We start from the raw sequence: 1,153,433 nt of genomic DNA, 5'->3' as shown, positions 1-1,153,433 counted from the left end.
TTTACTTGATGCGCTAAATAAAATTATGGGATAGTTATTATACTCATGTATATAAGAAAACTGAAATTCAAAGGAGAAGGTGGCTGTAATGACCCAGCCCCTGTGCATAGTTCCAGATTTCCTCAACTACCCGCTTCATTGTATTGGTCAAAGCCACTCCCACTTAATTGCCCCTTCACTTCCAGACTTGGATGAAATACCACACAGTGGGCTGTGATGTGGCTTTGAGCCATCAGCCAGAAGTTAAATGATGCAAAATCAAAGCCTAGGGACATTATCAGCTCCCTGTGGACCAATGAGGTGGGAGATGGGAGGAAATAGGTGGGTAACTTTTCCATTCTTTCTCCCCTTTGTGGATGGATTTAGGGTGCAGATTTTGTAGCAAACTGTATTAGCTTGCTTGGGCTGCCATAACAAAATAGTACAGACTTGGGGGCTTAAACAACAGAAATTTATTTTTCCATAGTTCTAGAGGTTGGAAGTACAAGATCAATGTGCTATGGTCTCTCCTCTGCATGGGAGGTTTCTCCTCTACATCCCCGATGTCCCTTTTTGTGTCCAAATTTTCTCTTCTTAAAAGGACACCCGTCAGATTGCCTTAGGGCCCACTATAGTGACCTCTCTGAAGACCCCATCTCCAAATACTAAGTCACACTCTGAGGAACTGGGGGCTAAGGCTTCAGCATGAATTTGGGGAAGCACAATTCAGCCCATACCACAAACCTTTCAGAGAAGCCCTGCATGGCAGCCTGGCGTAACTTCCGAGTGAGCTGCTATGTGCTAACAGCTCATGGGGAGGCCTGGCTAGCCGCGGGAGGTAAAGACTCTCATCACCTCTCATCACATTACCCTACACCTTCCTGACTCTACGTCCACCTTTGTTCTCATTCTCACTGTGCCGGCCTTGCAATTCCAAATAAAGTATCAGCACTTTCATCCTTGCCTTAGGCTCTGCTTTCTAGAGAAACTGGGCTACCACAGTGGTTCATCCAGGGTGACAGCTGAGATTGGACTCCAGCCCTTTCACTCCTCCTGATCTTTTCATTACCTCCAATCTGTCATTCATTCATCAGTGTTTTATGGAACCTACGACATGTGAGGCATTGCCAGGCACTAAGGAGATCCTGCGAGGAGTAAAAGCAGCCTGAAATCAGGGTCCCACCATCGCGTGGGAAGGCATAACCACGCACAACGTAAGGACACAGGAACATGAAAGCACTCATATGTACTTACTGAGCAAAAGCGGCCTCTTGTCTCTTAGAAAAATTTTATATTACTATTCCTAGATGCCAAGTTCTAGCATATTCCATGTGGTGGATAGAAAAGGAATCATATGTAAATAAAATTCGAATAACTAGAAACTATACACTAACGGGGCTGATATTATATCTAAGAAGTATAGTCAGGTTAAAGACCAAGGACTTATGATTTCTGCTCATCATACAAACCTTCCAGACAGGCCCCACATGATGGCTGAGCACAGTTCCTGAGCGAGCGTCTATGTTCGCTAACAACACATAGTGAAGGCTGGCCAGCAGGGCGGTAAAGTAAACAAGACAAAAGATTAATAAAGTTTTTTTATACGAAGAACTGGTACCTAGTTAGGAAAATCAGCAAAGAGTATGAGCAAAAAAATAATGTAAAAAATAAGACAAATGACCAAAAGATACATAAAAATATATTGAAATATTTTCCATAAATATGAGAAAATACATGAGAAATTCTGTCTTGGATATAATCAAAGCAACATTAATATTTTTCACACCATAATTTGGTAAAGATGAAAAATAGTGAGACCTCTTAAATTGGTAAGGGTGCCATGAGATGACTGTTTACACATGTTCACTACCATTAAGAATTAAAATTGGCCACACTTTCTGGAAAGCAATTAGAAAGTAAGTTTCAAATGTTCAATTAGTTTAAATTCATTGAGCCAGTATTATTTCACTTACATATTTAGAGAATTAAATAGTTTTGGACCAGAAATCTCAATACAGAATTTTTCTTTGTATTTTTAATCAATATTTCTTAAATGTAGAGAAACACAAAGAATAAAATGAGAAGTAATAATGTACTTATCACTAAAAATTTAAAGAAAATGTTTTTATTTTCTCGCATTTGTGTCATTTAAAAAATTAAATTTTCTTCATTTATTTAACAGAGAGAGAGAGAGAGAGAAAGAGAAAGAGTGAGCGTAAGCAGGGGGAGCAGCAGAGGGAGAGAAAGAAGCTCTCTGATGACCAGGGACTCCGATGCGGAACTCGATCCCAGAACTCTGGGATCATGACCTGAGCCAGAGGCAGATGCCTAACTGACTGAGCCACCCACGCACCCCTTGTGTCATGTTTTTATAAATAGAAAATTTCACGTAAAACTTATGTCCTCTTTTTTCCCATCCTAAGACCCATTCTCTTCTGTCCCCAGAAGCAACCATTAAAATGCCTTTAAAAATTTGATATATATCCTTCTTTTATACTTCTAGATACCTATGTTTACTTCTATGCCTCCGCATCTGCTATATATAATTTTTTAATTTAAAGAACTACATAATTTCACCAATTGTTGTATTTTCCCAATTGCTTTCAAGTTTTGTTTTTTACAATAGGTCTTTAATTCATTTATTTAACAAATTCTTATTGAGCACCTACTATGCGCAGATACTATTCTAGATACTTAGCCTACATCAACTAACAAAACCAAGATCCATGACTTCAAGGAACTTACCCTCTAATGGAGGAAGATAGAACATATACAAAAGAAATTTTCAATAAGAACATTATATATTACTTAGAAAGTGATCACGCCATGGAAAGGTAACATACAGCTGAATCAAGAGAGATGGGATTTCAGGGTAAGCAGGTTTTCACTTTAAATGGGATGATCTGGGTGGGCCTCCTGGAGAAGGTGATTCTTGAGAAAAGACTTGAAGGAGGTGAATGAACGTTTCAAGTGGTGACCTGTCGAATGGCTTTCCAGGCAGAGGGAACAGCATGTGCAAAGGCCCTGAATGAGGGAGTGTGCCTGGTGGTTGGTATGTTTAAGGAACAGTGAGGAGGCCAGTGGGGTTAGCGCTGAGGGGGTCAGAGACCTTACAGGAGCCGGGTGGTGGAGCGCCTTGGTAAGCTTATACAAGGGCTTGTCCTTTTATTCAGTCCAATGGACAGTCATTGGAAGTTCTGAGCCAATGAGTAACTCTTACAGAGTTCGAAAGCTCTCTCTACAGTGAGAACAGAATGTGGGGAGTGTTTGTGAAGGCACAGACACTACTGTATTTATTCAGGCAAGAGATGATGGTGGTGTGGGCCAGGGCAGTATCAGTAGGAATGGTGAGAAGAAGTTAGACTTTAGGCATATTTTTGAGATCGAGCCAACAGGATTTTCTGATGGATTGAATGTATTAAGTAAGAGAAAGAATGAAGAAGAATTCCAAGGATTTTAGCCTAAGTACTTGAACTGGATGCATAAGCTGCCATCACTTGAATTGGGAAAGGGTGTGGGTAGTTCAGAAGTGTCAATCTTGTTAAGTTTGAGATGTCATTAGTCACTCAAATGGAGATGAATCTCTCCAGAATTAATTTTTGTGTTTGATTTGATGTAAGAATCTATTTTTTCCTCTGTAAAGGAATCAACGATCCTCAAATCATATATAGAAATCTACCTTTTTACCACTGATTTACAATTTACAATGCAGCTAAGATTTCCTCAGATCTCATTTATGCTTGGATCTTTTGTGGGACACCTTTTTATTATTTTTATTCCTGCATTGGTCTCTATGTCTTAATTAACTATGCTGTCTCTACCTTCTAAGTAATTACCTTCTATTACTTTAAGTCTTGACGTCAGATAGGGTGAATCTTTCTCTTATCTTCATTTTCTTCTTTGTCTTGACCAGAACTTCCCAATATTTCTTGGAGCATGACACATTTAGGGTCTTGCTTGTTTTTTTCATAGGTCCTTAGGCCAAAAGAAATACCTACCAGTTGTGTCTATTACATGGTAAGTTCCAAACAACTTGAGTTTTTATGTTCTAACAACTTAGTAGCCATTTGAAAAAATAATGCACATAAATTGAGAGAAAAATCAGTATTTTTATAATCATCTTTAGATACCACGATTACTTACTAATGGAATGCGTGTGCCTGTTGAGCATTGCACACCTTCTTAAGCCTTGGAATGAAGCTGGATACCCACACCCTCATTTCCGGTTATACATGTGTCTTTGTGAGGTAGTTGCTTTTTCTTGCACAACCAGTGAACATCCAAGTTGGCAAGTATCTTAGCATTGATGATAATGCAGCATGATCTAACGCTGACGCTGAGAGTGGTCCCCAGCTAGGAGTTCATAGGATATCCAACAGACGTTGCTGGGCTCCCCTTGACATTTTTAAACATCCCACAGCACCTTGGTGAGCTTTTCTCCCAGTGCCCTAACTGCCTCAGTGTACAGTTTGGAAACTACACGTCTTAGTTGTTTTTGGACATATTCCGAACATAAGAATTTGTCAGGTTTCACAAAAATATCTGATAAAATTTGTTTGGAATTACATTGAATTTGTAGAGTAAATCAGACATAATTGAGATTTTTGTGATAATATATTTTTCCATACATGCAATTGATCTATTTTTATTCTTATTTTGGTCCTTCTCCATTATGGCTTTGCATCTTTTTTTTTTTTTATTCCTTAGAATTTTTTGTTACTATTGAAAGTGGGGTGTTTTTCCTTTTCTTGTATAAATTTCCAAACGACAGCTTCTATTTATTTTATGTCTTGATTTTGTATTCAACAGTATTGGAAAACTTCCTGATCGGTTTTATTCCTTTGTGGATTCTTTTATTTTTTTTCTTTCTTTTTTTTTTTTTAAAGATTTTATTTATTTATTCGACAGAGATAGAGACAGCCAGAGAGAGAGGGAACACAAGCAGGGGGAGTGGGAGAGGAAGAAGCAGGCTCACAGCAGAAGAGCCTGATGCGGCGCTTGATCCCATAATGCTGGGATCACGCTCTGAGCCGAAGGCAGACGCCCAACCGCTGTGCCACCCAGGCGCCCCTCTTTTATTTATTTATTTTTTCTATGCAGACTACTGTATTATTTAAAAAGAAAGAAAGTTTGGCTCCTTTCTCACTGCATATCTTTTCGTTCTTTGTCCCTGCTTTTTCCTTGGTTTCTTACTCTCCGCTGCTTAGGACCTCCAATATAATGGGGAATAGGAGATAAGGGAAGGTAAAAGCTAACATCCTTGTTTTGTTACTGATTTTTCGGGAAATGGTACCACAGCTCCATCATGCAATATAATGTCCTCCAGTTTTTCACAAGTACTCGGGTTAAAGAAGGTTAAAGAAGTTCCATTTCATTGCTTGTCTGCTTGGAGATAGTTTTATTCATTTTAACATTAATAATTATGGAATTTTGTCAAATGTTTTATTCCTGCAAGTTCTGAATGGTCATATATCTTTGAATCCATTTTGAGATAATTTAACTAGTAGCTTTTCTGATTGTAACCATCTTTATATTCCCAAGAGAAACTTGATTTAATCTGATATATTTTTTAAAAATATATTACTGGATTCAGTTTGCTAGCACCTGGATTTTTCATCTATATGTACTAATGAGTTTATCATAGAATCTCATTTTCTTACAACACACTTGTTCTGTCTTTAGAAAAAGTAAGCTAATTCCATAAAATGGGAAGTGAGGCTTTCCCTAATGGATGTTGTATTTCATTAAATATATATATTTGTTCATTATATATTCATAATATATATAATATATATAATATATATAATATATATTATATATATAGTTCATTATATATTCATTAAATATTTATTGAGATGACTGCATTGTTTTTCTAGTTTGTTAGTATGGCAAATTACATTGATTAGTTATAAATGTTGAACTAGCCTTGCGTTCCCAAGATCAGCTCCATTTGGTGATGATGTATTATCTTTTTTTATATATTATTGGATGCAATTTGTTAAAACTTTTAAAAAAATTTCTGCATATATGTTTATGATTCAAGATGAACGTGCATTTTTTAATTAATTTATTTATTTGGGGGAGTAGGGGGGGAGCAGAGGGAAAGGGAGAGAGAATCCTAAGCAGAGTGTAGAGCCAGACACAAGGCTCGATCCCACAACCCTGAGATGATGACCTGAGCCAAAATCAAGAGTTGGATGCTTAACTGACTGACCCACCCAGGCATCCCATATTTTTCTTTTTTTTATAATATCTTTGAGTCGAAAATTTTTTCCTCTACAATTGGAAGAATTTTATAAAAGTTTTATTATTTTTAAATATTCGGTAGAATTCACCAGTAAAGCCATCTGGGGATGAAATTATCTGTGTGGAAGGTTTTAAACTATAAATTAAGTTTATTTAATTGATATACAGCTATTCTGATCATCAGCTTCTTCTTGAGCGAGTTTTGATAGTTTGTGTCTTTCAAGGAATCTTCTTTTTCTCTGAGTTGTCAGATTTTTTGGCATAAATTTCTTCATAATTTTCCTTGTTATTCTTTTAACATGTGTAGAGTCTGTAGCAACATCACCTTTCTCCTTTCTGATATTTGTGTCTACTCTCCTTTTTTCCTGATATATCTGGTTGGAGCTTTATTAATTAAATTGACTTTCTCAAGAAACAGCTTTGTTTTCAGTAGGTTTCTCTGATCTTAAAGTCACTACCTGATTGCTCTAGTATTAAAAAAGATTAAGTACATGTGAAACATAACAGTGTCTGCCATATTGTGTGCATTCAATGAATGGTAGTTATTAATGTTATTCCTTTATAATTATAATCATCTTTCATGATGTTAATTTTCTCACATACTTTAGTAATTTTGGTTGCAAACTCATCTTGTGTGTGAATTTTATTTCTTCTTTTCTTTATAGTTTCTGACAGTTTTATAGTGTCCTCTCCCTGGTGCACTTAGTGTTTCTTGTTCAGAATTAGGTCATATACTAGTAACTTGAGTTTTCATTCCACAAAGATGCTATAAATAGGTTTTCATAACAATAGGCACCTAGGGCAAGCAGATACCTCTGCTCCCTTTCAATCCCTTAACAGTGGTTTATTATCTGCCACAGTTTTAGGTAGGATTTGTAGCTCTTTGCACCTCCTATTCACAGGTAATGGACCCCCCTTCTTTTTTCCCATAAGGAAACTTTCTTAGCACAACTTCTTGGATGGGGTAATGGATATGGGAACCACTTACTTATACTATGCTGTGAATGGCATCTCTAGGAATTGTACACAGTGCACTACCTGCCCAACCACACATGGCAGTCATGCTTATTCTGGTCTTCCACATTTACACTGTGGTTCTGGAGTTCAGTAAGATTATATTTTAGCTTTCTGGTGATCTATTTCCACAATTTATGGCTTATGGAGTTAATAGTACTATTTTTTTAAAAAGATTTTATTTATTTATTTGACAGAGATAGAGACAGCCAGCGAGAGAGGGAACACAAGCAGGGGGAGTGGGAGAGGAAGAAGCAGGCTTACAGCGGAAGAGCCTGATGTGGGGCTCGATCCCAGAACGCCGGGATCACGCCCTGAGCCGAAGGCAGACGCTTAACCGCTGTGCCACCCAGGCACCCCAATAGTACTATTTTTAAGCACTACTGTTGCTTGATATATTTGTAATCATTTATCCACTATTAAATATGTGGAGTGCAAGGGTGGGATGAAGTGGTTTATTTGGAAACTCAAAGCCCAGTCTTGACTGGAAGCCAGCATTAATTTGAATAGTAATAGTTTTGAAATAACCTAAATATCCAAATAGTTAACACGGTTAACCAAATTACGTTACTTTCATAGTACGGAATTTATGCAGCTTTTCAAAGTTGTTTTTGAAATGATTTTCATAACATTTGAAAATATTAATGTAATAATGTTAACTGGAAAAAAAGGTTTTTAAACTGTATGTGTATTATAATGTCAACTAAGTGAAAATAAGCATATAAAGAACTTGGAAATGAACCATGAGAGACTGTGGACTCTGGGAAACAAACTGAGGGCTTCAGAGGGGAGGGGGTGGGGAAATGGGATAGGCCGGTGATGGGTGGTAAGGAGGGCATGTATTGCATGGTGCACTGGGTGTTACATGCAAACAAGGAATCATGGAACTTTACATTAAAAACTAGGGATGTACTGTATGGTGACTAACATAACATAATAAAAAATTTAAAAAAAATAAAAGAAGAAGAAGAACCTGGAAAGAACTATTGTGAAATCATACCTACTGTTCTCTGGATGTTTAGCTATGCATGGTTAAATTGATAAATAAATATTTTAATAAACTTTAGGTTGTTTTATAATAAATATACATCACATCGATTAGCAGAAAAGCATGACTAATATAATAAAAGCAACAGTCCACTCATCACATTGGGTTTTCTTGAGAAAGCACTGAGTCAATTCTGTAACCAAATCAAGGGATTTTCAGACTCAAATGATGCTTCCAGCTGGGTAGGATGGCACTCAGGCTCCTAGGACATCCAAGGTTATGGTTATGTTCTATGTTGGTCCGCCTCTTCTTTTTTTTTTTTTTTTTAAAGATTTTATTTATTTATTCGACAGACATAGAGACAGCCAGCGAGAGAGGGAACACAAGCAGGGGGAGTGGGAGAGGAAGAAGCAGGCTCACAGCGGAAGAGCCTGATGTGGGGCTCGATCCCAGAACGCTGGGATCACGCCCTGAGCCGAAGGCAGACGCTTAACCACTGTGCCACCCGGGCGCCCCTGGTCCGCCTCTTCTTGAACAATGTTTGTGCAGGCACGTGCTACACACTCAGCAGATCATTTCTGCCTTGTTAAGGAACTCCGATGGCTGTTTATGTCATCTCCACCACTACATGACCAAGTACGTGTGGCATACACCAAATGGAGACCAGGAGTTACTGCATACAGCAGGGGCTTAATACATCTTTGCTGAAATCATCCTCACCGGCACAAGTCTAACTTTCTGCCTCTGCCCAGGATGAAATGAAAGGAGGAGAACAAATAAAAAGAAGTGGTTAAGAAGGTAGTTGAATTCTGTTTCTTTTTAAATTTTAAAATGTCTACTTTTGCTGTTGTAATGTTTTGTGCAAAAAAATAAGATGTAGCTTGAGTTTTTAATTCTTTTGATTGCTCTACAGTGGGGCTGTGGTTGAGTCCTTGTTCCTAGAGGCCTAGGTTCAAATGCTGGCCACTTTGTTCCCAGTGTGGCCGTAGCAAGACACTTTATTCTTCAAGTCCCACATCCTTTGCTGAAAAATAGCAGTAATAATACTCGCTTTGAAGGGTTGGTGTGAAGATTCATCAAAGTCACCTATGTAAAGCCTTTTGTGCACAGCAATTAATACATGAGAAAGTTCTCCCCCCCCCCCCCCCCCCCCCGTATAAAGGCAGGTGGGTTTATGGAGTAAGTCCACTTTGGGTTGCCTCAGAGGGGTCTTGGCTACAGCTGAAGGGTTTCCAGGCTGAATTCCAGAATAGCTCTATCTAGATGAGCAGACACTCTTCTTGTTAACGTGGCCTCCACTGAGGATACACACTTCAGAGAACTCAAGAGCTTGCACTGTGGACGGCTCCATTCCGAGGGAATTTCTCTGGGACTATGCAGGGCACCTTTTTTATTTCTCGAACACCTCCGCCACTGCCTTTCATCTCAGAGCCCAGTAGAAGAGAGTTTGATTGGAACTGTCAGCATCTCTAAGGAGGCCACTTAAGAGTCATTTGAAGAATTCCCACACCCAAGAGCATCTCAGAGTGGCTGGGAAGACCCAGGCAACCTTGAACCTAAAGTCCTTGTCTTGCCCCAGACTACTAGCTTTTTAACTAGAAAGGGGCTGGTCTGTGTGGGGATCGTCAAAGGGGTTCTCCACGTCTGAGTTAGTGGTTTTGCAACTCATCGCGGTAGCAAGAAATTCCATACAGACTCCTCAGACAGTTTTTTTTCCTGCATAAAACATTATCCTCATGAATTTTATTGATGTATATGTAATATGTAGAAAATACCACCAAGTAACGAAGTCCCACGCTGCTCCAGCCATTCTGCTGGAAGCATTACCTACCTCCTAGCTAACCTTCTACAAGACACAAAGCACCAGCCTTGAAGGTAGGAATTAGGGTCTCCATTTATAAATGAGAAAACTGAGGTTCACTGAGTTAAATGACATTTCAAAGGTCACTTGAAAAATTTAGTTCTATTTTATTTCAAAGCCCGTGCTTTTGAAAAATGAATCTAACTGCGTCTCAATAAACACAAAGATAGTTTGGAGGAGGGGAAATATGGGCAGTTGCTAATATTGAGAGCCAAGATAGAAGGAAAAAAGCCAGTTTCCCTGGGCTGATGTTTGAGTTAAAAGGTTCTTGCTGGTATGAGCCACAGTTAAACCAGCACCAATTAGAGTCAAGTGTAATGAAAAATAAATACAGCTGAGCTGTTAGACTAGCTGCTATGGTCCAGCATCTGTCAGCACTTCTATTATACATTGAGTTTTTTCAAGGAATTATAAGGGCTGTAAAAATGTATGCTATGGTGGAACTTGGCAGAAAAAAAAAGTTTCCATTTAAAGAGCTTTTCAAATATATTTTCTAAAGTTTCAAAAAATTAGGTTTGACACTTTAGTCATGAAGTTAGCAACCATTTAAATAGCCCAACACCTTTTAATCAGCTGCTGGAGTGAAAAGGTACTCAGCACCAGGACATATGCCTCCGTGGGGGTTCCTTCAGCCTCTGTCAGGGGCTTCTGCCTCTGCGCTTTCTCCCTGGCAGTGCTCTTGTTGGTCTCTACAGCTGCCGGAAATAGCAGCAACAGGCGCCATGTTCCAGGGACTGAAAGGAAGGCCGTGAGCGCCCAGCAGAGACCCTGGTTGCTAATGCTGGGGAGGCATTACATTTCGTGCACCACGATGCTCCTCAGAAACCCAATTCAGAGCAGCGCTCGGCTTTCTTGCAATGATCTCCAGGCTGGAGGCTAACAGTCATCATGGTGAGGGCAAGGGCAAGGGGCTGAGGCTGAGGAGGTGAGGGCCAGGGAAGCTTGAGAGAGTGAACTAGGGCTACCTCATTTGGTTGCAGAAGAAGGAGAGTCAGAACATCTTGTTCTGGTTTTTTAGTCTCTTAGAACTCTAAACTTGAAAGTAGAAGATCAAGGTGCGACGGTTGGAGTACATGCCCGTGAAATTCGTATTGAAATCCTAACCCCCAAAGATAATGATATTAGCAAGGGCGGGGCACTTTGGGAGGCAACTAGGTCATGAGGGTGGAGTCCTCCTGCATAGGATTAGTGCTGATTCTTTTAAAAGAGATTTTATTTATTTATTTATTTATTTGAGAGAGAGAGCAGGGGGAGGAGCAGAGAGAGAGGGACAAGCAGACTCCACACTGAGCATGGAGCCAGACACGGGGCTCGATCCCATGACTCTGAGATCATGACCTGAGCTGAAATCAAGAGTCAGATGCTCAACCAACTGAGCCACCCAGGCGCCCCGGGGATTAGTGCTTTCATGAGAGATTCCACAAAGGTCCCTAGCCCTTTGCGCCCTATACAGAGGCAATCACAAGTCTGTGACCCAGAAGGGGGCCCTCAGCTGGCTGGGCTGACCTCGGACTTCCTGTCTCCAGAACTGTGAGAATTAAGTATCTGTTGTTTGTAAGCCACCCAGGCTGTGGTCTTTTGTGACAGCAGCCCCAACGGACTAAGACGCGTGGCGTGGTTGGCCCCCAGCTCTGCCACAAGCCTGTCTTTTGACAATGTGTATGCTGCCTCATCATTTGGGACCTTAGTCAATATAATTCTGAATGGAAATGGCAATTTTTATACAAATGACAGATTTGTGGGACAAGAAGGTAATGTGTGTGGAAGTACTCTGTAAACTTTAAAGAGCTTTGCAGAGATAATGAATGATAATCATACCATAGAGTTCGTTGCTCTCCTCCTAAAGGTCCTCTCCCAATAGCCAGGAACTGTGAAGGACAGAAACATGAGTGGGACACAATTGTCTGCACACAAAACCCTAAATAGCAGTTGGACCGAAGGGTATATTAACAAATGCCCACATCCAAGACTGATGGGACAGAGCCAGGACTCAGTGGGCTGCACGTAAGCAGCCTGTCCTCAAATTTCACCAGAAAATTTCTGGCAAGAAGAGAGAATGTTAAATCTCATCTGGGAGCCTCACATATCCAGAATCGGAGCCTTGCCCATACATCTAGTCATGCAGGGTCTCAGTCTTTCTTGTTGTAAATTCACAACTAAGGCCACGGTCAACACTCAAATAAGGTTTCTACGGAAGCCAGACCCGGGCAGGGTGGATACCCGTGGACGTAGTGTGCTCAAACTTGACTCAGTTTGGGTTCCCTGTGGAGTTTCTTAAAATGCAGAGGCTCTGAATCCTCCCATAAAGATCCCCCCTCTGTAAGCAACACCCGTGGAATCTGCATTTCTAAGAGACTCTCCAGAACGTTCTGTCAGAAATGGGCCACATGGTCACACTTTGAAAAACACTGACATAGACTTCTCCGAAGCAGCCACATGAATCCCAAGGGTCAGAGCTAGAGATCACTAATGGAACTTCCTCATTTTATGGCTGAGAAAAACTGTAAAGGGGAGCAGATCCATGTTCACTGGGCACGGAATCTGTGTTAATGCTGTGCCCCATTCAACATAGGCTCTCTCATTCCATCTTCGCGCTGTGTCTGAATCCTTCCACTGAAGGCTTTTGATGCATTCCAGCTTGGGATCCGTGCATTCACCTGCTTCTCTACCCTAACACCTGGTAGCTGTAGCACTAAAAAGTAAAAATAAGGAGTCTGGATCCACTGAATGATTGTGTGTTTCATTATCAATGGGACCCTAAAAGCCACCTGCCAATCATTTAATTTGGGGGATTACTTCCTTTCTCGTCCCTCAGGGAATGCTTTAACATCTACTTCTCTCTTCAAGCTCCTTATCTGATGTCAGTTCTTCTCTCTCTTTATCAAAAAAAAAAAAAAAAATCCTGCTCTATTCCTATCTTCATTCCATTTCTTTACGAAGAAATTATCACCATAAGTCAGTCTCCCTCAAATTTCCAATCATCACCACAGATTTATCTAAAACCATTCCCTCTCCATATCCTTTTCTCTAGGCTCTAAAAGAAGGACTCTTTTCTCCTGCTTAAGGACATCTTCCTCTAAGCCTTGAACTTGAGTTTTCCCACCATATTGGGTTTGTTCATTTCCCACCATGCCCACCTGTGTCTTGTCATCTTTCTGTTGTTCTGTCCTCAGAAACATTTTCAAGAGTCTGCTCTACTGAAACATAACCCCTTCTGATAAATGCCTTATAGCCACTGTATAATCTCTCGTATTTTCTCTCATCGGAACTTCTTGACAGAGTATTCTATTCTTTCTCCATTTCTACCTCCCCGTTCACCATTCAACCTGTTACATTCTGGCTTCTAGTCACTTTCCTTTAGTCAAATTCATTTTGCTAAGGTACTTTTGGCCAAATCCAGTGGATATTTTCCAGTCCTTCTTCATTTGTAATGCAGAGAGATAAATATTTATCTCGTAAGGTTGCTCTAAGGATGCATGTATGTGCTTGGTACAAGACCTGGTATAGAACAAACATTTAATGAATGGTTCCCTTTCCCTTTCTCTTCCTCCTCCTCCTCATTACCGTTGTTGTTGTGATCATTGTTTCTGGGTCTTCCATTTGTATTTGACACCATCAACCATTTCTGTCATTTGGAAAACTCTTGAATTTCATGACATCATGAATCGTGTCAGGCGTCCCTGTCTTCTCCCTTCCTCAAAGATTGGTGTTTCCCTGGGCTCTACTTTTTTTTTTTTTTCAAAGATTTTATTTATTTATTTGAGGAAGCCAGCGAGAGAGGGAACACAAGCAGGGGGAGTGGGAGAGGAAGAAGCAGGCTCCCAGTGGAGGAGCCTGATGTGGGGCTCGATCCCAGAACGCCAGGATCACGCCCTGAGCCAAAGGCAGCCGCTTAATGACTGAGCCACCCAGGCGCCCCTGGGCTCTACCTTTTGCCCTTTTCTCAGCCTGTTCATGCTTTCCCTGGGTGAACTTCTACATTTCATCCTTTCAGCTGTCATCCCTATGCCGATAAATCCCACATTTTCCTGCCAACTCAGACCTGCCCTGTGTCATACATCTCGTCTTCTTATACTTCAGGGCCTGGCACACTGGAGATGCTCAAAACTTTGCTGATGCTCAAAACTAAAGCCTCAGCCCATTCCCTTACAGTAGTAAAGCCTGTGGCCAGCAGCCTTGACTTCAATAGGACAGTGTGTGTGTGGGTGTGTGTGGGGTGTGTGTGTGTGTGTGTTGTGCGTGTGTGCGTGCACTCGCATGCATGTGTGTAGGGGAAGCTCTAGGATTTGCTGCCTTCTGTGGGAGATGGAGCACATTTGGCAAAGAGGCTCCTTGAGCACAGCTGCCAGGTGGCACATAGCCACCTGGAGAGAAAGAAAAGAATGAAGGAGAGGGAGCTGGGGAGGAGCCTGAGCCAGCATCAGGCAGAGGCGATTAAGAAAGCTTTCCCAATTAGATATGGAGGGCCTTGGACCCTGTGTGTCAGAAATCATCACAGAGACAAAACGGAATTTAAAAGCCTGGAACACTAAAGTGAAGTCTGTTTCCAAGCTCAATTCACAATGCAAATTTCTTATATGCTTAGCTTTCGACTTCCCATAAATGTGGGCAGAATATTGGCCCCTCAAAAATACCACACCCCTAAATCTGACATAGGACACATGCAAGCGTCTGGATTCTGGATTTAGACAGATCTAGGTCCACATGTTGGCTTCTCTTGCTAACTACATGACGTTGGTTACATGATTTAGCTTTTCTGAGCCTCGGTCATCTGCAGCGCAATGACAACACTCATCTCAAAGAATCCATCAGTCATTAATATAACATTTATTGGCAGCCTAGGAAGTCTCTGGCATCACGCTAGGTGCTACCATGCTCAGATGACTCAGACATGTCCTCGCCCTCAAGGACTTCAGAGAGGAGAAGAGCACGCTGTCACACACAGGAAAGAGGTGCACGTTCGTTCCTGTGATTCGGGGGAAAGAAGAGGTCAAGGATCATGTCCAGGTTCTTGGCTTTGGAACTGAGAAAGATGAGATCATTTGGGGAGAGAACCGGGCTTCGGGTGGGGAGTATAAGCCCCCTGCGGCATATCCGCATAAAGATGCCTGGATGCCACATAAAGAATGCACCTGGACACCGGAAGAAACTCTGGAGTTAGAAAAAATACTTGGGGCCTTCAGCACCAACATGGTCACTGGAGCTCCGGAATGGACGATAATGCTCAGAGAGAGTGTCTTCAGCAAGATAATGCGAATCCCCCAAAACACTGCCATCTATACAAGTGCAGAAGGCTGGGGAGTCATGGGAGAGCCATCACCCATGTTGGAGTGTGGGAATACAGAAACCAAAAGACACGAGCGGGTCAGGAGTTTGGAACACAGTCAAGGAAAAGATGGAGATAAACCACCTCTAGTGGCCCTGCAACGGAGAAGTTCTCGGTGACTCTGGCAGGCGCAGATTCAAGGGAGCAATCAGACTGGAAGGGCTAGCCTTACGGAAGAGAGCTCACCTGTCTTCCAACAGCACCCAAGGGAAAGGGAAGGACTAGAGATGCAGGCAAGCAGGCAGGTTATTTGGCAAGACATTGTAGGATTTTCTTTCCAGTGCTTTCCACTTTGTGTGTGATACCACGAGTGATCGTTGCTACTAGCTAGGGAAACCTCATGAGGTTGGAGTCCAGAAGAGTGGGGGGGGGGGCATTTAATATGGGCTCTAGAGGATGGGCATAAACCAGGCACCAGAAGCGTGGAAGGATTCCAGGCAGCATTGCCGATGGACAGTCTGTAGTGATGGTAATCCGGGTGCCTGGGATTTTCTACAATAGCACACCGTATTCTGGGTGTGGGTGCAGAGCCTGTGGCTGGCTGGCTGGATCCAGGGTTTTAATGTTTCTAGATGAGTTTGAAGAAAGAACAACTGAGGTCAGGACAAGCCGATGGAGAGGGAGCATTTAAAGAGGTCCCAGTGAAGTCACATGAATGGACTGATGACATAGAGGGAAGAACAAGAAAGAGCTGGAAGGTGGAGGAGACTGTGACCAGAGGTCTGCGTGCACAACTTCAGAGCTGGCTCAGTTCCAGGAAATGGTGAGCTGCAAAGTGAAGTCATGAGAATGGGTGGATGAACGGGGGGAGAAGGAAACGTGGCAGGAGCTGAGCAGATCCAGGAACTGGGAGATCACACGTAGCTGAGGTCATTTCTGATGAGAGCTGCACTTGGGCTGGAGAGCAGCCCCGGGATCCAGGAGTCAAGGTCTTCAGGAGGCCGTCGTTGTTCAGGGAGCTGAACAACTGGTTCAGGAGAGTTGATACTTATTATTCAAGATGGGGAGAAGGGGAATGCGAGCCCCTGTGGTAGGGACTTGGCCCCAGCCCTTTGGCTCCATAGCCACGAGAGACAATTTTCAGAATGTGTTCGCAGTGCCGTGTGAATCAGATTCTTTCCAGAGCTGCTGAAGGCGCTGGTGCTGGGCTCATCACATGGCCTGCTGTCCAGGTACAGCCCGTCAAGGATACGATCCACCCACCAGTGGAGCCCTCAGCAGCATCCTGGCCGCTGGGCTGGGAACTGCGATCCGGTGTCAGCCGGGGCAGAGCTGCGCCAAGGCTCGCTGAAGGCTACTTCCTGGCGTTCAAGGGCAGGGGTTGTTCAGACCCAGAAAGAGCATGGCCATTGAAAACTGTCTCCGGACTTGTACCTGGAGACACTGGGGCCACAGAAAATCAGGTCGAGGATTCCAAAGCCTTCAAAAGGAATGTCAGGGCCTGGCCCCACCCTGAGCAGTGCCCTGGGTGCACGCAGCTACCGCGTTCCCGTGTGTGCAGGCCCGTGTCTGCGCCTGATAAATGGGTGAATGCTGACAGCAGCCTCAGTCACTCACAAATGGGGCTTGGTTTAAAGTTCAAGTAATAACTGGATGGTGACCATTTGTCTGTGACCAACACTCCGCACAAAAAAGGTGGCACTTTTTTCTAAAAGGCAGCAAATGTGGACAAATATTAGCTCTTGGAAATAAAAGGGGAAGTTATTCATTCACTCAGCAGCGTTTTCCAAGCCATCAATCTTCTTGGGATTTCTATTGCTTTAATCATCAAGGTTGTTTATTTGGAGCAATTTCTGAGAGAATAAAGGTACCTTTGGCCTTTATCTGCTGTCATCAAAGCATCCATTAGGGGGCTGGAGCCCTGTGGGGAGGCTCAAGGGATTACTCACAGAGGTTTTCTGAAACGCGCAGGAATTCCGTGTTTTCTCCTCCCTGGTGCGGCCGTGGAGTTTACACTGCCACCTGAAAGGTTGGTTTATCGTCAGGTTTAGACCATTTGAACAGGATTTTTGTTTAAGGCAAACCTGCAGATGAAAGCATTCTAAGTGGCTTGGAACAAAGGCCTGCCAGCCCGAGTAGTTGTGTGGCTGCTGATGGTCCCTGGGCCTGGCGCGGGGACGTCCCAGCCGCTGCAATGTCACGGGCGGCCGGGTCTGGGTGGAGGGGCCCTGGGAGCGGCTGGTGAGGCCTGACTGCCCCCACCCCGTGGCAAGGTGAATGTTTGCTGCACTCCGTAAGCTCAAGTGGGCTGAGAGAGAATGGAAGGTATGTGGACCCCGTGGGTGAGTGTGCGTGCACAACTCCCTCATGTGCGTTCACGCGCACTCACACAGCATGGGAACACGCTCACACACACGTGTGTGCATACACCACACACACCTGCACCATACTCACACACGCACACGTTGCACACCCTCTGGGGGGGCTCTGCTCCACTGCCTCCCAGCTCCAGCTCTGCGTGGAACACCCACGTCCCTCCCGCTGCTCGTCCAGAATACCCCGCGGTCCTCCTTGTTCCCTACCTCACTTTTTCAGACCTCTTAGACCAGCCCTGCCTTCAGTATGCACAACTCAGAATGCAACAGGACCTCTTGCCGTGAGTGCCCTGGGCTCTCCCCTGGCCCTGCTCGCCCAGAGGGCTCTCCTGGTGAGCGAGGCTGGGAAATCTCACTGACTAGAACGTGTGTGAGCAGCTGGTGTTTCTCCGCCTGTGTGTGAGCAAAGCTCACGGCGGCTTCCTCCCCAGGCTTCTCTGTCAGGGTTTTGCTCTGTCAGCTGAGTTCTCGATGCTCATGGAAAAGCCAGGTCAGCAGTAATCGGCATGGATGCGCGCACATACACCCCCCCCTCAAATCACAGGGACATTTATACACACATACGTGCTTGCCATAGTGACATCTACACACACAGCAGGGAGCTCTCACACAGTCACACACCCAGAGAATAACACACTCACAGACCTCAAGAGCACACGCACACATTCATACCCCACGCGTGCACAGCAAAGAAATCACAGAGAAATCTCCACATGCTAAATGCAGAACAGAATGTGCACACACACGCACACACACACACACACACACACGCACCTGACTGTGCGCATAGCCACGGTCGCACAGAAGCACACCGCCATTTGCACGCTCCCTCTGGGGACCCTCACGAATAGATCACATGCACACACTTGCACACACTCAAATACGTGAACTCCCACGGATCCCCCAAGCCAGCTTGTGTCAGGAGTATTTCTGGAATGGCCCAGACCTGGAAGAGAGAAGGCGGGTCTGTATGTTCCAGCGCAGCAGAAGAGGCAGATGGTGTAGAAGGAGGAGCTCTTCAGATGCTGGAGATCAGAGGACACCCGATCATGGGACATCAGGCTCTATCCAGGCTGGCCCCGATGCCTAGACCAGAGGGGGAGGAGGGCCAGGCACTTCACAGTGTGGACTTTCACTCAGGCCCCATGGCTGACTTCCCTTGTGGCCTCGAGCAAGAATCTCCCTGCTGTGAGCGTCAGCGGTCCCATCTGTAAAATGGGGCTAATGGGAGAAGTAAATGAACGAAACCAAGGTGGAGGTGTGCGATGCCGTCACAGCTGCGAGGTTCTTGGTGTCTTTGTTCCTTTCATGGCTGTGTGTGGGTGCGGCTGGGGTGAGCTCTGAATCCAATGCCCAGTGCCCCCTCTTTTCTCCGTGGGGCCCTGACGTTTTTCCAGCAGTGTTTCCAGAACGCATGAATATAACTTGCTTTCTGTCTTCTGCCCTGGGACGCCGTCGCTACTCTGTTTCTGGACCTTTGGACTTCATCACGTGTAGTGTCCCAAAGACTGGTGCCAGCTCAAAGTGGACGGGATGCTTCTCTTTCTGGATGTTTGATACCTTGGTGGGCAGCTTTTGGGAAGCCCACACTCTGCTTTGCACATAGCACCGTGACAAGCCCTCATTACACCGCAGCAGTGACCATTCTCTTACTTGTCTGTTCCCCGCTCTGGGCTGTGAGCTCCCGGGTCACCTTCATGTCTCTTCATGCCTGGCCCTCAGTAGACAGTAGGTCTCCAGGGAGGACTTCCTAAGGGTTGGAGGAGGGAACAACGCACAGTAGGCCAGCTGGAAGCTGGTGGCTCAGGGCTCCCTGGATGGATGGTGACTGTTGTCAGAGCCCCCGTTCTCCCTCACAGACGCATCCAGGGCAGTGCGAGATGAGATCTCTGGGTTGAAGCTGTCGGGAAAGGAGAACCATGGAAAACAGGCTTTTGTATCCAAATGAAATGTGCACACTGTCAAGAGCAAAGAGGGTTTGCTTTTCTTATTTTGGGGAGAGTCGGAAACAGATATTGAAAAATAGAGCTCCGTCTCACAAAATCTTGACCACGTGGAAAATGTGTTCTAATGGATTTTTTAAATTATTATTTAAATGAAAGAGCATTTTCCTAAACAAAATGTATTACTGTGACAAGAAGAATTAATTATGACATTTCATTTTCTTCCCACCTCATTCTTACACTTTTCTGGAAGGAAGGGGGGTCACTCAGAAAATGAGTGAAGTCAGCACTTTCTTGAGCTCAGTGTGTGCATTTGCCTCGCACTCCTAACAAATCAAGCGTGATTCAGCCAGGGAAAGTGCTAGAGCGCTGCTCCCGGCATTGCTGCTGTCCTCCGCACTGACGGACAGCCTCGGAGACGTCGAGCAGGTAGTGACAGGCACTGAGGGAGCAGTGGCCTGGCTGCTGGGTGGCTTTGTACTGGAGGAAGGACAAGGGCCCTCAGACTGGACCTTGGCTGCCCGTTGGACCGGCTGTGTTCTTCTCCGAACTTCCCTGAGACTATTTTGTAATCTGTAAAATGGAAATTCTAGGAGCTGAAAGAGCATAATTGCAGTGAGGTTTAAACCCATAATATCTGCAGTGTACCTAGTATTGTACCGGCATGTAATAGACTTTGAATAGTAGCTATTATTATTATTATTATTATTATTACTACTACTACTAATCATAAATTTTATTTGGGTGAACAGTAAGTTTTAGAAATTAATGCCATCTGGTTCCCAGGACTTGTAAAAAATGAAAATATCATTTTTTAAAAGATTTATTTGAGAGAGAGAGAGAGAGAGAGAGAGAGAGCAGGTGTGCACACACGAGCCGGGGGCAGGGGAGGGGCCGAAGGAGAGGGAGAGAGTCTTTTAAGCAGACTCCTCATCGAGTGTGGAGACCGACACAGGGCTCAATCTCATGACCCTGAGACCATAATCCTGAGATCATGACCGGAGCCCAAACCAAGAGTTGGACACTCAACCGACTGTGCCGCCCAGGAGCCCCTGAAAATATCATTTTAAGAAGGCAGGAGCTATTTTGTCTCCATCAAAGTCATCACAGACTTTTAGCATTTCTTAAAAAGATTGAGAACTTACAATAGTCTATGATATCAATTTTTTTACAAATACATTGATTAGATCAATTTCAAATTTAAACCAATGGAACTTACAGATTCTAATTAGATAGAAGGTTATTGGTCCGTGTTTATGTACAGCGGTGTGGACAGTTGTATACAGTATATAATATACATGTATTTATAAATACATATATATATATTGCGACTATTTATGACCCCGTAATCATGCTAGCAGCTATAGATACGGAAATAGATTTAGCTAATGGCTGTACCCATTTACTTTGTACCACAACCTACTGTCTGATGCCAATAGATTTACCATAAAATAAAATCTTATATAAAGACAGTAGGAAATACACACATACTTTACAGATATATGTGATTGTAAAAATAGTAATAAGTGTTTGTATCAGATGTCAAATTATTTTCAGAGGCCCGTGTTCTAGGAGAGCCCACAGCGGGAAACACACTTAAATACTTGCCCTGGTCCCTGGTTGCTGGTGGCCAAGACTGTCTGAAGGACACCCAGGGACAGTGGCATAAAGCCCAGGAGAGACACCCAGCTGTGGATTCCAGAAGGCCAGAGGCCTAAATGGTGGCACATATATTTGATCCACAGTGGGGCCGTGGTTTGTCAGAACATGATTATAGGTCCCATAACCCTGAGGACCAGGAGCCCTTGACCCGCTGGACAACTCTGTACGAGATCCGGGCTGGCCACTCCAGAGCGGCTGGGAGGTTGCTTCATTTATTGACTTCAAATCTCTCTCTGTAATTCCTGGCCGTTTCCTTTCCTTCTGTCCTCCAGGAGACTGGAAGAGCAGGTCACGACCTTTCTTATACTTAGGCTCAGCCCCGCAGAAGCCATAAAGATAACCGCCAGCTCTTCAAAGCCAGTCAGATCCCTGATAATTCCTCCGAGGATTTTCCCAGCACTTACGGGGAGCAGAGTTCGGGGAAGCTCCCGCTTATCCAGCTGGGGGGCTGGTGCAAGGACTGGACACTGTGAGGATTGAGTGCCTGGCTTCGGGGGATGAAAAGGCACTTCGGAGTGACACCTTTGCTGGGGAAGCCTCAAGGCGCCGCGGGGAGCAGCTGCGAGGAGAGATTGTGAACACACATCTATGGAACTCGTCCCTGGGAAGCAAATGGCACTAATGAGAAAGCCTGTTTCCGGTGGCTTTTAGGAAGTTTTCCAAAGTTCACTTTTGGTTTGGAATGATGGGGGTTGGAGAGGGGAGCGAAATGCGGGTTAGACCCTAATACATACCCGAGAACTTGCTTGGAGGAAATCAGTCCATAGACATTTAAGATAGTATAGTGCACATTACATATGTCCGCCTAGGCGTCCGTGTCTCACGTACAGATACAAATAGCAGAGTCTGCTATCTTAAGCACCGACTGGGTACTAAGCATTTCCATATTCATCATCTAATTGAATCCTCCAAAAACCACGCTCTACATCATACCCATTTTATGGATGCGGGAACCGAGAACCTGAGAGTTTAACTTGCCAAATCCAAGGCTGGGTTTCAGTCCCAGGCCTTCTGATTCCAGCGCCCACTGTTTTTTGTTGTTGCTGCTTGTGGTTTTTTTTTTTTATTTGTTTGTTTGTTTTACCACTGTGATCAGTAAATATATCCCATCAGTTGTGGCGAGATTGAGTTTAAAATTATGGGCCGCTGCTCCATGCCTGCAAATGCTGTTCTGAATTATTTGTTGTTTAAATGACGCCATGTCAAAATACGAAAATGTATGCACTTTGTGTGGAAATAGGAAGACTTCGAGAAGGATATTGCCATTCTCTAAAAGCCGCCAGATTCTGCTTGCTAATAATTAGAGCTGTTTATATACCAGGGCTTATTATCAATAGAATAATATAACGCTGTATTCAACAAGTGTTCAGAGTGTGCCTCGCTCTGTGAGTCCCAGGGAACACAGCAGCGACGTAATTGATAAATGTCCCTCTCTACCTGCCGCTTACAATGAAGGGATAAGTGATGAGTTATCAATGACCCCGTTTCCCTGTGGATGTTTTGTCTGTGGGCTGAGAGAACTCAGCTTGACTTCACTTGAACCGGGACACAGGGTGCCTCTCACCTATCCAGGTGAAGAAAAGTGGAGTGGTTTGGCCTTAGGGACATCGGGAGCCAGGGACTAGGGCACTGCAGGACCAGGCTGCACTTCCTTGCCCTCCCATCCTGGCCACTCTTGATAAATGTGCTCCACTGGCTTAAGCTAGTCTCCTTTTTGCCAAAAGTGTGCCTACAGGTCCTCCTAGGCCTCGCATTGCTCAATGTCATTGTCAGAGCGGGAATGAGTCTCTCTTTCCCTCTTTCTTTCCTGGGTTTACAAAACCTGAGCAAAGGCACCGATTGGTCCAGCTTGGGTCACAAGTCCATCCTTGTACCTGCTGACTGCGGACTCTGAATCTGTACGAAGATGACGCTCTCCAGGGGGCAGTTGGACTGAACAGGGTGGGACAGCCGCATTCCTCAGGAGGGGACCGTGATGGGCAGACAATACATCTCCACACAAATGACCATTCCTTTAATACTGTATCACATACAAGGAGCTTTTACAGCTGTCACCCTACTCGAACTAACCTCACCAGCTTTGCAGGACAGAGATGATTATCCTCGTTTGACAGATGAGGAAACCAATGTCAAAGAGGTAAAGCTGGGCCAGAGGTCACGCGGCTGAGTAGCTGAGTCAGAATTCACATGCCGATTTGCTGGATTCAAATTTCAAATCACGAAAGACACTGAGAGCCCTTCTGAGTTTCTGGAGACACAGTCACTTGTGCTTTGTATAATTTTAGCATGTTTTCTGGTGTGTAGATGCCTGCAACACTGGGAATTGTAATACGGCTAACAGCTCTCAGTTAACAGATTTGTTGGGTCCATTCGAAACATGGCTTCCTGGCCACGGTGGACCGCTGATATTTTGTAACTGGGTGGTTATTTTAGGTGGTATGTCGGCAAAAGCATTGACTGGATTTTTCTGAACCAGCCACTTGTTGCTGTGGGAAATGCTACAACATCCATCATGGCTGCATGTTATTTGTTTGTTTTCTAACCGAATCTCCTTCTAAAGCAAGGAAAGAATCAGGACTCCAGTGGCATTTATTCCCTCATCCATCTATCCATCTACCCACGTGTCCATCCAAACATCCTCCGCTGACATATCCAGCCATTATACCATCTATTCATCCAAAAGTTGATTTACCACGTGCTTTATGCCAGGCACTGAGCTGACTAATGAATGGAATAGACATACTGGAACACAAACCTTTTCATCATGGAGCTCTCAGTCAAGGTTGGGCGACGTCATCTGTTAACAAATAACTCTAATACCAAAGGTAACTCTCCTGAGGCCACCCGAAACTCTGAAAAGCAATTAAATACATACTCAGTGCATAGTAGGAAGCAGAATGTTTTCAGGCCAATAAGACCTGGTACTTGATTACAATTTCAGAAGGCAGGCATCTATGAAAGAAAAAGGTACCGTTAGAAGGGCCACGGACATAGAAAAGCAAGGGTAAGAGAGATGAGTGTCAGAATCCATGTAACACTGTCCAAGTGATCTATGTGTGTCTGGGCCCTCAACCACTAATTCTCCATGGAAACCACAGCTCAGAGCGTTAGCACATTTACCTCCCGAAATTCAGAAGCAATATCCTTCCCACGTCATTCTATTTCTCTTCTGTGTCTAGGCTACCAAAACAGCGTGTGTGCAAATAATTTTAATTCTAAGGTACCAGGATTTGAGGATGAGGCAGGGGATATGACATCACAAATAGGGTTTTTAAGTACTTCACCCATGTGTGTGGGTAATTCTCATACTATCAACGAATGGGTTAACATTCTGATTTATTTATCAACTGTTGTACTTTTAATTAATTTGACTTGGTCACTGAGATTCTGCTAAGATTAAGTACCCAACAGATCAGGGTCAAAACGCTGGAAGAAAACATTAAATTGAGGCGTTGTCCTTAAAGAGTCCTGCACGGAACCCGATAGCCCACGTGGAACCCATTTCTATCTGCATCACGTGCTCATCTTTGTCTCCCCCCCCCGTGTACCTTCTCCCCGCACCCCATCAAAGCATGGCTGATGCCAGGGTGAATGGAATAATTCAGACAAGAGAAGGACACACACACAAGCTCTTGATGAGATTGGAATGGACTGTGAATGGGAAGTGGAATTTAAGCTGAGCCATCAACGTGATTAGGATTTTGACAGGCAGGGAAGGTAGGTGACTGCACTCCAGGCTGAAGGAAGCATATGAACAGCGGCGTCGAGGTCAAGGGCGAGGCACGCTCAGAGACACGTGCGTGGGGAGGCGATGAGAGCCTGGAGAGTTAGCGGACGAGGATGGGAACATCGGTTGGCTCAATATTGAGGAAATCTGCGATGCCTCGTTAAGAAGTTTGGTTTTTCTCTGAGGGAAACAGGGGTGTTAAGCAGGGAGAATGATGTGATCAGATGTACGTTTTTGCCTGAGCACCCCAGAAATAGGGAGAGGGACAGACTGGAGCAGGCAGAGAGCTCAGTTGGGGGATTGTGGCCATGGGCCAGGATGATCAATTTCTTTTTTTTTTTTTTTTAAGATTTTATTTTATTTTATTCGACAGAGATAGAGACAGCCAGTGAGAGAGGGAACACAAGCAGGGGGAGTGGGAGAGGAAGAAGCAGGCTCATAGCAGAGGAGCCTGATGTGGGGCTCAATCCCATAATGCCGGGATCACGCCCTGAGCCGAAGGCAGACGCTTAACCGCTGTGCCACCCAGGCGCCCCAGGATAATCAATTTCTAATCTTTGAGGCAGAACTAAAATTTCCAGGGACCTTGTGATGCTCTTTATATATGAGATCAGATTTACTTCTGAATCATCATGAGTGTGTCCCTACTTTTAAACTGCTTAGTGTATTTTGATTTATTTAGCCGGGTCTGCCAATCAAACTGAAAATGTCAGGAAGCTGTTGCACATGTGCATGCAAACTTATGAGAAATTAAGCTCAACTTTATTTACTGCGAGCTGATTGGCCACGCAGCAAACCACCAGACTCTTGTGGATGATAAAGAAAAGGCATTGGATATGGGTTTGTTCCCATTTAATTGTCATTTGATGGGTGGGGGGGAGCCAGCCTGGTGGCTCCAGATCACAGGGGACTTGCCTCCCCGCCCGGCTTCGGACAGACTGACAGGGTCAGTCTGCAAAGGGCCAGACATACTGCAGCCGAGTCCCAAGTGGAGAAAAGTCGAGCAAAGGGGCTTTTGGGAATGGGAACCATGGGATGAGATTCTTTGGGAACCCTGAGATCCATTCCTGAGTGAGACCTTCAGTGAAAGCAGCATCTGGGTTCTGACATTCAGCCACATCTCAGTGGTACATTCCAGAATGGACGGTCTATTTATGACGAATTGGATCACAGCCACACGGAGATGATGTTGTCATCGGTGCCAGACTGTATTCCTCTCTTGGGGGTAGAAGGGGTCACCCTTGGGGCTCAGCGGGCTGCCAGGCCAGCTAGCGTAGGGTGGGGCCTGTCAGGGCCTTGCTCAGGAGCAATAATTGATAATCAGGGTCACAGATGCTTTGCAATTCTCCTGGGCTTTTTCCCTTTCCTGAAACCTGAGCAGACAGCAGGTCTAGGGGGCTTACGTGGAGCCTTAAGGGTTGAAGCTTCTCTCAGGCAGTGACAAGCTTTGCACCCTGAGCGCCTGTGACATGAGTGGAGAAGAGAAGCCACAGCCCGGGGGAGGGGAGGCTGGGTGAACTGGTGGTGTCACCCCCTGTCACCTGGGGATCTCCTGGGAGTAATGGCAACTGTGTGAGCGTCCTTTCTCTGTGATAAGATACTTTCCATAAGCCTCCCGATTTTCTAGATGAGAGAAGCGAGACCCGGAGAGGGCATTGCAATGGCTGCAAAGCCTACAGGACAGTGCCGAGGTCCTGTCTGCCATCCTCACGTCCCTTCTGCCACAAGAGAGAAGTCCCTCAAGCCTAAAAAACCTCTCAGGGTTAGGATTTGTAAACCGAAGATAAGAACCTAGTAGATGCTTGTATGGCTTTGCTAGGCCTGCAGTGACAAAGCACTACAGACCAGGCGGCTTCAACAACAGAAATTTATTTCTCGCAGTTTCGAGATCGAGGTGTGCTCAGGGTTGGTTTCTCCTGAGGCCTCTCTCCTTGGCTCATAGATGGCCGCCTTCTGCTTGTGTCCTCACATGGTCTTCCCTGTGTGTGTGTGTCTGTGTCCTAATCTCCTCTTCCTATTTTATTGGGGTTCATCCTAATGCCGTCCCTGTAACTTGGTTACCTCTGGAAATGCTCGACCTGCAAATACATTCATATCTGAGCTACCGAGGTGAGGCCTTCAACACATGAACAAGGGGGGCGGGGATGCAATCCAGCCCACAACGATGCTTCACAAATGCTTATGCTATTAAAAATATCTGCTCAAGGGAGTTTGGTGAAGCTCAGTGGAGACAACCCATTCATTTGCTCAGCCACAGAATGCTCGCTGAGTTCCTCTACTTTAGATATTTTGAATACTTCAGATAGAGCATAGCACCGAGCATCATTAACCGTATGACACGGGAGCTATTATTTCTAGCTCCCCGAGGAAGAAGAGGAAGGTCCACGAGGACATCGGGCTCATCCCCGAGACACACACGCAGAGCACAGCGCGGTAAGGATTCGAACTTCCATCTTTGCGGCCCAACCTCATTCTCAGCCAAAAAAGCAAGCGAAAGTGGTTCGGGTTTCACAGCAGACGTGTTCTGTCCCCTTCCCACTTGCCCGGCTTTTGCTTGCACTGAAATTATTAAACTGACAAGTGGGGGTGGTGGGTGGAATGCAGATATTATGGCTTTCAGAAAATGAGGCTCCACTGGGCCGCTCTTTCTCACTGTCTCCGTCGGGGGAAGGAGCCCCTAGCCAGAGGGAATCAAATACTTTTCAAATGTCTCATTAAAATAAAAAGGTGATTCTTGCATTGGTACCGTGATAAAGACTACAAAGCAGCAACATGAAAACTCCCTGGTTTACCCTTCTGAATAGGCCTCAGCTCCAGCCGCAGAATGAATTAGCGGCCACCCCATTATCTGTAAGCCTCAGAGAGTGCAACCCAGGCTTTGATCTGCCAGTGTCAAGGAAACTGATAAAAACTCGTTCTGTTTCTAAGCTTTCCCGGCCTGAAATTCTCTTTTCCCTTCAGCACGCTATAAATGACCCTCTGAAGTGGCTGGGCATTCTTTTACAGCCTTGCGTCCAATCTATTCATAACCACGGTTATCAATTATTATACCAGCTGGGATTTCTGAGGGCCAGGAGGCTGTCAGGAGCTCTAATTGTGGTTCAGGGATAAAAGCAAAAACACACAAATTTTAACCAATCATAATTAACTTATTCTCCAAGTGCAAGGAAAAAAAGAAACCCCCCAAAACAAAACAACACAAAACCAAGGCTTATGAATCCCTCCCAGCTAATCACTCTTGAAAGCGGCCATGGAGGGGGAGAGGGGTGCTTTTATTACCACCGTGGCTCCCGATTGGCCTGTGGCGCCAGGTTCCCCAGGAAGGAGCCGGGCCAACTGGCAGCCAGAGAAGTTCTCAAATCACTGGGCTTTTTTTTTTTTTTTAAATCTTAAAAAACCCTCATTTTTCAAAGTAGCGTGATGTTTTCCAAGCTTCTGACAGAGCTTTGAATAAAGAGGCATCAATTTCTCATTGAACCCAAACAACTCATGGAGTGGTCCAAAATATTTCATTAAAAGGGAGTTCAGTGGCAGCTATCCCATTAATAAAGGAGGCGCGTGTGACCTGGAAAGGGGCCTGAGGGATCCGGTCCCCAGAAGCAAGGTCAGGCAGCAGGGTGAGCTGGGAGAAGCCTCAGCCCCGGGCCTGGCGCTTAGTAGGTGCTCAAGAGGCTAGCTCCTGTCCCTGCCCCGCTCCCTTCTTAGACTGGCCAACGGCCAAATGTCTTGAAGGCATCTGGCTAGTGGCAACGACATCTGAAAGGGCCCATGATGTCATGGAAAAAGCATGGCTTTGGAGTGTGACAGGTCTCAGTTTTTAAGCCTCTCTGAGACTCGGTGTCCTTTAATTTACATTGGTGATAGCACGGCCAATTTGTGGAGTTGTGGTGGAGGTTGGGGCGGGGCGGGGGGAGCTCCTCGAGGCATGCCTGACATAAGGTAGGTGCTAATACATTGCTATGCTTCTGGATGGTGCTTGGCGGATGTGGCCTCAGTGATCGTGTTTGTGGCAAGGGGCTGCTGCGAAGATCACGTCCTCTTTTTATCTTTTTATTTAGCGTTGGCGCGGAATTCTTGGAGATCCTTGTTAGGCCAGCAGATCCGAGGAAGGGCTAGAGTCTTCGTGTAGTGCAGACGCTGGGGAAGCACATCAGAACAAAAGACATCACCGAACACTTTCCAGAACAAAGGCAATAAGGCACCGATGAAACAATTAAACAGTATCATTATCGCCTCCTAGACTATCTGACTAGAGAGAACGAGATTTGTATTTTGGTCTTCGGGGTTTAGCATTACAGAAGACACTTAACCAGATCTCAGCCGTGGGTGGGTATGTTGTGCTCTGCGATCAAGAATCCAACTTTCTTTGTGACATTTGTTATTCTAGTTGTAACCTGGGAGTTTGGAACTTCGCTTTCTAAAAGATGGGAAAGTCTTCTCTTGGTAGTTCTTGTTCACAGAAGCAGGCATAATTGTCCTAAATTTTTTGCAGAAGAGGATTTTCTGAACACATTTACAGGTGTGATAAGAGACAGCATTTGAAGACACACTGCTCACTGAGTCTAAGTTGGAGGATGGATCGGCCAGGATAATTATTATTAGCTGTCCCAAGAGTCACACTCAGAAGTTAAAATGGTTTAACACAGTAAGCACTGTTTCCCATTCAGATGACATTGGATGGGGGTGGGCATCCTCCTTGCAAGCTCGTGGCCCTGTTGAGGGGACTGTTGGCTCCAAGGGTCTCACGATCTGGAAAGAGAGGAACAGAAGAGGCACATGAACGTGAAACCACTTCATTCCGGAGGTCATACAAATTACTACTTCTGCTCACTCTGAGCTGAGCTGTTAGAATGGCCCACGTTCACTGCAAGGGGATCTGGAAAGTGGAGGGAAGTACATGAAATATTCGTGGAGTAGAAGTTGTCTCTGCTGTAGGGATGGGATTGGAGATGATACTTTGGCCACACCCACAACATCAAGAATGCTCCCAGGAGGGAAGAGAAATGAGGTGGGGCTCTCGAGCTGTAGTTTCCCGAATAGAAAAGCCTGAGGCATGAGATTAGTTCCTTTCAGGAAGAGCATATAGTCTCCAAAGATCATTGGAAACTTAGCCTGGGGCAGTACCAATGGGCTGATATTTGGGGCTGGGCAATGCATGGGGCTTTTAGCATCAGGTGGGGATTTCTGTGTTAAGCATAAATTAGGAAGGTCCATGAGTGCTTGTGAAAGGGACTCTAGAGGAGGGGCTGTCAGGACTTTGACTGGGGTAAGGCCCCCCCGCTGACCAGCCTGATACTAAGAGCTGGGATTCAGCTGCAGGTGGAACCTGGTGAGAAGTGACCGGCTAGAGGACTGGGCAAGCTCATAGGGTAGTGATGTACAAGAGAGGTACGATAGGGAGGCTGTAGCCTTCTCCCAGTGCAGATGCCCCAGTGATCACGTTCACCCCAGTGGACATCAGCTAGACCACTAGCAGAATATTTCCAGATTCTGCTCCAGAGGGGTTGAGGAGAATACCAAAAAGCCATCAAGGCCAGGTGGGCTGACTGTGCAGATAGTTTTACTGATTGCTTCAAAGGGCCCAGGGCAGGCTGGAACAGATAGCATATATCATTTGCCCCTCTACAGTGGTAACCGAACTGAGAATAATTCCTACCACTGTATTTTAATCAAGTAATTTTTGGTCAGCCTCTCTTTGTCAAAGACAAAAGTCTTGAGGGGGAATGAGAGCCTACAGAAGACACAATGAGGAATGTCTGGGAGGGCAGAGATTAACTGATCGTGATACTGGCACACACTGTTTTCCATTGTCACCCATGAGCTCCCTAAGACACTGTTGGGTATGCAAGGATTCTATATTTTTCCTATTATATTAATGAGGAAGCTGAGATCTTTTGGAAAAACTGAAGTGATTTGTTCACAGGTGGGCAGCTCATTCGTTGGGGGCCTGGAATTCAAACCCAAACCTGATTCTTGTTCTCTCATGTAAGGCTGCTTCTTGGCGGGAGGGAAGCAGTGCTTTGGGAGCTCCTTTTTCTCCATCATCATCACCACTGTCATCATCTTCCCCATCCTAAAGAGAATCCATGACCAACCTTTCTCCATTCTGTCTCCAGGGGCACTGAGTTTGTACAACTTCCTTCACAGACCTTCACCGCTTCCTAACCAATCAACAGCGATGGTGGAGTGTGAAAAAGAGTCCCCGTTACTCCATTTCGTTTCAGATCTTCTCTTTGGGCCCCCTCAAGGGGTAGCAGGGAGGGTCTAGTTTAGTTGAGAAATGAGGGGGAGAGGAGGGAGGGAGGGAGAGGAGCATTTGGTGACTTGTTCTACCAATCAACAGTCCAGAGTCGCATGCGCCCGGGGCTAGATGGTAGCGTGACAGGGGTGAGTAAGTTCACTCCCTGCCATCAAGGTCTACAGTCGAGTTGTTGTTACACTTCACTGGATCTCTGTAGAAGTAAGTTCTTCATTCTTATTTCAACTCCAAAGTGTATGAGGCCTGCTGTTTCAAGGTGAACCCCATTTTCCATCTGGCTGCCAGTTTGAATTCAGAAGTAGAGAACAGATAGGAGGATAGCCTTGACCAGGGGTCAGCCGACTGTGGCCCATCCAAACCATCTGTGTTTAGAAAGAAAGTTGTATTGGAACATGGCCATGCCCACTTGTTTACATATAGTCTATGGCCACTTTAGAGCTGTATCAGCAGAGGGGAGTAGTTGTAACAGAAAACATATGGCCCGCAAGGCCTAAAATAGTTGCTGTCTGGCCCGATGGAGGAAAACTTATTTACTCCAGCCCTACGTTCTTAGAGCCTCTTATTACAGATGAGCTGTGGGCACTAGAGCCCATCCAACCTTGTCCCCTCAAGGCCATGGCTCCAATTATTTCCCTGCCATCAATACTGTACTCTTTACTGGATCATTCCACCAGGATCCAGACATGCTGTTCTTCCTCCCATCTTAGAAAAGAAAACCCAACAAAACCTCCTCCCTACTCCTCCTACTCCACTAGTTACTGTCCATTTTGTAACACTTCTTGGTAGGGCAACTTTTCAAAAGTGTTGCCGACATTACTTTTGCTTCTGCCATTCTTTTTTTTTTAATTAAATTAAATTAAATTAAGTTAAATTAAATTAAATTTTTTTGAAGGGGTGGGAGAGGCAGAGAGAGAGGGAGAGAGAATCTTAAGCAGGCTCCCCATCCAGCACAGAGCCCAATGTGGGACTCGATCTCATGACCCTGAGATCATGACCTGGGCCAAAATCAAGAGTCAGATGCTTAACTGACTGAGTCACCCAGGTGCCCTCCTTAAACTTATCCTGACACCAGAACTGCTCTTGTTAAGTCATTGATGGTCTCAAGTTTGGCGAATCTGGTCAATTCCCCATTCTCATCTTGCTCAATCTCCCAGCAGCAGCTGAGGCTTTCAGTCACCTCCACCTCTTCCCTCATTTTCTTCACTTGACCTCCGACTCGGTGCCTTTACAGCTTGTCTCCCACGTGACCTGCTGCTCCCCAAGTCTTCTGCTTCTCCTGAAGTCCTCTGTTGGCAAGTCCAGGCTTCCATCCTTGACCCCCCTCCTGTCCTCTCTTCACTCACTCCTCTGATACTTTCAACGATCTCATGGCTTTTAACAAAGCCTCTATCCTGAAGACTCACTGATTTTAATCTTTACCCCAGATCTTTCTCAACAGAATGCACACCCATCAATTAGACAGCTCACACTCAACATAACCAAAGCGGATGTCTTAACAACACTCCCTCTGTCCCACAGGAGATAGGGCAATACTACCAGTAGCCTAAGCCTCAGACTTTAGAGTCACCCGTAACTCTTCTTCCACAGTTTATATCCAGATCTCTAGGAGGGCATGCCCACCCCGTTGTCCTCTCCGCTGCCACCAGCTGGACTCCAGGCATTGCTTCTCATCTGGGTTACTACACCCCTAACTCATTACTCTGCTTCTGCTTTGGCCTCTCCTCATGTCTTCAGTCTATTCTTGACAGAGTGGTCGGTGACTCCTTCTAAAATAGGTCAGTTTATATTCTTCCTTTCCATTGTCCTCTCCGATAGCTCTCCACTTCCCTCAGAGTAAAAGCTGAAGTCTTCAAAAGGTTCAGTAGAGCTACCTGTGACCCAAGCCTACACCACCTGGTCCTGCCTCTCTGACCCCAACTCCTGCTCCTCTGCACCCCTCAAACTCTGCTCCAGCCACTCCAGCCTTCTTCAATGCCTTGAACATGCCGGGCATCTGATACCACAGGACTCTTGCATGGGTTGTCTCCTCTGCCTAGAGCTCTCTTTGCCTAGGTATCTTCACTCCTGCAGCACCTGCTCGACCACCTTATTTAAAATTACAAACTGCCCGCTTCACCATTCTTTTTCTTCTGTCCTCTTTTTTTTTCCCATAGCACTGCCCCCTTCTAATATACTATAGTCTTCATTTATTCCTTATGTCTGTTGTCGACTGTCCATTTCCCTCTGATGGAATGGAAGTTTGGCTAGGACGGGGATTACTGTCTCTTCTGTTCACTGATTTATCCCGTATGCCATGAACAAAGACTGGCTCAGGGCAGGCACTCAACAAATATTTGTCCAAGGAATGAATCATTAACTATGAGACAGTGATCAATTCAGATGATTAATAATGTTCTCGACTCTTAAAAAGAAAACACTGGTAGCAAGAGATAGACTTGGGAGAACGTCAGGAAGAGGCAGCCCCAGAACAACCCAGGATGTTTTGGCTTGTGTGCCGCTGACCAGCGGTCAGAGGTTCACAGGGCATGTGGCTGAGTGGGGCTCCCTGCATGTCCCAGATAAGGGGTATCATGTGCGGTGCTGCTGGCTGTAATGAGTGCAAGGACTATTTTTACAGAACAGTGGGGAAGATAATCCTACAGACGTGATGTAAAGGTCTGAAACATGTTGTACCATCGCAGGGAGGCTGGCAAGTAATGTTGTTTATCCCAGGGATAGCTCATTCCCAGACAAGGTTTGAAAGCCTTAGGAAGGAATTTGTAGGTTGTTTCCGACCAGGGAAGATTTCCTGTACTCTCATGGTGTTCCATGACCTATGCGAGGGTTTGGGAGCTCTCCTAGAGCAGGGAAAGCATGGATTTGGAGTCAGGAGAAAGGATTTGGGGTTATGTCTCTATCATTATAAAGTCTATACCTTGGGCAAGTAATTTAACCCCTTGGTACCTTGATTTCCTTGTCTGTTTAGTGGGGACAAAGGTGTCTACTCTCTCAAGACTGAGCTTAGGAGCAAATGAAACCACACACATGCATGCTTTTATTAATCGATGGACCAGTGTAAGGTTGTTCCTAGGATCATGCACAAAAAACCAGGGAATGAGTGAAGAACTCATGCAAATCTCTGAAATATCATTTAATTAGTAAGCTCCAAAACAACGAAAAACTATTTATGAGCCACTTTTATGTTAAAGCCAACATGTGCTCAGCACTGTGAAGGTTAGAAGGTCTGGAGCAACGTCATTACCCTCGATGGGCCACCAGCCTTGTTGTGCAAAGGTGCAGGCACTGGACGAGGCCAGACAGCAGGTACTGAGATTTCCAAGTGCATCCAAATCATGGCCAGCTCCTCCTCAGTTCAATGGTATCTATTGACTCATTCTTATGTTCCAGACCTTCTCAGATAAATTACTTCATGAGCTCCAGCAACCGAGGAAGTATTATCTAATTAGCTGGTATTATCTAATTAGCAAGTGGCAGAACCAAGAAATAGGCCACGAAAAAAGCATGCATAGCCTGTAAAAACAAACAAACAAACAAACAAACGCAGGTACTGACAAGGTCAACAAGAAGAAAAAAATTAAATAAACCATGTTTCTCAGCATTTTCAAATAATTAAGTGTGAGTAAAGCAAGACGTATAAATAAATAGAGTCCTTAATTCATGTACTACATTAAAAATTGATAGATGTTACTGTGTTTATCAGTAGTTCCCTTTTTTAAATTGGTGTGTAGTACTATACTGCACGGATATAACAATTTTTTTAATCCATTCCCCTATCAATGGCCATTTGGATTGTCTCCCATTTTGGGGGGAGCGGGTTACCGTGAATAAAGCTGCTATAAACATAAAAAAAAAAAAAAGATGTCAGAGGGGGTGGAGTCTCTAGCCTTCTGATTCTGTGAATATAATCCGTACCCAAGCTGAAACTGTCTTTGAGGCCGCTCTGCTGTGTGGACATCTCATCCCGGCTTGATGAACGATGTGCCTCTTCCCACAACAGCGCAGAGTGTGCACCGTCAGACGTTCAGAATTAAGTGAGGTACCTTTCACTGAGCTCACATGTGTCTTCCTTTAACTTCCACCCTTTGGAACTAGTTTTTTGTTTTTGTTTTTTTGTGACCAGTGATTGATGGAATCTTGATTCTCTTCCTGTTGGACCGTCGCTGGACTCCATTTCCCAGTGCCCTCTGAAGTTAGATGGGGACTTGTACCTGAGTTATGACTGGGGAAACAGGGACAAGTGGATGGGTGTTACTGCTGGCCTGGCCCAGGCACTCTGCTGATGTGAAGGTCCTCATACATATTTCCCCTCTGCCAGGTGAACGTGGATGATGAAGCCCTGGGACAGTAGAGTCACAATTTGGAAGGAGTTCGGCGTCCCAGGATGACCAAGTGAATGAGAGAAACCCCATAGACATATGGACTTTTCCAAGACTGCCAACATGAGCTAGAAATAGGCTTTGACTTTGTTGAGCCACTACCTGTTAGTGCTTAATTTCATAGCTGTGTTGAGCTAACCTGTGTTTGTGTGTAATTTCATAACCGAGAGTCTAGTTACTATAATTAATATACCTCGGGGCATGCCTGTGGCTTTCAACACCTTTACACCAGGCTGCATAGATTGTATTTCCAAATATGTCCTAATATGTACAATTAATTTATATAAAACCTGTAGGGTCCCAAGATAAAAAATGAAGAAAAACACAAATACATATACAATCTTTTCTAAATCTTTATTTACAACGTAGAGTACATAAGCCAGCACATAGTAGGTAGTCAACTATACTCTGATGGGCTTTATCTCCCTAATGGGTAGAGAGTGGTGTTCTTTGATAGGTTTCTCACTTCTGAATGCATTATGGGTCTGTGGATGGCTGCACTCACTACAGAGAGACCTTGAACGTTATATGATACCAAAAGAAGACACTATCTTATTTCCGGCTAAACAAAGACAGGAGAATAAAAACTAAAAATGGCTTTCCCCACCTGTTTTATTTTCATTATAAATTTTGAATTCTGTAGCTTCAGAAAAAGATTTTGTAGATAAAACTGTCAAAGCTTTTCTGGACCTAGAGTCCTAGCATGGCCCTTCGTTCAGCCTTTAGTATCAGGTGTTGTCTTCCTTCTAAAGGGACTAGCTGCACAGACCTGAGATCTGATGTGGAGAGCACTCTTTTGCTTTCAAAATTTAGGTCTTTATTCCTATGTGGCAGACATAGGGCTACGCTCTTTAAGCACACACAACAAGCAAATAAACGACAGTCTAATCTCTGAGCTGGTCATCTAGACGTGGTGAGCATGATGCCGTTGGGGGTGTCTAGCCAGAACTGGACAGCCATGAGTCTGTGCTTTTGGATGTTCTCTCTCCTTTTTACAAGTTGTTTCTGGGCATTGACTAAGTTCTAGGTATAGTGGAGGTTTTAATGTGGAGCTCTCCAAATGTAACAATCCTTAACTTATTATTTATATTTAGCCCTCTCCAAAAGATCAGTGGTAGTTTACAAAGATGAAATAATCGAACAAGTTTAAAAAAGAAGACACCATTCAAGGCACAAGATTGTTAACACAGTAAACCTTGCAAAATTAAAAGAGTAATACTCATCTCCAGTCGCATATTTTAATGTCCTGCATGGTGACTTAAGCTGACCAGCAGTTTAGAGTCTGAATTGCCTAGTAACAAGTAGAGGGAAAAGTGTGATCAGTTACACAATTCCATCACACCTGATGAACATACATCGGTTGCTCAGAAAAGTGCTAGAAATGAGACAAGGATAAAGTTCTCCGGAGGATGCCATAAGACAACTCACTGTTGTTCCAAACCAAGTCCTCCACAGTTTTTGCAATAAATATAATGGAAAGAGCGTAAAATCCCTTGGTGTTGGGCATTGTTAAATGTCAAAACATTCTTCGTAGGACTGATGAGAATGAGGGCCAACATGCTATTACCTAGGAACATAGCTTTATAATGGTCTGATGTAGCAAGAGTTTTAATGGAATAGACATTCTACCTCATGACCAAGTCTGTATATTTACTTTCCATAAATGAGCTACTGGTAAATCTCAGAGAAGAGAAAGTTTGAGGTTATATGCTAGTCCCTGATTTAGAAGAATCCCAGAGCCCGAGGTGGCTGGGTGGCTCAGTTGGTTAAGCCTCCAACTCTTGATTTTGGCTCAGGTCATGATCTCAGGTCGTGAGTTCAAGCTCCGCACTGGGATCCATGATCAGCACAGAGTCTGCTTAAGATTCTCTGCCCTTCTGTGTCTCCCCTCCCCTGACCACACACATGCTGTATCTAAGAAAGAAAGAAAGAAAGAAAGAAAGAAAGGAAGAAAGGAAGGAAGGAAGGAAGGAAGGAAGGAAGGAAGGAAGGAAGGAAGAAAGAAAGAAAGAAAGAAAGAAAGAAAGAAAGAAAGAAAGAAAGAAAGAAAGAAAAGAAAGAAAAAGAAAGAAAGAATCCCAGAGCTTAATAGTTGTTTAGCCTACCAGTCTTCTCCTTGTCATTTCTTCCCAGGCTCAAGCTCCAGGTTTCCAGAGATTTCACTCTTTCTCTTTTTCCTTCATCAATACCTGCTCTTTGGAGAGCATCTACTGGTGACTTGAGAGCCAGTCTCTGTGTTGCTCCCCTTACACCAGCCCCTTAAGGGGGCCAGTCATGGTTCTAGAAATCATTTTAAAACTTCTGCTTCAAAAGGCCATCTAACAGCACCTCACGTAGCCTCTCATAATCTCACACTAAAAAGGCTATAGAACTCCCATGAGACTCTGGGGAGAAATTTCACCAGCTACAACACCAGCAGATACGCGGAGGATCCTGATTTGTAATTGGCAGATATTGCCCCTGAAAGAAATCAGTGCAACCATCCTGGGGAGAAGGGGGGAAACTGCCATGTTTCTCCCCATTGGTTGTGCCATGAGGGTCTGAACCCTCAATGGCTGCACCCTACAATTCTACACACCTGTTTTTCTGGTGCTCTGTTTTGAAATAACCCACTTCAAAAAAAGCAACTTTTTTTTGCAGCATTTCTGCTCTCTACTCTCTTCATCAGAAGCTTCCATTTATTATCCGGGGACAGAGTCTGATTCTTAGAAAATGAAAGATGAATGGCAGAAGGGACTTGACAGCAGAAGGCTGCCTCCTGATTGGTGTACGTGTCCAAAGCAAAACATTGTATATGGCGGCAGAAAAGACCTGGATTAGTGGCCCAAGCTGGAGCCTCCCCCAGCACCCATGTGGAGAGACAATGATTGAGGAACTGAAGAAAATTTTCTTCACATGAAAAAAAGTATGTTAAAATCAGCAGCCAACTGCAAACGTACCAAATGGTGAAATGCAATGGACGTTCTTTCTAAAATCAGAAAGAATGAGAATGCTGTCTATCATAATTTTTACATAACTTTTTGGCACGCATTGTGCATTAGGTTTAATCGGTCTGGTTTATGATGTGCCAGATATTGTGCTAAATAGCAGGGACAAAATGGTGATATGGTGCCTGGCCTCATGGAGCTTGTATTCTGTAAGAGGGATCGCTAGCTATGCATTAGTCATATACAATATGTGAAATGCCACAAAGGAGAGCTCCATAGATGCTTTGAGTATACGTAATTTGTGCATTTGACACAGAGAAAAGGCTTCCCTGAGGAAGTGAATACAGAGCACAGGAAGAAAGACTTTGGGTTTGCTAAGTGAAGAGGTGTCCCTGGAACAGTGAGTAGGAAGGACATGTTCCAGGAGAAGCCAAAGCTGGTGGGGGTAGTGTGGTCTGAAGCTGGTGGGGTAACTAAGGACCAGTTGCTACAGATGGGGAGCAGTGTCTTTCTCAGGAAAGAAACAGAAAGATACTGTTTTTAGGGATCCAGGTAGCATGGTCATTTCATGTTGAAAAGATTGTCTAGGCCAGGGCTGAGGGTTGATCAGAAGGCTGCGGGAGAAGGTGGGTCAATGTGTCAGGAAGCTGTGGTCTCAGTGAGGTAAGAGTTGACACGAGCTTGGGCAAGGGTGGTGGTACTGATGGAGAGAGAGAAAAGCGGACCGGTCTGAGTCCCAGGAAGGCACATGGAGCAGGATCAAGGGGAAGAATATTGAGGGGCCCAGTGCTCTCATTGACTGGCGGTACAATATTTACCTAGAAAATCGAAGATAATCAATGCGACTTCTTTCAAATTATTAAGAGTTTAATAAAAGGCAAATGATCCAATTTTACATGAAAATCCTGTCTTTCAGCACTACGTGATGTTATAATAAGAAATTAATCTATTCATAAACAAAATAATATAAAATACTTAAATAAGACATGCAAAACAAAAAGAAAGAAACTGAAAATTTGGCTGACTGATATAAAAAAAGACCCAAATAAACGGGGAAAAAAATGTATATATGCTATCCCTTAAAAGGAAGACTACAAATTGTGAATATATCAACTTTTTGAAAACTGATTTATAGATTGAATGTAATACCGATGTCAAATATACCGTAAAGATTTCAAAAATCTTGATAAAACAATTTGGCAGTTCATCTGGAAGATAAACAGATAAGTAATTTAATATTTGTTGTTTGTTTTAAATTGTCTTTAAGTAAAAGAATGTGGAGGAATTTTTCTTTCAGATATTAAACCTCCGAAAGCTACAATCATTAAAAAGTATTAAACGTGTGATAGTGGTCCAAGACTCAACTAACATTTTAATGGGAAGAAGCTCTCACCTCGAAGCAGATGGCAGCATATAATAAAAGTACCATCACAACCCCATGGAGAAGGAGCGGTGTATGTAACAAATGGGGTTGGATTTAACATTATGGCTTTAGGAAAGACTCCCATAGGAGTCTTGTTTTGAGCCGTGGCGGTTGATCGAAATTATCACAGTAAGAACAAAATATTCGTGAATTTTCTAAGTTTTGAATTGTGCACTAGAGACTGAAACTCATCAAACTCCTTCATGAACCGTTATCAGTAATAAAATTTAAGCCTTACCCCAACACTTTTCTTTGTGAATAGAAGGTAAGAAACACCATAATAGAAGGGTTTGGTAATATTCCTTCTCAGCTGTCGGTATTACCCAATTTGGTTATAAAGTGTGACGAGTCTATAAATTGAATACATACTTTATCTCCACGGGGCCCCCAAATATTTTTGTCCAGTATGTTCTTAATAGTTTTTTATTCTTTAGATTTTTTTAAGTGGTCCCTTGCACAACTGATTCAGAAGTATGCTGGCATACACACATATTTAAGGATCTTCTGTGTATTTAAATATTACTCAATGGGAAGAAACACTAACATATTTTCTCTCTTCTCTCTCAGCCTGCAGTGACTAATTCACTGCCGTAAAACATTCAGAGTAATATAGCTAAAGAGAAACATCTAAAGTTTATGAATATTTCAGAATGTTTCTAATTTTGTTTCCATTTCTTATGAGACCTACCATTTCTAAATTCATTAAACTTGGTGATTAAACAATAAATGTCACACTGGCCGTGTGAAGGGAAAATGTAGATCAGAGCAACAACAGTTTAATTCACAAGGCTTCCCTGAGAATGTGTGGTCGGGAACCCTGAGACATGTTGTGTAGAGTCTGTGAAGAACCACGGTCAAGGGTTATGCGAGCCTCTACACTCTTTTCCAAGTCTTCTTTTTTTTTTTTTTTTAAAGATTTTATTTATTTATTCGACAGAGATAGAGACAGCCAGTGAGAGAGGGAACACAAGCAGGGGGAATGGGAGAGGAAGAAGCAGGCTCCTAGCGGAGGAGCCTGATGTGGGGCTCGATCCCATAACGCTGGGATCACGCCCTGAGCCGAAGGCAGACGCCCAACCGCTGTGCCACCCAGGCGCCCCTTGTCCAAGTCTTCTTGACCAATGTGACCCATGGTCGCCTTTGCCCATGGAGTTTTTTCAACCTGAAACTAAAGCGTTCGTTCTGTGAGAGATGACAAGATCTTGTGGGAATCAAACCTAAACTCCAGTCTTGGTCTCTGGCACGCCATTCTCAACCAAATCCATAGAAACAATTCTTTCTAGTGTAAAATTGGGTCATCATAACTTGCTTTTGGTGGAGGAGCGGGAAGGAAGTTGGGAACACTGGTCATAGGACCGACTTCAATACTAACACTGATTTCTAATTTTAATTTAGACAGAAAAAGGGAAGTTTCCGAGGCTTCTCACTCTTTTGGAACTTTAAAGATTGGGCAAATGTTAACTTAAGATTAACAGTGATGAGTTTCATCTGACTCAGGCTATTCCCTCGACTTCCCTTGCTCAAGGAAAATTTCTATTTGGGAGAATGAAGAGTACAAACCAGCCATGGGAAAGTCATTGCTTTCAGCCATAGGAAAACAATGAAATATTTCCATTCTGGCCCCAATGTGGAAGAGAGAATTTGCTTTCCAAGTTACAGGCATTTTATTGTATTACCTGATCATAACAGGATAAAACCTCCACTTAGAGCTGTAAAGAATCAGGACAATGATCCATGTCAGCCTTTCATGTCTCCTATTAAGGCTTTGGTCACTCTGCACAATTACTCTCTGTTCTTCGCAAAGGCCTGGATAGCTCATTGCTTAGTAGTAATCCCTTTGAACCGGTTCTCCTTTTCAATTGATTTGGCTAGATTTGGTCTAGCGTGTATTATTCAGGTGCCTTCCATTCTACAGAACCCCTGCTATTCATTGATCTCTGACTATATGCCATGCACGGAGCTAGGGTTTTGCATACATTATTGTGTTCAATTCTCACCACGTTGAAGTAGGTTTTATAATTTCCAATTCACATATTTAAGAAAAAATAACCAATGGTGGCTTTGAAAAGAAAGCAAATGGCTTTGTCTACTGGACTCACCCATTTATAATGAGGTGATTGATCTGTGGTAGAAGATTTTAAACTGCTGGCTACTAACAACTTCTCTAGCTACTGCTAGCTACTTCTCTGAACAGGTGCAGATGGCAACGTCTTGGAACAAATATTACTTATCGTGTGAGGAATCACCGATATGCCTTCCTAAGTTACAGAACTGTAAGGCCAGGAGGTACCCATTTACCCATTGGCTTAGGGGATAGTTTAATAGAAACTTCTGGGCTTGATTGAACCCATTCACTTGCAGGATGGGTGCTGGTATAAGGAACACAGACAGTAACCTGCACACTCTCTTTAAGACTCTCAGTGTGGCCAGTGGAGATGGTGGGTGGGGCATAACGCTCTAAAAGTGGGATAATGGCGCAGAGCTGTGAGTCCAGTGATGACCAATGCTGCACCCGCCCAGGCAGTGGCACGAGAACTCTAAGGTGAGAGAAGCCTTGAAGAGTATTTGGGAAGAGGTGGGGCAAACCTTCATCTGGAGCAGGACGTCCTGACTCTAATTCCTCTGAGAGCAAAGCAACTATTCTGTATAATAAAGATACCCTAAGAGCAAGTTCATTGCCCTTTGGCACCAGCGCTCCCTCCAGCTCTCCCTCTCTGCAGTGTCTCTCAGCTGGGTCTTCCTCTGAGCTGATGGCAGCATGATGATACAGCAGTTCCAGGAGTCAAATCCAGGGGGGACCAAAAAACCCAAAGGAAAAACAAGACCTTCTCTTTTTCTGCCCCCTTCTTAGGAACAAGGAGAAGAATGTTCCCAGAATTCCACCAGCAGATTTTTCCTTATAGGTCATTGGCCAGAATGGCACCACATGCCCAATACTAAGCCTCCCTCTGGCGATGGGAGGGAAATTACCCTCATTGGCTTGTACCGATTAGGATTTATTCTTAGACCTGGGGTGAGATGGACTTGGGAGGGGGTGACTTTTTAAAATAATTTAGGTTCCTTTAGAAAGAAGGACCAGAATGACATGGTGCTGTAGGCAACTAACTGAGTATACTATGTGCATAGATTTGTTTTGCATAATTAGCGTAAGAGAAGACATTCTAAGGAGGAGCAAAAGTGAGGATGCCTCCTTGGAGAAGGAATGATTAATTTGGCTGGAGCTTGAAGGCATGGGGGGAGCTCGATCCACAGAAGAGGGTGGAAACTGGGCTGATAGTACCCTCAGCCTGGGGCACTCCTTGGAACCTTTGCTATGCATGCCTTGTGTGCCTCTTGAGTGCATAGATTGGGTGCTAATGTGTCTCCAGTTAACTGACTTTCTGGCTGAAGGTGGGATGGGTTTTCACTTTAGATGATGCAGAGTTGACAAAATGAAAACAGCTCATCTCCAACAAGCTAAAGAAACCATCAGAGTTAAGAGATCAGTCAGCTTTTGCCTTCATTTCAATGATCACTGCCAACTTGCCGGAAATCCACGTGATGTTTCTGCCTCTTCTCCCTCTTCAAGGGAACTGTGTGGTTCTCTCTTCTCTGACAGTCTGGTGACAGCAGTTTTCCCAGTTGGAGCCAATGTGGTACATTCCCAGGTATCTTTGCTTTGAACACGGCACTGATTGGTGCTCCCGGGCATGAAGAAGACAAGACATCCAGTGAAGGAAAGGGGACGCCGTCACGGCCTCATGTGTACGTGGTGTGTGGTTTGGGGAGAAGAGATGGGTAGACTGCTTTGAGCTGCTAAAATTCTGGATGACAAAAAGATAGTTACGATATCAGAAAACTTTTGATTTCCCAAAACATTTCATCTGACTCTCAGACCCACTGTGAAAGAGAAAGTGGGCAAGTTTTCCCGGGGGAATCTGACGTCCAGAGCAGACAGGTACATTTTCCAAGGTCACGCAACCTGTAAATGGTGAAGCAGATAGTAGAATGCATGTCCTCTGACTCTCTGCTCTGGGATCTTTTTAGCCATTTATCAGCACGAGCTGAGGCAGGTATATTAGTTATCTATGGCTGCATGGCTAATTATCTCAAATAGTGGCTTAAACATTATGTATTATCTCACGGTTTCTGTAGATCTGGAATCTGGGAGCAGATCAGCTGAGGGGTTCTGGATCAGATGAGGTCATAGTCCAGCCACTGACTGGGACAAGTCAAGCCCAAGGCTTAGCTGGGGCTATAGGGTCTGTGTCTAAACTCAGTCACAGGGCTTTCGACAGAAGGCCTCTGTTCTTCACTGGCCTTTGACAGGAAGCCTCAGTTTCTCACCATGTGGATTTCTTCACAAGGCTTCTTGTCTCCTCGTGACATGGCAGGGGGCTTCTACTTGGGCAAGCGATATAAGGGAAAGAGCAAGAAGGTAGCTACCATGACTATTATTATTACCTACCCTGGGAAGCCACGCTCCATCAGCGTGGGAATTAATCCCCACCTCTTGATGGGAGGAGTGTCAAAGAATTTGTGGGTTTTTTAAAAACTACCATAGCAGTGAAAGTGCAACGTGTATCCTGACATCTGAGATGAGTGTCAGGAAATCACCAAGTTTGAGGGTGTTAGAATACAGAAGTGACAACTCACCATAGTGGTAGACTTAGAGGACTCAGTAGGAAATGTGGTGGTACTGGAATTTGGCTAAGGCTCATCAATAAAACATTCCAATCATGTTGATTTCATAGCTGTGGATGAGTGAGGAGAGAGAACATCTATGCAGGATGGTAGGCAGTGGGTGCAATTCCTGGCAGCCCTGGTGACACCCCATAAATGCTCACTGTTAGAAGCAGAATAGCACTTCGTTCCTATTTCTGCTGGCCTTGGGGCCACAGAGTGCCTAGGTTTCTATCTCAAGGAAAGGTACTTTCCCCATGATCAGAAAATACAAGATCTTTTCCTTCTCTTTTCTTTTTTTTAATTTGAGTTTTTCTTTTTCTTTTTTTTTTTTTTGAGTGTTCATTTTAATTTAACATACAGTGTTATATTAGTTTCAGGTGTTCAGTATAGTAATTCAACAGTTCCAAGATCTTTTTCTAGTACAGTTGAGCTTTGAACAACAGGGCGGGGGTGTGGGGTTCAGTGAGGGGCGCTGACCTCCTGCACAGTCAAAAATTCATGGATAACTTTGACTCCCCAAAAGCTTAACAACTAATAGCCTATTGTTGACAGGAAGCCTTACTGATAACATGAATAGTTGATTAACAAGTATTTTGTATGTTATATGTGTTAGAGACTTACCATAAAGTAAACCAGAGAAAAGAAAATGTCATTAAGCAAATCCTAAGAGAAAATACATTTACAGCGCTGGACTGTATTTATCAAAAAAAAAAAAAGAAAAAGAAAAAGAAGCATTCACGTATAAGTGGACCCGTGTAGATCGAACTTGCGTGTTCAAGGGTCAACTGGACTCTCTTAGCAGTTTCCGAAGTTCTGGAGAGAGCCCGGCATTCTTGGACCAGAAAGGCAAGCACAGAGTGGTAACTCACCTTCCCCCACCGCAGCCCCAGTGAGGGCTTTCAATCCAAGGGCTTCATCCTGGGGAACCTTGAGAGAGCTGGCAAATACTCTAAACAGATAAAAGATAATTGAACAAGGAGTGAGTCGTAACCGGTGACAAAGTGCTATTTCCATAATAAGCTTATCTGAGTAAACTTTCTCAGAGCCCCTGAGTTCCCGAGCAGGGTGTGGATTTGGCAATAGTCAAGAGACAGGCCACGCCAGGAATGTCTGGGGAGCTAATGAATGCCCCTGAAGTGGTTGACGTTCCTATCTCTGCTTTGGATCCCTGCCACCTTGACGCTCATGTCAGCCGGTGTTTAATTGGCAAACAGGGCTTCAAAGGGTTGCAGGGCCCTGCTCCCAGGGCCCTGGGGCCTGTTAATGTTTAATTGTCATGTGCTAGGGCCCACTAGCTCTTGGTAGATTTGGGCGTTTTATTGCACTTTGAAAAAGCAGTCTTATGAGTCTCCTTCTTGCTCCGTGGGCATTTTTACAGACGTGCCTTGGGGTCACATATTGTCTCACCTAAGCTACGAGGAGCAAAGCATCATGTTATGCAGCAGGGGCAGCGAGCGAGTCACCTTCAAGCTGGAAATACTCCAGATTTACTACGTTTGCCCTAAAATCAAGAAGTATCCAGGGAACATCTGGAATGTCAACAGAAAAAAATTATATGGGTTAGGGATTTGGGATGGGGAGGGGGGGAGAAGGAAAAGTCACAGATGTGAAATCACTGAATATGGCAAAAATGATACAATTCTGCCATTGAGTGGTGGTGGGGCCTGCTCTCCCCGCAGCTGGCTCTGGGACTCCTGGCCCTGCTGGCAATGCAAAGTTTCTGTGTGTTGCTTTTTGGTTTTGCTGTTGTTGCTGTTGTTGTCATTTTGTTTTGTTTTGTTTTGTTTTGTTTTGTTTTAATTTCTGCTCTTGAAATAGGCCTATCTGCTTTATATTGCTCATGTAATTTAAAAAAAATCAAAAGAGACTGTCTTAAGGAGATTATATAACCTTCATCTAACTACAGAGGGGAGAAGAAGAAATCACAGAAGACAAACACATTTTCCCCGAAACTACATGGGAATTGTGAATAAAAGAGTAGCTTCCAACTTCCTGACCTTTGAAAAGCGCTACTTTGAATTGAATATGAGTGATTTCTTTGAATTTTCAACTCCATTCCACTTAATTGAACACATCTTCATTGAACGCTTATTAAGTGTTCATATCAAATAATTTCTTTCATTTTGAATTAGTGGCTTTTATGGAAATTGTTTCTTTTGTTGTATTCTGGAAATGTATCAGTTTGTTGTTGTTGTTGTTGTTGTTTTTTTTTCAAAGATTTTATTTATTTATTCGACAGAGATAGAGACAGCCAGTGAGAGAGGGAACACAAGCAGGGGGAGTGGGAGAGGAAGAAGCAGGCTCATAGTGGAGGAGCCTGATGTGGGGCTCGATCCCACAACGCCGGGATCACGCCCGGAGCCGAAGGCAGACGCTTAACCGCTGTGCCACCCAGACGCCCCTCAGTTTGTTGTTTTAATTATCTTTTTTTTTTTTTCTGATTGTGACTATCTCTCTAAGGAAGGGATGTAAGGAAAAATACTTAACTACGCCATTTATATTAGAATGGTAAAGCGTATATTTATCTTGTTTGTTAATTACATATGTCACAGCTAAGGACCACACATCAGCTAATGTCGACATTAGCCAGAAGGCTTTGGTAAACATCAACAACTAGGTGAATAATAAATAAAAAATGATATAGCTTGTGGAATGTATATTCTTTAGATGTTTAGCTTAAATCAAAATCTCTTTGTTCTCCCTTTTTGCTCCTTTCTGCTTCCTAAACATACTCAGACTTTTATACCAAGGATCTCTGAGAAGCATGCTAGACTGCAGAGTCACCTCTCTGAGCATGTTTCAGGGTTGCCCCGCGTGCGGCCAGGTTTTTAAGGCAATGAGATAGACACTTAAAGTCTTTCAAAGGATTTAATCTCTTTTCTCTAGCTCTTGTTTGCCTTAGTCCTCAGCCCTTCCGTCCTCCAGCTGACTTAGCCACTCCTCTCCCTTGCCAAGAGGAAAGCAGACAGCGCCCTCCAATCAGAGCCAGCACCTTGAAGTTCAGTCATGGTCAGAGTTCCAAGCCCCTGAGCTTCCAGCCTCTTCTGAATGTAGATTCAGGAATCACCTATTACGCACAAAGCATATGCCCTCAAAATCCATATACACAGTTAATTTGTTTAGAGCCCTAAAATGTTATGTGATTCCTTCCTTAATAGAAATGAGAAGTGGTAAAGACGAGAGGCCTTTATTCACACTTTATCAGCTATTTTAAATTAAGGGCTATATTATCCTCTGGATAGGTTTACAGGAACACCCATTATGCACCTCACTCGTATTATCATTAATGGCGGTAAATGCATGCACGCACAAGCACAGGGCTCCGGGGTTTACACAAGAGGCCACTCTCTTCCTTCTATTATTAACAATTCCTGCTGCACAGTTCTTAAATATCTGCAGAATGAAACAAAACATTGTTCAGGATTTAAAGACTATCTGGGTATATGTTTTTCAAAGGAAGTTGGAATGGTACATTACAAAGGTTTGCAAATTTACTTTATGATAGCAGATGATTATGACTGATGCTCACCCCCCAGGAACCACTCCAGTGGGGAAAGCACAGGGCAAGGGGTGGGGGACCCATCTGAGGTTTCCCGTGTTAGCACCGTATAAGGGGTTAGGTAAGGCTCTGCTCGCGGGGAATTAGCATCATTCACCTGTTGACTATTTTCTTTCAGTGCTGGCAAAGCCAGGATTAATGGGTGACGGAGACAGAAAAGTGGAAGAATAGACCATTTTTCCAGTTATAGGAAAGAAGCTGTTATAAATCTGTCCATCAGTCCATCTGTCTGTCCAGCCAGCCAGCCAGCCAGCCAGCCAGCCAGCCATTTATTTAATCACCCATTCCTCTGCTGTGTGTTGAAAACCTACTGTGTACTGTGTGTTGAAAACCTACTGTGTACTGTGCTAGGCGATGAGGACATAAGAGTGAAGAGTGTAGGTTAGGTCTTTGCCCCTGGGAATCTCAAAAATTTAGGAAAGATGGAAATTAAACAACTAATTGAACAGTTAGCTCTGTTATCATTGCTATGCAGGAGAAGCACAGGGAGCAATAAAGAACTTGAATGCGTGGAGGGGGAGAAGCAGGAGAGGCACCTGGAGGAATACACGAGCTTCACTTAAAAGAAGTACAAACGTCATTGCACTGACAGGAGATAGTTGAGGAAGGCTTGCCTTCAGGGGTGACGTGTGTAAAGACCCACAGACAGGAAGGATTCAAATTCTGGCCCTGCCACTCAATAAATAGTAGTAACAATGACTGGTCCCTCCTTCCCACTCTACGGAAGGGTGCATTTACCTTCTCCTCCCTGCTAGGGGAAAAAAAAAAAAAGGCTCGTAGTGAGCAGTGAAGGCTACCATTTGCCATGAATCCAAAGCCGGACTTCAACCAAGTGAACTGTAGGGTTTGGATTATAAAGCTAGCAGAATCCTTGCTTGACTCTTCCTACCCCTCCCCATCCTTGGACACAGAGGACAAATGACTTTTGTGTTCCCTCTGACACAGAAGGGACTTCCAAGACAGAAAACTGAGGGGTGGACCTTGTAGCTCTCTTGACCTGTGCTTCTCAAACCATCCGTGAGGAAGGACCAGATTTTTCAAACCTCTGTTGTGAACTGATACTTGGATAAAATGCAGTAAGAATGCATTATTGGGAAAATGATCATGTACTTTGATATCATGACCATAGCAATTATTGTACAATCTTCTAGAAGCTTACTCTCAGTTTCTGTACTGATCTCCTTGCCCATGGATGAACAAGCAGTTTGCTTACCAGGCTTCCTCTTAAAGATGAGGACTATCCCTAATCTGCAAATATTGCCTCATGGATCCTCAGCAGCCTATCATCTGGGGAGGTATCTACAACTCTTGAAATTATTGACATTTTCTGACGGGGGTCACCTCTTGGGCAAGAGGTTTCCCAGCATTACTCCCCACAGTGAGAAGCAGGATTTTCTTTGATAAACTTGCATCTCTAAAACCCTAAGAGGCCCTTACTTTAAATTCTGGTATTTCCAGGGCTGACAGGGTAGTCCCAGGTGTCCCCAGGTTCATGACTGTTTTTCTAAAGACTTCAGTGTTAATGTGAGACCTAGGATTCTAAAACCAGTAGAAAATCTGGAAAATCTCAGCTGGAGCAGCTCAGCACTCACGCAGGGGCTGAAGAACCTAGGGGTTCAGAACAGGAGGTATGTTTAAGCTTGTTGTCCTATGGCTGGGCCTGGCAGTCTAGACAGAAGTCTAGACTAGGGAGAAAGACAAGCTAAGGCAGGAGATGGGCTGGGAAGTCTAGACTGGGGAGAAAGACAAGCCAGGCAGAATTGCGGTGGGGTCCCTGGCAGAGCTCTCTTTCAGCAGTAGGAGGAGCCAGGAGCTTGGCCACGGGGACGTCAGGGCCATGAGTAGAAAGCAGCCCCTGAGAAGTCTGAGAACTAGAAACCCAGCTCAACGACCCTGCCCACCTGGCTGGCCCCTCTTCCTTTATGTGCTTCTGTGGCTTTAGAGGACCACAGTGCTTAGTGGGCATTTCTTTCACTTCCTTACTCTACATTCTCCTTCTAGAATGTCTTGCTTACCCACATGGCTTCTGTTGTTTTGTCAAAATCCACAACTTCCAGAGCATATCTCTGACCTATATTCTCTTCTGAGCTCCGGATTATGTATCACATTGACCTCTGACCCTTCGTGATGGGCTGAATAATCTTTTCCCCAAAGATGACCATGTCCTGATCTCCAAAACCTGTGAATATGTTATCTTTACGTGGCAGAAGGGACTCGGTAGAAGGAATACACCTTGACTTTAGTCAATGAGTGTCATGCCACACTTCCGGTCTCCAGGGCTGTGGTGTAAATCACTCATAATGTGTTCAGCTTAGTGTGGCAAAAAAGGAGAGTGTGGGATGGTGGTGGAGAGCTGAGGCAGCTGGGGCATAAAGACCGGGAACACCATGTTGAGGACCCCAGTCAGGCCACATCCTTCCCACTGGCCTAGGAAGGCAGAGCCCTTCCTCCTCCTGCCTGGGTCTCCACTTGCTTCCCCAGCCTGAAGAGATGGATGCAATCCCTTAGCCCTGAGTACCCAGGGTGTGAACTATGACCAGTCAGGTCAGATGCCAGCCATGAACAGCTGCAGATCCTGGCTGCATTGGGTTCAGCTCCTAGCCCCAGCCCATGGTGACCCTGACTCCAAGGCCGCTGGGACAGCAGAAAGGAACTGTATTTTGTCATGTTGTAAGAGAAGAAGCATGGGAACATTCACCTTCCAGAGTTACTTTCATCCAGAAGGGATTTCCACATAAAGAAAGGAGGGAGCCTGGCACAGAAAAGGAGTCAGGGTCCAGGGTTCAAAATCTGGTGCTACTTCTAACAGACCCTGGGAAGCTGAGGAATTAGTTTAGTGCCTTGGAAGTCCCTTTCCTTACCTGTAAATAGAGTTAATCACACATATGCTACAAGATTGTTGTGAGGTTCAAATGAAATATAGGAAATGAGGTATAGGAAAGTGATTTCTTTATATATTGCTGTTTAGAAAAATGCAAATAAAACAAAGCAAAAACAGCAAAAGACCACAAATCTACGCCTGAAAGGTCTTAGTTGTAAAGGCCTCAGGCTTTTCTGGGGCCCACTTTAGAGACCAGTCATTTCCAATCAATAATGATTGAAGCCCTACTCTGTACAGGCTTTGGTGCATTCCAAGCATTGTTCTCATTTACGTACTTACGGAGGATCGGTTCTTGTACTTTGTGCTAAAGGACATCAGGAGCACATCCTCTCCCGCTGGGACCCATGGCTGAGTCTGGCACCCTCTCTATCTTCTTCCCCAGAGTCCTACCTGAGCCATTCTTAAGTTCTCCCTCCAATATCTTTTTCCTAGGTCCCCTTCACTGGCAGTAACAGCCCTAGCCTCTGCTTTTAAGATGAGCTCAGCTTGTCTCGAGTGTGCAGAGAAATGAACACAGACCTGTCTGTTTGAGGGAGCAGAGTGCACTTGTGCTTCTGCCAGTTGGGTAAGATGCTTGCACTTTCTCAGAGGCCTCGCAGAGTCACCCCATCTTCACCTCAATGAGCAGCCGTCATGTGAGACACCCTGGTACTGGGCTAAGCCAACGGTGAAGCCACTTGCAGGTGGAGCGGGGATAAAGGAGGACCTTCGAGCATTGTTCAATCACTATCATCTTCTAGAAGAGGTCCGCTTTGACCATCAGAATCTGCATTGATCTTTCAAGCTTAGCCATCTCATTGATAAAATTGGGATTAGAACCATGATGATATCCTTCTTTCAGGTCTGTTGTAAGGAACAGATGGAAATGCTGTACAGGAATCAACTTTGTAATTAATGAGCTCCCATGTATTAGTGAGCTAGGGCTGCCACAACAACCTACCACAGTCCTGGAGGCTGGACATCCAAGATCAAGGTGTCAACAGGGTTGGTTTCCAGTGATGTCTGTCTCCTTCTTGCTGTGTCCTCACATGGCCTTTCCTTGGTGTGCACTCAACCTCTTCTTCTAGGGACACCAATCCTATTGGATTAGGGCCCCACTTTTATGACCTTGTTTAGTCTTAATTACCTCCTAAAAGCCCTATTTCCAAATACAGTCACAATGTGTGTTAGGGATTCAACATATGAATTTGGAGGGAGACACAAGTCAGTCCATAACACCAAGCATGCAAGCAGAACGATGTTATTATAATGCCTCATGCTCACCTTGGAGACAAACAGGAATAGACCACAAAACTTTACCACAACGCAATCTTTGGAAAATGAATCAATGGTAGGAACATTTCCAAAGCAAAATTAGAATGTGTCCATTCATCTCTTTATCCACCCATGTTCCAGCTATATGTCCAGCCCATATCAGACTGGATTTCTTCATAACAAATGCTCCTTGGAGAGCTGTGCAGTCACTGAACAGTGAATCATTTCTTCAGGGAGACAGCTGGCCCTCATCTGAACTCAGAGCTTTCTCGGCTTCTGGGCTATGAGCTCCGATGTGAGCCCTGGACTTCCTAGGACTTCCTCCCACCGACTTCTCACTTGAAGCCCTGCCCTGGAATAATTCGGTTTCTACCTCCAGGTCAGCATAACGGACAGACTGAGAACAATCCTGTCCTTTTACCTGAAAGTTTGCCCAGTATTGAAAAGTCCAAATAAAAAGTCACTCTTTTGAATAGAAATGCCATTTCGAGTGACTTCTGTCAGGGGCCAGGTGTTCACATAGCCAAGGTCTAGAGAAGAGAGACTCAGGTGGCAGCCCACTGAGGTTGGGAAGAGCCTCGTTCAGGACAGGAAAATAAGATCCCTCTTCTTGCTCAGCCTGGGCATGAAGAAGAAATGAGTTGAAGTCTCCCATAGGGCAAACAGCAGCAGGAATCGAACAAAAATGCCTATTATGAAGGATAACTCTTGATTGGACTAAGCTTTTTATTTCAATGTTTCTTTTGGTCCTAAACTATTTCCGGTAAAAAATAGAGTTTATAGACGAGAAAAGGGACAAGTGACTTCTGATATTCACTTGGGGCTGCTCAGCCTGTGTCATGGGGTAAGGTGGGTTTGGGGACTAAAGGAGAGAGGTCAAGTCTTCCAACCTGGAGCTGGGGATTGGTAGAGACAACAGGTGGAAACAGCTGTGTAGAGAGTCAGCCCTCCAATGTGTCCTCTGGTGAGGGTGGAGGGGTGGTGCTCTGGCTTAAATTGGCACCCCTCTGTTCTTCTGAATTCTTGTTACCATTTCTCCATTTTGTTCCTGTAGGTATAGTCATGCATTTACTTAACAATGCAACAGAACAGGATTCTCTGCTAGGAATGCAGAGGTCACTTACGGTCAAGACCTCAAGGCACTTGAAGTCTGGAGGAGGTTACATAAGAGCTGGGTAGGGACCAAGTTTGGTTTATTCAGCTGCTTCGATATGTCACCAAAGACTCAGCTCTCTCTTCTACCAACCATAGCCTCTCTTCCAATGTGAAGCCCTTGTTGGCTCACAATGGTTGCCAGTGGCAAAGGGGGCTACTCACTGTCTTGTCTATACCCGTAGGAGAGTGAGAAAGCCTCTCCTCAAACCATAAAACTTCCATGGAGCCAGCTAAGATGCACAACAGTGGCCCTGTATCTACTGTCAGGACAAGGCCATCCTGTGATCCAATGCCATCCTGATCTCGGCTCTTGAAGGAGTCAGAGGTACCAGTATTGGTTGAGACAAACCAGAATTCTCAGATGAGCATGAAACCACGTTGCTGGTCCACACTGGGAAGATGGGATGGGGCTCTAGAGGCAACCATTGCACAAACCAGACCAGAACCAATTCTTCCTGTTACTTTAATTAGTTTTACTTGAAATTGGTGCGCACACAGTTTAATAAAAATCAACGGGTGCTAACATATTTATGATCATGAAATAAATAAAGCAACCCTCTCTTCCCTCACCCTGGTCTCAAGCCTCAGAGACAACCCTGACAAGTCTTCTCATTGCTTTCTCTTTGGATATGGCAACTTGTCTTGTCTTAAATAATACACTTATACTGATTTTTCCTGAGGAACACATTTAAACATTATCGATTAACATGTCCCCACTAGCAGGTGAGGACTTGTCACCTATACCTTCCCTTCCCACTGTCACCACTCCACATACATCCCCTTCCCTCCCTCTATTCCAGGGGACGGTGGTCTGCATGCTACCCCTTATGGGCCAAATCCAGCCAGCAGCTTGTCTCTGAGACAACAATGGTTTTTACCTTTTTAAAGAGTTATAAACAGAAATATGCTAAAGAGTTAGTATGTAGCCCGCAAAACCCATAGTGTTTACTATCTTACCCTTTATGGAAAAAGTTTGCCAAACCCTCTCTACCCTGCTGTTAGAGTAGTATTAACATTTTAGCAAAATCAGAAATGATTTTTTACACTGTTATGATTAACTAAATATCACTTATTATAGGCCCAAGTAATGCACTGTGATAATACTCCCTTGTACATTTTTTAAAAATCTGGTCTTAATAATTGTACTGGGTTTTCACCAGTCCAGTTTTTCAATTCTCTTCGGTCATTGCCAGGCAATAGCAAATGTATTAAATGTCTATTAACATTACTTTTAATATCCCAAGAATGTCATGTGTGGTGGGCCAATGTTTGTGTCCCCCAAATCCATAGGGCAAAGCCCTGATCCCTGATGTGACAGTATTTGGATGTGGGGACTTTGGGAAGTAATTAGGTCACAAGGTGGAACCCTGGTAAATGGGATTAGCGCCCCTAAAAGAACAGACAGGGAGATGCTCCTCCTGTTCTGTGTACCTTTTCTTTCTGTTTTTATCTAAAAACCTTGATGAAATCTAGTATCTGCTTAATATTTCCTTTCTTGTTCTCTTTGTCATTGTGGGTGTATACTAGTTTTTTTCCTTTGTTAGTATTTTAGTTGAAGGAGAATAAATCAAAGCATATGGTCAATATATTCTGCAACTATAGGTCCAAGTAACTCTAATATATCTAGAATGTTAAGTAAAAGAACGAGGCACAGAATATGCTATGAGAGATCCAAGGATATCCCTTCGGTGACAGTCATGGACAATTTCATGGGAAAAAGGGATACTTGAGCTCAACCTGATGGATTGATGTTAATCAGGCAGGTGGATGTGGGGTCTTGGGAAGCAGTTCAGGCAGGGGAAAGAGCAAGAGTGAAGACCATTGGGCGGAAAAGGATGGGGCACTCTGGGAATAACACACCCAAACCATTGTCTGATTTGCCTAGAGTCTTAGTTGTTTATTCCACAAAGGGGAAGGGCAGAAATGACAGGTGGGAATTAAAAATAAAATGCCTTTTGAATGTCAGGAAGGAAAGAGGTGGCTCATTCTTCAAGGAAGACTAATCTATAGGTCTAAGGAGTGAATTGTTAGGAAATAGTTCATAGTGGAGGTGTTCAGAAATGATGATGTCTGCAATATTGTGATTTATAAGAAATAAATATTTGGTCTTTGTCCACCATTCCAGGCTCACAGTTCCCAAGACTTTTGGAATTTCTGGAGCAATGGGAGCCTCTTTGTTATAATAAAAATTTGGTCTCTTGTCCTCAGTTCCTGAGAGCCTCAGAGGCACAAAGGTGAAATGGGTGTCTCATTATTTATAACAAGTTCCTTTCCAGAACAACAGGGCTTATGTTAATGAGGTGACTTTTGGAAAGCAGTAAGGATGGGAGCCAGTTGCCAGGGAAACCAACCTTGAATAGAGGGTTGGAAATTTCAGCCCCACCCCCTGACCTCTGGGGAGAAGGGAGGGAGTGGAGATTGAGTTAAATCAATGATGGCCAAGGATTTAATCAATCATGTCTATGTAATGAAGCTTTCACAAAACCTTGAAAGGACGGGCTTCAGAGAGCTTCTGGTTTGGTGAACACGTGGAGATATAGAGAGAGTGAGGTGCTCAGAGAAGGCATGGAACTCTGAACCCTTCCACATAACTGGCCCTGTGCCTTTCTTCCATCTGGCTGTTTCTGAGTTATATCCTTTTATAATAAACTGGTAATCTGGCAGGTAAAACTTTTCTCTGAGTTTTGTGAGCCACTCTACCAAATTAATCAAACTCAAAAAGAAGGTCATGGGAACCTCTAATCTATAGCCAGTTGGTTAGAAGCACAGGTGGTAATCCATGCTTGGGACTGGTATCTGAAGTGGGGGGGGGGGTGGCATGGGGAAGCAGTCTTATAGGGCTGAGCCCTTAACCCGTGGGATCAGACACTATCTCCAGGTAGATAGTGTCAAAACTGTGTTGAATATGTGGGACACTCAGCTGGTGTCCTGAGCATTGCTTGGTGATGTCGTGGGGAAAAACTCTTCCACATGGTATAATTGGTGATGAGAACTTCAGTGTCTCAACATTTGCTCCAACAATGGAGCTCTTATTTTCTGGTTCTGTGCTGAGGGGATAAGTCTGGATAACCTTTGGTCCCTGCACGCATGAGCTCAGAGCCCGGGAAGAGTGGGCTGGTCGATAGTCAAACATTGCAAACATAAAGATGTGATTGTGACAAAGAAAGTTCTCTGAAGGAGAGAAGTTCAGGGACTATGAGTCCCAGCTGAGAGACGCTGGGCTCAGGAAGTTGGAGAATACTTTCTGAGGAAAGGATGGAATACTTGAATAAACTCTTCAGTTCATTGGATAAAATGGTGGTCATTGGGTTTCCTAGAGTCTTACATAGGCTGGACAAAACCCGTATTTCTTCATCGACAAACCTGGCTTGGGGTGTCCTCCAAGTTTGGATTCTGTCCTATGGACACAATTCAGTTTATCAGCAGGTGTAAGGCTGAGCTTTGCTCCCAGGTGTGGGGCTCAAGGTTCACATCAAACCAATACTTCTTGAGTCTCATGTGCCAAAAATTGTGTTGTTTCTCAAGAATTTATTTCATGAAATGCTCATTATAATTTTATAAGCTAGCTAGATCCTAATATTACTTCTACTTTATAAAAAAAGAAATCTGGAGGCAGAGAAGTGAGTATCTTGTCAAAATATCTTCCATACATGATGGGACCAGAAACTGAATCTTGGTCTGTTTGAATCATAAGATTATACTCTCAACCACTAAGATAAATTGTGTCCCATTTTTTGGGGACCAGTGATGTGCTAGATGCCCTAAACACACTTTTACCCTCAGAGCTTCAAACCAGCAGTCTCTGCCTTGGGTCAGCCCTATACGGTAGAAGGTATCCACGTTCATACAGAACAACATTTAGACCACAGGCCTTGGGAAAATGTCATCAAAATGGAACAAGGATTTTTCTCTAAGTGCACAGAGCATGAGAAGGCATTAGAAAGATGAAGACTTTCACCCTACTGCCCGACGCTCTGAGTTGGTTAATGAAATTGGTGGGTCAGGGCCCACTGGTCCCTGAGGTTTATTAGTCTGGTCTTTGAGCTGATCCAAACTGTAGATACTCCCAACAGAGGCCACAAACCACAGGCTGAGGCCCCACTGATCGCTCTGCTTCTGAATGGTCCCACGGGACAGCAGACCCCATGGCCTCAGAAAGAGTTATGAGCTTTGGCATCCTGTAGGGAAAGGAACAGACATCTTCCCTCAGCCAACTGCCCTTCACACGCTGAAAACATGATTCATGATTCATGAGAACTATTTCTTTCTTCAGAGGGACCCTCTGGCTTTGCTTTGGGCCCAGGAATAAGTTGGCCACAATCAACTCCCCTGAAGAAGTGGTTTCCCCACCACATAACTCTTCCTTCTGAGGACAATGGCTTCGCTCCATGTGGTAAAGGGGAAGTTTAACCAAAGGAAAAACTGAGCCCACACTGATAAAACATCACTGTTATCAACAGACTACCAGGCGTGAGAGCTGAAAAGACGTCGCCCTGCGGTGACTCCGGGACAACCCTCTCTACGTGTTTCCCAACTGCCCCTCAGCATGGATGTGTTCCCCTCAAACTCCTGGCCATGCCAGACTTCAAGCAATGTGGGCTTTTTAACTCAGGCTCCTTCTCCAACCCTTCTGCATGAGACACATCATTACGTTCACCAAGGTTCATAGTTACACATTTACTGAAGGATGCAACGCTCACTTTTCTGGAGGCGGCCTGTGTGGCACAGGGAAGCCACTTAGGGCTTGGGGTGGCTCCTGGTGTTGTTTCCTGCATGCCTACTGTATGTCAGAGAGCTGCATTAGACACTGTGTTTGTTCTCGCATCTAATCCCCACCAAACTCTATTAAGAGTGCAGTAATTATCTATTTTTAGAAATGCGTCAAAGAATTAAGCTATTTTCTGAAGGTAACCTAGATAGTCCCAGAGCAGGATTTAAACCGGGGCTGTCTTGACGCACAGGAATGTACTCCGGCTGTGGCACAAATGTCTCCATTTTAATACGTGAACTGGGACTCAGAGAAGAGAGAATGGAAATCACACATGTTCTGGTTTCCCCTAAATCCAAGAGTATAAAGTTTTCCTGATGAAGAAACAGAGATGCTTGCATTTTTAACTTCCAAGTGGGAAACTGCCGATTTAGCTGATACCTTCACTTGCAAGGAGATCTTTTTCTTTTTTAACAGAATTTATTTGTTTGTTTGTTTGTTTGTTTAAGGGGGGAGAGAGAGAAAGCTCATGTGTTGGGGGAGGGGCAGAGGGAGAGAGAGAGAGAGAGACTCTCAAGCGGACTCCACGCTGAGCACGGAGCCCAAGCAGGGCTCAAATCTCACAACCCTGAGATCATGACTGAGGCTGAAATCAAGAGTCTGAGGCTTAACCCACTGAGCCACCCGGGAGCATCACAGGGCGGCCTTTTAGGTGTGAAGGTGGAATAATGTGGGGTAGGAAGTCTATCCTTTCTTCTCAAAGGGACAGAGTAAGCTGGGGCTGGCTCTCTCGGCCCCACTCCCTGGGTACCAAGGAGGCCTCTGAATTCCAGAAGGCCATGCCCCCCTCACAGGTCCATGTTTCCCTGTCCTTCCAGAGTGAAACAGTCCCTCACTCTGAGAGCAGCAGGAGCAGGACAGCCTCTAGACAATATGTCCCCCATGTCCTCACCCCTGCTTCAATCTTCTCCTGTTTTAATCACTTCACGGTAAGAAAGGAATATCCACCTCTCGTAAATATAATTTCCGAATTGAATTCTGTTAGGCAAATTAACTAGATGAAGATTTATTTTTGGTCCGGTGCAGTATGGACACACACAGATTGCACAAAATAGTCTTTAGGAATACGGGAAAATACTAGAACATCTCCCCCCCCCCATCTTTTGGGGTTTTTTTGATACATAACTTATAATACATACAACTAATTATACAGCAAGTTAACAAGATAGGCATGAATATTACTTATTTAAAAAATGAATATACAACAGGGCGCCTGGGTGATTCAGTCGGTTAAGTATCTGACTCTTAATCTCAACTCAGGTCTTGATCTCAGGGTCGTGAGTTCAAGCCCTGTGTTGGTCTCCACACTGGGTGCGGAACCTGCTTATACAAACAAACAAACAAACAAAGAGGAATATACACATATTTGGGGAAGCACATGATTATAGAGGTTTTTTTATATTTTGAGAAACATATATATATATGTTTTAGATTTTATTAAAAAATTTTAAAAGATTTTATTTATTTGAGATAAAGAGAGAGAGCATGAGCAGGGGGGAGGGGCAGAGGGAGAAGGAGAAATAGGCTCTCCACTGAGCAAGGAGCCCGATGAGGTACTCGATCCCAGGATGCTGGGATCATGACCTGAACCAAAGGCAGACGCTTAACCAACTGAGCCACCCAGGCGCCCCGACAAATGTATATTTTCATAAAAGTTTCGCGACAACCATAATCTAAAGGGGAGACCTATGAGACCGGAAAGCAGTGGGAAGAACCATTGGAATGATCCCAACACTCCATTTGTACCTGGTCCTGGGGAAGGAGCAAAAAGGTGCAGAAGGAAAAACTATTATTAGATATTATGATTATTATTAGTGGTGGTAGTGGCACTAGATAAACAAATGAACTGTTTAGACATTTAAGCTATCACTAGATATTATTTTCCTTTATTTAAATACTGTTGTTAGTAGCACTGTTTAGATACATTTATTTGAATTTTCAGAGTTCTCCCCTCTTCTTTTTACAGAGTTTTGGAACGTCTTAAAAGCCATATCTGGAACATTGTTTCCAAGGATGGAAGTCTCCTCCTGCCACGGTCAGGAGCTTCTTGCTTCCCCCAGCAGAGCCTCTCCAGAGCCCCCACCTTAGGGTCTGAGGAGGGGGTGCTGGGGAGGGGTGGGGACCAAGCTCATGCTCCCCTCTCCACAGTTGCACCTCCTTCCCCTTTGCCTCGTTTGGAGGACCAGGACGTTGTTCAGCCTCTTCCTGGGGTCCCTCATCATCCATCTCCGTACACCTGCAAGATCATCAAAATATCCTCAGGAGTTGATTTCCGAATATTCTGTCTGTCACCTCCTCCCTGCCTCTACCAGTAGGACCCTACTAGTAGGGTCCACCATCGTTTATTACCTGGAATTCCACGACAGCTTCCTAAGCTTCCCCCCTGCTTCCAGACACACCTCTTCTAGTCAATCTTCATTCTACAGAGTAAACTTTCCAAAGCACACATGCGGTCCAAGCACTGCCGTGGAAACATTCTTCCTTCGTTCCTCATTCCCTGACTTGGTCAGCCATGCCCTCCACAGCCTGGCCGCAAGCCCGAGTTCCCACCCTTCTCTGCCATGCTACCTACATACATTTGACTTGTTTCTCGACTTTTCTTCAAAATGTCCCATGCACGCCTTTCCCTTTCCTTCCCTAATCTTTCCTGTCCTAAAAGCCTTGTTCTCAGGCTTTGTTAACTTAGTTCCTAGACCACAAGAACAACTGACCTGTGTGTCTATTATCACCCTGCTGTCACTCTTATCACCCTGCTGTCACTGTATATTCACATACCTTTCTACCCTGTCAGATGAAGAGCTCCTTGAGTTCCTGTGTCCTTTAGTTACACTCTCTGCCCCAGAGGCTCTAGGCCGTTTTGAGTACCACAGTCACTCTGCTGAGTTCCTTCCTCCACGACAAGTCTTGCCTGTCTCAACTCCTCAAGACTCATGTGTTTCCTCACTGGGAAGTGTAAGGTCACCCAGACAGATAAATGGCCATTCGTGGATCCACACACGATTGGCTGACTACCAGCATGGCTCCAGTAAGGGTTAAGAAAGGCAAGTTGCTTTGAAGTCTAGAAACAAACTATCTTAGAGGAAGCAGGAGAATTCTGGGAAGAGTAGTTGGTATTCCAGGGAGCCTCGACCACTCATTCATAATTGGACTACAGGATAAAAAGGTCTTTTCTGTGCTTAACCTCCACCCTCTCTTGGTGGTTCAGGGAGCCCCAGACATAGGCGGGAATGGCAAGCACAGTTAGAGTCAGCTGGTACATATGTAAAAGGGAGATGGAAGCCAGAAATATTGAGATGCATTTCAGAGATCAACATATTCTGGGGACTCCAAGAATGAAGGCATTCAGAGGGAAACCCACACCCGGTGAAGGCAGCTAGGGAAGGGCTGTCTGGGATTTAGATGCCTTTCAGTCAGTACCAGGATAAGATGATTCAGGTTTTTCTCCTACACCAGCCCTTTTCTCTCTATTCCTCTTTAGATTCTCTTGTGTACTCTTTCTTCTTCAGCCCTCAGAGTCATGCCAGCTCCTCTATATCTTTTCTAGAGACTGAGTGAAGGGGAGTGATTACCATTGCCTATAGGCAGTGGGAGAGAGAGAGAACTAGAAGAGGAAAAGCTAACAACATGAAGGGGAGCCACTTGGCTGGCTAATTCTCATGCCCAGACTCAATTGTAAGGCTTTAAGATGCTTTACTAGCAAGGGCAAGGGATTGACCAATCCCTCTGAGAAATATCAGCCTTGGCTGCTGCAAGAAGACAGATCTCCTTACCTCTAGCTAAAATTCAGTGGGTGGAAGAACCTCAGCTAATTTCTTCCCTCCGACAGATCTTATCCATGGAATGGAGAAATGATGTTTGTCTTCCGAAAGTAAGAAGCTACCTGTACCTAGTAGAATGCCGACTGAGCCCCAGTATCTGATTGGCTTTACTGAAAGCAAGAAAAGGATCTTGCGTTGGGTTTAAAACTTCTGCATACAGTTGCATAGACTGTGCTCTGTTCAACGTTAGGAGATGCCATTCGCTTCATCTCTATAAGGTGATAATCGCATACACTGTAATGTAAATAACCCCCGCTAGAGCTGAGCAGGACAAAGGCTACCTAAAGGGACAGCCTCTGACAGGCCAGAGAAATCCTGGTCCTCCTGTAACTTAACCCCCATGGTGTAGTTGGATGAGCTTGATTTCTGTTTGGAAGGATGCACACAAACTCTGGGGAACTTCTCGAAAATGAAAATCAGGACCCATGGTTAACAAGACTTTTCTTGGGAGACTCTGATGTCAGAACTGATGCCATTTGCTTGCCTAACAAAATCCAAACAAATAAGACAATTTAAGAGATTTGTTGTTGCACTGGAATTTTGGGGGGTGACGGGCGGTGCGGGGGTAGGAATAGTTCTTATTCGGGATTTTGGCTGTGCTGGGGCTGATAGCAAAGCTCCACCACAGCATGAGATGTGCAGGGATACCCCAAACCACACCTCCACTCTACTAAGCTGGGCAGTTACTGATCTCGCCCCTGGGTCTAAAGAAAGCCTCAGCAGGCCGAACAGGGGAAGTGGGTTTGCTTTTGACTGGCATCTCCCAACCCAAACTTGTCCATAAGGCAGTGTGTCCTTTTGGCCTGGCTGTGACTCAGGCCCCTGCCCATGTCCTTCTGCTCTGTCAATCTGAATCTCTGCATTTTCTTTTTTCAGGCCGGGCAACCTCTGTGTGATCTCTCCTCTCATTATTTTGATTACAAGACTAAGTCAATGCTTTCCACGATGGGTCTCATCTCCAGCCCAGATTCTCCTCTGAGCTCCAGACCCACACTTGGAATCATCCAGTGGACAGCTCTAGCTGGGGATGCCATACTGAGCCTCTTTCTCCAAACCCACTTCATCAAGATAGATTGATATGTTGTTCTCTGCCTCTCTGTGCTCAGTTGGTTCCAAACTTAGAGGTGAATTGATGAAAGAGAATGATTCACATCGGTCCTTAAAACACCAATAATTCCCATTTTACAGATGGGAAAAAATGAGACGTGAGATTGACATACACTGAGCCTGGAGAGTCAAAGTCTCGTACAAGGTCATTTATAGTAAATAATAGACTTGCAATCTCAACGTACATTTTTATGAAGTCCAAAATTCTGGTTCTTAGTATAGGATCCCTGGAGAAGATTGACTTAGGTTAGAACAATTTGTTAAACTATATTGGCATTTAACATAAAGGCTATTTATTGGGAGCTTTGAAATCAGGTTTAAGTATCCGTTGAAATGATCATTGCTATGCCCTTTGGGTTTGGAATAATAGCAGTTACTGCCTCCAACCACCAACTCCAGCTAAGCAGCCTCCAGAATTTTGGGTTTCAGGTGTGTAAAGATAGGCTTCAGCAGCAACAACAGAAGTGTTCTCTCACCAATACTTACAATTTATGTCCAATACTTAAAATAGAAATGGTAAAGAATGCGTTGCCTTAGGTAAACTGTATCTGTTTATGATAAACCAAGGTTTGCAAGAGGATATTTAGAAAAGACTCAAGACATATCTCTTTCGTACTTCAAAAGCCATTTGGTCGTGGGTCCAACAGGCAAAGTGGTTATTATGGTCCCATGTGGGAAAAGGCGGGTGAGGCTGGAATGTGCCCAGTAAACATGAAACCCCATCCACAGAGCTCCACTTGCTCCCGCTGCTCTGGTGAGGCTAATTGGAGGAGAGCAACCTTTTTTGAGAAAGGAAAGAAATTTCTGGATTTGAAGCAGATGTCTGGACCTTGCCGAATCTACACTGCAGGCTTTTAAAGGAAATATTGCAATAATTAGGAGTCCGGTTTGAAGTCAATGTGTTGCTGTAAAAATTAAGGATGTTTATAACTGTGGGAAGGTTCTCTTTAAAAACCCAATTCTGATTCCAATTTGCTAGCAAATTGCATCCTGGCCCCATGGAAGGAGTGATCAGGGGACCTGTTTAATAGATCAGAATCCTCAGTGTCCGATGAAGAGGGGGGTATTCATTGATGTTGATGAAAAGTAAATATGAATTCTCGTGGAGTGTCCAGAATTTAAACAGAATGTTTTCTCAGTTGATTTAAAAAAAAGGGGGGGGGGAGATGAAAAAAACCAAAAAGGCCAAACAGAAAAGACGGCTTGGCTTTCGTTGTGTGGTCCCTGGAATGGGAAATCTAGTATTTGCTAAAATCACTGCAGTTTCTCAGATATTGCTTGGTCAACAAACACCATATTATACTCAATTTCAGGACAGTCAAGGACGAGAAATTAGACAATATGTGGATTGGGTTTCCCGGCAGGCATGGATAATTATTAAGTATGAGGGAAAAAAGTTTGACTCCCATAGACAGAAAGGGGAAAAAGTCCTAAGTGTATCCATCAGTCCAGAATCAGACCTTAAGCAGAAAACACTGTAGTGAAGGGGGATTGGAGGTACATCCCCCTGAGGGCAAAGCCAGTTTCTATTACGTAGTTTTGCGACCATAACATTTTTGAAACTTGATCCTCAACTGTATTGGGGATAATGCTATCTACGCTTCACTGTTGTTTGGAAAACTGATTCCAGTAGTCTATGTAAAGCAATTATCCTGGTGTGGGCATGTCATAGCTACATAAGGAAAAGTGACCCTCCGCCGTGCCCATATGTGCTCCCAGCACATGCATACACACTCCCAACACACACATACATACTCCCAACACATGCATACACACTCCCAACACACACATACATACTCCCAACACATGCATACACACTGCCAACACACACTGCCTCATTTGTCAGGCTCTGGTCCTCTATTCATGTATCAGGAGGTCAGTGTCATTGTTGGGACAATACAGCTTATAGCAGCACAGAGAGGAAGGGAAGGAAACTATACTAGAGTCAACCAAGTGTTGAACTAGAGCCCAAGTTCTAGTCAGGTACAGGGTTTCTCAGCTGAAGACTACATTTCCGAGTGTGAGTAGATTCTCCCTGGGGAAGTGATGGCGGGCACAATTTCTGCACCACGCCACTTGCCCTCCACCTCTTCTTCCTCTTCCCGCATGGGTAAGAACATGAATGCAATGATAGTAAGTCAATTTTACCCTAGAGATGAAGGCAATATCTCAATAGGTAGAAAGACACAAGAATAGAAGGAGCTTGGGGGCCTGGATGACTTTGTGGAACAGAGCTTCGCAGGCCTCTGGGGCCATCGAACACTTCAGACTCTTAGGTCAGAGAAAACAATAAAACTATTTTGCTTCAGTCTTTTTTATTTTGCTCATTATTTTTTTTAAGATTTTTTTAATTTATTTGAAACAGAGAGATAGGAGGGGAAACAGCGATAGAGAGAGAGAGAGAATCTCAAGCAGACTCCCTGCTGAGCACGGAGCCCAACTTGAGGCTCAATCTCATGACCCTGAGATCAGGACCTGAGCCAAAATCAAGAGTCAGCCGCTTAAACAACTGAGCCACCCAGGCGTCCCCTGTTTTGCTCATCGTTGAAGCACCTAAACATATATCCCAACTGCTACAGGAACTTATCTGTACTGTGTGCTAAAAAAGAAATTAGATCACACCAGTCATCTGATCCAGACACTGCTATAGCTCCCCGTTGTTTATCAGTGAATTGCGTTTACGGCATTACGGGCATTGCTGGTGGCAGGATTAAGAATGGCCAGATCTAGGGCTGAGAGGAGACCAGCCTAGCTGCAGGGTGGCTAGGGGCTTTTGAATAAAGGGAGATAACTCTGGGGAGATGGGCTGAGACCACCTCCGAGGGGAGATGGGCTGAGACCACCTCCGAGGGGCTCTATTTGATTAGGGAGCCAGTTTCGGACTGTTAAACTTAGGAAGTAATTTTGGGGACCTCTATCTAGCCTGGCTGAATTCCACATGACTGAGATTGAGATCTCTCTCTAGGCCTTCATTGTTTAGAGGGCCCTTTTGAATATGCACACACACATTGAGTTGGCACTGAGTGTATTCTTTAAGGCCCACCGCCAGTGCATCTAGTTCTAATCACTCCCCGCATTGCCCTTAATTATCCCAGTCGGTTTGAATTGTGAGTCCCCCTGTGCTCCCCAACATTTGGTTGCTCATTCCTTAATTCAGAGCTCAATAACTTAACAGAGTTTATCGACCATTTACTATGTGCCTTGTCTGTGTCAGATCCCGAGAATACAGATATGCATAAAAATTGCTCCTTATTTTCATGGAGTATGCAGTCTAAAATCTATCAGTACTCATTGTCAATGACTGGGCTTCCCCTTCATGACAGGTCTTTCGAAAGTGTTGTCAATGGAAAGAAACCTTTGTCTTCAGGAAACCCACAATTTACAATTATTATTAGACACAGTCTTCACTTAGTTCTGCCTTGTAATTATGGACAGGTGTGTTGTATGCTTGGACCTATCACTGGATGATTTCTTTGCTAGCGGAAACTGTGTTGAATTCATCTCTGGTCCTCACCCTCTCCGCAGAAAATATTTCTGGCCTAGTGGATAGGAAATATTCTGCAAATGTTTGTTGAAATTAAATCCATGCAGCAAAAGACATCCCTTCAGAATTAGGCATCTCATTCTACCAAACCAAAGGCACATGTAGAACCATTTTTAATTTCTCAATCATCATTAAGCACCATCAAATTAATTATTACCAAGGGAATAATTGTAAAACACAAAACAACCATATCTGCTTCAATGCTCTCCCTCACTTTTCCTTTGCTAATGAGAAAAGATGGTGATAATTCATTTCTTCTCAATGTTTTCCAGAAACACTTTCTTTTGTAACTGGTAAAATTCAAGTGGTTTTTCAACTTCATTTATGAGGCAGTAACTATGTGAGTGGTTTTTACACTTCATTTATAAGGTAGCAACTAAGGTACATGTGTAAACGTTATTTTGAACGAATTTTTCAAGACTATTTCAATTTTCAGTACCAAAATCCACATTTGCAGGAAGGAGAAAAAATTCATGTCTCAAGACAATACTTTACTCTTAACTCATATTGTTTAGATGAGATAAAATTAGTTTAGAAAAATGCATTCCCATGTTCTAATAAAATACCAACGATAATAACATTAATTTTGTCAATGTTAATTAAATACAAGTCTAACATATAGTGACACATACAGGCCAGAGCTAGCTTTCTCCCAACTAATAAAGAGAAAGTTGAAGAACTAATCTTAAAGAGTTGAATGTAAAGAAACCCTTAAATATTATTCAGAGGCTCAAAGAAATGTCCTGAAGAATTCATCAAATAGAAGCACTTGCCTAATACTGGCCTCAGTTAAGCATGGTGTCTCTAGCAATTACCCAAAATATGAAAACCAATGACCTAACGTAGTTTTTTATTGGCGATTTAAAAAGAAAATGTAGGGTTTGTTTTAGTTGGAAGGGGGATAAAAGTCAAAATAACTGTCTCATTAGGGAAATACTCAATGGTCTTCTTTAACTCAGGGCCTTAAAGCCTTTCGCTTAGACAATTAAAGGAACCTCTTAACTGGCCTCCCTGCCTCCCACTCACCTACATAATCCCTCCTGAATATTGAGGCCTGAATGAGCTGTCTAAATTGTATATTTGACACTATTACTCCTCTACTTAAAGTCTTAAAAGTCTCCATTACTTTCAGATATCATAAAATGATATACAACAGTGCTTTCCAAGCATGGACCCAGGGACCAGGGCGGGCCCATACTGCTCAGCTTTCATTGGTCCATGGCTAAATGAGACAAAAGAAGGGCAATGTGGCAGATTGTTCATAAAGTTACATTGATGAGAATTTATTCAACTTTTTAAAAGCTCTGTTCTTTATTCCGAGGTAAAATCAGTCTGACTTTTGGAAACGTCTTAACTTATCAAATAATGGTTTTTGGTAGGTTTTTTTTTTTTAAATACTCTTAATTGGCAAATTTAAAATTTGAGGTTGGGGGTGTCTGGATGACTCAGTCAGTTAAGCGTCTACCTTCGGCTCAGGTCATGATTCAGGGTCCAGGGATCGAGCCCTGAGTGGGGTTTCCTGCTCATCAGGGAGTCCGCTTCTTCCTCTTCCTGTCCCCCGCTTGTGCTCTCTCTCATGCTATCTCTCTCGCTCTCTCTCAAATAAACAAATAAAATCTTAAAAATTTTTTTTCTTGAGGTTGGCCAGAGCTCTGTGACCCTTCTTGCTGCCTGAGCCCCCAGTCTCCTCTCCCTGACCTCGAAGATCTCTGCCATGTCCTCCATCAGACTCACAGTCTGGGATGTCCACCATTAACCTCCACTCCAAAGTCACCCATGCAGGTCTACTGGCTCTCATCTCAACTTCCGGGTTGCACAGGAACTAAGACAGCCTCAGGAACACTGAGACCTTTCTCTCCTGACTGTGCCTATTTGTCTCCAGGACTGGGCTAGGGCCACTCCTGTCTCCACAGAGGCAAAGGGGTGATCAGAGTAAGAGCCCCTCCACCCATTATCTCACTTAGTTATCATGGTGATTGAGTTAGGTATATACTGTTATTATACCCACTTGTGCCCGTTAGGAAATGGGGGACAGTCAGCTCTGTACTTACAATGCCATGCCCAAGAAGAGGGAATCCCATGCCTACTCATTTATCTTTCTATTCCCAGCATCTAGCAAAGTTCTGGCACATAGATAATATTTGATAAATGCCTTGAGTAAGTGAATGAATGATTTTCATTTTTTAATCATTAAAAATATAGTTTATTATTTTTTTCTGATAATAAATATACTTGAATGTTGTACAAAATTCACACATGTTAAAATGTAAAGAAAGAAAAAGTCATCTGAAATCTTTCCAGGAAGAAGTAACTTCGCTAACATTTTTATGATCATCATGTCATACATTAATGGCAAATATACGGTCTCTTTCCAAAAATGTCATATAAATAAGATATTATACATGCTTTCCATAACGTATTTTTCAGTCAACAATATCTCATAGACAATTTTTACAACCAGAAATTGTAGATCTGTATATTGTAATAGTAAAGAATTCAGATTATTGAGTCATTTGGGTCTCTCATGTTTGAACTAATCATTTTTTCTTTTTAACCATTTCTCTAACTACATCCTACAAACAGCAGTATCTTGTCTTTTATTTTTAAAGTTCAAAATATTTTCTAACTTCCATTATAATTTCTTTTTTAAACAGAAGTAATTTAGAATTTTTTCAGTTTTAAATTTATAAATATTTGAGTGATTTTTCAGATACATTTTTGTTATTGATTTTTAGCCTGATTCTGCCATGATTAGAAAGTATGTTATGTGATCTCAATTTATTTAACTATTTTGAGATTATTTTATGGCCCAGAACATGATTTACCTTGGTGGCTGTTTTATGTACACTTGCAATTAATTTGCATTCTGCTCCTTTTAAGTTACATGTTCCATAAATGTCAATTTGATCAAATTGGTTTATAGTGTGGCTCAATTCTGCTCTGTCCTTCATGATTTTTCTGTTTTATCAATTACAGAGAAAAGCGTGTTGAAATGTCCACGTATAATTGTGGATTTGTTTACCTCGTGCTGTTCTGTAAGTTACAGCTTAAGATTTTTGAAGCTCTGTTATTTGGTTTATACCAATCTAGGATTGTTATAGCCTCCTCATTAATTTGCCATATAACATTTGTAAAAGTCTCTCTTTATCTCTGGTAGTATGTTTCTTTTTGAAATCACTTTGACATCAGTGTAGACACTCCATCTTCCAATGGTTTAGTATTTGCATGGTGTATCTCTTACCGTTCTTTAATGTGCTGTATCTTTGTATTGCCAGTGGGTTTTTCGTAGAAAGCATATTCTTGGATCAGTTGGGTCTTGCTCTTTTTTTTTTTTTAACCAATCTATTAATCTCTGTATCTTATTGGGATTAAGTAATTTCATTTAATGTAGTTGTCAATATGGTTAAGTTTAAAGACACTAGCTTGGAATCAGTTTTCTTCTTACCTGCTTTTGGCCTTTTCCCCTCTATACAAGTTTTTGTATATTTTTAATTTTGTGTACTTTAGGATTCCATTTTAACTCTAATTTGTTTCGTTTTTAATTACTTCCATTTTCCCCTTTAGTCCTTTGTACTCTTGTCGTACAGTCTATGTGTTATAAACCCACAAGATAGTTACTACTTTTTACCTTAAACAACTCTGTAACTTCAGAGAGCTAAACAAAACAAAAAAAAGAAAGAAAATATCTTTAAAATTTACCCATGTATTTGCCATTTCGGGGACTCTTCAATCCTTCATATAGACCCAGATTTCTCTCTGATATCATTTTCCTTCTGCCTCAAGAATTTAACATTTTTTAGCAGCACATACCTGAGGTAGGTGAATTCTTTCAGGTTTTCTTAGGCAAGTCTTTATTCCATTTTTATTTTTCAAGTTCACTTGGTAATAAATTTGAGATTTACACTTTTTTCTTTCACTACTTTAAAAATATTGCTCATTAACTTCAATTTTGCAAAGCTTCCGTTAGAAGTCCGCTCTGATATTTTGTTGTTGTCCTCTGTCTGTTCCTACTGTGGATTTTTTTTTTTCTGTCTGCTTTAAAAAGTTTTCTTTATTACTGGCTTTGAGAAACTTCATTATGATGCGCTTTGGTGTGGTTTACTTTGTTTCTTCTGTTTAGATCCATTGCGCTTTTGGGATCTGTGTGTTTATCGTTTTCATCAAATTTGGAAAAACTTCCAGGCATCACTTCTCGCCCCCAACCCCATATATTTCTCTTCTCCTTCTGGATCTTCACTTATATGCTTGATCTTGTCTTACAGGTCATGGATGCCCTGTTTATTTATTTGTTTATTTTCACTAGTTTTCTTTCTGTGTTTCATTTTGGTTCATTTTCATTGCTATATTTTCGTGTTCACTGATGATTTCTTCTGCATGTCTAATGTGCTGCGAATTCCTTGTCATGTGTTTTTCTTGTCAGCTAAATGCGTTTTTCATCTCTTAAAAGTTCCATTTGGGTCTTTTTATATTTTCCACTAAACTTCTCATCACGTTCATGGTTTCCTTTACATTCTCGCGTTGCCGGAGTGTATTTATCATCGCTGTTTTAATGTTCTATCTGCTGATATCATCATATCTGTCATTTTAGTGTCTGTTTCTACTGATTGATTTTTCTGCTGGTCATGGATCATATTTTCCTGCTCCTTTGTATGCCCCTTAATTTTTACCGGATGATCTACATTGCGCACTTTACAGCATTGGGGTTTTGGGAGTTTGTTACAATCCTTTAATTAGCATGGATTTTTTATTTTTTATTTTATTTTTATTTATTTATTTAATTTTGTGCATGCAGTTAAGTTACTCAGCATCAGCCTGAGCCTCCTTAGGATTGCTCTTAAGCTTTGTTGGAAACCACTGAGAGCAACTTCTAGTCTAGGACTGATTTAGACCCATTACTAAGTGGAAACCTTATGGTTGACTATACCCGCTGTGAACAGTCCCTCGTGAGCTCCCAGCATTGCTCAGCCTCCTTCTCTTTGCTGTTCCTCCCCCTCCTTCCCACCCATTTCATAAAGTTTTCCCCATGCATGCCGTCCTCACTAGTCAAAGATCGGAGGGAACCCCTCTGCCAATCCCTGGACATGTCTCTGCAGTTTCTTCCTTTTCGACATTCACGCTGCAAACTCTGTTCCTGCAAATTGGCTTCTGGAACTCTGTTCTCTGTCCTCAACTCAGTGAAACCGTGGGGTTTTTTGGGTTCTCTGTTCTGCTCTGTGTTTTGAGGGCTGCCGCCAGGCAGCAATGTAGACAATGCTCAGGTTCCTCTCGTTGGTTTCTCTTCCCTCAGGGATAGCAGCCCTGCTTAGCCTGTTGCCCAGTATCTGAAAAGAGTTGTTTCATGTGTTTGCCTGGTTTTCTAGCTGTTTGTGGTGGGAGAGCAACTCCCAGAGCAGCTAATCCTTCATGGTCAGAAGCAGATGTTGGCATCAATATTTTATAAAGTCCATTGGGTTATTCCATTGAGCTGCCAGGGTTGAGAACCAGTGCTTTCGACACTCATCGATATCAGTTTTGTTTGTCTTTTGAATCCTTGTCAATTCTTGAGATGAAAAATGTTACATCCATATTTTGTACTTCAATTATTTGTGAGGTTGAGTGACTTTTCATATTTCCTGGCCATTTACATTTTTTTCTGTATAGACAAACCTGTTTATGCTTTTTTTAACCCATTTTTTCAAATTGAGGGATTTGCTTTTTCCTTATAGATTTTCAAGAGCTCTTCATGTGTTACTGATACTGTTTTTGTTTGCCTTTTAAATTGCAAATGGTTTTCCCATTGATCATTTATGTTTTTATCTTGTTAATGGTGGTTGTGTTGTACAGGGAGGTGAAGGGAAGGCCCTAGCTGTGCCCTGTGCTTCTAACTCTGTATGTAGCCCAAAATACTGGCTGTTTCCTTTATGGTTTCTGTGTTTCATCTCAGCTTATGAAAGATGCTGTTCTCTGGCTCGGTAGATGGCTTTATTTTATTTTCAACAGCTTTAGAAATAAGCACCCCCGACCCCTCAAGGCACACTCCAAAAAGGGGGCTTCATTTTAGTAGTACTTTGCCTTTTTTATTTTTTTGTGAACAGACTCAGGAATCTGATAGCTAGAACATAATGGATTGTATGACCTCAGAAAGCTGTACACATACACACATGCTCCAAATTGGCATGTGGTCATGGGCTTTGGGCTTCTGGTGAGTGACCCTGAGTGTCGGCTGACTGAAAAAGAAGACTCCATCCCTGACGCCTGATTGTGAGAGCCAGGAAGGTAGAGTGGACTTCCAGTGGTCACCTGGGAAGGTTGTTGCTGTGGGAGGGGGCTATCCCTGGGGCCTTTCTCCTCATAGGATTCCCTGCACAACCTCAGGTAATGCTGCTTCATCCTTCGGTGAAGTGCACAGTAGAACAGAAGAAGGTCTGAGTTAAGAATTAACAAAGGGTTGAGGTCACCTGGAGGTCAATGGGATTCTGACTCCTGCAGAGCAGCTAAGGTTTGGCTCTGCAGATGAGCTCAAGTCCCTACAAGGTCCTCCTCTGAAGATTTAAGACTCTCAGGATGCTTGGAATTCATACAAGTTTCCTAGCTGACTTTAATTTTTTTTTTTTTTTACCTTCTTTTCCCCCCTTAGGTGATACAGGAAGACCGAGGGGCTGGAGTGGGAAAATGGCTCCCCCAGATGGGATAAGGCTCTGGTAAAGCCTTGCCTCTAGAGAGTAGGCCTTTGTCATGGAGAATGCTCTGGACTATTTTAAAATGGCTGTTTTTCCTCTCCCTTTGCCAGAGTTAGATGGGATCTTTCTTGGCTTTCCGTGATGAGAAACTAGTAGAGGTCCCAGAGGCAAATCCCATCTCTGTCCCACAGTGCAACCTTGCCTGACAATTGCTTAAGCAGCAGCAGCTGACAGAAAACCAGCAGTCCTCCTGCCTAAGAGATTGAACTTCATGGTTCCTTGACCCCTGGCAGGGATTAGCCTTTTCTGGAGTTTAAGGAGAAAGGTGGCAGTAGAGAGAAATGAGATTTGACAAGTGGGTGGGGCCCAGGCCAGGAAAAAGCCTTTGGACTTTCCTCAATGTCCATTCAATGGGCAGTGGGGAACCCTAAGAAAAGGTTGAAAGAGTGAAAGAGGTTTTCAGATTTGGTCGCTCCAGGCAAGCGGGTTGAGGGGGATGAGCTCTTGTCATTGGGGCTAGAGACCAAGAGAATGAAGAGTGGTAGCCTTGCAGATGGGGAGGAGTTTAAGGACCCAAGAAAAGTGAAGGAGCAGCATATTTGGTGAAGGATGGTGTGTAGTGGCAGAAAAAGTCACGAAATCCAGGTAGGCCCAGCATGTGGCAGCTCCAGAGCCCCCCAGACTCCTCCCAGAGGTGCTTGGTAGAGCCTCCATCACAGCGCAGTTGGCCCCCCTCTTCCTCCAAGGAGGCGATGAGGGATGGCATGGGGGTGCCTTTAGAACTCTTTATCCATCATCAGACACAAGCATCAGCGTGCTTACAGGTAATTGCTGAGCACAGTCTGGTCAGATTCTAATCACACCAAGAAACACTTATTTGAAATTCTTAACACGGGAATAGTCCTGTTATGCTACGAAAGACTGGCAAAATATAAAAAGAACCAAGTTTATATGACTAACCTGAAATATGCCAATTAAGCTAACTAGCAGAGGCTTATACAATTGTTTTGTATCTGGGAAGTCTCTGCACAGAAATGGGCTCAGCGGAGTAAAGAGCGTTTATAGAGCACAGGCTCGGATAACATTAGGCCAGCTGGCTACCCATGCCAGGTGTCCTACTGTCACAGATCTCAGGATCACAAGGGCCTGTCAACCACGGTCTGGACCAGCTCCCTGCCTTTAGGAAGGGACCACTGCCATTCAACTGATGAATCCCTGGATCACTGTGACATCAGACAAACACACCCAAGTCCCCTAGAGACAAGGATCTCAGACCTCAGGAAATTCTCTTTTTTAACATTAAAGGATAAAACTATCAATCTTACTTAAAGTAAACCTTATTCTTTTCATTTGGCTGCTCTGAATTGCTATTTAGGAAAAAAATGAATGTTAAAATGCTTGTGGCAATTGGATAAAGATTTGAAGGTTTGGGGGGTAGAAAAGAAGGTCAAAAGGCTAAGAAGTCCCTTTCTCTTTGGGCTCCTCTCACCAAGCACAGGGCCTGATACATAGCAGGCACCAGATAAAGAGTTTTAAAAATTAATTATTTGTTATGTCAGATCTGTACTTCATTTTTTTAAAAGACTTTATTCTTTAGTAATCTCTACATCCAACATAGGGCTTGAACTCACAATCCTGAGATCCAGAGTCATACGCTCTACCGACTAAGCCAACCAGGCCCCCCATCAGATTTGCTTCAGATAGGCTTTGGCTGCCATTTTCCATGTTCTCAGTCATAATCAGCTCTCTATGCAAATATATTTGTATCAGTAGTCATAATAACATTTTTATTTCTCACAACACTCCACCCCCAAAATAAGCTTGGTAGATTATGCTTACCGATTCTAGGCAGTGCAGACCAGAAGCTTGTCCTTTCTTCAGAGGACAGACCATGCATGTCCTCTTGACTCCAAATCATTTGCAAATGCTCATTATAACCATTTTTAGAACTGCTTTAGAACTTGGAATTTCCATTAGGCTCAGCGTTGATTTCCTCAAAAATTCTTGTCATTCATTACATGGGTGCTCTCACCTGCCTAGGCCTTCCCATCCTGAAAAGGCATAGATTATTAGTTTGGCTTTGTTGAACTGCTGGCCACGAGGGAAAGCAGCCCAGACTTGGGTCAGCCGGACTTGGGATCAAGTCCCACCTCCACGACTACCATCTCTTTGCAAGTATTTGAACAAACCACTTCTCTCTCTGTCCCTCAGTATTCTCATCTGGCAAACGGAGGTGTAGTCAAGGCTCCTTGTGAGAATCAAAAGAGGAAACAAGGAAAAAATGTGAACCCCTTTTGTAAACTTTGAAGCAGTACTTAAATGTAAAAGATTACTTTATTTCTACATAATATAGAGAATTTTATCTGATGCCAATCTGTCCCCAATTGTATTACGTAACTGCAGAGTCTGAAAGGAAATGCCTAAAGAGAGTCAAAGGACAGACAGACAGCACTCAAGGTTGACAGCATGTTAGTGGAATGCTCATGTGATACGACGACCTATATGCTATTTATTTATAGTAATAAATGATTCTATTTATTACTTGTAGCATGCTTATTGGTGAAATATTACTGAGCCCCAAGTCTTTTTAGAGCCTCCAATCTATGACTGACAGAGTTCCAGTGTCACATGGTGAAGGAGAGAGAGCCAGACCTAGGCCTCATGGTTCCCAGTCTCTGTTCTCCTATCTCTGCCTGTCCAAGTACATCCTTTAAAATCTGTAGCCAGACAAGATGGCGCTGCTTCTGAAGATAATGAATTTCCCACATTCAGAGGTTTGATAGCCATCAATGAATGATGCAGCATAAGTAATATCAGTCTTATATTTGGGAGTCGGTGGGGGATGGATGGTGGTAGAACCAATGACTTTTAAGGATCTCCCGATCTTGAGCTTCTGGGAGGTCCTGGCCAATTCTGAGCTTATAGATTCAGTTCTTGGCTCCTGATGGTCACAAGGACAGGAGGCTGATGGAGAGGGATAAGGGGGTGACTGAAATGGTTCCTGAGCTGGGCTCACGTTCACCCAGCCTCAGCATCCAAACAATGCATTTTAGGAAATTCCCTGGCTCTTGCAGACCTTTCACTGCTGTGCACAGGGAACCCAAACAGACATGCAGGAAGGCAAAGCCACGTCTCTTCCCTTCTGCACCCTAACTCAGTCCCTGCATTCTACTTTGGCTAGAGAGCAAGGCAGAACTTATCCCTAGATTCATAATCCATCAGTCCAAATTGGTGAGAGGTGGTGGGGAGGTAGCCACACTTCTGTCACCCTGGACAGTCACAGGGTGACCTGATGGGCAATCAATGTATCCGGAGGCTCTTCAGAAACACAGAGCCATAAGCAGGAAACTTCAGGAGAGAATCAGTTTGTCCTAATCAGGAGAGGGCTGCAATCCACCTTCATTTCTCCCCAAAAGAGCCTCTTCCTGGAGTCTTTGGTCCCTAAAATAAGCCTCTGTTATGTTAAAACACTGGGACCTTGAGGGGAATCCTAGGGAATACACTCCTCCAGGAAGAGAAGCCACGGTGAAGACTCACAATCACATATGCTCTGAGGAGTAGCTGAGGGACCTGGGCTTGATCAACACAGAGAAGAGACATTTTGGAGAACATGTCACTGCCTGCAAACGTCCACTGAAGGAAGTTACTTGTTCTGAGTGTCCCTGTAAGGCAGAGCGGACGCCAATGGCACGGAAGTTACACTGATATGGATTTAGATCCAATTTAAGGAAGAAATTTCTGATGGCAAAAGCCATTCAAATGTGCAAAGGTCTATCTGATGAGAAAGAGTGCTCCCAGCTACTGGGTGTCCCTGAGGCCAGGCTGGCAACCCCCTTAAGCATTTGTTCAACAAAGAATGCATTAATAATTACTAACACTTACTGATCAACTATTCTGCGCTTACACTGTGCTTGGCAATGGAACACAGAGACAAATAAATTGCATTCCCTGCCTTTTAGAAATGTGTGGCTCACAAAGCTCTGGTGACAGTAGTGGGATGCTGTGGAGGATGTGCGGTTTGGCCGGGGAAAACAGGTTGTCCTCAATGACCAGTATAGATACTCCCTGTATTTAAAATCCTATGAGATTCCCTTGTCCACTCTTTTTCTCCCCAATTCAAAGCCCATTTCATCTGTGCCTCCTTCAAGCCCTCAGAAGACCACATAGAGACAGACAAGAAGTGTAGGCCCAGATGGCCTGTGCCCCTTGTTCCATATCACAGCTGTTGTCTTAGTAGATGGCAGTGGAACACAGAATTTCAATCTCGCTCCTCAAACTCAGAGGGCATTCGTGGTGCAAAGGACCGTGTGAGCCAAGACAGGTCCATGGAGAAATGAGGAAAGAAGCCTGCCTCAGGGGAGAGCTTGTGTGGAAGGTCAAGTCCTCGGGGGCAGGGTCTACGCAGGGAGAATCTGCATTTCTACCATCCAAATCACTAGCTTAGCTGGAGATTTAGAAGACAACACACTTCCCCGTGCCCCTGTGCGTACATTCTTCTTCTACGATGACTTGTTTTTTAACACAACCCAAAGTCACTGTGAGAAGAGTTAATACAATACAGATCATAGTAATTATCAAATAGGCCAACCAATAATCACACACGATAAGATAACCCCCAAATTAGTAACTAGACAGTGATGAACAGTATGATTTGGGGGTACGGAAGGTTGATATATAAAGAGCATTACTCACTAAAAGGACATGGGCACACATATACAGTTCACCTAACGAAGTCTGTTTCTACTCCTGTGCTGGGAGAATTCTTGTGGAAGCCTGTCCCCCGACTTGTCACCCAGGGGCAGGTGCAGGCAAGGTGCTCTCAGCCTGGTGCCCCGACGGAGAGAAGAATTGCCAACGAACCAAAGGAACCTGTCCGGTTGACTCATTTGGCACAACCTGGGCTCAGCTAAAATATAAGCCTGGTGTCGCATATCAGCTCCACAGACATGAAGCCAGAACACCTACTCATCCATGGAAGCTGCATTTTTTTTCTCTCCAGGCTAGCAAAAGGGAGAAGGAGCTTAGTTCTCACTTCAGAGGCAGAAGGATAGTCTGAAACTAGGAGTGTGAACGAACCTCCAGGGAAATTCAAGCCCATGATGAGAAAGAGCCGGAAGACCACCCAAATGAAAAAAACAACAGGCAGAGACCACCTCCCTGGCCACAGAAGATAGAGCAAGTGGCTCTGTGGGGAACAGATGGAGGGACACTGGCCCAGTTTCAAGGGCTCTTCAGGGATTAGAGAGCTGGTTCTCGCTAACGGCTGGGACAGAAAGCATGATCTCAACGTCCTACTGACTTTCCTAGGGGGAGACTGTATTGATTTGTACAGAAGGTCTGTCGTTGTATGTTACGTTTCAGTTCTACTTCCGTAAATTGACCGACAACTTCGTCACATCAAAAATTCGCAATATAGGGAACTTTAAATTTTACAACGTGGATGACTGTCTATTAAGATGCGATTGTATCTATCATGCGAATCATTTGTTCAAGTGAGGCCTGTCCTCAGCAGCACTGGAGGCTGTAACTTCTCTTTTTCCTCACGCCAGGAATGTGAAACTGCTTAATGGCAGCCAGGTGATCACGGCGAACGTGAAGTAAAGAAAAAATTCAATGAAAAGGAATATCGCTTATCGAGGTGTTTCAAATCCCTGGAGGGATTTCCCCAAAGCACGTGCTTCCAAGGCATTTTTTTTCCTATGTTTCCTTAGACCACTCTCCTGTTCTACAAAACCGTTTCTAGCTCTCTTCACACCTGAGCCTTACAGCAGGTTGAGGAGATAAACAGACCAAGGAGAATGATCCCATTTTATAGATGTGAACATCGAGCCCCAGAATGCTTAGCTGACTGGGTAAGTGTCACAGAACCAGGGGGCAGAGTTCACCTCTAGCTCGTCTGGTGCTCTGTTTCTGAGAACCTTCCTTTTTTTCTGGGGCCTGTGTCATTACCAGAGCACGTTGGCTTATCGAGCAAGAGGGTTGCATTCTCCACTCCGCTCTGTCACAAACCCACCATGTAGCTTCAGAGAAGCCATTTCTCCGTGTTGGTCTCCGCACTCAGTTAAGGGCTCGCGTCCTCCCGGTGGGTTACAACTCGGATTCTTCACTAGGATCTCTGCCTCTAGAGCCATGGTGTGTGCAGAGCTGCTGGAACAGTCCTTCCAAAACGGATCTCTGCATTACACCTGCTCACCTAAAACACTGCCATGGCTCCCCAATCCCCCAGAAGATGAAGGCCATGCTTATTTCACCTGGTTTTAAGGTCCTCAGTGGGCTAGCCCTTACTTCTCTTTCAGCCTCATCTCTTGTTCATCTTTTCTCCATGCTCTGTGCTGCAGACCCGTCAACGACTTTTTCTCCTCCCCTTTCATCCCTCTAGCTCCTACTCGAAGGCCTGTGCTGTGAATCTCTTCCCCTAAGAAACCCCCTAGGACCCCTGCACAGCCCACCCTTCCTAAGCAGAAGTTTCGGTTGGCATTTCCGCTCTGGGGTCCTGCAGTCCTCTGTGAATATCATTGCTGGATTTGACTTCTATTATAGAGAAATAGCTTATTTTCATGATTGCTCTTCAATTTACTAGAATGTTTCATTTTATTTTGTTTTGTTTTTCTTAAATTAAGATCATGTCTGAGTCATCTTTCAATCCCTACCGTCTAGCATTGTAGCCAGCACATAGATGTTAAAGAAATGTCTGTTGGATACGTGAATGAATAAATGAATGAAAATGGGTTAGAGTATCTCTCTGGGGCTTTCTACTTATAAATTTTCAGAAGTCTGAGCCACATACATGCCCGGGACATGTTGCCAGAACAGATTTTCTTCCCCCCGATGGAGATTTTATTGCTTTTCCTAGGGAGCTCTATACCAGCGAGCAGCCGGAAGACCTCAGAGATGAATGACTTGCACCAGAACCCCCAGGAACAAGGCGCTGGGCAAGAGCCATTGCGGCTGGTCCAGATAATCCTGGTGGACAGCTCTGCCTGCAGTGACAGAGAGGCCACCCAGGCTGCTGTCTGATGTGGCCAGGGCAGGCTCGAGCCTGGGTGGTCAGTTTCTCTGGTTGGCCGAGGTGTGGGTGTGCGGGAATCCGCTCCTCGCCCACGTAGCCCAGGATGCCGGGTCTTGCCCAGAGGCACACTAGGGAGAAGGCGAGAGCCCACTCCTCCTGGGAGCCCAGGCTGTTGGGGGCCCTTCTAGGTTTTCCAGGACCTCGGAGGCACAGCCAAAAGTTGACTCAAGATCTGAAGAGAAATATCTTCATCTTGGAGAACAGACAGGCGAGCTGGAGGCACACTTCCCCCATCCTCGCTTACAGGTTAGGAAACGGATTTTTGAGAGGGGGGACTTTTATGGTCACTTAGCAAGGGAGCTGCAGGGCATTTAACTTTGCAGCGCAAAGAGACACGGGGAAGTGTGCCAGGACTTGGGAATCCACCACCCCTGATCCTAGGGAGTTCACACTGTCACGTGCTCTCAGCCCTCCTCTTCCCCCTCCACTTCCACCCCTCCCCCAACTACTGCCCATCACGCTGCCTCTTCGATGATGAGGCACCTAGCTCACATGCAGATAGACTCACCTTACTCAGTTCGCGTAACACTGACAGATAAGCCAATGTGGAAGGTATGAAGCCACACTGGCCAGGGCAGGGGGCGGGGGGTGGGGGCTATGTCTCAGCTGTACCACTTACTAGCTCTGTGGTCTCAGACCACTTAGCCACTTTGTGTCCCATTTCCTGAACTTTTTATCGGATAATAGCCGTACCCATCTCTTAGGGTTGCTGTGTTAGCTACTGCTGCCTTTAGTTGAAAACCCACCATGTGCCACATCTTTTACCAGCTAATCCTGAACAACATGGTGCAGAACGTGCCCTATTATCTCTCTTCCACAGCAGAGTGCCAATGCTGAGTCTGTAAGAGGCGGGGTGCTGACTCCATGTCACGTTTGTCTGATCTCAGATCCAAGGCTCTTTCCCTATGGCTAGGGTGATGACATGTCCCAGTCTCCCTGGGAAGTTCTAATGAATATCTATTGCCTAGAAAGAATAATTTTTTAAAAGATGCATTTGTTTGTTTATTTGAGAGAGATCATGAGGAAGGGGGAGGGGAAGAGGAAGAGGGAGAAGCAGACTCCCTGCTGAGCAGGGAGCCCGATGCGGGGCTCTATCCCAGGACCCTGAGATCACGACCTCAGCCGAAGGCAGACGCTCACCTGATTGAGCCCCCCAGGCACCCCCTAGAAGTAATTATTAATAGTGCCTCTTCCACGTTCAAAAGTATCCTGGTTTGGGTAATAAATCACTTGGTTGCCCCCTACATGCTCCATATTGCCTCTCTGTTAAGGGGATCCTATGTTTCTATAAAAGGCACATTAACCTTAGAAACTCTGGAGAGCCAAGGGTGGCCAGGCAGGCTGACCTGGTTTGGAAAATAGACTAGGCATTTTGTTTACTGACAGATTTGGGGGTCGGTTGGAAGAAAATACAGGAAGAAACACAGGCTCCCTTTCTTTATCTTTGCAAGTTTTACCAAGATACACCTGTAATCTCCTGGCTTTTTCACAGACTGTTGTGGAATTCAGAGACCCTGTTTTTTGGTGGTTACTGAGGCACCTACCTTTAATGGGGTGTTCTCTTTCTGCAATATTTCATAGGTCAGACCACACGGTCCAGGTAGGAATGCAGGGTGGTGGGTTCAGAAAACTTTCCTATGGACATTTACCTATTTTTATTTCTGGGTTCAGAGTTCTAATCCTTTCATAATGTTTCTTTGTAGAAATGTTGATATTGGATAAAGAAACAAAGAGCAACAACAACAACAAAAGAATCACAATAAAAACTAAAAATAAAACATAACCAAAAAAACAACAAACCTGTGAAAACAGAGTGACTCCTATTTTGAAGGCAACAATGGAAAATTATTCTTTTTTTTTCCTTAAAGATTTTATTTATTTATTTGAGAGAGAGAGAAAAAAATAAAAAACAGTGGGGGCAGAGGCAGAGGGAGAGGGAGAAGCAGGCTCCCTTTTGAGCACAGAGCCCGATGTCGGGCTTAATCCCGGGACCCTGAGATCATGACCTGAGCTGAAGTCATATATGTAACCAACGGAGCCTCCCAGGCACCCCATGAAAAATCATTCTTGAAAGAGGAAGCGTGTCCATTTAGAAAAGGCTCAAGGGAAAACAGCTGGCATCTCATGAAAGGTGATACCTCGATGGCACCATATTCTCTCCTGCCTAGAGTTGTACTTGCTCAGAATTCCAAAGAAAGGAAGTCTCACTCATCCCTCATCCACACTCACACACAACAGGTGCCCAACAATCTCTGCTTCTTGATCTATGACCTTGACCAAGTCATTCACCGTCTCTGCCTTCGTAGCTCCTCTGCAAATTGGAGGACTGAAGGATGATTTCCAAGGCCCTTGATTCTCTAAGTCACCATGACTGAACCCTATGCTACCTCCCACCTTTTGTTTGGCCAAGTCACTATTCAGTGCAATTATGCTGGGGAATCTGTCAAGATAAATGGCTAATAACTGACTAGGTATTCTGCTCATTGTAGCTATAGGCTTGAAATCCTGGATCTTTCATTCTCATATTCTTTGAGCCCACTGAGAAATCGTGTTACTTTTTATATATATATATTTTTAAGATTTTATTTATTTATTTGTCAGAGAGAGAGAGCACAAGCAGGGAGAGCAGCAGGCAGAGGGAGAAGCAGGCTCCCCACTGAGAAAGGAGCCCGATGCAGGACTCAATCCCAGGACCCTGGGATCATGAACTAAACCAGAAGCTTAACTGACTGAGCCACCCAGGAACCCCTATTTTTTTTAATACTTCTTAAAGATTTTATTTATTTATTTGTTGGAGAGAGAGAAAGGGAGAGGAAGAAGGAATTGCGTGACTTTCACCATAGTCTCCCCAATGCCTGGCCTAAGGACATATTTTATACTTATGTGTTGAATCAGTGAATGAATGATTAAATTTTTATCACCAGATGGATTTCTGAAATCTTGCTTCAAGTTGTTACATCTCTTAATGATGCGTATGAAATAATAACCATCACTTCAAGTCCTTTTGTAGAATTAGGTGGGAAAAAATAAAAACTAGTAACAGGTACATCTCCACTGCCGTGCTTTGGTTTGGTAGGTATTATTTTCAGGAATAAAAATCTGACTTCCTTAGGCAGCACGTTCTACGGCTCCAATATGGCCGACCTAATCAGTTGGTTCATTTGACCTAATCTGCACTAAACTAAATGCAAGCCCGGAGCTAAAAAGGAAATACATGCAGTAATCCCTAATCCCCCGGCAACTGTGAGCACCGTCGTCTGAAAAACACCAAGGCTGAAAATCCTGAGTTGGCAAGAAGAATAAAGGTCTTACTGCAAATAACGTGTTGGGGAAAATACTTGAAATAGCACTAAAAATAGATTTTAAAATGCAGTAAATAAGACTTCTAGGAAAATCGCTTTTAAAACAAAGGAGTTCTGTTCAAGGTAAACATTGCATCTTAGAGGCCGTCCTTCTCTGGCTGTTCGGAGCAGTCGCTACAGCTTGGTGACTCAGTCAGGTGAACAGTCAGACTCATTTTACAGTGTTCGAACCCACCATTACCAACTCAAAGTGCACTTTTAGTCCCCCCCCCTTTTAAATTTTTGCATGTCTTGGCAAAAATGCATCGGTGATCACCTGGACTTTCCACAAATTATTGTGGAATTTACAAACCTGTTTTTTTGGTGGTGATCCAGCCACCTGCCTTTAAAATGGGATATTTTCTCTCGGCACATGACCTGGGCAAAGAGCAAGAGTGGTAAGACCTAAATTCTATCGTGTTCTCTTGCTTAACAAGACTACGTAAAATCTGAAGCATTAAAAAAAGAGCTGGGAGTTTGAACATTTTGACACACAGTTATAAACCAGTATCAGCACTAATCCTTAAATTGGCAAGAGGCGATGAGAGCTTCTGACTGGAGGGGTCCCCTTCCTCCCAGGCCTTTCTCTCCACCTGCCCCTGACAACTCCCCAGCATTTTCATGGGGGCTGAACAAACACCATGGTCTTATGGGGTGAGGCAGGTAACGAGGTGACCTCCTAGCACGTTGCAGAAGGGAGGTATTTGGGGGCGTGCAAGTTGAGATCTGTGAATAATTAAACTGGAGAAAAGGTCCAAATAGGTTGTCAAGACAAGGAGGGCCTGAGGCTTATTTGAGGAATCAGATAACAGATGTGGGAGAGACAGTGAGATTGAGCAAAGGCAACGGTGGGAAGGAGACTATGGAGGAGGTTCTCTGGGTGACTTTCAGAGTCAGGGCACGATGGATCATGGCTGGCTCTGCCATGCTCCCTGTGCTGGGTTATGGGATGGGTTGAACCCATTTGAAGGGTGTGGGATGAAGCCAACCCGCCATCATCTTCCCTTAGCATCTCTAAGCCCCTCACGCTTACATCTTTACTTCTCCTGAAACTTCCCCTCCCACACCATGTCCTCTCCCTCTAGAACTTGTGATCCAATTTAGGTTTTCTGGTAGAACATACATGATGGTCTCACTGTGCAAGGGCTCAGTATCGGTGCATCATGTGCTTGGGGGGGTGTGAGAGGGTAGGGGGTGGGGACCTCTATGCCCTGAGGGTGCTAAACAGCACTGATGGTGACGTTCTTCCAAAGGCATAGTGGGATGTGGAAGAAAGAACATTGGACTTCAAGCCCAGCTCTTCGGTCCTCAAATCCAAAGTTCTATCCACAGCACTGTACTTGAAATCTTGACTGGGTACAAGACACTGGGTACTGACACTCCTAGGCACTCTAGGAGAAACAGAAAATGGAGAATTCTTTTCTTTAAGTAGAATACTATTTAATAAAGGACATGGCACTAACACCCAAGGCAATGAGGCAACAACAGAAAAGTGATACAAAACTCACAAGGTGCCTCAAGTGTGGTCTGGCCCACATGGGCTGGGGAATCCAAAGGATCATAGCGGGAGGATACCGGAGGAGCTCATGTTGAGAGATAGGACCCAGACTCCAGGAGACAGTTCCGTGTGATGATGGTAATGATAAGACAATTATTGGAATGATAATAACATAACTATCATTTTGAGTGCCTATTGTGTGTTAGGGTATTGTCCCACCTTCCTTAGTTTGGATTCTTTTCTATGAAACTTCACACAAATCCATAAGGTAGAAGCTGCTGGCTATATTTTATAGATGAGGACATTGAAGATCAGATTAAGATTCTGAGCAATGTCACATAGCTAGTATAAGACAGGGCAGGGGGATAGGTCCCAGATCGGCCTGTTCGTACTTTCTTGTGCACCCCAGTGTCTTAAATCAACAATGGAATCTTAGTCCAAACCCTTTCATTGAATAAAGTGAAAGCAAGCCATTCCTTCAAGGCGTCCAGCCCTCTGAATCTGAGTTTATTCACCTGGCTCCTTTGGGTCATTCATAGAAAGACAGGGCTGCAAAGCATCCCACAAATAGGCTCCTTAACCAAAAAGTAAAGTGGAGACAGAAGACTCTGGAATTTCTTTGTGCGTCTGATTTCCAGCTGCTTTACTGGGCTCAAAATAACCTGTTGAACTATGTGGTCAAAATAAATTGACAGAAATATTTCTTATTTTAATTTCCATTCTAACTCTTTCATCATTCCTATTAACTTGTTTATTTAAGGATCTAATTTTAATTACTAAGTGACATACTCCTTATTAATTCCGTTTGCTTTTTGTAAAAGAAAGCATCAGTGAGTGGCTGGCTGCCTTGGCTTCTGCTGCGTATGGTTGGTCTGCCACAGAGAGAGCATCTTCCCCTGGCAGCAGGGACACCTGTGCTCTGAGCCAGCCGTGGGGCGCCACCACAGCTGACCTTGTTCAGATGGCTGGGATAACGGAGGGCTTTGGGTGACCCTGCTATCGAAGGTGATATCATCCAGACACGAAGGCCGTGAGAACCGTGTGGATAGTGCGTGCATCCAGGAGGAATGGAGGGAATGGTGTGCAGTGCAAAGACAGAGAGGGAGAGAGAAAGGTGTTGGGTGGGGGGAGGAGAGTGAGAGGATGAGAGAGACAGAAAGCCATTATTTAGGTCCAACTCTCTGCCAGGCTCCGAGCTGGGTGCTTTGCCTAAATCACACGTCATCCTGACAGGGTTGGAAGGTAAGGTATGTGACAGCATCACCATTTGGTAGAGGAGGAAACTGAAACTGAAAACAGACTGAAGAGACCAAGGCCACAGAGAAATCCAGCTGACTCCCCAGTTTGCCCACATTCCCCTACAGCTCGATCAGGTATCCCCTGAAAGCCTCGCCCTGTGCCCGTGGAGCCAGAGTGGGGTAAGGGTGGGAAGTGTGAGATGAAAGAGCGTGACTTGGCTTACATTCATGAAGCATGGGAATCGAGGAGAAGGGCCCCAAGGCCCTGTAACAGTCAAAAGTAAAAGCCAAAGTCTTCACAGAAGTAGTTTCTGCGAAAAGAACATGTTTTAAACGGCTTAACAATAACCCACAACCCTCGGACCAACTAAGAACATGTTTTATATACTCCTAAGAGTCGAAGTGTGAATGCGCAAAATGGAAGGTGATAGCACTCCTTCTTTTATTCAGCATGGAATTCTAAGAAATTTGGCCATTTAGAAATCTTACTCACAATGATACAGAATAAAGCAGGAAGAGAGGACACCATTATTACTGTAGAATAGATGATCTGACTTTGAAAACAAAACAAACAAAAAGCAATCTAAACTCTGTGTAGAAGTAAGCTATCTCACACCATGCTAACATATATTCCAATAATAAACACACAGGGCATCAAAAAAAGATTGGTTTATGTTAAGACATATATCGTTAAGAAGATCGGGAATTGTATTTATATGATGAAAATGCTTTCAACCAAAATGGAAATATATGGTTACATATAGTGAGCTATGGACACAGATATAATATTCCTGAGGTCCTGAGCTTCAGGTCAGAGACAACAGGTTGAGTGGGAACACCTGTCTCCTGGGATTCAGGAGAAATGGGTTGGAGTCCTGCCTTTCCCACTTGGTAGCCATAAATCCTTGGACTTTTCCTATCTGTGCTGTAGTTTCTCCCTCTATACAATGGGAAAAAACACCCCAACACACCTTCTTTCCAAGGACTACAGTGAGGCTCACATGAGTGACTGGCTACCAACGTGTTCTATCAATTTGAAGAATCATGGTGACGGTTACCATCAGGAAAAATCTTATTTCCTGGCAGTTCGGGCTCTACGAAGTAACTTTGCACCTGGAATAGCTGTATGATAGGACTGTAGTCCCATTAGAGATTTCTTTTTCTCACGACTTCCAGAATCCCCTCAACCTCAGGTAAGGAAAACTTTGCATTTTGACTTTTATAAGCAATGTGGCTATGAACACTTCATGCATATGTTTTGGTGCATGTGTTTTTGCATTTCTTTCATGTCTATGCCTAACGAGGAAATTGCTGATAGATGGGGTTTAGACATCTTTGGGTCTGATATAGGGAAACAGTTCTTTGACCAGAGATGTAGGTTCTTTCAGATGACTAGTGGGGTCACTACCATAATCTAATGAGTTTGTCATGTTATGTTACAGTGTGCGGAAATCCACTGCGTATAATTAAAAAAATATATCACACCTTAATGGCAGGATGGTGGAGCAATCAATGAAGTTAATTTATAATAGAAAGATATGTCCACGTGAATATGTAAATGCTGGCTTATAATCGCACTAGTACACATGAAGAAGTTGTCAGAAGTTTGGACCATGAGATAGAGTCACTGTGAAAGCGTAAGCAATAAATGCTGAGTAATAAAGGAGTATTGTGTTGACAACTCAAGCCCCATAAGTGCCATTTTCATTGGTGACAAGGCATGATTTTCTGAAAAGGTGAACAAATGTTGGAAGAGTTTCAAACAAAAGTACAATCTTCCCTTGATTCAAACAACAGAAAATTCAGTGTGCATTGAAACCATACACAAAGTAAGATACTTTGTGTGTATGTAAAACCGAATTAGGCTCTCGGCTCAGATAATAATAAATAGGTTTGTCACCTACCTAGAAGCCCGATGGGTCATTAGAAGATTGTGCAGAATGAGGGAATATTTGTCATGCAAGATTATCTCATAAACTCCATCTAGCTTCCTTGGTCTTCCTGCATTAATGCCAGGCTCACCTCCCAACTACTGTGACAACAAAAACATCCTTAACATTTACCAAAACGATACCCATTGAGAAACAGCTCTAGGTCAACTCAGACTGACTTAAAATATGGAAGGGGTTGCTAGAATTTTCTTTCGGTTCTTCTCTCTGCAACAGTTACCACCTCATTGTAGCAGCAAGATGGCTGTGGTAGTTCTGGGACATCATCTGTACAAAACTTCAGCCAGAGGAAGAGAAACACCATATGTTCTGGCGGCTCTTTATCGTGAACTACTTTTGCAGAAGCACCAGGACATATCCCTTAGATCTCATTGGACCACGTTGTAGCCTTACAATTTCTGATCCAATCAGAATTACTCTAGCTAATCCCTCCCACTCCTGGAACTGAGAGTGTGGTTGGCTTTCTTTAAAGTACAGAGGCACACGGAGAATGTGTGGACGTCTGAGTAAAAGTCAGGGATGAAAGGGGAAATGGATTCTGGGTAGACAACGAAAATGTCCCCACCATATTTGTAGGGTTGGGGATTGATTTTATTCAAGGAGATTCCAGGCTTGTTTGTGCCTTAAAAGTCCACCTGGCCCAGAGGTTACATATATGTGAAATGTGATGAATTCCAAAGGGATAGTCAGAGTAGCTGAGAAAGGGAGTGGGAGCCCGGGAAAGGAGGAGGCGGGCGCTACAAGTCTGGACGAGCCGCCTCATAAAAGGATCAAAGTTCTGTGAGATCCCTCTGCCAAAGCTCTTGCAGTGTGTGACAGGAACCCAGGTGAAAGACGGGTGTGAGTGGAAACTGAAAGAGACCCCTTGATGATTTCCTGAGGAAACTCACCTGTTTGGCAATGACTTCGTTCTGCAAGTTTTCCTCTTGCATCCACATGTCCTCCTCAACTCCAAATTCACGGGAAAGCATGATGGTTGTGAAATTGAAAAGCAACTTCTGGCAGATCCAGGTAACTCAAGTTCAAAAGTAGAGGTTATGCAGTACTGTTTAGTGCCCATATCGCCATTTTGGACTCCTGCCTCTCCTTCGCCCAACTCTCAGGCACATCTCCAGTTCTGCGATTCCATTCGCACGGTCTCTCTCAACCCTTCTAATAATTACTTCTGCTGCTACCTCAGCATCATTCCCCACCCCCATGCCCAATATCTGCCTTCAACCTTGTCCCTGCAATTCCTCCTGCTTGTCACCACCATCTAGATTCTCTTTAAACAAAGCTCTTACCTTCCACTCCCTCTGCTTAAACACTTTTGGGGGGGTGCCCATTGTCTACAGAATGCACTACAAATTCTCATCCTGAATGCCCACAGTCTGGCCAAACCAAATAGCTCTAAGTAGTGGTCAGCTGGGCAAACATGTGTTGCTCTGCACCAGGCATTGGGCAAGGTGTAAGAACTACTGAACATGATTTTTCATCACTCTCCTTCTTATAATCTATACATCAAGTCTATATATTTTCTACCCACCAGAACTTGTGGCCCATGGACTCCTCTTGAAGTCCTTTAATTATGTTTCTCCCATGGACCTACATTGTGGTCGTGTGTATCCCTGACTGATATCTGAACAATCTAGACCATGAATCAGTCATCGCTGAATTCCTTCATCTCCTTCTGATGATTCTAGTATGTGTCTCAGTTTGTGGTAAGAGATATATATTCACTGAATCTCTCTTATAGTTCTGGGATTATCACAAAGTGTTCTACTTCTCTGGTCTCCACTCCCTTGAAAGCAGAAGAAACTGACAATACTCAAAATACACACATTTTATTTTTAACAAATTACTTTTTAACCTTGAGCTCGATTCCCCAATGTTGAACAATTTGGGGGAAAACAAAAAGAAAAGCTCTTATACTATTTTTTCCCATTACCTATTTGGAACCCATAATACCACCAGCCTGAAACAACAACTGTTAACATTTTGGTATGTGTCTTTCAAGTCTTTTATCATAAATAATATTTGGAGCTCAGAAATTACATAGAAAATAAACTTTTTAAAATCTTGCTTTCTTTATTTCACATTACACTATAATTTTTCTCCCAGAAATATTTGCCTGGAATATTTTACCCATTGCCTTTTTTTTTTTTTTTTTTTTTTGCTACTGTAAACAACAATGGGATGAACATCTTTGTGTACAAAGCCTTTCTCACATTTGTAGTAGTTCCCGTAGGTATAATTCCAGAATTGCAATTGCTGAGGCAAAAGGGTCTAAGCCCTTTAAGATTCTAAATTCCTACCTTGGCTTTGTTTCTAGACACACACTTGAAAAGAATGGGGTCTGAGCAGGGGGCAAGGGTCTCCAAATTCCACCATCCTGGCCTAATTTATTTCATGAGTATGTTAAAGTTTGCCTTTGCCTTCTTCTCAATTTCAAGAAAAAACACAGAACACTGAAATCGGATTCAGAACGAACCTCTCCCTCTCACTTATAAAAGGTGCTTTCTTGATGTGAGAGGGTGAGAACTTTAAATCTCTCTCTGGGAAAACATGCAGTGAAATTGGAGATGGCGGGACCCAAGACTCAGAGTCATCTTTAAATGGATGTGTTTTTCCAGTGCTTTGGGTGGATTGAAAACCCCAACAAAATAAAATCAAGGCCAGTCCCACATAATTCAGTTTCTTAACAAAGAACCTTATTTCTCTATTACTAAGGTAGATATGTGCAGATGCAAAACACAGACAGGCTGTCCTTGCCTTGAGTTATAAAACAGTGATTTCCGCTGAAGGTCATTTTGCCTAAGAGGAAAAGAGAAAGCCTGGTACTTGGCAGGGAGGCTGTTGAGGCTGGTGCATCACTGTCAAGGACCTTTGATATGGGCGCCCTGGGAGAGCTCCCACCTTACCCCGGAACAGGTCATGGCCTGGTTTACTGAGGGAGGAAGAAAGAGGAGGAGAAGTGTTGGAATAAAATGAAAGAGAGAAGGTTATTCTCTGAGTCCTCTGAATTCTAAAATTAGAATCCTCTTAAACAAATTTTAAAAACATTATAAAAAGCAACTGGACCCTCAAGATAGCATATCTTAATCTATCTATACAATCCTCTTCACAAGAATCACTTTATTCTAAAAGTGGGCTGTTTGAAGGGGAGAGTCAGCTCTGTTCTAGTTTTGTGGAAGTTGCTCGACACACTGGTAGCTTCTTTTAGGCTAAGCACCTTCCATCTAACTAAAGAGAAGTTAGAGGAGGAAAGATACCCTCTCCCACCTACCACTGAGCAGAGAATTTTCTGGGATGTGAGGGTCCCAAGGCAATGATGATCCTTTCAACCCATCAGAAGGCTCAAGGAAGGCCGTGCAGGAATCCCCTCATTGTGGTCTAGTGTCAGACTGACACATCTTTGTCTACCCTACATCTCTTGCCCATGACCCCACACACATGGCAAATCCTACATGTCCAAAGCTATACTTTCCCTCTAGGACAGCTTCTCCCTTAGTTCTCTATTTCAGTAAATAGCTTTATGAAGGGCTTCTTCACTCAACCCAGAAAGCTGGGTGCCTCCCTCCCCCCTTGTACCAAGCTGCTTGTCAGTTCTCTCTCCCCGACACCTTTTTCTCCTCCTCTCCTTCCAATCACCCAGCTCTAGTCTGGTTGATTTCTTACTCAGACTTTTGCAGAAGTCCCCACGTTGGTTCCCCTTCTGCGCTCTTTCCCACCCCACCTGCCCATTCTCTGTGTGACTCTCACCCTCCCAACCATTACCCACGTTAGTGCCAGAATGATATTCCTAAAACAATCACATCAAGTTACTTTGCTGCTGAAAACATTTCAGAGGCTTCTCAAGGTTTTTAGAAGGAAGATCACCTTCTTAGCCTGTATACACCAAGCCCTTCCTGGGTTTCTCAAGGCTTCCCCATGCTATCTCAAATTCTACACTCTGCACATGCCATATTCTCCACGTGCTCCAGGCTCTTTCAAACCGTGACCCTCTGAAAGAGGTACAGTGTCTGCCTGAAATGCCCTTCTTACATACTCTCTCACTTCTCTAGGTTCACTGCCAGACTCCTCTAAAATGTCAGCAAAGGGCTCTTTCTGATCCCAAAGCTGCCTGTCTTCTCACAGCATCCGTCAATTTGCGTCACAATGGCAGTCTTTCAGCCTGTCTTTCTCACTAAGTGTGAACTCCTTGAGGGCAGGGATCATCTCTTCCTCAGCCACATATCCTAAGAGCATTAGAGGATCCTAGGTATGTAATACTTACTTAGTAAATTGAATGAAAGAGAAACAATGAAAAATCATTCTGTGCTCTGAGCTGGCTCTTTGGCTAAACCATACTGCTTGTGCTCAAGTCCCCTGTGTGAGGATAGGCAAGTTTCCCGTTTTATAGACATTTGAAAGCTGAGACCAGTGTGCGTAGGTAGGTACGCGTACAAGTCTGTGTATGTGTAGGTATGCTTAATGTGTGTATGAGTGTGTATGCACGTGCACACACACACACACATGCACCTGTGTAATTGTATGTCTTAGTCTGGGTTGATTATGGGCATTATCTTTTGGGGATATTCTTATCATAGGGTGGCTAAGAGCTAGAAGTGAATGTTCCGTGACAAGTGCATATTCAATGGAAGCGTGACACTTCCCTAGAATAAGATCAGACTGCAAAACGGTAGATTCAGAATGAAGAATTTTGGTTTGTAACTCGAGTCGATTGAGGAGCAGGATCTTGTTGTACGGAGTGGTACTGATCTGAAGCTGCTTTAGCACAGGGTCTGGCCTAGTCTACGAAATAATATTTAGGCTCCCAGGGTGACTTCCCCAATACCATAGATTTAACAATTCAATTAGTCATTCCCAAGCGAAGCATTCTAATTGATTATTTTTCAGTCTCTGTTGATGATAAAGATAATGGATGTTTTCGTGGAGTAAATTGGCTTCCTTGCCTAATATCTGTTTCTTGATGTCATTGCCCAGCAAATAAATGGTGAAGCCTACTGCTAAAAATAGCATGATGGCTGGCAGAGGGGAAAAAAATAGCTGTGTTTCCTGACAGTGCAAATTTCACACTGTTTTAATTACCACAAACGTTCACTCCTATCTCAGAGAGCTGGGCAGGAAACTGGGAATAACGACATTTGTAGATGCGGCAGCGATGACAAGCCTGGGATGCGGCCCCACGCCAGGGTGGCCTTGTCCCTGTAACAACCTCTGAGAACTCAGAGTCTGGGAGGTGAATGGGGACCCTCTGGGAACCAACCAGATGAAATGTGGAAATTTGTCCAGCTGTCTTGCTTTGCAAAAAGAGAGAGACACCTGTCTCCCTCAAATAGTTTGAATTTCAAAAAAAAAGAAAGAAAAGAAAGAAAAGAAAAAGAAAAAAACAAAATAAAAGCACAGAGTGTGGAAATTTTATCCAGGCGAACACCTACACAATGTTCTCAGCTCACAATTTAGTCAGTGGTAGAGAGGAAACGGGAATAAGGTGAAGATACTCTCTGGATGCTAGACTTTCTGGCTCCCTCCACTGAGTGTGGAGGGCTTTCTCTCAGAGGGCTGGCTGTCTTCCCATTCCTATTTCCTTAGCTATTGTCCCTCTGACCTTTCCTACTCTGCCCCATTCCCTGGAACCGCCTCTCTTCTTTCCTGAATTCTGGCCATCTCCAGGCTCTCCTGAAATCCCACTTAACAGAGAATGGTATGAAAATGTTATTTGTTCCAGCACTAGAGATCCTACTCTTGGGCCTTTTGTTGGTTTTGAATTTGGGATGAGAAATCTCTGGCTCGTGCCCAGAAACCTCTACAATACCTTGTGGTAATGGAAAAAGCATGCCTTGGCACAGGCATTTATAATTTATGCCAACCTTTCTCATACCTTTTCCCATGTGAGGGTAAATCTCATTGGATTTAGATCCAATGAAATTGGAAACAACAGTATCTTATAATTACTCAGAGGAGTTTCAAGGCTTAAGCAGGTGGTAAAGAGGGAAAAATCTTCACTTCCCATAGTGATGAAGATGTCATTTCTTACAAAGGATAGAAGGTAGGTTTGCAAGCTTTAGAAAAGGCCCAGGAGGGGCTGACAAAGACCCGAGGACCCAGCCAGTGCTCCAGCTCTATAGACTAGAGGGAGGTGGCCCTTCTCACCTATCACAGAATAGGCATTCAATGAATATTAATTGATTGAACAAATGAACATCCAAACTAAATACATGGCACAAAAGGTTGCAACATGGATTAAAAAACATTACTCAAAGTTTTCATTGGAAGTCAGTCTAATAAAAGCCTCCAATGTGGCCAGGCAGCCAAAATTCATACCATGATGCCATGTCTTGGTACCAGAGGGCTATCCATGCTAAAAAAAAAAAAAAAAAAATGCTCAAGAAATAAATGCAAGTATCATGGTTAGCATGTCATAAGAGACATGTTTTAAGTGGCCCAAGAGGTAAATCCTAAGACCACGTTGGTGGAAGTTGAGGTCAACTAGACATTAATTTCCTGTCAAGAATTGCATATGGAAGCTGGATGGTCAAAGGGTGGATTGTGCTAGTTACCAAGTTGCCTCTAACTTCCAAATTCCCTCTTTCAGCCTGTTCTTCGAAAGTGGAGCTGAGTTCTTTAAATAGTTTTCCTTTGCTAACCAACAAAGGAAATGGATGTTAAGCATTGTCATTAGAGAACAGTGGAGAGAATTGCAGGAGGAAAGTCTTCTCTTCCTGGTTCCAGTATGCTTGCTCAGCAGCCTTCTGCAGTGCACCTGACTTCTCCAGTGCGAGTCTGCTCCAATGTATGCAGCTGTCCCAGCTAACCTCCGGCAGTGTGGGGCTTCCATAGCCTCAGGCTCTTCCAACATGAACAGATACCGGAGTGCGTAGAAGCCAGCAGCCCCTGGGGGCTAGCATCTCATGGTTCTCCCAGCCTCGGCTGGTTTTATAGCAAAGCGCCGCTGCTAGGGAAGCACCTGCCCATGAACAGATGTCCCTGGCACCCTAGAGGTTTCATTGGTGCGGCATCACAGCCCTGGCCCCCATCCTGTGAGCCCTGGACTCTCCAGTAAGGTCTGGAGCTCGGCCCAAGGGAACATTTTCCTTAGTTCTGCTATCTTCAGTCCTAGTGTCTGCTCCTTAGATCTGCTATTCCTATAGCCTTTGGTGTTCTCTTTATTTCTTACTGGCCAGTCTCATTACTACAATCCCGTTATCATTAATAATTCCTTATGTCAGATTTCCCTTGTTAAAATTACCATATAGTTGTGCTTCACTGATTGGATCTTGACTGATAACATCCTGGCATGCAGTCCTGAGAAATGGGTAGAATTTAGGTAAGCATGGAGGAAGAAGAATGAATATTCAAAGCAGAATGAAGGAATTAAGGTCCATAGTTTATATTACTTAATAAGAATGACATAAATGCACCCAATCCGATTATAAATTTTTGGAGGCAAAGAGTATGTCTGGTTCTTCCATATTGATAATAATATTCTAATGCTTGATGAAGGAACGCAATCTTCTGGACATTGACTGGTCAATCCATTTAATCATAATTGAGACCTAGGAGGACAAACTAGTCCTCACTGCAATGCCTTGCAAAAAAGTTAAGTAATATTAGTAATGAAAAAATAATGTTAGAAAAAGAATATTGATGTAATACTAGGTACCAGGCTTTCTACAAATGAGCTCATAAGCAAAGACCCTCAAAATCTTTATAAGATAAATATTATTTTTATGTCTGAAGCACAGAGAGGTTATGCAACTCATTTAAATTCACACAACTAAGAAGTGGCCAAGCCAGGATTTAAACCAAGGCTGTCTGGCTCCAGAGGCCCTGCCCTTGATCACCACACACTGCTACCTCCCCACTATGCTTAGAGCTGTGATTATACACCACAACAGTAGAGATCTTTCCCTTCAGTTCTCTAGGGGAACAAAAGACAAGTGTCTCTTGAAAACATATTAAAGAAGGGAACTTTTTCTTTGTAAATCGAGATGCCTTCCTTTGAGGGTAAGGAAAAGGTTATTTAAATGTGACTGTTTAAAATATTGCATATCACGACACTCCATATATTAATTGGTACATTTTCTATGAAGAGTTGTATGTCCTGGGCTTCTACCCTCCAGAGCATTTACCTTTTAATCTCCATCCTTAAGGAGTTGTGGTTTTGAATATTGGGTCGTCTTTTTGAGATTCGGAATACAGTAGGCAGAACTCTTCTTTGGAGCAAAGGTTCTTTCTGGATCCCCTACAATGACCTCTTCTCATTACATTCAAGAGCTGCTCTGATTTCCTTGCCCCAAGATGAAGTAGTTGGAAATCCACACTGGCCCAGGTCCAAGTTTTCCACCTCTACATGATGTGTTGTTATTCTGTAGAATTTAGAGCCCGGATGCTTCTTCTAGACTCTTTGGATATTGATGTCTCATGAGACTGAACTTGAGCTAATAACACTTGAATTGTCTTGACCTATAAAATCTTGCACATATTGTTTCTTCCACCTGAAATATTTCTTCCCCTCTTCTTTTCTTCCTACAAGTCTATACTCAAATAGAATGACCTTTGTGAAGCCTTTCCCAGCCCTTCACAAGAATTAGAGGTCCAGACTTCATGGCTACCATCTCTCTGTTAGGTCCTCTTTTGTTACCCCGGGACTGACACATGCCTGCCTCCCTTCCAGATAGGAGGCTGTTGGAAGGCAGAAGCCATCACATATCCATATTTGTTTTCCCATAGCCTGGTCTAATCACCAGGACTGAGTGGGTGCTCAGTAGACATTCACTGCTTAAATAAATACAAGGATAAGTGAGTGGGTTGGGGCCATTTTCAATCCATACAGGATCTGTGGACTTGGATAGATCATATCACCTCTTTTAGCCTTAGTTTAATCATTTTTAAAATGAATCAGTGTGATTAGATGGATGTTAAAGTTCCTCTCAAATTCTGGCATCTGATGGGTATGAAATTCAGTAGCCACTTTCATATGTTGCCTTGAGGTTGGCTAAGAAATTTCTATAAATCCAAAGCTTTTTATTATTATTTTTATTATTATTATTATTCCAAACATTTTAAACAAGCTCAACCCCAAAGATCTCAGATAGAGGCATTCTGTTTATATCTACTTCAGAAGACCCGTGGGCTCAAATGCTTGCCCAGAGGCAAAAGAATCCACTGCAGAGTGAAAGAGAAAAAGTCACATTAACTATCTAAGCATCTTTTGGGAGTGTCAACCTCATCAGCCACAGCTCTGAAAGTTCTGATACCAGCCTGTCAATACAAAACTAGGGATGAAACTGGCTCATTTGATACCTTTATAAACACCTACAGCATACCTGCTTACCATTTCATGGAGAAGCTTGGAGAGACCAGTTGCTTCTCATGCTGCCTCTATTGGAGTAGTTGGTGTGGGAAGCTTTAATCTATAAAATCCATTTAAAGCCCCCCCCTTCTCTCTCTTTGTCAGATCGTGAGTTTAGGAGAACAGAGAATTGTCCCTCTTAAGGGCTGTAGGTTTGAGATATTTGCACCTAAGGTCAAATTACAATTGCATGGGGATACACAATGGGAAGGGAGGTTGTATTCGCCGGGAGACTTCTCTATGGCATCATCCCTAGAGCAGCCCAGATCACACTACAAATCCTGGGACTTTGGGCACAATTGGAATAACACCCCTGAAGATTTCCTATCTATGAGAGAAGATCACCATTTTGGTTCCTTCCTCTATTTGTGCCCTGTATTACATTATTTTTATTTTAACCTCATTGAGCTATGAAATCATCCATTTCTGGGAAGCACAGTCTTCTTTTGTGCTTGATCAAGAAGTTAAGTGTACAGTTCATATTACAATCCCATGATCCAGGAGGGGACTCTCTGCTCTTGAATTAGAGCCTGTGGTAATAGCCTCTTCTCTCCCTTCCAGATGCCAGGCATTACACAACTTCAAATTATTGGCTGACCAATGCCAAGGGAGGCAACGCCCCCATCTGGCCAGACCGAAGAAGTAAGATGAAAATAATGATAAATTATTTGTTTTTATTGACTTTCTTTTATAAATGAATAAATTGTCTCAGAGAGGTTAAGTAGCCAGCCTAAGGTTACAGAGCTAATAGAATTAGCTAATTCTGAAGTCTGTACTTCTCTGTGAGTATGTGGGGGTGGGAGTGGATATGAAGGGGTCTGAATGAAACACAGACTATATTTAAAGATACGAAGTCCTAGATATTTCTCTGTTCAAGTCCATTCATTTCAAAGAAGACAATTAAGATGAAACAGGTGCTCTAAGCCATGAACCAAGCTGGCCATAATGACCGGATTAGAACCTGTGTCTTTAGTCTCAACACATGGCTCTGTGTAGAGCGCCCTCCTGAGGCATAGCTGAGGGGAGAGTACCCGGCAAAGCTGCAGTCACACTTAGTTAACATCACACAACTGGTCAACTGTTTGACCAACTTATCATCAGTATTTTACCAATGAAGAAAATCACATTTAGAGAAGATAATGACCACATCGTACTTGTTTTATGGTGAGTAAGCAGAGATGATGGTATGTGATGCCTTTATATGAGGGTCTCAATAAATGTTACCCTCTTGGAACAGGGCCATTTAATTTTTAAATGTTATTATCATTTACAAAACCAATTCATGAACATATTAAAAATTTAAAAAGGTGCAGAAAATTTATGGAAGGAAAAGGTAGTTCTCTTCTCAAGCCCATTTCCCGGGGGATATTTATTTTTAGCCTTTCCTGACTTCTGTCGGTCTTCAAGTTTGTGCCATAGTTCTAAATATCCTAGTGAGAGCTCTGTTCATTTATCTACTTGCCTATTTTAAATGACATACTTAAACTTCTATTTCTTATTTCACCAATCATCTTCTCTTGTATGATAGGATGAGAACATTGTCCCTCTCTGTCCCTCATCCATTTAACACTTTCCAAGATCCAATATGGCAGCTCTGTAGTAACTTACATTGTTGAGGTTTGCAGAATAGTTACATTCTATCTGTACTATTAATTCTTTTATTTTTTAATCTATATGCAAACTGTATACATAGAAACCAATAAGCAGAATTTTAAATATTTGATCATATTAATATAGACCCACTACTGTATCTGGACCAATAAAGAAAGAAAATAGAATCCTTTGTCACTAATACTGTGTGATTAAGAGCGATCCAAACAATATATTCAAAGTGATTCTTTTTTCTTTTGCTTCATTAAATACTCCAAGTCATCTCTTATTTTAGTTTGCTTTGTTTGATTCTTAACTTTGTAGTTTAGTTTTATATTTCTCTTGGTGTTCCCAACTGCTTTTTTTCTTTTTTCTTTTTTTTTTTAAAGATTTTATTTATTTATTTGACAGAGATAGAGACAGCCAGCGAGAGAGGGAACACAAGCAGGGGGAGTGGGAGAGGAAGAAGCAGGCTCCTAGCGAAGGAGCCTGATGTGTGGGGCTCGATCCCATAACGCCAGGATCACGCCCTGAGCCAAAGGCAGACGCTTAACCGCTGTGCCACCCAGGCGCCCCCCAACTGCTTTTTTTCTTGATTATGAAACAAACATATGCCTTCTTTACAATATGTAATAATAGCCATATTTTCAATCAATCATATTAATTGTCTAATGATTTCATTCAGACCAATTACTTTCCCAACCTGCTGTTATACAGTGTGAATAAGATTTTTTTTTTTCATTTACTTTTGGATTAGTTTCTCTGTTTCTTAAATCTAATGTTTTCCTTTTTAGTGTCTTTGTTCATTTTCCTTTCTAGTGTCTTTGTGTTTATTATTTCACGGCAATGTACCCTCAATTATTTTACCTCCAGAAATAGTGGATGAAAAATAACTTTCTGAGTTATTGTGTAAATGAAAATGCCTTCATTCCGTAATGTTTAAGGGCTTCTCTGTTTGTTTCTGATCCTGTTGATGAGAGTTAATAATCTGATGAGCTTTTTTTTTTTTTGGTTTAATGAAAACAATTTTATTTTGTTTCATTTTCTTTCCCTTTCTCTAAACATTTAAGTTTGTCTTCTTATTCTTGACATGTTAAATTTTCACAAGATTATATGCATTGAAATGGAGATCATGTTTCATTCATTCTGCTTCTTGACCTTTAGTGATCTTTGCAACTTGAGGATTGGTGGTCTTCCATTCTGGAAATTTTAATTCTGTTATTTATTTGATAATTTTCCTTTTTGTTTTTCTCTGTTCTTTTTCCCTAGAACTCTTCTATCAGATTATGAACATCCTGACTTATTCTTCCTTATGATTTCATTTTCCTCTTTCATCTTTTTTTTTAAATTTTATTCTCCATTCTGGGAGATATCCCTGATTTTATCTTTCATAATGTCTATAGATTGTTTTGACCATGATGATTTTATTATAAATTTCAAATGATTTTTTCCTTTTTTTCCCCCGTACTTCTTTTAGCTATTCTTATTTAAAGATAGTGTTAATATTACCTAACTCTAACAATAACCACTATACTTTTACATGCTTGTGTGCTTGTTCCCTGGATTAACTCTATTTCTTCTTCAGGAAATGAGTTATTCTTACGTATCTCACTTTTTGAATGTAGGGCAAGTCTAGGCATCCGTTCATATTTATGAATGGGGAATGGCTTGACTAGTGCAGTAGCCCTCATGAGTTTCTTCCAATACTACGTGGGCTTGTTTGCCCACCTGCCCTTCATTGGGATGGGAGGACTGATGGTAAACCGTGTGTGAGTCTATGTGTTTGTGCTGGCTGGCAGGGTTTAGGTTGGATTTTGTGAGCAGACTGCCTTGCCTTTACCTTCCACCAGCCTGCCAGATAAGAAGGTTATTCCAAGACCAGCCCTTATACTTGGCAACCAAGACTTCCCTCAGCAACTATTAATTTCTACAGTATGGAGTGTTCTCTGCCTACCATGTCACACTGTAGGTTGCTCTGTATAGGAAGAGAAGATTGAACGGTCAGATACACCATGAAGAGTTTTTTCTTTATTAAACAGCATAGATACTCTTCCTTAGATCTTGGCTTTCCATACCCACAGACTTCAAATTTGCAATCTGTTTAGACTTTTATTAAAACAGCTCCACCTCTGTTGGAACCTTCTCTTCTATGCTGGTCATCCACCTTCTCCACTCGGGGTTAGCCGTTCCCGACAAGCCATCTACTGGTCACCTTTCAGAAATCCTTGAAGTGTCCTAGGATGCTGATATCCCCAGTTCTCTTCTCTGCCCTTCCATGACTTGACGCTCTGCCTTTTATTTTTCTGTTTTCCTTTCAATTGGAAGGAAGAGGAGGTAAACGTGTGTGTTCAGGTTTTTGTCACGAACCAGAAACCCCTAAACATTTTTTAAAAATTCTCTAACCTTTTAAAAGGGTGATATGAAGTTTTTGGCATTTTCTCATAGGTCTCTAAATGGTGTATCATGAGAAAAAAAATGTTAAATATGAATTATATCAGTTAACCCTAAAGTATGCTAAGCTAAAACGTAATACCCAAACCATTTCTGAGTATGAACCACTAAGACTAATTTAAGCCTGTGATTTTCAAAAATAGAAAATTAAATGCAGAAGACAAAGAGCCCAGCACAGCTAAGTAGTACAGATGGAGTCACGTACGCACGCGGACGCATGCATGGGCACACACACACACACACACACGCACACAAAAGCATGCACTCTCTTCTCTCCCCACGCGTGTTAGGACCGTTGAGACCACTGCACACGACTTCAAACCCATTTCTTCGGTTGAACCTATTTGTAGTCAGACCTTGCTGGTTTTATCTTCTTGGCAAAGGCGCAAGGCGATGAGAATGGCATTGAAGATCCCCCACCCTGCTCTTGTGTCATAGGAATTCAGGTTAAGGGAAGATTATGCTAATGGGGGGATCTCGGAGCGGGAAGGGCTTTTTGAAGGCAGCCTGTTCAGCTCTCCGACTGACACAGCCCTCTGTCTGTAATATCCTGCTTAATGGTCTTTTCTTGATCATCGCCAGTAACGAGAAACTTGTAACCTCCAGAGGCAGCATTGTCATCTTTAGACGTGCTGTTAAAGGGCCTTTAAATGTAACCCTGATGTGGCTCTAGGTACCTCCCAGGGTGTGCACCAGCTGTGCGCCCTACGTTCTGCACAACGTGTAGCACGAATCCTAACCCCTGTCATAGGGAAGAGCAGTTTGATATCCCGCATCTTAACAGGACAGGTAAGAAAGAGATCTATTTAATGTCAGAGACAGTTGTCACTTCCCTAGCCAAAGATGCTTGCATTGCTCAAGCGGGTCTTTACAAAGAGCAAGGCTGTTAAGTGAAAGCTTTAAAAATAATTCCATTACCCACTTTACAAAGACAGAGTGACAGCCGATCATTAGAAGAAGAAAGTCTTCACGGATGATGCACAACTTGCAAAAGATGTGATTTCACCCATTGTACAAGGAGACGTACAATAACTTCCCACCAAGCGCAGTCGTGTCTGCTTGTGGCCGGTATCATTGCTGTGGCTTCAGTTTACAGAGGAGCTTTCTTGCAAGTCCCCTCACACTGGTAAAGGAATTTGGTTTTCTTGAAATGCCTGAAATTTCAGCCGCCTCTGGCTGCCTGTAAAGAGACAACCGGAAAGTTCGGGAACGTGGACAGGCCACGCTGCAGCTCTTGGCCGGATGCGCATTCTACTCTCCGCCCCATGGGTTGGATCGGAGAGGCATAAGCGAGGTCCGCAGACTGCAGAGCAGGGAGGTCCTTAGTCACCACCTTCAGTCCCTTCATCATATAGATAGGAAGCCTGAGTCCCAGCAGGGGAAACAGGACACTCAGAGTCATTCAGGAAGTCAGGTGAAGAGAAAATTCTAGAAGCAGAGGCTTTGGTTCCCTGGTACAGAGATTTTTTTTTCCTCTATCCTTTACTCTTCTTCTTCTTTTTTTTTTTAAAGATTTTATTTATTTATTTGACAGAGACAGACAGCCAGTGAGAGGGAACACAAGCAGGGGGGGTGGGAGAGGAAGAAGCAGGCTCCCAGAGCGGGAGCCTGATGCGGGGCTTGATCCCGGAACGTGGGATCACGCCCTGAGCCAAAGGCAGACGCTTAACGACTGCACCACCCAGGCGCCCCTATCCTTTACTCTTCTGTTATGAGCTGTGTTTCTTTATACTCTGGCCCCTGACCCAGTCTTGGGGACCTCTCCCCCTTGTGTTCGGTTCCAGCCACAGGGCATATTACTGTTCTTGAAACACACAAGAAGACTCTCTTCTCAGGACCTGTGCACTTTCCCTGAGTCCACCAAGCATGCTCTTCTTCCTCGTCACTGCATGGTCCGCCCTCTCACTTCATTTAGGTGGCTGTGCATACGTCTCCTCCTCAGGGAGGCCCTCCTTGATCATTTTGTATACAGGAGCACTCTCCACCACTCTCTAGCTCCTTCTCCTGATTTATTGCTCTTCTTAGCACTTACCAGTATGCTGACATATTAGGTATCAAAATATGTGTGTTATGTTATGTGTATATGCATCTCTCCCTGATAAACGTAAGTTCTATGAAGACGAAGACTTTATATGAGTTTGTCCACTCCTGTGTCCCCAGCATCTCATGGGTGCAAACAAATATTTCTGAAGGTCTAATTCAATGACACCTTTGAAAGGGTTCGATGCTGTTTAAGAGGTGAATCCGTTGAGAGTTACGATGGCACAACACACCCCTCGACTAGTGGGACCTCAGAACCTCGTGTTACCAAAGATGAAATGGTTTCCTTGCTCCGCTCTCCACTTCCAGCGCCTCGCTCCGCTCAGTCACTGACCCCACACGCACAGCAGATGTTTGGTAAATGAAGTAGCGGATACAATCACGGATTCAAAAGGCACATTTTATAGCAGAACAGCACAGCGGACTGGGCGCCAGGAGACCCGGAATGCTAATCCTCGCTCTACTACCAGCTGAATCCCTGTGGGCGAGGGTCAGCCATGATCTCCGTCGTCGATTAATCACCAAATAATCAATCAAAGGGTAAAGCAGATTAATTCAAAGAGACCTTCCGACTCTGACATCCTAGAATATCACAAAATATTCTCTTAGGTTCTGTTCTTCTTGCAACTGGCTAGTGGTAATTGATTTTAGAAATGCCATCGCATTTGCAGACCTGTAGGAAATTTGCTCTTTACCACAGCCATGGCCAAGGTCCTTTCAACTAGCCAACAGCCAGGCCACAATTAGACCCCATTTATCCATGGGTCCATTTCCCAGCAATCTGACTCACTCAGGACCTTTTGATCCTCAGCTCATCAAAAGAGTCCCCTGGGTACCCACATGAGCGGTCAGAAAGCCCCAGCATTAAAGATTACGTGCATAGCTTCCCATACCCTCTTTCAAAGCCTTATAGAGTCTAGATTCTTGTTTTCCATCAATTACTCAGGGGTGCTGCTTCCTCTGCTGGGAATCGTCTTCGCTGTCTATCCTTGCTAATGCGCCCCTGTATAGTTTTCAAGCTCATCTCAAATTTTTGCTGCTCTGAACAGCTGCTATTCCCTCGTCCTGCCGCCCACGGGGTTTGTTGTCACTCGATCACGTGCCCACCTTCATAGTAGGGTTTGCCTCTCTGTGTTACTCTCTTGCGAGTTGAGACTTTCAGCTTGTTGAGGTTGGTGTTATGTTTCATTTACCCTGCTCCCTAAGAGGGAGACTGGTGTTGAGTAGGTGTGCGGGCAGTGTTTTCTGGAGACTTCTAGTGACCCGATGTCCTAGACCTTAGTAAAAGAACCGTAGTATCCCAGAAGGGAAAGGTTAGCAAAGGTGTTCAGGAGAGACAGACGCATGAGCCCTGAGCTAAATCCGGGTGACATTGCATGACAATGGGGGAGGAGACAGAAAGACTTAAAACCGGATGCAGAACCGTGATACTGCTCAGGATGCTAATGGGTCTTTAGAATGACATGTCTGAGTGATTCTGAAATTACATAGTTCTGGATGGCAGATGGGAATTCAGAATTTCTGGAAATGTCAAATACATTTCAGAAAGATGTCTATTAAAAAGAGCTAAATATATTTGTTTGGTGTTCAACGGGCTCGACTTCAGTTATCTGGAAAAGGCCAAGATGCCAGACGAATTGGACATTACCTCAAGTCATAAACTGACTTGATTTGATTTAGTGAAACGCTGTGGTGTGCCCAGCAGCGTATGCGTGCACTATAGAGAACCAAAGACTGCAGTCTCAGGGAAGTGAAGAGACCAAGCTGAAACAGCTGAAGTGGGCAGCATGCTGGTTCACACCCAACTGACTGACCCAGATCGTGAGGACTGTAGTCCTTAGCGGATGGAGGGGACCCCAGACGTCATGCTAGCCTGGAAGATATGGGGAAGAGAGGTGGGACTTGGGCCAACCCTTACAGACTGGAGAGAATCGAGCTTAGTAAAGAAGAAGACAGCTGATGGAGACCACTCAAGGAAAGACCCGGGGGTGGGACTGGCCAGAGGAAGTGAGATGATAGACTTCGGTAGAGTAGCAGGTAGGATAGTGTATTACATGGGATGCCAGATAATGGGGACTGCTGACAGGTGGGCAGAAGTACTTGCCTCTAGACATTGTGGCCAAGACAAGGAAATAAATAGACTGTTGCACGAATGGGGCGATTAGCTAGCCTATTTGCTATTACATAGTCAGGTCACAAGTAGCTTGGTGGCATTGGTAGGGAGAAAGGTCTTCTGTGTCTAAGATCCCTCCAGTGGCCTTCTGTGCTCCTCACAGTAAAACGCACTGCCTTTATAAAGGCCTGCAAGGCTCTGAATTATCCGCTCTGTCTCCTACTACTCTCCCCCATGCTTTGACTCCAGCCTCTCTGCACCTCAGGGCCTTTGTACTTGCATTTCCTTCTGCCTGAGATTCTTTTTTCCGAGATACCTACATAATTTGGTTCTTCCTTCCTTTCTTTTTTCTCCTTTAAAGATTTTATTTGTGTATTTGAGAGACAGAGAAAGAGAGAGCACACGAGATGAGGGGAGGGGCAGAGGAAGAGAGAGAAGCAGACTCCCTGCTGAGCAGGGAGCCCAATGCAGGGCTCCACCCCAGGACCCCAAGATCATGACCTGAGCCGAAGGCAGACGCTGAACCAACTGAGCCACCCAGGCGCCCTTCTTTTCTTTCTAATGTTGCTCAAATGTTACTTCATCGGAGCACTTTTCTGACCACCCTATGCAAAATGGCACCTCTGTGGAATGCTCTATCGTTCTTATGCTGATTCATTTTTTCTTCCCAGTGGTTATCATCAGCTGATACTTTGTATATGTATTTCTTTATCTGTTTACTGTCTTTCTCTACCCCCAACCTCCAGAGTGTTAGTTCTTTCAAGGGCTGAAATTCTGCCTTTCACCACTATATTCCTAGTGCACGAACGAACGGCGCCTGGCACAAGAAAGTGCTCAGTCAGTGTTTCCTGAATGAACGACTGGCCAGCCTACAGGAGGCCTTACAAAGCCCGTGGAATTATATCCACGGTTGTGTCGTATTTTTCCAAATGATTTCCAAAGTCAGCAGCAGCAGCAAATCTAAAGGACTCATGACAAATAATTTTAAAGAACGATAGAGAACACAAGTAGATATCAGAAAACCCGTGATCTCATCCCAGCTATAGGCTTTCACCTACCTGAGGCTGTTTATTTCATCTATAAAATGGGAATAATAATACCTGTGTCATTTCTGTTACATTTGCAAAAGCCAGCGTTGTTGGGGCCTCTGGGTGCACATTGCTGTGGTCAAATAAAGACCAAGATATCCATCTCTCCAGGCTCAAGGAACTTGCAGTTCAGTAAAACATCGGATGGGAGAGAGGTGGGAAAATCTTTCAACTGTGAGTTGCTAATGAAATCTAGTATGGACAGTCTTGCTCAAGGGCACTCAACTACAAAGAGGGTCTCCGTGAAGGTGTCTTCTTGGCCATCCCCGCCCCACCCCTCCATATTTTAGTAGATGTTTCCAGGGCACCAAATAAGATTAAGCATGCCTTTGCCACTATTATCCAACATTTAACCGAACCTTTGCAAAGAGTGTCTACCTGCCTAAAATACATGTGACAACTTGTCCTTTTATCCCACCGTATCGGATTGTTATAGTCACTAAATGAGATAATACCCATATAGGGCTTAGTACGGTACCAGAAACATAATTATTTTTGTTAGCATAAACCTGCCAAACTTCTGGTAATGCTGGAGATGGTACACAAGTGGTAATAGAAAAAATAATTTGGAGGGATAAAAGGAAAAAGAGAGGTAAACACACACATATATATGTTTATATATATATATATATATGAGAGGTAAACATATATATATATATATATATATATATATATATATATGTTTGTTTCATCTACAAAGCTAGATGCACTTGGCATATTTAACTGGTCAGCTGTTTACTGCACATGTTTAGAAACCATGGAGATGCTGTGTAAGACACAGACCCTGACCTTAAGCTAGTCTGTTAAAAGACTGACCCAGATGTGTGTATAAGATGGATTCGAACAGGGATAGGCTGAAGGCATGGACATGAAGCAGGAGTTGGCTGTAGTAGTCGAGGTGAGAAATTGTAGGGAACTGAAAGAAGACGGTCACAGTAGGGATGGTAAAGAAGGAAAAAACACAAGGCGCATTTGGAAGGAAAATGTGATCGAGGCGTGTGGCACGTTCATTATGTAATCACTTCATTCAGTTTTTATTACACTCTTTCTGCCAGGCTCTGCGGTGTGCACAGGAAATACAGGGACAGGAGCATCGCAGTCACTGCTTTGTCTTCCCAGGAGCCAGACTTAGTACCAGGAAGCCCATACACCTCCTGGCATTTCTCGTTCAGGAGGTCCCTGGAAATAGGTACTGTCATTCGCACTCCACAGTTGGGGAAATTAGAGCTAAGAGACAGAAGGTAAGACTTGTTCAAGCCACACAGCTGGGCTGAGCTGGGGTTAAAATCCAGCTGTGTGGAGTCGAAGCGTGGCTCTTTCTACTGTAGCAGAGATGACTGGGGCAAGGCTCATGTGACCAAAGGGCTCGGAGTCTAGAACGCTGGAGATGGGAGACAGAGATGGTGGAAGATTACAACAGAGACACACCCAGAGCCTCTGGAAACCGAACGGAGTCAAAGGAGAAGGAAAATCCCAAGCTGCTTAAGCGGTTGACTCTGAGGAATTGTGCTTGGCTCCAACGCCACAAGAAAGCGTGGAGACCATTTGGTAAGTGCACTGGGCTGTGCCTCCAAGGGTTGGGGGTGAATCCGGGCTGCTCCATACCTCATATGTGACCATGGGCAGTTGACTTTCCCTCAATGGGTTTTCTCCTCTTCCAGGAATCCCTTCCCATCTCCAAGCTGGTGGTGGCACACGGCCAAAGTGAATTCCAGTGGACTGACCAATAACGAGACGTGAATAGGAGGGAGACTCAACTGGCCTTTTTGGGTACTTACTCTTTCCCCCATGAGATACCTTTTCTTTTGCTTTCCAGTTCATCCCTCACGTGTGACACTCAGAGTCACAAGGCTGGAGTCCTGGAAGAATGACTTTGAGGAAGCTCAAAGGGAGACCAGATGGGGAGCCTGGACCAGGCCTCCTTCCCTGGGGCCCATGACATCACTCATATTTCCATGGAGTGTGGGGAACAGAGTGCCCTATTCACTTTATCTGAATAGAGAAAGGCCCAGTGGCAGACTACATACAGGAAGCCTGGGGATGGAGCAGGGCCCTCCACTCTCAGCCCTGGGGATGGGGCATGAAGAGCTGGGAGACGGGGTTGCAGTGGAAATGGATGTGGGGAAATCACGCACTTCTCCCACTCACACTCTGGGTCTTTCAGCCAGCGCTCCATGTGGGTGAATGGGAAAGCTGAACACCCGGCTATCGCCAGAGGCGGAGCTATTATACACGTCTGGGCAAAAGCAAAATTGGGACAGAGAATGGACTTCTGTTCGGGCAAGACTTTCAAAGGTTTGGTGCCCACATGGATGGTTTCTGTTGGCACAAACAGTGTCTGTTCAGTTGAAACTGAACTTCTCCATAAACTGTTTCCTCCTACCCACTTTCCCCGTCTGTTTCCTCACCCTTTACTGAACCAGATTAAGAAATAGTACAGTTTTTACCCAATTTCCAGTGAAAATACATTAGACCCTTGACAGTGGTGTTCTTAAGCCAGCTCGTAAGCCAATTGTTAAATTGTCAGAAAATTTGTGAGCTGATGGTTAAGCATAGCCACTGTTTAAAAATTAAATGACAAAAGTTAATTAAATATATTACAGTAAAAACATCAATAATAAATATTGAAAGTCATCGCTTCCTAATTATTGTATTGTATCTTACCATTTTCTGCGCTCTTGAGGTTACTTCTATCCTTCACTTCTATGTAATGAAAATACTATTCAATGGTATACACATATCTTTGTAACCCTGTGTTCAGCAAAATTATCTTGGTAGCTCTAAATTGGTCATGGGTGGGAGCATTTATACCATGGAAATCCGCAAACATCACAAATGAAGTCTTGATTTATTAATTTGTTGATTGTCTAGACATAAGAGAGTGTTGGGTAGATGTCAATAATGCAAATTAAACTTGAAAACGTGCCATGTCTGTAGCTGTTACATTGTGAACAACCCACAAAAACATTCAGGAATATTACTTTAGTATTCAGAAACAATGATCTGAGTCGACAAAGAAGCTGTTCATATCATTGATAAACAAGCGAGATTCCAACACACATCTTCATTATTTCACTTCCACGTTACTTGTTAACGAAAATGAAAAGATCAACTAGCATTCATATCTAGACTGCATGCATTGTTCATCAGTAGCGATCATAGGTTGGCAATAGATATGTGAGTTTGGCAAAAATCAAGATGAGAATGAGATGGCTACATGAAATTTACAAAAGGAACGTTGCATGTTTTCTTATTATTTGTAAATTGAGTACTACAATATTTTACATTAGCGAAATTTACAATCAACTTATGGATGAATGCATACACACACACACACACACACACACATTTTTCCTCCCCAGAGAGCTGATTGGCAAATATTGACCAGCGTACCACTGACTCTTGGGATCATCGTTTGACTGATAGGACTCAGTATCACTGTTTACAACACTGGGCCGGGACAGCACTGGGCCTGGAATAGATACTCTAGTTAAATGACTTGGAGACTATCAAGATTCCATAATGTTACTAGATTATATTAAAATACTCTACCATTTTTGTCTCCACTGCTTTCTATTCACTTCCTAACATAGCCTTGCATTCCTCATCTCCAGACAAAAATTTCTGACAGCAGTCTTAGGCACGGAGGACTTCTAGCAGGGTAGAAACACGCCAGGCAGGAGAAGCCAGAGAGTACAGCCCAGGAAGGAGAGAGCAGGCTGGGAGCTTTATCCCTTGAAAACTTGGGTGTCCAGGGAGTAGAGGTCCATGCCAGCACAAGCCAGGGGCTAGTTTAAAAGGCTAGATCCCTGGGAGGTCACTCGCACCCACCTGTTTACCTCTAGCTGGGTACACACTAAGCACTCCATAAATGCAGAGTTCACAAGAGGTCAACACAAAGTCATTCAATTGAAAAGAGCTGCTATTTATTAAGGGCATGCCTGCCCTATGTTTTCCTCAGTGCTTGGTGTTTCCTGTCCATTAGCTTTCACCTTTCCTAGCTCTCTGCAGCCATGAGTGTTAACTGACTCCATTTTATGGATAAGTAAACTGAGGAGCAAAGATGTCAAGTCATTTCTAACAGCTAACATTTGGCAGATCTGATTGCCTTCCTTGAGGGGCCTCTCCAAACCCAATGCCTAGCTTCTCACCCCTGCATCACGGTGAGGAACGTAGGGATGTGGGACGGTAGGACGTGAGAGCAGGTGCACTGGGAGCTAAAGAACGTGTGCGTTCACTTAGCCCGTGGTCTGTACTTGCTTGTACAAGTGAAGTGCCGAGTCAGCAGCAGCAGAGGCTCTGCTCAATTCACCAGAATGACTTAAACAGCTTCTGGAAGGACTGCTTTCCAGGAAGCTTCCCTGTCAGTAAAGAAACAAAAGCGATTCGGGAATCATATGTGGCCACAACGTGTCAGAATGTGCTGGGCTGTGAAAGGGGACGGTGTCCAGAGGCCACTGCAGTGTTGGCTGGAGAGTCTAGGCGGGCTGCCCACTTTGTCTCTTTAATGAATTCTTTGAGGGACATGAATAACAGGAAACATAACACCAGCACATATTTATGTCATATCAACCAGGTGCCTGGCCCTGAGTATTCACATATACTAAACCAATTTCATCCTCAAGACCCCCAACAGCACACGTCATTGTGACGAGACAGCCGGCTGCTTGCTGGGATCCATTCTCTTCTTCTTGCGCACTCGGCTAAGACTGTTTGAGCTTGTTACCACTGCCTGGTCTACCGTAACCCGGCTTTATACTATCGTCATCATCATCATCCCCATTTTACAGATGAAGAAACTGAGGCACAGGTAACTGGCCCAAGGTCACCCTTCTAGACTGTTGTACCTGGAATTTAAACCCAGGCAGTCTGGCCCCAGAGTTCACGGCCTTGAACATCACACTACTACGCTGCCTCCTTATGGACTGGAAGAAAGTGGTCGGTGCGAAATAGCCTGAGGTGTGGGGTAGGGGGACACTGGCCACCAAGTGGGCTCATGCCCCTTCTGTCCAGCGTGCCTGGATGGGTAAATTGAATTGTTAGACGAAGGGGCTTCCCCCGAACCCCTCAACACGGTAGTCAGATAGGTAGGATTAGGGTTCGGGTCTGCAGATCCGCGAGTCTGTCTGCTCATGGTTTAGCGCGGCTGTGAAACCGAGCGTAACAAGATGCATGCAGCCCATACGCGAGCCACAGAGCTTTTTATTTATTTATTTATTTATTTATTTATTTTAAGATTTTATTTATTTATTCGACAGAGATGGAGACAGCCAGCGAGAGAGGGAACACAAGCAGGGGGAGTGGGAGAGGAAGAAGCAGGCTCCTAGCGGAGAAGCCTGATGTGGGGCTCGATCCCATAACGCCGGGATCACGCCCTGAGCCGAAGGCAGACGCTTAACCGCTGTGCCACCCAGGCGCCCCCCACAGAGCTTTTTAAAACCCCCACTTTTAGAGATGGGGAATGGAGTCTTGGGGAGGTGAAAGGACCAAGTATTAAGGGGGTAGGGCTGGGGTTCAAATCCAGTTTGAATTGGGGCTGTTCTTTTAAGGAGTAGCCAATGGGCCTCACCTGCACCAGGTGGGAGAGAGTGAGGAGCTGAGAATCCCAAATCTATCACTCAAAGTAAAGTATAGGGAGTGGTGAAAGGGGCTTTCAAAGCAAGCACACTCACCTTCATTCATTGGTAATAACCGGGATCACAGCCCCCCCCCCCCCCCCCCCCCCCCCGCCCCACTCCGGGGTTTTCAGGCGTGTCCATCAGCGTTATCTGCCCTGCAGTCCCTCCTCTCACCGACTCCTCCCTGGACTCCTGTTCGGAGGTCTGTGGGTTTGGCCCATCCAGGGCAGGGCTGTGTCATGGGCATCAGGGAGCTCCCCCCAGCCCAGTGCTGCCTGAGGGCATGAGGGGGAGCCCTGGGAAAGGTTTGCTGGATGTGGAAGTGAACAAGGTGGGGCAGACATCTGCACCCCCACTGGCAGGTGCACAGGGTGAAGGTCACAGTGATGACATGCCTAGGCCCCAAGGCTGGCGTGACCTCTTGGGAGTTAGTGCTCATGTCCCCTGCCGCCCGGAATCTTAGGGGCCATGATCTCTGAGTACTCGAGTGACAGAGGAGCCTGAGGTGGCGGGTGCCACGAACTGCCTTTTCAGGACGCCAGGACCGACAGGGCCTTGAGTGAAGGAAGGGCTCGCGCCCCAGCTCCCCAGAGAGCCCCCCCCCCCAGCTCAGCCCACCTGCTCCCTTGCAGGGGTGGGTGGCTGGGCAGGTGGGCAGGCGCAGCCCCGACTCCCTGACCCTCCAGGCTCGCCCAGTCCCGCTGGACGCGGGCGCAGGGAGCGGCTCCCCCTGCGGGAACGCGAGAACTCCGCATTGCAGGGGTCCCTGCGGGCCGGCCGCTCGCTGCGCCCCCGCCGGTCCTTCCTTTGTCCCGGCCCACCATCTGCGGCAGCGGCCGAGCGGGGCTGCAGGCGGGGCGCGCCGCGGCGCTGCCCGGTGCACCAGCACCATCTAGGGGCGGTCCAGGTCGCCGGGGTGGCGGCCAGAAATGGGGAAGAGTGCTGCGCCAGCATCCCGGGATCACTTGGGAGGGGGAGGGGGAGGCTTGGGCAAGTCACCTCTCCAGCCCCGTCCTGGGTTTACCGTGTAGAGGTGACACGCATACCCAACCCTATCGGCTCTCCTAACATGTAATGCCACCGTACCCCGATCATGTTTGATCAATTCAACAGCCACTGGCAGGCATGGAGGAAAACTGAGGCTCAGAGAGATTAAGTAACTTCTCCCAAAGGGCACAGCAGGGTGAGGGAGAACCGAGAATCAAAGCCAGGTGCTTTCGAGCCCCATAGCTGTGCGTTGAGCCCCTTTGCTGCACAGCCTGGGTGACGGCAGTTTCCCTAGATACAAGCCCATGGGAAACCTTAACTTGCTTGTTCCTTGTCCTCTGCCAGGTACCTCCTGTGTGATCTTGGCCAAGCTATGTAACCCCTCTGAGACTCAACCGTGTCCTTCACCCTTAGGGGATCACCCCCAGACCTGCTTTTGTCCCCGCTCCCAGGGAGGCATCTGTCTACCATGGGAAGGTTTCTAAGTCAAAATTCACTCCAAGCAGGGAAATCAGATGTTGTGAGTCATGTGAGGATCAAGAAGAAAGGCCCTCAGAAAAGAAGAGGTAGCTTCATAAATACATATCTAATTACCATTCCCACACACGCCGAGCTCCATAGCCTTCCAGCCGGAGGCAAACCTCCTTTAGACCCTGGCTTTGAGGCGGGCAGCCTGTCATTATCTCCATTTTACAGCTGAGAAAATCGAGGCACAAAGAGCCAGAGATGTTTTCTCAGAGTTGCAGTCACAGGTGAGCCAGCACTGAGGTCACTGCCTGCCGCTGCCCAGGTCCCCCCTCGCGGGAGGGCGATTAGGATTCTCAGACCATCTGAAAGCACAAGGCCGGCTGAGGCCCAGATGGAGGGTGGCACCCTGAGGATACTCTGCCTCAGGAAGAAGGATGTGGGAGGGTCTGGTGTGGAACAGAGAAGACCCAAGAGAACATGAAGGCTGTCTCTAAATAGCAGAAGGATTGACACATGGATGAGTAAGTGGAGGAATGAGGCAGAGAAGGGATATACGGGAGGGGGGGGGGGGGACCTGATCAGCTTTTAGCAAAAGAAGGAGCAGGAGCAGAGACAGACGAAGCCCTGCCACCAAGAGGCATGTGTGGTGACCTTTCCAGAGCCGTCTGGAGCCCACGCCCTCTCCCCGAGGCCACATCCGGGCTGTTCTTGAGCTCCTCTGGCGTCCCCACCTTATTCTCAAAGGTACCCTGACATCTTGTGGTTGCCAAGAGCAGAGGAACCACCTGAGAGAGCGTCTTGTCCCCTCCCCCGAGGGGGCGGGTTTGTTGTGATGCCCAGTGTAGCCCAGGCCTCTTCAGGAATGGCCGGGCCCTCCATTTGTGCAGACTGCCCTTTCTGTCTCTCTCTCTCTCTCTCATCAGCTCTGCGTCAACTCCATCCCTTCAGGCAAGCAGTGAGTTTACTTCTTACAACCCAAGGGCCTAACTGAGGTAGCCGCCATCATCTGTCCTTTCTTGGAGCCATGGCCTTGGTGTGAGTCTCGGTCCCTAGGGACCTCCCAGCCTTCTTTCTTTCGTTCGCTGCCCCACATACCCGACTCCTACCCCAACACACTGCTAGTAAGAGTCTTGTAGAAACACTGTTGAGGTGATAGCACTTTAACCCCTTCCTGACATCTGTAGTCACTCCAGGGGCTTACAGATGTGGATTTGCCACATGCCAGGCGCTCTGCCGGACCTCGGCCGTGCCCTTGTACCGGCGTGCTGGCCTAACCCCCTCCCACCTGGGACTGATAGGAGCCATCTCACCAGCTTGGGAACGGATACAGTCAAATATTCCTAATTTTCCTAGTCAATCTTCCAAGCCCCATTTGCCCAGCTTAGCAGGGAGTTTTCCATCCCCTTTCAAGGCCAACCTCTACCCCCCACACACTTGTTCCCCAGCGTATGAAGGATCTTTAGGTCTTAGACTAAAGGGATCGGTCCTGCTAACAAATGCCAGATGAAGGGAGAACCGGGGTATGATGGGTATCAGGGTGGACTACAGTCCATACTGGTCCTGGACACACTGATGAGTCTCTGGCCACTGCTCCTGTGGTGTCCTTCCTGGCCCCTGTCCTGCCCTGGACCCCATGCTCCACAGGTTACAGCTCACGTAGCTTCTACTCACACACTCAGTCATTGCAGATAAATGCCATCTCCCGGGCTGCCAGAGCTGGGTCTGTGAGGACTTCTATCCATCCTTAGCCAAGATGTCGCCTTTCTCTCACAAGGCACCTAGCTTTGAGCCTGACTTGCTCAGATCCCTCCACCTGTCAGTGGACTGCATAGGTGCTTTCTCATTCTTCCAGAGACGATCCAATAACAGAAAATCTCAAAAGAGGAGTTAAGATCCCAGCATCTTTCCAGAAGGTTCCTTGCCTTCTGCATTCCTGTGAATTAACTCTACTAACCAAGGGTACCGGAAGGCACTGGCTTGGTTGCACAAGTCTAGAAAAAGTCTCATAACTCCTTTTTCCTCCCAGAGCAGTGGGCAGCAACTTACCTAATTTTTACCTAATCAAAGGCAGCTGCTTGGCTGACTGAGCCGAGAATATGTCCTGGGCCATCCAGAGCTTTCCTGCTGTTCCTCTCACCAGCATAAACAAACAAATAAACAAATAATGAGCTCCACTCCCCAGACACCTTGTCACAGCAGATGGGGAAGTTGCAAGGCAGCCGGGCTGAGAGTTTCACACAAGGTCACACAGCTAGTGTGTGGGAGATCTGGCGCTCAAATCCAGGTCTGCTTATCCCTAAAATTGGTGTGTTTTTTTCCCCAGTATTATTCTCTCTGGGGGGGATATTTGGCTATCTCAAGGATGACCCATGCTTGCAACCAGTTGGACATCTCGTATTTCTACTGCCAATACTAATTAAAGGACACCCGTCCTCCCCAAACTCTGGTGATGGTATGTTGGAGTCAACTGTTCTGTTTCTTTTCTCTGATCCCCAAAGTCTGTGGTCTTTGGTGGGCTTACATGACACTGGCTGGTCAGGTGGACCAACATGGTGCCCTTAATCGCACCCGAGTCAGCACAATGGGGTATCGCAATGAACCTGACCTGACCCTGCACTTTCCTTCTCTGCGCACTGACAGGAGGAAGGCTGCTTTCTGACTCTTTCTGTGGAGGCAAGAGTGACATTTTAGTATGACTTCAAAGAAGCTGAGACCTCTGGGCACTGACTCAGCAAGGATTCAACTCGCCTCACACCCAACATCTCCTTGCCTTTTGACCATAGATTATGGCAAGGCGAAAAGGACTCAGGTTTGGTGTCAGAACTACTGAAGTTAAACCCTGACTTTGTATCTTACCACTCACGTGATCTTAGTCACCATTCTTCAAACCAGAGTGTCATTTTCCGTTTCCAGAAGGTAATAAATGCCTTTGCTCCCTGGCCCTTGTTGCTGGGTGCCAGCTGCATAGACCTCTGGGATTTTAAGATCTGTTCTTAGGCCTGGGGTTTGGATCGAACACTCCAGGTGCCTTCCTCTAGGTATGAAACCCAGGTCGGCATTGTTCCTGTCTGATTTTCATTGGGCACAGGGGTCTCTTAGTCCTGGCTGCCAATACATGGACCAGGCCTTCATTAATTTCCAGATCTACAAGAGGCATATTGGAGGTTTCCTGTGGGATAACCCCTTTGGTCCAAAGTTAAGACAATTGCTCAGCCAAAAATGAATGTCCGTAGCAGTCACTGCCACCAATCTTTGGGGTCTTCTAGACTGTGAGTTACCTGGAGACTAGCCCAGGTGGGGTTGAGGGCAGCTTCAGGGTGCTCAGCCAGTGCTAGGTCATGCATCACTCACAAAAATCCTTTTTTTTAATACAACAGCAACAACAGCAACATTGTTTTGCGCACTTGCATCAGGACAGGGGTTGAGCCTGTGCACAAGGCAGGTAAGAAAGAGATCTAAGGTCAATGAGAAAACCAAGCTGCACTTGAACTTGAGGAAGGAAAGTAGAATGAAGGAAAGAAGTGAGTGAGAACTAGTGATTATTCATAAATGAACCACATTATACTTATTTTTTGCAACTTTGCACTGAAAAGTATCTGCATGAAAGAGAGGCTTTTAAAAACGTTATATTTAGCTAATTAAAAATATTCCGCTTTCTAAAAGGAAAGACAAGTATAAATTCTTTTGTTCTGATCTCAATCTCGAATTAAAGCATGAGCCTTGACGTTTATAAAGCACATCAGCCAATTAAGGTTGGTGGACACTTCTCTATTTTGCACTGGCGAAGATAAGCACCTAAGTTAATTGCGTAAATGTCTCCAGTTTGTTTATTAAACATCTTTAAATATGATTGTTTAATGGGGATGGAAAATCAGATGGCACCATATATGTGATATAATAGATAGGGCCTAAGGGGACCAGGAATCAAAGAATAATTAGCAAAATCATTTATCGAGCCTATATTCATGCTCCTTCGGGGAAGGGTCATCTTTCCTTGATTCAAGCAGAGCACTTGTTGTCTTGGTGTCAGTATCAGAAAGTCTTGGCTGAGCCTTGGTCCCTCTTGAGCAAGGCAGGATGTGTGAACTTCAAATACACATGTGCCCTGTCATCTTAGTCCTTCTACTGATTGTCCAGAAATGAGTTTAATGAAGACAGAATGTCTCCTGTAAACAAATCATTATCCCTGATCAAGGAAGTGTAAACAGAACCGGCCTGGGAAGCAGGCTCTTTGTCTCTCCCTACCACAGTTATGTGAAAGGCCTGAGCTCTGGGGATTTACTGGAGTCTGGAGTCAATAATGCAACTTCCTGGAGCATAGGGGGCAAACCCCAAAACCAGACACACTGGGAGCTCCAACAGTGTCTTCAACATCCGATCTTATTCTAGAAACGGAAAAGTTGGAATGAAAGCAGGACAAGGTGGGCCTTATTTTAAAAAAAAAATTCAAGGCATCTTAAATGTTTAAAATGTTGATATAAAGGGGATGGAAATATATCACCAAGCATTTTCTACGAGACTACTTTGACTTATAGGACCTAGAGTGGGATTCAATTTAGTTAATATCACTAAAATCAACATTTACTTTCTCTATGCTCTTAGATAAATCATTAGACCATCTTGATGCTTCATTTATAATACATACTTCATCTACTTTGTATCTATAATATGTACTCTAGGAACTTTGTTTTGTTTATTTTGTTTTTTTGGTGAAGATAAAGCTGCTTGGATAATTACAAAGGGCCAGGTAAACAAGAGGGTTTTATTTATACAATGTTCAGCAACCTGTCCTTAACAGGCGATTGTTTTATCACCATTATTATAATTATCATGATCACTATCCTTCTACCATTTAATGAGCTCAGCGCAAAGTGAAGGATAGAAGGATGCTTGAATTAATAATGTAATAATGGATACCTCTTATTGATTGTAAGCTATATGCCAAGTCCCATACTAGGTGCTTTGCATTCTAATTAACATTTTAGTTATTTCAAGAACCCGGGGAGAAAGGCATTGTAATCATCATTTTACTGAGGCTCAGAAAAGCCTGGCATCTTTTTTTTCAGATTGCCCGAGTGATTCTCATTCGATAGCCAAGGTTAAGAGCCATTGTTCAGAAGTCTTATAGTCATCAAAATGGCTTGTTAAAATGAATCTAGCTCATATACTTCAGAAAGGGACACAAGAGAAAGGGCCCACCACCTGCTTTCTACAGGGCTGTTGTGGCAAGGGATAACTCCTCGGCAGTGGTACCCCGGTGGCTGAGGGGTTTGGCCCTTGAATCTTTCCAGTACATTATATACCCAACGACCAAAGTCCCCCAATTAGTCCCTCCTCCAGATGAGTCTGCTGGCCCTGTTCAGAGGTCCAAATACTTTCAAGGCTCTGGTGTGACAGACAGGCTGTGTCTCTTTAACTTGCTGCAGGGTCCTATCTGTGTCACTTCCAAACTCAGGACTTGTGTGTCTTTTATGAAATGAAGATAGCAACTCCTGCCTTACTGGGGTGCTGTGAGGTTCAAAGCAGACAGTGTGGACAGAGCCCCTCTGCGCTCTGTACTGGATGAAATACCCATACCCACGTAGTGGGCTGAGCGAGGAAGGAGAGAGCCTGCTTTACACTGCTCCAGAGGGAGGCAGGCAGAGGGGACAGACTGAGGAGCCCAGGAGATGCCGGGCTAACCCGGGTTGGGCTTTCCTGAGATTCGCACCTAATCTCCCTACCTGTGAGAGCCCCATGCCTGCCCAGGTCCTCCAGATGGCGACTGACCACATCGGAGCCTGCCTCTGGTGGTTTCTGTGCCCATCCTTCAGACTTCCTGATCCTGCCCTCCTACCCCGTTCCTTACAGATAGGAACTTAATTCTCTCTTAATCCCACCCAGGGGTCAGGATTCCCACTTTGGTCCCCTCTGTTAATTCCTTTTGCATGAACTGGAAAAAGCACCAAAATATGAAACCTACCAGCTCTCTCTTTTCTTCTTCTTCTCCTCCTTCTTCTTTTTCTCCTCCTCCTCTTCCTCCTTTTTCTCCTTCTTCTTCAAAAACAGGTCTTCTTGTCTCAGCCCGCAGCTAGGGGCATAACTCGTGGTTTCTGTTCTTTTAGCTTCTATGTCCCTCAAAATGGCAAGTTAAGGTCAAAGTGCGATGTCTGGGAGTATGTCTTTTGGAACCAGCATCTAGTTCCTCCAGATCATTCATTCATTCATTCATTCATTGAATGAACATGCAGTTTCAGGCATCTGGCTGTGTTCTTGAATGGGCACGTGCTTGGAGTCAAAGGACAGACAATCCAGAAGCAGAAGGCAAAGTACATTCGGGGATCTAACCGTTTTTCAGCACTCCCACCAAGCCTACCCTGATCGCCATCACCACCTCTTCCCTGGATAACTGCGGTAGCCTCCTAAATCCTCTTAAATTCCTTCTTTTCTCCTGCTCACTTCACAGGCTAGTCTCAACAAAGAAGTCACAGGATTCTTTTTAAAATGCCATTTCTAATAAGTCGCTCCTTGCTCAAAACTCAACAATGACTCCCCATTCCACTCAAAGTGGAAACTCGAATCCTTACTATGACCTCTAAAGCTGACGGAGCTTCCTCTGCCCGACCCACTCCTACTTAGTTTTCTGGCTGCTGTTTTCATGCTCACCTCCTCTGGCCCCATGGCTCCTTGCTCCCCCTCTAACACAACAGGCACTCCTGCGCAGGGGCTGTGCGCCGTCTCCGCTCTCCCTCCCCCGCCCTCATTGCTTGCATCCTCATCCAGGGCACTTGATTGTGCAGCCCATTTAGAACGCTGACTTCCCAGCCGCCCCAGCATAGGAGACAGCAGGGCGGTCTGGACGTTCCACATGGTAAGAAACACTAGTCTGTTCATTAAGGATTTCCTAGGCTGCTTCTACCTGAAGCCAAACATCTGGATGGAATATGCACAAGCCAGACCACATAGTTGGGTGTTCTTCACATGTGAGTGTTTGCCAGCAGAACACAGACCATCTGGTGACGGCTGCAGTTTCATTCTGTGTCCTTAAGTTAAGGTTCAGTTCCTTTAAAGTCAACAAACATTTGTTTACACCAACTCTTTGCTAGACCCTGTGCTGGTGGCAGGGGATCTAGAGAGGAATGATTCCCACCGTGGAGGAACTGGCAGGCCAGAGGAATGGGTGACAAGGTCACAGTTGATTCTACTCAAGGTCAAAGTGCCATGCGAAGTTTCCAGAAGCTACGTCGGGTGCGGGGGGAGCTCATAGACCATCAGTGAAGTGGAACGTTGGAAGCTCCAGTCTGTCAAGGCCATGAGAAAGCCTCTGAAAGCTCAGTTGTTAAATCTATAGAATGGGGAGACCTCCTTGGGTTGTCCAAGGCTAGAGTGGGTAGTGAGGCAAAGACGCTGAGGTCCGCGGTATAGGGGCACTGCCGTCTTTATCTGCAAATGGGGGTGTGAGCATGGCATTAAAAAGAAAAACCTTCTCCATGTTTGAAAGTGTAGGTTAACCCGGAGGCTAATCAAATATAGGAGTTTTACCTCTTTTGAAAGGATATCCTCGTCCCTCTCTCTTGACTGCGTAAACATTTGCTCACCACTTAAGACACCGCATAACTGCCCCGCCCCCCAAAGAAGTCTTCTCTGACTGCGAGTACCTTAGCCACTCTTCACTGTCTGTGGTCACCTCTCGCTGGGCTAAGCTCTGCCATAGCTCCCGTCCGCCATGTTCTCATTGTCCATGTCCGGGACCCCATACAGACCAGCTGGAAGCGAATCCATGCCCTCCTCCCTGGACACTTCAGAGCTCACTGTCCTTCACACTCTGGTTGTGGTGCCTTCCCCAGACACTCTCTAGGGAGCAAGCCTTGCACGGACCATGAGGAAGGGACAGAAGGACGCCAGACAGCTGGGGGGGGGGGGGGCAGTGGAGAAAAGGGACATCGCCGGGGGCAAATAGTGTCCAGCCCTTTGACTTTCTTTCAGCTGGAGACGCAGGGGACATCTCCCGGCATGCACCATTCCTCCATGAGTAGCTGTGTCGTGAAGCTGGGCGTCCGTGAGCTTGGGAGGACCCTCTCTCTCCTCTCGCGCCCCTTCTATTAACTCCACATTGTTCTCTGCTTTTCCTTTCTCTTGCTTCCTTTTTCCTTATTCCTCATGTACCTTTACCTGGCCTTTCCCTTTCTACCTGCGCAGTTGATTCCCGTGACTTGGGCCGGCCGGGCTCCTGCAGCTGAGGAGGGACTGAGTAGGCAGAGGGAACAGCCCTACTGAGCTAACCGCGGGCTTCGCATACATTGCCTGCTTCCATGCTCATCATCACTCTGTCGGCAGATTTCTCTCGTTCCTGGTTTGCAGATGAGAAATACGAGGCTGGAGAGATCAAAGGAGGTTTTCAAAATCTTACACATCTAGGAAGAGGTCACCAGGTCATTGTTGGAGCGCCAACCACACACTAGGTCCTGTGCAAGCCCTGGAGAGCAAAGATAAATACGCCATTTGCCGTCGAGCTTTCATAATCCAGCAGCAGCCGAGCCCCTGTGATTCCGCGGCGATTTTGCTGTAGCGCGCTGCTTGGCCCAATCCAATCACAGTCTGCGCAGAAACAAAGTAAAGGTGGACAGGAGTCCCAGAGGAAGCAAGAACGGGAAAATGTTGGTAGCTGTTGGACTTGAGTGATGGGTACTTTGAGGTTTATTGTACTACGTCGTTATACCTGGCTAATGTTTGAAAATGCCATGTCAGGTGGCTTGTAATTATGTCTTCTCAAAAACAGAGACCCTACCTGGAGCATCCCTTCAAGGGCAGAGACCCCACCAGAACAGGTTTTTCCCTATAAGCTTTTGGTTTTTTATAGGGTCATAGGGGTAAAAATGGCCCTAGAGAAAAGAGTAACCAAACGACATGAACAACACATACAGGACACGTTCAGGCAGGCAAATTACATGGAATGAGAAGCCTCTGCCAGCTGGGATATTATGGGGTACATTAGCTTCCATTTTACAGGCCTTCCGTGATACATGCACTATTTATGATGACTGTTTAGAAGACACTAGAAAAAAAATTATGGTACTCCCAGACATCTAGACCATTGTTCTTTTGTCTTACAGGAAACCATTCTCTTCAATATCAGAGTCTCTGTTTCTGAGAAGGCAACAGAATAATCAATTTCCTACAAGGTTGCTTTGCACAGGAAAGAGCTTGACTGAAAACCAAAGCCACTGATTCTATCTCCCATCTCACTGAGGAGGCTTTTCTTTCTAGTTCTTTGCAATCTTGGCCATAATGGCTTGTTGGTACATGGATCCATCTCTACACCGAGTGTGGCAAAAGGCAGGGTCCTGAGCTGGTGTCAGATCTCGTCCTGCCGAAAGGCGGCCATGCGACAACCTCAGAAAGCCGCTCCTCTGGTTCCTTCTGGATTTAGAAACTGCGGACGTGGCGCTTCTCCTGCATGCATAATCTGGATCCTGAGTGTGGCCAAAGGCAGCTCTGTTGGTGGGTGAAATCTGTTAGGCTGTGGGGAATGTGAAGTGGGGAACCAAGGGTGGGGAACGAGGGGAACATGGGGTGATTGTACCAACCTGTCAGTTCAATGTTTTTCACTGAGTACATTCTACAGGCTGAGGCTTGTGCTAGGAGCCTGGGAGAAACAGACAGGAACGTGATTGGGGTCCTTTCATGTGGGAGCCGGGGAGACAAACAACATAATTTAAGCTGAACATGTTCCAAAGCAAGACTCTCTCATTTTACCCACAAACTCACACCCATTTCTGTGAATGATCCCATTCACGCTCCACCCCCATCCCCATCACTCTCACCAGGGATTCATCCTGGATTGCCCCCCCCCATATAACATCCTAAATCATCTAGATTACTCTCCCATTCCTCCTTTCCCATCTCTTGAGCTCTGCCCCTTCGACTGTCTTGCGTGACCTCCCTCCCCAGTTTCTTGTGTTACCCCTTCTCAGATGACAGTTCATGTCAATGGCTTTCCATCTCCTTCCAGGTCAAGCCTCCCTAGACATCTGAAAACCAGGTGCTCCCCCTGATGAAGACTCACGAGACATTTCCCATAGAAGTTCCCACTGTTTTCTTGTGGGAGTCGTCCAGCAAGTTCTTTTCCTCCTTCTGGGATTCAGTTCCATTTCCCTGATGTTCCCCCTTCTTGACTTTCATTCTGTCTGGCGTGTATCTCCCCCCATTTAAATGCTACCTGTGCTTCCCACTTACTCAAATGCCACCTCCTCCATGAAGTCTTGCCTGATCTTCCCATCCAAAGGCATCTTTCATTTCCAAATCTCTTGTAGAAGCATGGTGGCTAGACCCAAAGCTTAAGATAAAACAGGCTTGCACTTGAAATTTGATTAAGTCACTAAATAACCAGGTACTGTGAGGGAGTTGACCTCTCCAAGCCTCATTTTTTTTTTTTATCCATGAAATGGGGACTAATTATACCCCATACATTTGTTGTGAGGATGAGAGATAATACATGCCAAGTGCTTAGCACAATGCCCATAGTAGATGTTTGATAAAGAGTGGGCATCCTTATCATTCACGGCCATCATAAGGTATGGGCATCGGCCAAGGCGCCTACACTCGGAGACCAGAGTCTAGCTCACAGGGTAGGTGCCCAGGGCCTGCCCCCATGGGTGGCGGGTGAGGGCTGCGTTTCTGTGGTGGTGGGGAGTCCGCTCCGTATGCTGAGGGCACCGAGCGGTCATGGGGAGCAGCAGGCTCGGGGCCGACGCTATCAAAGCCCCCAGGCCCTGCAAGGACCAGCCTGTTTCATTAAAACAAAGGGAAGGGTTTCCTTGAAAATCCTATTTTTTCCCCAGATTTCCCTCTTGGCTGCTTCTGTGGCCACACATGTTTCCGATGAGTCCACATTCAAATGAATTTCAGCCGACAAATAACTCGATACAGCTCTTTGGTGGGAGAGAATTCCTTCAGGATGAGGTCATGGTTTGGCTACAGTAAAATTAAAAATAACCCGGAGCCCCCCCGCCGCCCAGCCTGGCATCAAACCAGGACAGTGCATTTGGGAACTATTATCGGGTTTATCAGGGTAACGTATCGCAGAAAACCTGCTTCTGTTTATAGACCATTTTATTATTCCGTTTTGACATTTCCCTTTTTTCTTCAACCTTTTTCCCCCTTAAGCAAATATCTATTAGACTGAGTTGAAATGTGATCCAACCAAATATACTCTTTTTCAACTTCAGGCTAAAGCAGGTCTGACTAGAAGCAGAAATGCTTAAGTGAAAAGTTATGATTTACTTTCTTTCTAAAGGGAAACAGTGTCAGAAGGAAAATTTTATGTGACAAGGGAACTCTCAGAGCGTGGAGCAGGGGTAGCAGCTGATGGGGGCCTGGGAAAGCCTCGGTGCTTCGAAAGCCCGGCACAACCCTGCCTGGCACCCCCGGGAGCAAACCACCCACAGCCCGCGAGCAGAACCTGCCAGTTCCGAGTCGGCTAAATCCCCCGATGGGATTATAGGTGTGGGGATGGTCAGATCAGGAAGAAAATTTAGAGATAATTGGCCCCCCTCTACTCCTATGATCTTATTACTGAATAAACCAAGGCCCACAAGGATGCAATGACTTGCCCAAGGTAACTATGCTGACTTATGGTGCTCAGAAGGCGTGAGCTTGAGAACCAGCTCTACCACATGACTCTAAGCAAGAGACTCTACTTTCCTAGGTTTCACGTCCATTGTCTATGACATGGGATAATGATGATTTCTGTCCTGCCCATATTACACGGTGATGGAAGGATCCAATGAAGCAGCTAATAATGCGAGTATTTCCTGAATGTGCTATGCACTATTGTAAGCCTTCACACACCCACCTACTACTCACGGCCATCCTACCAGGTGGGTAAGCAGAATGATCCCCCTCCTGAAGATGAGGGAGCTGAACGAGGCTCAGACAGGTTCAGAACCATGACCACAGTTAGGTCGTTGGAGGATTCAGAGGCTTGATTTGAACCTCGAGCATCTGATACCAGAGTCTGTGCTCCTAACCGTGATGTGATCGGCTCTCTGTTACCACTTAGATCTGAAACCTGATACAGACGTGAAATGTGACATCCGGGCTGAGCTGGGACAGAGACCCAGGTCTCCTGACTCCTCACCTCTGCTCCTGTGTCCTGACTGCCCAGCTTCGGGGTTGGGGGTGGGGGTGGCAGATGGCCAGGCTGCTTTCCTGCCCTTTGGGTCAGGCCTGGAGCAACAGACTGAATTATGAAATGGAAAGATGGTTTGAATTCTCTGTGAATGCACCAAAGTACAGACCTGAAAGGAAAGTGCGCTGCTGAGGGTTGGGGGTTCGAGAGGCGGGCCTTCCCTAAAGGCTGACACGCATAACAGCATTTCACGGGCAAGGCTGTGAGGTTGTGAGGTCCCCGTGGTCACTGAATCGAGCTCTGCCCTTGCATCTGCTCTCCTCCCTCTTCTTCCTTCCCTTTGACTTCGGATTGTTCCCAGGCATGACTGCCTCCTGGCTCCCATCTTCACAAGTCCCTGACAATCTGATGACCTGGCCCCAAGTTGCTCTTTCATCTCCAAATTCCCGTCCTTTTTCCTCTTGGAGTTCCAGTTTCACTGCTGTGTGTGTGGGGTGTGTGTGTGTGTGTGGGTGTGTGTGTGTGTGTGTGTGTGTGTGGGTGCGTGGGTGTGGGTGGGTGGGTGTGCATTGTGGTTTGCCTACTTCTTGAATGCACCAGACTCTCCCCTCCCTTCAAGGGCTATTGCTTCTGCCCAGAATGTTCTGCCCTCCACTCTGCCCAGTTAACAACTCACCCTTTGGGCCTTAGTCCCAGCGTCCTTCCTTAGACGCCACCTCCTGATTCTCTGTCTTAATTAATTTCTCCCTACGTCTCCGTTCTTCTCTCACAGAGCCATTTCTTTTCCTTTGTGCCCCTCTTACACTTCACACTCACACATGCATTTATTCTTTTTATCTATCCCTTTATGAAGACCAGAGATCAACAAACTATCACTGTAATAAGCAGATTGTTACAGCCTGAGTAAAAATGATCTTTACATTGTAAATGGCTATATAAGCCCCTATATAATATCCTTGATTTTGCTTCTTGGCCCCGCAAAACCTAAAATAGTATTATTTATATTTATCTTTTAAAATAAAGTTTGCTCTCCCTGCTGTAGACTGTAAGCTCCTATGAGAGGGTAGGCACTGACTCAGTGTCTGGCATGTGGCGGGTGTTCAATAAATACTGGTTCCCAATCAATGAATTTTCTCTTCTTTCTAGTTCCCCTGGGGGAAGGCAGTGGTTTGGTAGGAAGAATTCAAGTGGCCATCCAAAACTCTCATTTGAACTCCAATTTTACTGTGTACTGGCTGTGGGACTCCGGATGGGTCAACATCTTTGAACCTCAATTTCATCATCCTTCAAATGAAGTTAATAATGGGAGGGGTGAAATAAGGTAATAAATAGAAAGGTGATTTGAAAAAATGTAGACTATCTAAAACGTTAATTATTATCATAATAATTAATACTACTGTTTCAAATATTGCCTCTTAGCTCCAAATTCACCTTTCATTGCTTGCTCTGTGATAATGAAGGACCCTGTAAATATTTTCCTTGTCACCTCATGCAATGTTTAGCTTTTCCAGTAGAGGGCGCTGAAGGGACAGGTCAAGAAGAAGGGAGCCTCTCTCCATCCTGGTGAGCTGCTTCCTCCTCCTACCATTCTGCTGCCGGAGTCATATTTAGGGACATCTGCTGGTGCTTCCCCTTTCAGGTTGTGGTGACACCCCTGTGGACAATTTCCCTTGGACTTTCAGTACCACTTCTAAGGGCAGATTCCCAGTGGGTGTCACAGACTTTCCAGAGGTCAACTTCCTAGCCTTGCCAACATCACGGTAGGCTTCCAGCCTACCAGTCATGCCTGTGGCTCCTTGCCTTCCATCTTGGGTCCCCGAGCACCCCAGAGGGGCCTTTCCTTCTTGCCAGTTCTGGCTGTGGGGCCCTGCCCATCCGTCTCAGCCTCCCTGAACCTAGGAGGGCTATTTCCTGTTTGCTACATTCAGCTGCAGTTCCTTGCCCACCACCCTCAGCCTCGTGTCTCTGCTTCAGCTTGGACCGGTGACAACCCCCCGGACCTCCTGCTGTCCACAAAGTGCATCTTCTCCAACGATGTGAATCCTACCCTTGGAGAAAGCCCTCTGACTTCCCGGGTTATTTCCCCCATAGAAGCTCTCCTTCAACCTTAGGGAATTCTTTAGGATTACTCATTACTCCTTTAAAGATTAACTGTAACTGTTGTTTTAGTTAGTTATTCCTTGTGTTAAACTTTTCTCTGTTTAAATATAATGCATTCTGTCTCCTGATTGTACCCTGACTGATACAGAATTGTGGGAGGGAGTTTCAGGAGACAGACCACAAAGATGGGATCTAAGGGTTGGTTTGGCTGGGTCTTCAAACTTGAGTGTAGTGCTGGGTTTTTGTTTGTGTCTGTGTTTTTGTTTTGTTTTGTTTTGCTTTGTTTTTTTGCTAATGGGAAATGAGATGCTAGTGGTCCATGGCATGCAGTGGCATCCTGGTTGGTCAAGCTATCACCTGTGGTTGGACATGGTCAAGTGGCAACTGAAGACACATCTTGGGGACCCAAGTGGCTCCTGCACATCATCATTTTGGTAGTGATGATGACCATAGGTACTGTGGTGTGGGAGGGTTCTTCGGAGCACAACTGAGCAATTACACAAAGAAAATGACAAACTTTAGTCCTTTCACCATCTGCTCAAGTATATTGAAGATCAAGAAGGCCCTAAAATGTGCTGTTATTTCTTATAGAGGCTGATAGGATGAAAAAAAATTTATTGTGCGAGTTGCTGAATTACAATGACAGTTGAATTCTTCAGAGTCTTATGAAGTTTCTTACGTGAAAGTTAGGACATTTTGTGGGAAATATTAGGCTACTAAAAATTGGAGTGAGAATATCTGGTTGAACCCCGATGAAACTGGCAATCTTGAGCCTCCAAGTGACTCTGGGGTCCCTTTGCCACTGAATTACCATCTTCTAGACTAGCCTTCCTTTACCTGAACACCTTATCATAACCCTACCGGGGGTAGGTTATTCCTATCCCATGCCTCAATAATGGGCGATCATTTTCCTCAAAATCCACCACAATCACCCCTGTTGCTACTGGCCCCATAGCCGGGGGACACATCCCCCATGCTCCAGTAATACAGATATATTCTGAAGCCCAGGTGGAGATTGTTCAAACCAAAAAGGACTTAAATTGTGCTTCTATATAAGCAGAAACCCAGGAGCATGAGTGGGAGTGGATTTTACGGATGTTAGACCAAGGAGTGTGGAATATAACAAAGGATTGGGCCAAATTCATTGATATTACTAAATATTCCAGATCAGATGCTAACTCCTGCATCTAGCCAGAGCTCACTGGGCAACGGTGGGTCAGCAGGAGTGGTGGACTTTGTACAGTGAGGAAATGCAGAGAACTTCAAGTCTCTCCTCTACCCTCCAAAAGACTATCACTCCCTAGGGAGAAAACCACATAGATCCATGTGAAAAGTGAATCAAAAGCAATGTCTTGGGAAGGCAACCACCTTGGAAGAGTAGGAAAACAAGCAGCATAAATGGCCAGAAGTGCAGTCCTCAGAGGACCGGGCTGGAGGAGTCAGAAACTATTCCTTGGAGTGGAAGGGCTTTCGTTGGAGCTGGACAGATGCCTCGGTGTGAGGAGGCCATGACAGTGGAGCGGGGTAGGTGAAAGAGAGAGGCAGGCTGTTACATCAGGAGGAAAGCATGGCCCCACATCAGGGTCTTGAGATGTGTGGAGGCTGACAAATGTCCCACAGATGCTTAGGAAAACTCAAGGTCCCAACAGGGCACTGACTCCCATGTGTAAAGTATAACCTACGGCCTCAGCATCTTCGGCCTGTGCCCAGGGCTGCGGTGCCTCCTTTCCAGATTCAAATGGCTTATAATCACAGTAATAGCACTTTGACAAGGTAAGACAATATCTTGACCAGGGAGTCTGGTTAAAAAAAAAAAAAAAAAGGCTCAGCCCTTGGGCAAGTAACTTCCCCTGGGTAAACTTGCCTTCCTGCCTGAATGATGAGGAACTTGCAGTGGGCAACCCTTCAAGCTCTGAAAATTTAGAGTTCTAGTCCCTATGTCCTTTAATTCGGTCCTCGCAAAGTGTCCTGTGTGAAGGTCTGGAACTCAGTAAGCTAGGAATGGGGTGCCAGGTTGTCTCAGAAGAGAATATCCACATACGGATCAGCAGGGGAAGAAAAGTCAATGAGCTCTTCTTGTTTTGTCTCCCAGACTCTGATGTTCGTAGCCCTGTGTCACTTTAGGCTTCTGAGCATTAGTAGGGGTTGGTGAGTCAAAGGTGCCATTATAAGAACTACAATCCTCTTTTTTAGCTGAAGATAAAGAACACATTAAAAATCCACGTTAAGTAGTTCATTGGCCAGTGTCCCTTCAGAAGTATAAGCTCCCTAGGCCTGGTGTGTGTAGACACTGGCAGAATGACTCTCTTCTAAGAATGTCATAAGAGGGCATTTCAGAATGGCTTAGAACCCAGGGAACACATGCCAACCTGCCACTTTCTGGATTTATGCTGATTAAGCCATGAGATAAATATGTGTACTGATCACATGGGGCTGCCTTCCTCCACATATCACAGCAGAGAAAGAGACACTTCCTTTGTTCATGGGCCCATCTTTGAATTGCACAGACCTTACAACCCTGATATTATCAGGACCTGATGCTTTTTTCTTAAGTAAAACAGACACTTGTGAAAAGAAATAAGAGAAGACACCAGAAGCTGGGTGACTGCCACACAGCTAAATTGGATATGTCATGAATAATAAAATAAAGATGAAATATGCCTTATTATTTGCAAATTTAACTAAATCTATTAGAATTATTTAATTATAGTTATAAAAGTTGTCATCAAAATGACCTACCCTAATATGAACATAAAAGAGTAGACAATGAAATCTTCATTAGTTAATTAAAATTTCTTAATTTAATGAAGTAAGTGTCATTCTGATAGATTAAGTTAAATAAATATGGTATGCCCTGTAGTTTACAAATGAAACCCTGAAAATAAAAAGAGTCCAAAAAGCAACATTCTGTCTTTGTTTTGTTCATCTGTTCATTCAGTGCCCTCACTAGTGTCTGATAGGACGTGCGTAGTATCAAATGTCAGAGCTGGAAGGACCCGGGACAATGGAGGGGACTCAGCAAACATTTCTGCATGCACAGATCATCATCTCCTCCAACACACACTGGACACTCAGAGAAAGAACCAACCGGGGCCAGAAGCACTTGCCTTTTACTAAGGATAAAATGTATCTTCTACAAGGGTATTGCTGTAATGGGGGCTTTATAGACATGATCTGACATGTTTGGATGAATTGCCCAGGGTAGATGCCAAAGACTGTGCTAGGTTGAGCCAGGGGTGAAAGAATGAGGACGATTGGATATCTGTCTCTCCCACTACCGCATGGCAGTCACCCTTCACAGATCACAAAGTGAGTTTAGAAACTTCATTAACCGATTCAATGCCCAGCCCAAGGCTTGCTGAGAAGAATGCATTAAGCCTGGTTTCTATAGGAGAGTGGGCCAGCCTCAGGACCCCAACAGGAGGCAGGATGCCAGCCCTGGAATGTGTGCTCTATGAACCAGCCAGTGTGGTCAGATCCACTTGGTAAAGGATTCCCTTATCCCTCTATGCAAATCTGTCCTTTGAGGTGATAGTTGTACATCCCCCTGAACTATCCTATATCCAGTCTCTGAATGATCAGAGATTGACTGAAGTCTCCATTCCCGGACCCTCTGTTCATATCTCATTACCACCTCCCAAAGCTGTCATTTCTCTTACTCTGTGGCAGGTCTTAGGCTGTGGAATCCCCAAGCCCTGAGATTCAACTTTGAGGTTTCTTAGGGCCATAACAGCTGCCCCAAACCAGCATGTTGAGGAGAACCCCAGGAGACGTATGATAGGAGCCATGGAGAACTGGTGGCTTGGAGAGCACTGGTGAGACCTAATCCCTCACTTCCCATTGACGCCAGGTGATTTGTCACGGAGCCTGGCTTACTGGGGGACACTGTGACCTTTAAACCTTTGTACGTATTAACTGCGCAGACATTCCTATTCAAAATATGTCCTATGTTTCCAGCCTCAGTTTACACATCATGGGCCCTACGGAGATGGCACTCATAATTCCATCTTCACATCATCTATCTTCTTGTTCTGTAGGGAGTTAGAACCTCAGAGCTTCTGGAAAGCTCCCATAACTTCTGGGTCAGTAGGTTCCAAAATGGGGAGTTCAGTATCTTTGGTCTTCAGTGTTCCGTGGGTATTGGGCCATGAGCAGGTAGGTATCCAGACCCATTACGCCTACCACTTCAGCCAACTCTGCTTGTCTGTGTTTCACCTGCTAGTCTTCTAGGCAAGCTTTTGTTTAAGCAAAAGAATTTTTTAGGCAAACATGTTTAAAATTGTTACTTACCAGCAGCCATTGTTGTGAAGAGTAACTGGAGGAAGCTACATGAAGTGCTTAACACACGCCCTACTTGTGTCAAGTGCCCATGAAAACTCGCCTTGCTAAATAAAGCACAGTGATTGAGAGCCTGAGTTCTGGAGCTCAGCTGCCTGGTTTAGAATTCTGGGCCTGCCAGTTACAGCTCTGAGAGTTCAGAGCATTTACTTAATATCTTTGTGTCTCAGTTTTCTTCTTTGTAAAAATGGGGGTTAATATGTATAATTCACCTTCTGGGCTTGCCTCCTGGTCAGTGCTCTCTGTAAGCATTGACACTTATTTGTATCCTCATTACTAATTGTTGGTCCCTTTCTAGGTCCCTCTCTTCAGTCCCTACTTTCCAAGTCATCCTCCCATAGAGCCATCAAAATAATCTGGAAGGCAGAAATTCAACCATGTCCCTCCTCAGTTTAAAATCTTTGCATATCTTCCCATCATCCTCATATATTTCTGCCTTCTTGTCCTCACCACCCATTGGACTCTCAACTTTTATACCCCCAGAAGAAAAAACCTGTATGCTCCAGCCATAGGAAGTCCCTGATGGTGTCATGCTCTCCTGACACATGCTGTTACTTCTGTCTGATATAGTCACCCTCTTGTCCTTGTCGCTTTGGAGGTCTCCCTCCAGTCCTCAAAGCTCAGCCATCTGCCATCACCAGGATGACCTCCTTGACGTTCCTCCAAGCTGACCAGGCTAGGTTAGATTTCTCATGTTCTTCTTATGACATGATTTTGTATTTATTTCTACTATAGTAATTACGGAATAGAATCATATTTTTTATGCTTCCCCTCATTAGAATGTGAATTCTCTGACTTTCATAATTATATTTTTGGCAATTAGCACATGGTCTTATACTCAGTCTAAGTAATTTGGTAACCAAAAAATGAAAGAAAAAAAACCATTAGTTCAGAGAAGTGCTGAAAAATGTTTTCACGTAGAATTTCCTCCCTTTACCCCTGGGTCAGTGACCTTCCCTTATCACCTCAGGAATTCAGAGATGCTAATTTGGCAGCCCTCTGGAAAAAAATGGGTAAGGGAAACTATAATTCTATAGGTAGAGTCTAGCTATCTTGAGGCTACAAAATGAGTTAATACGAGGTAGTTTAAGTCAACATGCCATGCATGGCTGCTTCTCAAACAACCCAACTCAGTCTAAGGCTAGAATGGGACATTTATTAAAAACACTGGCAAAGTCTGCCAGAGTGAGACCTTTCATATCCGTAATTCCTACCATCTGTAACATCTTATGTTACATAAGATCCCCAATTACCAGTAGCAGTGTTAATCCATCATCTGTCCTAAATATTTTTAGCTGTTCTTTATATACCCTACTTAGCTCTTCTTTCTGTTTTTGTAAGTATATGTTCTTTACTTGCCACAATTAATTTTATGCTGACTTTATCATATTATGGGACTATCCAAAATCCTTTGGGAATGATTTTTCAGAAGCACTATAGGGTGCAATAACAACATATATTGAAACCAAAGAAAAAATTACAAGTCTCTTAATTAAGGAGAGGCAACCAAGTTTTCCTCTCCTTTTATATAATAGTACAAATGTGATTTCTTACAGGTTTGTTGTTTTTACCTAATAAGAAGTCACTCTATAAAGTCTGTGTTACTATTTGTAATAAAAAGAAAAAATACATTTTCAGGAAATTACTAATGCTAATAATTTTAGAATGTATCTATTCTATCTATTCTTAATGAGTACTGGAGAGTTATTTACCCTTCAAGTTCCAGTTTAACATAAAGAAAATCTTCATCACATACATATGAGCAATTATTCACCACTTGTTAAGTCAGAAGATGACATAGAGCTGTATCTCTATTTTTTTCGGAATGGTAATACTCTCATGTATCCTTAAATAGTATTGTCTGCCTTGTGAAGGATTGAGCTTCTTCTTTATGCAAATTTAGAAGCCAAGACTGGAAATCATACCTCAAAATATACCCTTATTGTTAGCACGCTTTGAAAAATGGAGATGATTTTGTAATATACAATATGGGTCCCCACACCTGACCCCGTAGGTCTTCCCCGTGATGTCCGAGGCGGCTGGCTGTGATAGGTGGGCAGTTCTCATGCATGTTGCTGGTGGTCTGCTCAGGGGCTGAACTCTCTCACTCTCCCCATGTTTTTGTTTCTCACTTTCTCTGAAGTCAAGGAAGTTCGCTCAGCTCACATACAGGTAGAGCCCCGGGATAAATCTCAACTCACAGAGGCAGGGAGCTGGACGAATGCTCCAGCATCCAGCCCTTCAGTGGGAGAATACGAGTTTCTTGTGCAGTTTCTTAGAGGGTTTTGAGAGGACTGGACCCCAGTTGCCACATATGTAACTTGTTCAACAAGGCATCAGTTGTTAGGTACTCCTCTTTTCCTGTTTCCTTCTCTCTGTTCTTTGCTCCTCCTGCATCTCCTCAATAAACTACCTATGCCTAAGTCCTGGTATCGGGCTGTGTTTGGGGGGGGGTTGAACCAAGATTAGGGTACAAAGAAAACGTTGATGAATTCCAAAATGGTAGCAGTAGATAGATTACACATTCAGATCATGAAACAATAATACTAATATTAATGACAAAATTAGAGTACAAAACCCAAAAAATCCTCAACTACTTTGCTATTTAAGATCACTCCTAAATAATACTTATGAGGATTAAAAATTATACCCAGAGTATAAAACAGCTTAAAAAAAATGGTAGCGAGGTGCAGCTAAAGGTGTTGCCATGGAAAAACGCATTTCCCAAGTTTTTCCATGCATAAAGAAAAAAACACTAAGTATTCCACATGAAACATTATAAAATGTAGATTAAAAATTTAGTGTATGAAAATAAAAAATTTCACCGAGAAAGTAGGAAATAATGAAGATAAAATTACTGTCATAGACATTAATAGTTGTAACTAACAATTAGTGATCGGTTACCATATGCAAGGCCCTTTGTTATTTTTTAATAATTAGCATCATTTCACAGATGGTAAAGCTGAGGCACAAAGTTGTCCAAGAATACATGTTTAGTTAAGTAATGGACCTGAATGGAAACCAGGGCTGCCATCTGAATTTGAGCTCACCTCCCTCTTTGAAGCCATGCACTGCTACCCAACAGCTAGTTCTTACAGCACACACACACACATGCACGCACACACACACATACAGACCAATAATCATGTGTTTGTCTAATCAAGGTAAAAAAGGAAGAAACACAAACTCAAAAATATTAGTTCCAAGGAAGTGTATGTAACTACAGATAAAGAGAAAATAGTGAAACAATGAATAATTTATAAAAGTTTTTGTTAAATACTTTTAAATATGGATAAAATATATCATTTTCTGTGAAAATATAAACTATTAAAATCAAAAGAAATGTACATGTACATGAACAAGGCTCCCAAACATGGAAGAAATCAGTAAGATTTCTATAAATATTAGTTGAAATAGTCTCTTTAGTAATTTGTTTCAGGCCTTCAAACAACACATAAGTCTTTACATGTTTTTTAATTCTAGAGTTGATAGAAAAAATAAGTAAATCTGATTCTTTTAAAGAAGCTAGCATAAATTCTATAACCTGCGCATTTGTACACGTACACACACAACAGACTAATATCACTATTAATATTGAGAAAAATACTCAATAAAACTATATTTGAGAAGCCAGCTATATATGATACTACATTATAAAAAAGTATACAGTGTGACTATATAGAATTTATCCAAAGGTTTAAGGATGGTACAATATTAAGAAATTTGTCAATATTTTTCTTGACAACACTTTATCTCACAGGAAAAAAAATAATCTTCTTATTAGTTACTTAAATGGGCATTTGGTTAAAAAATTAATTTACTTAACAAGGAAGTTGTCTAAGTCTACTATGGGCTATGTATTACTAGGCAATCGTGATAGAATGGTGAGCAAGATGGAGAAGGACTTTGACTTGATGAAGCTTATAGCTAGCCAAAAAATTAATGGTAGTAAAGAAATTGTAAGTATGTGTTATGAAAGAGGAAATATAGTGGGTTATGGCAACATATACCTAGGAAAGATGCAAAAATCTAAGGATTGGAGATGGGGCTTCAAAAAAAGTGATCTTTAAGCTAACACAAGAAGATTGGGGAAAGAATTAGGTAGGTCAAGGAATGTAATGAAGGGTGAATTCTGTCCAAATTCTTCCAAAAATTTAAAAGGAGGGAAGACTTTCCTGATACATTCTACGAGGCTAGAATTATTCTGATACTGAAGACAGGTGAAATCGTTACAAGAAAAGTAAACTAAAAGCTAATACCCCTCATGAACATAGGTGCAAAAATTCTCAACAAATTTTTAAAAAGTCAAATACAAAAATGTGTAAAAAGGACAAAAAATTCCTGAGTAAGTAGAGTTTACCTCAGCAATGCAAAGTTGGTTTAACATTCAAAAACATTCAAAAATATAATTCCATATTAATAGACTACAAAGAAGAAAGATCTGTGATTATCTTAATAGATTCAGAGAAAGCATTTGCCAAAATCCAATATGTATTCTTTTTTAACTCCTTATACATATTAATAATAGCTTTTTAAAAAAGTTTTTTCTGCTAATTTTATCATCTCTGATATTTATGGATGTGTCTCTATTGTACTGATAAATATTCCCTGATTCTCTGCATGTCAACTAAATTTACCATATGTTGTATGTGGTAGATGCTAAATTTTTGAGAATCTAGTGCTTTCATTGTGTGATTGATTGATTGATTGATTGATTTAAATTCCAGTATAGTTAACATACAGTGTTGTATCAGTTTCTGGTGTACAATATAGTGATTCAACAATTCCACACATCACCCAGGGCTCATCGCTAAAGGTGCACTCCTTAAACCCCATCTATTTCACTCATCCCCCTACCCACCTCCTCTCTGGTAACAACCAGTTTGTTCTGTATAGTTAAGAGTCTGTTTCTTGGTTTCTCTCTCTTCCCCTTTGCTTGTTTTGTTTCTAAAATTGCACATTAGACTGAAATCAAATGGTGTTTGTCTTTCTCTGACTGACTTATTTTGCATAGCATTATATTTTCTAGCTCCATCCACGTCATTGAAAATGGCAAGATTTAATCATTTTTATGGCTGAATAATATTCCATTGTATATATATACACCAAATCTTCTTTATTCATTCATCAGTCAATGGACATGAGCTGCTTCCATTATTTGGCTATTATAAATAATGCTTCTATAAGCATAGGGTGCACATATCCCTTCAGATTAGTGTTTTTGTCCAACATATATGCTTGATAAAAGTTCCAAACAAAAAAAAGATTCTCAATCTGATAAAGAACATCTACATATAGCCTACAACTAACAACACTCATAATGATGAAAGACTATATACTTCCCCTTAAGATCAGGAACTAGGTAGGAATGTCCATTCTTACCAATTTTGTTCAACATTGTGCCAGAAGTTAATTGGTGTCATAGGGCAAGGAGAAGAAATAAAAGGGGTTCATATCAAGAAAGAAAAAATAAAGCTATCTTTACTCACAGTTTATGTAAAACATATTATGAAATCAAAGATGTCCTAAACAAATGGGGGAGGCTTATTATATTCATAGACCAGAGACTCAATATTGTTAAGATGTCCATTCTTCTCAAATTGATATGTAGATTCAAAGAAATCTTAATAAAATTCCAACAAGCTACTGTGTGTGTGTGTGTGTGTGTGTGTGTGTGTGTGTGTGTGTTTAGAAATCAAGAAGCTGATTCCCATGCAGAATATGGTCTACCTTCCCATGAAGATTTACAATCAATAAAAAAATCTAGTAGTAAAACAAAATAAGTAAAAAAAATATTGTGTTAACCTTGTTTCACAAGTACTTGAAAACTGAAAAAACTTTAAAAAAAATTTTTTGAAACATCAATTAACATCTCTGGGAATATTTTTCAGGAAACTTGCTAAAGGCAATCCTATGACACAGACATGGTCAGATATATGTCACAGGAAAATGAGTGTTGGCTATATAAAGAATGGGCAGGAGGGAGAGTAAGAGCTGGAAGATCTTCTAAGGAAGAGATGGTGAAGCATAGAGGAAATAAAGCAAAATGAACTGGGAGAAGTTGATTTTGAGACCTTTTTAGAAAGAATATTTGTTAGGACTAAACGATCAGCTGAAGGAGTTAGGGCAAGGAAAAAAGAAGAGCCATTCCTATGCGTTTGGCTTGAATCTAAAACTATGAATATGAAAACCCAAGATGATAACTGCGCCTTTCTGAACTATTTTCTGCCCATCTTATGTGATATTCAGAACTCTCAGGACAAAGAAAAATGCTTTTCCAGCTACCTAGCCACTTAACTTTTCTAATGAACATATTGTCTTTGATAATCAGAGTTTTAGAGACAAAGTGGAACGAAGTAATAGGACTTACAGATTCCAGGATAAATGACTATGGAGTGTTAGGACAACATGCCCAGATTGCTATCCAAGGTGCTGAATTGATTTGTCTAGTTATTGAAAACCCTCTGCTTCCGTTGCCCTTTTGCCTTTGCCTCAAGCTCAGTTCTCTGATGGAATAGCAGCCTTGTCCCAGACCAAGCTAGACTTCATCTGATACCATGCCTGCCCTTGTCAGGACTAACTGACTCTGACTTTTGATCAAGACAACAGCCTGATTTCTCAGCTGGACTCCTAGCATATCAGCAGCAAGCTGCAAGCTGTGTCCACAGAGGTTAAAAATATTCTGGCAGGGGCACCTGGGTAGCGCAATCGTTAAGCGTCTGCCTTCGGCTCAGGGCATGATCCCAGCATTCCGGGATCGAGTCCCACATCAGGCTCCTCCGCTGGGAGCCTGCTTCTTCCTCTCCCACTCCCCCTGCTGTGTTCCCTCTCTCGCTGGCTGTCTCTCTGTCAAATAAATAAATAAAATCTTAAAAAAAAAATTCTGGCAGGTAGGTAAATATTTCCTTAGGAATAAAGTTGACCAGACAAGGGAGCAGATACTTTGTTACTGTCGATAATTGTGAGCTATAGAAATTAATTCTCTGGGTTTCATTTAGGCACATTCAGGTGTCAGAACCCTGAAGTTTTCCCTTCGCAGGCAGCTTCTATTGGCTGCCAGCTTACACTGAGCTTGACCCTGTAAGGGGCATATTCTCTTCCCTTAGGAACTTAACATCTAGTGTAAGAAACAAACATATAAAGTGCTGTTCAGTGTCCTATATTTAGTATCAAATAAATTAAATGCATTAGAGACCAAGAACAGAGAGGATTAGCAGGAATTGGGGTGGTTAAGGAAAGCTTCTGGAAGAGGTAGAGTATGACCCAGGCCTTGATGTCTAGGTAAAGTTCAGATAGGCAAGGAAGAAGAGGGGGTGCATTAATGACACTATCATAGGAGTGGATACGCCTATGGCACACCAAGGTAGTAAATACTCACCTGGTTCAGCCTAGAGTTCCCTTTTACCTTCCCCACCCACATTCACATATAACACTATCACATTTATATCCCTCCCTGCAGGGTTTGCATTATTTCTCCTATACAAAAGTAAGAAAAAATCATATATTATTGACATTTGGAAGAAAATAATTTTACAATTTCCTTCAAGTTCTTTTGATATTTTTTGGAGATCGGCTTTTTCAATGTGGAAGGAGCCTTTTAAAACCACTGGTCCTCAAGTCACAACATTGGAGACTTGACCTCTTAGAGTAAGAATGTCTAATAAAATATAGCTCTTGACTCGGGCAAACAAAGACAATTTAAAAATGGACAGTAAGTGCAGGCATAGAGAAGAATCTAGAAATACGCAATTTATGAGAAAAACTGGAAGATTTCATAGGGAAAAGACTTTCTTAAAATGAGTGTACAAGATCTCTCAGCCTAAATAACTCTATACGAAATTCTGGGATTTATCTAAAATCCTACTTACCACAATTTCAAATGATATTTTTATAGAACTTGTAACTTGATATGACCAGGGCAGAAAAACTCCCTTCTTTGTAGTCTGACTTGGAGCTGAAGAGACAGAACAGTCAAGACCTCTCTTTATTACTGTATAAAGGGTGTGTGGGGTGTGATCAGCAAGGTTTTGTTTCTTTCTTTGTTTCTTTCTTAGAGACCAAGATTTTGGCATTGGATGAAATAATGTACTTAATGACTATGAATAGTATAAGTAAATTGTATAAATAGTAGACATACATATTATTTAGTATTACTTTATCACTTAAGTTGTGATGATTAAATATAGTACAGACCTTTCAAGCAGCAAATGCCTGCCTAGAAATTCTATCTTCTCAATGATACCCCAGAATTTAAAGTCAGTGTGAATACAGATTGCATATACTCACTATTCACCAGGTTTCATTAATGTGTTCAGCTAAACTCCTCATCTCCATCCTTCCAAGAGAGCCCTGATTAGCAACCAACTTTTTGGCTGGTAGGTTATCTATTCATCGCTAGCTATATTCTTCTTCATAATCACACATACACTCATTTTTTTTTCATGTCTCTTGACTTTCAACACTCCTTTAATTAGGGTCTTTCTCTTTCTTTCTTGGCCCTTTTTCTCTGTCCTTCCAGCTTGTGTCCATTTATAATTTGTCAATGTACCAATTTACAGAAAACTCCCCATTTTTACTCATTTTCCTTTGAGTCCCAAATAGTCCTAATTATTGTACCTTTGTTTTTTTGTATAGGGCATCTTTTGGGGACTCTGATCCATTGATAGCACACACAATTAGGTCTCAGGTGAAAAGCTTAAAAGGTGCGGGAATGTCCTAAAACAGTTTTCTATTCAATTTTTAGAAGATTGTTTTAGAGCTTAAGTTGCCAGAAGAATGTACATATATAGAATAAGTTAGTGGCTAACTTTGCTGAATCCATAAAGGGCTACTACTCTTAAAAGATGGAATGCCTGGGTATTTATTGGGGTTCCTTAGCATCCTTGGACAAGTAGGTCTTGTGTATCCCTAGATATCAATCATGCCTCTTATTATTCTATACCTTTTTAAGCAATGAAAGATCTTTGCTGAAATGAATAAAATGTAGCTGGTACCAAGAGCAGAACATTTTGCGTATTTTATGTTGTATATAAAGAGAGGTGAAAGGCAGATGGTGTGATTTGCTGGTCCCCAGAGCAGGTGTTTAGCAAATATTGATGTTTAGCAAATACCTATGATCATGTGCTCATCACCCACTCAACGTTGAACATCATATGAAATAGAGGTATATTTTTAAATATATGTACCAAACTTTAATTTTCATTTCACACTCAAATCTTCTGTACAAAAAGAGGCAAAGCAGGCAAAAAAAAAAAAAAATTACAATGACTTCAGCAAACAACATCTGACAATTTTAAAACAGCTCTGTGTATGCAACAGCCTTTATAGATATAATGGGGAAGTTAGGTTCCAAAATGTCTTCAAGATAAAATTCCACTATTTATTATTAATATCTAGAAAAATTTGTAGCTGTTTGGCTACAAGATTGAATGAGAATTCTCTGAATTCTACTTGCACAATTGGATTCCAAGATTGGGGAGGCTTCATTTTTCTTTTGAGGAAGCATGATTATTATTTTTTTTTTTATTTACGAGTGATGATGTATCAAAAACCTCAGTTTACCATTAATGTCTTGATATAATGATGATGACTAGAGGCAAATGATGAAGCATGAGATTAACTAACAATTAAGAGATTACTATCAAGAGATTCTTTCTGGTTGTTAATAAATACTCCAGCCCTAATGGGCTATCACAATTCAAAACACTCATTGCCACTTGCTTTCCATTAGCAGGTCTTAGTGATGCATGAAAAACTTCTGAGAACAAAGTCATGATGCCAAAGGAGCAGTGCATCTGAGAAATGTAATTTTCACCTGTTGTCTGCCCCAAATAAATATCTGAGTAATGAAAAATGCTGTTTATTTGAAAACTATGAAACATCAAATAAGAAATAGAGTTAACATTGACACGGATACTGTGGCTAGCACTTTCCCCTAAACCACCCACGGCGCTTAAACACATGTGCATGCAGCACACACAGAAAAAAAAAACATGATTGTTCATGGACTCCTGATGCCTAGAGGACAGTCTGTTAAAAGAATTTGTCTCCCACGGTAGCTCAGGAGTGGACCCAAGATCCATTACCTGTTAGTGATCACAGACATTCAATTAACTTGTCCTCCGGATCATCAGAGGCAACAGTTCCGGCCCTGGGCTTTTAAAAATCCATGTACAGGTGAATCTTAGCTTTGAAACAAGGTGGCCTGGCTAAATTGGGGCAGGCCAGCAGCCCCTCCTATATGTTTGGTCCCATTTGATAAAAGTCTAATTAAAAATTATAAATGTGCTCAACTATTTTCTCTGCAAGTCCTTTCCTCTCTCCAAGACCTAAGCTCCTCACCTGATAAAGGGAACAAATGGACTCAATGATGATAAAAACTGAGCGCCTCTATAATTCCTGTCTTGACAGTTGCTGCCCAAAGAACACGCAGCTGCCAAATTGAACATTTCTTAAGCTGAATAGTCAATGAGTTTGTTCACCCATTGTTACCCCCATTTCCTGGCTTCCTCCAAGGTGTTAAAATCCCTAGGTTTGAAAAGGTCATGAAGGCCATCTAAGTGCATTTCTGTCCTGTTGAGAGACCCTCCCCCCGCCCCCATCCAAGGAACTGTACTGATTCAGCTTGAAAAGTTCTAAGGAAAAGGGTCTTTCTTCTCTCTCTGTTGACTGACATTTAGATATAAATCAGAGAATCTGTTCTGCCACTTGACTGGATTTTTTGTTGCTGTTGTTGTTAAAAATAAAACAAAACAAAAGTATGTTTCCCCTTTTTTGGAGGACTTGAGAGAATGCCAGCTGGATACTAAAGTCTGGAAATCAATTGTGTCTGACAGCTCGTTCCTTGGGATACGGTGAATGAAACCCTGATGTACCCAGGCCCAATTTCAGGGATCATCAATCACTGGGCAGCTCTTTCCTTCTATCAGAAATAGGCAAGTAATAATATAAACCAGACTGGAGACTGACTTAAAAGTGTCTACTCTCATCCCATAGTATGTATGCATAGGCCACATGGTGAAGAAGGAAAGAATCAGGAGTGAGGGATCCTGGGCTCGAGTCCTACATGGGGTTGACCCTGTTTGACTTCACCCTCAACTCATTTCTCCACTGCAGGTTGGAATAGATTTCCAAGGTTCCATTATAAGCTCTGATTGGCAGACAAAATGACTCTAGGTCTTGTCCTATCTTCAATCATCAAGACAAGGTGGAGTGATGTTTCCTGGACTCTATTTCCTAAGGAAGCACGTAAGAGTCAGCCATTGTGTTGGCTCGTTGCCTCGTAGGGCTCTTGGAGATCATCTGTTCTAATTGCCCATTTGACAGATGAAGAAAGCGAGACACAGAGAGCTTAAGTGACTTTCCAAAGATCACACAGTGGATCCACACAGCTAGGACTGAATCCAGGAACTCAGACCAAAGTTTTACACACTGCAACAAGCTAGTGGTGCGGTCAGGAAGGAGCTACCTTTTAAATATTAGCGAACTGGAAAATGTAGGGTTTCCCCCCTCTGAATTCCCTGGTTTTCTGGAAATGAGTGAAGAACCCTAGACTTCTGTCACCACATGAACAGCCCACAAAGGGCAGGGCCCATTTTAGAAGGGGGGCTGTGCATCCAGAACCCCACTGACACCTGGAATGTCAGTAAAATTACCCGAAGCCAGAGGGTTGATGCGGACAGATGACTGTCCTGTTGCCTGTGTGTCCTTCCTCCCAGCCTGTCCCCCAGTTCCAAGACAACCACCTTCACAGCTCAGCGATGACAGCACATCTATCTATTCTCACTTCTTTCTTACAAATGGATTCAAGCATAGGTGATTTTCCTCTTGCAGAATCAAAAGGGAACGTTAGAGGAATATAAATCCAGAGAGAAGGGAAATATGTTGATAAATAAAATACGTGCAAACAAAAAAGCTGCCCATGTGGTTTGCAGTCTGAGGCAAGAGAGGGGGGCGTGCTGAATTCCAAACACTTGAGTTTGTGTCTTCACATGCATTTTTTCTTTTCTTGGATTCCTCTCTCCCTCTGTCAGGATAACGGCTGTGTTTCTTGTGGCCAAGCCGACACAGGAAATCAAACACTTCGTGTTTCTAAAAGTAAACTTCCCAGAGAGATTACACAGCTAGAATTAAAACACTACCACACACTATTGGGAATTTCAGATTGTTACAGGTGTAGTTGAAGGGCTCCAGTAGTAAAGGTCCACATCTCCAAACTTTGGCTTTGGAGAAAAGGGTTTTGTTTTAGACAGCAATGGTAAGGCTCTCAAGTCAATTTATGCTCTGCTGGGTCGAGTCAGTCAAGATACAAATTAAAGTCCATATATTTCAGTGACAAGAAGGAAACGGTTATGTAGATACACAAGTATTAACATCAATCTGTATTAAATTATGTAAACATATACATCTTCTGAGGTCAGTACATAGATCCTCTTCTTCGAGCAGAGCTCTACTGAAGCATTGCTCGAATCTGTTTGGAAGTTGATTCATCATTCAAGTGCTTGGTAGTGAACCTGGATGGAGAGAAAGCGACGGGGGTCAGTGTGTGAACAGTGCTCTGCCAAAGCTTCACGATGACTCTCAGCCCGTCTTTGCCTCGAGAGACACAATGGCTGTTTAGAAATCAAACTTGGGCTCGTTCTTACACAAATGACTACACTTCGATACCCAGCGTATTCTCAGATGGATTTAAGATTTGATTCTTTTTCCTAAAGGAATTTTGTATTGTGGTTCTTCAACAAGTAGACCTTTTATCTAGTTAAATAAATACGCGGAGGGGATAGAAGCCATCTCACTTTCCGGGGAAGGAGACCTGGTGTGAAGGAGTGAAGCATCTCAACCATTTAGGCTCCCCCTCCTGAGTTACTCATTTCAGAATGCGGATCTGCACCGCAACATTCCCGAAACTTCAATGTGGATGGTTTTCTACTTTCCTGGGAACGCTTACGCTCATTGCCACCACAAGGGGGCGCAAATGCAGGTAAACAAACCGGAAAAAAAGAGGAGCGAAGTCTGCATCGTCACATTAACCTGGCACAGGAATGGTGTGTGGAAAGGAAGGAAAGGCGAACTAACATGTCATCAAGCCTTGCCAAGTCCTACGCACTTCGTGTAAGTTCTCATTTCACCCACACTAACTCTTTGGGGAAGAGGTTCCTGCCGCCATTTCACAGGTGAGAAAACTCAGAATCAGAGAGGTGAAATGACCCATTTCAGGCAAAAATCTGCCAATGGGTGATTTGTGAGCGACCTGTGGCTTCTGATTTGGACCCAAGTCTGTCTGCCTCAAAAGCCATTCATCACAGTACCTACAAGAAACCCCAGATGCCAACACTCAGCCCTGTGCCCTGCTCTTCATGAAGCCTTGCTTGATTGAATGAAGCTGCAAAGTTAAAAAAAAAAAAAAATTCAGGCACTAGAGTCTTACTATGTATGGGAAGCCAGCCTGCCGTGAAATAGGCACCAATGGAGAAAAGCTTGGTTCACGCAGGGAACCTGGAAGGCTCCTCTGTTAATGCTGCATCTGTTCTGAAGAACGATGACCTGCACAAAACAGCATCAACCTCGGTCTTTGTCATTAAATGTGTGGCTGTCTCTTCATTTATTAAATGGGGATAATAGATCACCTTCCCTCTTGGAGTTGTGATAATTAAATGAGACAACGGACGCGGGAGTGGAGTATAAGACATGAGTGTTGAACACAGGTAGAAGATTATTGATCCGTTCCACTCCTACTTACTGAACGCTTACTGCATGCACAAGAGTAAGTGGGACTCGGAAATATCAAAGATGAATAAGACAGCGAGGACCATAAACCTTCCAGATTGCAATCCAGCATCGGAATGATTTACGTGGTAGTGTGATTCAACACATTTCTGTAGGTGTGTCACGGCTGAAAAATAAGAATCCCTTCTCTGGAGTGTATGAAGCACGTGTATCCTTGGGAGAGGCTGCTTGGGCATCAGCTGTCAGCAGTGAGAAGCTGAAGTGAGCCACAGCTGCCAAACGCTTGGGCATCCAGACAGGGCAGAGCAGGTCACCCAGGGAGCTTTAGAACCCAGAGTGGATGCCTGGGTCCCCCCCGCCCCCCGGAGACTCATCATTCGGTCCTGTTGGAGCCTGAGCATCAGGGTTTTCAAAAGCCACCCACAGTACTCATGTAAAGCCAGGTGAAGGGGAAAGTGAGCCTCGGGAAGGTTCTTCTGACGAGTCTTCACTAACCACAAGGAAGCACAGCCTGGAGTTAGGCTCACGGCCTGTGGGGTCACACAGGCCTAGGGTTAGGTTCTAGCTCTGTCGTCTGCTGTGTGACGGTGGGCAAATTAGTTAATGTCCCTACATCTCAGTTTCTTCCATCTGATAAAAATGGTGCTGTGCTGACTTCAACTGGTTGTTGGCAAGATTAAATGTGTGAAGACAGGCACGGGGGTAAGCCTGGTGCTCTGGGGCCTGGTCCCCAACAGCAGCTAAATTTGAAGTCTCTCTGAAGGGTTGCAGGGCTGAGGCTTACCTGAGGGCATTCAGCAGCCCCTCCACACTGTCCGGGGCCTGTTCCTTCAAAACCTTTATGCAGCCTTTCATCTGGGAGGAGAAAGCACAACATTTTATTAATAGCCTAGCAACTGTGTCCATGATAGTATCCGTTCATACTACCATCGGTCCCTAATCAGATCGTGTTATTTCTGCCCAGAGAAATCAAATACAGAAATGACCAAGAGACCTTCCTACTCCCTCACGTTAGTGAGCTGCTCCTTGGGGAGCTTCTAGAAGTTGTGTATCGCTTTTCATACTCTCCTGCCATTGCACAGTTCATGTGTCTGCCATTTGTGGACAAAGACTTGAGACTGTGATCTAATCTTGAGCTCAAGAGCCAAGCACAGGGCTCCCCCCACCCCCACCCCCATAGCTGCTCAGTGGACACAGACTGCGTGAATTACAAACCCAGTGATTTTCTGCCACTCCTCTTTCCAGGATGCTATTCCTCCTTTAGCTGTTTGGCAAACCCTTAACACTTTTTTCTTTCTTTCTTTCTTTCTTTTTTTTTTTTTAGGACACAGCTAAACATCACCAAAACCAGGAAGCCTCTGGGCATCTCATTACCCTCATCAGGTAGAAGTAACCACCACCTCTTTGTGCTCCCAACAGCATGCTGGCACTTATCAGAGGCTCTTGGAGATTTTAGTGCCTGGGTAATTTTGGCTCCCTCACTAGGAGGGGACTGGTGAAGGACAGAGGTTGAGAATACGAACCACGTATTCTTGAACCACATGGGGGCAGATGGCTTGAGTTTCCTCCATCCTTGCTTATTTAGTACCTGCCTGAACCTGGGCAAGTTTCTTGGTTTTTTGTGCCCTTGGAATATAATTTATTCATAATTTGGGAAGTGTATGGAAACTAAGTTTACATAGATCACATTATATTATGCATATCCTAGATTTTTTTTTTTTTTGACAAAGGAAGTATCTTCCCACACAAAAAAAATACAATTGCTCATTTTAAACTCAGATGTTCATCCTCTGTATTGAATTTGGGTAGACCAAGGGCCTCTTTTATAATGGTCTCTTTCAAACATTTTCTGTGGGTATACTTCTGGTATGTAGGACGTTTTATCTTATGGCCTGATAAGACCCTGGTAGACTGATGGAGGTAGCCAGAAGCACAAGGTTGAGAGTCATTTGCGGGTCACATAAAGGCTCATCAAGAAAGAATGTCATGGTCCATCAGAGATGTCTGTCATGGGTGCAGGTCGGGCAGAAGCTACAAACATGCCAGGTGTGTCCCATCCTGAGCCTACTCACTTCCAACAATGGGCTTTAGCCCAGAGATGTAGAGATTTGGTCCTTTTCCCAATGGAGCCCATGGTCTAGTGGTAAGAGACACCCCCAGGGTTCTCTGATAAGTGCCCGTATTCTCTCAGGAACACAAAGAGCCTGGCTTTCTGGCACCCAAGAATAGCACCTCTTCTCTCAATGACCCAGCCCTTCTGGGCCTCAGTGACTTGGCTCTGATGATTCACTGCTCCAGGAGCCCTCCTCCTCCACTCTGTCTACCTGGGAAAATTCTAGCCCTTCTCCAAGATCCACTTCCAACATCACCCTCTGTCTCTTCTCAAAGTAGAATAAGCTTCTCCCTCATCTGGGTTTCCAGGGGGTGTTCTTTGTAAGTGCATATAATGAATGACACGCATCTCAGGGCTTCACAAATATTTGTTTTTTCACAGTTGATACTCGAAGGTTGTATAAACCGGCTGCCTGTAACCGCTGGCTTAGAAGCAGACTGGTGTCTGAAGGAGCCCATCTTGAATACGTACTATATTTGCTAAGCCTGAAACTTTCTTACAGCAACATGCACACCTCAGGATGAACCAGCTTTTCCTAGTGAGACCGAGGAACAAATAGATTTCATAAAGACTATGGGTGGTTAGATTTAACATTATGTAATGATTACGACCTCAACAGAAAGACTCAGTAAATGACCCAGTGTATTTTTAATTGTTGACTCTGTGACAAGTTAACAAGTCGCTCTGGTCAATGAGAAATATCCTATGGGTACCAAGTAATAAACTCAATCCACATTCAAATGATGTTCATCGGGTTATGAATAGAATTATTTATATTTGATCCATAGTATAAAAATGTTAAAGCCTCACAAAGAATATAGTAAAAATGTTCATTGGTATGAAAAAAATTCCATAATATACGGTGATGCAAATAAAAGATAATTGCTATTTTAGAATTAATAATGGTCTGTGAAGTACACGCACACACACGCACGCACACGCACACGCACACGCACACACACGCATATACACAAACATCCGTATGAAGGGAGGTAGATATGCTGCCATATTGACGATGGTCGTCGCCTATGGTGAAGTTGCTACAGAAAGATACATATAATTTTCTGTATTTTGATTCCTTATGTTTTCCTAATTCTTTTATATTTAATACTTTTTTCTTGGAAAGCGGAAAATAACAAAATACTATTCAAAAATAAAAAAAAAAAATAAAGACTGCATGAAGAACCATGACTAGCTGTGCTAGGAAGCCAGACCTTCAAAATAAGTAATCTAAGTTCCATTTTAATTGGTAAATTTCCTTACGTTCGCTAGGCTCATGGTCCCTCTGGGCATGAAGACTTTCCGTCTGCACGGTGCTAAAGGATCAGAGACGCTGCTCCGTGCAGATAAGCGAGAACCGAGTGTGCCCCCAAACCGAGCGCAGTCAGAATGAGTTAATCCCAAAGGGGCCTATTCTACCCTTAAAAGGCTTTATATTAACGTGTGGGATACACTACTGGAGCGATGCTGCAGGTGAGGGTTAAGAGGAGATGTGTTTTATGCTACAATCAACACAAGTCGCTTGTACACCAAAACCATGTGTTTTCCAGTTATTTGCATTCGTTCCACAAAAACGCTATGGGGTAGCTATGGAGCGTCACGCTCCACGTCAGGTAGGTGTTAGGCAATAGAGCAGATGTTGGGTATACAGATCGTGGTCTCTGCCCTTACAAACAAACTTGGAGTCTATTAGGGAATCCGAAAATCCAAAATGGTAAGTGCTCTGGGGGCCAAAGGAGAAGGGAGGTCCTGACCATGCAGGGTACGGGAGAGGTGTTCCTGAATGAGGTGACATTTGTGGAGTGGCTTAAAGGAATCCACCCATCAGAAAGAAGGGAGGGTAGAGCCACCGGTGGGGGGGTGGTAGGAGAGGAAGTTGGGATGTTTGAAATATGACCACGGTGTCTTGTAATCCAGTACCTCCCAATGCCGCTTACTTTAAGACACATATAAAATATTAATATCTATATATTCATATGGCACATTGGGTACCCTGAAGGGGCAGTTTGCAACTAAGTAACTATTCACATCTGCTCAGCTTCTCTGCAGGCTGAGATGATTAATGTGTCTGAGCTCCTGCTATGATTTTTGATTGGCTGTTTTGCTGTAAGCACATGAAAAAGGTTGGACTCCTTGATGTGGGGATAGCTGCCATGAGGGGGCTTGCATCTTGGAGAGATCCCCACCTCCAAGCGGTAGATGGAGGAGAGAGAGAGAGAGAGAGAGAGAAAAGCAAGGTCTGTCTGGCACCGTTCACGAGCGCTCTTAATCGAAAGCAGAGTTCATCACTCTTACATCGATCTTGGATGTCTTGCAGAAAGCTCCCACGGGGTGAACGTGGTCGTAGAGGATGATGACCCCCACCATCACCCTCATGCAGAACATCAGCGTTTCTTCGCTTGTGAACCTACTCCTGTACTCCCTGGAAGAGAGAAGAAACGGCAGCCGCGTGACTTCCGTGCTGGGGCACGTTCATTTCTGGCTACTTTAGACTCCTCCAATCATCTCTCGAGAACAATCCCGGACCTGCAACAACCAGGTTAATATGCTCTTAAAGAAGCCCATGATGATAATTCTCCTTGAATCTATCCAACCAGCAATTCAGTGTGAAAATAAGGTAAATTAGAGGGCAGTAAATTCTCTTCTCTTCTGCCCTTCAGCGGGCCGGCTCATCACGTACCTCACTCCCCCCACCCATCAATCTTGAATATTTTATAGCAGGTCCCTCTGGCTGTCCAAGATTATAGAGAATAATGGCTTCATTACGGAGAAAAAGAATCAGGCTCATTTCTACAGAGCGGCTATCGTGTCTCCAGTCAGAGTAACTTCCTTTGTTAAGACACAGGCTGCAGACGGAATTGGATTGGCAAAGATACGTAAAAGAAATTATGTACCATTCACTGGGGCTGGGAGTATTTGTGGAGTTTGAATTTTGTTCACTTACCTTGACAGGGTCCCTGATAATTCAAGATAATTCTAGAGGCTTTCTTAACATCTATTTCATTATGAATTGGGCCCACAATGAAGATGATTACTATTTCTGTCTTGGAATAAATCTTAACTTTGGTATAAGTGAAATATTTAAAATTAACACCATCTTACATTTGAACAGAGCATCACATTTCACATGGCACTTCTGAGGTCTCTGGCCCTCCCAAGCTCTCTGCCGCATAGATGACATTAAGGGAACTTCATCAGAGAAGGAAACCAAGGCCCAGGCGGGCCATACCACCTGTCTACAGGCACAGAAGTAGCTAAAGAGATAACTGGAACCCTGGCTTGTGGGTGTGGACTTCCTCTCTGCCTCGCCATTAACAACCTCTGCCACTTCTAAAATCCAGCAACTAGTTTAAGCACAAAGAAACTGCTGAGAGAGGGAGACAGAGAGAGAGAGGTAGAGTTGGAAGGGAAGGGAGGGAAGAAAAGAGAAGGAAAGAGGGACAGAAGTCTCTATTATCATTCTTGCAACAGTCTTACCCCTTCTGCTCTTGGTTCTAAATCTTCTGCCAAATCCCTTCTCCAATATACTTATAATAATAGTAATAACACCCAGTCATTGAAGCCAGCCCTCCATTTGGCCCTTCCTCATCTTATAGAACATCTTTGGTTTGAGTCCTGATTCTGCCATCTAACAAGCTACACGACCTTTGGGAAATCAGTTAACCAGTTTGGACCTTAGTTTCTTCAACTGTATAAGGGGGCTGATTACATTTATCACCCAGAGTTCTTTATGAAATTAATTCAGATAATACACCTGGAAATGTTAATGTGCTGACCCAAATGTTACCACCACCACCACCATCATCGTTGATATCATCAACATCACCATCATCATCATCAACGTCATCAACATCATCATCATCATCATCACCATCATCATCATCATCATCATCACCATCATCATCATCATCATCACCATCATCATCATCACCATCAACATCATCATCATCAATGTCATCACCACCATCATCATCACCATCATCATCACCATCATCATCAACATCATCATCATCATCAATGTCATCAACATCATCATCATCACCATCATCATCATCATCACCATCATCATCATCAACATCATCATCATCATCACCATCATCATCATCACCATCAACATCAACATCATCATCATCAATGTCATCACCACCATCATCATCACCATCATCATCACCATCATCATCACCATCATCATCATCATCAATGTCATCACCATCATCACCATCATCATCACCATCACCATCATCATCAACATCACCATCATCATCAGCATCATCAACATCATATTAACGAGCTCTCCCAGGTGACTTCTAGGCCACGAATCCACCTCTGATCTCACTTACGGCGTTTCCAGCATGACTTTACAAACACTTGTCATCGTACTGAGGCAGTCTGTCGTGTTCTCTATTGGCAGGGTTTTGTTCTAAATGGAGACACAAAATTATGTTAGCCCTGCTCGCAGCTTTTCTGTGCGATCAAGAAAAAAGCCTCTCAGTGCTTGGCCTCACTTACTTCGGAGACAAAGTGCATGGTGGCATTGCTAAGGGTTTTCAGCATAGGCGTGGCTTCTGCATAGAAGAGGGACATTCGATTGGCCATCTCATTATTGACTTCATTCTCAATGTCTAGCTGATAAAAAGAAGAAGAGAAGACGCAATTGATAAAGACAGGGTCACAAATCCCCAAACCGTGTCTGCTGGAAATGGAATTACAGATGAGGGCGGTCTTTTCCCTGGGCCCTGCCTGATGTGGCAAGGGACGGCGTGGAGAAAGGGTGTACAGACCAGGAGACCCAGGGGCTCACATGCATGTTGTTGATGCGGTTGCGACTTATCGTCCTTCTGTAGTAGCTGAAGTCGTTCTGGATAGCTGGGTTCCTCATCTGAAATCCAGAGACAGGAAGGAAGGTCATCTCTCCGCATCACAGGGAGGATATGCATTAGGAGCCCAGGCACTAGGCTCGGTAAATATACCAGGACATCTCTTCGTTATACAACAAACAAAGCAACTCCTGGTTAAAAATAAACACTTGGAGCCTCATTGTTTTAATATAGGCCCTGCTTTTCCTATCAGCTAGATTTCAGGGAAAGAATACTTGCTCTCAATCAGGACAGATACCGTGAAAAGGTTTCCTCTTCTCACATTTGGCAGATTTTGAATTTCCACGCACAAACTGCCATCTTACATCACGTTTGCTACAAGGAATGCAAATTCTCAGTACATTCTAGGTCCCTGCAGGGAAGGAGCTGCATCTTACTCGTCTATTCCCCGCCCCACGGCATTAGCAGGGTGCCGGCACAGAGGAGGTCCTCAGGACAAGTCTGTTACACTGTCTTAGCCTGTATGGTCTAACCTTCAGCTCATCGAATCGGAGGGTAAAATGAAGAATTTCCGCAAACTCCTTCGCCAGGGCCTGCTCCCGTTCCAGGTGCTGGGTTGGCGTGTAGGGTGGACAGGTCAGGGACTCTAATAAACTCTGAAGAGCTTTCTCTGAAAATCAAAGTGATAAATATGTATCTGAGGTGGCCCACGGAGATCCTTCAAGAGGCACAGTTCTTAAGCCCTGTTGACAGTGTGACATGTGCAGAAAGGAGAAGGAGCCTGTCAGGCCCGAGCAGGCTGCCCCCAACCTGCGGAAGACCCCCAGGGCCACACAGTCTCATCTCTGTCCCTCAAAGCTCAGCTCAACCCTCAGCATTCTGCAGTGCCGACTCCTACCACTGTTTGGAAACCACAGACACATGGTTTGGGATCCTGTGCATGAGACTGTGCAGTACTTTCCTGCCAACCCACTGCCATATCGACCCCCACTACTGTCCTTGAAACAGTCTCCTGACTCCCTCTTGTCTATCTCTAAACATTCCCTCCAGTTTTCCCTTCAACATATTTCTAATAATACCGACTCATTTAACCAATCCTCTATAGCAGGGCTTGGCAAACGATGGCGCACAGGCCACACCTGGCCCACGATCTATTTTTGCAAATAAAGTTTTATTAACACATAGCCCCACTTTATTTCCATTCCTTCACGTATCAACTCTGGCTACAATGTGCTACAATGGCAGAGCTGAGTAGCTGCAACAAAGACAGGGTGGCCCGTAAGCCTAAAATATTTATTATCTGCTCTTTACAGACAAGTTTGCTGGTACCTGATCTACACTCCTTAATTGTCTTTTCTAGCATCTTTCCAAGGACATCTCTTGCCTTTTCCATTTATGGGGATGCACTGGCTTCTGAGGTAGCCCGTTCTACCATGGCCAGCTCTGACAGGTGGATCTTTGTCCTTCTAATAAAAATCTGGCTCATTAAGGGGGTACCTGGGTGGCTCAGTTGATTAAGTGTCTGCCTTCAGCTCAGGTCATGATCCCAGGGTCCTGGGATCGAGCCCTGCATCGGGCTCCTTGCTCAGCAGGAAGCCTGCTTCTCCCTCTCCCTCTGCCTGCTGCTCCCCCTTCTTGTGCTCTCTCTCTGTCTCTGTCAAATAAATAAATAAAACCTTTTAAAAAATTCTGGTTCACAAGGATTTCAGTTCATTGGGTCTAGATACACACTTTGAAGAAACAGAGGAGGAGGAAACAGAGAAGAAACTAACTGAAGAGTCAACAGAAGCTCTCTTTTCTTGAAAGACTGTTTTAGTTCATTCGACCATTCCCTTTGGGTCTTAGCTTCAAGTTCTCTTAACACTATGACTATGATTCCCCCAAAGTATTTCAATTTCTGTTTAACTCTTAAAATGTGACATTTGTGTACAGCAAAAGTGAACACGACTATCCCTGTCCTCATTCTAGCTGTATTAACTAATGAAACCTCAGACAGCTTTACTCTTGGGGGAGTGGTTAGACCACACAGGTAGTCACATCGGGCCTATTGTTAATGAGACTTGACTTTACTCTTGCTTCTGCAAAGCCATCCTGTACCCATACAGGTTGTATTTAAAGTTCAAGGGTAGAACGTTGTTTGTTTTTCCCCCGGTGTTTTACTCTATTTAGTCACATGACTCCAGCAAATCAAGTTCTTTTGGGGTTAGCAGGTTTGTTTCAACCTCTCTGTTTGTTTCAACTTCTCTGTCATTTAGAAATGTGATCAGCCCACAACAAAACTGTTACAAGTGAGACTTAGCTGAGAACAAGTCCAGAGGGACACCCGCCAGTAGAGACACGCTCAACGTGCAGGTAACTGTAGGAAAGGAACTCTCAGATGAATTTAAGGAAATGAAAATGACAGGTGTTTCTGTCCATAAATGGCCTTTCCTAAGACATTGTGGATGGATGTGGGCTATTCCCCAGCCCACTGAGCTGGCTCTTCCCACTCCTTCCTCAAACTCCGTAACACAGCCTCACATGCGGGATGAAACTAGGAACACAGACTCACCTAGCCTTATGGAAAATTCATAAAATCTCTTTAGCCTCACGACCAGAGGACACACTGCATTCCAAGCCTTTTCTTGAAGCTGAATGTCGTTGGGATTCTGAATCGCCTACAAAAACATGATAGAATCGTCTGTTTAAAAAGAAACAATAAGCTCCACATCAAAATGCCTTAAGATTGAGGAAGGATTTTAATTTAAGAAAACATAACGCCTGATGTACTTTGCTAATGTGCTCGTAAACTGACATCAGTTCACCGGACTGTCCTCCATGATGCTCAATTAGAATGGAGATTTTAGTCCTTGAACTTAATGCAAATGACCCTACAATTAGATCCCGTGTCATCTTGCTTGTTTCTCTTATTTTAAATGCAAAAAAACTGCAAATCTAATTGGAAGCCATTCAGCTTTCCTCCATCACATTTTGATTCTACTGAAGTAGAGCCAGTGCTCGTTAGGAAATGCAGATCCCGCAGACCTCTTCCTTTCTCTGTAAGATGTACTGTGTGCCTTCCCTTCTGTGATGTTACCTGAATTATCTAAATTAATGGCGACGTCTAAGTAGAAAGACCACCTGTTAAGAGGCTGTCACGTTCTTAGAAATGATGTTTTGTCTAGGTTTCAGCGGCTTACAGAGTAAGTTAGTGGGTTTTTCTTCCAGAAAGATGGCGACAACGACAGTAGTGTGTGCGTGTAAGCGCGTGTAGGTGCGCGCATGTGCGCGCATGCGGTATGCGGTGATACTGCCGCAAAACTATTTCAGATAAAAGGAGTGTGCGGTTTCTTGCCTTTAAGGCATTATGAATCTTAAAAGCCACTCTGACAATCTTCTTTTTTGTTTTGGTTGTTGTTGTGTTTTCAGGAATTTCTTTTTTTTAAGCTCAAAGTCATTTCAAGATGACAGACCTGCAGGCTACTTAAAACGACCTAGTTTACAGCTAGTATTTGTGGTACTGTGGGACCTGCCAAAATTATGACAAAATGCGGAGAAATTCGTGCAAACCCAGACCTCATGACTTATAGTTCTTTTTTTTTTATTTTCTTGTGACTTATATTTCAACTGTTGTCCAGAGACTTTACATGTATGTTTCCCTTACATGAAGTAATATGCTGACAAATCATTGTTTAAACGTCAATCCTGTGCTACCAAATGTATGACTGAGAAGAGAATGGCTAATATTTTACACGGTCTACAGCGCCGTGTGTGCACGTTAATGTACTAAAATAAAAGGGGCCATTCATACTTTGTGAAAACCACATTACCCTCCTTGTTCTTCCTAGTACGCTAGGAAATACTAGGGCTATTACTTAATCTTGCTAGGTGTGTGTGTGTGTGTGTGGGTTTCCCTTCTTGTCCGAGGGTGTTGTCAGCCCAGTGTTATCATTGGCATACATCTCGGATCTCTGGCCCCGCGCCCTTGTAAGCCTGCAGGTCTGCGAGGATGCTCTCAGAATCCTGGAGGACGGCGCTGATCTGGTTCCATATTTCCCTCTCTCCTTCCGTGGGCTGGGCATCTGAGCAGAAGGGAAACCAAAAGACACAGAGGGCTGGTGTTTACAAACGGCTTGGGAAGAAAATCAGCATTCAGTGCTACCTGCTAGACAGTCCTGTTTAATTCCCGCAGGTTCAGTCTTTACTCTTTAACGTAATAAGCTGCTAGGAAAGGAAACGAACACAACTTCTGCCCGTGACTCAGTTCCAGACAGTCATCCGTCTCTGCACACGTTCCACCAAGCACACTGGAACCACTGTGGGTACTTTATCCATTTGGGTAGAACATATTTTTGCACATCTATTATGTGCCAAGTGCTTAACTGGGTGATAGGAGGATAAATATTGTCTTTGGGGGCCACATTTAATAGGAAAAGCTACTGAATAGTTCTGTTATGACTAAAAATCTGTGAATCAGAGTATAGGTGGGGAAAAGTCCCTCTTATATTACCATAGAAACAAATAAGCTTAAAATCTTAGATAATCCTTCAGAGTCGTGACAGGGATGTATCTTTCTGGAACACAACGGTCGGAGAAAGCATTGAGATTCATCATAGAACGTGAACTCGAGAAGTGCAGGGGGTTCATTTTATTTATTTGTTTGTTTCTTTATTTATTTTTAGTAAGCTCTACATCCAATATGGGGGCTTGAACTGATGACCCCAAGATCAAGGCTTACATGCTCTACTGACAGAGCCAGTCAGGCACCCCGAACAGGAGGTTCCTTTTATTTATTTATTTATTTATTTATTTATTTATTTATTTATTTATTATGTTGTTAGTCACCATACAGTACATCCTTAGTTTTTGATGTAAAGTTCCATGATTCCTTGTTTGCGTGTAACACCCGGTGCTCCATGCAATACGGGAGGTTCATTTTAAAGACACTTGCACTATTCAACTTTGATCTTGACTCTAAACACTACCCACAAAAATAAGTGACACATTCAGGTTTACGAAGAACATATTCTAACAGCCATGGAAGCATCCCTTTAGCTCAGAATTCCCACTTTACACTGCATTCCTGTAGCCAATAAATATTCTTGTCCCCATGAGTATTTTGTGAAACTTGGTGGGTGGAAGTCAAATGGTGGTAAAGACTGGGTTTTGTCTCTTAATACCTATAAAATAGGTTACTTGCCTGGGCTAATAAGGAAAATTATCTCCATCCCAAACAAAGGCACTGCTAATGGAGAAGGGGGCTAGATGGCACCTCCTAAAAACTCATTTTCAAATATCCAAGTCCTAAGGCAGTGAATTCTCTCAGCAGACCCCACTCATGAAAAGATAGGATAGAGTTTTGTCAGGTATAACACTCGTGAGTGTATCGTGAAGAACATGACGGAGACCCACCAGGTTACGGTACGGAACCTAGCTGGGAGGCTAGATTACTCCTTTATCCTTTTCTACCCTCCCACTGTTTCTGGAAAATTCTCAGGTACAGTGTTAATGCACATGATATGAATCACTTTATAGCCTATCCTTTCCTGTTTCCCAAACTTTTCTCAAAGTGATATGGGTGTCTTAATCAGAAACCTTTAAAACCTCATGAGTTAGGAAGCCTGTAACTGAGAAGAGCATTTCAGTGAACAGGATTCCAGGGAAATTTCTGAGTAAGAAGAAAGTCCGGAAACAGAACATATGACAAAAATGCAACACGAAGGTCCTAGAAAACAAAGAAAAAGAAAAAGCTCATTCCCTCAAATCCTTTCCCCCTTTGATGAATGCACTGAAAAATGGCAAGTTAAAAAGGGCCATTTCCTAGAGAGAGAGATATTTGAAGAGAAGGAAGAGAAACATAGGCGTGACCAAGATTCCTGGGGGTAAGCCTCTTTGAGTGTAATTATAAAGTAGTATGTAAAGAAGAAGACACTTGGAGACCAGGAAAGGGAGCCTTCTGATCTCGGCTGTCACAACGGCTCCATCTGAGCGAGTCGCCACTTGGTAAGTTTTAGACAAGACAGAATTAAAGAGAAGTGGCTGGAAGAAGAGGGCTAGACAAACACAAAAACCCATTCTTCTAGTGATTAACACAAAAGGAGAAAACTTTCAGTCAGTTTTTAAAAATGGAAGCCCTTTCTTAAGTGCTTCAAAAGAAGACCATCTCCAATAGAGCGGCCAAAAAGTGATAGTGGCCGCAGACGGACAAGCTTCGCTCTCTATTCCAGGTGAGATGACACTTTCTGATACGACTCATCCCCGACACTGATGTGACCACAAAGAGCTGGATGAGTGACATGGGGTGGTGTCCCTTCTGTCTCAGGGGTGGCAGAATTGGGGCTGTGGGGAAGCCTTTCCGTCCCACAGAAACCCTCTCGCAGCACTACAGTGATCTGTGAAACAGGACCCCCCAGTCCCAGCCTTCCTCTCTGGGAAAATGTTTCTTTTGGCAGATGTCCTGGTGTCTTATTAAAAACATTTTTCATATGGCCCCATTTAACAGGGGTGGGGTGGGACTGAAGAAATCCAATCCATCATTCCCTCTTCATCCTGACTTAGAAATGTGTTGGCTCATTTTCTTCCATAATTTGTTAGTCTTATTGGATGCCCTATTTTTTTTCTTCTTCCCCTGTCATGGAACTGAAGTCACTTCATCCAGCTAACGACTAGGCCCTTGGTGCCGGCAGCATGTTCCCTGCCTTCTGGGGACTCAAGTCACAAGTGGGGTCAACTGCCAAGGTAGAGAGTGCTGATTGGGAGAAGCTCCAATCTGTCTGTTTTGTTGCTTTTGTTGTTGTCGCTGTTTTTCAAATAGAGAAAGGGCTCTGTAATCCTGATTTGGCATTGGCTCATATCCCTCTGGAGGTTCATGATTCATTCTACTTTGATCCCCCAGCCATGTGATCAGACAGCCAAGACTAATTAATGAGAATTTGACCCATTAGGCGCAGGTCTCTGGCTTTATTTGTTTCATGTGACCTTAAATCTCCAGGGCCTTGCGTGATGGCTGGCACATAGTATATGCTCAAGAAAGATCTGCTGAATAAAATACCTGAATGAATGATTTACTGCTCACACTATGTCTTATGATGATTTTTCTGCTTGTCTTCGAATTGGGAGATTTTTGGATACAGAGTTTATATCCTTATTCTCCATGCTTCCGTATGTCCTACCCACTGGAGACACTCAATAAATATGTTAGGACTTCAATGGACATATGAGGACATTGACCAGGTGGTAGAGGATATGGGTGTTGGGAAGCAGTGAAAGAAGTGAAGATCCTATTACTTCTGGATCCTCTTCTCTGTCTCTTCTTCCAAATGGGTTCTATACTGTTAACCTCTCTCACTGTTATTGTTTATATATATGTATATTTATCTACAATCAAATTGGCTACTCACCCTTTCATTAACACTTGTGTTTTTAAATCATCCATCATTCATCAACAACCTCAATGTCTCCTCAGTATGGTTAACACACTAGTAGGATATTTGTTGAGTGAAAAACTACACCTATGTTGTCTATCCCAATCCTGAGGCTGTTATCATTTGCTTTCTGGAATATCCCTTTGAGAGGCTTTGGGGTCTTGACTTCTGGTTTTCTCTGTATTCAGATTCAGTTGGTAGCCATGTTTTAAAAATACATTGTGTCTCCAGATGTCAAAGAGAAACATCTTGAAAAATCAGTGATTGAAAAGGTACGCTGATATTTAACCTATCAGCAACCTTTTAAAGCACCTGCTGAGTGAATAAGAACTCAGAATTATGGGTTTTGTTTTTCTACTTTTAACACAAAGATTCACCCTAAGTCAAAGGTGCACACACATACATATGCCCACCAGTAATATTACTGATGGACACACGTCCTTATTTTCAGCTGTGGCGAGTGAATCCCTTGGTGATATTTCTTCTAAGAATCACCTTCTAAAATTCTAATCGTTGTTAATGATTTCATCTCCATTGAGAAGAATGGTTACATCAAGCTGGGCTGCTCTCGTCTAACAATGAAGCTGTTAAAAAAAAGAAAAAAAAAAAAAACCCCACCCTGTGATTTACACAGGCAATTTCAGAAACCAATCCTCCGAGGAGCCCCGGAACAAGCCGATCCAGGCCATTCCCCAGGCGATGATTTAAACCCCTGTTCTGGACTTGCTATTGTGCAAAGTATGAAAATGTATCATGTGCACTGTGACCTTGAATACATCGTCAAGAACTCACTGAATTCCAAGTGCTTAGAATTTTTAACGGAAAATAACCCTCTTATCAATGAAGATAGTGAGGCGGTATTCATTTTGTTTTCAGGGGGATCTATTTACCCTCCTTTGGCTCAATTTGCTGGTGACTGTGGATATTAACTGTCAGGATTCTGGAGTCACTGGGGTCAGGTGGAGGCTTTGCTGTGGAGGCCTGTGATGTTTACTGAAAGCAGAATGCCTCGCATTCCACCCGGGGGATGGAGAGGAAGGTGGCTGAGGGCTTTGTTTGTCAGGAAGGAACATCTTTGGTGAACATACCCCAGGGCAAGGCAGCGGGGCTCAAACCAGAGTAGGGCTGTCAAATCCAAGGGTTCTTATCTTTGTAAATCAGCCAAGGACACACTCTGTCTTCACAAGCGCTGGGAACACACATACCTTCTCCTCACAACCTATTCAGAACTGTATGGAAAATCTGACAGAGAATCAAACAAATTAACGGAAGATAATGTGAGCAGAAGACACCATTTATTTGGAGATGTCTTTGGCTTTAAAGGCGGCCCTGGCATTTCGGTACACTGCTCTCTCTGCACCCCAGCCGCTGTTGTATAAACACTGAAGAGAGGGGCAGCAAAGGGGTTTGCCACAGCTGTAAATTAAATCCCAAGCTCTTCTGTCCCACCACTTCCTTACCTCTCCACCCCTCTCCCCTTCAGGATAGACTAAGAAACATAACTAATTATCGATGATTAACATGTGGGGCTATGAAGTTGGCAATGATTTACAGCCGAATACTAGCCGCTTGCAGCAACCACATAAAATTGCAAAGGTCCGTTGGAAAATATAAGTGTGACTGGGCTGACATATTTATTCGCACAGGAACATTAGTCATCCTGCACCAGAGCCCTTTCCTACGGAAGAGCGAACGAGGGCCTGCAAAAAGCAGGGAGGGCTGAGGTGGCTGGAAGGCTCATCTGTTTCAGCCCCATGCAGTGGGATCCCTGTGATGTCACGGGAGAAGGAGGGAACTTCAAGGACAGAGAGTTTTGAGACTCGGGTCCTACTGCCACTTCTGCTACTCACTGAATAGGAGACTTCAAGGCCAATGCGTTCATCTCTCTGGCTCTCAGATTACTTCTTGGTAAAGGGAGGGACACTGACAAGAGCCCTGTCCCCTCCCTGTACAGTCTTGTAGGGACAATAGCTTGGAGAGTCATAATGGGATATTGACATCAATCAAAAACATTTAAAAAGAGAAAGTGTTGGAAATGTAATGAATCCCTGTGACTGAATCTCCGTGTTGGCATAAATTAATTGCTTTCTAGGTCCGTTCTGTTCCGTTGTATTTTGCTGGTTTGTTTCATTTGTGAAGTGACCAGAAAACATCTCTTATTTTCCCCCTTTACTCTCCCAGAATTATCTAGCCTCGTCTGAACAACCTTAGGAGAAGTGAGGGTAACAGAGAAGGGAGGGATGAAAGAAAAGTTCAGCAGTGTCACTATATTGTATACCTAAAACTAACATAACACTGTATGTTAACTATACTGGGATTAAAATAAAAAACTTAACTAAAAAAAGGGAAAGAAAGAAAAGCTCAGTAGTGGTAGCAGGCAGCCTGCATCATCAAAATCACCCTAAGTGAGGGGCTAATCTGACACCCCTTGTTTCAAGAAGTAGGAGACTGTAGTCCTAATAGGTCACCATATTCAGAGCCTTTCTGCGAGTATAATGAATGGTTTGGAGGCTTTAGAATTTTCTTCCTAACTAGTCCCCACCCTCGCCCCATGACCACTATTATTGTTCTTGGTATTCCTATCGTGCTCATAAAGGTGGATTTGTCTTATAAGAAGATCATTTCTCAGTTACTATCTGCCAAGAAACATTTCTTCGACCCAGCCCTCCAAGCTGTACTTCCTCTTCCGCCTAGCCCGCCACCTGCTCCCCATTCTCTTGTAGGCTTCTGCCCTACCTGTACTATTGTCTGCTCCACGTGCCTGCGGCTCTCCCCAATACAGTCAGACACTCCTTGAAGAAGAGGACATGTTCTCCTAATGTCCCCTCTCTATTGATGTGCCCTGTGTCATCCATCCGTGCCTCTCTGCCCCCTAGGACCCCATTCCTGCTGTTCCTGTCTGATGCTACAATACAGGAGATGCACTGTGCATAATTACTGAATTAGCAACAGTACAAAAAAAAAAATCAAAGTTCCTAATCTGATACTTCATGTCCAGCTCTATGCTGGACACTGGAGATGCAGTGATAGAAGCGTAAGATGACATCCAAGTCCTCTCTGCAGGGAAGTTCTTCATGCAGAAATGAAGGGATACCAAAGACACCTAGTTGTGTAAGAAGGAACAGGGGACACCAGAGCCAGCAATTATGTCCGTAAATAGAAAAGATCTATTTAAATTGCGCGCACACACACACACACACACAGACACATTGAGAGTTTAAAGGAAAAGGCCACCACACGTTGCAGTGGGGAGTTCGTACTGTGTAGAAGCAAAACAGACAAGAGCACAAGGGTGGAAGGATCTGTGACAAGATTCTTTAATTCTTCATGAAGTGAAGAAAACGTGTTGAAGACTGATTATAATAAGTTGAAGATGTATCCTGTAATCTCTACAATCAGCATGAAGAGGCAGAACTAAAAAGCCAACAGAAAAGATCAAAGAGAACACCAACATTATTCTATTTAATCAAAAGGCATGAAGACATTAAGAGAGAAACAAAGAGCAAATACAACAAATAGAAATCAACATCAAGATAGGCTCAGATACAAACATTAATTAAATGTAAATGGGGTAACGGCTCCAATTAAAAGGTAGATATTATCAGCTCGGATGGAAAAGCTGGGGCCAACTTCATGTTGTTTACAAGAAATACACTGTAAAGATAAAGGCACAGACAGGATGTGGAAACATACGCCATACAAACAAGAAGCATAAAAAAGATGTTATGGTCAAAATATAAAATGCTTAATGATATACTTAACAAAAGATGTGCAAGACCTCTAAAAACTATAGAGCTTTGCTGAGTGAAATCAAAGAATATCTAAACAAATGGAAAGATATACCATATTCATAGGTAAGAAGAATCAATACTGTTTACATGTCAATTCTCCTCAAACTGATCTTCAGATTTGGTATCAATATAATCAATATCCCAGCAAGGCAATTTTGTAGCAATTGAAAGCTGATTATAATATTTATTTAGGGGCGCCTGGGTGGCTCAGTCAGTTAAGCATCTGCCTTTGGCTCAGGTCATGATCCCAGGGTCCTGGGATAGAGCCCCACATTGGGTTCTCTGCTCAGCGGGGAGTCTGTTTCTCACTCTCCCTCTGCCTGCCGCTCCCCCTGCTTGTGCTCTCTTTCTCTGTCAAATAAATAAAATCTTTAAAATAAAATAAAATAAAATTTATTTAGAAAAGTAAAGGAGCTGGAGTAGTCAACATAATCTTGAAAAAGAACAACAAATTTGAAGGACTTACTCTTCTTAACTTTAAGATTTATTATTTGTTATAGTTTGGTATTACTTGGTGAAAAGGATCAATAAATCAATGGGGGAAAATAGAAGGCCCAAACATATTACAGTGAACTTATCTCTGATAATTCCATTCAAGCAATTTACCTGTGCTAGAACAAGTTGATAACACATGAAAAAAATAAACCCAACACCTTACTCATAAAATAAACAAAAATTAGTTCAGGATTGGTCACGAAACTTAAATTCCTAGAACTTCCAGAAGGAAAGAGTAGAATGTCTGTAGGACGTTGGGGTGGGCCATGATTTCTTAAAGAGGAGGTAGCATACACTTAGTACTAAAGAAAAACAATGACAAATCGCACTTCATCAAAATTTAAAACTTCTGTTCATGCAAAAACAAGAAATAAAGAGGCAAGGCACTGAGTGAGTAAAAACATTTGCAAGCTATTATCTCACGAATGACAGGTATCCAGAACACAGTAAGGAACTCCTACAATTTAGTGATACAATGAAAAACAACCAAATTAAAAATGGGTAAAAGACTTGAGTGGACAAAATATTCTAAAAATGCTAAGCAAATATTTAATAAGCATATGCAAAAGTGTCCAACATTATCAGTTATCATGGAAATGCAAATTAAAGCCACAAGGAGAAAATATCCCACAGTCACTAGAACAGCTAAAACAAAAAAGATTGACGATGCTAAGTTTTGGAGAAGACATGGAATACCTGAGAATTCTAGACTGCTGGTAGAAATGGAAAATAGTACATCCCATTTGGAAAAGTATTTGACAGTTTCTTGAAAAGCTGCATATAACTGACCCAGCAAGTCTACTCTTCAGTATTTATACAAGAGAAATGATGCACGTGAAGATTCCACAAGAATGTTCATAGCATGTTTACTCATAGTAGCCAAAAATTGGAAGTAATCTAGGTGTTTATCAACAGGAGAATGGATACAAAAACTGTCCCACTATGAGTATTCACCAAAAAGAGAACAAACTATGATACATGTAATACCATGGCTGGATCCAAAAAACATGTTGAATGAGAAAAAGATACCAAAAATATATACTGTATAATTCCATTTATATGAAGTTCAAGATGTTATAGATTACCTAAATTAATCTTTGAGATACAAATCAGATCTGATCAGTGGCCATTTCTGGGTGTTGGTCAGGGGCAGGGGATTGACAGAAAAGAGGCAAGCTGGAACTCTCTGGAGTGAAATATCCTGTCTTGACTGAGAGTGTGGCATTCATCAAAATTGATTGAAATATACACCTAAGCCCTGTCCATTTCAGCAGATGTAAATTACGTCTCAATAAAAATAAATCTTAAAAAGTGGACTAGTCAGGCAAAGAAGAAAAATTATCTATTTTGAGTAGATGGAATGGTTTCAGAATTAACCAGCAGCAACAAATCAGATTTTCTAAAAGAAATCTAAAAGATATAATTCACATGCCACACAATTCACCCAACCGAAGTACCCAGTGATATGTACTATATCGTCATTGTTGTACAATCATCACCATCATTAATTTTAAAACATCTTCTTTATCCCTCAAAAAAATTTTTACCCGTTAACAGTTGCTCCCCATTTCTTCCCAACACCCCCAGACCCAGACAACCACTAATGAACTTTCTTTTTTTTAATTTTAATGTTTTTTTATTATATTATGTTAGTCACCATATAGTACATCCCTGGTTTCTGATGTAAAGTTTGATGATTCATTAGTTGCGTATAACACCCAGTGCACCCTGCAATATGTGCCCTCCTTACTACCCATCACCAGCCTATCCCATCCCCCCACCCCCTCCCCTCTGAAGCCCTCAGTTTGTTTCTCAGAGTCCATAGTCTCTCATGCTTCATTCCCCCTTCTGATTACCCCCCCCTTTATCCCTTTCTTCTCTTACCGACCTTCCTAGTTCTTATTTTCCATAGATGAGAGAAATCATATGATAATTGTCTTTCTCTGCTTGACTTATTTCACTTAGCATTATCTCCTCCAGTGCTGTCCATGTTGCAGCAAATGTTGAGAATTCGTTCTTTCTGATAGCTGAGTAATATTCCATTGTATATATGGGCCACAACTTCTTAATCCAGTCATCTGTTGAAGGGCATCTTGGTTCCGTCCACGATTTAGCTATTGTGGACAATGCTGCTATGAACATTGGGGTGCATATGGCCCTTCTCTTCACTACGTCTGTATCTTTGGGGTAAATACCCAGTAGTGCAATGGCTGGGTCATAGGGTAGCTCCATTTTTAACTTTTTAAGGGACCTCCACACTGTTTTCCAGAGTTGGCTGTACCAACTTGCATTCCCACCAACAATGTAGGAGGGATCCCCTTTCTCCACATCCTCTCCAGCAATTGTTGTTTCTTGCCTTGTCAATTTTTGCCATTCTAACTGGCGTAAGGTGGTATCTTAGTATGGTTTTGATTTGAATTTCCCTGATGGCTAATGATTTTGAACATTTTTTCATGTGTCTGTTAGCCATTTGTATGTCTTCATTGGAAAAGTGTCTGTTCATATCTTCTGCCCATTTTTTGATTTATTTGTTTCTCGCCTATTGAGTTTGAGAAGTTCTTTGTAGATCTTGGATACCAGTCTTTTATCTGTAGCCTCATTTGCAAATATATTCTCCCATTCCGTGGGCTGCCTCTTAGGTTTTTTGACTGTTTCCTTGGCTGTGAAGAAGCTTTTTATCTTGATGAAGTCCCACAAGTTCATTCTATCTTTTGTTTCTCTTGCCTTTGAAGATGTGTCATGAAAAAGGTTGCTTTGGCCAATGTCGTAGAGGTTGCTGCCTATGTTCTCCTCTAGGATTTTGATGGATTCCTGTCTCACATCGGGGTCTTTCATCCATTTGGAGTTTATCTTTGTGTATGGTGTGAGAGAGTGGTCAAGTTTCATTCTTTTGCATGTAGCTGTCCAATTTTCCCAGCACCATTTATTGAAGAGACTGTCTTTTTTCCACTGGATGTTTTTTCCTGCTTTATCAAAGATTAGTTGCCCAAAGAGCCGAGGGTCCATTTCTGGGCTCTCGATTCTGTTCCATTGGTTTATGTGTCTGTTTTTGTGCCAGTACCATGCTGTCTTTGTGATCACAGCTTTGTAGCACAGCTCGAAATCCGGCATTGTGATGCCCCCAGCTTTGTTTTTCATTTTCAACAGTTCCTTGGCGATTCAGGGCCTTTTCTGGTTCCATACAAATTTAAGGACTATTTGTTCCAGTTCTTTGAAAAATGTCATTGGTATTTTGATCGGGATAGCATTGAAAGTGTAGATTGCTCTGGGTAGCATGAACATTTTAACTATGTTAATTCTTCCGATTCATGAGCATGGAATATTTTTCCATCCTTTTGTGTCTTCTTCAATGTCTTTCAAGAGCGATTTATAGTTTCTAGAATATAGATCCTTTACGTCTCTGGTTAAGTTAATTCCAAGGTAACGTATAGTTTTTGGTGCTATTGTAAATGGGATGGATTCCCTAATTTCTCTTTCTTCAGTCTCATTATTTGTGTATAGAAATGCAACTGATTTCTGAGCATTGATTTTGTATCCCGCCACATTACTGAATTGCTCTATAACTTCTAATACTTTGGGAGTGGATTCTTTTGGGTTTTCCATATAGAGTATCACGTCATCTGCGAAGAGAGACATTTTGACTTCTTCTTTGCCGATTTGGATACCTTTTATCCCTTTTTGTTGTCTGATTGCTGTTGCAAGGACTTCTAGTACTATGTTGAATAATAGTGGCAAGAGTGGGCATCCTTGTCGTGTTCCTGATCTTTAGGGAAAGGCTTCCAGCTTTTCCCCATTGAGAATTATATTTGCTGTAGGCTTTTCATAGATGGTTTTTATGAGATTGAGGAATGTACCCTCTATCCCTACACTGTGAAGGGTTTTAATCAGGAAAGGATGCTGTATTTTGTCAAATGCTTTTTCTGCATCTATTGAGAGAATCATATGATTTTTGAATTTTTATTTCTGGATAAAATCTAAGACACTGATAGATTTGCGAATGTTGAACCACCCTTGCATCCCAGGGATGAATCCCACTTGGTCATGATGGATAATAGAATCTGGACTCAAAAAAATCCACGCTCAGGAATGTAGGTTACGGGAGATTACTGACTCAATGAAACGTTCCAATGTCAGAATCATCGGCATCCCCGAGGGGGTGGAGAAAAACAGAGGTCTAGAAGAGATATTTGAACAAATTGTAGCTGAAAACTTCCTTAATCTAGCAAGGGAAACAAACATTCGTGTCCAAGAGGCAGAGAGGACCCCCTCCCAAGCTCAACCATGACAAACCTACACCACATCACGTCATAGTGCAATTTGCAAATATTAGATCCAAGGATACAGTACTGAAAGCAGCCAGGCCAAAGAAATTTCTCACGTACCAAGGCAAAGGAATCAGAATTACGTCAGACCTGTTTACACAGACCTGGAATGAGAGAAAGGGTTGGGGGGGCATTTTTAAAGCTCTTTCAGAGAAAAACATGCAGCCAAGGATCCTTTATCCAGCAAGGCTGTCATTCAGAACTGATGGAGAAATAAAGACCTTCCAGAATCGCCAGTCATTGACCAATTTCGTAACCACGAAACCAGCCCTACAGGAGATATTAAGGGGGGTTCTATAAAAGTAAAAAGGCCCTAAGAGTGATACAGAACAGAAAGTCACAATCTATAGAAACAAAGACTTTACTGGCAACGTGACATCATTAAAATCATATCTCTCAATAATCAGTCTCAATGTAAATGGCCTAAATGCTCCCATAAAAGGCCACAGGGTTGCAGATTGGATAAAAAGACATGACCCATCCATTTCCTGTCTACAAGAGACTCATTTTGAACCTAAAGATACATTCAGACTGAAAGTAAAGGGATGGAATACCATCTTTCACGCCAATGGACCTCAAAAGAAAGCTGGGGTAGCAATTCTCATATCAGACAGATTGGAGTTTAAACTAAAGACTATAGTTAGAGACACAGAAGGGCACTATATTATTCTTAAAGGATGTATCCAACAAGTGGATATGACAATTATAAATAATATGCCCCCACCAGGGGAGCAGCAAGATACACAAGCCAACTCTTAACCAGAATAAAGAGACAGATAGATAAAAATATGTTAATAGTAGGGGACCTCAACACTCCACTATCAGCAATAGACAGATCACCTAAGCAAGAAATCATCAAAGAAACAAGAGCTTTGAATGCCATACTCGACGAGTTGGACCTCACAGATATATATAGAACACTACACCCCAGAACCAAAGAATACTCATTCTATTCTAATGCCCATGGAACATTCTCAAGAATAGACCATGTTCTGGGACACAAAACAGGTCTCAACCAATACCAAAAGACTGAAATTATTCCCTGCATATTCTCAGACCACAACGCTCTGAAATCGGAACTCAACCACAAGGAAAAATTTGGAAGAACTCAAACACTTGGAGACTAAGAACCATCTTGCTCAGGAATGACTTGATAAACCAGGAAATCAAAAATCAATTTAAATAATTTATGGAGACCAACAAGAATGAAAACACAATGGTCCAAAACCTATGGGATACTGCAAAGGCAGTCCTAAGGGGGAAATACATAGCCATCCAAGCCTCACTCAAAAGAATAGAAAAATCTAAAATGCAGTTTTTATATTCTCACATCAAGAAGCTGGAACAGCAACAGAGGGATAGGCCTAATCCACGCATGAGGAAGCAGTTGACCAAGATTAGAGCAGAAATCAATGAATTAGAAACCAGGAGTACAGTAGAGCAGATCAACAGAACTAGAAGCTGGTTCTTTGAGAGAATTAATAAAATTGACAGACCACTGGCAAGACTTATCCAAAAGAATAGAGAAAGGACCCAAATTAATAAAATTTTCAATGAAAAAGGAGAGGTCACAACCAACACCAATGAAATTGGAATGATTATTAGAAACTTTTATCAACAGCTTTATGCCAATAAATTAAGCAATCTGGAAGAGATGGAGGCCTTCCTGGAAACCTATAATCTACCAAGACTGAAACAGGAAGAAATTGATTTTTTAAACAGGCCAAGTAATTATGAAGAAATTGAGTCAGTGATAAACAACCATCCAAAAAACAAAACTCCAGGCCCGGACAGTTTTTCTGGGGAATTCTACCAAACATTCAAAGAAGAAATAATACCTATTCTCCTAAAGCTATTTCAAAAAATAGAAACATAAGGAAAGCTACCAAACTCATTCTATGAGGCCAATATTACCTTGATCCCCAAACCAGGCAAAGACCCCATCAAAAAGGAGAATTACAGACCGATTTCCCTAATGAATATGGACGCCAAAATCCTCAACAAGATCCTGGCTAATAGAATCATCCATCATGACTAATGAACTTTCTATCTCTGTAGATTTGCCTAATCTGAACATTCCCCATAAATGGAATTATACAATATGTGTTCTTTTGTGACTGGCTTTTTTTCACTTAGCAGAACGATTTCAAGGTATGCCTCCATCAATACTTAACTTCTTACTGCCCATTCGAGTGAATGGATATACCACACTTTATGTGTCCATTCATGACTTGATGGGCATTTGGGTTGTTCCCACTTCTTGGCTGTTATGAAGAACGCTACCGTGAATATTTATGTACCAGTTTATGTGTGGACCTGTGCTTTCATTTCTCCTGGGATGTTCTTAGGAGTGGGATCATTGGGTCATAGGGCAACTTTCTGTTTAACATTTGAGGAATTGCCAAACTGTTTTCCAAAGCACCTGCCCCATTTTACCTTCCCATTGGCAGTGTGGGAGGGGTCTGATTTCTTCACATCCTCACCAACACCTTTACTATTTTTTCTTATGAAGTGCTATCTCATGGTAGTTTTGATTTGCATTTCCCTCTTGGCTAATGACAGTGAACGTTTTTTCCTGTGTTTATTGGTCATTTGTTTATCTTTGGAGAAATATCTACTCAGATCCCAAAGGAACATTTTGATAGACAGAGTTGTTTTCTGAGATAGAGTTTCTTTGAAGCAAGGTGCCGTTGCATAGATTTTAACCTACTGGAACTTGTACCTGTCTTGGAGACCTTCTACTCCAAAGTGGATAGTGTGTGAAGGACTGAAGAACTGTATCACTCAACAGAGTCCTGATTTGTGGCTAACTCTGTACCATCTGCGTGGCAAGGGAAAAATAGGGAACTGAGAACTGAAAGGAGTCTTCTGTGACCAGTTCCAGAGACCTCAGCTCTGGATCGGAACTCAAAAGGTTGCTTGGTCAGCTCCGCTGTCCCAAACCCTAGAGTGGGTTAATGCTTCACTGGGGTGCATTAGTTAAATGTGGTACCCAAACCAGCTGATCATCAGAACCACCTGGGACATGTGGGCCAAAGCAGATTCCTGGAACGAGGCCACTGAATCAGAATTTTGGGAGAGACTAAGACAACTATATAAAAACTATACCCACCAGATGTTTCTAATGATCATTTCAGTCTGGGAATCACTGGAACTATTTCGCTGGAGGGCTAATGCCTGCTGCCCACTTTGGGTGCCATGACGAGTAGACTCAATTGAACAATTGTCAACAGACCTTCAGGCATACATCTTCCTGTACCCTGTCCCCAAAACTATCACTCAGGCAAGATTAGGTTGCATTTTATTCCCCCTCTGTCTCCCAGCCTTCAAAAAGGAAATGGAAATATGACAAGGAGGTAGAGACAGAAAAAGAAAAAAAAAAGTAGGGGGATAAAAAAACCAACAACAATAAAAAAGATGTTAAATGGTTGCATAGAAATGTGAGCACAGAGTGTAGAACTCACTGCAAAGGTCAGACAAGAATTTAAATTAAATCTATACAACTGGAAACCCTTAGGACAGATGTGTCTAATTTGGTCTTATATTTTGACCCAGCTTAATTATATCTATTTGACCCACCAGTTCAATTATATTCCATCACTGACTTCAAAAAGAATATTCAACACTCAAAGTAGAGGTGCCAAATTCATTTAAGCTGTTGCTACATGCTGTTTGGCCTTCCTTCCTCCCTCCGTTGCTTTCTCCTTAACTCTTTGCAGTCCAGCCTCTATATGCAAAGCAATACGTCTTGAATCTGTTCTTCCAGCGGCAACAGTAGCTGGGCAGCTCACAGCCCACCCCGCCATTCCCTTCCCAAGACTTATCCGTCTGCAGTCCTCTGCAGCACGTGAATCCATTTACAGGCCCTCCTTCTTTCGTGTCTGTGCTCTCCTAACTGCCGCGATCTAGCCTGTTCTATTCCATTCCTTCACATGGCCAGCATCTGTTACTAAGGCTCGGTTTGGTGATCCGTGCTCCATGCTCAACATGGGGCGAAGTGCTGGGCTGCAAACCTGAGTGGGGCCCGGACCCTGCCATCAGGAGTCTCGGCTTCGTAAGATGTTCTCTTTCCTCTACAATGTAGTCTCTTTTCCTGATCCTCTGACTCATCAACCACACGTTAAGCGTGAGCATAGCTGAAGTTCCCACGTGCCGAGCTCTTATCTGCTCTCGAGTTTTCCTCAGGGAGTTCAGCTATTCCTTTTGTAGGCAAACCCCAATTATGGACCGCTAGCCCTGAGCTTCTGCCATCGCCATGGTCTAACCTGAGCCAGACTTCCATTTCCGCCCGCATTTCCTTTCAGTAAGCACGTGCTGCTCTAAATTGGGCCTCTTGGCTATTCTTCAAACACACCCTTCCCATTCGTATCCTTATCTCCACTGTTGGAAAACTCCCCTCCCTAACGCTTATAGAAAAATCACCCATTCTTTAAAGCCCACTCCAAAGGCCACCTTTCGCTAGAACACTTCTCCAATTCCTTCTGTTGTCTTCCATTTCCTGCAACGAAATGCATGCTCTTTCTTCATCTTTACTCCCAGTCCACAGTGTGGTCTTAAGCCCCTTATTTTTATCTTGTCTTGAAAAATGTGCCTATATCACCCTGCACACTGGTCTGCGACCCCAGTGACTATCCTTGTTTAGCTCTGTCTTCCCAGTGTTGCCTGGCTTACGGGGGTGTTCATAACCATATTACACCTACCACTATTGTGCTGAGCTGAAATCTACAGACTCACAGAGAAATCATGGCCACAGCCTACCTCTGCTACCCTCTGGTCCATCACCATTCTTTCTTGAAGACCACCTTTAGGAAAGAGGATTTTCAGGATCAAGAAAAAAGTATTTTTTCCATGAGATGTCTTATTTCATAGATAACTAAGACGTCCCTCTCTAATCAAGAATAGGATGATGGCTGTTGCACTTCTAAGAGGCTGCTTGCGATGGGCTCTCGGGAAGGAGAGCCAGAGACCTGTGTTCTGTCTCAGGTCCTTACTCATTCCCTCTGTGACATCAGCCCAGTTATTTATCTTTTCAGAGTCTCAGTGAAATAATGTTAACCTTCTCCTTGGGGTTGATGGGAAATAAACAGGTCACATATTTTTTTTGTAAATTTATAGTTTTATAAATTTGTAAGTTTTCCTTACATACTACTGCTCTAGTCCTAATGAGCCCCAAGGCATGAGAACCCAGTCCCCAAGGAACCTTGTTGAAGATACTCTAGCATATCTACAAATGGAGTTTTTGGTACCATAAATCATCATCAAAATTCAAGATATTTAAATGTTCTTTTTAGCCACCATGACCTTTTTAAAAATTAAAAAAATACTAAGAAACTATCCAAAGCACAAGACTGAGCAGACTAGAGTGTTGGGTCACAGGAGGGAGGAAGAGCGACAGTCCCTCTGCAACAGCAGTGGGCCAGGAACCCCCTGAGCCATAACCCCAGAAGGCTGGTACTCCAGAGAACACCCAATGAAAACTATTGCTTTAAATCCCTACAGCTTGTAATTTTCTCACTTGGAAGACTTTTCAGATTAGACTTGACAAAGAACTCAATACTACTCTTTGTAAAAGCATGGAAAAGCAAGAACACAAGAACAGCTAAATGAACAACTGGGGGCCACTGAACCCGGTAGGCCTGTATGACAGGATGTGCAGGTGCATGTGGAATTTAGAGCTTCAAAAAAAGTGCAGGCACTTAACTCCCCTAGGTGTTTATATGCCGCCCACCCCCTCCCCCCAAGTTTTGACTGAATAGAGTATTTTATCCTTCACCACTGTTTTGGACTTTGTACATGCTGGATGCCACAGTGTAACATTTAAGCGACAAGAAATGGATGGAATCAACCCTACATGCAAGTAGTAAGATTAGGGGGATGGGATAATAGGTCATTAATCTTGTAAATTTTTTTAAAGTTATTAATAAATCTTCATTTTAACAACAAGAGCAACAACAACAAAGACAGGTGTATTGGAGCTGCAAAAGTTACACCAGGGACAAAAACCATTCCTTTGACGTATCACATCAATCTGGTATTGATCCCGCCCATGTCACTTGCCAAATCCCACCAATTCTAACCCAACCCAACCCAACCCAACCCAATCCATCCAAACAGCAGCAGCAGCAAAAAGAGTTAAGCCAGAAGTGAAATATCCTTCGTTGACTATAATCTAGAATCTTCGATATTTTCTTAGAACACATGAGCTTTGGGATTACTTTTCCTTTTCATGCAGCTTTCTCAGAATTACCAAAGACGCTGAAAAGACGTATCTAGGGCACCTTTGCTTTACTGCACCTTTGAAGGGCCTTCTAGCATTTACCTAGAAAATCTCTGTTAGCAAGTTTAATCTGTATCTAAGGAAATTCTAACTTAATTTTAATATACATAAATACTTGAAAAATTAAAGTTTAAGGCAGGTTAAAGTTTGCAACAAATGGTGAATGCTGGGAAAAAGGACATTTAATGTGCTTGCTATTGTGGAATTGTAATTTAGAAAAAGGGGAACATAAAAGTTAAGGTGGAAACATGAGCTTTAGCTAATAAAACATGAATGTGTCACTCATCTGCAAATATATTCAATCAAGAAAATAAACAAGATAAGAAAAATACCCTCCATATTTCTTCAGTCATAATTCACAATCCATTTTACTTTAGAAAAAAAATTAAATTTTTGATAAAAGAATCACAACCTTCAGATAAAAGGGGTATATCTCAAAAGTTTGATATAGTTTTATATAATCAAATAACATAAACAACAGACCCAGATGACTCAAAAATAAATATTCTAAGACTATTTTCTACTTTTGATAATTTTTTTCCTGTCTAATGATATCTGTTTTATATTAATCTATGTAAGTTACTACATGTGCTATTTTTCCTTAGAATATGATACAGCATTTCATAAAATTCATTAAGAAAAATACATGATGATGATTGATGCTAGCTGATGAAAGTGATTGGCTCTAAAATCAAAGAAATATTATTAGATTTTTAAAGGAAATAATAGGAAAAGAAAGAAATGAAGTAATCTTAGAAGACTCAGAAAGAAATGCATAGTGACATTTGAATTTAAGCATCATATAAAATCTTTATAACTTCTCTAACAACAAGCTATAAAGAAAGCAAAAAAGTTCCCATCATTGTCTTTTCATTTTTGAAACTTACTTTCAAAATCCAGGAAAAAATGTGGATAGTTTTCAATTTCCCTGGTAAGGACTTTGAGCAGGTTTCCCATCCCAGCAAACCTAGGAGAGGCAACACAAAACCAAACACCATTAGCAGGATGAAAAACAGACTTCTTTTTTTTTTTCTTCTTCTTTTCTTCTTGTTCTTCTTCTAGGGAAAAAAAAGATAGACTTCTTAAAGGGTTGGACTTATTTTATTTACTTGCATAAATCACACTGGACCCCCAATAGTTGCATCTGAAGACCAGATATAAAGCATCTCCATATCAGATGGTGACTAATAACTTAGCAACTTCTTCCTGAATCAGGGACAGATAAATATCTCTGAGGTTCTGGATCTCTAAAAGTTAGGGGTATGTGGTCTAAGCCATATAAAGTAGGGCAGTGAGAAGAATGTCACAAGCTGTCTCTGGAGAACACACTTGTGTTTTGTGTCTCATTCACTGTGATGACAATTAACCAAAGAACATACTATTCTAAGAATCAGGTATTTTAGTTATAGGAGGCAGAGGTTAAGTATATTCTACATTGGTTCCTTCTCCCCTTCACCAGTTCCCTGAATCTTTATAGTTAATACTTTAGTATTGCTTTGTGTCCTTTCCACAGATGTGGGAACATACCATGTTAATGGACAAGCACAAAGAGGGCATTATTATAGTATCTGTCCAGAAAGGAAGTTTCTTAAAATTTCTGAGGAAAAGAGGTTAGAAAACATAGATTTAGAGCCCCAGGGACCCCTCATGGCCTGTACAGGAAGCCAGATTTCCCAGAAGTGCAACTTCCTGGCAAGTCAGAAACTCATAATTTGACATTTCAGTAGTAACAAGATTGGCTACTTCATGAAGTGCAAATGTGAAAAGGTCTTGATATTAATCCAAAAAGTTATTTTCAATGAAATTACAGTGTAATTGCATGCGGGGATCAAACCACCAGAGAAATAGAGATTTGATATATATTTGCAATCCCAACTTAAAAAAAAAAGAATAGGGAAAGCATAGTTATATTTAGGTATATTTCCATTGCTCTCAGCTCTAGACATTAAACTATCTTCTTCAGGAAGCCACTGGTCCATTCATTCATTCGGCACATAGTCATGGAGCCGCAGTTTGATGCTGGGTGCTGTACTCTTTGGAAGGCATTTCTCTAACTCGTGACTCAGACACCTCAGTTTGTAAAGGATCAACTTGAAAAATCATTGGACCAGGAAAAGAAAACCGCAGGGCTGCAGTTTTCTGTGCACGGGGCTTCAGACAGTGTTTGTGCTGATACAGGAATTCCTAAAAATACACCACTATAAGAAAGATGTAAGGAGCGGAGAGTGCTTTGTGTGAGACAGTATGTAGCCAGCAGTTCCCTTGGATGCAGAAGGTGATATTCTAGTCCTCATAATCCTCCCCTGAGAAAACACTTCCCACATCATCCACGGAATAGGCCACTAATGCGAAGCTAGAAAACAGCCTGGGGAAGCCCGATTTCAATCCTAGTTCTGTGTCCTGCTACCTCTGTTAGCCAGGACAAGCTGCTTAATCTCTCCAAACCTCAGTCTTCTCATCTGGAAAATGAATTTTTGAAATGTATCTATTTCATTGAGTCCTGAGGATTAATGAGATCAAAACAAAAAATGCTTTGCACACCACTTACAGGAAGTACTCAAGAAATGTTATGTACTACTAGTATGGATAATGATGACGATAATTACCACCATCATCATTATCATGATTATAACAGCCTTCAAATACTTATTTAGGATTATCCTAAAGAAGATGGGTTAATAGGTCATATGCCGCTTTAGGGAAGAGAGCTGGGGTCACTGAAGAAATAACAGAAGATGATCTTCATTCAATGTCATGAAAAAAAAATTTAACCATTCCAGTTGTCTGACTATTGAGGGATTTGCCTTGTGAAAAAGTGAGCTTCCTATAACTGGTGGTGTTTAAGCAGAAATGTGCTCTATCAGCCTGTAAAAACATCATAGAAATGAATTACGTGTTGGGCAGAAGGCTGGACAAGATACATCTTAGACTTCTGCCATCTTGAGGCATATGAGTATCTGGGCATGCACATACACGTGCGTGTGCACACACATACACACCCACACACATGCACTGGGAAGCAAACACCATGCTTCTCTTTTCCAAAAGAATCTTCCCTATTCTTTCTGTCATTTTTCTCTTCCTCCCATGCCTTTATGCATATTTCTATTTAAGATGTTTTTGAGCAAAGCTCTGCATAAGGTAGATTCTGCCAAATTAAAGCTCAGAACTGGCGTAGCCCATCCCTGCCACTGGGCAACATACACAAACCCTCCTGAGTCTCTTGGAAAGATCCGTATCCAGCTTAATGAACAATTCTAATTCAGACCCAGAGACGTTTCTGGTAGGAAGATGATTCTACTGTTTAGTAGCGGTCCCAATTTTCACATAAAATGCCTTAATGGAAGTCAAATATTCTTGATTTTCCTGGCTTTGCGCTATCAATGTGTCACAAGAGACCTGAATGGATTTAGCTTCCTCCTAAAACTCTGTCTTGTGCGTGATTTTACTGTCAGACTACCTGGTGGGAAATATGTCAAGCCTTTAAAATTAGTAACAGACTGAAAGGAACACACTCAAATATCAGCCGGCTACAGAATTCTATCTGTTCAAAAGGTCATTTCAGCTGGCTGGCTGAGATGGTCAAACATTTTGCAACATGATTCTAGCATCAACTGTGGTCAATTAAGGAATTCCCAGTATTCTAGATGTTTCATATCCCCAAAATGAACTGACTGGAACGATGACTGTGGGACATTATGTAGTATTAGGGGTCAAGTCTAGTCCCATGGAACCTACATTTCGAAACACACTCTTTAAATAAGTACAGAAAGATTTGATGCTTCTTGCTCCTCTTCAAGGTCACCAAGAATTCATGAAAGTGTCTTCTGGTTTCAGGTCTGCAAAGTGAGTTACTATCACACAGATGGTCACTGAGAAGAGATTCCAGGGTCCACTTGGAAGGGACCCTCTTCCGTGGGGTTTCTACCACAGCCCCAGCTATATCTTCCTGCCAGTGACTCTGCAATCTTTGCAAATAGCTCCTCACTGTGCAGAAAATACATTTCTATGCAGCACGTTACTAGTGAGATGGTTTAATTCATTCATAGGAAGATTTCTAAAATATTTTATCTTGTTCAATAAAAGAACGTTAGATACGTTATTATACGTTATCAGAGAATGCAAATACTCACTTGCATAGCAAGAGTGGGGAGAAGAGAAAAATAAAAGTGGAATAGGAAGATGAAGGGAGAGAGGCAAGGACTATATGAACTACAGGACATCTGGGCCTTAAGGTCTTCGTGTGTACTGGAGATAAGGGTTCAATTTCAACCTGAGCTACTGCCGACCAAAGCAAAGGAGAAAAAATGGTCTCTTTCAAGATTTGGTGTCTAGAAAATAAAAACAAATGAGTTATGCTGAAGAAGTAGAGGTGGGGGTTTGGGGGTTTTTTTGTTTTGTTTTGTTTTGGATTAAATAGAAAAAAGGAAAAATTGATCAGAGCTAAGAGGCAGCAGAAATGAAGAGAAATCTCCCCTGGCTAACAAGAGACAGAGGAAGTCATCCATAGCTGGGGAGGAGCCAAGGCTGAGAACTCCCGTGGGCACAGGAGTGGTTTCCAGCCGAATGGGTGGCAGAGCGGCTTGACAGGCAGTCCGGGGCTGTGCTTGAGAAAGCGGGAACCCCACTTTCCACATTGTCTTTGGTAACTCCATGGCTACAGACCGGCTGCTGGGTCTGTCCCAAGGGACGCCAGCTACTTGCCATTCTCCCCTGTGGTGTGGGAACTTCTATCGAACAAATACAGATACCCAGCAGGTGTCCTGCATCTCCTAGGATGACCTTAACCTGAGTCCCTTAAAATGATGATGATGATAATGATTCTGATGATGATGATGATGATTCTGATGATGATGATGATGATGATTCTGATAATGATGATGATTCTGATGATGACTCGTGGCAGTTTCTGTAGGTAAAGAAGCTGTTTATGAAAGTTCCAAGGATAGGAAAGGTCTCCTCAGTAATGCAAGAGGGAGAGGAGAACCAATTTGAAGGAGAGACGTATAGCCAAAAATGTACATGCTCGGGGTGCCTGGGTGGCACAGTGGTTAAGCGTCTGCCTTCAGCTCAGGGCGTGATCCCGGCATTATGGGATCGAGCCCCGCATCAGGCTCCTCCGCTGGGATCCTGCTTCTTCCTCTCCCACTCCCCCTGCTTGTGTTCCCTCTCTCGCTGGCTGTCTCTGTCTCTGTCAAATAAATAAATAAAATATTTTTTTAAAAATGTAGATGCGAATGTACTAAAATACTGGAAATAGAGTCACAAAGGGGGATGGTAAGAGGGATTCTGGGCAGAAAAGAGATCAAGTAATAATGTATAGAGCGTGCTTATTACTCAAAAAAGTATGTTGTCTATATTGTGAGGTGTAGGCTTACTTTAAACACACATACACACAACTCCTTTGCCATCTTCAGAGATCGTCTTAAAGCGAAGCCTTCCTGGGACTTGTTATAGCTACGGTGTGCACCTGAGTGCTGTGAGATCTGAATTCATTTCTGTGAGGAGAGTCTGGCAGGGGTAAAACAAGGGAAGAGGACAAGGTGTTGACTATCAGATGAAGAGAAAGGAAAGGTATATCAGTTGGATAAGGTCTTATTAAGGGTTGGGCCCTGCAAATACACTCTCTGACTCTTTTACTTGGGAAGTCTCTTGCTTTTGGAGAATAGCATTAGAAGGTGGTTCTCCTTTCATCAGTTACCACTCTGGAAGGTCCTTTGCTCTTAGAGGCATCAGTCTCCTTCCACTGCTGCATTTTCCAGGGCTACCCCTTCTCTACCAAAGCAAAGGTCCACTGGGTTCTTGGCATCTTGGCTTTAGCTACCAGCTGGGCCTGTTTGCCCATGGCATTGTAAGCTAGGATTCACTGATAAAGATTAAGACATAGTCTTGAGAATTTGAAGCACAGAGTAGGTCAAAATAACAATATGGACAAATGGTGTTCTCAAAAGACGTACCTCTAAGTAGTAGATGAAGGAGATCACCCAGAAAAATCTGAAAGAGCTGTACAAAGATAAAGTACCACCATGGGGCGCCTGGGTGGCACAGCGGTTAAGCGTCTGCCTTCGGCTCAGGGCGTGATCCTGGCGTTCTGGGATCGAGCCCCACATCAGGCTCTTCCGCTATGAGCCTGCTTCTTCCTCTCCCACTCCCCCTGCTTGTGTTCCCTCTCTCGCTGGCTGTCTCTATCTCTGTCGAATAAATAAATAAAATCTTAAAAAAAAAAAAAGTACCACCCAATTCTCCCATTATTCTGGAGCAATTCATTTCATCTCTGAGTCTTGGGTTCCTCATCTTACATAATAGTCATATAATAACATCTTCTGCATGACGTTCTCGCCAGGACTAAATGAAATGGGTGTGAAAAGATTGTGTATACTACAAAATGCCATGCAAATATCAGCTCCAATTATTCAGCATTACAACTCATTTTATAGTTTAAGATATTCAGAGAATCAAAGAAGTAGAATACCCCCTGACTCACATAAGTTCCATTTCTCTTCATCTTTCATCTTTGGTCTTGTAAGATCCATGTATCTTTATGCAAATCACTTTTGCTATTGTCAGGTCGATATTTAAAGGCAGTAATAGTTAACACTGTAAGATATTTTTCTATGTGCCAAATACTGTATTTTAGATATATTTTTCTTATTTTATCTTCAAAGTAAATCTAGGAGGAAGGTATCTTTTCTAGGGATTAGAAAATTTACGATTATTAAAATTAAATGCAGAAGCTGCTTGAAAAAAATATAAATTCTTATAAAAACACCAAATTTTCAGAAGAAAATATTTATGCAAGTTTGTAATAAGTAGAAGCTGAGGTCTTCAGATAACTCTGTATACATTATTAGCCATTTCCAACACAAAAATTCCAAGCATACACAAATGCTTCTGAAAACAGGAACAACTAGGTCACTCTTTTAGTACATGCTAGAAAAATCACTGAAAACTGCAGATTTTAACCAATTGATTGTGTCTATGATTGTGTCCCATTTCAGAGATAGAGCATAAAGTCCAAGGAAAGCATAAATATCTCATGAAGAAAATCCTACCAAAGCGACTCATGAAACATCTCCATTGAAAAGGAATGAAGTGTCAAAGGACAAAGGGGTAATGTATAGATCTGCCCGCAATCTAAAGAAGAAGAGATTAGGATTACTGCCCACTTGGTCCCAGGAGACTTGGTTCCTTCCAGTGTTGACCTTCCTCAACACTGATTCTCTTGATGACAGTGACCTATCTAAACAAAAGGAAAAAGCAAACTCCTATCCCAAGACAAGGGAATCTGAGAGCAGTCTGGTGGAACGTTCACCACCCCTCTTTGTTTTTTAAAATAAAAGAGACACCTGTAATAATTACGAGAGGGAGTTAGTCAATTACTTGTTGAACAGCCTGGCTACACAGGGCACACGGGGGTGGGGTGTGCAATGACAGAAGGCCCCTCAGGTGTCCGGGGACACACCTCCCGTCCTGGGAGCTAGCAACAGGCTGAAGAATGTGAGCCACCCAGGAAGCATATAGCACCTTCCTGATAAATGAAGTGCTCAGAAATGGTGACTGAACGTCCAGGTAACAGTATGTACTTGGTACATACTAAGAACCGATCAGAGGGATTATAGCTTATTATTCTATTACTATACACGAGAGGGACAAGAACACCCACATTTTATTGAGTGCCTACTGTGTGCCTGGGGCTGTGCTTGAGCCTTCCCACATTTTAGTTCACTCAAAACTCACAGCAACCCTCGAGCTCGCTATCATTATCTTCATGTTTATTGGACGAAAAAAAGGTTCAGGTGGTGAAATCATCGTTCTGAGCACTGCAGGAGAATAAAAGATAGAGTCACGTTTGACTTTGAGAGTCTGGGACCCCGAAGTCTATGCTCTTTTCCCCACAGGAGGAGACCTGGAGCTCCAGACCCCTAAGTGGTCTCTATCTGGGGACTTTGGGAGTCCATGAGCTGTGGAAACCACACCCGGGCTAGCCTGTTATCACGCGCATGCGCTCTCTTGTCTTGGAAGAGGATCCAGTTTCTGTTCCCTTCCAAAGTGACCTGTTTCGCGTGAGCACTGCTCAGTGCCATAGATAGGGAGGGATGGGAAAACTGCAGCAGGTGGAGTCTTCCAGAAAAGCTGGCTTAATTGAAGTGAGCTGCCCTGAGGGCACGCAAAGCATGCTGAGGGTCTGAACTGGCCAAGAGAAGCCCCCCACCTGGGGGGAGGGCGGGGAGGGATTCAGGGATGAGAGGAGAGCAAAAGGCAGAAGCTGGGTCACACTTGTCAAGTCTCCCAAATGCAGAGGGCTTATTCCTCAAGGTTCTTTTACTGCTATATAATTTTGAAATGGGTCCTTTCGCATTTTTTTTCCAAGTAGTCTAGAAGGAGGGCGTTTCTCTAGTCACTGTAGGAGTGTTAACAGTGCCTGTAGAGACAGCCCTGCATGTCCCTGCCAAGGGAGGCCCTCATCTCCCAGGGGCGACAATTTGGGATGTACACGTGGTACTTTTGATGACTACTTTCTTGGCTCTGGGCGCAAAGCGACTTCCACAGTAGTTCGCTCTAAGCCTGCTCAGTAGAAAACAGACTCTTAAAAAATAGTTCTCTGCTAACATTTCCAGTTCCAAAAGAAAAGAGAAAATTAAAGGACACACACACACACACACAGAGAGGCATATATACATATATTTAATTTGGAACTCTGTTTTTGTTTGGAAGGAAAAATTGAATAACAGCATTAGCTGTATTCCCAGAGTGTAAAACCAAATAAAACCAAACTGAGCTTACTTTTAAAAAAATGTGGTCATAGTTTGTGGGGAAACTAATCTGTTTACTATAAGTGACACATAACAAAGGACTCAGGCCAGGGTGCAGGCATTATTGTGAATGCTGACCTTTTCCTGCATCCACCAGAATTTCAAGACCAATTTTCTTACTTAGAGAATAGGTCACTCAGAAGATTTCTTTAGTAGCTATGACTATTTGAAAGGAGAATTACAAAGCCAAGGTCACCTTTACCAATGAAGAACAGAGGATGAGGAAAAAAATAGATAAAACAGTAGCCCTGCAAGTTTTTACCTTCTAATATTTTTCCTTAAGATTTAAGATGGCAAATACCTCGTGCCTCTATCGGAAGGGATGGGTTTTGTTAGCACTTGGAATGAGCCAATACCTTCTAGAATCTACAATTCTTAACATCCCTGCCCCTGGTGAAAACATTTTAAGAACTCAAAGAATTGGGGGTGCCTGGTGGCTCAGTCGGTTAAAGCATCTGCCTTGGGCTTGGGTCCTGATCTCAGGGTCCTGGGATCGAGCCCCGCAGAAGGCTCCCTGCTCAGCGAGGAGCCTGCTTCTCTCTCTCCCTCTACTGCTCCCCCTGCTTGTGCTCTCTTGCTCTCTCTGTCAAATAAATAAATAAAATCTTAAAAAAAAAAAAAAGAAAGAAAAGAAAAGAAATCAGTATTTTGAGGCATAAGAAGTTCTGGTAGATGCTAACATTTTTCTGCAACACAGCATATAAGCCACAGATCAATCATGAATATAACAATGACGTATATTTATATCATGTCACATCTTTGTCAAAGAGCTGTCTGACCACATTCAACCAGCATGTGCCAAATGTAGAAAAGGTATTATTGGATCCATTTTACAGACCAGAACTCACAGGGCAGGCACAGTAAGTGTGCTTCCCTAAGTCTTCCAGATGGATTCCGGACTTCCTGATCCACAGTCCCAAATGTCATCACAATACATTCTATATTCGAACTAGGATCATTCTTTTATAGCTCTTATTTGTACAAGAAAGCACTTGCTCAAGGACCCAAAATACATTAGGGCCAAAGAAGAGACCAGAGTGGACATATCCTGCCTCTCAATCTCATGCTCTGTCTGCCAATACAAAAGGGAAATGGAACATCCAATCCATTCTTTAAGATATAAAAGGTACAGTGCAGTGTATTGTTGCCACTGGAGGGTTTCTGCTCCACGTTCAGAAAGGTCTCACCAGAAGTGCTACTGACGACCCAGCAAGGACATGCCCATGGATGGTTCATACCATTGTGCACACTTCTCTCTGCCCCCACCTTGATTATCCTAATTCCGACCCTCAGCAGAACTTGCCTGCATCTAGCAAATAGCCCCCAAACTGATCTACCTGACTCCAGTCTTGTTACCCTGTCATTCATCGTCATATGACTGGCAGCGCCCTCTCTCTAAGCACAAATCTAATTATGTTACTTCCCTGCTTAATAGGCTTCCACTGCTCCCCAGTGCCCACAGGATATAAAGCATCCACATACATGCACTGGGCACAGAAGAACCTGGCCTCTGGCCTCTGCTCATCTCCTCTGTCCCCTGTCTTCTTCCCCATCCAGGGACCCTACATTCCCCCCACACCCTGTGCTTCTCTAAAAGAGCCCTGCTCTTTATTGCCTCAGGGCCCTTGCACATGCTTCTCCTTCTGCTCCCAATTACAATGACAACTAACATTTTTTAATGCTTTGCAGGCCATAGTGATGAGAGCTTCTCATGTATTAGCATATTTAAATTTTTACAACAACCATAGGAGGTAGGAACAATTATTATCTCAATTTTAGAGATAAAGGAAGAATCTTCAAGATTTAGAAACTTGCTCAAGCCCACAAGTGGCAGAGCAGGGTCTGGAATCCAATTCCACGTGACCTTTAAGCACTGGTTTTGGCAAGTGTCTCCCCGGAATTCCCTTTGAAGTATGAGTTTGGAAACCAGGGCCTTCAGAAGGAGCCCCCTGCCTCCTCCCTACTCTTTGACCCCACCTCAGGTAAAACAAAATCCCCTCCTCGAGTGAGCTCTGCCTCTCTCTGCTCACCCAGCGTGCTGTGTTGACTATCAGGCTGGACCCTGATTACACGCTTTCTCCCTCACCTCTCTCAAGGTCAGGTCTTATTGGGCAGGGCTCTTTCTATACCTTATTGTCTCCCCAGCACCTAGCACAGGGCCTGGCACACAGTTAACACTAAAAAATAGTAAGTAATCCTTAACTGCTCTGCCCTGTGGTTCCAAAGCATCAATTTGTCTAAGGCAAAATAAGAAAAATAAAGGCTATGTCATCAGCCTTGCAAAAAGCTAAAGCTATTCAAACATTTCTACACAGCCGTGTTCTTATTTATTTTACAAAGCAAAGGTGAGAGTTGCATCCTAAATCCCCAAAGTTTATTTTGAAATTTTACTGGTTTATGAAATTCAAAAATCTCGGGACTGCTAACGTGGTCAGTTACTTGCCCGGTCTTGGGAGCAGAGCTCCAAGGGGAACCTGGTCTCGGCTCTCAGGCCAGTGCCCCCAGCCGGATCCTGCTATCGGCCTTACATCGTCTTATCCTAAGTCTGACCTCCCAACTACAACAGCACCCTGAGAAAAGCAGGCCAGCTGTGGCTTCAGGAATGTTTCTGGGGACTGTCTGTGAATTTAGGAGGGCTATCTACCGTTCAACCGGATCAACACGGTTCAGAGCTGGAGAAATCATGACAAGGACCAGGATGGCAGCCGCCGTCGGTAACACCAGAGGTTTGTAGACTCCCTACCCTGACCTGCAAAGCAAATAACCCCTCTGGCTCGCCTCCCATGAATCATCAGCAGCATCCAGGCAGCGGTCCCAGGAGGCAAAAGTACAGCCCTGATAGCCTGCGATTCATAGGGCTCCCAGATACATTCTCCAGTAACCACAGAACCCCCTGGTACAACATTTACACAACTTGACTGCTTTGAATTATACATAAAACCAATTAACCATCAGCCTATAATACATCAGATACAAAATAGGGCGCTTTAAAAAAATACCTCTCGACTAAAATAAAGGCACATTGCCTAAAGGACATAAGCACCTGTTTTGCTGGGGGGAAAGAATGCACCAGTGGAATGGAGCAGCTCAGCTTATAAATTCCGGGAGCTGGAATTTGCTAAGCCGGGTGAGCGATTATAGATAGCGGGGCTGGGCTGGAATGCCCTCCCCCATCCGCCGCTTCTGTAACGAAGTCGTAAGGTTCTCTGTGGTGTTGCCGAACGGGTTGCCAAGAATCCAAGAGATGATTTCATTCTGAGATGAAGGAGGAAAACTGAAGTAGAGTGAGTCTATCAAAGCACTTTCATCTGACAATAAAAATGAGTTAATGGCTAAAATGTGTTTTCAAAACGTTTTAACACTACAAGTAATGGCACTCAAACGGGAAAATGCCTTGAATATTCTCATCGATCATTAATACCATGGTGTCCCTCAAAAGGGCCTGGCGTTCCCCGTGGAATACAGATTGCTAGAGTCCAGTTGTAAGGCAATCCGTGGGAATTCTCCAAAAAAAAAAAAAAAACAAACAAAAAAAAAAACACCAAGAGACCATTACGGAACGGCACGATTAAGTGCAGGTTTAAAATAGCCCTTTCAATATCTGAGTTCAGTTTTCTAAAATAGACTATTACCTCATCATAGCTAATTTCCCCATAAACATCAATATTAAAGCAGCAAAAAGCCTCCAAGAAATGAGGGCAAAACCCGATTCTTTTTTAGGGAATGAAAGTCAACACGCCCCCCAATTTCAAATGTTCGTGAATATGGAAACAGTCAAACGGGGACTTTGCTCTGCACCAGCCCACCGCTGGGAAGTCATTAGTGAATTTGTTCCCTTTTCACTTGTGAAATCAAGAACACGGTTATGAGCAAACGGGTTGATCAGCCTGCCCCTTACCCTGAAGGAGGGCTGACAGTCTCAGCCCACCCAGGCCAGTTCTGCCTAATTTCAAAGGGAAAGTGACCCCTTGCAGAGCCAGCAGCCTGGGGACCTAAGCCCTAGTCCCAGAAATGCCTTTCCTTGGGTAGTTATTTATTTGACTTCTCTGGGATGGCCTCAGCTCAGTCTAAAAACCCGAAAGGAAACACCAAGAAGTTACTTAAAATTTGGGCTGTCCAGACCATCAGTGATTTAGATTAAACACTGTCCATTCTCTTGGATTATTAATCTTCTTTTTCCTGAATTCCTGCTCAGGTAAGCAGCTCTACAAGCCCCCGGCGCCCCTTCCTCTGAGGGAGGAGCTGACAAGGAGTCCTGGCGCATGCCCTCTGGGCCAAACCCGCCCCCCCTGACATGCTGGAGGATCTCTGCTCTCCCTCCTCCCCCTGAGTGCTCCTTCTCAAGTTTCCACTTCCTCTGTCTAACCTTTAAATATCGGTCTTCAGTTGTCTCTCTTCACACCTTTCCCACCCTCCCAAGTGAGACCCTCTGGACTCCCAGTTCTTGCCCATATGCTGAGGACTTCTCAACCCCTAGCCCCAAACTGGACCTTCGTCCTCCACTCCAGGCCCGCAAATCTACGTGAATTTCCTGAAAGCACAGCGATTTGGGGGAGGATTTTAATATCCTCCGTAAATATCCCCCCCACCTTGTTCAATGAAAGGCATCGTCATTCAACTAATTGTATGAGCCGGAAACTCGAGTGTCATTTGAGATTTCTGCACCTAGGACCCTCCATAGATCCATTCTCTGTCCAAACGATCCACTTAACTTTCCCATCTCCCCGAGATCCACCCCTCTCCATGCCTTCTCTTTGCAGCAATACCTCCTTATCGCCTCCAGTCACTATCCCCAACCCCTCTCACCCCCACTAATGCGACACCAGATACTCTAAGCACCTCAGCTCATGTACTAGTCTCCGAGTATGTCACCGGAAATGCCACGTGCAAAATGAATGCTGGTGGATTAAATCTCTTCCATTTCTGTTATCTTACAATATAACATTAACAACAACGACAAAAGGATATCCCCTCGTCTCTGCCTGGTTTTCATTCCATGGGCAGCTGCCTCCCACATCTGTGCTTGAAGTTCCTTTGCCTCCAGAGTTCACCGTCAGGTGGTAAAATATGACCTTGCAGGTTGATGCACAGGGAGGTATGATCAGAAGAAATCCTTCTGGGAAGTGAAAGCCCCCTGGAGAATCTCACCACCACCACCCGCCCCCCACCCCCAGTGCTGTGGGTTGACTTGATTTGTAAGGCTAGATTCTCAGATGCTGAGTTTTCTTAAACTGGGGTCCACCTGTATAACAAAGGAGACTTGAATTGACGTGTCAAAGTGTTAAGAGTATTACTTCCCAGGTCAAATTTATTATGAGGGGTGCGGGATGTCAAAAATTATATAAGTACCAAAAAGACCAACAAAAGCCATTTCACATTCTAAAAACTTGAAGAATTTGAAGCCAGGGGAGGTTGGTATGCTCCATTACATCTCAAGCATGAAGGGCCTGAAAACCTCCCTTGAAATCTCAGAGGCAGGAGTGGTTCTGCTTTTGTTTCCTGTTTCTGAAGGCAGCCATCAGCTTGATTTCAAAGTATTGGTCACGGCAGACCAAACGAACGTTTTCAAACAAAATCCCTGGCTTGAACCCCAAGCAAGTGATGGGGACCATCAACCTGGGCTGGGACGGGAGAGGAGGGTGGGGTGGGTTTGCTGAGCACTGGGAGCCGTGGCTCTTGTGCAAGGAGCTGCTTCCCTAGGCAACTCCATGGCGAAGTGGGACGTGGGGTTAGCTGGACAGAAGGCAGGCGTGTGTTAGCATAAATGTTTTCCAAGCTGGCTGTTATATTAAGATGAGTACAATTTTTTTTTTTTTTTAACATGGTAGTCAGGGCCATAAAATCTGACCCAGGCCTCCCTTTCAAGTTTCAGCTCCTTTGAAGGCTATGTACTTTGGTCACACCAGAATATGGACAGTGCCAACAGCTCTGGCCTCCTTCTTGCTCCCCCCCCCCCTTTGCTTATGTTGTTCCCTTTGCCTGGAATGCCCTTCCCCTCTCCTCTGCCTGCAGATGTTCTGTCTATCTTTCAAGACCCAAATCAAATAGCATTTCCTCCCAGAAACCTCCTACCTGACTCCCAGGCTGAATAAACAACCCTCCTTGCTGTGAATTCTTTCAAAGGCTATGTCTTCTTCATTTTCAAAATCTGATCCACTTCACTTCATCCTCCCTCCTCCTCCCCACCGAGCACCAAACACGGGTCCAGCACAGCACACAGCCCTCTTCACTTGTCTGCTGCCACGGATCGGAAGTGTGAGGGGGCAGTCACGGCATAGCAACAACAGTGGGATGTCAGCTATGAATACACTCTACAGAAAATAGTCATTGGTAAGAGGAAGAGGTCATAGAAGCATTTCCCAAAATAGAAATATTTTTGGGTGCTTGACTCTGTTGTTTTATGATCGCAGATGACTTTGAGAATCTGATGAAAATCAGCCTTCTCAGAAAAATGCACACATCCACAGAGCCACATTTTTTTTTTTGCATATAATTCCAGGACATACTATAAACACACCGAAGCCCGGGAATGGAAATTCCTCATCTGTTTTAAAATCACCCATTTCAGCGTACGGGCAGCCAGACAGGACGAGGAAGGCATCTTCAAGTGTGTGGACCATGGACCACACTGAAAAGGAAAGAGAATCCTTCGGTGGGAATACCATGCAGTCTGGACACCTTGGGCAAGTCCTTCTACTCTTCTGAACCTGACTTTTCCTCATCTGTAAAATGCAGATTATACTACTTGCTTTGCAATGTTGCTGTTGGGGAAATAAAGATAACGCAGATTAAGTAGCTGGTGTAGTATCTGGCGTGCAGTCAGCCCCTGACAGCAAATACTAGTTTTCTGCACCTCCTGTCGTGCATAGCAAAACCTGCAGCCACAACGCAAACAAGTCATTTCCCTTTCAGCAATAAATACTGCACTGCTGCTTTGGAGCAAGGGAAGAAGGCCGACTTAGACCACCGCCTCAGTGAAGACGTGAAGCCGGGTGCTGAACGGCTGCTGCGCGCTCATTCGCCTGGCTATTAATCATACAAGAGCCCATTTATGACAAATGCAGGTCCCTCCCCTTGCATGACAAGGCATATGGGTCCACAGAGCCCCATTATCCAAAAAAAAACAGAGCATTGTGGGCGACGCAGGCGAAGCCGAGTGCACACACACAAGCGGACATTGTAAGGCTGTTTGCACAACCCCGCAGTGCTCCTCAAGGATTTCCTGCCAAGGAGACATTTAGATCTCGCAGTCTGCTGCAGACATTTGCTCATTCAACATGGCTTCAGGCAGCGGGCTGGAGAAACCCGGGTGCGTGGTCCCCTCTGCTGGCCATCCCCGGAACTGCATGCCGGGGATCCTGGGATGATCTGGCACCCCAGGTGCTCTCAAGACCCCAGCCTCTTCTCTCCTTGCCCTTCTTAAGCAGTGCAGTGCAAAGGCAGGAGGTTTGGGGGGATCTGGAAAGCCTCGTTCAGATCTCTCCAGGATTAGCTTTATTAGCTGCAGACCTTGGGCAAGTCCGATCTTACTCTCCTACATGGAGCCCACAGCGCTCATTTGCCTGTGGCCCGGCCTCACATAGGTGACCGCAGAGTGGAGCGCTTACAGATGGCCAGTGTGCAATGCACGCCTGCCTCTGGGCGGGTGGGTGTTGTCCTCTGACCCCTGGAGCTAGGAAAAGAAATCAACAAGTGCCTTCTGGTAATGTCTTTGCTTTAAACTGTAGTCGACATTTAGAGCGGAAGTGTGACTCTGTCTTGTGTCTTATCTCTAATGCTTTCTTCAAATTGTCCCCCCTTGTTTCCATCATGTGCCGTGTTGGCCTGGGCAGCGCTGTGTGTCCCCTCAGGCTTTATTTCATCCGGCACCTGAAGTGCCCGATCTTCAAGCCATGCTTCACTTGAAGGGGGGGGGGGGGTGCGCTGGCAGAAATTCTCGGCCGGAAGCTGTGTCGGAAGGATGAGCAAAAGACCACGCCCTTGAACTCCTTCAACTGAGCTGAGTCTGCTTCCTGACTGATGCTCAGCGCAGCAACAGCAGCACGGACTTGGGTTGAATCCCAGCTCAGCCAGCTCGTGAGCTGGGTGGTCTTAATCAATGTATTTAACAACATTTACTTAACCTCCCTGAGTCAGTTTCAATATGAGTAAAACAGAGATTATTTCAACCTCTTCAAGGGTGGATTTTGGAAATAATGAGACAACACAGGTACGCAGCCAGATGCATAAAAGGTCGTTGCCATAACTATTACTCTTGTTATTTTTATTGTTCCAACCACTGGTCTTAGTTCTGTCCCCCTGGCCATGACGAAGAGCTCCTCCTTCCTACACAGTTATTGATATCTGCGAGGCCTTTCACTACCATCTTGGAGATGGATGCTGATGATTTCCAAATTCATACCTGTTGCCTTGATCCCCTCGCTGGAACTCCCCACTCATATATCCAATTGACTCCTTGACTGTAATAAACAGCTGAAACGTAACACACCCAACACTAAAACTGCCCTGCTCCAGTCTTCCCCAACTCAGCCAATGGCAATTCCATGTTTCCAGATGCTCAGTCCGAAAAAGCTGGTGTTATCTTAGACTTCTCTCTTTCTCTCACCCCATAACCAAGCTAACAAATCCTACCTGCTATACTTTAAAGATGTATCTTGAATCCAATTGCTTCTCACACCCTTCATCGCCAATGCCCTAGTTCAAGCCACAAGCCATCACCTCCTGCCCAGAGTATCATAGTCGCCCCTTAAACAGATCTCCCAGCTCTGGTCTTGCCCACTCCCAATCACTTGGTTAACTGCCTATGTGGCAGCTGTAATGATGTTTTAAAAGTTGCATCATGTCACTCCTCTGCTTAAATCCTTTTAGTGGTGTCCTGTTTTACTTAGAGTAAGGTACAAGATCCCTATCACAGTCAACAAGACCCTATGTGATGGTACCCCAAGTGGTTCATCCCCTGCAACTTCCCCTCCTTCACTCTGCTTCAGCCACCTCTGCCTCCTCACCTTTTCTTTTTTGAACTTACCACATATCTTTCTGCCACAGGACCTTTGCACTTGCTAGTCCTTCTACCTAGAATGCTTTCCCCCAATATATCTGCATGTTTTTTCTTTAGGCCTCTGTTCAGGGTTTATTTTTCAGTGGAGCCCAACCTAACCACCCAGTCCAAAATAGGATTTCTCCCCACCTCACCTCACCCCACCCCCAGTCACTATCTATTTTTCTTTTAAATCTCTATTACCATTGACATATGTACCTTCAACTCCTAGACTAGGGCCTGACACGTAGTTGGAACGCCACGCGTACGTACATTTGGAATGAATGTAGCCATTCATTCATGAACAAAACTCCCATGACCCCGTGGAGCTTCTCTGTCAACAAAACCTAAGTTCTTTCCTCCACATCCCATGGGAGGAGAGGCTCTCAGGTCATCTGCTATTTTGGTCAGACAAGGTCATTTGCATAAGAATGAGGGAGAAGTAGTCACTGCAGGGGATGGGGAAATGCTGGCCAGTGAGAATGGTCCTAATGAGGGACAGTATGAAACTGTAAAAGAGAAAGTGCATATTGGAGGGGAGAGGAGAGGAGGGAGAGAAGGTCAGAAGAATCAGTTGAAGACTGATTATGCAGGAACTTTGTAACCAGAGAGTAGGACCAGGGATATTCCTGAGCAGAAATGCACCTTGGCGCCTTGGGTGGGTCAGATGGTTATTGTGTCACCCAAGGCCTGAAGGACACTGGACATATCATTGACCGTAATGCCTCTGTAATGCCACCAAGTGCACAGAGAATCATGGGCTCTGCGTCCTCATCTCATTTTAGCCACTCATTTGCTGCAGAACCTTGGAGAAGGTCATTTCCTTGCTCTGAGTCTCATCTTTATCATCTGTTGCCCACCAGGACTGGTTCAATGAGCTGGGAACTCCTCCCTATCCCAATGTCTGAGGGTTTTATACAGTGAAATTGTGCGACAATTTCCAAATACACATCCAGGCAACCTAATGCCATGAGCTGAGTTAATTAGAACGGGGAGACACCTCCTATGTAAGTCATAGCATTCCACACGAACAGCACTTCTGCAAAAGTCGCCCTGGTCTTGCTCCTTGAAGTCATTTGGATTTCAAGCCGTTTCCTTGCCAGTTAGCAAGGACAGTGATGATGGAACCCCAGCACTTTCAAATGTCCCATGCTGTATCAGAATTGGCCACTGCTGACATCAGGGAGGCTACAGAGCTAGTCTGTGATAAACAGTAGTAATTGTGAACTCTGGTGGAATGTTGGTAAGACTACAGAGAAACTGTTCTCAAGCCTTGTGTATGTTTTGAGGCTGCAAATGTCATGAAACGCACAGGCGTGCAAACTACAAAGTGGCCCCAAAGTAGCTCTAGCTAGGAAGCAATGCTCGGACGGCCTGGATTCATCTCTCCTGTGCCTCCAAAGGTCTAATGTGACATTCTCTCATTCAGACCCTTTTCTTTTGGAATCTTAGAAGCAACTGAGGACCTGCCATGCCCTAGCCCTAGAAGCCCAAATCAGCTCCCATTGCAATTATAATAATAGTACAACTGTAACATCAAGGCACTAGGTTGGGGATACTTTGCAAACACCAAAGCTCTGTCCTTTGGCTTTCAAATTTCAAATTAAAAAAAAAATCCATGAGATGATGAAACAATGATGTTAATACAGATCCCCAGGCTTTGGAAGTCTAGTTACATTATGTAGGAAATGGCAGCATTTCGTTGGAATAAGTAATAAGGCTTTTTCAAAATTTCTAGAAAGTACCACCCTAACCAAAGATTTTGTTTAGTTGGCAAAACTCTACTGGCTCTACCAGGCTATCTATCAATTTGTATTCAATATAATTTAGCTGATCCCCCACCACCAATGATTTCCAACACTTCTCCTCACCCCGGCACTTGCTCCCAGGTTCAAACGACCTCTTCCTTGTGATGACCCTAATATCCTCAATACCTAGCAGAGTCTTTAATAGAATATAGAAAGTTGGTGAATGGTCTAAAGAATAAGTACATGAACATTTGCTCATATTAGAGACCCATGCTCAGTAAGACTCGGTCCCTGCAGTGGTCTGAGAGCACAATACACTGAGGGCAAGAAGCCATATTCAAAGCCCACTGTAGGAAGGTTCTAGGGAGGTGAAGACGAAGTGTTCTGGAAAAGCCGTGCAAGAGAAGAAACAACTCATCTGGTCTGGAATAAACTGGAAAGATCTCATGCAGAAGGAGGCTGCGGAGTCGGGACGGAGAAGCTCTCAGCGGACATCCGGCTACTGGTGAGACCCAGGAGCTGGATGGAAGCCAACCCCAGGTCCCTCACCACTGAGATCATGCACTCTTGGTGAGGGTGAACATGAGGGGTCTTGGGAGTGACAGCTGTCACACCCCCAGCTTTGTGATCTCTGGGCAGACCCCAATCTTCTGGTTATGATGAAGTGGTGGGACTGGTTCTCCTATGTGTGTTTACACCTGCTCTCAAGGTAGTTCTCTGCCAGGTAGACTTCCATCCTCCACTGGCCTGGGGCCTGCCCCGATGCCTGTCCCAGTCCCAGGGTGGGGGCTCTGCTCTCTGCCTCTCGCCAGAGCCCCTGGAGCACTCACACACCACCCTTCCACATTCCAGTCACTCCTGCTTACCTGTCTGCCTCTCTCCCTAGAAGGTGAAAACCTCCAGGACAGGATCTAGGACTTAGGCTTGAATCCACAGCCGGCCACTCAGGGAATACGTGTTTGCTAATAAATGAAAAAAAAAAAAAAAAAAAACGAGTGGAGAAATGACAGCATGAATGCCAAAATCCGTATCCAAGATCTCCTGAGTCCCAGCCATTTACTTAGAAAGAGAAAGAGGAAAGGAAGATGGGCAGGCAAGAGAGGGAGAAAGAGTGAGAGGGAGGGATAAAGGAAGGAGGGAAGGGAGATGGAAAGGAAGGAAGGAGGGAGGGAGGGAGGAAATGTTTTTCCCGCTTTCATCTAGTTTAATAAAGATATAACTAGTTTCTGGCATATGAAGAAGCAGATAGGGATCTCATGCTATGCTTGAAAATTGAAAGAAAGAAAATTTGAGGCATCTGAAAGGGAAGGTACACCCTCAGGGATGTACAAGTGAACTGAAGACAGGCGGCAGGCTTTGAGAACAGCTGCCTCACCCACTTGGAGGAGATGGCCGGTACTGGGTCTCACAAAGAGAAGCCTGTGACTGGCCCCGCCTTTGGCCCCGCCAATCAGCTGCGGAGGCCAAGCTGGGAGAAGCCCAAGGTCAGGGACAGGAATGACAAAATAACATGTCTCAGGGCTGTGGATTCCCATTTGTGGATGCCTCTTTGTTTGCTTTTTAAACATTTTACTTATTAATTTGAAAGAGAGTGCTGGGGGAGGGGCAGAGAGGGAGGGAGAGAGAGGATTGTAAGCAGAATCCCCGCTGAGTGTGGGGCTAGACCTGGGGCTGGATCTCAGGACCCTGATCATGACTTGAGCCGAAATCAACAGTCAGACACCAACCAACTGAGCCACCCAGGCGCCCGCGTGGACGCTTCTTTGAATCCAAATTCCTGCACAGTGAGAATGTGTAAGGGGGGTGGGCTTTCAGAAGTGGGGCCTGCTGCCTCCGGTCTCCAGGCAGGTGAACCAGCCGGAAGAGTCCTGTCTCAGGTGAGGACGTGAGGCTTCGGTCACCTTTCCTACCATGCATCACAGCAGCACTGAGGGCCCTGAAGCTAAAATCCTGGGGACTCCAAAGACGACTCCAGTCATGCCCTGCTTCCCCAAATCCTCATGCATTGTCAGATAACCAAGGTCGCGGCCACTGGCAGTCCTGCGCTCCGTGCTGTTTTAAGCACTGCCCAAAATTCTCTCATGTGATTCTCACGATGACCTTCAAAAGCAGTCACCTTGTGTAGTTTTAAGAACTGTGAAAGTGATGTCTTCTGCCAAAACCCAGTTTTTCTTGGGTGAATACAAGAGCTTGCAGTTAAATAGGCTGTCCACTAAGAGGCATTATCGCCCCACGTTAAAATTGCCAGACCAGGTCAGGGTAGGGCCTTAGTACAAATGCAGAAGTTTTAAGAAGGACAAAGCAGAGGGATCGATTTCAAAGTCCTGGATATTTTCTAAACGTTATTCCTCTTCGTAGTAAAAAGTGTTCAGATTCACAGCTATAGTACCCAAATGCTTAACACCATAACTCACTGAATTCCTGTTCAAGGTCATTTCAAAAGCACTGGTCTTAACCAGGCTGCCAGCCGTGGAGCCATGGCAATTGGGGGGAAAATCAATAGATTCAACCATTTGGGTCAGTCATCATCCTCCGCAGCTGCTCTCGCTAATTTCTTAAGTCATATTTTCCACCAAAGGAAACATGGCTTGTGCCTGAATCACCTTGACTCCAGTTGGAGTGGAAGAGAAAGAAAAAGTGGGGGGTGGGGAGGCTGAAATTCTATCCCAAGTATCAAAATGAGTTTCTCTAGTTTACTCTGGCACAACTGGAAAATACTCTGGAAGTGTAAATTAGGATAGTGGGAGATCCTCCATTAATGACTGCAGCCCCAGCCCTGTGCTTATAGCCAGGCTGTTTCTACACAGACGTACAACGTCGCTCTCACGGAGAGAGGACGTTCCTGCAGGACACATCCAGAACGCACAGAGAACCCAGCGAAGTCACCGCGGGACTTCCCTGTTTGGATTGATCCACCGAGACCACAATTAAACCAAACAAACAAACTCACCGTGTTTATCTCCAAATTTATGTTAAAGGCCAGCCCTGCTCTTGATGACTCAACCATGTACTATCCTGATTTCAACTTTACCCTGCAGCTGGGCTTCCCAGGCTGGCGTCTGTGGCCACAGATGACTAAATTTGAAAGCTCTGCTCTCTATCTGCTCTGGGGCTCACAGCCTCACAGAGGGCTTAAGCAGTGTTTAGGCTGGATCTTAGTCCCACTTGAAGATGGCAAACTTTTATTCCAATACGAGGTCTGAGGCTGCTCTGTGGTATGCACCTGCTGAGAACCCCGCTAAATGAAATAACCTCAGGTCCTGGGGTGCCCCGCGGAGTGTGGGAAGCCCCGAGGAGAGACCATGGAGACACCAGCTTACCTTCCCAGACTAGCCTGTCGCCTTGGCCATAGGTTTGAGAAGCCCCGCCCTAGATTAAGGATTGGAAGTTCCAGTGTCAAATCCCTTTTTCATCCTGTATCTCAAAAGTAAGCTGTTGTTTTAGGAAGAAGGGAATCAGGAGTTTCTGCTGTACTGGTTTAACATGTGTTTTGTTTCATGAGTGTTTTATTTTTGATCCCACTTGGCACACATGGAAGTTCAAAAATAATCAGAGAGAGCATCTTCTGAGCCCTGCTGTGGACCAGGTCTTGGGCTAAGTGCTTTATACACAGGATCCTGGTCTGGGAACCCGGGGCCAGAAGGCTGGGAAGGCTTTACTCTTCCCATTGTTCACACTGCCTCCTACTCCCCAGACGCAGTTTACTTACCTGAAAAAAAAAGATCAGACACAACCTAGATCAGACGATCTCACAGATTCCTCTAAAGAGTAAGCCTTTTTTTTAATTTTTAAAAAAGTATTTATTTATTTATTTGAGAGAGAGAGAGCGCACAAGCGGGGGAGGGGCAGAGGGAGAGAGAGAGAATCTCAAGCAGATTCCCCGTCGAGCGTGAAGCCTGATGCAGGGTTTGATCCCACGATCCTGAGATCATAACCTGAGCTGAAATCAAGAGTCAGATGCTTAAACAACTGAGCCACCCAGGAGCCCCCAAACAGTAAGTTTTTATGAAATTTCTAAGGCAAAACTCTCTCTATAACTCTCCATATAAATCTTTTCTTTTTGTTAAAATAGAAAATCCAGGTGTTTAACTGCAACACTTGCTTACTTAAGAAAAAAAAAAAAACAGAAAACAATCCACTCATTGTATACAGCGATAATTAATTTGGCCCTCTCATATTTTGTCCATTCCTGACCAGGCAGCTGGCATCTCTCCGAACCAATACCAGCAGCTCCCGTTCGGCTGGGACTGGGCACCCCGCAGCTCGGCACTGTCCCTGGCAGGACCTGCAAGGTGCACAGGCACGTGTGGCAGGCGCCGTCTTCCTGCGTTCAGCTGGGGAGTGGGTTGGCATGGTGACACCCGAGCCAGTCTTCCCTTGCTCCCTCCCTTCCCTTTCGGGCTATTATCACTGTGTGAGATCTTGCCCCAGAAGAACAGAGAAGTCCTGAGGGCGAGGTCTCATGTCAGGGGAGAACAAGCGAGTCTTTGTCGGGCCCTTCAAGGAGAGGAGGCCCGGCCAGGGCTCTTGGGCACACAGAGGGCCTGTGCGTTCTCAGTGTGGGGCAGCGGGCCTGCCCCCGTCCTGCCTGTGCGGCGGGGCCTCCACTGGCACATCCAGAACCTTCTCCCTCCCCCGACACGGCGCTGGACAAAGTCGGGGGATCCCCACTGGGTGCCCTCAGGCTCGCCCATACCAAAACCAATAAGCGCTCTCAAGCAATCCCTCTCTCCCAAGCCCTTCTCCCACTTCCCGTTCAGAGCCGCTCCCCCATCCCTCCACCATCCTTGTGGGACTCCTCTTCCTTCTCACAACGCACCATCTGCCTCCAGGCTCCTGCCTCCATCCCGTCCTGGCCACCACCCCCACTCTGAACCACCCTGTTGCCCTGAGAAGCCTCCTGGTGCAGGGACCTCTCCTGCTGCCTCCGGTCTCCTCAAATGCTCGGGTTGTAGGACTAGTTCTGCACTCCGAAGGTGATTAAAAAATAGCTCCTCAATGCCTGAAGCCACAGCACATCCCCAAACCTTACTTTTAATAAAATATTCCATGCAGGCTTCAGATCAAAATAAAATAGCTACCATGAATTGGGTCCTTACTATGTGCCAGGCGCCCCTCGGAGCAGACACCTAGACCAGCTCATGGAAGGAGCAGAGCCGCCCTAAATGGTAGGTGCCATCGACGTTCTCACTTTGCAGACAAGAAAACTGTGGAATGAGAGATGTGGTAACCGTCCATGCTCACCGGCTAGCGGCACAGGAGGATTCGGACCCAGGTGGTGTGGCTCCAGTCTGCGCTCCGAACCATAACGCGATACCGCGTTTCATGATGACCGCTGCTGAACCAGACCTCACCTACGGTCCACTCTGATGCATGCTATCATGTCCTCCCCTAAAACTAGGGACACGTGCCTTTGCAAACATCATCATGTTTCCAGGCTCCAAGTAGCCTAGGTGATGGCTGAAGACAGAACATTAAATTTCCCTGTTCCCCTTCTTCCAGCATGAGCGGCAAGGTCAGGAGAAGAGCAGGTGGCGGGCTGGGAAGCGAGGTCTCTGGAGGACACCCGTTCCGAGCCTGCTTTCCGCAGTAACAATCTCTCCCCAGAAGACCTCTGTCCATTTGCAGCCTGGGCCTAACTTTGCCTTGCAGGTCTGATGAAGTCTCCAACCTGGGCCCCTGGGCCTGCAGCTTCCAAGTCCTAGAGAAAGGCAGGCTCGCCCTAAGGGCTAAGCCAAGCACCCCAAGCTGATTCTCCTCTCTTCCAGCGCAGAGAAGGATCACAGAGCTGCAGGAAGCTGGAAGCTGGAACGAAGGGGCCAAGCATGGGAGGCAGCTGCACAGGGCTCACAGCATCAGGTAGGGGGGGAGGCCGGCCAAGCCCTTTCACTCTGACAACCGCATCAGCTGTTCTGAACCCCAGGGCTGATGGAGGCCCGGCGAGCCATGAAAAGGGGAGGGGTCCAGTTTCTCACTGGACCAGAGGTGCTTCCTGGTGGGGTGATGCCAGTGTGAACCCCACACCCCTACACCCCCACACTGGGGTCCTGCAGGGCCACCTGTGGATTCAGCAGCATTCAAGGACTCTCTCTGGGGTCAAGTTCAGAAATGGAAAGCCCTGGACCATCAAGCCCGACTGCCTTGTAGTGACGATGGAGGAGGAAAGGGGTGTCCAAGGTCACATGGTCAGTCAGTGCCACAGCCTGGGCTCGAATCCGGGTTAACTCTGACACCACAGCCATCCTTTCCATCCTTCCTTTTCTTTCTCTTCTCCTTCTTTTCAAACTTCACCTTCTGTTTTTTAAAGGCATCCAAAGGAAATGCTTACTCACTCTGGGACAGCCAGGGTTGTGGGGTGAAGAGGGTGGGAGAAAGCTTATGGTGAGGTCTTTCCTTAGAGGGAGAAGAGAAGAAATCCAGCTGTTCTGTCTTCCACTCAGCCTAGCCCGTCAGGAAGAACACAGATCCCCCAAAAGCAAGAGATGAGGAAGCCCTGGCTGATTCTCCTGGTTCTTCAAGAGGAGAAATGGAGAGGGAGGGTGCGTGTTGGGGCTGCCTGTGTGTCCCGGAGACTCTGAACTGAGCAAAGCACTCACTCCTTAGGCTGCTTGCTGTTGTAAGCCTACTAGGAATGAGGGGGCGCCTTGCTGGCTCAGTCGGTAGAGTACGCTACTCTTGATCTCAGGGTCACAGGGATTACTTAAAAAAAAACTGGAAGTAACCCTACTAGAAATGGGACAAGTTTAGGTTCAGAGATGGCTCTGTAAGGAGGGAAGGGTCCCTAGTGTCCACAACTAGAACCAGTTGTTTTATCAAGTAGTGAGCTCCCCGTCCCTGGAAGCAAGTAAACAGACACCTACAGGGCAAGATGTAGAGTGTTTGCTGGCACCACAGGGATCTGGAGACGACTCCAAGGCGGGATGCCACTGCTCTGCCCAGTGCTGCATTTCAGAGCTCTAGGTGAGGGCCACGTCCAAGGATGATTCTCTGTGGCTCCTCACTGGGTTATCAGAAGGGTGGGGTAGCATGCAGAGCAGATGAGGGGACGATCACGAGAGAGCCTGACTCCTGACCATTGGTAGCTGCGGGACTTGGACAAGCCGCTCCGGGGCTCTGAGTCTCAGTGTCCTCTTCTGTAACTGGCATCCTGGGGCGCTTGTGAACCCCCAGTGCCGGGAAGCATGCAGCCCACAGCTCACCCAGGGAAGCGTGCAGGTCTGCGAGGCCACATCTTTTTTTTTTTCTTTTTTTTTTTTCTAAAGATTTTCCAGTGAGAGAGAGAACACAGCAGGGGAGTGGGAGGGGAAGAAGCAGGCTCCCAGCGGAGGACGGCAGGGCCACTTCTAACCTATCCATTCATTGTCCAGCAGGCATGTGTGGTTGGAGGGCTTCGGCACCGGGCTCTGTTAGACTGGCACGGATTCTAAATAACATGCGTGTATGTGTGTGTGTGTGTGTGTGTGTGTGTATGTGTACACACATACCTCTATATACACACACAGAAGGTACACATATACACGTGTGTCTGGGTATTACACACACACACATATATATATTCCCTCCCGCCGCCCCCCTCGGTCTCTAAGAGGAAGGTAGAGGGACAGACACAGTTCTAAACCTCTCTTACAGTTTTCACTGGGAAGCAGCCGACCTAGTTTTCTGGAAAGTTGAATTTTGCTACCAGAGAGCCCCAGTGCAAGCTATGCCATTACATCAGTGTTTCTGGATGACGGGGATGGATTCCTCCTCCTCCTCTTTCCACTTATTTCTGTGGTCCCTCTCATCCTAGTCCTCTCACCGACACCTCCGTGGGGTCAGAGGAGAGAGCAACTGAAATTAGTCAATCTGCCTATTTTTAGGCCCTGCTGGGAACAAGGTGGGTGGCTGAGGAGGCGTCTACTACTGGGCTCTGAAAAGCAGAGCTGAGGCATATATGTGCATATATGTGCGGCTATTTCCTCTCCATCACCACCAGCAGCACGGACGTTTAGTGTTGGCCCGTATTTATAGAGTGGCATTCTGTACTAGGGATGTCTCTCGCTCAGCTCCCAACTCCTACTCAAGCTTTAATGCCCAGCTCATTTGGCCCCCTCCAGGAAGCCTTCCTGGACTTCCCTGGGCAGAGAACATGCTCCCTTTCTGCACTTAAAAAAACAAATTTATTTATTTATTTTAACAGGGGAAGGGCAGAGGGAGAGAGACAATCTCAAACAGACTCCCTGCTGACTGCAGAGACCGATACAGGACTCGATCCCATGACCTCGAGATCAGGACCTGAACTAAAATCAAGAGTCAGACAGGCTTAAGGGGCGCCTGGGTGGCGCAGTCGTTAAGCCTCTGCCTTCGGCTCAGGGCGTGATCCCGGTGTTCCAGGACTGAGTCCCACATCAGGCTCCTCCGCTGGGAGCCTGCTTCTTCCTCTCTCACTCCCCTGCTGTGTTCCCTCTCTCACTGGCTGTCTCTCTGTCACATAAATAAATAAAATCTTCAAAAAAAAAAAAAAAAAGAGTCAGACAGGCTTAACCGACTGAGCCACCCTGGCACCCCTCCCTTTCTGCACTTTGTTCTTGCAAAGGCTCCTGTCCACTCTCTGTGTCCGTGACTGCTGGCTCCCCTGTCATTGCCACAAACCTGACCTCCTTGGAGGGGTGAGCACGCTTGATCTGTCTTGATGGTTTCCAGGCCTCACACAGTGTCTGGCCCATGGTAGGGACTCGGGTATTGCCTGCCCAGTGAATGTGTACTTTCTAAAGAGAACATTCTTATTGTCCCCTTCAACTAGGAGAGGGTTAAGAGATGGATCTTACCCATTTGCTTTCTGACTAGAAGAAAATGCATCAAGACCTGAATTCCATCACTCCTACTAGAACAGCACAGGCCTTCGCCAGCCACTCTCTCTATGAGAAATAAGGCTTATGTTCTAAGGCACATTCCAGCAATTTGTGCCCCCAGGCCACGCACGAACACGTCAACATTTACCATTCGCTAGGGCGCTGGACGACAGAAAGGGCCACGCATTCCTCTGCACCAGACGACTATCTCATTCTTTCTATTTATATGAACCTACTTTAAACCTGAGGAAACTCTGATCTTACAATTCTACAAAAAGTAGGTATAAAATAAGCACTTTAAAAACCAACCACTGTTGATAAATCAGAATAAATTTAGGGTCAATAAAATTAGACCCTTTGCTTCATAGAACTCCAGTCTCATCAGTCTATTCATCTTTGCTTTAAAAAGACTCCTCACATCTCTGAGCTGTCCTCACGTGGACTTGACACCCTTGGTGGGCATGTGAGGCCCCTGGTGAGCCGTCCGTCCTCCCCGCTCTGACTGGGCCCCTCAGACCCGCCTCACCCCACACTCCACGGCCACAACTAACCGGCACAGTGCCTCTGATGGGCAGCCCTGGCTTATCCCTTTCCTCTGCCTGGAAACTTCCCTGACGTTGCCCACCCTCCCTGCTATTCACCTGCCTGACTGCTCCTCACCTTGCAGACTGAGTGGAGACAACGTAGCCCAGCAGCTGCCCCATTCTGCCCCCTCCGTCTGGGTCAGGAGCCTCTCCTTGGACTCCTCCCCCCACACACTCTTACTACAACACAGATCAGTGTGTGTCGTCGGGTCACTAGCAGGGCTCCCGGGAAAACCATCCACCCCTCGAGGGCAGGGAGCGAATCTAGTCATCATCTGTAGCCACTGTCTACACTGGCACTGACACAGAATAGGCACTCAGATGTTTGCTGAATGACTCGATCCCCTCGCTATGTGAAGGCCAAGACTTAGAAATACGCTGTGCAAGCACATTCCAAGAAAACGGGTCGAAGTGACCTGTGGGAGGGTCCAGTGGAGAATGACCACTCTAGCAAACTGGTCGCACACGGACCCACTGAGAACAACAACTTCTTACTTTGACCTAACTGATCAATGCAACTTTCTTAAGCGGCCTGAACTCGCACTGGGCCACGGGCTGCTAGGGCAGGGCCACATCTCATCCATTCATCTCCAGAGCCTTGGTACCTAATACCCAACGCGGGTTTTGAACGGGGGGCTCGGACTCTAGTGGGCAAGAGCATCCATCCCTTTTTCTACTTCGGGGTGCTTAGGGATGGGGCCTTCACGATGTTCTGGGGAAGACGGAGGAAAGGGAGAAGAATCTCTGGAAAGGCCAGCTAGAGCGTAAAAACCCAAGTCCTTACAGCGGCGTATGGGGTCATACGTGATCGGCCTGCTTCTCTCTACCCTCGCCTCCTTCCCCGGGCCCCTCGCTCCTTCTGCTCCAATCCTCCTGGCTGCTCGCAGTCCCTTAAAGCCCAAACACATCCCCACTCAGGTCTTTGTTCCTTCGAGCCCCACCCCCTCACTTTGTTTAGGTCCTACTCCAATAACGCCTAAGCAGGGAGGCCTTTCCTGAGATCCCGTTGCTGCTTTCTCCACTTCCCAGCTCTCTGGCTTGGCTTTACTTATGTATGTTTTCCTGCTTTATTATTTTTTTCCGTAACACTTAACACTGCCTGATATAACGTACAGATGTTGGCGATCCCGCGATCCCACCAGAAGGCAAGCCCCATTAGAATAGGAACTTTGTTTTGCTCTGTGCCGCATCCCTAACACCAAGAATGGCACTTGCCATGCAGTACACGCCCCATAGACATCTGCAGGAAGGAATGGATGGCTGGGTGAATGAGTGCCTAATGCTTCTAGACACACAGGCACAAGGTTCTAGCAGAACTTGATGGGGATCAAAGCTATATTTAAGTAGCTCTAAATAAGACTGGGGAGGAAAAGGAGCTAACATTTGTTTGAGGAAGAAACTATGTTGATGCATTTAAATGATCTTGGATCCTGATCACAAGGGTACAACATAGGGCATACTGTCCCCATCTTACCAGTGGGGAAACAGAACCTCAGCAATCTAAAATGATTTCAGCAAAATCACGGAACTAATAAACAGCAGAACTGGGATTTGAAATCAGGTCTGATTCCGAAAGCTCTTCTCCTTCCTCTGAATTAAGCTGTAGCCTGGTGGCCACCCTAGGAAAAGAAACCATGAGAGGAAGAAAGGAAGGGAGCACAAGATAATCCTATCCTGCCACCGAATGAGAATGTGGTATCAGGAACAAGTCTAGGATAAAATGATCCTGGGCACGTGAACTGGAAACCACCTGAGAAATCTCCCGGTCTTATCTTGTGTGCTGTGCTCAGCTGTATGAAATGCTTCTGCTTTTAGTTTTCAAGGGAACTCAAGATACCTAGATGCAGAAGAAGAGCTTTAGGACAGAGGACAGCAGAAGGGAACGCCAGCAACTGGAGAAAGATGAACAGGTGCAGGGCCATCTCAGGGTACCGGCACGCCTTCGTGACTCCTGATCTTGTCGGGGTGGGTGCCCCAGGGCCAGCTTAAGGAGATGAGCTAGATACCAGCACTGAGGACACCGAGCCCCTCTGTAGATCTTTAGTCATCTGGAAGGGGTGTCAGCTCATGTCAGGTCCAAGTTTAATGAAGAAGTTCAGGGAGGTGTGGCCCAGTCCTTACAGATAAGAAGGAAAGTGTCCATAATGGATTGGGAGGAGGTGACAGAGGAGGGAGGTAGGAACAACAAAGAACCCGTGTGTTGGCGGTAAGGCTTGGCAGCCTGTGGCTGGAGCAGTACGGTGGTCTTGGAGGATGACTGCACAATCTGAAAATGCCTCAAAAAATGTTATAGTGAGTGCAACGCAAGCCAGACCTCTGGCACGAGACCTAAATTCCATCCCGGGTTTGCTACTGAAGGACGTCTCCAGCTGCCCTAAGTGTGCATGACCAGGATGGACAGAATGGAACCTGGAGTATTCTTCATCTCCAGTGAATTCTGCACAGAACAGTAACTCAGAGCTACAGCTCAAATCTGCTCTCCCCTGCCTGTCATTCTAAGCTACTCCGGTTCATGCCTAAACACTCACAGACCCAGGATAACAACAGGTCCCACTCAGAACGCAGCTGTAGAACCCAGGGACGTTTCAGATCTATATCCTGGGGTTTTCTCCCCCTTTTATGGGTGTGTGGTGTTAGGAGGCATGACTCTGGTGAAATGACCACCCTTCATACTTGCAAGTATTCTAGAAGCATGCATATCCCACATTCTCTCCACCAACCATGCTGATTACCATGGTGCTGTCTGCTAGAACCAAAGTCAGCTGTTCCTTACCTAGAGCTCTCTCTTGTGGTTCAGGTTCACCAGTCCAGGCTGACGGGACAAAACCGCTGAACAAGCTGGCCGAGGCAAGTCTGGCTCCCAAATCAGGCCCGTGGCCCCCGGAGTCCTGTTGTTTCTCTGTCGTCAAGTGAGTGATAATCTGCTAGAAGGGAATGCAAGTCATGTTACTTTGAGAGGCCATTTCCTGTTCTCTTCTAGCAATAATACGTTTGTTAAGGAGAACAGAGAGAATTCCAGAATTACAGGTTACCAGGGCTACAAGACATTGATGCCATCACCACTTGTGTGGTGCCTTCGTTTTGTAGTCGGGGAAACTGAGGCTTGGAAGCAAACAGCCTCATTCAAGGATTCAGCAACTTGGAGAATTCCATTTGGAATATGTCTCTGACTCTCTGGCCTTTGGAATTTTTTAAAAAGGAGCTTCACGGTCAGGCTGACTTCTCAAACAAGTGGTCATTGACCCTGGTTGGGAAGTCTTTTTTTTTTTTTTTTTTTTTAAGATTTTATTTATTTATTTATTTGACAGAGATAGAGACAGTCAGCGAGAGAGGGAACACAAGCAGGGGCTCTGGAGCAGGCTCATAGCGGAGGAGCCTGATGTGGGGCTCGATCCCATAACACTGGGATCACGCCCTGAGCCAAAGGCAGACGCTTAACCGCTGTGCCACCCAGGCGCCCCCCCCCCCCCTTTTTTTTTAACAGATTTTCAAAAAGGGAGGCAGGACTTTTTCCAGATTGCTGTTTTTGTAATTTTGCCCCTGGGAGCTAAATGAGTGAAACAGTCCACCTCAGGCATGTGGTTGGGACTGTTCTATTTCCCATCAGAAAAATATTGTTATGGAATAGCAGGCCCCAGGAGCACAGTGGTGGGTGGGCTTTGTGTTTCAATGATTTGTGCTCAGCCAGCAGATCTCTCTATCTCTTTGTCTTTCTCACTCTCTCTCTCCATGTTTCAGGAAAGCACAGTAACAGATCTGGATCCTCCTCCCAGGGGTATCATTTATTATGGGATTTTTCTGGCTACTATATATTTGAACAGCCACTCCTCTGTGCAGAAAACCAAAACCCAAGAGGGGATCTCACATTTATTAAGCAAATAAGATCTGCCAGGCCTACCGTATGAATCTTACAGATACATTTCCCTGATCTGTCCTCAAATCTTACAGATACATTTCCCTGATCTGTCCTCAAAAATTCTCCGAGATAACCGTAACTCCATTTTTTCCAAAAAATGAACTTGAATCACAAGGGAGAGCTCTAGGTAAGGAACAACTGGCTTTGGTCCTCGCTAGGGAACCGAGTTTCAGAGAACCAGAATGATCTGTATAGTCATAAGGAGAATAAAGTGCAGAACCAGAAATAAACTCCTATCTAACTCCCACATCAGTGTTTTGTCCATCTAAACTAGACTTTAGTTATTCGGCCAAAACACTAGCAGTTGTCTTATTTTTCCAGTGTTTTAGCTTGAATGCAGGAGAAGGTTCTTTGGAAACTATGAATTGTTGCAAGGACATGAAGGATTATTCCTGTTAGATTCTGTTTCAGGCAGGGGACTCTAAAGGCCAGGCTTCCTGCTGGGCTCCCAGCAGAAGCTCCAGTGCCCCAGAGAAGCTGAGCCTGTCCCTGGCTCCCAGCAATGAGAGAGGGCCCATCAGGAAATCATGATTATCTACGCTCTGAGCATTGTTCCTGTTCTCAGACAACATGGGACAGGGCTGGAGAGCCAGGCTAGGGGGTGGAGAAAGAGGAAGAAAAAACAGGAAGTGAAGGGGGGGGGGAGGAAGGAAATGATATGGAAAACACAGCAACTCTGAAAAGTCCTTGGCCTGATGAGAAAGTGAATCCTGAGCCGGCATCTGTGGGGCTGGCCCTGCATTTTGGGAAACCAGGTCATGGAGGAAAAGGGGGAGAGAGGTTTGTCTCCTCTGGATTTGGGGTTGTGTTTGTAAAGTCCCATCACAGAGCACAGCCCAAGGAAAAGGGAGCCCAGACACAGGGGCTGTTTTCTGTGCGCTTGGGTGTAGACAGTGAACAAGGTGAATTTCTGAAGAAGGACCAGGGGGCAAGACCGCATCCCTCACCTCTTGCCGATGTGCCACAGAAGGACCTGGAAACAAGAGAGAAGAAGTTGAAGTGATCGGGTATCAGGGGCACTGTCCCGTCCCTACTGCTTTGTCTCTCAAACATTCCCAAAATTAAAATCCACTTTCAATAATCCAATTTCAGTAGGGACTTGATTCTCCCACTGAGGCCCAGACAGAATCCCACTTTCTTCCACCACAAAACTAAGAGGGTCAGGGGCACTCAGTTGGTTAAGTGACTGCCTTCGGCTCAGGTCATGATCCTGGAGTCCCAGGATCGAGTCCCACATCGGGCTCCCTGCTCGGCAGGAACCTGCTTCTCCTTCTGACCCTCCCCCTCTCGTGCTCTCTCTCTCTCTCAGATAAATAAAATAAAACCCTTAAAAAAAAAAAAACTAAGAGGGTCAGGCCAATAGAATGCTAGGTCTTTGCCAGACTAGGACTCTCTGGTACTTCCAGAATGTTCTCCTACCCATGTTGTCCCCTCTACTTATTTACAGATGCTCCCCAAAGTCCCCCAACTCCCACTGTGCATCATGCAGCACACAGTCACCTGGTTAAGCTGAACAACCACACAAATAGCTAACCCTGATCATGACCTAATCGTACCGCAGCGCTAATACTGTCAGCACTTTCCAGCGTCCTGATGGGGACCAGGAAGGGGCAGGTAATGAGGAGCCGTCTGACAGGCAAGCCCAGTCCCAGCCACACTAGCAGTTCCCAAACTGATCGTGCATCTGGAGAAGCTAACAGAAAGTACAATTCCATCCTGGAGTGGCGGTCAAAGCTTCTGGAGAGTTTTGATGTCACCATCTTGGCTCTGGTCCACGGACTAGCATTTGGGTAACTTATGATCCTATCCAGCCCTCAGCACACCCCACCTCCTTCCATGCTACGGATTTGGTCACAGAGGTCCTCCCAGGGAGGGGCTCGCTCTGAGGATCTGCCCTCGGTTCTGTAAATTACTCCCCCGCCATCCAAACAAACAAAGTAAGCCGATCTTTGAGAGGAGTCCAAGCTTTTTGAAGTGATGGCTGGTAGTTTCCTGTTTGAGTCACCCCCTGGGCCAGATGTCCCTCAGAGAGAACAGAGGTCAAGCAGGGAAGGACACTTACAACTCCCGTCTCGGGTCCCCACAAGCGGCACAACCTCACACAACCCCAACGCCGAGCGGCTTCTGTTGCCAGCAGCGTGGACCGTGGCCGGAGCTGTGGTCACAGTCCCTCTGCTTCATCTGACACCGTCAGGAGCCCTCGCTTCTGTCGCATCCGGCTGCGAGCAGAACACATCGCACTACCTCATTCTGGGTCATGTTTCAGAGGGGTAATTGCCCCCATTTTGAAACTGGAGAAGCTGAAATCCAGAGACATGAAATGACTTATCCAGGGTCACACCACAGAACCAGGATGACGACAGGCATCTCCTGACCTCCAGTCTATGACCTGTGACATTTCCTCCATGTCATGTGTCCCTGCCCTGTTCAGGGGAGGCACTGAGAGCTCAGAATGGCTGTGTGTCTTCCACTTTGGAAAGGCTCTGGAAGTGAAAGGGCAGGGCAGGGGCAAACCAAAGAGAAGGCAGACGGACGGTGGAAAGGCCAAGCCTGGGTGGGACCCATTGCCACCCTCCAGGCTGAGCAGGTAAGGACTCAAAAGCCCCCCCCTTGCGGGGGGGAGCGTGTTGCCTAGAGTCCCAGCTAACCAGCAGCAGAGCCTAGACTCGGATCAGACCTCCCTGCAGCCTCCTTCCCACAGCACCAAGAGCACCTGCCGACCGGAAGAAATAGGCAGGATTTTACGTAATAAAAATAACTCCCATTCAGCAGGTACCTAAAGTGCCTCAGGTGTGGTTAAGCTGAGAGACCCGTGACACCTCCCAGCAACCACATGAGGGAGGCACCACTCTTGCCCCCTTTTCCAGATAAGGACACTGCAAAGAGCCAGGGGATAAGCAAGGACCCGGGGAACAGAGGACACCTTCCTTCAAGAGGCACAGGAAGGGAGGGAACTCCCCAGGCAGAGAACACGGAGAGGTGCCTCGCAGGCCCACCCAGGAATCTGGACCCTGCCCCCTCTCAGGTGGCAACCCCCCCAAGTCAGTTAGCACCGGTAAATGACCTTCTGGCCTTGGTGTTTTATACAGTGCTGTTCACGGGTGGAGGAAGTAGGCTGGGCCGAGGACGGCCAGCGAGGGGAGAGTCATCAGGGCAGGCAGAAGCGAGGATGACGTCCTGGGAACCCGTCTCCCATATCACAGAGGGATGAATCCACTGAGCAGAGGCGCGAGGGAGACTCTGCTGAAAGTCCTCACCTCGAACAGTGCGCACACTCCCAGGGACACTAGGTTCTGGGGATGCTGCTTGCTTTCAGTCTCACAAAGACCCTGGGAGCAGGGCAGGACGGGGATCATCCCTCACCATGTCACAGACGGAGAGACTAAAGCCAAAATAACAACGGTCATGAAATAACATCAATAACAATAATAATAACAATAATAATAATGGCAATGCCATATGTTGGTAGCTTATTATGTGTCAAGAAATAAGCACTTGCTTGACATAGGTTATTTCCTAATGACACCAACTGTTGAGTCTGTATGATTACTCCCACTTTATAGTTGAGATAAGCTACATAATTTCCTCAAGGTCAAAAAGCCAGCAAGCTATGAGAAAAGATCTAAACCGCTATCTATTTGACATTTGGGCCCATGATTTCACCTCGAAGCCGCATGTGCTCTGAGACAGTGACAAGCCTTGGTCACAGCGGTACAACAGCGCTCACCCACAGCCACCTTTGGAATCACACAGGTACAGAGTTGGTTTTTTTTTTAAAGATTTTATTTTTTATTTATTTGAAGAGATAGAGACAGCCAGCGAGAGAGGGAACAGCAGCAGGGGGAGTGGGAGAGGAAGAAGCAGGCTCATAGCAGAGGAGCCTGATGTGGGGCTCGATCCCAGAACGCCGGGATCACGCCCTGAGCCGAAGGCAGATGCCTAACCGCTGTGCCACACAGGCGCCCCTGGGTACAGGGTTTTATTCAAATATATCAACCACACCGTGTCTCTACTAAGTGCACACACAAGGTGACACACAATTAGGGTGACCACGTGATTTATCGGCCAAACCTAGATCCTTCTGAGAGTGGAAAGGGGGATATTAATAATGCCTCCGGGACAACAGACAGAAAGCAGGATTGTCCCAGGCACACAAGACATCTGGTCAACCCTAATATAATCTACAGCCCCATGGGGCTGGTTATTTTTACGCCTAGTTGGGTTGAACTCTCCTGGATAATCCCCTGTTTTCCAACCCACACACATGCCCTTTTGCAACCATTCACTCTCCTTTGCTCAGCAGAACGCCTTCTAAATCCGCTGGACTCATAGGCCTTCCATATAAAACAGGCTGATGTAACTTGATTACAGGGCAGTCATGCTATGATTCAAGAAGCAAGGCGTGACGAGTTTTGGCAATATATTTTAAAAGGACCATCGGGTCCTTGTGCCCTCACACCCAGAGCCTGCATGTGCAGCCTCTCTGATAACCAGCCAGTCCCCCAAATGTGAGGGCTCAGTGGCTCTCCTCTCCAGGGCAGCCAAAGGCAGCCGGACAGGCAACCAGTGTGGGAGCAGCCAGCTAGCCTCACTGGAGAAACTGAGGTCCACTGACAGGGTGCAGGACCCGCTTCCTCAGGGTCAGCATTGCTAGAACAAGCCAGCCTTTCTCCACGACCAGCAGGCACTGACCCTGCCTCGGGGTTGGGGGGGGGGGTAGTGCTGACCTGGAGCCTTTGGCCAGGGATCTGGCCCGGGGAGCAAGGCCTGTTTAAGAATCAGGCCATAGCGGGTTCTCTGAAGAGACTGTTTCCGGCATTCATTTAATCAAGGAACATCACAGCATTTGTAGTCCAGCAATTTCTGAGGGCTCTAGAGAAGCTCACGGGGCTGAGGAAGCCTACCCACGCCTGAAGGGACTGCTCTCGGAGGCCCCAGCCCCAGGCTTCATCCTGCAGTAACACAGAGAGCAAGGACTGTTATCTGCTTCCTGTAGGAGCTTCTGCAAGTGATGATATTTAAATAATAGGTGAGACCCTTCTTTCTAAATTAGGTCACTTTCACGAATTGTGGGGGTTAGGGAGTGACTTTTTGCGGGGGGCCACCAATAAACCCGCTACCGCCATTGGTATCATCATTATTACTATTAATATGATTGTCAATGCCATTCAGGGGATCCCTGAGTTCCAGTGAAGGGGAGGGACTTGTCCAATGCCACCCAGCAGGTAGGCGGAAAAGCCAGGACTGGACACAGTTCTCCCGACTGATTCTGGTTTCTTGCATCTTGGCATGTAGCCTCTTGTGCTGGGAACACAACCTGGGAGCAGGCCGGAGTCCAGATGGTGACAGTACAGAGTGCCTGGGCTCAGGCAATCCTAGACCGTCAGAGGTCAATGAGTGGATGATGGTGAGGGGAACAATGCATGACCCTCATCTGCACTGTGCACTGACTATGCGCCAGGCCCTGTGCTGCAGATCATGTGGTCTTCCTGGAAACAGCGGTGCTCCCCTTAGCCTCATCATGCAGATAAGGACCTAGAGAGCAACTGAGAGAGGCCAAGTGAGCAGCCAAGTTGGCAGTGAGCTGGCGGCAGGGGTACACAACTGAGCTCAAGTTCAATCTCTAGTGCCACGTGCTACAGCCCACAGCTGGCATATCTGACATAGGGTAAGAGGGTCATCACCAGCGGCAGGCAGTAGCAGAAGCAGGACATGAGCCCAGGTCTCTACTCCCAAGCTCGCATCTGTTCCATTTCCCAGGGTCATGGCTTAACATCTGTCTGTCATCTCTGTCACACCTCAACAACCATAAGGTAAGTACCCGCCACGTGGATGGCAGGAGGACACCAGCTTAATTGGCTGGACCCGTCAGAAAACTCTGCCCAGTTTTTCAAGAAGTTCACATCTCGCTCTCTGCACACCACCACAGTGGCTCCCTCGTCTTCCAGAAGAAGGTATTTTACAGTGCTGATCACATCAACCAGAGGTCCACCTCTGGGGTGGGTGGGGGGAGACACGTCTGAAACTGAACGGCCATCCGAGTGTCCTCTCCCTGATAACCCTGAATGTCAGTATCATTAAATCCCAGACAACAGGAGAATGTCAGTATCATTAAATCCCAGACAACAGGGGAATGTTCACCTTCCCTCCTCCCTTCCTGGGCTGCAACCTTTCTGGAGGGAAAGGGGCACAACCCGACAGGTTCGAGGCTGACAGCTGCCTTGTCTCCACAGGCAGGAGGCAATAAGACAGAGACAAACAGTCCAGCCTGCAGAGGCCATGCCCGACCATCTCCAGTGACACAAGCCGGGAGGACGCCTTGATGTGGCAGGAACATTTTATAGGCAGTCAAGGAAACCTGGGTCTACTCCCAACTTGGCCTTGGCTGGGCAGTGTGACCTGTTCTTCGTCACTGCTTCTCTCTGATCTTCACATGGAAAGTCTATTAAATGCAGATCTTTCAGCAATATACACCAGCAGCCTCTCTGGGCCACTTTGAAGATCAAATGAGCTTTGTCTTCTAAAGTATCAAAGCTACTTATGTTCGTGTTTTCTTTCTGCCATTGGACAGGGAGCTGGTTAAGAGGAGGGGCATGTCTTACTCATCTTTATAGGGTAGTTACAGCTATTGTAAGTAGCCCAGGGTCCCGCACAAAAGGTAAGTATCGATGGTGGAATTTGTAAAATTTGGCTTCCTCGAAGGCTCAGCATGGCTGGGGAAGAAGGAAAGAGGTAGCAGAGACAGCAGGAAAAGAGGCTGGTGTCACGCTGTGAAGGACTTTACCCACGCTGGCACTTCTGTGATGTTGACCGTGAGTTAGGGCATCAAATACTTTTCTAAGTGGTAGTGGGAGGATGGGGCCGTGGTAAGAGCCTGGGGTCTCGAGCCCATCAGCTGTGAACTATACTTCTTTGCACCTTGGCCTCTCTGTCTGTCCATTTCACGCGAACTTTAGCAAATATAACTGCTGCAGTAAGTGGGCAACGCTGACCTGGACGATGAGAGTAAATGATTGCTCCGAAGTTCAAGGCCAGGGCTGCCCAGAAGTAAAAAACTAAGAAACGGTGCTAGGGCCAGATCGCACTGAGCATAATCTGAAAGCCGATGTGGCTGGGGGCATTTGCTGCCCAAGTTCCTGACGACTGTGGTTGTTCCAGCACACTGTGCGAACACCTGCGGCTCTCACGCTCCCAACGCCACCTGTGTCTCCCACGGCCAACGCCATCCGAGTGCCACAAACCATCAGCGAACTCCCCACCAGCCCCTGGCCTACAACAACAGAGGGTATTTTTAGGCGGCTTCTGTTGGGTGTTCTATAGGGACAGCACTAATGCCTTGAGACCGAGGGAAGGAAAGCACTGTAGGTTGAGAACTGGGCTAGTGAACTGGGCTCCCGTCTCTGCTTTGACCCCAAATCTCTAAGACATGGGGCAAGTCCATCACTGCCTTCTGTATAATGAAGAAGTCCTTTGAACTCGGGACTCTTGATGTCTAGAACAGCCCATCAATGGAGCCCATCAATGGAGTAAGAGCCTAACCCAGGATATATACAGCCATTTGAGAAAGTGATTTTCTTACAAGGCAGGCCTCTGCTAAACTACTGTGCAAATGGACCCCTCCAGCAGCATGGCCCAATCCAAATACAAAGGGATACGCTGACGTCCAGAGGGTGCCTGGTTTCTGTCCTCGCGCTACCAATTCCCGACGGTTCCTCCCGGGTGAGGCATGTTCCCTTCTGAGCCTGTTTACTCACGTGAGCCTCAGAGGTTATGCTACCTCACTCATGCCGTTTCCCAGCAAACTCTTGTTTCCTGACACTTCACAGGAAGGCCCAATCTCAGGTACCTCGGATGCTGTGAGATTGGCCATCCTTCGCCTCGTGGACAGGGACAGACGTACTTTCACGAAACTGGCAGGTGAGACAAAGGGGCATTTCCATCCTTCTTAGTAAGGGCAGAGGGTCAGCGTCACCACGGGGAGGAATGACTGAGAACGTACCTGCGACAGCTGGGAGACGGCTTATCGCGGGGGACCACGGTCACCCTGGCCCAGGCAGACAAACACTGGGGACTGCGCTCGCACAACAGCGCAGCTGCTCCCTTCCTGGGCCCCCCACCGCGAGGCGAATCAGGAGTCATCCATCAGCAGTCAGCGCGGCCTTCATCCTCAAGGCTCAGAGGGACGGCGCCTTCCTCAACAGCACAGGGCTGTGGGGTGGGGGGTGAGTGTATGCACCCCTCGTCAGGGTCCCAGGCACCCCACACCTCGCCAAAGGCAAAAAAGCAAGTGGGAGCTACAGACAGGAAAATGCCTGAGATCCAGGCCCCGTGGAAACTGACCACAAGAAAATGAGCTTTTCCTGTGAGGCCCACCACCTTCTAACAGAACCCACCTCCCTAAGCCTCACACTCAAGTCCCTTCCTCACCGGGTCCTTTACATCGCCATCCTTCCCACAAGTTCTCAGTTTAAGCCCAATGGGATCGACCGCAGTTTCGTGTTTTCTTGCCCATAGACTTATACCTCCATACATCTCCATCCTTCCAAGTCTGATGCAGCCTCGCCTCCTCCAGGAAGTCTTCTCTGATCCTCTTCTGACCTCTCCCTTCTCTGAACTCTCATAGCCTTTTCTCTCTGCGCCACTCCGCATCAGTGCCTGTGGGTGGCGTTCTCCCTTTATGACTGGCCTTTTGTACCACCCCTAACTGGTGTCATCCTGCCTGGACTCTGGCCCTGTGCTCCGCAGGAAGAACTTTCTAAAGCACACTTCTGATGATGTGCCTTCTCTTTAAGCACTTCTCACCGCCTTCAGGATAAAATCCAAATGCCACGGCACGCTCCCACCCTTCCCGTGGGGCTACCCACATTCCAGTTACACTGAACTGCTTCCCAAGGTGATGTAATGAGGTGGTACCAAAGTTGGGATGAGAACCCAGGTCTTCCGATAACCCAACTGAGGGTTCTTCCCACACTCCTCGCTCCCCCAGGTCTAAGGCTAGACCAGAGAGAAGGAGCGTATGGCACCGAACCATGGCCAAGGTGAAAAAGCCAAGACCAGCTAAGCCCTCAAGGCTGATGAGCTTATACTGTTAGGACAACCAGCCAACCCTTCAAGCGACCGAGGAGGGGCATATGCACCCAAGGCTCCAGACATAAGCTAGTTCTCCTTTCCCAGGTGTAGAAACTGAGGCTTACAGAAGGCGAAGTTTCTATCTGGACTAAAACTCTAGCCTCCCTACTCCCACCCCCCAGAATGACGTGTCCAACAGCCCTGTGGCCATCACTCCCTTGTACCCCCAGGTACCTCGCACTCGATATGATGGATGCCGACCAACAGCCTGAGCTCCTTCCCGGGAGTTGGCGCTATCCAGGAGACCCGACTGACGAGCTCCCCAAGGTTTCTGCTCTAAGAAAAGAGCTGTCCTGCTTCTGCAGTTCCTTATGTGGACAGACTATGAAACCAAGTGCTGATTTAACAGGAGAGGGAGAAAATTCCACTCTAACTGTTCTGTACTTATCCGAAGAGGTGATCAAAGCCTTCACCAGGCTAATACTTCCCCACAGCACCTCCCAGTATAAGTGTATCTGCCGATGGCAAAGAGGGAAAGGGATAGAGGAGATCCGGGAGAGAGCAAAGCTACCCAAACAGAAGCACACGGGGCCTAGTGGCATCCTGGAGACAGCTGGCACCAGCCAGCCACAGCCAATTTATGCGTGTCTCCTCGCAACTTCTGGTCAGGGATGTGCGTTGAGAAGAAACCAGCCAGGGTGGGGGTACTTGCCCCATGACATTGCAACCACTCCTCATCATGTTGGCTTTGTTTTTGTTTTTTCCCAGAGAACCAGTTACTAAACATTGGCCAGCACACCACTGAGCGGATCCACAGGAAGGACGCTGGGTTGGGAAGAAGGGAGACTTAAATGATGACCTTAGCTCTTTCCCTGACTCGCTGTTGGACGGGCAAGTCCTCCCTTCCTGGCCCTCAATTACTTTAGCTATAAAAGGGGAGCAAAAAATCCTTACGCATAACCATATAAACCAGGGCAACGGACAGAGGGTGCTTCAGTAAATGTGAAGTCTGAGGATGTATTTGGCAATGTCTGTGGACGTTTTCGGCTGTCCCAACTGGAGGCGTGCGGGGGGTTCCTGGCAGCCAGTGTAAGAAGCCAGGGATGCTGCTGAACATCGGCTAAAGCCCCAGAGAGTCTCCCACAGTACAGACTTATTTTGCCCAAAATGTCAGTAGTGCTGAAGCTGGAAAACCCTGACGGAAGATATTCGAACACAGTGGCCCATTCAAGTTCCCTAAACACATCGGCATCCAGGAGAAACATTCAGGGGACTTGGATCAGCTTGCAGGCATCCTACCTAAGACAGCCGATGGGTGCGGAACATTGAGATGCAGGTGGTGGGGAGAGAGGACCAAGATATGGTGCTGGGCACACAGTACGTGCTCAATAATGGGTTGTGGGAAAAGCAAATGGGTTTGAAACCATGCTGTGCTCCTTCCAGAATGCCCACACTCCAGTGCGCACGCGGACCAGCCCCCCCGCCCCAGGTGACACCAGGTGGAAGAATGTAACTAACACAATTTCACCTCCTCTGGGAGGGAAATGGTGTCCAGTTCCACCCCGGAGACTCCGGTTAGACAAATAATCACCAGTCTGGCCATCACAACAGCCGTGGTCAGAAGAGCAACTTTATTAAAGTCACTTTCTAATAGGAGTTAAAACATCTTGAAAGGTGAGGTTTTCCACCTCCTCTGGGGAGACAATTGTTAAAAACACACAGCAGGCAGCCTTGCTTTCGACACATTCAGAAACCACTTTTTTAAAAGACAATCCTTTTATCCCTTCCACCACATGGGATTGCAAATGCATTTAGCACAAGCCACCCGAAGCGGAAACCGTGTTGGGTAAGATCGACTCCAGGCGTTGTGGCCACCGTGGGGAGCCGCAACGGAATCAGCCCGGGGCGGGTACAGCTCAGACGCTCACAGGGAAAAAAAGCCATGGCAGGCCACACATCAGCTGTCCCTGAGCCTCTGGGGCCTTGAGTCCCTGGGGCCTTGGGGCCAGGCTTAGCCACAAGCCCTTTCTGGAAGGCCCCCGAGAATCTCCCAACTCCCTGTCCCTGCGCTGGGAGGAGCGGCTCATTTCTCAAGGAGTACATGACAGGACAGACGACCTCCCTCCGTGTCTCCCCAAAGATCTGAATCTGACCCTACACCATCTAACTCACAAAACCCTTTAATTAAAAGCCCAAGGGTTCAGAGCTAATTCTAGATGTGGCAGGACCCAGCGGCTTCTCAGGCACCAGAGCTGCGAGCAGAATAATGAGGGCAATTTGGCCCTTGCTGGTCTGTGAATGACAACTCACTCAACTATAAATTAGACTCACAGGATGTCAGAGCTGGAAGGCACCTGGGCGACTGTCTGCCCCGCCCCCTGCACCTTGTGCACGAGGAGCTGGCAGCCCAGGGGAGGGGGCGGACTGCCCCAGGCCCGCTGCACCGTTTCTTACTGACTCAGGCTGATGCAGTTTTCTTGAGTGCCCAGAAGATGCTCTTGTTCAGGTCTCTCTGCTAAACTCCAAAGCTACTTGGAGCTCGGGAACGAGCTGGTTATAATCCAGGCAGAATTCACAGATGGGAGTAGAACCGCTTCGGGGAAAGAAATTTCAAAACCGCTTACTGAAACCAGCTCTGTCCTTGGCTGCGTGTGGCCTTTTCCAACCCTCATCTCTCATTTCATTTCTCACATCCACACCCTGGCAACACGGGTCTCATTATGCCTGTAACAGAGATAAGGCAACCGAGGCTAAGAGAAATAAGGAAATGTGTGGAAGGCCAAACAGCTAGTGATTTTTCTTTTTTATTCTGATGCTTGTGCCGTGAACCAATTCTTTTCTTTCTTTCTTTTTTTTAATTTAAAGTTATAATATCTAAAGCAACACAAGGATGACTTTCTTCTTCAGTAATGGTAAAATCACTTTGCTATATTTTTAATAATCTGATTTATTGGATTGGAAACTGGACTTTTTTCATACTATTAATGCTCAATAGTTTTGAATATCCTTTAGGAACCAAGTACTTTACAAAATAATCTTTTGTTATTAAAAAATAGCTTCATACAACGTCTCTCCCTCATTTTACTGAGACAGATACAAAGGCTCAGATCATTTAGGTCAATTTCCTGAGATCGCACAGATCACCCACTCACAGCAGAAGTGGGATTCTCACGCAGGTCTGTCTGTCTGAATTCCGCATTCCTTCTATCCTAATGGCCTGCTTCTCCCCCAGCGACTTTGGTGACTCGGTGCTAGATCAGACACCACAGATCCTGGTCACCAACCTTCTCAAATGCGTCAGCTGGGCACGGTACCAAAGGCCTGGGTCAGGGGAGGTGACCAATGGGGCGGCAATGGTGACCTCATCTAAGGGTCGGAAAGCAGCCACACACCTGAATGGTACACAGGACCGTCACCAAGCCCGGCCTGGTGGGCTGACTCCTCGTCTGGACTGCATCCAGAGGGAGACTGACAGGGAGGAAGAATCCCACCAAGGCCCACCCTGCAGCTTACTGCTATCTTCCCGAATTTCTCTGGGGATGAAGATTCTGAGAGCAAAGTGGGGTGCCTCATTTATGTTTGCCAGTAACTCCTGAGCTACCATAAAAGATAAATACATGAAATGACAATGAAGATACAGTGTGGCAGTTGCTGTGAAGGGAAGGGTGGGCTGATGTGACAGTGCCAGTCATGGATGCCTAAGCCACATGGGGGGACTCTGGGGGATGAAGGATTCATAGAAGGGCCTGCACTGAGTCTGGAATCCACGCAGGATGTAGCCATGGCAATGAGGAACATGCGAGGGAGAGTGCGAAGGGTGGCTGCTCGGGCCCAAGTCACAACGAGGCAACACATACGGACAGAAGTGAGGCTCGTAAAGTAAAAAACTCCATGCACGGAGGTATGGCTGGGACGTAAGAACGTGATGGGGTGCAACGGGAGGGAAGGCTGGACGGAAACTCGAGCAGGGGCTGAGCTAGAAGACAGAGTGCTGGCGAAGCCTTGGAAAGGAATCTCCCCTCCAAACGGGAGCTGGATCGTAGGTAGGGTTCACCTTCTATTATTTGGCGGTGGCAGGGTGATACCATCAGGTTCGTATTCGAGACCACATGTATGTGTGTGTGGAGATGTATGTATATTTCACGGCTCTAGTAAAGGTGACCGTAGTCAATTACGTCTCCACTCCAGCTTCCAGCTATTTCATCTCTAAAATGCTAAAAACATGGTGTGCCCACCATATCCCAAAGCATAATAAGAATAAAGGGAGAGAGTTAATAAGAGGATTATTAAAGATTAAAAAAAGATGAGAAGCCTACATAAAGAATTGTAGCCGGCTTCTCTCAGGCTGTCTAAAGGAGAGCTCAGCACTGTGAAATACCCACCCCAGAAGGGTGAATTGGGAGGGAGATTATGGGGCAGAGAACATCCCTTCCTGCAGCCACATGAGTTCTTGTCTGGACGCCCTACCCAGTCTGTCCCCGGGGGGGTGCATCGTGTCCTTAGCACCTGTGTTCTGGGCTAACGTTCTGACACCTTCAAGAGCTCTGAGGAGGCAAAAAAGAAAACACCAGACACCTGCCTTTCCTATTTACCCAGTGGATGGCTCCAATTTCAGATGAAAGAATTATTTTCATAAAGCCTTTCTTGAATCTGAGAGACTACACAGGTGGGGAAAGCATAGCTGATATTCCGATTATGGTAAGGTCTTTGTCATAAAGCATGGGTGTACAAATGTCCAGTTCACGTGTTGCCCTTCTCACTCAGCCCTGGCTCTGTGGGTGTCTGACTCTTGCTGAAATCAGACAAGACAAAGCTGGAGCAGGCTGCCCGCCTGAGTACCTGGAGCTCAGGGCCAGTGTGTGGGGGACAAAAGCTCCCTTTCGAAGGGAACAGAGCAGTTTCCAATCATTGCACAATTACCTTTATTAGCATAACGTCTCCTCCTGCATTTTATAGAACACTTTCCTTTTCCATCTAAGGAAGAAGGCAGAGACCGAAATTGCTGCCACCGAGGGGAAAAAAAATGTCTGTAAAATTTAAACCATGGGGCATTTGTTCAAGACTCTTGGGTAATGATGTCTCTTGATATATAATTCATGAAAGCCTTAAAGCTTGGCCTACTTCTGACACAGAGATCATATATTTTGGGGAAGTCAGGGAGGGGGAGGGAGAAAATCACTTTTAAATGGTCTTGCTGTACTTTGCCTTTTGAGTAAAGCCAGACAATATTTTGGACCATTCTTCTCTACCATAAGGGCTTCCCTTAAAAAGCTTTTTATTTTTTTTTCCTCTTGTAAATTGAAGAGGCAGCATATCATCCAGTTTCAGTTTTATCTTCTGTAACACTAGATAAAAGATGAGTCTGAATCCATCTGTCAGCACATACAGGCTGGAAACTGTGTGAAAGCAATCTCTTTCCCTCTCTCTCTCTCTTTCTCTCCACCCCCCCTCCCCCGCTTTGCAAAACGGGGGGAAAAATCCACACTTTTAAAAAATTTATCATCAGCAATCCTACCCAATGCCGACCAGATAGCAGCACTTTTATCCTTTTATGGGCAGATTCGGGAGGAAGCCAGCCTTGCCACAAAGGCTCTTCTCCCTAGGCTGCCACATGAATTGGGATGCTGGCGCTGGCGGCAGGCCAGCCCCCTCCCCCACAGGCTGGGGTTCCAACGTCACCGAAATCAGGGATGATCCCCCGGGGTGCCGTTACCTGCTCTGTCTGAGCCCACTGGAGCTGATGCTGGGAGAACAGGAGAGCAGCTCTGGGAGGGTTTTTGTCCTCCGCTACAAAGGCCATGCTCCTGGCGTGGGTTTACCAGGAAAAACGAGCAGGCAGGCCGCCCGGGGCCCCATCTGGGTCACTTGGCATTTCCTATGGCACTGCTAGTCAGGGTGGCACCGTGCATGGCCCTCCCTGGGCTCTGACAACTGCTCTGCCCAACAACTCGGGAAATGCAGTGCGCAGCTGATCAGCCCAGCCGCCACAGAAAAATCAGAGACCGAAGGTTGGAGGTGGCCTGGATGGGCCCTTGCCAGCACTCAGCTCTCCCATCTCCAAAATTACCTCCTCGAAGTGCAGTCTCCGAGTCCAGGAATGCAGAGCTGCTTTGTTTTTTAAATGCAGAAACTGTGTTAATCACAGAGTTCCAAAAATAAGCAAGCTGCGTGTCATTAATGAGGCGAAGCTCAAGCACTCCTGGTTCGGATGAGGATGGGGGCGGAGGGGGAGGTGACAAGTACCAGTGACCAGTGACTGCCTAGGCCACTGCATTCAAAAGGCTCCTGTGGTTTTTTGGGAGGGCCCAGAGCCCCAGTGACACGCCAGGCACCCCGCACTCTTGAGTGCTACATCCTGCGGGTTCTGCCTCTGCTGTGTCTCACATCACCCCTCCTCCCACCCCTCCTCCTCCCGCCTCCCACTGCCACTGCCCTAATTTAGGTCCTTCTTCTCTTTCTTTCTTCTGGACGGTTCTGCACACGCAGCCAGATGACTCTTCCCGAAGCAGCACAGCTATTCCCACGTCACTCCATGGCTCAAAAGCCTTTAATGATTTCCCCGTTGACCAAGATATAAAGCCCAGCCTCTAATTTCTAAGACTCTCTTCATCAGGTCCTGGCCAAAATTCCAGGCCTCGTTTCCCACTTGTCTCTCTCCTTCCCACACCCTATCCTCCAGCTCAGTGCCCCCTTTCCAGCTGTCTCCCTTGCTGTAGGGTTCCCTCGGTCTGAAATAGTTCTCTCTCCTCCTCCTTCTCATTCCCAAATCCTGTTCAGCCTTCAAGACCACATTTAAAGCCCACTTCAGCCATGGACTCAACTTTGACCCCCAGCGGAAATTTCTCTGTCCTCTGAACTTCCACAATTTTATCCGACTTTGTTCGCTTCCCGCTGCTATAACAGAGCCCAGACGCCTTGTTTTTCTCCCTGGACGGTAAGCTATCTGAAGCAGAGGAGTGCGCGGTTGACTTGAACACGTGTGTGCCATCTAGACAGGTCCTGATAGACAAGCGGTGCTCGCCAACGTTACCTAAGTAAGTTAGTGAGGACGGCTCCAGGATTGCAGACGTAAGCTATTCTGTGGGGGCCTGGCTATTTGAACAGACCACGTCGCTGGCTGGGGTGCAGAGGAACACCATGAAAAGAGCACACAGCATTTGGAGGATGAAGGCCGGGTGGGCGGAGCCATAGTGGACCACACCCATGACTTCCAGGAGCCTAAATCCAACGGTAACCTTCACCATCACTAGACCATCATCAATTGTGACACAGTTGAGTCCTTGTCTGTTCCAGAAGTCTTATTTTCTTGGCTCCTAGATCACAGTCTCTTCATTGCTCCTCCTGGTTAATGTCTGTTCCTTCTCAGTCTGTTTGGCTGGTTCCTTGACTTTCTTCCCAAACTCTTCACCTTGGCATTTCCTGGGACTCAGGCCTTGAGGCTCTTTCTTCTCTATCAAGACTCATGCCTTTGGTGACCTTATCCAGTTTCATGGTTTTAAGTATCGCCTCTATTTCATGAATCTCAAATTCATAATTCCAGCTTTTGACCTCTTCCTTACTTGCAATAACCACAGCCAACTCAAAATCTACACTTGGACGCCTACCTCAAATTTATCATGGCCCCGAACTGAACTCCCCGTCTCCTCTCCCGGTGCCGCTCCCCACCCCCCAGTCTTTCTCATCTCAGCTAATGACAATTCCATCCATCCAGTCTCTTAGGACAAAATATTGAGTCATCCCAGCCTGCTCTCTTATTTCACGCTCCACATGCAATCCTTCCAAAAATCCTTCTGGCCTTACCTTTAAAATATAACCAGCATAGATCGTATTCCCTTTAAATTCTGCTTCATTTTTTTTCCATTGCTTTTTTGACCTTCTAATATACTCAAAGGTAATAAATATCACTTTATTACCTTCCCCTGATTTATTATTATTATTCCTTTGTTATCCACTTTTTCCCTCACCGATATAAACCAATCCCCAGAGCCTAGAATTATGCATGCACACAGTAGGCATTCAATAAATACTGTCCAATGCTTGAATGAATGACTTTAGCTCATGATCTCTGAACTGTAGCTTAAAAAATAAACAGCATTTAGCCATAGATAGAGGCATTTGTAGGAGGGAAATGTAAGAAGCAAAGGCCTAGAGATACACACTCCTCGACCATCTTAAGACACAGCAGTGTCCCAAAAGTCTGCCTGAATTATATAAAACCACTGAAGGAGCAGACCTGAACAGTTCCCAACTTGCCAGACCAGCCAAGGAAAGGTTCAAGGGACTTCAATGAATAATGACGCTTTTTTGTAAAAAATAGATACAGTCAAAATGAAACAGAACAGACCAAAGTTGGTAAATAATTGTGTAAAACAACCCCTCTGCAATTTTATTTACCTTACCCATTTTTCACCCTAGGATATTACGAAGAGAGTATCCCCGATTCTGTCTATATTCACCTACAATTCAATATCCTGTGTATGTTGTCAGGACGAGGCCCATGTCAATCTTGCTCCCTGGCATTCCCTTGGTGCCCGCCCAGACATAGTGTTTCAAAGTATTTATCTGATCAGTGAAGGAATGAGTAAATGCCTTCTGGATGTCTTCTGCCAGGACCAGTTCCACAATATAAGAAAAGAGTCCAAGAAACAACTCTCCACCAGACTTGTCCTTGAGGCAGAAAATGCATTAGCTCTCGCTTGCCCCCAGCACCTAGCACCATGGCCGGCTTCCAGCAGACATTTGATGGATTTGATGCCTAAAATCAAGTTCACCTACCTGCAGACTGAAGTGGTAAAGGGCGCCGACATACATCCCTCTTGTTGACTCTATGCCAGCATCTCAGCCCTCTCTGCTCTGTTGCTGTGATCTGACCCCACGTAGAGCACAGGCCTCGGGGGAAGCGGAACGCTCCACTCAGCTACAGTGTCCACCTGCCCCACAAGGAAGGTATGACGGGAACCAGAAAGGCTCTGCTCTAGGACCAGCCCCTTTAGTGGACGAGCTGAGTCACAGGGGCCTCAGTGTTTGCATCCAGCAAAAGGACATCTTCATAGGCTGTGGTGAAGATCTGCAAGGCCCTTTCAAGGCTGATCTCATTGATCTGAGCCTCGGATGACCATTTCTTCTATGGATACTCCCTGCCACGTCCCCAGGGAGCTGGAGCTGGTCGTGCCATTCGAGAGGCATCTGTCATCCGGGTGCTGTGGCTTAACTACTCTTCTCTATCCAAAGATTCCTCGAAGCATGTTTCCTTCGCAGATGTTTGTGAAGACACTTGCCATTACCAAACTCAGAAGCATGATTAGGGGTTTTGGGCTCTGATTAGAGTCAGGAATTAATGGGGCTGGAGAAGCAACTTCCTGGGAGGCCATACTTAGATAACCACATGTAAAATGAATCCCGCATCGCTGGGCATGCTTTCTTCTACTTTGGGAGTGTCTTTACCATGGAAAGGGTCAATTATTGCTACGGGAAATAAGAAAGTAGAGCAGAAAACTAAAGCAGGATGTTCACTGCCCAGCCACCTGCACACACACACACACACACACACGGAGAGCAGAGAGTGGTGGCCACCAGGACTCCCAGAGTCCAGAAGCTGATTGGATTTACCTCCTAACTGGCAAGACTTATCAAGGAAACTGATCAACATCAAAATGAAAAGGTCTAAATTCCCGTTTTCATAGTGGTAGAAACCAGGGGAGCAAGACATTCTTGCCTCTGAAAGTCGTATTTCTATAGAACTTGCCGACATTCCAGGGGACAGGGAAGGTAAACAGAACACACCCACGACAGCAAACGTTCTTTTCACTTTTCTCCAGCACGAGGATACTTGTATGACCAGTAACAAAGATCACCCATGACTTAGGTCCGGCATTTATGTGCCTCCAAGTTAATCAGCTCACTTCTTGGCTTGTATATTAATTCCGCCAATGGCTGAGGTCAGAGGGACCCATCCACGGCAGGCGCAAAGGGTGGGGGACTTGGGGACAGAGGTTTTGGCCTCAACTAAAACATCTTGAATAGGTACTTTCACTCTTCAAAACTCAGTTTCCTTGGCCTGTAAGATGAACCTAACCCGCCACTGAGCCGCTGAGGCCGACACGAGCACCCGTGACAACAGACTGTGTGCGGTGTCCCACACGCAATCGCCCTCCTCAAAAGCTGCGGAATCTGACTCGAACATCGGCTAAGTCCGTGCCGCTCTGTTCCAGGAACCACACGTAGCCCTCCTTTCCAGGTGGCTGTATTATTGGAAAGCATGATGGAAGACGTTCACCTGTGACCCCAATATAAGGGAGAAAGTCATAACAGCGCTCAGGTGTCACGAAAAGAACGCTCTGGAGGGTCAGACAAAGCAGAGATTATTCACAGCCAGGGACATCAGGGGACACTTTCTGGCAGAAGGAACACTTGATATGAGTATGCCACAGTTTACTTTCAAGGTCACGGATGGACGGTTATTCATTTATACTTTAATACAGAGAAAAGTCCAAGCCATTATGCTTGCTGATTTAGAGGGTATAAGGAAAGAAAGAGAACATGACAAAGACTCTGTTCCTAGACCACAGGTAACCTAGTGGGGAAGAGGTCATATGTGTATATATGTACACACGTGTGCGCGCACACACACACACACACACACACACACAAGGCATCCATCTCTGGCAATTTGTGACAAATGATTAATGAATAATTCAGAAATTTGGAGCCATGCAGGGCAACCAATAGTGTGCTCTGCTCCTGCTTTTCCCTCTCTAGGCCTCAGTATTCCCATCTGTAAAATAGACGGCTTGGGCTAAATCAGACTTTTTTCAATCATGTGGCAAAGATCGGCTAATGTATGCCCATAGTTGGGGGAGTCAGCTGGTGGGCTCAAGGTGGCACTGCCCCCCCCCACGGCCACTCCCCTGTGGCCACAAGCAGCTTCAGCATGTCCTCTGTGTGCTGTACACATTGTACCATTTTCCATGTGACCATGACATAGACCATGTTAGGAAATCCCTAGTCCAGATGATCTCAGAGAATCCTATCCAGTGGAGCTTAAATGTTGCCCTGAAAATAAGGGCATTTGAACTGGCTAAAAGCAGTCAGGAATCTAGAGAAGCTGGCCTGTGCAAGGGGAGAGGGCTCTGGCTGTGGTCCCAGCAAGTGAGCTCAGGCCTCCCTGCAAGGCACATCTACCGTTGAAGCTTCCTATTGCAATCTTCAATTTTCTTTAATTGCATTTATACTTATAAAAATGGTCTCTGTGAGGGTGAGTACCCCTGTCACCTGGCTGGGACCCGGCATGCCCAAATACCTGGTTAAACATTATTCTGAGTCTATCTTTGAGGATGTCTCTGCATGAGAAACACAATTTTTAAAAATTTTCTTCTTTTATTTAAATTCAATTAATTAACATATAGTGTATTTGAAGCAGTAGGTTGAGTGAAGCAGATGTCCCGCCAAGTGTGGGTGGGCCTCAGCCAACCCCTTAAAGGCCTGACTAGAACAGAGGGCAGAGTAAGGGAGAACTGGCGCTCTCTGTCTGTCTCTGAGCTAGCCCATTGGTCTCCTGCCTTCGTTCCAGAAGAGCCATCGGCTCTCCTGGTTCTCAGGCCTTTGGATTTGGACAGAACCACACCAGCAGCTCTGCTGGGTCTCCACCTTGCCAACTACAGAGTCTGGACTTCTTGGATATGCATGTGTATCTCCTATTGGTTCTGTTTCTCTGGAAACACACTAACCCACACCAGGTAACGGGATGTGTTAATTTGCTCAAGCTACGAAACCACATCTGACATAATCCCCCTTCTGAAAAGATGTGTTATGGCCATGAGCTGTGTTAAGGCAAATCAGACAGTAGAAACTGATCTTTCCCACATCATCATAGTTGATACGAAGCAGAGAAATGAACAACTATATTCAAACCCTAAATACAGCTGACCCTTGAACAACATGGGTTTGAACTGTGCAAATCTACTTATACGTGGATTTTTTACAGAACAGTACTATATGTGTATTTCCTCTTCCTTATGATTTTCTCAATAATCTTTTCTTTTCTCTCGCTCACTTTATTGTAAGAATACAGTATATAATGCGTAGGATACAAAATGTGTGTGGACTGTTTATGTTATCAGTAAGGTCAACAGTAAGCTATTTATAGTTAAGTTTGGGGGGAGTCCAAAGGGATACAGGGATTTCTGACTACTCACAGGGTGGGAGCTTTGAACCCCCACGTCGTTCAAGGGTTTTAATGAACAAAAGTCTAAATTTCAAGCAGGTCTGGGATGTGTTCTGAAATTCAGAAGATCTTGTCTAAATGCTGGTTTTGTCATTTCTGAGCTACCTGATTACAGACAAGCCCTCAGCTTTCTCCCCTGTTCCAGCTATTCTGGAGCTAAAATAATGTTTTTAATCAGGAGACCCAGCTCAGAGCTTAGCGGACAATGGGTGCTCGGTAAACATTAGTTTCAGGTCGCCCTGTTAGAGACCCATTCCGCAAGGCCCTTCAGGTCCTGCCCGACTTCCAGCTCTCCCCTCGTCACTCTGGCCTCATTTACTCCCCCACACATCCCGCCGGTCCTCTTCATCTGTCTTGGAATTAGCGGAAACACACTCTCACTTTCTTCTCCTTCTGCCTCGTACAGTCCACCTCTCTCTGCAGACACTGACGAGGCTCACCCCCCACTTCTTTCAGGCTCATCAGACCACCTCCTCTGAACCACCCGTGTAGACACGAATCTCCTTCACTCTCTCCCCCCACTACCAGCTCCATTTCTTCCCATAGTGTTCCCCACTGCCTAGCATAGTGTGTGTATGTGTGTGAGTGAGAGAGAGAGAGAGAGAGAGAGAGAGTGTGTGTGTGCATGAAAGATAAAACTTGGAGCTTCGTTTTGTTAACAAGTGCTCAATAAATATTTGTCGACAGACTTAGGGAATAAAGTCATGAATGGACCGGGCTCAGTCATCACAGTCCTGTTGCCAATGCACGTGAGCCGAAGAGAAACCAGTCTTGGGTAGAAGCTGATGACAAGGCATGGCTGGGAGGAACTCACCCACCAGGGAGCCCAGGCTGGATTATCCTGAGCTCCCCTCCCACGCACACCCCTGCATGGTTGCAGAGGGGGCCCTCTGTGCAGGCAACTGTTTCTCCTAACCACTAAAACCACTCCCACATTCACACTTTGAGCCAAAGTAGAAAGGTTTTCATAAACACAGATCCTAACTCACTTTGGCCCAAGCAGCAAGGGTCAAAGTACCCTCAAAAAGTACCCCATGCGGGGCCAAGACCACAAACTCTGGGTCACATCTGCTTCCGGGTGCAAGTCGTGGCCCCTCCATTGATCAGCTATCATAACCTGAGCCAAGTGCTCACAGGAGCCCGAGCTTTAGTTCCCTCTTTGATAAAATGGGCATAAATGATAAGGTGTCATTTCCAGAGCTACTGTGCAGAGTAAGGGAGATAAGGGAGGTGGGAATCAATCTGGAAAGCAGTGTCCATGCACCCTTGAATGACACATTTCAGAGCAGAACATCTTACCCCCCCTAATGCTAGCAGAAGAGGAAAATGATAAAAATGTGAATAAGTAAATAAGGCCTATATTTGCCATTTTTACAAAAACACAGTATTCTAAATGAGCTGTTTCCTTTTGCTAAGAATACCTGTTAATCCTGGTGACAGAAGGGTTAGATCTTGAGATGGATTTTGAAATTACTGAAATTCAATGCTGTTAGAGGAAGGGTAAATCTCAATTATAGACAATAAAGCAGAATGACGTGTTATGTTTTTCAAGTTCATAGTACAGTACTCACTGGCCTCTCGGAACATTGCCTACTCAAGGTCTTAGAAGGAAAGAGCCGGTGAGGGCTTGCAAGGACCCCCAGAGGATCTTATACGCATGCAAGGTGCCTCGCACTGTGTGGGGCATCCGGGTGGAGGGACGTCTGCCTGCCTTTCATACGGGACCCTCTCACCTGAATCCAGCCCTGAGCATGCTTCTGGAGCGCACGTCACATGCAGAAGCCCCTCCCCTTTGACGGACAGTTGGGCCCTGCTCGACTCAGGCCATCAGGAGAGGCCCGAGACAAAGACCAACAACACCCCTGTGGACATCCCTTGCGTCTCAACCGAGCATTGCTTTGGAAAGCTCTTGCCCGAGTCACCATCACAGGAATGGGAGGCCCACAGCCGGAACTGACTAGAAGTCGGGCCTGAACAGGAAGCCTCGCAGGCCGCCCTGCCTGCCCGGGCTCAGGGACAGCCGTGATGAAGGCCCTGCACCTGAGGAGTTTTCCGGTCTCTGCACCCTGTCATGAGATTGTTCCAGATAGCAGCATGGCCACGTCTGCTGCAGGGCCCTCCCTTCCTTACCACCCATCTCAGTCCCTCCCTCCGTCCACGGGGTCCCACATCCCAGCCGCAATCGAAGACCTCATTTCTGCTTTGGTTCTCCCTTCGGTGCTGAGGCTGGACAGAGCTACTCGTTAAAATGAATCATGGGTGTCCTGAGCACTTGCTACTGCGAAGCAGGGCTCCAAACCCTTCACACGCATCACCCCATTAGCTCCTCGCAACACCCTAGGAGGAAGATGCTATTATGATCCATACTTTGCAGAGGGGAACAATGAGACACAGAGAGGCTGAGTAACGATTCCAAGACCACACAGCTGGGGAGCCGAGTAGGGGCCCATGCCCACTGCACAGCCTTTGGCCCTGCCCTCACATCTTGGCATCTTGGTTTTCTTTTCTCTAAATGCAAGAGACTACCAACGAGACAGGTAGGAACAACAAAAGATAGGAAGAATAATACAGGCTCTGGAAAGCCCCAGAGCAAGACGCAACCATGGCGGATAGCACTGTTATTATTGCCCCTGACGAGGACAGAGGTCATCAGCACTGCTGGGGACCCTGAGTTCTGTTTGCACGAGAGTCCTCTGATGTATGAGTTCCAACATAAAAGCAAAAAAGGCTTCGGAGATGTGATTATGTTTGAATTTAAGAAATACACTGATAAACCTGTTCATCTACTGTGCAGTTAAAACCCGGGCTTTGCCAAATTTTCTCATCTTAAATAGACTGTGGAAACCTTAATTATTTTTGGCTTTTGAGTTCTCAGAGAATTAGAGCAGCTGTGACCTCGTGCGGATATTCAGAATACCTAGTATGTACTGTTACTTCCTATTTTCCAGGCTCGGTGCTAGGTTTTCCCCCCAGCATAATGGGGGTAAATAACATAAAATTTCCTCCATCCTGGAGCACCTATCTTTAGTGTAATCAAATGTTGGCTAGGCCAGCATATTTCAGTTAACTAAAATATCAACATAAAATAGCAGCTCGATATGATTTTACTAAGAACCTAACCTGCCCATCTTGTTTCATAGGTTTATAAGGTATGGGTTCGGCCACATTGTCTTCTCAACTGTAAAAAGATTCTACTGCCTGTCTGGCTACCACGTGACTGGCATGTCTGACCTCCCTTCCCATGGGAAGGCAACACAAATGATAGAGGACTTGTCCATTTGTCCTGTTTAGCAAACGGAATGTAAGTAGAATAAAGCAGAAGCTTCCAGAAGCATCTCATGCTTCTGCCACCTTGCTCACTCTCTTCCTTCTGTCATGAGCAGGACACACTCCTAGAAGCACCTGTCCCTTCAGCCCAGGTGCCAGAATAAGAAATGTGGAGCAATGGCATAGAAGCCAATCTGCAGCCCCCGACATGTGACACAAGAGAGATTCTTGTTGCTACGACCACTGAAACTTGGCAACTATTTCTTACTACAGCAAAGCTGACGAATACATCACATTATCACATATAAAATCATTTCATATTCACAGGTAGTATGTTGAGGACAGCAAAAAGGAATTATGTCCATTTTATGGAAGAAGTCCCCAAGAGCCATGAGTCATTAAGCGATGGCCCAGAATCAAACAGCAAAGAGAGGAAGACACTAGAAACAAAATCATAGGTGTTATCATAGCCCAGTGTGATTAAAAACAGGCCTGACAGGGGTGCCTGGGTGTTAATCATCTGCCTTCAGCTCGGGTCATGATCCCAGGGTCCTGGGATCGAGCCCCACATCGGGCTTCCTGTTCGGCGGGAAGCCTGCTTCTCCCTCTCCCACTCCCCCTGCTGGTGTTCCCTCTCTTGCTGTGTCTCTCTCTGTCCAATAAATGAATAAAATCTTAAAAAAACAAACAAACGAACAAACAAAAAAACAGGACTGACACATCTTCAGTGTAAAAATTTCTTTTGCAAACTGCAGACTGATTAAAACACTAGCAAACCACCCAGGTGTCCCTGGTCTCTGGGCCATTTCCCAAGATCATGGATGATACAGCCAAAGAACAAGAGATCTACAGTAACAGAAATGCAGAACCAAAGGACTGAGCTTCCATCTGCATTGAACTGAGCGGGCAGGGGGTCAGGGGGCTAGCCTCAGCTCTCCTGCCCCATGGCTGAGGGACTCCACTTGGTCTTGCTGAAACTTCTCAGGGACAATGGCTGTCCTCCGGCCATAGCAAGGCTTCCTGAGTTTCCAGAGCAGCCCGCAGCAGCTCCATGTCACGGGTCTCCAGGATGCCCAGCACAGGCCTGAAGCCAGCACTGGGAACAGTGTGTCATTTTATCAGGAAATAAGACCATAAGGAAACCCTGACCTTAAACCCTGCCAGGGAGGGTAGTAATTCAGCACAGAGGCTCACAGGATCTGTTTGGAGTGACTAATTCCATTTTCTTATTCCTATTGTTTTTAATCCAAACTGATTGTTCTCAGTCTCTGCTTTATTCTCTTCTTTCCCTCTTATTTTCACTTTTCAAAAAAAAGCTCCTTCCAGCAGGAGTGGGTGAGTCACCTTCGTTATTGATTTAGACACATTTCAGGCAGGCTTTACGCTCTCCGTCCCAGCTCACTGACATATATGGAAGGCTTTCGGCAACAGCGATCTTTTCACCAGAAAGCTCAGTTTTCAAAAGCTATATTTGGGGGTCTGAGAGAGCTGGCACCCCGCGATGCTGCTTTTCATTCACACTATTGGTTTCCTACCCTGACCCAAGCGAGGCTGCCTTCTGACACCTTCCTCCCCGCCCTCTACCCACAGATGCTATTTTCATACAGCACCCCAGGCTTTTCAGATCCTGAGCGACCATCCTGACCTTTTTCTTTCTTTAATGTAATATCCACCTAAAACACCATCAGCCCCATAGCACTCAGGTACACACATACACACAGATGTTTTTAAAGTTTTACACCGAATTGCAGAAACCAGACACTAACATAAAGTCAGGAAAAGCCATTCTGAAAGCTGGAAGAAAGCCCATACGGCCAGTCGGAGACCTACCAGGAGAAGCAAAGTTTCTAAGGACTGAGTTGCAAACTAACCTTAGGTGAGTAACGCCTTGTAATCTGTAGAGAGCTTTCAACTTGTTTTCCAAGTTTGTTACGTGCATCAGATCCCCGAGAGGGAGGGCTGCAAGGAAAGACTGACTCCACCGACAGGGGGGAGAGGAGGGCCTGGCAAGGCTGTGACTTGCTTTAAAAAGGTCATTGGCCGGTACAGAACTCGCTCTCTAGTCTTCAAATGTAGGTACTGTGAGCGTGTATTCCCCACTTTTAAAGATTTGCCACATGCCTCTGAAACCAGAGCATTCCAGTGACCTTATCGCAAGTGCCCTGAAGTACAGTTCTTCTAGAAGTCTCCGTAGAATGGAGACTCCCTGAAGGCATGGGGATCTAGCTACAAAAGCAGCTAGCGCAGTGCCTGCACACGGTCCCTTCTCAACAAATATGTACTGTTGAATAATTACAAGGCAAACTTTTCTTGTTCCTTCTTTATTACTTTTAAACAAACCCACCACCTGACATGCCAGCTATAAAGGAGTTACTGTCCTCGCCAACTGTCATCGACGAACACTCTGCAGAGTTGTGAGTATGTCATACACACTGTGACGCACAAGTCCCTCTGGTTGAAAGTCCAATTTCATCACTGCCTTGTTGAGATTCCTTAATGGCTTCCCACAGACATCAGGATGTCCGGTTTCAGCTCCCACTCCCTCAGACCCCCTGGCTTCGACCCTACTGAGCTACTTGTGCCAAGGGCTATGAGTTGGGCCAAGTTGCCATAAGTCCCCTTTGTCCTGAGGATGTAGGATTCCGACTGGGAGCAGATAGGAAGGTGGGAGCTGACAGCCATGGGCCTTCTCCAATGCTGGCATGTCACCGGAGGCCACATTATTCTGCCCGGCCCTCTTCTCTTAGCCCATCCGCATTTCACACGTTCCTGCCCCACCTCAGAAGCAGCCCAAGCCTCTGGCAGGGGAAACTCCCTAACAAGGAAAATGCTCTTTTCTTTCCAGAAAGGTCTCCAGAGACAAGGCCTTCCAGGTCCCTGGGGGCCCCCCCTCCCAGCTATCCCCTGAGAAGCAGTGAGTGGAAAGTCCTGGCTGGTCTCCTGACACGCTTTGAGGGTTTCTGGAGAGCCTCCTTGTTCCAGCCTTTGGTCACTTTCTGTAAACACCAGTCCCCAGCAGGGAACTGGGCCGTCCTGCTAAATCCTTGGGGATTTCTGGTGAGGCCCTCTTCCTCCGGACTCCAGTGAACACCCTCCTCTCTGCAACTTTCGCTTCCAGTTTTTCCTGGCACCTTGTTCTCTCCCTAGCGCGTCCATCCGTTTGATGGCTGTCCAAAAAGGAACTGGCTAATTGGAGTTTAGAAGTGGCATTCCTTCAAAATAACCATTTTCTATCAAAAGACTCACAAATAGTCTTTAATGAGAACACTTGGCCTTAAAAAAAGAAGAAGAAAAAAGGAGTAGAGTTATAAAAGCTGCACTCTTCCTCTCCCCAAGGCCTGAGCTGGGGGCTGGGGATGTGAAAACCAAGGATATAAGAGGCCTTCCCTCCAGGGTGCACAGACCATTACGCGGACGGAGCAGCGGAAAAGGTGACCGCAAAATACAGTGAAAGCTCTCTGTCAGCAGGAATAGCAGGAGAGCCCTGAAATCACAGGCCAGCCCTAGGCTGTCGCCTGACATCTCTGCCTGCCGCTGCCCGCCTGGCCCCTCGGTTACAAGCCCTGGTCTCCTGCTTGGTCCTTCAACGGGCTGGGAACACCTGTTCTGCTGACTCTCTTCCTGGAGCATGCCTTCCCTAGCAAGCTACAGGGTGCATTCTCTCACTGCCTGCAGACCTTCCCTCACCCTCACCTTTTACAAGGACTTCTCTGACCACCCAACTCCAAGCAGCAACTCTTCCCCCCACACACCCCTCGCTCTGTACGCCATCTCTGCGTCATCCTTCTTCATGGAACCTAGGACGTCTAACATAATATACATTTTACTTGTTTACATGCTTATGGCCCATCTTTCCCCAATGAAATAAAGTTTCATGGGGGCAAGGAGTTTTGCCTGTTTGCTTCACTGCTCAATCTCCAGAAATTGATACAGGGGAGAAATGTCCAACTCACCGTGAGTGCTCCATAAATATCTGTTGAATAAGTGGATGGATGGATGGATGGATGGATGGATGGATGGATGATGAATGAGTAAATTACAAGCACATTCAAAGTGTAAGATACAGCACAGAGGATCATAGGGTGAGGGAGGGAAAACTGAATGGGAAGAAACTAGAGAGGGAGAGAAACCATGAGAGACTCTTGACTATGGGAAACAAACTGAGGGTTGCTGGAGAGGAGGTGGGCGGGGGGATGGAGTAACTGGGGGATGGGTATGAAGGAGGGCATGTGATGTGATGAGCACTGGGTATTATATGCAACTGATAAATTACGGAACACTACATCTGAAACTAATGATGTACTGTAGGTCAGTTAATTGAATTTAAATAAAAAATTTTAAAAAATCATTTCAGAAAGAGAATGCCTAGCCCACGTGTGATCTTGGGTCACTCATATTACTGCTTTCTCCTCTGTAATATGAAGCTAATGCATAATATTGGCAAGTCTCCGACGAGCAATGAAACTAAAACAGGAGTTCAGACTAACTAAAATGAGCTGATGGTACAGGCTAATGCAAGATGGGAAAAGACAAGAGGAACCATGCCTCTCTCCACCACCACCAAGTCAAGTTCCAACCGCAGCAGACAGAGACTGAGGAAGCCAGGCACAACGAGGGTGTGAGCTGGGTGGGTCTGCTGAACTTGATCTTGTGGTTTAACAAGGGATGCTTCGGTCCCAGGCCAAAAGCAAAATCCCAAGCACGCTATAGAACTGTAGTCTAAATTGTTAATTCACAAAGCAAACCACCACTTTTCATATGCTATTTGCCTTTCTGTAAATAATTGCTTCTGAGGCTGAGTTTTGCCCTCTGTAAAATAAAGTCCACGTCTTCTCCTACTAAATGACACATAAAAGCTTCTAGAACAGTGTCGGCCACTTTGGAAGCGCACGGAAGTACGTGCTCTATGGAAATACGGTGACTGCATGAAGTTTACATTACATTAGGGAGAGCCATGGGACTCCGGTCTGGAAAAAGGCAACAAACTCCAACTCAGATTGTATTTTCTGAGGCTTAAGGAAAAGAAAAAGGGGGGGGGGGGAGGGAGAGATCGTATTTTCCTAAAAAAATAAAATTGTGGCCTGGAAGCAGTGAACTATGTGGTATGGGAAAGTGTAGGATTTTGAGAGTCAGGCAGAACTGAGTCAAAATCCTGGGCCCCCATTTTCAATCCTATGTCTCAAAGCCAGTGTGTAAAATTCTCTTGACTTCCTTGGCTTTATCTTCAAAAGAGAAATCCACAGATCTACCTTGCAAGGTTGCCTTGGGGTGAGAAAGGTGCACAAACAGCAGCAAAATGAATTAGCAGGCGCTCAATACATGCTGCAGACCACAGCTCACTGCTGCTACTGTAACTGAACATTCGAGTGTGCTTTGAGAAACGAGGGGCCCTGTTGGTCCTGGGTCATAAAAATAAATCATGTGCATATACCATGAAATATCAAAAACACTGTCGCTATTTTTGTTTATACGAGCTACTCAAAGTATTTCCTGAAGTTGAGGTTGAACAGATAAATTTATACAACCCACAACCTCACTAGCAGGTTACCGAGCAGACAGTATAAAAAAGGGAGGAGGGGGGATGGCGTCTTGACGCAGTGGCTTAAAAGGAGGATAAAATAGGAGATAGGCATATCGCATTTCATTCATGCAGGCACACGCGTACACGCTTGCCCCCAGGCACGAGGAAGGAAAGCCCCCGTGTGGACCCCATGGGGAAGGAGGCCACCACTGCAGCCCAGACCCGGGCAACCCTCTCTCTCTCCCAGAGAGCCTTGGTCCCGGAGTCTGGGGCCAGGCTTCCCTCACCGACCCCGGGCATTGCTTTACATTTCATCTAGTGAAACCCACTCATTACACAGGGACTGGGATCCAGAGACGGAGGATGAGACAGAGGATGATGACAGAAGGTTAATGAGTCCGTGGCAGACCTCAGTTCCCCAAGGACTCCCCTCTGCTGCTCCCTCCATATCCCGCTAGGTCTTCCTGCTCCTTGGAAGCTTAGGAAGCAAACTGAGCCAGGATCCCTAGCTCCCTACTTCTGTTCCTTCTGCCCCCTCCCCTCCAGGTTCCCGACTCCGCTTAGCTTGTACAGGAGGACCCGAATACCCACGTTTCCTGGGGCAGAGGCAGCTGCCACAGTTTCCCTTCTGGGTTTCTCTTTCTTCCTTCTGTTTCCTTTCTCTTTCATCACTTTTTCCTATGTCCCCCAATTGGCTATTAAATAAAACTGGATATTTTCCAAGTCCTTTATTTTTTAAAACTTACGTTAGGTTTTTCTTTCATTTATTTTTATTTTTAAAGTAATAAGCTCAAAGGATTTGAGTGTTTTCAAGTATGTCTAGAATAAGATTTGACAGGGTTCTGTGTTTCCAAAGCAAAAGGATTAGATATTTCTCCCTAAGAAACATCATTTAGTTGCTTCCTGCTAGTGGAGCTCAGAATTGCCGATCTCAGGGGTCACTGGTCCTTGAAACACAAAAGGTCCCTTAGCCCTGGGGGAGAACCTCAGTGGTCAGTTCCCCAGTGGGCCACACGAAAACCAGGGCTCAGGGTGAAGTGGAGCCTTGTTCAGAGAGCACCTGGCGGGGGCTCAGGCCTTGGCAGCACCTCCCAGAATTTGAAAGGACTCCCTAACACGTGTATGCATGCATACGCTCGCACACGCACCCACGCGCGCACACACACACATACAGGAGTCCAGGCCTCTCTCACTTACAAGCACCAGCCATTCCCAGAAGTACCCCCATCTCAGTGTGTGCCCTGGCATCAACCATCTCTCCCGCTCCCCAGTGGCTCCCAGTCTCTGCAAACAGAAGGGCCTCAGGATCCTAAAATTCAAGGTCCCGTCTCCATTGCGGAACCCCCTGTCCGCAGTCAGGCCCCTGGTTCCTAAACTGAGTTACTGCCAGGTGAGGCAATCAAGGTGGGCGCTCAGGGAAAGGTGGAGCTACTGACTTGTTCAATGTTGTTAGATCCGGGAGGACATGGGAAATGTCGAACCTGGCAAAAGCCAGAATGCATTAAATGTAAACTTAAAAGGCAAAGAAATAAAGGAGGGAGAGAGAGAGAGAATGAGGTTGGTCCCCAAAGCCCTTTCCCTACATGTTCTATCATCAATGCTTGGCCCACAAAGTTGCAGGCTATCCCATTTCCTTGGGCAGACCTTCCTTGGTCCCACGCTCTACCACAGGGAATTTGCACACTCCTTTCTGACATCGCCTCAGTAATGCTGAACCACGGCCTCAACGACAATCCTAGTCAGGAGAGCAACCGCAGGGATGGCACGTCCAGCAGGGGCCCAGTCACCTGCAGCGCTTGCCGGAGTATCACGGAGCCCTCGCTGGGCCTCCGGGCAGGTGCCGGCACTACAGGGGATCCCACACAAACCAGCCCCAGGAATCAGAGGATCAGTGTTATGAGAAGGAACAGCCAGAGGAAACCGCTGCAGAGTGCAGAGGAAGTCTCTTCGCCTCCCTCGTCAGTCCGTGTGGAGGCCAGATGGAAGCTACCAGAACATGGCCAGCAAGCAGCTTAGTGCTTCTCACTCTCTTGGGGGCCCCCACCTCCATTCCCAGCCTCTCAGAGAGGGAGAAAGAAAGACTTAATTGATTTAGAAACCGAGTTCCTAGGGCCGGGAGAAGGGAAGCAATGTGCCCAAGCTGACTTGACAAGTCAAGAGCAGACCCAAGATAAGAAGCAAGACCTTCTCACGCTCTGCCGGCCTCTTTCACTTCCCCTTGCTCCCTGTTCAGGCCCTGGTTCCTCCTCACACGCCTACAATGATGAGTGAGGTTGAAAAATTCCCTTCTACCTTCCTCCAAAGGCCAGTGATGAAATTGGACTATAAGCCACACTAGACCCAAAATTCCCAGCTTATTTTTAGTTCTATGGAATTTTTTAAAAATTATATTGTCCCAGTGAAACTTTGGAACCTATGCTTTAAAACGTTTTGTTGTTGTTGTTGCTATTGTTGTTTTGGGTCCGTGCCAAGGACGGTCATTTAATTTTTTTTCCTATTACAGTGGATCCTTGAATAACACAGGTTTGAATGGTGCAGGCCCACTTATACGTAGTTTTTTGGGGTTTTTTTTTTTGGACAAATGCAATACAGTACTGTAAATACATTTTCTCTTCCTTATGACTTTCTCAACATTTTCTTTTCTCTAGCTTACTTCATTGTAGGAATACAGTATAGAATACATGCCACATACAAAACATGCATTAAGGTGTGTGATGAGCACAGGATGAGCCATCTCACCATACCACTGGGGACCAAGGGCAGGATGCTCGAGGGCCCCACCCATGCCTCCCCAACCCCCCAGCCCCAGGGAGGCTGTGTGTTCTTATGGGCTTTGGAAGAAGAGGTCCACAAGCCCTTCTTTGAAATTTCTCCTCCACATGTACTTCCAAATTCAGAATCTTTCAGATTTTTAAACAATAATATAGTGCATGTACTATGTTATGTATCCCCTGGGCAGGGTCGGGGACACTTATCCATCTGATGAAAAACTTACTCACCTAGAATGGTATTTAAAAAAAAAAAAAAAAAACTATGAATAGTCTCATGTTCAATCAGGCCAGCTTTGGCCTCCAAATGAGCTAGGAAAGACAAAACTTTACAGAGGATTTTGGATTTTGGACTTGCGAAGAAGGGATGTCAGAAAACAGCTTACGACCTCATTCATTCTATCTGAAGGCCCTCAAGGCCCCAGATTTGAAACCTCAACACTCCAGCAAGAAAACACACACACACACAAAGTAAGAAAAAGACTGCAGGTAGGGAGACCGATTACTTACAGAGTAAGTACAACCTTTGTATTATGCCCCACCAAACAATACAGTCACCTTCCATTCAAGTATAAAATAAAGACTCACAGCTAGAAATACCAACCCGGAGGAGTGGATTCGGGGGCCTGGTCAGGGGCAATTCAGGAATGTGTCTGTCAGGGCGAGGAAAAGCCCCGTGTCATTTTCCACCCCAAACAACAAATAAGGAGGAGCCTGAAGAAAGTAGCAAATATTTTTCAAATTTTCTTCAAAGAGCAGGCAAAAAAGGGAGACTGACATATGTCTAATTAATTTGTCCCTTACAATATTCCTGAGACACCAATATTATTAACTTCGGTTCATAAGTTACAAACCTTAGGAAGCCTAAGAATTTGCCGAGGGGAAGAGCCAGGATTTCAACCCAGGTCTGTTTGCTTCCAGGTGCACACTCGCCCCGTGGCCCCGGGATATTCTCCCAGAACTTCTGGATGCATACCCCTAGATATCTCAAAGAGTCACAGCCCAGTTGCAGCTTTGGCGAAGGTGAATTCTTGCCCCCACCTTGGAAAAGCTTCTGATATTGGCTCCCGATCTAGCTGCCTCTTTCTCTTGACCTCAGGTTTTGTACAATAGAGAACATAGACCAAAGGTGCCGTTCCAGTTTCGAGGACAAGCAAGTCCGTCGTTCTGTAAGCTGAGACCCCAGGTCTCTCCAGCTGCCTCAGGGAGAGGGCTGAAAAATAAGTTCTGCACAACCTGGCTCAATTGGGTGGGCGCCACAGCTCAGCAAGGCCATATGCCGCACACACCAGAGGCTCAGCTCATTACTGCTGGATGGCATTCTCTGATGCAGTGGGCTAAGCAAAGGACACCCTCCAAGGACGTCAGTCCAATGCAGAGATGCCGGTCACAGGGAAGCACTGAAAACACAGCTATATTTTCTCCTCTTCTTCTTCTCCTTCTTCTTGTTCTTCTTTTCAGTTTCAAGGTATGGAAGCACGTCTAGCTCTTTGAGATGAGGATTTTACCCAAGACACATGCTTATTAATTCCACGCTCCTCCCATATGCCCGGCTCTCATTTCTCGTGGGGGTGGTAGAGAGAGAGCACGCTTTGCAGGCACACAGATGTCGCTTCAGGCACCAGCCCGCGACCTTCCTTAATGAAGTGACTTTATGCAAGTTCCTTAACACCTCTGTGTTTCTGTTTCCCCCTACAGAATGGGGATATCTGTTCCAAAAGTTCATCAGAGGATGGCTAAACGTGATCCTAACTGCTCATGATTTCTGCCAACAATCATTTACACGGCTCAGGAGGTGCTGCGGCCCATGTGGGACTGAGAGGACCACGAGACACAGATGAGCATTTGCTCGTCCCCCAGCCACAGCCGAGTGTCACCCTACTCTAGGCTCCTGGGACCCAGTCCCATGGTTGCTCCTGGAAGGGCCTGTGTTTGGTCGTCAATGGGAAAGACGGGACTTGATGGAATGTTGAGGAAGTTGTGTGTTTGTCATTGTTCCTTGCGATCCTAAGATGATTGTGCATTTTCATTTATTCTAAAGCCTGGGAATCATCAAACCAAATTATTTTTTTTAAAGGACATTAACTTGAAACGATTGCAGTGACCAAGGCATCTGTGAAGCCAAGCCCTCCATCTCTGTGTCAACAGAGACCCTGGAAAGTGGGGGTAAGCCGGTGACGCTCCTCCCCGCCTCTGCTGAGCTCCTGTATCCCTTTGTCTCTCGCTGTTGTCATTGGCCTTGACTTCCACTCATTTAGCTGATGTTCGATCAGAACACAGTTCCCTTTCTGGGAAGGAGAGCAAGGTTTCTCTGCTCTTTGAGATGATTATCTGAAAACACCCTTGGCTCTCCCCATCCCCAGCTCCGCCTCCGCAGCCCCACTGACTAAGGCTGCCAGGTTTGCTTCTTTCCCTATCACTCAGGAAAAGGAGCCCCCGGGCATATTAGAATCATCAGGCTGGATGCAGAAGGACTCTTAAAGTCATCAAATCCAACCTTCCCGTTTCACCAACAGAGAAACGGACCAGGCAGCGAGGAGCAGAGCTGATAGCCACGCCCGGGTCATCAGCTGTCCAAGCCACGTGCTTTCCCCCTCTCCCTGCAGCATGTCACGGGGAATTCAGGTGCTCCACGAATAACACAGTAATACATTTCCCTCTTTCTCTGGCACAGGGCACTCTGTACGATAAATGCCAAGCTCCACTTCGGCATGTGTCTTCACCTCTGCTTCCCATGGAATGACAGCCAGCTGCGGGCAGGGGTGATGCCCTACTGATCACTGGACCCGACCTCGTGCAGCACAGGGCCCCATTACATATTTGTTAAATGAATGAATGAATGATCTCATTTTAATGCTTGATCCATCATAAAACTGCAATCCAATTCTTTGGGGGCATACCATTTCCCCAGTTCATTTTAAAGATCTAATTATCTACACCATACAGAATTTTTATTAGAAAGTGAAGTCATTAAATAAGCAGACACCAGACTCAGGCCCTGAGATAATTGCAAATAGAAGCACATCTGTCTGCAGCGCTAAGCTGGACCCAGTAAGCACGTTGCTGGCGAGTGTGGCACCCATTTTCAGCACTTGGATACACTGGGACAACGGGTTTCCAAACCAGGGAGGTTAGGCTTCTTAATTACCTGAGAAAGGCTAGGAGTGAGCGGTTCTGCAATCGCTTTCAATACTTCCATCTTCCTAGACGTGGGTTATAAGGAGACCCTGAATCCAAAAGATTTTCACATTTAAAAACCCTCCACCCACATTTTCTGACCTTGTTGCTTTGGTCCGTATATATCCGTGGGATGCACCTGTCATGCTTTCCATTCATACATTCAGTTATAAAATCAGTTCAATTTATTTCAGTGACAAACCAGCAATCCATTCTTGTGCAAAGGAAGTTACTTCTAGCATCATCAAACATCGTCTCTTAACTCAGACATATCGGACTCCTTTTCCATTCATCACTTCTAGGAATGAGGCCTCAGCCAACTGCACAAAGCTTCGTCAATGCCACGCTGACAGCAAAACCCTAATAAAGTCTCTAAATATTTACTATGAGTCTAAGTTACTGACCAGTTCCACTCCCGTTGAAATCTGCTCTCCTTCTCCAAACACAATTATTTTAGGTCACTGACACACCAGCCAAGGAAATGACAAGACTGTATACTATGGCTGAAAGTGCAAGCAGGACCCAGTTTTAAATTCTGGCCCTGTCCCTTACTAGCTGATGGACTCTCTGCAAGTTACCTTGTCTTTCCCAGTTTCCCTAACTATAAAAAGGGGACAAGAATACTAACGTCCCAGAGTTCTGGTGATGACTTGAAAAAAATGTATGTACATATATATGGTAACTTTTAAAAAAGGAAGTTAAACATGCGCAGAATAAAGCGTATGAAGCATTCATTTTCAAGTGCTCTCTGACAAAGGAGCCAAGAATATATAACAGAGGAAGGACAGTCTCTTCAATAAATGGAGTTGGGAAAACTGGGCACCACATGCGAAAGAACGAAACTGGACCACTACCTTACATCATACACGAAAATGAACTCAAAATGGATTAAAACCTTGCAAGTAAAGCCTGAAACCATAAATTGCCTAGAACATACAGGCAATAAGCTCCCTGACATGGGTCTTGGCAATGAATTTCTGGATTTGATGCCAAAAGCAAAGGCAACGAAGCAAAAATAAACACGTGGGGCTATATCAAATGAAAGGATTCTCACAGATAGTAACAGATTCTTGAAACTCAGAGTGTGTTTTGGCCATTTCAAATCCGTTCCCCTTTGAGAAAACAGAAGTGTTGGTGATTTGCACAGAGTCACCGTGTTGCAGAGTATAGTTTATCTGGTGAGAGATAACTCGAAGACTAACCAGCAGTTGAGGAACCGAAGCACGGGCAATTTTTAACCTTCCCAGATAACAAATAGATCTCTGAAGGCCAGAATTAGTCCAAAGAGCTCCCCACCACAGTTCTAAGAGGACCCAGAGGCCCAGTAACTGAGAACCCTTTTCTAATCAATGAAAGTAAATAAGGGCAAGTCTACTGTGAGGTGGGCACCATGCCAGACGCCATAAAGACGTAAGATTGTTTACTTCCTAGAAGGCGAGCATCGGTATTGCCATTTTACAGGTACAAAAACTGAGGCTCGGAGCAGTTAGCCAGTCCTTCAGGATCCCTCAGCTGGGAAACAGCAACAGCAGAGTTTGGATTCATAGCTGACTCCAAAATCCACTTCTTTCCAGTCCCCATGCTGCCCTGTCAGGTAATTCCTGCAGCCTCTGAGAAAGGATTTTAACCAGGATGAACTAGGAACCAGAGGATACCATGGGTCGAAGAGTCGAAACTCAGCGAGGAAGGCAGGACTGGCTCCCTGCCATAGGCCCCTGCTCTTCCTGCTTACCAGCTGAGGGAGGGGCTTTGCAGTAATCACCCCATCGCTGTGAGGGCTGGACTTAGGCTCCCCAGGTGGGCAGTGGTAAGACAAATATTGTAGCCACCAAGCACAGGCTGCCTGACTCAACCTCAGTGGGTGACCTCGTCAAGTTGTCTGGGGCCCCACATCACCCCAGCATTCCCCTCATCACACCACCTCTCTGACGTACCATAAGAATCTCTAAGTCTGACTACCTTCTTTGAAAAAAGGAATAATGGGCAGTGTTTTAAATCCCCAGCTCCCAAAACTGTATTTGGTACAGAGTAGATGTTCAATGAATGTCAAGTGCATGAGAGGAAGTGAATTCAACATCAAGGCTGGACAAGAGGACTTTAGACAATGCCTCCCAACCCTGAGATATCACGGCTTAATGATTCCTCTGGGTGGTCGTTCGGGGGTCTCTTCAACACTGAGCTTTCCCAACATTATAAGTGCTTCAGGCTTTCAACCCTTCAAAGCACCCCCTTCAGGCTACTCCTTGCCATCCTTCAGGAGCAAGCAAACATGGCTATTGGAACAGAGGCTGTCAACCCCATTTTAAAGACTGTAAACTGAGGCTCATAGGAGTGAACTGACTTCCCCGGGGCCAACATTCGACAATGAGGCTGCTGATTCCCTGGTCTTTTCATGTTACCAAGCTTGGAGCATAGATAGGCCAAGTGAAGGGAGAAGGCAGGGGGAGGGGAGGGAAGAAGAGAGTGTGTGAGAAAGGGAAAATAAAAGGGAAGAGGGGGGCAGCTTCTCTGGAGAATGTCACTGACAGCTGACAGTCGGTGACCTATGGCCCTGGCAAACTCTGAACTCCTCACTCAGGACTGGCTGGGTTGGGTGCGGGGGGGGGGGGGTGGTTAACTTGGCTCTCAGTGTCCCTGACTTACCCAGTTGCATCTAGGCCCTGGGAGCAAAAGCAAACTGAATGCTTCTTGGTGCTGAGTAAAAAACAGGAAGTCACAAGTGGCTTCACTCGCCTCTCAACTTGGGTCTCCAACAGTTGGGGTCAAGGGTGCACCAAAGACCTGACAGGCAGCTCCCTGGCAGCTTGCCACTGTGACAGTGAGTGGCACCCCCAGAACACAGGGTTTAGGGGGCTCTGCTGTCCCGGGAGGAGCAAGACCAGGAAGCCCCCGGGGTGGGAAGTCAGGGAGACGGGAGTTCGGTGCCGGCTCCATCATGGTTCCATTCATTGAACAGAACCTGAGCGCTGACTAGGTGCTAAATCCCGTGTGACCTGAGGGAAACAGCTCACTCTGAGCTTAGTTTTGTCATCTGCAAAGTGGGGACAGCCCCTACCACACAGCACTGTCATGAACATCAGTGAGTTCCTCCACTACACATGGAGTCTATTATTAGCATCGAGGCAGGATGCGGGGCGCTGTGTGCCTGAGACCGAGGCGCTGCCCGCTTCCCAGAGCTGGAGGCAGGAGGGAGTGTGGGCAGGTCTGTCCCCACCTCTCGCCCCTCGCAGGAGCCCAGGGCCAGAAGGAGGTGAAGTTCTGCCAGCCCCCAGCCTGGGCCCAGTGCCCATGTTTATGACTGTTTATTTCAGAGCAAGTAGAAAGGAGAAATTAGAGCCATAAAAGACAGGACAACAGACCAATAAAAACCAGCTCCCAGAAGAGTCAGAAGGAGGAAGAGAGGCAAAACTGTCACCATAGCAACACAAGACAGTCAGAAGCACGCAGGAAAAACAGCCCCTACTCTGCCTCCTCTCTTCACAGCAAAGCAAGCCCGGGACCCCATTCGGAGCTCAGTGAAAGCCAATGACCCACCCTACAGCCCTCGTCCCCAGACCCAGATGTCCAGCCTGACCTGGCGAGCAGCCACCCTCCTCCTGCTGGCCCTCATGCACCACGGGTCCCAGCCCTTCATGGTCCCAGCCCAGCTTGCTGTGCGCTGGGACTCACGCTATGCAGACGGCCCAGGCCCTATCCAGAGGGTTGGGGATGGTGAAAGATGGGAAAAGTTTCCAAAAGAGTAAGGCAGGAGGGCCACAGAGCTGTGGGGGCAACCGAAGCCCAAAACACCTGCCCCATTACTCTGCCCTGGAGTCCCTGGGGAGCAAGCAGGGGAAACAAGGACATGGGCCAGTAGACCAGGCCCAGAACGGCCGCCCATCAGTGCCGGACTCTACACGCCCAACACAGTGGCTGGGGGAATTCTGGGAGCCTGGGGGTGGGGTCAGCAAATACCCCTGGAGGTCTTAAATGACAAAGGTCTTGGTTCTGGCCCCTGGGGACACTGGCCAGCAAATCAGGAGAGTTTGGAGAAGGATCCAGGAACCCACTGGCCCATTCTGACAGAGGCTTCTTAGTCCTTCAGCTGGCAGGCAAGACAGGTGTCTCCACTAAATAGCGTGGCTGGCCTGGCACCAGCCTTTTGGGAAGTGGGTCAAATTGTTCCCAAAGCCGAGATCTGTAAAGTCCCTTTTGCCAGACTGGGATTCTCAGGAGGAGGAAGGTGATATAGGGCCAGGAGGCCTGGGTCCTAGGCACAGCAGTGCGCTGACTGGCTAAGAACATCTGGGGCAGGCGGCAGCACAAGGGTCCAGGTGTGCAGGAACTGGGGAGGGGCGTCACCCTTGCCTCTGGCGCTGTAGAGAGAGGTGAGGAGCCTGGGCCTCTGGGGGTGGGAAGGGGGCAGCAGAAGACTGGGAGAATGGCTTTGGAGCTGAAGATACCTGGCTGCGGGCTGGGGGACCAGGGGACCGAGTGGCTGAGGGGTGACGGGGGTGATCTGGAACACAATCAGGAGGCAGTCCTGGGGAGCAGGGCAACGGGCGCACAGACGGACATCTGGAAGGCGATCGCAGGAGAAGGGCTGAAGGACTGGGTCCTCCGCTCTCCCTCCCGTCCTCCCTCCCCTAAGGGCTGCAGGGGTGTCGGGAGCTGGGGAAGGATGGCAGGGTTCGCCCCGGCGCCTCCCGAGCCCCCTTCCCTGCCGACCCCCACCCGCGCTCCCCGCCGTGCCCCCGCCGCGTCCGCGCTGCGCTCACCCGGGGTCGCCGCCGCCCTGATCGGCCGCGCGTCCGCCGCTGCCCCAGCCGCCGCCGCTGTGGACGCCTCTCCCGCGGCCGCCGCAGCCTGCGAGACGGCCCCGGAGCCCCGCCCCGGCCCGCCCCGCCCCGGCCCGCCCCCAGCCCGGCCCGCTGCGGCCGCCCCGCCCCGCCCCGGCCCCCGGGGCTCCCCACCCCCGCCGGCACCCGCCTCGCCCCACGCGCGCGCGGAGACCCCTCCTGCGCCCGGGAGCTGGTGCTGGCCACCTCCGCACACGGGAGCCCCTGCCCTTCTTTCGGCCTTGGCCACTTGGCTTTGCCTTCCAAGAAGAAGCCGGGACCAGCCTTTGCTGCTCCTACACGCTGAATTCCTTCATACCCATTATTCCCTCCAAGAAAACCAGAGAAAGGCCGGCAATCAATACCTAGACGCGCACGCCCACCCTCAATTTCATGCCCGCGCCTCCAGCCAGACCACCCTAACCTCTGTCCACACTGCCATCTTACTTTGGGTTCTGAAGCCGGCCTTCCTCCCCGGCCTTCCGTGTTCATACTATGAACAGATTCCCAGCCCTGGGGGCTGCTGTGATCTGATGGGACCGCCAAAAGAGTCTTGCAAATGCTCGGTCCAGATAATGTAACTACCCTAAAGAGTGAGCCTGCAAAACCACTTTAAAAAATTCTATGATGCAAGGGGAGTGAAGGGGATTATGGTGTCACTGTCATGATCATTGTTTTAAAACATCCGCCATGGAGGCTTTCTGCATTAGAGAGAGATTCAGGAAACCAGAGAGGTGCACACAGCCAAACAGGTTGTGAGTCAGAGCTCTTCCCTGGGGGAGCGGGGTCCACCTTCTCCTGCTTCCTTTCCAGGTCAGTCAGCTGGAGCATCGTGAAACATTTATTAAACCCCTGCAATGGGCCTAGCCCTGTGCGGGGAGCTGGCTCAGTTTAAGGGGGTGTGTGGACTGGGAGCATAAGGTGCCCAGGTCCCAGAGCGTGGAGAGCTTCGGGAGACTTTGGTCAACGCCATCTCCTTTCTGAGTTCCGGTGTCCCCGTGCATAAGGCGATGCCACCCCAGACTCCTTCTGGCTCTGAAAAGCTTCTGTGAGTTGCCTAGCATGGCTCCTGCTCTGGATTTTGGTAAGAATTCAGGTAAGGCCCAGGAGGGCACCGCCTAGTTAGAATTTTCATTCTAAATTGTCTCCCAACTGGCAGTGTCCTTAGAACACTTTCCCCTTCTTCATTTGGGGGTCAAGGCCCCTCATGTGTGGCCCAGCCCCCATTGTCAGTCCCTGCAAAGACAATCCATTTTATCTTTGGGGGCCTCTATTAGAAGAGCCTTCTTGCTGCACCCCCGTACATACACACACCAAAACTTCTGGCTTCTTCTCTCCACCTTGGACCTGGCCAGGCTCTGGAAAGGAGAAGGATGAACCAGCCACAGATACCACTGACCCCATAAAGCACTATCATTGCAGACCACAGGAATACTCCTTACTCTACACAGGTCTGTCTCTAATAATAATACAGCTTAGGTTGGTGAGACGAGACTATTTGATCCATGAGATTTCACTTCCACACACTTAAAAGATGGCTTCTGTTTCAGTAATTGAGGGATACCTGTAGAGCATTGCCCAGCCCATTATGAAATAATAGGGTTTCTAATTATCAGTGTGGAATTTAATAATTAAATGTTTCCTAAGACACAATAATCAGGCGAAATGGTCTTTCAACTTCATTAGTAATACTAATAACAGGTTTAGAGGTTACTATAATAAAGATTATAGCAAAATTAAACTGTCATTGAAGGGGCAGGTAGGTTGAGATTAAATTTCAGATGGTTTTCATTCACAATATAAGTTTGCTAAAATGAACCTTTAATGTCTTAATTAAATTAATTTTGAACTGTTCGAGTTTCAAGGGCATCCGCTTCACGTATTTATTTTTTTTAAAGAGATTTCTCGAGCTCTGACACGGGGCCAGGCACTGTGCTAAATGATAGCATCAAGACACAGGTCCCTGGCCTTGAGAAGGATTCAGACAGATTGTCAGTCCTGGTTTATGACAAGGCAGAATGGAAAGTAGGCAAAAATAGGGGTATTTGCTGTAGGGGCCCAGGCCAAGAAGGAAGTCATTGAGATTGGAGGAAATGGAAAGCAGATTCTTTTCAGCTGAACCCTGCGGGATGAGTTAGTCTTCAATAGGCAATTAATGGGGTCAAGGACACTCCAGGTAGAGGGACAAAAGGGAGGCCCTGCTGGAAAGGGGTTCGGTGTGGCTACAGTGCCTGAGGGGCTGCAGAAAGTGGCTGAGAGTGAAGAAGAACCAGAATACTAGCCCAAGAAGGCCCTTGGCCCTGGGAGCTTCAGGGAGCTGGGTGGCCTTGACCGGAGTGTCAAATACAGCCTGACAACAGGTGAAGTGTGCTTGGGGATTGGGTGGAGAAAGAAAAGGCAGCAGTGAGAATGGTCAGGTGAAAAATACCATCATTACCTGGGCTGCCCCCCCAGGAACCAGGTTCTACTCTCTCACGTTTGAAAACACCCTCTAAAGCATCCCCAGTGCGGAGAACAGTACTTGGCACAAACTTGGTGCCCACCAATATTTGCTGAGTGGAATGGCAGGGTCATGACAGATGAGCATCCTCTCTGGAGACAAAGCCACTAGGGCTGGTCTCACTTGGGGTTCCTCACCATCCACTGAGATCCATTCTAGGGCTGGGAGAACATTCCCTCTCCATTCCTGGACAAATTAGGTTTTCTTTCTCAGAGTAAGTCCCTTCCTCCAAAAGATCATTTCTGCTTCCGAGCCTTTGCTTCTCTGTACATCTAGGGTGATGCCCTCTCCCATCTCCAGCTATCAAAGACCGCTTGTTCCGATGCTCATGGTGTCTGGGGGCACTGGTGGCTCTCTGGGCTCGTGCTTCTTTACTCGGAATTCCTATGAAACTAACAATCTGAGCCCCTTACCCCTCTGAGTCATCACGTACACAAGTCTCTTGAGGACAAGGGCCTTTTCTGAGACACGGGTAAAACTTCCACTTGATGGGAGGGCGAAGCTGAGTATAAATCCTGACTCTGCTACTCACTGGCTGTGTGAACTTAAGTTACTGTGGAGTCTGGGTTTTCCCTCCTGTAAAATGCAAGTGATAAAACCTACCTCAGAAGGCTGATGTGAAGGCTAATGTAAATGGCTTTGTAGCTGTGAAGAAAAGAGTCAGTGTGTGTGTGTGTGTGTGTGTGTGTGTGTGTGTGTGTTGCCTCCTAGTGCCTTGAATAATACTGGCCATACAGTTAGTGTTGATTGCAGACAAGCTGGTTAGTGGGTTGATTCGTAGACAAGGACAAGAAACGGACGTGGAACGATCCCGTGTCCCGAAGCCCTACAGTGCTCTCTGCTTGCCGCTCTCTAGGAAGGAATCTGTATTTTATTTTAAAGATTTTATTTATTTATTTGCTTGTTTGTTTGCTTGATTAGAGAGCCTGAACAGGGGGAGGGGCAGAGGCAGAGAGAGAATCCGAAGCAGACCTCGCACTTGAGCGCAGGGTCCCACGCCCTATCCCACGACCCCACGATCATGACCTGAGCTGCAATCAAGAGTTGGATGCTCAACTGACTGAGCCGCCCAGGCGCCCCAGGAATCTTTATTTCTGGCCTCCCAGTTTACTCTCCTGCAGCAGGAATTACAGAGCACTTGCTTTCCCTCCGGCGTTACTCTAATGGCTTCCAAAGGTGGTGGGTGTTCTTGCCAATTACAGGCCAGGGTTCCTTTATGTAACGAGGGGTTTCTACGGAAACATGGCCCAGGCTTCAGAGGGAGCATAATGGATTTGATTATGAATATTGAGCCAATTTTCACAGCTGACATACCGCACACTTCCTTGTTGCGAAAAATCACAGTCCAAACCGTGTAGAGAAACTTGGTAATGCCTGCAAATTCTGCATGTGGATGTTTTGGAGCCTGTGACTGAAAATATCTGACTTGAGTCACTTTTTCAATCATTGAACATGTCAGGCTTTTTCAGATTTCCCTTGCTTTGCACATGGTTCCAATCTGCCTTGAATGACCTTCCATCCTGGTTCATTCACTGAGTTTCTTTCTTTTTTTTTTTTTTTTTAAATCCCAGCTCATAAGCCACCCCTCTACAATGCCTCCTTCAGCTCTCCGGGTGGAGTCCATTCTTCTTTCTTGTGTGCTTCCGGAGTGTTGCATTCACACCTTCCCCGTTGCCTTCACCAGGCTGTGTCTTGCATGTGTTTCTGTTGAAAACACCTTATTTAATGTGCACCTTATATGGTTTGATTCATTAACATTGAACTCACAGCCAGTAGCACTACAACTCATGCTTAAATGAAGTTGTCTAACGTGTGTTTTCTCCATAAAACACACCACCCCTTTGCACGCTTTGGAGCGCTATGTGCGAGGGCCATTTTAAACATGCAATCATTGACAGAAAGCCCAAAAATATGAAAAGCCTGGCCCTATGTAGACCTTGGAAAGGGCAAGTGTTCACAGTATGAGAGCTGAAATAAGAAGGCAAATTCGCCTCAGCCGACCTCCACTAGGAACATGTATGTTGGCGGCTTGAGTTTCTCACTGCTTGGTGCACATTGGGAAAGCACCCAGAGTATTGATTTTGAGGTTACAAATACATTTCAGTGAGTGGGCGAAGTCACAAACACGAAATCTGCAAATAATGAACATAGACTATATGCGCTTCCTGCCTAGACTATGAACTCTTTGAAGCCAGCATCTGTGTTTGATTGCTCTTTGTATCTTTCCGGCACCTTGAAGAGCACCTGATACATAAAAACCTGGCACTCAGTTAATGCCGATTGAATGAGGGAGCCATTCCATCCCATCTTGTCTTTCTTTAGCAATTTCCCCAACAATTTATAAACATCTTAATAAAGCAGCAAAATGTCTCTGGTTCTTCTCCCGTATGAATGTCATGGGCCTAATTTGATTCTTTGCAGTTATTTGAGAAAAGCCCTGCCTTTGAAAGTAAGGAGGATTATATATGGGATAGATCCCTCACATGTGGCAAATCCTTGTAGAACAGATACTGGCTTCCAAGATGGGTTAAAACATGATACACGACAGCATCCACCCAACTCCTCCCAAAGAGAAGAGGGAGCAGTACATTCCGAGGATCTGGAAAAATAGTGGCAAATGATGGCCAACAATGGAGAAAGATGACATAGCCCAGGATCTGAAAAGGGGCCACCGATGATGAAGTTCACAGTGGTGAGAGGGAAGGAAAGGGGACGACTGCAGGCAGGGGAGTCACGGGAACTGTGCAGAAACTTTGCAGGGAGGTCAAGATTTAAATCTGGGCTCCTCTCTCCCACTTAGAGAAGTATGACTTTGGGCAGGTTTCTTGACTTCCTGCTTCCTTGGTCATCACGCATATAAAACAGGGATAATAGGAGGTACCATACAATGTTGTTTATGCGACTGACATTTATTGCTGCCACTGTGCTCCAGATGGAAACATAAATGAGATAACATATACACAGATAATTAATTAGTACTTAACACAGTGCTTGATGTAACTTAGCTACCAAATTTAAAAAACAATCTTTGCTATTCCCTTCCTCTCTTCTCTCTCCTTCCGTCTCTAATTTGCAAGTCTTCGAGGTAAGACTTCTAGTCTCTTCCAAGTCCAAACCCTCTGATACTTTTTCATGGTCAGTTGATCTCAATATTTGGCTAGCCAGGTAAATCCAGAAATTGCTGATTGCATCAATTTTTGGCAGCTTAGACAAAATGAGTCAGTCCCTCTGGGGGACTCTGCCTCACCACCCACAAAGCCCACACCAACTCCAAAATCACCATCAACAAAGCAATGACACATATATGGGGACCTTTGAGCAAAGGCTGAGAACATTTTATAGGCATTGCCTAGTCATTTATGCAGCATCACAAACAGGTAAGTGGGGCTCACTTCTGACTATACCCATTTTATAGCCAGGTAAATTAAGGCTTGATGTAACACGTTCAAGTCATCAGTTGAGTCCTAGCCACAGCCAAGAAAATAAAACATAGGTGTCATGAATCACAATTGAGAACCAAGCATTGAATTCCTTGGACAAAACCCGATCTTCTTCCTTTTCTTTGCAAATGGTGTCTTTGCTTTTCAAGAAGTTTATCAATGAGCAAGCCCACAAGTTAATTTGGACACAAGCCAGGGTTCTCTCTCCTGCTATCAGACTTTGTGTCCAATGCGGGGAGCTGAAAACAGAACTGGGTGTTAAGATGATGTAAAAATTCTCACCAAACGGAATGATTGACTGTATCGAACTTCTTTACAAGCCCTGCTATTCATGCACGAAGGTTTTGTGTCTACATGCACAGAGATACTGTATGTGACATTCACGTAGACGGCCATGTTAGTGGTTTCCAACTATTGTGTTTGCCTTTTGACTCTTTAATCACCTGAAAAATACCTTATAATAGTGACGCTTGATATATTTAGAACTCCTACTGCTTTGTTGTTGTTGTTTTAAATTTTTTTCATTTCCCTTTAACCACTGCCCAGATCAACCCCTTATCAGCTCTCACTTGAGTTACCTGGACAGCTTTCGGATTGGTCCTCTGCCTTCACATTCAGTCCACCCCCACTATGTCCCTCTGAAGCCCCAGCGACCCCTCGAAGAGACATATGTGATGGTGGCAGCGCCAGGACAGACTCCTACATCTTTGTAGAACTCACATGGCTGTTTATAGTCTGCCCTTGCTTTTTCCTCCTGCTGCATTTCTTTCTCCTCCTTAACTCAAAATATTATTTCACTCCTCTCTCTGTGCCTGCTGTTTCCTCTCCCTGAATGCCCACTCTCTCTTATCAAATGGACAAACTCCAAGTTACCCTTCCAGGTTTGAGAACATCATCTTGTAACAAAATCTTTTCTGAATCCTAATCCTCAGCCTGACCAGGCCCACTGACTCACACGAACTCAGTGTTTTAATTCTGTACCTCACTTCTTGAGCTCCTGAAATTTAGAAATTGTATATTTATATATACATGTACATATGTATATGTATATATATATAACTCATATGTATGCATACATATAATTATTTTCTACATATATACATATATAAACATATATATGCATATAAAATACAAATATACCCTATAGGTACACATACATACATATTTTACACATATATACATATATATATAATGTCTGTGTTTTCAGTGCCTGACATCTAAGGTCCACTTGATAAATAACCACTGAGTTGATCTGAGTTAAACTGAATCCCTCAAGATCCAGAAATTAGAAAAACTGTCCTTTAAAGTTAGTTCTGGAAAAGTAAAATATAACCAAGCGTGAAAGAACCAACATAGGATCTTTTTAACAGAAGAGTGTTCTTTTAGAGTGCTTTTTTTTGGATGAATTAAAAAAAAAAAAAAAAAACCTTCTACAATGTGCTTTTCTAGCTGTGTGATCTTAAAATAAAATCCACATTAGTGATTATTAAGCAAATCCAACAAATAGTTCTCAGCTTCTGATGTTGAAATGATCCCTTTCCTTACACGCCAACACCTCTACATTTTCTTTGTTTTAATTACACTAAGCGTCTTTTTGTTCTTCCCGGGACATTTGCCTGGGAGGCTGGGGCAAGCTATAAATAATAATCATCATCATTATAAGAAATAGTATTTACAGAGTCTATTCTTGGAGCTGAAGACTAATTCATGAGCATGCCCAACAAGGCCCTGGTAGAGCTGCTGTGATTTCTTGGGGAGAGTCTTGGGCTCTTGAATATTTCACCTGTCTCATTAGCGTCACTCAGGTGGCGTGACTGCTCCGATGGCAGCTGCTTCATCCAATAAACTCCATCAAACTGCTTCCCGTCTGTTAATGCGGAGGAAATGGGAGATTTTAGAAAATACGATGATTTTTATGTTGCTGTACATAAATGTAATTGGTTTTCTGATTTCTACATTTTCTCTGTACCCAAGGCTTCCATGAATCTATTTAGTATGGGTTTGGGTTTTGTTTTGTTTGTTTTTTTAGAAATAAAAGGAACATTATCTTTTATTACACACATTTAGGCACTTAAAGGTCTTAAAAGAATCTCAGAGCAGAAGGGGCCCTGGAAATAATCTAATTCAGTTTGTTCATTAGACAGATAGAAAAACTGAGGCCCAGAAAGGAAAGGTGATATCCCAAGGTCATACGGTAAATAAATGGCAGAAGCTGGGATTTTTTTTGGGGGGGGGAGTGGATTTAAAACATGGTGTGCTGATTCCAGGCTAGTGTTTTTTTCTTTCCTTGATGCTGAACAAATCTTCACACCCCCCTCTTCTGATTTGAGCCCTAAAATTCTCAGCTTGTTACATATTTAGAATACTAATCTTTTGCACAGAAATTATCCAGTTACCTCCATAATTTCTTATAAATCTTAAAACTGTTTTATTGGACTGCATTGGGTGCTGTCCTCAAGATGGATGAGTCTATCGAATGAGAGACCCAGGCCATTCTAGAGACAAGAACTGGAAACTGCCAATCTAAACAGGCATCGTGATCTGGTGGGAAGAGCTTGCTGTCCTTAATCCTGGGTTCTAGGAACAGATCTGATAGATTTGTTCCACTTTGGGGGCAGGTCAGTAAACTCATCTTGTTTCAATGTTTCCATTTGTTCACCATGGATAATAAATGTCTTCCCTGCCTTCCCTAGAGAAATGTTGAGAGAATCAAATAAAATGACAGATGTGAAAAGATAAACAACAACAACAACAACAACAACAAAAAATCATTATTTCATTCAGCAGCAGAAACAGCAGACTATTTTGCCTTTGTGTCATGCACGGTAATTTCATGCTAATTTCCTGCAGGTGGTCAGGTTTGCCTTGGCCCTTATTTGTCTCCTACCAAGCATCCCTGAAGTTCAGAACACATTTTATATTTTCACATATTTAAGAATTTACTTAGCATTTACTATATGTCCGTTACTCTGATAGGTGCTAGGGGTACAAGGAAGGATGTTCTTGTGAATTCACTGCCCGGGTGGGAAACAGACATGAAAGGATATGAGAAGCATTTAAGGAACTTAGGGACAGGCATTCAACCCAGGCTGTGAGAAGGGCTTCCAGGAAAAGTTGTGAAAGACTGAGAAGGACTGATTCAGGGAAAGAAAACGGAAGAGTGAGAAATAACGACAAATGCGATGCTGATCTATGACATTATGAATACTCTGGTTACACAGACATGACGGGATGAGAAATTTAAATAGCGGTCATTACAGAGACTTTCTCATACTCTCAAAAGCTGATACTCGTTGAAAGTGAATGGGAAAGTTTGATTTCAGCATGCACCCATTCTTTCTCCTATCTTCTGTTCTATTCTAAGCAGAGACACTTAAATCACACAACCAAGTAATGACTGAGGAATGCTTAGCCCTTTCTGGGGAATATGTATACAAAGGATAATATAACAAATACCTGTGTTCCCATAACCTAGAATAACATCTTGTTATTTGTGCTTCATTTTTTTCTATTAAATAATAGGATATTAATGATTTATAATAGGACATGAATGATTAATAATAGGATATTAATGATTAAATGTTCCCATGGGTAGTAGAAACTTCTAATGCTAAGAAAATTCTGGCTCTTCTCTCCTGGATGCTAGGGGGACCACACTTCCCTGCCTTCTTTCAGGATCTTGTTACCCATTCTGTCCAATGCTTTGTGGGCAGATAAAAGTCCCTTCTGGGTTGGAACACTCAACTGACAAGGTGAGATTCTCCAAAAACTTTTATCTCCCCTGTTGCAAAATGCAATGTTCATCAACCTAGGTCCCGGAGAAAGGGTGACATTGAGAAGTCACCCACCTCTACCACCAATGCCTGATGCACATATAGTGTGAGACATAGATACATCCTATAGTTTAAGCCACTGAGACTGAGAATTTGGAGTTTGTTTTGACAGCATAACCTTATCTAACCAACTGACATCTTCTAGCCCCAATCCCAATCTTACCCATCCAGAGACAACCACTATTATCAAGTCATAGGGAATATTTCCATTCATATTTTCTAAACAATTTCCTAAATAAGTATGTACACTTACTATATGGTGTTATAGTTTTAAAATTTTCGTAAAGGCCATCTTATGGTATTCTGGTTGTCGCTTCTCCTTATTCAACAGTATGGATTTTTAGAACTACCCCTCATGATGCCTATATAACTGTGTAGATTACATACGTGTTCAGTTTCACCAGATACTGACAAACTCCTCTTCAAAGTGGTTCTATTTTAATACTCAAAGTATAAATGTAGAAGTGCACTTACATCTTTCCATATTTCCCAACATTTCTCTTGTCAGTTTCTATCTTTTTTATTTGTAAAATGTAACTTTATTGTTTTCATTGACATCTTCTCGCTTACTAATGAGATTGAGCGTTTTTCATGTTTATTGATTTTTCTGGTTTTCACTTCTATAAAACGTCTGCTCATATCCTTCGCAATTTTATCTATTGTGCCATTTGGAACGTATAGGTTTATAGTTTGTTATTTTATTATTGATTTGTAAGAGTTAAAAATTATATTGTGAATACCATTCCATTGCCTATTATGTGTTACTAATTCCTTCATTTAATCTGTTGTTTGCCTTAACTTCGTTTGTGGTATCTTTTATATATACAAGGGTTTGATTTTGATAAAGTCAATTTATATTTTTTGTTTCTTCTTTAAGAAAGCTTTTTCCAACCAAACACCAAAAAGATATTTTCTAATATTTTTGTCTAAATCTGTAAGGTGTATTTTTCAATTTTGTTTACATCTTTGATACCTATGAATTATACTTGGGAAAATGGTGTAAGAAAGGTATCTTTTTTTTTCTTTTTTTTGTAGGAAAAGGCATTTGTCCAAAGATGATGCTTTGTGCTTTGTCTTCTAAGACGTCTAACAAAAATCAAGTTGACATCTGTCCCTCATCACATACTACACTGTTGTGATTAATCTATGTTTTATGGAGTATCTTGGTATCTGGTAAGTAATGTACCTTTTTCCTAATTTTTAAAGAAATGTTTTGGCTACCTTTGGATTTTTCTCTTTGATATGGACTTTAGAATATATATACTGATGAAATTTTTTATTAATTTTAAGTATTTGTCTTTTTTTTTTTTTTTTTTACATATACTAGGAGTTGGCAAACTACAACATATGGATCAAATCTGGTCCACCCCCAGTTTTTGTAGAAAAAGTGTTATTGGCACACAGTCACATTCATTTGTTTATGTATTATCATGTAGCTGTTTCTATGCTTCAATGGCAGAGTGGTTGCAACAAAGACCATACGGCCTGAAATGTCCAAAATATTTACCATCTGGTCCTTTACAGATAAAAGTTGTCAACCCTTGATACGGACAATGATATCAATTACAGCCAAGGGTAGCTGAGACTAAGTCTTTCAAAACTTAATTCATTAATTTCTTTTTCTTATCTTATTGCATGGACTAAGACTTTCAGCACAATGTTAAATAATGATGCATATATGGGTCGTTCTTGTCTCATTTCTGAGTTTATTGGGAATACTTTGAGAATTTCATAATTAGTTATAATAATTCAGAAAGTCTTGGTAGCTGCTTTTATGAAATAAGAACATTTTCTTCTATTCATAATTTGTTAAGGGTCTTTATCATAGATGATGCTAAATTCTACCTAATTATTTTTCTATATCTCATATACGTTTTCTTTTAAAATTTCTTTAATGTGATAAACTATCATTGATGGATCTTCTGTTGTTGAACTGTTTTTTTAAAAAATATTTTATTTACTTATTTGAGATCAAGAGACAGAGACAGACAGAGAGCAGAGAGGGTGAGGGACAAGCAGACTCTGTGCTGATCCTGATGGGGGGCTGGATCCCACAACCCCAAGATCATGACCTGAGCCAAAAATCAAGAGTTGGTGGCTCAACCGACTGAGCCACCCAGGTGCCCCTGTTGTTGGACTTCTGAGAATTCTATGAGAATTTCTAAGATAAGCTTCTGAGTTGAAACAACTGTATTTTATTTAGGTTTTTGCATTTTTTTTACAAATGAAATTGGTCTATTTGTTAACTTATTTATTTTTACTATCCTTTTTTGTCTGGCTATCAAAATTACAATAGCCTTAGAAAATTATTCAGGTAGCTCTCTGTCTGTTCTCAGAAATAGTTGTGTGTGCTTTAAAATAAACAATAATTATCTGTTTCTTGAAACTATAACTCACTGTAATGTTCCCTGAAGAAGGGGCACTTTTTGATTATCTATTCAATTTCCTGAATGAGATTGATTTGCTCAGGATTTCAATTTTCCTTGAGTCAATTTTGGTAATTTATATTTCTCAAGAAAATGGTTAAATCTAAATTTCAAATTTACTAACATAAAATTTTGCAATGCACTATTATGCATTTTTAAGTTTTTATTCTATTAGTAATTATATAACTTGACATGTGATCTTTTTATTTTTAATATGTTTTATATTATTCATTTTCTCTCATTTTAAAAATCATGCTAGGGGTTTGTATATTTTGTTAGACTTTTAGTATGTAAGCTTTTGATTTTAATGATTATCATGAATGAATTCTGTATTTGTTTCTTTTCTTTATTTCTATCTCAGATATTAAGAATTGAGTTAATCATATCATACTCTATAATTCCTATATTCCATTTTCAGTGACTTTAACTCTCGTCTTTGTTACTTATTTTTGATTTTTTGAGGTGTATTGTTTTTTTTTTTAAGTTTCTTAAATAGGAAACTGAATTCACTTTTATTCTATGTCTTTTTATTTGTGAGTAAATGGATTCAACAATACAAATTTTCATCTAATTGCTGCTTTAGCTATATCCCAGAAATCGTGATTGTGAGTAACCTAAATGTTAAACTATGTGAACCTTTCTTTGTTATGAAGCACTAAATATTTATAACTCCCACTTGGCCTTCTTTTGCAGTCAGTAGAAGTTTACTTTTTAGGGTTAAAAATTTTCAGTTTGGAAAGTTTCTATCAACATATCTTCAAGCTCACTGATTCTTTCCTCAGCCCTGTGCAATCTACTGGTGAACCCATCAAAGTCATTCTTTGTTTCTGTTACAATGCTTTTGATTTCTAGCCCTTGCTTTTGATTCTTTCTTAGAGTTTCCAATCTGTTCTTCCGTGTTGTCCACTTTTTCCATTTAGCATATTAATCATAGTTATTTTAAATTCCCTGTCTGATAATTCCAAAATCTCTACCATATGTGAGTTTGGCTCTGATGCTTGCCTTGTCTCTTCAGGTAGTGGTTTTTCCTTCCTTCCTTCCTTCCTTCCTTCCTTCCTTCCTTCCTTCCTTCCTTCCTTTTCTTCTTCTTCTTCTTCTTCTTCTCCTTCCTCTTCTTCTTCTTCTTCTTCTTCTCCTTCTTCTCCTTCTTCTCCTTCTTCTCCTCCTTCTCCTCCTTCTTCTTCCTCTTCCTCCTCTTCCTCCTCTTCCTCCTCTTCCTCTTCCTCTTCTTCCTCTTCTTCTTCCTTTTCTCCTCCTCTTCCTTCTTCCTCCTTTTGGTATTTTGCCTTTTATCATCTTTTGTAATTTGTTACTAAAAGCCTACATGATGTATCTATCAGGCAAAAGAAACTGAGCTATGAGGTTTTATATTTATCTGGCTAGGAGTTAAGCTGTGTTGTTTCCAGTAGCTTTTGTGCCGGAGGTGGAGATTTCCTCTAGTGTCCTTGTTTTATTTCTCCTGTTATCTTTGGGTTTCTCTAGAGATTTCTTCTTTTTTTTTTTTTTAAGATTTTATTTATTTATTCGACAGAGATAGAGACAGCCAGCGAGAGAGGGAACACAAGCAGGGGGAGTGGGAGAGGAAGAAGCAGGCTCACAGCGGAGGAGCCTGACGTGGGGCTCGATCCCACAACGCCGGGATCACGCCCCGAGCCGAAGGCAGACTCTTAACCGCTGTGCCACCCAGGCGCCCCTAGAGATTTCTTCTTAAATGGGGACTGAAGCTTGCATTTTCTTTTGGTTTTAATCACCTCTTATTAAAGAAAAGCTTTGTTGATGTTTTGATGTTAGGAAAGGGGAAAAATTCTATAATCTTATGTCTTATTCCTGTAAGTGAGGGGGCCCTCCTAAGGCTAGGCCCCTAGGAGTTTTTAATCTCTCAAACTAGTCCTCACTTCATCTCCAGATATTAGTCAATTAAACTTTAAGTGTTCCTACCAGGCTCCACTTGAGGCTTCAGCTTCTGCGACTTCAGGTCTCTGATACAAAAAAGGTTGTTGATTTTCATTTCAGTTTTTTAGATTTTTCTTGTTGTGAGCATGAGAGTGAAAATTTCCAAGTTCTTTACACATTGAAGTGAAAACTGAAAGTCTCCACCTATGGATTTAAAAATTTTTTTAACTTTCTTGCTTTTTTTTTTTTTTTTAAGATTTTTTATTTATTTATGTGACAGAGAGACAGCCAGAGAGAGAGGAAACACAGCAGGGGAGTGGGAGAGGAAGAAGCAGGCTCCCAGCAGAGGAGCCCGATGTGGGACTTGATGCCGGAACGCCGGGATCACGCCCTGAGCTGAAGGCAGACGCTTAACGACTGTGCTACCCAGGCGCCCCAACTTTCTTGCTTTTTGATCAAAGAACACATTTTTATTTGTGTCCCAATACATATTTAGGTTTTAGAAATGGTTCTCACGGACTTGAAAAGAGTGTCATAGGTTTTTTGTTTGTTTTTAATTGACTTACATTTCTAGAATTTATTTTCCTTATCTTATATTGTCCTTTTCTTATACATTGTGATTTCTAAATACTCTTCTATTTCTTCTAAAAGTACCTATTTTCAGTCTTTTAAATATTATTCTCTTATTTCTGGGAATATTTGTTTTTTCTCTTGCCCCTTTTTCCTGCTCATTCATTTTCTGATATGGCTTATAATTTTGGCTATGATCTAGTTGTCAGTGAGGATATTTTCCATGAGAAACACATGTGACTTGCTTTAGGTGACAATCTCTTATTTGCATCTGCTGGGGCTTTATGGATTTAAGTGTACTGGACTGATGTTTATGTTAGTTTATTTATTTGGGGTCCTGAACCATTCAGGTCCTTGGATTTGGATCCCTCATTGTGTTCTGATTACCAGGTGTGTCTATTTTCGTCCGAGGGCCGGGGTGAATAGACACCTTCATTACGGCTTTCTCAGGTTAGGTGGGCAGTGATTTCCTTACCAATTACAATGCTAGTGGCTAGAATCAATTCAGGCCACTCAGTTCCAGCTGCCCACCCACATGAGGCTGCTGGCTAAATTTCTCTCGCTGTGTGGGCATTAATCCCTAGTCCCAGCTGTTGAGGCTTAAAACAGGTTCCAATTCTCCTGTAACACTTCACAGTTTTAACTCTCACCATTTTTGAGATTCCCTCTCATTTTTTTTTTTTTCAATTTAGGGTTTTCCCTTCTTGGTCTCAAGTTAGAGCTATGAATTTACAATTGTTAGCTGCTTTGCTTTTTCCATTTTAAGCCAGTGATTCTATCCTGTTTTGAGTAAAAGGAGCAGTGTGCCTTCCTTTTCAGAGGACTGGGGACACATATATTCTGAGAGGAAGAGACAAAACCTGAGCAGAAAGGAAGGCTCTCCTGTGGGCAGCCAGACACTTAGGAAACACTGGGCTGAAGCTGGCTTGTCCTTTTTTTTTTTTTTTTTTTTTAAATGTATTTATTTGACAGAGGGAGAGAGAGAACACAAGCAGGCAGAGCGGCAGGCAGGGGGAGAGGGAGAAGCAGGCTCCCCACTGAGCAGAGAGCCAGAAGCTGGGCTTGATCCTAGGACTCCGGGATCATGACCCAAGCTGAAGACAGATGCTCAACCGACTGAGTCCCCCAGGCGCCCCTGAAGCTGGCTTCTTCTTGACTTCCAATCATGTCACCTAGTTAGCAAAGAGGCAGCCCTGCCCAGTTACACAACGCACCCTTGCACCACGCCTTTCTTTGGCTTCTGAAGTCCCGAAGTCTGTGCCTGACTCTCCGGGGCCTGTCCTGCTCTGAGTGGTGCCCAGCTTGATTCCCAGGAGACACCTCAGCCTGGAGCGTGTGCTTAGCCCCGGGTGAGGTCCTCTGTCCATCCCTACAGGAAAACAGGACACCTGCTCCTTGAGCTGTGGCTGCAGTTGTTACATTGACATTCATGCTTCCAGAACGGATGTCCCCTTTGTCTCGATCTGGGTCAATCCCTAGGCTAAAGGACTTTAGCTAGAATATGTGATTGCAGTTAAAGATACCTGAAGATATAAAAGACCTTTTTCTTCTGTCTCAAAATTCACGAACTTGAAAAAAAAAAGTTATCAATATTGTTTGATGACTGCAGACTTCTAAGGCGATGCATCCCTTAGTCCACATTTAAAAAATTTATTTAAAGAAAATTTATTTAAAGAAAATTATCCATACCCCAAGGTTACTAAGTAATGAAAATAACGCTATGTGAGTTCATTAGTCTCTAATATGATTTTTCTCCTCATTTTATTTCCCAATAAGGAAAGCTTTTCCTTCAGAGGCTGAGGAGAAAGAATTATGATTGGTTTCTGCATGGCTATTATCAACCGTAAGAGAAAAATTCAGCTAGTTTGCAATTTTCAAAGAAGTGGAGAGATTACTTTGTTAATGTCTATTCAGTTCATTTTCTATTTGGGGAATTGACAATTCGAGTGTGGTTGCGGAGAAATGACGAGGGAGCGCTTACACTGCTCCGTCTGCAGAGCTTCCTTGCAGTGGCTTATGGTGAAGGTGGGCATGTGAGCAGAACTCTAGCCTTGTGCCCTAGACTCACACACTTAGCCTGAATGAAGGCTTTTGGTAAAAAAGCGTTTATCATGTGACCCTCTGTGCCTAGTTCTTTCTGAAGGCCGAAAATCTACAAAGGTTCAGTTAGAGATGGTGTGTGAGCTTGTTGACGTGATTAAAGCGGGGACTATCTTACTCAGAGGACATACCAATTTCCCTAAACCAGTAAATCAATTACATAAAAAACTGGTGTCTTGAAACTCTCTATAGGCCAAGGGGATGTGTTGGAAAAAAACACTGGGATGGACGATGAGAGGCCTGGTGTTAGGTCAGGCTTTGAGAGTACTCAGCTAGAGGGATCCCCCAACCTCCCTGGGCCCCACTTTCCTCGTGCAAAGGTGAACAAAATTGGAAACTTAGCTAACAGTTATTGATGAGAAAGTCATGCATGGGTTTTCTACCTATGGTCCATAAAACATGAGTCTCTGCCTCCAAGAAGCTCAGCCTGATCAAGAAAAACAAAGAGCCCAAGTGACACGGCCAAGGCCACGGCAGGAGCAGGGGAATCTCTGGACAGTGCTACGGAACCGCTGCAGAAAGAGGCCAGCATTGGAAAAGGTCGGTTATCAGCTACGGCTTCCAGAGGGATGTCCCGGGAAACGTATATCTGGAAAGAAGGCTGTATAAGAATTAGGAAGAAAGGAAATCCAGGTTGGATCAAGGCATGACTAAAATCCTTGGTAGAACTGTTGTCAACTTAACAGATCCAGCCCTGGGCACTGAGCCTGAGGAAGAGAAGGTTCCAGGAACCCATGAAAATAATTTCCATAAAGAACAGTGGTGCAAGTTCTGCTGGTGTGGGGGACAGAAAGGAAACGGGGTCCCCTGCGACCCTAGAGGACAGCAGTGTGGCTAGAGGTGACATCACAGGGAGGCAGAGAGACCCGAGAGACCGTGCCGCGGGGCTCACTCAAAGGTAGGAAGGCAGTGCTGCTGTTCCAGCCCACACATCGCGCTGACTTCCCCAGTGACGGGGCAGTTCTTGGAGCTTTCGGGCCCCGTTTCCCACAGTACCACAATAGAGCTGTGTTCTGGGAACCTGACAAGGCCCCTTTTCCTTCTCTATGGTTTTGAGGAAGAACTTTCTGTTAGAGTTGCACAAACTGGAGAGGGATATGGTGTGGCACGGCCTCCCTTGTCATTGGCTACGTTCAGGCAGAGCTGGTCGGCCATCTGGCAAGGCTGCTAGAGGGGGTAACTTGGACCCCGGGCAGAGAGAGGGCTCGGGTCACCTCGAACGCAGGTCTGGAAATGCACTGATGGCAGCAGCATGCCGACCCGCAGAGGCCAAAGGCATCGGAGGGAAGGCTGCAGGGGCCTGAGCGTGCAAGGCTGAGGGCGGAGGAGGGCAGCCAGCCTGAGCGTGCAAGGATGAGGGCGGAGGAGGGCAGCGTCTCGGCCGCTGTGACAGAAGGGCAGAGCCAGCTGGCCCAGAACTCACACATGGAGGGAAGGGGAGGAGATGACACGGCTGTTCCGGGAATGGGAGGAAAGGCTCTGTGGGCGAGCACAAGCCGGGGAAGACGAACGAAGGAGTCTGCCTCTGCCAAGTTCGCTGCTGGGCGGTGGGACGGAAGCTCCAGGTCGTAATCCAATTCCAGGCGTCCTTGCCGAGGCTGTCGAGGCTGTTCAGGGCGTCACCGCGAGGGCAGAGGCAGCCGACCCAGTCGGGGCACGGAGAGCTCAGCCCTGTAGGGACAGAGGGCCTGGATGCCCAGAGCCAGAAGCCAGGCCCAAACCGAAGAGTCAAGCCGGAGAAGGTGGATGTGGCCAATCCGGTTGGTCCCTTAGACCTGGAGGCCTAAAACCGTGCCTGTGGATCCTGAAGCCAACCCTCAGACTTTCCCTGGAGGCTCAGGGACGGGCACTCATCAGGGGCAGCTGAAGCTGAAGGATGAGGTGACAGTGTTTGTTCTGTCGTGACTTGCTAACGAAAACTACTTAAACGGGGATGGTTTTCAAGATAGCTGCGGTAAAGCAAGCACGTTACTATTCTCGACAATCTCAAGAACCACCTGGGAATCATCTGGACAAAACAGCACAGAGCCAGTAGCAGGAGGAACAGTTCTGTGGGGACAGAGGAAAGAGACAGGGCTGAGAGCAGAAGAGGGGGGATGGAGTGGAGCACTAGCCCAGGTAGGCTTATTGGAATCATCATTCACTAGAGGGTTTGTGGGAACTCATCGCTGGGGCAGGAATTTTCCTTGCTAACAGTGGCACCCATTCCACCGGCAGTAGATTCTGATCTACGTATAAAGGCACTCTGTGCCACTGGCATGGGTGCCCTCCGCTGATACCGCCTCAACGCTGACCCACTAGCACAGTGCTAGACACACAGCAGCCAACACTCGGTGGAGGATTCTCGAGCTGTTGTCACAACCAGACTTGCCTTATAACCAGATTTCTTCTCCTCTGCATAGGCACCGTCACTGAGACCCCGGCCCACGCTAGCCTGGAGCCGGATACCTGCGGATGTAGAAAGCTAAAAAAGCAAACAAGGCCAGAAGCCACTTGATAGAATGTTCTGGAATTCCTGACAACAGCCTGAGCAGGTTCCTCCCTCAATTCCCAGCAGTGACAGGTCTACACAAAGGCCATTTTGGGCCACTTGTATAGAGTGCCTTCTTTTTGTTTCTGCTCCCTGGTTCTTATCTGACCCCGTGTCTGCCAGGCTGGTGTTTCAGTTTCTACTCAGCTCCACTTTCAATTCCCATTCTTTGTGCCCACCGAGACTCAGCATTTGATACTCAGACACTCAGAACTCAGAACAGAAGGGAAGCCAACAGGCTTGGGAGAGGCATTGGGACAGATGGAAGGAGGAGGCCCCAGCTTCAAATAAAAGAGCAATTTTCTCATTATGAAGCCGTAGTACGTTTTCTGAGAGACTCTAATCTTGGAAAGGGTTTGGGGAGATGAAAGGAAGAAATTAGCAAAAAATATTTGAAGGTGGGTTGGGACAGATCATAGAGTCAGTTAAATGTCCAGTTAAGCGATTTCCTAGGATTTAACTCATTTGCTTTTCTTCCTACTCACCTTTCTTCTGAACACAATTTATTGAAAGGCTGCTATTGGAAGAAATCACAAGGTACCACTCAAAACAACTTGGATTTTCAGAGAAAATGACAATTATTAGGTTTTCATTTGCATGTAATTAAATGGACTTGCCCCCATATCTCTGCTGGTTAGCCAGAAGAGAACAAAACACACCCACACGCATGCCAAACACACGTGAACAAAACAAACACTGGCCAGACTTAAATTTCAATCTGGTAGAAAGCTTATTCTGATCTTGAAATTTAAACCACCTCTTGAGACATTATTCAATCTCTCTTTGGATAAAAATTGCTCCAGGACGCCTGGGTGGCTCAGTCGGTTAAGCGTCTGCCTTCAACTCAGGTCATGATCTTAGGGTCCTGGGATCGAGTCCTGCATCAGGCTCCCTGCTCAGTGGGGAATCCGCTTCTCCCTCTGCCTGCCGCTCTCCCTCTGCTTGTGTTCTCTCTCTCTGGCAAATAAATAAATAAAATCTTTATTAAAAATATAAAAAATATATAATACTTAAAAAAAAAAAACCCTGCTCCATCATTTGGGGATCCTGCCCCTCCATGCTCCAGTGACTGGGACAGAGTCTGGGTATGTGGGGGAAAGTTAACATGTCCTCTGGCGGTGGGAGAACCGACACCCTAGGCATTATTCTGGTCTGCAGACTCACACCTTGTGCTACCTGAGAAATTGTCCCTCTTCAGGTGATCGACGGCAAGAACGTCCCTCCTTTGAGAAGAGACAGGTCACATCTTACACTCCAGAAGCTAAAGAAAGAATAGAATCTTCCCATCTAATGACCCAGAAAGCACTGCGTGCGATGAATTAAAATAAGCAAAGAAAGAAAGAGACACCCAAACAAACAAAGGATGGGACATCCCTAGCGCTGTTGGTAAAGGCTCAGAATAAAACAGAAGAGACATCCTCTCAAACTTCCAGAAATAGGAAAACAGTTAACCAGGGTACCTTCAGGGGCTTGGTGATTAGATCATCACTTAACTTCTCTGTGGCAGTGTGGGAAGCGAAAAACAACAGAACATGATTTTTCAAAGTTATGAAATAAAATCATTCTGAAACCAGAACCCTAGAACAAACTCCCAACTAAATTTCGAATGAGAGGACAAAGTAAAGATATTTGAGCAACTCAAGGACTCATATGACTTACCACTCAGAGAGCCTGTGAGTAAGCTTGTTTAAGCACAGATTCTGGCAAATACCTAATAAACTCAAGAAAGAGGAAAGATACAGGTTTAAAAAAATGACCTTGCCAAATAAATAAATAAAACCTACAACAAACAAAACCACACCACACGAACACCAGCAGCCAATACAACGTAATGGTGCAAGTGATTATTTTTGCACACGTTCAACATATTTTAGCTCCAATCTGCATGTAAAGGAGGGTGAAGTTAGAGGAAGAAGGTGAAACTTTACTAAGGTTTTGCTCTGCTGAAGTAAAGGATGTGGACACCAGCTGGGTCAGCAGTCTGTAAGTCACGCCGCAATATACAGGCTTTCGCCAGCACAAGTGAAGTAGGATGCGTAACTATTAAAATGCCAGAGGAGCAAAAGGAACAAAGAAAACTCAGCTGATTAACACAAACCCAGGACAGAGAAATAAAAAGAAGCACGAAGAAAGTGGACTCAACAGAAAATACGGGTCCCAAACTAAGTCCAACAGACATCATTACAATGAATACAAACGAAAGAGAAACTCAGATGGGGTGCAAGGTAGCTCTGAACCATCTACAAGCAGCACAGCTAAACAGAAGGCACAATTTATTTTTTGTTTTATTTTTTTTTAAATATTTTATTTATTTGAGAGAGAGAGAGAGAAAGCAAGCATGAGTAGGGGGCAGAGGGAGAGGGAGAGGCAGGCTGCCCGCTGATCAGGGAGCCCGATTCGGGGCTCCATCCCAGGACCCTGAGATCATGACCTGAGCTGAAGGCAGATGCTTCACCAACTGACCCACCCAGGCACCCCCAGAAGAACAATTTTAAGCAACTATCTACACCAGGCACATGGCTATAGAGCAAATGCTTGAATAACAATATTAAGTTTAGGCAAGAAAGAACTGAAAGTGAGGATTTCTAAGCAAGACAACAGAGAGATAATATATTTGATACAACTGATAAATCTTAAGAAGGTAAGAATGAAGCACGGATTTTTTTAGACCCCTAACAAACTAGTTTCAGAATCCGCGAGGAAAAACTGACGCATTCTAAGGGAACCAGACAAATCCACATTCATGTGTGACATGTTAATACACATTTTCCTGAAATCGGCAGATTAAGTAAACAATAAAAAAAGATGGGGAGCTGAGCTTCCTGATTCTTTCCCACAGCGGTGGGCCGCAGATGGGTTACTCAAGTGCCGAGATATTGATCCACGCGGCCATGGTGTGGCCTGGTGGGATCTGTGGCAGCCACAGCCTTGAATCAATGACTTCATGCTTCACGCGGCTCTTCATTTTCTCAAGGTGCCATCCAAATACATTTCTATGTGAGCTGTACTCCGACCTCAGCAAATTTGGGAATGACTGAGGATAATTAAAGAACATCTGAAGCATGGCATGATAGGACATGCATGATATAGTGTATGTATTTGAAGCACATGTATTTGCATACGATTTCTATGAAACTTTGTACCGATAAGGAGGAAGGAGACTTTTTTTTTTCAAAAGAATAAATAATACAAAAAATTGACAATGTGTTACATCTCAAAGAACATCTTGATAGAATATATACAAAAGGTGGGGCGCCTGGGTGGCACAGTGGTTGGGCGTCTGCCTTTGGCTCAGGGCGTGATCCTGGCGTTATGGGATCGAGCCCCACATCAGGCTCCTCTGCTATGAGCCTGCTTCTTCCTCTCCCACTTCCCTTGCTTGTGTTCCCTCTCTCGCTGGCTGTCTCTATCTCTGTCGAGTAAATAAAATCTTTAAAAAAAAAAAAAGAATATATAAAAAAGGAAGCATTCATATAGATCTTATTCTCTGGCTATATTGTGATAAAATTAGAAAATATATCACAAGGATGGCTTACACTAAAAACTACTAATTTCAATTTAAAAAAAAAGTTTTACACATCATCCTGATACTTTTTGTGCACTTTTCTGTATGTATGTTATGCTTCAATAAAAAGGCTAGAATGAAAAGATCTTACATAAGCTTTGAATTAAAGAGGGAAAATATCTATTTAGAAGTAAGTTACAATGTGTGTACTTGTTGTAAAAGCTATAACATGTCAGTTTGGTAGTCTTCATAGGAAAACGTATAGTCTTACTTCATATAGGAGAAAAAAAAGATTAAGAATAAAAGAAGTAAGCATACAATTTAAAAAGGTAGGAAAAACCTTCAAAATAAATTAAAATAAGAGAATTTTTGGCAAAGAGAAAAACAAAAATATGGAAATTTTTAAAAAGTGACCAAAAACTTGAACAGTTAAACGAAGTGATGATTCTCTGAAAACATCAATAAAGTGGAAGATCTCTGACAAATTAACACAAAACACAAACAATAGCAAAAAAAAAAAAAAGGAAAAGAACAAACATGGAGATTAACAAATGACGATGATTAAACATAATAAAAATAATACATTCTGTTTCCTAATGAAAATTGGGAAACTAAAAATATGGGTGATTTTTCTGGTGACATAAAATTTAGCAAAATTAAACCAACAAAAGTTAACATACCTATCTACTAACATGAGAGAGATGGGGAAAAGAAGCAGCCAAGATCCAGCCCTATAAAAGATTCTTTTCCAGGTAGCTTTTATAAGTGAGGTAATTCTTGTGTTATATTAACTGTCCTGGAAGCATAGAAAAAGATGGACACTCACAGCCAATATAAAATCCTGGTAATGAAACCTGCACAAAACTAACACACACACACGCACACGCACACGCATCTTCGCCAATCTCACAAGCATATATCCAAAACTCAGAAGTTGCACACTTATAATATTGAGTTTTGCAGTGGAATTAAAAGAATAGTGCACTATTCTATCTAAGGTGTCTCCCAACACTTGCCACGTAATAATGGTTCTCCATCAGGACAACAATGAAATTCCCTATTTAGCACATAGAAGGACAAGCGTATGGGATCATCTAACCAGATACCAGAGACATTCTTGGTAACACGCGCACGTGCACACACTCTCCTCAGTAAGTGAACAATAAAGGAATCATCCTCACTCCCATAAAGTGAGTCCACACAGTTACATAATTCCCGCAATGAAATCAAAGAGTAAGAGGCATAAATACTAGAAAACAAAAACAATATTTGCAGACCACTCAATTATTTCAGTGATAACATGAACATACAAGAATAATAAATTGTGTTAGGAGGTTAGACTCAAGACCGACATGAAATCGGAATCGATTCCAATATATAATAACTGTTACTTGGAAATTATAAGGGAAAAAACATGTACTTCCTATGGCTACAAAATGAATTAAAAATACCTAAGGAAAATGCTAACAAAAATATGTCCAGCCTGTGGGAAGAAAATTAGAAAACCACTGAAGGATATAAAAAGAATAACCTGAATAGAAACGACCTAGTATTATAAAAATATCACTTGCCCACAAGTCAAGGTATAGATTCAATACAGCCCTACCTGGATCCCTAAAAGATTTTTTTTTTAAGATTTATTTATTTATTTTAGAGAGAGAGAGAGTGGGCCCAAGCAGGAGGGGCAAAGGGAGAGAATCTGAAGCAGGAGCCCGGCTTGGGGCTCAATCTTATGACCCTGAGATCACACTTGAGCGGAAACCAAGAGTCTGATGCTTAACCTACAGGCAGCCCCCCCACAACAAGATTTTTTAAAATCTTTAATAGGTTCTAATGTTTACATGGAATTGAAGATAGATGGAACTAATGTAATTGACTAATCACAAACTGATGATGTAATTAAAACCCGAAGCCCTATAAAAGGTGTCCGGAGGAGGTAATTTCCCTCTGTGCTCTGATGAGAACTCCAGCAGACATGATTTGCCTCCTCGTTCTTAGATAACAGATAGTTCTGTGGTTTCTTAATCTCAATCCAGAAAGTAGAATTTGAAGTCCAAGCTACCAAGTGAAAGTCCAAACTTTAAGTTAGAGTGCAATCTTCTCCCCTCCCCCAGCATGAATGTGTTTTTGCAAAAAGCCTTCCACTCTTTATTTCTCTTTCTTTCTCCACCTTCTCTTACCATCCCCCACACCCGTCAACCTGCCCCTGCAGACACCTGCTTGGTGCCTCTGAGGATGGGCTTCCTGCTCCCTGGGTCTGGGAGATGCTCAGTGTGCACTCTTTTGGGTTCAGTAGTGCGCGTGCTGGGGAGCCCCTCTGCCCAAAGACCTCTTACCTGTGCTTCCCAAGTACATGGCATTTAGAAGCATCCTTCCGACTCCAATTTGAAAAATTACTTTCTTTTAATCAGGAGGGGTATTAATTTTCTCAAAGGTCCGCTTGCTCTCTACAGAAACGATCATAGGGTTTTTCCTTTTTTATCTTCTTAATGTTCTAAATTCCCTTAATAGATTTCCTAAAGCTGAATTACTTTGACATAAAGAAAACGATCCTACTCATTCCATTTGCTAAAATTGCTACAGTGGCATCCACTGTGCCCTGAGTAACCTTACAAAACAGCCTTGTTTTTATATCGTGAAATATACAGTTGGATTTATTAAAATGTAATTTATTTATACACTTACATTAACATGAGAATTATTGAATCCTTCTTTTTTTTTAAGATTTTATTTATTTAGGAGCACAATGCAGGACTCGATTCCAGGACCCTGGGTTCATGACCTGAGCCGATGCAGTGGCTTAACTGACTGAACCACCCAGGTGCCCCAGAATTATTGAATCCGTAAATGTCCACTTTTAAAAATATTTTGTACTGCTGCCATTCTAGGGGCTGCTTCTAAGTGACTGAGTTTTAAGTGTCTTTCGAAGTTACGGAATCCATTCAGATTTTGGTTTTGTTCAAAAGCCAGTTTTGGAAATTTGTGTTTTCATTAAGGGTTTTCAAATTCATAGCATTCTGTTATACATAGAATTGTTTTGTAATTTAAAATTTTCCTGTAAAGTTCTGCTTTTTGTTGCTTTTACATTCTGCTTTATCTCTTCTTTTCTGTGATATTTACTAGACAATTATAATTTTATTTGTTTCTTCCTTCAATTCTGTTTTTTAATTTTTTTTAATTTAAATTTTGTTGTTTTCTGATTCACAATAAATTATGGTTTTATCTTTAGGAATTTATTCCCGGTCTGTTTTGTTTGTCTTCGTTTAACTTTTGAGCTTGATGCTTATTTCATTTATTCTCCATCTTTTTTTATTTAATAATGAAAAATAGGCTAAACTCATGGATTTCTTTTATCTATGTAAATAGATAGGTTTTGCTATGCTGTGTTTTTACTGTATTGATTATTAATTAATTAATAATTGACAACATCAAATTTTATTCTTTTAAAACAAAAGCTGTTTAAAAGAGTGGCTTTATTTTTTTAAGCTTTTTTTTTTTTTGAAACTACTTATTTCCTCTTTTGTTGCAATGTGGTCATTGAATATGGCCCGTCAATCTTTATTTTGGGACTTTTTTCTATTCTGAGTTTTCTATGACCACTATCCTGTGTACATTTGGAAAAATGATAATGTATGTTAGCCTGTTTGGTGTATGCTTCAGCCTACCGTGTTATTGTTTATTATCTATTTGTTATAGGAAATCTGAGGAAACCTTGGGAAAAAGCTTTCTAAGCGTACATAAGTATTCCATGTCCATTGTGAAGTATCTGTTTCAGCAATCTGTAATGTCCCATTTATTGCTTTTTTCTTGAATTCCACTTTGTTATTATAATGCAGTCACTACAAGTTATATTCTGTTTGAATTCTCCTGGTGTAGTTGAATCTATTATTTTCTTTCAAACTTTTGATATATTTTATTTTCATAACTCATGTATATTTAGTATGGATAATGGATACACTGACCTCATTCCTGCTGTTATTTTATACTTTCTGTTAGTTTTGCTTTCTTATTATTTCCCCTCTGCTGTTTACTGTATTGCTTTAGAAGTCGTTAATCCTGATCCGTGTCTTCTGGTGGTTACTTTATATGAAAAAATGCACCTGTGTTTCTCCATCAGTGTCGAGAACGAAGCAGTATGTACCTATTTACCATCTTCAACTCAAGCAAGATGACAACTTGAGCCTGCAGAGCACAGGAGTTTTTTGCTTGTTCTGTTCTGTGGTTAAGTGTGTTCTCCTGTTTTCTCTGGAGATGGGCTCCCTGTGTCCCATTTGGTCTGAGTGCTGAGCTCAGCTTGCTTTTTGAGACTCCTGAAAATTTTCCCATACCTAATGATATTGGTCCATCTAATCATCTCCATAGGAAGCCAAGCTTGTAACTGAGATGAGCCTCCCCCGAGATTGTAGAATCTTGCAATTCCTTCTATGAATGGAGTCTTCCTCATGTCCTTCCTGTCAATCCAAGGTCATCCCATGTCCCTGGCTGTCTGCGCATGGGTGTTTAAAGCAATGTGAGAGGACTCTTGTTCTGGCAAGTTCTGACGCATGACTCTCTACTTGTTCTCCATCCTGGACAATTATCCAGGAGATGTTGTGATATTGGCGGGAAGCTAGGAGGGATGGCAGGGGGACTGGCTTCATTCACTTACTGCCTGGGAGGGTGTCACCTTGCGTATACTGAGCAGCTGCTCTCTCCACCCTCTGAGGTCGGGCACTAGTGTGAAGCTGCCCTATTGTGCAGTGTTGTTACACAGTTGCCATCTTGTTTCCTGGCTGATGTACTTCAGTGGAGAGTTGGAAAGGGGAATGGGGATGTGGAAGGAGTCAAATATATGGGCCATCAAGACCCCGGAAATCTTACTTGATGCTTTATGGTATAATTATTTGTGTTCCTATCTTGTGCTCTTTACTCGCCTAAAAGTTCCTTGAGGGAATGATTCAGCATTATATTTCGATAACACACGGCACAGGCTTGACTGAATATTGAGGGAACACCATTGTATTCCTATCCATTTTTATATGGTTGTAAGCTTCTTTGGGAGTTAGAAAGTTTCTTAGGCTGAGTTTCCCAGAAGCAGACTGTGAGGCGAAATTCATGTGCAAATGATTTATGTAGAATGTGCTGCCAGGATAACCCAGTAAGGGAGTGACGGAAGCAGAACAGGAAAGGGGAAGGAGGAAGAAAGCAAGCAAGGATGAGGTTACAAGCAAGGCTCCAGCCTCAACCTGCTTCCAAGGGAGGCTCTGGAGTGTGAATTATGCATCAGAGTTAGTCTCTCCTTGAGCTTCATGGAGTCTCCTACTCTACACTTGGCTGAGAGCCTTGGGGGGTTGGGGGTAATGGGGTGGATGAGGAAGAATGTGACCCCCCAGCCCTCTGGCTCCCTGTGCTTTCAGTCAAGGCATCTCCAGAAGCCAAGGGAAGTGTCTCAGGTTGAGGTTTTACAAAGCAAAGACAGAGGGAGGAATAGGTACCCCAAAATAGTATAAAGATCGGAGGGGATCCTGGTGGAGCCCCAGTAGTGTTTGCCACAGAAACCTTGTTTTCTTTTCTTTCTTTCTTTCTTTTTCTTTTTCTTTTTTTTTTTTTTTTAAGATTTACTTACTTGTTTATTTATTTATTTTAGAGAGAGAGAGAGCATGAGCCGGGGGCGGGGGGGGGGGGCGGGTAGAGGGAGTGAGAGAAGCAGACTCCCTGCTGGGCAGGGAGCCCCATACAGGGCTCGATCCCCGAACCCCGGGATCACGACCTGAGCCAAAGGCAGACGCTTAACCGACTGAGCCACCCTGCCCCTGGTTTTATTTCCTTAAGCCATTGCTTCCGGATTGTCATTCATTCTCTCAAGGTGTATACTCGGCCACGATGAGGCATCTCCTGTGCTGTGAACAGAGGCAAATGTGGTCATTTCAGCAAAGGGCCAGAGCTCATGTTTCTGTTACTGGTGGGTGCTGGATCAAGTACAGAAAATGCTCACACTAGGTCTTTCCTTCTGGAAGATTCTTTGGGGACTTCTGACGGCCACCTGCTACTGTCATGTTCAAATGGAGACTTCCCATTGTTCCAGAAAGTGAAAGCTTTCCTGAGCAAACATTCAATGCACAGACATATTGGTCTAGACTTTGCATGGACTTGACAAACACACTTTTGAAGATGGCTGGCATTTTTTTCATTAGAAAAATTTAAATTTTTTAATATTTTGAGGAAACTCCATAGGATTTTCCATAGTGGCTGCCCTGATTTACATTCCCACCAATGGCGTCCAGGGGTTCCCTCTCCTTCATATCCTCACCAACACTTCTCTCTTATCTTTTAATAGTAGCCGTTCTGTGCCTTGTGCTTCTGATGCCGTAGGCAAAGAAATTCTTGCCAAGATTAATGTCAAGACAGTTTCTCCCTATGTCTTCCTCTGGGAGTTTTATGGTTTCAGATCTTACATTTAAGTCTTTAATGCATTTTGAGTCAAATTTTGTAAGGGGTATAAGATCTGGGTCTAGTTTCATTCTTTGCAAGTGAAATATCAAGTTTTCCAACACCATTTATTGAGGAAAATATCTTTTCTGCATTGAGAATTCTTGTCTCCATTGTCAAAAATTAGTTGACTGGATATGCATGGGTTTATTTCTGGGCTCTCAGTTCTATTCTATTGGTCTGTGTGTCTGTTTTTATTCCAGTACCATACAGTTTTGATCACTACAGCTTTGTAACATAGTTTGAAATTAGGAAGTGTGATGCCTCCATCTCCAACCCCCCACCCCCATCCCTTAGGATTGTTTTGCCTACTTGGTGTCTTTCATGATTCCATATAAATTTTAGGATCCAGCAATCCCACTTCTGGGTATTTATCCAAAGGAAATGAAATAACTATCTTGAAAAGATATCTGCATTCCTATGTTCAACACAGATTAGTCACAATAGTCAAGATGTGGAAACAACCTAAGTGCCCACTGATGAGTGACTGGTTAAAGATAATCCAGTGTAGGGACGCCTGGGTGGCTCAGTCAGTTAAGTGTCTGACTCTTGATTTCGGCTCAGGTCATGATCTCAGGGTGGTGAAATTTAGCCCCATGTCAGCTCCTCGCTGAGAGTGGAGGCTGCTTAAGATTTTCTCTCTCCCTCTGACCCTCCCCCCACTTTCACTTGTTCTCTCGCTCACTCTCTCTCCAAAAAAAGAAAAAAGAAAGAAAAGAAAAGAAAAAAGAAAATGCAGTGTATGTATGTACAATGGAATATTATTTAGCTACGAAAAAAGAGGAATCTTGCCATTTGCAACAATATGGACTGGCCTTTAGCGAATTATGCTAAGTGAAGGAAATCAGACAAAGAAAGACAAATACTACGTGGTCTCACTTATGTGTGGAACCTGAAAAGCAAACTCATAGAAATAGAGTAGAATGGTGGCTGCCAGTGCTGGGGGGTGGGGAAAAGGAGGAGATGTTGGTCAAAGAGTACAAACGTCCAGTTATAAACTGAGTAAGTTTTGGGGATCTAATATACAGCATGATGACCGTGGTTAGCTGTATTGTATTGTATCCTTGAAAGTTGCTAAGAGAGTAGACTGTAAATGTTCTCACCACACACACAAAAGTAGTGATTAGTATGTTGTGAATTATATTATGAATGTGTTAATTAACCTTATGTGGTAATCATTTTGCAATATTCGTATGTGTATCGAATCATCACATTATACACTTTAAAATTTCCCAATGGTATATCTCAGTTATATCTCAATAAACCTGGATAAAATAAAAATAAATTAAAATTCACATAGCAAATGTTATGGGAAGAAGAGGCGAGAGAACAGATGAAGGGAGATTAGCTATGAACTGATTATTGTTGCTGCAGGATAATGCGTTCATAAGAGTTAAATATACTATTTTATCTACTTTTATAACTGCTCAGAAGTTTCTATAATAAAAAAGCTTTTAAAAAGGACAAGAAAATGCCTGGGACTTAGTGGGATTCAATATCCACACAACCTGGTAATCAGATTTGTCTATGAGTAACCCCAGGCCTGGAGCTTGATTTGATCAGCATCTTCCTGTTTCTTCTGTTAGAAAAAAGCAAAATGTGTAGAACATGAAATAGACCGTATAATGTGATTAATAAGAAAAAGATAATAATTATTCAATTTTACTCAATTCCACAGACTGTCATAGAATCCCTAGGATGGGGGCACCTGGGTGGCTCAGTCGATTAAGCGTCTGCCTTCAGCTCAGGTCATGATCCCAGGACCCTGGGATCGAGCCCTGAATTGGGCTCCCTGCTCAGCGGGGAGTCTGCTTCTCCCTCTCCCTCTGCCCCTCCTCCTGTTCATGTGCTCTCTCTGTCTCTCTCTCTCAACTAAATAAATAAAATCTTTTTTTAAAAAAAGAATTCCTATTATGTGTCAGGCACAGTGTTAGGGGAGATTTAACCTGTGAGATTTCTAATTGAGTGGGGGCAAGGCGGGGGGAGACTTGCATAGGAGGGACTAGAAAATATCCCTCTAGAGCTGGCAGCCTCCTCCAACCAGCTACACATCCACTGACCTTGGGTGATTAAAATTAACCAACCAGTGAGAGAAGGATGGAAGAACAGAGTGTGCAAGGTTTTGTTTTGTTTTGTTTTATGAGCAAGGTCCTCATAAATTTTAACTACGGAAGGTCATTATTTTATGACAAGTACATTTCAGAATGATCTTTCCTATAATGCCCTGTGAGACAAATTCATGGGATTAACTACTGAAAGGAATAAATGAAATAAAGGTCTAATCTTCTGTTAGAAAAAGAAGAAAACAAACACACACATAAAGAAACTGGATCCTTTTCCCTTCTAAGGCAGAGGTGTAAAATTCCCAAATACAACACCAGCAAGCCGAAGTCAGTAGTGCATTTAAACATGTACAAAGCTCTTTTAATAATATTCTTACTGAATCTATTTTTATCACTTTCCAAAAAGTTTTCCATTTTTTTAGAGTTCAAATTCATTGGCACATAGTTATTCCTATTCTCCTTTAATTAAAAATCTCTACAAAATCCAGAGTGGGTCTCTAGTTGTTTGTAATATTATTTCTACTGAGTCTTGGTTTCCGAGAGTGCGATTTCTCCGATTTCACTTTGTCCTTGATGATCTTCATAATTTGCTTTGGTCCTTTGCATTTCTTTTTAATCTTATTATCAGTTTATTAATTTTCCCAGAAAAAAAAATCAATCCAAATGAAAGAAAAAACACCAATCTGGGGCGCCTGGGTGGCACAGCGGTTAAGCGTCTGCCTTCGGCTCAGGGCGTGATCCCGGCGTTATGGGATCGAGCCCCGCATCAGGCTCCTCCGCTATGAGTCTGCTTCTTCCTCTCCCACTCCCCCTGCTTGTGTTCCCTCTCTCGCTGGCTGTCTCTATCCTGTCAAATAAATAAATAAAATCTTAAAAAAAAAAAAACACCAATCTGCTGGTATAATGATTTTGTTTGCAAGGAATTCTGAAATAAAATTGGAGAGAATTGATAGCTTCATAATACGGACTTTCCATTCTATGATATCTTACATTCCTGCATTCATGTCTTCTTTTAGTTATCTCAGTAATGTTTTGCACGTTTTGTATAGAGTGTTTATATATCCTTTGTCAGAGATAGCCTTAGGCGTTTGATATTTTCTTAGGTTCTTATGACAGAATTCATTTTTAAATTCATTTGCAAATGTTTTGTTGTTGGTATATGAAAATATAATTTTTATTTATTGATCCACCCAGAGACCTACCTAGCTAAAATCATTTACTAATTCTACTAGTTTGTAAGTAGATTCTTTTGATGATTTTTTCATCTGCAAAATCACATAAGCTACAATAATAATAAAATAATAATATAATAATAGGAAATAAAATAATAATAAAAGCTTTATGTATTTAAAAACTTTTATCATTTATTTATTTTTCTTGCTTAAAGGCATTGGTAAGGAATTCTAATACAATGTTAAATAAATTAAATGTGAAGCTTGTTGGTGTATTTTAGTAGAATCTATCAGATTAAAGTAGCCTCTCACATTTAAAAAATATCACTAAGGAGTATTGGATTTTGTCAAATTCACATTTAGAAGAATTAAATTTCTGGGGCGCCTGGGTAGCGCAGTCGTTAAAGCGTCTGCCTTCGGCTCAGGGCGTGATCCCGGCTTACCGGGATCGAGCCCCACATCGGGCTCCTCCGCTGGGAGCCTGCTTCTTCCTCTCCCACTCCCCCTGCTGTGTTCCCTCTCTCGCTGGCTGTCTCTCTGTCACATAAATAAATAAAATCTTTAAAAAAAAAAAACAAAACAAGAAGAATTAAATTTCTGCCAATAACCAAAACATAAAATTTTTAAGGCAAAATGCAAATATGAAAATTGATGCAAGAAGAAGTAAAGGGGGTCAAATGGTAAAAACGTCCAGTTATGAGATAATAAGTCATGGGGATAAAATGTACAGCCTGGTGACTATAGCTAATGATGCTGCACTATATTGGAAAGTGGCTGAGAGCAAACCTTAAAAGTTTTTATCACAAGAAAAAAAAATTGACTAGGCTTACTGTGGTGCTCATTTTGCAATAATATGGCAAAGCATTATGTGTTGAAACATAGAATGTTATATATCGATTATATCTCAAAGAAGAAAACCTCACAAGAAAAAGAAACGAAAACCTTAAAAGATCACTATTAAGTAACTTTCACTTAGAGTTGAAATGCCCAACGCCCAACCACCAACCACTCTGCATGTTGCCGTGTTCATCTGATAAAAGGCAGATATTTTATCAACTGTCAAGGAAGGAACAGATAAGCCCTGACTCACAGAAAATAATCCAGAGAATAGGGAAAGGAGCAAAACTGACCAACACATTTTATGAGATCATTAGAGCCTTTAGATCAAAATTGGGTCACAGCTTGCTTAAGACGGCCAATATAGGGCAATTCTTTTGAACACCTGTTTGATGCATTTTAGCATTTCATATTCTAGCTTCCATTTCTCTTAGATTCTGTTGCTTCTGCATTCTAGATGAATCTCTTTCTTGGATTTGTTTAATCAATTAGTAAGTTATTGAGTTTGTCTCCTACTCTGATTTTAGTACGTCTCTTGTTCTTCTCAAGTATTTACATTTTCTTTTTGAAATTTATCCATTATGTTTTCATTCCATACTCTCTGCTTATATTTCCCCTTCCTTAATTTGTCTCTTTGGACGTTTTAAACAATGCTGACTAAAGTCACTTCTTTAATAAATTCCTTTCTCCTTGCAGCTGCTAATGACGTCCCATGGCAGTTCTTCACGTGGTTTCCCATACTCAGTAAAATTCCTTTTTGTTGGAGTTCCTTTGTGGATTGACTTGTAGAGCCAGTCATATGGAGACCTATGAGATTAACTGGAACCAGTCCATGTTTTACTTTCCCAATTCAGGAGTTTTACAAGGTCTAAAAAGTGCTCATCAGGACCACACGATGGTGCCCTCTGTAGAGCCTTAACCTCTCTGTGGTAACTTTACTGCCTCTATCGCCACCCTGGTTAGGCCATCCTGCTTCTTATCCACTGGTTAGGATGTTTCTAGGTTCAGTCCCCAGCTCTGAGCTTCATGCAGTGAATGCCCTTCTAGACCCTTCCAATTACATGGCTGCATCTCTTCATTTTTGCTACAGTTATTAACTCTTGGCTCTTGATACAATACCAATACTCATAGAAGTTTACTTTGACTTAGACTCTTACTCATCTGTGAACCTTTGAATTCTCTCTTTTTTCTTTCTTGCCGTGGGAGAAGCAGAGGAGGGTGACGGGGCTCATTATCAGCCTACCGTCTTGCCTGTCTGTCAGGAGCAGGAATTAATACACGTTATTTAAAAAAAACATACATCTCTCCCATTCGTAAACTATGTCTATTGTTTATTTTGAAATGGGTGAATTAACTAATGGCTGGATGGCTCACCCCCTGAACAAGATAATGAAGTTGTTCTCAATTCAATTTATAGCTTATTAGGTACTTAGTGCATTTAGCACATCAGATGCACGGCGTTAAAAGGAATAAAAGCAAATTCATGACCATCAGTGCCCCCCTAAGTCCCATTAGAGCTCCTAGAAAAGGCCTTTGAAGTGAATTTAATGGTGACTTTGTTTAGTTCTGGATGTCTGAAATCAAATGTGCCAAGAAAGTTCCTTAAAGTGAAGAAATAAAAGGAGTTTTTCTTCTCTTAGCTCCTCCTCTGAATGCGTTTTGCACCTGCATTTGTTAAAATATCCTGGGCCCAAGGTCTTTGTTCAGTAGAATATTCCTGGGCTTCCTGCACTACTTAGGGTTAGATGTATGCCTTCCATCCTTAGTGGGTCAGATCAGGATTTGGGGAGCCGTCTAGATGGCCTACAACCCAGGTTTTCACACGAAGGTCTCCATATTCTCTCCCAGAAGAGTTTTCACATTCCTAGAACAGCCCAGCAAGATCAGAGAGCCATAAGTGACCGACAGAGATGCATCTCAGAAAGGCAGTTTTGATCAAGGGGAGGGAGGGAGGGTTCTAGAGCTCTGGCTGACAAAGGGCACCGCTTCCTGGCAGGGCAGAGCGATCACTGGCCAGTCCTCACAGCCCCGGGTGGCTTGTATTAATCAGTATCTTAAGCACCTTAATACTTCATTTCTGTCCTGACAAACTATTTCATAACATCCCCCAGTGTTGGGTTTTTTTGTTTGTTTATTTTTATTTTTGTTTTTATTATTTTTTTAAACTTTTACTTAAAATTTAGTCAGTGAACATACGGTGCAATAGTGGTTTCTAGAGTAGAATTCACTGATTCCTCGCGTATGTATCACTAGTGTCATTGCTGGATCACACCCTGGATTTGTTTTTAATCAGATAGGGGAAGACACAGAGACGCAGAAGTGATTGTCACACAGGAAGACGTTTTTACACACAGTTCCCTGGAAACAGGAGAAGTATCGTGCTCAGTTAGGAGGCAGAAGGAACAAGATTTATATCATGGCTTCTGAAGGAAAGGCAAGGTAAGGCAGGATAAACAGATACAGCCTCGACTTGTCTGAGTAATTTCAGCAGGCTCTTGAGCATAGGGGCTGTCCCCAGTTGGCTTTGGGATGAGTAGAGCAGAGGAATATTACCTCCAGGAGTATAGGAGCCAGACAGAGGAGGTGGTTGGGAATGTGGGCTCTGGATGCGTGAGACATGCACAGGAAAGATGCACTCCCAGGTAAGTCCTTTGCTATCTCAGAGAATTACCTAGGCCTGTACGGGTTCTCTTCTCCTTGGTCAGGGAGTCTCCAGGTGCATCAAGAATACAGAAAACAAGGAATATAGTTAATGTACCAACATTCCTCCTCCTCGTCTTTCTTCCTCTTCTTCCCCTTCCTCCTCCTCCTCCTCCTTTTCCTCCTCCTCCCCTTCTTCCCCTTCTTCTTCTTCTTCTTCTTCTTCTTCTTCTTCTTCTTCTTCAGAGAGAGAGAGCATGAGCAGGGGAAGAGGCAGGGGCAGAGAGAGAGGGAGAGAGAGAATCTCAAGCAGACTCCATGCTGAGCACAGAGCCGGATGCAGGCCTTGATCCTACAACCCTGATATCATGACCCAAGCCAAAATCAAGAGCGGGACGTTCAGCCAACTGAGCCATCCAGGTGCCCCCTCAACATTCCCTACTTCTGCTCCCCCATAGCTCCCCACTACCCCAGACCTCATACCTTATTCCTCCTTTCTTGGTCTGAAGCAAACTGCTGCTTTCGACACCTGTTCCAGCGGATAATCTCTGGCAGGTGAGAGCCCTGGGTTTCCCTCTTGACTGCCTCTGGGTGCCTCCTTCTGCATCAGCATCAAGAGAATGAGGCCAGGGAGTGGCGAGAGGGAGGGATGCCTCGGGAAACTTCCCCTGGAAGAAAGAACCAGCTCTGCTTCCAAGCCCTGCCTCACCACCACCCAGGCAAGAGACAAAAGGCATACCATAGAAGGTACTAATTAATATCTGGGAAGATGGCGGGGGTAGTGTATATGTTCCTTTCTTCTGTCTCCTGAGAGAATACAGCGCTTCGTTAAGGGATCTCAGAATCATTCCACTTAAGCAAACTCTCCTAGCTCTGGTTCTTCTTTTGTAAGATGGGAACCATAATACTGTTTTGTTTTGTGTTTTGTTTTTGCATGGTTAGAGCTTGGATGGGCTTGCATGTGCAGATTTTCCAGCGTAGGATCCAGCACATAGTAGGCACTTGGTAAATAATTTTCTTCAAATTCAAGTAATTTACTTTTCATGACTATCTTTTTTCCTTGGCTTTAGAGGCGTCCAAACTGGAAACAACTGTTCAAGCCACCGCAGGAACCTCACACCCCATGTTCCCAGGCAGAAGCGTGGACGTTTCCAAACCTAACAGTCCTGGTCCTGGTAATGCAGTTCACTAATGAAATTTCCATCATGTTTCTGCTGTCCCAGCATTTTTACTCATACTTAGACTTACAAGGCTTGAGCCGTGCTTCCCACACAGCTAAGGGGTATTAGAGGTTGCATCAGAGCGTACTGTGGGGCTGGGCCGAACAGGCTGGGCCAGAAGGGACAGGAAATTAGCATTATGGGTTAATTAAGATATAGTGAGTTACTTAAGGAATCATTTTTCTGCATTATTAGTACCGGAATGCATAGCCAGTGTAGACATTGCCACAACATAGAAATATACAGAGTTAGAAGGAAAAGGTCAGCACACACTCATAAATATACACAACCTATGTTATTTCCCAGAGGTAACCACAGTTAACTGTTTGTGGTATCCTTCCAGAACTTCTGCTATGCGTTTGCATACAAATACTTATATCATACACAGACGTGTTCGTATCAAAAAACACGTGAATGTGGCTATTTTACATGTAATGTATTGTAACTTGCTTTTTATTTTTTTTATTTTTTTATTTTTTTTTAAGATTTTATTTATTTATTTGACAGATAGAGACAGCCAGCAAGAGAGGGAACACAAGCAGGGGGAGTGGGAGAGGAAGAAGCAGGCTCATAGCGGAGGAGCCTGATGTGGGGCTCGATCCCGGAACGCCGGGATCACGCCCTGAGCCGAAGGCAGACGCTTAACCGCTGTGCCACCCAGGCGCCCCCTTTTTTTTTTTATTTTTTTTTATTTTTTTATTTTATTTTTATTTATTTTTTAATTTTTTAATTTTTTAATTTTTTTATTTATTTTATTTTTATTTTTTTATTTTATTTTTTTATTTTTTATTTTTTATTTTTTTATTATTTTTTTTATTTTATGTAACTTGCTTTTTAAATTTAACACGTTGATTTTTTTAATGTTAGCACAGATATTCTATATATTTTTAAATGTTACTTTTATTCCCTGAAATAGACATATCACCCACAGTTTACTTAAATTTACTTAAATAATTCTCTTTTGAGTAAAAATTAAGTCTATTTCCAAATGTCCCCTCCCATAAAAACAATGCTTCACAGGACATATACATTGCTTTGTGCAATTATGTTTTTCATTTTATGTTTTAATATTATTTGTATTCCTTTGCTATAACTGCCATAACAAATACCACAGACTGGGTGCCTTAAACAATAGAAATTCATGCTCTCAAGGTCTGACGACCAGATGAACAAAAGCAAGGTGCCGACAGATTTGGTGTCTGGGGAGGGTCTGTTGCTTGGCTCCTAGACGGCTACTTTCTTTCTGTGTGCTCCCCTGGCCTGTCCTCGGTGCAAGCTCCTGGAGAGAGAAAGAGCTCTGGAGTCTCTTCCTCTTATAAGGGCACTAATCCCATCACGAGATCCCCACCCTCATGACCTCATCTAGACCTAACCACTTCCCAAAGGCCCCATCTCCAGATGACCTCACCTTGGGGATGAGAAATTCAACATAGGGACTTTGGAGGGAGACACAAACATTCAGTCCATGGAAATAATGAAGAGTAAACAAATAAAAATACAGTTTTAGATATTGATAAATATTATGAAAGTAGTAAAATAGGGTAATCTGATAGAATGTTATAGAAAGCATTCCTTTAGGTTAGGTGATACAGACAGGCTTATCTGAGGAGAGGACATTCAACTTTTGAGACTTAAGAGATAAGAAATAACCATCTATGTGAAGGGAAGGGGGGAAGGCTTTGCTGACAGAATGAACAAGAACTGAAATCACTTTTGGAGTACTCCAGGAAGAAACAGAAGTCAGTGTCACTGAAGAATGGCACATGACACGAAAAGTGGTACAAAATTAGGTTACAGAGAAAGGCAAGGGAGAAATCCTAAGATCAGTTTAGATTTTATTTGAAATTCAGTTGGAAGGGACTGGATTTTTTTTTTTTAAGGGAGAGATGTTATTTGACTTTCATTTAGAAAAATCATTCCACTTGCTCTGAAAGACAAGAGCAGGGAGTGGGAGAACAATGATGGGATTAGGAGTTATCTGGGTAACTCGTGGTCATGGTCTGGGCCAGGATGATGGTAGGATAAACAGAGAGGAGGGGAGTCAAGACGTATTTCAAGAGTGGAACCCTTCGAACTTTCTAGTAGTTTAGATGTGGGGACCAAGGGAAAGAATGAAATTCAGGGGCATGCGTAGGTTTTGGCTTTGGACAACTGGGTGGATTATAGTGCCACTGACGCAGCCAGAAAGAGTGCTGTTTGGGGAGGAATGGGATGGAAGGAGGGCTGTTTTTAGGGAAGATGAGATTCAGAGGACTTTTTATTTTTATATTTCAAGTGACATTTACTTTGCAGGATTGTGGTTAGGAACAGTGTACATCACACATCTGACCTCTAACCTATGCTCAATACATTGACGTGATTACTAGGTTGGTCCCCTTTCCCATCGCATAGCCCTAGAAAGAATTGACCATTGGCCCCATATTCTTTTTGAATCCAAGATTTTCTATGCTGTCACTCACTCTCTCATTCTTTTCTTTTTTCTCTCCTTCGGCTTCCTTCCCCTGTGTCTGGCCAGTTTTCCAGCTCTCACAGAATTCTAAAGCAAACAAGAGATATCATCCGTGTAGACAATACCTTTCTAAGAACACACTTGCACGGGCTGTTTTGCGAACTAGGAGGTACTTTGAAGAAGTAAAGGGCAATGGTGAAGAACCCAGTATTTTAAGTCATATTACATGGGATTGAATTCCATTTCCACCACTCAGAGGCTATGTGAAGTTGGACAAGTTACTTAAACTTTCTATGTGTCACTTTCCTCATTTGTAAAATGGCGGTAATGGCACCTAGCTCATAAGGTTGCTATAGGGAATTAAACTGCCTAGAGTGCTTGGAAGAAAGCCACCTGTTCAATACTGAGTAAGTGTTCAATAAATGTGAGCTAACATCTATATTCGGGATTTCAAGCAGATGGGTGAATGGCCCCCCTTCCAGGAATCTCCCCCTACCAAAACTTCATGCTTCAAGAAGGAGATGTGGGATGACTTCTGAGGCCCTTTCTGGCTCTGGCATTTTTGGAGCTGATGACTAGTGAGACAATGATTTGGGGGGTGGGCTATGTCCAGGGGCGGAGGGGAAACAGAAGCATTTGTCCCTACACACAGAGAGCTGAGACACATTCAGGCAAAACTATGAATTTAGGTTAAAAAGTCAAAACCACTTTGATGTTCAGTAATGCTTTTTTTTTTTTTCAAATGTCAAAACTTTAACTGCTTTTCTGGGCTCATATGTCCTATTTTCGTTTTCTTTGATAATTTATCTTCAGTTATAAAGGCAGAACAATATAGAAAAAAGACCATGAATTCAGAGTTAATTCTAAATCCAAGTCTCGGCCCCTCCACTTACTACCGAATAGAGGAACGTCCCCAAGCCTCAGTTTCCCCGACTTAAAAAGAAATAATAACACTTCATTTGCAGGGTGATTGTGAGAATTAAGCAAAAGGACGTACATAAAAGACTCAGGAAGATGGAAATGAATCTTTTCTTCTCTGCCTGTCCCACTAGACTGCAACCCCTATGCTGGCTTGTTCCCAATTTCCTCTCAGATTAAAAAAATATCAATGTGGTTAACTCTTCCAGAACCTGGAGAAGTATGTCCACATTTTTGCAGTAGGTCCTGCTATTAGGTGAAGTTTATATTTTAAAAAACCCTACTGAAACCAGACTTATGACTCGAATTAAGAAAAAAAGAAAGAAAGAAAGAAGAAAGAAAGAAAGAAAGAAAGAAAGAAGAAAACAGTTCCTGCAAGTTCCAGAAATATCATTCAGAAATATGCTCTTTCCAGACCCCTCATGCTGACTAAGGTAAACTTAACCTCTCAGTTTCATAGGCTCCTGATAAATCCCTTTATGCCAATGGGAAAATAAGCTAGTGCCAAGATATTTTTAACTGGTCTGCACAAACACATCTTCATTTGCATCCAGCAAGATGTAACCTTAGCAACAGTGTGTATTTTTGGATTCCTTTTCATTTAATGCAAATGAGGCACCACTGATATACCCGGAATCTGATGACAGAATTCAACGTGACCGATTCATGTGTCTGAGGCCTCCAAGTCCTTTGCCCGCCCGGCAGGATTCTGATCTTCTCTCCCCGGCATGAATCACTATGACCTAAACTGGAATTATTTTAAAGCACTAATTTCTCTGGTTCACTTTTTTTTTTTAAGTCACGTTTAACTGTCACCCCTGTTGTAAATGCTCTAAAACGCGGAGGAAGCTGTCTATTGTGTGAAGAGTTTAGGTTTCACAGTGCAACAGATAATTAAAAATGTGTCTACCCTTCTTCGGACCTTTGACCTGAGCGCCGTTACCCACTGTCTCCACCCCCGGTGTCTTCTATGACATAGAGGCAATCATTGATTTGGCAATTCTCCTCCTTTGTAAAGCTGTGAGTATTAAATAACATTTAATATGTGAAAGGGATTTACAAGGAGGTAAGACAGACGTCAGTTTGAAGACACGCTTTTAGAGTTCGCTACCTTCCATCATGGCGGCCATGACACCTGGCACATAAAATTGCTGGTGTTGAATCAAGCCATCATTTCTTTTATAGTGGGAATGAGTTGGAGGAGACTACTGGTCTCTCAGAAGACCGGCCCCCTCCACCTCCCGTAGGTAGCATTTGGTTCGTGTTGCTGTGCTGGAGCAATTTAAAGATGGACACACATGGAATTGTTTGTATACATGGAAGAACAAGAAATTATCATTTTTCATCAAAAGTAGAGCAACAAAAAAACCTGAGTGACAGAGGGCCTTGCCAGTCCTATTTGAAGCGCTGAAGCTAGCTTAGCTCCAGTTTCTTCATTTTTCACCTACTTTGCTAGGGCCTTCAGTGGTCTTCGATAGTCACACTGGTTTTCCACCTTGTTTATCCATTGTGTCCTGGAATAAGCGATCACGTGACTAATGATTACATTGTCAAATTGTCATCACAACTCACCAGGTCCTATGTTCACAGATAGGGCCATAAATCCATGGATAAGCCATGGATTAGGACAAAGGAATTTGAGTGTAAGTATCTCTGTGTGGATGTGTACGTACATCTTAGTATGGACCTGGGTCGCAGGGTGTGCGTTTATGTCGAAGTTCATCTATTTGTGCATGTGACTTTCTGGGCTAGGGTTTGTGGGCATGTATGGAAGTCTGTGAGTTCATATGACACATCTGTATACATATGTGTTAGTAAATTTACGCTTGCATACGTACTTTCTATATGTTTGTTGTTGTGTTGGAGGAAGGGAGCGACTGAGGAGGAGACCTCATTTATTTGTTCATTCAAAAAATATTCGCTTAGGAGATGAACAAGCCAGACTTTGAGTCTGTGAGGTCACTGGTTCAGTTGATGGCAGAATCATGCCAAACAGAGATGGAGAAATGCTGGCTTCGCTTATGTGCTTTGAGCAGTGCTGTGGCTGAGTCCTCTGTCCTTGGATGTTGTTGAGGTGGCGCCCCTAGGTCACAGAGAAACCCCTTAATGATCTCCAAGGTCATACACATTACATTGTAGAGGGTTCTGTCTTTCCCTTCCTGCCTTCTGCCCTGTTCCTGTTCGTTACATGTCCATGTCCCTTTCTGTAGGTCCTACTCTTTCCTAATTAGAAGGGGCACTGACCTGGTGTGCTCCTTCTAGTGTAGTTCAAGATGGCGCATCCCTGGCCAATTGGTTCAATTTTCATTCCCCACAATATAGGTCCTACGATGTCCACAGGGGCTTAAGAGTCTAACTCATTTCACATTGAGTGTTTATAATTAAGGGACTTGGTTAGGAAGATTGGCAGTATCCCAATCGTTGTCAAAATAGTATATTTGAGTGTTGTAAGGGAACAGAAAGAAAGCTCATCATTTCTATTTGCATTAGTTAGAACATTAGGAAGAGATGAAACCTTCATAGTTCTTTCTGGACAGAAGAAAAGAGAACAGCACATTCTAGAAGGAAGACATACCCTGCCCAAGGCCCTCAGGGGTGACCATGCTGGGGACTCAGGTCTCGCATTTCAGGATCTTTAAAAATCCTACTCCCTGTGATGATTAGTTTTATGTGTCAACTTGACTGGGCCACGGGGTGCCCAGATTAAATATTATTTCTGGGTGCATGTGCACGTGAGGATATTTTTGGACAAGATTAGCATTTCAATTGGTGGACTCAGTAAAGTAGATCACCCTCCCCATTATGGGTGGGAATGATCCAATCCTTTAAGGGACTAAACAAAACAAAAGGTAGAGGAAGGAAGAATTCACCCCTTTTGCATCCTGTCTGCCAGCTGGAGCTGGGATATCCGTCTCCCCCTGCCTTGGACTGTGATTTATACCCTCGGCTCCCTGGTTCTCAGGCCTTGGAACCACAGGGTTCTGGGTCTCCATCTTGCAGATGACAGCTTGTGGGACTTCTTAGGCTCCAGGATCCCATGAACTAATCTCTCATAATAAATACCCATACCTGTATCTGTTCTATTGATTCTGTTTCTCTGGAGAACCCTGACTAATGCATTCCTTGATCTTTCTTTACCCAGAAGACTCTGGGCTAATTGAATGGCTCCTGGTCTGCCCTGTGAACCCCTAGAACACATCGGGCTAGCTGCACGACATGTCATGCAGCCCCTTACAGCTCACGAGGCACTTGGACCAGTTCTTACTCTCGTGGGATCTTCACGTGCCCACGTGAGATGGGTCATTAGAACTATTCTAAAGATAGAGAATGTGAGGCACCAGGAGCAGGATAGTACAAAGCAAAACCAGAGTGGAAGGCTTGAATCCAGGTCTTCTGACTTGAGCATGCTCGCCTGTCCCAGAGACTAGGAGTTACTCAGGGCGGGGGACTCCATCTTCTCTGGGTACATCCTCACCAGTGAGCTTGGGGCCTCGCCTGGTGTCTAGGGTGGATTCTCCAGGAACCAGCCTGGGAAATTGAGATTAGTGTGAGGAAGCTCATTGGGGAGGGGCGCATCGGTGGACCAGTCAGTTGAATATCCCACTCTTGGTTTCGGTTCAGGTTGTGATCTTGGAGTCCTGGGATCGAGCCCCACTTCGGGCTCCATGCCCAGCGTGGAGTCTGCTTAAGATTCTCTCTCCCTCTACTCCTTCCCCCACCCTTCAAATAAATAAATAAATAAATAAATAAATAAATAAATAAATCTTTTTTAAAAAAAGAAAGAAAGCTCATTGGGGAGGCTCCTCGGTGTTGATACCACGGGGAACAAAGGCGGCAGAATTAGGCAGAGGGAGAAGTCACTGCGGTGTAGTTGCAAGAAAGGCCTCAGCTGTTGCTCCAGGCAGCTCTGGAGCGGGGATGTCCCCTGAGTTATTTTAAATAGAAGAAGGGAGTCTGGGCCTTTGTACCCTGTTAATGACCAGTCATTGGACGTCGTTGGCTGCCTCTAGGAAGGGTGTGACCTTGGGCAAAGTGTTTCACTTTACGGAAGTGCAATTCAGGGATTCAAAGAGAGGAACTCAACTGAGAACCATCTGCTACCAACACTCCCAGCAGCTGGGGGAATGAGTGACTCAGCCCTTTGGGACAATCTGGGTGACACACCACAGAACAGTCAGGAAGGGGTTGTGAAATGGGCTTTTCTCTGCAACACGCTTCCCTGTTCTCTTACCAGAGAGATCTCCTGGCACATGTTCGCACGCCCTAGATCTTTAAGCACTGCTGCTTCTCTGCAGCTCCTCCTCCCGGGGTCCCTCACATTCAGGGTGTTGCCTCGGTGTGCGTGTGCGTGTGCAGTGCGTGCATGCGTGTGCTTCTCACCAATATCTACGAAGGCTCGTGCCTGTGTTGGTTTCTCAGGCAGGGGACTCAGGATTTCCTGGCTGCCATGTACCATCGAATTGTAATGACGGCATCTGAGCCCTGGCTTTGCTCTGTTTCTGTGCCCAGGGCATCTCTGGGCCCCAAATGTGTGACCTTAGGAACCTGTTTTGACACTTGCAAGAGCAGAGACTCCACCGGGTGGGAGAATGTGTCCAGGTTGGGTGGTTCTGGGGCCTCCTGGGCCCCTCTGGGACCTCTCACAGGGGAGGACCCCAGCTGGGAGGGTGGACCACTGTTTTGGCAGCGAGGGACTTGGAGGACGGACGCCGAGAGGCGGAGGCCTGTTCCGGAACAGTGGCTCCATTCTCCACAGAGGGTCAGCGGTCACACTGCGGCGAGTTCACTAGGACTGCTTCTGAGCCCCTGAATTCAGACTCTGTGGAACGTGATTAACTAGGCCATGGGGCCTGACCCCTCCCCAGACAGTTGGACCACTGCTCAGATTTCTCCCGTGTTCCAGAGGTCATGCAGAGGGCCTGGTGTGAAAGGTCCCTCCTCCCCCAGGAGTTCATCCTTGCCCCCAGCTCGCGCTTCACATTTTTCAGTTGGGGGTCAGGCTTGACGATCCGTCTAGACTGCAAGTCTGGAATCTGGCCACTCTGAGGCTGCCTTCCAGGCTGTTGGGGCATAGGAGGGAGGCAATTGCTTCGTCGTTGGGCAATGTCAGGGTCTCCAGGAAGACCCTCTGGCTTTGACATGAGACCCCTGTTGGATGATACCAGAATTCCCCTTGAGTAGAGGACAGCATTTTTCTAAGCGCTCAGACATAGAAAACATGGTAAGAAGACAGATGGGGGGCATGCAGTGTCTGACCTTGGATTTGGGGGCCCAGATCAGAGGTGGGGCCCTTCCTGGGAGCTGGACATGCCATTTGGGGGAGGAAGGGAGTGAGGGAGGCTTGGGAGCCCGGAATGAAGAAGGCTATGGAAGCTGGGAATGGTACCAAACCAGCGCTAGGAGTTTGCCGGCCCTCACTACTGTCTCATCTAGCTGATGTGTGACCTTGAGAAGGTCACATAGAGAATATATGAACAGGATTTCATAGACGGACTGCAGTGTGGACCTCTGGGCCCCTGCGTGTCACCTCATGCTCATGGCAACGCTGTGTGTCCCCAGGTTCCTCAGGAGGAAGCTGGCTCAGAAACACAATTTGGATGCTCATTTGTAAAATAGATCACCTCTCTTGCAGTCAAATGAAGCTTTCCAGAACACCTGATGTCTGAGATGGGGCTTCCTAAAGAGTGAGGACTTTGACAAACAGCCTTTGTCCCAGTCTTGCTCTGTGCTGGGAGTTCTCAGTGGGAGGGAGCAACACCCAAAATTGTTGGGGTCACTCCACCCCCCACCCCCGGGACTGAGCCATAGCCATAATCCTCATCACTGGATAGATCAATAAGCAGGAGCTTCCGGAAGCAAGAACAGAGAAACAACGGTGCTTTGGAAGTTACAAGGAGAAAGTGGAAGACCACAGCAAAGATAATTGATAAAAAGACAAGCATGAAGATATCACATTCTCTGAAAATACAAGATGATTTTATTGATTAGAGTTCTTTGTTTTCCTGTCTGCAGCAGAAACCTCCTAGGAAGGGATCAAGGGAGGACATGGCCTTCAGTGGTTGTGATGCCTGGACAGAGACACTTGTCTTTCACAAAGAAAACTGAGAGGTGGCTATAGCTTGAGGAAAGGGCCCTGGCTACACGGCCAGCGCTTGGCTTGGCTCCCCAGCTGCTTGGTGCCCTTGCCATGCGTCCCTGGGCAGGTGCCTTGTCCTCTCCTCTCTGGGTCCCCCTGTGCAAAATCATCAACTGAAAGGTGACTTTCAGTTCTGACCCTCTGTGGATCTGTTTTTAACAGAAGTCACCCTTCACTCCCACCCTTGGAGCTGGCCTTAATAATATCTGTAGCTACACAAATGTCCCAGAATCAGAAAGAAATAGCATTTGTGAAGTGTCAGCTCCTCAGAAATGACTGGCAACTGGGGGGTTCCAAGCCCATCCCCAAAACCTGCTCCGGAGTTTGAACACAGGCTAGGCTGAGCTGGCCGCCTTCTTGGGGCTGCTGTCTCTCTGCGTGTTCTTGCTGACTACGCCACGTGTTCTTCGGACAGAAATAGAATCCGTCTGTCACACAGTAAGTGCATTCCTGGGAGGATGGGGTGTGTGTGTGTATTTTTATTTAATTTTTTTAAAGATAATTCTTTGGCGTGGAGGGTGGGGGCCCTGAGAAGCCGTTGGCTCCCTGTTAGACAAGTCACTTAGCACAGCGTCCCAGTGTCCCCAACTACAGACAGTGCCACAAATGCCCAGCCCGCATCCTGCAGGCGTGTCTTGGGCTACGGAGAGGGGCCTCCTAGACTTTTAGGGGATAAAACTCCACTGCAGTGGGAAGTGTCACCGGGTTGTGGGGAACATCTTACACTCAGGATTCCCATGAGCTTGACTAAGCTGGTAGCTCTGAGCCAATGCAACCCATAGACCAGACACCATGAGGCTCTGAGGTCACGGTTCCATCCGCCCACTTAGAAAGAGCTGTCCTCCTCAGCTTCCCTGACAAGGGGCATCCAGCGGCCTCATTCACCACCTGAAGTCTGCATAGTGGCCACTGCCCTTGTTCGGGTCCTAATCTGATCTCGTGCTGAAACTAGCAACAGCTTGAACACTCCTTGATTGGAAGTAGAATCGGTAGTTAAAGTCCAAACTCCCCCACATAGAAGCTGTGCGACCTTGGGTGGGCTTTTTTGACCTCGCTGTGCATAATGTTACCCATAAATTGGAGCTTGCAAGAACATTTGTCTTACCAATCTTGGGGGGTACTGTAAACATCACAGGGAACGTTGGGTGTCCAACTATTGTAAGCACGCCCTGGGCTGAGCAAAGGCTTATAGATGCTCTGGTCATGGCGGGGGACACTCACAGCTTGCAAGGAAGGATAAGAATATGACCCAGATGACAACTACCAAGATGGGAGCCAGAACCTGGAGCACAGGACACGGGGAACATGGGAGAGCAGGAGAGGCAGAGACATCTGCAAGCGTTTCATGAAGAAGCCCCTTATCCAGGCAGCCCCACCTCCCTCCCAGAACTTCCCCCTTGGACACCCCTTCGCCCAAGGGATCATTGGTTTTCTCATATATGTAAGTCCTGTCCCCCAGCCTGGTGACAAGTCCCTGAGTGGCCAGAGATGCTTCTTTCCATGTCCTGTCCTCAGAACTGTCCAGCTTAGCACAAGTCAGGCTCATAGCAGAGGCTCAGCACCCCTTTCAGAGATGTCCCCAGCCTCTCACAGCCCCCATCCCTGGGAGGACACCTGCGCTTCCTTCCTGAGCTGCCCAGCAGAGCCAGGTTCTGCCACATGGACACCTCACTTCTCTGTTCTCCCCTCCCCAGAACCCCACAATGGGGCCACGGCCTCAGCATCAGGCCCCTTCAACCATTATTCAGGCCCTTTTCTCCCTTGGAGGGGGATGGGCACACGTTAGACCCCAAGTGGAGGCGGTGGGGAATTCAGAGATAAGCAGGCTTGGTCCCAGCTCCCCCTCGGACCTTCTAACGACAAGACCCTACCAGGTCTGACTAGCTTGTTCCAGAGTTAAAGGTGTGGATAGCCACATTTTAATCAAGGCCATGCCGACAGTGAGCACCTGGAACAACTAGCTACTTCCTTTCATCTACGAGGCAGCTCCGTGAGGATTTTCATACCTATTTTTCTGATGGGGAGACTGAGGCGCAGACAAGGGCAGTTAGAGGCAGAGCCAGGATTAGAGAGAAACTGTTCTACCGCCAGGTAATCTATCTCCCTAACAAATGAAGATGTTTCCCATGGCGTGCTCGATGAGAGGCCCAAGATAAATTCTGGGATGAGCATAGTGGAAAAAATGCTCAAATAGGTCTGTTCTGCCCGGGATTAGAAGTTATTCAATAAATGAACATGAGTCAGTGGGGAGGTGGCATTTTCTCCCTGGAAAACATGGGTGTAATCTGCAGTTAGAGCTTCCAGTAAAGTGGGTGGGCACCTCCTTGGAAATATAAATCGCTTCCAATAGGCAAAGTTGACCAGCTGTAGCTACAGACGCTGGTGCCAGCGGAGGTCAGGAACTTCGTGTTTTGTGTCATGACCACCTTGAACCTGCCCTGACTTCGGCCAAAAACTCTTAATTGGGATTCCTTCTTCTTCTCATTTGCTCCTACCATCCCTCCGCCTCCCGGCCATCTCAGTGATAAGAATTTTTTAAAAATGAATGTATCTCTCTCTATATAATTTGTATATGCATGTAAGTGTGTGTGTGTGTGTGTGTGTGAGCGAGAGAGAGAGAGAGAGAGAACCATGTTACTTCCCTAATTAAAATACTTCATTGGTTTCCTCGTTCCATAGGTGGAATCTAAAATCTCTACTATGACTTTTGGAGTTGTCTTAGCTTGGATTGTCCCCAGAGCAGACCCTGAGACAAGGATTGGATTCCAACATTCACAATAATGAGCTTTAAAGCTTGTTATTTTTTAATCTGTTATAATTTCTGACTATTATTAAAAAAATAATAATAATTTCTAACTATTATTTTAATTGTAGAATCACCTAATTCATAGGATAATATGCACACTTTTTTCTTTTGTTTCATTTTGTTTTGGTTTGAATCTATTTCAGGTTGGTTGTCATACAAATTCCTTGATTCAAAAGCATTTGCTAAATGTCTTTTATGTACCAGGCCTAGTGGGACACACCTAGAATTTATTACTCCTGTCCTTGAGAAATTTATTATCCTGTTAAGAAGCTGACATATAAGCCCAGGAAATAACTAAGAAATTATTCCAGTGACTTGGCAAACCACCAGGAGCTCGTGCCATGGGGGAGTTCGCCATGAGTTAGGGCAAAGCATCAAGGACATGAAGCTCGAGCTGAGCCTTGAAGGAGGAGTAAGATATGGTATTTCTAATGTGAGGAAGACATCCTCAGTGAGGACAGTATCAGTTGCACAGAGCCACAAGGAGATGAGGACTCTGATGAGTGTTGCTGGATGTGCTAGAGTAGAGCGAGAGATATGGTTAGAAGGGTGCACGCTGGGGGGGACTTGGATGCCAGCCAATGAGGGCAGACATTAGACCAGATGAAACCAGCCACTTCTTAAGAAACAGGGAGGCATGAGATGTTTGTGTTTGAGGAAGGGCCATGTGGCAGTTGTGTGGAAGGTGGATTGGGTGAGGATGGGAGGATGCTGTCCCACTATGATCTTCAGGGCACAAGGCTTGAGGTGGGGACAGGAAAAGGAAATGCTTGTTTGATGGGACATTGATCTGGATAGCAAGAAAGAAGAAGGATGTGATAGTGAGGACTTCAAGGTTTAGCTCTTGGCAAGAAGGGTGGTGGTGGTGGCAGGGGTTAAGAGAAATTGACCCAAAGAGGTAAGACTTGTGAAGGCCATATGAATGGGGAGTGTGTCTAGGGGGCACAGAGTTGTGGTTTGGGAACAGGTCTGAAGCAGGGAAGGAGACAGAAGGAGTCAGGGGTAGGATCTGAAGCCCCTGTCTTTGAACACAGCTTGGTTTCAGACATACTACTTGAACCACTCTTCGCCCTGACTTCTCAGAGCATCAATAACGCAACATGGAAACTGCAGGTCTATCCCTGAATAAAAACGCTGGAGTTAGGGAACTAAGTCACTTGAGAAGCCTCTGTTCAGAACCTGCTATGAAGTCTGATGCTTGGCTTTTTGACATATCGCCACAGAGTTTCCATGCTCTTTCTTTCTGGCTGATGGCGCTACTTAGTTTTGTATGTCGATAAAAATGCAGCCATTCAGAGCATGTGCAGAAACACATTCACAGGAGTTTTGCTCGAGAGTCACTTAAGCTCTGTGACTTAATATTTCTTCCCCCCAATATTTCTGCCATCCTGATCCCCTGAGGGGCATGGTACATTTGGATCAAAGACAGAAAATCAATTCCTAGGTTCCCAGTTTCAGTGGGAGAATGGAAAGCCATACACCCTTCAGTGCTTGAGTCAGAATCTGGGGTAGAGAGAGCAGAGAGCCCTCCAGGTGGTTCTGGCAGAACCCCAGGAGGCAGGTTCCCCAGAGTGGAAAGAAGAGGCCTCATTGTCTCCTAGTTCAAGCACAGCCTGGGCTCATCCTTCGGCTGAAACTGAATTCCACCCTGCCCCCTCCCCCAAATCCTAAACCTGAAACCTATACACCCTACAAGACCCAGGTATAATCCTGCTTCATCTGAGCCATCACCCCTGCCTCACACTTCTGAGGGAATCTCTTCAGTGTACTTTCCTCGCCTTTCATTCAGTATCTGATTATCTGGGGGTCGGTCTTTCCCTTGAGAGCAGGCGCCATGTTTCCTTCGTCTTTGAAGTCCTTATCTGGCGTAGCGCTTGGCACAGGGTCACCCACCGTGAAAGCTTACAGACCGAACGACAGGGCAGATGAACGAGCAAATGAATGAAAGCTGTGCTTACGCAAAACACTCTTCCCAGCTCTCTGGGTTCAGCTTCTGTGACACATGAATTGTTGCGTGCTATGGTGGGTTTTCAAGAACTTCTCACTTGTGCGGAGCATTTCAAAATCCCCCAGGCATCACGTCCTCTATCTTATCCTTACCTCCCTGCCGTCCCGGAGGTTAACAGGGAAGGCATCATTATTCTGCTGTCAGGCACAAGAAAACTGAGGCACTTGGAAGTCAAGGGACATGACTGAGGTTGCACATTAGCAGGTGGAGGAGTTAAGACTCTGACTTGAATTTTTTTTTTTTCCACTTCATCACAGTCGATCTTTTTCAATCAATTCTCATTCCCTTGTGCCTTTTAGGATTTGTGTGATATTTCTCTGCCAGAGCCAAGTGGGGTACTCTGAATGCCTGTTCCCTGCTTCCTCTGATTCTTATGGAAAGACAGCACTTTCCCTGACTGGAAATTCCAACAGGAGCTGCTATTTCTGAGATGCCCCATGTCTGACCTCTCCCTGCTCACTATTCCCAGTTCTCTTCCAGAAGTCATGTCGACCCAGAGGGCTTTTGAGCCACCCTTAGAGGCTTGGAGCAAGATGGATTGGTAAACACTATTTGGTTTCCATCCTCTTAAAATAGAATGCTAGAAAATACATTGTTCTATTTTTTTTATAGTTTTTTTCCTTCCTCCTCCCCCAACCCTCCAATTCTTCCTTTCATGTCTATTTCTTGAGGCATTTTAAAGCTCCTCACAAACATGGGTAATTAAATGTTTTCACTAAGTCATTGTTTGCTTTGTCATAATGAAAACTAAGGCATATCTTTTTTCTGGTAAAGTCTCTGGCTAGCACACAAGAAACCTGAATTCTAGTCATCTTCCCTTAGTCATTGGCTTTGTGACTTCAGAGAGGTCATATGATATTTCAGTTCTCTTGTTGATCATGTTGCATTCTCAATTATTTACACAATTGCCTCCTTTATCAGACAGCGGGCAACCAGAAGGCAGGGGCAATATCTTGTTCAAATCTGTATTCTCCACACTCAGTATGGGTTCCAGAAAATATTGGTTGAATTCAGTAGAACACCTGAATGGCAGAGAGGGTGGAAAGCAATTAACTGCAGGAAAGGGTCACCGAGAAGCCTTGATCGTCTGTCTGATGCTTTCCTTGATTCTTGAGAAGGAAAACAACAGGATCAAAGGTGGTGGTGGTGGTGATGGTGGTAGTGCGTGTGTGTGTGTGTGTGCGTGTGTGTGTGCGTGTGTGTGTTTGCACACTTGAGTGCCCAGATGGCATTTGTTATTAATAGAAAACAACGAGTTGTTGGCAGCAAAAGAGGGGAGGGAATGATGAGTAATAAAAACCCAGACCAGAGGGTGGGTCATTTAATACCAAGGTCTGACATGACCAGAGGACACTGAGTCTAAATGCTCTAGTCAAATACCCAACAGATACCTCGTCAAATACCCATGATCTTAGCACCACTGTGTGGCAATAGCTGGGAGTCAAGAGTTCTTCAAACTCATTGAATGACGCAAGGAAAGTTATCTCTAATTCAGGGTGACCTTCAGATTTCCAAGAGGGCAGAAGGCAATGAACATCGTTAGCTGGACTTGGGGAAACGCAGAACTTCACACAGGTTATTGAATGTATCATGCTGTTCTCTGGGGAAATAGAAACATACTAGGATTTGCTTGTTGCAGAGTAGTTTCACAGCAACATTGCCAAGGAGAGGCTACAAACTACCAGAAAACCAAGATATTAGTACAAAGGATTGCTGGACTGGGGACAAGGAACACCCAGAGAGTAGAGCTTTTGTCCAAGAGAAAGGCTGAGGGATATGTATGAAGGCAGGGAATGGAACGGAGTAACCACGTGTGATTAGTATAATTGGGACAAGGATAGTAGGGAGGAGGCAATCCTGCTCAATAATTTAAAAGCACAAGAGATATAACAAATGAATCCTAGGAGAGCACTCAACGCAGGAGACTGGCAGGGTACTGGCAAGATAGGAAAGTATTTTTACCAATGGGGAGAGGAGAGCAGATTGCACTTTAGAGGAGTAAAAATGCTTTGCCTATCATATTCTTCTTGGGGAATAATTTCAACACTGAACTGATTTTCAAGATAATGCAAATAGTTACATTTAGAAAACAAAACAGTGTGAAAAGGCCCAGATTCTCAGCCATCTCTGAAATCCTTATGAATTTTGAGGCTCCCCAGTCACAACATTCCCGGGATGAAGCAGCTGGAGTGTTCAGCGACTCTCAAATGCTCTGCCCATTACAATGGCCAGTGTAAGACTCCAAGGTGCGCTATTCTGTTTTGATCATTCTCCCTTAGGGAACAGGGAAAACAAAACAACAAAAACAAAAGCCACACAGTTCCTGTGAGTTTCACGCCTTGTAAGTAAGAAAGCTGCAAATGTTGTCTTCGAGCATCAAGGTAACTTTTCCCTGAAAACTCAGGTTTTGTTCATTTTCCTGAACTTCAGAAGCAGGCTCTTTCCCGTCATGATCCTGCAATATTAGAGGCAATAGAGAGGCCTGTTTCCTGCATGCTTGCTTCTCGTGGGGCAGCTGTCTCTGCAGACAGCTCTACTGGTTGTTTGGGGTTCCTTCCAGCCTTCATGTCTCCCCAGGATTTTACTGTGAGTTGAGGCTGTATCTTAAGGGTCATTAATCTGAGGACCCATAGCAGAATGACCCAACAATCAACATTGTTCTAAAACATCACCGGGAGTATCTGCTTTACACAGGTAGCCACCTTTCTCATCACATAAATAAACTATAAATATCACAGACAGAGTAGTTCTGAGACCAACTATGGCCCACACAGGGGAGAGAGATTCAGCTCAGGACATCCTTCATTTGAACAAAAGTGAATGTCATTCCTGGACAAAATGCCTAAAAGAAAACTAGAGGAATTTGCTTTCCTAGGCGCTGGCATCCATGGTCCCTACAGTGATCTCAGATCTGTTGATTCCCAACCCCTTACGAGCTTGGCATTCAGACATTTTCCACTCAGAGAGACTCTGAACTATGCCATACCTCTCCCAATTCTCCATTCTCATCAGACCTGGTTCTCTTCCATCCTCTAAAGTTATCCTATACGGCGGACTTCACATCTCACAAGCACCAGTCAGCCCAGAATTGAACCTCAACCCGAGACCCCAGTGGGGAAGGGATTGGCCCTAATGTTCACACTCCACATCTCTTGACGTTAGTTATCTGGGTTCATAGAGCTTCTGAGAGTCCTGAGTTCTAATCCCTGCCCTGGCATTCACTCACTGTGAGTGATTCTTGGCAACTGCCTTCTCTCTTAGCCATGATTTCTCCCTCTGAATTTTCAGGCATCCTTTTTGATGCTGTCCTTGAAGGCAGAAAGCAAAGCTCAAGTGAAAGAATTTAATATGATCATAATGATTTTCCCACCACAGGGAAAAAAAGTTTCACATTTCTTTTCGCTGAAATGTTGACAAACTGTGTCTATTGAGTAATCAGTCTCCCTCCTACTCAAGAGACCCTCTCCCTTCCCGTCTGAGCTGAGGTTCACATCCTATCTTCCAACAAGAGAGTGCTGCAAGGCTACTGAGAATAAAGATATATTTGTGCCTCACTTAGAATGAATCTCATCCCTGTCACGCACATAAAATACGACATCTCAGGCCATCACGGAGAGGAAATTCCAAGTCTGCTAAATGCCTTCCTGCTCATGACACAGGAGCCTGAACGAGGCTCCAAACAGGCTCTGGAGCCCTTCCTCATTTTCCAGACTTACCTCTTCCCGCTCCACCAACACGGTCCCCAAGCTTCAGACACACAGTGACTTGTATTTTTCCATTGTCCATCTTCCAAACGGCCTCTGGGCTTGTATACACTGATGTCCACTTCATCTGGAGATCTTGCATTCATCCTTCAAAAAAAGACATCCCACTCTCTGAGACATCTATATGCAACTTTGCTTCTTGAAGGGGGAGTTTCCCTCTCAACCCTGTCACTGAATATTTGCATGATTTCTTCTCTTATCCTCCAGGGACGGCTGCTGGGCATGTCCCTGGGAGACCTGGGGCCACCCACTCCCTGCCTGGGAAGGGCATGGAATGCTCTCTAGGGGGCTTCCCAGCTTTCCGAGTGAGAATCCTGTGATGGAAAACATTTTACTTGCTGACTTTATTATAGGCCACCGTTCATCTCTGACTTCAGAGCCTGACAAAGAAGCGTTTCTGGTAAGGCGCTCAGAATCCCCAACCCCCCACGAAAAAATAATGTAGGCGCATCTTTTGAGTCTGTTATTTAGTAGTTTGCCTATGGACATGAGGTGAACTTTCATTATCTGTGATTATTATTCCAGGAGCCAGATCTTTGAAAAAATCACATCAGAATGAAAATACATTACCCACAGCGCATTCTTCCGGAAGGTTTATGAAGCCTGTCTAGGTCCTCTGGTTTGAGGATTGCCTCAGGAATCCTCCATTCTCACATGATGGCTTTCCGAGAACCAGCCAGAGCGAATTCTTCCACCCAACCACAATATAGAACCATTTCATTGATTCTCAGCCCCTGTGACCGACTAGGCTTGCAGGTCTGTTGTAGTTCAATTCCCCCCAATATTTCAGATTGTTCTCAGGTCCCTTCCCTCAGCTCTTAAGAATAGAGTTGTAGGGTCACACGGACTGATTTCCTAGGACTCAGTGGCCCCATTCTGTCCCAGACCCGTGACAGCAGTCTTCCGTTCATCGCCTGGCCCAGGTGGCCCAGTTTCTTCACCGCACCTGCACCTGGACAACAGCGTCTCAAGGACCCATAGCCTTGGGAGGGGTGGGGCAGGGGTGAGGCGGGGGAGACGAGGGGCTATGTTAGGACTTCCAAGGCCTTTGGCACTTTTGCTTTTGTGGGGCCTTCCCCTGCGGGACTTATTTTTTTTTTAATTATAGTTTATGGCTGCATTGGTATGAATATGAATACAATATGGACTGGGTTCATTATGACATGTTCATCACATTACGTTCGTTTTTCTTCTTCTTCTTTTTTTTTTTTTTTTAAGATTTTACTTATTTATTTGACAGAGAGAGAGAGACAGCCAGTGAGAGAGGGAACACAAGCAGGGGGAGTGGGAGAGGAAGAAGCAGGCTCCCAGCGGAGGAGACTGACGTGGGGCTCGATCCCAGGACTCCGGGATCACGCCCTGAGCCGAAGGCAGACGCTTAACGACTGAGCCACCCAGGCACCCCTCGTTTTTCTTCTGATTTTCAAAGAAGTTAAAACATTTTTTCTGCCCTTAACAATATCATGGGCCTCGGGCCGCAAGCCTAAAGGGAGAGTCAGCCGTGGGTGATAAGTAGAAGGCCGCAGGGATGAAGGCTGAGCGACGCTGTGCGGAGCCCAGGGTCCCCGAACTCGGGGCAGGACAGTGAGTGAGTAACGAGGTTGAGTAGGACCTGGAAAAGAGAGAGAGCGAGGTCTTTGGGGAAGAGCAGACGACAGGAGAGACGAAGACGTAAGAAATGGGAGCATGTGTCTAGACAACCAGAACCTGCTTGATGCTGGAGCAGAAAGTGCCAGACGGGGCTGGTCAGAGATGGGGCTGCAGAGGTAGAGGGGTCCTGGGGGTGACAGATCCCACAGGTCAGTTTAGTAGCACCAACTCTGTCCTGAATGAACGGTCTAGAGCTCTCAAGGGATTTCAAAATGAGAACGGCGTGATCAGACTTCCAAGTGCAAACATGGAGAAACATGTACATAAATGGAACTAAGGAGGAAGCAAGGTGTGTGAATCTGTGTGTGTGCGTATATGTGTGCATGTGTGTATGTGTGTATATCTGCGTGTGTCTGTGTGCATGTGTGTTATGTGCGTGGGTGTCTGTGTGTATATGTGCATCTGTGTGTGTATATCTGTGTGTTCATGTGTGTCTGTGTGTGTGCATGTGTGTCTGTGCATGTGCGTCTGTGTGTGTATCTGTGTGTTCATGTGTGTCTGTGTGTGTATGTGTACATGTGTGTGCATGTTTGTATGTGTGTCTCTGTGTGTGCATGTGTGTCTGTGTGTGCATGTGCGTCTGTGTGTGTATCTGTGTGTTCACGCATATCTGTGTGTGTGCATGTTTGTATGTGTGTCTGTGCATGTGTGTCTGTGTGTGTCTGTGTGATCATGTGTGTCTGTGTGTATATGTGTACATGTGTGTCTGTGTGTTCATGTGTGTCTGTGTGTGCACGTGCATCTGTGTATCTGTGTGTTCATGTGTGTCTGTGCGTATACGTGTACATGTGTGTGCATGTTTGTGTGTGTCTGTGTGTTCATGTGTCTGTGTGTGCACGTTCATCTGTGTGTATCTGTGTTCATGTGTGTCTGTGTGTATATGTGTACATGTGTGTGCATGTTTGTATGTGTGTCTGTGTGTGCATGTGTGTCTGTGTGTGCATGTGCGTCTCTGTGTGTATCTGTGTGTTCACGCATATCTGTGTGTGTGCATGTGTGTATATGCACGTGTGTCTGTAAGCGCATCTGAGTGTGTCTGTGTGTATGTGCGCATCTCACCCCGGAGAAGCTGGAGGGGTATTCTGCTCCACTGGGCCTCTGAAGGCCTGTGTACTTTCTTTCATTCAAGTTCCACTGGGCTGAACGGCACGTCCTCTGACAAAGTTAGTTTTAGAAACAGAAGCGACACAATACAGTCTCTCAAAACTCTTGAGAAAAAAATATAAAGTTAAAAATGTTTTTCCTGCGACATCACATGTGATAATATTTGGTGCGTTCCTCCACAGAGACAGAAAGAGACCAGTCTCACAGGGAAGCCCGCATCTTTCCCCCGCTACCATGCTTCACGGGAAGGTCAGCCCTGGACCCAAGCTTCCCTGCTCCCCTCGGCCCCCACGTGCTTTTGTGCACGCTGGGTCCTTCGCCAGCATACCTCTCCCTTCCGGCTTGCTTGCTAAACACCTGCTTTCTCGAAGATGTGCAGCCCCAGAGCCCTCCATGAAGGTTCTCCTGCTCCTCCCTCCTCCCCCTTCCCCGCATCCCTGGCCCACCATACTTCCTCCCGCCCTTGGGCTCTGGCAAGGCACTGGGTGCCCTCACATATGAACGCGGCTGGGGGCTATCGGCAGGACGCATCCTTGAAGGCAGGGACTCTGGTTCAGCGTCTCTTCAGGATCCAGGCCACTGCCGAGCATGCAGGAGCGGGGCTAACCTTGAATCAATAGACTTTTTAATCATGAAACGTTGAGGCTCACTTTCTTGATTTTAGGCAAAGTACTCCAAATATGAAAAATATCCATGAAGCAGGTTTTTAAATTTTAAGCTGTACTGAAGTTTCATTTACAGAATTGCCCATGCTTTCCTCCTTCATTTTTACAGAATTAGCTTACTTCCTCAGAGCTTGTAAGTTTCATACTACAGGGTCCAGAATCACCACTAAGGGATTTTTTTCTTTTTGGTATAAAATACTTTCAGGCTTGCAATTCACGTCAATGCATTCTACTATAGTGGCTTTTCTAATTGAACAAAACGGAATCACGCATATATTTAGTGAGAGTTCGGTTTTCCGGCTTGATTTTTCTGCTTGACACAGAGGAAAGCATTTAGGAACGAGCTGAATGCATGTAATTCACATGGCAAATCTGGAGGATGATGTGTCCAGGGCCCTCAGAGGAAATAAAGATGATGGAGTATATTCTGGGCCCCCTCAAGATCAAGGCTCTTCTGTTTGCTAAGGATGGAGGAAGAGAGCTAAGTGCTTGAAAATTCCTAAGTTTGTGCCCAAGTCTGCGGCAGGCTGCTGTCCCAGAGGCTCAGCGCTCTCCTCTGGCTCGATGCATCCTCTGGACCCAGAGCAGAAAGACCGGTGCTGGGCTCTGAGCTGGAACAGACTAGAAGAGTGCATTGCTACCATCAATTGAGTGAGCATAGTGTGCCGTGTAAGGATCTGAACAGACATGATCTCATTCAATCCTTCTAGTTCATTCATTCCAGAAAAGTTTCATAAACAGCTTCCAGGCATCATAATGGGCAATGGAAATAACAGAGATTATTGAAATGGTTAAAACAACAACAGCCCAATTTTCTCCTGAGTCTACCTCCTGTTCGGGAAGGTACACAGACAATAATTAAGCACAGAAACAAGCAAACAAACAAAGGAGTATTGTGTTAGTGAGTACAGCAGGAAAGCAGACAGGGCAAGGAGATAGTGTGTCCCAGCAGGCTGTGTGCTATTTCACAGAGATTTACGAAAGAAGGTCTCTGACGAGGTGGCGTTTTGGCAGAGACCTGGCTGAAGTGAGGAAGTGAATCATGCCTAAACAGGGACAACAGCTTAGGGAGAGAGGACAGCAAGTGCGAAGGCCTTGGGTCAAGGCTATATGTGGTGTGTTTGAAAAACAACAATCATCCTGCAAAGTAATTACTATTATTCCCATTTTACAGATAAGGCATCGTGAGGCAAAGCAACTTGTCCAAGGTCACAGAACAGTTGGGTGGTAGAGCTATAATTTGAACCTGATTGTCTCTGACTCCAAGGCCTTGGTTCTTCTCATCGCATTGCCAGGTTTCAAGGCAGCTCTCGGTGGTTGACAAAGCGAGTGGGACGACCCCTGAACTTATTTACCATCCTGCATCACCCTCCCAGAGAAGTTTCCTGGATCCTTCCTGCATCTGTATAGCAAGCGGCATATATTGCCTGGGCAATGATGTGCCCATCTGTGCGGGGCAGCAAGGGAAACCCGGTGTATGAACCCCCTGCAATCTAACTCAGAAGACAGCTAACAGAGGGACGAAAGCCAAGGGTAGGGATGGTCAGAGAAGCAGAGGTCCCTTTCAATCGGGGTGGCCCAGGGAAGCCGGCTGGAGGAGAGAGAATATGGGCTTGGAGCACGACAAGAGTTGATAAGCTTCTGGGTTGGTGCCTGCTCAGCTTTCCCACCAACCTCACCTATGGTAGTGATTGTTCGCTGACCGTTTTTCTTTTCCCTCCTTCTCTTGCCAAGGCTTCCCTGTGGGCAGAATGTTGTCTGTCCTGCTGACCTTGACCTTGGCCATATGGCGAGCACTGGTGAATGGTTGTGGGTGGAAGTGACAGGTGCCTGTTTTGATTTGAAGCTTTAAGAGTCATGGCCAGGCTACACCAGTCTTCTTTTATCCCTCTACTTCACCATGGGAAGCAAAACACCCAGGTAGGAGCTGGCCCCAGCATTTACAGACATGTGGAGCAGGTCTAAACCCAGCCCACGGTCAGGGAAAAGCTCGGCCAATACCAACCGACTTGAGCCAAACCTGGCAGACGCCAACAACGTCTCAGTGGGTGTGTCCACCTGTGCATGGGACATTACTATTTGTTTTCATAAGCCCATGAGATTGTTGAGGTTGTGTGTTACCCGGTGCTACTATAACAGTATTTGAACAATACTCCTTTGCCCTCAATCATTAGCAAACTCAGGTAAGCCTCTTAACTTCTGCAACGGGATAGGGCACATGATGAAAATCAGCCTGAAAATATATGAATCACTCAGGTTCAAAGACTCCACAGTTCAAGATCTTGTGTCTTTCGAGGGTATCGAGGATTGGTGGCCACACACGGCACATAGCACAGTGCGGGGGCGATTAAAACCACAAAGTTGGTCGCTGTATCCCAGCACCTCTGTTCCTTCCAGGGGTGTCTCTTAACCGTGTGCCACAGCATCCTGGAGCACCAGAAGGGTAGCTAGGGTCCAGCCATGGTACGAGGAGGCCAAGGAGAGCAGGGACTCGAGATCCCATCCTAGAATTCGAGCTGCAACTCAAGGACCGCGACTTTTATGGGTTGTATACAATCAGATTCCTTATAAGATTTTGTCTGAAGTTGAAATCCGCCAGTGAGAAATGTTTGGGATCATTAGGGTACGTGAAAAGCTCAAGCCCTGCGCCCTGGTATTTAAGGGCCCGCCTTCGTGAATTCTCCTTATTCTCTTGTCTGATGGTAAATCCATATCTCTTTTAGCTCCAGCCCCTGCTCCCAAAAGGCTGTGCGTTCCATTTACTATCCCGCATGTGAAGGCTCCTCTCCTCTCTCTCTGTGACTCCCACTCCCTCACTGTCTGCCACTGGCACACTCTGTTCCTCAGGGCCCTGCCTCAGTGACCGAGAACGGCCCTCGGGGAGCACCTGGCCCTCGGGGAGCACCTGGCCCTCGGGGAGCACCTAGCCCATCGTCTCTGATGCGCAAGGCTGCAGTGTTGATTTGGCAATTCCAACATCTCCTGTGAATTTACTAAAGATAGGCACTGCCCAGCATTTTACCTGGATGAGCTCAGGGAAGCCCTCAATATTTTGAGCTGCAAACTATTATTCTTTCCATTTGACGGGTAAGGAAATGGCAGCCCAGGGAGGTTCAGTAACTCGATCAAGGTCACACAGCTGTTTAGTTACATAGGCTCCAGAGTCTGCATTTTAACACTTTCAAATATCACCTCCCTCATTTTAGATACAAAGGAATTGTAGTACTGATGGAAAAGGATCTGCTTACGATCATACAGCTGGTTTAGGGCCCTGCAAGCCGGCTACAGAGCTGTGCCCCTGGGCTCGCTCGGCCCTGGCCGTGCCTGGGTGTGGAGCTGCCGGCAAATCAGGACGCCTCACCTGTGGGCAGTCACCCTGGGCCTTTTCCCTTGCCAGCACTTCCAGGCCATTTCCTCATCCAGTTACAGCTCATTCCCAGAAGGCACCTTGAAGCGCCTCTGAGCTACTGGCTTTAAGCTGACCGCCTGCTGATATCCTCTGGGAAGTTTTGAAAACTCCATTGAGCTCCACTCTCAGGGATTCTGATCCAATGTCTGGGGCCGGGGCTGGGACACGTGTCCTTGACATACTCGCAGGTGGCGCCACATGCACCCAGACTGAGATGCTCTGCTCTCACCCAACCCCCTGCAGCCCCACGCGTTTCCCAGAAAGAGAGAGGACCATGCGAGCCCCAAAGAGCAAAAGCCCAGCCTGCAAGCGGAGACCCTCTGATTCTAAAGCTCATTCTCTTTGCCACCAGATGGAAAGTCCTCCCAAACCACTTCAGGCGTCTGCATTCTTTCTCTTCCTATGGCACACGAGCCCAGAGCTCAGTGAAGAAAATCCCACCTGGCTGGAAATAAACAAAGACAGCTGGGCACAGAACCTGAAAGTCATTGAGGCTATTCTGGGGGGACCCCAGCAGATCACCGGAGGGTCAGGAATTACAAGCATCACCAGGTTTTCCCATTGTCCTTTGCATTGGGTTTACATTTAGGAACTCACCCACCACTCCCTGCTCCCTGCCCCCACCTGCACCCTGGACCATGTGTGGGGTGTGTGCTGAGGAGGGCTGAGAGGCGGCCAATGCCCTCCCGCCGCCCACACAGCTCCCCCCTGTATTCAGGCATAGCAGTGCCTGAAGAGTGAATGTTTAATATAGATATAGGGAATTACCAAACATATGATATTTTATCTTTTGTCCTGGATCAAAGGCCTTTAAAATCTGACATGGCCCTTCAAAAAACAAAACTGCACGAATATGGGCATGCCGGTTGAACTGGGGGTTAAAAACTGATGCTCACTTTGTAGCCTTTTGCTGTGGAGTTGCCCCTGGTTACTGTTCTGCCTCTGTCTCCACAGAGACCACTCTGGGCCCAGTAACCATGGTGATAGGAGAAGACGTGAGCAGATGGGAGCTCCACTTCCAGAATTTAAACATCCTCCTGTTGGGGGAGGTGTGGAGAATGAGGGAGGGAGGAGAGAGAGCTAAGGGGGAGGGAGAAGTCACACTATTCTCAACCCAAGAGCGGCCTGCAATGCTGGGGACAAACCAGAAGGCATGCATTTTTGTGGTCAGGCCAAGCTCTTCTCCTTGACCTCAATAATGATTTATTCCCCTCTCTTCCCTTTGCAATCAGACCCTTCTAGACAATAGCATTCCTAGGGAAATGGAGACAAAAGGTTTCTATAACACGCAGAGTTGGAGGCATTTTCAAAACATTTCCAATATATTTTTAATGGTGCACTATTTAATTTAGAAAACACGGGTCTGAAACCGTGTTGATTCTGGTCCAATGTAATGGTGGTGTGTTGGGAAGACCGCAACCCAGGGACGTGGGCCATTGGGGCTGTGGGCCTGGTTCTGGGACTCACCCCCCGGGCACTCTTGGGCCAGTCCCTTTTTCCAGGGCCTTGGTTTCTAGCTCTAAGATTCCCTAACACAGCTGCTGACTTTGAAAATTATGTGGGAACAAATCTCATAGGGTATTACACTGAGACTTTCTGCTGAGACCCCAAAGGCTGACACCAAAAGGCATATGCCCAACAACGGTCCGGGGCGAGGGAATAAATGGCAAAATGGGTTTTTCGGTCCTTGGCCAAAAACGAGGTGGAAGAATGTGCAGGGGAGATTTCTTTGAAGTGCTTCAGGTTGCTGAGTATCCCTCCCAGCTCATGGGAGAGAGAAGTGGGGTGCCCTCCCCACCGACCACCTAGCAACCTGGCAGGAGTGGTGATAAAGCCCCTCAGAGAGCTTGGTGGAAACACAGGAACGTGGACCTGACTCGGAAAGCCACAGCCTGGGGGCAGGGTGAGAAAGATGGTGAGTTCTGGAAACGCCCAGAGGAGAAGGTAGAGTTTTTGTCTCAGACTGAAATAGACACCATTGTTTTATTTACTGAGGGCGAGAGGAAGAGCAGAGTGGGAGAGGGTGGTAGGGGTGTCCATGGAGAGCATTTAATGAGGATTGGTGAGAAAGAACGAAGTGGCTTCCTGTTTGCTCCCAACCGTGCCAGCTCGCTCACTGAACGAGTTATAGGCTGTTACGGGCCGAGTTGTGTCCCTCCAACGTGCATGTGCTGAAGGCCTGACCCTCGGAGCCTCAGGATGTGACTGATTAGGCGACGGTATTAGGTCTTTAAGGTGGTAATTGGGGTGAAATGAGATCATACGGGTGGCCCTAATCCACTAAGACAGGCGTCCTTACAAGAGAGGCGATCCGGACATAGAGACACACAGAGGAAAGGCCGAGGGAAGACGCGGGAAGGCGGCTGTGGACAAGCCACGGAGAAAGGCCTCGGGAGAAGCCAACCCCACGGAGGGCTTCACCTCAGACTTCCGGGCTTCAGAACGGTGAGCAATCTTCTGGTTTTGAAGCCACTCAGCCCGGGCCACTTCGTTAGGGAAGTCCTCGCAAACTAAGACCCTGGCTGGGAGGATCTGGGGACTTCAGCGGCCCAAATCACTGGCCTAAAGAGAAGAGAGCCCCCTCCAACGGTCTCTGCAAATGGATTTTCTTGCCGAGTCTGAGATAGAACGTGAGGTTTTGCTGTTTTCTACGTCCTCCCCAGCTCACTCTCGAATCGGTGCTAGAACGGTTGCCTCCGATTCACCTGCCTCGTGGGTCTGAGAGCCTGGCTCTTCTGCCACCTCGGGGTTCAGATACATAGGAGTTCACGACCCCTCTCTGGGCCCTCAGAACTAGAAGTCGGTGTCGAGGTGGGTCCACTTGTCGGGGAGTTAGGCAGCTGCCTGTGCCGTGGTAGTTCAGGGCCGACGGGCCACCACACCTGCTCCAGACCAGGGGAACCCAGAGCCTTTCCCTACTTGCTCCCGATTCTGACAGTCCTCTTCCTGGGGTTCTCTTCCTGCGTCTCCACAGTGTGCAGAGCTGGGGGAGCTGCAGAGCCCTTCTGGCACCATGATGTCTAGTATGGGATTCCCATTCATGCATCTACTCAGTTATCTGCTGGCCTCAAATAAACCAAAGGGCAAGATACGCAAATAAGAGGATTTCTATATTTCCATGACCTCTCTCTAATGGTTCCTTTCTAGGCCCAAAGATTGCTTCTAAAGGGAAAGAAGTTTCCAGGAAAGATCCTGCGCCTTCCCAGGTGGCCGCTCATGAGGCGAGCTCTGGCTAATTGCAGTGGTGTCCCCTGAACCTGTTCTGCTTGGACACCAGGCCCGCCCGGACCCAGCACTGAAAAGTCCAGGGAATGCCAAGTCCACAGTCATGCCTGTGGAAGGAGAACAGAATTCTCCTTTTCTACCACAGGCTACACTGCCTCTGGCCATCGGGTTAGGGATACAAAGATGTCCAGGTGTTTGGGACAGTCCTCTAGGGGTCACGGCCCCGAGCAGGAACAGCACCTGACCGTGTGCATTGCCAGCACCTGTGCTAGGAAGGCTCCCTTGTTGTCCCTGGTTTAATGCCAAAGCCTGGGAAGGTTGGCAGTGGCATCCCCCACCATGTAGATGAGGCAAATGGTATTTACAGAGGACAAGGAATTTGTCCAAAGCCACCTAGCGAGTTTCAAATAGCACGATACATGCTGGAGCGCCCGAGTGCTCTGATGCCAAGGTCACGGCCAGGCCTTTAGCTCAACACTTAGGAAACCTGGAGCTTTACAACGGTCTAGAAAGTTGCTCACTCACAGATCCTAGAGACAGGTTCACACACTAAAAAAAGAAAAAAAAATTATAACAGCCTTCGGACACCTGCAGTGGACCCAAATCTCTTCCTCCCCACGTTCCTGGCTAGGCTCCAGGAATGTAAAGCTCACCGGATGGGCAGACCCGATGGCACTCTTGTCGTTGGCTGCACCGTGGGACGGATCCTCAAGCCAACTTCTTGCTTCATCTGATGGCTGAGACTAGAACATATATTTTTCAGCTGCCTACACTGACCTGGGAAGGACAGGCCCTGCCTGAGCTCAGCCTTAGCGATGGGCTGGAAAGTCAGCCAGCTGGAGATGGAGTGCTCCTGTTCTTTCTGGGGTCCAAACCATTGATGCGTCCCTCCAAAGGATCTGTCTTCTGGCAGGAAAATGGGTGCAGGGCCAGGTGGGAGTGTTAGGCTCCCGAGTGGGTCTTAGGAAGGAGAAATCATGGACTGCAGTCCCCGAGCCAGTTCATTGACTTGCTGCCTTGCTCATGAGGAGAGCATGACCAAACTGAGATGGGGCTGGTATGTTCCCAGAGGCCCAGTTCTCTTCTCCCACCAGGCTAGAGACCTTGCGCCAGCTGACCCCATAGGCCCTTCTATCTGTATGTGCTTTATCTAAGTTCAGAGCCTCTGGGTTACCTGTCCTTTCTCAGACGCATCACCTACTCTGTTTCTCAACCTTCTACCCTCCTTCTCTCCTACAAGACTTTGTCCCTTTGCCCTCTGGATCTGTGGGAAACAATCTCTCCTGCCCCTTCAGACTTGTCATCAAATATCTCATATCCTGAAGTGTCGAATTGGGTAATGTTACCCCTGAGGACACAACTTCCCCAGCTGCTTCCCTCCATGGCGGCTGCCGATTCTCCCCGAACCCTTGCATGTAGAGTTGAGAGGTGGATGCCTTTAGTGCCTTTCCTAGACTTGTATTCACGCTGAGGTGGCAGACTCGTGTGTGCTGTCCATGTGGGCCACCAACTGCTCACAGCTGCTCCTTTCTCTGCAAGATTGCCCTTGACCAGATGGGGCCACCTCGTGCCAGTGCCCAACAGCTGACTGGCACTGGGGTATGAAATGCTGGTCCCCTGCCTCAAGTTGGGGCCAATTTGTTGGTACAGTCTGTGCCCCAGAGCTCCCTTGGCTGAAACTAGCCTCCAGTCAAGACCACATCCCTGCTTAGCTTTCTTCCTCAGCTTTATCCTGCTTCCCTCACTCCTCTTCCCTAAGAGCATCCCCTGAATGAATCACTTTCATGAGAATCCCTGCCTCAGGCTCTGCTTCTAAGGAACCTAACATAAGATGACACTTTCCTTGTTCCTTGGGGCCTCAGCTTGTCACTCTTAGATACCACCATCTTCTGGAGCTTCTGTCCTGTCCCTCCGATTGTTAAGTTTAAACATACAATTCTTTGCTCATAGCCTCCTATGTTCTGGCTGCTCATTTCTGTCCCTTACCCCTAATCCTTGTGTACTTCAAAAATGCCAGTGCCCTAACCTCCCTTGTCAGATCTATTCTGTCCTTCCTCCTCCCTCCCTCCCTCCCTCCCTCCCTCCCTCCCTCCCTCCCTCCCTCCCTCCGTCCATCCGTCCCTCCCTTCCTTCCTTCCATCTTTCCTTCTTCAAGGTGGGTTTTAGGGCCCATCCCTTCAACCTTCTCTGCAGACATCTCTTAGTCTTTGCCCTGCTATCTTTCTGTTGGATTTTCCCAGATATCCCTAATTCTGCTCCGATGAAACCATCTCTGAGCCTCACTAGGACCTCTGGGGAAATTCACACAACTGTGCAGAATGCTGCCAGAGAACATTCATGGTCTCCAACCCTGATGCTGCCAAGAAATCCTTCTGTTCCCAAGTCAACTTTGTTTCCCATAGTAGCTATTTAAAATCTTCTTGATTCTCAGACTTCCCACCCTCCACTTCCCACTCCTTCCCCGCAGATAACCTTATCTTCCACTTCACAGAGAAAATAGGTGGTGCAGGGTACCATCTCCTTCTCCTTCCTGACTTCACACCTACAGACTACTTGCAGTCATTCCCATCCTTGAAAAACCTCCTCTCTATAGCAAAAAAAAAAAAGCCCTGTTCTTGCTGTGCTGTCTCAGATCTGATTCCCCCACTCTTCACTTGCCCCATGGATTATCCTGTCCATCACTCGCCTTTCCATCCTTCCCCTCCCCGGATCGTTCCCTTTCACTCCAGGGCCTTCTGTCTTGCATCCATCTCTGAACACAGCCCCATCTCTCCCTTCATTCCAATCAAACTTGATGGAAGCGTTGTCTGTGCCGTCTGGAGTTTACCCCCTCCCTGAAGCCGTGCTCACTAGGGCGCTAAAACAGTCCTGCGAAGCTGAGCCCTACACCCACTTCTGGGGACCTCCCACAGGCTGCCCCGTGGCTTTTATCACCATGCCCACTCCCTCCTACCTCCACCCCTCTCTTCCTTTCTGTGACTCCTCAGGCCAGTCTCAAGCCCGTGGGCCATTTCTTCCGGGGCTCTTATATGAGCTCTTACCTGTCTTTTCTATCTCAATATGTATTCCCTGCTGCATTTCCTCTGTCCACTTACTGAAGATCTTTGAGTCCCAGCATTGATGGGGACACAGAACTTTAGACTTATTTTTCTAACCACCTTTTAGATATCACAATTCAGAAATCTCAAAACCCTCCAATCCCAGCATATGAAAATGGAGCTTGTGATAGTTTACCCGTGACATCTTTCTACTGCTGTATTCCCAACCTTGGCGGGTATTGTTCTCAACCTTGGTGGGCGGAATGGTGTTCTCCCAAAAGATGTGTCTGCCTGGACCTGTGAATGGGACCTTATTTGGCAGAATCATTAAGGAACACAAGATAAGATCATCCTGGATTAGGTGGGCCCTAAATCCCAAGACAAGTGTCCTTAGACGAGAAGAGACGGGGATAAGGCCACGCGAAGAGGGAGGCAAAGATGGGAAGGATTTAAGTACAAGGCAAGGAGCACCCAGGCTTTCTGGCAGGCCCTAAAAGCTAGGAGAGTGGCATGGGGCAGGGTCTCCTTCAGAGCGTCCAGAAGAAAACAACCCTGATGTCACCTTGATTTTGGACTTCTGGTCTTCAGAACTGCAAGAGAATACAGCTTTGTTGTCTGAAGTCCCCAGTTTTGTAATAGTTTGTTACAACAACCCTAGGAAACGAATACAGCAGGGCTACCACCGCCGACGAGCTTCAGTGGCCGAGAGGCTGTGTGTGGTTCTGACTTCCCTGTCAAGGCGCCATCAAGTCCGTCATGGCTCTTAGCCCTCGTATGGATCAGTGATCATTGCTCGCATGCCTGGGTGTGGGTTCTGGACTTGAAGATCTGGCCTGTGTTACCTTTGACAATTTATTTAACATGGTAGCATTTTCGTTTCCTCGCCTTTAAGTTGGGGATGGTCCTTGTGCTGACACGGGTTGTTGAGAGGTTAAAATGGGTAATACACGTGAACTGCTGACATAATGTCTTTAGCCCAGTGAGTGGTCAAAAGCCGGAGCTATTATCACTACCAGCATCTTCTGTGTATTAGGACAGGAGCCAGCATCCGATCTCCCTGCCTCCCAGCGGACTGTGGTCCACACTTTGTCTGGGATAATGCGTTGACAGAGCCAATACGGGGGTGCCTGGGTGGCTCAGTTGGTTGAGTGTCCGACTCTTGGTTTTGGCTCCGTGTTGTGAGATGGAGCTCCACATCGGGGTCCCTATTCAGCGGGGAGTCTGCTTCTCCCTCTGCCCCTCTCCATGCTTGCTCTCTCTCTCTCAAGTAAATACATAAATCTTTAAAAAAATTAAAAAATAAAGAGCACATATTTCCCTGTCTCTCCCCCACCTCCATCTCTTCAGCGTCACGCCGTTATTTCGGCTACACCCGCCCTCCTTCCTGAGCCAGGCAGGTTCTTCTCAATCTGATGGCGGCTTTTCTCTCCAGCTCCACTTCTCCCCACTCATAGTTTGTGCTCCAACCACCATCAGCCCCCAGCTGCCTGCACCAGACTCTCTCACCCATCCCGTCTCCCCCACCCTCTCTCCTGGTCACGTGGGTCGCTTCTGACCTACACTTGAGAGGCCAGAGCGGGCTCCTCAAAGAAAGCCAGAGCGAAGGTGAAACACGATGCTCGCTGATGTTCCAGCACCTGGCGAGGTGCCCCATGCGTGGTGCCTGCCGTCCTGAGCCCACCCCTGCCGGAGCCCGGCCCACACTCCGCCCTCACCGCCAATTACTCATCCGGGTTTCCCACCAACTGTATGCTCCTGGAAGACGGGAGTACCTCGGACTCATACATCCTTCTAATGATTAGTTCCTGCCTGGCATGTGCTTAGACACCTGGGGACTCTCCGTTAAAGGAATTCAGTTATTGAACACTTTCTGTAGTCAGGCACAGCATTTCCTTGAATGTGGGATTACTAGGGTAACGCTACCTCACAGAACACACAGAACACGTCGATCTGAAATTTCTGTGACAGTGCAGGAGATGCTTACACCTGCTGCCATGTAGGTCAGCTGATGGGGGAGTTAGGACAGGACCTCGGGCCCATGAACTTCTCAGCAGCCAGGCCGATGGGGATGTTCCGCCATCCTGAAGACTTGGCTTCTGAGGCCCCTGTGGCCACCAGCCTCTGATTGGCAGATGAAAGAGAGAAGACAGAGTTCATGCGAGAGTGTTTTACAGGTCAGGTTTCAACATGTGACCTTGCTCCCACCCTCATTCCGAGGCGGGAACTCGGTCTCCTGGCCCCGCTACAATGTAAAGGGGGCTGGAACATGGTCCCCTGCTGGGGCCCCCCTTCTCAGCACCATGCATCTCTGCCCTACTTCTATGGTCTCATTTAACCCTCGTGTAACCCTGCAAGGAAGGTAGTGTTGGCCCCATTTCACAGAGGAGGGAACTGAGGCTGACTCATTGATGTCACCCTGCTACGTGGCAGAGCCTGCCACGGTGTGCATAACTCACCAAGCCTTAGTGTGTCCACTGGGAGCAGTTCACCAAGGCTGCATGGCATTTCCTCCTGCTCTGGGCTCCTGGTCCCATCCTCTGGACCACCTGTGGCTACTGTCCCGGGTATCTCAGCCCCTGGTCGCCTTTGGCTATGGTGAGCATCCAAGGACTCCGGCTCCTTCTAGAACTTTCTCCAGAGTTCTGGAACCCAGCCACATAACCATTGGTCAGCTCACTCCTGGCACAGACTCAGGACTGCTCTGCCCCTCAGTTTCCCTGGAAGCGAAAGGAATTGACTGTTGGGATGAGGCCCTGGAAGCTCATGGATGGCCTGAGTCAGTACCCAAGGGGGGTATATGGCTGCCTATCTTATAAAAATGAATTTCTGAGCTGAAATAAAGCCTTAGCTCAGTTACCCTCTGAGTTTTCTACTACACGCAGAAGTGTGCTCTCACGTATAGGGCCTGGGGTTCCTGTCCTCTGCTCGTTTCTGGCAGAACGGGTGCTGAAGCTGAACTTGGAATATGGCACTCAAGGCCCTTTATGATCTGGACTCTGGCTAAAATGTCAGGCTCGATTTCCACCTCACCTGCCCTGTCATCCTCTGGGCCTGAGTGAATCACTCATCAGTTTGCCAGCATGAGGCTCCTTCACGTGTCCGGGCCCTGCCTACGCTGCTTCCTCTCCCTGCCCAGCCATGTCCACCCCGGTGTCCATCAGGACCTTCCCCACCCTCATGACAGTGCCTGCAGCCCGTCGCTTCTCAGGAGACTTCCTGACCCTCCGCCGAAGAGCGACTCACTGCCTATTCTGTAAATTCCCTGTCCCTTGTCCCCCTGCATGACAGTCTTCTTCAACTTAGAGCCTCATCGTTCTATCCCTGGCAGAGTCTGAGCGCCTGGGCAGGCGCTGATGGTTTCCCGGTTTGAACCTTCTCTGCTCAGTGAGTCAGTGAGAGTACTGTGAAGGAATCTGAGCCTCCGACAGCCCGAAGGAACTTAGAGACCATCCGTTCAACGCTCTCATCTCTTTTTTTTTTTTTAATTTCATTTATTTATTTGACTGAGAGAGAGAGCAAGAGTGAGAGCATAAGCAGGAGGAGTGGGAGAGGGACGGAGAAGCAGGCTCCTGGCTGAGAAGGGAGCCCGATGTGGGACTCGATCCCAGGACTCCGGGATCATGACCTGAGCTGAAGGCAGGCACCCAACTGACTGAGCCACCCAGGTGCCCTGCAACACTCTTGTTTTTTATCTGGGGAAAAAACATGCCTTAGGCTCAAGAATTTAAGCAGCTGGTTGAAGTCTGCATAGCTGGTTGGTAGTAAATTCGGGGAACTGTCGTGACGCATAGCACATGGCAGGGACAACCCCTGGATCTCAAAGGAGCTCCTGAATTCGGCCTTTCAGAGATTCTATTTTCCTTTTCTAGTCCCCCAGTGTTTGAGGGACTTTTGTCAGTGGCAGGTTGCCCATGGACACCAGGGGGATCCTACCAAGGACAGAGCCCCGTGTTAGGGGCCAGGCTCCGGGCTTGCCCCTCCCCCACCCCAAGCTGCGGACGTGGCCATGGAGGCTGGAGCTGCCGAGCGAGGGCAGCACCGTGAACCTGGCCTTCAGGACGGACACTGCGGGCCCTCCCTGGAGGACTCACTGCCGGAAAAGCAGCCGTGAGCCACGCAGCGGTTTTGTAGAGAGTTCAGGGAGCCGATGAATCCAGCAGACGAGAGCAACGGGCCTTGGAAGGAGTCCTCCTCGGTGTCCAGGGGTTGGCTGGGCTCCCCGAGTCTGAGCTGCCTCTGGCCGCGGGCGAGCGTGGGCGGGGAGAGGGGGTGCTGGGCGCTGCTTGGAGAACCCGGCGGACAGTAAGTAAAAACAACTGTGAGGAAGCGCTCGTCCGCGATCCTGGCCATGGCGTGCTCACATCCCTTCTGCCTTTTGATCCTGGCTTCATTGCATCTGTTTGCTTTCGATGCTTCATTGAGACCAGCGACTCCGGAGAAATTGAAAATGACACTGTGTATACAGCTGAGGCTTGGACACTCCCGAGTCCTATCAAACTTGGGATTTCCAAACGATTTCATCAGAGAAAATCAGCGAACAAAGAGAGAAGCTGACAAGATCTTCAAATAGCCGCTGCTGTGAGCCAGTGAAAACGCAGGCTGATTTACACATAAATTACATCTCGAGGATTTCTCTCTGGGGCCTTAACGGAAAGGAGGATATTTGGCCAACCGAGGGGGCTTCTTTTCTCTGGCTGACATTGCCTCAGGCAGAGGGCCTCATCTTCCTGGGGGGGGGGGGGGTGCTTCTCTGCCTCCTCTCTGTCCTCGTGGCCTCAGCCCTACGCTAGGCTTCAGCATCTCGCTGCGAAGCTCCGATCTGTCAGTCTGGCTCCAGCCTTCGCCACGTGGCCCTCTGGTGAATCTCAGCACCACGACTCGGCCACAGTCATTCTTCTGCACTGTCGCCAGGCTGCTCTCCTTCGTGCAGCCCTTTGGGGACCATCTCTTGCTCTCATAATGCCGGGCCCCTCACCATGGCACACACAGGCCTCCAGGTTTTATATGCTACCTAGCTTGGCAGACACCTCCCTGCCACCGTTTCTCTTCGCTGAAAATCTAAGTCCAGCAACATGAAAACAGCCCCCAGACTCCGGGCTCTCTTTCATGACCCCCGGCCTCTGCCTCGGTAGCTCCGTCTGCTTGGACCCCTGTCCGGTCTCCTCCTTTACTTCTCAGCTCATGTGTCACCTCCTCTATGAACCTTTGCTCACCAGCCGGGTCCCCACCAGAGTTGGAGGGAGCCCTCTCCCCTCTGTGGACCAGCTGTCCCGCTACCTGCTCAGCTCCGTCACCCTGTCTGTGTACTTGTCTGTCTGTCTGTCTGCTGGTTCAGGAGTTCCTGAAGGCACTGGAGCCTGGCACGGATGAAGGGTTCAGCGGATGTTTGTTGAATTGGTCAGAGAATGAGAACAGATCTCAGACAAGATGGCCCGTTTGGTCCTCTCCGTAGCCCCTGCCTGCCTTCGCCTCCTGTGAAGACAGCTGCAGGGCCCATGGGCCAAAGCCCCTGGGTCAGAGAAACAACTGTCTTGTGTTCCCTGCAAAAATGAAGATTGCAACATCCTCATGGCCTTGAGTTCAGGGCTGTGGGAGGAGGCCACATGGGGTGATGGTGGGGGCGGGGGGCTCTGGGTGGAGATGTGGGGACCACTGGGCCAGAGCCAGGCACCCAGCTCCCCGCTGAGATTGGCCGCAGAACTCAGAGAGGAATGGCTGTTCTCAGCCCGCTTCCCAAGTTGCACTTTTCCCCGTATCCAGTTATGTGTCAATCCCTTCTCATCCCCTGGGAGCCAGCACCAGCACCCGGACATATTTACTAAATATCAGCCTTGGCTATTTTTTGCATGTCATCCAGCTCCAAGGGCATGCAAACGACCTTCTAGCTGGGAAGTGCAGTGCCTTGGAGAGCGGCGCCACCTGCTGGCCACAGGGCATTACTATCCACACTCCCAGGCTGCAGGCGGCTGACTTCTCGGCCCCTGGGACAGCACACAGGCTGTGTGACAACAGGGTCTGTGACGTCCTCCTGGAGGCTCAGAATAGACCCTGCTATCATTGAGACATCTGTTCAATGGTGGCAGGCCCGAGTGTGTGCGGCCACGTCTAGAAACAGCAGTCCCACTTCTTACGGGAGCAGTGGCGGGGCAAGGGTGTTGACTAAGTGTTCATCTGGAGCGGAAGGGTGGTGCAGGAATCCACCGAGCTCCACCCCCTCCCTTCTCAGACAGCCAAACTGCAGTCTGTCCAGAGAGGGTAAGCTGGGGGATCCATCACTAGAAGAGGCAGGACAAGAAGCCAGGTTTCTGGGCCCCTCATCTGACATTCATCCATTCTAGTGCTTTAGAACAGCTCATTGGGCTGTCCTACTCTTCATTTGCATTGCTGTTTTAGAGGAAAAAGAGGGCTAACCTGCCCTCCAGTATTAATCTCCTTCTTTCTTCCAAATGTCTATCACCTGGCTCCAATTCTGGTCCTACTTCCTCCAGAAGGTTCTCCTAGAGCAGTTGGAAATCTCCCTTCAGATGCCCCACTGGCAGCTTGCCGTTCATCTGACGTTTACAGGGGGCCTGACCTAGACATCAGGGTGCGGAACACAGAAGACAAAGTCCATTCCTGTGGTGGGGGGAGGGGAGGGATGGATGGATGGATGGATTGGCAGATGGACAGATGGATAGAGAAAGGCAAACAGACAGGTCGATGGATAGATCATTACAAGTAATAATAAGCACTTTGAAGATGATAAATAGGGAAATGTGATAAAGAATAACTTTGGGGACAATGAGCTAGAGTGATCAGGAAGGGTTGTTCTGGAGAGGGCCCCACTACAAAGGAGGAAGAGAAGGAGGGAAGAGAATTCCAAGCAAGAGGAAGAGTGAGTGCAAAGGCCCTGAGTCTGGGATAAGATTGGCAAGTCCAGTGCACAAGAAGGCCCGGGAAGGGGTGGAATTGTGGACAAGGGAAAGAGTGAAGGATGATGGTATCAGGGAAGTTAAGTGGAGACCAGATCTGGGAGGTGAGCTGGGTTTGTGTGCTGCGTGCGGTGGGAAGTTACTGGAAGGTCCAAGCAAGGAAGTATCGCAATTGTATTGACATCTCAGAAGATCCCCACATGTGTTCTGCTTGAAGACTCCTGCTTCAACGCCTCCTTTTCCTCCTCCTGGCCTGCAGAACATCTTCCCTCACCCACCAGGCTGAAGGAGGCATCCCTCCTCTGGCCCTGGTGCTAATAACATATTCATGCCATTATCAGTGAACAATTTTTGTCTTTCTACTTGACCAGAAAGCAAATTCCACCGGCAAGGAGCCAGTGGTAAGGAGGCCAGATCAGGAACACACTGCCGAGGTGCAAAGACTCTATTCCTCAGCGGCAGACGGGCTTCAGGAGGTGTGGTCAGTGTCTCTGGGCCTCTGCTTCCCTGTCTGCAAAGTGGGGATAGTAGCACATACTGCCTGGAAATACGATTGTAATTAAACAGTATGTGTAAAAGGTAACAGATGGAGATGGATGGTCAAGGATCTCTCTCTGACCTGGACTCATATCTACTTCTCGGACTCTCTCCCTTTCACACCTGATGCTCCAGTGCCCCTGAGTAGCTCCCAAGTCTGTGAACACACCCCTCATTTCACTGTGGAAGGGGTGGAGAGAAGGTAACTACCTTCTGCTGGGTCCCTACTACCTGCCAGGTCTGTGCAAGGTGTTTGATGCGTATGTTCTCGAAATCACAAATTACGTCTTATCATTTCAACCGTACTAATTAGAAAGGCATAGACGAGTTAATGAGGCTCTAAGAGGTTTAGCAATTCAGTGAAAACCACACAGCAAGAATGATCTGGAGCCAGACCTCAAACCCACTCGCATCCAGATCCTTACTACCTTTGGACTCTAATAAGCAGGTTGAATCTTCTGACATCCAAGGAAGAAGAGAATCACTGGTACAATTCACTGCCTCAAATGTCCTCTTCACGACGACTCTGAGATACCAAAGGACTTGGTCCTACCCATTTCTCGAAGGCAACTTTCTGTGTCTATTTCATTTGAGGCTCGTGTCTCAGCCTGAATTCAGTCAGGACAAGAGAAGCACTGTGAGCTTGACAGGAATCAGGGCTTCTGAGAACATCAGAGGAGCTGGGAGAGAGAGGTCTACAAGGCTGCAGGCAGAGGATGGCAGAAACAGTCACAGACGACGTCAGCCCGAGGCAGTGAGACAGGTGGGGAAACCAGGGCTCACTGGGGAGTCCAAGGAGCCGTCATGTCTAGGGACCAACATGGGAGCTCATGGAGACATTTATGAAGCTGCTAGTCTCACCTTCAAGAGCACCCCAGCTGGTGACTTCCGCCTCACCTCCAAGCTCCAAATCCCACGGGAGTTCCTGTCAAGGCAATTCTCATGTGGAACTGTGTGGGGAAGGTGATCCTGGATCCACAACTCCTAGCCTTAGAAGGAAGGGGCAGTGGCGTTGAGTTGACAAAAGAGTTTCTAGCACACTTCTCCACAAACCTAGGAGGTGGGATTGCTATCTGTATGGTAGAGGTGGGCGGAAGAGGTAATCTGCACGGTGATCTAGGGAGCAAATGTTGAATCCAGAATTCACATACAAGTCTCCTTGACTCTAAAATCCAGGGCTGTTCTTTCTAGTTTGTTTATTTCATTCTCATTTTAACTCCACGGCACCAAGGGTGAGTAGCCGCCGGCATTGCTCATAAGCAGATTTATCGCCCTAAATGATCATGCTGGTGTCTGAATTCCTACCATCAGCCCTGTCCCCTGTTCATGGGAGGCTTAGCTTCCTCTTGTGGGGTTGGACTCTGGGTGTGAGTTTTCTACTCTAGGTGACGACACTGTAAAGACAGAACCATCCTGTCTTTCTTCGGGTCCTGACTCCAAAATGGACAGAACATTCAGAAACAGATTGGACACTGACACTGAAATTCACATTAGAGTTGTGTCTATCAAATTCTCCCATACCGTTTTATCTCTCTCTCTCTCTCTCTCTCTCTCTCTATATATATATATATACACATACACACACACACACATATATTTCAATGTATAATTTGCTCCCTTTCAAGGTTACAAGTGCACAAGTACAGGGCAGGCTGTGGTGGGAGGTAACAGGCATGGCAGTCCAGAGCTTGGATCCCCAGCCCTGCAGGAGAGGGTCTGTGGCCTCACAGAAGCTGACTGTGTGCCAGCTTCCTCGGGTGAGAAGAGTCTAACAGTCCAAGAATAGCACCCACCTCCTGGGTGCCGCACTGCTTGGAGGAGCACTGGGTCCACCGTTAGGTGGTGGTGGTTGCTGTTGTTCTTATTATCACTCCAAAGACAGATTTGAAACCTTATTAAGAACAGGCTGAACATTATACCAGGGAACTAGGGACAGAGAGGTTACTGAAATAGAGCGCCATGTTTAATTTTTAAGTGCAAACACAATGAACAAAACCTAAGCAAAGCCAAGGGTAAGCACAGTATTCCACAACATTCTTATGGTAAAGCTATGCCCACTACACCCAGCTAGTTGGTTGGAGAGTTGATTGTTACCCTGGCAATGAAGTGAACTTGAAACTCTAGAACAGCTCTGGCCTTGTTCTCAGCAGCACATGCCCGCGCAGCCACTAGTTTTAAATAACCTGGGCTGGTATCTCTACCATCACAATACAATGCAGGGAAGCCACTTCTCGGTGCCTCCAGGGCTGTCCCTCCACTCTGGCCACCACCACCACTTATCTGGTTGTTTACATCAACCTCAGCCTCCTAATCGGCCTCCCTGCCTCCCACCTTGCACCTTCACATTCTCTCCTCCACCGGGTCCCAGTAAAAGCCCAGGTCCTCACCACGGCCCATGCAGCCCACTGTGATCTGATGCAGGAACTTCTCTGATTCCTTACTCCTTTCTTCTTGGCTCACTCCATTCTCACCATTCTCCACCTGCAGAAAGGGTGATGAGTCTGTGTGAGAAAGTTGTTTCAGGCTTTCCCGTGGGCAGGAACAATTTTCTTCTCCCCTTTCCTTTTCCAAACCTTTCTCTTCTCTTTCCCTCCTCTTCCCTCTCTGTTACTTTTATTCCCTAAATTCTAAATAACTGACAATATTTCCTAAACAAAATGGAGGTCGGTTCCCTTGGTGTCAAAAATGGCACCCGTTGTGCTCTGAGTTCCAAGCAAATGGCATCAACAGGATTTGGAGAGCCGTAGGAAAAGGTTATAGCTTGTTAGCCATAGTTTCTGGACACTTTGATTATGAGCTTCATGTTTTTATCTCAAGGAACTGGCTTCAAGGCTAGAGATCTCTAACAGCTCTATTGAAAGATTCCTCTTTGGTGGGCAAACTTTTTGGAAAATCAAAATGGTCAGCTATTATTAAACTAGATTTAAGAAAAATAAAATCCTGGTTAAAGATCATTAGCCTCTCACTCCAGAAAATTACTTAAATTTTGATTTTTTTTGAGAAAGAGTTGGTAAATAACCTCATATAAAAACATTCCTTCCCAGAAGAGATTAAGTATAATTTTTCCTGCTCACTGCTTTGGAGAGAATAGCTCAGAGCAAATCTGGCTGAAACTCTGATCTTCATCTTGTGACACATGTCCCCCAGTTGAAAGAGTCAGCACGGAATCCGAATCGGATGTTAATTTGTTCATGATTTGGACACAAGGCAGCTAGACAGGACCCAAGGGTGTTCAGTGAGGTGCTCCACAGAAAGTACACCAAAGCTCTGTCATGGCAGAGCGGAGTAGCCATCTGCCTCAGGCCCAGTGGGAGAGGCCACCATCTTGTCATGCATAATCGTTTCGGAAGGAAGTCAATCTTGGGTGACTGACTCTGCTCTAAATATTCTGATGAGTCCCTTGGGTGGTGGTAGTAGCCTGAGACCTCCCTCAGGCCATGGACATCTTTTAACTTAGATTTTCTAGTTGTAAAAGAAAAGAAAATTGTATCGAATAGCATTTAGAAATGCCTAATAATGAGAAAAATGAGAAAATACCTATCTACATCGTGAAATTTACAAAATGAAACTATTTTATCATCCCAAAATATTGTTTTAAAAATTCATGCCTGGAAAAGAACATCCTGGATCCTTCCTTTCTAGTAATTTTTTAGTGTTTTTACGTAGTAAATACAAGTTTACCTGTATTTTAAAAATATTTTATGTTAACCTTTACCAAAAGGTAGTTTTAATTTACTTAAACATTTTTAAAATTATAGTTACATCCAAAGTCTTTTCTCTTGTAAAACAAAGCTTATTCTTCATAAAGCTTATTTTTCTTTGTTTTATCAAAAGATAAATGGTTCATTGATTGTTTCTTTAAGGAAATATAATGGGACAACAAGGAATACAGCATAGAGCTCCAGTCCTCCTTGCAAGCTGTGGTGAAGATGGTGAGCGTGAGGCCAAAATGGTGTCTTTGTCCGTTTTAGCAGAGCCCAAGCTGAGAGCAGCAGAAAGAGGTGCAGAGAACCACCCCATGTAAAGCCAGGTGTGAGATCACCTGCCCGGGACACGCTCAGAGACTGTGCCCAGATTCTGCTGGGATGAGCACCCACCTCTGTCTGTCACCTCCAACTGTGAGAGCCGGGCATGCACACAGGTGGTTGTTAGAATGCCACCAATGCCTCCCTGCCTGTTTGTCCCAGTAAGACGAGGAGGAGCACCTTCGCCATCTTAGTGAGAGAAGCTTCTTCGGCGTCAAAGTCTACTCAGAGAGATTTATTTGTGTCCCCTGGAGGCTGAGGGGCACATGGCACTGGGGTGTGAAGCGTGCCTGAGAGATTTAAGAGCCAAGGTTAAGGCTGAGCCTGTAGCAGTAGGTTGAGGAAGCCGGGACTGTCCTGGGAGCAAGCTGCTTTCCCGCCGCTGCTGGGCCCCAGGGGTGAATTTCCCCCAAGGACCACTGGACCAGAGGAGCCTCTGGAAGAACTATGTCGGGGAGAATGCCTAGAGGTGGCGGTGGGGGCAACATGACCCAGCAGAAGGGACCACACCATGGCCAGGAAGAGCGGTGTCTCCCATTTCAAGAGAACAGCAGGCAGAAGTCCTCAGTAGCGGAATCACTAAGAAACCCACAAAAACGCTCTCCAAAAAGGTCACGACAGTGCCAGCCTGGTAGGACCTTTCCTGCCTCCTTTTTCCTTCCATCACTTCCAACTGCAGTGGGGAGAAGAGCTGGGAGAGTTTATATATGCACACGCAGACACACATACACATGCATATACTCGTACATACACACACAGACATGCGCACATAGACATGGACACACGTGTGTATTTACACACCAGCTCCTGTGACGAACGGGTGGAAACCGGAGGGGCTTTCTTACCCCTTGAGCAAGACAAAGCATATGTATGCCTATTGTGGCCCTTCTTCACCCAAACAAATCTTCTAAGCTTGGGTCAGACCTGCACAGGGACACTAGGATATATCAAACTTGAATAAGAATTTGAGGCTTCCATTAATATTCTAGACACGTCTTTAATTATCAGAATGAGCCTGCTCTCACGTGTGAAAGTGACCTGAGGACACGTCCTTCCAGGAGTGTGACCAAGAAGAGCTTTGTGACCTGCCTGATTCTTCATGCAGGGGACAGGGGACACCTAACCCGCAGGGCAGACGGAAGGGACAATGGGGAGAAAAAAAGAATCACCCATTTATACTACTGAGTCTTGCCTATTTAATACTAGGACTATACCAGTCCTTTTTTTTTTTTTTAATTTTCCCAGAAGCACTGATTGCAAGCACGAGTATGTGAGAGCATAGAAGAGGGACAGGTCCACCCACTCTGTCCCTCTCCCTGTCTCTCTCTGTACCATATGCTTTGTCCTGCTAGTGGGGGCTGAGGAGGCATCTCCAGTCTTCCGTTTGCCATAGGAGCGGATGTCACCAGCTGGTAAATGTGGAATTGTGTGTGTCGGGGGGCGGGGGCAGAGCGTTTGTTTCCGGCCTGGCTTATGTGGGACCTGGGGGTACCGTGTAGGGGTTGGTGTGAATTCTCAATCCGATTCCCACCTGGCCGCACAGGGCCCACCTTCCTCTGGGCAGGCAGGGTACAGACCTCCGCCCTCACCTACTCCCCATTTCCTCTGCGCAGGCAGAAAAATCCTAGAGCATCCAAGCCCCCTATCCCTTGGGAGCTGTGGGGAAGCTGATGCTCCATCATGGCCCCTTTCTGTCCCAAGGGCTACATCCTTCTGTGGGTCTGGCCTTTGCCCAAGCCTGGTGGCACTGGTGTGTGTCAGCAGACGCTGCGGCTTAAGAAAGATCCAGGCACCAACAAGATGTCCCCCTGCACTTCATGCAGACACCCACATGTCATGAGGGATTCTTGTTTGCTCAGCTGCCTCTGGAGCCCTCTGGCCCAGTCTCCCATCAGTCTACTTACTGGTGGGAGTCTGGGTGGGGAGGGTAGCCGGGAAAGACACGACTGTCTCAAGCTGCCATCATGAGTAGATGCTTGCTGTCACTCTACATGACTTCAGTGTGTGTGAGTATTGCTACCACATACTTCATTTAGTTACACTGAAGACATATAAACTCTTTGCCTGAGTAATTCCACCTTTAGGGATTTTTTTCTCCCATAAACTGTAATCTGTGAGCAAGCTTATTTACAAGAACATTTGTAAAAGCAGGATGGGAACTCCCAAACTATCTACTTCCATAAGCATTGGGTTAAAATAATTATGTAATATCCATATAATGGAATATGATGTGGCCGTGAGGTTGAGGGAAGATTATATTTTCTGCCATGTGGTTGTCTCTAAGATATGTGTTTAAGTGAATAAAGCTCATTTTCGATTACTGCTGAACATCCCCAAATTTACACACATCACAGTGCTACCTTAATGGGACTCATTTATGTGACTTCCTATGTTTCATTTGCCCACATAGGATCAGAACGAAGATCTTCGTCCTCAGATTTTTGCTGTGTGTTTTTAGCCATTTCTTTATGATAGTCCTGGCATTAGAATATTTGGATCAGGGGCACCTGGCTGGCTCAGTCGGCTAAGCGTCTGCCTTTGGCTCAGGTCACAATCCCGGGGTCCTGGGTTTGAGTCCTGCATCGGGCTCCCTGCTCAGTGGGGAACTTGCTTCTCCCTCTCCCTCTGCTGCTCTCTTCATCAAATAAATAAAATTTAAAAAAAATATTTGGATCATACAGCATACACATTTGCTGTTTGGACACATACTGCTAACTAGCTCTCCAAAAGAGTCGTGCACATTTACAATTTTATCAGCAGAATATGAGGGGGTCCACCTCACAAGAGTCTTTTTTGTGGTAGGCAGACTTGGAAGAAGGCCCCCAAGTTTCCCCATCTCCTGGCATCTGCTTTTGTGTAATCCCCGCCCTTAGGCATAGGCTGGACCTGGTGATTTGCTTCTGAGCAACTGAATAAGGCAAGTGATGGACTACCATTTCTATGATTTATGCTACACACAACTGTGGCTTTGTCTTGCTAACTGCTCTTTTGCTGGCATTTGTCCCACATTGTCATCTTGCATGCCATGATGAAACCAGTGGCCTTGGTGCAGCAAGTTCCCACCTGCCAAGGAACTGAGGGCAGCCTCCAACCATCAGCTAGCAAGGAACTGAGGGCTTTGCCCCAACACCCACAAGGAGCCCAATCCTGCCAACCACCACACAAGGGATCTTGGACGTGGATCCTCCATGGTTGAACTTTCAGATGAGACTGCAGCCCCAGTGAACACCATGATCGCAGCCTCAAGGAAGGCCCTGAAGCAGAGGACTCGGCTAAGCTATGTCTGGACTCATGGCCCACAGACTCTGTGAGAGGATACATGCGGGTTGTTTTAAGCTCTAAGTTTTGGGGTAATTTGTGACGCAGCAGTAGATAACAAATACACTTTACAACTTCTTATTTTAGGTAGGTTCTTCCATCTTGTGGCTTCTTTAATAAACCTAATGAATCCTTCCGTATGCACGAAATAATCCAGAAATAAAAAATCTTCCCATTTCCTCAAATGAGAAACTAAGATGCTGACATATGCCATGATCTTCTGTCGCATGGCCCCTCCTGCAATCCACTCAGTTGAGCAAAGTGTTGCTTATGAGGAGCTTGGGTTCTGTGACTCCTCCCACCTGGGTCTGGCCTTCTCTCTGTGTTTCCCTCAAAGCACTCATCCAACACTGATTTGAGATCCTAGCATGAGCTGGAAACCACGGAGGAAGGAGGAATACAGGGAGTCAGTGGGTGCATCTCACATCCTCAGAAGATCCTTCCGATTCTGTGTCTCCTCTCAGATATGCCTCCTCTTGGGAAACCCCTTCCCTCTTCATTCTGACTTCCCCCATTTTACACATGTTTCAAAACCCCAGCTCAGCCCTCTGTGCCCATCCTTCTCCTCTAAATGTCACAGACCTCAGAAGCACACATATAAAGCCCTGATTTTATCCATTTGCTATGTGTTAACCTCTGACTTTGTAAGAGGTTGCAGTCAGTTCTGACCAGCGAACGAGTCAAAGGAAGTTGTGTTCCTAATACAGAAAACTGACTCTCAGGCAGGCTTGTTAAACAATTCTCCAAGATGACATTAAAAGGTCACACGATGACCATTTCACCTTATTACCACGACTTGGAAACACATTTAATACATTTTAGCTCTTAATTATATTTGGTTTTATAGTCCTTAAAGTCTTTCCTTGAATAATAACTTGGAACTGGACATTAATAATTCACTGATGGGCTAAATGTAAACTCCCTGACCCTAGCCAAACAGAGAATTGAATTTTTAAAAAGTGTGGGGATCTAATTAGCTATCATACTTAGGTCCCACGAGGCCACATGTGGTGTATCACTGGCACTACCAGGGATCCTGTCAGTGGCTGACATCAAATGGTGATCTTTATTAAAGCCGAATATAATGAATTAGACAATTTTGAACAATTCCAGTCAAATTTCACTAAAATTACATCATGGAACTGGATATTTGCAGGATTTTTGGCAGAAGGGAAACAAGCATGAATAATTATTCAATGTTAAAATCATGGCATCGAACTAAATTGGACACCTTCGGCTCACTGTTGTCAGTGAGGCAAGTGCCCCGAGGTTGCTCACATATGGGCTGTTGAACATGTGGTCACTGTTTTTGTTTTGTTTTGTTTTTTAAAGATTTTATTTATTTATTTGACAGAGAGAGACAGTGAGAGAGGGAACACAAGCAGGGGGAGTGGGAGAGGGAGAAGCAGGCTTTCCACCGAGCAGGGAGCCCAATGCGGAACTCCATCCCAGGACCCTGGGATCCTAACCTGAGCCGAAGGCAGATTTTTTATGGCTGAGCCACCCAGGCGCCCCACATGTGGTCACTGTTGAGGAAGCACGTGTGTTATTGGTCTAAACGGTAAGCCTGCTATGGGACTATGTGTGCAAATATTATCCGCTCAAAACAAGTAAGCCAGGTGTCCATTTATTAGGATGAAACCAGCATGATCCACCTCTGTTACGTGGTGGGTTATCTGGGATCTTAGCTACAATAGAAGTCAGAGCTTGCGAGATGATTCCAGAAGGCCAGATCCGACAAGTAAGAAAACTCGGTTCCCATAAAGTACTCGGGAACTGTGGCTGACTCTTGTCTCAGATCCTCCGGTCTCCCTGTGCTGTCATCTTAAGTTACATCACAGACAAAACACCAAGCAAAGCCAATAGCGTCTCTCAGCATCTACATCAGTAATCTATTGCCATAGCAGTGCTGTGGAACAAACCATCTCAAGGTCAAAGTCGTAAAATAACACCGACTTATTATTATTGCTCACTAATCTGGAGATTGGTGGAGTGTTTAGGTTCTGGGGATCTCGGTGCGCTTACTCTGGCTGTTCCTCTCTCCCACGTCCAGCAGGTGGCAGGCTAGTGGCTAATCTCGGGAGGCCATAGCTCAGACAACTCCCTCTGTTCCACTGACAGGTTCTTATGATGACCTCAGGGGTATGTGTGGGAAAGAGAACACAAGCTGTTCACCCTCTTGAGGTCTGGGCTCAGAAGGGGAGCTGCATCGCTTTTCCAACATTCTGTTGACCAGAGCAAGACAAAGACCAGGGCAGATTCCAAGGGAGGAAAATAGACTCTCCCTTTAGAAGGAAGGATGTGGAGAGACGTGAGGCAAAGGAAAGGAGAAATCAGGGCCATTCACCAATCGGTACGTCACAGCACCCAAAAATGGGTGACCATATTCATGTTTGCCTTCAGAAAATATACGGTCAGTTATTTCCAGAACAGTTATGTTCTATGAAGTCACTGCCAATACCAGTTAGTGAATGTTGAATTATTGCTCCAAGGGGAACTATAGGGTTAGGTCACAACAGTGTCATCACCTTAAATGCCTTCTTTGTTGTAGACGTTTGTTTGTCAATTTCCCTGTGAGACAAGCCAGTCTCATCAGCACAAAAAGCATGCTCTTCCGTGAAACCCTTTTCTGGTATAACACTTAGTACGGATTTGTAAAAATTCATCTGCAGCCTTCTGATCTTCAGAACTTACCTTGCCTAAGTGTGTGCTCTCCAATGCAACCCACTGTCATGGTACGGAAAGAAAATACTAGGGCTTCTAATTCCATAGTTTTACCTTACCTGTTCATTAAAAAATATATTGGCATGCCCTCACCACAACAATCCCTTTGCACTGAGCTACTCTAATTTCTCACTTGGAAACACAGAATGGCCCCTTAAGTAGGTTCTGCTGCTGTCCACGTTCCTGACCCACAATACTAGTCTCCTCTCCATGGCTGGAAGTGTACTTTTAAAATGTCAGTCAGAATCTTCCCTTAAGACCCAATGCTCTCTATCCTTGAGTTTCCTTCTGATTTCCTCCCTTCCCACCCCCTGTGTCTTACTCCGTTCCAACCTCAGAGGCTTCCTCTGTTCCACAAACGTGCCAGGCGCTCCTGCCCCAGGGCCTTTGTACTGGCTGATCCCTCTGACCCAAGTGTCAGAAACTCAGACACCAACATGCTCACCTCTCTCATCTCTGAGCCTTATTTAACATCTTCTCAACCTGCCTCCATACCCCCTCCACTCAGTCCCCCTCACACAATTTGCTCATTTTCTTCTCCCGTAGCACTTACTACTTTCTAACATACTGTGTAATTTTTTTTTTTTTACTAATTAAGCGTATTGATTATTAACTGATTACATGAGGGCAGGTATTTTTGTCTCTTTTTATTTTTGGAAATATTGCAAATGCCCAGGACAGTGTCTGGCCCATAACAGGGACACAATATATTCAATATATATTGGCTGAAGGGTGATCGATTGAATGGCTCTATTTTTTTATGTAGCACATAATACACTACTGATATTATAATGTATATAACTTAATAATAAATAACATGTATTGGGGTAGATACTCACTTTTTTTTTCCTTATAAGAGTTTTGGAGAAAGACCTTTAAGGAACACTGGCTTAGACCTGTATGGTAGGATTTGGGAGTAATCATTAAAGCATTTCTAATTATGGCCAGGAGATGGCGCTCATTCCCAACAAGTCACCAATAGTAGACAAAAGTGCTGAGCACCTTATATTCCTGGTGCTTTTTAGAATCCTGCTACTGTCATGTAACTATTAATGGTCCTGGTACCATCGTGTGACATATCCATACTGGGTACCTGAATAGCTATGTTCCCGAAATTCCTAGCCAGTGGGGAAGGACCTGAGAGTATCGCTTTACAGACCAACTGCTCCAAGCCAAGGTCAAGGGGAGCTGACCCCTTGTGCAGGAGGTGTGGCAGGCCTGGGTGCTTGTGGGGGACTCTCAGGGCCCACCTGCTCCTCAGCCCTTCTGTTAGAGGCCTCTTCCCAGTATAATGCCACAGACCTTCGCAGGACTCTGCCTGAGGGCAAGACCCATCACTCCTACAGGAGCTGCCGCTTGCAAGGTACCATTTATGCCCTGGGCACTGGGAGGACCCTCTCTGTACGGAACAGAGTTGAAGACTTCGAACCGCCCTGGAAGGAAGGGATTCAGGATCCCATTCTACAAAGCAGGAAACTAAGATTTAGAAAGATTCACAGCAAGTGGTAGGGAGGAATTCCTTGCTCAGTAAGGCAAAGGGAAGGAACACTTCTGCCCTGTTCTTTCTCTACACAGGGAAACCCAAGGAACAAAGAACTCAGACGTGAGCAAGTTCTGGTTTCCTGTCCTCCAGGAATTCACCCTGTAGTTAGAGGGACACACACACTGTTACAAGGCCCATTGTAATGCATGCTGAAACAACAGTACAGTACGGGCGAACTTGCCAGACGGGCATTTCACCCACAATTAGAGGTTTCTATAGGTTTTGCTATTAGAGAGAAACACTTGTTCTCAACTCCTCCTGGGGGATTTTTCCAGAGTTTTACTTAGGATCTTGTTCAGAATGCAGATCCTGTTTCAGCAGGTCTGCGGAGGGGCCCAGAGCTCTGCATTTGAAAGAGCCCCTGCTGCCGGTTCAAAGGTCACCCTGAATAACAAAAGAGGGGAGGTTGGCCCGAGGCCCGTTTAGGTGTGGCCCAGGAGCTCAGGATGGTTTTTACATCTTCAAAGGGTTGTGGGGGGGAAAGAGGAGATTATTTAACTGACCCTATTATGCGGCCCTCGAGGACTAAGACGCTGACGCTGACTCTGACCCTTCCCAGCACAAGCCTGCAGCCGCCTGCACCGAAATCAGCCTGCTGCCCCCTTTCGGAGCTGCACTGAACAGCAAGTTCTCTTCATGGGGGAGTGGGGTGTGGATGAAACAACCAGGCCCGCTTGTATGCTCAGATCCACCCCTCCCCAGATTGCAGCTAGAGGGCCCGGGTTGAGCCCCCAAAGCCAACCCTTCCGTGTTTCCTCCGTACATTTCCTCAGTGTGTCTCTCTCCTTGCTGGACTCCAGGCAAAGGCCTCGACGCTAACCAGGCCTGGCCTTCTGGACCCGCCTGAGGGACTCACGGATGACCTAGAGGGACACCCTGTGCTGCTAAATGCCTCCGTGAGCGTCCAAACCAACGGATTCTCATATCAGAGGGCTCCTTACAAGTCAGAGTCAGCCTCTGTGCTGGGAAGCTTGTCTGCATCGCAGGCCCAGGCGCAGCCTTCCAGCAGAAGGGCTTTCGGGTCCTTCCCAACACTGCCTCAGGGAGCTCCCCCCAAGAGCAGCGTTCAGCAACTCGGCAGCACTGGGCCTGCATCACAGAAAAGTAGGCCTGATCTGACAACAGCAGCAGCCATATATTTCTCGCTCCGAGGTGTAACCATGGCAATGAGATCAGAGGAAGAACTGTTCCTTAATGCAGGCAACAGTCAAATGCACATGGCAGTTTGGGGTAGTGGAGAGGAGTTTAATTTTAGAATCCGAGCTTCGCTCATGGAACAGAGCACATGGGAACGGGGCCTGCCACAGACCTTCCTCACTTCCTCCCCTTCGAAGGCCGCGTGTCCAGTTGCAGGCAGAGCTGTGTTCATCTGCTGTGGCATCTACTTTGCCCGTGACATTCTTCTGCTGCCGCGATCATGGCAGGGGTGTGCTGCGAGAAAGTTCTGCCACTGTAGCAATTTCCAGGAGTATTAGCAGAGCACTGAAAGGACCAAACTCAAAAGATGCAGGTGTTCTCCTCATTCCGTATTCAAACTGGCTCTCAAAATCCTCACCTCAACCCTTCCATGAGGGCTGCTGTTACTATCCCCATTTTACAGATGGGGAGGTTGAGGTGCAGGGAGGATGTTCGATCCTCTGATTCCATCCAAGAGACCCGGCAGAGAGCCTGCACTCTACCATCTCCTCATGGGAGACAAAGGTTCCCTGGCAGGTGTGTCTGTTACCGGACTCACATCCTTGGACCCAAGCACGGTAGAAACCAGGCTGGACCCCAAATTTAAAAGCACAAGCAAGGCTTTCCTGGGACTCATGCTCGAGCACAGTGGGGGCGCAGCAGAAAGGGAAGAATTCTTAGGCTGACTCCCCCAGGAGAAATCGGGGAGAAGTTTTTAAAGCAACTTGGGTGGGAAAAGAGCAGCCTCTGAGCATGGAAAGGCGGGCACTTATTTGCACCTGTGAACTTCAAGGTCATGCTTCATCACAAGTCATATGTCTAATTTACATGTTAAGTCTCCACCCTGGGCGTGATTTTTAGTATTGTAATGGGGAAAGTGGGTGAAAGGCCAGTGCTGTAGTCCACCTTGGCGCAGGCTGGTGTGGTCTGCTCTTCGCCAGGCTTTGTAGGAAGCACCTCGCCTCAGAGCTTGGGCTTTTCTTTTCTTCTCATGGAGGTAGCCAAAGAATGCTGGATTTTGCGGTCAGGGTTGAGGGCACCAGAGTCCAGTCCCCGCTCTGTCTCATGTGGGGAGACCTCAGGAATATTTAAGTCCATGCTATTATCATCCAGGAATCCAGAAAGGCCCATCTGCTCCCTGGAAACCCCACAGCTGTTGGTTACCGTCTCCCAGGGCTGACGCACGCGGTCCCAGAGGGACAGGGCTGGAAGAAACTGAAGCCCACCAAGGCTAGGTGGTGGGCCTATAATCAGTCTCCGTCTCCAAAAGTAATTTTTTTCAATATGTGTAAAGAGCTTTCAAATGTTCATATGTGTTAATCCGCTAATTCAATTTCTATAGATCACCGTAAGGGAATAATCCAAATTCAGAGATTTTTTTTTCTAACAATGTGTACATCACAGCTTTACTTCTAAAAGGATATTTTCAAAAAGTGCCTGCATAGCTAAGAATCGGGGATGATCGAGTAAAGAAATCCATGAAGTAGAATAATACATAGCTAAAAAATGTATTTTAAGAAATTTTGGGGAATGTAAGGGAATATTTGTGATATGAAGCTGTGTGGAAAAATCAGGGAACACAGTTACATGTGGCCTGAACTCATACATTTGTAAATACACAATCCAGGAAATGAACAGAATGTTTCACAAAGATGGAATGAAGGGCATTTTAATTTCTTTATATTTGCATAATCCTTGTAATACATAAAAACTTAAAAATAACAACAGTTTTGCGAACAGAAGAAATGATAATAATAATAAAACTGTTTCTGCTCATTAAGTGCTTATCGTGTGCTTGGCAGTGAGAGAAAGTGAATTACCAGTATTTAAAGTATTTTTTCTTACAAATCTGGCAGGATAGGTTTCATCAAAAAGGAAACTCAGACTGAGAAATGAGTTGATTTGCTCCCGATCTATTACAAGAACCAATTATTAAAGGTAAAAGTTACAAGCATTTGCAGCATGCTCAAAAAAAGGAGGAGCAGTCTATTTAGCTGCAGGATAGAGTTGAGGGAATCATGGGAAATGAGGAAGCAGAGGAGGGTGGGGCCAGATGGTGGAAAGCCTTGAATGTCATCCTTAGGAGGGGGGAGCCTGTCCTACAGGTAATATGAAACCAGTGCACAAATTAAAAAAAAAAAGACAAGAGAGAATGGGAGCGGAGAGAAGGGAAAGGGGAGAGAAGGGAAGGGGAAGGGAGGGGAGCGGTGGGGAGGGGAGGGGAGGATATCTGTGTGTGTGTGTGTGTGTGTGTGTGTGTGTGTGTGCGCACCTGTGAATACAGAAGGGTGATGGAGTCCTAGGGAGCAGTGCTCAGAAAGTTTCACCGACATTGCCTATCAATTCTTGCCCTCATTAGGCATTCCGTTTCCATATACTCCCCTAGAATACACATTATTAAATTCTGGAATGTGTTCTCAGGCTTTCCCAGGATAGAAAAGTAGAGGTAACCCAGTGCTCAGGCAGCTGGAGGCAGAGGAACACAAGTGAATGTAGAATTATCTTTAAAATCCTCTTTCGGTGCTTTCTTTTATAGCATCACCAAGTCACGGAGCGTCTCCGGCCACCGGGTCTCCAACTGTCCCCCGTGACTAGTTTCACCCCCACCGCAGGCTCTAGGGCTAGGTTGATGCAACAAGCCCACTTTCCTGGGCCTGTGCTTTCAGCCCAAGGGCTGCTGTGGGTCATGATTCCCTGGCCAGCTGTTCACACCTCCTGAGGGGACAAGCCGTCCTGTACTCAACAGTTTGGTCCATTTTCTCCCAAACTGCATCGGATGGCACAACATTTCAGCTTTTTCTTTCCACCTGGCTTGTGGGCATCTATACATATTTAAAGCCATAGATACTTGCATAATGCTTACTTTGTGTCAGTCCCAGGACTCCCTGGGATAGCCCGTCAAGGTAGGAGTGTCTCCACTTTACACCCCAGGAACCCACGCTGGCGTCAGTGACTTGTCTGAGATGCGGCCACTGATTAGGTGTGGCCAGGATTTGAAGGGCACAGTTTGGGTTTCAAAGTCAGTGTTCTTAATCATTGCGCCTTGCTGCCGCTCAGGATGAGAATGGGATGGATTCTGAAAATGGTGGCATGGGGAATCATGATTGTCACGCAGTCACCACGGGCCTCCAGTGCTCCACCCGTGGGGCCTCGGCCCTCAAGCTTCGAGGTAAAAAGCTGAGTGATTCTAGGCAGGTGTGTGGATGGCGACGCCATTCCATTAGCTACTAGAGTTCGTGCTCTTTCTCTCCCTTCCCTTCGTCTCTGCTACAGAAAAGATCCCTTATCCCCCCTCTTCTTTTTTGGGTAAATTCTTTCCCGGTGATCTCACCAGATCCAGGATTTTACTACCCATCCCCTCGTTGATGATTTCCCTTCCCAGCCTCCATCTTTCGCCCACAGTCCAATCTAAACGTCCAGCGCTGCGCTGCACCCACCCTCCTGTGTGTCGCACGTACACCCCGAACGCAACAAATCCCAGACCGGGCCCCTGCTTCGCTTTCCTGTCTTGTCAATGGCATCGCTGTCATACTATGACCGACTCAGAAATCTCAGAGTTAGTGGTGGCTCTTGCTTTGCCTGCCTCCAGCATCTCTTAAGCCTCCCCTTTCTGTTGATTTCTTACCTCCTCCTTCCTAGAAGCAACACTTTCCCACTCACACCCCTTACTCTGGTCTATCCTTCTCTTGGGATGGTCTCTGGATCTGGGATAGGGTTAGAGACTCAGGGGTCATGGGCTTCCTGAAACATTGTACTCCTTCCCATTTCCCCATTCCCACCCATTTCTTCTCTGGATAATACTCCTATGCCAAGATAATGGAGCTGGAGAGTGGAACGAGAGGATGAGCGATTTCTATCAAGGAGGGAGCCCCATGTACGTGCAGCACATGAACAGGGCAATGCAAGCGCGGGAAGCCGTTGAGCCTGGAGAAGTAAGGGCTCAGGGGTCACTTTCTGCCAAGTTGCAGCTCAGCCCCCTACTAATACCGTACCTTCTCGCTGATATCTGAGCACATACAACTCCTAGCCGTCCCTCAAGGTCCAGAGTAAATGCCATCTCCTTCATGAAGCTTTTCCTGCTATAACCTCCCAGCTCTCTAGACTCCCTGAGTGATTTATTCCTCCCCTTCACACGACACTGAGTGCTGACTGCATTATCCATCTTTTTGTGTACTTATCCCTCCTTCTCGATTGGAAGCTCTACATCAAAGTCCGTTTCCGCTTTCTTTTTGGTCCAGACTCAGCCTTGCTACAAGGTCCTCACCGAGGTCCACTGAGTAGATGAATACACCGTCTGCCCCCAACAGTGTTAGGCTGGGCGGGAAAACTGGCCACAGGAATTTCCTTCCCTTCCGTGCTCTGGAGTAGTCTTCCCTTCCTGACACTGGGCTTGTCCTTGTGACTTGGTGTGGCCAGTGGGACACTTGACAGGGCCTGGTCTTTGAGGCTCCCCTCTCTTGCCGCACAGGGGACTCTGAGGCCACGTGATTGATACATGTTGCCTATTTGGCCTTTGACTTGAGAATGAAGCTCTGATTCTCCCCTCACAGGAAAACGCCTCTTTCCCTCTCTCTGTCCCTCTCTCTTTTTCTCTCCTCACCCCTCTTACTCTCACACACATCTCTCTCTCCCCCTCTTCCTCTCTCTGTCTCTCTGTCTCTCTGTCTCCCGGCCCCGTCTTTCTCTCTCCTTCCCAGTGCAGGTGACTCTTTGCGATTTACAGTTTTACCAAACTGGCCAAACCAGGTAGTACAAAATTCCCCCAAATTAAGTCCCACATTGGTTTCCGGGGAGTTAATTACTAACACAAGTGCATAAGTATGCCCTGAAATTTCTAAGCTAATAGGTGTTCCCGCTCTGTAAATACTTCTCATCCCCAAGACCAGCCAGTAAATAAAACAGCAACCAGATTAAGAAGACAATTTAATTGTTCTCCATGTGGGGTCCCTTCCTGCTGCAATTTCGGAGTGTCCATGAAAAATCTTAGATGAAAAGATTTGGGCCATCTATTCCTGTCTCATCTTTTCTCAGGCAATCTGGGGCCCCAGAGTTAGAATATTTCTTGGCTGCTGGCTGCAACACTTCCCCAACTATTTACTATTTATTGGCTTATTAGCCTTGGTCTGTGTCCTCATCGTGCTTTTACTCTCTGAAGAGACAAGTCTAGGAAGGATGCTGTGTCAGCAGGGCTGCGGTGATGGTTACACATTGGAATAGCGAATCATGGGTTCCGGGCACTAGGCTAGACACGTAATGCATTTCAATGACCCAGGACATTTAAAAACAGTGACAACCTCATGTAAAATAGACCCCCTCTCCCTCTCCACTCTGCTCCAGTCCCCTTGGCCTCATCTCCTCCTTTTTCTTTTTTCTGATCATATATGGTCCTCTAAATTTATATTATTTACCTATTTGTTTCTTTCTTTATTGTCATCCTCCCTGTGGGACTGTAGGTCCCATGAGGAAAGGAGCTCAGTCTACCTTGACTGCTGCTGCCTGGAGTGCTATCTGGCACACAGTGGGCTCCCGTTTGCTGAACAGTGTGGAATAGACATTAGAGCAGCTCCTGGCGTCTCTCACTGAAAGGAAGGAGAAGCTCTCCCGGATGGGCGCTGTGTCGACTATATAACACCAACTCCCAGCCCCGTGCCAGGGACATCAAGGGACCTCTATCAATGTTCGATAACAGAGGAATCTTCAGAATCCCCTGGAGAACAGCCATATGCACAGCAAACAAGGAATTCCTGATCTCTGAGTTTTCCCAGACTATGGAAGAAACTCAACAATTAAGTTCCCTTGGATGGACATATTTTAAGTAGCAATTGCAAGGAAAATTACATAGATGCATAATTGGTCTTTTTATTCATTCCTTTGCATTCCTGAAATAATTTGGGTTGGTACAACCTAGTTTTGCTGACCCAAGGTTATCATTGAAAAGATAATTTGTAGGTAGTATGCTGTATTTAAGGACTGCCATGTCCTTCTCCTCCAGGGACTCAGAGCCCTTGGGGATCAATCTTGTCTGATTGATCTTTATATCTTTAATGACTGGCTCGGTGTCTGTTTACCGTACATGCTCAGTAAATGTTAAGTTGGATAAATGAATAGACGGATGGACATTCCTAGCGTCCTGTGCTGTGAGTAGGGATGCCCTCAAGGACCAACCGGCCATTTGGCTAGCTGACCTTACACTTGCTAGCTCCAAGCTGCTAGCTCTTTTTCATTGCTATGGCCCCATCTGATGCATTCTCTCTCTTTCCCCTCATGACTCCAGTGATGTCTCATTTCTGTTCAGTTTGCTTATCCACCAAGGATAATGACAAATATTTAACGGCTTTGCCTGCAACAATCTCTTTTCTCTTTCTGACTATTTGCTTTTTATCTCTTATGGGCAGAGGACAAAAGCACACATTTGTTGGTGTTTATGGCAGGTTAAAGAAAGCTGAAAGGTCTCTGACACTACTCTCATCAAGAAGTGGGTCTGCATCCTCTCCTTTTAAATCTGGATGGCCTTGATGACTGCTTTGGCTAAAGAATATGGTGGAATGGGCTATGTCAGGTTCCCAGCACAGGCTTAAGAGACTGGTGGCTCAGGCATGTCTCTTGGACCCTGAGTCATCAGGTGAGAAGTCCACCTACCCTAGTGGAGGGACACTAGGAGAGTATCTAAGCTGGCATGGGAGAGGAGAGGGCCCCATGTGAGCCCAGCCTCTCAGCCAGCCCACCAAGGCCCCAGGCCAGAGAAAGAAGCCATCTTGGTTCTGCAGAGCAGGCCAGCTACCAGCTTCCCATCGCCAGTGGGTTCAGTGGATGCCACACGGGGCAGAAGCAGTCAGTCGCAGCCTGCCAGGATGCCTAACCCATAAAACCATGCAATATCATGAAACAACTGTCATTTTCAGTGACTACGTTTTGGGATAGTTAGTGATACAGCAATAGAAAAGCAAAACAGCATTAATTATGAGAGGATTAAATGAGTCTCCAATAGTCACGTAAATAAAATGAGTATGTTGCCTTTTATGGTAAAAGGGGCTTTGCAGATGTAATTGCCTTAGGACTGTGATAGGAGGAGATCCTCCTGGGGGATGCGGATGGTCCAGTGCAATCCTGAGTCTTCACAAGGAAGGGGCAGCAGGGTCAGAGTGGGAAAGGGGATGTAGTCACAGAAGCCGTGATAAGGTGATGTGCTCTGAAGAGGGAAAAAGATACTGAAAAAGGCAAGGAAACAGACTCTACCCTAGAGCCCCCAAAGGGAATGCAGGCCTGCTGACACCTTGACTTTCGCCCATGTTACTGGAATTCCTGTGTTGAAGTCCTAACCCTAGCACTTCAGAATGGGACTCTATTTGGAGACAGGGTCTTATAAGAAGAGGGAGAAAGGCACCAGGAGAGAACGTGCGGAGAGGGAAGACCATGAGAGAACACCAGGGGAAGAGGGCCTCTCCAAGCCCAGGACAGACGCCTCAAGGAAACAATCCTGCTGACACCTTCATCTTGCACTTCCAGCATCCAGAGCTGGCAGACAATACATTTCTGTCGGTTAAGCTGCCTGCTCTGTGGGGCTTTGCTGTGGCAGCTGGAGAGACTGACACAGAGGCCTGGCACCAGTTACAGCAGGGTGTTAGCGACAGAGCTGAGACTCGGCCCCAGGAGTTCTGACTCCCTGTGCTCTCCCTGCTGCCCTGTCCCTCCTGCTAGACTGTGGCGCGGCGATTATGAATTTCCTGGATCCTCATCTCAGCCTCCTTCCATCACGAGCTCCGTTACTCTTGGACGAGTTGCTTACATTTATACAAGGTACCTGTGTCTACAGCCTATCTCTGTGCTGCAGTCAGGATCAATGATAACCGTAGGTCAGCAAAACCAGGTTGTACCAACCCAAATTATTTCAGGAATGCAAATGATCACACGAGTTACCACCCATGGGGCTCTCGGCATGCAGTAATCGTGCAGTAAACCTCAGGTATTGTTTCTGAGCTCTGGATCCCAGATTACGAGAGGACAGGTGGAGTTTTCTAGCAAAATCCCTGAGATTGGGGGAAGAGGAAAATCAGGCACAAGATCACCAATGAGAAAACTGTGCATAAGGAAGAATGACTCCCTCCTGGTGCAAAGTGTTAAATTTTGCAGCAAAATTTCTTCTAGATCCGCTATAGAATCAGTAATCATTTGCAGGGGTGGAAACTACTATTCATCAATGTCACTGTCATCAAATAAAATGTAAGTGCCTACGGAGATGCGCTGTGGTCTAAGGAGGCTTGTGAAGAACCTGTTAATTACTACCCTGCTGTTCAAAGCAGCAAGACAGTGGGCGCTTGGGGCAGGAGCTTCCGGCTGCAGATTCCAATCACGACTCTCAGGAACTGCGCCATGTCTGCCCCAGGCAGTCCCCCTCGTCTCTCTCTCTCGTCCAGCAACTTCCTGAGGGGGTGCTCCTCCTCTGACATGGACACTCAGGGCTGCGTGAGGATGTTCTCAGCCCCTAGAGAGCCTGAGGAAGTTCCTTACTGCCACTGCGAACCTGTGATCTCAGCCCCAGAACCCAGAGAGGCAAGCCCAAGGAGGCAGGAAAGGTCCAGATGCCTGTCTGTGCAGCTCGGGAAGCGAAACCCAGTCGTCTCCTATCTTGACGTCTTATCCTCTCTGCAGTAAGTCCCTGTGCTCGCTGCACTGAGACATAATCAAAAGAATGAGCACACCGGCCTGTGGCCACACTCAGCGGCTCCAGAAAACCCATCAAAACCAGCCACGTGTGACTACGGCAAGCCAGGGCATATTAATGTTAAAATCTGGGACACTCTGCCTCAGAAAACATGTATTTTAGAATAAGAGAGCACAAAATACTCTTTAGCTCTCTCCTCTGGTGATTTTCAATTTTTGTTTTAAGTATAATCAGGATTATCACATCTAATCTTTTTATCAAAAAAATTTTTAAAAATCCTCAGGATAGCTTTATAAGCCCTGCTCACACATGCATGGTGGTGTTAGTCGTAAGAGGCCTTGAGTGCCAGACTAAGGGTTTAGGTTACATTAAATCGTATGATTACTTATGACTCATGCTAGTGGTTAACTCTTCATGCTGTCATTCATTCATTCATTCATTCATTCAACGTGTGTTTTAAGGATTTATTCTGAGCCAGATGCTGTGCTGAGTCATAAGGATTCAAAGACTAATAAGCTGAAGTCCCCACCCAGGAAGGGATTTACAATATGGTGGACAAATAGTAACAACTATTACGTTTGAGTAGAAGTCTACAATGTGCCTCCATAAGCATCTCATTTGTGGAAAGCTTTCTTAAACATGCTAGAGCTTCTGGGCTTTGGAGACCTCTTCTTGCTTGGCCCATCTCTCCCTCGGCAGTGATGGTAAGATGAAACATGAGAGACATGGACTCTGAGAAACAAACTGAGGGCCTCAGAGGGGAAGGGGGTGGGGGAATGGGATAGACCAGTGATGGGTAGTAAGGAGGGCACGTATTGCATGGTGCACTGGGTGTTATACGCAACTAATGAATCATCGAACTTTACATCGGAAACCGGGGATGTACTGTATGGTGACTAACATAATATAATAAAAAAACATTAAAAAGAAAAAAAGATTACAGCACAAATAGCAAAGTACCTTCGAGGAAGAGACAGCAGACAGCGTGGGTGTCTGTTCTTTGAGGGTTCAGTCCAGGGTTGAGAAGCCCCCAGTGGAAGCAGAACTTCTCAAGGTACAGCTCCTCCCAGGACATTGGCTGCTGCTGCAGGCCTGGCTTCCAGGCTGGGAGAGGGGAGAGATGGGAAGCAGAGAGCCTGCATGAAGGAGAGGGAGAGAGGGAAGCTGTCATGGTGAGCAGGCCCAGCATGGACTTGTAGAATCTTCTAGTAGAGTTACAGTTGCTACACTCGAGACTCCTGTTTCACTACACGAGAAACCTCCTGTGGCAGGTTTCTAATAACAATCTCTGCAGTATATAAATATTATTTACTCATCACTTATAAATATTGTTTTACCTAATAGAATAATCTGGGTAGAGATACACTCTAGGGATAGGACTTCATAATGCAATGAGCATTGCATTATGGATGAAGGATTTATGAAGATACCTACAAGGCTTTAGCAAGAACATTGCAGAAATAAATATTCCTTCATGCTTGACATGGACTCACTCAGTCATTTAAATAAGTAAAAAAAAAAAAAAATTTAAATGACATGCACTGGGGAAATCAAGATGGTAAGAGACATCCCCTGTGCTCCAGGGGCTCACAGTCTAGTGGTAAGATGAGCAAACAGACCATTATGCTTTGGTATGAAAAGTGCCAAGGCTGAGAGCCCAGGGTCTGTGGGATGCCTGAGCTGGGAAATGAAACTCCATTTGTCATATTCCAGGCAAACACTGCAAGGCATCAGTATGTGCAAAGGCCAGGAGGCAAGGTCTGATCTAGGATTTGCTGATGCAGTAGAGGCTGGTTGGGGTGCTTGCAGGAGATGAAATCAGAGAGAGCAGGGCCAGAGGACAAGCAGCTTTAAGGGCTTCCAACCTTCTGGAAGTTCCCATGCCAAAAGCCTGCTGAAAAAATCCTTAGATTTGGCAAATTTGCCTTAGATGTACCTGATTTCCTTCCTTCCTTCCTTCCTTCCTTCCTTCCTTCCTTCCTTCCTTCCTTCCTTCCTTCCTTCCTCCCTTTCCCCTCCCCTCCCCTCCCCTCCCCTCCCCTCCCCTCCCTTCCCTTCTCTTCCCTTCCCTTCCCTTCCCTTCCTTCATCTAATTTTTTTCATCCCATCTGTTCTAGAAAAAAACTAATTCTTAAAGTGTCCTCTGCAGTAATTGGGATAAAGTTAGGAGCTCTAATTCCACCCAACTATTTTGTGATGTTAGTGATCATTTCACCTTTCCAGGCCTCAGTTTCCCTATATGTAATACATGGGAGGGGGTAAGTTTGTTGTAATGGCCCTTTTAGACCTAAGTATTCTTTATTTCTCTCTTCAGAGCTTAAGTCTGCTAAAGAAGGATTTTGAGAAGGGCAGGATTTTGTTGGGAAAGGTGTGTTGAGTAGCTATTTGGTTTGAAAAGGTGAATTTTGGTTGCAGAGTCTCATCAAAATAGACTGATGGAGGAGGGAGATGGGGTCAGTGTTTTCCTTTTGGCCAGTGGCTCACAGGGCTGTTGTGCACCCAGGACTCCATATCTGCGTCAGAACGTCTCCGAACAGGCCTCAGTGCTGGAAACCAGCCTCTGAAGCTGGTGCAATCAGGTTTCTCCTACAGTTTAGCTCTTTTAAGTCTCCTATCTCCACACATTGTCTCCTTGTTTCTTTCAGAAACATGAATTTCAGCCATTTCTTCATTGCCTACTATGTGCCATGTACTTGTTAACTTTAACTATGTTATCTTGTTTATTATACACCAAAGTATGTATTCTTACCCTCGTTGTGCACACATAGAATAGTGTTCCTCAAGGACATGTGGCCACGGAACTGTAAGGAGAGATCTGGGGACTTGACATCAAATGGGTCCAGTTCTCCACTCTGCAGCACATCCTCCCCGGACACTAGTGTGCACCCCCGCCTCGTGCGCTGGGCTGTCTCATGCTGGCCTCCAAGGATCAATAGCTCAGGGGTAAGTGGGACAATTTTAGGTCTTTTTCTGGACTCCGTGAAAGCGGAGCTCCCAGGATACCACCGCATGTCCCCTGGGTTCAAGTGTCCACGTGCCACTCGCCTGTCACACCGGCCTGAGCGCGCGCGCACACACACACACACACACACACACGCCTTGATTTCCCACTGAAGATGCCACTTCCTCCAGGAAGGGCCACCTTTGCCCACGTGGTGCTTTCTGCTCTTTATTATTTCCAGAGTCAGAGCTGCAGAAAAGAGCACGGCCTTTCCCTCTGACGGCTCCCTGGGTCTTCATCTCTCACTCCCAACTGATCTTTGACCTCTTCAAAGGCAGGCTCCAGAGGCTCTACAATGAAGCTGGAAAAACTGAACAGAGGGTTCTGAGTCCGGCTCTGATTCCATTCTGCTAGAACTGAGCGGCTCAGGGGTGCCTCTGGGTGGACCCAAATTCTTTTTCATGGGACAGGTCATTTCCTGCCCTGCCCTTCACTGGCTCATACCATGAACCATCTTCTTGAAAAGAATCAATGATGAGGAACACCTTTTCATCCTCCATGTCCGGTAACAGGTAGCTAATAATTGAATCAATAAGTATGTTTCAGACTTTGAAAAAAAAAAACACAACTATTTAACACTTAATTTGAACGGGACATTATCCTGGACACGCTTACGTTCATCACTTTATTTACCATCATGACTATCTTCTGTTCTTTCCCTCCATCCAACTCCATTTATAGCCAAGGAATCAGGCTCCAGAAAGGCAGGCTGTCTGGCTAGACTTCACAGAATTGAGCAGCCATCACTCTGTGAATTCAAACTCAGATTGTTTTATTTCAAAACTCATGCTCTTGGCAGGTAGTTGGCTCCCAGTGCAAATTAATTTGATGGAATTGATTTTTCTATTTAAAAGAAGATGATGTTTCAGCTATATCCTGGCCTGGCCACTCAATGAACATGTGGCTTTAGACAAACGATTTAGCCTCTCTGTGCCTCAGTTTCCCCATCTGTAAAATATTGTCAATAATAACACCCAGTGAGAATGTCCATGGTTCTGCCACAAGGCAGTAAGGCGAGTGGTCTGAGTGGACCAATTGTCTCCTCTCCTGTACCTTGTGTGATTTGTCACCTAACAAATGGCTTATTTTCAACACATGCCCTGCATGTGTGATGCATTTTTTTCAGGAGGGTCATTCTTGCATTACATCTCTCCCGGAACTGGAAGATCTTAGAGAAACCCTTTCCTTTTACTGACGGGGACTGAAGATCTCTGAAGGTAAAAAGAGCACTGAGTTCATAGAAAGTGCTGGTGACGTCTCCAGGATGAGTTTCAGTGTAGCTCCTACCCAGGAAGTGGCAGACAGCTGGTGTTCAGTCTTGTGAGAATTACACAGGCCTCTGAAGCTTCTTAGTCATGGAATAGCTAGCAACTTCTTCACTGGAACTTACTCGAGGGCAGAGACTGAATTTCGTGAGGCTTCTTGTGTGACACAAAGGACTGAATAAAAACGGGAACTGACAGCCTCCTCTGGAGGATTAGGTGTGCTTTATGGTGCAAAGCCCGTTTTCTATGAAGTACTCAAAAAAAAGGCCATCAAATAAAAAAGCATCCGCCTGTCCTGTCTTGTTGCAACCTCTTAAGCTGAGGTAATGTTACACGGTAAAAATAGTCTAATCTTGGGCAACCAAAATATTTTGTTTTGGATTCTAGCTCCACCCCTTGTTTGCTCTATAATCTAGTGCTTGTGTGCAGCGTGAACCGTCCGACCTCAGTTTCTCAAGCTGTCAAATGGAGCCACGATTGCTACCTCCCTCGGAGAACTGTTGTGTTCAAATTAAAAAAAAAAATGGATATAAAATATATTGGAGGAAATTGTTATTTATGTATTATATAAGACATTCTAACAAAATTTTGGGAAGCATTTCTTCTCTTGGAGCTTTATTCCCTCTGCTGGATCCTATCCTTCCAGACCTCTACACACTTCTCAGATCTGTCTTGTGCCATGAGCCTTCTATTCCTTATTCCTTAATAATACATCATTTTAAAAGGAAGGAAAACTTGGGCTTACTTGCTCTGCTCCCACAGCCACGGACTTACTGGCACCTAAAGCTCTGGTGATGAGGGGCGGCTGAGAGGTTCACCGGGCTTTAAACACGAAGTTCAATAAATCCATATTTAGGATTCAGCTAAAAACTCCATTTAAAGAGGAAAGCCATTACTAATGGCTCCAGTGTATCCAGGTTTCTTTTATTAAAGTAGTTTAAAAGTCAAGGGCTGTACACTGAGAGGAAACGGACTCACTAAAATAGCCCCTCGATGTGTCCCCGGGTCAGAAAACGTTGTGATAAAAATTGCTACTGTCAAGTGAAAAGTTCTTAATGAAAGAACGCTGTCTCTCAGCTCTTGTGATCAAAATCTTTCCAGCCTGATAGATTCTCATTGCCAGCATGTCTGCTGCTCGAGTCTAATAAATAGGTTTTTCTCCCATCACCTTAGCAATCAGCTTCCCTTGTGCCAGGAGGCAGACCTTAACCGGGACTGTCTCAAAGCTCTTCTTTCTTTAAAATGTTTTCAGTTCTATAATCTCCTGATCCCTCACGCAACCACTCACTCTTCTGCTAATTAAAACACTCATTAACTTTTCCCGTAATTAAGAATATAGGAAATATCTACTGTATCCCAGATACTACCCAATATGAATACAAAGAGGAATAAGAATGTCCTCTCAAATAACTGACATAATTGTGGGGAAAGCAGACAGACCAATCCCTAGGTACAACACAAGTGCCATAAGTGCTTTGCTGAGGATGAAGTGCAAAATAGGGGGTGTCCAAGGATGTCAACGGGTGTCAGGAAATCATCGCAACTTAGAGTCTTCAAGGATAAGGAGTTCTAAGGACTGAGAATGGCATTGGAAGCAAAGAAAAACGCATGTGCAAGGAGCGCCTGGGTGGCTCAGTCTGTTAAGCATCTGTCTTTGGCTCAGGTCATGATCCTGGGGTCCTGGGATCGAGCCCTGTGTCGGGCTCCCTGCTCAGCGGGAAGTCTGCTTCTCCCTCTCCCTCTGACTCTCTCCCCTGTTCATGCTCTCTCTCTGTCTCTCTTTCTCAAATAAATAAATAAATACTTAAAAATAAAAGAGCACAAGTCTGGGAGGGTGCGTGACAAGGTCCAGGAGGGATAGAAAGTTGGATGCCACAGCAGATAAGACATGGAGAGTGCATCACCAGAAAGGCTATCATGAAAAGACTGGCAGTACTAAGCCTCGGCAAGGACACAGTAAAACTCGAACCCTTTTACACTGTTGGCTGAAATGTAACATGGTAGAGCTACTTTGAAAAGCAGTTTCATAGTTTCTTCCAAAACTCAAATTCCACATGCAATCTTAGCTCTCTACCAGCAATTCCCCTCTTAGGTACCTCCCAAGAGAAATGGAAACACACCCGCCCACAGATTTATATACAAATGTTCAGAGCATGTGTCATACTAGTGATTAATTGGAAGGATTCCACAAGTCCACCAACTGGTGAAGAGATGAACAGAATGTGCCATAACCATACAATGAACTACTACTCAGAAAGAAAAAGGAACGAAGTGCTGGGTGCATGCAGCAACATGGGTGAACCTGGAAAACATTATGGAAAGTGAAAGACGCCAGACACAAATGGATTAAAGTGCACAACTCGTGTGAAGGTTGCAGAAAAGGCAAATGTGCAGAGGCAGAAGTCAGGGCAGTGGTGACCTGAACAGTCGGTGGGACTGGGGGCTGACTGCAACCGCGCAAGAGGGGGCTCTTGGGGGTGATGGAAATGTTCTAGAACTGGACTGCGACGAAGGTTGTAGGACTTGAAAAGTTTACTAAACATCATCACCAACACACACTTACAACAGGTGTATTCCGTGGTATGTAAATTGTACATCAGTGAAGCTGGATTTTTTTTTAAGCCCATAAAATGAAAAAAAAATCATTTTATCTGTGTACTTGGTGGGCCTTTTCAGTGCAACCACATTACTGATACGCATTCAGAAGGTAATAGCTTGCTTGCTCCTGATCTTGAAGTCAAGATGAGCCCCGTCTTTCTCATCCATTATTCCATCTTCCCTATTGTCACAAGTCTAGTCACACGGATGGTAAAAGGTTGAAAGAAATGGAAGTTACCTCTTCTGTTTAATCATGGAATATCCTTCTTGTTTTTGACTTAAAGAGCTTTCCCTGCAGGAGCATTCAATCAAGAGTTAGGAAGGAAGGAAGGAAGGAAGGAAGGAAGGAAGGAAGGCAGGCAGACGGGCAGGCACTACTCATCCCAGAGGCTTGAAGGTTCCAACTGCAGCAGTCATCGATTTTGCCAAAGTCTCAGCTTTCCTAATATGAAACTTGGGGTCCTGAAACCACATTGCTTGAGATGACTTTGTAGCCCAAGATTGGCTTAGAAACACAGGAGAAATGGCTTCCTGACCACTGATAGAGTCTTTCAGCAATGGACTCCTCCCTGGACCTCCAAGAATAACCATCTGGGCTGAAGGAACTTGAGGAGCAGAAGGATTTATGATGGGGGGGGGGGGGCTGTTCCTTCAGGCACCAGGGAAATGCAGCCCCATCTAATGTGAATTAGAACTGCCAGCTACTTGTTTGCCTTTCAGTTTTTGACCCTCAGAAATTTCTTATCATTTTCATTAAAATTAAAGTTCGTAATTGTGAAATTTTTCAAAACATTAATATAGAACAAATCTGCAGCTCTCATTTATATACTCACAACCAAGATCAACTAAAAGTTAACTCCTGGATGCTTTTGTACCAGATGTGCCATAGACTGAATGTTTGTGTCCCCCCAGAATCTATCTGTTGAAACTAATCCACCAATGTGATGGTATTTGGGGCATGGGAGGACATAGCAAGACAACGGCCATCTAGGAACCAGAAAGTGGTCTCTCTCCAGACTCGGAATCTGCTGGCACTTTGATCTCGGACTTCCCAGTCTCCAAACAGTGAGAAATAAATTTCTGCTGTTTATAAGTTATCCAGTCAATGGTGTTCTGTTACAGCAGCCTCACTGGACTGAGACAAGGTGTTCTCTTGAACATAAAGACAATTCAAGTCCACTCCTCTGGACCAAATCTTTCACCCTCTCTCCCCAGAAATAACCATTTTTCCGGAGTTGGTATTAATGGTTAACAGGTACGTTTTGTATTTTACAACATGTCTGTATCTATAGACAGCACATTTAGTGTTCTTTTCAAGTTTCAAAATTCTTATAAATGGTATCTTATTCTGTCCATTTTTACGATCCTCCATAAGTTGTAACATTCATACATTAAAGTGCCCAAAGCTTAACTTTTCTGTGCATTATCCATGCGTGAACCGCTAGAGCAGAAAGTTCCGTCATTGCCCTTCACAGACTGTCCCTGTTTCCCAAGGCTACAGCTACTCTGACATTTATCACAATATAGGAATTGCTCCTTTTATTGTGCTTTGCTTTGTTGCACTTCACCGATACTGTATTTCTTACAAATGGAAGGTCTGTGTCGAGCACATCTATTGGTGCCATATTCCCATTGGTACTTGCTCACTCTGTGTCTCTGTGTCACGTTTGGTTCATTCTCACAATATTTCAAAGTTTCCCTTAGTATTATATTTGTGATGGTGATCTGTGATCAGTGGTCTTTGATGTTACTGTTGTCATTGTTTTGGGGTGCCACGGACTGTACCCATATAAGATGGTGAACTTCACTGATAAATGTTGTGTGTGTTCTGACTGCTCCACTGACTGGCTGTTACCCCATCTCTCTCCCTCTCCTTGGCCTCCCCATTCCCTGAGATGCCACAATATTGAAATTAGCCCAATTAATAACCCTACAATGGTCTCTCAGTGTTCAAGTGAGAGGAACAACAGCACATCTCTCATTTCAATCCAAAGCTAGAAATGATTAAGCTTAGTGAGGAAGACATATCGAAAGCCGAGATAGGCTGAAAGTTAAGCCTCTTGTGCCAACAGTTATGTAAGTTGTGAAGGCAAAGGAAAAGTTCTTGAAGGAAATTAAAAGTGCTATTCCAGTGAACACACAAATGATAGGAAAGCAGAACAGCCGTATTGCTAATATCGAGAAAGCTTTAGTGGTTTGGATAGAAGATCAAACCAGCCACAACATTCCCTTTAGCCAGAGCCTAATATAGAGCAAGACCTTAACTCTCTTCAGTTCTATGAAGGCTGAGAGGTAAGGCAGCTGCAGAAGTTTGAGCTGGTGGAGGCTGGTTCCTGAGGTCTAAGGAAAGAAGTCCTCTCTATAACACAGAAGTGCAAGGTAAGGAAGCAGCAAGGGCTGGTGTAGAAGTTGCAGCCACGTTCTCCAGACGATCGTAATTCACGAAGGTGACTACGTTAAACTACAGACATTCAGTGTAGATTAAATAGCCTTCCATTGGAAGAAGATGCCATCTAGGACTTTCCTAGCTAGAGAAAGTCAATGCCTGGCTTCAAAGCTTCAAAGGACAGGCTGGCTGTCTTGTTGGGGCTAATGAACCTGCTGACTTTAAGTTGAAGCCAATGTTCATGAACCATGGTGAAAATCCTAGGACTCTTAAGAATTATGCTAAAGCATTCTTCTTGTGATCGAAAATGGAACAACAAAGCCTAGATGACAGCCCATCAGTTTCGAACCTACCTGACTGGATATTTTAAGGCCACTGGTGAGACATACTGCTCAGAAAAAAAGATTCCTTTCAAACCATTATTGCTTGTTGACAATGCACCCGGTCACCCAAGAGTTCTGATGACAGTGCATCTGCTCACGTAAGAGCTCTGTCGGAGATGTACAGTAAGGTCAATGTTGCTTTCATGCCTATTACACAACATCCATTCTGCAGCCCACGGGTTAAGAAGTAATTTCAACTTCCAAGTCTCACTATTGAAGAAATACATTTTGTAAGACTATCACTGCCATAGATAGGGATTCATCTAATGGACCTCAGCACAGTAAAGTGAAAACTTTCTGGAAAGGCTTCCCTACTCTAGATACCATTAAGAACTTCTGTGATTTGTGGGAGGAAGTAAAATATCAACATGAACAGGAGTTTGGAAGAAGCGGATTCCAACCCTCATGGATGACTTTGAGGGGTTCACGACTTCAGTGGGGGAAGTACCTGCAGAAGTGGTGAAACAGCAAGAGAACTAGAATGAGAAGTAGAGCCTGACGATGGGACTAAATTGCCATCATGATCAAACATCAATAGATGAGGAATTACTGCTTATGGATGAGCACAGAAAGTGGTTTCTTGAGAGGAAACTACTCCTGGTGAAAATGTCAAAATGACAACAAAAGATTTAGAGTATTAAATACGTGTAGCTGTGTAAGCAGCAACAGGGTTTGAGAGGATTGACTCCAATTTTGAGGGAAGTCCTACTATGGGTGAAGTGCTATCAAGCAGCATCGAATGCTACAGAGAAATTATTCATGACAGAAAGAGTCCATCGATGCGGCAAACTTCACCGTTGCCTTATTTTAAGGACTTGCTGCAGCCACCCCAGCCTTTGACCACCACCACCCTGATCAGTCAACAGCCATGAACCTGAAGGCAAGACCTTCCACCAACAAAAAGATTACAATTTGCTGAAAGCTCAGATGATGTTAGCAATTTTTAGCAATATTTTTTAATTAAGTTGTAAGCCATCCATCTTGTTGCTATCAATAAACAATGCTCACAAGATGATTAAAAAATCTTCTCAAGACTCACCTTGGTCCATGCTTACGAGCAATACTGTTAATCAGTACATGTGACATCCTGACCAAAAGTCAGTCCCATGAAGGTAACAATGAACATCTCAGGCTAATTTCAGGCCCATTAGAAGTAATTCCCAAATCACAACCACCTATTGCCTCGCTCAGGACACCGTCAACGGACCTACAGACCAATCCCAAGATGAATACTCGTGTTAAAATGGGTTATGTATCTTCCCCTATAACACCATCAGAAGTAACACAGCATGGCTACCCAGCCAGCTGGGAAGTGTAAGACCCCCAGGTCATCATCCACTATTCCCAGGACTCTGACCCCACATGGCTGTGCATTCTGTCATCTCATTGCATTTCCCACCCTTCCTCAAACTTCCTACAGCTTTTCTCTGCCCTCCTGGCACTAGCTATCTGTCACCAGTAAATTCACTACTTTTGAAATATCTTCTGGGACTATTCACTGTCTTATTGTACCCCAAACTGGATATATCCAAAGTGCTTTGCCCTACCCAGAGGTCCTCTCAAGTGGGTGCTGTTTTTCTCTGTCCATAAATTGAAGGATGTAGAGGTGGGGTAAGTGTGTTTGTAACTTTTGATTGTTGCTTTTGAAACATTCTAGCTTCTTTCAAGTGCTTTCCATCTCCACTCCAATTGCAGTTTTCTTCCCATATCCCGATTCCTCCCTCTTCACTTGCTTCTATTTTCCACCTTCCCTTCTCTTCTCACCATCACAGACTCCCTATGTGATCTCATTCTGTCCCACATTCTTCCAAGACCTCATATCCTCAATTTCCTATTTGGCATTTCTCCTTAGATTTCTCTTGAGCATCTCAAACATAACTTGCCCAAACAGAATTCTTGAAAGCCCTTCTTCTGAAATAAATCACCCTCCTCTCCCATCCCCCACCCCATGATCTCCCCATCTCAGAGTGCTATTATCATTTAACAAATTCCTTGGGCTCAAGCTCCTTGATTCCTTGTTCCTCATCTCCCACATCCATTAGGAAGCACTGGTGGATATATCCCATATATATCCCATATATCCCAAATATGTCCCATAAACACTGACTTTTCTTTATCTCCAGTGTTACCACTGAAGTCATATCTGTCGTCATCTCTTGCCTATGATTCTACAGTGGCACCCTAGAAATCAGATTGTGCATCCCCTGCCCAAAAGCCTCCAATGGATTCACATTACACTCAGAATAAAATCTAGATGCCCCTCCAAGGCCTATGGGTCCCAATATGACCCAACACCTGTCTCAGTTTACTAGGGTCATCTCCTGCCAACTTCCCAGCACTAATGCCATTGGTCTCCTCACTATACTTGACTATATCATGAATGTTCCTGCCCTAGGACCTTTGCATTTGCTTTCTCTCTTCCTAAGATGTTCTTCCTCCAGAGATTTGCAAGACTGGATCTCTCATTTCATTCAGATTTTTATTCGCATATCATCTGCTTAGAGAAGACTTCTCCAATCTTCCCATTGAAAAGAGACTGCTCTTGACATATTTACTGTGTTATAGCTTTCTTCATAGCACCTACGAAGATTTTACCCATTATAGATGCATTTGCGTACTTAGTTTTTTGCATGTGTATTTCCTTCTCTAGAATTGAAGTTCTACTTCAGTATCCAGAAAACGTCCTAGCACATAGTAGATGCCAAATCACCCTTTGTCAAGATAATACAAGAATCTGAGGGTTCTTCATATTCTGAATAAGAATTCTGTGTGAGTTCTCATCTAGTATGAAATATATTTTCCTGGAATGAGGCTTGTATTTTCACACCCATCTTGGCATATTTTGAAATATAGAAATTCTTAATTTTATTGCGGTCATATTATCCATTTTTTGCCACCATGGATTTTGTTCTTCTGGTGCCATTAACAATCCTTTCCTTTAGCAACACTTTCCAGTTTGGGTTTCTGTTTTGGAACAGTCACCCTGGGTGCTGTACCTGCTTCTGCTCACATTGTCAGTGTGTCAGAGTCGGACTGGTGCTGGGTCACACACATATTGCTTCCAGTATGTCAGAGACAACTGCCGGTATGTGGTCCTCACACATGCAGCATAAATACACAAGTGTCAGAGACGGTGGAATATACTAGAAGTAGCTAAAATTTATTGGGTGCTACCATGTTCTGGTCAGTACTTAGATTTCATTATATAATCTTTGCAACAACCGTGTTTGATAGATATTTTTATTAACCTTATTCTAAGAATGAAAGAAGTAGGGGCCAGAGAAATTAAGTGACTTGGCCAATGTGGCTAAGAAGAGAAAGGGCTGGGAAGTAAACCCAATCACTGGAAGACAGAGTCCAAGCTTTTAAACACCAAACCAAGATAGTGTCTTCTCAGGGTTCAGGTGTTTAGGTCTCGCCTAGACATTTATTATGAGTAAGGTACTTATTTTCTTTCAGTTTTCTTACTTGGGAAGTGGAGCTACTGATCTCTGTTACACATCATAAAGTTTTTATGGGGATCAGATGAAAATGATATGATATATACAATTGGACTTTAAAACTTATCACGTACTAGATAAATGTCAGGTGATCCTTATTATTACAAAAGCACCAAGTATAACTACAAAGGAAGGTGACTAAATTATTATTTTTTAAAGCGCTAAAATGTATTGTCTGAATCAAATTTGTTACCTTGGGGGATCATGTACTCATCGGATGATCCTACTTGTCTTTCGTAGATATACCCTTTTGGGTATTATCAGTAGGGTAGATTGAGGGCTGTACCTTGATTTACATTAAAATTTAACAAACTGCTAAATGTTATTTAGAGTCAAGTCTGGTGATCGCGTAAGGGAAAGGAGCCAAGAGAAACAAGTATAATAAGTAATAAAGTTTCTTTTCTTGTTTGGCTTTGAAATAGGCTCTGAAACTTTCTCCAAATGTAACCCAACATTGAGTCACAAAGTACTGTTGAAATGAGCACATCGCTTACACTCCTCCCCCAGAGACTGACTTCGCTGACTCTGCAGGATTCCATGTCATGGACCATTTAGCTCAACTTCCTTTCCCTGCAGAAGTCTCTTTGACGTGGTCAGCCATCCAAGCATCTCCACGCATGTCTCCAGCCTTGGTGAGAAGTCATCTTGGGAAATAGTCTGCTCCACTGTGGGACAGCTCTGCTATTTAGAATAGGTGCCTTTACATCAGCCAAAATTTGTATGCTCACAAGGTGCACAATCATTCTGAGGAACCAGCAATATCTCTGGGGAGCTCACACACTATAGGAATTAAGCTCCTGGGTTTTTGACTCAGACCTGGATTCCAAATCCCAGCTCTCTCATTTCCTTCTACACTTGACCTTAGGCCACATGCCGCTCTTCTATAAGCCTCAGCATGACGGAGGTGATAATGACCTAACCCATCCACTGGGTGGTTATAAGTCTTTAATGAGAGATTGTGTACCCAGCCATAGCCCAAGGGCAATTTTGTGCAGTTTAATGAGGTTCCCCTTCTTTAGGACCATTTGCTGCCCTCTGCTGGAAAGTTGCTCTAATAACTATCTAAATCTGTAAGTCAAGGAGCAACATGCCTGCTCCAAAGGACGGCCCTTATTATAAAGTACTTAAGGCACATTGTCCAGCCTGTGGCATGTGAACAACATTGACTGCTCTATTTCTGGGACTCCCCAGTCACTGGCCCTGGACAAGAAGAACTGTAGTCCATCTCTCTGTGGTCAATGGCTCTAGCAGTATTCTTGTTGTGGATGGCCAAAGAGCATCTCTGTCTTCTTGTAAAGGTGAGAATTGGGAAGAATGGATTGCAAAAATCCCTCTAGTGTGCAGTATTTATTTAAAATGAAAAGCGATGGGAATTTGGTCTTCGTAACCCCCGTGAGGTTTTAAGATAAGGAGTATATCGACCTTAAACATTTAGTTACTGAAAAGTGAACATAAAGCAGGGAAACATGAAACTGAAAATGCTTCTGGAAGATTTTATTTAAATGGTAATAGGTTGTCAAGGGAAACTAATGGACCCGAATTATCAGATAATAGAAGCATTTTCTTTTAGTACCACCCATGGAAAGCACATTACATGTCAGGAACTGCGTTAAGTGCTTTCCATACTAGGTATGCATTATCTTATTTGTGACCCATAACCTGTTCCTCCTCGGGCCTTTTCCTTAGTAAACTGCCGGACTGTTCCCTGAAGCAGAACACGGGGGTCATCTAGAATCATCCCTTTCTCATTTTCCCATTATCCAACCTTTCATCAAGTCCTATCCGTCCTCTACCAAAAATATGTGAAAAATGCACACATATTTCTCCTTCTCCAGTGACACCTTCTTTGTTCCAGTCCCCATCTTCTCTTTCTCATCTATTGTGATTTGCCTCTTCACTTGTATTCCGACTTCTGCTTCTGCCCCTCTACAGTCCATGCTCCAGACAGAGGCCAGATTGTTAAAAAAAATGTAGATCAGACAAAGTCATCCCCCACTTGATACTTTCAATAGCTTCACTATGCCATTAGAATAAAATCTAAACTCTTCCAGGTCTACAAAGCCTGGTGCCTGACCTGACTGTGACCCTGCTTTCAGCTCACCTCAACTTTCTCCTTAACCACTGCTCTTCAGCCCTCTGTCCCTCCCAAGAACTTGCCAACCCCAGGGCCTTGGTGTTCACCATTCTCCCTGCCCGAGCCTCTTTCCTTACTGGTTCCTTCTCAATTCTAGGGATTCCGATTCAGTGTCTTCAGAGAGGCTTTTCATGATTGGACTATCTAATGTAGGTCTTCCTATCATTGTCTATCAAAACACCTTGTTTATTTTGTTCAGAGCTTTAATCATAATCTGTAATTGTCATTTATTTCCTGCCTTTTTATTCTGTGTCTTCCCCTCTAGAATGTAAACTCCAAGAAGTCAGGAAACGTGTGTGTGCATGTAAAGTCCTAGCATGAGACCGCGTGTAGGGCGCATCTGTATATATACTGGTAGAGTGATAAATGAGTTATTTCTTTAAAGCTTTCTTGTAAAATAAATATCATGTTTCCAATTTTGCAAATGAGGCATTTAGTTGTAGCCAGGCTAGTAAGTGAAGGGCCAGGAAGCAAACACAAATTAATGTGACTTTTCAAACTGAGTTTTTGTTTACCATTCTGTCCTACATAAATAATTGGTGATGTGTATGCGTGTGTGTGTGTGTGTGTGTGTGTGTGTGTGTGTAGGTTAGCAGTATGTGTTCCAAAGAGGGTTACCAGGTACCATAACCCTAGTTTGCCACAATTGTCAACCACAAATCCACTTGGCATTTATCCAAAATAAATGGAATTAAATAGAATTAAACATAAATCACACAAAAATAGAATTATAGAGGGGCTAAGATGGAACTTCATGTATTGACAATTCAGAGGGAATCAGACTGTGATATTTTTTCATCCTGGAGTCTAATTTTCATGAACATTAAATTTTTGACCTTTTTGTTTTATTTTCCTCTTTGTCAGCACACTCGTTTATAACATTTTGTTGTTGTCTGGTTGGTTGGTTGATTTGCTTTCATAAGTAAGCTTTCATTTCATTGATGTGCTATTTTACTTTAAAACACAGACTTTCCTCGCTACGTTCTTTCATTCACTCATTCATTCAGGAATCATGAATGGAGCATGTGCTCTGTACCGGCCTGTGAGGTGCAGGACACCCAGATCTGCCCAAAAAACATCCTGGTAACTGGTGTCCTTTGTGCTGTCTTGGCTGCTCCTCTTCTCTAGTACAAAAGAGGTCGCAGGATATGAGCAAGGTTTATTCCTGGCATATAAATTCTATAAATTTGTCAATACAAAAATCAATATTATATCTCTGTTCCTAAGGACTCTGGGAAGGAGATGAATAATAATGCTTGACTCATCTCCTTTGGTTTGCCAGTGCTAATTTGCAAAGATACAAAACACCATCGATTCTACAAGCAGTAAGGAGTTCTTATTAATTCAATTCAGAGCAGTTCTTATTAATTCAAATGGAGTTATATCCCTGTTAAATTAAAGCTCCAAATATGTAGTTTCACCTCTTCATTCATGAGCACACAACTTCTGAATCATCAGAGGGGGCCACGGATGGAAAATTTGGATAGAAGTTAACCTTTGCAGGAAGAGGAGTGTCAGAATCCACTCTTATGAGTAATGTGTGCCTTTTAGTTAACATTTAGGAGAGTATATACAACTCTGGGTGGGGAATTTGTTGAAATCAGAAATAGGAAGGAGCATATTTTGGGCAGATCTCTCTAGAATGGCCCTGGTTGCTCACTACAGCCCAAGGGTAAGATGACCTAACCCCACTGGGTATAATGTGGAACAGTAGACAGACCACTGATCAGGAAGGAGGAGACAGGATCTATGAACCCAGACCTGCTTTAATATTTCTCAGTGACCTCACATCTTCCCTGGGTATCTGCAAATGGGGACAGCCATCTCTTCATCTCTGATTTGTTCTGAATATGGCAACAGACATTAAGTGAGAAAGTGCTCTTCTTGCTGTGTAAGAAGTGTATTAACTTCTTTGGATCTCAGCTTCCTGTTTTACAAAAATGGGAACTCTATAGCACTTTGTAAGATATTGGAGTGTGAAGCATTTAAAAAGTCCTTGTCTCTTAGGAAGAGCTCCCTACATAGCAACTGGTATTTACTTCTTACACTGGCTGGCCCACCTCTCTGCTCTCTCCCCACAAAAATAGCTGAACTGGTAGCTGTTTACCATGTCCCAGCTTGAAGGACCTGGGCGATCAAAGCTAACTTCATGGCTGATGTGCAGGAGTGCACTTCTGGATAATGATGCATAGAGGTATGATTCGGATGTAATGTCCAGGACTCCAGTTTATAGGGAATGAGAATTACCTCACCTACCCTAAAGGATAGCTATATAACCTCTTTTTACCAATAAAATGTGCAAGAATCATTGCCCTGACTGGGGATGACAGTGAGATTTGTTTCAAGGGCTATGACTTTGCCTTTTCAAACAGTTTCTTACTGCTTCTACTGTGTGCATGAAAATCCCTTCAGAGAGTAGTGGCTCATCTCACCTGCCCCAGTGCCTAATAACTACAGGGAAACGTGTTTAGAATTTTGAATCAGCCTCTGATGCAGTTTTCCTTGGGCACACCACAGCCTATTTCAGGACTCAGTTTCTCCAGCTGTATAATAGGAGGGTTGGGGTTGTGCAATCACCTCTCCACTTGCAAGAACCTTCCCCAAAGACCTTAGCTCGGGACAGGGTCCAGGACAGGGACTGGGGCAGGAGGGGATTGAAGGTGGAGGGGACCAGAAAAGGAGAAAAAGCAATGAAGGATTGGATCACTATTTACTTCTTTCTCAGCCTGAGCATCTGATTTTTTGTTTCAGTGAAGAAAGTAGTTAATTCTCAGAGCTAAATGAGATGTCTTATGCTTTTTTTGAGCCTGGGTCCAAGGAGTGCTGCTTCAGGACCCACGTTACACTGTAGGATACAGAGTTGCATAACAGCCCCTCCCAACCTCCCAACCCTATCTTCCAGCTTCCAGCATGCACCTTTGACACCTGGAGAGCTCAGGAAGTCACCAGGAAAGTGGCTGTGCTTGGTCAGTGGTGTTAGCAGCCGAGACAGGTATTTGCTGCCTTGACAAGAGGCTACCGGAACCATCTTAAGTACATGTGAAACAGCCCCAGAGAAGCTAACACAAATAGGGAAGATTCTAACATAATTCACTGGAAGCTAAAAATGTGGGCATTGATGTTACTGTGACTTGTTTGTATGCAGGTGCTGATAGACCTCAACATATTCAGACTACATTTCCTTGAACTTTTCATTTTGAAAAATTCAAAACAGACACACAAGTAGAATGATATAATGAGCCTGCCTCATCCCATGTCCATCTCTAAGATTTAACAGTTAACAACGAAAGGTTAATCTTATTCTATCTATACCGTCATACATTGCATTGTCTCCACAGTATTTTGAAGAAAATTCAGAGATCATTTTTTTCCATCCTTAAATATTTCTGTATGTATATGCATAAGCAATAAGGACTGTTGTTTTCAATATAGCCATAATACTAGAATTGCCAGGTTTATCAAATAAAAAACACAGGGCATATTGCATTAAACATAGTTATACAAGGTGCCCGGGTGGCTCAGTTGGTTAAGCGTCAGACTCTTGGATTCAGCTCAGGTCATGATCTCAGTCAGGGTCATGAGAACAAACCCTGTGTTGGACTTACGCTCAGTGGGGACTCTGCGGGAGAGTCTCTCTCCCCCTCCCCCTCAGCCCCTCCCCCCCCTTCTTTAAAACAAACAAAACAAAACAACCCTCCCCAACCATAGTTACACAAGCAATTTATATTTTGTTTATTAGAAATTCAAGTTTCACTGGATATTTTGTATTGTATCTGGCAGTTCTACAAAATACCATTTTTACAACTTAAATTAACAATGGTTCTATAATATCAAATATTCAGCCAACATTCAAATTTTTCTTTCCTTCCTTCCTTCCTTCCTTCCTTCCTTCCTTCCTTCCTTCCTTCCTTCCCCTCTCTCTCTCCTTCCCTTCCTCCCTCTCTCTCTTATTGCTACCATGCTATACATTATATCCCTATGACATTCATTTTATAACTGGAACCTTGTACGTTTTGACCCCCTTCACCCATTTTGCCCACCCCCACACCCCCAAATTTCTAATTGTCTCATAATTGTCATAAATATCATATTGTATTTATAGATTGCTTTATTCAAGATAAAAAAATCCAAAGAAAGTCCACATATTGCAATTGGTTGATATAATTTCTGATCCCATTTATATCTACAAATTCACTCTCCATTACTGTTTTTCCCCTTGCAGCGTATTTGTTGATGAAAAAAGGCCATTTGTCCTACAAAGTTTCCCTCTGACTGGATTCTGTTGATGGCACCCTCTGGTGTGTTAAGCATAGGTCTATCTCCTGACTTCTGTGTAAATCTAAGCTGAGTCTAGGGGTTTGATATTCAGATTTGAGCTTTTATTTTTTCTAAGACTCTCAGGAGGTATTATGTTTTTACATCACGAGGTAGATAATGTCTGGTGACTGTTTTGTTATGTTAGTGACTTTAATGAAGAATGCCTAGATTAATTAATTAGGGGTTGTAAGATAGTGATATGTCAATTCTTTTTTTTTTTTTTCAAAGATTTTATTTATTTATTTGACAGAGAGAGAGACAGCCAGCGAGAGAGGGAACACAAGCAGGGGGAGTGGGAGAGGAAGAAGCAGGCTCATAGCCGAGGAGCCTGACGTGGGGCTCGATCCCATAACGCCGGGATCACGCCCTGAGCCGAAGGCAGACGCTTAACCACTGTGCCACCCAGGCGCCCCAAATGTCAATTCTTTTTTAAAAAAGATTTTATTTATTTATTTGTCAGAGAGAGAGCACAAGCAGGGGGAGCATTAGGCAGAGGGAGAAGCAGGCTCCCCTCTGAGCAAGGAACCTGATTCAGGACTCCATCCCAGGGTCCTGGGATCATGAACTGAGCTGAAGGCAGATGCTTAACCGAGTGAGCCACCAAGCCATCCCTTAATTCTTAATTCTATTATTTGTTTTCATTATTAACTGAAACACTTCTATAAAGAGAAATGAGAATGATACTACCGTTAACAATATGGTTGCAAAAAAAATTTAAATTTTTGCATTCTTTTTCCTCTAAAAGTATATCCTACAGGAAATGTACAAATTCTTATGTTTTAAAGTTGCATACCATACTTTCTTATTTAACATTTTTTTTCCTACCAATTGGTAAATTTAGTTCATTTATTCATTTTTTTAAATTTAGGTATAGTATTTTATGACTTTAATATTTTATTATCATATAAAATAGTTTTATTGCTTCAAAATCAAATCTACAGAACCAGATCTATTCAAGGAAGTCTGGTTTCTCTCCCTGTCTACTACTGTCCATCCTTTTCCTCTTCCTTCCTCTTTCCATAATTTTTAAAAAATTTTATAGTTTATTTGTCCATATTTTAAACATTTAAACGGATATATTTATGTGAATATCTTCACATCCTTAAATTAAGATTAGAATGTTACTCACATGCGTTTTCATTTCTTTTCATTCTTAGTTTTCTTAAAAATAACTTCTGGAGATCAGTCTGTAGCAAAAAATAAAGATACTTCTTATTTTTTCCTAGAAAAAAAAATTCTGGTTTATTCGATTAGTCCTGCACTGACAGCCATGGATGGGCACTTTTTTCTCTGCCTTCACTACCCCAGATAGCCCTGGAGTGACGGTGGGCTGCAGAGCTCAGCGGGACTCAGGTTGTTCAGGTGAGCTGTTCGCACTAAATGATCCTACGTCATTCTCGTGTTCTGTCACTTATTCTAATGTGGGTTCAGGCACATTATATAATAATAGTATAACAATATAGTACTAACAGTATAATAATGTAATAATAGTAAATAGAGGCTTATGAGTTCTCTCAGTGAACAGCAAGATATCACAGTTTGTTTTTTCATGGCAAAAATGAGAGAATAGAATAAAATGAAACAAGAGGGATGGATTAGAGAACAAAACGTTTTCATAATTTTACCATGTTCTGCACGTTAATTCTTCATAATGAATCATGGGCGGTTCCCCAGCATTAGGAAACAAACCACATTAAAAATCACTTCTAAGTATTCTAATTGATTCTAATTTAACAGATATTGATAAATTAAAACACACTTTTCATGACATAAACTAAATTTTTTAAAAAAATAATGATTTGGGGGTCCAGTGCACTCAGTGGAGTAGAAAAGAAGTATTGTAATTAATGCTATTAGGAGCAAAACTTAGCACAATATTCCCAGAAGGCAGATAATATTTATTAAGATGCTTAAAAATATTAATTTAATGTGACTCAAAGATGATGATGCATTTAAAATGTATCTTGAGGCTTCAGCTTCTGGTTCTGATAGAAAATCTCTGGCCAGATCAATCCATTTGCTGAGAAAAATTATGAAAATATAACCCCAAAATAGCAGGGTTTTCAATTTTAGAAGTGAGAAAATTCCAGGCAAAGAGGGGAGAGTTGGTCACCTTATATCTAGTTATGGCTGTGGACTTGGTGATTTCCCCTGATGCAACTTGGTCTGTCCAATCAGGGGACCAGCATGCCTGTCCCCCCCACCTGCAAGTTTCTGGTGGGAGCTTGGGGTAAAGTGGGGCAGGGATATCTGCAGAGCATGCTAGGGTTAAGAGAACATAGAAATGGACCCACATCAAGAGGGCCCAGATCGAGAGGTCCCAACATCGGGACTACCTCAGCAAATCCATTCTCTCTATTATCTGAAGCGTTGATAGAATCAAGTATCCAGACCTACTGAAACTGAAACATTATCACCAGGACAAGACCTCATCCAACCCAGTCTTTTGTAAACAATCCATAAAGGATTTTAACTCCATTGCACAAATTAATCCATTCAGAAAGGAGGCAAACAGTCTTGACCAGAGCCATACTGGGAATTAGAGATAAAACCAAGATTAGTTTTCTAGGCCCTGACTCCCAGACTCATCACTCCACATCCCGAATTTCTCACCCCACTCCCTCCTGTAGTGCTGGAGTGAATTGAGGTGATGATACAGTGTGATGCCAGAATGCTGAAGGTATATCTGCTCTCAGAACTGGTTTAGGGTCCTTGAGCGAAGAAGGACCTGCCATGCAAATACCATCTGGTCTCTGTATGTCCTTCAGTGGAGGGAAGTTAGTCTTTTTCCTCCAAAGATTAATTAACACTTACAGATCTTCTCTTCTTATGCACTGCCATTGAGGTTATATGAGGGCCATAGCTGCACCCAAGAAGAGAGTCCTATTGGCCAGAAACTTGGGGTACATTTTAACACAGTCCAAAATTATAAGCGTGCAGGATATAATCTGGGTAAGAATAAAATTAAGAATAAAAGAGAGTTCTGGATCCCTACGTTCAGGGACCTCTGTTCTGTTTCTGGCTTCCCGGCTGCCAGGCTGCTGCCTTGCCCTTGATCCCCCTCCACTGGATCCAGTCTTCCCATCTGAACATAAAGTGATGGTACCACAGACCTTCCATGATCTTGCCACTTTCTGATAGGCTCTGAGTCTATGGTTCTGCTGATTAGCAGCCTGCAGAAATCCTTTTCCCACGGGCTTGCTGATGCCTGAGATGCCACTGTTGGGACATCACCTACTGTCTCCTATTCTGTCCTTTGTGAGCATTCTCCTAACTTGGTGGGACCAGGGAGTGTTGCTGAGATTAATTCTGTTAGATGCCAACACTTCTTTGTGAATGAGTGACCCACTTCATTTTCTTGGCTTCTGGTGTTCTGGAAAGTTTCATGAATTCCCTGCGATGAAGAGGATGAATGAAAATCAGTCCCTGAAAATCAGGCTGAACCACAGGCAAGAAATCCATGAACACTGGGGAAGAGAAGCAAAGTAGGAGCCCTCATGAGAGTAAAGGAGTAGAAAACATCTAGACAAACATGTAGCGCAGCCTGGAGACAAGGACGGAAGCACATCAGGGCCTGGGAAGCTTAGTGTATGGAGAACCCCAGATATCCAAGTCAGGAGGAGGAAGAAAACCTCACTCAGAAGTCAGTTGTAATTATCGACACAAAACTATAGACACAAATATATTGGAAGGAGTTCTACAGGGAGAGTAGAGTCTTGTTTTCTGCAGTTCTGTTAAATATTTAAGTAACCTTGGGGGACTTTCTTACCTTCACTAAATCCTGGTCTCTCCACTGTAAAAGGTACTGGGAAAGTGGCCTATTGGTAGACACTTGAAGGAATGGGAGGATGTGTTTCTGCTGAAGATGTTGTAGAGAAAGCAAATGGCTTGAGAACAGTCATGGACTTGGGAGAGCGTGGGACATTTGCTGGGAACAAGGAGTGCCTATTCTTCGCATGAGGAGTTGAATGCATGAGGGGGAAGAGGAAATTAGGACGGGGGGCATATTACTTATGACCCTGGGTGATGGGCTAAAGAGCATAGGCTGTTTCCTACTGGGAAATGGAAAGATTCAAGCATGGCTGGCTTTGGTTGTCACTGACATACTTGTGTGCTCACATGGAAGTGTTTACCCTTTCATAGAGGGAAGATTCAACCTAAAACCAGTGGGCTCCAGATTCTTGTGACATTCTGAAATCAGAGCAGCCTGTGTCTCTATTCACTCTTCATTTGAGACTCATATTCTCACCCCAAGCTTGACTGGAGACCCAAGGGTCTCTGTTTCTTGCTCTTGGGAAGTTAGTCTTAAAGGCCCCATTGGGGGGGGGGGGGACAAAACAAAGTTCGCCTATGAGATACCCACATACTTTAAACACCATACTTTAAATGCCAACTGGGTTTTGAAACAACAGCAATCATAAGAAGATTGGGGGGGGGCTGGCAAAGAAGCAAATTTCTCACTTATGTATAAAAATGACAAAATAAATGTTGTCATTACATCAGAGCAAGAGAGATACATGTTCCCCAGGTCCCAGCATCAGGCATCTGGCAGGAAGTGGAAGAGAGCCCCACTCTTTCCAGCTCCCCCTGAGAAGAGACAGCTCCATAGAGTAAAGACCCCTGCCCAGGTTTGGGACTTAGGCACAAAGGGAGGAAGCAAACCCAGAGTCATAGAGGCAAGCCTTCTCAGGAAATGAGAAAAACCACCCTCCTTCCCCAGGAACTAGAAAGGGGAGCAGAGGGGCCCAGCTCACTTGCAGAAAGCAAACAGGAAAGAAACCGAGTACAATGACTGTCAGTCTTGCCATTGGCCAAACCCAACTGGAAGCCAAAGGGGAAGTGGGCCCATTGATATGGTTCATAAAACTCAGCATCCTGAGACACAGAGCAAGGCAGAGAAATTTAGAAGGTGGATCTGGAGGGAGCAAGTAAAACATTCAGATGGCCTTTGAAAAATCTTTTCTTTATACTTGGTATTCTGGCTCTTTGTTCACTGGCATCCATTGCCCCAGAACAGACTTGTACAGCAGGTTTGCAAAGAGAAGTAAGTAGTTGATATTCAATTTTGATTGACAAAAATAGGCTTTGAATTCTACCGCTGGTTCAAGTCTTTAAAATCAAAGCTGATAAATATGAGGCTTTTTTTTTTTTTGAAAAAGGAAAGTGGACTCTTTTTTTTTTTTTAATTTAAATTCAATTAGCCAAGCTATAGTACATAATTAGTTTTTGGATTCTGTTTTTGTTTTGAATGGCAAAGGTTAAGTGCTTTAGGATGCAGAACATGTTTATCCCATAAGTTTAGAGAAAAGAACAAAATACCAAATATTGCAAAACAAGTTTTCTACTCTAAAGCAATATAGTTGGTGAGAAAAGGCAAATTTGAAGAACACAACTAGAAGTTAAAGGTTGCGAACCTGGAAGTGTTCTCTGATATAAATCCAAGCACAAAGAGACATTGCCTAGTTTCTATTTTTGGTGATTTTTAATTTCCCATGAGGTGTTGTTGTAAGACTGCAAGCCTTATAATTTAAGAGCCAGTTTCAACTTGGTGCTTGAGGAGAAACTGCTGAGTGAAAAGTCTAGACTGCTGCTGTTGTTGCTGCTAAGACAGATAATATTTATATAAGGCTCACTCTGTGCTGGCTTCTAAGCACATTGGATATATCATGATAGTTCATTCTCAAAACAATTCTAGGAAGTAAAGAATACTATAATAATCACTTCGTCAATGAGGGAAAATGAAGCATGGAGAGGTTAGGTGACTGAGGTTAGACTATTGGTCCTTGGTGGGCTGGGATCAAACTCAGGAAGAACATCTCCAATGTCTGTACGTTTAATCCCTCTACTTCACTACTTCAGAATGGGCCCAACGGCAGCCATATGCCATATAATCTGTCTGGGGAAGGCAAATGTCCACTTTCCGTTATGCCTGTGCTCTGGGAAGGGTACAGAAATTTTGCAGTGTAAGCCAGCTGACCAGGATAGGCATTGGAGGAGGGTTAAGGAAGATAAGAGAATGACCTGCATGAACACAGTGATTAACAACGAACAAATGGAAATGTAGAATTTTCTGTCAACAATGCAGTGATGACAAAGAATGATCTTCATCATAGAAGATGCCAACACAGATACATGCTGATAACTATGGGCTACTTGTCCTCCCCACAATTCTTGGATAATGCAAGTAAACCCCCTACTCAAACCCTAACAAATAGATAAAAAGCAGTTCCTAAGAATGACATCATCCTGAGGCATACTTTCAGGAAAGGAGAAGGAGAGAAAGAAAATACCGAATTGGCTTAGTGGTTTCTCAAGAGACTCAATACTAAACCAGAAATGACTGAATGCTCCTTGAACTGGTAAGATTAAGTTGTCTTCTACCAAAATGGAATGGTGCTTTCTCCGATAAAGTAAATTTATAGAGAAATAAAGCAAGTGGTGTCTTTACTAGTGAGAAATTTTGACTGTGAAATTTGTACCTATTGCATTTATACCTACTTAAATATTACTTTATCTCTTTGCTTTCTCTTTCATAAGGCAGTGGGGGCTTTTCTCCAAGCTTCCTCAGCACCCCACTTATGCATCACCAAAATCGATCACATCATCTGGCATCATAATTTAGGTCTTTTGAAATTATCCAACAGTAATATCTTTCAGAACAGGGACCTGTTTTTCTTTCTTTTTTCTTTTCTTTTTCCTTCCTTCCTCCCTCCCTTCTTTTTAAAAAAATTTGTTCCTGAATATTTCCTCCTACCTAGTACTTGGCACCTCAAGTAGAAACTCCACTGATATTTTTTTCCAACTAGATGAGAGTATAACAGCTGATTGAGACCCATTTTAACCTTAACTTTCTCATCCCCAAGTTTCAAGAAAGATACATACAACCTGATTTACAGGAGAATAAACGCAGTGAAATTAAATAGGTCATGCCTCCATCAAGACTGAGCCTGTCCTAGTTGTTGGAGGGAAGTGGAGATGGTGATAAGGAACTGACAGCAGGCTAGGCTCCAGAGATCCTTGGTAATGACCTCAGGACCAAGCAGTTATTAATTTTTTTCCCCATCACTAGCTTATGATCATGCTGAAAAAAAATCTCCAATAAATAACGAACTTAAATATCATTCCTGTGTGAAAGATTTAGTATTTAAACATTAATCCATTAAAACAAAATATTAATTGGTGTAGAACTTTTTTAGGATTTCAGCTAATAATATCTGTATGTTTTGTATGTGTACATTTCTAGAAAGCAAAAACCTAAAATTAAGTGATATATCCATAGGCTATAATCATACAAGCAATTGCGTTAGACTTATGCTTCTGACTGTGATGGAGTAGCCAGTCCTGGGGTAGCCCTCCTAATATAAGCAACTATAACATTGAACAAAATAGACAAAGTAATTCTTTTCGGCATTGGTCACCAAGCAGTGCAAGACTCCAATCCATGAGAAGAGGGGAACTCATGAGGTGAGCCCCGCCAGGCTTTCTGCCAGTGAGAGATATGCAAGCAGAGCATGGCGGTCCCACTGATCCAAGGAGGTAGAGATCTGAGTTCAAGACAACTGAAAAGGCTATCATTCTGGGGCAGAGCACTGGAGAAGTTGGGGTCATGGTATGCAGGGCTGATCCAGAAGCCTGTGTGTGGGGGCAATTCTTCACAAGTCCTTAGCTGAGGGTGGGGCTGCACATGCATGTGGAATTTTATGATATTTACTTGAGTGGCAGCCATGGATTTGAGAGTAAAACAAATAGCCTAGTGGTCTGGAAGTGCTGGGAGACAGTGACATTTTTGTCTATTCAAAATGGATAAAATCATTAATATCTCATGAACACAGCATGCATCTAGCTAAGGCACCATAAAAGCTGTATGTTAAGAGCAAGGGACATGTTCAAGAGGAAAGTCTATTTTAGACCTACCTTCAACAAAACTAAAATGAGGCCCTGATGAGATTTATGGGAGATGCAGAGTTTGAACGTTAAATCCTGCCAAGTGAGAAGAAGTCAGGCAACAGCTTGAGTGCTCCACAGATCTGGCCTACCAAGGCACAAAACCAAGTCTATTCAAGTTCAGTCTAATCAACCAGTGCCAACAAAATCCAATAGATAATCAAGAATCACCAGACATGCAAAGAAACAGGAAATTTTTTTTTTAAGATTTTATTTATTTATTTGACACAGAGAGAGAGAGAGACAGCCAGCAAGAGAGGGAACACAAGCAGGGACAGTGGGAGAGGAAGAAGCAGGCTCCCAGCAGAGCAGGGAGCCCGAGCGGGGCTCGATCCCAGGACGCTGGGATCACGCCCTGAGCTGAAGGCAGACGCTTAACGACTGAGCCACCCAGGCACCCCAGAAATAGGAAATTTTGACATACAATCAAGAAAAAAAGACAGTCACTAAAATTCAACTTTGGAATGCTCTAGATGTTGGATTTAGTATATTTATTTATTTATTTTAAGATTTATTTATTTATTTGAGAGAGAGAGAATGGGGAGAGGGGCAGAGGGAGATTGAGAGAGAAACTCAAGCAGACCCCACGCTGACTCAGTGCAGAGCCCAACACAGAGCTTGACGCAGGGCTCCATCCTGTGACCCTGAAATCATGATCTGAGCCTAAACCAAGAGTAGGACTCTCAACAGACTGAGCCACCCAGACACCACTAGTATATTGTATTTAAAACAGCTATTATAAAGTTTGAAGAGTCAATGGGGAAAAAGTTAAAATAATTAGAGTATATCTTTAATGCATTAAAAATTGTTAATAAATTACAAAAAAAGATAGAAAATTTCAGCAGAAAAATAAAAACTTTAGAAGGAACCAAATGAATTTTCTGAATTTAGAAATATAAGAGAATTTAAAAAAGAAAATTCTTGGATTGGCTTCACAAATGAGAAGGCCAATGAGTTTGAAGACAGATCAGTAGAAATTCCTTAATTTGGAAGAAAAAATAAATTTCCTTTAAAGATTTATTTATTTGAGAGAGAGAGTGCATAAGCCGGGGGGAAGGGCAGAGGGAGAAGGAGGAAGCTGACCCCCACTGAGCACAGAGCCCAGAGACACTGGGACGTTGGATCTCACCACCCTGAGACCATGATCTGAGCCAAAATCAAGAGTCGGATACTCAACCAACTGAGCCACCCAGGTACCCCAATTAAAAATAGATTTTAAAAACGAATAGAACCTCAAGAAACTATGGGACAACACAAACTCTCCTTATGAATGTAATAGGACATAGGAAAGGAGGATAGTATGAATAAGGCAGAAAAAATATTGGAAGAAACAATGGCCGAAAATTTCCCCCATTTGATGAAAAAGTTGGCATACAAATCCATGAATCACAGTAAATTCAAGGCAGAAAAAATACAGATCAAATCAGATGTAAGTAGGTCGGTTAAACTGATAATAGATAAAGGAAAAATCTTCAAAGCACTTAGAGAAAACAAGACACATTACATACAAAAGAACAAGGTATAATTGATAGCTTAGCTAACTTCTCATCAGAAACAAAGAATGGAATCCAGAAGACTCTGGAATGACAGCTTTAAATTGCTGTAAAATCAAAATCTGTTAATACAGAATCCAAGAACCTGCAAAAATATCCTTTAAAAATCAGAGTGAAAAGACATTTTCAGAAAACTGGAAGCTGAATGTTTTCACCAGCAGAATCACACTACAAGTGTTCAAGTGTGTTCTTCAGTCGATGTTGCACATCTGAAAGTAATGTAACATTCTGTGTCAAATGGACTTCAATAATTAAAAAAAAATTTTTTTTGGAAATCAAAATAAAGCATGATTTTAAAAAAAATTCTTGAGGCTAAAGAAAAATGATCCCAGATGCAAACTGGGACTGAAATCTACAGGAAGGAAGAGAACAGCCCATGGTAATTAAATGGAAACACACACACACACGTATATGTATATGTAATGCTATGTTTTATTATTATGTTATATTATTCCCATAATTTCCATAAAAGACACCTGCTGGTTTAATGCACTATAAGAAAAAAGATGGGGGGGGGATGGTAAATGGAATTATATTTTTTTCTAAAGCTATTATATTTGTGAATTAAATAGTAGGAACGGAGAATGGGAAGCATCAGACATGAAGTTAGAAGTGGGAATTGGGAAACTGAATGTTTGAAATGCCAGGTGTAAGGTGTGAAGTATGAAGTAGTACAATGTGGACTCAAAACAGACGGATATGTTAATGATGAATACTGTTAGCTCTGGGGACTAGGATAGGTGGGAAGCCGACAGAGAAAATAAAATGGAATAGTAAAAGAAAGAAAATAAATACTAAGAAAGAAAGAAAAGAAAGACAAGAAATACTAAAAAGAAAAAAAAAGAATCTTGCAAAGAGAAGGAAAACCAGTAGACAAACAAATGAAAAACAAAGCAAAATGTGGATATGAAACAGCCATACCAATAACTGCATAAGGGTAAAAGACTGAAGATTCTTATAAAAAAGAGAGAGGACAATGTCAGAATGGATTTTTAAAAAGCATTACTCAATGGTATTGGTCTATAAGAAATGTATTTTCAATCTGAAGAAAAAACAAATAGAGGATGCAAAAGATAAGCCCATAAAAATGAGCATAAGAAAAATTGTTATGTTTTTAGGAAACTAAATAGACTTCAAGACAGTATTAAAAATAAAGAGGGCATTTCATAATAATACAAACAACAATTCATTTGGAGGACACAGCAATCATAAATATGTATGAATCTAAAAACAGCTTCAAAAGTCCCAAATGCAAAAATTATAAAATTAAGATAAGAAACACACAAATTTACAGTTATTGTTTTACACTTCAACATTCCTCTCTCCCTGACAGAACATAGATGATCACTACGTATATAGAAACTCTGAAAAATCCTTTCAACTAAATTAACCTAATTGAACTTTTTCCCTTGTCATTTGTATTGAGAAATAACTTATGTAAAACAAACTGCATCCATTTAAAGTGCGCAGTTTGAGGAGTATTGGTAATTGCGCATGCGTGAAAGATGGGGCCTGCTTCCATCCCCACACCACGAGGAGATTCGTTGTGCCCTTCTGCAGTCCCATCCTCTGTCTCATCCCCAAATAACCCTGGATATGCTTTTTTGTAACTGTATGATAGATTGCTTTTTATAAAAATGGACTTGCTCTGTGTGTGTGTGCGTGCATGTTTATTTTTGCATGATTATAAGCATATGGATTTTTTCATGCATTTTCAAATCAAAACCACATTGAGATACCACCTTACGCCAGTTAGAATGGCAAAAATTGACAAGGCAGGAAACAACAAATGTTGGAGAGGATGTGGAGAAAGGGGATCCCTCCTACATTGTTGGTGGGAATGCAAGTTGGTACAGCCACTCTGGAAAACAGTGTGGAGGTCCCTTAAAAAGTTAAAAATTGAGCTACCCTATGATCCAGCAATTGCACTACTGGGTATTTACCCCAAAGATACAGACGTAGTGAAGAGAAGGGCCATATGCACCCCAATGTTCATAGCAGCATTGTCCACAACAGCTAAATTGTGGAAGGAGCCAAGATGCCCTTCAACAGATGACTGGATTAAGAAGATGTGGTCCATATATACAATGGAATATTACTCAGCCATCAAAAGAATGATTTCTCAACATTTGCTGCAACATGGACGGCACTGAAGGAGATAATGCTAAGTGAAATAAGTCAAGCAGAGAAAGACAATTATCATATGGTTTCACCCATTTATGGAACACAAGAAGTAGGAAGATCGGTAGGAGAAGAAAGGGAAGAAGAAAGAGGGGGTAAACAGAAGGGGGAATGAACCATGGAGACTATGGACTCTGGGAAACAAACTGAGGGCTTTAGAGGGGAGGGGGTGGGGGAATGGGATAGGCTGGTGATGGGTATTAAGGAGGGCACATATTGCATGGTGCACTGGGTGTTATATGCAAGTAATGAATCATGGAACTTTATTTTTTTTATTTTTATTTTTTTAAAGATTTTATTTATTTATTCGACAGAGATAGAGACAGCCAGCGAGAGAGGGAACACAAGCAGGGGGAGTGGGAGAGGAAGAAGCAGGCTCATAGCGGAAGAGCCTGATGTGGGGCTCGATCCCATAACACCGGGATCACGCCCTGAGCCGAAGGCAGATGCTTAACCGCTGTGCCACCCAAGCGCCCCTGAATCATGGAACTTTACATCAAAAACTAGGGATGTACTGTTTGGTGACTAACATAATATAATAAAAAATAATTATTAAAAATAATAAGCATATGGATTTTTTCATGAATTTTGATGTATTAAATCTGTTACATCTATTATTAATTTAGTGTACCAGTGGGAGCCTGTTGAAATTGGCTAATCTGTCATTTCGCCACAACTCCAATAGTCTTCCATAGCTTATCTACTTTCTGGCATGATAAGTATCCCAGACTATGTGTACTTTCTTCCAGATTCGTTCTGGTTTCTTTTGGTGTGAAATGGTTTTTAGATATCAATGAGTTGTGGTGTTCACTTCTACAAAGTTAGTTACTGTTTTTAAACCCTACCGATGGCCAGAGCTAGGAAATACAGATTATTTTGTAAAAAAGAAAACATAGCATGAGTTCACACATCATTTTACAATTTAAAAGCTCCAAAAAGATATGGTCAATTGATTTTCAGCAGAGTTCTGATTCAACGGAGGAAAGAAACATTTTTTTTTTCTTCGAGACAAATGGTCGCAAACCAACCGGATATTCATGTGGGGAAAAAAATGAACCTTTACCTCTACCTCTCAGGATGCCCCCACAAAATAGTAATCATTAAAAATGGATCATAGACCTAGGTATAAAAGATAAAAGTATAAAATTCACAGAAAAAAAGCAGGAAAACATTCTTAGTAAGTTTGAGGTAGGCAAAGATTTCTTAAAACACAAAAAAGCACTAATCATAAAAGAATAAAAATCCCTAAATTGGATTTCACCAAAATTGAAACCTCTAGCTCTTTTGAAAATTTTTAAATAAAATATAAAGTCAAATCAGAGACTTGGAGAAAATATCTTTCACACATATATCTGACAAAGGAATCATATAAATAAGTAACTTTTTTAATGGATGCTAAAATTTGAATATCCTGTAATTTTCAAGTATCACAAAATATGATTTTTTTTCATTTTTTACCTATTTAAAAATATAAAAATCATTTGTAGGTCATTAGCCATACTAAAATAGCCCATACTATGGGCTGGATCTGGGCCATGGGCAAGGCCAGGTTTAAGGTCACGTGCTCTCTGCAGTCCACAGGTTCTTGCACTTAGAAGGGCTACATGCTTTCTTTAATGTTCTGCTGCTGCCTTCTTGACATTTTTATTAACTTTTATGCAAGTGTCTCTGTGTTTTTATTCCATGTATTCTATGTAGCTGGTCCTGCCCATAGCCATAGCTTGCAGATCCCTGCTCTATAAATCATTCATTAGTCACAAAGCAAATGCAGATTCAAATCACAATGGGAATATTACTTCACGCACACCAGAATGGCTAAATCGTGAAAAGAATGACAGTGCTAAGTGTGGGTGAAGATGCAAGAAATTAGAACTTCTGCATATTGCTGGTAGGAGTGTAAGATGGTATTATCACTTTGGAAACTGGTGGTTTCTTAAAAGTTAAATATACATCAACCATATAAAACCCAGTAGTCGCAATCCTAGATATTTACCAAGAGGAATAAAAACATATGTCCGTGAAAAGACTTCCATGGATATGGTCATCAATACGTAAATGGATAAACAAATGGTGGCAAATTCACACGAACTCTCAAGGGCAATAAAAGAGTGGATACATGGGGCACCTGGGTGATACAGGTGGTTAGGCGTCTGACTCTTGGTTTCAGCTTAGATTACAATCTTAGGGTAGTGAGACTGAGCCCCACCTTGGGCTCCATGCTCAGCGCGGAGTCTGCTTGAGATTCTCTCTGCCCCCCCCACCCCTGCTCATGCTCTCTCTCTCTCTCAAATAAATAAATCTTAAAAAAAAAAAAGAATGGATACATGATACCCACAACATGAGTGGATCTGAAAAACATGACGTGGCATGAAAGGAGCCAGACACAGAGGAACACATTCTGTATGATTCCATCTACTTGAAACTCTGAAACCAACAAAAGCAATCTATCAAGGCAGAAATCAGGAGAAGAGGAATGAGGGAACTTCCTGGATGATGGAAATATTCTAGTCTTAATAAGGTAGTGCTTGGATTACGTGTACATTTATCTCTTCTCCATGTTTGCATTGAACACCCCTCACTGTGACGAGCGGCATCAGAGTGGTGACCTTGGCGCATGGCCTACCCCTCAGCACCAAATGTTCATTAGCCGCTGTGGCTTTGCATTTCCTATGTTTGTCATATTTAGCTTTCACATCCGCTTTTAAATACTAGCTGACATTTCTTTTTGATATACTGTCGGCCCATAATTTCTCATTCTACTTCCATTGTTTTTTAAACTTATAATCTACCATGTGTTTGCGTATCAGTAAACATTATTTCAGACCTGAGTATAGACTAAGGGCCTAGACCTCCCATCAAGGAATGGAAAGGTCCTTCTGAATGTAATGAAGAGACTTTAATGTACATTTTCGCTTGCCAGAGACCAGTTTAGTTCCCCTTCTCTAAAATTTTTGGATAAAAGAATCCAAATTCTCTCCTCTGAAAATTGAATAGCTGTGACTCTCCAAATTGCAGTTTACACCTTGATGCCAAGAAAATACCAGATAGCTGGAATATCAAAAGGAGACACTTCCCATCCTGCCAAGCCTGCAGATGGGGGTCATTTGCACTGGGAAATGGTGTTTACAGTTTGCCTGGTGATATTCAATCCAATTTCAGAGACTGGAGTGAGAAGAGGTTGTTTTCTTGGGAAAGAGCTGTTCTTTCTTTAAAGGTTTATGAGAAATAAGCTTTTTGTTAATGAGATGGAAAACTGTGCATATGGTTCTCAGGAACTGAGTCATTTTGAAGCTTGGAAGAGCTTTGTTGTTGAAATCAAGTCCTGGTAAGGGTCAATCTGCTTAGGAGAATTCCAAGGCCTTTGAAGGCCTTCCTGCCTCTGGGGGCACTTTCAAGTTCACACCTATTATTTGCAGGATATGGTCTTGATGTAAATAATATAAATTTCTGGGAAGGTGGCAGCTAGATTCCTGAGAGGTCCTTTACCTGAAGCAGTAGATATTCACTGGGGAGAAAGGGAAGGAAGGGAGAAGGGAAGGGAGGGAGGGAGACAGGAGGAAGGGAGGGGGGCAGAGAAAGAAAAGAAAAAAAAATAGAATAAAAAAAATTTCTCAGGGCACCTGGGTGGTTCAGTTGGTTAAGCTTCTGCCTTCAGCTCAGGTCATGATTCCAGGGTCCTGGGATCCAGCCCTGAGTTAGGCTCCCTGCTCAGCAGGGAGTCTGCTTCTCTCTCTCCCTCTGCCCCTCCCAGCGCCCCCCCCCACTTCTGCATGCACAGGTGCATGCTCTCTTGCTCTCTCTCTCTAATAAATAAAATCTTTTTAAAAAAGAAATCTCTCATTGTATAATATCGTAAGCCTTTTATAGACTTGTTTGAATATTTTAAAGGGCAGTTTAATTGTCTCAATAATCTTTTGATAAAGTGTTGCTAACTCCTTTACACAAATGAAAAATACAAACAAAAAGCCATGAAGCTCACAGAGTTAGGTAACTTGCAAATGGTGTGGAACTCATAAATGTTGGGTCCACTCAAAGCCCGTGTTCTTGCCCTGCCTCAGGGAGGAAAGCTCTGGACCCTCTTCTTCCCACCATGCAACATCTGATCAACACATCAGACTCAGAAGACAGTGGGGTAACAGATGCTACAGTCTGAGCTGGAGCTAAAAACCTAATTACCTGAGTCTGCATTTTTCTCCTGCTCATTTTGAATAGAACTCAGCAGCAGTGACATTTCCTATTTTCCTCCAGACACACTTCTATGAAATCTTTTTCTGGGGCTTACACATGAAAGAAAGAAAGAAAGAAAGAAAGAAAGAAAGAAAGAAAGAGAGAGAGAGAGAGAGAGAGAGAGAGAGAGAGAAAGAAAGAAAGAAAGAAAGAAAGAAAGAAAGAAAGAAAGAAAGAAAGAAAAGAGAAAAAGCGAAGAAAAAAAAAGAGGATGATGTGGGCTTGGTGGAACCATGCATTATTACAGCTTGTGTGTACTGACATAGGATGTGCCGTTGGCTGACCCAGCTGGAGACTGTTAGACCATCTCCTTTTTCTGCTTTAATACAATTTGACAAACTCTGCACCACGAGCCGACCAACCTTTCACCCCCATTACCGGAAGACGTCTTACTGCCAGTTCTGCTATATTCTCAAAGTATGGCCTCCCACTGAATGTGTGCATGCTTGCCAAGCAAACATGAAACGCGAATGAATTCCACATCTCCTGCTTTCCCTTTAGTAAGATCAGAGGCCCCGGGAAGCCTCAGCATAAAGAATTTCCCTTTAATTCTTAGAAAGAATTGACACTTTATAATGAAATTTTTCTAATGGCTGAATGACATACTTAACACATGCCCAATTACGACATTGACAGCTCACTACTACAACTAGCTTCTGGGCTCACCTTTCCATGGAGTGACTCTCCTCTAGGTCCTCCATGATCTTATTCTCCCTCTATCCAATACACATCTTCATTCTCTTCTTAACTAAACGCTTTGCTGATTACTCCTTCCGTCTGGCACTCTGCCGCAGGTTCTATGGCAGAACTTCCTCCTTCCCCATTCGTCCCCACCCCCATTGCCACCCCCAGAAGGCTTTACACTGCTCTTCTCCAGGGCTCTTTCCTGCGACCTTTCTATAATTATATTTTCTATAGAAATTCTCATCCAGTCTTCAGATTTTAGTTATAACCTATATGCTGATAACTTCCAAATTAACCTTTTCAGCACGTTTTCCCCCTACCACCTCAGATCCTTAACTTTGATGTTTGCTAGACGTCCCAGTGTATGTGTGCACTTAACATGCTCCTCTGAACTTGCCAATACCCTTCAAAACCAGTCCTAAGCTTTCCTATCTCAGGGAACGTCACTGCCCTCCATACTGTTCCCCAAGCCAGAAACCTGGGAGTCACACTTGACTCTTCCTTCTCTCCTGTTTCCTTCTCTTAAAGGTTCTCTCAACTTTATCTCCTACACTTGATCTTAGCCAAAAGGCCGAGAAGCGATTCAATTTTACCTCCTGAACGTGTTTCAAGTCTACCCTCTTCAAGCCTCAGTGTTTACTAAATGCAATATTAAAATGTCAATAGAACTCAGTCTCTCTCTAGAATTAGCATCCTCTCTAAGCTGTTATCCCTTTGGCCACCCCAGAGAATGAGTCCGCGTGCACATCAGTTGTGTAAAGTCTCCCGTTAACCTCTTTGATCGTTTTTTGGCACTAGTAGAATAAATTGGAAGCAGAACGAAGCATACAGAATCCTTTCTCATCTGCCTCTAGCCTACAGCTCCAGTCAGCTTCAGCCACATTCTGCTTCTCACTGAATGAGGTTAATTCTTCAAGCTGACCTCATCTTGCTGTTTGGGGTCCTATTCATAGTAATCTTAAATAAATATAGTACGAGACGAACTGAATGGAGTCGACTCCAGTGCCTGCCGGTCAGATGAATCAAAGTGGCTGACGTAGTGATGAACTCATGGGAAAATTGACCAGAAACCAAGACGGTATAAAAATGAAGCAGGGTGGCTCTTGTTGAGACACAAATATCAATGGGTTTCTCGCATTTCTGCATGTTTTGTGAGCAAAGATACGCTGATGACTTTTGATGTGGGTGACTTTCTCTAGCTTGTTCCCATAGCAGTAAGACACCTCTCCAGGGCAAAGGTCAGGCAGGACTACGGAGACCATCATAAAAGATTGGGGTTTCCTAAGTGCAGGGCTTCTTTCCGGTAAACAACCATTTGCACATGCAGGCACCACCTGGCCCTTTTCATATCACCCTGTGGGAAATGGGGTCTGGAAACGGGTCAAGAAAATGATAACACTCTGGCTACTGCTGTTGCTATGAGTAATGTCAGCCTTTGCATCTGACTCAGGAGTCTCATCTTCCAAAGCATTCATGAAACTATAATTGGGTACTTGTTCATTTGTAGAAGGGGGAGATCTCAGATCCTTCGCAGTTCTTGACAGTTTAAAAAAGTATCATACCATCCATGATTTTTTTGAGAGAGAGAGAGAGTGTGAGCGGTGGGGTGGGGGGCAAAGGGAGAGGGAGAGAGAGAGATTGAGAATCTTAAGCAGGTCCATGCTTAGCTCAGAGCCAGACACAGGTCTCCATCTTACAACCCTAAGATCATGACCTGAACCAAAATCAAGACTCAAATGCTTAACCAACTGAGCCACCCAGGCACCTCCCATCCATGGTTTTTGACAAAATTATTTTAAGGAAACATTTGTTTGAAGCCTTTGGAGCACTACTAAGACTGACGATTTTTGGGTCTAAGATCTGCGTGAGGAAGGACACACAGAAAGTGAGGCCACTGTAGCACTTTTTCCTTTGGAATGGTTTTTGATCCATTTGCCTTAGGTCAACACATTGGGGCAAAATAGAATAAGATTAATTTTTCTTCAGTGTGGTCATGCATTCAGCTTTGAAAATATCCTCCATGTATGTCTTGAAGCTTCTCTTATCTTGATTAATCATTCCATTTCCTTCCATGGACCTTCATGAGACATGATTTGAGTACATTTTCTGTCCTGGTTTGCCCTTCCCAGAGTAAGTTTCAGTTTGTCATTATCCCATACAGAATGTGGCACTCAGAAACAAGGGCAGTTCTTCTAGTGAAATAACGGATGCTTTGGTAAATATAACAATGTGTTTCTGGCAAAAAGAATAAATGATTCTACTATAAACATATAACAAAATATTATACAATGAAAACTGTATTGTCAAATACTGTCTGTCTGTCTGTCTATCTGTCTATGTACACTTGCCTACCCACCTACCTATTGATCTACAGAGGATTGACTAGTATCCTCCCCAAAATCATCCCCTAGAATCTCAGAATGTGATCTTATTTGGAAATAGGGTCTTTGCAGATGGAATTAGTTAAATTCAGATCACACTGGTTTAGTGTGGACCCCAAGTCCAGTGATTGGTGTCCTTATAAGAAGGCCATGTGAAGACACATACACACGGGGGGCTGCCATGTGATGGGAACAGCAGACATCACAGCGATGCATCTACATGCTAAGGAATGCCAAGGGCTGCCAGTTAGCGAGAGGCAAGGAAGGCTTTCTTCTCTAAAGCTCTTGGGGAGAGCATGGTCCTGCCAACATTTCATTTTGGACTTCTAGCCTTCAGAACTGTGAGAGGACAAATTTCATTGTTTTAAGCCCCCTAGTTTATAGTAATTTGTTGTGGCATACCCAAGAAACTAACATACTTTCTATCTGTTAGTTTCATAGGCCGCCCTAACAAATTACCACCAACTTGGGTTAAAACAATACAGATTGATTATATTACAGTTCTGGAGATTAGATATCCAAATAGGTCAGCAGGGCTGCATTTCTCCTGGAAGTCTAGGGGAGAATCTGTTCCTTACTTTTCCAGCTTCTAGAGGCTTCGCTCATTTCTTAACTCACACTTGGGAGCCCTCCAGCCTCTGCGTCTGTCCTTTCATCCCCTCCCATGAATCCAGCCCTCCTGCCTTCTTCTTCTAAGGAGGCTTGAGATCACATGGGGCCCACCCGGTATAATTCAGGACAATCTTCCCATATCAGGTTCTTAATCACATCTGAAAAGTCCCTTCTGCCATGCAAGGTAATGTACTGAGAGTCTGGTGATGAAAATGTTCGCATCTTTTGGGACTCTCTTTATCTAGCTATCTAGCTATTTACAAACATTTATGTGAGAAAGAAATGTTCCCAAATGTCACAGTCATTATTCCCGTATGATAATAAGGTTTGTTTTTATTTTGTATATGTAATAAATACGTAAGGTGTATGCTGTGCCATTTTATGGGACATACATACAAAAATGTGGTGCCAGTATTTTGAATACTAATTAAAATGTTGACCTGAATGTCACAAAGAAAATCCACATTCTCCTTGTGCTTCAAATTGCACTTAAATAAATAATATGTTCATTCGGGGGATTCCACTTTGGGAAAAATCCCTGGCCTTGGGCTAGAAACCAGCTTTTCCATCAGAAAGCTCAGCAGTTCTTTTTGGTTCAGTTCCACTGGATAGATTTTTATTTTCACTGGACTGCTGATTTCTCCTTTACTTGTGTCATAAGTGCACTGATGTCTGCTTGGTGTCAAACACTAGTTTTCTAGGTGCCGCTGACGCAGACGAGTAACACATTCTTCCCCCGCTCTAGAAGCACGCAGTCTGGCTGGGGAGACAGCTGGAGAACAAAGATGGCGCCATAATACAGTCAGTGCTGCGTCTCAGCCTATTCCGGGAGCAGAAAGGAGGCAGGGATAGCATAGCAGAACACTGAGGGAGATTCAGTGATAAATGAGTGATGTCAGGTTTATTTTAAATGAAAATGAACTAGAAATTCTGGAAGACACAAACACACTTACGCAGTCATAACGATGACTCTCCTAGATCTGCAGAGGCTTTGGGAGACTTCAAGTGGCGTAATTCACCAGTTGGACACACTCAAGTAAGAGTAAACCTCCCTTTTGGGCTAGCTCCTCAAAGCTGGGACTTGCCCCTGGCTCTCTCTTCTTCTCTGACTCCTTCCTGCACCTAGTGAGTTGGAAGCACTCACTTCCTAAACTGTCTGAAGAGGAAGGCCATATCTTGTGCCTGTTGAGTTGAGTCCCATGTGGGCCTGGCTCGCAGAGGAGCTGTTACGTAAGAGTGGTGCCTGGGATTGCACGCCCTCCTCCAATTGTAGGTGACCTGCTTCACTGAGCATCTCTCTACCCCTGGGGGTTCCTCTCCACCTGCTGAAAGGGTGAGAAGCTCCCAGGTGCCGGTGCAGCTGGGCATGCTGAAGGAAGTGACTCATGTATTTTTAAGCTTTGAATACATGCTACAAATCAGCTGAATTCAGAAAAATACATGCTACTCTTTTGTTTCTGCCATACAGAAAAGGAAGTCAGGAGCCAGATTACCTGGGTTCAAATCCCAGTTCAGGCATGTTTATTAATCTCTTTATGCTTTGGTACAAGCATAAAATAGAAATAGGCTCGCTAAACAGATTAAATTATGCAAAGCGTGTGAAGCCATTAGCAGCATTTTTGGCACACAGTAAAACCCCAATATATGCAAACTAACATTTAATCCTCTATTCATTCAATTATAGCTGAATACAGAGCCCTTCCTATGAGCCAGAGATAGCGTTTCACGCTCTGCAGGAAAGAGAAGATTTTCAAGACCATGGTACAAGTTTCCCATGAACACAGAGTTTAGTAGGAAAATAAGACACATACCCTAGAAATGGTGAAGGAGCAAAGTAAGGCATTTTACAAGGGAGGACATTAAAGCAGACAGGTGAAGGGATTTTTCCCAGGCCTGAAGATCCTTCCCAATTAAATCTGCTCTCTGATTCCAGAATTGGATCAAAGACTGGTATCTCAGATAAGAGAGGCTACGGGACTTTAGAAAATGGAAAGGCCAGGGTAGTGCAGGGGGTGGGGGATAGCGGTGCAGTTGGGACATCTTAGAAAGAAGTGGTGCAGGTAACAGTCGGCATGGCTCTGAGGAGATCCTGATCTCCTCCAATATAGCGTGGATTCTGCAAGTACCTACTTTGCAAAGTATGTTGTTGTAGCATAAAAAACGTATAAAGATAAGAAAGATAAAAATACACTCATATATTTATATGTGGAGCTAGGGAGAAAAAAAGAGATTTGCCATGATTTCCATTTTCTTTGTAGTCCCCCCACCCATGGTGTGTGTGCGCGTGTGCGGGCGTGTGTGCATTTCCTTCAGAAAATCTGCAGAGTTTATAATATATTCTTAGTTCTTATTGTGGTTACTACAAGAATCATAAATAATGTACCTAATTCTGTATTTCTTGAGGTACTTTTATCAGTATGCTGAATTTTTTTCTGAAAAACGGGGTAATCAATACAATTGCATTTTTTTCTTAATTTCCTAATTGAGCACATTAATGTCCTAATTTCTACTAATTATATTGTCTCATGTTGTGTTAGTTTATAACGTTTATGCCTTTCTCTGCAACAATAATTTTCATATTGTTTTTAGCTCTGGTTCTCAATTTAAATAGATGTGATGTGAATTTAGTTCATCCACAGAAATGACATCAAATTTCTGACTTCTTTTGTTTGATTAGTCTTTCAAATTCAGTGACTTTACCAGGATATTTCTTGGCTTTAAAATTATGTATCTGTTTTCTGGAAAACAACAACAACAACAACAAACCCCCCAAACTGTGGCCTTTCAAACTTCACTTGCAGATCTTCTATATTTTGGGGAAGTATTTTTACATTATGTATTTGAATACATTTTGTTTCATTTATACTATTCTTTATTTTTAAGAAAAACAATCATATGAAAGTTCAGTGTCCTTTGTTTTTTTTTTTAGCATAGATACCATTTTTTTTCCAATGATGCTGATCTCTTAGTAATTTTCCAATTACTTTTGCATGATTTTTTCTTAAGCTTATGTTCTTCCATTTTGACTCTATTTTAAGCTGTTCTATTCTTGCTGCTTTTGAGTTGTTTTTATTTCTGTACTGGCTTTTATTATTATCTTCCCCCCACCCCCCGAGGTATGGAGTTAAATGTTACCACCTTCTGTGATCCTGAAATCTCTTATTCAATCTGTTTTTTCTCCTATCTTGGGTAAGTACCTAAGAGTAAAATGTCTGGAACACAGTATGAGAACATCTAACATTCAAGATAATGACACAACATTTTCCCCCAAGTGGTTCTATCCAATTGCACATTCCAGAGCAATATAAGAGATCAAGTCGGTCCATATCCTAACACTTGGATTATATGACCTTCCCCCCCCCAAATTGAATAGCACTTATATTCTCTACTTAGATCTTTCATTTTGATACTGAAGTCCTCAATTCATAGGGAGTTGATTTTTGTATGACAGGAGAGAATCCATTTCTCCTGCACCTGTATAAACATGTTTGCTTAGTCCCATGTCCATTTATTGGATAGACCTTCCCCATGCACATGTGGCATACCATCTCTGTCATTTATCAGGGCTCAACATCATGTCCCACTGGTCCAGTTATCTATTCCTACACCAACACCAGACTTTCTTGATTACTTTAGCTTCTCAAAAAGACCTAATATCCATTGGGGCATATCCTCCATTCTTCTCTCTCTCCTCCTCCTCTTCTTCCTTTTCTTTCTTAATGTCTTGACTATTCTTATTTCTTTACTGTTTAAAAGGTATTTTCGAATGTCCAGCTTGAAAATTACTACTCAAAACAAAAGAGAAACCTCACGAATCCAGGCCAGGAACTCAGAGAAGAAATTCAATGAAGTATTTTCTAACAGGCAGATTTGGGAGACGCTTGATGATCTGGGTTAGCACAGGCCACAAAGGATGGTTGTGCGGAAGGCTTGAGAAAGCAGGTACAGGTGATTATATTATAAAGAGAAGCTGAGGTTTAATGATGGAGGGCCTCAAGCAACAAAGGTTTAAATTTCATTCTGCGAACCACAGAGGAGGGATCCCCTGAAGCTATCTGTGTAGGGTAGTTGACTTCCGGTGTTCTGGCAAAAAATACTTGAGAAGACTTTCAGATATGTATTGGGGGTAAACAAGATACCATTTAAAAACTTGAGAGCTTCTTCCAAGCCCCATTTTATTTCCCTTCTTGCTCCGTATCCCAGGATCTGTCTCCAGTGGCAGTCTGGCTCTGTTGTGGCAGTTCCACGTCTGATGGCGGCATCTGTTCTTCCGGTCCGGGATTCTAATCTGCCCGCCGCTGAGATTAATATGTTTGGTCACGTTTCACAGATGAGGAAGCCAAAATTCTGTGAGCTAGTGTGGATCCCTGCTGTCTCCCAGCCCATGTGGGTAGAGTGGAAATTGGATTTTGCTACCAAAAAAACAGGGCAGACAGCTGCTGAGCCCTGAGGGACCATACAACCTGCCAGGATCCTTGCTACCCTCCATCTCCGCACAGCCAAACCCATTTTTTGTTGTGTGTGAGCTCAGCTATGCATGAAATTTAATAGTTTCCATAGATAAATCTGGTCAGCAGTCTAAATACACCCAAGACTCTGAGAGAACAAAATAAGAATAAATCTTTTTTATCAATACTCCCAAGCAAATTTAAAAAAGATAACAAGTCCCTTCCACAGTTACTTCATTTAAACAACCTGACGTCACTGCCTTTCTCAGAGCAATGATTCATCACAAGACGCGTCAGTGGAGTTTGTTGACCAGTGAGGAAGAAATAACAGATACAGTGTGAGATTGCAAAATCCATTTCTTCCTGATAAACCCACTGAGTTTCAACTTATCCAGCTTATGTAACGACAGGCAAAACAGGACAAACGCTTTGGCTTCTAAAGAAAAGGAAACACAAGCGTTTTACTCTATGTGGCAAGCCCACAGGAACACACGGACACACATAAATACATGCATATTCACATACACACTCCATGTGGGTACACAACCTTCACACATTCACATAGTATTGGGAAATACACTGTAAACAAAATATATGTGTATGTGTGCATATGTATGTGTGTATACACACACACATATAAACACATGTAGACATGCACAGTAACACATGTATGCAAACAGGTACATGTAGAAGAAAACATAGACCACAAGTAAAGCACAAATACATAATATATTCCTTTAAAGTTCTAAAAGAAGATAGAAGAGAAGTTGTAATGTTACAAAAGGCATAGTGCAATCACTTTGTGATTCATTGCAAATGCATTAGTGAACTGTTTGATATAAAACTTGCTAAACTCATGAAGAATTCAAGGTGATTTTTTGATCTGATATTGCTAAAGAAGGTATTTCCTTGAGAATACATTTCATAATAAAGGGTTCACTCATTTTGCCAACAGAAGTTGAGGGACTGATGAAAATAATGGGAGGGAGGAAGGCACAGGCTGGTGGCCATCATCTATGAGACCTGGCATGGTGGACTGGACCTTAGGAAAATCAAGCTTGCCCAACACTTTAGGAAGTATTAAAGCTGTCAGCAGTAAAAAGAAGAATACTCAAACAGCAATGCATTTGATTGGCATATTCCAACTCCCAAATGAAGAGTAAATGTGAGAGTGGTGGGCTCTGGAGAATATGATCATTTCCCCCATGTTAAGAATAAGTTGTCATTTCCTCTGCTTTATAGTAGAGTTATAAAAATAGTTCAAGTTTCCCATAACATGCAGAAGAGAAGGACTTCAGATGAGTGGGAGCATGTCTCTCGACCCTACTGTACATCTGAGACTGTTTGAGGAACTTTTATATATTATCTCATGATATTGTTGAGATCAAATTTCCATACCCACACAGAGCTCTGACTTAAAATAGAATTCAGTGTAAACTCAGAAAATTTCAAACTTGCTACTCTCCTCCCAATCTCTATCTAGACTCCTCAAAACAAAATGGATGAGATTTTTTTTTTGATAGCCATCTGATTAATGATTTTTCTTGTTCTCTTTTTTAAACAAACATGCCTTCACTTAGAGAACCCTTTACAGTAAGCTAGAGGTAAGAAATACAGGGAATGTATATTCATCTGTCTTATAGATCTTTAGGAATGTTGAGTTTCAGCTCGAGGTATTATGAAACCTGGTTTTGGTCTATTGGGAAATCTCCAGGTTCTCAGAATAAGGGCAAAGACCATTATAGTAACATGTGTGTATAGTAACATGTATAACTAACAAGATGCTCACTCCCCTCTTCTCTACTCTCCATCTAGTTCTGGATGGTTACAGTCTTCTGCTGGAGGAAGGATGAAATTAATGGTAAGGGTTTTGGGAACTTATTGGCATTTAGAGGTTTATAACATATTTATGAAAACCTGTTTGGGTGAGAATTGGTCTGGAATGTTGCCTAATTCTAAAGGACTGAAAAATATGATAAATTGCTAATCAAATTTAGCATGTTTTAGGGTTCAGCAGGACAAAGATTTCTGTTTTAATTCATCCTACTCACAGGACCTCCGGAGCCATGATGACTGAATGGGCTGGGGGGGGGGGGTGTGTCCAATTTAGTCTAATAATTATTCTACAGGAGGCAAAGACTGAGACTAAAATAGTCCCAAAGTACTCCAGAGGAGAAATGTTGAGGAGAACCATGAGAGAGATGATGTATCAGAAACCAACCAGTCCACAGAGAGGCTGTGCTAGGCACCAAGACGGAGACAACAAGGGAGACAGAAAACTCTGTCCAGCCTATTAAGAAACTTGTGATATAGGTACAGCAGGGCAGCAAGAAGGATCCTAGGCAATATATGCTCCCGAAGTTCTAGAACCAAAGGAAAACTCCTAGGTAGGCTGGAAAGGTTTGCTGGAGGATGTAAATACTGGGAATTGATCAGAAAAAGGTAAGTAGATGCTAGCATGTTCCTAAGATAGTGAGGGTCCCTTTTTGGCTGGCCCCAATACCAGTTTGGGAGTATTTGGAAATACAAAAATAATAATACGTATCATACAGGGATACCAGTTGGAAGAGCATGGGACTCAATCTCGGTGTAGTGAGTTCGAGCCCCACGTTGGGTGTAGAGTGTACCAATAAATAAATAAATAGATAGATAAACAAATAAACAATAGGTATCAGACATAAATTATGCATCAGTTGTATGTCAGGTGCTGCTATGTTTATTTTCATATGTTATATAATCCTCATAACAACTTCATGAGAACATATATTATTAGTCCCATGACACATTAAGAAGACTATACTTAGATTTTTTTTTTTTTTAACAAGCAGAGCTATTGAATAGTGGAATGTATGAACCAAAACCTTTGGTCATTGGGAATATCCAAACAATCAGGTGGTGAGCTTGAGTTGTGAGCCTCCCTGTACAGGTCAGAATTTGAAATGGATTAAGAGTTAAGGTTACTGATAAGTTTAAGGTTCTCTGGCACTGGCAATTAACATTTAATAAATAAATAAATAAATAAATAAATAAATAAATGCAAACTGAATTTTTATCTCAGCCTTGGCATAAACATCGCCTGGAAGATACCTCCTCTGTTCACTGGTGTTTCAAAGGCCATTTCTCTGGAAGCCTCTGGGGCAGTGCAAATTCCATTTATAAGTTCTACCTCTTTATAATTTGTGGTTAATTTGTCTGCAGACCTTAAATCTGGCAGAATTTTATGAGCTGAGACTCTATGCAAGTATAATTAAGAGACATTCTACAATTTTAGGTTCTAAATGATGGCTTAAGTGCAGAGAGGTTTTTTTAAAAGGTGAAGAACAGAAAGTGCAAATTAAAAAAATTTACCCTTCATCAGATGTAAAAGAAATACGTACTAAAGTGGAAAATTTTGGAATCACAGAGAAGTAAAGCTGTTAAAATAACAATGACCCTTAAGCCTGACATCCATAGATAATCACTCTTAACAATTCAGGATAGTCCCAATAATTCAACAAATTCCTTCCAGCTCTTCCTTACATAGTTGAAATAATATTTTCTAGAACAAGAGTTCTCAAACTCTTTGGTTTTAGAGCCAGTTTCCATCTTAAAAATTATGGAAAATTCCCAAGAGTGTTGTTCATGTCTTTTGTTGGTATTTACTGTTCGGTATCAAACCTGACAAATAACTTAAATATTTATTTGTTTAAAATCGCAGTAACAAATTCATTACATGTCAACACAAATGACATACTTTAGTGAAAATGACTATATTTTTCAAAAACAAACATTTAGTGAAAAGAATGGTATCGTTTTAGAAATCTTTTTATGTCTGACTTACTAGAAAACAGCTGGATTCTCACATATGCTTCTGTATTCAACCTTGTGTGATATATTGCTTCGCCTAAATATACGAAGAAAATACAGCCTCACAAATATGGAATTGGAAAAGGAAAGAATATTTTAATAGCTTTTTTCAGATACTCATGATGCATCCTAGACTCTGGAAAGCTCCACCGTACACTCATGACAGAAGAGAGTGAAAATATAAGTAACGTCTTAGTATTATTGGGAACTTAATTTTACCTTCACATACTTCTAAAAAGAGTCTTGGGGACACCCAGCAGCTTCTCTACTAGACTTTGAGAATCCCTGCTTCATATATATTCTGTCACCCAACAGTATATTTTATTTTTTTTATTTTTTATTTTTTAAAGATTTTATTTATTTGACAGAGAGACAGCCAGAGAGAGAGGGAACACAAGCAGGCAGAGTGGGAGAGGAAGAAGCAGGGTCATAGTGGAGGAGCCTGATGCGGGGCTCGATCCCATAACGCCGGGATCACGCCCTGAGCTGAAGGCAGATGCCCAACAACTGAGCCACCCAGGCGCCCCCTAACAGTATATTTTAAACATTAAAAGTAATTTAAATCAAATTTTGTTATAATTGCTTTAACTATTCCCACGTTGTTTGGGCATTCTGGATGATTCCTGTCTATATTAACAAAGATAACACTGGAATAAATATCTTTTCTCCATAATTCTCCATCTGAATTCCATACTAAGTTCCTTTCAGGCAGATTACAAGAGGTTGAAGATTGTATTTTATGGCACTTAATAAGTTTTACCAACTTGATTTCAAGAAGGATTTTACCAACTATTCATCAAATAAGATAGAAGAGCAAGTCGTCAGCAGCACTGAATATATTACATCAAATAATTTTTGCTCTGCCCTTAGGAAAACAATAATTTATATTTCAAATTCTTTGCACATTGATGTGTGAAGTTGACTATATGCTTATTAGTTACCAATGAAAATACTGTACATGTAAATCTTATAAGTGGGCTTCCTGAAATTAGTGTTGATAATCCATTCTATCACCGTGAAAGCTATTTGTAAATCTGACCAAATACTGCAACAGTTTCCCCTAATAATATATTTTAAGTGCGCGTGTGTGTGCTGGGGGGATATTAGTTTATAAGGCTGCTGTAACAAAGTTCCATAAACCAAGTGTCTTAAACAAGTGAAATTCATTTTCCCACAGTTCTGGGGGTCAGAAGTCCAAAATCAACATGTGGGTAGAGTCTGTTCCTTTTGAAAGCTGTGAGTGAGAATTTGATCCTTGCCTCCTTCCTACTTTCCGGTTGTTCCTGGACATCTTTTCCACTCCATGGCTTACAGAAGCATCATTCCAAACCTCTGCCTATATCTTCACATGGCATTTCCCCTGTGTGTGTTTGTCTGTGTCCAAATTATCCCTTTGGACTTAGGGACCCACTCTAGTCCAGCATGACCCCATACTAACTTAACTAATTACATCTGCAATGACCTTATTTCCAAATAAAGTCACATTCTGAGGTTGTGGAAGTTAGGATTTCAACATGAAATTTTTGGAGAGAGCAAATTCAATCCCTAAGAGTATGACTCATAGACAGACACTTTTAGTGAAGCATAAAATTCAAAGATACCGAGTGAACCCTAATATTTACCCCCATTTCTAATAAGAAACTTTGTCTTCTGTGGCCTATGTATTTGAGCATATTAGTAACATTAATTTCTACCACCATTGCCTTCCAGTACACGTGTCCAAAATTTTACTGATTACAAAGAGCTTCTGTATGCTTGACATCACTCGGCCATCTTGGTGACTTAACCGAGGCAGGGTTGCGATGATAAAACCCGATTCAAAGGAATCTGAGGCTCAGATTGATTGCCTTGCCAAAGATGACTGGGAAAGACAAAAGCCTCACCTTGTGTTTGGATCAGAGCCAGGAAGGGCAGTTTTAATGACCATAGCTGTAGGTGGGAGCCAGTCAAAATGCTCTTTCACCAAAACACACTTACCGTACGGAGTGGTGAATTACTTATAGCTTAAGAAAGAAAATGCAGTTTCCTAGAACAATTGTCTAAACTTTTAAGAAAATAGTTGCAGCTTTGTATGATTTTCAATCTTTGTTGTCATCGTAAGTTGTGTGGTCAAAAGTTACTTTTACAAGAATTATATTTAATCTTTGAGGGTCTTGTTTCTTCCCATTAATTATCAGTAACTATAAGGTAAATATATGTAGGCAAAATAATCAGAGACAATATTTAATCTTACATAAGAACTTTGCTCCGTCAAGCTAATTTCTAACAGAACTATTGGTTTATTACATTCCTGTGGTCACAGAAATGTAAATACTCTGTAAGTTCCACTTACTTTTTTGATCATGTGGGAAAAGGCAATATCAACAGTCTTCCTATGTTCCATTCATGTCAAAAACTTCTCATCTCTATAATCATTTACATTTGCAATATCAAGATTGTTGAAATTGAAAGTTAACAGTTTTTTATTCCAATCACGGAATCAGCTAGTGGTAAATCTATTGGGAAATATACGAAGGGAGGTTATAACAGCAATGTTACAATGGCCAAAAAGAGCCCAGCTGTCCGCTGTTAGAGCGATGGATAAACACATTGTGATATTCTCACTTAATTAGTGATATAGGGCAGTGAAAATGAGTATGGCTGACTCTCAGAGACAAATGAATCACTGAAATAAAGGCAAGTTATAGAAGAAGGTATGCGATATGAATCTGTTCCTATGAAGTTTAAATACATGTAAAACTCAAGAATACACTGATCAAGAACACACCCTGATGTGTTCACACTACAAAGAAAAGCCAAATGATGATAAAAAACAGAATTCAGGGTTGGGTTTTCTGTGTGGCAGGAGCAGGGGATGATGAGACAGGGAAATTCACTCAGGAGCATCCAATATACTCATAAGGACCATTTCATAAGCAAGATGGTGACTATGGGTATTGCCATTGCAATTTTTCTTTTGTGTGTATTTAATATTTATTAAAAATGTATTTCAATCGATAGATCTGACATATAAACTCTATCTGTTCTGGAAAAGTAAGAGTGAAGATACAGGGTGGCTTTTTGAATTAAACATCCCTGACAGAGAGCATCACTGCTTGCCTACCACGTGTCTCCCCTTTGTTGAGCACATTCAGAGTGGGTTGAGAGAAGGTAGCTGTAAATCGGGCCCAGTTCCTGCTTTTGTAGAACTCAGCCATTCAGGAGGTAATATTCGCCTCAAGAAATAAGCAAGGGCTTGAGGCCATCTCTGCTTTCTTCATTATGTGTCTGATTTCTTTTCTAATGATCTGATTGGCAAAGAAAAACCAGTTCTGTCCACCTATGATTCATCTAATCCACTACTTTGAAAGAGCTCTTTCTAGAATCTCTGATCATGACAACTGTCACCTAAAACTCTTCTTCCGTCATGCCCCCAGGGCTTGCAGCATATACCTTGTGCTGTGCCTTAACCTGCAGGGCCATTTTGAGTCTTAAGTCACCAAGCTCACCCTCCCAGCCACCATTGCCCCACTCTGGCACTGCACCCCAGACTACTTGCTTCTGCTCGCAGATCTCCTGGGCGGAATGGTGTGTGCCAAAATCCAAGAGAATGAGAAGGCCTGCACGTGCCATTCTGTCCAGGTGGAGTGCACTACTGCTTTTAGGTATCTAATAAACACCACCTAGAACCTCAATCCAGGAAGCCTTTCCTTACCCTTAGCCTGGGGTCAGTACCCCTCACCTGTACCCTCCACACACCCCTCCATTTACCCTTATCAATAATACGTATTTCCCGCAATGCTAGGTGATCTACCACAATGCGAGCTCTCCGAGGTGTATGAATCTCAGGGTTTCATACAACAGAGAATATTAGCAACCAATAAAACCAGATAAGCCAGAAGGCAGTATTTGCAAATTAAAAAAATGAGTTACTCATCTATTTCATTAATTTTCTTAATCTTACAATGCAGGATGTACGTCTGCTTGGAAGCAGGAGGAGCTGAACTGGCCTCTGAAGGGCAGGCTTGGATTAGCAGAAGAGCAATGATATACCCAGGGGAACCACATCAGAGAAAGTAGAGATGGAAGAATTGGGGAGTTCTTTTGGCAACAGTGAACGCACAAGACTGATGAAGTAGGAAGTTCATATTACTGTGCGTGTGTGTGTGTGGGGGGGGTACTATGAGAAAGAAAATTGGGCTAAAGTAGGACAAGAGTTGAGAATCAATCCTGTGTGACATAAAAAGGACTGAGACTGTCAGAGTGACCTGATGAAACTAAGTCTCTTCTGAGTTAACAAGAGCAAAATGACTCAAAATTGAAAATGGAAATGTCAAATCTAAGCTTTCCTTTCTGGCCCTGATTACAAATACATAAAAAGTCCTAAAGAGTACCTGCCTTTGTCTCTCTCAAAGAGGATGCTTGGCAATTGGGAGGCAGCAGGAGAGACTGACTCATTCCAATTACTCTGGAAAATGAAAGAGGTAAATGAAGTAAGCTGACTGAAGTCCTCGAGGACATTGTGAAGTGCCTTTCAGACGGTGGCAATTGTGTGGCAGTCTTGTGAACTGTGATGGAGGGCGGTCTAGGTAGGGAGAGAACCTCAGCAAAGTAACGTGCTTTGCTTAACAGTTTTAGAAACGGACTGTGTGACGATGATGTTTCTGTGCTCTGGACAAGCTTCCATGAAGGAAGAAATGTCTTGGGGAGGGGGCCCCTTTTACTACATGGGCAGCTGAGAAAAACCATTCCTCTTCCAAAGGATGAGTGATCCAAGGAAAGTAGACTGACTGGGAGGGCCAGACTGGTGCAGCTCCCTCCGAAGAGAAGAAGTACGACGGGGAAGGTATGAGCCCACTTGAAAAATGCGAAATGTCAGTGCTCCCTGTCTGGCTGGAGGAAGAAGGCATTGTAATAGCTGGACGAGTAACTCTGGAGCCCTTATGGGTTTCACCGAATTTGATTTACAGGTAGGGAGATGGGTGGGGGAAGAGGGGTGAGAGTGCCAATTGCCTTAAGGGAAGCCATGAAAAGTTTCACGAAGGAGATGCCATTTGATTTTTAGCCCTCAAAGTCAAGTGAACGTTTCAGACAGAATGTGCAAAGGCATGGTTTTGAAATGGCATGCCATGTCTGGAAAATCTGTGTAAACCTGGGGTCATGAGTGAAAAAGAACTGAGATCATAGAGGTGCACGGTGGCCCCATGGTGGGAGGCCTTGTTGTCATGAGATGAGCCTGTCCTGTTGGAAACAGAAGAACCACTGAATGGGTTAAAAATTATTTGCTCCCTGATACTCTCTGACATTTCAGGGATCCTTGAACCCTGATCTTTTGTTTGTTCCCGACCTCAGCTCAGCTCCTACTCTGTTTGTCACTGTAATAGCGGTTTATTTCAGTTGAACTCTCCAGGTCTTATTTGATGGTGTACAATAAATTCTTTTATAATTCAATTGAGTTGTCTGACCTTTTGCTAATAACTGAGTGAGGATGGGAGAAGCATGAAGATGATAAAAACATGACCCTTGTTTGAAGGAGCACCTTTAACAGTGCAGGAAGACATGTGTCTGCAACACTAAATCCAGAACAAATCTAAAACAAATTAAGTACTCTTGGAGCACAGACAAGGAACCACTAAATACGCTGCATGAGATTTCTAGTCCAAGGGACTACACATAAAGATAACCGCAGGTATAGGAGGGGGCAGGTTTATATGCCAAACATGGCTGTCCTATCGATCTCTGTATTTATTTATGTCCGACATTGTTCCACACGTGCTTGTAATCAACTGGAACTCATACATAGTTAACGGTGTAAGTTAACGAGTGTCTGGAGGTCTGTGGGGAGGTGGGGCACGAGGACACAGACACAAATGATTTATTTCTGAGGTCGCATTGAGAGAAGAGCTGCAGCCTGAAAGTGAGGGAGTGGGAGGAGCAAGGATATGTTGCTGGTGACTCTGGTGAGGAGGCAGAGATGATCCCGGTCATGAGGGCAGTGACCTACAGCTGGCTCGAGGTGTCTGGCAGTAATCCCTGGGGGTGGGGGGGGGGCAGTAATCTGTGAAAGAATTTGGAATGAACCAACAAAATCACTGAGTGAACTTAATGGAAAGTGGAGATTGTGTAGGACGCCTTCTGGCTTCCCTGATTTTACTGAGTCCTCATGGCTTTCTTTGTCTTAGAGCTGTAACTTAGAGATAAAAACTGGTAGCAATGTAGATGATTCTCTCTCATAGATATGCAAACACAGTTTGTCCAGCGGAGAGGACAACTGATATCCCAACACCTCCTTGGGGGGTTGAGATACATATCAATTTAGCTTTGAATTCTCCTTTGAACTGGTTATAACACCCTATTGGTTCCCTCCTGAATTAAGGGAAATTTTTGACATAAATCTATATTTATATGAGAGTCATGATTTTCTTTTTTAAAAATATATTTCATTATTCCTCATTAACTTGAACTTTATCTGAATGTGTGTTTAAGAATCTGATCACCTTTCTCCTTTACCTCACATTTCTAATGGCAGGAAAAGGGCTCCCTAATCCTCCTAGTTCATAACCCAAGTTCATGTTGGCTAACCCGGACATCTGGCAGGTGAGTGGGTGGTCATTTCTTCCTTCCAGGATGCCTGAATAAATGCCCCTGCCATTCCTTTCAGGGAAGAACATGTGTGTGAGCTTAAAGCCTGAGACAAGGATTGCTTGACAAGGATTGAAATGCGAGTAGCTCATTTTAAACAAATAATGTGTTCTAGCTGCCTCCTAATGTACTCACATCTCATATTCTCCCCATGCATTTATGAGTTGTGTCTAGAGAAAATTTCCAAACTAACAGAATACAATGGCCTATTGGGGAAAGAGTCTTAAGTACAAGCATTACTTCTATAAAAATAAAATCTAAAAATGTAGTTCACTGGGTGGAAAGAAATCTTATTTGGGGACATTCAAACAATGGTACCATCTGATGCTTGTATCCCGCTGGTAGATTTGATGGCCCTCTCCTTTGTGGCTCCAGTGCATCCAGCATACACTCTCATCCTAATGGCTGTAATCCTTGATCGCATTTTTTAAAAAGATTTTATTATTTATTTTAGAGAGGGAGTTTGCACGAGTGCAAGTGGGATGGGGGGTAGAGAGAGACAAGAGCAGACTGGAAACCGAGCACAGAGTCTGAGGTGGGGCTCCATGGGAGGCTCCACATGGGGCTTGACTGGGGGGGCTCACCTGGAGGGGGGTTGATGGAGGGGAGGCTTGACTGGGGGTGGGGCTTGATGGGGGTGCTCAATCCCACAACCTTGAGATCATGACCTGAGCCAAAATCAAGAGTCCGAAGCTCAACCAACAGAGCCACCCAGACACCCCTCTTTGGTTGCATTTATTCCTCGATGTGCATCTGTCTCTCTCACTACGTTGTGAGGCCCTTGAGAACAAGAGATTTCTTTGATCTTTCAACATTGAGCACAAGTTTGGACAATAGTAATTTTCTAAGATGCATCCCCACACCTCTGGACAGCTCTCTCACAATTGCAATTGTTCAGAGCCAGAATCGACTGCTCTGTAATTTCAATGCTCAGGGTGCAAGTGTATCCCTCCAGGGCATCCTCAGGGGTGTTATGTTCTCTCACAAATTAAGTTAGTCTGTTTGCTCAGCATCTGGACCAGTGCCCATGTTGCTACTAGAACTTGTCTACTCCTTCCCACCCCATCAAACCATTGCCTTCAATGCTGTGAGGTCCCCATAGTCGCCTCTGAGCTGCTGCTTCTCCCTCTTGACTACTCACATCCCACTGCTGCTGCTAGACTTGGCTGATTTCCCTCTATCCATCTTCATTTGCCAGTACCTTCCCACTCCGGACCACCAGCCTGCCCCTGTCTTGGACTAGTCTCATCTCTGGCTGACTGTCCTATGCAGCATCTTTACCCAGTTGTTTCCTCGCCAGTCAGCACTGGAGGGGCAGTGGCCACCAACGCAGCTACTGTCACTACCAGGGCAATGGCCCTCATTTAGGTTCTGATGATCTCCTAGACAAGTTCCATGGCCACACATGTTGGTTCAAGCAGCTGGAATGTCTCAGGCAGCACCCACCATGCTGGACTATGTCTCCCCTCTGATCCTCAGGCTCTGTTCCTAAGCCTGGTTCAGCACGGCAGATTTCTCCTTCCCTCCAGGCAGATTCTCTCCATAAGGATCCACATTCTTTCTTGAAATTTCATTGCACTGGGCTATTCCTGCCCGATTTACCAGATGTGCTTGAAGATGTGCTGGCGCCCTCATCGTAGCACTACTAGAGTAATTTTCCCGGGAGGCGATCCAGCATCCATGTTCACATGGGATAACAGCAGTGAGGAAGTCACAGAATTCACATGCATTTTTCTCCTTATTTCAAAAGCATGTCATGTTGGTTGTAGAGATTATAGAAAACGCAGTAAAACGATAGGAAGGAAATGAATATCACTGGTAAGTTACCACCCTGAGGTAAAGGCAGTTACTGTTCGGTGAATGTCATTTATATTTATTATGTGGCGACTACGTGCCTGGCATTGCGCTAAGCACTGGCCTAAATAAATAAATAAATAAATAAATAAATAAATAAATAAATAAAACAAGAGCCCTACCTGTCCGTATAGTGGCTTATAACCTGTTCTTTCTTTCATAGTATTATTTTATAAGGCCTTTTATTTCTTTTTCTTCATTATTCTTTTTCCAGTTTTCTGAATTTCTTTTGCAATTAGAATTAAATCGCATTCAGACATATGCCCTTCTCAGAATTTTCCAGATGTCTTTCCTTCTCCCGCATTGCAGTATTTTTGTCCTCGACTTCTCCTCCCCCCCTTCAATTTGTTCCTAGCCAGTGATTCAGAGAACTGTCATCTGCGGTATTTGTCAACAAATGGGAGGAGTGGCTGGACTCTGGCCTGCTTCCGCCCACTTGTATGCCGTTTGAGTCTTTCCCTCATGTCTGCTCTTGGTGCCTGTGGTCGCTCGGTCTCCAGTGCTCAGCTCCTGTCAGCATTTGCTTGGTGTGCCGTATTCTGTGGAGCTGATAGCCCTCCCCATCCCCAGTGCCTGGTGCCCTGTCCTCTGAGTTACTGGATCATGCTGGGTGGGATGGGGGGGATTATTATTCTTAGTGAGCTCTTTCCAGTGTTTTCCTTGTGGAGGCTAGAATGGGCTGTGTGGGAATGAGCCCCTTTCTAGGTGAGGCTGTGTAGAGGTGTATGAATGACAGCAGATGGTGTTCTCCCGCGGACCAGCACCCAAGCAGTAGATGGAAAGCTGCCCAGCTTCTGGATTGGTTCAAACACTGGAGAGTCTTTGAGTTTGGGGTGGATAATGGGAGAAGTAAAAGTGCCTTTCTGTAGGTAATCTCCATTTTACAAAATGGAGCCCAGGTACATGTTTCTCTGTTTAGTTCTAAACCCATTAGAGTTTGTAGAAATTTCTTTCATTTCTGACATTAGGTGGTCAGTCCATCCTAAGTGTCTCTGTCATTTCCTTTAGTTTCTTTTCTCTGTCCTTGTTCTTATTTTAGTTGGAAGTTGGGAGGGATGTCCTTACTCCACTGTAGGTGCATGTCTCGCCTTCTCAATAATCAGAGTTGCTTTATTGAGCACCTATGTGCCTGATGTTTTCTGACTGCTCGATTTAAGTTGTCACTGTGATTCTAATCCTATGAGGTAAGTACTGTTAGCCCCATTTTACAGATAATGAAACCAAGCCTGGGAGGTTAATAAAGGGTTTGTCCAAAGGCACTGAATTTGTAAGATGCACAGCCTGGATTCAAACCTAGGACTCTTTCACACCAAAGCTCTTGACCTTTCTCAAGTCTCTTGACATCGTTAAGGTTAATGATATCATGCTGAATTATTTTGGAAATCTTGCTCCACTTATTCCTCTGGAAAGGAACCAGGACTGAGTTCATGCAAAATTTCTACTGATGCCTGGTGTTGCTGTATTGCAAGTGAAGACTGAGAACAGTTGGGAACATGAATGCCATTTTCCCTCCCTCTCTCTCTCCATCCCTTCCTCCCTCTCTTCCTTCTTTTACCTCTCCCCAACTTCATCCCTTTGACTCTAGGTTCTCACACTACATTGAGTCCATGAACCAGTATTACCTACCTTTTGCATGCATGAAATTCCTAGCACAGTGGAGTTGGTTGGAAATAAGTGAGTTCAAAAGCACTGAAGTAAAAAAGGGCTTCTCTGCCATCTGATGTTGGAGTATAGCCAGAAACAGAAGTAATTCCCAACCAGAAGTAATTAATTGGTGGTGTTTTCATGTATTCATGGGAATAGGGAGGCAGGGAATCTCTGAGAAGCAGCAGAACAGCTGCCAGGCTTTCGCTCACGGTAGCTCAACTCTCTGGGGAGGCTGGTGGGTGCTCTGCAATCTCAACAGGAAGGTGAGTCTCACACTCAGGATGCACTGTTAGGCCACTCCTGTCTCGAGGCACAATGAAGTACACTCTCCCTAGCAATGGCCCTGACAGGTGGATTGAGAAAGCATGGGCTTACTCAGATTCCGGTCCTTCCTTCCGTATTCAGCATGTGTAGCTGGTGAAAGCCATACACTTAAATCACCAATAAAAAGAAACTACCCATTTTCTGCACAAACTCGATAATATCATGCATTTTATTTGCAGCTCCACTGATTTTAAAAAGCCCATAGCAATGCCTGTCCTGGACTAAAGTCTGCCTGTAAATTAACTATTTTAGATTCAATAACAAAGTCTATTCCTGCACTTGAGAAAGTTATGGTTATGTCTGATAAAAAAAAAAAAGTTGTTGGCTGATTTGTAAGTGATTTCCTTTCTTCCCAAATGGGCCTTAAAATTTATTCATATTCTCAATATTTACACATTTGCAGCAAGACCAGCTACCCACAGGTCATCTCATTCCTGCATAAATGTAGCCTCGTGCTTTACCTCACTTATATTGCCAATGTGCACAAATATATGCATACATAAATTGTCATATAAATTTCAACAAATTGGATCCATAACCCACCACTATATGATGAGTGCCCATTACTGGTCTTGGCTGAGCACTCTGGCTTCTGTCTACACATTAATTCATAGTGACAACTCACAAGAGTTCCCTTAGTGAATCTGTCATTTATCTATCCCATAAGGAAATCAGATTGTCAGACCTGATAGTGGAAATGTGTAGCAGTATCTGTCAGAAATCCGAAGCTACCACTCTCAAATAGACCTTCCAGAAAAACAAAGGCATTCAGTCCTAGTGGCCACTAGGAAACCAAGACATGCTTTAGGTAGTTTGTCAGGGAGAAGCAGCACTGTACCTCCCTGATGAGCTTCACGACAACTGTCGCCTATGAGACATAAAAGACACCAATACCCTAAAGAAACCCCTTTTTTTTTTTAAGATTAATTTATTTATTCGAGGGGGGGCAGGGGCAGAGGGAGAGAATCTCAAGCAGACTCCCCACTGAGTGTGGAGCCCGAGGCGGGGGCTCAGTCTCAGGACCCTGAGATCATGACCTGAGCCGAAACCAAGAGTCAGATGCTTAACCGACTGATCCACCCAGGTACCCCAAGAAATTCTGTTTTTAAATAGCTCATTATTGATATATAATCCACATTTCACAAAAGTCACTCATTTAAAGTATATAGTTCAGTGTTTTTTTAGTGTTTTCACAGAGTTATGCATCCATCACCCTGATCTCATTTCAATCAGCCTTAAAAGAAACTCACACCCATTAGTAACAATTTCTCATTCCTGATACCCCTCCAACAGCCCCAGACAGCCACAATTCTGCTTTCCATCTCTATGACTTGTCCATTCTGAATATCGTATGTAAGTAGAATTATACAACGTGTGGTCTTTTATAACTGCCTTCTTCCACTCAATATTATGTTTTCCAGATTCATCCACATTGTAGCATGTATCAGTACTTCATTTTTTACTACCAAATTGTATTCCGTTGTACTGATACTATACATTTAATTTATCAGTTCATAAATGAATGGTCATTTGGGTTGTTTCCACTTTTTGGCTATTATAAATAATACTGCTGTGAAAATTCATGAACAAGTTTTTGTGTGGATATATGTTTTCCATTCTCTGGGGTATATATTTAGGAGTGGAAATGCCAGGTCATATGTTCCTTCTATGTTTAACATTTTGAGGAACAACCTTATGCTTTTCCAAAGAATCCTCTCACATTCCCATTAGCAATGGAAAAGGGTTCCAATTTTTCCACATCATAGCTCTTACATGTATATTTTTATTATAGCCAATCTAGTGAGTGTGAAGTAATATTTTATTGTGGGTTTGATTTCCCTTTACATGACAGGTAATGAATAATGAAGAATAATAATGTTGAACATGTTTTCATGTACATATTGGCCATTTGTATACCTTCCTTGGAGAAATGTCTATTCAAATGATTTGCCCATATTTGAATTGGGTTACCTTTTTATTATTAATTTATAATAGTTTTTAAATGTTTGTTTATAAGCTCCTTGTCAAACATACGACTTGCAAATATTTTCTCTCATTCTGTGAGCTATCTTTTCATTTTCTTATGTCTTTGAAAGACAAAACTTTTCAATTTTGGTAACATCCAATTTATGTATTTTTCTTGTCTCTCTAATGATTTGAGTGTCCTTATCTAAAGAACTATTGCCTAACCATAGGTCATCAAGACTTACTCCTTCATTTTCTTTTAGGATATCTACTGTCTTAGCCCTTAAATTTAAGTCTATGGTCCATTTCGAGTTAATTTTTGTGTGTGGATGAAGTAGGGGAAAACATTCATTCTTTTGCATGTGGGTCACTGGTTTGTGAGCACCATTTGTTGCTTGTACAATAGAGGTGGGTAACCTAAGTTCCTTATACTACTGGGGATGAAGTAGAACTATTAATTAATTGTGGACTCCTTAAAGCTGACGTTGAAATCTTAAAGCATATAAACCGCATGATGGAAATACATCAACAAACGAATAATTTCTAAGTCAATAGTTGCAAAAAAAGATCATTCTTAAAGAATACAGAAATGAGGTGAAATAAAAACAAAAGCAGCAAGATAAATAGGAAATAGAAGAGAGACATTAATACAGATAAAAGCAGAAAGTCAGCAGAAAATATAGAAGTGATTTACGAAACAGAAAATGCTGGATCTTAAAAAGGAAACAAAGGTGTGTCAAAATTGATTTAGAAAAAAGGGAAAGTAGCAATAATTAATAAGAAGAATATTGTTATAAATTTGAGATTTAAAATTATAAAATAATAAATGATAAAATGAACAATTCTGTTGAACATTTTAAGTTCTCAGAGATGACCTAAAAAGAAGTAGACAATACAGATTGGCCTGTAAACACTGAATAAACTGAAACAATAGAAAAATATCTCTCACTTAAAAGCAATGAGGCCTGTTTTATGAGGCAATGTTACTGAATCCTCACAGAATACTCTGTCACTTATATACTTTTTCTCACCCTGAGACTAGATAAGTGTTTTATATAAGCTTTCTATCAACACCTGGTAAGGCAATAGGAAGAACGAAAATTATCAGCCAATCATTTGTAAGTATATAAATATAAAATGTGTGTAAGTTGACAGAAAGATCAAATGTATCACAGAAATACAAAGATTATCCAGTATCAGAATATTTAAAAAAAAAAGAACAAAAGAATTGCTTATTTCAATATGTGGGAAAATTATTTCAGAAATAATTTATATTTTGGGGGGTGCCTGGATGGCTCAGTTGGTTAGGTGTCCAACTCTTGATTTCAGCTCAGGTTGTGATCTCAGGGTCGTGAGATCAAGCTCTGTTTCAGGTTCCGTGCTGGGCATGTAACCTGCTTAGGATTCTCTCTCTCTCTCTCTCCCTCTGCTCCCCCCTGCCTCACCACTCACTCTCTCTCTCAAAAAAAAAAAAAAAAAAAAAAAAAGAAAGAAAGAAAAAGAAAGGTTTTGTATTTTAAAAATTCTCTCATTTGAACAAAAATAGATATTTCTATTCCAGATAAAGGCTCTGTAGCAAAAATGCTCACAAAAATTATACTTGATGAAAAAACTTTAGAAGCATTTCGATTAAAGCTATGGAAACTCTATGTCCACCTTCACTGAAGCTATTCAACACAGTTTGAGAGGTTATAACCACCTACTGTGCAAAAGAAAGAAAGGAAAGGGACTAAAGGTTGGGAAGAGACAAGAATGCTGTTATTTGCCAGATACAGGGAAATTCAAAATTCTTCAATGTACTATATTTAAGAATCTTCAGCTAGTTTTTCAGATTAAAAAAAAATATATATATATATGCACATATATATATATCAGCAAAACCAATGTAAAATACCGAAAATTTTAAAGACATCAGGACATCAGTAAATTTATTTTATTTTTCGTATCTTCCTCCCTCCCTCCTTCTTCTTTCCTTCCTTCCTTCCTTCCTTCCTTCCTTTCTCTCTCTTTCTTTCTGTTTTGTTTGCTTGTTCTCTCCTCAGTCATTACCAGGAAAGTCTTCCCTGGAAAGAGCGTTAACTGTGTGCTTGCCTTAGAGGAAAACACAAATGCCCAGGCTCGGGAGGGGCAGCCCTCACAGGACAGTGGGCCGGTAGCGGCCACAGAAAAGGAGTCTGTGCTGAAAGCCAAGCTCTCTAACTCTCCAGTGTCTTATCCTGCTCCCCCTGCCTTTCCTCAGCCCCTGCGATGCTGGGCAGGGAGTGGATGTGAGGGGAACGTGAGCTGAGTGAAGACCAAGCAGCTTCCCCTGTGACAATCCTCTGCATAATTCTGACACTACTAATGAGGAGAAGCAGATGGAGGCGGGGAACACATTTCCTTAGGTGTTTAATTCATTCCTAATAACCATATTGCAGAGATCTGGGCGAAAATCAATTTCCTTTCTGTTTACGTCAAAATTCTGTTCTCTATCCAGTGTCTTAAAATCATCGGAGCAAAAAGTTTATATCGATATCTCACTTTGTTTAGAGAAACCAAACTGCATAAAATCATTTCTGCCTGTGACATACGTTTTTGGGAATTTCCTGTGAAGTAAAAGTTAAAGGTATCTCAGGAGTGTCTAACGTAACTAAGAGAAAAATTTAGGCCAAGGACACAGTCTCTCTCATAATGCCAAAATGATATTCAGTAAATATCTACCTGAAAATAAGGATATTTTACATGTATTTTTCAAAATCAAAATCTCATTATGACCAAAGTAGATATCACTTAGGTAAAAAATTTAATCAATTATTGGCTTGACATCAATAAAAATCATCAATAAAAATTAACAGAAGTAAGACTCATTTAAACCCTATGAAATCGGGCTAGGGATATCTATGCTGAGTTTTTATCCAGGGATCACTAACCAGTTAATTGCAGTGGCAGAGAGAAGAGAGGCTGAGGATCTGGGATTTTATTGAGAATTGCCCCCTGATTTTGGTGGTGGAGGGGATACCAGTACGGTCCTAGGTAGAGTAATAACTGCTAAACCCCATCTGGACTCAATGTCTCCAGATGCTGCCAGTGGATTGAGGGTAACAGTCAAACTCAGAGGTCACCTGGAGAAATGAGAGACACCCACTCACAGTGAAATCTGGACACATGGTGAGAGCTACATCTGTTCACAGGCAGTTTGATCCCAGCCTTTGAATTAGCGTTTCAATTCCAAGCCAATTCAAATAGCGTTCAATTCCTGGTTTGGAGAAGAGCTGACAAGGATTTGGGGGCTACAGTATAAGCTATTCTCTGAGGTAAGTTAATCAAGAACCTGTGGGCCCAGGAAAGCAAGAGTGGGGCCACTCACCATACCTGCTATAAGGTGGGTGTTGAATAAGGTAGCACTCAGCTTCCAGGTTTATGATCAAGGTCAAGGACAGAGTAGAAGATATGGATTTGGTCTTATGTATTAGATTGGGGGGGGCTCAACTGATACATGATTTTGGTTGAATATGTGGGGATTAGGGAAAGCTGGGGAGAGAGAGCCTTGTGGCCAGGACCCCGTAGAGCCTGCAGTCCTCTAGAGTCGGTTATGAGGATTTGACCTTGGCATACCCTAGTACTAAATGCATCACCCTGACTTTTTCTACAGTTTCTAAGAAATTCTAAGATTATTTCCTTATTGACCTCTACATTTGGAAGCTAGAAGGTCGATTCTGTATGAGGAAGAAAATACATTTCTGGGGAGATAAAGATATTGGATTACTGGTTGTTTCTGGTTTTTCCACCCACTGAAGGGCGGGGGTCAATTCTGGCCTGAGGAAGAAGTGTGCAGAAAAAGGTGTCTCACTTGAGGTATCTGTGATGAGGTTAAGTTACTCTCCAAATCTTAAAAGGCCAGGCCCACCTCCTCATCTGTGATTTTGTGGTAACGAACATTTATCTCCAGAAACAGAAATGAAATGTCAGAAGCAGCAGACTTCAGCTATTTCTATTTCATGGATGAGTACCTTTCTATTTTATCACCTAGTAGAGAGTAGTTTCATCACTTTAAAAAAAAATTAGAATTCTCGTTTTCCACATGCAGTTTAAACCTTTTTAGCACACCTGAGACACCCCCCTCTTTCCCTGCCCCATATATGGCCCACAGACCACGTGATCACTCACAGAGGACTCACTTTCGAATTCACCAATAGACATGGAACAACTGATAAACTAGAAGCACATTTTGAAAGCCACGGAAACACTCTCCTGTTAATGGATTCTGTTCTGAGTTGGATTCCAGGCGGGTCTGAGTTTAGATAGTTGAAAAAAATTAAAGGCTCCCTTGGGGCATTTTATGAAGTCTGGCCATTCGGGAGGGGTGCAAAGAGTGAGCTGTGTGAGACCAGGGTGGTGGAAATTGCTTTCAGTGAGCTCAGAAGGCCGGCTGCGTGCACATCTCTGCAAAAGGAAGCTCCTTGAGGATTTCTTCCCTTCTCCATTTTCTTCACTGTAGCTTATTCCAACAGTGGATTCCCCCGCATTGAGCCAGTTTCCTCCAAGTGAACTAAAGGGAGCCCAGGTTAGTAGCATGCCCACAGAAGAATCCGCTGTGTGTCTCTTAAAACAGTGTATACCTACACTGGTTTCTGTTTTAAATCTATCCCAGTAATTTAACTTGCCAGTTTAACCCATTTGAATTTATGGGGATTGGTATTATTTAGACTTACTTCAACATCTTGCTCTGCCATTTTTGTCCCCTTGCTGATTCTCTCTCATTTGTCTCCTTTGTATGCATTTTAAAAATTATTTTTATTTATTTGTTATTTTTTCATCCTACCCCCTCCAATTTAGAATTTATGTAGTTACATGATTTTATCATGCATATTCTTAAAAGCCTGAAGTTAATGAAGATCTTAACTCTCCCCCGATGCTGAACAATATAAAAATATCAGGACTTTTCATTGCACTCGAACAAGAATTTAAATTCTACTATTTTATCTCTATGGTGTGGTTAGTATTATTATTATTTAAAGATTTATTTGTTTATTTGAGAGCGAGTGCATGGTGGGGAAGGGCAGAGCTGGATGCAGGGCTTGATCTCATGACCCTGAGAGCACGGCGTGAGCTGAAATCAAGCACTGGATGCTTCACTGACTGCACCACCCAGGTGCTCCAGTGTATCTATCATTATTATATACTGATGTTCATGTTGTTATCATTATTAAAAGTGACAACATTCAGTAAGTTAACTTACCTATTTACCAATTTCTTTTTTCAGACTTCTGTACCTCAGAAGTTCCTTCTGGGATATTTTTCTACTTCCAAGATACATCCTTTAGAAATTCCTTTCATGAAATTCTCTGATGAGGCACTCTCTTGCCTTTCCTTATCTAATGATGTCTTGATTTTACCTCTGTTTTCAAAAGATTATTTATTGGATATAGAATCCTAGGCTGGCAATTGTTTTCTCTCAGTTCTTTGATAGTGTTATTCCTCCATTTTCTGGCTTCCACTGTTATTATTAGTCATGTGTCAGCTTAATTGGTATTCTGCAGGTGATCTATCTTTATGTTCTGGCTTTTTAAAATATGTGTTCTCTTCGGTTTTGACATTTTAAAGTCTTACCACAGTATGTCATTGAAATTTATTATTTTTGAGGGGCACCCAGGTGGCTCAGTCAGTTAAGCGTCATGATCTCAAGGTCCTGGGATGGAGGCCTACATCGAGATCTCTGCTCAGCAGGGAATCTGCTTCTCCCTCTGCCCCCCTCCTCCACTCATGCTCTCTTTCTCTCATAAATAAATAAATAAACTTTTCTAAAAAAAATTTATTTTTATTTTCAGACTATTTTTTCTTCTAGTTCTGTCAAATTTAATTTTGCTCATATTTTAGACCACGTTATTATTTGCACACACATTTTTAAGTTTTATATTTTCTGATAGATTGGTCCTTTTATTACTATGAAACATCCTTCTTTATCTTCAATGCTTCTTGCATGGAAGTGTAATTTGTCGGGTAATAGTGTAGCAATATTAGATTTTGGTTACTATTTGAATGATTTTTCCCTTTCTTTCTTCCTTTCCTTTCCTTCCCTTCCCTTCCCTTTTCTTTCATTTCATTTCATTTCATTTCATTTCATTTCATTTCATTTCAACTGTGTTTCATGTAAGCAGCAATAGCAGGTTCTGGTCTTTGAAACTCAATCTTACAGCATTGAATTTTTAACTGAAATATTTAGTACATTTACATTTATAATACAGGCATACTGGATTTATATCTATGATCTAACTTTTCCTTTCTATTCCTTATATATTATAATGTGCTTTATATATAATATTCCATATTTTTATGAATTCTTTATACCCCCTTTTCCTCCTTTATATCTTCTTTTGAAGGGATTGACTATTTTTATTATTCCATTTCCATCTCTGTTGGTTTGACAGTTGAATGCTTTTTACTCTTTTTTCTTAGTGATAACTCTAAAAACTATAACATACATCTTTAGTTATTAAGATTTCATTTAAACTAGAACTTTGACTATTTCCTAGAAAATGCAGAGCTTAGTGCTTTGAATCTCTTTCACCTATTTTTTTTAAACTGGTCTATTTTAATACTTTCTATTTTAAGTTTCATAAGATATTAGAGTCAATATTTATTTAGATTTGCCACGTAGTCACCTTTTTCATTGTTCATTTCTTCCTTCCACTTAAGAGCATTTTTCTTGTGCCAGAAAGACACCCGTTAATACTTCAGTGTGTGCCTGCTGGTGATGACTCCCCTGTGTGCCTATGTCTAAAAAGTTTTTATTTCTCTTCCTTTCTGAAGGCCATACAATTCTAGATTAGCAACTATTTTCTTTCAGCACCTTGAAGATTCCTTACATTGACTTCTGGTTTTCATTATTTCTACGGTGAAGTTAGTCATAAACCTTAATGTTGTTCCTTTGAGGGTGACACCCCCCCACACCCACTTTTGGTTGCTTTTAAGCTTTTCTGTGTTTAGTTTTCAAGAGTTTTTACTGTATTCAGCTTGATGCTGATTGCTTTGACTGCTTCTTCAGTTTACCTACTGTGCTGTTATTTTTTTTTCTAATGAACACTTCAAATATTGTACTTTACATTTAATTTTTTATATTTTCTAGTGAGCTGTTGAAATTTTCCATTTATCATTAGTTTTTGAACATATTTTTTTAAAGATTTTATTTGTTTATTTGACAGAGAAAGAGAGAGAGTACAAGCAGAGGAAGCTGCAATCAGAGGGGGAAGGAGAAGCAGACGCCCTGCTGAACAAGGAGCCTAATACAGTCAGGACCCTGGGATCATGACCTGAGCTGAAGGCAGATGCTTAACCAACTGAGCCACCCAGGCACCCCAGTTTTTGAACATATTAACATATATTTAAGTATTATTAAATGTATAAAATATATGGAATATCTGTTGTCTGTTGACCATTATCTGATTTCTCCTTAATTTTTGATAAATTCTTATCCTTCTGCATGCCCAGTTAATGTTTTTATTATATGCTGGTCATTGTGTATGAAACATATAGAACTAATTTAAAGGTCTGAATGATATTATTGTTCTCTAGAAAGGATTCACTCTTGCTTCTCACAGGCTATTTGGGCAGGAGTAGTTCACCTTAATCTAATCAGCAAATGAGCTTTAAAGTTGGGGTTTAATTTTTGAGGGGGCTGGTTTACTTTGGCTCGTTCTCACTCCTAAATTCCTAACTCCTAGCATCTTAACTCCATCAAGAGTCCCATCTGAAAGCCTACAGTACTTAAGCAACATCTTCCTTTTGGTGGGCCAGACTTCATTTTTTTCTCCTTTAGCTCCATGAAATGGCCCAAAGTTGTGACTGGATTTTTAGCAACCTCTGTAGGTGAAGGAAGGAAGAAGGAAGGGAAGGAGGGAGGGTAGGAGGGAGGGAGAGAGGAAGGAGAGGAAAGAATAAGGGAGGTAGGGAGGGAAGCAGAGAGGGAGGACGGAAGAAAGAGAGGAAAGAAGGAGGGAAGGAAGTTGTTCCCCCTTCCACAGTATTATTATTTCTGCATTTCACTTGTTAATTATCTAATATTTGTAGAACTGCCTTCAAGGTGGAAGAAATGATCTGAGCTAGAGTCATGTAGGGGAGATTCAAAGGAACTGCTGAGAGAGTGTACCCTTTTATTAAGAACATTAGATCAAATTTGCACCATTAATATGCGGTCTGGCTGATCTGTTCGTGTGGTGTTGAAATTCAACAAAGAGACACAAACAGTATGGTCCAACCTGTTGACATGTGCCCACAAGAATCAAGAAAGAAGCCTTAGTTTTACACGCATGCATGAAAAGCTTCTGGGAGCTGAGGGAAAATAACCAGCTCTTGACTGTGACTGTTTCATACCAGGGTTGGAGAATTCATTGTCAACACTTCAACAAGGTGTGAAGCAGAAAAGGTCACAAAAAGCATCCTGTGAAAGGGAACTCCATCTCTGGGTAGATATAGGGGGAGGGGCAGTGCCTACTAGTTTTGGAAGTTAACTTCAAACACTCATTCCTTCCCTATTTGTCTACTAACTATCCAATTCACTGTCCGTTGTTTTATGCTCACAAAATCCCTGGCAATTATTACTTCCTCACATTTAAAGATTAAAAAAATTGAGGCTCACAGAAATTAACTATCTCAATCAAAGTGAAAGAGCTAATAAATGTTTTAGCTGGGACTGAGCCCACACAGTGTTCACCAAAACTTTCACTTTCATTGTTATTAGAGACACCATCCCTCCCAATGTCCTGCTGGGGGGAGTCTCAGCAGCGAGTACATAATTTTAATCTCTGGCAAGTGTTGACGTACTGGTTTTCTGCTTCAGTACCTCGCTATGTAGGACTGAAGACAAATGGCTTCAGGAGATATGGAGAGATTGGAGGCCCCAGGGAATGATGGGAAAGCTGAATGAATTTGGACATGTCTCAACATGAACATATTTGTATCTAACTATTAAGAGGAAGGAAGGGAGAAAAGGATGCAACGAGGGAGGGAAGAAGACATATTGAGACAAAGACAGACATACAGAGAGAGAGAGAGACAGACAGAGCGAGCCTGATTCTTGATTCTCACTGAGGCCAGACTTCTTGGTGGACAGAAATCCTTCTGTTCCTTCTCAAGGTGGTTTATAGCCTTATAGCTCCACGAATCCACTGTGCAAGCACATGAATCACAGAACTCTTTCTCACTAAGGTTCTGTCCCTACAGAGAAATTCCACAGTAACTGTAGTTTTGAAAATAGAGCATTTAAATCATCTTTCCAAAAGTGCGAATGGAAATAGTCCCAGAGCACCCAGAACCCTCCACAAATGTTGAGACAAAGCTAACCGAAAAGATTACCAGGGAGAGTAAATGTGAGAGACGTGATTCCCCTTCCAGTAAATGCTTCTCTGGGAGAGGCACTTGTTAACTCCCACTGAAAAATAGGCCTGCTGTCCAAGTCAGCAGTGAATTACAGAAGAAATGGTGCAAAACTTCACAGCCTGGAGAGAAAACCCCAGTTGCACTGAAGTGGAGCTGTGAAATGATTCCTATATTTCAAGGAGAATTATTTTATTTTTGCTAAGTCACTGAACTAAACAATCACAGTTCTAAACTGTGAAAAACAGGAAGAAACACTTGGAAGACTTATAATACACATTAGTACTCCCTATAGCATCATTAAGACGTAAACATACGTGCATTTCTGAAACACCCGAAGTTAATAAAATAACTTCACATGTATTGTCTTTAAGTTTTACAACAGCCTCTGTGAGAGAGATATTATTATTTTATGTTGTAGATGAGAACCGAATGTTCAAGTAATTTTAGGTGACATCTCTGTGGTCGCAGAGATGAGATGGAAAACAGTGATGCTGGCACTGGCATCCCCCGTCTTCCCAATTCTCATCCGGGCTTTTAAATTCCCATGATAGCTCCTGGAGAAATGTCTCAGAAGCCACAACTGTGTTACCATAACCTTGAACACGTTTATTCTTTTTTTTTTTTTTTAAAGATTTTATTTTATTAATTTGACAGAGACAGCCAGCGAGAGAGGGAACACAAGCAGGGGGAGTGGGAGAGGAAGAAGCAGGCTCCCAGCGGAGGAGCCTGATGTGGGGCTCGATCCTAGAACGCTGGGATCACGCCCTGAGCCGAAGGCAGACGCTTAACGACTGCGCCACTCAGGCGCCCCGAACACGTTTATTCTTTACCTGGATCCTTTACTGGCATTCTTTTGGGATTGTCCTATTTCTGTAGTAAGTGTCAGAAAATATTTACTATGTATTTACATATCTATTATTTTATAACATGTGGTTCTCCCTCTTAAGAATTTGGTTTTTTGGATTCCTATGAAAATGTTAGAATCCAGCCTTTGACAGTCACTAGCACTGGACAAGTCACTCGACATCCTAAGTCTTTTCTCATACGTAAGTTCTGAATAAGGACATGGGCCTGGGCATTCTACCGCATCTCCAGGCCTGGTGAGTAGTGCGTGTGCAATCGACGCAAGCTTTTATTTTTGTTTCTACCCTAATACATGAGAATCGGCATTGCATGCGCACAGATGAAGTGAGAAAGTCGAAAGAGATGAGGGCAGTAGAGGGAAGCAGCAGGAACGCACAGCTGACACAGGGTTTCCCCTTCAGCCTCTTACAAGCCAGGATGGAAGATACACAACGTGGTTCTCACTGACAGTGTTAGGACCCCTACTCCTGCACCCAGGACTTCTCCCATTTCATTTGCGACCTTTTCCCCTCAAACTTTTTATTTGTTTGTAATTACTACAGGACTGTAAGCTCTGAGACAAGGAATGTTTTCTTTTTTCTCTTGCCAGCAAGTAGAAGATAGCACTTGTCATATTTTGACAGCTCAATACCTACTTCTCCTTCTCAATAGTTCCCCAGAGTCACCCCTCCCTTCTCACGTGGTATCTCAGTGGAAGGTGAATCTATGTGCCAACATTTCATTATTAAGCCCGAGGGCCAGATGCTTCTTCTTCCTGCTCTGGACACTGGGGACAGGTCGAGGGCTTAAAGTCAGCGAACGAAACATTCTTTCCAGGAAGTCTGAATTCTGCATGCATGTCCCAAATCCAAAACAAATGTTGGAATGTATTTCTCCCACAGTCAGTGACCTGATCAGACTTGTTGTCTGCTGTTTTTGTATTTTTTTTGCTTCCAACCCTCCCAATAGGCACTGGTTTCTGCCTCTGATACAGTCTGGGCATATGCTCTCCATAACCTGTCAGTCTGTGTCATTTGCATAGGGAGTCAGATTTGGTTTCTCGTGCTCGAAACCAGAGACTCCCAAACGAGAAGATATAAATATTATTTGAATTGTATTTAGTTTCAAAACATCACCTATCAGTTTACCAGAGAAGTATATATATCCCCCTGCCCCCCGGCTCAAGTTCTACAAGGTACTTCCTGTGAACTTCTAGATACCAAGACAGGCAAGGCCACAGCCGTTTGGTAGTAGATGGTGGAAGACTCTTTTGTACACCCATTTCTGATACCAAAGCCTCAAGAAAACTAGAGGATAAAATGTTGAGTTATAACTCATTGGGGTGGGTTTTTTCCCCAGAAGTTAAATTAATAAAGTGCGGATATATTGCTTCATTAACATCGGATATGCTCAGAAGAGCTCAGACTTGTTTAGAAGTACCGTTTTCTCAGATGGGTTTTCAAAAACCTTTCAGTAGTGCTTTTCACTATAGTTATATAACAGTCAAGTCAAAGCTGAAATTCCACACTTACCATGCTCAGTATAAAGAAAACTTTATTTATTTGTTTATTTTCTTAGGATTCTGTTTTCTCTGACTAGGTACCCTCAACCCTAACTCCTGACCTAGATCAACCCATGATGATAGTTGATTTCTCAAAAAAGATAAACGGAAACACTCCTGTTGAAACTCAGTGTCTTTCCTGGAAAAACAGCATAAATATGTTGTCTGGCAAACAGTCTCTTCAATACTTGTGAGAGGTGCAGGATACAGAAGCCATCCCACTTCGCCAAACAGTACATTATCTTAAGAAAAGCCAACACCTTATTGGATTGGCCAAAGATCAAGGCAATACTTTCAGGACAAAATCATAATTTGGAGTTTAAAAATATAGAATAAAATAGAATGTTACAAATACCAGAGAATGCAATTTAAAGAATGCACAGATCAAATCCGATGATCACTTTGACGTTTACTGTGAGGGCAAAATATTTTAAAGTAAATAATGCAGCAGGAAAATATTTTTTATAATTTCCTATCATACCCAGAATGATATTTCTAGAAATATTATCAGACTAAGAACCAGGATATTCTGGTTCCAGTCCGGGATTTATTATATGCCTCAAATTCCCCATTTGTAAAAAAAGACAGTTATACTTAGCGATCCTTAGTTTTCTTACATTTCTAATGTTCCTAGACATATCTATGAACATAGACATTGTTCATACACATTGTTCAGAACCACTACTGAGAACACAGCATGGACCTGACACTGTAATAAGCTTTACATTTGCAAAGTAGCTCTTGGCAAGATTACACAATCCAGAAGAAAATACTGCCAAGTAACAATTAGTAGAGAAGAGAATGCGCTGATTCTAGACATAGAGGGAATCATAGGGTGTGGTGGTAGCACTGAGGAAGATCACTTATGGGCTGGGTGTCCAGAGAATGGATCATGTCTGTGCTAAACTGTAAAGTATGTTGGCCAGGTAAAGAGGAGGGCCTGGGGCGCACCGGGCAGAAGAAACAGCTTGAGAAATACACAAAGTGTGAAAAAGCATGCTGTGCACAGGAAATGAGAAGGAGCCCCAGCACCTCCCAGTATAAAATGCAAGGCTGAAAGTGCTAAGAGGTAGGAGACGCTGAGAGGTAGGAGGCTCTTTAGCATTTAACATATTCCATTATTAGGGCAATAAGGAGCACTTGAAGGATTTTTATAGAGAACAGTAAAATGGTTAGATTTGTATTTTATTTTATTTTATTTTATTTTTTTACAGATTTTACTTATTTATTTAACAGAGAGAGAAAGAGCACAGAGGGGGAGGGAGAAGGAGAGGCAAACTCCCTGTTGAGCAGAGAGCCCAACCTGGAGCTCAATCCCAGGACCCTGAGATCATGACCTGAGCTGAAGGCAGATGCTTAACTGACCGAGCCACCCAGGCGCCCCTGTGTTTGCATTCTAGATCAATTACTCATGTGGAGAATTAATTTAAGGATACCTAGACTAGAAGTGGAAAGACCACTTACAAGGCCTGATAAAGTCTGCAACAGGAAATCGGTGTGAGGATGACATAGACGCGTCCATTTCTAGAAGTCTGGAGGAGTGCTCTTACAGGAAAATACAGTCGATGGGTCTGTGCAGAATTCATAACTACCTGGCACCTGGAGAAGAATCCCAAGCAGATAAGACCAGTTATGCTGAGCTGAGTAACCAAAGAATCAGATTTCAGTGAAGACTGAGGTATGGATGTGATTTTCAGGGCAGAGTATGAGAGAGGAGAGAACATGCAGGAAAAAAGCTCCAGAAACTACCATAGGGATTCCCTGGAGGCCCTGGCTGACTACTCAGCTTACTTTGTTTAGGGTTAGACTCAGGAGACCAGTGAACCGAGCAAAACTGAAGCTAACACAGGGCTGGGAGAGGTTCAACTTTCAAGCTACCAGACTAGAAAGCAATGCTGAATGCCAGTGTCATTTATTATGGACCCTGAGAAAAATCACATCTTATTACACCTTAGAAGTTAAAATAAACTAGCTCCATGATGGACCACCTTAGCAAAGCTTAAACTCAAGCTGGCAAAGTTCTATTTCTTGACCTGGTTGATGAAAACAAGAGTATTTTTCTTATGATAATTTACTAAAATATTCATTTATTTGTGTGGTTTTATATATCTGCATTTTCTTTTAGAATAAAAATGTAAAAAAAAAATGTGAAGCCAAATAGAACAAAAATGTGTTTGTATTTTATCGATACGTGATCTTTTAAAAAGCAGAAGAAATATCAGTTCCGTTATAGTTGCCAAATATGGGGTATTTTGTATCTTGAACCAAAGCTATTTTATCTATTGTCTCTAAATGATAATATGTTATGGCTTGAGTACATTTATTCAACATTCACTTGACAAATAAATTTTGAGCATCTGAGGTGCAGATAGAATGATGAATGAATATATTAAATATGCTTGTCTTTCTTCACTATAGAAAACAAACTGAGAGTTGCTGGAGGGGAGTTGTGTGGGGGCATGGGCTAACTGGGTGATGGGGATGAGATTAAGGAGGGCACTTGTTGGGATGAGCACTGTGTGTTGTATGAAAGTGAGGAATCACTAAATTCACTCCTGAAACCAGTATTACACTATATGTTAACTAACTGGAATTTAGATAAAAATTTGAACAAGGAATATGCTTGTCTTGCTCATAATTAAAGACATGCAAATTAAAATAACACAACATATTACGTGCAATAGGGCAGTACATATGAAGTGTTGTATGAGCTCGGAGCAAATAGCAACTACATGGGGGCATCTCAGAAAACTTACACTGATGAAATGATAGTTGAGGTGTGTATTGAAAGGTGAAGAGGAACTTTCCAGGCAGATAAGGGAAGAATATTCTACACGAACGTGGTTTGAAATATCATGGTGCTTTTGGAAAACACAAGATCATCTGTGTAGTTGGAACACAGAGTGTATAGGGCTGCCGGGGGAAGAGGTGTAGCTAGTGAGAAAAGCTGTAGTGGAAAGGAATCTTGGGTACCATGCTAAGCAGTTCTGGAGCTACCTAGAAGACAGAGAATTTCCAAAGGATTTGAGAGTCAGATAATCATTACTATACAGATAACACCAGTATGAAAAATGGCCTGGGTGGCCATTTAGAAAATTCTTACAATTATTCAGATGAGTGGTAACAGACGTCTGTACCCAGCAGCATCAGGGAGGATGGAGAGGAAGACAGTTTTGTGACCTAGGGCTTAGCCATAAGTGGACTGTGGACTGAGAAGAGATGATGAAGTTTTTCATTAGAGCTAACAGGAGCATAATTTGAGTTTTTAGTTTCCATAGCAGTGATGAAAATGGGAAGACATGGTATGTTTGGATGAAATCCTTATATTACTGTACTGAGGGACTTGCAAAAGCATGACAAAGATAATGAATACTCTTTTTAAGAAAATATATGTGAAAATATATCATTTTTCAGAAAGATAGACAAAAATGCGGGTCTCTTCCATGTGTGTTCACATTTTAGTAGAACATGTATAACAGAAATAACTAAAATACTCTGATTTTCATCTATAACAAAAGAATGATCTGGTGAATTTAGCAGGTGCCTGATGTCTACAATAACAGAGTCCCCAGGGGCGCCTGGGTGGCACAGTAGTAAGCGTCTGCCTTCGGCTCAAGGCGTGATCCCGGCATTGTGGGATCGAACCCCACATCAGGCTCTTCCGCTATGAGCCTGCTTCTTCCTCTCCCACTCCCCCTGCTTGTGTTCCCTCTCTCGCTGGCCGTCTCTATCTCTGTCGAATAAATAAATAAAAAATCTTTAAAAAAAAATAGAGTCCCCAAATAATGTCATGTGGTTTGAAAAATTTGACAATCCAAGGGAAAAATGCTATAGGACAGCATGATATCAGAAATAAGGAGTCCTCAGAACTTTTAAATTAATGGGACTGGAACATAAATCTACCCAACAGTTATTCAAATACACCTTTTGTAAACTCTTCTCTGATTTCCTTCCATCAAACTATCTTAATTCTCACATTACTTCATTTAGTTAATATATGCATTAACATTCGCTATATTCTACCTTTCATTCGAGTTATAGGTGTTCATGACCAGTTCGTCTAGAAGATGGCACATATTATAGAACTATATGTATATGTGGCTACATATATCATATATATGTAAATATATAATTATAGAATAATAATGATAAACATTATTTGAAAATATATGTGCCTAAAGTGTATAAAGCTTTTATTCTATGACCAATAATGTTCTGAGCTATTTACTTATATCTTAATTTATTTAATAGTCATGAGAACCTATGGAAAGGTATCAATCTTATCAACTTCATTTTACAGATGAGAAAACTGAGATAGAGCAAGGTTGGGGGTCCTTCCCAAAATCACACAGGGAGTTACCATTTAAAGGAGTCCTGATCCCGAGCATCTGGTTTCAGCCACTATTGTGCACTCTCCCATGGTCTATGATCTCCCACAACACTTCAGAGAGGGCCAGATACACAGGGGAAGTAAACAAACATGTAATTCATAACTGAGCCATTAGCAAAAGCCAGAAATTATGGAGTCTATCCTAACCAGACAGAAAATTACAGCGGCCTGGAAGTCCTAGGTTTCTAGCTCTCTGCCATCTTCTGGGTTACCCTGTGACACCTGATACTTGAAGTGGGGACCATGTAGACCAGAGCTTCAGACCTCACCTGTGCTGGGGGGACGCAATGAGAATAGGAACAGGAGACTGGTAAGGAAAGTTTGGAAAAAGATGCTGTTCCCTATTAGCCGGACCATCTGCCCCCAATCATGAAAATGGGAAGCCCTCTTCAATCTCCTAGGCAAGTCATCGAAAGAGAGAGGAGCACATAGAAGGCATGTCTTTCAGGTGGTGCATATACAAATGGAACCGTCATTCATGGGACATCTCAGGATGGATGGTTTCCTTGCAGAAACACAGATCTGCCTCATCCTTTCTTCCTCCAGTGCAACTCAGTGGGCTCTAAGCAGTTATTCTGCAGCTGGAAGCCAAGTGGATGAATTCATTTTGCCTTCCTAAAAGCCAACCCAGGTTATGGAAATATAGAATAGAACCTTGGAATTGGAGGGACTAATGGAGACTCCCTGGTCCACATCTTGGAAAGGGAATCTATCCAGAATGGGAAGTAATGGCTAGGTACTTGGCAAAGCGAGTGTGCACTTGCTGCTGCGACTCTGTGTACAAATGCACACTGCTGTCAGAGGGGCTGCGTCCAAGCACATTCACATGGTCACCCTTAGTTACCCGCCACAACTGGCACCTGTGTTTGCTGGCTCTCTTCTCCTGAGACAGAGGAAAAAAAATGTTAACTTGAAAACCGCTTGTGTTAGTGATATTTCTGGACAAATCCGAAGTTTTTGTTGTTTCCACAATGAAGTTAAATCCTTCACGCGGAGCCCAATTGTGTGTCTCAACCATTCTTTCTCTCCTACTTTACAATCTTATCAACTGTGTTGACTTACTTTTCCCCAACACACTCTTTCTTACCCTATCCCTTTACTAAATGTTGTCTCCATTGCCTTCCCCTTTTTGGGATTGTCAGAATTGGTTTACCTGTCAAAAGCCAACTGAAATATTTCCTCCTCTTTGAAGATTTTTCCTTGCTACGTGCCCTTTTCCTTCTCGACTCTTCGGGATCTTGTATCCGTAATACAACGCATCAGAGTCAAACATAGAGCACATAGGAGGTTAGAGCTGTCTGCCTCTACCAGGATTTTTTTTTTTTCATTCTCTTTTAGTCCATAGCTTGGTTGATGGAACACAGTATTGGCCCAGTCAGTGTTTGGTGAACTACATGCAACTGAGTCATAGCTGCTGGGAGATTGTGTAATATAATGGAAAGAGGACAAAATTAGACATTGCAATGTCTGTGTTCAAACACTATCTTCATCACACTGGCTGTGTGCTTTGACAAAAGTCACCGAATCTTGCTAAGGATCAGACTTTTCATATCAAAATCTTGTTAAAATGGTTCACACACAGATGTATGGTTCAGACCAACCAAAATGACACCTGTAAAAAACCATGTTGTAAACTGTAAAGCTCTACACAAACCATTGTTGTGCAAAGCTCCCAGCTGATTTGGCATCGTGTTTCATCAAGAACGGTTGCTTCACAGGCAAATATGGAACTTTATGCTGTTATTTCAAACCAAACAAGCGGGTTGGCTTTGCTTCCTCAGACCCCCCACTCACCATATCACAGCTGGATAGAGCTTGCTTTCTGATTCAACGCCTTTTTACATCCACTTTTCTCACAAGCCAACAAAACAGAACACGCTCTTCCTACTGCTAATCAATGCCACATGTAGTACAATGAGCAATTAAGCCCAGAAAAAGGAAGAGGACATTAATAATAGAATGCTTGATTACTGAGAGATTAGAACCTGAAATTGTGTTTGCGTTCTCTGTTGGAAGGTATAATTTAATTAGCCAACTTGGAAAGGTTTTAGATGTGACAGAAAACTAATATCCCACTCCTGTGATTTCATAGCCTTTTTCTTTCCCAAAGAAAAATAATCCATAGTTTCTGACTGAAGTCTCTAAACATCCAGATGTTGACCCCACCAGTTGTCTACACCTTGGACTATAAGAGCTCTCACTATCTTTGGTTCCCATTCAGCCATCTGGCCATAGCAAAATAACCCCCGGAAGCGTGACAGGTAGGATGCCCACCTTTCTGCCAATTGCTCCACAAAGAACATATTTGGGAATGATCTTTCCCTAATTGCTATCACTCGGCTACACAGTCCGGCATCAGTCTAGCTCTTCTACACAATAAGGACCTTGTGATTCTTCCCTTCCTCTTCCTAAATCATTCCTGGGTGCTGAATACATGCCTGTTGTAGGAACCTCGGGTGGCCATTGATTAAAAGTGCACAGTAAAAGCCAGTTTCACTAAACTGAATTCCTACTCACGTGGTAGAAATGGCCTAAGTCTGTGTCCACACCCAACACGTTAGGACTCTGGGCGGGAAAGGCCATGGTTAATTTACCTTTCGGGGAGTGGAATGCAAAACCCATCAACTTCTTTGGAGGGTAAGAACATGAAGTGGCTCACTTCCTGGAAAATTTCACAAATCGCAGCAAATTGGCTTTGAAGAGGTTAGTCCGAATTGGTTGTTTGCAGAAAGGACAGGACCAAGAATTCTCAGATTCTTAACCAGATGCCAAGAATCTCATATTCTAGCAGTTCACAGCAATTTCTAGAGGGAAGGGAGAGAGAACTGGGCTTCAGTTGGGTTCTGAACACCGCTACCTGATGAACAGGAAAAGAGTCTCAATACATTGACGTTTTCTTGCTTAGGATTAATCCCATTTTAGGGAAAATAGCATAGAGGAAAAGAATCTGAGAGAACTTTATCCAAACCACTACCCTTAGGGTATTTTCTTATCTGAGGGTAAACACCAGATAAGCCATCTCTCAGGGAGCTGACTTGGGGGAAGGTATTGGGAAATCCCAAGCTTTCATTATGAAGGCTTATGAAGAAATCCCAGAGGGCTTAATTTAGTTGGCCTTGCCCATCTTGATTGGCAAAGATCCCACAGAAATTATTTGACTATAGCAAGAATAGTCAGAACTTTCCAGCTATAAGAGCATCTAAATAAGGAGAGCATGATTCATGAAGCAGGGGGGCAGTAGTAGGCTGGGAGTAGGGTGGCCCAAATAAATAAATAAGTAGATAAAATACAGAATACTCAATTAAATATGAATTTCAGATAAACAGTGTTATTTTTAGGATCAGTATGTCCTAAGTATGCAGAGGACATACTGGTCCTAAAAAAAATATTTATTGTTTACCTAAAATTCAAATTTAATAGGGAATCTTATATTTTCAATTAGGAAATCTGGCTGCCCTACTTGGGGAAGTTCTTCTGTCCCAGAAGGTTGGAGACTCTTGTACTTGTTCTCTACTAACACCTGAGGATGGATTTATATGTTCTATTATTAACAACAACCTTGAAGTCACTCAGGGATCAGACTTTCTGGTTTTGGAATCCTGTAACCCCAACACTAGCTTATAACCTTGGACAAGTTAATTTTTCCGGGCTTCAGGTTCTCCATCTATAAAATGGGAATCTTATTAACTAAACTTCTGTTGTTGCACAGATTAAATGAATAAATATATGTGATGTCATCTGAACAGTGTGAGGAACATAGTAAATACTCAGTAAGTATTTGTTTAAAAATTTAGCTATTTATTATTATTATAGCTAAGAGCAGTAAGTAAAAGAACTTCAGTATAGTAGACCATTGGTGTTCTTGCGCAAGGATACTGACCTCTGCACCCTCAATGACCTTGGCCTACCGACACAGGAACTTACAGTAACAAAGTCATGGCAGGATGAACAGATAACGGCGCTCACATTCAGAAGGAAGCTGGTGCACCTGTTAAGACAGAAGCTACTTCTAGTGCAGAAGAAGCCTCACATCTGAACAAGAAAACAGAAACTAAAAACACAGCTGAGAGGACACGGCATGGACCGAGGAGAGGGCAGATCTAGACGTTTCTTTAATGGTCCCATTCATTCACCAACCTTCCAGAAAATCTGAAACACCAAGGCTCTTATTTCTGTCTTGTAATTAAACCTGTGCAGATGACGACTTTCTCAGCTCAGGCTGACCCCAGCTTTCTGCTCCCCCCCCAGCTCAGGTGAGGGCTTCTGCTTCCCTTCTGTCTTTAGAGCTGCTTCCTCTGCAACCATTCCTAGCAGCTCGCTGTGTAGTAGGACACACTTTCCCCAGTCTCTTGGTTTAATATTATTTCTAAATATAAGCACATATGGTGTTAGGGCTTTTAAGAATTTTAAATTTACTCTCTAGGGACGACGGAGCAACAGAGCCCTGTCACGGCGCCGCTGCAGAGTGACTGGAGCATCGGGGCTGCCAGCTGCAGTATGGGTCTGTCATCTGGCTCTGTCACCGACCGTGAAGCGCTGTTGGCCTGGCTCGTTAACCAATCTAGGTCTTAGTTTCTGCACTGTAAGGGAGTAGAATGCCATTCCCTGCGCTGCGTGCCTCAAAGCGTTGGTGTGAGCGTCTAATAGAATAATACATGAGGAAGCGTCGTGCCACCATGCAAACACCAAAACACTGTTACTTTTATTGTTATGAACTCTCTCAGCCCGTGAGAGGCTGAAAGCTTGAGTGTGAGACGTTGCCATGTGCTTTCACACGTTAGATTTGGGGCACTTACTCATTGCGAGAGCAACATTCAAATTAAAATGTTAAATTCACGAGGGAACTGTGCTGTTTCTGAATCAAATATTTTTTATGTCTGTGGCCTGAGTGCCATCCAGGATGTTGCCCTTGGGAGAATGCTGCTTCCTCTAAATGAATTTGTCTAGCTCATACAGTGACATCGGAGTAAAAGAGGGGCTATATGCTATAAAAGTATAGAATCTTATTTGGTACAATTTCCAATACGTCTTAAGATGATACTCTAATTTCCTGTGGCCAGGGTGCCCCTTCAAATACCTTCTTTGCCAGAACTCCCTGCTAGAAAGACAAGAAGAGCTAAAGCAAAATTTTAATTGAAAGACAAAGCTTGACTTTGACTTTGACTCGGTTCACAAAGGCTGTCAAAACTTGCTCTGTTTCTTCCCTGAGGTGCTGGCTTAACTGGCACCACGAGAGTTTATATTTCATACTCAGCTCCTGCCCACTAGCCCCATGTCCCAGGGGACAGCACAGCGGGCTCCTGCTTCTCTTTGGGTCCCTTCAACCAAAGTAGCTCAGCTGTGCTCAGTCTTTTGCGTCTCTTGGCAAAACACACAGATAATTTACAGAGCTCTTCTCACGTCTATGAGGTGGGAGAGACTGTAATTTCTGTTGCCAATGCTTTCTTCTTTCAAGAGTCTTATTGGTCTCTTTTGGAACATTTCCTTTACTTCTATTTCCTGAAATCTTCTGTCACTTTTTTATACTGTAGCCATGGGAAGAAAGAAGGAAGGAAGGAAGGAAGGAAGGAAGGAAGGAAGGAAGGAAGGAAGGAAGGAAGGAAAGGGGGGAAAGGAAGAGAAAGTAGAAAAGGAAGGAGTGAGCAACGGATGGAGGGAGAGAAAAGGGAAAGGAAGGAAGACTTGTTGGATGTTTTTTGACGTTCTTCTGGGCCCACATTTTGAAAAATATTTTATTTTATTACTAAAAATTGTATATTTTTAAGATGTACCACATGACGCTTATACACACACACACACAGGGTGAACAGATTAGTACAGTAAGCTAGTTAACATACCATTTCCTCACATTGTTAGCATTTTGTGTGTGTGATGAGAGCACCTGAGATCTACTTTCCTGGCACATTTCTAATATTCAACACAGCGCTATTATGTATAGTCCTCACACTTTGCATTAAGTACCTAGACTTATGCATTTTACATAATTGAGACTTTAACTAACATTTTCCTATTTCCCCCACATCCTGCCCCTCAGAACTACCTGTCTACTGTCTACTTCCAAGTATTTGGCTTTTTTTAGAATCTGCATATAATATTACGCAGTTTGTGGTTTTCTGTGCCTGGCTTATTTCACTTAGCATAATGTCCTTTAAACCTCCATGGATCACCAGTGGCAGATATTATATGAGAAATTCATGACCATAGTATTTTGTTTGTATTTATTTATTTATTTATTTATTTATTTATTTATTTATTTATTTCAAAGCCTTGAAGCTAATAAAGCAGAAGAGAAGCCCAACTCTTGTAACCAAACTAACACCTATTTCCACTTAGAAGTCATGATCTTGTAAGTATCACAACGCTTATCTCATGTTCGCAGCCACTGAACTAGAGTGGAGGAAACAATGCATTAATTGAATCAAATGCATAATACTGATAGCTTCTTCTACTTGGTCTGCCCCATTTCTTCGTGCCCTGTTGTTAATTGTTTTTCGAGAATGAACACAATTGGCACCTTCTTTTGGAAGCTGACCCTGCATGTGGGGAGAGCTCTCAGAGCCCAGCTATCACGCTGAATGTCACAAGGTACTGACAGATCTCCACAAGATTGGAAAATATTGCTCACAAGAAATAGTCTTAGAAGATGAGGTCGCGGGGCGCCTGGGTGGCACAGCGGTTGAGTGTCTGCCTTCGGCTCAGGGCGTGATCCCGGCGTTATGGGATTGAGCCCCACATCAGGCTCCTCCGCTGTGAGCCTGCTTCTTCCTCTCCCACTCCCCCTGCTTGTGTTCCCTCTCTCGCTGGCTGTCTCTATCTCTGTCAAATAAATAAATAAAATCTTTAAAAAAAAAAAAAAGAAGATGAGGTCGCAGTGGGAGGCCAATTTCTCTACTGATCATGTCTGTGGTTGACGTGACGGTGGAGAGTGGCTGCTATTGGGGAGAATTATGGCAGGAGGCAGTGCGATAAAGCCTGCACCTGGCTTTCACGAGCTTTGTCTGAGATGTTCTCTAGTGCCCTGCCATCATTCTGTGTGCTAGAATTACCTGTGTCTCATCTCTGTATTGATCCAGAGGGAACTGGAATGTGCAATAGCTACCCGATAAGGTAGTCCCTCTACAGATCAATGAAACCTTCCCTTTCTATTTATATCATTCCACTATGCTTGAACTTATTCTTTACAAGGTCCTACACAAAGAATGACTAGCAAAGAAGTTGCCTCTGGACAGGGCACCCTCGCTGTCACAGTTCACCGCCTGCTCTAGGAGAAAGGCATACAAGTGCTTCCGTGGGGCAGAATATACCTGAGCTGCTTTCTCAAGAAGAAACAGCTCGTCCTGTTAATGCTCAGAGATAAATAAAACCTCCTTAAAATAGATTAACAAGACTGGAACAAGGAACTGGAGAAACAGTGCTAGGTATTTTCATTTAGGTTTATTAAGTTTCTTGTTTTTTCAGAAGAAGCTAAGTTCTAGACAGAGGGCTTGTTATGAATGTCTTTATTATTATTATTATTTTTTAATGAGCTGTTCAGCCATGCAGTCAGAGTAGATGCTTTCAAATGCCTTAGTCGACTGGGTCATTGGTTCGGAACGGAAACAAGAGTTCACACCAACCCGTACAGCTCGCACAGCAGGATCCCTTCCCCGCCATAGGGGACCTTCTTCCTGTGGCTCCCCGGTACTCCCATAACAGCACTCCAGAGTCCTATGACTGCTTTCTCAACTCTCCCCTCTCTGTCTTATTTCTCAGCGGTGAGGTAAAGAGTGAAAATCCATCTGTTTGTGTTTAAAATCTGCTATTTAGGAGCCCATGGAAGGGGCAGATGAAAGGGTCTTGTTGCTTTTCTGGAGCAGTGTCACTCTTCAAAATTCGAATAGGACTCATTTCTTTGTGCAAAGAGACCCAAACATTCTCAAGGGGCTTGTGCCATGGTTGGCAAATGAAGTTAAGAACAGACATATGGACAGTGTCTGAATTCCCAATTAGGCAAAGAATACCGAGGGAGATCAAACTTTCTGAGGCCTGACTCCAGATCTGGAATTCATACACTGTGTGATCAGGAGTGAGAGACTCCCCATTTCTCCAGAAGGAAGAGGCTGAATAGATTATTTTTAAGGGTTATTCCAGCTTTGATATTTGTTTCTAATTCTAAGCTTCTTGGGCCAAGTCAATAATGTATTAACTCTTCTTCAAATGACAGGTCCTAACAAATGGAACGCTTTTAATAAATATTTATCAAAAGAATAATAAATGTTTATCAAAAGAATGAATGAGGGGCACCTGGGTGGCTTGGCTCAGCCAGTTAAGCATCTGCTTTTGGCTCAGGTCATGATCTCAGGGTCCTGGGATTGAGCCCCACATCGGGCTCCCTGCTCAATGGGGAGCCTGCTTCTCCCTCTCCCTCTGCTGGTCCCCCTGCTTGTGCTCTCTCTTTCTCTCCCTGTGTGTGTCAAGTAAATAAATAAAATCATTTAAAAAAAAAAAAGAATGAATGAAAAATGGAATTTCAGGGGAGCCTGAGTGGCTGACTCGGTTGAGTGTCCAACTCTTGGTTTCAGCTCAGGTCATGATCTCATGGGTGGTGAGACTGAGCCCCGTCTAGGGCTCTGTGGTCAGCTGGGAGTCTCCTTGAAGATTCTCTCTCTCTCTCTCTCTCAAAATAAATAAATAAATCTTTTTAAAAATGGAATTTCAGCAAGTGCTGATGGTTAGCACTCTCTGCCTCATTAGCACCTGTGGCCTATTGGCTGAAAATACAGCTGCAGTTTAGAGAACTGTTTTCACCTTTAACTTTTCATAAGCTCTTCCCGGGGCTATAGCTGTATAAAGATCTGTGATGGTTAATTTTATGTGCCAAGTGGCAAGACTATGGTGCCCAGTAGTTTGGTTAAACAGCAGCCCAGATGTTGCTGTAAAGGTATTTTTTTACATGTGATAAACATTTAAACCAGTAGACTTTGGGTAAACACATGACCCTCCATAATGTGGACAGGCCTCATCCAGTCAGCTGAAGGCCTTAAGAGCAAAGACTGAGGTTCTCCAAAGAGAAAAGAGGTCTGCCTCCAAACTTCCTTCAGACTTGAGCTGCAAAATCAACTCTTCCCTAGACCTCCAGATGGCTGGCCTGTCCTGCAAATTTCAAACATGTCCCCCAAATCACACCAGCCAATTTCTTAAACCCCTCTCTCCACACCCCACTCTATTATCTTATTAGTTCTGTTTCTTTGGGGAATCCCGACTATTACAAACCTCTGTATATTTCTTTTTTTTTTTTTAAGATTTTATTTATTTATTTGACAGAGATAGAAACAGCCAGCGAGAGAGGGAACACAGCAGGGGAGTGGGAGAAGAAGAAGCAGGCTCATAGTGGGGGAGCCTGATGTGGGGCTCGACCCCAGAACACTGGGATCACGCCCTGAGCCGAAGGCAGACGCTTAACCGCTGTGCCACCCAGGCACCCCTCTGTACATTTCTGATAAGAGAGGAATAGCTGGTATATGTTCTTATTTGGATGTCCAGAGCATCCCTCCAGCTTTAAAGCTCATCTTCAGCTCCTGTAGCACCTTGCTGCTATATCCACTTTCTGGTTTACGGCTACATTTTAGAACCATTGATCCCAACATTTTTACCTCATATATTCTTCTTTGCGAAAAATTAACAGGTAAATGTTTATTCTAGGTTAGAAAGGTCTGGCAAGATTCCCCCTTGCACACCAGTGATGGTGTGTTCAAGGAAGATAAAGTAGGGGGTCAGTGACCTACATCTCTGGGGTCATACAACATTCAGCTCCACATCTGTGCCATTAGCTGTATATGTGGTATTGTCAGTTCTCCTTCAACGTTCCTCTCTTCTTGCCTCTTTCTTCACGTTAACTCCACAGACCCTTCTAGGGTAATCTCATCTACCTAGCACATATCCTTGTAATTCCAGAAACTATTTCCATTCACACCTCTCTTAAGAGCTTCAGACTCCCGAGGGACCCCCAACACTTTGAATAGAGTTAGTCACCCCTTAGAGCTTCCGTGGTGAGGGGGGCTATCTCTGTATCCATGATTATTATATTATTTTGTTAATTGCTTACGTCTCCCACCCTAACACCAGAGTGTAATTTCCTGGCAAGTAAGATCAGATTTGATTTTATATGTCCAGGATCTAGCATAAAGCAAGGTTTATTTAATGCGTGTGAGATAGCTCTCTGATTGGCTATATGAATTTATTATACCCACATGTTCTGAGCTTTTTTTGGCCAACAAAAGATTTAGAGATTATGCATTCTAGGCGGACATGGATTGATACGTTTCATGAACACAATTCACAGAGGGACATGACAACAACTCTTATTTAAAATGTAAAAATGGATAAAGTACAGGCGTGATTATAGCTGTAAATAAAGTCTGTAAGTCATGCTGATATCCATTCCGTTTGTACGGTTCCCATAAATCTAGGCATTTGGATGGCTGCTAAACGGAGGTGCTGTTTTGGATGAATTGTCTGAGGGAAAGGGCATTTTGAAGGTGACACGTAGCTTCCTCGGAATGCCCTCCCCACCTGGGAGGGAAACATTTAGCACAGCTCTAGCTGCTTTATACACATTATTGAATTTATCCTGACAGCAAGCCTAGGAGGTGGGTACAACGCCCCTACCGAGAGCCAGAGTTTCTGCAGTGTCACAAGGCTCACAGATGGGCTGACAGGGTCTAGGTGGTAGATTGGGCTCTGGCCTATGCCCCTCAGATGCACCATGAAGATACGGTTGGGACTCCTGTTCTTTAATAGCCGCTGGCTCCACGGGGACACGGATTAAGCATCTGTTCTGCTTTTAACTCCGTCCCAGCACTGGGCATAATGCCCTGTGTTTGGGAAGCACTCCGAAATCCTATCACACAATTCCAGCTCCGGCAGACCCAGGGCCATCTTATTGAAGTTGCTTCCTGCACGCTATCCCGTCTATTATTTATTTCCTATGCTTGCTTAATTTGGATACTGAACAATCCCTTTTGAGGAAGCTTCTCATATGCGCATGTGTTATCTTTATATTTTTCGTTAACACTTCATGCGAGCCACGTGAATCCAGAAAGGGGAGTGGAAAGTAAAGGGTGGGGAATGCATTGTCAGCCGGCAGAACATGAGACCCTTTGTGTGTCGCGGTTCGAGAAGATGGAGTCAGTTCTAACTCCCTCAGAAGGCTGCCAGTTCTTAGCAGAGAGCAGGCTTTCCTGAACCAACTTACTTTGAATCTGACAGATTAATAACAACCCACCCACAAGTGCTTCCTTACATCCTTTTACACTTACTATTCTCTCGGCCTGGAAACATCTTCCTTGAGATGTTCACGTGGTGGTTCTCACAGTTCATTCAGGTCTCTTCGGGAGGCACTAAATCAGAGGGGCCTCTGTGGGCCCCACTTATTAAATCGGGTCCCATCATTTTCTTGTCCCTTCCCAGCTGTATCTTCCCCAGCACTGCCTGCGATCTGACATATTACATATTCATGTGCTGACTTGTCTATTATCTGGACGCTTCCACTAGAAGGCAAGCTTCCTAAGAGCAGAGTGTGTTAGTGTCTATCATCACCGTAGACTTGATGCTTAAAAGAGACTAGCGCTTAGTAGGTATTCAATAAATATTTTTAAAAAAGAGTGAAATAGTGGTCAATTATGGTAACCCTAAAATCAAGTATTTGATGCTTAGAATCCTCTTCCACCACACGCGTGTGCGCGCATGTGCGCGCGCGCGCGCGCGCGCACACACACACACACACACACACACACAGAGTCTTATTATCACCACTATGGATCTCCAGGATGACATATAATAGCCTCTTTTTAGCCTTAGATGGGTCATTTGTAACCATGGAAAGGATCTTACGTGATGTATTTTTGGAAGAGAGAAATGAGCTCTATTGTTTTCCATTTTCTTCGACTAACGCAGGACATATATTTTAAATTCCTTACAGCGCTCCTGGTGCTCATCGGTACAGGTCTAAACAGCTTGTACTGGCAGCAACAAACATCCTGAGCTCTCTGCTGCTGGAAGGCCACCTTAATTCATCATCCCTTCCTTGCTCGCTAATGGTCAGAGGAGAAAATTGCATCTCGTGTTTAGACTTACCAATGGTTAGGCGGTCAGGGGCTACTTTGAGTGGCGGGCTTCCAGTGGTGGAGAAACGGTAACACTCACGCAAACAAAGGAACAAAGAGAGTGGAGGTGCCCAGTCAGAACTGCCGATGTTCATCTTCTCACTAGCAGAGCGCCGTTTGGTGATGCCCTTTTCCACCTGTTCTCTGGAAGCTGAAAGCCGGCTCCAACATCGGTGTGATGAACACACAAAAAGGAGCCACCAGGGAGACCTCCTAAGTGAACTAACCTGCAGCTGAGTCTTTCATTCACCCATCCTGATATAGGATTCCTATTGCAACCTTTTGTCCTTTTGGTTTTTAAAAAGCGGGTGGTCCGGAAAAGAGGCGCCCAGATTTGATCAAGTACCAAGACTGGGCCATCCTCGCCTAGGTCCAGGGCTGACCTTTGGGGAGGGGACCTGGGCTTTAGGCTCTCAAGATGATGTGGTATCAGAAGAGACGGACTCTGTCCGGAACGAACGCAGACACAGTGATCTATTCTGGGTATTAATATATGTTTGTTTCCATAGATACCAGATTAAAAAGACCAATTATACAAATATCTTTTCCAAATGTATTCAAATTCTATCACTGATTTGGTAAACCTCCTTACATCTTATTCAGTTTCTTTCTCATTTCTCCTTTAATAACATGCAAATGCTTTATTAAGCCTGTAATAGAGATTATAAGAACAGAAATAGAATTTTGCCTTATTGTGGAGATATTCATCTGCTTTTCTTCTGTGTAGTGAGCAGTTTTGAACATAAGGGTTAAAATTCCCTCCTCATTCTAACAATGTGTTTGTCTCAGAAAACGAGTTTGTTCTAGTAACAAACACATACCTATATATTCAGGTACATTTCGGTATCGACTCGCAGAATTATCTATTCAGCGACCATAATGTATAAATAGGAACCAAGGAATTTTGAAAAAGCATAACTATTCCCCCGCTTTTATCCCAGTACATGCTTTCTGAAGGATGATAAACATGGACTTCGAGTAATCTACACTGACACTTTTCTTTCTCTTCCCCGAATACTCTGAGTGTGATGCTAAACCCCACAAATACCCCAACCTCTCCCCGACTGGCCAGAGCCCCCCAGAGCCCGCTCACGTCTCACAGCTTCCTTGCTAGGGCTAACTAGGATACTTCCTTGCTAGGGCTAACTAGGATATTTCAAAGTCGAGCTGGTTCATCAGTGCGAAGACCAAGTGCACTCATGCATCTGGGTTCACGTGGCGAAGAGCGTGTCATCCTCTGATTTTAATCCATTCTCATTATGCACAGGAATAGTCCCTTGAAGGTAAGGAAGGCATTTTCCTTTCCAGAATGCAACCTCACATATTTTATTTTGATCTTCAAAGGTACAAACCATCATTATCTGGCTTCTACTGAAAGGAATTCTGAAGTATAGAAATTTTTTTAAAAGAAACTGTTGGATCCCACAGAGCCACTGGTGCATGGCAACTTTGCAGGTCTAGAACCCAGGCCTCCAGAGTCCTAAATCTATCCCGTGTTCGTAAGTATCCCTTTATCTGTGTCTCATAAATGACCAAGTCTTGAGGTTAAAATATAATAGTCTGTATTTTTTACAGTAAGTCACACATTCATATACTTGTCAAATGTCTCAAAATTTAAATGGGTAAATACACTGTAAACAAACTAAAGTGTGTGTGTGTGTGTGTGTGTGTGGAGAGATACATCACACACACACACACACACACACACACACACACACGCCCTATCTTTACCTTCTTTAATCCTTTTTTTCCTCTTCTTACTTCATCTAATTTTGAAGCCAAATTATCTGAATCATTTGGAAATCCAATGAGTGCTACCTCGAAAGTGCTCTTTTTGTGGGGCAATAATAAAATATTCAAATTTCTATAACATAAAGTCTGGACTTTCAGTCATTTTGCCACCATTAAAGTTAACACAACGCAATTCTTGATATTTAGAGAAGAAACACGTACCAAATTAATAAAAGGTCAGAACATTTTAACAACTGTGATATCAGTCAAACACTTGAATTATGTATCTGTCAGTAATTCTGGTCAGGTATCTACAGCAGGCAGCTTCATGCCAATTCTCAAAATACACAATCGGCTCATAAACTGGCTTTATGTGGGCAATACATTAAAAAATGTACCAAAAAAAAAAACAAACAAAACAAAAAACCAAACCAACAGAACAAAAAGGTCCTTCTTCAGATAATTATTACCTAAGAGGACCTGTAAAGGAATTCCTTAAGGTCAATATTTCCTCCATGAACCATCACTTCTGGATGCTCGTTAAATCCTTTGCAGGATTAAATATTCTGGGCATGACTGGCATTTATTGGAATCATGGCTATACCGGTATTCAGAACACTGGAGTCTATGTTACTTTCCTTATTGACCAGACATCTCTTTGTTTCGTAAGTTTCCCATACGTAAAACCGTATCCAGTGATAATAAGTGATTTTTAATCACCTGGAATACATGAAATATTTGTTTCCAGCACAGCAAAAAACCTTATTGTTGATAGTACTATTTATGTTGTATTACTGTTCATATATTCCTTATACTTCCCTGATACATACTTTTCCACTTTAACCAGAATGATCTTGATTTTAGTCCTGGCTTACTAATTCCACACTTTACATGAAGGCTATGGGGGTGCGGTACAAACTGGGCCCAGAATGGTAAAAAATATATATTTTATATATTTTACATATATATGTATATATATAATATTTATAAATAGACACAAAAATATAAAGATATGTAGATATATATAGTGTTAAAGGGACCGAGAGGGACTGTTAATTATCAAAATGAGGACATGCCTAATGGCCCTTCAAGGGGGGAGCCAAACTCCCTTGGCTCTTATTCAGTAAGGACATGCAATAGGTCCGTTACCATCAGAGCATGTGGGGAAGCTCAGGACCCACGAGCTAGCTGCTCTAACTCAGCCCGAGGGGCAGTGCTGTATAATGGTTAAGGCTACAAACTGAAGCCCCAGACGGTAGGTTTGAATCCCAACTTTGCCTGTTGCCAGCTGTGAGACTTTGGTGAATGGATTTAAACTACGTGTCTTAGTTTCTTTATCTGTGAAATGGGAATAATGCTAATACCTACTTCAAAGAGTTATTGGATAGATGAGCAAGTTAAGACACGGGAAGATCCATCTGTCTGAACCATGGGCAATTGTGAAGGAAGTTAATTTTTATCCAAGAGATAAACCGTCTTTTCTTTTTCGTTTTGAAAGAAATGGAAAAATGTTAAGAAAATAAACTCATACTGGGAACACATCACAAAGCACGGTCTCTATGGGCTGTCCTGGAAATGTGTCCACGTTCAACATGATCTCCCTCTCCGAAACCGTAAAGGAGCTCTGTTTACAGGTGAAGCTGAGCTTCTGAGCAATGCCAGCTGCTTTATGAGTCAAAATAAAAGTAATTCAGATAAATTAGGTGTTGAAGATACTTTCTGGTACTTCAATGCCATAGGCAGTGGAACTCTAATTATGGCAGATGTTAGAACCCTATCATACCCCTGCTCAGCCAGGAACAAACACACATCCCACACACACATCATCATGACCCACACTATTTCACTAGCTTTCTCTCTTCTTGTCACTTGACACCTAGATGTTTTCACATAAATATATTTCTTAGATAGCCCTCCATCTAGAACATCTGATTTTTCTAAGCAGCTTAATTCTTCATACCGATATCCTATGCACATACCCTCATCATCTCCGAAAACTCTGTATTTTTTTTTTTTTATCATGTTTCCTTTGGGGCTACAGAGTCTAAGCACATGCACGACCTCAACTGATCACATAGCAACCTCATGGACAAACAATGTAAATGGTTCCCCCATGCTACAGGCAAGGGGTCCAAGGCTCACAGAGCTGTGACTTGGCCTATGTCATTGGAGTGTTGAATGCCAGGAGTCTCACGCCAGAGTCCACACATTCCAGATCCAGTGTTCTTGACCTTCACCCTATAGTCTCCAAGGTGAAAACGATTAAGCTTACAATGACTTGTTATAATGACTCGCCCTCCCTTGTCTCTAACCCAGGAGCTTCCTCAAGTCTCCAGAAGGGACTCAGGAAAGCATGAATTCTGGCAAGAAGCTACTCTAGCAATGCTGAATTGCCATCAAGCAGTGAGATTCCAGGGCAATGGTAAGGCTCTATTGGAATGCCTCCACTCCAGGAAAACAAGCAAGCAAACAAACAAATAGGCGATCCTTGTTTCTTTTCTGAAAGAGAGAGAGAACAAAACGAGAAAGAGAAGCTCGGATTTATAAGCCACTGCTTGTTGTTCAACTTCCTGAGGCTCAGTTGACTGTCAAGACTGCTTTTTTAACAAAACCTTGTTTTGCACTCCCAGAATCAAAATAATCTTCTCTTTCGTTGCAGAAAAACAGGACACTTTGTTCCAACAAAGTCTTTCCTTCTGATGCATCACAGCGTCCTCTTAGTAACAGAGGACCAAACCCCTCGTTTCCAATCCCTTATTCTGTGCTTCCTCCCTTCCACAACCTGGTGACAAGTCTCTATAGTTAGCTGGGTTCTACAGGGTACCAGGCCTGGGGGACAAATGTACATAAGGCTTTTTTTTTTTTTTTTTTTTGGCACTATGTCTTTATTCATTCTCCCTTCTTCTCTATCTCTAACCCTGCCTTCAAATCTCCACTGATAAGTTTCTTTTGATTCTTCAAAGGCCTTTCCTAATGTTATCTCCCTGGGAAAACAGAAGCTCAGAAACTTGGCAAGAGAGGTTGGCCTTATTGAGATCTTCGAGGAACAGAAAGGTAAGGAAAAGAAAGGTGAGACAAGCAGGCAACAAGCAGGCAGATAACAGGCCGTATCTGGAGTATGGTCGGCATATTCTCTCAATCAATTCGCTGACGGACTAAGAAGAGGCACGAGAGATCATTAACGTCATAGCATGGATTTGAATCCCAGCTCTGTAATTTACCTATACGGTGACTTCCGACAAGTCATGTTACCTCTCCAACCCTCAGTCTCTAATATGTCTACTACTTTCCTCTCTAGAAGTCATGGTTATCTAAAGATCACGTGATTACTTAGAAAAGACAAAGATTTAAGTAGGACACTATTCAAGGAACATTTCATTATCCTTGTGAATTTAAGAGGTTCTATGGGAGGGAAGAATCTCACTGCTCGTGTTCAAGACAGAGTAAATTTTGACCCAGATTTGTGCAGCCATCAGAAGGATATCCTTTCTTGAGTGTACAGCAGGAAAGGCATAAGTGATTATCTTTTCCAAAAGTTTTTTTTAAGATTTTTTATTTACTTCAGAGAGAGAGAGAATGTGTGAGCGAGTGGGGGGAGGGGAAGAGGGAGAGGGAAAGAGAATCTCAGACTCTGCACTGAACATGGAGCCCAAGGCAGGACTCATAACCCCTGAGATCATGACCTGAGCTGAAACCAAGAGTCAGACACTTAACGGACTGCACCACCCAGGTGCCCCAACAATTATCTTTTTAATTGCCATGTATTATTTTACGGTACTATTATTATCCATGCCTCTGACAATCACAGAAATTCGGAGGTGGAGAATGATATTGTCCTTACTTTTGAAAGCTTAAGCTATCCAAATTGCATTTGTAAAATGAAAAACTAATTCCCTGACACGTAATAAGAACCCAGGGCCCTCTTATTAGTAGAATGACTAACATGACAATACACAGATGTGGGGACATTTAAATCTTCTGTCTCAGAGCAACTGTCAAACTCTCAGGAATCAATGGGGAGGAGAAGAGAATTCTCAAGTGCTGTGATCTGCACTTACTGTTGGAATAGGGACAATGGGCATCCTTTTTCCTGCTTCAGGTACACCTGGAGAGACTTCAGTTAGTAAAACCTTCCTTGCATCTCTGCATTTCTCGCCTTAACCTCCCCAAAGGAGGAGGAATCAACTCTCTGGCAAATTTGGAAGCAGGAATAGCCCCCAAAGCTAAACTCATCTCATTCTTTTGGGGATCTGCCTGCCTGGTCCCCTCTCCAACATAGGTTACAGGACTTTCCCCTTGAGAAGGAGACCTGCTATTTCATTCATAGAGCCAACTTTACTAGACAGGTAATTTTGTCTCATTTTAGGGTTCAGTGGTAGCAAACTATCACTGCTAAATTCGTAAGCCACTTTCCCACCACTGTCAGTTTTAAAGCTAACATTTTGACATCCGTTTGTCTGACTTCTTTGTCTTTCTCTCAATAGATATAGAACTTGGGTGGGAAAAGAGGGCACTATTTTTTTTAATTCCCATAAAACCCAGAAAATATTACTTCACTCTAATTTCATATTCAAACTTTATAAAGTTAATATCTGTCAACAACCTCTTCATCTATTGGAGGGGGATAGTAAAATGACCTTACATACTGTTATGAGGATAAACTGTAAAAATCCATACCATGCATTCTCAACAGGAGGAATATTACCTGCCTTTAGCATACATCACTCAAGAATTTCACTGGTCAGTTTGGCTGGCAGAGGGGAACTAGTCATTGTGGCTTTGCTCTAGCTGGGAGGCAAAGCCCAAGGAAGGACATTATAGAGTTCTGAGCAACAGTTCTTCCAGAAGTGATTCAGAGAATGCCCACTAATCACAAACCAAGTCCAAACCCTTCTCAAGAGGCAGGAGCTGGTCTAATCTGAGGAAGTGGGAGTTTCAGCAGTGTGGTAAAAACATAAGAGGCAGGGCAAGTCAGAAGACCAAGGTTAAGTCCAAGAAAGCTTTCCAAATGTCGAAGGGGAAACTTGAACTGTTAATGAAACTGCCATTTATGGGGAACATATAATAAGTGCATACCTCATCGAACCCAGTCTTAGGAGCTCTTGAATCTTTGCTATACCCACGAGAAGGACATGCCCAGTCTGGCAGGGGGTCCCTGATCAGTTGAGCTTCTGCTGAGCTGTGAGCTCCTAAGAAATAATCAGTAATAATGACTCCACGTGGTGCTAAGCCATTGAGTTGTGGGGTGGTTTCTTGTGCAGCCATAGCTAATTGATGGAGAAGTTTGTAAGTAATGAGAATAACTAGCTTAAAGTAATGGAACTTGTGAATAGCAGAGCTGAAATTCACACTCAGATGTTATCACTTCAAAGCCAGTTCAAATAAGTTCTATACCGGGACACTGGACTAGTATTTTGTCCTTGAAATTCAGTGGGGGTACAAGACAGAGGTCTCACAGGGACTCCAGAAACCTAGAGAAAGCGAAACTTAGGATTCCTGAGGGACTAATACTGTAATGTTAACACTAACACTGTAAGCTCAGTAAGGACAGAAGCTTATCTACCTTGTTCGTTGTTTTATCCTCAGCACCTAGTATAGTGTCTGCATAGTGTCCAGTAACTATTTGTTGAATGGATGAATTAATGAATGACATCATTCACTATATAATTTCAAGTTGTTTTCATTCAAAGAAAGTTGTAAGACCGTGAAAGATAAGTATAATTTAATACTTACTGAGAATTACAAATACCAGATTATTAAATGCTAAGAAATTTCTCAAGAACCCTCCAGAAAATTTGATGGCATCTAAAGTCAGGTCCTCACTTGGTGAAGTCCTTGGAAATGAAATTGCTCTTTCTCAGCAGACTGCTCTATAAATGCCAAGCTTACTGCCTGAATTAATTCTAGGTTATGCTGCACGAAGATGGTGGGATTGCTATGTTGGACTTCTATGGAACAGATGGAAGGGTTGCTTCAAATAGTGTTTTCTTTTCCAATCTTTCATCAAACATTCCCTTATCCCTATTTTTATACTGAGTTCTAATTAGCATTTTATCTTTGATTTCAATTTTCATAAAAGACACAAGAAAGGCCTTAACAAAGATTAAGTGAAATTGTGATTGTTTTTATGTTTCGTACTTCTTTTTTATGTGCTCCGGTCCCTATTGACCCTGACAAGTTCTAAAAGTCGAAACAACTCTACTGTATAATGGGTTTTGATGCTAAGTAGCTGTTTAATCTTAGGCCGATCATTCAACATACCTGGGCCTCAACTTGCTAAATTCCTAATTTGGGTAGTAAAAATATGGTGCGGAATTAAATTCAAGGTCCTTTTCTTCTCTGAAAGATTTATGATTCCATGTGTGAGGGGCCACTAGGTAGAAGGTACTACTGTGCTGCGAATCAACCTTGCCTTGAGGATGAAGGATCGCCATTAAATTATCTTTGAGAATGCCAGGAATCAGGCACTGTGCTGGGAGGGCTGCAAGATAAGACACAGAAAGAATTCACATGGATTTGAGAAGTACCCAAGAACGAACAAGCAGCCCAAATATTGCTGTTTCTCTTGAGTCAGAAAGTAGCTAGATGGCATTCCCAGATGGGAATGTTCTAAGGGGTCCCAGGGAGCTAAGCTCTTTCAGGTTGCTTAGAACAAAGGAAAACTCAGCTTACTTCCATAAATGGGGATTCTTTGTAAGGACATGAGGACAAAGAAAAAAGAGACGTTCTTTCACCCGTGATATAGCCCTGCTCCAAAGGGAACCAGAATGTCATGACATATTAGTACCTCTGGCATCACGATCTCCAGTGATCTGCAAGTTTAGACAGAATGCAAGGAGAAACTATATTAGAGCATCTATTCACATTTTTTATCTTATCATTTATCTTGTTAAACTTTGAATGGTTTTCTGATAGCATATATCCAAATTAGGATGGACATTAAGTCACATACACATAAAAATGCAGTATGACTTGTGTGCGGCAGAGAGAGTCATGCTTACCAGATATTGTTTCCTTGTGTTTCCCGGCCTTATGCAATTAAGTGGATTCATTTGGCAAGACTTGGAAAACAAAATGTGAGCAGAAGTGATATGGGTCATTTGCCTGTTGAGACCATGAAAAGCCTACACATAATTCTCCAGTCTCCCTTGCCTCTGGCTGTGACTGAGGAGTCTGTGTGTTCTAGATGCCTGTAGCTCTAGATGGTGGAGCCATCTATCAGCCTGGGTCTCTGAGTAACCATGTAGAGCTGAGCCCCCACTGGCACTAGATAAAAAATGTGTGTAAGAAATAAAACTTTGTTAGGTTAAGCCGCTAAAATATTGGAGTTATTCGTTACTGCCAAAGAGCATTAACTTTCCTGACTAATAAACCATGCCTACTCCCATTTTGGGGGGGTAGAGTGAACGATTTATATAACGTTTCTGCCTACTCTTGTTTTTGCTGACTAACACGCTCTTTACGTTTCCCAAGAGCTGCAATTTGATGACTGCTTCAGTTTGTAGAGTCACTCATTTTTAGTCCAATTAACTGTGGCCAAGTTCTCGAGCTCATGAAAGGAGAAAAGTACTTTGTGTGATCACTTCTGCCATTAAGGGGAGGAACTTTCCAACGGGGACCAGTTACTTGAGGAATTTTCAGTAAGAACACAAATCAACAATTTCGCATGGAGACATCAAGTCCAGGAATAGAAGCCAACAAATAATCTTGTGCTTTGTCAACCCTGCATCCCAATCTCCCATAGATCTGGATCAATAGATGGCCTTTAATAAGTGACTCGTGAATGAATGGAAAGACCAGACGGAGAAATATGTGCTGGAATTGGTGGTTTTTACAAAAGGAGAGTGGCAGTGTATTAAGGAGGGAACTGTCTTTGGCAGAAGGCCACTCCTCTGGGAATGAGATCTTCTTAATGTAAAATTCTGCTGGCATTTTTCAATTCACACGTCCATTCAACAAATAGTTACTAAGTGCCCTTTAATGTTCTGAGGTCACTTTCCCAAAATAACCGCAAAGAAAATGGTTTCCACTTTTTCTTCTTCATCTAGAAAGATCTATTTTAAAGGCTGGGATTATGGATTTGAGCACTGCTTTTTGAATGCAGTCACGAATCCAGGCATTTGGTCCAGGCAGCGCTGGGAGGAGAATAGGTAATGATTTTAACAGAGCCTGCTGCAAACGCCTACTCGTTCTTCCACAAGCAACTAATCTTAGGTCTCAGCAATGCAATATCCCCATGCATAGCGGGATGAAGTGGACTAAAAGGTGAAATGCTGCCAACAAAGAAGTCAAAGGACCTCACTCTCCAAGGCACACTCGCTGGTGTCAGCTCGGGTCAGGACGGTGTTGCGGTGGGCTGCCTATTGATGGGTGCTATTCTGACCTCTTTGCCAGGAGGGAGGGTGAGAGCTGGTGCTGTTAGCTGTCCACGTAATGCCTGGGCAATTTTCTTGTGAATAGAAAAGGAAATTGATGAGAATTCTCTTATATTTGCCTTTAGTAATGATGTGTGGAGAATTTTAAACAAGATTGTAAGGGTTTGATTTCAATAACTCATCAATCAAACATTTCCAAGATACTGACTACATGCTTGGCAGGAGGTAAAGGCCCGAGGGAAATCAACGCAGGATCCTGTCTTTAAAGGGCTCACGTTTTTACTGAGGGTTACCAAAGAAAATGATCAATGGATAAAAAGAAGCCAGAACAGAAAAATGATACCAGTATTGATGAGCAGAAGAGTTTAGCAGTCAGGCAGGCAGACTCTGTGGGCAAGTAGCCAAGTAGTCTGGGTTCAAATCCCACTCTACCACTTAATGACAACATTACTTTAGGCAGTTGATTTAACCTTTGTGCACTTTTCTCATTTAAATGATGAGGATAATAAGAGTACTTCAAATTAGACCATGTGAAGCATTTAGAAAAGTAAGTAGAATGTGGTAAGGGATGACTGCCAGCTGTTATTAGGGGCAATTGAGATTTACAGGGATATTGTTTTGGTTGATTATTTTCTCTCATCAAATACTCTTGTTGTATCATTATCTTCCTGTTAGGATTTCGTGGACCAGAGGAACTTGACTGAGTGAACACGATCTGCTGCAGTATACCAAGACCACTGTTCTAGAATCCAGGGAGGCAGAATTCGCCACTACCTCTGTGGCCTCCAAATAGGTGAAGGATTGTCCCAATGCTTAGCTCTCTCCTGGGGTCACAAATTGTTCTTCTAATAAAAAAGAAAGGCAGGCAGGCAGGCAGGAAGGAAGGAAAGAAGAAAACCTTCATTATGTACTGCTTTCTATCCTCTTCAACCAAAATGGTTTCTCTTCTCCTCTCCACTGATCTAAATTCTATATGTCTCAGGATCCAGGGCTCCGCGCAGGATTTATATTAGGGATGAGGTGGAAAAAAGGAATGAATTTTTTGAGTTATGAATTATCTCAGTGAATCTCTATATGCCCCAACTTTTCTTAAAGTTTTAGTTATAAGTGAAAATCTGGTCCATTCTCAGCCCCTTTATGTCCAGAAGATTTTTTCTGATGATATACAGTGATCACTAGTTCAATTTCTTCATTGGCTAGATCAGTCTCAAGTGGATTTGTTGATCAAGGCTGTCTATATCCCTAAGCTAGCCCTGCCTATCACCTGCTGCTTCTTTGTCTTAGGACTTTTTGATCATTTGCCAACTTACATGACCAAAGTTTGCCCACACCACACTGATGATGGCCACCATATCCCAGGTTCCACTGCCTTATTAGCATAACTGTTAGGACTACTCCATCCTTCATCTAAGCCCTTCATAGTATACCCAAGCACTATCTCATCTATCTGGACTGCTCTTTGAAAGTCAGTAGGATAGGGGCGCCTGGGTGGCACAGCGGTTAAGCGTCTGCCTTCGGCTCAGGGCGTGATCCCAGAGTCCTGAGATCGAGCCCCACATCAGGCTCCTCCACTGGGAGCCTGCTTCTTCCTCTCCCACTCCCCCTGCCTGTGTTCCCTCTCTCGCTGGCTGTCTCTCTCTCTCTGTCAAATAAATAAATAAAATCTTAAAAAAAAAAAAAGTCAGTAGGATAATCTCCCTTTAGATTCTTCTGACTTCTTCTAACAATTCATCTGATAAGGGTGGGACAATCTCCCTTTGAATGACTCAAAGCCAATTGATTACAGACCTTAATTCCATCTTCAAGATCATTTGAACTTCGGCATGGAAGGAAAGCTACTCAGGGAAGTGATAAACCATCTTACTCACACATCCTGCCCACATTCAAAGGGAATGGGTTATACAGGGCAGGAATCTTGGGGGCCATCTGAGAACTCTGCTTACAACAATTTGGGAAAATCTTTTTTTTTTTTTTTTTTTAAAGATTTTATTTATCTATTTGACAGAGATAGAGACAGCCAGCGAGAGAGGGAACACAAGCAGGGGGAGTGGGAGAGGAAGAAGCAGGCTCATAGCGGAAGAGCCTGATGTGGGGCTCGATCCCATAACGCCGGGACCACGCCCTGAGCCGAAGGCAGACGCTTAGCCGCTGTGCCACCCAGGCGCCCCTTGGGAAAATCTTTTAACAAGTAGGAAGATCCAGCATGTTTTTCCATTTCATGCTCATGAGCACATTTTTTCAGCTTTTCAGTTTACCATGCAAATCATAACAGGTCTGGTATACTGACTATAGTAAGGCCTAGTTCTCACTTTTGTAAACCACAGCCATAATATCAAATCTAGGCCTGGGACTCAGGAGATTCCGTTTTTAATTACATCCCTGCCATGTGCTGAGATGTTGAGTCTCCTCAGGGGACAGGCTGTATCTCACTGAGTTTTTATTTCTTTTCACTATGTTGAACATATTATCACCAGTTACCCTTCCAGCCCTTAGGTTCTTTGATTCAATAATCTCTATGTCCCAAGGTGGAATTATTTGCTGGCAAATCCATAGTGAAAAGCAGACTAAGTGGAGGAGGCAAAGACCACTAAAGAGAGAAAAGGGTAGAAGACAGGAGGCTGGAGATAATTCCCAGCATTGTCCGGACAAGGCAAGCTCTGCTTGGGCTTTAGGAACCTGGGTCTCCCCTTGGGAGGTCTCCTGAACATCTCAGGGAGCCAGGGGAAATGTGTTTACTCCCAGGCCACGGACCCACCCTTCAAGCCTGAAGTTGAAACATTTTTCCTGCTAGTATCTGAACTGAGTGTGAATGAGCTTTGCCATTTTCATGGTTAAGTGATTTTATGCTGGGAGGTTTGAAGCTAGAAGTTTCCATAAATCAAATTTAAAGACAAATTAGACAGCCCTAGCTCCCATATGTACTAACCTCATCTTAAGGGCAGTACAATTTCTTAATCAGCCTACATATCTCCATGGTTAGAACAGTTCCCACAAATATGGCAGCAAGGGTTTTCTATCCAAAGCTGAGTCTGTCTGGTAGATGACCAGTTTGTAGGCTTTCTATCAAGTGTGGCCAAGCTTCAGTAAAGACAAATGGCAGGGGCTGGCCCTGGGATGGGTGGCTGTGTGATACAAAGGTCATCAAATATGGCTGCTCCAAGCCTGATGTGGGTTTAACAGACTAAGAGCTCTGAAGACAGCCAACCTCACTCAGAAGTTGACTCTGACTTTCTAAGCCCTGGGACTTACAAACTGAGCAGTTTCTTCCCCTATAAATAGGGGATAATTATAGCTACAAATTGCATGGCCTTATAGTCATGGGGTCGCTGTTGCCCAAGGCTGACCCTCAGCCCTGCATGTTCCAATTGCTCATTAAGGTTGCCAAGTTCCTGAATAATCATTGAAGTCAATAAAATAAAAGTCAATAATCAATGAAGGTCAGCCTGTGATGTGTTAGGCACTGCTTTAGGCACTACACAGATGTTTTCTTTTATACATAACCACATATTATGGACTGGGTTGTGTCTTGCCAAAATTCATATGCTGAAGCTTTCATTCCCCATGTGGGCATTTAGAGACAGAGTCTTTAAGGACGTAAATAGGGTTAAATAAGGTCACAAGGTGGGGCCCTGATCTAGGAGTACTGGTGTCCTTATAAGAAGAGGCCAGAAACATGCACACATAGAGGAAAGGCCATATGAAAACATGGCAAAAGGCAACCATCTACAGGCCAGAAAGAGAGTTCTCTCACCAGAAACGAGCCAATACCTTGATCTTGGACTTCTCCAGAATTATGAGAAAATCATTTCTGTTGTTTAAGCTCCTCAGTGTGTAGTGCTTTGCTGTGGCAGCCCTTGTCAACTAACACAACTCTCTGAGAGAGGTGACATTTATATTTTACAGAATTGATTGGGGCTTAGATGGGGGGAGTCAATGGTTTGCCATAACACAACTCATGGCCCATTGCCACTTTATGAATGGATGGAGGTAGAGGCAAGACATACGTCTCTTTTTATACATGGAAACCACATGCTGAATGCCTCCTTCACCTTTTAACCCCAGGGCCTGGAACACGGAAATATTTCATCAATAAGAAATAAAACATTCCTGATTCAACTTTTTGATCAAACCCATCTACACTTAGGTGTATATGGTTGGCAGCCAGCTGCTGGTAACTTCACAGAGAACATGTGTGAGAAAATTCTCATTAATGTTGTCTAGATTTTGTTCAGAGAAGTTCTCTCTGTATATTGTGTTTAAATCAACACTTGGCTTAACAGCTTTCCTAAGCCATTCTTTGCATAGACAAAACAAGGAGGACGTTGACTTTCTAAGGAAAAACTTCTGGACTCAGGATCTGCTTTTCTCCTCTTTACAAAGGACAGAACTAGGAAGGGGAAGGAATGGAAGGAGGTGGGTCTTTTTTTTTTCTCCCTCCATTAGAGGGGCAATCAGTTCTTGGCCATAGGCGGGTATTAAGGCCTAAAACAATTGATACAATTTGGGCACTAATCACTTCACATCTTCATGTCTCTCTGCGGTACCAGAGTCAGTTTTATCCATTCTTAGGTTTCAGGCAAAAGTTACAGAGGCCTAGGAATGCTCAACTGCTCCCTATTGGTCTCTCCTTCCTTCGTTTTCCAGCATTTCATACAAAAGAGGATTCTGCTTATTGAAAGGGTTCTTCACATTTAAAAAAAGTATTTAAAGAAGTTCTGGTTTGGGGTTTCTAACATCTTCCTGTTTTTGCTGCAAACAATTTTCAGAAAAATCCTTTAGACTTAATATCAAGTTGCCCTTCACTGACTTGTATGTTTATTGGTTTTTGTTTTGTTTTGTTTTGTTTTTGGGTGGGGGGAGGTTAGCATCAAAACATGGATCTCTGATGAAACTTTGTGCAAGCATAGCCAGGACACGGCCTCTTATGCTTGACTGGGGAGAGACAATGCGAGCTGACAATTAGAAGGATATGTGTTCCAAACACTTTGAGATGACTTAAGAGTTCTCCCTTCAAAAGTTCCTCTTTAAATCTTGGTGGGAAAACCATTTATCAGAAATCGCAATATGCTATATGCTCAGGCTTGAGTTCCTAGAAAAATTAGACCAATAAATCATCTTTTTTTTTTCTATAGAGTCTATCAAAACCTCCTTATAAATCATACCATTTTTAAAAACTATACATGTCCTGAAGTATTCCTAAAATGACAGTTTAAACTCAGATCTCTTGGTTATAAAGCTACAACACAACCAATATGACTAAGTAATATATCTATTAACCTTATTTTCTTTAAAATGCCACAATCTGATACATACAAAATAATAGTATTGTTTTTAAAGGATTCCTCACATAAAATTAATAATCAAAAATATGTTAAATAAGGATATAATTGAGTACTCTTCTCATCCTATACCTTTTTCATACATGAGAAATCCATGTTTCCGAAAATTTAAGTAAAATACTGAAGGTCATACAACTGATCAGTGCTGGAGCGTGTCTTAGCCCAGTTCCCTGTCACGTTGGGTATCAGAGATTTGGAGGGTCATATATTCTCACTCCATGTGAGACCAAGTGCTCTGATGTATAACTTTCTGATCTTCTCTGAACAGACCTTGGCCAAGCAAACGTAACCAATATGCTACATTTGACAAAAACACAAAAAGTATAAGAAATAAACCTATTTTTTCTAAGCAATGCCTATTATACTGAAGATAGTTACACCATAATAACAAGAGAGGCAGAAATATTGTATATGGTTTGCTTTGATCGTCTCCATGGTCTATGTTGTAACATTTTAAGACAGCTCAAATACAATAATAGCTGAACTAAAAATACATAAACATTAAACTGTTAACAATAACACTGAAATTTTGGGTTGTAAATATTTACTATAATTTTATTATGTTCAAGTTTTTCCCAAGGAAATGTAGGGGTTTAAAGATGAATAAGAATCAGTTCTTCCCATTGAAGAACGTCTGACAGAGGACATAAAAGAAATCTACAGAGAACTAAAATCACACAAGAGGGGATACGGGCCATAGACTAGACACAAGTTCAAGGTGATGGAAGCATCTTAGAAGAATATTATCAACACTGATTTACCTTATTCATGGCAAAACTACTCAATTTTTCAAAGAGCTTTTCAACTGACTGATTTTGAATCTTTTTATTCTCCAGGCAAGATAACCGCAGCTTGAGCAACACAATAAAAATAATTGATAACAGCTTTTCAGCACTGTGGTAATAGTCTTGTATCATAAACTTACTTAATCCTCACTACAACTCTACAAGGCATTTGCTGTTAGTATCCCCATTTTTAAAGAGGAGGAAATTGTGGCTTAGATTTAGTAAATTGCTCAAGTTTGCCCAGTTATTAAGTAGTGAACAAAGATTTTAACTTAGATAATATGAATCCTACACCCCCAGTCTAAGCCCACCCACTGTACATACCAGTAGTAACAGTTGCAAAAGATTTGGAATAATAACTCAGTTGGTTGACTTTCTATATGTTGTTATTAAAAACACAATAGTTAAAAATTATTGGCAGCTCTCATGAATAATAGCCTTTGTTTTGGGCAAGCTGATTCACAGACCCCTTCTCTAGCTGAACTATGGTAGCAATTTTTGACTATTTGATGTCCTGTGAATTTGTAATATTAAAGTAAAAAATATGTATATAAAAATATGATTTTGTTTCAATTATCTAGTCTAAAATAGGAGAACATACATCTAGATCATTCAAAAGTCATATCCTATCATTAAGAAATGTATTTAGCATTTTCTGATACTGTTACCTGGTAAGAGAAATTTCTATTGACCCTGCGCTCTTTTGTGGTCTGAAGACATAGGTTCTGAATAAGTAACATCAGCTGAGGGTCTTTGTTGAGCTCCTGAAGTTCAGTCATAATTGATTGCAGTTCATAGACAAAAGTCAAAGGAAAATCCATAAAACTGAGTAAATAATCTCATGTTGTTGCTGACAGATTTCTCCCCATGAGCTATATAGGTATTAAGTGTAATAAAGGAGAACCATAGAAATAGAGATCGTGTGTCTTTGGTTACATCGTGACCTATAGACATATATACCGTACACACACACACACACACACACACACACAACTTTATTAGCCAAGAATTGACTTGCAAGAATACTACTGCAGTCTCCACTTTACAGATGAGATTACTGAGGCAAAAAGAGGTGAAGTGACTTGCCCAAGACCACTTAAGTATGGGTGTGTGTGTGTGCGTGTACGCGCATGTGTGAGCACGCATATTGCACAGTGAGGAGAACGGAGGAGAAGGCAGAACACAATGTCTAGATATCGATGAATTTTTTCATTTATTTCCTTGGAGACACACATATTAATGGTCCACAATGTTGCAACTGGAAAACATGGCCTAGTCTGTTCTGCTCATCTAGAGACAAGTTAATAAAATGGGAGATTCAAAATCTGAATCAATCATCCCATGACAAGGTCACTGTGATATACGCAAGCTAATTACAGCTGAGCCATCAGATAAATGCTAATAACGCCTACATTTCTGTAAGATTCCCCCCAAAGAACTAGATTTCTCTTTAGCAGGACTGCCTTTGCCTCCCCAATGATGATTTGACCTTGAACTACTCTGACACAGAGAGGTGTACCCATATTGCAATGTTTCTCAACAGCAGGGCTATGGACATTTTGGACTGGAAAACTATTTGTTGTGGGGGACTCTACTGTGCATTGGAGGAGATTTAACTGTATCTGGCCTGTTTTCAACAGATGCCAGTTGTGACGATCAAACGTGTCTCCAAGTATTGCCAAATATTCCCAGGCATGACGGGGTAGGGGGAAACGACCCAGGTTGAAAACCTGCTTTACTACAATGAAATTTTAAAAGCTGAGCTAGAGCTTCCATTAATAGTCAGAGCTATGTAACTTCATGCTGGACTACCATTGGCTGAATCGTTTTTTCAATCAAATATGTATAGAGCATTTAACAGGTTGTAGATATTGTTTACATCCAGATGCCCTGTCTTGCCCTTCAAGAACATTTTACATAAGTATATAAACTTTATCACCAATAATGAATCTAGTTTTTACAAGTTTGTAATCCCCATAAAGGTATGTAATTTTTTACCACAGTAAGTCTTGATTTTTACTCTACAAGACAAAGGATTTTTTTCATGTTTTGATGTGGCTTACATAACCTTTAAGAACTATCTCATGATTTTTCATTAGACAACTATTAATGCTTGCTCTATTTTAAAATATTGATCATGGTTCCAATTATTTACTATTGTAAGTAATACTTCCATGAACACATTCATATTCATGTCTCTTTGAGAATAGTCCTAGAACTAATTAGTAGGTCAAAGTGTGAAAATATCTTAAGATATATGATGCAAATTACCGTAAGATTTCTAAGGAATTTAAAAGCTCTGAGTCCAACATCAGCATCATATGAAAACACTGGTTTTCCTGAACCTTCTAAAGCACTGTTAATAACTGCGTTGAGTCCTTTACCCTACAATGCCCCGTTCAACCACTTTTCATGTGTTAGTCATTGATACTGACGTTAATCCATTATAATGGGTACTGTCATTAGCCCCACTTTACAGAAAAGAAAATTTAGCAATCAGCAGGTTAGCTATCTTGCTCAAGGTCACACAGCTAGCTCATGGCAGAGCTGAGATTTAAAAAGTCTGATTCTAAAAACTTTCGTCTTAAATGTTCTGCTTTGGAGAGATCCCCACACCACTCTCTACATTTTACATACAGGAAGACTATGCAGACAGGATGGCAAGATCCTTAAAAACTATGGCTTCAATCTACAAAATTAACATGTAGTCCATGAAATCAAATGCCACTGTGAAGGTAATATCAGTAGACATTAATGTATGATTTAAGGTATGTAAGATCACAGAAATGAAGCCCAGATTCCTAATTCCAAATTTAGTTCAGTAGTACAGAACAGAAACAAAGTCTCCCTATGATCACTGTTGGGTGTTGCGCTGAAATAGATCTGTACATTAAAAGTTATTCTTTCACTTTAAAATGTTTCTAAAGTTTCATTTTCTTAATATTTTATACGAAGATGAGTTAATAACAGTCTAAAAATTACAGCCAATATCAAGTCATATATACTTCATTGCCCAACTTAGCTCATACGTAATATTAGAACTTGTTTATTCACAGATTTTATTACATTTACATAAAATATAAGTCTCCTGAGTGTGGAAACTTTCTCATGTTTATTGTTCTTTCTCTAGTACTTTACACCATCCCTGATACATAGTGGCCACTAAGCAAATGTTCTTTGAGTGAGTCAGTGAGTCCTTATCATATGCCTACATGATGTGCTTACTGGGGGACACAGCAATGGATAATGTCCCATCTTCACTCTCAAAAGTCTTACAGTTTAGAAGGAATAAGTATGCAAAAAATAAGTACAAAGTATTGTGAAATATATTAAAATAAAGTATGATAACAGCCAAGTTCCAAAGTAGTACAGAAGGTAAGACGATACACACACTGGGAAGAAATGGTTATCCATGTCACAGAGCTCGGGCCTGGACAGGCGCTGAAAAGATGAAAAAGTTTCCCAAGTTGTCAAGAAAACACATGGAGGACATGGCCTAGAGATGGAAGACAAGGGACAAATGCATGAAAGCATCAGATAGAATGGTCTGTTCAGAGAATTGTAAGTAGTCTGTTCTTACAACCAAATACATTGTAAAAAACAAGATGGAGTACTATGAAGATTAAAACATGAACTGCTCAAATGAACGGCATCAGGAAGAAAGCAGACTGTGAAATTTCATACATCAGTGAGTAATCTATTTCATTCTTTCCTTTGTAAATATTGAGCATCTACTGTGGAAGGCACAGGGCTGGGCCATGGGAAACACGGGGAACAAGACAAACAGCATGCTGTTCGCATGGAGGTTAACTTCTAGAAGATGGAGACAGACAAGACAGTGAACAGGCAAATCAGCAAAATAATTTCCGATAGTCAAAAGTATGGTGAAAATAAAATGGTACTATATGAGAAGACTGAGGGTTCTTCTTTAAATTGGGTTACCTGAGGCCTTCTGAAGAGGTAACATTTGAACTGACCTGGATGATTTGAAAGAAGCAGGTACACGAAGACGTAGGGACACAATTCTAGGTAAAGAAAACAAAAAGGGCAAAGCCGAAATTAAAGGTAAGATTGAGCATGCCATATTCCAGAACACAAAGAAGACAGGGTACCTGAATTTTAGTGAGCAGAGAGAGGGAAGAAACATAGTAAAGGAATTCAGGAAGGCAATCAGGAATGAGTTCAGTTTTACGCCTTGGTGTGGTGGTTGGATTTTTTTTTTCAAACATCATTAAAAGTCATTGAAAGGTTTTACATAGGAGACTGCACCGAATAGAATCGATTTAATGGGGTGATAATAAAATCAGGGAGACCAGTTAGGAAGTGATTTCCAGTAGCCCATTAAAGATGATGGGGGCTTGGTGGGATGGAGATAATAGATTTGAGGCCACTTGGTGCGCGGTGGCACCATTTCATGGGACTGATCAATACTACTTCTGATTCTGGGCCAGCGATGATTTGCAAGGGTGTCCCAGCCAATGAGTTATAGGTAGTTTCTTCAGAGAAGGCCAATTTACACACTGGCCGAACTTTTCCTCTCTCCAGCACTGGCACACCAGGCAGTTAAGCTCTCTGAAAGAAGCATCTTCTCTGTGACCTGTTTATGCCTTAGGAAAGAAAAGCTGACTCTTCGAATCTTACAGAAACAATGACACTCCCAAAGGCTCTGGTTTTTGCATTTCTACAGGACATGGTTTCCCTTAGGGCCCAGGGTACAGATTAGCTCCTGGTCCTGGTGGGAGCCCCTGGCATACCAATGAGGAGCATTTCACAATGATTCAGCAGCTCCTTCGGCCTCTTCAGGCTTTTGAATACCTTCAGTCTTTTGAATACCTGCTGGCTTGGGCTTGAATACCTTCAGTCTTTTGAATACCTGCTGGCTTGGGTTTAGAAAAGCACAGTGATTATCCCCCAGTGTCCTTTTCTGGCAGAGCTTTACTTAAGCTCATAATGTCTGTCTACAAGATATTGGCCTAATTCTCACACCTCCTGACCCAAAGGAGACAGGAAATGAAGACACACTTGTGCTTTGAGCCCTCCCTGTATCCATGTCTTCACACAGGCCCACATGGCTCCCCCTAATGTTCACAATTCTGAAGAATCCAATTGTCATGACCTATCGGTGAAGATCCCTTTGTAGCGCCCAAGTAGTTTGCTATTTCTCAGAAAAATCTAAAACACCGATTACTCTATTTTTAAAGATTTTTACTATAATGTATAATACGGATGCACACGCACACACAGCTCATAAAATCTATTGACCAATCAGTTATAGTTATTTTAAGGTGTACATAACCCACCAACCACAACCCAGGTCAAGGAAGAGCATATGTCAGCTAACACGGAAGTCCCTGACCCAAACATTACCACGAATCCAATTTTTATAATCACTTCCTTACAGTTCTATCACCCAAGTGTGCATCCTTACACTGCACAGATTAATCTTCCGGTTTAAAAATGCGTTATGTCTTTTAAGTCTGTTTTAATCTGTAGGTTCCCCCTATATCCACTTCATTTCCTTATATCTGGTTAAAAAAACAAACAACAACAAAAACCCCCAAAACCTGGGTCCTTTTGCTCGCAGTTTCCCACAGTCTAGATTTTGCTGATTACATACTCCTGGTACAGTTCAACCCTTTTGTCCTCTGCAGTTCTTGCAGGTTAGCAGCTGAATCCAGAAGCTTGATATGTCTCATGTTCAATCCCTTTGGCAAGACTAGAGGTGGAGTAAGGCTCTTTCATCATGAGGCACAAAATGTGGCATCGTCACTCTTTGCGGTACCAGCAAATGTTGGTACTCATGCCTGCGTCCATTAATTCACTGGGGATTGCAAAATGTTGATATTCTAATTCTGGCATTTCCTTTTCATTTATTAGTAGGAATATTTTTTATAAAGAGAAGGTGTTTTATATTTCTTTTGCATACTTAGTGGCACAGTTCACATAGATCGTGGAGAAGAAATATTTGATTCTTTCCTTCAACTTTTAGAAAGAGGTATCCTGAGCTCCCTTCCTGTCTTGTTTCGTGTAGTTCAAAGATACAGCAGTCTCCTCTCTGAAACGACTTGGTTTTATTCCCCTGCACTTTATTTAGAATTCTTCCACTTTCCCCTCTCCTATTTCTAACCTGCTCAACCCTGAAACTTCTCTTAGCAGTTTCTACTCAGTGTGGGGCCCTGTCCTGGAAGGAGGCATTGGTGACTTCATTTAAAATTTTTATAGCAGCTGGACTGGCAACAGCCCCTTCAGGCATCACTATAGACTCTGCGAGAGAGAATCCTAGACTCAGCTTCAGCGGCTGAGTTCTCGCATTGGTTCACAGCATTTTAAAGCAAATACCTATTGGCTAGTTTGACATTCTCGTCTCAGGGTCCCTCTGAGACCTTGTGGCTTCTGTCTGCTGACGTCAGCACAGGTGCTGATGCTACTCATTAGCCGTTGCCGGGCTGTCCTCAGATGCTCGTATTTGGTATTCACGGAGGTACCTGTCACTTAGTTTTGTTGTAAATGTCCAGGGTTTTGGGTTTTGCTATCGGATTTTTTGGTTGACTTCATGTGGGAACTGAGAGGGATAAAAAAGGAACAAGAAAAGCTGTGTCTCTGCTACAGCCGTCTTCCCAGAACTCCCTCCTATTAGTCCAATTTTTAGTTCACACACAGGCATCGTTGCTGAAGTTCTGGCTATGTTAGGTCAGTGAATACCAAATCTGTAATCCTGATAGTTCACATGTCTCAAAAGCTATGATTCTATTCTCTTTAAAAATTCCTCCTGCAGGGGCACGTGGGGGGGCTCTGGCAGTTAAACGTCTGCTTCGGCTCTGGTCATGATCTCAGGGTCCTGGGATGGAGCCCCGCGTCAGGCTTCCTGCTCAGCAGGGAGTCTGCTTCTCCCTCTCCCTCTGCACTCTCTCTTTCTCTCTCTCTCAAATAAATAAATAAAATCTTAAAAAATTCCTCCAATAATAATTCAGTTAGTCAATCAATTGAACAAGTATTCCTGCTCTGCATGATGCAGAACCCTGAGTATTGCAGATGGAAGGAAAACCTGTATTGGTTTATCAGTTCATGTACTGATGCAGTCTTCCATCAGACTTATGTGACGAGTTACAGACATTGTACTCCGACCGAGGATAAGAAGACATTGCTCAACCTTCTCGCTACGGTAGAATTACTCCATTCAGCACATATGTCCGAAGTGCATCCAATGTGTCATCTTTTATACTGAGTGCTGCTCTAGATTAATACCGAATGTAGAAACCATGGCCGCCTCCCTCACATCAGGAATTGTTACCTTGGGAACATCCTGAAGCTTCTCTGAGCTTCAGCCTCAAGATATACATAGTAGTACTGCTTACTTACAAGGTTTTTTAAAAAAAATTAAATGATGTAATCATTTAGAAAGCTTTTTAAAAAAATTGTTAAGTGCCTTCCACATGCAAGACTCATTAATTTACTCATTTAATAAATAAATAAATATTTATTTATTTATTTATTTTTAAATGTTTTTTTATTATATTATGTTAGTCACCATACAGTACATCCCTGGTTTCCGATGTAAAGTTCGATGATTCATTACTTGCGTTTAACACCCAGTGCACCATGCAATACGTGCCCTCCTTACTAGCCATCACTGGTCTATCCCATTCCCCCGCCCCCCTCCCCTCTGAGGCCCTCAGTTTGTTTCTCAGAGTCCATTTAATAAACATTTAGAACCCACTGTGTGTCTGACACCGTATTAGTCTTTGAGGATACAGCCAGTGACCGAGACAAGATTCTTGCTCTCACTTAGCTTCCATTCTTATGGAAGAAGGAAGACATTAAACAAATAGATGATCAAAATATCTTAGATGATGAGCACCATGATACACTTAAAACAGAATGAGGAGTTCAAGAGAAACCAAGGTCCTCCTTAGGCTCGGTGGTCATGGATGCCCACGCCAAGGACTTCGCTTTTCTTCTAAGACTTCCATAATACAAAAGGAACCCTCCGCGCTGAGATGACGAGGGTCTACAGTGTTGTAGGCAGAAGAACAACTGGTTTAAGGCTTATGGTCAGGAACACCTTCAGTATGACCAGGAACAGAAAGAAGGAGGGTGTGGCTAGAGAGACGGTAATCTGCCAGAGATGAGGTAGGAGAGAGGCAGCTGGTAACTGGATTCTGCAGGGCTTCATGCTCCAGAGAAAGAAGCTGGGTTTTTTTAAGAGAGAGACAGAGACGATGGAACAGTTGAGCACTTAGGAAATTATTTCAGTAGTCCAGGAAAGAAATAGTAAAATGAAAAGAGAAATGGTAGTGGCTTAGATTGGGACCATAGCAGTGGGAAATGAAGAGAAGAGGTTTAATTAGCAAAATGTTTTGGATATAGAGTCAAGAGGACTTGCTGATGCATTGCTTATGGAAGATTGTATAAGGTGAGTAATCAAGGATAACTCTAGGGTTTTGGATTAAGAAATTGGAAGGATGGGAAACCCTTTACCAAGATAGGGAAGAACAGAATGGATGAAATTTTAGAATGGGTAGGAGTTGTACTTGGGGAAGAATGAAGAGCTCTGTTTCAAATATGTTTATTTTTAGATGCATATTCGACATTTAAATGGGTATTGCAAGGAGGGCTTAGGTATATGAGCCTGAGCCTGTGCTTCTTAGAAGAGGTCAGAGCTGGGGATATAAGTATTAGATTGATGATGTGTAGTTATTATTTAATGCTAGGTCACCTAATGAGAGAGTATTGAAGAAAAGGCCTCTAGATTACAACTAAAAAAAAAAAAAAAAAAAAAAAATTGGAGAAGACCAAAAACGAGGGGTCAGGGAAAGATTCAGTACAGTATAGTACCCCAAAATCTAATGGAATGATGGATCTCAATAAGAATGGAATCATCATTGTAGAATGTTGTAGAGTGTTCGAGTAAGTTAAAGGTAGGAAGTGATCATAGGATTTGGCAATATCAAGGTCATTGTCTTCAGAGAGAGCATTACAAGTAGCAAAACTAGTAACAGTGCAGAGTTCAAAATCAGTATGCGTCCTCAGATCCTTTTCAGGTGTAGGACACCAATGAACTACTTCCAAAAGTAAAGGTAAACTTGGCTTAGAATTAATATTACTTTCTAAACAGCTTCTAAACAGGGCAGAAAAAATCAACACTCTGAATCCCTTACAGCTGTATTGCCCAATATGGTAGTCACTCGCCATGTGTGGCTGTTTAAATTTGAAGTTAATTAAAATTAAATATTATTAAAAATTACTCATCACATTTCAAGTATTCAATAGCCACATGTGGCTAGTGACTACTATGCAAGACAGTACAGATATAAAAGATACTTCTACCATCACGGAGAGTTCTATTGGACAGTCCTCTGGAGGATTAGGACAGATCCCTCTTCACTGGCTTTAGCTGCTAAGGGAAACATAAGGGTTTCAGTGGTTTAATTAAGGAATTACAGAAAAGAGAATCTGACTACATCTCAATCTTCTCTGCCTGCCTACAGAGCTGTGAGACACACTGACCACAACAAAGTTCTGGATGATTTCCAAGGATGGATGAGATGAATTCAGAAATGCCTCAGTGAAACAGACCAACAGCCATGAGATGCCATTCTCCATGACACCAATGAGAATTATATCAAGAAATTCATCTTGACCAGCCAGGTGTGCCAAGGCACTGAGACAGCTGCTGTCAAGCCACTAGCCTCATGTGCCAAGCAGAGTCCCAAGAGGGAAAAGAGAACAAATTGCTTCCTTTGGTCACATTAAATTGAAAAGTCACTCATTAAGTGGCTCTCTGTATGCCCTTGTCTTCTCCTGAGATGTCCTCTCCCATCTCTCCCTTCTTATTGCCACCACAACCAAATGCTTTCTTGTGCACGAAGCCTCCAGCGATGCCCCCTTCATTGTGCTTGCGTGACACTTGTATAAGTCACAGAGTTTGACACATTCTGTCTTTTCACGTAGCTTTTTGCAATGGCAGGAGTATAGACTTTGGCAGAAAACCCTGGATTTGAATCCTGATTTTACCTATCAACCAGCAGTATGATTCAGATAAATTGCTTTTCTAATCTCCGGTTTTCCTCTCTGTAAAACTGGAACACTGATCCCTCTTTTTTTTTTTTTTTTTTTTGAGATGACTTTTTTTTATTGAGGTATAGCTGATATACATTATATTGTATATATTTTTTAAATTTTCTATTTAAATTCAATTTAATTAACATATATTGTATTATTAGTTTCAGAGGTAGAATTCAGTGATTCATCAGTTGTATATAACACCCAGTGCTCATTACTTCAAGTCCCCTTTTAATGCCCATCACCTAGTTACCCCATCCCCCCACCCACCTTCCCCTCCAGCAACCCTCAGTTTGTTCCCTATATTTAAGAGTCTTTTATGGTTTGCCTCCCTCTCTGTTTTCCTCTTAATTTATTTGGTGCTCAGTCATTCACACACATTATCTCATCTAAAACTTAACCATCTGGCTCTTCTGAAGGACAGTTAAGTTTTCGATGAGATGCTGTATGTGAATGACCAAGCAGCAGGCCTGACAGAGGGAGGAGGCTGCAGGATGAGAACTCAACCGTTCTGGTGCATTTCTCCCTACAGCGAGGCATGGCTTGTAAGCTCTTTGGAATTCTGCATCACAAGATTCTTTCCAGGCTTTTCATTTGAGAAAAGCTTGAGTTAATTCAGAGATTCTCAGATACGCATGAGATAGAGATTAGCCTTGGCTCTAAACATGAGTATATAATAGATGATCCACTGGGAGCTTCAACTCAGTTGGGACTGAGGTATGTGTTTTTTCTTCTAACTTATATCTGACACAATGACTTGAAGGTAAGTTCTAAAGAACGAGCCCCAATGTAAGGTCTCAAACTCAGCCAATGCTGCCCAACAGAACTTTCTGCAATGATGAAAATATTCTGTATGTTCTCTGTCTGACACAAGAGCTACCAGCCATGTGTGGCTTTTGAACACACGAAATGTAGTTAGTGCAACTGAGAAAGTAAATTTTTCATTTTATTTCATTTTGATTATTTGAAATTGAGATTGAATCACCACCACATGTAGCCAGTGGCAAAAATCTTGGAATTCATAGCTTTAGTGTATTAGGATGGAGAGGACTTCTGAGATCCATGAGTCCAACTTCTTCACTTACAAATGCTTCCTGAGCACGTTTCATATGCCAAGACCTGCACTAAAGACTTGCATGGTGTTGCCTTTTGGGACTCCTAGTGGCCTCATGAAGTATATATCACCAACATTTTCCATTTATGAAAACTCTCTTAGAGGCACATGGTTATGCTTATTTCAGTTAGTCTCGGCTAGTGAGGATAGAGAGGTGTGTGTGTAACTGATGGGGGTCAGGCTATGTAAATTTCAACCTCATGCACCAGTCGGTCCTGCCACGCAGGAGCCCACAAAGAATTGCTGAAATGAAAAGCCATTATCAACATTGCTACAACAGAACAACTGAAGATTCCTCTCAAACACCTTCACTTTTCTGTCTCTTAACTTTCAGCACCAGAAAGTTTGTCTTTATATCTCACCCAATTTCCTGGCGGCCATGCCTGCCTTAATTATGCAACATAAATTTTACTGCGAGCCTAAGCAGGACATAATCAGGTGGTAGGACTGCTTCAGAAATATGCTGATTGTGCATGGAAAATTAACACCCCAATTCCTTTGGCGTCAGTCAATCCCATTAGTTGGACCACAGCTCCCATACGCAAGGAAAATTGAATGCTGACAATTCTATCCAACAAATTAGAAAGCTTCTTTCCGTTTATTCTTGTGTCGACTCTTGGGAACTCAAACGGAGGTGATTGGTTTGTGCAGTATACTGTTTGTGCCACAGCACTCTTCTTTCAGACAGGTATTCCCATATCCACGGTTTGATGATATTCTCCCCATCCTCATTACCCTTCTCAGCTTTCTGGGGCAGAATGTGGGACTTTGGGGCCTCCATAATCATGTGAGCCAATTCCTATAATTAATCTCCTCCTCTATATCCTATTGGTTCTGTTCCTCTGGAGCACCCCAGCTAACACAATGTGGTTGGATTAGAAGATGAGGAAGCTTCACTCTACAGTTGAGAAACCACCTCTGGTCCATCCCATGTGGACTGAGGGGCAGAAAGGAGTCCAGATGGAAGACCAAGAGGATGAGTTCCAGGGTCATGTCTTCCTTCCAGAAGACAGCTTTGGGTTCCCCCTGAAGAAGAAAAAGAAGGGGCTTTGCCCAACAGGGTAGAATTAAGAAGTCTTAACAACACAAACACATACTCAGAATTGAAGGACACATTCCAAGACTGAAAATGATAGTTCATTCACACCAGGCAGATCAAGAAGCTCCAGGAGTGGGAAAGTGTTCGTGGTGCTGAAACACAAAATATGAATACTGTTCCTGGAAAGAAAACACTCCAGACTATCATGGGCATGGCAAGAAATGTGTTGTAAACTTAGGGAGGCAGAGATGTTGCAGCTGCTTTGAGAAACAAGTGACCATCTCTGGAACGGGAAATAAGGAGCAGGAGAGCGGGGAGTGAGGAATAAGTCTGGAAGTTAGAGTTGCGAGAGAGAAGAGAAAGGTTTCCTTCTTACAACCACTGCTGACACACGAAAGATGGTCCCATAAATGTCAACACATCACGAGTGTGGAACAGCAGAGACATAGCATTTGCAACATTTTCACTCAATGCACAAAATGCCCAGGATGTATGGCCTTTCTGGAACCCCCGGGGCCTGCACGGTGAACAGCCCTGATGCAGCCTCCCTGTTCTGTTCATGAAGGTCACCAAGGCCTAAAAGTGCCCACAAAGCTATGGCCCATCCTTCCAGATGCTTCTACATGAGGGAGCTGGCAACATATTAACATCATTCTATTCACATGTTGCCCTCCCCACAGTATATTAGGTGGCCCAAATTATCATGTTAAGCGTTAAGAGGACCGAACTCTCATAAAGAAGAGATTTATGTAAGATCCAAGATAATTCTTACCAGAGCAAGGTGAAATCTGTCTGCATGAATGCACAGTCAGGCATTTCTCAACAGGCTTTAATATAAAACAGTGAGAAGGGCCAGATGAAGGAACACCTTATCCACATGCTTATGAGATTAGAGCTTGTTATTCACACCAATACTCTTTCATAAATTGGTTTCCAGAGTCTGATATCTTAAAATCAAATCAGATCTCTGAAATCCATTTTAGGTTGATCGTCTCAACAGCTGACTTGAATTGTTTTCTGATCTAGAAATGGAAATCTCAAAGACCTAGCTGTGCTCTGCATAGCCTGCCTGGGAACTTCACCTGAAGTAAGATTTCCATGCCTCTCCTTTCGACAAAGTACTGCAGAAGGCCTTCTACACAGGATGAATGTCTCCTTTTCTTTGAATCCTTAAGGTTTACCTTTGCACACCAAGAGAGCAGATTCATGGACACGAGGAATCCAAAGATCTACTTTGGAACATTCTTGATTACGTTCGGTTGGTAGAGAAGTTATTTCCAATTTGCCAGAGGAATAAGCCAGATGAAGGGAACAAGAGTTTTTGTGAAATAAGTCAAGTGGCAACAGCTACTTTAAACAGCCCTTTCTGGGAAATGGGGCCATGAGAACTGGAACTATCAATTACATCGATGAGGGCAGTTTCTATATTAATTACACGGGAAAGTCTAAATGTAGTAGACACAGAGATGTCATGAACATGGGCTCTCAAACAGACCTTGATTGGCAGTGGGCTAATTATATAATCCCTGTGCACCTCTATTTCCTCATGGGTACTTAGGTAAAGGTAGCTTTAAGCATTCTTATGGAGATAAAATGCATGTAAAATATTTATTTTTTTAATAACCGGCAGGTCTTTTTTTTTAAAGATTTTATTTATTTATTTGAGATAGAGAGAGAGAACATGAGTAGGGGAGAAGGGGCAGAGGCAGAGGGAGAAGCGGACTCCGATGTGCGGCTCGATCCCAGGACTCTAGGATCATGACCTGAGCCAAAGGCAGACACTTAACTGACTGAGCCACCCAGGCATCCCACATGTAAAATATTTAAAAAAGACTTTGCAAGAGCAAAATAAATATTAAGTATTTGATTTATTATCATTTTTATCACTCTTGTTCTTCTATGGAACTTCCTAAAAATACCTGCTTAAATAGTTTAGAGCCGTACGGAAGTCTGTCATTAGCCAACATCTTTATTCCATGGCTGCAAATTTTTCCTTTTAAGTTCTTTGCTCTGCCTGTCGTTAGCCACCACTGGCATGGCTGCCTCGGCTGCCCACAGTGTAAAATCCCCACTGATGGTTTCCAACAAAGGGCCAAAGGAAAACAACTGTTTGCATGGAACAAATAAAGACATACCCTGAGAGTGGGCATGAGATGTCAACTATTGATAGCTCCCTAGGGATGGGATTTTGGGGTGAGCTTCAGATCTGTTCTGTTCCCTGCAGAGGCTGGCATGCTGCTAGTTTTCACAGCTGTGATAGTTGTGAGGTCGTCAGCCTTTAAGGCCATCACAGAGCTGGTACAGCATTTATCCTACGGCATTGTAACAACTGGGATGCATGTTGACAGCTCACCTAGACTTTGAGGTCTTTGAGAACAGAGATATTTTCTGATTTATTCTTTATTCTCAGTCCTTAAGAGTATTAACTTCCTGCGCTCTGTCATCTTCTTATTCTAAAACTACTTCCCAGAATTCCAGCCTTATCTTTTAAGAATTTACTTGATATGTATATTCTGGACATTGTATCTTTAAACCAATGCATTATCCAAGAGTGATTTAAACTGACAAGAAAGTCAGGTAATGCAGGAATGTTCTATGTAGACCTCCAGAACTCACTTAGCTTATCCCTAGCCTATACCAGTTTGATTTGGCTTGGTCTCAGTCCCTGATCCCAGGATTTTACACTTTCATACTTCCATTTGAACATGGGACCTGAGGTGTTTACTGTCCTGTACCATGATCTGGTCTCCATATCAGCACCCAATCCCATTCCTGCTCTGTCTGCCACCCTCTGCCTGCTCTCTGCACTGGCTGCCTACAGGGGACAGGAACATTCTACAGCATCAATTACATGGCATGCCGGGAAGAGGCAGAATTTCACCGGATGTTGGCAAATCACAGACACAGAATTTCAGCCCCTAGGGAAGGACATCAGATCTAACCATATGGTATGTCAGATCTTTTCCAGATCTGGACAATGTATGGAGAATCAAAGATCCCCAGGTAACAGACCAGTGACAATTTTAGAAGTACAGGGTGGTGGGGGGTGTCAGAGAGCCAGCATGTCCTAGAAATTTTGTCTAAAATAGGGCATGGAAAAATAAGAGAATTCAGTCCCCAGATGGGACATGGTGGCATCAAGGACACAGCAAGTTTCTGATAGGCTATTCCTCTGGTCCCTGCACAATGACATCTACCTTCCTGAGGCCCAGGTAGGTCTCCCCACCAGGCTGCAGTGCCCTGTAAGATAAAACTTCCAAGCACAAGGACTTGGGAGTTCTTTCACAGGTGTGTTCAGGGGGCTCTTGCCACCTGGGACCAGTGAAGAATCACTGGGACCTTCTGCAAACAATGACTGTACTTTGAAAATCCTTTGGATTTGAGCGATAAGCGCTCGCATACCGTGATCACGTGACTTTCCCTTAAATCCCGCCTAGCCGGCGGGTAGCTGTCTGTCCTGTAGATACATGGCATTCATTGACTCGTTCATCTGCCTTTCATACAAAAAATGCTGCTTGGCAGACCAAATGTAGAAAAAGAGAATATATTCTGTTGATTTGCTGTAGAGAGAGGAAAAAAAAAAAAAAGGAAAAGATTCCAGTATTCTCTGTGTTGTCACTTGGCAGTTTCAAATGCTTCACTGCCTCTATTCATACCAGAAAGAGTGACTGCATCTCACCAAGGCGCCTGTCCTTTGATAGCTGGCTTGGGGATGGTCTAGTAGATTTCCTGATGTGGGCACTCGCTTAAAATGCAGTGCCCATCTATTTTCCTCTTGATATTCACTGCCATTTGGACATAATGTTCTTTCTTTCTTTTTCTTACTTTTTTTTTTTTAGTGTGATAATCACCACATCAGGCTAGTCAGCCCTTTATGTCTGATGGGCAGGTCTGAGCACTGAGGCTAAACATAAATATTTTGAAAATGAGAGGAACAGACATACTTCTAGAATAAAGATGGTCCCTGTAACTGTTTTATTTGGGAAATAATGAGAAAATATAAGGTCCCTGAAGTGCTGACCACTATGGTTTATTGGATTTTTCCCCTTTGTCTACTTTCCTCCTGACATAGATGGTGAGATGGCATGACAAGTGTTAGTTGTAGGTCTTATTTTAAACTGCCCTTGGATGAAAAGCACTTTTTCTGTTATTGACTCACCTAAAAAAAAAAAGATTCGAAGGGAAAACTATCTCCTCTGAGGAAGCAGATTTTCAATAACCTGAGGTCAATTTTATGAGGCTCAAGGTCAATTACTAGAAAATCAATGGGATCTTAGTCGTTGATCAGATTTGGTTATTATAATAAGCAAGGCTCTAGAATTTTCTGAGATCTTTTACTTGGGGAGAGGATTACTGGAAAATAAATCCATTCAACTAAGAGACCCGAAACAACCATTTTATCCAAAAAACGTTTGAATTTCTCTGAGAATACTGTAGCATGATAGAGTAAAGCTCCATTTATTCAGTGAATGAGGTGGTCCATCTAGGGAATGCTCCAGTACCTGGAGTTAACCCTATGAGTACCAGAACTTTTCTCTTTTTTTTTTTTTTTAAAGATTTTATTTATTTATTCGACAGAGATAGAGACAGCCAGCGAGAGAGGGAACACAAGCAGGGCGAGTGGGAGAGGAAGAAGCAGGCTCATAGCGGAGGAGCCTGATGTGGGGCTCGATCCCATAACGCCGTCGGGATCATGCCCTGAGCCGAAGGCAGACGCTTAACCGCTGTGCCACCCAGGCGCCCCAGAACTTTTCTTTTTGAAAGACGTAAAAAAAAAAGAAAACTTTAACATTCTGAGGTTAATATTTCCAAAATTTATAATACCGGTTTTTCATAGGGAATTCTCTTGAAATCCAGTTCCATGGCTTGTATTATGAATGTGATAAAAGGGTTTTTAAGGTCAAATAAGTTTGGGCAATGCTGAGCTAAACAGGACAAAAAAGTAAAAAGGCTTATTTATGATTGTATTTATTATTTTGCATGTTAATATGCAGTGTGAATCATCCAAAGGCTTACATAAAATGCAGTAGTTTAAACTCTTATCTGCCCATAAATCCCTCTGCTTTTTAGCAATTCATTGCTGAGGGACTGGAATGTCATGAAGTACGCTTATAGAATCTCTTCATTATAATCTTCCCTGCCTTTTAAAATAAACTACACTGAGTATTTCTCTTAGGGACCAATATATTGTTGGCGATCAATATAATTTTGAGTTGTAAGGAGGATGAATGACCTTTCATGCTGTTGAGGAATTTCTCCCTAACTTAAATGCAAAATAGTGATGTGTAGGTGTGGGTGTGTGGGCGGGTGTATGGGCATGTGTGGAGGGGGCAGCAGACAGTGTAGTTCTTGTACATGTTCATAAAAAATTTAATTCCTTGGTAGCTGTAAGTCATTCACACGACTCTGGTGTGACATTTCTGTCCTTTTGGGCACTTGTCTGTGTGCATGTCTGTAGCAAGGCCTTTACTACCTGTTATTTTTCCGTCTTCAATTGCTGTACATTAGGAAGACAAATAGAGGGTAATTTGGGGAAATAGCACAGGGCAGGGGAAAAGGGCAAGCAGGGCCATTGTGAGTCACTTAGAGTCATGCAGGCTTGACTTCGGAATCTGGCTCTGGCTCTTTCAAGCTGTGAAACTCAGAAATAACATATGACCACTGTGAGCCTCTACTTTCTCATCTACACAGTGAAAGTGGCGTCATCTATAGAACAGTGAAAACTGCTTCCTTTCTTCCTGTCTTCCCCAGGTTCTTCCACCCTCCCCCCACAAAAGGAGGAGTTTGTCATCAAAGGGCTCAAAGGCTGGAGTATGACTTATGCAGGGTTTACCAGTAGACCGACTCAGACACATTAACTGGCCACACATACAAGTTTGAGGGTCCCTCCTGGAGCATTGCCAGCTCCTTCTCTCTCCTCTTTCCTTATTCCATTAGGTGGTGAGAAGATAATAGAATTTGTATACGAGCCCTGGGGGAAGGTGGAGGCCAGGGCCTTTTCCTCTGAGAGCCCATGTGGGCACAGACACACCTAATAATGAGTTCGTATTTTTTCATTTTCTTTTTGCTATTATTCACTGTGTTTTCCCAGAGTTCAATTTGGAACCTCTAAGAGAAGGGGAGGCGCTCTGTAGGGCTGTGCTTGCTCTAAATTTTGGTCACATTTCCACCAAACGCCACAAATACAGGGCATCTAAACACACGTCCCTCACAGCATCACGGGAGAGTCAAATGAACAGATTCTAAAGCTGCTGCTGGTGCTTATCCACTAGGAAGAACTCTTCTTCTTATTATAACACATTCTAAAGTATGAATTTACGAACTCCGAATAAGCTTCTGATGATCTCTCGCATAAACAAAGTCCATGTGCTTTCGTGTGAACTTCACTGATTACAACTACATTTCAGATCAAAAACCTGAATAGGGGCACCTGGGTGGCACAGCGGTTAAGCGTCTGCCTTCGGCTCAGGGCATGATCCCGACGGCGTTATGGGATCGAGCCCCACATCAGGCTCCTCCGCTATGAGCCTGCTTCTTCCTCTCCCACTCCCCCTGCTTGTGTTCCCTCTCTTGCTGGCTGTCTCTATCTCTGTCGAATAAATAAATAAAATCTTAAAAAAAAAAACTGAATAAATAAGTATCGGCATATTCTGTACTTGCCATTTGGTATCCAAGAAATAATTTACCTAAATTTTAATAAATATAATATGTAAAACAGGAAAAATTTTCTTCTTAAGCATGTCATTTAATATGCTCTATAACAATGATGGCCTCCTAGAAAGGCTGCCTACCTGTAAACCACGCCGATTAAGATATTTGGAACCACATTAGGGCCTGTTCTAAAATAGTTCTAATTGATTCACTTATTAGCTACACATGGGATATAATTTTCTCCCTCCTTCACCTATATTGTTGAAGACTTAAATGTCAATCTATTTGATCAAGAAGAATATAGGTAAAAATAAATATGCCGGGGCGCCTGGGTGGCACAGCGGTTAAGCATCTGCCTTCGGCTCAGGGCGTGATCCCGGCGTTCTGGGATCGAGCCCCACATCAGGCTCCTCCGCTAGGAGCCTGCTTCTTCCTCTCCCACTCCCCCTGCTTGTGTTCCCTCTCTCGCTGGCTGTCTCTGTCTCTGTCGAATAAATAAATAAAATCTTTTAAAAAAATAAAATAAAATAGACATGCCATTGGCATTGTGTGGGTTAGTCTGGTCTGTGTATATTAGTAAATAAATGTAGATGTTAAGACAAATGCTCTGTTCTCCCTGCCCCATCATCTTGATGAAGACTGGATTTGAATTTTTAAAAATAGAAAACATAGTAAAGAGCTTGAAATAGGATATTTAAAAAAAAAAAAAAAGACGACTGTTGTCCAGTGGAATAAGAATGACAGCAGCTTTGCTTTTTTTTTCTTCCCCCCTTTTTTCTTTGATCTAGTACTGCCTTTGGCAATGATTTTTTTGTTGTTGTTGTTGTTAGGAATTTAAAATTTCTTACAGAATACTCTGGGAGAAAAAGCTCTTTACAGTGTCCAGAAAAGTGAGAAAATCTAAATCTAATACTCCAGAAAAGGAAACCTTACAGTGCTATGCTGGTATAGCATTTCTAATTCGTGTCAATTACCTATTTGGTAAGTTAAAGTTCAATGTTTTTCTTGAGAATTATTCTTTTATGGCCTTAAACAATAATAACACCAAGTAATTTCAGATAAAAATCATGCGTTATTCATAAAGGAAAAGTAATCCTCTCTCACATTTGTGCCTTGCTGGTCCATGTATAAAGCTCTCACGTGTGACCTTTCAACCAAACCTCAATTCAGCCTTGTGTGGACAGGTTTTAATAACCGCAAGGTATGGAGTACTGAGAGGGTAAGAAACTTACCCAGCGTCACCCAGCTGTTGAGCAACATGGACATGTATGGAAAGAGGCCTAGACTTCTGATTCTTCCTTCCTTCCTTTCACTTCCTTTTTGAAATTTAACAACATGCATTCATACATGTACCAGGTATTATCCTAGGCCTAGGATCTCAGGCATCTCAGGGATGTCTGAGGCAGGCTCATCTCTGTTTTTGGGGAGTTTCATTTCAATAAGCAGAAGACTAAACCATTTATAAACCATTTAATAAACACACATAATAATAACAACAGATAATTGTAAATAAGGAAGAAAAATAAAATAACTGGGGGGTAGGGGTAGGTGCTTGGCCAATATAGCCAAGGTGGTCACGGAACGGTATCAGCTAAGTATCATACAAAGTGAAAGTCCCAATTAAAGTAGGTTAAAGTATAGGAACACTATCCTACATAATAAAACATGGAGGTAGGCAGCTCCAGGATTAGTTGACTCAGTAATACAACAGTGTCAGGCTCTGCAATGTTTCTGGCTTTCCTCCCCTGGATACATGATAGCTGCTACAGTTTCAAGCATCAGATCCTCACTTAATGCCAAAATAAGCCATGGGCTTTCTTGTTTCCTTTGTGAAGACAAAGGAAATGTCTCTCTCTCTTAAAAAAAAAATTACTTAAAAAATGGGGGAGGGGTGCCTAAGTGGCTCAGTTGGCTAAACATCTGACTCTTGATTTCAACTCAGGTCACGAGCTAAGGGTCATGAGATTGAGCCCTGGGCTCCATGATGGGCTTGGAAACTGCTTGGGATTCTCTCTCTCCCTCTGCCTCTACCTTTCTGCACACCCTCCCACACATGCACACTCTCTCTCTCAATAAGTAAGTAAATAAATAAATAGTAAAATAAATAAAAAAAAAAAGAAGAAGAAATGTCCTAAACAATCTAGCTTTCATGAGGCTGGATGGCATCACATGACCATGCCTAAACCCATCCCTGGTAAGGGAACTGAGATGATCAAAACTGGCTTGGATTAATCACCGGTCCTCACGCAGAACTGCAGAGGGTTTATGGAACCCTTGGGCAACTGGTACCTGCACAAAAATAGTCGAGAGGGCTTTCTGAGGCAGTGGTATTTGAGCTTAAGTCTGAATGAATTAAAGGAAGTCACTGGTAAAAGGTAAAGAAGGCACATGTCAAGCAGCCTCATGATACCCTAAATGTATTGATGCCTTGTATGGTCCAAGCCCTGAGTTAAGTCCTATTTGTATTAATTCATTTAATGCAGCAGCTCTACTATGAGGTAGTTCCTACCATTATTTCCTCTTTACAGATTAGAAAACTGCGGTACAGAGTAGTTAGGTGACCTGTCATGGTCATGGAGCTAATAAGCAATGGAGCTCTGATTTGAACTCAAGCAGTCTGACTCCAGAACCCACATGCGTAACCACACACTACACTGAAAAACAAGCACAAAGATTCTAAGGCAGAAAATGTCTGTTGTGCTCGAGGAACAGGAAAAAGGGCACCATGATGAGAATATAGCAAGAGAAAAGGTGACATGAAATAAATCCCCCTTTTGAGGCAAGGGATACATCATATATGGCCTTCTAGACCACAAGCAGGATATCAAATTTTATTCTCGGTGCCTTGAAGAGCAACTGGAGAGTTTTAAGCAGGGAATAGCCAGTTATGATTCACATTCAGAATTAAAGATGGTTGCACTACTCAGGGTATTCCAAAGAAACACAACCCATCAGAGATCTCTCTGTATCTATCATCTATCTATCTATCTATCTATCTACCATCTATCTAGATTATTTTAAGGAACTGGCTTATTCAATTGTGAAGGCTGCAAGTCTGAAAGTCTGAAATCTGTAGGGGAGGCAGGCAGGCTGGAAATTCAACTAAGAGTTGACTTGAGAGTAACCTGCCTTACTCAAAGTCTACTGATTTATATGTTAATCCCATCTAAAAATGAGCTTCATAGCTGTAACTACACTAGTATTTCACCAAACAGCTAGGCACCGTAACCTAGTCAACATATAAAATTATCAATCACAATGGTGTATGATAAAGTGACCTATAAAACATAAATCCCACTCTTGAAACCCATTATCTCCGTCCTTCCGACTTACAGTTCCTTCACCAGCACTCCCTCAGCTACTGATCTTATAGAACTTTGTACTTTCCATAATCTAACTTAGATTCCATGTCTCAGCACTATAAATGTTCTATCACAAACTCTCACTTCCTCTGCCCCTCCCTCTGCTGTGCTTGTCTGTCAAGGATTGAGTCCTGGTGAAATCTGACTACCAACTCATTTCACTTCTGTACTTGAATTATTGAATGTTATTGGATTGAAATCATATAGCTCAGGAATCACCTCTTACCTATGACCATACATTTCAAATGGTCACTCAGTACTGCTAGATGATGTCAATGTGTTTCTCTAGTTAATTCATTCTCCCACTCTGCAAGATGGCTATTTCACTCTTTTTTTCTACTCATAGCTCTAAGAACTAATCACCCCATCAGCTGATCATCTCCATAAGAAAAGAATTGCACTCAGATGAAAACTACATCATTTTCATGGGACCAGCCTATTAAACCGGCAGCATCCGAACCATTTTTTTTTTTTTTTGGACATTTTAGTAAATGGAAGAAATAAGCTCTGATTTCAGTCCAAACCCTCCACTTACCCCTAACTCCATCCCATCTTACTCTCTATGGATCTGCACTTCTACAATATATATTTCTCTAAAGGACCGCTCCAATCAGCACACTGATGTGCTTCAAAACTCCAAGTCACCCTCCAGATACAATTACATTTCTCTGCTGTTCTCAACATCAAAACCCTTCAAAATAATATTTAATACTCATCCTCAATTTTGTCTCCTAACATTACCTTTTCAAGCCACTTCTAGGCTTTTCTATCCTCCATTCCACTGAAATAGTTCAATCATTTCACCAAAAACTACATCTTGCCAAAGACAATGATCAATTTTCAGTCACCTTCATTTGACTTCTCAGTAGCATATGACTGAGTTGATCTGAAACATTCTCTTTTTGAAACAGTTCTCTTACAGAGGTCTCAGTAAAATTGTCCACAGCTCGTTTTCCTTCTATCCTAGTGTACCTTTCTTCTCAACCACCTTTCATGCATCTTCATCCATTTAAGCATTGGGATGACTCAAGAATATTTTCTGCACCCCCCTCTTTTCTCTTCTTTATTTACACCCTGTCCTAGGTAATCTTACTCAATCCCAGGCATTAAATTCCCCCAGACCAAACCTCTTCTTAATTCCACGCTCTCATATGCTACCGCCTACTCAACACCTACGCTTTGGTGTGTCATAATCATCTCTGTCCCACTATAGCTGAAACAGTTCGCCAAACTATTCGCCAAATCTGCTTCACCTGCTCCATCAAACCCCACCTCCAATTCCATTTCAGCATTCTCCATCTCTCCCATCCAGATGCTCAGGCCCAAAAGTTCATTTTTATCTTTCTCTTCCTTGCGCACCCCAAATTCAATCCAGCACTAAGCTTTGTTGCCACGACCTCCAAAATATACCCTAAACCTGACCATTTCACACCATCTGCCATTCTATAAGACTAACACGAATAGCTGCCATGTCTCCCTGGCCTATTTAATCTCCTGTTCTTCCCCTGAGAGTCATTTCTCTCATAGCAACCACACTGATCTTTCAAAGAACAAGTCAAGTCTGTTTCCCCCTCCTTAAAACTCCACAGTAGCTGCTCATAGCACTTAGAATGTAATCCAAACTCTGTCCTGGCAAGTTGCTTCTTGATCTTTCTGTCCCCTACCTCCCTGTCTGATATCACGCCCTCCACTTTTCCCCTTTTAGTCACTCTGCATTATTCCATTTTATCTCTGTTATAACACTCTTTGGGGGTGCCTGGGTGGCTCAGTTGCTTAAGCATCTGACTCTTGATTTTTGGCTCAGGTCATGATTTCAGGGTCTTGAGATAGAGCCTCGAGTTGGGCTCTGCGCTGGGTGGGGAGTCTGCTTCTCTCTCTTCCTCTGCCCCTCCCCCTGCTTATGCTCTCTCTCTAAAATAAATGAATAAATCTTTAAAAGATAATACTCTGTTCCCTCAAATTATCTTATTTATTGTTCATTGTCTATAAAATAGTTTATTGTCTATAAATCCCCACTTGAGCATAAATTCCATATGTATATTTCTTCCATATTCTCTGCTGTCCCCCATGTACTTGGATTAATCACTGACACCTTGGAAGCACTAGTTAAATATATATTGGCCGTGTATCTTCTGTTTTGTCATTTGGTAGAAGTGTAGATAAAAGAACTATTTTTCTTTCCTCTGAATTTTACTATAAGAAGACAACAGAAGACCACAACTCAACATTACAAATGAAAATCAACACCCAACCTTGCATGGGGACACTGGGGATTGGAAGGATCTGTGACAATGAGGAAAGTATGCATCTCACGCACAGGGGATGACTGCTATTCAGCATCTGCCATCAGCCACCTTGAAGGAAGGTGAGCCCAGAGTCATGATAGCTTTATTTTATTTTATTTTATTTTATTTTATTTTATTTTATTTTATTTTATTTTAAGGAAGACTTCCATCCTGATTTTAAATGATATCCTTAATTTATAAATATTCAAAATTAACTCAATTATTTTAAGATCCTGTATGAGGACCAAACACAACCCATCTGCAGAATGGTTTTGGGTTGTAGACTTTCATTTTGCAGCTTTTGCTGTAAGTAATTTTGTGGGCAAGGAAGAAAAGCCTAAAGAAACTTCATTGAGTGTCATGGCTGATGCTGAGGAAGACAGTGGAATCTGTAGGCAACTCAAAGAAGCTTCACCAGTTTCAGAGATTTACCCCTAAATAGGGCCTAACTAAGCCTTTCGGAGTTGGTCCAGTCTAAGGCCTAAAGCCACAACCTTCACAAACAACTTTCAAAATGACAGAGACATTTTTTCTTCCTCCAGGACATTGGTTTCTGTGGTTCATGAAAGCAAAAATCACATGGAAAAAGAGGAGAGTAAAAACAGCCAGAGGCCTACAGGGGTGGAGGCAGGGGCAGCCTGCTCAAAAATCAGAAATCTTCACCTATGGTTTGAGGGGACTGGAAAACTCATGAAATTTAGCTCATGTTTGCATTCAGCTCCTCCATTCTATGAGCAGAATGATGCTGAAAATTTATCTTGAGAAATATTTAAAATCGCATTTATAAAGATCAAAGAGTATATATTTCCTCATCCATTTAGATAACCTACATTTGTATAATTGTTGTTACTCAGTTCCAATCAATTGAAATAAGCAAATATTCTCTGGCACCTTCTTAGGGCCTACACACAGTGTTCGTTGCTATAAAAACTGCTTAATTAAATACTATACAGACAGTCCCTGACTTACAATAGCTCAAATGACAAGTTTTTTACTTTATGATGGTGCAGAAGCAATATGCATTCAGTAGAAGTCATACTTTGAATTTTTAGTTCACATATTTTCTTGGGCTAGCAGTACATGGTACCATCCTTCTCATGATGCTGGGCAGTGGTAGTGAATGCACCTTCCAGTCAGCCACGTGATCACGACAGCAAACCACGGATACACTGACAACACTTTCACACGTATACAAATATTATTTTTCACTCTTGGTACAGTATTCAAGAAATGACATGAAATATACAACCCCTTACTATAAAATAGGCTTTGTGTTAGATGATTTTGCCCAACTGCAGGCTAATGTAAATGTCCTGAGAGCGCTTAAGGTCCACTCGACTAAGCCATGATGCTGGGGAGGTTAGGTGTATTAAATGCATTCTTGACATAATATTTTCAACCTATGATGGATTTATCTGGATGTAACCCCATTGTAAGCCAAACATAATCTAAAGAGATTTTGCCCTTAATGAGAAAAGTATATTCTCTACCCCTTTCTTCCATATCAGTTGGGATCACTCCCTCATATCTTCAAGCCCCTTCAGAGGAAAGTCAGAGAGGGTTAATGGCAGTTGGCACAGACTTCCACATAGAGTTAATTGATTTATTATGTCCATTTTATGTTTCTATTACCTTGATTGTAAGCTTCTGGAAGGGAAGAACTGAGTTTCAAACTTCTTTCTTTCACTTCAAGGACCTACCATGTGTTGGGCCTCCAGGATTTTCTCAAATACCCCACGTTAAACTTGGGACAGCTTGAAATTTTTGTGATAATCAAGGACACTTGTTCCTGGTTTTCCCAGGAAAGGGAATACCTGCACAACTGGTCAAGCTTCATTTTTTGTTATTATCCCTCCCAAGTTAGGAAGAGGAAAGTTCGCACTCCTCCATGGAAACCATGATCCATTTTTTTTAGCCTGGTCAGTTGTTTTCAGACTTTCAGCAGAAACTCCACCAGAAGTTATGCCTTCTGGAGTATAAGCTCCACAGAAAATGACAGTTGATTCCACAGTTGAGAAGTTTGGGAGAGGCATGGCTTTTCTTCAGGTTATGAAATTCAAGATAGCCTTAGTGGTATGTGTTCTACCCCATTCCAACGTTGAACACTGATAGCGAATTCCACCATTGGAGAAAACTAAGCTGCTTTCAAAATTTATTGAGATCGAGTTTCTCACTAGGTAAAAATGATAGGATGAGCTTCCAAGATATTGAGACTTGTTTCTCTATTCAGAGCAGGCAGAAAGAAAGCAGTATGGAACAGCATACCTGGAACTCTGTGTGGGCCCCCCATCAATGAAACACTGTTAATTACCAAAGCTATTAGTTAATGTATTTAACACCTCTGTTAGGCAAATTAGTCTGTTTAATCCCATTTATACCAGGGGCAGAGAGAAATTAAATGACTCAGAGTCATAGAAGCTGAGGGAAAGAGACTCAGCCAGAAGTCAGTCTTACTTGGACCATTTGCAGGAAACCCCCTGGGTCTCCCCCCCCAACCTCTGAATCTATTTCAAGCAACTCCCCTCTGATGTGCTGATCAGTGTCCCTTCTGCTGCTACACATGAGGAATGAATGGGAGCCTGTAGAATGGACCTAGAATCAAAGAGAAAGGAGGCTTTTTAACTCTTCGAGGTTCAACAGAAAAGAAAGGCCCAGAACTCTGCGGTGACCTCAGCAGAACTGCTTTATTTTTACACCTGCAAAGGAAAGAAAGAAGACCTAGGCCCCCAGATTGTCTCACTAGGCAGCTTCATACATTATCTCATCTGATTCTATTCTCTCAACAACACTCGGACATAGATCTATGAACCATATTTTACAGATGAGTAAGACATAGCTCAGAGAGGTTAAAAAAATAGCAGAAGCTATTAAGTAACATTATGTGGCCTGAAATGATTCCAGAGTCTATCCTCTACAGAACACTGTCCTGCTTCCACACAGCAAGTAATAAGCCGTGCAACCTTAGAAAAATTACTTAGCCTCTCTGGATCTCTGTAAAAATGAAGGAGCTGGAATAATAGACTGGCAGCTGTAAAATGTCTGTGGCTCTGGAGGGGAGTTACTTTTCTATTTGGGACCTTAGGGGCCAACCACGTAAAGAAATGTGGAGCATCTGAGATTTCACCCCACTCGAAAGCCAACAAATGAGGCTATGATCGTCTCACAGGGACAGGCAGAAAAGGACAAATTTCTGGGTCGGAGACAAAGAACTTTATTATTCACATCACAGCCAGTGCCATGAGCTTCACGTTTTCATCAGTTCCCCTTGCTCCCCATCTCCCATAGGGGTGATGCAAAAGGACCTAAGTGGATGTTTCATACACAGTGGGCTTGTGTCACTGCTAGGAACCCGAGCTTGGGAAACCCTGATCTTAGAAGTGTCTGCCAGCAATCTCCCCAGCGTTTATCCCAGAGCACATGCTGATAAGGAAACAAATTTGCCCCCTGTCTGGAAAGGAGACACTACCGCTATCTTCTCAGATTGTTTGCTGCACAGGCATCCTTGCAGGGATAGAGAATCATCTCTCTCCGTGGAAAATCATCTTTCAACAAACTGTGTACAGAAACTGCAAAGTGCTGTGGCCATGTTTGAGATGAGTGCCTTCTCAGTTCAGTTCAATGCCATTTCAAACCTAAGAGTCTACTCTGTGCCAGGTACTGAGTTATACCCAATGTGGATAAAGAGATGAATGGGGCAACTTACAACTGGAGAGACACATGAGCAAAAGCATCATGGCGCAACTAGTATTAATGCTTGGGATAATGTATAGCACAGGCCAATAAGAGAAAGAAGAGGTACATTTAATATAGCCTAAAGGTTAAAGAAAGCTGACCCCTGAGCTGAGCCTGTAGAATTTGTAAGACTTTGGGGGTATGGTGAGAGGGATTTCTAGGTAGAGGGAATAGTTTGAGACAAAGGTGCTGAAAGATGCTTGGCTAAGCATGTCAAGTGTAAGGCAGGGAGGGAGGTGGATGCTCTTGGCTAAGGCAGTGGGAGAATGAAGGTTCTTCTATCAAGAATACTTAGACGTTTTGCCCTGAAAAGAAAAGGAGCCAACGGAGGGTTTTATGCTGGAGATAATTCTGGATGCTGTATGAAGAGTGGACTGCGGAATTTGAGACTCCAGGCAAGGAGACCAGTTAGACGGGTGTTGCTTTTCTCCAAGAAAGAAATGAACCAGAACACCAGCAACTGGGCTAGGAAAAGAAAGAAAGAAAAAGACATGATGATCCGCTTAGTAAATGTACTCTGTGGGGTAGACAGAATTGGAGAATTATAGAGCAATGGTAGAATGACTGATATCAATAGAACTTGAAAAGACTTCTTAATACTTTGAGATAGTAACTGGCAGGAAAGCATAGGGGATCAAGGTTCTGGTGTTAGGGAGACTTGAGTTTAAATTCAGCTACTGCTACTTATCAGCTTTGTGATTATTAAAATGTTACTTAACTTCTCTGAGCCTAAATCTCCTCATACGGAAAGTGGAGAAAGGTAGTAACACCTATCACATGAAGTTGTTGTAAAGATTAAATAAGAGACAGAATAAAAACATGTAAAGTGCTTGGCACAGTGCCTGGCACATGGTAAATGCTCAAAAAAATAATAGTTTCATTATTATGAGCCAGAAAACTCCCATGAACTCTACACACCCAAATCTAAACAGCAGCAGAATGACATTTATATATACACTGTCCATGATCATTGCTCATTAAATTGATCAAGTAAACGGTTCTTTTGAAACTTCTGGAAACAGCTTTTATAATGAATTGCCAGCACCAGCGTCCACAGGCATACATTCCAGTTTTATTACATCTTTGCTCATATTGAACATTGTAATTTCAGTTCCTTTTCTTCTTTCTTACTCATCGCAGTAGGTCTTTAAACACAAAACACTTTACTATGCCTGTTAACTGACTGTACATACAAATAAGAGGACAGAAGAGGAAGGTGCTGGTGAAAACCAAAGTCAAGTGATCACTCTAGAGATTGATCTGAGTCAGCCGTTAAAAATAAAGAAGAGGGAACAATCTCATAAAGAGTGTCTGATTTTCCAATTCTCTCCACCAAGACAGCTCTGTACAAACTGTGCACGGCTTCAAACTTAGTTACTCCGGCTCTGAAGCTCCAAGTAGGGAACTGACGAAATGTTATCAAGCATTATTCTCCATTGCATGGAGGGAGTTTCAGCCTTTATCTAGAATGAAGGAGGCAGAATTGGAAGGAAGTAAAAGCCTGAATGGAATTTGAAGATGGGCACAACTTGGTCTGAGAGGGCCAGGCCATTCTGCGGAGAAGCCCCGAGCCACCTGATAATTAGCTTATAACGGAACTGTTCGGATTCGTGATGAAATTTACCAGGTCCCCTTCTCTCCAAGCTCTATTAAAGATGACTGATTATGGTTATAAAGTTTGAACCACTAAGATTCTCTCCGATTCTGATATGTAATTCATAAGAAATGTCACTTGAAAATAAAATATAAAAGTACAGGTACCTCCAAAGATAGATGACTAAAGTTAACTTATTCTATGATTTTTTTCAAATAAGTGATGCCTAAAATATGCTAGATGTTTAATCGGCATCTGAAAATATTCTTCTCCCTGTATCCTTACCTAAAACCTTGATGTAAGCTTCCATCATCATCTCCTGGCTTATTAACAGTATTCTCACTGGAATATCTGCCTCCACACTGCTTTCAATAACTAGGGATGATGATGATGATGATGATGATGATGATGATGATGATGATGATGAAGGGTTTGCTTTTTTTTTAAGAGAAATTTTAGGTTTACAGCAAAATTGAGAGGAAGATGAAGAGATTTCCCATATACTCATTGCCCCCCATGTGCAGAGTCATCCCCATTATCAACATCCCTCATCAGAGTGGCACATTTGTTACAATGGATAAACCCACACTGAGTGACATAATCACTCCAAGTCCATAGTTTACATTAGCGTTCACTGGTGGTATCGTACATTCTATGGGTTTGGACAAATCTATGACATGAATGCATCAGGCAGGCTCTTCAAGAACAAATATGAAGCAATGTTATAGTTTTATAAATAATTCAAGGACGTCAGGCCAAATGATCGTTCAGCTAATAAAGCTATAGAAAGCTAGTTTTGAACATGTAGGAACACAAGAAATACCATATTCTCCAGTTTTTTCTCGTATATGTTAAAGGATGGGCTCCAGCCAAATAAAGGCTGACTGGAGGAAATTTTAATTTATCCCAATAAAAAGAAACTTTTTTTACTATAGCTAGGTAAGTTGATACTAAAGTCCATATGGAAACATTTAACATACAATGATATATTAAAAGAAGGCCAATGAGGGAGGGAGAATTAGCTTTAACAGATATTAAAACATACACCCACACTTACTAAAGCATACTAATGCACAAATAGATAGAAGAACAATGGAATGAAACAGAAAGGCCAGAAACACAATGAGCTACATATGAAAATTTAGTGTATTAAAAAGGTAGTGTCTCCTATCATTGAGGAAAGGGGCTTTTAATGGATGGTATTAGGATAACTGGATAGCCATTTGAAAATTTTAAATTAGAACACTTTCTCACATCTTATGTAAGAATAAACTAATATATCAAAAATGTAAAAATACTGAACTATTCGAATAGGAGAAGAAAATTCTTATATAACCTGAGTATAAAAAAAGATGATCCATGACACAAAATCCAGCCTCAATTTAAAAAAAGGATAAATTTTTCAACAAAAAAAATTTTAAATCATGGTAAAAGAAATAAAATCACAAGAAAAATGGACAAACTGGAAGAAAAATATGTCATATATCACAGATGAGTGACTAATATCACTAAAAAATGAAGACTTTATTTTTAGTTGGTAGTGAGCAGACCAAAAATGAGCAAAGGATATTTAAAATATTGCAAGAGAATATGTTTTTTTAAATATATGAAAAGATGTTCAATCCTATTCATGACAGAAAAGCAAACTTAAAACTACACTAAAATATCATTTCTCACCAGTTAGGTTAGCAAGAAATCCAATAGCTTAATAAAACACACTGCAGGCAAAACTGTAAGGAAAACAGTCCTTCATATATTATTGATGGAAATAAAAACAGCATAACAATAGAGAGAAATTTAGCAATATTTAATAAAAATGAATGTTCATTTAGCCAGAAATTCACAAAGAATTTACTTCCTAACCCTGAAATCTTCTTCTTCTTCTTTTTTTTTTTTTTTTAAAGATTTTATTTATTTATTTGACAGAGATAGAGACAGCCAGCGAGAGAGGGAACACAAGCAGGGGGAGTGGGAGAGGAAGAAGCAGGCTCATAGCAGAGGAGCCTGATGTGGGGCTTGATCCCATAACACCGGGATCACGCCCTGAGCCACAGACACTTAACTGCTGTGCCACCCAGGCACCCCAACCCTGAAATCTTCTAAGAGTGTATCTGTTGATACAGGTCCAACAACAGGAAAATAATTTTGCATAAGGTTATTATTTGCAACATTATTTGTAATTGCAAGATGTTGGAATCAACCTAAATGCCCAGGTATAGAAGACTCGCTGAAGACATTGTGTTGCCTCCACCCCAAATAATGCTACACAGCTGGAAAAATGAATAAGGAAGTTCTCCATGAACTGATACGGAGGGAATTACAGGATATATTGCTAAGTGAAAAAGCCACGAGGTGTATACAGCGTGCTAACATTTGGGTAAGAAAGAGAAGATAAAATAAGATGCATATATCCTCTTACTGTTGCAAAACAGAACACAGGAAGGATAAACCAAAAACAATGAAGTTGGTTATCTGCAGGGGATGAAAGGAAAAGTGGATGGTGTATGGTAAGGAAGACATTTCTCTATCTTTTTTGCATAGTTTTCACTGTTTAAAAGCACGCTAATGCTCTACACTGTAGCAAAATGCAATGAAATCAACAAGGCTGGGATAAAAGAAAAATCTCCAAATGTAAACAAACAAATGAACCCTGGTATATTTCAAAATTGATAACATAACATGCAGAAATGAGATCTCTGGTATGAAACTGGCAAGAGTGAACAAGGTTGTTTTCCTCATCGGTAAATGAGAGCCCAGCCATTTTCACAAAGAATTTGTGCCCCCTCCGGATCCCCACTGCTCATGTGTAAAAGGGCATCCAGAGGGACAGGGTGCATTAGCACAGGGATAAGTGTGTGCCTTGCACATGTGAGGCCCACACATGGAAGAATGAGTAAAGGAAACTGGAGAAGTCTAAATTCAAATTGCAGATGTGGGATTTGGGGAGAGTGACGTAACCTCTGGTTTCCTCAGATTTCAAATGCAGTGATGAGCGCAATCACAAGGGAAGACTGCGCTGAGAATTCAATGAGACAATGTGGTTTGGAGCACAGGTCGTGAATTCCTATTCCTGGGTGCGAATCCCAGCTTAATGGCACTCTGATTTTGTAAAGCTGGACACAATATTTCACTTTTTTGAGGCTTAAGTTTTCTCTTCTGTAAAATTAAAAGAACTAGTCATACCTACATCCTCAGTTGAGGGCAGGGACTGAGTGCATTCATGCAAACAGATGAGGTAATTTATGGAAAGGATTTCACTGGCATATCAGTGCCACAAAAAGGGAGAACTTTTGCATTTTGTTCATTGCTGTACCTTCAATCCTAGACCCTTCCCGGCACACATCCAAGGGCTCATTACACATCTGTGGAACGAATGAATAAAAGCCTTTTCCTGGCCCCTGACATATAAGAACTATGCAAATGTTAGCTGTGTTGCCATTGTCTTCATAATTATGAACATCCTCATTATTGTTAATGTATGTACAGGTGTTTTGTCTCCAAAAATAGGTGGGAAAAATGTACAGCCCCTTTTACTTTCAACATGTAATATTGCATGTCATTGCATAACATGAAGATTGACAACTGAGGAGTAATCTGGAAAAAAAAAACACATAATTGATGGCAGAAGAGACTATATGTAGCTTGCTCACCCTTCCTTCCTTCCCTCCCCCTCAATTCCTTCCTTCCTTCCTTCCTTCCTTCCTTCCTTCCTTCCTTCCTTCCTTCCTTCCTTCCTTCTTCCTATTTTTCTTTCTTTCCTTATTTTGCAGTTCTTTCTTGATGTTTCCACATCTGTTATTGTGGTGCCTCTCCTTCCCTGCCCTAGCTGGAAGAGGGGGAAACAGAAAGAAAAAAGGCGTCCAGAAGCTGAAATACTCCATCTGAAACTACAAAAATGAGGTGTCAGTTCTCAGCAGCAGTAATTGATCCCTTTGATGTTTTATGTGAAGAGAAAGTCACGCCCCAACGGAAGCTCCTGATCTCATTAGGGGGAAAGTAAATCCTTTCGAAATAAGTCTTCTTACAGCTTAATAACTTAGGTTTCAGTTCTCCTTGAGAAAAATTCTTGGCTAGATTATACCCCAGAGTCAGATTTCTTGCAAACTCTAACATCTGAACCTCTGGACCGAACAATGAAATAGTTCAGGGAAGAGAAGGGAGTTTAGAGTTGGAAAAGGAAATGTCTTTGATGGAAACCCAAACCTACACTGTGCATTGTCGTGCCAGCATGATTCATATCAGGGAGAGTTTTGTTTGGGCCCTGCTCAGGTAAGGAATGCTTTGCTTTGGAAAATGAGACCTTTCAGGATAAAAATAGCATGGTTCAAAACAACAGGTGGAGGTCTGTGCCACAGAGACCACTGTGGACTCAGGGTTCCTATAATGAAAAGACTTCGTTGGGCTCTTGAGAATTTTATCCAGAAAGAATCCAGGTCTACGTCCTGCTCTGATGTTAAAGACCTGGTTACACTGGGCAGGTCACTTCTTCTAGACTAGTTTCCTCATTTTTAAAATACCGAGTGAACAAAGGAGGCAAGATGGACTAATTGTTTCTATAGTTCCTTTCCAGCTTTTCAATAACTACAAAGGTGAGTTCAAAGTAGACAACCAGGTTTGACCCACACCACAAAGCACCTGCTCTGGGGACACGCCGGGCCGTGGCCACCCTTGCCAGCATTTTCATGCCAGTTAGATCCATTTCACCTGGAGAATTCTGATTTCCCAAGCTTAAATCTCCATTCCTCCCACTAATGCCAGAAAGCCTTCCTAGTTCTTCTAGACCAAAGTCTTCCTACGCCACCATACTTGTGCCCTCATTCCATACTTAATGCTGGACTATCCCCTTCCTGCTTGATGATCCCAGAAGAGGAGGGTCCAGGACTGTGAACGGAGTGTTTGCTACTGTGCCCACAGCTCTGCTCAGGTAAGCAGCTTCAACCTGTCTCCTTCATTAGTAAATCCATGCAATGCAGCCGTTCCTGCTGGTCCCTTTCCCAACACTCTAAAATGGCTCTATGATCCATTCGCAATGCAACATGCTTTCTAAAGACAGTAAAAGGGTTTTGTATACCTATCCTTCTCGTAGCATAAGCTCTTTACTTTGAGCCGAAACAAAATTTTCTTTAAAAAAAATGCATCTGTTCAGTCGGAAGTTGCTCGCCTGGGTGGGCCTCAAAATTTTCAAATGGCAAAATTCAAAATTTCTCTTACTGAAAAGTGAGCATTTTGTTTTTGTTTTTTGTTTCCTGAAGGATAATTCCTCAGACCAACAATCACTTCAGAGACCAAACAGTGCTGTGGGGAGAGTTAGTGATTCCCTCCCTGTGTTTGCTCTTACTACACTCAGGTATGCCTCCCTTTCACAGTCTAATTTCAGGTTGGTGGGGCATTGAACTTGATGACTTTGTGCCCACAGTGAAGGCTGTGGCTCATTTTGGGGTGAGATTATCCCTCGTTCTCCCTGCCTTGACAACTGATTGGCATGAAGCTAGCATCAGCCCTTGACCATGCAGCAACATGGGAACTAAGTTTGGGTTCTGGGCCATGGACCTCTCACTATCCTTGTGTGATTTACAGCAAATTCCATTGTACAGTTGTGGGGTATGAGTCGGGGAGAACCAACATCAGTCCCGGGAAAAGCCCTATTCTTCACTCCAGCTTTTTTCAGAGACCTACATTTACGGTGATAGGAGTAACTGATAGTCTGGGCTACCATGCGCTTCTCAGCCATTAAAGAAGCTGGTTTGCCTTTGTTGTATCTTCCCTCTGCTAGCACTGTTGAGGGGACAAGAGATGGGCTATGGGCTGACTCTCCGAGGACTGATCATGAGAAAACCCAAAGCTTCCTCTATGCCCTCTGCACTCTATCTCTAGCTTTTGTTATCTTAACATGCTTGGTCAGGTTGCAACAAGTAGAACCCTGACCAGGAAGCCAGGAGACAAGGCTCCAACTCTTGACCCTCAGACTTACTTTCATTTAGAGTAAGTGAGAAGATGGAGAAGAAAGAATGCTAAAGGGTGTTTGTGTGTGTGTGTGTGTGTGTGTGTGTGTGTGTGTGTGTGTTTAGTTTCCAGTTTCATGAATGACTAAGTCTGGATACAACAATCTGAATTTCCTATTACTCTATTGAGTATTTTTATGAGTTTGTTTTGGGGAGACTAGGAAGACAGAAGGCATTTATTTCCAAAGATAAAATTATACTTGTACAAAGAGCTGACTGTTTTAATGGTTAAACTACTTTTATTACTAGAAACAAGCTTTCCCTTGAACCTAGAGTTAAAAATAAAGGGAAAATGCATAGTAAACCTTAAATCATTAAATTATTGGAGGGAATCAGAGTAGTTCTACACCCCCTTAATTAATAGGGAATGAACAAGCAATTCAGCTGTGGGTGGATTTTTACTTTAACTCAATTTAAAACCAAAAAAAAACCAAAAACATATTTCTCTGTTAATTCTAAAATAAATGCACTTATCTCCCTAAATCCTAGGAGTATGCACCACAATCACAGGACAACAGTTGGTAGATACCACTGTACATAATTATAGATGTAGGGGACTGAAATCTCTCTCTCCTCTTCATGTCCATGAATTCTTAAGTGACAGGTTGTTAAGGTATCTGACGAAAGGATGCAGACTTATGGAAACATGTATGCTGTCTTATCTAGGACAATGTCCAAAAGATGTGTGAATTCCTGCATCATGTTCCCCCAAAATGTTAATCCCATTTATGACTGTTTAAGCAGTGCTGCCATTACCATGGCAGGATGTTATGTATTCCAACAGCTGTAATTATTATGTTGTTCTCAAAAGTAAGCCAAACATTGACTCCCTGCACCTTGGCAACCCACGATCTGAAATCTGCTCTTTGGGTTTGCCAAACTCTACTTTTTCCAAACGATGACTCTTGAGATATTTGTTAACGTTTCTTACTTCTTTTGCAAGATGAATCTTCTCCCATCTTTCAACTGCTTCTTAAAGCTCTTAATTCAAGTAAATGGTCCTATATGATCACTTTTGAATGTGTTTGAATGGATGTCCTCTTCTTCTGGTTTGAAAATGAGTTTATTGTTTAATTTAAATTCTAGATTCTTACTACCTGATATGTTAATTATTTAACTGTTGATTGTCTGTTTCTCCCACTAGGATATAAGTACTATGAAAACAAATATTTGCTGTGTCCCTTGCTGCTTAGAATAATGCCATCACAAAGCAGGTGCTCAAAAAATATTTACTGTATAAAATTAAATAAAACAAGAGAATGTACCATTTCTCATCAACATGTTAAATCAACATATTCAAGTAAAAATAATAAAACTATAAATCATCCACAACTCCATAACCCAGAAAAAAACTGACAATCAGTAACAACTTTCCCAAACTTTCTCTGCACCGTAGGGACGAAAATAGAAATAACGATAGATTTTTTTAAAGGCATGATAGATAGAACCGTAGAAATATTTAGTAATGAAAACATTTTTAAGTTTATAAAAGTCAGATTATAGCCTACATGTTGTCATATAAGTATTGAGCTTAACTGTAATAAATTAAACAAGTGTAAAAGAAAGTGAAGTAATTTCCAAAGTAGAGAAACATTTGGCAAAACAGATAAATGTCTCTTCATCTCAAGACATGTTATTTTTTTTAAAGGTTCCCCTGAAGTTAAGAAAAATGGCCATCAACTGACTCTGGTAGCAATTAAAAATCAACAAAACAAAAAACAAAACAAAAATCTTTCTGAGTTAACTCTAGGCTAGATCACTGAACTTCCTGATATGAAAAAGAATAATGGTCACCTTATACATGGAACAATTCTGCTCCAATTTCACAATTTCATTGTTCATGGAGTTTTGAGTTTTTGAGAATGTATATTCTGTTCACAATTCACAATTCATCCTGTGTTTTTGGTCTTTGTTCTATACTTCATGGGTTCTGGGGCTTTTACCTGGTTTCTCCCCTTTCTTAGATCTCTATTTTGAGTTATCCTCTTGGTGGCTTTGACTGTTGAGTCATTAATTACATTCTGTAATTGTCAGCAAATCCTTGCCTTTGCCCTCACACAGCAACATGACTGGATATGATATTCAGAGATTGTCTTCTTTTCCTCAAAATGTTGACATTGAGCCATTATCTACTTGTATTAAATGTTGTGGAGAATTTTAAGGTCATCCAGCTTCTCCCCTCTCTTAGGTGGCTGCTTGGTTTTCTCTACATACAGGAAGAAATGTTCTTTGCTCCTTAAATTCAGTAACTTCTCTAGGGTATCACTTACTCTCAATTAAAGCTCATCATTTCTTGCTGTTACATGGAGGATCTTTTTCATCTGAAAATTAAGTACTTCTTTAATTTCTGAGTTCTTTACTTCAACATAACTCTTTTCTTCATGATATAGATCTTTTTCTATTTTTCATGCTTAGCGTTTTTCCTATAATTAATTAATATTAATTATTAATATTGTCTTTTTTTACATTCCCTTAGACTTTTCAAATGCTTTCTTTATGCTATTAGTTTGATTAATTTAATTCCTCTATGTTCTTTTCTTAAATGTATACATTAGTCCAGTCATAAGGCTGTTTCCTCAAGTAGTAATAATCCTGTCTTTGAACTCATGTCTTATTGAATTCATTTTCCTAAGTTCTTATACACTACAAGCATCTGACAACATCTAGTTTCTCTTTCTCAGCTTTGTTTTCCTCCAAATTCTGTCCTTTCATTTTTTATATGCTACTGTTAGTTTTAAAACATGTTTCTCTTGCATGTTGGCCACACCATTCCTTCTGATTTCTGCTATCTCTGCTCCGCCTTCCTATTTGTTCACTTGACACAGGTTCTGTTTTCTTTGACACATTTCCCACTTCATCTGGGACTCCTTGCCTACCTTTTGATCGAGAGTTTGAGGATTTGCTGTTATTTTCTACTTACCTTAATGACATCTGAAGAAGAGTAGTCAGCATAAATTGTAACTCTCGCCTCATCTGGTAGCTGCCAAAGGAGTTTTGGCTCTGCTTTATCTCATTATTCCATGTTTATAGTTTCTCATTCATTCACTGCCCACTGGGACTTGGAGTCTGGGATTTGGCTTCATTCTGACCCCTCTACTCAGAGACCTGGTTTCTCTACCCAAGTCTCTCTAAACCTGGCACTGAAAAATGAACATAAACCTCAACTGTGCTCTGGCCACAGTATGCACATCGATGTGTTCACCTTCTTTGCCCTAGACAATATGCTAATGATTCTGTGTTTTCTTTCTAGGTGATCTCATCTGCTCATATATCATGTGTCTGTGTGCGGATATAGATACACACATTCATACACACACACACACACACACACACACACACGGGTATACACACACACACATTTATGTCCATAAATATATATACATATTTATTTTTCTATGTTATAGTAAATGATTACTAGTGCCTTATCTTCAGCCAAGACATATATTTTGGATTTTAAACTTGAAAATCTGATTGTCTCTGGGTATCTTCACCTGGATGTTTCCCAAGGCAATCCATACTCAATATCTGTTAATTTCAATGCTTTCTCTCTTGAGCCCCCCAAAACTGCTCTTGCTCTTTACTGCCTTTATCAGCGAACACCTTCCACCCAGTCACCTAATTCATCTCTGCTCCTCCCTCTTCCATATGCTCTTTACGTTAAATCAATCATGAAATACTATGTTTTATCTGTAAAATGCTCACTGAATTTATATTAATTAAACTTACTTGAACTGTGTACAAAAATAAGTTTATACAAGTGTATAGCAAAGCATTTCTATGATAGAGGACACTGGGAGAAATGCCAAATTATCATGGGGAAAGCACAGAAACTATGATATATTCACACAATGGAGAATTGTGGAGCCATTAAAATAACTTTATGAAAATATTCAATGGCACAAGTATCTCTGATAAAAATTGCATTTAAAATCTGGGAATAAAGTAGCCTACAAATTGTAATCTCAACCATATTGATTGTAATTATTCATGAACATATTAGAAAAAAGTACATCAAGTTTTTTCACAGGTTGCTTTATTTTCTCTCTGATGGTTATCTCCCATTTTACTCTTTTCTGCATGTTTCTTATTAAAAAGGCAATGATTTATAGGGTGCATACAAAGTGTTATACTAAAGTGATTTACTTATAGGTTCGTAGTAAATTCTCAACTGTCATGCATTAGTATGTAAAGGGAAAACACTATTATAAAGATGTTTCTTAAATCAATTCCTTTTCCTCCTTCTCTTAAAGCAGTTACCGCTTTAAGTTAGAACCTAAATATCAAGGGCAGTGATTCCCAAATTTTCTTGGTTTTCATGCCTTTACGTCTGGGTAAAGCCCACTTAAGCCAGAAGAAACACCTAACGGTTACATTTAGTCAACAGTTAGGTGCAAATAATTTAGTAAATGCTTATGTTCTGATAACTAAATGATCATTTAGAAATAATAGGAATGAATTGAAAGAAAAATATTTTCATTTCGTTCTTAAACAAGCAGTTAGTTACTAACGGGATGTGTGCACCTGTGGGGCTCTGCCCATCTTTTTAAGCCTTCCTACCCTTGCTTCCTCTTCCATGTTGATTTTCGCATGGTGCTTGCTTTTTATCCTAGCAGCCTCCCAAGCCTAGCTTCACATACATATAACATGACGGCAAGAAATATAGATCCATCTCACGTTGAAACTGTGAATGAGGCTGTAGCTCTGCTTCCCTCACACACCCTGCAGCGTTCCTGCGAGTTCGCGGAAGCACGCGGGGCGGCCATGCACACAGCCCGGAGTCCAAGAGCACAGGAGTTGTTCATATGTATTTCCTAATCATCCTGACTATCCTCCACCTGGAGAATTCTTATTTATCTCTTTGCCTTAGCCCGAAATAATGACCTTTATTTTTATCAAGGCTCAGTGTCAATTTGTTTAGATTTGCTTCAGTATTCTAACTATCAATAATGTTGTGATCTTGATTTTTCTATCAATTCTATCCAACTTTGGCAGCATACCTAACCTTTATCCAAATTATTGTTATGCTGTGGATTTAAGATCCAGCTACTATCATCCTCTCTCCAATCAACCCCAAAGGAAAATTTAAGGAATTCACCTTGATGTATTAGGCATGAATCTATTTGTACTATACCTGAGAGCGGATTTCCCCACTTGTTCCCTATAGGAGATCACAAAGTCCTCACTAAATCCCTGCTACACTTTCTAATGTGTCAGACTAGTCACACCATTGGAAAACGAGTTACATTTTTTCATTCATTAAAAAATATTTGTTTTTAGCACCTGTCATGTCCAGACACTATTTTTGGTTGTAAAGACCAGGGATGGAATTTGTCCCTACTCTCCCATTGCTTAGGGGAGAGAGAGAAGAATAGATAATCATACAACTGCATGGAAAACTCCATGTCACACACGCTACCAAGAAGGGTTATGTGGTACCACAAGGCATTAAATAAGAGATGTGAGCTACTAAAGAGTTCGGGGTAGGAATGAGAGGAAGTGCCAAAGAAATTATTCACCTGGGATCGGAAGGTTATGTGGGAATGAAGTAAGGAAGGAGGTGGGGAGGAGCAGCACATTTCAAGGGAAAAAGCGTGTGCGAGATGCTGTGGCCAAGGAAGTGATGAATGGCAGGGGGTGAGGGAAGCCAGGTGCCAGATGAAGCGGGAGGGACAGGCAGGGCCTTGATCAGCCATGAGAAGTCAGTCATGTCCTCCTTGTTAAAGAGCTTTGGCTTCATTCTTTGAACCACTGTGTCCCACTGAAGTGTTCTGTTGAGGAGGTCCTTGGACAAATCTGCATAAAAGCATCGCTCTACATCTTAGAGCACTAGAGACCCCACTACTGTCTACAGACCTTCAAGGATTCACCCCAGGAATTCAGTGACTCCATCACACAGGCCTCGGTGTCCTTCATCAAGGTTAAGTGGCTTGAGCTACTTTAAAACAGCTGAGAGATCCCTTATAACCCACCTGTGTCTGTGAGGCCCTCTCCCTGCCTAACAGAGCTGTCCTCACCTTGTGCTTTGAAGGTCACTGCCAAACTGGGGGCTGTGCTGGGTGACTGTGGATCCCCCTGTGCCCAGCAGCACCCACATGGCCACTCTTCTGAGTTACTCCATGCCCACTGAGTGTGGGGGGATACCCTCATTTCACCAAATCTGACTCTGTCATGGAACATTAGAGTTTCGTCCTCATGACCAACTTGTAGAAGAGATATCATATGTTATGTCTGTTTTTAGATGAAACGAAGATCAGAGCACTGAGGGAATTTGTTCAATGTCATAAGTTGAGAATAGAGCCGAAAAAGGATTCATACTTGGGTCTTCTGGCTCCAAACTATATGGTTTCTCCATGAGCCAGTGATGTAGCAGAAGGTTCTGCTAAGAAAAATGTCCTATGTCCTTGGCTACACTTAGGAGTTCCTGGGGTCATAAAACCCCTCTGAAGCTCAATCACCTCATCTGTAAACTTGAGGTAATATCCAATATTTATTGAGTATGTCCTTTCCCAAGTGCCGTTCTAGTGCTTTCCACATACTACCCATTACTTCTCACAACCTCATGCCATATGTGTTATCATTATTTCCGTTTTTCAGGTGGGAAAAGTGCACAGAGGGGGAAAGTGACAGAAAACTGTCACCAGAGTCAATGCCCATGTATCTCTGTTCCCCGATGTCTCGTGATGTCTCATGGGGAGAATCAAATACATGTCAGTCATTTAAACTTATTTTTTTGTTTATTATAAATTTCTATTTATTATTTGATGCAAAACTCCAAGTGTTTTTGTATTTATAAAAACACCTCTGGTCTGAGGATCTTCCATCACAGGCTACTGCATTTCAACAATCCCGTTTTTTTATTTACATGACTATTAAGTGATCATTCCACAAGGGCCTTATGTGAGGAGAGATGTTGCGCTGGGAATAAGGATACCTGGGTCCTTGTCCTTGCTCTGCCACCAAGTCACTGCATAATCTTGAACAGGTCACAGAAGAGCAGATTTCTACTCTAATAAATCATGAGTTTATTGATCAGGTCTTTATTTTAATTCAGCAGTGCTGAAGTAGATGTTTCATAGTCAGTGATAAAGCTACAAAATCCCGCTGAGATGACCTAAACCCATCAGTCATTTTATTGATTCAGAAACTGAGGCCGAGGATGGGGAAATGACTTGTTCAAAGTCATCAAACCAGGGCCAGAGTCAGAACAAGAATCTTTGTCTCCTGACTCCTAGCTAAGTATTCTTTCTTATACTTCACACTGGCTTATGTTCCCTTAAAAAAAAATCACAGATATTACCAAGAGCTTCCAGAAACTCTTATCAAGGATTTAAGATTTATCATTATCAACACTGAAACTGCACATTATTCACTAGTAGGTATGATTCTAGAATCCTTATGAGCAACATCAGCTGTTACTCATTCAATGGCATATCTGACAGACCCAGACTTGATGCAAAGATACTTTTGTAATCTGGGTCATATTGGCAGAAAAATGGTAGCATGGACTTTGTATTATCCAGGCGTTGAAACTGGGCTCTATCCCTTATGCACCTTTGAACATGTGTTTAACTCTCATTATTTTTAAAAACAGAATAAAGGTTTGCATATAATAAATTGTTTAACGTTTATAAGTAAATGCATCTAAATCCCATGACACCGTGTCTGGCACAAAGCGTGCACTGCACAAATGCAACAATTATGATTTGGGAAAAAAATTCACCATGTTTTCCTTAAACAGCTTCTAGTTACTTGCAGGGTGATTTGGTGTAAGAAAGAGGAATGAATCACACAGTGGCTGTGAATGAATATACCCAGGGCGCCTGCCACTGCTTTTACTTCTCTGTCTTGATGCACAACTACAGGTAATATCATGTCTCTGCAACAGAACTGAAGAAAAATCTTACTCTGCACTGAATATCTAACATATCACCTGACATAGTAAAATTCTGAAAAGCAAAATGGACATCTTCCTTTGGATAGGAAATGCCACCAAACCTATCAGAGATCAGTTACTCATCCTAGGATCATCCCACCTTACTGCTGGGCATAACCCTCTGTTTAGACTCTGCACCAATCACAGTGCGCTCCATGGACCAAGGGCACCCACCCCACCTGACAGCCTGTTAGAAATCCAGAATCTCAGCCCCCTTGTAGATCTACTGAACCAGATCCCCGGGTGATTCATAGAAACACGGAAGTGTGAGGAGTTCTGCTTTCGAGCACTGCTTCTCAAATGTTGACATGCACCACGATGAATGTGGGATAGAGCCTCTGCCCCCGTATTTTTACCATGTTCTTCAAACAATTCTGATAGGGACCAAAGTTGGGAAAACATGGCTTTAGAAGACACAGGGGTGTAGGAGAGAAGGTGCTGAAGTGGCAACAACTTTTTGTTCGTTTTGCTTTTAAAGAAGATGTGGAGTTTGATGAAGTCGCAGGAGGAAATATGATTTGTGGGAAGAGCACATTGTTGGGCACCGGAAGTCTCGGTGAACTGTAGGAAGGGGCGGGATAGGGCAGCGGCCATTCTTATTACGTGGTGTTGGTGGCTGCTGTTGGTAGTCTGGCTCCCAGGCTCTGAGCTGTGGTGGATGTACCCAGAATTCTGGCACCCAAATGGTCATGTCCCCATAGAGATCCAGCTCCTGTTCTTTTCTCTCCACTAATTTGCTCTCTGAGTTCTAATAACTTCCTTAAACCTCTAAGCCTCACTTGTTCTTTAATGAACATGAAAATGAAAAATCTCTGATCAGCCTACTTCACAAAGTAGATGAATAAATACTATAAAAGAAGCGGACATGGTCCCTCACGGGCCCCGTATATTTGTTCTTCCCACTGTCTGGAATGCCCCTCCCATCAATCAGCTGAAAGGTCAACTTTTCGGAGAGACTTCTCTGAAGACCCAGTTGATATTAGATTCCCTCCTATCATTCTGATTCTCTACCATTGCATTAAAAAAATCACAGACCTTATCTCTTAAGATGATAGAAAAGTAGAGCAGGAACTAAGGAGCTCTTATACATTCCACCTTCTCCCCACTGTACAGCCTATTCTGAACATCTGACATTAGTGTGCACAGTTGTTCCAAATGACAAAACAATATTGATTTATTATTATTCACTGAAGTCCATAGTTTACATTAGGGTTCACTCTATGTGTTGACAAATGCATAACACCATTATAGACCCATGCAGATGGTTTCACTGCCCTTAAAATCCTCTGTGCTCCATCTATTCATCTCTCCCTCCACCTGAACCCCTAGTAGCCCCTGACCTTTTTACTGCCTCTGTAGTGTTGCCTTTCCATAATGTCATATAGTTGGAATCATGCCATATGTAGCCTTTTCAGATTGACATATATATAATATCTAAATATTCCATTATATGAATGCACAAGAGTTTAACCTATTGAAGGACATCTTGATTGCTTCCAATTTTCCCAACTTATGAATAAAGTTGCTATAAATATTTGCATGCAAGTTTTTGTACGGACATATGTTTTCAACTCATTTGAGTAAATAAATACCTACTAGTGTGATTGCTGGATCATATGGTAAAACTATGTTTAGCTTTCTAAGAATCTGCCAAACTGTCTTCCAACGTGGCTGTACCATTTTGCATTCCTATCAGCAATGAATGAGAGTTCCTGCTGCTCCCCTTCCTCACCAGCATTTGGTGTTGTCAATGTTTTTTATTTTAGTCGTATCACTGAGTTTTGCCCTCATCAGAAATTATCTTGTTGATTTCTTTGGTTATGGATTTAATAACTGTCTTCAACCCACCACTTGGTCAGCAGTGAAGATTTTGTTAACTGGTCCATTTGTACATAGAGTTGGAAAAAGAAAGCCTGGCTCACCAGAGGTGTGCAATAAATACAGAACTGAAGAATGACTACATGGATAAATTTTCCCTAGGAATTGTGCAGGAGTTGAATGTTATCTTCACTGATTCCCACACCTACTTCATTTACTTCCAACTTCCATCAGCTCTTTCATCTTGGTCTTTCCCCATGCATGCCCCTCTCTTCACTATTATTGCCAACTCTTTGTTCTCTACTTTGGACGTGCTGTTTGAGTTGGGGGGTGAGTACCGCGCTATTTTTATCAAACACAAATGCAGCTCCAGAACTTTGCAACTAACTTAGTGCTTTTTTTAAAACTAAGGTTTCTATTTATTCTGTGTTATTCTTTGATAGGAGGACATAGCCTGGTTTTCCCTTGTTCTTGCTGATCTGCTATTTTTGAAGGAAAAATAGAATTTGCAACATGAATAACTTATTGTCCAGATCCCCAAGAGTTCATAACTACTACAAACTGATGAGATGAGTTTCTGTTCCTCATCCATCAGAGATAACACACATTTTCACCAATAGCTTCCAGGGATCTGGCTGTGTAAGACTCAGAAAGCAAGTATTTGAAATGGTCACTGGAGCTCGGGATAGTCGTATCAATGGGTCATCGTTGTTTCTACAGTCCTGCTATAGCTGAGTCTAGATTGCAGCTGGGTGTAAGTTGAAACCATTGAGATCAACCAAAGATACAGACAAAATACTAAAAGAAGAAAAAGTTAAGAGCCAAAGAAACTGGGCAAATTTATTTGTCCATTTACCTGCTTTGTGCAAACTGTTCCTCATCTATTGTGGCTTTCATTGGATCCATTTAACCACCTTCACATCTTTGGGGAGGCCACATGGTAGATGAACAAGCAGTGAAATAGGATTTCCGCTCTGGCAACAACTTGCAGTGTGACTTCAGAGAGGTCATGAAAATCTCCATGATCAAGAACATCAACTTCAGGGATACAAGTGAATTATTCTATATTGCTTCCTCATGGACTAGCCAAATACATTTACTATTAAGAATTTAACAGCAGGGGCGCCTGGGTGGCACAGCGGTTAAGCGTCTGCCTTTGGCTCAGGGCGTGATCCTGGAGTCCTGGGATCGAGCCCCACATCAGGCTCCTCCGCTGGGAGCCTGCTTCTTCCTCTCCCACTCCCCCTGCTTGTGTTCCCTCTCTTGCTGGCTGTCTCTATCTCTGTCTAATAAATAAATAAAATCTTAAAAAAAAAAAAAAGAATTTAACAGCAAGAATGAATCCAATGCAAAATGCATGATGGTGGGGCAAGGGTATTCAAAGCAAAATGCCAACATTGCCCCATCATAAACAAGACTCATCAATAGTTCCTTAAGGATGGTCAGCCATGTGTGCAGCTAATTCAGAGTGTGTTTAAGGTAGCCTAGGTCCTGTCTCCATTTTGAGACGGGAGCATTGCCCTCAAGAATACTTCCTTCTTCACAAGACACCAAGTCTACCAGTTGTTCTGTACTCTGATTTTTTAAAAAGATTTCATTTATTTGAGAGAGAGAGAGAGACAGAGAGCACGAGAGAGAGCAAGCATGAGCAGGGGGGAAGGGCAGAGAGAGAGAGGAAGGCTCCCCACTGAGCAGGAAGCCAGATGCAAGGCTTGATCCCAGGACCCTGGGATCATACACTTCACTGACTGAGCCCCCCAGGCGCCCCTGAGTGAGACTTGCTAACAGTGCCAATGGCTATCCAACAATAGCCTGTAGATTGAAAAACCATAATATTTAGGAAAAGGACCTAAGTTTTGGACCTTTTAAAAATGGAGTTACCTTAGCCAATGAATGCTTTTCTTGTTGTTGTTGTTGTTGTTGTTGTTAGAGATTTAATTCATTTGAAGAATTTGACATATTTCAAATTCAGAAAACTTGTCAATGTACAAATAACTGAATTTCAAAATCAGGCTTATTCTATCGATGAAAGCCTTTGCTTGCATTTTAGCCTCCTTGGAAGTTCCTTGGAATACTTGAAAGCAATAAAACTTCATTGAAAGTGTTATTCCCAGAGTTTTCACTATTTCAAACTGGTCTCTCTTCAATTAGTCCAATTTTGTGAAGCTCTCCCATGATAACACACCTTCCACATGTAATCATATGGCATCTTGGACTTGGAAACATCTTGGTAATCATCTTATTTTACTTAGTTTCTCTTGTGAGACTGGAAGACTAGAGAAGACAAATGAGTTGTTCAAGGGCACTCAGTGAGTTTCTTGGCAGAATTGTTGACATTTATCAGCCTTTGTATACCATCCTTTTAGAAAGGCCACTTTGTTTTCACTTTTTGTTTGTTTCAAGTTTTTATTTAAGTTCAAGTTAGTTAACATATAGTGTAATGTTGGTTTCAAGAGTTCATCACTTACATACAACACCCAGTGCTCGTCACAAGTGCCCTACCTAAAGCTCATCATCTACTTAACACATGCCCCGCACCCACCTCCCTCCATCAACCCTCAGGTTGCTCTTGATCATTAAGAGTCTATTTTATGGGTTCCTTCTCCCTCTCTTTTTTTTCTTTCCCCTATGTTCATCTGTTTAGTGTCTTAAATTTTACATATGAGCGAGATCATATGGTATTTGCCTTAGAAAGGCCATTTTAAAGAGCTCATGAGACAGCAGAATCTCCATTTCTTTTCAAAGATCTGAAGGCTTCCTAAGGAAATAAGAGGATCCAGACAGCTAAATGCATGTACAGAGTTTGGCCCCTGTTGTGTCTGAGTAGCACATTTGTAATGACTGTAGAATCTTGTTTGGTGAATTCCCATTATTTAAGACAAAACAGCAACAAAACCCCCAACCTCTCTCTTCCTTTTACCTCTCCTTATTCCCTAAACACTCTCAAATGAGAGGAAACGTTTGTGCCCTTGTCCATACTATTTCCTTGCCTCTTTTTGACAAATTCTTCTTTTTGTTGCTGGGTTTATCTCAAAGGAGATGTCTTCTGTGAAGAGCTGTACCCCTTACCTTGCCCCAGGCGGTTATTAGTCTCTTCTCTCTGCTGTCCCTGAACTTTGTATGTATCTCTGTCACAGTACATTGCACATTATTTTTGTTATTTATTTCATATCTGTCACTGTCTCACTGCAAACTGTGAGTTTCAGGAGACGAGTCTTATTTATCTTGTATCCCCAATGCCTAGAACATTACAAGCAACATAATAATATGTGCTCCACAGATATTGTTGAATTTCTATCAGCATCCATTCATTCATCTCTGAAATATGAAACAAGCCCAGTCACTGCTATGAGGTCTCACTGACAGGTTCCTTCCAAGCCTTTGAAATTGTGAGGGTGAGAACAGGTACTGAATCACCCAGCTCACGCTCCAAAGATAAAATGAGGCAAAGGGGTACACAGCCTCTTAGATGTTGCTTTCTAGCCAAGATTGAAACTGACCTCAAGCCAAACAAAATATGTGGGTAGGGAACAATTAAAAGTATTTTTCAGAAGCTGTGAGCTTGGAGTCTCAAATTAGTTCTTTTTATAGTCCTATCCCCCGCCCTAATTCCGTTGTTCATCACTCAACCAATATTTACTATACATCTACTTTCTCACAAGACAGTGTGAGAACAGAGAAAAGGGATTAAGTTCTCAACAGGTTTTCTCTGCTGTGGATTTGCTGCTATGAACCAAGAGCTTAAAATAAATTGTTTCATTTGTTAGCCATAATTTTTCTATTTTTACAGAAGATAGAATTGGGACTTAGAGGGACAACTTAATTTGTCAAATATTGTACAGCTCTTGATTGCTGGAGTTGGGATCTGAACTCATTCCTGTCTGAGTTCAAAGTCTGTGCTCATTTCACTGCAACTTAACATTAAGAAAAAAGACACAGCTGTTGTTCTGAAGGACTTTGTGAACTAAGAGTGGGCATCCTGCAAATAGCCATCAGGTAAAAGCTTGCCCTCAGTTATGGGACTATGTGGACCTCAGTTTGGAGAAACTAGAAGAGCCTTGGAAAGTTGCCAGGTAACCTTTCTGAGGGGGCAGTCTGGCCAAGCTCTCATTCTACAATTAGTAGACAAGACATTAATTATCACAACCCTGAGGCAGAATCAGCTCTTTCTCTACATCTGAGACTTTCTCTTGGCAGCATGAGGCAAGTCAAAATACAACCTATGGGTTCAAACTGGTGTCTGTCTATAAAGTCCCTCTGCAAGGCCCTGACTTCTTGGCTTCTGTGTACCTGCCGTGCTCCCTGGCCTCAGCTAGTTCACATTCCTGTCTTTGCTGTGCATAGTGAAGTAACTGCTCTCAGAGAGATGGGCGGGCTTGACAAAGAATGAACACGAAGAAGCACAGAGGAGGGTGGAGAGGAATGGTGTTGTTAGCCTGTATGTCTAGTGTTATGGACTGAATGTCTGTCCCCTCCAAATATATGTTGAAGCCCTCAATATGATGGTATTTGGAGATGGGCCTTTGGGAGGTAATTAGGGTTAAATGAGGTCATGGCAGGGGCTCAAGATGGGATTAATGTCCTTATGAGAAGGGACACCACAACACACGCTCTCTCTTTCTCTCTCTGTCTCTCTCTCTCACACACACACACACCCATACACACACATATACACACATACCCAAAGAAGGGATCATGTGAGCAAACAGCAAGATGGCAGCTACCTACAAAGGAAGAGAAGAAGTCCCCTAATGATACTTATGTTGTTGGTAACCTGATCTTGGAATTCCTGGTCTCTAGAACTGTGAGAAAAATCAATTTTTGTTGTTTAAGCCACCTAACCAGTGGTATTTTGTTATGGTAACCTGAACTAATTCGGACATCTGGACAGGCAGATTGGGGAAGGGTTGTGTGTGGCTTGCTGGTTAAGTCCAGAAGCCTGGAAGGTACAAAAAAGAGGAGACGTTTAATGAAAAGAATGGACAAGATAAGATCTGGGATTTCTGAGGACCCAGAATAGAATGGCCATATCTGATAGTTTATAAATCTAAGATCCTCCCTGCTTCTTTTTATTTTGTTTCGCACAGCCTTTATAGAGAACATCTCCTCTGGGCATGGCAGTGTTAGGAGTTGGAAGACTGAGAGCTGGATGAAACACTGACCCTGACCACCAAGGTGACATTCATAGAAGAGCAGGTGAAAATGGGCGGGGTGAACCTGGAGGGTGGCTGAGTGTGTAAGGGCCTCCCTGGGGTTTTATGTTACAGTGCTACTTTTCAAAGACCTACTCTAACTTCTTTTCAGCTACAACATCTACATGCAAGGTTCTGGGGCTCAGAAGGGAAATAAGTCACCGTTGTCACTTAACTTTGGGCATGCTGAAAGGTGCAGGCAGTGACCAGTCCTTGGCACTCTTCATAATAGGTATTCCTCCATGTCAGCAGCAAATTACTTGCAAATGATAAAAGTTAAAACCAGGACTTGGTGGTGTCCTGAATACCAAGGCCCAAGGACTAGGTGGCCTCCCTGGATTTGCTCCTTGGCATTGCTGATTTGATCCCAGGCAGTGTCTGGGGCTTGGTGCCCAGTCACCCCTGCTTCTTCAGCAAAGACATTCATTGGGAGATTGTCTGTTCATGTCTTCTGGATTCATTTCTCAACTGGATTATTTATTTTTTTGGGTGCTGTGTTTGGTAAGTTTTTTATAGATTTGGATACTAACCCTTTATCTGATATGTCATTTGCAAATATCTTCTCCCATTCTGTAGGTTGTCTTTTAGTTTTGTTGATTGTTTCCTTCACTGTGCAGAAACTTTTTATCTTGATGAAGTCCCAATAGTTTATTTTTGCTTCTGTTTCCCTTGCCTCCAGAGACATGTCTAGTAAGAAGTTGCTATGGCCAAGGTCCAAGAAGTTGTTGCCTGTGTTCTCCTCTAGAATTTTGATGGTTTCTTGTCTCAAATTTAGGTCTTTCATCAATTTTGAATTTATTTTTGCATATGGTGTAAGAAAGTGGTCCAGTTTCATTCTTCTGCATGTGGCTGTCCAGTTTTCCCAACACCATATGTTGAAGAGATTTTTTCTGCTTTGTTGAAGATTAGTCGACCCTATAGTTGTGAGTCCATTTCTGGGTTTTCTACTCTGTTCCAGTGATCTATGTGCCTGTTTTTGTGCCAGTATCATTGTGTCTTGATGACTACAGCTTTGTAATATAGCTTGAAGTCCAGAATTGTGATGCCACCAGCTTTGCTTTATTATTTCAAAATTTCTTTAGCTATTTGGGGTGTTTTGTGGTTCCAGACAAATTTTAGGATTGTTTATTCTAGCTCTGGGATAAATGCTGGTGGTATTTTGATAGGGATTGCATTAAATGTGTAGATTGCTTTGGGTAATACAGACATTTAAACAATATTTGTTCTTCTAAACCAAGAGCATGGAGTGTTTTTTCCATTTCTTTACGTTCTCTTCGATTTCTTTCATAAGTATTCTACAGATCTTTTCCTTCTCTGGTTAGATTTATTCCTGGGTATCTTATGGGTTTTGGTACAATTGTAAATGGGATAAATTCCTTGATTTCTCTTTCTGCTGCTTCATTACTGGTGTATAGAAACGCAATAGATTTCTGTATGTTGATATTTATATCCCACAACTTTGCTGAATCTGTGTATCAGTTCTAGTAATTTTTTGGTGGAATCTTTTGGGTTTTCTACATAAAGTATCATGTCATCTGTGAATAGAGAAAGTTTGACTTCTTCCTTGCCAATTTGGATGCCTTTTATTTCGTTTGTTGTCTGATTTCTGAGGCTAGGAGTTCCAGTACTATGTTATATAACAATGGGGAAAGTGGACATCCCTGTCTTGCTCCTGACCGTAGAGGAAAATCTCTCAGTTTTTCCCCATTGAGGATATTAGCTGTGGGTCTTTTGTATATGGCCTTTATGATGTTGAGTTATATTCCATCTACTCTTTCTTTTTAAGGGTTTTTATTAAGAATGGATGCTGCTATGAGTACTGGGTGTTATATGCAACTGATAAATTATTGAACACTACATCTGAAACTAATGATGTACTATATTGGCTAATTGAATTTAAATAAAAAAGAATGGATCTGCATTTTGTCAAATGCTTTTTCTACATCTATTGAGAGGATCATATGCAGATAGCTAAAAGATACATGGAAAGATACTAAATATCACTCATCATCAGGGAAATACAAACCAAAACCACAATGCGATACCACCTCACATCTGTCAGAATGGCTAAAATTAACAACACAGGAAACAACAGATATTGGTAAAGATGCAGAGAAAGGGGAATCTTGCACTGTTAGTGGGAACGCAAACTGGTGCAGCCACTCTGGAAAACAGCATGGAGGTTCATCAAAAAGTTAAAAATAGAACTACCCTAAGACCAGCAATTGCACTACTAGGTATTTATCCAGAGGATACAAAAATACTGATTTGCAGGGGCACAAGTACCGCAATATTTATAGCAGCGTTATCAAAAATACCCAAACTATGGAAAGAGCCCAAATGTCTACTGACTGATGAATGGATAAGGATGTTGTGTGTGTGTATGTATGTCTATATATATATATATATATATTTGGAATTTAAGAAACAAACAGATGCACAAAGGGGAAGAGGGGAGAAAGAGAAAGAGAGGGAAACAAACCATAAGAGACTCTTAATTACAGAGAACAAACTGAGGGTTGATGGAGGGAGGTTGGTGGGGGATGGGCTAGATGGGTGATGGGGATCAAGGAGGGCACTTGTTGGGATGAGCACTGGGTGTTATATGTAAGTGATGAATCACTAAATTCTACACTTGAAACCAATTTTACCATATATGTTAACTACCTAGAATTTAAATAAAAACTTGAAATAAAAAAAGGCAACACATTCGCTGTCAATTAGAGATGAGGCTAGAACTTAAATGGGAAGGAGGAGCCTCCAGGTGGGGTAATTGGTTAAGCGTCTAGCTCTTGGTTTTGGCTCAGGTGGTGATGTCACGGTCGTGAGATCAAGCCCCACATCCAGTTCTACACTCAGCACAGAGTCTGCTGAAGTTTCTCCCTCTCTCCCTCTGCCCTGCTCCATGCTCATGCTCTCTCTCTCCCTAAAATAACTAAATAACTCTAAAAAAGAGAAGGAAACATGGAACAGAGATTTCATTTTTAACAAGAAATAACAAAGAAAAGAAATTATAAAATATCTAGGAATGAACTCAAGGAGAGAGATCTGGAAACTTTAGGTAGGAAATACTATAGTCCCATATTATACTATTCACAAGACAATTTGAACAAATGGATAGAAAATCCTGTTACTGAATGGAGAAATTGAATATAATAAATATTTATTTTAATGCAAAGTACTTTATCAGTACACCAATTTTACATTAATATTACAGTATTTTAAATATTCAATAAAAAATATAAAAATGCAGTCAGGAAATTAATGTTAAAGAATTAAAAACTCAGATAAAAGGACAACAAATCAGGATTTGATGATGGCAAAAATAGAAATATAAGTAGATGCAACAGAAGAGAGAATCTATAAATAGAACCAATTCTCTATACTAACTTTATATAAACTGAATATTCTCTCTAAAAAAGACAGGAAAGGGTAATTCAATAAGTGGTAATTAAAGAACAAACTGAGAAAACGGTTCTGATTCCAAACGTAGTTTGCACAACCTAATAAATTCTAGCTAAATTTGGGTTTAAATGTCTATATATATATAATCACATTGTGGAAATTAAAATAATAAAATGGAATATTTATTAAATTGGTGGGTAAATCACAATTTCTAATCTCTAAAGCAATAGATAAAATCTCAAATAAAAGCAACAGTAAAAACTACAGGGATAAGTTTTTAGAAATCAAGATCTTTAGTCTTGGTAAGATTAAGAAGGGCAGGTGTTTATGTTTGTTCTATGGTGGACTTTAGGTATGATAAAGAGTTCCCCTAGGCTGAGCAAGGAGCAATATAGTGGACCAACAGGGCTTGGGACCTGGCCAGCAGACAGCTGAGGGAGGCCACATTCCTGTGGGATTCAGAGCAAAGTGAGAAGATGGTCAAGCAAGATGGTGGGTAGGTGGCATTTGGACTAAGTAAGGAGGCAGCCATTGGGGCAGAAGCCCAGTGGGTTGAGGAGATTGATTACATGTAGGGAAAGGGAGCAAATAAGTAGACATATTGGGGATAATAGGGAAGGATGGGAAAAAATCAAAGTTGGAATGAAGCTCACAGTGTTGGGTTGCAATATGAAGTATTGATGTGTAGTCATTGTTCCCATGGGCTCAGAATGTCATGTTAACTGGTGAATTCTCTCTTATATCTCTAAGGTCTGTTTTCTTAAGGGATATCTGTTGCCTAATTTGACAGACTGGGCCTGGCTTTGGGGAGGACACAGAGGATGTGAGGAAGAGAGAAAGAATGAGGAAAGGGAAGGGGACTCACACATAACTTGCAAAGCAGACACCATATATCTTGAGGGGTAAAAGTCCTTCAGATTTGTCTGGATGCTTGAAGACTTCTCCCTCACTTCTGAGCAAGAAAATATTCCTAGGGGTATAAGCCAGGACTGACGCCCTATGGATCATTCTTTTTTCCCCATTTCCAGAGGAAGTTGTGTGTGAGGAAAGGTGAGCCTTACTCCTGCCATCTTCCCTCTTATATGAACAGAGTATGATAACTCAATTTGGGGGTGCTGGAAATGGGAATGTGACCCTGAGGTGGGGCAGTGCAATATCTGAGATAATATCCCCTGCCACAACAGCACAGAGATGCTAGGCTTTGCAATTCCTTAAAATAATGAAGGCAATAACTCCAGAGTCTCCTCTTCTGAGAAGGAACTCTGATGATAACCATCTCAGACTTATTTATTCCATGTCATTGTTGATGAATTTATAATCTCCAGATCTTGACACAATTCGAGGAGGATGGTAAAGAGAAAATTAATTTTTTAGGACACCAGTCAGCATTGACAGGGTCTGCTACATACACTCTCCAGAGCTAACAAAAGACAATGAATGATGATCTCTGTCTTTCTCCAGGAAGACAGATGGATTCCACCAAAATGGTGTCTCTCCAGCTTCCTCTTTAATGGAGAGAATGGAAGATGTAGCCTAGACTGGAAAATCTCATCGGGAATCTCAGTGCACCAAGTCTCTAGAGATGGAATATTCTGCCTCCACTCGCACACTGAGACCTCAATCTCTTTTGCGGGCAAGATCACAGCTTTTTTTTTTTTTTTTTTTTTTTTTAACTTGGTGAGTGAGAGCCTGAGTTTGATGGGTAGATTGAGAAAGCAGGAAGTTGCTGGCTTTCATCACGGGTGGGAAGGAGAAGTAGAGATGAGTCCCATTTATTTGATTTTGGATAATAATGCCCAAATAAAGTCTTTCTGACATGTCTGCTGAAGCCTAAAAGCTTTTTTATCAAGGGATAAAGTCTTAGAGAGAAACTAAGCTTAAATGCAAATTCCAAGGAATAGATCTATATGAGAATATCATGAAGAACTGAAAATGACTGACCGGAGACTATTTGCCAAGTGCAGGTTATAGAGCTATAATAGGAAATATTAAGGATGATGAAATTTGGAATTTAGAAGCAACAGACATAGCATGTCCTTCCACCAAGAATTATACGGGAAAAGCAAATAAAAAACTAAAGAATAGAAATGAAATGAGAAAGGATAATATAAAACCGTAAGTTTCAGAGTTGATCTTTATTGAAACTTTAAAGAACAGTTAATTTCAATGTTATTCTATCCTGAACCGTAGGGGGGAAAATGATATAAAAAAAAAAAAACCCTCCCCAAATCATTTTGTGTTGATAGTATGACTCTATAATCAAGAGCTAATAAAAGTAACATAAAGGAAAAAAAGAACTAGTTCAGTTTAACTTACTAAAATAAGTGCAATAATTCTAAACAAAATATTTTTAAATTAAATCCAACAGCATATTAAAGAATAACATATCAAAATAAGAGGATTTATTTCAGGAATGCAATCATGGCTTACCATCAGAAAAATCTATAAACATAATACCTTACACTAAAAAAGAGAGAGAGTAACTACAAAATTATGTCAGTAGATACTGAAAAGTCACTTGAATCTAGCAGCCTTTTCTAATAAAAATGCTAAGTAAATTAGCTCAGAGGCCAACAATTTGCAAACATTAACAGTGAACATTGGCATAAATAGTAAAATAATAAAACTGCTTCCATTAAAATCAGAAATAAGACAAGGATCTCCTGCGTCCACCATGTGTAATCCATAGTTTTGATGTTTCTAGCTAATAGAGTCAGAGATGAAAATTAAACCAACTGATCAGTATAAAATACTATGAAATAAAAATATATTTTCAGATATTATCATTATATACCTAGGAAAAAATTTAAAATGCCAGTCAAAATAAAATTTTAAAAAATTCCTATATGAATGTTAATATAATAATATAAAAATGATAATATATCCAAACATAAATTCATTTATTTTTCATTCAACTAATGTTTTTATTTGAATAGTTATTTTATGCCAGGCATTGTTTTGAGTACTAGAAATACAGAGGCAAATAGAAGCTTCCATGGAGCTTATGTTCCAATGGGAGGGAAATAAGTAATAAAAAGCTTTTTAAAATCAATGAAATATCATGTAGTGAACACTGGGATGGAAATAAAGCAGGTTTGTAAAGTGGGCATAAAGAGACAAAGACAGATTAGGTTAAGAGTGGGCTTCTCTAAGTGAGATGATCACGGAAGGCTCAGCAAGGAGATACCATTTAGGTTAGATATGAATGGCAAAATTCTATCATTTGATTCTCAAGAATAACATTTTAGAAGTCAAAAAGGAAAACGGCCCTTGACATTGGCAACAAATCTCTGAAATGTATCTCGGTCAAATGTTAAGAAAATGCTTTCTACTTTGGTATAGTCCACTTGTTTATTTTTGTTTTTGTGGTCTGCATTTTTAGTGTTATACCCACGAAATCATCACCAAGACAAACATCATGATGTTTTTTTCCCATGTTTTTTTTAGGAGTTTTTTGGTTTGGGGTCTTAAGTTAAAGTCTTTAATCCATTTTGAGTTGATCTTTGTGTATAGAGTAAGCTAAGGGTCAATTTCCTTCTTTTCCATGTGGACATGCAGTTTTCCCAGCTCCATTTGTTGAAGAGACTGTCCTTTCCCCATTGTCTGTTCTTGGCACTCTTGTTGAATATTCATTGACCATATACATGTGGGTTTATTTCTGGGCTCTATTCTTTTTCCATTGATCTATACATCTGTCTTTATTGCCAGTACAATAATATTTCAATTATGGTATCTTTGGAAGATATTTTGAAAATTGAAAATATTATGCCTCCAGCTTTGTTCTTCTTTATCAAGATGAATACAACTATCAGAGGTCTTTTGCGGTTCCATATGAATTATAGAATTGTTTTCCCATTTCTGTAAACAAATACCATTAGTGGTAGGTGGCTCAGTCTGTTAAGTGTCTGCCTTCAGCTCTGGTCATGATCCCAGGATCCTGGGATAGAGTCTGCGTGGCGGTGTCTGCTCCTCTCTCTCCCTCGGCCCTCCCCTGGCTCATGCTCTCTCTTGCCCACATTCTCTCTCTTTCAAATAAAAAATAAAACCATAAAACAATTTTTAAAATACCACTGACATTTTGATAGAGAGTACTTTGAATCTGTAAACTGCTTTGGGTAGTATGCACATTTTAACAATAGTAAGTCTTCCAATACATGAACATGGGAAATCTTTCCATTGTTTGTGTCTTGTTTAATTTCTTTCATCAACATTAATAGGTTTCAGTATAATTCCTTAGTGAAGTTTATTTCTAAGTATTTTATCCTTTTAGTTGCTGTTATAAATGGGATGTTTTCCTAAGTTCTGTTTCAGATAGTTATTAGCATTAGAGACACAATGATTTGTATTTGTTGAGTTTGTATTCTGCAACCTTACTGAATTCATTTATTAGTTCTAACATTTTTTGGGGGGGTCTTTATGGCTTTCTATATATAGGATCATATCACCTGCAAGTAAGGACAATTCTTCTTCCTGTCTGATTTGGATACCTTTTGTATCTTTCTCTAAACTAACTGCTCTGGCTAGGACTTCCAGTGTTATGTTAAATAGAAGTGGGGGTGAGAGGTGGTATCCTTGCCTTGTTCCTACTTTCCGAGGAAAAGCTTTTAGTTTTCACCTTTGAGTATTATGCTAGCTGTGAGCTTTTAATAGATGGCCTTTATTTTGTTGAGGAAATTTCCTTCCATTCCTACTTTGATGAGAGGTTTTTTTTTTTCCTTGTCATGAAAGATTGCTGAATTTTGTCAAATGCTTTTTCCATTGAGAAGAAAAAGAAGACTCAAATAAATGAGATCAGAAATGAAAGAAGAGATATTACAACGGATCCTGCAGAAATAAAAAGGATAACAGACTACCATGAACAATTATATATCAACAAACTGAATAACGTAAAAGAAATGGATTAATTCCTAGAAACATACAAGCCACCAAGATTAAGTCAAGAAGAAGTATAAAGTCTGAACATACTTATGACTAATATGGAAATTGAATTAGTAATCAAAAACCTCTCAATAAAGAAAAGCCCGGGACCAGATGGCTTCACTGGTGAATTCTATCGAACATTTATGGAATAATTAATGTCAATCCTTCTGAAACTCTTCCAAAAAGTGAAGGGTAGAGAATGCTTCTGAACATGTTTTTGAGGCTAGGATTACCCTTATACCAAAGCCAGAAAATGACACCACAAGAAAAGAAACCGCAGGCCAATATCCTTGATAAACATGGATTCAAAAATCCTCAATAGAATACTAGCAAACCAAATTGACAGTACATTAGAAAAAAAATCATACACCATGACCAAGTCTGATTTATGTCTGGGATGGAAGGGTAGTTCAACATTTGAAAATCAATTAATGTGATATACCACATTAACAGAATAAAGAATAAAATAACAGATGTCTCTTTTTTACGGCATATGTTCTCATCTGCTTTCTGATAACAAATGGATCTCCAGCAGTCACAAATAGAAGTAAGAATCCAAGTTTCTTTGAAGAAACCAAGGAAGACATTTTGCATATTAAAATCGGAATAGATTTACAGAAAATCACTCAATGTACCTGCTAGAATTTTCAGCAGACCTAAGAAATATTGAGGAGTCCATTTCTTGGCTAGAAATCTTGTGTGTGATTTTTTTCAAGCCTGACTATTAGTAATTACAAAAGTTTCATGGGGGAATCTTCTTGCCTCCTACCAGGCTTGGTGAAGTGCCTAAGGCGAGTTGCAAAGACTCAGGCTTCTTTGTCCTGTCACACTCTTCCTACTCAAGGTTGTATTCTTAGTCCAGGTGCCTTTATTTAGAATTCATTTTAGCTGGGCCCTTCAAGCTGAGGTCTATCTCAGGTGTCTCTGCAAAGGCCTTCTTATAGCAGTACGGCAACACTGAAGACATTTGTCTCTACTCTGATTCAGTACTCAGTACTTTCCCACTCTCAGTCCTCTCCTATCACTTTCCACCAGCTACTGAGTCCATAAAGCCACAGGAACTTTTGGTTGGGGTGCCTTGGCAGTGAGTTGACCTCCACATCTGTGCTGACCCACCTGGTGATACTGGGCCACAGGTTAAACTGGAACAGCGGGGAGTCAGCACTTTCTCCTATTCAGCCTCTTGCTTATCCTATGACAGTAAGCGATCAAAGCCTTAATTTTACTTTCATTTTTTGCTCGTTTTAATCAACTACTCTGACACTTGGCAGGTTCAGCTGAGCTGCCAGAAGTCAAACCTATAACCTGCTTAGAAAAATGTGCTTAATTAGGAGGTTGGAAAGTTCGTGGGGCTTGGGACTTCTATGAGGGTTTGGGAGAACAGTTGGGTTTTTTTTGTTTGTTTTTGTTTTTGTTTTTGTTTTTTTCTCTTAATTCGGGAGCCTCTATGGGACTTTTCACTTTTAGAACATGAATGAGTAGCACCATCAAAACTGGATGAGATGTGGAAAACATATCCTCCAAATATTCTTATTTAATAAGAGGAAAACGGATACCCAGAGTGGTGATGAGTTAATAGCAGAAAAAGGACAAATCGTACATGTAGCACCATGCTTATGATTTGCTTTGGGGAAGTAGCTGAAGTAGCCTAGCCTTTATAGAGAAATGGGATGAACAACAGCTTGGACTCTGACTTGACATTTTTCTTGACCACCATCATGATTTCTCACTCTCTCTCTTTTGAGTCCTGCCTGTTGTCTATTTCCTGATGAAAATCTGCTTGAGAAGTTCAGAAATGTTCTAATCCCGCACCAAATATAGAGGGCCTACACAGACTCTTTACTCAAAGACAGGCACAGCATCAGCCAATTTTAGACCAGTGGTTCTCCACTAGGGGTGATGTGCCCCTATAGGGTTTTGATGATGTTTGGAGATATTTTTGGTTGCTGTGTCTTTAGAGGGGTTGCTAATAGGCATTCAAAGGGTAGAGGTCAGGAATTCTGCTAAACAGCCTACAGTACATAGGAGAGCCTTCCAAGACTCAGTGCAACTGTGATAATGTTGAAGATGAAAAGCTGTGTACTGCGCCCTCCCAGATTAAGGATCCCATCCATAAAATGCATACCTTGGGAGGACCTTCTTCTCTCTTTGCCTCAGTGCATCTATCTGTTAAATGCCTGGACAGGTTGACTTCTGAAATTGCTTCCTGTTCTATTGCACTATAATTATACTATATTTTCAGAAACCAGGAGTGGCTTGGTGTTCCAGAAAGCATTTTCTTAAAACTGTACTTCCTACTTTTTTCTTTTATGTCTCACAGTCTGATTCTTTGCTGATTAGCCCAGCCCCTGAGCAGGCCAAAGGAACTAATCAGTACTTCACACACTCATCTGTTTATCCAGCCCCAACTCTAACACAGAGCCATCCACGGTGTAGAGCAACCGCCAGCCCCCCCCCCCGCAATTAACAAAAAAATCCTACCACCTGTTCCAGTCTAGCTGCCCAGCTCCTTCATTTACATGTCCTGATTCAGCAGAGAAAGAACTGTGTTTCATGGGCATGTGTCTAACTGCCAAAGTGTAAGGAAGCTAGTTGCTCATAGGAAGTGTTGACATGCCCTCACCCTGGGAGCTGGCTTGCTCAGCGGGACTCTGCTAAGTGCTGGGAGTAACAAAAGGCATTTTCCAACTCTCTTTAAAGATAAGTATGAAGGACTGTAAAAAGAGGTAGTGAGGACGGGGCCGTTACTTTAGACCAGGCTGAGTGCAGACCCTGGGGAAGGATAGGAGGGAAGAAAGGAAAGCAGAAGAAGATAATTAAATTTTATGCCTTTTTGTTTTTCTACGTCTCCACCTTACTATTTTATGTCTATGTCTGCAGGGTAAAGTTAAATCTGAAAGAGCCTATTCAGATTTCCATTCCTGCCCTTCATACAGCCCTACCCAGGGTCACTGAATGAGAAAAATCATTTAAACATCTGGTCTAAGATATAAAAGCTTATAGAGACACATAACTTTTTCACTAGTCACAACTGAGTGTCCCTTACAGGTGCTGGGTTCATGCACCACAGCACTGAGATGACTCTGAGTATTTGTCAACTATATGTCCTTTCTAACCAAGATGACTCACCCACTGAAGCTGGCTATATTTTAAATTGTGGTGTCGATGTATCATCATCTATATGCCATTTTCAAGTATCTGAACGCCATGATGTGTGCAAAGAAGAGGAAGGGACAAAGATAGGCAGGCAAGCAGGCAGAAGGAAGGGAGGACGGCAGGAGGGAAGGAAGGAAGGTAGGAAGGAGGGAGGGAGGGAAGGAAGGAAGGAAAGAAGGGAGGAACGTTCAGAATCACCACGCTGTGTGGTCAAGCATCCCTGAGTCCTCAAACAAGACAGTAATGTAAAATATTTTGGAAAAAACAAAATTATTTTTGATATTGAATTTGATTTCTTAAGGCAGCAAAATATACGAAGCAACTGTGGACTTCCTGTCTATAACAGCGCCAGCCTGACGTTTAACAGAAGCAAGTGGAAGATGGCTCCAACTGGGCAGAGCCAGCCCCTGCAGTCAGAGGGTCATCTGAACTAGAGCTGAGAATGAGGATGAGGTAATATCAGGACACCGAGAGGCAAGCTTTGGCCCGACCACTGAGAAGGTCGAAGACAGAAACAACAGATTTTCACTCAACCCTTCAGGCACATTCACACTAGTTTTCCCATTTTACCAAGTGGTACAGGAGGGGTAGACATTTCTACGCCTGGCAGCTACGATAGTGCTTTGTGAATAGGCAGAAAAAAAACAAGTTTTATTAAACACTGAGTTTTAACAAATAATCAGAAGCAGAAGTGGGAATAAAACTGGTTTCCAGACTGATGATGTCCTAGACCAAAACCACCAGTGACTCCACCTCCAGCTCCATGGTTGAGGTCGCAATTGTCATACACTCTGCTTCCTAAGGATGAAGAGCTTCAGAGACCATCATCAAAACAATCTATTCTAATGGAACACCAAGAAAAGTAGTCTTGTAAATGAATTCAGATTTTCATATTCTTTAAAGTTATGTGTTTATTTTTTACCACCGTAACTAGATATAAAAAGCTAGAATCCAGGATACAGTCTGATGTTGAGGAAAATGAGAGGAGAAAGACTGCATTGTTAATGGCCCTGTGGTGCCAGCCTTGGTCGGCTAAAGAGCAGTAAGGGATTAAAGGCATCACTTAGAGACATCCTGGATCATAAAGAGATGTCTCCCCCGAATAGACTCTGCTTCCTCCTCCATATGTATTCCTAAAACCAGCTATCCAGAAAAAAACACCTTTGGTCAACAAGGAAAAGAAATAACAATTGCTATTTACATTAGTAAAATGGATGCAATGATAAGGTGAGATAAAAGGAAAAAGAGAATTGGAAAAAAATACGAGATGAAGAACATCCAACAGAAAATCTATTGTGATATAAGTAGGTGAAAATTATAGCCGAATCTATCCCCATAGCTTAAAGAATATTATGAAGCAGTCATGACCATAATATGAGAACACAATCAGAGGTATATGAACCCAGGGAAAGTATGACATGACAACAGAAAGTGACAAATCACGAGCTGACTGGGCCCAGGGCAAATAATCATGTAAGTAACTGGGAGCAACCCAAAATGGAGATGACAAGGCCAAACATATTATAAGGAATGAGACATGAGAACAGAAATGATGAATGGAAACACCATGAGATTTTTAAAAACAGAAAAAAATGATAGATGTACTAAAAGGAAAGAAACATTCAACCCATGTCTATTAATAGCCTTCAACGATATTAATATACCCAAAGAAGAGAAAGAAACAGTGGCATAAAAAACCCCAATGTATAAATCTAAATATGTTTTTAGAAATAAAAGACATATACAGATTGAAGGCAATGAAAGACAGTGATCAATGGGAGATGGGAAATAAATATGGTGAACCTACAACTATCCAGCTTATTGCCTAGAGTGTCAGACCATGGATCATGGAGCAGGAACCCAGGAAAAGCCCTCTGAGACTTTGCCAGAATCTCCTCTTGAGTTGAGGCAATAGAGCCAACACTTTGGGGAGACCACGGTGGCTAGAGCTGACATAATAGAGTACCAGAGAGGAGAGAGCAGCAGAGACAAAGGCCTCTGTAGATCTGCAAAACACCCTCCCAGTATCCTGCAAAATACTGATCAGTGCAGGCATGTGAGAAACTTCCTGAAGCTGGAGTTGAGGTCATCTGAAAGGATCACAGGGAATAGCGCCTGATGCTCAAATGCTCACAGGGTCAAGAGAGGTAACTGTTCCTACCACCTAGACTTGGATCACAAAGAAAAGAAAAAAAAAAAAAAAGAGAAGAATCTAAAAACTAGAACTTTTTAAATGAAATATGAAATATGAAAACTGGCTCCAGAAGAGATAGGAAATCCAAACCAATCCATTATCACAAGAAATAGAGAAAGTTTTCAAAGCTATATCCACCAAAAATACTAGATCCGGATGATTTCACAAGGAAAATGTGTCCAAACTTTAAAAGTAAATATTTCTGGCTAAAATTAATAACATGAGAAATAACAGGTGTTGGCAAGGATACAGAGAAAAGGGAACCCTTTTACACTGTTGGTGGGACTGCAAACTGGTGTGGCCATTCTGGAAAACAGTATGGAGGTTCCTCAAAAAGTTAAAAATAAAACTACACTATGATCCAGCAATTGCACTACTAGGTATTCATCTAAAGGATACAAAGGTACAGATTCAAAGGGGTACATGCACCCTGATGTTTATAGCAGCTTCAACAATATCCAAACTACGGAAAGAGTCCAAATGTCCATTGACTGATGAATGGATAAAGATGTGGTCTATATACAGCAGAACATTACTCACCCATCAAACAAGAATAAAATCTTCCCATTTGCAATGACATGGATGGAACTGGAGGGTATTATGCTAAGTGAAATAAGTCAGTCAGAGAAAGACAATTATCATATGATCTCAATCATATGTGGAATTTAAGAAAGAGAACAGATGAGAGGTTCCTGGTTGGCTCAGTGGGTTAAGTGTCCACTTTTTTTTTTTTTTTTTTTAAGATTTTATTTATTTGACAGAGATAGAGACAGCCAGCGAGAGAGGGAACACAAGCAGGGGGAGCGGGAGAGGAAGAAGCAGGCTCATAGCAGAAGAGCCTGATGTGGGGCTCGATCCCAGATCGCCGGGATCACACCCTGAGCCGAAGGCAGACGCTTAACCGCTGTGCCACCCAGGTGCCCCTAAGTGTCCACTTCTTGATTTTGGCTTGGGTTGTGATCTCAGGGTCATCAGATCAAGTCCCACAGCAGGCTCTGTGCTCAGCACAGAGTCTGCTTGAGGTTTTCTCCCACTGCCTCTCCCCTCAAGTCCTCCACCCCCGCTCAAGCTCCCTCTCTCTCTAAAATGGATAAATAAAATCTAAAAAAAAAGAAGGAAGGAAGGAAGGAAAGAAAGAAAGAGAAAGAAAGAAAGAAAGAAAGAAAGAGAAAAAGAGAAAGAAGGAAGGAAGGAAGGAAGGAAGGAAGGAAGAAAGAAAAGAAAGAAAAGAAAAGAAAAGAAAGAAAGAAAGAAAGAAAGAAAGAAAGAAAGAAAGAAAGAAAGAAAGAAAGAAAGAAAGAGATGAGCATATGGGAAGGGGTAAAAAGAGAGAGGGAAACAGACCCTAAGAGACTCCTAATGATAGATAACAAACTGAGGGCCGATGAGGGGAGGTGGGTGGGGATGGGCTAGCTGGGTGATGGGGATTAAGGAGGGCCCTTGTCCTGCTGAGCACTGTGTGCTGTATGTAAATGATGAATCACTGACTTCTACTCAATTCTACAATATTGTACTGCATGGTAACTAAGTAAAATTTAAATTAAAAAAATAATAAAATAAAAGTGAACATCTCCAATACTATTTAAACTCTTTCACAGCAATAAAAAGAGGAAAATCTTTCAAATCCATTTTACAAATTTAGCACAATATTAATACCAAATTCTGTCAGATGATGTAAAAAGAGAACTAAAGAAAAAATCGCTTATGAATATTGATGAAAAAGCATTTAAAAATGCAATTTAAATTGTATATTAGCAGATCAGTAGGCTATATCAGAATACACATAAAAAAATTCCTATCACCAATGGGCATTTACTATAGAATCAATTTGACATTTCAAATCACTATTGAAAAGATGAGTTATTTAAGAAATGCTTGTTTAAATAAATTTAAACTGGAACAATTAAAAAGCAATCTGGAAAAAATAAGTAGGACACATTAGACCACAATAAATCCCACAAATAATTTGTACAATTATTTAAATTTGAAAAATAAAGTAATAGAAAGAAACATAGATCACTATTTTTTAATAACTTTGGCCTCTCTAAGCATAACACAGGTCTGAGAAAAGCCTGGCTAAGCATAATACAAGTCTGAGAACCCACAACATAAAGGAGTGAGCAGCTGACCCAGTGACGAAGCAGTGGGTGGTAGGGCAGGCTGGAAGGAAAGATGGAACAGAGTGGCCGTGAATTGTTGGTTGTTGTAGATGGAGGGTGAGTTCGTAGAAGCTTATCATGTTATTTCTTTCTGTTTGGGCATAAGTTTAAATAACAAAAAGCTTTTTAGAAAGATAAGAGTGTTATACCACATAAATAATTAACCTAAGGTACATATTATTCTATATTGTCCAGCTGATTTAATACATAGGCTTCTTCCCATTAGAAAGAGAATTTATCAGCCCATACTTGAGTAATAAAAAGAAAATTACATGTGTCTACGGAATAGTACTACAAGCTAAGTTGCATAACAGGATGTCAGTGGACTAAATTGTATAGCTGGAGACCTGGGACTGAAATGATAATCATATATCATGTACGGAAAAATGAAAGAAGCTATTTTAAGTTTAGAAGAAAACTACTTTATTACATGTCAACATAATCACATAGATTTTAATAAATCATTCTTGAAACCAAATGAGCGTGAAAAATCCAGGACAGTCTTCGAGGCAAAAGACAAAGTGAAAGGACAAATGGTAAACTGGGAGAGAAAGCAAGTGCAAGCCACATCACAGGTTCTTGTGCAAAAGGCTCAGGGCAAGCACTTTGTGCATCTTTGGTGATCCATAGGCAGGAGGGTCAGCAAGTTGCATGAATCCTATGCTCTCGAGAACTGGAAAGATGTAGGATTGGGTCTGGTGCAAACAGATTCTCTTTGGGACTGTGCTGAAGGAGAGGCGCTTTGCTTCCTTGTTGCTTCCTGTTCCATAAGGAAAGCATCAAGGGCAGTCCTGCAAGCTCAAGGAAGGAGAGTCTGAGCTCAGGTGCAGCTGTTGAGCAGAGCTGCAAACTGCTGCTGAGTCTGCCAGCGAGTTCTACCTCACAACCTTCTGGACAGTTAAGACTGAACCAAGCCCATGCTACTAGGGAAAGGAGGAACTGCTAACTCATGATCAGGCTACCAAGAGAGAACTGCCAGGGTTACCCACAAGCATTCTCCTTTGTCTTTCCACACGAAGAGTTCATTTCACTAATACATCAAGAGTTCCTATACATCAATAAGATACTGACAATACAATATAAAATGGGCAAAGGTTATGAACAGAAAGTCCATTGAAAAGGAAAAGTGTAAATGGCTCTGAAATACAGGTAGAATGATTCAGGCCTAGTCCTAATCATACCAACGCTCGTTGAAGAGAGGAGCAGGTATGAAATGGAGGGGGCTAGACAAAGCGTTAAACTATATGGTTAATATCATATCTCTCTGGCTGCTGGCGGGTACAAAGATTCTTGCTGAATTATTTTTTATACTTCTTCTTATATTTAAATGATTCATAATATTTTATGAAGAAAAACAATATACTAGATCCATCCTGTGTACCACCTATGTTTTTAAACTAGGGAGTTATTGAAAACTTCTATCTTGAGAGTGTTATTTAAATAAGTTATGCTTCCTTCATTCAAATAATAGGCAGTAGTTTAAAAAGAAAGAGGCATTTCTGTATGTCCTGATGAGAAATCATCACTGATATAGAAATATAAAATATGTACCCTGAAGAATCTTGCATGTGGATGTGTTCATTTGTATAAAAAGTAGAAATTATGTATATAAAAGTAGACATTCACAGGCATAGACACACACAGTCTCTTGATGTTTCTACAAGAAAGGAGTAACGACGATTGCTTCTTGGAGGGGAACTAAATGGTGCAGAGACAGAGATGTTGGAGTCCAGAGGAGAAACTTATTTTTCAATATATTTTTTTCTAAACATTTTGGATTTCCTGAAATTTGCGTGTACCACGTATTCAAAACAAACATATAAAACGAATAGAGGTGTCAGGAATGCGTTATATGGTACTCTTTAAGAACATTCGATATAATATTCTAAAAATATATATCAAATGCCTACTCTAAACTTACTGTGGAAGGTGCTAGGGATACAGCAGATCCTGCCTCTGTGCAATTTACATTCTAATGGTGGTAACATTTCTAACCAGTCTCCCTCTCTCCTCAGTCCAAAGTCTTCGGTGGCTCCCCAGTCCTCAGGTCTAGTCTTCTCCATTGAGTTTACACACTCCACTACCACATTCTCCTTCCTTTCCTGCTTATTACTCCCTCTGTTACAGCCTGTGCACCAGGCAACCTTGATGACTTGCTGCTCCTAATATACACCACACTTCCCTACCCCAGTACATTTGCTCATTTTGTTTCTAATTGAGATCTACTTCATTTCAACGCCTTTGTCTTTTTTTTTTTTCCTTTTTATGGTCCAGTTCAAAGACCATGACTTCTGAAAATCCTTGCTTAACCTCTCTGAAAGCAAGCCTTTCTTTCTCTCCATTACCAGTCTTTTACTTTATCTTACTATTCTACCTTACGTTACTTTTTTATATTTATGAAATTGGTATTAGTATCCATTCTCTTTGAAGGCAAGGACTGTTTCTTATCTCTTTATCTCCCATAGCCCCCAATACATTGTAATTAGTCAACATGCAATCACTGAGTAAACTATTAAGTAACCAAAATATGAACAAATAACTGAATTAATGAATGAAATGTATTATAAAAGTCAGTGGCATTAATACATATCCAAGAAAAAATAATGTGCAGCTAATATGTGGCATTATCTCATGGGAAAGGGATATCTAACAAAAGAGTGTATTAAATCTGATTGACCAAGGGAAGTACTCCAAAGAACATGAGGTGAAAGCAGAAATCTTCAAATACACTGCCTCCACCCACCTCCTAATTCAGAGCAAAGCAAGTTCTCATCATCTGTAATTTATTAAGCGGCAGGACTCTGTCCATCAGCCTTGCCCATCCATTGACTTGTTTTTTTAGGACTCTAAAAGTCTGTATTTTTAGATATAATGAAGTATAATCCCAGTACCTATTCTAAACTAAATTAACATGTTTATTACTTTCAGGTAACAGCATTAGACTGCACATTACCCATTTATTTCAGCTGGAAAACTGAGTATAATATTCGTTTTAAATCAGACCAAAAATAACTCCTGTTTCAGAGTATTTGGCTTCCCATGTGGTGCCTCGGTTTGGGCTATCAATGATCCTGTTAGCTTCTGCCACGCCTGCTTCTAATACACCCTCCTCAGTGGTACCTCCGTGTTTCCTTAGCCTGAGACACAGTGTATTTTCTTGGATGAAAAAGATTCAAGCTGGGAATTCTAGAGTTACTGAACCATTTTATGTTCCATATATTTGACAGTTAGTCCCTGCTGTTTTTCTTCTGTATTACTAGCTATATGTACCGGATTTATATTTGAAAATATAGTTGGTACACTGGAGAATCTAACATTTTAAACCTCTCTTTTTAAAGGGAACATGACCCCGGGCACCTGGGTGGCTCAGTCGGCTAAGCATCTGACTCCTGATTTTGGCTCAGGTCATGATCTCAGGGCCGTGAGATGGAGCCCCATATTGGGCTCCACACTGAGCTGGCAGTCTGCTTCAGATTCTCTCTCTCCCTCTCCCTCTGCCCCTCCCCCCGCTGCTCATGCACTCTCTCTCTGTCTCCGTCTCAATAATAATAATAATTAATAATTAATAATAATATACACTCTGTCTCAATAATAATATGCACTCTTTCGTGTCTTAATAATAATAATAATAATAATAATAATAATAATAATAATAAATAATTAAATAAAAGGAACACGACCCTTACAGCACTTTCATGAACTCAGAGTGCTAACACAACTTGAGGGGAACTTCAGAATTGGAAATTTGACTTGACTTCTTATCTTTTTCCTCAAGTTGCTCTAACTCTTCATTTGAAACCTCCCTCCCTCCCTCCCTTCTTCTCTCTCTCTTTCTCTGTGTGTTCGTGTTTATGTAGTTTGATCAATTGTCTGACATAAAATACAGAGAGACAAAAGAGCATAGATCAGTGAACATTCTCAAACTGAACTCATGTAACCACATCTAGAAACACAGCTCCCAGCACCCTAGGAGTTTTCCTCAAACTCCAATTCCAGCATTACATTTTCTTAAAAATAACCACTGTGTAGGCTTTAGACAGTAGAGATTACTAGTGCCTGTTTTTGTTGAAATAAATGGAAGAACACATAAGTGTTCATTTGTGTATGGTTCAGTTAATTCAGAACTGTGTGTGTGAGATCCTTCTAGTTGACTGGGTGTGGTTGTAGATGAGTCGTCTTCACTGCTGCATAATATTCCCCTGTGTAAATATGCCATTGTTTATTTTTGGCTCTACTCTTGATGGGCACTGGGTGATTTCCAATGTGGGGCTAATGTAGCTATAAGCCTTCTAGTATATGTCTTCTAGTAGAATATGTAAAATTCCTTGTTTATGTGGTATGTGTAGGTTTAGCTTATAATTTGTCCAATAATTTGTTAGCATCACAGCTCTCACCAGTGATATATGAAAGTTCAGTTACTCCAAATACTTGCCAACACTTGCCATTTTACAATTTAAATTTGCATTTTCATGCTGACTAATGAAGTTAAGCACTTTTTAATTTGTTTGTTGGCCATTTAAATATCCTCCTTCATGGAATATCCATTTTAGTTATTTGCCCATTTTTCAATTAGACGGATTTTCTTATTGATTTCTAGATTATATTTATTCAGGATATGGGTCCACTGTTGAATATACATACGGTAAATGCCTCTAATTCTGCTGTCTCCCATTGCTTTTGCTTTCTCTTAATGGTTTGTTGTGAAGAAAAAAGCCCTTAATTTCAAGATAGAAAACTTTATTTTTTCTTTTGTTTGTGTCCTATTTAGGAAATATTTGTTTATCTCAAGGTTATACAAATGTTTGCCTGTGTTTTCATCTGAAGCTTTATTGTTTTGACTTTTACATTTAGATCCGCAATTGATCTAGAATCCATTTTTGTGTGTGTGGTTTGAAGTTAGAACCCAGGTAATTTTCTTTCCCCTTGAAATCAATTGACTCAGCACTATTAATTGTAAAGACTGTCCTTTCCCCACTGCATTGCAGCAGCACCTTTGTCGTAGTCAGGTGACCATGAGGGTACAGGATCTGTTTCTGGACTACTTAGCCTGTCCCATTGCTAGATTTTCTTTCTTGCCTTATTACCACTCTGCATTAGCCATCGTATCTTTACGCGAGGCATTGGTAGCTGGTACTTTTAAGTCTCCAAGCTTTATCTTTCTTCTTTTATATTGCTTTGGTTATTTTTTAGCCCATATCAATTAAGATTCAGTTTGTCATTTTCTCTCCCTCCCCACTCACACACACACACACACACACACACACACACACAAATAATAATAATAATAATGTGCCAAGACCTCACCTGGATTATACTGACTTTATACATTAATCTGAGGGAAAACAGACATCTTCAAAATACTGAGTCTTCCAGTCCATGAACATAGTTTATCACTGCTCTTATTTAGGTCCTCTTAATTTGTTCAATAAAGTTCTGTAGTGTTTATATCTATGATGCAGAACCAGTTTTGTTTTCTACCTAATATAAGTCCATATATGTATGACTACTATGCATTACTAAGCCATAGCTTGTACCACATGTGGGTTACCAAGTAAGCTCAACAATACGCAAACTGGTTTATATACTTTTTGATGAATCAAATCTATGGATCGTAGGCTTGGATACTGCAGAAATGTGAAACGACTACAAAAGTTTCTAAATACTTACTCTTAACTTTCTGCACATATCTCATTGTTGACAAGTAAGAAACAAAGCCATGGACTGGCTCTCCTCCATGAACCATACTTTGAGTAGCAATGGTATAGAGGTCCTGTGCATCTTTCATTAGGTTTTTTTCTATTTAATATTTTATGGTTTTGTAAATGGTGTCATTTTTAAATTTCCAGATATAACTTTTGAATTAGTTGTTTCCTTCAGCATTTTGCTTCCCTCAAAGAAATAAACCTTCAGATGCCATTGTTTCTGAGAACATCTGTTTCTAACAGATTCTCTACTCTTTTTGATCTGCCATGTTTGGAAAAATAAGCTAGGTTATCAAGGCATCAAACCTTTTCAGAAAAAGGAAAAGTGTTTTTCTATTCTCTATTCCCTACTCAATTTCGGTGACATTGGGTTGATATTCACTCACATTAAATATATGGATGATATTTGCTTTTTAAATGAGCTTAATAAATTGATAACTTTTCTACATATGTAAATTATAGATTAAAAATTCATGCATCCTGTGGGAACTTAATAATGATCTATTAAAAAAAAAACGAAATAACAACATTAAACCATGCATTATTTCTCTATTCTACCTTGAGAGCTGATTATAATATTTCTTTTAAATCAAGACCAATAATAACTCATATTTTTAGAGGATATTTGCTAGGACAAAACCTATGATGCAGGAAATTTAAATGGTTTACCTAAACCCCTTAAGATTGTGAAAAGCAGAATAAATCCAGAACTCCTGACAGCCACTCCTGCACTTTCCCTCCTCAATTACAAAGCTCACAGTCTATGACAAATGCTCTCTCCTCACCCTCTCTATAGACTATCTGTAGGTGTTGTCTGGAAGGATAGAGCAGTGGAATGAGTATTGTTTTCTGGTTTTAAACACCCTACTTCCCTCCATTGACACAAATTACTACTTCTCTTCCTAATCAGCCTTTCTCCCTAGACTCTCACATATAGCTCTTCCAAAAAGTCAGGTACATATGTAATCTGTCTCCAACACAGTCTTATCTCTGTGTTCTTTATCTGTGATGGACAAAACAACTTTAAGTTTGCAAATAAAATCTTGATTTGCCATTAAATGCATGATCACTCTCAAAAATAAATACCCAAAACAAAAAAATCAATATCCAGAAAACTTTAAAAGCAAACATCTCATTAATCATAAAATATGACCTTGAGAAGCACCCTAGAGGTCATTCATCAGAAAAAAAATCACCTGTAAATGTATCATAATAAACGTGCAAATTACTAGAAATCATAACAAATTAAAACAAGAATTTATTTCTGTTAATCTCTTTCAATACAGGTGAGTTACATAATCTCTCACAATTTTAGTATCTTCCTATGTTAAATCAAGAAAAATAGTCATACCTACTTGGAGTTTTTATAAACAATAAGTAAGATAATGTCTGTGAGCTACGGCACAATGGCAGGCTTATAACGTGTACACAGTAGATATTAGCTCTTACTTACAAGATATTACAATGCACTGGAGATCAAAATAATGAGTTATTCTTTATCTCACCGTACCCCCTCTAGCACACACCACTGTAACTCAGCCACCCCGTTCCCTTTCAGATAGCTTCTACTTATACACTGTCTCTCCATGGGCACGGTAAGTTTGGTCTCTGGGACAGAGATTTAGGGCCTCAAGGAGCTATGAGCAGAAACTACCTGAAGTCTAAGATGAAATACAGGTACTCAGCCACTGCATTTGCTCACATAAAACACCAGCAGCTCTATCACCATACCCAGCCATAAATACCTACGACGGAGATTTCTGAACTTCAACTATTTAGTAAGTTTTCACTGAGCTCCTGTGTATTCAGGTCTGGACTGTACATCTTTTGGACAATAAGAGGAAAAAAAAAAAGCTACACACCTGCCCACAAAGAGTATAATCCAGAAAAGAATCAGGAAAGAGGATGAAGACGTAAGCAGTTTAGTTGTAAGAGATCTGGTTTATTCCTGACCCCCTTTGACTCTTTCCTGTTTTATCTACAGCACAAATGAAGGACAGAATACTGAGGACTAATCAGCTGTTCTTGGAACTTCTTTCTCAATAAATTCAGTTCCAACGGCGACACGGCAAAGCCCTCACTTCACCCTGGAGGATCCACATAATATATGCTTAGCATATCTGCAAACTCATCGGCGTGCTCGTAGACTGCTCTTCTGACCAATGGCCTGAAGACAGTGGGAAATGTACTGAAGCACCAAGTTGACATAAATCTGCAATAGTCACCAATGAGTGAGGCCAGCTGACCACACACCGTCGGCATCAGTCCAACCCTGCTATTTATTTACCACTAATCGACTAGTTTGCAGCAACTGGAATTCAGGACCTAAAATGGTCATTTGAATTGCTCATAGTCCACTGTAATTTTGTAGAGGAAATTATAGACTTTCAGGGTATTTGCAAATTAGAAAATGACACCTGTGAGAAGGAAGAATTAAAAACAAAAAACTTTGAAACAATCCATAAGTGACCATGTATACTTAAGAGCAGTTTGCTCCTCTTCAAGATCTGGCAGAAAACCAAACAGTAGCATCCATCAGTGAAATGAATCTCTGCTTGGCTGGTGCGTACCAGCTCAGACCTCGCCACATCTCCCCCCTCCAGCCATTCTCTTTTGGAAAGCTCACCTGAGTCCCAGTGGGCACAAATTAGCCTCATTCTCCACAGAGCTACTTAGGAAGCAGATGTAATTCATAAGCTTGTCTTTTTCTTTTTTCTTTTCTTTTTTTAAGATTTTATTTATTTATTTGAGAGAGCAACAGAGAGTGAGCAGGAGCAGTGGGGAGGGGCAGAAGGGGAGGGAGGAGTGGGCTCCTCACTGAGCAGGGAACCTGACGAGGGGCTCTATCCCAGGACCCTGAGGACAGACACTTAACCAACTGAGCCAGCCAAGCACCCCTTTCTGTTTTTTAAAGACACGTTAAGCATGTTACTTTCCAACTCAAAAATGGTCAAAAGTTGCCTATTCTCAAACTGCTTAGCTTGGCACTCAGGGTCTTCAGTATGTGAGTGTACAACTATGTTTTCTATTACAGTTCTGCAAAATACAATCTGTTCCCGAACCACATATCAATTCTTGCACCCCCATTTTTAAGTTTCACCCACACCATTACCTACACCCAGAATTTTCACCATTTCTTTCTCTTAAACTCTTGAACAGCTATGCTGATCAGAGAACAGCTTAAATCTCACCCTCACTATGGAAATTTCTTAGGATCCTTGAGCCTTCCTAATAGAAGGAAGAAGTCTTCCTTCTTCGCATCATCTACTTGGTACTGTCTCCAGACGAATGGAGAAAGAAGATTTGGTGTACACACACACACACACACACACACACACACACACACACATGATGGAATATTACAGAGCCATCAAAAAAGAAATTTTGCCATATGCAAGAACATGGATGGAACTAGAGGGTATTATGTTAAGTGAGGTAAGTCAAGCAGAGAAAGACAATTACCATATGATCTCACTGACATGTGGCATTTAAGAAACAAGGCAGAGGATCATAGGAGAAGAGAGGAAAAAATGAAACCAGAAGAAACCAGAGAGGGAGACAAACCACAAGAGACTCTTAATCTCAGGAAACAAACTGAGGGTTGCTGGAGGGGAGGGGAGTAGGGGATGGAGTGGCTGGGTGATGGACACTGGGGAGGGTATGTGTTGTGGTGAGCACTGTGTATTGTGTAAGACTGATGAATCACAGAGCTGTACCCCTGAAACAAATAATACATTATATGTGAATAATAAAAAAAAGAAAAAGAAATAAAATAAAAAATAAAACGTAATTTTTAAAAAACGGTGGGAAAAAAAAGATGATGTAGGCAGACATCAGTATGATCAAAATCAAGACAGTATGGAAATATTCAACCAATTTGAACTACCACAGTAGTTTGTTTTATTTTCTTGTTGTTTTGTTTGTTTGTTTTTTTCAATTTAAATTCAATTAGCCAACATATAGCACATCATTAGTTCTTGTTGTAGTGTTCAGTGATTCATCAGTTGCATATAACACCCAGTGCTATAACACCCAGCACATCACATGCCCTCCTCAATGCCCATCACCTAGTCACGCCATCCCCCCACCACCTCCCTTTCCACAACCCTCAGTTTGTTTTCTGGAGTCAAAATCAAAACCACAATGAGATACCACCTTACACGAGTCAGAATGGCTAAAATTAACAGGACAGGGAACAACAAATGTTGGCGAGGATGTGGAGAAAGGGGATCCCTCATACACTGTTGGTGGGAATGCAAGCTGGGGCAGCCACTCTGAAAAACAGTATGGAGGCTCCTCAAGAAGTTAAACATAGAGCTACCCTAAGACCCAGTAATTGCATCACTGCGTATTTACCCCAAAGATACAGATGTAGAGAAAAGAAGGAGCACATGCACCCCAATGTTCATAGCAGCAATGTCCACAATAGCCAAAATGTGGAAGGAGCCGAGATGTCCTTCAACAGATGAATGGATAAAGAAGATGTGGTTCATATATACCATGAAATAGTACTCAGCCATCAGAAAGGATGAAAGCTACCATTTACATCAACATGGATGGAACTGGAGGGTATTATGCTAAGTGAAATAAGTCAATCGGAGAAAGACAATTATATGGTTTCACTCATATGCAGAATATAAGAAATAGTGCAGAGGCACATGGGGAAGGGAGGAAGTACTATAATAGTTTAGTTAGGCTAGAGGATAGAGTAAAAGGAGGAAGATGTGCATATATGATGAGCACTGGGCAAACAGGGATGGACAATCCTCAGACCCTTTCTCTTAAGGGCCTCACCATCCCCTACCTCCTGAAGCTGTGCTCTTCCAGCTTCTCCTGAGAACATCAGCATCTTCCCCTTTCCAGGAGACTATGTCCTGGGAAAATTTGAAAGGGAGGCCCATGAAGTGGATGCATTTAAAGATCCGGTTCCCCTTTCTCCCTTCTAGGGACAGAAAATTCAGAAACAGAAGGCTGTATTCTGTCACATGTCACATTCTGACATACCATCATCAGTGGGCAGTTGTTCACTGGCGCATGAATTAGGGCTTCCTCAGAGTGAAGGGAAAATGGGAGCCACTGTGTGGGATTCCTCAGAATGGTCAGCTATTCAACATCAAACTAGATGGCACACTGAGGATATTGCTCTAAGAGTGGCCATGACGTCAGGAGTGACAGCCCCTTCCTTTCCTCATCAAATCAAAAACATCATAATAATAGCAGCTACTGCTCACCGAACACCCCAGTGTGTCAGGCTCTTGGGTGCACAGTTTATATACAATATATCTTTCCCTCCAATCAATTCTGCAAATCAGGGCTACTGTCCCTATTTTGCTCATGCTAAAACTGGAGGTAAGAGCAAGTCAATTCATAGTCTCAGGTCACAGAATCCATAAGGATCAGAACAGAAATACAAATCACCTCTGCCTGGCTCCAAAACCCCTATTCTTATCACCATTTCTTGCTACTTCTATTGCTCAATCTGTCCATAATAACCTTAGATAGCTCAGAAGCAGCCCTTCACCTTGATGCCCTTAGCATATGGATACATACGGAAAGACAGATTTCTTCTCCATTGCCTCCGTCTCACTTTGCTGCGCTGGGAATGCTGACATTTGGGGGAAGAAATCACCAATATCTCACCAAGTGCAGGTACTCGTGCTTGAACTTGCCTTAGTGGAGCCAATTCTAGGCTTTATTATCACATATGAATGGAAACAAATTAGGGGTGAGTAATGTCTGGTGGAAAAGAATATATAACCTGTTTTGACGAGCTTTCCTCAGAAGCAGAGGTCTGGAGGGCACCCCATTCCCAGCATGGGGTCCCTGCAGAGTCTGCAGGGAGGAGGAACATAATATCATCTGAGCTGTGAGTAAAGTTACTCCAGCTTTATCTGCAAGTTGAGACATTGAGGGTCATTGGAAGCCTGCCAGGACAACCTGATAAGGAGTTTTCATTATATTAAAAAGTTATTTTCTTTGGGGAAAACTTTGTGTTGTCATTTTCTCTGGTCCAGGACACTCAGAAAGAAACAGGTGAGAAGGGAAGTATTTAGGGGAGGTTATGAGAGGTCAGAAACAAACATCTCTGGTTTCTATTTAAACTATAGTTTAGCTGTTACTAAAAAATTGCTTCCTGAGTTAACAGATGTTTCAAGAAGTATTTTAGGTACCTTGTTTCATTTCATCATCAAAAGAACTTGATGAAGCATATATTAGCCTCCTTTATAAAAGAATGGGCTCTAGTATCTTATTTGAGATCACACCAAAAGAACAGATTTCAAATCTAACCAAGGTCAGCCCATTTCATGGATCTGAAGCCTGGTCCACTGCTCCCAAATTGCCTCCCACGTAATGTCTAGAAGAGATCAGGTTATAACCTGCTCACTGCGAAGACTCAAAAACCATATCCCTTCTAAAAGGAAATATTCAAAATTAAAGAAACATAAAAATAAATACCTAACACAATTAAATTTGTCATTTTTACAGACCGAAGAGCTCATGAGGACAAGACACCCTTTTCTATAGAGCTTTCGTAACCATCATTTGGTCAGCGATTGACTTTTTGAAACTTAATAGCCAGTAAAAACTTTAAAAATACCCTCCATTTTAAAGGGGAACCTTCTTACACTGCTGGTGGGAATGCAAACTGGTGCAGCCACTCTGGAAAACAGTATGGAGGTTCCTCAAAAAGTTGAAAATAGAGCTACCCTATGATCCAGCAATTGCACTACTAGGTATTTACGGCAAAGATACAAGCATAGTGATTCAAAGCAGCACATGTACCCCAGTGTTTATAGCAGCAATGTCCACAATAGCCAAAATATGGGAAAAGCCCAGATGTCCGTGGACAGATGAATAGATAAAGAAGATGCGGTGTGTATATACACAATGTAATATTACTCAGCCATCAAAAAGAATGAAATCTTGCCATTTGCAACAACATCGATGGAAATAGAGGGTATTATGCTAAGTGAAATAAGTCAGTAAGAGAACGATAAATACCATATGATTTCACTCATATGTGGAATGCAAGAAACAAAATAGATGAACATAGGGGAAGGGAAGTAAAAATAAAATAAGATGAAAATTGAGAGGGAGGTAAACCATAAGAGACACTGAACTCTAGGAGACAAACTGAGGGTTGCTGGAGGGGATGTGGGTGGGGGGAAGGGATAACTGGGTGATGGCCATTAAGAAGGGCACTTGATGTAATGAGCACCTGGTGTTATATGCAACTGATGAATCAATAAATTTTACGTCTGAAACTAATTTAAAAAAATACAAAGCACACGCAGTTGCATTGCAAGCAGTAAAAAACCCATTAAGATTGTTTAAGTGAAAACCAAAAGGTCTGCTATGCTGTTATTAAATAAAATAGAAACATTTAGAAATAAAAAAAAATACCCTCAATTTCAAAGAAAATACAGGTCTCTGAATCACATTGGCATAGCTGTCTAACTGTATGTTTCCTTTCAGTAACACATCAGTGCCCGTGGCAGCCCCGCCATAGCAGAGCCCGTTCAATCCAATATTGTCAAAAGGGAGACCAAGTGCCTCAGAAAGGGCGGCAGTCTTAATCAGAGAAAATCTCTTTGTTGAATAATCACAAGTCATTTGATTAAGTGCTCTCTCCCCATGACACTAACATTTTCAAGTTGAGGTTCAGGGCTGAGTTGTCCCAACACTAATTAGTTGGAAAACAGACTGTGATTAGAGAGCTAAAAAGCCATAGGAGGATAAGACAGAAGTGGCTAGTGGCTAAATTGGTTTCCTACAGAAAGGAATCTTTCTTCAGGAGCCAGCTGTGATGCCCAGAGAGTTATACTATCTGATCCCTTCACACAGGAAACTTGAAAGAGTGGCAGATGGGAAAATCAATTATAGAGTCTCCAATAGACGTGGCCATGGCGAAGCCACTGTGACTCTCTGTGCCAAGGTTGTCTAACCACAATAGAGGACATTCCCTCCAAGCAGGACTTGTTTTTCTCCTATGCAAAGCTTAAGTCTAAGAGCTGCCAGATGGGCAGTTTTGCATACTAATCACTTGAGATTGCAGTCATTAATCAAATGAATTATTAAAGGTCTTTCAAAAATTTAGACTTTATTTATTTAAGACTACATTTTTAAAGCAGTCTTATATTCAGAACATAATTGATAGGATGGTACAGAGATTTCTCAGAAACCCATGTCCCCCCCCCCCCACAAATAGCATTTTGCATTATTGGTATTCCCCACAAGAGTGCTACATTTGTTAAAATTAGTAAACCTACATTGACATAATCACCCAAAGTCCATAGTTGACGTTACAGTTTACTTCTGTTGTTATAAAATCTATGCATTTGGATACAAGTGTAATGATGTATATCCATAATTATGGCAACATAACAGATTATTTTCACTGCCCTACAAATCCTCTATGTTTCACCTATTTCTCCCTCCACTGCGGAACTCCTGGCAGGCCCTGAACCTTTTACTGTCTCCATAGGATTGCTTTCTCCAAAATGTCTTATAGTGGGAATAATACAGAATGTACACTTTTCAGTTTGTACTGCCAGTCCTCCAACTTTTTTCTTCTACTGCAATATTGTTGGTTATTCTGGGACTTCTGCCTCTCTGTAGAAACCTAAGGATAAGTTTGTCCATATACACGAAAGAACTTGCTGGGATTTTGATTGGAATTATATTATAACTACTGATCAAGCTAAGAAAAACTGACATCTTGACAATATTGAGATTTCCTATCCACAAACAGAGACATCCTTTCATTTATTTAGTTCTCTGATTTTGTTCATGAAAGTTTTTGTAGCTTTCCTCATACAGATTTTGTTAGATTTATACCTAAGTATTTCATATTTTTGTCTGCTAATATAAATGGTATTGTGTTTTAAATGTCAAATCCCACTTGTGCATTGCTGGTATACAGGCAATTAATTGACCTTTGTGCTTCAACCTTGTATCCTACAACATTGGTGTAATCACTTATTAGTTCCAGTAGATTTTTTTGGTCAGTTCTTTAAGATTTGCTACATAGACAATCATGTCATCTGTGAACAAAGACAGTTTTATTTCTTCTCCGCAATTTGTATTCCTTTTATTTCCTCTCTTGTGTTATTGCATTAGATAGAACTTCTAGTTCGATGTTGAAAGGGAGTGGAAAGAGGAGACACGCTTGTCACGCTCCTGATCTTAGGGGATAACTCTGAGTTTCTCACTATTAGACATGTTGTTAGCTGGAGGTTTTGTTGTAGATATTCTTTATGAAGTTGAGAAAGTTTCCCTCTATTTCTAGTTTACTGGGATTTTTTTTTTTTAATCACGGATGGCACGCTGGATTTTGTCAAATGCTTTTTCTGCATCTATTGATGTGATTGTGAGATTTTTTTTCTCTTTTAGCCTATAGATATGATCGATTATTAATGGTCTTTAAAATACATCTTCCAAAAAAATAAAAATAAAACAAATCTTCCAACTCATCCTCTACATCACTCTTATGGTAATAATTTGAATATGCAAACGTCATCATGTTACTTACCTTGTATTATTCATGAATGATGCCTTATTTTCCACATAATAAAATCTAAAACTACTGGCTTGTCAAAGAAGACCCTTCATAATCTGACTTTTGCTGGCATCCAGACTTATATCCTGTCTTTTCTAATATCCTTATGGTTTATATTTCAGGTGAACTCAACTCCATATAGTTCACTGAATTCCTAAGCTTACAAGGTCTTCCCCAGGCTTGTCCACCTAAAAAAAAATTCTATATAACCTTCAGATCTCAGCTCGAATACTTCTCTTCTGTAAAACCTTCCCTGAGCTCTCAGCAGATCCAGGCTCTTATCTCCCAGTGTTTATAGAACTCCTAACATCTGTCATATTGCACTGTAAATATATGTTTACTTTCTATTTCCCCCAGTATATAGAAAATTATTTTATAGCAGAGATCTATCTTTCCTATTTTGGTGCAAAAATACTAGACAACTTATGCCTGGAGTGGAACCTAGAACAGAAGAGGTATCTGATCAAAACATAAATAGATATAAAGGGAAAATAAAATAAATGCATATCTTTACTTCTCCATTAGACCATGTGGTTTATTTGATGTATGACTTTTCTCATTAAATTTGGGTTTCTGTTCTTTTTTTTTTTTTTTTTTTTTAAAGATTTTATTTATTTATTCAACAGAGATAGAGACAGTCAGCGAGAGAGGGAACACAAGCAGGGGGAGTGGGAGAGGAAGAAGCAGGCTCATAGCGGAGGAGCCTGATGTGGGGCTCGATCCCATAACGCCGGGATCACGCCCTGAGCCGAAGGCAAACGCTTAACCGCTGTGCCACCCAGGCGCCCCTGGGTTTCTGTTCTATTTGGGTAGCTGTAGCAAGAAGAGGATAGGTAAGATTCTAAATGGATCCTTCATTATAATTGAAAATATTAGCCTTCACCCCACTCTCTTCAGCCATCAACCACAGACCATCAAAGGTACACATAAGCTCATGTTTGGAGTGACTTGAGTAATTAATGCTATTTGTCCACCTCATGTTGGAGCAGAAGAAGAATTTTCTGGATGTTATGGCTACTCCACATTTTTTTTTTTTTTTTGATCTTCTTTCAACCTTCTATTGTTCCTTTTTCCCGTATCTCTTCCCTCACATCCAACCTGCTAGAGGGGACAAAGATATTCTTTTCCTCTTGCCCAAACTTCCTCTCCCTGAGCCCCTTTCACCTCAGGCAGCCCTTGGCCAGAGCAGAGTTGGAAAAGGCCCTCCGACTGTAGCCAGAGTGGAAAAAGTCAACGCATTAGATGTAAGTGACCATTGTTATATTAATCACAATTCTGTTAGTCTAGAAATCCATAAACTAAATCCATTTAATCATGAATTAATTTGTCACTCATCGGCTCGGCGACTACTAAGTGTCCCACGCAAAGTACAAACTGACAACCCAGTGCTGAGCCTGGGACTTAGTGGGTGCTGGGAGCTGCAGAGCAGCTGGTACGAGCCAGACCGGAGGCAAGGGGCTGAAATAAAATGAACTCACAGATCAACGTACGTCAGAGGACTGTCAAGAGAGTAATGGGCTTTATAAAATTATATCTCTAAAACCGGTCAGATCTTGCAGTGATTAGATAAATTATTTCAAAAGGTGTTCGGTGTTTATTGGTCCATCTACATCCCTTCGTTGCCTCACCCCAGCAGCGGCATCGGTCACAGAGTTTTATCTACATAAAAAAGATTTTCTGCCCGCTGATTGCCACTCTGTCAGTAGGCAAACATAAAATAGAATAAAGTCAAATAAAACAAGAGGGAAAAGTGAAACGCAGGCCACATGGGCAATTCAATGATCTCAAATTCAAGTATGAGCTTTGTTCTCCCCAAGGAGAGAAGAAAGGCAAGGAGCTTGGGAAGAATTGTCAATAAAGTGACTTCATTGATTTTTTTCATGCATTACGTGCATTTTGTGATTCAAAATAGCATTTAGTACTACAACACCTTAAGTTTTCAAAGCACTTAAATATTGGTTTTATGCTCAATTTCCTAAAATCTCTACCCGTTTACTTGGCCCAGCCCTTCCCTCGGGAAGCTCACGGTTCCACGTTGGAAGGATCCTGGTATACAAGTTCCTCTATAAAGGCGGCCTCAGTGATAGTGCGAAGTACAAAGCAAACAGTGTGGACGTTTATAGGAAGGAGTGATGATTAGCACGTTGTTATGGGTTGAATTGTGTCTCCCCAAAATCCACAGTGAAGTCCTCACCCCCTAGGACCTCAAACTGTGACCTTATTGGGAAATAAGGTTGTTAACAGATGCAATTAGTTAGGGTGAGGTCATCACTGTGGAGCCTAATCCAGTTATCACTAGTGCCCTTGTGAAAAGGGGAAGTTCAGACACAGTCACATGCAGAAGGAGAACACGTGGTGAAGAGGCAGAGAGCGCGGTAATGCCTCTCTGCCTAAGATCGCTGGTGCACCAGCAGCAGCTAGGAGACAGGCATGGTACACGTTCTCCCCCATAGTCTCGGAAGGAACCAACCTGCCGACACCTGGATCTCAGACTCTGTTGGGGTTAACGTAGCGCATGAACTCATCCAGAATACCTGGCTTGCTAACAGGTAACACGGAGGCCACTGGGGGCAGTGAAAGGTTTCGGAGAAGGGTGTAGGCCTTTGGAATGCTGAGGCCTGCGGGATGCTCTGCCATTGGAATGCCTTCCAATGCAGGGAGTTGCCTTCCCCGAAGCTTTCTTAGCCCAAACAGCCGCGCTGTGATCTAAGAGATGTGAGCATTGTCTGTTGGGCTTTCTTTAGCAGAACTCGTAGAACATGCAGATTAGCGTATCCTATCTTTCCCAAAAATAGATCCTCCTGGTTCCAGTAAGACCCCTTGGCATGCCCCACGTGCTTGAGAAACAGTGATAAGGATTTGTGATTATCCTAAAGGACCAATAAAAGCAGGAGCAAAGGGCAAAGCATCTTCGTCTCTGAGCGTGGACCCCCTTGCCTTCTCCTCTCTTTCACAGCAAAGTTTGGCGTAATCTTTCATCCATTGGGCAGGGATTGCTGGCCATTCCCAGCAAGACTCCACCCTTCACAACCGTGAGACTCTACATTTCAGTTGTTTAAGCCCCTCAATTTATGGTACTTGTTACAGTAGCCTCAGGAAACTAACACACATTCTTTCTGTCTATATTCTGATCGCCCTTTTCCTCCTTAACCTCTTGGAAAGTGTTTCCATTTCTGTCACCCAACACTTTTTCAAAGAACCCCAATAAGGCTCTAATCTTCAAAAAAATGGCATGGCCTCTTTCCTCCTCCTTGAGGCTTGGCCCTCCGTGGCATGTGACTCCGCTGTCTTCCTCTGCCCTTGTTAGGTGGGCAGGGGGACAGTCTCTCTGGGAGGGGGATCCTCAGAGCTGGGGCCTTAAGTGCTCAGGTCCCAGGATAAATGTCACAACCATGTCCAAAGGTGGCTGCCAAGCTTGAAGAAAATTCCCACGGAAGCATCTTTTTCAGTGAGGGTAGGAAGACAAGGTTAAATAGAATAACCCAGGGTTTCTCAATCTCAATCTCAGCACTATTAAAAAATTTTTAAAAAGATTTATTTATTTATTAGAGAGAGAGAGAGCATGCACAGGGTGAGAGATAGAAGGAAAGAGGGAGAGAGAGAGAGAGAACCCTCAAGCAGACTCCTCACTGACCCCGGAGCTCAATGTAGGGCTCAATCCCAGGACCCTGAGATCATGACTTGAGCCAAAATCAAGAGTGAGCCATTTAACCAGCTGAGCCACCCAGGTGCCCTGGCACTATTAACATTTGGAACCGGATAACTCTCCGCACTTTTTTGCAAAAAAAAAAAAAAAAAAAAAAATTACAGTTCTTTGCATTGCAAGATGCCCTCAACCCTCTAGATTCCAGTAGCATTTCTTCCTAGTTGTGACAATCAAAAATGTCCGCTGACAAGAATGGGAGGTTGGGGGCAAAATCACCCCAAATTGAGAATGGCGTGAACAACATATTGAGACAAGCAGCCAAGCAGAAGGCAAAGGCCTCCAGCCTAGTTGAACCAGGAGAGCAAGGTGAAGGGGGCAGACAAGAGGAGGCCTAACCAATTCTGGAGAGCTGCCAATGGATGGACAGTGGCTCCGTCAGTGCTTCTAGGCCTCTGCTCATGTCCTTTCTCCTACTTAAAGACAGTCTTACCAATTGATTCAGTCACTAGCTGTCCTTTGAAGTCCAGATGAAGACCACCAGCCTTGACCACAACATAGCTCAGAGCTCTTTCCCTTTTGTTCTGAGTTCTACCTATCCGGACCATCCCTGTCCCTCTTTGGACACCCAGCCACTCAGTCCTCTCAAGTTGTTGTTGGCCTAAGTGGAAAGCTTCCTCTCCAATGACAAGGTAGCTCCAGGAAGGTGGGGTATGGTCCTTGTCTACAGGGCCTTGCACATCAGGGATGTTGCAGACACCCTTGAGGAAGGAAGAAATGAAATGATTATGAATAGTTGATATACAGAGGACCCTTTTCAGAGCCACCTCCTTCTGGATTTGCATTGCCTTTCCAAAGAGAAGGTAAAACCTGCCTGGGCTGGAACTCCCCAGCAGTAGTCATCTGAGAATCAGTAATAAGCTGTTCAGACTCAAGAGGCCACAATGCCCCTTTTATCCCATCTTCAATAGAAATAACCCCATCATGGCAGTTTTTGTACTCCTGGTGTAGTTGAAGACTAGAATATTCTTACAAAGTTCTGTTTCTGAGAGGCCTAGTAAACAGGACTACGAGAATCCTGGATCCTCCTCCATCCGGCAGCCATTGTTGCTCTGCTCACACAGCTTCTATGTACGGTCATGGGCCCATTTGCAATAATCTGTCCCAAGCAGCTACACGAGTCTCCACACAAGAAGCTCTATCAGCTATTTGGCATAGAGATTTTCCCTGCATCCACAGCGCTTCCCAAAGATAACCAAACTTTTGACCTATAGCAACGACTGACGGATGCCAAGCTAGTTAGTGAACCAGGCACCTGCACAATTAGTAGCATATTATTGTTATATATTGTATGAAGGGCCGTTTCTGTGTGGTCCTTGGGCTTGAGTCCTACCTCCCCTGCTCTGCACTTCAGTCCCACGGTATACTTAATCACTAACTGTCCCTCAAACAGACTTGCCCTCTGCCCTCCATTTCTTTCTCCTATTGTTTACTGGCAAAACATCCGTCTACTCACCCTCTGACACTCAGCCCAAAAGTTATTTCCTCACGGAAACTTTTCTTGAGCCCCATATGCAGACTACATTCCCACTGTCGTAGTCCACCTCTTTTCCCACACATCTAACTCCATTATGTATTCATTTTGTCCTATTTTAATTACTTATTTCCTTGTGTCTCTTTCTCACCATTTCCTAAGTCTTGGCCAGTAACATTGTTTCACTCATCCCGGAAAATTTAGAGACACAGGTCAGGCTGTACTAGGTTTTTTTCTATAATATCTGGTGTTTCCTACCTTAAACAATGATCAATCACTTGAGAAAACATTCAACATCTAGGTCAAATAATTGGTTAAAACTACTGACATTAACTTAAGGATTTTATTGTCCCTCATTTCTCTATCTTTCATGGCATCAGTAAAACTACCCATGCAAGTTTTAGAAACATAATGTTTACTTGGAAATGGTGTTCATTCATTTGACTAAAGTGCAAACTGTCTGGTGTATGGCATATCAATCTTTCTTCAGAAATAGAATTCCTTATTATATAATAAGGGGAAAATTCTCATTTAGAAGGAATGCATTTAAGCTTTAAAATCTACTTCTAAAGGTTCAAGGATTTGGCACTTCCAGCTGAAGTGTCTGTACTTGTCAGGAATTTAATAATTCCCTTTAAAATGCTTTTTTTTCCTGACAATTTGTCGAAATAATAATTGCTTACTTTTATTGAGCAACCCTCAATATTATTATAAATTGCTTTAATTCTCATAGTGGTCTTTGAGATGGATTGGCCTTAATCTTGCAGCTAAGAAATTTGCAGCTCAGAGCCAGAGGTGACTTGTCCGAAATCACACAGCTGGGAGGGCTGAAGCTGGGATGTGAATCCATCCGCCTTACTCCAGGAGGCCACTGCTACCCTCTGCTGTGTGCGGCATTTACTCAGATCAATTTGCAATCCAAGACTTCTGCCATCCAGCTACTAATGATACCTTAATGTGCATGACCCCATACAATTTGCACTTTTGGCACCCACGCTAGACAAGGGTGGTAATTCATGTGCTTGTTCTTCGTGTTAAGTCCTCTGTGGCCCAGCTATGTAAGATGACTTGACATAATTCAAAGGGCTAGACAGTAGCAAAGCTGTGGCACCGAGGCCAGCCAGGTATTATTCAGGTATTGTTACTCTCAGTTCAATGCCTAATCCACACCAGCACACCCTGTCCACATTATTTGGACATTTATAAGAATTAAGGAATTATTCATAAGCATATACACATACACATGCCAGTTTGACCTAACTCTGAGGCCTTTAAAAGTAACATGAAAAAGAGACGTTAAATGGTAAAAATTTGCCACTCTTGTTTAACTCCCAGGCTGGATTAAAACATATGTTAAAAAATTGGCATGAATTCTCATAACTGGTCCATCCTTCCTAGGGATAGGGAGGGCTTGTACTTGCTGGGTTGATTAACGCTGTTAAAAGGATTTTTACCAGGTAATATCAACATATGATTCCTTATGTCTGATGAAAATGAATCAATACATTTTAACTTAAAATTTTTAAAAAGACGCAATTTTCTCTGCGGGTTAGATGTGCTCATTGTCAAGGTCATTCAAGCCTCAAATTGCTCACAGTACAACCAGAATGCTCGCTCAGATTTACTCGTAGACTTACAGTCTGTGTTTGCTGGTGAAGAACACGGGCTGCATACAAATGACTTCACCGCTGCAGCACAGAATTTAAATCAGCCGAGCAAGAAGCCCACGAGTCCCTCCGTCACATGTTAACCTGCCTCTAGAATCAGGCCACTAGCTGACTAAATATTTTGGTTGTATCTGAACTTTACCATATCAAACATAACTTTAAATGAGGGGACTGTTAAAAAGCAATTGATTTTTATACAACTACTCAGCATTTACGACAAGGAGCTCAGCTCTGTTCATCTCTTGTTTACACCTTATTGAAGAACAATTGACACACACCAAAATGCATGTATTGAAAGTGCTCAATCTGATGTGTCACATAAATACACAGGCATGAAACCATCACCACAATGACGATAATGAACATATATGTCACCCCCATAAGATCCTTTGTAATCACTTGCTCCTGCCCGTCTCTGTCCCGCTCCTGTCAACCACTGATCCGATTTCTGTCACTCTAAGTTAGTTCGCATTTCCTAAAGTTTTTCAAGAATGGAATCAAATAGCATGGACTCCTTTTGTGACTTCTTCACGTAGCATAACTGTGCTGTCACACATGCTTACAGTATACACGTTGTCATATACATTAGTACTTCATTGGTTTTCATTTCTGAGTGGTGTCTCATTGAATGGGATACCGCAATGCATTCAGACATCCGTGTGTTGATGGACATTTGACGTATTTCCAGTTTTTGGTCTTTTTTGGTTGGTTGTTTGTGGTTTGGTTTTTTTTTTTTAAGATTTTATTTATTTATTCATTTATTTATTTGAGAGAGAGCCAAAGATAGAGAGAGCACAATCGGGCAGGAGAGGGAGAAGCAGACTCCCCGCTGAGCAGGGAGCCCAAAGTGTGACTCCATTCCAGGACCCTGGGATCATGACCTGAGCCGAAGGCAGACACGCTATTAACCGAATGAGCCACCCATCATCCCTCCAGTTTGTGTTTTTTTGTTTGTTCGTTTGTTTTGTTTTTATAAACAAAGCTACAATGAACATTTTCTTATCAGTCCTTCAATGCACATAGGTTTTCTTTTCTCTTAGGTCAATATGGAGAAGAAGAGTGGCTGGATAACATTTTGGGCATATGCTTAACATTTTTTAAAGAAACTGCCAAAACATTTACTAAAGGATTTGTACCATTTAGAGTCCCACCAGCAGCAGATAGGATTCTTGTTCTCCACATTCTCGTCAACACTTGGTATGATCTGTCTTAACATTTAGCTGTCCTATTAGAAGTACAGTGGCATTTTGTACTTTTAATTTACATCCAATCAGTGACTGATGATGTTGGACAGTTTACAAATGCTTATTTTCTATTGATATTTCTTCTTTAGCAAAGTGTCTGTCCAAATCTTATGAACAATTTTAACTGGGTTGTTTGTTTTCTTATTGAGTTCTGAAAGATCTTTATCTAGGTACAAGTCCTTTAGCACATGTATGCTTCTCAAATATGTTTTCTCTCCAACTGTCTATTGTCTTTTCATTCTCTTAGGAATCCCTAATGAGAAGCAGCTGTGTTAATTCTGGTGAAGTCCAGTTTGTCAATTTTCTCTCTCATGGGTTCTGATTTTAGGAGAAATCTTTGCCTAACCCAAGCTCAAACAATATTCTGCAAACTTTTTTAGGAAGTTTTGTAGTTTTAGGCTTTACATTTAGATGTATGATCCATTTTGAGTTAATTTGTGTGTGTGTGTATTCAGCACCATTTATTGAAAAGATGATCGCCTGCCAAAACGGCTAAAATCAAGAAGACAAGAAACAACACGTGTTGGAGAGGATGCGGAGAAAAAGAACCCTCGTGCACTGCTGGTGGGAATGCAAATTGGTGCAGCTACTGTGGAAAACAGTATGGAGGTTCCTTAAGAAACTAAAAATAGAAATACCACATGCTCCAACAGCTCTACTACTGGGTATTTATCCAGGAAAAACAAAACCAGTAATTCAAAAAGATATAAGGACCCCTATGTTTATTGCCAGATTATTTACAATATCCAATGCATCAAAGTAATCCAAGTGTCCATCAACAGACAAATGAATAAGGAAAATGTGGTATATAAACAATGGACTATTACACAGCCATAAAAAGGGCAAGACTGTGCCATTTGAGATAACGTGGATGGAGCTAGAGGGTATTATACTAAGTGAAATAAGTCAGACCGAAAAGACAAATACCATGTCATTCCACTCATAAATAGAATCTAAAAAATGAATAAACAAATGAAAAGCAGAATCAGAACTATAAATACAGAGACAAATTGATGATTGCCACAGGGGCAGGAGGTGGGAGGTTCAGCAAAATGGGTGAAGGGGAGAGGGAGATACAGGCTTCCATTTTGGAATGAATAAGTCATGGGAATAAAAAGCAGAGCATAAGGAATACAGTCAATGATATTGTAATAGTGATGTATTGGGACAGATGGTAGTTGTACTTGGGGAGAACATAGAATAATGTATAAAATAGTAAAATGACTAAGTTGTACACATGAAACTAAGATAACACTGTGTGTCAACTATATGCAAATTCTAAAAAGATGATCAATTCTCTAACTAATTGTCTTTGCAACTTTGTCAAAAATTAGTCATCCCTACATGTGTGAGACTGCCTCTGGACTCTATTCTGTTCTATTCATCAATTTACTTATTTGTTTTAATTTTAATTCTATTTACATTTGACATAGTCTTACATTAGTTACAGGTGTACAATATAGTGATTTGACAATTCTATACATACTCCGTGCTTATCACAAGTGTACTCTTAATCCCCGTCATGTATTTCACCCATTTCCCCATCCATCTCCCCTCCAGTAACCATCAGTTTGTTCTCTATATTTAAGAGTCTGTGTTTTGATTTGTCTCTTTTTTTCTTTGTTTGTTTTGTTCTTTAAATTCCACATATGAGTGAAATTCAATGGCTTTTGAATATTGATTTTATATCCTGAGAACTTACTGAATTCGTGTATCCGTTCCATCAGTTTTTTGGTGGAGTCTTTACGGTTTTCTATAGGTAGGTATCATGTCACCTGCAAATAGTGCAAGTTTTGCTTCTTCCTTACCGATTTTGATGCCCTTTATTGCTTTTTCTTGTCTGATTGCTGGGTCTACGACTTCCAGCACTATGTTGAATAAAAGTGGTGAGAGTGGACATCCTTGTGTTATTCCGTATCTTAGGGGAAAAGCTCTCAGTTTTTTACCATTAGGTATGAGAGTAACTATGAGTTTTTCATGTATGGCTTTTGGCATGTTGAGGTATGTTCCTTCTAGCCCTATTTGTGGAGAGTTTTTATTATGAAATGTTGTACCTTATAAAATGCTTCTTCCACATTTATGGAAATGATCATATGGTTTTTATACTTTCTTTTCTTGAGGTGATACATGAGATTGATTGGTTTGTGAATATTGAACCACTTTTGCATCCCAGGAATAAATCCCACTCAGTCATGGTGAATCATTTTTTTTAATATATTGTTGGATTTGGTTTGCTAATATATTGTGGATTTTTGTATCCCTGCTCATCAGAAATATTGGCATGTACTTCTCTCTCTCTCTCTCTCTCCCCCCCCCCCTTTTTTGGTGTATCTTTGTCTAGTTTTGTTATCAGGGGTTCATAGAATGAATTTGGAAGCTTTCATCCTTCTTTTATTTTTTTTAATAGCTTGAGAAGAATAGGCATTAATTCTTTAAATGTTTGGTAGAATTCACTTGTGAAGCCATCTGGTCCTGGACTTGTTATTTGTTGGGAGGTCTTTGATTACTGATTCAATTTCATTGCTGGTAATTGGTTTTTCAAATTTTCTATTCTTTCCTGATTCAGTTTTGGTAGATTATATGTTTCTAGGAATTTATCCATTTCTTCTAGGTTGTTCAGTGTTTTGGCATATAATTTTTCACAGTGTTCTCTTATAATCATTTGTATTTCTGTGGTTTTGGTTGCTTTTTCTCCTCTTTCATTTCTGCATTTCTGATTTTGTTTAGTTGGGCCCTTTTTTTTTTTTATGAATCTGGCAAAAGGTTTATCAATGTTCTTGATATTTTCAGGAAACCAATTCCTGGTTTTATTGATCTGTTCTGTTGTTTTTTTTTAGTTTCTATATCATTTATTTCTGCTCTAATCTTTATTATTTCCTTCCTTCTGTTGGTTTCGGGGTTTTGTTTGTTCTTTTCCAAGTTCCGTTATGTGTAAGGTTAGGTTGTTTGAGATATTTCTTGCTTGAGCTAGGCCTGTATTGCTATAATCCCCTCTTAGGAGAGCTTCTGTTGCATCCCAGTTGGACTGTTGTGTTTCATTTTCATTTCTCTTCATGTATTTTTTTAAATTTCTTTGATTTCTTTGTTGACCCATTTATTGTTTAGTAGGATGTTATTTAACCTCCATGCATTTGCGTTCTCTCCAGATTTTTTCTTGTGGTTGATTTCTAGTTTCATAGTGCTATGGTTGGAAAAGATACATGTTATGACTTCTATCTTTTTGAATTTGTTGAGACTTGTTTTATAGCCTACTATGTTATCTCTTCATGTTCCCTGTGCACTTTAAAACAATGTGTCTTCTGCTCATTTAGGTTGGAATGTTCTGAATGTATCTGTTAGAGGCATCAGGTCCAATATATTATTCAAAGTCACTGTTTTCCTTGTTGTTTTTCTGTTTGGATGATTTATTCATTGATGTAAGTGTGGTGTTAAAGTCTCCTACTATTATGTATTACTATGAATTACTTCCTTTATGTTTGTTACTAGCCGCTTTATGTATTTTGGTGTTCCCATGTTGGGTGCATAAATATTTACAATTGTTATGTCTTCTTGATGGATCGTTCCCTTTATGATTATGTAGTATACTTCTTTGTCTCTTGTTACAGTCTTTGTTTTAAAGTCCATTTTCTCTGATATAATCATTGCTACCCCAGCTTTTCTTTTTTCTACTTTCATTTGTTTGATAAATGCTTTCCCTCCCATCACTTTCAATCCATGTGTCTTTAGGTCTGAAATGAATCTCCTGTAGGCAGTGTATAGATGTATCTTGCTTTTTTATCCATTCTATCACCCTACGTCTTCCACTTGGCACATTTAGTCCATTTACATTCAAAGTAATTATTGATAGGTATGTACTTATTGCCATTGTGTTACTTGTTCTACGGTTGTTTTTGTAGTTCTCCTCTGTTCCTTTCTTCTTTTGCTCTCTTCTCTCATACTTGCTGGCTCTCTTTAATCATATAGTTGGATTCTTTTCTCTTTATTTTTTTGCATATCTATTACTGGTTTTTGATTTGTGGTTATCCTTAGGTTTATAACATCTTACACTTATAGCAGTCTATATTAAGTTGATGGTTGCTTAAGTTTGACCCCTTTTAGAAGCACTACATTTTTACTCCTTTCCCATTCACATTTCAGGTATATGGTGTTATACTTTACATCCTTTTATTTTGTGAAACCCTTGACTGGTTTTTACTGATATCCTTTATTTTACTGCTTTTGTGCTTCCTACTTTTCTTACTCCTGCTTATGGTCTTTCCTTTCCACTCAAAGAGTCCCCTTGTTAAAGGAATGTTAATTTCTTGTAAGGGTGGTTTAGTGGTGATAAATTTCTTTAACTTTTGTCTGTGTGGAAAACTCTGTCTCTCCTTCTATTCTGAATGATAGGCTTGCTGTATACAGTATGCTTTATTGCACATTTTTTTTTCTTTCAGCACTTTGAATGTATCATGCCACTGTCTTCTGGCTGGCAGTTTCTGCAGAAAAATCAGCTGATAGCTTTATGGGGTTTCCCTTGAATGTAAATCTTTTCTTTTCTGTTGCTACTTTTAAAATTATCTCTTTATCACTACTTTTTGCCATTTTAATTACTATGTGTCATGGTGTGGATTTCCTTGGGTTGATTTTGATGGGGGCTCTTTGTGCCTCCTGGATCCAGATTTCTGCTTCGTTCCCCGTATTCAGGAAGATTTCAGATATTATTTCTTCAAATAGATTTTCTGTCCCCTTTTCTCTTTCTTCTTCTTCTGGGATCCCTACAATGTGAATGTCATTACACCTGATGGTGTTGTTTTGTTTGCTTAATCGACTTTCATTTTTTACTTATTCTTCTTTTCTCTCTCCTGTTCAGCTTGATTGCCTCTCATCACCCTGTCCTCCAGGTTGTTGATCCATTCTCCTCTGGCTTACTATTTATTCCCTCTAGTGAATTTTTAAATTTCAGTCATTGAGTTCTTAATCTCTGATTGGTTCTTTTTTATATTTTCTATCCCTTTGTTGAGGGTCTCACTAATGTCCTCCACTCTTTTCTCAAGTCTAGTCAGTATCTTCATGACTATTACTTTAAATTCTCTATCAGGCATATTACTTATCTCCATTTCATTTAGTTCTCTTGTTGTGATTTTGTCCTATTCTATATTAAGGACAGAATCCTCTGTCTCTTCAATTTGTCTAATTCTGTGTCTGTTTCTATGTGTTAGGAAAGTCAGTTATGTCTCCTGCTCTTGAATGCAGTGGCCTTATGAAGTAGAGGTCCTGCAGTGCCCTGGGTGCAACATCCCCTGTTCATCAGAACCTGGCAGTTCAGAAATGTGCCCTACTGTTGTGCTGAGCCATGTTTGCCTTCAGTCCAGTCATCTGCAATGCTCTCTTTGCCTGTTGTGGGCAGGGTTTGGTCCTTGTGCTGTTAGTGGGTCAGTCTGGGGCTGTCTTGGACTTGAGGTAGGTGAGACCAGAGGTGCAGCAGCACTGAACTGCTGGGTACTTTCCCTGTGGTATCCCCTGAGAAGCTTTCATTGGGGGGCAGCACCTGCAGTCAGACCACATGTCCACCCCCAGCCCACTGCTGGGGCCACAGTCACACTGGTGTGTGTGGTTATGTTCCTGTCTCCTTGGGGCAGGAGTCTCTTTGGAGTGGTGCTGGCACCTGTCGAGGCTGCTTGCATACTGTCAGGCTTGTGGCACTGCTTTGGATGGGCTCAGGTCGAGACTGTATTGGAGGGAGCATGTCTGCAGGGAGACGTGGGGGCAGGGTGCACGCTATTAGCAAGGTTTGCACAGGTCTGTTCTGGGAGGGGACTGGAGCTGGTTTAGAAAATTCTTGTGGCAGGGTTGGGAGGGGATGGATATGCAGAAGAACATGAGAGTGGGGCATACAGTGTTCACAAGGTTTGCGGGAATCTGCTGTGGGAGACCTGGAGTGGAGGCCTAGATGGAAAGGCTGTGTCCACAGGAGAATGTCGGGGTGGGGCGTACTGTTAGCTAATTAGGTGGAGAGTGTTGATGCTGAGCTGGTTCCCACAGATGTCCCTGGGTCTAGGTGGAGGTGTGGGAGTGGGAAATGGCACCTCCCAGCTCCTTTGTTCTGAAAAAGTCTCCTAAAGATCCTGGCCCACCAGCACATGCTCCAAGATTAGTAAATAAATCTTCCTGTATACTCTGGGCGTTTCTCAAACTGCTGCTCCTATGTTGTACCTCCATGGGGCCGTTTGTTGCACTACCTCTGTGAGGGCTGGGACTCAGTTTGCTATCGCCTTCCAGCTCTCCCAGGGCCAAGCCCACTGACTGTTAAAGTTCCAGGTTTGAAGCCACACTGATTGTAAGAACTTGCAAAGTTAGGCCCCTCTGGTTTTTAAAGCCAAATGTTATGGGGATTCATCTTCCCAGTGTGGGTCATCAGTGCTGGGGTGCTTGACATGAGCGTCTATTTCTCTTCTCTGTATGCGCCCCTGATGTCCTTCCCTCCCACGGACAGTCTCACAGGTCATTTTGGTTCCTAACCAGGTCTCCACCCTACCTACCCTCTTTGATGTGGCCTTTTTACATTTAGCTGGGGAGAGTCTGGCCTGCCAGTCTTCAGGTCATTTTCTGGGTTATTTACATTGATGTAGGCATTATCTGGGTATATGCATGGGTCAAGTGAGGCTGGGATCTTCCTACTCTGCTATTTCCCCCAGAAGCTGAGCTTCAACTTACCTATCTTGATGTCAGTATCACACTATCTTGGTGATGGTTGCTTTAACAAGATTTGAAGTCAAGGAGTCTCCAAACTTGTTTCACATTTTCAAAGGTGTCTTGGCTATTCTGATTTCTTTGCATTTCAATATAAATTTTACAGTCAACTTGTCAGCTTCTACAAAAAGCTTACTAGAATTTTATGGTGGTTACTTTGAATCTATAGATAATTTGGAAATAATTGACATCCTAACAATAATGAATCTTCTGCCCTTTGAAAACTGTATTTAGGTCTGTTTTCTCTCAATCTTTTGTATTTTTCAGTGCACATGTCACTCACAACTTTTGTCAGATTTATCTGTAATTATTTCACATAGTTTGACACCATGGTAAATTACATTTTAAAATTTCAACTAAATAATCTTCTAGTCTTTTGATAGATTAAATCAGGTTTTCCAGATAGATAATAAAGTAGTTTAGAAAGAAAGGCAGTTTAGGGGCACCTGGATGGCTCAGGTGGTTAAGCATCTGACTCTTGATTTTGGCTCAGGTCATGATCTCAGGGTCGTGAGATTAAGCTCCATGTCAGGCTCCAAGCGCAGCATGGAGCCTGCTTAAGATTCTCTCTCTCCCTCTCTCTCTGCTCCTCTCCGCTCACATGCTCTCTTTCTTTCTCCAAGAAGGAAGGAAGGAAGGAAGGAAGGAAGGAAGGAAGGAAGGAAGGAAAGGAAGGAGGGAGGGAGGGAGGGAGGGAGGGAGGGAGGAAGGAAGGAAGGAAGGAAGGAAGGAAGGAAGGAAGGAAGGAAGGAAGGAAGGAAGAGGGAGGGAGGAAGAAAAACAGAAAAAAAGTCAGTTTTATGTTTTTTTCTATCTACATGCCTTTTATTCATTTTATTCATTTTTCTTGCCAAATTGTATTTAGCGCCTCCAGAGTAAAGTTGAATAGAATTGATAAAAAGTGGACATCCTTGCCTTATTCCTGACCTTAGGAAAAGGTATTTGACTTTTCACCATTAAGTATGATGTTAACTGTAGGTTTTTCATAGATGCCCTTTATTAGAGTGAGGAAGTTTCCTGATATCCTTAATTCACTGAGAATAGATGTTAGATACTGTCAATTTTTTTTCTGCATTTATTAATATGGTAAATCACATTGCTTGATTTTTGAAGGTTAAATCAACTCTGCGTTCTTGAGATAGACAACACTTGATCACGATGTATTATGTTTTGTATACATTTTTGAAATCTTGTTTGGGACACTTTCCTCTATGTTCATGACAGCTATTGTACTTTATTGGAAAATTTCCTGAAATATATATGCCTGGTTTTTGTGTCAGATAATGTCAGTCTCGTAGAATGAATTAGGAAGTATTTCCTCTTTTTTGAATATTCCGGGATGCTATGTGCAGAATTTTATAGTTGGTGGAACTTACCAGTGAAACCACCTAGACCTGGAGTTTCCTTTCTGGAAAGGTTTGTAACCACAAACTCAATTTCCTCAATACATACAGGTTATCTATTTCTCCTTGAACAAGCTTTTGTAGTTTGTGTTTTTCAAGGAACTTGTCCATTTCATCTGAGCTTTTAAATGTATAGACGTATTAACTTTAATAACATTCCCTTTTAATATCTGCAGAGTCTATAGTGATTTCAGCTCTCTGACTCATAATTCTGGTAAATGTGTCTTCCATCTTCTCTAATCAAATGCTAGAGGCTTATTAATTTTACCGATTTTCTCGAAGATCTCATTTGAAATCTTGATGTATGGGAAGAAATATTGAAGTATGTGAGGGAGATAAAAGGATAAGTAGAATATTGATAGAGTCTTACAGCCTTAATTTATCTAAAATCAAAATATTTTTAATATCAAAAACTAAAAACACCTTTTCAAGGAGCCTTGAACTTACTAATAGGAGGTGGCTGTAATGGTTACAGGCAATCGATTCTGGAACCAGACTGTCTGCATTTGTGTCCTGGCTCTGCCTCTTATTAGCGGTGTGAGCTTGGACAAGTCACTTACCCTCTTCATGCCTCAATTTTCTTATCTATAAAACACTGGTAATACTAGAACCCATTGCATAAGGTCATTGTGTGTGAGTCAGTATATTAGTATATGGGAACTGACCTGAAACCTTATGGCATATGATGAATACTACAGGAGTGATAGCTGTTATGATAAGACAAAAATCCAGAAACGCTTTGCCATACCTCAGAATTGCAAAATGAAAGTATTTCATATTGCAGATAAAAACTTTGTATTTTTCTCCCAAAGAAGCAAACTAAAAGTCCAAAGAGATAAACTGGCCCCAAAGGAAGAATTAATATTTGGGGAGAATAAATTCAGATCCTACAATATGCCCATCTTTATCTTGGATACATCTCTAGAATGCTTACAGATGTTGTTTAAAGTTAGAAATTCTTATATATAGTGGAGTCTGAACGTTGTTCTAACTATCCCTCCTAGGCTTGCAAAACCAGACATAATTTCAAATACTATGTCACTATGTTCTCTGTACTTATAAACCACCAACACGTCTCTCATCTGTGACCATTTCAAAACCACAGTGCATTTCAAAGATCGTCACACCATCCAGGATAGGCACCAAAGGCCATGCTCTATTTCTTGGCTTAAAATGTGTGGTTCTCTGGTTCAAAAATCTCATTATATAGATGAGAAAAATGAGTCTTCCAGAATTGACATACTGACAGGTGGACTCTTTCATTTTCACAAAGTAGAACTTAATGAATTTGAGTTTTCCATGGAACAAATATCCTTTCATAAATAATTAATAGAAATTTGAAAATGGGAGTGTTGAGCAATTTCACAAAGTTCAGAGCATCAATAAGAAAGCAGTGAGTATCATCAATGTTTTGGCATTTTTCACAGCTATCTAGGCAACCTTTGCCAGGAAGGAAGGAATAAGAGATCTTCGTATCTATAATCCCAAAAAGCATACCATTTAGATTCTCCAAGGCCCGAGTTTATGTTTGAGAATATCGTTTACCTTGGACTCTGGCCTTATTCAGCAGGAGAAAAGTTGTACAACATACCAGCCATCACAAGAGCTCTTCTTCATGAGGTATTTTTACCACTTGAAGTTTAAAGCTATTCAGTAGGAGTGCAAGTCAAATACCTAAGTGTTAGAGGCCTTTCCTGACAGTACTTTCCATGTTTAGTGATCCTTTGTATTAAAGTGGACCATTCAATCTGTCCAGGAATTTGGTAATCTGAAGAGGAATACGGAAGCTGGATAGAAGCACATTAAGTTTAAATAGAATTATCCTTGCTGTCACTGAACTGCTGACACTTAAATCCATTAATTCTGTAAGCACAGGTGAGGTCTACGGTGCAAATTTCCCCAAGGAAGAAAACAGATAGGCTAGTTCACACTAAAGTGTGAGTGACTACACTGATTATACTATTCCTTTATGATCTTGGAAAAGGGAAGCAGACTCCATGAGCTTCAATAAACTTTTCAATCACCTCTCAAAATGTAGTCATCATTTATTCCCTGTTCCTGAGAAAAAGGAAGTATTTTTTTTTTAATGGCTAAAAGAATATACCTCTTCCATGAACAAAATGGCTGTCTCTTGAAACTCAAGTCTGACACTTAGTTGTCTTAAGCCAAATACTTTGAGGATATAGTTCTCTCTCTAGCGAATGAGAATTTTTACTTCTACAGGTTACTTTTTGAGAGAGTAGAGAAAGAGAAGAGATTGATGACTGACAGGCTCCTCAAAATTGGAGAGAAACATTCAGCCCGGGTGATTTGCTCAAACTCCCACCAAACAGACTTCCTTCAAACCTGTTCCCACCTCACCTGGAGACAACCTTCCTTCTCTCTCTCTTGCCAAGGGCCAGAATTCAAAACACACCTGTTCTACCCCAAACTTTAATTGTCTCTTCTTTCCCAGAGCTACATATGTTATTATTTGTCCCTCCCACCTAGGTAAATATTTTTATTTTTCAGCTGTCTCATCTTCATAACAAGATAATAAAAACTCAGAGGTCTGGTGGTATACCTTCATCATTTGGATGGACCAAGACATTCATTTATTAGTGAATATGCATAATCATTGCTCTTTAATAGGCACTGGGATAAGCCTAGATAATGAAAAATGTTATTGGGCATCTTCTCTCCTGATCAGAGGCTCACAGTCAAATAACAGAGCTCATAACATGGAGGTTAAGTACCTATTATGTGTCAAGTTCTGGTCCAGGTGTTAGGGAGTTGGCAGTGAACAGAAGAGATAAAATTCCTACTCCTGCACAATTTATATTATAGTAAAGAGCTTTAAAAAATAAATTATACAGTATTTTAGAAAGTATTAAGTTCTATGGAGAATAAAAAGGAGAGAGGATAGGGGAAGCCAGAGGAGTGCAAACTTAAATAAGACCTGGAGAGGGTGGAGGGAAGTTTTATTGGTGTGGTCACACTGAAGCAAATATCTAAAGGGAGAGCAAGCTAAGGGGATCTACAGGTGAAGAGTGTTTGGGGAAGAGAAAACATTGAGTGCAAAGGCCCAGAGGCAGGAGCATGATTAGTGCATCTGATGAATAAGAAGGAAGCCATTGAGGTTGAGTCAGAGTGAGCCAAGGAAGAAAGCAGATCACGTGATGTGATGAACACTGGGTGTTATTCGCAACTGATGAATTACTGAACTCTACATCTGAAACTAATGATGTTCTGTATGTTGGCTAATTGAATTTAAATTAAAAAAAAGAGGGGCGCCTGGGTGGCACAGCAGTTAAACGTCTGCCTTCGGCTCAGGGCGTGATCCTGGCCTTATGGGATCGAGCCCCACATCAGGCTCCTCTGCTATGAGCCTGCTTCTTCCTCTCCCACTTCCCCTGCCTGTGTTCCCTCTCTCGCTGGCTGTCTCTATCTCTGTCGAATAAATAAATAAAATCTTTAAAAAAAAAAAAAAGAAAGTAGATCACGTATGGTTTCTAGTCATTACAAGTGACTTTGAGACTAAGCTGGGGCTTCACCGGAATGATTTGAGCAGAGGCGTAGCAAGGTCTGTCCTTAGCTTTGGAAGGCTCACTTTAGTTGCTCTGCTGATTAGAAACGATGAGGCAGAGGTGAAAGCAGGAAGTGTTTAGGAGACTACTGCAACGACCCAGGCAAGTGGAGATAAAGGCTAGGATTTGGATCCAATAGAGGTAGGGAGAAATCAATTCTGGGTGTATTATGCAGATGGAACCAACATAATTTCAAATTTCAATATAGATTGGATGTGGAGGGAGACAAAAAGGAAGAGTCAAGGATGACCAAGCATTTGGCCTGAGCCAGTAGAAAGATGATATTTCCATTTATTGAGATGACAGAACGTCTAAGCAAAGCATCTTGGGTGGGGATGGGGGAAGATCAGGAGTTCCATTTTGGATCTGGTACTCATCCTGGTGGAAATGTCAAGTAGGCAATTGGACAGGCTGAGTTGAGTGGAGAGGTCTGGGCTGAAGAGATACATTTAGAAGTTGTTGGCATTTTGGTGGAATTTAAGGACGTCAGTCTTGATGATATCATGGGAGTGAGCATACATAGAGAAGAGAAGGACTTGTCCAACTCCAGGAGCTGCACTGCCTCTGAGGTATATTTATGTATCTATGTTTCTAACATGTATCTTATGTCCTAATCCATTGCAAACTGATATTTTGATAAAAACAAATAAAAGTAAATTACTAGAAAAGGGAAAAGAAGCAAAAATAAAGGCACACAAATACAAGCTCACGTTTTTATTATTAGGTTCAAAAAACCTAAGAGCGCATTTCAATAATGTAATCAGGAAAAACCACAATCAAGAAAAAATAACCAAAACTACACACTGCTCATTGAAATTATGTATATAGGTGATTAATAGGAGCAATACACTTGTAACTTCTTATTCTTTTGCAATTATAATTAAGCAAACCATTATGAATTAATTAGTGATTCCCCATTTTCAAAATGTGAACATACACTGCAGATATCAATACCTAAATTTTAAAGTGCTAAATGAGCTTGCTCCTCGATTGCTGATTTCTCTACTCTAGGTTGGATTGATGACAAGAGTACTGATTCAGGGTAATTAATGTATACCTAAATTGTTCCTATGTTTTGTTTAAATATTACTCATGGTAGAAGAGGCAGGTTGATGGGTATGGAAAAAGAAATTTTAAAGTAATTTCTGAGGTTCAGAATATTCTTTTTTTAATTTTTATACAAAATGAAACAAAGGAAGTCATATTTTCAACATTCATCTTCAATCCTTCATCAGTAGTCACTTTCAACAATTTACCTGATAACATTTCAGTAATTTAAATTATCTTTCAATAAAAGAGATAGATTCAGATTCTCTGAAGTTTTCAATTGAGCAATTAAACTTAAAATGCCACATGTTGCCACATTATCCTATTGTTCATACCTACTGTCCAGCCTGCATCAGCTGTGACTCACCACTTGAGTCCAAGAATGCTCGAACTGTCCCCTAGTAGACTGTGAACAATGAGAAGACTCTACTGACTGCACATGTAGATGTAACAACAATGTCACACTGTTCTGAATGTTTCTAGATGTTTCTGTCAATATCTGTCCTTCTCTCATCATGAACTGGTAGCAGGCAGCGTGCAGACCAGCATCGTCCGCTCTGTTATCATTCTAGTCTATGTGAATAGCAGGGCACTGAACAATTCCAAGGAGTAGCAAGGATACAGAGATCTCTGTGAAAGTGCTCTCTGGTGTTAATCAGTGCCTAACAAAACTCTGAGCCAAATGCTGCTGGAGGGTATTGTTTAGAGCTCAGGTTGAGAACTCCATGAAGCAGAGCAACATATGTAGGATGGGTCAAGCCAGGAGACTACCGTGTTCCTGAAGGCAAGTAATCTATTAGGTCAAATGCTACTGATAGGTCAAGTAGGACAAGCCCAAGAAATGATGTATAGAATTTGCCTCATGGTCATCGATGACCTAATAAAAGACGCACAGCATGATTAAGAAGCTCAGAGAAGGGCACCACCAACCAGGGCAGTTCCACACTATATTCTCCAACAGAAGCTATTTCTATGGACTTTATGAACCTTCACTATTTTGACAACAGAGGGATGAAAACCCTCCCAAAAGGAGGTAACATCATGTACAAGGCTATTAGGACACAGAACATAGACAGCCTATTCAATCCCTAGATTGCACTGATCACCAGGCTCAGATCTCACGCTCTCTGACTGCCCCAAGCACTGAAGGTTTCCACTGCCAACATACCACTGGCTGGCAAGTACCCTGCTTCGCTGATCTTCTTAGACTGAGCCAACAAGACGGCTGTTCTCCCACTGCACCCAGCATGGAGCCTGGCACCTAGCATCTATATAATTTATATTAACTTCCATGGTGATACAATCATATGCGTTTTGGGGGGGTTTCTTTTTGTCTTTAATTATCAGGATCAGGACAACTATTTGAAATGAAATTAATTGAGAGAATACCTCTCTGAAATAGAAATGGCTCCGGGGAATCAAACTCTCTCAATTCCAGTGCTCCTTCCACCTATTAATCCTGCTGGAACATTCCCCCAGTCTGTGTGTAAGTATCCATCACCTCGCCCTGCTGCTTCTCTACCCTCTCAAAACTTCTACCTGCTGCTGCTGCCACTGCCACATGAAAAAATAAATCCAGAAAACATCCTGCTGATTGAGTCATGTCCCCCGGTTCATTAGAAGCACAGTGAAGGTCTTCCTAGAAGAGCGTGCCTGCCTGAAGGCTGCTGTTCTCCAGGACCCACTTCCAAGATGGGCTTTAAACAGCTGTGTGTTATCCTGCTACCTCCCACCAGCAAGAGGTGAATTTGGGTGTCTGGTCTGGCAGGAGCCAAGAGCATCAGTGTTTCCTCAAGACTCAACATCCTTGTGTCTTAGCAGAAGGAAGATGTAAGATAGCTTTGAAAATAAAACACATTGAGATTGAGGGTTTCATGAAGGTGAGATGTCTGGTATGAGTGCTTCCTGGCGCTCAATGTTACCTCACGAGAGGTCCCTGGGAGCTGCCATGTGGAGCCATGTGACCCAGCACTGCCCCCTCTCTGCTCTTCACCTGTGAAAGATGTGGGCTGGACTCCACGGCCCTGAAGGTCCCTTGCAGTATGGGCAGTGGTGATGCTTCATTTCTGTCCTTTACATAATTATTTATGGGGGTGTGGGCTCGATTATCCTGACATTTAAATGCTGAGTAATTTTCTCAAAATACGCACAGTCTCTGAGGGATGCAGACAGTTTGCGTTGTGTTCTAGACAGCAGTGTAAATGAGGTGACAACAGCATGTGGCAGCTGGGACCGGGTGGGGTCTGGGAGGCTTCTGAGGCCTCAGAAGACAAAAGGCAAAAGCTCCTTTGATAAATTCAAATATTTTGTGAGCCCTAAGGTGATGGAGAAAACTTGAGATCATTCTTTGGTTGAACCTAAAAAAAGAGTAAGCCGAAGGCTTCTGAGAGGGAACAGGGCTGACAAGAGAGCCCCCCCTGGGAAAGCCTGCTATTGCCTTGAATGAAGGAGGAGGGGGAAAAAAACCTCTCTCTGTTCTGGATCCTGAGGTTAAACAGAAGCCCACCTGTTTGGAGAAGGGTATCTAGTCTTCAGGAGAAAGTAGAACACAGCTGTCTCACTGGCAAGGACTTCTCCATAGTCCTAACACTGGCACCAGCCCAAACCTGCTGAAACTAGTGCAAGAACATGCCAGCCCTAAGGCTGACTGCTAGAGACACAATCCTGAAAGGGCACAGTGTTGGAGGGATGGATGTGTCCTTGCGGCAGCAAGAGAGTCTGGGTGCAGCTATACTTGGAATAGTCAGCCATCACATCATCATGCTGGGGCCTGGAAGTGAAGGGGCCTCCAGTGACACGGAGAAGATGGTGGTGGGGTGCCCTAAGACCACTCTGCATCTGAATCAGGGCGAGGGATTTCAACAGAAGCAGATACTGTCAATCAGCTGGGAGCATGGAGAGAAAACAGGGGCACCAGCAAATGTCCCACATTGTTGTGGCCTGAAGAAATTCTTATCGCCCAAGTCTGAGAGCTCACCTTGAAGAGCCCAAGGAACCCTAGTGGGAGTGGCTTCAAGAAAGGACAAGTCTGTTATGCTCAGGGATCATGATCAGGTTTGTGTTTGAATTACAGGGACCAGCCAACTCTGGGGAACCAAAATGGCATCTAGTGGAATCTTCCAGAGGTTCCTCTAATTTATCCACATATATCTGCCTAGGGGTCTTCACAGGAAAATAGTTACCAGCACCCTCTAGTGATTTCAAATGTTCTGATCTGTTGTGATACCTCATGATTCTATTTCCAATGCCTTTGTAAGTAAAACTAGACAACAGGATAAATTAATTCCATTATTTTCTTCTATGTAGGTAAACACTTTATCTCACAGACATTTTCTGAGCAATGACTCCATACCAGGCACCGGGTCAGACACTGATGACATCAGTGACTGAGACTTAGGGATGCCTGTGGAGACTTCAGTCAAGTGCAGGAGACAGAGAAACAGATATGAGGACAGTCTTCAGTATGCATCATGTTAACAGCAGTGCTAGAGGGATCTGCATGGTACTCCTCCGTGAGCTTCAAGGAAGTAATGAACTGTCCTTGGGAAGGACAAATGTGAGGGAAGGATGCACAGAGGAGGAAGTGTGTGAGCTGCATCTGGAGGCAAGAGGAAGATTTCACCAGGTGCCAAATTGGGAAAACAGGGCATGGAGCTGGGAGAAAATTCTATGCATAGGGAGTGGCATATGCAAAGTAATGTTGACCTGACATCTTAATATTCACCTGTGCTAATTAACAAGAAGTAACCACCATAAGCTCGGACTGACTAACTGCCAATCGGCCAGGAACCAGTCTTCTAATTCCTCAGAAATGACAAAACAAAAGAAGGAGTGAATGGGAACAGCTGGGCTCCAGGCCCAGAATCTACTTGTGTCTTCACTGTCAATCCTCCAGTCCACGAATCCCCCTTCTGGGCAGTAGGGGCCAGAATAGAGAAGTATAAATAACCAAGGACATCAAAAACAGAAACATTTTCATACTGAAGTAAATTATAGACTGATTACATTGCAGAGGATCAGAGCTGCTACTTTGCTTTTGGCAAATCTATAAGAGGAAATGAAACTCCTATGGATTGGGAAGATGAGAATAAGGAAAAAAAAAAAAAAGACTTGGCTTTTCTCAAGCCACAGAGCACACAGCTGAGAGTGAGGGGCTTGGCAGGAAATGAAGTTGGAGGCATAAGCTAAAGCCAGATTAAAGCTGAATGTACTGTGCTAAGGAGCACAGACTTCACTCTGCACGACTGAGAGCTTTTGAAGAATTTTAAGCATGGAATTGGCATTACCACATTTGTGTTTCAGAAAGATTACCTTGGCTTCAGTGCAGTTGGATGGATATGAGGGCAAAGACTGAAATCAATAAAATGAAACTGCTCAGTGTTGTTTCTATAATCCAGGCAAGGCACAACTGATAGCTGAAAAAAGGAATGGGGACTTTGAAAGGCAAAATTTTGTGGCTGACCTGATGTCTGGGAGTGAGCGTGAAGAAATCATGGGTGACTCTGAGGTTTCTGGACTGAGCGACTGGACACCAGCTGGTGTCATCCACTGAGCTAGAGAACACAAGAGGAGGAGCAGGTGAGGTGAGGTGATGTGTCGTGGACAAGAGCAGGTCAGCCATATTGATTTGAGAGACCCATCCACATTGGAAGTCCAGATGTCCAGAGTTGGACACATGTGGCTGGTGCTCAGAAGAAATATGTAGACTGAACAGACAGATTTGGGAGACTTCAGAAGATGGGGTAGTGAGAACACCAGGTGAGGAGGAAATCATGGAAGATGTCAGCATAAGGAGAACAGCAGAGAAGAACCCAAAGTGGTGCCTGGAAGTCAAGGAGGAGTGAGGTTCGGGATTGTGGGAGTGGCTGAAAGGATCAAGGGCAGCAGCGAGGAACAGGAAGGTTAGAGGTGAAAAGCGCTTTTGACAAAGCTATGGTTATCGCTGACCTTGGTGTGGGAAGTCTGAACCCGGCCATGAGGACAGGAGAGCTGGACTAAGGTGAACCGAAGAGTGACCAGGAGGGGAGGAGGGGACTCTGAGGGAGGGAAGAGGTGGAGCTGTGGCTAGTGCCGGCTGCTGAGCTACAGGAGACATTGATAACTGTCGCTTCTCTTTTTTAAGTGGGAGATATTTGTGCATATTAACAGATGTATATATGGTCATGTTTGTGTACTTTCTTGGGTGGAGCTTTGGACAGAGCCAAGTCCTGCAGGAGCACATTCCAGAGTGCAGGCAGGGAGACTTCTCTTCATGGAGGAAAGAAGGAAGAGAACAATGGCCATGTGCACTTGGAGATGAGTTTAGCAAGGTGGGAGACAGAAGGCTGGGGGATGCCCAGCCTGATTGCCTTGAGTTTTTAAATTAGTCACAAATTTGCTGTCGAATGGAAGTGTTTCACGCCCCACTAACTTTTATCCTGATCTACAAAGTACCACAAAATGTCACAAAACCCCTTGCAATCTACTTTTTATCTGATTGTATCTGAGGAGGCCTTGTCACGAGTGGCAGTTTGGTGCGAGTAAGGAAAAGAAATATTTTAGGTATTTGGAGAAAACAAAACTCTGTATCCTAATATCAACCCAAAGCAAACACATGCACACACATATACACAGACACACACAGACACACACACAGCTCTAAGACACTGGGAAAAACTACAGGAACCATAATTAAGTGATAAGAACTACCAAACAATATCAAAAATGAATTTGATCACACCAATGCCGTTCCCAATCAGGCTGAGCCTTAGCCTACGGCTCTCTCAAAAACTCTTCCCTTAGCAGGGAATGAGCAATAATCAAAATGATAAAACCCGGTACAAGTACAATGAGAAAAGAGTCCAGCAGAGCCTTTCCTAGGCCAGAAGTGTGTCTTTTCCATTCCCTGATTCTGGGGGTGACCCAATATGAATGTGCTTTTTGATGTTCATTCACTAAAGAACAAATAATTTATAAAACTGGTTTTCCAGCAGAGCAGCCAAGAAAGGATAAGGTCTACTTCAGTGAAGAAGTGGCCACAAATTTCAGAAATACTGGAGAGAAGATAGAGCAAATGGGGAGAGGCGGGCCAGGGATGAGTTAACAGTGACCTCAGAGCTCAGGGCACTGGGACAGGTGGAGTGAGATTATTTCCCTCATCTAATTTCCAATGACTAAGAGGCAACTTTGTTCAATACTGGTTTGGCAGGCACTTACATATCTGGATCCTTGTTCTTTGGGAGCTGGGGCTCTGAGTGTATCCCAGATATCAGAGGTCATCCTTCAGGGAACCGAGTTAGCCACCTCTGTCTCCAAGTTTTCCCAAGGGATCATTCCTGCCCCACAGTCCTATCTGTGGCAAAGTACAACTCAGGTTTATTTTGTACTCAATCATGAGAATTCTTGAAGGCACGCAAAGGCAAGCGTTTGATAAAGACTAAGCTAATCATTAATTTGAGGAGTAGTTTAATTATATTTTATTTCAGGCAAAACAAAAATAGTTTTTATTATCTTTTGCTTTGGTTACCTATGTTTCTACACAATTTTGTTTATAATGAATATGTTTTTTTCTTAGAATATAAATCCCCTGTCTCAATTATTCTTTAAAAAAAAAACAAACTTAAAATGAACAGAAGAGTGGACATCTTTTAAGGAGCTCTCCTAGGCTGAGTCAAAGACACCCTAATTCCCTGGGAACTGTCTACCCTGACATTCATACAGATGGGCTGCTGACAGTCAAGTCACATGAAAGATCTTGTCCCCATGGTCATGTCTAACACAACCTGGACGGACTCCCAGGCCCTTTTGTAGTAATCTGGAACTGTGGCTAGAGATTTCAATCCCAGTGCGGTCAGGGTTCTAGAACAGAGAAGCTATAAACCTCAAAGCTGGGGGGCAGGCATTTCCTGCCACCTCCACTGAGTCACAGAGAAAGCCAGGAAGGAAGAGAGGGAAGAAGTGCAGAGAGAAGAGACAAGGAGGAGGAGGAGAGGACTCCTCAGCTTTCATTTACTCTCTTCTTAGCTGCACAGGATCACAGCTCCTTATTTAGCAAGCTTTTACCTGCAAGTGTGGCACCCTAAAAACACAGAAGAAGTTCCTCCAACTCTACTCAGCTGCCCACATATGGTTTCCCAATCCCTGGCACACATTTGCCTTAGAATCAGTAGAAAGTCCTTTAAACCCATTCCCTCACGAGAGATACAATATTAACCAAAATGAACCTAATTATCCAGGCTCATTCTGAGGAGGCTTAAAGGGTTTGAATATATATATATATATATATATATATAGAGAGAGAGAGAGAGAGAGAGAGAGAGAGAGAGAGCGCGCCTTATATAATATATATATTGACAAAATATATTTTGACAATGAAATTACTTCAGACTTTTTGATAGAATTCAATTTGCACATGAATGCCTTTTGCAGAATTTCAGTGGTGTGTGTGTGTGTGTGTGTGCGCACACAAAGGCACTAGCAGGTTCCTATTAAATGTAATAAGACCTTTGCCTACCTGAAGTGCATATCTGCAAAGTGAGCCAGGAAAATCAATGGATTCAACTGTCAAAATCAAGTCTGTCAACGTATCATCACAGTCTAGCATATCAACCAAATGCATATATTTCCTTAGGTGGGAAAATCAATATACATATATTTTTTTATGTAGGCTCCATGGTGGGGCTTGAACTCATATCCCTGAGATCAAGACCTGAGCTGAGATCAAGAGTCAGATGCTTAACTGACTAAGCCACCCAGGCACCCCAGGAGAACTGATATTCTGGAGACATTTTCCAGCTTAGGATCCTTGTGCTCCAAATGCGTTCTGTATGGTTACAAAATCTAAGGACGTAGTACTATTCCACAAGGCCAGCATGAACCCTGCCAGCAATGGCAAGCTCATTACCTCATAAAGCAGTTCATTTCCTTAAGTGAGACAACACATTGCCTTCCAATAACATCCTCTATTTCATAAATCTAGGAACATGAAGCAAAAAGGACCATAGATTTTTAAGAATTAGAGTTAAATGTTACATCAAAAAATTATTTCTGCAGTACCATCCAGAAACAGTAAGTCCAACAGCACTGATTTAAAGATTACATGTGTCATTATTTATTCCATATGTCTCCTTCATAAGACCGCAGAAGCTCTGTCTAAATTGGTAGATCTCATGCCTCTCTCTTTTTTTTTAATAATCAATCAAAAATTAAATGTTAGTCGCAACCAGAATTCAAAGAGCGACATTATAGGGGCGCCTGGGTGGCTCAGTCGTTAAGCGTCTGCCTTCGGCTCAGGGAGAGATCCCAGCGTTCTGGGATCGAGCCCCACATCAGGCTCCTCTGCTTGGAGCCTGCTTCTTCCTCTCCCACTCCGCCTGCTTGTGTTCCCTTTCTCGCTGGCTGTCTCTGTCAAATAAATAAATAAAATCTTAAAAAAAAAAAAAAAGAGCGACATTATAGAAATCTTTTTTAAGATATTTCATAGCAAGAGTATCATATTAAATATGGATATGAATTCATTTTAATATGTTTGATATGATGAGGGAGTGGAGCCTCCAAAAATAAGAAAGCCCAGCACTTAAGGGAGTCCTAAAATGCTCTGGGTAGAGGGAGGTTCTATTCTTTGTTCGTCAACATTGTCCACACACATTGGTGTGACCTTCAGAAGCCAATGCTGAATGAGAAGAACAGAGCAATCAGAAGATTTTAGCTTGAATTTTTCCTGGCTAAGGGAAAAGTTCACAATGTCCAGAAGCAGGAAGCAAAGGGACCCCAGTTATGTAAGGCTAGTGAGGACTCGGGCGGGTAGGAGAAGCCCAACAAAGTTCCTGGCAATTTGCCCCAAACCTTATGGCTGCAGCATGAGTTAAGTCTGACTATCATTACGGCGGTTGGTATTTTCCTCAGTCATTCATTTTTTCATGGACATTTAAGAAAAACGCATACGTGCAACTACTATTTATTTATTGAACCCACTGTGTGCCAGTTAACATGTTGGATACTGCGTATTACTTGTTCCCTCATAGAGTTTACAGTCTGGGAGGGTACAGAGTATAAGCAAGTCAACAAATTATCCTACAATTACAGATTGTGGTGAGGGTTCTGAAGGTAATAAACGCAGTACAGTAATAGAAAATAGGCAGTGTCCGGTATTTCCAAAGAGGAGATACCTAAGCTTCAAAGATGAGAAGCAATTGTGGCATGGGGAGTGGCCTGGACAAGAGGGGCCATCTGGCGTGAGAACTTCCGTTCTAAACCACAAAGGCAGTCTGAATTGGCAAGGCAGGCAGGGGTCAGATCATTGAGACCTTGGCAAGAAATCTGAATTTTATTCTAAGTAGAAAAGGAGCCCATGTCTCTCTCCCACAGTGCCTGGCATGTAGTTGCCACTCAGTAAGTATTTGTTGAATGGTGATTGCATTAATGAAATCGGTTTCTTGACCTTGACTAGCCACCCCCCAAGATGGGACTTGGTCCATGTCTTAGAAGCCCACAAGGAAGGGAGAAGACAAAACAGAACATTTGAATGTGGAATAATCATGTTGGGCACCAATACAAAGCCCTGTTGGTCCAGGAGCAACAAGGCAGATTATAAGGCCCTCATGAAGGGGAGGCTATTCATATTTACTGAAGCCTACTCTCCATGACCCTTCTAAACATGACTTTCATGAACTGATTCAATTCTCACGACAACTATGATAGGTAGGTATCATTGTATCCATATGTTACAGGTATGGTACTAAGGCTTAAAGAAGTCATGTAATACCACTGTCAGATTTGAAGCCAGGATCATCAGTTTCTAACCACTTGATCTTTCCATTGCACCAGAGAAAAGTAATGGATATGAAACAAAGTAATCAAGAGGCAAAGGATAGCTCAGAGCAGGTTTGGCAAGACCAGGCATTAATAATGACTAACACCGACTCAGTGTGTATTATGTACTAGGCCCTGTTCTAAGGGCTTCATATGTATTCCCTCAAGTAATTTTCATAACAGCCCAATAGAGCCCTGGGGAATAAGCACTGTTATTACTCGCTTTTTACAGGTGAGGAAATTGAGGCACAGGCGGGATAAGTAACTTTAAGGCTACAGAGCTGGAAAATGGTGGATTGGGATTTGAGCACTGATGGTGTATGCCAGAGCATGTGCTCTCTGCCATGATGCAACACTCCTTTAGTAAGTACCTACCAACAGCTAGTTTGTAGACGCATCTGTTATACCAGGAGAGCTTGCTAATGTATTATTTCAGTCAACTCCAACCATTCATACAAGTGTGAACCTAAGAGGATACTCCCTGAAATATGTCAAGAGTTTGATAAAAGTATGCCATGTCTTATGCCTGATCCATCTGCCCAGAAACTCCAGCCAAGAAATAAATCATGGCCATGGCATTAATCTACTCTAAGAAAAACTTTTGTTCCAAATGCTATGCCATTTGTTAGTCAGAGATTCACAAGAAAATGGCCCATTCCTCAGCGATGGGAACATCAACATTCTCTGGTTTCTCTTTAGGGTTGAGGTTTTCACAAAAATGATTCACAATCGCCCTGTGAAAATTAATAATTCAACCATACTTATTAATGAATATTGGCACTTCAACTTTTCTGAGAAACATAAAAATTTAACTCAGTTAATAAAAAGAGATTGTCAAGGGCAGAGGATTCAGAGCGCCCACATCAACCATCTAAGCAAGGGAGATGATGAGTGGATACACCCAGGGAAAAGGACAAGCCCCTCCGCTTTCTCCTAGAAATCATCACATTCATATCCTGAAGCACAGATTTTATAGGACATTAAACATAATCAGCAGGACTCCAGAACAAGTTTGTATTTACCGTAAAATACAGGAGCAAAATACATTTTTTCACCATTCCTATCCATTTTCAATCCCCACCCCTGCTCCCATAATCAGTTTCATAAAATTACTGCCTGGATGTAGACCGAATTTTGCCCATTTCCTAGGATTCCAGAACAGCTGAGATTTGTTATAAACATTCTTAGCACGAAAATATATTTAGAAGATTCATTAATAAAAAATAAGGAAGTATAAAGATCATAAGTTGCATATAAATTGTAACATCCCTGGGCAGCCTCGACTTTCAAAACTCATTCCCCTGACTCGTTCTCATTAAAATTTACTTACTTTTCCTAGAAGTGGAGATTCTAGAGAGCAGCTTCCCAGATTTTCTCCTCCAGTGAAATGCTAAGCCTTAGAAGTCTGAATATTTTTCTCAGTACCACTGCAGTCCAACTATTACCTTTTCTCCGGCAACTTCATTATATTTCATAATATTTTATCCTGGAAAACTTTACACATCCCAAAAAGCAGACAGTATGCCTTGCTGTCCTGCATAACCACTTCACATGGACCCATCACCCGCCTTATCATTATCGTCTAAGTTAGTTCAAATTTCTACAACAAATTCCCATGGACTGAGTGGCTTAAACAATAAACATTTATTTCTCTAAGCTCCCTCATGTCTCTTTCTCTAAGGCACTGATCCTGTTCATAGCACTCCAGCTTCATGACTTAATTACTTTCCAAAAGCCCCATTTCCTAATACCCTCACTCTAGGGGTTAAGATTTCAGCATATCAATTTGGGGGTGCACGAACATTCAGCCCATAACAATTACAAATTTAATTTTTTACTCTCATCACCCCCTCCTGCCCCTTCTGTATTAGTGTGAAGCAAATTGCAGATATCCTATTATTTCAGTCCTAAATATTTTTTTTTTTAAAGATTTTATTTATTTATTTGACAGAGAGACAAGCAGTGAGAGAGGGAACACAAGCAAGGGAGTGGGAGAGGAAGAAGCAGGCTCATAGCGGAGGAGCCTGATGTGGAGCTCGATCCCAGGACTCCAGGATCACGCCCTGAGCTGAAGGCAGATGCCTAACGACTGTGCCACCCAGGCGCCCCTCAGTCCTAAATATTTCTATTTCCAATTGTTTTAACAAAAGAATTATGAGACAGCTACAACACCAGTACATCCTATAAAACATTAACAGTTCCTTAATATCATCAAATATTCTCAGTGTTCAAATTCCCAATTGCCTCATAAATGTCATAAATTTATTTTAAAGTTTGTTTGCAAAAGGATCTAAATTTGGATCCACATATTCTGATTGGATGATACAAACTCTGAATCTCTTTTACTCTGTAAGTTTCTCTTCCATCTCTTTCTTTCTCTTCTTTTTCCCTTATAATGATTTTCTGGAATAAATCAAGTCATTTATCTTGCAAATCACCTGTTCAGATTTTGTTGATTGTAACCCCCGTTAGTTTAACACATTTCTTCCTTCTCTGATTTTCTTGTAAGTTAGTATTAGGATCTAAAGACTTATTCGTAATCAGTATCCATTTGATGGTAAAACAGAGAGCAGTATGTTCTTCCACCAGGAGGAACAGAATTGTTGGCTCTTTTCCAGTGATATTAGCAGCCATTGATGTGCAATGTCTAGCTCCATTAATTATGGCAATAGTTCTTCCAGCATTAGCCGGAGAAAGGATAAAGAGAAATTTCCCTTTCCCTACTATTTGGTTGCCCAGTAGTATAATTTATATAGGAAAAGCAGGACAAATGTTTTACTCTTTTCCTTTCTTTATTCAAGGTGCTGATGCTACCAAAAATCCTTTTTAAGGAGAACTTAATGACTTCTCCTTGTGGTTGCCATCTTGTTTCTTTCTTTTGTCATTTTGCTTTTCCTGCTTAGACTAGAGAGTCATTTTCTATCCTCATAAGGTCATGCAATGCACCTTTGCTAAATCATTCCCACATCCCTTCCCTTTTCTATTGAATCCCTGCATTATTATTGCATGCCTTTATCACAGTATTATTTTACCATGCTGGTTCTTATTCTTTCAATTCTAAGACATTATAACATCATAAATATCACTAAAAGAGACAGACTATGAAAGAACGCAGTCCCCAAGATACTTGAAATAAACAAGTCTAATCTCTCTATTTTGTTTGTCTAAAACAAACTGTAAACTCTTTGTCTTTAAAAGAAATAGAATTTATTGTATTTAATAGAATAGAATAGAATAGAATAGAATAGAATAGAATAGAATAGAATAGAATAGAATAGAAAACAATGGGACTGCTATTTGCATTGTCTGTGACAAGCAATGGCCCTATTTTTTGGTTGGCATTGCTAACGTCCCTGGATGCTTCCTCTGTCACTAGGCAGCTACCCCCAGTTTGTTGTCCCATCGTCTAAGATGGAGCCAGTTCTGGTAGCAGAGTTAACCCAAGGGAAATGTTTTACATAAACCCAATTTATAATTTCAGCTTTATCCTGTGCTTTGAAATTGTCACTACTGTTTAAAATCCCAGTATTCTCATCTGTAAAATGAGAAATAAGACATGCTTTCAAAGATATTATCAAGATTAAATGAGATAATATTGATAGAATGCCATTATGTATTAACCAAGAGCTTTGCCTTTTAAGTAGGAGTTGTAAATACTATTGTATTCCTAGCTTGTAAAAAAGTAAAAGTTTCAGAAAGCAGATAAAATATTCACTTCCCTTAGGTCCTTAAAATGCAATGAGTATAATAATCACTCCTTTTACTAAAACAAATTCTAAAATCTCTCCTAAGGAGAACACTACCTAGGCTGCAGGGCACCCTACCCCCGCAGGGTAAACTTCCTGAATAGGGGCATTTTTTGTGTCTTTGAGTCCTAAACGTATGGCCCCTGACACATGCCATATGTTCCATAAATACCTTTGAACTGAAGTGATCCAGCCGTAATGACAACACCACAATGCCTCACTAAATTACAGCATTAGATAATTCCAAGGAAAATTGCTTTCCTTGAAAGGTTATGAGAATTTTAGAAGATGTTTTGCGGGACCACGCTCTATTTCACACGGCTAACACATGGTGGCTATTCAAACAATGCCGGCAGTCACTCTGAGAGTTTCATGAATTCTAGCTCCTCCTCTCACCCCGTCTCCAGCCCATAGGAATCTGGCACGTTTCTGACTGTCCTCAATCGGATAGAATGCTTCATCTGTCCTACCTCTAACTACAAGGCCATAAAAATCTGGTCAATTAGGTGACTTATCTCCCCAGTCTTATCACCAAATCTGGAACCAATTCATCTTGGTTTGCCTGGGACAGTCTTGGTTATGCCTGTTATCCACTGCATTTACTCATGATGCTTCTTTTATTCTCGAAAATGCCCTCATTCGATCATCCTAATGACAACCGGTGAGGCATGCCCTGGGTCTCGTTGGGAAGCCCAAGTGCATGATTTACTCTCAACAGATGTTTTTTGGTTGAAACAAGGCTAGTGCTTTGCTAACCAGTCTAAGAAGAGGCAGGTGTTCCTGTTTCTGTGTGCATTTCCCTTAGCTCGTCTCTGAATGGAGTATCTTCTCCAAAAGACTTTATTTTTGACATATTAATAATGCTTCCCTTGCCCTTAAATAATTGATGAGCTTAAAAGTATCAGTCAATAGAAATGGAGTGATCTGGAGTGGAGGAAAACCGAATATTCTGGCAGGAAAGTAAAAGCTGCATTAATGAGTATACGAAGTAAACTTCACGAATGGGGACTTAATGGCCTTGTCACAGAGTTTTCATTTCCTTTGTTACCAGAACCAATAAATCCCTGTCACATGACTGGACCAACTGCATAGTCAAGACTGACTCTAAGATTTGTATGAAAATTGGTGCCTTTTCAACTGGTGCTGGCAGAAATGCGGTGGGTGACAGACTGCCTCAGAAGAGAAAGCAGAGCATGGCAAGACTCAGCCGGCACTGGGCAGGAAAGCTATCTAAACCAATTGGCCTCAATTATAGCCATACAGAGAAAAGTGTATTTTCTAATGCTCACTGGACTGTTTTTATCACTTGGAAGGGATTCAGCTACTTGCATAGCTACTCCTTAAGGAGGGGTCAAGGAGAAAATCAAGTCAAGAACTAATTGCAGGCAATTTCATTTTACCACAAACAACAACCATGTTGACTAAAACACTAATATTCAAAAGTATGAGAATGTTGCTATGATTGACATAACAAAATGCTGTCTTACATAGTCCAATATTAGTGGATCTCTTCTGGGAGTGATTTCTCCCCTGAAGGACATTTGACGACATCTGGAGACAGTTTTGAATGCCGTGACTGGGACTCTGGCGTGCAGGAGACAGAGGCCAGACAGATACGTTCCTAACCATTCTATAACACAAAAGACAGCCCCCTATAACAAAGAATTACTCTATTCAAAATGTCAATAGCATCACTATTGAGAAACCCTGGTCTTTATCGTTGAAAATACATAGTATTAGAGAATGGGCCAAGCATATTCAATTTCCATGTACTAAGGAACTAAATTTGTTTTAGATTCTGATAGAGATAAATAGGACACAGTCTTGAGAGATCCTATTTTGGCAATTTGACAGTTCAGGGATCTGGAAAGCCTCCCACAATACAATTATGAAAATTCTCCATGCACTATGAAGAATACTCTTGTAAAAAAAAAATGGAATGGGGCTATAAGGAAAAAAAAAAAAAAAGAATTCTATTCATGTCAAGAAGTCCAGATACTGAGACCAGGAAGGTAGGCACACACTGAATCACCTCTCATCCTGGGAGTTAATGGATTTCTTGTGCTGGAGCTTCCACATACTTGGGAAAAGGGGGAAACAGTTTTGCCTTTCAAACCATATCAATGTTTTACATAGTCAGAAAATAAAATCTGCTTTAAAAGAAGAACATGCAAACCCTAAAAATGAAAACAAATAGAAACAAAAGTATATCAAATATATAATCGCATATCAACCTAGTAACGAAACTCACAAATCAACATTTCAGGTGATTTTGAAAATGAAACTACATTCTTGGGATATATTTTAAAAGCAAAATAACTTAAAAATCTTAAACAATGATCAGTGATTTTATTTCTGTTGGTAGAAATGTCAGCCTTTTCTGTATTATAACTATTTTATGTGTTGCAGATAGAGGTTGCCCAGGAAACAAAAAAGGATGTTGTAGGATACAGAAAATTAGACAATGTTCATGCTATTGGGAATCAAATTTGCAGTATTAGAGAATAGAAAATATAATCCAAAAAGTTGATAAAGGGTGTATAAGGTGAACTTGAATTGAGAATATCAATATGAACATATGATCTTTAAATATATCTTTATTACTTTCCACCAAAAGAGGCTAGAAGCCATGATACCCCAACAGCATTAAGTGCAAAGATGTTATTTTAACAGAGCCCAGCAGTGGAGCCATGAACAGGAGAGAGAATGAAATTGAAGTCCCTAGTGTGAGCTGGGACGACAGAGGGATGTCTGGAGAGAGCTGGAGTCGAGGAGGAGAAGCCATCACCATTGGAAAAGGCAGGGCAAGAGGGAGGCCGGCCCTGGTTCCTTGCTGCCTTTGCCCTCCAGCCTTCCAATAGGTCCCTCCTACTGGATGACCTTTCCCGGAGGCCACTTGGCAAGGAAGCCTGGGAAATTGAGTTCACTATGCACTGAGCGGATCAGAGCAAAAGAAGGGCTGGAGAAGACACATGATGAGCACAGTAATACTTGTCAAGAAAAAATCTGCCTCCAACGGAGGTAGCTCTTACACTGACTCCTTACTCCAAAAATCCGTAGATATAGGGAAAGAATTATCCTGTCTTTATAAGAGAATCTGTAGTTGATCCCCAGTTATAAAGCTCTTCTTTACAAAAGAACGCCATGTAAATAATGAAAGAAACCAATAAAACCATCAATTACCATTTTTGCCACATTCAATGAATACTTGATTCTGACAAGACTCATGAGTAAATGTTAAAATCATTAGCTACAATGTTGGGAAACAGTATTTTTACACAGTGCCAAAACATCACACCGCAGAACACTTACTATTTGTAAAAGGGAAAATGTTCTTTGACAATGGAGTGATCCTCATGTTATAGTAATAACGGTACAGTAATCACCACCTTAATCAAGTGATCACACTCAGTGCCACCCATAGCACAGCCTGACAAGCTCCTTGAAATAACATAAGACGGAATACAAAACACTGTCTTTGAAATAGGATTGCCCAAAATTACCCATATCTTAAAACCTTTAGGCATAATGTCCAACTTACACGAAACAGAGGAAGAGAACAAGTTAACCACCATAAGTAATAATCAGGTAAATTCAGAAAATGAGACATTCTACTAGACAACTACATTCAATAAGAAAAACTGGAACCACGATAAATTTTAAAAAGACAAAAGAGATATATTTCAATAAAAAGCATGAACGTTGATCGGATCCTGGCTTTCAAAAAGTTATGGAATAATGTCATGTAATTACTGTTAATTCTCATGTGTGGGATGATAGTGTTGTAGTTTATATAAAATAATATCTTTATTCTTGGGAGATTATGTCAAAATATATAGGGTGAATCATGAGACCTGCAACTTGCTTTCAGATACACGAACACACACACATATATATAAATACGTATGTGCACACGAATATACGTGTGTAAGCGTATTTGTGTATATGTGTGAGGTAAGTAGTAAATAATTATTGAATATAAGCAGTGGGTATATGACTATTGTAAATTTTTTTAGATTCTCTTTGAAGTTATCATAGTAAAAATGTGCAAAACCCACAACACATTAACATTTATAAAGGACAGTGTAATCACGAGCATGTATTTAGGCTTTTATAATCATCATAATTTTTTTTAAAAACTTACTAATGAGTAAACTAACCCTCAGAATGTGAACTTACTTGCCTAAATTACAGGGTAAACCGCTCCCCTGGCAGAGAAATCATCAATGGCAAAGCTGTTCTTTCTGTTACCTACATATTAACATGTTAAAATACTGCTCTACAACTGAAAGCCTCCCCTCTTAGGGACTTATTAGCTAACATCAGTAAGATCATTCTGCACAAAAGCATAACTGCTTCTGCCTTCCTTTGTTGTGGAATCTTAAACTGTTAGGACTTTATTTTTTTTTTTTTAAGATTTTATTTATTTATTTGAGAGAGAGAGAGACAGTGAGAGATAGAGCACGAGCAGGGGAGAGCAGGAGAAGCACGCTTCCTGGGGAGCTGGGTGCCCAATGCGGGGCTTGATCCCAGAACCCTGGGATCATGACCTGAGCCAAAGGCAGACGCTTAACCAACTGAGCCACCCAGGCGCCCCAAGTTATGACTTTAGATATCATTTTTTCTAGGAACTAGTTTTAGGATTATTTCTAGAAATCACATCAGAAAAAATAAAATTCATTTTAGTATTCACATGATTCACAAGTCATCATTCTGGAGTTCTTGCCTAACCAAGGGCATATTCTAGAACATATTTTTGTATTTTCAGCTATCTTATAGATTCTCACTCCTGCTAGATTCTCAGGAAATAGTGAATAAGTGTCTGAACCAGTATGAACTGAGGAATGAATTTGCTAAGCTTATTTATTTATTGACTTATGTATTTGCCACCTTACAAGATAGGCTTTTATTTTATAATAATCGACCATTTTCATGTGCAAGTGAAATCAATGTTTTCTTTGCTGCTTGTCTCTTTAAAACTGAAATAATTATATTTGGTAGCTTTTCTTTTTCCAAATCATGCCATCTTAAATAAAACTTTGATTTTATTAAGTGAATTTTGTGTTACTTCATGGATACACATGAGATGTGAGAAAGCACTTTTACATGTATCAAAATGCTTAAATAGTAACTATCAAACTAGATATTTTTATTCCTCAGAATCTTTTTTTATCAAAGTATAATTGACATACAATATTCTATTTGTTCCCTGAATACAACATAGTGACTCAACATTTGTATACATTGCAGACCCATCACCACAATAGTCTAGTTACCATGTGTCACCATATAAAGTTAATATAATATTGATTGTATTCCCTATACTATACATTAAAAAACTAGAATTTTTGTACTAAGCAAAAATATCTTTCAAAATTAGAATAAAACAAAAACAGTTTCAATTAAAAAAAAAACTAAGATATTACTACCAAATAGTGTCAACTAAGGGAATTCCTAAAAGATGAGTGAAAATAACCACAGAAGGAATATCTGACATTCAAGAAAAAAATGGTTGGTTAAAAAATGGTAAATATGTGTGTAGTCTAAACAAACACTGTCCATATAAAACCATTAAAATAATTCCACCTGAGGTATTAAAAATTCAAAATAAAGCTAGAATACTAAAGAAGAATCAGATATCAATTTGGAGGATGTGATTGGAGGTAACATTTTAAATGTATGTTATTTAAAAGGATTACAAATCACACACAAAATGTAGACTTGGTTAAGTTAATAATGCATACTAAAAATAAGGAATAGTAATCCAAAAAAAGAAATAGTAGAGAAAAAAATGAAATGAGAAAAGAATCCATTTAAATAAAAATCATTCACCAAACACCTAAAGTTGAAAAAAATGATTAGATGAAGTAGAAAATAAATCCTTAGAAATATAGTGTTGTATACACCCATAAGAAGAATAAAATGAATTTAAACATACTGAATCTAGTTAAAAGTCATAAATTACCAGACCACAAAACATACAGACATGGAAATGTTGAAAGTAGCCAGATTTCAAAGAATGAAATGTGAAAGTTGATGTAGCTATGTTAATATCATACAAAATACACAATATGGTAAAAAGTTCTTAATAGAATTCAACAGGTTTACTTCTGAATGATAAAATTTCAGTTTACCAGGAGGATATAACAGCTCTAGATTTTTACGCTTAAAATATAGTCCTAAAACATAAAAAGCAAAAATCAACAGGACTATATGAGGAAATCATTTGAGAAGTATATGATAAAACCCCAATTCTGGAATAATTAGCAGGAAAAAAACTAAGATGATAATGGATTTTAATATTTTAACAACATTGGCCTGATGGATAAACATTGAATATTTCAAAATACTATCCACCAACATTCAAATAACCATAAAGCCTGAAAGAAATAGATAGTTATAAAAAGATGGCAAATTCTCTGATGAGTAGGTCATTAAACAAAAATAAATAATACAAAGATGACTAGAACATGTTCCACTTAGTTTTTTTACATTAGAAATAGTTCATGGGTTAACAAATATTAAATTAATATATCAAGAGATTTAGAAATTATATAACTAATTTATTGTTAAATATGAGAGCTTGTGGAATGAAACCAAAGCAGTATTTTGAGGGAAAATGATAGCTTTAAATTCCTAATGTGAGAAAAGAGTGACTGAATAATTAATGAGCTAAGAATTCGTTTGCAAAATGTAGAAAAGGAACAGCAAAACAAATTTAAAAAAAAATTAAATTGATGGAGTGCCTGGGTGTCTCAGTCCATTAAGTGTCTGCCTTCAGCTCATGTCATGATCCCAGAGTCCTGGGATCAAGCCCCACATTGGGCTTCCTGCTCAGCTGGGAGACTGCTTCTCCCTTTCCCCTCTGTTCCTACTCACTCTCTATCTCTCAAATAAATAAATAAAATCTTAAAAAAAATGAAATGGACATAATCTGACAAGACCAAAAGTATTTATTTGAGAAGACTAATAAATTGGCTCTTAATAAGATACATAAAGAAACAAAGAAAGGTACAAAAATAATCTTATGACAAAAGAGACATATCTAAGATCCAGAAAATATTTTTAAAAGATAAAGAGGATACAATTTAGAGACAATCTATGTTGATTAAGTGACATTGGTAGTATAAGATTTCTTCCTTCCAACCATGATATTTCATCATTTCTCCCATATATTTAACTCTACCCCCGGCTCTGTGCTACTCATTGTCCATCACTATGTTTTGTCTTTAGATCATTGATTCCTCATTTGGTTTCAGAACACAGTGTGAAGTATGGTGGAGTATTCTGTCAAATATTAACATTGGCATGTGAAGTCGCTGATCCCACTTGCAAACACTTGCTTAAGGGACAAATTAACCTCTGAGAATCCTTAGAGAAAAGGCTGAGATGAATGTAAATTTCAGGAAGAGCTGAGAAATATATTTAAACAAGTAAGATCAGATTATACACACTATTTTAGAAACTTTTTTCACATAAATTATCATTTACAGAAATGTTCATGTTACTAAATTAGGTCTATCTCGTTATGTATGAGTATAATGTTAACAAACGTGTCACAGTTGGGACTCTGTGCGCACAGTGTATTTATACATGTATGTATATGTATTCTTCCTCTGTTATGGGCTTGTATGGAATTCTACACTTCAAGGAACCAACAGTCATGATCTATAATTGTGCATGGCATTCGGCTGTTGGGATTCTTATTTAATGTCAGTCTGCCCAAGGAAATCAGAGTGCTGGTAAGATAAGGAATTTGTTTTCACCGCTATTTTATACCTAACTCTTAGAACAGTGCCTGATGTAAGGTGCATATTTGGCTGTTTCAAAGTAAATTTTTAAAACTGTAAACGCTAGGTTAAAATATATTATGAGCACTTAAATTGTTAGATATTGTAAAATTGCCTTCTAAAGGGTTTATGCCAAGTTAAAGTTTAATAATAGAGGATGAGTGAGTCATGTTTTATTTTTTATGTGAACTTTCTGTTCATATACTTTTTTTTTACCCTAATTCTTTTTGCATGAGGATTAAAATTTGTCCTTTCAAACAATGTTTTTGAATTAATTAGCAAAAGTGGCTCATAATATTCTCTTTTCATCTTTTGAATGCCTGTAGGATTTGCACCGCTGTTTCCCTGTATTTGTAATTTCCGCTTCTCTTTCTCTCTTATTTTTTTCCTAATTAATCTAACCTACAGTTTATGCATTTTATTGCTCTTTTCAAAAAACTATCTTTTGTATCGTTCATCAAATCTTTCTCTTGCTTTTTTCTACTTTCTATCCAGTTGATTGGATTCACTCTTCCTGTAATACGACCTGGCAACTCTCTTCAGGAGCTAAGCTGGTCAATTGTTCGTCTCATCTCGCTTGTTTTTCTTTTCTCAGGGATCATATTCTTGTACTGTCTATTGTCCAATATCTAAGAAAAAATTTTTATATGTTTTTTCCAGGAATTAGTTATTAAATGTAGAAGTAATCCAGTACCTGTTAATCCATCATAGGAAAAAGCGGGAAATCTTCTTGTTTTGCTTTTCATTAAAAAAACCCATACTTCTCTCCTTCTGAGTGCAAACTATATTTCAGGAAAATAGATTTCCTGAAGTTGAAATATCTTAGCATTGCTGACATGTCTTAGTTGTTCAATTTATATGACTTTAAGGCCCTGTTAAATAATATTCAAATGCACTGACAATATTTTATTTACACATTTGCATCTATATTCGAATTGTAATTGGTCTAAAAACGTTCCTCTTTTGTTAATCTACTTTGTTTATCAAAAGTTTATACAAGCTCTATTTAATAAAATGGGAAGTTGTGTATCTTTCTTCCTTGCATGGAGCAAATTTAAACATATGTTTATAATATTTCACAACACTCAACATTTAAAAAACCTGGGCTTCATTTATTTTTGAGGGATAGATCTTTTGACTAACACTGCAATTTTTTAAACCAAGGGCAATACTGGTTTTGTATCACTTCTTGGATTAATTTATAGTTTATATTTTCCAAAAATCACTCATTTTATACACATTTTCCAACATATTGGCATGATATCATATAAAATATTCTAATGTTTTTTACTCCCTAACTCTAGGTATACCGTCTTTCTCATTCCTGATACTATTATTTATGTTTTCTTTTTTCTTTTCAGACTTACCAGCTTTTAGTTACTTTATTGGTCCTATCAAATAACTGGCTTTGACTTTATCAAGAAAAGCTACTGTTTTTCTTAAACCTTATTTTTTATATTACTCTTATTCATTTACTTCTACATTTTTAGTTTTTGTTGCAATTTTCCTTTTCCTTCTGAACAGTATCCGAATGCTTTGAATTTTTCTGTTAACTGGATGAAAGCACTTAAGTATGTAAATTTCCTCTGAGTACTGCCTTGGCCACAGCATGAATTCTTTAAATGAATTCTATTTGTCGGGAAACCCTAATAAAAACATTTAACAAAGCATTAAGCTGATAATTCAAATGACAACATAAACAAATCTATTCATTTTCTGATTGCTCACTTCAGCAGTTCTTTCCTATTATCTGCATTTCTACTGTGCACCAGGTGCAGACATTGACTCAAAAAAAAAAAAAAAAGCCACCGTAATACTTATAGATCATTACCCACAGGGCTCTCTTACACTACCAGTTACCCTATATCCTATATTTGATCCCTATTTCACTCTTACAGCCTTTGTTTTCATTTTGTTTTGTTTCATGCTACAACTTTTTTAAAATTATTTTTTTTTAACTTAAATTTTAGGTGGTTAACAGACAGGGCAATATTGGTTTCTGGAGCAGAATTCAGTGATTCATCACTCACATACAACACCCAGTGCTCATCATAACAAGTGCCCTCCTTAATCCCCATCACCCATCTTGCCGCCTTTGACTTCTGATTTGACAGTAGACTAACTTTCAATGTTACCTACTCAGATGCGGAGCCTCTGGCTGAGCAGTATTATGGCCTGGGTTGAGTCAGAGTCTTCTTTGGCTTCTTTCTCTGGCATATTGTCAATGATAGCTTGACAGTAGACCTGTTCTAAAGTAGGCCTGCTTCTAAAATTTACTGTGCAACTCCTGACTTCTTACAAATTATACAACCTTACACTTGTTATATAGCCTTGTGCACACACACACACACACACACACATGCACGCACCCCACTGATTTCAAAGTTACCACTATATTTAACTAAACTTTGCTAAGAGCTAGACCTCAAAGCCTTCCAGAGGCTGATTTATAAACATCCTCCCATTTCCATAGTTACAGAGCTTGCACAGCTGAACCTAGCTCATTAAACCCCTCATTCACTTCATAACTCCTTTCTGTGTAACAGAGGAACACATTCCTAAAATTCTGCTACATTTTGATGCAGTCTCTCTAGTCTTTCCCAGGTTTGCACTATAAAAATGTTATTCCTGCTCTACAACCTCAATTACTCTCTTCTTTCCACTTAGGCTCTCTTCTTTTAAATGTTAAAAAAACTATTAGAGTATCACTTTAAAAAAAATATTTTATTTATGTATTTATTTGAGAGAGAGAGAGCACAAGCAGAGGGAGCTGCAGGCAGAAGGAGAAGCAGGCTTCCTATTGAGCAAGGAGCCCGATATGGGACTCAATCCCAAGACCCTGGGATCATGATCTGAGCCGAAGGCAGACACTTAAATGACTAAGCCACCCAGGTGTCTCTAGAGTATTACTTTAACAGTAAATGTTATTTGAAAACATTTACAACAGATGCACAATGGATACATATTTGTAATGGATGACTGCACTTTTTTTTTTTTTTTAAGCTTTTATTTATTTATTTGACAGAGATAGAGACAGCCAGCGAGAGAGGGAACACAAGCAGGGGAGAGGAAGAAGGAGGCTCATAGCAGAGGAGCCTGATGTGGGGCTCGATCCCATAACGCCAGGATCACGCCCTGAGCCGAAGGCAGACGCTTAACTGCTGTGCCACCCCAGGCGCCCCAGATGACTGCACTCTTAATAAACGATTTTGTATTGTTTAGCACATCCTTTTCATTGCTGTGTAGGTTCATTTCTTCTTACGGATCTCTGAATAATACTGTGGAATATATTACCTGAAGTAAAGATTATAGGCACAACAATATGGATATTTTACGGCTCAACCCATAGTACTACATATTTCCATTAAAATGTTATACTATTTACAACAACAATTATATATGTTATATTCCTCTTATTATACTTTTGAAATCATTGATCTCTTTTTTGCTTCTTCTATTAAATAAGTAAAAGTAGTATCATTTCATTTAAAATTTACATCTGTAATAACTGATAATTTTGCAAATTTTTAATTGTGCTTATTAGCAACTTGTATTTCTCCTTCAGTAAATTTTTTGGCATACTTTTTTTTTAGTTTTAGTTCTTACTAGTATGTAAGAATGCTTCACAAAAAAAAATATATCAACTTACATTTTATAAGTGATACAAATGTTTTTAATATATTAAAGTTTTACATTTTAATGTAGTCAAATACATCAGCTTTTGCCTTCAGATTTTTTCTTATTGTTTATAACCTTATAAAGTTCATGTTCTTTGCAAAATAAAATATTATGTATATGTGTCACCGCTTGTAATTTCACCTTTTTAAAAACACTTTACACAACTGAAATTAACTGTGGTGCATTATAAAGTTAAATGATTTGTGGAGAATTTTTCCTCTAATCCAACTCTTTTAATATAATCTGTTGAATAATTTTCTTAATACCCATGGGTTTGTGACTTCATGGTTTAATGGGTCAAGATGAATCACCTGGAAAAAAATTTTTAGTGTAGATTTGATCGTATTTTCAAATATATACCTAGAGAATGGATAACTGAATACTCTTATGGATCCCACTGATAGCTTTGCTATTATTTTCCAAAGCTCAATATTTCGTAAAATGAGGAATACACGCTCCCCAATACCTTTTTATATTCAAAATTCAAAAATTAAGAGAAATTTATAGGAGATCTCTTCTACTCTCAAATTCCACAAGAATGCCTCTAGAGATAAGAATTTGAGGAAGTAGTGGCTGAACTCTCAGTCTCTACTTCCCACTTAAGAGTCTTGTATTTAATAGGTTTTGAATGCATAATGCCCCAATAGAGTCATTATAGCCATGATGGGTTTATAAACTTAGCTTCCCTATGACTTGAATCATGGAGATAGAGACTTTTGCCTCTTAGTAATAGAGACTGACTGCAATGAACCCATCGTATTTTTCATGTCACTCCACTCAAACCACCCCCATGCCATCTTCAGAGCAGCACTGTCCTATAGTCAAGACACTGATACAACCAGAAGTAAATGATCTAACCTCCACCTCAGCCTCACTAGCAATGAGCTCTCACCAGTAGACTGGAAAAGAAAAGTTTCGTTTGTTGATCGGAATAGTTGTAGTTGTTTTGAGGTACATATTTTAAGCTTTCCAGTTGCAAAACACAGGCATATGCAATTAAATCGTAAAAAATATCACGGACACTAAAGGGAAGAGCTAAGCTTCAACCTACTCTTTTTAGATTAAGTTCCTTGTTTTTTCTCCTAATTCAAATTACCATTCTTAGACTGATTGAGGGGATCTATTGGATGAAGAGAGTTCATATGAAAACTCAATGGCCTTCTAAACGATTATTTTATATTCTACAGAAAGGATAACGCTAAATACAATTGCATTTTACCACTGGTTTTGCAGGTCTGTCTTGCACTCTCATGCTCTCTTAAGGCAAATGCACATGTATGTTCCTGAGCTTCAAAATGATTATGTAAAGGATCTTGCAAACTGAGTTCACATTACGTCACTATAAAGGAAACTCGACACTCCTTAGGATGTCCATTACACAGTCTGATATTGGCATCCTTGAGATTTATGAAGGCTAGATGGACATTTGACCATTTTTGATCAAATGCCTTTGTATTTCATTCCTGTTCTGCCATCATTGTCAAAGCCTTATGGTTTCTGAATGCACAAAGCCTGGTCATTTTGTAGACTGGGGAGGTATTTAGTTAGTTGCCAAGTTTCATGGAGCAAATTACATTTGTCATACTCCCCAAAGTGATGAAGCTTCAGAATTTACATTGATATCATCTCTGCTATGCTATCCAGAAATGCTTGTTTTATGAGGCAGCATTTCCAACCAACATGTTTATATATATATATAACTGACATTATACAGAGAAGCAATAAAAGTGTTCTAGATCATTGTAATTGCAGGCATACCCAAGGGAAAAAAATGGTGGTCATTGGCTAGTCCTGCTCCCAGCACATATTAAAATCAGGAGAAGGAAGACTAGTTAGGTTGGCCAGAGTCAAGTCTCCCACATATGAAATGAGGTCATATATCTGGACCCTCTTCCCTACGTCCCTATACTCTATCTCCTCACTGCTTTTATCCTGTACTATACACCCAGACTCTGATCTGGTAACTTAATCGCAATTCTAGTTTATGCTCTTTGCTGCTTGTAAGGTTCAACCTTATCTGGTCTTGACCTTGGACTCCACAGTAGACTAATCTCCTTACCCTACAAACCAATTATATTATATCTAGTATGTTCCAAAAAAGGTAATCAGAATGTCATTTTGCCTCCAACAAAATCTCTTGTAAACAATAAAATAACACAAAGATTGATTTGATCAATATTTTGAGTTAGAATGAGCTGTCAGAGAGTTCAATGTTGCTTTCGGTCTTCTCATTTTCATTAATTTTAAGGAAGATAAATCATATTAACTAAATATGCTGTTCTAAATTGGAGGGCATTATAAACTAGGGAGAAAGGACCCAAAGAATGCAATTGGAAATGGCTGGGTAGAAGTGGTAAACAAAATACACAGGATTCATCTCAGAAAAGAAAAACCTCTTAAAAGAAAGTTTATCTGTGTATCTCGGTTACACTTTAAATAACACAAATATAGTAGACCCAGAAACTGACATTGGTGAATCTACAATTTGTATAGCCTACAAAGGGGAAGCTGAGTCCATTAAATCCACCAAATCGTGCTTGATCATTTGATTGCCAAAGTGTAGAACTGAGAAAATGGGGAAACTCAGGTGTGAACAATTCAAGTAGCTGTGTTAGACACACTGTTCTCGCTCAAGTTCACTACTCTGGGCCCCACAAAACAGAATGTCACCTTGCCAGTTACTCTCTGTGTGGCTTTGGGCAAGGTACTCAAATTCTCATACCGAGGAACAATAAAAGTCCTCTAAACCATTGTAATCGCAGGCATGCTCAAGGGGCAAAAAATGGTGGTCATTGGCTAGTCCTGCTCCCAGCACATATTAAAATCAGTAGAAGGAACGACTGGTTAGGATGGCCAGAGTCAAGTATTGCATATATGAAATGAGGTCATATATCTGGATCCTCATCCCAACATCCCTATACTCTTATCTCCTCACTGCTTTTATCCTAACTATACACCCAGACTCTGATCTGGAAACTTAATCGCAATTCTAGCTTATGTTCTTTGCTGCTTGTAAGGTTCAACTTTATCTGGTCCTGACCCTGGACTCCACAGTAGACTAATCTCCTTACCCTACAAACCAATTATATTATATCTAGTATGTTCCAAAAAAGGTAATCAGAATGCTATTTTTCCTTCAACAGAATCTCTTGTAAACAATTAAATAGCAATGCTTTATCTGTACAATGAGGATAATAACAATTTCTACTTCATAGGGTTAAGAATTAGATTGAAAAATGCATGTAAAAAGCCTCAAAAAGTTCTTGTTATTTACTAAGTGCTTGATACATGTTCACAATTTTTAAAGGTCTGGGTTTTGTTTTGTTTTACCAGACCCCACAAATTGTATATGGTGCTGCTTGAAGGTGGGGAAAAAAGTATTATTAAAAATGATAAGCTAAAGTATAAGTAAAATAAAGTCTAAATATATCAACTCAGGTCTCACATTATAAATCTACCTACCAGGAAGGAGTGAAGAGGCTATGTCATAGGCAAAGAGGATTAGAAAAATAAGTTAGAATACCTGACCTCTAAAGTTCACATTCTAGGAAAAAAGTACAATTAAGTGTAAAGGAAAGCACTGATTTCAACAACAGAAACACATGTCAAGTACTATGAAACTCCAAGGGAAATTATCACTAAATCTGTATTGAGGAATTAGAAAAAGCTTTCAGAGGGGGAATAACATTTGAATTGTTGTTTTAAAGAAGAGTGTGAGTTTTGCAGTGGAGAACAGTACTGGAGCATTCTGAGGACAGGGAGCAAGGTTTCTGAGGCCAGAAATTAAAAAAAAAAAAAAAAAGGCATGAGATGAGTAGTTTGAAGTATCTAAAGCAGAGAGAAGTAAAGTAAGAAATAGAAGGAAGAGAAAGAAAAGATTCAGCAGAAAGAAAGAGAAATCCAGTTTGCCAAAAACACCGAGTGGCATGCTGGGAGTTTTGACATCATCCTGAAGAGGATGGTGAGTTGGAGGACAGGACATTACTCTAGGGAAAGACAAGTCTTCAGAATGCAACCATAGAACAGGACTGCAAGAAACCTGCAAGGGCGTAGATGGGGTAGGCGTTTATCCTGGTCAAGAAAATCTCCAAAGGAAGAAAATCTCCACAGAAGGTATATAAATGTTCAATTAAAGAGGCATACACAGTTCATCATACTAGGCTCTGAGGAAAGAGTAAGGGCCTACAAATGACAGATCCTTGAGTTTATTGTACCGAATGGACACTTGAGAGTCTGTCCAAATAAGAAGCCTCCTGTCACAGTAAAATGCTGACTCCCTGATCCATTGGTCAGGAAGAGTTTGTATGGAGTTTCCCAGAGACCCACAAAGCCAGGGCCACTATGGGCTAGGAGCTGAATCACCCTTGAGAGCTAAAAGAAGCTGCTGAGAAGTGACTTTGGAAAGGAAAACCAGAGCCAGTAAGAAGTACTCCCCTCATTACCCACAGGGAGAGGTCTTTTTCTTGAAAAATGTTTGGGAAGGGTCCATGAGGAAAAGGAGAAACACATCCATCAAGGACCAAGTTTGCAAGAAACTAAGTTTGGAAAAGGCAAGAAAACAAAAATGGGTTTTGCATACTTAATACTTGAGATTGAACTCCAAGTCCTTTCATGACTGTAGAATCTCGAATCTATTATTTACATTGTCTTAGGTTCCGGTTCCTCAGCAGTAATGTGGGGATCATGGCGCCCATATCACAAGGCTGTTGTGATGCTGAAGCATGATAGAGTATGTCAAACATGTAGCAATAACAGATGCATCGCACCCAGCCCAGACACACCAATTCCTCTCCCTCACCTCCACCCCGACCCACTCTAGCAGCCTGCAGGTATGAAACACACATATCTTGATAACTTCATCCAAGCTCTTTGCAGCATTCAAAAGCACAGGGGAAGGGATTGAGGCCTCAAGCTTTGGACATGAAGAAGACCACCAAAACGTGCCCTGGCTCTCTCAGTTTCCCTTTTGGAGGCTTTTGTTTTTATCATTATTTTCTACATCTTTAGGAGAGAAGATTGTGGTTGCTTTTAGTGCAAGTGCTTTTCTGATTAGCTGTTAATTCCATGGGGCTCATTTTAATATAGCTTTAAAGGACCAACAATATCGTATAGATTCAAAAATAACTCTTTGGTTGTTTTATTAAAACAGTATTGGTAATCTATAGCTATAGTCTTGCCTGACAGCCCTTGACCATCAAATTTCTCAAAGGGAAGCTCAAGCAAGTATATGAATCATCTGTTTTAGTCAACAGGTATTGGGAATTTGCAGCATCATTTAAAAGCCACTGGAAAAACAAAACTTACTGTCATTTCCTGTGTTCCAGACTATATTATCAATAAGAGACGACTAATTTTCTACCTCTACTGCACCTCCACTGCAGCCTGATTTCCCATCAGCTTATTAGCCTAGCGTTCTTAATAAGAAAAGAAAATACGTATCACCTAAATTTTCAGAATGTATCTGATATCTTCTAGAACACAGACCTGAAACATTATGAAGAATCATAAATTATTAAAATTAAACTATGATCATGTCTTGATTTGCTCACTGAATACATAATAAGAGTGCTCTCATCATTATCAAGGGGACTGAAAATGGTATAATGCGAAGAGCTGATAAGAGTCAAGTGAGTTGGGCTCTTTGTTAGTTTCTCTGGGGCCTTGAAAAAGTCGCTTCACCCTCCAGTGCCTCAGCTTACCCACTTATAAAACCAGGGTGATGGTTGCCCTGGTAACACTCTGAATTCTTGAGAACATATTTTTTAAATGTTATTGAAAATTATAACACAAAATGTAGAAGTCTGCTGGAATTATTGGTATTGGAAATGGTGCAATTTATGTTGAATTTTAAACTGTCAGTTTATCAAAGACTTGTTTCCAGCATTGAGTTCACTAATGCCTGACTCTCTCTAAAAATAACCAGCAATTTCAGAAAATTGTGAAAGGGGAACATTTGCACGGCTTCCTGTCAGTAAAGACCATTTATGTGCTTGAAAGAAATGCCATTTAGATATGACAAATATAAACCCTGAAATTCTCTATAACTAACCTTGCTCAGCAGAGAGAATATTTCCTTAGAAACTTACCCTGTCAACAGGATCTCCTAGCACAAGATAGACTTTATTCCAATGGGTGAAGTTGAAGACAGTTCGTCAGGCTCACTGCAGTTTTTAAACTTGTCTTCAAAGTCCAGTGATTACCACCTTCTAATTTACAAACGTTGTCCATATGGTGATGACCCCTCAAACTATTTATCTCTAACCCAGGTGACTCTGTTGACATTAAGCTCCACGCACTCAACAGCCAATCAGACATTCTATGCTCAACACATTCTTGACTAAACTTTTCAAACTCCACTGGTCTTTCTCCATTCTTCACATGGCCGTGACTGATTTCCTTTTGCACAAGTCAGAAACTGTTCAGTCAACTGAGCCAAGACTCTATGCCACCCGGGGTCTGATGGCCCTTTATATTCAAAACATCCATCTTTCATTCCTCTTGTGTGTCTATCTAGTTCCGTGTCTAATTCCAGATGGGCCTGAAGCAAACGTACTCCACCATTTCCACACTCCAGTAAAGAGCAGGTAGAGAAAGAGTGGGAGTAGGGAAACAGAAATGAGGCCAGCAATATGTTTTGCTTGATCCTAGGACTAAGAAGTAATCTTTGACATGTGCAGATGTAAATTCAACTATCCTTCCTGGCGTTGAGAGAAGAGATTTAAACTGAGTTCAAATGCTAACTCATCACTTACTAGCTTATGACCTGGAGAAGGTCATTTGGCATATCTGACTGCATGACTGCTATAACCAACCAACCAAACAAATGAACATAGCCATCTATGTCTGCGTCCCCACCCAGTTCCAACAGTCTCATCAAAGTCCCTATACTGAGTAGTATCAACTACCATAAAAACCTTCTAAGTTGTCTCCTTTCTACCACTTTTCCCCACTTCAGCCCATTATCCCCGGAACAAAGTGACCATTTTAAGATCTACTACCTGCCATTTCTTTCCCATGTTATAACTCATCAGTAGCTCCCCATTATTGAGATTAAAATCAAATCCCCATTATTGAGACTAAAATCTAGAGCTGGGGAAGGCCCACCAGACTTTCTCATTTCTTGTGCATCGATACTCTTGTTCACTGGGCTGTAGGACTTCCCCCAGATGCTTTGATCAAGTACCCTTTCTATCTGGAATGCCATGGGTATTTGAATGGATTGTTCCTTCCTCACAATCAAGGTTTCACAGTAGACAGACTTCTTCTAGAGAGAACTTCTCTGGTCACTCAGTGTAAAACAGGTGCCCGTCAATATGTTTGTTTTTATATCCTCTCATTAGAATGTAAAGTCTAAGAGGATATAGACCTCATTGATTTTGTAGACTGTGGTATCCCCGAAGACTAGAATGGTACATAATACATAAAAATCACTTTTTCAATAATTATTAGTTGGATTATTTAATCAATCTGTTAGTGTAAGAGCACCATTCTTACTTTCCTCATAGTCTCCATCATAGAGCATATTAGTATCAACCCTGGATTTGTTTAGTTGTTGATTGTCTGTCTTTACAAGAAGGTAGGGAGCTTGTCGGTTTTAGTGTCTGTATTTCCAGGACCTGGAGCAGTGCCTGGAACTCTAGATGCCAGATTCATGTGACGACTGTATGTCTCACTGTACTCTGCACAGAGCAGGCTCTCAAATATTAGTAAATCTATGTGATGCAAATTCCCTCATTTTCCATTATAGCCATTACAATATTCACTAGAAGGGTTATTTCTACCCCAAAAGCTACAGAGAAACAGACCTTACCCTCTGTCTCAGCACCTATCACAAAGTATTTACACGTATATGAGTATCCCTCTCACTCCCAAATTGAGACTCTGAGCTTACTTAGTTACAAGCATCTATCTCACACACGTGTATCCTAGGTTTTGAGGTTATCAGCACTATGATCATTATATGGTTTTGCTCATTTGCCTTGATTGCTAATTTGTTTAAAGGAACTATCTGGTTCCCCAGTTTTGTTTATTGTTTTTGAGTTTTAAAAGGATATTGCATTTAAAGATTTTATTTATTTATTCGACAGGATAGAGACAGCCAGTGAGAGAGGGTACACAAGCAGGGGGAGTGGGAGAGGAAGAAGCAGGCTCATAGCGGAGGAGCCTGATGTGGGGCTCGATCCCATAACGCCGGGATCAACACATTCAACAACAACAGACGCTTAACCGCTGTGCCACCCAGGCGCCCCAGGATATTGCATTTAGATATAGAAGATATTCTATTTTAAATAAATTACAGTTTTCTTTTTGTTTTTCTCCCAATTCATTAGCGATTTGTTTGATATAGTAATATTTGTTTATGAAGATGATAGATGATAGATGATAGATGAACTACAATGGCAGATATTTGTCTAGTGCTTATCTTTGGCTTCTATATTTTTATTTTTTTAATCAATATTATACTAGCCTTATAAAATGATCTGGGTTGCTCTCCATTTTATTCAACGTCTATCTCAGATGCAGACATTCAGCTCATTTATTTCATGGGAATTTCACATTTTCAAAGGCGTGTGATCATCTACAAAATCTTCAATATCTGCTGTCCTTTCTCATGGTTTTAGAAGCTTATCCTTTTTATTTACAGGTATTGGTGGAATTGAGCTTCTGTTTTTGTTTTTTTTTTTTCCTCCATTGAGGTAAATTTTACATAAAGTTCTCAGTTAAAAATACACTCATTTTATTAAGGTAGAATGTTAACATTGAAATCTACAGTTTCTAATGTACAGTTCTGCAAATTTTGACAAATGCATACAGTTGTGTGACCACCATGAGCAGAACACAGCACAGCCCCAGCCTCCCAAGGAACTCCTCTGCCCAGTGTCCTCCCCCGGTCCCCAGTTCTGAGCAACCACTGGTCTGTTTTCTCTATCCAGAGTTTTGCCTTTTCTGGAATGTCAAATAAATGGAGGAATACAATATGCAGCTTCTTGAATCTGGCTTTCTTAGCAAAAACTTTTAGAATTTATTCATGTTGTTGTGTGTATCAACTCACTTATTTCCTGAGTAGCATTCCATTGTATGGATTTATTATATTGTATTTATTCATTCGCCAATTGTGGGAGGCAGGTTAAATGTCTCCCTAAAAATAGCCATACACCTAATCCTTAAAAACTAAGTATGTTACCTTACATGGTAAAAAGAGATTTTGCTGATGCACTGAAGTTACAGGCCTTGAGGTGGGAAGGTAATCCTGGGACAAATATAATCACATGAATTGGAGACATGGCAGGGTCAGAAGGATCTGCTGCCTTGTTCCTGGTTCTGGAATGCAGGGTCCACATGCAAGAGCCAGAGGGGAGCTTCTAGGAGCTACAGTGGAACCCAGCTGACTGCCAGCAAGAAAACTAGACCTCAGTCTTCTACCACATGGAGCTGGGTTCTGTCAACACCCGGATAACTAAGCAAATACATTTTCCCCTAGAATCTACAAAAAGGAACATAGCCCTTTGATCTTAGCCTGGAGAGTCAGCTAAGTAGACGTCTGTCCACCAGAAATATAAAATGATCAATCTGTGTTATTTTAAGCCACTAAAATTGTGGCAATTTGTTGCAGCACCAATAGAAACCTAATAGACCAGCGAAAAGACATTTGGGTGGTTTCCAGTTTTTGGTAACATTGAGAAAAGCCACTATTAACCATGGAGTATAGGTTTTTATGTCAACTTAAGCTTTCATTTCCCTTGAGTGGAATTTCTGGGCCCTATGATAAGTGCATAATTATTAGAAATTGCAAAACTGCTCTCCAAAGTGACTACATCATTTTTCATTTTCATAGTCAATGTGTGAGAGTTCCCACTGCTCTGAGTCCTCACCACCGCTTGGCACCACTTGGTATTTATAGGAAATTTTTCATTTGTTGGTTCACTAAATATTTGGTGGTATCTCACTCATTGATGGCTTTAATTTGCATCCTTAGTGATTAATGATGTTGACTTAGTAAAGTATTTGCTCAAATCTTTTGCCAAACCTTAATTGTGTTATTTTATTATTGGTTTTGTATGTTTTTCATATCTTGTAGTGTATTGTTTCCTACTGCTGTGTATATTACCAGTAACTTGGTGATAACACCCATTTATTATCACTCGGTTACTGCATGTCAAAAGTCTGGATTCTGCTCATAGTTTTATAAGCTAATTCACAGTGTCAGCTGTTGCATTCTAATCTGGTCTGATCTGGAGCTCAGGATCCTTGTCCAAGCTCATTCAGGTTGTTGGCAGAATTCAGTTTCTTGCTGCTGTAGGTGGGACGGAGATCATGGTTCTTTCCTGGCTCTTGGCTGGGGTTGCAATCAGCTCCTAGAGGCCACTCTGAAGACTAGCCAAGTAGCCTCCTAACAACCGGGCTGCTTACTCAGAATCTCTCTCCATTCTCTGTGATGGGTTCCTAGCACCAAAGCGATTGTCTTATCACATTTCCCTTATCATGTTATCTAATCAAGGAATTATCATATTAAAAGGCTCTGCCCAGACTCAAGGAGAGGGGATTATATAGAGTTTATGCATCAAGGGGGGCAAAAACCATGGGGACCATCTTAGAATTCTGATACTACATCTGGATATAAATCCATCAGCAGATACGTGTTTTACGAATGTTTTCTCTTGGTCTTTCACTTTCCATTCTCTTTTTAAAAATATTTTGAAGAATGGAAGTGTTTTAATGAAGAAGCCAAATATTTCATTTTTTCCCTTTCATGTATCATGTTTTTGGCATTGTATCTAAGAAAGCTTTGCCTAACCCAAAAAACAATGTTTTTCTCCTGTTTTCTTCTTGAAGCTTTATACTTTTCCATTTTCCATTTGAATATATGATCAGTCTTAAATCACTTTTTGCACATATATATATTTCTGGACTCTGTATTTGCCACTGTTTTGAATTACTGCAGCTTTATATCAAGTTTCAAAATCAGACAGAGTGAAACTTCTAAATTTCTTCCCTTTCAAAATACTGTGACTCTTTACATTTTGTGTTATATTTATATTTATAAGACAAAATATATCTACCCTACCAGATAATTATAGAATCAGGTTGTCAGTTCCAACAACAACAAAAAATCTTGCTGGAATTTTGATTGTGTTGAATCTACAGATAAGTTTGAGGAAAACTGACATATTTTAACAGTAATGAGACTTCCTATAAATAAACGTGATGTAGCTCACCATCTACTTACGTATTCTTTTCTATCTTTTTCCAGGGTTTCGTAGTTATCAGCATATAATCCTTACACATATTTTGTTAGATACGTACCCAAGTATTTCATATTTACTGGTTCTACTCTAAATGATATTTTTAAAGTTCAATTTCTGATTGCTCATTACTAGCATATAGAATGATCTATAGATTGACTTTCTGTCCTGAAACTTTCCATTTATTAGTTCTAGTAGACCTTTGAAAATTCTTTGGGATTTTTTCAGTATAGACAATTATGTCTATGGACTTTTTTATCAATCTATTTAATCTCTACTATTGGTTTCATTTCATACATTTTTTAAATGTTTTACTTGTTGCCCTTGAGTTTATAACATATCATCAATTAATTATAGTAACTTCAAATAATATCATATCGTTCTATATCATTAGAAGAAACTTACAGTTCAGTGATTCCGTGTTGCCTTTTGTGCTGTTTTTATCCCGTATTTTGTTTCTGAATATGCTATAAACCCAAAATATATTCCTTTTATTTTTATTTTGCAGATAATAAGCAAGTACAAATATGAAAAAATTATATTTACTCTCATTTTAATTATTTCTGGAGAACTTTGTAACTTTTTTGTAGATCCAGGTTCCTGTTTATTAGAATATTCATCTGCCTACAGAATTTCTTTTAATATGTCTTCTACTGTAGGTCTGTTGATCAAGAATTATATCGTTTTTTAGGTCTTATCCGTGAAAGATATTTTCACTGGATGTAGAAATCTGTGTTGGCCTTTTGCTTCTCAGTACTTTGAAGATATTTCCTTCTTGTTTTCTAGCTTGCGTAGCTTTTTTTTTTTAATTAAAGATTTTACTCATTTATTTGAGAGAGAGAGCACGAGAGAGAGAAAGCACGAGAAGGGGGAGAGTCAGAAGGAGAAGCAGACTCCCTGCTGAGTGGGAAGCCTGATGCAGGACTAGATCCTGGGACTTCAGGTTCCTGACCTGACCCAACGGCAGACGCTTAACCTACTGAGCCACCCAGGCACCCTAGCTTGCATAGTTTCTAATGAAAAGTCTGTCATATTTCTACCTTTGATCTTCAGTGTATGTTTTGTTTTTTGTTTTCTTTTTTTTTTTGGTGGGGGGGGAGGGAGTGTTTTGTTGTTGTTGTTGTCAAGCTTCCTTAAAGATTGTCTCTTTTCTTTGGTTTTTAGCAGTTTGAATATGATGTGTGTGTACGTGTGTGCATGTGTTTTTATCCCACTTGGTATTCTCTGAGTTTTCTAGATCCGTGGTTCATGTTTTATGTTATTTTTGGAAAATTACCAATCATTATGTCTTTAAATAATGAAATATGTTTCATTACCTCTCCTTTTGCATTCTAGGAGTCAAATTACACATATGATACTTTGACCTTTGGATATTATCCTACAGTGCTTAGATGTTTTGTCCTGTTTTTATTTTTTTACTATCTTTTCTCATTATGTTTCAGTTGATTTCTATTGACCAATTCATTAATTTTTATATTCCTTAGGATTGTTGTGTCTATTAAGGAATTAGTCAATAGAATGCTTCATTTTTGTTAATGTATTTTAATTCTAGCCTCCTTTATAGTTTTCATCTCTCTGCTGAAATTCCCCCAATGTGTTCATGCATGTTTTCCACAAGATTTTTTTTTAAAGATTTTATTTATTCATTTGAGAAAGAGAAAGAGAGACAGAGAGAGCACAAGCAGGAGGAGAAACACAGGGAGAGGGAGAAACAGACTCCCCACTGAGCAGGGAGCCTGATGTGGGGCTTGATCCCAGGACCTCGGAGATCATGACCTGAGCCAAAGGAAGAGCTTAACCATCTGAGCCACCCAGGTGCCCTCCACAAGATTTTTTAAAACATATTAATTGTAGTAATTTTAAATTCCCTGTCTCATAGTTCCAATATCTGGTTCTTATCTGAGTCTGGTTCTGTTGACTATTTTGCCTCTTAACAGTGGGTTGGTTTGTGTTTCTTTTTTCCCTGACGTTTTGTGTGTGTGATGGATACTTTTTGTTGGAAAGCCAGAAATAATGTATAGGACAGTATACATTGAGGTAAACAGCATTTATGCCTGACATATGAATACATCTTATTCTGTTTGGCCATTAGTTAAAAGTGTTTGCTTCTTTTAGGCCTGCACTGCAAGGTATGCTTTCTATGACCCCTTGCTCTGTGATTAATATTTTCCATGATTTCTTGGTGAAATTGCAGGAAAAAGAACCTATGAAAGGTTGAAAACTCCCTTTGTGTCCAGAACCCAGGAGCCTTATGTTATCCTACACTGAGACTAAAAATTCATTAAACATGTTAGTTGAATTTTTCTTTCCCGCTTAAATGGAGGACCAGTCTTCCTTCCCTGCTTTGTAAAGGTTAGTCATTTCCTGGTCTACATACCTGCCTTTCCTTAGGTTTAAGGCTAGGTGCTTACTTTGCAACCTCACCTCTTTGAATTCAATAAAATTATGATTTTTTAATATGACCTCTGTTTTCATTATTGTGAAGGGAAAAATAATCTTTCCAACATTCTGTACCCTATGTGAAAGCTATAAGTCCACTATTTCTTAAGACAAGAAAAATCATGTGCATTTATCCTGTATACTAATCAACCAATCTAGAAATCAATGGGAACTTTAGTTGTAATAAATGAACTCATCTTAAATATTTCTAGAAATTATAATATGTCCAAGGCAATTAAAGAATTATAAGTCAGAGTCAAAGTCCATTCCTGTTTTTAAAGAGCTTATGAGCTATTGAGAGAGAATAGAATGATAAGGAGAAAAGTATAAAAAATGCACTGTCAAATTCTCTCTGGTATTCCCTTCTACTACCTTTAAACAATAATGATAAAATGAGTTTTCTGCTATCAAAGAGTGAGGTCTGGGGCCTAGTCTCATGAGAACTCAGACAGCCATCTCCAAGAGGCATTAAGGAGCTTGTGTGGAGCCTAGAGCCACTATAGGTGTCTTGTCTTAATAAATCACTGTAACAACTGACTATACAAAACTTTACAGAGTAGATTGAGAGAATGTAGGGGCGCCTGGGTGGCTCCGTCATTAAGCGTCTGCCTTCGGCTCAGGGCGTGATCCCGGCATTCTGGGATCGAGTCCCACATCAGGCTCCTCTGCTGGGAGCCTGCTTCTTCCTCTCCCATTCCCCCTGCTTGTGTTCCCTCTCGCGCTGGCTGTGTCTCTCTCTGTCAAATAAGTAAATAAAATCTTAAAAAAAAAAGAAAGATTAAGAGAATATAGAATTAAATCTGGCTCAAAAACAATGCTAAAAATGATAGTCGGATCCCTATTTGTCTTCTTTGATGGCATTTGAATATATTTTCAGCAATTAATTATTACTTTTCTTTGATCCTGCCAAGGTGGGAAAAAGATTAAAAAGGAGGTACAAGTAGATAGGAACAAGGAAAGTGTGAGATCCTAAGAACCCAAGGGATAGTTCATACTCAAATATACATGGAAAAAGAGTTTTAAAATCCTCTGCAAAACCAATCTTAATCTTGAGTTATATAATATGGTATAAGGACAAACTTGGCTTTTGAAGCAGAGAGAAGAGAATAGAATCAACCAGATGTTCAGACAAATTGCTGAGGCCCCAGAGCAGTTTTACTTAATGCCACCCCATCATCCGCTTTGGACAATTTAAGATCGAGAGCACAGTCAGACTGACAAATACATTTGCTCAAGACCTTCTCCATTATAATTCCATTAATATCTCTGGGCTCAGAGCCAGAGAAAAACATCTGGTAGGGATTATATTTTTGCAGAGATAAACTTGCAGATGTTCAAAGTTATTTTTAAGAAAATTTATCTATAAAATATTGCAATAACCAAGATGAAAATATGGCAAAAATGAGATCAGGAATTATATATTATAGAAGCATTTTGGAATTTTAAAATATTTCAATATAATAAAATCAATATATTCACACATTTATTAAAAATAAATCCATAAAGAGGATATGAGGACATTTAAAATATTTCACCCCAATTCTTTACACTCCCAGTCCCCGTTTAATTTCCCTTACAACTGTCTTTATTTTGATAAAGTTGATAGCTCTTACAATTCCAAAGAGTATACTCACAGCTCTATTTCTTAAGCTAGAAACATTGTTTAAATATTGGCTCCCTATGTAAAACAGGAAAATATTAGTTTATTTAATATTATTCCTCCTCTACTCTTCTTATTTATGTTACTAATTTAAATGTTCCAGTTATTATTTCACAGTTAAAAATAAAATCCTTGGGGGGCACCTGGGTGGTTTAATAGGTTAAGTGTCTGACTCTTGGTTTCAGCTCAGATCACAAACTCAGGGTCCTGGGATCCAGCTCTGAGTCAGGCTCCACACTCAGCGTGGAATCTGCTTGAGGATTTTTTCTCTCTCTCCCTCTCCCTTGCCCTCTCCCCTCACTCCCACCCACTCTCTCTCTCAAATAAACAAATGAATCTTTAGGAAAAAAAATAAAAATAAAAAAATAAAATTCTTAAAGTTACATTTCTTCATCCGTTATATCATTAGCTATTAGACTGCATCTAACACTTTACCCCCGCATAGAACAAGGAAAGCAAAGTCTCTTACTTCTTCTCCCATGCTAGTCCAACTTCCCGGCTGTTGTCAGCCCTAATATTATTTCTATATTCATGCATTTATAACTCTGAATTCTGCTTCATAACTATTGTTAAGATATGCAAATATTATCTATAGGAGAATAATAAAATTGAAAACTGTGTAAGATAATTTAAAATATGATAATTTTTCAACATCGTATACTGCACATTCAGCAGTGATTGATTCCTAGAGAAGAACAAATAAGCCTATTTTAAACTCTTGCCACTCACAGATTTCAGGCTTCAAGGTCAAAAGAGTCTCTATTTTTCTTTACTACAGCCATTGATATAATACATGGCACAATTCTGTTTTCTTCATAGTTGGATGATTTTTTTATGTAGTGTCCTGTGCTACTATTTAAATAAATCCTCCTTTATATTTTTAGTTATGATTATTCAAATTCTCCATTGGTCTGTTTATTGAGCCTGAGATGCCATTGCCCAAGAGGGAAGAAAAAAAGAGCTCAGAATATGAGTTACTGTTTCATTTTTTTACCTTAAAGACAGGCTTTTATTTTTTTACTTTTTTAAATTTTTTTTAAAGATTTTATTTATTTATTTGACAGAGATAGAGACAGCCAGAGAGAGAGGGAACACAAGCAGGGGGAGTGGGAGAGGAAGAAGTAGGCTCCCAGCATAGAAGCCTGATGTGGGGCTTGCTCCCAGGACGCTGGGATCACGCCCTGAGCCAAAGGCAGACGCTTAACAACTGAGCCACCCAGGCGCCCCTAAAGACAAGCTTTTAAGCTTAGTTCAGGAAAAATGGTTGGTTGTGAGAATTTCATACCCCAAATCCTTATTTTATCAGCACAGAAAAAAATATTAATGAATAGGAAGAAATGACAGTTCCAAAATAGGGCCCTTTGTCTAAACATGGAGTCACGAAGGTATAGAAGTTCTTACACCACACCATGGAAGACCCAGGCAGGTCAAAAGAGCCAACAGACTGAAAGATGCATGGCAAGGAGACAGGGAGGGAAAGAGAGTGTTGTCCACATAACAAGAAACCACAGCAGAGAACAGACCGCAGCAGCAACAGCACATCCCCCAAACCAGTTCTCACAAATTGCATCAGCAGGAACAGGGGCCAATACCCAAAGACCAAATAGGATGACGTATCTTAGTGAAAGGTCATTGAGAATACATTGTATATCAAGTGGATCTGAGTAATTAGTAAAAAGTAGGAAAAAACGAAGTGAACATAGAAGATTTAAAAAGTATAGCGTGATTTGACCCGATGTATTTATAGCACGATATACAAAACAACTGTAAAATATATTTCCTTTTTTAAGTGCACATACTAAGATAGTCTACATGTTAAACCATAAATTATAAATATACTTCAAAAATTAAAATCTTACAAGCGGGGCACCTGGGTGGCTCAGTTGGTTAAGTGTCTGACTCTTGATTTCAGCTCAGGTCATGATCTCAGGGTCATGAGATCGAGCCCCAGGTCAGGCTCCATGCTGGTCATGGAGTCTGCTTAAAATTCTCTCTCTCCCTCTGTCCCTCCCATACCTCTTCTCTCCCTCTCTTTAAAAACAAAACAAAAACAAAAACAAAAAAAAAGCATATTGTGTGAATGTAACAGCATTAAATGAGAAGCCAATACAAATAAGATATACAAAAAAAGACCACTAATTTGAAATTGAACACACTTCTAAGGGACCATAATGAAAATAGTAATTTAAACCGAAAAACATAAAAATAAATGCTATCAAGGGGTGCCTGGGTGACTCAGTTGGTTAAGCATCTGCCTTTGGCTCAGGTCATGATCCCAGAGTCCCAGGATGGAGCCTTGCATTGGGCTCTCTGCTCAGTGGGGAGTCTGCTTCTCCCTCTACCCTTTACCGTGCTTGTGCTCTCTCACGCGCACACAGCCTCTCTTTCAAATAAATAAATAAGTAAATAAATAAATAAATAAATAAATAAAATCTTTAAAAAGAAAAAGAAAAAGAAATGGAGACCTAGAGGCTGAGGAGAAATTAACCAGTCAAAGAAATGAGCAGTGGTGCTTGGGAGATGGGGGATTGCAAGGAGGTTTAAGTGAAGAGAGGTTCAGAGAGCAAAGAACAAAGACCTGTACAAAGGTTCTGGGGAGAAAGAAAACTGGAGCATATTGTGGCAATCAAGTGACCTTTAGGATGACTGAGTGCAGAGCCCAAGAATGGAGTGGGTGTGGGAGAAGAGAGGTAAAGAATAAAGCTGCACCCAAAGCAGGGATTTCATTTTTGTCAATTATATTTAGAGATGAGATTTTATACTGAGGGCCACAAGAAGAGAGTAAAGTGTTTTGTTTGTTTGCTTTTATCAGGGAATGACTGGATGCACTTCGAGTTCTCTAGATGCCGTGTCTACAACAGATTGTGTGGATTGGCAGGGCTGTGGCTGACTAAACTGGCATTGAAGAAACCTGCAAGGAAACTGATGGGCACAAGCTGAATGAAGCAACAGCAGGTAGACTGGAAAGAAATGGGTGGTATAGGTTTGAGAGAGATTTGATTGAACTTGGCTCTAGACGTAGAGACTGGGGAGGATGCAGAGTTAGGGATGTTCTCCATGATTCTGTGTGTTTCAGGTTGGAGAAGCTTCCCCACCTTATGCTATGCTGCAAAATGCTCAAAAAAGACTGGCAGTCAAAAGTGTCCATGAGTTTGAACAAGAAGGAAAGAAAGAAAGGAAGAAACTAAAGTTACAAAGAGGAAGGAAATAATCCACATGGTGATTTTTGAAGGAGTGTGTGCAGCAGGTAGGGAAAGAGAAAGACAACAGGGAGATGAAACCCACCTCAAGGTCAAGGAGTTAGCTTAACCCTGAAGAAAGGACATCTTTCCACTTTATTCAGAAAGAATGTTTGCAGGTATGAAGGACAACAGTTGAAGGAGTTGCTGCCAGGTCCCATTTGTGTGTGTGTGTGTGTGTGTGTGTGTGTGTGTGTGTGTGTGTGTAATAAGAGATGAGGCCACTTACTGACAGGCTCAAAGAGAATTAATGAATTATACAAGGAAATTTTGAAATTGACTATATTAAAAAATGTTAACAGCAACTAGAAGCATATAAGTTTGCTAAGAGTCCTTGAGGTCTAGTTCGTGTTGGTGACCTTGCATGTGTGTGGTAGTGAACTACATGGTTGTGTATTTTGGTTCAGTAATTTTCAGGGACATAGGCTAATGTACAAAGAAGTTGGGCCATTGCTTCATTTTAGAAATTTTTCAAGTGAATGTGCCAGAGGATAAGGAGGGAGGCGAGGCTATTGGCAAGGGTGATTGATGTAAAAGACACTGGTGCATAAGCTGGTTAAAGACAAAAAAACAAAAACAAAACAACAAAAAACAAAAACTGAACAAAGCTGAGAGATAAAGAACACACACGGGAGTATGCAGACCATAGATCTTGATAAGGTCTAGAATTCAGTTATTCAGTGAGAATCATTGATGAGGCACTAGGAAAGGTAGGAGATTCTAGTTAGAGAGTAGCAGGCTCAAACATAAAATCTTAGAAGCTGGATTGTTCCTAGGGGTACCAAGTTCTGGAAGGGCATAACTGCAGTAGGGGTGGACACACAGTGCAATTGGAACCAATGAGGTCAAGGTTTGGAATGGCCATCAGAGTGGACATGGAAATGACTTATCATAGTTTGAATGGGAATAAAGAGGAAGAGTCAAGTATGGTAGGACGAATAGTAGTGAAGAAAGCAAAAGGAACAACACATTGAGGTTATCACATGCAGACAGAAACCTGTGCCTGGTCACACTCAGAAGATGCAGCAAATTTCACAAGGGCAAATGGTGCTGCCTTGAGCCCAGGGCAGAGGAGGAAGGGAGAGGAAAGGATGAGGTAGCAGAGGTCTCGGATTCGCATTTTACTCCAAGGAACTTACAAAGGTGTATTTATTTCCCAACAGAAGAGATAAATAAAGAGAGGCTGACAAACATATTTGTCTAACATTTGCGGATTTAAGTAGCAGGTTGTACGACAACAGGGAAATGAAATGGCACTGCCATTGTATCCGAATTGAAAAAGTCATAGAAAACTGTAAATAGTAGTTATTACTGTTTCCAAAATTTGCTCTCAGTCTCCAGAAACCTTCTAGAACCCAGAAACTTGATGAGGAGGTGACTTTAAAAAGAATAAAGATGTTTGTGGCAAGAAAAAAAAAATAAAAGAGCTGCTGGTGGAGAGAGACAGAGATGGTCCATAATTAATATGAACATCAATCTTTTTGAAATGTCAGGGTGAAAGCCTATTCTTGCTGAAATAATTTGATTCACTGTCTCTTAAAATAGCACAAAAAGCAAGAGAAAGGGGCATTGGCAAGAAGAGGTTGGTAAAAACAAGAACACCTGGTTTCTTCCCATATTTCCTTGGTGCGCAGGGTCCTGGGGGGTGAGGTTTGCTTGATGTTACATGCTGGGTCCAGGACTGCTCTGGGCCCCCAGCCACTCAGGGAGGAACAGCTACTGGTTTGAGCAGTAGAGAAATCTGCAGAGAATGGGAAGTCCCGTGATTTATACTACAATTTATACTCTAAATGAAGTCAAGTCCCAGAGGTATTTTAGCCTAAAGTGCAAGCTTTCCTCATGGTACATTCTAGAAACACCCCTTCAAACTGCTGACACTGTTCTAGAATACCAATACACCATCATTGTTCCATCTGATGAAGTGGCTGCTATAGGACAAGCACGCACTTTCAACGTATGGCTTCCTTCAATTCCTACATCAGCCCTGTGTGGGAGACATAATCCCCGTCTTGGAGAGACGGAAAAGAGAGACCTAGAAAGGTTAAGAGTTAAATAATACACTTTAGATACAAGTCATTGTCCCTGCGACAGCCCCCCCAATGATCTTTCCACCATGTCACACTGCCTTCTGAACAAGTCTCTCTGGTCAGCACCACCTTCTCAGAAAAGGTTTGGAAAAGACACGACAACTTGTACCCTGGTGCTTCTCACAGCAGTGCTCCTTCCAGCTCAGTGACTCCATGGCCATCAGGGATCAGACCCAAGACCCTGAGAGAGCGCCGTGAATCCATGCTAGCCTTGGTTTACAGTCCATACCTGGAAGCTCATCTCTATGGCAAAGTACCCCAGAGCAAAGCACAGAGTTCTGTCCTTTGCTAACGCCGGAAGGGGCTCAGTCCCTCCAAGAGACAGCCAACATGCCCTGGTGATGACCTTCATTTATGCATTTTTTCATCCAACATGCATTTCCTGAGCATCATCTATGGACTATGTTCTGTGCCGGCATTCAGAATACATAAATCAATAAAACAGTGCACCTAGCTTCAGTGAGCTCCCAGATCAATAAGGGCAAAGCCATGAGGGTAAATGATGACAAGGCAGCTTGGCAGGGCAAAGGCAGCCTCATGTAAACTCCAAAGAACTAGGCAGAGGGAGAGAGGCAAAGATAAGCAACTCCACCATAGGATTCTCCATGGATACTGTGGACACACTCGGGCTTACACTCACTGCCTCCAGGGACATTTTGTTTTACCAGAAGTTTTACCACCTTAGCCATATTAAAAAGAGACAGAATCAGGGCCCTAATGTTAATTCTATTTTTTAGCCATAAGTCAATCCAGGACCAAAGGAAAATTAAATAAAAATTCAAAGACTTACTTTCCAAAAAGGCTAATTGACATTTTTTAATAATAATAAATGTGTTTCTACTAAAAAAAAAATGGGACTATATGACCAAAATATACTGGTTTATTCATTGCTGGTTTCCAGACATCAATCTTTTCTTTCCAGATTTCTGAAGATATTTTTACAGAGATACATTTTATCAATTAGTTTTGCTCGCTCTGGGTAACAGAAATCTTGGCAAGTAGAAGAAAGGTCGTTTTATCCCCCTTTTGCCTCATGAAAAATCCAAAATCTGGTAGCAAGCTGTGGTTAGTATTGTTTCAGAGGCTCGTCAGAGTCTCTGGGACTCTCTGCTTTTTCCTTTCAAACTGCTGTTCCCTGCCTGATGCTGTATTAATGGAGAGCCTGGCTGATGTGTGTCCTAGGCAGCCAGAAGGGGAGACTAGCCAAGGAAAGGGGGCATGCGCCAGCTAATGCTGCCTTTCTTTCCTGAAGCCCTGCCTAATAACCTCTGTCTACGTCTACATTGCAAAGTGGAGGTCACGTGTGTTACATCTCAAAGACAAACACCACTGCTGTGTCATCATCCCATCTACAAGGGAGGCTGGGAAGTTTACATATATGCACACACACACACACACACACAAATATTATATAAATATATATTTGTACTGGTCCCATTGTTGCTTCTCCCCTTGTAGGTTTCTGTTAATAAGAAAAATGGAAGAATGACTGCTCATGCAAATATTAATCTCAACCATAATCTTCAACATTTATTTGTAGAAAACAGTATGGCTTTGGCGTTTTAGGAAAACGTTTATAAATCACTAGATATTAATAAATTCTAATGCGGCAGGAAGAACAAGTCAGTGTGCTTAGCCACACTACCACGATCACAGAAATATTTTATAGCTCTCAAAACACAGACCGACATGCAGGAAGTTAAAGTACTGCTGATTCATTTGATTGAGTCTATACACCTGAATTCATTTTTTGTTCGAATCATTGCTTAATAACTTTATATTAATATGCTTAAACACTGGTTCATAAACTATGTGTCTTTCTTGGAAGAGAGATGCAAAGTGTCAAAAGGAAGATTCTTACATTTTTCTGCTTTGGTATCTTGAGATTTAGGGAAAGAGAAAATAGAGCATGAAGTAAAAATGCAATCTGATTTGAAGTTGGTATTCTTAGCCCAGCAATTCCAGCTAGCAAAGCAGTTAGCTGATTCAAAATAGTACCCTTCTTAAAAGACAAAACTAGTATCTCTGTGTGTGTGCACATATGTGTGTGTGTGTGTGTATAACAGGTGCATACTTACACATATATATATTTAGCATCTCAAACACATAGTTTCTTCTGAAATGGGGCTCACATATTTTAGGTTGTTTTATTGGTTCACTTTGCTGCTGCCGAGGAACAAAACCACTCCCTAGGCAAATCCTGTCTTCCAACAGGAGACTTCTTAATGTTTCATGTAGCAAAAAACGTAAAAGATGTCTCCTCTTTGCAAGGAATATATTAGCTGATGAGGTTATTCCACTCCCTGTCATCTTTTTAACATCTCAGCAGCTCTAGCAGTTGAGTTTACTAACTTCTGAGGCATTACTATCCTGGACAAATATTCCTGGACATATTAAAATACATCAGTAAATCAAGTGGTCTTATCAGCTGAATAACTGATTTATCATAAAACAAAACATATATTTCATCTATTATCAGTCAGGACATCTGCTGGACCCTAGGAATACTGGTAGGACTTCAGACCTCTGTGTCTCCAACACCGGAAACACAGTCAAGCAGTTATCAAACCCTACAGTGAGTTCCATGAGAGAACCATGTGATTTCTAGAAGATTTTTTTGAAATATTAGTTGAATAGAGAAAGCTGAGGGAAAATATATATAACCAAACCCAGTATCTTTATTTTACGCTTTTTTGTAAGAATAGAATACTTGAGCATCTAGTCAGGTGGATGACAATTACTATTTTTCTTAAACTAGGTACCCTTTACTGTGCCTTAGTATTTACTCATGTGAATTACACCCATACTCTTTTGTTTTTTTCAAGATTTATCTACTTACTGGGGGGGAGGAGCACACAACAGGAGGGAGGGGCAGAAGGAGAGAGAATCTCAAGCAGACTTCCCGCTGAGCGCGGAGCTGGAGGGATGTGGGGCTTGATCTCAAAACCTGGAGATCATGACATGAGCCAAAACCAAGTGTTGGACACTCAACAGACTGAACCACCCAGGCGCCCCTATACTCATAGGCTTTTTAATAACATAATAAAAACATTATTATGAAAAAAAAATAACAATAAAAAAATAAATAAATAAAAGGCTTTGGATTCTTATTAGTTCCTGAGGGAAAAAAAATTAAGTGCTGTTTTGCAGAGATATCCTTGATAAATCAATGCATTCTGCTGATTTCAGAAAGCTAAGAGCTAAAAATTATTTTGATTTTGATAAGATAATACAAGTAAAAATATTTTATTTTTCTGACTTTGGAAGAGTAACTATACCCTTTATGAAGCTGATATTCAGTGTGTGTGTGTATATGTGTGTGTGGGGGGGGAGAATATCTATGGTGAGGGCTATGGGAAGGTGAAGGTTTTCATTTTCTGCTAATTTGTTTTTATAAATTATTTTAAAAATCTGGTATAAATGAGATGAAACAGCTATTGATTGTCTTTGCGCCTCGTATCCAGAAAGAACTGGGCGCTTCCTCCTTGTGCAGGGACCACATTCTAGAGACTTTTTTCATGTCCTGGTAGATGCTTCAGACTTTCGTACTCAGGTGTTTAGTTTCTACTTAAAGGGCGGCAGTATCGACAGTGGACACAGCACAGGCTTTGGAGACGAATAGGAGCAGGCTGATGGTCTGAGCAGAGTGCCCATTTGTAAAATGAAGCCTTAACATTTATTTTATTAGGGTATTGCTGCTTAATGCATGTGAAGTGCCCACCCCAGTATGCAGTAAATGTCCCATGACTAGAGCCTATCAGTATTACTATCCAGCTATTTAAAACACCTCTGCACTTATTCTCCTCACATTAATTAAGACTGTTTAATTAATACCAGCTGAGGCATAGGGAAAGTAATTGTTTTCCTCTCCAGTATGAGAGGCAGAGACAATTGAGATAGGTCCCATTTCTACCATGTTATTTACTAATATATGTTCAAATGTCAAGTGATTTGTATTCTTATCCAGGATACAGATAACTCAGAAAATGATCGATTCAATAGGTAGAACTGCCAAGAGAGTAAATGGATGATTTAGGACTAAATAAGTTGGCCAAATATTATCAAAATATTCAATATGTTCCTTCAGAAGAGAACTGAAATATTTATGAAACTATGTTTCCTGACAAGCTGTTTAAAGCATATTTTGCTCTCTACCACCTCTTTGCAGTAAAAAAAGAGAATATTCATGAATAAACTTAATGAGAATAAAGCATGACCTCAATAAGGAAAAGTACAAATTACAACTGGAAGTTATAAAAGAACATGAATAAATGAACAAATGTATCCTATTCCTAAGAGAAAATTAAATATCATAAAGGTATCAATTCTCCATATTTAAAATATACTAAGTCCAACAAAAATGCCAAGAGTATTTTTCTTACTAGTTATTAGCTATATAATTCACCTAAATATATATATATAGAGAGAGAGAGAGAGAATTGAGAAAAAAATCATCTTAAAATATAGCATAAAGTTGATTACATTATCAAATTAATCTGTAGATCTTGATGGAGAAGGATAAATATTCCAGCAGATTATTTCTTGCACTAATTAAGGCAATACAAAAAATCAATGAGAAACAGAAAGATTTATCAAATTATTGTAACTGTGTACCAAATAGGACTTAAATTCCTTCAGCTCCATGTGACACCATTTACCAGTATAAAATATTAATGATTTAAAAAGTAAAAATTTCAAAAGAAGGATGTATCAGAACACATCCCAAAAAAAGCCAAAAAATAAAACAAAACAAAAAAATCTCCAAAACAAAAGGAAAAAAAAGAAATTTATAAACCTGACTTAAAACTTGAGCTCTGTGCTGACCACTACTTACTTCCCATCTGCTGGATTGTGCCCTCTCATTCAGGATATTTCTCTTATACATGAAGATGTGTCTTTTGTTCTTCTTATTTATATTCCTCTGTACATCTCTTAATGGATATTAGATGTTCTCAGGGTACTTTCACAAAAGGGAAAATAAGGAAATGATAACTTTTATGGGTGGGGTGCATGTCGTTTGCTTATAATTACTTCCTAGAACCTAGCATAATCCTTGTACATAACTGGCATTCATTCAGACTTGCTGAATAAATGAATAATTGGACAAGAACAAGAATACCAGTGGCAAGTCACAGTAGCTTTGAAAGAATCAAGAAACAGAACAGCACAGCTGGAAAAAAGGGTTGAGAATTGATTTAGTTGAGTCTTAATTTGCAGACGAAGAAACTGAAGCCCAGAATAAGGAAATGACGTATGCCCGATCACATGGTGTATAATGAGCTGAGGGTAAATAAATGAAAATTAATACTTCCCTTTGATATTTTTCTCTCTCTACCAGAACATCCAAAATATACCTGAAGTTGTGATTACAGCCCTGATCAGTTAAGAAAGACATTTTTTCTTCACATTTTTAAAATTTAGATATTCCATGAACTTAAGCACAGAGGAAAACAGGTAAGTACATTCTTTTTTTTTTTTTTTTTTTTTTTAGAAGCACACTATGATAGTTAATTTTATTTGTTCAAGGGCTCACATTGCAAGCATTAAACCAAATGGGGGCTTCGAGTCCGTAAGCCCACATCTGCATATTTAGGAAGAGAAAAACAAATGGCGATCCATGAACGTGGATGAAAACTAAAGGCTCACGGTTGTATTTTTATATTTTTTATATGTATGTTCATAAAAAATACAGTCTTTATATTTCCACTGCCTAGAAGCCAGAAGTCACAGGTCTTTTAGGTCTTTCTGGATGTCCCACAAGGTATGTGTACTTTTCTTGAGTGGAGCTACCTCACCATCATTCAGCTTCCAGTTGGTCACACTGGTTAGTCCCCACGTATTCAGGATACACAGAAGGCTCAGGAAGACTTCATTCTCCATGCCATACAGTCCCTTCACCATCGTTCACACTGGATGAGTACTGGATAGATTTTCAACATGGATTCGATGAGATCAACCGCACTTCGTCCAAAGGCCCAGCTGGTATATCCTTTTAGCTTGATGACTTCGTAGGCACTTTTGACCACCATCTTATGCACTTCCTTCCGATTTTCACTGTCATTGTCTGTTCCCATTTCTGGATTCAGTTCCTGGAGACAAACAGCTGTCACATTCACTCTACTCCACACAGACACACTTGAGTTGCAATGTCCTTCCAAAATTCACCCACGGCAGCTGCTGGGATGAATGCCAAATTTTTCAGCCATAAAATAGTGAAATCTAGCAGAATCCAGATTACACCCACTTCCAATCACATAGTGCTTGGGTAGTCCACTTAGCTTCCAGGTAACACATGTGAGAATATCCACTGGGTTGAAAACCACAAATATGATACAATCAGTACTGTATTTGACTATCTGAGGAATAATGAATTTGAGGACACTAACACTCCTCTGCACCAGATTGAGAGGGTTCTGTCCATCCTGCTGGCCAACTCCTGCAGTTACCACCAAAATCTTAGAATTGGCAGTTATAGAGTAATCCTTGTCTGCCACAATTTTAGGTGTCTGAAGAAATAAGCTTCCATGTTGCAGATTCATCATTTCTCCTCTGAGTTTATCTTCTAAAACATCCATCTGCACAAGTTCATCTGCCGGAGGCTTTCCCAGAATGTTGATGGCACATATCGTACCAATGTGTGCAACACCTACTACAGTGATCTGATTGTTTGGGATGGTCCTCTTCTTCTGCAACTGGTGCAATCAGTTTTGTTGTTATTGTTGTTTTTCTAGAAAGAGAGAGAGAGAGCAGGGGAGCAGGGGAGGGGCAGAGGGAGAGGAGAGAGAATCCCAAGCAGACTCCACACTAAGCACACAGCCCCACATGGAGCTTGATCTCACCACCCTGAGATCATGACTGAGTGGAAACCAAGAGTTGGAAGTTCAACCAGCTAGGAACTGAGCCACCCAGGCACCCCCAGTGCAATCAGTTTTTCCTCAAGAGTTGCCATTGTACCCACAACAGAGACAGTTGTTAAGAGTCATGTGAAGAAGACAATGAGGTAAATACATGCTACTTATTGGCCAGAGAGAATCTGGGAAGTTTTCTGAACTCTCTACCATTGTTAGCTTTCAGTATGAGGCCTAGAGATGAAACCACTTTACCTAATGTAAGCTTAGTTGTTAGCAGAAGAGGACGGGAGCTCAGTTCTCCTGGGTCCATGTTTAATGCTCTTTTCACCATACTCATACTAACCAGAACATTTCTTATTAAAACACAAAAGTACTAAGGAGAGAAAACAGGACCCAATAGCATTAAATTTTAAGAGTAAGTGGGAAAAAAAAATTAATACTTCAAGAGGATATGTAAAATAGGATATATTTATTCAATCAGCATTAATTTGGCTAGCATACATTTATTAATCACCTACCATATGATGACACAATACAAGGTGTGAGAGATGTAACAATGAATAGATCAGAAGTTGCTCTTGCCCCCATGGGGTTTTCAGTTTAAGGACTAAGGGTCAACAATGAGATTGAGATAACACAATCTGCCACTCTAGGGATTGAGCTACTTTGGAGTAAAAATGTGACCACCTACCTGGACCTTTCTGGTTAACTAAAAGTAACTGAGGAACTGAGATTTTATAGAAATAAAAGTAAAAGATCATCTCTAAGAGAAACTATTTTCTGTGCCTAGACGCTGAAGTTTATTCCTCAATTCTTACATAGAAAACCCTGCACCTTAACAACCACAAATCCAAACCAGTCTTCAATCTCTAGATCAACCATCAGCCCTCATTAAAATGTACATAAAGTTGTCTCCAATGACTTCCACTAAATAGAATCAATCAATCTGAAATAAAAATAAGATCTTCGAGGGAGGTAAAAGTAGAAAGTTTTAGGAATCTTTGAGGAATAGCAAGTACTTCCAATATGCCAAATAAAGATCCAGGTCTGTATACATATCTACACCTTTCAAAGAGTTTTCAGATCAATGATATCACGAAGGCTCTAGGATTTGAATAGTAACACATTGGATATCGCGCTGGAATGCCGATGAAGGCATTGGCTTTTCCTAAACTGAGCTACTGAAAAGGAAATTCTGCACAAGCGACTTAAAGTAGAGTCAGTTGACCCTGCCATTGGGCAGCTCTGGTTTCCTGGGAAATATAAATAGCACAGAGAAGAGAGCCAAACATAGACATCACCTCCTCGTGGCACTTTGTTGAGTCTTGAGGGTGCCTAGAAATTCCTATACTTTCTTTTCCTTTAGCTCTATATTTTCCTACACTGGAGAGGGAAGAAAGCAGAGTTATGGGAGCTGAGTTGCAAAAGGAAACAGGATGTTGGATCAGCTTGACATGACAAGGTATCTCTAAGAGAGTAAAAGATCAGAAGTAAGGGTGACAAGGATAAAGCTACTACAGAAAGCCAGAGCCCAAGGAAAACTTAGGAAGGATAACCATTCTAAGAACTGGAATCCTGCCGTGCTGTAATGAGGACTGCTAGAGGTTCATAAGGTTTGCATAGTACACCAGGCACTATGCTTACTGCTTTGTATTTCTGCTTAAATCCTCATAGCTTGGTGAGTTTCCATCTATTCTGTCCCTGACAATTTACCCCAGACTGATGTGCCCAAACACCTATACTATCCTTGCCCCCTAGATGTGTCTCTATAGCATGGACCTCCTTTTCTAACTCTAAATGGAGTTGTTTTCATATTTAAGTAAAATTATTACTTCCATTGTTCATCTTTCCTATTTATGGGTTTTCCAAAAGGACAACTGAAATCCAAATGCCTCTTTGTTAAATAAGAGAGAAGATATGATATTTACCCAGAAGGCACTTTTTACAAAAGGACTACTGTGCACATGAGTGAATATAAAACTGGAAGTAACCTTGGAAGAAGGTCAAGGTCTTGGCTACTAGTCCTCTTTTCTCGCCCTGCTTGGTAATCATCAAAGGTCTAGTGCATGGTCTCCATAGGGCAGCCAGTAAAGAAAACTCAGAGGCAGGAACTATGATGTCAGAGGACAGAAAAATCTATGATTCCTGGCTTGGTTGTTGTTTACAGTTCCTACAGACATGTAAGGCTGCCTTACTCATCAGTCAGTTCAGGCCTGTGACAGCAATTCCGCATCCAGTCACTAAAATCAAGGAAGATGCGGGAAAGCCAGCTACAAGCAAAGGTTGATATAGACTGTTAACACCATAATATTGTTTAGCATCACAACAGACGTGACAAAGAAAAGGGAGTGAAGAACGAAGAATCTCTAAATAACAAAAAGCTCACAGAGGATAGCATATTTCCAGTTCTCTTGTCTCGGTTGGTTCTTTGGACTATTTTAACCATTTTCCTATTACGAAGGCCATCTCTGATTAAAACAAAGAGAAAAGGAAGGATGTGCCTGTTGTTTGTGACAGCATCATGTCTGTATGCGTGTGTTGGGTCCATATCTGTGTGTATGTGCCAGTCAATGCAGGGTTGTGCACCATCACACTAAGTGCTCTGTGGGTTATCATGGAACAGCTCTAATAACAAGAACACCCCAGACACACACCTGTTTGCCTCATACTAAATTTAAGACCCCTCACTTTACATCCAACTTTTATGACTTCCTCTGCCTCCCCTCTGCTTAAGGATCCAGAACATTTACCTCCTAGAAGAGAAGCTTTGGCTGTTCCCTTTGCCCTCTCCCTTTTCCTTCCAAACAGTCCTCCCACCACCTGAAGGAGTTGCCAAGGTCCTTAGAGGAAGGGAATTTTTTTTCTAAAACACCTGGAGAGGGTTGAAGTGAGCAGACAAGAAAACCTGGATTTACCGGCCAAAATACAGATTCCACTTAGTCTTCCCTGTGAGGTTAAGAAGTAAATCCCCTGCTTCGGTAGAGGTCCAATCTTGCCTCATCCATTTGAACCACCCATAGGAACAAGCCTCTACTTGACCCAATGTTGCCTTGAAGATACGATAGCTCCTGGTACTTTTAATTAAGAATCCCCACCTCCAACAAGGATATCCAGACCCAGCAGCATCTGGAAACAGAAACTAACAAAGAATGGCCACAAATTGCTCCAAGCTGATGGCAGAGAGTAGAATTGTTATTAATGGGAAATCATTGAATTTTGGCTCCAGTTAAGCCTGAAATATTAAGCATTTTCTAATGTTTCTCTCCATGGTAGTAAATTGACTGAAAATTGTGATTTTTTAATGGAAGATGTGATGAACCATTTGGCGACAGCCTCAGCTCTTTAGCTGAAATTTTCTCTTCTACTGTTTATTTGCTATTTTATTACTCAGAGCTTTAGAAATACTCCTCTTTTTAAAAGTCTTTATTTTAATCCCAGTTAGTTAACAGGCAGCGTTATATTCTTTTCAGGTGTATGATATAGTGATTCAGCAATTCCATCATCACCCTGTGCTTATTACAAACAACAAGCGTGCTCCTTCGTCCCCATCATCTCTTCCACACATCCCCCCAGCCCCCTCCCCTCTGGTCACCATCCGTTCTCTAGAATTAAGAATCTGTTTCTTGATTTGCCTTTCTTTTTTCCCCCTTTGTTTGCTTGCTTTGCTTCTTAAATTCCACATATGAGTGAAATCATACGTTATTTGTCTTTCTCTGACTGATTTACTTTGCTTAGCATTATACTCTCTAGCTCTGCTCATGTTGTTGCAAATGGCAAGATTTCATTCATTTTCGTGGCTGAATAATATTCCAGTGTGTGTGTGTGTGTGTGTGTCTGTGTGTCTCTGTGTCTGTGTGTGTCTGTGTGTTTGTGTATCTCACATTTTCTTTATCCATTCATCAATTGATGCCCACTTGGGCCGCTTCCATATTTGGCTATTATAAATAATGCCGCAATAAACATAGGGGTGTATGCATCCCTTTGAATTAGGAAACACAACTTCTCTTAACCAGACTTTTTCCCTGTAAAATTTGCTAAGAACCCAAGCTAAGTGAATCATTATTCAGTGTCACTTTTCTCAAAGTTTCCATTTAACTTTTACTAGTTTTGAAAAATGATGTTGATGTTATTGGTATGTCTCAGCTCATTGGTTGTGAACGTGAAATGGTTTTATTTTTTTTCCAAAAACTGTTTCCCAACTGTGATGTGTTTCTCCCCTTTCTTGATGGGCAATATTTCCCTTAGTGACATCTTGGTCTGACTTCTTGACTTTCCAGTCACTTTAAGTTATTAAAGGAGTCTTATTCAGGTACACAAGACTTCATTTGAAGAGGTAATTTCAATCTTGAAGCGTATTTAGCATAGGGGAAGCAGACTCATGGTGCATGGTGTATGTGTAGGGGAGGAGGGGTGTTATAACCTCTGCCTTTAAAGGTCTGGGGATTGTTGGGAGGAAGAGACAGTACACTTGGATGCTGTAATTTCAAAAGCTATGTCTCAGATCAGTGAGAGACGTTTCCAGGAGACAGGTTTAAACTCAATATATAGAAATTCTGCCTACAAATTAGTTGTCCAAAAATAGAAAATTTGACTTGTAAAGTTGTGCATATTCTTACATTAAGTAAAAGGTTGCTCAAGGAAGAAACCTTCATTATTCTTTTTACTCCTCCCCACCCAGCGACACCCACCAGCCCAGCCAATACCTCATCCATCAGCAATCCTGCCAGGCCTACCTTGGATCTCTTTTCCTGCTAGCACTGCCCTCAGACAAACCACCATCATTTATTGACTTGATATTGGAGTAGCCCCTCCTCTGGAACAGCCCCCAATTAGACTAGCCTCCTTCTTCCACCCTTGCCTTCCTACATCTTCCAACAACAGCCAGACTGGTGTTTTTAAAAATATGAATTACCTTATGCCTGTCTCTCCCTGAAAAGCCTCTGTGATCTCCCATGGCATTTCAATAAAATCCATGTTTCTTACCAAGACCACCAAGACCTACAATGGTCTTGTCCCTGCCGGCCTCTGTCTGAGTTTAACTCAGTTTGCTCACTTCTAAGGCTGATCCTCGCCAGCGTCTCCAGCTGCAGATCGCCTTGCTGAGTCCTGATGGTGCCAAGTAAACACATTTTAAGTCTTTTGCACTTGCCATTCCCTTTGTCTAGAAATCCAATGTGCACATGGTCTCCTCCTTCTTATGCACTGCGTGGATCAAATGCCACCTCTTCTGAGCAGCCTTCTCTGCTTCCTCATCTAAAATATGCCCACACTACTCTCCTGGTCTTTCTGAATCACATCATTCTATTTTATGCTGTTTGAAAATAGCACTTAATCTAACGGACTTATTCCTTTGTTCAGAAAATAATTCTTAAGTACTTACTATGTTTCAGATGCTTTTTTAGGCAGTGGGAGTCAGTGAACACGAGAGCAAGGTCCATGCCTTCATAGAAGCTATGTTAGAACATTCTCCTCTGCAGTCTGAATTACCATCTTCACTTCTTGTTTATTTACCACCTGTCTTCTTCCACTAGACCCCCACAAGGCAGTGACCTTGGCCATCTTTTTGTCCACTGTATTCTCAGTTCCTGGGAGAGTACCGCTAAATAATTGTGGCCCAATAAATACTAGAAAGAATGGATAAATGAATAGACTTGTAAAAACATTTAAAATCCTTAGATTAATGAATTCTATCCATCCAAGCACCTGGTTTTCTTCTCTTCTTAACCCAATGTCAGAGCTGAGAGGTTTTAAAGAGAATCTGGTCCCACGTTATTTAAAGTAGAGATAGCAGGACAGCAGCAGGATGGGGGGCCTAGTTACAAGTGCAGAGTCTCAGGCCCCACTCCCGAACTCCGGAATCAGAATCTGCATTTGATGAGATGGCAGCTCATTCCTAGGCACAGAGTATGAGACACACTGAGATAGTCCATCTACCTTATGTTAGAGAGAGTAAACTGAGGCCAAGAGAGGACAAGGACTGCCCGGGGAATAAGATCTTATTCTGATTTGGGTCTTCTTTCCTCTAAACCATGAAACTTCACAGGTATCATATTTGCATTTCAGTAGAGGCTGGAGCCAAAAAAAAAAAAAAAAAAGAAAAAGAAAAATGAAACCTGAGAAGTGACCCCACTGGTGAGTATTTCCAGAAGCCTGAATTCTCCGGACCCCTGACATCTTGCGGCACGTGTGCCTGTCACCCACACATCCTTACTCTCCCTAGCACCCACTTCTAGGTGATTTCTAGAGGTGTTTCTGCTCCAAGTTCTGTCCTTGGCGTGTGCTCAGGTCCCACTTCCTCAATACAAAAAATGATGTTTTTGTCATTTTATTCTCAACTGTCAGGAAGTTCTCATCTGAAACCTTTTTTTTTTTTTTTTTTGAGGGAAGGTTGTTTTCTGCTGATCTTACGCGAGAGATGCAAAGAGAGATGCAAATGCTCTCTTCGCATTATTTCTGTGCACACGCTTTCCCCGCGTGTCTGGAACAGCAGCTGCATTTCAGCCCGTCGCCGGCAGAGCCTTGGCTCACTCTCTCGGCTGTTGTTTTCCTCGCTCTAGCTCCTCGGACCCTGCAATGCAGCAGAAGGTGCTTCTGTGATTGACCGGCTGCTGAGCTGTCCCGTTCTTAGCCGACCATCAGGCTTCCTCTGCAGACAAACTGCTGGTGACGCTGTTCCATTTCTAAGGTCTCCAGTATATGGCTAGCAAATAGTATTTCTTTAATAACTAGCAGGGAAACGAGAACTTCAAAAGGTTGTATTTTATCTGTTGTCGTCAAACATCTGCATTTGGAGCCCAGAGTTGAGGCTCTAGCCCGAGGATGGTCCTGCCCCCCGTGTGGCACCACGCCGATTCACCTTACCTCACCTCCAATCTCTGCACTAAAAGAACAAGGAGAATCTAAATAATAAATGGGAGAAATCATTCTCAATTCTCACCTTGAAAAAGGCAAAACTGGTCCTTCTCTCCTGCAGACAGATTTGAAATACCGCAATTCTTAAGGATCTCGTACAAATAATGGGAAGACATAATTTGCCTTTCCTTAATTATAGAGGAAGTAGCAAGGGTTTGGGTACCAGCTGGATTTGGGTTTGGATCACAGCTCTGCTGTCTCCCAGCACTGTGACTGGAGCAGGATACTTAATCTCTCTGAATCAAGGATTCTGTATCACAGTAAGGGATTCATCCACCTCCAAGGGACACTTTAAAGCCTCCTGAGAGTCCTGGCACGTGGTGGCTTCAGGAGACAGCGATGCTTCTGCAGCTGTGATGATGAGTGGTGGCAGCTTTGACTGGTGCAGGTGATGGTGGTGGTGGCACATAAAGATCTCGTGTGCAGCCACTCAGATAAGTGGCTGTGGGCCTGGGATTTCAATTGATTTAAAATGCGTCCAAGTATATACACAATAGATGTGGATAATCAGTCAACGGGGAATGGTAATTAGCAAATTCCTGAACCGTGGCTCTGCATGTAAGGCCAACAGACAATTGCCTGCTGGCTCAGAAGGCCACATCATCAGGTGACCATATCGGCTGAAGTGATCCTTGCATGAGCAAGAAAGGGTCCAAGCCAGAGGACAGGGGCACTGGACAGGACCTCAGTGTAACACCAGACATGAAGCAGGGTTGAAATTCTGAATCAGGATCTCTGGGGTCAGAATCCTGCAATCTGAGACTTTCCATGTGATTTCCATGCATGCTAACTTTTGATAATCTCTGGTGAAAAAGCATTCCAGTACACCATCCACTGAGAGAGTATTAATCCCATGAGGAGGCGGCCTTGGTCAAAACAAATAATTATAAGTAAGAGACAACTAAACAGCCTGAGTCAAAGGATTTCCCCACGTCCTATCCTTCTTTATAAATGTAACCCATCTCCATTTCCTGGCAACATATACAGGATGAAGGACTTTCTGAAATACGCAGAGATTGCCTGTCCCTTTGATGGTTGAACTTTATCTGTTTTCCCATTTTGTGAAGTTCTAGCAAACTCTATATAGCATGTAAAACATTAGATAAAATTAGCATCATAGAAGTGGACAGGAATTTACTCTCTCAACTTTACATTTTTCATGACCACATAATTGTCTATCAATTACCAAGTATCTACTAAGCACCAATACCAGCCAGTTGCCTAGGGAAGCCAAAGTCAAACACCTTTCTCCAGAGATTTTTCAACCTAGTATAGAAAATAGAAATGCAAGACAAAAGTGGAGTAATACTAAAAAACTTACTATTAAAAACAAAAGTAATGACAGAAGTAATAGCCACCACAACATCCATTTACTGAATGCCTCCTATAAATCAGGGGCCATCCTGGATATTTATATAAATTATACCTGATCCTTTCAACAGCAATACAAGAGAGGAACCATCTCCTTATATTACATACGAAACTGAGGTTGAGGGAGGTGAAGAAACTTGTTCAAGGTCATATGGCAAATAAATGGAAAGGCTGGGGTTCAAACTTTGGATTATCAAGTTCTAAAGTCATCACTTTTTAAAATTAGGAGTATGGAGAAAGAATTCTCAATGATACAAATACGGTGACAAGTTCTCTCATCCATGCTGACGAGGGGGATGAGGTTAACGATTTGGTCAAGGGCATGATGCTAACAAGAACTCAAGTATCTTCACTGCAAACTCTGAGCCCTTGAGTCAAAAGTGTTCAGTCTCACACTCGTCTATTCAATACCAGACAGTTACAACTCAGCAACCTTCTGTCCTCTTCCTCAGCTTCTTCCCTCTCTCCATGCCCCCTACACACATCAGTCAACAAGCCTCAAAACGGTATCTATTTAAACCAATGATTCTTGAACACGTTTGGTCCACGGACCATGTCATCTGGCAAGCGTGTTATGCTTTTTTATTCTCCTCCGCTTCTCCAGAGGCAATTCACTGCCTAGAATGCCAGTCATGCCCATCTCAGGTAGGTAAACCTCATTTCATGGCTTAGCCAAATATGCGTCTCTATATGAAGCCTTTTACCAACACACCTACGCCAAGTTAATCCTTCCTCCGTCTGTGCCCTCACAGCTCCTGCTACTCTACTTCATCAAAACACTAGATTCTGAACTCCTTGAGGATAGGAACTAGTTTCGATTTATTCTTTATCTTCTGCTTCTAACTCGGGACCAAGGATTAACAGGTGCTTAAAAGTCTAGGAAGATGGCAGATGGAAGATGGGTAGAGTTCTGCCTCAGTCTTTAGAAGACCCCAGAAGGCACCAGCAGTACAGAAACAATCTCCTCCTACCGCACAATCAGCACAGTCAGCCATTTCCAGGCCTGGGGAGACAGTGAGAGGAGATCGTGGCCATGGGAGAACACTGTCAGTCCAAAACCCCAAGGGAGCACAAGTGACGGTCGACATTATTATAATTAATTAACAGATTTTATGGATTGTGACTGTGGCAGGGAACACTTTTGCCATTAGAAAATAGATATCCTACAGGTTTCCTGGATGGAATGCCTCAAAAAGCCAGTGGGTTTTCAAACATCCTGATCTTTTTCTATTAACCTCGGTATATTAACCTCGGTATAAAAGCTCCCGGCCTCTCTCTTTGACATTCACTCCCCCAAACACCTACATTAAATAGACCATCTTCCATTCTTGCTGATCATTCTTGTGTTTCCTCCTCTTTAATAAAAGCTACTCTTGGGATGGGATGTTTTATCAATTATTAGTAACTTAGCCTGGATTGGAATAATTCATTCCTATGAGTAACTCTCAAGACTGATTTTACATCAGTCAGTAACAACATGGCATGAACTCAGAGTAACTTGGAGTAAATCCCTGGGGAGTTGCCATCCTGGAAAACAGGGCTTTTCAGCCCTAAGGAAGGGATCAGGGCTGTGGAAAAGAAGGATGGTAGGGAAGCACTCCTTGGAGTATCTCAAAATAACTGAAGTGGGCAGTCACCTAGTCCAATATTATTGTTCTCATTGTAATTGTTGATGATTATTACATCCCAGGCACTGTGCTAGGCACTTAAATAAGCATAACCTATGATCCTCACAATAATCCTAAAAGGCAATTCATCCAATTTATCCTTTATGGCTTCCTGACTTCCACCAAACTGTACTAGAACCCTCTCCAAACATCTTGTATTATTTCTCAATAGCCTTAACACAATTTTAATTACACGATTGCATATTTAGCTATACAGTATCTGCCTTCTCCCCTAGAGTCTAAGTCCATTAAGATAATGCTCATGTCTATTTTATTTTTATCCATGGCTTTATCCTAGCAACTAGCATAATATGCCGCCTCATAATAGGTATCCAAAAAAACATCTCTTGATTCATGGGTGATTGAAATGAGTGAATATCATATAACTGTTACTAAACCCACTTTACAAAGGAAGTCAAGGTCAACATCAAGTTTTGAAAGCTTGAGCATGGCCGAACCAGTTCCCCCTGGAGTCCTTGACTCCCAAGCCCATGCACTTGCTACTACACCCACTGCCCCTCTTCCAGCTTTAGGTAGGAACATACTGGTTAATGGGGTATCAGACATGCATCCACCTTCTTTTTCCTATCCTTCCACACAAAAATCTAGATAAACATCTTCTGATGTCTGCATTAGAATCTTACTCATAAGCTTTGGATGGGCCAGCTATGATCACATCAAGAGTTCTTCTAAAAGGAAGCCAAATTAATTACTAGATTATTTTCTCCATTGTTGTTTTTCCAGATAAGGAATGACAACTAGATTTCAAAATAAAAAGAAATCAAGATAAGAATAGTTACATAAAACATCCATCAAGGAGGCATTGTACAAGCCGGAAACCATCTTGTGGCTTGAAGACAAGGCATTACACATATAAGCAGTTACTGCAGGAAAAATTCTGGAGAGATAAGAAGAAAACACTGACACTCCACAGAGGCCATATGGCTGGGGAACAAGTGCTGGGGCTGGGGAATCAGATGACACCAGTGAGCCCCAGATCCTCCTCTGTCATGGCGATAAAACCCATGGAACAAAGTTGACCTGAGAACTAAATGATGTGCTATATTTGGAAAATGCTTCAAAGAGCCCTCATAAATGTGACAAGTTGAAGGCTAACAAAACAAAGACTGGGAAATGTCCATCATATTTCCTGGGACTGACTAAACTCACAAGAAACCCATGACATATTTGAAGAGAAAGAACCAGGACTTATAAAGAATCTTGACATTTCAGTACCTGGGACCAGTGAAGCTGGACAGTATTTTAATCTAAGAATCATTTCCAGTCTGGTTACTGCAGACTTTGCCTGCTGGAGAAAATAACTCTCACAGAATCTATCGTCCTCATGGTTAGCTCCAAGAGCAAGTTAAAAAGCCACCGGTATCATTTGCGACACAAACTTAGATTAAGCAATTTATAGGCAGAAGAGAATATCTAATTTGTACATAACTGATGGCAGGAAAATGAAAGATAAGTTCATAACATTTCAGCTGACTCTGTAGTACAGATTGGCTTTTCTTTTTTTTTTTCCATTTACTTCCAAATTAAAAGGAACAGAAACAAGCACAATGATTTCACTGCCTGTAGATGGGACTCTTTACCCTGTAGTCTAAACCCTGCATGATCTGGCTCCAACCTCCTGACACTCCAGCTCCCATGCGACGGGTTCACTGATGGAATTACTACAGGATACCCCCCCCCCCCCAGGATACCTTTTGCATTTTCCCAGCTCAGGGTGTCTCTTTTATCCATACACTCACAAATTCATTTATTCTTTAATTCAAATGAGCCACTTTCTGGTGTTGGGACCCAGGGACGTGCCCATGGATGAGACCGTCATGGCCACCTGCCTCAGAGACTATAGCCTGACAGGCAACTGCTATACACATTTCTCCCAGTTTCCATCGGTTGATATACTGCCCCTCTTTTCCAAATGTTACTTATTTTTTCATGTCTTTCCTAAACACTCCAGTGGGGTACAATTCTCCTACTTGCTCTGTGCCTCCCCCTGACATTTCGTAGCTACTGTCGATTAAGTGCTATATGGCTAGTGCTGGACTGAGTGCTGTAGACAGGGTACTGGATTTAATTTCAAAATAGCATTATATGGGAGAAAATGTCATGAAATCCAGGTTTACCAAAGATGAGATTCAGGCTTAGAGATGCACTCTGCCCAAGGTCACTCTACTCTCAGGGCTGAAGTCCGGCTTCTAAGCCAGGCAGGCTGACCCCAGCACCTGGGGACTGTATCTTTATAGCTTTCTGCCCCCACATTCTATCACCATCATTCTTGTCTCCCCCCCACCCTGTGGACCCTAGGCTGAGAGTCTCCTGAAGATCTCATTCTACCCTGCCTGTCACGCCTCACCTCCCTGCTAACGTGGCCCAGTGAGACCAGGTACGGAGTCGATATTTGCTGGATTTAATTGAATTCTATGGGTACCCAATTTAAATTCTGTGATCTATTCATGAACGATCTAGATGACCTTTTGAGTTCTTATAACACATCAGTTCACTTTGTACTTCAATATTTTGTGGTTTCATTTGCATAAACTCCTTGGTGTTTGTGTCTCCAGATATTTTATCATGCTCGAAGGCTGGCTGCATTTGCTTTTATTCATGCATCTGCTGTTATAGAAAGTGAGGAGGGAATCTGACTGGTCTAGGGGGCAGAAAAGCATTTCAAAGAATAAATGGCTCTACTAAAAAAGGCTGCTGGGTTTTGCCAGGAGGGCACAAGTCCGGAAATGCTTTGAACAGAGGTCTCTGCAGACTCATCTTTCTCAGTGACAGGTCCTGGTATATCTGCCTCTGTCACCACCATCAGAAGGCCTAATGGGCAGCATCCAGCCTGCACAGCAGTTTCCCTCTTAGCAATTCTCACCATGAATACTCTGAAGAAGGTCTGCGGTAGAAATTTTAAGTCTACTTGCAGGAGAGTAATTTGAACATTGATCTTATATAATAATTCCCCATCTTCAATCAAGGCCTTCACTGGGACAGAAAAGATGTAGTTCCCCATAACCCTGTGGTCCACAGAGACTTTAAGAAACTATTTCCTGTGGGAGAAGGTGGGTACAGGTGCTGGGGTCTATGGAATACCACTGCTCTTAAGATTTAAGCAGAATCGGGTAAAAGTCAACCTTTTATCCATAATTTCAGTGGAATTATAAGTTTCCTGGATCTCAGAAATGAAATTCTTAAAGATACTAAAATTACGTGGTTATTGGCTTTATGAAGTTATTTTATTATTGGCAATATGAATAGGTAGGCGTTAACAGCGTGAACCGCATTATTATCCTTGCTATCATAGGCATCAAAGCCAAAGGAATGAGCAATGGAATGAGGGCACTGCCTCCCAGTTTCCCAGTATCAAACTCTTATCCTATTCACTTCTGGCAAGAAGTGGGCTCTCAGGAATTACGTAAGATCTGTGAGAGAAACAAATGTGAACTTGTTAACATAGACAACATGATGAATACTCTAGCACAGAAGAAATTGGCCAATACTAAGAAAATGAATGAATACAATTCAGCATAACCATACACTAGAATATTATATCACATTGAAATACACGAATACTGCTACATGATAACATAAAGAAATCTCACAGACAAAATATTGAGTGAACCCAGTAATAAACAAAAGAATACACATACTGAATGATTCCATTTACATGAAGTTCAAGAACAGGTAAAACTACTCTAGAGAGAAGGTGGGAAAGAATGTAGCCCGAGGAAGGAATATTGAAGCATTAGTTTTGCTGATGAGATATTATTTCATACTTCAGTGTTTTGCATATGTTCTTTCCTGCCTGGAAGGTGGCCCCCTCTCTTGTGTGTCTGGCAGAAACCTGCTCCTTCTTTAGTTTTGGGAAGACATTCATAAGACAATTTCTTACCCTTTAGGAAACATCTCTGGTAACTGGTTACCAAAAACGAGCAACAGGTTTTCTTTGGCAAGATGCAATGGATGTCTGAACAAAATGAATAATAAAGAGGTTTACTTTTCAATGGATATTTTTTTGTTGCATGGATCACCTATTTAAAATAGAATTTAGGGGGAAAAATAAATAAAAGCGAAAGGCAAGTGCCTGAGCTACCAGTTTACTATAAATTAGGAATAAAGGGGAAGACACTCTCTAAACCTCCAAGGAACTTCCTTCTTCTCACCTACCCCAACCCAGAGACCACTTTTTCTTTCTTAAGAAGACATGGAGCAAAGCTAAATTAAGCTGGGATACAGGAAGTAAAGAGGGAGTTAAAATCTATAGGTTGGTCATAGTAAGGTTCTGATACAAAGCTACAGTAAAGTTCTTATATGAGAGCAGAGATTATAAAATATAAAAGTCAAAAAGAACAGAATTCACTTGTTGCCCAGGTTAAAACAAAAGTGGGTCAAATCTCCCCAGACTGACTCTCCCCTGCTTGCACTCTGTGGTTCCTCATGTCTACGTTGTGTGATAAGGCATCCGTTTATAATGAAACAGAAAAACTGGTACAAAATCACACACTTTTCACCTTGAAATCAGAGGATCTGACTTTGGAGAGCTGGGGATATTTTTCTGAAATAGGATCCACAATTGATTATGGGTAGCATAAATTTAATGTTACCATCAACTACAAACCACAGCTAAGATGTTGTCTTCTGGAATCCTCCATTCTAACCTTAAACTGCTCTACTAACGAAATAGGCAAACTATTTCCATTCAACCTAGCAACAGATATTTATTTCACATTTACTCTATGTAGGATATAAGAATAATAAATGGTCCCAGTTTCATCACATTTATGTTCTAATAATGAACAGGAGAAAAATAAAACAAAGGGACGAATATGGGATTTCACAGGAAAGGGTGGTGGCTGAAGGCACATCTCTACTGTATCTTGCACATGATACTAAGCAAGTCACTGTATCTCTCTAAATCTTAATTTCCTCATCATAAGATTGATTAGTAAGACTGAAGAACAGGATTTTCAGAAGCACCCAAAGCAACTACAGATTCCAGTACCTATTATACAGTAGGTCCTCCATCTCTTTTACATATTTTCTTTCTATAATATCCTAGCATGGCATGTACTCATCATGAAACTACTACCTTCCACCTCGCCCACCAATCAAGCTGTAGAACATAAACATTTTAAAGAGTCGATATGATGTAATTGTTCAGTTTGGGGTGGAAAATATCACAATTAAAATCTCAGTTACTTGCTGTCTGTCTTCAGGAAAATGTTCTGATCTCTATGAGTTTTCATTTTCTTATTTCTAAAAAAGGGGATAAAACCATCTTCTCTTAAGGGATGACGTGAGGCCAGCCTAGGATACAACCTGCTTACGAAGTCACTGAGTAAGCATTTGTTCCGCAGTTTCTTTCCCTTAAAAATCGGTGTGTTTTGCATTTTTAAAAATAATTTTCTGAAATCCATTGAGATCATTGGAGACACCTCAGAATAGAAAGCCATCAAGAAAGCCATCAGAAGTAGGAGGGGAAAAGGAGGAAAAGCATAATGCTAGGACATGTGTTCCTGGATTCTGTTTTCTGAAGCAGAAGCACCCTCGCCAAACTCTTGCTAAAAACACAGCCACTCTCTGGGGACTGGTCAGTTGTCACATGTTACCATGTCAATTATCCATCCTTCAACGCATTGTGGGATTCCTCTTAAGATGTGGGCTTTCTCATCCTTTTCTCCAGTGGACTCTTTCAGCAAAGACGAGGCGTTGTTCCAACACCCACTTACAGAGCAGCTGCTTGGTCTCGGGAAATGAACATGTAGACCTCTCGCCAGTTTGATCCCCTCACTGCATCTGAACTTCAGACCAGCTCCCAAGCTCTTTTTGTATTCTTCATGACCGACCCAGCCATTCATGCTGAAGTATCGACTGTACCAGGAAATATTTTCAAGAAAGTTCATGCCTAGGGCTGAATTGTATCCCCTCAGAATTCAGATATCAAAGCCCTAACCCCACAGTACCTCAGAATGGGACCTTGTTTTGAAATAGGGTTGTTTCAGATGTGATTAGCTATGCTAAGATGAGGTTATACTGGAGTAAAGGAGATGCCCTGAAACAGTAAGATTTGTATTCTTATAAAAAGAACACCACATAAAGAGACAGACATACATACAGGGAGACCACCACGTGGGGACTGGAGCAATGCTGTGAAGAGCCTAGGAACCAGCAGAAGCTGGGAGAGGGGCCTGGACCAAACCCTCCCCTAGTGCTTCGGGAACACCACCCTGCTGATACCTTAATTTTGAACTTCTGGCCTCTAGAACTGTGACATGATAAATTCCTGTTGTTCTGAGCTAGCTAGTTGTGCTATTCTGGTATGCCTACCCTAGCAAACCGATACAGCCTGACAGTCAGTATGCACTGGTAGAGCTGATGAGTTGTCAAAATATTGAGCTAACTTTCCTCCAGTTAGTATATAGATGCTTATGTCACTGTTCTGAGACTTCTAGGCACCCCTGGCCTCCCTGCCTACCCGAATCCTTTCTTGGGACCCATGGGCTTTCCCCATGATACAAAACTTAAGGCATCACGGACTCAGCAAACTACATCTTTAAAGCTTCAACCACTTACTCAGGCTGGTTTACTCTCCACCTGCAAGAGAGGCTGAAGAATACGCCCATTCTCCTCAGCCCACCACTTCCTCATTGCACCTTAAGACAAGGCCACATTCTCTTTACATTGTAAGGATTGTGCCACTAAGCTCTCTGGAAAAGAAGATACTTACATATTAAGCACCATGGGAATACAATTCTCTACAGTCCCTGGTTCCCATCAAAAAGGAGATGCTGAAGTTGAGGATGATTTAGACTCACCTACCCAATGTTTTAGATCTAAAGATCTAACCAAATATTCCTAAATTGTGTCCATTCAATGATTTCCCATCTCAAGTGGTATTTTCCATCTCTTGTTTCTGCAGCCCCACCCAGGAGCCATTCCCATGCAGAATTCCTTTACCAAGGAACACAGGACATACATGCTTCCCCTGTCTCCAGACATCTACAGAAAGCACCGATGGAGTTGCTACCTCTGTTAAACTGGGGCAGGGAAACGCTGATGCCACCTGACACATATAAAATGCCACAGGCCATACCTTCATTGTAGGTAGCCCTCCCACGAACTGATGTGATCCTGTGACCTCTCCACACTAAATCTATCAACAGCTCACTATGCTCAAAGGGGAAACTGCTCTGCAGACATGATGTCATTTGAAGTCACTACTGACTAGTTGAAAGAGTCATCCATGCAGGCCTGTGATAACACCTGTGCAGGAAGGATGTGATGTAAACATGGTTTTAATAGAAGCCCCGAGTTTCTAGAAAGATTATATTTCAGAGCCTATATTCATGCATTTCAGTTGCCATGGGCACAGGCAGCTGTGTGGGTATGAAGCAGCTTTTAAGTTAAGCAGCCAAAGGAGACCCATGATTAGGGCAGATCTCAGCTTGCTTAATGAGTAATAATAGACCCTAAATCCAATACACCAATTCTTTGAGGAAACTGTTAATGTAGTTTATTTGCTTCCAATAACATTTCTCAAGTCACGTCTGTTGCATGAATGAATGCATGAATGAATGAATGAATGAATGGTTCATTTAATGGGTATAAATTGACTATATGTGGCAGGCATTATGTCACCAAGCAGAGATGAAAAAATGAATAAAATACGGTTTCTGCCCTCAAAGATCTCCCTCTTTAGTGAGGAAGGAAAGGTATACATAAAGGTAATTTTTTAAATAGACAAGTTCTATGTCCTGCAAGAGAAACCACTCCTGGGAGGAGAGGGCAGTGTCAGACAAGGCTATGTAGGAGGAGGTGACAATGAGGCTTAGTCCTAGTGGATGACTGGGCTTTGCTCCAATGTGTTTGAAGATCGCAAGCATTCCTGACAGAAGGAAGAGTATGTAGAAAACACAGTCAGGAAAGAGCAAGAACCTTAGGGACTGCAAGGGCTATTTCTCATTCAGACAGATAGTTCTAACATCCCTCAAGTACCACCCAGTAATGCCTTCAGTATCTGGCAATCGTAATCATCCAGAACATGGCCCCGAGTCTGCAAAGAGCTCCTCAGCATGGGGGCACACTCCGGCAAAGTGCACGTGCTTGATTTTTTGTGTGGAGCTGTGACACTATCTTCAGAGCAAAAACCTAGTAAGGTAAATGCTTCATGTGACATCAAGTTTATTCATTTAACAAACACAGTTTTCAGTAGTATTTGGGGAACACACACAAGGAAAAACAAAAGCTGAGAACAAGAAAAATAACCAGAAAAATGCAGAAATCTAGTAATCTCCTTTGTAGCCCTCCTCTTCCCCCAATTAAAAATAGATCCATCTCCCAGAGTACTCACATGTAACAGGGAAGTATAATAACTGATATTTGATCCTTCTGACTAAGAAACTGGTTAAGAGTCCAGGTTTATAATTTATTAAAGGTAACATGCAATGACTCCACAGTTTCTTGTCAAAACCACTAAAAAATCTTGCTTTTTCAAAATGTTAGTTTTTACTCATTTTTAAAGGTGCTTATTGATTTTTCCATTTCTGAAAGGCCTGAATGAAAAACTGAGATATCAGGATATTCTCACTTATTTTATAATTAATGAAGTGGATGTTGGCCTCCTTATCCCATGATTTTTTTGTGTGATGAACCAAGTCATTAGGTTAAGCATAAAAATATAGTTGAAATACATATTTTATTTAGACGTACAGAGGCAGAAATATGATTACAACAAGCTTTGAACTGAAATTCAAGTGAGGGTATTAAGCAGGATTTTAAAGAGATAATTGTTGGAGAGGATGTGGAGAAAGGGGATCCCTCCTACATTGTTGGTGGGAATGCAAGTTGGTACAGCCACTCTGGAAAACAGTGTGGAGGTCTCTTAAAAAGTTAAAAACTGAGCTACCCTATGATCCAGCCATTGCACTACTGGGTGTTTACCCCAAAGATACAGACGTATTGAAGAGAAGGGCCATATGCACCCCAATGTTCATAGCAGCAATGTCCACAATAGCTAAATCGTGGAAGGAGCCGAGATGCCCTTCAACAGATGACTGGATTAAGAAGATGGGGTCCATATATACAAGAGAATATTACTCAGCTATCAAAAAGAACGATTTCTCAACATTTGCTGCAACATGGACGGCACTGGAGGAGATAATGCTAAGTGAAATAAGTCAAGCAGAGAAAGATAATTATCATATGGTTTCTCTCATCTATGGAACATAAGAACTAGGAAGATCGGTAGGGGAAGAAAGGGATAAAGAAAGGGGGAAATCAGAAGGGGGAATGAAGCATGAGAGACTATGGACTCTGAGAAACAAACTGAGGGCTTCAGAGGGGAGGGGGGTGGGGAATGGGATAGGCTGGTGATGGGTAGTAAGGAGGGCACGTATTGCATGGTGCACTGGGTGTTATACGCAACTAATGAATCATCAAACTTTACATCAGAAACCAGGGATGTCCTCTATGGTGACTAACATAATATAATAAAAAAATATTATTATAAAAAAAAGAGAGATAAAACTACACTTGGAAATACTGGAAGAAGGCTGCTCTTGGAGGGACAGGGGTTGGGAGCTAGGCTAATGGAAGGTTTTGCCTGTCCTTACACATTTCTGCGAAGATGCAGAAAAGCAGAAGCATAGGCAATATTAATCACACACAACAAATCCACGACAGCTAGGATCTGGCTTACATCCAAAGCCAAACAGAACTGTATCTCAACTCTACTACCTGTTAAAATTGTAACACATCTGAGAATTTGCCTTATTCTGAATCACTGTTTAATCTCTAGAAATTGATTTATCTAGCTAGCTTTCAGATACCTTTGAAATTCAAATGAAGTAAATCTGTATAAATGCACGAGTCTCATTCCATGAATCTTTTCTTTCCAACAGGAGTCTTTATTTTATTTTTTTTTTAAGATTTATTTATTTATTTATTTATTTGTCAGAGAGAGAGAGAGAGAGAGAGACAGCCAGCGAGAGAGGGAACACAAGCAGGGGGAGTGGGAGAGGAAGAAGCAGGCTCCTAGCGGAGGAGCCTGATGTGGGGCTCGATCCCAGAATGCCAGGATCATGCCCTGAGCCGAAGGCAGATGCTTAACGACTGCACCACCCAGGTGCCCCCCAACAGGAGTCTTTAGAGAGCAAAGATGACAACTGGGAGGACTGTCGCTGCAAATTTTTGCTCTCCCAGTAGTATAGGACTCTGGTGAGATTAGAAATCACATATGTAAGTGCTGGCACATTCGTAAATAGCCGGGAAGTAGTGACTGCTGTTCTATGCATTCAAAGCTCCAGGAAAGAACTCCCATCTTAAATTTCCTTTCTACAGGAGGAGATCATTAGAGAGCATTTCTGATTTAAAAATAGGTACACAGCTATTCTTCAGTTAAAAACCTGACTCATCCTCAAGTTAGAAATATAATGCCCTCACAGGTTTTTTGGTTTCTGCAATGACAAGACTTTCTGCTCAGAAGCAGATTTAGTATAAAGTTTAATCTTCCAAGGATCTCACTTGAACAAGTCCCCTCAAGGTTCTGGAAGAGGAAAACAGTGTATTCAATCAGTTAGGTGATTTTACAAAATTTGCAGAGTAAATGTGTTTTGGCAGCAGACAGTTAAGACCACTGACTTTCCACTGTATTTTCTCTCTGTCACACTTTCCCTCCTGTCAGGTACAGAGTATCTAACTAAAAGATACAGAGTAAAGTGCCTGGGTGGTTCAGTGCATTGAGCATCTGACTCTAGATTTTTGCTCAGGTTATGATCTCAGGGTCCTGGAACAGAGCCCCATGTTGGGTTCTGCACTGAACGTGGAGTCTGCTTAACCTCTCCCTCCACCACCTCTCCCTCTACCACACCTTGCATGCGCGCTCTTTCTCTTTCAAATAAATAATAAATAAATCTTTAAAAAAAAATAAAAGGTACAGAGTACCTAGCTAAAAGGAATGTTGAACTTGGGATACATTCAGTTTGGTTTTAAAGAAATATATTAATCTGCCTCACAATCACTTCCATGTGTAGATAAGTCTTTGATAGCCATTCTGTGTGGAATGTCTTCCAGGGACACTACTGCCAGAAACTGTGCCAAATGACCCCATATCTTGACATAAAGTTATAGGGCTGAGGTTGTAGGCTGATAGGAATAGGTCCTAAAGCTAGAAACAAATTAGAAATTGCTAGAATTAAGTGGGTAATGGAAGAGAGACAAGGTTTGAAAGGTACAGAGCTAAAAATTCTTCCAGATCTTAATCTGAAAGATCATAGAAATTTTTCTAAATTTAACAATGACCCCAAAAGGTAAATACCATTACTAAAATTATTATTGATCAATAATTTTTTAAAAAATTCAATTAACCATGATAGAGAAAAAACTGAATAATCTTTTTATACTCTCTATAGATAATAGTATAAAATAATCATCATAGGAAAATATAATCAAGCAGAGCTTAACCAAATAAAGATATAAAAATATTATAGAGGTAAGAAAAGCAGTTAATAAAAACTATCATTCTTCTCAATTTTTAAAATTTTTTCATGTGTTGAAATTTTTCATTTTTTCACATGTATCTTTCTCAGCATAAATTAATATTTACTTTTATGTCTCATTTTGGGTTTTTTCTAAAAGGAAGATAAAATAGATGTTTTAAGTCCCATAAAACCTGCATCAGGCAATCCCCTCTCTGCATTCACTCAGATCTTGAACTGTCTATATTTACAGTACTTTTGGTGGTCCAAGTGGCAATTAATCATCCTCTTGACCTCCAGCATTTAACCAGTAGAAAAAGGCACTAGGAATAAAATGGAGATCAAATACCACTTTTATTAATGGATGCCCAATGACTATCATAGGGTTCCAAAGCATGCAACTGACACCTGAGGCCAATCTGGGTGGCCTATTTTCTCCCCCATGTGAGGCAGCAAGACATGACTCATCCACCAGTCACAATCAGAGTAAGTGGAAAATATTTGATGTCTTCCTCAAACTGGAAAGGCTGTTCTATGGGTTCATTTCATAGAAACTGGAAACCCATCTATTCAATGCATGCCTGGGCACACTGATTTCAGAGAGGACAAGAAATGATAGGAAATCCAACATCCACATTGCCTTCCCAGTGGAATCATTCTGGTGGCTAAAAAATGTTCTCCAAAGTAGATAAGGATGTACCCAATTAACTTCACCCCCTTTTTTTGGGGAAATGTGTGTATGGGGGGAAGTGATGGAGAGGAACAGAACAAGTGTTTCTTCTTATGGACTCTGGGAAACAAACTGAGGACTTCAGAGGGGAGGGGGGTAGGGGAAAGGGATAGGCTGGTGATGGGTATTAAGGAGGGCACGTATTGCATGGTGCACTGGGTGTTATATGCAAGTAATGAATCATGGAACTTTACATCAAAAACTAAGGCTGTACTGTATGGTGACTAACATAATATAATAAAAAAATCATTTAAAAAAAATTAGACATTTCACCAGAAAAGAAAAAAAAAAAGAACAAGTGTTTCTTCAAATATGCCCTCTCCATGGATGTTCCCTCCTATGAAAAATGAAGAGAGCGTAATAAAGATTTATCATTGAAAAGGGTCTTAAGACTGATTTAAATAAAATTTATTTATTTGAGAGAGAGAGAGAGAGAGTGAGCTTGGGGCAGGGGCCAGGGACAGAGAGAGGGAAAAAGAGTCCCAAGCAGACTCCATGCTGAGCCTGGAGACCAAGGTGGGGCTCAATCTCACAACCCTGAGATCACGACCTGAGCCGAAACCAAGAGTCTGACACCTAACCAACTGCACTACGCAGGTGCCCCAAGACTCACACTCTTTGAACTAATAGCAAAACATAGTAAAAGCCAATGTGTATATATTAACTTTATTGCAGAATATACCTGTTAACCTAAGTTCTTTGGGTCTTTGCTAAATCTTGGAACAAATATGTACATTCTCCTGCCTTATGAAAATTTTCCCAAAGCCAATAGATAACCAACAGATATAAAACAATCACTCTGTAATAAATACATAACCTAAGGCTGCTACTAAGGTTTAGTTGGCTTCAGGGACTTATAACATTCCAGGAACTTTATTTGTGTAAGTGTATTTTTGTAGTATGAAAGGAAGCATATCTTGATGTAGTTGTAATGTCAAGGAGAAATAACCTATAACTCCCAAACAAAAGAACTATAAAAATTTAACATGAGTTTACCATGAGCAAAGAAAAAAACCTCACTAAGTAAGGGAAGCAGAAAAACCAGATGTGGAATCAGGAAGCGAGAACCTATTGAGGGATGGAAGTACCACAGTGAACTGAACAACAGAATTGTGTGGGTGTTCTCATTATAATTATGCTGCTAGATAGCCATAGGATCTTTAAAAAGTGAACTATATTCTCTCTGGACCTCCATATCCTCTTTCTCTCTCTCTCTCTCTCTCTCTCTCTCTCTCTCTCTCTCTCACACACACACACACAATGTGAACTCATCCAGCTGTTAAGATCTGTGATGTAGGACAGGATTGAGTTCTCCATGCAGTTCTTCCCAAAGAGCACCTTTCTCAACTCCAGTCCACGAAAAAAGTTCTGAAGGAGAGCTTTACATGGTCAAGTAATTTTAGAAAATATTGCATATTTCCCCCATTGATATATTCAGTGTGCATTTGCCTAATGTTAGCTCTAAGATGTACCACAGTAAAGTAATAATTTTATCTTTGTTTAGGATAGTGTTTGGAAAAAATGTATTTGACAGTGAAAAACCTTTTAGCACAATATCTGTGACCTATAATTTGGGAATGTCCTCTAAGGCAACATTTGAGAGTTTCAAACAAGTTCTTTAGAGAGCCCTACAACACAGTACTACATTTAGATAGCATAGTCAGAATCCTGCTTTGAGCTGTCCACTTGTGATAGTGCTGAATTTGTTATTTGGAACTCCAGTGGACAGACACAGAAGACTTTTGATACAAAATATAAAATGGGAGGGTCGCTGGGGGAGGTAAGAGTATGATGATCTTTAATGATATTTTTCTTAATGGAGACAGAAACTATTTTTAATAGCAGGAAATCATGTGGGCTTGGAGAGTCATTGGCTGTAAATATAAGTTTGTTACCATGTTAGGATCTCATTTGAGAAAGGGGACATACAGCAAGAAAGAAAAGAAAGAAAGAAAAGTCACAAGTTCTAACTGTGAACTATTTTCTATGAGAGTTACTAAAAAGAATATGAATTTATGGTCTTTATTCTAAAAGGACTTAGATTCTAGTTGGGGAAAATAATGCAAATATATGTAACCCAAAAAAAGACATTAAAAGTAGATTAAAAAGATAAGGCAGAGGATGGCAAGCTGTAGGTATTTGCAGAAGGATAGATCCCTCTGTGTAATCAGAGAAAACCACATAAAGGAAATGAATGATCGAGGTATTCTAAGAATGATTATACTGAGGATGGAAGGATGGATGGATGGGCACATGGATGGATGGATAAAAGAGTAAAAATCAGTAATGATGATAAGAACAGCTTAAATAGGGAAATGATCATGTATCAGAGAATCTGGGATGGGAATACCACCAATAATATCTGATAATGAGAAATTTAAAGCAAGAGCTATCAAGCCCCAGACATACTTTTTTTTTTTTTTAAGCAAGGAAATAAAGGCCCATACCTGTCTTTAAAAGTTCAAATGCTTTTGGAAAATAGGTTGAATTTTTTTCAATTCCATAAACAACCATAGTCTAAGCCCTTGGATGTCAAGTAAGCATTGAGGGCATAACAATAAAAAATGTTTAAAAAATGTAAAAAAAATAATTTTTAAAAAAGATATATTCCCTGAACCACAGGAGCTCAGGATATACTGATACAGAAAATGAAGAGGGGCACCTGGGTGGCACAGTGGTTAAGCGTCTGCCTTCGGCTCAGGGCGTGATCCCGGCATTCTGGAATCGAGCCCCACATCAGGCTCCTCCGCTGGGAGCCGGCTTCTTCCTCTCCCACTCCCCTGCTTGTGTTCCCTCTCTCGCTGACTGTCTCTCTCTCTGTCGAATAAATAAATAAAATCTTTAAAAAAAAAATGAAGAAATAGGTGTATACACAAGTAACTTGAATAAAATAAGGTAGTAATTCAATCTTTGATGTAAGTCAAACCCCAAATTGTAGAATGCAAAAGAGAGAGTGAAATTTTGACTGTGATATTCTATAAAGATTACATAAAGGAGGTGACATTTAAGCCAAGTCTCTAAGAATAAATTACATTAAATGAGACAGAGAATGAAGAGAGAATTTCAAAAAGTCCAGACCAATAAGCAAAGGAACAGAGATGTGAGAGGAAATTGGATGATTAAAGAATGTTAAATAGCAAATACTCCTATGAGGTACCAGTGGCAATGGATGAGACTGACAGTGTACTTCAGACAGAACTGTGAAGGATCTCAAATGCCATATTAGCAAAGGATCTGTGCAGAAGAACATTACGATTAAGTCTGTTTTAAAACAAAACTTTTCCAGGGGCGCCTGGGTGGCACAGCGGTTAAGCGTCTGCCTTCGGCTCAGGGCGTGATCCCGGCGTTACGGGATCAAGCCCCACATCAGGCTCCTCCGCTATGAGCCTGCTTCTTCCTCTCCCACTCCCCCTGCTTGTGTTCCCTCTCTCGCTGGCTGTCTCTCTCTCTGTCGAATAAATAAATAAAATCTTAAAAAAAAAAATAAAACAAAACTTTTCCAACCCTTCTCTCAGGGTATGCAGCAACCACTTAGGAGCCAATCCAGAGAAGACAAGATCAGAAGAAAGGGAGGGCTTGCTTCCAAATTCTATATCCCCAACACAATTTGCATAGCTCCGCCCCATATCTCATTTCATATTTAGCTTCCACTTAAGGTTTGGCTTATACAAAAAGATCCACAACTTTTTAAAATGTTTACTATGCAAAGATTTGGAAAGGTAACTCTGGTTGTCAAGTACAAGATAGTTTAGAAAGGCAAAGATACTTTAGGAAGATATTGTAACAATTTAGGTAAGATATGTTTAAACTTCATTAGAGAAATCAACACTAGTAGAAAATGGAAATATTCAAAAATATTTGAGTTATAATAAGCAGGAACTGTCTGCATACTGAATGTTGAAACTGGGATGCAAAGTGGACATACAATGATGACTCGAAGGTTTACGCTCAAGGTCCTAGAAACATGAGGGTATCATTCACTGAGATAAGGACTGTAAGCTGAAGAGAAGATAAGCTACGGGACCTGTTCAATTTTATATATACTGATCTTAGATCTGGGCTTGCAACTGGATACAGAGACACAGGTATTTCAGGAGAAAAATGTGGGTTAGAGATATATATTTGGGTATTCGACTGCTAAAGATTGGATATATGCCCCAGATATGAACCCCCAAGGAAAAACTGTTAACAATAAGAGGAATATTAAGGGTTTTTTAAAACATTAGCTAGGCATTTAATTTAGCAGTAACTATGCTAAGAGTTTTACACGCATTATTTTAATTAATTGCTCGTGAGTTCTATGAATAACAAACATCACTATTGAGGAGAATAATGTAGAAATTAATATCTGAACTGGAACTACCTATATTCAGATCCTGGCTTGGCCATTTACCATCTGTGTCATTTGGGATTATACTCCCTAGAGCTGTGATGAGAAGTGATAAACATTTAATGCATATACAGTGCTTATCACAGTTCCTGGCATGAGGTAAGTGTTTAATAAATGTGAGCAATTATTTTCCACCCCATTTTACAGATAATGGAAGATAAGTCACAGAGAGGTTCACTACTAAGGGCACACTGCTAAATAAATGGCTGGTGTCATCTGTTCCCAAGCCCACTTTTAACCTTTACAGTAGCCTGACTCATGTGCAGAAGGAAAAAAGGTCAGGATGGTAACCTTGGGAAATATCTACATTTAATCAGTGAGAAGAAACCAGAGCACCAGTTAAACAAACTTAGAAGGCATGGTCAGACTACCAGGAGAGCCAGGGAGTATGGTGTTGTTAAGCTATTGGAGGAAAGGGGTAGTCAGTAATTTCAAAAGCTTCAGAGAATTTGACAAGGAAATGCAAGGAAAGACTGCTAGATTCAACAATCAGACAATTCCTGGGAACGATTAAGAGAGGATTGAGCAGAATAGATAGGACAAACCCCAAACAGAACCATTTAAGAAATGAATATAAGGGAGGGAAATAAAAGCAGTAAGTGTAGAAGGATAAATGGGGAAGGTCAGTTTAACATACAACTTAAGGGAAAGCTTAAGGCAGGTTTTCCTAGCATGGGGAAGCCTTCGCCATATTCCACGTAGAGACAGGAACCAGTAATGGGAGAAAGGTTGACGATAATTAGGAAGGGGCTGATCAATGCATCGTAACCAAGGAGGATGGAGGAGCACAGGGGAAGAGAGCACAGTGATACACTTCAGCCTTGGAAAAGCAAGACTCGGATTACTTTGAGTCAAGAGAGATGGGAAGACATGTTTAATAGTTACCATGTGAAGGAAGCCCGTGGAATTGAACCCCTCACAGCTTCAGATTTTTCGCATGCAGAAAGAAATTCATTTGTGAGCATCGAGAGAGGGATGGTGTAGGGACCTTAAGGAAGAATAAAATTTCCCCACAAGAATGAGAGAAAGATGGCTGAGCAACCACGAAGGCCCTGCTGAGCTTAGAGCAAAACAACGGACAAAGCAACTTGTACAAGGAAGTGAAAGAGATAATGCATCTCCTATCCACAGAATAAGTTAAAGGGAGACAGAGAGACATAAACCGCTCACACAAATGGAAATGGCGCTTATAAGTCAATACAGATTTCACAGAAGGGAGAGACAGAGAAAGCAAACAAGTATTTGGATAAGGCGTAATACACGAATGTACGTAGCAAGCTGTACGATGCATGTCACAGAGCTGCCCACAGAGGCACAGGCCTTGTAACATCATTTTCAGACGTGTCAGTCACATGACATATATGTGACCACTTAGATGACTAAGATTCTAGGGCTGACTGTCACTAACAACTCATTAGCTGCCTAACCCAGTCAAAATATATTTCCACCCTCTGGGCTTCGATGTCCTCACCTACAAAATGAGGTGGAAACGTTCTCTAAAGATGACTCCAGTTTTAGGATTGCAGGACTCTATATCACAGCCTGCCTTCTCCACCGGCTGTGCCTACAAGGATCTGTTTTTTGAACAGCATACAGCTCTTAAGCTGACATTAAAGGGACGTATTAGTGCTCTCGGGTTATAGGCATGCCTCACTGACCCAAGGGCAGGTGTGCAGCTAAGGCTCAAAAAGGAGCTGCTTCATTCTTATCTCTCTCTGCAGCTTTCTGTGCTACTTAATCTGCATGGAGGAAGATGAATGCACCACAGTTCCAGAGTTTTAAGGGATCACTTCAAATGATAAACTAGGATCTTCCAATCCTTATTCCAACTGGCTTCGATGGATTTGAGAGTCTCTTCTAGTTCAAAATATTCTGGACAAAGGGGTAATTTCACTATTTATGTGTGTGTGTGTCTATAGATATAGATATGTATGTATATGTATATATATATTTATATGTATATATACACATTTCTGGAGGCCCACATTGTGAATCAAGTACAATAGTTCAAAGCTATGCAAAAATCTATTATAAGGGCTTAGATCAAATGGTGGCAATGTAAGCATGATTAAGGGATGGAAAGGTCCTCAAATATTTTTGTCTCAAGATCAGCAAACTGGGGCGTCTTGGTTGCAGAGTTGGTTGAGCGACTGATAACTTGGTTTCAGCTCAGGTCATGATCTCGGGGTTGTGAGATCAATCCCACATCGGGCTCCACACTCAGCTTAAGATTCTCTCTCCCTCTTCCCCTTCCCCTCCCCCCTATCTCAAATAAATAAGTAAATAAATCTTTCAAAAATCAGCAAATTGTTTTGTTGCAACCAAAAATATGACACCCCCCAAAATTGTGCGCACTGTCCTCTTCACTGCTCCCCTTAATGAGATCCATATCACTTATTATTTTCCCCATTGGGTCTAGGAACACCCTTGTTCAATCACCTGTGATTTCTGTTCCTACCATTTGCATCCTCAAGGCAGACAGGAGAAGCATGTGAGTGGACTGTTTAACACATTGTAGGCACTTAGTAAATACTTGTTGAAAAATATGTGGCAGGCTCAATCTTGGCCTCTCAATGCCCTAGAAGGTTTTACTCAAGAGAAAGCATAAGAATCCTTTTCTGCAGTTGGAATCAATTGTCAACATATGGTGACATGATAACTGGGGTACATGGGTCAAACTGTGGGGTTAGTACTTTAACTAGGATTCTGATAGAGATCCTCATGCAAGCCATGGATACTTGGTAAAGACACCTGAAGCTGAATTTATGATATGATCTCATGTGTATGTCTTCCACCAGCCTTGTGACCTTACCCATAGGAAAATAAGTCATTTCACAGGCCTAATGATTTCAGTTTCATTAGAAAATATTTTTTACAATGACAGTGAGTAACTTCACTTGTTAACTATGTCTCTCTACCTAAAGCAGATGCCCAGGCATAAACAAATGAATTTGTAAGTGTTTTCTCAAAGCTCAATCATTCATATATCCATTGAACAAACGTGCACTTACTTCCATTTGGAACTACAACCACAAATTTCATTTACTCAGAGAGGTATGTGAATTAGCATTAGAAAAAGGTCCTTCATCAACACAAATCAATTAGAAATGTTCACTCACAGAAATGCTAATTTCAAGAGTTATGTGATATGTGTAAAAATAAAAACACGAAAATTAAAATGGAAAAGAGATACTGAAAGAGCACACCCATATTATAGTAAAGCCATGATAATTAGGAAAAGAATTGGTTTTTGCAAAGTGAATATTGCCTCAAAATATAATCACAATCCCCTTGTGGATTACCACTGGATAACTTACATAGAAGATTGATTACATGTTTTATAATTGATCACATGGCTCTTTATTATTGATATAAAATTCTGTAAAAAAAAAAAAAAGCCACTATCTACATGTGGCATGAAAGCACATTATTAAAAGTCTCCATTGTAATCCCAACAAAGTAAAAATTCACTAAGACACCTGTATTTAAGTCTAGATTCTGACCCAGACATAAGTATACTGGAATAATACTAGCATACAAATTTAAATATATAAAATATATAAATATTAGAAATTATTTAATAGCATTTAAGTACAGTAAAGTTATCATCATTTGCAATTTGATTTCTTTCTCCACTGTTGCGAAGAACCTACTGCAGCAAAAGTCAAATATCTTGAACTGTCAGAATTAATCCATGCAATGTACGAATGAAGATAAATCTTCCCAGCCTGCATGTAACCATATAACCAAAAACACTTTGATGATTGCTCCTACATTTAAAAACAATTCAATATCCATATAATGGTGTGATCTGGTCCTCCCCTACCTTTCCTGCTTATTTCCCTCTCTCTACTCTGAGCATGCTTCTGCCTCTATGACTCTGCTCAGGATATTCCCTCTACCTAGAATTTCTTTTCTCACGTCTTCACCCACTGAAATACTACCTAGACTTTCAAGTTCATACGAATGCCTTCTCCTTTATGAAACTTACCCAGAACTCTCAGTGAAAGGTGTTTTGGTTCCCTGACCCTCCGTGGCGTTCGGTGTTTCTATGATTGATCCATTCCTACCCATCTGCCACTCTTCAGCCTCATGATTCTCCCGCTCTAAGCTTATGGCACCAACAGCACTGCCTCAGGTAATTATCTGAGTACTTGGCTATCTCCTTGCTCAATTAAATCTTGAAGGCCGGGACTGTCTTTCCTTCCTTCTTAGCATATCAGTTTTCTTCACAGACTCTGATCCACTTTAGGTATAAGCCAAGTATTTGTTGGATAAGAGAATAAAAATAGTACTTGAAAAAATCACCCACATAGTGGTGAAGCAGGAGAGAATTCTTTAATCTTTTCTGTATTTTCAGGATATTCTACAATGCATGCATAATTTTTAATCAGATTAAACTAATTTTATAATACCCAGCCATTCGGAAACTAATGCTGTTCACCATAAGAAAATACTCTAATACATCTAAATATGCTGAGCTTTCCTCAGCACATACCCATTGAAACACTTAGATTCAACCGCCACTCAAATTGGCCAAAAAGAAACACTGTCAAGTTTTGGGAAACACAGGAGTTTACGCCATACTATGAGAAAAAAGAAAATGTGCAATTGAAGGGCTTAGACAAACATAAATCATTTTTAGTACTCTGAACATATGGGCAAAAAATAAGATTAGTTAAAACGCTTTCTTGTAATGGGACCTACTCACCTGCTGTTACTAACTTTTAGTATAGGAATCTAGAGTCTGAGAGTCTGATCAAGTTCATTGCCATAACTGTCTATATATCCATCTGTATCTAAGTCTAGCTAGCTAGCAATCTAGCTATAATGACACCTGGAGGGAATTCCCTAACCTAGAAAAGTATATGACAAATAAAATCGTCACAATAGAATTGAATGCACCCTCTGGAATGAGAATATATATAGTTCACTAAGTAATGTAACAAAAATGGACATTTTTTTTAAAGATTTTATTTATTTATTCGACAGAGATAGAGACAGCCAGCGAGAGAGGGAACACAAGCAGGGGGAGTGGGAGAGGAAGAAGCAGGCTCATAGCAGAGGAGCCTGATGTGGGGCTCGATCCCATAACGCCGTCGGGATCACGCCCTGAGCCGAAGGCAGACGCTTAACCGCTGTGCCACCCAGGTGCCCCAAAATGGACATTTTTTAAATTTAAATTCAATTAGCCAACATAGAGTACATCATTAGTTTCAAATGAAGCGTTCAATAATTCATCAGTTGGGTATAACACCTAGTGTTCATCATATCATGTGCCCTTATTAATGCCCATCACCCAATTACCCCATTCCTCCACCCACCTCCCCTCCAGCAGCCCTGTTTTTTTCCTATAGTTAAGAGTCTCTCATGGTTTTTCTCCGTCTCTGATGAGGGAAAACAAAAATGGGCATTTAATGGGCTTTGTATCAGATTCTTCATCACTAGGAATCTAACAAGCATGCTTAAAGATTTAAATGCATCAACATAGACTTTTTAGGGGCTTGCATAAAAATATCTGGACAAACTCTGGTCTATTTTATAAAAATGTGTTCATATTCCATTTTATATTTTGAAAATCGAAATGAATGCTTAATCTTTTGTATACAATCTATGAAAAATAAAGCCAAACAAAATTTCTTAGGCTGTTGAAGGTCTACTTCAACCACCTGATTTCTTTCGCTGCTCACTATAGGAATGGCTGAGGGACCTTCCCCCTCCTCGGGCCCCCACCTCCTTGCCTGAGTGCTAGGCCTCCTCTTGCCAGCTATGTACTCCATACCATGGTCATACTCTGCACTCTTCGGATATTAAAAAAAGCCTTACTTCCCTTTTTGTTAGGATAGCCAAATCCTGTCAGGGTCCAAAAGGAAAGTAATTCTTAATTTGGACAGTTGACATGACAGTTGCTAGAAATATGACCGCCCCGGGCATTACTGTTTAATCACGCCTGTCTAAGACCATGCGGGCTGCACGCTAACCAGGGAGGAATATCAGCATTTTCACAAACAAAAGAAAGCTGAGCTTCGGTTAACAAGCTTTGGATGTTTCCTCTTTAGATGCCCATGTAGGTCACTAGTATCCAAAGGCAGGGATTAGCAGCAACACTATGACAGCATTCTCCAGTTTCATCCTGCTCAACTGTTTTGGGGTAACCCAGATACTCCAAGATGCGAGGAAGAGCACCCACTTAGGTAGAAACGTTTTTATTCAATGACAGTGATTACTTGGCAGAAGGGCTAGGTAGGATAAAGGGTTGAGTTTGCTTTCATTTCCACATAGATAAAATCCTCTATGACCTATTTTCTTAGATTCTGATAATTCCAAGATGTGGGCACTAATCATGAAGTGTAAACTTAGCTTTTATGTAAATCTTGGGTCATGAACATTTTCTTGCACTAGAAAATGTCTTTATTAAGCACTATAGATTATACAAGATGACTGCCAGCCATCATCGCCACCCTCCATGGGCCTGACCTGCCTGACCTCTTTGAGCTGATTAGGTTGGTTGTAAATTCAAGCTTCGTGAGAACATGATGTGAGTGCACTGTCTCTAGCTCTCCGTAACACCACGTCTGGCTTGTGAGCAAAGGAAGGTACCACATGCGTCTCCTTGAAAAATTATTAGGAAAATTGTAATATGCAAAATCTTCTGATATAACATCAAAAGGATAAACCCCTCAAAATTATGGATTTCTACTAACTTATATATAACTTTCTATAACTTATATAGTATCTGATGTGTATCTCATCAACACTGCTTTGTATTTAACAAGTATTCAGTGAACATTTGCTAGATAAATGAATGAATGGACTGCAACCTTGTCAAGATAGATACAAAAAAGACCAAAATCTACAAGAGAACTTGGAAAAGTGAAACCATTATTGTGTTACAAAAGTGGGACTAGGATGATTCTATTTCATTTAAAAATATCTTTCAATATCATAGCAATAATGCTTCGATAATAACCACAACTTATGTTGACATATAATTCAGTTCATCAAGGATTGTCCAACTAAGCATAGGCTTAATAGCATAGAACATACCAGGACACCTAAGCCAAGGCCTCTGTCCTTGAATACCACATCGTGTCCTGGAAGATAGGACAGAAAAGTTTCTAAACAGATCGTGACTTAATGGAACTCCCAAATGAGCAATACACAGAAGTACGGGAAGCAAAAAGAGCTCTAGCTCTACTTGAGGAAAATCTATAGAGCCTTAAACACTCAAGAGTGAGGCATTTGTTTTGCTGGCTGCAGCCATCAGAAGCCAGGGCTGGAATCAATGCAGCACCACGGGAGTGATCTGCAGCTTGGGGCTGGAGTTACTCATAGCCATCAATTCTCCATTGCCTTGGGGTTTGGTTCACCTCACTCTTACCACCTCAGATCCTCTGTTGTTCCAAGTTGTCAAGCACAGTCATTGCTTCCTTGAAAATTACCCAACAAGCATCATTGTGCTCCAAATCTCTAAGAGCCCCGGGAAGGGAAAAGTCCCAGAAAGGCTTTCTGACAAGTGCCAACCATTGCTAAGGCGTCACTGCTCTCGCTGATACACACCTCGATTTTATTTAAAGCAATCAAACTGGCGCTTACTCCTAATCCTAAAATTCAAAACTCTCCACATTTAGGGTGTCCCCAGATGAACTTCTAGCTTCATCTCTTGCCACACTATCCTCTCCCCAGCTCTCCTTCCATAAATTCAGCCATATCAGTCTATTTGACATTCTCCAAATATGCTCCGAACTCTTCAGCCCATGGAATTCTGCGTAAGTCTTTCCTTCTTCAAACACATCCCTTAAGACCTTGCTCAAGTACTTACCTATCCCATACCATGCATCCAAACTAACTTCCCATTCTCTTTCCTCTAACCTATCATATCTTATTTACACAATATTAAATATTGTCCTAGGTAGGTCTCAATTGATTATTAGTTTCCAGAAATTCACTCACATCTTATCCACGCCTTGTACTGTGCACCACACGCACACTGACAAAAATAAACCAGGCTAATGTAGCCTTGTACCAAGAAGAAAAAAAAAATGTCGATCCGAACACCAGAATTCTGGCCAGTACTCAGGTATGGTCCACAAGGTCAAGATACTTATTTATAACCATACCTGGAAGGAGGTCATTAATTTGATTTTGCAACAATGATAAAAAGATTAATTGGGAATAACAGGAGCCACATTCTGAAGCTTCTGGAATGAGACCTGTTAGGAGTGTGTTAGGTGAGTACTAAAATGCATGATAAAGAAAAAAAAGATGGTCTGAACACAATCTCTAATGCTTCACCAAGAGCAAAGGTAGCCTGGACTAGCCCATCTGTTTGTTTTTTTTTTTACTTCAGAGGGCTTATTGACTACATCAGTAATATTTCATTTTTGCATGTCAACTCTGTGACAGGCTAGGGAAAGCTACAGGGAGAGCAGGGTTTCCTGTCTCAGGACAGTGGTAACAGCAGCACCCAGCAGTGGCAGCTGCACGGCAGCTTAAAGAGAAAGCTGAAGAGACAGGATAGAGTCCTGAGCATAGGGAAAGCACCACGTGGAATGCTTCAGAAATCACTGGGAGACACTGCAAGGAGTTTAGTGTCTGACAAATTTATTTTGACCTTGTGATATAACGTGGGTTACAGGACAATACCAAAAAAACTCTGAGTGCATAAGAAATTTCCCCAGTGTAATATTTCTATTCCCTTCAATAAAATAAGTTATTTAAAAATATATACTTCTATGGGTCAGTGACTGTATTTGATAAATCCTGGTGATTTTTGATCTTGAACCCAGTAACTATCTTAAAACTCCCCGATCTTATATACGCTGTGTCAAGATGACTTTAAAATCCAAATAATGAAAGGCATTGAATTTGATCCCTGAGGTCCCTTTTCACTCTGGTATTCAAAGGATATAATGCACTTTTCCTGGGTGAGGTTGAACTGATGCTTAAGAGGACATGCGTGAAGTCTGGGATTAGCTCCACATATTCGGAAAAAAAAAAAAAAGACGTGAGGTTTTTTTGCTCTGAGCAAGAGAGGAAACAGCCTGTTTGCAGTTTAATTCAGGTCAAAACTTTAAAGAGTTTCTGATCTGTTTCCGGATCATATTGCAGATTCAAGAAACTTCAGTCTAATGGGGGAAGCACAAACAGTAATTTTCCAATAACATGAGAAAGTTATGATAGTGCTAAGTACAAAATATCCTCGCAGAGCAGAAGAAGTCTCCTTACCACATTCGGGGTAATCAGGACACTTTTAAGGAGAACTAGATTTCAGTCTGCACTAGACGTTAGTAAAAAGCTGGTCAGACAAGGAGACAGACAAGGACAAACCAAGCAGCTGTCACTGAACAAGGCGTGAAAGTAAAAACACAGTGTGTTCAGGAAAATAATAACACTTCTCTAATTCTAAAGAGTAGAAAGCAAAATGACTAGCTGTCAAGGAAGTAGAAGAAGTAGGTATGACTTTCCTCTAACCATGTAAAGGAAGGGAGTCGTTTATAAAACTATGTGACAAATTATCCAGAGCCTTATGACTAACTCAAAATTCAGCCCTGGTGATTGTACTTTCCTGCTTCACAGAGGACCTGTCACTCTGTAGATACCCAATAAATATCTTTTATGAATAAATGAATCAACAGCATAGAAGACTTTGTTCTTTCAGTGACAGGAAGAGAAAACTTACCTCGGCTATTCAGTATTTCTTCCTCCACTGCAGTTAGAAGGCTGAATAGAAAGCAGATGCCAGATTAGCTCTTTGGAAAAATCCAATTCCTAGAATGCCATTTTTAGTCCAAGCAACCAGGTCACAGCCATATCACTTAGCCAATCCATCGCTATATTGATCAAAAGATCTGGGGAGAAACACTGTGCTTTCCTGAAGAACACATTCCTACCACCATATAAGGGAGACCTCAAATTCCTAACTTCATTATCAGGCACTTGAGGAAAAATAAAGGAACGAACAAACAAACCAATAAATAAATGAATAAATAAAATAGTGACATCACTAGAACATGACTATTCGTTTTGGGCAAAGATAGGTCTAGCAATAGGTTGAGATATCAAAAAGGCAAAGAAGATATGTAATAACAATAGGTATGATGGTGTCTTGGGTTGATGACCAAACCTCTGGGATATGCCACTCCTTTATCTTCAGGGAAGTCTGGATATTTCCAAGCCGGGGACCACGCTGAGCAAGATGAATATCCTAAAGCTGAGCCATTTGAGATTTACTTTATGATGTGACAGTTTGATGTATTTTATATCATTATACTAAATTCTCTATTTCCTAATTTAATTTTATGACTACTGGTATTCTGAATTGAAAATGTTTTCCCCATTCTAACAAGCAGTCTTGTTCTTCATTGACTGGGAAATGGTAGGGAAATTAATGTCCTATTCTTCGGAAGCCTCTGCAGAATATTTTCAGGGTTCCTGGAACCCCAAACTTGCACGGTTTAAAGTATGCTTTGAAGGGAGGCCAGATGGGAGACAGGCAGCCACATGCTGTTTTGGACTAAGAGAAGAGACTAATAATGGAAAAGGGGCTTAGAAAAGTGGGAAAAGCTCAAATCAGGCATGCATTTGAATGTCAAATCAAGGAATTTGAATCTTTCAAGGAATTTCATGAGGTAATCCTTATCTAATAGTGGATTTATGGTTATCTTTATAAACTAATTCTAATATAGCTTAGCTTAAATGTGATCACTCTTTTAGAGGATGAAATTAATAAGCTATTGGTTCACGCTATGAAAGTCTGATGCCAACTTAGTTTTTCGTAATGATACAGACCATTTCTGAACCTCAGGATTTGGAAGCCATTTTATTTCCTGTAAAATTTTATGCCTTTTCATTTTTAAAACAAATCTGAATATACAATGGGAAGTCATCACCAAACATTAATATTTCAGTGTGAGCCTACTGTCCATTTTTCAAATGTAAAACAAAGAAATTTTACCTCTAAAAATAACCATGCTATGTTTCTAAAATAATTAAACAGACACACACACAAAGTCTAGTCAGGAGTCAGAAACCGCATCTCTTAATTTAACAGAGAAAATGCAATGATAATAATTTACCAGGTATCAAAAACTGTGACTAGATAACCGGTCCTACTAGAGTACTCCAGCACTCTGACTTAGCTTTTGCGTCCATAAATTACTTTTTGCATGTCTTATCCCACAATTGGCAACATCAAAATCCTGATTCCTACTTCGGAGAGTTTCACTGATATTCATGTATGGTCTCATAATCACTTTTGCACATTTAAAGTCCGCAGAATGAGGTTTTACTTAAGTTCATCATACTACAATTTAACTGGATATCTTACTTTGGAATTTTCGTGACCCAATTCAATTGAATTGAATGTCAACCTTGTGCCAGAGAGTCACTTCCGAGGAAGGATAAGATCAAATTGGAAGGAAAATCCTACCTTCAGGTAAAATCTAAAGAAACATTGCTTTTACTGTGTTATGCTACTCAACCCTATCCCTTCTGAAAGAATTTCTCAAGAAAACTAGCATTTCTGGCTCCTAAATTAAAACTGTTTACGATTTATCACGCAGGGAAGAGGGCTTTATGTCATTATCCAAGTGAAAAACACACATTCCAGTATCAATGTCAGTCCACAGGCTTGTGGCTGGCCTCCAGCCACCACCCTCCTAACACTCTAAAACCTGTTTTCTGTCTCAATGCATGCTACCCAGAACATCCTACTTCTTTTTGAAGCTCCCAAGTCACATTTAAAAACTCCACCACATCTCTGTTGAAAAGATTAATTTAAACTAAGAATCTATTTTCTCAGTCACTTAAGGGGGCTGTCTATTTAGATACATCACTGTAGTAAGTAAGCTCTTAGCAAATACTATTTCTTCATTTCCATACACACAGAGATTGCAAACTGAAAGGAAGAGCAAAGAACAGGCTACTGAGATGTGGTTCTCTTACTTGGGCATGCCATTTTGAGGAAGTTGTTTAACCTTCCCATGCCTTGGAATTCTTATCTTTAAAATGCATATTATGTGTACCCCAATATAATAAAGGCCATGTATGGCAAGCCCGCAGCTAACATCATAATCAGTGGTGAAAGCTGAAAGCTTTTCTTCCAAGATCAGGAACAAGACAAGGATGACCACTCTTGCCACTTTTATCTGACATAGTATTAGAAGTCCTAGCCAGGGCAATTAGGCAAGAAAAGAAAAGACAAGACATCCAAATTGGAAAGGAAGAAGTAAAACTGTCACCATTTGCAGGCAACATGATATTATATACAAAAACCCTAAAGACTCCACCAAGAAAACTGTTAGGGCTAATAAATATTTTCAGTAAAGTTGCAGGTTACATCATCAATGTACAAAAATATGTTGCATTTCAAATATTAATAACAAACTATCAGAAAGAGAAGTTAAGAAAACAACCTCAATCACAATGGCATCAAAAACATGTAAATACCTGGGAATAAATTTAACCAAGGAGTGAAAGATCTTTACAGTGAAAACTGTAAGACACTGATATAAGAAACTGAAGGGGACACAAACAAATGGAAAGATATTCCATGTTCATGATTTGGAAGAAATAATATTACTTAAATGTCCATACCACCCCAAATAATCTATAGATTCAATGCAATCCCTATTAAATTCCAACGGCATTTTTCACAGAATAGAACAATCAATCTTAAAATTAGTATAGGACCACAAAAGACCTCACATGGCCAAAGCAATCTTGAGAAAGAAGAACAAAGCTAGAGGCATCAAACTCCCTGATTTTAAATGATATTACAAAGCTACAGTAATCAAAACAGTATGCTATTGGCATAAAAACAGACACATAAATTGATGGAACAGAATAGAGAGCCTAGAACTAAACCCATGCATACATGCTCAGCTACTTGATGACAAAGAAACTAAGAGTAGGTAGTGGGGAAATGACAGTCTCTTCAACGAACGATGCAGGGAAAATTGGAGAGCTACATGCAAAAGAATGAATATGGACTACTATCTTCAGCATACATAAGAATTAACTCCTAATGGATTAAAGACTTAATTGTGAGACCTGAAACCATAAAAATCCTAGGAAAAAAAATGTCAGTAAGCTCCTTGACATCAGTTTTGGTGATGATTTTTGGGATTTGACATCGTTAAAAGCAAACATAAACAAGTAGGACTATATCTAATAAGTGTCTGTGTAGCAAAAGAAACCATCAACAAACCAAAAAGGCAACCTTTTTAAATGGGAGAAAATATTCAAAAATTATATATCTGATAAGGTGTTAATTTCCAAAACATATAAAGAACCCATAAGACTAGATAGCAAAAAAAACCAAACAATGCAATTTTAAAAATGGGCAGAGGATCTCAATAGACATTATTTCCAAAGAAGACATATAGAAGGTCAACCAGTACATGAAAAGGGCCCAACATCATTAATCATCGGAAATGCAAACCAAAACCACAATGAGATATCACTCCACATCTGTTATAATGGCTATTACCAAAAAGATAAGAAATAAAGAGTATTGGTGAAGATATGGAAAAAAGGGAACAGTTGTGCAGTGTTGGTGGGAATATAAATTGGTGCAGACACTATGGAGAACAGTATGGAGGTTCCACAAAAAATTAAAAATAGAACATTATATGATCTAGCAACTCCACTGCTGAGCATTTAAAAAAACACACTAATTCAGGGGCGCCTGGGTGGCACAGTCGTTAAGCGTCTGCCTTTGGCTCAGGGCATGATCCCGGCTTTCTGGGATCGAGTCCCACATCGGGCTCCTCAGCTAGGAGCCTGCTTCTTCCTCTCCCACTCCCCCTGCTTGTGTTCCCTCTCTCGCTGGCTGTCTCTCTCTGTCAAATAAATAAGTAAAATCTTTAAAACACACACACACACACACACACTAATTCAAAAATATATATGCACCCCCATGTTCACTGGAACCTTATTTATAATAACCAAGACATGGAAACCTAAGTGTTCATTGATAGATGAGTAGATAAAGAAAATTTTTTTTTAAAGATTTTATTTATTTATTTGACAGAGATAGAGACAGCCAGCGAGAGAGGGAACACAAGCAGGGGGAGTGGAAGAAGCAGGCTCATAGCGGAGGAGCCTGATGTGGGGCTCGATCCCAGAACGCCGGGATCACGCCCTGAGCCGAAGGCAGACGCTTAACCGCTGTGCCACCCAGGCACCCTGATAAAAAAAAATATTGTACATATATAAAATGGAATATTAAAAGCTATAAGAAAGAAGGCAATCTTGACATTTGGGACAACATACACAGAATATGAAGACATTGTGCTAAGTGAAATAAGTCAGAGACAGACAAATACCATATGATTTCACTTATATGGAGAATCTAAAATAAAAATGAGCTCATAGATACAGAGAACAGGTTTGGCTGTAGGAGTAAAATGGGCAAAGGGGTCAAAAGGTATACATTTCCAATTACAAAATCAGTAAGTCATCGGGACATAATGTATAGCACAGTGACTATGGTTAATAATACTGTATTGCATATTTGAAAGTTGCTAAGAGAACAGATCTGAAAAGATCTCATCACAGGAAAAAAATGTTACTATGTATGTCGACAAATGCTAACTAGATATCGTGGTAATCATTTTGCAATATATACGAATATTGAATCATTATGTTGTACACCTGAAACTAACATAGCATTATGTCAATTATATTGATTTGAAAAAGTAAAAAAAACAAAAACAAAACTTTGCAGCTGCCTCACATTCAAATTCCAATTCCAGGTCTAGCATTGACTAATTACATGACTTCGAACAAGTTATTTAAACTTCCTGAGATTTATTTTCCCAAGTCTTTAAAATAGAGAGTTGATAATCATCTGTTAATGCCATTATAGATACAATTATATAAGTAAAATTATCTGTGTAAAGTCCTAGACATACAACATGTGTTCAATAAATAGCTATTTAAGTTTTAGTAAAACAACAAAATACATTAGGAGACATTTTACCTAATTAAATATCTTATAACCTCATAAATAAATTTTGAATCTACATCCCACAGTGTCTGAAAAGCTGCCTGCATATTAGAAATTCAAGATATATATATTAGTGAATAGAAATAATGTCAGTGTTTCAGGACCAGATTATCCCCCATTGTTCTCCCTTCCTTGCAGTAGCCCTTATGGCCATAGTATTCACCCTTTTGGTGTTCATGGCATTTCTTTCAAAAACTGTAATTTTTAGCAGAACATATTAAGAGTTTAAATTCCACCCACCCATCAATCAATCAATCAGTCAATCAAATGCATATTATAAAAATTCTTACTACACAAAGTCCTGTGGTGTGCAGAATTTTGGTCCTCATGATCTCTATCCCATGGTGTTACTCCCATGGTTTTATGTTACATTACATGACAAATGGGATTTTGCAGATGTAACTAAGATTACTAATCAGTTGATCCTAAGATAGGAAGATTATCCTGGATCATACAGGTGGGCCCAGTATAATCACATGGGCCGTCAAAAACAAAAGAGGAAGGTACAGATCTGATTCATGAGAAGAACTCAATGAACCATTGCTTGTCTGCAGATGGAGGAGACCAGGTGAAAGATATAATAAAAAAATGAATTCTTCCAACACCCAGGGAGTGGGGAAGAGGATCCTGATCCCTACATAAGAACTACAGCCCCAGAAGACACTTTGATTTTATCATAGTAAGACACTAATTTAAAAATCCAACAAGGGCACATGGATGGCTCAGTCGGTTAAGCATCCAACTCTTGATTTCGGCTCAGGTCATGATCTTAGGTGCATGAGATCAAGCCCTGCATCGAGCTCTGTACAGAGTGTAAAGCCTGCTTAAGATCCTCTCTCTCTTCCTCTCCTTCTGCTCCCTCCACCCCACCCATGCTTGCTCTCTCTAAAAAATAAAACAACAAAAAAACCCACAACCATACCATGTTGCACTTTCGACCTATAGAGCTCTGAGATAAATAGTGGTGGTGTTTTAAGCTGCTAAGTTTGTGGTAATTTGTTTAATTTGCTATACAGCACTAGAAAACTAATGTAGGGCCAAAAGGAGAACTAAATAGTACATGCAAAAAGTCACTGTAACTAATGCAAAGCTTTGCAAATATCCTTTGTGTATTAGGGTATTCCAGGGAAACACAACCAATAGAAAATTGTACATATTTACCATAAGGTAAATAGAGGCTGAGGAGTCCCATGGTCTGTTGCCTGCAATCTAGAGCCCCAGAAAGGCCTGTCGCGTAGTTTGAAGGCTTGAGAGCCAGAGAGCTGATGGTATAGATCCCCGTCTGAGTCTAAAGGCCTAAGTACTCCTGATTCTGGCAGATCAATGTTGCAGCCCAAGCCATCAGATAGAGGTCAAATTCAACCTTCTTGTACGTTTTTGTTCTATTCAGCCACTTAGCAAACCACATTGGGGAGGTCCATCTTCTTTACTCAGTCCACCAATTCAAATGTTATTTTCTTCCAGAAACGTCCTTGCAGATACACCCAGTATACAACACAATATTATTAAGGCAATGAATATGTTGTACATGAAATCCTCAGAATTTATTCATCTTATGACTGAAAGTTTGTACCCTCTGACCTCTAAAATCAGGAACAAGACAAGGATGCCCACTCTTGCCACTACTATTCAATATAGTACTAAAAGTCCTAGCCAGAGCAAATAAACAAGAAAAAGAAATAAAAGCCATCCAAATTGGAAAGGAAGAAGTAAAATTGCCTCTGTTTGCAGATGACATGATCTTATATATAGACAATCCTAAAGACTCCACCAAAAAGCTATTAGAACTAATAAATTCAATGAAGCTACAAGATACAATATCAACATACAAAAATTAGTTGCATTTTTACACACTAACAAGGAACTATATGAAAAAGAAATTAAGAAAAGCCCATTTACGATAGCACCAACAATAATAAAATACTTACGAAAACACTTAATCAAGGAGGCTAAAGATTGGTAAATATTGATGAAAGACTGAAAACTATAGAACACGGATGTAAGACACTGAAGAAGACACAAATGAATGGGAAGGCATCCCATGCCTGGTTGGTTGGTCTTAACACAAGAAGCACCTTTAAGAAAGTTACCATTTGATAATCCTCCTTATCTGAAAAAAGTTTGTTAACTGACCTCTCAGGGACAACTGACAGTTTGTCAAGCTCCATGCTGGACTCACTAGGTCCATGTTCCTGCAGCAACATGAGCTCCTGGCACTTCTTTTGAGGGCCTTTGATGGCTGCTGTTCCCCTTAAGATTCTGCATTCTTCCATTTCGAATTACTTTGTAGGTAAAACCTGTTCACTCATCTGTAACTCCACATTGGCTGTGGGGCTGCCTATGCCCCTGTTGCCTCCTTTTTGGAGCTGGGGGCGGGGGTGGGGAAGGTTTACAAATGCCAGGATGCTCTATCACCCTTTTTTCCCCTTTGGCTCTCTGAGGGCTCCTCACTGTCTGTGACCATGTTAGCCTGGAGACCTCATTCCAGATGCTTACTCAACCAACTAGGACATAAGCAGAAACGCTTCGTCTAATTTTGACCTAAAACACAAAGACTAGTTCTTTGTCAGGTACCATTTCATGTATACCTCTCTCCCTAGAAAGACACATGAAAAAGGGTGGCTCTTACAGAAGAGAAAAAATACAAGATCTGCTGCTCTTCCCTACCACTCGTACTCCTATTTTTTTTAAAGCATATTCCATTTCTTACATCATCTGTATCTCAAACTTTCTCCAAAAATAAAAATGCTTCTTTATTAAAATAGTTCACATTTCCCTCATGAGTTTTCAGTAATTAGATATCATAATGAAAGACATAATTTTTGCCTGTGGTAATACAGCACACACAATTACCTTTAAAACTAAGAACTTGCCCTGATTGTCATTAAGAGTGTTCTTAGTTACAAGGCAATTTGGGGTGGTAAATACTGCCAGAATGTTTTTGTCTGTATTCTGGTTCAACTAAGTATGCAGAGCATATAGTAGTTGAGAGCTCATACTCTGAAAATAAACAACCTCAGTTTTGTGTTTCAGCTCTGAGTTACTAGCCATGACTTTGTACAAGCTATTTAATTCTCTAAGCCTCATATTTTTCATTTGTAAAATTCATTCATTCATTCATTACACATACTTATTGAGTTCCCACCATTTTCATTATCATTACAATTACCATCATTCTATTCAGAGTCACATGAGATATCCATGTCACTGTGTTTAACTAAAATGATTACAGAACATTGAATTGGTTGGTGTGAAACATAAATAGCAAAGCCATAGCTCAGATGGCAAGACTAAGGTTAACCTGAGAGCAGGGTGCCTCCTTTCAATAGTACCATAGCACTCTATGCTTATGAGCTTGGTAATGTTTTTCAAAATGTTTAGTGTTTATGGATTTATGCCCCCTTCTTGACTTGAAGTTAGGGACTGTATCATTAATCTTTTATTTCCAGCTCTTAGTAAAATACTATGTATATATGGCAGAGCTTAATGAATGGTTTTTAAGTGAGTAAATGAATGAATGAATAATGAAGCATATGTAGTAAGAGATAGGAAAACAATTGGAGAAAATAAGAAAATAATTAGAGGAAAAAAATCAACCTGGAGGATATGCTCCACCCTCCAAATAACCACAGAATATCAGTAAAATAGACCTCATTTGGGAGGAAGCTGAAAGGAAAGACATCTGTGTTTCAATTCTATGCTGTAAAGTCTGGTGTGGTAGTAACCAAAGGATAGAAATGATACTCTCAGGAGTAACAGGGATACCAGAACTCAGAGGAAACAAATTCCGAAAACTGTATTTTTTATCAAAAACAAAAGAAACAACAGGTGTTGGCAAGAATATGGAGAAAGGGGAGCCCTCCTGCACTGTTGGTATGACTGCAATCTGGCGCAACCACTCTGGAAAACAGTATGGAAGTTCTTCAAAAGGTTAGAAATAGAATTATCCTATGATCCAGCGATTGAACTACTAGGTATTTACCCAAAGAATACAAAAATACTAATTCAAAGGAATACATGCACCCCAATGTTTATAGCAACATTAGCTACAATAGCCAAACTATGGAATCAACTGATGAATGGATAAAGGTGTGGTGCGTGTGTGTGTAATGGAATATTATTCAATCATCAAAAAGAATGAAATCTTGCCATTTGCAATGATGTGGTTGGAGCTAGACAGTATTATGCTAAGCAAAGTAAGTCAGAGAAAGAGAAATACCATAGGATTTCACTCACATGTGAAATTTAAGAAACAAAACAAAAAGGGATGGGGAAAAAGAGAGGCAAATTAAGAAACAAACTCTTTTTTTAAAAGATTTTATTTATTTATTTATTTATTTGAGAGGGAGAGAGAAAGCGCAAGCCAGAGGGAAGAGGCAGAGGAAGGAAAGGAAAGGAAAGGAAAGGAAAGGAAAGGAAAGGAAAGGAGGAAGAGGAAGGAAAGAAAGGAAGAAGGAAAGGCAGGCTTGTATTTTTAGACTGAACTTTAAGTTTATAGACAGAGGTGAAGCACTTCCAGTCCCTTGAACATATTAGCACAGATACTAGGAAATGACCATCCTTGGTGGGCCAGAGTGAAAGACAAAAGCATGAAAATCTGACAATGACATAGAACCAAGTCAATCAATGTAGAGATGGATTTACCCAAGAAGATAGGACTCTAGCCAATCAATGCTAAGCATCCTTGGTACTTTTGTAAGTAGCATTGCGCATTTGGCTTATGGCGACATCACTCCAATCTCTGCCTGCATCTTCATACTGTCTTTTCTACATATCCTCCTCCTTCTTATGGGAGTAGGGATTGACTGGAAACCAGTACAAAAGAACTTTTTTGGTGGGATAATGAACATGTTCTAAAACTGGATTACGAGTATGGTCGCAGAATCCTATAAATTTACTAAATATCATCATATTGCACACTTAAATAGGTGAAATCTATGTGATACTTCAATGGCATTTACAAATTAGATTTAAAATTAAGAACTTCATTTTGTTAAAAGACATTAAAAATTGAACTGTAAACCACAGAATCAGAGATGGTATATCCACCAAAGGATGTATAATCAGAATATATTCTTATATATATATTTTTAAAACTCCTAAAATCAGGAAAAAACTGGCAGGTGATTTTTTTAGGTATAATTAACCTTCAGTCTTCTATTAGTTTCCGATAGCAGGTGATTCTTTTTTAATGGACAAAAGAACAGTACTTCTCAAAAGAGAATGTCTGAATATCCAATAAATATATGAAAAGCTGTTCAACTTCTTCAGTTTCCAGGGCATTACAGGTGAAACCACACTGCAATACCATCACCCTCCCATAATCGTGGCTAAAATGAAAATGAGAGTGGACACCAACCATGGGGGAGGATTTGAAATAAAGGAGCTCTCATAAATGTGAATAAATTGGCACCTTTTGAAAAGTCATTTCACACTATTTAATAAGCTAAACAGCAATACCCTACGATATACCAACTCTACTTCTAGTTGATATATGCCTTATAGTAACGTTGATGTCTGTTCCCCCAAAGACATGTATGAGAATATTCAAAGAAACACTGTTCATAGTACCAAACTAATGACGGTACAAATACATGGATAATACATTTTGTTATATGCATACAATGGAATGCGCTACAGCCATGAAAATTAATGCACTATATCTGCATGTAAGGGGTGTTGTGTAGTGATCTACTGGAGGCATGAGGAGAGCCACTGGAATGTTAACAATATTCATTTCACAGTATGAGTGGTGGTTACATGGGTGTGTTTACTTTGTGGCAATTTATCAAGACATACAGTTATTTTTAAAATTTATTTATTAGAGAGAGAGAGCAGGAAGAGGGAGAGAAATCCTCAAGCAGGCTCCCTGCTGAACACAGAGCCCAAAACGGGGCTTGATCCCAGGATCTTAAGATCATGACCCGAGCCAAAATTAAGAGTCCTACACTTAACCCACTGAGCCACCCAGGCACCCCAAGACATACACTTAAGACTTATACACATACTTGTGTGTATGCCATGCTTTACTAAAGAAGTTCGATTGGAAAAGAATGCATGGTGTCATGTTCGCGCCAAACAGCAGCAGTGGAGATTAGACGTAGGCTCTCTCATCTTCTGACACCTGATCTACTATCCTACTAAGCCACTGTATTCTCCAATATCATCTTAATGTGGTCAAATCAGACAGTTTCTACAATTTAAGGTCATAATAAAAATAACCATGTTCTTTTCAACATGTGGTAATACATTATTGTGGTTGGCTGAGGTTATTTTTTCTTGAGTCCATCTTAGAATTGCTATCTACTCATAAACTTATAGGGAAACACCTTAGTCTAACAATTCTATAGGTAATATCTTGATTTTGAAATATTTTTTTCTTTATCTGCTGACAATAATATGTCTTGATACTCTCTTTCACTGATCGTGTATACTTTATGGTCTGGATAATACATATCTTAAAAGAAAATGACAAATTTAAACTTTCAAATGTCTGCTTTGGGGGTTTATGCTACATTTCATTCAGGTTCACTAAAACTCTAAATTTAAAGCTTCCTAAAAGTTTCCTACATTATATGAAATGTCAATACCAATTTTTTTACCTGGCAAAAATAAAACTGAATTCTTACTGTTTAATCTGGATATTCATATAATTAAAAAATCTAAACTGCCTATATATCCTGCCTGCTGTCAGAATAAGAGTCAGTTATTTTAGTCTCTCTGGTGAAACTGACAATATGATCTATTGCTGCTATGATTCTTTCACATAATTAAGCAAAGTCATTACCTATTTTGACACGTAGAAATACTCTTTAGCTTTGTTCTACATTGATTTTGCATCAGAGACTGCACTTTCTACCTCTGTAGGCCTTTGATCCCAACTAATAGAATAAGCACTCAAAATGATAGGCCGTAGTATTTTACTAGAATTTCTTATTATAAAGGAGTAGCTTTATGAGAAGAGCAAGTAATGGAATAGCAAATTTATTTAGTCATTCTTTGCATATCTACTTTTAGCAATACATAAAAAATACTTTCCATCCAAACACACAAGACTTGCATTGAATCCGAGCTAACATGGCGGAAGCTGTCTTTCATAACGCCTACAACCCTCTGGTGCACTTAGCCCTTTTCATGTCAGTTACTGTGAGCATGATGAGGATACTGTGTGTGATTTATCGTTTTACACTTCGCACCCAACAAAGTGTATGGTACATAAAAAGTGCTTCATAAATATTTGCCATTCAAAAGTCCACTGGTTCTTCCAGAGCACATCTTCCTTCCCTCTGGAAATTTGTGAGCTCTTTCTGTCCCTGTAACTTAGCAAATTTACCAAAACCTAAAGGGAAGACTAATAAAATAGAAGACATGGAGCCTACCAGCAATGCGATCACTGAGGGAGATAAACTGAAACTTCCGCACGCTTGTTACAATAGCTTCAGAGTCACCCAGATCTAGGCTTTGGGGACTGAAATGTAGATGCTGGAGAAACACTGGATTAATAGCTAAATAACTAATAACTAAAACAGTAAGGTCACAAACCTGGATACTGTCCTTTTCTTCCCTACACTGCAAAGCTTTGAATTCATTTAACTCAACTTTCTCCAATCCTCTAGTCTTTAAAAGCAGAGAGGCCAATGAGGACACCAAGAAACTTATTAGGAATACGTTTGAAGAAATATCTTACTGTAGATGCCCTGAGCATTGAAAGCATGTTCCCTGTGTCTCAGATTTGGTCCCTACTATAGACTAAAGGTTTGTGTCCCTCAAAAATTCATATGTTGAAATCTCACCCCCAATGTGATGGTATTTGGAGGTGGGACCGCAGGCCATGAAGGTGGAGCCCTCTTGAATGGGATTAGTACCCTGTGGGGGGGGGGGGGGAGAAACCCAGAGAGGTCCCTCATCCCTTCCATCATGTGAGGACACAGTGAAAAGACAGTTGTCTATGATCCAGCTTGCAGGCCCTCACCAAACAATGACTTGATTTTGTACTTATCTGTCTCTATAACAGTGAGAAATAAACTTCTATAGTTATAAGCCACCTGGTCTATGGTGCTGTACATAAGATGTATGCTACCTTATTTTTATGTTTACAACACCCTTTGATATATGAAATATTATATGCTGGAAAGGCCACTTACATATCTAGAACAGATTGGATCTTATGAAACCTTTTTTCCGTGAGTTAACAGCCGTAAGAAATAATGAAAAACAACCACCACAAAACATACAATGGTCTGTTCTCTTATTACCCTGGAAGGGACTGGAATCTCCGTCAGCTATAATAATTATAATAAAAATGAATCATCTCATTTATTACAGTCTGGAGCTAAATAATCTACACATGGATTGGAGAAATTATATCTGATGCTTCCGTTTTCAAGAGAAAACTGTATCTTAATGGGGACAGGCCTCAAGGGAGGCAGTGAGACATCCTCAGTGTAAACAATCAGGCATAGACTAGATGACTGCTCTCGGAGATGCTGTAAAGAGCATCGTTACTCAAAGTAAAAGCAGACAGAGAAAGACAAATTCTGTATGATCTCTCTTCTATGTGTAATCTAAAAACAAACAACTCCTAGGCACAGAGAAGGTTGGTGGTTGCCAGGGGTTGGCAAAATGAATGAAGGTGGTCAAAAGCACAAACTTTCAGTTACACGGTTAAATAAGTTCTGGGGATGTAATGGTCTTTTCCCTCTTCGGGCATTATTTGTTCCATTGGGCAGTTCTCTCAGAAGGATCTAAGATGGCCCGGACCAGCTCCCTCCTGGGGGACACACACAGTTCATTTTCTATACAGTCCTCTAAATTTGGTCCTCTGACACAGGGTGCTTCTGCCTGATTCTCTTCTAGAGACAAATTTTGGGCTATAGTTTTGTCTTGGCACATTCCTCCGAAAAACTCTAAGAGACATATGTTGATTATTCTGATTGTTTCTCTAAAGTTCTTTACATGCTCTCCCCTCCTATATGGGTAAGGAAAAGGGTGGCAGAAATGCACCTGTCAATAAGTCTCTCCCCAAGAAAGCCTTATCATCTAAAAAAGTTTCCCTTCTCAACCTCCTCAGCCTTAAGAGATTTTAATATCTGAATGTACCTTTGGGTAGATATTAAGATCTCAAAACTGAGAACTCAAATTTGAGGACTTCCTTGGCCAGCCGATCTATCGTCTTTGCTTTGTATTACTCTCAGTCTTTGGGACCTTTAGCCCTAAATAAAATACCAGGAGTCCCATTTTGTCATTCCTATTTTATACTGTTGCAGCAGTAGTTCTTCTTGCTGCCTGCCAGAGAACACCACAACCTTTCCCTGAGTCAGACTATTACTGATTAGTATTTGGGATGAAGAGGTGCCTTCCAGAAATGCTGCTGTCCACATTCCAATCAACTCTTATGTAAGTTTAATCTACCTCTCAATGATACAGGACTCAGCTAAGCCTCTAGCACTGGTGTCTTAGACACCTCGGAGGATGATAAAAACATAAGGAGAAAGCCATCCTAGAGTAGATATAAACCCAACCAAGAGTGGATGTAAATGGAATCAGCTTGTGACTATCCATATATATTTATGTAATATATTTAGCACGTAGCATATGGCTGGCATATAGTAGATACTCAATACATTACAGTTCTCTTCTCTACTGAACCTCATTTTTCAAATGAAGAAAACAATTTAAAAATTTTGCCCATTTTCCCCCCTCTGGAGAGAAAAATCATGAGAAAATGCAAATACAAAAGCATCGTATCATCTCTGTGTCTGTAGGTATATTCCACCCAGAAATATTTCATGAAATTAATTATCTCATGGAATGGATTAAGTGCTAACTTTGAAAACAGGGTGAAATCTGTATTTACTTCAATCATGTGAAGAATGCATAGATGAGAATATATTCATTTAACACCAGAAAAATAAGATGAAAGGTAACAGGTCTTACCCAGAGTCAAGCAAATCAGAGGCAGAGGGCTTAGTCAGTTCTTCCAGGTCTCCTCGATCCAGCACTAGATAAAACAATGAGGGAAGCATGATAAGACAGTCTTCATTCCAACTTTAGGAGAAAGGCTAGGAGTTAGGGTTGATGCCCTGGTGATCCACTCTCCTTCTGATAAACACTGTTATCCATCATGACACCCATGAGCATAACTCATGACTGTGAGACAACAATGCAATCTGTTTTCATCAAAGAAAGAAAGAAAAGATTGTCAGGGATTTATACATAACTTAGTATAGCAAGACATTTGTTGGGCTTTTGCAGCAATGACATTTTACTTATAAACAGTTTAGAGGAAGAATATTTATGGCCCTTGGACCTCTCCCACTGGCCCTGAAAGAAATTGGATTTCCAACCAAATCCATTTACAAGGAGAGAGCTATTCATTCTAATAAAACCACGTGGTAAGTACATTAAGTAGGAAAAAAATGTCTTTTGATGAACAGAGACATTATACCCACAGGAGTGGCAGCAGCCTCAGTGAAAGTTAAGCTTGGCTGCTTCTGGTCTCACTTGAAATTTTTCCAGCTCTTAAAGCATGGCAACACTACAACAGACTGCTTCAGAGTTGCAGAAGTTCATTTAAGCAATAGGCCCAATTTCAGCCTTGATACTAAGGGGCATGAGCTGATGTATGAAGAAGAAAAATGCCATGGACCCCTTAAGAGGAACTTCAACTTCTAATCTACATATTTATAGCCCTAGCACCAAAATTAACAAGAAAATGATACCAAAAGGTAAGAAATATGATATTTACCTTTGAGAAATATTTTATATATTTGGAGAGAAAAGGCCAGTACATGCAATGTAGAACATTATAAAATTAAACGCAATTGGAAGACTGCCACGGTGCCCGGCTGGCTCAGTCAGTAAAACACGTGACTCTTGATATGGGGGTTCTGAGTTCGAGCCCCATGTTGGGTTCAGAGATTCCTTAACAATAAAATCTTTTTTTAAAAAAAGCAGGCTATCAACTATTAGGGTAATTTGGGCAAGTTCAGGTGAACTCCTTTATAGCACAGCAGTGAGAACTGTGAAAAGAATATAAATTCAAAAGTTTGAAGGAAATATGGACTGAGCTGAGAAATTGACAAGTGAGAAAAAAAGAGGATACCAATGATGACATCCTTGTTCCTGATTTAACAGAGTTCATGAATGGCAGAGATATTCACTGAGATGTGGAAAACAGAAGAATTAGGAGGACATACGATGGCTTAGTTTAGATGTGCTGAGTTTGAATGTTCCATGGGGCATTCCAAAAAATCCAGCAATGGTCTGTAACATATATGAGGTCCAGTGGGCATATGTATGCTAGAGGCAAAGAGCTTACAGTTGCTAAGGAATTAAGATTAGCTTTAAAAATTTAAGTCTTTGCTTTTTATTTTTCAAATTATATAATCTCTTACAACTGCACCAAGTTTTAAACTTGTTTTTAAAGAAAGATGTGTTATATTTCACAATACACAGAATAAGTACAGCAATAATTCATATATTGCTTAAGGAGAGGCATTCTCAATTATACTTAATTGTCCAATCATCTGTAAATTTTTCCTTAAGTTCATTTTTAGTTATCTCTGGCAATGCTTCTGGAATAAAGTCCCTAGAAGGAATGAAAACTGGCCAGATAGCATATAAATCTAGGTTTTCCAACTTGGGAAAGCTAAAGAAATATTTGGCAAGATTCAGTTTATTGTGCCTGCTGACTTAAGGGCTATTGTGCTGTGGACCTGGGATCACAAATCCAAGTACTAGTCAGTGGAGAATAGGTAGTGATATTTCTGTTGGGTGAGCCACAAGCAGCACCAGAAGCAAAGAATATAAATCAAACAAAGAAATAAGCCACACACACACACACACACACACACACACACACACACACACACTCACACACAGATTTCAGCCTTCAGTGACTCGGTTGTAAATGGTCATGGAAAGTTCCAACTAAGCTTGGAGAAGAGGGTGAAAAGAAATCATACATCAGGCAGAAAATGGGACTATGAGAGTACATGGCAGGAAGTAGTTGCTTCTTTGTCTTATACAAAAGTCCTTCAATTTCCCTAGGTGCTAGAAACCAAAACCAGTATCCCCGCTAATCAGCAAAATGAAAGAGCAAGTCTATATGTGAGAATTTAAGAGAAAATTCCAGTTTTTCTCTGTAAATATAAGCAGTTGATGAACTAGATCAAGCAGAATGAGTTGGGGGGGGTACTAAGTATCTTGAGGAATACCAACATATAAGACGTGGACAGAAAATAAGATGCCTGAAAAGGTATTCCAGAAGGAGATAAAAGGACTTAACTGAAATTAAAATAATAAAATGCTGGTTAATAAGAAACTTTAGGGGACCCAATCTAATTGATGGATAAGAGTGCTATGTTATTAAAATATTATTTGTATATAATTAATGCAACAAGACCATAACTTGGTGTGTGATGAAGAAAAGGATGAAATTGGAAGGCTGTGTGTGCAGAAAAGAATTTAAAAGGACAAGATGAATCTATCTTATCTCAAAAGGAAAGAGGAGAAACAGAGGTTCCTCCACGTCTGGGGATATGGGAGAAATATTTTTTTTTACTGTGTATTTATTTATTTATTTATGAGAGAGAATGCATGTGTGAAAGAGAGTGGTTGGGGAGGGGCAGATGGGGAGGGAAGAGAGAACCATAAGCAGGCTCTATGCCCAGCTCAAGCCCTATGTGGGGCGATCACAGGACCCTGAGATCATGACTGGAGCAGAAATCAAGAGTCAGATGTTTAACTGACCAAGCCACCCAGGTGCCCCCAGAGAAACATTTTTTAACTTGGGTGCTTGGCTATAACAAAGCTTAGATGCTAGCTCAATGAATCTAGAAGTGTTGGTACCAAGGGAAATGGGAGATGTTTGTGCTACACAACAAGGAAGTGAGAAAGAATACTTGACAACAATTAAGACTCTTGAAGATTGATGTGAGTTATGCTGGGAGTAAGGATGGAACTTTTTTTATTACTCAAATTCAATTCGTCAACACACAGTAGTACATCATTAGTTTCAAATGTAGCATTCAACAATTCACCCACTGCGATAACACCCAGTGCTCATCACATCACATGCCCTCCTTAATGCCCATCACCCAGTTACTCCATCGCCCCACCCACTTCCCCTTCAGCAGGATGGAATTTCATTCCTCTCCTAATGGAAAAGTAAGGAGGCCATTGGCCAATGCAAAATGTTCAGATATGGGTCAATATGTTTTTCTATGAGGTCTCTATAGGCTGATAAAGCAACATAACCCTGTGTTCTGGGGAAGAGGATGAAATCATTGAATTTGGATACCCATTTCTATCCACACTCAGTGATACCATATAGACTAGAAAAATAAATGGATAAAGTGACCCGGTGGGCGAAAATGGCATTCAAAATATTTCTTAGCCTATAGGTCATGGACCCCACCCAACCAGTTAGAAAAGGCCAATAAGAATACACACAAGCCATGAATAATTGCTACACCCATGCCAGTGGGAACCAGCAGAATTTCTACCCTGCCTTTGAATTTGATTGTCTCCTCAAGGTCACTATGAGTGTACGAGACTGTTAATATGCTTCTAAGGGAGCTTCTGCTCCTAAGGAAGCTAAGTAAACCCTGCTACCATATTATTTAGTCTATTAATATCCTTTGTAAACCTTATGTTAATAAGATTTTACAATGGTAGAATTCTTCCCAGCTCAACGACAATGAACCTGCTGCCAGGTCCTGCCAAATACACCTCTGAAACTTTTGATCATTCCTTATATTTTTATTTGCATTTTACCCACTGTCATTACTGCCCTGGACTTTTCTACACATATCCACCTGATTTTTCTTTTTTTTTTTTTAATATTTTATTTATTTATTTGAGAGAGAGAGAGACAGCGAGACAGGGAACACAAGCAGGGGGAGCAGGAGAGGGTGAAGCAGGCTTCCCGCCGAGCAAGGATCCCAATGAGGCTTGATCTCAGGACTCCAGGATCATGACCTGAGCTGAAGGCAGACGCTTAACGACTGAGCCACCCAGGTGCCTCCCACCTGATTTTTCTATCTACTTTTCTTATCTCTTCCATCCATTCTTCACATAGCCACCAGAAAAGAGTGCTAAAATTATTAGTGATCTGCATTAAAAAAATAGCAACTACTCACTTTCTAAAAAATAAAATGCACATTCTCTTCGTGGTACTCAAAACTTATTTCAAATTGGTCCAACCTTCCTTTTCACATGCAACCTTTATTGCTACCCCATTCTCCATCACCTCAATGCCCCATCATCTTTTCCAGTTTGAGAGCTGGATAGATTCTAGCTCTCCAAAGACTACTTTGCTTATACATTCATGCAATCTTGATGTTCGCTGGTGTCTCCCTGACCTTAGATATTATTAAAGCTTCATGACAGTTCGAAGGTATTTACTTCCCCTTTCTGTAAAAAGATCATACCTTCCTGCCACACAGACATCAGGCTTGACTGTGTGATTTGTTTGCCCAATGAATGTGAACAGAGGTAATATTTCTTTGCAGGAGCTTTAGGAGCCATGACATAATTCAGACACCACTCTTTGTCTTTTGCCATGAAACTAGCATGGCCCGATTAGGGGTTGCTCCCTTAGCTTAGAGGCCAGAATATAACTGTGTGGAACACCGCTGCGGTGGAACCACACACAACATGAACCATAGGCTAGACTGATTTTGCAAATTACACAGCCAAAGCAGACCAATGAAGCGATCTCCTTAAATAGGGACCAACTATCGGTCCCTGGGCTGTGGCAATTCCAAGTCTTCCTTAGGTTCTCACCGCCTTCCTTACTCTTACATAGTCTTTTCTGCCTTCACTTCAGTGAGTGCGACCTGGATTCTGGCCCATGTAAAACCTCGTCCAGCCCCTTCATTGTTCTCTGGGACAAATATAATCATACTCAGTAGTCCATGAGTTTGGAAAAACATTCAGGAATATTTGGATGGCTGAGAGACTGGATCACATCCCACAGTGCACAGTCTTCTGTTAACACTGTCTCATCTCCTCATACTGCACAGCCTTCCAAACTCTTGCTGCAACCCAGGACCCTCTCCACCCTCCACACTGCTCCCCTGGGACAGTGAGCACCATGTTCCCATGGCATCTCTGACTGGGCATAGCCCAACAGAACAGCCTGTTTTCTCCCCAGATCTATTCCCATCATTTATTTAAACCAAAATTTCATTTGTTATGAAATTATATTTTAATGCTATCACCACTAATGTCCCACCCTTGGAGATAATACCTAACATCCTTTCAGACTTTCCCATTGTAAAAGCACTTTCAAGTCCATTATCTTATCATATCATCTCTATTTGCCCTCAATCTCTGTGAAGGCAAGTGCCATGATGTGTATATTAGATGGAGTCTGTAGCTCTCAGCACAGTACCCACCACATGGTGGACACTCAGTCAGTATCTGTGGGTGAATGATGAATAAATGAAAGCAAGAACATAGCTATTATGTGACAAGTCAAGGATCATATCTTCTAAGGGACAGAACTGAGATTTCAGGTCATGTCTTGGATTCTAGTCCCCATGGCCTTACTGCACTGTGCTTCTCCCATGGACTTACAGCCTGTTCACTAGGGAAGGGTGCAAACAGAGGTGGAGTGCACACGATCTAATGATTTCAAAGAGAGGGTCAAAGTATCAGACACGTATTAGACTGCAAGGTTTTAAAGGTTTCTTCCCATCTGCAATTTTAATGAGAAATCTAACAATACTCTAAGAGTTGCTTATAGGTATCTGCAAAATGGAATTTGTCCTCTAGAGTTTATTTTGTTTACATATATGAAACTGTGAGAATGCAGATCATATAAATTCAGCATATCTGGGTGTTCCAAAGGGACAATCTAAATTGAGATGTCAAAGTCATAAATTCTACCAGCAAACACTCCCTTCCTCACTCTGCAATGATAGATGACAAGTTGTTTCTATCTGTTAAATAATTCATCCTCTTCAGTGTTTACAAGTTACAAACATAAGAAGGATTTACACTTTCATAATCACAGTAAACTCTCCATTTTGAAAGCCCAGAGTCAGTTTTTATAAATGCATAGGTTTATTCTTCCCTAGCTGCTGCTGTCACAGAGTGAATAGAATCATCATTCTCTCCTAGAAACACATAATTTGGAGTCCTACAACCTGTGTGGAGGCTCTAGCTCAACTCCTTATTGTTTGTTAGACCTGGAGCAAGGCATAAAGTTTCAGGTTTGTGATTGTCAAGTAGTATTAGTAATGAACATAAGTGAGCAAAGAGGATCAAATGAGATAACATGGTGGCTTTCAAACTCTCATCTTATAGAGATTCAAGGGTGGGGAGGGGCCAAGCCAGAGAAGCCACAGACTCCTCCTCTTCTACTGCTTAGACCAGAGAAAATCAGCTTTTAAGTTTGCAGATCTCAGCTGTGGGCCCTCAAATTCCCAGTTCAATTATTTGTTGACCCCATCAGTGGTTGCTTCCGTTATGAACACTCCCTCGCAATGGTCCAACACTGTAGAGTTCACAGAGCACATCCATATACATTATCTCATATCTAATCCTCACCGTGATACCAGAAAATTCTCTTTCCCATGTGGATGCTGAAGGACTAAGGCCCTAACAGATTAAGTGACTTGCCATCGTTCCCAAGATGAGGCAGCATTAGCTCCCAACCAGGGAGGTGTGTTCTTCCTGTGGCTCGGGGCAGCCTTCACATTCCCGTTCTCTCTAATACATAAGATACCATCTTTAATTTGAAAACTGTTTGCCTTTTCAGATGACCTATGTTCTCACAATAAATAAGCCATATTCTCATTTTTCTTCAAAGAATGAAATTTCGGGCTTATCTTAAGGAGAAGGCGAAAGCATCAATTCAAAATCTGATATGACTTATAGCACAGCCCATGTTTCTGTTTCGAAGGCCACAAAGAACACATTGTCCCTGGAGCATGGAGATAGTCATCCCAGCCCCAGCAGAGCACACTAGGAGGGACAGTTGTCTCTATATGGAAACAATAAATGTATTGGCAACAAGTATCATCTGATGTTCTTGTTGACACTAACATATTCTTCTCATTTGAGAGGAGCAACTGTCTGGATTTTTTTTTAAGTTAACATGTTCTGTCCATCTCTCCTATAAGTCCAAATGCCAGCCCATGGATATATTGAGACATTTTCTCTACTCAACTGAATTCATTAACTCATCCATTCATCAAATGAGCAGTGGGTACCCTTCCTACGCTGGCTATGGGGCTAGGCATTGTGAATACCAAATTTATTATAATCATTTCCTGCCATCAAGATATTTGCAATCTTGCTAGGAAGAAGGGACTTGTATAAATACAAAACAGAATGAGATAAGCACATGAGAGATGTACAAAGAGTTCTAAGAATTCAGTGAGGAGAGATCACTTTGACCCAGGTTATCAGCAGCAATTTCTGGGGTGAGACAGACTGGTGCTGCAAGTTCACGTGTACAAAGACTACCAACAGGTGAAAAAGGGGGCAGAGGGGACTATTCATGTTGGAAAGAATGACAAGGCCAAGGAGACAGTCTGAAGAGTTTGAAAGCAGCAAAATATGATAGCAGAAAATGTCAGATACAGGAGCCTGGGTGGTGCAGTTGGTTGAGCAACTGACTCTTAGCTTTGGCTAAGGTCATGATCTCTGGGTTGTGGGATCAAGCCCCATATCTGGCTCCATGCTTGGGGTGGAGTCCACTTAAGGTTCTCTCTCTCCCTCTGCCCCTCCCCCCACTCATGCTCTCTTTCCCTCTCAAATAAATAAATCTTTAAAAAAAAAAAAAAAAAGAAGAAGAAGAAGAAAATGTCAGATTATAGAAGTTAAAGAGTCTGGATTTCATTTTAGCTCCAACCTGTTCATCAGCAATATCATCTGGGACAAGTTATTTGATCTTCCTTTACCTTTATTCAATCATTTCTAAAATGGAAATTTGAATAGATGTCATTATAAGAATATGGATCTTCAAACATTGTTTTGCTTGAGTTTTAAAGGGGTTAAGTTTTAAAGGTCCCTGACAAGATTTACTATTGACTGAGACAGATTCACTGACATAACTATAGGCTTCACAAAAGTTGGGCTGATATGAGTGAGCTGATAAATAACTATTTTTAAAGACCTTTTAAAAATTGTAGTTCCACAATGAAGCCAACTCTCATAAATGATAACAGAAAAGATTACACTAGTGCCCATGAAAATAATGAATTAAATGAGAGTTCAAAACCTCAAAAGCAGGGGCGCCTGGGTGGCACAGCGGTTAAGCGTCTGCCTTCGGCTCAGGGCGTGATCCCGGCGTTACGGGATCGAGTCCCACATCAGGCTCCTCCGCTATGAGCCTGCTTCTTCCTCTCCCACTCCCCCTGCTTGTGTTCCCTCTCTCGCTGACTGTCTCTATCTCTGTCGAACAAATAAATAAAATCTTTAAAAAAAAAAACAAACCTCAAAGGCTTGTATTTGCATAATGTTATCCCTTTTATTGCTCTAGTGGTTGATTGGGGAGAATGAAGTTTTCTTAACTCTTTTAAGATATATGATCCATATTCCTATATTAAGAGGAAGCAGCATTTGCACTTTCATAGTAAAAATTAAATTATAAGAATTAGGATTAAAATCAAAGAAAAGTTTCCTTGTGGAAATTGACAGGCTGATTTTGAGGTGTATCTGAAAATTCAAACAGCTGAAAATAGCCAAGATGGTTTGAAGAATACTGTCTAAGAATTTACTCTAAAGGATGTCAAGATTTGTTATAAAACTACAGAAATTAATACATGTGTTCATATAAAGATGGACCAACAGACCACTGGTATACTTGAAGCATAAGCTCTGAAATCTCTTTCCCTGTCTCCACCGTCCTTCAGCCACCACTAGGGATATGGTTGTATAGCACGGTAATTAGAACACAGCTCTGAAATCAGATTCCCAGCACTAGACTCCCAGAGAGAAGCAGAATGCTCTCACAGCCTTACCTAAGGCTTGCCCTGTGACCCAGCAAAGTTCTTTGGATGTGACATTGACTCTACTTCACACTCTCAAAAACACCCTTCAAATTAGAATAGAATTGTTCTCATATAAAACAATACAATATAAAGCCCCTTACTTTGATGCAGACAATATGACCCATACAGTAAGGGGAGGTGTTGCAGGAGAGGAATTGTAATATCATCACATAGCTAATCAAAGTCTCAGCCCATTTTAGTATCCAAATTTTGATTCTTAAATAGGTGGGGTTCCTTTCTTTCTCTCTCTCTCTCTTTCTCTCCCTCTCTCTTTCTCTCCACCTCTCCCCTCACCCCCCATGGCTCTCCTCCCTGCCTCTCCTCCTCTCCCCTGCTCTCTTCCTTTTTCTCTGTCTTCTGGCTGTCTCTTCACAAAACGGTAAAATTGTCAGAGTGCTCGCTCTTTATCTTGAGAAAATGATTTCTTGGTATCCTCAAGGTTATCCTAACTATTCCGTATGGTCATCAGCTCTCCTCCCCACGTAAACTTGAATAGCAAAAGCACTCCACTTTGAGACAAACTGTTATTTCCAATATCCTCATCCAGGACAGGTTTAATGATACAAAAATGAATCTCTGGAAGTATCCTGGGAACCAATTAAAGGTGAAAATTTTAAAAGAAAACATAAATAATCGACTAAGAATTTGGAAAAAAGGAATAATAACTTGCTATTCCTTCAAGTCACAAAAAGAGAAATTTGTTCCACCACAGTGATTTAATTCAATTGCAGCATCTGGTTTCTTCTGAAATGCGTAAATAAACTTCAGAGAAAGAATAGAAGGAGGGTGTGGGATTGAGAGAAGGAGCTGATCAGAGTTGTGCCAACACCTTTGAAAACCTGCTATCACAACAGCACTGTATCCATATGACAAGTCACTATAAGCAATGAGCGACAGTGACACAAACAACTAGTGTCATCCTCATTATCCCACTTCAGGCATCTACGTCCTGTCCAGGCACAAATACTTACTGTTCCTCACATGTGCCCCAGACCATTTGCTCCATATGCTTCTTTTGTCTAAAATCTTCAACATTCCTCTTTTGCATTCATTTAAATACCAGACCCAGGCCCAGGTAACTTCATTTATTTGATTTTAAAATAGTTAACCCATTCATATGGATCAAAGCTTAAGTCTTCCTCCACTTCTGTTCCCCAGACACCAGTTACCTCCACAGAAGTGACCTGAGAGTATTTCTCTATGTGTTCTTCGATCAAGAGGGATATTTTGTAAATATGTGTGTATGTTCCCCTATTTTGCACAAACATGTCATATTGTTTGTTACTATGAGCAAGTTATTTAACTTTCTCCAAGTCTCCTCATTTGGAAAATAGGAGAAAAATAATACTACTGGAATCATAGGGTTATTTTAAGGATTACATAAGTTAGTATGCGTGTATGTAAATCTATTCTGGATAGATACTATCTACCTCAGCAAGCTAGCTCTATAAAAGAGCAAGCTCTATATAAGAATTAGATATTATCACCTTCATCTTCATCACCTTAATCATAATTTTATGTCTCCATAAAAATAAATATTATTAAACAATATATCTACTGCATCCATAATATTCCAAAATACTTTTATACACCATTTATTTGAAGATATTCTCTCATTGGGGATTTAGGGGCTTTACTGCTTTTCCCTGTTGCAATGGACATCCTCAAGAATTTTGTGTACTTGTCAATCTACCTCCTTAAAAAGAAATCTTAGGGGCGCCAGGGTGATTCAGTTGGTTAGGTGATCACTTCTTGATTTTGGCTCAGGTTATGATCTCAGGGTTGTGAGATTGAGTCCCGTGTTGGATCTCTGTGCTTGAGATCCTCTCCCTCTACCCCACCCCATCCCCACTCCCATGCTGTCACTCTCTCTAAAATAAATAAATAAATAAAGTAAATCTTTAAAAAAATTAAAAAAAGAAAAAATAATCTTAGCATCAGGGTCAATGGCAATGTTTTAATGGACTTTAAGTAGAAATTTATGGGCAAAAACACAACATGAATAGATGCAAGAACTTCCTCTCCAACCTCAAACCACCAGAAATAGATTTTTTAATTGCTCAAATAAAAAAGGGGGAATTTTCTAGGTCCCAGGAAGGAATAAGAAACACTTAGATGCTTTGGCGACCAGTGCTTGGAGCTGTAGAGTTCAATGGGGGACTGGAATCTGAAACACACATTAGGAACTAAAGCTTTAACTTCTACATGGAAGCTAGAATTGGGTCAGAGATCCCACATATTAGAGGAATCCAGCAGGGAACACCATCTGAACTGAAAAATACCTGCTTATTTCCCTAGATCCCAGAAAAGAAGTTGCTTATTCCAGGCTGTTATTGAAAAGAGAATCAACACCAGAAATCCAAAACCTAGCTTTGCTCTCCAGTTTATATTAACTGAATATTTCAAAAAATCTGGAGTTAAGAACCTAGCCTAAAAGCTGGTTAATAGTGGCGAATCCCATGAAACTTGTGCAAAGTCATTTAGGAGATCTTCCAATAGGAAGGCTTCTAATGACCAAAGCATCTATGGAAATTCTATGAAGTATCTATAATATTAGTTATGAAAAAGTGTAATGCCAAAGACAGCCTGTGGATTGAACAAAAGGAAGCATTCTCACTGTAGAATTGGAGATAACAAAACTTTAAAATAAGTATATGTGAAATGTTCAAGGTAATAAAGAATAGGTAAATATTCAAAAGACCAAGTAAAAGATTATAAAACAAAAGAAATCAAGTAAAAACTTATAATTTAAAAATAAACTCATTAGGAGAATTAAACAATACAGGGCAGGAATCATGAATTTGGAAGGCGTATCTGAAAAAAAAAATAACAAAACCACAGTATTAAAAATTAAAGATGGGAGAAAAATGTGAGAAAGAAATTAAGAACATGAAGAATGGGTGTAATTTCTAACACAACTTTAAAATGAGTTCCAGAAATAAAGAAAATAGGAGAGAGGCAATATGAAGAAATTTGAAAAAATAATGGTTGTAACTAAAGGAAAACCTGAGTGTTCAGATTTAAAAGGCAGAGTACAAAACAGTAGAAACCGCACAAATATACCTCTCTGTATATTTAGTGAAATGTCAAGTCTCACATATAAATAGAAAAGTTTTAAAGCTATCAAAGGGTAAAAAATATTTACCTGCAAAAGAATAATAATCTGGAAGACAATAGATTTATCAACAGCGACCATTAATGTGCAGAAAAATTTTTTAAAATACTTTAATAATTGAGAGAAAATAACTACCAGTCATTTTTACACACATACTTACACATATATATACACAAGGAGACAAAATTAAAGATAAACTTTAAAAAATTGTGTCACCCAAGACTAAGAGCATTTATTTTTCAAAGGTTCCACTGAAATAATCAATAAAGGCTGTATTTTAAAAATCCAGAGAGGAGAAAAGGAATATAAGAAGCAATGATGTACAAAGATGTAAGTAAAAATATTTGGCAAGCCTAATTGTTACTGTGAGTTTAAAAATATATTGTGGATATTAAAGGAAAACATAAGGACTTCCAGTTTCCAATTCTGCACGTAAGGAGCTTAGAAGTTGCCACTCCAACCTAACAAGTAAAAAGCTGAACAGATTGAAAAGTCAACAACTCTTCTTGGATACATAAGAAAGGGCAGGACACAGGGCAAACCACTGCTCCCAAGATTGTAGAAGGCAAATAAAGGGAGCCATGGCTTACCAAAGTCGAGACTCAGGAGTGCAAACCAGTGTGAGAACTGGTTGGGGAAGAAAACCTGAACTGTAATTAATGAATTGTTGGAGGCTCAGCGTAGAAAACTCTGAGAGTCAAAAACTTCTAGAAGGACCCAGTCATATGGAGGACCCACAATATTGTGAGATTTACTTCCAGGAACTCAACCAGGTTTCCAAAGTAAATATCAGAGAAAAAAATTCCCTTCTGATTCTGGGACCATTTTTAAATATATCACAGCCCACTGTTTTTAACAGTCCTTGCCCTCAAGGGAAAGTAACCAGAGCCTAACCTGCTGGGGTTATATCAGAGCCTAACTGATCTGGAGAAAGAAAATGGCCAAATCCAGTCCCCTTTATCTTTCCATATGGAAAAAGGAAAATACTCGAGTCCAACTCACTCCAGCTATCCTGTCAACTAAAGGAGGAGAGAAGAAAAAAAAATTGGGAAACATGTGTTAAGTTTAGAGTCCAGAGGCACAGGCTTACTAAAAGACTGAGACCTAATCATAAGGTTATAAAACACTTTCCCTGCTCCCACACTTCAGCACCACATTACCAAAGACCTATTTACAGCAGTTACTTTGAACCAGTACCTCACATCAGGTTACCAAGAAAAAAGTACAAGGCATACCAAAAGGCAAAAAACACAGTGTGAAGAGACAGAGAAAGCATGAGGACAGGCATGGCCAGGATGTTGGAATTATCAGACCAAGAACTTAAAACAACCATTATTAATATGCTAAGGGCTCAAATGGATAAGTAAAGAGCATGACAGAACAGATGCACAATGTAAATGGAAAGCTGAAAATCCTAAGAAAGAACCAAAAAGAAATGTTACAGGTAGAAAACACTATAACAGAAATGAAGAATGTCTTTGACTGACTTCATAGTAGACTGGCTACAGATGAAGAAAGAATTTCTGAGCTTGAGAATATATCAATAGAAACTTCAAAAACTAAAAACCAAAGAGAATAATACCAAAACAATAAAAAAAGAAGAAGAACAGAATGCCCAAAGACTGTGAAACAATTATTTTGTAATTAACACATATAATGGGGATATCAGAAGGGGAAGGAAAATTTGAAACAATAATGACTGAGAATTTCCCCAAATTAATTTCAGACACCAAGTCATAGATCCAGGAAGCTGAGACTACACCACGCAGAACAAATGCCAAACAAACAAAACACAAACTACACATAGGCATATCATTTTCAAACTACACAAAATCAAAGATTTTTTTAAAAAATCTTGCAAGAAGCCAAAGAGGGGGAAAATAAACCTCACAAAATAACAAAGATAAAAATTACTCTGACTTCTTCTCAGAAACCATGCAAGCAAGAAGAGTGGAGTGAGGTATTTAAAGTGTTGAGAGAGAGAGAGAGAGAGGAAATGACCAACCTATACTTCTGTACTTTGCAAAATTATACCACCAAAGTGAAGGAGAAATAAAGCATTTCTCAGACAAACAAAAATGGACAGAATTTGTTGCTAGCAGACGAACCTTGCAAGAAATGTTAAAAGAAGTTGTTTAGAGAGAAGGAAAATAATATAGGTCAGAAATTCAGATCTATATAAAGAAAAGAAGACCACCAAAGAAGGAATAAGTGAAGGTAAAACAAAAATGTGTATTTTTCTTACTCTTAATCATCTACCAGATAACAGTTTGTTCAAAATAATAAAAGCAACATTGTATTTGATTATATATGCTTATGAATATATATGATTATATACAATTATATATAATTTTATAAATATATTTACATGTTTATATATTATATATAATTCAAATATGAAATTATTTAATTGGATATTAAAATTTAATTAAATATTAAATAGATATAAAAATGTGCACATTTTATATATACAAAATTTTTTTGCTTTGAGTGGAACTACCACAGGCTTGGAGAAGATTCTCAGTGACAATGGACTCAATGGGCCCAAGCGTTCCTTACCCTGAATTGTGTGCAAAATCAGATGCACACAATTAAAGAGCACAGGGGAAGCTCCTGATAGCTAGAAATCCAATAGGTCTCACCTGTCTAGGTAGAAAATAGCCTAGAGCAGATAGTTTCTGGTAGAATGTACTCCTCTCCCTTCCCTTCTACCTGCCAGTTAATAGACATGAGGGAAATTTGATTCTTTATATAACTCTTCAGATTTGTGTTTGCAAACATTAAACATTTAACCAAAAACAACCATACCACTCTCCCCAGCTTCCTGGCAGAAGCAGGATCTAGAAGAATAGGGTTTTAGATATGGGCTTATACATGCTTATATATAAATAAATTGAGTGACAGCAATGACATAAGAGACAGGAGAGAAGAATTAGGACTATTTTGTTATTGCTAAGGTACTCACACTATGTGTAAAGTGGTACAGTATTATGTGAAAGTGGACTTGGATTAGATGTAAATGCATACTACAGACTCAGCACAACCACTAAAACACATGTAAAAAAAAAAGTGTAAAAGAAGTATAATGAATATCCTAAGAAATTTTAAAAAATGAAATCATATAAAGTGCTCAATTAAAACCACAAAAGTCAAGGGGTGCCTGGGTGGCACAGCAGTTAAGCGTCTGCCTTCGGCTCAGGGCGTGATCCCAGCGTTCTGGGATCGAGCCCCACATCAGGCTCTTCCGCTATGAGCCTGCTTCTTCCTCTCCCATTCCCCCTGCTTGTGTTCCCTCTCTCGCTGGCTGTCTCTATCACTGTCGAATAAATAAATAAAATCTTTAAAAAAAAAAAACAAAAAACCACAAAAGTCAGGAAAAAGTGGAAGATAAAAATAGGAGCAAAGAATATGAGCAACAAACAAAAAAAGTAGTAAGTATGGTAAATATTAACACAGCTATATCAATTATCACTTTGAATATCAATGGTCTAAATGTATCAATTAAAAGACAGAGATTGTTAGAATGGATCAAAAAACATGACCCAACCATATGCTGTCCACAAAAATTCACTTTAAATATAAAGACATATATAAATTAAAAGTAACTGCATGGAGAAAATTCACCACAGTAACACCAATCAGAAGGAAATAAGAATAGCTATACTAATTTCAGATATGGCAGACTTCAAAGCAAAAAAATCTACAAGGGATAAAGAAGGACATTACATGATGATAAAGAGTTCTCCAATAAAACACAGCAACCCTTAATGTGTATGCACCTGAGAACAGAGCATCACACGACATAATGTAAAAATAATAGAACTTCTAGGAGAAATAGATCTACTATCATAGTTGAAGACTTCAACACTCACTATCAGAAATGGACAGATCCAGTAGACAGAAAATCAGAAAGAACATAGTTGAACTCAACAAATCATCAATTAACTAGATATAATCAACATTTCTAGACTACTTCCTCCAACAACAGAAAAATAAACATTCTTCTCAAGCTCACATGGAACATTCACCAAGGTAGACTACATTCTGGGCCACAAAACACACCTTAAGAAGTTTAAAAGAATAAAAATCACACAATGTCTGCTCTCAGACCACAGTGGAATTAAAATAAATCAATAACAGAAAGATAAATGGAAAATTCCAAAATACATAGAGATTAAACAACACGCTTTTTTTTTAAGATTTTATTTATTTATTTGACACAGAGAGAGGCAGCGGGAGAGAGGGAACACAAGCAGGGAGAGTGGGAGAGGGAGAAGCAGGCTTCCCACTGAGCAGGGAGCCCGATGCAGGTCTCCATCCCAGAACGCTGGGATGATGACCTGAGCCAAAGGCAGACACTTAACGACTGAGCCACCCAGATGCCCTGAGATTAAATAACACACTTCTAAAAGACACAGAGGTCAAAGAAAACACTCAAGAGAATTTAAATATATTTATTTTTTAACTAAATGAAAATGAAATCACAATGCAATAAATAAATAAATAAATAAATAAATAAATAAATAAATAAAATCTTTAAAAAATATACTTGGAAGCTACTGAGACGTCTTTCAGTAAGTGAATGGATAAATAAACACCAAGATACAGCCAGATAATGGAATATTATCTAGCACTAAAAAGAGATGAACTATCAAGCTATAAAAAAAATAGAGAAACTTTAAATGTATATTACTAAGTGAAAGAAGCTAATCTGAAAATGCTATATCCTATATGATTCCAACTATGACATTCTGTAAAAGGCAAAACTACGGAGACAGTAAAAAGATTATATTTGTCAGGGGCGCCTGGGTGGCACAGCGGTTAAGCGTCTGCCTTCGGCTCAGGGCGTGATCCCGGCGTTACGGGATCGAGCCCCACATCAGGCTCCTCCACTATGAGCCTGCTTCTTCCTCTCCCACTCCCCCTGCTTGTGTTCCCTCTCTCGCTGGCTGTCTCTATCTCTGTCGAATAAATAAATAAAATCTTTAAAAAAAAAAAAAAAAGATTATATTTGTCAAAACCCATAAAATATACAATACCAGAATTTAGATGGATTTTAGGTGATTATGACATGTCAATATATGTCATCAATTGTAACAAGTGTATCACTCTGGGGGATACTGATAATGGGTAAGGTTATATATGTGGGGTAGGGGCAGTGAGTTTATGGGAAGTCCCCTTAACTTCCTCTCAATTTTCATTGTCAACCTGCTCTGAAAAAAAATTAGGTCTTAAAAAATATATAATAAATTTAAAAATAAAATGAAGGATTGTCTGTGGGCATATGTGTGCAGGGATGGGGGAAATTATGGAGATGGAATCTTCTGAGAAATATGAAAATGTATTGAGTTTCATTGTTCAGAAGAGTGTAAAAACACAATAATCCATTTTATTGTATATGTATATTTTGGATTTTGATTAAAATATAAAATCATGTTTATTTGGCAGAGTAACCACTAACTAAATAGAAATGGAACCTTTAGGGGTGCCTGGGTGACTCAGTCGGTTAACCGTTGGACTCTTAATTTCAGCTTAGGTCTTGATATCTGAGCCCTGCATCCGGCTCCATGTTCAGCAGGGAATCTGCTTAAGATTCTCTCCCTCTCCCACTGCTCCTCACCTTCTTTTCTCTCTCTCTCTCTTTCTCTTCCTTTCTCAAATAAGTAAATAAATCTTTTAAAAAAGAAATGGTACCTCTATTTATAACCTCTAAACTAGTAAAGGTCAAACGAGTACTAATAAAAAATCTATTATTCCAAAATAAAACAAGACTGGAGAAAAAAAATCAACAAAGCATGAGACACACAGAAATCACAAATATATATATAAATATGCTAGTAATCACAATAAATATAAATAGGTTAAAAATATCCATTAAAAGAAAGACTGTCACCTTTAGATAGAATGGACTAGTCAATAGTAAACCATTGCTCTCTCCTAGAACAATTTTAAAATCCAGGTTATGAATGAATGAATGAATGAATGAATAAACAAACAAATAACTTGCAGACTGTTATAGATACAAATGAGCCAAAAATGGCCTCTATGTATTGGCCCCTAGGCTATTTATTTCTTCACTACAGGCTAAGACCCATTAGCTCAAAAGCCTAATTGCTCCAAACTCCATTTTTTACACATCCACTAATTTTTAAAATGGTCGAAATAACCAGATTTTCAGTCCTTTAGAGCTGCATATTTTGAATACCCCCTAAACGCCTCCCTGGACAGTTACTACCCACTGATAACAGAGCCTATGTAGTTATAAGGCCCCAAGCTATCTTTTGGAGTTCTCTGACCCAGAGACTCCCCACCTACTCTAAGCCTCCTCTCCAGTTCTTCTGTCCCCTCAGAGTTCTGTTGCCCTCTTCCCCTTCTGGATGGTGACACCCATGCTATAAGCCTCTGGATGTGCTCATACTGTGAGGGACTTCCCATCTCATGTCACCCTGTCCAAGGCCACCAAAAAAGGCTGTTGTATGTTACTACTAAACTAGTGGTAGGCCCAGACTTACCCTAAGGGTTCACACTGAGACCAGTCCCTGATTAAACTAAAGCAATGACCTATCACTATTTACTATTTAAAAGAAGGGCAAGCTCATTTTTGAAGAAATAATCTCTAAATAGTCTCAGTATACAACTTGTGTCATTCAATCATAAAGTAACAAACATACCAAAAGAAAAGACTATATAACTGAAATCCATGAAAAAACAATAGAAACAGATACACAACTGATAATGATATTATAATTACCTCATAAAGATTTCAAAATTAAAAAAAAAAACTAGATAAAATAGTGGAGTATTTACCCAAAAATTCTAATCTTTAGGAAAGAACCAAATGAAAGTTCCTCCAATGACAATTCCCACATCTGAAATTAGGTTAGATGCAATATATGTGTAAACTAGAAGCCCAGAAGGATGGGACAGAAAGAATGGGGAAGAAGCAACATGTAAGAGATAGTAGCTAAACATTTTCTCTGATACTGATGAAAGATACCATCCCACAAATTCAAGGACCTCTGAAAAATCCTAAATAATAATCTATACAATGGAACCTGTACTCAAGTAGATGACAGTTAAACTGTTGAAAAATAAAGGAAAAGAGAAGCATTTAAATCTAACTAGAGAAATGAAGATGTATAACCTACAAGGAAGAATAATAAAACTGATGGCTGACTCCTCCATGGAAATGATGGAAACCAAAAAAAATGAAGAAAATATATATTTGAAGTTCTGAAAGAAAAAGAAATGCCAAAGGAAATTCTATACTTGATGAAAATGTCATTCAAAAATAAAGATGAGATAATGATGCTTTTAGATAAAGAGAAAATCTTCCACCAACAACATGCACTAAAATAAATCTAGTGAAGAGAAATGTTCCAACAGAAGGAAAATGATCCCAGAACCTAACATGTAATTGCAGGCTGGAATAAAGAGAAATAAAACAGGTAAATGATTAAGTAGATATAAATGGACATTGACTAAATATTGACTGTGCAAAATAATGATAATAATTGTGAGATTCAAAATGTATTAAACTATATGTCAAAATGTATTAAACTATATATATCAAAAGCATACACCCATACATATACACTTATAAAAATAAACAAATACACTTAGAAAAATGGCCAGAAAGTAATATAAAATAATAGCGATGGTAACTGTTTTAGTTTTTTCATGAGTTGCAAGTAATGGGTTTTGAATATATGATTTTAATTCTCTTCTTATATATTTCCATAGTCTGCTAAGCACACAAAACAGACAAAAGTCTCCACTTTACCTCACAGAGCTGGTTGGAAAGATAAACATCAAAAATACTTAGAGAAATCAAAGTGAAATAAGTCAGACAGAAAAAGACGAATACCATAGGATTTTTATACATGGAATCTTAAAAACAAAACAAACGAACAAAGAAACAAACAAACAGACTCTTAAATACAGAGAACAGACTGGTGATTGCCAGAGGGGATGTGTGTGGGGAGATGAGTGAAAGATACAAAGGGAATTAAAGGGAACAAATTTCCAGTTATAACTAAGTCATGAAGATGAAAAGTACCGTATAGGGAATATAGTCTATAATACTATAATAATGTTGTATGGTGACAGATGGTGACTACACTTATCGTGAGGAGTACAGAGTAAAGTATGGAATTGTTGAATCAGTATGTTGGACACCTGAAATTAATATAAAACTGTATTCTAGTTATATTGCAATAAAAAAAACTTAGAGGAATAAAATATATAATAGAGCAGATGGCAATAAATCTACAAGATGTATCGCTATTATAGCCAAAGAAAACACACACACACATATTTAAAGATGCTGAACGAGGCCAGCCCCTCCTGCAGCTGACTTTACAGAATGTTGTTCAAAGAGCCAGGTTTCCTGCCACGCATGCCCGCTCTACCCCACTGGAACCCCCAGGAGATGTGGGTGCTTTACACGCTACCATTAACCCCACCACCCCAGTGGATGATCAGCTTTGCCAGGGGATTTTTCTGGTGTTAGTACTTGAAAGCCCTGTATCCCAGGAATCCCACAGCCTCAGACAAACCAGGACAGTTTGTCATCCCACAACTTTATAAAAATAACACCATTTGTTCCCTCCTGCCAGTTAGTTTACAACAAGGCTGTCACCCTTGAAACTGCTGTTGCCCTGAAACGCTGTGCTTATTGATCAGAGCATCTGCCTCTGGGTTTGGTTTTCAAAGTTAGAATAATTCTTTCTTTCACAAGTCATGGAGAAAAAGAATAGATATGTCTCCATGGCATAAACGTAAACAGTATAATGACATACATTAGATTGTTAACACTCAATTACTAAAATAATCTTAAATATCTCTCATGTTATCTTCCGGTTTTTCTCCTTTGTGTTGGGTTAAAAATATACCCCACCTCTTAGAATTCTCTCTCCTGAGAATGGTCCAGTATCACTCACTTCAATGCACCTGTGCTAGTGATGGCCATAAGTACCGTTTTCCCAGCACAGATCACCAAGGGGCTAGACATCTCACACATATAATTATATTTAATTCTCAAAACAATCCCATAAGATATATATTTTAAGTATTTCGAAGACATGTTAACTGGCCTTCAGAGTGGTTCAGTAATTCGGACAGGGCCAAATGGCCAGCCAGGGCCAAGGCAGGGAGGGAAGCCATGGTTTGCCTATCTGTAAAGTTCAATTTTTAAATTTTTAAATTTACTTTAAGAAGCTTTATGAGTCATCAAACATGAAATTGAGGTTTTAAAAGTGATTAATTCTTCTAACCTCTAGTTTTTGCTAAACACCCCTTTCCATTCTGAGCTGAATAGATTTAAATAATATGATCTAAAGTGACTTAAATTAGAGGAACTGTGCATCCATTTTATCTAGGCATACGAATGTCTTTCTGCTATACATTGCTCTCTAAATAGAAATTGCTTTAGATAAAAAAAAATTTAATAGCTGAAATAATTATATAGTTTCTAGGTGAGTCATCCTGCAACTTTTAGTCTTTGGGAAGATTCCATATTTCTGGTTATCTGCTACGGAATGGTAAAATTACAGTCCATTATTAAGCACATTTTTTTTTTTACTTATACCATTGGCATGTGTATCAGACATACAGTTAAAGATCACCCTAATACCAAAGATATATTTTAAAATTTATATTAGGGGCCTTTCAATAATCTCATCAGGCATTTCACCACATTTAACTAGATAGTACCCTGGAAAAAGACTGAATTTAGAAGGAAAAAAAAGATCTGTTGATTAAATTTAATTGAGTTCCACAAATATTTACTGCTTTCCTCCTTTCTATACAGCAGGCACTCACCTGCTATCAGAAATACAGAGAAGACATATTGCTTCTGTCTTGATGAACTTTCTATCTACCTGAGCAATCAGTTAAATACCAGCAAGTAATGTATCACATCGTGTGGCAAATGTCTCAGTAGACATATGTACAACGTATGGAAGTGACACAGAATAGGAAGCAATTCTGAAGGCAGGGAAAGTGTATCAGGGAGGGCTTTGCACCTGAGTTGCCAGAAAGGAGGCAGGTGGCAGGTGGCAGGGTTGGGTGAAATAGATAAGGGGGATAAAAAGTACATTCATCCTGAAGAGCACTGAGAGATGTATAGAATTGTTGAATGTCTAAGCTGGATTTTAAAGGGTGGTAGAAAACATTGCAAATTAGAGAGCCTTAGGACCTGTTCTAAATGATTTGCTCCCTCTCCTTCACTTTACTTTCAAGTTTGGTCAGTCAGAGTGATCAAGATGTCCCACATAGACTCCATCCGTTCTCTCGCCTGGATTTTTCCTCGTGTATTCAATTCAAATGCAACCTCTATCACCCTGCTCTGCCTACGTTGCATGCATCCTCCTAGACCACTGTCAGATGCTACAACCCTCTGCAAACATCCCCTATCACAACTGGGCATAAACTTTCCCTCCCTTTCGAAACAATACTTAGTTGCTCTGTTATGTCACTATCAAAATTCTAGTTTGTGTTTGGGTTACTGGAGTAATCATTCTATCTTTCTAAATAGATGGCATGCTTTCTGAAAATACAGAAGAGACTTTATTAATATCCGTACCTCCTCCTTCTTAGATTCCTCCACCCACCACTGACCACAACACTGAGCCCAGGGTCTGCATCAGAGTAGGGGGTTCCATAAATAGTACCTCTCTGCTGAAGGAATTTTGCCTGAGAAATGAACCATGACATCCTCGACAGGAAAACAAAAGGTTTTCACTCCCTGTAGAGAGCATACTCCTCTTACGGAATATAAATGGAATTTTAAATAAAATTCAATATTGAAATGTTCTAAGATGCCATCCATTTAAATGGATCATTTCATAAGAAACTAATCCTTCATTAATGCTTAGTTTATGATTATCAGTCAGAGATAAAGAAACTGGAAGAAATTTCCTTCCTTGGTTTGTCTCCAGTGCTCACTCAGAGCACTTGGCTAACTTTAAGTTCTAGAATATAGAGGAGTTCTATCTCTAGGACTCTGTCTGGGATCTAGATAAAACAATAAGATCTGAAAAATGTCCGAAAACCCAAGGAAAGAAAAAGAACAAAAAATTTCAAAGGCCTTTGAGTGGTCAAGAAAAGAAAGGGCTGAGGGAGGAATTAGGTTTTAGGAGGAGGAGTCATTTAGCGAAAGCAACCAAACATGACAACAAATTGATTTCAGGTGGAAAAGAGAGAAAACGAGCATTCTGGGGGAAGATAAATAAGTTCAGATAATGTCAAACAACTCAAAGGTTACACTATTTAAAGTCAGAACAGGATATTAAGCCCAGGAAATAGCTTGGCCAGTATCTCCAAGGATCCCATAAATGATTCATGTCTCATCTCTAAGGGATCACAGTGTCCATTTCTTTTCACAACTTCCACAGTGAAAAAAGTGAGGTGTTTTGTTTCCTTAATTTATTTTTTAAAAAATGGATATTTGAAATGTAAGAATACGGCACATTCCTAAATTTTCCTTAATATTATGCAGAATCTATAACTCTTATTTCCAGTCTTGGCAGTCTGCCAGGAACTAAAACAAAACAAAAGGAATGCTAACAGAATTTCTTAGTGAACTTAAATTATGCATTCCACTTTCATGCATGGAACAGTTCCTTGTAAAACTGAGTATCTCACTAAAGCTAGCAGGGAAGGTTGATGAAAGATATAAACTTTGTAGTCAAGGTCATTTCTTACTTTAGCCTTTTGATTATGTTCTATTCTTTTCCATGTCCTCATACTATCTTTTAAATGAGACAGATGGAAAATTACTTAGAAAAGAGTTATACTTGTATCCATCATTAAGCAATTTAAATTTAAGTTTAAGAACTTTGATCAGACGATAAAGACAAGTCCAGAGAATTGCTTGAGTAATTTCTGTGGGAGCAGCCAGTAAAAGTCAGATAACCAACTAGAGCTAGGAGGTTGTCTCGGTAAAACTCAGGGAGATTTACTATTGTTTTCCTTTATTTCATGACATAAAATAAAGTACAATATTGTGTTCAGGGCTTGGGGAATATCAAAGAGGTAAACTTTCCAATTCCAGTGTATTAGTTATGGTAGACCTACTACTATCACAAATAAACCCTAAAATAAATAATGGCTTAAGCACAATAGACCCTTGTACCACCAGTCTTCCACTAGTGTAAAAGCCAGTGGAATGTCCCCTCTCCATGCAGTCATCCAAGGACCTAGGCTGTCTGAAGCTCTGACATATCTTGAACATATGGTTTCCAAGGTTACCCTCTCCACTGTTGGCAACCAGAAGAGAAAAAGCACATGAAGGAGCCTAAGTGTTTATGGGTCAGGTCTGGAAGTGATTACAGACTACTTTGACTCATCTTTGCCAGTCACTTGGCCGCACATGGAGGTGGGAGAGGGTTTGCAGAGTTTCAATACCAAATGTAGGAGATACTTCTCAAGAGTCATTCCACAATGTGGAGGAGGAAGAATATGTATTTGGTGGACAACTTGCCATCTCAACTGCAATCCTGTAAGTTGTAGGAAGTAGTACTAAGGGCAACCACTTGTCAGTGGATCTGAGATGGTAGGTAGGCAATCTAGAATCAGTTAAGTTCAGAATATGCCTTCAAGTTCCTCTGTCTCTTGTTTACAGATGCAAAGTCGATGCTTCTTGAAAAATAAAAATGGAAAAATCTATCTATATCCTTGAAGCTGTGAGCAGGATTCGGGAAGACTTCCAATACTGAGCTAACACAGACCTAATCACAAAAGGACAAATGATCAATTTTGGGTTAAAGATAGTGCACAAAGCGCAAGTCTTAGCCTCTCTCTCTTAATCTAAAAGCTTAGTAATGGAAGAAAAGATATGAAATGTTAAGCTAGGATACATAGAGGTCAAAGGCAGGGAAACACCAGAATTGCAGATGATAGTAAGACAAGAAGGCATGGGAAGGAACCAGCAATCCAAACTCTACAGCACATGAATGAGTCACCTATGATGACTTTCTGGAGCATGTGGCTTTGCCCTGACCTCTCAGGTTATTACTAAACTGCATAACACCCTTCAATAATTGGAAAAACAAAATTTTCTCAGCCCATTTATCTATTTTTACCAAAATGGGGCATATGATGTTATAATTTCCTTTTCCATTTACATATTTTATGTCATTAAATATTATTCTGGAGTATTATTTAAAAACTTCATGGTATACTATCATATAGACTTATAGCATATTCATAGTATATGGCAGTTAAAACAATATATACATATATTCTATGATCTAGGCTCCATCCTTATTTTTATATCATATCTCATTAAGTCCCCACAACCATGCTATGCAGTGGGTATTTTATTATCCCCAACTTAAAAATGTAAAAACTGAGATTCTCTGAGATAGCATACCTTTCACAAGATCACACACTGATTCTATTTTTTATTTACCTGTTTCTAGAATCTTTGTCAAGCTTACCTCTATTTCCTAAGTAAAATGACTGCATTTCAAGCATTCTTTTGTGCTCTAATTTTTAATTCTGCTATGAAATTGGGAAGACAAAAGCAATTCAGTTCAGCACTGGGAAAAAAAATCACATTTATCAGCCTGCACCAGAAGATGCAGTTTATTGGTGCCCCCAAGCTAGCTTTCAGAAAATACTTCCACATGATCTACGGCTTAATCCAGAAATGGCCTAAAAAACTGGACCGCTGCCATGCCGTGAATCCAAGAAGAGAGCTATTTTAAAGTTCTCTTCTTGAACAACAACAAATAAAACAATACAGGCTTCAAATGGTTGATTTTTTTTTTAATAAGACAAAACTTAGAGCAGAGTTCACTTTGTTCCATGAAGCACTGAGTTTACCTAACAGACTTTAAGAGTACATTATTATATTAATAATGTACATTTCTATTGTGTTAACTGTTCACAGACATTTTGGTGTGCAACCTTCACACCATCTGCAGGTAAACCAGATGTTCTCTTGTCAGAAGGTATGGTCACAGTCACCCCCATAGTAGTATTAGAACCCTACCCTTCAGGTTCTAAGTTTAGAGTCCTCACTTTTTGATTACCTCAAGCAACCTTGCAATTTCTCTCCTGTCCTGCAAGTCCCAGGGAACCTTATTAGTTTTATAGATGCACCTTTCTTTTTGTTGGCTTAAGACAGTAAAAGAAGAAATTGAGTTTCATACATAAATTCTTGTCTGATGCAAAAATACTGGCGAATATCTTAAACCTTAGCACTTTCCCAGAAGCAGAGGTCATCATAAAGCATTCAGAAAACCAAACTGAGAGCATCTTACCATTTAATGAGAGACTATTTGTGATAAACACCATAGGAAAAAGTAGAAAGGAACAAGATGTCAGGAGCTCAGTATCTAGAAGAGAGGATCAGATAATTACAAATTACTCTAACACAAGAGAAATTAAAAGGTGCCATAACAATGAAATATAAGACGTGACATGTATGTATGCTTAAAGGAGGGAAAGAGCATGTTTATTTGAAAGGATGATAAAAATTTTTGGGAGAAAGTTACATTTGAAATAGGCCTCAGTGGAGTAATAGAATTTCTGGGACTAGAAATGAAATGGAACACGTGGGACCCATTTCTGATGGGGAAGAAGTTTAATACAGCTGAAGGAGAAGGAGAGTCCCTGTGTGGAAGACAAGAAAACACAAGGTCTTGTGTGCTATGGAATTTGTATTTAAATTCATTGAGCACTTTAATACAAAGAATAATATATTTGATATATTTGGGACTCAGAGAAGATAAATTTTGTTCTGTATTAAGTTGGCTTGGAAGAAGCTTCTATTGAAGATAAGGAGAAAATAGTAGAGTTGTATCTCAGTTTTCTAACATAACAAGGTCTCAATAGGGAGGGGAAAGGCAGGTCAGGATAGTGGATATATTCTGGAAATAGAATTTGCAAGACATGGAAAATTCACCAATTGAACTCAGCAACTGAATAGGCTATCGAGATATTAACACACCAGATTCAAAGAGGGCAGACTACTGGAAATTTTGGTAACGGTAACATACTTTACATATCCCTAAGATTTTCTGTTAGAGAATTTTAATGTTTCTTCATTGATCAATTTAATTATTTTCTCGATAACCTCATAGTATGTCCATCTAACCAGGAAGGAATTGAAGGTGCAGTGAAACTACACACCTGGGCACTATAATGTGCTCCAGACTCACCTGAAGTCACCTGGACTCCTGGTTTTCTGAACTATGAGCCACTAATCACTTCATATTTTCTCAGAAAGCTAGATGGGATGTTTTAAGTGCACTTGTCGGATTCTTACTTGAATAGTTCCCATCTGGGAATGAATTAATTTAAGAGATAACAAGTAGACATCCTTTGTATCATAACAACCTCTGCAGGTGGGAAGGATTATTATTTTACCTTTCCACCTTCTGAACTCATCCAAATCAGATTTGCAACACCACTTATTAGACAGTATAATTATTATGCACTCACTTTGGAATGCAGGTTGGCCTTACTTAAGGAGCGGCAGTATAGCACTGTGCAGGGGCAGGAGTGTGGGCTCTGATATTCGTCTTCTCAGGTTTCAATTCCACTTCTACCATTTTACTACCCAGGTGACCGTGGGCAGGTTACTTAACACTTCTGTACCTCACATTCTTAGGCCATAAAACTGAGATGGTAATAATAGTACCTACATGATAAGATCCTTCTGAAGTTAGAGGCACTCTGACCTGTACCAATTACAAGAATGCTTGTCACATAATATGTGCTCCATAAATGTCAAGTAGAACAGTTAACCATCCTGTTGTCACAACTAGACAGTAGAGAATAGGGAATGACTTTCATAATTCATTTTGAACCTCCTAATGTTACTGAACCCCTAAGCCCAGGTCCTTGAGTCTCATTACCATAAAAATGAACACTGGACTCGAGATGGAAAGCAGGCAGAGCTTATTAGAGACAGCTTACATTGAAAGAAGTCCGCATGAAAGAGGAATTTTGCTCTCTGAAGGGACGACGTGCAAGGTTTATAAAGGCACTTTTCCAAAAGGTGAGGGGCTGGGAGTGGGGAAGCGTCCTTCAGTTCCACGGTCATTATCTCATGCTCATTACTTTTTAGTGGACACAAGACAGTCACAGGATGCCTTTATTCATGGTCAACATTTTCTAGGCCTCCTGGAAAATAGAAATACTTATGGAAACAGGCTTTAAATTATTACTTCTAATTTTGCTCAGCCATTACTCCCTAATACCTGTTACCTCTCATTTGTTCTCTTTCCCAAAAGGAGGTATTGGTCTACTAAATGTATGGAAACTTTTAACACTTGCCTCAGAACACTGTCTTTACAGAAGTTAAGTCCCTCTTGTTTTCCTTACACTGTCTCAGTATGAGTCTCAGCATAATACACTTAGGTTGAATGAAACAGAACTATTCCAGAGAACATTTTAGGTCTTTAGAGTCTGACAGCACACTCAGTAGAGGGGCAAGGTTTTAAAGAGGCAATAAACTTTTCTCACTGAATAGAGAAAAATCTAGAATTCAGGATCCCAAGAAAATTAAGGTTATTCAAAGGAAGTTGATTTTTTTGGTTGTTATTACTTGCCTTCAGATACTTTAAGTAAACTGGCTAAATGTCTCAGTTGAGACAATAGACCAGTTAAATTTAGCTTAGTCCAACAAGCTGGGGCTGAAAATAAATTCCTGGTTAAAAGCCAGCCTTAAATATCAAGAACAAATCTGCAAGGGGTTAGAGAAGAGAAGGAACTTAGAGGCCTGGATGTGCATGGAGCTCAGACTTGCATTAAAATCCAAGTTCGACCACTTACTAGCGGTGTGACAAACATAATGCCCATCCCCACATGCACCCATTCTCTCTAGTCTCTCTCTCTCTCTCTCTCACACACACACACACACACACACACTAAACTTTAAACAGTTTTCCTAAGACAAGATTTTAATGAGATCTCCCCAGCCAATAATGCAGGTAGATAGTGATTGTTTGTAAATATCATATACATTTCTGAGTGTTTACTTAAAATTTATGAAATAAAAATTAGAATTTCTACAACATATAACATTAAATATCTGTCATTTATTTCGACCTTAATATGACAGCTCTTGCATGTTTTTATGGATGATACGTTGCTAAGCATTTTCTTATTCGATTAAATAATTGTATACATTAGTAAGCTTTCATTTAAATATATATGTATATTCACTTAAATATATATGTGTATATATATGTGTGTGTGTGTGTGTGTGTATATGTTTTAAAGCTTTAAAAGGTGTAAAAATGGCTGAATGATGAATGAGATCTCAAAGGAACCTAGAATAAATGCTAATGATACCTGAGAAGAGAGATGAGACTAGAGGGTATAGTTGAAGCTCATTAGAGATGAGACTAGAGGGTATAGTTGAAGCTCATTAGAGATGAGACTAGAGGGTACAGTTGAAGCTCTCGAATGACAAAGGACAGAGAAAAGGGATGAAAGAAAAGGGGGATGGTAATGGGAAGAATAACTCCCTCCATGCTGATCAGAGGGAGGAATTGCCCAAAGCTGCAACGTGGATGAGCCCTGCATCCGGAATTCATGTTCCAGTGGCATAGCTCAGAGCAGATTACTGGGGAAAAGTGTTCACTAGATCAGGTAGATCTAATCATATCATACTAGTCACCACTGGGACCTGGTGCCGAAGAGTATGATAGACCAGGCACAAATGATTGGCAATAAAATCTCTCTGACCTTCAGTCTCCTCGTGTCTAAAATGAGAAGAGTAACAGCCTTACTTCTCCCTAGGAAGCAGGTGGGGGATGGTCCATCATCACTGCAGGGAGGGGAGTGTCAGCCCCTCCACCTACTTGCCAGCACCCCTCTGGGAAAAGCAGAAGTTTGAAAAAGGTTCCTCCTCACCCTGCAGAAGAAGTCAGCTTTAAGTAATAATAATCAGCGTGGCTAGCATTTGTTACATGTTTATGGTGTGCCGAGAGCTCTGGTAAGGACTTTATACATACTATTGACTCCCCATGACAGCCTTATGATATGGCTATTATAACTGTTCATGGCCTACGGAGAAGGAAACAGAGCCCAGAGATTTGGCACAAACACTTAGCTTAAGTGACAGAGCCCCGGCCTTAAACTCAATGAAGGGAAGAGCTAGCTCTCTAGAGAGCTGGGTTCTGAATCTGTCTGAAGACTCAGTTCAGCTCAAAACCAAAACAAGAAGGCTCCCTGACTGTGAATCACGGGAGGGCTTAGAACACCAGGTTCTTAACAGCATGGACCACCAGCTCAGCTTCAGACTCAGCAGGATTAATGGACATTGCCCCAGGAAAGGAAGTCCTGGTAATACCAAGAACCTGGTAATCCAGTGGAGGAAAAAAATGGTTTAAATAGAAAACAGGAGAGCTTAACTTGTGACTAACAGTTCTTTCTTTTTTGTTCTTTTCTCAAATGTTATTTCTTGTGTTGTATTTAAAATTAATATATTGTCACCATTCCTACTGTCGCGAAGAAGCATTTTAGAGAAAAAGAACTAGTTGGGGTAATTTCACTCTATACTTGCCTAGGAGTAGAGGTCTATTTTGACTGGTCACTAAAAATTAAATCTAACAATACCCAAGGCTCTCCCTGAGAAGTCAGGGATTAAAAGTCAGCTGGGGTGTGCAGGACCTCAAAAGTGTGATAGTAAGTAAACAATACAAAAGTTACTTATGGAGGCAGCTATCAAAAGAGAAAGACTTTATGTTAGGGGTCACCAGATCTGGGTTCAAGCACCTCCCAAGTGATATCTAAACTCAACACCATGGCATGATAGTCCTTCCTGGTCTGTCCTCCCAGCTTCACCAGACCAAGATCTCTGCTGGGAGCCTTTATCTTCCACCACCACCAGCCATTCAGGTCTTACTCCCCCATTAAAAGCCAGCTCAAATGCCACCAAGCATGCCCTGATTGTTCATTCCGTGTCTCTCAGAGGCTAGATAGAATGACACCTGCTACATAGTGGGTGTTCAATGCACTTGGCTAAAGCAAAACCCTGGAATCACAAACAGAGCTCATAGTATCCACTGAACCACTTGGAAAGGAAAATGTTATGGCTAGGCCTATTACTTGTGGATATTTGAAGTGAAATAAAGAATGCCAATGTAATCTATTAAAATAGAATGAGTTCACAAATGGTCATATGGTTCTCATCATTTCGGGGCATCTCTTTATGCCAGGCACTGAGCTCATAAACTGTAAGGCCAGACCCGAATATCAAATGCGTGAAAGCCAGCCAAGACAAGAAAACAAGGACCAAGCAGAATGAGCAGAATGCTATTAACACAGAGTAGAGACTACACCAAAGGAAGGGCAGCCACACAATTGGGAAGAGCCCTTCCAACACACACGCATGCCTTGTTTCCCAATTTACTTAGCCAGGAACTCAGGACTAATCAAAGCAAGGTTGCCGCAGGTCTACACAGAGCACACGTGGCATACCCAGTTGTCCACAGCCTTCCCTTGGACCCATGTTTACAGCAGGGCTCCCTGCCTTTAGCAACAGATGAGGTGTGCCCAGGGCTAAGAAAGAAGCTGAGTTCTTGCTACACCCCCGCCCTTTGTACACAGGCTAACATCACCATTCTTGAGCAGCTCACACTGGTAATCAGTGTTCTTCCACATTACTATTTTAATTTATATTTATTTTTATATTCACCAGGGTCTCTTGGTTCTTGAACTAAACAGCACCAGGAAGGCCATATTCTCAACTAGCAGAGAGAAAGTAGAGTCAGTGCCCAGATATCTCTTTTCTTATTTTTTTGTTATTAAAATACAGTTGGCATAAAAGTCAGATTAGTTTCAGGTGCACACCATTATGATTCAACAAGCTTCACGGCGATAGTCACCATCTGTCACCGTGTATCATTACAATATTATTGACTACATTCTCTATGCTGTACTTTTCATCGCCATGACTTACTTATTTTATAACTGGAAGTTTTACCTCTTAATCCCCATTCACCTATTTCTTGAAATAGATCTTAATGCTGCATTGGGAGGTAGGCATCTGTGAGAGAAAGATCTATAGGCTCGGAGTCTTGAGGATGAGGCAGATGTATCCTTCTGTATCTTCTAAGTAGATTTCATTTACCTTTAGAAAACAACTTGGCTTTCATAATCTCCAGAAGTTGTCCAGTCCTTTACCCTCCAAATCAATAAAAGAGCACAAAGAAACCTCACCTTCAACACAAAATCTTTCCTCCCCAAAGTCATACGTGCCAGAGTTATTTAAGGTTTATAAATATATATCAAAACATGGACAATTTAAATGGAAATTTTCATTTCATCAAAAATAAAGAATCCCATTTAGGGGAAAAAAAAGATATTTGAACTCACTGGGAGGCAATGTAGAATGTGTGGATATACCCTAGGTTGCCCCTAAGGCTCCAAAGAGAGTTCCAAACCCCCTCTAGTCCTGGCACTGCCTCATCTCAGTGTGGCCTTGAACAACTTGCTTTACCACTAGACATATTTTCTCACAAGTTTAATTACCTTTAAGTTCACTTCTAGTTCTAGCCTTTTAAATTTTAAATTTAATTAACTCTTAAGAGCAAATGAAAGTTATAGCCTCATGAGAAAAGAGCCTGTAAATGAAGACTCCTGGTGAAGAAAAGGGAATTCAGTATTTTCAGTAAGAGGCAAACCATGTGTTTGATACCAGTTAGGTGGCTTTCTGTGCCACTGAATGGATACAATCCTATGCCTCATTTGTTACTAATTCAGAACAATGGCTGACAGAAAATGCACCCAATACTGTGGATGTATAACCAAAGTCCACGGGAACATTACATTCTTACAGCCATTGAAGATAATGGTCTTAGTTGACAGTGAGATTTCTGGGCTTGATAGTGACAAGGTGGACAAGTATACTCTAAGGGCATCCTCTGTACACACAATCACACCTCAGAGTGTGGATCTGAGAACAAAAAGTGACCAACTGGACCTGCATAAGAGAAAAACAGCCCTAAGTAATTGTCTGAAGATGAGACCCAAAGATAATATTTTTAAATCTATTTCTCAAGGAAGTTGAACACTTAGAAGTCTAACACTCACAAAGATCACTCTAAACACATTTTAATGGGATGTAAGTCACAGATACAAGGTAGGTGTAGGAGAGCAGAAGCAAAAAGTTACACCGGAGGCAAGGTTTGGGGTGTTGGGGATTTGTTTTTGAAGCGTTCTTGTTATTTTGTTAACACAAACACTCTTAGTCTTCCCACCTAGAACGTCATGCCAGGGCCAACATCAAGTCACAGAACTAGGCCAAGTGTGTCTGTGTAAGCCCCCTGGAAACAATAAACTTTTTAAAATTGGAGGTAGGGGCACCTGAGTGGGTCAGTTGGTTAAGCATCCAACTCTGTTTCAGCTTAGGTCATGACCTCATGAGTCGTGAGATTGAGCCCTGCGTCGGGCTCCTTAACACAGAGTCTGCTTGAAGGTTCTCTCCCTCTGCTCCTCCCCACCCCTCAAATAAATAAATCTTTAAAAGAAATTGGAGGTAATTTGTTTTTAAGTCATTAGACTGTATAAAATCTAAGAACAAATGACTAGTCTATGGGCATGGACTAGACTGGAGTCAGAGTGAGCAAGAGAATTCAGGCCTCAGTCCCATGCTGCTCCTACCATAGTAGGCTGTCTGCATAGAGAATTATCCCAGAAAATAAAATCACCACATACTCCTTCTCAGGCCAGACTTGTGGTCATCTTACCCAGTATCACAATCTGCCAAGGGCCCTGGGCAAATATATGCTGACCAGATGAACAGAGCCACCTTTCTAGGAATAGGGATGTTCAAACCATGACTCACAGTCACTCAGAAAGCTCAAAACAAGCAAAAAGGCCTGTTTTGTGTCACTAAGCAACAAAAGATGAAAAGAAAATGGCTATGTTTTTTAGTTCATTTCCAGGACATGTGGGAGTTACACATCTGAAACCAGTCTCCTATTTCCTTTGCTATCAAGGCTAGTATTCAATCAAGGCAAAGTTCCTTAGTGTACTTTAAAATTCACTTTAAGTTCTTCCAGGAAAATGTTAAAAACTGCCCAGAAGTGAACTCTTTAAGGAAAACAACAACCACTGACCTCAGAGTCCGCCGGAACCTATATCTTTTGTATGCAAACTTCCTGCTTTAATCTTAACCAACCTGCAATGTGCCCTTCTCCTCTGAGAGCGGGGCCCATTGGCTAGAAACCTGCATGACCCAGACATCCCAGACTCATAATTTAAAAGGGCTTATAATGTATGGAAATCTATGTAACTGAAAATTCACAGTGAGTCTGAGTAAGAATCACCCCCCTCCAAATGCTAGATCATCTGAAGACATCTCTATCTCCACTCATCCCAGAGAGTGATCTCATGCAGCCTCATGGCTTTAAATATCACTTATGTGCAGATAACAGCAAATACACATTTCATCTCCAACAATTTCCCTAAGTTTATCAGCTGTTATGGGCTGAATTGTGTTCACCCAAAAATCGTTTTTTAAATTCTTAGCCCCCATTACCTCAGAATGTGACCTGAGTTAGAGTAGGGTCATTGTAAACATAACCAAATTAAAATGAGGTTAGTAGGGAGCATCTTAATCCAATATGATTGGTATACTTATAAGAAGAAGAAATCTGGACACAGACATGCATAGAAGTACTTGATGTAAGGAAGCACAGACAGAAGACAGTGATCTCAGGCCAACGAGAAGGTCCTGAACAGATCCTTCCTCTCAAATATTAGAAGGAACCAAACTTCCTGGCATCTTGATCTTGGATATCTAGCCTCCAAAACTGTAAGACTATAAATTTCTGTTATTTAAGTCACCCAATTTGAGGTACTTTTTTACAGTAACCTTGGAAAATTAATACAGCAACTCAATTTGAATATCTAATAAATACCTTAAACTCTACATGTCCAGGCCCATAGCTTGGACTCCATCTGCCCCAACCGGGTGCTCTCCAACATGCCCCATTTCTATAAACAGCAATTATAACCAATAGATCTCTATGGCCAAAACCAGTGAAATCACCCTTCAATCCTCACTTTCTTTCATGTTACTTAGTCATTTATTCCTTAAATAATTTAGTATTTGGTTACCATACCTTTAAGCAATAACCAAAAACAGGCCACTTCTCACCCCTGTCCACTTCTGTCATCCAAATCAAACTTCCATCACCTCTCACCTGGATTGCTGTAATAGTTTACTGACTTGTCTCTTTCCTTCCATACTTGCCTTCTTATAATCTGATCTCCACAGAGCAGCAAGAGTGATCCTTTAGGTGAGACCATTTGAATCCTCTGCTCAAGACCCCACAAAGTTTCTTAATCTATACGTATTTATTTAAAGTCATATGAAGGTGTGCAAGGCTCTACTTGAGTTGTCCCCTGAGTAACCCTCAGACCTCTTTTCCTAACTCTCTCTCCATTTCACTAGCTCTGCTCCAATCAATCTAGCCTTCCTTCTGTTCCTCAAACAGGCCTGGCATATTCCTTCCCCAGGGCCCTAGAACTTCCTGCTCCTTCGAAGAATCATCTACCTCTTTTCCTTAGTCACGTTTCTGCTGCAATAGGCACCTAATCCAAGCCTTTGTGACCATTTTATCTAAAATGGTACCCCCCCTTATTTGATTACTTTCCATTATGTGTCCCCACAACACTCCCTGAAAGACAGGACATTGTCTCTTCTGTTAATTGCTATGATTCTACCATCTATACAGTACCTGGAATCTGATGAAATATTTGTTGAAGGAAAGAAGCAAGCAAGGAAGAAAAGAAGGAAGGAAGGAAGGAAGGAAGGAAGGAAGGAAGGAAGGAAGGAAGGAAGGAAGGAAGGAAGGAAGGAATACATATATATCTCTGTATCAGTAAACCTATGGGGCAGGATTTCAGACAGCTATTTTCATGAAAAATAAGGAAATTTCTGCCATTAATCCTAAGGGAAGGAAAAAGCCTTTCTGAGATTGAGTTGGTAAGTAAATCCTGAGTCATAAAGGGGAAAGTTTGATCTGAATATGGCATGGTAACTATCTCTAGGACATGTTATCTGGCCCAGTTCTCACTGGCCTCAGATCTAAATCCTTCAAGGAACAGGGTAGCTGTAGGTAAAATCTGACAGAGCTTTGTCACTAAAATTCTGTACAGCCTTGGGGCTCACATGTAATGCTGTACCACCAGGGATGGGGGGCATCTTGAACCACACATCACAGAGAAGCTCTCATACCTAGAGGGCTCAAGTGATATTGGTGAAGTCCTTGACAGAACCTATGATATCACATTATGCCCGTTAGAGTTGATAGTACCCAGAGGCCACTGGGAACCTATGGAGATGGGGCACAACAGAGCAATAGCAGCGGCCAAAAACCTGCTGTGATAGGCAAAAGCAAACACTGCGCCCAACAGGGACAGAATTTTTCCTTGCAAACAGGTAACCTACTTCCCAAGGACTTCTAGAAAAAATTGGGGAGCAATATTTTAGTGAGCCAGAGGTACAATATTATATAGATTAATCTAAAAGCTTGTGAAATTTCAGTTCCTATTTTTGTGACCTCACTTGTCCCCCAAATCTGTAAGTCCTAGAGAAATTCAGCATAAATGTATATATTTTAATAAAGATATTTGAGATATAAATTTTCCTAAGAATTAGCATGATTTAGCTTTTTTCTATGAAATGAGGATTTTTATCAGGAATATTAAGTATGGTAGGTACTGTCCACTGTTGATGCCCTCAAGCTGCTATAGCAAATATTGTATCTGCCCCTGAATTAGATATCTCGAGCTCCATCCAGATCATAGCAAATGGCAAGATTTCATTCTTTTTCATGACTGAATACTATTCCTGTGTGTGTGTGTGTGTTTGTGTGTGTGTGTGTGTGTGTACACCACATCTCTTTATCCATTCATCAGTCAACAGACATTTGGGGTCTCTCCATAGGGGATGGAGCTAGAGTGTATTATGCTAAATGAAATAAGTTAGTCAGAGAAAGACAAATACCATATGATCTCATTCATATGTGGAATTTAAGAAAGAAAACAGATGAACATATGGGAGGGGGGCAAAGAAAAAAAGGAGAGAGGTAAATAACCTATAAGTGACTCCATGATAGAGAACAAACTGAGAGTTGCTGGAGGGAAGTGGGTGGGGGATGGGCTAGATGGGCAATGGGGATTAAGGAGGGCACTTGTGAGGAGCACTGTGTATTGTATGTAAGTGATGAATCACTGAGTTCTACTCCAGAAACCAATATTGCACTCTATGGTAACTAACCAAATTTAAATTAAAAAAAATAGCTCTATGCATACTGTGTCTGCTCTGTTAATTTGTGTCAGAAGACATTTAAAATTAAAACTATTAGTTCTCACTTTTCATTGCTGTCAGTGTACCTGCTTATAGAAACTGCATATTTCCTTCTATTTGTTGCTTCCCTTTTGCTAGAGGAAACCCCCAAATCCCTGGCTACAATTCATATCAATTCAACAGCTACATAGAGGTCAAACTATATGCCAGGAAATGCAGGCAATGCTATAGACAATAAAAAGATGAGCATGATCTCACCTATACGCAGAATCTAAAGAAAAAAAGCCAAACTCATAGTAACAGAAAGTGAGATGGTAGCTTTCAGAGGCTGGATGATAGGGAAAGAGTGATATTGACCAAAGGGCAAGCTTTCAGGTATGAGATGAATAAGTTCTCTCAGTTCTGAAGATCTAATGTACAGCATGGTGACTATAGTTAATAATGTATTGCATACTTCAAATTTGTGAAGAGAGGAGATCTCAAGTGTTCTTAGCTCACACAGAGAAATAAAAAAATTGATAACTACGTGAGGTGATGAATATATCAACTAGCTAGATTATGCTAATCATTTCACAATGGATACATATACCAAAACATCACATGTATTCTCTTTAAATATGTACAATTTTATTTGTCAATCATACCTCCATAAAGCTGAAAAAAATTTAAACCTGTCAAATTTTACACATTAAAAATAAGTAAGTAAAGTAGATTTTTTGAAAAGAAGCCTAAGAAGCCACCTTTGTTCTCTCATACAAGTGGATGAGTGTCAGAGAGGTTCTAATCTGAGGGAAATACTTAACCTTATCTAGTCCATGAATTTTGTAACATCTTCTGTGTCTGTTCAGAGGTTGTTTCTATATGGTTCATGGTCCTTAGTTATATTCAAATGAGATGTTGTTACTAAAGACAGCTTCAGAAGACTAAGGTTTTGCTGTATTCACACACACACACACACACACACACACACACACACACAGAGTACATTCCAGATTTAATATTGTAGTCCTGAAATGGTTATGGTAAAACATTCTGGGTAATAATAGTTCCATCAGGAAACCCATATTATTGCAATAGTTTATAACAGAAGCTAACATTTATTAAGTGCCTCTTCTATGCCAAGGACTTAACATATCACCCCAGATATAACATCTCATTCAATTCTCACAGCACCACCATACATTTCATAGGTGAGAAAAGCAAAATCAGAAAGGTCGGCTAACTCACTCAATCTTACACTTTGAATAACAGACAAAGGTAGGGCTTGAACCCAGACCTTAGATTCCTAATGTCCTCCTCTGTAGCAGTCTTCCCTTATTGCAGAAAAGTCACCGGAATGTAAGCTACTCTATAGGTCTGCCTCTGTAAGGCCAGGTAGACAAACAGCATGGAATCCTTATCTATCTAATTGATGACCCTGCCAGACCATGGGATCTCACACTTGTTAGCACTGAGTAGGGAATTAGGCTAAATACAGATGAAGTTTTAGTTGTGTGTCAGAAGGCTTTGGGTACTTCTTAATTACTAAATCCCTGATTTCTTTCATTTGGCCTATTTTTCTTTTCCTTCTTTACTCTCTCCTAGAACTAGAACTTAAGGCAATTGTTCTAGATAGCTGGGTCCTGCTAAATTAAAGTTTTTCATACACACAGATATATACCCTTTTCCCACTCCCCCCCCCACATGAAGCAAATAACTACGACACATGTGTTTAGCTGAACATAAATTTATACAAGGTATGTCTATTAGGTAATGGGGCTACTTTGTGTAGAATTTCTGTATTAGAATCAATAAATATTGGCCGATTGGCAAGACCATGCAGGAAGCACATTTATATGAGAAAAGGTCCTGCCCTGCCCTACTTTAACAAAGCTTATAATCCCTTGGCATCCTTGGCATGAAGAAAAGCCTTTCAGGGAAGTTGGAGATGAAGAAAGAGATGAAGGGGGGCTATGCTGGTTAAAAAAAAATTTTTTTTGAGTAAAAAAATGTATTTTGGCAAACAGCATTGACTACTTTAGAGAGGAATTTGTTTACCACACAGGTAGCCTGAATCTCTTGTTGGTGTAGGAAGCAAAGGGGAACTTAAGAACTAAAAGTAAGAAGTGGTCTGTCTGCATGTCCTTTCAGGCCAACATGATCAGGACCCAGAGTAAATGAGGTAGGAGAAAGTTACAAGGATATCCCAGGGTCCCTAATTCTTCTGTAAAAGGAAGCAGGTAGACGTTTCTTAGATTTCTAGAACCAAACAACCTGAAAAAGTCAGTTATCATGGTTTGAAGTCAAAGGAAGCCCTGGCCTTCACACCTGCTAATGGCAGGGAAGACAGGAATTGAAGAGGGGAGATGGGAGACATGAAAAAACGGGGATATGAGCCAAAGCAAGAAGGAAGGGCAATTCAGATAATATGTGTATCACAGAACTGCAAGTATCCCCGGCACTAAGGCAGAAACTAAATAGAGTTCTTATAAAATTCAAAAACTATCTATCATTTATGTATCTGTCTACATAAATAGGAATTTCCAAAGAGGGTGTGGTAAAGTCACCCCTTAGCAGCCAATGAAATAGGCTCCCCAGAGCAGCGGATATGGATCTGTGTCCAGCATCATGGGTGCCCCATGTTAATGAAAAACAGTATGCAGGAAAATCTTCAACGCCCTGTACCATATATGTACATAGTTTGGAGGGTTGAGAGAGAGAGAGACTAGTGTCTGTGTTTTTACGCTCAATAAACCTACCGTACCCTAGCATCTTGTGCCTCTTGTGCTAGATACTTGGGATAGAGATATAATCAGACACAGGTCTGAGGAACTGCCACAACCAAGAAGAGTCTAAGGAGCTATGATGACAAATTCGAAGGTGGTGTCCTGAATGGAATAATAAAAAAGAAAAAGAACATTAGAGAAAAACTAAAAAAATCTGAACTAAAATATGGACTTTAATTAATAATAAAGTATCCATATCGATTCCTTAACTGTGACAAATAACTCTACTAATGTAAGACGCTAATAATAGGGAAACTGGATGTGGTATATATGGGAACTCTGTACTACCTTCTCAATAATTCTTGAAATCTAAAACTGTTCCAAAAATTAAAAAGTTATTTTTAAAAATGGGATGACACACTGAATAAAACTCAAATCCCTTATCGCCACTATCATGGTCTGCCCCCCCCCCCCCGTCTTTACCACCTCCCTCGCACATCTCTCCTTTGAGCTCAGTGCTATTTAGCCAGATCACTCCATCATGTGCTTTTCTGTGTCAGGGCCACCACACATACCGTCACAGCCTCCGGAGATGTTCTTCTCAAGGACATCGATCAGTCTTCCTCATCACTCAGGTCTCAGCTCAAGTGTCACCCCTCAGAGAGAGGCCTCTCCTGAAGTCCCAAGGTAAATCATATGTCCTCAACTCTGATACCTTCTCTCTCATAACTGTATACATCCTTTTTCTTTCTTCGCACTTACTATTGTTTGGAATTATGTTTATTGGAATGTTTATTTCCTTAACATCTCTCTCTCATCACATTTTAAGTTCCCTTTGGGCAGAAATCATTCCTGTCTTGTTCACCAATGAATACCCAGCTCCTAACCTAATGCCTGGCCTATGATAAATGTTCAAAAAACATATGTGGAATCAACTAATTAAATGACACATTGTAAGTCTATTCCAATACCTAAATCTTTTTTTTTTTACATCTTTGTATACTACGCACCCAACACATTACCTATCATGCCATATACATGTACTCGGCAACTATTTATTTCTTGTTATAGATGCTTGCGATACAGATATAAATCAAAGGTCTACTTTCAAAGAAACTACTGATGAGTAGAGAAAACTAGAAAGCAAATAGGCAATTACAATTCAGTGTGATACATGTCGTGAAAGCACAGAGGGTGGACAGCCAGCCCAGCCTGAAAGTTCAGTCTCCTTTCATACAGCAGGGCTGAACTCTGAAGCCAACTCTGACACTCACGTTCTGTTCGGCTTTGGACAAGTAAATCTATGCTTCAATTTTCTTATTGCCAAGGTAAAAAGATGAACGAAAGAATATCTAAAATCCATTATCTAACTTTCTTCAGTTCTCAATGTAGTGCAGGTTTTATGAACCACTCTTTGAATTTAAAATCCAAGGAGTTTACAACTGCATGGTTCTTTATAAAATAGGCCATCTCCCCCAAATCTCCTGTTTTCTCCCAAGTAATGGGAAATTGTGATGCCCCGAATGTTCAAGTTATTCTCTGATCTGAATATTGTTTTTCTGATAATCCTAGATCATTCCAACATGAAGTCATCCTAGTGGACTTATAAATATTCAAGCTAAAAACCTAGAGAGAAATGTAAAGGGTGTGACTTCAGGAGCCTTCCATCTGATGACTGAGTAGACTCTATGTTGTTCTCATAACAAGGTTCATGGAAGTTTCCCACTGCCAATATATAAATATAAAGATACAAAGCAGCTTTTATAAATAAAAACAACCTCAAAAATCTTGGCTGATATTATCAGCTGATATTTCTTTTTTTTTTTAATTTTTTAATTTAAATTCAATTTAGTTAACATACAGTGTTACTTGTTTCTGGGGTAGAATTTAGTGATTTATTAGTTGCATATAACACTCAGTACTCATTACATCAAGTGCTCTCCTTTCTCTTTCTTTTTGAACTTGTATAAGTACTCCCATACACACTCACCTCATTATTAAAGATCAAGGTAATGAAATAAGGCCAAAGACATGGCTCTAGCATAGCCCCTGGCACACAGTTAACATTGAATAACGATCTATTCATTTAATAAGTATATATGATGTACTGTATAAGGATCTGAAAAGAAGTGACCTGAAGGAATAGTCCACAGTCAGATGCTTCAGAGAGATCAGATAAAATGAATCCTAGAAAGTACCCACTGGATCCTCCAACACAGGGGTCAGGAGTGACCTAAGAAAAACCACTTAAGCTGCAATATTGGGAACCAAATCCAGACTACAGAGAGCTAAGGGATGAGTCACTGAGTAAGTAGGTATCATTTCTATCAAAGCTTTGCTAGAATGAGAAGAAAGAGAAGTGGTGGTAGCTGGAGGGACAGATAAGATTTAGGTGGAGAAACGTTTAAGTTGGGAGAGATTTGTGTAAGATAAAATGCAGACAATAATAGGCCCGTAGAGATGGTGTTAGCGTATATAGAGGCGAGAGAGAAGAGATAATCAATATCTCTTCTCTCTCGCCTCTTATATATAGAAGAATCAATATCAGGAGATAATGAGGAGCCTGAGTGAGAATAAGCTAAGAAATGTAAGAGGATAGATTATCCTCATGCAGGAGAAGCAAGAGAAGCTCCACCATTTGTACTATAATGATAAAGAAAGAATTTAAAAGGAATGCACTTAAATAGAGAGGTAGCAGGAATCCGTTCTAAGACTGACTAGACCTCTTCAGGGTGCTATGTTCTTACTGGACCTGTTAAATCAACAGGTCCAGTGAGAGGGTGCATTCATCTCTCTTCCCTCCAAAAAAATTCTAACAAGAACTTGGAGTAGTAGCAAGAAAACTGGGGGAGAAAGTATGAAATATAGTTTCAAGTCATGACTCCATTATTTATTGAGACTTCACCTCTGAGTATAATACTACTGTAGCCCCCCTTATCTGCAAAGGATACATGCAAGACCCCCAGGGGATGCCTGAAAACACGGTTAGTATTGAATGTTATATACACCATGTTTTTTCTTGTACATACATAGGATAAAGTTTAATTTATAAATTAGACACAATAAGAGATTAGCAACAATTTTTATAATAAAATAGAACAATTACAATATATTCTTAAAAAAAGTTAAGTGCATGTGGTCTCTCTCTCTTCTCTCTCTTTCAAAATAACTTATTATACTGTATCCACCCTTTTTATTCCTCTGATGCTGTGACATGATAAAATGCCTAGGTGATGAGATGAAGTGAGGTGAATGGTATAGGCATTGTGACATAGCACTGGGTATTGCCCTTCTCACTATACATTAGAAGAAGGATCACCTGCTTTCAACAAAGGCTTATTGAGGGAAGTGAGGGTGAAAACGGCCACAGAGCCGGAAGATCCTAGGCTTGCCTCTTCCCAAAGGTACAACTAGATAACTATCACACCATCCTAAATACCCCAGAAATTGATCTGAAGACTGACAGAAGAAACTCCACAACTGAAAGTAGAGAAGAGGTCACATCAAAGAATGTAGAAAGGACAGAGATATGGTTTGGGAGAGAAACAGATCATGACCACTGAAGTGGGGAAGGTGCCATGGTCACAGAGAAGGGTGAGAGACAGGCTAGCACACAGGGGAGTGCAAGAGGAAAACAAATCTCCAGAGCAATTGGCTTGGAAAGCAAGAGGGCCTGAATTTCATGAGTTCTTGCAACCAACAGGGCTTACTGCCTGGAGTTCTAAAGGTGAGTGGGCTTAGCTTGAGGAGAGCCTAGAGGCATTGGGGCTGCTCTTGGAGAGGAAGCAGGCAAAAGAGTCCATGGATATACATTGTGGAAACAGCAATCTGAAGAACACATGGGACACACAATGGGAAGATTGTTTGCTCATCTCAGAGCATGTCCTAGAGAGGCAGTGTTCATGGAGAGACAGTCTCCAGGAACAAAGGAACTGGCAGGTACCATTTCCCTCCCCCATCCAACTGCATAAGCACAGAGCCACCTGCAGAAACCAGTACAGCACCAACACTCGCTATCTACCTTGCTTACACCAAGACCCACCCCCCACTCTCCAGTGAAACCACCTTCCCAGTCACACTTGCTTTAGTCCCAGCACAGTGGGCCTCCTCCTTGAGAAGACCAGCCCCAAACCCTGCCCACACCACCTCTCCTGACCAAGGAGTTTTACGGGGCCTTAGTTCCAGTGGCAGTGGTGACAGACCTCATTTCACAACCAGGTCAGATCACACCTAGTTCAAACTCACAACATTCATGCCAGGGACCCACAACAGGCAAAGAGATCCTTTGTAGACAACTGGCCTAAAGGATAAAGCAGCCAGGACAAAACAGCAGAGCACATGCAGCATATATTAGAGATACTCCTGGAAGTGTCACATCCCAGGGAACAGGGAACACTACATGGCAGGGCACCTCTTTTTTACAAGGATCTCTTTTTTTATAAGGTCATCATTACCCTCAAAAACAGGAAACATAGCTGACTTTCCTAACACACAGAAACAGGCACAGAGACTTAGAAAAGAAAGAGAAATTTGTCCCAAATGAAAGAAAAGGACATAGCCATGATCAGAGATCTTTTTTTAACAATAATTTTTTATTATGTTATGTTACTCACCATACAGTATGTCCTTAGTTTTTGATGTAATGTTCCATCATTCATTATTCTAAGAGAAACAGATATAAATAACATGCCTGATGGAGTATTTAAAGCAATGAATGTAAGAATACTCACTGGACTTGAGAAAAGAATGTAAGATATCAGTGAAACACTTAACACAGAGATTAAAAAAAAAAAAAAAAGGAACCGATCTGAGATGAACTAGATTGGAACATGCTTGATGCAATGAATAGGCTGGAAGAAACAGAGGAACAAATTAATGACCTAGAAGAATGGAAAATAATCAAGCTAAACAAAAGAGAGAAAAAAGAATTAAGCAAAGTGAGAATAAACTGACAGAACTCAGTGACTCCATCAAACATAATAACATTCATATTATAGGAGTCCCAGAAGAAGAGAGGAAAAAAGAGGACAGAAAATTTATGTGAAGAAATAATAGCTGAAAACTTCCCTAATCTGGGAAAGAAAATAGATACCCAGATCCAGGAGGCACAGAGAACCCCCAACAAATTCAAAAAAAGCAGATTCACAAGCCATATTGTAATTAACTGGCAAAACAGAGTGATAAAAAGAAAGAAATTTTAAAGCAGCAAGACAAAAAGAAGACAATTATATTCAGGGGAAACACCATAAGGATGGCAGGGGATTTTTCATCAGAAACTTTCCAAGCCAGAAAAGTAGCATGATATATTAGAAGTACTGAATGTAACATTCATCCTAAAATAGCAGAATACACATTCTTTTCAAATGCAAATGGAACATTCTCCAGAATAGATCATATATTAGCGCACAAAACCAGCTTTAACAAATTCCAGATCAAAGTCATATCATGCAACTTTTCTGACCACAGCACTATGAAACTAGAAGTCAACCACAAGAAAAAATCTGGAAAGATCACAAATACGTAGAGGGTAAATAACATGCTATTAAACAATGAATGGGTCAACCAGGAAATAAAAGAAGAAATTAAAAAGTCCATGGAAACAAATGAAAATGAAAACACAACAGTCCAAAACCTTTCATTTGCAGCAAAAGTTGTTCTGGAAGGGAATTTTATAACAATACAAGCAGCAAGAAAGATCTTAAATAAACAACCTAACCTTACACCTAAAGGAGCTAGAAAACGAACAACAAACAAAACCTAAAACCATCAGAAGAAAGGAAATAATATAGATTAGGACAGAAAAAAATTATATAGAAACTAAAAAAACCCAACAGAACAGGCCAATGAAACCAGGAGGCAGTTCTTTGAATAAATCAGTAAAATTGATACACCTCTAGTCAAACTTATTCAAGGAAAAAAAAGAGAAAGGACTCAATGAATAAAATCACAAATGAGAGAGGAGAAGTAACCAACACCACAGAAATAGAAACAATTATAAAAGAATATTATGAAAAGATATATGGCAACAAATTGGACAACTTAGAAGAAATGGGTAAATTCCCAGAAATATAAAAACTACCAAAACTGAAACAGGAAGAAATAGAAAATTTGAATGGATTAATGAGCAAAGATATTGAATCAGTAATCAAAAAACTCCCAGCAAACAAAGTCCATGACTAGATGGCTTCACAGGTGAATTCTACAAACTACTTAAAAAATAATTAATACCTATTCTTCTCAAACTACTGCAAAAAAATAGAAAAGGAAAGAAAACTTCCAAATTCATTCTATAAGGCCAACATGACCCTGATACCAAAACCAGATAAAGACACCACAAAAAAAGAAAACTACAGGTCAATATCTCTGATGAACACAGAAATTCTCAACAAAATACTAACAAACCAAATCCAATAACACATTAAAAGAAAAAAATCATTCACCACAATCAAGTGGAATTTTTTTCCTGGGTTGCCAGGTCAGTTCAATGTTCACACATCAATCAGTGAGATATTTCACATCAACAAGAGAAAGTGTGTGTGTGTGTGTGTGTCTGTGTGTATATAGTCATAAAATTAGGAATATTAGTCATCAAAAAGAATGAAATCTTACCATTTGCAACAACATGGATGGATCTAGAGAGTATAACGCTAAGCAAAATAAGTCAGAGAAATAAAAATACCATATGATTTCACTCATGTGGAATTTAAGAAACAAAACAAACAAGCAAAGGAAAAATAGAGAGACAAACCAAGAAAAACGTGCTTAAATGTAGAGAATAAGCTGATGGTTACCAGAGGGGAGGTGGGGGGGATGGGTGAAATAGGTGATGGGGATTAAGGAGTGCCCTTGTGATGAGCACAAGGTGATGCATGGAATTGTTGAATCACTATACAGTACATTTGAAACTAATATAACACTGTATTTTAACTGACTGAAATTAAAATAAAAACTTAAAAATTAACATACAGTCCTTACAATTAAGGAGAGCAAAATTCAAAAGAATGGCAAGAAATCAAGAGTTACATAAATATATAATAAAATAAAAAATGTTTTAAGGCAAGAAAACAGGTTTGCTGAGGGTGACTGAGAGCTCAGAAATCAAAACCGCAGATAAGGGGGGACTCCTGTGTCTGAAAGTACAAGAATGTTCCCGTACAGTGCAGGGCTTGAGCACAACAGTGTTCCACGGAAATGGACACCAATTCCTTACCCTCCTGACAGTGTTGCAGTATGGAAAATAAAATAGTGAAGTGAGAGTGCTTCATCACAAAGTCAGCAAAATCTACATCCAGGTATGGAATTACAGGTTTATTTGTATTTTCCTCAGAAAATCAGCATTTCAAAACAGTTTCTGAAAAAAGTGGAGGGCATTAAGAGTTTTAACTTAGAGGACACTACGTGTGAGAGGGTAGGATGGAAGAAGGGCATGCATTCAATTCTTCTACTGCACATTCAGAGAGTAAACAAGTGGTGAACCCGAGAACTGTAACCTTGAGGCTGCCCTAGCGGGCAGGAAGTCCAGCCAATGAGAGAAGCACCCAAAGGAAGAAGAGCAAGAATGGCCTTCAGCCAAGTATAGATCTCACTTTCTATTCTGAGCTGTACTTAAAGCTCGCTTCCCCTCTCAGCATATGTCCTATCTTTAATAAAAAAGAAGACAAAGTGGTCTGTGTGAGAAAGAGGCCAACCTCAGGAAACATTATCAATGACCCACCCCAACCCCCCAGCCAGGCCAAAACTTGGTGGCCCAGAATTCTCTTATAAATCTGCACGTGGTTTGTCCAGGATGCTGTATTTCCTATAATTACTCCCACTCTACTCACTGTCATTATAGAAACAAAGGACATCAGTGAGACTGTGTTCCCTCCCACTTGGCTCCTCCCCTCCTCCCCATATGTCTTCTCAAGCTCATCCACGACAGAGTTGCTGCCTGGCAAGGTCAGTGCTCAATAAACATTTGATGAATGAATGCCTGAGTGAATGAATGATCATTCTATGAGTACAGCCCTGCACCGCATGTGGGGGCATGATGAGACACTTAAGCTTGGCCCTGACCTACAGGAAACTCTTAATGCATGAACAGTAACAGGAGCGTGGGGGTTTAATATGGTTTGGCTCCCATAAGACCCTGAGCAGTTTCATAATCAGTATATTCTGGAGGCAGTTTTAGATCAGTCTAGTAGCTCCATAAAGCACAGTGTCAGAGAGATGCCCATGTTCACCCCCTCTCTACTGATGTCAGAGGAATGTGTTTCTTGGTTCAATCATGTATGAAAAAATCTATAGCAATAATAACAAACATTCATTGAGCATTTACTACTGTTCTAAGAGCTTCACACTGATATACATATGATCCTTTCAGAGGATTCAGGATTGTTATAATCTCCAATTTGTATATATGAAAAATGAGACAAAGAGAGGCTAAGATATCTACCCAAGCCATACAGGTTGTAAATGGCAGACCCAGGAATCAAATCCAGGCAGGCTAACACCAGAGCCTGCACTCTCAACCACTACACCATACTGCCCTAAAAGGAGATGGGAGGAAACAGCAGGACTCCTGAGGGTAGTGATGCTTGGAGTAGACTTCAGAGACAAGTAAAAGCAAGTACATACTCAAGGATAAATATGCTTTACTCAAAATTACAAATACACCATTATTGCAAAATCATACTGGGCTCTTATTATAGGCAGGTCATCTGGCTCCACAGAGTGAGGTGATAACAATCAGCAACAACTGAGTGCCTTCCATGAGCTTTACATATATTCTTGTTAATCTTTACAAAAAATCTTGTGAGTATTTTACAGAGGAGGGAAGTGAGACTCAGACACTGGACTAGGTCATATAACTGGCCTAGGAGAGACAGGATTCAGACCCATGTCTGTCTGACCATGTAATACTGGAACACTTCCCACAGAAGCACATGGCTTCTCCAGGATGAGATGAAGGTGCCCTGTTTCCCAAACTGGATTCTTGAGATCCTGATGGTGACACATTGTAGTGTCCTGGATCTGACTCCCTGCTCCCATTCTTTCCTACTGGTCTTCCTTTAGGCTATTTATAAGCTCAAACATGACAATCAAGTGGAAAGTCAACTAAGGTATCCTCTTTTTTCCATTTCCAGTGAAATTGGCTTAAACATCATTCTCCATAAGACTGGTACCCCACATCTTTCCAATATCTCCAAGGAGTTTGGGGTTCCTCTGAGCATATGTAGACTTCTCTGGATCAATCCACTTTTCAAACATCCCCATGTGAAATAATATCTGGAAGTATGTGGCTTTCCCATATCCCTCCTTTGACCAACTGAGAAACTTCCACCCTTGTTTTCTTACTGGATGTTTCTTTCTTCCCACATCCCACACTAGGATGTTAATTTCCAGTTGGGTCTCTTCTAATCTAAGGAAATTTTCTAAACCTTTAATTTGTCCAGAATTAAAAATCCCGTATTTTATCTTCCAACACTCCTCTTCATACTAAGAGTCAGGACTCACCTCTGGAACTTTGTCATCCAAACAATAAGAAGAAATGTTATCATGGAGGGGAGCCTATCCACTTAATTCTCTCTAAAGTTTTAACCTCCAGAAAAAGAATGGGAAGCTCTAGGAACTGAGCTTAACACTACCAGGGAAATGGATGGCTCAACTCTCCAGCCTGCATGTATATTCTCATCCTTCCCAAGCCTCAGCTTCCACATAATTCAAGCCAGATTCTCTTTGCAAAAACACAATTTCCTAAGAAATATCCATCATCATTCTTCATAGTCAGCAAAGGGTATTTCCCCTCATCATTCCCAGGATTCTGCTTCCTATGTACTCCCCTCTTGGACCTGGGTACTACTCTCTTCCATGGCTAGGTTCATCCCCACCACCTGTGACACAATGCCCTGAGTCATTACCAGCATAATTTCCACAGGCCCAAGGACAGAGGGCAATTTGTGAGTGTGGTCACCAATCATGTTTCGAGGACTACCTTCTCCTAAAAGTAGAGGTGGCAGTCATATACCTCTCTACTCTCCAGGTCCTCAACTGTTGGGAGTTCAACCTCAGGTGGCTCAATCATACTCCTAACATCATCTTCTTCCCTCATCTGTGCTGGGGCTACCAGCGCTGCTCTTTTGTTCCAGGCTATTCCCTGAGAATAGACAATGCTACTTCCTTCTCCCCCTTGTCTAAAATAAATCTTTCTTATTGGGGGATTGGAGAAATTCCTCAGCTCTAGCTAGCAGTTCAAATTCTTGTAGGAGAATTGTACCATAAATAATAGTAGTTACTCACTTCAGTCATCCTTTGGATTAGTCTCTCTACTTTTAAAACTTATTCAGAGGTATTCATGAGTTGGTTCATGGTTTTAAAAAAATGACATGCAGATTGAAAGAAAACTTTCTTTCTTGGACTCTAAGGAAATTTTGTCCAAATTACTGATTTCAAACAATTTTGTTAACCCAATAGTCATGGAGAGAGATATTTGACATTTTGAGGTTGAGGATGGATTATGTATATGGTGGGGCCTCATAGATTTCCTGTCAGGTAGCTTCTTTCCCTGATAGATCTTTCAGTATAGCAGGATCTCCATATTATAATGTCTATTCATAATTCACAATCTTTCTCTCCAGTGCCTGAGAATATTCCCTCTTTCACACTGCAAATGGCCTCTTGAAGTTATGTTTGCTAATCACATGTGTTCCAGTATGAGCCCAGTTACCTGAATATTATTGCTCAGTGATTTGATCTGTGGCAAGCATATTTCCCATGGATCTCCTAAGCTCTGCTAGGACACACTAAATGCAAAGAAAGAATGGGTACCGAGATCCCAGTTTCCAAGATTGTTTCATGTCTACTTTGCTAGAGGAATTCTTGAGGCAAAATGTTTGCGAAGTACTGCATATAACTGACCTTCTGTCTGAAATATGGAGAGAGAGAGTCGCTGAGACTGTAAAGATACTCTCAAAGTTGTTTCATATATTCCCTCTGGCTCTGGGGTGCTATTTCAAGGACAAGTACAGTCCAGGTTGTTTAATTTGTCTTCCCCTGTACCACAAAACTCTTTGTCTGCCACTGTAAGAACATGTCTTGGCTCTGTCCCAGCATAAGAATTTTGTGTAAAATAGACTTGGGTATTGCATAAAACTGAAAGTTCATACTGACACAAATTGGGACCCAAGTGTTATTTGATATGCCCTGTCTTATGAAATAGCTCAAACCCAATTATACTTTCCAGTAATGAACTTGGGAGTAAAAGGGAGGGCATCCAGCTTATGACTCATCTCTTGAAACCTACCTATGGTTTCCATAGTATTAGTTGACTTGGTGTGTGTGTGTGTGTGTGTGTGTGTGTGTGTGTGTGTGTGTGTTTAATCACACCATCACTCCCCCAGCACTATCTTTGTTCTTCCGTATATTGACTCTGGTGTAGAATTCATTCCCTTTCCTTGATATCATATCTTCCATTTTACTCCATTAATTAATTAATTAGTAGCTAGATAGGTAGGGTGGGTAGGTAGGTAGGTAGATAGATAGATAGATAGATAGATAGATAGATAGACAGACGATAGAAAATAGAAGATCCAAAACAGATTTTTGTTGTTGTTTTGGGTTGAATTGTGACCCCCACCTCAAAAGATGGTGGAATCCTAACCTTATTTAGTATCTTATTATTATATAGAATAATGAATATGACCTTATTTGAAAAGAGGGACTTCACGGATGATCAGGTTAAGATGAGGTCATTAGAGTGGACCCTAATCCAATACAACTGTGTCCTTATAAAAATGAGAAATTTGGACACAGAGACAAAGACACATAGAGGGAAAATGGTGTGAATGCACAAGGAGATCACCACCTAGAAGGCAAAGAATGCCTAAGGTTACCAGAAGCTGAGGCAGATTCCACTTAAGATTCCTCTGAACCAACCCTAACCACATCTTGATTTCAGACTTCTCATCTACAGAACTGTGAGACAACAAATTTCTGTTATCTGAGCCACCCATTTTGTAATACTTTGTTACAGAAGCCTGATGAAATTAACACAGTCGCATAGCAGGTTTTACTGAACATTGAGTAACTAGTGGGGGGGGGGGTTACACCATCATGATAATAGTAACTTAAAATTAAGAATTAGACATTCTTCCTCTTTAAATGTCTCTCAACTATTTTTATCATACCAGGCAGTAGCTCTCTTTTGCCATCTCCCCTCTCCTTTCCTGGGCTGCAGGCACACATTATTAAGCAAAGTGATGTAGCTGTCCCTCCTGATTTCTGGACACCAACTAAATTCATGGTTTTAGGATCTCAACCTCCACCTTCAAATAGCCAATCAAAAGGTTCCTCTGCCCACTGAAGTACTCTTCTTCATAACTGAGTAGGTGTTTCCAGTGAAGACACATCAGTCTTTATGTGCACCTGCTTATCTGGTTGTCTAGGCTTGCTACCCATCTTACAAGCAGAGACTTTCCCTAAGGTCTGAGGCCCTCACTTTAGAGAATTAAGCTGGTGACAAGGTCCCAGAAGAGCCATCAGAAGAGATGAAGCCATTTCTCACATTAGGGCTCTGTTCCTACCCATTTCCTTCTCTTCCATTCAGCTATTTTGTAAATCTCTCCCTTAAATAGCATACCTTTGTTTTTATTGGCCCTCATATCCCTCATGGGGGCAATTCTCTGATTATAATTGAGAATAGTAGAAACCAGACAGCACAGAAGCAGTACAGTAGTCATCTATGAAATATCTTAGACATTAATTAGAACAGATGAATCAAAACATGACTTGCAGTTGTCTTGCATGAGTAGTTTCAATTGTTTTCTTACACCTTCTATGCTCTTTCCTTTCCTTTCCTTCTTCACAGGATAAGGGTAGGTTTACAAACTGTAATTCTTCACTCAATCAGTGAAATTTTTTCCATTATCTGGGCTGTGGGTAAGTACTTCTGATTCTTTGTTCATTTCCAGCTTGGAGGCCATCAGAGGTCAACAAGGCACCACCCTTTCTACCAAGTCCTGCACCGAATGGAAATCATTTGTCTCCTCCTTCTAACATTCACTTCAGATCAAAAACAGTGGAAACACATTTGGGATTATGAAGCAGTGGTAGTAATTCTGAATTAGGACTCAAAAGCTGTAGGTCCTATTTTCAACTTGGTAAGATATTTTCTGTGTGATTTTTGTGCAAGTTACTTAACCTCTCAAGACCTCAGTTCCTCTACCTATACAATGGAGGTAATAATGCCACATAAATTGTTCTTCCGAATCAACAACATTTTCCCTTGCTCCTCTTCCAGTTTCCTCTGTCTCAATAAATACCATATCTATTCTCTTAGTTCACTGTAGAAATATGTAGAGTGAGTTTTGATCCATACTCCTTCTCTACTCCAACCCACCCCTCCCCATCTTACCACCAGGTACAGTTAAATCTACTTCTCAAACTTTCTGCAAACAGTCCAGTTCTATCCACCTGTACTGCCAAAACTTTAGTCCAAGTGGCATAATCTCTTGCCTATGTCACTAAAATGTGTTCCCAATATCCCATTTAATCTCTCCAATAATCTTCAGGAATGTTTTTTGGAATATAATACAGACCATGACATTTCTCAGATTAAATACCCTTTAAAAATGTCTTTCATTGTATATATACACCATATCTTTCTCCATTCATCTATCAATGGACATTTAGGTTGCTTTCATAATTTGGCTATTGTAAATAATGCTGCAATAAAGACAAGGGTGCATGTATCCCTTTGAATTAGTGTTTTCATATTCTTTAGGTAAATACCCAGTGGTTCAGTTACTGTATCATAGGGTAGTTCTATTTTTAACTTTTTGAGGAATCTCCATACTGTTTTCCACAGTGGCTGCACCAGTTTGAATTCCCACCAATAGTGCACATGTGTTCCTTTTCTTCCACAGCCTCACCAACACCTGTTGTGTCTTGTGTTGTTGATTTTAGCCATTCTGACAGGTGTGAGGTGATATCTCATGGTAGTCTTGATTTGCATTTCCCTGATGAGGAGTGATGTTGAGCATCTTTTCATGTGTCTGTTGGCCATCTGTATATCCTCTCTGAAAAATGCCTATTCATGTCTTCTGCCCATTTTTTAATTGGATTATCCATTTTGGGGGTGTTGAATTTTGTAAGTTCTTTATATATTTTAGGTTTTAGTTGAAAACATTTTAACTTTTTTTAAAAACATTCACTGGCTTATGTGTCATTTAGGTGTGTGGTGTTTAATTTGCAAATATTTAGGGATTTTCTGCTGTTTTTCTGTTACTGAATTCTGTTTTAATTCCATTTGATCTGAAATCATACTTTGTATAATTTCTATTCTTCATGTTTTTAAAGCTGAGTTTTATGGCCCAGAATAGGTACTTCCCAAAGTTGGAAGAACATGGGGAGAGAAGAGCTCCCCATCCATTCCTGTTTGGCCCAGCCAACGGGATCTTACAATTTCACATGTAAGCACTGATAAATCTATGATAAGTAAGGTTTATAATGTAGATGCTGCAAGTTAAATATTTGATGAAAGATTTGCAATGGACCAGAAGACCCTAATATAGTGATGGTGGGAACAGAGAAGTTTCCGTATCCCTGTGCTATTCATATTGTGAGGATTTTTATCTCTCTTTGCTTCCCAATCCCTGACCATCTCCCATTGTCCCACACCCACCCACCCTCTACATATGCACATACACGAATCACAAATTGAGGACAATTGTGTTGCTTGAGTTAGACAAAAAAGAACCACGTATCTGAAAGCACACTGCCAGGAGAGGTCATTAGTCATGGATAATCAATAGGGAACAAGAAGCTTCTGTGCCATATAGGGTAACCAACTGTCTAGGTTTACCTGGAACTGAGGGGTATCCCAAGACATAGGTCTTGTTGAGTTAAAACTGGTTAAGTCCTAGGCAAATCAGGATAAGTTAGTCATCCTACCATTCTAGGCTGCTGGATAGATGAACAGCTCTAATATTTATTATCTTAGACTTATCCCTGTGGTCTCAGGTTCAAGGCATATACTCAGAAGGGTCAAATTCCTCTATGACCAACATTAGTGGCATTCTTTGCTCCCTTTACTCTTGGGCAAGCAGATCAGTGCACTAGGTCCCTATTGTGTGTCTGCTGGAAAATGTTCAAGAAAGAAAAGAATAAGATGATTACAGTGACTTCTTGCTCTAAATTACTTTTTATAACCTCCCGCATTCCCACATCCACAAAAATGAAAGTTGATGGGAATGGTATGTAGAAATCACATATCCTTACACTCACAGAATCAGGACAGATTCAGATAGGAGAATGGCTCCTGAGAAGGTGAAAGAAAATACTTCTTGGTGGGGAGAGGAGACAGAGAGATGGTTCCTTTGTCAAATAAATAGATAATATGAAGAAAATATAATAAATTAGGAGTGCTTTGATGGCTCAGTTGGTTAAGCATCTGACTCTTGGTTTCAGCTCAGGTCATCAGGACATGATCTCATGGGTCGTGAGATCCAGCCCCGCATCAGGCTCTGTGCTCAGTGGAGACTCTGCTTGCGATTCTCTCCTTCTGCTTCCTCCCCCTTCTCAAATAAATAAATAAATCTTTAAAAAGAAAGGTAGAATAAATTACATTAGTGCACTTCAAAGAAAATACAGTGTCCTGGGAAAATATAGGAAATTGAATAAGAAGGGAAGAAACAAGTCAAGATGTGAGATGACAATTCTGTAAATTTTCACAAGACAAAGTCAACAACCATCTTAGGCAAATTATATCTAAAAAAAGAAAATTGGCATGTGTGAAGATAACAGTTTTGGGGGCAATGAAGATCAAGACTATGCAAAGACAAATCATGCCAGACATGGTTATTTTTAATTTGGAAATTATGAAGCAGAAGAAGGAAAAACATAACTGTAATAGATCTTGATTTTTATTAAGTGCTTGACATTGTCTAATGAAATCACACTTGAAACATTCATCGAAATTGTCTCAGATTAAAGAAGAAATTGCAAAGAAAGATGTGTGGGAAATAGCAATTAACTGGGTCTCTTGGGAGGTGAGTGGTTAGATGATGTCAAGTCTGGTGCTGGGTCCAGCTCAGTTTGTGTCTTCATTAATGATGTGGTGAAAGCAGCCACAATGATTGAATTAAACCCCTCAGCCTTGCTTAACTGGTGGTGGGAGGGGAGAAAACTGGGTTGGGTATTGATGAAAAACACGTTTGTGAGGACAGATTGACTCATCTTTCAGCACCTATATGCCTATACAAGAGGGGAGCACTAGCAATACAAGGTCAAGTTTAATTCTGAATCAGCACTTCCAATAGATTGAAGAATCTGTAATTCCCATGAAAGCATAGTTTTGTTTGTTTGGTTTGGTTTGGTTTATGACAATGAGCTCTTTTGGAGAGTTTTGCTTTAAGAGAAATAGCTGGAGAGAAATATGAGGTCCAAAAAGTCTTTAACTTTTTTTAAAGGGGAAAAAAGTACCACCATTTTCTGTTCTTGTTGTGGTGGTGGTGGTGGTGGTGGTTTTCTGATGGGAATAGTGTGGTAGAGAAAACAAAGGCAATTTGAGAGAAAGAGGAAAGAATTGCTAGAACAATTGTATTGAGTAAACAACAGGGCTTGACCCTTCTAAGAGTGTTGATAGTTTACATGTAGTAATGGGAACTATTTGGGGAGGGTTGATAAGTGGATATGTGGTAATGGAGCATGAGAGAAGTCGCTTCTGATTGTTCTATTTTTTTTTTAAGATTTATTTATTTATTCATTCATTCATTCATTCGACAGAGATAGAGACAGCCAGAGAGAGAGGGAACACAAGCAGGGGGAGTGGGAGAGGAAGAAGCAGGCTCATAGCAGAGGAGCCTGATGTGGGGCTCGATCCCAGAACGCCGGGATCACACCCTGAGCCGAAGGCAGACGCTTAACCGCTGTGCCACCCAGGCGTCCCTGATTGTTCTATTTTCAAGGATATAGAGCACTGCTACTAGACTGTGACCTATAGACAGGCACAGGTCCACCACCCATTGGATTCTGGCTTTCAGTGAAATGAAGATACAAGTTGAGAGTATATGTTTAGAAAGTATTATGGCAATTTTTCAGAGGGTCCGATGTCTGTTGAATCTAATCGTAACAATTTAAAAATATTACACTATATGTTTTTTTTTTTTTTAAGATTTTATTTATTTATTTATTTGATAGGTAGAGATAGAGAGCACAAGTAGGCAGAACAGCAGGCACAGGGTAAGAAGAAGCAGGCTCCCCGCTGAGCAGAGAGCCCCATGCCAGGCTTGATCCCAGGACTCTGGGATCATGACCTGAGCCAAAGGCGAACGCCCAACTGACTGAGACACCCAGGCGCCCCACACTATATATTTTTTTAAAGATTTGTCCACCTAAGAAAGAGTGAGAAAAAGAGAGAGAGAGAGAGAGAGAGAGAGGGAGAAGCAGACTCCCTGCCAAGCAGTAGCCTGACATGGGGCTCGATCCCAGGGACCTGGGATCATGACCAGAGCCAAACGCAGATGCTTAACCAATTGAGCCACCCAAGTGCCCCAACTGTATGTTAACTAACTGGAATTTAAATAAAAACTTTAAAAAAATTTTAGCATTATAGTTTTGCTCTTTGTTTTCTTCTTTTCCTTTTTTTGTATACCAGAATAAATACCTATTGTATTTACCAAAGTAAGAGATGGGAAATTTTTAAAATTTAGAAATTAGAAACGAGCAACATACTAGAAAAAAAAAAGAAAGAAAAATTGTCCTTCCCCACTCACAGTTTGAGAAGCACTGATAGGTCTGAAGGCCACCACCAACTCGAAAGTGGGGCTGATAGAACAGGTGTTGGAAATTTGAGGCCAGAGGAGATGTGAAAGAATCAGAGGAATGCAAGAATAAATGGACTACTGTAGGGGCTCCTGAACTGTGGTTAGTAGACGAGCAGCATCAGCAGCATCTAAACACCTGTTAGAAATGAAAATTCTCTAGCTCCACCTCGACTCACTGAATCAGACACTTAGCGATATGTTTCTATGAAGTCCTCCAAGAGACTCTGATATATACAAATGTTGAGAATCACTGGACTTGGGGAATGTAGTAGAATTAGTGGGAACAGCACTGACTCCACTGAGGTTAGAATTCATAAGTTTAAAGTGAGTTCGGAAAGCATGGCTCAGAACTTTTCTCCTCCTGACACCTCCATTTTAGGACTCCTGACTCATAGAATTGTCAGATAATTAAGTCACTAAGTTTGTGGTTATTCCTTTTAATAAAAGGAAACTAATACATGCTCCTTCCAGGAACCCATATGAAGGTACATAATCTTCCACACTCTGTCTTCCCCACCCACGGTATAGGCACAGAGGATCCAATAGAGGACCCCAAGTACCTGCTGGATGATGGAATTAGAATGGGCAGTAGCCTGGGTCCTGGAATCACTACTTAGGAAACTACCTGTATTAAACTGAAATGTGAAAGAGAACTAAACACCTATTCTGTTAAAACTTTGAGTCGATGTTAGATGACCTAGCTGAAACTGACTAATATTGGTGGTGAGATTATGAGTGCCATGATGGGAGTAAGAAGCAATAAGGAGTCTGGCCATAAGTACACAGAATGCTGCAGCTCTCTCTTCAATTCTGCCAATGGTGTTATGGAGGTCACAAGAGATCTAGTAATATTTATATATAATCACTACAGTTTTGTTAAGAAGTATGACCACAACAAAGGAAAATAGTTAGCATATATATTAATGAGGTTCTTTTGTAGTCTTAGTGTGAATGGTAATTGTTTGTATCTTATGACTTCATGCCTTGATTAGATACAAGATGTATGAAAACATCTGTCATTCTTGAGTCCTTAATGAGGAGCATGTAAGTTCTCTATGCCTTTACTTGGGGCACTATTGACTATGGGGAAGACAAAAGATTGAAGTTCAAACAAATCAAGTGAACACAGCTGGCTTACGAGGGTAAGTGTTAATCAATAAATGTACGGACTCCTTTTTCTTTCAGATCTGTCTTTAGACTTGATTTCTTTTTCCTTTTAGACTATCTGGAAAAACACATATTCATTTGCACCAAGCTGCATTCTGTCTGCCTTCTACATCTCCCAAGTTCAGTTTAACCAAAACACCAATTGCCTCTTTGCACTTACACCCACATTGGCCTCAGCAATGGATACACCAAAAATCCTAGGAAGCATGGCCATAGAAGTGGAAATAGAATTCATAAATTGGAACAATTGAAGTGTTTATAAGGAACAGTATCTAAGACAATGGGGGAAAACTCACATTAAACTCACTTAAAACCAGATTGTAAACAGATAAAAGAAGGTTAAATTGTCAAAAATAATTACACAGTGGTAGCCTAGATTAAATAGACAAATGATAGTGATAGTAAGCACATGCTTTGTTCTGAAATTCTAAAAGATTAATGGCTGGTATTTAAATGGGGACAATGTCAGGGTGCCTAGGTGGCTCAGTAGGTTGAGTGTCTGCCTTCAGTTTAGGTCATGATCCCAGGGTCCTGGGATCTGGCCCCACCTGGGGCTCTCTGCTCTGTGGGGAGTCTGCTTCTCTCTTTCCCTCTGTCCCTCCCCCTGCTCCTGCTTTCTCTCCCTCTCTCTTTCTCTCTCAAATAAATAAATAAAATCTTTAAAACACAATTTTAAAAAATGAGGACAATGTCATTTTACATTTATGCATAAAACAGATTTTAAAATAAAAAGAAGAAAAAAAAAGATTCTACATTGAGATCATTATCAAAGCTCTTTGGGCAGACTAAGATGAAGCTGGGTACCGAGAATATAATAGTTCCAGCATTTGAACGGCAAACCACACTACAAATTTCTTAAAAACTGACATTCCTTAATAATCTCCACATCTACAGCATCAGTCACAGTACCTAAAACAAGTTTTCAACAAATACGTTTATCTTAATGAAGAGAACATATGATCATTTTATTTGTACCACTTGGCAATATAGGCTTTCATTCAATTAGAATGAAAAGTAATTCTCCATGAAAAAAAAAAGCAATAAATCCAATAAAAGTCAGTCATTTTCAGAATTGCCCAATTAATTCCACTTTTGAAAGTGGCTGACACAATGTAGCTCAACAGTCATCATTAGACAAGGATAGATAACTGACTGCAGACTAGTCCCTGCCATGCCCCCACCAAGGGACCAAGTTGTGCCATGCATATTCTCAAATTTGTATTTTCCTTTGTTCCTGTCTAATCATGATGTTCCCTTGTTGAAATTTGAAATAACAACTTGTATTAGCTGAGACTTTGGGGAGAATATTCATTATCAGCTATGGCTAGCTAAAGGACAAAATCATTGATTTTCAAAAGCATTTTGAACTGTGACTAAATTATGTGGTCAGAGCTTGCAATGATTAGCAGTAAGTCACAGAGGGTGATTTTCTTTTTTAATAGCTGTGCAGCTAGTGATGGCCCACACTGACATTTAGCAGCTGAAGCTGTAATAACTCAGAGGTTATAATTTAACAACTCCCCCCTCCCCCCACCACCATCACATATAGATGCAATCACTCTTATTCCACTTTTATGATATCACATCCTCCCCCCACCGCCCCTGCTCAAGAATATCTGATAGATCTTTCTGATCTACCATGTTGTTTTGGGCTCAGTTGCGGTTACCCAAAATTCATATGTTGAAGCACTAACCCCAGTAGATCTTGGACTTCCAGCCTTCAGAACTTGAGAAAATAAATTTATGTTTTTAAGCCACCTAGTCTGCGGTATTTTGTTATGGTAGCCCTGACAAATTAATGCACATCAAGTCTGAACTCTTTCTAGCATTAAAAATCTTGCCCCGGCCAACTTTTTTTTTTTTTTAAGATTTTATTTATTTATGTGACAGAGAGACAGCCAGCGAGAGAGGGAACACAGCAGGGGAGAGGGAGAGGAAGAAGCAGGCTCCCAGCCAAGGAGCCCGATGTGGGACTCGATCCCTGAACGCCAGGATCACGCCCTGAGCCGAAGGCAGACGCTTAACGACTGCACCACCCAGGTGGCCCCCCGGCCAACTTTTTTGATTTAAATTCCAATTTACCAAGATGTACCCTCAGACCTCACCCAAGAGCCCTACACATGTTATGGGATATCCTATCTTTACCTTCCATCTTGAATGCCCTTGCCTGGGATGCTCTCTCTCTCTTCTTACACCATTCATAAAGCCCAAGTCAAGAGTAGCACAAAATCTGTTTTAATCCAACCCACGCTGATCTCTTCCTACTCCTAACATTTACCCGATGCTACCACATTGGAAACCGAACTATTTTAATATCCCAAACATATTCAGTTCTAATGAGAGCCATGAAGGCAGTATCATTAGGACCTAAAACAGACGGTAGCATGGAGAGGCACTTCAAAACTATTGATTGAATGAATAAAGTCCCCACAGAGGACTCTATTATTTTCTTATTTTTCACATGATAATTTTAATATTTCCTAATTTACTCAACTAGTTAAGAAATAGTAAATGAGTCTTTCATGTGTTTCTATTTCTTTACTAGGCATTGAGGATACAGAGATAAATGGTATCAATTTGGTCCTCTGGCTTACAGATAAGTAAACTGATTAAATAGGGCTAAAAGGTCTGGTTAATGCTATTTTCTTTCACTTTGTACACAATTTCTTTTCATAATTTTTCCATAGTGAAGCACATTGGCCTTCTATAAATACTTGCTAAATGATTGAGGAAGATGATAGTCAAACTTGATCAGAGTCCTATATTCTCCAGCCAGGCTGTAGTCTTCCCCAGCCAAGTACATGGGCAGCTCACCACAGCAACTTCCTGCTTCTGGAAATGTCTATATCATGCTGCACAAGGGAAGGTCTGAGTAATTAACATTCAAGTATTGATAACTCTGAAAAAGACAGCCAAGCCTCTTTCCTCCACAAAAGGAGATGGCCCAGCCAGAAACAAGGTAACCGAACCTAGGCTACTTCCCAGGTAGCCCACAAAAGTTCCAGTCTAAGTCTGATATCCCAACTGGATAACTATGAGATAACTATTCATACTCCCCCTTTAGGTGTCATAAGTATCCTGTGTAGATAATAAATTGTATGGTTGATCTAGACAGAGACAAATTACCCTGGGGAAGGCTATGGGACCAAGGAGGATCCTTTAAACATGTATGAGTAGTCAGCTTGCTTTATTTGTACTACTTGTACTGACTTAAGAGAATATGGCAGACCCTCTTGGGCTGCTTTATAGGCCACAACTGCCATGGCTTCTCTTTGGTCATTGACACCCCTAGTTTCAGAGCTTACTTCCATATCAGTTCTTTCACGCATGCCCTCCTAGCCAACTGGTAGACTCAGCGGGTAAAGCGTCACTTCACTTATCCTGCTTCTTCCTGACTCCTGTCCAGCACCTGTGCTCATGCCTACCCCTTGAGTCTGTTTTTCAGAGCCAGTTGGACCCACAAGCTATCCTGAACCCTACCCATTCTCCTCAGTGAGGTTAAAGCTTTTTCTGTATTTCCATATTTCCCCAGAGGCATACATTCATTGACTCATTCAACAAACAGGCATTAAGCCTGTACCATACGTGAGACCTTATCCTGAGGCAGACGAGTAAGAAAAATAACTGAAGTAGCAGCCCACATGGCTTGAGCACCACTGACAGCCAAGGCTATACTAGGAGCAGGACTATTACATTTAACCCTCCCAGGAGCACTAGGAATAAGTATTATACTGATGCTATTGTACAGATGACAAAGATCAGGTGTCAAAGGGGGTGGTTGCCTTACTTGCCCAAGATCCTTCAGAGTGGAAGGCCTAACTCAGAACAACAACAGTTCTCTTGAGTTTGGCCCACTGCTCTGAATCACTTTGCTATAATTCTGCTCTGAGGAAAGTGCAGGTGCAGTGGTGGGCTGCAGGATTGGGGGAGGGGGGACAGGTTCTGGCGACTGTCTGGTGGAGCCCTTTGGGATTGGGACCTGAGTGGTATGGGGAAGCAGCTCAGTCTTTGGAAACCAACTAGGGACAGAAGGAAATCCAGAGTGAGGAAAGGAACTGAAAGGGCCTGGTTTCCTTTAAGTCTAGATCTAGGTTCCCAAAGTGAAAGCAGCGAAGAGAGGGTTCAGGTAGGGTTGCCAAATAAAATGCCAGATGCCAAGTTAAATTTGAGTTTCAGTTAAACAACGAATATATTTAGAATAGGTATGTTATATATGTGTGTGTGTAAATATATTTTATGGTTCGATATTGTTTCTTCTGAGTTTGACTTTTGTTGCTGTTGTTAAATCTGGCAACCCTAATTTCAAGTCTACTTCTGGATGTTTATTCCTCAGATCAGAAAGTAGAAAGGCCTCAAGGAAGAGGCCCACCTACAATGTAATATACACATGGTGAGAGTATTGCCCCTGTGTCATCCCTAAAGAACCTGGAGGTTTGGGACAGAAAAGGAAGCTGACAGGCTGTAGGAGAATCAGAGGGTATTAAACACAGCTTACCCCACAGCCTGAAATGTGCTTCCTCCTCCTACCTAATCCTATATTTAAAAATCAAATTTCCAAGGTAAACCCAAATACAAAATACCTGCTTATTAATTAGCTCCTGCTTAGATAGATTTAATGTATAAATCCCAATGTGGGCCAAAACCAGATAATCCCACAAAGTACATTAAGCATGACCTTGTTTCCAATGCAGTAACTCCTTATAAAATAAAACCCATACTCCTTAGCATGATGATATCCAAGGCTGACCTCAAACTGCCGTTTTAGACTCAACTGTCTCCACAAAGCCCTGAAGTTCTGTCAAACAGGAAGCACCCTGGAGCATAGTCAATCAGTGACAGCCTTGAGTCTGCCTACGTTATTCCTCTCCCCAACAGAGGCCTTACACATCATTTTTGCTTGTCGATACCCGAAGTCAGGGAAACAATAATAGTAGAAATACTTCACCACTCTTGCCTTCTAGCCCATCATGCCACCAAAATGCCTATTGCATACACTGAAATTATGAACACTCTATATAGCCAATGTCACCAACTGAATTCTCAAGGAAGTAGACACTGATATGGCGATAAGAGTGCAAAGGTTTATTGATCAGTAATATTCGTGAAGAGAAAAGAGAAAAAGCGGTATCAGGCAGGGAAAGCTGTCAAAGAGATGCCAATCTAATGATGCTTTGCCAGCACAATAGGGAGCTGGAGAACAAAAACTGCCCATAAAAGACATCCCAAAATGGGCATAAATGCCTAGGCCCTTGTACCACTGCCTTGGTTAGCCTTTGTCCAATTTCCAGCCTAAGAATAGCGTGACCATAGCCAGAGCTGAGGCATCCTGACAAAGCTAATAGTTAGAAGCTGTCAACTAATCACACTCCAGGGCTGAGTAAAGAGTGTTTTGTTTTTAAGGGGGACCCTAAGTGGTATATCTCCATGGCTACCACAGCTGGGAAGAGATTCCTAGGCAGGGCTAGTCCTAGAAGGACTTTGGAGACACGTTAGTCTGAAATATGCCTTAAAACTTTGGCATGACACCTGAATTCTGCCATTCAAGAATCACCCCTTTTAGGATATTAAAGATTTTTGAAATTTATGAGATCCTCAATATATTTCTTAAAATACATACACACGCCTAGCTTAAACCCATTAGCACACATAAAAAGTCATGACAACTGTAGCAGTACTAGATGATAACTAATGCCAAGGATGTTGGGGTTTGAGCGCCTGGGGCACAAGTCCTGGCTAAAAGATGGAATAATTCATTCAAAGCAAGGATCCATAGGAACTAAGCAACAGATGACCAATTTTTTGAGTTCAGGAATGCAAAAAGAAAAGGAGGAAGCTAAAAAGAGGCAAAACAATAGGAGCCTCATTCTGAGCATGCTTCTGACCTGTACTGGGAACATTAAGATTCTCTGCTAGGTTACCCAGTGACCCAAGCAAGTTAGCCCTGCCAGCGAATCCTGCTGGAGAGGAAACTCTTTCGATCTGGAGATTCCATTTCAGTGGGGTAGGACTTACTGGAAGGACTTGAGCTATTAAACCAGAGTAGGCATCTAGAGTTCTCTGGCTCCTGCTGGGGCAGTATCTCTCATGGAAGCTCCCGAAGCCCCCAGAAAGCCCTTCTGTATTGGCCTAAAGTCAACCTTTAAGCAAGCTGTACCTTCCTGGAGGCCAAAAGCGACCTCACGCATGTAGTTTCTCTACAAGCATTTATTCGGTGCTGACTGTGTGCCAGGCACCATGCTATGCATTGAGGATATAGTGAGAAATGAGACTGAATCCCTATGCTAACAAAACTTCCCATTCAGAGGCCAAGAAGTGAATGTTCAATTTCAATTGAAAATAAAGAGTACTACTAATTATGTGGGAATAGGATACTGGGGGATCTCTTGGGAGGTCAAGAAATCCTGCCAGAGAGTACAGAGGAACTGGCCTCAGAAAGGGAAATTCAGAACCAGATTCTATGATTTTGTAAAATCTGGCCAGAAGAGTGAGAATGGTTTCTAGGAAGAAGTATATGTGAAGGTAAAGAAAAGGAAGTATACCATATTCAAGAGCTGCCAGGAGTTTGGTATGCCTGCAGAAAAGAGGCTGAGAATTAAAGGAGAGGAAATGGAGAAGCATTAAGAAATGTGGCTGGAGCGCCAGATGGGGGCCAGGTCATGAAGGGCATAGTCTTATATTAAGGAATTTGTATTTTATCCTGAGGGCAATAAGATGTCACTGAATGACCAGTACATTGCCTAGCACATAGTCAGCCCTCAGTTAAGATCAGCAATTATTCAAGCATTCATTCAGCAAATGCTTATTGAACACTTAAAGGATGGTGTGCCGGATACCTTTCTATGCTGGGGTTTTAAAAAATAGTGACTAAAACCTGAAATTCTATATTCTTTCTCAGAGATGCCTACTACCTAATGGGAAAGTCAAACATCAAGAGACATGAACATACAATATAATATTGCAACAGCATCAGTGTTATGAAAGGGACATGCATGATGCTGTGAGGTCTCTGTGAGGAAGTGGCAATGCCCTGAGATCTGAAAGAAGAGCAGCCATAACCAAGGAAAGTAGGTTCGGGGAAAGGAGAGAGTTCCAGGCAAAGAGAAAAACTTGAACAAAGACCATGAGGGAGGACGTTGCATGGCTTGACTGAGAAACTGGAAGAATGTCAAGTGTCTTGAACCCCAGAAGCTCAAGGGAATATGGAGAGAGGTTAGGCTGAAGAAATGGGAGGAGCCTTCCCATGCAGAGAAACTTGTATGCAGTCATCAAGACTGTAGCCTTCATTGTGTGAATAACAGGAAGCCAGGGATGCTTTTAATCCAGGTGCCAAAAGAAATGCAAGAGATACATGACTGCAATTTAGCTTCGGAAAAGATTTGTCTGGTTGCAGTGTGGAGAATGTAGTAAGGGAGACATGTGCATTTTTTTTTAGTTTAAATTCAATTAGCCAACATATAATACATCATTAGTTTTTGATGTAGTGCTCAATGATTCATTAGTTGTATATAACACCCAGTGCTCATCAGATCACGTGCCCTGACAGGTGAACTTTGGAGGACACTAGCTTTGAGACTGGAAGGAAGGATAGTAACTTGGACTTTGATGATGGCAGTAAAGATCAGATTTTCAGACTTGGGTATCAAAATAACAGGACCTTCATGGGTGAGAGAGGTTTCTGTCTTATATAAGGGGGTGGATGGTGCTATCATTTACTGAGATGGGAACTCTGGACCAGTCCTGGGGAAAATATGAGTTCAGTCTGAAACATGAGGAGATTTAGCTGTTACTGAGAGGGCTAAGTAGAAATGTCAATTAGGCCCTGATTTCTCAGATTAGATAGACACATGATAAATAGAGAGGGAGATAAAGAGAGGGAGTGAGGGAGAGAGAGGGAGCAGGTAATCATTGATACTGTAAGCAGATGAGCTAACCCAGGGAGAAGAATAAAGTGAAGTGATCAGATGTGGCTTAGGCAAATGTCACACTAGCTGCAGTATAAAGAATGGACTGGAAGAGGCAAGACTAAGACAAGTTCAAAGGATGCTAAAGTTATCAGAATTGTGATGCTGATGACATAATATAAAATAATGGCGGTGTGGACAAGGAAAAATAAAGTGACTTGAAAGATAAACAGGTAAAGTTGACAGAATATGAACAGGAATGGAAAGGGAAGAGACCCATGGTGACCTAAGACTTGTATCTGGGGCAAGGGGTTGGGTGATGTTGTCATTCACTGAGAAATGAATTTTGGAATGAAGATAAATTCAAATATGAATATGCTTTTAACACCAGGAATCATGCAAGTAAACAACTGGATTTGCGGTCTGTAGCTATCTTTGGGTCAGGAAATAGAGCACCACCCTAAAGCTATACATCCAGAAGTTATCGATCATTCCTATCAAGGTGGAATATGAACCTACTTTTGTGTTTATTCATTCTGTGATTATTACTGAGTAGTCTACGATGTTTTAGTCATGGAATCAGATGATTCCAATAGGATGTGGTAAGAGAAGAGATGGAGACAGAGGGAAAAGAGAGCCCCAGCATTTAAAACATAAGCAGAGGAGGCAAGAGAAAAAGCTGAGGAGTGACCCAGTTCCATTCACTGTAGTAAATATTTCACAGTTTTAATTCAAATCGCATATAAAATACTATCTCTTTTTTAATTACCTGGTCTAATTCCTGTATTTTATTCTGCCTTGTTTTCTGAAACACTTCAAACATACAGAGAATTACAGAAAAGAATAATAAATGTTTCTATACCCACTGCCCAACACTATCAAATTCTAACAAAATGCAGAAGAATGCAGCAGGCAAAAAACACAAATTCCACAGCCAGATGCTCCGGGTTCACATCCCAGCTCTTCCACTCACTCTCAGGTAGTCTGGGTCTTATTATTTAACCTCTGTGTCTGGCACAGAGTAAGTACCTCATACACATTAGCGTTCATGTTTTTTTTTACTTCTTCCCCCCTCCCCCATTATTTTGCAATACATTCTTCAGATTGCTTTTAAAGAAAGGAAACAAAACAGAAGCTCCCAAACTCATTGTCTTCCCAACACTCCCAGGAATTAACCACTATCTCACTTTTGTTGTTTATCCTCCTAGGGTGTTTTATCTTCATGCTGCCTCTGTATGTGCTCATAAATAGAATACAGCATGATTGCAAATATTTTCAGATGCATACCAATGGTATTATTCTATACATATCTTTCTATAATTTGCTGTATTTGATCTACATTCTATGTTTTTAACATGACTATATTATAGTTTTTTAAATATGACTATATTATAGTTCCATTCCATTGATTTTTAACTCTTGGTATATTACTCTATTTCACAAATATACTGCAATGCATTTATCCATTATCCTGTTTGTGGATATTTAGGTCAAGAACTGTTTCATATTATAAACAATGCTTCCATGCCTTTCCTCTATAGTCAGGAACAAGAGAGGGATGTCTTCTCTCAGCACTGTTATTTAACACAGTACTGGAAGTCCTAGCCATAGCAATCAGACAACACAAAGAAATAAAAGGCATTAAAGTGGCAAGGAAGAAGTCAAACTTCCACTATTTGCAGACGACATGATACTCCATATAGAAAATTCAAAAGACTCCACCAAAAAATTACTTGATCTGATATATTAATTCAGTAAACTCGCAGCATACAAAATCAATGTATAAAAATCTGTTGCATTTCTATAGACAATGAAGCAGAAGAAAGAAATCAAGGAATTGATTTTATTAATAACTGCACCAAAAAACATAAGATACCTAGGAATAAACCTAATGAAAGAGGTAAAAGATCTACACATTAAAACTATAGAACACCGATGAAAGAAACTGAAGAGGACACAAAGAAGTGGAAAAAATATTCCATGCTCTTGGTTTGGAAGAACGAATACTGTTAAAATATCTATATTACCCAAAGCAATCTACACATTTAATGCAATCCTTACAAAACACCAACAGCATTTTTCACAGAACTAGCACAAAAAATCCTAAAATTTGTATGGAACCACAAAAGACCCTGAATAGCCAAAGCAATCTTGAAAAAGAAAAGAAAACCTGGAGACATCACAATTCTGGACTTCAAGCTGTATTACAAAGCTGTAACCATCAAGACAGTACAGTACTGGCACAAAAACAGACATATAGATAAATGGAACAGTATAGAAAACCCAGAAATGGTTTTCTACATGAGGTTGCTGGAAGGCAGGTCGTCAGAGGGATGGGTTAGATGGGTGATGGGCATTAAGGAGGGTACTTGTGATGAGTACTAGGTATTGCATGAAGGTAATGAATCACTAAATTTTACTACTGAAACTAATATTGCACCATTTGTTAACTAACTGGAATTTAAATTAAAATTTGAAACAAAGAAATAAATAAATAAGAAGAAAAGTCTCAAATCAACAACCAACTTTAAAACTTAAGGAACTGGAACAATAAAAACAAAGCCCAAAGCTAGCAGAAGGAAATAATAATAAATTTAATACTACTATGAAAAATAATATGAGACTGACACACTGCCTGCTGTGCTAAGGAGGCAGGTTACTACTACTAATAATAAAGATTAAAATAGTGATAAAGAAAATAGAGAATAGTGAAGCAGCAGAGAAAAATCAATAAAACTAAGAGTGAGTTCTTTGAAAAGATCAACAAATTAAAAATCAGAAATGAAAGAGGAGACATTACTACCAACAAGAGTGAAAAGAATTTTTAAAGTGTGTTATAAAGAATTATATGCCAAAGAATTGGATAACCTGATGTATAGGACAAAATCTGAGAACCATATGACCTACCAAAACTAAATTATGAAGAAACAGAAAATCCAAATAGACCCATAACTAGTAAGGAGATTGAATTAGTAATTAAAAACTTCCACTTCCCAATAAGGAAAATCTCAAAACCAGATGGTTTCACTGGTTTAAAAAATTATCACCATGGGGCGCCTGGGTGGCACAGCAGTTAAGCATCTGCCTTCGGCTCATGGAGTCATCCCGGCATTATGGGATCGAGCCCCACATCAGGCTCCTCTGCTAGGAGCCTGCTTCTTCCTCTCCCATTCCCCCTGCCTGTGTTCCCTCTCTCGCTGGCTGTCTCTATCTCTGTCGAATAAATAAATAAAATCTTAAAAAATAAATAAATAAATAAATAAATAAATAAATAAATAAAAAATTATCACCAATCCTACTCAAACTCTTAGAAGAAATTGAAGAAGGAACATTGCTTAATTCATTCTATGAGGCCACCATTATACTGAAAACAAAACCAGACAAAGACACTACAAGGAAAAAAAACTACAGACCCTCATGAATAATGATGCAAAAATCCACAACAAAATACAAGGGAACTGAATTTGACAACATATTTAAAAAATTATACACCAGGACCAGTAAGATTTATTCCTGGAATGTAAGGAGAGTCTCATAAACAAACAAACAAAATCAATAAATGTAGTACATCACAGTAACAGAGTGAAGGGTGGGAAGAAAGCAGATGATCATCGCCATTGATATAAAAGAAGTGTTTGACAAATGAGAAAGGTGATATAACAGACCCTATAAAAATTAAAATAGAAATGAGAATATTTTGAACAACTTTATGCCAACTTGATCACAAGTTAGCTCAAATACACAAACTTGTGAAGAACACGAACTATGAAAGCTCATTCAGGGAGAAATAGTAACAAGAATGGAACAAGAAATAGGCAATAAGAATAGCTCTATACCTTTTTTTAAAATTAATTTATAGTTATAATTCCTTCCACAAAGAAAAGATCAGTCCCAGATGATTTTTCCCACTGGTGTTTTGACAAATATTTAAAGAAAATATAATGCCAATTCTATACAAAATATTTAAAAAATAGTAGAGGAGGGAGTGCTTCTCTACTCTATGAGTATTACCATGGTTGAGGGAGAGAAAGAGAAAAAAAAAAGCAAAGACAATAGGAGAAAACAACAAAAGCCCACCTCAATATTCCTCATGAACACAGACACAAAAATCCTTAGCAAAATATTAGCAAGTTGAATCCTGTATATAAAAAAGATATACATTACGACCAAATGGGATATAATGCCCCGGGGATATAATGCTGGCTGAGTATTCAAAAAATCAATGTAATTTTCAATTAGTACACTAAAGGAGAAAAAACATGGCAATTATGATGATTGCAAATAAAAAGCTTTGACAAAATTCCACATTCATTCATAAGAAAAGCTCTCAGGAAACTAAGAATAGACAGAAACTTCCTCATTCTGATGAAGGACATCTACACAAAACCTAAACCAGTAATCATTACTAATTACAAAACAGTGAATGCTTTTCCTCCTAAGATCAGAAAGAAGCCATGGATGTCTGTTCTTACCATATTTATTCTAGATTGCATTGGAGGATGAAGAGACCACATGCAGTCACATTAGTAGATAGTTCTAGTTGAGCTAGTTGCCAGTATCAACTGCCAGCATGTGATTGATTCATCTTGCATTTCTAGTCCAACTGAACCTTCAAATGACTCTAGTCCCAGCCACTATTTGGCGGCAACCTCATGATCAACTCTAAGAATCATTTGGCTGAAACCAAGTCTATCCACGGAAATGCAAGACAAATTAAAACAAAACAAAATCGTTGTTTTAAGCCACTAAATTTTGAGGTAGTTTGTAACCCAGCAATTGACAACTAAAACAAAATTATTTATAACAGTAAAAACTAAACCAAACCATACCGCTTAGAATAAATTTAATGCTCCAGAGTATTGCTGAGACATTAAAGAAGCATGGACATACCACAGTTTCCTGTCTCTAGGCATCCAGTAAGTGCTAAAATATGCAGCCCGTCTTTGCCATGTTCTCAATAGGTGAACCAGTCCAAGTGAGACCTTTGCAACTAATAGATTGTTCTTTCTGAAATTAGTTTCTGGAACAACGGACTATCCCCATTTTCCTGAGCAAGGAAAGATTCTCCAAAGATAAAGATAGGGAGATCTGCAAACTTTCTTCCTTCCAAGGAGATCAAAGGAGGCTCTAGCATTTTCTCTAAACTACAGAAAGACCATATACAATATCTATGCCCATTAATAAAATGTTTTCCATTCCCTGATCTGAATTCAGTTCCTAGCTGTTCAGTCTACCGGGAACATAACACCACCCAGAGCTGACTCAAATCAACGCTGTGTGGGGGTGTCAGGAAATAACCATCAGCCACCTATAAGCCCAGAAATGCTATGTGGTACATTTAGTACCTCAGACACACTGCCACTTTCAAATGTATCATTGTTTGAATGTAGCTCTGTTTTTCAGTACTTACTCTGTGATGAAAACCTTGGTATACATTTTATCTAATTCCTTAAAGGAAACTTTTTATTTTTCTTTTAAATTCCAAAGTTGCAGAGATTCTCAACCACGGTAAGAAGGTATTTTTTAGTCCCATTTTTCATACAGGAATACTGATTCATAGAATCTGGGACCTATGTTCTATCTGAATTCGAAGTCTTGGCCTGGTTCACCTCCACTGCCTCTGCTTGTTATTAACCCTGTTTGCTTACTTATCTGTCCTCCATTAGACTGTGAGATTGAGTTCAAAGACTGCGCATTATTAATTTTTATATCTCTAGGAAATAGCATAGTGCTTAGCTCTTAATTATTAACCACAAAATGGCATTTAAAATTTTGGATTACAAATTGTATCATACATACATTAGCCTAAGTATTATCTCCCTTAACCAGACTGTAAGATCCAGGAAGGTAGGGGTCACATTTTACTCACCTGGCATTCTCTGTGTCTAGCGCGATGGCTGACACACAGTAAATGTTTCCTAGTAGAATAAATGACAGACACCAGTTCACCCAATTGCCTCGGCCTTCACATAACTGGCAGTGGAATTCCCAGAAGAGCTGTAGAAAGCAGTAAGGGTATTAATGAAATAAGATTCTGTGAATAATTTAGTAATTAACATTGCCTACATTTGCATTCATTTGCATAATGCTTCTTAGCTTATGAAATGCTTCCGCATCCATTTTCTAACATGAACTTCACAATATTCCTGTGAAGTACACAAAGCAAATGTTATCAGCACTTTATAGATGAGATGTGGTATTTTGCCCAATGATACAGGAGTAGAAAGCAGTGACACTGGAAATAATACACAGATTTCCTGTCTTCCCATCTAGAGCTCTTCTAATCGGATCACCCTTTCACCAAGGTGAAGAACTACACATTCATTTTGGAATCCAACCATTTATAGCTATGGGCTGGCAGTCAGATCCTAAATTTTTGAACTTCAATATCCTCTATTGTAAAATTGTAATAGTGCCTCCCCCAACGTGAGTCTATTCGTTAAAATGTTTATTCTTGATATTAATGTATGTTAGTATAGTTTAATATATTAATGTGATAATGTACCTAAATTATCATAGTAGTATAATACCAATGTTATTAAAAGAGTCATTTGTTATTTTTATTAAAAATAAAAATACAAAGAAGATAAAATAATGAGTGAGTACAATGTGGAAGTACTAAAATTCTGAATATAACTATCAGGAAGAAATAAGAAATCTTCCCAAAAAAGAAGCAGAGATTTCACAAGTGATGTCTTCCCTAAATTTCGCTCCTTGTTTCCTTCCTGAGCCCAGGAGTTCAATCGGGTCAAGCGCTCTGCTACCCCAAAGAAGCCCTCATCAATAATGGAGGGAGGCTCCAGCATCAAGCCAAGCCAGCTCTCTGCCCTGCAGTCTGGGATTTGAGCTACATTGCTGACACTATAATCTAGCTCCTCACTTTCACATTAAGAATGTCTTTGGCAATTATGTAGATTTATGTAAACCATCTCATAAATCCAAAGAGGCGAGCTGTTTTAGGCAGTTCTTCAGTGAGATTTCTAACTACCAGCCAAAAGTCACATTTATTAGCTAGTCTCCAGCATGATGTTCAGATTAACAGTAACTGCTTTAGGATGTTATAGACAGGTGTCAAGATGGTTTTTCCAGCTCAAGTCTAGTTCTAGACAAAATTTTATTAACCTCCTAGGGTTTTTAGGGTGCTCAAATCTAATTTGCAAGAACACATGAAGTCAACAGGCCTGTGAAAATGTCAGAAATACCTTGCTGAGGACAAACGCATATGGGTTAAGGGGTGAGTCTGAGTCCACTTGAATTTCCCCCTGCCTCCAACATAAACCATCAACTCCAGCCAACAGCACCACTGACTTTCAGCACCCTTTCCACTTCCCTGTGCCTGTGATTATGTTCACTCAGCCCATACACCTAGAATATCGGTCCAGCTCCTCTGTGACTGTCAAAATAATGGCTGTCATTTATTATTATCCAATGGGGTGCATCTATTCACACATTTAAGTCACTGAAAGAATTTTTGTCTCTATTTTACAGATAAAGAACCAGAGGCTCAACAAAGTTAAGCAATGTATTCATAATATACAACCAGGGCTAGAACTAACATTTAAACTCTGATCTGTTTAATTCAAACCCATGCTCTTCCCATTATGCTCCTTCTCCCAAGGCCAGCTCAAAATCCACCTCCTCCAGAAAGTCTTCTTTGAGTGTACACCTCTGAATGACCTCATACCTCCTTCTTCCCTACTCATTGTCTACCCAGCATATTTTGTCTGGTGGTGACTCTTGGTCTTTAAGGTCTCTTCTACTAAACCATGAAATTATTGAGGACAGGGCATTCTCTTGTATTTCTAGTACATCTTACCCATCCATCACCCACTATGTTTTTTATCCCATTGAACTAAAAATTTGTGGTGAAGACAAACATCCTATTTGATCTTTGCATACCTTTAGATGTCTTCAGGAGTGCTGCGTACATAGTAGACAAATGGATGCTGACTTGAATTTAAATTGGATTTAGATGAACCAACTGTTTGAAAGATGAAAGGAACTAGGATGCAAAGAGGCTAAGAGCCCAAATTCTCACATAAATTTTCTGACAGTTAGGTCTCTTGATTCACCGACCAATGGGTTTTTCCATTATACCTAGGGTGACCATTTAATTTATTGCCCAGACTAGGACATTTTTAAGAGCCAGAGAGAACAGTATTAAAAATTATTTCAGGACAGTAAGCGTTAAACAGGATGTATCATCATCTAATTATTAATGATTTCTCATTATCTTTACCAATGGCAATAACAGTTGCATATGCTTATACACAGTGCTTATAATGTGCCAAATACTATTCTGAGATAACAAATATTAGTTATAATATAGATATATGTATAAATATATGCATAAATAACAATTTGTTTATTTGCCATCAAGTATTATTTTTGCCCCATTGTACAGATGAGGAAACTGAGGCACAGAGAAGTCACATATTTAATAAATATTGGAACTCACTGGGTCACTCTCCTCCAATGGACCTCAGTCTTCCATCTTTAAGGATTTTAGACTACTTTTTCTAGAGGTCTACTAGCGCACGAGACTCCATCAATGGTGGACTGATGGATATGGTTTTACTTCAGGGTTTTTAGCATAGCCTGGCACCTGATGGGGACCAAAAGAGGGAACTCATCTTGGTCTGAGTCCAAGGGACAATTCTCCTTGACTTCTGAGGGCCTTGATGACAAGGGGCCACCTTACACACAACAGCCCGTGAAATTGGTACAACGTCTCCAATTACAGATGGAAAAGGAGAAACTCAGGAAGGTTAAGTGACTTACCCAAGGTCACATGGTTAGTCTATGGAAGAGCCAGGATTGAGACCTTGTCTATCTAACTCCAAAGCTGTGATCACTGTTCTACAGCAGTCTGGCACAGAAATATCACCTTAATTATCAAACAAAGCTTGTTTTTCTCACATCGCCACTTTCATGACTTAATATCTCTACAGCTTAGAAATACTGGCATCCAGTAAGGAAAAGAAGCATTGTTAAGGGGGGAGTGGGTAAGGTAAGAAGAGAATTCCATTCAATTCAACCAACTTTACTACCTATCTCCTTCCTACTGCTCACACATACTTAGAAACTAGATATAATCAAGGGTTTATGAAGACACCACAAAAGCATACTGCTAAATTTCTGAGGCTCCATGGTTGTCAAGGAAACAATAACTTCTCACTTACAAGGAAGCTTCTTGGAGGGACATGACTCAGAGATGCTAGGAATTGGAGTCTTTACAGGGGAATTGTCTATATGAAATATATAGAGACGTCACTATACACCTCTCCCACTTGAATTTCCCGAAGTACATCTCCATATCCCAACTACTCTTGCTGCACTAACACTGGGCTAGGAACCTCTCTACTGCCATTCAGTTTGCTGAGAGTGTTGACCCATGGGTCCCAGCCCAGTTTGGTTCTTTTAGTAATCGTCTCCCATCTTAGCATGAGGCACCAGAAGCAACAGAAAAGGAGCACTTTGGGGGATAAGCAGGGCCTTCAGACACAGACCCTGAACCACCTCTCTGAGCCCAATTTAGACCCTACTCTATTCCTGATCTCTTTAGTTGGCTTCTCACTCCAGTTTCCATTTGTGTCCCAACTCCCTTTCTGCTCTGACCTGCTTGATCTGTTCCACTCTTGGATGTCTGTGTCTTCCCTCACCCTGGGATGGGGAAAGCTGTGGTATTCTGCAAGCTAATCTGTCAAGACACAGTGTTTTCCCAGCCCCTGCTTTCATTCCAGCTCTTAGAAACTTCTCTCCTGTGGTCTAGCCTTCCAGGTAACCCCCACCCTTTCCCCAGTGGCCAGATACCTACTGCCATGGGCCAGAGTCAGCTCACTGAAAAGACCTTGATAGTCACTATTTCAGCTCTCAGTCTGATGATATTCTTCCCTCTCTGCCATCTCAGTAAGTGGCCTGTAAGTCCTTGCTGGATAACCCCCTGCCCAGAGCGCAGTTCTGACCAGCAGAGTATCTCTTCATTGGTGTGGGACCTGCCTTCCAGGCTGCACAGAGCAAGACCCCTTCTCCATCCTTTCTAAGAGGCACAGACCATTCTCGATCTCCCTGCCTCAGGTCCTCCCCTCTAGCCATTCCCCACATGAGCGCAACCATTCCTGTCAGTGTATGGACAATGCTTAATTTCCTCACTATGACCTTGGCTACTTGAAGGGAATGGCCACACAACATTCACAAGACAACACTAGAACTTGGCACTCAATTCCTCCTGAGGTTTTGTTACAGATATCCTCACCGACCCTCTCCCCACTGGACCTCCAAGTCCTAACTTGTGTTTTCAGGATTCCTTATCCCGTCTTTTTTTTTTTTTTTTTCAGTCTGAGTGATATCTATTTGACAAATCTTAAACTTAGTCCTTTCCATGCCTATATTTCTACTTTCCACAGGGAAGCAGTATCTTGCCCCATCCACTACGTCCCCTCTTTAACAAAGTTCTCTCAGATTCGAAGAGCACGTAGTGAGTGCTTATAGTATTCTCAACTCCTTCTGGCTTCACTAGCATTTCCTGGATTAGATACTCTCAATTCTTCTATCAAGCACCGACTGATAAACATTGCCTTGGAGGGAAAAGAGTACCTTCCCTTCTCAGCTTTAAGAGTATCTACCTAACTCTATGCTTTTTAAACCAAACCAACTACCCCAAATCCCATGAACTGCTCCATAGCGGCCAATAAAAATGAGCCTGGACATTCCAGCCCCATTGGTGACAAATATCTATGAAGTTTCCCTTCACTTTTCTCCTTCCCTCTCACCTCTGGAACTATTTTTCACCTCCCTGACTCCCAGCATCCCAAATCTGTCCCACACTAGTCATTCCTTAAAACAAAACCCAAATTTGCTTTTTAGCATTGTTCTTGCTATTATTTCTCTGACAAGATGTATGTTTGCTCACCCCGTGGTGTCAGCTCACCTGCCCAGAGTCCTGCACAGTTTGAACTGAGCCAACACCAGCACACATCCTAGGCACTGCATCAAGGGTTTGAAAACGCTGCTAGATATATCTGCTCCACTTTACTGCGACCCCAAAGAAAAGAGCTTGTGGGGGTTACAAGTGGTTGCTCAGTAAGGATATTTTTTGGTCATTGCAATTCCTCACCAAGTCTCCAGCCATTATTCCAAGTGAATGCTCTTGTCTGCTTTCCAGACAGATAAGCTGATTTCTAAAGCCAAAGACAGAAGCAAAATACTGACTATACAGCCAGAATCACTAAACTCCTTCATGGCCAGCCTCAAAGGAGCTTCTGCAAATGCTACAGCTGGCTCTTCAGCACACAAGCCAGAAGGACTGACAGCCACTTAATGAAACCTCATCCTGGTCAAATGTGAAGTCATCTCATTCACTATGCATAGATTAGTTACGCTTAATGAAATTTTGGCTAGAAATTTTCATTTTCGTTTTTAGAGGTAATATTCACCTAACTACAAAAAAATACAGCATTTTTAAACAAATCTCCAATAATAGCTTATGCATCCATTGCACAGAAGACTGATGAGATATAGACCATGTTTGATGGAATTAGCATCTAATCATAAGACCCTATCCCAAAATATACAGCTGAAAACACAGATGGGAAAGAAAGAGTCTATGGAAAGACAAAATGAAAACAGAGCCTTGATGTCTCCAGTTTTATCCTTAGAAAGCACATGTTGTTACAATTTTTAGTCACCAATGGAATGTAGGCTTGTCTAAAAGAATATATATACATATATATGCATATATATAAACTAGTTAGTTATATATGTTAACTTAATATATTTATTAACTAGTTGTTAACTAGTTAGTCACCTATACTAACTAAATATGTGCGTGTATATTTTTTTTTAAGAGAGAGAGCATGCACAAGTGGAGGGGGGAGGGGGAGAGGAAGAGAGAAAAATCTTAAGCAGACTTCTCACTGAGGGCAGAGCCTGACCTGGAGCTTGATCTCACAACTCTGAGGTCACAACCCGAGGCGAAATCAGGAACTGGAAACTTAACCATCTGAGCCACCCCAGCGCCCCTATATGTACACATTTAGTTGATATACATAGTTAACTAAAACCTGAGCCATCTGAAGCACTTTAGGTCTTTTCTCTAAGACGGTGCAGACTAAAGGGTAGATGCCCTTGTCAGGCATGAAAGCTCAACAAATGGGCTTTGTGTCCTTGCCCTTTCAGCCCTTAGGTTGCTCCTGTTCTGAGCATCTCATCACTGTTCAACATGACTAAAACCAGTTCCAATGTTTGGGCCAGACCCACCCATCCCATATATACAAGGCTTCCCATCTTTGCCCTTTCCAATTCTTCCCCGTTGTGAATGTCCAACTGCAATCCCTCTTCACTCAGGAAAACTTCCTAAATACAATCAGCTCCCAAACTTCCCCCTTATCTTCACCCGTAGCATATATACTCTGTGTCAGTAAATTAGAAGTCAAATTGGTCCTTCTTTTTAGCATATTCTCTTAGATCACTGTCTCATTTAACTCCTGCATTTCCTAATTAAAGACTGACCTCACCCACTTTCGAAGAATTAGTCAATCATTTCACACCCATTAGGATGGCTACTATCAGGAAAACATAATAACAAGTGTTGGTGAGGAGTGGAGAAATTGGAGCTCTTCTTCAATGTTGATGGGAATGTTAAATGGTACAGCCACTGTGGAAAACAGTATGTCTTTTCCTCAAAAAATTAAAAATAGAAATACGATATGAACCAGTAATTCCACTTCTGGGTATCTACCCAAAAGAAGTGAAAGCAGGGTCTCAAAGAGACAGTTGTACACCCATGTTCATAGCAACATTATTCACAATAGCGAAATTATGGAAGCAACCTGAGCATCCACCAATGGACGAATGAATAAGCAAAATGTGGTAAGTATGCAATGAATGTTATTTAGCCTTAAAAAGAAAGGAAATTCTGACACACGCTATAATATAGATGAACCTTGAGGACATGATGATAAGTGAAATAAGTGACAAAAAAGACAAATATTGTATGATTCCACTTAAATGAGGCACTTAGAGTAATCCAATTTATACAGACAGAATGATAGTTGCCAGGGACCAAGGGAGGGGAGAATGGGAAGTTATTAGTCAATCACTGTGGAGTTTCAGTCTTGCAAGATAGGAGAAGTTCTGGAGCTAGATGGTGGTGGCAGTTGCACAGCCATGTGAATGTGCTTTATGCCACTGAACTCTACACTTCAAAGTGGTTAAGATGGTAAATTGTATGTTATGTGTACTTTATCACAACAGCAAAAAAAAAACAGAGAAAAAACACTCAGGCAGAAGGAAAAACAACTAACATTCTTACTGTCCCTGTGCTAAGTAACTTCCACACATTTTCTTTCTTAATCTTTGTAACAACCTTGGTTTTAGCTCCATTTTTCAGATGAGTACATGAAGCTGAAGCTGAGGAAGTCAGTAATTTTTCCAACTAGCAGGGAATGCAGATGTGAAGATAGGCCTATCTGACCTGGGACCACTGCTCACATATTACCTTTCAATGCTACTTCAGCCCTTCATGTAAAGCTTCATCCCCTGGAGACAGAGGAATGTGCTTTAAATATTGGTTTCTCCTGATTAGCATAGCCAAACCTAAAGTAAGTGCTTCTGCAGCGTTTTTTTAATTGTTCTCCTCTTTGCTTACTTAGAGAGTGAAAACACCAGAAATGGAGGATGCCTTGGTGTCATTTTTACCTGAGGTTTCTGGACTTGACTCAGGACAAACCTGTGATCAGCCAGGCTGCCCGGATGTGCCCTTCTCCACTGCAATCTATGATCTGACAGAAAGAATCTATTTTAGGATTTTCCACGTCCGCTCTGATTCTGAGTAATGCCTGAGACTTGTTATCTAGCAATTAAGCAAGAATAGATGGGAAATTGTATTTACATTTTCCACACTGTTGAGCTTTCTGTACCTAACCTTGAATACTTAATACTGTGCTGAGTTATGATTCATCAGGGACTGATGGTTTTATTTATCAAAACAAAGCTTAACTCTCAGTAGGATGGTTATCTGGAAAGAGAAAAAAGAATAGAACATGCATTTTAAAACTGTCAATGATGAAAATGAAAACTTATTTCCCTTACCGAAAGTGAGACTCTTCAGATCTTTCTTCTCTTGCTTCCCAACCTTTACCAAAATAACCATAGTACCAGTTTCTCCTTTCATTTGGCTTGTTATCCATTTGGAAAGCCCTTACCCTCACAGCCACATGCCCAAAGTCTAGTCTTCCTGCAGGGTTCAGCTCCATTCCATTCTTCCGTGAAGACTTCTCTGACCCATTCCCTATCTCCCTTCCTTCCTGAGCCCACCTCCTGCCATTTAACTTGTCCAGTGTCTGCACATGATTCATAGTACTTCAGTTTTCTAATGCTATTGATTTACACTTCACATCTTCCCTCTAAACTGGGTAAGACTTCAGAAAAAGAAATTTCATTTCTCTGAACCATAGCCCAAGATGTTGTAGGCAGTCAGTCAGTATGTACTGTTGACATATATTACACATATTGCATTTATTATATTTTACTCATGTATATATAGAATTCAAAGTTTAAATATATCCAATTTCCTTTAGAATATAGGGCAGAAGAATGTCTACAGCAATTGTCAGTAATGTGGTTTTCAAAGAGCTACCAGCTTTACTTGGAAAAACTATTTATGATGAAATGTCCTCTAATGTATTTATATCAATGGACCCAAAAGAAGCTGGGACAAGCATAGACAAGGGTGAACAGGATGTGGCGGTTCCTGGGAATGCTGGTAGATTCCGTTTTTAAGGCTCTTCTAATGCTAAGGGCATGTACTTTGAGGACGTGTGGATACCTGATTAAAATTAACTCTCCACAGGCTAGCAGATGAGAGCACTATTTAATTTTCATTGCTTTCCTTCCTTGCCATCTTCTAGATAACAGAAAATTAAATTCTGATTCTAGTACAATGTTTCTCAACATAGTTTCACTTTAGAATCATCTGGAGTGATTTGGAAAAACACAAATTCCCAGGCCCTACCTCCAGAGATTTGGATGCAATTGGTCTTAGGCATCAGCATCTGTTAAAAACTCCCAGAGTGATTGTACAGTGCAACCAGAATTGAGAACCACTGATATAGCATTTGATCTATTGATTCCTCACTCTGAACCTGCCGTAAGTGCCAAAATAATTAAAAGCAACAGTCCAGCTTCCATGCTGCTGCAGAAAAATGGAAATGTATTAGGTCATATGTATTAGGTTATAAGAGAAAGGGTACAATATAGTAAAAGATATAGTACAGGATGGGCAATTGCCCAATGACATTTCCAAAAGTCTGGGTACCGTGGGTCTTAGGCACAGAACCACATTGTGGCTGCTAGAATCAATACCCAGCAAATAACCCAGAAAAGACCTGTCTGCTAGGAGGATGACAGTCATTACCCACTAGAAAAATGGCACCCACACATCACTAGGCACTTCGGTCTTCATTGTTTCTGAGAGATGGGAAGTCGAAACCATGTAAAACTGGTTCTGGTCAAAAGAGGAGAGGCCATTACTGGTGGCAAGTACTCCCTTGAGCACCTGGAACAACTTCACAGTTGGGAGAAGAACAGAGGCAGATAAAGAGTAACTTTATGAGCAAACACAGATTTGTGGTTGACCAAACCACAGTCAGAAGCAGCAGACAGGATCCCTACCTACAATGTGCAGGTAAGTTAAACTCCCTAAGGGTAGGCTGAAATCTTTCAGAAAGAATAATAGGACTCTTGTCTTGTTACATGATATGAATGACCCGTTAGGGTTAGGATCTATTAACAGTTGACCTGGTTACAAGGGGTCTATGGGTCACTAAGGGAAAACATAAAATGCATTCAAAATGGTCCATTCTGTAGGTGAAATGATTAAAAGAAACATATTTCAACTCAAAACATGTACAAGATAGGGAACTCTTCAGAGGTAGAACAGCAGCATTTCCCATGGAGTCAGAAGTCCGCCAGACCACATGTCTTCTGGGGTGCAGCTACCTCTACATGCCCCTCGAGCACTAAAATTTAGCCAATGAAAGACTGAGCCCAACATACATCCTATATTGTCAGTCTTTGATGATAGCACCTTCCAGCAGCCTACGCCAGAAACCTGAAGCTTCCCTTGATTCTTCTTCCTTCTCCCTCTCCCATCCATGTCCAATGGCTTAACAAGTTTTAACAGCTTTCTCTCTTTTCATCTCCACTAACTATTGTCTAGTTCAAGTTAGGCCATTCTCATTGTTTGTCTAGACCATCTTTGTCAAACTAAAACCCTAGAGAGGCGCCTAGGTGGCTCAGTCAGTTAAGCGTCAGACTCTTGGTTTTGGCTCCGGTCCTGATCTAGGTGTTGGCAGGATTGAGCCCTGTGTTGGGCCCTGTGCTTGGTGTAGACTCTGCCTGGAATTCTCTGCCTCTCCCTCTCCCTCTGTCCCTTCCCCCAGCTCACTCTTTCTCTCTCTCCCTCTCAAATAAATAAATAAATAAAATATTTTAAAAAAAAAAACAACCCTTGGACCAAATCTTGTCCTCAACTTGTTTTTATAAATAAAAGTTTTACTGAATGACAGCTACACTCATTCACTCACAGGCTGTCCAGGACTTCTTCCAAGCTATAATATCAGAGCTGAGTATTTGCAAAACAGACTGTATATGGCCCAGATAGGCAAACATATCTACGATCTAACCCTTTACATAAAAAGCTTGCTAATGCCCGGTTTATGTCATCCCACTCCTACACCCAAACCATCCCTCACACTGCTAATGGAAGAGTCTTTCAAAAATACAACTCCAGGGGCACCTGGGTGGCTCAGTTCGTTGAGCATCAGCCTTCAGCTCAGGTCATGATCTCAAGGTCCTGGGATCAAGCCTGAGGTCAGGCTCTCTGCTCAGCTCAGCGGGGATTCTGCTTCTGCCCCCCCACCCACCCACCCCCACACACGTGCTCACTCACTCTCTCTCTCAAATAAAAAAAACAAAATCTTAAAAAAAAAGATACAAGTCCAATCATGTCCCTCCATAGCTTAAAAGCATTTGATGGGTCCTCATTAAATTCAGATCCAAATTGTCAGCCTGGCATTTAAGACCCTTCACTGTATCTTCTCACCTAGTCCCAGGCTCCCTCAGCTCCTTTCTTCTCTCTCCACTAGGCACAATAGCTTTCTTTCCTGGGGAAATCCATGCTCCAATTTGACATGAAGGTCATGTAGACATGTTACAACCCCCAGAGGGCTTATTAGATCATCATTTCAACAAAGGAAACTCTTCCCTAAAGAAATTTACTTTCCAGTTTACTCTATTTTATCATATAATGGCCTGGCTAGGGAAGGGGATTAGAAAGTTTTAACAGAGGTAGATCTTTAAGTGGGAGGAGTTCATCCTGTATTAGAGATTAGAGGAGGACTTTCAGAGGCAATCCTCTGAACAAAGTTACACAGTTATAAAATACATACATATAAAGAGAGAGAGATAGATATACATTTGTATCTATAAAAAAATAACTATAGATGAGAAACAAGTTTGCTGTGGTGAATAACCCCCGATGAGGATAGAAAGGTAGAAGGCAGTTAATGTCATAGTGAGCACCTGCTACATATCTATTATCAGCCAAACTTCTGATGACAGTAGGTTCTTGGAAATCATCCCACATATGAAAAACCAATCCAAGATTGCTAAGCAGGGAAATGTCAGGATTATATTTTCTTTATAAAAGGAAACCAGTGACAGTGAGAAATAAGTGGAGAAAAAAAAAATAAAGGCAAACAATCCAGTATTGAAGTACTCATAATACCTCAGTGAAAAATGAAAAAGTTTGACCTTGGGTGGTGGCAGTTGAGACCAAAAATGAAATTAACAACTAAGTGAACTTGGGAACTCTGGATAAAGGAATGAATGCTGAGCTTAAGGCTTCTAGACTGGACACTTAACTAGCTGGAGAGTGGGACCTGTAGTCAAAATCAGGATTACAGGAGACGGAACTGGTTTGGAAGGCAAATGACAGGAGCATTTATATATGTTAAGTCTCATGCTTAACTTAAGCTGGATATTATCTAGGTTGATCTACCAAAGATGCAGTTTAAAAATGTGTACCTGTCCCTCCAATGAAAACCTGAGGCTAGAGACTAAAATACCATGATAATATACTATGGGTGATCCTCACAGATCGGTGAGATAAGTGAGCACCAAGAGTAAATGAGATTCGTGACTTAATTCCTACCTAGAAGGAAAGTGAGATAAAGTTTGGGAGTGGCAGAAACCCTGAGAAAACATAGTCATATCATCTTGGCTTCAAGGATGCCCAGGAGGGAAACCAGGAGCATCCTGGTCCATGTTGGTGCCATGGGCTGCAAGAAAAGAAACCGCAAACTAATCAGAGAAAGAAAAATTCTGACTCTTTCTACCAGGCATAGAACTGAAGAGGATGAGATGACTCAGAAATTAAATTCAGGATGTTTTTGAACATAACCCACAAATAAAGAAAAGGAAAGAGTATTTTGTAAGGAAATGTTAAGAGAGGACTATTCCTGAGTAGGTCAAAGTCCTAATTAGTAGAGACATGAGAAGCTAAAGAGATGCAAAATGTCCCCATGTGATGAGAAGGTAGTTGTACTTCTGCCTCTGGCAGCCATCCTAGTTTGGCTGAAACAGGACCAGGAAGCAGACTAGCGAGGTCTATCTTCAGGAATAAAAGCTGAGAGCAGAAGACAGAAGCTCCCATGATCATATCAAGGGAATTTGGATCTAAAAACCAAGGGGACCATGACACTGAGAACTTTACTACTTCACCTTCCTTTCCTATTTTGGCTTTCCTTTGCTTCTTTTCCACAGAAATCAACCGTAAAACCCCTATCATAACAAGGGCCTATCAGTTTACATAAGGATACAATGAAGAAGGAAAGAGGTGTTAGCAGACAATCACTAGCGACAGGTCAATCTGAAGAGAGGGAACCCAAAGAGATCAAGCAGATAGGGATAGCTATCAAAGGAGAGAGAATTTCTAGGTTTTCCATCAAGGAAAGAAAGGAGCTCCTGAAATTTTAGCCCGTACCTCAGAAGTAGCCAACAAATAGCTCTCATTCTACCCAGATTTGTATACAGCATATTACAGAAGGTACCAAAAGGGCAATGCATCTAAGGACACATACAGTGTATCACAGCTTATCAGGGAAGGTTGGAATCCAGAAAACACTAAAATTTCTAGAGACAATCAAAGGAAGTAATGAAGGGGTTCACCATGAGATGATGGTCAGGGAATGGTTAGATCGAACACTCAGTGTGAATGGTACTGATAGATATTCAAATAAACACACACTCTACACTTTAAAGGGCTCACAGTCCAAGGAAGGAGACTGAAGCCAAGTGAAGACAAGGCACCAGACAAAAATGAAGTCATGTGAGAGCACATGGATACTGCCAGGCCCAGTCAAGTCCCTTAACCCTGAAGTGTGCTACAGGCCCACTGCTCATATCTCTGAGGCACAGAAGGGAATGAGAGAGATGCCCGAAGACTGGAAATGAACAAATGCAGTCATGAAAAGAAAAAAATATAGGCCTCATCAACAGAAGACCCAAAGCATGCTATTTTTAGACCCTGGCCAGCTGGCAGGGTCCACTAGGCTAACAAGGCCAGAGGCTGCATCTTGGCTGTATTCTGATTCTCTACTGTTGCTTCCTCCTTTATGCAGACTCCTAGGGAGGAAAAACATCACTCCTCCTTGTAAAGCCACAAGACACTGTGGAAACAGCACAGACTTTACCAGTCGGACTAACCCCCACCCCCATTCTTCACTTCATATCCATATGAACTTGGCTAAATTCTTCAACCTCCCTGAAACTCAGTTTCTTCATCTATAAAATGGAATAAAAGTTTTGCCCTCAAATGTCTGTTGTCAAGATTAGCTGAGAAAATACATTTAGTATTTAGTTCAGTGTCTGGCAAATAATGACTGATCAATAAATATTATTAATTATTATTCCTGTTATCCTTTTGCCTGAGATATAAGCATACTCCATTTACCAACTTCCTTCCAGTCTAGCCCCTCCCTGTTTGACTAGGAATTCATGTAGGCATGTTTTCCATGGAGGCTTCAGCATCTCTCAGCCACCACACTGACCCTGGAAATGGCTGTTCCCCAGCCTGAAGACCTTCATACTCCACTCCTCTTGCAGGCTGCCCTCTACTGACCACAGGCAGTCACTGCAATTGACCTTTCAGGTCCTGAGAGTGTCAAAATACAGGAGAGAACCTTACTTCGACTGACTTCTAGAATTAGCTGATAAATAGATCACTTATAGTCACACAGAAAAGAAGGAGATGATCACCAAGAACCAAAATGGACTCACTAAGAAAATATATCCTGCTAAACCAGCATCATTCTTTTTTGAAATGGCATTATTAGTCTGATGATTAGAAAATATGTTAAATAGAATTGCCATAAAATACTTGCCAAATGTTTCCTAATAAGCTCGTAGAAAAGATGCAGAGCTATTAGCTGAAATAAAAATCAGACAGAAGGCTCCATGACACGTCTGAATAACCCAACCATAGAATATATGCTAATGAATATTGAAGGTTGCTCCAAGGCTCCATCAACAATCCTATCCCACTCAACATTTTTATAAATGACATGAAAGAAAATAGAAAACATATCGTATTTTCCAATGACATAACATTAGACTGAACAGCTCATGTGATCCACAGAATCCATCTTCCAACCAACCTCATAAAACTCATTTGAAGAAAGAATTACTGAGTTTCTTCTATGTTCCAAGCACCAAAGACAGACTGACAAACAAGGCTCTACCTTCATAGACTAAATGTCTCATGGAAATCTAGATTTTTATTTAGAATAATCTTAAATTAAAATATTGAAAACAAAGTCATTTTTAGAAATACTTGGGCTAAACAAAACGCACCTCTCGAAATGTATATTCCATAAACTAAAATCACTCTTTAATCATTATCATCAGTGAAAGTCACAGAAGAATTCAGATAAATGTAAAAGTTCCACAGAAATCTGCCCTAGTTGGATCACATATGGGTAACTGTGAAATGTACAGAGATCAATGATGACAGACTGAAGAGTGGTCACAGGTTGTGACCAGAAGGGCTCTAGACATCTTGCCACAGAAGGAACAAAGAGCAAAGGAGCTTTTTTCAAACACTGAAGACATGTCATGTCCTTCACTATGGTGGACTGCTGTTAATAGATATAGTTTTTACTACAAGCATGCTCTCCTTTCACTATGTCTTCTAGTAATAGAATCCTCTATCATTTGGGAAATCTATTCCATATGGTCCAGATAGAGTTAAATGCTAGGTTCTCACCCCTCAAGCAACACGCAGCCCCTTTTGGGGTGTCATACGACCCGTACCTTATCAGAACCTCCAATGGATTTTTGCTAGTAATATTAGTAATCTGTCCCACCACCTGAACTGAGCCCAATGGAGAAGAAAACTAACAGGGAAAAGAAGAACCCAGATTTAAAGAGATGAATTACTATGACATGGTTTGACTACCTGTATTCACTTTACCCAATCACTGGGTCTTTTTAATAAATTATCTTTTTGTTTCAGGCACTTTAAGGGGTTTCTATTATTTACCCTAAAAAAAATCCTGACCATCACTTTCACTAAACACTATGTGCTTTATGAACTATGTCTTCCATACTCATCTTTTTAACCCAGTGCCAAGCAGAGCCTCTGGCATACAGTAAGTACTCAATAATTGTGGATTAAATTAAGTGAACCAAAACTTCAAAAGAGGCTGATTTATTTTTTCTCAGTTAAGGCCATCTTCCTAAAGATTGGCATTGTTATGGACTGAATGGGTACATCCAAAATTCATATGTTGAAACCTAATCCCCAATGTGAAGGTATTAGTTGGTGGGACCTTTGGGGAGGTAATTAGGTCATGAGGATGGAGCCCTCATGAATGGGATTAGTGCCTTATCAGAGACGACAGATAGCTCCTTTGCCCCTTCCGCCATGTGAGGATATAGTGAGAAGACAGTCATCTATGCACTAGAAGGCAGGTCCTCATCAGACACCAAATCTGCCAGCACCTTAATCCTGGACTCTCCAGCTACCAGAACTGTGAAAAGTAAATGTTGTTTAAGCCACCCACGTTATGGCAGTTTGTCATAGCAGGCTAAATTAAGACAGACATGGTTCAACATCAGCAACAAATCTACAGCAGGCCGCCTCTGTAGAGGTGTTCAAGCTGAGCCTGTGAGGCTGCTGAGGGTGGGCACTTGGGGAAAGCATCCTGCACACGGGCTTCTTCTTGTTCAGAGTCTATGATTCCAGGTCATATGTGTCCTCTCTCTACCACTAGAAGATGCCCTTCATGATGTTTTCTTTTCAGTGTCATTGAAATTAGCTCATCTTTTGCCCTTTCTTCCTTTGCTTTACACTTTAAGGTCCATGAAACGGTAATTACTGGAAAAGGTTGGCAAAAGGCAAGCTGAAAGAAAACTGAAAAAACAGCATTGGAAATAGGGCAGTCAGCATCTCGGCTCAGGCTGAGATTCTGAATGATCACAGACAGGGTGACTTGGGCTTCCTCTCTGTAAAATGGTCCTGTAATTTACCAAAGAGAGAGCATGGAAAGCTATTTAAAATAAGAATAAAAACAGAACAATATTTAGTTATATGTATGAGGGCTGTCTGAAGGAAATAATATATGAGGAAAAAAGCAAAAGATGGGGAAAACAAATATAAAAATGGAATACCCCAGTCCTGAGCTGTCAAGGACCAAACATGTGATTTACTGATCTCTAGGTAGATAGCACTGTATCGATCACATACTTTCATATTTTCTAAAAAGATTTATTTATTTTAGAGAGAGAGAGAGAAAGCTCGAGTGGTGGGAGGGTTGGGGGAGAAGGAGAGGGAGAGAGAGAATCCCAAGCAGGCTCCCCACCGAGCGCAGAGCCCGATGCGAGCTCCATCCCAGTGAGAAAGGAAAGGGTTGAGGTACGGGCAGGGAGGGATAGGGGGCCTGTGACTACTCTGAAACTATTCCTGGAAGGCAGAAGCGCTAAGGCAGAATGAACAAGAGATAAGGGAATAAACCAGACCACCTGGTCCTGGATGTCAGGGAGTATTTTTCTTTGTCACTACACTGTAATCACAGAAAATGACCAGACCTCAAAGAAGTAAATCATTATGGGTGTTATCAATAGTCCTTGCTCAAACCAAGATGGCACAAGAACCTCAAGGCCACAAACTTCCTAGTCAAGTTTTCAATAAAAGACCAGCCCTAAGAATACTCAGTGGCAACCAACCCATTAGGGACCCCTCTCACTCTAGAGAGCTTTCTCTTCTGTTGTCATCTTCACTTAATAAACTTTCACTTCACTTCATCCTTTTGTGTCAGCGAGATTCATTCTTCAGCTCTGTGAGACAAGAACCCTGCAATCCTGTGACGCCGGGACCCCGAGATCATGACCTGAGCCGAAACCAAGATTCGGATACTCAACAGACTGAGCCCCCCAGGTGCCCCTCACATACTTTTCATATTAAATGATCTCTGTCATCAGAGCATCTTAAGTTTAAATGGATTCCATCCTTTAATTTTATTGTCTTGACTACCATCTCAATTTCATATTTTGGCCGTTACATTTTTATCTTGGACATAAGTAAAGGTACAAATTAAAATCTGAAAACAAAGCAAAGGGTAGAGAGTCATTATAAAATGTAAGCCATGAGGCATTTGGACTACCAAAACTGAGACTTTGAGTAGAAATCAGAAAAGGTGGTCCTGAATGACATAGTTCACTCCACACTGGCCTAAAGTTCCCGCCTAGAAAGTAATTATCAGAAATGATTCTCATGGACCATTGTTGAAGTTCTTCATCTGCTTAGCAGCTTCTTTATGTGTGATTTACACTTTCCTTGATTGCCAGGCAGCTGCAGCAAACACCTTTTTTCCCTGGTCTTTTGGAAATTGTTTTGTTACAGTAGGTAATACCAACTCTGACAATGCTATTACATTACTAACATAATTTGTGATGGATGCTGAAGCTAAATCCTGCCATCTTTGCTGTAGAACAGAGTTGACTCATATCTGCACAGATAAAATAACAGCCCCAGGTCCTCATGGAAATGAGTGAATCGCTGTGATGTTTCAATCAACACTGAGAGGTATCTATTCCTTTTTGTACCTGACCATCACCTGGAATCCTGCGTGACATGCACAGGCCAGAGAGAGCAGGGCAGAGGAAGGAAGAGAGGCAGTGAGCCTGAACCAGAGAAAGGATGGAGGAGGAAGGGAAACAGACTGCAAAGTATAAGGATCTGAGCATCTAATTTCTAGAAGAAAACAATCACAACCTCTAGAATAAAACCAGCATTGTTATCATCTACTCTTCCATTCTGAAAAGGAAGACAAACATGCTTACAGGGAAAAAAAGAAAAAATGAGTTAAGATTTAATTCTACATTCTGACCAACCTCTTTCTGTTAGATCCCATATACCATCATGTGAGAATGTCACTAAAAATGAAATGATCTCAGGTAAAAGGAAATCTGTGTAAGGCTGAGGGCATTATTTATTTCTTTTGTAAAGCTGTCTTATTGTTACATTGTTCTTACAATAAAAAACCAAAAGGCCTTCAGACACAAGCAAAGAAATGTCTCTTTGACTATTTTCTTAGCAATATGGAAAATATTTGGAGAGGTAACATATACATACGAAAATAACTCATGAGTCAAAAATCATTCCTGTGGGAAGTACATTTAAAAGTATATAATTAACTTCAAACAAAGGCAAGTGAAGGACACCTTTCAAAGGGAGCCATTTCCGCGGCTGTGGAATTAGTTCGCTTTTCTTTCTTTTCCAAATACAAAATGACTTTCTTTGATCCTCCTCCCACACACTAATTCAAGTAAACGATGCAGTATGAAGCTTTTTAAATACAGAGATAAGATGTTTCAAAGGTCATATTAACATCGGAAAATGGTCCTTGAACATTTTACAATTATTTAGAGACTTTGCACACACGTTCACTAATTTTACAATTTTTGACCATTGGCATTTCCTGAAATTGGAGCTTGGAAGATTAGAAAATGCTGAACGTGCTGCTGCTAACAACGTGTCAGGACACAGCTAAGGGAAGATGTCAAATTCCAATCTGAGAAAGAGCAAAGGAAGGAAGTTATCATTTTGCCTAATCTTAAAATAAGGACTAAATTCAGCAAAAAGAATTTTGGCAAAGCAAAATGATAAATATTTCAGTCTACAAAGAGCAAATTAATTAGCATAGTAAATGAGTCTACCCTTTTTTTAAAGATTTTATTTATTTATTTGATAGAGAGCGTGCGCGCAGCAGCACAGGGAGAGGGAAAAGAAGGCTCCCTGCTGTGCAGAGAGCCCAACATGGGGCTTGATCCCAGGACCCAATGACCCAAGCCAAGGGCAGATGCCCAGAAATGAGTCTACCTTTTAGGATACTGGAGCACAGTGTCCAGAGGAAGACCCTGAGATCGGCCCACCCTCAACTTGACTCTTCTTAGCACTGTCTACACAGCAGACATGCCCAGTAAACACCACTCCTACTAACATTACTAACTCAATTTCAGCAATAAAGTCTCTTTCTGGAATTGACAAAGCATTACCTTGGAAATTCCAGGGAATGTGTCAAAGACTGCCTTGAGCCACCAGATAGGCAGAAGCATGTTTTACATGTAAATATGTACTGTTATAAATGCTTTGGTGTTATCCTTTCTTAATCTGACCCCACAGGAGAACCGCACAGAGATCTTCAGAAATGCAGATTCCAAGGCCCTGCTCCAGAATCCAGCTTTCGAGACGTAACAACGCTGAAGACAGTAGGAGTGGGGGGAACATATCAGGCTTCCTCATGCTCAAAACCACAGGACAATCAAGAGGCTGGAAGAGTTCAAGTCTCCAAATACCTAAGATATGTAGTCACTGTCTTCTCTGTGCTGTAACACATGACTTCCTCTCAAATTAAGTAATCGGGTTACATGATTTCTAGATCCTCCTCCTCCTGCTTCTATTGCAATTGCTTCCAGCAATTACCGCAAATCCAGCCTCCTCACCTCGGCCTAGAGGCTGGGCCTGCTTCGTGAGCATGTAGCCCATTCAGTCACAATCAGGAGGGACCCTGCTCGCACTGTCTGTTGTCATCATCTTGAAATCCTTAAGAAATTTCCATAAAGTGGTCCTGCATTTTCGTTTTGCATCAGGCCCCACAAACCATGCAGCCAGTCGTGCCCAGAGGGGTCCCACGATCTGGTCCCAGCCTACTTTCACCTCCTCTCCCTCTGCTCTTCTCTTCCTTCACGGCACTCCAGCCATCCCGGCTTGATTTCTGTCCCTCACAGGTACTGAATTCATTCCCATCTCTGAGGCTCTGCACCTGCACGAGAGCACGTGGTCACTGCCTCAGAGGCCCAGCCTCACCACCATAGCTCACCCCACCACTGCTTATTGCTTCAACTATGTTATTTTCTCCAGAGCACTTATGAGCATTTGAAATCGCCTTAGTCATTTATACCTTAGTGTACATGTTTAGTGCCTATTTCTCCACCACTGGTATATAAGCTTCTTACAGGCGAGATTCTGTCTTGCTCACTGCTGAACCTCTGGCTCCCAGAAAGCTGATAGATGCCTGACATAGAGCAGGCATGCAATACCTATATGCTTATCAACTTACCAAATGACAAGCTGGTTCAGATCCTTCTGAGTACCAACGTATACTTTCCAAAGCTTCGGTCACATTAACAATATGCCAGGAGCATTCTAAAGCTCTGTAGTAGGTCTGGAGAGCCTTCAGACTATGCACCTTTAGACATTTCCCAGGGATCGGCCTCAATTTCTGTTGTTTCCAAAGTTATTACTTCAAATTATTAAAAAGCCAATAGAGGAAGATTAGAGAAAGGACAATATCAGCATATGGAAGAAGTTTCTACCTCTCAAAGTCATTCAGCAAATTTGCAGATCGCCTTACGATTGATGATCTTCCCACCACCACGATAGTCCAAGCAAAGGCCCAACAGGTGTTTGTCCTGGATACAGCAGGAAGACCATTTCTACTGATAAGTAGAGTCTGCCTAAGTTTGCTACATTCTTAAGTTTTATATTTTTGAAGCCTAAGAGGACCTGGAACGTTGGATACCTCTACATAGATTGTGAACAATCAGAGTGGTGGCATTTGATGGCGTGTGCCAATAATAACCCACCACTCATCCACTCATTACCGCTACTCTCTATAAGATATATACACACAAATATAATAAGTGGCAAAAGTATCAATAAATACTTCCTGGATCAGGGTCTAATATGCTCCCAAAACAATCTAAAAAAGCTAGGTCAAGGCATAAGGCTTAGCCTCTAAGACCACATGAGGTCTCATACATCTCTTTATTATAAATTTATGTCTCAGGATCCTACCATTCTCTGGCCAATGCCAAAATGATGACAATGTGCTTAGAGGTGTTTGCAAAAAGAAGGATGCCAGAACTTGAGAGAGGGCCTTTGACTTAGATTGCCACCCTGCCATGTAGGACAGAAGGGAGAGAAAATGCTACTTGCCCTTCTGCCTTTTAATCACATTGATCTTTCCTAGTAACAAAAAGGAAACGTGTCCTAATCAATGTCTTGGGAATTGAGCAATCAGGTTATCAATCTTTTCTCGGACTAGAGAACTAGAAAGACCCAAGAGGGGTAGAAGAAGCCAAGATGAGACACACCCTTTCCCGCAGTCCTATAGATTTTTAAATACATTAAAATGTATTTCTAAGCCTCAATAATATAAGCTAATTAAGGAGAAAGAGAGGCAAACAGAGAGAGTCTGAATTATGGTAAATTTCAAAGAACTCAAGAGAATTGTATAAAGCTGCTCAGGAGCTTTGCTTCAAAAAACCACAACAAAGAATTTCCAAGTTTGAAAAGCCAGTTTCCTTGAATAGATAGAGACCCTGGCAATTTTACATGTCATTAATTTGGTAAGCAAATCTGTTCCCTACACACTGAACAAGAATGACTACAGATTTCAAATCAATGGGGTACCGAATTAATGGCATCCCTGCATAGGATATTTCTCCTCTCCTTAGTGCAGGACAATTCTGGAGTCAACACTGTATTCAAACACCCACTACTACCCAGAAACCTGAACTATAAAATCCCCAGTAGCACCTAGAGAAGCACTTAAAACCAGTGGTTTCATTTAGGTAATGTACCTCTCTCCATGACAGCTTTCTCTAAGAGACTTCTCATATTACAGTCATGACAAAGTATATTTTAAATATCATTAGAAGTGTACCTGCGTGGCACAGTCGGTTAAGCGACTGACTCTTGAATCAGCACAGGTCATGATCTCAGGGCCGTAAGATGGTGAGATCGAGACCCATATGGGCTCTGAGCTCAGCGGGGAGTCTGCTTGAGGTTCTCTCTCTCCCTCTTCCTCTGCCCCTCCCCCCCATGCATGAGTTCTCGCTCTTAAATAAACAAATCTTTCTAAACAATAAATAACAACTATCATTAGAATATTCATAAGTTACTGACCAATCCTTGAAAGGCTTGGATCCCAAATGTTGACGAGTGAATTGAAGTCAAAGACCACCTTCAAGAAAGGTAGTGAAGTCTGGCAGAAAGAAAATGGGCTTCAAAGTCAATCTACTTGAATGCCAACTCTGCCATTAGCATGGGGAGAGGAGGTGGGCAGGCAGGATATTTTGACAGAGGTTTCATCTAGTGAATGAGGGCAGGACTCTGTCCTAAAGAACAGTAGGGAGCACCGAATGGAATAAGGGGCAGGGGATCTCCTCAAACTACTATTACAGAGTTTGTGATTCATGTCGCAGTCTTTCTTTAAGCATCTTCAATAAAGAGCATAAGGGCTGGGATGCCTGGTTGGCTCAGTCGGTGAAGCGTCTGCCTTCGGCTCGGGTCATGATCTCAAGGTCCTGGGATCGAGTTCCGCATTGGCTCCATGCCCAGCTCCATGATCAGCTCATACTTCTCCCTCTGCCTGCCGCTCCCCCTGCTTGTGCTCTCTCTCTCCGTCACAAATAAAAAAATAAAATCTTTAAAAAAAAAAAAAAAGAGCTGTAAAGGATAGCTGGTATCATTTCATATGATGCTTTGATGTAGCAGATGACAATCTGAGACTTGCCTGGCCTGACTGCCACTCCCTTCTCCACTGAAGGCCAAGTCTTAAGGACAAAGCTTGCCTTAATCAGCAAAGCTTAAAAGAAAACCACTTAGTCCAAAGTCTTCCCTAGGGCAGTCCATCCTCCGGGATCATAATAAAAACAACAGCTCTCTTTGTTGAGCGTCTGCAGGTGTGGGACATTGCGCTAGATGTCTTACCTTACCCGCCCTTCTGAGCCCATTCACGGCAGCTCTGCCCATACAGACCTGGGAGCTGCCACTAGCAGTGTCAGTTATGTCCTCAAGGTCACACAGCTGCTACCAGGCAGAACCTGGAATCAAATGCAAGTCCGCTTTTGCTGGGGACCCTGCACTTTGCAAGCAAAGGGGTGGAGGAGAAAGCGGGGAACCCTGAAGGAAGTAAATTCTGCGGGAAGTGCCAGCAAGCCCCACAAGCTCCCACCGGGAGAGAGCTGGAGACACCGAGAGCCAGCGGCCGCACTACTGGCCTGGGTTATGTAACCAGGTCTGTGGGAGGCGCGAGGAGCCCCGCAGGCGCAGGCTGACAGGCGGATGCCACTGTCTGGGAATCGTTACCTTTAAAAGCATTTTTTTTAATTAAAAAAAAAAAAATCACCACCCTGCTCCATGCAGAGGGGGGAGGGGGGAGACAATATCGAATTTTCAGAAAATCTAAATTGGAAATCAGCTTGAGCAAAGGGAAACTCCTTTTGCTGCAGAGGATTCGATAATGAAATGCTGTGTGCATTTGGGCTGCACGTATGGGGAAAAGAGAATAGAACAAGGTCAGAGTTGTTAGCCCCAAAACTGTCTTCAATAATTGGGCAGTGGGGCTACAGAATACAAGCCCTACAAAATAGCCCCTTGACTGGGAATACAAGAGAAATTTTCCTGCAGGAAGAAAAAAAGGGGAACACACACACACGAACACATTAAAGAATCCACAGCTATTTTCACCTTGGGGCCACTTTTCTGTCTAGAATTGTTCTTCCAGCGCAAATCTAACAGGGTACAGCGCTGTTCTACAAAAACATTTGTCTAATCAGGATTTTGTTATTGGTCCCATCTGTTTAACAGGATTGCTCATCACCTCCAAGTTAACTAAAATCTGTTTGTTATCAACAAATTACATAAGAGCCTGGTAAATATTTTATGAACAGAACTGTAAATATTTCCTTCTCTGTTCACAGGAATAAGTGATATTTACCCATGCCTGCCACACCTATAGCCTTCGTGGCCGCCCCTTGTAGATGATGGAGAGGACATTTTCAGCATTGCTGTTGCTCACTGTGAAGGGCACAGAAATTTCCAGGCTGCAGGGCACAGGATCTCCCTTAAGTCAAAGGGTCCAATAAACAGGGAGGCAAACAACGTTTTCCACCAGAGTATCAGTTTAACAGGACAAAAGAAAACCCAGGAGGGAAATCATCATTGCCTTCAGAGGTTACGTACGTAGTGGGATTGAAAGAATATAGATGTGAGAGCCAGACAGATGTTGGTTTGAATCCTAGCTCTGTCACCTACCTACTCACTGTGGGGCCTTGGGTGGGTTACTTCCTCTCTTGCTGTCTCGATTTCTACACAGGGTTTTTACCATCTGGTCAGCAAAGTGCCTGGAACACTGTGAGGCCCACAGTAATAACCAGAACAATAACACTAATAGCAGCTCTTGTCCCAACACATTTTCTACTTGCCTTCTTCCAGCCTCCTCTCCTCTTTCAACCTTCTTTCAATGTGTTTCCTGCATTACATAGAAAGACCATCTGACCTTGGAAGCATCTTCCAGGTCTGAGGTCCCAGGGAAGTCCACAGGACATGTTATTTACTGGCCTCACCGTTGACAAGGGTCTGTGGTGGAAGCAGTACTAGAAATGACGTCTCAGATGTGCCCAGACTGTGTCTTTGCACAGTGCAGTATGGAGTCCTTGTGCCTTCAGTGAATGAATGGATCCCATCCAAGATGGGACCTTGACTTGCAATGAGCAGCTGTAGTGGCTTCAATCTAGCTCTAGAGGAATCTAGGTTTGTGTATCAGCCCTGGAAAGGCAGGAGCAGGAAAGACAGACCAAATAAGGCACAGGACACCCATGCTTGAGTGGAAAAGGCAAGACCAAGTTTTTAGCTACAGGAACCTTGCTGCCTCTACCAGAAGCTAAACCCACAATTCTTGATTATCAGCCATGGTTGAATTCTGTCCGTTCAGCCCCACCAGCCTCTAGTTTTCCTTCCCATACCCAGGCCAGTGTTCGGCTTTTCTACCTGCTAGGGCTGCCTTGGCACTTGCAACACTTTTCAGTGCATATTTAACATTCTTTTGCTGGGTTCTACAGGCTCCCTGCAGTTTGGAGCAAACTGAGAGAGGCCAGGGCCTATTAATTGCTCCCTGGCATAGAACAATCCTGGGAAGCCTCAGTCAACGACTTGCCCCTTCAGGAGACCCACTCTCCATCCTCTGGCTGTTTTTGCACAGATCTCAGCCTATCAGGAGAAATATTATTGGCTAGAAACGCCTGGGGGCACTTACCTGGGTCCCACTGAGCTTCCTGCAAACATTTCCCCTTTCCGAGACATTATTACAACTGGACCAATCCCCGTGGTTCTTCTTATTATTGCGAGATGTCCTTCAGCAACAACCATAAGGAAACTTTGAAAAATAGAGGCTTATTAACTTACAGGATCTGGAAATGGCACAGCATCCCTGGGGCCACACAGCGAGGTAACTGAGGGAGAGAGAGCACACAGGCCGGGCTTTTCCTGGAATTCAGGGTGGGGGCCTGGTGCAGGCTCACACTTTCTTGGTGAATTTGAAACAGTGGCGGGAATTTAAAGTGGGGAAGAGAAGAGGCCCTGGGGACCAAATGGTCAGTTACCAAAATCAACAAGATCTCCAAAACAAAGGAGCCTGGGTGGGGGGCGGTGGGCTGGCTCTGCATCTAGTCTTGCAGCTGGCGACGTGTTTATTTCAGAGAGCTGCCTTTGAAGCCTATGCTTCTTTGAAATGGATGCCTCAGAAATCAAAGTCTAAGTCAGGCGCTTGCATTACAAAAATGAAGAGAAACCACCTGACAGGGTTCACACTCCGCGGGCGGGCCTACGTGCATTCCCGCAAGTCCACTGGACATAGATAGCACCTGAAGACAGCTGTGCCAGAGTATCCAGGGTCCCATAGTCCTCTGGTCCACGTGAGGAGGAGCCTGCTCCTAAAGGGCCAGCACCACAGACCCATCTGTCCTCTATCAATTCTGTTTTCCACCCAGAGAAGGTCCGGCTGATGCATGTTCTGCGGCAGCCCCTCTTCCTCCTTCCACAACAGCTAGATTCTTTCGCTGAGTCCAGGACCCACACCCCTGAGGGTCTAAAGGGGAGGAGAAGGGAAAACCCAAGGCTGAGGGACCCTGAGCTGCTCCTTCCTAGCCCAGATGAAGACGCATGCGCGCGCATGTGTGTTTGCAGGTGGAGGTCCATTGGATAGGGGAGGGGAGGGTGGAGGCCAGAGCATTCGGCAGCCAGTATTGCTGTGCATGCCCAGAGTCAGGGAAACTATACTGTAGACAAAGGATAATCCTCCAGAGAATTCCATGTGCTCAAAGGCATAAAGCTTCTTAGTGACTGGCCGTTTATGGCCTGGGGACATGTGCAGACGTGGAAAGTTTGTGGATTTCGACCCATGCCCTTCTCCCCACTAAAGTGAACAGTAGGACACTGGAAAGTTGAGCTCAGTTTGCTCATTGTCCTCATTTTCTCAGGACAGAAACAACTTGTGATTTACAGACAATCAGCGCAGAACGGTCCCTCGATAGTCACTGAAGGACCTCCAAGTTCCAAGGCCTCATGCAGGTAACCGTTTAATAGGAGTTTGGGAGACCACCAGTCTTCCCTTCCCATGGTCTTTCTTGCCAATTTGAAATCTCCTCCATAGGATTCTCCCTGGGGTTGATTTCTGACTAGATCTCAGGGCTTTGGAAAGTTCTGAGTTTTATCCAATAATCACCAGATGGCTCCAGTTACCTCCTTCACCTCACCTTCCTCTAACCTCATCTTTACCACAAAGCTTCCAACAAACAGATAAATCTATTAGACCAAACCCACCTGCACTGGGCCATCCCAAAGGAATTAACCAGCTTGGCCTCATAGGTAAAAGCTGTTTTCCAAAGCACAGCCCATCCCTCTGGGATTACAACATCCCTTGGGAATTTGATCTAAGCCTTTTGGGGTCATGTTTACTTCCCACACCATCATTTACCACTGGGTAGTGTTCCCACAAATCTTATCTCCTGAAGGTTTTTAAAGAAGGTCTTTCTTTGAAAATCAAGTTGCTCCCTCCCCACTGCCCCCTAGCCCATGGGATCCAGAAGGCTTTATTTCAAGGTGAGAGGCAGAGCGGTTAATATACTGTATTCTTCTGAGTTTTAGAGGCAGCATTCATCCTCTGCAAAAGCATGGGCTCCAATTGCTCATCTGCTCCATTTCCAGGGCCTGTATTGAAATCCTCAAAATCACTAATTATATTCTGTGGAAATCATGATCCTTCCTACCAGCTTTTGGGCCTGGTTATTTTCAATGGAGCCAGCAGGGCCCAAATGCCGACTCTAGGAAAGTTCTATATAAATGGATTAAAAAATAGAAGGGAGAAATATTCTTGCCTTAGAACTCGGAGACTTGGATGTTAGTCCCAGTTTTGACATTTATGGGTACAGTGGACTTCTATTCATCTGTACCTATTTCCTCAGTTCTAAAATGAAAAACTGGATGTGGTATTTTCAGGGCCCCTTCTAGCCCCAAACAATGCTAAGTGATTTAGCCCAAAGTGTCATCTTCCCATGGGTTCTCAAAGTTTCTGCCTCCTCAAAGCAAGAAGTTAAGCCCTGGGTCTGAGACAAGGGGAGCCAGCCAAGACAGTGGTAAAATCATAAGACCAAGGAAGACAAAGAATTAAAGTGGGGATATATAGGATATGCTTTGCCCAAATGTATTCCAGAAAATGCCATTCCCCTGGAATAAATAGGTGCTGTTATCTTTTCTTGAAAGAGCGCTCTATGCTCAAAAATAATTTTGGAAATATGTAGTTAAACAAATTGCTTCCTTTGCAGGTCTTCTTTTCTTTTCTTTTTTTAAGATTTTATTTATTTATTTGAGAGAGAGAGCACGAGCAGGAGGAGGGGCAGAGGGAGAGGGACAAGCAGACTCCTCAGAGCTGAGCGAGGAGCCGAGGCAAGGCCCGATCCCAAGACCACAAGAACGTGACCTGAACTGAAGTCAGATGCTTAACCAGCTGAGTCACCCAGGTGCCCCTGCAGGTTTTCTCATAGCAATATGCTAATATTGTAGATCTCCCAATACAGCATGTATAACATCTTAAAGTTACATTTGAAGAAATCACTTTGGGAAATGTTAATCTAAGAAAAACTATAACCAACAGAGTTGGTAGTGAACAGAGAAAGATGTCCCTGGTGATAACACCTGAAGTTAGATAGGCATTGTAAATGAAGTAGTAACAGCTATGGATTTCTTCTGCAGTGAAGATTTGAACATATGGGAACTCAATTCTTTTATTCAGTGTTTATTAAGTGCTTCCTATGGACTTAGGCCTGCACTGGGAAGAAGAGAGTTTGTATTTGTGTGCGTGTGGGATCGATGTGTGTGTGTGTGTGTGTGCATCTACACGTGTGTGTGCATGCACATGCACTCATGCATTAAGGAGGGGTAGGGAGTGGAAAAAGTATAGTGAAAGAGAAATGCTTATCTGAGCCCTCAAAACAGAATCTAGTGAGTTAATCAAAGTTAATCATATAAAACTATGTGGGGTAACAAGCTATGCGGTCAAGACAATGTAAGAATGTAGATGAAGGAGAGCTGGAGTAGTCAGAAGATTTGTGGAGAGTCAGGACCCGGATTGGTCTATTACAAATTCTATTACTGTAGACGAGATGATAACCTGACACAACTGAACAAGTAAGATTTATCTCCATTTACAAGTTGAGAGCTGACAAATATTTCTCAGCACCAACAGTGAATAACTGAAGTGCCGCCAGAAAGTGTAGAATTACTTTTCTCTGCCTAGAGCCAATTGCAATGTATGGTTATTTCTCACTTCTTTAATGTATAATTCTTTCAGTTCCCCTTATACTCTACACTGTTAATCCCACTCCCTGTCCTCCGGTTTTCTTTGATTTATGTAAATGAATTACTATTTCGATTTGTTGTCAGTGTCTTAAGAGGTCTAAGGAAAATACCATGCACCTCATCTATTGTTCTCTTCCATTGAGGATTTCCTGGTTTCCTGTGAGCTCACTGTGCAAGCCATGCTCATGGGGAGTGTGCTTATGGACATTCGCCCCACTTAAAACTGAGATGAAATCTCCAACATGTATTAGATAAAGGAGATAGTTGGCCACCCACATTTTTTCCATACCTATCATGATGAACAGCCCCATATACTCTCTTTGCATAGAATTTACCTGGGTTGCTAAGCACTGAGAATGCAACCTGACAAATTTCAGTAAGTCAAGAGATGGAAAGAAGAGGAGAGGGGAGGGGTGTGGAGGGGAGAGGAGAGGAGGGAAGGGGAGGACATGATGCTCAATCAATTGCCATGATAACTGGTCTTTAAAATGACTCCACAGTGAATCACACCTCTCAGTATTCACTTCCCTTTGTAGTTTCTTCTTACAGTGAATTTTACCTTGCCCTCAATAACCAATAGAATGTACCAGAAATGATACTGTGTAACTTTTGAAGGCCTTGGTCTCTGGGAACAATCACTCCCAAAATGCTCACGCTTGTTGAAGTCAGCCTTCTTACAAGCAGGTTGGCTATGCTGAGACTACCACGCTACAAGAAACTCAAGCCACCTAGAAGCAGCCTAAAGATGTCAGGTGGAGAGGGAGATGCCATGGTACACTGAAGTACCAGAGGTAGGAGTGAGGGAGCTACTCTGGAAAAAGATCTTCTAGCCCCAGCCATCCCAGCTAATGCCTTATAGATCAGAGACAAACTGCCAGATGAAGCATTCCTGAATTCCTAACCTAGAGTCATGAGCAAAGCAAACCTTTGCATAAAGTAACTAAGTTTCAGGTAGTTTGTTATGCAGCAATACATAGGGAGGACACTTGCTTTCAGCCAATCCAGGTGTAAACTTTAGGTGGAAATTAACACAGGGAAAAGGTTTTGATTGTTGACAGAAGGAGAAACTGACATGAAAGTTCAACAGCCTGACCAGGGCACTGTATTCATACTTTTGCTAATTGGGAAACTGTGGATTCCAGTAAGAGGAAACTAGGAGATTTAGACAATCAGCAACATGAATAATTTGAAGGAGCATGATTGAAGGAAATGCATATGGAACACTTTGTATTTCCAGGTAGGGTTGCATGCAATCCCCATAAAATACCTTTTTATGAAATGGTATTATACTGCTCACTGAATAGATTAGGAAGCTGAACCAGAGAGAGATGAATGGGCTGCCCAGGTCGCAGAGCTAGAATGAGTATGCTGTTCTCATGGGGTGAGATAGTAGCCCTCACAAGCTAGTAAATAGGTATTATTCCAAGTTTTCCCTCAAGATTGATTCTGAAATTAGAGTTATAACAGAGCTAGCAACCTATAGGTAGGGACCAGATCACTTAAAGGGGACCAGTTAAAAAAGGGATATAAGATCCTAGTCCCATTGTAATAATCCAGGTTTTTTAAAATATTTTTTTTATTTATGCATTTGAGAGAGTGTGAGCAAAAGCATGAGCGGGGGAAGGGTCAGAGGGAGAGGGAGAAGCAGACTCCCTGCTGAGCAGGGTGCCAGACAAGGGGTTGGATCCTAGGACCCTGGGGTCATAACCTGAGCCCAAGGCAGATGCTTAACTGACTGAACCACCCAGGCACCCCAATAATCCAGTTTTAACTCCATGAGTTCCCTCTGACAAAATTTCTTTCCACATGTATTTATTGAGTATCCCCTGTGCTAGGGCTCCAAGGATGAGTAAGAACTACCCTTGACTCAAAGAACGTGAAGTCTAGTCGAGAAAAACATTCACACAAACAGGAAACTTCATTAGTGTCAGGACGGCTGTCTACAATGTCACAGGAGGAGCTGCCCTTTGCCCCACCTGTGGTGGGGAGTGGGGAAGTCGGTCTGGAAATTCATTCTAGAATAGATGCTGACTGTGCTCAGATTTACAGAATTTAGCGGAAGTCAGCCAGCCTTCATGAAGAGACTGATGCTGTCTTCCATGGGGGGAGACATTCCACCTTTGGCCTTCCTGAATACCATTTCTATAGCCCTGTGCTAAACCTACAGAAGGGTATAACTGCCCCTTTCTTTCCATTAAATCTGTCACTGGAGTTTCTAGTGCTTTGTCAAAATTTAACGCACACACGAGAAGCCTGAGTAGGATGATAAATAGAGAGAGCTGGATTCTCTGTGTGCTTTGAAAATAAAGCCCAAATGAAAATACCTCAGACATTGATGGGAAGTTTAATACTTCATTTTTATCTTTCCCTCAAAGCACACTTCATACTCCACTGAACTAGCTCCTAGGTCTGGCTGAAAATCTTCCATTTCATGTTGCTTTGCTGGATGTTGTTCATCCCAAATGCTCCTACCTCTCATTGTGAAACGTCATTTCTCATCCCTTTTTAGAGAAAAGCTCTCACTACTGCTGATGCCAAGCTGGCTGAAACCAGACATATAGAATTAGAAATGAAAAATGCTGTTTCCTACAACTTTGGTCTGCCTCTTCTCTTCTTCTCATTTTCTCTGTGTTTTTCTTTCTCTGTTTCTGTCTCTATCTCTCTGACTCGGTCTTCCTTTCCTTTTCTCTCTCCTCTCTGAAACTTACTATCTCCAAATCCCCTTTCTCTTTCTCTTGATCCACCCCTTAAACACTTTAAATGTAATGAGAAAGAATGTTCTGAGTCAACTTCTGAAGTCAAGTAGACTCCGGTCTTCTTACTAAAGTTCCTGCAAAATATACACACACATACACACATGCACACAACACCATGTTCCTTGCATATGCTCCATTTGTTCTCTTCTCTTTCATCTTTGCCCTCCCAAATCCTTCTGTCTTTTCAGTTCTAACACATGGCCTAGTTCCTATAAGCAAGCCCCTCCAGTCCTCCCAGACCACAGACACTTCTCCATCTTTGGAGCTCTGACAGCATTTATTTCTATACCATGTATCTTGCCATGACATTAAGTATTTTCTAGAATTGTTCTCTCTTAATACTTTTATTTCTGATAAAATGGCTGCTTCTCCAGAGCTAAACCATTTCTTGTATTGCAGATCATACCACTCCCCCTGCTCAAGAACCTTAAGTGGCTCCCTGTGGCCTATAGCTGTTCTTCTCTAACTCTTCCAGTGAAAAATCCAACAGCAAAGTAGAATGAATACATACTCTTCTTGATTGGCGGGGGGGGGGGGGGGGGGAGCCCAGCTGCCTTCTCTCACAAATTTCCTTAATATTTCATGGTCTTGTTTTAGAAACAGAAACAAATTGTATATTCTAACTTATAGTAAGCTTTGCATAAATTTGCAGAGATGAACTCAAATGTACAAGGTATGAAAAGGTAGGAATAGTTGAGATCATTAAATCTAAAACTTAATCCTTTCACAGAAGGGCAGGAGTGAGGACAGAAAGCCCATGTTGTGATGACTTTTGCGGGGGAGGGCCAGGAACGGCTACATAAATGCCCTAAATAATATTGTTCTGTGGTTCTCTAGCACTTTCATGACCCAGGCCAAACTCTCTAATATGGCCTTCAATGCCATCTGTGACTTGGCCACTATCTGCTCTGCAGTGTCATCTTTCACGCTGCCTGTCTTCATGCACACTGCTTTAGCCAGAAGGAACTGCATGCAGTGTCTTACATACACTGTGGCATTTTTCAGCATGTCCTCTCCATGAATGTCCTCCCACGCCAACCCTCTGTACACATGTCTCAATCCAGAGCTACCTGGTAAAACTTTTCTCTAGGAAGGTATTTTGTGCCTACTATGTGCCAAGCAACATTCTAAGTGCTTTTACACCTACTATTGCAATGCCTCTTACACTATTTTACTGATTTGTTAAAAAGGAAAAGAATCGTTAAAGCCCCACTAATAAGGAGCCAGTGGAGCACAGAGCTAATTCATTGCAGTAGTAATGACTGATAGGTTTTTGGGTTTTTTTTTTTTAAAGATTTTATTTATTTATGTGACAGAGAGAGACAGCCAGCGAGAGAGGGAACACAGCAGGGGAGTGGGAGAGGAAGAAGCAGGCTCCCAGCGGAGAAGCCCGATGTGGGACTGATGTGGGACTCGATCTGAAACTCCGGGATGATGCCCTGAGCCGAAGGCAGACGCTTAAAGACTGCCCTACCCAGGCGCCCCTGACTGGTAGGTTTTATTAGAGTGGTTGGTATGCAAAAATATGTACAAATAAAAAGTCAGCTTTTCAGAGAATGGGAATTTTTCCCATAAAATGAGAAAGTCGTTTGATGTTTAAAAAAGGGATGCCTGGGTGGCTCAGTCCATTAAGCGTCTGCCTTCAATTCAGGTCATGATCCCAGGGTCCTGGGATCGAGACCCCCATCAGACTCCCTGCTCAGCAGAGAGCCTGCTTCTCCCTCTGCCTGCCACTCCCCCTGCTTGTGCTCTTTCTCTCTCTCTCTGACAAATAAATAAAATCTGAAAGAAAGAAAGAAAGAAAGAAAGAAAGAAAGAAAGAAAGAAAGAAAGAAAGACAGACTTGGTTGGGGTAGGGTAATGCAGACGTTCAGTGTGTGGTCATTCATCTGAGATACATCATGCAAACTAGAACAACTGGTACCTGTCCTGGGAAATATTCCACAGGGGAGCAGACCCCTCTCGAGTGTCTCAGACAGCCTGGAAACTGCCTCTTGCCCTCTTGTCTTCCTCAGCTCTTTTCCCATTATGTGCTATAGAGAGAGAATGAAGCATGTGATCCCAGACATGCAGGAGTTTTCAGAGGAGTTACGTGGTTGAGTCATCCACACATGCAGTGTAAGAGCTTTCCAGGGGCTACATAAAGTGCCCACAAGAACTACAGTTTCTGTGGGAAGAAAAGATTCCCTAGTGCTGGAGTGGTTTGGGAAACCTTCCTGGGGGAAGGCAGAATCCTTCTGAGATGGAAGCTGGTCTCAGAATTTTTCAAGGCAGCTTTGGGGGTTTGGGTATTTTGATGTTCAAAGAACACATGCCTTGATTCCCACTAACTTCTCACTTAAATGCCATGGCTGGCAGTGGGATAGTCCTTTAGTACCGCTGGCCTCAGGAGATGGGATTTCCATGAGGAGCCACAATCTTAGACTATGCCTCCTGCACTCCCACTCCCCAGGGAAGAAAGGGGGAGGCATTTCTTGAGTATCTACCAAGTCTGGGCACACATTCGGCAAACAGGTACATGTTTACAGTGAATTCTCCCTAAGGCCTGAGAGATATGCTCATTTTATAATTGAAAACATCTGGCGAAGCAGTGAAGCAACTTGCCCAAAGTTATATGGCTGGTAAGTGGCAAACCTGAACCTGAAGCCCAGATCTTCTGATTTTAAGCACATATTCCTTCAACATCAGGAACTACATCAATGTAGCATTTCTCTGTGCTTTATTTTATTAAGGTTCAAATGTCATTGAGCTTATGATTATACATGACTACTATCTAAAATATATATTGAATTAAAGACCTACATACCCAGACTCTGTGAGCTAAAATATATTTCCATCAACTAACTCTGGGCTAAAGCTTTCCACGGTTACATCAGTGCTGAACTGCGCAAAGGTTAAGCATGATTTATCTGGTAGTATTTCTCATAATTCCTCTAAACTTTTTCTATCCAAAGCTATCCTTGAACTCTTGTGTGGAAAAAAAAAAAAAAAGCAGCAGGATCACCTGCTTTAAGGTTGGCATAATTAAATGTTAACCATAAATCGTACGTCTTACAATCCCCATGCCGCTAATCATTGTCTTAGATTTTATAGCTAGCTAATTAAAAGCTGAAAGCATTGCAATATTGAGTAAGTCAATTTTTTTGTATAACATTTAGTCTTTGGTTTTGGCTTCTTACATTGATCACCTTATGCATAAAGAAATCCATTTGGGTTAAACAAATGTATGAACCATGAAGACATTTCTCTGAAGTTCTGCCTTGAATCCAGAGTGCTCCAAGAGATATGAAGCATTTCCCAATTAGTACTTGGGCACAGGTATTACACAAAAGTGACCTCATCACATGAAAAGCTCATTGTGTGACTCCCTTTGGCAAGACTGTGTAAGAGCTTTCCTACTTGGTCCTAATACCCTTCTTATGGATATTGGGTCTAAGGAAGTTATGTGCAGGAGCCTCAACAGTATACGTATAAGCTGGGCACTCACAGGAATGTGGGATCCAACCAGGATCTAGACCAGGCCACAGGAGTGAGTTGGGTAGTGTGACAGGATACAAGCAGAAGTGGCTACTCTGAAATATAGTGGAGACTTACAAAAGGTGCTGTGAAGAGTCTACGCAAGGGGGAACTTTCAGAAGGACTGACAGCAGATGGCTGCATCCCAATAATGGAACCCGGGATCCATTACTGCATGGCCATGGAAGGAATCATGGGTGGGCAACAAGCTAGAGCAAGATCAGAAGAACAGAAGTACCAACCAGAAAGCAAGAGCAGAGAGGTGAGGCAAGATGGACCTAGAAAGGGATAGGAGTCCAGTTACCAGTGGAAAGGTGTAAGTTAGAACAACCCAGGCCCAGAGAGTCACTTGATGTTGAGCTACTGAGTAAACAAAGTGTGTCTATAAATACACATTTATGCATTATTATTTATTTCATTTAAAACATTAATACTTTTATCACCATTCAAAATGCTCACAAACATTTATTTAAAACCTGCAACAACCCTTCAAGGATGATACTAGTATTGTCCTTATTTTAATCAGGAAACTGAGGCACAGAGAAGTTAAGAAATGTGCCCAAGGTCACAGAGTTAGAAATTAATCATTATTTAAAATTTTACCTAGAACATGGTAAGCCTTTTCAATTTGCAAAGTATTCTTTTCAGCACCATAAAATGATGTCTAGTATACTTTTATTACTCTCTCTACTGCTCTGTTTGGTTTTTCTTTTTTTCCCTTTGGAATGATTCTTTTTCTAGTGTTGAATATTTGCTTTCTGACCCACATATTATATTTTTATTCATGTTTTATTTTCCCCTTTTCTCTGAATTGGAAGAGAATATTTCAAATTTATCTTTGACTTCTCTTTTTTAACGTTTCACTTCTCTTTTTTCCTTCCACTGCAGATTTTTATTCCAACATTGCATTTTGGTCTCCTTATTTTTTAAAAAGATTTTATTTATTTGTTTATTTATTTATTTATTTGAGAGAGAGAGCACAATCAGGGGGGAGGAGCAGAGGGAGAGGGAGAAGCAGAATCCCCACTGAGTAGGGAACTCAACTTGGGGCTCAATCCCAGGACCCTGAGATTATGCCCCAAAGCAAAGACAGAAGCTTAACCGACTGAGCCACCCAGGCATCTCTTAAATTCTTTTATTTAAGCCAGTTCCCTTTTTATCCCTTTTTATTTAAGCCAGTACCTTCATTTCAATTTGGTCTCACCTTATAGCTGCCCATTCTTTGGATTGAGAATGGGTCATCTTACATTTCACTCAACGTATCTAACAGGGAGTTTGTAAAATTGCCTTCCACTCTCTGGATTAAAAATTGTTTTCTAAGGTATCTCTTCTTCCGAGTATTTTAGATAATTCTACCTTCTTAGAAGTGTGGAGGAACAATATATGTAACATATGTCCAGCCACCATCCCCCCACACACACACATATGCACACAGTCCACTTGGGTTCCAGCAAATTCCAGCATTCGGATAATAAATACTGATGTACACAGCCTTGAGTCCAAATTCTGAGACCTAACACAATTTAGTGTAGTCTGGTTGGTCTAGTATGAGATGTTCTGTTCTTGGTGTCAGGTTTCCTGACACACTACAGAATTAGAACAGGCTGTAGTTCTTCTTCAAATAAGTAGAGTACATAAATGGCTTCTCACTTGCGCAACATAGGCAATTGTGCAAAAGAAATTCAAGGGAAAAGAGAAATATGTTCTCTCAAGGGGAAAAAAAAAACCTAGTCCGAGAAAAAGGAGACATCTGATGTGCATGGTGTGCCTTAAAGCAGAAGATTCAAAAATTCTTTCTGATTTACTCCATACTTAAGAAAACAAACAAAAAACCCAAAAAACAAAAAAACAAAACAAAAAGCCACGACCCTTCAGAACAGTGATTAGGCACTAGATGCATTCTACCTCCCATAGTTCTTAAGAGTTTTAGGCCAAATAATTAGATACTACACATCTCCTTTCAGAAAAAGGAGGTTGATCCTGGTGTTGTAGCAGATGGTACCGTGCTCAACATCAGAGCAATCCTCAAAGTGAGAGAATTCATGCTGGCTAGCTCATTAATCTCTCCCATTTCTGTTTTTGGGCAATCGGGCATATGGGAAGTTTAGATTTTGACAATGAATCTTGTTGAATGATACATGTAAGAGATACCCTAATATCAAGCCAGAATTTAGTCAGGTAATGACCCAATAAGAGAAAAAAGGGCAAAGCAAGGCCCTTCAGTCCTTCCAGATAGATAGGAGATTTCTAAGAAATCTAATCTAAGATTTCATCGATCATACTGTGAACACTATTCTCTATTCTATTCTCGTCCTGTTGGAACAGTAGCCTTAATGGTATGGAAATTCTTGGAATGACATCTCAAAAACAAAAACCAATTTGGATGAAAGAACACAAAAAAGGTCCAGATGGCTTTGCTGTGCTCACCATTATAAATGAGGATGGCTGTCCACAGCAGCCAGAGTGCATCTGTTCGCCATTTTATTCAATTACTTAATTAGGGTAATGTTCTCTCTTTAATTGTCACTGTTTTAATAAAACAGAAAAAATCAAAGTAAAGTTGCTATTTGATATTTTCTGATAAGTAGAGTTTAAGTGCACAGAACAAAAGTATTATCTAATATTCCACTAAGCCCCAAATACACGCCATGTCCCACTTCCCATGAACTTAATTCTCCATCAGATGCATAAAGCCTCCCTTTGAGTAGAGGAAAATTTGGGGCCAGTCAAACTTCTGCTATCCCTTCCAGCAGATCTATCACTATGTTGTTGGAGAGAAAAAGTTGACAGCAAGGAACGGCATGATAAATCACATTGCTGTTTCTTTAACTCAAATAAATCTATCTCACATCCTTTGTAAGTGTTGTCCACTTGGTAAAATAGGTTATAAATGAGCAAGCCTCAGAATGGAAATCCCCTCGCAATATGACGGATATCTAGGAAAACATTTTCTATTTCTTCAGAGTTATCACACTTTCCAGAAACCATTCTGCACCTCCACATTTAAATGTACTTATAAGGTTCTATTGAGAAAGGGTCTATCCCCTTATAAATTTAAAGTGATTCTTTGGCAGAGTAGCAAGCCTGAAAAAAATGGCAGGAACCCTTTGAATGGGGAAAAAAAAAGTCGCTACATCTTCCAACTACCATGGATGGACTATGAACACAAGATCTTGCAGACCTCTAGACTACACAGCTGAAAGAGACCCCAAAGTCTATTGAGCCCACATTAAAACTTCTTGGGATGCATTTTAAGAATATCGATCCCTTAACCCCACCCCGTAGAATTAAATCCAAACCTTTTAGGAAAGAACTACAGATTCTTTAAACGCCCCCCAGAGATTCTAATGTGCAGCCCGGGTAGAGAACCACTTGCCTCTTGTTAAATGAGGCAAGAGAGGAATTGGGGGAATTCAAATCACCCAAGTGGAGAAAGACCATCACAGGGGATGGAGATGGCAAATATAGGCATCTGAATTCTTTCCCTCTCCAAGCTGAATGTGAGCTTCGTACTTTAGAAAGGAAGGAAGACTGGACATTTAAAAAGAAAGAAAAGGCCACTTGAGTGTTATTTAGAAGAGCAGAGAAGGCAATTTAAAACCTCTATCTACGAGTTAGGAGCTGTCGATGAGAAAGTTGCTCTCAGGGCTAAAGTAACACAGCCAAAAGTGCCAAATATATGTGTGCCCTTGAAAGAATAAATGGTTGTAATTTAGTAAAAGTCAAAGCAAAACAAAAAAAAACCACTAAATTTTACCTAGCTTATTTTAATTCTTAACTTTTTCTGTGATTTGTGTATTTCCTCTATACTATAATCATTTGAAATTAGTAAGTAGTTAATTCTATAATTTCAAGAGGATATTTATTCTGGTGGGGACAGCATGGATGGGTACCAGAAAAGCCTGCAGGATGGTGAGGGAGAGGAAAGAAGCAACATTAAGAATTCATTCTTTTTCTTTTACTGAATCCAAGAGGGAAGAGGCATGGTATCAAGTTTTAAAATTTGTTCTGTGCCCCTTAGCACACATTTCAGTAACTGTATCTTTCTCCTAGATCAACTGCAAATCCATTAAGTGCCCTGGTAAAATTTTACAGTGTTGTTACCACAATGCTACTCCCTGGAGGCTTCAGGAACCTGAGTGAAAAGAGACCAAGGAGACCCATGATTCCAAGTGGCCTAGAACTCAGGCCCTCAGACTCAGGCTCCCTCCCAGGCTTCTGACCTGGACTGCTACTCCTGCTGCAGCCACCTGTAAACCTCCATCTACTGGGCTCCAAGCAGGTGCTACAATAGGGAGCTCTGCCATCTGCCCAAGAGGCTTGTGTAGGACCAGTTGCAATCTGTGTTTCAATTTGACCACTTAGTCTTCTGCCTTGGTTTACCTGCTCTTTGCACAAAATCTGATGGGGATCTGCTGGACTTTAACAAATAACTGACTTAGGGCTTAGTCTTAGAGCTAATGATGGTGGATAGAGTCACCCAAAAAAAGTGTCTTCTATAATTCACAGCTGACTTCATGGGAATTTAGCCCAGATATAAAGGTTATAAATCCCAGATTGATCTAAGGAAAACGACATCATTCATGCTTCTATCTCATACTTGATAAAAAAAAATATATTTTCTATTGGGGTAGTAATGTATCCACTGTAACAGTGAAGATTCTTTTGAGTATGGCTTAAACTATATTGATACCCTTTCTCCTGATGACACATATAAGACGGTGCAGCTGGCCTGCCCAGACCATGGTCTATTACAACCAGTGCATCTCATTGGAACTTCCCAACGCACAGCCCTTGGCTCAGAGAAGGAGCGCTAGCCCAGGTCTTGTGCAAAGCTGGTGACACTGAAGCAGTACTGACCCCTGACCAGAAGCTGGATTCCTGTGGCTGGCCAGCAAATCATTAAAGGACCTGTCATTAAAGACACTGCCCAGTAGAGGTGATAGATATTGACCAATCAGAGCAGCAGCCTACTGCCTTGGGATTAGCAACTCCAGGGAGGACTGGCTAGATGGGACCAACTTGGAGGGTAGAGCAGTCCCGTGCAAAGAAGCTAAGACCCCATAAAAAAGACACCATGTGCCCCCCAAAACTGCCCTTGTCCCTGAATAGCTTCCCAATCCCAGAACTGTTCCACTGCAAACCCACCTTTTCTCTGTATGGCTTAAGAAAATTTCCATTCCTTGCAATGAAAGCTGGACGTGCCATTGTGAAAAACTGAATTCAAGTTCTAGTTCTATAATATACTAGGTTAAGTGTCCTCACTAAACTTGTTTGACTTTCTTGAATTCAATTTCTTAATTTGTTAAAGAGAAAACATACCAGTTACCTGGCCCCAATGTTAAAAAGTTAATGTGAAAAAAATTTGTCTGAAACTTCGAACAACGTCTTGTACATGGGTTGTCAATAAATGTTAGATACTGGTTTTATTATGGTGATTAAATAAGATAATTAAAGAACCGTTTCAGGCACACAATAAACACTATTAAATGGTAACAATTAGAACAACCTCTACAAGTAGAAGATAGGACCTAAAGCCACATCTCTATGATTAGCAGAGAGCTGTTACTCATATTTTCTCCTTAACAAGGGGAAACAAGGGAGGAAGTTTGCTGAGAAACCCACAGCCCAGCATTCTCCTGGCAGGCATGGTGAGAAGACCCCTCCTGGGACAGAGATCAGCATGTATAGTCTTAGCCACTACCAGAGAATTCCTGTTGGGCCACTACCACTCCTTTTCCCTAGAAGGGTGTTGCTGATACGAAACAATATAATTTAAAACAAATCTAATTGAAATAAGAATATCCGTTTCAGCAGACTCCCAGCCAGCTGAGCTACAGAATGCTAACAAACTTTGGAGGAGATTCTAGAGAAGGACTGTCATGAAAATCTGGCCTCCTGCTTGAGTTTGCTATGTAAGGACTGATGGTGGAACCTAAGAGTCAACCTCCCAAGTTCTGATAATGGCTCCCTAGCCTGCCCAGCTCCGGCCCACTGTGAGCGTGGATGAGGTGGGTGGCTGAGTAAGCTAAGACACAGGGCAGAGGAGTCTATAGTCTCTTCTCACTGAGAGCTTCCATTATAGTCTGGAGAAGCTGTCAGAGCTCAGAGGACAAAGGGCTAATGGATTGCAAATATTGGCCAAGGGATGAAGAATAGAAGCTGAGGCTTGGAGTATGGCAGGATGAATAGAATAAAAAGAGGAAAGTAAACATTTTTAATGTTTATGTAAATATAAACAGTAAACATTAATAGACTTGATGTATTTATTTATCTTTTCTAAGATTTTATTTATTTATTTGAAAGAGAGAGAGAGACCACAAGCTGGGGGGGGGGGCAGACAGAGGGAGAAGCAGGCTCCCCACTGAGCAGGGAGCTTGATGAGGGGCTCAATCCCAGGACCCTGGGATCATGACCTGAGCCCAAGGCGGATGCTTAGCTTACTGACCCACAAAGGTAACCCCGACTTGATGTATTTATTAAATCTTAGGACAAGTTGTTGTTTTTTGATCATTCAGGTAAAAAAAAAAAATATGGAGAACCTGCGCCAGGCCCTTTATAAAGTACATGAAACACATTACCTGTCCAAAGCCTTCACCACTAGAGTGATGCAAGAGGAGTAAGTCGTTCATGACTTAACATAGTCTGTTTTTACAAAATTGGTTTGGTTTCACACTTTAAGCCATCTTTAAGAACAGTGGCTACTATTAACCAAATTGAATTTTTTTCTCTGTTGTCCTAGTGTCTTAGAAATGAAAGAGACATTAGAGCAGTGTTTTTAAAAACTATCTTCCACAACAGAGTGATTCCAAGAAATATTAGTGCATATTAAATGAAAAGAGGATTCTTTCTGTCAAAAAAGTTTAGGACATCACAATGTACGTAAAGATATTAAAGCCTTTAGAAGTCCTATACTAAACACACATGTACACACACACACACACATAAACGAACAAACAAAAACCAATGAAGCTTGGTTTAACCCAGCATTCCCCAAGCTGATTTGATGAAAGTATCGTGTTTTCATGGAATACTTCTGTAGGTCCTGCAGAACAGGATCCATACAACATTGGCTGAGAAAACACTGCTTATAAGTGTGTCCTTACCAAAGTATCCAGTCCCATAATATTCAGTTGAGACACTGCTTAACCATGTCCCATAACTAAAAAGACATCCAGCTTCATATCGTGGCGAGGATCTGAAATCCTGGTGGCCATAAGTTTTTCTCCTCCAAGTCTTGGAGTTAAGTACTGAGTCCTTCTGTATAAAATGACCAAAAACTCATAAAGTTTTATACCTTATTGCCTCTATTGATATTCCACTAAGCCAAGAGTTGCTTCCTATCTCTTTATTTCTGTTAGTTTGTCTTCTGTAGACAAACAGAATTGAATGAAAATCGTCCAACTTTCACATAGCTCTCTCAGATCATAGTTATAGCGAACTTCTGAAAATTCCCTTTTCTGGGATATGCTCAGTTCTTTAACTACAGTTTACAAAATGAGAAAACATGATATTGAGTTTTTGCAAAATCATGGGATTTGTTTTCTCTCTACAGACACAATTGCTTAAGGCCATTCCTAATATTTTTACCAAAAACTAACCTAATATTTCAGGTATGATCTCACCCCAGCAGAAAAGAGTAGCACTCCCACCATGTACCAGTTAGTAAAACTAAGTTTGGGATCATGTATTTATAGTCATGTGCTACTCAGGGCTCAATTGATCTTCTGGTCAATTAAAAGCAAGGCCTTTTTGCTAGAAGCATTACCAAGCTGTGTCTCTCTAATTTGTGTAGTTGACCATTTAAACCTAAAAGCATTACTTTATACTATACTTTTCTAAGGTCAGACTTGCTGGTTTCAACCCAGTGTTCTGGCCTCTTGTGTTCCACTTTGATTCCAATGTGAGAAGCTTGTGTCCTCTGCAAAGTTGATGAACCCCTTTCTCTCTTACACAACTTCATCTAAGTCCTGACTAAAAATACCGACCACAGCCACATCAGCAAAGTCAGGCCTCTAACAACAACTTCCAACTCAACTTTCAAACTAGATTATAGTGAGGAAGTTATGCTGTTTGTCACACACAGTGAGAAAGGAAATTGCGCACTACTGCCAATATTCCACTCTTCCTGAAAATAAATAGAAATGGCCTTTCAAATGCTCACAAAATAAAGTTGAAGATATTAAAAAAATTCTTCCTTCAATAGTAAGGTGGCAAAAGGACTGACTGAGAAACTGCTTGTTTATATTTCTCTGAACTTTTGTTGTGAATGTGGAACCAAACGGACAGTTGTCTGCGCAATTTCCTCTGAAGAGGAGCAAAAGACTTCTATTTTATGCCCATAAATATTCCATTTGTGTATTCATTCCTTCATTCAATCAATAAGGCATCAAGTGTATATTAAGTGTTTGCTGTACTCAGGCAATGTAGAGAGCTTTGCACATTTATAATAAAGCAAGCATATCCCTAACCTTGGGAGGTGAATGACATAAAGGCGGTGATAGAAACTCAAATGCATGAAAGGAGCCCACATGGGGCTCCTTGCTCAGCAGGGAGCCTGCTTCTCCCTCTGCCTGCTGCTCCCCTGGTCATGCTTGCTTTCTCTCTGTGTCAAATAATAAATGAAACCCTAAAAAAACAAAAACAAACAAACAAAAAACCCCCCCAAAACCCACCACTATCTCTCCCTCTGTATGGCAGTCTTAATGTTAAGAACTTTCATATTTCTTTGGTCGTTTTTGTCTTGAAACAACAGCCCAGGTAAGTAGACAGCCATTATTATAACCATTGAACACATGAGGAAAATAGACACTTAGAATTTAAGGACAAGAAGTAATATTTGTACATGTTTAGCACTAAAGAAATGAAATGAAGAAGTCCATGTGTCAGAATGTTTCTGCTTTCTTGCCAAACTGTATTCTTTAAGAAAGCAGGCCCCTTTAGACTCTTCACAAAATTAAAACTAAGTATCTTTTCTAAAATGTTTACTAAAATAATTTCTCCATTCAACCCTCACAACACCTTCATGAGCAAGATGTAACTCTCTTCCTTGGTAGCTTCATAAAACTGAAGTGAGAAAAAGATCATAGTACCAATTTTAATAAGACTTAACTTTCATTAGCCATCAGGGAAATTCAAATCAAAACCACAATGAGATACCACCTTACACCAGTTAGAATGGCAAAAATTGACAAGGCAAGAAACAACAAATGTTGGAGGGGATATGGAGAAAGGGAAACCCTCTTACACTGTTGGTGGGAATGCAAGCTGGTACAGCCACTTTGGAAAACAGTGTGGAGGTCCCTCAAAAAGTTAAAAATAGAGCTATCCTATGATCCAGGAATTGCACTACTAGGTATTTACCCCAAAGATACAGACATAGCAAAGAGAAGAGCCATATGCACCCCAATGTTCATAACAGCATTTTCCACAATAGCCAAACTGTGGAAGGAGCCGAGATGCCCTTCAACAGATGAATGGATAAAGAAGATGTGGTCTATATATAAATGGAATATTACTCAGCCATCAGAAAGAATAATTACCCAACATTTGCATCAACATGGAGGGGACTGGAGGAGATTATGTTAAGTGAATTAAGTCAAGCAGTGAAAGACAATTATCATATGGTTTCACTCATTTGTGGAACATAAGGAATAGCAGGGAGATAGGTAGGAGAAGGAAGGGAAAAATGTAAGGGGGGGGGGGGAACAAGTGGGAAATGAACCATGAGAGACTATGGACTCCGGGAAACAAACTGAGGGTTTTAGAGGGGAGGGGATTGGGGGGATGGGCTAGCCTGGTGATGGGTATTAAGGAGGGCATGTATTGCATGGAGCACTGGGTGTTATACACAAACAATGAATCATGGAACACTACATCAAAAACTAATGATGTACTGTATGGTGACTAACATATCATAATAAAAAAAATAATAAATTATATGTCAGATATCCAGAAAAAAAATAAGACTTAACTTGAAAAACTATATTTTATAAGTATCCAACCATTCCACAGGCCAATCCTTTTCAAAGGAAAGATTTCCATTCATGTTGTTTATGATGCAACACACAAGAACTAGGAAAATTCCAGGCCATAATTACTGAAGTAATTATCACTGATTATTTTGGATAAAGAAACTCAAGTTCAAACCATCAAGTGCTATATAAAAGGTGTCACACAGCTGGAGTTTTGTACATTTATTAAATGCTCGTTTTATTTTTCATATAAGTGATTCTAACTCATGGAAAAACATTCAAACACTAGGAAAAAACATAAAGTGAAAAAAGCAAGCCTTCTTCCCCAACTTTGCCCCAAATCCCACTTCCCCTACCCAGGGGTGAGCACACTTGCCTGGTCCTTGTGGACAATTAGCCACCTAATACTAATGTATGTAAATACCTTTTTAAAAAATATATAAATGGGATTATCTTATAAGCAATATTTTATGCCCTGCTTGTATCAGTGACAATGTACTTTGGAGAGCTTTCCAGAACAGCACAGGAAGCACTATATCATTCTATTGAATGACAGCTCATTTTCATAGGAGTCAAAAATGGGACTCATTTTTCCTGACTCTTGGTAACCATGGTCCTTTATACAATTCCAAGTAACTCTCTTCCTTAATGAATTCACGAACTGAAGTGAGAAAAGGTCATATTCTCAATTTTAACAAGACTTAACTTTAAGAACAGTATTTTATCAGTATCCACCATGCTGTGAACCACTCCAATTCAAAGGAGAGGTTTTCATTCGTGTTGTTTATGATGCGACACACAAAAAAATAGGATGATTTCAGGCAACATCTCTCTTACAAACACACAACATGAATCAAAACCCAACCTATTTACTGGTTGCCTCAATGCAACACAAACTTCAAGTAACTTTCCTCAGACCTTGCAGCTCAAGAACCCTCAAGTTCACAATAATAAAAATAAAAAGTACAAGAGAAAAAAATGTTAAGGTTTCTTCACACCAGAGATAGAAAGATCAAACAATCTGCTAGTTGTAATTCTGAGCTGTTATTTTGACAAACACAGACTTTAAAAGACAATTTTTAAACATTCAAGTGTAGCCAGAGATAACAGAACTAGCATGTTTTTCCTAAACTCAGTGAGGACTTTCAAATGCTTTCTTGTTCAGCTCAAAGAGTGAAGTTCCAATTCCAATGAGACCAACAAAAACAGACAAAACTCCAGAAAGCTCAGAAACATGCAACTCAGTAGATTTGCTAGAAAAGAAACCTCATTTAGGTAAAAAGATTAAAACTTCTATTCAGCAAACATTTGCTTTTCTAGAAGTACAAAATCCTAAGTAATCATTTCCCCTAATCAAATCATTTCCCCTAGGTGTCCTGTTGCTCTGTAATCAATGATAATGGATGGATTCTGTAAATTAGAGTATTTATAAGCCTTTTCAAAGTAGGAAAGCAGAACTGTGCTTTGCAGCCTCTCAGAGGAGGGCAGAGATGGAAGAGATGCCCATCTTCCTGCCTCTGGGCTCTAAAGGCCAACAAAGCTCATTAGCTATTTGTCTACCTGTGCAGAGCCACATTCATCACGAGATGCCATTCTACAAACCTCAACCAAAGGGAGACATGCTAGGAAAGAAAAATCAGCCAAGAAAGCCAGACATTCAAACTTGAGAAATCAACATAGCTGAAAGGAAAAAATTCCTATTTTAACTCATTTAGTTGTCATATTTTTATTAATGGCCTTTGCTCTACCAAGCACTGCCTCTACTAAGAATCTGGGTATAATAAAACCCAATCTCCACACCCAAAGAAATCCCAGTTTAGAATGCAAGACAGAAATGTAAACTATTAATCATTCAGTGTTATAAATGCCATGATGAAAATAAACTATGGAGCTATGGGAAAACAGAAGAGGGACCCCCTAATTCTAAATGGCACATAGAATAAGTGCACAGAGAAATTATTTTTCAATCCTTACTCAGAAACTGATCGCAGTGGTTGACTTAGGAGGGAAAAGAAGTGACTGAACACAAACCGGAGAGAGACTTACTTTCAATGTGTATATGCTTTTGTCAACCTTTGAAATGGGCACACTTTGCCTGAATCACCTTTTCACAAATTAATTAATTAATTAATTAAAAATAAAATAGTGACCAAAAGTGATTAAAAAATTAATTCTTGTCCAGGGTAAAATACAATAATTGTCTAATATCTGCTTACTCGTAGTCAAGAAAAATAAGACTGCATTAGTACCCATGAATAAATAATAATGCACCTGAATTTTTATAAGTCTATTTGAAATTCAAAAACTTGCATTTTTAACCAAGTTTCAGGTCTTCATGCAATCAAATCACGGACTTAACAAAATACGATGCTGGTCAAAGTGCAAATTGCTATACCTACTTGAGAGAACAGTTTGACTTTATCTACTAAAGTTGAAGAAAAGCATAGGTACTACTTAGTATTTGTATATACCTGCATTTTTATGTGTCAGAATCGTCTAGAAAGTTTGTTAAATCCCAGTCTGCCAGGCCCCACCTCCAGAGTTTCTGGTTAAGTAGGTCTGGCCACATGACCTGAGAATTTATATTTCTAATGAATTCTCAGGTGATCCTGATGCTGTGGATGCAAAGGCCACCCTTTGAGAAGCACTGCTTTAAAGAAAAGCATATACATGTGCACCAGGACACATGAGCAAGGATGTCCACAGCAGCATTTTTCATAATACAACAAAGTAGAGACAACCCACATCACTATCAGTAGAAGAATGGTTCATTTGTGGTGAAATCATAAACTGGGGGGCGCCTGGGTGGCTCAGTCAGTTAAGCAGCTGCCTTTGACTCAGGTCATGAACCTGGGGTCCTGGCAGGCTTCCTGCTCCGTGGGGATTCTGCTTCTCTCTCTCTCTTTCTCCCTCTGCCCTCTGCTCCTCCCCACTGCTCATTCTCTCTCTCTCTCTCTCTCTCTCTCTCTCTCAAATAAATAAAAATCTTTAAAAAAAATCATACTCTGGATTACCATACAGCAATGAAAATAAACTACCGCAATAAGCTGTCTGCAGTAATATGAATGACTCTCAAAAACATAATATGGAGCAAAAAATGCAATACAAAAAAACATATTCTGTATGACTTCAAGAGTATAATGTCCCAAAATAGGAAAAATGAAACTATATTGTTTATGGATACAAACATAGTAAGTAAAGGCAAAGCAAGTAGACGGTTATCACATAAGGCAGAAAACTAGTTACCTTGAGGGTGGACTGTGGGGTTGTGATTGGGGAGGACCACAGGAATGGTTTCTGGGGTACTAGCAATACACTATTTCTTGACTTGGGTGGTTAATTATTCCAGTATTGGCTCTATAATTATTAAATCACATATATGTGTTTAATGCACTTTTCTTTATGAATGTTACATTTAACAATAAAAGAAGGGGAAAAGGCATTCAAAGGGAAGAGACCATTTAAAAAATGGGTGAGGCAGGAAAAACTTCATAGAGATGCTGATACAGAAGCTGCAGGAAAGGAAGTTTAAATCTGTTTAATGAAAAGAACTAGTAGATTCGAATATTTGAAAATAGAGTCGTTAAAGAATTTTTTAAGTATATTATTCTGTCAGTGAGGTAAATTTTTATATTACTGATTTTATAAAATTCAATAAAATGTTCTCTAAATTAATAACTTCATCTCCTTGCCAACTCAATAAATATAGATTTGTAAAATAATCTATTTTATTACTGCTTTGGGAATAAGCAAAAATTTGATGATTATTAAATATGCTTTAAGTATAGATCAGGCTATTTTCTGTGTTGGGTAGGTTTTAGGTGCCAAATTGCAAATGGGAAACTCATTCCTGGGACTGGATCTTTTCAGCAAATAGTTACCCATCAGCTAACATTTTGTGACCCAGCACATCTTCCTCTCTCCTTCCCCAGAAATTAGACAGAAATTATTTTCCTTCTCAACCCAGAATCCTCACTTTAATCCATAAGAAACAAATGGTTTTCCAAAATACCTACTTCTTTAGCTTAAGTTTTTAGGTGATCAAAGCACACCTATTATATTTCTCAGTTTTGTTTTGCTGAATCATTCTTAGGGGCATTATCCTGAAGTAGAGATCACTTTTCCTTTTGACTCCTGTATCTTTAGAATGATGCCTTGATTATTTCCAAAGTTAATAATTACCTCATTATTCTAAAGGTGGGAAGGATGAGCCATATCATTCTCTTTCCACCCTTCCCCAGTCTGCACTGTCTCTAACTCAAGAAAATCATAGGTTGACCAAGAAGCTGTTTGTCTCCCCAAATTCAGGAACCAATACATCTTCCATCCAAAAGCGAGTTTTCATAAATTCACTATTAAGTTCCTTATTTTGGGTAGAAGAGGAAGGATCATGGGCACATCTGTTTGAATGTAGAAAGGCACTTAGAAATGTATTTAGAAAAATACCACTTTTAGCAGTCAATTCCAGAAAACGTGATACCCTGTGACTTTGCCTCTCCTCACCTCTCATTTTCAGTTTCTTTACTCTGAATCCTTCTGCCCAAGAACAACAAAAATATCACCTGTATTTTGTACCCCTTCTTTACCATAAAGATCTCTTACACTAGTCTACATCCAATGTCAGTAACTTTCCCCAGAAGACTCCTTGACTTGGCTCCCTTCTCTCCAGGCAGAATTGTATCTCCCTCTCTGTGTCCCCACAGCGCCTCATACTAGCCTCTTTTATAATCCCTTCTCAACAGACGGCACTTACTTAACATATTTTTGTGGCTCCCACTGCTCTTTGAGGGAGAGGCCATGTTATATTCACCTCTGAATCTACACCTAACACAGTAACTGATACTCGGTAAATACACTATTGAAACTGAACTCTCTCCTCAATTTTTCACCATCTTAAAATAATCTCCTGGCAAAAGTAAAAGCTAAGAGCAGACCTACTAAATATAAGGTCCTTTGTTCGAAATCTAAGGGAGGGACACCTGGGTGGCTCAGTCAGTTAAGCGTCTGCCTTCAGCTCAGGTCATGATCCCAGGACCCTGGGATCAAGCCCCACGTTGGGCTCTCTGCTCAGCAGGGAGTCTGCTTCTCCCTCTCCTTCTGCCCCTCCCCCCACTTGTTCTCACTCTATCTCAGATAAATAAATAAAATCTTTTAAAAACAATCTAAGGCCATGACCTCATGGAGACTTACAATCAAAACTGACACTAAATAAAATACAAAGTAAAGGATGAAAAGTGTTACAAATGCTGAAATAGAATAATAAGCAAAATATATGAGAATGCAGAAGAGAAAAATCTTTCCAATTAATGAACAGAGGAGGATGGGGAAGGAAGTCTCCAGGCAGACTGTGAAATTCCATAAATGACCCTCCAGACTTCAATCCTCGATTATCCAGGTTTGAATTGCTTAGAACTATTTTTTATTCCCCACCTCATCTCACTCAGTCAATTGAAAACTCCCAAACACTCCATTTTTTATTATGGACCTAAATCCATTATCTCCTTTGTAACTGCCCTCCTACCGCCTCATCCATTACTCCTGACATGAAATGAACAACCATAATAACCTCTTAGCTAATCTCTTTCTTCTTTCTTTTCTTTATCAGTGTATCTTACACATTCAGGATTAATCTCAATGTGAAATTCTAATCCCATCACTTCTCTGCACAAAAGCCTTTGATGAGTCTCACTAACTACCAAATTAATGTCCAGTTCCTCAGATCCAAGGCATAGCACAATGTAGCTATGACCAACAATTTAAGCTTCATTTCCAACTATCTCCTTACTTTGACCCCATGTTTTGGCCAAAAGGCTGTTCAACATTCCCCAACAAGCTCTGCATCTTTCTCCCTTATTCCTCCTTTCTCTTTCCCTATCTGCTTTGGCTTCCCTGCTTATCTCTGCCAGTTAAAACCCTGGCCAACTTGTGGAAATGGCTCAAATGGCTTTTCATCATCAAACGATGAAGCCTCCCTGTTGCCTATTTTCCCTGCAAAGTAACATGATCTCTCCCACCCTGAATCATTCTATGAATTGTGTGGTGTTTTCATTGACCCTTTGAATGCAGACTCATAGAACTAGGAAGGGCCCCCCACACTCTACAAAATATACCCCTTCCCAAGTGCTACATGTCCATTAGGTTGGGAATTACTTTAACAAAGAATAAAATTCTTATTTGAGAACAAAGCAGCACCTTATTTCCCTCAAGAATCCCTGAAGTACCTGGCACAGGCCTAAAGAGTTTTCCATTCAATATCTGAAATGGATATGAACTCAGAAACACACTCTCGTGGCCAGATAAACACATGAACTAACATAAAACTAACATAAAACTTTCACATTATTGTTTTAGAGAAGAAATGTAAGTCTCCCCAGGAGTATAGGACTTGGTATTATTCACCTTTCTTCCCTCACAGTGCCCTATGCCAAGTTAGCTGTGAAAAGCATCTGCTTAGGGAAAGTACATAGACTAATACTAAGACTTTAAAGATAAATTAGGTTGGCAGATAAGAATTCCCTGACTCTTGGAATGCTCTGAAAATCAAAGCCTAGTCAAGATGAAATGTTGCCCTGACAAGCAGCAGCTAAGTGCAGGATGCTGAGCGGGAAACAGGGAGGATAAGGACTCCAGGCCTTGGCAGTTCTGCTGCTGAGAACTCTAGGTCAAGGTGGCTCTGTTATTGTCAACCACATCTTGTCAGGCACAAGAAGTCAGAAACAAACAGAAATGGGAGAACCTTGGACCCCCTTCAAACCAATGTTCCTTCAATATTTGTTCACTGTTTTTCTAGTGGAAGTAAGTAAAGAAGTAATTTTCTACTAATAAAAACTATACACATAAGCAGATTTAATTACTAATCCATCTCAAATGCCTAAAAAAGAGTCAACTTCTGAAAAAAAGAATGATTAAAGTAGTTCCTCACTTGCCTGTGTTTACATCCTTGTAATTTTCCAAACTCAACACATTCCAAGAAGCATATTAAAAATATGGAATTCAGATAACATAATAAATCATTCATTCCCAAAAAAATAGAAGCATGGTTTGCATTATTAAGTTTCAAAATTTCAGCTGACACTGTATGTCAAGGATGAATGCACTTGCCTTGTTGCAGGATAATCAGTGGAGCTATTCCTTCTTCTCCTAGTTAAAGTGTGATGCAAATTTCCACTGGGTAATATTGTCAGTGTCAGTGGGAGTGGAAATACATTCATCCACTTTATTCTGGTGATGTTTAGCACCCTGATCTCTTATACACTAGGGCTCTAGAAAAGTGCCCAGCTGGCCTGCCCTATTAGTGGGGCTCCTAAGCAGGTATGAGTTACATTGTATGCGGGCACCGAAGTCTCTCTCCCTTCCTTAGCTAATTGCCAATCTCTCTATAAAGTGAAAATTTTGTTTCTTCTTAAAGCAATTTCAATCATCAATGGACAAGTTGGTTTGGGGGAGGCTCCACCTATCCTATGCTCACTCTACTGATGCACAGAATAAACCCAATGTGACTGACAACTCTTTTTTTATATATGTACATCTGTTCACATATGTATATCACTGATCAAAGAAAATCTGTATATGATAGAAGTTACTTGCCAGGACTTCCTGTTCTAGATGCTAGATAGACTCGAAAGCAATCACTGTAAATTACAGAATGTCACAAAGGTGTGAGCCAGACCTAGTACAACCCTCTCATTTCAGAGATAAAAAGATCAGGTTCCAGAAGGAGGAAGGCACAGTTATCAGATGATACCATGGATTAGTGGTCGAGTTGATCTCAGGGCCTCAGTAGTCCATGTTCTCACCAGCAGTACTGACCTGGTCAAAAAATCATAGGTGGACCAGAAAACTGTCTTAACAGCATAAATTAAGGGGCCTATTCATCTCACATCTACAGACTGACGCCTAAAAGCCCCTGTATAATTTCTGAGTGAGAACAGATAGGGAAAGCGGTGGCCCTATAAATATATGGGTGCATACATTTTAGATTCTTACTTGAGATTAGACTTTGAAAACAGGCAGAGAATGCAGCATGAGGACTCTCAAGACTGAGGACCTAGAATGAATACCATCAAACATATAAGAAGCTCAGGGGGGAAAAATAGTTGGCAAGCACTGGAAATGGGTTTCACTTACCCCAAAATAAAGGATGGAGAAGACAGCTCTATATGTCCATGTAGATACCAGCTGGAGAAGCAGCCAAAGAGGACTGTAAGAGGTTTGGGGGAGAAATTGTTTCTAGAAATGATATGAGTTTATAAAATTTTACAAATTGGGTAGTTAAGGAAAGTTCTAGAACAGGAGCCTATGTGGCAATTTCAGTGAACAATATTTACCGGCTAGCCTAAAGTCAGAGGTACAACAACAGAGCAAAAAAGGATAAGAAAGGGAAAATGGAAGATCAGAGACAACAGTATTTATAGTTGAGAGAAAGGTGCTGACTGCCTTTCTTGTCCTCATCTGGCCTTTCCTGGCCACCCCACTACTTCTGTCCTAGTGCTGACCCCCCTTGCCAACATGAACTGATGCAACTGCTGCTTCCTAGGCAGTACCCTTGCCTCCACAACATCTATGTTAGCCTAACACTAATGCCAGGAGGCACTCAGACCCTGAGTGCTCCTGTGACTTCCTCTTTGCTCGCTCCTCCTCTTGAATTCACCTAAGTCCTACTTACTGTTCAAAGACCTAGATGCTGTCTCATCCAGAAAGCTTTCTCTGATCCCCCAATCCGTCACAGAAGTCCCTCCTCTGTGCTCATACAGTGCATAGGTTTACTAACATCTACAAGCATACCCAACATACTAACTGCAAACCATGATTCACTTGTCTGTCTTCCCAATTAGACTGAGAACAACTTGAGGGCGGGAACTTATTCTTTTCCTCAGTATCCCCCATACTTACCACAGGGCATCACTCATAATAGGGACTCACTAAATGTTTCCCGAATGAAAGAATATTCCTAAATGTTAGGTCTGACGAGGTAACTTACCTATTTGCAAATTTTCCAGGGCCTACAATATAATGAATGTCCAAATTCCTTTTCCTACTGTAGTATTCAAACTTCTCCACAGTGGGAGTCCAGGCTGTCTTTCACAAATCAGGTAGCCTAGATAAGCATATGTTTCCTTAATAAGTGAACCCCTGTACTTCACATAAATTATCTGAATATTCAGCCCAACCAATGGGGAAACCCCCCTGCAAAGGCATTTCCGCCACATATGAGCCAGAATGATGAATGATTGTCCACCAACAAAGGCCAAAATAAGCTGGCCAACAAACACATTGGTGTGGCCTTCAAACACATTGATGAAACAGGGACATAATACTTAAGGAAATCATAATGCTCCTTTCACAGCAATGCACCTGAGTCATTTGCCAGCATCTGTTGTCTTATGCAGAGCCCAGTAGGCATAAACAAAATTCAGGTTGTCTAAGTGCCCCTATGTGAGTTTCAGCAGAAGAGTGTCTGATAGCAAGAGAACCTTCTCCCCTCCACTTCAGCCATCCCCACAGATATTTTATCATTGTGTTATAACATATGATTCTATGCTTATACTGGGAGATTAAAATTTTGGGGTAACCTAGAGAAAGTTCATCTGTCTGGTCCCAGGGAACAGTTACATGTGGAGATTAGGAATGATGTTAAGTTTTCAGAGTATGATTTAGAGCTTCTCAAATAAAAAACAGGGGCCAAGAAAGGCCCCGAATGACCAGCCAGGGTGCTGCTGACATACATGTATAGGCTGACTATAGCAAGCAAAGAATCCATTTTCCAAAGGCCTCACTCAGGAGAGGCTGGAAGCTAGAGCTGAACCTGTACCCATCTCCATTCTTGACCCTGACCTTAACAGATTGAAACTCAAATGTACTCACTTTTTTTGTAGCATGGTCTCTAGAGTCACACCTAGACTCTGCACAAGTTGTTGACTTACCTTGCTTCTCGGCCAAATCCAATCTTTCTCATCTGTAAAGACCCATTTATGATGCCAACTCCCTGAATCTTTCTTTATTCCCCAGGCAATCTTGATTGCTTTCATCTCTCAAACCCCTGATGAACATCTGTTTAGTGCTCGTGTCATTCTGCCCTGCAGTACAGTCTTCTGTTTATATCTGCCCCCTTCTGGACTGTGAGTTCCCTGAGAGCAGACAATTCCATTTCGTCTCTTTGCTCTGCTGCTTCCTAAAGAATAAGGCCTGGTTAAGAGTGAGGACTCCCTCCGCAACAGGCATACACCATCCTAGCCAGGAGCAATGTTCTGATAATCCATTTCCTGGATGAACAACATTCATGAAAAAAAAATTAACAGAGGAGAAAATACTCTTCTTATTTGAGGCCAATGTGGCCACTCTCTCTCTCAAGAGTTCTGGAAGTATTTATAATGCAGACGTGATAGTAAATGGTCATTCCAACACTATGACAATCATGGCTTCTAGCCTTCCATATATACCTCTTCTCAATAGCATCAGAGAGTTAGCCTAGACATTGCCCCTCTCATAAAGATAGAAAACAGAACCGTTTTTCTATACTTAGTCCAGTTGGATCAAAGTATTTAAATGAACATCCAGCCATAACTAAAGAGAGACCGAGGATGTATTGACAGGAACATGGTGTCTAGGGACAAGGACCTATGATTTGGCTTTACCACTTAACAGCCTCTTAATTTTGGCATCCAAGTGGCATCCACCATTTGTAATTTTCTTGTAATGAATCTTTCGCAATCCTGGGTCAGTAGAAAGTTAGTGACTACTTTCTAGCTGTCTTTTCTTTTCTTTACTAATAAATGTAATAAATGCAATTGATTTTCTCTGTGTATAACCCTAGTCTTATTCTGTTTTTATATGTTGTACTCTCCTTATTAATTTCTGCACAGTATATAATTTAAGTTTTTATTCTCTGGCTAGTGCTACCTGAGAAAGTTGGTTTTGTTTTGGTATAGTTTGTCATTCTTAGAGACCAGAAATTTTTGTTAATTTTTTGTTCTTATTTCTAGTTTTACTTCATGGCCAGAGGATTGGACTTAAATAACTTACGCACTTAACCATTTATGAGCTTTTGATTGCTAAAATTGTTCCTTATACAATGTTGGGGTATAGGAGATACACAGTCTCTCTTTCTGGATCGTTGGAATCTTTTAATTAGTGAGTAAAAAACAATGCTCATAACCCACCACAATAGATAGGAAGATACCACAAATGTCTCTTAATCCAACCTAACTTTACTTGAGCCATTTTGCTTTGATTGGTAGACTGCAAACTTGTTAAAGTTAGAAGCATAGTCTCTACAGAATAAAATGGCCAGAGTCATACAAAAGAAATATCTGGCAGCAAAATTTATTCAGCAGTGAAAATGCTAGCTAGACACTCTATAAATATTTCTATCATTTAAGACTTTTAAACATCCTTAAGAAAGAATGCCAACAATATCACATGTTGATTTGACTGCAACATATTCACATTCTTTTGTTTGTGAAACACCAAGATAAGTTGTGTTTTGGGATTTTGTGGGGGTTTTTTTGCAGTATTGTTGCCTCCTTACCTTTCCTGTTCCTTTTCCAGTAGATTTACTTTCTCCCTTTCGTATCTTATTTGGTGCTGGCACCCTGTCCTCTACTCTGCCTTTTTCAAATAACATTTCTGAAGCAGCATTTCTCCAAACCCAGCAGCTTCCAAACAGGCTCATCTAACCATGTAGTTATTCGAGCCACCTTTCATCTGAGCAGTTCAGGCTGTCTCAAAGACATTAACTCATGGCTCTTCTGGGACGCACTCAGTAAGTCATAATTATATCCAGTCTGAACAGAGGAATGTTCAGAATGCCGAACAGGAAACTTACCCAAGAAACTAAATGAACTTGGATTGAAATTCAGAGTCTCTTATTCACAGCCTAAGCTCTCCATATTAGACAATCAAATGTTCGTTATTATGGCTTGAAGTTATCTTTCCCTTTACATTTAGAATCATGAGTTTTTGAGTTGGCAAAAATTGTAAGCCCTACCATTTGTTCTCTTAGCCTCCCCCCCCCCCCCCCCGCCAAAAAAAAAAAGATTCAGAAGAGGCAAGAGATGTGGTCAAGTAACAAGTGCTTGAAGCAGAGTAGGACCAGAACCCTGGTCTCCTGACTCTGGTCTAGGATCTCTCTGCTATTGCTTATAATTTGCTTCATGCACCAATGTTCTTTCTTTTCATCTTTTTTAACCATCCCCCTCCTTTCCTCTCTTCCTCCCCTCTCTAGTACCTGTAAAACTGTTTCATACGAAAATTTGTTTCTTTTATCTTGCACCTACAACATATAACACAACATAAATTCAAACTAAATTATGTGAAAAGGCCATCTTAAATTACTGAAAAGATGTAATAGAATCTCTTCAAAGAAATCCAATTTTGTTTTGCATAGACCTTATAGGTAATTCAAAGTAGGCTATTAAAGTGCTTGTTAAAAGATACCTGCTTTGAAGTTAGGTGCTAGAGGTGACCACAATTTAATCATAAACCATGGATAAGGCTAAGGCATTGCTAATAATGTCACTATTCGCAGGCGCAGTAATGATGTACATCTGTGCATCAGTTTGTAGTTGACTAAACGCTTTCAGACCTACTAATCCCTTTGATTCTCAAACTCCCTTATCAAGAGAGGAAAAGGCATCCTTAATTTCATTTTACATACAAAGAAACTAAAAATCCCTAAGGTTAAATGATTTACTAAAGACCAGCAACCAGGAAGGAAGGACCAGAGATCTGCTGTCCCCCACACCCTCATCTTTTCAACAGCCCCATACTTCGGTTCCAGCCCCTCTCACAGTCCACTGGGCATAAGTTTCTCTACCAAGACTGTGCTCCTTGTGCACAGGGCCTGGGCTGTACTTACCCCTGTACTGTCTGCAAGTCTGCACAGAGATATTGCTCAATAAATATTGCTTGAATTAAATGTAATTGCACTGAATAATTGCATTAAATTGTACCTGGTATAAGTTTATCAGTCTTAATTCAAGTTATCTTTAATTGTTATGTGTCACAGAAATAAACAGATCTCTTTGTTGATTACATTGTGATAAACTCTCATCAGATCTTTAATTGTGGCCATTTCTAAGTCTTTTGTTACTGTTACTGTTTTACTCTGATGCTTTTGCAAAAATGCTTCATCTACAAGAAGATTCATGGAAAGGAAGGATCTGTACTCTAGAATGCAGGTCTCTGATAACTTTCAGATCATACCACTGAATCAGGTATGAATCACAGAATCCTAATGGAGAAACTGATGACTTTGTAAAGTTTCTTAAAAATCAATATCAGCAAGAATTAATTACATGGGACTAGATGAATTAAGGAGGATGATTATAATTTTTATGACTATTTGTTTGAAATATTGCTGGTTCTTTAATATTCTGTTTTTCCAGATTTAAAGAAATGTTTTCTCTTTTCTTTTAATCTACTTATTATTTAGAGCAAGATGAAACATTTATATTTTTCTCCCTACCTGAGATTTCCAGAATGCAGAAACTCTCAGTGAGTATTCTTATATTTTCATGGCGATATAGTTACTTACATAAGAACATGTTCTCCTTGTTAACAGGACACAATTGGAAACATTTGTTATATTACCAAGGCTTTGCCTGGAATGTCATGTTTGAGAGAGACATTCAGAGACTCAGACGTGACCAGGCAACTTTAAGGAACTAACATTGACTTTATGGAGCCAATAAAGCCCTTTGGAAAAATCGCCCTGGTATTTTTCTTACAGAGTTCCCAGCAGCCTTACCAGTTGAGTATGAGGGCAGTAGGTACGAGAACCTCAGGATATTTTGGTGCCCTCAAGAAGAGACGAATTAAATCTATAGGTACTGCAGGTAAAGTCTAATGGCAAGTCATTGGATTGGCTTCTTAACATAGAGAGGTTTTTAGAAGTTCAAACAGATTCCTTATAGAAAGTTCCAGCAAAACAGACTAAAATTCTATATGGTTAATTGCTATTCTTGCTGCACTTACATAATCAGCTCAAATTTATTGAAATGACTTAATTTGTAATAAATTAGTCTTATTATGGTCATCTTTGATAGAAATAGGTGTGATTATAGAGAGAAAAATTATGTTTCAGTAGAAACTATAATACACATTTGTAGATAATAGATTCTAGTTCTGTCAATTGTCTTTAAGGTTTTGTTTTCTACCAGTAAACTAAACTAGTTTCCTTCAATATCTGGCTACAGCTCTCCAAACTAATGTTTCCAATTTTTCTTCCAACCTTCTGACTTAGAAGCATTAAGAACTAAAACTGCCCTTTTCTCAAACCCATACAAACTAAATTTAGACAACTTGATATAAACTTCAGAGAAATCACCACAACAGTTTATGAGTAGATAATCTTTGTGCCTGTTGCTGTGTGGGCCACTCAGAAAGATCACCAGAGACATTTAAACGCAAACCAGGAAAATCTGTTTGGATTGCCACTGCCTGCCCTCATTCTATCTAAGGATGCTTTGAGCCTGACATCTAGATGTCTTCTGGACTGGTTACCCTCAGAGCGCAGAAACTGTTTTCTAATTTGCTCTAATCATTAACCATGTTTTTCTTTTGTTTCCATAGAAATGCCTCATTAAATACCTGATTTCTTGAGCAATATAAACCTAACTTTGAGAGTCCAGCAGTTATCACCACCACTTAAGATGAAACACAACTGTTAAACTAAACTGACTTATTTCCAAGGCTAAGAGATTTAATTCAGTGAAATAATGGAGCAGCTGACCAGCACAACTTTGAATATGTGAAACTTCCAAAGACGTTTCAGAGGAGGGAACTCATGGGGTTTAGGGCAAGCCACCCCAGAATGTGCCACTTTGGCATATAGATTATTTTGAGCTGAAGACAATCAAGGCCCAACAAACTCAAGAAGAACTTTTCTTTACCTCTCCTTTAACTGCCTAAAACAATTTAGATAGGAAGCCTATACCTGAAAGAGAGCTATCACCAAAGATAACTTTTTTTTTAACATCAAAAAGACTTCTCCCCATGGCACAGCTAACATTCATCAAGCATTAGCTCTTCCCATCTTTCTGTGGATTGTCTTCCTCCCCATTGAAGTCCCCAAACTGTACCCTCTTCTCCTTGCTCAAGAGGGCATATTCACTGCATTTGCCTGACTACTGGGGAGCCTCTCACATTCTCATGGGGCTCCCATTTGTATGTAATTAAATTTGTTTTTCTCCTGTTGTCTCACATCAACTTAATTATTAGTTCAGACAAAGAACCTGGAAGGGCAGAATTAAAGTTTTCCTCCCCTGCTTACCAAAATCTCTCTGCCTGTCCTTTGAACTAATACTGCCTCATTTGCACGAGGTTCCTGAATTACTGGGGCTAATGATTAAAGCTCTTCCTGCAGTGCCAACCTCCTCAGGGAAGAAACCTCCTTAGCTCTAGGTCTGCAGGTGGCCTAGTAGGTCTCATCCTCTGACCTCTGCCTCCAGGCTTATCTCCTCCAGGAAGCCCTCTCCACATACTCTTCCTCCTCCTGACTCCTTCCCATTTCAGGAACACCCCATGCTGGGTACTGAGCACTTGCAGCTTTAGTTAAAACCTACTCTGCCTTTCTCCTCAAATGGAAAGTCACAAGGACCAATTTTAATTCCTTTGTCTCTTTCCAGCATTGTCCAGAGCAGCATCTCCTGCATAGTAGGTTCCTAATAAACATGGACAAATAACAAGATGCTGAAGTGATTCTACTAGTCTTGCCCCAGCACTCACACCTGCTCAGGCCATCCAGGGTGTGCCTTCTAGGAGGCTAAAGACACAACCCAACACAAATGGCCAAGGCACCTCCTCTGACCTGCTGCTCCTTTCTATTCGTGGAGTAGGAACAATACAGGATCCTATCTCTAGCCACCCTGTGCAATCTCCAAACCACAAGCAGCTATATACACTTTGGACCTGCAACCAGCATAGAGTGAGTCCTCATTTCCACTGTATCAGTGAACAGAGCTCCCTGAAATCCAAATACCCCCTGCCTGGCACCCCCATGTGAATGGCTGGGAGAATGACATGCGCTCACAGTATTCTCAGGTTCTTTAAATGGTTCTACTGCAATGCAGCACTCAGCCCGCTTGCTCTCTAGGAAATGATAGCTCAGCACTCAGTGGTTTGGAAGGAATGGCAGAAGCAGCGTCGTGATGCTCACTGCCTGGGCTCTTAATCATGCAGCACTGACGAAGGTAATCAGAGAGGGAGAAATAGAGACAGAAAAACAGGCGGGAGGGGGGAGAGGAAAAAAGGGTGGGAGACAAAAGAGAGAGAGAAAAAAGGGAGATAGAGAGAGATGAAGGCAGTGAAGGAGAGAAAGAGGGTAAAGAGAGAAGCTTAGCAAAAGACAAAATGGTAAGGCTTGCTGAGAAAATTCTAAGCTAGTTTTACAACAGCTGTTGTCTGGTGGAACCTTGTTCATTTGGTCACTCCCTCACAGGTAGTACTGAAAACACACTTCCCATGCAGCTGAGCTGTATCTGAAATCCCAAGAAAAATAAACCCCAAGAAAACAGCTGGAGCTTAGCTGCAAGAAGCCAGTTTATAAACTACTAAAAACCAATCCCTCACCTTTCCCCCATTCCATATCCCAACTCAACCCCTGCTTCAGGATACATTAGTGTCTTCACCTCCAGAATAAAACTTGTTTTCACAGAAAAGTGTCTATACTTGTTAAGTAAGGTCCTGAGTGACTCACACCTCTCACCCCCACCACCCTAACCCTGAAAAGGCTGATTATGTCAAGCCTGATCCCTTAGCACAAGACAGAATTCTCTAGCCCTTAGGAAACACACTCTCAACCTGAGTTGGTAAGCTAGAGTCTGTCCATGTTTGGGTACTCTCTCCCAACCCTTCGGGTCCTGGGACTGTGGTCCCATCTTCCTGTGATGGGGAAATGAAACTCTTTTCCTGAGGACAACACAACTCCTGGCTATTAACCAGCTTTTTCAAAAATGTGATGTTTTCCCCCATTGTCATTTCTTGGCCATTTAATTTTTTTCTTTTTCTTTTTTTTTCTTCTTCTAGTTTTGCAGATATTTATTGGGCACATATTGGGCACATATACAAACCTAGTACAGGGAAGTCAGAATAAAAATTCACCGTAAGCCAGAACTAAAACGACAATTTGGGGTGTGCTGAAGCTCATGGGCATGAGAGGCCACTCCTCGCACCCCCAGCCCTTGTTGAAATCCTACAGTAAAACCTGAGAGCCAAGGAGCAGGACTCTGAGACATTTAATTTCAGCCATAAATGACTTAAGGCAATCACCTCACTCATTTTTAATTTATACTTCAATAACCTGTTATAGCTTTCAGATGAACTGAATATGGCTTACAAAGATGCCTGTGTGAAGGGGAGCAGAGAAAGAGGTCAGCACAGAGCCAGGTCACTGCCTATATTAAGGTCACTCAGTTATTAGAGGAACAGCTGGAAATAAACTGGGAGTGGCAATCTTCACTCTCGGCTCAAAGTAACCATGTCTCACCATCTAACAAGACACTGATGTTTGAGCTGGACCTGCAGGGATGACAGGAGTTCCCTGACAGAAGAGGGAAAGGCAAGGTAGGATGTTCTAGAAGAGGGATCAAGGATTGAGCTCTGCCCTGACACAGTGAGGATGGAACACAGGTATCTGCATTCTCAGGCCTTGGAAATCCATTGTCATCTTGATCAAAAATTACTGAAACGTCTGTACTTTCCTTTATAGCAAGTCTCATGGTTTAAAATTATGTATTTATAAGAGCTGCTCGCATTGCCCCCCCCACTCCATCCTGAAACTACTCCAGAAAGGCAGAAATTTCAACTATTTTGCTCACCATTGTATCCTCAGCACCTAACACAGGCTTTAGTGCTAATGGGGGCTCACTAAATATTTGACAACGAACAAATGAATGAATGAACTATAAACACAGTGAAGCCAGCTTTATCAGAGCACTCCGTGCTGCACATCAATAAGGCATTGTTATTTGTTTGCAATTGAGCTAAATTAGGCATCAATCCATATTAAAAGTACCGTGGACTATGCATGCACACAGTATTAAATTTTATCATGTTTGAAAATAACTATTTTGTGGATTATTTTCCCCTCACCTAGCCCCTTTGTCTCTTCTTTAGAATGAGACCCACTTGGAATATATGTGCATTTTAAAATCTGAGATAAAAGATAGCTTTTTTAAAATGTGTAATAAAATCTCACCAACGTGCACTAAAAGTAATGAGACTGATGATTTAGGAGAATATAGTAAGGATACTGAAGCTCAGTCCTACCTTAAACATGCAAAATTTTAGTCAGTTTATGAATTTGGAAAGAGCAAGCGATCCAAAGAATGTTCTCAGTGCATAACTTAAGAATGCAAGAGAAAAATCTCTCCTTAACCCAAGACAAATCTGTTTTGCAGTGGGCTGGCATGGGGAGAGGGAAGGAAATAAGACTTCCGTAGTATCCCTTCTAGCTCTCTGCCATTTCAGATGTGGCTCAGGGTCTACACCCAGCTCTCCTTACCTGGATCTGGGCCTGAAAGCCAAAAGGGTTTGAACTGAGCTTCCTCACCCCCCACCCCATTCAGTTTACATAATATGCTATGGAGGCAGTTCCCCCCCATAGATGTCACTAGCTCCCAGAAAACAACACAACCTCATTCTCAGAGAATTCTACTGCCTACTGAAAGGCTTCTCTATCTCTATATCTCTCAGGAATATAGAAGGATAATTCCATACATCTGTTCTGGTCTTCACTTTTCTGATTCTACCTGATAATCTTAATAGCCTCTCCCAGCAAGGTGGGCCATGCTAATTAACCGAAACCCGAGAAGCCTACCTATCCAAACTGTCCCATTTTGCAGATAAGGAAACTGAGAAAGACCTAGAGAGGTTAATTGACACGCTAAGGTCACCAAAGGAGAATGAGAACATGGGCCCCTGCCCTTAAGCTATTTTCTCCCTTCAATAGCATCTCCTTATTTCCTACCTCTACTGTTTCTTTCCGTTCCCATTGCCATCATCTTACTTTGGTGTTCACATCCTTTCTTCTATTCTCAACACTTTGCCCACATCATTCCCACCACTGCCACCAGCAGGATCCTCTCTATGCTAAATAAAAGTTATTACCACTGAAAAGCCAGCTCAAATCCTTTCCCTTCCACAAAACTCTCACAACACACTCTGGCCCAAGAATCCTTTCTATCTCTAGCACCTAAAGCATGGCCCCTTCTTCAGCACTTTGCATAAACTTCCTTTGTTTCTTATACTGATACCCTTGGTTAAGGCAAATGTTTTTTCCCACTCAGGGTGAATCTTTCCCAAGAAAAGAGTTTAATTATTGACATCTCTCTACCCCTATTCACTTCATCTCAGGGCAAAGTAGGGAAGAATAAATTCATAATTACAGGCTCAGCTCCTCTCTTTTCTTCTTAGAAATGAGCTCTCCCACAAAGAGAGTTCCTTTCTGTTCCATGGGGAAAGAGGCACTGTGTAGCTAAGAGTGTAAGTCTAATTCTAGACTTTAATGTCAGGCTACCTACTGGGATCTATGCTAAACTGCATGTACTTCAGTCCAGCCTTTATCTCCTAGAAATAAAGGTAATCTATTGCCCTAATATGCATTATATTTGACATATTTCTCAACTGACCCAAACTGAGAGGTAAAGGGAGGAAATCCCTCTGGATACCACAGCATTCTATATGGATATTTAAATCTTAGTTTATCATTTAATTATTGTTTGGTTTGCTTTGTCTCTCCATCTCTAGTATGAACTCCTCAGGGACAAGAACAATGAAGTATAATTTTTCATACCCCCCAGAGTACTCAGTTCAAAGCTTTGCACATAGCAGGTGCTCAATCCATTCTATTCAATGAAATATTTGTTGAAAAACTCTGATACCTTCCAGCAATCAAGTAATTTTCCTTAAAGTGTTTTCACCATAATTCTACCACATATAAAGATCTGTAACCAAGGAAACATCTTTCTCAACCTAGCTAAAACAGATCCTTTCAGTTTCTAAAATCTCCTTCCTTAAGTACTTATCCTCCTCCTCCATCATTTCTCTGATTCTCTCTGGCTGGTAGAAATAAAGAAAAAAAAGCACTAAGGTCTTGCAGAAGGAGATGTGGCACCTAATGCATGGTGGTTCTGATCACTCTTCCCCTCTCTTTTCATTCGCAATCCTAAGAAGACATGCTTACTTTTAAACACAATGACACCTAAAGTTGGTAGAGCTTAAAATTAATATTTTTTGCCAGCAGACCCAATGTATGTATGACAGAGGAGCTTCAGACAGCCCTGTAGATTCCCAGTTGCAACATTTGCTATCTTTTATCTCATCCTCCTCCAGCCCATCCCCCTGTGACTAGACCCTTTTGCTTTTGCCTCTTTCTGTGCCCACTCATCCAAAGCCATACTTCTCTATCACCCAGCCCTAAGTATGACCTTCTGACTGTGATTTTTCTCTGCATTGCTCCCTCTTAGAATTTACCCCCACCTACCCTCCCCAATTCTGTTGGTGACATATTACTATACTTTACCTACTTTTGCCAAGCCAGTTTGGCCCATGTATAGCACCACCAAGTAGCTTCTATTTAAATATTCCTTTATAGACAGTTTAATTGCTGAGCTTCCATCTGACCTGGGGCATTTCCTCTAATTCATCCTCCTTTCCGTCCTCAACAATTCCATTATATCATAACAACTTAAGTCTGCCAAACGTAGTCCAAAATATACCATTGGTAAGATCAGAACACAAAATAGAAAAGAAATCTTTGATATGTGCTGGTCTGACCAAACCCCTTTCCTCTCTTCATTTTATAAAGACACCAAGACACACAGGTTAAGTAGGTCACCAAAGTGAACTAAAGGCAAATTCAAGACTAAATCTCAAGACAACCAATGTAATACTCCAAAAATTTTAAGGAAATAGAAAAATAATATAACAACTGATATCAATTTGCCATTATTGTATAAAAGAGAACTGCCAAAAATGATACAGATGTCTCACAAACTAATGCCTAAAATCCAAAGTATTTGCATGTTGAAGATTGATTTTCAGCAGTTTTTATGAGATGGATATTAAACTGTAACACATAACACAACTGAACTCCTCTCCTGCAAGACCAACAATTCAGTCTTTTAATAGTAGACAATTCCCGTAAGAGAAACTCTAGAAGCCTCCAAGTACTCTAATATTCCATTAGAAATATAAGTAGCAGTTGCAGAGTTTAGAGCAAAAGGACTTCACCATAATATTAAAGGGAGAAATAATCCACAAAATAATATCAAGTCAGTTTAATAAAAGGTATGACTCCAAAGAAAAAAGTCCAAATCCATAAGCTTAAATAAAAATGTAATGTGTTCATAAAAATAAGACAAATCTTGTCTCTACCATAATAAAATCATTTTCACTGATTCAAAGAAAAAGTCTATCATCCTCCAATACAACTTTCCAGACATAGTCTATATTTTGTGATGACAAATGGTGAGATTTATACATTTACCAACACGAGGTAAACCAAAAGATACTCCTAAGATCAAAAATAGATTTACACTAAGAAGACTCCATATTTTTGCTGTTAATTTCCCACCATCAAACCACAAACTGTGCAAATTAGTTCCAAATAATTTATCTCTATGTTTTCATCAATAAATGACACTTGAAATATATGCATACTTATTAAAATTCTCTCCGTAAATTTCACATCGATAGGTAATGTTTCAACTCACATCCATAACACTTTGCTCTATATGCAAGAAAGAGACAGAGACAGAAGGAGAGAGATCTCTTTCAAGTTCAAATACAGCCATCTAATTCCTGAAAACAATTGTATATTGCTCCCTGTAAGCTCTCTTCCTGAAATGGTACGTAATGGCAGCACCGTTGGGAAGTGACTGGAAATTGATGCTTTGTTAACATTTGGGGGAGTGGGTTGGCTGAATCACTTGAAAAGAGTACAGCAATTCGGGGCTCCTGGGTAGCTCAGCTGGTTAAGCATTCTGCCTTCACTCAGGTCATGACCTCGGGGTCCTGGGATCCAACTCCATATTGGGCTCCCTGCTCAGTGGGGTGTCTGCTTCTAACTCTGCCCCCAACCAGCCTGTGTTCTCTCTCTCTCAAATAAACATAAATAAAATCTTAAAAAAAAAAAAAAAAAAAGAAAAAGGAAAAGAAAAGAATACAGGGGCCCCTAGGTGGCTCAGTGCGTTGGGCACCTGCCTTTGGCTCAGGTCATGGTCCCAGGGTTCTGGGATAGCGCCCTGCGTTGGCCTCCCTGCTCAGGTGGGGAGTCTGCTTCTCCCTCTCCCTCTGCCTCTCCTCCTGGCTTGTGCTCTTTCTCTCAAATAAATTTAAAAAATCTTAAAAAAAAAAAAAAAAGAATACAGCAATTCATCTGGCCAATGATTATGCTGCAAAGGATCCCACACATGCTAACAGAGAAACTTCACACAGAAGCCACCCCAACCAATAAGAAATAGTCTCTCACTTGATCCACTCACTGAAGAGGGTAAACATGGGCCTGGGCTCTATATTTTTAAAGTGTACTATTTAAAATCTGCATTTGCATTTGGTTATAAGATTTTGACCTTTTAAGTTACTGCTTCCTCAACAACTATAGGTGGAATGATAATAATGCTTGACACTCTTTTGAGTGCTTTGAATTACATTGATATATTTAGTCCTCATCTAATCCTCAAATGAGAGAACTGAGTCACAAGAAGGCTAAGAAATTTGCCCAGGACAAGTGGCAGAATCCAAATTCCAATCAGGCAGTCTCCCACTCCAGATGTTTTCCCAACAAAATGTGTTCTCTCTTACTCAGTCTTCATATCTGTAAAATAGGGAAAATAACTATTCCACTTTCATTTCTAGGAGGTTGTAAGATTCAAAGAATATAGTGTATTTCTCTTAGAGAAATAAAATAGCACAAGACAAAAAGCAGGTTTATATGTTATCATCAATGAATCAGTATGGAGTATAACACTTTCATGAACTGCTAAATAAAAGTCATTTTAAATTAATAATAATAATAATAGGTAAAAAGGAAATAACACATCGTGACCAGTAATGTTCTAGTAAATACAATCCAAAAAGAAGAAAAATGAAGGCTGAAGATCCAAGTTCTCTCTAGAGATCAGCGCTGATCTGATCATCCATTGACACAGAGTCCTGGACAGAACAAAGTACCAGGAGCCAATAAAAGACCTCACCTCATCTCCCCACCCCCACCTCAAGATGCTTGACTTTGAGTATACCACTTCCTCTCTGTTGTTTCAGCTTCCTCGTATAAAAGCTTTACCAGCCACAGCTCTTTCTTCTGTATCACACTGCCTCGCTGAGTGCTGAGGCTCAATGCCATTGCAAATACTGTACAGGTTTACAATTTTGAGCATCCTCCATCTCCTAAGCCAGGGGCTTGGTTCTGTAGAGTAAAATCTGAACTCTGGAATACAGAGTAAAGAAAAGACAGGGTACTGTTACTATGGATTCGACTTCTTGGATTTCTATCCTATCTGTCGTCCCTAATCCACATGTCCACAACCACAGCCCTAATTCAGGTCCTTTCATGGGTATTCTGCCAAGAATGTAGAAGACTCAAACTGATCTCTTTTCCACTAGTTTCTTTGGACTAAACAAAACCTTCATCTTGCCTCCAGTGATCGTACTAAGAAGTAATTTCATCAGATCAATGCCTGTTCTGAAGTATGATAGCATCAGTATAAGGTGATGATAAAGTTCATTTTGAGCTTGTAGATAAAATGATCTTCTGAAGTAAAACCAGTAAAATGTTTATGTTACAAATGAGACTGATCATCTCCACTAGATTTTAAAGAATAAGACAGAGTAGGATGATCAGGCAGGACTCGTATTTTGAGCAGATTTTGAGGCAAGAATTTGGGTTCAAGAAGTATATTTGAAAGGTGGTCCTAATAAGTGATGTGAGAGATGGACAAGTGACTTATAAATGGGAGAGAGGCCAATAAACGTGCACTACTGAATAGCACAAGGCACAAACCCACTGGGGACTTTCTATTAGAATGTAAAATACATCTCAGAATTGTCCCACTGACAGGCAAGGAAGCCAGAACTTTAATCCACCAACTCCCCATCTTCATTGTCTAGAGTCATTCTTGGGACTTTAATTCTCCAGGACCCCTCATCTAGTGAAGACCAAGCATGCTCTCAGAGAACACTGAATAAAAAAGAAAGTCATAATCTATCAGCAGAAGAAAGAACATCAAGAGAAGAAGGGAGAACGGAGAAAGGAGATCTGCATGGAGGTAGTATGTTCCCAGAGAATAGTATACGAGTATTTGACCAAATATTTAAAAGCAGCAAAATCTTTGATCTTGATAATTTTGGTGAATGTAAAGGTCTTTCCTGCAACAGTTTACCAATAATAACATCATCTATAATCTGTCATCTACTGTGCCAGGGGCTTTGTTTGACACTGAGTACTTGATGTTCATCACTTTCTTATAACAACCCAGCAAATGAAGTAACTAACATTTGGATGAATTCACTGATGTGTCAAAGTCATGCAGCTAGTAATGTCAGCCCTTTACTAGCTCTATGAGTTGAACACATGAGATTTAAACTCTCTCTTTAAGTATGTCCTTTTTCCATGTATTATAGAACATGTCAAGTTTTGACAAATATTTCTTAAGATTATCTAGTTTCCTTCCTCCTAGTTGCCTTCAAGAGATTTATAACATTGTGTTGGGAGAAGAAACTGATATTTAAAAAGCTCTTTCTCAGGGTCCCTGGGTGGTTCAGTCAGTTAAGCATCTGACTCTTGATTTCAGCTCAGATCTTAATCTCAATGTCATGAGTTCAAGCCCCATGGTGGGCTCTACGTTGGGCATGGAGCCTACTTAAATAATAAATAAATAAATAAATAAATAAACTCTTCCTCCTCTATCATCTTTAATCATCATGATGATTCAATAAGATAATAGAGTAAATAGCTAGACAATATAATGGTGACAACCACAGATTATTTTCCCTTGATCCTTTATTCAAATAGAGTTTCGCTGATGTCCACCTTATTTCATGGTTAATACTTCAGCTCATAAGTTTATATTTGGAATAAATATTCTCAACAATGTGTAGAATCCCAATACTGATTCCAACTTGCAGAACCTCATATGGATATTGACCTATCAAGAAAGAACTACTATGATTTGAAAGACCAAATGAAAGCATTGACATTACCCCATCCCTACCAAAATATAACTCAAAAGAAATATTTGATTCCTGGGGGAACCATAAAATGCCACCATAAAATATTGAAAAGACACATGTGTAATGATTCCTAACATATCCCCTATTCAACTCTAGTTTGGCCAGTGCAAAACATAGATGGAATTAGGAAATTGGTAATAATGCCTATTGCAGCTTCTTGCCAGGTTGTTACCTTAGTGGAGTTATCACTACCTAGTTTGCAGTGATTGATAAAACAAATGCATTTTAATCCATTCCCATAAACAAAGAATACTTTCACTTGGTGGGAAACAAAAGTATAACTTTTCTAGATTGTCAACTCCCCAGTTCTGTACCAACACAATTAATTCTGTGTCAACTCCCCAACCTCTCACAATCCTGTTGGACATCATGCTGATTCATTCCATCAAAGACATTATAGTCATGGAACAGAGAGCAGAAAGTTGCTTAGAAAAAAAGTGGTGTTTGGTAGACATCGTTAGATAAAGAGGAAAGATACACCACATGTGTATATTCTACTTTGATCATTTTACCAAGTAATTTGAAAAGCTGATGGCCCTCGATGGGTCCCAGAGCAATAGAAGATACTCAGACTAACCCTGCCCTCAGTGAAAATGGCTCTGATATATGCCCTTATAACTCAGCATCTTTTAACATGTATCAGAGCAGAAGTCCCTTCAAATTTTGGATAATAACCATATACCTTACTCATATAAGTAAGCAATCTGCTTTTGAGAAATAGTTCCCAACTTACCACGCAGCTTGGAAGAAGATTGAACTCACAATCATGAGAACATGAGCCTTCCTCACCCATAAATTGGGGAACATTTCAGCAGGACATTGGATCATCACAGGCACGAAATCAACACCAAGATCAGAGAGGACACCCTTACTCACCACTGAATTACACATAAAAGGACATCTCTTAAATGACATGTTCAATAGATTCCTTTCATTTTCTAGGCTTGTGTTTCATTTTGGTGCCAATTTGTTGCTTAAATAAGAAAGCGTGAAATGTATTGTTCAGTATTCTGGGAAGCTACGGGGTACCCCAACTACGTAATGCTACAGCTCTCCTTCTCTCCAACCTGAGCTTCCTGTCCTGCAATTGTGTTTTCTTTGCAGGTGCATTATCTCTTTAAAATCAGCATCATCTGCTCACAGGAGACGAGAACAATGTTATTAAACACTCTTTGGTGGATTTTTAAAAGCACATGCTTACTTTTTGGAATTAAACAAACACCAAAACTCCATTTCACATCATTATGACAGACTCCTGTGAAGTCCTGTTAAATATGATGCCGCAGAAGCAAGAGTTCATGGTAATTGCTATTTAATGGCATTGAGTTCAGTTCTCTTGCAAAGAACACCCTCTGGAAATTATATCCCAAGCAAGGGGAAATATTTGAACCTGCTACCATGCATAGCTAAATAAGAAAGTAAAGATAAAATTGCTAAACGCCAAGAGCAGCATCCAGAGTTACCTTAATACACTAGTGTCTTAACCATTTTGTTAAGTTTGTTGGTTTTTTAATCTTGAGATGCTTTAATTGTATCCACTGTCTAACACAAAGAGGAGAATGTGACCAGCCTCATAGCCTGAGGATTCCTGATGATGTTATTGTTGACATTACTAATAGCAAATAGCATAATTATTTTTTTAAAATGTAGGATGTACAAGCCTAGGCATGAATCCTGGAAACATCCTAGGTGTGTGATCCTGAGAAAGCTTCTTAATCTCTCCACCCTTCAGAGTTTGCTTATGTTTTAAATGAGATACTGTATGTTAAATGCCTGCTGAAGCACCAGATAGCAGCTAAACTTTCAACAAACACCACCTGTTGTTAGTGTCCTCTATGGTCATTCTGCTGGCAAAGCTGCCTCCAGAGGTATCCTAAAATAGTTCAGCTTAAACTAGGAATAGGAAAATAATGGGAAGAACTGAGATATCATAATGGTGATTAGCATGCACTCTCCCCTGTTTATTTCCCTAGGGAGATCTAGAGCATTCTTTCATAACTGCTGGTCAACCCCACATAATAAAAAGATGGAGCTATGCTGAGGAGGCTTAGAGCCTTCTAAGCAGAAGGAGGAAATCTGAGCTGCTGAAGCTCAGCTGCCTAAATACCAAGCAAGCCAGCTGGTGGGAGAGGAAGAAGTCAGGGGAAGTCAAAGAATAATACATACTGTGAAAATCTGATGTGCGTGTGCAGCCACAGTCTGGAGAACAGTTTCCAGCCTCTTCTGTGCTCATTCTAATCATCTGGTTTGACGAGAAAACCTTTGCCCCAGTGAATTCTATAAAAAGATCCAGGGAATGAATGTTCTACCGTAGCTGTGTAATGACTTTTTCTTTGGAGGCAATGGTCAAAAAACAAAGTCTGGACTAGAATCAAGTCTATTTCCAAAGATAAAACTGAGTGAGCTCCAGAATCCTCCAACTATTTTTCTGGTGGAAAAAATAAAGCAAAGGTATTTTCCATCAGCTCAGGTGGAGAGAGGCAGGCACACTGTTTTGCATTCCCCTATTTGTGGAAGCAATGCTATGTGCTTTATCCTTAAGCCTGTGGTGACCAACATGAACAGCATTTTGCTGCTTCAGAATACCGAGCACTTCTGATGTTCCAGGTACAAAACACTTTAAAGAGATAGGGCAGAATTTGTATCTGAGTGAGCAGTCAAGATACAGTGAGCTTTCCAGGAGACTCTGAAGTAACTGTTTTCTCCTGTCACGTGTCCATACATGTGAATATCGTTTAGGTTCTCAAAGGGCCAGTTACAGACAGGAAGGATTCTGCAGCTCTACCTTCACAAAGGCCTCCAGTTATTCAGATTCTTTCAAATTATTCTTTCCTTAATGAAGACTTTGTTTCCTGACCCAGCCTGCTGATGTCCTTCCGTTCCCCTGCAGTCATTATCTTGATTTTCCGCTCTTTGGCTAGCTGCAGTATTAGTATCAGCAAGTTCTGTGCACTGTAGAGCTCATGAAGGGATTGTCATTTCACCCTGTAGATTTGCTCCTCCTTGCAATACTGACAGCTGACTTAAGTCCTGGTTATGATTAATGACAACTTGGTAGTGGCTTTACATAGCACATTTCATCTCCAGATTACAAAAGGCTCTATAAAAATACTCTCACAGTCCCTCCCAGCAGGATGGAAAGATTTAAGCAGACAAAGAGGTTAAGTTACATGCCCAGTAAAAAGTAATGAAAGAAAAAAATAGAAATCTGGGTTTAAGCCATTGAGTCTATTCGTATGAAGCTAGGATGCCTCCCCATAAAGGAAGAGTCATGAAAGCACATGTGTAGAAGCTCATAGCACAGATGGGGAAATTGCAGTACTGTTGCTTCACAAGCCAGCTCCATACACAAAAGGCAGGGAGAGACCAAAGAGACAGGCCACTCCAGACTGGAATGTGGTGGGTTTAATAAGCAAGGAAACTTATATCCCAGGCTTAACATGGGCACCACAAGATGATATCTCTGCATCCTGCTGCCAGAATCTTAAAAGTTTATGTAGAGGCATTAATGAGGTTCAGGCATATATACCATACAGCTGGTCTCAACAATACATTGATCTCTTAAGACTGCATCCTTGAAAATGGCTCCCACTGTGGGAACAGTGGGCTGAACATACATTCTAAGGATAGGGTAGGAGGTGGGAATTCTCAGATTGCACAGGTCCAATTCACAGGTAAAATGGCAGTCATGTCCTCCCAATGACCTCCTCCAACAAGTACTCCTCTTTTCTTTGGTCTCTGAAAATGTATTTGTGGCTTTGAAATAGATGCATTAGTCAGGTGGGACTACTATTATTCTGGTTATTGATCAGGATGTTAAAAACAGCTTGGAGAGTCGTTACTACTTTTGGGTTTTGTGGTTTATTTATTAGCAGGCAGTTTGTCATCCTTCTTTCAAGATCAACAATAATCAATGAGAAACACTTTTTGTGTGTGTTTGAATTGAGTGGAAAGTTCAAGACCTGTGTTATAGGGCCACCAAAACCACAATGACTCCAAATTCTTCTTAAATCCCATCAACTTGTTCTTCAAGATGAAGAAGAGGCTCTTGAGGGCTATTTCTGACACAGCCCTTTTTGTTGATGGAGGCCAAAGAGTTCAGTGGGAAAAGCTTAGAAGTCTTGTAAGAGTTGACTTCAAGCCCCATCTCAGACCCAGATTTCTGTAGAACAGGTTCTTTAATCTTCCAACGGCCTTGTTCTAGTAGTTGAATGATAGTTCAGGTCCCAGAAAATTAAGAAACACATTAAAAAAAAAAGAATTAAGTTACAGCAAAGTTAGCCAGAAAACAAAATTCCTGAAATGTAGGATATCTAAACATAGATACAGATACACAGATAAATCTAGATATAGATATATAGATATGATCATTTTGGTACTATATATTTCATTGATAAAGAAAGATAATCAGGGGCACCTGGTTGGCTCAGTCAGGTAAGCATCCAACTCTTGATTTCAACTGACGTCATGATCTCAGCATCGTGGGATCAATCCCCATGTAGGGCTCCACACTGAGCACAGAGTCTGCTTGAGATTCTCTCTCCCCCCCTCTGCCCCTCCCCCCACTCACATACACACATTCTCTCTCTAAAATAAATAAATCTTAAAAAAGAGAGAGAGAGAATCAATTGAGCATTGATACTAAGTACAACAAAATTGGTAAATGAAAATTGGTAAATGAATTATACATAGAAAGAAAGAAAGAAAGAAAGAAAGAAAGAAAGAAAGAAAGAAGAAAGGAAAGAAAGAAAGAAAGAAAGAAAGAAAGAAAGAAAGAAAGAAAGAAAGAAAGAAAGAAAAGTTAGTTCTGTTTTAGCTCCTAAGGGCTGTTATGCACATTAAATCACCAGGATAAGACTATATCAAGCTCTTCCAAGGAAAGTGATAGTAACCAACAAAATATTTAATGAAGATGAATGGATAAATTTTCTTGAGTACATAGTATATAAAAAGTATTGGGTACTAAGAAGAAAATAAAACTGTAAAACACAATTCTTGTCATTCTGTATTTTATAGGCTTGCCTTAGATAATAGACAAGCACCCCCTAAAAAAGTAACTGAAAAGAAACCTATGCTGAATAGCATATGAATAAATAGAGCAATAAATGCTATAGGAGATATATGTGGAAGTGAGGACATAGGAAGTATAGAAGAGTTTATGAAATTAAAGATAAAAGAAAAGAAAAGGGAAAAAAACAAAATAGGAGGGATACTTAAGACATGCTGAGGTATTAGGAAAACATAGGACTCCCTGGGGACAGTTGTAGACCATTTTGCTGAATATTAAGATGGTTTGCACAAGAGAAGCATAATAAAGAAAATGGGAAAGAGAGAAATAGAAGACTGGAATGTCAGATGATTCAGGCTCTATTGTGCATACACAAACAAAACTCAGTGAGAAGAAATAATGAAAGAGAAAACAGACCGTTTATGATATAAGTAAATAACCTAGGCAAAACACATATCAATAAATGTTCAAAATCTATTGAACAAAACAATGAAACTACTAAACACTCCTGAGGAACATAAAAGTAGACTTGTACGAATGGAAGACCTATCATGTCCTTGAGCAGAAAGAGTAAAAAAGATTCCAATTAATGCTGTTAAATTATAAGTGTAATGTGATCCCAGTAAAAAAGACTATTTTTCCTGAAGCGACATAAGCTGATTATAAAGTGTATTATTAAAAATAATAATATACAATAATAGCTAGAATACCTAGGAAGAAAAAAAAAGCTATGGAATGAAATAAGGGGACACAAACCCTACCATATAGTAAAACATAAACCCTCTAAGAGTAAAACAATGTGATATTGCTACATGGATTGACCAACATATCAATAAAAAAGAACTGAATATCTAGAAATAAGACGAGTTGCATGTGGATATTTAGTGAATTTAATAAGCAAATCAGTGGAGGAAAGAAAAATGCCAGATGAGTGATGTTGGGGTTACTGATATTCATATCATTAAAAAATTTTTTTTAACTGAATTGTTTCTCACACTGTAGACCAGAAAAATTGCCAATGGACAAGATATTTAAATGTAAAAATTGAAAATACACAAACATTAGAAAAAAAGCATGGGTAAACTCTCTATAATCTGGAAGAGGACAAGCAAAAGGCAATAAAGAAAGAAATTAATACATTTGATAAATAAACATTTTAAATATTATGGCAAATATAAATTATAAGCAAAATGAAAAAGACAAATGACAAATAGAAAAATATTTGCAACATATATGACAGACCAAGATTGGTATCTCTAAACAGAAAGACAGTAAATAGGTAATTTCTAATATGGAGAAGAAAAGCTCCAATAAGCCTATTGAAAAATGAACAAGAAATTATGAATCTATATTTTTAAAAAGATTTCATTTATTTATTTGACAGAGAGAGAGAGAGACAGCCAGTGAGAGAGGGAACACAAGCAGGGGGAGTGGGAGAGGAAGAAGCAGGCTCACAGCGGAGGAGCCTGATGTGGGGCTCGATCCCAGAACACTGGGATCACGCCCTGAGCCAAAGGCAAACGCTTAACGACTGAGCCACCCAGGTGCCCCTATGAATCTATATTTAACAGAAAAAGATACGCAAATTGCCCTTTAACATGAAAATATGCTCAACATCACTCATTATAAGAGAGCTGCAGATTAAAACTACAGAGATACCATTCCCACCCTTCAGACTGCCAAAAATTCAAAAGGTTAACAACATATTTTTCTTAGTAAGGGTTTGGAGAAATAGTCTCCTACACAGTTAATGAGAATGTCAAATGGTACAACCACTAAAGAACAGAATTAAGCAATATCTAGTAAAATTACAAATACATATTTTTTACCCAGCAATCTCATGTCAAGGATTGTAATGTAATGACACTGATGGTCCCCCACTCCCATATGCACGAGGCTATTCATTATGTCATTATTTCTAATAGCAAAAGTATGGAAACAACTCAAATGCTCATTCAATAGGAGATAGGTTGAATAAACTATAGTACATCTACACGCTGCATTGTTTCGAGCTACAAGAAGGAACAAAGATTATCTCAAATATTGTTATGCTATTTTATAGAATCATACAGATGTTTTACAAAACTGGGAAACAAAATTACTCAAAAAAATAAAAGTAATTCTTAAGAGTTGGAAACAAAATGAGACAAATGAGCTTTACTGAGTTGTTACACAAAGAGAATTATTTCAAGTAATTTAAAAACAAAAACAAAAAACAGTAACTTGACTGTTCTATAAAAGGATATAGTCTTTCTTAACAGGAAAAAAAAAAACCTTCAAAGAAATCTTAATCTGTTTGGGGTAGTAATACAGGTGTTGTTTTTCTGAACTGTTTTATGTGTGTGTGTGATATAATAAGCGGGCAATAATGTTGATGGCATTGGGAATAAAATTTTTGCCATGTGAGGCGATATATGTGTGGAATCCCAGAAGTTAAGTAAAAGCCCTATAATAATAAATTTCAGTTGAAGAAATCAGCATAAGTTTCTGGTGTACTGTCTTTAAAATTATGCATTTTTTTTTACTTTTGTCCACTAAAAAGATCTAGAAACGATGACAAGTCAAATGGACACCCTTATTTCCCCAACTCTCTCTATGGCACTTCCCTCCATAGCAAATTATGTATCTAGGAGAAATTGCTGATTCTATGTCTGGGGCAATAAATGTATAACATTTTTCATTTTGAAAAATCAAGGAAGTTATCAAAGCCTACTGCAGTTGTATCAAAAAAACTCAAAAGTATACACACACACACACACACACACACACACACACACACACCATTTTCCATCACTTAAAAATTAGGGAAAGAAGATTTAAACTCTAATCATTGGAGGGTCATTGAAAGTCTCTCATCAGGGAGGAACAGATTCATCAAATTATAAAAAATGATACCCATTCTTGCCTGGCATTTTTCTATGGTACACATAGCAGCCAAATATAACAGCAATTCCTTTAACCTGACTGTTTGAAGCCCAAAGCAAAGGTATCTCCAAAACGAGTGGGTGGCAGACACACTTGCCTTACAGCTATTTTTTTAAAGAGAGAAATGGATGAAAAAAGTCAACAGACAGGTCAGATCTTTATGATTCTCTAATGCTCCAACAGATCAGCAAGAAAAAGGTTTTCCAAATAACTTGATGTTGTATAACTCAAAGACAGGAAAGGTTGTGCAAAGTTTGTGCATCCTTTTTTGAACAAAACTTTAGAAGTGAACCAATTTAAGCTACCTGAGCAGAAAGTTAAAATGATATATTACTTTTTTTCTCTCTCTAAAAGAAATAGCTCTACATTTTCAGTAATAGTTCTACACTTACAGTAATGTAAGACACATTAACATATTCTCTGTACAAACTTCTTTATGCTGTTAATTTTCTTTTCTTTTTTTTTTTTTTTTAAAGATTTTATTTATTTATTCGACAGAGATAGAGACAGCCAGCGAGAGAGGGAACACAAGCAGGGGGAGTGGGAGAGGAAGAAGCAGGCTCATAGCAGAGGAGCCTGATGTGGGGCTCGATCCCATAATGCTGGGATCACGCCCTGAGCCGAAGGCAGACGCTTTAACCGCTGTGCCACCCAGGCGCCCCTATGCTGTTAATTTTCTTAAGAAAGCTCTTTCTTCCCCAAAGATACAAGCATAACCTTAAGCCTTCGTGTGTCTTTAATTCTATTTATTTTGGATTTCACACATGCCATCCAAGTAGTTTCAAGATCTGATTCCTGCCACCCCTGAAAACGGCATTCTCATTTTCTGTTGGCTCACTACCTATCAGTTCTCTCATTGTGGTGAACACACCTGAAGGGGACCCTCAAGGATGTCTGCCCCCAGGTGTCCAAACTCTTGTGGAATCCCCTTCCCTTGAGCCTAGGCAGGACCCGCGACCTGCTTCTAAGCAATGTCATATTGCAAAGGAGATTGTATACCATTTCTGTTACTAGGTTGCTTTATATGACAAAGACAGGGAGATTTGTCACTCCCATGATTAGATTGTGAAATATAGATGAATCTGTCTTGCTAGCATGCACTAGAGGGACTTTCTGGGTGGCCTTGAAGAAGCAAGCTGCTATGATATGAATGGAAGAAGCTGCGTGGCAGGGCTTCTAGGTTTTCAGGGCCCTGATCTTTCGACCAAAAGGAGATAAATTTTGCCAAACACTACATGAAATTGAAAGGGTATCCCAAGCTCCAGAAAGGAATACAGCCCAACTGACACCTCAATTACAGTCTTGTGAGATTCTGAGCAGAGAATTTAAGTTAGCCATGTCCAGACTACTGGTCCATGGAACTAAGATAATAATGACATGCTGTTTTGGGGTGCCTGGGTGGGTCATTTGGTTAAGCATCTGACTTCTGTCCAGGTCATGATCTCAGGGGTCCTGGGATCGAGCACCGTGTGGGGCTCCCCACTCAGCGAAGAGTCTGCTTGTTCCTCTGACCCTTCCCTGCTCATACTCTCTCTCTAAATAAAATCTATAAAAGAGTGAATAAAGACATGCTGTTTTAAGCTGCAAAGTTGTGGTTCTGTGTTAGGCAGCAATAGAAAATAACATACTTGTGATTACGTTTCCATGGTCCCCTTCCCTGTTCAGTCAGTATCTCTGTTTGGAATGACCTCTCTCCCTTTTTTACTTTTTATATGTGTTTGCAAAAACACATAGCATACTTTCAGATCTTGTTTGACTATCTTCTCTTGTGTCTCGAATTCTTGCTTCTACCTATGCTTCCACCAACAGCAGTTGTCTTAAACATACACCTAATATTGCAAATATGACCCTATATTATCATTATTTTTGGTCTGGGTCCCACATCAGTCATTGAGTTTCTCATTTATTCATTCATTTACTCATCATTTATTTCCTGTTCACGATATACTAACTAGATAGTATGCTAAACTCCGGAGAGACGGATTAGAAAAAGTCTTTTCTCAAAAGACAGAAACCATCACTAATTCATCTTTATGTTTCCTGATGAATGCTACATCTGGAACATAAGAAATGAGGGGGGGATTGCTCTAAGTCAAAACATCAGTTTTACAAAGATAGTTTGCTGAATAGCTAATTCATCAAAAACTGTCAAGCGCCTAAACCTGGTTTTTCACAGCCATTTCACTTTGAAAAGCAGAGATAGGTTCAGGGTTAAGCCTGCAGAAATTGGGAAGGATTTAAGAAAAAGTCCACCACTTGAATTTTGAGCCATGTTTGCATTCTATAATAAGAATCCCATGAAACATTGATAATTAGTCAAGTGAAACTCTGTGGGGAGAAGACTCTAGCAAAGCTGAGCAAATTGATCATCTGGTGAATTAATTGCAGTAAATTGGATTGCAGTTTATTATTCTTAACTCTTTCGTAGAAACAACAAAAACAACAGTGATTTTCAGGTAGACAAGATCCATGAACTGGAAGAGTTGGAGAGAACACTGTAGAAGGGATAGGACATGAACTGATATTTAAAAGAGAAGAATCTAAATGAATGGAGAACTTTGGAACAAACTAATTTACACAGGACAGTGAGGTTACATTTTCACCAAAGCAATTAGGTCCAAATTTGATTTACTTCTTATAAATATTATAAATTATTTTATTAATTTACTCATAGGACACATAATAATTAAAAACAGACATTCACAAAGAGACTTAGGGTTCAGAATGTTGTTTGAAGGGTAAAATGCTGACCATCAAGAGAATTTCATTTCTCTGACAGTCAATTTTGGAGAATTTAGAATAAGACACTGAGAGACTTTGTAAGCCATATGTTTACTTTAAAAGCAAAAGCAAATGCAAAGACATTTTCCTTAATAACAATAACAAAAACACTACAACAATATGTCCCCCTTACTTTGTTGTTTGGTCTTACCTATGTCCTACATGTGTCTCTGATGAGAGTATTGCTATTGTTCTTTACTGATTCTTGATTTCTTACCTATCATCAGATCTTTGTCACTTCATAAAATGAATTCAAGCTATTCCTTTTTTGGTTTTATTTTGTGTCTCCTATATTTTGAAGTTGTTTGTGAAGTTTTGGAATGATTTCTTCCCTCAATAAGTAGTAGAACTCATTGACATAACCATTTTGGCCTGGTGTTTCTCTATTGCTATAGCAACATTCAGATTTTCCATTTCTTTCTGAGTAACTTAAATTTTTCTTTTTTTTATTCCATCTAAGTTTTAAATATATTGGCATAACATTTTTTATAATATCTTTATATATTTAATTTCTACAGCATGTACAGTTATGATAACTTTTAATCCTAATGGTATTTATTTGTACATTCATTCTTTTTTTATTGGTCAATCTTGTCATGTTTTTTATCTGTTTTATTTTTGTCCAAAAAATGACTATTTTCTTTGTTGATTCTCTCTATGGTACCTTTATTTTCAATTTTTATTAATTTTACCTCATCATTAGCACTTCCTTTATTTTACTTTCTTTGGGTTTATTCGGTTTTTCTAACTTTTGAAGTTGAGTACATAGTTCATAATGTTTACCTCTTTAATGTATGAGGTATTTTAAAGTCTCTTTTCTTTTCTGAATTCCTTTTTTCTAATAAGCTTTTGATTATTGATTTCTAATATGGTGTGGTTTGTTTGAAATGTATCGAATCATGCTTTATGGTCTAGTATGTGGTCAATTTTCCTAAATACCCTATGTACTTGAAAAAATTTCTAATTATTAGGTACAATATTCCATCTATGTCCATTAGGTCAAGATTATTATTTGTAAAGTTTAAAGATTGTGTAACCTTACTGATATATTTTAGTCTGAACTCATATACTGAGAGCCATATATTATAACCTCCCTCTATAATGATAGATTAACTCCTCCCTTGAATCCTACCAAGTTTTGTTTTATATATTTTGTTTTATATATTTTAAGTATGTCTTTTGTATGCAAATAAGTTTAGAATTATGCCTTCTTGAGGCGTTGAACCATTTATTGCTAGTGATACATATGTATATATTTGCCTTGAAGTCTTCTGATTTTAATATAGCTAAATCAATATCTTTGCGATTTGTTTTTGTCTTTTATATCTTTCCCATTTTTTTATTGTTTATTTCTCTAAATCCTTATATTTTTGGTGTGACACTTGTAAAAGGATATATGTGTTTGTTGTCTAATCTGACAAATTTTGCCTTTCAAATGAAGAAATTAGTCCTTTTTCATTGATTTGAATTACTGATGTATGGATATATTTGTAGAATCACAGTTTGTGCTTTCTATTTGTCCTGGTTTTCTGTATCTTTTATTTATCTCCTTCTTTTGTTATTTTAAAAAAATCTTCCCCCTTTTTTGTTTTAGTAGTTTTTCTAAAACATTTTAACATGCATACTTAATGAAGATAAATGGCTACAGAAGTGTACATCTCAGACCTTTGACTGTGAGGAGCATAATGGACCAAAGGCCCCAGCTTCCATACTCAAAAATCTATCACTGCATATAATGACCAGGTGTGGTAAGGATACCAAGGCAGGTAGGTCTATTTCTAGGTGATAAAGGACTCTTCTGAAAGAAGGCTTTGCTATCTGGCTCAAGGAGTCAGCATCAACCTTTCAAATTGTTTTTCAAATTGTTTTGTCTGATTTTTCCATCAAAACTACACTCTTTCCTTTACAAAAGTCAGAACATCATTATGGTCTCATAGTTCTCCCAGACTCGCCTAGGTTCCCATTTTTCTTCATATGCATGTCTCCTAATAAATCACCTACATGTCTAATCCTGTTTTCAAGTCTGCTTCTCAGAGATCCCAGACAATAAAAGTGGTACTAGAGGTGGTCCAAGGAAGCAAGTGGTATAAAGAGGAATTTAAGGTTGGTTTAACTACCATCAAGTGGTCAAAGAGGATAGCATCCTGGTTGGCTGGTGGGACAAAGATCATCACTGGCACAGGATGATAAAGAACCCTAGCCCAGTATTTAGTAGACTCACTAGCATTGAATTAGTCTAGGAGCTCCTATACCGACCTCACAACCAAATTCTAGCAGCCTTACTTTTGCTTTGTCAATGCTATTCCCTTCTTTTTTTGTAATCCAGTATTTTTTTTCCTCTTTGCCTAAGTCCTTGCCTTGATTGTCTGCCATAATCCTATTTTTTTGCTAACACTGAGTCCTCTATTTAGCTCTAGCAAATCTGCTCACAATCTCTGATGATATGGTTTCCATTACTGAGAAGCCTACCTACCATCTGCCTGGTGTTATGTTATCTCACTAATCCTCACAACTCTGCCAGTAGTTATTATTACAACATCTAGGCTGAGACTTAGTAATATTCAGTGAATGGAGTGAAACTGTAACTTTACCTATGTTCCCATTTACATAGGAGACGAGTGACTTCAGAAGAAAAATCTTAAACCTTGACTAGTACAAATGTACACAAGATGTGTCCAACAGACTGAGAGGTCAATGTTGACAAAGCCAGTTTGCAGAGGAGATTATAGAGCCACTGAAAGAAAATTCACCAAAAGGAAAGAATGAATGTGTGACAGTGAACCCAACTCAAACAATGCACAAAGATCACAAGGAAGAGGTAAGAGAAGGTAGAACATGGTAGCTGTTACCCAGCCTAGTTCTTTGGGAAGCACGCTGAAGGGGTGTGTGCTATCTGGAGAGTAATAGCACTATAGATGTTCATTGAAAGACCTGGCACCATCATTGCTGAAGAATTTGGGAACCAGGAATCTTGCTGTGGGAATTCTACCCACTCCACTGCCCACAGCCAAGCAGAAAATAAATAATACAGAAGGAAGAACTAGTCTCTTCATTTTGTAAAAAGCATGGGAAAGGGGGAATGGGCTATGGAAATGTGCACAGAAGGAGTAGGAACAGTAGTGGAGTTTACACAAGTCAGCAAAAACACATTGGCAGGGAACTGCATCAACTGGTGGCAGGACCAGAATTGCCTCTCTCTGGACAGCAGAGAAGTACCAGAAGCAGATTTCCCACTAGAATGGCACCAAGAGGTAAAGGTTGGGGAAACATTCATTCATTTACCAACAAATATTTATTAAGGAGCTACTACAAGCCAGGCACTGTGTTAAACCTCTCTATTGACTGGCAGTGAGGCAGCAGAGGTGTTTGGGGCTATTAGCAAATAGAGTGAGAAAAAGCTGCTATCTCACTAATGCCCTACTGTAAAGTCCTACTTTACCAGCTTCCTTCCTTGCATACATTCTAATCATAGTCTTGATCCATTTATCCAGCAAGTCCTTTCCTTATTGATTTATTGGAGACTTATCTTCAAGGGATACTAACCTTTTATTGATTATATAGAATGAAACTATTCTCACCTTGTCTGTTGTTTGCCTTTTACATTTATTTATGGTGGAAGCAAGCATTTATTATTCCGTGATTTGAGAATTCTTTATACATGCCTTTGTTGCAGACCTAACCTCCTTGCTCACAATGTTTCCCATTTAAGGCTATGGAAACAATGTTAGACTTGTAATCAGGGTATCTGGATTATAGAAAAAATCTTCTAACGTTACTAGCACTGTGATCTTGGATAACTTTCTTTAAATTAACATTAACTCTCCTAGGCACTCTGCTAGGTTTTTTATATATGATATCTGATTAAATTTTACAACCATTTACCTTTTCAGATGAAGAAATGGTCTCAGAGAAATAAGGTGATTTACCCAGTTATACACAGCTAGTTAATGAAAGAGTTGAGAATCAAATTCAGGTATGACTCCAAAATCTATGTTACTTTCTTCTCTTAATATGTGCTTCAGGATTCTCATGTGAAAAATCACACACATACATACAAAATGATAGTTAAATTGAAAGATGATCCCCAAATCTCTCTAGTCTGGGATTCCATGATTCAAAGCATCTAATTGAAAACCAGCAACCATGAGACACCCGGGGGAGGGACTGACTCTAAATCCACTGGTTCCACAGAGGAAGGCAATTAACAGAAAACAACAATGGATTGAATGATATCTTGATTTTTAAAATTATTCAACACTGACTTTGAACAGGATTACCCCATAGAGACTAGAATAAATTCTTTTTATGACAAGCTGTGCAAGTGCACTGTGAAAAATACTAAGGTAGAGTGCATATATTTTATTGAAAGTTTACTGTGCCCTAAGAAGTTTACCTATATCATCTCCTTTAATTCTCAAGAGAACCTTATGAGGTAGACATTTTACTCTCCATTTTATAGGTGAATAAACTGAGACATAGAGAGGTTACATGGTGCCACAACTGGTAACACCCTTGCCTATCTCCAAAGCTCCACCCAACACCAGTCAGTTGTGAACTTCCCCCTATTATAAATCACTGCAGCATATAATCATTACCAAGTGAGGTTCTTTTCTTGCAGCAACTTAGTCCTTTATGAAATTGTCATTGTTGAAGAACCTCATTAGATCTTCAGTATTTGAGGGTTCTTTTGAGTTAGCAAAGTGAAAAAAAGCATATCAGAGAGAGTTATGGGTCTTTCCCAGAATGGAAAGTCTATAAATAGAGTGGCTAAACACTTAAGGAAAACTTTAAAAATGTATCTATTGCTGGCTTTTCAAAAAATAACCTATGCTGAAAATTTAAAGCCGACACAACTTGTTGAGCAAATAAAAATCTATCTCTTGCCTTTAAAAGCTGGGCTAGAAAATTCGTACGTTTCCTACTTCTCTATTAAAATTTCTGAACCTCACTTAATATGAATTCCTATGGCAAATAGAGAGTTACATGTTCATACCATGGTGTCATTTAAAACTGCCTCCTAAAGGACTTAGCTCTCCTACAGACTTGTGAGCTATTGAAATGGAGAATGGTTGTGGAAAGCTTCACAGAAAGTATACATTTCAGGAAATATAAGGTGAAGGGGGAAACAATTCATCACATTTTACACACATTTGTGTGTGGTGTAAATTCTAGAAGAGATTCCAATTAAGACTTTTAAAATTATTCCTTCAGTGTGTTTTCAGGGCCAAGAAGACCATGCATGTGATATGATTGCTAACTTGTGCTGTTTATACCAGCCCTAATTCATCATTGCATTGGAAGACTTCCCTAGGCAAGATGACCACATGATGTTCTAGGTAAGTATGAGTGGCTTTAAACACCCCTCTGAATGATGTTTAGAGTAAGAAGTATAGCAACCGATGTCCTATATTTTGCTGCTTATTGCTCAAGTGTATTTGGAATGGTATTTCTCTTTCATTAGGTTATTTTGGAAACTGTCAGAAAATCATCCTGATTTTACCTCATGAACCATAGTCATAGAGCTGCTTTTGATCCCTATGACATTTGGTTTTATGAATTGGACTTTTTCTAATTCTACTTTTTAAAAAAAAGTCTGTTGTGGTTCCCCCAAATATCAAAAGGGAAAACACTTATAATGATGTTGCATAACATTTACTTTCCAAATATCAAGCTTAGAGTATACACAAGCATGATAGGGCATAAAGTACCTTCCTATTATATGTGTGTGTGTATTTCATATTCTTTTAGAAAATGTCATGAGGTGATTTTCATTGAATATTCAAGTACTATTTCCTAAGAAAACATAAAATTCTAAATATAGAAAAGTTGAGCCCTGAACAGAATTCATCTCTCTGAAATCAAATACCTTTCAAAACACAAAAGGACTAACCTCAGAGCCATCATTGACTCCTCCCTTTCCCTTATATCCACTAAGGAATATAAGGGAGAAGTTTATTTTATTTTACCTCAGAAATGTCTAGTGACCACTTACCCTCTCATCTTTTATTAGGACTATTTCAAGAACTTCCTTACTAGTCTTCTAACCATCTATTTCTCCCTTTTAGTTCATTCTCTCTATAGTATTACCAGAGTAATCTTAAAACTGATGGATTTATATCCCTGATTGATACCATTTGCTAATTCCTTATTGCCTGTTCATAAAAAATACAAAATTCTTAGTACAGTGTCTCACAAGGTGTGATTCACAGAGCAACTGCATCAGAATCTTCTAAGGTTCTGGGGCACCTAGGTGGCTCGGTTGGTTAAGCATCTGACTGCAGTTCAGGTAGTGATCTTGGGGTACTGGAATTGAGTCTCTTGAGTCTCTTGTGCCTGGCTCCCCATTCAGCTGGGAGTCTGCTTGTCCCTCTCCCTCTGCCCCTCCCCCTGCTTGTGCGTGCATGCACGCTCTCTCTCAAATATATCAAATATTAAAAAAAAAAATCTTCTAAGGTTCTTACTGAAGAGAAAAAAAAGTATATCCCTGGCCCCAGCCTAGGCTTAGCAAATCAGAATCCTTTGGTCTCAGTTCAATAATCTATACTTTAACTTATTATTCAGAAAGAGTAAGTCTCCTAGAAAGAAGAAAGCATAAAAAGTTAAGTTCTAAAGAATGTCAGTATCTGGCAATAGTATGAATGAAAAATCCTGAAAACAGTGACCAAAAATTTCTAAAAGTACTAGATAAATGAGTGGATTAATATAAACAAAACTAAAAGAAACTCAACAAGCCCAGGGGGGGAAAGGGAAAACATGGATCCAAAGAGGTGAAACAGAGAGAAATTTGATCACAAAGATTCCATAAAATCAAATTCAAGACTCAAGGAAAAAGCGAACAAAGAAAGAATGGAAGGGAAGGGAAGGGAAGGGAAGGGAAGGGAAGGGAAGGGAAGGGAAGGGAAATGAAAGGGAGGAATAGAGACCAAAATACTTACTTGTCTTAGTCATCACCCTGAGAAGAAATAAAATCACTCATCGTGAGTATCTTTAATGATGATATGGCTCCTCATGTGAATTGGTGGCTTAAAATCACAGTATTTGCTTGGAATAAAATATAATGGACCCAAATCTGTAGCATCACCAAAGGCAAATGTCTTTCAGAAAAACACACTGTCAATCCAAACAAAAAAAGTCACATAAATAAATTTCCAAATTTGAGCTACCAATGAAAATGTACGAGACACAAAAGAAGACAAAACATCATAATTGAAAGTAATCATTTAAAAAAAAGTTCAGAAAGACTTTAAATGTAGATACGTAGAAAAATAAATAAATGTTTACGACTAGCAAAAAGACTATAGTTTGTAATTATTATTTCCCACTGAAAGGGACAAGGGTTACTTAAAGAATTGCCTGATCCAGATCTGGGAAAGAAAATATCAATTTCGATCTTAGAACACCTTGTTATAACAGAAAGCAATGAAGCTATTAAAGACTACTGTGGCCATGTCAAAAAGACTCAGGGAACAACTGAGGAGGTCCAATATTGGCCAAAGATGGGAAAATTGAGCACAAAAACAATAACTGCAATGGACATATCAAATAGTTAAAATCTATCAGTTCATAATATTTAAACAAGAATTCATAGGCCATGTAAGAAGGATTCTAGGCAACAAACACATTATACTGAAAGCTGTTAAATAAAAGAATCAAGCATGTATTCCAGAATGTAAATTGTACATCAGATAACCAAATAGTTAATACATTTTTTTTAAAGATTTTATTCATTTATTTGACAGAGATAGAGACAGCCAGCGAGAGAGGGAACACAAGCAGGGGGAGCGGGAGAGGAAGAAGCAGGCTCATAGCGGAGGAGCCTGACGTGGAGCTCGATCCCGTAACGCCGGGATCACGCCCTGAGCCGAAGGCAGGCGCTTAACCACTGTGCCACCCAGGCGCCCCAACCAAATAGTTAATACATTTTTAAAGAAATATTCCATTTAATAAATGAAGAAGGAATAATAGATTTAATATATCACCACTTTGCAAGCCTTAATGCAGTAATGACTATGCAGGGATCATCTGTGGTCATTGAGTCACTAGATAAAAAACATGGAAACTATAAAAAGGAAGGATCATATCTTTCATGATATCTTAGCCACTCCTTTCCCATCATCATGCCTTGGAATTTATTACTAACAATTGCAGCCCCTTCATAATTTCAATTTTATGCATTTCTCTGACCACCTCTTCTTATCTTTTCATCTTACCATTCTGCTGAAACAGTTCTTGTTAAAGTCACCATTGACTTCCACATTCATAAGCACAATGGTCAATCTCCATTCTTCATTATGGCTTATCAACAGTATTTGCTACAGTTGATCACTCTCTCCTTTATTTGTTATTTCTTTCATTATATTATATTGAAGTTCCTCATATTTCTCTGGTTGCTATTTTACAAGTCCTCTATCTAATTGACCTCTTAATTTTGTGCCCAAGGACTCAGACTTTCGCAGTCTTCTCTTTTCTGTCTATACTCATTCCTTTAGTGGTTTCAGGTCTTTTATAGCTTTTTTTTTTTAAAGATTTTATTTACTTATTTGAGAGAGTGAGAGAGAGAACACAAGTGGGGGGAAGGGGCAAAGGGAGAGGGAGAAGCAGGGTCCCTACTGAGCAGGGAACCCGATGTGGGGCTCAATCCCAGGATCCTGAGATCGTTACCCAAGCTAAAGGCAGATGCTTAACCAACTGAGCCACCCAGGCATTCCCCTTTTATAGCTTTAAATACACTTTTTGCCAAGAACTTTCAAATTCATATCACCAGCTCAAATTGCTCTCTTAAACTCCAGACTCACATATAGAACTACCTATCCAATGAAAATTTCATAACTATCTCAAACTTAGCATGTCCAAAATGAACTCTTGAATCTTCCCCCCAAACCTGTCACATATAAATTAATGCATTAATCCTTCAAATTGGTCAAGTTGAAAATCTTGGAATCATCTTCGAAATTACTCTTGAATTTCTCCTCTCATTCCTTATGCAAATTCTTTTTTTTTTAATAAATTCTTCACAAAAAGAAATCCATAATCCAATGATCTCTCACCACTTATACTACACCACTGATCCAAGCACTATCATCTCCTGCCAGGGTTATAGCAACCCTTGCCCATTGCAATTTATTAGTCCAATATTAATCAAAATAAAAGTTGGAGCCCATACAATGGCCTAAAAGATCTTACTCATTCTTGTATATTCTTACCTTTCTGGCCCGCTCTACTCCTCTTTCCCTCATTTATGCTGCTCCAGCCGTGTTAGTCTCTTTCTTTTTCCTTGAACACAACTTAGGGCCTTTGAACTGTCTAGTTCCCTCAGCCAGGAATGGTATTCCCCCAGTTATCTCAAGGTTAATGCCCTTCTTCAAGTTTTGTTTAAAAGTCACTTTCTCAATGAGGCCTACTGATATCCCCTCCAACTTCCAATCTCTGTACTCTAATTTTTTCTTATAATACTTATTAACTTCAGACATACTCTATAATTTAGTTAGCGCACTGTTTCTTGTTTGTCTTCCTTTATTGAAGAAACTCAACAAAAGCAGGGATTTTGTTTTGTTTTCCAAAGTACTCCAATATTCAGTAAATGCTTGTTGAATGAATGGATAAATAAATCAGTGAATCAATGAACACATAAATGAATAAGAACTTGTATTCATCAAAAAACATCATAATAAGTGAAAAGACTCATCACAAAATATGAGAAGATATTTACAACCCATGTAATTAAGGAAGGCTTAACATCATAAATCTATGACTAGATAAGAAAAAGATAAACATCCTAATAGAAAAATTGGCAATAATAATAATAACAACAACAACAACAGGCCTTTTCTACAGAGGAAATGTGAATGATCATAAACAAAAAGTTGTTTAGCCTCATTAGTGATCAAGGAAACATAAGTTAAAGACATAATAAGATATTACACATTTACCAATTAGTAAAAAGTAAAGTTTGTTGGCAAGTTTGTAGAGCAATAAGAACACTTATACACTGCAGTAGAGAATATAAATTGGTTACTTAAAATACTTTGGAAAATTATTTGGCATTACCTGATAGACTGAAAATATACATACCTATGATTCAACTAGGAATATCCTAGACATAATTCTCTACACATGCTCTAGGAGACATAGCAGAATTTTCATAGCTTCATCGTATAGAATAGCTTCACTACCCAAAGACTGGATAAATATCAATATTTATACCATGAAATATTTTACAGCAATGGAATGACTGAACTGTGGCTTTATGCATTAACATGCACAATAACATGCAGAATAAAAAGAAGTGATATGAAAAGTTAACTAATATTTTTACAAAATATACAAACAAAATTAAACAATTACTTAAAGATAGTTACATAATGCATTATTTTTAAAAAACATGAAAATGATTTTAAAAATTAGGGTAGTAATTATTCAGTTAAAGAGCAGGTGACATAACTGGAATTAAATACACAAGTAGCCTCAAATTATATTGGTGATGTTCTCCTTCCAGAGGTCGGGGGTGGTAGTAAGTGATGAAGAGTTCTCCCACACCAACAACAAACAATTCTTTGGACACCAGCTGGGTATCCTACAATTTAATTCAATCCTGACGCTATCTATCTGGTGATAACACCAGATTCCACAGGTTAAGGGCTCAGTTCTACGAGACAGCCCTCCCCCACTTCAGATGCCAACTGAAAACCCAGGTTGTTATCTGTGTTTCTGACCAATTGGCTACAGATTGGAGGTTCCCACAACCTTCTCCTTGGGTTGGATTAATCTGCTAAAATGGCTCCTAGAGTTCAGAGAAACATTTATTTTAAAAATACACTTATGCCCATTTACCAGTACCCATTTTCCATAATTACCAACACTTTGTCAACCTTTTTCATTTATAATCATATCTTCTTTCTTTTCCACAGCCATGCCTTAGATTATGTTAAAGCAAATCTTGGACTAATTGAATTTTATCTCTCCTTACTCAGTCTTGATTAAATGTGAATAATAGACCACAAGTTTGCCCAGAAAGGAAATCATCTCCTTAGAGCTAATAGTACTTTGTTAATTCAGGTACTGTGCTGAAATTTGCTTTACTTTCTGTTGAGAAAACTGTCTGATACAGAATATTTAAGACCCAGTGATCTAAACAAAAAGAAACTTTAGTTGAGGCAAATGTTTGGAGTAAGATTAAATTCAAGCATGTTTATCATAGATTATAGATATTTGCTGTTGTGTTTTACTGATAGTCAAAATAAAAAATGATTCCCTTGATATCAAATTGTGTTTATACAAAGCCTATATTTACCCATCTGGTATGTAACCCTTTAACCCCAAGGCTTGTGCTATTATCAAAAATTTGTAAATATGTTTAGCGAATTGCATGACTCATAAGGCATATTTATTGTAGAAAGCACTGTTAGTTTATAAAATGTGCTGGTTATTTACTTCGTCAATTATCTATTTTTTTCTCTCCTTTTCTGGAAAGAAAAAAAACATAATTCAATGGACTGTGAGTCAAATAATGTTGACTCTGGCTATTTCTAATTCAACCAAAATGCAAACTTTGTTTTTTTTCCCCATTAGAGATGACCTTTAAATACATTTGGTTTGATAATAATTGCTTTTGTATAAGAAACAAGATCCTTCTTGTTCTGGACCCTCTCACTGTTACAACTTCACCCCTACCATATGCCTTCATGCATCCTTCATTCAAGTTTAGGGCTTCCATTATGGTCTCCCCGGTCTCTAGGCCCAATGTCATCCTTCATTCCCAATCATGTAACTTGGCATATTGCATTCTTTATCTTTCACCCTTCTGTCTTCATTTACTAATCCCTGACTCAAAGCACATTCCTCCCACATTTAATTTTCCTTGTTTCTCAAATCTAACGAGTCTGTTATGGACTGAATGTTTGTGTCCCCCCCAAAACATATATGTTAAAACTTAGTCCCCAGTGGAATGATTTGGTGATGGGGATTTGAGGAAGTCATTAGGTCAAGAGGGCAAAGCCTCCATGAATGGGATTACTTTCCTTCTAAAGGAGACCGCAGAGAGCTCCCTTTTCTTTCTGTCATATGAGGACACAGTGAGAAGACAGCTATCTATGAACCAAGAAGTGGGACCACCTCACCAGATACCAAATCTACTGATAGCTTGATCTTGGATTTCCCAGACTCTAGATCTGTGAGAAATAAATTTCTGTTGTTTATAAGCCACTCAATCTATGGTAATTTGTTGTAGTGGTCCAAATGATTAAGACAAAGTCTATTCACATAACCAGAATTTCACACATGTGATCTTTCTGATTAGAAAGCCTAAAAAAGTCCTATTCATTTCTGAAGACCCTCCTCAAATCATACACCTTTCATGAAGCCTTCCTACTCCTTTATCAGACAAAATAAGTTGTTTCTTTCTTTGAGTTCCCATTGCACTTTGTACAAGCTTTTATTAACAGTGTAATTGTTTGCTTAATTATGGCTCTCCAAGTGCCATGGGAACAATGCTGTCTTTAAATCCAAACAAGCCGAACCCCTGCCTTGGTCCCACACCTCCATAGGACTCTTCTCCTTAGTGTGCCTGCTTGGAAATTCTTTAAATCCCTCTCCAGTGTCTGGGACCAGCAGAGTGGGAGTGCTCTTAGAGCCCAAAGTTCTGAGTCCTGATCTGAAACTATGTGGGCTGGGTCCCACTTCTCCCATTTGGAAGGTTTTCTGGTTTCTATCCCCTAACATGACATTGAACAAATATCCTAAGAACCTCACTTTCCAATCTTGACTCTGCTGTTAATTTGTTCTATGATGACTTTAAATAAATTAACATGAACTTCAATCTCTTTATCCTGAAATTAGAGGCTTAAACCCCAGATAATATTTGAGATATATTTTAGATATAGGAATTCATCTACTAGTCATCTAATAGATCAAAAACTTAATTGTAAAAAATGAGCACTCAACCATATCTTGTATCAATAAAACTAAGAGCTGGAAAATGAAATGTGTGCCATAATATTTAAATTAATAGAACAAATATACATGGTATATTGTGTTTTGGGGAATATATTTTCAATAATACATTTCCTAGGATTGCTCCCCTTGATTATCTAAAGTATATTCTTAATGATTTATTATTAACCATTTGGAGAATTTAATTTCACTTTAAGATTAATAAATTAGGGTGTACTTTTTTAAAATATGGACTGCTTCACAAGTTTGCGTGTCATCCTTGCGCAGGGGCCATACTAATCTTCTCTGTATCATTCCCATTTTAGTATATGTGCTCCTAAAGCAAGCACAGGGCATGCATTTTTAATAATCATATATATTTTCCTTTTATAAGGACTCTAATATCTAGTATTTAAAATCAATGTTCACAGATATTAAATAAGTAAGAAAAATAGGACTTAATCCTGAAATTTATTATGACAGAAAAACAGCTACAGTGTTAACACATAGATTAAAAAAATGTTGATGGAATTGATTATAAGATAATGTAAAACAATTCAGATTTCCAACACTAAACATGATGTTTTATTTAATTTATTTTAACAATCTTTCAATTAGTGCTTGTAATTTCTATATGTGTTCAGTAATTTCAAAGAAAATCAGCATCATAAAGAAAACAAAAAAAGTGGAATAAATTAAAAAGGTACAAGAACAAAGGAACTAAAAAGTAAACATGAGAAAAAGGAGCAGTATGGAGAGCTACCATGCAATCCCTATGTGTATTCTGTGCAATGTACGAATATGTTCATTCTTCATACACTGAAGCTAAGATGGCAAAATCAAAGCATGATAATGTTTTCTTAAAAGGTGCTTGATAAAGTAATTGTATTGAAGATCAAGCAGTATCATTTAAATCTAGTATTTAATATGATTGTATTGTTTATATGTATATAATTCAAGTTATATTAAAGTTAATTTTAAAGTTTTTGTGTAATAAGGAAAGAAAACCTGTAGCTCTGAGAAAATAAAATTGGTCTCTGGCTAGGAGTTAATAAATGATTGCAAGTGAATTAGCAAAATTTCCTCTTTGCCCTCTGAGCAGGTTGCCCAACTCGGAGAACACTTTACCTTCACCAGTGTGTTTCTCTTACCTCTTAAAGCTTTGTTAACATTCACTCTGGCCTTTATTATGCATTGGTGGTAGTTCAAGACTATATGAACAATTGTAAAAACAATGAGGACTGCTCAGCTCTAAAGGAGCTGAAATATTTTAAGGTTTTTACATTCCGCACAGGGTTGAGAGATCTCAATGCTTAAGTTTCATTAGCTTCACAGAGGAATCTTTGCTTCTGCTTGGTTGTTAGAAAATGTGTCTCCTCTAACTAATTATGCAACTAGAGCAGTGGCTATTCTCTATTCTCAGGAACTTTTATCTTTAACAACTAAGAGTTCTACTCTGTCAACTCATTTGGATATTGTCTTTCAAAATCAGGTCACCATTTTGAATATATATACATATATATTCAAAATTAAAGGTTATATTATACAATTGTAATATATAATATGTTTATATATAATAAATAAAATTATAATATATAATATAATCTTTATGTGTGTGTGTGTGATATTTATAGCATTGATTTTTAAAGCTAATATGCTCAGGGTGTCTTTTACATATAGATTATCTTTGGCATTTCACAGCCGCTTAGTAGGACAAAGAATTTACTCCCTCTTCTTGCTCCGTAATTCATGTGTACAGACACAAATACAAAAAGGGATGTTAAGAATATTTAGCATGGTTAGTATGCTCCAAATTTTTCCAGCATTGCTCAAATGTATTATGAAATCTGCCCTATTTTTCAGGTCTTCAACATAAGAGAGTTCTAAAAACAAAGAGCCAGGCTTACCTTTCCCTTTGAAAGTAATTGATTTTATTCACATTTTTTAATGTTCACATGAAACCAATTTAGTTGTTATATTATTTTTACACTGTGAAAGAGCTGACATAATGACTGTCAGCAAGACACTTCTAAATGACCTTGTCCCGTGGTTGGATTACTTGCTATTAAAAGTTGTCAGGGGATGGAGCTTAAAGATAGATTGTAAAGGAAGTGTGTGAAGTCCTAGATTCATCCATGACTTCATTCTCCACATCCATGGTAGCAGAACATTAAAATGAATCCTGAAAACATAAACTGACCAAAGTTTGTGCAGACACAGAACTGTAGTGATCAGATGCGCTGCTAGAAGTTCTTAAGAACCTATCTATAGTAGACAGAAGACTAGGAACTTCCCACGTAAATTATTAATGAATCTTCTATGGTGCTTCTGATTCCTTTCCCAGAGACCACTCATGGGAAAAACATTTAAGTACTTGATAATGTTGTGCTTTATTATTGCAAAACACTAATAAGTCACATGAACATATTCCATTCACAATACAAGAAGTTCTACCAGTAGCCCTGGACAAACAATGCTATCACATCAAGACATAACTGAGTTCACTCAGAGGTTTAGTAGAGGAAATCACTAGAACTTCACTGAGGTTTTCATCACATGCTGCTGACTTTTAGTATATAGTTAAGCGTCAAGACCTACTGTCTTAGGTTCAAGCCTCCTACAATAAGTTTCTTGCTACTAATTTGCTTTTTTCTTTCTAGACACAGGGACTAATGGTCCATTTTTTTTCAGTTGAGTCCAGACCCATGATAACAAACAATATAAAGCTCTTTATAGAGGTGTGAGACTCTTTAGAAACCTGGCAAGCCTAAACTAATCCTAAATAGAAATTTAACACTTGTATTAAAGTTGTTCCAAACTTCCAAACTTAGTCTACATAAGACTAACAGTATCCAAGAAAGGAGCATTCAACCTACATATTCATTAAAAAGAATGCCACGCTTGTGACTTTATTTGTCCCTAACAAGTCCTACCTTTGATTTCATATATCACATCACCTTGGCATTCTCTATTGTATAGAAAAAGAAGGAAGGAAGGAAGGAAGGAAGGAAGGAAGGAAGGAAGGAAGGAAGGAAGAAGCAGGAAGGGAGGGAAAGAAAAGATTTAAATGCTAACTATTGTTCTTACCCTTTTCTTCCAAGAACTGATTTGACTACTCTCTCATTGAAAAATGCATTCTTACTTGAGAATTGTCACACAATAAAGGGACTGAATAGGATTGTTAATCCCCTCTCTCCTATCAGTGTAAAAGCTTCAATTTACAAATGCTCCTAAAACCAAAAGTAACAGAGTGTTTCAGTGAGTACTCTAATAACTTCTAACTACTGTACTGTCCCATATGACTTTATTAATTTGATCATTGAGCATCAAGTGTAAGAACAAAGAACTTATTTTCAAGAACTGTGTGGAACTCTATCACACAAAGTGTATGCACCTGTACCTAGTTACTGCTACTGTTTTCTTTTCTATGGCAAAGATACAAAAACAACACATTACTTAAATGTTTCTAAATGCTAGGTCTGCTCTCCATGGCATGTAGCACTGAAAGAGAAATCTCTGTTATGACAGCATCTTTCACTTGAGGGGACAATCTTCCTTCTGTAGGGGAATATTTCCTTTCCTAAACATTCTGGCTATGATAGAAGGCAGAATTAATATTTGTAGAATTAGTAGTTTCCCACTTAGCCCCCAAAAAAGGAAGAGTGCCTGACCTATACTTAGTGACTGTTGTCTCTGAATTTTTTTGTAATAGAAATGAAGAAATTGTTTTCGAAAACCAGCATTAGTAACTATACCTAATGTTGCAATAAAAATGTGATATTTGTAGAGTATATCACAACTTTGTTTCTCTATAAGATGAAGTTTTAAAAACTTCGCAATGCTTTAGCCTCCAAAAATCCACAAGGGAGTTTCATCCTCTTTGTGAAAGAGCTGAGGCAAAATGATCTCAGAGAACAACATACTCATCCAATGGAGTTACCTGCTCTATTGGAGAGGTCAAGAACCCAACCAACCTTTTAAAACAACAGAGAAATACCAGGACAGCTTCTCTAAACCTGGTCTCCACTGAGAGAATGACTTGGAATTTCACCTTAGCCATCAAAGGGTGGATATGTTCACTCCTTGTAAGGAGCCCTCCAACTGTATTTCTGTCCATTTAAAGTGTATCCATGATTTATCAAGCCCCATACAGAAGAAAGTTGGCAAGTCACACTGCATTGAGGATCAGAACCTATTTATATCAGCTGGTAGCCTTGTAGGGAATTAAGAAATACAAAATAAAATAAACAGGATAGTGTTCATTTACATGTAGAAGTACTGCTTATGAAATGCTACAAGCAATGCAGCCTTAAAAGGATACATCACAAACATGCTTACTGGGATGCTAAGTATTGTGCTGCAATAAGATATTTAGGAGAGTCTACACAGATCCAAATTTAAGATGGAGTGTTGATTATAGTCAACAAAGAATTGTGCATGCAGAACATTAGATGTCTCATGGTTCCCTTTGTAAAAATTCTCCGTGCCTTTTCCTTTCAACATTTTAAATTGTAATATTGTTAGGCCAATTTTTCTCTCCCCTCTTGGTGCTATATGACGATACCGCAGTGTTAAGATTTGAAATTGCATGTACTCCTAAATGCTGGTGTAAGAAATCTCAGAAATATGGAAAGGATAAAATGCTTCTCTCCCTACAATTGCAGAAATATATATATTATAATTACTCTACCTCATACAGCTAGTTCTGATAAAATGGTGAATAGAAAACAACATCTACAGAAGTGTTGATCTTGTACTCCTATGAAATATATGTTAAAAGTGCAATCTGTTTTATGTTAGGTTATTAAAACTGTCCTTCAAAGTGTTATTTGTACAAAGGAGTCTTTGGGACACCTGGACTTACTTTAGAGATTATTGCTGTGCCCTGAGAAACATAACCTGTTAGCACACCAGATTTTCAATTCTGATTGTTTCTCAACACTTCAATGATTATTTGCCCTGGTAATAATGCCCAAGTTAGCATCCTTGTTTCCTGAAAGTATATATAGTTGTCAGGTTTCTTTTTTAAGCTCGAAGAGCACCTTTGTAATTCCCTTTCCTCTCTTTTATATATACATGTCACAAAAATACCATGAAATACTGAATTTTTATCCAAACAAAGACTTCAAGACTTTGTCTCATTTCAATTAAACCTATTATAACCCAAGACATTCTGAAATACAGTAACAGAGGCCAAAATCCGAGACTATATACTTTTAAATGCAGAGGGAAGATAATCATTTTTAGCTAGTAATACATTTAAGGAAGACATATTTACCATCTTTCTTGAAGCCTGGAGGTTAACTGAAAAACAATATATCTTGAACTTCTCTCTCAGGTTTAACTTGAATTCCCAACACCTATTTGCAAAATCATGTTCAAATTTAGCATGTCAGCCCATCATAGCAATCTCTTTTTTTCCCCCAAATTTTTATTTAAATTCTAGTTAGGTAACATATAGTGTAATACCGGTTTCAGGAGCAGAATTCCTGTATGTGATTCATCACTTACATAGAACACCCAGCACTCATCACAGGTGCCCTCCTTAATACCCATCACTCATCTAGCCTATCCCCCACCCACTTCCCTCCATCAACCCTCAGGTTTTTCTCCATAGTTAAGCGTCTCTTATGGTTTGCTTCCCTCTCATTTTCCCCCCTTCCCTTATGTTCATTTGCTTTGTTTCTTAAATTCCACATATGAGTGAAATCGTATGGTATTTGTCTTTCTTTGACTTATTTCGCTTAGCATAATACTCTAGCTCCATTTGCACCATTGCAAATGGAAAGATTTCATTCTTTTTTTTTTTTTTTTTAAAGATTTTATTTATTTATTTGACAGAGACAGCCAGCGAGAGAGGGAACACAAGCAGGGGGAGTGGGAGAGGAAGAAGCAGGCTCCTAGCAAAGGAGCCTGATGTGGGGCTCGATCCCAGAACTCCGGGATCACGCCCTGAGCCGAAGGCAGACGCTTAACGACTGCGCCACCCAGGCGCCCCAGATTTCATTCTTTTTGATGGATGAGTACTATTCCATTCACACACATCTTCTTTATCCATTCATCAGTTGATGGACATTTGGGCTCCCTCCATATTGTAGCTATTGTTGATAATGCTGCTATAAACATCAGGGTGTATGTGCTTCTTTGAATCAATATTTTTGTATCCTTGGGTAAATACCCAGTAGTGCAATTGCTGGATTATGGGGTAGTTCTATTTTTAACTTTTTGAGGAATCTCCACACTGTTCTCCAGAGTGGCTGTACCAGTTTGCATTCCCACCAACAGTGTAAGAGGGTTCCCCATTCTCCACATCCTCGCCAACATCTGTTGTTTCCTGTGTTGTTAATTTTAGCCATTCTGACAGGTGTGAGGTGGTATTTCATCATGGTTTTAATTTGTCTCTCCCTGATGATGAGTAATGTTGAGCATCTTTTCATGTGTCTGTTGGCCATCTGGATGTTTTCTTTGGAAAAATGTCTGTTCATGTCTTCTGTCCATATTTTAACTGGATTATGTGTTGAGTTTAATAAGTTCTTTATAGATTTTGGATACTAACCCTTTGTCAGATATGCCATTTGCAAATATCTTCTCCCATTTCATAGCCTGCCTTTTAGTTTTGTTGATTGTTTCCCTTGCTGTGAAGAAGCCTTTTTTTTTTTTAAGATTTTATTTATGTATTTGACAGAGAGAGAGAGGGAGAAAGAGAGAGAGCACAAGTAGGCAGAGAGGCAGGCAGAGGGAGAAGGAGAAGCAGCATCCCCACTGAGCAGAAAGCCCGACACAGGGCTCAATCCCAGGACCCTGGGATCATGACCTGAGCCAAAGGCAGATATTTAACAGACTGAGCCACCCAAGCACCCCATAAAGAAGTTTTTATCTTGATAAACCCCTATAGTTCACTTTTGTTTTTGTTTCCCTTGCCTCTGGAGACGTGCCTAGTAAGAAGTTGCTATGGCCAAGGTCAAAGAGGTTGCTGCCTGTGTTCTCCTCTAGGATTTTGATGGTTTCCCGTCTCGCATTTAACTCTTTCATCCATTTTGAATTTATTTTGGGGTATGGGGTAAGAAAGTGGTCCAGTTTCGTTCTTCTGGATGTTGCTGTCCAGTTTTCCCAACACCATTTGTTGAAGAGACTGTCTTTTTTCCATTGGATAATCTTTCCTGCTTTTCAAAGATTAGTTAACCATATAGTTCTGGGTCCATTTCTGGGTTTTCTGTTCTGTTCCATTGATCTATGTGTCTGCTTTTGTGCTAGTACCATTGTGTCTTGATGACTACAGCTTTGTAACATAGCTTGAAGCCTGGAATTATGATGCCTCCAGCTTTGTTTTTCTTTACAGATGAGCAGATTAGAGCGAAATAGGGTTAAGTGAGAATAGCATAATCATACATAAGAAGAAAAAGTAAGAATTTAAACTGCTTAGTGCTAATTTCTGGATGTATGACTTAGCAACTGCTTCTGAGTGAACACAATTAATTCCATATGAAATTTAATCTAGTTATTAAATTATTAATTAATTAAACTATTAACCTAGTTATTAAATTATTAGAAGAAAAGAACTCTAACATATTATAGAATAGATACAGTTAAAATGAAGAAGAATCCTTTGCTGTATTTTTCATAATGAGTCTTTTTGTAGGTCAGTCACTCATAATAACTATCATTTTATTTGCTTTTGTTATTTCGAATAGTATAAAGGACAACTGTTTGAGTAGATATGTATGGGTTCATGCTCAAGAGAAGATCAATTAAACTTTCTTTCATATACATCTTCTCTTCTTATCATCTAATTTTATATTGTACTTTACTCAAAATTGTTATGAGCTAACCTCCATTTATAAAATATCTCAATTTTACTAAGCGTAAAATTTCTTTAAGCCTATTACCTTAAAGTAGATTCTGTCACCAATGTAGCATTCTTGATCCTTTCATAAAATATCATTTACAAAGAGAATATACAGGTGTATAAAGACATTTACAAGGAGAAAATACAGGTGTATAATGAAACAGAGTAGGAAAAGCATTTCAGCCCTCAATCAGAAGAAAACTTTTTTTTAAAGATAAAGAGGTGCTTGTTATTTTAATTTCTTCTTTCTACTTAACTGCAGTGAGGAAGGATAAGGTATGTTTAGCTAAACCAAATCCATATTTCAAGTAATCAAGGAGAGTTTTAAGAGGAATCAATTGTCTAGCCAACTAAGAGATGCAATTGTGTTTTCACATGTTAATTTGAACTAACTGAGCTAAATCATCCATTCAACAGGATGGGACACTAAATACGGAAAGGTCCTTGTGGAATGTGTCTAGGAACTAAAGCAGCAGAACACATACAGAAATAAGCATATACAATGTGCTGTGAGTGGCTGTAGTGCTAAAATTGAAGAAAGTACTACAGGAACAGAGGAGGGAGGCATTAGATTTTTGGTTAAGGGTAATGAGGCAAGGGTGAGAAAAGACTTGAAGGTGATAATGTGCTCTACCACCCTGTTCACATTATCCTCGCTTGGTGAATAGGTTCACAGAAAAATTACTTATAAAACTATGTATTGCTGCACAAGTAGTAAGCTCTTCTCTCATCAAGATTTAACAAAAGTTGGATGGCTAAACTATACATTCTTTTATAGTTACTGACTGTTGATTCATGTGGAAACTCCTTACTGTGATACTCAGAACTGCCATTATCTGACATGAGGGGTGCCTGAGTGGTTCAGTCAGTTGGTTTAAGTGTCTGCTTTTGGCTTAGGTCATGATCCCAGGGTCCTGGGATGGAGCCCGTTGTCATTGTCCTTGTTAGGCTCCCTACTCAGAAGAGAGTCTGCTTCGCCCTCTCCCTCTGATCCTCCCCCCCCCATTCATGCTCTCACTCTCTCTCTCAAATGAATAAATTTTTTTAAAAAATCTTTGAAAAATTACAAAAAACAAACAAACAAAAAAACCCTGCCATTATCTGACTTTAACCTCTATTATGTTTCACCAAGTTACCTTCTACTTACTACACTCCAGGAAACTGGAATATTGTGAACTTTCCATCTCCTGTATATAATTTCAGTTTCCTTTGCTTAGAATACCCTCTCCTAATCCTATTTTTGTCTGTCATAATTATCAATTTCTCATTCCAGACGTAACTCAAATGCTGTTATCCATCCTTGGTGGATTAAAGATGCCATAAATTCTTTGTCACTCCCCTACCAAGAGATGGGGTCTAGGGTTTATTTATCCACCCCTTTAAATGTGGGCTGAGCCTGTGACTATTTTGACCAATAGAATACAATGGATATAATACTGCACACTTTGGGACCTGGCCTTTAAGAGAAATGGCAGCTTCTGTATCCTCTCTCATAGTACACTCATTCAGGGGAAAGCCAGCTGCCATGTAGAAGTCCAACTACCCTGCCATGCTGTGAGGAAGCCTGAGCTAGGCATGTGGAGAGGCCACACTGAAAGAGAGATGCCTGGCCAGCCCCCAGCTATTCCAGTCATTCCAGCTGAGGCTCCAAATATGTGGGTAAAGAAACTGTCTTGGACTATTAGCCCAAATGAATCTTTAAATGGCTGCATTGCCAGCTACCACCTTACTGCATCCCAAGATGTATTTGCAAGCAGTAACCTTGAGATTAAGCAAGAATGGCCCAGCTAAACTCAGGCAGCTCATAGTAAAGTTAGAGATAATAGTAAATGGTTGTTATAAGCCACTAAATTTTGGAATGGCTTGTAATGCAGCAATTGATAATTGGAACACTACGCAAAAAGTGTATATCGCAAAACTATAGGAACAGTAAAAAGATCATTGGTTGCCAGGACTTTGAGAGGAGGAAGGGATGAATAGGTGGAGCACAGGAAATTTTTAAGGTAGTGAAACTCTTCTGAATGATTCATCAGTGGTAGATACATGTTATTATGCATTTGTCAAACCCATAGAATATACAACACCAAAGAGTAAACCCTAAAATTCTGAACTGTGGACACACGTGATAATCATGTGTCAATGTTGGTTCATGAACCGTAACAAATGTACCACTCTGGTGGGGGATATGGATAGTGAGGAAAGCTGTACGTATGTGGGCCAGGGAGTATATAGGAACCTTCTGTACTTTCTGTTTAATTCTGCTGTAAACCTACAACTGCTCTAAAAATAAAGTGTATATATATATATATATATATATATATATATATATAGTGTATATATATTTATATATTGTTAATATATTTATATATCAAGGTATCTTGAAGAGCCCAGAACTGTGTTTGCTTTTCTTGATAGAAAAATAAAGACATAGTACACATTCTCAAAGAATGTACAGGTTGGTAGAAGCCACAAATTTGTGAGTAAACAAATTTAGGAAAATGCTAGATATGCTATAATAGAAGTCTATATATGCTACAGTGGGGGAAAAGGATATGGTGTGGTGGTGGGTAGAAACTAGTGCTGCTAAATACCCTTCAAAGTATGGGACAATCTTAAACAATGAATTACACTTTGTCCTGTACAAGTTATGAATGTCTACCTTGACATTCATTTGGTTAAAAACTTGTTTATAATTATCTGAGTCTAGAAAAATAAAAGAAAAAAATTAGGTAAGTTAAAAAATACAAACACTTTATACTTTATATTTATAACAAAAATTGTACTCCTTGGTGTTTCACAAACTCAAATATCCAGAGAAATGGCTTTACCCAGTTTGGCGAACAAATATCCAGTCTTATAACCTGCACAGAACAAAAGCATTCACCTAGAAGAGGCTGTCTAACACTGAGGGCCTTGTAGAATTTTGGAAAGAGTGACTATACCCAAGTTCTAATCGAAGTTATTCAGCTTTCTCAGGTAATATGATGTTGATCAAGCCATATGTTCTTCAGGTCTCAGATACCTATTACATATATGAAATTGAGTTTGCAAGGCTGGTGGCAGTTGCTTTTGAAATCATAATATAAAAGTCTCTTAAACATCTGGAGTTTATGTCAGTGTCAGCTATAATGTCAAGTTTACTGTCCTGAGATCATTAGGCAGATAGAGAAGGTAGAACTCTGGTTCCAAGGAGCTCAAAATGCATATTCATTCACATTAGAAAAAAAGCAAGATGAACCACGAAAAAGCTAGAATCAATCTTGTAACCTGAATTCATCTATCCTGACCCTAATGAAAGTAAACAGAACATCTGGACTCCTCACACACTCCCTGCCCCCATGCTCCTAGTACTCTTCAGAAAGATTTTATAATATTTTACTTTGATATATTTATATTAAACCACAAGGGACTATGCAATGGCTTTGTATAAAGGTTTTGAACTGATGATTAAAAGTTGGTCTGAACATAAAAGAAAATGCTTTCTGACTCATTACTTGTTTAATGCCCACTGGACAGATTTCCCCAATGGGCCTGCTTTATCCAGGGAAAAGGCGTCAAAGAATTGCTTTATTAAAAAAGGGATCTTTGGAGTACCTGGGTGGTGCAGTTGGCTAAGTATCTGACTCTTGATTTTGGCTCAGGTCTGATTTTGGGGTCCTGAGATCAAGTCCTGCCTCAGGCTCCATGCTCAGGGCAGATTCTTCTTGGGTTTCTCTCTCCCTCTCCCTTTGCCCCTCCCCCTGTGGGCGTGCTCATGCACACTCTATCTCTCTCTAAAATAAATAAAATCTTTTTTTTTTTCTTTTTAAGGATCTTGTGGGTCAAGGCTAAGGCAATGTTCTCCACGGCTCATGTATCCTCCTCACAAAAGCTTGTCCCAGAATGTTTTCATATCACTGATTCCCAAATAAAGTTAAAGTTCTTCATTTTTGACTCATTCATGAAAGAATTTTTTTGTGGAGAGGTAGGGTAAGTGTCTTGAAAGGTTTCTAAAGGACTCAAAGCTATTTCTCTTGTTTACTCGTGTTCACTCGGTATTTAATGTTACACCTGAGTTTTGGTACATTTAATTTAAAGTCCATTTTTCCTACCTAATAACATTTTATTTTCTTCTGCTTCATCATTTATATGTTGTTTACATAAATGATATATTTTTTATAAGACAGTTTTTATTTTTTCATATTATTGGTAATATAAAAATATTTAAAACTATACTTATAAAGTTAAATAGGACCTTCAATCAGAAATATGGTTTTTACAACAGCAGAATGTGTAACAAATACTTTAAAACAAAAATTTAGTATATACAATGCAACCTTGTGATTTGTATTAACTGCAGAAAAAAATAATTGCAATTATTTAATAATTAATAGTAATAACCAATCTAGATGAACAAAATTAGAAAATAAAAGTATTCTAAAACAAATAGTTTAAGCTCTTTTATGTTTAATATAAACATATTGTACTAGTAAATATTTCCTATAGTGGATTTGCTTAAGTAGAAACTCAATTTTATTATGTTAAGCTCATATAAATATGTTTTTCTTAAAGTTTCTAGTTATTTAAGGTTATTCAAGTTATTTAGTCATGGAGGTAATAATATATACATCATAGGGAATTTACAGGAAGTAATGTGGACCAAGTATATAACTGACTGGCAGACAGTAAGGTCAGTATTAACAGAGGTTCTTTAATTAAAGTGAGCTTTTTAAAGTTAATTTACATTTTGCTTTTTCTTCCAAATCTGTTACTGTTACACATGCAAAACCATTTAGACACTTCACAAAAAAGATTTACAAAGAACCAATAAGCACATGAAAAAGGTCTTAAAACCATCAGGTACCAGGAAATGCTGATTAGAACCACTGTAAATTGCCACCACACCTTCAAGAATGCCCAAAGTGAAAGCAAACATCGAGAGATGTGGAGCAACTGGAACTCAGCAAATGTTGCTGGTGGGAATGTAAAATAGCACAACTTCTTCGGAAAACTGTGTTGCATTTGTTAAAACATTAAACATAAATCTACCCTATGACTCTGCAAATCCCCTGCTAGGTGTTTATTCAAGAGAAATGAAAATATATGCCCACCAAGGGCCCTGTACAAAAAAAAACTTTGTAGTAGTTTTGTTAATTAGAACCATCATCTAGTGCATAGATGCACAAGCACTGGGAAATTGCACCATGGAACAAATTCTCAGCAATAAAAAGGAACAGATGATTGATAGACACAACATGAATAAATCTCCACAGCCTAGACTCAGTGAAAATCTAAACACAAAAAAGTATATACTGTATTATTCCATTTATATAAAATTCTAGAATAAACAAAACTAACCTGTGCTGACAGAAATCATGTGAAGTGGTTTCTTCCCTGGTATGTCTATGTGAGTGGAGAGAGAAGAGGGCTGTGGGTTCTTTCCCTTCATTTTTGAACTTACCAGAGTTTGTGATTGTTTTTCATTGTGCGGAGAAAGGTGGTGGTATATTTTTGTATGTGAAGGCTCTTCTTTATTAGGTTTTGACTTATCATATTGGTCAATTATGTTAATTTTATCTTTTATCATTTATAACATAATATTCTAATATAAGTTTTCCTTTTAGTGCTTGAAGTATGAATCACCCACTGGTATTTTAAATGGGCCTCTCTTTCTTCTTCATATTGGTAATAATTGCTTTAGAAGTCTCAAGGAAAAAAATCAGAATTTGTTATTTAAAAATGTATAATATCACTCTGGCATCTGTGTTGTATGTAAGATCAGCCAAAAAACTTTTGTAATTTATTAATATGAATGATCCTCTAGATATGTTTAAATTAAAAGAGGGATATTAACTGTTTCCCCAGATGGGGGAAAAAAGATTGTGGGGTTAAAGTCAAATAATGATAATTATCCAAATGTTCCCAGTGCATTTGCATTTACTTGTTGACTGCTTTTATCACACAATAAAACTGAAGGCCTTCTGCATCTAAATGCAACAGAAAAAAATCTTTACTAAGAAAAAAAATTAAAATATGAATTGGTACATATGGTAAAGTCTTACTGAAAGGTTTTGGCAATTTCTAACTCAAATTGACTGAGGCCTACCGAAACATGAAAACATTTGCCAAGGGCAAGAACACATTACAAGTAACATCAGGACTTACTTAGTACTTTGGCATAAGTACATATTAATTCAAAGTACATAATACCCACTTATAAATGGGTACATACACTTCTACAGAATCAAAACAAAACTTATTTTCCAGAGATTTTTTCACTATCCCAACAGTTCAGTATGGCAAATTAATATTTTCAGTCTGTCTTATAATTAAAACAAGCATCCACAGCACCTGGAACCTGAGAAGAAAGTATTTATTATAACAAAAATAAACAGACCATAATTTGATAAATGAAAACCCATGCATGTTCATGGAGTCAATGGCAAAATTATGTCTTCGTGATAGGAGAAGCTCCAAATTCTTTTCATTATCTTTTAAGGTTCTTCTAATTCCAGCTTCTATCTCTTTTGCCTCTCTTGTCTCTCATTACTTTCCAACATAAATAAATTCTTAAATTTAGGAGATTATTTTCCTTACTTGCTCACTCATTGGTTTATTCATTCAGTAAATACCCATTAAGCTCCCACCATGTATCAGGCACGGTTTTAGGCACTGGGAACACATCAGTGAAATGACAGACAAAAATTCCTGCTCTTCTGAAACTTATATTCTTGTAAATTCAAGAGAGACAGACATTAAAGAATAAATTTAATAAATATATAAATTAGGAGTGCCTGGGTGGCTAAGTCAGTTAAACGTCCAACTCTTGATTTTAGTTCAGGTCACGATCTCAGGGTCCTGAGATGAAGCCCTACTCTGGAGTCTGCACTTAGTGGGTCTGCTTGAGATTCTCTCTCTCTCTCTCTCCTGCTGCCCCCCCATGCTCTCTCTCTAAAAAATAAATCTTTTTTAAAAAATAAATAAATATATAAATTATAAATCAGAAGCCAAGAATTATGGAAAAACTTGACCAGAATAAGTGGCAATCGGAGTACATATACGGGACGGGGGAGGGGTATAATTGATTTAACTCAAGCCCTTAGCAGCCAGCAAAGTGCTTTGCAACTTCTCCAACCTATAGTTATTACTCTAGCCTACGAATCACTACAGCACTACTTAACAATCTGCATCACTAAATCGGCTTTTCTTTTTTTTTAATTGGCTTTTCTCACAAGCTATCTTATATTGCCATAGGCAGTAGAATAAACTAGAAACAGCAGGATTGGGAGAAGCGTCTGGGAGCCTAGCTTTAGTTATTTGGTGCATTTTATAACTCATCTAGGTAGTTTCCACATTTTTAAAATGAAAGGGCTAGACTAGCTGTTATCTGAATATGTGAAATACAAATTTTTATGAGTATGATCTTCTCCCCTCATAAGCAATTCCACCATAAAAATCTTTCATACAGGTCTTCCTTCTTCTCCACACATGTAATATGTAGTAAGTTATAATTTATATTAGTTGATTTACTGCAAAAGCATTTTAAATCCCATCATCAAAACACTGTTCAGTGATGAATAAACTTTTCCAAGCATACACAAACTTTTCCACTGACTGCAAATATTTCCTGCAGTGAACTCTCATTCTAGTCTCTAAGTGAGTTTGGTTTTTTTTTTGTTTTTTTTTTTTTTTTGGTTTGGTAAATTTAAGCTCAAGTACTCATGGTTCTCAAACCAAGTCCCTGAATTGCTGCACTATGAACCACCTGGAGGCAGGGTCTGAAGAAGTCAGGCTGTTACCCTTCCCAACAGTTTGATACCCCAACCCAGACGGAGTAAGAAAGCCCCAAGATCTTTCATCCTCCACCTCAGGACATGTTTGGTATCTAGATTAGGAATGAGTGAGAGGCTTATTCCTATGTAAATGAAGCTTCAAGCTGGCAGCCCAACAGACAAATTATGGTACTGTCAGCCAGGGCAGGGAGAATGACCCCTATACCCTACCACAGGATGCTGCAAAGGCAAGCACACCAGGCCATGGCCCACTACGTGTCTACATCAAGGCCCCCTGCTATGCACAGAGGACAACACGGGTCTTACACAAGGGCACTGGGACAACAGATCTGAGAGCAGGACAACAGGGACCCCAGAGTAAGCAGTGAAGTTCTCATTCCGGAGAGGTGGGCAGAAAGTGAGATTTGGCATCACCCAGGGCTCCAAATCCCAATGCATACTCGATTGTTGCATTCACTTCATTTACAAAATACATATTCAAAGACAGAATTATTAAGAATTTTAAGATAGCAACCACAGAGGCAAACCCAAGCACAAGGCTCTTCCTAACATGGGGCCCTATGTGACTACACTGACCACATACTTATGAAGCCTATGCTGCTCCAGGTACAAAAGAATACAACTGTATAACATCGTCTACACACAGTTTTATTTTTGTTTTTGTTTTGGTTTGGTTTTGTTTTTAATATACAGTTTCTAAAAACTGAGAGGAGACCAATTCTTCTTGGAGAAATGTCTGATTCCAGGTATGGCTCAGGGAAAATACAAGTTGAACATGGGCTACATTGTGTCAGAAAGCAAAGAAGAACTCAAAGACTAAGGGGAACATATCAAATGGACATAAGAACCATGTAAAAGTGCTCTCAGAGGCCACACTTAGGATAACATGTGCATCAAAATTAGTAACTATAGTTAACTATAATATATTGAACAAATAAAAATTCATGAGAACAATATGATACACATTAAAAAAATGAAAAAGTGAGAAGAGAAAAGAAGGGATAAAGGGAGGAAAAAAAGAAAATCCCTTGCTTCCATCGGAGGTAACTTTTATTCTCTTTACTCTGAAAATTGGTGATTGGAGGGAAAGAATTAAGTATTTACTTTTTAAAGTTGAACTATAATTCATTGTCATTGATGAATGAAAATGCTTTTTTACAGAGGAACGATGTATAATAAATACAGATGGAATGATAGTTTTAAAATGTAATGAGAGGAAATTATTCAGTCAAGGATCATCAATGGAAGCTAAAGCCATTATATGGAAAGTTGTTGGGGAGCAGAATATCCACATTGTACTGAAGTTTCTCCCTTCAGATTAGCTAATAATTGCAAAGAGAAAAACTTACTTTTACGATACAAAGAACTTGTGATTACCACCTTAACCAAGTAATCAAATCTAGGGTCACTAATAGTGACATTTTATATTTCCTGATATGCTCAGTATACATGGGAAGAACTCTGCCAAAAATGATTAACTGAATCTAACTGAGCCTTTAGACCTAATCTACAGTTATAGGAAATACAGGCAGAAAAGAAACAAGTTAAAGGACACCATAGGAAACAAACAGACAGGGGTGCCTGGTTGACTCAGTTGCTTAAGCATCTGCCTTTGGCTCAAGTCATGATCTTGGGGTCCTGGGCTTGAGCCCCACATCGGGCTCCCTGCCCAGTGGGGAATCTGCTTCTCCCTTTCCCTCTGTCCTCCCTCCCCCAAGCTCGTGCTCACTCTCTCTCACTCTATCTCAAATAAATAAATAAAATCTTTAACAACAACAACAACAAACCCAGTATAATAGCCATTTGGGAATAGCTGGGAAGGTTTTATACATGTACTAAGCATTAGATAAGATAGGAGAATTATGGATTTTCTAAATGCAAAAATAGTATTTTGACTATATGAGAAAACACAATGAACTGTTTAGGTGTACAATTTTCTCTGAAATGATTCTGCAAGAAGACTAAAATGTTAATTGTTGAATCTTGAAACATATGGATGTTCACTGCATTATTCTTTTAATTTTTCTATCAAAAAATTTTCACAACGAAAGTCAGAGTCTTATTAACATAGCTTAAAACTTTCTCTTTAACAGCTAAAACTTTCCACAGGAAGTAAAGCAGACAACAGCTAAGCTATTTTGATTGGAGCAAATTGATAAACCAGAAATCCATCCCTATCAGCAACCCTCTTTGCCTTTCAGACCCCTGAAGTATTCGGTTACAGCTCTCTGGCTTAGGGATGCCTGGGTGTGGCTCAATCAACTAAGTGTTTGACTTCAACTCAGGTCATGATCTCAGGGTCCTGGGACTGAGTGGTGGGCTTCTCGCTCAGCAGGGAGCCTGCTTGTCCCTCTGCCCCTTCGCCCACACATACTCACTCTCTCTCTCTCAAATAAATAAATAAAGTCTTAAAAACAAAAATAAAAAATAAAAGCTCTTTGGCTTAGTAAATCATTTCTCATAGTGATAGGAAGAGCTGGGGTAGCCACACAGCACCAATAACCTGAGGAAAAGAAATGAAATGTGCTCACCAGTCAGAATGGCTAAAATTAACTAAGTAAGGAAACAAGAAGTGTTAGCAAGGATGTGGAGAAATGTGAACCCTCTTACACTGTTGGTGGGAATACAAGCTGGTATAGCCACTCTAGAAAACAGTATGGAGGTTCCTCAAGAAGTTAAAAATAGGGCTACCCTATGACCCAGCAATTGCACCATTAGGTATTTACCCCAAAGATACAGATGTAGTGAAAAGAAGGGACACCTGCACCCCAATGTTTACAGCAGCAATGTCCACAACAGCCAAACTATGGAAAGAACCCAGATGTCCATTGACAGAGAAATGGATAAAGAAGATATGGTGTATATATATATATGTGTGTGTGTGTGTGTGTGTGTATATATATATATATATATATATGCACACAAGAATATTACTCAGCCATCAAAATGATGAAATCTTACCATTTACATAGATGTGGATGGAACTAGAGGGTATTATGCTGAACAAAATAAGTCAATCAGAGAAAGACAATTATCATATGGTTTCACTCATATGTGGAATTTAAGAAACAAAACAGAGGATCATAGGGGAAGGGAGGGAAAAATAAAATAAGACAAAATCAGAGAGGGAGAAAACCATAAGAGACTCTTAGCTATTGGAGACAAACTGAAGGTCGCTGGAGGGGGGTGGAATGCGGTAACTGGGTGATGGGCATTAAGGAGGGCACATCACATCATGAGCACTGAGTATTATATGCAACTGATGAATTACTGAACTCTACATCTGAAACTAATGATACACTATACAATAACTAATCAAATTTAAATAAAATAAGTAAAAAAAAGTGTGCTCAAAGAAATGGCATAAATAGGGAAGGTGGCAAAAGAAGAAATTAATATATATTTTACATTCTTATGAAGGTCAGTCCTCTCCTAGGGCATTTCGGGGCACTTAGGTAAATTTTCATGGATGACATATACAATCAGAAACCCAAACCTTAGAGAGATAGAGGCCTCCAGTCACTAGGTGACACTGTCATCAGATCAGTGGAGGATTCATTGTAAAGCATAGAGGCAAAGTGTCCATTCAACCAAAACATCTCAAACAAATCAGAGAGAGGTATTAGCTTTACATGGATGTTTTAAATGAAAGATATGTAGTTTTAAAATCCAATTGAATTGTATTTTGGTTACTCAAAAATTTTTTTAAAATGTTTTTAAAATCAGACAGAGAGAGAGAGAGCACAAGTGCACAAGCAGGGGGGAGTGGCAGGCTCCCTGATGAGCAAGCAACCTGATGCGGGACTTGATCCCAGGACCTTAGGACCATAACTTGAGCCAAAAGCAGCTGCTTAAACAGCTGAGCCACCCAGGCGTTCCACTAAAAATTTTAGACTTGAAGCAGTCTCTTTAGTAATACAGTCCAACAAGTTTTTATTTACTTCCTGTTCAAAACATATTTTACTTTAAGAAAACAGAATACTAAATGTATGCATATTTTAATTATGTACTGTTTAAAACATAATTAGAGAGTATGAGTTTTAATTACATACTGAGCTTTTATTTTCATTCTTTCAGATGCTGTTGGGTATGTGAGAGTGTTTATGATTTTAAAGAGTCTTTCTTAATTAGTTTCTACCCTTTCTGATCTTTCTCTGAAATAATAAGCCAGATCATCTATTGTATACATCTAAATATGTAAAATTTTCTAACAGACAAAGGTTTTCTAAAGTGTTGAATTTGTGAACTTAATAAAATAGTATTTTTTCTAGGTTTTTTACCTGTAGATAGATGTTTAGGTTAAAGATCTCACCACTATTACAAATGCATAAGAATTATTTACATAATAATCAATGGAGTTCCTTGAGATCCTATTATAAAAATAATTTTTACAGTCATCTTCATATTTAATAATAAACATTTCTTAATTATCTTTTCTTGGTATCAACATACTTTCTAAATTGAATGATAGATTTTAATGCAAATAATCGAGGTCTCCTTATGTATGGAGCAAAACAATGGTTTCTACTGGCAATTCAAAATTAGCTAATATTATCAATCATTTAAAGAGAGGTGAATACAGAAGGAGGGTAACTAACATTTTCTAAGTTTCAGCTGTGCCAGGTATTTTTATATACATAATCTCACTTAATTCTTACACCAGCCCTACAAGGTAGGTATTATTTTCCCTCTTCAGAAAGTGATTGGAGTAGGATTAAAATATACATAAGACCTCTCTCATTCTGAAACTCACGTTCTTTCTGAAATATCAACTATCTTCATTAGAGATTAAAATTTAGAAAGTCAAATGAGAATATACCACATCTATAAGTATCTACATATTTGGTTGTATACAATGCAAAGTAAACAGTTTTTATTGTTGGTAAGAAATCATAATGAAACAAATAAAACCATCAAAACAGATGTTTTTCAGCCTGCCTTAAATATTGAATATGACACTGTGGAACAACAGTAAGGTTCTTCCATTCCCTCAAGCTATAAGGGAAACATTTAGCAGTGATCTTTTGATTTGCTTTTCCAGAAATAAAAATGGTCACAAGTTGAAAAGAAACATATTTCTATATGTTTATTCAAAAGAGGAATACCTAGAATATGTCAATAACTACAGAAAAAATATAACCATCTCCAGCATTGCCATTGACCACTACCTTTCCACTTACAAAAATAAATGCATCAAGACTTTCCACTTTGTGCAGTAGTACCAGCATTATTCTAGAAACACTTTTTTTAGGCTGATCTTTTACCCAGTGTACTACTTAACACTTCCATGAATAACATTGACTTTTTAAATAGCAGATACATTTTTTAAGGCCAAAAATTTGGCCTGAAAAGAGTATCAAAAAGACAAACTTAAGTAGTCTGTATTTTGACATCTGTAAAATTTGGATATTGTTACCTCACAGATTTGGCATTGGGATTAAACATGAACAAACACATGAAAGCTATTTTGGTGCCTGGTACACAGCAGATTCTTGCAGTAGGTTGAATGGTTGTCCCTCAAAAGACATGTCCTTGCCCTAATTCCTAAAATCTTTGAGTGTTACCTAATTTAAAAAATGGTCTTTGCAGATTTATGTTAAGGAATTTGAAATGAGGAAATCATCCTGGATTATCTGGGTGGGCCCTAATGCCAATGACATGTGCCCTATTAAGAGAAAGAGGACATTGATAGATAGATGTGAAGATAGAGGCATGAAGATAGGGTGATGTGGCTTCAAGCCAAAGATACCCAAGAACTCCTCAGCCACCAGAAGCTAGAAGTAAGGGAGGATTCCACCCCAGGGCCTCCAGAGGGAGTGTGGCCCTGCTTACACCATTTCAGAAGCCTGGCCACCAGAACTGTAAGGGATAATTTTTCTGTTGTTTTAAGTCACCCAAATTACCAACACCCAAGTCTGCTGATAATTCGTTATGGCAGTGACAGGAAACTGATACAGTTCTCAGATGGTAGTTATTAGTAATTAGGTCAAAGTCATTACTATGCATTCCTGTTGGTTTAATTCAATGGCTCTTAACTTCAGTGCATATTAAAATCACCTGGTAAGCCCCTAAAACATGGATGTCCAGACCCTATCACCTGAGATTCTGGTTTAATAAATAGGAGGTAGAGGAGTGACATGGTTCTCGGTAGTTTTAAAAATATCCCAGGTAAAAATAATGCGGAGCAAATGTTGAGATTCACTATTAACATTGCTTATTCAGAGTCAATCTTCCCAATTAAATTTTGAGCTGTCAGGACAGGGACTATGGTTGAATTGTTCCTGCTTAACACAGTGCCTGACATATAGTAATGTATTGAATAAATGGATGAATGTCTAACCCTCAAACATACATTCACTCAAATGTGAGAAATGAATGAAACATGGCTCCTAACCTCAAACAGGTCTTGAACATAACATGGAGAGGAAGATAATTTGGGATAGAGAAGAGAGGCTGTCTAGGAATAATAAAAATTATACCAAGTAGAATCATATTCAGTTTCAAATAACAGAAATCCTAAACTAACAATGAATTAAATAAATAGGAGTTTCTCCCACACATGAAAGAAATCTAATTATAGACTAGAACTAGTAAGACAGTTTTAGAATTATCAAGGACCTAAGCTGCTCTCTTGTTCCTCCTTGTTTCTCAGCCTACAGCTCTTAATTCATGGCCCAATATGGTTGTCTGATTTCTAGAGATGACAGGTACACTGCAGCCAGGAGGAAAGGGTGAAGAAGGACAAGTACCCTCCCATTAAAGACTCCTTTAACGCACATGACATGACACTCCCGCTTGCATCCCAATAACCACAGCTTAATCATATGGCCATTTCTATTTGAGAATATTGGCTGAGAATATTGCTTGATTTCAGGCAGTCATGAGCCCAGCTAAAAATTAGTTCTATATATTATTAAGGAAAATGGATATTTAGAGGAATGAATTACTGCCTCTGTCATAATAATTAACTCTAATAGAACAAACTTGGATACTGTGCCATAGTAAAGGTCTGTAGTACTTCAGGAGTACAGGGAAGGGAACTAAAATTCCAACTGGAAGCATTGGGGAAGCCTTCATTGAAAAGGTGTCATTTGAGCCACGAAATAAATAGAACAATAGGCAAGAAAAAACTGCTCTAGGCAGAGGGAATATTGTGAACAAAAGTACAGATATGGGAAGGTACAGAGTGTATATTAGAAAAAAAGCATCTAGTAGAGAACACAAAAGAGAAAAAGCATTCTCTTGTGGAAAGAAAACAAGAATGTTGACTCACAGAGACCAAGTTTGAATTAGTACCTTCACTACTTAATACATGGTTAATGGGAAGCTGTGAAATTTAGATGAGAATATGAAACACAGTTTGCAAATAATAAAATTGAAAAAACGCATAAGGATGAGACAAAAGCCTTAATCAGAAAGGAAGGAACATAATTGTTGTACTAAGAATGTTGAGTTTATCCTGTTAGTAACAGTGAGGAAATTGAGTATATTAATAAAAATCATACTATTCCTTCTTTATGAAAAGTCCATTTGGTAATTTGGATTATAAGCTTTGGAGATTTTAATTACAAAAAACTGTTCATTGCAATGGGGATCTCTACATACCACCTTGCAATTCATTCACACCATTTTATTCCTCCTTACAGCTTTCAAACCATCTAGTAGACACATGCAGAAAATCTGTTTGAAAATGACAAGTGAAAGATGTTTTATAAACTCCAGATGGAATTTGGTCTTTAGTCAGATCAAATATGAAAAGACATCCAGGCACCGGGGTGGATATCCAGGAAGTAAATTCTATCTGACTTTGTGAATCAAAATGCTCTGCATTTTACTAACAGAACTTTAGTGTGGAAGCTCAGCAGTTATTATATTCAGGGGAGGGAAGAAGGGAAAGTGGAAGAAATGGTGGAAGGTTATCATTATTTATTGAGAACTACAAGATGCCAGGTAGAGTGCTAGATATTTTCTATCCCATGTTTAATTAAAACCAACAACCTTATGACCTGAATATAACCTGAGGTTCAATAATGTCAAGTGTCTTGCCCAAGTCATTGGATGATGAAGATTCAAAATCCAGTCTGTCTAATTCAAATGTATTTTCTTTTTCCATACTGGAGATGTGCACTCTTCTTACTCAACCAGTCAATCACTCACTAATTCCCATTTCACTCAATTCTTCACTTCAAATTTATTCCATCCAATTTTTAACCAAAACCTTTCTTCTTCCATTCGCCCAGATGTCTCTAATTTCAATATTCACTGATGCACTTCTCTATTTCCAAGTTATCTCACTTCCTGACTTATAATGCAACATATAAACATTTCAAAATTTAAGAAAAATTTTACCAATGAAATTAACATGTAACACTTATTCTGCCTTTGAAAGCTCCCAGTTTTTACTGTCCTTTGCATAAACAGCTGCTCACTGATTTTAAATTTTTCCTTTCTCCTTTCTGCAGGTGCTTGCTATGCATCAGTGGTGGGCTGAAATGTATGACAACTCTCTCTGCTCAAGAGAGAAATTCAGATTAACCTAGGTACTAAGCCAATTGTATACCATCTAATAGAGAATTTATTTATTCAAAAAAATATTTGTAAGATGACTACTATGAGTCAGGAACATTCAGTACTTACCACAAGTTGTCACTTATATTTCCCATGCTCCCAATCTAATTTTCCAAATCTTGCTTCCCACCCCCCTCATCAAAGACAATTGCAAGGAACCATATTTAAGCTACCGCCATTCTCTAAACACACTCCAGGTTTTCCCATTTCTGAGATTTTATTTATTCTTTTCTCCCTACCAAGAAGCCTCTCTCACATCTCACCTTATAGGAATTCCATTCATCCCACAAAATTCATTGCAGCCCAAAGGTCACTCTCTTCAGGAGATCTTTCCAAACACCACAGCTGGAAGTACTCTCCCTCCTTCCAATTGCTATAGCCTTGTGTTTGTTTTCCCAATTATTTGTAATAATCTTTTTATTGTATAATTACACAAAGATACAGAAACTCATATAAACCAGATGTTTTGCTTAATTGAATTATTTTAAAGTGAATACCACCCAGACCAAGAAATAGAAATCCCTTCCATGTATCCCATCTAAGTCCCAACTACCTCGCTCCTGCCATAGATTAATATTATTCTGACCGAGTCACTTTTCATATCCTATTTCATAATACTGATTTGAGTATACATGTGTCTCTCAATTCAAACATAAGAATTTTCAGTCTTCTTACCTAATAATCTTTGCAATTCTGCAACTCTATCATAGTTTCAGACTCTGTTAAATACTATAAAAAATAAACAAGTTGATATGACAAAGAGTAACTGTGATGGCAGGGAGGGGTTTAGATGGAGAAGGAATTGGTTACTTTAGGAAAGGGTCCAAGGAAGATATTTTCAAAGAGGTGGCCTTTCAACTGAATCCTGAAAGAGGAGGAAGAGAGCCATGAGAAGGGCTGGAGGAAGGTGGAACAAGTAGTACAAAAAGGATCTGAGATAAGAAAGAGTTGGCATGTTCAAGAAAGAAAAAAACCCTAAATTCTCAAGCATGAAATATTTTCATCTTGAAACTAGAATCTTTATGTAATAATAAAGAATATAAAAATCTCAAAGACAACTATTGTTATTTATTACATGAATAAATTGGAAGACTCTAGCTCAGTATTATACTCATGCCAAAGCAAGCAATTACATGTATATTTCCAAATGAAGAAGATGACTTCTCATGGAAAGAAGGGGGTGACTAGGCAAATCAGGACTACAAAAAAACCAAAACCCTTGAAAGGCACAGGTAATAACTTCTTTCAATAATGTCTTTCCCAAGGTAACATCAGGAAGCAGAGGAGACATTGAGAGATGGGATATGATAGAACTTTATATACGATGCACAAGAAGAATCTGATGAATTTTTTCAAAGATTTTATCTATTTATTTGAGGGAGAGAGAAATAGAGCATGAGCAGTGGAGAAAGGGAGAAACAGGCTCCCCACTGAGCAGGGAGCCCAATGTGGGGCTGGATCCCAGGACCCTGAGATCATGACCTGAGCCAAAGGTAGATGCTTAATTGACTGAGCCACCCAGGCGCCCCAAGAATTTGATGAATTTGATTCCTCTCATCCTAAGCTGATAGAAATGTAGAAAATGTAGGAGAAAGAGTTGTCTGGAGGTTTTCATGACAAACATGAAATAGAGACATTCTGAAAACATTTGGGAGAATCATTTATCATGTTCTAGGTCACTAATAAATTATTAGTGCTGGGGCGTCTGGGTGGCTCTTGATTTTGGCTCAGGTCATGATCTCAGGGTTATGGGATGAAGCTCTGCATGGGTCTCCACACTCCACACACAGTCTGGTTGGTATTGTCTCTCTCCCTTTCCCTCTGTCCCTCCCTTCACTTACTCTCTCTAAATTAATTAACAAATTAATTAAATCTTTAAAAACAAATAATTAATTGGTTATTGCTTATTATCACAGATTGAAAGATGAGTGCTATGATGATAAACTGACAAATAGAAAAAAGATACTCTAATTTTGCCACTTGAGATGAAAATAAGATATCTAAAGGCCAACCTGCCCCTTAAGCCCCAATGTGAAAATACTACTGATGATCTACTGCTATGACTACTGCTACTACTAACAATAATAGTATTAATAATGATATCAGTTATAATTTTGTGCCTGGTATTTTACATAAACTACCTCATTTAATTTCATCAGTTATGTTGCCTTGTAGATTTATAGTTCAGTCTAGAGAAGTCATACAGCTAGTAAGTGTTTGAACTTAAGCAGATTCCAAACCTGTGTACTTCCTCTACATTTCCGCCTCTGTTGAATAAGGAAAGAAATGAATGGAGAGGGTGGAGGATAGCTGTAAGTAAGAATGATTCTAATCGCTGGAGGTAGAAATCAATATTTATCTTATAAAATCGGCCACAAGCACTCACATCAGCTGTCAGAGTACTGGCAAGTTAGTACATGTTGGCTTGGCTACTCTACCTTCCCTTCTCCTGGCTGGGAAAAAATCACATGGATCAGATGACTTGATAAGAGTATGGTAAGGCAGGCCCCCAAATAAAGAACACCCAGAAGAGGCAAGGGAAGCTTCACAGGGATCAGTTAAGAAGTCTAGGTTGACTGCTCAAAGATAGTTTTGATCACTTGTCTAAAACCCTAGACTGAATGAGTGGAAGGCAGGAACACTGACCCAGCATAACCAAATGAGGCAAGGATCACAGAACCCTTAGCAAAGTCTGCTTCCATAGCTATATAGAGCTTTCTCAAACCATATTGAAATTTTGCTCTAATTTAAATAATACCAAAGAATATAATTTTAGATTTTTTCCAAGAATATAATTCTAGACTTTTAAAAAATGTGTCCAATATTTCATAATCTTTATTATCAGCTTCTTCAGCCCAGTACTGATCCTCAACAGATCTATTTCTATTGGATTTTTATTAATTTTTAAAGTAATGAATATATGTAATTTTCAAGCCAAAATATTTATAATAGGCTTGCAACAAAAAAGCAGTTCTGTCACAGACTGTTTTGTGCCCTTTCCCTCAATTACATGTTAAATCCCAACTCCCACTGTGATGAAATTAGGAGTTGGGGCCTTTTGAAAGGTGATTAGGTCATGAGAGTAGAACCCTTTTTAAAGACACTTTGAAGAACTCCCTTCCTCCTTCAGACTACTGAAGATACAGTAAGACAGCTTCATCTATCTACCAGAAAACAGACCTTTATTTTTTTTTCTTTTTTCCATTTTTCTATTAGTCAAACTATTAAGTTCCCATAGGAACTTTTGATTAACCTGAGGACGCAAACGTTGCTACACTACACTGATATAATTTCACCCCAAACCAAAGAAACAAATGTTTTAGTTGGTCTGTGCAGCCTTTTCCTAATTAAATACACAAATTTAGTTAAGGCTTCTTCAGACATTAAGAAAAGTTCATGGATTTTGCCATTATTACCTTCATTTATCTATCTAAAAAGCTACACCACTGTTACAACATCCCTTTCTTTTTTTTCATAATAATATTTTTATTATATTATGTTATTCACCATACAGTACATCCCTGGTTTTTGATGTAAAGTTCTATGATTCATTAGTTGCGTATAACACCCAGTGCACCATGCAATACATGCCCTCCTTACTACCCATCACCAGCCTATCCCATTCCCCCACCCCCCTCCCCTCCCTTTAAAAAACACCAGATTTGACAACACATTGATCTTGGACTTCTGAGCTTCCAGAACTGTGAGAAATAAATGACTTCTGTGTATAAATCAGTCAGTCTATGGTATTGTGTTATGATAGCCCAACCCAACCAAGACAAGTTCCTTTCCTTAGTACTCAACACTCCCTAGTTTCAATAGCAAACACTTCTATTTCATTTGTTTCTTCTGATATTTTCATCCATATTTTTCAATAAAATGCTTATACTGCTATTTCTAGATTTATCAGTTTTAGAAATTGTCTATTTACTTTCAATTATAGTAGATCAATATTTAACATACTCAAAATTGCTACTCCTAACTCTGCTTCCTATTTCTCTATCTATAGAGTGCAGTTTTATCTTAATTTTGGCCAACTTAGTCCTTAAATTTCTGTTATTCTGTACTTATTCATTATCAGGCTAAATCATGTATTAAGATTTTATTCACTCCTTTGTATACAATTCCCTCTCTAATTGGATTTAACAATTGCCAATTTTCTGATTAATTTTTTTGTTGTTTTTCTTTATTATATCCAAATGTCCAGATAGAAATGTCATATATTTATTGTATTATTTTCAAATGCTCAAGGATTTCAAAAACATAGCGATTCCTTTTTATTCTGATAATCTCTCTCCAGAGCTCCCCAGTTGCCTACTCCACGCCAGACTGCTTACTCTCTAGGTCTACAATAGAGTTATCCTTTTGGTTCTTCCTTCTCCCTTCATCCTCTTCTCTTCTTGAAAATCCCATTATAAATCCACTATTTTCCCTATCTCATGTCCCTTTTTAAAAAATTTAGTATCTATCCTCTAGTAGCTTTCTTTTTGGGGGGTGTGCCCTAATACACTTTATTTTATTATTTTTTATTATTTATTATAATAATATTTTTTATTATATTATGTTAGTCACCACACAGTACATCCCTGGTTTTTGATGTAAAGTTCGATGATTCTAGTAGCTTTCTAATAATATTGAATCGAAGGTAAATTTTGAATATTTGAAACTAAAATTGTTTTTATTATATACTCACACTTGATTAAAAATTGTCTTATTAGAGGATTTTAGGTAGTAGATTATTTTCTATAGATTCTTGAAAGCATTGTTCCATCTTTCTTTTCCCAGTTTGTGATAGTATACTTCCAGGAGGTCCAGTCTTAATTATTTGGTATGGTATTTTTTCATTCTTTAAGTATCTACTGAACACCTACAATGCACCATGTACAGAATCTCATCTACTTAGCAAACTTAGTGAAGTTTACATTTACACATTTAGAATATGTGCTGACTCTGGCCATACTATGTCTCTTGTCTGCATGTCTCTCAAACAATACTGGAATCAGAAGCCATTCTGTACTGTTCATAGCATATTTCAAACAACTTAACTGAGGTATATTTTACTAATCATAAAATTCTTTCTCAGGTTACAATTCAATGATTCTTAATAATTTACCAGTTGGTAAAACCATGATCATAATAAGTCAATTTTAGAACATTTCCATCCCCCCAATAAGATCCCTCATGACATTTAAACTTCTATCCTACTCGAGGTAGTAGTTACTAATCTACTTTCTGCCTCTGTAAATTTGTTTTTTCTGAACATGTCATAAAAATGGAATCATGTAACATGTAGTCTCTTGTGTCTAAATGCTTTCACTTTATATGTTTTTGAGGTTCATTCATGAGGTAGCATATGTCAGTAGTTTTTTCCTTTTTTTGCTAAATAATATCCCATTATATGGATCTACCACATTTTGTCTACCCATTTACAAGTTGATGGACATTGTTTCCAGTTTGGGGTTACAGGAATAATTCTATCAGCATTCACTCACAAGTCTTTGTGTGGACATATGTTTTCACCTCCCTTGAGTAAATACCTAGAGTGGAACTGCCGGATCATATGGTAGGTGTATGTTTAACTTTTTAAGAAACTGCCAAACTATTTCCCCAAGTGGCTGCACTATTTTTACATTCCCACCAGTAGTGTATGAGAGTTCACGTTTTCCACAACCTAACTAACATTTGTTATCTGTCTTTTCTATTCCATTGTAACTATTCTAGTCGGTATGAAATGATATATCCTTGTGGTTTAGATTTACATTTTCCCAATAATTAATGGTGTTGAGCAGCTCCTAGCATTTTGAAGTTTCAAATTCCTTATTTTACAAATTAGGAGACTGACAGCTAGAGAAGTGCCTCATCTAAGGCGATCCAGAAATTTAATGCCAAAAATAGAACACAGATTTCTTGGGTCTTTATTGTTTATTTTTCTCCATGAAGCAAAAAATTAAACCATTTATAAAGAAAGTTTATAATCTCCTCTAGCAAAAATCAAGATCTCTATCTGTCACTGTACTCAGTACAGTTTCCATGTAATCTTTACATTCTTTCCCCTTGCTGTGTATCTGAGTAAGTGAATGAATGAATGAAAGCCAATAAATATTAAATCACAATACATATCTGAGGAAAAGTCAATAATGTTGGAAAGAATTGATACAAAACATGTGTGTGAAAGTATGTTGCATCCTTCAATCAACAGGCGAAGTAATTTCCCCTTACTCCTAAATTGAATATGTGCTCACCACCCCCACTTATACATTCTAGTGAAACTTTTCATCATCTCTTAATTGTATTATAGCAATAGCATCAAAAGTGTCTTTCCTGCCATAAGTTTCCTCCAACTCCTGCTAACTGGTATAATAAATACCTGAAATCATTTCCCTGCTTAAAACGTCTTTTGTATAGCCACTATTCTTAAAATACAAGTTATTTACCAGGACACACAAACTCTTGTCACATATTAAGTAGGTCCGAAGGGCGAAGTAAGTAGCCTGGAGATAATGGGTGAGCTAGCGTCATCAGGAAAATCTCTATTCTGAGGGAAATTTTCAACCTAGCCACTAACATCTCTTAAACTTTCCTGAGATGTAATCCTGGATTTGCAAAGCCTTTCTAAGCCTGGGAAGGAAGGAAAGAAGGAAGGAAGGAAGGAAGGAAGGAAGGAAGGAAGGAAGGAAGGAAGGAAGGACAAGGGGAAGGGGAAGGGGAAGGGGAAGAGGAAGGGAAGGGAAGGGAAGGGAAGGGAAGGGAAGGGAAGGGAGGGGAAGGGAAGGGAAGGGAGGGAAGGGAAGGAGGGAGGGAGGGAGAAAATTAATTGTTCCTGTTTGGGAGGAATATGTGAACACTTTCCAACATAGCATGGTCTCATCCCCATCCCCCATTTCCTATTGTCTTTCTCTAAAACCATCCCTATTTCTCTTCTCTCCTTAGAACAGAATCACCACTTTGATCCAGCACCACTGGGATAAGTCCAGTACTTTCTGAGGTAGGTAAGCTGAACCTTAATGCTTTCCTGAGTTCACAGATGCAGAAACCCTGCTGATATTTTTGTTCTTGAGCAAGGTAATCCAGACTCTGGGATGACTCATTTACTATGTTCACATGCATTTTCACAAATATTAACATGGGTTAATGTATCAACTCCCACTTGGCATGAGTTTACAATTTGTTAAGAGCAACTGCAAATTAGATTGTGACAGAAGAACTATGCAGAAGAAAACCATGCTCTTTCCAACTTCTGGAAAATGTAATGTTACAGACAGGCCAAGCTAGATCCACATAAAGTAACAATATATTTCTGCCTACTCTTAGTTTGTCAGATTTATTACAGATGCTTTAAGAACTACCTCTAAATTCTTTTTTAGCAACACATTCAATCAACCATTTTGAACACTATTAGGTGTGATTTCATTTTTGCCAGTCAATGGCTTTTTCACATCTTAAAATGACCTGCAGATTTTGTAAAATACTGAATAACATTGAAATTTGGTGAAAGTTTGTAACAACACTTCTTGTTATGCAAACCTTATAGGAGTACAATTATATGTATAAATATATTTAGGTAGCATGTAAACTTGAAATATAGTTTTATATTTTTGTAGACATTCCAGATGGTAGAACACCTAAACATCTTTAAATAATTTTTTAAACCATGGCATAAACAGTTTTTGCTGGCATTCTAGAAACCCACGCATTTTATTAGCATATGCCTCCCTGTCATATTTTAACAGTCCCTAATAATAACCAAAACAGTTAGCACATAAATAGCCTTGATAAGTTAACCCAAACTATAATGTGGAGAGAAATTGTGGCAAGAAGAGCAGGGAAAAAATGTCAGGACACATTGTTGTCAGGTTTGGCTTTTGTAGTGGCTGTGTGACCTTTGACAATTCACCTTAAATTTCTGGGCCTCCATTTCCCTATCTCCTAGATGAGAAGTGTCACCAACAGGATTTCTTTAAAGCAGAATTGAGGAAAGAAACCCTACATGCAAGCAGTTTATTTGAGAAATGATCTCAAAGAGAAGAAATGAAGGACAAGAGGAGTGACACAGGGAACGAGAAGAAGCCAATAGTAGGATCTGTATGATATAGAGTTGGCCATGGGTGCTCAGAACCTCCTGGGAGCCTCATGAAATGAGCAGTCCCAGAGCAGTCCACCTAGGGGACAAAAGGAGGAAGGAAGCTTCTATTCAGCAGCTCAGAGCCTCACCAGTCAAGCATGGCTCTAAGGGTGCTATAGCCCCCGCTTAGAGTTTTCACTCGCTTGAAGGCAGAACAGGGTTCCATAGGTGTCCATTCAGAGATGTTAGAGAAGCCGTGGTCAGGAAATGAGAAGTGTGAGAAAAGCCTGAAACAAAGTGCTCTCAAGCTGCACTTAAGGGAAGCAGATCAAGCCTGCACAGAAGTGGTCACCTTCACAGTGACCGCCTTAAAAGCAAAGCCAAGTACATTTGAAACAGTACACAGCAGGTGCATGATACAAGACAGTTGGTCAACACATTCTAAAACCTTCCAGTTATAATATTATTTAATACTAATATTTATAATTCCCATCTATTAGTATCTGCCAAATGGATAACTGTTTAGAGTGTTATAATCTAATTTTTACTGCACAACAGTCCTATAAGTGCATATTGTTATCTCCATTTTGTAGATGAGGAAACTAAATCTAGAAAGGTTAAGAAACCTTCCTAAGACAAGGTTCTTCATCCTAAATACTTTGGGTCAGATAATTATTTGTTAGGGAACAGGAGGGTGCTGTCTTGTGCACTGCAGGGTGTCTAGCAACATCCTTGGCCTCTACCCACTAAATACCAGTTGCACCCCTGCAACGGTGGGAATCAAAGATGTCTGCCAAATGTTGCCCAACAGGCAAAATCACCCGTGAGTAAGAACCACTGGCCTAATGTCATAATTTCAATAGGCAACATATGTACACTTTTTTTTTAAGATTTTATTTATTTATTTGACACAGAGAGAGAGCGAGCACAAGCAGGGGGAACAGCAGAGGGAGAGAGATAGAGACAGGCTCCCCACTGAGCAGGGAGCTTCATGCGGGGCTCGATCCTCAAACCCTGGGATGACTAATTCCAAAATGACCAACTCCAAAATTCACTTAAAGCACAGAAGTGTCCCTTTTACCATGTTTGATTAATTGAGCCAAGGGAATGAAAGCTCCATGGAAATCAAACAAATCAGTTCTTAAACACTGTTTGAGTAAATGCAAAGGTAGAGAAACAGAGTCAGTAATAAGAATCCTGAAGTAGAACATAGATGTCCCAATACACTCCTGACAACATAGAAAATGAGTAGAGTCCAACACACCATATACTGTTCAGACCAGATCATAAGTACTCCCTAGAAAACCACAGTAATTGATTTTTATCACCTTAGTAATCAAAACGAAATAGGAGTTGAAATCAGAACCTCTATTAGTCACTATGCATGCACATATGTACAAAATGAGTTATTAATAAAATAAATAGTTTGGTATTAATATCTGCTTTCTCTTTCTATCTAATTTTCCTAAATTCAGAACAGCTGTACCAGCTTAGAAGCGATACCACAGATGGGGAGATTGCAGCTAGATGCACTGCAGCTCTAAGAGTAAGTAAGGGCAAGGGTTTCTGGAAGGGCTTCCAGTCAAAACTCAACTGAGATCAGACTTCTGCCAACTGAGGTTGGTAGAGGTGAGGAAGGAAAGTTAGGAGTGGATTTAGCTTGATTCAAAAAGGAAATTAATCAGTGTGCTAATTTTCATACCTTAAAATTAAAAGTAGACAAATATTCATACTTAGCTACATATATTTAAACTGTAAATAGTGCTCATTCCAGGTTGACATTCTAAACAAATCATCTGGTCATTTTTATAAAGTCTAAGTTTGAAAGCTTCTTCAGTTATGGCTAAATATCTGGTATAGTGGTATGTATGGTCCATCTACCTATAACAGGCAAAGCTCTGGGACATATAGGGGTGGAGTAGGTGAGCTACCTCCTTTTCTGAATGCTGCTATAGCCATGCTCATTTCTTTTATCATGATTTTTATGTATATTCTTTAATTCAGTTTAATTTTTTAATTCAGAAGTGTAATCATTCATTCAACAAATACAAAAGAGCACCTGCTGTGTGCCATGCATCATGCTGGAAGTTGGGATTCACTGTTGAGAAAAACAGACATATTCAGTGTACTCATGGATCTTAGACTGCTAGGTGGGCTGGTAGATACCTGTAAAATAATCAAACAAATATAAAATTATAGTTTTACAAAGGAGGGGTACAGGGTAACATAAGAATTAAAATATGAAGGTTTTACTTGTTTGAAGTCAGGGAACATTTGCTCCAAGATGTGATAAGAACTGCAGACATACGTAGGAATTAAATAGGCATAGAAGGAAGGGTGAAGGACAGAGTTCCAAGTGAAAAGAAGGCTTGTGCAGTTTCTGTTGAGAGGGAAGAAAATAGTGAGAATACAAAAGGCCAGAGAAGTAAATAAAGATGAAAATCAACATTTTTAAGACCATGTTAAAGACTTGAGTCTTTAAGAAAAACCAGATGCCATTGAAATGGTTTAAATTTGAGAAGAAGGGATGGTGGGCATAGGAAATAACATGATCAAAGTGACACTTGAGAAATGGTAGCATAAGTTATAAAGGTCTATGTTATGGTCCAAGGGTTCAAGAGGAGAGCTGATAATTGGGAGAAAAACTCACTTTCAAGGTCAAAAGAAATTGAGCAAGGGACTATCAACTATTATAATGAGTCCATTATGTGCCCTAGGAAATCTTATGCAGCACTGAAGGATAGGAAATGCTTAGAACAGAGAAGCTGCACTAGAAAAATGACCTAACCAATTGTACCACAATAGTTAAAGGTCTTCTCACAAGGTCTTCCTATGGCTAGAATTGCCTGTGATATTTTAGAATGTGAATATGGTTTTTTTTTCCTTTTTTTTTTTTTTTTTGGTTATTTGTTTTAGAATTCCCATAGAAGTAGTACGTGCTCATCTGGAAAGTACAAGTGTTAAAAGGAAGATCATCTCACCAAACTTTATAAAGACACTGAAGTACAAAGTACCTACCTGAGGTAACAGAAGACAGTGAGATTACTGTTTAAGTTAAGCCATAGTCACTAGAGAAGAGCAAAAATCCAAATCCTGGAAAAACTACATATGAACACCAAGTCTAGAGGTGTCAGAAATAAGAATTAAAATTAGTGGTACAATGTGGAAGACAACAGATTTGCCTTGAACACTAGCTGGTGTTGAAGTTTATTATTACAGACAGACATGTTTTGTGGTGCATGGAAAAATCTACCTGGTGCTAACATCTAAGCCAGGTTTCAAACTATGACCTTTATAAAACCAGTATCAGAACTACCTAAGATGTTTGTCAAAAACATACTGGAATGTACACATATACACCCACATGCAAATTCCTGGTACCCTCCCCAAACCAAATGTATAAAAATCTCTGAAGTTAAGATTCAGAATTATGCATTTTCAACCAGATTAGAGGATTCTTCTGTGCTCCCAAATTTAAATATCACTCGTCTGGGCTGCCACACTACATGAATCCCATTCCTAGTGACTATTCAAGGAACACTGACCCACTCTGCCTATTCAAAGAGGTCCTTTTTTCTTGGTAATTAGAAAAGGCAATTAAGGTCCATAAGCTCTGGTTCCTTCCTTCATTACAGCCATCCCAGAGCCCAAAGTCTAGAAGTCTAATTCATCAGTTGCACAAAAAACCTTGCATCAGCAATCTTTTAAAAATGAATTTAATTATTGGGTGCCAAAAGCTGAGTGGATTAAGACTTAGCTTCATTTAAAATATCATCTTCCCTTGAAGAGTGGATAAAGACTGAATTGGATGAAGAGAACTTTTTTCATTTGGTTTGGTTTGGCTTGGTTTGGTTTTCCCCAATTGAGATTAGTAAGAACGATTTTTGAAAGGAAGAAGGAGTACAATCAATAAAATGGGAAATGTAAGAAAACCCACTGCTCAAGGCAGATGTGTATGTATGGAGGGCAAAAGGAATTACATTGTTACCTTGCACAGGCTGTGGAATTTGAGTCACCAAGCTGGGGATCAAGTTCAGAATTTTCTAGTCCTATGACCCACACTCTTTTCTCTATGCTCCTCTAAAGCTAACTAAATCAATCTCAAATTTTAAATAAACTTAAATCCCTCCAAATTTAAGAAATGTACTCCCTTTTCACCCATTTAAAATAGGGAAACAAGTGAAAAAGAAAAGCTCCTCTAAAATCCTAACATTCAAAACATCCAGTTTAATTTAAGAGATTTATTCAAGAACAGTTCCCACTCTGTTTAGTTGGGGGTTGACTATTGGTTTTTCATCCTCTAACTGTATTTGATGCCAGCAATCACAGACTATTTATGCTCTGTGGTTGTTTTTTCCTCACTAATCAACATAAGGGAGAAGATTTTTATTGTCACACTATTAAACAACTTCTTTGACAAAAAAAGTAATTAAAAAAATCAAGTTATCATCTTTCCTTATTATATCATAACATTCCTTACACCAAAACAAAACCAAAACAGTACTCAGTATACTATCTTTTCTTAAATTTTCACCTGAGTAGTAGGAGATAGATCAAAATTTTCTACACCAGTGATTTATAGCTTTTCAGTCTTATAAAGTGCTTAGTTAATACTGGAAGAACAAAAACCTGTCACTTGTCCTGTCCAGTGAGAACATGTCACTTTTTGTTGTGGATTAACACACGGAAAAGGACAGGCTCTGTGTAAGTATAATAGAACATGACCAAGAAATCACAAAAGATAATAAGCTGAATAACAATTAACAAAATACTCATTTTTAAAAATCAAGCACAACTCAAATTCATAAATAAGGTACATGATTTAAGAATTATAAGATAATCTTCCCATTGTATTCAGTCTCACTGAGATACTCAAATATTGGATCGAATTCTGAAGTCCTAAAATCCAAAGCAATATGTGATAAACTTACAAAGCATCCAGAGCTAAAACCTGAATATAAACTTGAAAATATTTATTGTAAATCACCTTAGCTGTCATAAATAAATAAATAAACCTATTTCATGTATAGCCAAAGAAAGATGTCTTCTTAAAACAAAAATCTGGGGCGCCTGGGTGGCACAGTGGTTAAGCGTCTGCCTTCGGCTCAGGGCGTAATCCCGGCGTTATGGGATCGAGCCCCACATCAGGCTCCTCCGCTATGAGCCTGCTTCTTCCTCTCCCACTCCCCCTGCTTGTGTTCCCTCTCTCGCTGGCTGTCTCTATCTCTGTCGAATAAATAAATAAAATCTTAAAAAAAAAAAAAACACAAAAATCTGTAAGTGATTTATTTGTTCTATCCTCTCTAGGCATTAGAATCTTTATTATTCAGCTTAAAATTCAATAATAATTTATAAGAAAGTTCCTTAACCCATATCTTTCTTTGCAAAAACACAAACAGAGTGTTGAGAATAAATCCATATAATGGAATAAGCATTACATATAATTTCCTTTTTAGTTAACGTGGGCATATTGCTATATATCAAGCTTTTTAAGATATACAACTACAATTTGAAGAAACATCATGGAAACTACTTTGATCTTATATCATCTCACTTATAAAAACAAAATTACATCAGTATATATTAAATCCCTGGAAAGACTCTAATTAGACTTAAATCATACACCCATCTCTTTTTAAAAAATCTCTGTGCTCCAGGTGATGTTGTACTCTGACTGGCCAGACCTGGATCACTGGCATAGAATATAGTGACCAGACCCATGAAGATCACATCAAATGGCTAGTGCTAGAGAAACAATTTTCTTTTTTTTTTTTTTTAAAGATTTTATTTATTTATTTGACAGAGAGAGAGAGACAGCCAGCAAGAGAGGGAACACAAGCAGGGGGAGTGGGAGAGGAAGAAGCAGGCTCCCAGCGGAGGAGCCTGATGTGGGGCTCGATCCTATAACGCCGGGACCACGCCCTGAGCCGAAGGCAGACGCCCAACGACTGAGCCACCCAGGCGCCCCGAGAAACAATTTTCTAAAGAAAACTGTGTTATTACCAGAAGATAGAAGAGATACCAAGCAACCAAAGCAACAGTAATGCACTATGCCATCTATTTATCCTTTCTGAAAAAAAATTCTGGAGAACATAATTCTTCAAAACACAAACAAACAAACAGAAAGCAGAATGAAATCCAAAGAGAAATGCAAGAGCAAACAAAGAAATAAGCAAAAGGTGTAGTTTCATCCAAATAATTGTTTAATTGTTGATAATACGTTTATGAAGTAAAATGCAATTAAGTAAAATACAAATAAGATATATATATCAAGAACAAAGAAAAGATATCCTAAAAATATCATCTTATTTGAATGTATAAGAAGGAAAAATCTTTATAAATATATTCTTCAATTATCTATATTAATAGGACATGTTTAAACATACATATGTTGAAATTTTAAAAGTAACACTAAAATATTGGTTCTCAAAGCTGGTTTACATCCTTATCATCTATGATGTTTTATAAAAATGCAAATGTCTGGGCCTTAGAACTTAGAAGCAGTATTTTGGGGTTGTTTTTTTGTTTTGTTTTGTTTTTAAGTTCTACATGGGATTCCGATGGGTCACTATAATAGAGAGCCACTGCATGAATGGAAATAATATTTAGAACTTCTAAAACGCTAGAAGAGAGAAAAGGAGGGAAATTACCAATCCAGGACAAGTCAGAAAATGAATAAAGATAGACAAATATTAAGACTTCCAGGGAAGATGACAGAGTAGGAGGATCCTGAGCTCCTCATCCCATGGATAAACCTAGATAACACCCATATCAGTATAATAACCCAGAAAATGACCCAAAGAGTGGCAAAACAAACTCTCCACAGCTAAATGTGGAGAAGAGGCCACATCAAAGAAGGTAGGAAGGGCAGAGAGGCAGTCAGGAGGTAAATGGACCCACAAGACTGCCCATGAGAGGGAGCGATGCCACAGGCAAGGAGAGAGGAGAGGAGCAGACCCCACATCTGGCACCTCAGGCATGGCAGACCTGTACTGGGAATACAAATCCCCATAACATTTGGCTCTGAAAACCAGAGGGGCCTAACTTCATGAGTTCTTACAATCAGTAGGGCTTCACACCTGAAACTTTTTTCAGCTCTGGGAGAGCCAGTAGGGCCATAGCAAACAGTCCCTGCCTTAAAGAGACAGCACAACAAACAGCCCCACTGAGATATAGCATAGAAGCAGCAGTTTGAAAAATACCTGGGTTATATGGGAAGGAGATTTGTTTACTAATCTCAGAGCATGTGCTGGAAGGGCAGAGATCTTTGGGGGACTTTTGCAAGAACAAAAGAGCTGGTGGGTACTATTTCCCATCCCATCCCCAACCTAGATACGGGATGCCTGAGGGAATAAGCACAGTGCAAACACTCTCCACCTAGCTTGTTAACAGTATACCCTGCCCCCACACTATTCTGCAGAGCTGTCCCCTCCATCACAGCCTTGGCAATTTTCCCAGATGGCTGCAGGTCCCCTCCCCCAGCAAACCAGTTCAGACCTTGTTGGTACCATGCACCCTGCCCCTGCATTCTCCTACAGACCCACCTATCCAACATGCCTTTGGCAGGAGTCACCTCCTGCCAAATGGCACCACATGCATGGCAGTATGCAAGTGCCCAACAAGGGTTAGCATCACCCCAAGGTGACTCCACCCCCAGGGAGGGGTGAAGAAAACCACACACACCAGTTCAACTGTGGCCTCAGCAGTGGGTTGGGCGCAGACATCTGGTCTGACTATAGGTCTCACCCACCAAAGAAAGCTTCTTGGAGACAACACTGAGAGAGCACCTTGCAGTTTGGTGGTACCACAGCCCTGGCAAGTGCCTGGTCTTATTCAACTCATGCCCAAGGTGGCTCCAGACTGGCCCACAAACAACACAGGGCCCAAACCGAGTCTACCACAGGCACAGGGATTGCAGACAACAGGACTGAAGGCAAACATGGCTTAGCTGCAACAATAGGGTGCATGTAACACACATAGGAGGCAGCCCTGAAGTGCCACGTTCACCTGAACAGGAGATGTTGCACTATTGGATGCTACAGGACCCTTCATAAGGCTACTACTTTCAAGAGCAAGAGACGTAGCTGAATTTCCTAACACATAGAAACAGATACAGATAGACAAAATGAAGAGACAGAGGAATATGTCCCAAACGAAAGACTAAAATAAACATCATAATGAGAGAGTGAAATGAAACAGAGGTAAGTAATATGCCTGATAGAGAATTTTAAGTAACGGTCATAAAAATAGTCACTGGACTTGAGAACACAGCAGAGGATCTCAGTGAGACCCTCAACAAAGAGAAAGAAAACATAAAGAACAAATCAGATATGAAGAACTCAATAACTGAAATTAAAAATACACTAGAGGGAATAAATAGTAGACTAGAGGAATTAGAAGAAAATTAGAAGAATGGATCAGCAACCTGGAGTACAGAGTAATGTAAAGCAATCAAGCCTAACAAGAGAGAGAAAAAAGAATGATAAAAAATGAAAATAGATTTTAAGGGAACTCAGGTATACCAACAAGCATAATAACATTTGTATTATAGGGATCACAAAAGGAGAAGAGAGAGAAAAGGGGGCAGAAAATTTATTTGAAGAAATAATACATGAAAATTTCCCAAATCTGGAGAAGGACACAGAAGGGCACAGAGAGCCCCCAACAAAGTCAACCCAAGGTGGTCCATATCAAGACACATAGTAATTAAAATGACAAAAAGTAGTGATACAAAGAGAATTTTAAAAGCAACAAGAGAAACAAAAACAATTACATACAAGAGAAACCCCATAAGTCTCTTAGCTGATTTTTCAGCAGAAACTGCAGGCTAGAAGAGAGTGGCATGATATATTCAAAGTTCTGAAAGAAAAAAAGCCTGCAGCCAAGAATACTCTACCCAGCAAACCTATCATTCACAACAGGAGAGATAAAGAATTTCCCAGACAAACAAAAATTAAAGGAATTCATGACCACTAAATCAGCCTTGCAAGAAATGTTAACAAGGACTCTGAGTGGAAAAGAAAGACCATATGCAAGAGTAAAAAAAGTAAGAACACAAAAGCAGTGAAATTAAGTATATCTATAAATATCAGAAAAGGGATTCACAAAATAAAAGGATGTAAAATATGACACCATATACCTAAAACATGGTAGGGGAAAAGAGTAAAAATTTAGTGTTTTTAGAATGAATTCAAATTTAGCAATCATCAATTTAATATAGACTGCTATGTGCATTAGATGTTATATATAAACCTTATGTTAACCGTGAATCAAAACTGGTAATAGATATGCAAAAAGTAAAGAGAAAGAAATTCAATTATATTGCTAAAGAAACCCAGCAAACCATGAGAGAACAGAGCAAGAGAAGAAAGAGACAGAGAAGAACTACAAAGACAACCATAAAATAAGTTTTAAAAAAATAGTAATAAGTACATACCTTACTTTGAATGTAAATGGAAATGCTCCAATCAAAAGACATAGAGTGATAGAATGGATAAAAAAGGAAGACCCATCTATATGCTGCCTACAAGAGACCCATTTCAGACCACTGGATTGGAAGTGATGGGATAAAAAATCATTTACCATACAAATGGAAATGAAAAGAAAGCCAGAGTAGTAATACCTATATCAGACAAAATAGACTTTAAAACAAAGGCTATAACAAGAGGGGCGCCTGGGTGGCACAGCGGTTGGGCGTCTGCCTTCGGCTCAGGGTGTGATCCCAGCGTTATGGGATCGAGCCCCACATCAGGCTCCTCTGCTGTGAGCCTGCTTCTTCCTCTCCCACTCCCCCTGCTTGTGTTCCCTCTCTCGCTGGCTGTCTCTATCTCTGTCGAATAAATAAATAAATTCTTAAAACAAACAAACAAACAAACAAAGGCTGTAACAAGAGACAAAGAAGGACACTACATAATCATAAAGGGAACAATCCAACAAGAAGACATAACAATGGTAAACATTTATGCACCCAACATGGGAGCAACCAGATATATAAAACAGCTAATAACAAATATAAAGGAAGTAATCAATAGTAATACAATAATAGTGGGGAACTTGAACATACCATTTACATCAATAGATAGACTATCCAAAGAGAAAAATCAATAAGGAAACAGTGGTTTTGAGTGACACATTGGACCAAATGGATCTAACAGATATATTTAGACCATTCCATCCTAAAACAGCAGAATACACATTCTTTTCAAGTCCATATTCTCCAGAATAGATCTCATGTTAGGCCACAAAACAAGTCTCAACAAATTGAAAGAGATTTAAATCATACCATGCATCTTTTCTGACTACAATGCAATAAAACTAGAAATCAACCAGAAGAAAAAATCTGGAAAGAACATAAGTACATGAAGGTTAAATATCATTCTACTAAACAATGAATGGGTATAAAAAAATCAAAGAGGAGATCAAAAAACACATGGAGGGGCGCCTGGGTGGCACAGCGGTTAAGCGTCTGCTTTCGGCTCAGGGCGTGATCCTGGCGTTATGGGATCGAGCCCCACATCAGGCTCCTCTGCTATGAGCCTGCTTCTTCCTCTCCCACTCCCCCTGCTTGTGTTCCCTCTCTCACTGGCTATCTCTGTCTCTGTCAAATAAATAAAATCTTAAAAAAAAAAAAAAAAAAAAACCACATGGAGACCAAAAAAAAAAAAAAAGAAAAAAAGAAAAAAAGAAAAGAAAATACAACAGTCTAAAATCTTTGGGATGCAGCAAAAGCTGTTCTAAGAGGGAAATTTATAGGAATACAGGCCTATCTCAAGAAGCAAGAAAATCTCAAATAAACAACATAACCTTACACCTAAAGAAACTAAAAAAAGAACAAGCAAAACCCCAAAACAGTAGAAGGAAGGCAATAATAAAGATTAGAGCAAATATAAACAAAATAGAAACTAAAAAGCAATAGGACAGATCAATAAAACCAGGAGGTGGTTCTTTGAAAAGATCAATAAAATTGATAAACCTTTAGCGAGACTCATCAAAAAAGAGAGAGAGAGAGAGGACTCAAACAAAATAAGAAACAAAAGAGGAAAGGGTGCCTGGGTGGCTCAGTTGGCTGGGCATCTGACTCTTGATTTCAGCTCAGGTCATGATCTCAGGGTTATGAGATAGATCAAACCCCGCATTGGGCTCTGTGCTGGGCATGGAGCCTGTTTGAGATTGTTTCCTTCCCTCTGACCCTCTTCTGTCCCTTGCACAAGTGCATACATGTGCTGGGTCTCATAAATACATGCATACATAAATAAATATTTTTAAACACCTTTAAAAAAAACAAAGAAATGAAAGAGGAGAAATAACAACCAACAACACAAAAATACAAAGGATTTTGGGAGAATATTATAAAAAATTGTGTGCCAACAAGTTGGACAACCTAGAAGAAAAGAATAAATTCTTAGAAACATATAACCTCCCAAAATTGAATCAGGAAAAAATAGAAAATTTGAACAGACCAATTACCAGCAATGTAATTGCATCCATAATTTTAAAAAATTTAAAAAATATAGGTGCCTGGGTGGCTCAGTCGGTTATACATCTGCCTTTGGCTCAGGTCATGGGTTCCTGGGATCAAGCCCTGTGTCTATTTCCCTGCTTAGCAGGGAGTGTGCTTCTCCCTCTCCCTCTGCCCTTCCCCCTGCTTGTGCACTCTATCTCTTTTCTCTCTGTCATAAATAAATAAAATCTTTTTTAAAAAATTTTAAATGAAAAATTTAAGAAAAACTCCCAACTAACATAAGTCCAGGACCAGATGGCTTCACAGGTGAATTCTACCAAACATTTAAAAAAGAGTTAATAACTATTCTACTCAAACTATCCCAAAAAATTGAAGAAGAAGGAAAGCTTCCAAATTCATTCTGTAAGGCCAACATTATGCTGATACCAAAACCAGATAAAAACCCTACAATAAAAGAGAAGTACAAGGCCAATATCAAGGCCAAAATCCCCAACAAAATAGTAGCTAATCAAATCCAACAATACATTAAAAAAAATCATTCACCACAATCAAGTGGGATTTATTCCTGGGTTCATTATTCACAAATCAACCAATATGATACATCACATCAACAATAGAAAAGATAAAAATCATATGATCATCTCAATAGATGCAGAAAAAGCATTTGATGAAGTACAACATCTTCATGATAAAAATCCTCAACAAAGTAGGTTTAGAGGGAACATACATCAACATAATAAAGGCCGTATTGAAAAACCCACGACTAACATCACACCTAATGGTAAAAAAAAAACTGAGAGTTTTTCCTTTAAGATCAGAAAGAAGACAAAGATGTCTGCTTTCATCACTTTTATTTATGGTACCGGAAGTCTGAGCCACAGCAATCAGACAAGTAAAAGAAATAAAAGTCATCTAAATTGGTAAGAAAGTAGCAAACTTTCACTATTGGCAGATGATATGATACTATATATAGAAAACCCTAAAAACTCCAAAACTACTAGAATTGATCAATGATTTTAGTAAGATTGCAGGATACAAAATCAATATACAGAAATCCATTGCATTTCTATACACTAATAACAAAGAAGGAGAAATAGAAATGAAAAAAAAAAAAAAGTAGTCCCATTTACAATTACAACAGAAATAATAAAATACCTAGGAACAAACTTAACCAAAGAAGTGAAAGGCCTGTACTCTGAAAACTATAAAACACTGATGAAAGAAAATAAATATAACATAAACAAATTGAAAGATATTCTATGGTCATGGATTGAAAGAACAAATATTATTAAAATGTCCATTCTACCCAAAGCAATCCACAGATTTAATATAATCACTATTAAAATACCAACAGCATTTTTCACAGAACCAAAACAAATAATCCTCAAATTTGTATGGCACTGCAAAAGTCCCCATATAGCCAAAGCAATCTTGAAAAAGAAGAACAAAATTGGAAGTATCACAATTCCAGATTTCAAGATATAATACAAAGCCATAGTAATCAAAACAGTATGGTATTGACAGAAAAATAGACACATAGATCAGTGAAACAGAATAGACAGCCCAGAAATAAATCTATGATTATATAATTAATCTTCCACAAAGGAGGCAAGAAAATACAGTGGGGAAAAGGTTCTTCAACAAATGGTGCTGGGAAAACTGGACAGCAACATGCAAAGGAATGAAACTAGACCACTTTCCTACACCATAAATAAAAATAAACTCAAAGGAATTAAGGACCTAAATATGAGACCTGAAACCATAAAAATCCTAAAAGAGAGTGAAGCAGTTATGACATAGGCCATAGCAACATTTTTGTATATGTGTCCTGCAAGGGAAATAAAAGCAAAAATAAACTATTGGTATACAGCAAAATAAAAAACTCTGCACAGCAAAGCAAACAATCAATAAAACTAAAAGATGACCTGCTGAATGGGAGGAGATATTTTCAAATGACGTATCTAATAAAGATTTACTATCCTAAATAAATAAGGAACTTACACAACTCAACACCAAAAACAAACAAGCAAAAACCCCAAAAAACAAAAACAGAAAAGACCCCAGATAATCCAATTAAAAATGGGGAAAAGACATAAGCAGACATTTCTCCAAAGAAGACATACAGATGGCCAACAAACCCATGAAAAGATGCTCAACATTACTAATTATCAGGGAAATGCAAATCAAAACCACAATGAGATATCATCTCACACCTGTCAGAATGGCTAAAATAAAAATAACATTTCAATGTCTCTCCTTTACCCCGTTCTGCTTTTACTTAACATCTTCTAACATCATATAATTTACTTAATTCTTACATTTACGTTGGTTTTCTATCTGCCCTGATTAGAAGGTAGAGTCCACAGGGGTGCCTGGGTGGCTCAGTCAGGTAAGTGTCTGCCTTCAGCTCAGGTCATGATCCCAGGATCCTGGGATCAAGCCCCATGCTGGGCTCCCTGCTCATTGGAGGGTCTGCTTCTCCTTCTCCCTCTGCTGCTCCCCCTGATTGTGCTCTCTCTGTCTCACTCCTGATTGTGCTCTGTCTCACTCTCTCTCTCAAATAAATAAAATCTTCAACAACAACAACAAAAAGAAGGCAGTGTCCACAAGAACAGTAAATTCTATTTTGTTCATTGGTGTAGCCCAAGTGTCTAGAACAGTGCCTTATACATAGTAACTGTTCAATAAATATTTTTGGGTGATTTAGTAAATTAATTTTATTGGTTCTTATATTAATAAATAATAATAAGCATTTGAGCAACTGTTCATGACAGTGCTTAATTAAATATTAATTGCTGGGGGTGCCTGGGTGGCTCAGTCAGTTAAGTGTCTGACTCTTGATGTCAGCTTAGGTCATGACCTCAGGGTCCTGAGATGGAGCCCGAGCCAGGCTCCACACCCAGCTTAAGAGTCTCTCTCTCTCCCTCTGCCTGCCCACCCGCCCCCCCCGACCGATACCCGCACTTTCACACGCATGGGTGCTCTCTCTCTCAAAAAATTTTTTTAAAATAAATATTTATTGCTATTTTTTATTAAGTGCCTACCATGTACCAAACACTGTTTGAAAGCTTATAGACTTTACCTAGAATTCTGATAAAAATCCTGAAAGTTGGGTTTTACTATCAACAATTAACAGATGAAGAAACAAGAGAATCCAAGAAGTTATTATGGATTAGAGCCAGATCTATCTCCAAAACCTCATGCTCTTTCTGCTACAACATGCTGCTTCTGCTTTCAGTTTATGTGTTTCACACCCTTTTTGGAAATGCAGACTATGATGTAACCAAAAGTCATAGTGATACATTTATTTTCATCTCTTGTCTGATTCCTTTTCTACCACAAAACCATTACCCAAACTGCTAATTATGTCTCCACATAATTTACAAAAACTGAATATTAGGCCAGAAAGAAGAAAATTCGACAGAAACTTTAAAACATCAGTGAAGCCAAAAGGTAGCATATCCTTATTAGGAGAAAAATGTTTATTTATTCATCTTGCTTGAGAATAGAAAAATAAGGCAGGCATATTTTGTCAAATTCTGTGATTTCCAAAACTAAAAAGTCTTTCATGGCTGAAGGCCCAGCAATGTTAAAAATTTAAAGACTCGAATATTGAATGTATGCATCAAGCAATCCTTTAAAAATGTTTAACTCTTATCACTACATACATTTTACCTCATATAGTCTGCAATTAGGAAAGAAATGAAGTATAAAGGATTCATTATGAACTCATTTTTAGAGATTAATATTAAATAAAATCCTTTCTTACATATTTGTGAACATTGTCAAAATATGACCTTACTATTCTAATCTTGTCCAGTGACAACTTGACAAACAATTTGAGAAGGTTGTATTTTAATTTTTTAAAATTTATATTCTATGCAATAGAACTTTCCCAACTGGCAAGCTATGCATCACCATAAATAAAACTAGGGTTAAAATATATGCTTATATATATATTTAAAGCAATAAGAAATATGGACATGAATGTAAATTGATTATTTTGTGCAACACTTTAACTATTAAGTAATCTTATATGCCTGAATTGAAAATATATATCTCTTTTTTTGCAATAATTTTTTAAAGATTTTATTTATTTATTTATTTATTTATTTATTTATTTATTTATTTATTTATAGAGCACAAGCAAGGGGAGGCACAGAGGGAGAAAGAGAGAGAGAATCCCAAGCAGACTCTGTACTGAGCACAGAGCCCCACACAGGGCCTGATCTCACCACCCTGAGATCACAACCTGAGCAGAAATCAAGAGTCAGACACTTAACCAACTGAGCCATCCAGGCATCCCAATCATATTTTTAAAACACAGAACTGGCAAGGTGCTAACATTCAACTAGTGAGCAATACAGACCAAATTTTTTGAGTTTGCTTGTCAAGAACCCATAAACTCTAACATCACTTAATGCCATGCCATGCCATTAAAGTTTAATGTAAAAAAAATAATATTTTAATTCAGGTAATTAAATTTAACTTTTTCCTTAAAATGTTTTTCATTTAAGTCAATGCTCTAAATTATGAAAATTCAAGATATAGTTTCATGAATGTAATTGTAAACATGGAAATATGTTTTAAAATTAAAAGATTAATTAACATACTATGCACTACAGACAGATGAAACTTTTTTGGAGTTCTCCCTTTCTACTTCTTACCGTAAGATTTAAGAAAAAAGAAAACTTTTATTTTTATTTAACTTTGTAATGTGTGACTCCTGTGTCTTCCCAAACAGGTAGTCAACCTCATGAAAGCAAACATGTTTTATATTCATTATATATCTAGCAATTAACCTTATGGCTTACATAGAGCAGCACTCAGTAAAAAAGGAAATGGGGAAACAGGGAAAGAAAGAAGAAAAACAATAGGAAAGTAGGTCCCATTGTGAGTTAGCCCTCGTTTCAGTTCAACCACGATTTTCTATGTGCCAGATACTACGTTAGGATCTAAAGTCATATAATCTGCTTACTTGAAAAGTTTGCTTAATCTAAATATTAGTTTCATTATCTGAAAATGGGGATGGATAATGGACTGGTGAGAAGATTTAACGAAGCAAACTATAGAAAGCACTGTAAACCTCATAAAAACTATCAAATACACACAAAGATAATGATGAACTAGCTACAATTCTGCAAACATGATAATGAAAAGGAAACTAGAAGTTTAAGAGATAAAGTTAAATTTTCCAAGTTCTTATAAAGAACAGCAAAATAGAAAAAGATATCCTAAAGAGAGATGTCCAAAATAAACATTCATCTTGCATTCCTCAAACAATTATTGTGTACTTAAGAGGGAGGTAATTAGAGACAAAATCAAATTCTTACCATCAGTGACATCATGGTATAGTAAGGAAGATGGTCCAGTAAAGTGTATAACAGTTGAGGGTAATAAATCTTACACTACTGTGGAAATATTGATCATGAAGTCCCTTTCAGTCCTAAAAGCTTTGATTCCACCGACAAATAATTTCCATCAGGAATACTGTAAAAGTAGATATGGAAGCAGCCATGGGTATTTTAGAAAAGAAAAATAATTTGGAAGAGGGAGAATATGACATAAAAGTAAAGATAAAACCTTTGAAGAAACTGAATCAGGATAGAAAGAGGAGGAAGAAATAGAAACAAAAAGAAAGAAGGGAGGGAGGAAGAGAAAGAAGGAAACTTGAGTAACCTGCCTTACCTTTGAGTTACCCTCAGCCTAGGTTTAGAGAAAGAATTCTTCAAAGGCATATGAATCACTAGAAAATGAAAGCATTCCTTATTCTTTATGGGGGTTATAATGCGTGAAGTATTAAAATTTAATTTGTTCTAAATTCTGAAATTTCAGTATACTGCTTCCTATCTCCAGAAAACCTCTTTTAATCTTCTGATTTATTGAACACAAATCAAATTCTCAAAATTAAAAAGGACTTCAAAATATAAAATAAGAAATTTTTATTATATGAAGAGAATGAAATCCTTCAATATATTTTCTTTTTAATCTATAATCCTCCATAATTTTATAAAATATTAATAATAAAATATATAATTAACAAGTTTATAAATCCCCAGCTAAACAAAATTGCTCCTCTTCATACTCTTCTGAATAGAATCTTCCCCTCCCTTATTCCTAATCTATAATTATTAAAAATCATGGGGCACTTGGGTGGCTCAGTCTGTTAAGCTTCTGCCTTAGGCTCAAGTCATGATCTCAGGGTCCTGGGATTAAGCCCCTCCTTATAGGGCTCCCTGATCAGCGGGGAGCCTGCTTTTCTCCCTCTCCTTCTGGTGTCTCTCTTGTGCTCTCTCTCTCTTAAATAAATAAAATCTTTAAAGAAGATCTTAAGATTTGGTTTAAGTTCTATGTGTTTCACATAAATCTCCCCTCCCCAGCCAGAATCAATCTTTCACACTTCTGCACCCCCAGAGCACTCAGACTGTTCTGTTCTGTGTTATCTGCCAATATGGTTTTCCCTTCAATTAGATTAAAACTCCATATCTTGTAACTCCCACAGTACTTACCAAGTGCTTTGTATATAAAATCTTCAAAGAATGTTTATTCGATTGAATAATATGTTTCATCTATTTTAATCTAACAATATTTCATACTTTCTTTCAAATTTACCAATAATCACTATTTTTCTATGCCTAAAGATTACAAAGCATTTTGTAAATTTATTGCGTTTTGAGTATAATCTCAGCTACTTTCATAGTTCTATCCCAATTTAAAACTTTTCTCCCGTTTTACTATCTTTGTAAGAAAAAGCTGTTAAGCAAAGGAACTTTACATCCAAGTTCTAACAAATACCCAAGCAGTTTTCAAAGACACATAGGAATGTGTTAGCCATAGCTAACATAAAATTGGTTTGAGTAAAAAACTAGAAAGAATTGCAAAAGTGAGTTTTCTCCCTTCTGTTGTTATGAATTTATGATGACATTCTTATGATAAAAAAGGAAAACTGAGTAGATATATTTTTTAAATAAAGTGAAGCTCAAAAGTACTATATGTAACAATGTGAATGTACTTAATGCCACTAAACTGTATACCTAAAAATCATTAAAGTGGTAAATTTGTATTAAGTATATTTTACTGCAGTAAAAAACCTACTATATTCTCCTTTTTAATAATTTGTTTATAATAAAAGGACTTCCATGGGACCTGGCACAGTATATTACAAACGTCAAAATAAATTGACCCAAACTTGTATAGTGTTTAAATTGTTCTTTATGAAGAAGGTATCCTGAAAAGTAAATATTCAAAACATATGATAGACTTCAATGCATAAAGATAAGTATTCCTCAGCCCATGCTTCATAGGTAAGATCTCTTAAGGCACGAGACCCTATTGGTAATCTTTTTACTTATAGCTATAAGGGATGAGAAAGCCCCTTCTGAAATATTAATAATAGTTACTAGTAATTACATGCTTGCTATGTAACAGGAGCTGCAGTAGACATTTCATGTATAGTATCTCTAACATTAGTCCCATGGAAAGCAATGAAATAACCCTTACTCCACTCCCCAAGTCCTCCTAATCACAAATATAAGAGCTATTGAAACTCTTTTTAAAATCTAGTTATGGAAAATATGTCACATCCATAGGATTGTCTTCATAACAGTCTTCAGAAAATCCAAGCAACCATTTTTATGGTTCATCCTTTATTATTGATATAAAATAAGAATTAATTTAAGGGAGAGTTCCTTATAAATTAGGCCCAAGACATTCTGGGTAGGTTCTCTTTTTAAAAAAAAAAAATGCCTGGGGGCGCCTGGGTGGCACAGCTGTTGAGCGTCTGCCTTCGGCTCAGGGTGTGATCCCGGCGTTATGGGATCGAGCCCCACATCAGGCTCCTCTGCTATGAGCCTGCTTCTTCCTCTCCCACTCCCCCTGCTTGTGTTCCCTCTCTCGCTGGCTATCGCTATCTCTGTCAAATAAATAAATAAAATCTTAAAAAAAAAAAAAAAGCCTGCTATATAGAAAGAATGATGACTAATATGCTCTGAGCTTTATAACTGAGAGAATTCATAGAAATGAGGTCATTTGTTCAGTTCCAGACTCATGATATTCTCTCAATAAGTGTAAATTTGAGGGCAAAAATAAATGAATAGATGAATGTGTTAGGACACAGATAATATTCTTCATATTTGAGATGTATGAAAGATAATGGGATAATGGGGCACCTGGGTGGCTCAGTCAGTTAAGCATCTGACTTGAGCTCAGGTCATGATCTCAGAATTCTGCGATGGAGTCCCCCCCTTGGGCTCTGTGCTCAGTAGGGCATCTGTTTCTCCCTCCCCCTCTGCCCATCCTCCCACTCGTGCTCTCGCTTGCTCTCTCTCTCTTTCAAATAAATAAATAAAATCTTTAAAAAATGATAACAACTACTCTAATCTTTATTGTTTTTCTTTTTCAGCAAATAAATGTTGCTAAAATATCTAAAAATATTTCATATTCTTTATTTTTACATTTAATGTCTTTCCTTCTTTATAGTTCTCCTTTTATTTCTAATGAGCAACCCACAGGGTATTTCATTTGCAGAACAACAGAATATCAGAAGTTATTTTAGTGATTACAATATGCCAAATGAGGAAACATCCGAAAGCCAAATGAGGCTACATGACATATTCGAGATCATGCAGAGAGAGTCAGAACAAAATCTCAAATCTTCTAACTATTCTTTCAGTTCTTTAGTGGGTTTTGCCTCTTAGATTTTGTCAACTAAATTTGTGTACTCTCTAAATCAGGAACCATGATACATATGTGCATATCCCACAGAGTACTTGGCAAAGTGCTAGACAATTACTCAGTCTAAATACATACTTGATGATTATTAACATTCAAGTAATCACAGGATGGGAATTACTAATAGTATTCTGATGTCCATGCAGCACATCACAGGGCATTCATTATACAAGACATCACAAGAATAACACATTATATTGGTTATAATGGTTATATTGGTTAGGGCTTTTGATTTCCACTTCTAGAAATTTTCCAAGTCTAGCATAGACTTTTACAACACCATCTTAATGTTGACCATTTAGTCTCTGGTGCATTTTGGCTCCTAAGTACAGCTCTTGCTAACAAAATAAAAGATAAAACCTCCTTTGGAACTATTTTATCATGGCCTAAGATGCTTTGAAATGTCTCTGTTCAAAGAGAAGCTTTTGTTAATGTTGACAGTGTAGTTCCTTTGAAGACTCCCCATAAGGAAAATCTATGAGAAAAACTTTCAGAAGTTGATAAGAGGGACAGAGCCACAATTTAAAGTGAACTATAATTACTGCCTTTTTCCCTAAAAGAAAATGTAATGATAGAAGGGAAGGCCTAAAACATTTCAGACTTAAGTCTTTTACTAGGAAAATACCTTTTGCTAGAAAAGTTAAGATTATAGGAAACTTAAATGCATATTGCTATGTGAAAGAAACCAGTCTGCAAATACATAATATATGATTCCAACTATATGCTATTTTGGAAAAGACATAAATAAATATAGTAAAATTATGAGTGATTCTCCAAATTTGGGGGGGGATGAATAGGTGGAGCAGAGAGAATTTTTAGGGCAGTGAAACAATTCTGTATGATACTGTAAAGGTGGATACGTGGCATCATGTATCTGACAAAAGTTTTGTTGAAAATCAGTATTATCAAGAAAAAAAATAAGTGTGTAAATCAATTTAAGTAGGTGTTAGTCATATTAAAAGACATTTATAAAAGCATTGTGAGGGAAAAGTTGGGTTCTGTTTTGAAGGTGGTCTCAATACTGAGGGAGAAGATAAATAAGAAAGAGCCAAAGACAAAAATATGCCAAAAAGCCCCACTGGATTTAGTTATATTTTCTTCTGCAGACAAACAAACAAAAAGCTATAAACTTTACAAGATTATTTATGTGTACTTTAAGGTATAGGCAAAAATGCATGTTGTACAAATTTATTTTTTCCTTGTCTTTTAAAGTTTGCTTCAAAAAATAATACCTCACAAATCTGCTCTTCTAAATGCTATTCTTGGAACGATTATTCTCATCATTATTGTCATCATAATTATTAGCCATCAATGGTCTTTATGAGTAGGACAACTTGGGACATAAGGACTTAGTGTCAGTAATCAAAATTTGGAGGCTGCTTATTTGCAATGGGACAAATAATTTTTTATAGCCTGCTGGGTGGGTCAGAGTCTTAGAGCTGGCACTTCATTTTCTAATCATTTTAGTAGCATGTTGCTCAACTATTTTATATACTTTCACAAAATTTGGTACCCAAACCATAGATTTGGTATGGTAGATGATCCCATGAAAATTGAAGAGGTTTCTAAGGAACATAAAACAGAAGTAAAGAGCAAAAAGCCATGAACTAAACTTTGAAGTTTGCTTCTATCTAAGAATCAGAAAGTAAAAGAACTAGTATGGTCAGAGAAATAAGGGGTGGTGTATCATCACAAAGTGAAGGTTTCAAGGATGGAAGGCTGCTAGCAATCCAAAAAAAAACTTAAAAAAAAAAATACAAACTGAAAAATTATCAAAATCCTCAGTGACTCTTAAGAGTGTCTTTTCTGGGGGCGCCTGGGTAGCGCAGTCGTTAAGCATCTGCCTTAGGCTCAGGGTGTGATCCCGGCGTTCAGGGATCGAGTCCTACATCGGGCTCCTCCGCTGGGAGCCTGCTTCTTCCTCTCCCATTCCTCTGCTGTGTTCCCTCTCTCGCTGGCTGTCTCTCTGTCACAAAAATAAATAAAATCTTTAAAAAAAAAAAAAAAAAGAGTGTCTTTTCTGGGGGCGCCTGGGTGGCTCAGTCAGTTAAGCACTGACTTTGACTCATATCATTATCTTGAGGTCCTGGGATCGAGGCCCACATTGGGCTCCCCGCTCAGCAGGGAGTCTGCTTGTCCCTCTCCGCCTGTCCCCTATTCGTGCTCACTCTCTCTCTCTCTCTCTCTCTCTCTCTCAAATAAATAGATAAATTCTTTAAAAAGAAAAGAAAACAAAAGAAAAGAAAGTGTTCTTTCTGGTGAAAGGAAGCAGGGCAGGGCAAAGAAAGATAAAGGCTCTGAGGAGAGAAGAAAGGGACATGTGTATAAACATACAATTGGAAGCTTACAAAAGAAATGAGTAGAAATTAAGCTACTGGATGTGGAGCAGTGAAATAAAGGAGAAATTGGAGTGGCAATTAGCCAGGTAGCAGAATCAATCACAAAGATTTTTTAAGGAGATATATGGATTATGTGATTAAGCATGCCATAAAACTATATTTACTGAAATATAAATCTAAATGTTATGTTAAAGTAGTATTAAGAACATTTTTAAAGTTCAAAGTCAGAATTTCTAAAATTGCTTTAAAATTATAACTTTGGTCAAAATGTCAAATTCACTGAACACATTTGACTTTTCAAGTTTCAGTTTCTTTAGCATTAAAATGTTTTTTTCCTTTTAATCTTAATTTTTTAAAAAGATTTTATTTATTTATTTGAGACACAGAGAGACAAAACACAAGCAGGTGGGGAGGGGCAAAGGGAGAGGGGAAAAGCAGACTCCCCACTGAGCAGGGAGTCTAATGAGGGGCTCGATCCCAGGACCATGAGACCATGACTAAACCAAAGGCAGAAGCTTAACCAACTGAGCCACCCAGGTGCCCCTAAATCTTAAATTTTTAATATGTTGAAATTTATAAATTACTGAATTTATTAAGTATTCTGTAAGAAGTATGGGTATAAAACAAGTAACTAAAAATACCTTATATGCTTATTAATAATAACATATTATTCTTTCATGGAAATATATAGGGGAAAAGAATTGTTAACTACTGCTTCCTCCTTTGAGGGAAATTGGATAGCTAAGTGTCAAAAAGGAATGGGGGTACTTGTATTCATTGTTTCTCTTTTTTTTCCCCATCCTTTGCATTTTGTACCATGTCTAGATATTAACTTTTCAAAAATAAATATATATTAGAAAAATAAAGTTTAAAAGATTGTTTAAAAGGCAAGTATAAAAGTATAAAGGCAAAAATAAATAAAAATAATAGCTCTTTCTACTAACACAAAAGAAGTAAGTAAATAGGAAACTTTGATTTATTATGCTGACTTTATAAAGATCTTAAATGGGATCAGAGATAAGACATTGAATTTTGAGAAGTATTTTTATAATTTAGTTTTCAAGATTATACATCCATGTTTTACTTAACTGATTTTTCTCTTCATTAAAATAGAGAAAATCATTTAAAATTCTGACAAGTTAATGTTTAAATTTATGAAGATACATAGTTAACTGTTCTAGATCCAAGCTTTGTTTTCACATATTTGGATCTAGGAGACATTGCAACAAAGAATAACAAAAAGATCTTTAAATTCCAAGAGGACAAATAGCTATATGCCTCAAGAAGAAAAGTTTAATCAGAGCGATGCATTTAAGACACACTTATTCTTGTTGGCATTGTTCGCTTTTGTTTTCAACTAACGTTTATTATGTCATGCACCTAGGCCCTGGGGATATAGTAATAAACAAAATAAGAAATGCTTTTGCCCTTGAAGAGTTTAAAATCTAGTAGGAAAGGCAGACAATAAATAAAATAAATACGTAAAAGACATAGCATGTTGACAGCAAAGTATTAGGGAGGAAAAGATAAAAGCAGGGAAGGGGCATATGAATGTTAGCAGGAAGAAAGAGCCACACTAACGAGGTGACATTTAAGTAAATTTCAAGGAAGGGAGTACAGAGCAAGCTATACAGATACCTTAGAGACAAAAATTTCAGGAAAAGCAAGTGAAAAGTCCCTGAGGCAAGGATATTCCTAGTATCCAAGACACAGCAAAATCAGTGTGGTTTCAGGAGAATGAACAAAGGGAAAATAGTAGAGAGAGCTTTAGGGAAGTAAGAGAGATCATTGTCAGATCATTACACATGAAAGTAAGATTTTTTTTTTCTCTGAGTAAGATGGAAAGCCTTTAGAAGGTTTTGAGCAGAGCTGTGATATGTTATGACATATTTTAAAGAATCATTCTGGCTAATGTGTTCAGAATAGACTGAAAGGCAGCAATAGGGATAGGGAAAAGGGAAAGGGAATAGGGAAAAGAACCATGATTTGTCCAGACAAATCTTGATTGTGATGAGATTTGCCTTGTATAAAGATAAAAGAAAAAAATCCAAATGGGGCTTATAAAAATAATAAAAAGAAAAAAGAGATAGATGAGGACCCTTGTAGAAAAAAAATTAAAAGAACATTTTCATAAGACTCAAAGGAACAGGCATATTCCTAAAAATAATCTAATTCATGATCAAAAAATATCCAAGAAAAAGTCAACCATTCTAAATAATTATTAATTATTGAGTAGTTAATATGTATCAGCACATTGGTATACATTATTGAGAAGTTACTATATAACAGAGCTATTATAAATACATAACATATAATAGTTCATTTAAACTTCACAATGATCCCATGAGCTATTGTTATCCTGTTTTTCTTAGAAATAAGGACTTGCCAAAGATCATAAGCTATCAAGAATTAAAAAGGGGGCACCTGGATGGCTTAGGTCATGATCTCAGGGTCCTGGGATTGAGCCCTGCATTGAGCTCCTTCCCACTCAGCAGGGAGTCTGCTTGCCCTCTGCCCCTCCCCATGCTGTGCTCTCTCAAATAAATACAATCTTAAAAAAAAAAAAAATTCAAAAAGACATAGGAATTATGAGCAGGTATAGAAATTCATTCATTTATTCACTGTTTTATGGGTCCTTACAAAGGGCAGGTACTATTCTAGGCACTAGGGATATATTAGTGGGTGGAGAGGAAAGAATCTGTTTGCAAGAAACTTGCATTCATTTTAGCAAGGTGTTTATAGTGTTTGAGATGGTGGTGAGTTCTTTAGGGGAGAAAGAAATCAGAGCAAGATATTGAAGTTGGAAAGTACATGGTTGGGGGGTGGTAATTAAAGAATACAGCTGAATTTGAGATATTTTTAGTGTGTTTCAGAACCCTAGCTTGTAATAGGATAATTTAATCCAGTCACATATGTTTTGTGAACTGATACATTTAGTCTTCCTTCTGTATTGAATGTTTTCTGTTTTTTAATGCTTTCTTGATGCCTCCTTTCCTTACTTTTTGTTACATAGCCCATTTTATTGTTACTTCTCTGTATAGTGTTTTGAAAAGTATTATTCTACTGATGGCTACATTTAAATTATATATATGCTCCATTTCTTTTTTTTTTTTTTAAAGATTTTATTTATTTATGTGACAGAGAGACAGCCAACGAGAGAGGGAACACAGCAGGGGAGTGGGAGAGGAAGAAGCAGGCTCCCAGCGGAGGAGCCTGATGTGGGACTCAATCCCAGAACGCCGGGATCATGCCCTGAGCCGAAGGCAGACGCTTAACAACTGCGCTACGCAGGCGCCCCTATGCTCCATTTCTTTACCAATCTCAAGCAGAGAAAATTAAGTTCCATAAAGGCAGGCTTTTTTACGTGTCTTCTTCCGTATCCTATCTCTGAGCTTAACACAATGGTAGTATTAAAATGTATCTGTTTGACATTTCTGCAAAGAAGACATACAAATGGCCAATAGACACATGAAAAAGTGCTCAAAATCACTCAGCATCAGGGAAATACAAATCAAAACCACAATGAGATACCACCTCACACCAGTCAGAATGGCTAAAATTAACAAGTCAGGAAATGACAGATGTTGGCGAGGATGTGGAGAAAGGGGAACCCTCCTACACTGTTGGTGGAAATGCAAGCTGGTGCAGCCACTCTGGAAAACAGTATGGGGTTCCTCAAAAAGGTGAAAATAGAGCTACCCAAAACCCAGCAATTGCACTACTGGGTATTTACCCCAAAGATATAAATGTAGTGATCCAAAGGGCTACCTGCACCCCCATGTTTATAGCAGCAATGTGCACAATAGCCAAACTATGGAAAGAGCCCAGATGTCTATGGACAGCTAAATGGATAAAGATGTGGTATATATATAAAATGGAATATTATTCAGCCATCAAAAAAGAAATCTTTCCATTTACAATGACATGGATGGAACTAGAGGGTATTATGCTAAGTGAAATAAGTCAATCAGAGAAAGACAATTATAATATGATCACACTGACATGTGGAATTTGAGAAACAAGGCAGAGGATCATAGGGGAAGAGAGGAAAAAATGAAACAAGAAGAAACCAGAGAGGGAGACAAACCATAAGAGACTCTTAATCTCAGGAAACAAACTGAGTGTTACTGGAGTGAAGGGGGGTGGGAGGGATGGGGTGTCTAGGTGATGGACATTGCGGAGGGTATGTGCTGTGGTGATGGCTGTGTATTTTGTAAGACTGATGAATCACAGACCTGTATCCTTGAAACAAATAATATATTATATGTTAATGCAATAAAGATGCATACATGTCATTAAAAAATAAAATAAAATGTATCTGTTTTATGAGTGAATAAATTATTAGGTATTAACTACATGATCAGAATTCTGCTCTGGGGCCAAGACAGACTCTGGGGGGCAAAATAAAAATTATAAAGTGAGTGCAGAGAAAAGTAGGAAAGAATTCTTCAGAGAGTGCCTCTATCCCAGTCCTGAAACTAATTTTGTGTTCTTAAAAACTTATCCACCCTCTTTGCACCTCTATTTTTCACTTGAAAAAATAAGGGAAGTAGATTATAACAGTGGTTTGTTACCTTTTTATGAGTCACAGATCCTTTTGAGAAACCTATAAAGGCTATCACTCTTCTCCATAAAAGCATTATACACATACATATCATGAAATATAATAAGTTGATGTGTTTTATGAGATCATGAAAAGCTTTTAATGTATATATTATAATATAATATGAAAACATCAATGAAATATTTTATGACATTTAAAGGCAATTAGATAATTCACACACAACACACACACACACAAAACCCTCTGCATACTTCATAATAAATAAAGCTCAAGACTCTCAACTCAGGAGAAAGCATTTAACCAAAGTAAGAGACAAAAGTTTTATAGATCTTATGAAATGTTTTGAAATATTAAAGTCCAGTGTCTTCTTATAAGTTCTCATAGCCTTTATTTCAGATAGGGATGAAGTTGTTTAAGCTTAGCTTTTCTTGACAAACCAATTCTGATTGGTCGACTGCATGTCTTAAGAGGTAGTACTCTTGAAATTCCATGTGAAAAATTACTACCTACAATATAAGACAATAAAAGTGCATGAGGGAATAAAAATTACTTGTAGTTTCTAAGCTTAAAAAGTTTTACTTATCATCATCATCAGCAACATTTACTGAGTCATTGAACTAAGTGCTTTAAATGCATCAGTTTATGTATCCTATCACCATTTTTAAAACGTGAAAACCTCAGCACGAAAAAAAGTTAAGTAACTTGCCCACATAAAATAGCAACTAAATAAAATCAGCATTCCACTCAGGCAGTTTGACTTAACAACAACAACAAAACTACACAGTTTAACATGACGTTGTGGCTTTAAAAACCAAGTCATTTTTCTATTGGAAGCTCAACAGTAGGCTATACTGTTAATGATTTCATTTGGCTTCTAATAGAGATTATTATCAACAATACTGCACAAATGCATTTCATCTATTATGTAAAAATGGAGGGCTCTGATTTTGAAATTTTTATTTAACATCATACTATCATATTCAAAAAAATGCAAAACATTTCATGGACAACAATCGGTTGACCAGACCAGTAGGATCAACTATTATTGATAATGAAACACAAAAATATCTCTAATTTTCAGAGATTTAAAAAAAAAAAAGCGGTGAGGTACATATGTAAAGCTAAAAATGTATCAAGCTTTAACCCAGCTTTAATGAATTAGTATGATCTTAATATAATAGCACATTTTACTAAAAATGGTGTAATCAACTTAATATTTCTGACAAAAGAAAAACAGCATGATTTCTACTAAGCTGAACCAAACAGAACCTGTGTATTTACCTATGTAAACATTAATGAAATAAAATACAAAGTCTAACAATATGTAAATATGTAACTATATGTAAATAGGGAGAAAACAGCTTACCACAAAAATAGCTATAAATCAGTTTATGATACTTTGTTCTACATTAAAAGAATAAAGTTAATTATAAAAACAAGAGAAAAAACATATTACTAGTTTTTTTCAGTTTTTAAGGAAAAAGGGATTGTCCAAATAAAACAAAATTGTTGGATCATTTCTGATACACTAGATTTGTTTATAAATTAGATAATTTCAGCAATTTATGCTAAGTGGACTTCTTCATTATGAGATTATTATTTTAGAACAAAGCCATGATTAGTCTGTTTGATTACTTTTTCAAAGAATAGCTTTCCTCTTTCATGGTCTAATATGACAGATACTTCTGGTAATTTTGCAATGGGTAGGAAATCACCAAACCAATTTGTATCAAGAGCAGGCCCGCTGCAAAGCATATGCCCCTAAACAGTCATCAGGTTGTGGCTATGAGGAAGATACGCTTCTTTGTCTCCTTGGATTTCCTACTTTTACAAGAATATTGTGATCCATTTTATTATTACTGTACAATGGATTAATTTATTGCTTTGTACTACTTAACAATTCTAAACATTCAAGAATACTACCAGAAATTATTCATTTTAAAAATCAGTGTAAACTAATGGAACTTAAATAAAATAAGTTGAAAAAATCAGTGTTTAAAAAAAGCCATAATATGTATTAGTAATCTTCTAGAAATAATACTAACTCAAATATTTTCTAAATCCTTGCAAGTCGAAATACGGTCCACAGGCTAGCAGCATCTATATTTGCTAGGAGCTTGTTGGGAATACAGAATCTTAGGGCCTACCGCACAAAAGAATCAGAATCATTGAACAGGACACCCAGGTGATTTGTATATACATTAAAGTTTGGGAAGTTTTGGTGCTAAATGATATATAAAGCACCAGGTGCACTAACTGTCTGGCATATTTCACATGTTCAAAATAATTTCAAACTACTTGCATTTTCTACACCACAGAGAAAGGAGAGAGAAATGGTCAGGATGCACTGGAGACACTACTGGTAGAAATTTAACTGAAGGCATCATGAGGACAACTGGATAAGTATCAAAAACATTTCAGCATCAGTGTGGAGCCAACCTTTTCCCAGTGCCTTTAAAATCACGCTGCATAAGCAGTCACCCACTCTACCTAGGCAGAATTAGTCCACTACTAGCCCCACTTCCCACCATTTCCCAACTTTTTCCTTACACTATGGATTTTAACAAGTCTCAGGAAAATCACTCCATTTTTATGCACTTTGAATGTAAATCCAAGATGACTATCTTAACATAGTACTAAATAATTCTGGCTGTCCATATTATTTTTCATATTTCTTGACACACATTTTTCATATTTCATGACAAGGCTCTTTTTCTTGTGAAGGCACAATAGAGTATTATGGGTTCAGATATTCCCAACATATGTAACATTTCTTTTCCAATTTGTGCACATTCTTCAATTTTCCTCATATAACCACTCCATTATTACAATTATGACCATGATGACAATATGAGTATGAGCTCCCTATTCCTCTTTCTATCTCAAAATACATTCCTAAACCCAATCTCTTTCTTTCTGTTTGTCCTAGAAGAAACAACCGGTATCCTTTCCAGGCTAATTCTATCACTCTGCTTTGAGTCTCATAGAGTATTGTTCTCTCAATTACTCCCTTTATTCAGGGGAGAAGAGACTACATAGGGGCTTTTGACCTTCCAAGGAATGGGATCAATTTTTAAGATTATCTCATTGTAAGCTAAGAAGAGAGAAACAGATACAGTTTGGAAGTGACTGAATAAAAGGATAGCATCCTACTGACAATGAGAGGCCGAGAAAAATATTTTAAGAAATGATGCATGACCAAAGATGTTTTGGTAAACGTATTTCACCTACATCATTACTCTTTCTATATCCAGTCTTGTGGTGTAATACCAGCAATTTCTGACCATATGAAAATTCAGTCATTTAGAAAACAGTTCGCTAATTTCAACCCTACCCCTACATCACTCCCATTGGTGTTAGACTTAGTGTGTTTTTTTTTCAGGTGTCATAGACCTTTTAGGCAAAGGACAAAGTTAGTTGTTTAACTTCTCTTTAGTTTTATTTTTTAGTACTAATCAAAAGTTTAAATATCATGGTCATAGATCATGTTAATACATCTAAAGGATAATAATTTTTAATTACTAAATAAAATATCCATATAGAGAGTCCCATAATAAAGAATAGAGAACATAGATAATAAATATGTAATTGGGAATAACATCTCATCAATGAAAATCCAACTTAGATAAATGCCTTTTTTGGTTGTGCCAATTAATGTTATACACATTAGATGTGTGTATTGGATCAAAAAAAAAAAAAACTGTCTTCATCACATAGTTATTACAATGCATCACTGCAAATATTGAAAAACAGTTTTGTAGAGCACATTTCCCAGTAATATTCTAAATGCCATTTCAATTTTTAGCTGATTTTTAACTATTGGAATTTGCATCAGTAAATTATTAATGATTACAAAAGTGATAAATCTTTATATTTATCTTCTAACAACCTGAAGATATTCTCCTCATGCTAAAAATACAAAACTCAATAATCATCTCAGAAAGTGTTCAAGAAAATAACCAAAAATCTTACCTCCCTTCAGTAAATAATTAAATTTTTCCTCAAATTCGTCAGAGAAAAAAGCAGACCTTTTAGGTGAAGGTTTTTCACAGTCTACAAATGAAAATCAATATGTTACAGCAAAAAGTAACTTTTACATAAAATATTAATACTATAAACAAATTACTTTCTCAAAAATGTTTCCTCCTATTGGCTTCTAATATTTAGATAAATGAAGCAGGACTCATCAAGCCTCCTTTTAAAAATTTCATCACTTATGACCTTCAACTTCAGGATATTATTTAATGTTTCATAGGAAAATAATGTGCATCAGTAAATATTGTCTAACTCGTTACCTCTCTCTCCTTTTTTCAAAAAAAAAATACATATTTGGCCTACACAGAAAAAAAGCCACATTTTTTATCATGAGAAAAAATGTTTTAAAACTAATTTCATACCTTCGTTGGAAGTAGAATAAAATTCTTCTTCCAATGTTCTTGGACAGCTATATTCATTTGGAACTTCCTGTTCATGATCCAGTACTGTTTTCCATTTAAATAAAGTTTGGTGTCTTTTAGGCGTATTAGGACACGTTATAGCATCACAGTGCAAAGAAGACTCACATGTTTTGTTGACTGTAACCATTTTCAAATCTCTTCTTATCTCCGTTTTTACCTCCTCAATATCATTATTTTCTCTAAAGTAATTTTCTTGCCCATTGTTTGTTTCCACAGTGCTTAGAATTTTGTTTTCCTTACTGATTTCATGAAACATATGAAGTTCTTCAAGTACTAAGTCAAATTTACTCTTCATCTCAAAATCGTTCACTATTGTCGGAGCTTCTGTTGATAAACACTCTGCAGTTAAGTCCTGAAAACATTCATTGTTCCCTAGACTCAAATAAGTTTCAAACTGATGATTAACACATTCTGTAGAATCATTCTTTGGATGAAAATGCTTTGAATTAGCCAACTCACTGTCTTGCAAAATGCTCTCATATTCATTTCTGTCAGCTACATTATTTTGATTAACATATTTAGTTTCTTCCACATTTACTTTTTTACTCATTAATGAAACTGGTTGCATAGAAAACATGCTATCCATTGAATAAAAATTATTTTTCTCTTCCTTTTTTATCCTAATATCTTCGTTAACTTGGCAACTGTTTGTTAAACTTTGTGCCATGACTTTTACTTCAGCCTTCAAAATTGAGTCATGTTTTTTTCCTTTGATACCACTTAGCAAGCTCCCAACATTTAGCACTTCAATTATAGTCCTAGGATTGGTTTGTTCCCTACGTTTTAAGTCGTGGTTTGTTGGTATGGCCTGTTGCCTAATATTGATGAAATCTTCAAATATGCACTTCAAATTAAAGTCACTGATCTTATTATGCTTCTGTTTTCTTTCAGTATCTAAATCTTGGTTGTACATGTTTATTTCACAAAATTTTTCATTAATATATCTATGGTTGTTCTGTATAAATGGAGAACCAGACATAACGTGTGTTTTAGGAGCATTAGGACTACAGTGAGCCCAATTTTCCTCATTTATGAATTGTTCAGGACAACTCTTATTCTCGTAAGTTTCTTTTGTCAAACAAATTTCATCCACATCATCAAAATCCATTGAAAGAGGAATTTTTTCATATGTTTCAAAAATTGGAAAATGTTTGTTTTTAGTTTTCAGATGGAAGGAATTGATAGGTTTTTTCTTAGACTCTTCAAAAACTTGATCAGTTTTAAATAACTTTCTTTCTTCTAACATAGGTTTCATATCTTCTAATAGTCTTGAAAAAGTTAAAAACCTTGCTAGATTTACAGTATGATTTTCCTCTATGTTTTTTGAATAATGAAAGTGAACTATCCATTTGATAATGCATTTCTCCTCTAATTTAGAATCATTTTCAATTCTTGTTAAAGAGTCAAAGTTATTGAGCAAAGAAGCTATGTTGTTTTTCAATATGCTATTTAAAGGTTCTGAAACACTGGTTTGTAAATATATGCTCAACATATTCTTTCTATTGACATTCATAGTCTTAGTTATTAGATTTTGAAGATCAATTTGCTTTTTATCCTTGAAAATTTCATACCAGGTTAAAATATCATCTTTTTGATTTCCTGAAATATTTTCATGAAAATAAAAAATTGCCATAATGAAACTTCCAAAAATATTGCTTAAATGAAAGTCTTTTTGTGTAGTATAATATCTTAACTCGAGCGTATTATTGTTTTCTCCTTTACCATTTAACCAAAAAAAAATTATTAAAGCCTTTCGGCTACCAAGTGTTCCAATCATGAGAGGCTTTGATTGTTTTTCATGTGTATTCATGGCTTTTGTATAGTGATAATCTTCTTTGCTTAAGAGATCTATTTCTAATAATTGTAGAAAATTCAATTTTTCTTCAATTTTTTTAATATTTTCACTTTGAGTCTTGTAATTATCCATAATCCAACCACTTTCTCCCTTTTTTCCCAAAACATGTCTAATGTTATGGTCCTGGCTTTGAGATTTTTCTAATCTGGTAAATATGTAAATGTCCAGGCATGTTTCTACTTCTCCCAAGTTTGCATTCTCTAGTATTATAGTGAAATTCTTTTCAGAGTCTGTTACATCAGATATGATACTACTGTGGTTATAGTAGTTTAAACTGATCAAGTCTTTTTTTCTCACACAAATATTTTGGTTGCTGAGTGACTGGTGGTTACTTTCATAGCATGCAGAAAAAATATTTTCTGCATCGGCATCTACAATGTTTTTATCATCCTGTAACTTTTGCTTCTTAACATCAGGTCTATTTTGGGACCAGTAAATGTTTGTGAAATCCCTAACATATGCCTCGTTTTTGTCATTCTTTTTCTTTGCTATTTCCTTTAAATAGACAGAGGACATTTTGCTATTTAAATCAGTTGGAAACTCAGGGATACTTATTGTGCTGCTATCTCTAAAATAGCTGGGTTTGGCAATTTCTATGCTGGGCTGGTTTTCAGATTTTGATATATTTAGTGTAGATGCTGAAATGTTATTTTCTTTTTTATTTGATGGCATAACACTGTCAGCTTTACATCTGTTCTTAATATCATGAAATGATGATTTGGTTTCCTTGCAAAAGGTAACCTCCAAAAATAGGTTTTCTGTCTGTTTTACATAACTGTTGTCTTCCTGATTATTGTCTCTCCCTCGTACTAAATTTTGTTTTCCATCCGCGTTTTTAACTCCAGGTGTATCATGTATAGAGGCGTTGGGCAGAAGCGAACCGGCCTCCGCTTCAGCTCTATCACCGCCCTGCCCACTGAAAGCCTCTTTGTCATACAGTCCTGCTTCCCAAGACCTTCCGGAAGCCCTCAAACCAGAATCAAAACTTTGTGAGGAGAGAGGCTGCAAACAACTATTCATCTCAAATTTGCCATTTTGGCGTCTCAGATGACCTATCTGCTCCCCACTGACTGGTTTCTCCACACACGAGTCTGTGGAGTGCTCAAAAATCACATTAGCTGAAACAAGGGGCGCCCTGAAGGGTCTGGGCGACAACTGCCAGACTTTTTCCACCTCAGACAAGCGAGGCACCAAGGGGAGCCTCCACTCTACCTCAGAGGCACTGCCAGGTTCCTTAAGACGGGGCCGCTTTCGCCTGGGTGGTTGGGAATCAGGGTCTTCGGGAGACGGTAAAGAAAAGATAAGCTCCCTGAACTTGGCACCCCGCGCCGTGGACTGCGTGAGCGACATGACAGCGAACGGAAGTGATCTGCCCAGGTTCCCGCCCGGCTCGTCTTTTAAAAGCTGCTTCAGATGGCTCCGCCTCACCCCACCCCTCGACGCCCTGGTCACGCCCCTAACATTCCCCTTGAAGCTGTTTCGGCCCCAGCCTCAGAGAAAGCCCCGCCCTGACCACGCCCCAGCCCCGCCCCCAGCCATCCGGCCCCGCCCCCACCCTACCTTAAGCACGCGAGCTCGGATATTCTTTTCCTCAAAGTACAAAGCACCCGGGGCCGTTACGTTGTCTATTTTTAGCGCCTCTTGCTGGTGCCTGGACTGTAGCGGCTCTAAATATTTTCTTCCCTCTGGTAGAATTAAGGGAAAAGTCAGAATCTCCCTCTCTCCCTCTCTCTTTTTAAGTTTCAGAACAGAAACAACTTTGTTTTTAAAATTCTAAAATTCTGTTTTCCTCAGAAGCGGCTTCTCCACAGTTGCTCTAGGGCGTCTTCTCCAGTAAAAAAGTGTAGTTTTGTGAGCACCGGACCAAACCGCTCTGTGTCTGGGATAACTTTTTAAAACGCTCTTAATCATTCCGGTGGCATTTAAAATCAGATTTCCACCTCACTAATAAAGTATGTTTAGGGGAAATAAGGCACTGGTATTTAACAATCTGAATATTTTAGGGGAAAAATGTGTAGAAATAATTATTCAGATAATTACTAATCTTTATTTTTTTTAAGATTTTATTTATTTATTTATCAGAGAGAGAGACAGAGAGAGAGGGCACAAGCAGGGGGAGAGGCAGGCTCCCTACTGAGTAAGGAGCCCAATGTGGGACTTGATCCCAGGACTCTGGGATCACAACCCGAGCGGAAGGCAGCCCCTTAACCGACTGAGCCACCCAGGCATCCCTAATCTTCACTTTAAAACAGTAGAAAAATCGTTTCATATGTGCTGTGGGATTTCCTTCTCCACATAACAACTTTCCTTCCCCACAAAATAACTTAAAGATAAAAATTATATGTTTCAACTATTCCAACTGTAATGATACAGTTCCGACTCCTATCTAATAAATTGTATGGACCTTCTTTTTCTTTTTCCTCTGTCTTGAGAATAATTTATTTATTATTTCAAGTCAGTTCTGATTTTTTGTCAATTCCATAAAGAAGAAAATGATTTTCAAAATGTTTATTATTATATACGTGTTTATTAAGAAACATGGAATCCTATTCAGTCCTCACAAACCTCAATCCCCTTGATGATTATTTCAAAGTTGGTCAGTTTTATGTTCCCTGGTAAAAATTTATAAGAACCACAATAATCTACAAGAGGAATCCTAATTTTAGAACCAATGGGAGCATATATAGCAAGATATGACTAGCATACTACTTTTTATAATAAGATGTTCAGCAGCCTCCTGTCTTGTAAATACTCTTAGATACATTGTGATTTCAGTTCTGGGTATTTGCTATTACTTTGGCTTGTAAATTCCTCCAGAGAAATGTTTGCTTGAATTTGTAGAAAGCCTTGCAGTATAAGCATTTCATCAACACTAACAATAAGAACATGGCAATTGTTCAAATTATACAACAGTGAGTTCTCAAAGTGCTACTTCTATGTATCTTGAATTCCATTCCTTTTTTTACCACAGACTTTCCACAATTCTACATTCCATACTAATGAATCTGTTCTCTGCTTGTGATCAGCCCGTAAGGATTGACTTGCTTAGCTAACAGTGCACTAACATAATATTAGGAGCAAGCTGTCTTTCTTTCCCTTCCTTCCTTCCTTCCTTCCTTCCTTCCTTCCTTCCTTCCTTCCTTCCTTCCTTCCTTCCTTCCTTTCAGTAAACTCTATCCCCAACGTGGGGCTCAAACTCATGACCCTGAGATCAAGAGTTACATGTTCTACTGAAAGCCAGGGAGGTACCCCCAAGAACAAGCTTTCTATTAAATGCCATAGCTTTGTGATTCTAGATTGATCTGTAACTTGGTGTTTGTTTCTTCATCTTACTAGTTTTCCAAGAACATACTCTTTTTTAGATCTCCATCACACCATTATTTAAAAACTATGGATTGTTTAAGGACTAGAATTCAAATAAAGCCCAGAAGTACTACATTTAATTCAACAATTGTTTGAGAACTAGGTCTAAGACCCTGTTACATGTACAGAAATGTACAGGGTTTGATGGTTTGTTTTTTTTTTCCTATCCCAAAGAAACTTCTAGCAATGAAGACAGAAAAAAAGTTTTTTTCTGTACATACTTTTTCAAATATTACACTAATGACCACTGTCATTTCAATCAATGCCTGTTGAAACTATTATGTGTTTTTTGCTTTATTTTTTAAATGCTACCTTGAAAACACACTAGTTATAAGTGAGAAATGCAAAAAGTTGTATCTTCAACTCATCAGAATCAAAAATAAAAATGAGGCTTGTTCAAATCTTATCTACCCTTCAAAGCCCATTTCAAATGTCACATATTTCTAATCACCTTACCTGCCCTTTCTTTGAAAGCTCCTACTTCCTTAACAACAGTAACCTGAGCTCTGAGGACAGCACCTGCCCTTCCTTTCAGTTTGCTGTCTTATTATAGTCCAGATCTGAATGAATGAAAGAATGAATGAGCTCATGAGGTAACTCCATACTGAAAATATAACACCCTTCGAGTTAAGTCAGTAATTCACTCGTACCTCAGAATGCTTAGTCTTATGTCCTTAGCATGGTATGCCAGATCACAACTAGGTCCTACCTTATGTTTTTTGGCTTCATACCCCCCCCTTTTTTTTTTTTTACAACTTGCACTCTGTTGCCAATACTAGGCTGTTTGTTATTTTTTTGCTTTTCCATGCATGTTTTCAACATCCTTCTCTTTCTCCACCTGACAAATTCTTATTCAGGCTTAAAGGGTTCTACTCAAAAGTGACTTCTACTGTGAAAGCTTTACCTCCTCCCTGCTCTATCCAGTCCCTAGGCAGAATGACTTGCACCCTCATCCGTGTTCCTATAGAACTTTATTTTTAACTGTACTATAACCCTTAAAACATCTTACTGTACTGTTTACATCCTCTCCACCAGACTCTATGTTAATCGGGACAAAGATTTATTCACGTTTAAATCCCCAATGCCTCACATTAAATACTTCAGTTAAGGAGAAAAAAAAAAGAAACCCAGAATATAATTGTTACTATACCTTTACCAATCCAGATGGGTTTAGTGGTGTCTTGAGAGTGTCTTAAGCTTCCTGTTTTGGTTTTGGTTTTATATGTTAAAAATGGAGACTTGTTTGAGACCATACCACCATCAAGGCCAAAAATTGACTTTAAATATTACTGGATTTAACATTACTTAAGGTTTTTTTTTTAAAAAAGATTTTATTTATGTATTTATTTGAGAGAGAGAGAGAGAACAAGCAGGGGGGAGGGGCAGAGGGAGTAGCAGATGCCCTACTGAACAGGAAGCCCAATATGGGGCTTGATTCCAGGACCTGGAGATCATGACCTGAGCCGAAGGCAGGCACTTAACTGAGTGAACCACCCAGGCACCCAACATTATTTAAGTTTAATGGTAGGACCAGATATTTGATGAGGCAGTTTTTCTCTTTTATGTCTTTTAATAAATGATATACATGGTGAATAAATATGCTAAATCTTAAACTTTCAGACTGACTAGATAACAAATATTTTTTAAAGACTTAATAAGAACCACTAACAAAAAATGTAAGCCAAATACAGGGGTTAGAGAAGAAAATATCATCACTGCTAAAAATATTTAAAACAAATATGGCTGTATGTAACATAAATAGCACATTTATCAAGTCACTAAGCAGCACTAGGAGGGAAAATATTTCAGAAAACCATGATGGCGTGTATATCCACATGTGCGATTAACCATTCAGCAGAGCTCTAATGGTAATTTATAACAGAAATATGATCTTTTTTTTTTTAAAGATTTTATTTATTTATTCGACAGAGATAGAGACAGCCAGCGAGAGAGGGAACACAAGCAGGGGGAGTGGGAGAGGAAGAAGCAGGCTCATAGCAGAGGAGCCTGATGTGGGGCTCGATCCCATAATGCCGGGATCACGCCCTGAGCCAAAGGCAGACGCTTAACTGCTGTGCCACCCAGGCGCCCCCAGAAATATGATCTTAAATGAAACAATGTATGTGCAAATACTTTAAACTATAAATCATCGCATTATTCTCGGTTTTCATTAATGACAGCATTATCTACCCCGTCACGTACCCTAGAAACTTTTACTGCTCTTAACATTTTCTTTCTTTCACTCTTTCCCCCAAATCCAACCCTTATGTAGACATTCATCAAATCTTGTTAGTTTTACATCAAACATGACCCTGAAATTAATTCTCATTCTTTATCCTTATTATCTCAACTTAATTCTACGTGCTCATCATCTCTGAGAATATTGTAATAAACTAATTTTTTTTATTAGTCTCCCCTCAACTTCTACCCAACCCTACTATAGTATAGTGCTTTTTTTCTTAAAATATTAATCACGTTATTACTTCCTTAAGAACTTCTTTCTTAATTAAGAAGCTGGGCATACAACGTACTTTATAGTTTATCTCCAAACTGTTTTTTCAGCTTCTGTATCTACTTCCAAAACACAACTTGCTTTCCTGCAGTGCTAAACTTCTCATCTTTCCTTAAATATATAAGGCTCTTCTCACAACTTCTGTTTGGGCATATACTGGTTCATTTGCCTTAGGTGTAGTGGCAAGCCTTACTTGAAGTCATCTGAAGTGATTCCAAAGTTTACAGCCATCTTGTCTCTTTAGACAACCACAGGTTTATCTGCTCTCCCTTCTTTTTCATTTTTAAATCTTGCCTTATTAATGGACTATTATTACTATTATAGTTTCTGCATGTTTAGCTAGTCAAAAATAACCTTTTTCTTGAGCCCTCAGTGTTAGAAAACCAGGTGGGAATGTTCAGCTATTTACAGCATCCATTCGATGTTCTAATAAATTTCAGCATCAGTTAAAAGATTCTTTGCTGCTGAAATAATAGCAAGAGTCTGCATTATTTTTGGAATTAATGCAATTGTAAATAACAGCTCTTTAAAAAAAAAAATTGTGAATTCTTTTCAATTAAACTTCCCCAAGAAAACTTTTCAAGATTTCGAGATGGGAAATTTTCTATCACTTTTTTCATTATACAAACTTATTATTACTTAGATTGCTTTCCATTTTGTACAGTTTTTCTGCTGAGATTAATCACTTTGTTTTGGTTGATTGCACAATAAATATTTAGCTGGACATTGCAAAATCATAGAACTACCATTTACCTCTACTTTTTAAAGAATTATATGCATTTGTATTAAATACAAAATACATTTAATTTGAAAACTATGTTAACCATAATTTAATTTTTTTATCCTGAAAGAAATACAGAATAGCGTTTGAGTGAGTAGGCTTTGGCATCAAATTGTCTATGCGTGAATCTAAGCTTCACTTCTTCCTGTCTGTGTAATGTGAGCAGCTTGCTTAACCTTTCTGAAATACAGATTCCTGCAAGTGGGAATTATAAAGTAGAACCTACCTCATAGGCTGTTGTGTAAATTAAATGAAATACACCATTTAGATGAGTGTTGGACATGTAAGTAGGTGTGCATTAGATTTTTAAAAAATTACAATAGTTATTAATAACATCAAATTAGCAATGTGCTGGCCTAGCTCCTACAGGTTCAGATGAACTGACTGTCAGCATCTCTTCCCAACCACACATTTCAGAAATTTTACGTGAGTACCTTGGATTTGGATCAGAATGGAAGTATTTACATCACTGAAACCAGCAAAAACCACAAATCAGGGTTTGCTTGTTAGTTTCTTCCTTTCTAGAAAGCTGGTTGTTAAACAGTTACCAGTGTAGTACTGAATCAAATTCTATCTTCCAATAGTTCAGACACATTACTATGTAAATCAATTCTCACTACAGAGTTGCGGCTATAGCCAGCCAGGTAGTTTTTTTGTATCTTATCTGGCTAAGTTCAAAGACAATTTGACAGACTCTATATTGATGCCAGCACATATTGTAAAAACCTTATGTAAAAAACAAAACTATATTAGTTTGTTTCAATATCATTTGATACATTTTTATAAGTGGAGACTCCAAAATTTGCCACAAACAAGAAAATACCTATTTCAATATTTTAAGTTTGCTCATAATTCTATGATTTCAAAATGGAAGTAGGTTTGGTTCAGGGAAAAATAATGGATCAAAAGAACGTTTCTTCCATCATTATCTAGAGCAGAGTGTTGTTACTCCTTACTATCAATCCATAATCATTGACACAACTGAATAATAACATAGTTTTCAAAGTACTTTTAGTGGATGCTCTCACTTTTAGTGATTTAACTCTCCTTTGGTTTGCTGAACATCTATTATGTGCAAGGAAATACGCCTGATACTGAAGTAAATACCATGACATATAAAATACAATCTTTGTCTCTAACGACCATATTCTAGCAAGAAATATGCGTATAAAAGGATAATATACATGGCCCACTATATAGGCTAGTTAATCAGCCATTCACAACTTTGTCCTAAACTACTTTTCAGCCTGATCTCCAGCCATGCCATTCCCTCTCCAATGCCTCTCACACTCCACCACAAAAAACTGCTTGCAATTCTCAACTCCTTTTGTTGTTGTTGCTGATTTCAGAAGACATTTAAAAGTATCTGTTATGCACCAGGCACTTTGTTAAGTACTAGGTATTGGAAAATAAGATATCAAAAAATAAGCAGTCTTTTTTTTTCCAAGGAATTTGCAGCATAGCAGAAGAGACAGACTATAATATAGAGTTTATTACAGTATAATACAGCAAGCGCTGCAGTAGAGGGATACCCAGGCATTGAAGAGAGGGGATCAAACCTAGTCCCCTCAGGTGCCCAGGAAGAAACGGTGCCCCCAAACTGATTCTTGGAGGGTACGTTCATTCATTCTATTCCTCTGAGCTTATAATTTTCTATAAAACGCCCTTTCCTCGGGCGGGCACCTGTGTGGCTCAGTTGGTTAAGTATCTGCCTTCCGCTCAGGTCATGATCCCAGGGTCCTGGGATCAAGACCAGTGTCAGGTTCCCTGCTCAGTGCGGAGTCTGCTTCTCCTTCTCCCTCTGCTACTCCCCACCACTCATGCTCTCTCTGTCTCTCAAAAACAACAACAAAAACAACAACAACAATGACAACAAACTTAAACAACAACAACAACAAAACCCCTCCCTTTTAGTAGTTAATTTTTCATCCACATTTTCATAGCATTTCAGACATCTATTGTAATACTTATAAAATCATATAATGGTTCGTTGTATATCTACTATCTTCTCCACTAAATTATGAATTCCTTGACAGTTGGAACAGTTACCTCATTTACCTTTGTATTTCCAAAGCATAACATGGGATCTGGCATACAATAGACAATATGTTTTTTAGTTGTTGGGTTGAATATATGTCAAGTGAGTAATATGTAAAATAAGTACTATTAAGAAATAAATAATATAAGGAATTTCAAGAATCATGAAATCAGTTCTAGATAGGGTAGGCAAGAAGGCGTCACAGAGGAGAGAATTGAATTGGGTCCTGAAAAATGGGATTTGATGGACTCAGAGCAGTAGTTTCAATGAGGAAACAAAAATTGACCTAAGATCCAGAAAAACAGAGCTCTGCTTTCTCAGGACAAAGGAAGTAGAGAAATAGCCTTAGCACTAGACTGAGAGATAGGAATAAAGATGAATTAACCAGGAAAGTCATTGACCCAAGGGATCTGGCTATAGGAAGACCTAGCCAGTCAGGATGAAAAACAACTACACAGGATAAGGGCTACTTGGTTACAGTTACAATGTCATCTTTAAGAAATTATTGAAAGAAGGCAGGTTGGGAATATAATATGTAGCTAAACAGGGACAGAACCACAGTAATCATGGTTGGGATGACAATCCTCTTTCTCATATGTGAAAAACTGAAAGGTAAGAAGGAAAAGCAGAAGCACTGTGACCATATGTTTCCAAATTGTGCTAATTGGCATATAAAAGAAAAATAAGTATGTTCATTCTCCAATATAAAAACGATACAATAATCAAAGGATTATAAATAAAATTTTAGTTTAATATGCTGTATGACCATCCAATTTCTGTATCAAAAGAAAATCAAGTGTAAAAAGGCACAGAGGTTTTCTTCTTTGTTTTTGCTTATAAATCTCTGAAAGGTGGAAACAAACAAATATATTTCACTTCAAACAATATTTTGTACAGAATACGTGCTCAATACCATACTGAGTACCATGCTCTTCCAAAAAAGTATAAGTGTGTCATGAACAGTTAAATATGTACATGTATTCCTATTAAATAGCCCTCTGCTAGCATGGTATTATAATAGCAATACCATCTTTTCCACTTTCACTCTTCAAACTCCTCTCTGGTTGAATAACTTTTTTTAAAAAGGCCAAGTATTTCAATATCTACATGCCATTGAAGAAAAGACTGCTTCCATTAGGTTTGATTTATAAGCTAATTGTCTCAAACGGTAATTACCCATCCTTGAAGTACTGATATAAGGTCAAACTTTGTCTGGAACTTTAATACGGAAACAAAATAGCCAGTTTAACTCCAAACGCTGTGTCTGCAGGATAGCTTGGTGGTGGAGGCTGACAAATAGAGGGCTAGAAAGAAAACTATGGCATGCTTCACCATGAGACTTCCTGCAGCCCTTCTCCTCTAGCGGAGACCTACAACAAGTCCATAAGGGTTTGCATGTGGTCAAAACTGCTTCACTACCCTGTTCAGAAATGTACCTTTACTGAATTTGCCAGAGGATTTGTAGAATTACATAACTATTCTTCTCTTTTTAAATTTTTAAAAAAGTATTTAAACTGTCAAGAAAAAAACCTCAAAATTCAGGCTTTTTTCCTTTCTTTTTGTTTTATTCCTCCCTATGGCTTTTTAGGAATGAACACTCTACATTTGAATCAGTTTAAACTGAAATCATAGTAAGAACTTTAAGGTGGAGAGTAATGTCCAGAAATCTACTGACAGGTAATGTAGAGAGAGGTTAAGAACATAAGATTATGGACTCTGTACTTTAGAAGTCCTCTTCATGTTTCAGTCCTCCACTTCTTTACCTGGGTGGTGTATTCATCTTACGATAATTCATTGTTTTGTAAATTCAAGAATGCTATCTTTTTCTGTATATATGTCTTATTTCCACGGAAGGAAGGAAGGAAGGAAGGAAGGAAGGAAGGAAGGAAGGAAGGAAGGAAGGAAGGAAAAGGAAGGAAGGCATAGATTCTGAAACTAAATTAGTTTAAGATTTGAATCTTGGTTCCACAACTTCCTATCTACGTGACTTTGGGTAAATTCCTTAACCCTAGGTACCTCAATTCCCTCAACTATAAAATGGGGATGATAGTAATGGTACCTACTTCAGGTGGTGGTTATAGGATTTTATGAGTTAATGTATGTAAAACAGTGCTTCACACATAACAAGTTCTATATAAGTCTTACAGTTGTTAATAGTAACCCACTCACCTCTTTGACATTGTAGAATAAGAATCCTTAGATCATCCTTAAAGAAAATCATCTAAGGGGATTTCCCAACTTTTCCCAGACTTTTCATTGAGTTGTCAAGTTGCTAATATTTTTTCCTTTGTTGTATGGAGAATCCCATAGGAATTAATTCTTTATCATTTTTTGCTCTACATTTAACATAAAAGGGAAATAAATTAAAATATATACTATTGGGTATTTCCAAATATTTTAATATCTTCACTGATATATAGCTGCCATTCTGCTTTTCAAATATACTATTAAGTCTGCTTTTTAAAGTATCTATTTTACATATTTATTCATTAACCCTCATTTGAGAATAATTAACCTAGCTATTTTTCTGACTGTATATCCTAATTTTTTTCTGCATCAGTTGTCATCACTAAGTTTTTTAATGGTGCTGCTAAATATAGCCAAATAAGGCCCTCATTACTGAGGACTCAAAGGCATTTACTCTGGGATCTGGGAGCCAGTTTTTAATCAACGAAACAGTCATTAAGTACTAGTATCTATTACATATTCAATATGTAGGCATTAACAATAAAAACCATTTAATAATATAAAAAGTTAAAAAAAAACCTTGTATGTAATTTTAAATAGATTATATAAATGATATATACTTTTGGTTCAAAAGAATTGAGTAATTAAGGATTGGAGTAGACCTAAAGGCATCACAAAGAATATTTATGATTTGGATATAAAAAGAATAGTTGATACATTCCAGATAAGAACAACAAAGAGTGTGACTAAAGGCATAGACAAAAGTGTAAGGTATACTTGGGCAATAGTAAGAAGGCAAGTGTGTTTGAGAGTAGGCAAGTGTAAAGGCGTAAAAGAAGATAGACAGGAAAGAGACTGAAGTTAGGGTGTTCAGAACCTTGAATGACAGACTAAAAAAACGGTGTGGACTTTATGCTATAGGAAAGATTATATCTGTGGGTTTGCTTCAGGAGAAAGATGTATGCTAAGAGAAATAAGTCAGTCAGAGAAAGACAATTATCATATGATCTCAATGATATGTAGAATTTGAGAAACAAGGCAAAGGATCATAGGGGAAGACACGAAAAAATGGAACAAGATGAAACCAGAGAGGGAGACAAACCATAAGAGACTCTTAATCTCAGGAAACAAACTGAGGGTTGCTGGATTGGAGGGAGGTGGAAGGGATGGGATGGTTGGGTAATGGACACTGGGGAGGATATGTGCTATGGTGGGCTCTGTGAACTGTGTAAGACTGATGAATCACAGACCTGTACCCCTGAAACAAATAATACATTATATGTTAATAAAAAAATAAATAAAATAGCATTTTAGAAAAATTCACCTAGTGGCCACATTTAGGATGAATTGGAAACAAGTGAAAGAGCAGGATCCATAGCAGAAATTAGGGCCATTGTCGTAGAATCAGAAATATTAAGGACCTGTATTTAAACATAAGCCATAGGAATGGAAAGGAAAATACAAATGGGAGCGATATTTTTAAGAAATTACTATTAGAATATGATACTGCTGTGCTGTCATGAGGGTAAGGAATCAGCAATGATTTCTAGGATTAAAACCTAAAGGATTAGGAAAATCAATAGAGATACCATTACTAGAAGAGGTGAGTGGAGAGGTTATACTCATTTAAGAGTATGTCATGAGAATAAAGTTTGGGTTTAGGTATGTTGCATTGAAGAAATTGCTAGACTTTTTCTAGTCGGAAAAACAGAAACAGATCTCAACAGAGAGAAAGGCTATAAATGCAGAAGATGTTGTGTCAGTATGTGTATTAAAATGCATCAGCATGTTTGTGAAGGGCAGAAATATCAGAACTGCATGCTCCCTGCAACTTTTTGTTGCTGTTATTATGTTCTAACTATACATGGTAATGAGCAAAATGATATGATTTATATTCTGTGCTACTTATATATACAATCACATGGCATCTGTAAACTCTGTGTGGGCATAAAAACCTCTTAACTCTTGATGGAAATTAAATCTCATCTCTTTTTACTAGCACAGTTGGCTTAGTTTTAAAACATGATTGCAAAGTGATCCTTGCTTTAATGTAGTCTGATTTTGACTGTATTGTAAGCTAGCGAATTTTTACTAGGGTATGATATCATCATCAAAAGGCTTTTAAGCAGGAACTCCTTGAAAATATTTTATTTATTGTTTAAGATGGTAAGTTTTAATGTTTGAATTTTCGAATTCATTTCACAAAAATTAGTTTGAGTGAGTGGCAAAGAATCTTTAAATCAGAGCATGTGGATTTCAGTGTTTACTTGCATATTGGCAGTCTCTCTCAAAATATAAAAACAAATAACATTTCCCTTAGAAAGTGTAAAAGGGAAAACTATTCAAACCTTTACAAAGGCCTTGAAAAGCTGTGGTCATGTCCAAGAAAGCTACCAAATGAACAGTTAGAGAAAAAAAAAAAATTGAGTCTAGTACAGATTGCATTTGTCAATGGAGGGAAAGAAAGACAGAAAAGAAAAAAGAGAAAAAGACAAGGACAGGACAACTACATAGGGTAGAATAATAGAATAAAACCTATTTCTTTCATTGCAAATGATTACACTGGTTGCCAAAAGACAGTTCAGTTCTAGGGTCTAACGCCAATTGTAAACATTGTTGCCCAGTCAAATAAGCCTAGAAACTCCCTCTGTCAAGTCTAATTTCCTCTTTCGTAAATCACAATGGTGTTCATGGAAATTAACTCAAACAATAAGTCATCCCTTTTTAAAATGTTTTTATAAGATATTCCACCATATCTGGCACAAGCCTGCATTAAATAATAAAGATAACGAGAATAAAAGAATACAGATTCTTCCCTCTCCACCAAAGTGGCAAGTCATTCACACAGCTTTTCAGATAGAAAGAGTATAAACATAAATAATACCATAAATGGCCCATTCTCTTAGATTAATACATTTATTAGCTCCTAAGGAGAAAGAGTTTCACTCTATTTAGAAGTATTTAGAAAGAACTATTTATAAAAATGCATGTTGAATTCCTAGGCTGAAGAGTAAATTTCAGCTTTTTCAAAACTGACCTTCACTTATTGGGTTCAAATTGCTTTCAAAATAACCATGATCCCAAGTTTCAGTTACTTACTTTTCAAGGAGTATACTGATGTATGAAAATTATAATGGTTATAGGTAGCAGAATTTTAATAGAATGTGGTCTTTATAGATTTAATCTTTGGGCTGTATCTATTTGTGAGTGATCTTAAAGATTATAATGACAGTAATATGCCATTTTGCTAAAGCACAAATAGGAATCTTGTGCAACTATAAAGTTGGTATTTGTAACTGATAACTAAATCGGTTAGTCTGGGCAACTGACTACCCTGTGTCTGCAGTTCAATGTAGCCTTGTTGTTCTTATTTAATTTATTGTCTCACTTAATACTCTATAAGGAGGCACTATTATGGTCACTTTACCAACAAAGCTATTTTATCCCGGAGTGATATTCATATATTGGAGAGTCAAGAAGGTCTTAGGACATAACCCTCATAAATACCACGGTCTACTATATATTAAAGAAGCAATACAATTAATCTGCTATTTAGTCTTATTTTTCATCCAGTCCACAATCAGTATGCTTGAATTTCTAATACTATACTACAATCTCCGTAATTGAAATTGCTAAGGTCTACGGTCAATGAGTGTTTCTGAAAACATTATATGTGCGACAAACCTAAAATTTCTGTAAATAGTACAGCCTATTTTAAAAGATCATTACATTGGCAAAGTGTATTATAAGTCTAATTTCAAAATATTGTTTAACATTACAATGTTACTAATACTCAATTTTATTAGAACATCTATAAACCAGTCCGGAAAATCTTAAACAGAATTTGTATTACTTCTAGCAGTGGTGCTGTGATCAATGTACCTAATTTAATTTTTTATGAAAAAACAATATGAAAGTTCTCTAAGGAAATTATTTATAAAATAAACTCAAAACCAAAACCATGAATTTAATTTACAGTCATGCATACTTCAGAGATATTGTGGGCTCAGTTCCAGACCACCACAATAAAGGCAATATCAAAATAAAGCAAGTCAAATGAATTTTTTGGTTTCCTAGTGCATATAAAAGCTATATTTACACTACACTGTCGTCTATTAAGTGTGCAATAGCATGATGTAAAAAATGTACATACCTTAATTTAAAAAATACTTTGTTGCTAAAAAATGCTAACCATCTTCTAAGCTTTCAGTGAGTCATAATCTTTTTGCTGGTGGAGGGTCTTGCCTTGATGATGATGGCTGCTGTCTGATCAGGGTAGTGGTTGCTGAAGGTTGGGGTAGCTATGGCAATATCTTAAAATAAAGCAACAATGAAGTTTATCAAATCCATTGACTCCTCCTGTCATGAATGATTTCCCTATAGCCTGGGATGCTGTTTGATAGCATTTTACCCACAGTAGAACTTCTTCCAAGATCAGAGTCAACCCTCTCAAACCCCGGTGCTGCTGTATCAACTAAGCTTATATAATACTCTAAATCCTCTGTTGTCATTTCAACAGTCTTCACAGCATCTTCATCAGGAGTAGACTCCATCTCAAAAAACCACATTCTTTACCCATCCATAAGAAGTAACTCCCCATTCATCAAAGTTTTATCATGAGATTGCAGCAATTCAAATATAATAGTATTCGCAAGTTTGAAATACTATAAGAATAACCAAAATATGACACAAAGACACAAAATAACACAAATGTTATTGGAAAAAATGGCACCAATAGACTTGCTCAATGCAGGGTTGCTACGAACCTTCAATTTGTAAAAAATACAATATCTGCAAAGCACAATAAAGCAAAGCATGATAAAATGAGATATGCCTGTTGTTTTAAATTGGAAGTAACTAGCTCAATATAATCTGAGATGCAAATTATCACTATTCCTTTACTATCCAGAATTTTGTGAATTTTTGAACTGCAGAGATCCACTTTTACGTAGAGTTTTAAATCTTTCTCAGTTTATAACTAAGAAAATCAAGTCATGAAGGGAACTTAAGTGATTTGCCCAAGACTACATCTAATAGATAGTAGGGTTGGTTCTTGAATCCACATCTTAACTCAAAGTCCACTGGTTTTCACAGAAAAAAAAAAAGTATATCTATTTGTAGAAAACTTTATCTTTCTATTATCTCACTGCCAGAATAGTCTTTATCGTAAACCTAAGTGTTAAATGCTGTATTTAAATGGAGTTCTCCTCTGTATTTCTTAGGGCTTCTGTAACAAGATATGATAGAATGGGTATCTTAGAACAACAAAAATTTATTCTTCCACAGTTCTGGAAGCCAGAAATCTGAAAACAAGGTGTCACGATGGTCTAGGGGCTCTGAAGAAGAATCTGTTCCATGACTCTCTTTCACCTTCCAGTGGTTGCTGAAAATCCCTGACATTCTTTGGCTTGTGGATAACTCCAATCTCTGCCTCCAAAATACACTAAATCAGTGTAAAATAATAAAATAAACTGTATCTCAATCACCAAATTTTAGTGGATCCCCAAATTTTCAGTGGAAAACTATAAACAACCAATAAAATATTCCCATCTTTGTTATATTACAAGTAATTTGAATAAAAGTGGATTCTTTGATGGCTCCGAGATTGGGGGCAAAATATAAAAATAAAAATGTTTTAATAAATAAGTCATTTGCAGTTTTAGTGTAAAAAGTTCCTTGGGATTATACTGTGGACTGCTATTGGATGCCCGGCACACTTTGTCGTTGGGTTTGTAATGAACTGTGGTTTCCTAAATCAAGGAAAATAAAGTGAGGCAAACATTTATGTTTTTTAACTTTAGTAGTCCAAGCAATAGTAACTCACCTTCTTCCTAGATTATAATCTACTACTGCGTGTTTTTGTCATACTAAGCAAGAACCTGGAACTGAGAAAGATGGAAACTAGTGGAACATTTTGTCAGTATTAGAGAGTAGTTACTGAAAAAATAGAATTAGATTACTGAATTGCACCTAGTATAACCACATTATAACCATAGTATAACCTAGTATAACCATTATAACCACATAAGAGTTGATAATCTCATGTATAAAATGAGGATGGCTCAGTTGAGCATTGGATTCTTGGTTTCGGCTCAAGTCGTGATCTCAGGGTTATGAGATCAAGCCCTATGTTGGGCTCTGCACTCAGTATGGAGTCTGCTTGGAATTCTCTCTCCCTCTCCATTTGCACCTCCCTCTCTCTCTCAATCTCCCTCTCTCTCAAATAACTAAATGAATCTTTAAAAGTAAATTAATTAAATAAAATGAGGAAAATTATATCTGGGGATTATATAAAATAAGAATGATGAAATCATTTAAAACCTGTAAAATATAAGGTATTTTATTATAGTTCCATGCTTACAATTTATGCCTAATGTCCAGAAAAACAAACAAAAAAGAACAATATAATAAAAAAAAACATTGAAAATCAGTTGGTTTACAAGCTTTTAAATATGTTGAATGTGGGTTATCTGTGTGATAGTAATTCAACCAAGATGTAAGACATACATAAATAAATGTTACAAATTTCTTTATAGCAGCTAGTAACTAAATTCAATCAAGGACCATACATTGGTTAAGATGTATGTTTTTACACCAATATCATATATTTGCCTTTTGAAATGAAAAGCAGTGGTGCCTGGGTGGCTCAGTCCATTAACCACTCCTGGTTTCAGCTCAGGTCAAGATCTCAGGGTCATGAAATCAAGCCCCTCTTGGTGGGGCTCCACACTCAACCTGGAGTCTACTTGAGATTCTCTCTCTCTCCCTCTGCTCTTCCCCTTCTCCAGCTCTCACTCTCTCTCTCTCTTTAAAATAAATAAATAAATCTTTTTTTAAAAAAACTTCTACTTAATTAATAGTCAAATTACCATTACATCCTATCTTATATTTAAATAGAGTCTCATGGTTTGTAAAGTATTCTCCTATATACTATTTCAGTTAATCTTGACAACAGCCTTGCAAACTGTCTTCTAAGTGCTAGGAAGAGAAGATTCTTCTGTTAAGAAATTATATTTCAGCTGAACTTGAAGTATTAATAGAAATGTTCCAGGCAAGGCAAAGAAAATTTTCCCAGAACAGAAAAATAGCATACGCAAGACTATAGAGAAGTAAAAGTACAGCTCCCCAGTGTGATGGAGCATAGAACACTAAAGAGATGTGGCAGGAGATGGGGCTGGAGGGTACGCAAGAGCCAGAACATAAGGGGTCTTGCATGGTGTGCTAAGGAATTTTTATTTTTATCATTTAAAGTGAGAAACTACTCAATAGTTTTTTTCAAAGGAGCGATGTGATTTTATGTGAGGTTTTGCAATCATCATGAAAATGAAAAAGAACAAGTCCAGCAGTGAGATGATGAAAGGCTGAATGAACTAACACAGTGGCACTGAGGGGTGGATTCGAGAGACATTCAGAAAACGGAATTCGCAGGATTTAAGTAACGATTTGACAGGGAATGAGAGAGATAGAAGAGCGGAAGGTGATGTCCAAGGTTCTGATTTAGAGCACTGGGTTGATAGTGGACACCCTCAAAGTGCTAGGGAGAACAGGCAGACTGGTGGAAGTGGAGGGCAGAGGAGATCAATATTTTGTAGATGTTGAGTTTGAGGTATCTGTGAGACATTCACATGTAGATGTTCTGTAGGCAGTTGTAAATAAGAAACTGGAGAACAACTGGGTGGCTCAGTCAGTTAAGCATCAGACTCCTGATCTCAGTTCAGGTCTTGATCTCAGGGTCATGAGTTCAAGTCCCATGTTGGGCTCCACTCTGAGCATGAAGCCTACTTAAAAAAAAAGAAAGAAAGAAAAGAAAGGAAAAGAAAAGAAAAAAAGAAAAGAAAAGAAAAGAAACTGTAGAGCAAGAGAAAAGTCTGGATTTAAGATCACCAACAGTCATTCTTCCTCTTCTGGAATACTCCTTTAGGATGTTATAATGAACTTAAAGGAGAAATATAGTAAAAACAACAACAAAACAACAGCAACAACAAAAAGAGGGAGCGTTCTATTTCTATTCCCCTTCATGCAATAGATGAAAATGCAGCAATGCTGGGAAAGGTGGACTTCTTTTTCTGGGCCTCTTTCCTCCCTCTTCCCCTTCCCAAATTCGTTGCTCTGTGGTTAAGGTAGGCAAGTAGCAGTCTGCCACATGGTGGAAGATTCTGAATACATGACTTAGGGTTTGAAGTTTTCTCAGGAGAAAATGGGAGACTATTGAAGAGAAATAAGATGATCACAGTATTCACAATATTCTGCTTGCATAGGTAAATAGGTGGATAAAAAAGTAGTAATTTATAGAGGGAGAATCATAACATTAACTGGAATGGGGTGAAGAAAGAGAAACTGAACTAAGTGAAGAAGGCATCTGGAGATATTACTAATATATATGTTGCCTCAGCCCTCTCCTCATCTGTAAAATGGGTGACAATAGTACTTATACATAAATAAAGTCGTTGTGAAATGGAATGCTGCATATAAAGTGCTCAGGACACTGACTGACACAAAGTAGGTATTCGATACGTGTCTGATAAGTGAATGAGGGAGATCAAAAGGAATCCGACCGGGGCGCCTGGGTGGCACAGCAGTTGGGCATCTGCCTTCGGCTCAGGGCGTGATCCCGGCATTGTGGGATCGAGCCCCACATCAGGCTTCTCCGCTAGGAGCCTGCTTCTTCCTCTCCCACTCCCCCTGCTTGTGTTCCCTCTCTCTCTGGCTGTCTCTATCTCTGTCAAATAAATAAATAAAATCTTTAAAAAAAAAAAAAAAAGGAATCCGACCTGCAGCCGCTACTAAACACCTCCATTAGTTTACTTAAGCATTTTTTTTTTCTTTTTAAAAAATTAATACAATCCACTCTCTTCGAGACTGTAGTACAGGTACTAAACCTACAATCTGGAAGAAAAACAAGAATCATCAATGATCACGCTCTCTACCTGAACCTCCTTAGGATGGTCAAATGAACTTTAAAGGGGGGAATATGATAAGAACACTAAAAAATGAGGAAGTCCTTTCCTCCTTCGAGGAATAGGTGAATATATAAACCCAGCTGTGAAAATCGTTTGGTGAAGGATCTGAGTTTGTTTTTGTTGGTAGTCTCAGAAGGAGTGAAGAATTCATTATTTTTATTTTCCTTTATATTTTATGCTAACATTCTCTCTTGACTTGAAAAGTATCATTAAAAATTCAAAGGAACTATATTAAGGAAAATAAAGACTGAAGGTAGGAGCAAGTTAGTAAGATATGTTTTAAGCAAGAAGGGCTTTTGAAGACCCTTTGACATCAGGTGGTTTTCAAAGTACAGAAGCGCCAGCGTATGAATCCGTGATTATATTTGCAGTGGCTATTCACACAACTCAAAAAGAGTACAGCCTAGTGCACAGGACTACCTAAAAAGTCATGGAAGAAAAAAATAGATATCATATTTAGTGCAATTCTTCTATCAGCCTTTCTTTTGTGTGTTGAAAACACGCAACAATAATGGTGAATATTTCCAACTTAAAAGCCCTCCTGGGAATTTATAGGTTAGGCCCAAATGTGGAAGACACAATGGAATAAAGCACTTTCTATTCTTAAGACTGCAGAGCACCTGCATTTGCCATGACCATTTCTAAGACTCCAAGAAACTTCCAGGAAACGCAAAGCTTTGACAATAATTCATTCAGCAGGGATTTAAGGAACTTTTATTGCGGATTTTCAATTTTTAAGGAAACTGGTGACACAGCTAAGAATAATCTTTCAAAATGAGTTTACATTCAGTCATGGATTAGAGCTAAATCAGAGGTCCACGGGGAGAAATGATCAATGGAGTTCTTTAACACTAGGACTGTCAATCCCTCTTCTGCATAGAGACTTGGAATTCACTCCCTAACTGCATGGGAATCACTTCCTCATGGTCTTGCATTTTTCCACTTATTTTAGAAAAACATGTAGAAGGAATACAAACATATAGAATGAAATACTTTCTGCTAGAAAAGTTACTATATAGCTTTATTCTAGGTAATAACTTGCTGTTGACCTCAGAAAGTTATTTTATTTCGTTGGCCTATCCGTATATTTTTAAAAATAGGATAAATAAAACAGGATAAACATAATTATCTTATGTAATGCATCTCTGTAAGGATTAATATCCATAGCTTTCTGAAACAGACACTTTACCTATACAAGAAAATTGCTATCATTATTCTGCATGAATTTAAATGAGTTTAAATCCATTTTTCCAATTCCTGTCTCTTTTCATTTTCTAATGTTGACTTTCAAACACTTAATATTCCTTCCAATTTCCTAAATGCCCCCATGCCTTAAGTTCCACCATTCTTGGCTCATATATTTTATACACAGCATGTCTATTAAATAATATTACCATGAGCTCAGAGGACCACAAGCTCAGACCTGTTATCCTCCTCGCGTTTTGTACCATCATTCTCTGTGTTCAACTTGTCTGTGTCTCGATTAAAGTGGATGCCAATATTAAATGAAGTTCTGTACACCTAAAAGGTCATTCTTAGTTTCATTTTGTTTGTTTGAATCTGGGAAAGAGTGAGGTGGGAAGTAAGGCTACCTCGGAAAACAATACAATTTATGAGGAAAGGAAAAGAGCTCCCCAGTAGTTTCTGGGCAAGTGAGGATTCTACTAGGTACTCCAAAAAACAAACAAACAAAAAAAAAAAAAAAAAAAAAAAACCCCCCCCCAAAAAAAACAACAAAACAAAACAAAAAACCCACAAAAAACCCCAAAACTCTTCTCTACAGCACCTTCCTCTCCTCCCCATCCCCCTAAAAATTCTCCAGAGTATGAAAGCTGACCCCGCTATCCATCCACAGTGCTGGAGGGCTTTATGTCAATGGAACTACTGCTACACCTCCACGGTATTCTGCACCCAGAAGGGTGCGGTATTCCAATTCCTCTACTCCAGGGCTCAGAGCGCGGGACCGAGCACCTCTGTTCTTCCGTGATTATCAGTGACATCTGCAAATGCCCAAAGAAGGAAAGAAACTGAGGGTTCCCTGATTTTTTAGTGTCTACCACATTCCTCTTTTCAAGTTCATTCTGCCATCCTAAAGAGGGGAACCGCTTTCCGTAATTTTAACGATATGTTCCTTTGGTGTCTTAGAATTTGCTTCCCTACGGTGATTTCACGCTGCACATAAAACTCGATCAAAAGGCATCTCAGAAAAAAAAAAATTAACAACAAAACATTAAAGCTTAAGAAAATAAAGTTGCATCACAGCTGGAGATTAAAAATTAAGATACCGCATTCAGGACGCCAAACAACGCTTCAGTGCAAATAAAACTTTTTAAACATTTTCTGCCGAATTAGACAAAGCTGCTTCACAAAAGCGCACGCATCGAAATCAAACCTCCCCTACAACAGAACACGCTTTAAAGTATCAGCGTTCGTTTTTTCCTAAGCACAAGTTGAAAGTAAGTTATCTAAACCCGAATATTGCCACGAAAGAGACCGCCAGGGCGCAAAACACATGCACATCTCTTCCACGCGGAGAAATGGCATTATGACCCCTTCCTTCAGCTGATGCGGATTGCAATGCGGAGGCTGTCTCCAGAGAGAAACCAGACAGCCCAGCTTAAAACGCTTTAGTAGGGGAGATCGACAAAAGACGATAAATTAACTTGAAAGCTTTGGAGGCTGTCTCCACGGCCAACCGAAGAGACACATCCAGAACTGACTTTTGCCCCCACCCCAACCCAAGAAACGGAAAGAAACAACCCACCAGCCCCGCTGCGCAGTGCGCACTGCGGCCCGGGAGCGCGGAGCTGGCGCCCGCCAGACTCTCAATGTGTTTAGCTGCCGCAACGCGCCCGGGCGCGCGCCCTGCTCCGCGGGACTCCGCGCTCCGGGTTTCCGAGGTCGCCAGCACCCCGCGGAAGAGCCCCGCCGGGAGGGGACTTCTGCGCGCTCTGTCCCGGGAGTCCCGAGAGCGCTCCCCCACCCTGCGCCACCTTCCCGAGGCGTCTGGCCCAGGAAAGCGCATTCCTGGGCCCTGCGCCGGCCAGTTTGGCTTTGAGCGTCGGGCTGCGACTTAGGCGTCACTACAGGGGGTCCTCACCGAGCACAAGTCTTTCAGCGTCAGACTGGTGGAGCGGAGTTTCTCCTGGTTTTGGTTTGAAGTATCCTCAAGTTCTTCCAAGCTGGACTCTCCGACTTGGTAGCTAGGAGTAGCTCCCTCCTGGCAACGGAGATTTGTCAGTCTAGAGGCCTTTTGCCATAAGATGCTCTTGGTGTCCTCAGAACCAAAAGGTTTATTAACACTGCAGTTTTCCTGAACGTGATAAAGCGTGTGAAATTGTAAAGGTTAAGGAGAACCTAGACCTTCACTGTGCCCCCAGAACTCCCCTCCCTTGAAAATAGAACTCCCACCTTCATGCAGAACCCAGGACGGGCTTTTGTTCACAGCGTTTATCCCCAAAACAGTGGTTAATAATAAGTAGTTGGTTACTGCATAATTGTTGAATGAATGAATGAATGAATGAACGAATGAGCAAACATACACACTTAAGGAAACTGATCGGGTTGGGAACATCTGGGAATTCTTGCTTTCCTGGTAGGGAAGCAACCAAACATTTACTGGGCACTACTCCTTGCCAAGTCTTCTAGGCTTTGGCAGGACAGTGGGGAGAGGGGGAGGGCTAGCAAACACAGGCGTCCTTAATGGACACAGAAGGGGGCTTTATAATATCACTTAGACCAAGCCCTCAACCATGTATTCCAAGGATGGTTTGTTCCCTCCCATCCATCCCCCCCACTGCGCATATTCAATAAATATTTATTAACTGCATACTACAGGCGCTTGTTAAATGTTCCTTGATGGTTAGCATGGTTTGCCCGAGGTCACACGAGGCAAGAAGCCTCGGACCCAGCTTCCTTCAACATACATTTCTCTAGCCGCTCTGGGCAGTATGGTCCTGGGCAATGGGGTACGAGAAGGCCTGGCTTCCAGTACTCCCAGGTTAAGACCCTCGGATGAAATGGCCCACGAAAAGTGCCCACCATAACCATTCCTTCACAGTGAGCCGGGTAGATATGCTCACAGCTAGCCGGGGATACACTTCCTCTCAAGAAAAGGATTTCTGCAGTTTTCTCTTACAGCTGACAAAGGGTGGGCCGAGGGCCCTCTAGGGCTGGGAGCCTTGGGAATAGAAGGCTCCAAGTGTCCCATCTCTGGCCTTCGCCTTCATCATCAGACTCCAAAACGGCGGGGTGTGGTGAGCCCACTTGCTCTCCCTACCGCCTGTCCAGGTGCAGGCTGCTCCGGTAGCCAGGCTCCCCTTTTCCTATGTACTTTCCTTTTGAGTTTCCGCTAAAATCTGGAGACATGGAATCCACCCACGGGAACTCCGAGCCCCTCCAACTGAGCATGCGCCAATGCCAGGCTGCTTTTGGTCACCGGCTTGTGAGCTCGCAGAGCTGGGGCTGCGGAGCTGGAGGAAGAGGGAGGAGGGAAAGGGGAGGGGGTGCCTCGAGAGGCGGCGGCTCGCGCGCCTGCGCATCCAGCTCCAGGGACCCTAGGTTTTCTATGGGATTCCCAATCTGCAGCATAGACTTACCCGAGCTTGTTGCGGCGGCGGCTGGGCTTGCGAGGCGCGATCCAAGAGGGATTTAAGCAGCCTAGAGCTGCAGAGAAAAAAAAAAAAGAGCGCGAGAGAACCACACACAGAGACGGCTTAACCGTTTATCTGAATTATACATATATATAAAGAACTGTTGAGTTTTATCATTTTCATTAAGTGACCGTGCGCAGCGCTATAACTGTAAGTGGAAAATGCATTCTTCGTTGCTTTTCTGCATGTGTAGTACAGTCAATTGTCTGAGAGATGCTTTGGCTATTGTCACATACTTTACATAGATGCGTCTGAATGCATGGTGGCAATTGCTTTGGTTAATGCTGGCCGTCTGAATGTGTTGTTAGTCAATGGGGGGATCTTTTGGGATAATGGGGGTGGGGGAAGGGGGAGTGTTTATCTGCGGCGTGTTTAGGGGATTGTTTTAGGCTAGATTTAAGATAGGTGAAACAGAGGTGGTTTTTTTAGTGTAAGCCCATAAATAAGCAGATTTCCTTACACGCATTTAAGTAGCTATTCACCGATTGTGAAGTTTTCTGGTTGCTGATAAAACTATTGAGCGGTTGCAGTCAAGTACCAACCTGTCATCCGTGGGGTTGGTGCACCATTTTTCTCACCGTGGAAGAGCAGTGAAGGTGTTTGCTAAGTGAAACTGAGTAGACGAGATGAGGTGTGGAAAACAGTGTTGGTTTCCGAGCGGGTGTTCGTGTTTAGAACCACGGAGCGAGGCGCAAAAGAAACACATTTCTTGTATTTAGAAATGAGCAGATAATTTTTTGGTTTTGATTTTTCGTCATGATGGTGAATGGGCAAAAAAGGAAAGATGTTCAACCACATAGTCAGCCGTCTGTTTTGAACAGAGTCTGAATCTCAGAGCCTCTGAATGGGAACTGTGAGACCCAAACTAGTTACCTGCCTTTGCATCCCGTGTTCACATTCTGGAATACAGGGTTGAGAAATGTAAGCCCAGGTATGTTACATTTGGTACTGTTTCTTTAAAGGAGAAAAGGTCGTTTTGTGTTTGAGTTAAAATGAGTTGTAACTTGCCTAGAAACTGAAGCAGGGTCTTTGCAAGGTCAAACCCCCTGTGGAAACCAGGCGGCACTGGTGAATGGGGGTGGGGATCGGAGGAAATGGTGAGGCTCCGTGCAAGTGCTTAGCGCTGCACGGTTCAGTGCCCTGTGAGATGGGAGAGTGGGAATCCATTTTTCTGGAGTTGTGCTCTTGCCCATATTTTGGAGACTAAAATGAAATGGAAATGCTAGTGGGTGTAGAAAACACAAATGGATACTATCTGTGTGTCACATCCCACTTGAAAACAAGAGGAGCAAAGGAGTTGTATTTCTACATATTAATTTTAAAAACATTAAAGGAATTTCAGGTTGAGACAAATTAAAAACGAAACTCTTGGTGAAAACATGTTTTATCCCCACTATCATCTAAACCGATTATGTGTGTGTTGGGGGTGGGGGTCCTGCATCATTGAATACTTCACCCATAAGTGCACTCTCATTAAGCTTGGGTGTTTAATAACTCCAGAAAATGCTGCCCTGAAGCAGTTGGCAGAATGGCATGAGGCAGGCAGACAAGAGAAGAGCATGGCCAGTGTGAGCTGGATTTCCATGGAAAAAGCAGATTCAATTTCTGTAATGACATAAATTTTCCTTCAAATAAGGCAGATCGTTATACAGCCCCTTGGCCCTTTAGCCAGTCCAACTCTTTCGAACCCCTCAAAGGAATTTATAATTTACAATGGATAAAATCTGAAATAAAAAAAATTCGAGAATATTCTCTCCTGGAAAACCCAAAGTGTAAATCACTGTTCCTCCCTTCCTTAGTTAGGGCAGAAGGATCAATCTCTTGTCATGATTGAGCCATGCTGCCCGTCATCACTGAGAGTTGGGATCTGCTTCACGAATGGTGCGGGTATTGTTACACTGCACTGATAAATGGGTAGTGCAGGAAGAATGGGGAACCTGGTACTAAATCTCAGAGATGCTGGTGTCAGATACCCTGGCTCGTAGGTTGACAGAGTCACATCAGTCAGAGACCTTCAAAAGCATCTAGTCCAAACCCCTTGTTTTACAGATGAGGAAACTGAGGCCCAGAACCACGAAGCTAGGGAAAAGTCAGTTAACTTCTAGTCTATGAAATAAACCATTACAGAGTAATGTGAAGTGGAAATGTTCCCTTCTCCCTACAATTTCATCATCCTCAGTGACATTGCTAAGGTCTTCAAATAAACAATTGGCTGGTCCCCAGCATATCTTTCAAGAGAGTCCCAAGGATTCCTTTTCACACCCTATCATTTCTCCCTTTTTATAAGGTCACTTTCTATCTCTTTTCTGTTGCCCCTCACCTCCAATATACTTACCTTATTCAATGTTTAACCTGGCCTTCCTGGCCTCCTCTGCATCTCAGTTAATTTCTTTGGAATCCTTGGATTTTTTTTTTTTTGAGAGCACTGGCATATCACTCAAAGGTCCTGTTTGGGCCCTGGCCAGGCCCCTCTCCAACTCCTCTGCGCTCTCATCCTTCAGGGACTCCAGCCTTCTGAGACACTGCAGGCATCATCCTCACTCTTCTTCCGGTCTTGCATCTTCCAGAACTGCTGCAGCTGCAGGGCCTGGGACCTAGCAGAGTGAGGCAGCTGCAGTGTAAATACACAATGGGTTCTGCCAGCTCTACTTTGGCTCCTAGAAGGCAGAACCCAAATCCAAGATGCCTAACTGTCCCCAGCCTTCATGGAAATCCTCCAGATGCAGCCACCTGCAGAGAAGGGGAGGGGTGGGGGGCAGGAAGACTAAAGGAAGAATGCCGGAGTGGCTCAGCCTGAAGTGGGCGCTAGAGAGGACAGCAGTGCTGCTGGCAAAGCCTTTTAGGGCTTGGAAAGCACTTGGGCAGCTGTCTTGCTGCACTGGGACTGCAAAGCAGCAATCACACCTGCCTACCTGGCCCTTCTTTTCTTTCCTTCTTTTTATTTTCTCTTTTCCTCTCACTCAGTTTTTCTATTTCTCCCCCATTTTCTCTCCCGAATGCCTGTACAGTAAAGCTCTAGGCCTTTTAAAGATAATCCAGGTCCTCCTGTTCCTTTTTGAAATATGTAATCTCCCACGCCCTCAGAAAGATAGCCACAACCACTACAGATGTCCCCTTTGGGGAAATGCCAGGAATTTTTACCTGCAAAAAGCTGAGGCATTAGGGAAGGCTTGAGGAAGACAGTCTGAGTTTCTTTCTCATTTAAAAGATAAGTTAAATACTCTTGGGAGTTTTTGTGGAAGCATAGGGGTGAGTTTCTCAACATGTTCAAAAATTAACAATTTTTAAACATTTCTATTTATTTATTTTAAGTAATCTCTATCTCCAACATGGGATTGAACTCACAACCCTGAGATCAAGAGTTGCATGTTCTACCACTGAGCCAGCCAGGAGCCTTACCAATTAACAATTTAATTTAACCCTTCATGGTAAACCTTTGCTAAATTGGGTTGAGCTCGGTCTTGGATAGAGTCTGTCCCTAACAAATGTCACCAGGTCTTACTATCTCATTCTGAAAATAGTCATGCCCAGATGGGTCTGAACACCAGGTAAAATATGCAAAGACTTGCAGCTCTAAGTGCCCTGCTTTCATTTGCTATGCTGTGAATCTCATCTGTAGTAGGATAACATGATTAGAAATGTTGTCCTGTGCAAGCTATAGATTTTCTGTTGGGATTGCATATAGGTATGGATTCCAAACATTGCTGAGGAGCTCCTTGGGGAATTTCATAAAATGACAGTATAATGTCAATATCAAACAAGGGTCCTAATTCATGAAAGCAATACCTTTTAATATCATTCTGAAGGTCTTTTTCTTTGTATTGGGTGATATCTATGTTCCTTAGATTAGTAAATATTTAGGGACATTGGAAGGTTCTTCTTAAAGAATGGGTCACATTCAGTTTAGTCTAAAGTTGAAATTGACAATGTCCATCTCAGTTACCTTTAGTAGATATAAATGTATCAATTTTCCAAAAGTTTCAAGTGGTACACAAGTTAATAAATGATATTTCTACTGTCCCAGTGGTTAATTCACATAATTAATAGAGCAAATGAACTGGATGGGATCCATATAAATTATTTAATCCATCCCTCTAATACATAAAAAGTGCAGTATATCAAGGAGCATTTTCATCTCAAAGACGTATCTACAATATGAAAGCACAGTCCACAAGGGCAGAGATTACAATGACCTTTTTCATTTTTCCATAATATTTGCACAATGTCTTTTATACTAGATACTCTGTAACATATGTCAATTTAATCTTTGTTCCAAGAATCAGTTGTATGCACCTTGTTAATTATACCAAGAAATTAAATTATTTTGACTAAAAATACGTACAATTAACATTGCTTTCAATATTTTTATGTTACTAAAAGGAAGAGTTGGACTAAAGATTATTATATAATTTATTCTCACTAAAGATATAAAAGCACTATAATAATACCTTTAAGAGTAGCTTAAGAGTTTATTGTAATCCATGAATATTTTTCTGTTTCTCTCTTTTTTTTAAAGATATATTTATTTATTTGAGAGAGAGAGAGCGAGAGCACACACTCAAGTGGGGGGAGGGGCAGAGGGAGAGAGAGAATCCCAACCAGACTCCCCACTGAGCATGGAGCTGGACTTTGTGGGCCTCGATCTTGGGGCTCGATCTCAGGACCCATGAGACCATGACCTAGGCTGAAACCACAAGTCAGACGCCCAACTGACTGAGCCACCCAGGCGCCCCTCCTTTTATCTCTTAATAAGTCAAAATATAAATTATTTTTATCTATTTACAAGAACTGATGTTAATAAGTCAAAAAGGGAATCTAAACCCAGACTATGATAGCTATGTGTACCACTTAGATCATGGTTCTTTTGAGCTATGGAATTATTTTAACATGTTCACCCTGTGAAGGGACCACAATAGTGCATTCCTCATTTACAGTTTGTTTCTAAAGATAATTTATGCCCTCTTAAGTGAGTCAAAATAGTTTAAGTTGTTCCCAACCTGGTTCATTGAGAACTTCACAAACGGGGATCCTGGGGGTGCTTCAGAAACTACTTAATGAATGAAACAGAAATGGAATAACAGATTATTCAAGAATCCTCACAGAGGTTTGACACTTTAATAATAAGGTGCCTGTGAATACATTAAAGAGATGTTCTATACCCTTACCAGCTAACTTAAAGCATGCAAGTTGGGTAATTCGTTATGATTCTTACGCTTTCTCTGGATTTCTCCACTGCCTTTCTTCACTGCTTCTAACACAGATGACCTGCTCTGTAACCACCAACTGTTTATTTTTTTTAAGACAATGCACTGCATTTATAACCATTTGTTGGGTTATTTTCAGGTGAACAATCTATTTCCTTTTGTTCTAAATTACACTTAAGACTTGGAGCACTCTTCATTCACCAAGTGGCCTTCAAACTCAATATATCTGATACAATAATTGCCGAACTTTTCATAGAAAGTAGGGCTCTCTTCAATAAAAGGATTTCATTTTTATGAAGTATTACTCATAAAAGGCAAAGTGTTAACTTATCAGTTAAATTTATTTGCAGTTATTACAGATTTATAGAATGAATTCTATTTTTCCTTATTCTTGCTCATATAGGGACTTTTCTGAAAATGGAAATCTTTAAGTTTAAATAATATTTTTTCTCTCCTTTGTTTGGATTTTGCTTATTATCTCTTAGGCTCTGAAAGACAATGAACTTTTGAGGAGCTGAATGTAAATAGATTTTTGCAAATCATTAACATGTTAAATGTGCTTTGGAGCCAGGGTATATTTTTTTCTAACACAAATAACTAGACCCTAATATTTCTGTTGTTTCGTATTTTATTGCAATTGGAGATTTCTTTAAATAGTAGACTGTGGTGCTATGGGAGTCTCTGGTATTTTATATTTCGTGTTGGTTTTATTACTTTGCGATTAGTGTGTTTATTTCTGATTTCTTGAAATTCAATCTTAAATTATGAGGTAAGTGTCTCATGGAGGCTTATTAAGCATTATCGATAAAGTTAACATGCTTATTAATATGTTTTATTTTAATGTACCAAATGGTGCCGTGCAAGTCTGACTTTCAGTTAACAGCTTTTATTTGTTGGAATCCTTTGACAGTTGGTGTTATGAGTTAATGGAAGACCATCAATTTTGTTTATTTCAGAAGTTCAAGTGTTTTTGAAATTTATACTGAAGGCATTTGATGTTTGTTTTCTTGCTAATATGGGAAATTTTATGAAAAAAAGAAAAGAAATTGTGAGATAAGTTTAAATTCTATGTAAAATTTTAGCTTTCCTTTTAAATGTTTATAAAGGTGTATTTTTCCTCAGAGAGATGAAGACAATCCATTTACATTTAATCTTTACTCATTTTGAGTTTGTGAATGAAGAATTCCTCAGCCCTCCCCAAGTTTTTAACTGGCTCAAAAGAAAGTAGGATAGGAAATGTAAATAAGAGTTTTCAAGCTAGATATCCTTAGAAAGAAAAAAACAAAGAACAACAAAAAAAAACACATTTGCACAGGTTATTAGTTCAATGACCTTGAATAAGTGGTTCAAACTCTCAACCTCAGTTTCCATTAAAATAGTAATTCACAGGATTCTTGAACAGAAAATAAAAGACTACATATGTAAAGATATAATGCTTCATTTGTGAAAATGCAGTTAATGATAGTTATTATTGTCATTATCATTCTTTTCATCAGATCAAGAGTTCTGAAACCACTTTAGTCTCTGAGTTGTAGCAGAGCCTACACTCGTTGTGGAACTTCTGAGGGAGGAATCGAGCTATTAAAAGCAGTGAACATTGAACAGTGCTTAGCCTACGTTGTAAAACAAATGTCTATGGAGTAAGTGTGCCAAGCACTGTGTAGTCACTGTGGAATCAACATTAAATAAGATATAGTGTCAGCCTTCAAGGAATTTATGCCTAGGAAGCCAGATAAATGCAATTCACTAAGTCAGGTGAAATAGAAAGGTGGCCTGGATGCATAGAAAAGAGAATTTCTGGAAGAAAAGCCTACACTGAGACCTCAAACTTAACATTTTACTCATTCTTTCTTTCAGTGCACCTCCTTTCCATTAGACCTTTTTTTTTTTTTTTTTTTAACCGTCATCCTTCTGCCATGTAATACCAGCATATAACTGGGCCCAACAGAATATGGAACTAAGAGCACATTTTTAAGTTTGTTTCCTAATTGAACCCATTTTAAGGCCACTTATTATTTTTCAAGCTCCACTAGTCTTCCCTTATCTGTGGTTTCACTCTGCACAGTTTCAGTTACCCTCAGTGAACCCAGGTCCAGAAGCTGATGATCCCCTGATGCGTAGTCAGAAGCGTCTATAGTAGGGGCGCCTGGGTGGCTCAGTCTGTTAAGCATCTGCCTTCAGCTAGGTCATGGTGCCAGGGTCCTGGGATTGAGCCCTACTTCGGGCTCCTTGCTTAGGGGAGAGCCTGCTTTTCCCTCTCCCTCTGTTGCTTCCCCTGCTTGTGCTTTCTCTCTCTGTGTCAAATAAATAAAATCTTAAAAAAAAAAAGGTCAACATTAGCTTAATGCTAAGTCACATGTCTACGTCACTCACCCCACTTCATCTCATCAACAGGCATTTTATCAGCTCCCATCGTCACAAGAAGGGTCAGTACAGTACAATAAGATATTTTGAGAGAGGGGGCGACCACATTCACATAACTTTTGTGACATTATGTTGTTATAACTATTTTACTTTATCATTAGTTACTGTTGTTAACCTCTTACTACACCTAATTGATAAATTAAACTTTATCATAGGTATGTATGTATAGGAAAAATCATAGTATATATAAGGTTCGGTCCTATCTGCAGTTTCAGGCATTCATTGGTGGTCTTGAAATGTATTTTTTGGGGATGTGGGAGCGCTACCATAACTGAATAAACGTGGCCCTTTTCTCCCATCCAGCCTCCAGCGAGTCACTGGACTTGAACAAAAATATTTCAAGAGCCCTGCCTTTTGATTTAAATTTCATACTATCATACTTCTATCCTTCAATACCTTCCAAAAAAAGAATTTCTAATACTCTCCCCTCACCTCCCTTATAATTCCAACTAATTTCATGACTTATCTTTCAATGCTTATCTGTGGGAGGACTTTTACGTGATCCATTCTTTCACTCTTTCCTCCCAGGGCTTTTATGATAAGGAAAGTATATCTTCCAACCCGTCTAACTTCCGAGCTGAAAACTTGGTTCCAGCCCCTCTGCACGCACGCACATGTGTATACACACACTCGCACACAGACACACACACACACAGACACACACACACAGAGACAAATCCAAATGGTCTTATTGTCTTTAGTTCTTCTTTTTTTTTTTTTTTAAGATTTTATTTATTTATTCGACAGAGACAGAGACAGCCAGTGAGAGAGGGAACACAAGCAGGGGGAGCGGGAGAGGAAGAAGCAGGCTCATAGCGGAGGAGCCTGATGTGGGGCTCGATCCCAGAACGCCGGGATCACGCCCTGAGCCGAAGGCAGACGCTTAACCTCTGTGCCACTCAGGCGCCCCTGTCTTTAGTTCTTCTAAGACCCATTTTTCTTCTCCTTAGCTTTTTCTCTCTTTTCCCCATATTTCCTGCTTCATTTGCTAGGGAATTTCAAGCATATTTCTAATCTGTCATTAAAAAGGAGCATCCTTTTCTCCCTTTAAATCTGTAAAAGTTGCACAGACATTCTGAGGCTCTTTTGTATAGTAGGAGTCTTGGATGATTCATAGAACTGGGTAGGACTCTCAGTCCTAATTAATTTGGGGGGCTCATTTTCTCACTTGGGAAATGGGAATAATATATTTGCTTTATGGGATGTTGAGGACCATATATATTTGTGTATATACAGATATGCATATGTACACACACACACACACACACACCTAAAAGACCTTAGCACAGAGTAAATAATTCTTCTCCCATTCTTGACCTCTACCTTTCCTCCTGCCATTCTCCTCTGTCTGCGTTTCATCCTTTCTTCTAGTCTCCTGTTCTGTGTTCTGCCCTTTCTAACCGTATTTGTTCTAATTTGCTGGTTAAATAATAGCTAATACCCATATATCCCAGAGACCATGGTGACTACGGTCCTAGAAAAAGTATCCTGAGTCAGGGTCCTAGCTTAGACCTGTGTTCTGCATCTGTTTGGGGAAGCTCTTCCATTTATTTCAGACATACCTCCTGCTAAATTCCCAAAGCCTCCCATGACTAACGTTCAATTGATGAACAATCCTTCCCATGCCAATGATTTATGACATGCTTCATAAATAATGTCAGAGGACATCTGCCAGTGTTTAATTGTCTTCTGCCCTTAATCCTCTCTTTCCTTCACCTTTTCCTCTGAGGTGCCTCCAGCGCCTGTGACACATTCCCATGACACCCTTACTTCACTTCTTTGGTCAGGTCTAATATTATCACTTAGTCCATCTATTGCCCATCAAATAACACCTAATAAATGACAGAAAGGGAAGCCTTAGTGGTGCGCACCATAAATGTTGCAGAATATGTTTGAATCAGGATTAGTCTATCAGAGCCTTCATTTGTTGAGTGTTTGTAGAAGTGTACGCTAACGCACATTGGCTAAGAGCGGAGAATGGCTCTCAAAGTGGGGGTGAGGGAGTAATGGACATACATACAGATACATACATACATACACACATGATATGTATACAATAAGTTCAATGTACTGTCATAGATCATTTCACATGTTTTTTTAAAGATTTTATTTATTTATTCGACAGAGATAGAGACAGCCAGCGAGAGAGGGAGCACAAGCAGGGGGAGTGGGAGAGGAAGAAGCAGGCTCATAGCGGAGGAGCCTGATGTGGGGCTCGATCCCAGAACGCCGGGATCACGCCCTGAGCTGAAGGCAGACGGCAGACGCTTAACCTCTGTGCCACCCAGGCACCCCCATTTCACATTTTTAAGCAAAATATTTAAGAACAAATAGCTTTATAACAAAGCAGTACTTAGGAAACGGTATTAAAACAAAGGCCTATTGAAAGTTTGCTCATTCTCGGTGAGGTGGCGGAGTTGAAAGGGAAGGTGGTTTAAATTTCGTAGTAAGGACATTTTAAACTTTGTTTCTTTAAAGAAATATTTCCAAGACGCTGATAGTTATTGCCCCTCAAAGGGTTTTGTGGAAACTTTTTTTGAGGGAGATAGTGCTTCCTACATCCCACTTTTAGGTATTCCTAGTGCACATGCCTATGGATAGAAGTCTGAGGGTTCCTCTTGTGGAGACCCCAGTAGGCCTTGTTTCCCGTGTTTGCTCAGGGAAGTTACATTAAATTATGCTTGTTACCATCTCAATGTCTTCCGAAGACCCCAGTTGGAGAAGCTGCTTTAGAAGGACACGAGTGGAACTACATAATGGAAAGCCCGTAAAACTAGGAGGCGTGAAATGTGTTTCAGGCATGACAGGTGTGCTGTAGTCATCACTCATGTGAAGTCCTGGAAAAATTACTTAAACTTTTCTGAGATTTCATTTCTTCATGTGAAAAGAAATATGGATCTTGGTTTCTTGGGTGTAAAATACAAATTCTGAAGTCTACACCTTATGATGTTCCGGTACTTTACAACTCCTCGCAGTTAATCCAGCAAGGAAGGGAAAAGAGGAGGAGATGCTTTTTGAGGTGTGCAGTGTTTGGAAATATGCATGGTACACCCCAGCTCTCTGTGCAAGGGGCTCTGCCAGGTTCATAGCAATCCAATGAGATAGCTCTACTTTAGACCAAGAAATTGATACAGGGATTGGGGAATTTGCCTGAAGTCATGAGGTTTATAAGTGATAGCTTTAAGATCCAAAACAGATCTGTGCTCTTTCTACCTACTTCACCCTGTTGCTTTGATATTCATTATATTGATTTTATATGAGGCACTATCTCTCTATTTCATCAATTCATTCATTCCTTCGGCAAATACCTGTGGCATATCTGTCAGTTGCCTGTGCTAGATATACTGGGTGAATTAAAATAGCCATAATCCCTGCCCTCATAGAGCTCAGAGTCTAGCTAGAGAAATATATATTAAACAAAATTACAAATAAGTAGCACAAAATTACAAATAAGATTGAGTACAATGGGAAAAAATATATAAGAAATGTGCTATAAGAAAATGTGACAGGAAGACCTATTTTGAACTGCTTAAAGTAATAGATTCCAGGGAAATCCAGGGAGATATCTAGATTTCCAACTCAGCCTCCTGGGATTACTACTAAGGTGTGTTTATAGTTCCTAGGCCTTGAGAAGGAGATGGCTACTGCATTTCTCTATGAGAACAGGAGAGTGGGCCTTGCTCCGAGGTTTTAGCATCTCCCACTTTATCCTTGACTCACAAGGTCCCCAATAATGAGGACAACAACAGAGCTTTTGATGGCAGTACACCTCCAAGAGAACCGTGCTGTGATGCATGTCCTAGCTCACTAGGACAGTTTCCAGACAGAGAAATCTGTAAGCACCTGTGTGTCAGGTGCTCTTCCCAAACCCTTGGCTGCTTTCATGTGATATACACATGTGGGTCTTTAACCATGCTTAAATGCTTCTACAATCCCGTTAAGTTAAATGTGGTTTTCATTTATTCAACAAGTGTTTATTGAACACTTACTATTTACCTTGAGGATATAAGACATTGTTTGTGCCCTCTCGGTGCTCACGTTTCAGCAGTGGAGACCAATAATTGATAGTCTGGTAAGAACAATCATGAGAGGCACATAGAGAACTGTGGTAGCACTTCTGGGGCACACGGAACCCACACCTCCATATGGTGAGGGTTGGAAGGAGCTAGGCTAATTTCAGGGGTGGCAGGAGTAGGAATCAGCTAGATAACGAGCAAAGGGGAGCAGGGATGCCATTATTGACAGAGAGAGCGGGAAACAAGGTATACGGTACTGGCAGGAAAACTTTCAACTTCATGTATCTGACATAATGTTTTAAAAGGTTATAGAACCTTGATCAAATAAGATTAGCATGATGTTATGAAAAGAAATATGGATTTTGTAATCAGGCTGTGTCACAATTATTCTGGGTTATATGATGAATCATTTTGTCTATGACATTTAGATAATGATACCTATGTGACAGTATTATCCTAGTGATTAAATTATAAATATTGCCACATAGTTATCATTTGATGGATTTTAGAAGTTAGTAGTAACGGTGTTTTTAATCAATAATACTACATATGGTTAAGTTATATTGACTTAATTACATGCATATATTCATCTGATGCTCACAACTCATGCTAAGAATTTTTTTTAAAGATTTTATTTCTTTTTTGAGAGAGAAAACCCAAGCGCAGAATGGAGCAGAGGGAGAGGGAGAAGCAGACTCCCTGCTGAGTGGGGAGCCCGACGTAGGGTTCAATCCCAGGACCCTGAGATCATGATCTGAGCTGAATCAGACACTTAACCAACTGAGCCACCCAGGTACCCCTTTGCTAAGAATTTTTATTATCCCCATTATAGAAGAAATGGAGACTTAGAAACAACAAGTGACAAGCCCACAGTCCCATAACCAACAAGTGGCAACAGCAGAGTCTGACTTTAGAGCGCTTTTCCTAATTATATACTAAGAAAGTTTGGACATGAAAAAGAGCAAATCTGTTTTCAATAGATTTCTGAGTTTGTCTCTTTGGGGCTCAAAAGTTTTTTCTGTAAGAACATGACAGTTAAAATCCAACTCAACAAACATCAACTGATTAATCCAGTTTAATATTAATAGACTTTGAGTGCTTGTTATGTGCCAAGCCCTGTACTGGAAAAATCTAGAAGGAAAAAGATTCTCTCATGGAGCTTATGGTATGGAAAGGCAGGACAAACAGGTGTTAAACACTGATCAGTCTGAAAAAAAAAAAGAAAAAAGGAATTTAACACACATAACAAAGAGACTTAGTCCAAGGAATCCAGGACTGGGTCAAAGTGAGATTTATGCTGGGATCCTAAATTGGGGTGGAAGTTAGCCAGGTGAAGAGTGGTGCACAGAAAGAGTCCTCCACCCACAGGTAATAGCATGTGCAAAGGGCTGGATTTGATAGTGAACCCAGTGAGAACCAGAAGAGTGGCGTTAGATGAGGCTGCAGAATTAGTAGCAAGCAGCCAGGTTCCAGGTTGTCACGAATCTTACAAGGAATGTTAAGGATTTTTTTTTCTGCACCCCAAAAGCAGTGAGAAGCTGTTGAAGATTTTAAAAAGGGAGTGACTTGGATCAGACTTGAATTGTCAGATCATCTTCCTGGAGCTGAATTAGGAAGACCCGCTTGGGAGCAGTTGCAGTATCCCGGTGAGGGGTGACAGGTGATACTGGCTTGGTCTGAAGGGGTGCAGCATGGACTCAGAGACCTGCACAGATTTGGGAGATGTTTGGCAGGTAGTTCATACAGGAGTATGACTATATTTGTGAAGACAGGGAGAGAACTGTGCTCGTGAGCAACTGGGTTGATAACTGTACCATTCTTCAGATAGAAAACCTATGCCAAGTATCTGTTCTTTTTTTGTGACTCTTAAGAATGCAGTCTGGAAGTGAATCAAGAAAATGACACTCCCTTTACATTGTTCTAAATAGGTACACTCATCCGAATAAAACATGTGACTCCCACCAAACACTTTCACCCAGTCAGTGGGGTCTGCACTACTCTCAGCCTGTGGAATTACTGCGTGGAATTGGAATCTGTTGCGTTTCAGTTCAAACCTATTGAGGTTTTCTCCAGTCTACAGTTTGTATTAGGTGTTCTCAATCTTTTCCACCAGTACTTTATACTTCTGAGACTTCTCTGCGATGCCAACAACTTTTTCAAGCTCCCAAGGTTAGTGGTTATAATTTCATTATTAGTTGCTTTGAAAGAACACATTGCAGCAAACAGGTACTATGAACTCAACAATGATTAAAATTCACATTTAAAGTTTACATTATTAATAGCAGTAGCATTGACACACATTTGAAAAATAATGTGATGATATGTGAAAGGTACACTATTCAGTTTCCAAAGCTGGTATTCGCATGTATTCACAGACCTTTTAAATAATTAAATGAATTCTCCCACCTCCAGACTTCACTCTTGCAATCCACAGACCAAATTTTCTCTTTCAGATGACCATAAACGTTTTTTATTTCAAATAAGAAACAAAGCTAATGCTAACATGGTCTCTTTAAGAATTGCACATTCTTTAAAAATCAAAGAATAAATTTTTGCTCCCCAGTAATGGCATTAGGCAGGACATTGGGATTATGTAAACAAGTATTCTGTCTGTTCCTATGCGGCATAAATTGGACCCTAGGTTTAGAACCTGGAGTCTGTCCCCAGTGAGGGCATACATTGCATTAAAGCAGTTTTATCTTCCTCTGAATAATATTATACAAAGAAGTCTTATTTTAAGGATAAACATCAGAATAAGACCTACAGAGCCATCAGGAAGCAACATAACTCTAGGGATTTGCCACTGCTTCCTTGTCTTGATCTGTGGGATCTAAGATGTTCCTCTCTCTATACATAGCATCTCAGCTTCTCTCCCTGCAGTTTAGCTCTGCACTCACTATTGATGAAGGATCTGATACCATCACTCTTCCATTCCAAATCTGTGAAAGAGCAAGTCTGATTTCTTCTATCTCTATTTGCAAGCCTTTCCCACAATTCAGCTTCATCAGCTGGCCTGGGCTGTGCCTCTCTTGGGTCAGAGACCCAGCTTTGATTGGATTTTTAGGCCATTTCTGCCAAAAACAGCTCAACTAGACTTTCCTGAATATGAAGTATGGATAGGGCCACTGCAGCTAAAACACCAGATGGGACATATTAATAACAGATACATCCAGTATGTCAGGCAAGGAATAACTGGGAAGATGAGATGAAGGGAGAAGGGAAGTATTTCATGACAAAAATAATACATACACAATACATTATCTTCAGAGCAAAACTGGAGACTGTTACAGCACAGAGACGTAAAAATCCTCCTCCTAATATTCAGTTAATTATTGTGATTATTTGGCATATTTCTTTCTGGTCTCTTCTTTATATGCCTTTTTTTTACATAGTTGTGATGTTAATATAGATAAAATTTACCGTCTTCTAAGTATTCCTTTTTCAAACCAATTCCTTAATTACATCAGGCATTTTTCCAGAGTCATGCTCTTCTTCATTTTCTTTTATCTAGTCTTCTTCCTTGCTTCAGAAAGGATTTCAGTTAGGTCCAGAAAATGTATTAATACAGTCAAATTTTAAAAAACGAATTGGAAAAGAGAGGTTTCAAAAAAGGAAAATGAGGATTTTCTTCTGATTTGTTCTGTCGCACACTTCTGGTTGTTAAACAGAATTCTTCTTAGGCGGTTTGGCAGCCTCCTCTGTATCTTCTTTGAGTCTCTCTGACCTGAAATACACTTTCAGAGCCTATAAGCTGAAAGAAACTCTGTAGTTGGCCAAAGATGTTGTTCTGTTTTGGCAAAGAAATGCATATTTATCATTAAGTGGACTTTATTACACCATCTCCTGAGGCTGTTCGGTGAGGCCTTTAAGAAATTATTCCAATACTCATGCTTAGGCTTCTGGAGAAACAGCAACAGCAACTACAACTACATTATATCCTCATTTTATGTGTTTTAGTACAATGGCAAGAAACCAGGTGACTCAAAGAGTCGCTCTCATGCCAACTCGGAGTCTCTGCGAACCTCTCAGGATGCCTTGCAAATGTTTTTAAACAACTGTGTCTCAATATGCCTATTCAGGATGAAAATTCAAATTGTATTAGGTCACCTTTAAAAACACTTACTGAATGCCAACGTGTTATAGGCATAGATGAGCAAGACGGTGTCCCCCTCTTCAAAGGGTTCCAAGAGTCTAGCGGAGCCAGGCAAATAAACAAGCAATTGCAATGCACAGAAACGAGCTTGTTGTAGCTAAAGCAGCAGATGCTGCATGGGATATATGCATCCCTGTATTTATTGCAGCATTGATCAGAGAAGTATTTGTTCCTAAACTGAAAATGGGCTGCTTTAAATAAGTAAAATTCTTAGAGGATGGCAAAATTTTCTCGTCGGCGTTCTGCTACATTTCCTTTGAAATGAACGTCACTGCTCTTTATGAGAACTGGAGGAAAATATCATTATCCAAAGTCATAAATGGCACCCGAGCCATTCGATTCACTAATCTTCAGTGATGTAAAGTACTTCAGAAAAAGCCAGAATTAGAGAGAAATATGAATTCCAAATGCTTTAAAAGAAAACATTAATGTTCTATTGTGAAAAATTCAAACATACATTAAAGTTCAGATAATAACATAGTAAGTATGCACTAGCCTACCGTCTAGAATTCACAAATACGAATGTGTTCTCTTATTTTGAAATTCTTTTCATTTCTCTTTTCAGTTCCACTCACCTCTCTTTTTCTCAGAAACATTCTATTGAACTTAGCATGCATTTTCTTCACAAACATGTTTATTCTTTTTACTAAATACATATGTCTCTATAGTATCATTTTGGCTCTTTGATATTTAAGCACATGACATCATACTGTCTCATTCTCTGACTTGTCCTCTCCAAAAAATTTAGATCACAATTTTTATGCATATAATGTCATTTATTCATTTTAACTATTATACAGTATCTCATCACGTGACTCTACCTCCAATTATTTATCGTTCCCTGTTTGATGATCATTTAGGTTGCCGAGATGTTTTTTTTAGTGTTTGGTATTACAGACTTCCAGTGTATATCTTTTTCACATATGCCCTTGGATATTTGTGTGTTTCTCTAGGGTATATGTGTTGAAATAGAATTCCTAGATCATGTTCCATATACACCTTCTGCTGTATTAGATGTTCCCACCAATAATATATTAGAAATAATTCATATTTCTCTACATCTTTGTAAACACTTGTTATAAGCATATTTTAAAAAATATTTTTATCAAATAGATTGGAAAAAATTGTCCCTTGTTATTTTCCATTTCTTTACTCTTTATTGGCCATGTAGGTTTTCTTCTCTGTAAATTATCCATTCTATGCTCTACCTGTTGTTCAATAGGATTGTTCGTATTTTTCTCATATATTATTTGGAATATTTATATATTCTGAATACAGATCCTTTGTTATGTACATTACAGATATCTTCTCCTTGCCTGTTACTTATTCAACTTTATTCATGGTTAATTGTGTCTTAAAAATAGTCGTTAATTTTGAGGTAGTCACGTTTATCAATTTTTTATCATGATTTGTGCATATTGTATTATTTGGGTTTTTTAAAGATTTTATTTATTTATTTGACAGAGATAGAGACAGCCAGCGAGAGAGGGAACACAAGCAGGGGGAGTGGGAGAGGAAGAAGCAGGCTCATAGCGGAGGAGCCTGATGTGGGGCTTGATCCCAGAACGCCGGGATCACGCCCTGAGCCAAAGGCAGACGCTTAACCGCTGTGCCACCCAGGCGCCCCTGTATTATTTGGGTTTTAAACCATCTGAATATATTTTTGTGATCAGTGTGAGGTTGGCATCTAATTTCATTTTTGCCCAAATCTTTGAGCATGTAACTGACAATTTTCCTTAAGTTAAATTCCTGGGATGAAGAGTATTAACAATACAAGGGTCTTGATGCCTGTTACCAAAGATGCTATTTTTTTCTTTGCTAATCATTAACAATGAATACGCTAGAAACTTGAGATATGGAGTATAAAGTTAAACTATCTTTAAACTTTCATTCCTTTTTGCTTCCTTACTCATAGTCAAAGATAAGGTTATATCAATAGGGTGACATTTATTTAGGTGGACCTTTGAGAGAATTCCCGTAAATATTCTTTCTTTTGGGAATGTTTGAGGAAGGGTCTTTTCTGAGTCTTGGTTACCTGGCACTATGAAGGGATACACCTCAAAATCTTGGCAGATCTCTAAAGTGAGTATAATTCTTCCATATAATTTTCCTCACAAAATACAGCAAAGTGATTGCCCTCCTCATTTTCTCTTCACTACTCTCAGCAGCAGAACAGGCATGTTTTTTAAGGAGACACTTTCCACAAAGAAACATAGCTTTTTAGTTTTTGCTTTAAAAAAAAAAAAGATTTTATTTATTTATTTGACAGAGAGAGAGACAGGCAGTGAGAGAGGGAACACAAGCAGGGGGAGTGGGAGAGGAAGAAGCAGGCTCCCAGTGGAGGAGCCTGATGTGGGGCTCGATCCCAGAATGCCGGGACCACGCCCTGAGCCGAAGGCAGACGCTTAACGACTGAGCCACCCAGGTGCCCCTTTGCTTTGTTTTTTAATCATGTAAGAGAGATCCTACATGCATGTGGAAGAATAAATATCAACAAAACTGCAGTGTGATGTAGATACTTGAGAGAATCACAACTGAGCTGAGTGATTTATTCCTACACACCAGCCTTATACCAAGGATGTTTCACATACATGTTCCAGGAAACTTACAAATTGCTTCATTTAATAGGTCCATAATAGAATAGTCAAACTTTGAAATGTTAAATCTATTAGCATCAATGGTTTACTATATTTGGCATCAGGATTTTTTTAATGGGGCAATTTGTGGATTATTATAAAACTTTTTCTGAATGCCAATGGAATGTATGATCAATATCACCTGATAAGGTAAGCCATAAAAGTAGATACTATCTGTTGAGAATCTACTATAACAGGCACTGTGTTAGGTTTTTAACTTATGTTAGCTCTCATTTTACGGAAGACTTTGAGTCATGTGGTATCATCACAATTTTACAGATGAGGAAGCCAAGTCTCAGAACCATCAGTTAATTGCCCAAAATGGTAAGACTAATATACTCTAAAGAACATTGATCTTTCCATTGTTCAATCTTGCTTTCTGAAAACCTCCAAAAGCGCTCTAAAATAGCAGAGAAAAAAAATTATGTATAACTTAAAAATATCCAGAATACCAAGAGCCAACAGTTTAGCTATGATTTGTGTCAGGTAACTTTCCTGGTGTATAACTCACACTTTGCTCTAGTACCTAGGATACTATCTGGGTCAAACTTAACACAATATTTTAAAAAACACTGTAGCCTCTAATCTGACTTAAGGCTGTTTATTTCAGTTTCTCCCTGAAGTTGGCAATAATTAAGAACTCCACGGTGTTGCATACCCCTGTTGAGCTCATGAGTAGGGAGATAGGGGAACTTAGAGGTGATCTTTCCTTCAAATAATTTGGCATACAACCTCTTTGCACTGATACATGAAACGAACACATTCATGTGGTAACTATCAATCACTGTCACTATCAAGAAAGGAAGCTTATGTTTAGACATTATAGCAAGTTAAGATATTCATTTTATGACTATTGGATACCTACTCAGTATCAGGGATGAGTCTAGGGAGAAACAGTGGTACATAAAACAGGCCAGGTTCCTGTCCTCTTGGAGCTGACATTCTATAGTGAAAGATCATCAATAGATAATCATAAATTAATAAGTACATTAACTAAGTTCAGATAATCTTAAGGGCTACAAAGAATATAAAACAAGGTAATGAGATAGTCATTGGAGGAGAGGCTAGTTTTAATAGTCTAAATAGAAAGATCTAAAAAGTGACATTTAACCAGTGACTTGGTGAGAAGTCAGCCATCAAAGATCTTAGAAGAAGAGAATTCTAAGGAAAGAGAAAAACTAATGCAGAGGCCCTTGTATAAGAATAAATCTGGTGTATTAGAGAGAAAGCCACACAGTCTGTAAAGCTGCAGTGTAGGAAAAAAGGGGGAGTGATAGGAGATAAAGTTGGAAAGGCAGGGGGATGATACAACCCAGTTTGCTTAAGATAGTCCTGAATAATACCTGTTGTCCTGGTAGACGTAATAGCACCCTCCTTCACTCTCAGAGTGTGGACAATATATTATAGAATCTCCCTATTGAAATTTAAGTAGGGTCAAAGTATTTGGTTATAGACAGCAAATGAGCAAAAAACTTTAGAGATGAGCTAGTAAATGAATTCCTTCTTGTTCCATTGGCCCTTCCTATTTTAATCTGAGTTGGAGTCAAAATACTTATTCTGTGTTAGTGTGATGTATGCAGTAGGATATGCGAGATACACAGGTAAGAGCTGGTTGCCCACAGAGAAGATCCTGTGGGGAGGTTTTTAGATTTAGATTGGAAAGAGGCCCTTACCTACTGACCAGAGCAGCCCAAGATACTGGTGTCAAACCAAAGAATTAACACTAAAAGGAAGGGGTGGGGGGAAGAGAGGAAGACGGGGGAGAACCCCTATTCTAAGCTATGCAATTTTCAGTATTTTATATTACCTCATCTTTAATCTTCACGGTTCAAGATGAAATGGAAGCTACGAGAGTTTAATAGCTTGGTTGGGGTCATATAAATAGTGAGAATTAACTCTGGGATTTGAATCTAACTCTGTCCAACCCTTTCCATTAGGTTATCCTGCCCACCTCAAGCTTTCCAGCTGTATTCTAGTATTTCTGGATCCCTGAGCATGCCATGTTCTTTTGTACCTCATTGTGTCTATAATTTCTACCTGACAATTTCTATTCATCCATTGCAAAGGTTGTTTCTCATGTGAAACTCTCCTTAGTTCCCATAAATATGGTTGTTCCCTCTGCCCTTTGATAACAGCCATACAAATCTCTGTTACAAAGTTTTATTCCTCCATCCATGTATCTATTCAACTGTGAAATATTGGACACACAGCAGTGAGCAGGAAAAACACAGTACCCAAATTCATTGAGCTTATGGCTAGAGAGTATTAATTAGCCAAGATAGCAATGTCATTAAGAAATGTCTTTATTAGATTTCCTTTATCTCATTTGTTCATTCATTTGTCCATTCAACAAGTGCCTCTTAGGCTAACAGAGACCTGATAAAATATTGGAACGTTTTTGAAAATGCAAATTCAGTGTGAGCATGAGTCTGGAAGTATGAGACAGGAGTAGTAAGAGAGAAAACTGAAGGAAAGGTACTGGCAAGCTAATGGTGGCCCCTATGAGTATTTTGAAGGAACTTAAGACTTGCTTTTTAGGCAATGAGGAACCATTGAAAGCCTGAAGTGGTGAGATATTTATCCTTGTAAAATCAATATGACAGCAGTGTCAAGAATAAATTTGAAGGATAGAGACTAATCAGGTAGTTGTTGAAAAAAAAGGTAGTGTTTGAAGTAAACTAGAGTTAGTCAAGGCAGAATTTCTGACTGATTAGAATTAGAGTACAAGGAACAGAGAAGCATATACAGACTCCTAAGTGTTTGACATGGGCTTATAAACTCATGACTCTTCCCTAAATTGTTGAGACAGAGATGAGGTCCTGCCCACTATATCCTCTGTTGCCCTTGTACTTCTTTAGAAGATAAGTAGCCTGTTTCTTTTGTCACCTTCTGTTTTTGTTGACGCACTCTGGGTGAAAGCCCCATTTGAGGAGAACATTGGATTTGTGATCAGGAAACGTGGCTCTGGAACAAATCTTCCACAGACTGTTCTCTACAGCCTTAGAAAAAGCTTATGTTTTCTCTAGGCCTCAGGTTTCCATCTGGAAAAGGAAAGCATTGATCTAGGATCTATGTATTTACTCTCTCTGCATCTCAGCCTCCTAAGCTTTATAATAAGGAAGATCAATTAGATTTTACAAAGATCTTTTCAAGTTCTCATATTTTAATGTAAGTTAATATGGTAGCCTATAGGAGATCTTCACCACTTAACATATGTTACCGTAAAATCTTGTACATTGTAGGGATGTCCTATGGCTCCTTATTATATATTGTAAGTAAATGTTTGCATGTTACTTGTCTCTCCCATTGGGTTATTGGTTTCTATGGGAAATAAGCAAGCAGCTTCTTATTCATCTCCATACCCTGAGACATAGCATGATTTCTGCACATAGTCTGCACTTTTTATTGATTTATAAGGAGGAAGAGAGGAAAACAGCAGAGTTCATTTTTTTTGCAATAAATAGTTGTAATGATCATGTGTATTCAATATTGTATGTCCGCTTTTTCCACTTGGCATGTCATAAGTAATTTGCCGTGTTTCAAAACTGTACTCACAATTTTATATTCCATTGAGTTAATACACTATAATTTACTATCCATTTCCCTAATGGGGAGTGGTTACAGTTCTAGAGTTTTTACCATTATTAAATAAGGCTGTAACAAATATATGTTTTCGTATAACTTTTTCTCTCGGATTATTTCTTTAAGATGGCTTCTTCTGGAATTAAAAGTGCTGATATTTAATTCTTCATGATTTCTAGTATTTTTTAGTGGGTTGCACGAACATGCGATTTTACCATGTTCAGTTATTTGTAGGATTGAACTTTGCCATTGATATTTTGTCTCTGTTCATACTCTATTCATGTTGGTTGTCCAGCTTTCTATCAGATCCTCTTACCATTGATTTTTAAGTATCTTTAATATTTAAAAGACATTTATATTGCCTATTTTTTCCACTTTGATATTTGCCCTTTTTTTCAGGTGTTTTTAGACTCCCTAAACTTTGAATTTATGTAGTTATATCTATCAATCTTATCTTTTACAGTTTCCACGATTGTTTTTATGTTTAGAAAGTCCAACTTAACCTTAATAAATAGGTTAAACATGTTTCTCTGGGTTTGTTTCCTATTTGTGTTTATGCTGGTATGAGTTTTCTATTTACACTCTGATCATTCATCTCTTCTGATTCTAATGGTTCCCTTAATAATTGGAATTTGCTTTATATATAAAGCTATGGCTAAGTGTGTATATATACACATAGCTATTAACATTTCACCTAGCATACTTTCAGTTTCTATTAGTTTTCTTTGACATATTTTTATATTAAACTGTTTATTCCAAATGTTAATGATTTTTTAAAAGATGGTACATAGTGTGGTTCTGACTTACATTTTTTCCACCAAATTGCTATCAAGTGATGATGGCATCACTTATACAATTATATTTCCTCTTCCTCTTGTTCTGAAAAGCTTCCTTGATCATACATTAAGTAATTATGTATAGCCGAGTCTATTTCTAGACTCTCCATTCTGTTATGCTGATCTATAGGTCTATTTTTGTGCCAGTAAATCCTTTACTTATTCAAGGAGAGCTCAAATTTCCTTTTTGAGTCTTTGCTTCTCCAGGTTAAACATCCTCAAGTCCTTCCATTGCTGCTTTTGTATTTGGCATCTAAGCCCCACCCCAATCCCTTGGATCCCAGAAGCAAGAGTTGGGAGAGAACAACCAAGGCTCTTAGTACCTGAAATTGCCTTACTTGGGTAAAGAATTGCATAGATCAGGGCAACACTCAGGCAAGAAAAGAGAATGACGAACTTCAGATTGAAATAAGAGTTTCTATCCTGAAAAGTACTTTCTTCTTTCTCATTTCCTTTAATAGGGCAGAATAGTGAACAGTGGGTCAGAGCCTTCCAGGGTTCAAGTGCCATCTCCACCATTTTTTTGCTGTGTGACCTTGGGCAAGTTTCTTAAATTCTCTAAGTTTTATTTTCCTTGACTGTAAAATGGAGTCATAGTGGTATCTACTTCATTAAATTATTATAAATAATTTATAATCGTGCATAATCCATGAATGCATAGTAAGTACTTGATAATATAAGCTATGGTAATTACTGCTAAAATATTAGTCATATAGATTTATTGTTTCATTTAAGTTTTTAAAAAATTGTTAATTGAAGTACCGTTGACCTACAAAATTAGCTTCAGGTGTGCAAAATAGTGATTTGACAATTATATACATTGCAAATACTCACCATGTTGAGCGTAGTTACCATCTGTCACCATACAAGGTTACTACAATGGTATTGACTATATTTCCTATGCAGTACTTTTCATCCTGATGACTTATTTATTTTATAATTGGAAGTTTGTACCTCTTAATCCCCTTCACCTATTTTGTCCCCTGCTCCCCCCAGGCAATCATTAGTTGATTCTTTGTATTCATGAGTCTGTTTCTATTTCGTGTGTGTTTGGTTGGTTGTATGTTTCATTTAACATTTTGAGGCAGTTATTAGCATATAGCTTAAAGTTGAATGAGCAGGATGAACTTTCCCAAAAGCACCAGCTAATGGAAGTGTTAGTGTTGGGGATCTCCCTCTTTCTAACCGGTAGGCCTATGCTCTTCCTCGTAGATGGCATCATTACACAGCACTATGTGAGGTACTTGTAACTGGTTCTTTGGGTTCTGCAGTGGTTATGTAGGTGAAGTTGTAAATTCTTAGGTAAAGGTAAATAAAAGGTTCAAATATGCGATACGATATATAGGTCTTGAGATTTCCTTTTGGTTTCAACATAAAAGGGCATTAGATTAATGGGAAGGAGAGATATGGCTTAATCTTAATATGCAAATCGGCTGATGGGGAAGCATATCCCTTCAAAGGATTACTCAACGTACTGCTCCAAGTGGCAGTGACACAGCCCAGAAGCATTTGTCATCCCCACAGGGTACCAGCGGAAGCAGCACTTCCTCTCCCTCAGCACATGTTACCTGTGCTCTCAGAAGGCACAGGGCGGCCGGGAGGGAGGCGGGTGGAGGATGCCACGTTACCAGCCTGTGCACACAACTGCCAAGTCAAACAGCACCGGAAGGTCTAATTTTAGCCCACTCAGCCTTGGCATTGTCCCTTTTAGCCAAGATATTTTTCAAGCCCACAATAAAGTGCTTTGTTCCAGCCTTGCTGGATACTTCACAAAGGCCCAGCAAGGACAGGGCAAGCATAATTCAGAACTGGAAACATATCAAAGACAAGGAACCTCACTGGAGAGGGTCAGCACTCCTCAGCAACCTTTGGTAAATATGCCCTTTCCATCCACCTCCCAAAGCTCCAAGAAGGGGCCCATGGTTGCGTCCTCTTCCTTTAGCTTCTTTGTCAGTCTTCTGTCGGCTGCTTATCAACAGGTGTCTTTACTCTTTCATGCTGAGATTTGCAATTTACTCCCTCTCTTTTTCCCTGCCTAACAAACTCACTTCTTTCCGTATATCTGGGTCTTGCTTCCTTTCCTGATGTGTCCAGAAAGTGCCCTAGATTAAGAGCTAGAAACAGTTTTACAACTTACAAACTGCCTCTGTGATTTGTCCCTTACAATGACCTGGTGAATTAGCTGAGGTGGAAACTTCCATAGAACTTTTGAAGAAAACTGAAGCTAAAAATGGAAGCTGACCGTGGCTAAGGTCACACGGGAAAACACTGGTAGAGTTGAGACTGGAACCCAGAGCTGGTGCTTTAGGGAAAGGCGTGGTCCACGAACCTGTCAAAGCACAGACAATACGTATACACAGGTCATTTGGGAGGGCCCTGGAAAACTTTTCTTGAGAATGGCAGTCGGCATCACAGCCAACAGTTCCAGGTTGAGGACTGAGAATGGTGGCTTCAGGAAAATCACCATTTCCTTAGTTCCTGGAAAGAAGAGAGGGAAGGTTGATCCACAGACACATCTGGCGATGCTACTGTTTCCAAATCTTTGTAGGGGAGGAAAAATAATGTCCCCTCCACCATTCTAGGTTCTTGGCAAAGATTCCTGCCCCTGGCCTCCATAATAAAAGGTAGCATAACAGGAGAAAAACAAACATAAACTTAATAACATGTATACCTCCTATATATAAGGGAGATACCCAGGAAAACTGAAGTACTCACTGAAATGGCCCAAGCCATCACCTTAAATACTATGTCCAGCTAAACACAAAAGAGGATGTTGAGGAGGGGAGACAGGCTGGAGGTGTTGTCAGGCAAAGCACAGTAAACAAGAGTGTGGCTGTTATGCACTTTTAACTCAGTTGCCTTCCCCACGGATGAGAGTTTCTAGAGATTTAGTCCTCTGCCCCTTCATGCTGCAGAGGCAGACACCCTTACAAATGGAGATTTCCCTTATAAATGTAAATGTCTATTTCAGAAGGGTAACTTCTACTTACATTTTAGAGATTCTCCTGTGTCTGCTGTTTCTTAAAAATAATGAGCCTAAAATGATCCTATGCCGGAGAAACATATATTGGGGTAGCAAATTCTGCTCCCTTTCACCTTCTTGGATCTTTCCTTTGACCTTGGAGTAGATCTCTCTAGACCTCATTAGACAATCCTAATCTGGCCTTAGGCAGTCAGAAGTGATGGTTTAAGGGATCGTCATCTTTTCTATCTTTGAATGTTCTATCTTTTGAATTTGAGTTTCAGTCATTATAATGAAACTGGATAGTGCTTTAGCACTTACAGAACTCTTTCCTGTCTCATTTAAACCATGTGAGAAAACACACCAAGATGGATATTATTATCATCAGTCTCACATGTGGTTGAGCTGAGCCTCAGAGTGGTTTCCTGACATGGCAGATCGTGACTCTGATCTGGACATCCCCACAATACTGGGTCTCCCCATCTCCACAGGTGAGACAGGTGAGACAGGTGACAGATTCAGGGTTCTTACGAGCTTCTCTTCCATATTCATCTCTTCACCCAGAGCTACCCAGGATGGGCCTCAGAACTAACAGTCTTTGGCCTGCAAGAGAACCCTGACATATTGCTGTGAATAAATTGTTGGAAAAGGAAGTGACTTTAATTGAAAGCACCATGAGAGTACTTTCCAGGACTCCCACGACTAATCGGTTTATGAACAAAAGACATTTTGTTTATTTGTTTGTTGGAATTACTTATGTATATTTTTTCTGATTATAAATGTTCTATGTTGTAAAAAGTTCAGAAAGATATTGAAAAGTGAAATATTACCATCTACCGGCAGTTAAAACCACTGTTAAGATTTTGATGTAAATTGTGTCCTGCCCAAATGTTCTGTGCACACAAGCTAGAGCGTGTGTATGTGTAAGGCAAAGGCAAGGCAATACTACACATACTGTTTTGTGATTTGTTTTTTTAACTTAATAGTCTGTTGCAATATCTTCTCTCCTTGTTTCATTCTTTTTTTGGACCTCAGGTGCACATTTATGTTCATCATACTCCTCCGTTCATGGCACACTACCCTCGTTGTCTCTATAAAGCCCCTCCTGGGTTTTATTATGTGTTTTTTCATCTTCTGTACTCACTGGCATTTCCCCCTTCCATTCTATTGTGTTTAATACATGTCCTTGGCTAAGTGTTTATCCTGCAAAGACATAGCTGTTTTGTATACTTACTTGGTTTAATTTAAATAAATGACATTGAATCAATACCGATCTAAGTCATTAAGTGTAGATCTGTATTACCACTTTTAATGGCTTCATACTTCCCATTGTGTAATTCTAACAAAATCTATTTAACTAGATTTCTATGATGGACATTTAAGTTGTTTTTTGAAAAGGTGGGGTGTTTTAAAAATTGTTTTTAAAAATGCTGAAGGAAACATCCTGGTATATACATCTCTGTGGATTTGTGTAATTGCTCCTTTGAGATAATTTTGAAGGACCACTTTGCAAATAATTCTTCACCCAATTTTTCAGCTCCTAAAGTAGTTTTGTTACAGATTCCCTGGGGTTCCTTCCCAAGCCCTCCTCTTTCTCTGTTCCTCCCTCTCCGTCTCTCTCTACTTTGAGCGTGTCTCCCTAATGGCACTTAGCACATTCATCTTTGATCTCTGTTTCATATGTTCTCTCTTATCGCTCAGCTGATAAGCTCCAGCTAGTTGTTGACAGAGATCACATCGTAATTAATTGATTCAACAACATTTCCTGGGCACCTGTTCAGCGTAGTCTGAGATGAACCTGACAATCACTCTGCCCTTGGGGAAGCCCGGGTCTAGTGAGGTGGCAGACATGCCTAAGGCGACCAGACGTGCTGTATGGTGACCACACTCTGGCAGGTGGTGACGACAGCAGCATGTACAAGAGTCAGGGTGTGAAAGAGGAAGCCAGTCAGCAAAGTCACCCAGACAAGGTGCCTCATCTATGTCTGGAACATGGTTTGGAATTTACTAGAAGGCTAAAGAGGAGCAAATGGCAACTGTCCTCAAAACAAAAGGAACAACTAGTACACACCAGAGGTTTGAGATGAATTAGCAAGTTGGAGCTTTGGTGGGTAGGATCATGAACAGGGGTGAGACCAAAGAGTTCATGGGTGTGGGGCAATGGAGGCTTAGGTGAGCAGGCCTGGAAAGCCTCACTGAGGACTGGATTCAGAGTGAGGCTAATGGGAGGCCACTGAAGGGGTTATGCAGGACAATGGCATGATGGATTTGGTGTTTTAGAAAGGTCATTTGGCTATAGTGTGGAAGATGGATTTTAGGAGGGCTGACTGTCAATGCGGAAGCAAGTTTGGATAATGATAAAAGTGAGAGATGATGGCAGCCTCAACTAAGGTAGTGGTGAGAGAGAAGTCAATAGATTTAGAGAGTCAGGAAGTAGGATCTACAACTACTTCACTTGACGATTGGTTGGATACAGGGTTGTGAGGAGAGACAGAATCTTGGATAACCCCCAGGCTCTGAATGGGACCCTGGCAGATGACAGGGCCATTTACCCAGAAAGGAGCACAGGAAGAGATATTGAGTTTGGTATGGTTGTAGGATACCAAGGTGGAAATGTCTAGCAGGCAGAGGGAGATATTGTCTAGCATCCAGGAAAGACTTACTCTGGAGATAGACTGGGGAACCATATTTATCTTTGTAATATAGGGTAGTATTGAGTAAAAGATTGTTGAATGAGTAACTGAATTATTGAATTAGTTTCTCATGTCATACTTCCTTCAAATAGAACATTTTACTTTTATCAAGCCACCTCTATACGAGAATTTCAAAGCTCTCTGTATTTAAGACCCACCCACATGAGTTAACCTATTTTTTGGAATTTCCATAGAGATAACAATTTAGGAACAGGATAAATGCAAACAGTTTTTAGAAAGGAAAGAGTCTTTTTTTTTTTTTAAAGATTTTATTTATTTATTTGACAGAGATAGAGACAGCCAGCTAGAGAGGGAACACAAGCAGGGGGAGTGGGAGAGGAAGAAGCAGGCTCATAGTGGAAGAGCCTGATGTGGGGCTCGATCCCAGAACGCTGGGATCACGCCCTGAGCCGAAGGCAGACGCTTAACCGCTGTGCCACCCAGGCGCCCCAGAAAGGAAAGAGTCTTAACCAACCTAAGAGTCAAGAGACTTTAGTGACTCTGCTATTACCGATAGACACTTGGACATGTCACTGGCCCCTCGGGATAGCCAAGTCCTTAACTCTGAAAGCAAGGAGAGGGCTGGCACCGCTGATGCTCAAGGCTGCTCCTAGCCCCAGGACTGGGGATGTGCGGGTGACGTGGGCGCCCCTGCTCTGTACTTCTCTCCCACAGCTCCCTGCTGATCAGAGCTAAGGACCACGGTCCTTCCCCACTGGGACTTGGCAGCACAACCTAGAACACAATCTGTTGGACAGAAGGCTGTGATTATTAATGAAAGCATTTCCTCTGTTACCTCACAGAACTCAGTGAGGTTCTGACACTGCCAGAGACGGCCCGTTTCCTTTCATAGAAATCGATGCTCAGACACACATAGAAGAGTTGGAGAAAGATGCACAGGGAAGTAAAAATAAGATGTGGAAAAGTGGGTGCTGCTTGAAACGCTCCCAGATGAAAGGTTACCAGCTATTAATCAGCTTACACTTCTGTTCAGTGGGTGAGCAGGGAATTAGATGGAAACTTCACTCAACAGTTGATGCTTAGTCAGGACCTTGGGGTCCTCAGATGACTTTCCTCTCTCAGGTTGGATATGAAACACTTTTACTTGAAGGAGAAGAAGCAGGACCACAGTAAAATCCCCCAGGTGTCACAATTTGAGTATTTCTGTTTATACATGCCAGGTCTGGTACGGGGTGTCAAGGTTAAGGCAACGCCTGGATATCTGAGCCTGGATCTTGAAATGTCTGCCTCCCCATCTTCTGGAGCAGCCCAGTTTGCTGGGTCCCATGATGAGGCTAATAATAGCTAGTGTTTGTTGAACACCTGCTATGTGGAAGGCACTGTGGGAAGGAATTCAGTGTGTTATCTCATTAATTCTCATAACAGCCCTGTGAGCAAATTTCATCATTTCCATTTGACAAATGAGGAAGCTGAGCCTCCAACGGGCTGAGTAGCTGCTCAAAGTTCATACACCCTGTATGCAGCACGAACATCATTTGACCCCAGGTCTGCCTCCAGCACACTTTTTTTCCCCACTAAACTAAATCCAGTGAAAAATAAAAGAGACATTGTAACCAAACAGAAAAGGGAAGGGAACCCGCCAGATGGGGTAAAAGGGAAACTGAGTCTGAGTAGAAACTTTCCCAACGCCGTAGCCTAGCACCCGGTCACCAAGGTGGCTTCGGGCTTAGCCGTGCTTCCCAGGTGCTTGAGAGATGTTCTTTGTGCCTGGGAAAGGAGGAAAAAAATAGTGGAGTCTGACCCCCAAGGCCAGTCAGGCCACTTGACCCCCTTGTAGATCAGAGTTGTGAGTACCTGGCCACCTGGCTACCAGGTGGGTTTTAGTTTGGAACCCCTTAGTCAGCTCTAAGAGCTAACATCCAGCAGCAGCTCCCATCTTGGGTCAAGGTTGTCCCCAGGCAATGCCTTCAGACTCCACCCCTGAGCTGTAGAGGAACCTCTCAGGTGGGACCTTGACTGGAAGAAGCTGGGGCAGGCCTAAGGAGGGAGGCCACTCTTCACAGCCTGGTCATAGGGACCTGGAGTGGCTCTTCCCAATCCTGCAGGACCAAGGACCCTCAGCCCATGTCAGTGCCCGAGGCTTACAGGGCTGGGCATTATAGCAGCCCCCGAGTCTTCTTGCCGACGCTCAGCAACCAGGGCACTGCTAGCTAGGCCCTGTTACAGACTTGCTCTATTCCCTAACACAAGTCCCCTAACCTTCCTGGGACTCTTCTAGAAAACGAAGGATTTAGATCAGATGATTGATCCCTGGGGCCCACTTCTGCTTTCACCTTCATGTCTTTATTATTCTTTCTAGGTTGGAACTCTTGTCACTTGCCCTGACAGTGCCATTGCCACTGCCATCAAAATGTTTTCCCTCATTTATTGCAGATCAAATAAATACTCTTGCCTTATCTTGAGTCCCCAGGGATGCAGTCTGCGCCCTCCTAACCTCCCGCCTGTTTTATGCTTGTGGGCCAGACCTCTGCTGTAATCCCGTGAGGTTCAGGAGTTGAGGTAAAGTCATCAGAGAATGCCATAAGAAAGGATTTCTCACCTTTTCTGAAGCTTCTGTGGTCCCCAGAGACAGAAAGAAAAGCCGGCCTGGGATCCACACTCTGCCCTTGGCAGATGTCGCTGGGGGCTTGGGAGTATTCTGCTTAGGAGGAGACAAACTAGAGGGGCAGAAAGAGCCATTGTGTCAGATCATTGTCCTTATTAGAAAAGAAACCCCCACACAATGTGCTGGGCAACTTTGCGGGGTGGTTTTCAGGGTTGTTTTAACAGTCTCTGGAAACTAGCAACCTAGTCGTTTGTTTACAGGATCCAAGGGAGGTGGTGATGGATATTGTTTCAACATCCCCGCTCAGAGATGAAAATGTGTCCTGGCTTGCAGGCTTTGGGTGTTTGGCATGAAGACAATGTGCTGCTGGGGTAGGAGGGTGGGATCACCCAGCCGGGTCAGGAGACTAGGGTTCTCATCCCCACTCTACCGTTGGGTGCCCACGTGATCTTGGAAAGTCTCAAACTCTCTAAGCTAAAATCAAGGGGATTAAAGCAGAAGAGTCTAGAGGCAAATCTTTTCAAGCTTTGGTCTTCCCTAGTTGTGTGATTTTTAATTTTTTTTTTAAGGGTGGGGAGGGTAGGGGGAGGTAGAATCTTAAGCAGGCTCCATGCCCAGTGTGGAGCCCAACACGGGGCTCAATCTCACGACCCTGAGGTCATGACCTGAACCAAAATCAAGAGTCGGATGCTTAACTGACTGAGCCACCCAAGCACCCCTTAAATTCTTAATGTTAGTCTCCAATACAGGATCTTGAAACAACATCAGGGATGTCAGACAGACGGACCGAGGCATCATTGAGAACTTGGGTTATGTCTGTGCTGCTTTGGATGCTTTCTCCTCAGACTACCTACTTTGATTTTTGTTCATGGTTTTCATCAGTGCTCCCCAAATTGACCTGAGTTGCTTGCTAAAAGTACAATTTCCTTCTAAGGGGGGATCTTATGAAATTGCATTTTTAACTAGAGTAGCAAGGATGATTTTTGTACTCAGGCAAGTTTGGGGGACACCAATTTAGAGCTTTTACCTGGGGACCACTGACAGGTGAAGTTGCCTGATCTGGTGGGCAGTTGTCTCTCTGTCCCCTGGGCTCTGCAGCTCTCTGCTCTGGACATTCATCTCATCATATCCCATATTCCAATGAGCATGAATGTCTCCTGCATCCAGGTCTGAGCTTTTCAAGATTGGAATCATGTGGAATCATGTCTTCTCTGTATATCCCACTGTGCCTAGCCCAGAACCTTTCTCATAGACAACACCTATAAATGTCTGCCAAGCTGAGTTGCCCAGAGCTAACCAGGCCATGGGTCATTACTGATGCAAACCATGGTATCAAGAAGAAGAAGAAGGGAAGATAGTAAGAGCTTATGGAGAAGTGTCACAAAGAAGACAGCGTAGGAACCTAGCTTTGCGGGAGGAGTATTGTTTAGACAGGTGGTAAGAAAAAGAGAGTCATCTAGGCAGAAGTCTAAGCATGAGAAGTCCTGTCTCTTCCAGTTATTTCGGTGTACAAGTGAGGACCCCAGGGCTGAGAGAGCACCTGCTGTATTCTAGGCTGGGCCAGGTAATCTGACACTACAGCCAGCTCTGCTTCCATTTGACTCCTTCCAAACTTGGCACTGTACTCCATCAGCCTCCAGCTGAGCGCCGAAAGTCCTTCCTTCTTCTGCTCTGAGCTGTACTTCCAGGGCTCTTTCCCCGTTGGTGTGCTTATCCTGTTGTGTGCCTGGGCCACTCCATCTCAGCCCCTAGTCTTTGCATGAATCTCGTCAAGGTTCAGCCAGGTTGATGACCAGATTACCTGTGAGAAGCCAGGCCTGCTGTTCTGTGCACCTCATCGTACACCATGGGTCCTGATGTGTTCTAGGAAGCTGGACTTAGATATCAGAGTGGGTAAAGGATAAGCTCAGGGTAACACACACACACACACTACTTGAATTCCCTCTAACACCCCAAAGGATTGTGGTGGAAAGGTGCTCATGGGCCCTTCTGGCCTCCCCTGTGGGCCTTTTCCTCCTACAGGAAGTCTCCCAGATCTGTCCTAAGAGTACTCGTACATACTCTGCCTCCTCTGCTCTGAGTCCTGCTATCTAGACCAGGGGAGAAGTGGAAGAGAGGTGGGCAAAACTCAAGACAGGCAGGCCAGTGAGGAAGTAGTTGCAGAGTCCAGGCAAGAGAAGATGGCGGCCTGTATTGGGAAACCAGTGGGGTTCTGGAGAATGACTTTCATTCTGTACTAAGCTTTCTTACCTGGTGGAGCTAAGGCAGAGTACTCATTCTCTCTGAGCTTCAAAGCCTCATCAGTAAAAGGGGGATGATAATAATCTCTTTCTTATTGGTTTTTTACATGGGTAAATGTTGTCACATGGAGCCTTTTGTAAACTGGAGAGTATAAAAACGTGGTCTTTTCTGGGTATCCCTTGCAAGTTGGTGCTGGGCTTTCCTTATCCATGGGCGCATTCCTGGTGGTGGTCTTTTGCCCTCCAGAACTCTCCCCCCGGTCCTGTTCTGTGCCTAGCACTGAGTCTCTCTCTAGTGCAACTCAAACCATGAGAAAGTATTTGGTTTGGGGCTTGGCTGGTTTTTATCTTATAACCTGGAATGCTAGCTTTATAATAATACACGCCGGTGTGGGTCCCCTCCCTTCTTAGGCAGCAAATGTTCAAGTACCGACGGGTGCCCAGATAAAGAATCCACAGAGCCAACATGTGTGGACTCTTTCAAGACAAGCCAGTTTGAAGTCTGTGACTCATCTTTTCATATTTGCAGAATTTGTTCTGCTGATCAGTGAGCGGTGGGGTTGGAAGGGCCTTAAAGCTCATTGGTCCAATTGACTTGTTTTTCAAATGGGGAAACTGAGCAACAGAGGAGGAAAGGATCTGGCCCAAGATCATGGAATGAACTAGAAACAGAACTGGAATAACCTGCCCCCCTCCACACACACACACACACACACACACACACACACACACACACGGACTCTTTTATTTTATGTGTGTCATGCAATCTTTTTATTGGGAATGTGATAAGCTTTATGGTCATTTTTACCCTTTCTGTCGTCCTGGTCCCATAATGACACTATGGGCCTGTATCACTGCAGCTCCAGGACAAAGAGGGCACAGGTGGGAGTGTTAACCTGTCAGTGCTTTCCTTCATGCATCAGACATCACTAAGCACCGCCTTTATGCCAAGTCCTGAGGATATTGAGACAAAAGATGTGAGCCCTGGCTTCAAGGTGCTCAAAATTTAGTGATGAAGACAACAACAAAAAAACAGTCTCTGGGTGGGCAGGCGATTTTCCATACAGCTAAATGAAACATTTCTCCCATCTGTTGCCAGCACATTATATTTATACGTGTGATGGCATTGACTCTTTTCATATATAGATTACTATGAGACTGATTCTCCGAGAAAGAAACCTACCAAATATCACAATTTGATGAAGCCCAGTGCCGAGGTCCTTGAGTACCTGCTTCACCGGGGTTCAGTGACCCTCATTCATTCGTTCCCTCAAAAAATATTTGTCAGGCGCCTAGTATGAGGTAGCAGAGATGCAAAGATAAATAGAAGACTGTCCTCTCCTCCAAGAAACTAACAATCCAGTAGAGAAATAAATAATGACCAGGAAAGCTTTTACCAGGGAACAGAGATGCTAGGAGGAAGAATGCCTAAGTCAGCCTTAGAAAGTCCGCAGAGGTTTCACAGAGGGGGTGGCATGTGAGCTGAGGCTACTTAAAGAAAGCAAAGAAGCCTGCTGAACAAGTGAAAAGACAGATGGGCAGAAGCTGAGGATATGAGTAGGCAGGACAGGTGCCAGGCTAGGGAGAAGGGGCTACATCCTGTAGACAATGAGAAGTGCTGACAGTTTTAGGGAGAGGCTCAGATGGCAAGGTTTGTATTTTAAAAATTCATTCAAGCAGCCTTGCAGAAGGTGGGCTGGAGTCAGGGAGCCCAAGGAGGATCATTAATCCAAACAGGGTTTGACGAAAGCAGTGGCAGGACAGCGTTGAGCCAGGCCAGAACTTGATTTTCCTCGTGATTCATCTACCGCCAGGCACACCTGACTGATAGCTGCTGGCCATGACCCGTAACCAAGAAGCAGGAAGTTAGGCATGTGAGTCCCCAACACTGTGATTTATGGTCCTGACAGTGTTCCCTGTGTGAGACCACCCTCTCCCCGGTCAGCAGGGACAGGTACCATAAGTGATCCCTGGAGAATCCAAGCTTCCTCGCTTAAGAGAGAAGCTGACATGCTCTTGATCTTCTTTTCTTTTCTTTTTTTAAGATTTATTTATTTTAGAGAGAGAGCGTGCAGGAGAGGGTCAGAGGGAGAAGCAGAGAGAGAATCTCTAAGCAGACTCCGCACTGAGCACAGAGCCTGTCGCGGGGCTTGATCTCGCAACCCTGAGATCAGGACCTGAGCCAAAACCAAGGGTTGGAGACTCAGCTGACTGTGCCAGCCAGGTGCCCCCATGCTGTTGACCTTCTAAAGGCATTTGGGAGAGGCAGGTTTTAATAACACATAATCCACTTTCCCATCATTAATGCAAACTCACTCTGGCTTGTGGTTTTGGTAAACTCCAACAGTTTCTTCCAAAATAGGGCCTGGCAAAGTGACTGATCTTTCTCTCGAATCTCTTCTTTCAGTGCCAAGAGGCACTGATTCAGCCTCACAAACCTTCCTGCTTTTGCTCCTCCTGCTCCTTCCGAGATGCCTTTCGTCCACCTGTCTGTCTGTGATTGTGCATTGGAGTCTTGCTAATCCAGGTTCAAATTCTGGCTCTGCCACATAGTACTTGTATGATCTTGTACAAGAGAGCTGTCCTAATGCTACTGCTGAGCTGTCATAGGGTTAAAGATCGAGCGTGTAAAGTTCTCAACACAGTGCCTATCCACAGCCAGCACTCAGCGCTCAGCAGCTGTTATCGTTAGGTGAGATTCGGGTTTAATAATGAAAATTTGTAATTCTCTACTGTAAACAACAAAGTGAAGTCCTGAAAGTTTGGCACTACATCTTTTGATTAGGAGGATAACCATGGATTACAGTTTTCTCACCCAGATTAATTAAACTTGACACCTGAGTACCCAACTTGATTTCCATATCCAGCTGTGGGATCCCGCAGTAACCTATAATTAAGAGACAGTTGCTAATGAGAGATGTGAAACTTGAAAGTAAGAGCAAAAATAAGTAGGGATGCTCCATGATAAAGGGCATAGTTGCTGATCCTCGGGTCCTTTGCTCAAAGAAAAGAGCTTGGAAGACAAATGGCCATTTTAATGATATCCTCTCATTGTGTTAGGTTGGGATGATGCTTAGGAGAAAGCTTTCCTTGGAAGTAGCAAGAGTGGTTTGGTTTCATCACAGCGAAAGAATTGTTCAGTGTTAGGACATGTCACTGACAATGGGTGTGGAATCTATTGTAGAAGAAGGGAAATAAATTAAAAACAATAAAGTATGTGATAAGATTACCCCTTCTGGATGATTGCAAGTGTAGACCTGCCTAGAGCTGAGGAGAAAATTTGTCTCCAGCATGTTGAAGGCCTAGGTCTACTTGGGTAAATTTTTCAAAGCCTGATTCAGTTCCTGGATCAGGATTTTGAAGATCTTGTGACACTTTCCTTATTCTGGTGATCCTTCAGATTTTCACTTTTAATTTGACTTTTTTTTTTTTTAAGATTTATTTATTTTTTAGAGAGGGAGAGAGAAAGAGGGTGGGAAGGAGGGGCAGAGAAAGAGAATCTCAAGCAGACTCTGTGCCTAGATGCAGAGCCCGATGGGGGCTCAATCTCATGACCCTGAGATCAGGACCTGAGCCAAAACCAAGAGTCAGACAACTGACTGCGCCACCCCGGTGCCCCTTGATATGACTTCTTAAATCAATCTGTGGTTAATTTGTTTAGTTTTCACTCTTTTTTTTTTTTTTTTATTGTAACACAACAACATTAAAGGAAAACTTTAAAAAATCATCCTTAATTTTTCTGCACTAATACAAAACTATTTTAATTTTGGAGTATTATCTTTGTTTACCTATGTATTTCTTAATTAGCCCTCATGATAATTCTGGGAAGAGTTTTGTTATTATATACATTTTATTAAGGAAGAAATTTAAGGAGTGCCTGGGTGGCTCAGTCAGTTAAGCATCTGCCTTAGCTCAGGTCATGATCCCCAAGGTCCTGGGATCAAGCCCACGTCGGGCTCCCTGCTCAGTGGGGGAATGTGCTTCTGCCTCTTCCTCTACCCCTCCCTCTGCTCGTGCTCTCTCTTGCTCACTCACTCTCTCTCTCTCTCAAATAAATAAATAAAATATTTTTTTTTTAAAAAGGGAAAAATTTAAGATAAAGCAGTTAATTAATACTGTCCTAAGTAACACACACGGTAAATAGTCAATAACCGGGCACATAATGGATATAGGTAACATTATTTTATGTATTGTTATTTTTACCTACTAGCCATAATATTATCAGAATGGAATTAAGCCAACTGAAATTCACCATTCAGGGGCGCCTGGGTGGCTCAGTTGTTAAGCATCTGCCTTCGGCCCAGGGCGTGATCCCAGGGTCCTGGGATGGAGCCCCACATCAGGCTCCTCTGCTGGAAGCCTGCTTCTTCCTCTCCCACTCCCCTGCTTGTGTTCCTTCTCTAGCTGGCTGTGTCTCTCTCTGTCAAATAAATAAATAAAATCTTAAAAAAAAAAAAAAAGAAATTCATCATTCAGTCTCTCTAAAAAGCCTCCAAGTTTATCAACACTGACGGCAACGTTGTAGGAAACCTCTGAAGAGGAGAAGAGAAAGAGAATTAATTTGACTAATAAAAATAAGCTCTTTCCATTAAAAAAAAAGTTGCAATGTTAGAACTAAATCAGCTGAGATTTCCTACCATTGCTGATCAGATTTCCCAAGTCTGCTTAAAATCATTTGTCTGTAAAGCCCTCTCATCGCGTGTGTCAATAATCCCGCTTAATATCCTTACAAATTAAATGTGGAATTAGATGTCGAGGCAGCAAGTGCTGATGCACTTTAATTCGTAACGGGAGAATGTAAACAGCGCCCATATAATTTACATGAGTAGCACAAACAAGGACGGCTGCCTCTCCATGTGGGAGTCGATGCTATGTGCACGGGGATGCGTGATGGAGGAGGACGAGCCCTACAGCCTTTCGAGCTATGAGAAGGGTCTTCTTCTACTCATCTCCTTTCTGGAATGCCAAACAGAAGGAGGCCGACTTGGGGGGATTTGATCCGAAACACTGGAGGGGGTGCCCACCTACAGGCTGCTCAGAACTGTGACTTGGCTCCTAATCAGGTTTGAAATGATCACAGCTAATGGCATTCGTTTGCTTTTCTTTAGGCAGAATGGGGAAACAGAATAGCAAACTGGCCCCCGAAGTGATGGAGGACCTGGTGAAGAGCACAGAGTTTAATGAGCACGAGCTCAAGCAGTGGTACAAAGGTTTCCTCAAGGACTGTCCCAGCGGGAGGCTGAACCTTGAGGAGTTTCAGCAGCTCTACGTGAAGGTAAGTGGTTTTCAATCTCTTGTTTTCTTCGGGCCACAAAGTGCTGTCTTCATGAAACGTTACAGGGCCAAGTAGCCCATTTGTTTCAACCTGATGGTTTTCCAACCAAAAGGGAAAATGGACATTTTTAAAAAATGCACACGGATGCGTTTTGTTCCAGGCATAAGTCAAGCAGTTTCTGAATATGAAGAGCCATTGTTCAATCAAAACACGGACTAGAATTCAGAGGATGACAGCATCGGGTGAAAGCGCAGTGGAAATCTCAGAGAATAGTGTTTGCTGATGATTATTGACATGCTGCTAATTACAGTATTGTTTGGCTTGTTAAAGGTATCTGCACCTCTCTCCATTAAAGAGAAAGTCCATGGGGCGCTTTTTCACCATGAAATGTCCTCCTATTTGCAGATTAAAAAAACCCCTAGATTCCCACAACAGCACATTTGGAAGGGGGTGGGGAGGTCCAGTACAATTTGGGCATCAAGGTCCACAACACGGACTCTTAACTCAGCATTTTGTACTGTGTACGAGTTCATCTCACCCAGGACATTAGATAGAACTATCCGTAGAAGGTATAATTTCTATTGCCGTGGTATTGTTTTGGTTCTTCTGAGTTTATCAGTGAGACCGGTTCTAGATCTGGCAAGATCTAAGACATTCCAGTTCGTGTCTACTTATATAATCCTAGGCTTGTGGAAGAAGTGCAGTGTTTTTCTTTGAACTTTTTCTGACTAAAACAGCAAATAGAAAATATTGCTTTCATCCTTTAAATGTAGCAACCACCAGTTTGAGTGATACGAACCATCCACCTGCGTCTATGTGTGGGGAATGACTGTGTCATGTATGAACATTGCTTTTCCATCCTGAAGTTGAGCGTTTCACCTCGCCTGTGCTCCAACAGTTCCATCCTTGAACGTGTACAAGCAGGGGCATGTGTAAGAATGCTCCCAGCTGCACTGTTCGCAATAGCAAAACTGGGAAGCAGCCCAAATGCCCATCAAAGGGAGAGTGGAAAATAAACTATGATCTATTCACATAGCAGTCAAAGCAGTTGAACTCTAGCATTGTGGAAACAGCAAGCGCAAAAAGTAAGTCTTCAAATATTCTAAATTAAACACAAATAAGATTTTTAAAAAATTCTAAGGGACTACAAATAAATGCAGTAAAATAAAAGCGTGAACACAAGATCCAGACCGGTGGCTACATCCAGTGGGAAGGAGGCGAGGGATGGCTTGGGGGGTAGGGCCCCATGGTTAGATGAACATTGTAGCTCAGTGGCGGCTGTGGTTTTGGGTGGTGAGTTTGCAGATGGGTGCTTACTGCATTACTAAAAGCTCAGTAACCCCGTAAGGACCCCTGATGAGCGTCAGGGACCCAGGATTTTCATTAAGCCAAAGCGGAATAGCCGAGGGCCCCAGGTATATACAAAACTGCCTCCTTAACTGTGTGTAGAAAGGTACACCTAGAGTGGCACGTGTGTGTATTATAAGCTCGCTGTGCCATTTCTAAGACCTAAGACAGGAGTTTTTATCATGTGGCGCTTTTTCATGTAGAAATACTGAGAAATACATTTATTATTCAATTGATATAAATTACGTTTTCAGGGAAGCAAGATGGTATGCATTTTTGCTATATTATTCAACCACTCTGTAGTTTTCAAAGTCACATCTTCTAACGTTTTATCACCCAGGAGTTAGCCTGAGCCTCACAACTGTCTTCACTCTCAGCCCCAAGGAAAGTACAGACAAATGAGATTTGTCAGAGCTACTTTCGTATCACTGGAGGTCATGCAAGCTGTCACTCTGTGTTTAAGAAAGCTCTGTGTGCCATATTCCCCACTAGTTGTTTAAAATGAGAGAGGTTTGCCTTTGAAGAAATAGTTGAAATGCAGGAAATGAGGTATTTCATTTACGTACTGGAAATGCACCTGGAAGAGCACCGGCCTCAAGATGGAAGGGGGGGGACCTGTAAACATTAGAGACAGCTCAGAATTTTGTGGTACAATCGATGTACTTATACCAACATCATCTCCCTCCTTCACCTCTCCCATCCAGCCCGCAGTGGATTTTTTTATTCCGGAAAGAGAATATCTGACATTCTGGGTGGAGTATAGATTCTTGGCAGCCTCTTAACATCCATGTTCAAACTCAGCCTGTGCTCTTGTGTTGAATCATCAGAAAGCAGGCAAAGTATTTTTTTTAAGATTTTATTTATTTATTTGAAAGAGAGAGAGAAAGCACGAGCAGAGAGAGGGGCAGAGTGAGAGGGAGAAGCAGACTCCCCACTGAGCAGGGAGCCGGACTCAGGGCTTGATCCCAGGACCCTGGGATCATGACCTGAGCCACAGGCAGACGCTTAACCAACTGAGCCACCCAGGTGCCCCAGAAAGCAGGCAAAGTCTTCTTCTCCTTCCAGAGTTGTCCAAGGACACAATAAAAGGAGAACCACAGAGGAAATATGTCATGTACACAGGGAGAAAAAAAAGACAGCTCTGATATGCTAGAAGGAAGAAGCCCACAGAAAGATGTAGATTATGTAATAAGGCTCAAGAGAAGGACTGACAAGAAAAGACTTCCTTTAATGCTACTGCAAAGAACAAATATTCAGCAAGACGCCGTCCTTATCCTGGTGAATAGACACTTTTCAGTGGCTCCTTCTCTTTCACTGTGGACAGTGAGACATCATGGAATCCAGCAGAGTGAGCAAAATGGCCTGTGGCCCCCGCCGTCCTGTCTGTGTGGTCAGCCTGGTGCCTCTACTGTCACCAGCCTGACCCACTTCAGGCCCCAGGAGAGACACTTCGCCGCTGTAGAACCCCACTCTTTTGAGGGTGTGGGGAGGAGCAGGATAATGAGAGAGACCCCTCTGCACGGCCAGGAGCCCTAAAATCTCAACTTTAGAAGCCTTTGTATCAAAAATGGAAAAGACCTCCTTCATTAGGTCTATGTTTAAAAATGTTTAAAACTGAGGTTCAGAAAAATGAGGCCTAGTGTTCCAGAAAGAGTAAAGGAAGGACATAGAGTATAGATGGGCATGCTCTCACCGCAGCACACGGCCCTTGCCTCACAACGGGGTTCCACGGCAGCCCCCCATCAGCCCCTGCCAGCCCCTCCAACATACAGCCGCAGGAGCGAGCTGCACAGAACACAGGTCTGGGCATGGGTCTTCTTAGTTCGGTTCGTTCTTTCATCGTGTAGACCACAGTCACCTCATTTCAATCAACATAAGACCCAGTGGTTAGCACAGAGCCTGCCACAGCCTGCCATCAGTGTTTGTTGAGTGAATTATATTAAATGCAGGCTGTGTATCTCCTTCTCAGGGAGCCTTGTAGTGGAGACATATAGAAATGACTAAAGGATGAGTCCTGCCTGCCCTCCAGGATCTCACAGGCTAATCGAGAAGGTGCAGTTAACCCCAGTGCAGGGCAGAATGACATAAATGCTTGTTGGTGGGGCAAGAGGAGAAAGAAGAGATTAATTTCAAGATGGGATATTAGAATAAGAAGTGAATGAATGCAGTGATGAAAGGCAAACATTTCTCTTCGCCTTTTAGAAGATAAAACATCTCTCAGTAGACCGTTTTTACCTTTTCCAAGCTCGGTATCATGTTTATTTTACAAAAATATATTGGTGGAATTCCGTTCAGTAAGGAATTTTCTAGGCCTACAGCTTTGGAAATAAAAGTCTACTCACTAAAACTCTAACTTCTGAAGATTTTGTTTATTTGAGAGAGAGAGCACAAACAGGGGGAGCAGCAGGCAGAGGCAGAGGGAGAAGCAGGCTCCCCACTGAGCAGGGAGCCCGACGTGGGGCTCGATCCCAGGACCTCAGGATCACGACCTGAGCTGACTGCAGACGCTTAACTGACTGAGCCACCCTGGCGCCCCGCACCAAAACTCTATTGACACAACTACTCAGAGACAAGTATTAAAAGAAATAAAAATAAATGATGTCATAGAATCTGCAGCACGTAAACAGTGTATGATAAAGATACCTCAATAGAATAAGAAAATTTTCTGGCTAGTAAAGTATCACAACCGTATTCTATAATTCTCTATAGAGTTTTAGAATTTCACTCACAAATTGTGTTCTTATGCCTAAACACCAGCAACAGGAGTAAAAGGCATGCCTCCTGAAAGTTCTATGCAAACATATACTAATTGTAGGATTTGAGGCCTCTCATCTTTGTGTTGTAGAATATGAAATAAAACACTTGCATCTCATTTTGCCCTGTTTGCTGTGTGACTTTGATCAAGTGACTTTGCAAATGAAAAAGTCTATCTACATCGATGGCCAATTCAAACTTGAATGTGTCTCAGAATCACTTGGGCTGACTATGTAATTGGCAGATTGCTGGGCCCCTTCTTCAGGGTTGCTGTTTCACTGGGCCTAGGACAGAGCCCCAGTAACTGGATTCCTAGGAAGACCTCACGTATAGTTCTAATGGAGAAAACCCACGAATGACATTTTGAGAAGTACTGGTCTAGAGTTTAACCTGGGAGTATCCTTGGGTAGGCTTCTGGAATTCTGTACACACTGAGATGGTATGTAAAAGTTTGTATCTATGCTCTTTTGGGATAGCTTTCATCAGATTTATAAACTGTTCCATAGGTGAAGAAAAGTTAAGAACCACTGAAGATACTTCTAACCATTGGCAGGCCTAACACTCTCATTCCCACGACAGCAGAGTCAGTGGGTCTTAACTGACATTAAGACAAATGGAGAAACATCCCCTCTTAAACTATACTTTCAAATAAACTTCACTGGAAGGAAATAAGAATGAAAGTTTCTTATCTGCACCTTGTTAAATTTGTTACGGGTTTGCAGGCAATGTTTTCCTGATTTGGGGCCCGTTAATTAAATCGTATTTTGTCCAAATTCCCATGAAAATGAAAATGGGAAGGCCCCAGTGAAATAAAATGCAATCCCTGTTCTCCATCCGCTCTCCTGAGCATACCTCTGTGCCCGGTGCTGTGTAGGCCCTGTGTCTACCAAGAACGTCAGGGTTCCGTTCCTTGGGCCACTGTGGTGTGGTCTGCCATCAAGGAGCCAATAGTCTAGTGTAGGCTTACTGTGTACATACGTCTGTGATTGCTATGAGGACCATGAAAGACAAGGAAGGGCCTCTGGACCCAGGGGGGGCTGGAGGGAAAGGTGATATTGAAGCTGATCTTCAAAGAAAGGGCGATTTGGACATAAGGAGCTGTGGGTCCATCTGGACACTCAAGAGTCTCACTGGCTAGAATCCCAAAAGCTGGAATTAAAAACGACTATTGTGTTTGAGAGCCCCTTCCTATGGCATTGGCAAGAGGCCCACAGACTGAGCCTATTAGGCTGAAACAAAAACATAACAAAATGAAACAAACAAACAAGAGCCACTTGGCAGTCCTGCTGAGAGAATGTGAAAACCACCTGTTGAAGAAAAAGCCTGTACACAGCAGGCACTCCTACCGCAGTCCTCCTCTCTTGTTTCTCCCTCCCTCTATCCCTCTCTTCTCTCCCTTGTCTATGTCCCCTTCCTTTGTTGACAACTCTCCCATGCTTCACTCTGACGGTTCGCTCACTTGGCTCTCACCTTGACCTACCGAGGAAGGAGACCTCGGAGTAGAGTGCCCTCCCTTCGGGGCTTACTGGTTGGAAAGTCGGGAGACGTGCCCAAGGCTGCAGAGAGACAAGCACGGAGGAGCCCCTGCACCAGCTTGCAAGCAGCATTCTCTCCACCTTACTGTGCATCCTCTGTCCTCTTGGCTACATTCAGGAGCAAGCGTCTGGAAGCTTCTCTGGTCTACTTTGTTGCAAAGCAGAATGCCTCAAATGCTCCTTTGTCACTCCATCCTAGCCATCCTTCCAGGACCAGCTCAAAAGCTTCTCCCAGGAGAACCTTCCTTCATCTCTCCATTCTTGAATCAGAACAGTCTCTTCCTTCTCTGCATTCCAGCCACTTTGGTCCCCCCACCTCCTTTGACAAGGCTGTGATGTCTTTACAACACAATTATGCAAGCTTTTCTCACCTTCTCGCTAATTAGAGCCCTCCTCCATTTCCCAGAGCCTATACTGCTGTTGGTGTTTTGCCTGAATACACATAAATGCAGTAGGTTTAACCTGAAGGCTGGATGTGTACCTGCTTCTACCATATGCTAGCCGTGTGACCTTGGGAAAGCCCTATGCTTGAAGGTTTGTTAAATAAATCAACTAACCACTCTGGCTCTCAGTTTCCTAATCTATCAAATGGGGAGACTATTCTGAGCCCTGCTTACTTAATGCGAGCGCCAACCAAAGTGCTTTGTAAATAACAGATCATCTTGCCCAAGATAAGGCTCATCAGTGGCTTGACCTTAGGCACCCGGGCCTGGGAGTGCTTGCAGATGCCAGCCTACCCCATCTCTTGGGTTGTGGCATCAAGAGCTGAGATATTTTATCAAAAGGAAACGTGACAGAGATAGCTATTGTGGCTTCTCAACATCTGATTCAAATCAAGTTTGAAACTAAAACTCTGGACTCAAAACAGATTTTTGGATGACCAGTTTTCAGGGATTCAGACCCTGCTGGTTCCTAAGAGGTAATTAGGAATAGGCCTTATTAAAAATTTGTTGGGCAGAACTATATACAGAAACATTTTGATTCCTTCGGGAAACAGACATTACATAAGACACAAAATGTCATCCAGATTGGGCTGGTGAGGACGTTGCAATTTTTAGTGAGAACCTGGGAATTCATTTCCATTTGGAATGTTTGCCAACATGATCGAGGCTGCACTTCAACTTGAGTTAATGTGGAAAACAAGAGCTAGGGGCTGAAATCTCAAGGAAGAGATGACAATAAAGTTATAGTTCTGGGAAAACAAAGTCCCGTGTGAGGCTCCAAAGGCATTTTATTGTGAGATTGTCTCAGGGAATAGCTAGCTACCATGCGTCTTGCATTAGAGAGAGCATTTATCCCTGAGGGGAGGAAATGATAACCTTCTCCTGTCTCACAGGGTGTGAAATTATTTTGGATGGCTTCCACACCTTGGGATTTTGCCTTCCGGTGATAGGGCAGGTGTCAGTTAGAGAGTTATCAATGGTCCCTGCAGCCATGATATCCAAAGGAATGCTCTTAGATGGTACCTCAACTTCTCTGCCCTCAGGATAAGGCTGGAAAGAGCCCTCTAGAAGTCTCCCAGTAGGCCCACCCCCCGTCTCCTCCCATTTTACACAGGAGGAAACTGAAGCCCTTGGGAGTCAGGGGGCAGTCCAAGATTGAGCTGTTTCTTCATTGCTTCACACACCCAAAAGGATGTGTCTCAACTCCAGCCTGATGATGGAGGTTTCAAGCCAGAAGGACCTACTCTCCCTTTAGCTATTCTCTGCAGCTGATTGTTAAAGGACAATCCATTTCTCATTGGAAATAGAGTCAAAGAGGCAGAAATAGCCCATTTCTATTACAGAATTGGACCTGAAGATACAAAATCATGTCTGGACCTCTCATTATAAAAGCTGCTTTACATTACTGGATTTTTCTGACCTTTGAGAGGGTAACAGGGATTTGGATCTGGTACCATTGACTCAGCTTGGTGGGAATCATTGCCTCCCTCTCTTCCTGTGGCCCATGGAGCACCTGCTGGAAGAATGTTCTCTGTCATTGATTATTCGCTTTCTTGGCTCCACTTGGAATGGGTCTTGAACCATTGACGTTTCCTTCTGAGGGTAGTTACAGAGCTTGGGGTTCCACCCTTGTGACCACCCGATGTTGCTATGAATCATCTCCTGTCCAGAGCTCTAAGTCACTTCTCCCCTCTCATAGAAATGCAGTCCTAAATGGGGGGGACATGGGAGGGAGTCCAGCAAAATAGGGCTAAATCCATCTACAAAATGTCCAAGGGCCTCATTAGCTCTAGTGGAGGAGAATCCCTCTGTAGATGGTAATCCAGAGACGCTATTAGCAGTCGACCGCCTTCCACAAACACTGCTGAGTGGTATCTGTAACAAACCTGTAGCCAAGAGCCATGGGGGATGCAGAATTCAAGCCAGACTGTCTCCCTCATTAAAGGGCTTGCAGCCTACTAGAGCAGTCTATGTAGATAGCTAAAAGACAACAGAGAATGTGACATTTGTCCCAAAGCTGGTGTAGGCATTCCAGCCTAGCAAATTTCTGTGTTAATATCTGAAGATTCAACATATCTTGAAATATAGGTAGGACCTGTAGGTTTAAGGATTTCCTTAAGAGGAGGGGCAACCTAAGCAAGGGCACAGGGGCAGGGAGACTGGCGGCTGGTAAAGGGAATAGCCAGCAGCTGTGTCGAGTGACCATACTGGTGTCAGGGGAAGAGTGATGTTGGAGATGTGAGTGGGGCCTAATCACAGAGGTCATCAAGTGCCAGAAAAGCCCGAAAGTCCTGAATCTTGTGGACCAGGTGAACAGATGGTTTCCTACCAAGATGTGTTAGACGACCACGGACTTTCTGGCGACCTGGTGTTGTATGCTTCTTAAGACAATGTAATGACAGTACTGGGCATGAGCCATTAACTTTCATCTCCCTTGTAAGTGTTCTCGGTGACTCAGTGAGTGAACTGCAGGAGCTTGCAGTGTGCCCTCAAGTGAATGGCTTAGGAAAGGTTGATTGAGTTATTCATTGAGTATTTATTGTCTGTACCTTGCGTGTGCGGCACGAGACTAACGACAGAGGGAACCAGCAGGGGGGACACCCATGCAAGTCCCCCACTTTCTGGGGAGATAGATGCCTTGCAGGCAGACAGATGCAGAGAGCTAAGTGAGGATATGGGTCAGTCAGAGCTTTGGGAGCTCAGGGGCGGGGAAGGGAGACAGAGGGTCATGGAGGGTCCATCAAGGCTTCCTGGGCAGACGGGAAGGGGGCGGCACACAAGCTGGGAGCTGAGGTCTCGGGAAGAACTTAGACAGACAGACAAGGTGAAAACACTGCCTCCACAGAGCAAGAGGTGGACAGGGCCCTGATCATGGAGCGATAGGGAACCTGTTCAGGGGCATTTTGGAATTGTCCTTCACAGAGCCTGTCTGCCCAGGCAGCCTCTCCACCTCTTTGCTTCAGTGGCAGAGGCTGAAGCCAGCCCACAGGGCTAGTTCAGTTCTCATCCTGGTCCAGTTCCCAGCAGAATGGCCAGCTGGGAGCCCTCCACTCCCATGGGGAGCAGGACTTCCCTGGGCCTTTGTTTCTGTCACAGAGAGGAGCTGGTGACTTGCTGAGAAGAAGGTGAATTCATTAAATCTCTTGGCTTGAAAACAGTGACAAGGCTGCATCCTTGCCCTCGGGCCCCCACACCCATCTCCTCTGTAGATGAAAGTCCTTCCCTCTCAACTAAAAAGCAAACTCAACTAAAGACAAATGGTGTGATTTGCGTTGTTTTCAGGAAAAAATACAATATGGTTATTGTCCTGTATTTTTGTGTATATAGTTTACACCAAATGATCAAAGGATATGTGGTAGGATAGTGCATACTATCATCTTTGGCTTAGATTCTTCTATCAGAGACCCAGAGAGTGGCTTAGAATGTGTGAGGTATTACTGAAAAGGCAGCTTCTTTTGTGGGAAGAGCAGCCCTGGAGCCAGACTAATAATTTTGAAAGTGGGGGGGGGAATGTTGACACCTCTGAGGTGTAAGAGCTGCAAATTCTTGCACAGGGCCCTCCACTTCCCTCCACTCCCCTTGTCGAAATGATTCTTTGTATGTACCTTGCAAGGGCTTGACATTAAACGTACTCAATAAAGGCTCAAGGTCACTCTCATTAGTACTGGGGCCTTGGGGACTGGTGACAGGATCACAGGGGTGAGGACTCTGGCCTCACCATGTGCTTGTGCAGCAGAAATTTTTCATGGTCTGTTCAGCTCTGTGCGGCCTCAAGTGGCCATCTGCTCCCGGAGACTGTCCCTCCCTTTGGAGAGGCCTGCCCTGGCTTTCAGTCATGAGAACCAGTCTTCCCCACATTTCGCCTGCAATCCCTCCAGGCTGGCCGAGCCGCTGCCGCCACTGCTCCTGTGTGGGAAGAGGGGAAGGGAGGAAGAGAAGAGCCTGTCCCAGGCACAGGTGCCAGAGGAAATGCTCCCAGTGGCTGGGGAGGTGAGCCAGCAGAGAGCAGAATCTCCCCCTCCCCTCCCCTTGCACTTCTTTTTTTTTTTTTTTAAGATTTTATTTATTTATTTGACAGAGAGAGACAGCCAGAGAGAGGGGGAACACAAGCAGGGAGAGTGGGAGAGGAAGAAGCAGGCTCCCAGCGGAGGAGCCTGATGTGGGGCTCGATCCCAGAACGCAGGGATCACGCCCTGAGCCGAAGGCAGACGCTTAACGACTGAGCCACCCAGGAGCCCTCCCCTTGCACTTCTCCACAGCAGACATTAACAGCTCGCAGGTGTTACATTAACTCCAGAGAAAGGCTGTAGGAGAAAATGACTTCGTCTGAACAAGGCACTCAGGCAGGGTCCCTGGGGCATGTGCACAGCACCCACCGAGGGCTGGACCCAGAGGAACAGCATCCCATTTGAGGCAAAGCATCTCAACACTAGATATTGAGTTGGTGGCCGGACAGTTTCTGTTATCCTGTGCAATCAAGTTTACTGTCTGCTCCAGGGGGCTGTCTCTCTCTCTCTCTCTCTCTCTCTCACACACACACACACACGCACACACACACACACACGTACGTTTTAGTTTGAAAATAAAGACCCATGGTTTGTTTTATGAGTATGGGTCACAATGGCAGGGCAAGGTGGGGCGCTGGTTGGCTTTACAACATAAAACACCATAGAAACTAGGCACACCTTAGGTCCTTTAGAATAAATCAAAAGATGGCAAGATGCACAGATGAATAATAAATAGGTGATAATAGCCAACATTAATTGAATGCTTATTGAGTGTCAGGCACTGTTCCAAGCACAGTACTCTGCATATATTATTCATTTGTTCCTCACAAGGGTCTATGAGGAAGGTATCATTATTTCCTCCATTTTACAAGTGAGGTAACAGAGGCACAAAGTGGTTAATAACTTTCCCAAGGTCACGCAACATTCAAATGCAAGCAGCTGGACTCGACTGCCAGTGCTCCTTCCTAGGTAGGTGGGTCCTTCATGGAAATCTCAGGGGGCCCAATCCCTACTCATAAGGATGGTTTGTGTGGTTTTTCTCACCATAGTATTTAATTAAAAACATTCAAGTAAATGACCAGTGTGGTTCCAGCTGACTTACGGGAGAGCATGGCAGGGGCAAGGTGCAAGAGGTGTGGCTTCACAGCAGGTTCCGCGTCCTGGCTCTGCTGCTGCACTTCACTCTTCACTCTTCTCTCTCCAAGACCACATTTCCCCATCAGAAGACCTGCCTTTCCTGCCTCCCAGGGTTCTCATGAGGGCCAAAGAGACAGAGTCTGACAATGTGAGAGCTCCTTGTGGGCTGTGCTGGCGTTGGGTCAGTGGAAAACCCAGTGGGGTGACTATCTCTTTGAGGTTGGAGAAGCCCACCCACCTCGAGGAATTGCAACTTCCTTCTCAAGCACATTTAATGACCACACATTATGGGATCATGGCTGGCAGTGACCCCAAGAGACACGAAGGGGTGGCTTGATTAAATGGGGCATCAGACACTGTTGGTTACCTACCCAGTGGCCATCTCCCTCTTCCCACGCCTTCCTCTCCGGTTGTGGCCAACCTCCCAGTGCAGAAGCTGACAATCCAGGTACACACTTTCCCAGTCTGCTCTGCATCTAGGATGTGGGCGTGTCACCTGATCCTAGTCGAAAGGGATCTGAGGAAAGATCTGTTGGGGGGCTGGGGAGGGTTGTGGAAAAGGTTTTTTTTTCCCACATAGGAAGATTGGCGTGCTGGTATTGGTGGTGTGCGTGTGACACCAGGAACAGCTGTCGTGCTAAAGAGAGATATTGCTTCCACGCTGAACCTGGTAGAGTAGAAAGTCGGAAAGAACCTGGGACCTCGGTGATATCCCAGATGTGCTGGGTCAGTCCTGAAACGGTATCTGGACCATATGTTGTGTGGGATACTCAACCTTTCATGGTTTAGGCCCCCTTTAGTTGGTCTTCTGTTCCTTGTAGGAGGAGGTATCCTACTTCATACAAAGTAGAATGGGAATGAGAGGCGGAAGTCCCGGTCCTAGTCAGGATGACACTGCCAACAAGTTGTGTGATTCTGGGCCAGTTAATAACCTCTCTGAGTCAGAGAGTCTCAGTTTATTGAAAAGCCTGGTCATCCTGCCCTAACTCCCTCAGAACATGTGTGGGACCACACGAAAAATTTTTTTTGTACCGCACCAGCTGCTTTGTTCTGGAGATCTAGAAATGAATAAAATATGGTACAAAGGCAGATATGGGAGTGAACTCCATGGTCGACAGACAGAAGTTCAATATGGCTGAACAGAGGAGATTGAGGGGATGAGAGGTAGAAGGTGAAAGGTAGGCACGGCCTCAGTTTCTTCCTCTGTAAAATGACGTAGAGAACCACATGACCTCTTAAGTTCACTTCTAATGCCAGGATTCTAGAAGTCAAGTGTGGCTGTCACTGCTAGATCTCTGCTAAATGTGAATGTCCCTGTGCCATAGGTCACCTGGTATCGTAGCCGTTTTCCTGTCCAACTACGCACAGGGACAGAGACTGTATCTTACCCATCTCTGCATCCCTAGCACTCAACAGTAAAAATTAGTTGGTTGATAGAACAAATTAATAAGTAAATAAAGGACTCTCTCTTATAGATTAGCTGAAATACAATTCGAAGAATAAATGAAAAAAGTGAAACGTTTTATAGTGTGTTATCTAGAATAATAAGCCACAGAGGTTCATAATGAACCATTTTGATATAGAATGTTTAAATAAGCAGGATGCAACCTAACAGGATCACATAACATCCATTGTCAGAGGCAAGTGGTTAACTAATTTTCTTATGAAGATGCGAGGCACTTGCAGGAAAAGAGTAGCCAAATGAACTTCCTCAAATATTATTTTCCCAAAGAGGAAATGAAAGGCTAAAATGTAAAACTAGAAAGGTCTAATATGAAAAAGCTATCTGATGACTTGGAAATTAGGCTGTTTACGTTTGAGTTTGTAATGAGAGTGTCAGAGAAAAGTGTGAAAACTGAAAGAATTTTAGAAGAAATGCAAGGGAGATCATAAAAGACATAGAGGGTCCCTGAAAATAGATAGCTGTGTCTGCTTTCTAAGTAAATCTCACTGCATAGTCAAGGTAGGACTTATTTTTATCCATGTTCTTTTAAGACCATGTGGCTTACCTACCAGGAGCATGATAAATGATGACATCTTGTTAGAGCTAATATATTGTGGCTTTATGGCTTGGCCTCAGTCAAATCTCATGCAGACTCAGAAGCTGGTGCCTGGAGACATCTTTCGAGATGACACAGGTGGGTTGCCGGGGTAACTCACTGGATGAGGATGTAGCCAGCTTTGGGAGAGCTTACATAAGACGAGGGGATGTCCTGGAGTTAAGGGATGACAGGAGTTGGGGCACTGTCTGTTCAGCTTTCAGGTTGAGGACAAGATGGGGACTTCAGAAGTTGCATTAGCCACCTGAATCAGCCACCTGAATCAAAAAATCTTAGCATCCAGACTGATGAAGAATGCCTTGGGTAACTGAGGATTCTAGTTGATGGAGAATTAACAAAATATATATCAAGCAAGAATGACTGTTTTCATAAGAATCAGTCTCATAATTTCCTTGTAAGATTTCAAAGATATTGGAGATGTCCTATTATTTTGTGTTAGAGACAGATGTTAATATGTGTTTATTGTTCAAATGGATGAATGACTTCCTTGAAGGACCAAAACTCAGTTGAATTAATAACTGTCAATAGGAGAAAATGAAGATCCTGCTGGGTGTGTATGTGTAAGAGAGATTTTATACACATACATAAAAACACACATATACATTCAATTCATTTACAGACTCATGTGGTTTCAACATGACTGAAGAGTGTTTTTCTCTAGCAGAAAGTCTAAGCTAACCTAGCAGCACTACTCCTCGAGCCATCCAGAACTCAGTCCCCTTTTCTCCTTGTGCCCCTTCCTAGGCTGTTGCTCTGATTCACATGACCCCAAGTGGCTCATCACAGTGTCACCTTCCAGCTAGTGGGAAGGACAAGCTAGAAAGGAGAATATGCCCCTCCCTTTAAGGGCAAGACCCAGAAATTGCACACATCACCTCAGCCATATCCAGAACTTAATTTTGTGGCAACACCCAGCTGCAAGGGACACTGGGAAAGTGGCTTCAATTTTGGATGGCCTAGCTAAGAAGTCAATTACCTTGGAAGGAGAGAAGACTGGATGGGGGACAGCTAGCAGTCTCTGCACAGAAGGTACATTCTTGGAGGGCTTCTGTCTGTCAGTAGCCTCTCTTCTAAAGGTCAGGTGCAAGATGGGCAGCTGGGTTGCCATTTGAGCTTCTCTGTGGATGAGATCTGAGGCCATGACAAGCAGAAATGGACTCACTCTGTGTGTGCTTCTTCTTTACCCAGAGTAGATGGTGCCAAGATACTCTATTCTGCTGCCTGAGCTGGGCCTGACAACCTCCCCAGGGCTTCACTCTGTTCGATGCACTGGGGCCTGATGGAAACTTCATCCAAATAGAGAGTTAAATCGTGGCCATAAAGGTCCCAACAGTTGGTCACAATGCGGGTTTGTTTTTTAAACATGAGAAACTGTTGTCTATAATTTGCTAATCTAAGGACACCCTGTACCTTTGCCCTCTTCTTGTGCCTGCTCCTCAAATCTTTATCCCCACTGGAGTGCCTCTGCAGGGAGTGCGCTGGACTGGTGGACCATGATGATTGCTTGCATTTCTCTCCTCGTGTCAGTTTGGCAGTAGAGACATGTATTTGCCCACATGACTTGAACATCACATGAAAAGCAGGCCTGTGGCGGTGTTAGGCAAATGTAATGTCACATGAGGGACAAACACCTAACAATGGGTGAAAGATGCTAAGACATAGGACCTGTAGTCACACTTGGAGTAAGATTTACCAGCGTAGAATGTCTGCTTGGTCTTGGTATTTCATCCATCCATCCATCCATCCATCCATCCATCCATCCATCCATCCAACTATCCATCCATCTATTCATCCATTCATTAAACTTATGGAGCATCTCCTCTACAACACTCTCCGATTAAGAGCCGGGGTCACTGAAATGAACTAACAGCCATGGCTACTGTACTTAAGCTGCTCAGTTGATAAGGGAGCCTGTCAAGGAAACTGACAATGGTGATACAGTGAGGTTAATGTTGTGCTAGGTTCCGTGAAAAATGGATAGTGCTGGGAAGAGGATCCGGGGGAACTTCCCAGAAGAAAGCATACTTGAGCCCCATCTTAACATAAAGAGCCAGTAGCAATGAAAAGATGGAGTTCCCAACAGCAGCAACTTTTGCAATTTTTTTTTTTTTTTTTTTGGCTAGGATTCTTTTCCTGGTCCTCATCTACAAAAATCATCTTGCAGGTCAAGATCCTAGCTATTTCTCAGCCACACTAAAAATACATCCATAATCTAATGGAAACAAATACGTTGGCAAAACTTTCCCCTTCCTGCCCATTAGTCAGCCCTTTATCAGACAGGCCTGTCGAGGACCGAGAACATGACATTGGATCGCAACGTGTCAGTGATATGGGCCTGGAAGCATCCGATGACAGGGCCTTGGCTCTCCGTCTCTACTGTGGGTTTCCAAGGAATCTTCCTCTGAACTCTAGCCAGGCAAGGGCCGCAGCTCAAGTCCCTGAACCCTGCTTGCTTTGATCCGGTAGCGCCAGGTTTGGCTGCTTTTCCCGGGGAATATGAAAATCTTTGTTCCATAAAACAAGCAGTTGTGACATATTTCTGATCCTGATGGCAATTTTCAGAAAGACAAAGGAAAAGGAGCTAAAACCGACAGAGTTCCTGCTGTGTGTCCAGTAGATGCTATGAGAGAAACAGAGGCGAAAGGATCCTCTGGAATCGATATTAAGTAGTAACAATAACAAGATCGATAATAATAGCAAACATTTCTGGAGCGTTCACTAAGTACCAGGCACTATTCCGTGTATGTTCTGTGTATTGATTCTTTTAATTCACACAACAGCCTTTTGCACTAGATACCATTACTGTCTCCATTCTACAGATGAGACAACTGAACCCGAAGAATAGTAACATGTCTAAGGTCACACAACTGATGAATGGCTGAGCTATGTACCAGCTTGAACTTTGGATCTCCCAGGTTTGACCTTTACTGTGTGACCTTGAACAAATGACTAAGCTTCAGTTTCTTCACCTACACGATTGAGATACAGTGTCTCACACACAGCTCTATTGTAAAGGTTCCAATTATGTTGAGAGACCACGCGTGCACAAGGTAAAATGAAGGGTGGTTCATGCCATATAAAAAATACGTTGTTAGGCTCATGTACGGCTGCTTTGGGGCAGGCTTCATCTAGGAAGTGGGGCTTGAGCTGAGCCAAAAGGTAGACTTCTTCCTGGCTAGGATGAGGTTTGGAGGATTATTCTGAAGAGGACAGTGGTGGCTCCAAGTGTGAAATGAGCCAACTCTGTTTTCCCGTGCCTTGTTCTCTGTGCCATAGTTCCTACCCTGTGCTTTCCTCCTCCACCCTTGGCCTCCCCTCACCCAAATGTTTCTAACTAATTTATTTATACTAACATACCAATGACTGATCAGTTAATATGTCCACCGTGCCAAGGGATTCAGTTTATCAGGGAAGCCAAAGTAATAACGGTGAGATTTCAAGGTCTGTGGTGGGAACGTTTTCTGGGTGCTAAAATTGATATCACCCCCTACAGGTAGATAATGCAGGGCAAGACTTTGCCAATCACGAGGGGTGAGAATTGGACAAGCCATGTTCTTCACTCCAGGTGGATGTGTGTGCACGTGTGTCAAGGGCGGGGGAGGAATGGGTGTGTTGGAAAGTTTTTGCCTTTCTTGACTTCGATTCCTTCAGCAAAAGAATCTCTTTGCAGTGTAGTCCTTTGCTGGGTTGAAGCTCTCAACCTTTAAGAGGGAAGCAGAGGGTGGTCCCAGGGGGTGCTTGATCATCTGTGATCCCTGTGGCTTGTGAGGGGGGGCTGACCAGCAAGGAACTCCCATTCCAAAATGATTCTCCAGTGTAAAAGCCCTCTTTCCTGTCCGTAAACATCCCATCAGTCCTTCATCAGAGACCCCTGGGGTGGGGGTAGGGGTGAATGTGGAAAATCCAAGTAGAATTCTGCCCGACCAAAACCCTACTGAATAGATCACCCCAGATATGACAGAGATAAATCTACAGCCACTGCAAGGCCATCTCCAAAAGAGGCCAGGGAAGCTGGAAAAATCTAAAAGAGTAGCTTCTAACATCAGGGGTATGCATTCTTGATTTCCACGTGCCTGATGGGGATCACCCCTCCCTTTTCTGGTTCGATATGAAGGAGGTGAGATCAACATCTATACTTTGAAAAAGCTCCCGGATGACTTGCATCCCGAGGTACCATTGGGCTTTAGTATGATGCTAAATGGGGACAGATGATTCTGGATAACAGCAGTCATTTTATTTCCCAGAGAGTGGATTTGCCCATCCTGTATTCATTCATTCACTCAACAAAGAGTTCGCAAAGCCCTTCTTGAAGCCAGGCCCAAGCTCAGCCCTCAGTGAGGGGGGACACACATAAATAAGACCCTTAACCTTGCCTCGAGTGACCACAGTCCAGTGATGCCATTTCTTCTCCCCTACTCCCCCACACCCTGCTGTCCCACTTCCTTCCATTTCCTCCCGAGGCTACCCCCAAGTCCACCATCCTCACTGTTCCAGCTTCCCCTCTCTTCTTTTGCCTTCGGGAGCTCACGCAGTGCAGTGTAACATCCTTCTCCCTGATCCGTGTGCTCCCCTGGTGGCCAGGAAGGCCAACTTACGTGGAACAAGGAAGAACATGGCTGTGTGAAGGTACCAGCTGCAGGAGTGACCTCTTGCATCTTCAACAGGGGATTACTAGTGAGTGCACAGAAAACATTCACTGAGGTAAAAAACAGGGATCATAGAAAGAATTAAAGAACTGGGTAGACAAGTAAAGTAAAATTCTTGGAAAACATTTGATGAATTATACACGTCTACATTCCTGATATCATAACGGCCAAATCCAGCTGAGGACCACAGACAGGAGGGTAAACAAACCACCTGGGCAGCCAAGTGAGCTGTGGGCTGAACGTTAGCAGACAAGGGTTCCAGTTCCAGCCCCACCACTGACCCCCTGAGACCTGAGACCAGACACTTCTGTTCTCTCACCACAAAAGGCATCAAGACTAAACTACCTTTAAGGACTCTTCTTCCTGGAGTAGTCACCCCAATGTTTCCCTCATGGTAAATGCTCTTCACTCATGGTAATCCCCAGGTTTCTTTCCCACCCAGAAGTAGGAGCCTATGTGGGAAAGCGCTTGCTTTTCCTGAATTGGACACAGCTACTTGTCCAGAGTTCATTTCCTCGCCTTCTCGCTTTCCATCCTGTTGCCCAAAAACAAAGGATACATGCCTCCCTGACCAGTTATTCATTCATTCATTCATTCATTCATTCAGTCATTCACTCCATAAAAACATAAGTAGCTCCTGGCATTTAAATGACTTTTAGGCTGATCAAGAACTAGAAATCAGGTAAGATCCTGCCCCCAAAGAACTCCCAGTCTAAGGGGCAAGAGATAAATAGTTAATACCGTAAGGTAAAATATGCTTATTTCCTTCAAAAGGTAGGCCACAAAAGGTTAGGAAAATGGGGTGGGAGGTGGGAAACATGCATGGGGAGGGGCTGTCAGAAGAGGCTTCTGGAAGAGGTTGAATTAGGACTGGTCTCTGAACCGCGGTGGGATTTCCCAGGACAGTGGTGGGGAGGGCATGACATGTAGGCAGGAGGGCAGGAGAAGACTCAGTGGTCTCTCTCACCACCTCTGCTTTTGTGGCAGCACAGGAGGGGGCATTGAAGCTGCAGCTTCCTGTTGTCAGACTTCCAATTGGGGGAAACATTGGCTTAACAATGTTCAGCAAATTGCATATTCACGATGAATCCCACTGGCAGATCTTTGCAGCCCTGAGCACCAGAGATGCCTCTGACAGCATAATTACCCTGTACTATAAGTTTTGCCAGTTGTCACTTTCTCAAGAGCTTCACTTAACAGTAGGCGAGGAAGCCAGCCTGATGGGCTCCACACGGCACTTCCTTTGGTTTTCTTGTCCTTTCTCCCTTTGCCTCCAAACCCATGCCAGTGTGTCACTGCCTTATTCACTTAGCTTTGGCCAGCACCAAAGGGGGCAGCCATCCTTCAGGATCAGGTCCATGACATTTTACCTTCTTAGCAGGACTCACCAGGGAGATGCTCTCTAGGCACCCAAACGGGGGGGGGGGGGCAGTTACAACAGGCCACCCATGGAAAAATGCAAACCTGCTTGTTGGTGAATCAGAGGAACCAGGGTCTTTGGGGTCAGAAAGAATTCGATTCTGATTCTGAGTAAGCCTCTGTAAAATGGGAATAATCTCCCAGAGGAGCTGGATCAGATGAAAATGCCCTCATTTAGGAAATTACCAATAAATCTGTTTCCCCTTTTCCTTTTCATATGGGAGGTTTTGTCTGATTTATGTACGCCCTGTTTATAGATTAATGATTACATATCAACCTCACCTTTCTTAAGTACAGCTCCCATGATATCCCACCTCCTCAAAACCCTCCTGGATTCATGCTACCTCATTAAATGAAAAAGGCCAGTTGCAAAGCACTTTATAGACAAATGTATAGCATGATCCTATTTTTGCAAAATATACACACATGTCTCCCCATACCCCTCCTTTTCCATAGTGTTTAACTCCTAGAAGTTTTGGTGAGAGGGGGCCCTTCACTCCTTACTTTATACACTTCTTTATTACTTGAAATTTTCATTACACACATGTACGACTTTCATTTTAAACTAACCCTAGAAACAACAACAAAAGCTCTCCTATGGGTCCCTTTGCCTACTGGAAAAAGAACGAATTCCATTTCCTTGCACTGGACCTATCTGTCACTTGGCTACAAATAACCAGAAATTCAATAAACAGTGGCTTAAACAACAAGAGTTTCTTTTTCTCATACAAAAAAAAAAAAAAAAAGTTTGGAGGGCTGCCTCAGTGGCTTAGTTGGTTGAGCGTCAGACTCTTGATCTCAGCTCAGGTCTTGATCTCAGGGTCATGAGTTCGAGCCCTGCACTAGGTTCCATGCTGGGCCTGGAACTTACTTTAAAAAAAAAAACAAAAAAAACTTAAAAAAAAAGTTTTGGAGATGGACATTTGTTTGGTAGTAGATCATGACTTCTGAACATCTCTGGGACTCTCTTGGCCTGACCTTCACGGATTTAAGCTGGTTGCTGCCATCCCAGGCACCACATTACCTCGAGTCTGCCAGAAAAAGGGGCAGGGGACCAGCTACATCAGTCACTTTTTTTTTTTTTAAGAGTTTATTTATTTATTTGGCAGAGAGAGACAGCGAGAGAGGGAACACAAGCAAGGAGAGTGTGAAAGGGAGAAGCAGGCTTCTCGCCGAGCAGGGAGCCCAAAGCGGGGCTCTATCCCAGGACCCTGGGATCATGACCTGAGCCGAAGGCAGATGCTTAACGGCTGAGCCACCCAGGCGCCCCTGCATCAGTCCCCTTCTATCAAGAAATAAAAACATCTCCAAGAAGTCCTTCCATCCCAGCCACCTTCAACAGACTTAACTCTTCTGTCGCTTTGGCCTAAACTATATATCACTTGCAAAAAAAAAAAAAAAAAAAAAGCAAAGAACAGGATTGCTATTATTAGTTTGAGTCCAATCATTACCTACTGCCTCAGGCTGGGAGCACTGATGCCTTGAACAAAAGCCAAGTTAGTGAAAACGGGGAAGGGACAGTAGGTAGGTGGCAGACGACCTGCCAAAGGGCCCAAGAACCTCACGGCACCAGTCCGCACGCTAGCGAACACGGGCAGGCTGCGGCCACCAAACATCCTTCAGTGTTGCACCTCCAACCCCGTACTCGCGCTGTTCCCTTGGCCCGTGACATGCTCCCTTGGGAGGTCATGGTAAAGGGAACAAGGCGCACACCTGCCGCGAACAGCATCCCAGGGTGAAGCCCAGCAAGCCTCACACTGTGACTCCGGGAGGTCCTGCAGTCAGCCCCGGCGCCTGTCGTGCTCTCATTTTTAATGGATGAACTCCAGCTGATGTATCTTGAAGTGCTGTGAAATGGCATAGCGTAGCCTTGCCCCATCACTGCTACTAGCTCCCCCCTGGACTCCTTCTGCAGCGTTGTGACAAGTCCCGCAAAGATGGGGAAGGACAAGACTTCTCCAAGACACCCCACTGTGACTGGTGGCACCGGGGTCGGTGGCATGAGCTGATGGAGCAAAGTGAGTTTGCTTTCTGAGCAGGTGAGCTTGACCGACTCGAGCTCCATGTAGACCCTGGATTGCAGTTACCTGGGTGTCTGTCTCACCTTCCCGGCTGGACTGGAGCTACTGGAGGGCAGGAGCTAGTTGAGCACCCTTAGAAAAGCCAACTGGTTAATCAGATTGACTTGAGGAGCGCCTCCTGCCCTGTGTGGTCTGGACCCCAGAGTCCATTCTGGCTGGCGGCTGGGCTTCAGAGCTATGATATGGTCCCCGAGGAATAGTAAAGCAAGCAACACCCTCAGCTCCGCAGCAGGGCAGGGGGACCCACGACCCATTCTCCTACTTCATTCCCTGTGAAGTGGGACACACCTCTAACAGTGAACAAGATAGCAGCGTCCTTCCCCCTGGCTGCTCCTAGGGCTTTTCCCTCTGGTGGGGAAGGCTGGGTTTCAGGAACACAGAGAAATAGCCATCAACCTGACCATTCCTTACTTCCGTGCTCTTCCTCAGTCTAAGTTTACCATCTCCGCATGAACTTAATCTCGCAGCTGTTAGAGGGGCTCCCAGGGGTCATCCTGGCCAACCCCCTGTTCTTCATACAAAAGAGGAAATGGGTTCAGAGGAGGGAAAGGACTCGAAGAAGGAGATCTTGAACCCAGTGCTCTGTCCACTGTATCCTGGCAGCCTCCCATCCCTGTTCTCACACCCATTCTGTGGCTTTCTGAGTCCCATGAAGTTACTGTAGAAAGAGGGAAAAGAGCAGAAGTGCTCCGGGCTTAGGTCTGCCAGACCCTGGCAGGGTGCAGAGCGGCTGAGTACTGGGTGCTGACTGGATCGCACATCAGCAAAGCTGTGCTGAGGAGGCCGAGAGCAGAAGCCAAGGGATGCTGTTTCCATGGAAACTGCCATTCATCCTGGCTTGCCAGGTTGGGCATCCTGAGCTGAGCAGGGCTGAATTATTGCCCCCATTGTATGGCACTCATTTTAGTTTTGAGATGTCCTCTACACACACACATGCACGCACACATGTGTGGGCACACACACGCGCCTGCACTTTTTCCCTCTCCCTTTGCCCAGGAAAGAAAAGGTGTTTCCAGTGGCACATTTCAGGCATGGTAGCACCTTCTCAGCCCCTGACAGTATCAGTAACTTGGGGAAGGAATATTAGGCGGGAAGAATGTGAGAAGTGTGGGGGAAGGCAGCTCTTGTCACAGTACCTAGTGGTCAGAGGAGTCCAGTGGGCCTGTCGGCGTTCAAGGATGTAGTTTCCTACTGCTACCCTCACAAATTACCACAAACCGAGTGGCTCAAAACAACACAAATGTATAATCTTACAGTTCTAGAGGTCAGAAGTCTAAAATGGGTTTCACTGGGCGAAAATCAGGGTGTTGGCATGTTCGCATTCCTTCTAGAGGCTGTAGGGAGAATCTCTTTTCTTGCCTTTTCTGCCATCCAGGCTCTGGCTTATGGTGCCTCCTCCATCTTTGAATCCAGTGGCATAGCTTTTTCAAATCTCTGCTTTCGTTATGTTCTCACATCCCCTTCTCTGACTTTTAAGGACCCTTGTGATTACATTGGGTTCATCTGAATAATCCAGAAACAAGTTTCACCATCTTAAAGTCCTAAACGTAATCACATCTGCAAAGTCCCTTTTGCCATGTAAGGGAACCTATTCATGGCATTCAGGAATTGGAATGTAGCCACCTTTGGAGATAGCATCACCCTGCCTACTCCATCCGGGTTCTGTGAATGTGGGTCCTCAATAACCTGTTTTTGTAAGAGTCATCAGTTCCCCACATACTCAGGACCTAACATGTGATCAGCACTCTGCTAAATTCTTCCATGTGTTAGCTCATTTAATCCTCCCTGAAGCTCTACAAGGATGGTATAATTATCCTAATTTACACATGCGGAAATTGGACATGAGAAGCTCAATGAATTGGCTCATTGAGTTTAGGTTAAGGAGGCAGAGGAAAGAATGGCCTCAAGTGTATGTGAATGCTTTCCATTATGTCATCCCAAAATTCTCCCAGCATTTTAGACCAACTATTGCTGGTAAGCATTGTCTCATTTCTAGACAAGTTGGTGGTAGAAGTGGATGGGAGGGGCTGAGAAGAGCGCCTGATGCTCTGGCTAAAGGAGGAGAACACTGGACAGAGTGCACCCTGCTGGTGCCCACCCAGGCTGTTCCATCACCCCAATTTTACAGAGTCAACCATGTTGCCCAACAGGGTTAAGTAACTTAAGCAAAGTAACACAGTCTTACACAAAGTAACAGAACTTGAATTGGATCTGGGCTTCTCTGAGTCCAGGATCCATATCTGTTTCTCTTCTTTCATTGTGTCTGACTAGTTACCCATATGGTAGTGAGCTGGGCATAGGCAGAGGGTAACTAGGGTCTATTTTCTCAGAATGTAAATTTTACTTGAAGATCGAAGGGTGGTTGAGTAAGTTCACTGTAAATTAATTGTAAACATGCTTTAAATTTTTCCAGCTTTATTAAGGCTAATTGGCATAAAAACACACCCATTTAATGTATATATTGTTTAGAATTTGATGAGTTTGGGCATATACATACACCCATCACTATAGTCAAGGTAGTAAACATATCAACCACCTCTGACATTTCCTTGTGTCCCTTTGCTTTTGTTTGTGTTTGTGTATGTGTAACAGGACATCTACCCACCTTAACAAGTATTTAAGGCACAATACCATCTTGCTAACTATAAGCACTATGTTGTGAGCACATTTCTAGGACTTACTCCTCTTGAATAGCAGTAACTTTATACACATTGAACAGCAACTCCCATTACTCCTTCTCCCATTCCCTAGCGACCACTATTCTATTTTCTTCCTCTATAGGTTTGACTATTTCAGATACCTCGGATAAGTGGAATCATGCAGTGTTTGTCCTTTTGTGACTGACTTATTTTACCTAGCATAGTGTCCTCCAGGTCTCTCCATGCTGTCGCATAGAATAGAATTTACGTCTTTAGGGGGAATGAATAACACTTCATTGCATGTATATGCCACATTTTCTTTATCCATTCATCTGTTGATGGACACTGGCTTGCATGTTTCAATTTGTAAAAGAAGACATTTTAGGGAGCGTAATGCAAATTTCAAGCAAATGTTAAATAAAATTGAAACTTAGAGTTCAGCAGCTCTAAGCTGGCTGAGGCCCCAGGGATTCTCCACTCTTAGGGCTACTGGTGGAAGCATTTGAGCAGGAACTTCTGCTGACTTTCTCACATGGGCCTTTTCGGAAAAGGCCCCTTCTCAGCAAGGAAGTAGAGTAACCAGGTCAGAAACAATACTGCAGCTCCTTGGCCCAACTCCCACCTGGTGGTCCTTTTTCTGCATTGGCTGCCTCTCTGGGTGTGCATTTCTCCGCTCGAAAAATGAGGTAACTCATTCCTTCACAGAATCAAGGTTTACTAGGCACCAGCTATGACCAAGAACTGTAGTAGACATCAGGGACTCAAAGATGGGTTAGTTTCAATCTTAAAAAAAATTAAAAATTAGATGTGGTCCCTACCCTCAAGGACCCCCAGGAATGTTACAGGTTCATCTTAAGTGATTACAATAGCACGGCTTAGTGCCATGTCGGAGTCATGTTCAGGGTGTTAAGAGCATGGAGGAAGGGCGCTCAATTTAGCTTCGAGTTCAAATTTCTTTCTTAAGCTGAATCCCTGAGTATATGTAGGAAAGTGTCATTTTATTTTATTTTATTTTATTTTATTTTATTTTATTTATTATTTTATTTTATTTTATTTTATTTTATTTTATTTTATTTTATTTTACTTTTGAGAGAGAGGGAGAGAGCATGTGAGTACGGGGGTGGGGAGATGCAGAGGGAGAGAGAAAATCCCAAAGCAGCTTCCATGCTCAGCACAGAGCCTGACATGAGGCTTGATCCCAGGACCCTGAGATCGTGCCCTTAGCTGAAATTAAGAATCAGATGCTTAACTGACTGAGCCACCCAGGCGACCTAGAAAATGCCATTTGAGAGTGTATTCGAGTGCAAGCTTTCTGTGTAATGGGGAAAAGATAGAGGTAAGAAACTACCCGCCATACAGCAGGCAGGAGGTCCACCGGGAAACACAAAAGTTCATTTCGCTGGAGTGTGAAGTGTTGAGATCAGGCAGGGAGGGCACCGCTGTATGAATGGGATACACCCTGGAGAGGTGACCAGGGCTTCTCTCCGGGAGGTTCTACAATTCAGAAAGTGATGAAAAACTAATGAAGTAGGACGAGTCCATGAAATTTTTATTTTGCAGTATAGCTGCTCCGGCAGCAGGGTGGACAGCGGATTGGCCAGATGACAGAAGCAGGCGAGAGGCAGGAAGGCTAGCTAGTAGGCGCCTGCTAAGTGAGCCAGGTGGGAGATGAGAGCTGCTGGGCCTCTTCCCTTGGGAAGGTGGGAAGCTTTGCCTTTTGTGGAAGGTTTCCTGGGTGGGGGACTGTCACTGGCTCTGGTGTAGGATCGCTCACCCACGGATCAAGCCTCTAATTAAAACCGAGGGGCCACTGAAGAAGGCAGTCATCTCTGCTGCCCTGGGAAGGTGGGTGGGTAGGTGAGCAATATGCTACTCATGATAGTATCTTTTGAGAAGAAAAACGTTTCACACCCACCATTGTCTTTTCTCTAGTGACATTACAAATAGGTTCCAAGCCTCAGAAATCAAAGAGGGTGTATAGTAAAAAATAGCAAAGTTCACACACTCTTCACTCGCTTGTGTAAAAAAAGCACAGAGAGTAACCCCTAATAAGTTCAGAAAAAAAAAAAAAAGAGTAGAGTGAAACCTCTCAATTTAAACTCATTGGGGAAGGCTTATTTGAATCTTACATCATTTCTAAGGAATGCGATTATAATCTCACATGTAAGCATAGTAAAACCGTAAGAGAATATTTGTGTAATCAAATACTAATGAGTAGAATAAGGCAATAATAAAACCTAATAGACTTGGGTTACATAATGGTGAGTCGTGAGCAGTCTGGTCATTTGGTACCTGAGAATGAAGCTGATGAAGGATAGCTTTCTTAAAACAATAGCCAGCATCTCACTTAACAGAGAATCTCACTGAACAGCCAGCCCTATAAAACTCAGCAGTTTCTGGGGAGGCTACTGATTTTTAGATTGGATTCTTCTGGATAGCTGGGAAGACCCTGAAAAGTCATAACAGGGGAGGGTAATTTGAGTAGGTGAGGTTTGTGTCATGTCCTTCGTTCTGCTCAATTCTTCTGGGTCCCTTCCTGCTCCCTGGTAGGGGGCCCCACTCATGTCAGAAGCCAGACCCAGAGGCAACCCAAAGCAGTCAGCCTGTTCCCGCCACATCTCTTAATCTAGCCCCAGTCTTACCTCTACACATAGAAAAATTGTCAGTGAACCCTAGTAATCCATATTTAAAGCATATTAAAACAATCATTCACCATAATCAATTAAGACCCCCCCTTCCCCAGAGTTTAAGGATAGTTTAGCATTAGAAAAACTATAAAAAATTTCTAATATAATTATACCAGTATTTTTAAAACATACAATCATTTGGATAAATGCATTTAAAAGTGACAGCATCCTCTAAAAGAGAAAAAACCTTCAATATCTAATAATGGAAGGAAATCCTGTCATTTGAGGAACGTTTGCTATGTTAAACCTACACTGGCATCACCGTCCTTAACAATGAACATCCATTAAAACCAAGACGGAGAAAAGGGCACTCTTGATCTTTGGCTGCTGTTATTTAATTTTTTATAGAAATTCTCTTCCAACCACTAAGATAGGAAATTAGCATTTAGTATCAGAAATTGAGAGATTTACTTATCATTATTCAGGGACCATGTGTGCCCCCCAAACCTATGAGAACCAACAGAAAAAAATGGGTTAATAATGATTGGTTTTATTTTTATTTTTTTGAAAGAGCAAGCATGCACACACAGGTGGACAGAGGGAGAGGGAGAAAGAGAATCTCAAGCAGACTCCATGCCCATCATGGAACGCATTGCAGGGCTACATCTTGGGACCCCGAGATCATGACCTGAGCCGAAATCAAGAGTCAGACGCTTAACCAATTAAGTCACCCAGGTGTCTCAATAATGGTTGATTTTAAATAGCTAGATATAAGTTAAAGATACAAGTCATTACATTTCCTACATACCATCAATAATCAATCAGAAAACATATTAGAAAAAGATAACACTTATAATAGCAATAATGAAGTAGGCTAGATGTAGCCTTTAGGAAAAAAGTGTGGGACTTGTATGAAGAAAACTTTATTGAGGAATGTAAAAGAAGACATAAGTAAATGGAAACAGAGTGTTCCTGGATAACAAAATTACATATTATAATGATATCACGTATTCTAGAATTAATTTTAGGGGTCATTAAATATCAAATTTGAATTATTCTGAGGTCTCCTTAGAAGAATAAATACGTGAGAACAGCTGACTATTAAGTAAACGTCGTATTTGCTCTGTTCATATATGAAAACATGTTTTATAGATTCAGTAATTAAAACAGTACAGCCCTGGTGCTGGGGCCACCATAGGGAAATGACATGAACAATTAGGTCAGAACCCGCCCGCGCCAGCATCTATAAGAATGTAGTGTGTGATCAGATGCCCTCATCAACCGATGACCATGGGGACAGCCGGTTGTTTTTTTGTGTGTGGGGAGGGAGTGGAAAATAAATTCGGATCCTCCCCTTCCACCAGACACTAAATAAATTCCAGAGACATTAAGGAGGTGCTTGTTTAAATTAATAAAGAAATTCTAAGGAAAGAGAAGTGGCTGTTAATTCATTGTCTGAGTGTGGGTGATTCCTAAGTGTGGAAGTGGTAGGAAATATCTCTTACATCTGTAGTCTGAGCATACACAAATTAAAGGTGGTGTAGGTCCAAAACACCATAGGCCCAACCGAAGGCCAGGAGCCAACTAGAATCGTGCTGAAGACGGACCTTGTGTGAATTAGCACCAGGACCAAAGGAGCTGCTTAGAAACACTGATTTCTGCAAGGCACCTCCTGGGAAAGGAAGAGCTCACCTCTTCCAGACTTGTTGCTGGGTTAAGACCAAGGTTGATTTGGGCTGATAAATGTCAGACCCGGTGCTTTCAGGGAGCCCGGGCTATGTGTGGACAGATGCATCTAGTGCATGACTAGCCACGGGTCTGCTGCTTACAAACTGGGTAAACTTGGATTGGTCACTTCGCCTTTCTGTGCCTTTTGCCTCATGTGGAAAACAACAAACGTGGAAGGCAGAATAATGCCTTCCCCCAAAGACATCCACGTCCTAATGCCTAGAGCCTGTGGAAAGGCTCCATTATGTGGATGTGCCAAAGGGGAATTAAAGTCGTAGATGGAACTAAGGGTACTAATGAGCTGACTTTAACGTGGGGGCAGCCCCGGGTTACCAGAGAGGCCCAATGTAACACAAGGGGCCTCAGAAGCGGAAGACGAGGTCCTAGAAATGCAGTGCAAGAGGGGCTCCACTGGCCATTGTGGGCTTTGAAGATGGCGGAAGAGGCCACAAGCCAAGGAATGTTGTCCTGCCAACACCTTGATATTATGAAATCGGAGACCCATGTCTGACTTTCGACCTCCTGAAGTGTAAGGCAATACATCTGTATTGTTTTAAGCCAGCAAATCTGAGGTAATTTGGTACAGCAATAGGAAACGAATACAATACGTGATATTCAAATGTAGAGTTAAGATTATTACATGAGAACAGCTATGTGAAATGTCTACTGTGAGGGTTGGCACCCAGGTGCTCAGTTCAAAGGGCCTTGGTTACCAGAACAGTAGCAGCTCTGATGGCACTCAATATTGGAAAGCAGATTTCCTGAAAAGCCTCTTCTCTTTGACGTATAAACACGAAGTGATTTTTTTTATTATAATTCCACATGGTAATCAAGCCGTGGTGAACTATGCCGACATGTGTCGTGTTGCTCTGACAGCATCTTGGCAAGATTCCCTGAGTCTGCAGTTACTTTCGGTTATTACAACACGCTCTTTTCAGGTATTTAGGATTTGGTCCTATTCATTCAATGAAATTCCACCACCACCTCAAGTCACAGTCCCCTTTGCCCCCTCCAACACAGGCTGTGGCTTCTAGGAATGGGGGTAGAAGCGTCAATCACCAGCTTTTGGCATACCCCCCCCTTCGTCTGCTCCTGCCCAGCTCCTCCACCCCCCACAGTGTGTTGGGCCAGGGAGAAAGCAAGAAAAGGGAGCCATCTCCTTATTGAACTAGGCAAGCTGCGGTCCTCTCATTGGCTGATCATCTGATTAGCTCACTGTCTCGGGGCTCCCATAGGCTGGATTCCAAAGTGCTCCACCAACAAGAAGGAGGCCTCTAGCTATGCCGGCGAAGCATCTGCTGCCCCCTGGGAGCTTGGATTTTATGCTGCATTCTTGGGAGGACTCAGGGTGTAATCCCCCTCAGGCATGGACCCCCTACCCCACTCTCAGTCAAGTGGGCACATGCAGGACCCACTGTCCACCCCCTTAGGAACTTGGAACTGGAAGAGTCACTGGAGTGGGGGCATCCAGCACAGGCCTAGTTCCCCACATCTCATCTCTCTCCAATTCTCTTCCCAGTCAGTGCACACAGGGGCCCACGCAGCAGCCGCCCCTGGAACAAAAGACCAGTCCTTCCCTCTTACACAGAGGCCACCATTTCTTGGTACTAATTCCCTTGGAGCCAGCTCTTTGGGGAAGCACTCACCTGCCCCCTTCCTGCACAGGAGGAAGGGGAAGAGATTCTCTCAGCTGACCTGGAGACCCTGGTTGGACACAGGACTGGTTCTTGAATTGGCACCTTGTAATCAATCCCAGCAGCATATGGCTGACTCCAACAGCCGGTGGCTCTGTGAAGTTAGAAGGAAGGGTATTTAACGCCTGTGATTCCCAGTTTGGGGCATTTGCCACAATTTGAGGACACCAGGAAAAATCTGTCACAGGCCAGAAGGTTCACTAGGATTCTTAGAAGTGGCATTGGAAAGAGTGATGAATTTATTCACATGATGAAGAATTACAGCTCTCATAAGCCAACCTCACTTCCAAGTGAGTCTGACCGTTGCCAAGGCCCGCTGGGTCCAGCACGCCTACTGCACAGACCCAGGATGGGGGAAGGCCCGAGAAGGGTTTTTAGCAGTAATTAAAGCAATAAAAGACTGTTGTACAAGGCCTACTGTTCTTGGTCAATCTCAGCGGTTCCACCCTCATTTCAAGAACGCTGTATCCTAACAGCTTCATGGGCAGCAGGCAAACCCAGGCCCACGTGACTCCAGACTTGGCCCCTTCACCACACCACGGCTGTGTGGCTGCCTCAGGGTTGCCACGAGGTCAGATGAGCAAACCCCGAACACTGACACCTATTTACACGCAGACAGACCTGGCATGGCTTCCTGGGCCTTTTTAGTTATTCGTTCTTTCAAGAAGGCACCTGTCATGGGCCCTGCTCCGTGCTTTGAGGGATACAAAGGTAGACAAGAGATGGCCTTTCTCCTGGGTGGTGTACCCCAATCTCACAGGGCAGACACAGACACAGAGCTCCAAAATAAGACACAATAGCATCAATGCCCTAAGAGGAGTGTAAGTAGAAGGTTAAGCAAGCACAGATCCAGGAGAGAGATTGTAGCAGAAGCATCATGGAGTGTGCACGCTTGAGGACCGCAGCCGCGTCTTACCTCTGTATCCATCGGGGTCTGGCCCCCTGTCTGACACACGTCAGATGTCTAACCCTTGTTTGTCCATTTAGCACTGGAGGCATGAAGATATGAATAAGAACAAAAAAATTCAGTGTGTCTGGTGCACAGCACAGGGAGTTGGGGGTTGTGACGAGGGATCAGCCCCCACTTTGAAGGCCCTGGCTCAGGTGTCTACACTGTTTCCTTCAGACAAGAAGGGGCGGGAAAGGTGTTAAGGAGAAAAGTGACGTGAAATTCGTGTTTTAGAGAATCACCATCAGTGCCCTGGATGGTGCTGAAAGGCAGGGGTGGAGAAGTCGTTTTGTTTCAGGGGGAGAAGAGATTTGTGAGGACTGTGGTCCTCTGAGTGTTCAGATGTGGGTTTTAGTTTGTTACGATACTTCCTTCGGCTGGGCGGTAAAGGAGAAATTCAAAGTCCCATAGCCCGTCTGGGGTGCGAGTGAGGTCTTACCCCCTCCACCCAAGATCCTTGAGTTTACAAGGGTCAGCGAGGGAAGGCACTTCAGTGGGACATGGAGAGGAGTGTAAATAAGACATATATACAATATTTGTTTTATTTGTTTTTATTTTTTAAAGATTTTATTTATTTATTTGAGAGACTGAGAGAGAGAGCACGAGTAGGGGGGAAGGGCAGAGGGAGAAGCGGACTCCCCAGTGAGCAGGGAGCCCCGTGGGACTCGATCCCAGGACCCCGGGACCATGACCTGAACCGAAGGCAGATGCTTCACCGACTAAGCCACCCAGGCGTCCAATACTTGCTTTAAAAGTAGTTTTTATGCCGGCTGTCTGTCCAGAGAGGGTCCTGTTGGTGGTTGCAGTTCGCAGCAGCAGTGGAATTCATCAAAATCTGTCGATGACAGGGGCGCCTGGGTGGCTCAGATGGTTAAGTGTCTGCCTTAGGCCCAGGTCGTGATCTCCAGGTCCTGGGATCGAGTCCCACACTGGGCTCCCAGCTAAGTGGGGAGTCTGCTTCTCCCTCTGCCTCTCCCCCTGCTTGTGCTCTCTCTGTTTCTGTCTCTCTCAAATGAATAAATAAAATCTTTAAAAAAAAAACTGTTAACGACAGAAAGTGACCAGACCAAGTTCCAGCAAGGCAGCAGACTGGTAGGCAGCAAACACATCTCTAAGAAAATGTACCGGCTTCTGGAAGGCTGAAGATTGTTTCTGTATCATGTACAGCAGTCACACACTTTCAAACAGAGCTGCACCGGCAGGCTGGCCCCTGATCTGACAGGAAGCTCGGCCTCCTGCCTGGTGCTCAGCCCCGCCAGCCTCCCTGACCATCCAGGGCTCAGGAGCCGACTCTCTCCGCCGCCTCATGCAGGCCTTTTCTGGCGTCCTCATTCCGTCCCCTGCCCACCTGCTTTCATCCCTGCCACCCCCCTGGCCAGAGAGCCTCGGCTCTTTCTTGTCTGTATTTCAAAACTCCTGGTTCCCACTAGATACAAATAATATCTGTGTTCAGCCCGGAGCTCAGAGCCAGGCGAAGCTTTGTGGACCCCAGCCGTTGTCCTGTCTCTCCATTTCCTTCGGGTCTCCGCCCCACCTGGCCCCTGTCCCGGGCACCCAGCCTGCCTCCCTGCTTTGAGTCTTCACCCACCGCCAGGCTGGGTTTTCAGTCTCTTATTAAGTTCCTGAATGCTCAGGGTGGTTGAGTGAAAGGCCTGGAGGTGGAGAGATCTAGGACCCAATGCCAGAGCGTTAGCTACCCGGCCTTGGGCAGGCAGCGAGCCCTCAGCTCCTTCCGTGACACAGGGCAACACCACCCACCTCCAGAGTCGGGGAGCAGATGCTGTGAGATGCTCGCATAAAGGGTCTCCCCAAGGAGGTGCAGGTGAATGAGCACCTTTCCACTTCACTCCAGAAAGGCCTTTTGGGTCCCCCTACCAAAACTTGGGCTGGGGCAGGTTCTCCAGAGAAAGATATATTTATCCAGAGCGTCAAGGCTCACAGCTCTGCAAGAAAGAGAGATGGCTGTTCACACTTCAGAAGCCTGATCCGTTGGGCAGACATAAATAAGCAAATGGACACTCCAGGTTCTTGGATCAGAAAAGACTCAGAATTGCACACTCTCCCTAAATGAATAGAGCAGCTCGAAGCAATCCCACCAAGACCTCTCTGGGCTGTGCTTTTGTTTGGTTGTATTGCAACTTGACCTAATTATTTTGAAGTTCCTCTGGGAGAATAATAATAATTAATTAAATATATTATATATACATGTATATAACATATAATAATATATATTATTAATAATTAATAATAATAAAAAATGGGTAAAGGGGATGCTTGCCACCTAGTGCAGGATATTATAAGCTTGCAGTAATGAAGCCATTGTGCTGCTGAAGAGGAGACTGACCGGCAGCCCCAGAAAGAGACCCCCCCAGCTCACACACGGGCCCCAGCATCCAGCGCGAGTGTGGCATTTCACACCAGCAAGGAGAAACGGACTCCGTGCAGTCAAGGACCAGTTGTGTCTAGCCGTCACAGTCACAGAATAAATGTGCATGTTCAGAGATAAATGAGGGAGCTAGAGAGAGAGACTGAATAAGAAGACAACATAAGGAACATTCTGAATCTCAATGTGGGGAAGGCCTTTCGGCGACACCAAAACCAGAAGCCTTTTAGGAAAATACCAACGGATTTCACCGAAAAAACATAAACCTCCTTAGCAGAAAAATGAAACAAACCAAACAAGTAGAATCAAGCTGACTTAGGATTTTCCCAAGGGGAGTAGGAAAGATGTTAAAGGGTAGACAAAAGATAGATACAATCTCACTGGAAATCGGGGAAATGCAAAAATGCCCGGATAATAATGCGATGTTGTGTTTTTCTATCAGAGGAACAAGGGAAAGTGCTAGCGCCCAGCGCCTTTGGGGAGGCGAGACAGGCAGCACTGGGCACTCTGCATCAAAATGAACGTTTGTGTACGCTTTCACCAGCAATCTATTTGGGGAGATCTCCGGAACAATTTAATGCATAAAAAAGTGTCACCGAAGTATTGATAACGTTGACGTTTTTAACAATTGCCTCAGAGTTAAGAGCTGGTTAAATAAATTATGAAATGTATCAGCCATAAAAAAGGGGGTCATACATGTAAAGCCAGCAGCATAAAAAGATTTTCACAAAGTAGCACTAAATGAGTAAATCTAGTTAAAAACAACGAATATACGTGTGTGTGCGTGTGTGCGCACGTGCATAGAACTCTGTGTAGACACTTAAATAAACCCAGTGACCCGAGGGAAGGAAAGGCCTTTTGTGGGTACGATCACCGCTGTATCCTGAATGCATGAAACAAACTCATTGTTCAAACACTTGTTGAATCCGTGAATGAACATCTAGAACAATGTTCGCTGTTAAGTATGGCTCTCTCCGCGTGGGAGGTTTTTGGATAATAATTCCTTATCATTATGTTTTAATTTTTTTAGAAATGTGCTTTATCTTTAACGTCAGAAAAAAAAAGTGGCAATTTTCATTAAATGAAAAAAAAGTACTGAAAAAAATATCAACAGTTAATCTCCATTATACACTGAACAGATACTCTTTGGAGAAGAATTATGACAGAAACGTAGAAATTAGCATGTAAAATTCATCTCTTGGTTAATTTAATATTAAAGTAAGGAAAGAACTGTATATGAGAGATCTCATGAGGGGCTACCTTCACCCCTTGTTAGTCAAGAGCTATTTATTGAGTACCCACTGTATTCCAGGCATTAGGGATTCCTAAATGAATCAGGCATGACCCTTCTCTCTAGGACCTCATAGCAGAGCGGGGGACGGGTGTATAAAGAGATTATTACAATGATGAGCAGTAAGTGTCCTGAACACATCCATACAGGCAGGGCTTAGGTGTGGGAGAGTGTGGGCTTAAAAGGAAAGAACAGTCTAGGAGGACAGCTCAGAGGAGGTGACCTGTGAGCTGAGTGACAAAGGCCTAGTGGGAACTAGCAAAGAGTGAGAGAGAAAAACGATATCCTTGGCAGAGAGAAAAGTGTGGGCAAAGCGTACAAGAGAACTTTGGAAGGATTTCCAGTGGCTCAGTACAGGCCGGAGTGCCCGAGGTGTGGGTTGGGAAGTGAAGCTGGAGAGGGCCAGAAGGGCCTCCTGTGACTGGCTAGCCCTGCGCTTGGTTCAGTGCTCGGCTGTTGCCATCCGGAAATTCTTCATAATTTTTTTTTTAAAGATTTTATTTATTTATTCGACAGAGAGAGAGACAGCCAGCGAGAGAGGGAACACAAGCAGGGGGAGTGGGAGAGGAAGAAGCAGGCTCACAGCAGAGGAGCCCGATGCGGGGCTCAATCCCACAACGCCAGGATCACGCCCTGAGCTGAAGGCAGACGCTTAACTGCTGTGCCACCCAGGCGCCCCAATTCTTCATAATTTTTTAAACAAGGGGCCCACATTTTCATTTGGCACTGGGCCCCCCCAAATTATGGAAGGAGTACTGGCAAGATGAGAGGCCGGCTCCATACAGCTTGTGACCAGGAGAGAGGACACCTCCCCTCTACTCCTTCTGTCAGCCTTTGTGTTTAGGGTCTTCTCAACACGCTGTCCAGGGAAGGAACAACGAATAAAATGGCAACGTGTGGCAGTGGCCAGGCCAGGAATGATGCCCCGCAATGTGTGAGTGGGAAAAATGAGTCCAAGGCAAAGACTTCCCAGGGCCTGCAGGACCTTCCCCTACACCCTCATTTTGCTTCTGCTTTGAAATCGGGATTAGCCGAGCAAAAGAGCAAGGCTGTTGGGCAGTTGCCGGGAGAAGAGCAGGACAGGTGATTTATGTATTTGGTTTTGCACTGCTGGGAGCACAACTACTGAAGAGATGGGACCTCCCTGCTTGAGATCATCCAGCCCCAGCCCCCCCGCTCTGTGCCCTGGGCTGCTCCCACATCATCTTGGGCTCCTGCTGTAGGGAGTTGCTGCTTTGGTTTAGTCCCCCCCCCACCCCCACCCCCGCCGGCACACACGTGCATGCAGCTCTGGGCACATGAGGGTTTGTTTTTGTCACATGAGGGTTTCCTTCCACACATCTCAGCGTGCACCCATGCTTAGCAACAGGCCGTTGGGCAGAGCTGGGAATTACATGGCCCTCTGGCTGCTGCAACCACAGGTGCCCCTTGGGAGGGGAAGGGTCCCCGGGAGTGGCTTGAGCTGAAGAGCAGGGGTGTGCAGCCACCAGAAGGACACTCCAGAGACGGTACAGTCAGGGCTCTGGTGCTGTGCCAGGAATCTCAGAGGCCTGCTGGGAACAATGCTCCAGAAAATAGAACCACAAAGCGAAGTGCAGGGAAGCTGCGGGAATGGCTGATAACAGGTGGCAGACGAAATGTAGAAATCCAGAGGTATCTGCTGATGGGATTTGCCTTGGCGGGATTAGGTTCAGATCATCATTATGGCTGCCCTTAAAGCTTTTGCACTGATTTGTGGTTCCTGCCTTTGGAACTTAAGGTCAAAATCCCCTCCCCACGGAGTCCTGCCCCTGGTAGAACAGTAAGACAAAGGGACCTGCACCAGGGCTCTGCAGGTGGATTTCCTATGTTCGCATCTCAGCTCTGCCATTTACTGTGTGACCTTGAGAAAGTTACTTAACCTCTCTGTGCCTCGCTTCCTCATCTATGAGCCCTACCTCCTAGGGCTGTCTTGAGAGTTAAGTTAAAACGGGTAAAAGGCCTTGAAACAATGTCTAGTGCATGGGTATGAGCCAACGCGTGGTAAATTACATTTCTCCAGGATAAGAGTGCTTTGTTGGCAGAGATGACACAGATGGTAGACTCCAAAACGTAGAAATCCACGATCCCGAGGGCAGGAAGAGAGGTTAGCTACCTTTGTGTGTGTGTGTGTGTGTCTTCTATGTATCTGGCATTGTACAAAATGCTTTACATAAGCTTACATCCATCGTACCTGGGCTTGGTCTTTTCATACCCGTGGGAACGGAGATTCAGAAACAAAGTGCCCTGTTCAAGGCCCCATGCCACTCCAGAAGTAGAGCTGGGGTTCAACATGGTCATTATAGCTCCAGAGCCCTCACTCATTCCTCTAAGCCAAGCTGTCTCCCCTATAGCTTCTCAGAGAAGAAAAAAAAAACAAAAAAACGATTTCTCTTGGAGGGTCAGGACTTGCTAGAGAGAGCTCCTCCCCAGAATAACATTCTAGAAGTATTGTATGAAGTCGGTGTGAAGGCCGTGGCACTCCCTGGTGCCTGGTACCCAGGATGGGGAAATACTAGCCAGGGTTCTAGAAGCATGGAAGATGTTACCAAGATAGGAAAGCATTGGACACTTGGATATGGAATGTGGGTTTGTGCAACCATTCCAAGCTCCATACGTAAGCAGGAGGCCCAGACTGGCCCCTCACTGGCCCTCAAGCCCGGTGTGTCCAAGAGTGGGAAGAGAAGCCGGTGTCTGGGCCTGAGTGGTTACAGGCTCACCGCTTTCCTGACGAACGCACAAACCCCTGCTTCTCCGACCAAGTGGAGGCTTGCTTTGGGACGCGTACATATCCCTGAAGTTCATTTATAGCAAGAGCCTGAACACGCATTCACCTCGTCCGTGTGTCCAGGCCTCTGGGCTCCACAGTGCAGCCCTGAGCCTCAAGCACTCAGAATGTGGCGGGTGGGAATGGAGATGCGCCCTGCGTACCACACACACACCGAATTCAAAGACGTGGTCCCCCCAAAATGTAAAATATTTCATTAATAACGTTAATATTGATTACATGTTTAAATGCTATCATTTGATGTGTTTGAATATTGGATATAGTGGGATACATAAAATATGTTGTTAGGATTAATTTCACTCGTCTTTTTTCTTAACTTTTAAAGTAGTTATTAGAAAATTTCTGATAATGGGTGTGGCTCACAGCCTCTTTCTGTTGGACAAGGCTCCCGTCCAGGGGACTCGTAATAGGCCTTGCACTAGGCACGTGCTTTAGCGGTCATAAAGCATCCACCTTTCCTTATGGTCAAAGCACAGAAAGCTTTGGAACCAGGAGCCCTGAGCCATTTTGTTCAGTCTCCTGATGTTCAGGCACGGAAACTGAGGCACTCAGAGGAGAAAGGATTGTGGTGCTCCAGGGAGAACCCTGCCACCCCCACTCCCCCGCCCCCAGCTAGGGCTGGCTAACCCACTCTGCTTGGGCACCGCCTGCCCTGCCCCGGCCTCCACTCCCCCTGCTCCCCTCCGCTCTGCTCTCGGGAAGGCTGGGAGGACTCTCCTGGGGGAGACTCGGCATCTTTATTCATGAGCCTGGCGGAGGGCAGCCCAGAGAGCCTGTCGGAAGGCTGCTCTCTGCTTTCCCTGCAGAGATAAATATGGAAATGTGGGAGGAGAGCTTCCCCGTCAGGAGCCAGGACTGCTGCCTCATCTCATGCCGACAACTAACTAGGGCTGGAGGAGGAGGCTTCTTGGGGCTCCATCCAGCCGAGTCTCCCCCGCCCAGCTTAGTGCCCCCCACCAGGCAGAGCCACCCCAGGCAGGCTCGGGGGACCCACCAGGCATCTCCCCCCACTGACTCTCGGTTTCTGTTCCCCACAACACCCCCCATAGGCTGCCTCCCAATACCCCACAAATTCACTTGTGCCTACTTACCTCCTGCCACCCTCCGAACCCCACTCAAGTCCCCCAGCATGCCTCCCCTGACCTCCCCAGGCCTGCTTGGGCTTCCTTCTTCAAATCCCAGACTCCAGGTGTCTACACTCTTGCTTCGTGTGGTACATGGACCAGCAGCTTCTGCATCCCGAGGGAGGGTGTTAGAGATGCAGACACTGCAGGCCTGGCCCAAACCCGCCGAATCAGCATCTGCATTTTCACAAGACTGCCAGGGAACCCACTGGCAGGGGAGCTGAGCTGTGGCTCCCCCCAGTGAGAGCAGGACGCTGTCAGGGCAGCCCCAGACCCGCGACAGGACCCAGGACAGCACCGAGCTTGCAGGGGACACTCTGTGCCAGAAAGAATGCCCTTTCTTGGGTCCCCAGAGTCCATGCAGCCTTTTGTCAGGTGTTATCCACATAATCACCCACAGCCCTGGACGGTGCTGAGCCGTTAGGTCAAGAGCGCTTGGCTCTGGGCAACACCCACAACCCCTACACGTTCTCTGAGCAACTTGGAGCTGCGGAAGAACTGCTGACCTCACCTGCCCCATGTCTTTTTTTAAAAAAACACTTTATTTATTTATTTATTTGCCAGAGAGAGAGCACAAGCAGTGGGAGCAGCAGGTAGAGGGAGAAGTAGGCTCCCTGCTGAGCAAGGAGCCCGATGGGGGACTCGATCCCAGGACTCTGGGATCATGACCTGAGCCGAAGGCAGACACTTAACAGACTGAGCCACCCAGGCACCCTGCATGCCCCGTGTCTTGGCTGTGTCTGTCTGGCTTGATGGATGCAGAGGGTCCACTGCTGCTATTTGGTGAGGGTCAGAGGCAGGAAGGAGGCCTTGCCCCTTTTGGGGTCTGCGGTCCCACATTAGTCAGATCAGAGGCGTGTAGCTCAGTGCGTATGTAGAGCGTCCAGAGCCAGATGAGTTCAGATTCCACTGCTGGACATATATGATCATGGACACATTAACAGCAGAGCCCTGGGCTTCTGTTTGCTCCTCTGTGTAACGGGACCAGCCGCGACACCTACATCAGAGGGCGTTCGGGGATTACATTGTTAAATAGGGACAATGTGCTTAAACCACGCCCAGCACAGAATAAGTGCTACAAAAACTTAAATCAGCATCTTTTGTCAAGGAGAACGTTGACAGTGTGCAGATTTAGACTCATAGGAGCTGACAGAACCCCTAGGGAGCATAGAGAACCAACTCCCTCATTCTACGCAAGAGGATCCAGGCCCAGATTGTCACATCGCTCTCCCAACGCTGGACAGCCAATAAGCAGCACAACGGGAACTTGGACTCTGACTCTCTCCACTGCTCGGGGGGTCACACCCTGCGGGACATGATCAGAAAGCAGAGCGGCTCCGGGTCCGGTAGGCCACCCCTGTGGTTCCTGCCCTCTGTCCTTGTTCGGGGGGAGGATTCAAGCAGTGGCCTCTACTGGCAATCCTTCCAGAGACTTCCCCTGTGCCCTGAAATCTATTCTCTAAATCTGTCCTCGTAGACCACAGAGTCAGGAATCAGATCGAGTTTGCTGAGGGCACACCCCAGGGAGAGGAGGGAAAATCGGGAGCCTGAGTTTAGGAGGACAGGCATCGGAGGAGGGCTCCTCCCATGGAAGGCTGGCTCCCTCCTTATTCTGAGGCTCTGCAGGGATGATAAGGAATAGTGGGGTCTGGTGCCGGTGCATGGGTTTTATGTTCCTGCTCTGTGTGTCCCTGAGTCCTGGCTCTTGGCGCATCTCTCGGTCTTTCCACTGAACCCTCATCTGTCCCCCAGCAGGTTGTAACCTCTAGCAGGTTGAGGTACACCAAACTCCCTCCTGGAATCAGCCTCTGGGGCCCCCCAAGATTGGACACTAGAGAGCTGCGGTTTTCTGCATGGATCTGTTGGCAACGGTTGGTCTTTTCCCTCTTCTGCCAGAGGACTGCTGGGGTACGCTGCCCTGCTGCTCTGGAGGGGAGGGGCTCCCCAAACTCCTCAGTATTTCTCATGTTACACAATTCTTTGCCTCGACTGGATTACTGGTTTTGAGCAAATCTGAACTCTGGTTGACATGGGTTTTGTATGGGCTTGAAGGTAATAAAAGTTAGATCTAGCTACCGTGGGATGCATCCTACACATTCTGCAAGGCGGGACCAATGCCCCCACCCTTGGCTGGCTGTGGCTCCCTCTGCTGCCTTGCACTGCTCATGAACCTTGGGTGTGCCTCTGTCTGCTGCCCTAAAGAGGCTGAGGTCCCCAGCTACAGTTTATACTTTTCTGCATTCCTTTCAACACCTAACCCAGCACCCGGCATGTAGTAGGTGCACACAGTAGGTGATTTTTGACTAATCAATCAATAGATTTTTTCCACGAAAGAATAAAAGAAAATCATTTCCTTTACTTGTACATTTATAGTGTTCTTCGGTCTTCATATTCTCGGTGCATAGAGAACACAGCTTTACCAAAACACAAAACAATAATAGCAATAATAATAAGGCATCTTTCATTGGCTGAGTGCCTACTATGTGCAGGAGTTATTACAGACATCATCTTAATCCGAGAGCTTCATTCCTGGGTTCATCCAGAGAAAGAGAGCCCGCTGCCCCCAGGGGCGCGGCCCCTCTTTGGCGGAACTGATACCCAGTCCTGGGCATCCCGACTCATTCCAGCCCAGCAAGCAGTTCTCATCTCCAGCTCCTTTTTCATATGAATAAACGAAGGCTTTGAAAAAGATTACAAACCCTTTGCCCAAGGTCCCACCTCTAGTAAACTGCAGAAGTGGCCTTCAATCCCAGAGCCCCCTGAGCACAAAGCTCACACTTGGCACCCACACTTCCCTATGGGATGTATTTCCTTTGGGCCGCAGCCACACCTTTTCCTATGCTTGTGGTGGCAGAGATGGGAGTACGTGGGACTGGCATAATTGGGTAGCAGTTATAGATACGTCAATAGTGGGGGACAGTAATAAATTTGGGGAACCCTCTTAGAGTAGGCTGGGAGATTCCTCCTTTCCAGGAAATGCAGGGCACATCTTCGGAGGCAGTGGCCCGGAACCTGTTCATTTCTTACAAACTTCAGCTTCTGCAGCTAGAGCTCCCCTTGCTCGGGCTACCGTTGCTCCCCCTCCCTGTGCTGTGGGCAGCTCCCTCTCCAGGGCAAGGACCCCTGGCCTCTGGCATGCTGGTAGGGTCCTAATTGAGACGCAGCCAGCCTGAGCGTTCTCATCACTGTCACCATGGCATTATGAAGCGAGTTGGGTGGAGGGTGAAATGGGAATCGATCTTGAACAGATCACTCTATTCTAGGAGAAGTGGGGGGGATGAAACAACCAGTTTCAGAACCAGTTGCAAAATCTGCTCTACCCACTTCAGTCGGAGTAATTGAAGGAATCTCAGACAAGGGGTCTCTTTCCAGTTTTCCCCATAGCAACCAGCTTTCCAGCAAACACCTTCAAAGATCCTCACCCCTTGTCTGGTTTCAAAAATGAGCTCCTGGGGCGCCTGGGTAGCGCAGTCGTTGGGCGTCTGCCTTTGGCTCAGGGCATGATCCCGGCGATCTGGGATCGAGCCCCACATCAGGCTCCTCCACTGGGAGCCTGCTTCTTCCTCTCCCACTCCCCCTGCTTGTGTTCCCTCTCTCGCTGGCTGTCTCTGTCAAATAAATAAATAAAATCTTAAAAAAACAAACAAACAAACAAAAATGAGCTCCTTTTTAAATTGGTAAAACAGTCTTCTCTCTAATCAATCTTACAAACTCCGATTGCCTTTCAAGGGAAATTCATGACAATTTCCAGAGTGTAATTTACTATTGATGACCTCCTATTTTGTAATACATGCTAACAGTGGACTGGTTTATGTTGGTGGCTCAAGATTAATCAGCAAGAGAAGTACTGGAGGAAACCCCCTGCCCCAAATCAAGATGTCATTGATCCAGTTTGTAATGTGAATTGAGTATTGGACAGAAATAAAGAAAGAATTCATTAGATTTTTTTTAAAGTCTGAGTAATCAATGAATATCTGTCAGACTCTGAAACTTCCAATAGGGATAGAGATAGAGATATGATAAAGGGATAGAAATAGAGATAAATGTAGAGCGAGGGAGGCAGAGCTAGAGAGAGATGTTATAGAGATATAGATTATCTGTAGATGTGGAGAGAGACAGAGAGGTGGAGATACAGATACCTAGATACTGATACTGATGCACAGGTCAATGTAGATAATATTTGCCCTTCAAAATTTGACCCTGTGATTAAGACGTACCAACAAAAGGTGGCAATATGATAGGTGCTTTGGTTAATAACAAATGCAAAATAACGCAAGAAGCATCCATTTATCAAATTCACTGTTAATTAATTCTTCTTTTTTTGAGATTTCACTTCCAAAATCAGAAAAATAAATAAAATAGTGTAGCTAAAAGGAATTTTGAAGCTTATCTGATTCGTGCCCTCATTTTATATCATTTATAGGAAAATGGAAGTCTTAAGAGGCAAAATGGCCTGACTTTAGTCACATCCAGACACCCTGTCACTCAACCCAGCATCATTTCCTCTACAACACGTTGCTTCTTTTATCCATCCAAAGCATTTATAGAGCACCTACAGTATACCAGATCCTAACTTGATATAATAAAGAGCAAAGCATATTTCCCTTAAAGTAGAGGTGATATGGGCTGTTCTCTTGGTGATAATTCTAAAACGAAAGAGACTCGAAGATGAGTAAGGAGTCTGGATTTCTGTTGCCTGAGTCCCGTTTCCTGTAAAAACGTAACAGAACTTCTCTGAGAGTTCATGACCTTCTTGGGGGCAGTGTAACAAGGTCAAAATGCATACAGAGGGACCTGGTCTAGGACATAAGCAAAAATTGCTTCCCCTGCCCCAAGAGGCAAAAGCCCCCTTCTCTAGAAATTTAGTTCAGGACTAATTTTCTACTCAAATAGATGTAGTTCTCAGAAACCAGGAGTTAATAATAGTGGTTGCCTTGTAAGAAAGCCTGGAGCCCTGAGGGAAGGACCCATGAGGGCAGAAAAGGGATGTTGTCCCCAGGAGGGCAAGTGAGGGGTGGGGGAAGCATAGGGTGGGTGTGTTTGGCCCCTTTCTGGGAGGGGTCTCAGAGCCCACGTGTGGAAGGCGGTTCCGGCTCTGGGCCGCACCTGCTCCTGGACAGAGACCGGGTCTTGCATCTCACTCTGATTCCGCGTTGCCTCTCCTCACCCTCCCTCCTGCCCACACAGAGCTCAGCATAGAGCCTGGCACCAATTAGGCTTTTGTGAGTATCTGTTGAATGAAGACGTTGGCAGAAAACAGCTTTTGGACTCACCATTTCTAATTAAGGGGAAGTGTCTCTCTCCTCTTCCCATCCACGTGACCAGGTACGTGCACTGCTCCGGGGATGATTCACACCATCGTGAATCATCCGCTAAAGTAGTAATGGCAGTGACGGATTTTAAGGCCAAAGGGTGAGCCCCCTTTAGCACAGCTGACTTCAGACGATCTTCAGAGCACATTTCAGCCCTTCGGTCATCGTGCACATTTGCTGCTGTCTCCTCGGGCTGGAAAGAGACCCACTGTGCTGGGTCGCTTGGTCATTCCGACAGATAACTTTTTTTTTTTAAAGATTTTATTTATTTATTTATTTGACAGAGACAGAGACAGCCAGTGAGAGAGGGAACACAAGCAGGGGGAGTGGGAGAGGAAGAAGCGGGCTCATAGCAGAGGAGCCTGATGTGGGGCTCGATCCCATAACGCTGGGATCACACCCTGAACCGAAGGCAGACGCTTAACCGCTGTGCCACCCAGGTGCCCTTCCGACAGATAACTTATTAAGCACCTTCTGTGTGCCTGGCCCCATAGGAGGCACCAGGGATTTTAGCGGTGGGGAAAACCAGGCCATTCCCTCCCCTGTTTAGCTCCCGTCCATGGGGGGAGAAAGGCATTAATCAAACAGTCCGGTGAACACAGGATGATGGTTGCCAAGGGCGGGACTCCGTGACGTGCACGCAGGTAATGGAGGGTTCTGACCGAGGCTCAGAGAAGGTTTTCCTGAGAAAGCGAAGACTGAATCAAGGTCTGAGAAGCAACAGGTGTTGACTGGGCGGGGGCAGGAAAAGAGCATTCCAGATGGAGGGCACAGCAAGGCCCCAGGCAGTGGGAGGGCTCAGGGAGCAGAGGACTGGACTAGGTTCAGTCCTAGGAAGGCTCGGAGGCCTGGGGAGAATCTCGTTCCTTCTTCTGGGAAGAATTAGATGTGACTGTTGGGTACGGGAAGCGGCCACGACGAGGAGGGCATGAGAGGTTCCCTCCAGAGCTGTGGGGAGGAGGGATCGCAGAGCCCTGAGAGTGGGCATGGGGGCAGTCAGGAGGCAGAGAATGTGGGCCAGTGAGGAAACCAGGATCTTATTCCTGGATGAGGTCGCATGAGTGTGAAGAGCCTTAGGCTAAAACCAAATACCAAGTTAATCTTCAGGGGCCCCAGCCTGGCCAGCAGCCCAGGGTGTGTGCGCTGAGAGCCCACCACAAACCACCTGCTGACCCGGGAGCTGCCTGTAAGATCAGGATAGGAGATGCATCATGGCGGCCTTGGGGGGAAGGGGAGGAGGGACCCTCCAACACCCCCCATTCCAACTCCGTGCGGCCACAGGAACCTTCCATGTCTGTCATCTCGAGGAAACCTCACAACAATCCTTCATAGAAGGAATTAACTCCTATTGCCCCATTTGGTGGATGAGAAAACTAAGGCTCAGACGGGTTAACAGATTTAGCCACCATCACAGAGTCAGCCAGACTGGGTTTGCATCCTGCCTCTACCTCTCATTAGCCTTGGTGGGTCCCGCTTTCTTTCAGGGACCAAACCAAAGTCCAGGAGGCTTAACTGAACTCCTCGGGCTTGGTTGGCACATCTCCCTCCCTCCACAGCAGCACCCGCCACCGAGCCAGGGGCCACAGCCTCCATTTGCCTGCCCGGGGCGTAGCTCTGTCTGGGCCTCAGAAATCCTGCCAGGCCCCTCCTGCTACCTGGGGAGGCAGGGGGTGAGTGTGGACCTGTGTGAAGTCCCCGGTGGGGGCTTCATTTCCCACGGGCCTGCTGCTGCCTGGTTCAGCCCTGCTGAGGAGGACGGAGACAAGAAGGCAGGGCTCCTATGAGCACAGCACAAGGCATGGGGAGCACAGAGTGAGGAGGAGGAAGCAGAGGGATGGGCAGAGAGAGGCAGAGCCTTTCTGGATCCTGGTGAAGAGGTAGACTATAGCTCGAGGTGAGGGCTGGGCCCACTAGGCACGTGAGGTTTCTTCAGACAGAGCCTGATGCCCAGCCCATCCCACCCCCCCTTAGTGGTTTGACCTTATGCCAGTTAGTTCACCCAGAATAATGACCTCAAGTCCTCAACTTGTTGAAGAACCAGCTGAGGTAGCTTATAAAAAAGACCTTAGGGCTTTGCTCCCTGATAGACCCTCATGAAATGGGACCTGTGGCATTAGTGGCAGGGCCTGAAGAGGTCGGGACTGAGCCAGGGATCCACAGGAGGCTAGAAGCCTCTGGCCAGTTCCAGCAGAGGTGAGGGCAGAGGACCTCTGAGGTAGAGTAACCCGATTTCGGAGGCCAGGGTCGGGGGGGGGGGGGGGATGAAGAAGACTCCACCCTTGGGGAGGGAATTGTGTTTGTGGGTTCATTAGCCAGAAAACATAGACTTCTGACATTTGGGAACAAAGAAAAACAGAATCGACCTGAGTCAGGATGTTTTTAAAGGGACAGTGTCCTAGGAGAGATTGGATGGCAGACTCTTCAAGCCTGTGAGCAGTGGAGCGTCCAAGAATATTCTTCTGTTCTTTGATCCCATCATGAGCTCTATTTCAGGCAGACTAATGGGCACAAATCTATTCTGAGTTCTGAGGGCTACTGAGCATCAGCCGGGAGCTGGGCCTTGGGCAGAGCGCTGGAGAGAGTCTGTCCTCCCCAGTGGCCTTGCTGCCATCCACTCTTGACCCAGCCCTTCAGCTGTCACAGAGGGTCAAGGCTGTGCTGTGCGAACTCCTTCAACCGGAAGGTCGGTCAGGGCAACCTCTAGGAGACCTGCATCTTCATTAACTTGAGCAGGCCCCAGTGGACGCTGGGAGAGGGAGAGGTTCTCTTGGGAAATGTTGTAATGTTTTCTCTGCACTCAGTACAACTTCTGGAAGGATGAGATGTACAGGCAGCAAGACAGTGCAAAGGGCTGGAGCGGGAGGTGCAGAGCAAAGATTACATGAGCAGATGGAAGCACTATGTTTTCAGGCCATTTCTTAATACAGCCCCCAAACAGCCTTCTGTGCCAGGTGGGGCCCTGCACTTGCAGAGGCAAATGACCCCAGGCATAGTCAGCATGAGGTGTCTGGGGCTCATTCGCCACATATTAAAAAATAAAAAATCTTTTAGTATTCGCAACTGAGCAGGTTATTGAAAAGATGGAAGTGCAGGGCTTCGGGCCTCTCTCTGAAGGGAAGAGCCTCTGGGGGCTTTGGAGCGAGCTGGTAAATTGGTGCAAAGTCTCCTCTTGTCTTCCTGAGGAGAGATCAAGTCCTCAAGAATTTCCTGGGGTTTTCTCTTGCACGTTGGATGGTTCAGAGTAGGGCTGTGTGGTGCAATTGGGTACAATCTAGGAGAAAGCCCAAGAAGTTTCAGACTCTGAGACCATTCCTGAGCTATGGTGAAGAACAATGAAGGGACAGAAGCGTGCATGTTAGGATGCAGGGAGAAGAACACACAGGAAATTTTTGTTTAAGTTTCAAATTCATAAGATCATCTCCATTCCTCATTTGTGGCTCTACATACCGGTATTGTATCATAGCGTAATTTTATACTTATTTATGCAGTTTCTTGCTTAGTATCTATTTCCCCCCACTATCCTTAATGTTCTATGTCTCTTTCATATTTTATTCAGTATCTAACACAGTACTTGACACGTAGTAACAGCTCAATAAATGTTGAGTTAATGAATGAGTCAAAAAAGATACCCCTCAGCAGCCTTTTAGTAATTTCTGTGTAGTACACACATGCTGCCAGAAGGTGGCGATAAGCACCCATCACCGAAGATTTCGGACCTAGCGGGAAGGTAGCAAAGAATTACATAATGTAACAAATAGTTTGCTTCATCAAATGTGGATTTAGGTTTATTGCTTCAACTTGACAAAGAGAAACAGCAGGATGTAACAGAAATGACCAGACAGATGTGGTTGCCAATCCTGCCTCTGTCACATTCTGCCAGGAACCTGGGGCAAATGCTTGGATCTTTCAGGTTCGCACCCTTGACCACAATTCGGAGTTTAGAATGGCAGGTTTTGCTATAAGAACTGAATGAAGTAACACACATGAGAAATATTAGAACTAAGCCGGTTCCAGGGCTGTGTGATAATCATCAAAGCGTCCCAACAAATGCTGAGACAGATGAAAATCTATCCCTAACTTTCTACCTTCTGTTTTGTATGTTCGTGTTCTGGAAAGGCATGTGTATTTCCACTGTTCCTCTGCAAAACCTTGCAGCAGACTGACCCAGTGGGAAGAGAATTAACTTGAGGTTTTGCTGGATCTTTCTGAGTCCGTGTTTCCTTGTCTGTGAAATGGAGCTGAGGATTACTGCTTGACGGGGGTATTGTGAAAACTGATGTCGTAGCATAGATTAGCATCGATCATAGGACTCCATACAGAAGCCGGATGCTGCATGTGGTTATCTAAACTGACAGGTAAGTTAAATACTATTAAAGCATTCAGTTCTCTGGTTACACAGGTAACATTTCAAGGGTTCCTTTCCCCACTGTCCTCAGCGCTCTTCTGAAAATTTTATTCCCAGCCCCTAAGACAGTGGTTGACTCCTATGGCTAGTAGGTAGCATTTTGGACAGCATGGTTTTCAAATAGCTTTATGATCACAAGAAGTTCTAGCAGACAGAGCTGGCTAGATTATGATGCATGTCCAATGAGCAGGGGCTGTTTTCAGCAGCGGTGTGCGATCACCTGATTACCCGGAAGTTGGCACTGCAAGTACTCCTCTCATTTGCTCACTCAACAAGATCGTGTTTCACACCTACCATCAGCAGACATATGCTATGTGTTATGGACACAATGATGAGCAAACAAGGCTTTGCACTCTGGGAATTTACAGTTCGATAACTGATATTAAATAAATAAAAAACCCTAATAAATAGGATTGAATAATAATATTCATAAATGTCATTAATAATAATAAATATTACCAAGTAAAAGTGAAAAAGAACCAAACCATCCCTTTGGGTTGTCTTGAGGATCCTAGGAGACTGTGAATGCGTAATCAAACATAACCGCGCAGCACAGTTATTCGGAAGGCCAGTGTCAAAAAGAAATGGGTTCACTCGTTCATTTGCTAAGTCATTATTGAGCACTTGCTATGGAGAGATTCAGTAAGGAACTACATAGTGTAGCAGCCGAGGCTCTCTGTCCTCATGGAGTTTACATTTCTTACGGAGGAAGAAAGAGGATGACTAAATAATTGAAATATATTGTATGGTAGTCAGCTTTTTGGAGAGAAATGAAGCAGTGAAGAGGGTTAGGGAATTCTGGGAATGGGAGAGCTGACATTTTATTGAGTCAGTGGCATGGTTTTCATTACTGTTCGGTTGTGGTGGAAACCGGCGTCTTCCCTCCCGGGCACATGAAAGCATTCAGTTAACGCAGCAACCCCATTTCACAGATGGAAGCGCGACACACGGACAAATACACAGACATGGGAGGACACAGACCCTGCGCTCGCTGGAGCCCTGCAGCTCCTCCTTGGGAGGCGTAAGCACAGCTGCTGGGTGCAGAGGGAGCAGACCGTCCCTGCCCTCACAGAGCTCTTGAGCCAGGAGGGGCACAGCAGGCACAGGCTGACCGTGGTCTAAGGCAGAGGGTTTGGAAAGATTCGTCTAGAAATAAGTGAAGCACAAGCAAGCAGAAGGAGAGATTCAGTCCAGTCGTGAAGGTTCCATGGAGGTGGAGCGTTTGAGCTGGACATAAAGAAAAGGGGCCATGTTAGGTGACACCTGGGAACATAGGGCACAGAGGCAGAAAGCAGAGGAATGAGAGAAGCAGGTTGGGGCAATCAGGAAGGGCCACGAACATCAGGGTGAGAAGTTCAGACTTCAGCTCTGCATCCGTGAGCTTCTGGAGAGCAGGGCCCGAAGCAGGACACACAGTATTGCGGGCATGTAGTGGGTCACACACGGAAGCCCTCAAATAGCAAGCAAAGCAGTTCAGATTGGATTCCATTGGGTGTTTCTGTGAAGGCAAATGACACAGTCTGAGCCATATTACAGGACGATCCGAGCTGCTCTGGGCGTTGGAAGAGGGACCCGAGGCAGGAGGGAATTAGGGGACTGTAGCCAGAATCCCATGGGAGGTGGTCGGGCTCTGGCTGAGGCAGAAGGGAGAGAAGGGGGTAAGCTGTATTTAATCCTCCCAGTGGAAAGTCGACTGGGGAGGTCACAGGGTGGGAGAAGCAGAGGACGTCTTGACCTACCAGGACTTCACTGAAGGACAATCACTGAGTGAGTAGAAGCAGATGTTGTCTGGGCCCGTTCTCCTCCGCAGGGCTACAGGGAGCCTTGGGAGCGTCCCTGTGACCCAGCTCTGAAGACAGACAGCCCATGCTATCGGGCTGTGCCCACCTGACTGGGCTCTGCTGAGAGTCCAAGTGGAGGGGTCCTGGTCTCCCCCTCCCCACCCCCAGGAAAGGATGCAGCCCTTTTTTGCAGCAGCTCCTCGCAATCTGAATGCTGGTACAATGGCCGCCTTCATTTCCAGGCTTCCTGGGAGGCGAAGTCAATAGGAGAGGAAGATGTGCAGCCCAGAAAACCTATCTCAGGAACGTCGAGAAATCAGTGCAGGGGAATGCCATGGGACAGATGCAAGCTTCTCCTGCTTGTTGTTCAACGAGAATGGAGCGGGAATGGTTCCATTTTCCTGTGGGTATCATGCTACGCTTGGTGGGCTGGGTCCTAGCCCCACCATAGGCCAGTGACATCCAAAGCCTGTGTTCTCAGGGCACAACTGGTGCCCAGGATTGTCCCTGTGGTATGACAGGGACAGATCAGTGTGTAGTCTTGAGGTCAGAGTCTGACCCGTAGGGCCAGAATAGCCAGGGATAGAGGGCCCTTCCTGCCCATACCTTCTGTCAGTCTCCCACTATTAAGCTTGGAGCCCCAAGTGTCAGAGCAGAAGGGCTGTGGGCCCACATGGGGAGGGCTGGACCTGAGGAAGGGGGCTCCAGAGGGCCCTGAAGAAACTGCCTCTGGTGAGCCATCCTGGCCAGCCGTCATCCTCTACCCGGAGCTGGGAGACTTAAGTCTAGGGTTCTGCTGGCCCCTGGAGCAGACCCTGCTCCACCCTCAAACCCCATTCTCTGAAGAGGAGCTTCTCTCAGCCACCCTCAGGAGGGCCGGCTGCCTCAAGGGGCCAAACCACATAGGTGGGGCCTCCAAGAGCCACACGACCCAGGTCCCACCATCACTGGAAGGACTCCAGTACCTGTACTCAGTCAGCTGCTTCCCAGGTGGCTTTTTTCTGTTACTGGAAATGCAAGATATACTTGATATAAAATTTTTGACTGAAAGTAGAAAAACTAAGTGTGTGTGTACATAGACATAAAATAGAAACTAGAAAGTTATCAAAGACTAGCTATATTCTATCAACTAATGAAGTTTCTGAAATTTCTCACAACCCGATTCATCATCTTTCAAACAAATTGCCATGGACTAAATATTTGTGTCGCTCCCCAAATTCACATGTTGAAACCTAATGCCCAAGGTGATAGTATTAGGAGGTGGGCCTGTGCAAGGAGCTTAGGTCATGACGGTGGAGCCTTCATGAATGGGATTAGTGCCCTTACATAGGAGACCCCACAGGGGAGCCTAGATGGCTCAGTCAGTTAAGCGTCTGACTCTTGATTTCGGCTCAGGTCATCACCTCAGGGTCGTGAGATCCAGCCTCACGTCAGGCTCTGTGTTGGGTGTGGAGTCTGATTAAGATCTTAGGATTCTCTCTCCCCCTCTCCCTCTCTCCCCCCCCAAAAAAGAAAGGAAAAGACACCCCATCGTTTCCTCGCCTCCCATGAGGACACAGCAAGAAGTTAGCAGTGTGCAACCCGGAAGAGGGCCTTCACCAGAAACTGCCCCTGCTGATACCCTGATACCGGACTTCATCGTCCAGAACTGTGCAAATAAACTTCTGATTATAAACCATCCAGTCTGGGACACTTTGTTACAGCAGCCTGGACGGACTAAGACACAGGTGGAATTACATCTTATACGTTATATACGCACTCACGTATAAATATATATATATATGATTTTTCAACCTCAAAGTCCTCTTTTATTTATTATATATGCTTGTAGCTTATTAATGCCACTGAAAATTATTTCCACATCAACATGTAATGAAGTTACTCAAGCAAAATACATTTAATTTAAAAAATTAAACACATATTTCAAGCAACAAGACGCAAAAAATACTTCTACTTCTCAGGCACTATCGTAGTCCAGAAGTGAGTATGAGTTCAAGACCCTGATTTCTTCCTGAAGACGTTTAAGAGTGTGGCTGCATTTTTCTGTGATGATCCATCCAGAGTTGAATCATTTCATCAAAAGAAGGAGCATTGCCCTGATTAGAAAAATGCCAAGCACTCCGAACATATGATAGGATGAATTTTCTAAAGGCAACAAGCCCTCCAGATACGTGGGGGCTCCCGAGCACACGCTCAGTTCTTCTGAAGTGAACACACTGGCTGTAAAAGTCAGTAAATAGACCTTCCACAAGGCACATGTAACTTTTAGAGCTCAATCGATTTTTTTTCCTCAAGAATTTTCAGATCTAAATTAATATTTAATATACTGACCTAAAGTTCCCTGCTATTTTTAGATAAAACGATCTGATGTCCCTTCCCTTTAAAGTATGCTGTGAGAAATAAAATAGTTAAAGCATTCCACCGCCAGAAACCCACACAGATAGAGAAAAATCCCCAGTGGTCTCGAGTCCCTGCATACAGCAAGCCTGGTGGGTACAGAGCGCTAAGGAGAGATGGGAATCTGCTCTCACTCTGCTCTGCTTTGAGGCCATTTCACAGGGACCAGCTCTGCCCAAGACTCCTGACCACAAGGCAGGTAAACATATCAGCAGAGAGCAGGAAGCGGTGAAGAACACTGGTGGGCAAGGCACTTGTGATATGGTGATTACAATAAAAAATATGCACTTGGTCTCAGTTCCTAGTCCTGACACCAGAGATTCTAAGAAGCTTAGACTTTCTAGAAGGAGTAACAGTGCCTTTTGTATGCCAATGAGATGACATGGCCGGGGGGCCCTTAGATAGTTTGGGGATGGGAGCTGGTCAGAGGAAAGACTGAGGCAAGATGAGAGGATTGGAACTTGTAGCTCCAGCCCCCGACCTCTGGGGAGGGGAGAAGGGCTGGAGGTCCAGTTAAACCATCATTAGTGATTTAATCAACCCTGCGTAAGTAATGAGGCTTCCATAAAAACCCTTCAGCTACAGGCGTGAGGAGCTTCCTGGCTGGTGGACACACTGAGGGGCTGTTCCGGTGGTGTGCCCCCCATGCACGTTCCCCTACACCTTGCCCTATCCGTCTCTTCCACTGGGCTGTTCCTGAGTTGTGTCCTTTAAAATAAAGCAGTAATAGTAAATAAAGTGCCTTCCTTAATTCTGTGAGTCATTCTAGCAAATTATTGAAGGAGGGCCTTCTGGGCACCCCCTGACTTTCTTTCTGGTCTATCAGAAGTACCAGGGACTGGCCACGGGCATCTGGAGTGGGGGGCAGTCTTGTGGGTCTGAGCCTTTACTTACCTGCACGGACTCCCTGGGGATCAGTGTTAGAATTGAACTGAATTCAACTGGACCAGGTTAATGTCCAGAAAATCGGAGTTGTTACGAAGGAAAAACCAAAACAAACCGCACACGTGTGGTGTTAGAAGTGCCATAAGTTGGGCGCCTGGGAGGCTCAGTCGGTTAAGCGTCTGCCTTCAGCTCAGGTCATGATCCTGAGGTCCTGGGATCGAGTCCTGCAGCAGGCTCCCTGCTCAGTGGGGAACCTGCTTTCCCCTCTCCCCTTGCTCATTCTCTCCCTCTCTCTCTGTCAAATAGATAAATAAAATCTTTTTTTAAAAAAAAGTATCGTAAGTTTAAAAACGTTCAGAGCACATATGAATTGTAACTACCTATTTAGAAACTGTCAAGGTCAAAACTGTGCAGTTCAAAACTCAACACCTGGTAGCCTGTCCTCAGGTACCCAAGTGCCTACGGGCATTATGGGGTGGAGGGGAAACAGGATGAGCCCGTGGAAGAGGATGGGAGCCTTTCCCTCTTAACTCTCCACCGTGAAACCAATCCCGTAGTCTTGAGCGGTAGGAATGTCTTGTCCCCTCCTCTGTCCTAGTTCTCATCAGATAACACGACCTTCCTTTTCAGTTCTGCCTTGGGTTCCCCCATTAACTGTGAAATCCTGGAGCCTGGGGACTGTGAGCTGTTGATCTCTGCTTTTCCAGTACCGAAGACGGGGCCTGGCCACAAAAAGGCCTCCGTGGATTTTGATGAACCATGAAAAACGAAGGACAGAAATAATGAGTTCAGGGGATGAGGGAACAAAGGAGAAAGTTGTCTTCCATAGCCTCAGAAAAATGTCGTTTGATTAAAAAAGAAGTGGTTGTTAAATCCTTATTTTCTGAAATTAGTGCAATAATTGTCTTAAGCCACTCCGTTTTGGGGTTTTGTACCCGGCAATAGTAAGCACAACAGATCTTGGGGTCCAGAAGTGGGTGCTAGTGATACGCAAGCCTGTCAGCTCCTCCCCTGCAAGGCTTGTCTCTTCTCTGGCCTCACCTATGTGATCTCAGGTGGAAATACACATTTCCTTTCTGCAGGCAAATGTTCCACTTTCCAAGGTGCTTCTAAGTATGGGAGTTGTGGGCAGCAGGCCCCAGGGCGGGATGCACAGTGAGAGACCTGAGCCGAGGGCCCCAGAAGGGACACAGGCCCAGGTGGGCACGAAGCAGGCCATCTGTACAGAGGCTGGCCGGCCTGTCCCAGAAACAAGTGACACAACTTATGAAGGAGGGGATACCAGTGACATCCTCAGACACCTGCTTTGGTCTTTGTATTTGCCAGATTGATTCATCCAAAAACACCTATACCCCCTCTCTGCCTTAAAACAGCACGTGGTTTGTGGTTGCTTTTGGCTTGGCGTTTGGGGCTTGTTTTCTACCCTCCACCTAGAGAGTGTCCTTGAGCTTTGCTGCGGAGGACAGAGGGGCAGGCCTCCGAACCCCCTGCTGTTTGGCCCTGGCTGAGCCCACCGCCTCCTTCTCCACCTCTTACCTCCTCCACGTCTTACCTCCTCCAGGCTCTGCTCTTCCTTTTCCTCCAGTGTCCGTTCTTTGTCTCCAACGGCACTCTGGCCAACTGTTGGCTCTGAAAAGAAACCTCTTTATAGCTCTCAAAAATAAACCCAGTCATGTTCTATTTTTAATGATTTTAAACGTCTGTTCTACAAAAGAAAAGTCCCTGTAAAAAGAAGTGAGCCGCTGGAACCGTTCCCGGGAGGGGAGTGTGGGTGGCGATGGGGAGCCGGGGGCAGAGAAAACCGGGTCTGGGCAACCTCGCGCTGGCCCCACGGGGCGGCGAACCTAGAGGTCCACACAGAGGAAGGGAGGTTCATGGGGTCCCACTCTGCGTGGGCAAAGAAGTCGGCTACCTGCCTCCGATCTTGTCCTGGGGGGGGGGGGGGAGCAGGGAAGCCAAGGATGAGGGACACTAGCTGCGGGCTTGAGGGACCCCGCCGCCACGGAGGCTGCATGTCCCCAGCCCCCTCCACAGGAAATAGCCAGGCTTCTGGGTGAGGACGCGCTGATGGACCCCTGCCCTCGGCCTTGACCCCGGACATTGGGGTCCCGGCCTGCCACACCTCCTCCCACGGTGGCCGAGGAGCGCCCGCGGTGCGGTCAGCCAGACGGTGCGGTGGCCTCCCGGGTTTGCCCGGACCCCGCGGGGGCCTGAGGTTTTGGGCCCTCCCTCCACCTGAATTTGAGCCTTCTGCTTGCAGTTCTTCCCTTACGGGGACGCCTCCAAGTTCGCCCAGCACGCCTTCCGAACCTTTGACAAGAACGGGGACGGCACCATCGACTTCCGAGAGTTCATCTGCGCCCTGTCCATCACCTCGAGGGGCAGCTTCGAGCAGAAGCTGAACTGGGCCTTCAACATGTACGACCTGGACGGCGACGGCAAGATCACGAGGGTGGAGATGCTGGAGATCATAGAGGTGAGGCCGTGGGCCCTCGCAGCGGGGGTGGGGGCCGGAGGGGGCGAGGAGCAGGGGACCCTCGGGGCGGGGCCGTGGGAGAACCTGGGTGGCCGGGCCGGGCCGGGGCCCTCGTGGCGGGTTGGGGGGTGGGGGCCTTCAGGGTGGGGCGGGGCAGGGGCCCTTGGGGAAGGGTCGTGGGGGAACCTGGCAGGGGCGGGGCCGGGACTGCGGGGCTTCGGTGGACCTCGGGATGTGGCTGGACTTCTGGACTGGGGGGACGGAGGGGGACTGAGTCTAGGACAAAGGCCGCAAGGCACAGGAGGCCGACCCCCAGGAGTAAGCTTCCTGGGCCCTAGGCTGTGGGGACTTCTTTTCTTCCCTGCCTAGAGCCCCGGTAGTTGCAGGCCAGGCCTTGAATTCTCCGGATCCCCCTTCCCCTGCCTCGGTGGCCCCGCGGTGGGAAAAGTCACAGATCCAGGCCGCTGGGCCCTGACGCTGGGCGCCAAGGATATTATCAGACTCAGTTCTTCTGCCGGTGGCTTAGCTCTGCTCTGCCGGATGTCCCCCTCTTCCTCAAACCAGCTTTCCCCTGGTGGGCATCTTGGCTCCCCTAACTGGCATCTTAAGCTTTATTGAGTTATAATTTACAGGTTATAAATTCACCCATTTTAACTGTAAGATTAAATGATTTTTAGTAAATTTACCAAAGTATGCAGCCATCATCGTAATCCAATTTTAGAACATTTTCATTCCCCCAGTAAGACCTCTCTTGCCACCTGCCTGTTCCTATTATAGACTCAGAAGACTCCACTCTTGTTTGTCTCTATGAATTTGTGTCTCTGGACATTTCACATAAACAGAATCATACAATATAAATATATGGCCTCTCTGGCTTCTTTCTTTCTTTTTTTTAAATTTATGTTGTAGGATTTATCAGTATTTCGTTCCTGTTAATTTCTAAAGTAGTATTCAGTTGTACAGATCCATCATATTGTTTATCTGTTTACCAGTGGTGAGTGCTGGTGTTGCTTCCACTTCTTGGCCCTTATTAATAATGCTGCTAGAACATTCCCCCGCAAGTCTTCGTGTGGATGGGCGTTTGTTTCCTTGAGGCAGTCTCCTAAGAAAGTCGTTTCTATTTAGGAAATTCCCATGTTGAGAATTACTTGTGTACAGTTAATTGAACTGGGTAGTTGGAATTCTTTAACTTAGGAACAGAGTCCCTGATCCGCAGATCTCCCTAAACTATCTTCTTTCTGGGCTGAATGTTACCGGCCCACCTTGCTTGCTTGTCTTAACCTACTGTAGGTTCCTTATCAGCTGGGACCACCTTTTCTGTTTTCCTAAATCTTCAAGGACTAGTGCGTGGTGACTTTCATCTGCACTTCAAACCCAGAATGTTTAAAACTGAACTCATCATTTTCCTCCTGAATCTTCTCCTCGTCTATTATTCCTGTGCTTACCACTGAGGTCCTTTTTCTCCGCACTTCCTCCAGCCAGAAACCTGGGAGTCAGATGAAATTCCTTTATGCTCAATTAGTCACAAGACCCACACGTATTTGATCATATCGCTGTCTTATTTAAAACGATTTCAGAGTCCTTTGAAGTAAATTTAAATTCTTTATCATATCGTGGGAGAACTTTACGCTCTGTTTCTGGTTTTCCCAAGGCTATCTATAAGATGGTAGGCACTGTGATCATGATGAAAATGAACGAGGACGGCCTCACGCCTGAGCAGCGAGTAGACAAGATTTTCAGCAAGATGGATAAGAACAAAGATGACCAGATTACACTGGATGAATTCAAAGAAGCTGCAAAGAGCGACCCTTCCATTGTATTACTTCTGCAGTGCGACATTCAGAAATGAGCTGAGGTCAACGCTATGGACTGCACAAAAGTCTCGATGTTCCATTCAGTCTGCAGCTATTAACACACACACACACACACACACACACACACGCACACAGATATTGCTTGGACTACCTATCAATGGACTTGCTTCTTGTGTTTGAAACACTTGTGTGCATGAGAATGTCATTTGCTAATGAATTTTAAAAGCATATATTATAAAACAACCTGCCACAATGTGATATGTGTAACATCATTTCATAAAAACCCTTCTCCCCTCAAGCCTGGGCAGAAATGTGCTGCAAAGAGTTCTATGGTTTCTTGTTCATGTTTTGCTAATGCTCGTGTCTCCTTGATTACATGTTAGTAGCACTGAGCCCCCCACAGTAATGTAACTTAGTAGAAGCCGTGTCACCATTCTCCTGTAAAATAGTACTGGACAGGCGCGCGGAGGGGCCTCCGCTCCTCTGGGTGGTCCACACTCGAGAGCTTGTGTTATCAGTGAAGATACATGTGCTATATTTGCATGCGTTTTAGGGTTGCCTTAATTCTTACCTCATTTGCATTCTATCAATCTGGAAAGAGCTGTGTTGGAGTTAATGCAGTATAAAACTTAAAAATCCTGCTAAATGACTCATTAACTAAGTATATCTATCTCTATATACATACACACAAAGATATTATTTATTGAAAGTAAAAAAAAAAAAAAAGCCGGAAGTGTATTGATTTCTGCTTGAATTTTCAAAGGCTTCCAAAGAGGTGGCAATAGATGTCCCAAATAAATTTATAACATTTGACTTTTTCCTTCAATTCTTATTTCATAATTTTAAATCTGAAACGGACGTTCATAATTACCAAGGGTCGCTAGCAACAACTTACAAATCTGCCCTGAAACACACATCTTTGAAATTCAGAGATTTAATGACAACGAAAGGGGAAAAAAGCAACTTCCCACCTCTTCATCCTGGCCCTCAAAAGAGGGGCAATGAACGTGGTATGTAAAGTTTAAATAAAACCTAAAACTTGTTCGTTCTCAAAAAATGCTCATTGTATAAAATTTTCATCTCAATGTGACTGGGTGTTAGCAACACGTTACCTTCTTCACCGGCTGTGGAGGACACACGCAGCCAGCTGAGACGAGTCCTCCAAAAGCAACTTGTAGGAAAGAACACATCTGGCTTTCCAAGTCAGAAGTATCCTAGTTGTTATGTTTTTTCTTTTTCTTTTTTAGAGAGTGGGGGAGGGGCAGAGGGAGAGAGAATCTTAAGCCGACTCCACGCTGAGTACAGAGCCCGACAGGGGGCTCAATCTCATCACCCTGAGATCGTGAGCTGAGCCAAAATCAAGAGTGGGAAGCTTAGCTGATTGAGCCACCCAGGCATCCCGCTAGCTGTTATTTTTCATGATGGGACAAAATTCTGACCCTTTTAAGCCTGAGGAAAGCAGGCAGAGTTCCCTCAAGAACTCTAAACGCAGGTTGGTATTTTCGGAACGAATCTAGAGCAGCTCAATCTTTCTCTACAGGGCTGTGCAGCGGATCTTCCGTGCTGGTGGAAAGGTACATGTCTGCGTTAGCTCCACGTAACTATTGAGCACTTCAATTCAACTAGTGTGACTGATGAACTGAATTTTTCATTTTAATTAAATGTAGGGCTCCAGGGTGGCTCAGTTGCTTAAGTGTCCCAACTCTAGATTTCAGCTCAGGTCATGATCTCAGGGTCATGAGAACGAGTCCCAAGTTGGGCTCTGCACTTAGCAGGGATTCTGCTTAAGATTCCCTCTCTCCCCTCCCCTACCCCTCTAAAAAAATAATTAATTTACATTTAATTTGCCACATGTAGCTAATAGCTATAGTATCAGACAGGACAGTGCTATATTATTCACTTTCTATTGTCTTTTCCCCTAAATAACTCTTCCTCTGTCTTAGGATCATTAACTAAGACCAGAGACCAGGGCCTAGTGATTCTATGCATCCATTCAACAAGAAGCTGTGGGCAACACACCTCACCACAAACACTCAGGACACCGGCAGTCCCCGAATCACTGGTAGACCCGTCCCAAGTGGTAATAGAATGTCCTTCACCCCCATGCTTGGTGAGTCCAACGTGGGGCAGGGAGAGCCAGGAGAGCTTCGGAGCCTCCGGATATTCTCTGCCCCTAAGTGAGAGGGAGCAGGGGTGAGGAGCTAGGGAGGCTCCTTAGAATGGTACTTGGCTAAGTCAGACTGACACTGCATTCATAGCAAATCGTCGTCGTCACCTACTGTGCACCCAGCGCCATCCTTATGGGTGGGTGGGGGGGAGACAGACAATAACCAAACACCACACACACACACACAGATGACCACCTGTAAGTACAAGGAAGAAAAGAACCACAGGCTAAGAAGGATGGGGAGTGATGGGATGACGCAGTGGCTGTGACAGACGGCTAGATGACACTTAAAGTAAGACCTGAACGAAGGAAGTGAGCCACATGGATATTCAGGGCAATTATGGAAAAAAACTCTCTAGCGGACTGACTAGTTCGTTCCTTTTATTTATTTATTTTTTAAGACTGATTTTATTTATTTCAGAGAGAGAGAGAGAATGCACACGCATCGGGGGAGGGGCAGAGGGAGAGAGAATCTTCAAGCAGACTCCGTGCTGAGCACAGAGCTGAGCAGGGCTATTTCTCACAACCCACGAGATCCCAACCTGAGCTGAAACCAAGAGTTGGATGCTCAACTGGCTGAGCCCCCCAGGCGCCCCTGACTAGTTCTTTTCATAAATAAAATGTAGAAATTGGGCGAGCAAGTGAGCACGGCACTGCAGTATAGACAGGTGCCGGGCTGCTGGAGAGCGGTCGGGCGGCACGTGGCTACAATAAGTGGGCCTGTGCCCGCAGAGGCGGCACTCCCACTCTGGTATTTGGCCCCAAGAAGCTCTCACAGAGGGCCCTGAGGGGACGTGTCCCGAGATGTCTGTGACAGCGGTGTGTGGGAACTGCAAGCAATCTGGCGGTTCATGACTAGAGAAATAGGTAAGTGAAATGTGGTCGACGCAGCTTACGCGTTCTACACATTGGCTGGAGGCAAGAGACTGATGTACACACAGCCACATGGGCATAACTCTTTTTTTAAATAAAGATTTTATTTATTTGAGGGAGAGAGGGAGAGAGTGCACGAGAGGGGTGAGGGCCAGAGGGAGAGGGAGAAGCAGACTCCCCGCTGAGCAGGGAGTTCTACACGGGGCTCGATCCCAGGACCCTGAGATCATGACCTGAGCGGAAGGCAGATACTTAACCGAGCCACCCTGGCCCCTCGGGACATACCTCTTTTAAATGCCAAATGGGGAAAATAGAAACCAAATCTCATGCCCAGTGTAATATATATAAATGTAAAATGCATTCTCACAATAAGAACACCGATGTCATGTAAAACAAAAAGAAGTCTCACATCAGAATCGTTTCTAGAGGTGGCTAGTAATGGGAGTGGCTCAGGGACCGGGCTCCTCAATAACTCCTCCCCGAAACTTAGTGGTTACTAATAGCAAGAATCGTTTTACTATTTCCATGGTTTCCGTGGGTCAGCAGTTTGTGAGAGGTTCCTGCGGCTGATGCTGGCCTGGGGTCGGTCCTGCAGTTGCAGCCCTCTGGGGCTGCGGCAGCTGGGGTCTGGTTGGCAACTCTCTTCCTTAGTCTCAGGGCTCCTCCCCCCGGGCTAGTTTGTGCTTCCTCACAGGAATGGTGGCCTCATGTGCTCATGACTTTTCTTTCTTTTTTAAAGATTTATTTATTTGATGGGGCGGGGGGGGGGCATGCACACAAGCAGGGGGAGCAGCAGGCAGAGGGAGAGGGAGAAGCAAGCTCCCCTCGGAGCAGAGAGTGAGACACAGGGCTCGTCCTGTGGATCGTGACCTGAGCCGAAGGCAGAAGGCCAACGGACTGAGCCACCCAGGCGCCCCAGCACTCACGACTTTCATGGTGGTTCAGGCTCAGCACAAATAGTCTTACAAAGAGGGTGGAGGTTTTCTAGAATTTTCTGACCTGACCTCAGAAGTCATGAAATATCACTTCCATTGCATTTTATTGATGACAAGACAGTCACAGACCCATCCGTGTTCAAGGGAATTAGATTCCTAGTCTTGCTTTATACAAGGGATTCCTATTGTTTGAAGTCTTCATATTTCCTGTAATTCACTCCTTCAGGATCAGTCTTGGATGAACAATACAAACTTCTTTCCTAAGAGGCCAGATGCTTATTTCCTCCACATAGTTGGAACTCATGTCAAGAAGCAAAACACATGCTTAAACAGATGTCTTCAGAGAGCTTAAAGGCGAAGGATGTGTAGGGGAATAGCAAGACACCGATAGTCAATTAGAGCTCTAAGTAAAATCACGTCCGGTTGCCTGAGGTCCTTTCTTATAAGTAATTGAGTTTTTCCAATATTTTTGGGGAAAAAGTTCAGATTTTCCCCAGCATCTTGCAGGTGAAATATCATCACCAGACTCTTCAAGTCACGTTGTTTTCCATCTGTACACTCACCAGTGTGATGTCACTCATCAGTACCAGCGTGCTTGCTTCCACCTCGCATCTTCCGTCTGTGAACGGCATAATCGTTCAGTTTTTAGGCCCCAGGCCAATTATCCTGGATTCTTCCCTCACAACTCCATACTATTACCAGCAAATCCCACTGTCTCACTTCCCATTTGAATGCTTCTACCTCCTTTACTTCAGCCCAAGTCACCATGACCTCCTAGCTGGACCACCGCCAAAGCTTTCTTTCGTTCACCATACTCGAATGCTAACCTATTCCCACAGCTGTCAGAGAGATTATTTGAATATGTTGCCTGGACCAGGTCTGAAAACCTGTTAGATGTCGAATGCTCCCCTTCTGCCTATCTCTGCACCTCTTCCTCTTTGCTCACTAGCTCTCCCAACATGGGCCTCATGACTCACGGACATGAAGTCCATCCTCACTTATGGACTTTGCACTCATTTCCTCTGTCTGGAACCCTTGCCCCAGGTCTTCCCATAGCTTTCTCTTGCTCATTTCGGCTCTGCTTCGATATTACCTTCTGCAGTCTTCCCTCAACACTGCTTCTGAGACACCCTCCCCCCCACACACACTCAACTCCTCACCCTACTTTATTACACACAGCAGTTACTCTTCTCTGGAATTCTATACAGTAGACGTTCCCCTGAGCTAGAATTTTAGCTCCCCGAGGGCAGATTTGGTATTACTCACACTAGTATTCCCCTTGCTTTAAATTGTTGCAAGCACGCACATGGCAGGAACGTCATCATTTTTGAATGAATTCATCTCTATATTCTTATACTTGAGAAAACCAGGCAGCAACAGCCCTCTTAGGCTTGCTGATCAGTGAGTATTCTCAGGCCACATTAATTTCTATGGGATCTATCCAGATGCCCCAGCCAAAATTCAAGAGGTTAGGTATGGAGATTATAAATAATTAAGAAAGAAAATTTCATTTGCTGACTCAAAGAATAGCTCATTTATATCCACATTACTTTGCCACCCTTTAAAGAGCAAAAGCTGTTCCTATTAAATAATATTTTGATGTATCTTCCAGTCCACAATCACTTAGTTCAAGTCATGAGATACCAGTTACTGGTTGAACTTCTAGAACTCTAAGTTTCAAACCAATTCTCCAGAAAATCCAAGTTGGTTGAAGTATAGACATCTGTCATGATGTATAAAAAAGTCCTAAATCCAACCAGAGCGTCACTGACTCGGGACATGATAACCGGTACTAATTCACGGGGGATCTGGTCACTCGGTCGCCATCCCGGCGGGCAGCTCTTCCGATCCAGCTCGAGTCCCAGACAATGGTTACTAACTCAGAATTGAAGCCTTTTGGTTTCCAGACATCTTGAAGACACGTGAAGGTGAGGGGGGGAAAAAACCAAAGCAACACTAGAGGATGGGATGGAGAAGTGAAAATACTTAAGAAAAAAGAAGGCAGTGCCTGAATCTTGTGTTGATTATTGGCCTAAGTAACTCTATTATTTATATCTTGGTTTACTACAACTCATCACATTTGTTATTTTGAGAATGATCTTAATCATGTCCACCCCATGGATCTGAGAAGGTAGGACCCTGAAGAGTCCAAGGGAGCACACGCCCCTTGTTTCCCGGGAACCTTATGTATGATGTAGTGAATTCACTCAATACACACACATTTGAAGTTTTATTTTTAGAAGTTACACGTATTTTTTTAAAAAAACTTCTTCTTTTATTCTAACTAATATTACTATTAATTAGAACATTAATTGAAGATATTTTCACTTATGATAGTTGAAACCAAAACTTTGTGAGGCTAAAGCGATGAATCATCTTCGACTCTTAACAAAAGATGTTCAGATACCTGAGGATTCTATTTCCCAATCTGTATTGAGACCTGTAACATTCAAAACCATCACAAAGATTCAGACACTAAGCTTATTTAGCTAACATAAGTTTATGCATTCTGTATATTCTGCTTCATTTTTTATTTGAAAAAGCACATGTATGTTAAAAAATAGTTTTGATACAAACTAGTTATAAACGTACCTTTAAAAGGTCAGACTTTGCATGGGTATGGGGGGATGTTTATTAACTTTCAGCATACATTTCCTCTTTCTGTAAAATCTTAGATTAGAAAAGCACAGATTTTTGGACTTCTCATTTGCCACTCCTTTGAGGTTAATTAGACACCCTCCCCCTCTACTAAAATAAAAAATAAAATCCAGCTTTTCTCAGTAACAATAGAAGTGCTGCTGCTTTTAAAATATTGTTTTTCTTAAAATACGTCCTTTTCAATTACATAAATATTTATTGCTAGCAATACAGGGAATGCTTCTTGGATGTCCACGTCTATCTTAAAAATTCAGCACTTACCCTGGTATCAAAGAGAATATAGGCAGGAGTCCTATTCATGCCTTCTTTAAAAAAAAATAAAAAGGTCAAAAAATACCATTTCCTACAATATGCTGTATTTCATCATTCTAAGAAGCACATTCTTAAACAGCTCCAAAATCGGGACATGTCTTTAATGTCACAGATGTCAGCTCATCATCAACAGGCTGGCCTCTGGCTCTGCGCTGCTTTCCTGCTCCAGAAGGAGCTCCGGTTTTCCCAGCCCTTCTCCCCAGCCTGGGTCCTCGCAGCTGAGCCGGAGCTGAGCCGGAGCTGAGCCAAGGGCCCTGGCCCATGAACAGAGAGGGGTTTGAAACCAGGCAAGCACGCCGCCCGCGGGTGAGGCTGTGGTGCTGTGTCACAATCCCGTGTGACACGGGTTAGACGCTTAGTTGGGTGAACGACAGTTAAAGGACCGAGAAAGGCACTGGGTCAGACAGAGCTGGTGGTGCTTTGGTGCTCCTTCAAAGTGCTGTACAGCGAGCATCCTAAATCTGAATGAAATAGGATAATTAAAAGTACAGCCCAAATCAATAATTGTATCTCTAATGATACAAAATGACCTGTGCAGGAATTCTGAGTAATGTTGTACAGTCCCGTGCAGGTGCCTCATAATTAATAAGGAAACCAGACAATAAATCCACTGTAACCTGGTCCCTGCCCACAGACCGCCTGTGCACCCCAACCCTGCAGTAAGAATGTGATATCCTGGAAAACAAAACTAAATATAATCAGGTGCTCAAACTTTTATTTTAATTCTTACAAAATACCATAGAAATGAACCCAAACTAAACAGGTATGTACATGTACATATGTACAAAATTTTACTTCTGAAAAACAATCTATAAAAGTAGATGGTTAAAAAAAAAACAAACTTAAAAGAAGATTTAAAACCAATACTATGAAATTAATTTCTTCAAAGTAAAAAAACAGTAATTTGAAATTGCTGGTTGTAGTAGGCTTTCTAGACTTATTTACATATTTTACTGGGGCCAGATATATAAAGGAGTTTCTTTTATTTTAGATTATCTTCAGTTTCATTTTATTTCATCAAATAATCCTAATCTGTTTCCCTTTACAAATCCTGCAACGTGAGGACACGGCACAGGGCACAGGAAGTTACAGGTCAACTTCGGTCGTCTTCTTCTTCTTGACCCACAGGCCGGAAAGGCAGTGTAGTCTGTCCTCTTTCAGGGTCAGACATTCGAAGGATTCTAATCAGTTTACTTGATGGAAGTGAACTAGAGGAAGCAAAATTACTCAGATTACTAGGAAAATTTTTTCACATTAAAAAAAAATGCTAATACCCCCTCATGAAAACACCAATCTACTGTATCTGCTCATGTGGGACATGCTGACTATCCGGAGTTCTAGGAGAAATATAATTGGCAATAAATAAATAATTTGTTTTCATTTTTAAAAATTAACTTCCCGCTAAATGCTATGGGCTTTTAGTTCAGAAGAAAAAGAAAATGAGGAGATTTATATACCAACTATTTCTAACTCTTGTTCTTATCTATCCAGGAAGCGGTTACCTGAATATTCCCAATCACAAACTGCCATCCCCATAAGATCAAGTGACCACTTGAGAGGCAGACTATGAACACTAAGTGACACAACGCCCGACACCTTGTAAGTGCTCGATACCTGCTGACTGACTGCAGAACAGAGCTCTTCGGTTAGAAAGACTGGTAGCATTAAGTCACCAGGAAAAGAGCCAAGACTAGGGAAATCACGAACTGTGTCTTTAGTCTAAACAGAATTTCCAGAATTACTTTCTTAATGGGTCATGATAACCACAAAGGAACAGAGTCAAAAGAGAAATAGTAACAAGTCAATAATCATATTCCAACCAACTTGCTTCTGTTATGGAAGGGAGAAAACACAAACAAAATTTTAAATATCTGAAAAGGAAAAATTTTCTAAAATCTCCTGACACAGGAACTGATTTTTCTTTTTCTTGGTGATTAATGTATTTGCATTTAAAAAATTAAGATAATAAGACATTTATTTCCCCTTTTTATATACTCGATGTATATATTCACAGAAGAATTTTTTAAAGTTACCTCATGCTTTGAGGGGTAAGCAAGATAAACTGTCTGAAACGCTGGGAATCTGCCATCTTGAGTATCATGTCCATTGCAATCCTCCGGTTAACCATGTCCTGAAGAAAAAGTTAGAATCGCTGTTGCACCAGTCATGTTCCTGCAAAAGCAGCATTCTGCCGGCTGTTACAAACCGCCGCATTTTTATCCAGGGATCACCTATTACCTTATCCGTGATGCCAAACTATTCATACAGGGAAAGAGAATATCCAAAACTATTAAGGGAAAATAACTGAATATATCTATCTTCCAGGTAATTTCTACAGTCAGATTATTTGTAAGTACAGCTCTCTCCCTCAAATGTACTTACCAATTAAAATAATCAGTGAATATTCCAAAGATACAACTAAATGTTAGAGAATGAATCTAATTTGTACAGTAATAATAATTAATCCCTCAGGAGAACAATATCAAAAGTGACAGCTATAAAGTTACTAATTCTCTCAAAATTTCCCTCAATGATTAAGGTGTTTTAAAACTTCTGCCCCTACCCCATCACTTTCTACAATGCGTACAATGTGAACCTATTTACTCATTTATTTAAGATTTCATTTATCTATTTGACAGAGAGAGAGAGAGCGTGCAAGTGGGGGGAGCATCGGGCAGAGGGAGAAGCAGACTCCCCACTGAGCAGGGAGCCCGACTCAGGGCTCGATCCCAGAACCTTGGCATCATGACCCAGGCCGAAGGCAGATGCTTAACCAACTGAGCTGCCCAGGCTCCCTGAACCAATTTAAATTTATAAACCAGTTCCTCGATTCAAACTTTAAAATAAGTTAAATGGCATATCAGTGTATATAAAAATAATGCTTCATTATAACAAGTTTTGAAACTAAATTAAAACTGTGGGCTTACGTTTTCTGAGTTCAAATAACAATGAGAAAAAAAATCAAAGCACCTCGAAAACTCCTGAGAAGTTGAAAACATAACCAAATGTGTTTATAGGCATGTATCTTTAATGTCTATCTGAACCTTCCATGGCAGGACAGCCTGGTGGTTAAGAACACACTGTTTTGGAGGCAGGACCAACGTCCTGATTATATTGCTCAATGGCTTGTATTATAGAAATTCTTTCCTCTGGCGTATCTGTAAAGCAGTCTAACTTAAAGTTAACAAAAATAACGAGAGCTTGCACAAGCAGAATGTTGTCCTTTCAAAACATTGCCCTGAAGGCCTATCATTTAATAACAAAGCTGCCAAACCACCAAAATATATGTATTTGCTTCTGATTGATTTTCAGAACTTGGGTACATTTTTCTGAATAATTCCAATGGGGCAAAAGGCCACTCTGATTAAGAACCTCTAAGTTTCTGAATGAGAAAGAAGTTTTTCAGAATTAAACCTGACAAATAAGATGGGTGATAAGACTGCAAAATGGCATTTCAAACAAAATTGAGTGCCTGGTAAGAACAATTCTCTTCTGTGATTTCTGAATTAGCTCTGAAGCCAATTCTCAGAGGAATTTCTAACCAATTGCAGCAATGGTATCCTAGGGGAGAAATGAGACTGAAGGATTTGGTTATATAGGACTCAGGTATAAATTCCACGAATGAGCACTTTGTAAGTACTTACTATGGGCTAGGCATCAGGTAGGTAGAAATATCATCACATAGTTGGTAACTTCAGAGTGCAAATGTATAAAATATGTAATAGTAAAACGTATATAATATAAAATTACATAATAATATGTTTTATATTATAAAATATAAAAATAATAGTATGAGTTGGTGTAGGCTGGTGCCGAGGGAGCCCTGAGAGGTTCCTAAACCCTGCCTGGTGGTCACAAAGGCTATATAAAGGTCGCATCTGAACCGAGTCTGGGAAGGTGAGTAGGGCTATGACGTACACAAAGGAGACACAACGGGCAGAGGCACAGTGTTTGGAAAGTCACAAGCAGCTCAGGACAGCCACAGACGTGCAGAGACACTAGCTCCCGCAGGATCTCAGGGTTACCCAAAGAATTAAACATTCGTCCCGGATAAGATAATTCACTGCCACAGAGTCCTAAACAAGTAAGTGACCATGAGCAGATTCATTTTAGAAATATACACCTGGCCACCCAGTGAGGGAGGGACCAAGGAAGAAGCAAGATTAAAGTCTGGGAGTCTGGGCAGGAGGCAGTTACGACAGGTAGGGGGTGAGGAGACAGGGACAAACTAACAGGAAGGAGCAGAGACTCGGAAGGTCAGGCGTGATGGGCAAGTAAAAAGTTAGGAAGGATCACAGATACATCAAAGGTCTGGCAGTGAGAGGTAACCGGGTAGGTAACAGCAATTTGCCACCAATCAAAGTAGGGGATTCAGGAAAAGGAAGAGGCTCCGAGCGGAAGACTTGCTGAGCTTGAGGCACGGCCGTGCCTGATGACGTCTAACCGTGGCTGGACATCTGGATCTGGAGCGCAAGAGAGGTGTCAGGACTCAGATCTGCTAGTACCTGGATGTAGGTGGTAGTGCCGGGGACTGTGTGTGTGTGTGTGTTAGTGTGTAGGTGTAGGTAGGGTATGGCACCCAGGAAAATCAACAACAGTATAAAAAACAAAGAGGATCTCACACATTTAAGGGGAATGGCATTAGAGGAGGCAACTTGGAACACACTAGAAACAGAAAAGAGGAGAGCGGAAACTGGCAAGAAGACACACATAGGAGACAGAAGAGAGGTCTCTGGTGCCAAATACTTGAAAGAATTAAAGTAATACTAAAAGTTCATTGATGATCTTTGCTACACAAGGTTTGCTGGAGTATTGTAGTCTAAACCCAGATTACAGTGGGCTTAGGAAAGAAAAAGGCATGAAGAAGTTACACAGCCTGGTAACGGCTGGTTGGTGAGGGCTCACACTGCCTCCGCCATCGTAAGTGCATTTACACGTAAGACCTCACTGGAGCGTCTCACCGTAACCCTGTGAGGTAGGAAAGATTAATGATGCTATTTTATGCATGAAGAAACCGAGGTCCAAACCTCTGCCACTGCTCCGGGGAAGCAGTGGCAGAGGTTAATCCTTGGTTTATAATTTCCAAGTCAAATGTTCCTGCCCCTTGTGTGGTATCTGCTGCTCTTCTGGTCCAAGCAAGGGTAAGGGAATGCTTACCACTGTGAGAATGGAAGGTAGAACAGGCTAGGGAAGAGGCAGAAGCCCAGGACAGGGTCTCTAGGGTAGCAGGGAAAGCACCAGAATTCTTAGCTCTTCCCTACCACCTCTCACAGACTAAAATGTCATGGCAGGATCCCTTCTCTTATGGGCAAAACTAAAGAAAGAATTGCTTCTTTTCAAAATACACATTTCCAACAATAACAATTTGAGAATTCAAAACTTAACACTACCATGTAGACATCAAACTCATCCAGGCATCTGAAAGGAGACTCAGCAATGGACCACAGAGAAAGAATGAAGCAAACTGTGGAAAAAGAACGTTCTCCTCCGGATAAGGCTCTCATGTCGTTGAAAGCAGCTTTGTTTCCCTCTCCAGGCTGAACCTTAAATGAGTTAAAAAACAAAGTGGAGCAAAAATCAGACTAAATTCTTTACAAAAAGGTGGCTAGCATTAGAAAAGAATGGGTTTACAGTAAAAATAAATAAATAAATAAATAAAATCATTTAGTGATATGGAAATGACATCTACTTAACAATATTAATTCTGATCCATAAATGTGGGATTTTTGTCTTCTTAACCCGCTTTGGTTAAATTTATTCCTAAGTATTTTATTATTTCCAATGCTACTGTGAATGAAATTGTTTTATTTCTTTTTTCAAACATTGCTAAGTGCTAAAATAATCTTTCGTTACTTGGATTACAGTGACATCTAGTGGTTAAGCTGCTTTAAGTAATTACTGAATGTCAAAAAGACGACAGAACCAAACTTAAAGCAGCTCACACTGGCCAAGGGATAACAGCAGCAACGAACCGAAATGGGTAAAATCTTTTTTAAAAGTTCCTCTTAGTAAGGGCTCAGAGGGACAATAAAAAGCAATTAATAAAATTAATAACAAACTCTTTTACACAATATCCTCGGGGAGACAGTATAAAACAACATTAGAAGGAATTCTATTTCATTTGGACAGAATTCCAGACATACATGCATACCCATAAGGTGGAAAAACGGGGCACCATCAGCTTGTCTATCATAAAGTTTTACCATATGTGTTTTAGCCGACACACATATTTTTCACATCCACTATTTGAAAAGTATGTGTCTCTCAAGTAGCATTCATTTACAAAAGGGTTATAAAAAATTCTGAATTTAAACATACACTGAAATTTTTATCATCCATAAGTCTGCATCTATGAGAATCTGAACAAAAAAGCAACTAAGTAGTAAAAAGCCAAACCAAACCAACCAACCAACCAAACTACTCCACATAAAACCAAGAACTAACTAAGTAACAGGATGTGGTCCTTTGCTCCAAAATTGTATTTTGTATCACTTCTAATAAATGAAGCCCTAGGTTAATTGTGGAGATCTAAATTTTACCCCTGATCTATTATTAACTTATCATGGGACTTTGGTCTCAGTTTCCTTATTTGTAAAACGAAGACTCTAGAACTAAAGGATTCTTAAAACGGTAATATTCTTTTCGAATAACAGGGGTGATAATGTCAGAAGGGCTAGCTTCGGTTGTCCTGTACGGTTAGTTCCGGGGATAAATTATCCAAACACTCCTAAGAGTTTCTTCTTTTTTTCATTTTTATTAGAGTATAATTCATATACAGTAAGGAAGATAAAGCTTAAGTTTTCAGCTCAATTACTTGGTTAATTACTCAGATCAAGACACAGAACATTCCTAGCATCTCAGCAGATACCCTGTGTTCTCTCCCAGTCACTATAAAACCCAAAACGTAACAACTATTCTGACTTCAATCACCACCATTTAATCAGGTGATTTTTTATCGGTTTTTGAAGAGTTCTGAAGAGTGGAATTACTTTCATAAACACTGCCAGACAGGTTTCCAAATTAGTTCTATCAAATTATACGCCTGCTGGCAAGGTATGAGAGTTCCAAGTCCACACCCTCACCAACACGAGATGTTATCGGTGTTGCTGTTTTGGTCACACTGGGAGAAGTATTATAGTCATTTATTATGGTGTAAGTTCATATTTTTCTTTTTTCCTTCTTTCTTTTTTTAGAGAGGGAGAGAGGGGAGACGCTGTGGGGAAGGGAGAGAAAGAATTCTAAGCAGACTCCACGCAGAGCATGGAGCTTGACGTGGGGCTCGATCTCACAACCCTGAGATCATGACTGAGCCGAAATCAAGAGTCAGACGCTTAACTGACTGAGCCACCCAGGCGCCCCAAATTCATATTTTTCTGATGAATAATGATACGAAGCACTTTTTCAGGTACTTATTCACCACTTGGATACTTTATGAAGTTCTTCTTTAAGTGTTCTGACCATTTTTAAATGCACTGTCATTCTTTAATTATTATTTTTTAAAAATTTAGATGAGTCTTGTGTGTATGTATTATAAATTATCATTTATTCTAAGTATTAAAATGACGTATAAAATTTATGGCAACTAAGAGCAGTAAGCAATTACTTAAAAATTTTGCCCCAATTATTTAGAGCGGGTGGTTGCTCTTGACCACCTGAATACATAATTTTTAATGCTCTCTCTCATACTCCCTCTTTCAACGCATACAACCATGACAGAATCCACAAACACAGACTCTGCAAAGTTGAATATGGTGGCTTTGTTTTTCCAAAAGAGGCTGGATCTACAGACACCTTCAGAAATAAGTACAAAGACAATTACAAGGGATAGAACATTCTTCTGAGAAATCCTTTCTAATCCAGAGTCTATGGACTTTCTAAGTCTACAGTAACTCACATAATTTAAAATGCTATATGAATTCTAAAAAGAAACCTGTGGAGTGGAAAGAGGGTAAACATTTATCACTGAAAATAAAATTCCCAGCTATCTTCTTGGTGGCTGTCTGGGGGGGGGGACGGTGTACAATGGCAGCGTTAGCCAGTGAGATCAATTTAATTTTCAATACTCTGGCAAACACTAGCCTTAACTTAAAAGTGAGTTCTTTGTTTTCCAAAGACAATAGATTAAAGCTTATCAATATATTATCAAAAGAAATGCAGCAGCTAATTCTCCAAATAAGCAGCATACAAAGAGTTAAGACACTTACCGATATGCTCAGAGTTTCGTTCTTGTGGTCAAAATTCATCTTTCCACAATAAGCCCGCTGAGACAGTAGGTTGTCAAAGTACAATTTGCATCGTAAAGTCAAACACCTTGGAATAAAGAAATGGGGCACATTAAAAAGAATATAAAGATAAAAAACCGTATATTCAGCATGATCTTTACACCAGCATGTAAGACCAGAGAGAAATATGCCAAGATGTTAACACTGGTTGCCCATTTAATAGGTAGGATTTTAAGATTTTTTCCCCTTGTCTTTATATTTGATTTGTGTCCCCACATTTTTACCACTTCATTTCTTTTTATAATAAACAAACATCACAGAATGAACAAAGATGCTATCCCATATTTAATATATTCGATTACATTACAGCCAGTCCATATGACTATATCAATCAATTCAAGCAATTTATATGAGGAATCACCCTAATACAGAAGACATAAATCTTGTTCTTGAGACATTAAACTCTAGAAGTGTTAAGATAATAAATAAATGACCTATTCATTTGCATATCTCCTCTCAATTTATGGAGACATTAAGGGTGAGGACAATCTCTTAATTGTTCTGTACCTATAATACCTTACCCACAGCCTGGCACAATGCAAACTCCATTTATCACATGGCATTCCACCTTAAGGAGGACCTTTCCTTCCTTCCTTCCTTCCTTCCTTCCTTCCTTCCTTCCTTCCTTCCTCCCTCCCTTCCCTCCTTCCTTCCTTCCTTCCTTCCTTCCTTCCTTCCTTCCTCCCTCCCTTCCCTCTTTCCTTCCTTCCTTCCTTCCTTCCTCCCTCCCTCCCTTCCCTCCTTCCTTCCTCCCTCCCTTCCCTCCTTCCTTCCTTCCTTCCTCCCTCCCTTCCTCCCTCCCTTCCCTCCTTCCTTCCTTCCTTCCTTCCTCCCTCCCTCCCTCCCTCCCTTCCTTCCTTCCTTCCTTCCTTCCTTCCTTCCTTCCTCCCTTCCCTCCTTCCTTCCTCCCTCCCTTCCCTCCTTCCTTCCTTCCTTCCTTCCTTCCTTCCTTCCTCCCTCCCTTCCCTCCTTCCTTCCTCCCTCCCTTCCCTCCTTCCTCCCTCCCTCCTTCCTCCCCTCCCTCCCTTATGTATGTATGTATGTATGTATGTATGTATGTATTCCCTTTTCTATTTATCAGGATGGAGTCACAGATTCTTATTTTATTCATGGGGTTACCATCCATTCCTGCCCTCACACGGGCCCAGGTTTGGCCAGTGGGAGCCTCTCCAGGCTGCCTCTTATGTCCCTTTATCATGAATCCCCGTGTCTTCCGAGCACTTCCTTACTTTCTGGCAGAGCAAGAGGCTCATCTGTACCTTCTCTGCCCAGCTCTGGAATCAGCCATTTCTCCAAGGGGGGGAACGACATTTACAAAATAAGATCTAGATGGGAGGAGACTTCCTATTTTTCTTAACATCTTTGCTCCTTAATGACACTAAGGTATTTCTTCAGAGTAACTACATTTAATCTTCACCCCAGAAAATATTGATAGCTTGAGTTTTCTTTCGTGACACAGCAACCACAGCTAATTGGTTTTCAGAACTTTCTCTTAACTTTTCTTTCTTCCACTACTGATAAGTATTCTTCAACTGCTTCCATACATGGGATGTCTAAGAGAGACTGTCCTCATAAAATGGCAAGGTTCTCCAGTGTAAAGAGATAAACAATTTTAAAGATTTGATCATTCTTATTCTACTCCTAAGACTGGATAATGAAGATAAAACATGTCAGTGGTGAAGAAACATATTAAGGTAATAAACTATAAGATGAGTACCTTTACATACAATATTTTGAATATAAATTTTCTGGATAACTATAAAAACAATCCCCACTGCTTCTGAAAAAGATATAGAAATAGGCATTGGCTCTAGTCTTAGCCTGACACATACAAAACACTAGACAGAATAAACAAGTTTTCAGACTGGATATCAGACAGTACAGGCAATTCCAGTCAAAATGATCTCTAAAATAGGGGAAACGAATGAATCGAGCCTTACAGATGTCCCACATCACTACTTACAGAAAGAGTGAAGGGAAGCGAAAACCCAGGCGGAGCCTGGATGTCTCCCTGTTAGAGAAGACAGAGCTGGGAGTCTGGGGAGGCCAAGCTGCTCCAAGTCTCAAAGCCTGGGAGCACAGCACAGAGAGAACTCCAGAGAACAGACAGAGGGCGCCACGAGTCTCAAGCTGAGAACTCTCTCCGCATGTGTGAGGGTGAGGCAACAAACATCCCAAAGCAGCAGAAGCAATCCCCACAGGTCACCTGGAGCTGGGAACAGTCCCAGTTCCCACAGGCAGAAGCCTTCTAACTCACAAGGTATCAATGGAGTACCCCGAAGGGCATTGCTTCACAGGCAGGAAAGAGCTGGTCCTGGACCAGCCGCTCAGGTCCCATTTAATGAAACTTACAAGCAACCTCAAAAGGATAAAAATAAATCCTATACATGTGAAGTCCTAATAACATGCTTACAAAACTGAAGGACACATTTCAAAAACTAACCTACAGTTTAGTTAAAGAATATGACCAAACATGCAAAGCCTACTTCTCTTCTCTCTCTCTCTCTCTCTCTCTATATATATATTTTTAATTCTATAGTCTCAGGATTATAGAGTTTTGGGTATAAAGACAGGTAAAAAGCAGGTCATTGAGGGAATGACACTGGGAAAAATAGAGGTTAAGTGCAAAGACTAGGCCTGTCTTGACTCCAAGTAGGTCAAGGGCCATCCCTACCTATAAACTGACCTCTGGTTTATTTCTGTTGTTTGTGATTTTCACTGGCGTCAATCTATCCCTGAGAGTATTTCCAGGTACATATAATATCCAGTTCCTCTGATCTTGTGTTCATTCTTTGCACCAATATATATCAACTTTCTACTATATTTCAGGTACAGTAGTAGGTACCGGAGACACAGCAGCAAACAAATCAGAGTCTACATCCATTATCATAAACTGAGATACTATCTCAACAGGTCCCATCAAAAACTTGTATCCCTTAACAACACGCAGTGTCCAAGAGTGCCACAGGCTGTTTCAAAGCCAGGGAGCTCCCATTCAAAGGACCTATGTGAGCCGAGACTGAACAGCCATCTCTGAGTTACCTAGTAAAGGGTATCTAATGGAGTAGAAAAACTGGATAAGCTCGCTTTTTAAAAGTCTCTTCCAATCCAGAATTTGCTGATTAAATCACACGATTTAAGTAACGGCCAATAAAGGAAGAACTGGCAGTTTCTTCTACTTTTTTTTTTTTTTTTTTTTAAGATTTTATTTGACAGAGAGAGAGAGAGACAGCAAGAGAGGGAACAGAAGCAGGGGTAGAGGGAAAAGCCAGCTTCCCGCTGAGCAGGGAGCCTGATGCGGGGCTCTGTCCCAGGACCCTGGAATCATGACCTGAGCCAAAGGCAGACGCTTAACCAACTGAGCCACCCAGGCGCCCCTGGTGGTTTCTTCTTTAACTGAATTGTGTAAAGTTCTTTGAATTTAATTTTACTATTTACAAGGGATAATATGAAAACAAAAAAAATATGAAAATGTAAAATATGTGGTAATATTTTTAAATGCACTTACCTTCTAAATTGTTGATATGTTTTGTATCTATGAGTCATTATTTCTTCCAGCAATTTAATAAACCTTTTTAAAGTCCTTACTTTATTATCCAGATCAAGATAGGTTTCTCTTGCTTCTTGATACTGCCTGTTTTATGAAAAAATATTAATTCAGTAAGTGTCAGTCGAAGAAACATAAAGAAAAGTAAAATCTCAAATATTTTTAATGGGGAAGAAGGGAGAGTGCAGGGAGTGCCAAGGGGCCCAGCAATAGCAGGTGTCCTGTCTCCAGGCAAATTATACTCCCAGAATAAGCACATACTGCCCCGAAGGGAAAGCGCTGCATGCAGAGCTGGGCAGGAGACAAGTCCAGGCCCTGGAGAAGGCAGAGAAAGTATACGTGAGGAAAGTTCCTGGGGGGAGGGGGTGGTGGTGGCGGCAGAGTGGCAGATCTTGGAAAATGCCAGCAAATATACACCTTCTAAAAGTGAAGGGATCACACCAGAAGGCAAGAAGTGTTTCCCTTAGTGACAGACGCCAGTGCAAGAACAGAGGAACACAGGGTGAGCATCAGGATCTGCCAACCCCAGCCTGAACAAGACAAGGTCAAGGAGGCAGAGAACCCAGGGTCCCTCAGAAGTGCTATTACAAAGGGCAACAGCTCACTGGTGGAGCAGAGGAGAGAAGGTTCTTGACCGAGTCTGAAAGGCATCCTTGGCCAAGGCTCCAAAGCTCCCCAACCCAAGCTCATTCAAATGCCCAGTCCAGGAAAATCCACGTAAAAAATGAATAACACAAAAGGTGCAAGTACAGTCTCCACACACAGATGTTAATGAAAGAGGCTTGGGAGAGAGCAGCACGACGCCCCCTACAGACAAAGAAAACTCATCAGAACAATATGGTTACAAAGCTGATGAAAACTGTAATTGAAAACCACGAATTAAAACAGAACAGAACATGACATAAGTGCTACCAAGAAGAGACACCTCAAAACAGAAAGAAAAGAACTGAAAGAATAGATGAATCAAAGTACTCAGAGAACAGAAGGTGATAACCAGGAAAGAAGCAGCAGCGAGTCGGAACCTGAAGAACCCAAGCTGGGGGAGAGAGGGGGTTGGACAAAAAAGAACAAAGATATGAAGGTGAAGTGAGGAGATGATGGACAGGGGAAAAGAGATCATGCAGAAAACACTGACAGACACAGAGATCAGAAACGAGAAAAGCAAAACCATGGGGAAAAAGGTACCATGGTTAGACAAAATAACTAGAGAAGACAAAGGACATCCATGTGTGCAACAAAGGCCTACACAAAACCAACGAAAACAACAGCACAGAAAGTATGTAAAAGTAAAATACAAACGAGAAATTTTAAGAGATAAGATAAATCTACAGATAAAAAAAAAAAACAGTGTACACCAAGGAAAGGATCCCAGAATCTGACATTCTGGACAAGTTACATCACTCATCATAAACAGATAGGAGAAAAAGAATGTTCTATCAGGTTGAACTATCCCTTCAAATTCAAAAGCTACAGAAAACAGTTTTGAACATGCAAAAACAAAGCCCATTACTTCACATGGCCATTCTTAAGGATGCAATTAATTATAAGACAAACAAAATTTCAAATAGCTACGGAGCCCTTTGGAAAAAGATAAACTACACGCTTCACACCAAAAATACAGAAAAGTGAAGAAGTACATAGAAAGTTCACAGAAAAAGATATAAATAAATGGTCCTTAAGGCATAAAAAGATGTCCAGAGTCAGTATAAGTGAAATGGAAACTAAAATTACATTGAGCTATATTTTTTCTTTTTTTTAAAGGCAATCTACCCATTGCCAAAAAAGAATCTAAGGTTATCACACGTTGTTTAGGATGCGGGGAAACAGGCTCTCAGGCACATTGCCCTTGGGAGCACAGACAAGCACAGTCCCTAGAAGGGAGTCTTCCAAAATGGAGTCGGTGCTTTTAAAACACCCGACTGTACAATAAGACACATGTACAAAATTATTTACTGTGATCACCATTTATAACAGCAAGGGATTAGATTACAATTCGACTACCCATCAGTAGGAGATGATTCAATACCATGTAATTATAAAAAGCAATGAGAAAATGCCCGCGCACTGACATAAAAAGTCTCTACAATGTATCACTAAATCAAAGAAAGCATCTGTACAACCGTTTTTTTACTGTGCTACCTCTTGTATCTGGCAAGAATGAAGAATAACATATGGTCCCATTATCTTGCATTCACATAAACAATGAAAGCATAGTTAATAAATTTAATTAGATAAAAAGAGAGAAAAGTGGTAGAGAGGAGACTGGAGAGGAAGCAGACACTTTTCGCGTTGTGCTCCTTTACACTGAATTTAAAACATGAGTGGGAAGGCCCTCTCAGGTCCTCACTTCCAAGATGACCGAGAAAAGAAGGAATAATACTGGGCGTGCCACCAAGGGCCCCTCCGCTGCACCAGCTGCGCCCGTCGTGCAGACCGGGACAAGGCCATTAGGAAGGCGGCTATTCATTCGGGACAGGGTAGAGGCCGCCGTGTCAGGGACACTGCCAGAGTGAGTGTCTTCAACAGGTGTGTGCTGCCTGAGCCGCGTGCGAGCCAGCCAGTCACAGCAGGGCAGCCAGGCTCCGCTCTTGGGAGGCACCACAGGACCCAACACCCCCACCCCGCTGTGGGCCCGCGGGTGCTGCCCCTCGACCTCCAGTAAGGCTGGTGGAAGGAGCCAAGTCCCTAAGGACTGAAGAAAAACTGTTCCCTGGAAAAAAAGTGGAGATTATACTTTATTTGTGTGTGTGTGTTTACTTTTAAAAAAATTTTTTTTCTTTTATTTAAATTCAATGAACATAGAGTGTGTTATTAGTTTCAGAGGTAGAGGTCAGTGATTCATCAGTCTTATATAACCCCCAGTGCTCATTACATCCTGAATGTCCATCACGCAGTTACCCGATCCCCGCACCCACTTCCCCTCCTGCAACCCTCAGTTTGTTCCCTATGCTTAGGAGTCCCTTACAGTTTGTGGAGATTATACTTTAAAAACAGAACAAAACGTGAGGTATAATCTATTTTAAAGAAAAACTACTCTTACTGTGTTTGTGTTTCTTCCCATTGTTTTTCACTGTTTCTGACAACAGAACTGAGATCATTCCTGTTCCTGAACTTTTTATGATGAAAAGCTCCTTCATAAAGTGTAACATGTAATCTACTATAATTCAACCAGCATCCTACAGTTGTACACAATTTCTAATTTTCCAGCATTATAAATAATGCTACAATAAACATACCTGGGCACAAATTGCTTTTCTCATTTTGGATTATAACAACAAAATTACTTGGCCAAATTGAAATTTTTGGAGGCGTTTGACATAAACTGCCTTAATGCTTTTCAGAAAAACTTTAATAATAATCACATCTAACATTTTATGTACCCTACATATTGTTTCTTATGGACTAACTCATTTAATCCTCATAAACACCCTACAACTATAGGTATCCCTAACTTACAGGTGAGAAAATACAGGTTCAGAGAGATTAGGTAATTTGCAAAAGTCCCATAACTGGAAATAGAACTGCAATTCAAACCAAGGTACTCTTGCTTGAGAAACTGCTTTCTTAAAAATATCCATTTCACTGAAATCTCACTGACATGAGACTGACTTTTTTTTTTCCATCTTGACGTACATGAAAATGGTTTCTAATGGTTCTGATCTGCATTTCTTTTAATTGCTTGTGAAGCTGAACATTTTTGTCTGTATGAATCTTATAGGTATAAAATGGCATTTATGTTATAATATCACTCTATAATGAATTTTGTTATGATTCAGAAGAAAAAATGTTAGTTTATTACTTTTCTTTTCTTTTTTTTTTTTAAAGATTTTATTTATTCGACAGAGATAGAGACAGCCAGTGAGAGAGGGAACACAAGCAGGGGGAGTGGGAGAGGAAGAAGCAGGCTCATAGCGGAGGAGCCTGATGTGGGGCTCGATCCCATAACGCCGGGCTCACGCCCTGAGCCGAAGGCAGACGCTTAACCGCTGTGCCACCCAGGCACCCCAGTTTATTACTTTTCTTAACGATTTATTTATTTGAGAGAGAGAGTGAGTGTGTGAGTGGGGGGAGGGGAAGAGGGAGAGGAAGAGAGAGAATCCCAAGCAGACTCCCCACGGAGCACGGGACTCAATCCCATAATCCATGAGATCGTGACCTGAACTGAAATCGTAAGTTGGACATTTAACTGACTGGGCCACCCAGGAGCCCCAATGAGTTTATTATTAATAACACACATATAAAAAACTAGCTTGGTTTATAACTATAAAACTAGCTTGGTTATAACTTATAACTATAAGCAATACTCAAACCAAATTTAAGATTTATATATAAACATTTATTTTTTATGTCTTAATAATATATATGAATAATAAAGTAGAAAAGCTACCAACCACTTACCTCATTATCTCCTCTCGATCTCCATGACTAGCATGTTCTGCTTGTATCTTTTGTCTTAATCTATTAATTTCTTTGTCCAGAATTGATGCAGATTTTTTTACTTCTATCCGTTCTGGGCAGATTTGTCTTGCTTGTGACATTTTCTCCTAAGGTTATAGATGTTTAATATCTTTAAAACTTGTCTTTGATATAGTAATTCATTGTACTACTTGGGCCCACAAACGCAAAGTAAAATTCTGAGCTTAGGATCAGAATTTTAGATTTTAATTACTTTTACTATCAGTTTATTTCTTTCAGCCTTATATTGAGAAGAGAGTCTAGACTCTTTATAAATCTTTGAGAGAAAATTGCATTACTATGCACAACTTTAATAATCTGTAAAATCTCCGTATCTTCCTAGTGAAACAAATTTAAAGTGGCAGTTATGAAAGTGTGGCACTTTTCACAACTGAGGTCAGACAGCTTTCCGTGTTTTAGGATAGGCTCTGAACACCAAATAGTACTGAAAACACAAACAAAAAGACTGTTGTATTTATAAAATATTTAAAAACTCAAAGCACCTTTACACATAGTACTTATTTTATATTACAACATTCCATATAAGACATAAAAAGTGAGACAAGAGATCAGAGCTTAAAGCATTTTCCTAAGAAGAGCTGGAATCCATCTCTTCTAGTTAGACCAAGTTTGCCTTCAACGTCTCGTCTAAAAACGGGGCTGCTGCTGACAGCTGCAAACAAGGGTGTGTAGTAAGCAGGAGCTGAATTCTAGCCCAGTCTACACCCATGCTACTCGGAGGAACCGGTGCCTTTTTCTGACATAAAGCTGCTATCCACTTGCCAACTGGGCATTGAAGGAGCTAAGCAGGTGAGACCAAGTGTCACTTTCTGAATCACTCGGAGGCATGAGATTAGACTTGCTGTCTGAGCTAAAGCCTTCCCCATGGTGAGCGTTCTCACCAGTTCACGGAAATAGCTGTCACTCTATACAAAATGGATGTTCAGACTACGTCTCTGTATTTGGAAAGGCGACATTAAGGAAAACACTTCAACAGCCCTGACTAAGGTGGTAAACAAAACATAAAGAAAAATGCTGGATAACCTCTAGTTCTTTTTCTTTCATATCCAGTTCTCGTTTCTTTTTATTTAAAGTATCCAAGTGTTCTTTCTGTTTTTCCTCGTAATGCCGCTTCCCTCGTTTTTGGTTATCCACTTCAGAATCAGCAAGGTTTAATTCATCCTGTTTGAGGAAAGCCAAAATAATCTTTAAAGAAAAGATTCTTTTAGAAAAAAATTACCAGCATAGGTACAAAACTGACAACAAATCGGACAGGGTTATGTGTTAGAGGCAAGTGTCAGAGCTCATAGCCAGGTGTATGAACGGAAGTGGGGGGTTTCCATAAATTACGAAGTCACATCCTTATATTCAAATCCTAACATGAAGTCTCCATATATTATGGTGCTTTCAACTTTACTTTTGTGAACAAGGTAGTTTTGTGGAAAGTCACAAAGTGTTAAGCTTGAAAAGACTTACAACAATGCAAGTGCTGGATATTTCCAGAGGTGATCTGGCTTTTTAAAGAGGTGAGTCAGCGTGGAAGAGAAAAGGATGCAAAGAAATTTACCACTGACTTCTTTAGTCATCATTCTGGAAGTATAACCTTACAATTTTAGCACAAGCTGTAATTGTAAAGAAGCTATCCCAAGACCACCTTACAAATAAATAACAGTGGACATGATAAGGTAAAGATGCATATTATAATGAACAGCAACCCCTAGAAAAAGAAAAGAGCTGTGGCTTAAAAACTAGTGGAAGAGATCATAAAAAGGAACACTAAAAATTACTAGGCTAATCCCAAAAGAAAAACAGAGGAAACAGGAACGAGAACAATTAAAACACAAATAACAGCTAACCATTTTTTAAAGATTAAGTGCTTTCTTTTTTCTTTCTCTCTCTTTTTTTTTTAAGATTTTATTTATTTATTTGACAGAAAGAAAGAGAGGGAACACAAGTAGGAGGAGTGGGAGAGGAAGAAGCAGGCTCCCAGCAGAGCAGGGAGCCCGACGCAGGGCTCAATCCCAGGACCCTGGGATCAGACGCTTATGACTGAGCCACCCAGGCACCCCAAGTGCTTTCTTTTTAAGACCAAGTACAAGGCAAGGATGTCTAGTCCCATTCTACTCAACACTGTATTGCAGGCCCAGGCTAATTCAATTAAAATGTATAAAGGAAATAAAAACCGTAAGTATCGTAAAACCACATTTAAAAAAAGATGACTGGAGCGCCTGGGTGGCTCAGTCAGTTGAGCACCCAACTCTTGGTTTCGGCTCAGGTCATGATCTCAGAGTTGTGGGATTGAGCCCTGCATGGGGATCTGTCCTGAGTGTGGAGCCTGCTTGGGATTCTCTCTCCCACTCTCTCTGTCCTACCCCCACTACCAAATATATAAATAAAATCTTAAAAAAAAAAAAAAAAAGGGATGATTACGTATGAAGAAATTTCAAAGGAAAAGCTTTTAAATTAATAAGTTTAGAAAACTCACTGGATACAAAGCCAAAACAAAAATCAGTAATATTTCTAAATGCTAGGAATAATTTAAAAATTGAAATCTGTAACATTCATTATAGCATCAAAAACATCAAACATGTACCCATAATACATAAAGAACTCTTAAAACGCAACAAGAAAGACACATAATACAAGTGAAAAAAGGGCAAAGATTTGATTAGACATTTTTCCAAATAAGATACACACATGAGCAATAAGAACATGATAACTGGCTCAACAATATTAGACGTAAGGAAAATGTCAATCAAAACCACAAGAACATTTCATCTTTGGGATGCCTGGGTGGCTCAGTGGGTTAAGCATCTGCCTTCAGCTCAGGTCATGATCCCAGGGTCCTGGGATCGAGCCCCAAGTCAGGCTTCCTGCTCAGTGGGGAGTCTGCTTCTCCCTCCCCGTGCCTGCTTGTGCTCTCTCGCAAATAAATAAAATCTTTAAAAAAAAAAAAAACATTTCACACCTAACAATGTGGTTAAATAGAAAAGGCACACAATAACAAGTGCTGGATTCCAAGGATGTGGAGAAACGGACACTCAAATGTTGGTGGTGGGAATGTAAAGTGGTGCACTTTTGGAAAATAGTTTCAGAGTTTCTCGAAACGTAACATAAGCAGGTAGCCCGACAATTCTACTCCTAGGTATTTATCCAAGAGAAAGAAAAACATGTACATGGATGTTCATAGCAGTAGTACCCACAGTACCATCAACTGATGAATGGATAAACAAAATGTGATCTACAATGGCGTATTACCAGGCAATACAAAGTCACAAACTACTGGTACACCTGATAAACGTTGAAACATTATACTAAGTGTTCAGTCACAAAAGACCACATATTGTATGATTTCACTGACATGAAATGCCTACAATAGGCAAATCTATAGAAACAGAAGTAGTGGTTGACAAGTGTGTATTCTGTCCACAGAATACAAGTCCTGAATATATTTTGTTAGATGTAAACAGAAACATTTCTTTTGAGGAACTGTGAAAGGTGTTGTAGTTTTAATTTCAGCATCCATGTGTTCATTGCTAGTGTATGAAAATACAATGGATTCTCGTTATGTTTATCTTGTATTTTGTGACTTTGCTAAACTCACTAGTTCTAGCAGTTTTCCTGTAGACTCCTTGAGGTTTTTTTCTAAGTAGACAATCATGGCATGTCAAATAGAGTTTTATTTCTTCCTTTACAATCTGTGTAACTGTTACTTCTTTTTCTTGCCATATTGCACTGGCTAAAACTTCCAATACTAACTACACTGAGTAAATGTAGTGAGACAAACATTTTTACCTTCTTCATGCTAACTAGGTTGTTTCTGGTCTTTAATATGTTGAAGAAATTCTTCATTTCTATTTTTCTGAGGCTTTAAAAAAAATCACGAATGGGTGAATATTATCAAATATTTCTCCTGCACTAATTGATATATGATTTCTCTTCTTCAGCCTATTAGTATAGTGGAAACAATCTTGCATGTCCAGAATAAGTAAACCCCATGTGGTCACTGTGAATAACATATAAAAAAGATATTTATGTATTGGTTTCCTAATGAATTATTCAGTGCCATAAATTTCCGTCTCAGCACTGCTTTAGCTGCATTCCATACATTTTGATAAATAATCTTCATTTTCGTTTGGCTCAAATAATTTAAAATTTCTCTCAATACTTTCTCTTTGGACCCTGGGTTATTTAGAAGGATGTTAAGTTTCACGTATTTGGAAATTATCTATTAAAAGACCTTTAATTGAAGAACTTTCTATTAAAGATTTCTAGTATGAATGCATTATGATTAGGAAACACACCGTATATATAATTTCAATTCTTTCAAACTGTTGGGTTTTTTAATGGTCCAGGAGATGATCTACCTTGGTATACGTGCCACAGGCACTTGAAAATGAGGTGTATTCTGCTGGTGTTGGTAGTCTTCTCTAAGTATTGATTAGATCCTATAGGTTGATGGTGCTGTTCAATTTTCTAAATCCTTACTGATTTTCTGTCCTATCAGTTATGAGGGAGTCCTATCATATTTTGCAGGTTGTATGTTCGGTGCAGCTCTGCTGCTTTGGTGCACACACTCAGGATTGCTATGTATTCTTGGTGGATTAACTCTTCTGTCATTATATAATGTCCTTCTCTGCCTCTGGAAATTTTTTTTTTTAAGATTTTATTTATTTATTTGACAGAGAGAGACAGCGAGAGAGGGAACACAAGCAAGGTGAGTGTGAGAGGGAGAAGCAGGATTCCCGCTGAGCAGGGAGCCCGATGTAGGGCTCGATCCCAGGACCCTGGGATCATGACCTGAGCTGAAGGCAGACGCTTAATGGCTGAGCCACCCAGGCGCCCCTGCCTCTGGTAATTTTATTTTGAAGTGTACCTTATCAGATTATAATATAGGTACCCCTGCTTTCATTTGATTATTATTTGTAAGATATACAAACTTCCATTTATTTATTTTCAAACTGTCCATAGGTTACACGTGAATTGACCTTCTTGAAGATAGCATATATCCTGGTCATGTTTTTAACTTAATCTGCCTATATCTGTCTTTTTTTTTTTTAAAGATTTTATTTATTTACTCAAGGTTTAGAGAAAGAGACAGGCCTGTGAGTGAGAGGAGGGACAGAGGGAGATAGGAGTGTCTCAAGCAGACACTGCACTGAGCTTGGGAGCCTGATGCAGGGCTCGATCTCATGACCCTGAGATCATGACCCGAGCCAAAATCAAGAGTCAGATGTTTAACCGACTGAGCCACCCAGGTGCCCTGTGCCTATGTCTGTCTTTCAATTATTTATTTAGATCACTTAAATTTAATGTAATTATTCATAATTAAAGCTTAAGTCTGTCATTTCATTGTCTTTTTATCTATCTTCTTTTTCCTGCTTCATGTGGGTTACTTGAACGTTTTTTTAGAACTCTATTTTGATTTCTCTATATATAGTACTTTTGAGTGTATCTCTTTGAATAGCTTTTTTAGTGGTTGCTCCATGTATTATATTTGTATTATATATTCAACAACATAATGTACTGGTCATAATTTTTACCAGCTTGATTATAAATATACAAATCTTACCTCCCGTTCCAGCCCTTTATGCTTATTTTTTAATATAATTGTCTTAAATATTTCCTCTACATATTTTAGAATCACTCAGACATTATTAAAATTTTATTTGCTTTTAAACATAATTTTAAAAACTCAAGAGAAGGAAAGGTCGACTGCATTTATGTATATGTTTAACTTGTTTTTCTTCCTTCCTGACGTTCCAAAATTCCTTCTTTTATTGTTTTTTCCCTATTTAGAGAGCTTTTAGCCATTCTGTAAGAAGTCTGCTGGCAACACGTTCTCCAAGTTTTCCTCCACCTGAAAATGTTTCAATTTTTCCTTTACTGATAAAAGATATTTATGCTGGAATTAGATTATGGGTTGGCTGGTCTTTCCTTTCAGCACTTGAAAACTGTGTTACTTCCATGTGGTCTCTCTATGGTTTCTGATGAGAAACTGGCTATCACTCAAATAGTCACCCCACCGCCCCCATAGAGGTAGTTTCTCTCTTGGTGTTTTTTAAGACTTTGTCTTTAGCTTTCAGAAGTTTGACTATGATGTGTCTTATTGTGGATTATTTTGGGTTTATCCTGTTTGGGGTTTACTCACACTTTCTTAATCTGTAAGTTCAGACTTTTTGCCAAATGTGAGAAGGGTGCAGCTATTATTTCTTGGAGTACTTTTTTAGGCCTCTCCTCTTTCTCTTCTCTTTTAGGGACTCCAATGATACAAATGTCAGATCTTTGGTTATACAGTCTCACAGGTTCTTAAAGTGTTATTCATTTTTTCAGACTTTTTTCTTCTTTCTTTTGCTTGGTTTAGTCTATTTTCTCTCTGTTGTTCAGATTTATAAGGGACAATAAGGAAAGACTGTGAACAACTACATGTTCAATACATGTGATGAACTTCAATGAGACAATACAATCCCTAAGTAGAAAACTCAAATAGCTCAGTATCAACTAAGGAAACTGAATCCATTAAGAAACTACAGGCCACAAAGAAAATTACAGGCCAAGATGGCTTTGCTGGTAAACTCTATTATATGTGTAAAAAATAAATAATTCCAAATCTGCGAAAACTTTCAGAAAAGGGAAGGGGAAACACTGCCAAACTTATTTTATGAGTCCAATATAGTCATAAAAAAAATCAAATATATCACGAGAATCAAAGACTAATGAATAAACATGGGTCAAAAATCTTCGTGAGGATGTGATATGTACATATATATTACATATATATAATATGTATGTAATATGTGATGTGTATACACACACACACACACAAATGGAATGTTAGCCACAAAAAAGAAAGAAATCCTGCCGTTTGCAACAACATGGATGGAACTAGAGAGTATTATGTTAAGCGCAGTAAGTCAGAGAAAGACAAATACTATATGATTTCATTGTTATGTGGAATTTAAGAAACAAAATAAATAAACAAAGGGGACAAAGAGAGGCAAATCAAGAAACAGATTCTTAACTACAGAGAACAAACTGACGGTTACCAGAAAGGAGGTGGTGGGGGATGGGTGAAATAGGTGATGGGGATTAAGAAGTGCACTTGTGATGAGCACAGGGTGTTGTATGAAGTGTTGAATCACTATCTGTACACCTGAAACTAATCTTAGACACTGTGTGTTAACTAACTGGAATTCAAATAAAAACTTAAAAAAAAAATCTTCGCTAAAATTCTGACCGATTTAAGAACCACCAAAAGAAGGTTTACACTGGCAGTTTGTTCATTTAGTTTGATATACAAAGGCTTGTACACTAATGCTCAAGGCAGCTTTATTTGTAATAGCCCCCAAACTGGAAACCCATATATCCCTCAATAGGTAAATGAATAAACGAACTGTGATACAGCAAATACAACGGAATACTACTCAGCAATAAAAAGGAATGAATTACTAATTCAAGTAAAAATATGGATGAATATCATAATCAAAAAGAATAACTTTTATTCTATTTACTTTCAAAATATAGTGTAGACATACGTGCTAGGCAATGTGTTATGTTCTGAAAGAGGTCAAACCAAAAAACAGTAAGGGTACATAATGTGTGATTCCATTATACTTAATTCTAGAAAGTGTGTAGACTATAGTAATAGCAAGCAGATTGGTAATTAGGGGCAAGGGGGCGGTGAGGAGAGAGAGTTTACAAAGGGACTTGGGGAAACTTGAGTATGAAGGACACACTCCATTCTCTAATTGTGTGGTTTCATAGCTTATACATGTCGAAACTTATCGAACTGTACCCTTCCATGTGTATTCACTATACATCAATTTTTTAAAAGTTTTTAAAAAACTGTTTTTAAAAGTCTCCTGATTTGGGGCACCTGGGTGGTTCAGTCGGTTAAGCGTACGCCTTTGGCTCAGGTCATGATCCCGGGGTCCTGGGCTCGAACCCCACATCGGGCCTCTCCCTCTCCTGCTCCCCCTGCTTGTGCTCTCTGTCAAATAAATAAATATTTAAAAAATCTTAAAAAATAATAGAAGTCCTGATTTAAGGACACCAAATTAAATTTTACTGTTTGTTGGTTTGTTTTTTGGGCCTAGCACTAGTCATACACACTGTGGTGATCACGGTCAGCCTCAAGAGTTAGTCAGAAACACAGAAAGAAACACCAACCAAAACAGTAAAAACACAGGATATTTGCAAGTATCCCAAAAGGAAAAACACTTGTGAAGTATCGAAAAACTGAAAATGTTTATCTCATATAACACAGGATATAAGCTATCTTCTATCATTAGACTACAATTTATTGCATCTTGTTCATACTGCTAAAAATATCCCCCAGGGTAGATGTCTGATTATAAAAGAGTTCTATTAAAACTAAAAACATTGTTACATCGAGGATGGAGAAAAGCTGTTCCTTTACTTCAAACAGAATTTTAAAAAATGGCTGCAACTGATGCAGTAGGAGATGTTACACTTAGAAAACCAAGTAGCTTATGAAACAGGACGGTTGAACACTAAGTGTTCGAGTCACTTGTGGGAGGACCTTTCACACTAAATAGGCCCACATTTGCTTCAGGGAGCCAAAGGGTAAAGTGTTTCAGGCCATGTTTGTGCTGGTTAATATTTCCTCCCCGCAACTGTGAAAGGTCCGGACTTAACTCGTAAAATAGGGTGAAAAGAAAGTGATTTTCTGATGTCACTAGCCCTTCCTTCACATTTACCATGAGTGTTTGGGATGTCCTTGTGTACTTCATAAATATCTGTCCTGGGTACCATCAGATTTAAAACCAAAAGTGACGCGAGAGTATTTCATTTCATTTTATTGATGGAATGAAGGACTACAGATAGGAACAGCCAGTTAATGACACCCATCCTGGGTAAGGTCAGGACTAGGAGGGATTAGGTCTAAAATTAAAGTCCGATTTAGCCCTAAACCTGTAGCACTTCTAACCTTGAATAAGTTAACAGCCTTTAAAAAACAGGCTGGGACGGCAGAAGGAACATAATCATTAAAAAATGTTATTCTCTTGGAGGTCTAAGGTAACTGCTTACTCAGTGACGTTACATAGATTGCTAAAGTATTATTACTGCCACTTGTTTCATATAAACTTGTATCAATTAGGAGGTTTTAAGGGGCGCCTGGGTGGCACAGCGGTTAAGCATCTGCCTTCGGCTCAGGGCGTGATCCCGGCATTATGGGATCGAGCCCCACATCAGGCTCCTCCGCTGTGAGCCTGCTTCTTCCTCTCCCACTCCCCCTGCTTGTGTTCCCTCTCTCGCTGGCTGTCTCTATCTCTGTCAAATAAATAAAATCTAAAAAAAAAAATTATGAGGTTTTAAAAAACTATAAAACATTATCTTGGAATTTTTCAAAACCACAGTCACCCTTGATCCAAACAAACTCTCTAGATCAGAAAGTGTGAGGCCTTCCTACTCTAATAACGCAGACCATCTCTCTTTGTAGGCTCGAGGTGGGTCACGTTCCCTGTCCAACAAATTTAACTTGCAACTAAAACTAAAGCATTAAGTTTGCAGTGTAAATCCAAACAAACTGTTCAAAGGGAGAAAAATAGTCCCTGTATCAAAATCAGTGACTATATATCTTTTTTTTTTTTAAGATTTTATTTATTTGATGGAGGGAGACAGCCAGCGAGAGAGGGAACACAAGCAGGGTGAGTGGGAGAGGAAGAAGCAGGCTCCCAGCAGAGAAGCCTGATGCGGGGCTCGATCCCAGAACGCTGGGATCACGTTTAACAACTGAGCCACCCAGTCGCCCCCAGGGACTGTATATCTAAACAGAGTACTTTACCCCTCACCGCCCCTGACACAACATGAACAATTGTCCTGAAAGCAAACAGATTACATCTTAAAGCTGCTAGTACATCATCATGGCAGGGTCTCAGGAATTAAATTATTTTGTTAGCCTGTTATTGATGGGCTAGTGTGACCCGACATTGCGGAGGAAATGCCCCATGGCTCCCGGCTGACTGCAAGCGAGTTCACTGAAGGACTCACCTCCTGACTTTCAGTTATTTGCAACCAAGGCAAAGAGCTAAGATTAAGAATCTTTACTGCCTTCTGCCCATATTTTCTCTCTTAAACTTATTCAAGCTCCCAATTCCAGAGTTGTGTTAGCCTAGAGGTCCCTAAAAGAACAGAACTTACTCTTTGTCATTTCTTGTTTTGAATTTTAAATTGCCTGGGATGAATATTGTTTTAGTATATTTCATCATTTTGATTTTAAGTCACCCTGTTCCAGCCCTCACCCATTTAAAATATTTTTAATCCTGGGGCGCCCAGGTGGCTCAGCTGATTAAGCACCTGCCTTTGGCTCAGGTCAGGATCCCAGGGTTCTGGGATCGAGCCCCATGTCTGGGCTCTCTGCTCGGAGGGGAGTCTGCTTCTCCCTCTCCCTCTACTGCTCTGCCTGCTGTGCTCTCTCACTCTCTCTGTGTCAAATAAATTAATAAAATCTTAAATATTTATATATTTTTTAATACTACCTTTGTTGTGACTTCACTGCTCTAATTCCTGAGTCCTGAATTCTACCTTGTCTATTCCTGACATTTTTAAATATTTCTTACTCTTAGTTTTTTTTTTAAAACTAATTTTGTCTTTTTTATTTTAGACTTTTTGCCTTTTTATTTCCTGTAGCAAATGCTTTAATTATTTTTCTCACCATTATCTTCAATACATTTTCCTTCCTCATTGTTTTACTATTTAAATGTTATATTCTTCAGGGTGCCTGGGTGGCTCAATCAGTTAAGCCTCTGCCTTTGGCTCAGGTCATGATCACAGGATCCTGGGATCGAGCCCCACGTTAGGCTCTCTGCTCAGCGGGGAGCCTGCTTCTCCCTCTCCCTCTGTCTGCTGCTCCCCCTGCTTGTGTGCTCTCTCTGTGTCAAATAAATAAACAAAATCTTTTAAAAAAGTAAACTTTACATTTTTCTTAATCAGATAACTTATCAGTCTGTTTTTCCATTTTCTATTCTTATTGCAAATAAAGAAGAGTTATGCTGCCCTGGGTTAATGTCAGGCAGGATCCCAGCCCCTGGACAGTGGCTCCAAAGAGACCACAGCAAACTCTTTTCAGGCAGCACGTCTGGCATCTTCCTTTAATATTCTCCCAACTCTGTAAGTTAGGTTTTCTAAAATTGTCAATGGTCAAAGTATAGTAAAAGTTATATGCACAATTCTTTTAAGCTGTTCAAATATCTAAATCCATTTTGATTCAAAGGGGGTAGTTTTCCTGCCAAAAAAAGGGAGTATGTTGAAACTGTATCATCAACGTACCCCTCTCAGACTCTTAAAAAATACTATTCATTCTTCTCAGTCTTATAAATAAAATTTAAACTTAGAATAATTGAGCTATTTATAAAAATGATAATGACAATAAGGTATTGATAACTAAGCTAATAAACAACACAGGGAAATGTACACAATTTAATTGTTAAATAATTTTATTTTCCTAAATTTGGTTTCAAAAAGCATATGTTAAAAAAAAAAAGGCCAGTTTCATTGAGGTTGGAACATTAACAGACACGTTAATAAACAAGAATTCAGTAGCACTTTATTTCAAGTTGGCTTTTATATCTAATATATGACTATTTTTATGTAACTAATGCCTGAATTACTGAAGGAAAGAAAGGAGGGACAACAGAAGAGATGAGCACAGAAACAGAACAGACGGACAAGATATCCCTGCTTCTGGTTCTAAAAACAGAAGAAAATCACAAAATAAAGAGGGAACAAAAGCTGTAATCTTCTGGGGGAAACAAATTTGGCAATTTATGGTCCGAAAGACACGAACAGAAGTGTTTAATTCTAATTGACCTACTGATGAAAATTTGGTTTATATCCCATTTTATGTGATTATATTTACATTTGACCATATTAGGGAAATATCTAGCAAGTACAGCGTGAATACACAACTAAAACATAAAATACACATATAACAGAGTAACAATAACATATACCTTAAGTGGTTCTGCTAGGTCTGAGAGCTGATTAATTTTCTGTTTAATTGCATCATACTTGTTTTCTGCTTCTATTTTCAGACTTTTAAGATGTTCCATATTTTCTTTTTGTTGTTCCATATTTTTCTCAACCATTTTCATTTTGATTTTATTTTCTTGAGCTTCATCTTCCTGGTTACATTTACAGAGCATATGGAGTTAATTAAAATACTTAAGTTGTGAAATAGAAAAACAGTACGAAATTCTGAGAGAGGAGACACTAAAGGCTTCAGGCACTCTGATGAAAGACAAATACAAAGACTACTAGTATATTTTCATACCCTTAGTGGTAAAGCAGGAAGTAGAAGAAAATGATTCAACAAAAAGAATGACATTTGGGAGACAAGTTAAACTATACTGTGCTTGAGGTCATAATCAAATGGAAGAACTTTTACTTTATCTAGTTACTCTTTCTCTCAAAATGCAGTGTACTTAACTAGTGCCAGACAATATGTTAGATGCTGAGTAAACAAAAATGACCAGGACATAGTCCATACCTTTAAGAAATCTAAGGAATTAAAGCAGAAAAATAAACAATGAACAAGATTACTAATAAAAAATGAAGACAAATTCTCATTCATGGAAAGCTCCAACAGACTTTGTGTGTCTTGTTCACTGTGATATCCCCCAGCACTTAATATGGTGCCTGGTGCAAAGTGGATACTTAATAAATATTTATTCATTTTAACCAGACCCCAGCTGATCTAATGCACTGCTTATTGTAACTCAGAGAAGCTAAGCTTAATGTCATAAACAGCTCCTTGAGAAAAAAATATATAGTAACAAATGTGTGATAAATTAAAGTGAAAACCAATTTCTTGGGAAGAAAAAAACCCAACAATGCAGAGACCAACTACAACTGACTAAAAGATATCCATTAATATCAATACTGATTAACTGTGAAATATACCATGCTAGACAGTTTGGTTTGAAGGGCCACTTGTTAGAAGCACACTGTTTAAATTTTGATATTTTATTACATGTAGTAGAAGATGAAATCAATTATTATGCATGCAAGTTACATGTACAAAACATTAAGGAACTTGAATGCCATAAGCCAGGGAGTTTCTACCTCATTTGCAAATGGAGACAGCAATCATAAAAAGTAGCTCCAATTAAAAGGATTTAAAAAAGGCTGAGAGGAGATGCTATTAACCTAAAGGATAATTTCGTCCTTTAACATTACATTTAAACTGAGGAAAAGAATCTTACCAACGTTGCAATATCTATGGACTGGTGTTCTTCTATATTCTCAAGCTCCCGAATTTCGGAAATACTTTCTGTTATTTTTACCTGAAAGAAAAGTATTTCAATTTTAATAACATAAAATAAAGGGGTGCCTGGCTGGCTCAATCAATAGAGCACGCAACTCGTGATCTCACGGTTGTAAGTTCGAGCCCCACGTTGGGTGTAGATTAGCTAAAAAAATAAAATCTTTAAAAATAAATAAATAAATAAATAAATAAATAAATAAATAAATAAAATTAAAAACAAAACAAAACCCCGGAAAGGATATATCAATCCACAAAGTCCTTGTTCTGCTTTTGTTACAGATGGTTCTGTAGCTAATGAAAGAGACCACATTAGTATTAAATGAACAAAAGGAAGTCATGTATAAAGTCAGCCGTGATCAGCCTTATTGCTAATCCACTCCCATGAAAAAAAAGATGGAAGAACTCCATCTTAGCATTTAAAATGAAAATGTTGAATCCACTGAGCAAATCCTCTTCTGAAAGACCCAGATTGAGGTTATGGCAAGATTACTCCAATGCAGTGCTTTACAAAGTACGACCCAAGCACCCCCTGGTGCTTCTGAGACTCTTTCAAGGGGTCATGAGGTCAAAACTATTTTCCTAAAAACACTAAGACATTATGCACCCTTTTTTTTTTTTTTTTTTTTTTTTACTATTTACAAAAATATATAAATGTCAGTTTTCTCAATTTTGGTTTTGGAAATATTTTTGGTTTTGGAAAAATATAGCTATTTTCCATAAAAATGTTTTTGCTAACACATGAGTTTTTGTTAAGTGAACCTCAAATATTCTTAAAGTTTGTTTTAATCTTTTAAAAGATTTTACTTATTTTTTTGAGAGAGAGCAAGCGAACACACGAACATAAGTGGTGGGAAGGGCAGAGGGAGAAGCAGACTCCCCACTGAGCTGGGAGACCTCGATGCGGGGCTCAATCCCAGGACCCTGGGATCATGACCTGAGCCGAAGGCAGCCGCTTAACCAACTGACCACTCAGGTGCCCCTTAATTTTTAATAATTAGGTAAAACCCATACAAATGAAAGCTCTTTTAAGACTGTAAAGGGGCTTGAGGACAAAAAATTTGAGAACTGCTCCTCTAAAACTACATGAATGGTAGGATCTTAAAAATAATTTGGAAGTAGGTAAGTTGAGAAAAACAAAAAGACTTTTTTTTTTTTTTTTTTACCTTTAACTCTCTATAATGTATTTGGCGCCTTCTAAGAAATTCTTCATTGCGCTTAATATCCTTTTCAAGGGCAAACAAATGTTCCTGAAGATTTAATATCTGGGCCTTCTTATTTTCAACTTCATTCTCCAAGTCACTGGACAGAGAGGAGAGGAGAAAAAACACCTTCAATCTATTTCTGAAAATTATAAATACTTTAGATCTTTACAAAGAAGAGCTTGTGATAGCTTATTTGTGAAATTCTATTCAACTAAACCAGTTCTATATTCCTACTAAGTTATTAAAAACATGAAAATATAGAGATTTCAGAAATCTAAACTGGAATCGTATTTTACTCCTTTCATTAAGAGATACTTATGATCTCTGTGTGGCAGGCATCATGCATCGTGATAGGCAGAGGTGGAAACAGAATTAAGGCATGAAGGAATCAAACAAAAAGGAGAAAAAACCAGGAAATAAGCCGTAACGTTACAATGTGAACTGGACACTTGACATCCGCAGAACTACGGGAACACAGGAGTGAGTCTGGGGGAAGTGACAACTGAACTGTATTCTCTAAAGGTTCCCTCAGCTGGACCAACTACGGGACATGGAAAGACAGACACCGAAGCACAGAGAAGTGAAACAGAGAAACCCAACAGCTCAGCATGTGCTGTCGAACGTGAGGGAGAGCAAGGGATAGAGGACAGGGAAAAGGGATGGAAGAAAAAGCCAGCAGCTGCCAAAGCTACAAAGGGTCTCTGTGACAGCTGTTGCTTCTTCAGAAGTCACCTCTTCCCGCCTCACTGACCCAAGCACCTGTCTCCCGAAGTCGTGTGCCTGGTGGGAGAGAACCACCTTTGCAGTTAAAAACTTGTCTCTGATGGACAGTGTCTGTCATATTTCGGTAAGATGCATATTTTCCCACATTTTAACATCTCTGAAGTCATCTTCCAGTTGATGGTTCAATTAGCAGCATTTTTTTCTTTTTTTAATAACAGAGCAGCTTGAATTTGATGAAATACTATAACTGTGCTACCTTGCCAGAATCCTCAAAATGAGAAAAAGACTCAAGAAATGTCAGCTGAATGAATGATAGGCATGAGGAAAGGAGGAAAATAGTTGTGGTATTCCTGGTAAAAATGGGGCCAGAGCTTAAGATGGCTCCTCAGGATTTCATAAGAAATATTGAATTACCATATATAAACCTATACCTTTATTAACAGATGGTAATTTCACTAAAAACAATAAAATATTTACCAAGTAAACAAACTCTGAAACCCGAGCCTAAACCAAAAATAAAAATGAGTGAAATAAGCACAGATGATATTGTTATACTATTTCCTGAATACTTAGAATAACTTAAGCAATCAACATAATTTACATAAACGAATCTGCTAAATTGTACAACTTCCTTTTTGTTGGGTAGGATGAATTCTGTTACACACTTTATTTTATTTTTTTTCTTATTTGAGAGAGACAGAGATAGTGGCAGAGATAGTGAGAGAGATCACAAGCCTGCTTCTCCTGCTCCCCGCTGAGCAGGGAACCCGATGTGGGGCTTGATCCCAAGGACCCTGAGATCACGACCTCAGCCAAAGGCAGACGCTTAGCCAACTGAGACACCCAGCACCCCTTTCATATAGTGCTCCTCCTTAGCTTTTAATTAATTTTTACACGGAGCAAGAACCTTTGCTACCTAATGAAATAGGTACGACAGCCGAGCTAAGTGTGTGTGTGTGTTGTTTGCATGGGATGGACACGTGCTCCTGAGCCGCCTATCTTAGTAGCACACTCCTCGGTCTCCAGCCCTTACTCCGCTGTGTTTGTCTCCACAGCACCTGACCTAGTTAGTATTCATCCATAGTCTACTCCACTTTCTTAATATAAGCTCTGGGATGAGGAATTTCTTGTACTTTATTTTGTGCTGTGTCCTGTGCCCAGATCAGGGCCTGGCATATTAAGTACTCATTCAATATCTATTTTAAAGAACAAATGCAAGAATAAATTTGAAAAACACACTCTGGGGACACCTGGGTGGCTCAGTTAAGCATCTGCCTTCGGCTCAGGTCGTGATCCCAGGGTCCCAGGATCAAGCCCCGCGTCGGGCTCTTTGCTCAGCTCAGAGCCTGCTTCTCTCTGCCCCTCCCCTTGCTTGTGCTCTCGCGCTCTCTCTCTCTCTCTCTTTCACTGACATAAATAAATAAAATCTAAAAACAAACAAAAAAACCCACAGTATATTTTGGAAAATTACATTAAAAATGTTATAGTATTTTGGCAATTCAAAAACCCACAGGTAAACTTTTTTTTAATCATCTTGTATGTAAGCAGTAACTGCACTGGAATTATTCTGAGAGCTACCTTATACATTTTTCTTGCACCTTATGTGTACTTTCATCACGGGAAACCACACCGGAATAATCAAACCAAGTCAGTATCTGCAGTTAGCACTTAAAACCCTTTGCCTATTAAGAAGTCACTCTGTTCACTATGAAACTGTGAACTAAATTATAATCTTTTCGCTTAAATTCCAGAGCCATTTTTCATCAATAGGAATCTGTCAGTGCTGAGTTGAAGAGGGTGTAGAGAAGCACCCTTCATATATTCATAGTATGAGGGGAAATCAGGGAATCTTTCTGGAGTCATTTAGCAATCACTGTTAAATGGTCAACTTACACAAAAATAAAATTAAAATGTTCAATTACCTATTTTAATAACTATTAAAGTTCATTTAATATTATACATATTAAAATATTAGTAATTGTTAAACATTACTAAATATATAAAATCGAACCATAAATTGTATATTAATATATCAATTATAGTCATTTGGCAACAGCTATTAAATAACTTAAAAATTCATATATCCTTTTACTTAGCATTTCCACTATTAAGAATTTAAGCTACGCATACTTTCGAAACTATGGCGAGATCCATGTATGTGTGTTCTCACTGCAGCACTGCTATAAGAGGAAATGGCAAACAACTCCTATGTCCATCAACAGGAACTGGCTAAGCAGCATATTGATACAGCCACACCGAGAGGTAGTTCTAAAGGTGCTGATGTGGTATGATTGCCAAGATACAACATTGTCAGAAAGAAAGCAAGATACAGAAACCACACGCATACTTATACACAGCACAGTATGGATGAACTTTACATGTAAATGGAAGAAGCCAGGCACAAAAGGTTGCATAGCATATGTTTCCATTTATATGAAACATCCAGAATAGACTAATCCATAAAGACAAATCCATAAATGGATCAGTGGTTGCCAGGAGTTGGGGATCGCGGAAGTAACGGCTAACAGGTATGGGTTTTCTTTCTGGTGTGATAAAAATGTTCAGGAATTAGCTAACCATGATGGTTACACAACTCTATGAATATAATAAAAATCTCTAAATTGTATGCTTTAAAATGGAGTGAATTTTATAGTATGTGAATTATATCTCAATTTAAAAAGTCACTGTATGGTACAAGGATATAAACTGTTCTGGAAACATGTCAAAGAAACTGCTAAACTATTTACTTTTGAAAGAGGGATGAGGGGGTGCCTGGGTGGCTTGGGTCATGATCCCAGGGTCCTGGGATGGAGCCCTGCATCAGGCTCCCTGCTCAGTGAGGGGCCTGCTTCTCCCTCTCCTCCCCACCTGTGCTCTCTCTCGCTATCTCTCTCTCTCTCAAATAAATAAATGAAATCTTTAACAACAACAAGAAAAGTGATGAGAACAGTTCATTCTGTGTACTTTTCTACACTGTTTGAACTTTCTCACCATATACATATGTTCTTTTTAATCATGTTTTTAAATGACAACAAGGACTATGGAGAAACAGGATTACGAGCTACTTTTGTTTCCTGATTTATACTTTTTTATATTTAAAAAACACTAGTGAATTTTTCTAAACTTCCAAATATCAGGCAACTATCACACTGAACCAGGTCAAAACAGATGACACAAAAACCATCTAAATATCATTAAAACTTGGTATATTCTCTTTCTTTTCTTTCATTTTTTAAAAATTTATGTGTATTTTTTCCAAAAAATCCAGAAATTTTATTTCCTTCAGTGCCGTTACCTCCTTCCTACATTCTTTCAGACTTGGCTCTTTAAGCTATTAGCCTTTTTCTCTTTTTTTAATTGAGGTGCAGTTTATATACAATATTACATTAGTTTCAGGTGTACAACATAGTGATTCAAAATTTATACACATTATGAAGCCACCAGCACAATAAATCCAGCAGCCACCAGTCACCAAAGTTGTTAAAATATTAATAATTATTAATATTAATTATATTCCCTACGCTGCACATTACATGTCTATGACTTACTTATTTTCCAACTGGAAGTTTGTACCTTTCAATCCCCTTTGTCTCTTTCAGCCATCCCCTTATCCCTCTCCCCTGTGGACAGAGACCGTTCAACCACCAGATTGTTCTCCGTATCTATGAGTCAGTTTCTATTTTATTTTATATGTTCGTTTGTTTCGTTTTTTAGATTCCATATATAAATGAAATCATACAGTATTTGTCTTTCTGCCTGACTTACTCAAGTTAACATAATACCCAGAACAGTATATTTACAATTAATAAAGTTTATCAATGTGGGAAACAATTTTTAAAAAACCAGTGTTCACCTGGCTTTTAAAACAAAAGATGTGTCCCCTACACATTAATACAAATACTGTTAGCTAAAAATGAAGCTAAGCATCAACTTGAAACCTTTATTACTAAAATGATGGAATCAGAGATCCCAGTTTGCTGCTGGGATATATTTACGATCTTTTCCAATAGTGCCATACTTCTTTTCTTTAAAACTCGGGACACAAATGCACGAGGTGATTTTTGCTGAAAGTGTGAGGAGCATACAGTAATGCCACCATGATATTTTTATACATTTGCACTCATGTCTGCTTGAATACCATATAATTTAGTCTTACCCAGTTAAGAATTAGGAAGGCTTAATTTAAATGTCATGGCACAATGGACAAAAACATCACCTTACAGGTTACTTTTATACGGGCATATTTACACATCTATCCTCTCAGAAACACTCAGCGTCATTGTACAATGTGTGCTTTGTGCCATGACACCAAAGTGCTGGTCATTCAACTTTTTTCTGTTGCTAAGGAAGAAGTTGCACCAAACTTTCTGATATCCATTATGGCTACTGTTCTTTATGCTGCTCTCAAAGTCACACAAAAATGACGAGTATTATTTGAAAAGAAGAGATATATTTCAATAAAACTCTCATTTCTCCTACATATATGTTATTTACAATACTTTCACTTTTACTCAATTTTCTTAGATATTAGTTTATTTAAGTTCTAAGTTCTTCTACTGAAGGTCTTGCAGGTCACTAATTTAGTTTCAACCCATCAATTTGTCAACTGAATTCATTTGGTTAGAAAATCATGTTTTGGTACCAAAAATCCTTTCTGCAATGCTTGCAAATCTCATTAAACACACAATTTTTTTGTTCAACTTCCTACTTTGTCTCTCCTGGCAGCTCTATTTTCCTAGATGTGTGTTCTAATTGTGCTGATCTTTTTAGAACCGTGCAACTTAAAATACAGTCAGAGACGGAATATGGAACTCGAGCCAGAATACAAACCAGCACACCTATACTCTCACTGAGAGAAATCAGAACTAAATGACAGGACAGTGGTTTAGCTGATGGACATTCTGAGTTCAGCTCCAATGTCCTTACAGATCAGCTGGTCAAGGGACCACACTCTGTATTCTTAGCACAGAACACTATTGTCAAAGTGATAATGGGAAACAACCATCAGCCCAGAATTCTACACCCAGATAAATGATCTTTTAAGTCCGAAGAGATTATTCACAATCCTTCACTGAGATCATTACTTATAGTAATATGAAGGGAACCAAACCCTACAGGAAGCAGTAGGAATTCCACAGTAACACTACATTGACACTAACCTTATCTCAGAATCCACATCTTTGCTTAGGAATTTAGGTCTTGTATTTTCAGATGAATAGTAACGTCCTGCAAAGACTTGATCGCCATCAGCAGTAAAAGCTTCTCTACAATTCTTGGGTGGCTTTTGAGACTGCATTACTGCACGAGCTACAGAATTATTCTAAAAAAATAGAGGGGGGACAATACATTTTTGAAGTTATGCCACAGCATTTCTGATACACAATTTCAAAATGTTACCTATCATTAAGATTAAAGTGTTTTTATTTAAACATAAGTAAAATAATTCCAGAAAGTTAAATAAAAGAATTTCAAAAACAACTCTCAGGATTCAAAGAATTAAAACTATTGACAGTCTTTAGAACAACATAGTAAGCAATGCTTTATGACAAACTGACTTAAGTTCTAATGCTGCTATCCATTAAAATTTTAAGTACATTTTCACATGAAAAAATATTTACTTTAGACCAGAGTTCATACAAATCTTACTTTTTCTTTTTTTTTTTTTTTTAAGATTTTATTTATTTATTTAACAGAGATAGAGACAGCCAGCGAGAGAGGGAACACAAGCAGGGGAGAGGAAGAAGCAGGCTCATAGCAGAAGAGCCTGATGTGAGGCTCGATCCCATTAACGCCGGGATCACGCCCTGAGCCGAAGGCAGATGCTTAACCGCTGTGCCACCCAGGCGCCCCCAAATCTTACTTTTTCTAAATGACTTTTACAGCCAGAAAAGAAAGACGTAAGTGAACAGCAAATTGCAATAAAAGTTGAGTACACTTAATCACGCAGGGAAAGCCTGGAAATAAGCCCTAGAAGAAGTAACATGGGCATCAGGCTTAATGGAGGCCTAGCCAACCTCTGGGGACAGACAAGGGGGCTTCATTATTTTCTTTCAAGTATCCTTCTAAAGTATGAGTGAACAAAGCCCACAGATAATTACAATATGACCTTGCAACACATACACTGTATATACATTTACATTACTGATACCATTACTTCTCAGTTTCTGTTAATGAGAAAAACAAACTCTACTATGTTTGTCTTGATTAGATCTCTGTTTTGAATTTCCTTTTCCTTCTCAGCAAATTTATGCCAACAATGATCTAATCCAGTAAGTACAAAAAAATACATAAATAGATGAAGAGTAAATACTGATTTATAATTTTTAAAGTTTAAAGATAAAGAACTCATAAAATATCAAGCAGAGCATTTGTTTAAAAAATAGAATAATAATAATACACTTATTATAAGCGTAAAAAAATGGATTTGGCAGCCAATCAAGAAAGAATGAACAACAACAAAAAATAGAATCATTCACCAAAATAAGATGTATTTGTGAAATATTTACTGAGGAATAGCCAACAATAAAAAGTTTCCTCGGGCAGAAAACTTCTAAGCCAACCAGATCTGTATTATTCTATAGTGTCCTATGATGTAAAGTTATAGTGGTAACACATGCTAACAACTCCATAATATAGAAGGGGAAGATTTCTTAAATTTCTTTTGGAAATTTAAAAGTGACAAAATTCAGCAAGCATCTTATCTTACTTTGATCAGAAGCACTGTCTCTATGCTTCTCATGTCAATCAGGCTGTTTGCAACCACTGCATTATCTATTTCTAAAGCTGTCAGGACTGTTGGAAACTCTGGATGATAAGCAGCTCTAGGAGACAAAAATATGTAAGTATTAAAAAATTGCATACTAAAAAATACGTATTACCAAACTTTAATTTTATATACCTATATCTCTTTAATGTGTGACTATAGATAAGACAATGGGAAATATCTGATAACATTTAAAACATCTGTCATAGGTTTCTTTTATCTAAACAGCAAACATTTATATTATGTGCTAGGCATTCTAAGAATATTATAAATACTATCAGCCCATTTAATCCTCATAATAACTATGAGATTAATAATATTATTCTCTAATCTAGAGGAGTTTGTTCTTAAGATGAGGGCAGGGGCAAACCACTGGCATATGATGTTTAAAAGTGGAGAGAAGTCAATGGAGTAGGAAAGTTTAAGGTTCAAGGGAGAGTTGAAATAATTAAAAGAAACGGTCCAACAAACCAGGTAAGAAAGCATGCAATTCAGAGCCTATGTAGAATAAATAGCTTTAGAGAGAAAGCACATCTCTTGTGCTGAGCAGGATAGATGTACAGACGCAGACACGGCTACGGGTGGCTAGCATGCTGAGCTGTTCGGCAGCCTGTACTTCAGAGGGAACAAAGCTGTCTTTATAGGAAACACTATTCCTAGCATCTCCTGGGGAGCGATACACTACCCCAGGCTCCTCTGCTGAGGTTCTCTAACATAAGCCTATATGCCTGATTCATTCTAATATTCCAATATTCTTCCCTATGTTTAAATAACATGCCCAATTTTAAAGCTTACCGTTTGAATCACAATATATACTGATAAAATTCTTCACAAAAAATCACCCCTCCAAAATGTCTGTAAAGGCAGCCGAAGTTGAGAGAATATTAAATGTACCCAACCTTCAATATTCTGTCAACACCTAAAAGTAACATCCAACTTCCTCTACTACACCACCAAGTTGAACAGCAGCAGAATTCCAAACTGCTCTGAAAGGCGAATGCCCTGGAGCTGCTCCATCAACCTCCACCTTCCCACTGTCACCACGAGCGACAGCTGCAGCCTTCCCGGCTTACCATGCCCGTGAAACCTGCTCTCACCTGCATCCGGCAGATCCACAGATTTACTCCCGCACCTCACTTTCTTCCCTCTCCAGCCTAAGCCTCAGGGCCAATTAATGAACTACCTTCCCAGCAGCACTTTCTGAATTGCTTGCCTCTTCTCCCGTAATAACTACCCATCTAAAAGACCCTAATGTAGTATTAGTCCAACGGTACACATTCTCGACTCAAACTGTTAAAAAGCCAAAAATCCTACGGCCACCATGGGTGTTTGACTCGTGAGTGGATGTTGGGTCCGCTTCCTCTCTCACTCTCCCAAACTTACCCAACTCCTGAGCCCCTCATTCTCAGCACACAATTCACCTACTTCCAAGAAGTGACATCATGCGGCACAAATGGAGCTCACTCTGCAGCCCTTCAGAGGATGAGACACTGCTAGGAGACTGGAAACACTGCATGCAGCGGGGCGGTGCCTGGCATTCCGACTCAGAAGAGTCCGTGCAGCAGGTCACGAGCAGTCCCAACAGCTGTTCAGGACTCCTGTCCCTGGTCCTCAAAGGACAGTGCTGGTGCAGCGAGGATATTCCTCACAGAGCCAAGGTCTCCTAGCAATCTCCCAGGGACAGTTTCCAAGGTCCCCGTAGGGAAATGCCTAATTGCGAGTCACCATACTGGCATTCTACCAGCTGTTCAGAGTTCTTTCACTCTCGATGCAACCAGCTGTCAGGGATCACCTTTACCATAAGCAATGTTGTCTGACAGCACAACCGAAATTTCCCTTTTATCAGGTTTTAGAAATCAGGAATCAGAGCCAGAAATTAATGTAGGGTCATATTTTCATGCTGACTGGGAAAACAGTTTGCCCTTAACTCTCAAATCCTTATTTCTAGCCTAAAAGCTCAAAATTGACAATTCCACAACAGGACTTATCTGCTTTTGACAAATCCACTTTTGCCTTAGGCTTTTCCTAAACCAACTACGAGCACATCTGCTCAGTAGTCACTCCAGCCAGAGACCTAGCAGTCATCCTCAATTCTTTCATTCTCTTACATTCGAGTAACAAGTTTTATTGATTTTGTCCTAAATAATGCTTTTATTTTTATTATTTTTTAAAGATTTATTTATTTATTTATTTAAGAGAGAGAAAGAGCATGTGTGCAAGAAGTCTCTGCTGAGCATGGAGCCCGAAGCAGGGCTCCATCTCATGACCCTGAGATCATGACCTGAGCTGAAACTAAGAGTCAGACACAACCAGCTGAGCCACCCAAGTGCCCCCTAAATAGCGCTTTTAATCTGCCCCTTGCTATCTATGATGCAAATGCTATTTTTTGCAGAATAACTTATGATGCCTTGCCACTATACGTTCTGCACATAGAATTCTATTTGCTTATAAGGCAATTAACCCTTATCTATCACTTAACAAATTCATCAGGTCAGAAGACTGATTGTTCGTCCTCTTTTCTCTAATTTCTTCGCTAACCTGCCTACTAACATATAATTACTCTCTCATCTGAACTATATCTGCATTTTGTGATCCAATTTTATCAAAGCTGACAAAGAATAAATGAGAAAATATGTATTATATTTGAAAGTAAAGTGAGTAGCCAGTCAGCAGTTAGAAAAAGGCCAATTTCAATACTGTGCCTTGGAGAAGGTTTGTTAGGGTCATCAAAAAAAACCCACCACAGCTCTTTATGGAATCTGCAAAGCGCCTTGAGAGTTGAACTGTGAGTACTGAGTGCCAAAGCTCTTCCTTGGTACCTCCACCCCCACATACCCCTTAATTTGCCACGGTCTATATCACTTCCCTCAGTATAATTTCTATGCCACACCACGCCCCTTCCCTGTCCTGGCTCCCACAATAGACCCTATGTAAGGAGCTCAAGGGCAGGGAGCATGTCTTATTTTCTTATTTATCTATGTGTCTCCAGTGCCTAGACTGAAGTTAAAGAAGTGGCTTGAGGAAATTTTATCAATCAGTACTACAGATTTGGTTAAATAAAAATGTCTTAATTCTTTCTGATCTTGGACATGATTAAGCAAAACCAGAAATGGCATTTAGCTACCGATGTCTCACCTGTGTCTGACATCATACATCTCATTCCGAAATTCAGAAACTATTATCTGCGGCCGTGAGGTCCCTCGTGAATAAAACCTTTCCATCAGTGCCTGAAGAACTCTTTCATCGGCATGGTTATGGCAACAATAGGCCTGCAGAAGTCCTTTCAAGCAAGATTCGATAGCCAAAGCAAGTTCAGGGTCGCGAAGATGAATGCAAGCTCCTAAAGGTGAGAGAAAATTATTCAACAGCCCCAAAATACTTACTTTGAAATATTAATGTAACTATCTTCTTATAATAGTTTATAAATGACTTCAAAATATTTTCATATAAGGAAGCTTAAATGACATTACAGATCTTAATGTTAACTAAACAGGAGATCCCCACATATCCACTGGATACACTGGGGAGAAAACCCATCAAATCCTATGAAAAGAACTGCCCCACTAACTCCAGTGTAAATCAACAGAGGTTTTTCTACTAAGTGTATACTACTCCAGCCTCTGAATGGCATTTTGAAAAGCAAACCAAAAGGCTTACAGATTCTTTAATATTTTCTGTAAAACTGATTAACTTTGGGATGTTAGAATCGGAGAGGAAATGCCTCACCCGTTGAGACGGATCCTGGTACAGAGGTACGTACCGTTTATATGAAGAGACTTTACCATACTACTTAACACCGTGTGTGATGCTGTAACTTACACAGTCCTACAGCACTTTAGCAACAAAACATACTGATATTGACAGCATCCTTTTCACTTAACGATGTTACAGAATTAGAGAGAACTCCTCAGGAGAATTCAACAGATACATATATTTTTTAATCTCATGTATATATGGGGATAATTCAATGAAACCCAGGTTTTCCACTTGAAAAAGGACTTAGAAACAATGTTGTCCAACCTAAACAGAAACTAAGAAAAGACAAGTCATTTTACAAAGCTTACACAAAACTCAGGTGGTGAGGGTCCTTCTGACTATATCACTATCACTGGATTTTCCGACTAATCAATTATATTCAAATTAGTTCATTCATTCATTCATTCATTCAAGAAAAAAAATATCAGATCAGATTATTCAACTCTATAGTTATTTTTCTTTTTCATAAGTTCTCTTGCTTTTGGCTAGTTTATGTTTTAAAAATGCAAAAGGAAAATTATAAAGTTTAAAGTGATTTTTTTTTAATGATTTTTTATTATATTATGTTAGTCACCATACAGTACATCCCCGGTTTCCGATGTAAAGTTCGATGATTCATTAGTTGTGTATAACACCCAGTGCACCATGCTAAAGTGATTTTTATCATTATTTCTTAAAATACATACAATTAAAATCCACATACAATTACACAGCTCTTTGATAACAGTTTTAAAACTAGATTCAATAGGCCCTTTCCTGAAAATTATTTTTAATGTTTCTTATATCCAGACCAAATGTTGACAAATACCTAAAGGGCCCACGGGTTTACAGGTAAAATGCCCGCGTCTATAGGCATCATCTATTGCTTCAAGAAGGGCTGGAACATGAGGGCCAAATCTTTTCAGTCGATCAGTTTTACTATCTTTTAATTCTTTCAATTGCCTCTGATTATAGTTCAGTGTATGCTTGACATCTAATTCTTCTCTCCTAAAAGATAAAAGTGGAAAAACAGAAGAGAAGTGTGATATGGTTATACAGAAATATCCAGCCTTTCCCCTCAACACCGGCATACCACTGAATGAGTCAGCTACCCTAAAGACTGAAGGCAGATTTCTTTATTTGAAAATGATTGTGTTACTAGAGAAAAATAGTCTCAAGTCTTCAAAACTTAGCATGAAAAAAGAAATGATGCCATAGGGATGAGGACTAGAAATCCCAGAAATGGTTTAGCTCTACAAGTGTTAAAAAAGTCTGGGAAAAGTAATTTTTAAAGATATTTTATTCAGTACAAGAAACCACCACAACAAAACATGTCTTCTCTCTTCATATAAAGAACAAACCACACGATTTCCAAGTCATTGAAAAAAATCATTCTAAGGATATTGAAACTTACTTAATTCTGATCCGTTCTTCTTTGTCCTTTTCTATGGCTTGCTGAAACTGTTCGATCTCTTGATTGATTGAGCTTTCTTGATCCTTCAAGGCCTTTACTCTCTCTTTTAACCAAGATATTTTTTTTTGCCTTTCCAATCGTTCAGGTTCCAAAGATTGATCGGTACTAACAGTAAATAATCCAAAATGGAAAATGTTAAATGAAAAACTGAACATTTAAAAAATACAAAGCATTGTGATAAAATCCCTTTACAAATAATATGGAAAATATAATACCCCACTTTGCTGAGTTTGCTGTATTACAAAATGAGGTATTCATGAACATAGCAAAGTAACCATCTCACCTTTTCTTTAGTTCTTCAATTCTTTTGCAAAGCTGTTCATCATCTTTCTTTAATGCTCTATACTCGTTTAGAGAGCGATTATATAAAACCTAACAAAAAATTAGACACAGTTTGGTAAGATAAAAAAAATACATATCTATTCAAATCCACTTTTGCCAAATCTTCAAATCAGAGGCTAAATATATGCAAAAAAATATTTTTAAAACAAAGTACATAAATGGCCACATGAAACCATTATTTTTTAAAGTCTGAAAGCAGTACAGATTTCTACCTAATTACAATACCTCTACTTTTAAAAGTAAATGAACAGTATTTGTATTTGATATGTAGTATTTAATATTCCAGGTTGGAAAATTTCTCTTACCTCAGCTTCATTATAGACCCTTTTCTTAGCAGTAACATCTGTTTTCAATGCCATACATTCTGGTGCTCGTGCCTTTGTCTCTTGACTAATCTTTTCCAGTTTATCTTGAATATCTTTGTACTTTTTTTCTGCTTCATTAAGTCTAACCTTCAAGAAAATAACATTGTTGGAGAGTATTTTACTTTTCTTCAATAAACAGAAAAAAATTTTAAATTATATATAGCAAATAACAAACTCAGTTTCACTCTAAATAATCTCAAGACATTGGGTAAGCAAACATAATTACATAAAATTCTAAAATACAATTTTTCACATTTAGTTATCCAACAAATGTGCTATCTGCTGGGGATACAAAGATAGAGTAACAATGGTCTGCAGGTAACACAATTAAAGGGAGATAGACACAATTTAGCAGAAGAACAGATTGCTTAAATTGATCATACTTTGGATACCATAATGCTTAAGTTGGTTATGTCTATTTATAATTGTGGAAGCACAAAGAAAGAATCCAGAGGTCTGCCAGAAGAATGCCTCCTTCAAAGCAGAAGTAGCATTTGAGCTGAGACTTGAGAGATTAATACAAATGGACCAGGAGAAAAGCTGGGGAAAGGTGTTAGAGGCAGATGGGAAAGCATGCAGAAAGGCACTAATACTACTTTCAGAAATGAAAATATTTGGAGCTTCAACTGAGAGGGTAGTGGTAGGAGCTGAGCCGGAAGCATGGAAGGGCCCAGATTTCCCTAATGATCAGCTTACAACTTAACCCTCCAGACAACAGGGAGACAAGACATCAATTCTGTACACCAAGTTACTTTGGAAGCACGAGCAGGGTGGAGGGAAAAGTAAAGCAAACAATTTTAGTGAAGAGTTAACATTCCAGAGCAAAATGAATTAGACACCAAAATGGGGCGCTGACAATAGGAATGGATTAGAAGAGATAAATATGAGAACTATTTGGATCAGGGATCAGCAAACTTTTTCCAGAAAGAGCCAGATAGTGTAGCTGACACTATTTCTTCACATCCCTTCCACTTAACAGTCATTCTATAATCAATCACCATGCATACTACTGCGTGAAAGGTTTTATGTAAGACATGGGGAGGATACAAATATAAAATAAGATCATTCTTACCCTCCAGAAATTTACCATTTGCTAGAGAGAGTGCCCAAACAATAAGTGGGGCAAAGGCCTGCAGAACTAAAGTAAGGTTAATCACCCTGCCTCAAGATCCTCCTTTTCCCATTTATTACTCAGACTGGATTTCATTTTTATTACTATTTTTTTTATTTTTAAAAAGAAATATTTTATTTTGAAGTAATCTCTACACCCAATGAGGGGCTCAAACTTACGACCCCAAGATCAAGAGTCAAGAGTCATATGCTCTACGGACTGAGCCAGCCAGGCACCCCCGGATTCCATTTTTAGATTGGAGATTATCTGAAGAGAAAAATAACTTAAGGTCTTCCACTATGACAAGCTAGGAAATGAGGATAAAGACAATTTGGTGAAAAAAAATTTTCAGAATATTCTCACAGAAATGAAAATCTGAGATGAGAAAAGGTGGGTGGGATTGAACTTCCATTTGCTACCTGAAGAGGGAGTAAGAAATTCAGCCTATTTCTGTTATTTTTACATATTTTTTTCTTACTTTTGATGGATTAATAATAACATAACACTTAAAGGAAAGAAAACATATCTGCTTATCTTGAAAAAGCAATATAAACTAAGCTTGGGGGCCCACAATGCTTAAGTAAAACAAAATACTAAGAGGTAAGTCATCCATACTGAGTAGGTGGGGCTTCTATAAATATGAGAAGGCTAGGAGTTCTACTTCCGGCATGACAAAATGCAAAGAATTCTGCATTGTGGGCTACATACCCTTGTGAAACGCTAAAAGACCACTCAAGTGCAAATTTTAAACTGCTGAATTATATGGTATATGAATTATATTTCAATAAAGCTGTTAAAGAACGAAAAGGCGAGTATAAAGAGTGGATCTGCTATATGGTAAAAAAGTCCATGTGGACAGCCCTAACAGAAAATTACTGCTTTTATTTACCATTCAACCAACTTCCACCTCTAGGCCCAAGTGGAAGGCTCTTGAATCTTACATAAATAGCATAGTTTCCCGTGAGCTCTTAGATCTCAGGTTGAAATTAACCTTAACAGACCTAACAACTTATCCCGCATGTGTTCCACCTACATGAAATCCTCTGATGGTCTGGGCCCTAAAACTTCAGTTCCCTGGAAATTCTGGTAGCAATCTCTGGGAGCTCTGCTCAGTTCTGAAGTGTTATACTTCATGATACTTAGCTTTCTAAATGACTATTATCCTAGCACCTCAAGACTTTCTATGTTGATACTCCTAATGAACACAAGAGTAAAAGCTTCACATTGTAGCAACTCTAGTTGGTAAGGAAGTACCATTGTCCACATGCATGAGTTCAGAGTGCTACATTACTGGGCTCAGCCGGCTGACCATGTCCAAACACAATACTCTTTTTAAAAGAGTTGCCGGGGAGCCTGGGTGGCTCAGTCGGTTGGGCATCTAACTCTTGAATTTGGCTCAGGTCACTATCTTGGGGTCGTGAGATCGAGCCCTGCATCGGGCTCAATGTTGGTGCGGAATCTGCTTGAGATTCTCGCTCCATCCCCCTCAACCCCTCCGCCTGCTCATGCTCTACCTGCCCTCCCCCCCATGCCAGATAAATAAATAAAATCTTAAAAAAATAAAATAAAAAAGAGTTGCCATAATAGTACTTGAACAAAAGTTTACCTCAGTTTCATTTGAGTAATAAATTCAAACACAGAGAAATATATAGGTTGAAACTGCTTTTGTAGGTCTTTTAAAATAGTCTAATATCAGTAATCTCATATGATTTAACCTGCTAAATCTGTATTAAAATAAACAATTACCTGCTGGTCTTCCATCTTCCTGTCAAGTCTAGCAGCACGATCTTCCCCAATTTTGATATTATCTCTGATAGCATTCAATTGTTTTTCAATTTCATTGACCTAAAAAAGAAATTATAGTGTAAATCATGTATAAGAGTAACTATAACCAAATATTTTCTATGTATTAAAAGCATAAGTGAATAAGTAAAAATTACCACTGCCCAAGCCATTTCATGTTTCAAGTTTTCTAAATTAGTCTTCATTGTACTTAAACCAGCGATACTTTGAAAACGTTCTTCTTTCTCCAAACACTGGCGTTTTAGTTCAGTAAGTCGCTTAAAAAAAGGAAAAAGGATGTTTCTTACTAACATTGAAAAAACAAGACTTTTTACAAATGTATTTCTTTTGAATGCACTCCCTTAACAGGTATTAAAAAAGATATGCAGGGAAATAACTTACGGTGAAAATAAAAGTATCTTTGGTTCTTTGGTATACTTTTACTAGGTGCAGTTATTTTCTTAATTTCTGCATTATAAAAAAGGCCAAATACTCTTCAAATGACTATCAAAGAAATAAAGGGTTTAAGACCTCACAAGTACAGACAAATCACAAAACTCAGTTTCCCATTTCTTTCAACTCCGTATCAGATAGAAAGACTGCTATGTTCTCTGGGCGAAGTATACCCAGTACTCATTCCAAAGATAATGGAAGACATAGAAGAAATTTATTTCTAAAAGCCAAATAAGTCCTAATTATTTATTTATTTACTTCCTTATTTATTTTTATTTTTAAAGTAGGCTCCACATCCAGTGGAATCTGAAGAAGAAAGTACAAGAAGAAATTACAGCAGATGTAAAACCAAATATAAGTAAGTCACACTGGCTTGAGTAATTTCAAATTCACCCAAATATGCACAACTGCCAAGCTGGTGAGTACGGATGACAGTTGCCACCAAGCTATCAGCACTTAATGAATGTTAACACTTTCCCAGTGTGACGAAAGAGTTATCTACTGGATATAATTACAAGTGCGTACTATGTTTATTATCAGCTTGAGGCTTGTGCTTATTTTCCCATCAAAAGAAATGATAGTTTTTAAACTACTTACAGTGGGAACTAGTGATACCTTACTGTAGAACCAACGAGTCATATATCAAGGCATAAGTACATAAAATACTGCTCTGTCCTCTAGTTTATAGCCTCACAGAGGAAAACGTGTACATACCCATTATTCCAAAACAGAAAAGTAAAGGCTAATAAATACCCTCAATATAAAAACCACACTTCCTATATTTCATAGATTAGTTTTATGTAGCTACGTATCTATATATAGGTATATAATTTTACAGTACCATTCGTAAGTACTAAAGGAATGTGGCTGATTTCAAAAATATTTGCATTAAGTGGTTACAAACCTCTTCTCCCTGATTTATCTGCTCCTTTGTTCTTTCTTTTGTTTCCATAATGTATGAATAATCTTCTTTCATCTGTTCAAGTTGGGTTGCTTTCATGAAGAACTGTATCAATAAGAAAAACACAACTAGGAGTTTGTACATTTCCACGGCACTGTGAAAAACAAAAATTTGGTCTCCAAAAATTTTTGACCAATTATGTAAAAAGATACTAAAAACACTCAAGCTTTCACACCCCAAATTTACTTAACCCTGTTCACATCTACATGTTCATTTGTAATAGCTCTTAAAAGCCCACGTAAGAAAACACTTTGGGTGTAACAATAATACCATCGTGAAAACTCTTTTTCACTCATTCTTTCATTCTTTAAACAAATACGAATAAAGAGAAAATGTCTGTATCCTTGATCTTGGTGCATCTTGAATTTTTAGGAAAGGAAATACTGAAACCCATTCAAAAGTTACAGCATAAGGAGTAGTCAGATCTTTTGTTAGCTTTTTAAATTTTAAATAACTGAACATTTAAAGGTTATTATGTATGGCCAATCATTCCCTTGAACTTCCTTAAAGATTCATTTTAGAATAATCCATTCTCTCTCAGAATTAAAAGCCAAAAAGTGAAAGCAAGAACTTACCAAGAAAATTATACTTCCATCATACTTAGAACTTTCCTAAACTAGTCCTACAGTATTACTGCAAATAGGTGGCTTAAAAAAAAAACACCTCAATATTTATGTGAGCAAGAGTTATGTTTGGTATATATGCTTTATCTATAAATGTATTCCTTTTTGATAAATTCATATTTCCTTCAGTATTCCTTACTTTGTATTTGTCTCCCTCATTTTTAGATTGCAGGAACTGCTTGCTCATCTCTTGTGTTAAAACAGAAACTGGATTATCCACCTGAAAGAAACAAGAGAGGTTATTTTTGAGTATTTCATTTTAATGCCTTAGGAATAAACGAACTGAATTAGAGAATACAGTTCACCTACAGTGTCATCAAGAAGGCTAAGATTAGAGTAAGGTAAATATACAAAGAAAAAATAGTAGAACTTTTTAATGTAGAGAAAATGTTTCATTATTTCATGATACTAAAATAAATACCATCATCAAAATTAATCCTGCCACTATATGAGGGCACAAGCACATTTCTTTCATAGCATTTCACTTTTATGCTACTGGTTAACAGTCCGACAACAGTGAGTAAAGCCCTCAGCTGCCTTAGGTTTTTGTGTTTTACCCCCCTATGTAGCCCTGGGCAAGTTAGTTTCTCCAAATGAATACAAAAAGTTCAACTTGGTTATTTTTAATCAGAATTATGATGCCAAGTAGTGTTTATTTTTCTTACAGCAGTTCTTCAGATTTTCCATTTGTTGTTAATTTCTTCATGATTATAAAATAAATAGAAATGCTGGAGTCATTTCTACCTTTTGGAGGAGGAGTCATTTTAAATAAACCATTGTTTGAATTAAACCACCTATAGCTAACAAGTACAGTTATGGTAACAGTAAAGCATAGTAACTGACCAAAGCACAGGTGAAAAACTTTAAATAAATAAATACACATGTGCGCACGCACACACACACACACACACACACACACACACATCTTGTTTCAGAAAGATTCAAGATCATTACTCCATTTATATCTTCGGTATTAATAAGAAAGTACTGTATGTATTAGAAAATAATCCCATTTGCAAGTTATAGAGTATGTAGGACCAGTATAAATGAAAACTATTTTATTTTCTTTGAAGATTTTACTTTTTTGAGAGGGAGAGAGAGTGTGAGGGAGCATGAGTGGGAGGCGCAGAGGGAGTGGGAGAAGCGGACTCCCTTCTGAGCATGGAGCCTGACGGAGGACTAGATCCCAGGACCCTGAGGTCATGACCCAAACTGAAGGCAGAAGCTGGATGCTTAACTGCTGAGCCACCCAGGTGCCCCTAAAGGAAAAAGTTTTTAAGCTCCTTCATTTTACCATCCATAAAATACTGGTTGTACTTTGTTAGTACAACGATGGCTAAAATCTTCCTTTTTTTTTTTTTTTAAAGATTTTATTTATTTATTCAACAGAGATAGAGACAGCCAGTGAGAGAGGGAACACAAGCAGGGGGAGTGGGAGAGGAAGAAGCAGGCTCACAGTGGAGGAGCCTGATGTGGGACTCGATCCCATAACTCCAGGATCACGCCCTGAGCCGAAGGCAGACGCCCAACCGCTGTGCCACCCAGGCGCCCCTAAAATCTTCCTTTTTAAGTAAAATTTTGGGTTTTCTCTTCTCAGATAACAAAAACATTTATGGAGTTATAAAGAAACCTCTACATGTTACTTTATTATTGTTATATAGGTACACCAGACTGACTGCCACATATTTTTTGTAAGATTTGTCCTATATCTTAATTTCACATTCTATCTGACTTCTTAAAAATAAGACCTAATGCACTAGCTTTAATGTTCATCTCTGTGTCATACAATATGCAATATGCTAGTGGCTGACCCACTGAACAGCATAACAGAATATTTCTACCAACACAGAAAGTTTTTCTGGACAACTTTGTTCTAAACCAAACTGGAAAAAAGACCAACACTAGTAATTGTTCTTTTTCCTTGGTAATTAGTCTTGCTGTTCTTCATCCTGGAATGAGTAAGGCCGGGTGGTTAACATCAGACTAGAACAGGGATGCCTGGATCCCCATCCAGGCTCCACCAGCAACCACGCCTAGGCTACCGTAGGGGTAAATTTACTTTTTCTAGTTCTATTCTCACCTACAAAATAAAGGTAAATCAGATGACCTCCAAGACAATTCTAATACTAATAAGACTACATGATCCATTTCTAATTATTCAAAGTATCTTAGCAGAAAGGACTGGAGCCTTATCTCGTACAGGTATGATCAGTAACTCCAAAATACATAAAGAAATGCTTTATTTTTCTAGAATAAATTTCCTTTCTACAAAAATTTAGCATCTGAGTTTAGGAAACTGTGCTGCTATTCTGACTCGGATAGCAGAAAGCAAAGAAACTTTATAGCCTTTAACACCACTATACCCATACCAGTATAGACAGGATGTTCTTGACTGCTCTATCAAATTACAGATGTAATACCATGCACTGAAAATTCCTGATGAATTAGTAAATTTTAAGCAACTTTGCTAACAATAGTTGTACACATTTGTCCTGTGGTCAATTTACTCACATGAGCCTATTTTAAGTCTTTCAACACTACAAATGAAATCACATGAGAAAGTGACCAGTTGCATTAATCTGAAACAAAAATTAATTATTACCTGTATGTTAAAATGATCAAGAATCGCAATCAGCTCTTCTTTTCTAGTAGAAACCACGGTACCTGGTTAAGAGAAACATAAAATGACCAGACTGTTTCTAGGGCAAAAATATGGAGAAAAAATTAGCACTCATTTACAAATACAAATATTGACTATTTTATGCCCTTAAGAACAGGCACACAACTGAGAGAGGTGCAGGCTGCAGTCATCACGAGCCAGGCACACGGAGGAGGAAGCAGCGTGGATGCAGGGACAGTGCTCCTCTTCTCCCCATAGCAAAACTCTTGCTTTTCCTTCTCATCTATGTCTTCGCCTCTTCTTCCTTCATGTCCTCTTCCACCTTTGGCTCACCCCCCTTCCACATGTGATAAAAACTACAGGGGTGGAAGGAGGTCTGCAGGTGAGAACAAGGCGGCACAGCCTATTTCAAGTGGACCCAGACTCTGATACTCGTGGTCCTGCTGTATGATGTCCTGGGGTAAAACAACTGTGTGTATGTGTCCGTACACAATCACGTGTATGTACATACATGCAGCCGACCCTACACATGACAAGAAAGAGGTTTCAAGAGACTGGGAAGAAGTGCCCTGTCAATGAATACCTGAGCAATCACTTTGCTCTGTTTAACTGAATAATTACTAATATTTTATATGAAATGAAAAGACATTCGTAACAAACCTGTTTCACTTTTTAGTTTGTAAGACCGACTTCCATCCAGGCTGATGTGTTGCTGCACGACTATGGAGTTGCCGTACACATTCGCTCTATAGGCATCATCTCCTCTGTTCCTTAACGTTATTGAGATATCTGCTGAGCTAAAGCAAGACGGTTAAGCTAAGTCACAGGCAGGTACAGTGCAATTTCAATACTAGGTTACTATAATTTTCAAAAGCTCCAAAGTAATTTGCCTAATTCATTTGAAAAGTAGCTTTACACCAGCCATTGATGGCTGACAGGCTACTACAGAATAATGTTGAAGGTAACACCCCTAACAAAAAAAATAAAGTTGAGAATAAGGGTTATAAAAACATTGGCTATCCTATCTGTAACAGAAATACCACATTCACATAAAAACCATTTTTTAAAAGATTTTATTTATTTATTTGAGAGAGACAGTGAGAGCACGAATTGGGGGAGGAGCAGAGAGAGGGAGAGGGACAAGCAGACTCCCCAGTGCCCAGTGAACAGGGAGTCTGACATGAGGCTCGATTCCAGGACCCTGAGATCACATGAGCCGAAGTCAGACACTTAATCAACTGAGCCACCCGGGCACCCTAAAACTGTTTAAGTTTGGTTGTTTCAAATCATGTAGATAAGTTATACATTTTCCTATAAGCAATGTGTAATACTATACCGCCTGACTACTCTTAAATTACATAATAAAGCATCATGTTGACAGTATACCTTTAAGAATGATTAACAATTACGGTGAAGTAATAACACTTTCTAAGAGCATCAGAATCAAAGGAAGCAACTTTAATCTTTCAAATACTTGGCAATAAAAAACTGAAAGTATTTGATATCAAGAAATGTAAACTAAAGCTCAAAAATTATTGAAGTTTAATCAGTATTACGGAAAAATTATTTTTAAAGTTTCAAAGAAGTTTAAAGAATTTATAGCCATGCATATTTTAATATATTATAGGAAAAAATATCAATCTTTATTTTTCTACTTTAACTTCTGTTAAAATAAGACTTAGCAGAAAAACAATGTCAATGAAGTACATTACTAAATACATTAAAATTTCCTTAAACAAATTTTTTTTTTCTGGTTCATATGAACATCTGCCAAAATGCTAAAGTCCTTTAATGTGAAACTACTTTAATTGGTAATTAAATGAAATCTTTAATAGTACTTGTTTTCCTGAATTTGTAATCATATTCCCAAATTACTCCCATTTGCAGGAATTGCAGAAAAACATACTCAAGATAAACTTTACTGTAAGCTGGTATTACAGTAGGCAGGCTGAAGGGTTTCATCCACTCCTGCTCCCTCACCCTCTTCTCCGGGGAGTGTCAAGCAGAAAGACAAGGCTTAGCACCCATCAGGCCCCACCCTGTCCCCTAGGGATTGAGCTAAATAGAGAAATCTGACACTAACTGAAACAGAGCCTCTTCTTTAAAGATTCAAATTAAGAAGAACTGGTAAAATCCAAATAAGGTCTACAGTTTCATCAGTTATATGGTACGAACGTGAACTGCATAGCTTTGATAAAAGTACTACCTTCATTACTTAAGATGTCAGCATTAAGGAAAATTAGATGAAGGGTATAAAAGAAACTATACTATCTTTGCAACACTTCCATAAATCTGTATTTCTTCACAGTGAAAAGTTTTATCAACAAATCCAAACGAAGGCACAACCAAGTCAAGATCTGGTGATTCCTTGAGGCCTCTGGGGACCAGAGAAACCAGTTTGGGACATTACCCCCTGATGAGAGACTCCAGAGAGCAGCAAGAGCACACAATGGAGAAACTACTGGGGAAACTACCAAGACAACCAGAAAGACACACACCCACAGACACTGGCAGCAAATCAGAGACACAGAGAACACAAGAGCAACTCCTTACAGACTAAGGCAGTAAGAGGTCAATGACTGCACGCACGAAGACACAGAGTAACAAGGACTTGGCTAAGTTACAAGGAAGAGAACACATACTCCTGGGGGGGGGGGGACACACATTCACAAACCCACAGACTTGTCCTAAGGAGATGGAGGGAAGGGAGCACAACACAGCCCAGCCCATTACGTGAGGGGGTGAGGGAGGCTGGTACAGCAGAAGGGTTGCAGCATGGATCTAAAAGGGAGAGGCAGACAGAGGCCTAGAGACAAAGACACAGAGAGAAAGGCAGAGACACAAAAAAGAAAGGCCCAGAGGCAGATAATACTGGGTTCTGAGGTCTCTCAGTTCCAGTCACTTGAGACCCAATTGTACTTTCTCCCTGCAGGTTCTAAGATACATATCTCTGAGTCTTTAAAATAAACCTCCTTTTCTGGGGCGCCTGGGTGGCACAGCGGTTAAGCGTCTGCCTTCGGCTCAGGGCGTGATCCCAGCGTTATGGGATCGAGCCCCACGTCAGGCTCCTCCGCTATGAGCCTGCTTCTTCCTCTCCCACTCCCCCTGCTTGTGCTCCCTCTCTCGCTGGCTGTCTCTATCTCTGTCAAATAAATAAATAAAATCTTTAAATAAATAAATAAATAAATAAATAAATAAACCTCCTTTTCTAAACTACCCTAAGCTGGGGGGTGTGTGTTTAAATCAGAAGTACACAATTAGGACAGACATGCTCCTGAAAAATTGTAATTAATAGGATTTTTAAAAGCTCCTGAGTTGATTCTAATGAATAGTCAAGGCTGAAAACCATTAACTAAAGTATAATAGGGGAAAGGCAGCTGGCCTACTACATGGAGCAAAAATTATTTTATTTCACTAACTAGTATGATTACCCAGTATTAAGTGAATGCACCTCATGAAAACATTTAAAAATAAAGTGACTACAGAAAAACAAAAGCAAAAATGAACTACTGGGACTTCATCAAGATAAAAAAGCTTTTGCACAGCAAAGGAAACAGCCGACAAAAGGCAACCTACAGAATGGGAGAAGATATCTGCAAATGTCTTATCAGATAAAGCACTAGTATCCAAAATCTACAAATAACTTGTCAAACTCAATACCCAAAAAACAAAAAATCCAGCCAAGAAATGGGTAGAAGACATGAACAGACATTTCTCCAAAGAAGACATACAAATGGCCAATAGACACATGAAAACACGCTCAATATTACTTGACATCAGGGAAATACAAATCAAAACCACAATGGGATACCACCTGACACCAGTAAGAATGGCTAAAATTAACAACTCAGGAAACAGATGTTGGCAAGGATGCAGAGAAAGAGGGGACTGTCTTACACTGTTGGTGGGAATGCAAGTTGGTGCAGCCCCTCTGGAAAACAGTACAGAGGTTCCTCAAAAAGTGAAAAATAGACATCCTACAGCCCAACAACTGCACTACTAGGTATGTATCCAAAGGATACAAACACAGTGATTTGAAGGGGCACTTACACCCTCAAAGTTTACAGCAGCAATGTCCATAATAGCCAAAATACGGAAACAGCCCAGATGTCCATCAATAGATGAATGGATAAAGAAGATGTGGTGTATATATGCATTGGAATATTACTCAGCCATCAAAAAGAATGAAATCTTGCCATTTGCAATGGCGTGGATGGAACTAGAGGGTATTATGCTAACCAAAATAAGTCAAAGGAAGATAAACATTGTATGATTTCACTCATATGTGGAATTTAAGAAACAAAACAGATAAACATAGGGGAAGGGAAAATAAAATAAGATGGAAATAGAGAGGGAAACAACCATAACAGACTCTTAATGATAGAAACAGACAGGGTTGCTGGAGGGGCGGTGGGTGGGGGGATAGGGTAACTGGGTGATGGACATTAAGGAGGATACTTGAAGGAATGAACACTGGGTGTTATATGCAATGATGAATCTTTAAATTCTACCTATGAAACTAATCAGAAACTATATGTTAATTAAAGTGAATTTAAATAGAAAAATTTTAAAAAGTGACTATATTTCCTCTCTGAATTATTATTTTTTTTAAAGATTTTTTTTATTTATTTATTTATTTATTTATTTATTTATTTATTTATTTGACAGAGATAGAGACAGCCAGCGAGAGAGGGAACACAAGCAGGGGGAGTGGGAGAGGAAGAAGCAGGCCCATAGCATAGGAGCCTGATGTGGGGCTCGATCCCATAACGCCGGGATCACACCCTGAGCCGAAGGCAGACGCCCAACCGCTGTGCCACCCAGGCACCCCTCCTCTCTGAATTACTAAACATCTCTCTTTATCTACAGCAAACATCTACTTTATTATTTTCATTACTAGCTACTCCTTGCATTTGATAGCTACCTTTAGTATTTTGAGAACTTTGGAGGCACTGGTAACCTGTTGTGATAGGATCTGAATAAAGAAAACCAAGTTTTTCAAAAAACTAAGACTTACGAGAAAAGCTCCATAATAACTGCTCAAAACACCTGTACAAGGAGACACGGACAACTCTGCTGGCACTAACTGCTGTCTCCTCACCATACTGATGTAGCTATCCTGAATTTCGGTCAAGAGCCATGGAGCCCAATGTCTGTAAACACAGGAGACCCTTAACTGAAGAGACTAGAGATGGGAGTTCTTTCAGAATGACAACACAAACAAGCAGTGCCACAGAAAGAACGTGGCTTCTTTCTCCACTCTGGAAAAATCTATCTACACAGAGGTATCTGGCATCAACAGACCAACCGGAGAAAAGAACAAGGAAAAAGCCATGTAAAAATATGATTCATCTGCTCTGTTTCCGAGTAGCCACCTCATCTGCAGGAAGTTCTGTAGCCTTGACCAAATAAATCAGAAACGTAGAGTAGGAGTATGAGTTTTTGTCCTTCCATAATCCACTCCCAATGCCACAGCTGATGTCAAAAACGAGACTGGTGCAAAGATCCCAACGCCACCAGGGCTAGTATTAGGAAGGCCGAGGGAGGGAATAGTGAACCAGACATGTGCAAGAAGAACCTGAACAGCAAGGGGCATGAGACCTTGGATCACTGAGAGAGGTTTCCATGGGAAGAGCTGTATTAAGCAAATTCGTTCACTGTCGCTGCACCACTATAAAGGGTTGGTGGCTGATAGGGGACTGACCCCCAGGTAAAGTGTCTCAGGGCACAGTTCTCTGGCTTCTCTGAACTTCGCTGGACAAGCATTGCTATGGAGAGCTGAACCCCCCAACAAAGGCAGCCGAGAGCCCTGGTGCCATCAATGGGGAGTGTAATGTTTGGCATGGGTGAAAGGAAACAGTCCTGAGGACTCTCTCGAACCTGAGCCAGACCAACAGACCTTCTCAGGCACAGTGGGACAGCCATGATTTTAGATACAGAATCAACTAAGACTAGAACTGAAAAGCTCCATGAGCTGATTCTGTAAAAAAGTGATGACAGAACCAGCGACTATAAAATAAGAAGAAATTCATAGATACGAATGCTTTATTTTTAAATGACTTAATTATTTGAGAGAGAGCGCACACACTCTTGAGTGGGGTGGGGGGGAAGGGGCAGGGGACAGGGAGAGAACTGGAATCCCCACTGAATGTGGAGCCCGCTGTGAGGCTGGATCCCACAACCCTGAGATCATGACCTGAGCCGAAATCAAGAGTCAGACCCTCAACCGACTGAGCCACCCAGGTGCCCCATGCAATTCATAGATATTGAACACTTTAAATGAAGAAGGGGTTGACTAGAGGAATAGTAATGGGTTTGAAAAAGCGGTTTTTAACCTACTTTTTCAGATAAGGTCAGTAAAAAGGAGACCGAGCTCAGGAAAAGCTTTTAACTGTTACTAACTGTTTAAAATATATTAATATTCCTATCTACAGGCTGCTGTATCCTTGAAACTTGTGATTTGTGTGAGCTGGCCTTTTTTCTTTCTTTTTTAAAATGATATTCTGAGGACAAGTCTGAGGAAGAAGTTTCTGCTTTGGTCCAGATACTTCCCAAATGGCAAAAACCCAAAAAATATTTAATTGAGACATAAAACATTCAGTGGTGCAGAAAAAAGAATTATTTTTTTTCCTGAAGCGCCTATTTGAAAGATCAATGTGTCCCCTGGCTAGGTAGACCAGGTGATTGTTTGGACAACTAAGAAATGTATAGTTAAGTATAATGAATTGAAATAGAGCAGGGGCCATTAAAAATATTGAAATAATTAATTTTTGACTTCAGATACCATTTGGTTGGGGACTACGGAGGGGAGAAGACTTTGCTGGGCTGGGACCCAAATAAGATAAGGAGAGAAGGAAAATATGCTGGAGAATTGTTACCAAATCGTTCTTTTCCAAGGCCATACAGCATGGGAAATTATTTTCTGTGTATCTTCACCCCTTCTTCTGATTCCACTTGGAACCCTGGCTTAGGGTTAAGACTCCTACGGTTTTCTGAGAGATACAAGAGAAAACTGCAATCCTGGTTCACATCCCATCCCCATTCTGTTTTTTAGTAACAAAATTGAAGAAGTGAAATGGATATGACACTGAGCAGAAGGAAAGTCTATTATACGGAAAAAGATCACTGTTAATTATCAAAGTTCCAGAGGTCCTGGGCACGGGGGATGCAAGGGTAAAGATGGACCACAAATAGATGTGTGGCTGTGGTCCTCAAATCAAACTTACTGGCAAACCACCTGAGTAAAGGACAAAATCAAAGACAGAAAGCAGAATACTTTTTTGGAATTCTTAGGGACTGGAGGCAGAAATTTTGTACAGGAACGCTTGGCTGGTCACTGACTCTGCTTTCGCCTGTATCATACCAACATGGACTTCGTGAAGTTTGGGTCAAGAGCCAGGAAAGTCCATTGTTTATAAATATTCCCTTAAGCAGAAATACATAGATTTATCACTGCTAGTTCTTTCCTCCAAAAAGGTAACAGAAATAAGAGTGTAAGTGGGCAGGCACATGGTAATACTTTACACAAGCTTTCTGTCTGGAGAGAGTAACAGGCAACAGTGGGCCATGCTGGCAACAGGGAGTAAGAGAAAGGAATGGAAAAAGAGGACTGTTCTGTTCTATCTAGTTCTGGGAAGCCAATTCATTTCCTATTATGTTTATATGAACTGGGAATCTATAGCAGCTGCTTCTTACTAAAGAATTGAAAAATACATGTAGAAAGCAAACACTTACTTCTGTCCATCTTTCACAAAACCTTTTAAAGAAGAGCCTCTATTAGTAGCAACAGCTTTTCCTCCAAGGCCAACGATGAGAGCTGTGAGTACGGCGCTCTTCCCACCTAAAGAGACAGGTGTTGAAGAAATCACATTCATTAAAGAGAGAGAAAGGAAAAGGCTGACTCCTACCATTTGATGTAAAAAGATTTCTGAATGAAAATGTAAATTAGTTCTAACCCTGAAATGAAGTGCTACACTTCAATTATCATTTTCTTTCAGTGAACTTAAAAAAAGTTGTACCTATCATGAGATATTTAGCTGCTGCTATTAGAAAAAAATTAGTACATTTCAGGAATCAAATTTTTGCCACTAATAAGGAAATGGAAAAAAATGGTTGATATCTTTCCAACCTAAAACTCTCAATTGTTTAATCTTGGGTCCATCAGCCTATTAAAAACGAGCCTATCTTTCTAATTACACATGTATACTTGATTCATCTAATTTTTATTACATTCTAATTTAGGCATAATTTACTTTTTTCGTAAATTCAGAGAAGTCAGAAACTATTTTTAACAACGCTTAAATGCAAGCAAGCTCCATAGGGAGAGGGATGTTGTTTGTTTTATTAAATGCTGTATCTCCAATAGCGACCCATAACAGGCACTCTGGTATTTAACAAATGAATGAATGAACTTAAATATGAAAAAATCATCAGTCATACAGATGAATGTTTCTATGTAATATTTTGACAATTATTATTCCTAATTTGAATATTATTCATTTGCTAGCTTTCTGAAAAGTACACTTCTTTTTATGCTAACAGATATAAAATATCACAAGCTGAAATTTCAAAATCTAAACAATTACCCAAAATATGTAATCATTTTCTGAACTCCACAATCAACCAATTCAACCAACTCTTATTAGCCCATCATTTTCCACGATATACCTTAAATTAACCCATATATACCACTGGTTAACCTGATTTAGCTCCTGGAATGACTTTTGAGTCTCTAAATCTCTGCTTCATTTCCAAATTCATTGCCTCCATTATTTGCATTATTTCTTCTTCACTCGGCTTTATTAATAAGATCACTGTTTCAAAATTAAAAGCAAAAAAAAAAAAAAGAAAAGACCTAATTACAGAACCCACCAGTCTTTCCTTATTTCTTGTCCTATGGGACCTCCCAGTAGCACCAATCCCTCTGTCCATTCTCTCCTTCTGAAAACATTTTCCTCTTGACTGAATATAGAGCAGGGGAAACAAAGAACAACGACTAAACACTAAATAGAACATGGAGCTGCGCTCACCTACAGTCCTTTCTAGCACTACCACAAGCTGTAGACTCTGACAAGCCTCCTCTCCATGTACTGGCTCAATCAAGCTGTCAACAGCTCAGGCCCGGCTGATCCATCACAAAGCTGCCTAACACGTCTTTCTAAACCCTGTGTCTGTCCCATTCTAATCCATTCTCTACAACGTGGCCAGTTTTTTTCACAAATCTTGACCATGTCATCCCTTACTCATAAACTTTAATTGGCTCTCCACTGACTTTTGAATAAAACACCAAAATCTTTATCATGGCATTCGAGATTCTCACCAATATGACCACATGTTATGGATCTAACATTCTAGATCCGGAACATATGGATCTAGCATTCACAGTCCCTTATTTTAAAAATGTTAATGCATTCTAACTGTAAAGTACTGCTCAAAGTCAAGTAAGAAGGAGGACAAAAGCACTTACTTCCGTTGTTGCCAACAACAAAGTTGACATTAGAACCAAATTTAAAGGGTCCAAGCATCGAATGACACATAAAGTTTTTTAGCTGAATACTCTCAATTATTCCAACTTCTGCTGCGGTCTATTAACAACAACAAAAAAAAGAGAGGGAGAGAGAAAACAATTAATCTGTCTAATAAACTCATTATAATCATCTAAGCATTTGAAGAAAGTTCAGCACTGTTACTAATGAAAAAAGTTACAGTAAGTGAATAACCTTAACTTCAATGAGTAAGATGAAATTAAATGGGAACTTCTATGAGTAACCACTCATTCTAAAGTTCTTAAAAGGATCCAATAATTTTTTTTTAAAAAGATTTTATTTATTTATTTGTCAGAGAGAGAGCACAAGCAGGGGGAGCAGCAGACAGAAGGAGAAGCAGGCTCCCCGATGAGCAAGGAGCCCTATGTGGGACTCGATCCCAGGACTCTGGGATCATGACTGAAGCAGAAGGCAGACGCTTAACTGACTGAGCCACCCAGGCATCCCAGGATCTAATAATTGTATCACATAGTTTCTTAATAGGACAATACTAATGTTCTAAGTTAGACAATTTTTTGTTGGAGGGATGCATTTTGAGAATTTTAACAACATCCCTACCTTCTACCCACTAGATGCTAGTAGCACACATCTAACCCCAAGTTGTGACAACCAAAAATATATGCAGACATTGTTAAATTCTCCCCACCCCTGGGGGAGGGTGCAAAATCCCCCCTTGGTTGAGAACCACCGGTACAGTAAAATTTTTTAATCTTTTTGAACAATGTCTTTAAAAACTCCTGGTTTTTCTTCTTCTGGGTGCTATCTTATTAAAAAGCAGAAACATTTACTCCTTGTATAAGCAGAATATTGGAAATTATGGTTGAAAACTTTTTAAAATAAATTTTTATTTTGATCTAATTGTAGATGGAGTTGTAAGAAATAATAGAGGGATCCCGTGAATTCTTCACTTGGTTTCTGCCCGTGGTACATCTTAAAAATTGCAGTACAATATCACAAAAGGGATACTGATACTGATCCAGTCAAGATACAGAACATTTCCATCACCACAAGAATCCCTCATGTTGCCCTTTTATAGCCAAGGCATACCCCACCCAATCTACCCCCACCTTAACCCCTGGTCCACTAATCTGTTCTCCATTTCTAGAACACTGTCACTTCACAAATGTTACAGAAATGTCTATTGTTGCCTACATCAGGAGTTCATTGCTAAGTACTATTTCATGGTATGAATGTACCACAGTGTTGAACCGTTCACTCACTGAATGACATCTGGGTCGTTTCAGTTTTTGGCTATTATAAATAAAGCTGCTATATATATTCATATATAGATTTTTGTGTGAAGGCACATCTCCATTTCTCTGGGACAAATGCTGGGTTATATGGTAGGTTGTTGCATGTTGAATTAAAAAAAAAAAAGAACAGCCAAACTATTTTTCAGAGTGACTGTATCATTTTACATTCCCATAGCAATCTATGAATGATCCAGTTTCTCTACATCCTTGCCAGCATTTGAACTTGTCACTGTTGTTGTTTTTAATTTCAGTCATTCTGATGGGTGTGTAGTAACATCTCATTGCAGTCTTAATTTGCACTTCCGCAATAACAAATGATACCGAAAGGCATGTCATGTCATGGCCCTTATTGTCCTTTTGAAGCCTGGAGGGTTGATGCTACAGTTTTGTTCTTGTTATTGGTAATTTGTGCCTTCTTCCTTTTCTTCCCTTTGTCGGCCTTATTAGAGGTTTGTCAAATGTATTGATCATTCCAAAGAACAAGCTCTTTTTTTTACTGTTTTCTTTACCAATTGTTTCTAATAATTAACATAAACATCAAAAGTAGTCATATTATTTTACGTTAGTTTTTTTTTTAAATCATACTGCCTCTCCTTACATTGAATTATCAAGGATATGACCTATGAAACAGACGTGAGAACCATGCCAGTCCCCCAAGTTTGCACTTACCAGAGTAGAGGTACCATTAGTGAAAGAAGCTGTACATTCATCTTCATCACCATCTTTGTCAAAGTCATCCAACTCTTCCTGTCTTGGTCTTTTGGCATTTTCAGGACAGAAGAAATTGTCTTCCTTTCTTTTGGCCATCGGGTCTGAACATATATTAGAGTAACAATGAAATAAACTAAGTATAGGCATCCATATGATTGTTCCACATATATTAAACTTAACAAAATATAAATGAGACAAAGCTTAAATTTTAAGTACTATGTCCATTCATTTTTACTTTACTTTTCAAAAAGTAAAAATATCATCTGTACAGGAGGAGGGGGTCGGAAGCCAAAAACACAAGTGGCTACTAGAGGCTTGAAACAGATTCTCCCCTCGAGTCTCCAGAAAGAAACACAGCCTGACTGCCGCCTTGATTTTAGCCCTGGGGGTCATGTCAGACTTCTAACCTGCAGAAGTATAAGGTAATAATTGTATGTTGTTGTCTTTTTAAATCAGTGCATATGCTACACCAGCTGATTTTACTTCAGAGTTATTCATGGTCAAGATTTTATTGCTATAAGCCTACCTGAATGTTTTGACTCTTAAACTCACAAAAAGATTTTATTTGTGAAACTGTGGTTTCTAGTTTCCTAAATGTGTTAATAGAGATGTCATAATGCCTTCTGAAATTATCCCAGAGCAATCATTCAATTTTTCAGATAAAACTATTAGTTTCCCTAACTATTCCCTAAATAAATAGTCCATGCTATCTATTTTTTTTTACCAATGTACTATGAAATTTATGCCTAGAAAACTAATGTATTTAAAATTGCACAAGATTTTCTGAACATATGAAAACTGCACCTTAAGTTAAAGCTGACACTCTGTGATTAAAATTAAATGTTACTGACTACTATTTGTTGCTTTCATTTTTCTCCATAAAATACATTTAAGACTTAAAATGATACGTACCTAATAACTATTTGCTGAGTATATGGAGAGAAAAATGCACAATACAGGTAATCAAAAATGTCTAAGGTACAAGGAAAGAACAAGAAGAATAGTTCTAGTCTTGACCCATTTAAGTCCTTCAAGTACTATACCATAGCAACTAGGTCTGCACCAGGTACCTGGGCAGCAAGAGAGTAACTGAGGTTTTCTATCTCTTGATTTTGGACTGATGGACTCCAGTTAGTCCTCACTAGATATGACAGCCCTTGACAGCCCTATGTGATGATACGCACACAGGGCAACAAAGCCAGTCTTAGTGTATGTGTGTCAGAAGGGTGGGAGACTAGTGGAGTGGTGTTCCAAGAGATGTGCAGGAACCCAAATGGGGCCTCTAGAGAAGGAACGTGAGCAAGAAAAGGAGGGTGCGAGAGGAAGAGACATCCGTACACAGTGTTTAATTTTTTAATCCACTGCTTTCCAAACTTATATTGACATAACCAATCTTGCAGAAATATCTGTGCATATTTTGGGGAACTATTTTTGACAAGCTTGGTAATTTTGACAATGCATGCCTCATTAAATGAATTGAGTGGTTTTCCCATCCTTTCAATGCTCTGAAATTACTTCTACCACATGAGACGTTACATGTTTTTTTCAAAGTGAGAAAGAAGCAGGATTAAAGCTATTAGAAAGTGGAGACTGCTTGAAAGTTAACTTTATGAAATCATTTAAATTTCTTTCTAGTATACCAGTTTTTACAGGTTCACTATATCCTCCTGAATCAATTTTTCTGTAATTTTATTTTGCAAAACATTGATAATGTAAAGCCTTACATTTACTACACAAGATTACCTTATGTTTTATAAAATCCTCATCTATAGTCATGACTCCTTCATGCAAATTCTACTTAATTAAACTCTGAAATATTTTCTCCAAAAATTAGATCTTTACTTTTTCAAATCTAGGTTTTCTTTAATGGGAATATTTCAGTGTTTATTCATATGTTTTATACAACCAAATATAAGGGATATGCAGTAGGTCTAGAGTTCAATCTTTTATTCTTTCTCTCAAAGCGCAAGTTAAAAAGAGCAATCAAAGGCTTCCACGGCCAGGAAAATGGAATAGATACACTTTTCTCTATTCCTCCCGCTAGGGAAAACTATATAACAAACATAAGACAACTCTGAATGAGAAGGAGGTAGATTGGCCAGGGACCTTAGAACACAAGGCATGACATCATGATGAGTTTCCTGAGTTTCTGTTTTGCCTCAAATACCCCAGACTTGAAGACAGCAACTGGGGAAACACCAACAGGTGCAGGGGGGGAAAGACCTAATGAAAGCTTGCTCTCTCTAGTCAAAGGCCAGAAAAAGGGCATCTTAACCAGACAGAAAACTTCTGGACAGTAATTGTGCTCTACCCCAGCCAAATATCACAAAAAAAACCTGTGATGCTCCTTCTACTCCCCCAACAACACATACCTAGCAAAGGTCAAGTGGGTAGCCTGGACTTCCACCTTATAAGGCCATAAGGAGGCATCTCCACATCCCAACTGGCTAGTGTCAGAGAAGGCTATGTAGGCCAAATAGGGAGCCATAATAATGGTGTCAGTGGGGCCGACCTAGGAAGCCTAGATGTCTACCCTGATCAGGCAGTGATAGGGTGCTACTGACTCCCATTTCCCGTTGGACAGTGTCACATGAGACCTTTTACTGCTGCCCAGAGAGGTAAAGAGAGCACCCTGCAACAGTACACGGAAACCACGTCAAACGCCAAAATTCCCACTGATCCCAGGAGTCACTGCGGCTAAGGAAAGAGCTCTGGTAAAGTTCTAGACCTGAGTCTTTGTGTCTACAGCCTAATAGCATAGGGCAGCAATTCTCAAATGTTGTGGCTGATCTCTTAAAAAGTACTCAGGACTTCAAAGAGCTTTGTGTTTATACCTATCAATATCTACCATACTGTAAATTAAAACCAAGAAATTTTTATGGGGTGCCTGGGTGGCTCAGTCATTAAGCGTTTGCCTTCAGCTCAGGTCATGATCCCAGCCCCTTATCCCGCTCCCTGCTTCTCCTTCTACCACTCCTTCTCCTTGTGTTCCCTCTCTCGCTGCCTCTCTCTCTGTGTCAAATAAATAAATAAATAAATCTTTTTAGAAAATGAATAAATAAATAAAACCAAGAAACTTTTAAAACAAAGAACACACATGCATACATTCTATCAGTCCTCAGAGCAATGATGTCATCACATCTCATAACCTCTGGAAAAGCCCATTTGCTCATAAGTGAATGATAGTGAAAAAGGAAAGTAACATCTGACTGTTACCATGAAAACTGTTTTGACTTTGTAGACCCTTTGAGAGTCTCACAGATCCCTGGACCACACACTGCAAACTGCTTAATACAGGGGATACTATAAGCAAGTCTATGACACAGTGCCATAACTTATAAGGCATAGCTAGCAAGCAATTAAGTTAGAGCAGCAGAGAAGCCAACCATGGAATGATTTATAGACTTGATATTCAAAGTATGGTTCAAGGACCAGCAAGAAGCATCTGTACCTCCTGGGAACGTATTAGATATCCAGAATCTCAGGCCCCTTCCTAAACCAAATGAATCAGAATCTTCATTTTTAACATGATCTCAGGAGATTCGTAAGTGCATTAAAGTTTAAGAACTGTTGTAAACAACATTTAAAAACTTGGACTTTATCCTATCCTGAAGGCTATGAAGAACCTAATCATGATAAAACAAATACCATCTAAAAGGTATTTATTAAATCAAATCTGAAAGACATTTACTCCAAACAAACGCCTGAGACAATATTAGCATTGCGATCACAATTACATAATATTCAACATCTTTTTTTAACAAATAATTGAATGTTAATTTTGAATCTCTTAAACAAGTCAAAACTTGAAAACCCAACCTATTTCTCAAACCATTTAACAAGAGTCAATGTATATTAGTTTCATATATACCACCATGCTCTTATTTGCCGCAAAATACCTTCTTCTCTCCCACCCATTCTCTATTTCCTTCTCAATTACTGAGCAGTAATTTATTTAGTGTAGGAAAGCAAAGAGGACACATTACCATTTGGTTTTCCCCACGCTAAATGCCTTTTTAGATACTGTTTTCATTAATGCCCAATAATGATCTTGCAGTTAGCAAGCACTCAGATATCAGCTGACTGATTTTAGTATTTTACCATGAAAAAATGGCAGTTTTTCAAGTAAAACTGGGGAAGGGAGGTGCATGTAGATAAATGTGGTTAAGCTTTTTACAATGAACGTGAGATTCTGTACTACACAGAAGATGGTGTGCTACATGACGACGATGTTTTTTATTTGCTGTGCTTGGCCTAGGATTTGCAGTTTGCTATTAGGTTGCCACGGTAACATGCATCTGACAGACACTGAAGGATCCTAGCTTTTAAAATAGGAATCACTCTGTAATTTAATGACAATGGATTTTTAAAGACACATATGAATGTCCTGAGAGTTAGATACAAGTTAAAACAGTAAAATTGTTTCCAAAAGGCTAAAGAGACATAAATAGATGCAAAGAAAAATACTTCTAATATTCTGAAATACAAAAGGGAAAAAAAATCTCCTCTGGGATTTTCAATACATCCATAAAGCTCATTTGTTTATTTACAATAAAAAAGTCAAAATTAAGGAATACATCTCTCCCTCACAGGAAACAAATCACAGCAGAATAGTAACATATATGCAACTATCGATAAAAAATAAGTTCAAGAAGGAAAATCAATAACCAAGAGCTCATTACAGCAAGTAAATGAATAGGAAATTTGATAGATCAAATACACTTCAAGAGGATTATAAATTCCTAAATTTTAAATTTTATTGTGAGCCATCTAATAATTCATACTTCCCATTAATATCCAAGTAGGAACTAAGAACAGGGAGAACAGATGTAACAGAACTGAAATTATCAATACAAAATAAGGTAAAAAATAAAGGCAAATTGCTGCTACATCTGAGTCTGCTGTGGACTGTTTACCTCACCTCCAATTTTGCCCCTCCCACCACCACTGACATACTCAATTCTGCATTAAACAATCTCATTTTTAATGTAGTGAACTAATTAAGCACACTGCTTGGGACATATCATAAAATCATAAGATGCATAATAATAAATAATATAAATAGTAAAGTGAAAAATTCATAAGTCCATCTATCAATTCTAGATCAGCAAAACTGAGAAGCACTAAACACCACATTTCAGATAATAAAATTTGAACACTCAGATTTGTGTTTTAATAACATCCCTGTGGCCTCAACCTGGAGGACAGATAAAACAGAGAGTATGAATAGGGGTAAAAGAGACCAGCCACTAAGGGTGAGGGGGTGCTGAATGGTAGCAGTGGCAATATCAGGGATGAAAGGAACAGAAGAAACTAAGAGATTTAAAAGTATGGATGAAATGGGGGAGTAGAATTAACATTTGTTAAATATCTACTTACTACATGCTTAGCTTTTGAGATAAACACTTTATCTCCTTTAATCCTCAACATCTTTATAAGTACTGTTCTTATTTTACAAAAGGGGATACTGAGACTCAAGAAGACATTTGGCCCAGGCTTGTGCAGCTATAACTTAGCAGAGCTCATATCTAAACCCAGGTTTGTCAAAACCCAAAGTCAAACCTATTCAATGCCCAGGTTCCTCCAGGCATGAACAACTGAGTTTGTTTATAGGCAGTGAAATTGGCTATTAATTTATTCGTCTTCTTATCTATCTTTTGTTTATGTATAAAACTACAGAAAGGATTGTATTGTGATGTGTCTTTCTAATGTTACTATTTGAGCCAATTAAGACTTCGGGCTTTAAAATATTTTATTTTGTGTTTCATTTTTAGAAACAATCTTCGCACAATGCTAAATGCCATAATAAGCAGACAGTGCATGTTTGGAAAGAAAAGGGGTAAATAATACATGTATTTTGTTTAGAGACACCGAGTTTGAAGTGTTCCTAGGATATTGAGAAGGAGAGGTCAATAGGCAGTAAAATATACTCTGCAGTATGGGTGGGTTTGGGAGTGGTGCTAAGAAAGCTACAGAAATTATTTTGAATTCGGTCACCAGGGAAAGTAGGTTAAGTGAGAAAAGACGGATCTCATTAACTAGTGAATCAAAACGCTAACATTAATAGAAGTGACTATACTTCACCCTCAGTCACCTGGACTTACTAGTGTGTGTGTACATAGAACTGCGACATATAATTATGCCTTAAATATAATGCATACTATTATGGTAAAATTTTGAGTTTCTTGTTTACTGATTCCTGAAAGTAAGTCAAGTACGGCTTTGATTAATTTTTCTAACTTAGTTCTAAAAATGGTTAAATCAAGATTTAAGCAGGTTTATATAAAATTCTACATCTAGACACTCAGTAAAATAACCTTTGGGGAATAAAACCCGATTCTCACTTTAACGACTTTAATATATCATTTGTACTTACTTTGTTGCTAAGCTCAATACTAAATGCTTTATATTTATTACAGATAAGAGATAGGGCTATAAATATCCTCCTCCCACCACACACACACATATTTAAGAATCCTGTGATTAGGTACTACAGCTATTTTTCCCTAGTTACAGAATAAGAACTAAAACTTAAAAAGGTGATACCAAAAAGCTCTGGGTCACACAACACTCGTTCTCTTACAAAAAAAACATGTTTTATAAGCAATATTCTAGTGATCTCCAAATTTTCTGTACTCATACCCACTCAGAAAAAGAAATTTTGAGTACACATTTCAACATAAAATTATCACTCTGTGTATTTCACACAGTACTAGAATGAGATAAAGTAAACCTAAGTAGAAGTTCTAATATGTTCCCTTCCACCCACACACCCATGGAACTACTACCTAATGCCTGCAGGCCAATGCATATGCTACTGAATTTTTTTTTTCTTTGCTACTAAATATTTTTAAAAGACTATACAGCAGTCATCTAAAAGTTGGGGGGTTTGGACCTTTTTTCCCCTTTGAATATACATTCCGGAATTGTTTGTCTTAAAACACGCCCTTTTAATCTCCTACTCATGAAATATACACAGAGTAATAAGCGCTCGCATAAAGTTCTGCCTTCAGGGTTTACACACAAAATAGTTGCTCTTTCCAGGAATTATCACAGTATTATCTCAAGTCTTAATTGGTCCCACAGCCGTTTCTCTATCCTAGTCTTGTGTTCCGCAATTCCCAAACGGGATTCCTCTCCAGTTCATTTCCACAAGAAAAGAGGGCACAGAAATACCATCATAAAACCTCCAAACAGTACAATTTAATTTTTTTAGATAATACAATCTGCGTTGTCATGACGCTGGGGTTTAACAACAAATCTAGTTTAAGTGCTATTTGCATACATCTTGTAAACAGACTAAGTTGCTGCTGGTGAGGTATCAGATTCGCTGGTAAGAGCCTGGTGTCCGAGCCCACCCTCCCCCCTAGACCCCATCCCCTCAAGCTATTCCTCTAAGCCGAGGGCCGCTTCGGGCCGGGCGCCGGGTCCCACAGCCCGAGCCGGATTTGCCAGCCCCGCCGGCGAAGCCGGAGGAGGGGCCCAGCGGCGACAGGCAAGTTTCCCGCGGTTCAGGAGACCCGTGTCGCCCGCAGACAGCCCGAAGATCCCCGCCGGCCGGCCGGCCAGGTCGGGCCCGCGGGGATACGCTCGAACTCCGCCGCAGCTCCGGTGACCGAGCCGCCACCAGGTGGGCTGGAGGGCGCTGGCTAAAGGGGCAGCAACCGGGGATGGATCCGGAGCAAGGGAGAGCGACAGCGCGCGCCCTCACCTTACCTCGAACAAGTCCAAGTCTCCCCAAGAAACCCGATCGGCGCGGCTGTCGCGGTGCAGCGGGGCGCTAAGGACACCCTGGGGCGTCTCGGCCTCGGCTGGCCGCCGTTGGCCCGCGGGGAATCGCGCGCCCGGGTGGGAGAAGGCAAGAAGAAGCTGGCTGCCCCGGCGCCCACCGCCGGACACTCCGCGCCTGCGCCCCGCCCCCCCTCCCGCCAGGGCTCAGCCGGCGCGTGCGCGGTTCGGAGTTTTCGCGCCTCTAGAGTCTAAGAGGAGGGGCCGGAAGTGCCCCTCAGCCGACGGGGAAGCTGGTAGGCACGCAGGGCTAGGCGTCGGCGGAATGTGCGGGACCGGGTGATTTGCCTAAGTGAAAGGGGAGAGAACTCGGACTACCCCGGCAACAGTTCCAAGCATGCGTACAGCCGACCGTCTGGGAGCCGGCAAAGCCCAGCGAGAGACTGCGGTCTCGGCCAGGGGACGGTTACTTCCCGGAAGAGGCGGGGCCACGTGGGAGTGGGCGCCGAATTAGAAGTTCGTCCCGCAACTTTCCGGGTCGGGGTGCTGCAACCCAAAAGTTAGTCTTTGCTTAGGGAAAAAGGAAAAAGGACTTTATCTTTTCTTTCCATTAAATTGTTTTTTTAGAAGAGAAAATTTGTAAACTTGGAGGCAGCAACAGTTAGGATTCAGGCCAAACTGATAAATGACGGAGGGGCGTCTTCCAAACCCGTGGAGAAAGGGTTGTTCGGGTAAGTCCCGCGGACCGTGGAGAGGCGGCCCCGCCCCGTCCTTCCTCTGGCTCCTTTGAAAGGCTGGGTTGGGACGCTCCTCCGAACCCCGGTCAGCGGCTCGGCTGGGAGTACGGTGGGAGAGCCTTCTGGCCGCGATCCGGCCGTGCTTGCTTGGCCCCCAGCCGCCCCGCGCTCGCCCTCCTCGGCCAAGGCCAATGGTCCCTGGATGTCCTCCTCCCGGGCACACTGTAGGGCGAACGCCCACGCCCCATTCCAGGCCCAAGCGGGCGTAGTCACACTGGGGTGTTCCTTGTTCAGTGTTGTGCTGAAAATACTTCCATGATAGCAGTTCCCTTAAGGCATTGTGGTTATTTACAGTCTTTCCCCCGCGCTGGCCTATACTGTAACCCCCCCTGAATAAATATGGGAACTAACAAAGTTTTAAGTTTCTTGGCGTAGCTTTCAGTGCTGTTCTCACTCAGACATTAACCCACCTCTTGCGCCTTTACACAGCTTTCAAGTGATTATGTTGATCTAGTCAAATATTCTACTTCTTGTATTCCGCAGTCTTCCCTTGTAGATGGGGGGAAAGTGGCACGTACCGCTACCCCACTTCACCCCCAAATAGATGACAAATTTCTGGGCTCCCGTAATGGAATTCCTTCCATCAAAGTCACCTTTTGCTTCTAAAGATAATCAAATATATGGCCCTTGGCATGGCACAATGAAAAGCAGGTCCTGGTCAAAGTAGACTAAAACACTACAACATCTAGTCTTAAGTGGTCCTTGTTGGTAAACAATGGAGAACAGTTGGGTGGTTTCTGCTCAGTTGTCCCTTCCTTTAGGAAGCCTTCCTTGATGACCAATATTAGGTAAGGTACTTACTCTGTGTACTCCCATAGCTCACGTTACCTCTGCCTGTCCTTGTCATATTGTAATTCTCTTTTCATCTCTAGTCTCACTTGCCCTACCAAAGTCCTTAAATGCAGGGCTTTATCTCTCATTATTGTATCTAGCATCTAGAGTTCCTGGTACATAGTAGGCATTTAATAAATACTTAACTATAAGTTAAGTCTGGCGTATGTTATGCTTCAGAGTTTATGCTAAATTCATATGAAAATAAAACTGAAGAAATAATAAAAACCAGCATTAATTAGTAAAATTATGTGGAAATCCCACACAATCCAATCTTGTACCGAAGTATACCATTTACCTATCTTTATATGAAAACATAGTCTTGTAAATGGGAATTCGGAAATTTAAAATATTTCTTGCTTTATTGTTAGTTTTTTTCTAATGTTTTTGCTTAAAACTGAAATAAAATTGGAAAACTTGGTTTAATAAAATGTGTATTTTTGCATAAATCAAACCATTGACCTCTTCTTATGTTCTTTAAAATTTGATTCATTAGTGGAATTAGCAGGGTTCTGTGCTTTTCTCACCTCATTCAGTTTTATAATTAACCAATAAAAGCTTATTAGCTTTTAAGGAAGTTTTAGGAGCATAAATTGATTTATGGGCACCATATGGTTACATCAAAGCATTTGTTTTGTTTTAACCTGAAGTGGATTCTTGAGCCCTTTCTTTAAACCAGAAATTCATGTTTTCTCTGTCAAGCAATAGTATCTAGAATAGAGTGATTGTCTTTATTTTAGTACAAGCTACCAAAATTGGTCATGAGATTCAAAGGATATCAGAATCTTATAGTTCAATCTGGTTTAGTACCTCTTATTTTGTAGATGGGTTAAATGTCTTCCCAAGGTCATATGGCTTCAGTATTATATCCAAGACCAAAATCCTAGATTTCCAATCCCAAGTCTAGTGCTTTTTCAGTAAACTAAATAAACTGAAGACACTAATAGGTTATAAAGTTTACTGTGAGTTCTGACTTTGTTGATTCATATAAGTATTCTTGTGACACATTAATTCTTAAGAATTGTTAATATGTTAAGGAGACTTCTTATATGTGATACACTTTGGTGCATGATCAGATATCAGTAAAATTACTACGTTATAAAAGATAGGAGTAGAGACTCACTAAATCCCACACCACAAATTTTTCAAATTGTACCTTATTAAAAAAAAAAAGCAAGAAAAAAATTATAGATAGTTGTGAGTTTGATATATGCTGTATTTAAATTTTACTTAATGCTGAGCTATTTTCAAGTAACCTCATCAGGTTGATCATGACCTCATTCAAAAACCATCTGTTCTATCTTTGAGTGTAGTTGTACTTGAATATCTTAAAAGCTGTTGCGTTCTATCCCTTTTTGGAACTTTATATGCTTTTACAATCTTACTGTTGCAACTTCATGTTCAGAGGAAGCGCAGGGGCAAAGAAAGTGGCAAGGAATGGAAAACAATAGATCGTGGGAATAGACATTTAGGATTAACTGCGTTCTTAAACCATGTTATGGTGTTATTTTTAATAAAATATACCTTTCACATAATTTTGCCCTTTCTGGACTATTGGGGTATTCTTTATATATTCTGCTTTTAGGAGTGACTTTCAAAAGGAACATGCATTTGAAACTTAACCCATTAAGATCATAGATCTAATGAAGATAATCCTAAAAGAGTATTTTAAAGTAATGTATTACATGTAGAACACTCACGTTAATTTTACATAATTTTTTTTGCGTTTTATAAATGGCAATAAGATAGCACCGTAAAAGAAGAAGTAAATTAACCTGTGACAAACAGGAAGACGATGATTTTAATATGTTTTAGGTTTTTAAACAGGATCACTCTGGCTTCTACGAGGAGAATGATTGTGCAAGAGAGGTGGGTAGTAAAAAGTAGAAGCAGGGAGGCTAGTTGGGAGACTGTCTTCAAATAGAGTCTTCAAAGGAGACTCAGCAATAATGTCCTTTCCAGTGTTGTCTGCCTCTGCCTCTAAAAATATTCTTCCTATAATTTTTTCTGCTCACTTTCTAATTCTCATGCCCACTCCCAATCCTTTTAATATGTTGCTTGGCATAGTTCTAATTTGTTATTTTTGAGTTAAAAGAAGTGAAGTCTTTATAAAGCCTTGTAATTCAAGAAGATCTAATAGAAGTTCATTAACGTGTAAAGTTAGAGAAAAAAGATTCATTGGTGCATGTCATAGAGGCTAGCTCCTATTAAAATGTCCCCTTGATTCCTATTAGTCAGAGAAAAAAGTGAGGGGGGAAAAAGTATATTTCACAGTAGCAGCAATTCTATCATGATAATGAAAAAAACTGAGTCAAGCATTACTATTTTATAGGTGTGTGCTTGGGGAGCACAAAGAGACTCTCCTCTTTTTGAAATCCATTTCAGTAGCTACATGGGGACTGTAGGTTAAGGTATCAAAGTTTTTTAAAAGCTTTGAGATAGATTTTAAAATACGGTGACCAAAATGATTGGCAACGAAAGAGACAGTTTTCTAGAAAATCCCACATAACAGGAAAAGTGGAGAAGAAAACTTTAGCTCAGAGATAGTAACTCAAACTTTGCTTTCTGGGAGCCAAGAGATGATTCTGTTACTTTTTTTCTTTTTGCCTACATCCTTCATAACAGTTTTCTTTAAGTAGCTGTGGTTATAACTTTTTAGTCTTCTCTCACATTTTAATAAAGGAATGGCCAAAATCAGTGTCCTAGGTAGCCGTTACTGATAACTATTCAACTCCTAGTGCTGGTGGTTCTATAACATAACTGTGGATGCTCGTTCTTTAAACCAGGTTTATTCTGACAAAAGAAAATAAAATAGCATGAAGAATTAAGTTTTAAGTATAATAATCATGTTATAGTAAAAATATTATTGGGGCGCCTAGGTGGCTCAGTCGATTAAGCATCTGCCGTCAGTTCAGGTCATGATCCCAGGGGCTTGGGATGGAACCTCCCATCTGGCTCCCCACTCAGCGGGGAGTCTGCTTCTCCCTCTGCTTCTGCCTCCCCTTGTTCCTGTTCCCTCCCCCCCCAAATAAATAAATGAAATCTTTAAAAAAAGTATTATTTATGGACTTAGTTAAAAGCCCTCTTGATCTTGCTTAAGGGATCCAATCTGTGGAATTTTAATTTTAAAAGAATCAGTTCCAGGCTTATTTTTTCCCAGGCTTGGCTGCCCTGGTGAATAATATTCCATTAAAGTCTTTACAAAATGTTCCTAATGTGCTTGAAATATTTAGAGGACTACAGTTTTTAAAATCAAGAGTCTACCTCATCAACATCTCTAATTTTTTTTTCTACAGCCTTCAGAAGGAATATAATATGCCTTACAGTCCTTTACATACATATGTGTTCATCTGTGCCATCATAAACAATACTGCACTAGATGACAATCTTCATTTATTATTATTTATTTACATATGTGTAGTCAACTCAAGTAATGAAGCATTAGAGATAAAACCGGAAGGAAGGAACCTATGAGCAGGAAAGGCCAGAGGAAAGAATGCGCCTTGCCTAAGTCCACATGACTAGCTCCCAGATGATCTGAAGGAAACAAGAAAATGCGAATCTCTCATCCCTAAAAATGCCATACTCAAGTCAGATTTGATATGAGGTACTCGTAAATTTGCAGAACCTTGCTTCTTAAGTTGACCCATGAACTATATTCATATTTGGTCTCTTAATATTTAAGCAAGAAGTAAACCACCTGAAGATTTCTAGTTTTATTTCGTCAGCCTTTTACAGATAGGACTACGTTTTTTTAACTTTTTTTAATTTGAAAAATAATATATGCATATGATTATTAAAAAACAAAGTATACTTTGAAGAGTAATTCTTCTTCCCCTACTTAAACTACAGTTATCCCTGCTATATAACCTGTTTTGTACCTGTTTTCATTTTAAAACTTGGAGATTGTACATGTCGATCTATCCCATTTTTTTGCTGCATCATCTGTTCTCTTTGAACATACCATAATTTATTAAAGGTATTCCTTGATGGACATTTGGTTCTTCTTCTTGCTTTACTATTATAAACAGTGCTACAGTTTTTATATAAATCTGCTCATAGCTAAGAGCATATCTTAAATTCCTGGGAGAGTTTTTTCTAATCAGAAGTAACCTGCATTTACAATTTTGACAGGTAGAGTCAGAGTCACATTTAAATGAAATATGATCAGTTATAATGTCCCTCCAGAGAGAGAAACTGCATCATGTCCTTCAACAGCAATCCATTCCGGTATACAACTTGAATCACACATAAAAGGAAAGCAAAACTGTCAACAAGAATGTCCCTCTCAAACTTTCTACTTCTGAATTTTATGCATTCTGATATTTGAGACTGTAGAAGTCTTATTTCCTTTCGTAATAATGACTTAGAAAATGCATGTGTCCCACTGTTTGTCCAGAATTAACTACAACTTTTGTCTAGAATTAACTACAACTTTGCACATTAACAGAGATAAAACCTTATCCTTGAATCAATGCCACAATCCACCATTTAACCAGTAGGGCTTCTTATGTGGAATAGACTACCTAATGCTTTATACTTTGCATTTAAATCTGTGTGCTTTTCTTTGTAAAATGATATATCAACAAATACTGGTGCAGTTCTTCATAAAAAAATGAATGCACAAAATTATACAGCGGCTCTGGCCACATTTAAAATTAAGATTCAGAAAAGTGCAGAGAAAATGACAACAGTCCAGCATTTGTTTTCTTTGCAGCCATGTACAATTTGAGATAATATGCTTCTGCTGTGGAATCTGTTAAAGGAACAGACAACACAGTACTTTTTGTTTAGAATGGATTTGCATTGGTTTTGCATTTTGCATGGTGATAGCCTTTTGTAGTATTTTTTGTATCCTACCTGTGTTCCTGGAATGAATTAAGGTCAGTATTCAGAGGATGATAATCTGGATTATTTTTGTAGAGTGAGACTGAAACTTCATTGCAAATATTACATAATACTCTCATCAAATAATAACAAAATAAGAGAAAAACAGATACAGGTATTTAATAAGGAAAAACTAGACTATAGAAGATACCAAAGCCAGTTAGAATAGGAGAGTTGAAGTCAATTTTGTTTTTAAAATGGCTGTACACCGAAGAGTTTAATATTAGTTTTCTTTGAATAGTGGCACTATAGGTGATTTGAAATTTTTTGTTCTTTCAAAAGGTTTTTTATTTTATTTTTCCACAGTAAACATGTGCGACCTTGCAATTTGAAAAGCCAGTGCTTTTTTTAAAAAAAAGATAATTCCACTGTCTCCAACTCCATTTTATGCCCCCCCCCCAATTTTCCATTGACCTCTTAGTGTTTTTGCCTAGTTTTCTTGTTTGCATGCTTCTTTGCTTTTGTTTTCTTGTGTTTCCTGATTATGATAGAAAACGTCCTAGTCTTGCTTTAGGTATGTAAATCAAGGAGTGAGTTCTCAAGAAGACAAATATGATTTGCGACATCCCTGGTACCCATCTCTGCATTTCTTATCTCTTGTTAACAGCTGGAACAAAGCCAATTACTATCATTTTTGGGGTTTTTTTCTTTTATTTTCTAAATTTCGTGCAATCTTAATGTCACCATGTGAGAAATATTCTCAACTACTGCTAACGAGAACATAGAGGGAGAGAATGAGGAGGGATAAGACCATTGACATTTGGGTTCCATTAAATTTAAAAATCACTTTATTTTTCAGTACTACAAAGAAACCCATATTTGGTGAGGAGTGGATTTTATTTTTATTTATTTATTTTTTTAAAGATTTTATTTATTTATTTGACAGACACAGCTATCGAGAGGGGGGAACACAAGCAGGGGGAGTGGGAGAGGAAGAAGCAGGCTCCCAGCGGAGGAGCCTGATGTGGGGCTCGATCCCAGAACGCCGGGATCACGCCCTGAGCCGAAGGCAGACGCTTAAGGACTGCGCCACCCAGGTGCCCCGAGGAGTGGATTTTAAGGAAAAATTCACATGGTACAATTTGCAAATAACTTTTAATCCGTTAGTGGCATCCATATTTTTGTAGCTAGTAGGTTAATTACCACCACTGTTAAGGTTTCAAATGTTCTTGACACATTACAAAAAGCTGACTAATGAAGGAAGTAAGGAGAATCTCTATGAATTATCCTAAACAAACATATAATATATTGTTTGAATTTCTGTTCTGAGCTTCTGTGTCTTTTAACAATCTTATGAAGTATGTTTCAAATAACAGCAGGTAATCACCAGAATGGGCGTGAATGACTTGTGGCAAATTTTGGAGCCTGTTAAGCAGCACCTCCACTTGCATAATCTCTGTGGGAAAACCATTGCAGTTGATCTGAGTCTCTGGGTATGTGAAGCACAGACGGTCAAAAAAATGATTGGAACAGTCATGAAGCCCCACCTCAGGTACAGTAAACATCCTTAGGACATAAATGTGTGATTGCATAAGCAGGTAGTGTCTTGGTGTTGTTTCCATTATGTTTCTTTGTTGTTGCTGCTTTACATTTTGGGATTTTAAACTATATTAACATGTCAGTCTCTGCCGTCTCGAAATCGATGGCTCGTAAAATTGAGCTCCAGATTCACAGACCTAGCTGCCTACTTCCCATATCCACTAGGATGCTTTGGTGACTAGAAGCCAGAAATTTGGGAACCATTCTGTTTGACCCCTTCTTACATCCAATCTATCAGGAAGTCTTAACAGTTCTACTTCTAGAATATTCCTTGTGTTCAGAAACTTCTGTTGATGTCCAGAGGCAGCATCTCAGTGTGTGACACCTACTCTCTCATCTGTACTGAAATAACATCTTCATGAGTTTTCCTACCTCAGCTCCTGGCCTCCTTCTTCTCTAAACCATCTTCCACGTAGCACTGAGAACCGTCATAAATCTCGCTTGCTTAAAAACATTCAGTGGTTTCTCAGGTCACTTGAAATATGAATACATAAAATGTGATTGCATGTGACCTTTTTTTTTTTTTAAAGATTTTATTTATTTATTTATTTGACAGAGATAGAGACAGCCAGCGAGAGAGGGAACACAAGCAGGGGGAGTGGGAGAGGAAGAAGCAGGCTTACAGCGGAGGAGCCTGATGTGGGGCTCGATCCCACAACGCCGGGATCACGCCCTGAGCTGAAGGCAGATGCTTAACCGTTGTGCCACCCAGGCGCCCCTGCATGTGATCTTTTTGATACTAGTCTGATGTTGTTACCATTATGTCATATTGTTATGTTGACTTTTGCTATCAGCATATGATTATTAATGGATCACTCATTTTTATATTTAAGGAACTTATTTTTTCGTATCTCCTATTTAACACTAATGGATGTAAAACTGGTGTTCGTTATGGAAGGGGAACCCCCAAAGCTGAAAGCTGATGTCATAAGCAGGAGGAATCAGATGCGATATGGGCCTTCGGGAAAAACATGGTCTCAGAAAACAGGGAGATCACATTTTAAATCAGTTTTGAAAGAGGTGAGTGTTTAGATATGACTCAATAATTCTGATTTGAGTTAGAGAATACATTTTACTGTGATAAAGGTTGTTATATCATCATCTTTAATACTCACTAAACTTACTGTAACTAGAAGGCCAGTGTGGACAGAGAAGAGAGTTTATATTCTGTAGTGAAACTGACCCAAGTTCAAGCCCGGCTCCTGCACATAGAAATTCTGAAATGATGAGCAAGATTTTTAAATTATATCTGCTTCACTTGCCACCCTGTCCAAAGAGGATAGTAACACTTTGCAGGGATGTGGTGAAATTAGAAAACAAAATCAACAAACCCAATATCTAAAGCGACTACTACATAGTAGGGAATTGATACATGTTACCTGTTATGACTTCTTCAGCACTTAAAGAATTTCCCAGAATAAAAATCTAATTATCTCATACTTCACTCATTCGTTCTGGGGGACACCAGAGGGAGAGGGAAAGAGAGAATCTTAAGGGGGCTCCCTGTCCAGCACGAAGCCCATATAGGGCTCAATCCCACAACCCTGAGATCGTGACCTGAGCTGAAATCAAGAGTCTGACGCTTGATTGACTGAGCCACCCAGGGGCCCTCACAAATGATTTTTATCTTGGACTTTTAGCTTAGCATACGATACCCATATATCCCTTTTGCCACATTCTATCCAAATCCATAACTTGTAATGGTTGTGCAACATGTATGAAATACTACAAAAAAGCAATGAATCATCCCCCCATGATTGTATATATGTTTACTTGTCATTCTTCTGTAATATTTGTGAAATTATGATGAAGATTTTTTTGTATACATAGTTTTTTCTTGTGACTGGGATTTTCAGATAAATTACCCAAAGTGGGACGGATAGACCAAAGTTTAGGAATGATTTTATAGTTCTCGCCAATCACTTTCCACCAGCACAGATATGAGATATGTAATTTCAGTACACCTGAAGAATATGTGGTGGTAGGAGGTTTATCTTTGTATTATTTAGTATACAGAAACAAAGATAATTCTTTATGTGATACATATAAATACATATAACACATACTTAATAGGTATTGGTCTTTTAATGGTGAGGTTAAACATTTTAGTTTTTAGTGTCTCAGTTGATAAATGGCCTTGTGTCCTTGCCTGACAAATCTTTTGAGGTTTTAATTTTTTGTTGTTCAAGTTCTTTATGTTAAAGATACAAACTTTTATATTTGCTTTTAATTTATATCTCCATTTTTCTTTCCTTTCTTTTTTTTTTTTTTAAAGATTTTATTTATTTATTTGACAGAGAGAGCAGGAGAGAGCACAAGCAGGGGGAGTGGCAGGCAGAGGCAGAGGGAGAAGCAGACTCCCCACTGAGCAGGGAGCTCCACGCAGGGCTCGGTCCCAGGACCCTGAGATCATGACCTGAGCCGAAGGCAGATGCTTAACCAACTGAGCCACCCAGGCGCCCCCGTTTTTCTTTTTAATTGTGGTTAAAATTTTCCTTTCTGGGGCGCCTGGGTTGCACAGCGGTTGAGCGTCTGCCTTCGGCTCAGGGCGTGATCCCAGCATTTTGGGATCGAGCCCCACATCAGGCTCCTCTGCTATGAGCCTGCTTCTTCCTCTCCCACTCCCCCTGCTTGTGTTCCCTCCCTCGTTGGCTGTCTCCATCTCTGTCGAATAAATAAATTTAAAAAAAAAATTAAAATTTTCCTTTCTTTTCAAATATATTACATAAAATAATAATCATTTTTCTCTTGAAATTTTATTTTCTATTCGTATTGTGATTTTAAAAAATAGTTTTCAGTTAGTGATTCTTCCACCATGATGACTGTTAGTAGCTGAAGAAAATGTCTGTACTGAATTCTAATTATTTCTTACAGAGTCTGTTCCTGGAAATATCTATGGTCCACATACTCAGGGCATGAAATACCCAGTATAAAGCAACAAGATGTCCATCTCTTCTTGAGAAAATTGCTCCATTTCTGTTTCTTTATTGCAGTAATTGTGATGTTCCTAAGCACTTTGTGTCAGTGTTCAGTGTTGCCTGAATGAATAAAAACTTCATTTTCATATATCTGTACCTTCAGTTACTAGGCCCTACTTCCTGTTAACCTACTGCCATCTTTTAGGTATAAGCATGACACACAAATTAGTTTTCCTCTAATACTACCCCACGTGACAGACGTAGGGTAAGGAAATTTACAACCAATCTCATCACAAATTCTGTGCTGGTTTTTGAAGAGTTGGAATGACAAATAATGCAGGGATCTGAAATACCTTCCAAACTCTTCTGTTTATTATGAGAGGACCTTTCTTTCTTCCCTTCTTTCTTTCTTTCTTTCTTTCTTTCTTTCTTTCTTTCTTTCTTCCTTCCTTCCTTCCTTTCTTTCTTTCTTTCTTTCTTTCTTTCTTTCTTTCTTTCAAAGATTCGATTTATTTATTTGAGAGTGAGAGGAAGGGAGCACAAACAGGGGGGGAGGGGCAGAGAGAGAGGGAGAAGCAGACTCCGCACTGAGCAGGAAGCTGGACATGGGGCTTGATCCCAAGACCCCCCAGATCATGGCCTGAGTTGAAGGCAGATGCTTAACCAACTGAGCCACCCAGGTGCCCCTGAAAGGACATTTCTTATCTAGAGGAAGGCAGACGTAATATCTGTAACAAAACTATCTCCCTTAAAGTTACACAGCCAGAGTCCTGGAAAGTACTTTTTTTCCCCAACATAGTACTTTGTCTTTTTGAACCCTGTCCACCTTGGGCAACATCTGGCAGAGATTTTTATTATGTAATATAGCATGCAAGCAACCAGTTAAAGCAAAAGATGATATTTGTAGCATCAGTTTCTAGAAACTACAGGTAAAAAGCCTCTTTTCCTCACCATACCCAGTATTTCTCATTGTAATGTGCATGCACAACAAGAAAGAATGCCCTAGGCTATAAGGCTAGACTACAAGCTGTTCATCTGGGTTCAACTCATAACACAAAGGAAACTCACAGAGGATTATTTATAAATCAGCACATTGATAGAAACAACCTACACAGACATTTGACTTCTGGGAGCAAATCAACAACTGGTCCCTATGTGGTTTCCCACAACATGACAGTTTCATTGTACGGACGTGATAGAGGGAAAGAAGAGAACTGTAAGGTCTCAAGTAAAATTTGGTAATAGCATCTTCTTTGGAAGAGCTCATATTAAGTTGCCCATCATGTGAGAAGAAGTTTTGTAGTTTTGCAGATGTAAATTTTAATGTGATTAATTATTAATCATTTAAAGATATTTCTTTTAAATCTTGATATAACATTGAACAAAACAGTGAAAATTGAATATTTAATGCTTTTTCTAAAGTGTAATTTTTAAAAAGATTTTATTTTTTAGAAAGAGAGAATGAGCAGGGTGGGGTGAGGAGGGAGAGGGAGAAGCAGACTCTCTGCTGAGCAGGGAGCCCAACTTGGGGCTCAATCTTAGGGCCCTGAGATAATGACTTGAGCCGAAAGCAGACGCTTAACCAACTGAGCCTCCCAGGTGCCTCTAAAATGGAATTTTTATTTATTTTTTATTTTTTATTTTTTTTTTTAAGATTTTTTATTTATTTATTCGACAGAGATAGAAACAGCCAGCGAGAGAGGGAACACAAGCAGGGGGAGTGGGAGAGGAAGAAGCAGGCTTACAGCGGAGGAGCCTGATGTGGGGCTCGATCCCATAATGCTGGGATCACGCCCTGAGCCGAAGGCAGATGCTTAACCGCTGTGCCACCCAGGCGCCCCTCAAGTGGAATTTTTTAATTAATTTTTAATTGAATGTGGATTGCTTTTTAATTGACATAATTTTTTAAGCTTTCTTTATAGAAAATTTTAAGTCAATATAAAAGTAATCCATCATCAGTCTTAAACAATTATCAGCTCTTGGCCAATCTTGTTTTATCTGTGTCCCCACTCACTCCCTGCTCCTATGTCATTCTGAAGCAAATCCCACATATGATATTGCCTCAGCCTCAATATTTCAGTATCTTTGTCTAAAAGATAAGGACCCTTAAAAAATAAAAACATAACCACAATACATTTCTTATTGTCACACCTAAAGTTTAGCAATCATTCTTTAATGCCCTAAAGTATTTAGTATTCAAATTTCCAATTGTTTCTTAAATATCACAATCTGTAAAACAATCTAAATAGTTATAATTAATATTTGTAATACAGAAGTCAAACACTGAAAAAAATAGCAATAAAATAATGTTCTTAGATTTCTTGCACCTATGTTTTCTTTTCAGTGTCTTGATATGCTGGAATGCTTAGGAATTCCCTGGGTCCAAGCAGCTGGGGAAGCTGAAGCCATGTGTGCTTATCTTAATGCCAGTGGTTATGTAGACGGCTGTCTCACCAATGATGGGGATGCTTTCCTCTATGGTGCCCAGACTGTTTACAGGAATTTCACTATGAATACCAAGGTACTTTTCTTTCTTTTTTTCAGCATTTGTTTCACAAACTACCTTTTTAAAAGGGATTATTAAATGATTAAATGAAACAATATGTGTAAAATACTTACCCGTCATGCCTGGCATATAGCAGTTGGTAAATGAAATGTTATAAATATTGACACATAGTTCATTTTCTCTGAAATGTGGATTTCTCTTTTAAGGGCTTGATTTGTTTCACATGATGTAATTCTAAATCAGTTTCAATAATGTGTTATAAAAATGCATATGAAATGTCTTGCTTTGACCCAGAATTTCCATTTTTAGTAATTTATCCACAAAAACACCTCTAAGTATGCAAAAAGAGATGTACAAGGATGTTAATTGCGGCGTTGTTAGTAATTACAAAAATGTGGCAAACCACCCACATGCCCATTTCTTCCTTTTTTTTTTCTTCAAGATTTTATTTATTTGAGAGAGAGAGCGCAGCACACATGAACAGGGGGAGGGGCTGAGCCTGGAGCCTGACACTGGGCTTGATTGCAGGACCCTGAGATCATGGCCTAAGCTAAAGTCAGCAGCTTAACTGACTGAGCAACCTAATCGCCCCTCAAATGCCCATTTCTAGGGAATGGTTAAACGCAGCCATGGTTCTCAGTTAGAGAGGTATTGCCAGGGGAAATTTTAGTTATAACTAGTCAAGGTTGGGCAAGGGAGATTATAGACATTTGATAGAATGGAGCCAGGAAAGCTAAACCTCTTGCCATATGATTCTATTATTATCTCTCTGAAAATGCTAATAGTGTCTCCACTGAGAAACATTGCCTCAGAGTCCATTATATGTAATAGCAAGCAGTCATTATAAAGATAGTATTGGGGCACCTGGGTGGCTGAGTTGGTTAAGCAGCTGACTCTTGATCACAGCTCAGGTCTTGATCTCTAAAAAAATTTAAAAGATTAAAAAAATAAATTAAAAGATATGTATTATTGATATTAAAGACATATTGGTGAGCAAAAATGTTACAAAATAGCACTTTTATATAATTCTAAATATAGCTAATAATAATAAATATTTGTATATATGTGTCAAAGTGTTTTTTGAAAGACTATGCATGAGAGGGAGGCAAACCGTAGGAGACACTGAACTCTAGAAAATAACTGAAGGTTGCTGGAGGGGAGGTGGGTTTGGAGGGAGGGGATAGTTGGGTGATGGGCATTAAAGAGGGCACTTGATGTCATGAATCCTAGGTGTTATATGCACTGATGAATCGCTAAATTCTACTTCTGAACTGATAAAAAAATATGCACTACAATACTAACTTTCAACATTGCAATTATAGGGAATGTTTACTTTTTATAATATTCACTTTATAGTGTCTAATTTTGTAAGGTGAAAATTTTTTGTAGACATCAAAAGAAAAAATAAAAAGGAAAATTTTGACTATTATTATAGTTTATTTTTTAAGCCAGTTTTGAAACTATGACTTTATTTCTAGATACTGAAGTGTTAGATTCTGTGAAGATTCTGGTGATCAGGATAATTTTTTCCCAATTTGACTTTTAGGAATAATTAAGCATTTAGAGACAGATTCTTTTTTGTAATGTTTAATGTATAAATGTTTACTTTTTGAAGATTAAACTAAATCTGTACTTTCTTCTAGGATCCGCATGTTGATTGTTATACAATGTCATCTATCAAGAGTAAACTAGGTTTGGATAGAGATGCTCTGGTTGGACTAGCCATATTGCTTGGCTGTGATTATCTTCCAAAGGTAGGCTTAGATTATTGTATTTACTTACTAGTCACAGTGTGTCTTTCTTGATACCTTACATGCTGAATAAATATAGAAATAATGTGGGTATCTGATTAAGAACCTCATTTAGAGTATAATTTTAGGCATAATAAACAATTTAGTAACAAAAATAATCAGCATTTCAAGTGACCTTAAAACACTGGCTCATTGTGACACTGAATGTGATAAACGAGAATGGAATAATAAGTAGGCCCACAGCTTGAATATCAGTAAACCATTACTCTAGACTAAGAGATTCACATTCAAGTTTTACTACCATTTTTTTAAAAATACAGGAATTACTCTTTTCTTGTGTCATGCCAATATGAATTTCTACCACTGTTTTGTCTATTTTTTGGTTTTTAATCTTCCTTGCAGCTTTCCAACTGTGCACGTGCTCAGTATTATTACTGTTGCTAGGCAACATGATTATTGGGGTAAGCCATTCATCCTTCCTTGCCTCTTAGCATTGCATTGAGTTTTGTTCATGGAAACATTTTATTTAAGATGCACAGTACGGTACTCTGTAACAAATAGGTATACTAGTAGGTGAGTGATAAAGAATTACAAGGAGAACCCCATTCTTAAATATATTTAAAAATATGGAATGCCTTGTATTGTTCTAACTATGTAGTCCCATCATTATGTCCCTACTGATCATCTCTGTGTTCTTACTAAATCCTTCATTATACTGTACTATCCCCAAGAGAAGTCTAACAAAGGATGACATCTCTCTTTTTTTTTTTCCACCAGAGCTTAGGAGAGAGGAAAAAATAGCAGGATTGTAAAATTATTAACCATCATTTCTAACTTATATCATCAGTGACCAGAGAGAGAAATCACTTTTTTTTAGCTTGTAGGAAAAAGAAGCAGGAGGAGGGAAACTTTTAAATAACACAAAAGTAATTATTTTATTATAATGCTCATTCTGAAATAGAAGATTCTTATTTCCCATATGTAATTATATCATAATTAAAGTCTAGAAACAGCCAAATGTTGAATGTAAGATAAAATTTGCAAAATTAAACTCACAGAAACCAATTTTAGCTACAGTGGTGTTACATTATGTATTAACCTTAGCTATTTTGGCGTTTTCTCTCCTTTGTAACGCAACTGGTATCTATTTTGTTCCACTTAAAGATTTTTACCACTTATGGACTAACATGATTCACCTTCAAAAAACTTAACATGTAGCTAAGTGCTAATATAAGGAGAGTGGTTTACAAAATATCTAGCAACAGGTATGCCAAAGACATGGGCTGTAGCCATGAAACAGACTTCTGGGGACCACTATTATTCCAGGTGCTACCCCTTTAGTAGCTGATCGTGAGTGTAAGGGGGTCGGGAAGGGGATTCAGGCTGGCGGGAGACCCCTTTGCCAGCAGGCACTTAGGATGCTTGTGCAGTGACTATTTACTAACCAATTTGGAAATATTTTAACACTGGTATGTCTATCCCAGTGCGTATTGGCTAAATAGCAGCCCTGCTTATAAGGATACATTCATAAACTTTTATAGGAACTGGAAGACTGGACCAGAAATTATCATGCAAATATACATTTATTAACATTTTTTGTGTGTGTTGGCAACTTAACACTCATTTTAACTTTTCTTAAGCTATTAATTTCAAGAGTTAACTTGGAACTCTCCTTTGTGCTCTTTTGATGTCTGGGTCTTTAAATATTAAATCTTTAAGTAAATGAACATGCTTTTTCTGATCAAAAATACAACCTCAAGTTAGGTCAAATTAAAAGATTATCAGAATAATTAACATAAAAAGTGAAAGCCCTCTAAAGTTCTGTTCCTCCCTCCCTTAAACGCTCTCAGTGGTTTAGTGTATAATCCTGTGACTTTTTGGTTTGCATAGATTAACAATGTCATAGTTATTTTACTTACAAATCTAGATCACAGGGTGGCTATTCTGTAATTTTTATTTTACAAGTGGCAAGGTATCTTGCACATCTTTTCCTATCATTACATAATTACCTTATTCTGTCAGCCGCACAACCTCCCATTGGATGGACATGTCATGCTTTATTTCTCCATTCCCCAATGATTAACATTGGCATTTCTTTTTCGCTTTCTGAAAGGGAGTCCCTGGAGTTGGCAAAGAGCAAGCATTAAAACTTATATGGACTTTGAAAGGGCAAAGTTTACTTCAAAGGTAACTAAAAATTACTCTTTTTTTGCGACATTAGACATTTAATCTTGTTGAACTGAGTGTGACTATTACAAAAAGCATTATATTATGCTTTCCAAAAAAAGGATTTTGTGTTTTTATTTTTATTTTTTTAGAGGGGGAGAGAGGGAGAGAGAATCCTAAGCAGGCTCCATGCCCTTCGCAGAGCCCCACATGGGGCTTAATCTCACAACCCCAAGATCATGACCTGAGCCCAAATCAAGAGTCAGATGCTTAACCAGTTGAGCCACCCAAGCACACCCTGGGTTTTGTATTTTTAAACTGATCTATATTTTCATTTAAAATCACTGATTTCTTTAAAAAGGATGTTATTATTTATTTATTTTAAAGAGATAGAGCGTGCACACATGTGCCTGTGTGAGTGGGGGGAGGGGCAGAGAGAGAGGGAGAGAGAGAATATCACGCAGACTCCACTCTGAGCACAGAGCCTGACGTGGGGCTCCATCTCACCACCCTGAGATCATGACCTAAGCCAAAACCAAGAGCTGTTGCTCAACTGACTAAGCCACCCAGGCGCCCCTGAAATCACTGATTTTGAGGATGGCCAACTGGCTCAGTCAGTGGAGCATGCCTTGATCTTGGAGTTGTGGGCTCGAGTCCCATGTTGGGTGTAGAGATTACTTAAAAATAAAATATTTAAAAAAAAATTTTTTTAAGATTATTTATTATATTTTAGAGAGAGAGTACTGGGTGTAGGAGGGAGGGGCAGAGGGAGAGAATCTCAAGCGGACTCCCCACTGAGTGCGGAGCTAGACCTAGGGCTCGGTCTCACAACCCTGAGATCATGACCTGCGCTGAAATCAAGAGTCACGGGTTTAACCAACTAAGCCATCCAGGCACCCTGCAAAAATAAAGTCTTTAAAATAAATAATGATAATAAAATAAAAACTGATTTTTGTTTATTCTGAGATTTTCCAAAGAAAAGACTATACGTCCTAAGCTGCGCTGTATTTTTTTCATTATTAGGTCACTACAGACACAAGCAGTAAGAGGCCAAACGTGTTTATTTATAACCACGTACTTTTACCATAGTAATTAAATTTTTATATTTAAATTTTATATTTAAAATTATTTTTGATATAAAATATTTTGATATACTTATTCTCTCTAAGTGCAATGCCTGCCATATTGCAAATATTTAATAACATGTAACACTTGGTCACAATTTTTACTTGAGTACCCTTTGTTCTATAGCCACAGAGTGTGCTATTTAGTTTTGAAAGCATGTGAAGTATATTTACTTAATGAAAGCAATGGTTTATGTTAATGTTAATTATAAATTAATATTAATGATAATAAAGTATGGAGTGAATAAGAAGGAGCTCCTTCAGCTATAAAGCTACTGGTACATCTAAGATTTCAATGAATCTGTTACTGGTTCATCAGAGAGTACTGTGCCAAAGCAGGAGAAAACAGTATACTTTGGCATGGGATCATTTGGGGATTGTGAAGCATAATATAAAGAACGATCTAAAGAATAAAAACAAGATATGGTACTCACTACAAATCATCCTTATTGACAGAATTTCAGCAAATACGTGCTTAAAATTACCTTATCGTTATGTATCATTCTGATTTTAATTAATTGAGACTGACTTTCCCCCTCTTTTGTTTTCCACATTTAAAGTTCTGTTTATTTATCCAAAGCATCTATTAATGCTAATTTTTAGCAACCTCATATTTGGTCTTTGTAGTAAATGAGTCAGAAATTCCAAACGCCTAATAATAACTCTTAGTACCAAACACTGCACAATGAACTGAAGAGAGAATTTAGTTTTTTATTAGACCTTTAACTTCTGTTAAGTAGAGGAACATAATTCAGAGCACTTGTGTTTTATGAGGAATACTTAACTATCCCCTTGGTGGCTTTATGTTGCCTAGAACTTTAGCCAAAAATAAAATTAACTTTTACTTAGTAGAAATCTTAGCAGATACACATTTTCCTTAAAATCAGCCATTGAACAGGCAATGTTTTGCAGTTTACGTAAGAGATTAAGAAAATGATAATTTCAGATGATCTAGATTTTTTAAACAGTTTTTACTCAGAAACTAAATGTTCTATTTAGTTTTATACTTTACCCTTCATCCCTATTCCCGATACAGGAAAATGTTCATGTACATGATTCTATTTGTTTTATACTCACACAGAGAAAAGAGATCAAAAAGACACATACAAGCCATTCTGCCTACGTATCGCTGCCTAACTTAAGCTTCTCTAAAAAAATACTCAAAAACTGAATGAATATATGAATACACACATATGAGTACATGGATATGAGTACTTACTCTTTTTCTCTTCTCCTGATCCCTCCTTTTCCCTCCCTCTTTCTCCTGCCTCCTCCTTTCCCTTCCACTCCTCAGTCTTCCTTCTTTTTTTCCTCTTTAACTGTCTAATTCTCTCTTCCCCCTGTTGCAATTCTGTTGTCCTTGGGGCCGCGTTTTTAAGTTGAGGTACATAGATTGAGGGTTTTCCCAGGCTGGGCCAGTGACTTTAGCTACCATCAAAGAGAAAACAAGTGGGCAGGTAAGGAAGGGAACAGCATAGCCTGACATTTGAGAGCATGGCATTTTGGTGACCATGTTTTTGTGTGTGTCGTTTTCCTTTTAACACCATTTTCTTTTATAGGTTTACTCAGTGGAATGAGGAATCATGCTCTGATCCACAACCACTAGCTATTAAAAAACTGGCCCATTGTTCTGTGTGTTCCCATCCAGGTAAGCAGACATAGGGAACGCTATCTCTAGAACATTAGTGTCTGAAACCCACATGTCATCCTGTTCTTATAATACTTGTTACGCACCTATCTTCCTCAGTAGATTGAAAATCCTCGGTGCCAGGAATTGTGTCACATATACACCGTAGGCACTCAATAATTGTTAATTGAATGAAATAATGTGATGTAAATGATAAATATAGGATATATTTATCCTATATTAAATGATATCCTATATTAAATGATAAATACAGGATGAGTGCAATTTCAAATTACATAGATGTTAAAATTATGTTTTCAATATCGAAATTCATTTAAACAAAAAAATATATCATATTGCTAAGTCTTAAGGGGAAATTGGACTAAAACCATTTGTTTATACTTGCGTAAAGACAGTGACTTAAAACTAATTTCTAATACATGTTCATTATTATTGAAAATAACTTCGTTCCCCTTCATTAGTCTTGGTAAAAAAAAAAAAGATGTCATTAGTGTACTGGATCAGAACCAGCTTTCACTCCCAGGTGAGGGTAGATCTTATTAACTAATCTTTTAAAAGAAATTCTTGGGGCTCCTGAGTGGCTCAGATGGTTAAGCATCTGTCTTTGGCTCAGGTCATGATCTCAGGGTCCTGGGATTGAGCCCTGTGTCAGGCTTCCCACGCAGGGCGAGTCCGCTTCTGCTTCTCCTTCTCCTTCCTCCCCCCCAGCTCATCCTCTCTCTCACTCTCTAATAAATAAATAAGACCTTTAAAAAATAATAGGAATAAAAATTAAAAATAAAAGAAATTCTTTATTTGTCTCAATATGTGTTCATAAGCATTGTCAAATTATAGATGAAATCATGGATGAAATAAATGTTTTTATAGAATACTTTATAAATTCAATTCTGTAGTTTTTTGATACTTTATAAATGATAGTTTTAGTTCCTGTCAATTATGTGTGCTCTTCTGTATTCTCAAAACAATGTTAAAAGTGGTCATGCTTTCTTTCGAAAGGGAACTAGGGCCCCACACCTCTGCCAGAGTCATAATTCATTCATGTTCCAAGCACAGTTTTAAAGTAGCTGTGCAGGTTACTGAGGGCTAGACACTAGCAGAGGTAATTAACTGTTATATTCTTGTAATATTCTCATTAAAGAAACATTTCATGAGTTATTCTGTTAAGTAAATAATTTTTTTAAAGATTTTATTTATTTATTTATTTGAGAGAGGTGGGGAAAAGCACAGAGGGAGAATGAGAGGGAGAAGCAGACTCCCTGCTGAGCAGAAAACCCAGTGTGGGGCTTGATCCTGGGACCCTGGGATCATGACCTGAGCCAAAACCAGATGCTTAACGAACTGAGCCACCCAGGTGTCCCATAATCTTTTTCAATGCCAGTAATTATATCCTACTTTTCTTGCATGTAGCTACCAAATAAACCACAAAGTTTTCTGTTGTTGATTATTGTAAAATTATAATTTCTAGTTACAAATTAACAGTTTCAGATAGAAGAATAATCTATAGAAACAACAGAAAAAAGTGTCATGTAAGAGTAATAGCTCAGGATCTACTTTGTCTTAAGAATTATTAAAGTATGCATCATTCTATTCAACCTAAATGTACTGGAACCTTCCTATATGCTAAGGACTTTGGTAGGCAGTACTCATTTTTAAAAAATTTGGATAAGGGGGAAAAAAAAGGATGTAGAAGGTAAATCTAAAAAGCAGTGAAAGTCATACTTCTCTGTGTTTCCATAAAGGTTCACCTAAGGATCATGAACGTAATGGATGCAAACTCTGTAAAACTAATCGATATTGTGAACCACATGATTACGAATACTGTTGTCCTTGCGAGTGGCACCGTACGGAGCATGATAGACACCTGAGCACAGTAGAGAACAGCATTAAGAAGTAAGTTCTTTTTTTTAACTCCCTTTTTTCTGTCCTGACCTATTTACACACCTCTACTTGAATTATTTCCACATAACCTTCTCCCATGTCTAAATGAGTAACATTTCACAAAATCCGCTTTTTGATTTAGTTCAAATATTAGGCTATCTCAGAAGACAGTGATTTAATAGTTATTCAGAGAGAAGCTTGATGACTGGGATATTATCTGAGGGCATTTTTCATTAAATGAGCAGAGATTGGATGAAATGAATTGAGTCTGTCTAAAATTGCCTGATTATATTAACAACATGTATGTAATTTATTTTCAGAAAAGCTTGCAGTTGTGAGGGATTCCCATTCCATGAGGTAATAACTAATAATTCAAATGTACATCTTATTTCAGAAGTTCTTTTAAAAAGTTCGAAGTCTGAATTTCTATTTTATTTTCTCTTGCTAGGTTATTCAAGAATTCCTTTTGAACAAGGATAAGTTGGTGAAGGTAATCAGGTACCAAAGACCTGATTTATTATTGTTTCAGGTATTGGAAAATAAATACTTACTTTACGCTATGTAGTTGGGTACTAGGAAGATAAGAAGGGATAATCACTTTGGTCTGAGGGGAGATTTAATACAGCTTTGAGTGCACATGTATTTTTCAGCACTTATTTCTAATCTTCATTCCTTTGCCACATAGGAACCGTACTTTGCAGACCACAAGACAAACCATAATTATGCCATTCTTTAGAAGACACCTTATATACCATGTACAGATTCATTGTATTCAGGAAGATATTGGAGGTAGGGCGTAATACCCAGAGAATGTGAGGATCAAGTATGTTGTTATAAAAGGCAGTGTAGTTTACAGGGGCAATGGGATTTTTTTTTTTTTTTTTAGTATAGTTGACACACCAGGTGTACAACTTAGTGATCTGACAAGTTTATACATTATGCTGTGTTCACCAAAGGGCAATGGGATTTTTAATCAGTGACCTAACTTTAAATTTGGACAGTGTATCCCTTATTATGTGACTTTGTATATGTGTTATCCTCAAAATAGGAATAACATTACTTATTTCATGAAGTCACTGTGAAGATTAAATGAGATTATTTATAATAACCCCAAATATAGTGGCTAGGGAGACAGAGTAGTTCAATACATTGTAAGTACTTGTTGCGTGTCCCTACCAACAACAGTAATACCGATGCAACCAACATTTATTGAACATTAAAATTTGCTATCATATTTAACACATTACATGTAACCTCACTTAATCGTTATAATCTCTGAGTTGGATTATATTTTATGATGGAAATCCTGAGGCTAAAAAAGATTAAGTAATTTATCCAGCATCTCGGAAATATCATGCTGGGGTTCAAACTGACAGCCCCCACGCTTAATCCTTATGTGACATTGCCTCCCCAGGAGGCTCGTTGTTCTTTCGGGGAATATTCTCACTGATACCACTGTAACTAATGTTAATTCTGTAATAAAAAATGATATTACCTGGGAGTGCTATTTGTCTCCAAGAGATAACAAAATCTTGTTTTATTTGTTTTATATTTACAGAGATTTACTCTTGAAAAAATGGAATGGCCCAATCACTATGCATGTGAGAAATTGTTAGTGCTCTTGACCCACTATGACATGATAGAAAGAAAGCTTGGTAGAAGGAATTCTAATCAACTACAGCCAATTCGGTAATATGAAGAATTGTACAAAGAAGTCTCTGTGTTTCCATCTGAGTATCTTATGATCTATATAATAATCTTATTAATACCTTTAATAATCTTAATACCTTTAGTAGTGGGATATATAGCTTTTTGTTACATAAAAATAGAGTAAAGGTCTAGTAGGAAATATTAAAAGTTTATTCAGGGTTTGTAGTCAAGATAACAGTAAGTTCATGTCTTCACACACTTTTCTGCTTCAAACAAGTAGTAATAACAGATTATTAAAAGAAGTAAATATAAAATGATATAGTCAAGCATAATCATAGTACTACTTCAATGAACCGGAAAGGGAACAAAAATGTAAAGTGAAGGGAGGGACAGAAACCGAGAAATGGTAAAACTCAGAAAAGGGTATAGGAGTATTCATTGTGCTATTCTTGCAACTTTTACAAAGGTTTAAAAATTTTCAAACTAAATGCTTGGGGGGGAAGTATCAAAGAAAAATGATAAACTACAAAGGAATGACAGTCAGATAGCATACATCTTTCATGACAGTAATAGAAGCCAGAAGTTGCTGGAGTAACATTTCAAAGCTGTGAGTAAAAATAATCAGCAACCTAGACATCATAAAGCCTTACTTACTGGTTGATGAATAAATCACAGATCCTCGCTAAAAGCACTGTTAAAGGATGTACCTAAGCAAGAAGAAAAATGAACCCAAAGGGATGATGTGGATAACAAAAGACAGTGGTCAATCAATAAAGAGAAATCAATAAAATGTATTTAGCTAATTTAATAAACTAACTGGAAAAATATGTATATAAATAGCTGCATAATGCTTGATTAATATACAGTGATGGTAATAAACTAAAACAGAGTATGCATGTAAACAATTAAGGGTAACCACTAAAACACCAGAAATGCAATCTCTGTCTTTGAAACCAATACATAAAATAGGAAAGTAAGACTGTCAAACTAAAAGATTACAGGAAGGGGGAAGTAGCAAAAAAAAGTTGGGTAACAGAAAACACAAAATAAGTTGTATAAATGAGTCCAGCAAGATCAGTGATCACAATAAATGTAAGTGGATTAAACTCATCTATTCAAAGGCATTATATTGGATAAATAAAATTCAGCAATATTCTGCTATTTATAGGGCATGTGCAGAATAAAACTACACAAAATCTGAAAATAAAGAGATTTAAAAGAGTACCATGTAAAAATTTATCACAGTGATGTAGCAAAATGAACAGAAACAAAATAGACTTTAAAAGAAAAATCATTATTATGGAAAAAAGGAATGTGGAATAATAATGAAATGTACTGATAGTATATTACAATTATCAACTCTATGCACCTAATAATAAGATTATCTTTCAAATAAACTAGTCAAAGGAATAACTATGCCATAATTCTTTACCATATGTTTAGAATATTATAAAAATAGAACAAAAGTCAATGGACACTGAATAATTCAATCTACAAATTGAAAATTTCAAAATAACTCCTGTAGCTGGACCTCATTAGAAGAATTTGTTTTTCAGAATTGTTAAAACCCGGATCAGAAATGGAATTCATTGCTTTGAAATAGAATGGGAAAAGCCTGGTATGTATTCACTCTAAGCAAAATTTGTAACATTTAACCATGTATGTTTAGCAAATATTGTATACATATGTAAAACATGTATATACATATGTATATACATACATATATGTACATATATACACATATACATATACACACACAAACACACGTACATATAAAGAAACATATCACATGCACTGAGGATTGATTTCATAGTGTACCTGTGCTATTTAAATAAGTTTTGGCTAATTGTAAATATTAAAAACTTAAGTAATTTTATCTTAATATCTTACGTTGACATTTCTATTATAATTGATGTTTAAGAATATAATATGGAAGTAGTTTTGATCTATATTTGGTCTGTATTTCTGAAGAAAATGCTGCTGCACACAGTCTTATCATTGGATTTCATTGTGTAGTTGGGTCTAAAGAAATCAGGGTTGCTGCATAGCACCTGAGGTACTCTTCCTCTCCTTTCTTTGTATCGTTTTCATGAGAATTTATGGTTGTCAAATTACTCTTATTTTGCTACAGACAAAAATGCAGTGAATTCTGAATTAGCTCCCCAACTGAAGGCAAGGAAAGCACAGATCATTTATAAGGGAAAGTAATCCCAAATTCATTTCTATTTGGCTTTGAAATTCGATTGTGTGATTCTAGGTGAATGAGTGAGGCAGTAGATTTGTCAGAGTTTAAGTTGTAGGTAATTTTGAAGGATGAAATTATAAGGAATTAGATAAACTATTCTAAGCAATACTAGGAAAATAGAAAGCTGAAGAATTTTGGGGACTGTTTAGCAACAGTAGTATATTTTCAGGAAAGAAAAATCACATGAACCCAGTTTGGCAGTACACCTGTGTTCAGAACTGAGTATTGTCAGGGCCCCGTGGGTGGCTCAGTCAATTAAGTGTCTGCTTTCAGCTCAGGTCATGATCCTGGAGGCCTGGGATCAAGTCCCATGTCTGGCCCCCTGCTCAGCAGGGAGCCTTCTTCTCCCTCTCCCTCTCCCTCTGCCACTCCCCGTGCTTGTGCTTTTTCTCTCTCTCTCTCTGTCTCTGTCAAATAAATAAAATCTTAAAAAAAAAAAAAAAAAAAAAAGAACTCAGCGTAGTCCTTTGTGGGTGCTATTTCTTAAGGGAAAAAAATGTACCCCTAACCAGTTTAACTAAGAAACACTGTAAGTTCATCTGTTTCTATTGTTTGTACTTTAAACTCATCAACTGATATTTCCATTATAGTGGCTTCTCACGTGATTTTTCCCTCACGTAGGGAAATGAACATAAGGATCTAGTCTATTTATCTATCATATTATAAATTTACATGCAAACATTCTCATTTTCATTTAGCAGCGCTTTTGAGTCCAGTGAGCCTGGGGGTATCTTCAATTCTGTTCTTTTCAGGAGCCATCACTAAAGAAAGTTAATGTTGGAGTTTTATGAAACTGTCTATTCCCATTCTTTATCTGGAATTTTAACACTTATTATACTAAATTAAAGGCAACCAACTTTATCTAAGCAAAGTTTTTAGCCTGTAGGTACCATCTTTAGAGCAAGAGAATTTAAAGTTCTCATTTTGAAAGGACTCTTTTTCCAGGTCTTGCCAGGCAGAAGAAAATCAATTCTGTACTAGTATTCACGGATTATTAAAACAGAGATATTGTAAAGCAAGATCTGTAATGACCTGTCAATTTGTGCATGACTTTGCTTACCTGGTAACCTTAGTTACCTAGAAAAATTGAAATTTATAAATCTGCAATTAAAGCTGTTTTTACTGTATTTTTAATCTTTTAGAACATTATGCTATGGATGATAAACATGGAGAACTGGTCCTACAAACAATAGAAGAAAAATCATTGTTTGAAGCAGCTTATCCTGAGATTGTTGCTGTTTATCAAAAACAAAACTTAGAACTGAAAGGAAAGAAACAAAAAAGTGAGTATCACATTTGATAGCTATTTATGCCATGCACGAATGTTATGGAAGAGTTACCCATTCTGTTTGAATCTATCTTGTCTGTAAGCTCTAGAAAATCAAGAGTTAGGATTTTACTCTTGCTTTTTTGTCTTGATACCCCTCTTTTTTAAGACACAAGTAAACCATCTGCTCTGTCTGCTAACTTAACCAAGTGTTAATAGTAATTGTACTAACGCTTGTTGAGCAACTAGTATGCATAACATGTTTTTGATTATAAACACGTTTTCTTTATTTCCTAGAACTTGATGAGGGAAACAAATTCAATTATGACATTGTTTCCAAGAGAAAATATGTTATAATATTTTATTAAGAATTATGTTGTTATGATTATTTATAACACAGTTTTGAGGAATGCACTGAGACAAAAAAGTCAAAAATAAAAATTACTCGTGCAGAAGATTTCTGATCTGAACTCTTTTGTTTGTTTACTCAAGTTAAGGAAAATCAAAGTATTTGAAGTATTGTATTTTTTTTTCTTTCCAGGCATGAAAATTAAGTCTAAAGAAAACAATTGGCCAGAACCAGATAATATGATGAATTTCCAGTCACAGATGACTTTAAACCCCATATGTGAAGTCTTTCCTAAGCAGAATTCCAAGTTAAATTTGGAAATTACCCCTGATTGTGCATTACCCCAGAAATCTATCTCTGCATCATTGAATAGCTTGGTTTTACCTGAAGATACCCCCTGTTTGAATACACAAGAGAACTTAATGTCTTCTCCGAGACCTTTGGCTATGCAGCAAGTTACAGCTGTCACTAAGTCTCTAATTCCAGAATCTAGTCAACCTGGTACCTCAACCAATAACGTATCGGCGATTGCTGATCTACAGTTAAGCACCATTGACTGGGAAGGTACTTCTTTTAGTAATTCTCCAGCTATTCCAAGGAACACTTTCTCTCATGGTTTAAAATCAGAACTTGAAACAGCCATTCCTGAAACTTTTAAAAATTTCCCAGAAGAATTATCATGTGAATCAGAATGGTGCACCACAAGCATTAATAAAGTGTTCGATCAGGGTCTTCGGAAGACTAATCCTGAAGCGCATCTACTTTCTGGCATTACTCATTTACATCTTCAGGATTTGCCTTTAAAGGAACGAATACATATAAAATTATCATATCTTCGGGACAATGCACAACCAAATGTTGACCTGAAAACTTTGTCCCTAGTTACCATAAAAGAATCTTCTATTGCTAACAGTGGTTCGGATTGTCCATCACATCTTTCAAAGGATCTTCTAGGAATTCATTTGCAAAATGAATCTAGAAAATCTAAAGTTCTAAAAGGAGACCAGCTACTTCAAGAAAACTATAAAATGAATACTTCTAAATCTTATTCTGTCAATAACCCAATAGTAAAGACCTCCAGTGTTAGAGCTGGACCACCAAATACTGCTTTAGATCATAGTAGAAAGGTTGGTGTGCAAACCACTCAGAAAAGTGTAATGAAGAAGAGCGTTTGCCTTGACAGACATTCCTCTGATGAAGAAGGTGTCCCAGTGTTTGAGAAAGCTAAAAACACAACTCAGAAAATGAAGCATAGTTCTCAGAAGCATAACCCAGCCCAGTTCAAGAAAGATGATGCCAACAATTTGAGTAACCCTAAAATACATATTAAAGAAACTGAACAGTGTGTCCAGGCTTATAAAACAGCTGGAAATGAAGAATACTGTTTCCCGGAGGCAGCTAAAGTTTCTCTGAGTTTTCTACAGTGTCATAAGGACAAAAGTGACTCTGGTACTTCTTTGGATAGTCCTCTTCCTTTATGTCAAAGATTAAAACTAAGGTTCCAAAACTTGTGAAATGGAATTAAAAACATTTAATTATAACTTAGAATTTTAGTACCATCAGCACTAGCGGAGGCAGAGGCAGAATCTTTACATTTGGCCTAAAAATGTAACATGATTCTGTGTATCATGAGACATTTTTCCATTTTAATTAAAATTTTAATAAAAAATATCTAAAACTTTGGTTTTAAAAGATGATCCTTGTGGTTAAAACTTAAGATATATTTTTAAAACACACTTTTACCATTTTTTATATCTTTATTGATTTTACTTTAGTTAAAGTTTTAAAATGTTAGTACAGTACTAGAGTAAATGCTTCATCCATTTGCTCACTTTTGTTCATTTCTTCCACAAACCTCTAAAGTTTTCATTTGTATTTCAGCTTGTTCCCTTGAGAATAACTCTTTGTAATTGCCTACATTCCCTCAATGTCTTCTGTTGTGCCTTTCCTGAGAGTTTTATTTTCTCTCAATATGAAGATACATTTAGTGTGCTCTTCCAGTGTTGGTAACCTTACTCTCTTTGTGAAGGGCAAAAATGGAAAAGGAGGAAGATGCTCAGTATAATTACTAAAAATTATGGTTGTAATGGCTGAAAAAACTGGGGAAAGTTACTTCTTACATAACCCCAGGAGGTCACAGGTATGCCAAATGGAAAAAAAATTTGCAAAATAGAATGTATAATGAGAAAAGACTTAGAAATTTGCTCAGGATCACACAACTAATTAATAATGGTGTGGGAACCAGATTTCTTGCTTCCTAATTTATTGGCTTTTCTGATTTTTTTTCCATAGCACTTTTTTTCTTTCCTTTTTAAAAAATGATTTTGTACTATATTGACTTCAATAACTAAATATTAAATTGTGCATTAATTTATTTAACATTCAAAAAGTCTAGAGGTAACCAGATTGGAAAGTAAAAAGTAAAACTGTTGCTATTTGCAGATGAGAGGATCTTTTATTCAAAACTCTAACAAACCCACTAGAAGCTATTAGAACTAATTCAGCAAGATTGCAAGATACAAGATCAATTGTACAAGATCAGGATACAAGATCAATACAAACATCAATTATATTTCTATGCATCTGCAGTGAATAATACTAAATGAAATTTAAGAAATTCTGTTCACAGTAGCATCAAAAAGGATAAAATACTTTGGAATGAATTTAACAAAAGAAGTGCAAAATGTACACTCTGAAAGCTACAAAATATTGTTGAAAGAAATCAAACCTAAATAAATGGAAAGACATCCCGTGTTCATGGATCAGACAATTTGATATTAAGATATTTCCCAAACTAGTTTATAGAGTCAAGGTCATCTCAATCAATTTCAGCTGCTTTCTTTGCACAAATGGACAAGTTGATTCTAAAATCCGTATGGAAGTTTAAAGGACACAGAATAGATTAAAACAATCTTAAAAAAAAAGGGGGGGGGGAGGACTCACCTCTCCTGATTCTGATTTCAAAACTTTCTACAAAGTTTCAGTAATGAAGAATGTGTTGTTGTGGCATCAAGGTAGACATACAGATCAATGGGATAGAATTGAGGGTGCAGACATATGCTCTAACATTTATGTTCAATTGGTTTTCAACCAGAGTACCAACACAACTCAGTGGGGAAACAGTTTTCTTTCAGCAGTTCTACTGGCACTACTGGATATCCATATGTAAAGGGATGAATTTTGAGCACTACTTCGTACAATATGCAGAATTAACTCAAAATGGATCAAAGATCTGGTTGTAAAGTATAAACTCTTAGAAGAAAACATGAACATAAATCTTTGTGACTTTGGATTAAGCAAGAATTTCCTAGATAAGACACTGAAAGCTTAGACAACAAAAGCAAATACGTTGTACTTCATCAAAACCAACAACTTTTGTGTTTCAGGGGATACTATCAAAATGAGACAACCATAAAAGAGAAAATATTTTCAAATCATGAGTGTGATAAAGGACTCGTGACTAGAGACACGTGTCTAAAAAGCTCTAACAACTCAATAATAAAAAGATAAATTAAAAGTGAATAAAATACCTGAATAAACATTTCTCCACAGAGGATGTACAGATGGCCAATAAGCACATGAAAAAACTCAAATTTATTATTTATCAGAAAAATACAAATCAAAATCACAATGAGATACCACTTTACACCCAATAGGACAGCCAGACAGAATCATAAAGACAAGTGTTGCTGAGGGTGTGGAGAGATTTACATTCCTACCAGAAATAACCTACTGGTAGGAATGTAAAATGGAGATTTACATTCCTACCAGAAATAACCTACTGGTAGGAATGTAAAATGGAGCAGCCATTTTGGAAAAAGTCAGGTGATTCCTCATATCGTTAAACATAGTTACCATATGATCCAGCAGATCCACGCTCAAAAATACACCCAAGAGAAATGAAGATATATATCCACCAAAAAACTTCTACACAAATATCCATAGCCCAAAAGTGGAAACAATCCAAATGTCCGTCAGCTGATGAATGAAAAACAAAATGTGGTATATCAATAGAATGGAATATTGGCAATAAAAAGAAAAGGAAGTACTGATACCTGTTACAACCTGATGAACCTTGAAAGCATGCTAAGTGAGAGGCCAGTTGGAAAAGATTACATATACAATTCAATTTATGTAACTCTTTATAGAAGCAGAAAGTAGACTCATGGTTACCAAGGCTATGGGAGTTGGAGCAGAGGAGGAGAGGTTGAGGAGGGAGAAGGGGAAATGACTGCTAATGGGATGTTTTTTGGGGGGGAGTGGGCAGATGAGGAAAATGTTCTCACGTTGATTGTGGTGATGGTTGCAAAACTCCAATTTACTAAAACCATTGAACTGTGCAATTTAAATAGATAAATTCTGTGGTATGTGAATTATATCACAATAAAACTTTTAAAAACAAAAACAAATTGTAGAGAATTTTACCTGTCCAAACACCTTAATATCTAAAAGGTTAATATTCCAACATCTCCCACATGTGCACTGCCATTATTATTTTATTGTTTTATAGAAAACGAGTCCAGAGTAATGAAGAGATTTTCCCAAGATTGGATATAAAACTTTGGTTTATTATTCTAGTATTTATTACATTATGCCATGTTTTAAAATTAGATTCAAATTTGAAATACTTTTGAATTTTTTTGCTTTTTCTGAAGTTACGATTTTGGTTTTTCAACATTTCACTAAAAACACATAAAATACTTTGAATCAAGTTTAACTTTGTTTTAGAAAAGTGTCATGTTTGTAGAGCACTTACTATATATGAATTCCTAGGCAAGGGGAGTCCTAAATAAATGCAATCAGTCCTCCCCTCTCAAGGATCCCACCTATCCTAATTGAACAGATATATATACATACATATATATGTATGTATTTAAATCAGTGGTTATTCTTAAGTGTTATTTATTTTTTAAGGTAGGATTTTCATGTGGTTAATAGAAAAGGTGAACTAGTACAAAAAATAGAGAATGAATAAGTCAATCTCCTTTCTATTCTAATGACTGGACCACAATTCTTGCATCTAGAGGCAAGCACAGTGTTTAATTTCTTATAGATCCATCCAGAGGTGTTCTGTACCAATATATTAGTGTATCTTAGAAATTACTCCATATCAATAAATACGGTCTGTTTTACTCTTTAATGACTCCAGTGGGTCTGCATGTGTATCTTTGCACAAATGCCTAGTGGTATGTAATGGATGTTGAATGTCATGTTTGATTTTTCAGTGTTGAAGCATTTTCAATTCTCGAAGTCCATCTAAACTATGGAATGTCAAATTTGTGAACTAAATCATTTGAATGTCTCTTAAACACATTTGACTTTGGTGTAAGCTTCCTCTTAAGAATCCCCCAAATGTCCTTAAATAGCTTGGAATAATTATAAAAGACATAAACTTCCCTCTTTCCTGAAAGTTCTCCTGTTTTCCATATCAACACTGCCTCTTGGTTTATCTAGTTCTCGTTGGCTATAATTTTATTTTATTTTTTATTTATTTTAAAGATTTTATTTATTTATTTGTCAGAGAGAGAGGAGGGGGAATGGCAGGTGGAACAGGCTCCCTGCTGAGCAAGAAGCCCAATGAGGGACTGAATCCCAGGACCCTGGGATCATGACCTGAGCTGAAGGCAGACGCTTAATGACCTAGCCCCCAGGCATCCCTTGGCTATAATTTTTGACCTCATAGGCTTAAATATTCATGCTTCCTAAGTACTGGTATCCCAGTTCTATCTCTTCTCTTACTCTCCATAGAGTCTAGATATTTTCTACTCTTATGACTTTAACTGTATATGTGTTTCTGACTCAGATACAGATCTTTAGCTAAAACTTCTCTCCTAACCTATAAATCTGCTTATTTCACCAATTCCTGACATCACTGGGGATGAGAGTATGGTAATAGGATGGTAGAGGTTCTGAGATGCCTGACGCACTTAACCTTTGATGTAGTTCCAAGCCTTGCTGTAGCCGGTTCCTGGTTCCAAGTGAAGTCATTTGGACAGTGCACATTGATTGACGCCAGAGGTATTTATTGATGGTCAACGGAATATTATACACATCAAATGCCAAGGACTGTCAGAAAACACAAAGTGGTGTAAAATCCAATTTTTACTTGCAAGGAATTGACAATCTAGAGTAAGTTAGGGAAATGTGGCATATTTACACAGGAGGAATAAATTATATTGGCTAGCACAGAATTCATTGTTAAATGAATGGAACGGGCAATCGATACTATAGGAGTCCTTCAGAGGAGGGAGGGTTTTTGTTTTTTTTTTAGCAAACATGAGAGGTGACTGGGCTTTGAAGTATAGGCAGAAATTTGAGTGGCAGGATTGGAGCAGCATTATGAGCAGAGGACATTTCAGTAGATGAGGGAATAGCTTGAAGTAATGACATGCAATAAAGGATGAGATCTGGCATGCTTATGGAATAGTAAACAATCCATGTCAACTGTGGAGTCTTACTCAGAACTCTGGTCTCCAGGGAACAAATCACTATGTGGCCAAAGAAATGGCCAAGGATGGAGGAGAGGTGATGAGGAATCTGGAGCAGAAAGAGAGCTAAGGTATCTTAGGACAAAGGGCGAAGTAAATAGGACAAAATGCAGCAAAGAACCTGACCAGGATGCTAAAGGATTCTGACCATATAAGTGTAATAGTTTATTTGTGAGCTCATCAATTCACACAAAGTACAAGGTGCACCCAACCTGGTCGTAGAGGAGGAGAAAGACTGAATTTAAAATTGCTGGGCAGGAGGGAAAAGGAATATTTCCTGAGTACCTACTAGGTGCAAACTAGGTTTTTCACAAGCTCTTTAATCCTCTCAACGACTCTGTAAGGGCCGTATTGCAGTATTTTGAATACTCAGAAGCAAAAGTAATTCTTATTAAAACATTCCTCAAAAAACAAAAAACCACATTCCTCCAGGGATCTGCTTATCTTGATTTGTTCACTCTGGGCATCTAGAGATGTTCTTCACTTGGGATTTTGTGAGATGGAAACAAAATGAGTTGGGAGTGACTAATCTGGGTTCATTTTGCTCCATTTTGAATATAAGCATGAATATATGAACTCTGATGTCAATTTTCAGTCTCTCCTCCTGAAGGAGTTCTCTTCTTTCATTGTCCAGATTATAGCATTTTTTTAAAGCCTCCCATGTTGTTCCGGTTCCTTGCTGATTTGATTATGATGTCACTTGTAATACAGACTTTTATTGTAAGTTGCCACTTACGTACTTGCTCATCACTTCATTGACGACCTTGCTAGGGAGGTCTTGCTTTATTCCAAAATACTCTTTCAAAGATCTGCCTCTAAGTTACCAGAATCCCAGAAATGGTTTCTCCTTGTTGGCTTCAAACAAAGACCCTGTTCTGTCCTTAATACTCTGGGCTTTGAATGATCAGTCTTAAGGTTTGGGGTTTTCTTCCAGATTTCATAATCAGGGGGACCCTACTTGTGTGTGGGGGGGGACATGGGTCATGTTCTTGGACATGCCTATTTTCAAATTCTTTTCTGTTGCAGATTTTCTATGTGAACTTGGGGACATTTCCTGACTTTTTCGAGACTCATTTATTCAAATATTTATGTAACATCTATTATATGATAAGCACTATGCTGGGTCCTGGAGACACAGTGGTAGATGGTGTTCTATACGGTTGTTTTAATAAAGGTAAAGTGACTGCCACACATGATAGCCACTCCGTTAATGGTCTCTGTGTCAGCTACCATCATTTGGAAGGGAAACCAACTTTCAGATTTGGATTTAAGCGAAGTGTAGCCAAACACTGCCCTTTGGGTAAAAAAAATGTGGACACCATAACATTCTACTAGGGAGAAGTATGAGGGTGGGAGAGGTGTTTTCAGAAAAAGGGAGTTCTATCTCCAGGTTAGCATCATCAGAAAAGGGATCCTAAGGGGTATGTCCTAATTTCCGACAGACTTCTGAATGATTACCTGGAAACCATTTTGTGTTGATTCATTGGCCTTTTTGTCTCTGGACTAGCCGTGAGCATCTTGTCTTTCTGGACCTGTAGCAGCTGGAGGAAGAGCTGGTACAGGAAGCTTCCGGACATGGGTGCGGGTTGCCTGGTGGAGAATTCAGGGTCATAGTTCTTCCATTCTCCATCAAGAAAGATCAAATCTGGTTGGATGCTTCCCTTCATCAGCTCGCTCCCTGGCGCCCCTTAGTCATTTTAAGATGCCTTGTCTTCTGAAGGTGGACAGGCCGAACTAACTGCTGACTATTTCTGTTGCACTGGTAGCACTTTGGGCAAAACAGTATAAATAATACCACTGAAGGCAACCTCCTTTCGTCTGCAGATTAACCCGGCAATGTTTATCACCTCCTTAGCCAGGAAAAGCTTTTATCAGGCTCAGCTAACAGCTTGCGTCAGCCTCTTACAAGGACTTGCCACATTGCCTTTAATCTGACACGCTGCAGAGTCAGCCCCGGGAACAGTCCAAAAAAGTGGAATCCTTTCTGATGATTGCTGAATGCCTGACTTCTTTATCTCCAGGCCAGAGAAGTTCAATATATTGCCTGTTTGGCAACGGAGGGGAGGGTCATCAGCAATGTAGGCTGACCCTTATGCGAGCAGCCTGACTCTGAATATTTTGTGCTAATGTTTGGAAGAGTTCTTGTAAGCGCCAAAGCAGAAGTTCTTTAATAGAGCTTAAGTATCCGAGCTTCCTCAGCATTATTCTGTGCCAAGACCCGCAAAGGTAAATGTCCACCTCCCCAAATGGCAAAAACTGCCTGCCTCGCGAGAATTCTTTGGTCAGAGCCCTAGAGAACGAATTCTACCGTGTTTGCCTCATCATGACTTCACCTCTCCATCCACCACTCAACAGCTCTGAGGGAAGCTGGGGAGGGCTCTCCCCTTTGACTCTGGAAATGAGAATGAGTGATCTATTCAATGTCCATGGGAAGGTAGACTTCACACCCTTTCCCTTTTTGCTGTGTTTTGTTTTGTTTTCAAGTCATCCCGGCTGCCGCAAGTGCGCCAATGTAATCATTATGGCTAGAATCATTTGCATCTCTATTAAACCGAGAGTGTTCTCTCTGCGGACGCCAGATCCCAGAAGGCTTCTTTTACAGGTTGTCCAAACACAGGCATCTCCGGTGCAGGCCCTGTGAGGCCCCCACGACTTCACAGCTGGGATAGTTCTATGGGAGGTGTCAAAGGACTCGGTACCACCGGGTCTACATCCTGTGAGACAGACCAAAGGACCCTCTTTAGCCTCAGAGGCCATGGTTTGAGTAATTGTCCTAGTTCCGAAGAGACTGGCTGCTTCCCAGCCTCCAGCTTGTTTCTCCTTCGCAGGGTGAGAGAATGCTACTTCCTCCTTTCTGCACCCTCATCCACATGTTGGGGATGAATGGCCTCTCGAAAGACATATATTAATGCGCACAGTTAGCATTACTGATTTTGGTGTGCCAAATCCATCGATGAACCACAAATGATGTTTTTTAAGATGTGTTCCATTATAACCTGTATGACTTTTTGAGATGGTAATTATCTCTAGTTTATATATGAAGCTAAGAGAAGCTGAGGAACTTATCCAAGGTCAACCTCTAGTAACCAGCAGAACCAGGACTGGAGCCCAGAGCTAGTCTATCTCCAAAGAGTCTTCGGTAAGAATCAGGCTTCTATCTATTCCTCATTTATCAAAGGCTGTGGCACTTTTCAAGAAACCACCCATCAGTGAGATGCAATGACCTGTACTGATTCGATTTATAGAAAACTGGCCACTAAATCAGAGTAGTTCAGAGTCCCAGAAAAACAGTATTGTGAATATTCAAGAAACAATCACAAAGCTTACTTTAATTCTCAGAATTAAAAAAATAACTATCAAAGTCAACCCTTGGGGAGATTGGGGGATTTGGGTGTGTGAGGAAGGAGTAGGATGTGAGGGGCAGCAGGACACTGAATCTCCCAGAGCTTTGGTCCCCTTCCTTCAAAGCTCTAACCACCAGGGCCAAATGTCCTCAAGACGGGTCATCCTCGTTGGAGCCTACAGTGGGGCATTAGCTAAGAGTAGCTCCTTCCCAGCACATGTTTCTACTTTAATGACCTTTGCACAGCGCCTGCAATGGGCCAGGCCTTGTCATAATCAGAATATACATGTTTTACTACTTTTGAAAGCAACCGAAGGGGGCGCCTGGGTGGCACAGCGGTTGGGCGCCTGCCTTCGGCTCAGGGCATGATCCCGGCGTTCTGGGATCGAGCCCCACATCAGGCTCTTCTGCTATGGGCCTGCTTCTTCCTTTCCCGCTCCCCCTGCTTGTGTTCCCTCTCTCACTGGCTGTTTCTGTCTCTGTCAAATAAATAAATAAAATCTTTAAAAAAAAAAAAAGAAAGAAAGAAAGAAAGAAAGAAAGAAAGAAAGAAAGAAAGAAAGAAAGAAAGCAACCGAAGGAAGTAAAGCACCACGCCTGTGGTCACACAGGGCACACATCTCCTCCCAATTGTATTGCACCTCCAAGGCGCGGGTCCCGGCAGCTCTTGCACGAACTACCAAAAGCGCTTTCAAATTGATCGCCTTACTTCAAAGCGCTCGAGCCCTTCACAGCACATACGTCAGCCAGATAAATCTACTGAAATTGCAAATCACATCCTAACAGCCCCCCAACCCACACCCGTGTAAAACCTTCCCATCATGCTCTGCACAAATTCCAAAGCCCCTGACAGAGCCTATAAGGTCCACCATGGCTGACCCCCGCCTATCTCTGTAACCTTATCTCCAACCTCTTCCCCCTCATCGCTCACCTTGCCCCAGGGGTGCTGGCTTTCTTTCATTTCCTTAAACACATCAAACTCTGGCTCTTGAACTTGCTGTTCCCTCCGCCTGGACTTCTCGAAGATCTCTGGATAGTAAGCTCCTTATCACCCTTCAGCTAGTATTTTTGTGAGCTTCCTAGCTAAGTAGCCACGTCCACTGCTTGGACACACACTCCTTCATACTTGCCTCTTACTCTACATTATTTTCTTCACAGATCACTAGACTTTTTGTTCGTTTGGCTCTTACCCCAAGAATAACAACACAAGAGAAGAAACTTCATTTTGTTCTTTGTTATACTCCCAGAGCTTTCAACAGTGTCGAACATGTCGTGCACATTTAATACACCCTTGTGGAATGAATGAATGGATGAAGTTAACCTCTTAACCCAAATCTGCCTGAAGCCAAAGCCCATGCTTTGACCACCATTATGCTGCCATTTTTAATTGAATTCTCAGGATGGATTTAGAACTGGGCCAGGCATGTTGCAGCGGACACAGGAGTCATATCTGTGTACTCACTTTGAGGTGTTTCTGATTTAGTTGTAATATCAAACTCATGTGTTCTTGGGATAACAATACCACCGAGTGCTGGGTGAAGGGAGTGGTGTCTGAGGGCATCAGAATGCAGAAGAGAGTGGTCAGCAAAGACCCAGGCAGTCCTCAGAGGTTTTCTGGGGGTGAGTGATCGGTAGGAGGCTTGCATGGTAGATGCAGTTTAGAGAAGGGGAGAGGAAGACTATCGGGTCCTTGGATAAGACTAACATCGGTGAGTTTATCCAGGATAGAATCTAAACAATGACATGTGTTTTAGGTCATCCCAGACTTGGGACATTGGTTAGAGCCTTTCTAGAAAAAACCCACTCACCCATTGATACAAATACAACTTCATGAGAAAACAAGGCCAGCAAAGGAAGAGGAAAGGAGGAAAGGAAGTGACGCTCCATGTTTCTGACTTGGGGGAGAGGGACCTGGCCTACAGTGAGTGTCAGATAATTATTGGCTCTCTTATCCTTAAAGTTCCTTTTTGTGAAATCCACCTGGAATTCTATGCTTTCTTCAAAAGTAAGTTACCAACAGTGGGGACTCCTAAGAAGAGGCCATCTCTTTGGGACATGTGGTAGGGCAAATCTGCTCCATAACATCATATGCACCAGGGATGTGGCTGCACAGAGCCCAGGCCACTGGAGAGACCATCCAAGAGTTTGTCAGAGGGCCGTGGTTGACCCTCAGAAGAGATTCCCCCACCTCCAGTCATGGCTCCCAGTGAAGTGTAGAGCAAAGGGATCCTTGAGAACTAGGTCACCAACTAGTGAAGATGACTTACTATGCTCAGAATAAATATCCATCCATCCATCCATCCATCCATCCATCCATCCATCCATTCAACAAGCAGGTACTCTGTGCCAAGTATCATGTAAATTGCTGGGGCTATAGTAAGGGTGAGATAGATTTCTCAAGGAACTCATGGTCTATGCACAAAGAAACCCATATGCAATTGTGTCTTAACTTGCTACTCATGCTTCCAGGTCTGGGTGGAATGAAAACATTTATCCCATATCCAGATTTGGCCACAAAATCACACCAAACCAAACCAAAAACTCCATGAAGGGAAAGACTATGCTCAACCTTTTTTTCCTCTGGAGCTCTTCCCAGAAAGGTGAGAATGGAAGGTTTGGTCCCAACAGGGCCACAGGCAAGGGATTTGCATTTTAAAGTTTGACAGATATTTATAGGCCTTTTGATCTCCTTTTCCCCCTCTACCACCCACCCCCAACCTTGCCTACCTCCTCCTCCCCCACCCAATTCTCTGCATTGTACCAGGTATAAATCTAAGAAATGATGGCCCCAAGTCCGGAGGACTCTGGTGAGCTGGTGTGATGTGCTCATGGTCACCTACTTCCTATTTATTGAGTATCAATTATCTATCAAGTACTTTTCTTAATTCCTAACCCCCACCACCCCCCTGCAAGGTTCATTTATGATTTACCTTTTGCTGTCGTTGTTAAGGGAGGAGGAACATGAGGCTTGGAGAGGTTCAATAACCCACCTCGAGTCACTGGGAGGTAGTAGAGACAGAATTAAAACCCAGGTCTGTGTGTCCCAACCTATGACCTTTTCATTAAGCCAGGCGGACTCCAGCAGACAAGGCTGGTTCTTGCAGTCTGCTTAGCTAAGATCCTTCTCGGAAAAGATTATCCTGCATTCCAGTTTTGCTGGTGTTATTCTGGAAATAGCCCAATAAATGTCACAATTTGATTTACTCGGGACAAACCGGCAGCTGCCTTTTTCTTTGCAGCTCTAATCGGGTTTGGAGCTTTCCCTTTGCTCCAACTCCTCTTTCGCACAGATCCCTGCCGCGCAACAGCTGCAAGCCTCGGGTTAGCCCTGTCGTCTGCAGCCCCGTCGCATGTGCTGACCACAGCTTCTCTCTAGCCCCAAGAAGCCTATTGGAACCAATGCAGAATCTCAGGCCCTTACAGTTTTTGCAGCTGGATGGGATCCTACACACCAGCTGGGACCCAGAAGTTTCGAGAATGGCTTGTGCGGAGTAGTGGGCATGAGATTTATTAGAATGCTACATATTTGCTCTATTAAAAGTGGACAGATGGCAGCTACGCTTGTGGCGAATGTAGAGCAATGTATAATCACTGACAAATCACTGACTTGTACACCTGGAACTAATGTGACGTTGTGTGTCAACCATACTCAAAAAAAAAAAAAAAAAAGTAAAAGGAGAGGGAAACAAATCACATTCACACCTTGTATTTAATCTTTCCTACCTCCGGGTGAGGTATAATTATTATCCTCGTGTTACAGATGAGTCCTGGCTTAGAGAAATAACTGCCTTAAGGTTCTTAACCAGTCCCTGGTGGGGCCAGGATCTGAGCTCGGGCACTGCAGGTAACACAGACCTTTCCTTTCCGACAGCAGGCGGAGGGGAGTGGAGAAGAGCATAAATAATAGCCCCGTTGGGGTGACTGCTAGGAAATTTCCTCCTGAGCTGAAGAGCAAAGAAGTCAACAGAACGAAATGATGAATGCCATCATTTCGAGGTCAAGTCTGTAACCTAAAATCATCAGGCGCTCACCCACAACCTCGGTAGGATTTTGACCAAGAGGGCCCCCTCACTGAAAAACAAAGACAGTGGGCTCTCCCCAGATTTTCTGAGGCTGTCTGTTCCAGGTCAGATATTCTGTGAATTCCCTTCCTCCTTGGAAACATCCATCCCCCACCCCCAGAGAGGGGGCCTTAGAAGTGCCAAATTGGGAGCCATAAGAAAGTTGTTGCTGGTGCTGGGTCTTCCTGTTGAGGTTGAGAGATCACGTTCAAAGCTCAAGCCGCAGCTTCCCCACCTCCACTCCCCATCCCATCTCTAGTCCGGAGAGGGAATGCCTCTTCCCTTCCCCCACTGTAGTTCCTTGTCAAAGCCTTCTGATCCTGCTGAGCTGGGGGGGGGGGGCGCAGACTGGGAGTCCTAGGCATCCTTTCTGCGCTTTTCAGATAGAACCCAACCTCACAGCAGAGGCTCTTGGTAAGTTCCTGTCCGGGAAGACTGGCTACAGATGCAGAAATCTCCGCTCCCGAGAACCCAGGGTAGATTCTGGTGCGGATTGGACTGCTCCTAAGAAAGCTCTTTTCTTAATGGTTCCCCATCAACCGCGTAGCTGTGGGCCCCAGTGTTCAGAACAGCAGGGGTAGGAGATGACGCTGGTCCAACAGCTTCAGATCTTACCCAGCAGGTCCTGGCCCAACCCCAAGTGCTCTTAAGGTATAGCTTGCAACCTGTTTCTGCCGAAACCTTTTTTCTTGACCATAGTTTTCCTCAGAAATGAGCTATACCCACACGTAACTATCAGGAGACACTGTGGCATTTCGCTGTGCCTTGAGGGTCACCTTTGACCTTGACTCCTAAGGAAACTTTTCTGCATCTTGACATCACCCATTCTGGGGTAAATAATTGACCTGCTCATGACAGGGTTACTAAAAAATCCCAACTTGGCACCGTTTTGCTAGCTTGCCAATGACATTTTCTCTATGTAGAAAGTACTCATAATTGCTATCCATCCATCCGGTAACTCTCAGCCCTTTTTGTTTTATACAAAACTTCTAACACTTTGTGAAATGTATAGATCTCCTTACCAGTATAATCTACACAGACACATACATGATCACTGTCGTGTGCTGTACTTGACACCCCGAAGCCTAGTCCTCTATCACACTGTGGACGTCTGTTCTAGTCTTGGGAAATGTGTGTTGCAAGTTGAATGCATTAGCCAATCTGGAAGCGAGTTCGTGAGAGCAAAGCTAGTTGGGTAGCCCCACGAAGGAGGAAGTTGCTCTCCCAGCCCAGTAAGAATGGCGTTGAGTGATTGCGCACAGCTCAAAGAAAGCCCCCAGTGCTACACTCCGGCAGAAATGGGAGAGGGTGGGGCAAAGGCGACTGATAAGCATCGACGAGGGAAACACTGTGGGACTTCATACACTGAATCAGGTTCCAGGTAAGGAACCCTTGCCAAGGTTGGCATCTGGGGGCCACAGATCCACTCACCACCCCTTGTGTCGGCCTGCTTAGCACTCACTATACGTGCAACAGAGGCTGGTAGTCAGAGTAGACCAGAAAGAACACTGAGGATTTGGATAGGCAGTGGGGTGGCACCACTCACCCTAGGCAAAAAACCTACACTAGCAAGAAATAGCAATGGGAGGAGCAACCAGTCTTCCCCGGAGAGTGAGAAAGGCAAGTCCAGACTGGAGGAAAGGGAAATGTGGTGAGGGAAGAGGAAGCTTAGGGACAAGTAAGATAGGTAATAAAGATATCAAAAGAGAACACAGAGTGAGGGCTCATCTGCAGGCACAGTCCCTTCAGCATCAAAAAAGACACTAAGGTCCATAATATGGCAACAGCTGGTATTATAGGGAAGGCATGGGAGGGGAGGGAAGCAAGCCATTTATCCCCAGTCCCACTGTCTGTTCCATAGGCACTCTTAGGGCTCCCCAGCTCTACCAAGAACATTCTTCTTCAGGGCTTATCACAAATGCTGATAATTAAAAAGCAGCCCTCAAACACTCTGCTTTCCATTTCCAAGACTGTTCAGGAAAGGCTAGTTTAAGGCACTTACCTTCTCTCTGTTGGCTCCCTCCCTTGTACTCGCCAAAGCTGGTCTTCCTATAAGGACTCAGGACATTACACCTTTAGAACGTTTTGAGCCTCGAGAAGGGAGAATAGCCTGCCCTACACATAAGCACAATTATTTTCACAGGATTCTATTTCCTGCTCTCTTTGAGTCCATCTCCTGGTAACAGCCGTGGGGCTCCCTAAAGCCAGCAACAGCTGCGATCATGATCGTGAGCCCACCAGCTAAGTCTGTGCATCTCAGCCCTGAGAGGCAGCTGTTCTTCAAAGCCTCGGGGCTTGGCCTCCCTCTCCACCACCCCGGTCTGGACAACAAAGAAAGTGATTCATTAACCCTCCACGTTGGAAATTTTCATGGGGGGGATCCCCTGTTCCTTTTACCCATGGTACAGTCTTTGAATTCTGCCATCTCTGCGTAGTTTTGCCATAGGCGAGCAAGAAAGCCTCCCTCAACTTCAGTTTCCTCAACTCTCTGATGGAGGTGATAACATTATCTTCTTCCTGTGGTTGTGGTGAAGAGACATAATAGATACGGAAATCTTTGATGTGCTATAAGGCGATATTCTTGTATTTGTCATGATCAAGGTCCTTCTTGCTGAGGTTGACAAGTAAGTCACTGAGCAATACAGGGCAGGACAACAGCCTTCTGAACTTGGCTGTCCATGTAAATGTCACTGATGAGTGGCTGGGGCACAGAAGGCTTCTGGAGGAGACACTCGGCTAGGACAGAGAGGGATTGGTAGAATCGGAGAGGTTAAGGGAGGGTGAGGGACACAGCCCAGGCAAAGGCCAAGAAAAGAAATTGTGGTTTAGGGACAGTGTAGAGAATGTGCTTGAGGACCGGGGGCAGGGGAGGGGGTGTGTGGAAAGGGGACGTAAAGTTCAAAGGGTCAGATAAGCCAGAATATGGATAACCTTAAATGTCAAGCAGAGAAGTTATCAGGAGAGGTTTTAATAGCATGAAAAAATCAAGGAGCTATGAAGGTCTAGAAGTCATCCAGTCCTGTTCCCCGTGTCCTGAGGTTCATGTGTGTTTAACAATCTAGACAAAGACACCTGTGCTGGACATGCCTTTGGCTTCCTGGTGCCAGACTCAGTAGCTCTTGAACGCCTGGAGATCTTTTATCTGTCCAAATCAGAGGTTTCCTACTTCCCTGCTTATTAAAAAAAGAGATTACCTGGCCCTAGCCTAGACTTTTCGAATCAGAATCTCCAAGAGAGGGGCCTGGGAATCTTTCTTTTGAAAATAATTCTTCCTCTTCCCCTAGGTGATCTTGTTGTGATGCAAATGTGGGAATGCATGCATGTGAACTATATGACATGCATGCTAAACACGGAGTTCCAATGAGGACTCAGCAACCCTTACTGTGTCCTACTTGCCACCACCCATTATCTTTATAAGAATGCTTGCCCTCAATCCCCGCCCTCCCTCCCTCCCTTCCTCCCTCCCTCCTTCCCTCCTACTTACCTCCCTCCCTCCCTCTTTCTTTCCAGCCTTCCAACCTTCTTTGTCTTTTCTTCATTTTTAAGTAAATATACTACCCCGATGCTTTGATTCAACTTGAGGGCAACTGTGTGGTTCCTGAGTCTTTTCCCTTCACACGTGGACCTACCCAGGCTATCCTCCTTGCCTGGTCACTGCTTTGAAAATTCTGATTTTTTAAAGTCATAGCTTCTTAAAATTTAGAAAATACTGACAACTATAAGGAATAATAGCGGCTACCAAGGATGGCGTGCTCACTCTATCCAAGGCCAGGTACTATGCCATCTCTCTACATATATGAGTCTTCATAACAATTGTGTGCAGTGAGTACTCTCATTATCCCCAAATTACAAACAGAGACACTGAGAGATTCAGTTACCTGCTTACGATTGCATAGTTATAAAAGGAGAAGGGTCAAGATTTGAATCTAGGAACACTGGGCGACAGTCTTTGCTTCAAACCGTGACACTAAACTACCCCTGGAGAAGAAAAGTAAGACGAATGAAGAAAAATTACCCTCAATTCCTATTACCAGAAACAACCGCTCATTAACGCTTAGTCATTTTTCTATGAAAAAAAATGTCATTGGATCAAAGTATTAATTTTATATATCCTGCTTAAAAACTTTCCCGTTAGATTATATTTCCTCTTACGTGTTCCTCACAAATACGATTTTCATCACCGATGTAGTATTCCATCGTATGGAGAGGACATAATTTATGTATCCCTCCTTTGTGGTTAGATACCACAGTTGTTTCTAATTTTTCACTATCCTAATATTATGTTAATATTCTTGTTTATAAATATTTGACTGCAAACTTGTTTCATTCTATAGGATAAGTTCATGTGCCAAAGGTACTCTTAAATCTAAAATGCACTCTGGCTATCTTAAAATATTACAACAAGTTAGCCAGTTTACTCCTCCACAAGAGACGCGTGGGCAAGACCACTTCCTTACCCTTTTGCCAACTTTGCCAATTCAGGAGGTGAAAAATGGCCTTTCCCTGTTGTTTCCATTTCCATGTCTTTGATCACCGTGGAGGTGATCTTTTCTTCTGTATTTACCAGCCCCTTGTACCTCTTCTGTGAACTGTTTATTCGTCCCCTCGTTCATTTCCCCAATGGCAAGCCTGTGTTGTTCTTATCTGTATGAGTTCTTCAGAACAATACCCTTTGGACCCTCTTATTTAGGAGAAATATTTTCCCTACTTTGTTCTTTGCCTCCTTTCTGCTTTTTAGGTGTCAATCAACTTGCAAATAAAAAAATCTGAATTAAAAATGGCCCAAAGTAAAGGCCAATGTTTCTAAAAATAGGCAGGGGCGTTATACAGATACCCTCCTACAAACACTTTTAGTATTCATTTTAACACCAGCAGTTTTGGCATCTTGATTTCTGGCATTGGAGAGGACTAAAGAAGTAATTTCACACGTTTTTGCTCTTCGGGCTGGTAAGAACAGAGGCAAATCCTTAGAGAACAACCTCAGTGCAAATTGCTTTCAACTTTTTTGACATGGGTATTAAAACGCCACCCCAAATACCACTGGTAATAAAGAATCCAGCTTAAAAGGGGAGTAGGTGTAAATGTAACACATGAGATTTTTTTTTTTTTTTTTTTTTTTTTTTTTGCATCTTGCTAGCCAGTTGCTGAAGAATCAGTGGAGAAGCACTCGAAGCTGCTTCCCCTCCCTGGTCTGTAAAAAAAACCCCAGCTATTTGGGGCAAAATGTTGACACGAGATTATTGAACCAGAGGAACTGCTCAGATTTCTATGCACTAAGATTAGCCAACGCGTTCTGCCCACTGCTCTCAAGGGAGAATTAGCTTCACTTCCTCTATTCTATGATTCTATGATTCTTCACGCATATGTTGCAACCCCCTCTCTCCAACCCTCCTGTGTACCACCTAATGCCTGTTTTGTGCAGACAGGCTGCATTTTCTTTTTCCCCAAATGAACCTATGTAGTTATATTTTCAAAAGAGAAAGAGGCGTAGAGACCCCGCAGGGACATGGCTGGTCGGGAATGGAGTCTTTCTGAGGGAAGGCCACACTAGCTTGGCTTCCATCTACATTCATTTTGCAAAGAAAATTCACACAGCGCTTGGCTGGGGAGTGGGTTGATGAGTTAGGATCTTGAGCTCAGGTCGTCCGAGTGCTGGAGGAGAAAGGAAGCCCTACTACTGCGTGGGAGGGAGGATGCTGTCCTTCTTCATGACACAGCTTAGCAACGGGGTGGAAATAAACCTAATTTGGGGTCAGGGAATCCTCCTCATTAATGGCTTAAGAAGTACACGATGGTTTTGTCTTTCTGTTCTCAAGGATTTCTGTAGTTTGGCATGTCTGTCTTCTGTCTCTCATCTCTCCCATGAAATAAGCCAAATTATTTTAGTCCTGTTTTTTTACCTGCTCTTCTGTCCTGGTCAAATACTCAGCCGGTGAGAATCATCTATTCGTTCATTGCGTGATGTTTTACTATTTGTTTTTAAGAGGATTAAGACCAAAATACTAATGTTTTGGCTTTATAATGAGCCTCAGACTCAAATTAGGAGAGCCAAAAATATTTATTACTTCCCTGCATAGTGGTGAACGGGATGGCAGTGACATGAAAGTAATCCTCCAAGTACCTCACCCTGGCTTTGCTAAAACTCTCACACGCTTGACAACACAGGCGCTCTCTCCTTAACTGTGTAGGAAATTGCTACTTTTATTTCTCTTTACTAGCTCAAGGACATAAGAAGATATCACATAGCACTTAGGTGTTTTCTTTTAACACACACGGATACACACACACACACACAGACAAACACACACACAAACACACAGAGACAGACAGACACACATCCCATATTCCCTTGTCCCACAAGCATTATCTGGATTTTTTTGTTGTTGTCGTTGTCCTGTGTTAGTTGGGGGCCAAGATTGTGTGAAGAGGTGAAAAGGTCCAGGTTTTCCATTTAGTCCTGAGTGTTTTCAAATGCTGACTCCATCCCTTGCCCACTAGGAAGGCCAGGGCCAGTCTGGCTGGTGGGGTTCCGGGCGGCTGTGGCTGGGCCAAGGGACTGAGGGAGATCCAGAGGTCAGGGAGGTGTGTGGAGCCCAGAGCAGGCAGGAACCCCAAAGGCTAAGGGCAGCTCTCAGAACAAGGGCCTCTCAGTGTCCCGTGCTGAGGGCAGAGCCGGGGGCAGGGAAGCAGACAGTGGCTACGTGGGCACAGCTGACTCGGGGCGGGCGGGCCGCAGACTTGTCCGGTGAAGGTGTGGCCTTGCAAAGAGAAGTGGCTTCTGTTGACCTTGGGCCAGGTCCTTCGCGTCTGAATTTGGCTTCCTCTCTTGTAAGCCGAGGATGATGCTTAGCTCACTGGACTGGAGAGGATTACTTGAGATGGTGTGTGCGAGGCTCTCCTCTGGGGCCCAGCACAGGCTCAGGGCTGTAAGTCCACAAGAAAGGAAAGTGTTCTCAGCGCTATTATTGACATTAATACTGCAAAGTGTTTTATTTACAAAATCATAAGACATTCTCTCTGAATTTTCAACAATAGGAAAATATGCTTAAATATCAACCTTACCTGTTGTTTGAGAAAGAAAACGGCACAGACTTAGGACAGGGAAAGTACTAGAAAGTGGTAGGGGGAGACAGATGTCTTCTATTCTAGAACCGAGAGCCCAAAGTTGTACAAGGGCTGCAGTCCTCACGACATGCGACAAAAGCTCCTTCCGAAACCCTCCCTCCCCCATGTCCTCCCTCATGATGTAAAATCACCCCCTAGAGCCTGGGGCTCTGGACTCAGACCGCCTGAGCCTAGGTCAAGTCTTCTCCACATTTTCATCTCATGGGTTTGGGTAACTTCAACTTCTCTAAGCCCCAATTATTTCTTACGTAAAATAGAACAAAAATAGTACTTCCTTTAAAGGATTTTTGTAAGATGTAAATGAAATCAATCATCCAAAGCAGTTAGTACTAAATCCATTTATTATTGCTATCATCCTTGGGTATGGCCAAGAAAGGGGGTACCTCTCTGTGGGTGCTTAATTTAGGAATGAAGACAGAAAGTGTAAACTTACTACATCTTTTCAGCCCCTGCAATGCTGGTACACTAAGCCCATCTCAAGGGCCCTGTATACATTGGCCACGTGACTGAGTGCCTCCAATCAGTCTCCCCATATTTCCTGAGTTGTAGTTCAAGCTTGAGTTGTGGCTTCAAGAGCACTACAGGGACCGTCATGCCGATGCCTCCAACCGTTCTCAGTTGTTTTAGCCAATGGATAAAAGCCTGGACCTCAGGCAGCCTATGTAGGTTCGAATCCTGGGGCTACCAGTCATCATGTGTGGGGTCTTGGGCAAGGGACTGAACCCCTCTGTGCCTCACTTTGTTATTAGTAAAACAGGATCAGGGATGGTACTAGCACCTACTTTGTAGGGTTGCTGCGAAGACTGATGGGAGTTCATCTGAGTTAAGCATGTAGAATAAAATCTGGTGCAGCTCTGGCCTCTAGGCATGTTCTCCCAAGCAGCTGGCCAGGGGGCTTCAGGGCTGTGCTGGCCCAATCCGCCTCTGCTTCCACCTAATCCTGATGACCAGAAGCTCCTTGTCACCTGCTGGGTAAAGTCCAAGTGCCTCATCCCTCTGGACATGACTTTCCTCTCCAACCTCAGCCTCTGCTGGACCCGCTGCGGACGAGGAGCTGCTAGTGGTTTCCTGCAAATTCACGCTATCTCGAACCTTCTAGCAATACCTAGAAGGAGCTCCCTAACCTTTCACCTTGTTAAAACGGCTCTGCTTTTAAAGGAGCATACTCTTAGGACCCCACAGGAGGGTTACTTGGAAAGCAAGACTGTAGAAGTCATGTCTTTCAGAAAGTCCTCCAGATTCTTTCCTGTGCCCCTTATCGGTGTGTAAATATTTCTAAGATTTGACTCAGGTGTAGTCTGCCTCTAGTGGCTCTCCTCTTGACACGGATATCACTTTTTTTTTTTTTTTTAAGATTTTATGTATTTATTCGACAGAGATAGAGACAGCCAGTGAGAGAGAGAACACAAGCAGGGGGAGTGGGAGAGGAAGAAGCAGGCTCATAGGGGAAGAGCCTGATGTGGGGCTCGATCCCATAACGCCGGGATCACGCCCTGAGCCAAAGGCAGACGCTTAACCGCTGTGCCACCCAGGCGCCCCACGAATATCACTTTCTATCCATCCACCAGTGTTTGGACAGCCACCGAAGCACTAAAGTGCTAATATTATCATGGGGACACGTTACAGAGGACTCCCAGGGTTGTCACATACAACCATGCGTGTGCCCTATGGTTGTTTGTCACAGCACATAGACATTGTTTTGTCAGTAGTTTCACTTCTCCATCTCCGCCCTCAGTACTTCAAGCAACATGAAGACAAACCCTTCTTAATTTAACTTTCTGCTCTCGGCACCGCCACAGTGCTTGGCACTCAACATGTATCAAATAAAAACCAACAGGCTAACTGATGGTCAGCTTCTTAGCTCTGCACACCACGCGAAGACCCAGCAAAATAATCATCATACCTTCAAGGAACTGGCAACATAATTGGGAAAGCAAGTCAGACTACTGTGGAGAGATACCCAGAACATCGGGCAGTATATGCTAGTGTCAAAGGAATGGGGTCAAAGCTACGTACTGTCCATAAGAGAAAGGAGAAGTTCTGAGGGCTAGGCAGGCAGGGAAGGCTTCTTGGAGGAGGTGGGATTCGAACCAAGCCCCGCATCTTGCAGAAGTCCTCAGTGATTACATTGCACGGGTGACATAGCTTCTGGGGTTCAGGGTATACAGTGGAAGGAGCCTGGCCGTGGCATTCATGCAGACCTAGGTAGTGCCTGTCCTGCCTTTCTATCCTCTTGCTGTGTCTGCTGGGTCCCTTTCTGAACACAGGTCCCCTCCTCTTTAGAGTGTGGATTATAACCTCTACCGTACAGAGTTGTATGAAAATTAAGATGACCTAATAAATCTAAAAGAGGTTTAATTCTCAGTACATGGTGGGAATTTAGCAGAGTAGCTCTCATTTTAATTAGACTCCAGGATTAGTTTAAAAAAATTTTTTTTCAAGAGAGGGAGGGCAGGGCAGAGGGAGAGGATTTTTTTTGTTTTGTTTTAAGAATTATTTTATTTTATTTTATTTTATTTTATTTTATTTTATTTAAGATTTTATTTATTTATTCACAGAGATAGACAGCCAGCGAGAGAGGGAACACAAGCAGGGGGAGTGGGAGAGGAAGAAGCAGGCTCATAGCGGAAGAGCCTGACGTGGGGCTCGATCCCATAACGCCGGGATCACACCCTGAGCTGAAGGCAAACGCTTAACCGCTGTGCCACCCAGGCGCCCCGAGAAGAATTATTTATTTTAGAGAGAGAGGTAGCAGGAGCAGGAGGGGGAGAAGGAGAGAGAATTTCAAGCAGATTCCCTGCTGAGCGTGGAGCCTGATGCAGGACTTGATCCCAGGACCCTGAGATCACGACCTGAGCCCAAACCAAGAGTCGGAAGCTTAATCAACTGCACCAGCCTGGTGCCCAGGGAGAGAGAGAATTTTAAGCAGACTGAATATGGAGCCCCACACAGGGCTCCATCTCACAATCCCGAGATCACGACCTGACCTGAAATCAAGAGTAGGACGCTTAACTGACTGAGCCACCCAGGCACCTTTCCAGGATTAGTTTTTTTAGTTCCTGATCTATTGAAGGATTTTCTGCAGCATCATGAGAAGTCGAAATCCACTGGAGCCCTCCCTCTGCTTCGAGCAAATGGCCCGCGCAAACTGCCTCACGCGGTTGGTTCCGAGATCCGGGAGGTCACAGAGGGAATAGACCTTCCATCTTGAGGCTTCTCAAAGGTCTGGCGATGGCACTATTTCTCCGCAGACAGGCTTTGAAAGAGCCAGCTTCCATGCTGACTTACTTGGTATTATGTCACGTGGCAAAATTGCTGGGTTTGGAGCAGACGATTTCACTGGTGACAGTACTTACTCTTGCTGACCTTGAAAACATCTCAACATAGTCCTATAGCCCTTTCCATTTCCCAAAGGCAAGCTTCAGTTTTAAGTCTTTCTAGCGTCTTAGCAACATGGGAAATAGGGTGACCCTAACTTTCCCATGAGGAAACCGAGCTACATAAAGGTTGAATGACTCACTCGATACAAAGCAGGGTCAGAACCAGGACTAGGATTGGGGTGCCGTGGGTCACAGTTCCAAACTGCTGAGCCTAAGTTCAAAGTTCTCTTGGGCAGTGGTTACCAAGGGTAGGTCGGTGGTGGGAGTGATCACCCTGGTGAGGAATGCCCGCTCTATTTGTGTCACTGTTTAGAGTGGGCTCTGCGGAGTGACGGTAAAACACAGACCAGCTGTCGGCCAGCTTTGGCACTGTCCTTACATAATCTATAGGCAATGCCTCGGGGACTGATGGCTCCCACCGCCAGCCCTGCACAACTATTGCTCTTTGTAAAGCACTTGGTCTAAATTGGTTTTGTTTAAAAAAAAAAGAAAGAAAGAAAAGGAAAAAAAAGGTTTCATTTGAAGGAGGGAATTATGATTTCTAAGTAGAGGTGACTTGAAGCTGAAAAATATGGGAGAGATGTATGTCGCCACATGTATTGTGGCTCTAACTTCTCTTAAGGAATCAAGAATTCACTGAACGTGGTTTCGTACTTAAGGCGACATCAGTGGCCATACTTGTAGCTTACCATGTACAGACCTGGTGAACATGTGTTCTCTATGAGGGGAGTATTAGTATTTCAACTGTACAGACAAAACTGAAGCTGAGAGAGATTCGTGAACAGGTCCAAGGTCCAATTACTCCGTAGCAATTAAGATTAGTCTGACTCCAGTGGACACACTTTTGCCACAACTGTCACTTTCTATTTGTCCAACAATGTCTGGACAGTCACTAAAGTACGAAAAATGCTAATGTTGCAGAGGAGACTACCACGGAGGGTCCCCCCCGGGGCCACCATTTGTGGAGCTTGAGCCCTGCGCCAAGAGCCTGGTCCAGGAGGTCAGTGGGGGCCGAAAGAAGGCCAAGCTAGGCATTTTTCTAATTTGCACAGACATGCCTTATGGGCTGGCAGTGAACTGGGACCACAGGTGCGTATAGGTTCAGGCATCGGAGCAGCCTGTTGCCCTCCATTTCCTGTTGACTCTTTGAGCAGTATTTGTCGAGTTCTCATAAGTGGCTCTGCCTCGTTTCCTGGCCAGTCCCAGAATGTACCAGCTTCTCTGCGATCTCCGCTATAGGTTATAAAATGCCCAGTCGTCCATCCCCTGACATTATTGTTACCAGGGATATGACTGGCATCCCCTCAGACGTGAAATTAGACACTAGGTGAAAATTTAGATACTAGGCCACTCACGAATCCGTGTGGCAAATCCTGGGTCCTCCTCACTGGGGAGAGCTGCAATGGGAAGCCTGCATGGGGACTGGGATTGGAGAGGCCATCTGTATCTCCATGTTACTTTTTGGAAAATAGGACCAGGAGGTTTTGCAAGCCCCCTTGGGAACATACCTCAGGGTTGGGGACTTCTTTTCAGTGTGTTACAATTGTCGTCACAATAGATTATCAGTATTTGTTGAGGGACATTTAAATGCATATTAAGATATTTATCCTAATATCCTAGTCATGTGGGGACTGTGTAGTCTGACCGATATGGAAGTCTGTGTATCACTTGAATCTGTACTAGTTTTTAGGGAAGAAAAATGACAGATCTGGGAGTTGGACAACTTTGCTTTCTATTCGCATCTCGGCCACAGCCTTTTGGTGTGACATTGAACAAGTCATCGGCATCTCTAGGATGCAGATAAAAGGATAGACTCAGTTGTCTCTAGGTCCCTCATGCTGGGATGGTGGGTGATCTTTTAATCAAGCGCCTTCACATAGGAACACATTTCATCACATTCTAGAGCTGGAAGGGAGGTTCAACGATCCTTTGGTCCATACACCTTATTTTAGAAATGCACTTCATAAAGAAGACAAGGCAGATATTATCATCCTCCTTTTACTAGGGCCCTGAGAGGCTGAACCATGTGCTCTAAAGAAGGTGAACTCTGGCTCATCTTTCCACTAGGCCCCACTCTCCACTAGGTTTTTCAGGGTCCAGTCTAGCATTGCCCAATTGTCTGTGTTATTTTCAATGGACATAGAGAAACTCCTAGCTAGTATGTGCCCAAACGTAGTCTTCAAGTGCGAATGGTGGTATACAGTCCTGGACCTCCACTTTCCACACACTGAGCGTATGATACTTCACGGGCACTAGCAGGAGAAATGCACGTTTGGTTCTAGTTGATTTCTTACCAGAGAGCGTCCATTGAGAAACATGGAAGCCAGGCAGTTTTCCTTGCTTTAAGAACAGGTTTTCAGGGAGGGGCACTCCTGGCGGGTGGGAGCAGGGGTGGAGAAATCAGAGCAGAGTAAGTCTTTCTGATACCGCTGAGTATGACCACGGAGGACATTAACAGACACTTGCTTAAAAGACACTTACTAAGTGTCTATAATGCACCAAGCATTTGACAGATACCATCTCTTTTAGGAAGTGAAATTTCTAAAAATAGAAGTTTAAGAAATAAGCAATTTTAGAAAGAAGCTATAGAAAGGGAAAATAAAAGAACTCGAGTCTGAGAGCAGACGTAGTGTTACATAGGAAACCGTGCCGTTTAGACTATGAGGACTAAAAGCTTACTATGACAGTGGCCATCACAGCTACCTCGGGTCTACTGAGACCCTCCTTCCACTTTGAATCACATTCAGGTCACCTGTCTCTAGTACAACCAACTAAAATAGAGAGAAGTGATTTTAAAAAAAGTGGGCTTTGGGGTCTTACTAGGAATCTCGGCTCTACTACTTCCTGCCAGGGAAATCTTCACTGAGTCTCTTAACTTCTTAGAACCTCAGCATTTTCATTAGTAAAATTAGATTTAAAAACAAAGGTTAGTTATAATATATGTAAATTTCCTTGAATGGTATTAGCAGATTCTAGGCTTCTCAATAGGAATTGAAGGAAAAGAAAGATCAGAGAGGGGAAAGGAGGACAGATTATTACACTTATTATGTTTCATTAATGCTTATTCTTCAAGATATGGCTTAGGGTCCTTTAGTAAATGACAAATTTAAGAGCATTCTTCTACAAATTACCTGCTTTCGCCTTTTCTTCCCTGAACCTAGCTAATTAAAAAACACTGTGAATGTGCTAATTAGACCATTGACATTTCTTTTCAATAACTGCAAAGGGACTTAACTATGTTCAAGAACACGTTAATACTACTCTGGTATGTAACTCACTCAGATCTGATGTTAATACTCATTTGCAGAATTAGTTACGTGGAGAATAAGTTCCGTGCAGGGGACAAATGGGGAATGAGACCTCTTTCCAACACACAGGGTCGATCTCAGAGCATATAGGAAGTGAAGCAAACTAGCAGGGCCATCCAACTTAACACATTCAGCGGCATTTGGAGCGATGGTGGGGAAAACAGGCTCCCCAGTTAATTTCACACTTCCTCTATACATTTCAAAAAACAAGGTGTGACACTGCAGCTGGATTTTTAAAAGACCTTCAGAAGGCAAAATGCCAGGTATTCTGCAGACTCCCTGCTTTAAACGAGTTTTCTGTTTCACTAGCTCTGTTTGCTGCGGGGAATCCCGACCTGCTCTGTTAAAGCAAGGGCTTTAAGCTTCTTGACGGGTATTTCCTGCTCACTAAGGCTCTGGGTTTACTGGAGCTGCTGGCCTTTGTCATTCTGAGTGGGGGCATGTTGGAGGCATGTCCACACTCTCCCAAAACTCAGGAGAATGTGCTGAAGAGGAAGGCAAGAGGGAAACTGGCTTTTGCTGTATGTCTGCGGGGTGCTCTCCTCCCCAGAGCCCTATGAAGGAAGAGCTATTATGCTCTGCATTTGACATGCTGGGGAATCCAAGCCCAGAGGGGCTCCCTGTCCCCAGACCCTACTGCTTCTCCTCCAGTACACCCCATCTGCTCTGAGCTCTCTAGGTCTTGTTGGGGAGGGAGGTCCTCTGGGGCACCCTGCTACTCTCCACCAGGGCCCTGGGCCACCACCTCCAGGCTGCAAATTGCCCCAGGTTTGTTTTCTTTGGCTCCCTCATTAATGAGTTCCACAGGACAATGCTAAGTCTAGTTAGGCGGCCTTAATTGGTTTAGTTACAACAAGATAATTCCTTTTTTCTTCTCTCGGAGGCCTTTTTGTTTAAAGACATTTTAGCTGGAAGATGCTAATTATCAATGAGGAGAAAGTGACACCTGAAGAGTTCATTTTCCATCTTGGTCCTTGGTGTCTCCTTTGAACTCCCCCTCCCCGGCCCTCTTTCCCACTTCATCACTTCTCCCCCACCATCATAAAAGAGAGCTCTGCCCTGGCTGGCGGCAGAACTTTCTTTCTCACTTGCCAGGGAGCCGTTCTCTCTGCAGCTGTCCCCCAGGCATGGACAACCTGCGTGAGACCTTCCTCAGCCTCGAAGAGGGCTTGGGCCCCTCGGACAGCCCCGGCCTGCTGTCCTCCTGGGACTGGAACAACAGGGCAGGGCCCTTTGAGTTGAACCAGGCTTCCCCCACCCAGAGCCTGTCTCCGGCTCCCTCGCTGGAGTCCTATTCTTCTTCTCCCCGTCCAGCTGTGGCTGGGCTGCCCTGTGGGCACGGAGGTGCCACCAGCGGGGGCAGTGGGACGGGTGGCCTGGTGGAGGTGGACTACAATATGTTAGCCTTCCAGCCTGCGTACCTGCAGGGCGCTGGGGGCCCCAAGGCCCAGAAGGGCGCCAAAGTCAGGATGTCTGTGCAGCGGAGACGGAAGGCCAGCGAGAGGGAGAAGCTTCGGATGCGGACCTTGGCCGACGCCCTGCACACCCTGCGAAATTACTTGCCCCCTATCTACAGCCAGGGGGGCCAGCCGCTCACCAAGATCCAGACGCTGAAATACACCATCAAGTACATCGGGGAGCTCACGGATCTCCTCAACGGCGGGAGGGAGCCTCGGCCCCAGAGCGCCTGAGCCCCGGACCCCGACACATGCCAGCCCCTGGGCAGGGGAGGGACAGGACAGCTTTAAAGACCTGGACTAGCTCACGGAACAGCGGCACATAGGTTTCTTATATATAGTAAGCGTGGTGACTTTGTCGTCTGCAAACTTGTGAGGGAATTCCCACTGGACTTGTTGAAGCCACCAGAACACTTAAAAGCCAGACAAGCAGGTATTTGGCTTCCAGTTTTCCCACGGTTTCTCAGGAGAGGAGCCCGTAGCAAAGAGACCGATTGCTGGGCCCTTCTCTGCCCGTCCAAGGTATTTTAAAGGATCAATGATTTGGAATGCATTGTGTCAATAATGTAAAATTGTTACAATTGATCTTCTCTCACTATTTCGGTGGCGGGAGCTTTCTTTCTGTGGCTAACTCACCCATATTTTGTGTAGCAACCCGCCTGACATCTGGATTCTTATTTAGAAAGATTTGCATCAAGTAAAGGGCTATAGCATTCTTGTTTTTATTTTGTCTGTGTGCTTGTGTGTGCTTGTGTGTGTGTGTGTGTGTGTCTGTACCCTCGTGTGCTTGTGTGTGACTAAAATCATGCCTTTTCTTTTGCAGGAACCCAAATCACGTAGCTGCAGAAGGAATTAGCATCATGGTAAATAGCAAGGCCCAGGCAGACAGGCTGCATTGAGATACAGTGAAGTAAAGGCGGGCGCCTCTTCTCTTAATGCAGGGGACAGGGTGCCTGGAGATGAACAGATAAGAAGGAGGAGGGAGTGGGGGAGGACTCAGCCCCACAGGGTGGGCCTGAAACAGGGCTTGGGGCAGACACTCCCTGTGCCAGGCCTGGTATGAAAATAACCTCCCCGAATCCCTTCACTTGCTCATTTCTCAAACGAAGTGATTGGTTCAAAAAGAATAAGAGACTATTTTAATTCTATAGATGAGTGAAAGGGTTGGGATTAGAATTCAGGTCTGTCTCTATCAACGCCCCCCCCCCAGAGGTATCTGTTCTTCCCCCACACATCCTCCCCTCCTCTCCACCCCCCCCCACTCCACATGCACTTATACACAAACACAGGCTCCTGTGCACGGTGCCCCATCTCAGGCTGCGTGATACCCACTCTCAGCTTGGCCAACGTGAATGGCACAAGGCATTGAAAAGGGGACTTTGCGTGGAGGAGGTTCTCAAAACCTCTGAATTAAGGAGTTGCTTTTTTTTTTTTTTTAAGGTTGCATTTTTCTCCCAATGGTTATGAACCATTTGCATTTTTTTCAATGACTAGTCTGTTAAGGTTTCCAGTCGTTTCTTTTCCTATTGGTGCTTTTTCCCTTTGTAATGACACATTAACAAAAGCAGTAGGTGTGTTACAATTTAATGTAGAACTTCTCCACGTTTTTGCTTTGTGGATACACAATAAATATAGGCATATATACATTTAAAAATGCCGGTGTTGCATAATTTGTTTAATGAGTCACCTTTTGAATAATATTTAGGTTGTTGCAGTTTTTGTTACAAAAAAAATGTAACAAATATCGCAGACAACTAGATTTATCTACAGATATTTTAAGTAGCTTGGGAATTTCCCAGAAATGGGATTCCTGCACCAGAGTATATGCACATTTTCAACTTAAATAAAGACCATTAGATGACTTTTATAAAAGTTTGCAGTTATTTACGGTCCCTCTAACATTATACAAAAGAACCAGCTGTCCCACATTGTCACTGGATATGACAATCTTCTGAATATTTAATGGGTAAAAAATGGTTACATCACGGCTAATTTTAATTTCCCCATCTACTATTTGAGATGGTGCATCTGTTTTTGGGTTTTTTTGTTTTGTTTTTTTTACTTTATGTGACTTTTGTTCATTTTGGTTGCTCTGCTGTGACTTGTCCATTTATGTTCTTTGTTATTTTTCTATCGTGTTATTCGTCTTTTTGTTAATTTGGGAGAGTTGTACATTATACATATTGAAAATATTTCCTCCCGATCTATCATTTTTGTAGATAGTCCTTATTTATGGTATCATATATTTATGATTTTGATGATGGTATCTTTTTGCTCTAGGAAGCTTTTCATTTTTATACGATCAAATCTCTCCCCTTTTTGTGGCTTACGTGTTGTTTCCTTTTGCTTAATTTTTCCCAGTTCCAAGGCTATCCAAACATTCTGATTTTTTTCAAATATTTTCATAGCTGTATATGTAACTTTTTAAAATAGGCATTATGCACTATTTATTTATTTATTTATTTTTAGTAGTTTCCATGCCCAGCATGGAACCCAACATGGGGTTTGAACCCATGACCCTGAGATCAAGATCCTGGCCGAGATCAAGAGCGGGATGCTCAACTGATTGAGCCACCCAGGTGCCCCTATATGTATCTTTAATGTACCTGCATTTTATTTTTTTGTCTATAGTGCAAAGAAGGAATCTAACTTTATTTCTGATTAGTGTTCTTATAACTGAAGAATACATATATATTGTTATCAAGAGCGATGAGCTGTGGTGGGGGACAGTTGCTAAAATGTCATTCTATGTATACAAACCTTCATCAACTTCTCATATATTTGTTGCTAGTGCTTTATAGAAGAAATGAGAAAGTGTTGGACTGTATCAAGATTTTCTTCATGTATAGATATTCATGTGAGAGTGTATGTTTGTGCACATGTATCTATATATGTATTTGTGTGTATGTGTGTGTGGTTTCATGTGTTGGGGAGGAGGATTAGGGAAGATAGCAATATGGGGAAGGGATGTCTAGGGATGTCTAGGGGTTTACAAGTAGCTCGGGTAATTTTGGTTGCCCTTGGGGACCAGATACTGTGGATGAGGAGAGGAGTTGCTTGTCCTCACTCTCCAAATATCTGAAAAGCCACAGACTCATCTACTAGCTGGGGTGGCCCTCAGGGCTCCTAAGGTGTCCACGGAAGGGGAGGCATTTGGAAAATGAGGAGAAGCTGACAGCTTTGTGGGAGGCGCCTCTGGCTCTGGGCCTTGTCACACAAACATGGCGGAGCTTTGCACAGAAGGAGCCCGCCCCAGACAGGCTCTGCAGCTCCAGCCCTGCCCAGGAGCGGCAGCTGTTCATCAGCCTTTGGCTTGGGCAGCAATCCCGGTGAAGATGCCTCTCCTGTGGGGGAGGATAGCTGGACCAGCTCCCTGATTCCTCTAGAGAGCCCTTAGAAGCAGCTGGCTCGGGCAAAGCTCATAAATAGGGAGAAGTTATTTCTGGTGCTTGGACAGAGAACCACAATTTGTGTGTGTCTACTATGTGGTGGTCAGATTTTCATCTTTATGATTTCGGTAATCCTCCTAACAATGCCAGGAGCTGGGCATGATTGGTCCCATCTTGAGGATGAGGAAACTGAGATTTGGGCCAGCTCCACAGCGCAAAACTCCACGATTAGCTAGTGGCACGTGGTAAACTAGCGAGCTGGAGAGCTTAGCTTGAAGTCCAAAGCTTGGGCCCTTCTCCGAGTCATGCTGCCTTTCCTTCCAGCTCACCTCAGGTCAGTGTGGGCTGGGCAGTAGAGAGCTTTCTCGCCAAATGCTCGCTGCCGGGGTTCTCGACTGTTTCTCTGCTGCCCCATCTCTGGTACCCTCATTTCTTTCAACCATCAGAAGCATTTCTGATGAGGCTGTCATTCCCCTTGTCTTCTAAATTATTTCCCTTTGAACTTCTGCCTCTGCCCCCAACATTTCCTCAAAAATTCCTTTCACTTCCTTGCTGGCACCTAGGTCGAACCACCGAGGAAACCTGACTTCTGCTCATTTGTGTTCAATAAAGGGTTCCACAGTTCACGCCCGGCTGAGGTTTCTTTGTTCTTCTTGTGGTTTCTGCTGCATTAGCTAATTGGGAGAGAGGCCAGAGCAGGGATAGGGGAGATCCTTTGCAAATTGACAAGTAGACAGAGATACCTTTACTTTAGGATATTTAAAAAAAATCAACAGTGAAAGAAAATGCATATGCAAGTGGGTTTGGGTGTCGTTGCCTTTGGGTCCTGTTATAATAGCTTAGTACGTGCCTACTCCGAGGAGTCATTTGCTTCCAATACATGCTCCAGGCTGCAAAAAGGGCTGGGCATTGACCCCAGGCTGGCTTGAAGGCACCCAGAATTTGGTGCTCTCCTCTTGTCCTTCTCTGACAATCTGAGAGGCATCTACCTCAAAAATGAAATATTGAAGCCAAAACAGCGCCTCTTAGAGTAACCGGAAGGACTTGATCTTGATATTTCGTTTCCAGAAAGGTCCTTAAACTGTGAGAAGGAAGAAAGCAAAGAACTTCTGAGGAAGTGGGGAAAACGACAATTATTTGTCTCTTGGGTTTGGAAACCATTGACCCTCTTTCCTTTAGCAGAGTCTCCTATCGTGTTCTTCTGTAAATGAACTCTATTGACTTCTGCTTTTCTTCATTAAGTGAAGAGGGGAGGAGGGCAGGGCCGGGGTCAGGGAAGCTGTAGGAAAGCACCACCGTGGGCTGCTCCCAGCACAGCCAACAACCCTTGTGGATTCATCATCTGAGGTGTCAGGCTCAGGGCCAAGGTCTCTACATACTTGTTCTCCTTCAGACTTGACAGCTAACAATAGCACATCGCTATTATTAGCCCATTTTGCAAATAAAAAAACAGGGTCAGAGAGGTCAAGTCACCTTGCTGAGGTCACATAATTGGTGCCGAACCTGGGTTCCGCCAGATCTGCTTGACTCATTCTTTTGGCGATTCTAGACTCCATCTGCCAGGAATGAAGCAAACAAACAATAGAAAAGTCTTTGCGTTCGAGCCTTTCCCAGGAGCCTATGCTCTCATTCGAAAAAGCTTGTATTCGCATTTGCATGGTCCAAACAAACTTATTAGGATTTATACAGATCAAGACGTAGTTTCATTTGCGATATCCTTTCTAGTCCCCTCCTACATGATTCGGGGCATGATCCTTCTCTCTTATGAAACGGAATGTGAGAAAAGTGTGGGGCTTTCGTCACAACTTTGGGGCATTTGTATGCCTCCAGAGGTATCGTAAACTAGATTTCAAGAAATACCTGTTCTTAGGAATTACCACTTATACCCTCTTTTTTTTTTCAGTTTCTTGTAGACACGAAATAACAAAACTAAAAACGGCAATTATAATGATAATAACAATTACTATTTACTGTGTGCTTACTTGTGGTAAGGCACTGTTTTTTTTTAATTTTTAAAAAGGTTTTATGTATTGTTTTGAGAGAGAGACAGAGAGACAGCATGAGTGGGGCGGAGGGGCAGAGAGAGAGGGAGAAGCAGACTCCCCACTGCGGGGCTCGATTCCAGGACCCTGAGATCATGACCTAAGCCAAAGTCAGACGCTTAACTGACTGAGCCACCCAGGTGTCCCAGGGCACTGTTCTAAGTACTTTACCTGAAATAACCCCTCTGAGGTGAGAAATAGCTACTTGAACAACTCTATAAAATAAAGACTAAAGTGCCCCATTTTATAGATTGGGAAGTTGAGGCACCGAGAGGTGAAAGCTTATCTAAAATCGTGCAACTTGGCAGCAGCAGACCTAGGACTCAACCCTGGGCAGTCATGCTCCCCACTAGGCCCTTACTACCATTCCAGTTGTGTCTTCGTGCTGCTTTCCTGATTACAAAGCATTTTATTTACATTATCCTGCTTAATTCTTATCTATACCTCATTATATATGAAGCTGAATAGGGACTGTTACGTCCACTTTACAGATGAGGAGATTAAGGCTCATCATGATGAAATATCACAACTATTAATAAATGACAGAGCCAGCATCAGAATTCAAAATTTTAAACTCCTAGTCTGGGTCTTTCTGGCTAAACGCTTCTGTCTCCTGAGGATATCCAGTTGTGCCCCGAAGCCTGCCCCCAAAGGCACCCTCATAAAGACAGAACAACAAAGTGTGCTCTATGGTCCATTTCTTCTCGGTGGGTTTTGCAGGGAACGCTTTTGAATTTTTAAGTCTAATCAGCATGCACACAGAAAACAATCAACAATCGCAGGTGGGGTGAGGAAATCCTAAACTTTTGAACAAAATTTTGTTCCCCTTCGTAATTCAAGAATTTGCATCCCAGGAGCCCCCCATCACTATTTTAACCGCATGTCTAATTAGCAGACATTTAAGTAACTGCAGGTCGAGGATACTGACAAGCATCATCATGTGTAAAAGCCGGGAGGTCTGTGAACGCACCAGAATTTGGGGGGTCTGATGTGGGCTGGTTTGGCTGAAGTACGGAGTCAGTCTGGAGGTGCAGGGGGAGGAGAACTGGGAGGAAAGCAGGGGCCACGCACTGAGGGCTGGACATCCTTCAAGCCGTGAGGAAGCTGATTCTCAGCCTGAGCGAAGCCCCTCTCACTGCTGGGCTAACTTGGGTAGTTATTTCTCCAGGTTCCAATCAAAGCCCCGGGCCTATGGGGCCCCTCTGGTGGCTCAGTTGGTTCAGTGTGGGACTCTTGATTTGGTTCAGGTCATGATCTGAGGGTCCTGAGATCGAGCCCCACATGGGGCTCAGCTTGGAGTCCTCCTTCCCTCCTCCCTTTTCCCCTTCCCCCTGCTCGGCGGGGTCTCTCTCTGTCTCTGTCTCTCTCTCATTATAAAATAAATAAATAAATAAAAATTTAAAAACAGAAAAAAAAAAGGGCTGGATGTTGAACATAACACACGTAGAATGAGTGAATGGATAGTGTCCCAGGTGGCTCATTACTGAATACTCAAGAGTTTCCTGTTTTGCTTCTCACACTGTACTTCTTTTCCTACCCATGAAGGAATAATCCAGTCTTTAGCGATAAAATCTTCT

At 41.3% G+C, this 1,153,433-nt stretch overlaps 6 protein-coding genes, 1 long non-coding RNA gene, 1 other non-coding gene and 1 pseudogene across 18 annotated transcripts; 3 read left to right on the top strand and 6 right to left on the bottom strand.

Moving 5' to 3' along the window:
- Positions 1–141,958: 141,958 nt before the first annotated feature.
- CYRIA (CYFIP related Rac1 interactor A) lies at positions 141,959–249,526 on the bottom strand. 7 transcript variants are annotated; one of them, XM_026519175.4, is made up of 14 exons: positions 249,445–249,526; positions 209,610–209,635; positions 207,520–207,667; positions 196,198–196,293; positions 176,621–176,700; positions 157,385–157,506; positions 155,997–156,102; positions 153,979–154,115; positions 153,430–153,507; positions 153,138–153,254; positions 152,969–153,048; positions 150,924–151,050; positions 147,300–147,370; positions 141,959–145,302 (listed from the first exon to the last, which is right to left on the bottom strand). In XM_026519175.4, the coding sequence occupies exons 5-14, from the start codon at positions 176,688–176,690 to the stop codon at positions 145,239–145,241; spliced, it is 972 nt and encodes a 323-aa protein (XP_026374960.1). In that variant the 5' UTR covers positions 176,691–176,700; positions 196,198–196,293; positions 207,520–207,667; positions 209,610–209,635; positions 249,445–249,526; the 3' UTR covers positions 141,959–145,238. The 7 variants fall into 7 exon arrangements, with proteins under 7 accessions (XP_026374960.1, XP_026374942.1, XP_048078618.1 ...); XM_026519157.4 differs by having other exon boundaries at positions 207,520–207,670; positions 249,445–249,511; XM_048222661.2 differs by lacking the exon at positions 209,610–209,635 and having other exon boundaries at positions 207,520–207,670; positions 249,445–249,523.
- Positions 249,527–285,031: 35,505 nt separating this feature from the next.
- Positions 285,032–805,873, bottom strand: LOC123001989 (uncharacterized). 2 transcript variants are annotated; one of them, XR_006411420.3, is made up of 8 exons: positions 803,851–805,873; positions 730,815–730,942; positions 657,898–657,961; positions 367,483–367,540; positions 347,730–347,905; positions 327,709–327,802; positions 304,735–304,869; positions 285,032–286,149 (listed from the first exon to the last, which is right to left on the bottom strand). It is a non-coding gene; the product is annotated as an uncharacterized LOC123001989 (long non-coding RNA). The 2 variants fall into 2 exon arrangements; XR_008958225.1 differs by lacking the exon at positions 285,032–286,149 and having other exon boundaries at positions 296,902–304,869.
- On the bottom strand, positions 605,121–609,781 carry LOC113267922 (L-lactate dehydrogenase B chain-like; annotated as a pseudogene).
- A 19,695-nt stretch (positions 805,874–825,568) lies between the features above and the next one.
- LOC113247626 (U6 spliceosomal RNA) lies at positions 825,569–825,675 on the bottom strand. Its single transcript, XR_003313320.1, has one exon. It is a non-coding gene; the product is annotated as a U6 spliceosomal RNA (small nuclear RNA).
- Positions 825,676–885,040: 59,365 nt separating this feature from the next.
- RAD51AP2 (RAD51 associated protein 2) lies at positions 885,041–892,329 on the bottom strand. The gene is made up of 3 exons (XM_026517120.4): positions 889,065–892,329; positions 888,640–888,720; positions 885,041–885,173 (listed from the first exon to the last, which is right to left on the bottom strand). Exons 1-3 carry the CDS (start codon positions 892,327–892,329, stop codon positions 885,055–885,057), a joined length of 3,465 nt encoding a protein of 1,154 aa, XP_026372905.2. The 3' UTR covers positions 885,041–885,054.
- Positions 892,330–915,368: 23,039 nt separating this feature from the next.
- On the top strand, positions 915,369–1,012,832 carry VSNL1 (visinin like 1). Its single transcript, XM_026519213.4, has 4 exons — positions 915,369–915,622; positions 953,893–954,059; positions 1,009,770–1,009,985; positions 1,011,637–1,012,832. The coding sequence occupies exons 2-4, from the start codon at positions 953,898–953,900 to the stop codon at positions 1,011,832–1,011,834; spliced, it is 576 nt and encodes a 191-aa protein (XP_026374998.1). The 5' UTR covers positions 915,369–915,622; positions 953,893–953,897; the 3' UTR covers positions 1,011,835–1,012,832.
- A 6,610-nt stretch (positions 1,012,833–1,019,442) lies between these two features.
- Positions 1,019,443–1,089,909, bottom strand: SMC6 (structural maintenance of chromosomes 6). 2 transcript variants are annotated; one of them, XM_026519218.4, is made up of 27 exons: positions 1,089,696–1,089,909; positions 1,081,938–1,082,080; positions 1,079,937–1,080,054; positions 1,078,205–1,078,310; positions 1,071,131–1,071,267; positions 1,070,453–1,070,514; positions 1,067,990–1,068,070; positions 1,067,171–1,067,272; positions 1,065,972–1,066,091; positions 1,065,778–1,065,876; positions 1,062,861–1,063,007; positions 1,062,497–1,062,585; positions 1,062,154–1,062,318; positions 1,061,569–1,061,747; positions 1,060,140–1,060,344; positions 1,056,948–1,057,062; positions 1,055,401–1,055,561; positions 1,049,480–1,049,615; positions 1,048,255–1,048,335; positions 1,047,004–1,047,174; positions 1,036,073–1,036,210; positions 1,034,972–1,035,117; positions 1,030,535–1,030,660; positions 1,026,949–1,027,054; positions 1,024,135–1,024,287; positions 1,020,778–1,020,875; positions 1,019,443–1,019,952 (listed from the first exon to the last, which is right to left on the bottom strand). In XM_026519218.4, exons 2-27 carry the CDS (start codon positions 1,082,073–1,082,075, stop codon positions 1,019,838–1,019,840), a joined length of 3,294 nt encoding a protein of 1,097 aa, XP_026375003.3. In that variant the 5' UTR covers positions 1,082,076–1,082,080; positions 1,089,696–1,089,909; the 3' UTR covers positions 1,019,443–1,019,837. The 2 variants fall into 2 exon arrangements, with proteins under 2 accessions (XP_026375003.3, XP_057165187.1); XM_057309204.1 differs by having other exon boundaries at positions 1,060,140–1,060,350; positions 1,061,575–1,061,747; positions 1,089,696–1,089,894.
- A 67-nt stretch (positions 1,089,910–1,089,976) lies between these two features.
- On the top strand, positions 1,089,977–1,121,672 carry GEN1 (GEN1 Holliday junction 5' flap endonuclease). 3 transcript variants are annotated; one of them, XM_057309201.1, is made up of 14 exons: positions 1,089,977–1,090,438; positions 1,097,542–1,097,714; positions 1,098,595–1,098,781; positions 1,103,024–1,103,200; positions 1,104,829–1,104,939; positions 1,107,050–1,107,123; positions 1,109,786–1,109,874; positions 1,111,614–1,111,764; positions 1,112,073–1,112,109; positions 1,112,201–1,112,281; positions 1,113,311–1,113,441; positions 1,114,959–1,115,020; positions 1,116,790–1,116,930; positions 1,117,456–1,121,672. In XM_057309201.1, exons 2-14 carry the CDS (start codon positions 1,097,554–1,097,556, stop codon positions 1,118,775–1,118,777), a joined length of 2,724 nt encoding a protein of 907 aa, XP_057165184.1. In that variant the 5' UTR covers positions 1,089,977–1,090,438; positions 1,097,542–1,097,553; the 3' UTR covers positions 1,118,778–1,121,672. The 3 variants fall into 3 exon arrangements, with proteins under 3 accessions (XP_057165184.1, XP_026375012.3, XP_057165186.1); XM_026519227.4 differs by having other exon boundaries at positions 1,097,539–1,097,714; XM_057309203.1 differs by lacking the exon at positions 1,097,542–1,097,714.
- A 24,188-nt stretch (positions 1,121,673–1,145,860) lies between these two features.
- Positions 1,145,861–1,146,659, top strand: MSGN1 (mesogenin 1). The gene has a single exon (XM_026519238.4). The coding sequence runs from the start codon at positions 1,146,096–1,146,098 to the stop codon at positions 1,146,657–1,146,659; it is 564 nt and encodes a 187-aa protein (XP_026375023.3). The 5' UTR covers positions 1,145,861–1,146,095.
- The last annotated feature ends 6,774 nt before the right edge of the window (positions 1,146,660–1,153,433 follow it).

This window comes from Ursus arctos, unplaced genomic scaffold (assembly GCF_023065955.2).
Source record: "Ursus arctos isolate Adak ecotype North America unplaced genomic scaffold, UrsArc2.0 scaffold_8, whole genome shotgun sequence".
Lineage (NCBI taxonomy): Eukaryota > Metazoa > Chordata > Mammalia > Carnivora > Ursidae > Ursus > Ursus arctos.
The sequence above is the reverse complement of the archived record's forward strand: the minus strand, read 5'-3'. Positions and strand labels throughout refer to the sequence as shown.

Coding starts and splice junctions, on each gene's coding strand:
- CYRIA (XM_026519175.4), bottom strand. CDS start 176,690: ATGGGAAACCTGCTCAAAGTCCTTACCAGGGAAATTGAAAACTATCCA. Junction 157,507..176,620: donor TTTTTTCCTGGATTTTGAAA/GTAAGTTTCAAA, acceptor CCTTCTGCTCAG/ATGCCCAGCCCACGGAAGGA. Junction 145,303..147,299: donor GGGCTGCTGAATGCCCTCAG/GTAAGCCTCAGC, acceptor CTCTCCATCCAG/GTTCACTACCAAGCACTTGA.
- RAD51AP2 (XM_026517120.4), bottom strand. CDS start 892,329: ATGTCGCTCACGCAGTCCACGGCGCGGGGTGCCAAGTTCAGGGAGCTT. Junction 888,721..889,064: donor TTATTCTACTTCCAACGAAG/GTATGAAATTAG, acceptor TTTCATTTGTAG/ACTGTGAAAAACCTTCACCT. Junction 885,174..888,639: donor TAATTATTTACTGAAGGGAG/GTAAGATTTTTG, acceptor CTTATATTGTAG/GTAGTAATTTTTCACATGGA.
- VSNL1 (XM_026519213.4), top strand. CDS start 953,898: ATGGGGAAACAGAATAGCAAACTGGCCCCCGAAGTGATGGAGGACCTG. Junction 954,060..1,009,769: donor TTCAGCAGCTCTACGTGAAG/GTAAGTGGTTTT, acceptor TTCTGCTTGCAG/TTCTTCCCTTACGGGGACGC. Junction 1,009,986..1,011,636: donor AGATGCTGGAGATCATAGAG/GTGAGGCCGTGG, acceptor GGTTTTCCCAAG/GCTATCTATAAGATGGTAGG.
- SMC6 (XM_026519218.4), bottom strand. CDS start 1,082,075: ATGGCCAAAAGAAAGGAAGACAATTTCTTCTGTCCTGAAAATGCCAAA. Junction 1,070,515..1,071,130: donor CAAACTAAAAAGTGAAACAG/GTTTGTTACGAA, acceptor TCTCTTAACCAG/GTACCGTGGTTTCTACTAGA. Junction 1,063,008..1,065,777: donor GGAAGATGGAAGACCAGCAG/GTAATTGTTTAT, acceptor ATTTTCTTGAAG/GTTAGACTTAATGAAGCAGA.
- GEN1 (XM_057309201.1), top strand. CDS start 1,097,554: ATGGGCGTGAATGACTTGTGGCAAATTTTGGAGCCTGTTAAGCAGCAC. Junction 1,111,765..1,112,072: donor GTAGAGAACAGCATTAAGAA/GTAAGTTCTTTT, acceptor ATTTATTTTCAG/AAAAGCTTGCAGTTGTGAGG. Junction 1,112,282..1,113,310: donor CTGATTTATTATTGTTTCAG/GTATTGGAAAAT, acceptor TTATATTTACAG/AGATTTACTCTTGAAAAAAT.
- MSGN1 (XM_026519238.4), top strand. CDS start 1,146,096: ATGGACAACCTGCGTGAGACCTTCCTCAGCCTCGAAGAGGGCTTGGGC.